At 43.4% G+C, this 1,105,278-nt stretch overlaps 7 protein-coding genes and 10 non-coding genes across 28 annotated transcripts in view; 11 read left to right on the top strand and 6 right to left on the bottom strand.

Annotated features, from left to right (window-relative positions):
* Window positions 1-4,265: 4,265 nt before the first annotated feature.
* F13B (coagulation factor XIII B chain) lies at window positions 4,266-32,188 on the bottom strand. Its single transcript, XM_038745746.1, has 11 exons — window positions 32,101-32,188; window positions 27,047-27,247; window positions 24,154-24,339; window positions 22,805-22,981; window positions 20,126-20,299; window positions 16,743-16,922; window positions 16,473-16,658; window positions 9,894-10,076; window positions 7,836-8,042; window positions 6,313-6,495; window positions 4,266-4,480 (listed from the first exon to the last, which is right to left on the bottom strand). Exons 1-11 carry the CDS (start codon window positions 32,174-32,176, stop codon window positions 4,266-4,268), a joined length of 1,968 nt encoding a protein of 655 aa, XP_038601674.1. The 5' UTR covers window positions 32,177-32,188.
* A 10,281-nt stretch (window positions 32,189-42,469) lies between these two features.
* ASPM (assembly factor for spindle microtubules) lies at window positions 42,470-99,639 on the bottom strand. The gene is made up of 28 exons (XM_038745624.1): window positions 99,415-99,639; window positions 87,526-87,669; window positions 85,550-87,077; window positions 83,843-83,944; window positions 80,910-81,056; window positions 79,992-80,237; window positions 76,700-76,767; window positions 75,373-75,514; window positions 71,735-71,865; window positions 71,214-71,389; window positions 70,968-71,113; window positions 70,796-70,881; window positions 69,730-69,951; window positions 66,500-66,704; window positions 65,954-66,096; window positions 65,493-65,621; window positions 64,706-64,900; window positions 58,628-62,944; window positions 56,329-56,495; window positions 53,548-53,707; window positions 52,000-52,209; window positions 50,639-50,788; window positions 50,248-50,439; window positions 48,173-48,365; window positions 47,392-47,546; window positions 46,648-46,824; window positions 42,840-43,012; window positions 42,470-42,753 (listed from the first exon to the last, which is right to left on the bottom strand). Exons 1-28 carry the CDS (start codon window positions 99,637-99,639, stop codon window positions 42,648-42,650), a joined length of 10,035 nt encoding a protein of 3,344 aa, XP_038601552.1. The 3' UTR covers window positions 42,470-42,647.
* A 9,178-nt stretch (window positions 99,640-108,817) lies between these two features.
* Window positions 108,818-164,149, bottom strand: ZBTB41 (zinc finger and BTB domain containing 41). Of its 2 annotated transcripts, XR_005450363.1 has the most exons (12): window positions 164,112-164,149; window positions 157,721-158,945; window positions 146,323-146,530; window positions 145,251-145,320; window positions 134,570-134,717; window positions 131,788-131,917; window positions 128,286-128,381; window positions 126,237-126,343; window positions 124,782-124,887; window positions 119,841-119,929; window positions 115,420-116,592; window positions 108,818-109,404 (listed from the first exon to the last, which is right to left on the bottom strand). XR_005450363.1 is itself a non-coding variant. In XM_038745089.1 (11 exons), exons 2-11 carry the CDS (start codon window positions 158,835-158,837, stop codon window positions 115,931-115,933), a joined length of 2,733 nt encoding a protein of 910 aa, XP_038601017.1. In that variant the 5' UTR covers window positions 158,838-158,945; window positions 164,112-164,149; the 3' UTR covers window positions 114,998-115,930. The 2 variants fall into 2 exon arrangements, 1 of the variants encoding a protein (XP_038601017.1); XM_038745089.1 differs by lacking the exon at window positions 108,818-109,404 and having other exon boundaries at window positions 114,998-116,592.
* LOC119927917 lies at window positions 120,299-120,436 on the top strand. The gene has a single exon (XR_005450882.1). It is a non-coding gene; the product is annotated as a small nucleolar RNA SNORA7 (small nucleolar RNA).
* Window positions 164,150-192,129: 27,980 nt separating the features above from the next.
* CRB1 (crumbs cell polarity complex component 1) lies at window positions 192,130-376,117 on the top strand. The gene is made up of 12 exons (XM_038745195.1): window positions 192,130-192,325; window positions 224,635-225,210; window positions 244,808-245,003; window positions 247,024-247,163; window positions 250,809-250,991; window positions 286,351-287,307; window positions 302,429-302,976; window positions 310,330-310,495; window positions 313,890-314,796; window positions 317,604-317,732; window positions 325,940-326,066; window positions 374,556-376,117. The coding sequence occupies exons 1-12, from the start codon at window positions 192,256-192,258 to the stop codon at window positions 374,769-374,771; spliced, it is 4,215 nt and encodes a 1,404-aa protein (XP_038601123.1). The 5' UTR covers window positions 192,130-192,255; the 3' UTR covers window positions 374,772-376,117.
* On the top strand, window positions 211,402-211,539 carry LOC119927944. Its single transcript, XR_005450908.1, has one exon. It is a non-coding gene; the product is annotated as a small nucleolar RNA SNORA7 (small nucleolar RNA).
* On the top strand, window positions 238,994-239,131 carry LOC119927941. The gene has a single exon (XR_005450905.1). It is a non-coding gene; the product is annotated as a small nucleolar RNA SNORA7 (small nucleolar RNA).
* Window positions 256,021-256,158, top strand: LOC119927749. The gene has a single exon (XR_005450724.1). It is a non-coding gene; the product is annotated as a small nucleolar RNA SNORA7 (small nucleolar RNA).
* On the top strand, window positions 338,214-338,351 carry LOC119927805. Its single transcript, XR_005450774.1, has one exon. It is a non-coding gene; the product is annotated as a small nucleolar RNA SNORA7 (small nucleolar RNA).
* A 4,537-nt stretch (window positions 376,118-380,654) lies between the features above and the next one.
* On the top strand, window positions 380,655-380,792 carry LOC119927839. The gene has a single exon (XR_005450807.1). It is a non-coding gene; the product is annotated as a small nucleolar RNA SNORA7 (small nucleolar RNA).
* A 10,353-nt stretch (window positions 380,793-391,145) lies between these two features.
* On the bottom strand, window positions 391,146-721,928 carry DENND1B (DENN domain containing 1B). Of its 2 annotated transcripts, XM_038744737.1 has the most exons (23): window positions 721,855-721,928; window positions 718,104-718,168; window positions 639,357-639,400; window positions 590,615-590,664; window positions 577,388-577,507; window positions 557,718-557,787; window positions 554,897-554,977; window positions 552,612-552,671; window positions 551,090-551,143; window positions 544,919-545,029; window positions 520,319-520,419; window positions 515,018-515,063; window positions 499,893-499,994; window positions 478,489-478,614; window positions 466,497-466,598; window positions 442,237-442,327; window positions 437,394-437,434; window positions 436,569-436,637; window positions 432,830-432,886; window positions 431,265-431,372; window positions 401,515-401,591; window positions 399,579-399,795; window positions 391,146-397,194 (listed from the first exon to the last, which is right to left on the bottom strand). In XM_038744737.1, exons 1-23 carry the CDS (start codon window positions 721,869-721,871, stop codon window positions 396,652-396,654), a joined length of 2,352 nt encoding a protein of 783 aa, XP_038600665.1. In that variant the 5' UTR covers window positions 721,872-721,928; the 3' UTR covers window positions 391,146-396,651. The 2 variants fall into 2 exon arrangements, with proteins under 2 accessions (XP_038600665.1, XP_038600667.1); XM_038744739.1 differs by lacking the exon at window positions 552,612-552,671.
* LOC119927620 lies at window positions 468,954-469,091 on the bottom strand. The gene has a single exon (XR_005450606.1). It is a non-coding gene; the product is annotated as a small nucleolar RNA SNORA7 (small nucleolar RNA).
* A 116,360-nt stretch (window positions 721,929-838,288) lies between the features above and the next one.
* Window positions 838,289-864,704, top strand: LHX9 (LIM homeobox 9). Of its 8 annotated transcripts, none has more exons than XM_038745890.1 (6): window positions 838,289-838,380; window positions 844,229-844,347; window positions 846,220-846,422; window positions 848,649-849,010; window positions 859,113-859,318; window positions 860,664-860,946. In XM_038745890.1, exons 2-6 carry the CDS (start codon window positions 844,231-844,233, stop codon window positions 860,919-860,921), a joined length of 1,146 nt encoding a protein of 381 aa, XP_038601818.1. In that variant the 5' UTR covers window positions 838,289-838,380; window positions 844,229-844,230; the 3' UTR covers window positions 860,922-860,946. The 8 variants fall into 8 exon arrangements, with proteins under 8 accessions (XP_038601818.1, XP_038601817.1, XP_038601816.1 ...); XM_038745889.1 differs by lacking the exon at window positions 838,289-838,380 and adding an exon at window positions 840,465-840,526; XM_038745888.1 differs by lacking the exon at window positions 838,289-838,380 and adding an exon at window positions 843,221-843,944.
* A 60,610-nt stretch (window positions 864,705-925,314) lies between these two features.
* LOC119927473 lies at window positions 925,315-925,452 on the top strand. Its single transcript, XR_005450472.1, has one exon. It is a non-coding gene; the product is annotated as a small nucleolar RNA SNORA7 (small nucleolar RNA).
* Window positions 925,453-1,060,134: 134,682 nt separating this feature from the next.
* Window positions 1,060,135-1,060,272, bottom strand: LOC119928004. Its single transcript, XR_005450966.1, has one exon. It is a non-coding gene; the product is annotated as a small nucleolar RNA SNORA7 (small nucleolar RNA).
* A 235-nt stretch (window positions 1,060,273-1,060,507) lies between these two features.
* Window positions 1,060,508-1,060,581, top strand: TRNAI-AAU. The gene has a single exon. It is a non-coding gene; the product is annotated as a tRNA-Ile (tRNA).
* Window positions 1,060,582-1,086,932: 26,351 nt separating this feature from the next.
* The window catches only part of NEK7 (NIMA related kinase 7), a 176,622-nt gene continuing 158,276 nt past the window's right edge, over window positions 1,086,933-1,105,278 (top strand). The window contains exons 1-3 of one of the 3 annotated variants that reach the window (XM_038745466.1): window positions 1,086,991-1,087,014; window positions 1,093,806-1,093,988; window positions 1,096,883-1,096,967. In XM_038745466.1, the coding sequence (XP_038601394.1) occupies window positions 1,096,911-1,096,967 (57 nt within the window). In that variant the 5' untranslated portion in view covers window positions 1,086,991-1,087,014; window positions 1,093,806-1,093,988; window positions 1,096,883-1,096,910. Of the gene's footprint in view, window positions 1,087,015-1,093,805; window positions 1,093,989-1,096,882; window positions 1,096,968-1,105,278 lie in introns of all 3 variants that reach the window. The other 2 variants (XM_038745468.1, XM_038745467.1) reach the window with 2 other exon arrangements.

Genomic DNA, 1,105,278 nt, shown 5'->3' with positions numbered 1-1,105,278 from the left:
ATGACTATAGCCTACTCTGTCCTAATCCTCCTCGACCTCTCAGCTGCCTTTGACACTGTGGACCACCCCCTTCTTCGCAACACACTATCTGACCTTGGCTTCACAGACTCCGTCCTCTCCTGGTTCTCCTCTTACCTCTCCGGTCGTTCTTTCTCAGTCTCTTTTGCAGGCTCCTCCTCCCCCTCCCATTCTCTCACTGTGGGGGTTCCCCAAGGTTCAGTGCTTGGTCCCCTTCTGTTCTCGATCTACACGCACTCCCTTGGTGACCTCATTCGCTCCCACGGCTTCAACTATCATCTCTACGCTGATGACACCCAGATCTACATCTCTGCCCCTGCTCTCTCCCCCTCTCTCCAGGCTCGCATCTCCTCCTGCCTTCAGGACATCTCCATTTGGATGTCTGCCCGCCACCTAAAGCTCAACATGTCGAAGACTGAACTCCTTGTCTTCCCTCCCAAACCTTGCCCTCTCCCTGACTTTCCCATCTCTGTTGACGGCACTACCATCCTTCCCGTCTCACAAGCCCGCAACCTTGGTGTCATCCTCGACTCCGCTCTCTCATTCACCCCCTCACATCCAAGCCGTGACCAAAACCTGCCGGTCTCAGCTCCACAACATTGCCAAGATCCGCCCTTTCCTCTCCATCCCAACCGCTACCCTGCTCATTCAAGCTCTCATCCTATCCCGTCTGGACTACTGCATCAGCCTTCTCTCTGATCTCCCATCCTCGTGTCTCTCTCCACTTCAATCCATACTTCATGCTGCTGCCCGGATTATCTTTGTCCAGAAACGCTCTGGGCATATCACTCCCCTCCTCAAAAATCTCCAGTGGCTACCAATCAATCTGCGCATCAGGCAGAAATTCCTCACCCTCGGCTTCAAGGCTGTCCATCACCTCGCCCCCTCCTACCTCACCTCCCTTCTCTCCTTCTACTGCCCAGTCCGCACTCTCCGCTCCTCCACCGCTAATCTCCTCACCGTACCTCGCTCTCGCCTGTCCTGCCATCGACCCCCGGCCCACGTCATCCCCCGGGCCTGGAATGCCCTCCCTCTGCCCATCCGCCAAGCTAGCTCTCTTCCTCCCTTCAAGGCCCTGCTGAGAGCTCACCTCCTCCAGGAGGCCTTCCCAGACTGAGCCCCTTCCTTCCTCTCCCCCTCGTCCCCCTCTCCATCCCCCCATCTTACCTCCCTCCCTTCCCCACAGCACCTGTATATATGTATATATGTTTGTACATTTTTTTTTACTCTATTTATTTATTTTACTTGTACATATCTATTCTATTTATTTTATTTTGTTAGTATGTTTGGTTTTGTTCTCTGTCTCACCCTTTTAGACTGTGAGCCCACTGTTGGGTAGGGACTGTCTCTGTGTGTTGCCAATTTGTACTTCCCAAGTGCTTAGTACAGTGCTCTGCACATAGTAAGTGCTCAATAAATACGATTGATGATGATGATGATAGCCTTTTCCTTATCAATTGCCATATAGCTATAATCCCCCCAGGTCTTCCACATTATGCAATTTGGTAAGAGCAGTGTTGGGGTGCTGTTGGGAAATAAGGACTGTTCTTCCGTCAAAGGACAGATCTAGATATACTATCTGAAGAAACAGGTACTTGCACATGTACAGTGTCATATGCAAGGCAGGCTCATTCATTCATTCAGTCGTATTTACTGAGCACTTCTGTGTGCAAAGCACTGGACTAAGCACTTGGGAGGGTTCAATATAACAATAAACAGACACATTCCCCGCCCACAATGAGCTCACAGTCTAGAGAAAGAGGCAGGTGTATTATTATGTGAGTTTTCCTTAGACTGAAGGCTCCTTGTGGGCAGGGAATGTGTTTATCAACTCTTCTGTACTAAACTCTCCCAAGTGCTTGGTACAGTGCTCTGCACACAGTAAATGTTCATGAATATTATTGATTGATTGAATTTTGTTAGACTATAATCCCTACATGAGAAGGGATCTGAGTATGTACAATTGTACATACTTAGAGAAGCAGCATGGCTCAGTGGAAAGAGCCCAGGCTTTGGAGTCAGAGGTCATGGGTTCAAATACTGGCTTCGCCACTTGTCAGCTGGATGACTTTGGGCAAGTCACTTCACTTCTCTGGGCCTCAGTTACCTCATCTGTAAAATGGGGATGAAGACTGTGAGCCTGCCGTGGGACAACCTGATCACCTTGTAACCTCCCCAGCACTTTGAACAGTGCTTTGCACATAGTAAGTGCTTAATAAATGCCATTATTATTATTATTATTATTATTATCTGTGCATATACAGTAAGTGAAGCACAATCTCAGATGATGCCACAGAACAGAGAACAGTTGGGAGACCACGGTAGCAGAAATAGCAGGCTGGCAGGCCGCAAACAGGAATGGGGCTGTCTCCTTCAGCCCTGTCTTCATGAAGATTGGGAAACCAAGAGAGAGGGGTTTAGTACACCGCATAGAACAGTGCCTCACACATAGTAAGCGCTTAACAAATACCACTCTTATTATTATAGGCCTCACTCCACACACATATTCAATCTGTCACCAAATCCTGTTGGTTCAACCTTCACGATATTACTAAAACATTTCCTTTCCTCTCCATCCAGATTACTACCACATTAGTTAGTCAGTCAGTCAGTTAATTGTATTTATTGAGCATTTACTGTGTGCGGAGTCCTGCACCAAGTGCTCAGGAAAGTACAATATAGGAACAAATAGACATTCCCTACCCACAAAAAGTTAATGGTCTTGAGGATTACGTTAATAATAACAATAATAATAATAATAATAATTGTATTTATTAAGTACTTAGTATGTGCAAAGCACTGTTCTAAGCACTGGGGAGGTTAAAAGGTGATCAGGTTGTCCCACAGGGGCTCACAGTTTTAATCCCCATTTTACAGATGAGGTAACTGAGGCACAGAGAAGTTGCCCAACTTGCCCAAAGTCACACAGCTGACAAGTGGCGGAGCTGGGATTTGAACCCATGACCTCTGACTCCAAAGCCCACGCTCTTTCCACTGAGCCATGCTGCTTCTCTACCCAAGTACTTATCCTATCCTGCCTTGACTACTGAATCAGCCTCCTTGCTGACATCCCTGCCTTCTGTCTCTCATTCATTCATTCAATCATATTTATTGAGCACTTACTGTGTGCAGAGCACCGTACTAAGTGCTTGGGAAGTACAGGTTGGCAACATCTAGAGACGGTCCCTACCCAACAGCGGGCTCACAGTCTAGAAGGGGGAGACAGACAACAAAACAAAACATATTAACGAAATAAAATAAATAGAATAGTAAATATGTACAAGTAAAATAAATAGAGTAATAAATCTGTACAAAAAAATCTGTCTCTCCCCACTCAGGTCCATACTTCACTCTACTGACCGATCATATTTCTACAAAACCTTTCAGTCCATATTTCCCCACCCCTCAAAAACCTCTAATTGCTGCCCATCCACCTCCAAATCAAATAGGAACTCTTTACCAACAATTTTGAAGCACAAAAATACCTTGCCCCCTTCTACCTTACCTTGCTACTCTCCTACTGCAAACCAGCCCACACATTTTGCACCTCTAATGCCAACCTACTCACTGTACCTCACTCTCATCTATCTTGCAGTCGCCCTCTTGCCCACATCCTGCCTCTGCCCTGGAACACTCTCCCTTTTCATATTCAACAGATGATCACTCTCCCCTTCTTCAAAGCCTTATTAGAGGCACATCTCCTCCAAGAGGCCTTCCCCAACTATGTTCTAATTTCCCCTTTTCTCACTCCCTTCTGCATTGCCCTTGTACACAGATTTACACCCTTTATTCACCCCTAGCTCAACTCCACATCACTTTGGTACATATCCATAATGTATTTATTTATAATAATGTCTGCCTCCTTCTCTAGACTGTAAGCTTGTTGTGGGCAGGAAACGTGTCCATCAACTCTGTTGTATTCTCCAAAGCACTTTAGTGCAGTGCTCTGCACACAATAAGTGCTCAATAAATATGTTTGATTGATTGGCTGATAGGCCCTTTATGAAAATTCCTCCCACAGGAAAGAACTGTTCTTCCATTCATACAATTTAGAAAGGAATGTTAATCATCATCAGTCATTTCAGGCACCCAAATATCCACATAAATATTACTTCCCATTTGGTAAGGCCATCTTCAAAAACAAAGAAAATATCTACTACAATGCTATAAACTTGTGGTGTTCAAAATTTTTTGCCAAATACTAGAGGGTAAACCAACATTTCAAAAATAGAAACAAGTCTTTCACTTTACCTGCTTCTCAGAGTACATATGGGATATTCCAGTTGTCCTGCATCACACCGGACTCTCATCCCAGAAGGTGAAGAGGATGTGACTGGGTAACTGTTGCTCTTACATATAAATGTAACATATTCCCCATGGAAGAAATAAGGCCTGTTGTCAAAACTCCATCTTAGCAGTAAATTGTTTCTGTCCATTTTATCCCCAGATAAAATGCAAGGTTCTGAAAAAGAAAAGAAGAGAAAAAAAAGGAAGAAAGGAAGTCTTCTAGACTGTGAGCCCGCTGTTGGGTAGGGACTGTCTCTATGTGTTGCCGACTTGTACTTCCCAAGCACTTAGTACAGTGTTCTGCACACAGTAAGCACTCAATAAATGTGATTGATTGATTGATTGAAAAGGAAGAAAGAATAGAAAGAAAAGAGAAGAAAAGGAAGGAAAAGAAAGGAAGGGAGGGAAGGGAAGGAGGGAGGAGGGAGGAGGAAGGGAGGAAGGGAGGGAGGAAAGGAGGGAGGAAGGGAGGAAGGGAGGAAGGGAGGAAGGAAGGGAGGAAGGGAGGAAGGAAGGGAGGAAGAAGGAAGGAAGGAAGGGAGGAAGAGAAGGAGGGAGTGCTGGAGGGAGGGAGGGAGGGAGAGAGGGAGGGAGGGACGGAGGAAGAAAGGAAGAAGGGAGGAAGGGAGGAAGGAAGGGAGAAAGGAAGGAAGGAAGGAAGGAAGAAAAATCTGTAGCAATCTGATTTTACACAGACCTACTGAGGACTGTAACCTAAAGCAGGTTGAGGACTGGGACCTACTCACTGACCTACATATAGCAGTGTTTGCTCGTTGTGGGCAGGGAGCATGTCTATCAAATCTGTTGTATTCTCCCAAGTGCTTAGTACAGTGCTCTGCACATGGTAAGTCCTCAATAAAGTCATTTGATTGATTAGTTGATCAATTGTTTGAGGTGGTAAGTCTTCTTTCTTCCAATTCCAAGTCTTAACCCAAGTTCTCCAACAAGTGTGAGATTCTCCTCCAATTTACCCTTCCATGTTTCCATCCTCATTTATTGTCTACCTTCAGCAAAATCTTTGGTGAACCCTCTCTCTCAATTTACTCTTATGACAATAACAATGGTAGTGTGCATTAAGTACTTCCTATGAGCCAAGTACTGTGTTAAGTGCTGGGGTAGATACAAGTAATCAGATGGCACGCGGGTCCTGTACCACAGAGAGACTCCAGTTTCAGAGGGAGAAAGAACAGATATTTTATCTCCATTTTATATATAGAGAAACTGATCCCCAGAGAGGTTAAGTAACGATTAAGTTCACACAGCAGGCAAGTAGAGGAGGCAACATTAGGAGCCAGTCTGACAACACATTGCATGCTCTTTACACTAGGCCATATGGATTATAGTTCCCCCTGTTATGCCATAAACTCCTTAGATTGGGGAGTCATACCAGTTTTGATTATACCCAACATATCTTTTTTTTAAACACCCCTGTAATGTGCTCAATCAACACTTGTCAAATGTCCATTTAAGGATATTCTGCAGGATCACTTTTACAAAATGAAACAGTAGTTGATGTAAAAGTGATAAATAGTAAATAGCCAAAAACCCAAAAAAGTCTTCTTCTAAATCCCCTTCAACTTAAGGAACCGTATGCAGCTGATATATCTAATTAGAGGAAAACTAGTGCAATTTGAAATTCAAATTTCCATCTTTCCTAATTACAAATGTCATTGTGCCAAATTCTGTTATGGTCAGTGCTGTAGTATTCCCTGAAGTGGAAAATTTTGAACACTGTTTCAGTAAAATGTTTCATTTCATGAATTTCAATGTTTTTTTCTCTATGATCTGCTATATAACCATGAGACATCAGCGCTGGGGCTTATCTCGCTTATATTCCAAACTAAACATATTTCAGCTTAGGAATAATAATAACTGTTTCCTATTTACATAGACACTTCTGGAAACAAATATGGTGAGAGCAAAGATTCAAGAAAGTTAAAAGAAAATTTCCTTAATGCCTTAAATCAAAACATATCTTCATGTACACGAATATTGAACAATCCGTACCTAAACATAATGGTGGCGATGTCCATTGGCCATCCAAGCAATAGATAGTAGTAGATCCTTCTAGGAAATGATGTTCAAAACAGTTATATTTCACTGAAGAACCATTTTCATAGTTTGTCAGTGAGGATTCAATAATTTTTCCAAACTTAATATTTGGAGGTGGTCCACATCGACCTATGGATTCTGCGAAATACATTGTTAGAGGTTGATGAGATCCTAACCCTCTCCAAATTGCCAGTTAAGTAAAAGTAAATCCTCAGTCTCGATAGTATGAAACCTATGTGTGTATGTGTAAGGCTGCTAAGACCTTTATAAATACAGGCTTTTAGATACATTTTCTATATCCATAAAAAAAGAGAGTCCTTACCCAAGTCCTGGCCTTAGCTCATGATAGGTTCAAAGACAGCTGACAGATAGCAGTTGCTTCTAAGTACTAAATTGCTTCTCTCTGCTGCTGCTCTGCCCAAGAGGTAGTGAAGAAATGGTCTTAACCTATGTGAGCACCATGGCAGGCAACAAGAGCTTCAGCGGCAGTTAATTTCTTCTCCTCCCTCTTCCACTCCCACCTCCTCTCTCTCTCTGTTCCTTTCTTCTTTCCCCTTCCCCTCTTCTCATCCTCCTCCACCTACTCCCCCTGCCTCTCTTCCCTTTTTTTAAAAATGGCGTTTGTTAAGCATTTACTATGTCAGTCAATCTCATTTATTGAGCGCTTTCTGTGTGCAGAGTACACAGTAAGTGCTCAATAAATATGATTGAATGAATATTCTGGCTGGGCAGTGGATCCTGCCTCCCTCTACTCATAAGCAAGAGGCAGAGTCCAGGCAGAACCTGAAATCAGTCGTGCATACCATGGGCCAGATGCTTTTCAGGGCTGCAGGAAGGACACGCCTCAGAACACCTACAGGAGGGACTCCTCGACTTGAATGGAAGCTGCAAAGTTTTTGCAGTTGGCTGCCAGTTCAGAGGGGAGAATCTGACTTTAAAGCACTCGGTTCACCTTGCCCCCTCCTACCTCACCTTGCTACTCTCCCACTACAACCCAGTCCACACACTCCACTCTTCTAATGCTAACCTGCTCACTGTACCTCAATCTCGTCTATCTCATCGCCGACCCCTCACCCACGTCCTGCCTCTGGCCTGGAATGCCCTCCCTCCTCAAATGTGACGAACAACGACTCTTCTCCCCTTCAAAGCTTTATTGAAGGCACATCTCCTCCAAGAGGCCTTCCCTGACTAAGCCCTACCCTTTTCCTCTTCTCCCACTCCTTTCTGTGTCTCCCTTTATACATCCTCCTGTCCCAGCCCCGCAGCACTTATGTGCATATCTGTCATTTATTTATTTCTATTAATTGTCTGTCTCCCCATCTAGACTGTAAGCTTATTGTGGGCAGGGAATGTGTCTGTTTATTATTCTATTGTACTCTCCCAAACGCTTAGTACAGTGCTCTGTGCACAGTAAGCACTCAATAAACACGATGGAATTGAATTGACTGCTTAAAAAACAGAGTCGGTTTTCTAGTTACCTTTTCTATAGCACTGCGGGTAGTTCAGTGTTCCCCTGTTGCACCACACTGTTAATTCAGATGGTCTGGAGGACGGCATTAAATCATAACCTGGTTTACAGAGAAAATCTATGCTGTCCCCATGTAGGAAAAAACTCTGCTCATCGTGTTTCCATTTCCTTTCTATGTTATTGATGTCCATGTAATCAGCGTTAATTGAGCATGGTTCTGTAAGACAAAAAGCGTTTTTAATTCAATTGTCTCTCTCGTTCCCTGTACGACTTCCCAAATAGTTGCTGATTCTGTATTCCCTGCAATTGAGCATGAGCATCATTGTGGGCAGGGAATGTGTCTGCTTAATGTTGTATTATACTTTCCCAAGTGTTTAGTACAGTGTCCTGCACACAGTAAGTGCTCAGTACATACAGAATCTGGGAAACTGAGAATCCTGCTACCACTTCCTTTGTCATCACCATGGGGATTGGGAAAATGCAGGTAGCAGGGGAATGGAGGAAGAAGAGAATTGACCTAACTCGGGTCACAGACACTAAAATCCCCAGTCCCACTCACCCAAAATACCCACAGACGCACACAAGAAATATGCACAGGGACACATGCATAAATCCACTGCGAGCAAGATTCAGAAATGAAAAAGAGAAAGAAAGCTAAAAAAAAAATAAAAACTGTCTTGGCTTCAAGTTAAAAATTGAGATTCACTATCAGGATGGTGCACAGTAACATTATATCTCTAGATAGTGAGCCCATTGTGGGCAGGGATTGTCTCTATTGCTGCATTGTACTTTCCAAGTGCTTAATACAGTGCTCTGCACACAATAAGTGCTCAATAAATACAATTGAATGAATGGATTATATTTTCACCACACTTAAAATGCATTAGGCTCAGACGAGGTGCTAAAGGGTGAACACACTATATAAGGATGCTTAAATTTGAAAATATATTGGAGGGGGCAGTATTTATGACATTACTTAAATGATCTTATGACAAAACATTAAATAGCCAGTATAAAACCATATTTCTGTAGTTTAAAAACTATCAAAGGCAATTACTGAGTACTTACTGTTTGCGGAGCACTGTACTAAACACTAGTTAGCACTGCAGAATGTTTTTTTTCTAGCAGGGCACTTTTATTACTATGGAATTAAAGATGAAACTGGAATGCTCTCTAAATAACTTTTGCTATTTTATATAATAATGATGGCATTTGTTAAGTGCTTACTATGTGCGAAGCACTGTTCTAAGCCCTGGGGAAATACAGGTGATCAGTTGTCCCAAGGGGGGGGGCTCACAGTTTTAATCCCCATTCTACAGATGAGGCAACTGAGGCCCAGAGAAGTTAAATGACTTGTCCAAAGTCACACAGCTGACCAGTGGTGGAGTCAGGATTAGAACCCATGACCTCTGGCTCTCAAACCCGTGATCTTTCCACTGAGTCACCCTGCTTCTTAGCATTCTATTCACTTCCAGAAAGTATAGAGGAGAAAATTTCTTGTTATCTGCCCACAGGATCAGAAGGGAAACATTTCTTCATTAAACACAAGTCAAATATTTGCTCACTAGCTAAATATTAGCTCAGAGCTGTGAAGTTTGAAATCCTGGACTTGGAGAAAACCGTTTGATCATGCTTAGCTGCCTTGGCAGGCCTTCCTTCCATCTACCACCAGGTAACAGGAAATTATCCTGGGCATGACCACTATTCCGGGCTCTGCCACTTGTCTGCTGCCTGACATTGGACAAGTCAAAAATATAAAATTCAACTGTCCCAGTGATGAAAAAGAATATTGCCAGAATGGTATCCAAAATAATAATTAGAATGTTTAAATTGGAGAAGGTTGTTTCTGGGCACTCGTGGCTGCTCATGATATTCAACAGAGATTGTGTAACTTTCTGGGAAAGATCTGAAAGGGGCCTACAAAATTTTCAGATAGGACCTTACAAAGAGGGAGAAAGAAACAACTCAATCCTGGTTTTAATAAAAGAGCTCTATATTATAATAGCGAAGATAAAGAAATCAAATCAACTAATGCAAATACAAAGATATCTGTTTCTACCTGCCTTACCTAAGCAAGTAGGGTGGGCCGACCATCTTCCTTGTCCACAGTAAACTCTTGCATTTCCATCCATCAAGTAATACATAGTGCATCTGTATTCCACTGAAGAACCTGACTGATAGCTTGTCAATAATTCATCAATAAGAGCCCCATTGTTGATAGCAGGTGGTGGTCCACAGTTTTCATTGTTTTCTTTAACAAGATAAAAATAGTGGAGGTAAAATATATGTGGATGCTTCTTTAGGTGAAATTATTTTTTCCAAAAAAGGATTATCCAAACTAGTTTTGTGTGAAAATTTAACTGATCACTTATATTTGAACACCTCAGGGTTTGCAGAGTACTGCACTAAACACTTGAGAGAGTACAGCGGAGTTAGTAAACATTCATTCACTCATTCAATTGTATTTATTGAGCACTCTCTGTGTGTAGTGGAGGTAAAATATATGTGGATGCTTCTTTAGGCGAAATTATTTTTTCCAAAAAAGGATTATCCAAACTAGTTTTGTGTGAAAATTTAACCAATCACTTATATTTGAGCACCTCAGGGTTTGCAGAGCACTGCACTAAACACTTGAGAGAGCACAGCGGAGTTAGTAAACATTCATTCATTCATTCAACTGTATTTATTGAGAGCTTTCTGTGTGCAGAGCACTGTACTAAGAGCTTGGAAAGTACAATTCGGCAACTGATAGAGACAATCCCTACCCAACAATGGACTCACACATGATACCTGTCCTCCAGGAGCATATAATCTAGTGGGGAAACAGACCTGGAAATGTTACAGGTAATAATAATAATAATGATGGCATTTGTTAATCGCTTACTATGTGCCTAACACTGTTCTAAGTGCTGGGGGAGATACAAGGTGATCAGGTTGTCCCACAGGGGGCTCACAGTCTTAATCCCCATTTTCCAGATGAGGTAACTGGCATAGAGAAGTTAAGTGACTTGCCCAGAGTCACACAGCTGACAAGTGGTAGAGCCGGGATTAGAACCCATGGCCTCTGACTCCCAAGCCAGAGTGTTCTTCCCACTAAGCCATGAAGCATTAGAGTACAAAGAGATGCACATGAGAATTGTGAGAGAAGTGTTGGGCCAGGTGAATACCCAAGTCCTTACATGATGCAGAAGTGTTGAAGTGGCAATGGAGGGGTGTGGGACTTGAAAAATTAATCAAGGAAGGCCTCCCAGAAGAGATGTGATTTTAGAAGGGCTGTGAGGATGGGGAGAGCAGTGTTCTGCCTGATAGGAAGGGGAAGAGAACTTCAGGCCAAAGGGAATGTGTGAACAGCAGTGAGAGAGACCAGAATAAGGAACAGGAAGTAGGTTGCCTTGAGAGGAATTCAGTGTGAGAGCTGAGGTATAGTTGGAGAACAGCGAAAATAAGTGGGTAAAGAGAGAAGTAGCATCTGAGTTCCCCAATGTCACTCCTTCCCCTTCTCCAACCCCCCTGCTCTCAACCCTCTCCACTACTCTCCCATCCTTCCCAGCAGTATCTTCAGAGGAGATCTCCTCCCTCCTCTCAAGTGCTACTCCAGCCACCTGTGCTTCTGATCGCATTCCCTCTCATTTTATGAAATCTCTCGCCCCTACCCTCCTCCCCTTCTTAACTTCCATCTTCAACCACTCACTCTCCACTGATTCTTTCCCCTCTGCCTTCAAACATGTCCACATCACCCCCATCCTAAAAAAAACCCTCTCTTGACCCCACCTCCCCTTCTAGTTATTGCCCTATCTCCCTCCTACTATTCCTTTCCAAATTCCTTGAACGAGTCATCTACACCCACTTCCTCGAATTCCTCAACTCCAACTCTCTTTTGACCCCCTCCAATCTGGCTTCCAACACCTACACTCCACCAAAACTGCCCTCTCAAAGGTGACCTATGACCTCCTTCTTGCCAAATCCAATGGCTCCTACTCTATCCTAATCCTCCTCTACCTCTCAGCTGCCTTTGACACTGTGGACCACCCCCTTCTCCTCAACATGTTATCCAACTTTGGCTTCACTGACTCCATCCTCTCCTGGTTCTCCTCTTATCTCTCCGGCCATTCATTCTCAGTCTCCTTTGCGGGCTCCTCTTCCCCCTCCCATCCCTTTACTTTAGGGGTTCCTCAAGGGTCAGTTCTCAGTCCCCTTCTGTTCTCTATTTACACTCACTCCCTTGGTGAACTCATTCACTCCCACAGCTTCAACTATCATCTCTACACTGATGACACCCAAATCTACATCTCTGCCCCTTCTCTCTCTCTCCCTCCCTTCAGGCTTGGGTCTCCTCCTGGCTTCAAGATGTCTCCATCTGGATGTCTACCTGCCATCTAAAACTCAATATGTTCAAGACTGAGCTCCTTATCTTCCCTCCCAAACCCTGCCCTCTCCCTGACTTTCCCGTCACTGTAGATGGCACTACCATCTTTCCCGTCTCACAAGCCCGCAACCTTGGTGTCATCCTCGACTCTGCTCTCTCGTTCACCCCTCACATCCAATCTGTCACCAGAACCTGCCAGTCTCACCTTCGCAACATCGCCAAGATCCACCCTTTCCTCTCCATCCAAACCGCTACCTCGCCGGTTCAATCTCTCATCCTATCCCGACTGGATTACTGCATCAGCCTCCTCTCTGATCTCCCATCCTCCTGTCTCTCCCCACTTCAGTCTATACTTCATCTTTGTGCAGAAATGTTCTGGGCATGTTACTCCCCACCTCAAAAATCTCCAGTGGCTGCCAGTCAACCTACGCATCAAGCAAAAACTCCTCACTCACGGCATCAACTCGCCCCCCTCCTACCTCACCTCCCTTCTCTCCTTCTCCAGCCCAGCCCGCACCCTTCACTCCTCTGCTGCCGCTAACCTCCTCACTGTACCTCGTTCTCACCTGTCCCGCCGTCGACCCCCGGCCCACGTCCTCCCCCTGGCCTGGAATGCCCTCTCTCCACACATCCGCCAAGCTAGCTCTCTTCCTCCCTTCAAAGCCCTACTGAGAGCTCACCTCCTTCAGGAGGACTTCCCAAACTGAGCCCACTTTTTTCTCTCCTCTTCCCCATCCCCCCCACCCTACCTCCTTCCCCTCCCCACAGCACCTGTATATATGTTTGTACAGATTTATTACCCTATTTTACTTGTACATATTTACTATTCTATTTATTTTGTTAATGATGTGCATCTAGCTTTATTTCTATTGATTCTGATCACTTGACACCTGTCCACATATTTTGTTCTGTTGTCTGTCTCCCCCTTCTAGACTGTGAGCCTGTTGTTAGGTAGGGACCATCTCTATATGTTGCCGACTTGTGCTTCCCAAGTGCTTAATACAGTGCTCTGCACACAGTAAGCGCTCAATAAATACGATTGAATGAATGAATGAATGGAGCATGGGCTTGGGAGTCAGAGGACCTGGATCTAATCCCAGCTCTGCCACTTGCCTGCTGTGCGACCTAGGGCCAGTCACTGATTTACCTTCTCTGTGCCTCATTTACCTCACGGTCCCTGTAGAACATGGGGCTTACAAACTTAGTCCCCAGTTTACAGATGAGGTAACTAAGTACTTAGTACAGTTCTCGGCACATAGTAAGTGCTTAACAAATGCGAGAGACACAGGGACTCTGTCCAACATGATTAGCTTGTATCTACCCCAGCACTTAGTACCACTGGACATAGTATCTGGGACATGCTAAGCACTTAACAAATACCATAAAAATAGAGCTGGGTAGGTACAAGGTAATTAAATTGACACAGTCCATGTCCCCAAGTGGGGCTCGCAATCTTAATCCCCAGTTTACAAATGAGGTAACTAAGTATTTAGTACAGTTCTTGGCACATAGTAAGTGCTTAACAAATACAGAGAGAGAGTGAGAGTGAGAGAGAGAGAGAGAGAGAGAGAGAGAGAGAGAGAGAGAGAGAGAGAGAGAGAGAGTTGTTAGAGTGCCTTAAAGCTGATGGTTGGGAGTTTCTCCTTGATGTGAAGAGAAACAGGCAAGCAATGGGGATTTAAGAGGGGGAGATGTGCACAAAAATAGTTTAAGAAATGATTTTTGCAGCACAGTTGCATGTAACCTGGAGAGGGGAGAGACTGGAGGCAGAGAGAAGGTTGATGTAGTAAAGATAAAGGCCTGGCAGTTGGGGACAAACACAGTGCAGCTCTTGATGTGAAAAAATTACCAAGAAACATCAAAAAATGAACTGATTTAAAGGGGCTTTACTCTTCATGAAAGTCAAAGTTGCTTTTCACTGTCAGAAATAACTATTACAATCTTGCAAATGTGAGAGGCAGTTTAAGGATATCAAGTGCCGGAGTAATCCGTAGTAGAAAAATCATGTTTGGGCTTTTGATCTTACTCTTCATGTGTTCTCTGATGTTCCCACTGGGCTACCAAGGCTTTCAACCTCTCGCCCATATCCTACTTCTGGTCTGGGATGCCCTTCTTCCTCCTATCTGACACAAAATTACTCTCCACACTTTCAAAGCCTTATTGAAGGTGCACCTCCTCCCAGAGGCCTTCTCTGACTAAGCCTTCCTTTTCTCTTCTCCTTTTTCCTTCTCATCGCTCTGACTAGCTCCCTTTATCCATCCCCCCTCCCAGCCCTATAGCACTTATGTACACATCTGTAATGTACTTATTTATATTATGATCTTGCTCCACCTCTAGACCTTCAGTGCGGGCACGGAATGTGTCTGTTTATTGTTATATTGTACTCTCCCAAGTGTTTATCACAGTGCTCTGCACACAGTAAGCACTGTTGGACTGACTGACTTAACAACCAGCGATACCCTAGGTATATGTTCCCTCCACCTGCCCCTCATGATGATAACTGCAGTATTTGTTAAGCACTTACTATGTGTCAAACACCATTCTAAGCAGTGGGGAAGATATATGTATATATGTTGTATGTATTTATTACTCTATCTTATTTGTACATATTTATTCTATTTATTTTATTTTGTTAATATGTTTTGTTTTGTTCGCTGTCTCCCCCTTCTAGACTGTGAGCCCACTGTTGGGTAGGGACCGTCTCTATATGTTGCCAACTTGTACTTCCCAAATGCTTAGTACAGTGCTCTGCACACAGTAAGCGCTCCAGAAATACAATTGAATGAATGAATGAATGATACAAAATATTCAGGGCGACACAGTCCCATCCTACACAGTGTTCCCACTCTAAGCAGGAGGGAGAACAGGTATTAATGCCCATTGTATAGATGAGGTAACTGAGGTACAGAGAAGTGAAGTGTCTTGTCAAAGGTCACACAGCAGGCATGTGACACAGCAAGGATTAGAACCCAGTCCTCTGACCCCCAGGTCTACCCTCTTTCCACTAAGCCACGCAGCTCTATCAGCTCCTGACTGAAGCACTACTGATTTACAAACTCTTACTTGGGTGATTCATTGGTTGTCTGTATTTTGGGGGTGTATAGGCCCTAATACCCTCAACACTTTCTCTTGCCTCCTTCTGTGCCATAAGAACTGATTCACCCTTCTTTCTTAGACTGTTTGAATAAGGTTTCCCAAGCACGGAAAATCCTGGGCTGCTGGCCCTTTTTTATTCTACTCAGTTTAGTCAATACCTTCAGCGTGGCTTAGTAGAGCTAAGACTAAGAGCTTCTTAGTCTTCTAGACTGTGAGCCCACTGTTGGGTAGGGACTGTCTCTATATGTTGCCAACTTGTACTTCCCAAGCGCTTAGTACAGTGCTCTGCACACAGTAAGCGCTCAATAAATACGATTGAATGAATAAAAAAGCACGGGCTTGAGAGTCAGAGGACATGGGTTCTAATTCCCGCCCCACCACTTGTCTGCTGTGTGGCCTTGGGCAAGTCACTTAACTTATCTGGGCCTCAGTTACCTCATCTGTAAAGTGGTGATTAAAAATGTGAGCCCCAAGTGGGACACCTGATTACCCTGTATTCATTCATTCAGTAGTATTTATTGAGTGCTTACTGTGTGCACAGCGCTGTACTAAGCACTTGGAAAGTACAATTAGGCAACAAATAAGGACAATCACTGTCTACCCCAGCACTTAGAACAGTGCTTGGCACATAGTAAGTGCTTAACAAATACCATTATTATTTATTATTAAGAGCTCAATAAATACGATTGAATGAATGAATTCTATTAATTTTGTTAATGATGCACATATAGCTTTAATTCTATTTGTTCTGACGACTTTGACACCTGTCTACATGTTTTATTTTGTTGTCTGTCTCCCCCTTCTACACTGTGAGCCCGTTGTAGGGTAGGTCTCTATATGTTGCCAACTTGTACTTCCCAAGTGCTTAGTACAGTGCTCTGCACACAGTAAGTGCTCAGTAAATGTGATTGAATGAATGAATGAGTGAATTATTATTATTACTGCCCTGATACTGAATACCAGTAGCCTGGTCACTAGTCACATCCTTGGTTAAAAAAAAAAAATCAAACGTATTGGATTCTCAGTTGGTCAGTGATTCCTGACTTTATATTCATTCATTCAATCATATTTATTTAGCGCTTACTGTTTGCAGAGCACTGTACTAAGCGCTTATATCCCCCAGAGAAGATATTTTTCATCACAATGACAATTCCAGAGATCTCTCGAATGGCGGTGCATGCTTACCAACACAGTCAGGAGGCGTTGTCCAGCCTCCTTTCCTACAAATGATTTCGTTAGATCCCTTCATGAGGTAGCCATCTTCACACCTGTATTCCACTTTATCGCCACTGAAGTAGACCTTGGCCTCTAGAGGGGCTGTGCCATGCTTAATAAGTGGTGGTTCATCACACATTACCCTTACCTTTGTTTCTATGACACAAATAGAAAAAGAAAGCTCATATCCATAGGTCCCAATTTGCTCCAGGAAAGAACTTTCTTGGCTACTGCACTAACCAATGCAGACTGGAGGTGTGGTCCATTTTCCATTTTCACAGTAGATTTCTTCTGGCCCCTTGATTTCAAAATTTGGCTCACATTCTACTCGGATAGTTTCTCCGTGTTGGAACCTTCTTGAACTCAGTAGTTTTTTGGCACTGGGAGGAAGTGGGGGTGGTGGACACCTATTTATTCTTTCTAAAAACAAAAACATGCTTATTAAAGTATGATAAATGTTAGGCAAGAAATCTATGTACAAGATTACCAAATGCCTTAAAATTCATCAGGAGAAATACTGACAAAGAAACTTAATGCAGCATAAACAAAACTAGCAAGATGAAACAGAATTATTAATAAGAAGCTTATTATCCAAATTTATCACCTTCCTGACCTACCTCCGTGATTTTTTACTACAATCTAGTCTACACACTTAGCTCCTCTAATTCATTCATTCATTCAATTTGTACTTCCCAAGCGCTTAGTACAGTGCTCTGCACACAGTAAGCACTCAATAAATACGATTGATGATGATGATGATTTATTGAGCAGTTACTGTGTGCAGAGCACTGTACTAAGCGCTTGGGAAGTACAAGTTGGCAACATATAGAGACGGTCCCTACCCAACTACTCATTGTACCTTGATCTCCTCTATCTCACTGCTAACCCTTCCTCTTCAGATCCGACAGATTATTACTCTTCCCATCTTCACATCATTATGGAAAGCATATCTCCTCTAAGAGGTCTTCCCTGACTCACTTATCTGCACCCTTAATTGACGCCTCTCTCAGCCTCACAGCACCTATGTACACATATATTTTTATATGTATTAATGTCGGTCTCCCCTTTTAGACTAGAAGATCTTTTTTTCATTTGTTTTTTCATGGTATTTGTTGAGCACTTACTATGTGTCAAGCACCGTACTAATTGCTGGGGTAGATGCATCATCATCATCATCATCAATCGTATTTATTGAGCGCTTACTATGTGCAGAGCACTGTACTAAGCGCTTGGGAAGTACAAATTGGCAACACATAGAGACAGTCCCTACCCAACAGTGGGCTCACAGTCTAAAAGGGGGAGACAGAGAACAAAACCAAACATACCAACAAAATAAAATAAATAGGATAGATATGTACAAGTAAAATAAATAAATAGAGTAATAAACATGTACAACCATATATACATATATACAGGTGCTGTGGGGAAGGGAAGGAGGTAAGATGGGGGGATGGAGAGGGGGACGAGGGGGAGAGGAAGGAAGGGGCTCAGTCTGGGAAGGCCTCCTGGAGGAGGTGAGCTCTCAGCAGGGCCTTGAAGGGAGGAAGAGAGCTAGCTTGGCGGATGGGCAGAGGGAGGGCATTCCAGGCCCGGGGGATGACGTGGGCCGGGGGTCGATGGCGGGACAGGCGAGAACGAGGTACGGTGAGGAGATTAGCGGTGGAGGAGCGGAGGGTGCGGGCTGGGCAGGAGAAGGAGAGAAGGGAGGTGAGGTAGGAGGGGGCGAGGTGATGGAGAGCCTTGAAGCCCAGGGTGAGGAGTTTCTGCCTGATGCGCAGATTGATTGGTAGCCATTGGAGGTTTTTGAGGAGGGGAGTAATATGCCCAGAGCATTTCTGGACAAAGATAATCCGGGCAGCAGCACGAAGTATGGATTGAAGTGGAGAGAGACAGGAGGATGGGAGATCAGAGAGAAGGCTGGTGCAGTAGTCCAGATGGGATAGGATGAGAGCTTGAATGAGCAGGGTAGCAGTTTGGATGGAGAGGAAAGGGCGGATCTTGGCAATGTTGCAGAGATGCATGTTAATTAGGCTAGATAAGTCAGTGTGGCTCAGTGGATAGAGCATGGGCCCGGGAGTCAGAAGGACCTGAGTTCTAATCCTGACTCTGCCATATGCCTGTTGTGTGACCTTGAGCAAGTCACATCACTTCTCTGGGCCTCAGTTACCTCATCTGTAAAATGGGGATTAAGACTGCGAGCCCCATGTAGGACAGGGACCATGTCCAACCTGCTTAACCTGTAACTATCCCAGACCTTAGTGCTTGGCACAAAGTAAGTGCTTAACAAGTACCATATTTATTATTATTGTTATACAGCCCTTTCCCCAAATGGGCCTCACAGTCTAAGTAAGAGGAAGGACATGTAGATATTGTATCCCCATTTTGCAGTTGAGGAAACTGAGGCATGGAGCAGTTAAATGACTTGCCTGAGGTCACACAGCAGGCAAGTAGAGGATCGGGGATTAGAACTCAGAGCCTTTTGACTTTTACCTCCTTCCCCTTCCCACATCACCTGTATATATGTTTGTACGTATTTATTACTCTATTTATGTATTTATTTTACTTGTACATATTTATACTATTTATTTCATTTTGTTAATATGTTTTGTTTTCTTGTCTGTCTCCCCCTTCTAGACTGTGAGCCCTTCCTCCCTGCCTTACCTCCTTCCTCTCCCCACAGCACCTGTACAGATGTATATCTGTTTGTACGTTTTTATTACTCTATGTATTTATTTTACTTGTACATATTTATTCTATTTATTTTATTTTGTTAATATGTTTGGCTTTGTTGTCTGTTTCCCCCTTCTAGACTGTGAGCCCGCTGTTGGGTAGGGACCGTCTCTATATGTTGTCAACTTGTACTTCCCAAGCGCTTGGTACAGTGCTCTGCACACAGGAAGCGCTCAATAAATACGATTGAATGAATGAATGAATGACTCCCAGGCCCGTTATTTATCCACTAGGCCACACCTTTTCCCATGCTGTGGGCAGGAAACATGTCTACCAACTCTGTTATATCATACTCTCCCAAGCACTTAGTACACAGTAAGTGCTCAATAAATACAACCTCACTCTCATAGTAAAAACACTCTCATGGGTGAATAGAACAAAATCTCAAGGTGAAGGCTGAGGTCAAAAAATTGAGAACTTCATTTTGATCTTGAGTGTTCATTCTATGTTCACTTATCAAATAACACCTAGGAGCCCTCATGAAGGGGGAACTGTTTTTCTGTAAGTACTCTAAGCTCATTATAGGCAGGGATTGTGTCTAATAATTCTGTTGCATTGTACTCTCCCAAGTGCTTAGTAAAGTGCACCACACATAAGTGCTCAATAAATATCATTGATTGATATTAATATTTAATTTTGAATATGAGTATGTGGCACTTAAGTAGAACTTGTAAAATTAAAAAAAAAATGGGTAAGGTATTATCTTTTCAAGAAAACTTAGGCTAAGAACTCCAGCTTCCAAATGATTAGGAAGCTTCCAAATGATTTGAAATAGATTCCAAATTTAGGCTTCCAAATGATTTGGGATAGATTCTAGTACCAAGATGAAGAAAGACATTCCACTGCATGTGCTGAAAGTGGAGGAAATAGGAGTGTGGAGAGAGAAAAGGTACCTTCACATGTGGGAGGCTCTGGGTACCAACCAAAATCATAACACTGAATTAAGTCAGATCCAGTTAGAGAGTAATTTCCATGGCAAAAGAATTGGACAACATCTCCTTCTTCATAAGTGTTCTTTATAGGATAAAACCTCCCATTTTCTATTCTTAAAGGTGTGCATGTTAGCTCTGGAATAGAAAGAAGCAACAAATTGGTGTGTTTTCCTTGCTGAAAAAGAATTCACTTTGGTTAAATCCCACAAGTCAATAATAATCAGGTCCTACTCTTCTCCAAATCAGCTGTATTTACTGAATCCTTACTATGTGCCAAGCACTATACTAAGCGCTTTTGAGAGTACAATATATTGCTGAATTGTATTTTCCTTAGTACAGTGCTCTGCACACAGTAAGTGCTCAATAAATACGATAGAATGGCTATACCAGAGTTGGCATACATATTCCCTGCCCACATCAAGCTTACAGTCTAGAGAGAGACTGATATTAATATAAACAAATTACAGACATGTACATAAGTGCCATGGGGCTGAGGGAGGGGTGAAAAAATAGAGCAATGTGTTTTGACCTAACCCTTCCTTTCATCTCCATATTGCTTGCCTGTATCTCTGGCAAATAAACCAAACTGGAAATATTGGGACTAAATTAGAATCACTCAGAGGAATCTCAGTGAGATTTTGTTAAAGGGTCCTAGAAAGAACCGACACACTTTTAGATCCTTGGTTATCTTTGCTCTCACTCCAGGGAGCCTCACTTATCACATGTCTGAGGGAAATCTCAAAATAAACCTGCAAGCGACCAGTCATTCATTCATCATTGTCATACTTAGTGAGCACTTAACTGTACTAAGCTCTTGGAAAGTACAATTCATTCATTCATTCAGTCATATTTATTGAGCGCTTACTGTGTGCAGAGCAATGTACTAAGCACTTGGGAAGTACCAGTTGGCAACATATAGAGACGGTCCCTGCCCAACAGCGGGCTCACGGTCTAGAAGGGGGAGACAGACAACAAAACAAAACATACTAACAAAATAAAATAAATAGAATAGATATGTACAAGTAAAATAAATAAATAGAGTAATAAATATGCACAAGCATATATACATGTGCTGTGGGGAGGGGAAGGAGGTAAGTTGGGGGGGATGGGGAGGGGGAGCAGGGGGAGAGGAAGGAGGGGGCTCAGTCTGGGAAGGCCTCCTGGAGGAGGTGAGCTCTCAGTAGGGCTTTGAAGGGAGGAAGAGAACTAGCTTGGCGGATGTGCAGAGGGAGGGCATTCCAGGCCAGGGGGATGCTGTGGGCTGGGGGGTCGATGGCGGGACAGGTGAGAACAAGGCACGGTGAGGAGATTAGCGGCAGAGGAGCGGAGGGTGCGGGCTGGGCTGGAGAAGGAGAGAAGGGAGGTGAGGTAGGAGGGGGCGAGGTGATGGACAGCCTTGAAGCCGAGGGTGAGGAGTTTTGGCCTGATGCGTAGGTTGATTGGTAGCCACTGGAGATTTTTGAGGAGGGGAGTAACATGCCCAGATCGTTTCTGCACAAAGACGATCCGGGCAGTGGCGTGAAGTATGGATTGAAGTGGGGAGAGATAGGTGGATGGGAGATCAGAGAGGAGGCTGATGCAATAATCCAGTCGGGATAGGATGAGTGATTGAATGAGCAGGGTAGCGGTTTGGATGAAGAGGAAAGGGCGGATCTTGGCAATGTTGCGGAGGTGAGACTGGCAGGTTTTGGTGACGGATTGGATGCGATTTGTTCGGCAACAAATACAGACAATCCCTACTACAAGGGTAGGAATTTCCAAGGGTACTCAGACAATAGTCATGTATTACCAATGGGATAATTCAGGAATACAGTCTGAGTGCCCTTGGAAAGTCATTTCCATTAGATATGGCCATGGCTGGATGTAGACAGCAATGAGCTCATTGTGGGCAGAGAATGTGTCTGTTTACTGTTATATTTTACTCCCCCAAGTGCTTAGTACAGTGCTCTGCACACAGTAAGTACTCAATAAATACACTTGACTGTCTGAGACAATCGATTTAAAAAATACACATGAAATGAAAAAAAATATGGTGGAGAAGCAGCATGACCTAGTGGAGAGAGCACAGGCCTGGGAATCAGGAGGTTCTAATTCTGGCTCCACTACTTGTCCACTGTATGACTTTGGGCAAATCACTTCACCTCAGTTCTCTCATCTGCAAAATAGGGATGTAGACTGTGAGCCCCATGTGGGACACGGACCGTGTCCAACCCGATTAACTTGTATCTACTCCAGAGCTTAGTACAATGCCTGGCACATAGCAAGTCCTTAACAAAGTACCATTAAAAACAAACAAACAAAAAAAAATGAAAGCTAAAAGTGTAAAGCAACGTATTGTCACCATCTTTATTGTGGCAATGAGATGTGAAAGGCTTTGATTTATCCTGTGAGTTTCAGTGGGTTACAATTTAGCAAATGGTTATGCAGTTCATTTGATATCGCAACAGCTTTGAAGCAAAAAAAACATGGAGACTAATATCGATTGAGCAGTAGATATAAAATAAAAACAACTGATTGATTGGAGATGGTAACACAAGCTACCCCAAATTGTCCAATTAAAAATCAGACTTAAAATGCTTCATTAAACCAGAATTTACAATCCTGTCAAAACCAGGAAGAATTTCCAAAGTCGCAACTTACTAGAGCATTGTGGAATTGGCATCCAGCCATGTGAGAGACATTGAGTTTCCTCCATCCTTTTCCCTCCAGTTGTGTGATATCCATCATCACATTCATATTGAAGTTTTTCATTCACGTTGAACACTTTCTGTGTGGTGGAGTAGTGACCATGATATAAATCGGGGGCTAAACAAGAGTCTAATAAAATAAAAGCAAAGACAGATTTTTTTTCTATTCAATTTACTAAAGCAGTTTAATAAATAGTAAGACTTCCCGAGAGATCATTTAAATAATAATATTATGATTGCATAAAAATAACTTTGGAAAAATATTTTTGTTTTAGGATTTTGTCATGAACAAATCATAGCTCAAATTGATTAAGATCTCAAAATTCAGCACTGCTTAATGAATCCAGATTGTACATTAGAGGAACCTTTCAGTAAAAGACTTCATGAATGCTAACTCAGATTTTCTTCTGGAGTTCCATTCTGAGATTGTTAACACCCTGATGGCTGGGATAATGTCTTCTAATCTTATTGTACTCCCCACAGGGATTTGGTATAGTTATCTGTAATAATAACAATAATAATAATAATGGTATTTGTTAAGCACTTTATGTGCCAAGCATTGTTCTAAGCACTGGGTAGATGCTCCATAAATTCAATTGATTGATTAGAAATAATAAATATATCTCATTCTGTAAATGAGCAGCAATACACAGAAAACTCAAATATTTTACCTGAGATTTATCATGAATCAAATAAAACATGTCTTCATTTTCTTTCTTTTCCCTAAGCTTTATCTTACACAATTTTTACCTTGAACAAAAGATCTTACAGCAAAGCTCAAGTAGTTTGTCGTATGTCATCGAGTCGTCTCCTACTCACAGCAACACCATGCACACATCTCTCCCAGAGCACCCCACCTCCATCTGCAATCGTTCTGGTAGTGGATCCATAGGGTTTTCTTAGTAAAAATCCAGAAGTGGTTTACCATGGCCTTTCACACGGTCAGCTTGAGTCTCCACCCTCGACTCTCACCCAAGCTGCTGCTACCCAGCATGGGTGAGTTTTGACTTGTAGCAGGTTGCCAACTTGTACTTCCCAAGCGCTTAGTACAGTGCTCAGCACACAGTAAGCACTCAATAAATACGATTGATTGATTGATTGATTGATTTGCTAGCCACTGCCCTGACTCTCCCTCCCATAGCCAAGACTGGTAGAGGACTGGAAACTCTCCAGGTACGACCCTGAGAGGGGTCAGGTAATTAAACATATTATATGTCAAAGTAAAAATAGATTTCAAAGTAATAAAAGGACAAAAACAAAAGCTAATCTGCTTAATTGCGGAAAACAATTCACAAACCATACCGAATTCTTTGTTACAACTTGGTTGAGAAGACCATCCCGTTGGAAGACATTGTATTGTTTCTTCATCCTTGCCTCTGGGAGTTTTAAAGCCTGAAGCACATCTGTAGTGCATGTTCTCTTGAATTTTGTACAATGTCTTCAAATTAGGGAAGAATCCGTTAATCAAGGCAGGCTTGCTACACTTTTCTAAAATAGAAGGACAGAATTCTCCACCTCAGTTTAGGTAATTACATCAAAATCGTCTCCAACTGCATTGTGGATTGGAACAAAAAGAAAAACATAGTCATTAAAATATGTCTGCAAGAAAAGAAAAGCATTTGCTCTTCTGAGTTTCTTTCACTTTAAGTTGAAAGCATTACATCGGAAATAGACCTAGTATCCTTCCTATGGAGAAGAACGAAATGAAACAACAGGTCTAGAATACAGCTTTGAAAAATAATTAAGTTCATGTACACATTTATTTAGCCTGTAAAATTTATATTTACCTGTGTACGAGTGACATGTATCCAACTAATCCCCTCACCAACTCCTCTCTCTGCTTTCCTTGTCATTAGAATATATTTAACTGTCCGTCATTTTTCAAAGATGATGCTTCTGTTGGTGAGACTCTGTGTGTGCAAATGTGGCAGAAAAACCAATGTGTGACTTACACTTCCTCCTGGATTACATTATACTAAGCGCTTGGGAGACTTCAATACAACAGCGTTGTTAAATACGTTCCCCACAATGTTTACAGTCTAGGGGGGAGACGGACATTAATATAAATAAATAAGAAATTAATAATGCATAATTTAAAGACACATACATAAATTCTGTGGGGTTTGGGCAAATATCAAATGACAGGTCCAAGTGCATAGCATGAATGAATGAATGAAATCAATGAGGTAATGTAGAAGAGGGTGATCTGATTGAGTGATTTACAGCAATGGTGAGGGGTTTCTATTTGACACGGAGGTGGATAGACAACCACTGGAGGTTCTTGAGGAGTGGGGAAACATGGACTGAGGTTTTTTATTTTTTTTAAGAAAAATTATCTATGCATCAGAGTGAAGATTGGACTAGAGAGACAGGAGGCAGGGAGGTCATGGAGGAGGCAGATGCAGTAATCAAGGAGGTAAAGGATGCTTGGATCAGCAAAGTAGCAGTTTGGATTAGTAGTTAGGAAACAGCAGGGGCTAGTGGATAGAGCATGGGCCTGGGCATCAGAAGTACCTGGGTTCTAGATTTTTGATTTGCCAAAAAGTAGTTGGCAAGGCCATCAGGAAGAAGAGAGAAGGGTGTGGCATCAGGGGGTTTAGGAAAGAGCTAAAAGTCTGGATTAGTTGATGAGGGTGAAAGGAAGAGGAGTGGATGAAGGAGAAGAAGTAGTGCTTCTGGGAGGGGGAGAAAGAGACAGACAGAGAGATAGTGTGCTATGGTTATTATTATCAAGAGCCATCGAGTCATTTCTGATTCATAGAGACTCTCTGGGTATATTTTCTCCAGAACGTCCTGTCTCCTGCCATAATCCGTAATCTTTCTAAAGGGCTTTCTGTTATCGTTGTCCTGGCCGCTATCCATCTAGCTGCTGATCTGTCTATTCCGTGTTTTCCCTGGACATTTCCTAGCATTAGTGTCTTCTCCAGGGAATTAGTCCTCCTGATTATGTTTCCAAAATATGCTAATCTTTGGCTTAATTTGCTCCAAAATCCATTTGTTTGTTTTGCAGGCAGTCCATGGTATTCACAAAAATTCACACCATTCATTCATTCATTCATTCAATCTTATTTATTGAGCGCTTACTGTGTGCAGAGTACTGTACTAAGCGCTTGGGAAGTACAAGTTGGCAACATATAGAGACGGTCCCTACCCAACAGCAGGCTCACAGTCTAGAAGGGGGAAGTAGAGGGAGTAGGAAGGAAAGGAGGAGGAGAAGGTAAAGAAGAAGGAAAAGGAAGAAGAGGAGAAGGAGGAAAAGGGGAGAAATAAGAGGAAAAGGAGAAGGAAGAGGAGGAGACAGAGGAAAAGGGGAGGAATAAGAGGAAAAGGAGAGGAAGAAGAGGAAAAGGAGAAGGAAGAGGAGGAGGAGGAAAAGGGGAAGAAGAGGAGGAGGAAAAGGAGGAAGAGGAGGAAAAGGAGGAGGAGGAAAAGGAGGAGAAGAAAGAGGAGAAGGAGGAAAAGGGGGAGGAAGAAGAGGAAAAGGAGGACGAGAAGAAGAAGAAGGTGGCTCTCCCTGCTGCAGAAGCTGTTTCTCTGGTGTCAGCCCCCTCCCTGCTCCTGGACAGGAGAACGGGAGGGAAAGAAGGAGGGGGCAGGGGAGGAGGAGGAGGAGGAGGAGGAGGAAGAAGAGATTCGTCTCTTGGCCTTCGGCCCCAGCACACCACAGAACACCACATTTCAAAAGAATTGATGTTCTTTCTGTCCTGCTTTTTCACCTACTTTCAGGCTCTTCATAGCAAGTCTTCTCAACATTAATCTTTGGCGTATTTCTTGACTACTACTTACTTTATTATTATTGATCCCAGGAGAGAAAAACTGTCAACTTGTTAAAAAGCGATAAAGTACTGCTGCATATAGGAAGACTGGTTGAGAATGTGGAGACAATTCTTCACAGACCATCACCACTTTTGGAAAAACCTCTTTCAATAAATTGAGGGATGGCTGCCCAATGCTTAGCACATAGTGAGTGCTTAACAAATGCCATTATCATCTTAAATTATGTGATCCGTATACACACTTTGACAGTCACATTTCCCTGCAAGGGACATCGATAGCAATGAACAACATAGAGGACACTATGAGGTTAGGATTTTCCATTTAGAAGCATAATGACCATCCCAATCATACGATACACCAATATATGATACACCGATGTATCGATTAGGTGTATATTCAGCAAATGAAGCTAACTTACTGAAACATTTTGGGGTGGGAGACCACCCTTCTGCAGTACAAGTGCTTTGCCCTCGTTGTTTTCCAGTTTCAGTTGAGTAACCAGCCAAACAGGAGAATGAAAGCCTTTTGCCGATTTCCATTGGAAAATAATGACTTGAAAATGTGTAGTAATATTCAGCAATCACTCCATTTTCTACACTGGGGCTATTGCAGGGCTTATCTAAAAAAGAAGGAATTGTATTTTAACCCACATAAATATCTCAAAAAGAAAGTGGCATAGCACAATTGAGTAGTGCGACCTGGTGGAAAGAGCAAGGGACTGGGGAGTTTACCTGAGTTATAATCCTCTAGACCATAAGGTCATTATAGGCAGGGAATGAATATATCTGCTAATTCTGTTATACTGTAATAATAATAATCATAATAATAATAATGCTGGTATTTGTTAAGTGCTTACTATGTGCCAAGCACTGTTCTAAGCACTGGGGCAGATACAAGGTAATCAGATTATCCCATGTGGGATTTACAGTCTTCATCCCCATTTTACAGATGAGGGAACTGAGGCCCAGAGAAGTTAATGACTTCCCCAAGTTCACACAGCTGACAAGTGGCAGAGCCAAGATTAGAACCCACGACTTCTGGCTCCCCAGCCTGGGCTCTTTCCACTGAGCCACGCTGCTTCTCTATATTCTCCCAAGCACTTAGTACAGTGCTCTGCACATAAGCGCTTAATAAATACCATCGATTGATTAATTAATCCCCACTCTGCCACTTGCCTTCAGTGTGACCTTGAGCAAGTCACTTCTGTTTCTTCATCTATAAAGTGAGGGTGAAATACCTGTTCTCCCTCCCCTTGAGGCTCATTGTGAGCCCCAGATGGGCAGGGACTGTGTCCTATTTCATTGTAGTGTATCTACCCCAGGGGTTAGCACAATGCTTGAGTTTTCTTGAGCACTTAAATACCCAAATCATTCATTTCAACTGCAAGGATATTGATGCAAAAAGAGGCTTCCCCCCCACCCCCACCCCCTTTTTACAATACAGCCGAAGCAGCGAGGCCTAGTGGATAGAGCACAAACCTGGGAGTCAGAGGACCTGGGTTCTAGTCCCAGCTCCACCACTTGTCTGCTGTGTGACCTTGGGCAAATCACTTAACTTCTCCAGGCCTCAGTTCTCTCATCTGTAAAATGGGGATTAAGACTAAGAACCCTAAGTGGGACAGGGACTGTGTCCAACCCGATTTGCTTGTATCCACCCCAGTGCTTAGTACAATGCCTGACATGTAATAAGCGGTTAACAAATACCACACATTATTATTATTATTACTTTTGGGATCCTTCATTGAAAACATTTCAAAAGCTGGAATGCTGAACACAAACACCCAGAACCCCAAGACCCTTCCCGGACCCCTGCTCCCATCATATCCCATCCTGTGGGATTTCAGCAGTAGCAACACGCAGCCCCTACTAATTTTGGAAACTTGAGTAGCCTTGGATGCAACATCATCAAGTTTTTACAGGTTTCATGGATCTCTCCTCCAGGTAAAATGTTCTCTCTCTTCCCCCTCCAAGTCACTACATTCTAATGACAGGTCTGGTGGAAGGACACTGTGCTTAGTTCAGTGCCAGCATTTAGTATAGTGCCAGGCACATAGTAATAATAATAACAATGATAATAATAATAATGGCATTTATTGAGTGCTTACTATGTGCAAAGCACTGTTCTAAGCACTGGGGAAGTTACAAGGTGATCAGGTTGTCCCATGGGGGGCTCACAGTCTTCATCCCCATTTTACAGATGAGGGAACTGAGGCACAGAGAAGTTAAGTGACATGCCCAAAATCACACAGCTGACAATTGGCAGAGCTGGGATTTGAACCCATGACCTCTGACTCCAAAGCCCGGGCTCTTTCCACTGAACCATGCTGCTTCTCTTTAAGCACTATTAAGCGCTTAATAAATACTACAATTATTATTATTATTATTAAGGGGAGTTACTGGGTTATCACCTGGCCAGAGGAAACGGGGGAAGGGAAAGGGAGGAGAGGGAGAAGCAGGAAAGAGGCAGAACACAGATTAATTGAACATCACCATCATCATCAATCATATTTATTGAGTGCTATGTGCAGAGCACTGTACTAAACGCTTGGGAGAGAACAATACAACAGAGTTGGCAGACATGTTCCCTTCCCACAGTGAGCTTACAATCTAGAGGGGGAGACAGACATTAATATAAATGATGTATAATATACAATTTATAGATATGTACATAATCCCTTTTGTTTTGTTACCATGTGTCGGGATGGACAGGCTGGGATATAATCATAATCATAATCATAATTATGGTATTTGTTAAGCACTTACTATGTTGCCAGGCACTACTAAGTGCTGGGGTGGATATAAGCAAATCGAGTTGGACACAGTCCCTGTCCCACGTGGCCCTCACACTCTCCATCTCCATTTTACAGATGAGGGAACCGAGGCACAGAGAAGTGAAATGACTTGCCTAAGATCACACAGCAGACAAGTGGCTGAGCCGGAATTAGAACCCATGACCTTCTGATTCCCAGGCCTGTGCTCTATCCACCATGCCATGCTGCTTCTCCCCCTTCTAGACTGTGAGCCCACTGTTGGGTAGGGGCTGTCTCTATATGTTACCAACTTGTACTTCCCAAGCACTTAGTACAGTGCTCTGCACACAGTAAGCGCTCAATAAATATGATTGATTGATTGATTCTCTACAGTATCCATTCTGTTCTTGAGTGTGGGAGACCTTTAGAAATGCCTTCATCACAGAGTGATTAGAGTTTAGTTCCAATGGGTCAGGACAGTGGCTGACAATGGCCTTTTAATGGTATTTATCTAGCATTTTCTAGGTGCCAAGTACTATGCTGAGCACTGGTGGAGATGCAAAATAATCAGATCAGAGACAGCACCTGTCCCACAGTGGTACTCTTAGTCTAAATGAGAGGGAGACAAGGAATCTAACTTCCATTTTACTCCTGAGGAAACTGAGGCACAGGGAGGCTAAGTTATTTGCTCAAGATCCCATAGCAGGCAAGTGGTAGAACTGAGTCTAGAAATTGGGTTTTCCAAGTCCCAGTGGCATGCTCTCTTCACTAGTTGTTCTTCCTCAAAAAGTCCTCCAACGTCAACCACAATAAGGGGAATATAAGTCACCAGGTTCTCAGCGGGTTTGGAAGGACAAAATGAGATACCTCACTGTAAGCTTGTTAATAATAATAATGATGATAGTATTTGTTAAGTGCTTACTGAGCCACGTAAACCAAGCACTGTTCTGAGCGCTTGGATAGATACAAGGTAATTAGGTTGTCCCATGTGGGGCTCACATTCTCATCTGTAAAATGGAGATTAAGGTAACTGAGGCATAGAGAAGTGAAGTGAGTCGCCCAAAGTCACACAGCTGATAAGTAGCAGAGCCTGGATTAGGACCCACGACCTCTGACTCCCAAGCCCATGCTCTTTTGTTGTAATTGTACTGTTCCAAGCGCTTAGTACAGTGCTCTGCACACAATAAGCACTCAATAAATGCCCTTGATTGATTGATTGGCAAGCGCTCTGGAAAAATGTGCCATTCAAATTCACGGTGCTATTAGTAATAATAATACTAATAATAATAATAATAATAATAATAATAATATAATATAATAATAATTATAATAATAATAATACTCAGTCTGGCCTTCCCAGACTGAGCCCCTTCCTTCCTCTCCCCCTCGTCCCCCTCTCCATCCCCCCATCTTACCTCCTTCCCGTCCCCACAGCACCCGTATATATGTATATATGGTTGTACATATTTATTACTCTATTTATTTATTTATTTTACTTGTACATTTCTATCCTATTTATTTTATTTTGTTGGTATGTTTGGTTCTGTTCTCTGTCTCCCCCTTTTAGACTGTGAGCCCACTGTTGGGTAGGGACTGTCTCTATGTGTTGTCAATTTGTACTTCCCAAGCGCTTAGTACAGTGCTCTGCACATAGTAAGCGCTCAATAAATACGATTGATTGATTGATTGATTGAATAATAGTAATAATTGTGGTATTTGCTAATTAATAATAATAATGATGGCATCTGTTAAGCACTTACTATGTGCAGAGCACTGTTCTAAGCACTGGGGAGATACAGGGTGATCAGGTTGGCCCACGTGGGGCTCACAGTCAATCCCTATTTTTTACAGATGAGGGAACTGAGGCACAGAGAAGTTAAATGACTTGCCCAAAGTCACACAGCTGACAATTGGCGGAGCCAGGATTTGAACCCATGACCTCTGACTCCAAAGCCCGTGCTCTTTCCACTGAGCCACGCTGCTTCTCTAGTGCTTCTCTGCTTCTCTAATATTCCCTCGGCATTGTACGATTACAAGTGGTAGTCTGTGAAAAGTTTATTCCAACCCAAATTTTCAGTTATCATCTTTCATATTTAAATGCCTATTTTGTGCAGTATTCTAATCTAGACACATGGAACCAAATAATGATGCTCTGCACACAGTAAGCACTCAGTAAAGACCACTGATTGACTGGAATTTTAAAAATACCCTAAAAGTAGAGATCTTGGGCTTTCTTTCAAAAGAAGTGCTAAACCAAGTAACAAAGTATGTAAATTCAGTTATAGTCCAAAACTAAGCTAATTTCTAATGCCTAGTCTCCTATATGTGGGTTACCAGTCTTAGAATGGATTAAACCCTTTTTAATCCTCCAAGCCTTGAAAGCAGACACAGAACATAAAGACCTTTCTCAAGCATCTTGCACCTACAAAAATGTCTGGTTTGAGGGCAGCTCCTTGATGTCCATGGGAGATAGTATATAATAATATTTGAGAATAACGACGGACTCAAGCAAGGATCTTTTTAAAATTTCCAACTGGCCTCCCGCCTCCCCAGTCTATCACTTTCCTAATGCATCCCTTAAAGGAAATGAAACTTTCAAAAATATGAAATGCAATTTAGACCCAAAGGCAAGCCTACAAAAAGTTAGCATATAAAAATATCCGGGATAATAAGCTGTGCTTTTAAAAGAGCATAAAGTTTTCAAAGAGTGTTAGAGTGATTACCTTTTGCGAAGATTTCTCCTGAAAAAAACATAATCGAGAAAAATGTCAAGTCTTTAAACTTCATCTTCAATATCATGTCTAATGAGATTTTCAGAATTCGCTGATTCTCTGGACTTCACTTTAATGAATGCATACAGTATTTCTCTTGAGAAACCAGTTAATAATTTACAGTGCTTTTTGAGTATATCTCTTTCAAAACAAGGCTTATCTGTTTCATTTAAATAATCTGTCCATTCAAATTCGCCAGATTAATCTTTATGTTTTGACAATTGTAAAAAAAGAAAGGTATGACTGGGGTTATGAATAAAGATGTCAGCAGCTGTCTAAATAATGTACTTTGGCAACATTCAAAAGGAGAGGAATGGAAAATGTTCAATCTTAACTTTGAGCAAAGATTCAAGTCCATGTTAAAAAGGTCATTTTACATCCCTGATTTCTTAACTAGGAAGGTCCAGTTGGCATTTGAACAGAGCAGGCACTTGGCAAGGTGACTGCTATGTAAATATTGAAAGACTACAGTGGTGTCTTTGGTTTTCATTATTTGCAGAAGCAAATCAGTTGTAACCAGGTAGGGTTGAGTACAATTTGTTTAATTGCTATGTTTAAATTCTACTCACTGACTTGAAAGTTGGATTTTCACAGAATTAAAGCCCTAGCAATCAACAAGGAATCTTGTCTCCCAATTCACAAAGAATTGGTTTTCTGCAACCAAATTAAATCATTAGATTGCAGCAAACTCTGCTCCCAAAACCTTCATTGTTAAGACAATTCTTCCTAATACTAAAGCATGTCTCTTCTTAATGCTGACACTCTCCCAAGTGCTTAGTACAGTGCTCTGCCAACAGTAAGCTCATGGTGGGCAGGGAATGTGACTACCAACTCTGTTATATTCTCCTCTCTTCCAAACTGTTAGTACAGTGCACTGCTGTTGGGAACTATTAGCCTAGATGACTCCATTTTGCTCAAGGACTTGGCCTAAGTGACTCCTTTTTGACCAAGGACTAACTCTGGGCCTCAGCTACCTCATCTGTAAAATGGGCTTTAAGACCGTGTGCCCCACGTGGGACAACCTGATGACCTTGTATCTACTCCAGCGCTTAGAACAGTGCTTGGCACAGAGTAAGCGCTTAACAAATACCAACGTTATTATTATTACAGTAACTTTCAGACAAAGCATCTAAGCTGGAGTGTGGCAGTGGATTTTGTGCCCAGTTCCTGGGCAGTTGTGAGGAGATGGGGGGTGGGGAAACAGCGTTCATTCATTCACATTTATTGAGTGCTTACTGTGTGCACAGCACTGTACTAAGTGCTAAGGAGAGTATAATACAACAATAAACAGTCACATTCCCTGTCCACAATGAGCTTACAGTCTAGAAGGGGGAGGCAAACATGAATACAGATAAATAAAATTACTGACATGTACATAAGTGCTGTGGGGCTGGGAGTGGGGAAAGAGAAAAGGGAAAAAGTTAGGGCAACGCAGAAGGGAGTGGAGATGAGGAAAGGTTGGGCTTAGCCTGGGAAGGCCACTTGATGGAGATGTTGACGACTTAAGTTGCCAACTTGTACTTCCCAAGCGCTTAGTACAGTGCTCTGCACACACTAAGTGTTCAATAAGTATGATTCAATGAATGAATGAAAGGAGATGTGCTTTCAATAAGGCTCTGAAGTTGGGGGGAGAGTCACTGTCTGTTAGATTTGAGGAGGAAGGGCGTTCCAGGCCAGAGGCAGGATGTGGGCCAGGTTGGTAAGACAGGTGAGATCAAAGCATAGTGAGAAGGTTAGCACTAGAGGAGCGAAGTGTGTGGGCCTGGTGAAGAGAGCACAGGCCCACAAGTAGGAGGACCTGGATTCTAATCCTGATTCTTCGACTTTCATTCATTCATTAAATCAAATTTACTACTTACTGTGTGCAGACCACTGTAAAAGTGCTTGGGAAAGAATACAACAACAAACAGTGACAATCTCTGTCGGGTGACCTTAGGCAAGTCACTTAGCTTCTCTGTGCCTCAGTTTCCTTATCTGTAAAATGAGGATTGCCAAACTGTTCTCCCTCCTGCTTAGATTGTGAGCCCTGGGCTTGTGACTGACCTGATTATCTCACACCTGTCCCAGTGTTTAGTAAGTGGTAAAATATCACTTTATAGTTATTATTCAACACTAAGAAATAGCTACAGCTAAGGCCATAGAGATGGACACACAAACACACACACACAGTCAAGACACAGGGCAAAGGAGGGGAAGCAGCCCACTAAAGAAGCAGTGGGGACTTTGGGGTGATCCCTTTCCCCGTGAAGGCCAAGTGGGGGGCCAAGACTATAAGCTCATTGTGGGCAGATAATGTGTCTATTATATCGTTACAGAGTACTTTCCTGAGCGCTTAGTACAGTGCTCTGCACACAGTAAGAACTCAATAAATACGATTGACTGACACCCACAGCCTCAGCCAGCCAGGAGCCCTGTTTTACAAATGAATCCTCTTTGTAAATAGAGGGGTGGGACAAGAGACAGGATAAGCTCATTGTGGGCAGGGAATATGTCTATTGTTATATTGTACTCTCCCAAATGCTTAATATAGTGCTCTGCACACAGTAAGTGCTCAGTAAATATGATTGAATGAATGAATGACACTATCTGCCCAAGAAGCCATGGGAGCAAAGTTAATGGTTCATTCTCGGCATCCTATGGCCCTAGATAAGAGCTCCCACCATCACCCATGGACCTGTGTGTCTCTTTTTGAAAACCCAATGTCCAACACTTGTATCCTCTTTTGACCTCAAAATTATTCATTCATTCAATTGTATTTATTGACCGATTACTGTGTGGAGAGCACTGTACTAAGCACTTGGAAAGTACAATTCAGCAACAAATTAGGCAAAATGTAATATTTCTACAGATTTACAGAGCACATGGAGCCTAAACTGGCAGCTAAATCAGCTTGGCAACTTCTCTGAATAAGAAACGCAGGCCTGAGGTGGTTCAAACGATTGAACGAATAAATCAGGGGGCCAGTCTTAACTCTTACAGCTGGAATGGAAGAGGAGATGGAGCAGAGACATTGGCTTCACTGCTCACCTCTCACTCCCACATATTTCTCAGGCAAGAGGAGTCCCTAGACCCTAGATTGTAAACTTGTGGGCAGGGAATGTGTTTGCTATATTGTTCTATTTTACTCTCCCAAGCACTTAGTACAGTACCCTGCACACAGTAAGCGCTCAATAAATTGTCTGACTGATCGAGGGGTCATGGCTTTGCAGCAGCACTGACTCCATGACTGGACAGCATCTGCATCTATTCGCTCCTTTTTTTGTGGTATTTTTAAGGGCTTTCTATGTGTCAAACACTTTCTAAGCACTGGGGAGGGTACAAGTTAATTAGGCCAGACACAGTCCCTGTCCTGCATGGGGCTCACAGTCTAAGGAGGAGGGAGAACAGTTATCCCCATTTTACAGTTGAGGAAACAGAGGTTAAGTGACTTGCTCAAGGTCACACAGCAAGGAACTGGCAGAGTTGGCAGTAGAACACAGGTCCTTTTGACGCCCAGGCCTGTGCTTTCTCCACTAGGCCATGTTGCTTCCCTGCTGGTTGTGGGCAGGGAACGTTATCTACCAACTCTGTTATAGTGTACTCTTCCAAGTGTTTAGTATAGTGCCCTGCACACAGCATGGAACTGGGAGTTAGAAGATTGTGAGTTCTTATCCCAGCTCTGCCGCTTGTCTGCCGTGTGACCATGGGAAAGTCGCTTTACTTCTCTGGGCCTCAGTTCTCTCATCTGTAAAATGGGGATTCAGATTGTGAGCCCCATGTGGGACAGGGATTATGTCCAACCCGATTTGCTTGTATCCACCCCAGTGCTTAACAAACACCATTATTATTAAGTGCTCAAGAAAAATGACTGCTTGATTAATCTATTTCCTCGCTTACATGGGCAATTCTGTCCTGAAAAGTGGTGCAAGGAACATCACAAACATTGAAGCAGTCTTACTGGGACAAGAAATCCCCTCTACATTTACCAATGTCACCACTCTGCGGGTGTCTCTATGAGCTGCTCTATATTCTGAGCAGCTTTGGCTACTTCCAGAAGAACTAATTATATTTCTTGAACATTAGGCCTAGAAGAAAGAGCTCAGGCCTGGGAGCCTGAAGGACCTAGGTTCTAATCCTGGTACCACTACTTGTCTGCTGTGTGACCTTAGGCAAGTTTGTTTGATAGCACTTGTTCAGCACTTACTATGTGCCAAATACTTATCTAAGTGCCGGAGTAGGTACGAGTCAGGTCAGACACAGTCTCTGTCCCGCATGAAGCCCACAGTCTTGAATAGGAGGGAGAACAGGTATTGAATGCCCGTTTTATAGTTGAAGAAACTGAACCACAAAGAAGCGACTGGCCCAAAGTCACACAGCAAGCAATTGGCAGAACTGGGATTAGAACCCAGACCCTCAGACCTGCAGTCTTATACTAGGCCGTTCTGCTTCTCAAGTCATTTAATTTCCCTGTGCCTCAGTTACCTCATCTGTTAAATGGGGATTAAAACTGTGAGCACCATGTGAGGGACAGGGACTCTGTTCAACCAGATTATCTTGTATCTACCCAGGTGATTAGTAAGCGTTTAACAAATACTATAAAAAATTACTGCATACAGAGCACTGTATTAACCACATAAGAGACATGCTCCGCCCTTAGGGAATTTGCAGACATTTAGGACTGGTTTGCTGAGATTGACCATTCTGTTATATTGTACTCTCTCGAGGACTTAGTACAGTGCTCTGCACATAGTAAGCACTCAATAAATACCATTGATTGATTGACTGACCCCGAGATCTAAGCACAAAATAAGTATCAACAACCCCTTTTGGGCAGCTGACTACATCAGGTAAGTTTGCAAGACAAGATGGCAAAAAAAAAATGATAATAATAAGCACTTACTATGTGCAAGGCACTGTACTAAGCACTGAGGTAGATACAAACTAATCTGGGTGGGCAGTCCCTGTCCCACGTGGGGTTTACAGTGTTGATCCCCATTTTACAGATGAGGCACAGAGAAGTGAAGTGACTTTCCTACGGCCACACAGCAGACAAATGGCAGAGCCAGAATTAGAACCCATGACCTCCTGACTCCTGAGTTCTATCCACTACACCATGCTGCTTCTCATAGTAGGATGCTAAGGCTGAAGAAATATGCTGACAAATCAAACCAAGAACAGGATGAAGAAAAATCTAACCATAATAAACACTATTAGGCATCTACTGCATGTGATGCAGTGCCGTTATTCCTGCTACAGTACTTGCTACATAGTAAGTACTCAACAAATAATGATTAACTATTATTAGCCAGGAGCTGCAGCATGGTTCAGTGGAAAGAGCACGGGCTTTGGAGTCAGAGGACATGGGTTCAAATCCCTGCTCCTCCACTTGTCAGCTGTGTGACTTTGGGCAAGTCACTTAACTTATCTGTGCCTCAGTTACCTCATCTGTAAAATGGGGATTAAGACTGTGAGCCCCTCGTGGGACAACCTGATCACCTTGTATCCTCCCCAGCGCTTATTGATTCATTCAATCGTATTTATTGAGCACTTACTGTGTGCAGAGCACTGTACTAAGCTCTTGGGAAGTACAAGTTGGCAACATATAGAGACAGTCCCTACCCAACAGTGGGCTCACAGTCTAGAACAGTGCTTTGCATATAGTAAGTGCTTAACAAATGCTATTATTATTATTATTATGGTAGTGGCAGGTGGTGAAAGTAGCACTAGCCTTGGAGTTAGAGGACCTGGTTTCGCCAACTGCTTGCTGTGTGACCGTGAGGAAGGCACTTCACTTCTCTGTGCTACAATTTCCTCATCTGTAAAATTCGTTCATTCATTCAATCCTATTTATTGAGCGCTTACTGAGTGCAGAGCACCGTACTAAGCGCTTGGGAAGTACAAGCTGGCAACATATAGAGACGGTCCCTACCCAACAATGTGCTCACAGTCTAGAATGAGGTTTCAATGTTTGTTCTCTATTCTTCTTGGACTGTGAGCCTTACGTGGGGCAGGGACTGTGTCCAACCTGATGAACTTGTATCTACTCAAACAGCGTTTGACACATAAGCACTTAACGAAAACCATAATAATAATGTGGATTTCAAACAAAGTGAGGATTCGTTTTTCATTCACAAATTTCCCTAAATTATCCTTGCGGCGACTGATGACACCTAGTGTCAGTTTTGTTTAATTGCATTTAACACAGTAATAATAATGCTGGCATTCATTAAGCGCTTACTATGTGCAAAGCACTGTTCTAAGCTCTGGGGAGGTTACAAGGTGATCGGGTTGTCCCATGGGGGGCTCACAGTCTTCATCCCCATTTTGCAGATGAGGGAACTGAGGCACAGAGAAGTGAAGTGACTTGCCCAAAGTCACCCAGCTGACAAGTGGTGGAGTCGGGATTTGAACCCATGACCTCTGACTCCAAAGCCCGGGCTCTTTTCCACTGAGCCACGCTGCTTCTCTACCTTTTAGGATTATCAAACCATGTCAAGTTAGCCCATTTCAAATGAGTATTTTCGTGGTAATATATTCAATTCTTTTTCATGAAATCTTAAAGATTCCTCACATGATGACATTTAATTTACTTGGCATAAAGTTACCAGGTAAATTATAACATAAAATCATTTACATAGCCACCCCGCAGCTTGATTTCCAACACTGTATTTACAGAAATTGTATATCTTTCTTCAAAAAAACTGAGAAAAGTGACTAATATAAATAACTCATATAATTCAAACATCTGTACGCAAAATACTTCTCCATGCAGATTACCACCAACTATTCCAGACCTCTAACTCCTTCCTGCATCATCATCATCATCAATCGTATTTATTGAGCGCTTACTGTGTGCAGAGCACTGTACTAAGCGCTTGGGAAGTACAAGTTGGCAACTAACTCCAAGGCTAGTGGTACTTTCCTGCAATCTTCAAGCCCGCTGTTGGGTAGAGACTGTCTCTATATGTTGCCAACTTGTACTTCCCAAGCTCTTAGTACAGTGCTCTGCACACAGTAAGCACTCAGTAAATACGATTGAATGAATGAATTGACCCCACGTGCTCCTTTAATGACGTTGACAGCTATTTTTTTAATGGTATTTGTTAAGCATTTACTATGTGACAGTCACTGTTCTAGGCACCAGAGTCAATTCAAGTGAATCAGATAACTATTGGTTGATGAAATCAAAAGAATCAGGCATGAGCTCCCTGAAAGATCTCCCCCTCACCTTTCAATATGGTCACCAGCTCCTCTGGCTTTAACAACCACTTCTATTCAGATGATTAACACCAGTCCCGACCTCTCTCCTCTTCTGCAATCTCACATTTTCCCCTGTTTCCAGGACAGGGATGTCCCACGAGCACTTCAATCTCCAAAGATCCCAAACTGAACTGTTTGTTTACTCAAAAGTGCATTAGTAATATTCCCTACAAGCCCAACTTCAAGACCAAAGAACTCCTAATTTCTCCAATTTACTTACAATTTACTTACATACTAAGCATACTAGAGAACACGGCAGTTTTTAAGGTCTTCGTTAAGCACTTACTATGAGGCAGGCACTGTATTAAGTGGGAGGGTAAATACCAGCTAATCAGGTCAATCAATAAATCAATCGTATTTACTGAGCGCTTACTGTGTGCAGAGCAGTCGGTCAGTCTATGTCCCACATGGGCTCACAGTCTTCATCCCCATTTTACAGATGAGGTAATTGAGGCAGAGAAGTGAAATGACTTGCCCAAAGTTACACAGCAGATAAATGACAGACAGAATTAGAACCCAAGTCCTTCGGATTCTCAAGCCCTTGCTCTCAACTTGTTAGTTATGGTTCTTCTAGACAGTAAGCCCGTTGTTGGGTAGGGACCGTGTCTATTTGTTGCCGACTTGTACTCCCCAAGCACTTAGTACAGTGCTTTGCACACAGTAAGCCCTCAATAAATACGATTCAATGAATGAATGAATGGTAATTTATTAAAGGCTAGCTCTGTACAAGCACTGAGCTATGCCCTGGGGTAAATACACAGTTCTCTATAGAACTCATGGCTTACAATTCATTTTGGCTAGAATGTGACAGTAGAATCAAGGAACCTGCCTGGATTCAGCACATGATGGCAAATAAATTACTGCATGATGAGTTCAATGTGGAACACAACCCCTGCACTTCAGGTAAACTAGACACATAATATAATCAGATCAAGTCACAAGTGTGTGTCACTATTTCTCTGCAGTTTCTTCTGTAAAACAATTCAGAAGAAACTACACAGAAGTGGTGACTTACTTGTCTCCTCCTCCCTCCATGAGACAGAGAGTGTGTCTGGCCTGACAAACTTGTATCTACCTCAGCACTTTGTCCAGCGCTTGGCACATAGTAAACACTTAATAAAAACCACAATCATAATTAAGCACTTAAACACCAAAATTATTATTGCTATTGATGAGGTAGCCTGTTCAATGTCCCCAGGGGAAACAATAAATGGTATTTATTGAGCACTTACTGTGTGCAGAGCATTGTCCTAAGTGCTTGAGAGAGTACACTATAACAGAGTTGGTAGATGTGTTGACTTATTTGCAGAAGAGAATGGAGTTCAGGCATTCTCCACGGTAGAGATTAATTACATGCCTCAGAAACGAGGCTGAATCACGAGTAGTTGCATTGGGTGGTACTTTACCCATGGACGTAGATGCAATTAATAAAGTTGCATTCCAGAACCAATCCCAGCTGAGTCCTACAAAAAAAATTATACCATAAATTCCTCCCTGCCTGCCTCCCTTACTGCTCCTTCCCCAGTTCCTAGTAGCTCTTCTGCCTTCTCTACCCTTGGGGCAGTGGCTTAGTGGATAGAGCACAGAACTGGGAGTCAGGAGGTCCTGGGTTCTAATCCCGACTTTGCCACACGTTTGCCATGTGAACTTGGGCAAGTCACTTCACTTCCCTGGGCCTGTTACCTCATCTGTAAACTGAGGATTAAAAGTATGAGCCCCATGTGAGTCAGGGACGGTGTCCAACCTCATTAACTTGTATCTACTTTAGTGTCTAGAATAGTGCTTGGCACAGATTAAGCACAAGCACCATAATTATTACACTTCTCTTTTCGCCTCTCCAGTGACCCTCACCCAAACCTATATTTCTTTCTCTGGCTAATCTTTAATCAGAAAAACTGGCGTTGTCCTTATCCTGCCCAGGTCTGACTGTGTTGCTAAACAAAAGGCTGGAGCAGGAAGTGGAGCGGCAAGAAGGAAGGAGAGAGGGGAGAGGAGAGCCTCTTGGTGTCAATGCCTCACACTTGGATTGCCTCAGAGCCTGCTGGTGTCACTCCCGCTAATTTTTAATGGAAAACTACAGGAGTTGCGGGGAGAGGGAAGTCCCGAAAACATCTGGGAACAGGAGAGAACAGGAAGGGTGGAGGGAATTGACTTACCTGCAGTTATTCACTGTTGTATACTGGATAAATTAGCAAATAGTTCGGTCTTAGCCCAAGTAACTAGTACTAAGATCTGGGAGGGTGGTAATCCGTCCTTTCCTCTCCATCCAATCACTCATCCTGTCCTGCCTTGATTACTGTATTAGCCTCCTTGCTGACCTCCCAACCCCTTGTCTCTCCCCACTCCAGACTTCACTATGCTGTCTGGATCATTCTTCTACAAAAATATTCAGGTCATGTTTCCCCACTCCTCAAGAGCTTCCAATGGTTGTCAATCCACTTCCACATCAAACAAAAACTCCTCACCATTGACTTACAACACTCAATCACCTTGCCTCCTCCTACCTCACCTAGCTACTGTCCTACAGCCCACTTTGCTCCTCTGGTACTAACCTTCTCTCTCGTCTATCTTGCCATCAACCTATCATCCACGCCCTCTCTCCTCAAATCCGACAATTACTCTCCCCTGATTCAAAGCCTTATCGAAGGCACATCTCCAGGAAGAGACCTTCCCTGACCTAAGCCTTCTTTCCTCTTCTCCCCTCCTGCATCACCCTGTCTCCCATCCTAGACTCTAAGCTCGCTGTGGGCAGGGAATGTGTCTGTTTATACTTTTATTGTACTCTCCCAAGTGCTGAGTACAGTGCTCTGCACACAGTAAGTGCTCAATAAGTACGACTGAATGAAGTGAATGAATGAATGAATATTTTTTACTTCACCTTTCAGGAATACCATCCATTAAATTCATGGTGCTAAATTTCCATTAAAAGCACAGAAAAAATAATGAGACTACTCTCATATTTTATTACCCAGCGAAATGCCAAGAGAAACTTCAGAAAAATGACAAGAGAATGAAACAGATATGAAAAACAAAAAGCCTAAAGCATAGTTATAAAATTGTTAATTTTATTACATAACCTTACTATAAGTGAGAGTCCCTAAAGCTGTACATATCAGAAGCCAAGAAGCTACATGTTCCCGGATTAGCTATATACATTTTTCTCTATACATGTTTCTCTCTCTCTCTCCATATATATACACTTGGTATGTATGTACACATATGCACACACCCCTAGATGTGTGTGTGTGTATATGTATATATTAGTAATGAGCAATTCCAAGTGTATCCATCACCATTAAGATAGCTTGAAGAGGATTCACAATTTCTCGTGTGTTGTCTTTCCTCAAAACCCAATCTGGTTTAAGTCTGTGAAGAAAATGGAAATTCAGTATTAGAAAACAGAAAGTTCTCAGAGAGAAAAATTAATCTTTCAATGCAACTAAAATTCTTACCTGGAAACTACTTTGGTTCTTATAGGTGTTACTGGAATAAAGAAGCTTCCATTTGTAGAAGAATTCATTTTTTGCTTAGAAATTGTTCGTTTTGCATCCATTTTATGTTTATGAGCTGTAAGTTTGTAAAGACTATGAATACGATCAACAACTTTAGGTCTGCTTCTGACTTCCTAAAAACAAGATGAGACAAAACCTGAGATGAGACCTTCTTGCCAAATCCAATGGCCCCTACTCCATTCTACCTCTCAGCTGACTTTGACAGCTCCTTGAAATATAATCTAATCTTGGTTTCACTGGCACTGTCCTCTCCTGGTTCTCCTCTCTCAGTCTCTTGCAAAGGGGCCCATTCTCTGCCTCCCAACCTCTGTGGGAATTCTTCAGGGCTCAGTTCTGGGCCCCTTTTTATTTTCCACCTACACCCGCTTGGAGAACTCAATATCTCCCAAAGTTTCAACTACCATCTCTACGCTTCTGATTCCTAAATCTACATCTCCAGCCCTGACCTCTCTCCTTCTTTGCAGCCTTGTAATTCCTCCTACCTTCAGGATATTTGGATGTCACATAGGCACCTCGAACATGTCCCAAACAGAACTCCTCACCTTACCACTCAAACCCTGTCCTCATTTATTTTCCAGCACTGCAGACAACTACCACTAACCTCCCTGTCTCCCAAGCCCATAAACTTGGCATTTTCCTCTACTCACCTCTCGTTCAACCCATACATTCAATCTGTCACTAAATCCTTTCAATCTACCCTCATAACATATCTCTAGAATCCACCCATTTCTCTCCATCCAAACTGCTACAATGCCAAATCCAAGCACTTACAGCGTGGCTCAGTGGAAAGAGCCCATGGAAAGTGCTTGGAAGCCATAGGTCATGGGTTCTAATCCCGGCCATTGTCAGCTGTGTGACTTTGGGCAAATCACTTCACTTCTATGAGCCTCAGTTACCTCATCTGTAAAATGGAGATTGAGAGTGTGAGCCTCACGTGGGACAACCTGATTACCTTGTATGTACCCCAGCGCTTAGAACAGTGCTTGGCACATAGTAAGTGCTTAACAAAAATCATTATTATTATTATTCCACCTTGACTACTATATCAACCTTCTTGCTTACCTCCCTGCTCCTTGCCTTTCCCCACTTCAGTCCTTACACTTCACTCTGCTCCTCGGAACATTTTCCTAACAAATATTCAGTCCACATCTCTCTACTTATTAAGAACATCCAGTGGGTTGCCCATCCACCACTGCATCAAACAAAAACTCCTTACCATCAGCTTTAAAGCACTCAATCAGCTCTTCCTCTACCAACTTACCTCACTGATTACCTCCTACAACCCAGCATACAAACTTTGCTCTTCTAATGCCAACCTGCTCATTGTATCTTGATCTTGCCCATGTCCTCCCTCTGGCCTGGAATGCTCTCCTGCTTCATATCCAACCGATTACCATTCTTCCCATCTTTCTGAGAATCACATCTCCTCCAAGAGGCCTTCCCTGACTAAGCCCTCATTTCCCTTACTCCCTCTCCTTTCTGTATTATCTCATCCCTTCACTATTTCCAAAAACTGACCATCGACTTTAAGGCACTCGATCAGCTCTCTCCTTAACTACTTATCTTTGCCACTCTCCTATTACAGCCTAGAACACAATCTTCACACCTCTAGTGCCAACTCACTGTACCTCCACCTCATCTGCTTCTTTTTTTTTTCCAATGGCATTTATTAAGTGCTTAGTATGTGCAAAGCACTGTTCTAAGTGCTGGGGAAGTTGTAATAATAATAATAATAATGGCGTTTGTTAAGCGCTTACTATGTGCAAAGCACAGTTCTAAGTGCTGGGGAGGTTACAATAATAATAATAGTGGCATTTGTTAAGGTGCTTACTATGTGCAAAGCACTGGGGAGGTTACAATAATAATAATAATGGCATTTGTTAAGCGCTTACTATGTGCAAAGCACTGTTCTAAGCACTCAGGAGGATACAAGGTGATCAGATTGTCCCACGTGGGGCTCACGTTGTCATCCCCATTTTACAGATGAGGTAACTGAGGCACAGAGAAGTTAAGTGACTTGCCCAAAGTCACATAGCTGACAATTGGCAGAGCCGGGATTTGAACCCATGACCTCTGACTCCAAAGCCCATGCTCTTTCCACTGAGCCACGCTGCTTCTCGTTTCTTGCTGTCTCACTCTTCCTTCTGCCTGGAACTCTCTCCTGCTTCTCACCCGACAGACTAATTAATTAATTATGGTACTCTTTAAGCATGTACTATATGTCAAGTACTGTTCTAAGTACTGGGGTAGATACAAGTTAATCAGGATGGGCACAGTCCCTGTCCCACATGGGGCTCAAACTCTTAATCCTCCACTTTACAGATGAGGTAACTGAGGCCCAAAGAAGTTAAGTGATTTGCTCAGTCACACAACAGAAATGTGGCAGTGCTGGAATTAGAACCCAGGTCCTTCTGACTCTCAGGCCCGTGCTCTATCGACTAAGCCACGCTACTTCTAATTACTGTCTCCATCTTCAAGAACCCACTAAAATTATATCTCCTCCAGGAAGCCTTCCCCAATCATCTGTCACGTTGTTTTGATGTGCATCTATAATTCTATTTATTTATATTGATGCTTGTTTACTTATTTTGATGTCTGTCTCTCCCATTCTAGACTGTAAATCTGGTGTGGGCAGGGATTGACTCTATTGCTGAATTGCAATAATCATAACGATAGCATTTGTTAAGCACTTACTATGTGCAAAGCACTGTTCTAAGTGCTGGGTAGGATACAAGGTGATTAAGTTGTCCCACGTGGGGCCCACAGTTTTAATCCCCATTTTACAGATGAGGGAACTGAGGCACAGAGAAGTGAAGTGGCTTGCCCAAAGTCACATAGCTTCAGGATTTGAACCCATGACCTCTGACTCTCCATGCTCTTTCCACTGAGCCACGGTTTCCAAGAGCTTTGTACAGTGCTCTGCATGAAGTAAGCGCTCAATAAATATGATTGATTGAACGAATGCATCATCTATGCATTTGGATCTGTACTCTTCAGGCAGTTGATATTTACTCCACCCTCAGCCCCACAGCACTAATTGTACATAATGACAATTTATTTTGTCTGTCTCCCTCTCTGATACTCTCCTTGAGGGCAGGAAACTTATCTACCAACTCTGCTGTACTATGCTCCCTCAAGCACTTAGTACAGCGTTCTTCACACAGTAAGTGCTCAATAAATACCATTCACCAGAAACAATTTAGAAGTTTATGGAAGCTCTGATCAAGTGTTTTTCCTTCTAGTGGGACTATTTTTGCATCTTTACGTAAGAAATGAGTGATGATGCAAACTTTTCTCCAATGCAATCAACTATTCATGGAATCATGAATTTTTTTATGCTATTATCAAGCACTTGCTACTTGTCAAAGACTAAGTGCTGGGGAAGATACGAAAAAATCAGGTCAAATACAGTTCCTGTCCCACACAGGGCTCCCAATCTAAGTAGGAAGGAGAACATATACTGAATCCCCATTTTACAGGTGAGGCAACTGAGGCACAGAGGAGTTAAGTGACATGACCAAGGTCACACAGAAGGCACGTGGTGCAGCTGGGATTAGAACACAAGTCCTTCGACTCCCAGGCTCATGCTTTTTCTACTAGGATTTATGTCAAAGCGGAGCAAAACTCTTCCACAAGAAAAGAACCCACTATTGTGAAAATTACTAAAAAACGGTGTTAGGAAACCAAAAGAATGCACTACCAAAAATGCAATTCTAGGTTCAGAAGAAAAAAAGAGATGAAGACTTACAGCAGCTCGCTTGGAAACCTTCAGCAGCAGAGCCAACAAACAACATGTCTTTGTGAAAATACTCCCTCCTTTGTCCGCAACTTTGTCGCCAGCCTTTTCTCGGTACATCTGCAGTAGTTCCAATAGTGTGTCTACGCAGTTTTCAACTTCATAAACTGCATCAGTAGTTTTCTCATACTTAAAAAGATATCAAAAGAACCATGTTGCCATGAGAAAAACTCATTTTAAGACACAAAATGATCAATGAAATTTCCAAGAATTGAAAAAGATAGCATGATGGGAGAAAATCAGAGGCATACAAAATTGTAAAGAAAAAAGGAGTTATCTGCTGGGCAGTGCCATTTTTAGCCAAGCATTGTGTAGAAATTATAAATCCAACGTGTACATTATCTAAAGCCATAATTTGTTACTTTAGAGGAAAAAAGAAAAGTGAGGAGGCAAATTTTGAACCCATTTATCAATTTCGGTAGATATAGACTTCAGTATGAACTGCATAAGTTATTAAAACCAACAAAAGTGTTTTATGCAAGAGAAAACTCTAGTGCACTTAGGTGTCATTTTCATCTTTTAATGCACAAAAAACCTTCCTCAGTTTATCTCAACTCCTAAAAAAATTTTGAAAAGCACTAATATTAACCAAAGCAGTTTAGGCTTTGAAAAGAAATTCTAATTTTAAGAATGATTAAATTAAACACTATAGTCTTAAATCACAAGCCAGAAAAATTAGAAGGATAAAAAACACACCTTAGCCACGTTAAGTAGGACTTGTAACGCATATCGAATGACTTCCATACAAGGAATGCTACGGTTACAGCTTAGTATCAAAATAAATATTTTGGAAATTGTTCCACTCTGGGCCATGTTCTCACAGCAAAGTGGGGACAATCTGGTGGCTACCTCTAGAAAAACAAAGAAAAATTGTTAGAAAGGAGAAAGTCCCCAGTAGCAATCCATTCAAGAGCTCAGACGAACATACTTTATAGTAAGACTAAGTTACAAGTGGAAATCTATAACCTTCCATTATTAACCCTTTTAGATTTTTATTTCCTGACTGGGAGAAAAAACTCTACTCAATAGGCAGGGAGGGATGGATTTACATTTCCTATTCCCTTCAAGACAAGATTTTCATTTTTTTAATGTTTTTTTCCAAAGGCTTACTACGTGCCAGGCACTGTTCTAAGCGCTGGAGTAGACACAAGGCAAATAGTTTAGACACAGCCCATTTCCCACATGGGACTCACAATCATAATCTCCATTTTACAGATGAGGTAATCGAGGCACAGAGAAGTGAAATGACTTGCCCAAGGTCATAAGCAGTCAAGTGACAGAGCCGGGATTAAAACCTAGCTTCTTCTCACTCCCAGGCCTGTGCTCTATCCACTAGACCGCACTGCTTCTCACAGGACATGTTGCTTTCTGGGTTATGAATATGTATGCTTTCGGGCAGCCTCACAATGAACTGTACATTCTCTTCTACTTGAGTTCAAATTTTGACAAGTACATTATAAAAACAAAAATGACTAACCTAGATGCTTTAAAGCCTCAAGGATATAAGAAAGATGTTTGTATTTTAAAAGATAATCAATGGCAAGTGCAGTTCGGTTATACAGCTTGTTTTCCTCCCGGCTCTCCTCATTCGCTTTTTTGAGTCTCTGACGTAAAGCTTTAATTTTTGTAGAGTCATTGTTCTTCCTCCAAAAATATCCTCGCCATAATGCCTTAAAGAAACAAAGATTAAATAAGTAACATTTTGAAAAGATAATGCACATCTGGGCACAAAAATGTCGCAAACTGATTCACCAAATGGGGAAAGAGACTGGCCAATTCACTTACTCAAGCTTACCAGTGCTCAAAACATTTCTGCAGAAGAATTTGGGGGAGCTGTTGGCATGCAAGTAATTTCTGAGAGCAGTGCCTAAAGGTGGAGAGGTGCTATATTAATTAATTAATGATGGCGTTTGTTAGGGGCTTACTATGTACAAAGCACTGTTCTAAGCGCTGGGGGGATACAAGGTGATCAGGTTGTCCCACATGGGGCTCACAGTCTTAATCCCCATTTTACAGATGAGGTAACTGAGGCTCAGAGAAGTTAAGTGACTTGCCCAAGGTCACACAGCAGACATGTGGCCGAGTTGGGATTCGAACCCATGACCTCTGACTCCAAAGCCCGTGCTTTTTCCATTGAGCCACGCTGCTTCTCTGTTCACAAAGGTGATTACCCTCTTATTAAGGTGGACTTTTTTAATGGTATTTGTTAAGCATCTACTATGTGCCAGGCACTGTACTAAGCACCGGGGTAGATACAAGCTAATCAGGTTGGACAAGTCTGTGTCCTAAAGGAGGCTCTCAGTCTTAATTCCCATTTTACCGATGAGGTAACTGAAGCACAGAGGAGTTAAGAGACTTGCCCAAGGTCAAAGCAAACAAGTGGCGGAGCTAGCATTAGAATCCAGGTCCTTTCTGACTCCCACGCCTGAGCTCTATCCATTAGGTTACACCACTTCTCTACCTGGGCACATTTCTGTCCAGGGCAGGGCCTGTGCTGGTCAAATCTAATGCTGAATACTTTTAGAAACCTGCAAGCATCCTGATGCTGCTAATGTTGTCCATTTTCTGAACCACTTAACTGGGAAGCAGCATGGCTCAGTGGAAAGAGCACGGGCTTTGGAGTCAGAGGTCATGGGTTCAAACTGTCAGCTGTGTGACTTTGGGAAAGTTCATTTAACTTCTCTAAGTTTCAGTTACCTCACCTGTAAAATGGGGATTAAGACTGTGAGCCCCATGTGGGACAACATGATCAATTTATATCCTCCCCAGTGCTTAGAGCAGTGTTTTGCACATAGTAAGCGCTTAACAAATGCCATTATTATTATTATTATTTGATATTGGTATTTTTGGCACAGTTCATCAAGGAAGGACTGAAAGGTATGCGGGTACAGTTATGAAGGCATCATTTTTTCCCGAGATTGTCCTCATGCATGTTTCCTAACTTCCAGGGGTCAATCTAATTACTCGATCCCCGAGAAGACCTTCCCAAACTAAGCCCTCATTTCCTCTTCAACTCCTTCTGGGTCTCCTTTGTACTTGGATTTGCACCCTTTCTTTATATTTTTTTCTGCCTCCCCCCGTCTAGATTATAAGCTCGTTGTGGGCAGGGAACATGTCAACCAATGCTATTATATTGTACTCTCTCAAGTGTTTAGTACTGTGCTCGGCACACAGTAAATGCTCAGTAAATACCACTGATGGATTCAAGTCCATCCACCCGAACATCTGCAGCATTAGGTAACATCAGGATTACAAGGACTGACTTGGAGGAAGGAGGAGTGATAACTAAGCCCTTTCATTTCCTCCAGTTCCCTGATGCCAAGGTTTGTGGCAGACTGGGTAGCTTCCCAGACAGTGTCATTTCTTTCAGAGCAAGAGAAACAGGCTGCAGGAGAAGCTCTGTCTGATTTCCTTCCAATAACAAAATGACTCTGACATCCTGTGAATTCTGTCAAAACAGTATTTCACTGGTGATCTTACAGTTCTGGTAACAGCAACAAGAAAAGAAAAAGAAGTCCCGATAATTTTACTCTGTAACAAAAATCCTGTTACCTGAATTTTAACGATTGTATTTTTAAGTTTTTCTTCTCGTTTGCTGAAGAGGAACCGGCGTGCCGCTCTCTGGAGAACTGTTGCCGCCCAGTTTCTTCGACTCAACCAGGCTCGAACTGCATTCTGCACTTTAATGATTTTCTGACGATCTTGAATAAATCTCTTTCGTTGTAGTCTGGCTCGAAACCACCTCTGTTGAAAACAAACAAAAAAACCCAAAACAGTTTAGTTTCCTAAGAGAAAACATTATCTTCCAATATCATGCTTCCTTTTCTTACAGTTTACAGGGAAGGCTTATAATCAATTGTATTTATTGAGCATTCTTGTGTGCAAAAGCTCTGTACATCAATAGAAAGTGACACTTTAGTTTCTCCTTCACATTTAAACTAACCTGGATGAAAATGACTGAACTGATCTGTGTTTGTGCCTGTATCAGCGCAACATGAATTCTGTAGGCTCTCTGGATTTTCAGAGCAGAAAGATGGTGATATGCAGCAGCCGTAAAATGAAGACGCCTCCTTTGCCTTTTCTGTTCTACAATCTAGAAGACAAAAAAAAGTTAGGAATTAAATACGGATTCCGGGGACAAAGCTATTTTATTCCGTTTTTGTGAAATTAATGTTTAAAGTTATATTTGTTGCCTGATAAATGAAACCAGAGTTACTTATTTCTAAAGAATATTTACTGAGAATAGGATAGAGACTACACCCAAGAATAACATAACCACAGCACCTGTATATATGTTTGTACATATTTTTTACTCCATTTATTTATTTATTTTACTTGTACATATCCATTCTATTTATTTTAGTTTGTTAGTATGTTTGGTTTTGTTCTCTGTCTCCCCCTTTTAGACTGTGAGCCCACTGTTGGGTAGGGACTGTCTCTACATGTTGCCAATTTGTACTTCCCAAGCGCTTAGTACAGTGCTCTGCACACAGTAAGCGCTCAATAAATACGATTGATGATGATGATGATGATAACATCTACAATTATGTCCATCAGAATAACAAGGACATAATTGTAGGACTTTTTCCGCCACCCTGTCTGTCAGCATCGCATTTAACCCTTCCAAAATGTCTAGTAAAGCAGCAGCATCAACTGGATAAGCTTCACACCCCTACTAAACACAGTAGTCATTAAGAAGTGTGAAGATTGCCATAGGCTGTGTTTTTCTATATTGAAGTGAGTTGCTCATCTGCATTTGGGAAAAACACCCAAATGCAAAAGCTGTTAAATCAATCTTGGTGGATGAGAAAGAGATCCACAGTACTTCTGGATTTGCCCCTTCCTCTCTATCCTTATTTTCTTTATCATGGTCCCAAACCTCACCACCTCTAAAGCTGAACTGTATCAGCTTCCTTACTGTTAGTGTTTGAGGGATGGGGAATGAGGGAGTTCAGCAATGATTTCTGAATCTAGGGAGGGTTTCTGAATCTAGAGAAAGTGCTGGAGAGACATAGAGGGTACAGAGTCCAGGGAGCTCTGTCGGGGGCAGAGAGTTTTAGGGCATCAGGGGAGGCGAATGAGGTGGCGGCTTAGGGGTTTGGTTGGAACATAGTTACAAGGTTGAAGAAGTTAGAAAGGTGCTGTATCTTGTGACTAGATCTGGGGGGTGCAAACGATTGATGTGGGGTGGTGGTGATGACAAAGAGGACATAAGGAGCTGGAGATGAGATGAGTTGAAGAGAGTTTAAAGCAGGGAGGAATGGGGAAGGTCGGCCATGAGATTTGAATCTTCAGAGTGCTTACCCTTTTCCTCGCTAGCCAACCACGGGAAACGGCTTGTAGGACAATGGCAGCTTCTTTCATTTTAATGTACTTTGCCCTTTCACACCTTCCAGCCTTCCTCGCTTGTATATGTTTTTGGATAATTACAGCAGCAGCTTTTTGCTGGAGAAAATTCCTTCTCATTGTATATGCTCTGTAAGATGCCTGGATCAGAGCAGCAGCTTGATGTTTCTAAATGAGGAAAAAATATGAGACTGCCTTTAGTAAAATAAAATTCAACAGGTAGAACACCGGCTCCAGTCCATCCGATAAAGGACAATTTTTTTGTTGCTGTTGATAATAAGCACTTAATAAATACCCTTATTACCTAATGAGAAGCAGCGTGGCTCAGTGGAAAGAGCACAGGCTTTGGAGTCAAAGGTCATGGGTGCAAATCCCAGCTCTGCCAATTGTCAGCTGTGTAACTTGGGCAAGTCACTTAACTTCTCTGTGCCTCAGTTACCTTATCTGTAAAATGGGGATTAAGACTGTGAGCCCCCTGTGGGATAACCTGATCACCTTGTAACTTCCACAGCGCTTAGAACAGTGCTTTGCACATAGTAAGCACTTAATAAATGTCATTATTATTATTATTATTATTAAGTGCTGGGATAAATGATGTAGTCCTTTTTAGTTTTCATTCCTTATTTTCAAGTAAGTGGAAAAGACCTTGCAGACCAAGTATCCTACTCTACAGTTGCTTATGAAATGATAAAAGGCCCAGTGGTGTTTGCTGTTGCGGAGGTTTCAGAGACATCCTTAATTAGACTGTGAGCCCCATGTGGGACAGGGACCGTGTCTGACCTAATTAACTTGTGCTTAGTATAGTGCTCGACATGTAGTAAGTGCTTAACACATACTATAATAATACTACTAATAATATTCAGTTCCATGCATGCAGGTTACAGCCGTTCTTCTCGCCAGCTATCTTCTAATATGTGCCGCCAAGCACGAGGGAGCCAGAGCGTATGAAGGACTTTGTGCACACCATCACCACCCCCAATGCAAAAATGACAAGTAAACACCCTTCCTCTTCTTAATCACTGGCGTCTAAGTGATGCCCTCTCCAAATGGCATGGGGCCAGATGAGACATACTACTGTATTTTCATGGGCACAATATGAGATTCCCTCTTGTTAACATTTAAATATGGACACAGTCTCGCCATCAAAAGACATCTGTTTGGCTAGTGAATTGCCGAGTCAGATGAAGTAGACAGTTTGAAATAAGCTTTTGTTGATTTCACAACTCTCCTGATTTCAGCTGGTGGATTAATTAATTAGTTTAGCCAGTGTATTCAGCCATGTAAAATTCAATCATTTGCGAATCATCTTCTCTTTAGCCCCTTATTTCCTTATGAAACAACAGATGACAGTGTCTCTTTTTTTAATAACTCAGGGGTTTGCAAGGACACAATCTGAATGGTCTAAGAAAAGTGCTTGTATTTTATAAAAAGGAAAAAAAAAACTAAATGAACTAGAACCCAGTCTAAACAAACAAAAAAACACCAGAAATTTTAAAACAATCATACTTTTATCATCACTTTCCTAGCGCAGTATCCTCTGTAAACAGACTGAATTTTGATTGCAGACATTTTTGCTATTAGGAAGCGTTCATGAGTTATTTTTGCAGACATTGTGGCTCTCCACCTTCTCTGAATGACGACTGTTGAAGCTCTCATCTTCAGAAACCTAGAATCAGTATAACAACCAATGTGAAAATGTTTCCCAATTAAAATTCCACAATCATTTGCAAATAACCCTTTGCGGTTCAGTAAAGTGGTGACAATGAGAAAAATTAAATTCCCTCTAGACTGTAAGTTTGTTGTGGATCAGGAATATGCCTGCCAACTCGTTGTAGTCTCCCATGTAATTAGTACAGGGCTCTGCACACAGTAAGTGCGAAATAAATATCACTGACTGATTAAGAAATTACCTAGGCAGAAGAGATTGAGATTCAAAAGGTATAGGAGACATGCTATAGATCTTAGGGGGTGTGGGATGAGGAATTGAGAGAGTTTCAGAAGTCAAAAAGAGTACATTGTGGTCAAGAGGATTCCACCAGTAAGATCAGTCACAAATGTTGAATTTGATCACTGGCAAAAGCTCTCCTTCAACATTTTTCAAAAGCATTTTACTCCATTAGCTTCGAAACCCCGGTCCACTACTCAATTTGGCTGCACTGAAAAGTTTGCTCTTACCCTGCTACCTGAAGCACATTCCCCTACAAACAACACATTTGACCTCTGAACTCTCTATCCCCTCCCCTGTTCCAAACTAACACGTACAACCTGGACTCTCAAACATCTCTACCCTCCCTTGATGCTAAAGTTTATGCTGTCAACATTGCCCTTTCTATCAAACTGTCAAACACACACCCAAGCTCTGAATCACAAATGCTGCACTTCCTGCATTCCTACAGCCAAACAGCTGAGCATCTTTGGCAGAATCCAGAATCCAGCGGGACGTCTGCACTTTAAATTCACTCTGACCTTCTATAATTCAGACCTAGTTCCTGCTCAGCAACACTACTCTCCTTCCCTCAACTACCCCCACCAAATATTCTAGGCCTTTAAGTCCTTGCAAAAGGCCTTAGCCCTTCCAATTCTAATCCTGAATGACCTCACCAATCACTTGACTGGCAAAATAGACAGCAGACTTCTGAACTCCAAGTTTCACCCTCATCCTCTTCTTCCTTTCCAGCTACCTCAAGACGAGGTATCGTGACCTAGTGGAAAGAGCCAGAGACTGGGAGTCAAGAGATCTGGGTTCTGGCCCCATCTGCTGTGTCAAGTTGGGCAAGTTACTTGACCTGTTAGTACCTCGGTTTCCTGATCAGTTAAATGGAGATAAAATACTTACCCTCCATCCTTCGTAGACTGTGAGTCTGGTGCAGGACAGGGAATGTTTTGGGTCTAAGTGTCTTTTACACCTTAATAAAAGCTTAAAATGCCACCGTCAATATAATCACTAAAGAGGTTTCCTTCTGCCTTCAAAATCTAATAATAATGCTATCTGTTAAGTGTTATGCACCCAGCACTATACTAAGTGTTGGGGTAGATTCCAGGTAATCAGGTCAGACACAGTCACTGTCCACTGGTCACACTTTTTAAACTGGGGGAGAACAGTTATCTAATCCCTACTTTACAGATGAGCATTCTGAGGCACAGAGAAGTTCAGCGACTAGCAAGTGGTAGAGCTGAGATTAGAACCCAGTTTCCTGACTCTCAGGCCTGTGCTCTTTTCTCTAGATCATGCTGCTTTCCTAAAACTTAGAAAACAACAGTGACACCAGCCTGACATCAGGGAATCGGAAGGATAATTGTTTTCTGCATGCAGATACTTCAGGAAAATGGCCACTGGCATTGCAGTTGGTTAACGACAATCTTCATGTGCTCATGTTGTGGAATGCCTTGTTGGTCATGAACACATCTTTTCAGCAAATTCATAGACCTGGATAGAGTTCACCTCTAGGTGCTTCATCTTTGAAAATGTAGGACAGGCAGGCACACACCATGCAGAACTGGTCCCTCTTTGAAGGGCACGGGGAGAGTAATTGTTTGTCGGATATGAAGAGAGTGGGTGTTCCAAATTAGAGGTAGGATGTGGGCGAGAAGTCGGCAGTGAGATAGACGAGATCGAGGTACAGTGAGAAGGTTGGCATTATAGAAACAAAGTTTGTGGGCAGGGTTGTAGTAGGAGAGTAGCGAGGTGAGGTAGAAGGCAAGGTGATTGAATGCTTTAAATTCAATGGTGATTAGTTTCTGCTTGAGGCAGACGTGGATAATAATAATAATGATGGTATTTGTTAAGTGCTTACTATGTGCCAAGCACTGGATGGGCAACCACTGGAGGTTCTTGAAGAGTGGGGAAACATGGCCCAAATGTTTCTGTAGAAAAATGCTCCAGGCAGCAGAGTGAAGTGTGGAGTGCAGTGGGGAAGAAAGGCTGAGAGGCGGGGGAGACTGATACAGTAATACAGGTGGGATAGGATAAGTGACTGGATTAATGTGGTAGCACTTTGGACGGAGAGGAAAGGGCAGATTTTAGTGATGCCCCACAAGCAGCTCACAATCTGTCAGAGGGAGGAGGGTTTAATTCCTATTTTACAGCTGAGGTAACTGAGGCACAGAGAAGTTAAGTGATTTGCCCAAGGTCACACAGCAGACTAGTTTAGAACTCAGGTCCTTTGACTCCCAGGCTGGTGTTCTTTCCACTAGGCTATGCTGCTTCTTATTTCAAATATGAATACATAACCCAAATCCATACAACCCAGTTCCTCTTTTAAAGTTGCATTATCAACAATACTTTACCAGGTCCTTTGCAGTCTGGTACGGATGCAGCCTTGAATAACATGAACGGCTCTTCTCATAGCCTGATATTCTTTATGTGCTCTGCAGCATCTGAACCAAGCTTGAATTTTTTGGGCAGCTCTCATTTGACAGAACAATTGCCTTGCTTTAAATCCCCTCCATAAAGCCTGGTGAACATACAAGAAAATAAATATCATCATTTTTCCATTTGCCTTAAGGAGGAACTGAATTAAAATGATAACAGATGTTAAGGTGCAGCAGAAAAGCCATCTGAAGCTACTTAATGACTGGCTCCTAACAAGGATAAGGGCATTCACACTACATAATATAGGATCTAGCATATGTGTAGAAGAATCCTCTAGGTTTTAACACTTAGGAGGCAAAGCATTGTTTGCAAGCCTCAGACATTAGTAGAGTCTTTGAAGCAAAGCTAAAAGGAGGAAAAAGCTACGTTTTGTAAATGGTCCCATGATCAGTAACAATGCCAATTTGGGGAATACAAGCAACTGGGTCAAGTTAGGAATGGAGGACAACCATCCAATCCAGGTAGCAGCCCTTTAAAGAGTCTGTATCCTGAAAGCTTCAGTGTCAGTTGTGACAAAGCCCAGTACCTTGGACCACTATCCATGAATGCTACTAAAGGGCACTTATTTTTCCTCACAGTCTCCTCTTCCTATGAATCCCAGTAAGAGTTTCAAAAGTATAATAACAAATGTGTCAACACCTCTGCTGCAAGGTAATTCAAGACATGGACCCTGACAAAAAGAACCAATAAATAGCACTTCACAATTATGAAGGCTTCGGAGCCGCGGTAGTTACGTTTTAATTCTAGTTACACTGTAAAAAGACAGGTGGAAGTGCTTCAGAAAGCAAATCCTACTAAATAGGTTAAATTAATTGGAAAGCTTTTAAAGAGGAATGGCCTACCTCTGAGTTTTATTTACATCCACTACATTTGCTCACGTAATTTCCTCTACTGTAATACTCTCCCCACAGTCCAATTTTCAAGGAAGAAATAAACCATCAATTAATAGTATTTATTGAGCGCTTACTCTGTACCAAGCACTATACTAGGCACTTGGAAGAGTATGACAGAGTGGGTAGATTCATTTTAATACTCATCCCAGCCCCATAGCATTTACATAAGTATCATTATACTCTATTTCCTCAACTTGTAACTTATTTTAACGTCCGTTCCCACTTTTTAGACTGTAAGCTCCTTGTGGGCAAGGATCATATCTACCAACTTCATTATATTGTAGGTTCCCAAGCACTTAGAATAGTGGTCTGCATAAAGTAAGGGCTCAGTAAATAGCACCGATTGATTGGTAGACACAATCTCTGTCTGCAAAGACCAAGATTTGTTCTATAAGCAGTGAGAGCAGCACCTGCCATGGTAGAAAGAAAAGGCTTAGAAGATTCTACTGCTGCAGTCACAGGCTTGTGCTGGGGAGGGACTTTCTTCTTTGCAGTGCCAGGACAGAGAGAGAAGGGCTAGACTCCTTAATGCTTGGAGGTACAGGCTCCAGGAATTGGGGTGCCAGGGAAGTGAGACTTGTGAACCCCAGGGTAGAATAGGAAAAGGGAGGTTAATTCACTGAGTGTCTAATAATAATAGTACTTAAGTGCTTACATTGTGCCAAGCACTGTTCTAGATGCAAGTTAGGTTGGACCTAGTCCCTGTCACACAAGGAACTCAGACTCTTAATCCCCACTTTACAGATGAGGTAAATGAGGCACAGAGAAGAAGTGACTTGTCCAAGGTCACACAGCAGAGATGTGGCAGAGTCGGAATTAGAATCCAGGTCCTTCTGATTCCCAGGCCCGTGCTCCATCCACTAAGCAATGCTGCTTCCTCTCATATGCAGCACTTGGGAGAGTGCGATAGAAGAAACAGTCTTAAATACTCTTACCTTCTTCCCCCATTTTTTTCCTTTTTTCCTCCTCCTTCCTTTATTCCTAGACTTAATTCTTATGACCCTTGTAAGAACCCCTCCCTTGCTTTTGGATCACAAAAACTGCATAAAGTGAGGCAAAGCTACAAGTAAATATGGTGTGACTATTTGCACGTGCATATATGCATGTATAGGCAGAGTGAGTGTACAGAGAAAAGGCATATTAGAAAAGAGTCACTACAGATACAATTCCCCTTGATGGCAGAAGGACTCAATAACGGAATGCTTTCCACCACATTCTCTGCTGACACACTTGTCTGCATGCCTAAGAGAAGCAGATTTTTCAAACCTTGACAGGGATCTATAAAACTGAGTAAAAATGATTATATGATGTTTAAAAATACCTGAATTTTGACTGTGCTGACTTTAATTTTCTGAAATCTTCGCTGATGAATAAATTTCCTGACTTCAGCTTGAACAGTGACGACGTGGTTCCGGGTCTGTAAATACACTTTCCTTTGGTGTTTCGCAGCCAGGTGTGCTCTGTAGTGATGCTGCAAAGCTAATGCTGCTTTCTTTCTCATCTCATACCACCTTCTCACTTGCCACATCCGGAAACACTTCTGTATTGTGGTAGCAGCTGTCCTTAGTCTGACAAATTTTCTCCGACACATGACCATCTTAAAGAACACCTGAATTCTTTGGGCCGCCCTGTTTCTCTTTTCTATTCTTCTTGCAATCATTTTACGAAAGGCAGATTGAATTGTTACCACAGCTTGTCTTTGGACACAAAATGCTGCTCTGTGGGAATGAGTTACCCGACAAGCTTTATACCACCTCTGAATAATAAGAGCCGCATGTTGAATTGCTTGAAAATGAGTTCTCGTTTGATAACGACGAAAAGCTGCCTGGATCACAATTGCCGCTGCCTTCCTCTCAGACATGCTTCTCAATTCTTGCCGAACTTTCATACCTCGGTAAGCGGCCTGCAGAGTTAAAGTGGCTTTCCGGAGGGCTAAAAATTTACTGTGCTCGATTTTTACTCTGGCCTTTGACCTGTAATGGTTCTGAATAACAGAAGCTGCCCACCTCATGGCTTGATAAGCAATTTTGACCCTATACATGCGGAAGGCAGACTGAATTATCGTTGCGGCCTGGTGCTTTTGTTGAATAGCCTTCCGTACCTGGAAGCCCCGAAAGGTGGACTGTATACAGATAACAGCTCGAGTGCGCTTCTTTGCCGTAATTATAGCTCTATATCGCCTCTGAAAAACAACTGCTGCTGTCTTAAGGGAAAGATACCTCTTCTGAACCATAAAACATCTAAAATGCTTTTGAATAAGAACAGCAGCTAAACGTTGTTTCTGACATAGTTTCCTGGTCTTCAAACCCCGAAAAGCTGCCTGAATGCAAATTGCTGCTTTCTTCATGGCACAATAGTGCTCGACCGCTTTCTCTCTCTCTCTATTTGCTCTATATCTTTTCTGTATTACCTCAGTGGCCCACTGAACCTTCTGGAACAAATGATACTGCCTGTACCTTCTGTAACTACTTTGTATTTTGACCGCAGCGCGATGCTTTTTCTCCAAGGCCCGTCGAGCTCTCATCCCCCTATACGCCGACTGAATAACCACAGCAGAATTCCGTTGCTTCAAGTAGATTGCTCTTTGAAATCTCGCCTCTCTGCACGCCCGGTAATGCTGCTGAATGATAACCGAGGCAAGTTTCATCGCTTGGTAGGGAATGTATGATCTGTGCATTCGGAAGGTAGCTTGGATGAGGGTGGCAGCCCTGTGGGCCTTTTGCAACCTTTTCCTCACCACAAAGCCTCTGTAGAATGACTGGATCGTAATTACCGCCTTACGAATACAAAGATATTCTCGCAACTGGCGCTTTGCCACCTCAGCAGCTCGATACTTCCTCTGGACCAAAATTGCCGCTCTCTTGAGAGAAAGGTATCTCTTTCTCACGACGAAAGCTCTAAACCTCACCTGAATGAGTATCGCAGCTGCATGCATTGCTTTCATGTGCCGGCGGGTTTTCATACCCCGAAATGCAGCCTGTAAGTGGACCACTGAACGCTTCAAAACACTGTACCTATGTACTTGAATGTCTCTTTCCCTTCCAGCCCGATATCTCTGTTGCATTCTTTTAGTTAAGAGGCGTAGTTTCAGGAAATAAGTCCACTGCTTGTATTTTCTGTAATGTGACTGAATGACTGTTGCTGCCGCATGCATCGTTCGGAGTTTCTGGCGAACTCTGGCACCTCTAAAAGCCGCCTGCAAGATGATGGCAGATTTCCGAAGGTTCCGGTACTCGTCCCGTTGCCTTCCACCTTCACAAAATGCCCTGTATCTTGCTTGAATGACAAGTGCTGCCATTCTCATTGCTTGATATCTGATCTTCAACCGACGCATTTTAAAAACGGACTGGATACAAGTGGCTGCCTCATGCATGCGCTGAACTTGACGTCTTACTCTAAGGCCTCGGTAAACAGCTTGCACTTTTACCACTGAATTCTTAAGATGGAGATAATCCTGTCGTAGTCTGTTTGCTCGATACCATCTCTGAATAATGATGGCTGAGGCTCTGAGGGTGGCATATTTTTTCCTCATTTTGTACGACTTATAGTTTGCCTGAATGGTGACCGCCGCCTTCTTCAGTTCCTTGACTTCTTTTCTCACTCTGAATCCACGGTAAGCGGATTGCAAAACCAGCGTAGCTACCTTGGTTTTCAAATACTGATCGTACTGTCTCTTCCCTACGGTGTAAGCTCTGTAGTATGCTTGAATCAGAAGAGTAGCTTCTCTCACAGTTTTTAACCTCTTTCGACGGATGTGCATTCGGTAGTATGACTGTATAATAAGGGCAGCCTGGTTTTGTCTCTGAATGTGTTTTCTCACTGCTCTTCCCTTCCAAGCTGCCTGAAGTCTCAATACGGCCCGTCGAAGTTGAGTATATTCTCGGTGCCGTTGCCGACCTACAGTTCTTGCTCGAAAATGCCGCTGGATGGTCAAAGCTGCATTTTTTATCAGTCGAAATTGCCTCTGATCCCTGAACCGTCTAAAGATGGACTGAATTTTTATCGCGGCATCATGCTGTCTCCTGATCTGTCTTCGTACTTTCCAGCCTCGATAAACTGCCTGAAGAATGAGGACAGCTACTCTTGTTCTTAAGAAGTTAGTTCTTACATCCCTTTGAGTCATACAGGCTCTGTACCATCTCTGAATCTTGACAGAGGACTTCAGCATGGCTTGATATTTTCTCCTTTCGATGTGTCCTCTAAAAGCGGTCTGAACTTTAAGGGCAGCTTCCTTCTTATTTTTAAGCACTTTGCGTACCTTGAAACCCTTACAAGCTGCTTGCAAGCAGATAACTGCTTTTTTAACTTGGATGAAGGTCCTTCTCTGATAGACTTGTTTTCGATATGCACGATAGTAATTCTGAATGAAAACTGTCGCCTTATAAATCCGCAGATAATTCTGTCGCTCCTTTCTCATTCTGAAGTAGGACTGCAGCAGAATAACCGCTTTTCTCCGTAATTCTAGCTGCCTTCGGGCCAGAGACCCTCTCACAAAAGCTTGCACTTTTATGCAAGCCTCCCGCAAACGTTCATATTCTTCTCTATAGCGTGCGGCACTTTTGTTTGAACGGTATCGTCTTTGAATGTACAATGTAGCCTCTCGTAGAGCACAGTAATGCCTATGGGCTTGTTTCATCTTGATCAAGGCCTGCATCTTTATCGTAGCTTCTTTCAAATTTAGGAACCCTTTCCGGGAAATATAAGCCCGATAAACTGCCTGAATTTTAACTGCAGACCTTAACAGGTGAACTCTTTTCCTGGCTTGCATCCTTCTATAAGCAGACTGTAAAACAACAGCAGCGGTATGGACTCTCTTGTAGGACAACAGGGCATTTCTGCCAGCAATCCAAGCTCGGAATCGAGTCTGAATCGTACAAGCGGCTCTTCTAATTCTCCTATAGTTTTGTAGCTGCTTGCATTTCCTTATCTGTGACTGAATCGTGATAACACACTTCTTCACGTGTAAAAACTTCAGTCTGTCTTGCCTCATTCTCCAAAACGACTGCAGGACAAGAGCTGCTTTTATTTGTCTGTACAAAAGACGAGCTTTCATTCCCCTGAAAGCGGCCTGCAGGTGGATAACTGCTCTACGTTTTTGCAAGTAGTTTGCTCTCGCAATCTTTCCTTTCCGATAAGTTCTATAGTATTTTTGAATTGTCAGTATGCACCTTCTCTTTGCTTCATATGAATGTTTGGCCTGGATGCGCCTGAACCTGCTTTGGATGAGGATAACACACAATTTAATGTGATTATATCTCTGCAGATCTTTTTGCATGCGATACCAGGATTGAATAACAATTGCTGCCTTTTCCGTCCTTGCTTGTTTCCTAGCTTGCCATTCTCGGAAAGCTCGCTGTAATATGATCGTAGCTTTAGTTCGGCGTTCCATTTTGTGTCTTTTCCATTTTCTATATGCAGATTGAATTACCAGTGATGAAGACTTTAACTTTCTGTATCTTTGCTGATCTTCATTTCTTCTCAAGTTAGCCCGCCAGTGTCTCTGAACTGTAACTATGGCCCAAAGTTGCCGTTTAAAAGCAGCTAAAGCAATGATCATTCTTGTTTTGGCTTGCAAGATGGTGGTGTAATGCTTCAATTTCAGAAAACCTCTTCTAGATAAGTATCTTCTCCAATAAGCCTAAAGAATAAATGTTAAATGTAATTAGGCCATTATCCAGGTTTATATGCAGTTTACTCAGAACTATTTGCTTTTAGGAAAGTTGCAAAAGAGAGGAGGCTCAATTATAGCAACAGTTGAATTTTTAATACATCTTTCATTGCATCAGCATGTTAAGCCCAGAAGACTGGATAACATATACAATAAAGTGTGAAAATATTTTCATTTACTTAATTTCATACATACAAGTATTATTAATAATATGTTAATTATTTTAAGTAATGCTTTCCATAACATTGATGTTCGAATCTTTTCATATTCCCGACCCATTTTGGTAATTCACATTTATCTATCCTATATAGTACATTTCTAATTATGCAGATTGTACTTTAACTGAGCTGCACTAGCATATGCATTTAGATTTCCCCCAAGACTAACTAAAGCATTCACCACCAACTGATTAATGACTTAGAAGTGAATCAGATTACTATAGGCTACAGATTCTAAGAAATCCAATGTCAAACTTTCCTATCTCTAAAATGATGAAATATCTGAAGCTAACATTTCATTCATTCATTCATTCAATCGTATTTATTGAGCGCTTACTGTGTGCAGAGCACTGTACTAAGCGCTTGGGAAGTCCAAGTTGGCAACATATAGAGACGGTCCCTACCCAACAGAGGGTTATCACAGTCTAGAAGGGGGAGACAGACAACAAAACGAAACATGTGGACGGGTATCAAGTTGTACAGTTATGGTTGCACTGTAATCTCATTCATTCACTCATTCTATCGTATTTACTGAGCGCTTACTGTGTGCACAGCACTGTCCTAAGCGCTTGGGAAGTCCAAGTTGGCAACATATAGAGATGGTCCCTACCCAACAGTAGGCTCACTTCACTCCTCCGGGTCTCAGTTCCCTCATCTGCAAAATGGGGATGAAGACTGCGAGCCCCACTTGGGACAACCTGATCACCTCGTATCCCCCCCCAGTGCCTAGAACAGTGCTTCACACACAGTAAGTGCCTAATAAATACCATTATTATTAGAACAGTGCTTCGCACATAGTAAGCGCCTAACAAATACCATTATTATTATTATTATTATTATTTGCACTGCCATGATTCTGGTGAATTATGCCATGCTGCCTCGGGGTGGGGAAGCGAGAGGCAGGTAGGTCGCTCACATTTCTTCTTCCACAGCTCAAATGTTGCCAGTTTGTACTTCCCAAGTGCTTAGTACAGTGCTCTGTGCACAGTAAGTGCTCAATAAATATGACTGAATGAATGAAATGATTGGTTGTTAGACCCCAATACAGGATTAAAGAGTTGACCCTCTAGAACGTAAGCTTGTTGTGAACCAGGAACATATTTAGCAATTCCGTTAGATTGTATTCTCCCAAAGCGCTTAGTACAGGTTTGCACACAGTAAGCACTCGATAAAAACAATTGATTGATTGAACCCAAAGTCCAAGACTGTGAAAGCATTAGCTGCTCATCTTCCCCAGATGGGAATACTTCTCTTGTTTGCAGCATACACAGAACCCAGCAATGATAGTAGGACTACAAATCTGTATTTAAGCACTCACTGTGTGCACAGCACTGTACTAAGTGCTCAAGAGAGTACAGTATAATATTATAAAAGACATATTCCGTGCCCACAACGAGTTTAGTCTAGAACCCTGAAGAGGGAGCATAATAACCAGTAACTTTAAACTTTTCAAGGAAGAATCGAAAAGAAGTTTTCAAAATACTCAAAAGTCCTCCAAAACATCTTATCATACCTGAATAATGGTCGCTGCTTCATTCTGAATTTTTTCCAGCTTTGCCTTTCTTAGCGCATTACTTATCCTCTGGGCTAAATATCTTCGCCAATGTTTCTGAATGACCACTGCTGCAGCAATCTGCTTCTTTATTCTTTGTCGAGTAAGAAAGTTGATTACAGCTCTTTGAATGGTCACAGCAGCCTTTTCTTTCTCCTGGAATTAAAAATTTGTTACAAAAAAAGCCCCAAAACTATCCTTGTTTGAAGGTTTGGCCTGTTTTGCAAAGGAAATTACTGCCCTTGGGTTTTTGGTTAACCAAATATTAAGGGAATTGGTGAAGGATTTGGGGGTGATACTGGTTAATTACAAAACAATTAAGTGTGTTAACTAGCAAATCAGAAATATAAACCAATTTCTGTAAATTGAAGGGACAAAGACAATCTGCTTAAACAGAAGTGACTTCAAAGTAAGATGCTGTAGGGTAGGCAGGGGAAGAAAAATGCTTGGGGGAAAAACTTTTTTTTTCTAGTTTTTTCTATGAAACTGCATCAAGTCTAACAAAAGAATTATGAATGGACATTTTCCTTCTAAACAAGACAATTACCTATTCTGAACTCTTCTGATTTTGGAGAATTTTGGAAAAGAGGCTTTTTACTACAGGTTTTCATTCAATATTTAAAATATACACTAGTAATTTTAAAATGTAAGACAAATGCTTGTTGAATATTCAATATCAGCTTCCCAGCCTGTGAATTGGCCAACTTTCAGTTTGCCATTTGTAGTCCACAGTAACTGAAAAGTTTACCTGATATAATTTCTGATGCACTCTAAGTTGGTACTTTCTCCATGCTGCCTGAATCAGTCTAGCAGCTCGAGTTTCTTTACGGAGCTCCAAAAGCCGGGCACAAAGAAATGATAAGTAGGTAATGACAACCTGAAATGGAAGCAGGGCCAAGATTAAAACAGGAGAATGAAGATTGAATCAATCAATGGTACTTACTGAGCGCTTGCTGTGTGTAGAGCATTGAATTAAGTGCCTGGTATACAATATAACCAACCAAGTTGGTAGACATGTTCCCTGCCCATAAAGGAGCTTACAGTCTAGAGGGCTTTACCTGCCTGCTGGGCCCTCGACCAGGTTCTTGAGGCAGTAACACAAGAAACACACTCTCAACCCACAGCCAACGCGGTCTTAGAATACCTGGAATTATCACTGTAACTATTACTACTTATTAACTGTGAAAAGAGTTACCATGTTTTGAGTACCTTTTCATCAGGAATAGTATTGGACATGTCTGAATGGTGAATCATGGCAGGTATTCCACCAAGGTTTCTAACTGCAGTATTCACTAACTGGAAATTTTTTTTCTCATTGTCTAGGAGCTCCTTAAACAACTCTGAAGTCGCCACTGCAAAAGAAGGCAAAAAGTAGTAAAAAAGAGAAAAGACAAAATATAGAAATTTCTTTGATTTCAAAAAAGTAAAGGAAGGAAGGAAAAGTAGGAGGGAAGGAAAGAAGGAGAGAAAGAAGAAGAAGAGAAAGAAGGAGAGAGAAAGAAAGGGAGAGAGAAAGAAAGGGAGAGAGAAAGAAAAGGAGAGAGAAAGAAAGGGAGAGAGAAAGAAAGGGAGAGAGAAAGAAAGGGAGAGAGAAAGAAAGGGAGAGAGAAAGGAAGAAAAAGAAGAAAAGGAAGAAAAGAAGGAAAAGGAAGGAAGGAAAGAAGGAAAGCAACAAAGGAAAGAAGGAAAGAAAAAAAGGAAGAAAGAAAGAAGGAAAGCCAGAGAGCAAGCAAGAAAGCAAGAAACCAAACTGACCTTGTTCAAATGATCCAGGCCACATCTCCAAACTGCTATCGGTGTCGGTAGAGGAGTTTAGACCCACAGAACCACTTTGTGTACATTCAACTGTTTGAGTGGTACGTTGGCATATAGTTTCCAGAGGTACATAACAAGGATGATACTGATGAATTAGATGACACAATACTCGTCCATCTGAGAAAGACACTGTAAAGTTTTCCACCTAATTGAAATAGAAAAACAATGTGTTCTAGCTATTTATTCATTCAGTTGTATTTACTGAGCATTTACTGTATGCAAAGCACTGAACTATGTGCTTGGGAGAGTACCACAGGCATATATACTGTTGTTGAATATCAGAGCACTGTTCCAAGTGTGGAGGCCAAACTCTTCCTTCTCAATCACATTTATTACTAATAATAATAGCATTTGTTAAGCTCTTACTATGTGCCAGGCACCATACGAAGCGCTGGGATAGATACAAGCAAATCAGGTTGGACACAGTCCCTGTCCCATGTGCAGCTCACAGTCAATTTCCATTCTACAGATGAGGGAACTGAGGCAAGAGAAGTTAACTGACTTGCCAGGGGTCACACAGCAGACAAGTGGCAGAGCCGGAATTAAAACCCATGACTTTCTGACTCCCAGGACCATGCTCTATCCATTAAGCCATGCTGCTGCTCTTGAGCACTTATTGAGTGCTTACTGTATGCAGAGCACTGTTCTAAGCACTTGGGAAGAGTACAATATAGTAGAATTGGTAGCCACTTTCCCTGCCCACAGTGAGCTCAGCAACTGAAAGTGGAGGAAGGGGTTTATCGTAGTACAAAAAGTCCCCCAGATTCTGGGATGCAGTTCCAAAATTCAATTATACCTTAATATATTCTCCAACTCAAGCATTTAAAGATGGCAAGAGAAGCTGGAGATTAAAGCAAAGTAGGCAGAGGTTACAGTCCCAAGACCTTTAAGTATTTCCCCCCAAATTGCCTTAATAATAATAATAATAATAATAATAATAATAATAATGGCATTTATTAAGCGCTTACTATGTGCAAAGCACTGCTCTAAGCACTGGGGAGGTTACAAGGTGATCAGGTTGTCCCAAGGGGGCTCACAGTCTTAATCCCCATTTTACAGATGAGGTAACTGAGGCACAGAAGTTAAGTGACTTGCCCAAAGTCACACAGCTGACAAGTGGCGGAGCTGGGATTTGAACCCATGACCTCTGACTCTGAAGCCCGTGCTCTTTCCATTGAGCCACGCTGCTTCTCTACCAATGCAACTGGGATGAATTCAGCCTGTCCATCAATCAATTGTCCTCCTTACCCCCAGCAGTACTGAGTGCAAGCGCACCTTGTACTAAGCACTCAGGAGAGCACAATACAAAGGACAAGACACAGTCCCAGTCCTCAAAGGAAGACGCAAATGCTAACGAAGAATCAGGGAAAGATACAAATAAAAAGCTGGAAAGAGCCTGAGAATGAGGAAAGTTGAATAATTAAATGAATACCTGCCTCACTATAAACATCAGATGAAGAACGGTTGATGTATGTAAGTGTTGGAGGTGGCTTTTGGAAGGGCATGACTTGGGGTGGTATTTAATCCAAGAATCCTTCCTGAAAGGGGATTTCAGGAAAAGCAGTATGGTCTAGTAGACAGAGCATGGGCCCAGGAGTCAGAAGAACTTGGGTTCTAATCCCACCTCTGCCACTTGTCTGCTGTGTGACTTTTGGGCAAGTCACTTAACTTCTCTGAGCCTCAGTTACCTCATCTGCAAAATGGGGATTAAGACTGTAAGACCCATGTGAGACATGGACTGTATAATAATGATGGCATTTGTTAAGCGCTTACTTACTTACTTGCGCTTGTGTGCAAATCACTGTTCTAAGCGCTGGTGGGGAGGGGATGGGGACACAAGGTGATCAGGTTGTCCCACACGGGGCTCACAGTCTTCATCCCCATTTTACAGATGAGGTAACTGAAGCTCAGAGAAGTTAAGTGACTTGTCTAAGGTCACACAGCAGACGTGTGGTGGAGCCGGAATTAGAACCCATGACCTCTGGTTCCCAAGTATGGGCTCTTTCCACTGAGCCATGCTACTTATCCAACCTGATTATCTTGTATCCACCCCAGAACTTAGTGCAGTGCCTGGAATGCAGTACTTACATAAAAAAAAAATTTAAAAAAGAAAAAAGAGCTTTTGAGATGGAGAGAACAGTAGTTTGGAAGATTTGAGAGGGATGGAGTTTTAGCTGGGGGAAAGGGAAGAGCAAAGAGAGTTGAGCGCTAAGTATGGTAAGGTTATCTTTGAAGGAGAGAACAGCAAGAGCAGGGGAATAGTGAGGGAGGAGAGTTGATATATGAGGAAGGGGCCAAAAGTCATGAATTTTTGAAAATGGGCAACCATGTAGCTGACAGCTTTTCCATTTGAGTTACGCCCAAAATGTCATTAACAATCCCTGCCATAAGTATATATGTGAAGATTTTCCCTTACTGAGAGGTAGCACTGGAAGTAATAATTTAATAAAGAACAATATTTATAAAGGAACAGGATGGGAGACCAACTGTCAGAGATCCCCAACTAGCAGAATTTCTTCATCTTTGAGTTGCACGTGCAAGGAAGTTTCGAATTTTGAATAAAGTAAGGGTTTGCAGAATGCTCCCTCTGTAGTTAAGTGATTTCACAGAGCCATTAATTGAAAGTACATACGGAGAAGAAAAGTGGGGAGTTTAGGAAGAGAAACTGAGGGCAGGGATTGTCTCTATTGCTGAATTGTACTTTCCAAGTGCTTAGTACACCGCTCTGCATGCAGTAAGCGCTCAATAAGTACAACTGATTAAATGAATAAACTGAAGTATAAGAAAAAGAAGAGGACGACGTGGATTAGAAGTGACACTCGAAGTATCAGCATAGCATAAGGAGAGTTATAGAAGTTAGGGAAAAGAAAACAGGAAAAAAAGGAGTGAACAACAACCAAAAAGGGAAGAAAAATGAGAGAAGGGAAGAGAGCAACTGAAAAACTATGAAGGAAGAGACGGTCATGATCTCCTCAATGAAGGTAAAACCTGAGGGAGGTAGAAAGAGAGGATATTTTTAAAAAGTATAAAAAATGAGTGAAAAAGCAAAAGGAAAACAGGGAGAATAGAAGAGCATTTATTTAACTCTCAGCCAAAGCACAAAATTCGTTCAAATTACAAAAAAATAAAACCCAACTTGTTAAAACATCAAATTGAACAGATCCACTTACTTTGATGCCATAAAATGCACAAACAGCATTCACCCACATCATCAGTAATTTTACATTTTCACTGTACTGTTCAGCTGCAAAACTGCTCCCACTGTGTCTTTTTGTGTTGTTTGGAACATCCATATGGGAAGAAAATGCAGTCACTTTTTTCTTTATATTCCATGCATGCTTTAAAAATTCAATTTCTTCTGTTATCTCCTTTACATTAAGGGAAATTTCCACCTGAAATGAGGAACAAAAGTTATCACTTCATTTCACTTCATGTTGGGAAGAGGTCTAGCTTAATGGAAAGATCCCAAGACCCGGGGGTGGGGAGATAAAAAGACCCAAGTTCCATTCCTGCTCTGTAAGTTCCCTGCCATGTGAGTTTGAACAAGTCACTTAATTTCTCTGTGCCTCAGTTTCCTCATCTGTAGAATGGAGATTAAAGTATCTGCTCTCCCTCACCCTTAGAGTGGGAACCTGGATGAGACAGGGATTAGCTGTGATTGCATTAAATCTACCACAGTGGTTGGAGCACAACAAGAGCTTAATCAATATTATTATCATTAGGACTGTATCCATTCTGATTAGCATGTATCCGCACCAGTGCTTAAGTACTTACTATGTGCTTACAAATACCATTATTATTATTATTATTATTACTATTAATCAGTGCATAGTACAGTGCCTGGCACATAGCGTGCGCTTAACAAATAACAATTATTATCATTATTATTATTTCACTGTAGAACTGAAGGGCTTCAAATGCAGTAACCAATGGTTACTGGATTTTACTTTAGAAAGTACACTACCAGGATATAAGACACCATAAAGCATAAGAAATATTTAAGAAAACAGGTTTTCTTGAATAATTAAATCTTTGGTACAGCTCACTCCAAAACATGTCTTTGAAAGCAATTTTGAGTAACTAGAAAGCATTTGTGTTCTACAGGAACAAAGAAAGAAAAACTGCCGCAAGCTAACTTGCTAGAACACTTGGTTTAAAAAAAAAAAATCATCTATGGAATGTCATTATACACCACAAAAACCGTACGTGCTCCAAAATGTACTGAATTCCAAGTACCTGAAAAGTGAAGGCTATTTTCCAAAGCAAGGCTAGGGTCCGTTCTCTGTGTCTATCCACAATATCTTTACATTGAATTGCTGTACCTGTAAATCAAAAATAGCCAGCAAATTAGAAGGCTTGTTTTCTCAATCAACTGAATAATCATAGAGCTTTCCTTTTGAGTATTTACCACGCTCATCATTCAACTGAACCCCTCGCTCTTTGAGTACTTGAAGAACAATGTCGACATTGTGCATCTTTTGAAGACGACTTATTGCGGGGATCCTGAGTTTCTTGGAAAGGTTCCAATTCTGTGTGAGGAGCTCCATTGTTCTCCTACCAGAAAGAGAAACAAATGCTACACTTTTAACCCAAAATTGCTGCAGAAATATGTGATTTTAGTAATGACATAATTATTTTCATCGTTAACACTTACACGAGACGAACTCCGCACTGCAGATCTACAGCAAGATTTGTTACAGCGAATTCAAATTCGTCTAGTGGCGTCTGTGTGTGGCTGACTGGTAATCCCAAAAAACCAAGGTGGCGGGAAAGATCACCTTCGCCACTCAGGAAGTCTCGTGAAAAAGCCAACAGGATTTCTTTACTAGACTAAAGAAAAACAATGAAGCTGTTAACTACTTTGGCAAGACTGCATAGTTTGATCATTTTATTGCTACAAGATTTATTTCGATATCCATTGCACTACAAAGACAAATATGAACTGAAGAAATTGGCAGAACTGACAAAGTTAGCAGTTCCTTTCACTTCTCATTATTTACTTCTCGTATATATTTCACAACAAATTCAAACTTCTAGTGTTCAATTTGAAGGCAAAGAGGTCATTTTAATAACACGCCACAATAAATTAGTGTCACAATACAATGAACCTGGTGGTCAAAACCAAGACTTATTGTCAAACACATGCATAAAAAGATGAATATTTGGTCACTATACCTTGAACTCAGCATCTTTACAGAAGAGGCAAGGGTCATGATCAATAAGTCTAGTGAGTTTGGCATGATCAAGAAAGCAGACTAGTAACAACATCTTTTTCAACGTAAACTTAGACAAAGCTTCTTCATGACCTAAAGAAGAAACAGAACCCGGAGAAGATGGGGAAGGCAAAAAATGGTTATTACTTTGCAAATTATCCTGAAACCATTTCATCTTAAATATTTGTAATGGGTAGCCATTTGTTATATATGTACAACATATATATATATATATATACACATACACGCATGTATATGTATTTTAAAACTGGCAGAGTTCAAAGATACTGCTGTCATTGTTTAAAGCACCCAAATGTAGGTCATTAAGAGAAGCTTTCTTCCAGTCAATCGATCATATTTACTGAGCACTTACTGTGTGCAGAGCACTGTACTAAGCGCTTGGGATAGTACAATGTAACACACACAGTCCCTTCCATTCTGCCTGGACCTGGGTTTTATTCCTGACTCCATCACATATCTGCTGTGTGACCTTGGGCAAGTCACTTTGCTTCTCTGTGCCTGAGTTACCTCAGCTGTAAAATGAGGATTAAGACTGTGAGCCCCATGTCAAATAGGGACTGTGACCACCCAGATCTGCTTGTATCCATCCCATCACTTAGAACAGTGCCTGAAATATAGTATGTGCTTAATACAATTATTATTATTATCATCATCATCACCATAGGCCCATTTCTGACCCCTAGCCTTTTCAGAAAACTGCATCCTAAAGTAGGGCTACACAGACCTTAAAAATACTGTCAAAAGGCATAGCCACTCTCTACATCAACAAGAGAACAGTTTCCCAGGACTTTAGTGTAGGGTGGGGAGGGGAGTGACTTTCCCCCCTACAAGTATATTCCACTGCGATCAAGACATGTGCTCGATTTGTTTTGCAGAGGATAGCGCTGAGTAATCCCCACCCTCTCACCCAGCTCCCACCCATCCCTGTGACCAGCATTATGCATTGGAAAATGGCTGGCAGTCTGTCACACACACACACACACACACACACACACACAAAAAAAATTCTCTGTGAGATTCAGGTCCACCTATCAGCGTTTTCATTTATAGATGGAGAGCCCCTTGAGTGGCAGGATCCATGTCTAATTCCTTCCTGCATTCTCTTCTCCGTGTGCTTTGTGCACAATAAGTGATTATCATTATTAATATTCTACTAATGATAATAATAATAATGGCATTTGTTAAGTGCTTACTATGGGCCAGGCACTGTAATAAATGCTGAGGTAGATATAAGCCAATCGGATTGGACACAGTCCTTGTCCTGCATGGGGCTCGAAGTCTTAGTCCCCATTTTGCAGATGAAGTAATTGAGGCACAGAGAAGTGAAGTAACTTGCCCAAGGCCACACAGCAGACAGGTGGCATACTACTATTAGAGGTGAAGAAAAATATTTCCTGGACACTGGGCTTCAGGTTTCATACTCTAACCTGGAATGGCATCACTCTTTAAATCCGACAGGCAATTACCTTCCCCTGCTTCAAAGATTATCGGAGGCATATCCCTTTCCTTCTCCCACTCCCTTCTGCGTTGCCCTGACTTGCTCCCTTTGCTCTCCCCACCACCCCCAGTCCCAAGGTACCTATCTGTAATTTCATTTATTTGTATTGATGTCTGTCTCCCCCACTCTCGACTGAAAGTTTTGTTTGGTTTAGTTATCTGTCTCCCCCTTCTAGATTGTGAGCCCGGTGTTGGGTAGGGATCGTCTATCTGTTGCCAAATTGTATTTTCCAAGCACTTAGTACAGTGCTTTGCACATAGTAAGTGCTCAGTAAATACGATGAATGAATGAATGAAAGTCCGTTGAGGGCAGGGAATGTGACTGTTTATTGCTGTATTACACTCTCCCAAGCCCTTAGTAATAATAATGATGGTATTTGTTAAGTGCTTACTATGTGCCAAGCACTGTTCTAAGCGCTGGGGGGAATACAAGGTGATCAGGTTGCACCATGTGGGGCTCACAGTACATTGCTTTCCTTACAGTAAGCGCTCAATAAATAATAATAATAATGATGATGGCATTTGTTAAGTGCTTACTATGTGCCAAGCACTGTTCTAAGTACTGGGGGGGATACAAGGTAATCAGGTTGTCTCACATGGAGCTCAGTCTTAATCCCCATTTTAAAGATGAGGTAACAGGCACAGAGAAGTAAAATGACTTGCCCCAAGTCACACAGCTGACAAGTGGCAGAGCCAGGATTAGAACCCATGACCTCTGACTCCCAAGCCCATGCTCTTTCCACTGAGTCACGCTGCTTCTCTGAATGAAATATGACTGAAAGAATGAGATATGGAACTTTTCTTCTAAGTTCCTCCAAAACTCTTCGGGGCATGGGGTAGAAATGAGGGGAGATGTCATCGGGTCCTAGTGAGTTGTTGATATCCACTGTATCACTTTGAAACAAAGTCTTTACTAGCCACTACCACTTGATTCAGTAAACCCTGGCCTGTCCACTAACTAAAAACAATTGGGATCTTCCTAACCTCTTTTTCAGTAAAGACACTGAATTAAAGAATCAACTGAGCCTCTTGGCTACTTTCTCATCATTCTTCAGGGGCCCCTTATTCTGGAGATTCTCTACCCAGCTTTGTGCTTTGATTTAATTTGAAGTAGCCCAGAAACACACGGATCAGTGTCTCCATGTCCCCGGGGCTGTGGTGGCCACGAGGAGTTGCTTGAGGCTTGGGGCGGCCTCCATCCTCCTGCCCAATTTCACAGGAGCCAAGTCCTACCATTCTTGGAAGAGTAGAGGGCAAACAGAAACCTGCCCTCCCAACTTTACAACAGCAGGACAGTTATACCATCACCTTGACACCTAAGGACTGCAGCTTCCAAGTACTTTTTAAAGTTATAAGAACAAAAAAAACACCAAACTACTATTTGCACCCTTTATTCACTCCTCCCTCAGCCCCACAGCACTAAAGTATATATCTGCAATTTATTTATATTAATGTCTGGCTCCCCTCTAGCCTGGAAGCTCATTGTGGGTAATAATAATAATAATAATGATGATATTTATTAAGTGCTTACTATGTGCAAAGCACTGTTCTAAGCGCTGGGGAGGTTACAAGGTGATCAGGTTGTCCCACGGGTGGCTCGGTTTTAATCCCTGTTTTACAGATGAGGTAACTGAGGCACAGAGAAGTTAAGTGACTTGCCCAAAGTCACAGCTGACAATTGGCAGAGCCGGGATTTGAACCCATGACCTCTGACTCCAAAGCCCTTGCTCTTGTAGGGAACCTGTCTACCAAATCTGTTACACTGTACTCTCCCAAGCGCTTAGTATATTACCCCACACATAAAAAATGCTCAATAAATACCACCGATTGATTGTGGCCTACCCGATTTACTTGTATCCACCCCAACTCTTTGTCCAGAGCCTGGGACATAGTAAGCGCTTAACAAATACCATCATTATTATTATGTATTTTTGGAGAATAACCCATCAGCCTGGATGAGGGTCTCCTCCAATGCCTTTGACACCACAGGGCTAACAAACTGTACTACCTTAAGTTCACCTGCTTTGTGAGTGCTGGGACCATGAGGTAATTGGTGTTAGAGCATATGTTATTAATAATTACCATCTCGATAAAGGTGAGGTACTGTGGGGTGCCTAAAATCAGCAGCGATATCAGGGTTCCAAAGTAAGCGATTCAAAATAAACACGGCCAACCCCGCAACATCACTGTTATCTTCCAGAGATATCAGTTCACCGAAGACAGTCTGGAATGACAAATAAGAGATAAAAATTAGAGCAAATTTCTCCACTGAGAAAAATTTTCAGAACTGATCATCTAGGGTACTCGTTTTGGATTTAATTTACTGGAATGAAAAACAAATCCTACTCCTAATGAAGGCTTCTCTGATCTGTTGGCCTTCTCCATCCACATAATGACAGTATCAAAGAAAGAACGGAATATCTACAAATTGCTCTTTCTACTATGAAATTTCAGTAGTTACTGTGTGCAGAGCACTGTACTAAGCACTTTCGTGGGAAAGAACAATACAACCTAGTTGGTAGACACATTCTCTGCCCAAAAGGAGCTGACATATATTTGGGGAGACAGACATTAATATAAAGAAATTCCAGATATGAACATAATTTCTGTGGGGCTGAAGATGAAGTGAGTTCTTAGGGAACAGATCTAAGTTTCCTTTAAGAAGCAGGAGTTTTGAGAAGCAGCATGGTGTAGAGAATAGAGCACGGGCCTGGGAATCAGAAAGCTGTGGGTTCTAATCCCAGCTCTGCCACTTGTCTGCTGGTCAAATCACTTGGTCAAACCTTGGTCAAATCACTTTACTTTGTTACCTCATCTGTAAAATGGGGATTGAGACTGAGCCCCACATGGGACAGGGACTGTGTCCAACCCAACTCACATATACCCAACCCAGCACTTAGTAAGGTGCCTGGCACATAGTAAGAGCCTAACAAATACCATAATTATTATTATTATTCAGATGACAGTGGGAGCAGAACCTCTAGATCCACCTACAGAGGTGGCTGAGCCCAGATTCACTTCAGCCCTGAAGGGAATTAAAACACATATGACTCATTGTAAGCCATTTCTTGTTCATTAGAAGGAATGGGGGTGAAGTAAGACATTTGGGAAAAACAGGTCATTAGTAGCTTTCAAATCAATAAGGAGTGAGAAAGCATAAAATGAACAAACCGGTATTTGAATTGACTCTCTCTAGTTCTATAAAACTGGGGGTCCTTTATTTATCTTCTAAGAACAACTGAAATATAGAACTTAATATTTATAAATAAACACATCTTTAATTCTACTTCAACATAAAATCACTATTAGCAGACTAAATAGGAAATAAAAAGCAAGCAGTTAAAAGAATGTCTGAAACTATAATAAGAATCTGCTGCAAAACACAGAGAGACCTTCATGCAAATATTACCTCTAAGCCTATGCGTAGCCACAAAGGATTGTATGATAAAAGCCAATTGAGGACCTTTTGCCGTTCTCCTGAAACAGAAGTAGAATAAAACAAAATGAAATTGTGTATATAGGTTGCATATATTTATTATTATGGGTTGCATGAAACACATAGATCGTAAATCAAGGATCAAAAGGGAATTCCAGATTCGGGATGCGCCGGGTGGGGGATAAAACCTGCTCTTGGATTCTTCCATCAACACTTTGAAAAGCACCGTGTAACTACTGCCTTCCCTCCTGCCACAGAGGTCCCTGTTCCTGGCAGAGAAGCAGCGTGGCTCAGTGGAAAGAGCACGGGCTTTGGAGTCAGGGGTCATGGGTTCAAATCCCGGCTCTGACAGTTGTCAGCTGTGTGACTTTGGGCAAATCACTTAACTTCTCTGTGCCTCAGTTACCTCATCTGTAAAATGGGGATTAAAACCGTGAGCCCCCGTGGGACAACGTGATCACCTTGTAACCTCTCCAGTGCTTAGAACAGTGCTTTGCACATAGTAAGCGCTTAATAAATGCCATTATTATTATTATGTTCTGTGCCGTCCGGGTCGGGGAATAAAGATGCTCCCATGTACTCTTCGTGAGGGACCCTCAAGGTTCAGTTCTGGGTCCCTTTCTATTCTCCATCTACACCCATTCCTTTGGAGAACCCATTTGCTACCATGGCTTCAACTACCACTCTATGCAGATGATACCCAAATCTACATCTTCAGCCCTGATCCCTCTCCCTCTCTGCAGTCTTGCGTTTCCTCCTGTCTTCAAGACTTCTTTCCTTGACTGTCCTCCCATCACCTCAGGCTTACCATGTCTAAAACTGAACTTATCTTCCCACCCAAACCCTGTCCTTCCCCTAACTTTATCACTGTAGACCATCCTTCCTGTCTCACAAGCCCGTAAACATGGTGCTATTTTTTTATTCATTCAATTGTATTTACTGAGCGCTTACTGTGTGCAGAGCACTGTACTAAGAGTATGGGAGAGTAAAATACAACAACTGACACATTCCCTTCATACGATCTGACAGTCTAGAGTGCGGGGAGACAGACATTAATATAAATCAATAAATTACAGATTTGTACGTAAGGCCTGGGGGACTGGGAGGGGGAAAGAACAAAGGGAGTAAGTCAGGGTGATGCAAAAGGGAATGGAAGAAGAGGAAAGAGGGGCTTGGTCAGGGAAGGCCTCTTGGAGAAGATGTACCTTTAATAAGACTTTGAAAGGGGGGACAGTAATTGTCTGTCAGATTTGAGGAGGGAGGGTGTTCCAGGCCAGAAGTTAGGAAGCAGGGGAGGTGTTGGTGGCAAAATAGATGAAATCGAGGCACAGTGAGATGGTTAGCATTAGAGAGTGAAGTGTGTGGGCTGGACTGTAGTACGAGGGTAGCAAGTTGAGGTAGGAGGGGGTAAGGGGGTTGAGTGCTTTGAAGCCAATGGTGAGGAGTATTTGTTTGATGCGGTGGTGGATAAGCAACTACTGGAGTTTTTTGAGAAGTGGGGAAACAGGTTCTGAATGTTTCTGTACAAAAATGATTCGGCAGCAGAGTGAAATATAGACCTGAGTGGGGAGAAACAGAAGGCTGGGAAGTTAGCAAGGGGGACGATGCAGCAATCCAGGCGGCATAGGATGAGTAACTGTATGTATTAACGTGGTAGCAGTTTGGATGGAGAGGAAAGGGTGGATTTTAAGCGATGTTGGGAAAGTGGGACCAACTCCTCTTGCTCATTCAATCCATCGCTAAGTCTTGACGACTCCACCTCCACACCATCACTTAAATCTGTCCTTTCCTCTCCAAATTACCACGTTAATCCAATCACTTATCCTCCCCTCGCCTTGATTACGACATCAGCTTCCTTGCTGACACTCCTGCTTCCCGTCTCTCCCTACTCCAGTTCATACTTCATTCTGCTGCTCAGATCATTTTTCTATAAAAACGTTCAGGATATGTTTCCTCGCTCCACAATAAACTCCAGTGTTACCCGTCCACCTCCGCATCAAAGAAAAACTCCTCACCATTAGTTTTAAAACATTCAATCACCTGGCCCCTTCTTATTTTACTTTGCTGCTCTTCTACTACCATCCAGCCCTCACACCTCACTCCGTCAATGCTGTCTCACTGTACCTCGATCACATCTATCTCGCCACTGATCTCTTGCCCACATCCTACCTCTGGACTGGAACACCCTCCCTCCTCAAATCTGACACCAATTACTCTGTCCTCCTTCAAAGCCTTATTGAAGGCACATCTCCTCAAAGAGGCCTTCCCTGACTAAGCTCTCTATTCTTCTCCTCCCTTCTATGTCGCCCTGACCTGCTCCCTTTATTCACCGCCCACCCACGCCCAGCCCCACAGCACTTTAGTACATATCTGTAATTGATTTATTTATATTAATGCCCATCTCTTCCTCTAGACTTTAAACTTCTTGCAGGCAGGGAATACGTCTATTTATTGTTACACTGTACTCTCCCAAGCACTTAGTACAGTGTTCTGTGCACAGAAAGTGCTCAATAAATATGACAATGAATGAATGGGGCACAAATACCCAACCATTTTGCCAGGGCAGTGGTCTGAGTATAGGTCTAAACTTTTAGATTATGAGCCCCATGAGGGACAGGGACCATGTTTAATCCCCAGATGTGTATTCTCTCCCAGAGCGAAGCATAGTGCTCTGTATACAGTAAGCACAAGAAGCAATGTGGATTAGTAGATAGACCACGGGCCTGAGAGTCAGAAGGACCTGGATTCTAATCCCGGCTCCGCTACATGCCTGCTGTGTGAGCTTGGGTAAATCACGACTTCTCGGGGCCTCAGTTATCTCATCTGTAAAAGGGGGATTAAGAATGTGAGCCCCAGAAGGGACAGGGACTGTGTCCAACCTGATTAGCTTGTACCTACCCCAGGGCTTAGAACGGTACTTGGCACATAGTAAGCATTTAACAAGCCATTATTATTATTACTAATACTACTAATTTAATTTGAATTTATTAGAATGTTGGGGTTCTGAAATTTTACTAGAGGGACCATTAAGTTGGTTATCAACAACTTGGGTTCCTTTAAAAGTTGGTGAGCTCATTGTAGGAAGGGAATGTCACTGTTTATTGTTGTATCGTATTTTCCCAAGTGCCAGGTACAGTGCTCTGCACATAGTAAGCACGCAATAAATACGATTGAATGAATGAATGAAATCCTTACCATAACTCTGAAAAACATAATTAAATTATAACCCACTGAAAAAGACTCAAGACATTTACAGTTGTCTTACCAATATCTTTCCAGAGATGTCGATCTTTTCGCACAAGTAAGCGCCTAGCTTCAATCTCCACCTCCAGTTTCTTAATCGCCTTAACCATCATTTCAGAGGTAAATAACCGACAAGCAGCACGCCGTAATCTATTCAGTCTACACCGAGCGGTATATGCTCTGAGAGACATTTCATCTTTTGTAGGTGCTTTAGGAACACAAACTTTGTGATGGTTCTCCAGTCCCAAAAGAAGAGTAGCTGCATTTACTGATGGATGAAAAATACATGTCTCAATCTGCTAAACTCATTTTATAGATTTTAAACCTTTCTGAATAAATAAAAAATAGAGACTTGAACTTTAAGAATACACAAATCAGCCCCATGTAGACAATAGAGGAAAAGGGCAAATGGGCAGGCCACTTGAGAAGGATCTAAACTTTTAGTTAGAATCCTAAATCACAGTCTAGAGCAGCAAAACATTTTGTGCTTTTAACATTATGTCAGCCTTAAAGAACACTAGGACAATAGAACGTCAAATTTATCCAAAATTAATTTTTGAATGATGACGTCAAATTAAATTAATGATTAAAGAGCAACAGAAAACACTACATAACACCATTCTTATAGTCTATATCGCTAATGGAACACAATATAAATTTAAAAAGTTGCATCTTGACAAACAGTGCATTATTGGCAATGGACAAGAGTTGCAATATAACTGAAATATCCCTAGTATTAATTCTAAAACATGATAGTTTAGTGCTTTACAAATCCAGCTTCATTCTTTACACCATAAACTACTTTAGTATTTTAAAAAAGGATAATGATATAGTTCAAATAATAATAAAAAATGGATAGAACTATAGCAAGCACATTGTTATAAGCACCAGCTCATTCTTGAGATGCAGTCAAACATGAGTACTATTTTGGTGACATTACCTTGTGAGGTATTTGTTTTTACAGCTAAGTCATCAGGAGTCAATATGAAATTCAACCACCATAAGAAGCCCTTCTCCTGCTTTTCCATCCAGCGCTCATCATAAAACATATTTTTTGCAGCAAATGGCATTGGATGCCTAGGAATGACTAATACAAGACAATGTTAGAAAATGTTAAAATCACCTTCTTTCAAAATAATGGCACAAAATGTACAAGCATTGGGGCATTTTAAAAGGAGCTGCTCTGGTTGGGTTTTTAAAAGTCCAATTATGTACAGAATCCTGGCTCTCTTCAAAAAAAAACAAACAAACAAGTAAGGAGCTTTACCACAGAGTTCTTCTCTTCACCCAGAGAAGAGACTGGGTACTTTACTCAATCTATCCATCAGTCAATGGTATTTATTGAGTGTTTACTCTGTGCAGAGCATAGTACTAAGTGCTTGGGGGAGTACAATACATCCGAGTTGGTAGAAACGTCTTCTGCCCATAATGAGTTTATAATCTAGAGGGGACTGTACTCCTAATGAAATGAGGTTAAGTGGGTGTACTGCTTTTTGAGAGCTTTGTTAGTCCAGTGGAAAGAGTATCAGGAGACCTAAATTCTAATCCTAGTTCTGCCTTCACTGGAGTATGCCTTCAGAGGTGATTGATTCTGATTAAAGAATCACTTCAGTGAAGTATGTGATAGGTCTAGGAGGACTCAGCAGAGTGTTTGCACAAGTCTACAGACATCTAAGATGGACACAGGTCTTTTTTTTTTTTAATGGTCCTTTCATTCATTCAATCGCATTTTTGAGCGCTTGTGTGCAAAGCACTGTACTGAGCACTTGGGAAGTACAAGTCGGCAACATATAGAGACGGTCCCTACCCAACAATGGGCTCAAAGTCTAGAATGGGGAGATAGACAACAAAACAAAACATGTTTGTTAAACTCTTATTACATGCCAAGTACTGTAGCAAGTGCTGAGAAGCAGTGTGGCTTAGTGGAAAGAGCCCGGGCTTGGGCGTCAGAGGTCATGAGTTCTAATCCCAGCTCCGCCACTTATCAGCTGTGTGACTTTGGGCAAGTCATTTAACTTCTCTGTGCCTCAGTAACCTCATCTGTAAAATGGGGATTTGTGAGCCCCATGTGGGACAACCTGATTACCTTGTGCCTACTCCAGTGCTTAGAACAGTGTTAGGCACATAGTAAGCACTTAACAAATGCCATTATTATTATTATTTATTATTATACAAGATAATCAGTTTGGACATAGTCCCTGTCCCCCATGGGGCTTTCCTCACAGTATAAATAGGAAGGAATAGGATTTAATCCCTATTCTACAGATGAGGTACCTGAGGCACAGAGAAATTAACTGACTTGTCGTAGGTCACACAGAAGACAAGTGGAGAGCTGGGACTACAATCAATCAATCAATTGTATTTATTGGACACTGATTGTGTGCAAAGCCCTCTATTAAAATCTTGGGAGAGAACAATATGACAGAGTTGGTCTCCCGACTCCTGGGCCAGGGCTCTTTCCTCTGGCCATGCTCCTTCCAAAAACCTTCCTGGGCACTTCACAATGTGCTGCACCCCTAGCCACCCCTTTCCATATCCTAGCAGAAACAGGACTAATAGTAATAATAATAATAATGGTATTTTTTAAGCACTTGCTATCCCATGACCTTCTTACTCCCAGGTCTGTGCTCTATCCACTACAACATGCTGCTTCTCACAGAGACTAACAAAGACTAGAGTGCCAGTGGTGCATATTCACAAAATCCTGTCAGTTCTACCTTCACAGCACCTCTGGAATCCCCTCCATTCAAACTATCACACTTCCAACCACTTATTTCCCAGCTTGACTACCGCATCAGTCTCCTTGCTGACCTCTCTGACTCCTGTCTCTCCCCATTCCATCCATAAACTCCCCTCTGCTGCCCATATCACTTTTTCTAAAAAAACCCAAAAACATTCAATTCATATCTCCCCACTCCTCAAAACCCTCCAATAGTTGCCCAACCACCTCCACACCAAAATAAACCCAAATTCCTTACCATTGGCTTTACGGCACTCAATCAGCTCTCTCCCTCTTACCTAACCTCATTTACTACAACCCAACTCATAAACTCTGTTCCTCTAACACTAACCTAATTACTCTAAGTCTTGTTTGCTGCATCAGCTATCCCACCACTGACCCCTTGCCCACCATTTCCCTATGGCCTGGAACTCCCCCCTCCTTCATATTAGTCCAACAGTCTCCCCACTTTCCAACCCTACTTTAACTACATCTCCTCCAAGAGGCCTTCCCTGACTGAGCTCTTTATTTCCCCTAACAGCATCAACTACGCACTTGGCTGGGTACCCCTTAAGCCCTTTGATAATTACCCCAGTCCCACAGCACTTACATACATTCATTCGTATTTATTGAGTGCTTACTGTGTGCAGAGCACTGTACTAAGTGCTTGGGAGAGTACATAACTTTATACTCTCCTTCCCCTACCTGTAATCTATTTGAATATTTGTCTCCCTCTGTAGACTGTAGGCTACTTGTGGGCAGGGATGCTGCCCACCAACTCTACTGTGCTGTACTCTCCCAAGTGCTTAGTACAGTGTTCTGCACAGAGTAAGCACTCAAATACCATTGATTTGTGCAGCACAAACCACTGACATTGCGATCAACCCCTCTGCAAAGGTTTTTATGCCCAGCAGGAGAAACGGTCATCAGTATAAAATCTCATACTGCTTTTTACAAACAAAACTTTCTCCATCACAATTATAAACTAATGAATTACCTTGAATAAAAGACCCAAAACTAGAAGATTTTTATTACATTATTCCATTTCATATGGGTCTTAGTACTCCTTAGTTTTTTTCCCCTCAATGAAAGTTACTAGCAATCCATTTCTATGCCAGGATTTAGCATGACTGTGTAGAATTTAAAAAGATTACCAGTTTTCAATGGTTTTATAAAGGTCAAATGAGACTGGGCCACTGCAACAGGTTTCATTTTCCTATTGATAGTCGAGCTAGAACTTCTGGATCTCGGTAGATCTAAAGGAGGAAAAATCAGAAATCAAGCATATGGATTTAGAAACAAAATGAAGCCGCAACACTATTTTTTATAGAATTAGAACTAATAGAATTTACTAAATGCTTCTTAGTGCTGTGTGTGGTCCCAGTCCCTCTCCCATATGGGGTACAGGATCTAAGAGGCTGGGAGAGCAGAGACGGTGATCTTTATAATTCCACTCTCACTGTGGAAGCTAAACCATCAGTTTACCCAAGGTAGAAGAGGTATTTAACCCACATTTTACAGATGAGGAACCTGAGGCACAGAAAAGGGCCAATTTCACGCAGCAAACAAGTGGCAGAGATAGGATTAGAATCCAGATCCCCTCAACACCAGAACCACGCTCTTCTCACAGTTGAGAGCAATGCACTATACAAAGTGCTTGGGAACAGCCCAGCCTCCAGTCTTACCCCTCAACAATTGATACTTCATTCTGCTGTCTGGATCTTTCTTTTGTCCCGCAACTTCATTCTGTACACATAATAATAATAATTATGGTATTTGTTAAGCGCTTACTATGTGCCAGGCACTGTACTAAGCCCTGGGGTGGATCTGAGCAAATGGAGTTGGACAAAGTCCCTCTTCCACATGGGGCTCACAGTCTTAATCCCCACTTTAAAGACGAGGTAAGTGAGGCCCAGAGCAGTGAAAGTGACTTGCCCAAAGTCACACAGCAGAGAAGGGGCAGAGCCGGGATTAGAACCCATGATCTTCTGACTCCCAGGACCGTGCTCTATCCACTCCGCCATGCTGTTTCCTTTCCACACTAAGTAGAAATTCCTGACCATAGGCATCATGACCCTTGGACAAAGACCCATAGCTGAAAGGCAGTCCAGCTAAACAGTGCTTGTGTGGCTCAATAAGGACGAGTGCACAGAGACAGTTCCCAATAGGTACCTTACAGGGATTTGGGGAGGGGCAAGAGACACATCTGGGTGCATCTGTGCTTGCCCAGATCACTGCCCACACCCAGCAAGGACACAAAAACTGCAATGGAAGAGGAGAAGCAGTGGTAAGTACTATCACTTCCTCCCCTTCCTCCTTCTTTTCTTTCCCTCCTCCTTTCCCTCCATCTCTTAGTGCCTGGCACATAACGAGCGCTTAAATACACGATTATTGTCATTCAACTCTTCTTGGCTGTAAGTGGAGACACCTGGTTTCCACAACAGCTGGCCTGCCTAAAATAGGCCATTCAGCTTTCCACTCTGGCTTCTTTGTGTACTTCAAGTTCTGCAAAGTATGGTTCAGAAACAGTACTTGAAAAAAAAAAGTCTATGCTTCACAGCCACTGTGACCAAACTTTTGACATTAGTATTAGAAAATCGATACTGGGAAAAAACTTTCGGTACAATAAGGCAAAATGATTAAGTTTGATAATCTTACCTAGCAACACAACAAAATGTACACTCTCCCACACTTAGTAGTTATTTGCTCACAGTAGGCTCTCAAAAAAATCACACAGCTAAGACCACATCCAGAGATCCAAAAGAGTCAGAGATCTAAACCTAAAAGAGCTTGTTAGGGTACAAGTATAGCCAACAGAAAGGAAAACACCTCACACTTTTTGTCACTTTAACAGAACTTACCAGTCTTTTTCTTGTGGTTTGGTTTGTCTCTGCTGCTGCTATGTTTGGAGACTGGTTTTCTTACAACAGCTGTTTTTTTGGTCTCGACTTGGGATATATGAATTCTTTTGGTTTCTCTCATTTCCACATACTCATTTACTGATATCCGGACATTTATGCCATCCAAATGTTCTTCACTTTTTCTTTTACAACTAACCAGAGTTTTACAAGATGATCCCGAAGTCGTCGCTTCACCTTTAGAACCGTCAGCCTCAGCCAAGAGGGGGCTGATGATCGGAAGGTTGTCAAATTTTTCTGATTTCGCATGGTTTACAATGGTCTTATCACAGTCAGTTATCTCATTCCTGAGACATCGTCTTGATTTTGGCTTCCCAGATCCTGTTTGCTTTCCTTTGGCAGAGTCTGATTTGTTTTTGACAACGGTAGTGGAGAGGATTGGGCGTCTTTTAGGTTGTCCCCTGGAAGGGCTATGAATTTCAGGAACTTTGAGATGATTCACTTTTGCTGGGCTGTAGGATGTCAACCTAGCTTCTCTTGAATCAGGCTGCCCAGGGCCATGATTTGAAACCTCGCTGCCCTCACCTTCAATTCCAGGTGGTGCCACTTCATTTTTCATCCACACTGAAGGCTTTGAGATTTGAGAATCTCTATCTAACAGATAGGTTTGAGACAATTTATGTGCTTGCTCAGGAGCAGGCTGGAGAGCTGTTATATCTTTTAAAAATTGACTCGGTGAGAGTATTGGCCTGACCGGATCTGATTCTGGCGCTTCGCTGAATGAATAACTATTATTTACGAAGGAATCCGGACTTAAAATCATCCTTTGAATGTATGTTTTCTGCAATTCAGGTCCTGGTGGTTCCAAAGACGTAGCTCTCACCTCATCTTTGATAAGTCGATCCGGTGTGAGAATAGGAGCAGTTGGCTCCAATGTCAAGTCCTTCTTTACCCCGTAACTATTATTAATGAAGGAATCTGGACTCAGAAAAGCCCCTTGATTCTGTGTCGTGGGCAAAGCTGAAAGATTATCTGGGCTAAAAATGATGGGAGACTTTCTGCTACCAATTTCTACTTTCACAGAAGCAGTTTTTACTAACACTGATTCAGTTCCAGAGTGGTGTCTACTTGCAGATGTTACTTCCTCATTCAGATGAAAATCTGTCCAGATGCCAGAATTTTCTTCTTGCGATAAGCCCTTGTTCGATGTACGAAGAAGAGAGTAAGTGGTTGATCGCCGCATAGAAAGAGGGGTGCATGTTAAACCATGGCATTCTTTCATAACTGGGCTGATTGGTGATAGGGGAAATTTGTTTTCTTCAAGGGCTAAAGAGTTGTTTTCAGGGGAAATACTGCCTTCGATTACAACCAGATTTTCACAAGCTTGCAATGGGCTTCTGACCTTGTTAACTTTTTGAGAGACACTGAAGGTTTTGTTAACACTTTTAGCATTTGGACATCTTTTGGTGGACCTTGAAGAAACAGGTTCTTTCACGTTATTCTTCTTCTTAATAGTGTCCCAAAGACTCCTCTTTTAAAAAAAAAAAAAAAAAAGAAGATTATAAATCTGCAGACGGGCATTTTTTTTTTTCTTAAACAGCACTATCTCTGGACATGTCTCTAACCAGTGTGGCTTAGTGGAAAGAGGCCAGGCTTGGGAGTCAGAGGTCATGGGTTATAATCTCAGCTCCGCCACTAATCAGCTGTGTAACTTTGGGCAAGTCACTTAACTTCTCTGTGCCTCAGTTCCCTCATCTGTCAAATGGGGATTAAGACTGTGAGCCCCACAAGGGACAACCTGATTACCTTGTATCTACCCCAGTGCTCAGAACGGTGCTTGGCACATAGTAAGCACTTAACAAATACCACCATTACTATTATTATTATTAACCCGGCTACTTAATATAATTATTTTTCACATTTTACAAGTACATTTGAGAGTGAATCAAAAAACGACTGATGGTTAAAACTGTGATTACCTTTTTCTTTTTCGGCTGCTCAGCATTCCCTAACAAAACAGCTTGATGCCGCACAACGCCATTCACCAGAAATGTTATCAGTTCTCGAACTCTTCCCTCTTCAAATGGTGTCCAGGTTATTGCAACTAAAATTCTTTCTTTAGGCTACAACGAAAAGAAGAGTGCATTCATCAAATCCAAAATAAAGCTAGCAAGGGTCCACGTGACAAACAAGTTGTGCTTCTGTAAAACCCCATGCCTGGGAAATCAAAAATTGGGGTAAACTGATGGTCACCTCCCATCTTGATAACTGCATCAGCCACCTTACTGGTCTCAGTCCCTACAATCCCTTGCCTCTTCAGTTACTCTGTACTCTGCTACAGGATCATCTTCCCAAAATGTCATTCACAATAGTTTACCTTTCACTCTCAATCAAGCACTGTACTATGTGCTTTGGGAAAGTACAAAAGAGTTGGGAGACCACAATCCGTAACATAAGGAGTTTACAGTCCACAGGAAACTCCAGATCATTAGCTTCAAAGGCCCTCCATCAGTTCTCACCTTCAAGGTGCTCCATCACCTCACCCCCTCCTAACTCACCTCCCCCCCTCCTAACTCACCTCCCTTCTCTCTCCTTCCATAGCCCAGCCCACACCCTCTGCTCCCCTGTCCCGCTGTGGACCCCTGGCCCACATCATCATCATCATCAATCGTATTTATTGAGCGCTTACTATGTGCAGAGCACTGTACTAAGCGCTTGGGAAGTACAAATTGGCAACATATAGAGACAGTCCCTACCCAACAGTGGGCTCACAGTCTAAAAGGGGGAGACAGAGAACAAAACCAAACATACTAACAAAAAAAAATAAATAGAATAGATATGTACAAATAAAATAAATAGATAGAGTAATAAATATGTACAAACATATATACATATATACAGGTGCTGAGGGGAAGGGAAGGAGGTAAGATGGGGGGGATGGAGAGGGGGACGAGGGGGAGAGGAAGGAAGGGGCTCAGTCTGGGAAGGCCTCCTGGAGGAGGTGAGCTCTCAGCAGGGTTTTGAAGGGAGGAAGAGAGCTAGCTTGGCAGATGGGCAGAGGGAGGGCATTCCAGGCCCGGGGGAATGCCCACCCTCCTCACATCTGCCAAACTAGCTCTCTTCCTCCCTTCAAAGCCCTACTGAGAGCACACCTCCTCCAGGAGGCCTTTCCAGACTGAGCCCCCTTTTTCCTCTCCTCCTCCCCATCGCCCCCCGGCCCTATCTCCTTCCCCTCCCCACAGCACTTGTATGTATTTATTACTCTATTTTAGTTGTACATGTTTACTACTCTATTTTATTAATAATAATAATAATAATGGCATTTATTAAGCACTTACTATGTGCAGAGCACTCTTCTAAGCGCTGGGGAATTTACAAGGTGATCAGGTTGTCCCACGTGGGGCTCACAGTCTTCATCCCCATTTTACAGATGAGGGAACTGAGGCCCAGAAAAGTTAAGTGACTTGCCCAAAGTCACACAGTTGACAAGTGGTGGAGCCGGGATTTGAACCCATGACCTCTGACTCCAAAGCCCGTGCTTTTTCCACTGAGCCACGCTGCTTCTCTAATGATAATGATAATATTATTATAATATAACATATCATCTTATACTATAATTATATTATAATTATATATCATATTATCTATAATTATATAATTATAATGAATCATAATTATAACTAATTATATCATGATCATATTATATTAATTATATTATATTATAATATATGATAATGATAATATTTCTCTAATGATAATGATATGCATACAGCTATAATTCTATTTATTCTGATGGTTTGGACCCCTGTCTACATGTTTTGTTTTGTTGTCTGTCTCCCCCTTCTAGACTGTGAGCCTGTTGTTTGGTAGGGACCGTCTCTATATGTTGCCAACTTGTACTTCCCAAGCACTTAGTACAGTGCTTAGCACTTAGTACAGTGCCCTGCACATAGTAAGCTCTCAATAAATACGATTAAATGAATGAATATCTGCGCTCTCCAACTACAATGTTAAGTTCTGGGTCCCCTTCTATTCTCCATCTACATCCACTCCGTTGGAGAATTCATTCTCTCCCATGGCTTCAACTATTATCGCTATGCAGATGATATCCAAATCTACATCTCTCTCTCTCTCCTTCTCTGCAGTTCCACATTTTCTCCTGTCTTTAAGACATCTCTACTTGGACGCCCTGCTAACACCTCAAACTTAACATGTCCAAAACAGAACTTCTTATAATCCCACCCAAACCCTGTCTTCCCCCTGACTTTGCCATCACTATAGACGGCACCACCATCCTTCCTGTCTCACCAGTCCATAACCTTGACGTTATCCTTGACTCCTCTCTCTCTTTCAACCCACATATTTAATCCATCGCTAAATCCTGTCGGTTCCACCTTTACAACTTCGCTAAAATCTGCCCTTTCCTCTCCATCCAAACTGCTACCATATTAATCCAATCACTTATCCTATCCCACCTCGATTACTGTATCAGTTTCCTTGCTGACCTTCCTGTCTCTCCCCACTCTAATCCATACTTCTCTTCTCTGCCAGGATCATTTGTCTACAAAACCTTCCAGACCACGTTTCCTCACTCCTAAAAAGACTCCGGTAGCTGCCCCTCCACCTCCGCAAACAAAAACTCTTCACCATTGACTTTAAAGTACTCAATCACCTTGCCCATTCCTACCTCACCTTCCTACTCTCTTACTACAAACCCCAACAGCTCAATAAATAGGAGTGAGTGAATAAATGAACTCAGCCCACCAGCTTCGCTCCTCAAATGCTAATTTTCACACTGTACCCTGATCTTGTTTATCTCAACACTGAACCCTCACCCACACACTGCCTCTGGCCTGGGCTGCAAGGAGGGACAGATGATTACTTTCCCCAACTCCAAAGCCTTATTGAAGGCACATCTCCAAGAGGTCTTCCCTGACTAAGCCCTCCTTTCATCTTCTCCCATTTCCCTTTTGTGTCACCCTGACTTGCTCCCTTTATTCATTCCTTCTCCCAGCCCCTCAGCACTTATGTACACATCTGTAATTTATTTATATTAGTGTGTCTCACCCTCTAGACTGCAAGCTACACTGCATTCTCCCAAGCACTTAGTATAGTGTTCTACTCAATAAATACAATTGAATGAAGTTTGCACTCTTCAATTCCTGAAATAAACTTAACTGCACTTGACAACTCTATTTCCAATTTCTTGCTCATGCCATCTCCCTCAAATCTACCAGACCATAGTTTTCTTACTAGCCACCTTCATCTTTAATTGCCCGTGCTATTTCTGACTTTTAATCGCTTTCTTAAATATGTCACCTTTATTTTCCCCTTTTCTTGTCCCTGAGGGACCTTGAAAGAATATGGTGTGAATTTCCCCAAATCTCCCTTTACCTCTCCAGTCCCCACCTATAACTATGTTAATAATTATAACTATAATTACTATTATTATGGCAGTTGTTAAGCGCTTACTATGTGTCAGACATTTTTCTACTCTCTCATCTGTCCCTGCTATCTCTCAAGAGATCTCCCACATCCTATCAAAATCTATCCCCTCCATCTATGCCTCATTCATTCATTCATTCATTCAATCATAGTTATTGAGCACTTACTGCATGCAGACCACTGTATGAAGCGCTTGGAAAGTACAAATCGGCAACAGATAGAGTCGGTCCCTACCCAACAACGGGCTCACACTCTTTCACCTTGTTAAAACACTTCATCACTTCCTTCTTTCCCTCTTGACTGTCTCCTTTAACTGCTCACTCACCCATGGCTCCTTCCCCTCCACTTTGAAACATGCCCAAGTACCTCCTAACTTACAAACTTCTTTTCCTCAACCTTACTGCATCCAATCAATGCCATTTATTGCAGGCTGAGCATTGAACTAAAAACAGACACAATTCCTGCTGCCAAGGGTTTACAATCTAGTTATCATTCCATCTCTCTACTACTATTCTGATCCAAACTCTTCAGATGAATCGTTTAGATCCATTATCTCCACCTCCCTCCTTGGCCTCCTGCAATCCAGCTTCCATCCCGACCCCCAACTGAAATTGCCCTCTCTAAAGCCACCAACGACCTCCTCCTTACCAAATCGAATAAATTCTATTCCATCCTAAACCTCCTCAATCCCTCAGCAGTCTTTGACACAGTGGACCAACCAGCTCTGGAAATCCCATCCAACCATACACAGTTTCTCTGATATTGACCTCTCCCATTTCTCCTCTTCCCTCTCTGACTGCTTCTTCTAGGTCTCTTCTGCAGACTCCTCCTCTGCCTCCCACCTCCTAATTGTAAGGATCCCAAAGACCATTCTGGATCCCCTTATATTTTACATTTACACCCACTGCCTCAGGGAGGCTGAACCACTTACCATAGTTTCACCTACCAACTCTAAGTGGAGGACTTTCCAAATCTACTTCTCCGATCTCTATTTCTTTCCTCAACAATCTCACATTTCCTCCTGCCTTCAGGTCATCTTTACTTGAACATCTCAGTGAAACCTCCACCACAACATGTTTAGCCGGCCCCAAACTTTCTCTTCCCATCACTGTTGACAACACCTTCCCTGTGTCACAAACTCATAATCTTGGCACTATTCTGGAAATTCCTTGAATTTGCAGATTCAGTCAGGCATTTTATCCCGTCTATTCGATCTTCACAAGGTTTCTAGAATCCGCCCCTTCCTCTACACTCAAACTACCATCAGAAAGCATTCCTCATAATCCATCTTGCCAAAAGCAGCGTGGTTTAGCTGAAAGAGCATGTGCTTGGGAGTCAGAGGTGTGACTTTGGGCAAGTCACCAAACTTCTGTGCCTCAGTTACCTCATCTGTAAAATGGGGATTGACTGTGAGCCCCACGTGGGGCAGCCTGATTACCTTGTATATACCCCAGCGCTCAGAACAGTGGTTGACACATAGTAAGCACTTAACAAACACTATTATTATGATTATTATCAGCCTCCTCACAGTCTCCAGCCCCTCTGCTCTGCAGCACAGGTCGTTTTTCTTAAAAAACAAAACAAAACAAAAAGCAGTCTGCACACATCTTCCCTTATCTCAAAAACCTCCACTGGTCACCCATTAATCTCTGCATCAAGCAAACCCCTCACAGTTGGCTTTCAGACACTCAATCAGCTCTCTCCCCACTAATTATCCTTGCTCCTCTCCCTTCTCTAACTCATTGTGTCTCATTGTCATCTCTCTTGTGGTCCACCTCTTGCTCACAACCTCCCTCTTGCCTGGAATCCCCTCCCCCTTCCAATCTGACAGACCATTACTATCCTTATATTTCAAGCCTTGCTACAATCATGTTCCCAAGGAAGACTTCCACAACATCTCTCATCTTCCCTCCCTAATGTAAGCTCGCTGTGAGCAGGGAGTGTGTCTGATGTTATATTGTACTCTCCCAAGTGCTTAGTACAGTGCTTTGCACATAGAAAGCGCTCAATAAATACGATTGAATTGAATTAGTGTATCGCATATGCAATAGATTTCATATCCCCAAAGCGTGCTCCACACCTGCAACCCCAAAAGTAGGGAACTCAGTTGCTTTCCTACCTGTAATTTATTTTAATAGCTGTCTCCCGTGCTAGACTGTAAAATTCCTGAGGGCACGGATCTTGTTTATTTACTGTATTCGCCTAAGTGCTTAGTACAGTGTGCTCCATACAATAAGTGTTCAAAAAATACCACTGATTGAACTGCAAAATCCTCCTAAAAATCCACTTTCTCTACGAGATGTTCTCCAGGGACATCCCTTCCAGGACGTCATCACATTAGACTTAGGACTTATGTGTACATTGATTTATTCAGTTACCTCTTTGTGGGCAGGGAATGTGTCTACCAACTACCTTCCACTGTACTCTCCCAAGCGCTTAGTAAAGTGCTTTGTACACAGAAAGTGCTCAAATGATCGTTTAGCCATTTACGCATACATTTCCACACTTTTTGCAGTCAACAGCTTTTCCTCCACCTCCCTGCCCCCGGCAATGCATGCCGACAATGCCTAAGATCCTCAAAATAAGGGCCTGCCTCTTTTATTTATATTATGCTCTCCCAGCATATTACAGATTATTGAAGTCAATAGGGTGAACAGCAGAAGGAATAAAAAAGATCAGTGGGATTAAATAAAGGCGATTTAGGACATGGCCATATTAAGAAACAGATAGAGAAAGGTAAGTAATCCTCATCGACTAGAGCAAATGTAAGACTAGAAGAACATTAAAATTACCACGTGAAGCCAGATATCTGTTTATTTATATTGATGCCTGTCTCTCCCCACCCACTTCATTCATTCAATCGTATTTATTGAGCGCTTACTGTGTGCAGAGCACTGTACTAAGCGCTTGGGAAGTACAAATTGGCAACATATAGAGACAGTCCCTACCCAACAGTGGGCTCACACCCAGTCTACTGAGCTAGACTGTGAGCTCAGTATGGGCAGCGCTGGTCTCTCTCTATTCCTGTATTGTACTTTCCCCAGCGCTTAGTGCAGCGTGGCTCAGTGGAAAGAGCCCGGGTTTAGGAGTCAGAGGTCGTGGGTTCTAATCCCAGCTATGCCACTTGTCAGCTGTGTGACTTTGGGCAAGTTACTTAAGTTCTCTGTGCCTCAGTGACCTTATCTGTAAAATGGGGATGAAGACTGTGAGCCCCACGTGGGACAACCTGATTACCTCGTATCCCCCCCGGCGCTTAGAACAGTGCTTGGCACATAGTAAGCACTTACTAAATGCTATTATTATTAATAATATTGTTATTACAGTGCCCTGCACACAGTAAACGCTCAATAAATACGATTGAATGAATGAATGAATGAAGAGGAGAGGAAGGGCAGCCAGCAGATAGTTGGCATGGTATTGTCTGTGTGCAGAGCACTGCACTAGGCGCTGGGAAAGGTGCACAAACAAACCACGACCTCTGGAGATAATGTCTCTAAGCCCGCCAATCTGGCTGTTTTTCTCGTTTTTGTGTTTTTATTCATTCGTTCACTCAATCGTACTTATTGAGGGCTTACTGTGTGCAAAGCACTGTACTAAGCGCTTGGAAAGTACAATTCATTTATTCTATCGTATTTATTGAGCGCTTACTGTGTGCAGAGCAATCAATCAATCAATCAATCGTATTTATTGAGCCCTTACTGTGTGCAGAGCACTGTACTAAGGGCTTGGGAAGTACAAGTTTGCAACATATAGAGACAGTCCCTACCCAACAGTGGGCTCACAGTCTAAAAGGAGCACTGTACTAAGCCCTTGGAAAGCACAATTCATTCATTCGTTTGTATTTATTGAGCGCTCACTGTGTGCAGAGCACTGCACTAAGCGCTTGGAAAGTACAATTCATTCATTCATTCGTATTTATTGAGCACTTACTGTGTGCAGAGCACTGTACTAAGCCCTTGGAAAGCACAATTCATTCATTCATTCATATTTATTGAGCGCTCACTGTGTGCAGAGCACTGCAATAAGCGCTTGGAATGTACAATTCATTCATTCGTATTTATTGAGCGCTTACTGTGTGCAGAGCACTGTACTAAGCGCTTGGAAAGCACAATTCAATCGTATTTATTGAGCCCTTACTGTGTGCAGAGCACTATACTAAGTGCTTGGGGACATCTAGAGACGGTCCCTACCCAACAACTGGCTCACAGTCTAGAAGGGGGAGACAGAGAACAACACAAAAAAATCAACTATGAGCCCATTGGCGGGGATGGACTCTCTATATGTTGCCGATTTGTAATAATAATAATAATAATAATAATAATAATAATAATGGCATTTGTTAAGCACTTACTATGTGCCAAGCACTGTTCTAAGATAAGCAGCATGGCTCAGTGGAGAGAGCCCGGGCTTGGGAGTTAGAGATCATGGGTTCGAATCCCAGCTACGCCGCTTGTCAGCTCTGTGACTTTGGGCAAGTCACTTCACTTATCTGGGCCTCAGTTCCCTCATCTGTAAAATGGGGATAAGACTGTGAGCCCCACTTGGGACAACCCGATCACCTTGTGTCCCCCCCAGCACTTAGAACAGTGCTTGGCAAATAGTAAGCGCTTAACAAATGAACTGTACATTCCAAGCGCTTAGTACAGTGCTCTGCACACAGTAAGTGCTCAGTAAATACAATTGAATGAATGGATGAATGAATATTTGTACAGATTTGTTACTCTATTTTACTTGTACATAATTACTATTCTATTTATTTTGTTTATGGTGTGCATATAGCTTTAATTCTATTTGTTCTGACTATTTTGATGCCTGTCTACATGTTTTGTTTTGTTGTCTGTCTCAGCCTTCTAGACTGTGAGCCTGTCATTGGGTAGGGATCGTCTCTATATGTTGCCTTGTACTTCCCAAGCGCTTAGTACAGTGCTCTGCACACAATAAGTGCTCAATAAATACGATGGAATGAATTATTCTGTGTTGTGCTCTCCCAAGCGCTTAATGCAGTGCTCTGCACAGTAAGCACTCGATAGATACAATTGAATGAACGAATAATAATAATAATGATGTCATTTACTAAGCGCTTACTATGTGCAAAGCACTGTTCTAAGCGCTGGGGAGGTTACAAGGTGATCAGGTTGTCCCTCGGGGGGCTCCCAGTCTTAATCCTCACTTTACAGATGAGGTGACTGAGGCACAGAGAAGTCACACATTCAATCATATTTATTGAGTGCTTACTGTGTGCAGAGCACTGTACTAAGCGCTTGGGAAGTCCAAGTTGGCAACATATAGAGACGGTCCCTACACAACGGAGGGCTCAAAGTCTAGAAGTTAAGTGACTTGCCCAAATCACACAGCTGACAATTGGCGGGGCCGAGATTTGAACCCATGACTTCTGACTCCAAAGCCTGTGCTGTTTCCACCGAGCCACGCTGCTTCTCTACGAATGAATACGCCAAGTAGACAGGCGTCAATTCATTCATTCATTCAATCGTATTTACTGAGCGCTTACTGTGTGCAGAGCACTGTACTAAGCGCTTGGGAAGTACAAGTTGGCAACATATAGAGACGGTCCCTACCCAACAGCGGGCTCACAGTCTAGAAGGGGGAGACAGACAACAAAACATATTAAAATAAAATAAATAGAATAAATATTTACAAGTAAAATAGAGTAATAAATACGTACAAACATATATGCATATATACAGGTGCTGTGGGGAGGGGAAGGAGGTGACTGTGAGCCCACTGTTGGGTAGGGACCGTCTCTATATGTTGTCAACTTGTACTTCCCAAGCGCTTAGTACAGTGCTCTGCACACAGTAAGCACTCAATAAATACGATTGAATGAATGAGGTAAGGCGGGGGGATGGGGATGGAAGCAGCGTGGCTCAGTGGAAAGAGCACGGGCTTTGGAGTCAGAGGTCATGGGTTCAAGTCCCAGCTCTGCCAATTGTCAGCTGTGTGAATTTGGGCAAGTCACTTCACTTCTCTGTGCCTCAGCTACCTCATCTGGAAAATGGGGATTAAGATTGTGATCCCCCTGTGGGACAACCTGATCACCTTGTAACGTCCCCATTGCTTAGAACAGTGCTTTGCACATAGTAAGCGCTCAATAAATACGATTGATGATAAATGCCATCAAAAAAAAAAGGAAGGAGGGGGCTCAGTCTGGGAAGGCCTCCTGGAGGAGGTGAGGTCTCAGTAGGGCTTTGAAGGTTTTGAAGGAGGCCTTCCCAGACTGAGCCCCTTCCTTCCTCTCCCCACTCCATCCCCCCCATCTTACCTCCTTTCCTTCCCCACAGCACCTGTATATATGTATATATGTTTGTACATATTTATTACTCTATTTATTTTACTTGTACATATCTATTCTATTTTATTTTGTTAGTATCAATCAATCAATCAATTGTATTTATTGAGCGCTTACTGTGTGCAGAGCACTGTACTAAGCGCTTGGGAAGTACAAGCTGGCAGCATATAGAGACAGTCCCTACCCAACAGTGGGCTCACAGTCTAGAAGGGGGAGACAGACAACAAAACCAAACATACTAACAAAGTAAAATAAATAGAATAGATAGGTACAAGTAAAATAGAGTAATAAATATGTACAAACATATATACATATATACAGGTGCTGTGGGGAAGGGAAGGAGGTAAGATGGGGGGATGAAGAGGGGGACGAGGGGGAGAGGAAGGAGGGGGCTCAGTCTGGGAAGGCCTTCTGGAGGAGGTGAGCTCTCAGTAGGGCCTTGAAGGGAGAAAGAGAGCTAGCTTGGCGGATGGGCAAAGGGAGGGCATTCCAGGCCATCCCAGTATGTTTGGTTTTGTTCTCTGTCTCCCCCTTTTAGACTGTGAGCCCACTGTTGGGTAGGGACCGTCCCTACATGTTGCCAACTTGGACTTCCCAAGCGCTTAGTACAGTGCTCTCCACACATCATCATCATCAATCGTATTTATTGAGCGCTTACTATGTGCAGAGCACTGTACTAGCGCTTGGGAAGTACAAATTGGCAACATATAGAGACGGTCCCTACCCAACAGCGGGCTCACAGTCTAGAAGGGGGAGACAGACAACAAAACAAAACATATTAACAAAATAAAATAAATAGAATAAATATGTACAAGTAAGGTAAATAAATAGAGTAATAAATATGTACAAACATATATACATATACACAGGTGCTGTGGGAAAGGGAAGGAGGTAAGGTGGGGGATGGAGAGGGGGACGAGGGGGAGAAGAAGGAAGGGGCTCAGCCTGGGAAGGCCTCCTGGAGGAGGTGAGCTCTCAGTAGGGCCTTGAAGGGAGGAAGAGAGCTAGCTTGGCGGATGGGAAGAGGGAGGGCATTCCAGGCCATCTCACTATCTTTGGTTTTGTTCTCTGTCTCCCCCTTCTAGACTGTGAGCCCACTGTTGGGTAGGGACCGTCTCTACATGTTGCCAACTGGGACTTCCCAAGCGCTTAGTCCAGTGCTCTGCACACAGTAGGCGCTCAATAAATACGATTGATTGATTGGTTTTGTTGTCTGTCTCCCCCTTTTAGACTGTGAGCCCACTGTGGGGTAGGGACCGTCTCTACATGTTGCCAACTTGTAATATAATAATAATAATAATAATGGCATTTATTAAGCGCTTACTATGTGCAGAGCACTGTTCTAAGCGCTGGGGAATTTACAAGGTGATCAGGTTGTCCCACGTGGGGCTCACAGTCTTCATCCCCATTTTACAGATGAGGGAACTGAGGCCCAGAGAAGTGAAGTCACTTGCCCAAAGTCACACAGTTGACAAGTGGTGGAGCCGGATTTGTACCTCCCAAGCGCTTAGTCCAGTGCTCTGCACACAGTAAGCTCTCAATAAATACGATTGATTGATTGGTTTTGTTGTCTGTCTCCCCCTTCTAGACTGTGAGCCCGCTGTTGGGTAGGGACCGTCTCTACATGTTGCCAACTTGGACTTCCCAAGCGCTTAGTACAGTGCTCTGCACACATCATCATCATCATCATCAATCGTATTTATTGAGCGCTTACTACGTGCAGAGCACTGTACCAAGCGCTTGGGAAGTACAAATTGGCAACATATAGAGACGGTCCCTACCCAACAGCGGGCTCACAGTCTAGAAGGGGGAGACAGACAACAAAACAAAACATATTAACAAAATAAAATAAATAGAATAAATATGTACAAGTAAAATAGAGTAATACGTACAAATGTATACACATATACAGGTGCTGTGGGGAGGGGAAGGAGGTGACTGTGAGCCCACCGTTGGATGGGGACTGTCTCTATATGTTGCCAACTTGGACTTCCCAAGCGCTTAGTCCAGTGCTCTGCACACAATAAGCGCTCAATAAATACGACTGATTGATTGATTGATTGATTGATTGAAGGGAGCTACCAGAACAGAGAAATGGAGGTAGAGCTGCATGTACCTGGAGGAGGAAGCGCTGCCGGGGCAGGCTGAAGCCCTTGTCCGGGGCGGGGCAGCGGTCGACCAGCACGTCGGCCGCCTCGTCGTTGGGGTTGTCCAGGGCCAGGACGGCCGTGCGGGAGGCGCCCACTCGGACCCCGTCGAAGCAGAGGAAAGGAGGCCGGGAAAAGTGGCGGAGGCAAAGCACCGGGGTGGCTCCGGCCTCGGCCCCGGGCCCCTCCGCCATGGCCCGCTCCTTCTCCCTCCTTCTTCTCCCTTCTTCTCCCTTCTTCTCCCTTCTCCCCGCTTCCCGCGCCCGGCCCCGCCGCTGATTGGACAAGGCGCGGCTCGTTACTCGTCCCTGTTTCAAGTTGCCCCCCTCCACCAATAGGAAGCCGTCGGCCGCGCCCCCCCCGCCCCACGGGCCAATCACCGCCGCGCGCCGCCAGCCAATGGGACGCCAGAGAGTTATTTAAACGCGTCGCCTGGGAGACCAAACCGCTTGCCGGGCGCGGCCGACCTCGGGGGTTGGAGAGCGTCCTTCGTTCGCTTGTTCGTTTGTTCATTCATTCATTCGATCGTATTTATTCATTTATTCAGCGTTCGCTCGCAGCGTGGCTCAGTGGAAAGCGCCCAGCCTTGGGAGTCGGAGGTCATGGGTTTGAATCCCATATGCATATATGTTTGTACATATTTATTACTGTATTTATTTATTTAGTTAGTTTACTTGTACATATCTATTCTATTTATTTTATTTTGTTAGTATGTTTGGTTTTGTTCTCTGTCATCATCATCAATCGTATTTATTGAGCGCTTACTATGTGCAGAGCACTGGACTAAGCGCTTGGGAAGTACAAATTGGCAACATATAGAGACAGTCCCTACCCAACAGTGGGCTCACAGTCTAAAAGGGGGAGACAGAGAACAAAACCAAACATACTAACAAAATAAAATAAATAGAATAGATATGCACAAATAAAATAAATAGAGTAATAAATATGTACAAACATATATACATGTATGTACAAATAACATAAATAGAGTAATAAATATGTACAAACATATATACATATACATGTCTCCCCCTTTTAGACTGTGAGCCCAATGTTGGGTAGGGACTGTCTCTATATGTTGCCAATTTGTACTTCCCAAGCGCTTAGTACGGTGCACTGCACATAGTAAGCGCTCAATAAATACGATTGATGATGATGATGATGCCAATTGTCAGCTGTGTGACTTTGGGCAAGTCACTTCACTGGGCCTCAGTTCCCTCATCTGTAAAATGCAGCATGGCTCAGTGGGAAGAGCACGGGCTTTGGAGTCAGAGGTCAGGGGTTCGAATTCCGACTCCGCCACCTGTCTGCTGTGTGGCCTTGGGCAAGTCGCTTAACTTCTCTGAGCCTAAGTGACCTCATCTGTAAAATGGGGATTAAGACTGTGAGCCTCACATGGGACAACCTGATCACCTTGTAACCTCCCCAGCGCTTAGAACAGTGCTTTGCACATAGTAAGCGCTTAATAAATGCCATTATTATTATTATTATTATGGGGATTAAGATTGTGAGCCCCCTGTGGAACAACCTGATCACCATGTAACCTCCCCAGCACTTAGAACAGTGCTTTGTACATAGTAAGCACTTAATAAATCCCATTATTATTATTATTCAATTCAATCGTATTTATTGAGTGGTTACTGTGTGCAGAGCACTCTACTAAGCGCTTGGGAACTACAAGTTGGCAACATATAGAGACGGTCCCTACCCAACAGTGGACTCATTCATTAACGTGGCTCAGAACCCAGGCCTGGGAGACAGAGGTCGTGGGTTCCAATACCAACTCTGCCACGTGTCAGCTGTGTGACTTTGGGCAAGTCACTCGAATTCTCTGGGCCTCAGTAACCTCATCTGTAAAATGGGGATGAAGATTGTGAGCCCCACACCCTGGGCTTCAAGGCTGTCCATCACCTCGCCCCCTCCTACCTCACCTCCCTTCTCTCCTTCTACTGCCCAGCCCGCACCCTCCGCTCCTCCACCACTAATCTCCTCACTGTACCTCGCTCTCGCCTGTCCCACCATCGACCCCCGGCCCACGTCATCCCCTGGGCCTGGAATGCCCTCCCTCTGCCCATCCGCCAAGCTAGCTCTCTTCCTCCCTTCAAGGCCCTGCTGAGAGCTCACCTCCTCCAGGAGGCCTTCCCAGACTGAGCCCCTTCCTTCCTCTCCCCCTCGTCCCCCTCTCCATCCCCCCGTCTTACCTCCTTCCCTTCCCCACAGCACCTGTATATATGTATATATGGTTGTACATATTTATTGCTCTATTTATTTATTTATTTATTTTACTTGTACATATCTATCCTATTTATTTTAATTTGTTAGTATGTTTGGTTTTGTTCTCTGTCTCCCCCTTTTAGACTGTGAGCCCACTGTTGGGTAGGGACTGTCTCTATATGTTGCCAATTTGTACTTCCCAAGCGCCTAGTACAGTGCTCTGCACATAGTAAGCGCTCAATAAATACGATTGATGATGATGATGATGACAACCTGATCACCTTGTATCCTCCCCAGCGCTTAGAACAGTGCTTTGCAACCCCGAAAGTTCATTTTTAAAGAACACTTACATCTGCGTGTCCTCTTGCGTTCAAGAGAGATCAGGTCAAACATATGGGGTCTTGTCAGTGGATTCAAGATTAATTTCTGCTCATGCAGAGGCCCCCTTCTAGACTGTGAGCCCGTTATTGGGTAGGGACCATCTCTATATGTTTCCTACTTGTGCTTCCCAAGCGCTTAGTACAGTGCTCTGCACATAGTAAGCGCTCAATAAATACAATTAATGAATGAATAGTAATAATAATAATAATGGCATTTGTTAAGCGCTTACTATGTGTAAAGCACTGTTCTAAGCGCTGGGGGGATACAAGGTGATCAGGCTGTCCCACTCAGGGCTCACAGTCTTAATCCCCATTTTACAGATGAGGTAACTGAAGCTCAGAGAAGTGAAGTGACTTGCCCAAGGTCACACAGCAGGCATGTGCCAGAGCCACAGTTCGAACCCATGACCTCTGACTCCAAAGCCCGTGCTCTTTCCACCGAGCTAAGCACTTAACAAATACCAAAATTATTAAATTATTATTCATTCATTCATTCAATCGTATTTATTGAGTGCTTACTGTGTGCAGAGCACTGGACTAAGCGCTTGGAAAGTACAATTCAGCAACAGATGGATAATCCCTGCCCACACGGGGCTCACAGTCTAGAAGTGGGGAGACAGACATCAATATATTCACTCACTCATTCATTCATTCACTCACTCATTCGTCCATTCATTCAATTGTGTTTACTGAGTGCTTACTGTGTGCAGAGCACTGTACTAAGCGCTTGGAAAGTACAATTCGGCAACAGAGACAACACCTGCCCACAACAGACTCACAGTCTAGAAGGGGGGAGACAGACATCAAATCATTCACTCACTCATTCACTCCGCTCATCCATTCATTCACTCACTCGTTCATCCCTTCACTCACTCACTCGTTCATCCCTTCACTCACTCTCAATAATTCGTTTATTCACTTATTCATTCATTCATACAGAAGCAGCGTGGCTTAGTGGAAAGAGCCCAGGCTTCGGAGTCAGAGGTCACAGGTTCTAATCCTGCCTCTGCCACTTATCAGCTGTGTGACTCTGGGCAAGTCACAACTTCTCTGGGCCTTAGTTACCTCACCTGTAAAATGGGAATTAAGACCATAAGCCCCACGTGGGTCAACTTGATGACCTTGTTTCTACCCAAGTGTTTAGAACAGTGCAGTAAGCACTTAACAAATACCATCATTACTATTATTCATTCATTCAATCATATTTATTGAGTGCTTACTGTGTGCAGACCACAGTACTAAGCAGACACATTCCCTGCCCACAACAAGCTTACAGTCTAGAGAGTCAATTGAGGGTTAGGTCTAGCTGTGAGACCGAGATCTGACCCAGACTCCACATACCTCTAAAGCCACAACATACTGTAGATAAAGTGGCAAGACAGAATCCCAAACCATGAGCTCCTGTATACACTGTCAGCCAACAATTTGGAGCAACGCTGGTCTCAATCACCTTGGTTGTGCATGTCATTTGAGGAGAACAAGTAATCGAAATTGTGGTATCTGTAATTTCAACTGTGCTGGGGTGAATATCAGCAATAGAATATACCTAGGAGCTTTGCTTTGGTGAGGTTGCACAGGGTAGTTGGAACTGTGGGTCTCACGTTGGTCTTTTTAGCCCCATATAATAATGATGGCATTTGTTAAGTGCTTACTATGTGCCGAGCACTGTTCTAAGTGCCAGGGGGCGGGGGCTGAGGGAATACAAGGTCATCAGGTTGTCCCACATGGGGCTCACAGTCTTGGTAACTGAGGCACAGAGAAGTTAAGTGACTTGCCCAAAGTCACACAGCTAAGTGGCAGAGCCAGGATTAGAACCCATGACTTCTGACTCCTAAGCCTGTGCTCTTTCACTGTGCATATGCACCCATAGATGAACTTCACAGTATCTGTTAAGCGCTTACCATGTGCCAGGTGCTTTGGCATCATCTCCAAATCCGAAGTTCTTCTCTTTCTTCCCCTCTGGCCACTCCCACCTCTCTGTAACTATATATCTAAATATATAATCCACTCTATATATTCCTGTTTTGCCTCTCTTCATACGCTTGTCGAACCTTTCAAAAGAACCCGACTGATTAGCGCGGCATGATTTTCCTGTGCACAAACTCAACAGGTTGTATTTCTTTAAATGCCAAGACATGAGACTTATCCAATTCCCAACGTCAACTCTGGGGCCCTTTCCAGAGATGGAAATTGCATTATCAATCTGTTCACCTTCTGGTACAGTGGCCGTTGGTCAAAATAGACTCCCTCATCTTGACAGGAATTTACAACCTACTCCTCCAAATACTTTCATAATCTTTGGATGGATGTTATCTGGTCCCAGTGACTTTATATCCAGGTTATCAGTACGGTCTAAAATATCCGTCTAGTTCTCCACAATTTTGTCTAACGGCCGCCCGAAACGATGGGAGAAAGCCCCCACCCAGTGAAGGAGTGGACAGACTTGGCCAGATTCTCCATAATATTGAGATCTCCGGGGTTTGGGTGGGGCCTCCTGATGGGTGACATCGTCTCTTCTCCTTCTTGGCCCCAATATCCAAGGAGTCAAGCTGGCCTGCTTTCAATACATTTGGAAAATTAAGCCATTTTACCCTACTTTAGTGGATAGAAAACAGGCCCGGGAGTCAGGTCATGAGCTCTAATCCCAGCTCTGCCACCTGTCTGCTGTGCAACCCTGGGCAAGTCACTTAATTTCTCTGTGCCTCAATTACCTCATCTGGAAAATGAGAATTGAGACTGGAGCCCCACGTAGTACAAGGGACACTGTCCAACATAATTCGCTTGCATCCACCCCAGAGCTTAGTACAGTGCCTGGCACATAGTAAGCACTTAATAAATACCATTATTTTATTATTATTATTACCCCCAAAGACTGCTCTCTTTATAAGCAATCTGAGGACGCCCCCTTCAAATTCATAGAGTAATGTTAATTTGGATGATTGAGGCTCACATTTGTTCTTATCAGTTTCTAACACCTTGTATCACCCCAGCGTTTAGAACAGTGCTTTGTACATAGTAAGCACTTAACAAATGCCATTATTATTATTATTATTATTTTAATTCAGTCTTTCCTTAGATTCAAACAATCGATGGTATTTACTGAGCACTGCTGTGTGCAGAGCACTGTACTAAACTGTTTGGAAGACTACAAGAGTTGGTAGCCATAGTCCCTGCCCACAAGGAGGTTGTACTATGAGACTGGGATTATGTGTTCATTGATTTTCTTCTGTTTAATAATAATAATAATAATAACGGCATTTATTAAGTGCTTACTATGTGCCAAGAACTGTTCTAAGCGCTGGGGAGGTTACAAGGTGATCAGGTTGTCCCATGGGGGGCTCACAGTCTTAATCTCCATTTTACAGATGAGGTAACTGAGGCACAGAGAAGTGAAGTGACTTGCCCAAAGTCACACAGCTGACAATTGGCAAAGCTGGGGTTTGAACCCATAACCTCTGACTCCAAAGCCCGGGCTCTTTCCACTAAGCCACACTGCTTCTCTTATCAGAGTATTACTAAGTGCTTGGCTCTGAATTAAGTCCTTAAAGAATGCAATAAGTAAACAGATAAATCCAGTTTATGTCTACTACCAAAAAAAATGAAAATTAGGGTGTGAGGTACCCCCGTCATACTTTTTACATTTTATCTCCTTTAAAAAAATTATTATTAAGTGGCACATACTTTACCTGCTTTGTAAAAAATATCCTCTATCCTTCCACGGAATTATTTGTTGTTTTAGATATTCTTTTTAGGTTTTTCCAATTAATTTCTGTATTTCCTTGCTAAAATTCAATCAATAGTTGAATAAATCCTGGAAAGCAAGCTCAAAACAAAAGAACCTTATATTTATTTTAAATAGCAAACTAAGTACACAGAGGACTGATTTCAATTACAGTACACTTCCTATTCATCACAGAAAGCTGAAGTTTCTTGCTTTAAAAAACAAAACAGTTTACATTACTTTAAGACATGAGACAGACTACATCGCTACAGGTCTCACAGGACAACATTGCACGTACATTTACAAAATAAAACGTGGATAACCATTTTAGATATCTATTTGTATTTTTGTTCCAAAGTCATTTTTTTAAGAATTCCAAATGAATTCTAAAACAAGACATTGAGGGTTTGACAACTATTAGAAAACTGCATTATGACATTTAATGCATCGGAATCCCTTTTATCAGAACATTCACCTTCAAATGTGAAGCCAGGGCAGTTAAATGCAAAGTATCGCTTCTGTCTTCCTCATTTGGCAGTAGTACTCAGTAGTTTGTATATAATTGTCCCTACTAGAAAAATGAAAATTATCTTATTGAAAAAAGGGTTCATGATTTATCACAGTACTTTCTCCAATCCTGACTTATAAACAAGAATTCAAAATATGGCAGGGTAAATATCTCAACTGTCTAGGAATTCATTTTTAACTCCTTCATCCATTATGTGTATGGTAGAAAGGCTCTAGAAACTAAACCATATATTCTTTACTTCTCTTGAATATTAAATTCCTATCCACAAAAACGTTTGTAGAGTTCTTGATCTTCTAGAAAAAATAACATCCTGAATTTCTATCAAAAAATTATTTCTGAATTTGCACCAGCTGCAGTTTAAATCTGGGATACGACTTTCTAAATCTAGAAATAGCATGCCATAAATTACACCCCATTAAATACCCACTGTATACTTAATTTAGCTCTATTTCTTCATCTATTTCTTCTGACATTGCTAAAGTTGTTCAAAATAGGAAGAAGAGGGATTCATAATGAATCTATGGTAACTAAAACATAAGCAGGATGAAAGTCAAACTTCATGGCAAAAGAGGGGAAATTCTAATTTCAGTAATTCATCATCATCAATGGTATTTACTGTGTGCTGAGCACTGTACTAAGCGCTTAGGAGAGCACAATACAACAAAACAGGTAGACATGTTCCCTGCCCACAATGAGCTAATAATGGTGGTTGGCATTCAAAATTTGTCACTATTTGAGTTTTAAACAATCGCGGTAAATCAACAAGCATTCCACGTCAATTATTTTAAAAATAAAAATGACCGCTTTCTTCCTACGCCAAGACTGGATTTCATATCTTAAATTTGGCACTGATCAGGAAATGACAAAATTCACAGAGTAGCCTTCACCTAGATTCTAAATCTTCCTGAGCTCACCACTCAGGTCTATCATATGGGGGAGTGGATCAGCATAGTTGAAAGACTATTTGTAAACTTAGAACCCAGCCTCCACTAATTTAAAGAAAATCACCTTTAGGATTATTAACATAAAAATTGAAGTGCCTCTGACTTCAGATCCACGCTACAATGATTAAAAAAGAAATAATGGAATAAAATGTGGTTAACAGAAATAGCTGAGTCACTCAATGAAGGACAGAGATTGTGCCTTTTTAGGTTAAAAGTACTCTCTTCATGGAGATAAGTATAAAAGTTATTCACTGTACCTAGGAGGCCACAAAAAAGTAACAAATCACACTGTAGAAATTACACAAACTCCAAAATTCTAGCACTTGGTGTCTGTTTCCCTACTTAAACCTCAGTCAACTTGAAAAAAGTCTTGCCTGACCTGCAGGCAAAATGAACAGATTTCAAAAAATGAGAAAAGCCCAGTACAGATCGACTAATAATGTACTTCTAATCCACTGGTAAAATTCATTTGCTAATATGAACACTCATTACCTAAAATGTATGAAAGGAATATAACAACCACTCGGAAACTGATGTGATTTTAAAGGCCATTATCAAAGCATTTTTACCTTTCTGAAACAAGTGTGCAGTCATCTCAAGGAAAGAGGGATCTAGTTTCAAACTGTATTGAGTGGGATTTTTCATTTATCCAATAATTCTTTTAAAAAGCATCAGCGCTTATTTAAATTTGCCCTTAATCCATCAATTTGTAAATAATTCCATATTTCATAACTGCCACACTTCCCACACTATGACAAAAAACATGAAGCAGGGAGGCTACAGGTTTTCTCAGATGTAGGAATAGTCAATTTAGCGTAGGACAATGTTTTGTTTAGTTTTGTTTTTGAGTGGTTTTTTTTTTTTAATTGAAATCGCTTTTTGTAACAGGAAACTGCACACCAGATATTTTTCCCATTACCCCCAAACATCTGGGAGGAGAAAGCCAAGGTGGCTTTTTAGAGATGAAATAGACCTATCTCAAAGTCCATAGGAAGAAGCCCAACACCAGAATGTCTGCCCTATTAGATGGAAGGCATTATTTACCATTCCCGGTTCTCTCCCGTTGTCCCGCTACCTTGGGAAGCTCTGGGAAAAATTCACACAATCAACAATGCATAAAGCAGGTTTCTAGGGAGAATTGCTTGTTGGGAATCGTAATAGTGCCTGCTTCTGAAATGCTAGTGTCTGAGAAACTGTCCCCTTGCAGAACAAGTAAACCTTACAAAATTAAACTGTGGTTGTTACCAATATGGGAAAAGATGAAGATTCACAAATCTGAGCACCTAGAGAGATTGAGTAGATTACAAAATCAAGGCTGACAGATGTTAACTTCACACCCTGTGTGGTCAATCAATCCATTAATCAACGGTTGTGGGCAAAGGATGTGTCTGTTATATTGTTGTGTTGTATTCTCCCAAGTGCTTAGTACAGTAGGCACTCAATAAACACGATTGACTGATTGCAGAGCACTGTCCTAAGTACCTGGGAGAGTACAACAGAATAGAGTTGGTACACATGTTTCCTGCCCACAGTGAATTTAAAATGTAGAGGATGAGCTCACAGTCTAGAGGATCAATTTCACATATACAAAATAAAAAAAAAAAACCAGCACAGAAAACCAAAGTGAAAGTTCTGCAAATCAACAAGAATTACTGTCAAAGCTGTGTTCTATACTCTTCCTATCTGAAAGCTTTACTAACCAACATTTCTATTATCCTCGCTGATCCTTATAGAGAAAATATCCACTCTGCAGGCAGAAGTTTATAATGATTATGTTTGAGTTCACGCTCAAAGACAGGAGACTCAAGCTGTCTGCAGTTCCTCAGGAGCCTCTAAGCATAAAATGGGGAGTTTGAGTAGCTTGTGTTGTATTAATATAATTATTAAACAGTTCTCCCTCTAACAACAGCTTCGGCTCTGGTGGTAAAATGGAATTTTCCAGGGTTATGGAGGGCAGGATTCAACAAATTAGAAAGTGTCCACACTCGTGATATCTCTCCTTGTCTTCCTTCTTTAGGACTACATTCCTAATATGTAGGTTTGGCGAGGCTTCGAATGTCTTGAGAGCAAAGCACCAGTCTTCGGAGCGGCTCCATTGGACATCCCAGACTCATCAGTTCTGGCTTTGGGGTATTTGGAATTTGGCTAACTGGCCCCTCCCATTCCGCCTGCTAGATTTAAAAAAAAATTAACGTAGTGTCAAATAATTTTGATTGAAAACAAGGCCTTTCCTATCTGTGCTGTTAATATCTTGGTTTGGAACTCTCTTTTCAAACTGATCCTGGTTATGGACTACGAAGATGTTGAAATCAGTACCTTCCTTGGGAGTTTCATCACAACTACTAAACTGAAAAGGAAATCAACCAAGTGCACTATTGACAGTATAGATTCTATTGATTTATATTAACTCACTGCATTCTCGGTTCTGCTCTGAAGCCTAATTCTGGTTTTCAAATTCTTTCAGCCCCGAACAAATACCAAACAAATAACATGAAATTACTACTATATTTACCCCCGGGATTTCAGCTGGACTGAGAGTACTTCATTTAAATATGGGTTAAAGTTACAAATACGGGATACAGTTTCAAAAACCAAAAGAAGCTAAATTAAAAGGGAAACAACTGGGAGGTGAGAATATTATTTTCAAAAATGGATTGTAAAACATCAAAGTGATAGGTAGCACTAATAATACCCACTTAAAGGTGACAATTACCTCGCTGAATTATTCTTACTTACACTTAGAGAACAAGTCAACATGAATATTCCCAGATCACTTTCAGTCTCTCTTATTTCCATTCACAAATATAGACACTTAATACTGTCCCGCTATTTATACTGAAGTTATTTTTAAAAAGGCAAACCAAAAACTTCTATATAAGCCAGGAATTTTTACTGTGCTTCTTTGGACAAGCCCTCATTCAAATATAAACTATTTTCATCCTCTTTAAAACCTACCAGGAATCTTTGGTGTAGTTACATGAAAATCACTGAGTTGATAAATGTCTGCTCTTGATAAAGTAGTCTACTTATTAAGAACTAACTCTGTTTCAGATAGCAACAGATTAGAAAAAAAGCATTTCAAAGGACAAGATATCTTCACCAAACCTTAAACTCAAATGAAGGTTCACAGAACAAACCATTTCTTACACTCATTTGGGGATTTTACATTGTGAAACAAACCAACAACTGTGCTCTCGAGGCATACAAGCACTTTACATACAGAAGAGGATGACTTACTTTGCACATCGGGCACAACACAATCAAATAAAAATAAATTACGTACCAGCCTAAACTAATGAAACCTTTCTCTCAAAGATTTTCATCATCGGCTCTCTCTAAGGAGCACATTCTCCAACATTACACAAATGGGCGGATACGGAGAAAAAAGAATCGAAAAGGCCAGCGTGGCTTTTTGGCATACTGACTTCTAGTGATGACAACAGGGCATCAATCTTCAGCATTGTGGGGCTGGAATGTGCCTGTTTATGGCTGTACTGTACTTTCCCAAGTTCTTGCTACAGAGCTCTGCACACAGTAAGTGCTCAATAAATACGACTGAATGAAGGAATGAGCCTATGGTGGGCCCAACATTCGGGAAAACTACGAAACCTGGACCTATCACAAAAGTCACAATAGAGCAGTGTCACCTGTGATGCTTCTCAGCATCAAATGATGGGAGCATCCCCATCACCAACACTGTCCAAGGATGGTCAGCAGGACAGTATGGAAGAGAAGTGGCGTGGCCTAGTGGATAGATCACGGGCCTGGGAATCAGAAGGACCTGATTCTCATCCCGGCTCTGCCACTTGTCTGCTGTGTGACCTTGGGTGCGTCACAACTTCTCTGTGCCTCAGTTACCTCAGCTGGAAAATGGGGATTAAGACTGCAAATCCTATGTGGAACAGGGACTGTGCCCAACTCAATTAGCTTGTATCCACCCCAGCGCTTAGAACATAACAGGCGCTTAATAAATACCATCTTTAAAAAATGCTCCTATCAGGGCCACTGTGCTAGGCATGAGGAGGGTACATCGCAAGTCAAGAGAGCAGAATAAATGACTTAAAGACACAGTAAAGCACAGTCTCAAACAGAACAACATTGTAAAGGACTGTCAGGAGTCCACCATGACAGCAGACAGAACAGGCTGGAGTGGACAGACACTGGAGGACAGGAGGGTCCCTTTAAGCAAAGGCTATGTGAAAATTTGGTTACAAAGTGCCTGGAACACAAAAATAGGGGCAGACAAGTTAGCTAAGCAATGAATATCTATTTGCACCCAATACAGAAAGGCGTAGCAGACAGTGTTGTTCCTTTCAGATTCACTCCCCTGCATAGATATTAGTAGAGTCGTTTTCCAAATGAAAGGCAGCTATTGAAATACATGACTATAAAACACTGGTATTGATTTTACAGGCTTAGTTTATAATTTGGAAAGCAGCATGGTGTAGTGGATAATGCACCAGCCTGGGATCAGATGGTTCTAATCCTGGCTCAGCCACTTGTCTGCTGTGTGGCCTTGGGTAAGTCACTTAACTTCTCTGTGCCTCAGTTACCTGTCTGTAAAAAGGCTGCGAGCCCCATGCAGGGCAGGGACTGTGTCCAACCCCATTTGCTTGTAGCCACCCTAGCGCTTAGTACAGTGCCTGGCACATAGAATGCACTTAACAAATACCATAACGATTATTATTTTTTCAGCATGGAAGGAGTGAGACACTTAACAAAAATAAACAGCTGAGAGATGTGGTCAATGTTTTAAATATTTTCCGTGCTACATGATCGGTCAGTTTCAAAAGATTTATTCATTTAGCTTGCCCAAGTCTATAAAGCACTTACATTTTTTAGTCTGCTATGCTTTTTAGGATTGCAGGGTCACAAAGAAAATAAAGTGAGCCCTTTCTATTCAAACTAGATTGTGATTTATTTTGAGCAATAACATACCCCAAAGAGCATCTTAGGGCCACAAAAAAATGTGTTTAATTTTCTCAGGTTGAAAGATGAATAGCAGAACCTCAAATATCCAAATCTTTCAAATACAGTCATTAATTCAAAAGCCAGCAATTTAAAAAATTGGCAGTGCAAAACTTAATAAACTATCCATAACTTTCTCTCCTCCCTCCTCTCCTGATATAGGAATTACCAAACCCAGACAAATCGGGCAAAAACTAGTTTGGAATTTTGGGGAAATTGCTTAATTCACTACATTTCGCCAATGGAGACCTTGCCTAAGATTTAGTCTTACGTGCAAACTTACTCTTCATTTTTATACCTATCAGTCATATTCATTGACAGTTTACTGTGTGCAGAGCACTGCACTAAGCACTTGGGAGAGTACAACATAAGAATATAACAGCCACATTCCTTGCCCACAACAAGCTTAGTCTAGAATTATTCTCGAATCTCGTTGCTGGTATAAAGTTCTTCAACTATTTTCAAATGACTGACTCCACACAGTTTCCTATTCTAATATGATTAGCCTCCCCTCCAATTCTTGAAGCTTTATGAGCAGAAACATTGAAGGAAATTTGAGGACCAATATATGTGCCAAATCAGAGGTTTAGGGGCAAAGAGATTTAGGGACTCAATAGCTTTAATCATATTAGATGAAATTCATGATGGTATGTATCACCCCCCCCCCCCCCCCCCCCCCCCCAAAAAACAGTGGTTTGCTATGACAGATCATCATGACGGGGGAAGAAAATTAAACCGTTACTATAATGTATTGGTGAAGTTAAAGTTTACTGTTCTAAAAGTTCAGCACAACATACAATCATTCCTGTCATAACACAAAACTAAGAACAGTGCATCAATCAATCCTATGTATTGAGTGCTTACTGTGTGCACAACACTGTACTAAATATTTGGGAGAGTACAATACAACAGAGTTGGTATGAATGATGAATGACTGCTATGATTCTCATTCACTGGAATTGTATAGGGAATTAATGATGAAAGTTCACACTTTAAAGTTCATTGCTTTCAATGGGATTGCAACCATTAGTTCCCTAGAGAATGATAATTAATTACTGATAAAATGTCAAAGAAGCAAATGCGGACTCCAAGTTTCAGGCTGTTTTGTTTCCCACAAACCATCTTGACTATCACCTCGTGTGTCAGAAGTCTGGCCTGAATTATTTCAGTCGCTTTTCACACCAACTTATCCCATCGAAACGCTAAGTGACTGTGATTTTTTTGGCATGGGTTTTTTTTTAAATGTAACTATTATACTGTAGCAGCAATGCCTAATCAGACAGCACTTCAACTGCAAATGTTTCCTGCTGTTACTGTATCAAAAGTAAATTAGAATTACAGAGGATACAATTGTAACATGGTCATAAAAGCAGTCCTCAGACATACAACACAGTTGCTTCCTGAAAACTGAATTTCAAATGAAATCATTTTAAGCCAGACCCAATTTTCTCACAGGAACACTATTATAAATGGGGGATGGGTTCCTGAACCTGTCAGATTATATTTATTGAGCGCTTTTCCTATGCGCAGAGGTTCGGGTACTAAGCGCTTGGAAGAGTACAATAGAGTTGGTATTCATGACTTGGTATCTAACCAAAATTACCTAGAATTGTGTATTCGGTTACATGTGGGTAATGTAGCTCAATTAATGTATTTATGTTGGGTCAGAGAGGTTCCTCAACTCTTGCTACCATGTCTCTAAGAAGCATCCTGACCCAGTAGATAGACCTTGGGCCTGGGAGTACCTGGTTTTAAACCCAGCTCCGCCACTTTTCTGCTGTGTGGCCTTGGCCAAATCACTTAACTTCTCTGTGCCTCAGTTACTCTGTAAAAGGGGGATTAATACTGTGAGCCCCATGTGGGATATGGACAGTGTCCAACCTGATTGTCTTGTATCTACCACAGTGCTCAGTAGGGTGCTTGGCACATAGTAAATGCTTAACGAATACCACTGATACCAAAAAATATGTCTAGATTCCCTGGAGCTCCACCTAGCAATTAAAGAATCATCCTCTTCTCTACTCCCCACCTCTCAGTCTTGCCCTCTTAAAATTCTCTCCGATCACAATACACCTTTTAAAATCATTTCTGCATTTTCCTACAGTGCTTATTTATCTATCCACCCACCGCCCGTACTTCCAGATCTAGTGCTGTAAAAGGAGTTGTAAAGATGAAACAGGGTGTAAATGCCATTCATTAACAGGTAAAATGTCTTAAATTGAGGTCTGCCTGAATTGAACCTTCAACAGTTTCAATTAGTTCCCCACATAATGCTAACAAACTACTGACAGGAGTAACGGTGAGACACGAATGATGTGATTGGAGTGTTGGGAAAACCGGGCTTGAAATGACAGCACTATGTACCACCACGGAAAACCTAGATTCCCCAAACTATGCACTGTGGTAGCCAAAATGGAATACAGGAATGTACACTTAAAACAGCTGGAAAAACTGAAGTTAGCACTGTAAATTGGAATACTCTTAAATGATATCGGAGATCCCGCATAAAACCAAAGCCTTGTAGTTGGGTTTAAAGGAGCCATTCCTAGCATGATAAATCAGCATAGTTTTCCTCTCCTTTGATCTTCATTTTTGTACCACATATCGTCAGATCCTGAAAAACGGAAGTGCTGCTTTTCATTTTTTAAACTGAACGCCCGTATCTTGATACCATTCAGGCATAAGTAGGGGAGTGTCATGTGGTTGGACTACTTGGGACATTTCCCTTCCACTTTTTTAGTAAATACACCACTCAGTGCTCAAGGCTAAAAAAAAAAAAAAAAAAAAAAAGCTAGGGATACCGTCAGCCTCCACTTTCCCCTTCATCTCCCTACTCCAGAGATGACGTGACTTTCAAGGGGATGAGGAGGAATTGGGGTGGGGTGGGGGCAGGGGGCAAGGCACACAGCCCCAGGGTCTCGGGGAAGGGTAAAAGGGGAGAGGCAGGATTGAACTACGGATGCTGATGATCAAAATAACAGCCAACATGGGGCTACAAGCCAAGGCTGGGGGATGCAGACCCTCCCCTGCCCTAAGCACTCCCTCTACCCCCTACTGCACACCCATTCCCAGATTTTCTTCTTATACACCAGAGCCAAAGTCAGGCCAGGCCTTGCTCGCTTTCAGAACTGCTTTCCTACCAGTCAATAACCTCTTCCAACTTCAGATGTGGAAAACAGGGCGAGACTGACTTAAAGGGAGTCGGGCATTTGCTCTACCTTTAGATAATTAATGCAGAATTCCAATTGAAGAGAGGAAATAACTAAGAATCCGCCAGTTTACATCTTCTTCTTCTACACGTGAATGTCAAAAGGTTGGCTCACCCTTAGACTTTCTCTCTTAGGACTACGGATAATAAAAAATAATTTGTTCAGCGGGAGAGGGCACAATTTCAAACACATGACTCATTTTTCCACCGGTGACTACGTATCAAAAATCCCTAGAGCTATTAGGTCTAAAAAAGATATCTGCGATCCTAATAAAAAGTGAACATCTAAAATATTTGAAAATCTTTAAAATCACAAGATATACACTTTAAATACTATGCACCAAAATGTGTCCTCTCGGGTTCAAACGTTCGGTATATACACGTGCCTATCTCGCGATCTCCATCCAATGCTTTGGAGGCCTCGGGAGGCCAGAGAAAATACAAACTGTAGCAGCCTTATTCGTCTAAAGTCGCCACCGTCCCCGTACACCGCCAGAAGGTTTTTCTTCCAGAATGTCTGATCATGACTCATGTCCACTATCGGAAACGTTCTGGCCCGAAGGCGTCGTATCGAGCCCCAAGAGCGTCCCGAGGTACGACTGGTCTCGGGGGTCTAGCATCTGCTCTGGCCGGACGGGATGGACTATATTTGCAGGCGGGGGAGTGAGGGTGTATTTTTCCAAAAACGCCAAATCCGATGCCCGCTGATAGTCTGAAGGTTGCGGCTGAGGAGGGAGGATACCGTGAGCGGGAGGAGGTGGGAGGCTAGTGGTATGACGCACTAAATCGGTTTGAGTGTCGGGCATCGGGACGGGTAGCAGGGCCACTGGCACGCAGACTTCAGTGGGTACGTTCTCTAACAGAGTTTTGGGCTCGGACTGATAATCTTTCGGCTGCTGTGGGTACGGTTTCGTCTCTGTTTGGTAAGATTTGCCATCGGCCGTATACTCCACTGGCAAGGGTTCTAGTTTCTCCTCGGAAGCAGAAGTGAGGGTCTCATCCGTAGATTTGATGCCATGCACGTGGTCGATGTGGTACTTCAACTTGTCTTTCCGTTTAAACGTCGCGTTGCAGTACTGACAGTTGAAAGGCCGGGCATCAGAATGGATGACCATGTGTTTTGTTAAAGTTTTCTTGATTCTAAAAGGTTGGTTACAAATTTGACATTTGTATGGTTTTTCACCTATGTGAGAAAAAGATGCCTTTTAAAAAGGGTTGAGCCATTATAAGACATCCACCACATATAAATATTTTTATGCTGTATCTCTCCTCTCCATAATCGGTTTTAATGTCTGTCTCTCGCTGTAGACTGTAGGCTCCTTGCAGGTAAGGACTGCATTTACCAACTCTGTTATACCTGTATATATGTATATATGTTTGTACATATTTATTACTCTATTTATTTATTTATTTTATTTGTACATATCTATTCTATTTATTTTATTGTGTTAGTATGCTTGGTTTTGTTCTCTGTCTCCCCCTTTTAGACTGTGAGCCCACTGTTGGGTAGGGACTGTCTCTATATGTTGCCAACTTTGTACTTCCCAAGTGCTTAGTACAGTGCTCTGCACACAGTAAGCACTCAATAAATACGATTGATTGACTGATTGATTGATTATACTGTACTTTTCCAAATGCTTAGTTTGGGGCTCTGCACACTGTAAGGGCTCAATAAATACCATTGATTGATTGACCGATGTACAAAAAATATTTTGAACTTTCACATGACTGCTAAGATTATGGGTCACTTAATGACAGCCATAAAATAGGCAAGTTTTTGAGGATACAGACGGGACAATTCATTTAAATTCATTAAATAATAATCTTAGGAAAGGTAAAATGAAGATAATTTTTCTGACCCGGAAGTATTACAATTATCACCATATTATGTGACACTAAAAATTCATCAGAGAATCATAGAACTAGGGGACTAAGTCAGATATTATCTAAAATATTATTGAAGAGATTATCTGATTGTAATGAGAAGCGGCATGGCCTTGTGGATAGAGCATCGACCTGTATGTCAGAAGGACCTAGGTTCTAATCCTGCTCTGCCACTTGTCTGGTGTGTGACCTTGGTCAAGTCACTTAACTCCTCTGTGCCTCAGCTACCTCATTTGTAAAATGGGGATTAAGATTGTGAGCCGCATGTGGGACATGGACTGCATCCAACCTGATTGGCTTGTATCTACCCCAGAGTTTAGTACGGTGCCTGGCGCATAGTAAGTACTTAACGAATATCATTAAAAAAAAAAGTCAGTCCATTCTCCTCTTTCCAAAAGCATCCCTCTGCCCTACTACAATTGTAGTATTTATTAAATGCTTACCATGTGCTAAATACTGATCTAAGCACTGGGGTAGATAAGAGATAATCAAGTCAAATGGGGCTTATAGTCTAAGTAGGCGAGAAAACAGGTACTGACTTCCCATTCTACAGCTGAGGAAACCGAGGCACCGAGAAGTTCAGTGACTTAACCCCTTTGCACTATTTTCTTTTCCATCCTAACTCTTTTATTAGATTTCTTTTGACCTCATGGTTAATTCACTCACTCAGTAGTAATAATAATAATAATGATGGCATCGACTAAGAACTTACTATGTGTCAAGCACTGTTCATTCATTCATTCAATTGTATTTATTGAGCACTTACTGTGTGCACAGCACTGTACTAAACCCTTGGGAGAGTACAATGCAACAATAAACAAACACATTCCTTGCCCACCTTGAGCTTATACTGTTCTAAGAGCTGGGGTAGATACAAGCTAGTCAGGTTGGACGCAGTCCCAGATGAAGTAACTGACACACAGAGAAGCTAAGTGAGTCGCCAAGGTCACACAGCAGACAAGTGGCAGAGGCAGGATCAGAACCCAAGTCCTTCTGACTCCCAGACTCATGCTCTAACCACTAGGCAATGATGATGATGATGGCATTTGTTAAGTGCTTACTATGTGCAAAGCACTGTTCTAAGCGCTGGGCAATGCCACTTCCCTATTTATTTAGTATTTATTGAGCGTCTAATTGTGGGTACAGCCTTGTATTGAAGTTTAACACTGGATGGCCAACTGTGGTTCTAGTGTAGTGTTATATACATCCAGTTAAATGGCCCCAATTTTGATCTCCTGAGGAAACAGCCCCGCAGCCTACTTGAAAGAGTTCAGATGGAAAAGAGAAAAAGAGCTGAAGAGCTGTCTGGGGGATACCCTCATAAAATGGAAGAGATATGAGGTTTACCAAAGAGAAACTGAAAGAGGGTGGGATGGAGAACCAAAAGCCCATATTAAAAGGAACATCACTGTCTTCTCATTTACTCATTCATTCATTCAATCGTATTTATTGAGTGCTTACTGTGTGCACAGCACTGTACTAAGTGCTTGGGAAAGTACAATATAACAATAAACAGGCATATTCCCTAGATAACAGTCCAGAGTGGGGGAGACAGACGTCAATACGAATAAATACACTACGATGTGTAGGTAAGTGCTGTAGGGCAGGGAGGTGGGGAAGAGCAAAGGAAGCAAATCGGTGTGATGCAGAAGGGAGTGGGAAATGAGGAAGGGGGGCTTATTTTGGGAAGGCTTCTTGGAGAAGATGTGCCTTCAACAAGGCTTTGAAGGGAGGGAGAGTAATTGTCTGTTGGATTTGAGGAGGGAAGGTGTTCTAAGCCAGAGGTCGACGTGGGCTAGGGGTTGGCGGTGAGACAGGTGAGATGGAGGCACAGTGAGAAGGCTGGAATTAAAGGAGAAAAGCATGGGTTGTAGAAGGAGAGAAGCCAAGTGAGGTAGGAGGGGGCAAGGTGGTGGAGTGTTTTTAAGCCAATGGTGAGGAATTTTTGTTTGATGCCGAGGTGGCTGGGCAACCACTCGAGTTTTCCGAGGAGTAGGGTGACACGTCCTGAACGTTTCTGTAGAAAAATGATCCGGGCAGCAGAGTGAAGTAGGGACCGGAGTAGGGTAAGAAAAGAGGTTGGAAAGTCAGCAAGGAGGCTGATGAAGTAATCAGGTGGAATAGGATGAGTGATTGGATTAAGGTGGCACCATTATGAATGGAGAGGAAAGGGTGGATTTTGGCTATGTTGTGAAGGTGGGACCGACAGGATTTAGTGATGGATAGAATATGTAGGTTGAGTAACAGAGAGGAGTCAAGGATAACACCAAGATTACGGGGTTGTGAGACAGGAAGGATGGTGGTGCCATCTACAGTGATGGGAAAATCGCTGCCAATCATTCAAAATGTGTGACTTTGGGCAAGTCACTTCACTTCTCTGGGCCTCAGTTCCCTCATCTATAAAATGGGGATTAAGACTCTGAGCCCCATGTGGGACAATCTGATAACCTTGTATCTAACCCAGTGCTTAGAACAGTGCTCGGCAATTCAAACTCTCAGTTTACCCTCTTAGGTAGTTAAACGCATAAGCATATTTATTAATTTTACCTGAATGCGTCCTAAAATGCATTTCCAAACTTGATTTTCCTTTAAAAACTTTCTTACAAACTTCACATTGATGAAATGTGGCTTTGTATCTAGAAAATAAAAAAAGTTTCAATTTAAGTCACATCCAATGGCTTTTAAAGAGGGCAGCGATAATTACTCATTGGGGAACAGTGGCCAATTTTCTGCCATGTCCCAAGAGCTGAGAAGGAGAAGGGGAAGGATTCTCAATGAGTTGAACTTTCATTCATTCATTCAGTCAGTCATGAGCACTTACTGTGTGCAACGTACTGTACTACGTACTTAGAAGGGTACAATATATCAATAAACAGACACATTTCCTGCCCACTTAGAGATGTTCCCCAAATCTTTTACACAAAATGGTTTCACTGAAGGCCAATTCTCTGGGCAGCAACTTAGAACTTCAGGAACAAAAATAACCATATTCCGCTTGCCTTCTTCTCCTCTCAGGATAGCCCCTGGAGAGTTTCCAGAACTCTACGAGCCTCGGCTATGAGAGGGAAAGTCAAGCACAGGCCTACCCATTCCATTCCTACCTTGGGCAGTGGCTAGCGAGTGGAAGGCAATCTGCGACAAATTAAAACACACCTGGCAGGGCAGCAGCAGCATGGGAGAGAGTTGAGGGCAGAGACTCAAGTTGACTGAATGGAAGAAGGCAATGGTACACCGCTTCCGTATTTTTACCAGGAAAACTCTATGGCTACACTACCGAACAATTGCAGATGGAGGTGGGCGTTCTGGGAGAGATGTATCCATGGCATCGCTATGGGTTGGAGATGACTCAATAGCATAAGACAAGAAGCTTGCCTTCTTCCTCCAATTCTGCCACCACTTGAGTGGATGTTGGATTCACTGTTCCCTAAATGCTTGTCAGGGATCTCTTCCTAACAGACAGAATGAATGTACACCAATCAATGGCATTTACTGAGCGCTTATTGTGTGCAGAGCACTGTACTGAATGCTTGGGAGAGAAGAAGCGTGGCTTAATGGAAAGAGCCTGGGCTTGGGAGTCGGAGTCCCGGCTTCACCACTTGCCAGCTGTGTGACTTTGTGAGCAAGTCACTTACCTTCTCTGTGCCTCAGTTACCTCATCTGTAAAATGGGGATTAAGACTGTGAGCCCCACTTGGGACAACTTGATAACCTCGTATCTCCCCCAGCGCTTAGAACAGTGCTTGGCACATAGTAAGCACTTAACAAATACCATCAACATCATCATCATTATTATTATTATTAGAAAACAACAGAGTTGGTAGACACATTCCCTGCCCACAGTGAGCTATTGTATCAGATTATGGTTCCTATCTGGTTCCCGGATCTAAGGGCTCTTGGGCTTTTAAGTATTGGAACTGTGCATATTTGGCTTTAGAAGATGCTTGCCAAAGCAAAGAGAGAGTATAAGGCAGAGTGTATACAATCCCACTCTATGAAGTGAGCTCTCTGTGGACAGGGAATGTGTCTGTCTGTTGTATCGTTCTCTCACATAATAATAATAATCGTACCCTTATTAGGATTTTTATTTGTATTAATGTCTGTCTCCCCGCCCTGAGACTGTGAGCTTGTTGTGGGCAGGGAGCACCAATGTTTACTGCTGTATCGTTCTTTCCCAAGTGTTTAGTAAGTGCTCTGCACATAGTGAGTATTCAATAAAAATGACTTACTGAATGAATGAACTGTGCACTTCCTGCCCATTTCCACATGTCTCTGAAGCTCTATTTGCCCTGCAGTTTCCCTCTAGATTATTCCCTCTAGGCAGGGAATATGTCTGTTGTTATTTTGCATTCTCCCAAGCACTTAATATAGTTCTCTGTAATAATAATAATAATACTAATAACGACATTTATTAAGTGCTTACTATGTGCAAAGCACTGTTCTAAGCACTGGGGAGGTTACAAGGTGATCAGGTTGTCCCATGTGGGGCTCACAATCTTAATCCCCATTTTACAGATGAGGTACCTGAGGCACAGAGGTTAAGTGACATGCCCGAAGTCACACAGCTGACAATTGGTAGAGCCGGAATTTGAACCCATGACCTTTGACTCCAAAGCCCGTGCTCTTTCCACTGAGCCACACCGCTTCTAAGTGCTCGATAATATATGATTGATTGAATGAATGAATGAATATTTCCATCTCCACCTTCAGTCTTCTCCTTTCTGTTCCCTCCCATCCCCTAGCATGGAACATATTCAATTGCATTTATTGAGCGCTTACTGTGTGCAGAGCACTGTACTAAGGTATCTTTCAGATGTCAGCCCTCTTCCTTCCCATCATGTTTATGTCCCCACCTACTTTGGGTTTGAAAATTATAATTGGGGGGAACCTAAGAGCAGCCAATGCTTTTTGGGCCTCCTCACCTTCAGGCCATGCTGAGACTCATAAGCACTTAGTATACTGCCCTGCACACAGTGAGTGCTCAATAAATGCCACTGATTGATTAACTGATCCCTTCCTTCTGGTATCTGTTACGTATTTACTATGTGTCGAACGCTGTTGTATGCACTGGGGTGGGTACAAGTTAGGTCAGATGCAGTCCTATTCCCTATGGGGCTCACAGTCTAAGCAGGAGGGAGGACGGGTATTTAATTCCATTTTACAGAGGAGACACAGAGAAGTGGACTTGCCCGAAGTCACACAACAGATAAGTGGCAGAGCCACAATTAGAACCCAGGTCCTTCCTATTCCCAGGCCCGTGCTCTATCCATTAGGCCATGATAGCCTCCGGGCCATACCGCGTCCTGTTGCAGTCCAGTGCAACTCAGTGAGGGAATGCCTTTGACGTGGCAGACTCCAGGATGGCCGGGAGAAGAGGGACTGACAAGAGAGAGGCCTGAGGGATAGGGAAAGAAGTTTAAGAGAAGAACTGAAAGGAATGTAGCTACGGTGGGAGTGTGAAAGACGACACAGAAAAGAGTGAGATGGACTGAATAGGAAATGGAAGGGAAAAAAGGACAAGAGAAGGGATGAGGGTGAGGCATTAGCGAATAAGGGAAAAGGCAGGAAAGAGAAGACAGCCTGCAAGACACGAAATGAAAACAGAGGAGAGACACACAGTGAGACGGAATATAGGAACGGAGAAAGAGGTGAATCATCAGACAGAAGAGAAACAAGGTAAGGAAGAAGAAAGATGTGTAAGAAAGAAAGGGAAGGACAAAGAATGGGAAATACGAGTTGAAAGATAGGAAAGGGAGAGAGATTGTAAACTTGTTTTGGGGAGGGAATGTGTCTACGAACTCTGATGTACTCTTCCAAGCGCTTAGTAGAGTGCTCTGCATATGCTAGGTGCTCAATAATTCCCACTGATGATGAAGGAACCCACAGCACCTGTACATATGTATATATGTTTGTACGTATTTGTTACTCTATTTATTTATTTTACTTGTACATATCCATTCTATTTATTTTATTTTGTTAGTATGTTTGGTTTTGTTCTCTGTCTCCCCCTTTTAGACTGTGAGCCCACTGTTGGGTAGGGACCGTCTCTATATGTTGCCAACTTGTACTTCCCAAGCGCTTAGTACAGTGCTCTGCACACAGTAAGAGCTCAATAAATACGATTGATGATGATGATGATGATGATGAAGGAAGAGACAAAGTAAAGGACGAAAATAAAGACCTAAGGAGAGAATGAGACTGACAGGGAGAGAACCCTGAAATACTGGAACAGAGGAAGAAGAGTCCATTGCTTTCCTCTCTCAAATGAAGACAGTTCTATAACACAAAACTTTTGGGGTGGGAAAAGGGATGACATCAATGGTTAAACATATTGTTTTTCTTTACAATGGACTTCTCTTCCACACATACAACCTTCGTGATAAATGGAGGGACTTGCACAAATATCTGATTTCTGTCCAACCAAGGCTATTTTATAAACAAAAGTTCAAAACAGATGAAATGACAATATCAGAGAACAGATTTAAATTTGACCATAACAAATATTTGGAACATAAAGCAAATATTCCTGCCTCTTACTACCTCGGATGGCTCAAACAATTGAAATTAAAAGAGAACACCATTCTATCATCTTTAGCCATTATTCGCTCATACAATCGTATTTATTGAGCGCTTACTGCGTGCAGAGCACTGTACTAAGCACTTGGGAAGTACAAGTTGGCAACATACAGAGACCTACCCAACAATGGGCTCACAGTCTAGAAAGGGGAGACAGACAACAAAACAAAACATGTAGACAGGTGTCAAAGTCGTCAGAACAAATAGAATTAAAACTATATGCGCATCATTAACAAAATAAATAGAATTCATTCATTCAATCATATTTATTGAGTGCTTACTGTGTGCAGAGCACTGTATTAAGCCCTTGGGAAGTACAAGTTGGCAACATATAGAGACGGTCCCTACCCAATATGTACAAGTGAAATAGAGTAGTAAATCTGTACAAATATATATACAAGTGCTGTGGGGAAGGGAAGAAGGAAGCCTCCATCCCTCAACTTTCAATCAGCAAAAAATGGCTATCTCTGCATTTCACCTGATTTCCTTCTCGCTTTCTATATTCTGGTGTTAAAGTGAAGCAGCGTGGCTCAGTGGAAAGAGCCCGGGCTTTGGAGTCAGAGGTCATGGGTTCAAATCCCCGCTCCGCAAATTGTCAGCTGTGTGACTTTGGGCAAGTCACTTCACTTCTCTGGGCCTCAGTTCCCTCATCTGTAAAATGGGGATTAAGACTGTGAGCCCCCCGTGGGACAACCTGATCACCTTGTATCCCCCCAGAGCTTAGAACAGTGCTTTGCACATAGTAAGCGCTTAACAAATACCATCATCATCATCAAAGTGCAAATAATGGCAAGCAGGAGGGAGAGAAAAAAAGGATAATTCCACAAATTGGATAACGGATCCCGGAAGATCAAAAATTCACGAAAAAAATTTATCTAGTTTAACAGTTGCAAAAAAACTCAAGACTGTCACTTACTTTTGCCACACCTTCTCTCCAAGGTGAACACTTTTGTAATGAACAGTGAGGTGATCCCTACGACCAAAACATTTTCCACATTCCTCACACTGATGTGCTTTTTCACCTTGAAATAAGGGCCCAGGAAAATCACGATTAAAATCTTTCAGAAATAACGGACAGAAACAAACAAGTCACACTGTAGATGAGAGACTCCAGGCAGCATAAGAAGACATCAGAGGCATAGCCAGCTATTATGTGGTTTCTTTCCCTTCCGATCACCAATCTGAACCTCGCTCTTTGCAGACTCATTTTCCTGTTTATGAGTCTTCGTCCTCACAACCACTTGGAGGGACTTTTTTGAGATCTGAAATATTTTCCAAATTAACAGGCAGAACTTCATCTTACTTCTAAACTCAGGTCTTTGTCACGCCATCAAGCAACATCCACAGAAATTGCTATTAGCCCCTTAAGGAGCTGCTCAGACGTAGATTCATGAAAAGGGCATGAACAATTTCAGATCTCTGTATTCTATATTTGAAAATGACTTTTCACCCTTGGGGATTTCTTGCCTTCCCAAAGTGAAAGGAAAACACCAAATATCTTCAATTCCTCTGCCCATTTGTCACACCTTGAAGAACAGAAGATATGGTTTTTAAAGGTTGTGTCCTCTCATTTTCTGTCTCTTTCTGCTAATGCCCAATTAAGGTTGCGGGAATCTGAGGAACTGGGAATTTAGAGTCCTAGTTTTGCAGAGTCACCAGCTTGTTCAGCACATCTGATAAGTGGTGATGACAATGAATATAATAATAATAGCGACCTACCTGATAGGGATGTTGTGAGGAATTACTACTGATTGTAGTGCACTTCATAGTTTACTTTATATTTACAATAATAATAATAATCACCTGTTCTACTGTTCTGACAGAGTTGGCTCTCTCCCATTACTCTGCTCACAGAGTTGTCTTTCTCTCTTAGCACTTCCTGAACATCAATCTGAGAGGAAAATATGAGAGAAATCCCCAGAGGTTGAAAGTTAAAAATACAGTAAGAAGATCTGAAAGTGATCAGGATACTCTAAAGGCAGCTTCTTTTACACACAGATTTTTAAACACTCATATTAAGACAAAAATCTTAAACTCCTGATGAAAATAATTCCACTCTACACTATTTACTCTCCCCCTCACTCCTCCTAAAATTCTGGTAACCCCCAACACCAAAATGTGAAATATAGATGTGTATTTTCCAACTGCAGCATTAGCAATAGTGGAAATTTAACTGAGGGCTTCAGGGTACTTAACTGGAAATTCTAGGATACTGATCTGCTTTTTCAAATACTACACTTAAAAGGCACACTCCATGCATCCATGGGTGGCTTATATATATCATATATATGTATGATGATGAAAACATCAACATTAATTTTCAATTCGCTTGTTTCATACTGTCATATTGATACTCTATGATGTAACTTACCTGAATGTATTTTTTTGTGCTTCGTTAAATGGTCATGACGAATAAATGTTTTTCCACATTCATCACATTCATATCTCTTATCATCATGGTGGACTCGCAAGTGAAGTCTACATGAACATATGAATATTCAGCGGATTTAGATGGATCAAAGAGGTAAGATAACTGATAAACTGATGAAAGTTATTTTGTGGTTAACTTTAAATAGAACAAACAAAACGGTTTATTTCACATTCATTTTTAGTATAGAGACATTACATTAATACATTACAATTTAAGTGGCCTTAACATTCAAAGAGCATGAATACATTTGCAACTCAAACTATGGAATAAATATTTTATGTTATTCTAAAATCAGACTGCAAGACTGTTAAGAAGAAACTGAGGTTTTGGAAAAAAAAGATGAGGAAATCGGCATGAAAGTCCAAAATAATTAAAGTGATACAACTGACTCCTCTAGATGAGTAAAATGAATGAAATACAGAGCTAAAGTTAATAACTGAAAATTCTCAGGCTCAGAAGTTTTCTTATATGCAGTGTAACCTGGGGAAAGAGCCTGGGACTGGAAATCAGGAGATCCAGTTCTAGCCCCAGCTTTGCCCCTGCTGAATCACCTTGGTTAAGTCATTTAACCTCTCTGCGCCTCAGGTTCAACATCTTTAAAATGGGGATAAGGTGCCTGCACTCCCTCCCTCATAAGACTGCGAACACTATGTGGGACAGAAACTGTGTTGTGATATAATAATCTTGTATCTACTCTGGCACTTAGTAGCGAGTAAGCACCTAACAAATACCATTAAAAAACTGGCAAAAATCAGTGCTTAGTTCTCCTTTCATTCTTTTCCTCCAGCCATTTACAGAAGTTGCCCACATTGCAAGTTAAAATTGCATATGGAATCATTAAATACAGAAAATGAAAAAGCAAAGTTAACTGATTATTTAAGAAATAGAATTTCTGAAATGAATCTTAAAATGAAGCTTTTCCCATGTATTCAGGATTCCCTATACGATAATAATAATAATAATTGCCAAGCACTGTACTAAGTGCTGGGGTAGGTAAAAGATAATCGGGTCCCAGATGGGGTTCACAGCCTAAGTAGAACAGGTATTGGAGAAGCAGCGTGGCTCAGTGGAAAAAGCCCGGGCTTTGGAGTCAGAGGTCATCGGTTCAAATCCTGGCTCTGCCACTTGTCAGCTGGGTGACTTTGGGCAAGTCACTTCACTTCTCTGGGCCTCAGTGACCTCATCTGTCAAATGGGGATGAAGACTGTGAGCTCCTCATGGGACAACCTGATCACCTTGTAATCTCCCCAGCGCTTAGAACAGTGCTTTGCACATAATAAGCGCTTAATAAATGCCATCATTATTATTATTATTATTATTGAATTCTCATTTTGCAGATGAGGGAACTGAGGCACAGAGAAGTTAAGTGACTCGCCCAAAGTCACAGAGCAGGCAAATGGCGGAGCCAAAATTAAATAATAATAATGATAATGATGGCATTTATTAAGCACTTACTATGTGCAAAGCACTGTTCTAAGCACTGGGGAGGTTACAAGGTGATCAGGTTGTCCCACGGGGGGCTCACAGTCTTAATCCCCATTTTACAGATGAGGGAACTAAGGCACAGGGAAGTTAAGTGACTTGCCCAAAGTCACACAGCTGACAATTGGAGGAGCCGGGATTTGAACCCATGACCTTTGACTCCAAAGCCCGTGCTCTTTCCACTGAGCCACGCTGCTTCTCTGGGGTCCCGAGTCTTCTGACTCTCAAGCCCATGTTATTTCCACTGGGCCTCATTGCTTCTGTGTATGCATTTTCAAACACCGCTTTACTTAACAAGGGGCTTAAAAAAAAAAAAACCCAAAACTTCACATATTCCAATTGAAAAATTTTCAATATTAAATCTACTTGTATCTGAATATTAACACAATGTACATACAATCATCCCAATGCCCTACCCATTTGTAGATATATTATCTGATAATATGAACTCAACAAGCATTAATTTTTGTTGAAAGGGATCAGGCTATGCTTGATAAAATTAATTACCTGTAGGAACTTCCATGTCGAAAACTCTGCCCGCAAATGCTACAAAGATGAGGTTTTTCACCACTGTGAATTCTCAGGTGCTCTTTCAAAGTTGTTCTGTGTTCAAACAAAGGCCAAAAAATTTAGGAAGGATCATTCACCACCTTATAACTCCTAGTATTGATACTATTTATAAATTAAGTACCGAAGAGTACCACTGTAAATCAATCAGTGGTATTTATTGAGTGTTTACTGTGTGCAGAGCACTATACTAAGTGCTTGGGAGAGTAAAATAGAATTAAAAGACATTAATAGACAGTAAAGAATCTCAGATATATGAACAATCAATAGCATACCTACTGTGTGCATAGTGCTGTACTAAGTGCTTAGGAGAGAACAACAGAATTAATAAACATAATTCTTGAGTTTACAAATCTAGGGGGAGGGACAGATGTTCAAATAAATTACAGGACGGAATATCCACTTAAGTGAATATCCATGTAAGTGCGACTGAAGGAGTGATAATATTCACTGCTTGGGTGACAGGAAAATGCCACAGTTGCCCTTGAAGGAGATCTAGGGTGGAGAGATGAGAGAGCAACCAGGGAATAGGCTACTTTGCTGGTTCAATCTCTCATTCGATCCCGACTGGATTACTAAATTAGACTCCTCTCTGATCTCCCATCCTCCTGCCTCTCCCCACTTCAGTCTATACTTCACTCTGCTGCCCGGATTATCTTTGTGCAAAATTGCACTGGGCATGTTACTCCCCTCCTCAAAAATCTCCAGTGGCTGCCTGTCAACCTACGAATCAAGCAAAAACTCCTCACTCTCGGCTTCAAGGCTGTCCATCACCTTCCCCCTCCTACCTCACCTCCCTTCTCTCCTTCTACAGCCCAGCCTGCACCCTCCGCTCCTCTGCCGCTAACCTCCTCACTGTACCTCGTTCTTGCCTGTCCCGCTGTTGACCCCCGGCCTACGTCCTTCCCCTGGCCTGGAATGCCCTCCCTCCATACATCCACCAAGCTAGCTCTCTTTCTCCCTTCAAAGCCCTGCTGAGAGCTCACCTCCTCCAGGAGGCCTTCCCAGTCTGAGCCCCCTTTTTCCTCTCCTCCTCCCCACCCCCCAGCCCTACCTCCTTCCCCTCCCCACAGCACCTGTATATATATTTGTACAGATTTATTACTCTATTTTACTTGTAATATTTACTATTTATTTTGTTAATGATGTGCATATAGCTTTAATTCTATTTGTTCTGATGATTTTGACACTTGTCTACATGTTTTGTTCTGTTGTCTGTCTCTCCCTTCTAGACTGTGAGCCCGTTTTTGGGTAGGGACTGTCTCTATACGCTGCCGATTTGTACTTCCCAAGCGCTTAGTATAGTGCTCTGCACACAGTAAGCGCTCAGTAAATACAATTGAATGAATGAATAATATGTTTCACAAAAGCCATGAATTGAAAACTGAAATTTAATTCAAAATGGACTACAGATTGACTTTTCACACCTTCCGTGTTGCTAAAATTTGATCGCCCCCCCTAACACTCTGCCAATTCTCACACCATCAACCCGCAACCCTGCATCGCTTCCATAGTGTGCTTCCTCTGCTCTTGCGCTTAAGCAGCAGAGCGCTGCTGGAGGAAACACAAATATACAGGCTAACCCTCATCCACCTGAACTTCATCCTCACCTACTTTAACTCTGCTCTCTCCGCAGCTCAGCATCAACACTGCTCCATCCTATTAACCCCCTTCCCCACTGCCTGTGCCAACTGTTTCAGATTTTTAACTCCTTTCTCCCCCTTCTAGACTGGGAGCCCATTGTTGGGTAGGGACCGTCTCTATACGTTGCTGATTTGTACTTCCCAAGTGCTTAGTACGGTGCTCTGCACACAGTAAGTGCTCAATAAATACAACTGCATGAATGAAAGCCTATCTCCTCACTCCCATTTCTTTCTGCCCCAATGATCTTGATATGTTTCATCAATAAAATCAAGACCATCAGGTATGATCTCCCTAAAATCTTATTTGTTCCTCTTTTTTTTAATGATATTTATTAAGCACTATGTGTCAAGCACTGTTCTAAGCACTGGAGAAGATACAAGTTAATCAGGCAGAACACAATCCATGTCTCATCCAGGGCTCACAGTCCCAGTCCCAATCACCTCCTGCTCCCCCTTTGACGTTCCCATCCTTCTCAGCAGTATCTCAAGGGAAGATATCCTGACTCCTCTCAAATCTATCCCATCAATCTGTGCATCCAACCCCATCCCTTCACACCTTATCAAAACACTTATCCCCTCCTTCCTTCCATCCCTGACTTTAACTGCCTGCTTCCCCACTGCTTTCAAACATGCGTATCTCCCCTACCCTAAAAAACCCTTGACCCCCATGTCTTCTTCTAATTATCATCCCGATTTCCTCCTACCACTCCTTTCCAAGTGGATAGAGCACAGGCCTAAGAGTCAGAAGGACCCGGGTTCTAATCCCGGCTCCGCCACTTGTCTGCTGTGAGACCTTGGACAAGTCACTTCACTGTGCCTCAGTTACGTCGTCCGTAAAATGGGGATTAAGACTGTGAGCCCCATGCGAGACAGGGACTTGCCCAACCTGATTAGCTTGTATCTATCCCAGCACTTAGAACAGTGCCTGGCACAAAGTAAGGGCTTAACAAATACCATCACCATCATCATCAAACTCCTTGAATGAGTAATCTCCACTCACAGTCCCAGGGAGAGAAAACAGAATGGGTAGAAGAGGGGCTATTCAGGGATGGCTTCCTGGAAGAGATGATTTCAGTCACGCTTTAAATACCATTACTACTACTACATGGGCCAGGTTTAGGCTTCATTCTACCTTGCAATAATGATAATAATAATAATAATAATAATAATAATGGCATTTGTTAAGCGCTTACTATGTGCCAAGCACTGTTCTAAGCTCTGGGGGGCATACAAGGTAATCAGGTTGTCCCACATGGGGCTCACAGTCTTAGTCTCCATTTTACAGATGAGGTAACTAAGGCACAGAGAAGTTAAGTGACTTGCCCAAAGTCACACAGCTGACAAGTGGCAGAGCAGGGATTAGAACCCATGACCTCTGACTCCCAAGCCCGTGCTGTTTCCACTGAGCCACGATGCTTCTCTAATGCTCACCAAGTAGGAAGAGAGTTGTTAGCTAAGAGGCAGTTTTTCAGGGATAGTGAAGGGAGGCAAGCTAATTCAATCCAATCAATTCATTAGCGTTTGGGTAAAAGTGTTAATCAAGGTGGACTCATTTACATGAGCCCATTCTTTTTTCCGTGCTGGGTTGGAAGAAAGTCAATCATAGCTTTCTTATACAAGACCGATTACTACAACTTGAATGGAGTTGAATCAGTGCCTCAATTTTCTGTATTTTCAAAGGAGATATTTTACCCTATATCATAGGACTTGATAAGTCACCTTGATCACTACCACCTTGATCACGTTTGCCATTTTCACAGATTTGATTATGGTATTCTGTCTTCAGACCAACTACTCACCTTTCTCTTACTGATTTTCCACAAATAAAACAAGTCCATTTCCTCTTGCCACCATGAGTACATTCTATATGGCGTTTCAGATTTCCAGTGTCATTGAACTGGCGACCACAGATATCACACGGAAATGGTCCTAAATGAAGGGGAAATAAGTTTAAATCATTTAGGTTTAAACATTAAAAGTTAAACCACATCGTGTATATGTGGGCTAGAGCACACCTTATGTAAGGAAAAATAATTCAACAATGCAATTCACATAATTTGTATCAGATATCAAGGTTTCCAAGTACAATAAATCAGTAAAAATCACTTCTGCTAAAGATATTTGATAGTATGTACAGAATACACAGAAAATTCAGCATCTGCTTAAGTATTTTGAATATTAACTACTTTTCAGAAAGTTGAAGGAAATAACCTTAGAATCTCCATTTTAGTACTATTTCCCATGACTACCTTTGCTAGTCCAAGTTAATGGGCTTCCAGTTTATTTTGGAAGCAGTGTGGCCAAGTGGAAAGCGCACAGGCCTCAGAGTCAGAGTGGATAGGGTTGAGGGCTGGAAGTAAGGGAGGGGGAAGAAAGAGTTCTTTAAATTCATTCTATTTGCAGACAGTTGGATTAGTTTACAGTCTTAGGTATGCACTGGTCACAGCCCACTGGATGACAGTGCTCTGCACACAGTAAGCGCTCAATAAATACGATTGAATGAATACCAGAAGAGAGAGCAGGTGAATTTTCAAAGCAAGAAGTCCTGGAGGCAGGGTTTCGAGGGGAGGTATTTGGTTTTCATGGAAGGAGTGGGGGATGTCCTGGATTGGGAAGGATACCCTGAAATGGGATTTCTAAGGAGGAGAATCTTCAGTTGGAGTAAGTCCCCTACAGTGGGATGTAACTAAGTACATAAGGAACTGAAAATGTAAATGTCCAGATAGGAACTCTGTGCACTTCAAAAGGGATGGAAAGTGATATTGTGGGCCAGAGAGGGGCCTATTTTTGCACAGCAGAATGACCTAGAGTTAGGAAGAATATCATGAGAGAGATGACAGGGTTCAACAAATGTCAACATAGGATATCAAACAGTACATCCGACCACCCTTCCTCCCACCTTAAAAGCCCTACTGAAAACATCTCCTCCAAGAAGCCTTCCCTGAGTTAGCTGTAATAATAAAATCTAAGCACTTACTGTGCACTGTACGAAGCGCTGGGAAAGAATACAGAGGTGGGAATTAGCCCTAGCCCTCATGGAATGAGTTCTTTGAGACCTCTTGGTTAGAGGCCATAAGGTTCTAAGTGAATTGCTCTAGAAGAATCCTGTGTAATTACCACAATTTGATTCAATTTCTCTGATCCATTTCCTAGAAAGAAACCTATTTAGACAAAGGGATTTCTCCATCATCTTTCTCAGTAAAGACGAAAGAGTCTGTTGGCTATCTCCTTTTCATTCTTCCTCATGTCCAGCACCGCTTGAGTCCTTTTCCCTGACCAAAACAGTATGAACCAAGCCCCGGCCCTCATGGGATAGGAAGACAAGTACGAGTTGTGAGACGCCCAGAGAGGGCCTCCACCCTACCAGGATCTCTGGAATCCACAGGGGGATGGCCATTGACCAGTATTGCCTTCCTCGGCCTGCTGAGTGCTACAGGAGCCAAGCTTGCCTTCCCAACTTTTCAAATGTGGGAAGATCAGAGCACTTTATCTCCAAGGACTGTGGCCTGGAGAGTAAATAGCTTGAGGATTTTCATTACATTATTTTAATGTCGTTCATTGAAATTGTTGAATTTTAATGTGTTCTGACTAAACTACTCCCAGAGTCCCTTTTTAAGCCTATAACTGTCAAATGGTCTCATTAATTCCCTAGCCAGCTCTCTTCTCTAATATTTTAGTATCAACTTTGATATCTTCAAACTTCCTTTGGGCTCATCTAATTTGCCCATGACCACGTCACTCTGTAAAGGCTTTCCTGCTCTCCTTACTTTGTGAAAGGGTATATTTTCCTCTCCAAAGTCCTCTTTTACCCTGCCAGTTAGTCAGGTCTTGAGGAAAGGTAAAGGGGAGAGTTCCTCTAAAAGAGAGGAAAAAATATTCTGGAGGGTCTCCTTGGATGGAAAATGTATGAGGTATGGGGGTTCACTTGGTCCCAAGGAGGGGGTAAAATCTTCAAACAGAGAAGGCCTTTTCTGGAAGGGGTCAAGAGTGACCCAAGACAGTGGCGGCACAGAGATTTATGACCCGCCAAAGGGAAACAGGAGTGGCCTATCCTGGAGTGCAGAGATGAATTCAAGGGGAAAGGATCTAAAGAGAGATAAATGACTGTGTCCTTTGTCCTTCCCCCCTCCCATCTCTCACTCTTCCTGGAGTCCCTCTTCCACTTTTGTTCATCATGAGAGAGAAGGCAGGGTTCTACAAATGGCAACATAGGATACCAAGCACTATGTCAGACCATCCTCTCCCCCCGTCTTTAAAGCCCAACTGAAATCATCTCCTCCAAGGGCCTTCCTCACACTTACTAGACTGTAAGCTCACTGTGGGAGGGAATGGGTCTACTGACTTTGTTCTGTTGTACTCTTCAAAGGAGTTAGTACAGTGCTCTGCACACAGTAAGTGCTCAATAAACGTGACGGGCTGATTGCCCAAAAGCCACCATCTGGGGTTCTTCCAGGGATGAAGGGGAAACTCTCAGGTGTTTTCAGAGACCTGGAATGAACAGCTCTGACAGCTACAGGAGGCAAATGCCTCATTCAACCTCTTGGAGCTGGGCACCTGTGTAGACAAGTGCAGTTTACGTACCAAGGTGGAACTTTTCTTGGTGCTTTAATCGCGCAAATCGAGATCTGAAGTGCTCTTCACAATAGGTACACTTGAAAGGTTTGTTTTGAGTATGAAGAATCATATGTTCCTCTAAGTGTGGTCTTCGGGTGAAAGACTTCTTACAAATCTAAATGATAAATTCATATATGAGGAAAAGAGCATTTTAAACCCACCATCGGGACAAAGAAAACTGATCAAGAAAGAAACAAGCAAAACAGTCAAGGTGGCTAACCTAGTTCTCTCTGCATTCATTCAGTCGGATTTATTGAGAGCTTACTGTGTGCAGAACACTGTACTAAGCGCTTTGGAAGTAAAAGCAGCGTGGCTCAGTGGAAAGAACACAGGTTTGGGAGTCAGAGGTCATGGGTTCAAATCCCAGCTCTGCAGCTTGTCAACTATGTGACTTTGGGCAAGTCACAATTTCTCTGTGCCGCCGTTCCCTCATCTGTAAAATGGGGATTAAGACTGTGAGCCCCATGTGGGACAACCTGATCACCTTGTATCCTCCCCAGCGCTTAGAACAGTGCTTTGCACATAGTAAGCGCTTAACAAATGCCATTATTATTATTATTACAAATCGGCAACATATAGAGACGGTCCCTACCCAACAACAGGCATCAGGATGGCACTACCATCCTTCCTGTCTCACAAGCCCGCAACCGTGGTGTCATCCTCGACTCCGCTCTCTCGTTCACCCCACACATCCAATCTGTCACCAAAACCTGCCGGTCTCACCTCCGCAACATCGCCAAGATCCGCCCTTTCCTCTCCATCCAAACTGCTACCTTGCTGGTTCAATCTCTCATCCTATCCCAACTGGATTACTGCATCAGCCTCCTCTCTGATCTCCCATCCTCCTGTTTCTCCCCACTTCAGTCTATACTTCACTCTGCTGCCCAGATCATCTTTGTGCAGAAATGGTCTGGGCATATTACTCCCCTCCTCAAAAACCTCCAGTGGTTGCCTGTCAACCCAACCTACAAATCAAGCAAAAACTCCTCACTCTCAACTTCAAGGCTGTCCATCCCCTCGCCCCCTCCTCCCTCACCTCCCTTCTCTCCTTCTCCAGCCCAGCCCGCACCCTCCGCTCCTCTGCCGCTAACCTCCTCACTGTACCACGTCCTTGCCTGTCCTGCCGTCATCCCCTGGCCCACGTCCTTCCCTTGGCCTGGAATACCCTCCCTCCGCACATTTGCCAAGCTAGCTCTCTTCCTCCCATCAGAGCCCTACTGAGGGATCACCTCCTCCAGGAGGCCTTCCCAGACTGAGGCCCCCTTTTCCTCTCCTCCTCCCCATCCCCCTACCCTAGTCCTTCCCCTCCCCACAGCACCTGCATATATATTTGTACAGATTTATTACTCTATTTGACTTGTACATATTTACTATTCTATTTATTTTGTTAACGACCCACTGTTGGGTAGGGACCGTCTCTATATGTTGCCAACTTGTACTTCCCAAGCGCTTAGTACAGTGCTCTGCACACAGTAAGCGCTCAATGAATACGATTGATTGATTGACTGATACAGCTTTAATTCTATTTGTTTTGACGATTTTGACACTTGTCTACATGTTTTGTTTTGTTGTCTGTCTCCCCCTTCTAGATTGTGAGCCCGTTATTGGGTAGGGACCGTTCTCTATATGTTGCCGACTTGTACTTCCCAAGTGCTTAGTACAGTGCTCTGCACACAGTAAGCGCTCAATAAATATGACTGAATGAATGATTCAAACCAACTCTTGACCGCTGGCTTCAGTGGTCTCCATCAACCATTTTCCTCTTACAGTTCCTCCCAAGTGCACCTTCTCACTGTGTCCTGCTGTTGATTCTTCTCAACTCTGGCCCCTTGTCCGTGCTCTATCCCTTATACGAAACTCCTTCCTGCCTTCAAATCTGCCAGACCACATCACTCCCCAACTGTAAAGAACTCCTGAAAGTTCACCACCTCTAGGAGGCATTTCCCAACTAATTTACATCACCCCTAGTTCAATATTCAACTTTAGCATTTAATTATTTAATCACTTAGGTGTTTATTTTTGCCATAATGTTTTTGTAATATGCTGATTCTGCTTCTCCCCCACCCCTCACAATGTTTCAGTTTGTGTCTGCCTGATTTCCTATTAACTTAAAAGCTCCTCGATGACAAGGACTATATTTTTACATTAGTGGGATTCTCCCAAGCACCTTGAACAATGCTGTGCACACAGTAGACACTCAGTTCTAATAATTATAATAACAATTATCATAATCATCATCAATCATATTTATTGAGCGCTTACTATGTGCAGAGCACTGTACTAAGCGCTTGGGAAGTACAAATTGGCAACATATAGAGACAGTCCCTACCCAACATTGGGCTCACAGTCTAAAAGGGGGAGACAGAGAACAAAACCAAACATACTAACAAAATAAAATAAATAGAATAGATATGTACAAGTAAAATAAATAGAGTAATAAATATGTACAAACATATATACATATATACAGGTGCTGTGGGGAAGGGAAGGAGGTAAGATGGGGGGGATGGAGAGGGGGATGAGGGGGAGAGGAAGGAAGGGATTATGGTATCTATATGTTGCCGACTTGTACTTCCCAAGTGTTTAGTACAGTGCTTTGCATACGGTAAGCGCTCAATAAATATGACTGAATGAATTAATCAAACCAACTCTTGACCACTGGCTTCAGTGGTCTCCATCAACCATTTTCCTCTTTCAGTTCCTCCCAAGTGCACCTTCTCACTGTGACCTGCTGTTGATTCTTCTCAACCCTGTGCCAGGCACTGGAGTGGATACAAGCAAATTGGGTTGGACACAGTCCCTGTCCCATATGGGGCTCATAGTCTTAATCCCCGTATTACAGATGAGGTAACTGAGGCCCAGAGAAGTGACTTACCCAAGGTCACACGGCAGACAAGTGGCAGAGCCGGGATTAGAACCCAGGTCCTTTTGTCTCCCGGGCCGTGCTCTATCCATTATGCCACGCTGTTGCATGAATGAATGGCTGCGAAGATAAATTCCCTGGCCCTGCCTTGCCTCCCCGCCATCCCCCTCCAACAACAACAATAACAACAAAAATTTACAAGTTAAAATCATATACAAAAATCATTCAGGTCACGTTTTCATAATATTTTCCTAACTGCAAATTACCCTTGAGGAATCAGAATGCATTTTATGTTGGAATTGAAATACTGTTCTTTCTCCTGCTCCCATCAGTTATATGTAATTTATGTCTGCCATCTATTCCATTAGATTGAAAGCTCCTTGAAGGCAGAAACCATGTCTTTTGCTTCTACTATACTCTCCCAAGTGTTTAGCCCAGGGGATTGCACATAGCAGACACTTAATGAAATACCATTGATTGAATGTGTATTTACTGTTACACACTAGGGACTGTGTCCAACTGGTAAACATGAATCTATCCAAGTGCTTATCACATAGTAAACATTTAAACATTACAATTATTAAAAAAGACTAATATGAGCGAGACATAAATAATAATAATAATTATTATTATGGTAGGTGTTAAGCACATACTATGTACCAGCAACTGTTCTAAGTGCCGAAGTGGATACAAGCAAATCGAGATGGACACAGGGGCTCACAGTCTTGATCCCCATTTCACAGATGAGGTAACTGAGGCCCAGTGAAGTGCCTTGCACAAGATCACACAGCAGACACTTGTGGTGGAACCGGGATTAGAACCCACGACCTTCAGACCCCCAAGCCCGCGCTCTATCAACTACGCCACGCTGCCTCTCTAACAACAAACTAATAAAGTATTGTGCATTAGAGATGGAAGTAAGTAACAGAAGAGAAAGGAGGGAAGGAGAAAAGAGGAGTAGGAATTACAAAGACAGATGAAGATACTCCAATCCCATGCATTCAGACACCAGCGTAGTCATAAATACAGGCACACACACACTCCACAGACACAACTGACAGGAACCGATATACTTACCCTCCCTGTTGTCCTCGGCACAGGATACCCCCGCAAAGCAGATGTGATAGGAGGTAAGTGAAAAAACAGTGAACCCAGCTGCCGTTACTGTCGGGATAGACTTGGATAGAATTCCCAGTGCCTACTGGCCAGTAGGAGAAATTGGTCACCCAGAGAGGGAGGGAGATAGCTGCTGAATCACTTACCTCCTTCCCTTCCACTGCGGTTGCTCCGCTGGGGGTTCGTGCCTATCCCGTCCCCCCAACTGCTGGTTGACCGATTTCCTGCAGTGGCTCCAACTGGGTCTGCGCCACAAATTCTGGCCAAACAGTAACAAGGGTGCTGAAAAATAGCAGCTGTAGCCAATGTCTTTTCAGTTACCTTCTGACTCCACTGGTGCGCCAATCCCCTCCGAGGACAACTGGGTAAGTATACCAGTCTCTGTCACTTTGTCCCCTTGGGCGCGCGCCTATTGAGCGCGGCTGCCGAGACTCTATGGGGATTGGGGCTGGGACTGGGGTGGCATCTGTATCAGCTAGCAAGAGGAAGGAAGGAGATAATCAGGCTCTCCCGGGGAGACTTTCACCACAACATTGTCTTAGGACATAGCTTTGTGGAAGGTGAGGGAAAAGGGGAAGGGGAAGCAGATCACACAGGGGTTTGGGCACTCCCACTCAATCAGTGCTATTTAATTCCTTCATTCAGTCCTACTTATTGAGCGCTTACTGTGTGCAGGGCACTGGACTACTCTCGAGAGAGTACGATACAACAATAAACCGAAATATTCCCTGCCCACAACGAGCATATAGTTGAGAGAAAAATTAATAAGCACCCACTGTGGGCGGAACACTGTAGTAAGCACTTTAGAAAGTAGAAGAGAGTAAGTAAGACACTGTTCCTGCCCTTAAGGTGCTTATAATCTATTGGAGAGAGAAGACACAAGTTAAATGCAAAAAAGTAAGAGCAGAACATTACAACTGTTGATGGCAGAAGTCATAGCAGGATAAATAATGATGATAATAACAATAATATATACAAATACATTGCATATATAATACATGGTAATGATAATACATGATACATGATGAAGACAAAAATATGTAAATGTATATTATACATGCATAATATACATTTACATATTATTATCATCGTGTATAATATATACTTTTATCTAAAGAATAATTTTTTATGGTATTTAAGCACTTACTATGTGCCAAGCACTGTCCTAAGTGCTGGGGTAGTTACAAGCTGATCAGTTTAGACACAGTCCATGTCCCACGTGGCACTCAGTCAATCAACGGTATTTACTGAGCACTTACTATGTGCAAAGCACTGTGCTAAATGCTTGGAAAAGTACAACAGAGGAGATACGTACCCTGCCCATAATGAGCTTACAGTCTAGAGAGACAGACATTAATACGAATGAGTAATTTATAATATATAATTTAAAGCTACACACACAAGTGCTCAGGGGTTAAGGGTGGGGACAATGTCAGCAGCGAGATAGAGATCGAGGCTGAGTTAGTTGGTGATCGAAGAGCGGAGTGTGGAGGCTGGGCTGTAGTGGGAAATTAGTGAGGTGAGGTGGGATGGGGCGAGCTGACTGCGTGCTTTAAAGCCAATGGAGAGGAGTTTCCGTCTGATGAGGAGGTGGATGGGCAACTGCTGGAGGTTCTTGAGGTGCGGGGAGACATGGATTGAACATTTTTAGGAATAAATGATCCGTACAACAGAGTGAAGTACAGACTGGAGTGGGGAGAGACAGGAGGCCGGGAGGTCAGCGAGGAGGCAGATGCAGTAGTCAAGGCGGGATAGGCTCACAGTATTAATCTCCATTTTTTATAGGTGATGGTGGTGGAGCTAGGGTAAATGTATAAGACTAAATACTAAGTTTGTGTCGGGTGGGGTGGGGGTGGCTGTTGGATTGATGCAAGCTGGTAAGGTGGAGCTTTTTGAGTCGACTCCGTCTGACGTTACATTACGACAAAGAGTAGCCCTGCTTAATGCTATCATTTGGCATACAGGTTTTTGGTGGGTTTTTTTGTTTTTAGGTTTACCATGGTATTCAGTTTTGTTAACTCTGAATGAGGTAGAAGGAGGGCTGGAAGCAAGCTAAGACATATCTTATGCTTGGTATGTCTTCACCTCCGGATTCTTACACTGGCTTAGTATGAAAAATAAAAAAGAAGAAGAGTTCCTGGGGGAATCTGATTCCTGAGTCCCTTGTCCAGAGCTTCTTGGCTACCTTAGTAGAGAATGCTTTTTTTGTTTTTAAATGGTATTTGTTAAGTGCTCACTATGTGCCAGGGACTGTACCGTAGTACCGTTGTACTACACTGGGTTGTGCTTAGTACAAGTACAAGTTACAAGTTACAAGATACAAGTTAATCAGGTTGGATAGAGTCCATATCCCACAAGTACAAGCTACAAGATACAAGTTAATCAGGTTGGATAGAGTCCATATCCCACGGCCTTAATCCCCAGTTTACAGATGAGGTAACTGAGGCACAGAGAAGTCAAGTGACTTGCCCACACACAGCAAATACACGACAGCTGGGATTAGAACCCAGATCCTCTGATCCCCAGGCCCATGCTCTTCCCTCTAGGGCATATGCTGTTTATGGTGTGCATTTATCTCTGTGCTCGTGCTGGGTTCTCACCACGGAGAGGGCTGTGGGGTTGAAAAATGCATCGAGATTCTGAGACTACATCACAACAGTATGGCTGGCCAGGGATGCGTCATGGGTACCCTGCTTGATGCATTCATTCCCCATTGCCTCCAGTGCTTAGAACAGTGCATGGCACACAGTAAGCACTCAACAAATACCACCATTATTATTAAAGCAGGCATGTACAGGGGACCAGGACCCATTAGTAATAATAATTGTGGTACCTGTTAAGCACTTACTAGGTGCTGGGCACTGTACTAAGTGCTGGGGTGAATACAAGCAAATTAGGTTGGACCACATGGGACTCACAGTCTTCATGTGCATTTTACAGATGAGGAAACTGAGGCATGGAGAAATAAAGTGACTTCCCCAAGGCCACACAGCAGACAAGTGGCAGAGGCAGGATTAGAACCCATGACCTTCTAACTCCCAGGCCTGTGCTCTATTCACTACACCATGCTGTTCAACTTATTCTCTGCAGTCTTCCAGAAGATGCGATGTGAGCTCCGGTTATAGGTCTCTGGGCCATGGGAAGGGAACATGTCTACCAACTCCACTGCATTGTACTCCCCTGAATGCTTAGTACCATGCTGTGCACACAGTAAGTGCTCAACGAATATGGCTGATGGAGTGATGTAAAAAGCCGGTACAGGAAAACTGGACTTCTACGAGAATCTTCTACCTCAACAGACATCAGGCATCATTCATTCAAAGTCCTAGAAACAGTCATTCAAGTCATTACTGTCGGCAGACTGGTGATAATAATAATAATAATGGCATTTATTAAGCGCTTACTATGTGCAAAGCACTGTTCTAAGCGCTGGGGGAGATACAAGGTAATCAGGTTGTCCCACATGGGGCACACAGTCTTCATCCCCATTTTACAGATGAGGGATCTAAGGCACAGAGAAGTGAAGTGACTTGCCCAAAGTCACAGAGCTGACAAGTGGCAGAGCTGGGATTTGAACCCATGACCTCTGACTCCAAAGCCCAGGCTCTTTCCACTGAGCCACACTGCTTCTCTATGATGATGATGATGTTGATATTTGTTAAGCGCTTACTATGTGCCAAGCACTGTTCTAAGCGCTGAGGTAGATACAAGGTAATCCGGTTGTCCCACGTGGGGCTCACAGTCTTAATCCCCATTTTACAGATGAGATAACAGGCACAGAGAAGTGAAGTGACTTGCCCAGAGTCACACAGCTGACAAGTGGCGGAGCCGGGATCAGAACCCACGACCTCTGACTCCCAAGCCTGTGCTCTTTCCACTAAGCCACACTGCATCCTAATGTTAGGGTCTAACATTAAATCTAAAGAACATAGGGTGTATCAGTCTGCACCGAGGAAGTCACACAGACAGCCACAAATTATATCGGTAACACGGAGCTAAACACTGTCAAAGAGTTTTCTTACCTAGGCAACACGCCCTGACTAACAACACAATGGTATACAGGGCAGCAGAAAACCAAACGGGGAGGCCAGCACATCCTTTGGGAGGCTGTCAAAGAGTGCGGGGGTCGGTTGCCTTTTTTTCGGTATCTGTTATGCTCTCAATATGTGTACTAAGCGCTGGGGTAGATAATAATAATAATGATGGTATTTGTTAAGCGCTTACTAGATGCCGAGCGCTGTTCTAAGCGCTGGGATAAATACAAGGCTATCAGATTGTCCCACGTGGGACTCACGGTCTTCATCCCCATTTTACAGATGAGGTAACTGAGGCACAGAGAAGTGAAGTGACTTGCCCAAAGTTGCGGAGCTGGGATTAGGACCCACGACCTCTGACTCCCGAGCCCGGGCTCTTTCCATTAATTAAGCCACGCTGCTTCTCACAATCACGACAGCACATCAAAAGACAGTCTTCATACGAGGACAGGGCAGCGGCAGCTGTGGATTCTGCACTGGTTTTTTTCCTCAGTTCTAGCCACATCCACTGATGAGCTTCACTGTCAGTGGCACATCTCCTACAGGAGGCCTTCCATTCATTCATTCAATCGTATTTACTGAGCGCTTACTGTGTGCAGAGCACTAAGCACTTGGAAAATACAATTCGGCAACAACTAGAGACAATCCCTGCCCACGCAGGGATCACAGTCTAGAAGGGGGGGGAGACAGACATCAAAACAGGTAAACACGCATCCATAGCATCAATATAAATAGAATTATAGCTATACGTACATCATTAATATAAATAGAATTATACATATGTACATATATACACAAGTGCTGTGGGGCTGGGAGGGGGGGTAGAGCAAAGGGAGCAAGTTGGGGTGAATGGGAGAGAAGGGGAAGCTGAGGAAAAGGGGGGGCTTAGTCTGGGAAGGCCTCCTGGAGGAGGTGGGCCATCAGTAGGACTTTGAAAGGGGAAAGTGTGATTGAAGGGGGGAAGTGCGCTTCCCTGATTAAGTCCTCTTTTCCTTTTCTTCAACTCCCTTCTGCACCATCCTGAATTGATCCCTTTGCACACAGTAAGCGATTAAATGCCATTATTATTATTATCTCTTGCCCCAGCCCCTCAGCACTTCTGTACATATCTGCCATTTCTTTATATTCATGTCTGTCTCACCCTCTAGATTGTAAGCTTGTTGTGAGCAGGGAACGTGTCTGTTATATTGTGCTCTCTCGAGTGCTTAGTACAGTGCTCTGTACACAGTAAGCGTTTAGTAAATTCGACCGACTGACCTCTTCGTCAAGGATAACACGGCATGGCTTAGTGGAAAGAGCAGGGGCTTGGGAGCCAGAGGTCGTGGGTTCGAATTCCAGATCTGCCACTTGGCAGCTGTATGACTTTGGGTAAGTCACAACTTCTCTGTGCCTCAGTTACCTCATCTTTAAAATGGGGATTAAAACTGTGAGCCCCCCGTGGGACAACCTGATAAAACTGTATCTATCCCAGTGCTTAGAACAGTGCTTGACACACAGTAAGCGCTTAACAAATACCATCATTAATTAATTAATTAATAACGGACAGTGCTAACGCTTCCTTCACTCCTCCCTGCCCATTGCTCTGTGTGTGTCTGTATGCAATTTCCATTTAAAACTTCAGAAACTGAGGCCCAAATAATAGGTGAGGCCTTGATTTTGCTGCTAATAGGAAATCCATAGGGGTGGGTGATTGTATTTTTAGGCCGTAGTAATAACTAAAACTAGTAATAACCAATAATAAGGCATTTAGTACAGTGTTCTGCACACATTAAGCACTCAATAAATATGACTGAACAAACTAATTCAAAAACGGGCATCTTTAGGTAGTATATCTAGATGTAGTGTTATTATAACAAAATAAACGTGTGTGTGTGTGTGTGTACACACACACTCATCCCCAAACTGAAAAATGTATTAGTGGGAAATATGAAAATAAAATCCAACAATGCCCATTTCCAGATGTTGGATTTCCAGATGTTGGAACCAATTTCCAATTTCTCATCAGTAGGTGGCACAATATTAACAGGAAAATGGCCCAAAAAGTTAAAGCTAACCAATTTCCCACTATAGTTTGTATATGAAGAGATGAATTGTTGTTCTTCAGTTAATCACTGGACCAGCTTATTTTTAATTAATGCACACCAAGTTCTCTTACAACAGAGGAATTACATTTTTGCATACTCTTGTGTTAAGGAAAACTCACTTACCTAGCATTGACAGTGCCCGACTGCACATATGCCCACAATCCCGGGTGGGATAGGGGCTGTGTCTGACCTGAAGATCTTACATCTACCCCAGCGTTTAGTGCAGTGCCTGGTACTTAGTAAGCGCCTAATAAATACCACAAAAAAGAAACCCAAAATTTCTTCCGACACTCCATCCCACTGTATCCAGAGAGATGCATAATGTCGGAAGAGGGAATCTTAATTCCGTCACTGTGTTCCAATTCCTGAAATGTAAATAACATGATCTTGGAGAACTAAGTACCTGCTATTAACTCTGCTAGGTTGCCCTCTGCCAAGCGCTTCGTACAGTATGCTGCACCCAGGAAATGCTCAGGAAATACCACTGACTGACTACTACTAGTAAACTGCCATCATTTCCAATAAAAAGAACAACAGAGCCAACTTCTTACGTCGCATCTCCAACCTTCGCTTTTAGTCTTCTTGATAGAAAGAAATTCTTGTACATTTTCTGGATGAAATCTAAAAGGAAATTTGGGATGGATTAACTTCTTACCAGTCGTGAATTTTTCCAAACATTTTAAGAATCGAGCACTGGTTCCTCAAATAGTTATACAAACAATCCTTTGGACTGTGAGCTCGTTGTGGGCAGGAATGTGTCTATTTGTTGCTATACTGTACTCTCCCGAGCACTTGGTACCGTGCTCTGCACACAGTAAGTGCTCAATAAATACGACTAAAGGAATCGATTCTCATATGCGGGGGTCGGGTTCTTGAAGAACTCCTCATATGGAAGACTTGCAGTAAGGTACTTTACACTTAGTCCTACAACACCTGAATGTGCACAACCATTTTTTCTAACACCGCACCATGTTCTAGCCAAACCGATGTGAGTTATCAGAAAAAACATTCCCTAATCCTTCCTATAAGTACACCTTATAGAAGAGCTGACTGTGCTTTGCACACTGGAATTAAAGGAGAATAAAAACATAACTGACTTGGCACAGCTAACTTTCTCATCTTTTAAAATTCCAACCCAAAGAGAAATGCACCACATAAGGTGTTGGGGAGCGGGGAATGGGAAAGGTAAAGGAAAGGATATGATGGAGAGGGAGAGAAGACATCGCGTCCAAAAGACATGAACGTAAACAAAAAATAATTTATAAAATGAAGTCTTTGTAGAAATGTACAGTTCATAAAAAAAACCTGGCCAAGAATTGATATGGTGAATACAAGAGTAAGGTAATATACTTCCTTTCAATTATAGTGGATTCAGCTTCAGCATAAATAAAACAATCATTTTGGGGGTTGTTTGTTTTGAATAAATATTAACTAATACTGAATGTACGTTCTAGGTATCTATAGTGACTACAGGAATATAAATACATTAGTATTTTCCGCAAAGCAAGGTGTCCATTAACTATTAATTGGAAAAGCTAAAAATATTGAGGTTCTCTTGCTTTTCTACAGATATAATTTGGAAGAGTCAGTATAAGTACAGCATGGACACAAAACAACACTTACCTCTGCACATGTTTGGCTAGAGTCTTTTTGCTTGCATGAAGTTTACTACAGAAGGGACATTTGTGCTCTTTCTTATGAAATTCCTTTTCATTACTGTGTTTCTTCCTGTGAACCGTTAGGTTGGACTTTGTTGAGTAGCGCTGCTGACAGATATCACATTCAAAGGGCTTCTCGCCTGTGTGTACCCGGGTATGACTTTCATATTTCCCTATGGGAGAAGAGAGACTAGAATGAGTTCAAATGCCACAACACAGTTGTTTCCTGGGGACGGGGATATAGAAATTATCAAAACTAACTTTGCGTCTTTGTCGATAGTCATCTTTAAATGTTTACTAACTCTCAAAAGCACAAGACTATGACCATAAAATGTCACTCCAGGTCACTCGCTTGAAAACCACCAAGGTTCAGGTGAGGCCAGCACCTCTTTTGTTAGGAAGTTCTCCTTAACAAACAGAAAAAGAAAAATCAAAAGCGAAGGTATGAAACGCAACCCTAAAATATTGAAAACCAACCAGCAGCAATAGCTCTGTTTGGCGTTCGGGTACATTATCTGATATAGCGTTAACATTTTATTTTCATGAGGTTGAGCAATCAATCGACGGTAAAGCAGTGTGGCTCAGTGGAAAGAGCATGGGCTTTGGCGTCAGAGGTCATGGGTTCAAATCCCGGCTCTGCCAATTGTCAGCTGTGTGACTTTGGGCAAGTCACTTCACTTCTCTTGGCCTGTTACCTCATCTGTAAAATGAGGATTAAGACTGTGAGCCCCCCATGGGACAACCAGATCACTTTGTAACCTCCCCAGCTCTTAGAACAGTGCTTTGCACATGGTAAGCGTTTAATAAATGCCATCATTATTATTCAAATCCCGGCTCCGCCAATTGTCAGCTGTGTGACTTTGGGCAAGTCACTTAACTTCTCTGAGCCTCAGTTCCCTCATCTGTAAAATGGGGATTAAGACTGTGAGCACCCCATGGGACACCTGATCACTCTGTAACCTCCCCAGTGCTTAGAATGGTGCTTTGCACATAGTAAGCACTTAATGCCATTATTATTATTTGTTGAGTGCTTACTGTGGGCAGAGCACTGTACTAAGCGCTTGGGAAGAGTAACACTATAACAGAGTTGGCAGACATGTTCCCTGCTTCCAAGAAGCTCACAGTCTAGAGGAAGAGACAGACATTAAATTATGGAACTGTGCTGTGGGGCTGGGGGTGGGGTGAGTAAAGGGTGCAAATCCAAGAGCAAGGGTGATAATAATAATAATAATGGCATTTATTAAGCACTTACTATATGTAAAGCACTGTTCTAAGCGCTGGGGAGGTTACAAGGTGATCAGGTTGTCCCACGGGGGGCTCACAGTCTTCATCCTCATTTTACAGATGAGGGAACTGAGGCACAGAGAAGTTAAGTGACTTGCCCAAAGTCACACAGCTGACAATTGGCAGAGCTAGGATTTGAACCCATGACCTCAGACTCCAAAGCCCGGGCTCTTTCCACTGAGCCATGATGCTTCTCATGCGATGCAGTGTAAGGGTTGACGCCAACCACGTGCATTAAAAGTCATGTTGGAGACTTCCTTGTTTCATTCCCCTCTTTAGTGTATTTTTGGTTTTACTATTAAATGTAATAGGAAAAAGATCTGTATTTACCTATTTACCTTATCTCTCTTCCACAGGACAGGAAGCCAAGTAAACATTTTTGAATGTTCAGTTCATTAGGGGCATCTTTACACACAAGAATTTAGGAAACAAAGAGAAAGGTACTGAACCCACTTCTTCCTATTTTGAAGGGTACCTCATCTCTTTAGACTGTTAGCTTGCTAAGGGCAGGGAACATGTCTACTAACTCTGTTGTACTGTACTATTCCAAGTGCTTAGTACAGTGCTATGCACATAGTATGTGCTCAATAAATACCACTGATTGATTGATTGATTGATCTCTGCTCTCTAGACTGTAAGCTCCTTATGGGCAGGAATCATATCTACCTCCTCTATCATCTGTGGCATAGTGGATAGAGCACGGGCCTGGGAATAGGAAGGTCACGGATTCTAATCCCAGATCCACCACGTGAGTAACCATGGACAAGTCACTTCACTTCTCTGTGCCTCAGTTACCTCATCTGTAAAATGGGGAATGAGACAATGAGCCCCATTTGGGACAGGGACTGTGTCCAACCCTATTTGCTTGTAACCACCCCAGCACTTAGTACTGGGGCACACAGTAAGCACTTAACAAATTCCATGATTATTATTATTATTATTACTGTACTTTTCTGAGTCCTAAGTACAGTGCTCTGCACACTGTAAGTGCTCAATTAATTCATTCAATCATATTTATTGAGCGCTTACTGTGTGCAGAGCACTGTACTAAGCGCTTGGGAAGTACAAGTTGGCTACATATAGAGACAGTCTCTACCCCACAGCGGGCTCAATAAATACCACTGACCGATTGTCCGAAGCAAATGTATTAAAAAAGCACATGTCAGTAACCTGCAAACTATACTAGTTTACACCTGAAATTACCCACCCTTCAAAATATGGAGGAAAAACAATTTGATCTGTTTATTTTGCTATTTGACATTATGCTACTAAGGCCAAAATACTGAACGGAGGAAGGGTCAGTGGCAGTGAAGGAAGGAAAACATCAACCTGAAAGGGATGGGCAGAAATCCTGAATAATGATTAAGATTAAATTTTCCTTATAATCTATCCACCAGAACAGCGAATTCATTCTCATTCCTCCCTCATTCTAAGGATCCTAGAGTGATTCAATGACCCCACCTCCTGAAAGTTCTGTGGAAATAACAATTTGTCCTAGAAAAAGACACAAAAGGAGCACTGGTTTTATGAGTTCAGGTTTCTTTTATATCACCATTCAAAAGAATAAGATATCGGAGTCTCTTAGTCCTTACTAGGAACTTGAACTTTATTTTTTTTTCCTCATCAAAAGCACTTTTCAGCAAGAGCCTTTCTTTAAAAAATGTATTATTAATATGAATCTTAACTCTTTATCCCAGAAGCTGCTATTCATAACAGTCTTAAGCCCTCAAACTCTCTTTGGAAGACAAAAGAACAAAGCATTCATTCACGTCTGTCAGTCGGCGTCAAGAGAAGAGAATTTCTTCGCCTTTCTGGTTAAGGCTGTTCTTGTTTGAAAACTCAGCATCCCTGCCAAACGTTGCAAGAAATCACAGATAGTGAACAAAAAAAAATTAAAACTTAGAAACTCGATTCAATATTCCCTTAACTTGGGGCCTTGGGGAAGCACTCCTTCCATAGTTTCTTAAGGTGAATTTCAGTATGATATTTTTTAGTTGGCCTTCCCCTTCTGGTCAAGGCTGCTCTTCTTTTGAAAAATCAACACTCCAGCATAGCTTTCCAATAAATGAAAGACATTGCGTAAAAATCCAAATATTCCTTTGGGGTGTGAGACAATTGACTCTTTTACAGAGTAAACCACCTAGCTTTAAATCCTAAAGATGAAATGCAAGCAGAAACAAGCAGGTTCACATCTAGCCAGGTGAACAAGGAAAGGTATCAAAAGCCCTGTTGATCACAATTTAGATACATGAGGAAATCTGGTGATAAGGCCTTCCCTAAGTCCTCTTTTCCTTTTATCCTATTCCCTTCTGCGTCTCCCTGACTTGCTCCCTTTATTCATTCCCCACTCCCAGCACCAAAGCACTGAAGTACATATCTGTAATTTATATATTTATTTGCACTAATGCCTGTCTTCCCCTCTAGACTGTAAGCTCATTGTAGGCAGGGAATGTGTCTGTTATATTGCTATACTGTATTCTTCCAAGTGCTTAGAACACCTAAGTGCCCAATAAATACAACTGATTGACTAATCATCTGACTGAAGACAAAAGGTTATCAATGAGCTTGCAATAAGAAATCACGGTGGATGGCTATTGAACACAAGGAAGGTCAAAGGAAAATATCCAGGATATATTTCTAGACTGTGAGCCTGTTATGGGCAGGGATTGTCTCTATTTGTTGCTGAATTGTACTTCCCAAGCACTTAGTACAGTGCTCTGCACCCAGGAAGTGCTCAATAAATACGACTGAATGAATGAATATTATAAATGACTATCATCTGAAAAACAAAAGCCCATGAAGTAGCAGAGAAATCAGATACAAGGTATGAAGGCAAAAATCATATGAAATTAGTTAACAGAACCCCAAGTAGAGAAATCTCCAGATGGTGGTAAGTGCAGTCATCACTCAATTGCTGAACTGTATGTTAACGCAGCCATCTTTTTCCAGTACACATAAGAACAGTCAGGTTGGTCAGTTTTGAAAATGGACATTTTGACTATATAGAAAGATGTATATTCATACATACACACATACATCAGCTGAGTCACTGTCTCCAAGTCCAATGAAATTTATTGAGCTCTTACTGTCTGCAGAGCACTGTACTAAATGTTTGGGAAACTACAATATGACAGAGTTAGTAGACATTCATTCACTCAATTGTATTTATTGATCGCTTAGTGTACGCAGAGCACTGTACTAAGCGCTTGGTTAATACAAGTCGGCAACAGATAGAGACGGTCTCTACCCAACAACAGGCTCACAGTCTAGAAGGGGGCGACGGACAACAAAACAAAACATGTGGACAGATGTCCCTGCTCACAAGGAGATTACACTCTACAGGGGAGACAGACATTAAAATAATTAAAATAAACAGACATTAAAATAATTAAAATAAACTACTGAGGAGGAAATAGTAAAGTCCTCTAGACTGTAAGCTCATTGTGGGCAGGGACTGTGTCTCTGGATTGTTATGCTGTATTCTCCCAAGTGCTTAGTACAGTGTTCTGCACATAGTAAGCGCTCAATGAGTGACTACTTTGATTGATTGACTGCTTCTATATCAATCAGTCACTAGTATTTACTAAGCAATTACTGCACATAGACCCTCTCAGGATCCTACCAGGAGAGTTTCCAGGACTCTACTAGTCTCGACTACGGGAGGGAGAGTCAAGCAGAGGCCTATCCATTCCATTTCTCGGTTGGCCAGTGGCTAGCAAGTGGCAGGCAATCTGCCACAAGTCAAGATCCCCTGGGCTGGGCATCAGCGAGATAATAATAATAATAATAATAATCATAATAATGGCATTTACTAAGTGCTTACTATGTGCAAAGCACTGTTCTAAGCTAGATGGGAGAGAGTCGAGGGCAGAGGCTCAAGTTTACTGTTAGGAGGCAATGGTAAACCACTTCCATATTTTTTACCAAGAAAACCCTATGGATATACGACCAGAACGATTATAGATGGAAGTGCGGCGTTCTGGGAGAGATGTGTCCATGGAGTCGCTATGGGCCAGAGATGACTCGACAGCCTAAGACAAGACTGCGTGTGGTGCACTATGCAAAGTGCTTGGGAGAGTACAATAGAATTACTGACATAATCCTTGTCCTCAAGGAGCTTACAGTCTGGTAACTAAAGTAACTTACATTAGGGAAAGCAGCAGAGACTAGAGATCTGGACATAAGTGCTCTGGGGGGTGGGAATGGGTGAATATCAAAGGGTCTAGGGAGTATAAACTCCAGCACCTAGGCGACTCAGAAGGGAGAGAAAATAGGGTGGGGAGAAGCCAGATTAATCAGGTGAGCATCCTGGAGGAGGTAAGATTTCAGAGGGGTTTTGAAGATGGAAAGTGCACCAGTATTTTGGGAGAGATACGAGGAAGGTCCAGGCATCAAGGTGGACATCAGCAAGAGGTCAGTGATAGGAGAATGATACACAATGAGTTGGTTGGCTTGAGAAGAATGAAACATGTGAGACAGTGATTGGCTGGGACAAAACAGATGGGAGGAGAAAGGGGAAAAGAGATATTTAGTTAACAGAATGGCTAGAATCAATCAATGGTATTTGTATTTACTGAGCGCTTACTCTGAGCAGAGCACTACACTAAGTACTTGGGAGAGTATAGTATGACAGTATAGTTCAATAAATACGATTGAATGAATGAATGAATGAACAGAGAAGCAGGGTGGCTTAGTGGAAAGAGCCCGGGCTTGGGAGTCAGAGGTCATGGGTTCTAATCCCGCCTCTGCCACTTGTCTGCTGTGTGACTTTGGGCAAGTCACATAACTTCTCTGGGCCTGTTACCTCATCTGTAAAATGGGGATTAAGACTGTGAGCCCATGTGGAACAACCTGAATACCTTGTATCTACCCTAGCACTTGGAACAGTGCTTGGCACATAGTAAATGCTTAATACCATTATTATTATTATTATTATTATTATTAACAGAGTTAGCAGCTATGTTCTAGAAAACTCTCTTCCAGTCACACTTGCTGGAAAGGGGGACTGTGTTGACCTGGATGAACCCTAGAGGTCCATTCTGGTTCAGCATTAGTAGAGCACAACTCCTTGTTATGCATATCAACTGATCCGTAGCATTTATTAAGTGATTACTGTGGGCACAGCACCATACTAAGCGCTTGGGAAAGTATATATTACAGCAATATGCAAAGATACGTCATCTCTAAGCCGGCAGGTTTCATTGATTCAATTCAATCGTATTTACTGAGCGTTTACTGTGTGCAGAGCAGAGGGTTGTGATGCATTCCGGAATCCGCTCATTAGGGGATGAGCAAATGACAGCAGAGGGATGTCATCCCATCAGCTGCCCTAGCATCTGTCTAGACATGTTTTCTTATTTCACTGACGTTCATTTTGGGCTATTTTTGTCGCTTTATCAGTTGCATCCATGGTTTGACTCTTGCTGTTATTTTAGGCTTGGTATTTGTGTCTGCCTGACTTGCCCATCCTACACTGAACTTCTCTTGGGCAGGGAGTATACCATCTACTTCTAATGAGTGTTCCTAACTGCCTAGCATTCATTCATTCATTCATTCAATCGTACAATGCTCTGCACTCCCAGCAGGTGCTCAATAAATACTGACAATAATGATGATGATGTTGATTATGAATGCCACCCACCACTGGCCTGTAAGCTCACAGTAGGCATTGAATGTGTCTGTTATACTGTTATACTGTCCTCTCCCAAGAGCTTAGTACAGTGCTCTGCACACAGTAAGCGCTCAATAAATACGATTGACTAACGCTAAAACTTCCCAGCAAGTCTGAACTCTCATATATATTTATGGAGGAGGAACTGAATGATGACTTCTCTGCATGGCCTAACCCCCACTGAATTCCACATTGTGAGGAACTCTTTAGGTATAAAAGTGTCGCCAGGGAGTAAATTCCTCAAGTCAGTCATCTTAACGGAGAATTTTCCATTCAAGGGAAACCCAGTTGTATTAGATCAATCAGTCAATCAGTCGTATTTACTGAGTGCTTACTGTGTGCAGAGCACTGTACTACGTGCTTGGGATGCCATGCAGTTCTGAACGCGGGGGTGGGTACAAGCTAATCGGTTGGACACAATCAACGTCCCACAAGGGGCTCACATCTCAATCCCCACTTTACAGATGAGATCACCGAGGCCCAGAAAAGTGACTTGCCCAAGGTCACACAGACGAGGAGGGGTGGAGTCGGTATCGGAACCCGTGACCTTCGACTCCTACGTCCATGCTCTATCTACTAGGCCATGCTGTTATTCTTCTATGCCTCTTGGGAGAGTACAGCACAACAATATAACACACATAACCTCTGCCCACAACAAGTTTGCAGTCTAGAGGGGGAAACAGACACGAATATACATAAATTATGGATAGTTATGTAAGTGCTGCAGGGTTGGAGGTGGTAAATGAAGGAAGCAGGTCAGGGTGACACAGAAGGGAGCGGGAAAAGAGGAAATGAAGGCTTGCTCAGGGAAGGCCTCTGGAGGAAATGGGCCGTCAATAAGACTTTGAAGGTGGGAAGAATAATTGTCGGATACGAAGAGGAAAGGCATTCCAGGCCAAAGGCAGGACGTGGGCGAGATACACGAGATTGAGGTATAGTGAGTACGCTGGCTTTAGAGGAGTGAAGTGTGTGGGCTGGGTCGTAATAGGAGAGTAGCGAGGTGAGGTAGGAGGGGGCAAGGTGATTGACTGCTTTAAACCTGTTTGATGTGCAGGTGGATGGGCAACTGGTAGAGGTTCTTGAGGAGTGTGGAAACATAGACTGAACATAAAGTGGATGAGACCACTGAATTCTCATCATTCCCTGTAGCACCGTCAGTAACGGCAGAGGAGGCGTACTTACCCTAGTGCTTCGTACTGTGCATGGCACATAATAGGCACTTAATACATACCAATCAATCAATCAATCGTATTTATTGAGCGCTTACTGTGTGCAGAGCACTGTACTAAGCGCTTGGGAAGTACAAGTTGGCAACATATAGAGACAGTCCCTACCCAACAGTGGGCTCACAGTCTAGAAGGGGGAGACACAGAACAAAACAAAACATATTAACAAAATAAAATAAATAGAATAGATATGTACAAGTAAAATAAATACAGTAATAAATATGTACAAAACATATATACATACATACAGGTGCTGTGGGGAAGGGAAGGAGGCAAGGCAGGGGGATGGAGAGGGGGACGAGGGGAAGGGAAAAGTGGGGGCTCAGTCTGGGAAGGCCTCCTGGAGGAGGTGAGCTCTCAGTAGGGCCTTGAAGGGAGGAAGAGAGCTAACTTGGTGGATGTCGGGAGGGAGGGCATTCCAGGCCAGGGGGATGAGGGGATGACACATCATCGTCATCATCAATCGTATTTATTGAGCACTTACTGTGTGCAGAGCACTGTACTAAGCGCTTGGGAAGTACAAATTGGCAACATATAGAGACGGTCCCTGCCCAACAGTGGGCTCGCAGTCTAAAAGGGGGAGACAGAGAACAAAACCAAACATACTAACAAAATAAAATAGAGTAGATATGTACAAGTAAAATAAATAAATAAATAGAGTAATAAATATGTACCACAATTATTAGGTTATCCTAACCCGCTATAGTCAGGTCTTCCCCACCTTCACTCCACGGGGACTGTGCCGCCCAAGGTCGCCGATGCCTTAACTCCTAGCCAAATACAATGGGCTCTAATCCGTCCTACTCCTCCTTGCCCTCTCCACCATCTTCCGACACGGCTGAGCACTTCCTTCTCCCGCCAACTTCACCGGCAGATACACAGCGGGTTCGCCCCCCTCATTCAGTCATAATTACTGAGCGCTTACTGTGTGCAGAGAGATGTACTAAGCACTTGGGAGAGTGCAATGTAATAATAAATGGATACATTCTGTGCCTACAATGAGCTCTTACAGTCTGGTTTTCAGCTTCAATCGTTGGCTCTTCTTCTCTCGCCAAGGACCTTACAATCTTGTCAGCTGTGTGACTTTGGGCAAGTCATTTAACTTCTCTGGGCCTCAGTTCCCTCATCTGTAAAATGGGGATTAAGACTGTGAGCCCCACAAGGGACAACCTGATCACCTTGTAATCTCCCCAGCGCTTAGAACAGTGCTTTGCACATAGTTAGCACTTAATAAATGCCATCATCATCATTTTATTATTATTATTCTCTGGGCCTCAGTTTCCTCACCTGTAGGAAGGGGATTAGGAGTGTGAGCCCCATGTGGGTCAGGAACTTTATCCAACCTGCTTAACTTGTATCTACCCGAGCGCTTAGAAAAGTGCCTGGCCCATAGTAAGTGCTTAACAAGTTCCATAATTACCCTGATTATTATTACAGCTACTCCCCAAACCCCAGTCTTCGTTCCTTAGGTGCCCACTGTTGGGTAGGGACTGTCTCTATATGTTGCCAACTTGTACTTCCCAAGCGCTTAGTACAGTGCTCTGCACACAATAAGCACTCAATAAATACGATTGATTGATTGATTGATTGAAGTAGGAGTGGGGAGGTGAGCGTAGTGCAACTGACACCACATGACACTGGGCTAGGACTGTAAACTCGCTGTGGGCAGGGAATGTGTCTCTCCCCCTACTAGACTGTGAGCCCGTTGTTGGGTAGCGACCATCTCTATATGTTGCGACATACTTCCGAAGCACTTAGTACAGTGCTCTGCACACAGTAAGCACTCAATAAATACGATTGAATGAATTTATTTTTCTATTGTACTCTCCCAAGTGCTTAGTACGGTGCTCTGCACACAGTAAGCGTTTAATGAATACAATTGAATGAAAATGGGTACACACAGTGCAGTGGGAGAAATACTCTTACTAAGAAAAAAGGAAAAAGTTTCTCAAAAATTTGAACTACTAAAATCCAATTATCACCGGAAGTCCTGGTTTTCTGTTCCTCCCTCTTCCCCAGTAACTCAACATTTACGTTCAGGCCCCTGTGACTTTCACTTGCAATTTTAAGTTTCTGTCATGTACGTTTATTATCTGCATTATTCCACCTCTTCCACTTTATCAAGGGGAGGGCTCATATCTTCCCTGTACACAGAGTACTGAGGACATGCTAATAAATGCGGCTGACCGACAGACGTGAGCAGCAGCGTGGAGTAGTGGACAGAGCATGGGCCCGAGAGTCAGAAGGTCATGAGTTCGAATCTCAGCTCTGCCACTCGTCTACTGTGTGAGCTTGGGCAAGTCGCTTCACTTCTCTGGGCCTCAGTTACCTCATCTGTAAAATGGGGGTGAAGCATGTGAGCCCCATGTGGGACGGCGACTGGGCCTAACCCAATTTGCTTGTATCCACCCCGGCGTTTAGTACAGTGCTTGGCACATAATAAGCGCTTAACAAATATCATAATTATTATTAGATGTTTACCATAGTTCCATCAGCAGCAGTACTATTGGTCACTTACTTTAAAAGGAGCACTGTTCTAGGTAATTGGGGAATTGCAACAGACGACTACAAATAGGATCGACTCAAGTGCTTTGCACACAGTTAGCACTCAGAAATACGATTCAGTTGACCCATGCCCTTAAGGAGCTTCACCCGCAATTAGGTGACAGAAAAACAAAAATATGACAACTAGACCAAAGTGAAAATGCCAGTGGAATAAAATTTGGAGTATAAGTAGCAGAAATACAAAATAATTGATGAAAGGCTACCACACTTCTTAAATGATACAAACTAAAAATTCCAACACCCATTACTTAGCTAACTCCTGTCCAACACTGGGTAAAAAGAAGCAACTTTCATCTTGTCGGGTTTCAACTTTTCTAGAATACTATTTTTGAATATCTTCAATATTTTCCATCCAAAGGAAGTCAAAGCATATTTGATGCAGGAGGTAAGAGGGAAAAGAAACATGCATAATTTCCTCAAAACTGAAGTCCGAAATGAATTTAGGAATTACAGAATATTGAAAGGAGTACAGTATACATTTCACTTTTTCCTCCTAACAAAATATGCTTAAGCACATGTTTAAAAAGTTGATTTCGATACCTTAACCTAATTATCACATCACCATCCTCAAAACAGTAAGCCAGAAAAGCGTTTTAAGACAATTTGCTTTTTCTCACCTGTTCGATCAAATGTTTTGCCACACTTAGGGCACTGCAGGATTTTTTTGTTACTGCTCTGAACGACAATTGGAGTTAATCCTTCAGGAATGTTTCCAACAGAATCAGCAATCTCAGGCTCTTCTTCTGCACCGATGTGCTCCTTTTCACTCTGCTCTTCAGTTTCGGAGTAGTCATCCGATATTTCCTCCTCATGTCCATCTTCATCCACGTTAATCTCGCTCCCAAGATCCTCAGAGTCATTTTTATCAGATTTCTCCTTGTCAGAATTGATTCTCTCCAAACTGTCCGAGACGTCTCCGCTTTCGTCATCGCTATTATCAAATTTCACGGGGCACTTCCGATTTCTTGTGGACCTTCTTGACGAAAAGCCTCTCTCAAGCATTTTTAACCCATGTTTTTTCCCAAAAGAGAGGGATCTGTGAGTTTTGGCTAAATGGTTCTCTAAGGACTTCTTGTAACAGAAATTTCTGCTGCAAAATTGGCACTGATGACTGCTTGACAGCTTGCTAGTCAATTCGTTTACAGTTTCCGTCGGCGATAACTTTTCAGTTACTTCTTCTGATTGAAAACTGGAGGTGTGCTCGTTATTTAATACTTTAACCGCATCGATGATGTCCAGAAACTTGGCGGCTTCTAACACTAAGGGGATTTCATTCTTATACACAAAAAATTCCGAGGTGTACAGGAACTCAAGCAGATGCTGAAAAACCGAATGTGTTACGTGATCCACGGTGACAACATCCGTGCTCGGATTTTTACTCAAGCAGGCGTGAAAATAACTACTGCCAACAGCAACGACGACTTTATGGGCGCTGAATTCTTTTCCTTCTACTATTATTAGTAAGTCACAGAAGGATGGTTGCTTCTGTCTATCATCATTTAAGTACTTGAGTAAATTTTTATTATACTGCAGGGAACTGAGCAGTTTTCTTTGATCGGGTGAAGGTGGGCACTCTTGACAATACTTGGGATCCTCGGGGGTAGACTCTTCTGCAGGATGAGTAACAGCAGTTTGATCCTGACCTACAAGAAGGCGGCCATCTGAAGAATCTTTACGTTGACCGAGGCGGATCTTCTCATCGAGATTTGCAGGGACCTTTCTCCTATTCTTCATTGCAGACCTGCGATTTCGCAACGAGGACCTTCATACGTGGGTCGAGGGAGTCAGAAATGGAAACCGGCTTCAATCCTTGACTTTCACCTCGTTGCATCCAAACGCGGCCTGCAAAACAACGTGGTTTAAAGTGAATAAGAAGCCAGCAATTTTTTCGATGTAAGCCAGAGCCGAGATAAGGTCATAAGATCAAGGCTAATAATGCGTTTAACACCTCACGGTAGCGTATGAAGCGGAGGATGACAAAAACAAAATTTCAAAGGGAAGACAAGCAAGAGTCTGTTTGAGGATGAAGGGGCATGCTCCTCATTTCAGGGTTGGGCTGATTCAAGAACGGAATTCAGAAAAGCAGCCTGGCCTAGGGGAAAACGCATGGGTCTGGGAATAATAATAATGATGGCATTTGTTAAGCGCTTACTATGTGCCAAGCATGGTTCTAAGAGCTGGGGGGATACAGGGTGATCAGGTTGTCCCACGTGGGGCTCACAATCTTTATCCCCATTTTACAGATGAGGGAACTGAGGCACAGAGAAGTTAGGTGCTGCTCCTAGAGAAGCAGTGTGGCTCAGTGGAAAAAGCCCGGGCTTGGGAATCAGAAGTCATGGGTTCTAATCCCAGCTCTGCCTCATGTCTGCTGTGTGACCTTGGGCAAGTCACTTCAAGGCCCTACTGAGAGCTCACCTCTTCCAGGAGGCCTTCCCAGACTGAGCCCCCTCCTTCTTCTCCCCCCTCACCTTACCTCCTTCCCTTCCCCACAGCACCTGTACATATGTTTGTACATATTTATTACTCTATTTATTTATTCATTTTACTTGTACATATCTATTCTATTTATTTTATTTTGTTAATATGTTTGTTTTGTTCTCTGTCTCCCCCTTCTAGACTGTGAGCCCACTGTTGGGTAGGGACCGTCTCTATAATGTTGCCAACTTGTACTTCCCAAGTGCTTAGTACAGTGCTCTGCACACAGTAAGTGCTCAATACGATTGATTGATTAATTGATTATTTAAGCCTCAGTTCCCTCATCTGTAAAATGAGGATGAAGACTATGAGCACCACGTGGGACAACCTGATCACCTTGTATCCCCCCCAGTGCTTAGAACAGTGCTTTGCACATAGTAAGCACTTAACAAATGCCATTAATATTATTATTAGGTGACTTCCCCGAAGTCACACAGCTTATATCAAGAGACTCATCCCAGCTCTGCCAACTGCTTGCTGAGAGACCTTAGGCAAGTCACTTAACTGCTTCATGCCTCAGTTTCTTCAAGTGTGAAATGGGGATCTAGTACTGATTCTCCCTCCTTCTTAGACTGTGAGCCGCATGTGGGATAGGGACCGCGTCCGATTTGATTAACTCATACCTAGCCCAGCACTCAAACAGTGCTGGATTAAAAAAAAAACCCACAAAAAAACAGAATGAGAAGCAGCATGGCCTAATGGAGAGAGCACTGGTCTGGGAGTGAGAAGGACCATTCATTCATTCAATCATATTTATTGAGCGCTTACTGTGTGCAGAACACTGTACTAAGCGCTTGGGAAGTACAAGTTGGCAACATATAGAGACGGTCCCTACCCAACAGCGGGCTCACTAATCCCAGCTCTACCAACTGCTTGTGGTGTGACCATGGGCAAGTCACTTCCCTTCTCTGTGCCTCAGTTTCCTTTACTTATAATGGGGACACCCATTCTCCCTCATTCATTCATTCAATCGTATTTATTGAGCGCTTACTGTGTGCAGAGCACTGTACTAAGCCCTTGGGAAGTACAAGTCGGCAACATATAGAGACGGTCCCTACCCAACAATGGGCTCAAAGTCTAGAAGGGGGAGACAGACAACAAAACAAAACATGTAGCGGGTATCAAAATCGTCAGAACAAATAGAATTATAGCTATACGCACATCAGTAACAAAATAAATAGAATAGTAAATATGTACAAGTAAAATAAATAGAGTAACAAATCTGTACAAACATATATACAGGTGCTGTGGGGAGGGGAAGAAGGTAGGGTGGGGGGATGGGGAGGAAGAGAGGAAAAAGGGGGCTCAGTCTGGGAAGGCCTCCTGAAGGAGGTGAGCTGTCAGTAGGGCTTTGAAGGGAGGAAGAGAGCTAGCTTGGCGGATGTGCGGAGGGAGGGCATTCCAGGCCAGGGGACAGATGTGGGCTGGGGGTCGATGGCGGGACAGGTGAGAATGAGGCACTGTGAGGAGGTTAGCAGCAGGGGAGCGGAGTGCGCGGGCTGGGCAGGAGAAGAAGAGAAGGAAGGTGATGTAGGAGGGGGCAACGTGATGGAGAGCTTTGAAGCCAAGAGTGAGTTTCTGCCTGATGCGTAGGTTGACTGGCAGTCACTGGAGATTTCTGAGGAGGGAAGTAACATGCCCAGAGCGTTTCTGCACAAAGATGATCCAGGCAGCAGCGTGAAGTATAGACTGAAGTTGGGAGAGACAGGAGGATGGGAGATCAGAAAGGAGGCTGATGCAGTAATCCAGTCAGGATAGGATGAGAGATTGAGCCAGTAGGGTAGCAGTATGGATGGAGAGGAAAGGGCGGATCTTGGCAATGTTGCAGAGGTGAGACCGGCAGGTTTTGGTGACGGCTTGGATGTGAGGGGTGAACGAGAGTGCAGGGTCGAGGATGACACCAAGGTTGTGAGCTTGTGAGATGGGAAGGATGGTAGTGCCGTCTACAGTGATGGGAAAGTCAGGGAGAGGGCAGGGTTTGGGGGGGAACATAAGGAGTTCAGTCTTGGACATATTAAGTTTTAGATGGTGGGCAGACATCCAGACGGAGATGTCCTGAAGGCAGGAGAAGCCCACGAGCCTGAAGGGAGGGACAGAGAGCAGGGGCGGAGATGTAGGTTTGGGTGTCATCAGTGTAGAGATAATAATTGAAGCCGTGGGAGCAAATTACTTCACCAAAGGAGTGAGTGTAGATAGAGAACAGAAGGAGACCGAGAACTGACCCTTGAGGAACCCCTACAGTAAGGGGATGGGGAGGGGGAGGAGAAGCCCGCAAAGGAGACTGAGAATGAACAGCCAAAGAGATAAGAGGAGAACCAGGAGAGGACGGAGTCTGTGAAGCCAAGGTTGGATAACGTGTTGAGGAGAAGGGGCTGGTCCACAGTGTCGAAGGCAGCTGAGAGGTCGAGGAGGATTAGGATAGAGTAGGTGCTGTTGGATTTGGCAAGAAGGAGGTCACTGGTGACCTCTGAGAGGGCAGTTACGGTGGAGTGTAGGGGACGGAAGCCAGACTGGAGGGGGTCGAGGAGAGAGTTGGCGTTGAGAAATTTGAGGCAGCAGGTGTAGACGACTCGTTCAAGGAGTTTGGAAAGGAATGGTAGGAGGGAGATAAGGCGATAACTAGAAGGGGAGGTGGGGTCAAGAGAGGGTTTTTTTAGGATGGGGGAGACGTGGGCATGTTTGAAGGCAGAGGGGAAGGAACCAGTGGAGAGTGAGTGGTTGAAGATGGAAGTTAAGGAGGGGAGGAGGGAAGGGGCGAGAGATTTTATGAGATAAGAGGGAATGGGGTCAGAAGCACAGGTGGCTGGAGTAGCACTTGAGAGGAGGGACCGTGAGCCCTTTGTGGGACAGGGACCATGTCTGATCTAATTAACTTGTACCTACCTTAGCATTTAGAATAGTGCTTGGCACAAAGGAAACGCTTTACAAATATAATAATAATAGTAATAATAAGAAGAATACTACTGATGGTATTTATTAAGTGCTTACTATGAGCCCGGCACTGCAATAAGCACTAGAGTGGATAAAAGTTAATTAGATCAGACGCAGTCCCTGCTCCGCCTAGGGCTCACAGTCTAAGAAGGAGGGAGAACAGGTATCCCCATTTTACAGTTGAGGAAAAAGAGGCACAGAGAAGTGAAGTGACTTGCCCAGGGTCACATCACAAGCAAATCGGGTTGGACACAGTCTCTGTCCCCCTTGGGTCCCATAGTCTCAATCCCTGTTTTACAAATGTGGCCACTGTGGGCAGACCCTGTCACCCTTTATTGCTCTTTTATACTTTTCCAAGCACTTAGTACAGTGCTCCGCACGCAGGGCGCGCTTAACAAATACGACTGAACGAACGAACAGGTGCTTGGAACAGTGCTTGGCACATAGCATTGTAAACGTGATTAAATAAATGAATGAACGACTGTCTCTGTTAACAAATTGTACTTTCCAAGCGCTTAGTGCAGTGCTCTGCACACTGTAAGCGCTCAATAAATACGATTGAATGAATGAATCATTTATTGTCACTATCTGTTGCTGACTTGTACTTTCCAAGCGCTCAGTTCAGTGCTCTGCACACAGTAAGCGCCCAATAAACATGTTTAAATAAATGAATGATTGCCTCTGTTACCGAACTGTACTTTCCAAGCGCTTAGTGCAGAGCTCTGCACACTGTAAGCGCTCAATAAATACGATGGAATGAATCATTTATTATTGTTATCTGTTGCTGACCTGTACTTTCCAAGCGCTCAGTCCAGTGCTCTGCACACAGTAAGCGCCCAATAAACATGTTTAAATAAATGAATGATTGTCTCTGTTACCGAATTGTACTTTCCAAGCGCTTAGTGCAGTGCTCTGCACACTGTAAGCGCTCAGTACGATTGAATGAATCATTTATTATTATCTGTCGCTGACCTGTACTTTCCAAGCGCTCAGCCCAGTGCTGTGCACACAGTAAGCGCCCAATAAACACGATTGAATAAATGAATGAATGACTGTTTCTATGTTACCAAACTGTACTTTCCAAGCGCTCAGTGCAGTGCTCTGCACACTGTAAGCGCTCAATAAATACGATTGAATGACAGAATCATTTACTGTCACTATCTGTTGCTGACTTGTACTTTCCAAGCGCTCAGTCCAGTGCTCTCTACACAGTAAGCGCCCAATAAACATGATTAAATAAATGAATGAATGTCTGTCACCAAATTGTACTTTCCAAGCGTTTAGTCCAGTGCTCTGCACACTGTAAGCGCTCAGTCCAGTGCTCTGCACACTGTAAGCGCTTAGTCCAGTGCTCTGTATACTGTAAGCGCTTAGTCCAGTGCTCTGCACACTGTAAGCACTTAGTCCAGTGCTCTGCACACTGTAAGCGCTTAGTCCAGTGCTCTGCACACTGCAAGTGCTCAACAAACACGACTGAATGAACAGTGCTTTGCACATAGTAAGCACTTAATAAATGCCATTATTATTATTATGAGTGTACAGCAAGCGCTTAACAAATACCATTACGAGGTCGCTGAGGCCCAGAGAAGCAAAGGGACTTACCCAAGGTCACACAGCATACGACGGACCGTCTCAGCTGCCGAACTGTCCTCTCCCAAGCGCTTAGTGCAGCGCTTTGCACACAGTCAGCGCTCAATAGATACGATCGAATGAGTGGAGGGTGGCGGGGCAGGGCGGAGAACCCAGGCCGCGGCTAAGCGCTTAGTCCAGTGCTTTGCACACTGCAGGCGCTTAGTCCAGAGCTCTGCACGCTGCAGGCGCTTAGTCCGGTGCTCTGCACACTGCAGGCGCTTAGTCCGGTGCTCTGCACAATGTAGGCGCTTAGTCCGGTGCTCTGCACAATGTAGGCGCTTAGTCCGGTGCTGTGCACACTGTAGGCGCTTAGTCCGGTGCTGTGCACACTGTAGGCGCTTAGTCCGGTGCTGTGCACAATGTAGGCGCTTAGTCCGGTGCTGTGCACAATGCAGGCGCTTAGTCCAGTGCTGTGCACAATGCAGGAGCTTAGTCCAGTGCTATGCACAATGCAGGCGCTTAGTCTAGTGCTCTGCACACTGCAAGCGCTTAGCCTAGTGCTGTGCACACTGCAAGCGCTTAGTCCAGTGCTGTGCACACTGTAGGCGCTTAGTCCAGTGCTCTACACACTGTAGACGCTTAGTGCAGTGCTCTGCACAATGTAGGCGCTTAGTCCAGTGCTCTGCACAATGTAGGCGCTTAGTCCCGTGCTGTGCACACTGTAGGCGCTTAGTCCAGTGCTCTGCACACTGTAGGCGCTTAGTCCAGTGCTCTGCACACGATAGGCGCTTAGTCCAGTGCTATGCACAATGCAAGCGCTTAGTTTAGTGCTCTGCACACTGCAGGCACTTAGTCCAGTGCTGTGCACACTGCAGGCGCTTAGCCCAGTGCTGTGCACACTGCAGGCGCTTAGCCCAGTGCTGTGCACATTGCAGGCGCTTAGTCTAGTGGTGTGCACGCTGCAGGCGCTCAGTGCAGTGCTGTGCACGCTGCAGGCGCTCAGTGCAGTGCCGTGCACACTGTAGGCGCTCAGTCCACTGCTCCGCCCGTCCGCCGGGCCCAGCTCCGCGCGCGCGCGCGCGCACCCGCCCGCCGGCTTCCGGGTCGGGCCCCGGCCCCGCCCCCCGCCGCGCCCGTGACGTCATCACGCCGCCCCGCTCCGCGCACGCGCCCCCGCCCCGCGCCTCCGGGTTTTCGCGGCGGCCGGGGGGGGTGACGTCATCGCCGCGGGCGCCACCCGGCCGCCGCCCGGACGGCCGGCCCCGACTAAAAGACGGAAGGGCGGAATCCCGGACGGGAGCGGGAGGGCCCTGAGGCCTCAGGGGCAGCGTGGCTCTGTGGAAAGAGCGCGGGCTGGGGAGACAGAGGTGGCGGGTTCGAATCCCGCCTCTGCCCCTTGTCTGCTGTGTGACTTTGGGCAAGTCACTTCACTTCTCTGGGCCTCAGTGACCTCATCTGTCAAATGGGGATGAAGACTGTGAGCCCCATGTGGGACAACCTGATCACCTTGTATCCAACCCAGTGCTTAACCAATAAATAAGATTGAATGAATGAATGAACAAATACTATCATTATTATTATTATTATTATTATTATTATTATTATCTTCTGTGTGACCTTGGGGAAGTCACTTCACTTCTCTGGGCCTGAGTTACCTCATCTGGAAAATGGGGATGAAGACTGTGAACCTCACGTGGGACAATCTGATCACCTTGTAGCCTCCCCAGCGCTTAGAACAGTGCTTGGCACATAGGAAGCACTTAATAAATGCCATTATTATTATTATTGTCTGTTGTGTGACTTTGGGCAAGTCACTTCACTTCTCTGGGCCTCAGTGACCTCATCTGTCAAATGGGGATGAAGACTGCGAGCCCCACATGGGACAACCTCCCTCGCCTTGTATCCAACCCAGCGCTTAACCAATAAATAAGATTTAATGAATTAACAAATACTATTTTTATTATTATTATTATCTGCTATGTGACCTTGGGGAAGTCACTTCACTTCTCTGGGCCTCAGTGACCTCATCTGGAAAATGGGGATGAAGACCATGAGCCCCACGTGGGACAACCTGATCATCTTGTATTCTCCCCAACGCTTAGACCACTGTTTGGCACATAGGGAGCACTTAATAAATGCCATTATTATTATTGTCCGTTGTGTGACTTTGGGCAAGTCACTTCACTTCTCTGGGCCTCAGTGACCTCATCTGTCAAATGGGGATGAAGACTGTGAGCCCCATGTGGGACAACCTGATCACCTTGTATCCAACCCAGCGTTTAACCACTAAATAAGATTGAATGAATGAATGAATTAACAAATACTATTATTATTATTATAATTATCTGCTGTGTGACCTTGGGGAAGTCACTTCACTTCTCTGGGCCTTAGTTACCTCATCTGGAAAATGGGTATGAAGACTGTGAGCCCCACGTGGGACAACCTGATCACCTTGTATCCTCCCCAGTGCTTAGAACAGTGCTTGGCACATAGGAAGCATTTAATAAGTGCCATTATTACTATTATTATTATTGTCTGTTGTGGGACTTTGGTCAAGTCACTTCACTTCTCTGGGCCTCAGTGACCTCATCTGTCAAATGGGGATGAAGACTGTGAGCCCCACGTGGGACAACCTGATCACCTTGTATCCACCCCAGCGCTTAGAGCAGTGCTTGGAACATAGTAAGTGGTTAACAAATGCCATTATTAATTAATTAATTAATTAATTAAGTCACTTCACTTCTCTCGGACTCAGTGACCTCATCTGGAAAATGGGGATGAAAACTGTAAGCCCCATGTGGGACAACCTGATCACCTTGTATCTACCCCAGCGCTGAGAACAGTGTTTGGCACGTAGTAAGCACTTAACACCATTGTCTTCTAGACTGTGAGCCCGTTGTTGGGTGGGGACCGTCTCTATGTGTGGCTGATTTGTACTTCCAAAGCGCTTAGTACAGTGTTGTGCACACAGTAAGCGCTCAATAAATACAACTGAATGAATCAATGAATGCCACTTCTCCATCCCGCTCCTCCATGGCTTCCGCTCAGAGCAGGTGAGGCCTGGAACGCCTTCCCTCCTCAAATCCGACAGACAATTCCCCTTTCTGTGCCTCAGTTACCTCATCTGTGCTTCCCAAGCGCTTAGTACAGTGCTCTGCAAACAGCGCTCAATAAATACGATTGATGATGATGATGATGATGATCTGTAAAATGGGGATGGAGACTGTGAGTCCTACGTGGGACAACCTGATTACCTTGTATCTCCCCCAGAGCTTAGAACAGTGTTTGGCACATAGTAAGCGCTTAACAAATATCAACATCATTATTATTATTATTCAAAGCCTTACTGAAAGTCCATCTCCTCCAAGAGGCCTTCCCAGACTAAGCCCCACTTTTCCTCATCTCCCACTCCCTTCTGTGTCTCCCTGACTTGCTCCCTTTGCTCTTCCCCCCTCCCAGCCCCACAGCACTTACGTATATAATGATAATAATAATAATGATGGCATTTATTAAGCGCTTACTATGTGCGAAGCACTGTTCTAAGCGCTGGGGAGGTTACAAGGTGATCAGGTTGTCCCACGGGGGGGGGGCTCACATTCTTAATCCCCATTTTGCAGATGAGGTAACTGAGGCACCGAGAAGTTAAGTGACTTGCCCAAAGTCACACAGCTGACAATTGGCAGTGCCAAGATTTGAACCCATGACTACTGACTCCAAAGCCCGAGCTCTTTTCCATTGAGCCATGCTACTTCTTCATATCATTATATATATATATCTATATAGATCTATAAATATATAGATATGTATCTATATATTTATAGATCTATAGATCTATATAGATATAAATATCTATATATTTATAGATATATAGATATTAATAAATATAAATATCTATATATTTATAGATATATATCATTCTATTTATTTATATTGATGCCTGAACATGGCTTAGTGGAAACAGCCCAGGCTTGGGAGTCAGGGGTCATGGGTTCTAATCCCAGCTCCACCACTTGTCTGCTGTGTGACTTTGGGCAAATCACTTAACTTCTCTGTGCCTCCGTCCCCTCATCTGTAAAATGAGGATTCATTCATTCATTCAATCGTATTTATTGAGCGCTTACTGTGTGCAGAGCACTGTACTAAGCGCTTGGGAAGTCCAAGTTGGCAACATATAGAGACGGTCCCTACCCAACAACGGGCTCACAGTCTAGAAGGATTGAGACTGAGAGCCCCCCATGGGACAACCTGATCAACTTGTAACCTCCCCAGTGCTTAGAACAGTGCTTTGCACACAGTAAGCACTTAATAAATGCCATTTTAAAAAAATCACTTAACTTCTCTGTGCCTCCGTCCCTTCATCTGTAAAATGGGGATTGAGACTGGGAGCCCCACGTGGGACAACCTGATTACCTTGATTCTACCCCAGCGCTTAGAACAGTGCTCGGCACAGAGTAAGCGCTTAACAAATACCATCAATCAATCAGTCGTATTTATTGAGCGCTTACTGTGTGCAGAGCACTGTACTAAGTGCTTGGGAAGTACAAGTTGGCAACATATAGTATTATTATTATTATTATTATTTTATGTCAGCCTCCCCTGCTGGAAACTGTGAGCTCGTTGTGGGCAGGGCTTGTCTTTATTGCTGAATTGTACTTTCCCAAGCGCTTAGTACAGCATTCCTCTCACAGTAAGCAGTCAATAAATACAACTGAATGAAGGAATCCCTCTGTGCCCCGCGGCCGCCGACCTCCTCCTTGTATTCCTTTCTGTGCCCACCTGCCTTCTGGTTCCTCCCTGCTCCCCAAGAAACTCCAGTGGTTGGCATCCATCTCCCCCTCCTCCCCCTCTCCATCCCCCCCGCCTTACCTCCTTCCCTTCCCCACAGCACCTGTATATATGTATATATGTTTGTACGGATTTATTACTCTATTTATTTATCTTACTTGTACATATCTATTCTATTCATTTTATTTTGTTAGTATGTCTGGTTTTGTTCTCTGTCTCCCCCTTCTAGACTGTGAGCCCACTGTTGGGTAGAGACCGTCTCTACATGTTGCCAACTTGGACTTCCCAAGCGCTTAGTACATCATCATCATCATCAGTCGTATTTATTGAGTGCTTACTATGTGCAGAGCACTGTACTAAGCGCTTGGGAAGTACAAATTGGCAACATATAGAGACGGTCCCTACCCAACAGTGGGCTCACAGTCTAAAAGGGGAAGACAGAGAACAAAACCAGAGCTCTGCACACAGTAAGCGCTCAATAAATACAATTGATTGATTGATTACTCTATTTATTTATTTATTTTACTTGTACATATCTATTCTATTTATTTTATTTTGTTAATATGTTTTGTTTTGTTCTCTGTCTCCCCCTTCTAGACTGTGAGCCCGCTGTTGGGTAGGGACTGTCTCTATATGTTGCCAACGTGTACTTCCCAAGCGCTTAGTACAGTGCTCTGCACACAGTAAGTGCTCAGTAAATACGATTGATTGATTGATTGATTGATTGATCCATCTCCCCCTTCTCCCCCTCTCCATCCCCCCCGCCTTACCTCCTTCCCTTCCCCACAGCACCTGTATATATGTACATATGTTTGTATGGATTTATCACTCTATTTATTTATTTATTTTACTTGTACATATCTATTCTATTTATTTTATTTTGTTAATATGTTTGGTTTTGTTGTCTGTCTCCCCCTTTTAGACTGTGAGCTCACTGTTGGGTAGGGACCGTCTCTAGATGTTGCCAGCTTGTACTTCCCAAGCGCTTAGTACAGTGCTCTGCACACAGTAAGTGCACAATAAATACGATTGATTGATTGATTGATCCATCTCCCCCTCCTCCCCCTCTCCATCCCCCCACCTTACCTCCTTCCCTTCCACACAGCACCTGTATATATGTATATATGTTTGTACATATTTATCACTCTATTTAGTTATTTATTTTACTTGTACATATCTATTATATTTATTTCATTTTGTTAGTATGTTTGGTTTTGTTCTCTGTCTCCCCCTTCTAGACTGTGAGCCCACTATTGGGTAGGGACCGTCTCTAGATGTTGCCAACTTGTAAGCGCTTAGTACAGTGCTCTGCATACAGTAAGTGCTCAATAAATACGATTGACTGATTGATTGATTGATTAGTCTATTTATTTATTTTACTTGTACATATCTATTCTATTTATTTTATTGTGTTAGTATGTTTGGTTTTGTTCTCTGTCTCCCCCTTCTAGACTGTAAGCCCACTGTTGGGTAGGGACTGTCTCTATGTGTTGCCAACTTGTACTTCCCAAGTGCTTAGTACAGTACTCTGCACACAGTAAACGCTCAATAAATATGATTGATTGATTGATTACTCTATTTATTTATTTTACTTGTACATATCTATTCTATTTATTTTATTGTGTTAGTATGTTTGGTTTTGTTCTCTGTCTCCCCCTTCTAGACTGTAAGCCCACTGTTGGGTAGGGACCGTCTCTATATGTTGCCAACTTGGACTTCCCAAGCGCTTAGTACAGTGCTCTGCACACAGTAAGCACTCAATAAATACAATTGATTGATTGATTACTCTATTTATTTATTTTACTTGTACATATCTATTCTATTTTATTTTGTTAATATGTTTGGTTTTGTTCTCTGTCTCCCCCTTCTAGACTGTTAGCCCACTGTTGGGTAGGGACCGTCTCTAGATGTTGCCAACTTGGACTTCCCAAGCGCTTAGTACAGTGCTCTGCACACAGTAAGCGCTCAATAAATATGATTGATTGATTGATTACTCTATTTTTCTTGTACACATCTATTCTATTCATTTTATTTTGTTAATATGTTTTGTTTTGTTCTCTGTCTCCCCCTTCTAGACTGTGAGCCCGCTGATGGGTGGGGGCCGTTTCTATTGGTTGCCAACTTGGACTTCCCAAGCACTTAGTACAGTGCTCTGCACACAGTAAGGGCTCACTAAATACGACTGATCGATTGATTGATCCACCTCCGCCTCGAACAAAAGCTCTTCTTCACCACTGGCTTTAAAGTAGTCCATCACCTCCGCCCTCCGAACTCACCTCGCTACTCTCCTACTATACTTCAGCCTGCACACTTGGCTCCTCTGATGCCAACCTTCTCACTCTGCCAAAATCTTGTCTATCTCGACCCCAGGCCCACGTCCTACCTCTAGCCTGGAACGCCCTTCCCTCCTCAAATCCTACAGACGGTGACTCTCCCCCTCTTCAAAGCCTTATTGAAGGCACATAATAATAACAATGATGGCATTTGTTAAGCGCTTACTATGTGCAAAGCACTGTTCTAAGCGCTGGGGGCGATACAATGTGATCAAGTTGTCCCACTTGGGGCTCACAGTCTTAATCCCCATTTTTACAGATGAGGTAACTGAGGCTCAGAGAAGTGAAGTGACTTGCCCAAGGTCATACAGCAGACTTGGGGCGGAGCCAGGATTCGAACCCACGACCTCTGACTCCAAAGCCCGGGCTCTTTCCACTGAGCCACGCTGCTTCTCATCTCCTCCAAGAGGCCTTCCCCGTAGGGGCCATCTCTATATGTTGCCGACTTGAACTTCCCAAGTGCTTAGTACAGTGCTATGCACACAGTAAGTGCTCAATAAATACGATTGAATGAATGAATGAATGGAGAGAGCACAGGCCTGGGAGGCAGAAGGTCATGGTTTCTAATCCCGACACTGCCACATGTTGGCTGTGTGACCTTGGGCAAGTCACATTACTTCTCTGGGCCCCGGTTCCTTCATCTGTAAAATGGGGATTAAGACTGTGAGCTCTATGTGGGACAGGGACTGTATCCAACCTGATTACCTTCTATCTACCCCAGCGCTTAGAACAGTGCCTGGCACTTAGTAATAATAATAATAATGTTGGTATTTGTTAAGCGCTTACTATGTGCAAAGCACTGTTCTAAGCGCTGGGGTAGATACAAGGTAATGAGGTTGTCCCACGAGGGGCTCCCAGTCTTCATCCCCATTTTACAGGTGAGGGAACTGAGGCACAGAGAAGTGAAGTGACTTGCCCAAAGTCACACAGCTGACAAGTGGTGGAGCCGGGATTTGAACCCATGACCTCTGACTCCAAAGCCCGGGCTCTTTACACCGAGCCACGCTGCTTCTCCACTTAGTAAGTGCTGAACAGATACCATAATCATCTTTATTATTATTATTATTATTATTATTATTATTATTATTATTATTATTATTATTATTAAGCCCCCCTTTCCTCTTCTCCCATTCCCTTCTGCATCACCCTGACTCTCTCCCTTTATTCATCCCCCCTCTCAGCCCCACAGCACTTATGTACATACATTTAGAAGCAGTGTGACTTAGTGGAAAGAGCACAGGCTTTGGAGGCCGAGGTCATGGGTTCAAATCCCGGCTCCGCCAATTGTCAGCTGTGTGACTTTGGGCAAGTCAGTTAACTTCTCTGGGCCTCAGTTCCCTTATCTGTAAAATGGGGATGAAGACTGTGAGCCCCCGTGGGACAACCTGATCACCTTGTATCTCCCAGTGCTTAGAACAGTGTTTCGCACATAGTAAGCGCTTAACAAATACCATCGTCATCATCATCTATCTGCAATTTATGTATATTCATTTTCCATCTCCCCCTCTAGACTGTAAGCTCCGTGGGGGCCGGGAATATGTCTCCCCACTTCTATCAATCAATCGTATTTATTGAGCGCTTACTGTGTGCAGAGCACTGTACTAAGTGCTTGGGAAGTACAAGTTGGCAACATATAGAGACAGTCCCTACCCAACAGTGGGCTTACGGTCTAAAAGACTAGTCTAGACTGTGAACCTGTTGTTGGGTAGGGACCGTCTCTATCTGTTGCCGAATTGTACTTCCCAAGTGCTTGGTACAGTGCTCTGCACACAGTAAGCGCTCAATAAGTACGATTGAATGAATGAATGTCTCTTTATTGTTCTATTGTACTCTCCCAAGCGCTCAGTACAGGTCAGAAAAGCAGCTTGACCTAGAGAAGCAGCATGACCTAATGAAAAGAGCACTAGCCTGCGAGTCAGAGGGCCTGGGTCCTAATCCTGGCTCTCCCCCTCGTCTGCTGTGTGACCTTGGATAAGTCACTTCACTTCTCTGGTCCTCAGTTACCTCATCTGGAAATTGGGGTTAAAGACTGTGAACCCCATGTGGGACAGGAACTGTGTCCAACCCAATGATCTACCCCAGCGCTTACTACAGTGCCTGGAATATAGTAAGCTCTTTAATACGGGGAAGCAGCATGGCTCAGTGGAAAGAGCCCGGGCTTTGGAGTCGGAGGTCAGGGGTTCAAATCCCAGCTCCACCAATTGTCAGCTGTGTGACTTTGGGCAAGTCACTTCACTTCTCTGTGCCTCAGTTACCTCATCTGCAAAATGGGGATTAAGAGTGTGAGCCCCCCATGGGACAACCTGATCACCTTGTAACCTCCCCAGCACTTAGAACAGTGCTTTGCACATAGTAAGTGCTTAATAAATGCCATTATTATTATTTATTTATTAATACCATAAAAAATAAAAACCAATAGCATCCTTAAGTGATTCCCATCATACAGATTCCACGTCTTTAATGGATCACCAGAATCCCTAGAATGATAAACAACAACTTCAACAACATCTCTAAACCACACTCAGCACATTGTTTCCACACAAAAAAGAATATTAAAAAGTCCATTTTTAAAGTTTAGTTTCGTAAACTGGTTGGGGGCAGGGAATGTGTCTCTTACATTGTTGTGTTGTACTCTCCCAAGTGACAATATAGTTCTCTGCACACAGTAAGCACTCAATAAATATGATTGATTATAAGGACCATTTTAACGTTTCCTTTTCTTCTCCTGGACACACCACTTCCCATTTGAGTATTACAAATTGACATCTTAAAACTCAAAGGCACACAGCTAACTTGTGAAAAAGATCATCCTGACCCACACTGCTTAACACGAGAGTAATAACATGGAGCTAAATCCCATTACATGTTTCCCCAGTGCATTTCAAATGCTAAATAAATACCATTGATTGATTTTTGATGCAAATATCATTAGGGATTTAGGGAACATTTGTTTCCCACAGGATGCTGCGGTATTGGAAGAGACAGTTGTGTATGGCATTGAACATCATGAGTACGACAGCATGAGCTTTCTTTACCATAGCACCTAGTGAGGATAAAATCCCCTGCTCGGCCCAGAAGGGAGTAGATAGAGCATGGATCTGGGAGTAAGAAGGACCTGGGTTCTAATCCAGGGTCTGCCTCTTGTCTGCTATGGGATCTCAGGCAAGTCACTTCACTTCTTTGATCCTCAGTTACCTCATCTGTAAAATGGGGATTAAGACCATGAGCCCCATTTGGGATATGGACCATAATTATTAATATATAATATGGACTGTGTCCAACCTGATTAGCTTGTATGTACCCTATCGGTTAGTACAGGGCCTGGCACATAGTAAGCACTCAGTAAAAACCATTAAAAAACCAAAAAGGAGAACAGAGTGTATTTTAACAAGCTCAAAGTACTTTTGGCAGTAACTCGTTTACTTTCACAATAATCCTAATGAGATCAGCATCTGGTGGTTACTATCATTCCCATCGTACAAGCGGCCAGACTCAAGTACCGAGTAGAACAGTGCTCGGCACATAGTAACGCTTAACAAATACCACAATTATTATCACTCTTGTCACATAATAATTAGCACATAATTATTAGCTACTGGTAGTGGTAGAGCAGCTTCCCATTTCCAGTTCAAAATCATTCCCTCAGATGCCAATGTGTCTGACCACAGTCTAACTAATCTTTTCTCAATCAATCAGATTTATTGAGTGTTTAATGCTGCGCAGAACACTGTACTAAATTCTTGGGAGAGTACAACGTAACAATTATAGCAGATTTGGTAGACATACGTTCCCAGCTCATAATGAGCTTACAATATAGAGGGTCCCTGAGAAGCAGCATGGCTTAGTGGAAAAAGCACGGATTTGGGAGTCAGAAGTCGAGGGTTCTAATCCCTGCTCCACCCCTTACCAGCTGTGTGACTTTTGGCAAATCACTTCACTTCTCTGTGCCCCACTTGTCAGCTGTGTGACTTTGGGCAAGTCACTTCACTTCTCTGTACCTCAGTTCCCTCATCTGTAAAATGGGGATTAAAACTGTGAGCCCCATGTGGGACAACCTAATTGCCTTGTATCTCTCCCAGTGCTTAGAACAGTGATTGGCACATAGTAAGTGCTTAACATGTACCATTATTATTATTATTATCCCTCAAGCAAAGGGTCACATGGGTGTCTTCTAAATAATAATAATAATAATAATGATGGCGTTTGTTAAGTGCTTACTATGTGCAAAGCACTGTTCTAAGCGCTGGGAGGATACAAGTTGATCAGGTTGTCCCACTTGGGGCTCACAGTCTTCATCCCCATTTTACAGAAGAGGGAACTGAGGCACAGAGAAGTGAACTGACTTGCCCAAAGTCACACAGCTGACGAGTGGCAGAGCCAAAATTAGAACCCATGACCTCTGACTTCCAAGCCTGGGCTCTTTCCACTGAGCCACGCTACTCTAATGGGATTATTAAATGCTCAGAGAAAGCAATAAACCTTTCCTCAAACGTATTATAAAGTGCTGCATTTTGTAAATCTAACTTAATTAGGGGCTCAAGGCAACGTATTTTGGCTTTTTCCCCTTCCTGGACATTTCCACTTAGATTCACCAAGTGACTGCACATTTCTTAATACGGTGCTCCATTTGTTTATTTTTCCAGTTCCTACTATGGATCCCCTCTTCCTTTTCACTTTCTGCTTCCAGATTTGGAACTGATGGATATGCAGGCCAAAGGGTGAATCTGAGGAAGGAAAGGAGAGATTGTTTCCTCTCCTACACACTGACTAAGTTCGTTATGGGCAGCGACTGTGTCTGTTTATTGTTATATTGCACTCTCCCAAGTGCTTAAGTACAGTGCTCTGCACACAGTAAGTGCTCAATAAATATGATTGAATGAATGAATGAATACTCCAGCGTTTAGAACAATGCTTGACACACAGTACGTGCTTAACAAATACTTTTTTTAAAAGTGTTTTTAGGAAACATGCCTGTGCAAGTCCCAAGCTCATTTATGTGCTTGTGAGAAGCAGCGTGGCTCAGTGGAAATAGCACAGGCTTGGGAGTCAAAGGTCATGGGTTCTAATCCTGGTTCCGCCCCATGTCTGCTGTGTGACCTTGTGCAAGTCACTTAACTTCTCTGAGCCTCTGTTATCTCATCTGTAAAATGGGGATTAAGACTGTGAGCCCCACGTGGGACAATGTGATCACTGTGTATCCCCCCCAGCTCTTAGAACAGTGCTTTGCACATAGTAAGTGCTTAACAAATGCCATCATTATTATTATTATTTATTAATCCATACCTGCTGCAGAATGTGAAGTAGAAGAGAGAAATAATAGGTATAGAGAACAATTGTGTGTTCTTTCCCAGCACTTAGGACAGGGCTCTGACTTGATATTTCTCCTCTTCAGAGGCAGGACAGTCTCCTACGATCGCCCATGTTCTTCCTGATTCTGGCTTATGACACCCTCCTTCTTCATACCCACCAGACAGTGACTGTCCCCTGCTTTAATGCCTTACTGAAGGCACTTCTCCTCCAAGAGGTCTTCCCAGACTAAGCCCCACTCTTCCTTGTCTCCCAATCCCTTCTGTATCACCCTGACTTACTCCCTTTGATCATTCCCCTTTCCCAGCCCCACAGCACTTATGTACATATCTGTCATTCATTTATTTATAGTAATGTCTGTTTCCCCCTCTAGACTATAAGCTAGTTTTAGGCAGGGAATGTGTCCATTTATCATTGTATTGTACTCTCCCAAGGGCTTAGTACAGTATTCAGCGTGGCTCAGTGGAAAGAGCCCGGGCTTTGGAGTCAGAGATCGGGGTTCAAATTCCGGCTCCACCAGTTGTCAGCTGTGTGACTTCGGACAAGTCACTTAACTTCTCTGGGCCTCATTTACCTCATCTGTAAAATGGGGATTAAGACTGTGAGCCTTCCGTGGGGCAACCTGATCACCCTGTAACCTCCCCAGCACTTAGAACAGTGCTTTGCACATAGTAAGCGCTTAATAAATGCCATCATTATTATTATTATTCTGCACACAGTAAGCGCTCGATAAATACGATTGACCAACTGACTCCACCGCAAACTGGAGTTTTCCGAACTTTAGCTGTCCGGACCGAAAGTAAAAAATGATTTTATCGGGCTGGGGCAGTGGGCTCTTGGTTCTGTTAAAAGTGGGCACTTCTTGGCAATTAATCAATCGTATTTATTGAGCACTTACTGTGTACAGAGCACTGTACTAAGCGCTTGGAAAGTACAAGTTGGCAACATATAGAGATGGTCCCTACCCAACAGTGGGCTCACTGTCTAGTGGCAGGTGTGGAGAAGGAGCAGCAGGTGTGGGCGAGGTGTAGGGGCCCCATATGGGACAGGGACTGTACCCAACCTGATTTGCTTGTACCCTGTATCTATCCCAGTGTTTAGTACATTTCCTGGAACATAGTAAGCGCTTAACAAATACCATTTTTAAAAATGGTATTTGTTAAGCGCTTGCTATGTGCAAGAGCACTATACTAAGCTCTTGGAAAAGTACAATACAACATAATTAGGGACACTGTCTTATGAATATCTACAGGCCTATGAATATCTACAAATAGGTTACCCAGAATAAGTCATTGATTGCACAGTTGTGTATAATAATAATGATGATGGCATTTATTAAGCACTTACTATGTGCAAAGCACTCTTCTAACCACTGGGGAGGTTACAAGGTGGATCGGGTTGTCCCACGGGGGGCTCACACTCTTAATCCCCATTTTACAGATGAGGTAACTGAGGCCCAGTTAAGTGACTTGCCCAAAGTCTCACAGCTGACAATTGGCAGAGGCAGGGTTTGAACCCATGACCTCTGACTCCAAAGCCCATGTTCTTGCCACTGAGCCACGCTGCTTCTCTATACATAAATGCACCAGTGTTGAAGATGGGTATAAAGAAATAGCTAAATGCTAGAGGTGGTTATTGGATAGATATGATTTGGGGAGTTGGGAATACTCTGGTATTTTTAGTCCATGTTCCCCCATAGCCACATTGATTAGAACATGATTAGAACATTCTTCATGCCTCCAATTCTGTAGCCTGCCTTCATCTCTTTCATTCATTCATTCATTCAATCGTATTTATTGAGCGCTTACTGTGTGCAGAGCACTGTACTAAGCACTTGGAAAGTACAAGTTGGCAACATATAGTGATGGTCCCTACCCAACAATGGGCTCACAGTCTAGAAGGGGGAGAAAAACAACAAAACAAGTAGACAGGTGTCAATACCATCAGAATAAATAGAGTTATAGCTATATACACATTATTAATAAAATAAATAGAATAGTAAATATGTATAAGTATAATAAATAGAGCAATAAATCTGTACAAACATATATACAGGTGCTGTGGGGAGGGGAAGGAGTTTAGGGTGGGGGGGATGGGGGCAAATAAACATATAAGACATCAATACATCCTACATACCATTGTCTTTGGTAGTCAAAGTTCAGGGTATTGCCTTTAAGATAGACTTATTAAATTAAAAGCGAAAAAGTTATGCTCTCCCACCGTCAGAGGGTTCTCCCTCTGCTGATATATATGCAGGCCAATTCTCTTTTCCTGAAGGAAGCTTTCACACCCCCACAGTGCTGCTCTGAAAGCCAGGCTCTTATTTACATAATGGAGCCTGAAATTCATTGCAACTCAGTGGGAGTGAAAAAGAATTCTATGGAGGTGGGTGTAAATCAGGCCAACGGTTAAGGAATCATAACAGTTTTCTTTCTTTTTTTTTTCTAAGAGGAAACATATTTGAATTTGTCAAATCCATGTGGGTGAGAATATGCAAATATTTAATAGATAAATCATATTTCCTCTGGAGGACGTAGTCTATCAGCATATCAAAGGCTTTATGGTTTTTAAAGTGAGGATGAATTACCATTTTGGAAGAGTGTATTCTTTTTTGAGCTGAATTTTAAACCGTGGAATACATTTCCTTGAAAGCTTTAAATAAGCTAAACATCAGTAGGTATCTGGATGTTAATCAATGTATAACCTTGCAAATTAATTGTGATCTGTTAGCAGGAGAGTTTGCTTCTTGCCTTTCACTTTTGTGCATTGTGAGAAACTTTCACAATTGTTACTCTGTCAAAAAAAGATGTTAGTTTACCAAGAGAAATATATCAGGCTCTTTTGTGACCTAAACTGTACTTCATATACAACTACGACTACAATACAACTATTTCCCTTTTTAATGCTTGCATTATTATAATTAAAAACTCTTTTATTCGCAATGCATTTGTTACTTATGATGAACAGGCAATCTTAGCCTCATTCGGATTCCAGGAACTGTGTTTTAATCCTGGCTCTGTCACATACACACTGTATGACTTTGATCAAGTCACTTAACTTCTCCGTGCCTCAGTTTCTTCATCTGCTCTCCCTCTCCCCTAGACCGTGAGCCCCATGTGATGAGATAAGGGCTGTGACTGACCTGATTATCTTGAGAGGAGTGTTTGAGCCATAGTAAGTGAGTTGTCCCTTTAGACTGTAAGCTTGTTCTGGGTAGGGAAAGTGCCTGCCAACTCTGTTGTATCCTCCCAAACGCTTAGTACAGGGCTCTGCACACAGTAAGTGCTCGATAAATGCCACTGATTGATTAAAAAATACCACAATTATTATTATTAACAGTTGGCCTTTCTTGGCTGCCTGTCCACATGACACCATCCCCAGTGCTGCTGGCTCCAGGCATAGCTATCTCCTTTCTCTTCAATTCCACCACCTCCCTAATGAAGCTTTTCTGCCCCGTCTTTCCAGCATTTGATGAGGACTTACAGTTGCCTGGTTTTAAAGTTGTTTAAAATATTTTCATTCACCCTACCTTAATTGTTAGTGCATCCTGAGGCCCTACAGGGAAAGGACAACCCTTTCAAAATTGATTAAATACATCAAATACATCTTAGCCCATCTCTCTGTATCCTCTTACTTGGATTTCCCTAAATCAGGGAAAACTGTAGCACAAGACAACTGAAAAAGACAGATATAGTACTTAAGAGGTTCCTTCCAATCTAGTGTCACCCACTAATCGTTTAGTTCTTAGTGGTGGGAAGAATTTCCATGTTTATTTTATGTATGTTATTTGTTGAGTGCTTACTGTGTGCCAGGCACTCTGTGAAGCATTGGGATAGATAATAGCTAATTGGTTTGGACACAGTCCATTTCCCTCATGAGACTCACAGTCTTAATCCCCATTATATGGATGAGGTAACTAAGACACAGAGAAGGTAAGTGACTTGCCCACGGTCACCCAGCAGACACATGGTGGAGCCAGGATCAGAACCCAGGTCCTTCTGACTCCCAAGTCTGTGCTCTATCCGCTAGGCTATGCTGCTTCTCTACTTCTCGTGTTTTGATAAGAAATTCATTTCCTCCATTTAAAATTTCCAGATGGAAAATCAGGTTGCAGGAAAGCCCTTTATTTTCCAAAGGGTTAATAATAATAATAATAATAATAATAATAATAATAATAATGGCATTTGTTAAGCATTTACTATGTGCCAAGCATTGTTTTAAGCACTGGAGTGGGATACAAGGTAATCAGGTTGTCGCACGTAAGGCTCACAATCTTCATCGTAATCTCCATTTGACAGATGAGGTAACTGAGGCCCAGAGAAGTGATGTGACGCCTAAAGTCACACAGCTGACAAGTGGCGGAGCCGGGATTAGAACCCATGACCTCTGACTCCCAAGCCTGTGCTCTTTGACTAGGCCACACTGCTTCTTTAATGGGGTAATGGGACCTCAATACCCATTTCGTAGCCCTATTCTCACCAGGATCCAGCAGACACAGACAATGACTAAGCCGGCCCGAGGCAGCAATTGGTCTCCCAGGAAGTAGTAATAATAATAATGATGGCATTTGTTAAGCGCTTACTATGTGCAAAGCACTGTTCTAAACGCTGGAGGGGGATACAAGGTAATCAGGTTGTCCCACGTGGGGCTCACAGTCTTAATCCCCATTTTACAGATGAGGGAACTGAGGCACAGAGAAGCTAAGTGACTTGCCCAAGGTCACACAGCTGATGATTGCTGGAGCCGGGATTTGAACCCATGACCTCTGACTCCCAAGCACGTGCTCTTTCCATTGAGCTACGCTGCTTCTCTGCTGTGGAGACCAACCTAATAGCTTTTTTCTCCCGGCTTTTGGAGAAGGACAGGAAGCCCCAGTTTGCCCCTTAGAGGCAGATGAAGGCCAGTTAGAATTTTACTGTATTTGTTGAGTGCTCACTATGTGCCGGGCGCTGTTCTAAACACTGGGGTAGAATTTTGTGTGCCAAGATGGTGGTTCCATTTCTGAGGTGGCTGGGCAGTTTCTGCCCAGTGCCGGATAGTCCATAGAGGAGCAGCGTGGCTCAGTGGAAAGAGCACGGGCTTTGAAGTCAGAGGTCATGGGTTCAAATCCTGGCTCCACCAATTGTGAGTTGTGTGACTTTGGGCAAGTCACTTCACTTCTCTGGGCTTCAGTTCCTTCATCTGTAAAATGGGGATTAAGACTGTGAGCCCCACGTGGGACAACCCGATAACCTTGTGTCTATCCCAGCGCTTAGAACAGTGCTTTGCACATAGCAAGTGCTTAACAAAAACCATCATTATTATTATTATTGTATCCTCCACAGTGCTTAGAACAGTGCTTTGCACATAGCAAGTACTTAACAAATGCCATTATTATTATTATTATTATTATTATTATTATTATTATTATTACTATTATTATGGGGCTCACAGTCCAAGTAGGAAGGAGAACAGATTGCAAGCTTGTCGTGGGCAGGGAATGTGTCCATTTATTATTGTACTGTACTCTCCCAAATGCTTAATACAGTGCTCTGCACACAGTAAGCTCTCAATATATACGATTGAATGAATGAACAGGTATTTAATCCCATTTTACAGGTGAGGAAACTGTCAGGTCCAGGAAAGTGAAGTGACTTAGCCAAGGTCACACAGCAGACAAGTAACATTGCCAGAATTAGAACCCAGGTCCTTTGACTTCCAGGACCGAGCTCTTTCCACTAGGCTATGCTGCTTTTCTAAGTAATTTCCCACAGAATTAATGGAAAATTGGTCTTAGGAGAGCTTACAGATAGTGAGGCTTATTTTCTTAGAAGTCACATTTTCAATAGGCTTTGTTTTGGAGCTACACAGTGCATTCCTCAGAGACTGGAGCTCTTCAAGTCTACTCAACATTTTATAAACACTAAAAAAAATAGTCAAGACATTCATTCTTTAAAATTTTGTACTAGTTTTCTCCAAACGAAAAGCACCCTTTGTTCGATTGTTTGCCATTCATTCATTCAATCGTATTTATTGAGTGCTTACTGTGTGCAGAGCACTGTACTAAGCACTTGGAAAGTACAGTTTGGCAACAGAGACAATCCCTACCCAACAATGGGCTCACAGTCTAGAAATATGACTGTTTAGTTAATAAGACCCAACTGAATTTTGAATTGTAAAATAAACTCACTGAACACTTACACCAGCTTGACGATGTTCAAAAACCTCCTGCAACCGGAGGCAATTCAAACATCTTAGGAGAATTATGATTACCTGAACAGTTTAATAAATGATGTGATTTGAATAAAAAAATAGAATTTAGTGGAATAGAAATCCAATATCTCTAATTCTATCGATCTCACTTTGAAGCGGACAAGAATGCTGTGTTTTCATTGTCATTTCAAATGCATATCATTTGTTTGCAAGTTTTCCCCACTAAGTTGCTGCTGCTTCAGATCTTTCTCTTGCCTGGCTGGATCAGGACCTGATGGAAGTCAGCAACTTGGGAGGCAGTATTGTTTAGTAGATAGAGCACAGTCTGGAAGGACCTGAGTACTAATCCCGTCTCCACCACCTATTTGCTGTGGGACCTTGGGCAACTCACTGAACTTCTCTGGGATTCAAGTTAACTCATTTATATAATACTGCTGCACTATCTCCACCCTCACCAACTCTGAAATCCCTCTCTCTGATCATAACCTTCTCACCTGCCTCCTCACTCACATTCCTCTCCCCTGTAAATCTATATTACTACCTCACAGAGACCTCCGCCCTCTTGATCCCATCCATCTTTCTGAGCGCCTCACACCCCACCTCGCCTCCCTTTCCTCTCCACCCAATCTTGATGATCAGATTACTGCTCTCTACTCTACCCTCTCTACTCAGCTCGACTCCCTTGCTCCCCTTTCCCTTTGCCGTTCTTGTACCACTAAACCACAGCCCTGGATCACTGCCACTGTCTGCCTCCTTCACTCTTATGCTTGAGCTGCTGAACGCCACTGGTGTAAGTCTAAACACCAAGCCAACATCGTTCACTTCAAGTTTATCCTTTCCTGCCTTAACTCTGCCCTCTCCTCTGCCAGACAAAACTATTTCTCCTCCATTATGCCCATCATCCCTGTCAACTTTTCCGTACATTTAACTCCCTTCTCTGGCCCCCTGTTCCTCCACCTCCTCCTTCTCTCACCCCCAACGACCTGGCCTCCTACTTCATTAATAAAATTAACTCCATCAGGACTGAGCTCCCCAAAGTCACTCCTCCCCCTTCTCCAACCCCCCGGCTTTCAACCCTCTCCACTACTCTCCCATCCTTCCCAGCGGTATCCTCAGATGAGATCTCCTCCCTCCTCTCAAGTGCTACTCCAGCCACCTGTGCTTCTGACCCCATTCCCTCTCATCTTATGAAATCTCTTGCCCCATCCCTCCTCCCCTCCTTAACTTCCATCTTCAACTGCTCACTCTCCACTGGTTCTTTCCCCTCTGCCTTCAAACATGCCCATGTCTCCCCCATCCTAAAAAAACCCTCTCTTGACCCCACCCCCCCTTCTAGTTATCACCCTATCTCCCTCCTACCATTCCTTTCCAAACTCCTTGAACGAGTCATCTACAACCACTGCCTCAAATTCCTCAATGCCAGCTCTCTTCTCGACCCCCTCCAATCTGGCTTCCGTCCCTTACATTCCATCGAAACTGCCCTCACAAAGGTCACCAATGACCTCCTGCTTACCAAATCCAACGGCTCCTACTCTATCCAATCCTCCTCGACCTCTCAGCTGCCTTCGACACTGTCAACCACCCCCTTCTCCTCAACACGCTATCTAACCTTGGCTTCACTGACTCTGTCCTTTCCTGGTTCTCCTCTTATCTCTCTGGTCATTCATTCTCAGTCTCTTTTGCAGGCTCCTCCTCCCCCTCACATCCCCTTTCTGTAGGGGTTCCTCAAGGGTCAGTTCTCGGTCCCCTTCTGTTCTCTATCTAAACTCACTCCCTTGGTGAACTCATTCGCTCCCACAGCTTCAGCTATCATCTCTACACTGATGACACCCAAATCTACATCTCTGCCCCTGCTCTCTCTCCCTTCCTTCAGGCTCATGTCTCCTCGTGCCTTCAAGACATCTCCATCTGGATGTCTGCCCACCATTTAAAACTCAATATGTCCAAGACTGAACTCCTTATCTTCCCTCCCAAACCCTGCCCTCTCCCTGACTTTCCCATCACTGTTGATGGCACTAAAATCCTTCTGGTCTCACAAGCCCACAACCTTGGTATCATCCTCGACTCTGCTCTCTCGTTCACCCCTCACATCCAATCCATCACCAAAACCTGCTGGTCTCAGCTCCACAACATTGCCAAGATCCGCCCTTTCCTCTCCATCCAAACCACTACCCTGCTCGTTCAAGCTGTCGTCCTACCCTTCTGGACTACTGCATCAGCCTCCTCTCTGATCTCCCATCCTCCTGTCTCTCCCCACTTCAATCTATACTTCACGCTGCTGCCCAGATCATCTCTGTGCAGAAATGCTCTGGGCATGTTACTCCCCTCCTCAAAAATCTCCAGTGGCTACCAATCACTCAATCAATCAATCAATCAATCAATCATATTTATTGAGCACTTACTGTGTGCAGAGCACTGTACTAAGCACTTGGGAAGTACAAGTTGGCAACATATAGAGACAGTCCCTACCCAACAGTGGGCTCACAGTCTAGAAGGGGGAGACAGAGAACAAAATCAAACATATTAACAAAATAAAATAAATAGAATAGATAAGTACAAGTAAAATAAATAAATAGAGTAATAAATATGTACAAACATATATACATATATACAGGTGCTGTGGGGAAGGGAAGGAGGTAAGATGGTGGGGATGGAGAGGGGTACGAGGGGGAGAGGAAGGAGGGGGCTCAGTCTGGGAAGGCCTCCTGGAGGAGGTGAGCTCTCAGTAGGGCCTTGGCCTTGAAGGGAGGAAGAGAGCTAGCTTGGCAGATGGGCAGAGGGAGGGCATTCCAGGCCCGGGGGAGGATGTGGGCCGGGGATCGACGGCGGGACAGGCAAGAACGAGGCCCGGTGAGGAGATTAGCGGCAGAGGAGTGGAGGGTGCGGGCTGGGCTGTAGAAGGAGAGAAAGGAGGTGAGGTAGGAAGGGGCAAGGTGATGGAGACCTTTGAAGGCAATAGTGAGGAGTTTTTTGTTTGATATGGAGGTGGATAGGCAACCCCTGGAGATTATTGAGGAGAGGGTGAAGTGTCCTGAACATTTCTGTAGAAAGATAATCCAAGCAGTGGAGTGAAGTATGGACTGAAGTGGGGAGAGGCAGGAGGTTGGGAGGTCAGAAAGGAGGCTGGTGCAGTAATCTAGGCGGGGTAGGACGAGTGATTTTTCTAACGTGGTAGCAGTTTGGGTGGAGGGGAAGGGGCAGATCCTGGTGTTGTTGTGGAGGTGAGACTGACAGGATTTGGTGACTGATTGGATAAGTGAGTTAAATGAGAGAGCAGAGTCAAGGATCACACCAAAGTTTTGGACTTGTGAGACAGGAAGTATGGTTGTGCCATCTACAGGGATGGGAAAGTTCAGGAGAAGACAGGGTTCAGGAGGGAAGATAAGGAGCTCTGTTTTGGACATGTTGAGTTTGAGGTGGTGGTAGGACATCCAAGTAGAGGTGTCCTGAAGGCAGGAGGAGTTGTGAGCCTGGAGGGAGGGGGAGAGAACAGGGGAGGAGATGTAGATTTGGGTGTCATCCGTACAGAGATGATAGTTGAAGCTGTGAGAGCGAATGATTTCTCCAAGGGAAAGAGTGTAGATGGAGAATAAAAGGGGACTAAGAACTGAACCTTGAGGGACCCCCTACAGTTAGAGGATGGGAGAAAGAGGAGGAGCCCGTGAAGGAGACTGAGAATGAACAGCCAGAGAGATAAGAGGAGAATGAGGAGAGGACAGAGTCAGTAAAGCAAAGGTTGGATAATGTATCCAGGAGAAGGGGATGGTCCACAGTGTCAAAGGCAGCTGGGAGGTGGAGGAAGATTAAGATGGAGTAGGAGCCATTGGATTTGACAAGAAGGAGATCGTTGGTGACCTTTGAGAGGGTGGTTTCAGTGGAGTGAAGGGGACTTAAGCCAGACTGGAGGGGGCCCAGAAAAGAGTTGGAAGAGAGAAATTTGAGGCAGCAAATGTAGAAGACTCACTTAAAGAGTTTGGAGAGGAAAGGTAGGTGGGAGATGGGGCCATAACCGGAGGGGACTGTAGGGTTAAGGGAGGATCTATTTTAGAATGGGGGAGACTTGGGACAGTTTGAAGGCAGTGGGGAAGAAGCCATTGGAGAGTGAGTGGTTGAAGATGGTAGGGAAGGAAGGAGGGAAGTGGCGAGAGTTTATATAAGGTGGGAAGGAATGGAGTCTGACGCACATGTGGAGGGGATGGCACTTGAGGAGGAGATCTCCTCTGGAGTTACTGCTGGAAAGGATGAGAAAGTTGAAGAGAGGGTCAAGAGTAGCGGGGATTGAGGAAGGGGAAGTGTGATTTGGGGGAGCTCACACCTTGAGACAAGAGAGCTGAAACAAAAATATCAAAAAAGCCCACACAATCTAAAAGGCACATGAGGTTTGAGAGAAGCAGCATTGGCACAGGGAGAATCTTAGGGTGTATTAAGAGATATTTCTGGTGTATCTACAGGGTTTTCTGCAACTCTCCTAGACAGTTCACCTGCCTTGTAGAAGCCTAGTAGATGGGAAGGTAGTTGAAATGGTGAATATTTTCTATTTTATTTAGAAACGGAGAAACCTGGATTAGCACTTCAGTTTAGCTCTCCACCACCACCACCACACACCCACTTTTTTTTTTGGTTTGAAACTTTTAGGCCTTTAAATAGTCTGGCATGGGTCTTTCTTATTATATCTCCCCAGAGAAAAGATTTGGTCCATTAATCAACACAAATTTTCAGATACTTACACCTCACAATGTTTTATTCTTGAATGCTTTGCCCTCTAGAGGTTAAATTTATTATCCCCCTTTTTAAAAAAAGCACTCTTCTCTGAAAGGCCTTCAACAGACAAATCCAAGCATTGTTCTGTTAATCTTCAATACCACCATTTTGTAGTCAAAAAGTAGCAAGTACTTTTGCCATCGCTAAATCCTGTTTGCTCTACCTTCACAATATTGCTAAAATCTGCCCCTTCCTCTCCGTCCAAACTGCTACCACATTAATGCAAGCACTTATCCTATTCCGCCTTGATTATTGTATTAGTCTCCTTGCTGACCTCTATGCCTCCTGTCTATCCCCACTCTAGTCCATACTCCATTTTGCTGCCCAGATCGTTTTTTCCTTCATAAACATTCAGACTGTGTTTCCCAACTCCTCAAGAAACTCCGCTTCAACCCAAAACTCCTCACCATGGGCTTTAAAGCACTTAATCACCTTGCCCCCTCCTACCTCACCTCACTACTCTCCTACTACAACCCAGCTGGCTCACTTCATTCCTCTAATGCCAACCTTCTCACTGTACCTCTATCTCATCTATCTCGCCGCCAACCTCTTGCCCACATCCTACTTCTGGCCCGGAATGCCCTCACTCCTCATATCAGACATATAATTGCTCTCCCCCACTTCAAAGCCTTATCGAAGGTACATCTCCTCCAAGAAGCCTTCCCTGACTAAGCCCTCCTCTTCTCTTCTCCCACTCCCTTCTGCGTCACCTTGACTTGCTTCCTTCATTCATCCTCCCTCCCATCCCCACAGCACATACGTTTATATCTGGTTATTTCTGTAATTTATTTATTTATACATATTAATGTCTGCCTCCCCCTCTAGGCTGTGAGCTCACTGTGGGCAGGGACTGTCTCTCTTTATTGCTGAATTGTACTCTTCCAAGCACCTAGTACAGTGCTTTGCAAACAGTAAGTGCTCAATAAACATTACTGAATGAATTAGTGAAGCTCTTTGTGAAAGAATCAACATTAAAAGACTTCTCAAAGTGTGTTCTTATGTACAGAAATGAATGGTTTTAGATCTTGATGTGACTATTATAATAATAGTTCAAAGGTTAAAAAAAATTATCTATGGCTGGGAGAAATCAATGACCTGCGGAGGCGGGGTTGCTACAAGGGAGTTACCGAGCTACATAGGAGAGCACTTGGGTGAAAGGCATTACCATGAACAGGAAGATATTAGATTGTGGGAGCCAAATCTAGGAAAATCGCTGTGAAGTGATTAGAGAAATTCAACATGACATTTACCTGCCAGTTTTGTCTAAAGCCAATTTGTATATAATTGCCCCACACTGTTTTTCTCTTTTTGCAAACTGAATCACCCGAACTATTTCAGTGGATTAAATTCTCCATCTCAAATCACCCTATGTAATATGGTGGATTAATCCGTTCTCAGAAATGTGTGATTAATTTCAATGCTTAGTGAGTAATATGATACTTTTTCAGCATATTCTTATTGAAAATGATTCAAATTAAGTAGTATGAAACCTGCTTAACCTATTGTGAATATTTTATATTTTTTTCAGTTTTCAAATAGAGTACGAACTCAGTATCTTACCCGCTTGCACCCAAAGCTTCTGTTAATCTTCTGTTTTTATAAGCTCACCGTAAAAGGTGAGAATTCACTGGACAGAATTAATGCTATTTTTCCCTCTAGATTTATTATGATGCTTCAAAAATCATCTAAATTTGAACACTGAATAATGTATTTTCCAAATACCAATTTCATTTATGCTAAGTAGTTGATGGTCTAATTGTCCAAGAAGATGATGCCAGGTTAAATCAGCTTCTGTGGTTAGAGTAGATGGCATCTCTGATCTAAGACCTGGTGGATGGATCTAGCCCTTGGTGAGTTAGGTTCACTTATCATCTCTTGGGTGAGTTCCAGGAAATTGAAAGAAGCTATAAGGCAGGTCTTCAGAATTGGTTTCAGTATATGAAAATACAGTGAAAAAACGTGTACCCCCACTAGCCAAAGCTTTACAGTTAACACTCACTGTTAGAATTGTGCCAATCAGACTAGACAAATGAGCAAAGAAACTCCACTTAGCATCAGTAAGAGGAGGGTGTAGGCTCTGCTCTTCATGAGATTAAATTTCCACAGGGCATTTAAGGATAATTGAAATTAATGACATATAGCCACTGGGTATAAATGAAAAAATCCATCCTAGATTTCTACAAGTGCCACCAAAGAGAAGACTGCACAGTACATATGCATATATCTGTAATTTATGTACGTATGTATGTATGTATTATATGTTAATGCCTGTCTCCCCCTCTAGACTGTGAGCTCACTGTGGGCAGAGAATGTGTCTGTTTTGTTGTTATATTGTACTCTCCCAAGAGCTTAGTACAGTGCTCTGCACATCGTAAGCACTGAATAAATAAGATTAAATGAATGATTGAATGAAAGACTGGTAGAACCGTGGTTTTGGGGCACCAAGGTGCTGAGCAAAAGACAACAGTTGTGGGTGAGAAATTGCCCCTACTTGAGTCGAGTCCAAAGCAGGGGTGCAATTTACATAAGAGATGTGTGGTTAGCTTATGACTAATTTCCCCCCAGCGTATCCTGGCCTGGGTCCCATGGATAGGAGGACAGAGTTGATAACCTGAACATAAAGCAAAATGCATTTTGTAACAGTCTGCTTCATGTGGGTGTCAGTCAATCAATCAATCAATTATATTTACTGAGTGCTTTCTGTGTGCAGAGTACAATATAACAATAAACAGACACATTCCCTATTCACAGTGAGCTTACAGTCTAGAGGACAAGTTTACAGTTTAGAGGTGCCAGAAAAAGAAACCAAGCACGTGGATAAGAACCCCCAATCCCTAAAAGCCTTCTTTGTCACAGGGTGGGGACTATGGCCTTTAAAAACTTTGGAGTTGGGGTGATTGTTCTTCTTCAAATGCCATCAGGTCATTTCCGACCCATAGCGACTCCATGGGGATACCCCCTTCAGAACATCCCAGAACATTTCAGAACATTTCAGAACATTGGTAAAGATACAGAAGTGGTTTACCATTGCCTTCTTCTGTGCAGTAAAACCTTGAGTCTCTGCCATTGTTTTCGAACGTTTTGATCACTTCATCATCCTCTTTTGACTCATTCCCATGCCGCTGCTGCCCAGCACAGGTGAATCGACTTTGCTTGATGTTTCGGCTTAGACCTTTCCATTATGGCTAGCTCTATATAGCTCCATCAGCGTAAGCAAACTCTCCTGTTACGATAAGGGGTCAATTCGTTAGGAGAGGGGATGATTGTGGCTGTGGTTTATGTGACTGTTGGACTCTTGGTGAGGAGCATGAAATGGCTCCTTTAGCCACAATGTAGTTCCTGTGGTATTTATCCTTGTCAATCAATCACTCAATCAATAGCAGAGCACTGTACTATGCACTTGGGAGAGGATGATACAACAGAATTAGTGGATGCATTCCCTGCCCATAATGAGCTTACAGTCTAGAGTCATTGCCTTTTCATACTGTTTTTCTGTTTTCTATTATTTCACCTATTTTTATGTGTCCATTGTCAACCTCCCGGTTTTATTCTGACGATCTTGACAACTGTCTACATGTTTTGTTCTGTTGTCTGTCTCCCCATTCCAAACTGTGAGCCTGTTGTTGGGTAGGGACCGTCTCTATATGTTGCCAACTTGTACTTCCCAAGCGCTTAGTACAGTGCTCTGCACACAGTAAGCGATCAATAAATACGATTGAATGAATGAATGAATGAATGAATGAAATCCCTAGATTGTAAGCTGCCTGAGGACCAACGACTTTACCTAGTTCTTAAATGTATATTTATTCCTTATGTCTAGTAGAGTGCTTTGCTGTCAGTTGACAACTTCCTTCTGCATCACCCTAACTTATTTCCCTTATTCACCCCCGCCAGCCCCAAGCCCCACAGCACTTATGTATATACATCTTTAATGTATTTATTTATGTTAATGTCTGCCTCCCCCTCTAGACTGTAAGCTCATTGTTGGCAGGGAATGTGATTATTATTGAGAAGCAGTATGGCTTAATGGAAAGAGCATGGAAAGAGGACGTGGGGTGCTAATCCCAGCTTCACCACTTGTCTGCTGTGGGCCCTTGGGCAAACCATTTAACTCCCCTGTGCCTCAGTTACCTCATCTGTAAAATGGGGATCAAGACTGTGAGCACCACGTGGGACAACCTGATTACCTTGTATCTACCCCAATGCTTAGAACAGTGCTTGGCACATAGTACGCACTTAACAAATACCATTATTATTATTATTATTATATTGTACTCTCCTCAGGGCTCAGTACAGTGCTCTGCACACAGGAAGCACTCAATAAATATGATCAGTTGATTGATTTTTGCAACTTTGCAAATGCACCCAATCACCCCAGTAGAATCTGTGGGCTGTCATTAGATATGAGCAGCTATTTTTTACTGGGAAAACACCAACTTTAGCCGACCTGTTTAATTTAGGCATTTTTTTTTTTTTTTTGCGTGGAACTGAGATATTGTGGGAATCCAGGAAAAAAGACTCCAATCCACTCAGAAAAGACTCTGCGCCGGGTTTGAAAAATGACCGAAAACCTGCTGTAGTAAGGTCTGCACAAGCACAGCTGCCTTTTGAATCTAGGTCTGTGCGTGTTCAGGGGAAAAGCAATGTAGAGGGGCACAGGCAGAGATGACATGGAGTGGACTCCGAAGACGAGTGGGTTGTTTATCTAGTCTGTGAGGTGAAGGGAGCAGAATCGAGATCAGCAGGTGGCAATGGAACCCAAGCCACGCAGATGAGGATGTCCTCTAAAACTGATCATGGCTCTTTCAAGAATTAACTCTCTTCTCATCCTTTACCTGAATGTCCTGCTGCTCCTTCACATAAAAAGTAAGCTCTTCATTTATTAGCCTTTTGGGCCATTTCCATGCTGGAAATTAATAGTACCTGCGGCTTCATCAAATAGTTGGAAAGATGCAAAAAAAAAGACCTAAGGGTAGAAACTTAGTTTGCCATCTATACTGGGCTGTTTTTTTTTTTATCTTATCCTATGAATAATCTGTTTCATAAGCAAAGTAGTGAAATTGTTCATTCCAAAACCTTCTGGCTGGCGAGGATGGATGGGGAAATTATCTGGAAAAAATGTGCAGATTTACAGGCCTTGCACTTTTACAATGTCATGTTCGGAACTTTAAAGCCTCTAAGTTTAAATTTAATTAATGTTTTTAGATCAATCTTTTCTTTCATTCCTAGTACATGTGACTTTTTTCTACCACTTTTAAATAATAATAGCATTTATTAAGTGCTACTATGTGTAAAGCACTGTTCTAAGCGCTGGAGAGGTTACAAGGTGATCAGGTTGTCCCCTGAGGGGCTCACATTCTTCATCCCTGATTTACAGATGAGGTAACTGAGGCACAGACAAGTTAAGTGACTTGCCCAAAGTCACACAGCTGACAATTGGCGGAGCAGGGATTTGAACCCATGATCCACAGCCCATGCTCTTTCTAATAAGCCACGCTGCTTCTCCAGCCATGCTGCTTTTCCCACATTATGGGAAATTCACTGTCACCCTGAGAGTCTCAGGACTACTTGTTGACTAAAAATGGCTCGAGTTTGATTTGCAAAGATCATAGAAAACACAGCTCTTTGTGCTTATTAGTGATATTTTCATCTGATAAAGGCATGTACCTGAACACATTTTCCTACAAATGGGTTGCTCAATATGGGTCAGTGTTGTTTTCCTATAGAACTGCTACAGACGACTGTCAGAATTGGCAAAGAAGAGTGGATGGTTTCAGCTGAGAAAGCTGATCTATGCTTTCGAAAGACAGCAGCTATTGAACATGTCTAAATGAGAGCCGGCTGTGGATGAGGCTGTCAAAGGGATCTTGTGATTTGTGGCTGCCGAATCTGAATTTCAATAAGACCAAGCTCAGAGCAACTGCCATTAAACCAGGCGGCTTGGCATTAGAGTAAAATGGTGAGTAATCTAGGTCACCTGCTGTTGCTGCATCAGTCGGATGGTTACTGTGCAATTTGTTGTTGTGCATAGAGCAGAGTCTGAACCAAACTAAAAACGTCTAAAAGAACTTAACATCGGTGGAGGAAGGAAGGAAGGGAGGAAGGGAGGGAAGGAGGGAAGGAAGGAAGGAAGGAAGGAAGGAAGGAAGGAAGGAAGGAAGGAAGAAAAAACTTTTTAAAGCAGAAAGAATGAGATGATTTTCTGAAATATATTCAGAAATAATAGGTTGATTTTTATAACCATTATTATCATCCTTGATGAGTTATTAAGTTAGTTTGGAAATAAAGTCAAGATCATTCTTTTCCCACAAGACTTAAAATGCATACTTCAAAGGTGGACATTTTTCAAGTGATTTTAATGTGCAAAGCACTGCCTAAACTTTTTCACAGATATTCATCACCGGCATCATCAATAGAAATGGACAGCTCCTACTGTAATTGTGGTAATCATGATATAAATCCAGGAAATATATGACAAGTGGCCCTGAAACAATTGAGCCTCAGAGGCTCAGGTGGACAGGGGTGGATTTCGAGAGGAGGTGAGTTTAGATGGAGGGAAGAACATCTCTTCTGCTGTCACTTTGGCTTTACTAACACTGTTTGCTCCTGGTTCTTCTCTTACCTTTCTGGCTGCTCCACCTCTTGTTTTTTAACTGTGGTTGTCCCTCAGGGCTCCATTTAAGTGTCCCTCCTATGCTCACTCTATCCTTCCTTGGAACTCACCCACTCCCAAAGTTTCAACGTCCATCCCAGCTCCACCACTTGTCAGCTGTGTGACTTTGGGCAAACCACTTAACTTCTTTGTGCCTCAGTTACCTCATCTGTTAAATGGGGATTAAGACTGTGAGTTTCTCCCACGTGGGAGAAACTGATTACCTTGTATCTCCCCCAGCACTTAGGACAGTGCTTGGTACATAGTAAGTGCTTGACAAATACCATCATTATCTTTATTATTATTATTATTATCCTCCCACTCTGCAACCTTAGCATTATTCTTGACTCCATTTTTCTCTTTCAGCCATCATATTCAGTCTGTGGCTAAATCCCATTGGATTTTCTTCCCCAACATTTTCAGACTATATCCTTTCTGATCCATCCAACTGGTAATTGTGATGGTAATTGTGATGGAGAAGCAGCGTGGCTCAGTGGAAAGAGCACGGGCTTTGGAGTCAGAGATCATGGGTTCAAATCCTGGCTCTGCCAACTGTCAGCTGTGTGACTTTGGGCAAGTCACTTCACTTCTCTGTGCCTCAGTTACCTCATCTGTGAAATGGGGACTAAAACTGTGAGCCCCCTGTGGGACAACTTGATCACCTTGTAACCTCCCCCAGTGCTTAGAACAGTGCTTTGCACATAGTAAGCGCTTAACAAATGCCATCATCATCATCATCATGGTCCAGTCATGTGTCATATGCCCCCTCCTTCCTCTCCCCCTCCTCCCCCTCCTCCCCCTCCCCATCCCCCTCGCCCTACCTCCTTCCCCTCCCCACAGCACCTGTATATATGTTTGTACAGATTTATTACTCTGTTTACTTGTACAAATTTACTATTCTATTTATTTTATTTTGTTAATATGTTTTGTTTTGTTGTCTCCCTCCCCCTTCTAGACTGTGAGCCTGCTGTTGGGTAGGGACTGTCTTTATGTGTTGCCAACTTGTACTTCCCAAGCGCTTAATACGGTGCTCTGCACACAGTAAGCGCTCAATAAATACGACAATGAATGAATGAATATGCAGAGGAACAGTGTGGCCTAGCGGAAAGAGCACATGCCTGGAAGTCAGAGGACCAGGGATCTATTCCTGGCTATACCATGTGCTTGCTGTGTGGCCCTGGGCAAGTCAGTTAACTTCTCTGTGCCTCAGGTACATCATTTGTAAAATAGGGATCCCAGTTAGCACTGGGATAGTTGTACTTCCCAAGCGCTTAGTACAGTGCTCTGCACACAGTAAGTGCTCAATAAACACGATTGAATGAATAAAAGTTTATCAGCTTGGATATGCATGTCATTCAATCGTATTTATTGAGTGCTGTACTAAGCGCTTGAGAAGTACAAATCAGCGACATATAGAGATGGTCCCTACCCAAGAGGTTCACAGTCCCTGTCCTACATGGGGTTCAGAGTCCATGTTGTGAGGAGGAGGATTTAATCCCCAATCTGACAGATGAAGTAGTTGAGGAACAGAGAAGTTAGGTTACTTGCCCAAGGTCACACAGCAAGCAAATGGCAGAGCTGTATTTAGAACGCAGGTCCTCTGGCTCCCAGGCCTATGCTCTTTCCACTAGGCCATGCCACTTCTCTAGTTTCACTGCATCAATCAATCAATCAATCAATCAATCGTATTTATTGAGCGCTTACTATGTGCAGAGCACTGTACTAAGCGCTTGGGAAGTACAAATTGGCATCACATAGAGACAGTCCCTACCCAACAGTGGGCTCACAGTCTAAAAGGGGGAGACAGAGAACAGAACCAAACATACCAACAAAATAAAATAAGTAGGATAGAAATGTACAAGTAAAATAAATAAATAAATAGAGTAATAAATATGTACAATCATATATACATATATACAGGTGCTGTGGGGAAGGGAAGGAGGTAAGACGGGGGGATGGAGAGGGGGACGAGGGGGAGAGGAAAGAAGGGGCTCAGTCTGGGAAGGCCTCCTGGAGGAGGTGAGCTCTCAGCAGGGCCTTGAAGGGAGGAAGAGAGCTAGCTTGGCGGATGGGCAGAGGGAGGGCATTCCAGGCCCGGGGGATGACGTGGGCCGGGGGTCGATGGCGGGACAGGCGAGAGCGAGGTACAGTGAGGAGATTAGTGGTGGAGGAGCGGAGGGTGCGGGCTGGGCTGGAGAAGGAGAGAAGGGAGGTGAGGTAGGAGGGGGCGAGGGGATGGAGAGCCTTGAAGCCCAGGGTGAGGAGTTTCTGCTTGATGCGCAGATTGATCGGTAGCCATTGGAGGTTTTTGAGGAGGGGAGTAATATGTCCAGAGCGTTTCTGGACAAAGATAATCCGGGCAGCAGCATGAAGTATGGATTGAAGTGGTGAGAGACACGAGGATGGGAGATCAGAGAGAAGGCTAGTGCAGTAGTCCAGACGCGATAGGATGAGAGCTTGAATTAGCAGGGTAGCGGTTTGGATGGAGAGGAAAGGGCGGATCTTGGCAATGTTGCGGAGCTGAGACCGGCAGGTTTTGGTGACGGCTTGGATGTGAGGGGTGAATGAGAGAGCGGAGTCGAGGATGACACCAAGGTTGCGGGCTTGTGAGACGGGAAGGATGGTAGTGCCGTCAACAGAGATGGGAAAGTCAGGGAGAGGACAAGGTTTGGGAGGGAAGACAAGGAGCTCAGTCTTCGACATGTTGAGCTTTAGGTGGCGGGCGGACATCCAGATGGAGATGTCCTGAAGGCAGGAGGAGATGCGAGCCTGGAGGGAGGGGGAGAGAGCAGGGGCAGAGATGTAGATCTGGGTGTCATCAGCGTAGAGATGATAGTTGAAGCCGTGGGAGCGAATGAGGTCACCAAGGGAGTGAGTGTAGATTGAGAACAGAAGGGGACCAAGCACTGAACCTTGGGGAACCCCCACAGTAAGAGGATGGGAGGGGGAGGAGGAGCCTGCAAAAGAGACTGAGAAAGAACGACCGGAGAGATAAGAGGAGAACCAGGAGAGGACGGAGTCTGTGAAGCCAAGGTCAGATAGCGTGTTGAGGAGAAGGGGGTGGTCCACAGTGTCAAAGGCAGCTGAGAGGTCGAGGAGGATTAGGACAGAGTATGAGCCGTTGGATTTGGCAAGCAGGAGGTCATTGGTGACCTTTGAGAGCGCAGTTTCCGTGGAATGAAGGGGACGGAAGCCAGACTGGAGGGGGTCGAGGAGAGAGTTGTTGTTGAGGAATTCTAGGCAGCGCGTGTAGACAACTCGTTCAAGGAGTTTGGAAAGGAATGGTAGGAGGGATATGGGACGATAACTAGAAGGTGAGGTGGGGTCAAGAGAGGGTTTTTTTAGGATGGGAGAGACATGGGCATGTTTGAAGGCAGAGGGGAAGGAACCAGTGGAGAGTGAGCGGTTGAAGATGGAAGTTAAGGAGGGAAGAAGGGATGGAGCGAGAGATTTCATAAGATGAGAGGGAATGGGGTCAGAAGCACAGGTAGCCGGAGTAGCACTTGAGAGGAGGGAGGAGAGTTCCTCTGAGGATACCGCTGGGAAGGATGGGAGAGTAGCAGAGAGTGTTGAGAGCCGGGGGGGTGGAGAAAGGGGGGAAGAGACTTTGGGGAGGTCGGACCTGATGGATTTAATTTTGTTAATGAAGTAGGAGGCCAGATCGTTGGGGGTGAGGGAAGGAGGAGGGGGAGGAACCGGAGGCCTGAGAAGGGAGTTGAATGTACGGAAGAGCTGGCGGGGGTGATGGGCATGGGTGTCAATAAGGGAGGAGAAATAGTTTTGTCTGGCAGAAGAGAGGGCTGAGTTAAGGCAGGAAAGGATAAACTTGAAGTGAACGAGGTTGGCATGGTGTTTAGACTTTCGCCAGCAGCGTTCAGCAGCTCGAGCATAAGAGCGAAGGAGGCGGACAGTGGCAGTGATCCATCCATCAGAGATGGGGAAAGGGTCAGACAGATTCCCCCAACTCTAAATCCAACAACCTTCCCATTGTGGAATACCTTATGAATCGTGTTAAATTTCTCAGGGACTTCTATTTGCTTAGCAATTTCCAGAGCCTTGTTCTGTTGATTCCCCTTTCAGTGTCTCACCTGGAGAGTTTCAAATCCTCTTCCAGTCTTGGCTCTGGGAGGGAGAGTCAAGCAGAGGCATATCCATTCCATTCCTCGGTTGGGCAGTGGCTAGTGAGTGGAAGGCAATCTACTACAAGGTAAAACTCACCTGTGCTGGGCAGCAGTTCCACGGGAGTGAGTTGAGGGTGGGGACTCAATTTCACTGCAAGGAAGAAGGCAGTGGTAAACCACTTCTGTATTTTTACCGAGAAAACTCTAGGAATCCCCTACCAGAATGATTGCAGATGGAGAGTGGGGCATTCTGGAAGAGATTCATTCATTCATTCAATCGTATTTATTGAGCGCTTACTGTGTGCAGAGCACTGTAGTAAGCGCTTGGGAAGTACAAGTTGGCAACGTATAGAGACAGTCCCTACCCAACAGCGGGCTCACAGTCTAGAAGGGGGAGACAGACAACAAAACAAAACATATAAACCAAATAAAATAAATAAAATAAATAGGGACAAGTAAAATAGAGTAATAAATATGTACAAACATATATACATATATACAGGTGTGTGGGGAGGGGAAGGAGGTAAGGCAGGGGGATGGGGAGGGGGAGGAGGGGGAGAGGAAGGAGGGGGCTCAGTCTGGGAAGGCCTCCTGGAGGAGGTGAGCTCTCAGTAGGGCCTTGAAGGGAATGTGATGAGATGTATCCATGGAGTCGCTTTGCGTCGGAGATGACTCGACAGCATGACAAGATTCTATCGATGGTGTCAAATGCTTCCATAAGATCAATAAATGCGGTATAAAAGTCTTGGTGCTGTTCACTACACTTTTCTGGTACCTGTCAAGCTGCGGAGATCGCACCTGTTAGGTCATGGTTTGGTCTGAAGCTGCATTGTAATTGAGGTAGCACGTGGTTGGCTCTGCTATCCTCTAGTCTACTGAGAAGGATTCTGCTTAGAATCCTACTAGCAATGGCAGCTGGGAGATTCCCTGGTAGTTTGCCACAGTCAATCAGTCAATCGTATTTATTGACTACTTACTATGTGCAGAGCACACTGTACTAAGCACTTGGGAGAGTACAATATAACAATAAACAGACACATTCCCGGACCACAATGAGTTTACAGTCTAGTTCTCTCCCCTTTCTTCTGGAATCAATCAATCAATCAATGGCATTTATTGAGCACTTAATAATAATAATGATGGCATCTATTAAGCAGTTACTATGTGCAAAGCACTGTTCTAAGTACTGGGGAGGTTACAAGGTCATCAGGTTGTCCCAAAGGGGGCTCACAGTCTTAATCCTCATTTTACAGATGAGGTAACTGAGGCACAGAGAAGTTAAGTGACTTGCCCAAGGTCACACAGCTGACAATTGGCGGAGCCGGGATTTGAACCCATGACCTCCGACTCCAAAGCCCGTGCTCTTTTCCACTGAGCCACACTGCTTCTCAGCATAAAAGTCTTGGTCTGCACTTACTATGTGCAGACTCCTGTACTAAGCTCATGGGAAAGGACAATGCAATAGAGTGGGTAGACTTGATCTCTGCCCTCAAGTAGCTTATTATCCAGGAGGAGATGGTGATTAATATGGCATCTTTAAAGTTTCGTGGGCAATTCCTTAGTTTTCCCTATGCAGGGGAATAGGGCCTGCATTATAATAATAATAATAATAATAATGATAATGGCATTTTTTAAGCGCTTACTATGTGCAGAGCACTGTTCTAAGCACTGAGGGGATGCAAGGTGCTCAAGTTGTCCCACATGAGGCTCACAGTCTTAATCCCCATTTTACAGATGAGGTAACTGAGGCTCAGAGAAGTTAAGTGACTTGTCCAAGGTCACACAGCAGCCATGTGGCGAAGTCGGGATTCGAACCTATGACCCCTGACTCCAAAGCCCGTGCTCTTCTCACTGAGCCATGCTGTGTGTGCAAGTGCGTTTGCATGTTTCTGCAGGAATACCATCAGATCTGTCTGCATTTCCAGTTGTCATGGTTTCAAAAGCAGAGGTTATGTCCTCTACAGGGGCCAAGAACACGATTTCTCTTTTTGGCCAATTTTCTATAATTTGAAGGGCTTCCTCCCCTATGGGGGAAGTCATGTTCAAGAGTTCATTGTAGTTTTCTGGACTATTTAAACAATGCAACACAATTTATTTATACATATTCTATTTATTTTATTTTGTTAATATGTTTTGTTTTGTTGTCTGTCTCCCCCTTCTAGACTGTGAGCCCGCTGTTGGGTAGGGACCGTCTCTATATGTTGCCAACTTGTACTTCCCAAGCGCTTAGTACAGTGCTCTGCACTCAGTAAGCACTCAATAAATATGATTGAATGAATGAATAAATTCTATTCTATTCCAATTTACTATTCTATTTATTTTGTTAATATGTTTTGTTTTGTTGTCTGTCTCCCCCTTCAGGAGGCCTTCCCAGACTGAGCCCCCTCCTTCCTCTCCCCCTCCTCCTCCTCCCCCCGCCTTACCTCTTTCCCCTCCCCACAGCACCTGTATATATGTATATATGTTTCTACGTATTTATTACTCTATTTATTTATTTACACGTATTTATTCTATTTATTTTATTTTGTTAATATGTTTTTTTGTCCGTCTCCCCCTTCTAGACTGTGAGCCCACTGTTGGGTAGGGACCGTCTCTAAATGTTGCCAACTTGTACTTCCCAAGCGCTTAGTACAGTGTTCTGCACACAGTAAGCACTCAATAAATACGACTGAATGAATGAATGAATGAAAAAGACTCTAGTGGATAGAGTTTGAGTCTGGGAGTCAGAAGGATCTGGATTCCAATCCTGGCTCTGCCCCTTGTTTGATGTGTGACCTTGGCCAAGTCACTTAACTTCTCAGTTACCTCATTGGGAAAATGGGGACTAATACTGAAAGGCCCTAGAGGGACACAAACTGTGTCCAACCTCCTCAGCTTGTATCTACTCGAGCACTTGGTATGGTCCCTCGCACATAGTAAGCCCTTAACAAATACCATAAAAAAGATGGAAGAAGCATAAATGTAGGAAGGAGAGAGTAGCTGTAAAGTGTGAAAAAAAAGTCCAATCAATCATATTTATTGAGTGCTTACTGTGTGCAGAGCACTGTACTAAGCGCTTGGGAAGTACAAGTTGGCAACATATAGAGAACGGTCCCTACCCAACAGTGGGCTCACAGTCTAGAAGTCCACAGTCCCATCTGTGAGAGATCAATTAATTGTATTTATGTTTGATCTTTCAATCATATTTACTGAGCACTTACTGTGTGCAGAGCACTGTGCTAAGACCTTGAGAGAGTACAATACAACAATAAACAGACACGTTCACATTCCCTTCCCACAATGAGCTTAATCAATCAATCAATCAATCAACTGTATTTATCAAGAGCTTACTGGATGCAGAGCACTGTACTAAGTGCTTGGGAGAGTACAATATAACAATGTAAAAAACACAGTCCCTCCCCACAGTGAGCTTACAGTCTAGGGGGATATTAATTGAGCACTTACTGTGTGCAGAGCACTGTACTAAGCGCTTGGGAGAGTGCAATACAGCAATATAACAAACACATTCCCTGCCCATAATGAGCTTAGGTCTGGAAGGAAATCTACTGAGTACACATTTGTAATTTATTTATTTATATTAATGTCTATCTCCCCACCTCTGGACTGTGAGCTTATTGTGGGCAGGGAAAGTATCTGTTTATTGTTGTATTGTACTCTCCTATATGTACATATACACAAATTATATCTTATAAATTAATTATTTTTTCATCCTCAAGACTATAGGCTCATTGTGTGTGGGGAATGTGTCTACCAATTCCATTGTATTGTATTCTCCCAATCATTTAGTACAGTGCTCTACACAAAGTAAACACTAAATAAATACCACTGATGATAATGAAGATGATTATGATTGATTGAGGGCTTACAAACATGCCCTCAAACATGGTGGAAAACATGGTAATAATGGTGGAAAACATGGTGGAAAACATGGTAATAATGACTCCAGAAAGTACAACAGAATTGGTAGATATGAACGACTTTTACAAAAAGCTTACAGTTCACAGTTGGGAGACAGACATTAAAATGAATTACAGATAGGGAAAACAGTACAGTAGGCAACTACAGAATGAGCGCGGCATAGTGGACAGAGCATGGGCCTGGGAGCCAGTGGTCATGGGTTCTAATCCCGCTCTGCTGTGTGGCTTTGGATAAGTCACTTCACTTCTCTGTACCTCAGTTACCTGAGGACTAAAAGGGGGTTAAGAGTGTGAGCCCCATGCAGGATAGGAACTGGATCAAACCTGATTTGCTTGACTCCACCTCAGTGCTTAGTACAGTGACTGGCACACAGTAAGTGCTCAATAAATACGATTGGTGATGATGATGATGATGATGATGATGAACAAATACAACAATTATTATTATTATTATTATTATTATGGGTAGGCAGGTAGCCCCTTACAGGTAGGTACAGCATTTATGGGTCTGCAACTGGGACTGATAAATCCAAATTAGATGGGGAGGTGACTTTGTCAATCAGAGCATCACAGGAGAGTCAGAGGGCCTGGGTTCTAATCCTGGCTCCACCACTTACCTGCTCTGTGACTTTGAGCAAGTCACTAAACTTCTCTGTGTCTCAGTTTCTGCATCTGCAAAATGGGGATTCAATACCTGTCTTCCCTCCTACCTTTGAACCCCAAGTCGGACCCGATGAATTTATATTCATTCAATCGTATTTACTGAGTGCTTACTCTGTGTAGGGCACTGTACTAAGCACTTGGAAAGTACAGTTCGATCTACCTCAGCACTTGGGATGCATGTAGTAAGCACTTAACAAATACCATTATTATGATTATATTGTTTGGACAAAGTAATGCTTGGGGCTGGGTGTTGGGTGGATTTGTTGAGGTGTCTCCAGGAACCAGGGTGGTGAATCTGCTTTCCACGAAGCAGTCGGAGTTTTTCCCACGTGCTCCCTGAAGCAAAGACGGTGTTGGTTGCTCAGCTGCTATCTTATGAGCTTGACAGGGCCCCAGAAAAATTTAGGGGAGCTTCTGACATTTTAAATAATCCTTTGTGATCAGGAGAAGTTGATGTGGCTTGGCCTCACGGAACCAGAGATCTGTTGCCCCGTTCCCCAGGGAGCAGAACAGGAGAAGCAGGAAGTGTTCACTGTAGTATCTTTCCTTATTCTTATCCCCCGTAGCCTTAGAGATAATACAGTCACTGGAATGGCAGGGAACCATTACTTTCCATAAAGTGACTTTGTGTATTTTGCTAAGGTCTAGGAACCTAGAAAGTCCACAATTCATATTTTTGATCATCAATTGTAAAATACCCAAATCAGTGAAGGCTGTGATTTCTGGCTCATTAGGCTTTTGCATTTATTTGTAAAGAAAACAGTTTGTGTGGAATATTACAAGTAACTGGCAATTACAGTTCTAAAGAACATAATCAAAGAAAAGGGTAGCAGTGGGGAGATCATTAGTCAAGTCTATAAGTGGGTTCTGCTTGTGAATAATGATCGCTTACTCAAATCAGAGGAAAGCAAGGCCCTAAATGAAGGGAATTTATCACGAATTCTCTGTCAGCTGCATTGGTTATGCACTTCATTTCAAAACGCTGATACATTGTGTTGCCTCTGAAAGGAATTGATTGAGAGATCCGTGATAGAATTTTAAAGAGGATTGAGTTGTAAAGATAAACCAAGGAAGAAAACCCTACCTACAGACCAAGTACATGATCAGGTAAATTTCTCCTGGAAGACATCCTTCTAGTAGGTAATCATGTCTATTGGAAATTGACTAGAATACAGATTTCCCACAATTAGACAGTAAGCTCATTATGGGCAAGAAACATACCCACTAATTTCATTGTACTGTATTCTCCCAAGTACTTAGTACAGAATTCTGCACATAGTAAGCACTCAATAAATACCACTGATAATTTGATAGTTAAAGAATACATTAAGCACTGACTATGTGCTAAGTTGTGGAAAAGAAAGACACAGAGAGAGAGAAGGAGGGAGGAAAGAGAGAGGGAAGGAAGATAGGAACATATAATAATAATGATAATGATAGCATTTGTTAAGCGCTTACTATGTGCAAAGCACTGTTCTAAGCGTGGGGGGGGCTACAAGGTGATCAGCTTGTCCCACGTGGGGCTCACAGTCTTAATCCCCATTTTACAGACAAGGTAACTGAGGCCCAGAGAAGTTAAGTGACTTGCCCAAAGTCACACAGCTGGCAAGTGGCAGAGCCGGGATTAGACCCCATGACCTCTGGCTCCCGAGCCCATACTCTTCCCACTGAGCTACGCTTGTTCTTGATCAGCCTTGCTACCTGACCCAGATGGGGATCATGATCCAGGTGACTCTCAGATAAAGATACAGGTAACAGGGGGCAATATTCAACAAGCCAAGGAGAAAATAAAGACAAGTGAAAGAATGGCTCTTGGAGGGGGGAGTATTAAGTACCTGGGAGAGTACACTATAATAAAGTTGGCAGAACCATTTCCCACACATAAGTAGTCTAGATGGGAAGACAGAGATTAAAATAAATTACAGATAGGAGAAATGGCAGAGCATAGTGATAGGCACATAAGTTCTGTGGGGCTGAGGGTGGGGTGAATATGAAGGGCCCTAAGGGGAATAGATCCAAGTGCAGAAGGAAGGTTGAAAAGGGGCAAGAGAGCTATTCTCTATTCTCCATCTGTTCTATTCTCCAGCTACAACCAGTCCCTTGGAGAGCTCATTGGCTTCCATGCCTTCAACTACCGTCTCTATGATGATAATTCCCAAATCTACATCTCCAGCCCTGATCTCACTCCCTCTTCACAGTTTTGCATTTCCTCCCGCCTTCAACTCTAATTGGACGCCCTGCCGTGACCTCAAACTTAACATGCCCAAAACAGAACTTATCTTCCCACCCAAAACGTGTCCTCCCCTGACTTTCCCATCACTGTAGGCAGCAACACCATCCTTCCTGTCTTCCAAGCCCAAAACCTTGGCATTACCCTTGGCTCCTCTCTCTCATTCAACCCACATATTCAATCCATCACTTAATCCTGTCGGTTCTACCTTCGCAACATCGCTAAAATCTGCTCTCTCCTCTCCATCCAAACCGCTACCACATTAATCCAAGCATTTATTCTATCCCATTTTGATTGCTGTATCAGCCTCCTCACTGATCTCCCTGTTCCCTGTCTTTCCTCACTCTAGTCGGTACTTCACTCTGCTTCCCAGATCATTTTTCTACAAAAACATTCAGTCCATATTTCCCCACTCCTCAGGAACCTCCAGTGGTTGCCCATCCACCTCCACATCAAACAGAAACCCCTTACCAACAGCTTAATCACCTTGCCCCCTCCTACTCCACTTCTCTACACTCCTACTACAAACCAGCCCACGCATTTCGCCCCTCAAATGCCCACCTACTCACTGTACCTCATTTTCATCTATCTTGCCACTGGCTTCTTGCCCATATCTGCCTCTGACCTGGAATACCCTCCCTTTTCATATCAGACAATTTCCTGCCACACCTTGAAAGCCTTACCGAAGGCACATCTTCTCCAAGAGGCCTTCCCTCACTAAGCCCTCATTTCCTCTTTTCCAACTCCCTTCTGCTTTTCCTGTCTTGCCCCCTTAATTTCATGTCCCACAAGCCACACAGCACTTATGTAAAGATCCATAATTTACTTATTTATATTAACATCTGTCTCTCCCTCTAGACTGTAATCTCGTTCTCAGCAGGGAATGTGTCTACTAACTCTGTTGTATTGTTATATTGTACTCTCCTGAGTGCTTAATACAGTGCTCTCATGTAGTGTGCTCAATAAATGATTGATTGATTGATTGATTGACTGGAGGGAATGGATAGGCTGTCCCTGTTAGTAGCATTATCTTCAAAATGAAAGGCAGCATTTTTTCTCTCTCTCCCTCTAACTCTGTGAAGTGTGTGGGTGTGTCTGTGATATGTATAAACTAGCATTACATCTTGGTAGTGTGCATCTTTATTAGAAGAAAGCCTGTCAGATTGTCACTACTAGAGATATAGAAATTACGATAGTTTTTAAGGAAATAGAACTGGACTATTACAAAAAAAAACTTAAAAACTTACTTAAAAAAAGTTGATTTTACCTCCTTATCTTTCACTACAAAAATAATTACCCGTTTAGTCATCTGATTATCAAGTATCTGATTTAAGAATGCATCATAAACAACATTTTAGAATGATGATTTTTCTTAATTGTGATTCTTAGTATATCCCAGATACTGCTAATGTAAATATATTGCTGATTAGTTTTTTTATATCTGAAATCCAGTGAATGAGGTAACAAAATGGGCTTTTTTTGATGGACAATGAAAGCTCTGAATAACTGACATCGTTTTGTTGGTGGTTACCTTAGCAATAATCTTGATGCAAGCTTTTCAGCCACGCAAGCGGTTTCTATAACAACGTGATGGGATGCTTTAGAAACAGACCTGAAGTAAACAGATTCAACATTAAAAGTCTCTTCTCCCCTTTCCTGCCTTAGAATCTGATTTGCCTGACAGCACAGTAGAGTACATCTGTTTATGTGACAGAATCATCTGTAGATAGTGCTATTATTCCATAAGACAAAAACATCAGATCAAGGACTTCCAACCATAGAGACATCAGCACAGATAGTTTGAGTTCTTGCCTTTTATGTGCAATTTAAGGTTCCATTTGCCAAAAAAAGTTGTAAGATATAACAGACTGAAAAGGCTTTAGGGATCTGTCTGTTTCCTGTTAATTCTATAATTAAGTACGATGTGAAATATTCATCATTAGATATATGTTTAAGAATCTCACCACAGACCAGCAGAAAGCTTGGGTTTTAGTGAGAAGTCACGCAGAATAATTGTGACTTGTAACAATGATGGTCCTTGGAATGGAGCGAGAAGATTGAAGCATCTCGGTTGACCAGAGTTTGAGAAGGAGATTCAATCAATAATGGAATTGGAAACTGGAAAAAAGGAAGAATTTCTCTGTAGTTTCAAGCAGTATTAAGGTTTTCTTACAGAACAGGAAAGGGCACAAGTACAGTGAAACTCCAACTCTGTTAGTAGGTCTGGGGATGGAGCTCCTTCTCTAGACTGTAAGCTTCCTGTGGGCAAGAAATATGTCTACCAACTCTGTTATATTGTACTTTTCCAAGGCCTTAGTACAGTGCTCTGCATATGGAAAGTGCTAACTAAATATCATTGAGTTACTAATTGATTGGAATTTTTCAATGTAGGCAGAGTGGCCAGGCAATCAATCATATTTATTGAGTTCTTACTGTGTGCAGAAAATGTACTAAGCACTTAGGAGAGCAGCATGTCCTAGTGGATAAAGCACGGTCCTGGGAGTCAGAAGGACCTGGGTTCTAATTCCGGCTCCGACACTTGATTTCTGTTTGACTTGGGCAAATCACTTCACTTCTCTGTGCCTCAATTCCCTCATTTGTAAAATGTCAAATAAGACTGTGAACCCCATGTGGGATGGGGACTGTGCCCAAACTGATTTGCTTGTAATTAATAATTAATTAATAATGGTATTTGTTAAGTGCTTCCTTTGTGCCGGGCACTGTACTAAGCACTGGGGTGGACACAAACAGATCAATTTGGACCCAGTTCCTGTCCCATGTGGGGCTCACGGTCTCAATCCCCATTTTACAGATGAGGTAACTGAGGCACAGAGAAGTGAAGTGACTTGCCCACGGTCATACAGCAGACAAGTGGCAGAGCCGGGATTAGAATCCATGACCTTCTGACTCCCAACTCCGTGCTTCATTCACTACACCAAACTGCTTCTCATGCTGTTCTAAGCACTGGAGAAGATACAAGCTAATCAGGTGGACCCAATCCCTGTCCCACATGGGGCTTACACTCTTATTCCCATTTAACAGATCAAAGGAGCTAAATCCTAATCTCCTCCCCACCACTTGCCAGCTGTGGGAACTAGGGCAAGTCCCTTTACTTCTCTGTACCTCAGTTTCCTCTTCTACATATGAGGAATGGGGATCCAATACCTGTTCTCTCTCCCCTTAAGATAGCAAACCCCGTGTGGAAAAAGGAATGTGTCAGACCTTATTATTTTGTACTTACTCAAGGTCTTAGTATGGTGCCTGGCACATAGTGAGTGGTTAACAGGCATCATAACAATTTTTATAATAATAATAATAATAATGGCATTTATTAAGCACTTACTATGTGCAAAGCACTGTTCTAAGCGTTGGGAAGGTGACAAGGTGATCAGGTTGTCCCACAGGGGGCTCACAGTCTTAATCCCCATTTTACAGATGAGGTAACTGAGGCCCAGAGAAGTGAAGTGACTTGCCCAAAGTCACACAGCTGACAATTGGCAGAGCTGGGATTTGAACTCATGACCTCTGACTCCAAAGCCTGTGCCCTTTCCATTGAGCCACGCTACTTCTCTGAAGAAAAAGAAAAAGTAGAAGAAAAGTATCTGATTGGGAATGAAGATAACTGGGCATTTTCCTGCAGGTTAATAAATCCTTTTTTATGATATTTGTTAAGCATTTATGATGTGTCAAGCACTGTGAAAGCACTGGGGTAGGGACAAGATAATCAGGTTGGAGATAATCCTGGCCCCACAAAGGGCTCATAGTCTAAGCTGGAGGGAGGAGGATTTTGCTGCAACCGTGGCTCAATGGAAAGAGCCTGGGGGCTTTGGAGTCAGAGGGCATGGGTTCAAATCCTGGCTCTGCCACTTGTCAGCTGGGTGACTTTGGGCAAGTCACTTAACTTCTCTGAGCCTCAGTTACCTCATCTATAAAATGGGGATTAAGACTGTGAGCCCCACGTGGGACAACTTGATCACCTTGTATTCCCCCTCAGCACTTAGAACAGTGCTCTGCACATAGTAAGTGCTTAACAAATGCCATTATTATTATTATTATTATTATTATTTAACAAATACCATCATTATTATTATTATTATTATTTAAGCCCCATTCTATGGATGAGGTAACTGAGGCAATTGAAGTGACTTTCCCAAGGTCAGACAGCAGGCAAGGGGTGAACCCAGGATTAAAATGCTGATCCTCCGACTCCCAAGCCTGTTCTTTTTCCACTAGATCACGCTGCTTCTTGTGGCCTAGACTTGGACCACAGGTCTGGTGGCATTTCAATGGCTGCGCTGCAGGCCTCTCTACAGTTGAGGCTGAATGAGCAGAAAAAGGAAAAATTCACCAACCCTTTAGCACCGAGGCAGAGGTCCAAGTGATCACACTGAAGAAACCCAGACTCTTCATCTCTGCCCCCGTCTTGCCAAGGAACCTTGGAAAGTCAGTCTTCCTTCCCAGACTTTGGTGATGGCCCATAAAAGAGCATATCCATGTCTGCGTCTCAGGGTGTGATTTCTAATTCCTTCTACAAAACACTTGAAGATGCTTGAGTGAAATTTCCATTAGGATTTTAAACATAACGTGCAGTAGGTATAGAACTTGTTCAACAAGTAAATTCAAGTCCAAGGTGGCTGCCCTTTCCCTATCCCAAATATAATAATAATAATGTTGGTATTTGTTACGCGTTTACTATGTGCCAAGCACTGTTCTCAGCACTGGGGTAGATACAAGATCATCAGGTTGTCCCACGTGGGGCTCACAGTCTTCATCCCCATTTGACAGATGAGGGAACTGAGGCCCAGAGAAGTGAAGTGACTTGCCCAAAGTCACCCAGCTGACAAGTGGCAGAGCCAGGATTTGAACCCACGCCCTCTGACACCAAAGCCTGGGCTCTTTCCACTGAACCACAGTTGCAGCGGATAAATCACAACAGCACATTGTAAGAATTATTGTGCCACCTTCTTTGCCCTTGGCAGTGACTCAAATAATCTTTTAAAGGCTTCTCTCCTGGGTGCTAGACATAGGACTGCAATGCTAAGTTATTCCTTTTAATGTGAATTACTGAAAGGATCACTTGTGGGCTATATTTGAACGTAGAATTCTGGGTGGCAGACAAAATACTTCTCATTTATAATTTCCCTCATGGTATCAGTTTTGTGATTCTAGCCTTCAACTAGAGTTGTGAATGGGTCACATTTCAATTTTTAATAACTATTCAATGGGACAGATTAAACTACGAGGACTTTTTTAGACAATAGGAACCCTTTGAAGCTAATTGCATTCTATCTTCAATAACAAGAGTGAGTCGGTAATGTTGGAAGTTTATCTGTTGATCAGCTTAAAAATAAGACTCGTGGAAAGAAGAAACATATGGTTTTTCTGAGGGGTCAGAAAAACACCTATATTCTCCAGGCAAGTACTTACCTGTTAGTGGTAAGCACACCTGTGAAATGAAGGATACTCCATTGTTGGGAAAGCAGGTTAAAAAAGTATTGCTAGTTAATACATTCATCTATTATGATAAATAAGTTAGTTCATGGAGTTCCAGGCCTGATTATAGTTAACAATATAATTTTATTCAACAATATAATTTTCTCCTTTAATATAATTCTACTGATCAAAATGCAATTAAAATAATTTTCACATTTACATTATTTTGTAAACTGGGAATTACAAAGGAAGAGAAAGATTAATTGGTGAGGTGCATAGTGACAAAAATAACTCCTGTGTATGTGTGAATGAACAGGATACTGTACACGAGGAGAATAGAATTAATGTATATTCTTATTTTACTAGGATTCATATGTACATTTTCTTTATCCTATTATGTTTCTAGATCAATGGCAGTAGAGTCTCTCTTGAAGTCTCTTCTCTATCTGCACAGTTTACTCAGAAAAGATGTTTAGGTACCTCAACACAATTCTCTCCCAGAGGCTGGGCATCATATTTATTGAGCACTTACTGTGTGCAGAGCACTGTACTAAAAACTTGGAAGAGTACAATATAGCAGAGTTGTATAAGACAAAATTTAAGTTTTCTGACTCATATTTCCTTTCTTTCTAGACACATCTCTCTAGCTGTCAGTTTGTTGCCTGTGGACTGTAAGCTCACTGTGGGCAGGGAATATGTCTGCTTAAGGTTATATTTTACTCTCCCAAGTGCTTAGTATAGTGGTCTGCACACAGTAAGTGCTCAGTAAATAGAATTGAATGAATGAATGAGCTATCCTTTTATTTTAAAGAGGACACCACAAACAGTAAGAGTATGGCTGTTAGCCCCATCCTGGAAAAGGACTGTGTCCAACCTAATTCACATGTATCTACTCCCCATTTTACAGATAAGGTAACTGAGGCACACCCCTCTCTGGGTCACACCTGGAGAGTTTTCAGTACTCTACGAGTCTCGACTTCAGGAGGGAGAGTCAAGCAGAGGCCTACCCTTTCCATTCCTAGCTTGACCAGTGGCTAGAGAGCGGAAGGCAATCTGCTACAAGTCAAAACTCATCAGTGTTGGGCAGCAGCGTCATGGGAGAGAGTCGAGGGCAGAGACTCAAGTTTACTGAACGAAAAGAGGCAATGGTAAACCACTTCCGGATTTTGACCAAGAAAACTCTATGGATACGCTATCACAACAATTGCAGATGGAGGTGGGGAAAGATGTTTCCGTGGCTTCGCTATGGATTGGACACGACTCGACAGCATAAGACAACAACAACACATACCATAAAAAAAAAAGATTGATGTGTGGCTGTCCAAACTAGGCTAGACCTGCACAATGATAAGCAAGAAAGACTCAGAACTTTTTGGATCAGGAAAACCATTCTTAGGACCTCTCTCACAAGTGAAGCTGTTTAGTTATTATTATTATTATTATTATACTTGTTAAGTACTTACTATATGCTGAGGACTTTTCTAAGCACTGGGGTACGTACAAATTAATCATTTGGACACAGTCCTTGTCCCCCATGAGGCTCACAGTCTTAATCCTCTTTTTATAGGTGAGGTAACTGAGGCCCAGAGAAGTGAAGTGATTCACCCAAGGTCACACAGCAGACACTTGGAGGAGCCGGGATTAGCACCCTGATTCTTCTGACTCCCAGGGTCAGGCTCTGTCCACTAAGCCATGCTGCTTCTCCTATTTTGCACCAAATGTCAATCACTCACCTAAGTAGCATTAGCCATAACCCAGCCAGTTACAGCGGAGGGTTTGGGCAAGTAGTAAGAGACTTTCAGGGAACGTGTCTACCAACTCAATTATATTATACTCTTCCAAGGGCTTAGAACTGTGCTCCACACACAGTAAGTGCTCAATAAATACCACTGACTGATCAATTAAATTGACTAGCAAAGTCCAGAAAGGCACAAGGAGAAGCCTGTTTTAGCCATTGGGTAGAAAAGTATTTGGGAAGTTGGTGTTCACTAGGCTAGCCGAGGGTTCAGCAGGAGAAACTACCAAGGTAGGACCTGCTTGATGGTATGTCCATGGAAGGTTTGCTAAGAAAATTAAAGCAGTGTATTTTTGAGGTGGTGGTAACCCTTGTAATTAATACGGGAACAAGTTCCAGTCCCAGATTTAGTGTTAAATTTCGTCAGGTGACTAAATTACTAGGTGTACTCCGGATACTTCCTGTCAACTCACTCTGGACAGGGAACATGTCTAATAATAATAATGATGATGGCAATTTATTAAGCGCTTACTATGTGCAAAGCACTGTTCTAAGCACTGGGGAGGTTACAAGGTGATCAGATTGTCCCACAGAGAGCTCACAGTCTTAATCCCCATTTTACAGATGAGGTAACTGAGGCACAGGAAAGTTAAGTGACTTGTCCAAAGTCACACAGCTGACAATTGGCGGAGCCAGGATTTGAACCCCTGACCTCTGACTCCAGAGTTATTAGAGTGTCTGCTAACTAACTGCTGATTCTGTTGTGTGGTATTCTCCTAAGGGCTTGGTGCAGTGCTCTCCATATAGTAAGTGCTCAATCAATGCCATTGATTGATTGATTGATTCTTGGGCTGCTTTGGGGTACACGTATAAGAATCACAGGATGATGATAGCAACCTACTGGAGCCATTCCATGTGGCATTCATTCATTCATTCAATCGTATTTATTGAGCGCTTACTGAGTGTAAAGCACTTTACTAAGCACTTGGGAGAGTACAGTATAACAATTAACAGACACATTCCCTGCCCATAACAAGCTTACAGTCTAGAGGGGGAGAGGGGCATTAATATAAATAAATACCCAAATAAATAAATTACAGTTATGTACATACTAGTGTGAAGCCCAATAAAGTTCCTATAATAATAATAATAGCATTTTTTAAGCACTTACTATGTGCAAAGCACTGTTCGAAGCGCTGGGGGGATACCAGGTGATCAGGTTGTCCCACGTGGGGCTCACAGTCTTCATCCCCATTTTACAGATGAGGTAACTGAGGCTCAGAGAAGTCGAGTGACTTGCCCAAGGTCACACAGCAGACATATGGCAGAGCTGGGATTAGAACCCATGGCCTCTGGCTCCTAAGCCCATGCTCTTTCCACTGAGCCACGCTGCTTCTCGTACTCACATGCTTCACAGCTCTAAATAGCTGGAGGTGCTAGGACGCTGGAATACTCTGGGTGTTTGGCCTTAAATGTGACTGGAAACGTTACATGGACTGACACACCCTGTTATATTATCTACGTGTAAGGATAGATTCCGCTTTCAGGATCACATCTGAAGAGTTTCCAGTACTCTATCAGTCGGCTATGGGAGGGAGAGTCAAGCAGAGGCCTAACTATTCCATTCCGTTCCTAGCTTGGGCAGTGGTTAGTGAGCAGAAGGCAATCTTCCACAAGGCAAAACTCACCTGTGCTGGGCAGCAGCAGCAAGAGAGAATGTCGAGGGTGGAGGCTCAAATTGACTGTGTGGAAGGAGGCAGTGGTAAACCACTTCCATATTTTTCCCAAGACAACTCCACGGATACACTACCAGAATGTTTGCAGATGGAAGTGGGACTTTCTGGGAGAGATGTGTCCATGGAATAGCTATCGGTCGGAGGTGACTCGACAGCATAAGACAAGACAAGAAGGATAGATCCCTTTTGTGCTAAAGAAGCAGCATGGGAAGCAGCATGGCTTAAAGGAAATGGGAATCAGAGCACCTGGGCTCTAAACTCAGCTCGGCCCAATGCTGTCTGTGTGACCTTGGGCAAGTCACTTAACTTTTCTGTGCCTCAGTTTCCTCAACTATAAAATGAGGATTAAATACCTGTTCTCCCTCCTATTTAGACTGTGAACCCCATGCAGGACAGGGATTAAGTTGGTTCTGATTAACTGGTACCTAGAGAAGCAGTGTGGCTCAAAGGAAAGAGAATGGGCTTTGGAGTCAGAGGTCATGGGTTCAAACCCCAGCTCCGCCAACTGTCAGCTGTGTGACTTTGGGCAAGTCACTTAGCTTCTCTCTGCCTCAGTTACCTCATCTGTAAAATGGGGATTAAGACTGTGAGCCCCCCGTGGGACAAACCTGATCACCTTGTAACCTCCCCAGTGCTTAGAACAGTACTTTGCATGTAGTAAGCACTTAATAAATGCCATTATTATTGTTATTATCGCAGTGCTTAGAACAGTATTTGACACATAGTAAGTGCTTTTCTCACTCATTCATTCATTCAATCATATTTATTGAGTACTTACTATGTGCAGAAACTGTACTAAGCACTTGGGAAAGTACAATACAACAATAAACAGTGACATTCCCAGTCCACAATGAACTTACATTCTGACGTGGCGGGGGTGGGGGTGGGGGTGGGGGCGGCATGGAGACAAACACCAAAACAAATAAATAAAATTACAGTAATGTACATAATTCTTGTGGGGCTGGGTGGGAGGAAAGAGCAAAGGGAGCAAGACAGGGCAATGCAGAAGGGAGTGGGAGATGAGGAAAAGTGGGGCTTAGTCTGATAAGGCTTCTTGGAGGAGATGGGTCTTCAATAAGGCTTTGAATGGGGGGAGAGTAATTGTCTGTTGGATTTGAGGAGGGAGGGCATTCCAGGACAGAGGCAGGATGTAGGCAAGGGGTTGGTGGCAAGACAGGAAAGATCTTGAGGCAGAGTGAGAAGGTTAGGACTAGAGGAGCGAAGTGTGTGGCTTGTATTGTAGAAGGAGAGAAGTGAGGTGAGGTAGGAGGGGGCAAGCTGATGGAGTGCTTCAAAGCCAATGTTGAGGAGTTTTTGTTTGACACGGAGGTAGGTGGGCAATCACTGGAGTATTTTGTGGAGAGGGATGACATGTCCTGAATATTTTTGTAGAAAAATGAAAGCAGAGTGAAGTATGGACTGGAGTGGGGAGAGACAGGAGGCTCACCTCTCTACTCTCTTTCTACAACCCAGTCCGCACACTCTGCTCCTCTAGTTTTAACCTTCTCACTTGGCTTGCCGCTGACCCCTGGCCCACGTCCTGCCTCTGGCCTGGAATGCCCTTCTTCCTCAAATCCAACAGACAATTGCTCTCCCCCTCTTCAAAGCCATATTGAAGGCACATTTCCTCCAAGAGACCTTCCCAGACTAGCACCTCCCTTTCCTCTTCTCCCAATCTCCTCTGCGTAGTCTCCCTGATTTGCTCCCTTGTTTCTTCCCCCCACCCAGCCCCTCAGCACTGATTTACATATCTGTAATTTATTTATTTGTATTGATGTCTGTTTCCCCCTTCTTAATGTAAGCTTGTTGTGGGCAGGGAATATGTGAATGTGGCCTTCCCAGACTGAGCCCCCTTTTTCCTCTTCTCCTCCCATCCCCATCGCCCCCTCCCTCCATCTGTCCTACCTCCTTCCCCTCCCTACAGCACTTGTACATATTAATTACTCTATTTATTTTACTGTATTTTATTGTACATATTTACTACTCTATTTTATTAATGATGTGCATATAGCTATAATTCTATTTATTCTGACAGTTTTGACACCTGTCTACATGTTTTGTTTTGTTGTCTGTCTCCCCCTTCTAGACTGTGAGCCCACTGTTGGGTAGGGACCATCTCTATATGTTGCCAACTTGTACTTCCCAAGCGCTTAGTACAGTGCTCTGCATACAGTAAGCGCTCAATAAATACAATCGAATGAATGAATGAATATTGTTGTAGTGAACTTTCCCAAGCACTCAGTACAGAGCTCCGCACACAGTAAGGACTCAATAAATGCGATTGAATGAATGTATGAATGAGTGAAGGGCAGAATAGGATTGAGTGCCCATTTTGCAACTCTGAAATCCCTCTGTCTGACCACAACCTTCTCACCTGCTTTCTCTTCCGAAAACCTCCTCCCAACAAATTCATCTTGTTTCCCAACAGAGATCTCTGATCTTTTGACCCCATCTGATTTTTCTCAAGGCATCATGCCCTCTTTAGCTCCCATACCCAAACTGCTTTCCCATGTCTCCTTCAGCATCACTCTCTTTACTAAACTAAGCTCTCTCGCTCCCCTATCCCTCCGGCGATTTTATACCACTAACCTACAGCCCTGGATCACCTCCACCATCTACTTCCTTCCCTCCTGTGCATAAGCCACAGAGAGCTGCTGGCGGGAATCTAGATATCAGGCCAACCTCGTCCATTTCAAGTTTGTCCTTGCATATTTTAACTTTGCCTTCTCCTTTGTCTGGTAAAATTATTTCTCCATCTTTATTGACACCCATGCCCATTTCCCTCACCAGTTGTTCCAGATGTTTAACTCCCTTCTCAAACCTCCTGTCCCCCTGCCTCCCCCAATCCTTCCTCCTAATGACCTGGCCACCTACTTCATTGAGAAAATTGAATCTTTCAGGAGTGATCTTCCTAAAATCTCCTCTGGTCCTCTCCAGTCCCTCCCTCCTTCTACCCCTTCTTCAACTCTCCCATCTTTCCCAGCAGTATCTCAAGAGGAGATCTCCTGCCTTCTCTCGAAATCCACAACCTCCACGAGCACATCTGACTCCATCCCTTTCCACCTTATTCATTCATTCATTCAATTGTATTTATTGAGCTCTTACTGTGTGCAGAGAGCACTGTACTAAGGGCTTGGGAAGTACAAATCGGCAACATATAGAGACAGTCCCTAGCCAACAACGGGCTCACAGTCTAGAAGGGGGAGACAGACAACAAAATAAAACAAGTAGACAGGTGTCAATACCATCAATACCTTATCAAAGCATTTGCCCCCTCCCTTTTTCCCTCCCTGACCACCACTTTCAACTGTCTGCTCTCCAATGGCTCCTTCCCCACTGCTTTCAAACAAGCTCATGTCTCCCGTCCTAAAAAGTAAAACCTCTCCTGACCCCACATCTCCTTCCAGTAATCACCCCAACTCTCTTCTCCCATTCCTCACCAAACTCCTTGAGTGAGTTGCCTACACCTGCTGCCTCAAATTACTCTCCTCCAGTTCTCTCCTTGATACCTGCCAATTTGGTTTCCATCTGCTTCACTCCACAAAAACTGCCCTTTCAAAGGTCACCAGTGCTCTCCTTCTTGCCAAATCCAATGGACTGTACTCCATCCTAATCCTCTTCGACCTCTTAGCCTTCGATTCTGTCGATGACCCCTTTCTCCTGGAAACATTATCCAACCTTTGCTTCACTGACACTGTCTTCTCCTGATTCTCCTCCTATCTCTCTGGCCACTCATCAGTCTTTTTCATGGGCTCCTCCCCTGCTTCCCACCCCCTAACTGTGAGGGTCCCTCAAGGTTCAGTTCTGGATCCCCTTCTATTCTCCTTCTACACCCACTACCTTGGAAAACTAGTTTGCTCCCATGGATTCAGCTACCATCTCTATGTGGATGATGCCCAAATCTGCATCTCCAGCCCTGATCTCTCTCCTTCTCGGCAGTCTCACATTTCCTCCTGCTTTCAAGATATCTCTACTTGGATGCCCTGCCATCACCTCAAACTTAACATGTCCAAAGCAGAACTTCTTATCTTCCCACCCTAACCCTGCCTGCCCCTTGACTCTCCCATTACTGTAGAAAGCACCACCATCCTATCTGTCTCACAAGCCTTACCATTCATTCAGTTCATTCAGTCATACTTAATAAGGGCTAACAGTGTGCAGAGAACTGTACTACCCTTATCCTCGTCTCATCTCTCTCATGTGAGAGAGATGGGTAGGGACCGTCTCTATAATGTTGCCAACTTGTACTTCCCAAGTGCTTAGTACAGTGCTCTGCACACAGTAAGCACTCAATAAATACGATTGAATGAATGAATGCACATATATTCCCTCTATCACTGTCCATTCAACCTTCACAACATCTACCTTTTCCTCTCCATCCAAACTGCTACCACATTAATCCAAGCACTTATCCTATCCCACCTTGATTACTGTATCCACCTCCTTGATGACCTTCCTGCCTCCTGTCTCTCCTGACTCCGGCCCATACTTCACAATGCTGCCCAGATCATTTTTTTACAAAACTGTTCAGTCCCTCTTTCCCTACTCCTCAAGAAACTCCAGTGGTTGCCCATCTACCTCTGCATCAAACAGAAACTCCTCACCATTGGCTTTATAGCACTCAATTATCTTGCCCCCTCCTACCTCACCTCACTACTCTCTTACTACAACCCAGCCCACACACTTCATTCCTCTAAAGCCAGCTTGCTTCCTACATCTTATCTCACCTATCTCACTATCAATATCTGCCCCATCCTGCTTCTGACTTGGAACATCCCTCCTCTTCATACTCGACACAGAATTACGCTCCCCACCTTCAAAGCCTTATGAAAGGCACATCTCCTCCAACAGGCCTTCCCTGACTAAGCCTTCCTTTTCTCTTCTCCCACTGCCTTCTGTGTCAACGTGACTTGCTACCTTTATTCATCCCTTTTCACAGTCCCACAGTCCCACAGGACATATGTATATATCTGTAATTTATTTATTCATATTAATGTTTGTCTCCCCCTCTAGACTGGATGCTCATTGTGGACAGACAATGTGTCTATTATATTTTACTCCCCCAGGTGCTTAATACAGTGTTCTTCACACAGTAAACGCTCAATAAATACAATTGAGTGATTGAAAGGCAACAATATGTATACTCTACAAGCACAACCCTGTAACCATACTTACGATGACCAGTAGAGAGCACACTCTACTGCAAGTGAATAATTCAAAAGGAAAAACATTCTGAAAATAGTAAAAACACTTCACATCCTATTAAGATTTCCCTACAGTCAAACAATACTCATCCAAAGTCCTTAACCCAAACGATGTCCCTGTTAATTTGTTGTGTTTCTATGGAGCTAGCAATCAACAGTATTTATTGATCATTTACTGTGCGTGGGTCACTATACTAAGTGTTTGGGAGAGAGTTGGTAATAATGAGTGATGTAATTATTGTGGTATTTGTTAAGTGCTTATTATATCAATCAATCAATCAATCGTATTTATTGAGCGCTTACTGTGTGCAGAGCACTGTACTAAGCGCTTGGGAAGTACAAGTTGGCAACATATAGAGACAGTCCCTACCCAACAGTGGGCTCACAGTCTAGCACTTATATGCCAAGTACTGAATTAAGCGCTGGGGTAGATTCAAGATAATCAGATCCCTCACTGTCTAAGTAGGAAGGAGAACAGGTATTGAATCCCTACTTTGCATATGAGGGAACTGAGACACAGAGAAGTAGACTGACTTGCCCAAGGCCCCACAGCACTGTGCCCACCCTGATAACTTTATATCTATCCCAGTGCTTATAACAGTGCTTGGCAGGTAGTAAGCAGCGTGGCTTAGTGGAAAGAGCCTGGGTTTGGGAGGCAGGATGTGCGTTCTAATCCCTGCTCTGCCACTTGTGGGCTGTGTGACCTTAGGCAAGTCACTTAACTTCTCTGTGCCTCTGTTCCCTCATTTGTAAAATGGAGATTTAAAGTGTGAGCCCCATGTGGGACAACCTGATTACCCTGTATCCTTCCCAGCACTTAGAACTGTGTTTGGCACATAGTAAACGCTTAACAAATACTATTATTATTATTATTATTAAGCACTTACCAAATACAATGAAAAAGGAGCTGATAGTCTACAGCTACAAGCATATACTTGATTTTCTGGTCAGGGCCCCTCTAAATTGTTACTGGTGTTACCGTTAATAGGAACTCTGACTCTGAGGGCCCCCTTAGCTGTCCCACAGGGAGCAGCGTGGCTCAGTGGAAAGAGCACGGGCTTTGGAGTCAGAGGTCATGGGTTCGAATTCCGGCTCCGCCACATGTCTGCTGTGTGGCCTTGGGTAAGTCACTTAACTTCTCTGAGCCTCAGTTACCTCATCTGGAAAATGGGGATTAAGACTGTGAGCCCCACGTGGGACAACCTGATCATCTTGTATCCCCTCCAGCGCTTAGAACAGTGCATTGCACATAGTAAGCGCTTAATAAATGCCATTACTATTATTATTATTATTATTTATCAGTCAGTCAGTCAATCGTATTTACTGTGTGCAGAGCACTATACTAAACACTTGAGAGAGCACAAAATAGCAATATAATTGGAGGAGCAGCATGGTGTAGTAGATGATAGAGCACAGTCCTGGGAGTCATAAGGTCATGGGTTCTAATCCTGGCTCCACCACTTGCCTGCTGCGTGGCCTGGGGCAAGACACTTCACTTCTCTGTGCCTTAGTTATCTCATCTGTAAAATGGATATGAAGAATGTGAGCCCTGTGTGGGACATGGACTGTGTCCAACTGGAATATCTTATATCCACCCCAGTGCTTAGTACAGTGTCTAGCACATACTAAGAGCTTAACAAATACTATAATAATAATTATTATAATTATTATTAACAACAGTTAGAAGACGTGTCGAAGGGGAGGTAGCTGTGTTGAAATGGACTGGGGTCGAAATGGTGGGAGTGGATTCTGGAGTAGACGGATAGGAGGAAACTTAGTGGATAAAAGAGGTAGTAAGCAGAGTGAAGAGGGTTTTTTCAATATCCTCCCATCTCATCAGGCCTCATCATTTTGAATGACTTCTTGTGACATTTTTTCTTATATTTTGCTTCTGTTGTCATTTCCTAAGGGATTAGTACATTGTGTGGCACTCCATAGGTGCTCGATAAAGATTGTTACTACTACTCTTGACACCCTGGTTGGGGATGACCATAGGGCAGAGCCAGAGTGTGGGATGCCTCAACTGAACAATGATCCCTACAATGGTAGAAATCCAAAGCATTTACAGGGAGGAAAAACTGCAGGGGATCAGTCAAGAGTGTGCTGCACACAGTAAGTGCTCAATAAATATCATTGACGGATTGATTGATTGGAGAATTGGCGGTCAGTCAGTCAGTTGTATTTTTTGAGTGCTTACTGTATGCAGAGCACTGTACTAAGCACCTGGGAGAGTACATGTTTCCCCACTCCTCAAGAACCTCCAGTTGTTGCCCTCTGCATCAAACAAAAACTCCTAACCACTGGTTTTAAAGAACTCAATCACCTTGCCCCCTCCTACTTCAACTTGCTACTCTCCTACTATTACCCAGCCCGCACATTTCACTCCTCTAATGTTAAACTTTTCACTGTACCTTGATCTCACCTATCTCATCACCAGTCTCTCCCCCACAACCTGTCTCTGGCCTGGAATGCCCTTCTTTTTCATATCCAAGAGAGAATTACTCTTCTCCCTTTCAACGTCTTCCCTAACTAAGAGGCCTTCCCTGACTAAGCTTTCCTTTCCTCTTCTCCCACTCCTTTCTGGGCCACCCTAGCCTGCTCCCTTTATTCATCCCCCCTCACAGCCCCACAGCACTTACTTATGTACATATCTGTAGTTTATTTATATTAATGTCCATTTATTTATTTATTATATATAATAAAGTTTATTTATTTTATTTATATATATTATTTATATATTTATTTATCAACTTATAATAAATAAGTTTATTCATTATATATTAATAAATTATATTTATTTATATTAATGTCTCCTCTAGACTGTAAACTCGTTGTGGGCAGGGAATGTGTCTGTTTATTATTACAATGCACTCTCCCAAGTGCTTTGAGCACAGTAAATGCTCAGTGTATTCTAATGAATGAATCAATCAAAGAATGAATGAGTACAATATAACAAAAAACAGATACATTCTCTGCCCACAGTGAGCTTACAGGCTGGTAGCTAAGACAGAACCAATTCTAGGGCTTCGGTAATTTTTCTAAAATTGCCCAGTACAGTCAACAAATATCCAGGACTGCCCCAGTAAACCAGCGGGTAAGATGAAGTCCATGAAAATGAAATCCATGTTTGATGCTGAATACTTAAAGATGAATATGGTGACCACAGAATCTTGATCAAATTCCAGCTCAGTTAATTCCCTTAAATCTAAACTAGTGTCAATTGAATGAGATAAATAGATGGAGTTGTTTATAGAGTCAGTCATGAAGAATGAGATCCCTTTGTTTGATAGATCATGGGCCTGAGGGTCAAGAGAATCTGGGTTCTAATCCCAGATCTGCCACTTGTCTATTCTGTGACCATTGATCAGTCACCTAACCAGTTTGTGCTTCAGTTTTCTCATCTGTAAATTGGGGAACAAGACAGTGAGACCCATGTGGGACAGGGACTGTGTCCAACCTGATTAGCTTGCATCTACCCTAGTGCTTAGTACAGTGCCTGGCACATAATTAGCACTTAACAAATACCACAGAAAAACTGTTAGTAGGCCTACCTTCAGGTTGGCAATCCTAAGTGCTTTTTGGATCTTTCTTTTCCCCTCTAGACTTTATACTGGTTGTTTATTGTTGTATTGTGCTCTCCCAGGTGCTTAGTACAGTGCTCTGCACACAGTAAGCATTCAATAAATACAGCTGAGTGAATTGAATGAATGAATCCCTAACAAAACAAATTGAGATCTGTGCAATAGCCAGCAATCCCTGGATCTCAGTTTATAGCACTTGAATGTGTGCTGGTAGGGTAGGTTTATAGTAATAATGATAATCAAGCACTTAGTACAGTGCTCTGCATACAGTAAGCACTCAATAAATATGATTGAATGAATGAATGAATGAATAATGATAGTACTTGTTAAGCACTGTCGAGCAGTGTTCTAAGCACTGGGGAAGATACAACCTAACTGGGTTGGACACAGTCCCCATCCCACATGGGGCTCACAGTCTTAATCCCTATTTGGCAGATGAGGTAACTGAGGCACAGAGGATTGAAGTGACTTGCCCAAGGTCACACAGCAGACAAGTGGTGGAGCCGGACTTAGAACCCAGGTCCTTCTGATTCCCATGCCTGTGCTCTATCTGCTAAGCCATGCTGCTTCCCAAATGGTCTACATTTGAATGGCCTGAGTAATTCAGGCTAAACCCCTACTCTGACCTCACTTACTGCCATAGCTGAGTCAAAGGATCTTTGCTTTGATGGACTCAGGGCCAATCTTAGGCTGTGGAAACTCTGGACACCCTGGCCCAGAGGGGTGGGGTGTGTTGGGATGGGACTACTTGCCACTGTTGCTATGTGTTATGTCAGTACTCATGGTAGACATCCAGCATTCAGGCCAGCTGCTACTTGGATTAAGGCACGAGAATTTAGATGGAATCCACATCCCACCGATAGCAGTTTTAGGGTAGGGAAATGGTAGGTGATAAATCAATCAAACAATCAATTTGTGATATTTACTGAGTGCAGAGCACTGTACTAAGCATTTAGAAGAGAATAATGCAACAGTGTTGGTAAACGTGTTCCCTGCCCACAGTGAGCTCACAGTCTAGAGGGGGTGATAGACATTAATATTCCCTTCCCCACAGCACCTCTATATATGTATATATGTTTGTACGTATTTATTACTCTATTTATTTGTTTATTTTACTAGTACATATCTATTCTATTCTATTTATTTTCTTTTGTTAATCTGTTTGGTTTTGTTTTGTTCTCTGTCTCCCCCTTCTAGACTGTGAGCCCACTGTTGGGTAGGGACCGACTCTATATGTTGCCAACTCGTACTTCCCAAGCGCTTAGTACAGTGCTCTGCACACAGTAAGCGCTCAATAAATACGACTGGATGAATGAATGAATGTCTCCCCATTCTTTGCACATATTAAGCACTTAATAAATGCCATTATTACTATTACAGTAAAACAGAGTGGTGGACACGTTCCCTTTTTCCCCCTCTAGGCTGTAAGCTCCTTGTAGACAGCCCACACACTTCTCTCCTCTAATGCTAACCCTATACCTCAATCTCTTCTATCTTGCCCTAACCTCTCGCCCATGCCCTGCCTCTGGCCTGGAATGCCCACCCTCCTCATATCTGACAGACGATTACTCTCCCGCTCTTCAAACCCTCATTGAAGGCACCTCTCCTTCAAAAGGCCTTCCCTGACTAAGCCCTCCTTTCTATTTGACCCACTCCCTTCTGCATCACCCTGACTTGCTCTCTTTAGTCATCCCCAGGCCCCAGCCCCACAGTGCTTATGTACTTGTCTGTAATTTATTTATTTATTGTAATGTCTGTCTCTCCCTCTAGACTGTAAGTTCATTGTGGGCAGGGAACATGGCTGTTATATTGTTATATTGTACTCTCCCAAGCATTTAGTAGAGTGCTCTACACACAGTAAGCGCTCAATAAGCATAACTGACTGATTGTGTTCCTTTCCTAGGATCCCTCTTCGTTCTGAATGGAACTACGTGTGGCTCCAAGTCCTGTGGTGAGAATGCTTCCTGCGAGGCTGCTCCCGTCGACAGGATTTCCCACTGCCCAGACACACCCGGGAGTTCGAAAGGAGACCATGAGCCGGATCCTTGCTCCTCAAACCCTTGTCCACACAACACAACTTGTCTGAGTACCCCAGGGGAGCACACCTTTACCTGCGAGTGCCCTCCTGGGCACAGCGGCAAGACCTGCCTAACATCCAGTGGGCCCTGTGACACCAACCCCTGCCAGCATGGAGGCTTATGCCACCCGGACCTCGGCCGTCCAATCTGCTCCTGCCCCGTCGGACTCACTGGTCAGTTCTGTGAGAGCGAGGTCATGGAGTGCTCGTTGAACCCTTGCTACAACGGTGCTTTGTGCAGAGATGGAATCGATGGCTACTCCTGCTACTGCGTCCCGGGATATCAAGGCAGGCGCTGTGAGCTGGAAGTGGATGAGTGCGTTTCGGATCCGTGTCAGAATGGGGCCGTGTGTCTCAATCTGATAGGAAGATATGTCTGTGTCTGCCCACCGGACTACACGGGTATGTACTAAGTCACAATTGAATCTGGCAAAATTTCCGCGGATGGGAACATCCTTTCTATATCTTACGTGTCATTCAGTAATCCTCATTTCTCTTGAATGTCCACTATGCATTTGGCTGTATACACTCTTAAACACTTTAATACTCACCCCAGCCCCACAGCATTTATAATAATTCATTCATTCAATCGTATTTATTGAGCACTTACTGTGTGCACAGCACTGTACTAAGCGCTTGGGAAGTACAAGTTGGCAACATATAGATATGGTCCCTACCCAACAGTGGGCTCACAGTCTAGAAGGGGGAGACAGAGAACAAAACAAAACATATTAACTAAAATAAATAGAATAAATATGTACAAATAAAATAAATAAATAGAGTAATAAATATGTACAAACATATATACATATATACAGGTGCCGTGGGGTAGGGAAGGAGGTAAGGCGGGAGGATGGAGAGGGAGAGGAGGGGGAGAGGAAGGAGGGGGCTCAGTCTGGGAAGGCCTCCTGGAGGAGGTGAGCTCTCAGTAGGCCTTTGAAGGGAGAAAGAGAGCTAGCTTGGCGGATATGTGGAGGGAGGGCATTCCAGGCCCAGGGGATGACGTGGGCCGGGGATCGACGGCGGAACAGGTGAAAATGAGGCACGGTGAGGAGATTAGCGGCAGAGGAGAGGAGGGTGCGGGCTGGGCTGGAGAAGGAGAGAAGGGAGGTGAGGTAGGAGGGGGCGAGGTGATGGACAGCCTTGAAGCTGAGGGTGAGGAGTTTCTGCCTGACGCGTAGGTTGATTGGTAGCCACTGGAGATTTTTGAGGATCCTTAATAATAAGGATGGTATTTGTTAAGCACTTACTATGTGCCAAGCACTGTTCTAAACATTTATGTAAATATCCTTATGTCCTACTATTTCCTCTATCAGAAATGTATGTTAATTTCTGTCTCCCCCAGTAGACTGAAGCTCCTTGTAGGCAGGGATCGTTTCTACCAACTCTTGTATTTTCCCAAGCACTAAATAGAGTGCTTTGCCTACCATAAGTGCTCAGTAAATATCTATAATTCTATTTATCTATTTTGATGGTACTGACACTTGCCTATTGGTTTTGTTTTGTTGTCCGTCTCCCCCTTTTACACTGTGAGCCTGTTGTTGGGTAGGGGCTGCCTCTATCTGTTGCCGAATTGTACTTTCCAAGTGCTTAGTACAGTGCTCTGCACACAGTAAGTGCTCAATAAATATGATTGAATGAATGAATAAATACCACTGATTGATTCAATAGCAGCAGTAGTAGTAACAGTGATAGTGGTACTCTTCATTCATTCATTCATTCATTCATTAATCATTTCTTTCAAACCTATTTATTGAGTGCTTACTGTATGCAGAACACTGTACTACGCGCTTTATGGTGAAGTGGAGAGAGCGCACATGTGGGAGTCATGGGTTCTAATCCTGACTCTGCCACTTTTCTGCTTTGTGACCTTGGTCAAGTCAATTTACTTCTCTGTGCCTAAATTACCTCTGGAAAATGGGGATTTTTTTTCAAAGCTGGACTGTGAACTGTTCAACACTGGGCAGAGTCCAGACTAATTTGTTTGTACCCACCCCAGCACTCCAGTGCCTGGCACATGGTAAATGCTTGACAAATGCCACTATTGGAGAAGCAGCCTGGTCTAGTGAATAGAGCATGGACCTGGGACTCAGAAGGTCATGGGTTCTAATCCCAGCTCTGCCACTTTTCTGCTGTGTGACCTTGGGCAAGTCACTTAAATTATCTGTGCCTCAGTTCCCTCATTTGAAAAATGGGGATTAAGACCGTGAGCCCCATGTGGGACAAGGACTGTGTCCAACCCAATTATCTTGTATCTACCCCAGGGCTTAGAACAGTGTCTAGAACCTAGTAAGCACTTAACAAAAACCGTAATAATAATAATAATTATTATTATATAACAATAAGCAGACACATTCCCTGCCCACAACAAGCTTACAGTAATAGGAGTAGTATTTATTGAACATGTTTTGCTACTATGCACTGTACTAGGCACTTGTGAATTAAAGAATTAAGGGGTGAAATGTTCCCAGCATTCAAGAAGCTTACACCTTAATGCAGGAAACAATCCATGAAAATATTTACAGGATTAGTCAAAACAAATCATTGAATGTACATTTGACTAAATGTAGAGACAGTGCTGAGGATGAGAATGAAAAAATTAATAAGTGTATTGGTTGATGGGTTGATAAAGCATAGGATTCTGGGAAATCACTCAGAAAAGACTTATTTGAGAGCTAGGATTTTAGGTGGTCTTTGAATTTGAGGTGCTGGGTTTATAGGATTTTGGAAGGGAGGGGGCTCCAAGCCAGGGGAATAGCAGAAGTAAGGAACAATTAGAAAAGATTGGCTTGGGAAGATTGGTTGCAAAAAATACTTCATAGAGTTCTTAGCATTTCCCTATCCTCCCCCTGACTTTCTCATCACTGTGGATGGCACCACCATCCTTCCTGCCTCACAAGCCCATATCCTTGGTGTTATCCTTGACTCCTCTCTCTCATCCAACCCACATATTCAATCCATTACTAAATCATATTGGTTCGAACTTCTCAACATCACTAAAATCTGCCCTTTCCTCTCCATCCAAACTACTACTACGGTAATCCAATCACTTATCCTCTCCCGCCTTGATTACTGTAACAGTCTCCTTGCTGACCTTTCAGCCTCCTGTCTCTCCTGACTCCAGTCATTACTTCACTCTGTCTGCCCAGATCATTTTTCTACAAAAACGTTCAGGTCATGTTTCTCCACTCTTCAAGAACATCTAGTGGTTGCCCAACCACCTCCACTTCAATCAAAAACTCCTCACCATTTACTTTAAAGCACTCCATCCTTGTCCCCAGCCTCACCTCACTATTCTTCTACAACAACCCAGCCCACAAACTACGCTCCTCTAATGACAAGCTACTCATTGTGCCTTCATCTCATCTATCTCAATGCCAACCTCTCTCCCACATCCTGTCTCTGGTCTGAAACTCCCTCTTCATATCCAAAAGATAATTACTCTTTCCCACTTCAAAGCCTTATTAAAGGCACACCTCTTCCAAGAGGCCTTCCCTGACTAAACACTCTTATCCTCTCCTTCAACTTCCTTCTGCATTGCCCTGACTCACTCCCTTTATTCATCCCCTATCCCAGCCCCACAGCACTTGTGTACATGTCTCCCCCTTCTAGTCTGTGAGCCCGTTGTTGGGTAGGCACCATCTCTATATGCTGCCGACTTGTACTTCCCAAGCGCTTAGTACAGTGCTCTGCACACAGTAAGCGCTCAATAAATACGATTGAATGAATGAATATCTGTAATGTATTTATTTATATTAGTGTCTGTGTCCCCTTCTAGACTATAAGCTCACTGTGGGCTGGAACGTATCTGTTATATTTCTATATTGTACTCTCTCACGTGCTTAGTACAGTGCTCTGCACACTGTAAGCCCTCAATAAATACAATGAGTAACATTTCAATTATATCATCTTAGTCATTTATAAACTGTTTATTCACTTTTAATAATACTTGCTAGGGATAAAAGGAATAAGAAGTTTCATGAGAAGCAGCTTGGCTCAGTGGAAAGGGCACGGGCTTTGAGGTCATGGGTTCAAATCCCTGCTTCACTACTTGTCAGCTGTGTGACTTTGGGCAAGTCACTTAACTTCTCTGTGCCTCAGTTACCTCATCTGTAAAATGGGAATTCATTCATTCATTCAATCATATTTTTAAGACTGTGAGCCCCCTGTGGGACAACCTGGTCACCTTGTAGTCTCCCCAGTGCTTAGAACAGTGTTTTGCACGTAGTAAGCACTTAATAAATGCCATTATTATTATTATTATTATTATTATTAATAATACTTACTAGGGATAAAAGGAATAAGAAGTTTCATGAAACCTTGATCCAGCAAGTTATCTTGCCTTTTTTAAAAATGGTACCTGTTAAGCACTTACAGGTACTGTACTAAGTGCTGGGGAAGATAATAATAGCATTAGTAGTAGTATTTATAGAAGTAAGTAATCATAGTAATAGTAGTAGTAATAGGAGTATTTGTTAAGTGCTTACTATGGGTCAGGCACTGTAATAGATACACACTAATGAGGTTGGGCACAGTCCCTGTGTCACATGGGGCTCATAGTCTTAATCCCCATTGTACAGATGAGGTAACTGAGGCACAGAGAAGCTATGTGACTTGCTCAAGGTTGCCAGCAGACAAGTGGTGGAGCAGGGATTAGAACCCAGGTCTTTCTGACTCTCAGGCCAGTGCTCTATCCACTAGGCCATGCTGCTTCTCTGTACATTTTGAGGCTGTGTATTTGTCTGTACTAAATAGACTGCATTAAACTGACAGAAACAAGGCTTTTGGGCCTCTACCTTGGTACAGAAATCAGGTTTAATGTATACCAACCTATCACATTCCTTTTCCTTAACTAATGGACATTCAACCTTCAAATGATACTATGATCTGGAGAATTTAGAAATGAATGCGAGAAGGGGAGGTTAATCCTTTTGCAAAAACATAACTAAGCTGCCTTTCATGGTTACCTTTGCACTGCTTAGGAATTTCTACTGAGACACATTACAGAGATTTACCGGACTTCCAGGGAGTGCCCAAATCTAAAGAGTGGGTGATGAGCAATAAGAAATACATCGAAAGAAACAGGAGAGCTGAACTGAATTCTCATATTTTCTTTCATGGACCATTTGGAGGTGGATGTACAGTGCTTTTCATATAGTAAGCACTTAATGAATCCCATTATTATTATTATTATGTACAGTGCCTAGATAGAAGATGGAGTATAGACTGTGAGTCCACTGTTGGGTAGGGACCGTCTCTATACATTGCCAACTTGTACTTCCCAATCACTTAGTACAGTGCTCTGCACACAGTAAGCACTCAATAAATACAATTGAATGAATGAATGAGTATAAATTCAATAAGGCATTAGACTAGATTAGAAATCTTGGTGCATCCATTCCCAGAGGAGGTTGGTGAAGAGAATAACAGGATCTGGATATTACAAATAAGTGGAAGAGAGCTAAGGAAGGAGGGGGAGAGGTGTGGAGATAATAATGATGCTATTTGTTAAGCGCTTACTACGTGCAAAGCACTGTTCTAAGTGCTGGGGAGGTTACAAGGTGATCAGGTTGTCCCACGGGGGGCTCACAGTTTTAATCCCCATTTTTACAGATGAGGGAACTGAGGTGGCATTTTTTTGTTAGGTTATGATGATGATGATGATGGTGGCATTTTTTGTTAAGCACTTACTATGTGCAAAGCACTGTTCTAAGCGTTGGGGGGGATATATGGTGATTAAGTTGTCCCACGTGGGGCTCACAGTCTTAATCCCCATTTTACAGATGAGGTAACTGAGGCTCAGAGAAGTTAAGTGACTTGCCCAAGGTCACACAACAGACATGTGGCAGAGCCGGGATTCTAACCCATGAACTCTGACTCCAAAGCCCGCGCTCTTTCCACTGAGCCACGCTGCTTCTCTATCCCATCCCATGGGGGGCACAGAGAAGTTAAGTGACTTGCCCAAGGTCACACAGCTGATAGTTGGCGGGGTCGGAATTTGAACCCATGACCTCTGACTCCAAAGCCCAGGCTTTTTCCACTGAGCCACGCTGCTTTAAGTGAGGCAATACAGCCTCCCATACCAATGGCTCTTAACTCAGTATACAGTGCAAGGCATCCTGGATTGTTGGTGAGCAATGTACTCCAAAATTGGTTCAAATTTTATATGGTGGGGTAAGCTATGGCTGTAGCTATAATCTGACTATGCTCCTCTAACTTGACGTTCCATCCAATGCCCTGACATTGAGGAGGTGTGTTGTCCAACCTTTCTGGGTCAGTCTTTCCCTCCCTCACACTGTCCAGAAGGGTCATTCTGAGCTTCAAGAATGCATCGGCCAAGACTGGAAAGGGCCCAATAGAGCCTGGAAGGAAAGATTTCCAACTGACCTCTGAAGACTTTTCAGGATTTTGTTGCCCAGTACATGCACACCTTTAAGAGGGTGACCATCACAATTTCTTAAAGAAGCAGCAGTAAAACCCCAGCCTTTAAAACGCACTTAATCCAGTGATGAATCGAAGATGTTTCTGTTGTTTTCTGCCCTTGCTGTGAGTTGCGTTAAATAGGCAAGCCAGAAAGATGTTGAATAAAACCCCTGAGCTGTCTCCACCGGTAATGAAGACCCTCATTTACTCTGTCAGGAAACCTTACCAACTATTATTATCTCAGCCTGACACTTGGAATCGCAGCAGGGAATCTTCCATTCTCCTCTCATTTCCCTAGGATGTTAATAAAAGGCTTAACTCTTAATTGGTAGGTAGAGAATGACTGTAAATCTAAGGCCACCATGATAGCCACTGCTTCTTGTTCCCTGAGCCCTCAGTTGGCATTTGGAATGACTGATACACTATACTGTTCCAGAGAGAGCCGAGCAACATCTCCGAAAATTTTTACGCTAAAGAAAGATCTGAGACTATATGAAATACTGGTGTACAGCAGATTGAATTTCTATTATTAATAAAAATAATAATGATGATGGTATTTATTAAGTGCTTTCTGTGTGCCAAGCACTGTTCTAAGCACGGGGTTAGATACAAAGTAATCAGATTGGACACAGTCCCTGTCCCACATGGGGCTCACAGTGTTAATCCCCATTTTACAGATGAGGGAACTGAGGCTCAGAGAAGTGAAGTGAATTGCCCAAGGTCACAGAGCAGACAAGTGGCAGAGCTGATTATGTGTTGTGCATAAAATATTATTTTCTGGGCAGTAAAATCAAAACAGTCTCATTCAACAGTGGATAAGGTCTGGTGCTGAGTGGGCACCCACAAGCCCGTTGTTGGGTAGGGACTGTCTCTATATGTTGCCAATTTGTACTTCCCAAGTGCTTAGTACAATGCTCTGCACACAATAAGTGCTCAATAAATATGATTGAATGAATGAGTGAATGAATTCTATTGCCTCAGGCTGTACTTGCACCCCAACTATTTCACAATCAATCAATCAATCACTGGTATTTATTGAGCACTTACTTGCAGAGCACTAAGTTTTAAGCGCTGTGGTAGATACAAGTTAATCAGGTTGGACACACACAGTCCCTGTCCCACATGAGGCTCACAGTCTCATGGAAAAGAGCCCGGGCTTGGGAGTCAGAGGTCATGGGTTCTAATCCTGGCTCCACCACTTGTCAGCTGTGTGACCTTGGGCACATCACTTCACTTCTCTTAGCCACAGGGACCTCATCTGTAAAATGGGGATTAAGAGTGTGGGCCCCACGTGCGACAACCTGATTACCTTGTATCTACCCCAGTGCTTAGAACACTGCTTGGCACACAGTAAGCGCTTAACAAATACCATTATTATTATTATTATTTTACAGATGAGATAACTGAGGCTCGGAGAAGTCGAGTGACTTGCCCAAGGTCACACAGCAGACATGTGGCAGAGCCAGAAATGAATCTAGGTCCTTCTGACTCCCGGGCCCGTATTCTATCTACTAAGCCACACTGCTTCTATAATAGAATTAGTGGATAACGAGCTCACAATCACTCAATCAGTCGATCATATTTATTGAGCACTTACTGTGTGCAGAGCACTGTACTGAGTGCCTGAGAGAGTACAATACAACACAATATGCATTGTTGGCTCTAAGGAGCTGGGCCAGAGAGTGTGGTTGACTCAATGTAACCCATTGCCAGTAGAGAAAACAACTCAAAAACATGACTTATTGAGTGTGTGATAGCGCCTAAGTTGCCCTAATAAAAGTTCTATACTGTAGGTAGTTCAAGATAATTGGTACTTGGTCTCTGAAGAGAAGAGAAGCAGCTTGGCACGGGCCTGGGAATCAGAAGGTCGTGGATTCTAATCCTGACTCTGCCACTTGTCTGCTGTGAAACTTAGGCAAGTCATTTTACTTCTCTGTGCCTCAGTTCTTGTCTTGTCTTATGCTGTCGTGTCGTCTCCAACCCATAGTGACATAATGGACACATCTCTCCCAGAACGCCCCACCTCCATCTGCAATCGTTCTGGTAGTGGATCCATAGAGTTTTCTTGGTAAAAATCTGGAAGTGGTTTAGCTTTGCCTCCTTTACCACAGTAAACTTGAGTCTCCATCCTCGACTCTCTCCCATACTGCTGCTGCCCAGCACAGGTGAGTTTTGACTTGTAGCAGATTGCCTTCCGCTTGCTAGCCACTGCCCAAGCTAGGAATGGAATGGGTATGCCTCTGCTTGACTCTCCTCCCATAGTCGAGAGTCCAGTAGAGTACTGAAAACTCTCCAGATGTGACCCAGAGAGGGATTGCCTCAATTACCTTATCGGTAAAATGGGGATTGAGATTGTGAGCCCCATGTGGGACAGGGACTATGTCCAACCCGATTTGCTTGTATCTACCCCAGAATTTAGTACAGTGCCTGGCACACAGTAAGCACTTTACAAAATGCCACAATCATAATTATTATTGAAGAGGTAACAACACTATTTAGCTGTATTCTGGATGTCTGAGATGCCCTATTTAGGAATGCACTGCTCACTCTGGATGGGTAGGGCACAGAAAAGCTGCCTCTCAGAAGTTACCCCGCTCATTCAGATTTAGCAGGGATCACCAGTAAGCTACAAATGGTAAATTAAACACTTAGTGAGGCCAAAACAGATTTAACAAAAATAATGCAAAGAAAATATCCATCACGTCATGAGACACTAAGAAGCTCTACAGTCAATCAGTGGGATTTATTGAGCACTTGCTGTGTGTATAGCACTGTACTAAATGCTTGGGAGAGTTCAGTACAATAGAGTTAGTAGACACCTTCCTACCCACAGTGAGCATAAAGAGGAAAATGATGAAAACATGGCCCAGAGAGAAGAGTGCTTGAACCGCCTGAACAGGCTAGGGATAGAGTGGTTATTGCAACACTATGTGAATCTAGACTATCTGGTGAAGCTGGCTCACAGAGGCAGATACTGTCTTTTTTTAGAGAGACTTTTCCTCTTCAGAAAGGCAGCCATCAGTGATGTATCTGCCATCTGATAAGCAACGTGATGAAGAAAAGACCTCATCTGTAACACCTAATACAGCAGAGTGGCTCAGTGGAAAGAGCATGGCCTTCAGAGTTAGAGGTCATGGGTTCAAATCCCAGCTCCGCCAGTTGTCAGCTGTGTGACTTTGGGCAAGTCACTTAACTTCTCTGTGCCACAGTTACCTCATCTGTAAAATGGGGATTCAGGCTGTGAGACCCCGTGGGAGAACCTGATCATCCTGTATCCCCCCCAGCGTTTAGAACAGTGCTCTGCACACAGTAAGCACTTAACAAATGCCATCATTAATATCTGATTGTGATGGGGGATTTTTAATGCTTGATTTGATAACAAGATCCAGACATGGAAAAAAATCATGAACACAGTAGGTGTTCAATAAATACAGTTGATGATGATGATGTTAGAAGAGCCAGGAGGAAGGGAGTATTGGGGAGAGGAGGAGTGCTCTGCACACAGTAAGCGCTCAATAAATACGATTGATGCTGAGGAGGAAGGTCTCAGCAAAAGAGAGTGGAGGAGTACCCAAAAGGATGTGGGGGGAAAGTGGGTATTTAGAGGGGGAAGGATGTGGGGAACACCTGAAGGGAAACAATGGAGGGAATGGAGTCAAGTAGAAGGAGCAAAAGCTTGAAGGTGGCAGAATAAGATAATTGATCAATAAATTATATTTACCGTGTGCTTACTGTGTGCAGAACACTGCACCAAGCACTTGGGCGAGTATAGTATAACAGAGGTGGTAGATGCATTCCCTGCTCACAGCGAGCTCGCAGGCTAGAGGGAGAAGACAATGAAAACAGGGGTAGAGGGAAGGAGGGGAATGGGGGAGATCTAGGGGCTGGGAATTAGTGTGGGATTCAGCAGGAGGGAGAGAATGGGGCGAACCTAGGTGAAAGGGACATTCATTCATTCATTCAATTGTATTTATTGAGCGCTTCCTGTGTGCAAAGCTCGGTATTAAGCGCTTGGGAGAGTACAATATAACAACAAACAGAACATATTCCCTGTCCACAACTAGCTCACAGTCTAGAGGGGGAGACAGACATTAATATAAATAAATAAATTTCTACATATTTATTACTCTTATTTGTACATACTTACTATATTTATTTTCTTAATGATGATAATAGCTATAATTCTATTTATTCTTATAGTATTGCAGCCTGTCTAATTGTTTGTTTTGTTGTCTGTCTCCCCCTTCTAGACTGTGAGCCTATTGTTGGGTAGGGGCAGTCTTTATATGTTGCCAATTTGTACTTACCAAGTGCTTAGTACAGTGCTTTGCACACAGTAAGTGCTCAATAAATACGATTGAATGAATGAATGAATAAATAAATTACAGATATATACATGAAGATGAAGGGAGTGAAGTTATTCTGCAGACTTTTTGTAATATTCGACATGTTCTTACGGCTACATACTTTCAACAATTACTTCAGTTGCCTCCATTCTGTTTTCATTTTGGAGATTTTTTTTCAGCACCGTAAACTGAAGGTGGGGGTCACTCCTCAGGGAATTTATTGTAAGGCTTCCATCAGGGCTTTTTTTCCATTTAACAGCTTCTGAAACATTAGTTCCTTTGGCAAGACACTATGACACTATTCGCTGTGTTCCTTTAGGCAAGTAAGGTTTTTTTTTACATGTCATTTCTCGTAAAAAACACTGAATGCCTAGGTGAAGGGATGAAAGCAACTAGTTGTGTTGGAAGGGAAAAATTACAGTTCTAACTTGGGTATTGCCACACTCTCCCTCTCTCTTTATAGCCTGGGGCGGTCATCAGTAACGATAAAGGATAATCTTTCAATTTTCCCTTTTCATGCATAGGTTAAGTTCCTATATCTATTCCCATTAGAACTCCAGCATCTTCAATGTCTTGCGCCTCACTTTTTATTTTATTTCACGTGTGACAGTAGCAACTTCTTTGAAGTGTCTCAGACTCAAAGACTTTTAAATAACAATTTGAAAGCCTCAATCCTCCTCTACCCCTCAGCGGCTTTCAACCCTGGGGACCGCTTCCTTCTTCTTGAAACATTATCTAACCTTGGTCTTTTTTGAAACAATTCTCTCCAGGTTCTTAACTCTCTGGCTGATGCTTCTACAACATCTTTCACCAGCTCTCCCTCTGACTCTCACCCCCTAACTGTTAGTGTCCCCCAGTTCTCTCTCCGTTCCTTGGTTCCTTCTTCTCATTCTCTTGCAGTCTGCCAGCATCTCTCTGCTCCTCAAGTCAACTTCACCAGCCTTGACGTCTCTCACATTTCTTCCTGATTCCAGGAGCCTAATGGCACTTAGAACACAATGTGTCTAAAGTGGAACGATAATAGTAAGTACCATGGTATTTATTAAGCACTTACTATGAGTCAAGCACTGTACTAAGCTTGATGTAGATACAACATAATCAAGTCCCACTTGGGGTTGACAGTCTAAGTAGGGGGGACAACAGGTAATGAATCCCCATTTTACAGATGAGGGAACTGAGGCACAGAGAATGATAATAATAATAATGGCATTTATTAAGCACTTACTATGTGCAAAGCACTGTTCTAAGCGCTGGGGAGGTTACAAGGTGATCAGGTTGTCTCTCGTGGGGCTCACAGTCTTAATCCCCATTTTACAGATGAGGTAACTGAGGCCCAGAGAAGTTAAGTGACTTGCCCAAAATCACCCAGCTGACAATTGGCAGAGCTGGGATTTGAACCCATGACCTCTGACTCCAAAGCCCATGCTCTTTCCACTGAGCCACGCTGCTTAACTTGTCCAAGGTCACACAGCGGACAAGAACCCAGGCCCTCTGGCTCCTGGCCTTTGCGTTATCCACCAGTTCATGCTGCTTCACTGCTTGAACATTTCATCTTGACCTTCCAATCCTCTCCTTCACCTTATCACCATTCTTCCCATCTCTCAGTCAATTAATCAACAGTGGCATTATCCTCAACACTTCCTTTTCTTTCAACCCCCTTAGTCAATCCGTTGCAAATCCTGTGGTTTCTTCTTCCTCAACATTTCTAAGATCTTCCTCTTCATCCAAATGGCCACCACTCTGCTCCAGGCACTTGCCATATCCCAGCTTGACCTCTGCTTCAGCCTTCTTGCTGATCTCCCTACCTTTATGCCTTCTGCTCTCCAGCCTAACTTCATTCTGTTGCCTGGATCACTTTTCTAAAATGACAATCAGCACACTTCTCCCTACTCCTCAAAAGCATCTAGGGATTGACCTAGATGCTTGCCTTCCCACCTCTAGACTGTAAGCTTGTGGTATGCAGGGAATATGTCTGTTTATTGTTGTACTCTCCTAAGCTCTTAGTATAGTGCTCTGCACACAGTAAGAGCTCAATAAATACAATTGAAGGAATGAATGCAGCAACCCTGAATATTTTCTCTGAAGCACTCAATCAGCTTTCCCTCTTCCACTTATTCACTCTCTTCTACCCAATAGATCCCAGTTGGTCCTCTTCATTCTTCTAAGTAATCAGCTCAATCTTCTGTTACCAGCCTCTTAATCATGCCATTCCCACTGCCCCCTCCCGCCTCATATCATACAAACCAATGCTCTCCCCAACCTCGAAGCCCTTCTGAAATTGCATCTCCTCCAGGAAGCCCTCCCTGATTAATCTCTCATCTACCCCACTTTGTACCCCCCAAATACCACTTGAGCCCTTCCATGCCACCTGTGCACCTGGGTACACTCACTACTTGGCATTTATGTACATAGCTCTCATATTTTATAATAATTGTGGTATCTGTTAAGCGCTTACTATGTGCCAGGCACTGTACTAAACTCTGGGGTGAATACAAGCAAATTGGGTTGGACACAGTTCCTGTCCCACATGGAGCTCACAGTCTCAATTTTCATTTTTCAGATGAGGTAACTGAGGTCCAGAGAAGTGAAGTGACTTGCCCAAGATCACACAGCAGACACGTGAAGGAGCTGGAATTAGAACTCATGACCTTTGGCTCCCAGGGCCATGCTCTATCCACTACACCATGCTGCTCTTTATCACTTCCTCCTATATGTAACTGATTGTAGTGTCTGTCCCTAAAGCTAAACTGTAAGCTCCTTGAAGGCAGGGATTATATCTATTAATTAATTAATTCATTCATTCATTCAATTGTATTTATTGAGCGCATACTGTGTGCAGAGCACCGTACTAAGCGCTTGGGAAGTACAATTCAGAACAAAGAGAGGCAATCCCTGCTCACAACAGGCACACTCCCAAGTGTTTAGTACAACACTCTACACACAGCAAGGTCTCAAAAAAATACTGGTGATTTACTGGAAATAGAGGGGAGAAATTCCCATATTCACCACCCCAGAGCATAGTCAGCCACTCATTCAGTTAACATTTACTCAGTACACTTCTTTCTCTTTCCTATCAAAGCCCTGTCGAGATTCTATACTCAGGAGGACGAGAAATGACAAATGATGAACAAAGGGAAGATGATATGAAATATCAAGTCCTCCTCTGGAAAGCTTGTCAAGTGATTCTAATGCCGTGGTGGACAAAAAAATTAAAAAAAATATAGCTTTTAACAAACAGCAGTTCAATGCATGAGAATAGCAGGGAATCAAGCAGCGTGGCCTAGTGGAAACAGCATGGGCCCCTGAATCAAAAGATCAGATTTCTACTCCCAGTTTGCCACTTGTCTGACGCGTGACACTGGATAAGTCATTTGTCTTCTTTCTGCCTCAGCTTCCTCATCCGTAAAATGGGGATACCCCTTTCAGGATCGCAACTGGAGAGTTTCCAGTACTCTGCCAGTCTTGGCTATGGGAGGGAGAGTCAAGTAGAGACAGACCCATTCCATTCCTAGATTGGACAGTGACTAGCGAGTGGACGGCAATCTGCTACAAGTCAAAACTCACTTGTGTTGGGCAGAAGCAGTAAGGGAGAGAGTTAAGGGTGGAGGCTAAAGTTTACTGTGTGGAAAAAGGCAATGATAAACACCTTCCATAGTTTTACCAAGAAATGGCTATACCAGAGGAGGGGCGTTCTGGGAGAGATGTGTCCATGGAGTCGCTGTGGGGTGGAGATGACTCGACGGCATAAGACAAGACAAAATGAGGATTAAAGCTTTGTCCTTGCAGAACAGGGACTGTATCCAACCTGATTATCTTGTATCTACCCCAGTGCTTATTTCAGTGCCTCACACATAGTAAGTGATTAATAAGTACCATTAAAAAAAAAGAAAACACATACCACATTGCTTTTGATGTACGAGATCTCAACCTAGTGCAGAGACTCAACAGCTCCTGGAGCAAGTTCATCAGTATTCTCAATCAACTAACCTTAACAGTGAATGCCAGGACAGGTGTTGTGGATAGAGCACAGGCCTGGGAACCAGAAGGTCATGGGTTCTAATCCTGACACTGCCACTTATCTGCTGTGTGGCTTTGGTCAAGTCACTTCACTTCTCTGTGCCTCAGTTACCTCAGCTGTAAAATGGGGATGAAAACTGGGAGCCCATGTGGGACAGGGACTGTGTCCAACCTGAATAACTTGTATCTACCCCAGCAGTTAGAACACCATTATTATTATTATTAGAATCACCAACACTGAGGCCCTGGAATGCTACCAGGTCATCAGCAATCCTCACGGCCACACAGCTCTGCTAGCTTGGACATGTGAGGACAGTGGATGAGAGCAGGATAGTGAGAAGCAGCGTGGCTCAGTGGAAAGAGCCCGGGCTTTGGAGTCAGATTTCATGGGTTCAAATCCCGGCTCCGTCACTTGTCAGCTGTGTGACTTTGGGCAAGTCACTTCACTTCTCTGGACCTCAGTTACCTCATCTGAAAAATGGGGATGAAGATTGTGAGCCCCCCGTGGAACAACCCTATCACCTTATAACCTCCCTAGCGCTTAGAACAGTGCTTTGCACATTGTAAGTGCTTAATAAATGCTATCATTATTATTATTATTACGACTGCTGGTTGTGAATGAAAAGAGGGCACATGGGAGTTGGGAGGGCAGAAGAAATGATTTAGAGATACTGTGAAACACAGTCTTAAACAATAGGACTTAGCATTGGTCTACTGAGACATGACAGTAGAAGAAAGACCAGTATGCTGGGCAGCCATCAGGAGAAAGGGACCAGTTTAGCTCCCAGTAAGCGGGATATGTTTGCCAGTCCCTCCCAATCCATATGACCTCATAATAATAATATCAATAATAATTATGGCATTTGTTAAGCGCTTTCTAGGTGCCAGGCACTGTTCTAAGCACTGGGGTAGATACAAGATAATTGGGTTGGACACAGTCCCTGTACCTCATAGAGCACACAGTCTTAACCCCCATTTTACAGATGAGGGAACTGAGGCACAGAGAAGTCAAGTGACTCATGCAAGGTCACACAGCAGACATGTTGAGGAGCCTGGATTAGAACCCAGGTCCTTCTGACTCCCAGGTCTGTCATGTTACACTGTGTGCATACTGTGTAAGAAGATGATGTCACAGGGTGGCCACCCAAAGTCCAGAACCTAAAGCTTGCCCTTGTTCATTCATTCATTCAGTCGTATTTATCGAACGCTTACTGTGTGCAAAGCACCATACTAAGCACGTGGGAGAATGCAATATAACAATAAACAGACAAATTCCCTGCCCACAGTGACCTTACAATCTGGAGGGGAAGACAGACATTAAAAATGGAGAAGCAACATGGCTTAGTGGAAAGAGCACGGTCTTGGGAGTCAGAGGACGTGGGTTCTAATCCCGCCTTGGCCACTTGCCTGCTGTGTGACCTTGGGCAAGCACTTACCTTCTCTGTGCCTCAGTTTCCTCATCTCTAAAATGGGAATTAAAAGTGTGAGCCCCACGTGGGACAACCTGATTATCCTGGATCTACCCCCGCACTTAGAACAGGCACATAGTAAGTGCTTAGAGAAGCAGCGTGGCTCAGTGGAAAGAGCATGGGCTTGGGAGTCAGAGGTCATGGGTCCAAATCCCGGCTCCGCCGCTTGTCGGCTGTGTGACTTTGGGCAAGTCACTTGACTTCTCTGTGCCTTAGTTACCTCATCTGTAAAATAGGGATTGACTGTGAGCCCCACGTGGGACAACCTGATCACCTTGTACCCTCCCCAGAGCTTTGAACAGTGCTTTGCACATAGTAAGTGCTTAACAAATGCCATTATTATTATTATTGTTAACAAATACCATAATTCTTATTATCAATAATAATTATTATATTAATAATTATTAATTAATAATTATTAATATGAATGAACGAACAAATAAATAAGTAATAAATAATAATGATAATAATAATAATAATAATAATGATAATAATAATAATAATAATAAATAAGTAATAAACTACAGCCCCGTCCTACCCCTCTTTCTCCAGAGGCACTGGGTTTTCTCCCAGGTCCTGGTTCACGCAGTTGCCACTTTGGACAGGTGGACCCTGATTAACTGCCCATCTCTCCCCGCTGCTGTTACTGCCACAACTGCCTCTCCCCTACTGTCACCCCCCTTGCCCCCCACCCCAACTATGCTCCCTGAGGGAACTGCCTCCCTCGCCATCCGGAGCCAGCCCTAGGGACTGTTCTCCCTGGGCAGAGGAAATCAGGATAACAGAAGACAGACTCAAGAACAGAGATAGGCTCAGTATGGGACAAAACATTTGGCACAGCAAGGAACAAACTTCGCATGCACGCACGTGACTGTGAGCTCGTTTTTGGGTAGGGACCATCTTTACATGTGCCAACTTGTACTTCCCAAGAGCTTAGTACAGTGCTCTGCACACAGTAAGCGCTCAATAAATACAATTGAATGAATGAACACAGTGGGTAAGGATGGACTGTCGTTCATGCACAGGTCTTTTCTGCCACATTCATACCTAGGGCTAAAACGTCACCATCTGTAGCCTCATCTTTGAAAACAAAGAACAGCAAGAGAGAAACGTTTCCACTACTAAAACAGAGACTATGAAATGTACCAGAGAAGCCACGTGGCTCAGTGGAAAGAGCCTGGGCTTTGGAGTCAGAGATCATGGGTTCAAATCCCAGCTCTGCCAATTGTCAGCTGTGTGACTTAAGCGCTTAGTACAGTGCTCTGCACATAGTAAGCACTCAATAAATACGATTGATGATGATGACTTTGGGCAAGTCACTTAACTTCTATGTGCCTCAGTTCCCTCATCTGTAAAATGGGGATGAAGACTGTGAGCCCCACGTGGTACAACTTGATTACCTTGTATCCCCCCCCCTCAGTGCTTAGAACAGTGCTTGGCACATAGTAAGTGTTAACAAATATCATCATTATTATTACCATAACTTTTCATAATTTCAAAGTAAAAGTGTCAAAAGAGGTATGCTGTTGACTTCCTCTCCCTCTGCCTTCTGCATCAATCAATCATATTTAATGAGTGCTTACTGTGTGCAGGGCACTGTACTAAGTGCTTGAGGGAGAACGACACAACAATATGACAGACACATTCCCTGTCCACAGTGAGCTTACAATCAATTGGCATTTGATATTTGCCCACCCTCCACCCAACAGCACATATGTACATATCTTTTAAATTATACATTATAAATTACTTATTTATTCTAATGTCTGTCTCCCCCTCTAGATTGTAAACTTGATGTGGGCAGAGAACATGTCTAACTCTGTTGTATTGTGCTCTTCCAAGTTTTTAGTGTGGTTCTACGCACAAGTAAGCTCTCAATACCACTGAATGATTTGAAAAATACTATGTAGTTGGAGTCCTTAAGTGAAGATAGAGAAGCAGCATGGCATAGTGGATAAGAGCACATACCTGGGAGTCAGAAGGTTGTGAGTTTTAATCCCAGCTCCATCACTTATCTGCTATGGGACCTTGGTTAAGTCCTTTCACTTCTCTGGGCCTCAGTTCCCTCATTTGTAAAATGGGGATTGAGACTGTGAGCCTCACGTGGGACAGGGACCATGTCCAGCCCAATTTACTTGTATCCATCCCAGCACTTAGTACAGTGCTTGGCACACAGTAAGTGCTTAACAATACCACAAGCATTTTTAATTATCATTATTATTATTACTATTATTAAAGATCAAACCAGCATAGGAAAATTGTTGAAGGATGGCTATTCTAATGGTGAATCACTTTGGCATGATCTTTTTATGTGATGTTGGGCTCCTATTGAATACACAACTAGCAGCAATTAATCAATCCATGGTGTTAATTGAGTGCTCACTGCACATGGAGTTTTGTAGTAAACACAGAGAGAGTACGACAAAGTCAGCAGCCATTTAACAGGTGAGCATTTTGAAGCATAAGATTGTCTTTCCCTGTTACCTCAAAGCCACAAGATAGTTATTGTAATTATTTTTTGGGAATGACAGTTCTTTCACAGTTTCTATAATTTCCCTTACACAGAGTAGATTCCTCATACTAGTTACAATCAAGAAGAAAAAACAATAACAATAAATAATAATAATAATGGAATTTTTAAGTGCTTATGTGTCAGGCATGGTTTAAGCGCCAGGGTATCAATCCATCACCAATTCCTGTCACCTTTACAGCATTGCTAAAATCCTCCCTTCCTCCCCATCCAAACTGCTACTACATTAATACAATCACTTATCCTATCCTGCCTTGATTACTGTATCAGGCTCATTGCTGACCTCCCTGCCTCCTGTCTCTCTCCATTCCAGCCCAATCTTCACTCTTCAAGAACCTCCAATGGCTGCCCACCCACCTTTGCATCAAACAGAAACTCCTTTCCATCAGCTTTAAAGCCCTCAGTCACCTTGTTCACTCCTTTCACCTTGCCACTCTCCTACCACTCAACTCACACACTTCGCTCATTTGATGTTAACCTTCTCACTGCACTTCGATCTCGTCTATCCCACCACCAACACCCTCCCCCTTCTTATCCAACAAATAATTATTCTCCAATCCTTCAAAGCCTTATTGAAGGCACATCTCCTCCAAGAGGCCTTCCCTGACTAAGCCCTCCTTTCTTCTTCTCCCCCTCCTTTCTTTGTTGCCTTGACTTAGTCCCTTTACTCATTTCCCCTCCCAGCATATCTATAATCTATTTATGTATATTAATGTCTGTTTCCCCCTCTAGACTCTAAAGCTCACTGTGGGCAGGGAATGTGCATGTTATACTGTTGTATTATACTCTCCCAAGTGCTTAGTACAGTGCTCTGCACATAGTAAGTGCTTAATAAGTACACTTGACTGACTGACTAACTGGGGTAGATACAAGCTAATCAGGTTGGGCACAGTCCCTGTCCCACATGGTGCTTACCGTCTTATTCCCAGTTTTACAGATGAGTTAACTGAGGCACAGGGAAGTGAAGTGACTTGCCTAAGGCCACACAGCAGACAAGTGGTGGAGCCCGCATTAGAACCCAGGTCCTCCTGACAACCAGACCTGTGCTCTATCCACTAGGCAAGACTGCTTTCCAAACGATTCCCCTAATTATCTGGGAAAGTGATGTGAGTAGAAAACCAGTGAAATTAGATAAACGAACCTCCAGCATTCCCTTGAAAATCCTCAGGAGTGATGCTTTGCTAAACTTACTGTTGAATGTGTGGTTTTCAAAGGGGTTAACTGCGAGGTGGAAATTACAGCCTGTTGGTCCCAGCCTTGTCTGAATGGTGCAACCTGTCATGCGTCACTGAGGGGCTACGTCTGTCGCTGCGCCCAGGGATTCCTTGGAGAAAGATGTGAGATTGACGTCGACGAGTGTATAAGCCAACCGTGTCTTCACCAGGGGCAGTGCACAGATGGTGACAACAGGTAAGTCCATCAATCAGCCGATTAATCCATCCATCTTATTTATCGACTGCTCACTGAGTGCAGAGCACTGTACTAACTGCTTGGGAGAGTACGATACAACAGAGTTGATAGACGCCTCCAACGAGCTTCAAATCCTTCTCCAATGTGAGGTGGGGGGATTAATAATCCCTGTTTTATATAGATGACTAGGACACTGACTAATATCTTTTCCTTGAGAAGTCAGAAATAACCTGCAATTTGAAATTGACAAATATTTGAACATGTATCTTTTTTGAAGAGTGTTTCGGGTAAAATAGCTTCATCATGATGATGATGGAGCATGGCCTAGTGGATAGGGCATGGGTTTGGGAGTCAGAAGGACTTGGGTTCTAATCCCGGCTCCACCACTCATCTGCTGTGTGACCCTGGGCAAGTCACTTCACTTCTCTGGGGCTCGGTTACCTCAACTGTAAAATGGGGACTTAGACTGTGAGCCCCATGTGGAACAGGGGCTGTGTCCAACCTGATTAGCTTGTATCTACTTCAGTACTTAAACAGTCTTAATCCCCATTTTACAGATGAGGGAACTGATGCACAGAGAAGTGAAGTGACTTGCCCAAAGTCACACAGCTGACAAGTGGTGGAGCTGGGATTAGAACCCATGACCTCTGACTCCCAAGCCTGGGCTCTTTCCACTGAGCCACGCTGCTTCTCAGTAGCAGTAGCAACGTCCTGCAATGTATTCTGCTCATGAGCACTGAAACAATGCTCACAGCAACAGAACTCCACTGGGCAGGACATATGTGGACTATTTCCAAAAAGCAGCTGGATGGGGATCTGAAGGGGTGTGTGAGGAGGGGTGCATATGCAAGGGTAGAAAAAATGATTTAAAGTCTCAAAACAATACAACAGAGCAGTGGGTTGCTGGGAGACCAGGACAGAAGACAGACTAGCCTAGAGGAGAGTAAAGAGTACTGGAGTGCTCTCTTTGAAACAAGGGCTTTGAGAAAAGCCGGATATCAAGAAGCGGGCTCAAAAACTGAGTCAAGTCCAGAATGCATTATTCATCCATTAATGCAGCTAGGATCCACCTTCGGGCAAACAATGTGGAAAGTAACGTTCAATTGCATTTATTGAGCGCTTACTGTGTGCAAAGCACTATACTAAGTGATTGGGAGAATACACTATAACAACAAGCAGACACATTCTTCCCCACGGTGAGCTCACAGTCTAAAACGGGGGTTGATTAAGTATTGTTCTTTTTAGCCAGATTCACCTTCAGGGTTAGATAACTTTATCATTTGTAGCTTTGTTGAAAAAAATGAAGGACTTAAATGCTTATCTCTTTATCTATCTGTCTATCTAGTATAAATCCAGGGTTCACGCTTTGTTTCCCAAAACAATCAGACCTCAAGGGAATAGTCTAAACCTTTACCATTACTGTCTCATAGTAGAAAGTGTATCTTCAGGATAGCATTTCATTGAAAAATACCTAGGCTGAATTAGGATAGTTTCAGGAATTCCAAAAAGAAAGTATCCCGGAAAGTTTTACTAGCAGTATTAAAAGGATATTACATAGTTTTGAAAGATTAAAGGCACCTATTATTGGTTCAACTAATAATTATAGTACTTATTGTTTTTAGTCTGTATCAAGTACTGTACTAAATTCTGGGGTGATGCAAGATAATGCAGATAAGATATAGTTCTACATGGGCTCCAAATCTAAAAGGAAGGCAGAGTACACATCTTAGCCCTATTTTTCAGATGAAGCAACTGAGGCACCGAGCGGTTAAGTGACTTGCCCAAGGTCACACAGCAGTCCAGGATTCTGGTTAGAATTGTTAGTATATACATTAGTATTAGTATATAAATATTTATATGCATATACATATATATTAGAATCATTAGTATGTATTCAAAGTAAAAAAGTATATATATATATATACTTTTTTTTTACTTTGAACTCTGATCCCAGTTCAATAACTCCTTTCACTAGGTAACATTGCCTCACTGAAAACTTAACTTTATATTTTTCCTCTAGCTACTCATGCAATTGTTCCGGAAGCGGCTTCACAGGGTCATACTGTGAAATCTTCCTGCCTCCGTGTTGGTCGAAACCCTGCTTCAATAATGCTACATGTGAGGACGGAGCTGAGAATTATACTTGCCAGTGCTGGCCAGGTATGGGCCATAGTCTCTGACCCGGACTTCCTGGTTTGAATCCATTTCATCAAACAGAAACAAAACCCCTTATTATAATGCTCCAGAAACTTTTGTCGGAATGGCATTTGTTGGGTGCATATTATGTACCAGGAAATGCACTAAGTGCTGGGGTAGATGTTATTATTATTATTATTATTATTATTACTGTATTTGTTAAGTGCTTACTATGTGCCAGGCACTGTACTAAGCACTGGGGTAGATACAAGCAAATCAGCTTGGAAACAGTGTCTGTCCTGCTTGAGGCTCACAGTCTCAATCCCCATTTTACAGATGAGGTCACTGAGGCACAAAGAAGTGAAGTGAGTTGCCCAAGGTCACACAGTAGACAAGTGGCAGAGCCAGGATTAGAACCCATGACCTTCTGACTCCCATACCCGTGCTGGCTCAGTGGAAAGAGCACAGGCTTTGGAGTCAGAGGTCATGGGTTAGAATCCCGACTCCGTCACATGTCTGCTATGTGACCTTGGGCAAGTCATTTAACTTCTCTGAGCCTCAGTTACCTCATCTGTAAAATGGGGATTAAGACTGTGAGCCCCCCATGGGACAACCTGATCACCTTGTATCCCCCCAGCGCTTAGCACAGTGCTTTGCACTTAGTAAGCGCTAACAAATGCCATCATTATTATTATTATTATGCCATGCTGCTTAAGATACAAGCTAATCAAGATACAAGCTAATCAGGTTGGACACGGCCCATGTTCCACATGGGGCTGACAGTCTTAATCCCCATTTTACAAATGAGGTAACTGAGGCCCAGAGAAGTGGAATGATTTGCCCAAAGCCATAGAGCAGACAAGTGTCAGAGCTGGGATTAGAACCGAGGTCCATCTGACACCCAGGCCTAGGCTCTATCCACTAGGCAACACTGCTTCTCAGTCAGTGCTCTCAATGAATGTCATTGATTTAATCTTTTTTTTCCTTTTGGGATAACATCTAGGGTTGATAATCTTCCCACTCACTCCCTCAGTGGCAAAAGTGACCTTGGATTGGCTATAATAATAACAATGATGATGGTATTTGTTAAGCGCTTACTACATGCAAAGCACTGTTCTAAGCGTTGGGGTAGATACAAGGCAATCAGGTTGTCCCACGTGGGGCTCACAGACTTAGTCCCCATTTTACAGATGGGTAACTGAGGTCCAGAGAAGTTAAGTGACTTGCTCAAAGTCACACAGCTGACAAGTGGTGGAGCCAGAATTAGAACCCGTGACCTCTGACTCCCAAGCCCAGGCTCTTTCCACTGAGCCTCTTTGGGTAAACTGAGGAGTGCCAAGAACTTGTTCAATGCCCTTAGGGTCCTTTACCAGCATGGTGGGGGGTGGTTACCTTCCTTAATCTGGCCAATATGTATAAATTTATATACCCCCCCCCCCACCATCTGTGTCTGTCCCCTGGCTACATGAGAAACAAACCAAATATAATAACCGCAACGTATTCTCAATTGCCCCTGGGATCCCATCAGGCTTTTATTTAACTTTAGCCAACGTTAGGGGGTCTTGCTCTTTCAGAAAACCAGATGTGTCTAAGGATCAGGGTCTGATTTTAATTCACTTTCTTATAACTGAAACATCCTCTGACGAGTTATATTGCAGAGTCTTGGGAAGTGACTAGGAACAGAGATGCTTTTTCTTTCTGTATCAAGCCATACCTCTTTGCGGCTGCTTCTGTCCTTCCTGCCGGGGTAGTGGGAGGTAAGTAGGGATGGAGGCTCCAGGATGACATGACTATGGGCAGGTAATATGTCTACCAACTCTGTTGTACTATACTCTCCCAACTGCTCTGCATGCAGTAAGCACTCAATAAATATAATAATAATAATAATAATAATGGCATTTATTAAGTGCTTACTATTTGCAAAGCACTGTTCTAAGCTCTGGAGAGGTTACAAGGTGATCAGCTTGTCTCACAGGGGGCTCACAGTCTTAATCTCCATTTTCCAGATGAGGTAACTGAGGCACAGAGAAGTTAAGTGACTTGCCCAAAGTCACAGAGCTGACAATTGGCGGAGCTGGCATTTGAACCCATGACCTCTGACTCCATTTGGGAGAGCATAACAATACAATAGACAGGATTCCTGCCCTCAAAGAGTTTATAATCTAGCGGGGCCACCCTAATTTAATAGCCTGGTCTGGCATGACATCGCCCTGAAAGCCATAGAGTTCTTCCATAGAAATAAATGTTTTTTTCTCCTGCAAAATGTTACTGTATTTAGCCTCTAATGGCTTAGAGAAAATAGAAAAGCAACATAGCCTAGTGGATAGAGCACAGGTCTGGGAGTTGGAAGGACCTGGATTCTAATCCTGACTTCGTCACTTGCCTGCTGGGTGACCTTGACCTTTTAATAAATTCTATTAAAAAATTGGTCACATTCTTGTAGAAGTCCGGATCGCGGCCTTTAAAGACAGTTATCATCATCAATCGTATTTATTGAGCGCTTACGGTGTGCAGAGCACTGTACTAAGTGCTTGGGAAGTACAAGTTGGCAACATATAGAGACAGTCCCTACCCAACAGTGGGCTCACAGTCTAAAAGTTATTAGTCACCTTTTAACATTTCTTCACTAGGTTAAAAACCCCAATTCTTTAGCTTTTCTATGGATCCTATTTTCTCTTGGTTTCAAGAACTTTTCTTGCTCTTCCCTGGGCTTTCTCTTGTTCACCACTGGAAGAAAAAATCCCTTTTTGGGAAGAGATTCATTCATTCATTCAGTTGTATTTATTGAGCTCTTACTGTATGCAGAGCACTGTACTAAGAGCTTGGGAGAGTAGAACATAATAGATACATTCCTGTCCATAATGAGCTCACAGTCTAAAGGGGGAGACAGATATTAATAAAAATAAATAAACAGATAAATAAATACATAAATTAATTACAGATATATACATATATGCTGTGGGGATGGGAGGGAGGATAATAATAATAATGGTGGCATTTATTAAGCACTTACTATGTTCAAAACACTGTTCTAAGCACTGTGAAGGTTACAAGGTGATCAGGTTGTCCCACGTGGGGCTCACAGTCTTCATCCCCATTTTACAGATGCAATAACTGAGGCACAGAGAAGTTAAATGACTTGCCCAAAGTCACACAGCTGACAATTGGCAGAGTAAGGATTTGAACCCTTGACCCCTGACTCCAAAGCCCATGCTCTTATCAATGAGCCATGCTGCTTTTCAATGAAGAAGCAAGTAAGAGCGGCACAGAAAGGAGTGGGAGAAGAGGAGAGGAAGAGATAAAACCTTATAGTGCTTGGTTTGCATGCAAACACAACAAGAGCAGTAGAAAGGGATAATTGCAGGAGGCAAGGTGTACCTTTAATGGAAGGAACTTTATTTTATCTATTTATTTTATTTTGTTAATCTATTTATTGTATTTTATTTTTTATTTTATTTTATTTTATTTTATTTTGTTAATATGCTTTGTTTTGTTCTCTGTCTCCCCCTTCTAGACTGTGAGCCCACTGTTGGGTAGGGACCGTCTCTATACGTTGCCAACTTGTACTTCCCAAGTGCTTAGTACAGTGCTCTGCACACAGTAAGCGCTCAATAAATACGATCGAATGAATGAATGAGTAAAGAACATCTTTTAATTTCCTTCCTCCAGGTTACACAGGCCCCCAATGCGAGACTGATATTAGTGAATGTAGCAGCAATCCATGCCTTTATGAGAGCAAATGTGTAGAGCTGTCTTGGAAGAGTCAGTATGGAATCACTGCAGAGTTGCCTTTGGAGTTCAGCTACGACAAAGCATCGGGGTATTTGTGTCAGTGTCAGCCTGGATTCACAGGTAAGTCTGAAGGTCCAGCTCTGGAGAGTCAAGAAAAGCAAGCATTAAATTCAGAGTGCCAGATATCTTGTTGAAATGCAGAGATTCCCTCTAGTGGATAAGGAAAATATCTTGTCCTGCAGATTCTAATCTGTATAAACTATTGGTTCTGATTGCAGAAAATGAGTAGCCTCTTGGAATTGATCTCCAAGCATCACCAAGGCTCTGGGGAAAAACTATAGAGGCAGAATGGTAAAGTGCATTCTGGAATTTTTCCTCAGGATGGATGCTCTTAGTTCCTTATTTTACATGGTTAAAATAATGAAAATCCTGTATGTCTTCCATGTCCTTTAAAATAATAATAACAATGGCTTTTGTTAAGCGTTTACTATGTTCTAAGTGCTGGGGAGGATACGAGGTGATCAGATTGTCCCATGTGGGGCTCACAATCTTAATCCTCATTTTACAGATGAGGGAACTGAGGCACAGAGAAGTTAAGTGACTTGCCCAAAGTCACACAGCTGACAAGTGGCGGAGCCAGGGTTTGAACCCATGACTTCTGACTCCAAAGCCTGGACTCTTTCCACTGAGCCACGCTGCTTCTCTATGACAAAAGCAAGGCACAGTGCACTTTCCCAACAGTTGATGTGTCATCATACTGCAAAGCCTAGCTTCTGGCTAGTCCAAAATAACATATACTGCTGTTCTATTTCTACCTTTAACAATAATTTATAATCATGGCATAAGCGTGTGCTCTATGCCTCATACTGGTAGAGACATAAGATGTGCCTCAATCTTGCCTATTTCACCACTAACCCATAGCCCACATCCCACCTCTGGTCTGGACGCCCTTACTCCTCAATCAATCAATCAATCAATCATATTTATTGAGCGCTTACTATGTGCAGAGCACTGTACTAAGCGCTTGGGAAGTACACATTGGCAACATATGGAGACAGTCCCTACCCAACATTGGCCTCACAGTCTAAAATCAAACAGACAAATCCAACAGACAATTACTCTCCCCACCTCCAAAGCCTTATTGAAGGAACAGCTCCTCCAAGAGACCTTCCCAGATTAAGTCTCCCCTTTGCTCTTCTCCCATTCCCTTCCACATCATCTTGAATTGCTCCCTTTATTCTTCCCCCTTCCCAGTCCCACAGCACTTATGTACACATCTATAATTTATTTGTATTGGTGTCTGTCTCCCCTCTCCCCCAGACTATAAGCTCATTGTGGGCAAGGAATGTGTCTGTTTACTGTTGTACTCTCCCAAGCATTTAGTACTGTGCTCTGCATGCAGAAAGCACTCAACAAATATGAATGAATGAATAATCAAATTAGGCAAACTGTCACACAAGGAACTCACAGTCAAAGCAGAAGGGAGAGCAGGTACATTTTCTATTTAACTTAGCTATAATAATAATGATGGTATTTGTTATGCACTTACTATGTGAGAAGCAGTGTTCTAAGCGCTTGGGGGATACAAGGTGATCGGGATGTCCCATGTGGGGCTCACGGTCTTAATCCCCATTTTACAGATGAGGTAACTGAGGCCCAGAGAAGTCAAATGACTTGCCCAAAGTCACACAGCTGACAAGTGGCAGAGCTGGGATTAGAACCCATGACCTCTGAATTCCAAGCCCGTGCTCCTTCCACTGAGCCACGCTGCTTCTCTGTGGCCAGGGAAAAGATGCAAAGGAATTAAGGGAGACTAGGCATGGTGAGGGGAATAAGGAGATAACAGAAAATTGGGAGAATAGGGAGCTAAGAATGAGTGCAAGAATTAGGGAGTTTCTAGAGAGTAGGGCAAAAATGTGGCATTTAGTATAATACTGAGTACTTAATCTGTCTTGGCAGAGTAAGGTCAGGTATTGGTTGTTCCATAACAGTATTCAGAATGGGAAGGGCCTAGGAGTTAGAAGGACCTGAATTCTAATCCAGACCCCACCACTCCTGCTATATAAACTTGGGCAAGTCACTTAACTTCTCCATGCCTCAGTTACCTCATCTGTAAAATGGAGATTAAGACCATGAGCTCCATGTGGAACATGGACTGTGTCCAACCTGATGATCTTGTATCTACCCCTGGGCTTAGTACAGTGCCTGACACATAGTAAGCACTTAACCTATACCATAAAAAAGAAATATTGTTTCAAAGCATCATAATGTTAAACAGATTCCTACCTCGACACTAAATAGAGCATGTAACTCTGTCCCTTAATTAGGTTTCATAGGCATTTAATATTTAATTTGCATGAGTCATTCACTTGCAAGAATTGTTGGGAATTACCATTTTAGCAACAGTAATTCAGATTGACTGTACTAACCTCTTGGTACAGTTCTCTGCACACAGTAAATGTTCAATAAATGCCATTGATTGAAAACCTCAAGATGGTTCCACGGTTTCTTATTGGCTACTTGATCAGCATTATTTGGGGGTGTTCTATACAAGCAGAGTGGCTCAGTGGAAAGAGCACGGGCTTGGGAGTCAGAGGTCTTGGGTTCTAATCCCGGGTCCACCGCTTGTCAGCTGCATGGCCTTGGGCAAGTCACTTAACTTCTCTGAGCCTCAGTTACCTCATCTGTAAAATGGGGATTAAGACTGGGAGCCCCACGTGGGACAACCTGATCACCTTGTATCCTCCCAGCACTTATAACAGTGCTTTGCACATAGTAAGTGCTTAACCAATGCCATCATTATTATAATAAGGGATTGCAGACTATGCAGGTGCCCCAATCATTCACACTAACTGTAGTGGCCTGAATAAGCATGGGAATTCAGAGGGAATGAGTAGAATCACCTCATCTCCACTCTGGTGATGAACCAGGGAGAGGGGAGAGGAGGAGGTTTTTTTTAAATGGTACTTGTTAAGTATGCACTATGTACTAAGCACTGGGGTAGATAAGCCTAAATTAGAAGGCCTGAGGAGCAGCATGGTTTAATGGAAAGAACACAGGTTTGGGAGTCAGAGGATGTGAGTTCTAATCCCAGCTCTGCCACTCATCTTCTGTGTGACTTTAGGCAAGTCACTTCACTTCTCTGTGCCTCATTTACCTCATCTGTAAAATGGGAATTAAAACTGTGAGCCCCATGTGGGACAACCTGATTACCTTGTATCTAAATCAGCGCTTAGAACAGTGCTTGGCCTATAGTAAGTGCTTAACAAATACCATAATAATACTACTAAAACATACTCAGGTCTCTGTCCCACATGGGACTCACCATCTTAATTCCCACTTTACAGAGGAGGAAACTGAGGCACAGAAAAGTTACATGACTTGCCCAAGGTCTCACAGCAGACAAGTGACAGGGCAGGATTAGAAGCTAGGCCCTCTGGCTCCCAGGCCTGTATACTGTCCATTAAGCCACACTGTTTCTCTAAAAGTGGGTAGGGGGGAGGCTGGAGCTGCTTTTATAACCAGAGTGGAGAGCAGATGTGACTGCTCAACAGTAATTAATGAGAGTCAGGTGGTTTGAGCATTCATTCATTCATTCAATAGTATTTATTGAGCGCTTACTCTGCACAGAGCCCTGTATTAAGCACTTACAATTCGGCAACAGATAGAGACATTCCTTACCCAACAAGGGACTCAGAGGCCCCATTCCATGTGTGGATTGATTCCACTTAAAAGACAGACAGCTTCAGATGGAGCAATTTGGAAAGATCTGTGGCTAGCCACGGGTGAGCGCCTGCAACTGAGAAAATCTTCTATGAAGCTGAAATTTGGGAATCATTTCAGATCACCTTAATACCGTATATGAACAACTAGGAGTACTTTTGTGAGATGAATATTAAAAGGAATTCTCTCTGGATCATTCAGGTTGACTGGAACAGTTGGATCTGAAATGTTTTCTTTTAGTTTTACTTCTGGGAGATTTGTAGGCCCAGGAGGACACGAAGCTTACTTAAGTCATGCAGCAAGACGGTTGTTGAGGAGAAATTAGAGCCCAAGATCCCTGGGGCTTACTATGTCTTATTCTAACTCAATCAATTTTTCCTGCTGGGATTAGAATTAGCACAGAGAACCTATTGTAATAAGCAGCAAAACATTTGGGTGAAAGCTTGTCTCAGTAGGGCTTTATGGTAAGGTCCAAAGCTTCCCTATATCCACTGAGATTCAATTTTTTAGAATGTTATTCTGGTTTTACCCCTTCACATGTCCCAGTGCTTACACCAGAAACTGAAAAAGGGTTAGAACATAAACATTCCACAGGAAAATTGAATGACTCCTTTGAATGCACCCAGGCTTAATTTCATATAGTTTATAAAGAAAGAAAGGAGTCCAGAAAAGGTAAAGGCTTTTGCATAGCATTTGATAACAGTGGCAGTGAGATTTGTTGGGGGTGAGGTATGAGGGGGCTAGCAATGGCATAGAGAGGATCCTGTGGTGTAGGCCCTAGGGTTTTGATCTCAAGGGTATCCTTAATCTCGGGTTTCCAGTTACTCAAGGGAATTCAGGGCTCTGCGTGTGACCCACCTTAATCAATTGTATTTATTGAGCACTTTTTTTTAATGGTATTTAAGTGCCTACTATGATCCAGGCACTGTTCTAAGTACTGGGGTAAGATACAAGCTAATCAGGTTGGAGACAGTCCATGTCCCATGTGGGGTTCACAGTCTTAATCTCCATTTTACAGGTGAGGGAACTGAGGCACAGAGAAGTGAAGTGACTACAAGTGGCAGAGCTGGGCTTAGAACCAGGTCCTCTGACCCACAGGCCTGGGTTCTATCCACCAAGCCACACTGCTTCTGTGTGCAGAGCACCATACTAACTGCTTGGGAGAGTACAATACAACAAAGTTGGTTGACATGTTCGCTGCCCACAATGAGCTTGCAAGTCTACAGGGGGAGACAGACAAGAAGATAAATAAATTATTTTAAGGGAATGCCACCCTTACCAGTCACTTAACAAACAACACTTGGAGCAGACATTTGGTTGCATTCAGGGTTTCGGGTCAATCTGAAATGATTGAAATGAAATGATTGAGATGTCAATCTGACATCTCAACACATCATCAGAGAATTCCACCCTGTAGTACTTGGAGTCCCTCTCAGGGTCGCACCTGGAGAGTTTCCAGTCCTCTACCAGTCTTGGCTACGGGAGGGAGAGTCAAGCAGAGGCATACCTATTCCATTCCTAGCTTGGGCAGTGGCTAGCAAGTGGAAGGCGATCTGCTATAAGTCAAAACTCACCCATGCTGGGCAGCAGTGGCATGGTAGAGAGTTGAGGGCGAAGACTCGAGTCTACTGTGAGGAAGGCGGCAATGATAAATCACTTCCATATTTTTTCCAATAAAACTCTATAGCTACACTGCCAGAACAATTGCAGATGGACAGCAGGGCGTCCTGAGAGAGATGTGTCTGTGGTGTCGCTACGGGTCAGAAACAACTTGACAGCATAAGACAAGACAAGCACTTGGACAGCCTAGACTGTAAGCTCTTTGTGGGCAGGGAATGTGTCATTTATTGTTGTATTGTACTCTTAGTACAGTGCTTTGCACACAGAGTAGCACTCAATAAATATGATTGAATGAATGAATAAATGAATGACATGTCTAGATACTTAGGGCTTCCTTCCCCTCTAGTGATTCATCATCACCAAATCCTGAGTCCAGTTTTCCATGTCTGTCTATCTCTCCATAGACTATAAACTCGTTGTGGGCAGGGGATGCATCATATTGTTATATTGTGCACTTCCAAGTGCTTAGTATGGTATTCTGCACACAGTAAACCCTCAATTCATTCATTCATTCATTTCATGTACTAAGTGCTTGGAAAGTACAATTCGGCAACATATACAGTTCCTACCCAACAAGTGGCTTGCAGTCTAGAAAGGGGAGACAGACAGCAAAATAGAACAAGTAGACAGGTGTCAGTATCATCAGAATAAATAGAATTATATATATACACACATCATTAATAAAATAGAGTAATAAATATGTACAAATATTATGTACATATGTATATACATACGTCTATGTACAAGTGCTGTGGTGAGGGAAAGGGGGTAGGGTAGAGGGAGGGAATGGGGGCGATGGGGAGGGGAGGAGGAGGAGGGGATAAGGGGCGGGGGGGGGGGGGCTCAGCCAAAAGGTAGACTAAAAAGAGGAATCCCTCCCAAACTAACTTCAGAGGAAATTTCTACATGCAAATATATTATTTTTAAGGACATCTGGAAAAAGAGGATGTAGAGGTGGCACAAGGGTGGCACCTGGGAGCGGGAGATGTTCCAGATGCCACATCATCAAGGGGGCGGGAAATATTGCATTAAGAGAGGAACACAGGACTCCCCTGGGTCAGTTTGCTGCTGGCAACAGACGTCCTGTTACTTGTGCGCAGCAGTGCTGGCATGGCCAAGTTGCCCAGAAAAACTCAGTGACTCACCCAAATAAATGCTTATTCTTTTCTCCTGAGACCCTGACTCCTTATTAGGTTCAGCATCATTTGCTTCTAAGAGTGGGTGTGGCTAAAAAAAATCAATGTGACCCCCCCAGGCCCAGTCACATTGTACAAACAAAGCCATCTGTCTTTTGTTGTGCTGTCATTTTGATACTTGCAGTGCCCGAATGCTCTATTCTCATTTGCCCCCTGGTCTCTCATTCCTTGCAAAGCTTCAGCTCACCGACAGCTATCCTTACCTTGAAGGCAGTACATCAGGAGGGTCATTCTTTTAGGGCACGCAACATGGGTGCTTGTTGCCTAAAGTGAATTTGACTGGATTACAGCTGAAGCAGCATGGCACAGTGGATAGAGCACAGGCCCAGGAGTCAGAAGGTGCCTTGAAGAGCACCTTCCCTCCCAGGCCCTTAAAGAGCAGGCAGACAGTGAGGAGTTATAGATGACGCCGAGGCTGCACATCTCTTCTTACAAAGGAAGGCCAGAGGAAGTTACCATTAGAATAATAATAATGGTATTTGTTAAGTACTTACTAGGTGCCAGGCACTTTACTAAACGCTGGGGTGGATACAAGCAAATTGAATTATATACAGTCCCTGTCCCACTGGGGGCTCACAGTCTCAATCCCCATTTTACAGATGAAGTAGCTGAGGCACAGAGAAATCAAGTGACTTCCCAAGGTCACACAGCAGACAAGAGGCAGAGATGTGATTAGAACCCTTGACCTCCTCACTCCCAGGCTTGTGTTCAATTCACTACGCCATGCTGCTTCTCCAAGGCCGCACATCTCTTCTTATAAAGGAAGGTCATAGGAAGTTACCATTATAAATGTCACAAAATGCATTTCCCACCTGGGTGATCTACCAGAGGAAACAGCTTGTAAGCAAATGCTCTGTGTCCGTCATCCCGGAGCCAACTTTGCCTAAGATGGGCTTTTCCTAATCCTTTAATTTTTCTGCGCAAAATGCTTATGTCAGCTGGACCAATAATATAGCCATACTTACTGGCTCCCTAAGCATTTCATTGGCACAAAGGGATGTTTACAGTGTGGGTATTTGTTTTGCATGCCATTGGACCTGATTCCTCAGTTTGGGCAATGTGTCAGAGCAGGAAACAGTGTGTTAGAAACTGTAATGCTGAAGTGGGTGTTGAATATGCAGGCACGCATTGGCACAAGGGAAGGTGAGATCTTCCCAATCTGGCACCCACTGACAAATTCTGTCCAAATAGTAAGTGCTGTTAAAACACAAACTCAATCATTCCACTCTCCATGAACAAATAATAATAATTAATTGTGGTATTAAGTACTTACTACGTACCACTCTACTAAGTGCTGGGATAGATACAAGATCATCAGGCCCCTCGATATAAGTAAGAGGTAGAACAGGTATGGAATCTCCATTTTGTAGATGAGGGAACTGAGGCACAGAGAAATAATAATAATAATAGTTCATTCATTCATTCAATTGTATTTATTGATAATAATGATATATTTATTAAGCACTTACTATGTGCCAAACACTGTTCTAGGCACTGGGTTGGGGGGGGGGGATACAGGATAATCAGGTTGTCCCATGTGGAGCTCACAGTCTTAATCCCCATTTTACAGATAAAGGAACTGAGACACAGAGAAGTTAAATGACTTGCCCAGTCACACAGCTGACAAGTGGCAGAGGCAGGATTAGAACCCATAACTTCTGATTCCCTAGCCCTGTGCTCTTTCCATTGAGTCACGCTGCTTCTCAGTGACTTGCCCAGGATCACCCAGTAGGTCAGTGGAGGAGCAGGGATTAGAACCCAAGTCCTTTAATTCCCAGACCTGTGCCCTTTCCACTAGGACACACCACTTCTACACTCCTACACTTATTCTACAAAGAATATCCTTCAAGAGGTTCGTTTAGAGTAAGACCAAGGAAAGTGACTGTTTTTCCCTTTTCAAAAAAGTATTGGCTTAATAGATACATTCATCAATTTGTCAGTAATAGGTGAAAAGTTGAGGTAGATGAGGGAGTAATCCTCTGAGTAATTAGTTAAATCATAGAGAAAAGCAGAGTGTTGTGAGGTGACATTAAACAAACTAAAACCAAGAGATAAACCAAAGACAGGGTGAAGGCAGAGTGTATCCTTTGATTGGTATATTTTTTCAACTAATGAATTGAGGTTTCACTGATCCCTGGATATTAGAATTAAGCAACATTTGAGTTGGGAGCTGAACTCAGAAGAATACTGCTGCCCAGTTTTTAATTGAATAGAATGCTGAAATTTTTGTTTATTTTGGTGTAATTCCAACACCCTTAAAGTTATGGATCATAAATTTTTTTTTAAAAAAAGAACTTAGATACAAAATGCACTTGAAGTACTTCATGCCCCTGACAGGGGTCCTGGGACCACATTCGATTCAAATTAAGGGCTAGTGTCACAAATAGTGGGATGCCCAAGCCACAGAGAGCTAAAAATTATGCGAACCATCAACAAAACAAGGACTTCTACTCAACACTAAAGGAGTTTTTTGGACTCATACGCACTTTCCCAGGACCTCTGTAGAGTGAATGATAATAATAATTATGGTACTTGTTAAGTGCTTACTATGTACCAGGCACTGTTCTAAGCACTGGGGTAGATACAAGTTAATCACGTTGGACACAGTCCCTGTCCCCCAAGGGGCTCACACTCTTATTCCCCATTTTAGAGATGAGGTAACTGAGGCCCAGAGAAGTGAAGTGACTTGCCAAGATCACCCAGCAGACAAGTTGCAGAGCCGGGATTATAACCCGGGTCCTTCTGACTCCGAGGCCCGGGCTCTAGCCAATGAAGGCAGACAGTCCTTAAAAATCCACGGTTCATAAATGAACTGTGCATGAAATGGAGGACTGGATAGATCATCTGTCTGATCCTCTCCAAGCGCACTCCTCAAACACTGTATTGAAAAGTTGCCTCTGGGACCACCAAGAAGGCTAAGCGATAGACTACTGTGTTCAACCCAATTGTCTTCTATCAACCCCAGAGATTAGTACAGTGCCTGGAACATAGTAAGCACTTACAAATACCAGTTATTATTACTGGAGATCTGAAACAAACACAGGGAGCTCTGCGGCAGGATTACTGCAAGCCCATTGAAACAAGGAGTCACAACCCCCAATTCCATCATAAACAATGAACCGACGTTTCTCTGCAATACCATCTTTCAGACTTCAGCCAAGACGATGAACATGACCAATGGTTCAATGAAAATGAGTCTGAGGTAAAAAAAAAACTTGTTTTATGCCATTGAGTCATTTCCGACCCATAAGGACACCACGGATACACCTCTTCCAGAACGCCCCGTTCTCCATCTGCAATCATTCTGGTAGTGTAACCATAGAGTTTTCTTGGTAAAAACGTAGACGTGGTTTACCATCGCCTCCTTCTGCACAGTAAACTTGAGTCTCTGCCCTCAACTCTCTCCTGTGCTGCGCACTACCCAGCACAGGTGAGTTTTGACTTGTAGCAGATTGCCTTCCACTCGTTAGCCACTGCCCAAGCTAGGAATGGAATGGCCTGCTTGACTCTCCCTCCCATAGCCGAGGTTGGTAGAGTACTGGAAACTTTCCAGGTGTGATCCTGAGAGGGAGGTAAAAGACTACTTGCAGCAAAATAAGTTTTGCAACTGTAACGCTGCTTGTCATCTTAGAGAAGCAACATTGCCTAGTGGATAGAACGTGACCCGAGAGTCGGAAGGATGTGGGTTTTAATCCTGACTCCTCTACTTATCTGCTGGGTGTCCTTGGGAATGTCACTTGATTTCTTTTTGCCTCAGTTACCTCATCTGTAAAACAGGGTTTGAGACTGTAAGCCCCATGTGGGACAGGGACTGTGTTCAACCCGATTTGCTTGTATTCACATCAGCACTTAGTACGGTGCCTGGCACATAGCACTTAACAAATAATAAGCACTTAACAAATACCAATTATTGCTATCATAACAGGCAAAAATGAGCTTTCAGAAACCTACATGACAATGTGCAAATTGAGGTATGGGACTTGTGCAAAATCAGACTTTCTGACTCGAAACAGTGCTAAACTCTGGCTCGGACAACTGAAGGAGTCTGTGAAATTTCCTTTACTAGAGAACTCTAAGTTAGTTTCTCATAAGATTTGGATAGCTTAAACATAACCCTAACTAAAGCACAGGGCTGAATTTCTCAAGTGCTGCAATGGAAATAGTTTCATTGAGCATTTCCCCAAAGCACACATAATCCATTATGAAATAGAAGGAATGTCTAGAACCTAAAGTCTAGGAGTACAAATTAGCAGATGACGTATTAGGAGGAAAAATTATTTTCCTGAATGTATGAGGGTCTACCCTTTCCATGTGACTACTGGAAATCACTTAAATTTCTTTGTTCTACCTCTCTCATATGGGGATAATAGTTCTTCCTTCAGAACATTATGAGGAAAGGTAATGATGGCATTCCCATCAGGAATGACCATTAATCTTTGGTCCAGAGATATCAGGACCAAGAACCTGTGCAGATAAATTAATTTTTAGTGCTAGTGGTGAAGCAGCGTAGCCTAGTGGAAAGAGCCCTTTCCTGGGAGTCAGAGGCTCTGGGTTCTAATCCCAGCTCTGCCAATTTTCTACTTTGTGACCTTGGAAAAGTCACTTAACTTCTCTGTATCTCTGTTTCCTCACTGTAAAATGGGGATTAAACTCTACTACCTCCTACTTAGACTGTAAGCCCCATGTGGGACAAAGATTGTGTCAGTCAATCAATCAGTGGTATTCATTGAGTGCTTACAATGTGCACAGTACTAAGCACTCGGAAAAGCACACTAAAACATAATTAGCTGAAATGTTCCCTGCAAGTAATGAGCTTACAGCCTAGCGACGAGTTTGCAATCCAACCTAATTATCTTGTATCTATCCCAGTGTTTAGTACAGTGCATGGCACATAGTAAACACTTAACAAGGACTACTATAAAAACAAAAAAAAAATGAACAGTGCCTTAGGCCAGCAGCACTCTGACTCTTTCATCTCCGCCAGCCACGATCAACTGCTGAGACATGGAAGGCAACGGGTGAATGGACAGACATGAGTGACACATGGCAAAGCACATGTGCAGTTTTTGGCCACATTAGTTGGCTTTAGCAGAACTGGGACTAGAAACCAGGTTTCCTGATTTCAGGGAAGAATGCTCTTTCTTAACAGCAGGCCTATTATAAGGAATAATAACAATGGTGGAATTTATTATCATTCACTCATATTAGTTAAGAGCTTACTGTGTGCAGGGCCCTATACTAAACACTTGTAAAGGTCTTACTGTGTTCCAAGCACTCTACTAAGTAGTGGACTGAATACAAGATAATTCATTCATATATTCAATCATATTGATTGAGCACTTACTATGTGCAGAACACTGTATTAAGCACTTGGGAGAGTACAATGCAACAGTAGACAGAAACAGTCTGTGCCCACAGTGCGCTTACAGTCTAGAGGGTTGAGACAGACATTAATATGAATAAATAAATTATGGATAAGTACACAAGTTCTGTGGGCCTGACGGGTGAATAGAGTGCAAATCCAAGTATAAGGGTGACTCAGAAGGGAGTGGAAAAGGAGGAAATGAAGGCTTTGTCAGGGAAGGTTCCATGGAGGATGTGTGCTTTTAATAAGGTTTTGAAGGTGGGGCGAATGATCGCCTGTTGGGTAGGAAGAGGGAGGGTGTTTAAGGCCAGAGGCAGGATGTGGGTGAGAGGTCAGTGTCAAGATAGAAGAGATAGAGGTACAGGAAATTGGCATTAGAGGAATGAAATGTGCAGGTTAGTGTAGTCGAAAAGCAGCAAGGTAAGGTAAGAGGGGGCAAGGTGGTTGAGTGCTGTAAGGATGATGATAAGGAGTTTCTGATTGATGCAGAGGTGGATGGGCAGCCAGTGGAGGTTCTTGAGGAGTGGGGAAACATGGACTAGATGGTTTTGTAGAAAAATGATCCGTGCAGCAGAGTGAAGCATGGACTGGAATGGTGAGAGACAAGAGGCAAGGAAGTCAGCAAGGAGGCCGATGCAATAATCAAGGCAGGATAAGATAGGTGCGTAGATTAATGTGGTAGCAGTTTGGATGGGGAGAAAAGGGCAGATTTTGGCAATGTTGTGAAGCTTGAACTGACAGGATCTGGTGACAGATTGAAAATGTGGGTTAAACGAGAGTGATGAGTTGAGGATAATGACAAGGTTATGGAGGATGGCGGTGTTGTCTACGGTAATGGGAAAGTGAGGTAAAGAGACACTGAACCCCCATTTTACAGTTGAGAAATTGAGTGAAATTGCCCATGGTCACAGAAGGCAAACTTAACAAAAACAGGATTAGAACCCACATCCTCTGATGCCCAGGCCCGTGCTATTTCCACTAGGCCACGGTGCTTCTCTAATGAAATTTGGGCAACACGCACATGGTATTATGAATGCATGGAAGCATTTTTTTCAGTCAGATAGACTGCTTACTGAGAGATGAGCCTGTAATGGACAAGGCTTCCTCTAGGAGACTTGCCCAGATTAACTCACAATACCCCAGTCACTTCAACACAAACCCCATCCTCAGCACTTGTTCCTATCTTTAGGCAAATGCTGAGAATAAGAATAAAATATATATGTTCAATTAGTCAGCTATTCCATTCCTTTTATGGTATTTGTTAAATGTTTACTATGTACTAGGCACTATTCTAAATGCTGGGGTAGATACAAGCTAATCAGGTTGAAAGTTCATGCCCCAAGTGGGGCTCACAATCTTAATCCCCATTTACAGATGAAGTAACTGAGGCCCCAAGAAGTGAAATGACTTGCCCAAGCTCATACAGCAGACAAGTGATGGAGCCGGGATTAGAACCCAGGTCCTTCTGACTCTGCTCTATCCACTAAGCCATTTGTATTCATTCATTCATTCAATCAATCGTATTTATTGAGCACTTACTGTGTGCAGAGCACTGTACTAAGTGCTTGAGAAGTACAAGTTTGATCACTTCATTCTATCCTTGTTCTTTCTCCTGTTGACACTATTCATAAATAATCTTTGTCTAGCTGTGCCTCGCCTTAGAGTGTAATCAATCAGTCAACACTATTTATTGAGCGCTTAGTGTGTTCTCCTCAGCACTTAGTGCAGTGCAGCATACGGCAGGACGCAGTCAATTCCTATCATTGATTACTTGAGAACAAGCAAAATATGCCGGGTCATTCCCACCTTCAAATGGGAATGAGATAACAGAATTAAGGAATTTTTAAGTAGTACCCAGTACATGTACCTCTCTCTGGATTGCACTGGAGAGTTTCCAGTACTCTACCAGTCTTGACTACAGGAGGGAGAGTCAAGCAGAGGCCTACCCATTCTATTGCCCATTTGCCCAGTGGCTAGCGAGTAAAAGGCAATCTCCTACAAGTCAAAACTCACCTGTTCTGGGCAGCAGCATCATGGGAGAGAGTCCATGGCGGAGACTCAAGTTTACTGTCCGGAAGAAGGCAATGGTAAACCACTTCTATATTTTTACCAAGAAAACTCTATGGATATATTACCAGAACGATTGTAGATGAAGATGGGGCATTCTGAGAGAGATGTGTCCATGAAGTCACTATGAGAAGGTGATGACTCAACAGAATAAGATAAGTACAGGCAGGAAACCAAGGGAACAGGGCATGTTTCCTTCTGGATTACCTTTTGAGTGAACCCTAGCTGGGTGGTGAGTCACAGAGTGTTTGTGGCAGTAGTGTCATCCTTCAGATTCTAGGTGAAACAGCCTGAGACCACCAGTATCCACTCTTCTTCCATTTACACATGCCGCTTGCCTGAATCACCAATAAATTTTTAATAGGCTATGTCAATCTCCTGCTTGATTTCCTTTCATAGGTTGCTGGGAGTTGGGTGGGATTAACAACCAGCAGCATTTCCCTATAGAAGTAGTTGATTTTATCTGGTTGCTCAGACAACTCCATAGCTCCTACCTTCCCACAGTCGTATGCTGAGGCTCAATTAATTCCTTCTTATGAAAAGATGGGAGCCACTTAGACTAAAGGTCCCCAGGGGAAAGACGGTGGGTTGTTTTTCAGACTGGGAAAATCTGATTCCCCAGACATTTTCCATGTGAAATTCATTTAGAAAAATGAAAGAAGAAAGCACCTAGCTGAGCACTTAGCACCAGCTATGGGAAAGTTCGAGAAGGCTCCAAAGGTGAATTTCTAGAAGACACGAGAACACCAGGGAGCTTTTCACCAAGACTCCTTTTTCAGGTTCGCTAAAGCTGCTTTGCCTTTGAATTCTTATAGCTGACTCTTTGGTACTCTGATACATCTGGTCTGGTTGCCTCCCTGTGCCAGTTACCCAGAGGGGCACAGTGTGACCAACAGCCCAAGAGCAATGGTCAGGTAGCACTGTCACGTCTCCTCATTTAACCTAACTGAAGGCTAACAGTTGCTAGCATGCAAATCTTGATCTTGTAAAGCAGAGAAAAGGGCAAGCTGCTTTTTGGGGGCACTGTGTTTAGACCCAGCTTCCAGCGAACAAAGAAACTATCCTTCATAAACTTCAGTCAGTTACTTGCTAACGTCTGCACTGACCTCAGATCTATTCTTTTGGTCCTTACCTAGCAGAGTCCTACAAACCATTTTTATATACCATCTTGCCCGCCTCCCAATTAAACGATACTTTTTCATTGAAAGCAGCATGGCTTAGTGGATAGAGCACGGGTTTGGGAGTCAGAAGGACCTGGGTCCTGATCCCAGTTCCCCTGCTTGCCTGCTGTGTGACCTTGGGGAAGTCACTTCCCTTCTCTGGGCCTCAGTTACCTCATCTGTAAAAGGAGGATTAAGACTGTGAGCCCCCAATTTGCTTGTAACCACCCCAGTGCTTAGTACAATGCCTGTCACGTAGTAAGTGCTTAACAAATACCGCAAATATTATTATTATTATTATTGATAATACCAATAATTTCTCACCACAACAGCTTTATCAGATTGGTATTCTTTTGCTCTCCTTATTTTACTGGTCCACCTCACTTTGCAATGTGGCCTGTTTCTTAAGCTGTGGCTACCCACACTGACTCCACAGGAGGGTAAAGACAATAACAATACTGGTTTTAGCATGTATAAGATGGTAAGAACTGCCCTATTTGATGGAATACATATAGGATAATCAGATTTGATAAGGTCCCTGGTCCATTACTAATTAGCAGTTGAAGAGAGAGGGAGAGCAGATGTCTTAAACTCTCTGTGCCTCTATTCATCTATGAAATGGATATAAATGACTTGCCCAAGGTCACACAGAAGGCCTATAGCTGAGCTGGATTAAAACCCAGCTTTCCTGACTCCCAAACATATCCTCTTTTCACCAGGCCACACTGCAGCCCATAAATAAGTATAGAAGCAGCATGATCTAGGGGAAAGAGCACAGACTTGAGAGTCAGAGGACCTGGATTCTAATCCCAGCTCTGCCAGATGTCTGCTGTGTGATCTTGGGCAAGTCAGTTAATTTCTCTGTGATTCCATTCCCACATCTGCAAAATGGGGGTTAAATACCTCCCTCCCACTTAGACTGTGAGTCCCATGTGAGACTCAATGATCCTGTATTTACCCCAGCGCTAAGTACAGTGCTTGACACATAATAAACACTTAACAAAAACCATAATTTTTGTTATCTGCTGAACATAAGTAAAACACCTAGTAAGGGGAAGATTTTGACCTAATAATAATAACAATGATAATAACAATAATAATAATAATGGTATTTATTAAGCGCTTACTAAGTTCCAGTCATTGTTCTAAGTGTGGGGGTAGATACAAGATAATTGGGTTGGACCCAGTCCCTATCCCACATGGGTCTCACAGTCTTAATCCCCATTTCATAGATGAGGTAACTGAGGCCCAGAGAAGTGAAATGATTTGCTCAAGATCACACAGCAGATAAGTGGTGGAACCAGGTTTAGAACCCATGAACTTCTGATTCCCAGGCTTGTGCTCTATCCATTAGGCTATGCTGCTTCTCATATTTGTTATCATATTTGCACTTAGCTTGCAGCCTGAAACTGCCTCAAAGAGGCGGAGGTTGGTAAGGGGCAGAGGCAGCTGGTCTTTCTGAACCCGACAGGGGAAGTGTTCTCTGGACCTCTGTTTCCTTATCTGTAAAATGGGGCCTGGATGCTCACTCTCCCTCGCTCTCCCTCTCTTTCAGACTGTGAGCTCTGTGAGGGTCAGGGGCGGTTTTCCATCTGCCCTGGTGCTCAGCACATAGGAAGCGCACAATCAATCCCACTGCAGTGGTACATGCTGCAATGTCCTAAGCCCTTTGGACGTCTTGTTTCCGTCTCCTGTAGACTGGAAATTCCCTGTGGGCTGGAATCGCAGCCATCAACTCTTGAATTAGCATTCATTCATTCATTCAATCATATTTATTGAGCACTTACTGTGTGCAGAGCACTCTCCTAAGCACTTGGGAAAGTACATCACAACAATAAACAACAGCATTCCCTGCCCACATCGAGTTTACAGTCTAGAGGGGAGGAGACAGACGTCAATACAAATAAATAAAATTACAGATAAGTACATAAGTGCTGTGGGGCTGGGAGGGAGGAAGAGCCAAGGGAGCAAGTCAGAGTGATGCAGAAGGGAGTGGGAGATGAGGAAAAGTGGGGCTTAGACTATTGTCCTTTCCCAAGCGCTCAGTACAGTAGGCTGTTAGCTTGTTATGGGCAGGGAATGTGTCTGCTAATACTATTATCAAGTGTTATCGAGCCATTTCCGATTCATATTGACTCTGTATATATTTGCTCCAGAACATCCTGTCTTCTGTCATGATCCGTAACCTTCATGATCCGTAATCATCATCATCATCAACATCATCATCAATCGTATTTATTGAGCGCTTACTGTGTGCAGAGCACTGTACTAAGTGCTTGGGAAGTACAAGTTGGCAACATATAGAGACAGTCCCTACCCAACAGTGGGCTCACAGTCTAAAAGGGAGAGACAGAGAACAAAACCAAACATACTAACAAAATAAAATAAATAGAATAGATATGTACAAGTAAAATAAATGAATAAATAAATAAATAAATAAATAGAGTAACAAATATGTACAAACATATATACATATATACAGGTGCTGTGGGGAAGGGAAGGAGGTAAGATGGGGGGATGGAGAGGGGGACGAGGGGGAGAGGAAGGAAGGGGCTCTGTCTGGGAAGGCTTCCTGGAGTATGTGAGCACTCAGTAGGGCCTTGAAGGGAGGAAGAGAGCTAGCTTGGTGGATGGGCAGAGGGAGGGCATTCCAGGCCCGGGGGAATGCTAATGCTAATGGTTCTTCTGTCATCGTTGTTACGGTCTCCATCTAGCTGCTGGTCTGCCTCTTCCACGTTTTCCCTGGAGTTTTCCTAGCTTTAATGTCTTCTCCAGAGAATTAGTCCTCCTGATTGTATGTCCCAAATATGCTAAACTAAGTTGAGTCATTTGGCCTTCCAAAGAATACTTTGGCTTAATTTGTTTCAAAATCCATTTGTTTGTTTTTCGGGCAGTCCATGTTATTCACAAAAGCCTTCTCCAACACCACTTTATGTTGTATTGTGCTCTCCCAAGAGCTTAGTACAGTGCTCTGCACATAGTAAGTGCTCAATAAATACCACTGATTGAGTGACTGTTTATCCACATTACCCAGATTTACTGGATAACAGCTCAATCCTTCACTGTACTTTTCCCTGGATACAGGGCAAATCATGTATATTGTTGATTGATGATGCATGCTTAGTTCAAAACCAAATAAAAATCCTACTTTCCGATTGACAGAATAAAGCAATTACCAGTTCCTTGCCCTTACAAGGGAGAGCTGGAAATGTTTTTTCCCTTGGAGAAAAAAAGAATTGATCCCACTTGCATGTTAAATGTGAACCTAGTCATCCTCCTTGACGAAAATATATTAATCTCTTTTCCTAATTATTGAATTCTCAAGAAGCAAAGTCCAAGATTTATTCAGGTTAAACCATGTAACCTTGGAAGATGATTGAAGACAGAAGTGGTCCTGGATACAATGTTCCATTAGTAATGCGAATGGATAACTCAATGCAACAGCAGTAATGACAGTTATTCTTGTTTTGGTCGAAAGAACAAATTATTCTTGTTTTGGTCTAAGGAACATCTTTCATCTAGGATCTGAAGACACTGAACATTTGAAACTCTTTAATGATTATGGATTCTATTGCTTTCCACCAATACTTTATCATTGACTGAGCAATAAAGTTCAGTAGGTATTTGCAGCTTATCTGTAAATTTGCACTGATCAACAAGGAGCCCCACGTGGGACAACCTGATCACCTTGTAACCTCCCCAGCGCTTAGAACAGTGTTTTGCACATAGTAAGCGCTTAATAAATGCCATCATCATTATTATTATTATTATTATTAACAAGGCATAGTGGAAAGAGCACAGGCTTGGAAGTCAAAGGACCTGAGTTCTAATCTCTGCTCTGCCAGGTTTTTTTTAAGGTATTTGTTAAGCACTTACTATGTACCAGATATTTTACTGAGTACTGGGGTAGATACAAACTAAGTAAGTTGGATACAGTCCCTGACCCACATAGGGTTCACAGTCTGAATCTCCATTTTACAAATGAGGCAACTGAGGCACAGAAAAGTTTAAGCGATTGCCCAGGGTCACATAACGGACAAGTGGTGGAACTGGGATTATAACCCAGGTCCTTACAAATTCCAGGCCCTTACTCTATTGAGTAGCTGCCTGCAGAGTGACCTTGGGCGAATCACTTAATGTCTGCCTGTTTCCTCATCAGTAAAATAGGGATTCAGTGCCTGTTCTCCCTCCTATTTAGACTGCAAGCCCCATGTGGGACAGGGACTGTCCAAACTGTTTTACTCTTATCTACCCTAATTCCTAGAGCAGTGCTTGATGCATGGTAAGTACTTAAATACCATAAGAACAGTAATAATATAATAGCAGTGTATCCCAGTTCTTCTAGGATGTTCATTCATTCATTCAATCATATTTATTGAGCACTTACTGTGTGCAGAGCACTGTACTAAGCGCTTGGGAAGTACAAGTTTGCAACATATAGAGACGGTCCCTACCCAACAGAGGGCTCACAGTCTAGAAGGAGGGGATAGAGTTCTTGTAGAATAAGGAAAACTAGCATTACATTACTCACCCCATGGCCGATACAGGCTGCATGTTCTGACACAATTACTCTCTCCCCCTTCAAAGCCTTATTGAAGGCACATCTCCAAGAGGCCTTCCCTGACAAAGCCCTCCTTTTCTCTTCTCACACTCTTTTCTGTGTCACCTTGACTTGCTCCCTTTATTCATCCCCCATCCCAGCCCCACAGCATTTATATGTACATATCTGTAATTTATTTATTAATATTAATGTCTGTCTCCCCTTCTAGACTGTAAGCTCATTGTGGGCAGGGAATGTGTCCATTTATTGTCATATTGTACACTCCCAAGGGCTTAGTATAGTTCTCTGTATTCAGTTAATGCTCAATAAATATGATTGAACTGAATGAATGAATAAATTAAAAAAATAATAATTGTGGTATTTGTTAAGTGTTTACTTTGTGCCAGGCACTGTACTAAGCACTGGAGTGGATACGAGCAAATCGGGTTGAACACAGTTACTGTCCCAAATGGGGCTCACAGTCTCAATCCCCCTTTTACAGATGAGGGAACTGAGGTCCAGAGAAGTGAAATGACTTGCCCTAGGTCATACAACAGAAAATATTCAGTGTTTCTTCTGACGTGCTGAGTCTCCACTTACTTGAAGAAACTACATTGGTCTCTGGGCTCTCCAGATCAGCCAAAGCAGCTCCGAATTTTCTTTTTTGAATGTCTTTACCACTGGTCACTCCACACCTGCCACCTAAACATAGCACCCCTCTCCCATCTCCTTCCCCAGCCCCCCACATCTCACTCCCATCCAAACCCTCCTGACCCCTGTGTCACCCCCACCCCATCTTTGTTACACTGCCCTTCTTGGCCTTCATCCTCCTTCCCCCACCCTGGCCCTTGCCAGCTCACTCCCTTCCAACCCCTTCCCAGAGAAGCAGCGTGGCTCAGTGGAAAGAGCCCGGGCTTTGGAGTCAGAGGTCGTGGGTTCAAATTCAGGCTCCGCCAATTGTCAGCTGTGTGACTTTGGGCAAGTCACTTAACTTCTCTGTGCCTCAGTTACCTCATCCGTAAAATGGGGATTAAGACTGTGAGCCCCCGTGTGACCACCTGATCTCCTTGTAACCTCCCCAGTGCTTAGAACAGTACTTTGCCCATAGTAAGTGCTTAATAAATGCTATTATTATTATTATTATTATTATTATTATTATTATTACCCCTCAGGCCACCGTCCCCCGCTGCCGCATCTCCCCCAAAGCCTCAGCCAAGTGCAGCCTGTGGAACCACCACTCCATCGGGAAGCAGGAAAAAGCAGGGGAAGCAGCAAGGCTCAGTGGAAAGAGTGTGGGCTTGGGAGTCAGAGGTCATGGGTTCGAATAGCAGCTCCACCACTTGTCAGCTGTGTGACCTTGGGCAAGCCACTTAACTTCTCTGTTCCTCAGTTACCTCATCTGTAAAATGGGGATTAAGACTGTGAGACCCACGTGGGCCAACCTGATCATCTTGTATCCCCCCAGTGCTTAGAACAGTGCTTTGCACATAGTGCTTAACAAATACCACCATTATTATTATTATTATTATTATGGGAAAGCTTCCCATTATCCTTGACCTGTTTCTGATCCAGTCACTGCTCCTCCTCACCATCACTGAAAGCTGGCACTTTTCAGATAGCACTTTCTCCCCTGCAGCTCTCTCTAGAGGCGGGGTCTCATCTTCTCCCACTCCCTCAAACACACTGGGAAAGGGGGAAGAGTCAGCTTTCTTCTTGCTCCTCAGTGCTGCTTTCACACCTTCCCATCTCTCCCATCCCTCTCATATCATTTGCCTCTACCACTCTCTCCAGTTTCTAGTCATGGTCATCTACCACCTCCAAGGCCCCACCTAAATTTTCTGAACCATTTTGGTTTCTTTTTTTTTTTAATGGCATTTATTAAGCACTTACTATGTGCAAAGCACTGTTCTAAGCACTTTCTCACATTCTTTCTCTCTTCCTCCATCCCTACCATGAGGGGCAGCCCCATGGGGTTCCTGGCCTCAGTCATCTGGCTCAGCGCTTAAAACCCATAAAAAACATCTGCTTTGAAACAATTCAAGCCAGAATAGGTGATCTGTCCCTCATTCTTTTACTGGGGCCCTTCCAACTCTGGGTCTCACAACCAGGGAGTTGGGGATGAGTCAGGTAAGACCTGACTCATGGCGTCATTCATTCATTCACTCAGTTGTAGTTATTGAGCACTTACTATGTGCAGAGCACTGTACTAAGCACTTGGGAGAGTACAATACATAACAATATAATAATCACATTCCCTGCCCGCAAGGAGCTTACAGTCTAGAGGAGGAGACAGCCATTAATATAAGTACATAAATTATTCTCCCAAGCGCTTAGTACAGCGCTCAACCCATAGTAAGCACTCAGTAAATACCATTAGGCGATTGATTGACTGACCTTGTAGAGGAGGTGTTTTTAGGAAGCTTTTAAGGTGGGGAAGTACAGGGTTTGGAGGATTTGAGGTGGGGAGTGCTCCATGCCATAGCAATTTCTGCATCTGTATTTATAGCTAACAGCTCTTCATCAGTGGTAAGATTAGAGAAGCAGCATGGTTCAGTGAAAAGAGCATGGATTTTGGAGTCAGAGGTCATGGTTCAAATCCTGGCTCTGCCACTCATCAGCTATGTGACTTTGGGCAAGTCACTTAACTTCTCTGTGCCTCAGTTACCTCATCTGTAAGATGGGGATTAAGACTGTGAGCCCCCCGTGGGACAACCTGATCACCTTGTAACCTCCCCAGTGCTTAGAACAGTGCTTTGCACATAGTAAGCACTTAATAAATGCCATTATCATTATTACTATTATTATTAAACACCAGGAGCATTTTGAACAGTCAAATGAAGGGCATTGCAATGGGGAAAGACACAGTCCCCTCTGTTGAGGAGCTTACAGACAGTGCATCAGTAGTGATGAAATTGGTGGAATTCAGAAATGCTATTGTTCAAATAACTGTATTTTATAATCATAGGGAACAATTATAAAAGTTGTCTAAAAATTATTAGCCTATAATTTATTTTTTAACAAGGAAAAGCAAGGCAAAATATCTCTCTTATCAGTCTCCTTTCATCCAGGAATGACATCCTATTAAAACTATCATTTTCTAGCTTTTTGGGTTTGAGAATTAGTTATAACTTGGACCGACAATACGGTTTTATGAACACGGTCACAAATATACCAGATACAAATTCAGAGAGCAAAACAAAATTTCTTGTGAATAACTGGAACTCTTTGCCAAGTTGATCTCTTTCCTTAGGCAAGAATAAGGGACGGGAGCAGTTTCACACTAGACAGCACAATGGCTGTATATGCCTATTTCAATTAGGACAGCAAGAAGCAGCTAACAGAAGCAAGAAACAATTTTTTTTTTTAGTAGGTAAGACTCAGCCCGAGCTTTTGTGCAAAGCTGTATCCATCAAATGGACAATGTCACAAATTCCTCTGAAGAGGTTATTGGAGTGAAAATAAACTGAGTTCTTCCTGGAAAGGAAGAACTATACCTATTCAGATCTCTGGGATTTCTAAAAATTAGGTCAAGCCAAGACTGGGGTGAATAGTGAATAGTGTTCTGATCTCAAAAGTAAACTCAATAAATATTAACAAAATGGATTGTTCGAGTCCTCCTCAAACAGTGGAAGAAATTAATGAAGGAAAACTTATGAATCCATTTGAAATCAAAAAGTTGGGCAGAGAGAAATGGAGGAGCAAACAATTGGGAAAGTACATGGGGTTTGCTTGGAATCTACACTTCTGTCTGGACACAGTCATGGAGGAACTCTGATTTGCTGCATCCCAAACTCTTATCCATATTAGGTAGGGACTCCAGGAGTGAAGAACTATGATGCCCAGCAACAAGGTTATCAGTAAGCAGTGGTTGCTTTGGTTGCTCAGAAGCTAAAGTTCACAGTAAAAAAGGCTGACTGTTTTTTTAGTCTTCCGATCAAATGCATAAATGAATACACCAGACTTTCTAAACCAACTCATTACCTGGAAGAAAAAAGAATCACATTAAAGAACAGAAAATTCATTATTTAAGGGGTAACCAAAAACCTGAAACTGGTGGAAAAATGGTCTCACTGTCATTTCGCTCAAAAGTGTTTTAAATGATCCAACTTTGCCAAAAAAGTTCCAATCAATCAATCAATTTCTGTGGGAGATCTCTAGTTTCACCCATACACAATTTAAAATGGTTTGTTACAGCACATTATTGCAAATACAGGTTATTATGGATTCCATATCCACCAGCTAGAGTAAGCTATAAAGGCCAAGTCAAATTGATCTATTCTATCACTTTATTATTTCCAATTCCATGTTTCGACAAAATACATTTCAACAGGAAAAGGAGTTATGTCAGAATAAAAGATAATTTTCAATATTAAATATTAGATGTTGGATAATGACAATTCCACAAACCTAAATTTAATTTACTAATAATAATAATGATGGCATTTGTTAAGTGCTTACTCTGTGCAAAGCACTGTTCTAAGCACTGGGGAGGTTACAAGGTAATCAGGTTGTCCCACAGTCTTAATCCCCATTTTACAGATGAGGTAACTGAGGCACATAGAAGTTAAGTGACTTGCCCAAAGTCACACAGCTGACAGTTGGCAGAGCTGGAATTTGAACCCATGACCTCTGACTCCAAAGCCTGTGCTCTTTCCACTGAGCCACGTTCCATTTCTTGAACATTTATTTTCACATTCAGGTCATAATTTACAATTAAAGTCTATATCCATCAGTCTTGGCCTTGAATCTGGCTAGAGAAGCTCTTGCTCATTTTGGGCAGGGAAAATGTCTATCAACTCTGTTATAGTGTATTATCCGAAGTGTTTAATACAGTGCCCCCAAAAGAGGAAGCGTTCAATGAATACAACTGATTAACTGATTGACTGGCTCAACCCACACTGCTGTGGAATGGAAGAGTACAGTTAGATCCCACAACACAATAATAATGATGAGATTTGTTAAGCATTTACTATGTGCCAAGGACTGTTCTAAGCATGGGGTAGATACAAAGTTATCATGTGGTCCTACGTGGGGCTCACAGTCTTAATCCCCATTTTACAGATGAGGTAACTGAGGCACCCAGAAGTAAATGACTTGCCCAAAGTCGCACAGCTGACAAGTGGCAGAGGTGGGATTAGAACTCACAACCTCTGACGCCCAAGCCCGTGCTTTTTCCGCTAATCCATGCTCCTTCTCAATCAGAGGGAGTTCTACATGAATGGCAAAGAAACTTAGAGTGAACTCTGAACGTAACTTTTTTATGGTATTTGTTAAGCACTTACTATGAATCAATCAATCATTCATATTTATTGAGCATTTACTGTGTGCTGAGCACTGTACTAAGTGCTTGGGAGAGTACAACACAACAATATAACACATTCCCTGCCACACTGTGAGCTTACATTCTAGAGGGAGAGACAGACATTAATATAAATAATTAAATTACAGATACATAGCTGAGTGCTGTGGGGTTCAGGAGGTGGGTGAATAAAGGAAGCAAGTTAGGAAGATGCAGAAGGGAGTGTGAAAAGAGGAAATGAGGGATTAGTCAGGGAAGGCCTCTTGGAGACGTGCTTTTAATAAAGCTTTGAAGGTGGAGAGTGTCAGGCACTGTTCTAAGCACTGGGATAGATACAAGATAATAAGGTTGGACACAATCCATGCCCCACAGTGAAGTTAAATGACTTACCCTAGGTTACACAGGAGGCAAGTAGTTGAGCTGGAGTTAGAACCCAGGTCCTTCTAGCTTCCTGGCCCATGCTCTATCTGCTAGGCCATGCTGTTTCTCACATAAAACAGATCAAAATTTGTATCTGTGACCGCAGCCTCAATGAAAGCCAGGAGAAACAGAAAAACACTGGGATCTGATGACAAAATTCCCGCAGAAGTCTACAAGCATGGAGGGGATCTCTTCCTCAGAGATCTGAATTTTCTTTGCCTCCACATATGGAACCCCAAGGTGATGCCACAAAACTTCAAAGTTGCTACCTTCATTGTCATCTTCAAGCAGAAAGGGAAGAGAGTTGGCTGTGGAAACTACAGGGGACTCTCCCTCCTCTTCATTGCCTGCAAAATTCCAGGCAGAATCCTTCTGATTTAAATTCTGAAGAAAACATCTAGCCGTACACCACCTGAATTTCAGCGTGACTTCGGACAGAAACACAGCGGACTTGATCTTTGTAGCAGAAAGCATGTAGACAGCAATGCTAAACCCTCTCTAATGTGTTTACTGTTCTTTAAAAACAAATGACACCTTTCATAAGCCATGGTTCTGAAAATTGCTAAATAAACAGGAAGCAGCGTGGCCTAGTGGAAGCAGCATGGCTCAGTGGAAAGAGCACGGGCTTGGGAGTCAGAGGTCATGAGTTCTAATACCGACTTCACTTTGGGCAAGTGACTTAACTTCTCTGTGCCTCAGTTACCTCATCTGTAAAATGGGGATTAAGACTGTGAGCCCCACGTAGGACAACCTGATCATCCTGTATCTCCCCTGTGCTTAGAACAGTGCTGTACACATAGTAAGTGCTTAACAAATACCATTATTATTATTATTATTACGAACACAGACCTGGGGGTCAGAGAGCCTGGGTTTTAACCCCAGCTCTGCCACTTGGCCCAGTGCTAGCCCAGTGCTTAGAACAGTGCATATAGTAAGCACTTAACAAATACCATTTGGAAAAAAAGGACAAGACAACAACGACAAGGCCCCAAAATTCAATCTGCTCACCAGCCCTGAAGTATGGGCCATTCATGGGCCATGTGATGAGAGTGGTTGACAGCAGGATATCTAAGCAGTTGATGCACAGGGGACCTAAAGGATGGCAGAATAAGCAATTTAAAGAATGGTTGAAACAGTCTCAAATAGAGCACCACAATGATAGACCCCTGCAGCAGGTAGGCAGGTTTGGTGGGTAGAAATTGGGAGAAAGATTTCTCTCCTAGAGCAAAACCTTCTCGATAATGAGGCTGTAAGGAGGCAGAGTTGATAACTGAGACAGGCCTGAAGTGGAATGGGCCTATTAGCTCAACTAGAATCTACCCTTACGTGCAAACAATTCAGGAAGGCAGGATGATTCCATGCCAGTCTTTTCAGGCATTCTTGCATGCAGGGATAGGTCTTCATTGTCTGTGTTGTCATCTTCCAGAACAAAAGACACCTAGATAGATAATTCACAGCTAAAGTTGAATGAACAGAATTTATTGAACAGCCTGTTCACAACTGAGGCATCCAAACTATGGTGCTCTTTACCCTACTATAATGCATAATTTTCTCTACTAGGCTGTGAACTTCTTGAGGGCAACAATCATGTCTACTTACTCTATTGCACTCTCCCAAGTGCTTAGAACAGTGCTCTTCACTCAGTAGGCTGTGAATAAATACCACTGATTGTCTAGTCACAGCCAATCTCTGTGCCAAATTGCAAATCCTGGTCAATGATGTTAGGATGCGTTGTGACTAATTCTTCTGTTATGACTGAAACATCTCTCATAGACATCGTTTCTTTCTGGATCATTTCTTTCTATCTCGCAAGGGGCGACCAACCTTAATCCCTATTTTACAGATGAGGTAACTGAGGCTCAGAGAACTGAAGCAACTTGCCCAAGGTCACACACCAGATGAATTTTAGGGGCTGGATTAGAACCCAGGTCCTTCTGACTCCCAGGACCGTGTTCTAACCAACAGGCCAGACTGCTTCTCAGTGTGCCACAGTTTGCCCAGAAGCTTTGAAAGAGGTTAAAACCGTGCTGAAATAAGATTTCCTAAAATACATTTTCCCATGAGTGGCAATTGATTCTCATTTCTCCGTGTGTATTATTCATTCATTCAATCGTATTTATTGAGCGCTTCTGTGTGCTGAGCATTTGGGAAAGTCCAATGCAGGAAAGAATAGACATGTTCCCTGCCCACAACAAGCTATTACAAACATTCAAGTGCTTAGTACAGTGCTTTGCACACAGTAAGCGCTCAATAAATACGATTGAATGAAAGGGACGGGGCCCTTTGAGAACCTACCACAAGAGAAACTGTGATGAGAGACTAAGAATACTACAAATCTGTTGCGTAAGCAGTATAATGAGTCTTAGGATAAGCCCTGCTGATCTGGTTTGGAGAAAACACACCGTTAAGACTGAATCATTAAACTCAGTTTGGCACCTTGGAAAAGCAAAAGCATCGTGGAAAATAAGGCTTTGTTTCTGGAACTGCTGTATCATTTTCAGGAACTTGCTTTGGACAGCATGTAGATGTGAATGGGTGTAATCTCCAACTGTAGAAAAATGTTGGCAGCCACGATGGAGGCTTTCTTCATTTTAATGACAATGCCCACAGGTAACTCTTTGATTATTTTATAGCAATGTTAAGTGGTACCTCCACTCATAACGTTAGGTGGTTTTGACAGTTTTATTTAGCAGCTCAGTCTACCTAATACAACCATCTATTTAATTACCGATCCACTCCTTGAGGCATGTTTTTAGAAGAGAAATAGTGAGGTGGAGGCCAGGCAGTTCATTTATTTTATTTTCAGTTTGAATTTCAGGCATTACCGGGGGGAAAACTAGGATTTTAATTACAGCATAGAAAAATTAAATGGGAATATTGGTTGATCTACTCATGTGACAGTAACTATTTAAAAATGCAATCCTTTTTTATTCATAGCTATGCTGCTAGTAGTAACATTTCAGCATGAGTAAGACAGGCTTCCAAACTCCATGTAGCTTACTGAACTCGGCACTGAGAGGAAAACAAGAACCCTAGCTGCAGCAAAATATTTCAAACCAAGATCTTTTACAATTTAACTTTAACTTTAACGGTCCCGGATCTGAAGGATTTGAAGGATTTGGCACAAGTAAAGGCAAAAACCCAAATGAAAAGGCAAGTTTCTATAAACAGGGAAGAAAGTGCATCATGAAGTGCAAAGTGCAGAGAAGAAAGCAGCGTGGCTTAGTGGAAAGAGCCCGGGCTTTGGAGTCAGAGGTCATGGGTTCAAATCCTGGCTCCCCCACTTGTCAACTGTGTTTGGGCACCTCAGTTATTTCATCTGTAAAATGGGTATTAACACTGTCAGCCCCCTGTGGGACAACCTGATCACCTTGTAACCTCCCCAGTGCTTAGAACAGTGCTTTGCACATAGTAAGCGCTAAATAAATGCTATCATTATTATTATTATCTCTATGTATTCTTGAGCTCAATCATTCAGTTTTCATAGACTCCTATGATGTCTTCAGCCCTATATCCCAGCCTAAAGAGCCTTCTGTGTTATTTTAGTCTGGTCGCCTCTTTTTATGTGGTATTTGTTAAGTGCTTACTATGTACCAGTCTCTGTACTATGTGCTGGGGTAGATGCAAGTTAATCAGGTTAGAAACAGTCCATGTCCCACATGGGGCTTCCAGTCTTGTTCCCATTTTACAGATGAGGTAACTGAGGCCCAGAAAAGTGGAGACTTGCCCAAGGTCTCACAGCAGACAGACATTTAGTCGAGCTGGCATTAGAACCCAGGCCCTTCTGACTCCCAATCCTGTTCTTTTTTCATGAGGCCATGCAACTTCTGTTTCTGTTAGCCTGTGTTGGGTACTAAAGCCACCCAGTTCTTCCCATCAGATCTTAGTCTAGCGAACCCCAAATCCCTGCATCATCCTCTGGCTGCCATTACAACTTGATTCAAGCCCAGAAGGCTTCCTTCGCATTCATTCATTCAATTGTATTTATTGAGCGCTTACAGTGTGCAGAGCACTGTACTAAGCACTTGGGAAGTACAAGTCGGTGACATATAGAGACGGTTCCTACCCAACAGCAGGCTCACAGTCTAGAAGGGGGAGACAGATAACAGAACAGAACAAAACAAAACAAAACACACACACATGAGGGGCTCATTTAAGGGACTAGCCTACCACCCCCTCCCAGCGATGGTGACAGGAAGCTTTCTGAGAGAAGGCTCTGAATCTCTCACCTCAAAAATGGCTGAGGGTCTTCTCTTCCCCAACTATCCGGCCCCAACACATCCTTCCCAATTATTCCCTCTGGTTGGTTAGGTTCCAAATTAATACCATATAAATCATTGATTCAACTTCCCTTAGAGAGGATAATTTAGAAGTGAGTCTCCTGGGTTTCTCTTCCTTGTCCTGATCAAGGGGTCTCAGCTGGAGCGAGCACCTCATCTCACCTGCCAAATAGGAGTGGGAGATATTTGGACCACACAGGTCACTGTATGGTTGATGACACGGCTTCTCGTTCTTTCCCGATCATTGTCAAGTGTTTCTTGCTTTGGGTTTTTGTAAATCTAATTTAATAAACACCATAAGTTATCTTTATGACTGAACAAAGCTTAATAATAATTAATAATAATTATTGCATTTGTTAAGCACTCGTTATGTGCCAAGCCCTGTTCTAAGCGCTGAAGTAGTTATATTGGATCGATTTACAGTTTGGACAGTCACTGTCTTACATGGGGCTTACAGTCTAGGTAGGAAGGAGAAGAATTTAATCCCCATTTTGCAGATGAGGAAACTGAGGTCCAGAGAAGTTAAGTGAATTGCACAAGGTCACACAACAGACACGTGGCTGAGACAGGATTAGAACCCAGGTCCTCTGGTTACCGGATCCATGTTCTTTCTACTAGGCCACACTGATGTTAAAATAGAACTACTTTATTCTTTTAAATAAGGAACTTCCATTTATGGGTCTTTGCCTTATTTTCTGGAACTTAATATCTTCTCATATACCATTAGCCTGGATATTAGGTTGGAATTTTTAGAGTTTTTGATCTTTTTATTTAAAGGAAATATGGCAATCTCTTTTTTAACTGGCCATTAAGTAGTACTTCTTAAAACTACATTATTGAGTACTAAATACGTTTGTCCCTGAAAATATTAAAGGAGTCTGATACCAGAGGTATTCAGTGGGTTCTGGCCTGTGTTATTGAAACAGAATCTCTTTTCTCTACATCCCTGCTGTGCATCCCGGTTATACACAGCCATGTAGAGAACTGACAGAGAAGTTGATGCTACTGTACTTCTTCCCTCTCCTTTGATCCAGCCTCGTTGCTGGCCTCCTTTCCTCCTCTCTCTCTCCCCACTCCAGTCCATATTTCACTCTGCTGCATGGATCATTTTTGTAAAAAAAAATTCAGCACATATCTCTTCACTCCTCATGAACCTCCAGCGGTTGACCATCCACCTCCACATCAAATAGATATGCCTCACCATAGACTTTAGAGCATTCAGTCAACTTTCCCCCTCCTAACCAAACCTCCCGGATTTCCTACTAAAACCCAGCCCAACCTACTCACTGTACCTTGAACTCATCTGTCTCATTACTGACCCCTCACTCATGTCCTGCCTCTTGTCTTGGAACTCCCTCCCTCTTCATATCCAACAGATGTTCACTCTCTCCACCGTCAAAGCCTTATTAAAAATACATCTCTTCCAAGAAGCTTTTCCTGATTAAGCATTCATTTCCTCTTCCACTCCCTTCTGCATTGCCCTTGAACTACGATTTGCACCCTATATTCGCCCCTCCCTGAGCCCCATAGTACTTATGCATATGTCTGTAATTTATTTATTTATAATAATGTCTGTCTCCCCCTCTAGACTGTAAGCTCACTGTGGGAAGGAAACATGTCATATTCACTATTCTATTTATTTTGTTAATGATGTGCATCTAGCTTTATTTCTATTTGTTCTGACGACTTGACAACTGTCCACATGTTTTGTTTTGTTGTCTGTCTCCCGTTGTTGGGTAGGGACCGTCTCTATATGTTGCCGACTTGTACTTCCCAAGTGGGTAGTACAGTGCTCTGCACACAATAAGTGCTCAATAAATACGAATGAATGAATGAATGAATGTCAACAGCTCTGTTATATTGACTCTCCCAAACTCTTAGTATGGCGAGTGCTTTGCACACAGTAAGCATTCAATAAATACTATTGTTTGATTGATTCTACAAACGGATTGTAAGTCCAAACAAGAACAGAATTCCTTAGATCAGCTAAAAACTTTATAGACTCAGTACATTCTCCCAACCTCTCGCATAGCTTCTTGCAATAAGCTAAAATGCCTGCTTGTCCGTGGGAATTGGCCATCATTTAAATTTCAAATGTGGAGGCAGACAGGTTCAGAGATATGATCCCAGCCCAATCTAAATCCAAAGCCAGAAATCATTTCACAAAATTAATTGCAGAAATTGCTTTTTTCACTTCCTACAATTCAATAGTTCAAATCTGTTCAACATAGAAAGAAATCAGGCAAGCTCCCAGTAGCATTCATTCATTCATTCATTCAATTGTATTTATTGAGCACTTACTGTGTGCAGAGCACTGTACTAAGCACTTGGGAAGTAAGAAAGAGGTAAACCTTGACCCCCCCAAATAACTGAAATTCTTAGAATAGGACATGAACATAAAGTCTGCAAAGATAGAAAAAGTGGGTTTACTTGGAAAAAATGTCACAGCGGAAACTGGAAATTTCTTGTTGGCACCTCACTTTTGAGACTTTTGAATGACTAGAATAAGAGAACATTGCCTTTGTAGATAAGTGAGATGGACACCAGATATTGTGCGACTATATGCATCACACTGTTCATTTGAAGATCAAAGCTCCTTGTGGGCAGGGAACTTGTCTATCAATTCTGATATATTGAACTCTCCCAAGTGCTTAGCACACAGTCAGTGCTCAATAAATACTATTGATTGCTTGACTGTTCTTCAAGATGCCACCTCGAAAGAGGACTAGTGTTTCTACCACACTGTGCGTCAGTCTGGCCATTACTACAGTTAAGTTTCAGTTCATTTTGGACTCCATTTCCACTTGGTTTGCATTTAGCTCTGGCCAAAACAGCAAAATGCAACTCAGCTGCCTTTCATGGCTTAATGGATAGAGCACAGGTCTGGGAGTTAGAAGGACCTGGGTTCTAATTCTGCTCTGCTACACTCTGCTGTGTGACCTTGGGCAAGTCGCTTCACTTCTCTGTGCCTCAGTTACCTCATCTGTAAAATGAGGATTGAGAATGTGAGCCCCATGTGAGACAGGGGCTGTATCCAATCCAATTATCTTGTATCTACTCCAGTGCTTCCATACTATGTGCATGGCACATAGTAAGTGCTTAACAAATACCCCACAATTATTATTATTGTTATTATTTAATGTGATCTGAAACCAATGGAACTGATTTAAAACTGTAAGAGAACACAGATTTTTTTTGCAAAAAAAGACCTGCATTCTAAGATAGGTAAGAGAGATTCCACACACTGAAGGTAAAGCTTAAAAGTGAAAGGATGAGTAACAAAAATCACAAAATCACTGCTATTAAGATGATATCAACTTTTATAATAGGATTGAAAATATAATGTAATGAAAATTTGTGTTTAGAGATCTTTTATGTGGTAGAAAAAATAAAAAAACTACTTTTTTATTATTATGACCACTATCATCAATTTCCATTCTCGATCTGTTGCTAATTAAATTGCTCAAACTGCTTTCAGTAAAAGTAATGTATTGTACCTCTTTTCTAGTTTGGGGAAACAATTTTATATCCTCTGTTCCAATTATACATGTAAAATATTTAGGTTTTGGGGAGTAAATCCATGTTTTTTAAAGTTTTTTAAGACTGTAGAGAGAGAAATGTTGATAAACTTACTGGTAGAAATATAATAGAATAAAAATAGATTTCAATGTTTCAACAAGTTCATTATCCTAATGCTACAATTAAATGATTCCCAAACCATTCTCACTCTGTACATCTTGCTTATTTTTGGACTAGGGGTTGTAATGAAACTCTCAGCATTGATAAAGCAACTTAAAGAACAAAACTGAAGCCCTTCCAACCCTATAGTTTCATCTACCCAGCACTTAGAACAGTGCTTGGCACAAAGTAAGCGCTTAACAAATACCATTATAATAATGATGATGGTATTTGTTAAGTGCTTACTATGTGCCAAGCACTGTTCTAAGTGCTGGGGGGGAAACAATGTAATCAGGTTGTCCCATATGGGGCTCACAGTCTTCATCCCCATTTTACAGATGAGGTAACTGAGGCCCAGAGAAGTTAAGTGACTTGCCTAAGGTCACACAGCACACAAGTGGTGGAGCCAGGATTAGAACCCATGACCTCTGACTCTCAAGCCCTGGCTCTTTCCACTGAGCCACGCTGCTTCTCTGATTCTGGAGCCTCCTCTCCCTAATGATAAGCAAATTCTTGGCAGATTTAGACATGGTCAAGCCACAGCCTCAGGAAAGAGGAGAAAAGAGTGAAAGGAAACAAAAATCAATTTCTTCCCAGCACTGTAGAGGATGTATCTACTGTAGTAAGCTCTTGGTAAAGTACAATACAACAGAGTCATTAGATGTAATTATTGCCCACATGGAGCTAACAGTCTACAGGGGAAGATGGACATCAAAATAGATTAGGGATAGGGAAATAGTAGAGTATAAGGATATTTGCATAAGTACTGTGGGGCTGGGATATCAAAGTGTTTGAGGGGTACAGCCAAGTGCATAGTCAATGCATAGAGGAAGGCAAATAGTGGAAATAAAGAGCTTAGTCTGGGAAGGGCTTTGGGGGAAAATGTGATTGTAGGAGGGTTTTGAAGGTGGAGAGAATGTTGGATGGTCAGATAGGAAGCAGCAAAATTTAGCATGGTCTAGTGGAAAGAGCACAGTCTTGGCAATCAGAGGACCTGAGTTCTTATCCCAGCTCTGCCACTGGTCTGTGGCATGACCTTGGGCAAGTCACTTAACTTCTCTGAACTTAACTTCCCTCATCTTCAATACCTGTTCTCCTTCCTATTTAGACTGTGAGCCCCCTGTGGGATCTAGTCATCTTGTATCTACACCAACACTTAGAACAGTGGTTGACACATAGCACTTAACAAGTATCACAATTATTATTATTATATGAAGGAGAAGGGAGTTCCAGGACCCGGGAAGAATGTGAGCAAGGGGTCTGTGGCAGGATAGATGAGATCAGTGCATGGAAAGCAGGTTGGTGGTAGAGGAGTGAGGTTGGTAGGAGGGAATGAACTGATTGAGTGTTTTAAAGGTGATCATAAGGAGCTTCTCTCCTCTCAGGATCACACCTGGAGAGTTTCCAGCACTCTACCCATCTCAGCTATGGGAGGGAGAGTCAAGCTGAGACATTCCATTCCATTTCCAGCTTGGCCAGTGACTAGCGAGTGGAAGGCAATCTGCTACAAGTCAAAACTCTCCCATGCTGGGCATAAGTGATATGGGAGAGAGTCGAGGGTGGAGACTCAAGTTTGCTGCGTGGAAGGTGGCATGGTAAACCACTTTGGCATTTTTACCAAGAAAACTCTATGGATACACTACCAGAATGATTGCAAATGGAGGTGGGGCTTTCTGGGAGAGATGTGTCCATTGTGTCGCTATGCGTTGGAGATGACTCGACAACATAAGCCAAGACAAGAAGGAGCTTCTGTATGATGTGGAGGGATGTGGAGGTGGGTGGGCCACCACTGGACATTTTTGAGGCATGGAGAGATTGGTCTGAATGACACGGGACGCTCCAGGGTCACTGTCTGTTTTTGCCTTTGGCATTCCGAAAGTTGGCCCAACTGCACCCTGGACCTCTAGACTATAGGCTCCTTGTGGACAGGGAATGTTTCTGTTATATTGTACTCTCCCAAGTGCTTAGTACAGTGCTCTGCACACCATAAGCGCTCAATAACTACAAATGACTGACTGACTACACCCCAAAAAGCTTCATTCATTTCCATGAACAAACTATTTGAGGACCACAAAACTTGTAAATGTGATTCAGCATCTGTCCATATCAATGCTCTCCCTTTGCTTGGCAGGGATCCACTGTGAAGAAGATATTGATGAGTGTCTCTCGAATCCTTGCCAAAATGGTGGGACTTGTGAAAACTCACTCGGGAACTACACGTGTCGCTGCCCAGCTGGAGATGAAGATGGGATATTTTATGGAGGCAGAGATTGCAATGACATCCTTCTGGGCTGCTCTGGGCAGCACTGTCAGAACGGAGGATCATGTCTCCCACACTTAAGAAATGGCCAACATGGATTCAGTTGCCTTTGTTCCCCCGGGTATACCGGTTCTCACTGCAAAACTGTCACCACCTTTTCGTTTGAAGGAAATAGTTTCCTCTGGATTCCCAGGAGAACAAGCCCCATGAAAGAATCCCACCCTAACATCACCATCAGTTTTCAGACCATTCAGCCGACGGCCCTTCTCATCTTCCGAGGGAATCAAGATACATACGTGAAACTCGAGCTGATGAATGGCTACATCCGCTTATCGATTCAAGTCTCTCAACAGCTCAGAGTCCTTCTGCACATTTCACACAATTCCAGTGACGGAGAATGGCATTCAGTGGAGGTAATCTTGGCGGAAGCTGTAACACTTAGCTTATTCGACAGCTCCTGTGGAGAAAAATGTGTCAATAAAACTGCTTCTCCAATAGATCGTGACCAACTGGCCCTTGCATTCCAAAACACATTTTTGGGAGGCTTGCCGGTGGACAGGGAGAGTGACGGTGACTCGCTCCCTGGTATCTATAGTACGCATTCTGCAACTTCGTTTGTTGGCTGTCTTCAAGACATTGAAATAGACTCAAATCTTATTATCCCTGAGGATATTCCACTGGGTTCGTCCCAGAATGTCAAAGTAGGCTGTGATAAAAAGGACTGGTGTCAAAGCCACCCCTGTCAAAACAGGGGACACTGCATCAACTTGGGGCTCAGATACCAGTGCGAATGCTACAGGCCCTATTATGGCCCAGACTGCACAAGAGGTAAGGTGATGTTATGTCCCCGAGGGGAGATGCAGCTGCACCTCAAAGCATAAATGAAACACTGGAAATTATTAGGCCTTTATAAAACATAATGACCACTTAGAATTGAATCACTGGAAATGAGTAGGCCTTTATTAAATGCAATGACCACTTAGAATCTCTGCTGTTTGGCCAGTTGGTGAGAAAAAGAAAGAGGTTAACAATGGGTGCTAATTATTTTCTAGTCACGTAGTTAGGAAATAATAATAATAATAATAATAACGTTGGTATTTGTTAAGCACTTACTATGTGCCAAACACTGTTCTAAGTACTGGGATAGATACAAGGTAATCAGGATGTCCCACGTGGGGCTCACAGTCTTAATCCCCCTTTTACAGGTGAGGTAACTGAGGCAGAGAAGTTAAGTGACTTGCTCAAGGTCACAGAGCTAACAAGTGGCAAAGCCAGGATTAGAACCTATGACCTCTGACTCCTAATCCCAGGCTCTTTCCACTAAGCTTGGGCTTCTCTCAAGCAGGTATGTCAGGATGAGTGGGGGTTTTTTCTTGACTGGGGTTTTGCCTCTGTTCATTCAATACTCAGTTAAATGCTAGAAGAAAGGTGAAGATCACACACCCAGGCTTAATTTAACTTTGTCAGTGAATTACTTGTTTGGAGGAAATAGAACATTTTATAATCACTCAGTTCAGAAAAAAAAATGACCACCATCTTTCGTTTTTTTTGACGATTCGCTCGCATGCTTTTTAAAAAAATGCTTACTATATGTCCAGTGCTGTACTAAGCTGTGGGGTAAGTACAAGGTAGTTATGTTGGACACAGTCCCTGACCCACAGTCTTAATCCCCATTTTACAGATGAGGGAACTGAGGCACAGAGAAGTGAAGTCACACAGCAGGCAAATGGCAGAAGCAGGATTAGAAGCCAGGTCCTTTTGACTCCGAGGCCTATGCTCTATCCACTAGGCCATGCTGCTTCTCTAATTCACTTTAAGTTAAAGACCCCCATCTCATAAACCACCCTCTTATTCATTGTCTCTAAGCATCTATTTTGCTGAGTCGCATTGGATAAGTGACACAGGGCATAGAGTTTTAATCCACTGGATTAAAGGACGTGAAAACTTCATTGTCTACAGCCAATAAGCTTCTTTCGGACTAAGCCATGAACTCGAAATACTGATCACAATTTTGGAATGCAACATAATTTCATGAACTGCTGTTTATAATTATCAATATACACCTTACTTTTTCTCTTTGCGCAGTGAAAAGATCTGAAAGGTAATTGTATCATACTTCTTTGAAGTATGGCTGTAATTTATGCTGAGGCTAGAAAAGGAATTCTGGAGCAAGGGACAGCGGCTGGTAAAATATGTTTTCCTTCTTTATGTGACATGAAATTTGAACCATTTGTGGTCAATAGAGCGGTTAAGAATTATTGAGAATTACTAGAAGCTTTTTATTTTTTTTTTGCTTTTTTTTTTCAGTCCATAATATGCTCTACAAACTACGACACTGTTGCACGCTGAGTTATAGATTCTAGGACTGGGCAGTATTTTAAATGGAATGCCATTTTTTTTATTTGTTTTTTAAGGGGGCAGAGGGCAGGACTTTGGTCAAGGGGACCAGAAGTGATGCTTGATTCTTTTAAATAAAGGTTGCTGCCAAGTTTTTAATTGACACTAGGCAATATTTTCCTGACATATTCGAAATAACAAGCAGATGTTGACTTATTTTGATCACCCTCCAGATGTAGTGACTCTATGATACAGTCCTGACCTGCTCCAACTGATCTCAACTGCCCCAACAAATGGATTCAATGACTAGTTGACTGGTTCTTGGTTATCTTTGGTGTTATTTTTTAAAAAATAGGAAATGCAAAACATTTTGCATCAGATGTCCTCACCTGAGAGGAGACCCTTCCCCCACTTCTTTTATCATATTTTATCATTCCCAAACTAGCCACAAGGCTCTTGTTTAACTCCTTCAGAGGTGCTTGGCTACAAGTATTGCCAAGAGCCTTGTATGAATGCTCTTCTTTTTGAAAATATGCGCTGCAGGTTTAAGAACAAAATATAGTTTTCCTTGTATTTATTTTACCAAGTCAATGAATGAATAAAACCATACTCTTAGTCATCAGATTAAAACATTTTGCCCATAGTCATATATGAAAAAAATACCCCTCCTCCCCCGCCATCCCCAACCCTGGTTCTGATTCCTTAGGGCAACTCTAGCTTTAGGCCCCATTTATAAAACTGTTCAAGTCTCCTTCGTCAGTACCCATGATCATGATCAACACCACCATCGTCGTAATAATGGTATTTGTTAAGTGCTTATGATGTGTCAAACACTGTTCTAAGCACAGGGGTAGATACAAGCTAATCAAGATGGACACGGTTCCTGTCCCAAATAGGATTCACGGTCTGAGCAGGAGTGATGACAGATATCGAAGCCCTATTTTACCGATGAGGCAACTGAGGCACAGAGAAGTTAAGTGACTTCCCTATGGTAACACAGCAGGCAAATGGCAGAGCTGGAATTAGAACTCAAGTCCTCTGACTCCCAGTACGATCTACTGTGTTCTATTTTCTATCAACATTGCTCCTCTAGACCAGGCAGCTCCTCCTCTTAAAGCAAGAAGAACTGCAGGCTAAAAATTGGTGAACAAGCCTTTGGTCCACAAATTTCACTACCCACCCATAAGTCAATCAGTCAATCATACTTACTGAGCACTTACTGTGTGCAGAGCACTGTACTAAGTACTTGAGAAAGGAGCTTGGTTGCGTTCTCATTATATGAGAGGAGTTTGTTTCACTTGGGCTGGCACATTTTGGTGTTTTGTGCTGTGGGAAAAGACCACACATCCATTTCATAAGGTAGCATGCCTCTGCCCACCTACTTTCTTACTGCCCAGAGAAACATGATGGCAGGGATGAGAGAGTGTGAATATAAGTGAACAAACCACTGACACTATAACTTCCTCTGCGGAGGTTCTCGGTAGAAGGCTCATCCATCATTAATTCTTTCATTCAATTGTATTTATTGAGCACTTACTGTATGCGGAGCACTGTACTAAGGGATTGGGAAAGTACAATACAGCAGTAAACAGACACATTCCCTGCCCACCACGAGCTTACTGAAGACTCCATTATCATTTTCCTGTCAAAATATAAGCCTCACAACATAGGAACAGGCCTTTAATTTAGATGATTGAAAATGACCAATCTTTCTCCAGTCTTTGGATATGTGGAAGTTGGTTTCTGTCCACAATGCTAAGTGTTTAGCTCAGTGCTTGGCACACACTAAACCCTCAATAAATGTCACTGATTAATTAATGAAAGCCCCAGTCAGGTTATAGAGAATGCTAAAAATATAGAAAGCGTCTCCCTACTCCAGCTATAAACAGCTAAATCTGGAACACCAATTAATCAATGGTATTTATTGAGTGCTTACTACGTGCAGAGCACTTTATTAAGCACTTGGGAAAGTACAAGACCACAAGACCACTTTGCTTCAAGACCATGCCATCCATACCTCGCAAACTAAGGTTTTTTTTTCCCATCACGTGTCTGGAAGTCATTGAGGGAATCTGGAGCTGACACTACTGAGAGTGAGAGCCTATCTATGCAGGGAGATGGAGCTCAGAAGATCTGCGCAAGATGAATAATTCACAGTGCTCTGCACACAGTAAGAGCTTAATAAATACCAGTGAATGAATGAATGAATCCATCTGTATGAACCTGTAAAGTGAGTTCCTGTTGCAGTGTGGTGGTTTGCCAGTTGTAGGGTTCCTCCTTATTCATGCCTGCCTCTTGGATCCCAAAGTACCTGGTGCTGTTTTCTCTTTTGCCTCCTAGTCTTTCTTTCCATGCAAAGCTTTTCCTCATAGAGTCACTCCCTTTTTGATGGCAGTTGGATTCTCAGTTTTCAGTTGGACTGTAGCCAGGTGTGTAGCACTGTCTAGAAGTAGCATAGATAGGTTGTGCCCTCAAGGAGCACATACTCTCGTCTTGTCTTATTCTGCCGAGTTGTCTCCGACCCATAGCGATGCCACAAACACACCTCTCCCAGAATATAATCATAATAATAATGATGGCATTTGTTAAGTGCTTACTATGTGCAAAGCACTGTTCTAAGCACTGGGGAGGATACAAGGTGATCAGATTGTCCCACGTGGGGCTCACAGTCTTCATCCCCATTTTACAGATGACGTAACAGAGGCACCGAGAAGTGAAGTGACTTGCCCAAAGTCACACAGCTGATAAGTGGCAGAGCTGGGATTAGAACCCATGACCTCTGACTCCCAAGGCCGAGCTCTTTCCACTGAGCCATGCTGCCCCGAACCCCCCACCTTCATCTGCATTTGTTCTGGTAGTGTATCCATGGAGTTTTCTTGATAAAAATACAGAAATGGTTTACCACTGCCTCCTTCCACACAGTTAACTTGAGTCTCCATCCTTGACTCCCTCCCATGCCACTTCTGCCCAGCGTGGGTGAGTTTTGACTTGTAGCAGATGGCCTTCCAATCGATAGCCACTGGCCAAGCTAGGAATGGAATGGGTATGCCTCTACTTGACTCTCCCTCCCGTAGTCGAGACTGGCAAAGTACTGGAAACTCTCCAAGGTGCAACACTGAGAGGGATATACTCTCAAAGGGGCACATAATCACCTGCATATTTCTTTGTGTATACCCATCCTCCCCCTCTAGGAGTCCACTTGGAGAGATTCCAGTATTCCACCAATCTCGGCTACAGGAGGCATACCCATTCCATACCTAGCTTGGGCAGGGGCTAACAAGTGGAAGGCAATCTGATACAAGTCAGAATTCACCTGAGCTGGGCAGCAGCAGCATAGAAGAGAGTCGAGGGTGGAGACTCAAGCTTACCAAACGGAAGAAGATTATGGTAAACTACTTCCGTATTTTTACTAAGAAAACCATATGGATACACTACCAGAATGATTCATTCATTCATTCATTCAATCAATCGTATTTATTGAGCGCTTACTGTGTGCAGAGCACTGTACTAAGTGCTTGGGAAGTACAAATCAGCAACCGATAGAGACAGTCCCTACCCAACAACGGATGGAGGTGGGGCACTTTGGGAGAGATGCGTCCATGGAGTCTCTACGGGTCGGAGATGGCAGTATAAGGCAAGACAAATATCTGTCCTAATCCATCAATCAATCAATCATTGGTACTTATTGAGCACTTGCTATATGCAGAGAATTATACTAAGCATTTGGAAGAGTACAGTAGGTAAGCAGTATTCTTAAGACCACAAGCACCAGCATATCTCAGGGTCTGGGTAGTACCTCAGACACTTTCAGTGACGATAACAACCTGTTGAGTTGACAAAGTTTTCCAGTTGATCTTAAGTACATGCTGGCACCAGCTCCAAGATCACACTTCTCATAGAGGCAGTACAACATGAAATAGGTTGAATGGACGGTACCTACCCTTTTGGACAGGGAATGAGTCGGCCAACTTTAATGTATTGCAGTCTCCGAAGTCCACAGTAAATGCTCAATAAATACTACTTACGGATTGACTGATTTACTCTGAAGTTGATAGAGAATGCTTCTGAGAGGGAACCTATAGTTAGAGAAGCAGCGTGGCTTAGTGGAAAGTGCCCGGATTTGGGAGTCAGAGGTCTTGGGTTCTAATCCCGATTCTGCCACTTATCAGCAGTGTGACTTTGGCCAAGTTACTTAACTTCTCTGTGTGTCAATTACCTCATCTGGAAAATGGGGATTAAAACTGTGAGCCCCATGTGGGACAACCTGATTACCCTGTATTTACCCCAGTACTTAGAACAGTGCTTGGCACATAGTAAGCACTTAACAAATACCATTATTATTATCATTATTATTATTATCCACAACTCTGTTTCATCCATTCGCACCATGACGGAGTAGGATATGGCTGTTGGTGAACTTCTAAAAGCAGCCAAATCTGCTCAGGTCCATTAGTGCTACAAAATGCTTGTGGAAGATTTGTGACAATGTTTTAGCAATATGTCACTGCTCTATCATCTTTTGGCTGGAGATATTTTGAGATATTTTGAGAAAGGAGGGCTTCGTCAGGGAAGGCCTCTTGGAGGAGATGTGCCTCCAATAAGACTTTGAAGTTGGGGAGAGTGATTGTCGGATATGAGGATAGCCGCAGCAAGCACTGTAGCAGCCATCAGTCTTCCTGGGGTTTTCTGGTGGTCTCACGCTGTGGGTTTTTTTTCATTTTCCTGATGGGGTGGAGGGAGAGAGGATGAGCTGGAACCTCCTCAGTTGCACAGAAGAGGAGAGTGGGTGCTGTGTTCCCAGCGAGGCAGTGTGGCTGGCTGCCTAGTGAAACGGGCACTGAAAGCACGTTTCAGGAATTATCATCCCTGGCCCGGCCTGCACACAGCATGCCAGGAGCAGGGGTCCATCCGTGGCCAGAAGGGAGGCAATAACTGTTGCAGTTACTCTGCTTGGTGCAGTGGAAAGAAGCAGCATGGCTTAGTTGATAAAGCACAGGCCTGGTAGGGGGAAGGTCATGGGTTCTAATCCCTGCTCTACCATTTGTCTGCTGTTTTATCTTGGGTAAATCACTTCACTTTTCTGTACCTCAGTTCCCTCATCTGTAAATTGGGGATTGAGACCGTGAGCCCCATGAGGGACAGTGACTGTGTACAACCTGATTTGCTTGTATCTACCCCAGCGCTTAGTACAGTGCCTGGCACACATTAAGTGCTTAACAAATACCACAGTTGAGGTAGAGTTTATCCTAGTGTAAGAATATTAAGACCTAATCAATCATGTCTCACAGGGACTGTGTCCAACCTGATTAACATATATCTACCCCAGCACTTAGAACAGTGCTTGGTACATAGTAAGTGCTTAACAAGTACCATTATTATTTTTATTATTACATTTATTGAAATCTACTGTGTGTAGAGTATTTTGGAGACCGCAATAGAATTAGTAACATGATCCCTGCCTCCAAGGCAGCGTGGCTCAGTGGAAAGAGTATGGGCTTTGGAGTCAGAGGTCATGGGTTCAAATCCCGGCTCCACCAATTGTCAGCTGTGTGACTTTGGGCAAGTCACTCGCTTCTCTGTGCCTCAGTTCCCTCATCTGTAAAATGGGGATTAAGACTGTGAGCCCCACGTGGGACAACCTGATCACCTTGTATTCCCCCAGAGCTTAGAACAGTGCTTTGCACATAGTAAGCACTTAACAAATACCATTATTATTATTATTATTATTATTATTATTATTATGGTGCTTACAATCTAGTGGAGGAAACAGACACTAGCTCATGAATGGGAGGATGGAGGAAAGTTTATATAGATGTGAGTTCATTCTTAAGTATCTGCTGCTCATGACATTGTGAATCACTGTCTCCTCTTCAAAACACTATCAGGATTCTGTTTTGCTGACAGTAATAACCTTCACACCATCACTAAAATCCATCCCTTTCTCTCCACTCAAATTACTACTCTGCTCATCCAAGCATTTACCTATTCCGCCTTGATTACTCTATCAGCCTCCTCACTTAATTCCCTGCCTCCTCTCTCTCCCCGCTCCAGTCCACAAGTGTAGTACTGCACACAGTAAGCGCTCAATAAATACGATTGATTGATTGATTGATAGTGGATAAAGATGGGCCTGAGCATCAGTAGGTCATGGGTTCTAATCCCAGCTCCACCACTTGTCTGCTGTGTGGCCTTGGGCAAGTGACTTCACTTCTCTGTGACTCTGTTATCTCATCTGTAAAATGGGAGGACTGAGACTGTGAGCCCCACATGGGACAGGGAATGTGTCCTACCCAATTTGTTTGTATCCACCCCAGCGCTTAGTACCATGCCTGGCACATAACAAGTGCTTAACAAATACCACAATTATTATTATTTGCTCTTCTGCCTGAATCGTTTTTCTAAAAAGAAACACTCTGTCCATGTTTCCCCACTCCTCAAGAACCTCCAGTGGTTGCCCATCCACCTCTGCATCAAACAGAAACTCCTTACCGTCGGATTTAAAGCACTCAATCACCTCGTCTCCTCCTATCTTACCTTGCTGATTTTCCATTACTACCCAGTAGGCATACTTCACTCCTGTAATGCCAACCTACTCACTGTTCTTTAATCTCATCTATCTCACCTCCAAACTTCTGCCCACATGCTCCCTTTGTCCTGGAACTCCCTCCCAATTCATAACTCACAGATCATCACTCTCCCCACCTTTGAAACCCTCCTAATATCATATCTTCCAGAAGAGGCCTTTCCTGACTAAACTAGCACATCCCCTATTTGCTCACCCTTCTGCCTTGCCTACACGTGTGGGTCTGTACCCCTTAAACAATTTGATTTTTGCCCCACTACCACAGTATTTATGTACATGTCTGTAAGCTCTTTGAGAGTAGGGATCACGTCTACCCCCTCTATTGTATTGTACTCTATTGTATCTCAAACTCGCCTATCTCACCAATGACCCTTTTGCCCATGTTCTGCCTCTGGCCTGGAACTCCTACCATCTTCATAACCAACAGGCTATCACTCTCCCCCACTTCAAAGTCTTATTGAAATCACATCTCCTCCAAGGGGTCTTTGCTGACTAAGCCCTCATTTCCTCTACTTTCCCTCTCCCCTCTGCATTCCCCTTACACTTGGGTTTGTAATCTTTATTTACTCCACCCTCAGCCCCTCAGCACTTATGTTCATATCTATAATTTATTTTAATGTCTGTCTTCCTCTCTAGATAGTGAGCTCCTTGTGTGCAGGGAACCTGTCTACCAATTCTGTTATACTGTGCTCACCTAAGCATTGAATCCAGTGCTCTGCACATCATAAGCACTTAATAAATATGACTGATTAATCAATTGATTCATTATCATCATCATCATCAATCGTATTTATTGAGCGCTTACTGTGTGCCAAGCACTGTACTAAGAGCTTGGGAAGTACAAATTGGCAACATATAGAGACAGTCCCTACCCAACAGTGGGCTCACAGTCTAAAAGGGGGATTCATTATTCATTAATACATGTATAATACATGTATTCATTCATTAACAATGTATTCATTAATACAATACTCTGCAAGTGCTGAATAATTACCATTGATTGATAACACATTTATCCACCTATCCCTCTGATTTATCCTTCTAAATTTTGCTCTCCAGCTTATCCTCTGTCTCTCATCTTCTTACTGTGCATGTCCCCCAAGGATCGTTTCTGAGTCCTCCTCTTTTCTCGATCTATTTGCAGTTATTCTTACAGAGTGCTCATCTGTTCAACTGGTTACAATTAACACCTCTACGTGGATGTTTCCCAAATCAATCTTTCCAGCCCTGACCTCTCATTTGACCTGCCACTGAACAGCTTCTTTTGCCTCCAGGACATTTCCACTTAGTTATCCTTCCTGCATCTCAAACTCCACTTGTCTAAAACAGAACTCCTCTTCTTTCCCTCTCTTCTTTCACCTCTCCTTAATACACCCTTTTTAGTCAATAACAATACCATCTTCCTTGGCTCAGAACCTCTGCAACCTTGGTATCATCCTCAACTCTCAGCAATCGTTTAGCTCTCTTGCTCAAATCCTACCAGTTCTTCCTGCACAACGTTTCTTGGATTTTCCTCTTCCCATCCATGCAAACTGTTACCATCCAAATATGTGATCTAGTCTTGCCACACAGGTAGACCATAGCATTAGCCTCCTCACTAATTTGCCAGCCTTCAGCTTCTCCCCTGGCCAATATTTCTGAAACATCATTCAGTCCACATCTCTCCTCTTTTCAAAACTTTCCCCTGACTTCCTGTGTCTGTCCACATCAAGCAAAAACTCAACACAATCATCTTCAAGTCTCTGGACCCCAGACCCCTGTTTGCCCATCACCTTTCTTTCCTTGCCATTCCCCATTCACTTGCTGTCCTTCCGAGCCAACCTTCTGGCTTCAAACTTCTAGCAGAGAAGCAGCGTGGCTCAGTGGAAAAGAGCATGGGCTTTGGAGTCAGAGGTCATGGGTTCAAATCCCCGCTCTGCCAATTGCCAGATGTGTGACTTTGGACAAGTCACTTAACTTCTCTGTGCCTCAGTTCCCTCATCTGTGAAATGGGGATGAAGACTGTGAGCCTCCCGTGGGACAAACTGATCACCTTGTAACCTCCCCAGTGCTTAGAACAGTGCTTTGCACACAGTAAGTGCTTAATAAATGCCATTATTATTATTAGCTGAATTTTGATCTCTATTCTCCTGCCTCCATCCTCTTGTTCACACTGTGCTCCCTCCATCCAGGCAGACCACAGCTCTCCCTCCCTTCAAAGCCCTGTAAAAATTCCACCTTTTCCAACAAGCCCTCACAACAAATTTCCCAGCGCCTTAACCTATATTATCCTTCAGCCAACTCTGGCATTTATGAACTTATGCCCTCTTCAGCACTCATGTACAAATGTGTCCTCAATTGTTGATTTTTGACCACTCTAGAATAAAATATGGGGAAGTAGCACGGCCTAATGGATAAGAACATGGGCCTGAGGCTGGGTTCTAATCCTGCTCAGCCACCTGTCTGCTGGGTGACCGTGAGCATGTCACTTCACTTCTCTGTGCCTCAGTTACTGCATCTGTAAAATGGGGATTAAGACTGTGAGCCCCATATGAGACAGGGACTTGTCCAACTTGACAATCTTGTATCTATCTCAATACTTAAAACAATGCATTTTAACTTTATACTTATAAAAGAAAAAAACAACATAAAGCACATGAAATGTGCTTAACAAATGTCATTATTATATTATTATTTTTAAATAATGTAATGATAAGAGGAAGAATAAAATCTGTTTACTTCTGTCGTTAGAGGTAAGCTGCTTGTGGGCATGGAATATGTCACTTCTTTATTCTGTACTTCCCTGAAGCACCAAGTGGGTGCTCAAAAGATGCTATCATTCCTAATCAGTCAATCAATCAATCATATTTATTGAGCACTTACTGTGTGCAGAGCACTGTACTAAGCGCTTGGGAAGTACAAGTTGGCAACATATAGAGACAGTCCCTACCCAACAGTGGGCTCACATTCCTACTACTACATATACTACTACTACTACTATACTACTATACAGAATAGTATATATATAGTAGTATACTATACTACTACTACTGTATATATGTACATATGTTTGTATGTATTTATTACTCTATTTATTTATTTATTTTATTTGTACATATTTATTCTATTTATTTTATTTTGTTAATATGTTTTGTTTTGTTCTCTGTCTCCCCCTTCTAGACTGTGAGCCCGCTGTTGGGTAGGAATCGTCTCTATATGTTGCCAACTTGTACTTCCCAAGTGCTTAGTACAGTGCTCTGCACACAGTAAGTGCTCAATAAATATGATTGAATGAATGGATGAATGAATACAATTACTACTACTAGAGAAGCAGCGTGGCTCAGTGGAAAGAGCACGGGCTTGGGAGTCAGAGGTCGTGGGTTCTAATCCTGGCTCTGCCACTTGTCAGCTGTGTGACTTTGGGCAAGTCATTTCACTTCTCTGTGCCTCAGTTCCCTAATCTGTAAAATGGGGATTAAGGCTGTGAGCCCCATGTGGGACAATCTGATTACCTTGTAACTCCCCCAGTGCTTAGAATGGTGCTTGGCACATAGTAAGTGCTTAACAAATACCAAAATTATTATTATTATTACTTTCACCACTACTACTAATATTCCAATTCTCACTTTGCAATTTGGGGGTGCTTGCAAGGACCTCAAACAGTCACATAGTCTGGGGGGAGAATTAGCCAGGATAATATCCAGCATAGTATTACTGATCCTGCTCCCTGGCTTAAGCTATTTCAAAATTCAGGATAAAGGTGGATATATGTATGTTTATAGTGTGGTCTCCTTGGAGTCAAGGGTTTCATTATTGATGGCAGAGTGAAGAGTGTGTGAGTGTGACTGATAAAGAATAATCTTTGTGTTTGGTAGTGTTTTACTTATCTTCACACTGTGAGGTTAAATTTCATCCCATCCATCCTCTTGTGAGCCACACTGGTAAAAGGTACAAAATTAGCAAACCTTTTCTTGCTTATTTATGAAGAGTACAGTGTAATTTTTGAATCTATTTAGTACTTAAATTATTTACATTGTGAAAGGTCAGCTCAATATTTCTTTACATCTAGTTCTCCTTTAATGCATCTTTCACCTTGTAATTGGCCTAGAATGCTAATTTTCTAAAAGCATTCTAGCCAAAGTGTATAGTGAACAATTTTTCTGTTTTCTGACTTTCACTTACTTACACTGCTGGAGAAGTATGGACTAGTGAAAAGACACTGGCCCTAGCAGTCAGAGGACCTGGGTTCTAATCCCATCTTCTTCCCTTCTTGCCTGCTGTGTGACTTTGGGCAAGTCAATTCACTTCTCTGGGCCTCAGTTCCCTCATCTGCAAAATGGGGATTCAATAGCTGTTCTCTCTCCTACAAAGACTAGTGCTATGTGGGACCTGATTATCTTGTATCTACTCCAGTTCTTAGTATAGTGTTTGGCACATAATAAGCCCTTAACAAATACTATTATTGGTATTGTTATTCAATTTGATTCAACTCAATTCAATTGTATTTATTGAATGCTTACTGTGTACAAAGCACTGTACTAAGCACTTGTGAGAGTACGATACAACAACAAATGGACACATTCCTGCCCATAACTAGCTCACGGTCTAGAGGGGAATTCAGACATGTATATAAATACATAAATAGATAAATAAATAAATTACAGATATATACATATGTGCTGTGGGGATGAGAGGAAGGAGGAATTCAGGAGCAAGTAAGAGCAGCACAGAAGGGAGTGGAAGAAAATGAGAAGAGGGCTTAATCAGGGAAGGCTTCTTGGAGGAGATGTGCCTTCAATAAGGCTTTGAAGTGGGGGAGAGTCATTGTTTGTCAGATATGAGGAGAGAGGGCACTCCAGGCCAGAAGTAGGCTGTGGGTGAGAAGTCGACGGTGAGACAGACAAGATCAAGGTACAGTGAGAAACTCAGCATTAAAGGAATGAAGTGTGTGGGCTGGATTGTAGTAGGAGAGTAGCAAGGTGAGGTAAGAGGGGGCAACTGATTAAGTGCTTTAAAACCAATGGTGAGGTGTTATTGTTATTATTATGATTATTAATAAGAGCCAGGTATGCAGAAATCGGGCTGTTTAGATGCCCTGAGTGCTTTCAGCTAGGCTGCTCTCTCTTCAGCAACCAAGTAGCCAAAGTCCTGGGCCACCCACTTGTCCCATTTTGTCCCTTTCCACTGTGGGAAAGATGTATCTGCTTTAGTTATTTTTCCCATAATGGTGATGGATTGCATCGAGTACAGTCTCTTGCCCAGTGATTCAATGGCTCCCTAGTGCCAGTTCTGAGACAGCGACCAGGGTTTAGGAGGCAGTCTGTAGCCATGGAACAAAATTAAACATGGATTCTAATCCCGGCTCTGCCACATGTCTGCTGTGTGACCCTGGGCCAATCACTTAATTTCCTTGTGCCTCAGTTACCTCATCTGTAAAATGGGGATTGAGACTATGAGCTCCATGTGGGACAGGGACTGCATTCAACCCGATTTGCTTGTGTCCACCTCAGGGCTTAGTACAATGCTTGGCACATAGCACTTAAGAAATACCACAGTTATTAAACAGTCAAATTGGTGCACAATGGACGTTCTGGTGCCCTGAGCTGATGAAAGGCTGTGATATTTCCACTGGTCCCCAGAAAGTCCCTTTTAGTCTTGTTACTCTAATCCAGAGCCTCAGCTGGAAGCCAGCTACCCAAGTCTCGAATTGTTAGGACAGCCTTAATTATTTTCAAGTTTCCAGGGCAAAGAGAAGTGCTTAGTCAGGCTGGAAATATGCTTGTCTACATAAAGGCCTGAATGTCCCCATGAAATATACAATATGTTAAGAGAGAAGGATAAAGTATGGGAAAAGTGGTATTTATTGAACACATACTGTGTAGAGCACTGTATTAAGATCTCGGTAGGGGACACTAAAGTTAGTAATAATAATAATAATGATGATGGCATTTATTAAGTACTTACTATGTGCAAAGCACTGTTCTAAGTGCTGGGGAGGTTACAAAGTGATCAGGTTGTCCCATTGGGGGGCTCACAGTCTTAATTCCCATTTTACAGGTGAGGTAACAGAGGCACAGAGAAGTGAAGTGACTTGCCCAAGGCCACACACCTGACAATTGGCAGAGCCAGGATTTGAACCCATGACCTCTGCCTCCAAAGCTTTGCCCTTTCCACTGCGCCACGCTGCCTCTCCTGTCTTCTTGTGTCTCTTAGTAGACATGATCCCTGTCCTCAAGGTATTTACACTCTAGCGGGAGATAAGCAGTATGCTTTAGTCAAAAGAATATGGGCCTGGGTTCTAATAATAATGATGCTATTTGTTAAGCGCTTACTATGTGCCAAGCACTGTTCTAAGTGTGGGAGGACATACAAAGTAATCAGGTTGTCCCTCATGAGGCTCACAGTCTTAATCCCCATTTTACAGATGAGGTAACTGAGGCACAGAGAAGTGACTTGCCTGAAGTCCCATAGCCAACAAATGGCAGAGCCAGGATTAGAACCCATGACCTCTGACTCTCAAACTCAGGCTCTTTCCACTGACCCACACTGCTTCTAATCCCAACTCTGACTTTTTCTGCTTTGTGATCTTGGGCAAATCACTTAACTTTTCTGTGCCTCAGTTACCTTGTCTGTAAAATGAAGTAAAATCCTACTCCCTTCTCCTTAGACTGTCAGCTCCTGTGGGAAAGAATCTGTGTCCAACACAACTACCTGTATCTACCCTAGTGCTTTGTTCAGTACAGTGACTGGCAAAGCCTATGAAATTAACAAGTACTATACAAAAATAGTAGGCAGGAGAAACTGATATTTCCCAGAGAAAGTTCATATTTTAAAGCCATCTGAAATGGCTAAGCTCACTGTGGGCGGGGAACGTGTCCACCAACTCTTATATTTTACTCTCCCAATTTCTTAATTCAGTGCTCTGCACAAAGTTAGGGCTTGATAAACACAATTGATTGAAATAGGTAATTCTTGTATTCTCGTTCATTTGTGCTGAATTCTGATGATTTTTTTTTTCTCCCTCTACTGGGACATCCCCAATCCATGAAGAGTACACAGCGGCTAGATTTGGACAGGATGACTCCATGGGATATGCCGCTTTCACAGCTGAAGGAAGTCAGGACCAGAACATCACTCTCTCCATGTTTGTTCGAACCCGCAGATCGTCTGGTTTATTACTGGCTGCGGAGAACAATGCATCTCAGTACATTCGAGTCTGGCTGGAACAAGGAAGACTAGCCCTCCTGATTCCTAATTCGCCCAAATTGTTAGGGAAAACTATGCTGAGTGATGGGAATATGCACCTGATATCTTTAAAAACGGATCCAGATAAGACTGAGGTGTTTCAATCTTCCCAAAATCTAGGCTATATCCTTGCTCCCCCTCCAAAAATCCAAGTTGGAGATGTCCTCTATATCGGAGGCTTACCAGGGCAACATGAGACTGAAATGAACGGTGGCTATTTCAAAGGCTGCATCCAAGATGTGAGATTAAATAACCAACGACTGGAGTTTTTCCCTCTCCCGCCAGACAAGTCAACTTGGAATCAGCTTCTTGTGAACGTGACCCCTGGCTGTTCTGGAGACAACCTCTGTAAGGTCAGAGAGGAGTTTTTACAATGCACGTTTTCGGGGGTGGGGTTGGGATTTTAGTCATGCCTATAAGTAATCTTAATGGATTCTGATTTTACCATATTTATAAACAGGCTGATATAGTCAGATTGTGGGGTTTGCTTAATAAATGTATGGAGCAAGAAGCTAGAAAAAGTCACTGAACCCTCTCCACCTTCAAAGCCCTCTTAATAATAATAATTATAGTATTTGTTTGGCGCTTACTATTTGCCAAGCCCTGTTCTAAGCGCTGGGGTAGATACAAGTTAATCAGGTTGTCCCACGTAGGGCTCATAGTCTCAATCCCTATTTTACAGATGAGGTAACTGAGGCATAGAGAAGTTAAGTGATTTGCCCAAGGTCACACTGCAGACAAGTGGTGGAGCCAAGATTAGAACCCACGACCTCTGGCTCCTAAATCCGTGCCCTTGCCACTAGGAAATCTCACCTCCCTCAGGAAGCATCCCTGATTGATTTCCACTACCCCAGGTTGTGTTGTCTAAATACTTACAGAAATGTGCATTCTCCACTTAATTATTCATTGCTTTGTTCTTCTATTCACCTCTTCAAGCACTTGTTGTTTCTAATTCTTTCTTTGCTTTTCTTTCTACTCCCATTATTTGTAAATGAATTGTCTTTGTATCTCCCCATTACTATTTTTTATGGTATTTGTTAAGCACTTACTATGTACCAGACACCATACTAAGCACTGGATAGATACAAACTTAATCAGATTGATCCACTGTCCATGTCCCACCTGGAGCTCTCAATCTTAATCTCCATTTTACAGATGAGGTAACTGAGGTACAGAGAAGTGAAGTGATTTACCCAAGGACACAGCAGACAAGTGGCAGAGCTGTAATTAGAACTCAGGTCCTTCTGACTTCCAAGTCCACGCTCTGTCCACTAGGCCAAGCTGCTTCTCAATTTACAGTTTACAATGACACTGTAGACTCCTTCAGTGAGTCAGTCAGTCGCATTTATTGAGCGCTTACTGGGTCCCGAGCACTGTGCTAAGCACTTGGGAGAGTACAATTTAAGACTATAACAGACATATTCCCTGCCCATAATGAGCTTACAGTCTAGAGGAGGGTATATGGACCTCGCCTTTTACTTTTCAATGTGGAAATGTCCTTAAACCTCGCACCTCAATACCATAAGATTGGTCCAAGCACCCTTCATTTCCACAAAGAGCAGCGAGCTTAGCCATTGGTGGGATTCCCAAGCGCTTAGTACAGTGCTCTGCATACAATAAATGCTCAACAAATATGACTGAATGAATGAATGGGAATCCTCCCTATTTTTGCTGAGGCTTTGTAGGCTAGCCTAGGGTCACTAACCTTGGCACTCATTCACTTTTCCCCCTCCTACCTCACCTCATTTCTCTCTTATTACAACCCAGCCCACATACACATTCATTCATTCATTCATTCACTCATTCATTCATTCAATCATATTTATTGAGCACTTACTGTGTGCAGAGCAGAGTAAGCACTTGAGAGGATATAATGAGAAGCAGCATGGCATAGTGGATAAAGCACAAGCCTGGGAATCAGAAGGACCTGTGTTCTAATCCTGGCTCTGCCACATTTCATTCATTCATTCATTCAATCATATTTATTGAGCGCTTACAGTGTGCAGAGAACTGTACAAAGTTTTGAGAAAGACAAATCAGCAACATATAGAGATGGTCCCTTCCCAACAATGGGCTCACACTCTAGAAGAGGGAGACAGACAACAAAACAAAACAAGTAGACAGGTGTCAATACCATCAGAATAAATAGAGTTATAGCTATATACACATCATTAATAAAATACAGTAGAAAATATGTAAAAATAAAATAAATAGAGTAATAAATATGTACAAATATATACAAATGCTGTAGGGAGGGGAAGGGGTAGGGCGGAGGGAGGGAGGGGGGCAATGGTGAGGGGAGGAGGAGGAGGAGAGGAAAAAGAGGGGGCTCAGTCTGGAAAGGCCTCCTGGAGGAGGTGAGCTCTCAGTAGGGCTTTGAAGGGAGGAAGAGAGCAGTTTGGCAGATGTGTGGAGGGAGGGTTCTCCAGGCCAGGGGAAGGACGTGGGCCTGGGGTCAACAGCAGAACAGGTGACAACGAGGCCCAGTGAGGAGGTTAGCGGCAGAGGAGTGGAGGGTGCGGGGCTGGGCTGCAGAAGGAGAGAAGGGAGGTGAGGTAGGAGGGGGCGAGGTGATGGAGAGCTTTGAAGGCAATAGTGAGGAGTTTTTGCTTGATTCAAAGGCTGATAGGCAACCACTGGAGATTTTTGAGGAGGGGTGTGACATGCCCAGAGCGTTCCTGTACATATGTACAAATATCTTACAAGTGCACACATTTCTACTGTGTGACCTTGGCAAGTCATTTCACTTCTCTTAGCCTCAGTTACCTCATCTGTAAAATGGGGTTTATGAGTGAGAGCCTATATGGGATGGGACTCTGTCCAACCTGATTAACTTGTATTTACCCCAGCACTTAGAATAGTACTTGGCACATAGTAAGCACTTAACAAGTACCATAATTATTATTATTTTTATAATAAAGCACTCACCCCTGCTGGGCAGCAATGGCACGGGAGAGAGTCGAGGGCGCAGACTCTAGTTTACTGCGTGGAAGAAGACAATGGTAAATGGAAGAAGGCAATGGTAAACCACTTGCATATTTTCCCCAAGAAAATGCTACAGATACATTACCAGAATGACGGCAGATGGAGACAGGCCATTCTGGGAGACATGTGTCCATGGGGTCACTATGGGTCGATAGTATGACACAATAATGAACAGACACATTCCCTGCCCACAAAGAGCTTACGGATTTTAAAGGGGCATACTTTGCTCCACTAATGCCAATCTTCTCACTGTACCTCGATCTCACATATCTCACCGCCAATTTCTTGCCCAAGTCCTGCCTCTGGCCTGGAATACCTGCCCTCATCATATCTGACAGAGAAGGACTCTCCCCACCTTCAAAGCCTTATTGAAGGCACACCTCCTCCAAGAGGCTTTTCCTAAGACATCTTTTTTTATTCTTTGGTTCCCTTCTGCATCTCCCTGACTTGTTCCCTTTATTCATGCCCTGTCCCAGCCCCAGAGCACTCATGTACATATCCGCAATTTGTTTATTTCTACTGATGTCTGTTCCCCCCTCTAGTCTGTGAGCTCACTGTGGATAGAGAATGTATCTGTTTACTGTTGTATTGTACTCTCCCAAGTGTTTAGTACAGTGCTGCACACGGTAAGCAGTTAATCAATAACATTGGCTGATTGACTGACTATATCCTCTGATGGACAGCCAGATGTTGGGTAAATGAATGCCTCCTATCTGGATTCTGTTTTGCTCTCTCTAAAGAGGGTCTCTGTGGCATTGCTTGGACTCCTAGGAGATGGGGGGTGTTCTATAAACAGGACCCAGGAGGCTGGTCAGCAGGTACCCTGCTTATTACGTTCCAAGCACTGTACTAAGTGCTGGGGTAGGTACAATATCATCGAATCCCACGTGGGGCTCACATTGTAAGTAGGAGGGAGAACAGAAATCAAATCCTCATTTTACAGATGAGTGAACTGTGGCCCAAAGAAGTTAGTTCAACAAAGGTTCTCTGACTCCTCAGCTTGTGCTGTTTCCACCAGGCTCTAAAATCCATGAAAGTAAGGACTGGTTCTTTTTCTTCAATATATTTACAAGGACTGGGTCTTTTTCTTCAGTATATTTGCAACAGATGCTAGTACAGTGTTAAGCACACAGTGGGCACTCAATATATACTGCTGCGGCTCCATTAATCAATGCTATTGACTGAGCAACTACTCAATTCGGAACACTGTACTACACATCAGGAGACTACAACAGAATTCTGACTAACTTTGGAGAGTTTGTAATCTAATGGCGATGAATAGAGCCCAATAAATATTCCACTTGTATCCCTTTTTTATGGAATTTGTTAATCGCTTACTATGTGCCAGGCACTGTCCTAAGCCCTGAGATAGATTCAAGGTAATCAGGTTGGACAGAGTCCTTGTCCCACACAGGACTGACAGTCTTAATCCCCATTCTATAGATGAGGTAACTGAGGCCTAGAGAAGTGAAGTGACTCACCCAAGGTCACACAACAGACAAGTGGCAGATACGGGATTAGAACTCAGATCCTTCTGACTCCCAGCTTCATGCTCTGTCCCCTTGACCACACTACTTCTCTAATAGGCATTTACTATATGACCATATTTAAAGCACTGGGTTTTTATGAATTTGCAAGTATGGGAAAAAAGCCAGTTCATAGGTAGGGATTATCTCTATCTGTTGCCAAATTGTACTTTCCAAGTGCTTAGTACAATGTTATGCACACAGTAAGCATTGAATAAATACGATTGAATGAATGAATGAGAAGGAGGCAGCTGTAGCCAAGTCCGGACCCAGGGGCCCGGCCCCAATCCAAAACTGCCAGCTCTCTTCCTCTTGACTGTAAGCTCGTTGTGGGCAGGGAATGTGTCTATTAGCGCTTAGTACAGTACTCTGCATACAGTCAGTGCTCAATAAATACCACTGATTGGCAGACTGACTTAGGCAACATTGGAAGCTGTTACCACAGTGTAGCTTCTTTGTCTGCTCCTCCGTGGCTTCGGTGGTCTCTGTTGATGACCGTTACCTCCCCTACTATTTCCAGTGAACAATCTGGACTTGTGGCAGTGTGACCTCAGATTTTGAGGGGAGAAGCTGGGAATATCATCATCAATAGTATCTTTTGAGTACTTACTTTGTGCAGAGCACTGTACTAAGTGCTTGGGAAAGTATGGAGTGTCTACAATAGAATTGGTAGACACGGTCCCTGCCCACAGTGAGCTTACAGTCCTATGTCTGCAATGGGGAGCAGGAGAAGGCTGTAGATGGCTCCTTCTTCCAAGCCCTAATGGCGGTGGCAGAGGGGAGAAAGGGAGGAAGGTTGTGAGGATCTCTTCCCATAATAATAATAATGATAATAATAATAATAATAATAATAATAGCATTTGTTAAGTGCTTACTATGTGCAAAACACTGTTCTAAACACTGGGGAGGATACAAGGTGATCAGATTGTTCCACGTGGGGCTCACAGTCTTAATTCCCATTAAGGCACAGAGGTAACAGGCACAGAGAAGGTAAGTGACTTGCCCAAAATCACACGGCTGACAATTGGCAGAGCTGGGATTTGAACTCATGACTTCTGACTCCCAAGCCTGTGCTCTTTCCGTTGAGCCATGCTGCTTCCCATGGTTGGCAGAATGCTCCGGACCCTTGCTGGGGGTTCTTATGACTCCTACTGCTGCTGGGCCTTTTATGATACCACTACTACTAATAATTACAATAATAACAATAATGATAATAATAATGGCATTTGTTCAATGCTTATCATGTGCAGTGCTTGCACTGTACTAAGTTCTAGGTAGATAACAAGGTCATTGGAAGTCCCACATGGGGCTCACAGTCTATGTAGAAGGCAGAATCCTCATTTTGCAGATGAAACAGAGGCTCGGAAAAGCCCAAGATCACATGGCAGACAAGTGGTGGAGCCGGGATTAAAACCCAGGTCTTCAGACTCCCAGGCCTGAACTCTTTCCATTAGGCCATGTTGCTTCACAGAGGTTTCGGCTTGGACCCTACTCTAGAACCTATGAGTGGCCACCCCTAAAGCAGCAGCAGCGTGACTGAGGTGAGCTTCCTGTCAGGTGGGAAGGGGCAGCAGGAGAGGGGCAGCAGTTCATGTCCAAGACTGAACTCCTTGTCTTCCCTCCCAAACCTTGCCCTCTCCCTGACTTTCAATCACTGTTGACGGCACTACCATCCTTCCCGTCTCACAAGCCCGCAACCTTGGTGTCATCCTCGACTCTGCTCTCTCGTTCACCCCTCACATCCAAGCCGTCACCAAAACCTGCCGGTCTCACCTCCGCAACATTGCCAAGATCCGCCCTTTCCTCTCCATCCAAACCGCTACCCTGCTCATTCAAGCTCTCATCCTATCCCTTCTGTACTACTGTATCAACCTCCTCTCCGATCTCCCATCCTTTTGTCTCTCCCCACTTCAATCCATACTTCACGCCGCTGCCTGGATTGTCTTTGTCCAGAAATGCTCTGGACATGTTACTCCCCTCCTCAGAAATCTCCAGTGGCTACCAATCAACCTACGCATAAGGCAGAAACTCCTCACCCTGGGCTTCAAGGCTCTCCATCACCTCACCCCCTCCTACCTCACCTCCCTTCTCTTCTTCTACAGCCTAGCCCGCACCCTCCGCTCCTCTGCCGCTTATCTCCTCACCGTGCCTCGTTCTCGCCTGTCCCGCCATCGACCCCCGGCCCACGTCATCCCCCTGGCCTGGAATGCCCTCCCTCCCCACATCTCCCAAGCTAGCTCTCTTCCTCCCTTCAAGGCCCTACTGAGAGCTCGCCTCCTCCAGGAGGTCTTCCCAGACTGAGCCCTTTCCTTCCTCTCCCCCTCGCCCCCCTCTCCATCCCCCCCGACCTTACCTCCTTTCCTTCCCCACAGCACCTGTATACATGTATATATGTTTGTACGTATTTATTACTCATTTATTTATTTATTTTACTTGTACATATCTATTCTATTTATTTTATTTTGTTAATATGTTTTGTTTTGTTCTCTGTTTCCCCCTTCTAGACTGTGAGCCCACTGTTGGGTAGGGACCATCTGTATATGTTGCCAACTTGTACTTCCCAAATGCTTAGTACAGTGCTTTGCACACTGTAAGCGCTCAACAAATACGATTGATTGATTGATTGATTGAAGGAGGGAGGAAAGGTGCATCTGTCCTCCTCACTGTCCAAAGCAGAAGCTTCTCAGGGCGAGCTGTGTGTGTGTGTGTGTGTGTGTGCCCACATCTGTGTGTGTGTGTGTGTGTGTGTGCATGTATGTTTTGCCACGTCCATGCCTGTCTCCTCTCCCTCTGCCTCTCTGCCCTTCTGTCATCTCAACCTGTCCCTCCATGTTCTCTCTGCAGGGCCATCCCACAGTGTGATGGTCTCTCTCTAGAACTCTACCTTTTTCTTTCTCTCTGCTGACATCTCTCTCTGTTTCACTTCCCTGCCTTTTTCCATTAGCTAATCAATCTGTGGTATTTACTGAGGATTTACTGCATGCAGAGAACTGTACTAAGTGCTTGGGAGATACATCCCTGCCCTTGAGGAGTTGTCCCTCTTTCTTATCCGAGATCGCAGGCCCAGCTCACAGAAGCCCCCCTTGATCCCCTCCTCTCTGCAGGAATTGTAGTTACCTTTTATCCCCCTTGCCGTCCCCACGAATTCCAGTCTCCTCAGCAAAGGTCTTTTCCATCATTCCTTTTTCCATCTAGTCCAGCCCTTGCCAAAACCGGGGGGTTTGCTACTCCATCTGGGATGACTTCACATGCTCGTGCCCCCCGAACACGGCAGGAAAGGCCTGTGAGGAAGTGAAGTGGTGTGAACTCAGCCCCTGCCCTCCAGAAGCACGATGCCAGTTGGTGCCCCAAGGATTTGAGTGTAAGTACGGTGCAAGGCTCCCCCCTTTACCCCCAAGTTGGGCATTTTAATTCTGTCTCCAGAAAGATCCATTTGAAGAAACCAGGCTCCTTCAAACAGGAGGCTATCTGCTGTTCCACACCCTCTTCCTCTCCTGCTTTTATCTGACAGCAAGCGCCCACTTCAAACGGAGTTGTGAAGAGATCTTCTCAGGCATCTCATGACTTGTCTTGCCTAAGTCCCAGTCAGACCAGAATGGTTAAGGCGGGACCCTCTCATGTTCTTCACTCATGGGAGTAACCCAGCATTATGGAAGCGATGTGACTTCAATCAGTTATTGAGCGCTTAATATGTGCAGAGCACTGCCCTAAGCAGTTGGAAGAGTACAGTACAAGAGAGTCGAGCCCTGTCCACAAGGAACTTATAGTCTAGTGGGATGCTTGCTGGTTTCCAAATGGGGAGAATCGATCAATCGATCAATTTAATTTATTGAGTGCTTACTGGGTGCAGAGCACTATACTACGTGCTTGGGAGAGTACAGTATAACAGAGTTGGAAGGCACGGTCTTTGTCCGCATCAGCATTACTTTGTCCGCAACTAGCTTACAGTCTAGGCTTCTGCGGGGCCTGGGCAAACAGGCTCTGAAGTGTCTGTTGTGACGGCATTTAACAGGGAAAACCTCCTCTGTAATGGCAACCTTCTTTTACTCTCCATTTCACTCTCAAATAAGTCCTCCTTGTAGGACTCAGTGTAATTCTTTCTTTGGACTGATTATTTTAATCAATTGATTGATTGATGGTTGATTATTTTAGTGACAATGATTGATTATTTTAATGTCAGTGAAATCACCTTTGTTTGAGCTGCAGATTTGGGGATGCCACTTTTGTTGGAAATATATCACTAAATAAGCCCAGTTTACTTTGGGTCCCTCTGGAAAATGTATTTCAAAATAAGGCACTGAGGCTGAAGATTAAGAGGGTCTTCCCTAAAGCAGCTTTTATCTGCACTTATTCGAAGCACAGGGGCTGCTTAGTTGAGGCTGAAACTACCTCCTTCATCAATGTCCTCAGGACCCCTCATTTTTTACTGTAGAGCAATGAGAGGATCTTCTTTTGCATTAATGTTAGAATGGTCTTCTGCTCTGGAGTGGATACAGTGGGAATCTTAATTCCTTTTCTGATAATAAAGTTTAAATCCATAATCCCATGAGGATATTAGCAAGATGTAGTCATTCCAATGGTATCTCCTCACATGCATAAAAAAACCCGAAGTACTGGCAACTAATCGGACGTTTCTTGTCTTGCTTTCATTTCTCTTCTCTTTCTAAAGTTAAAGTGGAATGTAGGGAAAAAAAGATTGAATTAAACTTGATCCCCAGAAAGAGCTCATTTTGAGCAGAAAGATTTTCACAATGAAGTAGGGTTAATGTATATTAAGTGAAACCAATCAATCAAATTAATGGTATTTATTGAGCACTTACTGTGGGCAGAACAATCCACCAATCAATCATATTTACTGTCTGTTTAATGTGTGCGGAGCACTGTACTAAGCACTTGGGAGAGTACAATACAACACAGCTGGTAGGTTCATTCCCTGCCCACAACGAGGAAATACTGAGTTTGCCTGTATCTTTAATAATAATAATAATAATAATGGTATTTGTTAAGCACTTATTATGTGCAAACCACTGTTCTAAGTGCTGGGGAGGTTACAAGGTGATCAGGTTGTCCCACAGGGGGCTCACAGTTTTAATCCCCATTTTACAGATGAGGTAACTGAGGCCCAGAGAAGTGAAGTGACTTGCCCAAAGTCACACAGCTGACAGTTGGAAGAGCCAGGATTTGAACTCATGACCTCTGACTCCAAAGCCCAGGTTCTTTCCACTGAGCCACGCTGCTTCTCACAAACCAAATATGACATGGAAAAAAGGCTGATAGATATGACATCTGACAGAACCAAGAAAATAAAAATTTACTCTTGTTCAGCATTTTCCTTAAACAGAAACTAAAAGTTATATTGGCATAGTTGTTGAAACGCATGTTTCTAAACCAGATCAAATTTTGCAGATTAGTGTGCTTGTACTTTAGCTCTATAGTTTCTACTTCTCAGTATCATTCATTCATTCATTAATCATATATATTGAGTGCTTACTGTGTGCAGAGCACTGTACTAAGCGTGTCAGCCTTCCAGTGCCAAATTTACCACTATAGTCAAGTCACCATTCATGTTAAGGTTCTCCTGTCAAGTCACTCAGAGGTCAAGAAACAAAAACACAAAATTAGCTTGAGATTAATCTCTAGTATGTAATCTACAAATTAGGTCAGACTCTTCAGATGAAGAAGAGGGTGAAGATGAGAAGCAGCATGTCCTAGTGAGAGTCATCAACATCATCATTAATGGTAGCAGTGTGGCCTAGTAGATAGAGCATGGGCCTGAGAGTCAGAGGACCTGAGTTCTAATCCTGACTCTGCCATCTGTCTTCTGTGTGAGCTTGGGCAAGCGACTTCTCTTGCCTCAGTTATCTCATCTGTAAAATGAGGAGGATTTGGAGTGTGTGCAACCTGGTTAGCTTGTATCTACCCCAGAGACAAAGGTCATCCAGACGGCCGCTAAAAAGGTCGAATTAGACAATAAGCCTTGCCAAAGAAAAGAAAGACCTGACTGTATCTTTCTCTTGTAATTCCCCTTAGCACTTAGATCAGTACATTTAGCAAAGTTGACAACAAATTAATCCTACAACACTGTCATTATCACTTCTACTCCTATTTCTACATACCTAAACAACACTTTGCTTCTGGACTGGCAGTCTAGACTAAGAGTTAAGACACCAAGTTCTGCCATTGCCTTTCTTATTGTCTTTATATCTCAGTTTTTTCATCCCCAAAATGGAGGTGAATAAGAATTCCTGACTACCTCCTTTTCAGAAGGATTAGGAAGACAAATCAAACAATTAATCAGTCAGTCAATCGTATTTATTTCACACTTAGTGTGTGCAGAGCACTGTACTTAAGCACCTGGGAGAATATAATGTAACAATATAACGGACGCATCCCCTGTTCACAACGAGCTAACAGTCTAAAGGGAACAATAAATGTGAAAAATGCTTTGGACTCATCAGTGGAAAGACGCTACGTAGAGCCAAATTGTTATTTCTATCAGAAAACATATTAAACCCACCAGAAAAACATGGTCATATTTCAGAAAGATCAAGTTGGAGAGGTGGGACCTTAGCAGCATTTTCTGAGGGCCAGAAAGAGCCAGTAACTGTGAATGAGTCAATCAATTGTACTTTTTTAGTGCTTACCATGTGCAGAGCACTGTACTAAGCACTTGGAAAGTACAACCCAACAATATAACAGACACATCCCTGCCCATTATGAACTTAAAGTCCAGAAGATACTATTTTTTATTGCAGGTATTGCTAGCGCCCTTTTCAATGGGCGAGGCAGTGTGATATTTTACAGAAGCAATGGGAAGATTACCAGAGATCTCACCAACGTCACTCTTGGCTTCCGGACGAGGGACACTGACACCATCCTACTATACGCTGAAAAGGAACCGGAGTTCATTACCATTGCCATCCGAGAGTCTAAATTACTTTTCCAGCTGCAAAGTGGCAACAGCTTCTATGTGTTGAGCCTGACAAGTCCACAGTCAGTGAGTGATGCCACTTGGCACCAAGTAACCCTCTCCATGACCGATCCCCTAACCCAGTCCTCCAGGTGGATAATGCAGGTGGATGATCCGAAATCCACCGTGACTAGTTCGGTCGCCACTGGCAACCTCAACTTTCTGAGGGAAGAGACGGACATTTATGTGGGGAACAAGGCTTTTGACCATCTGGATGGCCTCAGAGGGTGTCTGAGTGCGATAGAAATCAGTGGCATTTATCTCTCTTACTTCGAAAGCACCGATGGACACACTGAAAAACCACAGGAAGAACAGTTTCTCAAAATCTCTGCCAACTTGGTGGCGACAGGCTGTCTGCATCTGGATGCATGCAGTTCGGCACCTTGTCTTCACGGGGGAGATTGTGAGGACACCTATGATTCCTATCGATGTGCATGTCCCACGGGATGGACGGGGATGCGCTGTGAGATCAACATCGACGAATGCCTATCCAACCCCTGCGTTCACGGCAACTGCTCCGACCGAGTCGCCAGCTACGTGTGTGTGTGTGAGCCCGGTTACACTGGTGTGAATTGTGAAGTTGACGTGGACAACTGCAGAGGCCACCAGTGTGCCAACGGGGCCACGTGTGTCGATGGGATCAATGGCTATTCGTGTCTGTGTTTCGGGAACTTTACCGGAAAGCTGTGCCGGTAAGTGATTCCCAGCAGTCAGTCAGTCAGCCGATTGCATTTATTGAGTGCTTACTGTACTAAGCGCTTGGGAGAGAACAATACAACTATAAATGGACACATTCCCTGCTCACAACGAGCTTACAGTCTAGAGGGGGAGACAGACATTAATATAAATAAATTACTGATATGTACAGAAGTGCTGTGGGGCTGGGAGGGAAGATAATAATAATAATAATAATAATAATAATAATAATAATAATAATAATAATAATAATAGCATTTGTTAAATGCTTACTATGTGCAAAGCACTGTTCTAACCCCTGTGGAGGATGCAAGGTGATCAGATTGTCCCACGTGGGACTCACATCCCCATTTTACAGATGAGGTAACAGAGGCACAGAGAAGTTAAGTGACTGGCCCAAAGTCACACAGCTGACAATTGGCGGAGCTGGGATTTGAACCCATGACCTCTGACTCCCAAGACCAGGCTCTTTCCATTGAGCCACGCAGGATGAATAAAGGGCGCAAGTCAAGGCAATGCAGAAGGGAGTGGGAGAAGAGGAAAAGAGGGCTTAGTCAGGGAAGGCCTCTTGGAAGAGATGCAAAATAAGGCTTTGAAGTGGGGGAGAGTCATTGTAGGATACGAGGAGGGAGGGCAGTCTAAGCTAGAGGAAGGATGTGGGTGAAAGGTCAGCAGTGAGATAGATGAGACTGAGGTACAGTGAGAAGGTTAGCACCAGAGTGCTAACCTTTCTTTTCCATCCAAACTGCTACCCTGCTAGTTCAATCTCTAATCCTATCCCGACTGGATTGTTGCATCAGCCTCCTCTCTGATCTCCCATCCTCGTGTCTCTCCCCACTTCAATCCATACTTCATGCTGCTGCCCGGATTGTCTTTGTCCTGAAACGCTCTGGGCATGTTACTCCCCTCCTCAAAAATCTCCAGTGGCTACCAATCAACCTACGCATCAGGCAGAAACTCCGCACCCTGGGCTTCAAGGCTGTCCATCACCTCACCCCCTCCTACCTCACCTCCTTTCTCTCCTTCTACAGCCCAGCCCGCACCTTCTGCTCCTCTGCCGCTAAGAATAATAATAATAATAATGATGGCATTTGTTAAGCGCTTACTATGTGCAAAGCACTGTTCTAAGCACCGGGGGGGATACAAGGAGATCTGGTTGTTCCGCGTGGGGCTCACAGTCATCATCCCCATTTTACAGATGAGGGAACTGAGGCCCAGAGAAGTGAAGTGACTTGCCCAAGGTCACACAGCAGACATGTGGTGGAGCTGGGATACGAACCCAGGACCTCGGACTCAAAGCCCGGGCTCTTCCCACTGAGCCACGCTGCTTCAGTAATCTCCTCACCGTGCCTCATTCTCGCCTGTCCTGCTGTTGACCCCCGGCCCACATCATCCCCCTGGCCTGGAATGCCCTCATTCCGCACATCCGCCAAGCTAGCTCTCTTCCTCCCTTCAAGGCCCTACTGAGAGCTTACCTCCTCCAGGAGACCTTCCAAGACTGAGCCCCCTCCTTCCTCCCCCCCCTCCTCCCCCTCTGCATCCCCCTGCCTTACCTCCTTCCTTTCCCCACAGCACCTGTATATATGTATATATGTTTTTACGTATTTATTACTCTATTTATTTATTTATTTTATTTGTACATATCTATTCTATTTATTTTATTTTGTTAATACGTTTTGTTTTGTTCTCTGTCTCCCCCTTCTAGACTGTGAGCCCACTGTTGGGTAGGGACCATCTCTATATGTTGCCAACTTGTACTTCCCAAGCGCTTAGTACAGTGCTCTGCACACAGTAAGCGCTCAATAAATACGATTGAATGAATGAATGAACCAGAGTGAAGCGTGCGGGCTGGGTTGTAGTAGGAGAGGAGCAAGGGGCCCCTGGCTCCTGTGGGCACATTCCTAGGATGAAAGTTTGGGGCATTATAGACAACAGCAGACAAAGGCTTGTGCTACGCCACCAGTTACCTGGTCATAGTCACAACATTCTTTATTCAGCCCCTCTCCCAGTTCTCTCCAATCTGGCTACCTCCATTTTGGGCCTGAGTTATTGTGTTGAATTAGTCTCAGAATGTTCTGGGAACTTTAAGTACAATTCCAAGCTGGAGATTATTGTCTCAACCAATTTTATTAGGACCAAAAAAATATCATGAGCTAATACCTCTACTCCACTGTGTTTGAGCCTCCACAAATCAACCAGAGAAATGGAGGAGGAAACCTGATGTGTGCCAGCAGAAACTGCTGTAATTCTCGTACTTTGCTGTTCATCACATGCACAACCTCAAAACTATTCAAGATAAATTCTGGTTTCCTATGGTTTCTCTTGAGTTTAGAGCTGCATATCTAGGACAAAGTTTGACCTGAATTTGGCTTAATTATGAATTATTAGATAGGGAGTAGAGAAAGCAGTGTTCGGCTCTGGAAGTCAAAGACCTTTCATATCAGATTTTCCCTTCCTCTTTTTACACATCTCAACATTTCGCTTCTCTTCTTTGATTTATTATACTGGAAACAGCAAGCCTACGGTCCACCCCATTCCCCCTTCACAATCCCAAATACTAGTTGCACAATGGCAGAAAGTTTTTCTCATCCATGAAAACCAAACACATAGCTACTTTTGCTGCCACCCTTGTCAATCTTAATGACAGGGAGAAGGTGATCAAAGGAAAACAGACATGCTTAAACCTTCATAATGTTCAGCCTGCATTTTCAGTCATCTTGGCAATCCCCCGGCATAAGTATTTAAATTAAACTCTTCTTAATTGAAATTAGATTAATTGCTGTGTGATATGTTTTCCCTCTAGACATGCCAGATTACCCTCAACATTCTGTGGGAATGAGAGGAGAAATCTTACTTGCTACAACTACGGCAACTGCACGGAGGTCGGAGGGGAACTGAAGTGCTTGTGTCGGTCCGGGTTCACTGGAGAAAGGTGAGCGCCCAGGACCAACTTAACTCAGAGAAATGGGCAGTTAAATGGACAAGTGTCTTCCTTTCTTTACTCTGATTTACCTTCTCTGAGTGCCGAGAGCCAACAGCCCAACAGTAAGGGATAGAAATGGCAACAGATGAAATCATGGGTGCAGGAGGAGAAATTAGGGGAGCAGAAGGAGAAATCAGCCTTAAATGGGATTCTCCAACTGTGAAAGAGAAAGCTAAAGCCAAGATTCTACCCATGATGAAAGATACTGGCTCCTCTAGACTGTAAGCTTGTGTGGGCAGGGAAAGTGTCTGGTAACTGTTGTACCGTACTCTCCCAAGTACTTAGTACACTGCTCTTCACATCGCGCTCAATAAATACCATTGATTGGTTGATTGATCAATTGAATTTGTTGTAGTCTCTGGTGGAAGGAAACTCTGACAGGGACCCAAGCTATGAAAGTTAAATTAACAACGATCACTGCAACATTGTTGAGCACTAAGTGCCTAGTACAGTGCTCTGTACATAGTAAGTGCTCAATAAATATAATTGATTAATTGATTGGTAGCTGCATGATAAACAGGTAGGGCACAGTCCCCTTCCCACATGGGACTCGCAGTCTAAGTAGGAGAGAGAACAAGCATTAAATCCCCATTTTACAGAGGAACAAACTGAGGCACAGAGAAGGTAAGTGATTTGCCCAATGTAACACAGAAAGAAGGTAGTGGATGTGGGACTAGAACCCAGGTCTGCTGACTTCCAGGCATGTGCTCTTTCCATTAAGTCATGCTGCTTAGTTTATTTTAAAATTGTGCCCAGGACTAATGCTACAGACTTGCCGTGAAATGTAATGAGGCCTCTACTCCAAGAAGCCTTCCCTAAGCCCTCTTTTCCTCTTCTTGCACTCCTTTCTGGGTCACCTTGACTTGCTCCCTGTATTCATCCCCCCTCCCAGCCCCACAGTCCCATATCTGTAATTTATTTATTTATATTAATATCTGTCTCCCCTTCTAGGCTGTAAGCTCCTTGTGGGCAGGGAATATGTCAATTTATTGCTATATTGTACTCTCCCAAGAGCTTAGTACAGTGTTCTGCACACAATAAGTGCTCAATAAATAATACAATTGACTGACTGATTAATGAGCAATTTCATACTCTCCATTTTCTCCTCCCATGGTACAAAATCTTTCTTCAAATTAATACCTCCATGGATTGAGCTTTCTTCACAAGTCCAAAGCTTTGCAAAATCCCTCATTCATTCATTAAACACCAATGGGACTATTAATTTGCCACTTACTCCACTAAATATTTATATCATGTTAGTACTGATATCCTCTGAACTATCCCTAGCCACGTCTTATTTAAACAGAAGATCAAGGAGGAGAAAGAACTAAAAGTTAGGAGAACATTTAGATAATGTTAGGTAGTTTCCTGAGGCCCAACAGATATAACCTACAGTCCCCCAAAATGCTGAAGCACTTCTAAAGCTTACGAGCTTCATAAGCCATCTGCAGCAGGTTATGAGTGACAGATGCGTAGAAAAACACATTGCCTGAATATAGAGCACTGTGACAATCTCTCCTGGGGGTCAAATTTAGCTCAGATCAAATCAGAAAAGCTTCCTTTCAGTTCCCAAACTTCAGCCTAAAAGGGAAAAAAAAAAAACATTTCTCCAGCATGTTTTGGACCTGACACAGTGGCAAGGCTGTTTTTTTGCTTTTCTTTCCTTCATGAATATGACATTGGATTGGATGTGAGATAGAGTTCTAACCCACTCACCCTCCTGATCAGTTATTTTAGATTTAAGAATCTTCCTTCATCTCGAGTTGACATTAGGGTCTACCCAACACTTTTAAAATAGGATTTTATCTTCCCCTTTTCAAAAAACTCTTGCTGCATTTGGAGTTCCTGAAGGTACAAACAATTCCTTTGAGGAACAGGCCAACAAAATGGAAGCACTGTTTATTCATCTGAAAAGATGAGGAGTCCAGTTCCTCTAGTACTGTTCTCACCCCCCCCAGGCCACAAACTTTGGTTAAAGTCACTTGGAGTTCCTGGTTTGTGAAGAAGGCACAGGGAGAAAAAATAAGCTTTTAGCCTAAGAAATCATCACAGGCCACTTCAATGATCTTCAGCTTTGAGGAGTTTTTTTTAAAAAGCTCCTTGCACTTGTAGACTTTTGCCATGGTGGTCCATCCAGGGTGAGCTGGGACAAAAAAGAAATGCTTGATCATCCACGCATTTTAGGTATACTCTATCTCTTCCTCAAGTTAAGAAATAATTTCTCTCTTCATATTACTTCAAGTAAATTATTTTAAAAAATCAGTAGTGGATTTATTTTTAACTTTTCCTCACTCCATTTGTTTATAAGGCCAAAAATAGAATTGTCTTTACAGAAATAAAACTTTCAAGAGCTGGAAAGGAGGGCTGCAGATAGTTGATGCAGACCTCTCATTCTATTCCAACCTTCTTCCTACTGACTCCTTTTTTTCTCTTGTCCACTTTCTAGACTTTCTGGAAACTGGGAAGATGACTCTAAGGGGGGAAAACAAGCAGACATAAATGTACAGATAGAAAATAGTTAAAAAAAAGTCTGCTATAAATGTATGAATCAATCACAAAGAAACAGAAAACAGCATAACAGAGAAGGGGACAGCATACCAGGAAGGTGGGAAGTCCATTTGGGGACTGCCTCCCGAGGAGATGATCTTTTACAGGGCCTTTGAAGGAGGGCAGAGATGTAGTTTTACAAAACAGGTGGTACTGATGAGCGGAGAGTAGGAAGTGGTAGAACAAAAAACCTGGTATGGTTAAGGCATTTGTTTAGGTAAAGAAAATGAGCTGGGGTGTAATAGACAAAAAGAACAGTGGATAAGAAGGCACCCTCAATCCTTTAACAACAATAAGCAGTAATCTATTACATATCATGGATTTTTAATTATAGACTCACATATAGCATTACTGATTATTAATTAATAATAAATTATCACACATATTGATTTTATGATAGTTATGGTATTTGCTAAGCACTTATTATGTGTTAAATACTGTTCTAGGTCCTGGAGAAAATAATTTTAATAATATTATTAATAAGCTTAATAATTTGTCTTTTATATTCAGAGAAGATGCCATTGATGGTGAAATCATCTGGGAGTGTGTGTGTGTGCACGCGTGTGTGTGCTCGCTCTTGTGCACAAAAAGATTGTCCTAGCTGTGTTGACACATTTGATGTTCTTAGTGCCTGACGTATTTCCTCTTTTGCCTCCTTGTCTTTTGTTCCTTATGTTTTTTTTTGCTCAAAGAAAGGCTGCCTCTTTCTTGACAAGGAGTACACCATACTGGTCTACACTGGAAGTTGACCCTCATTTTTCAACTGGGGTCCAGCATTGCCCAATGCTTTGTTTGACTATAACCTTAGAATGTTTTCTTCTTCCTCTTTGCTTCTACTTTCCCCATTTCAGCCCTTCAGCGGTAGTTGTTTGAGTATCCTGCTGTCGGTGATTCATCTCATCTGTCTCACCCAGCATAGCTGAGTTGTAGTGAGCTCAACTTCTATGAAAGATAGCTGACTTCATTCCAGAATCTCACTGTTTGTGATCCTACCTTGCTATGTGATGTTGTGTTTAGTCCATAAATGCTGCTGACGCTGACCAAGGGGTTGGAGAGAGCATGGCATAGAGGATAGAGCACAGGCCTGGAAATCAGAAGGTCATGGGTTCTAATCCTGACTCCATCACTTCTCTGCTGTGTGATCTTGGGAAAGTCACTTCACTTCTCTGGGCTTCAGTTACCTCATCTGTTAAATGGGGAACGAGAATGACAGCCCCACATGGGACAGGGACTGTATCCAACTCAATTTGCTTGTATCCACCTGCGTGCTTAGCACAGTGCCTGGCACACAGTAAGCCTTAACAAATACCATCATTGTTATTTGTTCTTTATACTGCCTGGATAACAGAATTATGTGACCGTGTTTAGCACCGCACTGCCAGTATTAATTTTCCTTTGTGTTTTTGGTAAGCTGGTACATCACCTCTGGTTTTCTTTAGACTCATCAATCCATGGCACCTGGATGATTTAGCCAAGCAATGCACAATCATCTGCATGTCTTCTTGAGGGCATTTATCTACATACAGAAATTCTTGAAGGACTATCTATAACTTTTAACTCCAAATCATACATATAATCAATAATATTATTGTAGTATTACTTTAGTATTATTGATTTTTAAGGCTCTCCACCAGATGGCTCCTTCTTACCATCTACTGTCTCCTCCCATTGCACTCCAGGTTCTGTTCTTCACCCAAGCAAACTTGCTAGCCATGTCTTCCTGAAGCCAATGTTCAAATGTTTTCATTTTATATGAGAAACAAGGGGGAGCCATTGGAGATTTCTGAGAAAAGAAGTGATAGGCTTCCAGTGGCATTTGGGATAGATGATTCGGGCATTGTGTACAAAATAGACTACAGATGGACGAAGCAAGAAGCCAAGACTGATAAGAGGTCGTTGTGGTACTCCAGCCAGCAGGTGAGGAGAGCTTGGCAAGAGACTGTTGACTGCGAAGATGGAGATAGGCCTGTAACATAGGAAAGAAAGATGGAGAATGAAATTGGATCTGGGAAGTAAATGGAAAGCGTTAAGATGATACTGATGGGGCAGAGAGGATGTGGATGGTACTAACCTTCCTAGGAGAGTTAGAAAAAGAAGACGGTTTCAGACAGAGATACCCTGGAAGCAAGAGGAAATAGAAGATTGTAGGGGTCCATGAAGGTCAGGGAGGGGATGTGTGGCAAAATACAATTTATAATAATGATAATAATAATATTAGTAATAATAATGTTTGTGGTGTTTAAGTGCTTACTATGTGCCAGACACTGTACTAAGTGCTGGGGTGAATACGATAATAATAAAAAATAATAATAATGGCATTTATTAAGTACTTACTATGTGCAGAGCACTGTTCTAAGCATTAGGGAAGTTACAAGATGATCAGGTTGTCCCGTGGGGGTTCACAGTCTTCATCCCCATTTTCCAGATGAGGTACCTGAGACACAGAGAAGTGAAGTTCATTCAATCGTATTTATTGAGCGCTTACTGTGTGCAGAGCACTGTACTAAGCGTGAAGTGACTTGCCCGAAGTCACACAGCTGACAACTGGTAGAGCCGGGATTTGAACCCATGACCTCTGACTCCAAAGCCCGGCCTCTTTCCACTGAGCCATGTTACAAGCATATCGGGTTGGGCAGAATCCCTGTCCCACATGGGGCCCGCAGTCTCAATCCCCATTTTACAGATGAGGTGACTGATGCAGAGAGAAGTTAAGGGTCTTGCCCAGAGTCACACGGCAGACAAGTGGCAGTCAGAATTAGAACCCGGGTCCTTCTGCCTCTCAGGTTTGTGCTCTATCCACTAGGCCACAGTTTGCATAGGTGATGTTTGTTTGCCTTATGGATTTGTCTGGGCAACCTGTCAGTTCTACCAATCCTGAAGGCGTTGAATGATGTCACCATCTCCCCCTGCCAGTCATGGGACAAACTAATGTAAACCTGGTGACCGCTGCTACACAGGTCTGGTGCAGATATCGGAATGAGTGGCAAGTCGAGGGCCCTTTTGGGAAAGGGAAAAGAGAAGTCAAATTCAGATTTTTTTGCAAACACGTGTTTCATGCAAACATGATGAGTCAGGTAAGCCTGACCTTGTTGCCTTCCCCTCTCCCACAGCCACTCTGGAGCCTGGACTAATGAGCTGGGGCAATGGAGGAAAGTGCACTTTCTTGCTTTCCCTGCTTTGGCCACTGCTTCGTAACCAGGGCTAATAATAATAATAATAAATAATAATAATAATAATAGCATTTATTAAGTGCTTACTACATGCAAAGAACTGTTTTAAGTGCTGGGGAGGTTACAAGGTGATCAGGTTGTCCCACGGGGGACTCACAATCTTAATTCCCATTTTACAGATGAGGGAATTGTGGCCCAGAGAAGTGAAGTGACTCGCCCAAAGTCACACAGCTGACAATTGGCAGAGCCGGGATTTGAACCCATGACCTCTGACTCCAAAGCCTGTGCTCTTTCCACTGAACCACACTTATATGCTTTCTTCGCTCCATAAACTGCTGCTATGGAAAAGACCTGCACATGTCCTTCACCCCAACAGTTCCACCTCCTCTAGCCTCTGCCTCCTCGCTGGTCTCTGGGAGTTCACACATGCACAACTACCACACTTCTCCCCTTCAAAGCCCTACTCAAAGCTCACCTTCTCCAGGAGGCCTTCCCAGACTAATCCCAGGGGAGCCTCCCTTTTCCTCTGCTCCCCCTCCCCTCCATCGCCCCGACTCCGTCTTTCTCCTCTACCCCCCTCCCCACCCCACAGCACTTGTGTATATATGTACATATTTATAATTACAATTATCTTTATGTTTATTAATGATGTGCATACATCTACAATTCTTTGATTTCTCTTTACATGTTTTGCTTTGTTTTGCTGTCTGTCTCCCCACTTCTAGACTGTGAGCCCGTTGTTGGGTAGGGACCGTCTCTATATGTTGCCAACTTGTACTTCCCAAGCGCTTAGTACAGTGCTCTGCACACAGTAAGCGCCCAATAAATACGACTGAATGAATGAACAAATGAATTTGTTGCTGAATTGTACTTCCCAAGCGCTTAGTACAGTGCTCTGCACACAATATACCCTCAATAAATACAATTGAATGAGCGAATGAATCCCCCTGCATTCACACATGATTTAGTTTCAGAGCAAACGGCACATGTGTGCATCGCCGATAGACAGTAAAGTGCCCAAACGCAAGTCATTTCCTCCTATGGACCTTCAAGGAAAATCTCCAAAATCTCATCTACCTCTTTGGCACAACCCACTATTTGGAAGACCGGACAACGTAGTAATTTAAACTGCGACATGATCCATCAGTAGCCATTAAAATCCACTTGTCATATCATCTTTAAGGATTTTGCCTCATGTTTTGCAATGCAAAAATATGCCAACCACCATGGAACCGATTGTAGAAGGGGAGGGCAGAGGTGGTGAGAATTCAGATTTGAAGATAGCTGAGGATATAGTTTGAGAATCATCTGCATATAAGTAGTTGTTGAAACCATAAACTGGTTAGCTCCCTGAAAGTAATAATGATAATAAGAAGCATAATAGCATTTGTTAAGCGTTTACTCTGTGCTAAGCATTGTAATAAACCCCGGGGTAGATACAAGATAATCAGGTCCCACATAGGGTTCACAGGCTAAGTAGAGGGGAGAACAAGTACTAAATCACAGTTTGCAGATGAAGGAACTGAGGCCCAGGAAAGGTAAGTGACTTTGCCCAAGATCACACAGCAGACAAGTGGCGGAGACAGGATTAGAACCCAGGTTCTTCTGACGCCCAGGTCTCTCTTTCCTAGGCCATACTGTAAAGTAAAAACACTAGAATATTGACAGTAGTTGATTTTTAGTAGTCTAAATGCTAAAGAACAACACTTCCAACTCCCTTAGAGCTCTTATGTATCCCTAATAAATGGAAATGATTGACAATGACCCTCTCTATATTGAAACTGTGCTTTAACCTTGTCCTATATATTCATTTCACATGCCAAGAGTTGTCAGCTTTTTGTTGTTGTTTTTATGGTACTCGTTAAATGCTTACTATGTGCCAGGCACTGTTCTAGGCACTGGGGTAGAAACAAAGTAATAAGGTTGGAAACAGTCCCTGTCCCACATAGGACTCACAGTCTTAATCTTCATAATGCAGATGAGGGAACTGAGGCACAGAGAAGTGAAGTGACTTGTTCAAGGTCACACAGCAGACAAGTGGCAGGGCTAGGATTAGAACCCAGGTCCTGACTCCAAGACCAATGCTCTATCATTCATTCAATCATATTTATTGAGCACTTACTGTGTGCAGAGCACTGTACTAAGTGCTTGGGAAGTACAAGTTGGCAACATATAGAGACGGTCCCTAACCAACAAGGGGCCATTAGACCATGCTGCTTCTCAGCTTACTCATTCTCATTGCGGACATGCCTTTGGTCACTTGAAGACGTCAGATTTTGTATCTAAATTTGCCGAGACAGCTGAAAGAGGAGTTTTTAAGGTGACAAGCCTTGTTTGTGGAGTCGTGCAATTCTGTTGCTCTAGGAAAAGGGTTAGCGAAAAAGTCCATTTCTCTTTCATCATGAAATCCCTAATGAGTGGTTTTCCTTTACTTTGCAGGTGTGACAAGGATATTGATGAATGCGACTCTGACCCCTGTCTGAATGGAGGCTTGTGTCAGAACCTGCTCAACAGATATCAGTGCATCTGTGACGTCAACTTTGCCGGCGAACACTGTGAGATAGATGTAAGCGACCTCTCCTTTTATGTCTCTTTGTTGTTGTGGCAGAATCTCTTTCAGCTGCTCTCTTACCTCGTTCTGAGAATGGATGATGAACCGGCCGTTGAGTGGGGTGACCAAGAAGACTATTAGTGAGTGAACTTTGCAGAATTTATGATTATGATTCAAACACGCTGGAAGATGCCTTGTTTAAGCCAGAGAGCTAGTTTTTAGAAGGGGAAAATGTGATATAGAGTGACTTTAAACAATTTTAAAGGCTATTTTCAGTAAATGACTAGGACTTCATGTGTACATATAATTTCATTTTTATAGTTTTCCAAGAAAAAATTATTTTTCTCCCTTTAATTGTCAGGAGCTCTGGCTGTCCTTCCAGCAAAAAAAGGAAGGCATCCACTTCCTTTCAATCCTTTCAATGATTCCTAATCAATCAATGGTATTTGTTGAGTGCTTACTGCATGCAAAGCACTGTACGAAGTGCATAAATAATCTTTATGACCTGTGTAAAAATGGAGAGCGGGAAAGGGAATCCAGTTAAGATTTTCTCCGCTTTCCCTTGATTTCTCTTCACTTGCCCTATCCAGTGGGTTTTATTTTACACCATCCTGACCCATCCTTCATGTTATGATGATGCCTATGTTGCAGTTAGAAAGGTCAATTTTCCCAGAGCCTAAATTTACTTGTTGGTAGGATATTAGGTAGTTCCTGAGAAGAGCTAATTCTTTCAGACCACCAGGGGATGTCACAGCCAGACCAACCCAATGACTGTATCCAGACTACTTCCTCGTGATAATAATAAGAGTAATTGTGGTAAGTGTTAAGCACTTACTATGAGCCAGTCACTGTACTAAGCACTGGGGTAGGTACAAACCAATCAGGTTGGATACAGTCCCTGTCCCACATAGGACTCACAGTCTCAATTCCCATTATACAGATGAGGTAACTGAGGCCCAGAGAAGTGAAGTAACTTGCCCAAGTTTACACAATAGGCAAGTAGCGGTGTTGGGATTCAATTCAAATTCATGAAATGTTCCATATTTTTCTATTTATTTTGTCAATGATGTGCATCTAGTTTTACCTCTATTTATTCTGATGACTTGACACCTGACCACATATTTTGTTTTGTTGTCTGTCTCTCCCTTCTAGACTGTGAGCCCGTTGTTGGGTAGGGACCGTCTCTATATGTTGCCAGCTTGTACTTCCCAAGCACTTAGTACAGTGCTCTGCACACAGTAAGTGTTCAATAAATATGATCGAATGAATGAATGAATGAACTCAGGTCCTTTTGACTCCCAAGCCCCTGCTCTAACCACTAGCCCACACTGCTTCCTGAAAGAGCTCATGATCCTCCCATAATACCTTCTTTACCTTGTAAATTGGGAAGAGAATTAGGTCCTAGGTTTTTTGTTTTGTTTTGTTTTGGGGGGATTTTTTAAATGGCATTTGTTAAGCACTTATTATGTGTCAGGCACTATATTAAACACTGGAGTAGATACAAGCTAATCAGATTGGAAATAGTCTCTGTATAACATGGGGTTCACAGTCTTAATCCCAGTTTCACAGATGAGGTCTCTGAGGCGAAGAAAAGTTAAATGACTTGCCCAAGGTCACAGAGCAGAGCTGGGATTAGAACCCAGGTTCTTCTGAGTCCCAGGACTATCCACTAAGCATCACTGCTTCTCATTTTACTTCCTTACATTCCAAACAAACCATTCCACGATGCAGTTTGGTTGGATACTTTTCTGATACTTCTTGATGTCATATGGGAAATGTTTTTAATCCTACTATGTATGACACTGGATACTGGACTAACCATAATTTTCTAATAGACTCATTTTAAACCTACAAATTGAACTATACAGAACTTATTCTGACATAAAAACCACACACCATAAAATGTGATTTAATTGGGTGTTTCAGAAAAAGTCCACAGAAGACACTATTTTAAAATGAATGGCAGAAATTCATTGGCTGAATATTTTTGTTTAATTGTGTCAACCTTATTATGGCACATCTTCGCTGATAATGAAATTTAGTAGCACTGCATTGCAGACATGCAACAACTACTGGAAAAGCATCAGTTGTCATTTAGGTATGCTAAGCATACTCACAAGAAATGCCCTTGGTTATTTTTGAAATAGTATCAAAGGCATCCCACTAAACTTGTATATTAAGCTCTAATATGTGCATTTATATCAGACCTGGGAATGTTACAATTTGATGCTATTTACACAGTATGTACCAGTTGTACTCTTTTAGTATATGTATAAACTGGGAACTAGTTAAATGTTTAATCACTGGTATTGTGTCATGCCAGTGGATATGTATGACGTTTTTTGGTTTATCTTTATGTGAACTTCTTTAAATGTATGTGCTGTCAGTTAATTCGTATTGTACCTGATGGTCCATTTTCTAGGTCTACCCTTTATTCTTAAAATTCCTCAAATGACAATGTGATCCCATGTGCATGTGAAGTTTTTTTAAGGTGCTTGTCTAAATACATAAAGGCCATAAGGAGCTGCCTGGTTTTCAAAACAACAGAGGATGATGAGAGAACCTAACAAACCTAATTAAACATCAACCCTTTTACACTGCAACCTTTGGATGGAAATATCTAGAATACAAATGTTTCTTTGGAAAATACTTTTTCAATCTAAATATTTCATCAATTCATTTTTGAGAGACAATGTGGATATCGTGAATACCATTTTATTGCCAGCTCATTTTGCAGGGTAGCATAATTGAAAGGCTATTTTAGAGGGTCAAAAAGTTATGACAAGCATGTGTCATGTATAGCTTTTCAGCCAGTCCAGTGATTGGAAGGCTACCCCTTGTGACACATTTGTTTTTTACTCTTACCTTTTCACTATCCATCCAGTTTAATTGTGTGTTTCAGAGGGTCTATTCCAAGTTGTTATAATGAACTAGATGGTAAGAGTAGACAAACAGACCTGTGGACTATTGCTGTTGCCAAATTGTACTTTCCAAGCGCTTAGTACAGTGCTCTGCACACAGTAAGCACTTAATAAATACAATTTAATGAATTGAATGAATGTTGTCTTGCACTACCAAATAATCAGAGACTGCAGAGATTTACATGTGCTAACTCTGAAGAACATTAATGTACATGTAACTCTGCAACAAACAGGTGACTCTATGACACCATCAATATAAAGAGATTACTTAAAAATCTTTCATTCAAAATCTCTGTAGCACAAAAACCTTTATCTTCACCATAATTGTAAGCTACTATCTTCCTTCTAAGGCTTTGAAATAATCAACCATCTGACCGCAAAATACCATCTTTTTCCCTTTGTACTCCAATATTCTCGATTTCATTTTGTCTGAAAACATCTTTCCTCCCTCTTTATAATAAAATAAACACCTGCCTTTGCTCTGTCTCTTCTTTCTCATTTTTTTCTACTGTTGTCTGTCTTCATTTGATTTAAATGTATCATTCTTTACAGGAATATTACAAATACATACACACAGAGAAGCCAAGTGGCTTAGTGGATAGAGCACAGGCTTTGGAGACATAAGGGACTAGATTCTAATTTTGGCTCAGGCACCTGTTTGCTGTGTGATCTTGGGCAAGCCACTTGACTTCTCTGGGCCTCAGTTTCCTCATCTGGAAAATGGGGATTAAGACTGAGAGCCCCATGCCTGGTACAGGGTCTGTGGCCAACCTGATTCACTTGTATCTACCCCAGCACTTAGAACAGTGCTTGGCACATAGTAAGCACTAAACGAGTACCATAATTATTATTATTTCTCTCTCTCACACACACACACACACCTCAGAGAAACATCAGTAATGGGCTTCATGCTGGACAGTACACAAATATTTCTGCAGAACCAGTGCCTTCACCTAGGAGCTGGTTTGCTGGCCTCCACGGTGGAGTCCTTTATTGACATTTTGAGAGGGAGGTTATGCTCAAGGTGTAGGTTTGATTGATTGATTAATAATCATCTTTGCTGAGCGTTTACATGTATCAGACATTACGCTAAGCACTGGGGAAGGTATAAAATAAACAATCTTGACAAGGTTCCTCTGGGAGAGTTCAGATACAAAGAAAACAGAAACAGTTATTAACAAAATGTCATCTTGTTATAAACAAAAGCATTTCCATTTGGAATTTATCTGTTAAAACCTCTAAGAAGCAGAGAAAACCTGAGAGAAACAGTGCTACCCAGTGGAAAAAGGACAAGTCTGGGAGTCAGAAGATCTGGGTTCTAATCCCATCTCTCCCCACTTCCTTGCTGTGTGCCCTTGGGCAAGTCACCTAACTCTTGTACTTAAATTTCCTCATCTCTAAAATGGAGATTAAATATCTATTCTCCCTCCCCTTTAGACGGTGAGCCCTGTGTGGGTTAGGAACTGTGCCCAATATGATTTCAGTAGATTGTAAACTCCTTGAAGGCAGGGATCAGGTCTACCGACTCTGATATATACTCTCCCAACCACCTAGTACAGTGTTTGGCACACAGTAAATGCACAATAAATGCCATTGATTCATTAGGTTGTAGCTACTGAAATATTTAGAATATTGCTTGGCATGTAGTGCACACAGTAAGTGCTTAACAAATACCATCATTATTATTATAATCATTATTATTATACTTTTAGACTGTGAGCCCACTGTTGGGTAGGGACTGTCTCTACATCTTGCCAACTTGTACTTCCCAAGCGCTTAGTACAGTGCTCTGCACACAGTAAGCGCTCAATAAATACAATTGATTGATTGATTAGCAAATACCACAACTCTATTATTGAATGGTTTGTCCTTTTCCTTCCCCCAACCTCAAAGGTTCATAAACCTTTGATCCACAAAGAAAATATGTATTTCCCAGCAACTAAAACTGAATGAAACTCAGTTTATATTTGGCAAATCTTGCTGGAACCCAGGCTAGCGAGAGATCCTAGCAGCACACAGGGATGTATCAGGAGCTTTGCAAAATAAACTCCCCCAATCACTCCTTTTTCTCATCTCTAAATTTGTCGCTGTAAAAAAATATTTTTGCCAGTCCTACATAATGAATCAATCAATCATATTTACTGAGTGCTTACTGTGTGCAGAACACTGTACTGAGAGTTGGTAGCCACATTCCCTGCTCACAGTGTGCTTTCAGTCTAGAGGACTGAAAAAGCAACATTGCCTAGTGGATAAAATAAGAGCCTGGAAGTCAGAAGGACCCAGGTTCTAATCCCCGCTCTCCCACCTGTCTGCTGTGTGACCTTGGGCAAGTCGCTTAACTTCTTTGAGCCTCAGTTACCTCATCTATAAAATGGGGATTAAGACTGTGAGCCTCAGGTGGGACATGGACTATGTCAAACCTGATTAGCTTGTATCTACCCCAGCCCTTAATATAATGCCTGGCACATAGCACTTAACAGATACCATACAAAAATAGAAATGATCTTAGCTAAAGGATTTGTCAGCCTGTGTAAATGATTAATTAGAATAATGAGATATTAAAGTCTGACAGTGTAAATAAAGAAGAAAATGACCCTTATCAGCAGTAAATTCCCAGTACAAATCTGGAGTTCATTACCTCAGACTTAAGTCCTCTGATATATGAAACTGAGCTTTCTTCACAGTGGTGAGGATGTAATTTATTCATTCATTCATTCATTCAGTCGTATTTATTGAGTGCTTACTGTGTGCAGAGCAACGCACTAAGCGCTTGGGACGTACAAGTCGTCAATATATAGAGACGGTCCCTACCCAATAACGGGCTCTTCCTTAGACAGAAGCTATCTGCCTCTGACTTACCCTATAGTGCACGCTACTTCATTTTACAAGGATTAGTTTGTTTCAATGATGAATATTTATTATTAAGGGTTCCCTTGGCACGTTATATTTGTTTATTGTTCAGTGAAAAAAACCCAGAGATAGACAATGCACACTCGCAACCCAGCATGCTCACTTTGCTCCTCTAGTGCCTACCTACTCACTAAATCTTGATCTTGCCACCAAGCCCTCGCCCACATCTTGCTTCTGGCCTGAAACTCCCTCCCCTGTCATATCCCACAGATCATCACTCTCCCCACCTTCAAAACCTTATTAAAATCACATCTTCTCCAAGACGCCTTCCCCAACTAAGCCCTCATTTCCTCTACTCCTTCTCCCCTCTGTGTCAACCTTGCACTTAGATTTGTACACTATCAATCGATCAGATTTATTTAGTACTTACGGTGTGTAGAGCATGGTACTAAATGCCTAGGAGAGAGTACAGTTTAACATAGTTGGTAGACACATTCCCTGTCCACATGAACTTGCAGTCTAGAAGGGGATATAGACATTAATATAAATAAATTATTTACATTGAATTATAAAATATATTATATATACATATATGTATATATATACATATATGTATGTACATAAGTGCTGTGGGACTGATGGAGGGGTGAATAAAGGGTACAAATTCAAGTGCACCTGTCTACATGTTTTGTTGTTTGTCTCCCCCTTCTAAACTGTGAGCCTGTTGTTGGGTAGAGACCATCTCTATATGTTGCTGACTTGTACTTCCCAAGCGCTTAGTACAGTGCTCTGCACACAGTAAGTGCTCAATAAATACGATTGAATGAATGAATGTAAGAGACCCAGAAGGGAGTGGATGAAGAGGAAATGCGAGCTAAATCAAGACTTATTGTAGGAGATGTGCCTTCAATAAGGCTTTGAAGCAGGGGAGGGTAATTGTCTTTCGGATATGAAGAAGGAGGTCATTCCAGACTAGGAACAGGATGTAGGCGAGAGGTCGGAGGAGAGATAGGTGAGATTGAGGTACAGTGAATAGGTTGCCATTAGAGGAGTGAAGTGCATGGGCTGGGTTGCAGTAAGAAATCAGTGAGGTAAAGTAGGAGGGGGCAAGGCGATTGAGTGCTTTAAAGCTGATGGTAAGAAGTTTCTGTGTCATGCAGAGGTGGATGGACAACCACTGGAGGTTCTTGAGGAGTGGGAATTACATAGAAAAAAATGATCCACGCAGCAGAGTGAAGTATGGACTGGAATGGGTAGAGATAGGAGGCATGGAGGTCAGCAAAGAGAATGATAATAATAATAATAATAATGGCATTTGTTAAGCGCTTACTATGTGCAGAGCACTGTTCTAAGTGCTGGGGATATACAAGGTGATCAAGCTGTCCCACGTGGGGCTCACAGTCTTAATCCCCATTTTACAGATGAGGTAACGGAGGCTCAGAGAAGTTAAGTGACTTGCCCAAGGTCACATAGCAGACATGTGTGATTGATGCAGCAATCAAGCAGGGCTAGGTCAGGTGCTCGGATTAACGTGGTAGCAGTTTAGATGGAGAGGAAAGTGCAGATTTTAGGAATGTCGTGAAGATTGAACCAACAGGATGTAGTGACATTGAATATGTGGGTTGAATGAGAGAGATGTTTATAGACTTGTGAGGCAGGGAGGATGGTGGTGCTATCTATGGTGATGGGAAATTCAGGGGGACGACGGGGTTTGTGTGGGAATATGAGGAGTTCTGGTTTGGACATGTTAAGTTTGAGGTGTCGGCAGGACATCCAAGCAGATACGTCCTGAAAGTAGGAGGAAATGAGAGACTGCAGAGAAGGAGACAGATCAGAGCTGGAGATATAGATTTGGGAATCATCCACATAGAGATGGTATTCTAAGCCATGGGAGTGAATGAATTCTCCAAGGCAGTAAGTGTAAATGGAGAACAGAAGGGGATACAGAACTGAGCCTTGAGGGACTCCCCCAGTAATGGGGTGGAAGGCAGAGGAGGAGCCCAAGAAAGAGACTGAGAAGGAGCCACTAGAGAAATAGGAGGAGAACCAGGAAGGGAAGCCAATATTGGATAATGTTTCCAGGAGAAGGGGATGGCCAATAGTTCAAAGGCAGCTGAGAGGTCGAGGAGGATTAGGATGGAGTAGAAGGCATTGGATTTGGCAAGAAGGTGATCATTGATTATCTTTGAGAATGAAGTTTCTATGTAGTGAAGGGTCCAGAAACAAGACTGGAGATGGTCAAGGACTGACAGCGGTTGTAGACAACTTGCTAAAGAAGTTTGGAGAGGAACAGCAGGAGGGCGATGGGGTGAAAACTGAATGGAGCCATGGGATCAAGGGAGGCTTTAGGCTATGTTTGTTTGAAAGCAGTGGGAAGAAGCCATTGGAGAGTGAACAGTTGAAGGTGGTGGTCAGGGAGGGAAGGAAGGGCGGGGACAAGTGCTTTGCTAAGGTGCAAAGCGATGAGTTCGGAGGTGCAGTTGGAAAGGGGGATTTCTAGGAGCAACATTTCCTGTTGAGGTACTGCTGCATGGCTTAGTGGAGGGACCAGGAGACTGAGTAGCAAGAATTACTTCCTTAACCCTGTCACCCTAGCCCCAGCTCTGAATCAATCAATCACTGAGAGTATACTGTGTGCAGAACACCGTACTAAGTGCTTGAGAGAGCACAATATAACAGAGTTGGTAGACACGTTCCCTGCCCACCATGAGCTTACAGTCTAGAGGAAATGGCCTTGCTCCAAACCTTTTTTTCCTGCCAGAAAATTGTGTTTTTCTTCTCTTACACCTGATTCTATCTGACTCTTCAGGATACTTGGACTGGGGACACCATGAAGAAATTTTCAAGAAAACATGCAGATTATGGGCCATTTGGAGCTGGACTTAGTTAACCTTTGTCAGACTTTTTTAGTATGAAAACTAAAGCTTTGATATTGAATTTAACTCTTAGTGAATAACTCCTGAATTTAGAAATTGTAGTAATTAGAAGTATGCATAAAATATCCCTCAACTATAATAATGCATATCTGTTAAGCCATTAAATAACAGTGCTAGATGATAGTCCAAAGAACCTCAAACTAGAATATTAGACTATTTATTTCTTGATCCCTGAACTTAATTTTTTATGGTATTTGCAAAGTGCTTACTATATGCCAGAAACTGCAGTAAGTGCTAGGGTAGATATAAGCTAATCAGGTTGGTCACAGTCCCTGTCCTCCATAGGGCTCACAGTCAACTCCCATTTTACAGATGAGGTAACTGAGGCACTGAGAAGTGAAGTGACTTACCCAAGGTTACACAGCAGACACATGGCAGAGCTAAGACTAGACCTCAGGTCTTTCTGATGCCCAGACCTGTGCTCTATCCGCTAGGCCATGCTGCTTTATATTATCTTCCTCAATGATCAGTATCCATGGGTTCAAAAAGATTAATCTCTATTCAAGAATGATAATAATAATAATAATGATGGCATTTACTAAGCACTTACTATGTGCAAAGCATTGTTCTAAGCACTGGGGAGGTTACAAGGTGATCAGGTTGTCCCACAGGGGGCTCACAGTCTTAATACCCATTTTACAGATGAGGTAACTGAGACACAGAGAAGTGAAGTGACTTGCCCAAAGTCACACAGCTGACAACTGGCGGAGCTGGTATTTGAACCCATGACCTCTGACTCCAAGGCCAGTGCTCTTTCCACTGAGCCACGCTGCTTCTCTAAAGCAGATATTCATTGAATATCTGAGGGAAGAATTATGGGTGTTAGATAATGCATCCCCAAACTAGAGGCTACATGTCTAGGAGATTCATGTCTGCTAACTATGTTGCATTGTACACTCCCAAACGCTTAGTACAGTGTTCTGAACTTAGTTGATCATTGATTAATTTTCAGTTACATTGTTCCTTTGGGGGCCAATGCTTGGCACAAAATAAGTACTTAACAAACACCACAATTATTATCATTAGAAACAGCACACTGGCACAGGGTCATTAGTCTGACCCAGTTACTTATGTTTCTAATACAGCCCGTAGAGAAAATTCATTACATGGGAAAATATCAGGAAAAAAAAGATCATTATGAGTATGTTTCTCTAGTTTGAAGAGAATATGGCACTAGCTTTGTAAAGAAATCCTGTCGGACTATTCTGATCTCCTTCTCCGACAGGAGGCTAGCATAGTCAATTAAGGCAAGCAGTCATGCATAACTCAGCACACTTGATTTATTAATAAACTAGGAAAATATGGAAATATGTAGAGTCTGGGGCACATTATTCTTAGGTAGATGCCCAACTGGCTGGACACTTTTACACAGAAAATGGTCTCAAATGGGGTCAGTGTCTATCTCAAAGGACACAGCATGTGATGATAAATACATGGATTTGTTCAGGATTCATTTTTCCTTGACAACATTTTGAGGATCTTTGCTCCTTCCTCACCATCCAAATGACCAATCTGATCCAGTCACTTGTCATATCCCAGCTTGACTACTGCATCAGCTTCCTCTCTGATTTCCCTGCCAGCATTCTCCTTTCCAGTCCATTCTTCATTCTGCTGCCCTGATTACATTTCTAAAACATTGGCACACGCCTCCCTATTCCTCAAAAAGGTCAAATGGCTGCCCATCCCTCTCCTCGACATTCAGAAGCTCCTAAAGATCTCTTCTTCTTATTCCTTCTTCACTCACCAACCCCAGCTCATGTTCCTTTTTCCTCTAAAGGTCACCCACTTGTCATGCCTCATTCTCATTTCTCTTGCTTTCTAGCTCTTGCATACTCCCCACCTCCACCTGGAACTCTACCCACCTTCCTATTTTACAGACTACAGCTCTCTCGATCTTTAAATCCTTTCTGAAACCACCTCCAGAAGGCCTACTCTGATTAATTTCCCAGTATATGTCTCCCAACTACCCTTGAGCACTTCTGTGTTGCCTAAGCACTTAAGTGCTCTCAACTTCCCCAGCCCTCATGGAAGCATCTTATATTGTCTACTTACTCCTGCTATCTGTAGTTAATTTTAGTGTCTTTCTCCTCCACTGTATGGTAAGCTCCTTGGTGGCAGGAGTCAAGTCTACTGATTGTATTGTAATTAATCAATTAATCGTATTTATTGAGTACTGACAGTATGGGGAGCTCTGTAGTCAGTCAGTCAATCATATTAATTGAACATTTACAGTGTGTGCAGAGCACCGTACTAAGAACTTGGAAGATTACGATATAACAATAAATGTACTAAGCATCTGGGATAGTAGAATAAAACGGAGTTGGTAGACACAATCCCTACCAACAACTAGCTCCCAATCCCTACCAACAACTAGCTCCCAAAAGCATTTAGTGCAGTGATGGGCATGCAGTAAGGGCTCAATAAACTGATTGATTAATTGATTGATTAATTGGTTGATTGATTAGAACCTTGCTTTGGATGATGAATCCACCAATTGGCCACAGGTATGGGAGTAGACTGTGAGCTCACTGTAGGCAGGAAATGTCACTGTTTACTGTTGTATTGTACTTTTCCAAGCACTTAGTACAGTACTCTGCCTATAGTTAACATTTAATAAATACAATTGAATGGATAATTACGCCATTCTACCTAATTGCCTTAAAGCACCTCTAAACTATCACAGAAGATTGCTGTTGTGAAAGCCAAGCATACTGACATGAACCAGGCTTCCTATAAATTTGAATTCTACATAAATTACATACATAATTATCAGCGCATTCCATGAGAGCCTTTCCTAAATTGGCTAAGCAAAATCCCTCAGTATGCAGATCATCTCATAAGGCAGCCCAGTGCTGCCTGAATCATCCCAGAGAAGGAAGGGGAGTTAATTAACCTGGCCAGTAATTGGATATTTTTCACGTTCTAGAAAAGCTGGGTTAGCTTCTATCAAAAAAGGCTGACTTCAATTCGGTGAGCTCCGTATACTCAGCATTGATCGACTTTGAATTGGTCTTGTTCTCACTAAAATTTGGGTGTCCTGTGAAACTGACCAAGGCCACAATATGGACATATTGTGGAAATTGTTGAATTTCTAGAATGCATCAGCTAGCTTCAGATTTCTTTGAAGAATGTTACATGTTTTACTAAAACAATACATATAAACATATGTACTAGATTGTAAACTTCTAGAAGGCATGGATCATGCCTACCAACTCTAGTGCTCTTTACCAAGCATTTAGTACAGTGCTCTACACAGAGTAAGTGTTCAATAAATGTCACTGATTGATTGAATGATTGGGAGCGTACAATACAAAAGAGATTTAAATGAGTTGGTATAATGCGTACAGTACAATATATATAATACAAATACAATTGAATGAGGTGGTATACACGTTCCCTGCCCACAAGGAGCTTACAGAGGAGACAGACATTAAAATAAACTACAGGTATGTACCCACCTCTCAGGGTCGCACCTAGAGAGTTTCCAGTACTCTACCAGTCTCAACTACAGGAGGGAGAATCAAGCAGAGGCCTATCCATTCCATTCCTAGCCTGGGCAGTGGCTAGGGAGTGGAAGACAATCTTCTACAAGTCAAAACTCACCTGGGCTGGGCAGCAGTGGCATGGGAGAGACTCGAGGGTGGAGACTAAGGTTTACTGAGTGGAAGGAGGCAATGGTAAAGCTCTTCCATATTTTTACCAAGAAAAGACTGTAGATAAATTATCAGAGCATTTGCAGATGGAGGTGGGGCATTCTGGGAGAGATGTGTCCCATGTCATCGCTACGGGTCAGACACGACTCGACAGCATAAGACAACAACAACAACAGGTATGTACATAAGTACTAAGGGCTGAAGGTGAGGTGAATAGCTAGCACTTAGGGAGTACAGAGCCAACTTCATAGATGACAAAGAAGGGAGCGACAGAAGGGAAAATGAGGGTGTAGTCAGAGAAAACCTCTTGGAGGAGGTTTTAATAAGGTTTTAATAAGGTTTTGAAGTTGGGGAAAGTTCATTCATTCATTCAGTTGTATTTATTGAGAGCTTACTGTGTGCAGAGCACTGTATTAAGCGCTTGGGAAGTACAAGTCAGCAACATATTGAGACAGTCCCTACCCAACAATGGGCTCACAGTCTAGAAATTGTGGACTGTCAGTTATGAAGCAGCATGGCATAATGGCAAGAGCTTGGGAGTCAGAGGATGTGGGTTCTAATCCCGGTTCTGCCACGTGTCTGCTATGTGACCTTAGGCAAGTCACTTCACTTCTCTTGGCCTCAGTTACCTCATCTGTAACTGACTGAGAGCCCCATGTGAGACAGGAACTTTCTGTCCAACCTGATTACCTTGCATGTACCCCAGCTCTTAGAACAGTGCTTGGCACATAGTTCTTAACAAATACTATAATTATTATTATGAAAGGGTAGGGAGTTCCAGGATAGAGGGAGGATATAGACAATGGGATCGGCTGGGAGATACACAAGATTAGGTGCTGTATATAGGTTGGTGTTAGAAGAGCAGAGTGGGTAGCCTGGGTTGTAGAAGGAAATCAGCAAGGTAAGGTAGGAGGGGACAGGTGATTGAGTGTTTTAAAACAGATAGTAAGGAGTTCTTTCTGATGTTGAGGTGGATAAGCAACCACTGTAGAAGACCAACAAAAATATTGCATTCATTCATTCATTCGTTCAATCGCATTTATTGAGTGCTTACTATGTGCAGAGCACTGTACTAAGCGCTTGGGAAGTACAAGTTGGCAACATATAGAGATGGTCCCTACCCAACAGTGGGCTCACAGTCTAGAAGGGGGAGACAGAGAACAAAACAAAACATATTAACAAAATAAAATAAATAGAATAAATATGTACAAATAAAATAAATAAATAGAGTAAAAAATACATACAAACATATATACATATATACAGGTATATATATATTTAGAATTAGAGTGGTAAATACAAATACACTGAGTAGTGTATATCCATAAGAACTAAGGTGAATAGAGGAAATTATTCAACAAGATCTACTTCATAGTAGACATTTTGCAACTTGACACAAATTGTTTCATAATGCAGGAATTCTCCTGTTCATCTTTTACTGTCTCCCTGAAAAATATACTTTTTTTCTACTAATATTTCATTATTTGTTTTGACAATCTCTTGGCTGAATGAAATATTCAAGAGAATTAAGTTGATAAGTTTTAAGCTGAGTAGGCCCCGCTGAACAGAATGGGAGAGAGATCTCAGTGGCTGGGGGAGAGAAGCTTAGGATAGGAGGGGCCCCAGTGAGATATTTCTTAAAATACCTTTCTGAGCATATCACTCCTCTCCTTGAAAATTTCAAATGGCTAGTTCTTTGCATTGTAAGAAAAACACTTCCTGACCATTGGCTTCACGACTTCTCCTCAATTCTGTCCTTACTTCCTATCTGCTCTCCTCTCTCACTACAATCCAACCTGCACTCTCTGCTCACCCCAAGTTAACCTTCTAACTGCATCACACTCTTGGCCATCCCCTCTCTGGTCCATTTCTTCTACTTTTATCCCTGCCTGGGAATCTCTTTCCCAGCAAAGCCATACCTCCAAGAGTCATTTTTTCAAAGAAACATCCCCAAATTAATCCTCACCTTCCAAATAATAATAATTGTGGTTATTTTGTAGTACTTACTACATGACTAGTATTGTACTAGGCGCTGAGACAGACTATAAACAGATGGACTACAGCCCCTGAACCACATGGGGTTCATAGTATAAGGGTGAGGGAGGACAGTTATTGAATTCCTTTTTTACAGATGAAGAAACTGAGGCCCAGGGAAGTTAAGTGATTTGCCCAAGCTCACACTGCAGGCGAATGTCATAGGCAGGATTAGAATTCAGGTGCTCTGACTCCATGCCATGCACTTTCCAACAGGCCATAGGACTTCTTCATCTTGTCACATTATTCCCAATGTATATAAGTTTAATTACTATTTGTTTGTTTAATTCCTTATTTTTGCTTAGAAAACTGTATCTCTGTTTCTTTTTTAATCTCTTCATCTCTTCCATTAGATTGTAAGATCCTCAAGGACGGGGACCATAATTGTTTCTTCTACTGCATATTCCCAAATCCCATATACGTTGCTCAGCAATATGTGTAATTCCTGGTGGTCATAGTTAATGAACATCTACATTTAAATAATAATAATAATGATGGCATTTGTTAAGTGCTTACTATATGCAAAGCACTGTTCTAATTAGCTAAATAGCTGAGCACATAATTCCCAGAGGACAAAACTTGGACCTAACTCAGAGTTTAACCGCTCCCAAGTTTTAGACTTCAAATTAGTTAACTGATTAATTGATGTCATCCCCCGGGCCTGGAATGCCCTCCCTCTGCCCATCCACCAAGCTAGCTCTCTTCCTCTCTTCAAGGCCCTATTGAGAGCTCACCTCCTCCAGGAGGCCTTCCCAGACTGAGCCCCTTCCCTCCTCTCCCCCTCGTCCCCTTCTCCATCCCCCCCATCTTACCTCCTTCCCTTCCCCACAGCACCTGTATATATGTATATATGTTTGTACATATTTATTACTCTATTTATTTATTTATTTATTTTACTTGTACATATCTATTCTATTTATTTTATTTTGTTAGTATGTTTGGTTTTGTTCTCTGTCTCCCCCTTTAAGACTGTGAGCCCACTGTTGGGCACGGACTGTCTCTATATGTTGCCAATTTGTACTTCCCAAGTGCTTAGTACAGTGCTCTGCACACAGTAAGCGCTCAATAAATACGATTGATGATGATGATGATTAGGAGAAGCAGTATGATCTAGGAGAAGCAGTGTTGCCTAATGGGCAGATTGTGGGCCTCGGAGTCAGAAGGACCTGGGTTCTAATCCTGGCTCTGCCACGTGTCTGCTGTGTGACCTTGGGCAAGTCATTTTACTTCTCGGTACCTCAGTTACCTCATCTGTAAAATAGGGATTAAAACTGGGAGCCCAAAGTAGTACAGGGACTGTGTCCAACCCAATTACCTTGTATAGTAAGCCTATAGCTAGCACTTAACAAATACCACAATTATTATTATTAGGTGGGCCAGTAGGGCACTGTAATGGACCTTGAAGAGATCTCAGAGTTCGCCATTATCACCAACTTTTATTCAGCACCTCCTGTGTGCAGAACACTGTATGTGGTATTTATTGAGCAGATAAATTTATTGAGAAGCAGCGTGGCTCAGTGGAAAGAGCACGGGCTTGGGAGTCAGAGGTCATGGGTTCTAATCCTGAATCTGCCACTTGTCAGCTGTGTGACTTTGGGCAAGTCACTTAACTTCTCTGCGCCTCAGTTAGCTCATCTGTAAAATGGGGATTAAGACTGTGAGCCCCATGTGGGACAACCTGATCACCCTGTATTCCCCCCAATGCTTAGAACAGTGCTTTGCACATAGTAATCACTTAACAAATACCATTATTATTATTATAAATATGCACAGAGCACTGTACTAAGCTCTTGGGAGAGTACAATGTAACAGAGTTGGGAGACACATTCCCTGCCCACAACAAGCTTACAGTCTAGAGGGGGAGACAGACATTTATACAATAATTTATAATATATGATATAAAGGCCCAGGGGAGGAGGCAGGCTTACTTACCTGGTGAGTCTGCAAAATTTGACGAAAATTACTTTTGACGGGAAATGAATTCTGCTAGGCTGATATAATTCAAGGAGTCATGAAAATATGATTCAAAAAATGCAAGTTAATTTCACTACTGTAATATTTAATGTTATCGTAAGTGGCTAATTTGCTTTCGATAGTGAATTTTTGTTTTTGAAATGCTCTCCAGCCTCGTTCTAACAGTGATATATATCATTTGGGTCCTCTGAGCAGAACATTGTTCTAAGTGCTTGGGCGAGTAATGGAATGGGTAGGCCGCTGCTTGACTCTCCCTCCCGTAGTCGAGACTGGTAGAATATTGGAAACTCCCAGGTGTGACCCTGAGAGGGGTGGTGGAGCTTACAACCCATTAAAATAAATTTTGGGTAGGAGGAGCAACAGAGATAAAGATATGAATATAAGTGCTGGATTGGGTGAGGTGAGTATGAAAGTACTCAGAGAGAAGTAGCATGGTGCAATGGATAGAGCACAGGTCATGGGTTCTAATCCCAGCACTGCCCCTTGCCTGCTGTGTGACCTTGGGCAAGTCACGTCACTTCTCTGTGCCTCAGTTTCCTCATCTGTAAAATGGGGATTGAGACTGTGAGCTCCACGTGGGACGGAGACTGTGTTCACCCCAATTTAATTGAATCCACCCCAGCGCTTAGTACACATTGAGGAGCAGTGTTACCTAGTGGACAGAGCCCAGGCCTGGGAATCGGAAAGACCTGGGTTCTGATCCTGGCTCCACCACTTGTCTGCTGCGTGACCTTGGGCAAATCACTTAACTTCTCTGTGCCTCAATTCCCTCATCTGTAAAGTGGCGATTAAGATGTGAGCCCTACATGGGACACGGGCTGGGTCCAACTAAATTAGTTTGTATCAACTCCATCACTTGGTAGAGTGCCTGGTGCATAGTAAGTGCTTAACAAATACCATTAAAAAAAAAAGATAAACACTTAAACTAATCAGGGTATTTTCCTTTCAAAATCCAGCAGGGAATCAGCACTGCCAAGATCCTGGGCAGAGTGAGTTACTTTGTGGAGATGAGATTCATTCAATCGTATTTATTGAGCACTTACTGTATGCATAGCACTGTACTAAGCGCTTGGGAAGGACAAGTCGGCAACATTTACAGACGGTCCTGTGAATGAGAGCAGAAAAACTGAGAAGGATACTGTAGTAGTGAAGGGATCAGGAACATGTTTATTTTTACTACCAAATCCCTGTGCATACTAAAGATAATCATGTCTGTCAGTATGTAAATTATACTAATTTACAGCTTCTGAGGGTTGAAGGTTGTGTGTGTTTTGCTGGGAGGATTATTTCACCATTTAATTGCCTTGAAGCACATTTTGGAATTACAGAAACACCTTCCCTTCAAATGTACTTGCAATCGATCCACTGACCAATAGTAGTCACTGAGTGCTTACTCAGTGCAGAACACTGTACTAAGTGCTTGAGAGAATACGATAGTGTTAGCAAACAGGCTGTGTGCCTTCAAGAAATTATGAGTTATGTAGGCAAGGCAGAGAGTAAAATAAATTACAGGGAGGGGTAAGCAGTAGAGTTTAAAGACATGTACATCATTCCTTGGGGGAAGGAGGGACAGGGCGAGGTGGCAGCCAGCCACTTAATAATAGCAATAATAATTATAATAATAATAATAATTGTGGTACTTTTAAGTGTTTATTATGTGCCAGGCACTGTACTAAGCATGGCTTAGTGGATAGCCATGGGAGCCAGAAGGACCTAGATTCTAATCCCGGCTCTGTCACGTGTCTGCCAGGTGACCTTGGGCAAGCCACTTCACTTCTCTGGGCCTCAGTTACCTCATCTGTAAAATGGAGATTAAGGCTGTGAGCCCCATGTGGGACAGAGATTGTGTCCAACCTGATTAACTTTGTATCTACCCTAGTGCTTAGAACAGTACCTGGTACACATAATGTGCTTAACTAAAACCATAAAAAAGTATGGTTGAAGTTACCTTAGACTTGCAGATTATTTAGTTTCTAATTGCGCAGATTAGATTGTGATTGTGATTAGACTGTGATTAACTTGTATCTACCCCAGCGCTTAGAAGAGTTCTTGGCACATAGTAAGCGCTTAGCAAGTACCATAGCTAAGTGCTGGGGTGGATACAAGATAATCGGGTTGGATACAGTCCCTGTCCCACCTAGGGCTCACAGTCTCGATCTCCATTTTAAAGATGAGTTAAGTGAGGCACAGAGATGTTAAGTGAGTTGGCCAAGGTCACACAGCAGACGAGTGCTGGAGCCAGGATCAGATCCCAGGTCCTAAACAGCATGGCTCAGTGGAAAAGAACCCGGGCTTTGGAGTCAGAGGTCATGGGTTCAAATCCCAGCTCCACCACTTGTCAGCTGTGTGACTTTGGGCAAGTCACTTAACTTCTCTGGGCCTCAGTTCCCTCATGTGTAAAATGGGGATGAAGACTGTGAGTCCCCTGTGGGACAACCTGATTACCTTGTATTCCCCTAGTATTTAGAACAGTGCTTTGCACATAGTAAGTGCTTAACAAATACCATCATTATTATTATTATTATTACCACTGGAGTGAGCAGGCGAGGTCAGAATTGCATGCCCATGTGAGCAAATGTGAGTGTACGTGTATGAAAGCATCCTTCTAACTGAGAAGAGCTTTCCTCCATCCCCACTCCCACCCCAAAGGACAGTGTCAGGAGCTGTTTAATTGGCCACCCATCCAAAGACTCAGGTATTAGAAGCCAGGGGTGACAATGCCGTAAACAGAGTCCCAGAATGCAGTCACCATAGACTGCACTGTGGGCAGAGAACATGCTTACCAATGCACTCATATTGGACTCTCCCAAATGCTTAGTACAGTGCTCTGCACACAGTAAGTGCCCAATAAACACCATTGACTTTTTCCTCTCCTCCTCCCCATCCCCCCTGCCCTACCTCCTTCCCCTCCCCACAGCACCTGTATATATGTTTGTACAAATTTATTACTCTATTTTACTTGGACATATTTACTATTCTATTTATTTTGTTAATGATGTGCATCTAGCTTTATTTCTATTTGTTCTGATGACGACATCTGTCTACATGTTTTGTTTTGTTATCTTTCTCCCCCTTCTAGACTGTGAACCTGTTGTTGGGTAGGGACCGTCTCTATATGTTGCCAACTTGTACTTCCCAAGCGCTTAGTACAGTGCTCTGCACACAGTAAGCGCTCAATAAATACGACGATGAATGAATGAATGATTACTGTCTCTCTCCCCCTCTAGACTGTAAGCTCCTTGCAAGCAGAGAACAGGTCTACCAACGCTTGCTATAGTAAATGCTCCCAAGCACATAGTACAGTGCTCTGCACACAGTAAGTGCTCAATGAATACCAATGATTGATTGATTGATGTGGGGAGAGGAGGTGGAGGGAGGAACCAAGTACTCAGGGGGTGAAAATTCAATTTACAAAAACCCCAAGAAGCAAATCCCGGTTCTGCCACTTGTCTGCTGTGTGATCTTGGGCAAGTCACTTCACTTCTCTGGGCCTCAGTTGCTTCATCTGCAAAATGGGGATTAAGACTGTAAACCTGGTATGGGACCATGACTGTGACCAACCTGATTATCTTGTATGCACCCCCACACTTAGAACAGTGCCTGGTACATAGTACATTCATTCATTCATTCATTCAATCGTATTTATTGAGCGCTTACTGTGTGCAGAGTACTGTACTAAGTGCTTGGGAAGTCCAGGTTGGCAACATCTAGAGATGGTCCCTACCCAACAGCGGGCTCACAGTCTAGAAGGGGGAGACAGACAACAAAACAAAACATATTAACAAAATAAATGGAATATCGCCCCTCTCACGCAGGTGAGGGCCGAGGAAAGTAGCTCGACAGCAACAGGCTAATTTAATAATAATAATAATAACATTTATAACAATTACCATAAAAAATGTATGCGATGCAGTTACCTCAAACTTGCAGATTATTCAGTTTCTAAATGTGCAGAAGATTTCCACCTTAAAAATTAGAACATGTGAGCTTTTCTAGAGAACAGATCTCTGAGTGGTTTCAGAATGCTTATGCGCTCATCCTCCAAGTATCCCGTTGAGTGGAGAATCTGAGCTGTCGGAAAAAAAGGTCTACTTCCTTTAAAGAAAGAGAGTTTCGCTCATTACCAGCAAGACACTGATATCCCAAGAGACACATCATTTCAATGCCCTTGTTAGCTGTGTGAAAACATTTTTTCACGTAAAGAAAATTGAAGTCCCTGTACTCTGTTGTAAAGCTTATTTGTGTATCCGGAAGAATGGTGTTCATTCATTCATTCATTCAATCATATTTATTGAACGCTTACTGTGTGCAGAGCACTGTACTAAGCGCTTGGAAAGTACAATTCAGCAACAAATAGAGACAATCCCTTTCCAACAACGGGCTGTTGAGTAGTAGCTGTGTAGCATCCCGATAAATTTGGTAAGTCAATTTTCTTTGTTTCTTCAAGAACAGTTCTGAAGTATGTCTGGGTGCGCTAGAATACTGCGGAGGGAATCTGGGAAGCAGCCTGGCCTAGAGGATAAATTTATTCATTCGTTCAATCATATTTATTGAGTGATTACAGTGTACAAAGCGCTGTACTAAGCACTTGGGAGAGTAAAGCAGTGTGGCTCAGTGGAAAGAGCATGGGCTTGGGAATCAGAGGTCATGGGTTCTAATCATGGCTCTGCCACATGTCTGCTGTGTGACCTTGGGCAAGTCAATTAACTTCTCTGAGCCTCAGTTACCCCATCTGTACAATGGGGATGAAGACTGTGAGCCCCATGTGGGACAACCTGATCACCTTGTATCCCCCCAATGCTTAGAACAGTGCTTTGCACATAGTAAGCACTTAACAAATGCCATTATTATTATTATTACAATATAACAACAGATATTCATTCATTCAATCGTATTTATTGAGTGCTTACTGTGTGCAGAGTACTGTACTAAGCGCTTAGCACTGTACATATTCACTGCCCACAGCAAACTCACAGTCTGCAGGGAGCTCACAGTCAAGAGGGAGATAAAGAATCTGGGTTCTAATCATAATAATAATAATGGTATTTGTTAAGCGCTTACTATGTGCCGGTCACTAGTCTAAGCACTGGGGTGGATACAAGCAAATTGATTTAGACACAGTCCCTGTCCCATGTCTCCATCGCCATTTTGCAGATAACTGATGTACATATTTACTATTCTATTTATTTTATTTTGTTAATATGTTTTGTTTTGTCGTCCGTCTCCCCCTTCTAGACTGTGAGCCCGCTGTTGGGTAGGGACCGTCCCTAGATGTTGCCAACTTGTACTTCCCAAGCGCTTAGTACAGTGTTCTGCACACAGTAAGCGCTCAATAAATACGATTGAATGAATGAATGAACGATGCACAGAGATATGGAGTGACTTGGCCAAGGTCACCCAGCAGACAAGTGGTGGAGTCAGGATTAGAACCCATTACCGTCTGACATCCAGGCCCATGCTCTATCTATCTATGATCTGCTGCTTCTAATGCCTGCTGGGTGACTTTGAGTAGGTCATTTAATTTCTCTGTGCCTCAGTTTCCTCAACTCTAAAGTAGGGATTCACTAATAACAATTATTATTATTATTATGGCATATATTATAATATAATTATACAATAATATATAATTAATAATATATTATAATATATATTATATATATTATTAATAATAATGCATTATTATAATATATAATATATTATAATTATATAATATACAATAATATAATATAATATAATATATAATTATATAATATAATACATAACACAATATAATATATAATATATAATAAAATATTATATAATATACAATAATATATAATATAATATATAATATATAATAATTATATAATAATAATATATTATAATTATATAGTATAATTATAATAATATATATTATTATTTTTATTAAGTGCTTACTACATGCCAGGCACTGTACTAAGCTCTGGGTTGGATACAAGCTAATCAGATTCGACCCAGCCTCTGTTCCACATGGGGCTCACAGTCTCAATCTCCATTTTACAGATGAGGTAACTGAGGCACAGTTCTCTCTCTTACTTGACTATGAGTCCCTGCTGGGACAGGGGCTGGGTCCCATCTGATAAATTTGCATCTACCCTAATATTTAGAACAGTGCTTTGACACATCATAGAAAGCACTTAACAAATACCATAAAAGAAAAGGACCTAATGTGGGATCTGCAAACCAGTGCTGAGAACAGTGATTATTTCTTAAATCCTGGCCAAATTAACCTAAAACCAGTTCTTGAGGTCCACACCAGGTTTATTACCATAACTTGCACACTTTGTGCAGGGGTTATTGTTTTGTCATCTTTGACATTTTTCAAGGGAATGCCTAATAATAATAATAATGATTATGGTATATGTTCAGTGCTTACTATATGCCTAATACTGTACTAAGCTCTGGGGGAGATAGAACACAATCCCTGCATCAAATGTGGCTCATAGACTGACGGAGAGAGAATGAGTATTGAATCTCCATTTTACAGATGGAGTGACTGAGGCATAGAGAAGTTAAGTGTCTTGCTTAAGCTCTCATAGCAGACAAGTGGACGAGTCAAGGCCCAGGATCTTTCTGCTAGGCCATGTTGCTTCTCTGATGAGTTTAAAATTCCTACGCTATTCCTCAAGACTTTCGTGTCCTGAAAATATCACCTAATAGAAGCTACTAATTCCAAATAAAGTTAATGGTAAGAGGTCTGACGACATTCAAACGTGTTCAAAGATGGAGATCTCTACCTTCATGATGGACATGTTTTTAATACCAATTCCCAAGTTTATAATTGTGGTATTCATTAAGTACTTACTATGAGACAAGCACTGTTCAAAGCCCTGGAGATGATAAAATATAACATATATATGTTGTATACATATAAAACATACATACACACACATATTGTACTCTTCCTGGTGCTTAGTATAGTGGTCTGCACTCAGTAAGTGCTCAATAAATATCGTTGATTGATTAATTGATTATAGTACAGTCAGTATTATTTTACTGCATTAAACGCAACAGTCTGGTACAGTACAGTGAGGTTGGTGATGCTACCATTCTTCAGAAAAGCTGGTGTGGTCTAGAGAAGCAGCATATTCTAGTGGCTAGAGCACAGGCCTAGGAGTCAGAAGGTCATGGGTTCTAATCCCAGCTCCGCCACTTGCCTTTCGTGTGACCTTGGGCAAGTAACTTCACTTCTCTTTGCCTCAGTACCCTTATCTGTAAAATGGGGATTAAGACTGGGAGCCCCATTTGGGACAGGGACTGTGTCCAACCTGATTATCTTGTATCTACCCCAGCGCTTAGAACAGTGCCCGGTACGTATTAAGTGCTACCATAATTATTTATTATTAGTCAGGCTGACCTGCTGACCTGTGAAGCGACCTGTGAAGTCGTTTGAAAGCCTAGATCAGCAAGGCCGAGGGAAAGGCTGGAAAGCGGACAATGGCACGTTGCATTCGACTCTATGTGCAGATGCAAACCCCTTTCTTTCCAGCACCAAATCTCTACTTGGAACTATAGAACTCGTGTTCTAGCCAGTGTGATTTTCATTGTAGGAAGACAATTTTGTAAGTCTGAATTCCTCTGAGAAGCGGAGTAGCCTAGTGGAAGGAGCGTGGGACTGGGACTCAGAAGACCAGGGTTCTAATCCCAGCCCTGCCACTTGAAGCTGTGTGACCTTGGGCAAGTCACTTAGCTTCTTTCTGCTTCAGTTATCTCATCTGTACAATGGGGATTAAGACTGTGAGCCCCATATGGGACATGGACTATGTCCTACCTGATTGTATTCTCTCAAGCATTTAGTACAGTGCCTGAGACATAGTAAGGGTTTAAAAATACCATTTTAAAAAATTCCCTCATAGCTTTCTGCCCAAATCATGCAATGAAAACATGCACATACAACTGAATATACATACTATCATTCATTCATTCAATCATATTTATTGAGTGCTTACTGTGTGCAGAGCACTGTACTAAGTGTTTGGGAAGTACAAGTCAGCAGCATATAGAGATGGTCCCTACCCAACAATGGGCTCACAGTCTAGAAGGGGAAGACAGACAACAAAACAGGTAGACAGGTGTCAAAACCATCAGATTAAATAGCATTTATAGCTATATGCTCATCATGCTCATTCACCCTCGGCTTCAAGGCTGTCCATCACCTCGCCCCCTCCTACCTCACCTCTCTTCTCTTCTTCTCCAGCCCAACCCACACCCTCCGCTCCTCTGTCACTAATCTCCTCACCGTGCCTTGTTCTCGCCTGTCCCACTGTCGATCCCCGGCCCACGTCATCCCCCTGGCCTGGAATGCCCTCCCTCCCCAGATCCGCCAAGCTAGCTCTCTTCCTCCCTTCAAGGCCCTACTGAGAGCTTACGTCCTCCAGGAGGCCTTCCCAGACTGAGCGCCCTCCTTCCTCTCCCCCTCCTCCCCCTCTCCATCCCCACCACCTTACCTCCTTCCCTTCCCCACAGCACCTGTATATATGTATATATGTTTGTACATATTTATTACTCTATTTATTTTACTTGTACATATCTATTCTATTTATTTTATTTTGTTAATATGTTTGGTTTTGTTCTCTGTCTCCCGCTTCTAGACTGTGAGCCCACTGTTGGGTAGGGACCGTCTCTATATGTTGCCAATTTGTACTTCCCAAGCACTTAGTACAGGGCTCTGCACACAGTAAGCACTCAATAAATATGATTGATTGATTGATCATTAATAAAATAGAGTTGAAAATATGTATAATAAAATAAATAAGTAATAAATATGTACAAATATATACAAGTGCTGTAGGGTGGGAGGGCAATGGGGAGGGAAGGAGGAGAGGAAAAAGGGGGCTCAGTCTGGGTAGGCTTCCTGGAGGAGGTGAGCCCTCAATAGGGCTTTGATGGGAGGAAGAGAGCTAGTTTAGCGGATGTGTGGAGGGAGGGCATTCCAGACCAGGGGAAGGATGTGGGCCAGGGGTCGATGGTGGGACAGGCAAGAACGAGGTACAGTGAGGAGGTTAGTGGTAGAGGAGTGAAGTGTGCAGGCTGGGCTGTAGAAGGAGAGAGGGGAAGGGAGGTAGGAGGGGATGAGGTGATGGAGAGCCTTGAAGCTGAGAGTGAGGAGTTTTTGCTTGATTCATAGGTTGACAGGCAACCGCTGGAGAATTTTGAGGAAGGGAGTGACATGCCCAGAGTGTTTCTGTACAAAGATAATCTGGGTAGCAGAGTGAAGTGTAGTGAACTATCAATCGATCAATCAATGTATTCCTTGAGCACTTACTGTGTGCAGAGCAAAGGGAGAGTACATTATAGTCCATAGACAAGATCCCTCTCCTAAAGGAGCCTACAACCTCATGTAGGAGACAGACATTAAAATAAACTAGACAGGGGGAGCAACAGATCAATTTATCAATTCACTTATAGAATAATTCGATATTTTTTTTTCCACTGCAAGAAGTGATGATGGGAGTGAAGTGTGGGGAGACAGTGCATAAGACTGTTCAATGAAGAGTATTTTTCAAAAAGCAGAAAAGGAAATGATACTTACTGTGAGGCCCTTCATTCATTCCTTCAATCGTATTTATTGAGTGCTTACTGTCTGCAGAGCACTGTACTAAGCACTTGTGAAGTAAAAATCAGCAACATATAGAGACGGTCCCTACCCAACAATGGGCTCACAGTCTATAAGGGGGAGGCAGACAACAAAACAAAACAAGTAGACAGGTGTCAATACCATCAGAATAAATAGAATTATAGCTAAATTCACATCATTAATAAAATAGAGTAATATGTACAAATAAAATAGAGTAATAAATATATAGAAATACATACAAGTGCTGTGGGGTGGGGCGATGGGGGGAGAAGGAGGAGGAGAGGAAAAAGTGGGGGCTCAGTCTGGAAGGCCTCCTGGAAGAGGTGAGATCTCAGTAGGGCTTTGAATAGAGGAAGAGAGCTAGTTTGGCCGATGTGCGGAGGGAGGGCAATCCAGGCCAGAGGTTGGACTTGGGCCAGGGGTCGACGGCAGGACAGGTGAAAACGAGGCATAGAGAGGAGGTTAGTGGCAGAGGAGCGGAGTGTGCGGGCTGGGCTGTAGAAGGAGAGAAAGGAGGTGAGGTAGGAGGGAGCAAGGTGATGGACAGCTTTGAAGCCGAGAGTGAGGAGTTTTTGCTTGATTCGAAGGTTGATAGGCAACCACTGGAGATTTTTGAGGAGGGGAGTGACATGCCCAGACCATTTCTGTACAAAGATAATCCGGGCAGCAGAGATTTTTGTTTCCTTTGTCTCCCTTTAGTTTTTCCTTTGGAAGCCAAAATCATCCATCACCAACTAACCCAAGAGCCATTTCAAGGCCGTTGGTACAGACACATTGGCAGGTCTTAGGAACAACTAGTAGGCAACCCGCCCTGAAATCCACTTCCTTTGTTTTGAAATAGTAAACTAAATGTATCATTTTCAAATGGGCAAAAATTTCAAACTTTCTATCAAAGTCAAAATGTGCTGATGTTAGTTATACCTTATCTAGGCATTGATCCAAGAAACTGCTGACAGGGTAATATACACAGAAGCTTGTTAACAAGAAGCACAATTATCTACATCTCAGCAAATAACGCCAGAGCATCAAGTAATATGCTGAGCTAAGGCAATACAGAGCCAATGATTTTTTTTCCTTTTTTTCACCATTAATGTTTACAGTTGGAGGCCCTACCTGGCTGCAACCTAAACTGCTACACCTGAAAAGGGAGTTGTTGAACTTGCTACCTTTTTGTTTGACAGTGTGAAACACGTAGCTACCTTCTTCATCAGCATAGATCACAGCTTTCTAGTACATGGCTGTTTTAAAGACGCAACAATTTGGGAGGTTTCTGCACTGCTTCGTTGCTTGCTGAGTTGACATGTGAAGTGTTCGCTGTCTGGGATCCTGGTCTTTTTTGTATTTTTCACTGAGCCTTCTTCCATTGAGTCAATTCATTTCTTTGTAGTTAAAAAAGTAGGTACGGAATTGGCCAATCAATCAATCATATTTATTTATTTATTTTTTAAAAATGGTATTTGTGAGGCACTTACTATGTGCCACCACTGTTTTAAGCACTGGGTTAGATACAAGCTACTCAGTTTGTACACAGTCCATGGCCCACATCGGGCTCACAGTCTTACTCTCCACTATTGACAGATGAGATCACTGAGGCACAGAGAAGTGAAGTGACTTGCCCAAGGTCACAAAACAGACAAGAGGAGGAGACAGGAATAGAGCCCAGGTCCTTCTAACTCCCAGGCCCACGCTCTATCCACTAGGCCGTGCTGCTTTTCGCTTGAACGCTTACTATATCCTGACTACTGTGCTAAGTGCTTGGGCGAGAACAATATAAAGCAGTTTTTAGACCCATTTCCTGCCCACAAGGAGCTTACAGTTTAGAGGGGGAGATCGATATTAATCAATTGCATTTATTGAGTGCTTACTGTGTGCACAGCACTGTACTAAGCGCTTGGGAAGTACAAGTTGGCAACATATAGAGACAGTCCCTACCCTACAGTGGGCTCATAAATTATGAATATAAAGGAATTATGGATATATACATAAGATACACTACCAGAGCAGTTGCAGATGGAGGTTTGAGATGTGTCCATGGAGTCGCTGTGGGTCGGAGATGACATGACAGCGTAAGCCATGACAAGATATAAGTTCTGTGAGTCTGAGAGTGGGGTGAATAAAGGTACAAATCCAAGAGCAAGGGCAACGCAGAAAGGGAAAGGGAGTAGAGGAAATGAGGCTTAGTTGGGGAAGACCTGTCAGCTCTGTGACCTTGGGCAAGTCACTTAACTTCTCTGTGCCTCAGTTATCTCATCTGTAAAATGGGGATGGAGACTGTGAGCCCCATGTGGGACAACTTGATGACCTTGTATCTACCCCAGTGCTTAGAACAGTGCTTGACATATAGTAAGTGCTTAGCAAATGCCAACATTATCATTCTTATTAAGACCTCTTGGAGGACATGTAATTTTATTAGGGCTTTAAAGGTGAGGAGACTGTCTTCCCATTTGGTGATGAATTTCTTAATTCTTGTTGATCTTGGCCACTGCTCTAACAGAGAGTTTGGTGGCAATGATAATGCCTTTTTCCATGAATAGTGGAGCTATAGTACAAATCAGGAACCTCATTATAGTCTGTAGAAAACATATAGAATCATTCTGTCCATTTTTTAACTTCACAAGATTAACCTTTGCTCTGGGCAAGTGATTCAGATGGAGTATCAGATACTCTACTAATTGCTGAGGCAGATACAAAGCTAATCAGGTTGCTCACAGCATTCATCCCCATTTTGCAGTTGAGGTAACTGAGGCACAGAGAAGTGAAGTAAGTTCCCCAAGGTCACACAGCAGACAGGTGGCAGAGGCAAGATTAGAACACAGGTCTAATCCCAGACCCATGCTCTATCCACTAGATCACGCTGCTTCACCTAGAGAAGAAGAAGCATGGCCTAGTGGATAGAGCACGGACTTGGGAGTCAGAAGGTCATGGGTTCTAATCCTGGATCCACCACTTGTCTGCTGTGTGACCTTGGGCAAGTCACTTCACTTTTCTGGGCCTCCATTACCTTATCTGTAAAATGGGGATTAAGACTATAAGCCCTGTGTGGGGACTGGGTCCAACCCAATTATCTTCTATCTGCCAAAGCACTTAGAACAGTGCATGGCACATAGTAAATGCTTAACAAATACTGAATAATTATTATTATTATTAGTGTTATTAAAGGAACTGTGACTTTCCCCCTTGACTTTAGAAGTATGCAGAGCTATGTGGAAGATCTTATCCTGTCCGATCTATTCTATATGGCTCTGCTATCACTATCTACCTCAAGTTGCTACAACTTAGCCCACATCACCTATCTGCTCTCTTCACTTGCTCTTCTCCATTTCTTTCTCCCTCTTCCTTCTAAGCCAACCTTCTAGTAGTATCTTGCTCTTGATTCACTCAGTCAGTGATATTTACTGAATACTTACTAGGTGCAGAGAACTATACTAAGTGATTAGGAGAGTACAGTCCTACAGAGGAGGTAGCCACGATCTCTGCCCCCAAAGAGTTTTCAGATCAGCCCACCTCCTTCCCCTTGCTCAAACCTTCCTCCTGGCTTGTAACTCCCTCCTCCACAAATCTGGCAGACTGCAGCTGTCTCCTCAATCAAGCCCTCCTAAATCCCACATCTTCCAGCAAGACTTTCCAAATTCATTTCCCAGCACTCTAGGCCATATAAGTCCACCGTTCAACTCTCGTACTTATAAACATATTCATAACCATCCCCAACACTGTTGTCTATAACTGTTCAATTATTTATTCAGTTGTACTTTCAGTTACCTATCTTTATTATTCCTGTAGGTATTTTTCTGTAAGACTCCCCTATTGGGTGTAAACTCCTTTTGGAATGGGATGTGTCAGTTCTTTATTCTGTACTGCCCAGGCATCTAGAACAGTGCACCAAATGGAGGAAGGATGCTACTTGCCTTCTTTGGCATCCCAAACCACTAAACTGGCAAAATGCTTCACAATCAATCAGTCCCTTCGTGGAAAATCTAATAAAAAAATGACAAATTCTGACCTGAATAGGAGAATCAAGACAAACTATTGGTCATCATCTGGGCATGGAAATAAAATTCTTTTAAATCAAAGAATAAAAAGGGAACTGAGGAAAACTAGAACGTGGTTATTTATTAGTAAGACTATAAGTGAACAAACCAGGAGAAACTGATTTGAATAGAGAAGAAAAGAGAAATGTCCCAAGAGGTTGAAAATGTACATTTTCTTTAGGAACCAATCGAACCAAATACCTAGATGATATCGCTATAAACTTTCCCTGCAGAGTAGTCACAGCAATGTGTACTCAGCCTAGGGTGAGCAAGTGATTTTTATCCTTGTCTTAGTCTTAGCCGCTCCTTGTGTCTCTAAACACGGCAGATGGCTAACGTTTACACTAGACGCCATCAGTGGAATGTAAATGTATCTCATAACAACAACGAAACTACCAAGGCTGTGTGTTTAATCTGTGCCGTTCCAACAGAGTGACCCTGAAAAGAACAGGAGCACGTTTGTAAAACTGGCACCCATTTCCATAAACAGGATCTGGGAGTGTTCTTTAAATCCAGAGAATAATCATGGTTTTCTTCTCTGGTTTCCAATCCAACCACATCGCTGAGGAATATCAGTCTTAGTGGTGGGTCAGTAGAAAAGTTATAGACCACTAAAGGAAGTGTTACTAGAAATGGGTCCATTGCAGAGTGTAAGGAAAGTGGAGGGAGTTAGGTTGTTGGAACACGCAGAGTGAGGAGACATGACCTGGATTTTATGCTGTGCTCTTTGCCGGTATCAACAAACGGTTAATTCTCTCTACCCACAGTTTCCTGAATTATAATGATAATATTGCTTTGAGATGAGTGGCTCAGTGGAAAGAGCTCAGGCTTTGGAGTCAGACATCATGGGTTCAAATACCGGCTCCACCAATTATCAGCTGTGTGACTTTGGACAAGTCACTTAGCTTCTCTGTGCTTCAGTTCCCTCATCTGTAAAATGGGGATTAAGACTGTGAGCCCCACGTGGGACAACCTGATAACCTTGTATCCCCCCAGCGCTTAAAACAGTGCTTTGCACATAGTAAGCACTTAACAAATACCATTATTATTATTATTCTTAGATGTATAAAGCACAAAGCAGCTGAGGGTCAGAATATTAAAAAAGTTGAATGCTACAGACTGTAAACTCATCTTCTAGACTGTAAAATGGTTGTGGGCAGGGAATATGTTTACAAACTCTGTTATATTGTTATACTGTACTCTCCCAAGCTCTTAGTACAGTATTCTGCATACAGTAAGTGCTTGATAAATATGATTGATTGATTGATTGCTAAGTATGCCAGAAACAGAAATGCAACTTGGAATCCCTAAATTATTCTTAATAGTGAAAATACATGTGTAAAATGTATAGAATAACTTCCTTCTGAAGTACTCTAAGCCCTTCACGCCCTTTATCTCTTGACCATAAAATACATTATTTCTGGGAAATCTAGAAACTATAACATGAGTTTCTCACTGTGTCCGGTAGAAGAAAGAATTCTATTTTTATCCTCCAGGTTCCAACCTAATTTTATTCTATGCTCTGAACTCCCAGGAATTTAAATGGGATGAAAGTCAGTTAGTTTCACTAACGGGAGTCACCACAAAGTTGCTCATATTATTTTACAATCTCCAAAACTCAAATAACTGAAAGTAAAATGCTTTCTTTCTTTCCCTTTAGACTTTAAGTTCATTATGGTCAGGGAATGTGTCCTCTAATTCTGTTGTATTGGATTTAGGCTTAGTCTTGGCTTGGCTTAGTCTAGGACAAAGGCTTAGCACAGTGTTCTGCACATAATAAGTGCTCAGTAAACACCACTGATTGATAAAATGAGAAACTACCCTTTTTGTTCTTAGAATTTGGCTATTTAATAAAAAGATTTCTCCCTATTACTGACACTCTAGCATTTCTGGGTACCTGTTAAGTGCTTACTATGTGCCAAGCACTATTCTAAGCACTGAGATAGATACAAGTTTTTTATGGCATTTATAAAGTGCTTACTGTGTGCCAAGCACTGTTCTAAGCGCTGAGATAGACACAAGTTTTTATGGCATTTATTAAGCGCTTACTATGTGCCAAGCACTGTTCTAAACACTGGGGAGGTTACAAGGTGATCAGGTTGTCCCACGTGGGGCTCATAGTCTTAATCCCCATTTTACAGACGAGGTAACTGAGGCCCAGAGAAGTTAAGTGACTTGCCCAAAGTCACACAGCTGACAAGTGGCGGAGCCAGATTAGAACCCATGACCTCTGACTCCAAAGCCTGTGCTCTTTCCACTGAGCCAAGCTACAAATTAAACAGGTTTGACACAGTTCGTGTCCCACATGGGGCTCACATTCTTAATTCCCATTTTACATTTTATAGATGAGGTAACTGAGGCCCAGAGAAGTTAAATGACTTACCCAAGGTCACGCAGCAGGCACGTGGCGAAGTCAGGATTATAACCCAGGTCCTTCTGACTGCCAGGACCATCTCTATCCACCAAGCCATGCCACTTCTCCCTACCTCTATCTACCCTGTTGTCCTTAGGTACATATCTTCTAATTCTATTGAATCCATTTAAATTTTTACTACAATGTTCTGTATAGAAAAGCAGCATGGTGTAGTGTATAGAGCATAGGAGTCATAAAGTCATGGGTTCTAATCCCAGCTCCACCCCTTGTCTGCTGTGTGATCTTGGGCAAGTCCCTTAACTTCTCTGGGCCTCAGTTACTTCATCGGGAAAATGGGGATTGAGACTGTGAGTCCCACATGGGACGTGGACTGTGTCCAACTCAATTTACTCTATCCACCCCAATTCTTCGTACAGTGCCGGGCACATAGTAAGCGCTTAACAGATACCATCATTATTATTACTATAGAGTAAGTGCTCAATAAATATTATTGTTTTGATGGATAAAAATTAAACAAAGTACAGAAAAACAGGAACATTTAGGTTTTATGTAAGTATGGAAGAATAATAGAACAGCTTAGAGAGCAGCGTGGCTCAGTGGAAAGAGCCCGGGCTTTGGAGTCAGAGGTCATGGGTTCAAATCCCGGCTCCGCCGCTTGTCAGCTGTGACTTTGGGCAAGTCACTTCACTTCTCTGGGCCTCAGTTCCCTCATCTGCAAAATGGGGATGAAGACTGTGAGCCTCCCGTGGGACAACCTGATCACCTTGTAACCTCCCCAGCGCTTAGAACAGTGCTCTGCACATAGTAAGTGCTTAACAAATGCCAACATAATAATAATAATAATAATAATAATAATAATTAACTATAGTTTATATTTTACTGCCTGAAAGAAATGCTTAAAATCGAGATTTTCTAAGGAATCTCCACCTGCTAATGCTTTCATTTTTGGTGGTTGGATTGTTCAGTTTTAGCTTGAAGTATGCTTCGACCACGTTTCTCATGTGTTTGATCAATTTTTAGAGAACCACGGAACATCCCTAACGAGACATATGCTTGTGTTACATGCAATTTTGATTCTTGAAGACATTTACAGAAAGAAGAGACACTATCTCTCCTTGATATTTTAATCATAATCTCAAGCCAAGACATGATCTCTTGAGGTCCCTTCCAGCTCTAGCCTATTGTTTTATTTATTAATGATAATAATAATAATAATTATAGTGATATTTATTACGAATTTACAGGACCATCCAGTCAAACACAATCTCTGCCTCATGTGGGGCTCTCACAGTCATAGAGGGAAGCAGGAAGGTATTTTATGCCCCTTTTATAGATGAGGACTCTAAGACACGGGGAAGTTAAGTGACTTGTCCAAGGTCACAGAGCAGGCAAGTGATAGGACTGGGATTAGAATCCAATCTCCTGATTCCCAGGCCACTGCTCTTTTCCTTAGGCCACTCTACATTTCTGACATTATTTAAGAGAAATTGTGGATGATAAAAGAAACACAGAAGCAAGGCATTAAAACAAGCGTTGGAAAGGGACTACAAATCTGCATAGTACAGTGCTGTGCACATAGTAAGTGCTCAATAAATACGATTGAATGAATGAATGAATTCCAATGATGATCTGTCCCAATTAAAGTAATGGTGGCTTTCTCACCTCTAGAAGCTGGAGTTCATTCATTCAATCATATTTATTGAGCACTTACTGTGTGCAGAGAACCAAGCACTGGAGTCTCTGGAGAAAATTAAAAACATTTTTAGTTTCATCCAGAAAACAGCCAACATGGTGCAGATTGAAGTGAAAGCACTGATGCAGAATGGCTATTGGCTTTCTGTGAGAAGTACGAAAGAGCCAATTTTTTGGAGGGGATCTTGGGATAACTGGGTTAAAAGCGAGGTGCTTCTGGGTAGGGAATAAGAACATAAGCACTGCCATTACTGGGATAGCCCAGTGGCCAGTCAATCAATGGTATGTGTTGAGTGCTTATAATAGTTGGTCCAGTCTAGTATTGGATCTCCATCAGAGGCAAGAAGATGTGGGAGGAAGTGTGTGATGATTGGTTTCCTTGATCTATCTCCTACCGTTAAGGATAGACCACCTATTTGTTCTGATTTGACACCTTTCCACATGTTTTGTTTTGTTTTCTGTCTCCCCCTTCTAGACTGTGAGCCTGTTGTTGGGTAGAGACCGTCTGTATATGTTGCCGACTTGGACTTCCCAAGCGCTTAGTACAGTGCTCTGCACACAGTAAGCACTCAATAAATACGATTGAATGAATGAATGAAGTTTGGTGTTAGCTTTTCCATCTGCAGAAGCCAGGAATAAATAAATAAATTTGAATACAAGTTCTGAATAAAGCCCCTCATTCCAAAGAGAAAAACAGATATCAAGTACCTCCCAGGGACAGCCCAAGCAGGTCCAGGGGCTGGAAGTTTGATGCTGAGACTTTGAGATGGACAGGTTGTTCCTACAGCAGAGTCGCTCCTTCACAGCTGTGGAAAATCAAACCCAAAATAATGATAAAAATATTAATTATAATTGGGGTATTTTTTGAGGACTTACAATGTGCCAAGCATGGTCTAGTGGATAGAGTATGGGCTTGGGAGTCAGAAGGACTTGGGTTGATGATGATGATGATGTATTTGTTAAGCACTTACTATGTGCCAGGCACTGTTCTAAGCACTGGGGTGGGGGGGCGAGGGGGGGAATACAAGGTTATCAGATTGTCCCAAGTGGACCTCTCAGTCTTAATCACCATTTTACAGACGAGGTAACTGAGGCCCAGAGAAGTTAAGTGACTAGCCCAAAGTCACACAATTGACAAGTGGTGGAGCCGGGATTAGAACCCAAGACCTCTGACTCCCAAGCTACTTGTCTGCTGTGTGACCTTGGGGAAGTCACTTAACTTAGTACAGTGCTCTGCACACAGTAAGTGCTCAATAAATACTATTGACTGAATTGAATGAATGAATGAACTTCTCTGGGCCTCAGCTACCTCATCTGTAAAATAGGAAACACGACTGTGAGCCCCATGTGGGAAATGCACTATGTACAGTGCCTGGCAAATAGTAAGTGCTTAACCAATACCTTTAAAAAAAAAAGAAAACAAAAAACTAGAGAAGTTACATGACTTACCCAAGGTCACACAGCAGACAAACGGTGGAGCCAGGATTAGAACCCAGGTCCTTCTGAATCCCAGGTCCGTGCTTTACCCACTAGGCTACACTGCTTCTCACTCTGTCATATTGTTCTCTCCCAAACTCTTTGTAAGGTGTGCTGTGCACAGTAAACATTCAATAAATATGATTGATTGATTGATTCATCAAAGGTACTTGAGCACTTACTGTATCCAGAGCACTGTACTAAGCACTTGGGAGAATATAATAGAGTTGGTAGACATGAGCCCTACCTACAATGCTAATAAGATAATATAAAAGCACTGGACACCACTACCTCCCTCAAATATTTATTCTCTTCCCCTTGAAGACTGCACCATTTTGATGCCCCACTAGAGTATCTGGGTACCAAGATACTTAAATCAGATAAGCCAGTGCAGGGGTATTTTTGGAAAGGAATTTTCTAGTGGAAAATTCTTTCTTTGGCCTGAGTCTTTTGGAGGGGATAAATTTAAGCACGAGCACAAGCAAGTGAGAATAGTGATGGCTCAACTCCTCTTCAGAAGGTTCATTTTCCCAGTCAAGTCATCCCTTCGTCAGTCCAAGAAGGTCTAGGGTTTCCTCTAGGCGAAAGCCACACAAAGGGAGGTTGTTTCTCTTCAAGAAGAACAGCTCCGACTGAGAAGCCACTTGTCAGGAAGAACTAATTAGCTGAACATCACATTGTTTCTGGAATGCTCCTTTCCTTAGAGATGGTAAAAATAGCCCACTCTCTCTTGGTAGCACTGATTCCCCCCTTCCCCCTGGCCCCTCCCGGCGAGACCCAGGAGGAGCCGTTGTTGTCAGGAGGTAACAACCAGCTCCAGCCCTCCCCGCCTGTGAGACAGAGCCTGCGGTGTCATTAGCAGCTCTTAATTGAAACATTTTTATTTGCAAGGGGAAGGAGAGTAAGTAGCTGGATTGAAAGGGAATATTCTGCCGTTTGGGAACACAGTCTGCAGATCACCGGGATGCTACAAGCACAGACTGGAATTTGGGCCTGCTTCTTAGAAGTCTCCAGGGATGGAGCTTCTCAGAAAAGCAATTCCACTGTTCTGGTGTGACTGAAGAAGTCATCAGGGCTCTCGGCTTCTCAGGCCAGCAAAGCCCCTGCAGCCTCTTGACTAGCGGGCTCTTCCAAGGCTTTGTGTGCCAACAAAAATCTTGGCCTAGTGGATAAAGCATGGGCCTGGGAGTGCTTGGGTTCGAATTCTGGCTCTGCCACTTGTCTGCTGTGTGACCTGGGGCAAGTCCCTTTGCTTCTCGGTTCTTCAGTTACCTCATCTGTAAAATGGGAATAAAGACTGTGTGAGCCCCGTGTGGGACAGGGACTGTATCCAACCTGACAACCTTGTATCTACCCCAGTGCTTAGTCCAGTGGCTGGCACGTAGCAAGCGCTTAACAAATACCATGAGGAAAAAAAAAAGGAAAGTTGAAAAGGAAATGCGATAGTTCACCTACATCACAGGATAAAATGTTTGAGTAGAGTGAAGCCTGGAAGCAATGCTTCCAACCTCATTGCAGACTGGGCAGGGGGGGTTCGGGGGAGATGGGAGTGGTGTCCTCCCACATGGAGAGGCAGGATGGGAATTGTGGCAGGGTTAATCAATCTGCGGCGCTCCTGCTCCTTTGGGCCTCCAGCTGGAACAGTTGGGCAAAACTCCCTTGAAGTGATCAGCAGGGCAGTGTCCATCCTTTGGAAATAGGCCCAGGACTCTGTACCCGACAGGTACTCAATAAATGCTTTCTGTTGACTGTTGGCATTTCCTGGATGAGTGTGTCCTAAACAGGCCAGATCCAAGATTGGTCTCCATAACTGAGTTTGTCCCTGGGTGATAATTCAATCATATTTATTGAGTGCTTACCGTGTGCAGAGCACTATACTAAGCGCTTGGAAAGTACAATTCAGCAACAAATAGAGACAATCCCTGCCCAACAACGGGCTCACAGTGGCCATCTGTTGTCACCTCAATTTGAAACACGGTCATAAAGGAGAGTGAGGAGCATGGCTTAGTGGATAGAGCATGGGCCTTGGGAGTCAGAAGGGCCTGGGTTCTAATCCCAGCTCTGCCACTTGTCTGCTGAGTGACCTTGGGCAAACCACTTGACTTCTCTGTGCTTCAGTAACTCATCTGTAAAATAGGGATTAAGACTGTGAGCCCAGTGTGGGACAGGGAATGTGTCCAACCTGACAACCTTGTATCTACCCTAGTGCTTAGTACAGTGCTTGGCATATAGTACGTGCTTAACAAATACCACACATTATTGAGGAGCTAAATCAACACCAAGGTTGGCAGTTTCTGGGCCAGGGAAGATGGAACTGTTACTTACAGAGATGGTGAAGTTCCAAGAAGTGGGTTTAAGAGGAATTCAGTTTTAGGTAAATTGAGTTTCAAGTGCCAGTGGGATAACCTTGAGGAGATAAACCAGAGGCTGAAGGAAATGTTAAATTACCCAGCAGGTGAGCAGGTGGTGCTAGTGGGAGTCATTTGGAAATCATCTGCATGGAGGTGGTAAAGAGTGATGTTTGCAGAATGAGGCAAATGCTTCATCCAGTGATTGCTGTACCAGCGGAGGGTGAAAACCACAACAGGAAATGGCCGGATGGGGCAGAGGCAAGAGAAAAATGAATCTCCCACTGCCTTGGTAAGAAAATTCATCCTCTGTATGCTTAATAAATCAATCAGTGGTATTTGCTGAGCAGATGATGTGGGCAAAGCACTGTCCTAAGCACTTGGGAGAGTTACAGAACAACAAAGTTGTCCACAGAGAGCTTAGGGTCTAAAAGCATGTTACACTAAGTGCTTTTGACCTACTGACTTGTGAACATGTACGATGGATGGATGGGCACAAGTGTTTGATATAGTCAGCCAATCAACCAACTATTAAATAAAATCCAAGAGTGCTTCAGTGTGAAAAACACTGTATTAAGTAAGCACCTGGGGGTGATCAATAAGGTTAAAAATACCTGCTTTCAAGGAATAGTAGAGGTGGCATTTATTGAGCACCCACTCGGTGTGGTACACCATACTAGGTACTTGAGAAGCACAGAGCAAATAAGTGACATGTTCCTTTACCTTCGATCAATCCAACAATCATATTTATCAAGCACTTACATAGCCGACAAACAATTCCTCTCCCCACCTTCAGAGTCTTTTAAAAGCACATCTCCTTCAAGAGGCCTTCCCTGACCAAGCCCTCTTTTCCTTTTGTTCAACTCTCTTCTGTGTCACCTTAACCTGCTCCCTTTATTCATCCCCCTCTCCCAGCCCCACGGCATTTAGGGGCAGATATGTACATATATATATAATTATATTTATAATTTTTTATATTAATATCTGTCTTCCCCTCTAGACTTTAAGCTTCTTGTGGGCAGGGAAAGTGTCTATTATATTGTACTCTCCCAAGCACTTAGTACTGTGCTGTGCACACAGTAAGTGCTCAATAAATGTGATCGACTTCCTACGTGCAGAGTGCTGTACTAAGCTCTTGGAAGAGTACAGTGCAATAGAATTAGTAGACACAATCCCTGCCCAAAATGAGCATACAGTCTAGAGGGACAGACAGACATTCAATGACCTTACACTCCATGGGAGAGAAAGATACATTTAGAGGAAAAAAAATGAGTAAGTGAATCTATTCATAGTGTTCATCATCTAAATTTGGAACATTACTATTATTAACCAGACCAGCAGCAAACAATCATATTTACTGAGTGCTTACTGTGTGCAAAGCACTGTACTTAGTGCTTGAGAGAGTCCAATACAACAGAGTTAGTAGACATGTCTTCCCTATCCTCAAGGAGCTTACAGCCTAGAGGGGGAGACAGACATTAATATAAATAGTTTACTTACCTGAGCAAAAGTGCTGTTGGGCTGAGGGTGAGGTAAATAGAAAGAGCTAAAAGGGTATTGAGCCAAGTGCATAGATGGGAACAGCATCATCAACCATGTGCATCTAACTCTACTTTCCCATGGAAAAATGTTGAAGCATTTTACCACTGGACAGAGGCAGAGTGGCTCCACTTTAAGTAAGTTAAATTTGAATCTACTGACATCAAAACCATTTAAAGTTGGTTGGTTTTCCTCATTGCTTTTATGGAAAGAAGCCTCAAGCATTTGGTTCATCCAATAATAATAATGGGTGAGAAGCAGCGTGGCGTAGCGGATAGAGCAGGGGCCTAGGAGTCAGAAGGACCTGGGTTCTAATCCTGGCTCCGCCACTTGCCTACTGTGTGACCTTGGGGAAGTCACTTCACTTCTCTGTGCTTCAGTCACCTCATCAGTAAAATGGGGACTGAGACTGTGAGCCCCATGTGGGACAGGGACTGTGTCCAACCCCACTAGCTTGTATCCACCTCAACAGTATTGTGCTTAGCATATAGTGAGCGCTGAACAAATATCACAATTTTTATTATTATTATTATTATTTGTTAAGCACTTACTATGTTCCAGGCACGGTCTTAAGTGCTGGCATAGATAGACACAAGATATTCTGGTTTGACACAGTCCCTTTCCCACCAAAGGATTCACGGTTTTAATCTCCATTTTACTGGTGAGGGAACTGAGGCACAGAGAAGTGAAGTGACTTGCTCAAGGTCACACGGCTGACAAGTGGTGGAGCCGGGATTAGAACCCAGGTCCTTCTGACTCCCGGGCCTGTGCTCTATCCACTGGGCCATGCTGCTTCTCCCCATGTTTCTGGGAAGCTTATTTTATGCTTGCCAAATTCCAGTAGATGGTCCAGTAGCTTCACTTTCTCAACTACTTAGGAAACAGCATGGCCTAGTGTAAAGAGCACAGACAGTCCTGGGAGTCAGAAGGACCTGGGTTCTAATCCCAGCTCTGCCACTTGTCAGCCTTTTGACCTTGGACAAGTCAATTCTCTGTGCCTCAGTTTCCTCAACTGTAAAATGGGGATTAAATCCTACTCCCTCCTACTTAGCCTGTGAGCCCCAGGTGGGACACAGATTGTGTTCGATCTATCATCATCATCATCAATCGTATTTATTGAGCGCTTACTGTGTGCAGAGCACTGTACTAAGCGCTTGGGAAGTACAAGTTGGCAACATATAGAGACAGTCCCTACCCAACAGTGGGCTCACAGTCTAAAAGGGGCTCACAGTTGTCTTGTATCTGCCCCAGCACTTAGCATGGTTCTGGGTACAAAGTACAGTGCTCTGCACACATTCACTCATTCATTCAATCGTATTTATGAAGCGCTTACTGTGTGCAGAGCACTGTACTAAGCGCTTGGGGAAGTAAAATACAACAACAAACAGTGACATTCCCTGCCCACAACGATCTCACAGACCAAGCTGTCAGTGAATATGATTGATTGATTGATAGTAAGCCTTTAACCAGTGTCATATTACTCTTCGCATTTGTGAAGTGGCCTAGAAAATAATCCTTCTACAGCATGGGTCTTCTTTTGCATTCCGCCACGGCACATTCCTGAACAATCGCTATGGCCTCTGAACCTCTTCCCAACTGTAAACAGTACAGGGTATTCACAATCGAAAGGGGGTTACTGTAGAAATGCTAACCTTAAGAAGAAAAATTGGGCATGCAGTCAGCATCGCTATGGAAACGGCTGCCCCTTGCCATACGGCAGAATAATACCCTACAAGGTTTGAGGCTTGGGTGGGATTTTGTTGACAATCCATTAAGTCGAAAATCTACTTTTTAGAACAAAGAGACCAAAAGTAATCATGCCCACAGCACACTGGATCTACTTTCCCTGCCTCCTTTAAGAACCATTTCCTGTTTTACCTTTATCTGCACAATTTTGCACAGATAATACGCTCTAGATGACATTTGGTCTCATCACTCAAGAGAAATGAAGCCATGCTTTGTGCAAAATCCCCTCTTCAATTAACCACTGATTAGTCATCATCATCATCCTCGGTAATTATTGAGTGCTTACTATGTGCAAAGCACTGCACCAAGCACTTGGGAGAGTAAAATAATAATAATAATTGAGGTATTTGTTAAGTGCTTACTGTGTGACAGGCACTGTACTAAGCTTGGGGGTGGATACAAGCAAATAGGGTAGGACACAGTCCTTGTCCCACATGGGGCTCAAAGTCTTAATCCCCATTTTACAGATGAGGTAACTGAGGCCCAGAGAAGTGAAGTGACCTGCTTAAGGCCACACAGCTGACAAGTGGCAGAGCCGGTATTAGAACTCATGACCTTCTGATTCCTAGATATGAGAGTACAAGACAGACATGTTCCATGCCCACCAGTGCTAAGCACTTAAAACAATGCTAAGCACTCAGTACATAGCGTTCTGCACAAAGTGAGCGCTCAATAAATACTATTGAATGAACAAGCTGATTGTTAACATTATGGGGTGGGGGTGTGGGGAGGATTCTTGTACTTTACCATCCATACCCAATACAAGAGACATCTCCCCCAACCCCAAGTTTTTACTATAACATTAACGAGCTGAAAAATTTCAAACGAAAAATCTATTTCACCTCTGCAGGCAGGCATCCCAGAGTGAGGCCTCTTTGGCATTCCGGGGTAAAAGAACAGGATGAGAAAAGAAGGGAGGTTCCTCAGGCTCAGTCCTTGAAATTCCTGGCTCTAAGTCAAACTCTTAATGTTGTCACCTCCTTTCAACTCCGAATGTGTGACCGAGGATCTCGAAGTACCGTGTGATGTTTCACCGTTCCTGGGGCCGTTTCCTCTGTGTTTATTTGTTTCACCAGCTCCCAAGTGCTGTCACCAGCCCCAAATATTTTGACAGGCAGTCCCTGATGCTGAGGCGGGAATATTCTCGTGGCTTTTCTCAGACGAGCCGACTCATTTCGTGTTTTCCAAATTAAATGAGCTGTTCAGCAATCAATTAGTGAAGAGACGGTTGATCCTGATGGGACCAGACTGTGGAAGCTCCTGGCAAGTCGACATCGGTTCACTGCTCGCGCTAACGGGGCTTGTTGCCGAGGCCCGGCCTGGCTCGGAGTGCTGGCACCCCGAAGGGGCAGACCGTCACTGCGCTTGGGCCCTGCCAACGGGACGGGGAGAGGAAGCCAAAACATGGCAAACCTTCTGCCCTCCTCGGCAACCCACCCAGGAGTCAGCGGGTGAGGAGAGCCCCTTCCTGTTGGCCTAGCAAATGTGCAGTTGCCAACCGAAATCACAGCACCAGCTCAGGTGGATCAAAATCAACTATTTTAACGGGAGAATAATAATAATGATAGTTATTTTTATTATTAATATTATTATTAATTGTGATATTTGCTGAGCACTCTCTCTGTGCCAGACACTGCTCTGTACCTCAGTTACCTCATCTGTTAAAATGGGGATTAATACTGTAAGCCCCATGTGGGACAGGGGCTATGTCCAATGTGATTACCTGGCATCTACCCCAGTGCTTAGCACACAGTAAAAGCTTAACAAATAATACAATTCTTCTTATTATTATTAATAATAATAATAATGGCATTTAAGTGCTTACTATGTGCAAAGCACTGTTCTAAGTGCTGGGGAGGTTACAAAGTGATCAGGTTGTCCCACAGGGGGCTCAGTCTTAATCCCCATTTTACAGATGAGGTAACTGAGGCACAGAGAAGTTAAGTGGCTTGCCCAAAGTCACACAGCTGACAATTGGCAGAGCGGAGATTTGAACCCATGTCCTCTGATTCCAAAGCCCATGCTCTTTCCACTGAGCCATGCTGCTGGGGTTGATTCACTAGAGGATAAAAGATCATCAACTCTAATCCAGTCCATATCCTACATGAACCTTACAGTCTAAATTGGAGGAGGAACAGGGACTTAATCCCGGTTTTAACAGATTAAGACACTGAAGCACAGAGATGTTAAATCACTTGCCCAAGAGACAGAGCTGGGATTGGACCTATGTCCTTTGACCCCAAGGCCCGTGCTTTTTCCTCTAAGCCACACTGCTTCAGCCTGTAACCCTAGTTGCTTCCCTCTTTTATATTTGCACAGATGATGAGCCAGTCAAGAAGGCAGGAAATGTTCCTTGTTTCCTGTTGTATTATACTCTCCCAAATGCTCAGTACCATGTTCTGTACACAGTAAGCGCTCAGTAAATACGACTGAATGAATGAATGAATGAATCAATCAATAAACAGCTATGAATTTCTTCTTCAAAATATGGCTGATTGGCCAGGCATCAAAATACAGTCTAGACCAAATCGTATCCTAATAACTACCACAAAATGGAATAATTAGGACAGCATCATAATGAATTATTGCTCGAATGATTTTTTTTTACCATAACCTATCACCTAGAATTAAATTTGGGATTCAATTCCTGAAACACAACCCCCCAAATCTCTAAAAATAAAAGTGTAAATTGTCATTCCAGTTCTTGTCATTACCCATGTTATTATTTGAGGAATACAGCTGGGGGATACGCCTTTCACTTCGGCACTTTCATTAGCTTATGTGTCACTGAAGGTTCAATTACCATAGGGTTTATTCCATTGCAGCTTAATAGAAAACTAAGGAAGAATGTCAGTGAGAAAGGTCATTCAGTCACAAGTAGTGGCAGCAATAACAGTAGTAACAGCAGCCCCCTAAGAATTTCAGAAGCATTAAGAACTGCAGAAATACAAAATAAAATAAAAGATGAGACATTCCCTGACTTTGAGGGACTTACACTCTAGAAGGGGAGAAGCAGTATGGCCTAGTGGAAAGAGCACGGGCTGGGAATCAGGGGACCTGGGTTCTAATCCTGGATCCTCCACTTTTATGTTGTGTGACCCTGGGCAAATCACTTTCAATTCATTCATTCAATCGTATTTATTGAGCGCTTACTGTGTGCAGAGCACTGTACTAAGCCCTTGGGAAGTACAAGTCGGCAACATATAGAGATGGTCCCTACCCAACAGTGGGCTCACAGTCTAGAAGGGGGAGAGAGACAACAAAACAAAACATATTAACAAAGTAAAATAAATAGAATAACTATGTACAAATAAAATAGAGTAATAAATGCGTACAAACTTCTCCATGCCTCAGTCCCCTCCTCTGTAATACAAGGAGTAAGTTTGTGAGCCCCATGTGGGACATGGACTGTGTCCAACCTGATTAACTTGTATAATAATAATAATAATGGTATTTGTTAAGCGCTTACTATGTGCAAAGCACTGTTCTAAGCACTGGGGAGGATACAAGGTGATCAGGTTGTCCCACGTGGGGCTCACAGTCTTAATCCCCATTTTACAGATGAGGGAACTGAAGCTCAGAGAAGTTAAGTGACTTGCCCAAAATCACACAGCAGACAAGTGGCAGAGCTGGGATTAGAACCCATGACCTCTGAATGCCAAGCCCGTGATCTTTCCCTTGAGTCACGCTGCAGCACTTTATACAGCACCTGGCACATAGTAAGCACTTAACTGCCACTGAAAAAAAAAAGGGGGGGGGGTGTTACACAATAATTCAAAGCACTTGGATGGCAAGTGAAGAGCTACAAAACCATAGTCAGTCCCCCTTATAGACTGTTAACCGATTGTGGACAGGGACTGTCTCTGTTGCTGAATTGTACTTTCCAAGCGCTCAGTACAGTGCTTTGCACACTGTCAGCGCTCAATAAATATGATTGAATGAATGAATAAATGAACTTTACTTAAGCTAAACTGAAGATGATTGACTGGTTCATCTCATGGGAGCCTAAGGAGCCTTACCCTTCGACTGAGAAGAGACTATTATTATTATTGAGGTCTTTTTAGAATTGCTTAGAGAATTTCTATTCACTATACCTTGGCTTGATCCCAAAGTCAGGCACCTCTAAGGACAGCCTCATAGAGTGAGATAAATCAGGTTACAATTTTCCTTGAGATGGCAAAGCTAGTTCCTTTAGTAATAATAGTACAAGGATTTTTTTTTTTTTGTACTTAGAAAAAGAAACTTTCCTATTTTCTTCTGGCTTGGCTATTTATCCAGAACCTGGATGGTGATACTACTGGCTGGACTCAGTGATCATCATTTCATTCTTTTTTAGCACAGGGAATGTGTCCACTAATTTTGTTCTATTGTTCTGTCCCAAGCGCTTAGTACAGTGCTCTGCACCTAGTAAGCTTTCAGTAAAGGCCACTGATTGATTGATTGATTGTGAAGACAGATTTGGAGTTGGATGGAAGGGAAAGGAAACATTCAACGTATCATTCTGGGCAAGCAAACACCCTGCAACCAGCTTCTCCTGACACAGTACGATCTGTCACTTCCTGTTTTTTAATACATGAAGTTGGAAAGTTCAGCCTTGAGCACATGAGCAACTACTATTGGTCAAATGTCACTTCCAATTCAAATCAAAATGACGGCTGGAAGCTCTGCCATCAAAGACCAATCCTTTCTAGGGACATCCTGTATATCAGGAGAAATTTTCCATATCCCACATCATCCATATCACCCAGCAGATTGATCCCGGTGGCATCCCCCTCTCATGAAGTATCGTGGGAAACTATCTCAGTCCTGAATCGGACTTTTGATGTTTTTGGTAAACCAAAAAAAATCCTGAAAGGTAATAGTAGTAGCAGCAGTAGCCGTAGCAGAAGTATTAGCAGTAGTTAGAATTACTAGGGGTCTTGTCTTATGACATCGAGTCATCTCCGACCCATAGTGACGCCACGGACACATCTCTCCTTGAATGCCCCACCTCCATCTGCAATCGCTCTGGTAGTGTATCCATAGACTTTTCTTGATAAAAATGTGGAAGTGGTTTACCACTGCCACCTTCCACACAGAAAACCCGAGTCTCTACCCTCAACTCTCTCCCACGTGGCTGCTGTCCATCGCAGCTTTTGACTCGTAGTAGATTGCCTTCTGCTCGCTAGCCACCGTCCGAGCTAGGAATGGGTATGCCTCTGCTTGACTCGCCCTCCCATAGTTGAGATTGGTAGAGAACTGGAAACTCTCCAGGTGTGGCCCTGAGAGGGGAGTACTAGTGGTAGTAGTAGTAGTAATAGGAGTAGCAGTACTACTAATTAACACTAGTAACAATAGTATCAGTAGTAGCAGCAATAGTAGCAATAGAATAGTAGTAGTAATAGCAATAGCAGCAGCAGTAGTAATAGTACTAACAGTCCTGTGTTAGTGGTATAGTGGTTAACATAGCCACCTTCCAGGTGGTGGAGGTGGGTTCGATTACCGCCATCACAAATATTTTATTTGAGAAGCAGCATGGCTCAGTGGAAAGAACCTGGGCTTGGGAGTCAGAGGTCATGGGTTCAAATCCTGGCTCCGCCAACTGTCAGCTATGTGACTTTGGGCAAGTCACTTAACTTCTCTGTCCCTCAATTACCTCATCTGTAAAATGGGGATTAAGACTGTGAGCCCCACGTGCGACAACCTGATCACCTTGTATCCTCCCCAGTGCTTAGAACAGTGCTTTGCATGTAGTAAGTACTTAACAAATGCCATCATTAATGAATTAATTAGTAATAGTAGCAGTAGAAGTAGCAGTAGTGATAGTAGTAGTAGCTGCAGTGGCAGCAATAACAGTAAGAGTAGTAGTGGTAGCAGAAGTAATGATAATTATTGAACGCCTGAGTCATGCTGGGCACCGAACTAAGTGCTAGGTGGCTGAGGGGCAAGCCGGGATTCCTTCCCCGCCTAGGCAGTGGGAGGACATCTGGCTTCAGCGTGGCTCAGTGGAAAGAGCACAACTTTGGGAGTCATTGGTTCTAATCCCGACTCCACCACTTGTCTGCTGTGTGACCTGGGACAAGTCACTTAACTTCTCTGTGCAGTTCCCTCATGTGTAAAATGGGGATTAAAAGTGTGAGCCCCACGTGGGACCACCTGATTACACTGTATCTACCTCAGTGCTTAGAACAGTGTAGGGCACATATTAGGCATTTAACAAATACCATCATCATTATTATTATTATTCATCCCCCATCACCATGCCATGTCTCTGCAGAATGCTCAGGCATGTAAAGATGCCTCAGCTCCACCCACCGTTCCAGAATGAGATAGTTTTGACTTTCAACACAGAAAGGTACTTTTTTTACCATAACCTATCACCTAGAATTAAATTTGGGATTCAATTCCTGAAACACAACCCTGATGGATCAATATTGTGAAAGGCAGTGGAAATATGATCGGCATACTTTCTGGCCTCCAAAAGGTGTGGGACCCAAATGTATCTGTTTTTTCTGCACGTCTGATGCTGTCAAAAAGTGCTGTCTCATTCACGGCTATTAAAATAACCCTGGGTAAATCAATGGTTTAAAATACCAAAGCGTATTTTAGTTACCCACGTAAACATCTGTTTAAAGGCTTGTTATTGATCAGCTGATCAATAATATTGACTGAGCACTCACTGACTGTGTGCACGCTTGCGAGAGCACAATACAGCCCATACACTTGGTTCCTGACCTCCAGGAGTTTACAGTCTACTAGAAGAGCTCACCAACACATTCATATTCACCTGACTATTCTTAGAAAACCTCAGATGTCTCTTGATAATGGGCCCTTCTTCGGGACTCTTTTCTTTTCAGTATCACTCTAGATGATATTGAGAAGAAGTGTGGCTCAGTGGAAAGAGCCCGGGTTTGGGAGTCAGAGGTCATGGGTTCGAATCCCAGCTCTACCACTTGTCAGCTGTTTGACTTTGGGCACGTCACTTAACTTCTCTGTGCCTCAGTTCCCTCATCTGTAAAATGGGGATGAAGACTGTGAGCCCCATGTGGGACAACCTTGATTACCTTATATCTCCCCAGTGCTTAGAACAGTGCTTGGCACATAATAAGTACTTAACAAATACCAACATTATTATTATTATTATTATGTAATAGACCATAAGCTCATTGTGGGCAGGAAACGTGTCTGTTTATTGTTGTACCATACTCTCCCGAGCGCTTAAGTAAAGTGCTCTGCACACAGCAAATGCTTTGTAAATATGACTGACCGACTGACTGGTTCAATTCCACGGTAGCTCTAATGCCATAGAAATTTATCTCTGCTCCATACATGGAATCACGATGATTTCAATCTTTCCAGTTGGCAGATGACGTGCTCTCCGCCATTTTCACTGCTGCTGGCTCGATCACCCTGGCCTTGCTGCTAGTCCTCTTCCTGGCGGTCGTTGCTTCCGTCGTGACCACCAACAAACGGGCCACCCAGGGGACCTACAGCCCCAGTCGCCAGGAGAAGGAGGGGGCCCGAGTGGAGATGTGGAGCCTGGTCCAGCCCCCGCCGATGGAAAGACTGATTTAGACCAATCCAATTCCCTTGCCAAGGCGCCGGCTAAGGAAATCATCAGTGTAAAATCTCAGTTTGTCTCATGCCAAGAAACTTCCGTCTGAAGACTCGATCTAGGAAAAGTGACAGAGTACCCTTAATCATCACAAGATCCTTAACGTTACTGCAAATCCTCTCTGATTTGAATTGGCAAACATCCAGCTGTTTCTGTGCCCGACGTGGGAATTTCAGCAGTTCACTCAGGAGGCAGTGACTCCCAAGGTTGGCACGAGCCCCAGGGTGGGGGTGGAGGGGTAAACAGTTGAATCCTTCTGGGCATGCCATTTCCGTAGAAAACAACTGAAAAATGAAAAAACAGTGACAAGTGAACCCGTTATTGACTGATGGATCAATATTGTGAAAGGCAGTGGAAATATGACAAGTCGTATCCTTTCATTGTTGAATCGAACTCAAAGGAATCAGTGGAGATTGATTGATATCATGCTGTAGCACAGCACGTTTAAATGTCTCTCTTCTCCCTTGAAATGTTCTTGTATTATCTGTTGTCAAACCACCCAGAGAGACACAAGCCTCTTTGACATACACGAACATTCATGCTTTTATATCGGACCTTTGGTTCCCAAACCCTTAATCCGTTGACAGGGAAAACTGACATGTGTCCGTGTCTCGAGTTCTATTGTGAGCAGGGCTTTTAGGGCTGATTCAGAAGACCCGAAAGGGCATCCAGGACAACCTGGAAACTGAAGCCTGGTGCTGTGGTCAAGACTTACCTGTTGGGGAAACAATGAGAAGAGGTCCAGGGAAGCTGCTGCCAATTTTCTGCTGCCAGATCGAAGCCCTCTGGTGAGTTTTATCCAGAATAAAATTTGTTCACTGGAGGAATGCTATTGGTCTACTGTTCCAAATATTCTAAGGTAAGGAGGAAGATCTGATTCATCCAAAGAAAATTAGTGTTCAAATAACCAGATTCTGGGCCTGAAAAATAGAATTTTCTGACAAGTAACAAGTACTAGAACCCTCCTACAGGAGGGGAGGGATATCAATGGGCACTGCGCCCCTGTCCCTGGCAGAACCAGACGTCAGTGAGGATAAGAGAGAGCTCCTTATTCCTGCCTCTTGCTTTACCCCTTCACTTCCAGACAACCTCCAGGGAGGACTTTCCGGTAAAGGTATGATTGAGGGGTTAAAACGATTTGGACAAATTAATGAGTTTTTCCCTATTGTGTTCAACTAGAGATAAGATCAGGCTTTTAGAATGCTTCAAATTCCAGGTACGATTTTAGCTTTGAAAAAGAATCCCTGGTCCAGGGGTTCCCTGTACTGTGGAGGGAGTAGGGGAAAGGGGAGCTAATGGCTGGGAAGAAGGGGAGACTTGGGTGGGGGTAGAAGGGAAAGACTTGGGGAGAGGGGAAATGGAATTGGGAGGTAAATGTGGGGGAAGCCAAAGGGGCAGATGGATGGAGGGGTGGGAGAGCTCCTGCACTGGAGATTTGAGTCAGGGGAGGGGAGGGTTGAAGCTGGAGTACTGCACTCTGCCACTCTGCACCCAAAGAATAACTGCAACCACTTTACCCCTCTTCTCCCCCTGCTCCTCCAGCTCCCTTCTCCTCCTCCTCCTCCTCCTGGTTCAGCCCAGCATGGGAAGGAGGGAGGGAAGCAGGAAGAGAAGATGTGAAGGAAGAGGAGGAGGAGGAGGAGGGCAAAGGAGTGGGGAAGGAGCTAATGAGGATGGGGAAGGAAGGAGTGGGAAATGAAGAACAGCAATGATAGACTCTGCAGGATGTACCTTAAAATATAGGCCTTTTGAAATTTATCTGAGCTTAAGGAATGAAAGAATCCAGGGTAAGAATTGGCACAAAAAAAGTGATTCTAAAAACCCATGCTCCGTTGCCTATCTTTCAGTTCTCCTCCTACAAAGTCAACACATTTACTAGGGCTGCCTCTAGATTGCTTGTTCATGTAAAAGATGATGTGATTTATTTTAATAAATGTATGTTTAAAATGACGTGTCTATTTTAGTAGTCACATTCCATGCCTCATGTCTTTCCTGATGATAGTATTAAGGTAACCATGAACACCTTTACCATAGTACTCATTATCATCATTATTATTGGTTTCCATTTAGTGTATACTATGTTGCAAATTCAGAAAAGATTTTTGGGTCACAGCCTGAGTGGGAGAGGATGACACATATACTAGAAGGATATAATGGAAACTCAAGGAGACTAAGTTAAAATTAGCTAATCAAACAATCAACAGTATTTAAAAAAATCAGCTAAACGAACACTTAGAGAGGACAGTTCTTGGTTACCTCTTTGACCCAAGCAGAGAGTCACTGGCCAATATGGCTTAAGATAAGTTTGTGCCCTTGGCAAGAGGAAGGGGCATAAAAAGCAGACGGGTTCACGAGGTGAAACGCAGAAGTTGTAAAGCGATGAGAAGCTGCATGGCCTTCTGGTGTTTGTTAATAACTGTGTTACTTTTAAAGAACTTATTATGTTCCAGACACTGAACTAAACACTGAGGTAGCTCAAAGTCATCAGGTTGAACACAGTCCCTGTCCCTCATGAACCTCATGATCTAAGCAGGAGGGAAAACAGGTATTGAATCGTCTAGACTGGAAGGTAATCTCGTTGTGGGAAGTGAATGCATCTGTTAATTGCTACATTCTATTAATTGTACACAGTAAGCACTCAATAAATACAACTGAATGAATGAATGAATGAATCCCCATTATGCAGAGGAGGAAACTGAGACCCAGGCCAGTTGTGACTTGCCCAAGATCACACAGCAGAAGGGTATCAGAGCCAGCGTTAAAATCCAGGTCCTTTAATTCCCAGTCCATTGCACTTTCTACTAGGCCAAATAATGACTTTAATGATTTAGGTTCTCTTCCCGGCTCTGTCCCTGGCCTGGTGAGTGACCTTGGAAAAGTCCCTTAACTTCTCTGTGCCTCAGGTACCTCATCTTTAAAATGGGACTAAAATCGAGATGAGATACCTATCCTCCATCCCTCTTAGACTGGGAATCCATGTAGAACAGGGACTGTGTCTGATTTGATTGTACCATATCCACCCCAGTGTTTAGCACAAAGTAAGCATTTAACAAATATCATAATTATTATTATTAGATGAGGTGCCCTCTTGCCGAAGAGTGGCCTGGGCTACAGCTCTTGTATCAGCAGATGACTGCTGGCAGGGGTTGGGATGCCTCTCATCTAGAAACACACCCTCAGGATGCAGGCAAATGAACATTATTAACCACTCTGCAGGTATGCAACAGTGCTGTGGACTAGCAATAATAATAATAATAATAATAGTATTTGTTAAGTGCTTACTATGTGCAAAGCACTGTTCTAAGCACTGGGGAGGTTACAAGGTGATCAGGTTGTCCCACATAGGGCTCACAGTTTTAATCCCCATTTTACAGATGAGGTAACTGAGGCCCAGAGAAGTTAAGTGATTTGCCCAAAGTCACACAGCTGACAGTTGGCGGAGCCGGGATTTGAACCCATGACCACAGACTCCAAAGCCCGTGCTCTTTCCACTGAGCCATGCTGCTTCTCCATTAGGTTTGTAGACATAAGGTCTTCAATAGGTCTTCAATAGGTTTGAAGACAAGAGAAGTTTTGAATCGCCTACAGCCAGAAAACCCTACACATAACCAAAGGTTTTCATCCGCAACGCAGAGCTTAAACCAGCCACCAGATTCTGATATCTAGGCAGCACACTATCCGACAATACACAGATACAGAGATGGAAAATGGAATTTAAAAGTCCAGCATGATTTTCGACAGACTGCAGAACAGAAAGTGGCTACATCGGGCATCAAACTCCATGCCAAGTTGAAGGTCTGCAAGGCTGCCATGATGTATGATCTTCTTTGTGGCTGGGGACCTAGACTTACTGTAGATTTGCACATCCAGAATCACTGGTAAAACATTAAATGACAGAACAAGATTGCCAACCAAGAGGACCTGAAATATATTCAGCTCACCAGCATTGCCGCAACGTTCATAGCAACACAGCTTTGCTGAGGGAGATGTGTGAACAGAAGGAGCAAGAGCAGAACACCCAAACAGTTCCCTAATACTCTTATCATCATCAGATTCTGTATGGTGAAATGAAAAAGGGCACACATAAGCCAGGAGGGCAGAATAAACATCATAGAGATAGAGTAGAAGTAGTGTGGCCTGGTGGAAAGAGCTCAGGCCTGAGACACAAACCCAGGCCTGGGTTCTAATTCTGATCAGCTGAGTGACCCCGGGCAAGTCACTCAAATTATCTGGGTCTCCATTTCCCCATCTGTAAATGGGAATTCAATACCAGCTCTCATTGCCACCACCTAGATTGTGAGCCCCCTGGGGGACAGGGCCTATGTCCAACCTGATTATCTTGTATCTACTCCAGTGCTTGGGACACAGTAAGCACTCAATAAATGCCATTATTATTATCATTATTATTATTATTGTGAAGCACAGTCTCAAACCATGTAATTGTTTGCTGGGAGACAGACAGACCAGTGGAAAGAATAACCTGACAGACAGCAATCAAGTGAGGGTGTGCTTTCCTTGAGGACAGTCCTTGTATAGGTGAGGATACCAAGAGGAAGACTTCGAAATAGAACAAGGCCAAAAGTGGGACAACCCCATTGATGCAGAAAGGATCCAGCGATGAGACAGGATGTGTTCATCACACATGGATAGGTGTTCCCCATCAGTAGTAGCATCTTCAAAAATAAAGATATCTATTTAGGAAAGTGGTGTGACCTAGTGGGATGAACTCGGGCCAGAGAGTCAGGGGACCTGGGTTCTAATTCTGCCTATGCCACGGACCTGCTGTGTGACCTTGGGCAAGTCAGGTAACTTCTCTAGGACACAGTTTCCTCACCCGCAAAATGGAAGTTCAGGGCTTGTCCTCCCTTCTGCTTAGACTGTTAGCCCCATGTGAGACCTAATTAGCTTGAATCTACCTCAGTGCTTTAGCACAGTGCTAAGCACAGAGTAAGCACTTAACAAATACTAATTATTATATGCCTGTACTCACAAGTAAGATATTTTTCTTCATTCAGGAGAGCATGTAAAATAAATGTAAACTAGCTATCTACCCCAGTGCTTAGAACAGTGCCTGGCACATAGTAAGTGCTTAACAAATACCATTCAAAAAAGAGCTTACAATCTATTGCCTTTTCTTTTGCTTTTCATGGAAAATTTTAGGTCACATGCTTTCAGAACAGTATTTGGACTCATCCTCACAGATTCATATTTTATAAACTGATTGAGACAGTGAGCTCCACGTGGAACAGGGACTGTGTCCAACCTGAGATTTGCTTGTAACCACCCCAGTGCCTAGTACAGTGCCTGGAACATAGTAAGTCCTTAACAGATATCATAATTATTAGTATTATTAGTGCTGCAGGAGGAAATAGAAGGAAATCAGTGTGGCTCGTAGACAAGAAGTACGATCCTTGCAGGTTGAAAATATCTTTTACAGCCCACTAAGGTTTGAAAAGTAACTGCAAGGCTGAGTTTGTGGATTGCACTCATTTGCTTGCGTGCGCACGCACACACACAAAGAAATCCTTATTTGAGAGATTTTCACTCTCTGATGAGCTGGAAAAGTTTATAGATGCCCTTTGGGTTGGCATTCTGAACAGCAGAGTTTCATTTCTCTGCGTTGTCACTGCCTTCTGCTGCGAAGGATACAGCCTTTGCAACCTTACTTTCAACACTGAATTTGTTATGAACGTTCTCAGGTATTGACTTTGCAGGTGGGCAGAAAGAACCAGTTTACTAACTGTAGGTTTTCCAGTTGAGGCTTCTGAGGAATAAAATCACTGATCAAAGACTACAGTGAAACCCAGGTCTTTAGCATTTATCGCCTTGGTAGAATGAAAGACCCCCTCTCAGGGTCACACCTGGAGAGTTTCCAGTACTCTACCAGTTTCGACTATTGGAGGGAGAGTCAAGAAGAGGCATAACCATTCCATTCTTAGCTTGGGCAATGGCTAGAGAGTGGAAGGCAATCTCCTACAAGTCAAAACTCTCCTGTGCTGGGCAGCAGCGCTGTGGGAGAGACTTGAGGGCAGAGACTCAAGTGGACTGTATGGAAGGAGGCAATGGTAAACCACTTCCATATTTTTACCAAGAAAACTCTATGGATACACTACCAGAATGACTGCAGATGGAGGTGGGGCGTTCTGGGAGCAATGTGTCCATGGTGTGGCTATGGGCCGGAGACAACTCGACATCATAAGACAAAATTGAAAGAGTCTTGCCAGAGGATTAGGAAGAATTAAGAAAGGAAGTTCATGAATTTCATATACCAACATAATAATAATAATAATAGCATTTGTTAAGCGCTTACTATGTGCAACGCACTGTTCTAAATGCTGGGGAGGATACAAGGTGATCAGGTTGTCCCACGGGGGGCTCACAGTCTTAATCCCCATTTTACAGATGAGGGAACTGAGGCCCAGAGAAGTTAAGTGACTTGCCCAAAGTCATACAGCTGGCAATTGGCGGAGCCAGGATTTGAATAATAATGAGGGCATTTATTAAGCACTTACTAAGTACAGTGCTCTGCACGGATTAAGTGCTCAATAATAATGATAATGATGGCATCTGTTAAGTGCTTACTATGTGCGAAGCACTGTTCTAAGCACTGGGGGGATACAAGTGATCAGGTTGTCCCACAGGGGGCTCACAGTCTTAATCCCCATTTCACAGATGAGGGAACTGAGGCCCAGAGAAGTTGTGACTTGTCCAAAGTCACACAGCTGACAAGTGGCGAGGCTAGGATTAGAACCCATGACCTTTGACTCCCAAGCCTGCGCTCTTTCCACTGAGCCATGCTGCTTCTCTTATGCTTCTACATAATAACTCAGAGTTTATATGGAGGGTCACAAATACACACACACACACCTGTAGATTTAATTTAATTATGGTACTTATTATGCACTTACTATGTGCCAAACACTGTTCTAAATTGTAGGATAGTTGCAAGTTAATCAGGTTGGACACATTCCCTGTCCCACATGGGGCCCACAGTCTAAGTAGGAGGGAATAGGATTTCATCCCCACTTTATAGATGAGGTGAATGACACAGCGGGAAGTCAGGTGACTTGCCCAAGGTCACACAGCAGACATGTAACTAAGCTGGGATTAGAACCTAGGTCCTCTGACTCCCAGGACTGTGATCTCTCTACTAGGAAACAATGCTTCTGCAGATACACCTTTAAGCCACACACATAAGGCACACCCCAGACACAGACTGTTAAAAACTTATATTTAGACATCCACTGCAATATACCCAGATACACACCTACAGCTAGATATTTCAACAGTCAGCTACATACAACAAACTCATACTCAAACACCTATACATAAACAGCCACAGTCCACACACAAACGCATACACACACACACACACACACACACACACACACGCGGCATGGTGAGCGAAGAGAAGGAAGACCAAGACATCAATCAATCATATTTTTTGAGCACTTACTAAGTGCAGAGCACTGTACTAAGGGCTTGGGAGAGTACAACATAACAGAACTAGCAGACTCGTTCCCTGCCCATAATGAGCTTTACAGCCCAGAGGGGTAGAGAGACAATAATATGAATAAATAATTTATAATATAATTTAAAAATATGTACATAATGCCGTGGGTTTGGGGGTGGGGTGAATATCAAAGGTCTAAAGGTCACAGATTGAAGTTCATAGATGGAAAGGAAAGCGAGTCAGGGAAAAGAGAATTTATTTGGGGAAGGCCTCTTGGAGTGACCTCAGTAATGCTTTGAAGGTGGAGAGAGTAGTGGTCTGGCATAAATGGAGAGGGAGGGAGTTCCAGGCTAGAGGGAGGAGTTGGGAAAGGGGTTGACAGTGAGATAGACAAGATCAGGGCAGAGAGAATAAACTGCCAGAGGAGCAGAGTGTGTGGGCTGGGCTGGAGTAGGAGATTAGTGAGGTAAGGTAGGAGGGGGCAAAGTGATTGAGTGCTTTAAAGCAAATGGTGAGGAGTTTCTGTTTGATGCAGAGGTGGATAGTCAACCACTGGCAGTTCTTTAGGAGTGGGGATTCATGAACTGAACGTCTTTGTTGATAGACATGGAGGAGAGGGGAGCCAGAGTGAAGAGTGAACAAGGTTTGGAGAGGATGGGGAATGGGAGAAGGGAAGAGGACTACATAATGTTTAGGGCTTGAGAGCTGAGAGGGGAGGAATTTTGTCTGGGGAAGGAGCTCAGAGGCTTGGAAGTGAGGAAAATCTCCCACGGGAGGTGGGATTGGAGTTTAGGGATGTGAAATGGAAAGAAAAGGGAAGCAGCATGGCCTAGTGGAAAGAGCATGTGCCTGGGAGTCAGAGGCTCTAGGTTAAAATCCCGGCTCTGCCACGTGTCTGCTGTGGGACCTCGAGGAAGTCACTTCACTTCTCTGTACCTCAGTTACCTCAGCTGTAAAATGGGGATTAAGACTGCGAGCTCTATGTGGGACATGGTCTGTGACCAGCCTGATAAGCTTGTGTCTACCTTAGTTCAGTCATGACACGTAGCAAGCACTTAAATGCCATTAAAAAAAAGTGAAAAGGAATTCTAAGGAGAGAGAAACAAAGTGGGAGAGAGAGAGAAATCTAGGTGCTGGATGATGATACAGTCAATGAGATGCTGGATTTAAGGCTTTGAGTCTACCCATGATGTCTTTCTCTTATTTAGCAGCCAAGAGAGCATTGCTTGGCAGAAATATAATATTTCTGCTCAGCTGTCCAGTCCCATATTCTTCCATGTTTCAAAACTATCTTTTAGACTGTGAGCCCACTCTTTTAGACTGTGAGCCCACTGTTGGGTAGGGACTGTCTCTATATGTTGCCAACTTGTACTTCCCAAGCACTTAGTACAGTGCTCTGCACATAGTAAGCGCTCAATAAATATGATTGATGATAACGAAAAGCTGTCAATTGTATATATTGTCAGCCAATTGTATTTAATGAACGCTTACTGTGTGCAGAGCACTGTTCTAAGCAGCTTATCCAAATCGGGTTAGTCTGTCTAGATTCTTAACCACACTTTTTTCTCTATCTCCAACACTATTCATCCATCAGGACACATAGAAGAATGAAAGTAGTGTGCTCATTATGGGCAGGGAACATGTCTGCTAATTCTGATATATTATATTCTCCCAAGCACTTAGAACAGTGCTCTACACATAGTAAACCCTCAATAAATACCATTGGTTGATTGATTGATTGATTGATTGATAGCAAAGTGTCATAGCTTGAGGGGCAGACATTGGGTTTACCCATTGGTCACATGTCTCTGGACAGATTTGGCAGACGTGACTAAGAATGCTCTGTTATATAAATCCTTCTCTTAAAAAATGACCAGGTGAGAGAGTGTGTGGATTGCCCAGTGCCTGCAATCACCACTACTGGAAACACCAATCAATCACATTCCCTTATCCACTCTGCCAAAAGTCAGGCCAAGCAGGTGGCCAAAGATATTTATCAGTTGATTGCTTAAGCATCGGCAGTCTTGGATATTAAGGAAAGGCTGCCTGACCATCCCTTTTAAGGAGGGAATGTGTCTGTTTATCTTTATATTGGACTCTCCCAAGCACTTAGTACAGTGCTCTACCCACAGTAAACACTCAGTAAATATGATTGACTAAGAGGTATCAGTAAAAGGGGAAGAAATCTAATAATGGGGACTTAAAATTTGCCTAGCGGCCCACATCAAGTGAGGTTGAATTTTGCAGTGATAATCAGATGGAAAAATTGCAAGTACAAGCATAGCCATTGGCTCCTGCTACATCGAGATAGTAGGGCTAACGAGGGCAGCGGTCACCCAGGAAAAAGGAAGTCTAACCATGTGGGAACTGGTCATAGCCATTCTTGCCATTGGGCTCCTGAGTGAAACCACCCTACTGATGGACTGTTCTAGAAAATATTTGAATAGTAATAAAGTCAGCATGACTTAGTGGGTAGACCATGCTGAAATGGTCTTGGGAGTCACAATGACCTGGGTTCTAATCCCGGCTCCACCACACATCTGCTGTGTGGCCTTGGGCAAGTCACTTCACTTCTCTGGGCCTCAGTTACCTCATCTGTAAAAATGGGGGTTAAGAGTGTGAGCCCCATACAGGACAGGGACTAAATCCAACCTGACTGACTTGTATCTCCTCCAGTGCATAGAAAAATGCTTGGCACATAGTAAGCACTTAGCAAGTACCATAATTGTTATAAAGTCAAGTGTGTTGCCATTTAGCAGGTTTCCACAAGATTTCAGAAATATTGTCAGGCTGGCAGGACTAGAAAACCTGCCTTGGAGGGTAGGGACTGGAGGAACTCTGCCTGCCTGACATCAGATTTCATTATTGAGGCAAACAGAAATGTTGACATCCCAGACAAAACTTTCACACAAGGAGTGAGGTGAGTTTGGGGTGAGCAAAGAAAGAAAGGATGAGAAAGAAACCAATTACACCAGGTCTAGGCTGTTGACATTTAGAATGAGACAAGGCTGAGCATGGGGGTAGAAAAAATACTCTGCCAGCAACCAGGAACACCCAGGACAAATCACAAAATAGGATGCAACTAATTAGACTGAAATGCCAACATTGTTCAGAATATTGTTCAAAGTGCCCACGGTGTCAGACTGATGTTACGACCCCCTTTAGAATATGCCAGGGGGCAGATAGATCCAGGAATCTCTCGAAGAATTTAAATACAAATATACTTTAAAATGACATTTTAATTCTTGCTTACTATGTTAGCATTTTCAAAATCATTAGATCAATGTGTAGAGTCCACAGAGCAGACCAAATGTCAGGTCCTTGTATGTATTATGCAATTGAATCTTTAAAATCCATAATGGCCCTCATTGTTAACATACCGTGCTCATTAATGGGTGCCATTAGGGGAAAGGAGAGCTCATACTCACACGCTTCAGCTAGAGATCTGGAGATCTCGGGCACCTACCGGCTCAGAGCGTGGGATAGACCCCTCTACTCCGTTGGTACTTCACTCAGGATCGATTCAGAGATGAGCTCCCTCCAGGATTTTTGAGAGGGAGGGATGACCTCCCCGATTTTGTCCGATGAAATTCTGGGAGCTGACCGTACTGGGCTAAGGAGGAATACCATCAACTCACGCCATCCCTTTTGGCATCGCTGGGGGCTTTTGTTGTTGTTGTGGCTTCTTGTCACATCAGATAAAAGTCAGGGTGAAGCCTGTGGCTTTCAGAGACATTGTTTGATTCCAAGCATGAAGGCTGAGGAGTCTGTGGTGATGGCAGAGGACTGATGGCAAAAAGGAGTGTTTGCCTGGTGTTTGGGCATGGCTGGCATCAAGTCGGTGTTGACAGGGTCTTTCCATTTAGGACAGATGATACTCATGCCACAGTCAGAGGATGGGCTGGGAGGATTGGGAAGCTGAGTTCCATTCTTGGTTGCCTTTTTCCTCTCTGGCACCTCTCCTGATGCAAATCTTATTCAGTATTTATGATGATAATGATGATGACAATGCTCCTTCTAAATTGGTCATTCATTCATTCATTCAATCACATTAATTGATTAATCACATTAATTAATCAGAGAAGCAGCGTGGCTCAGTGGAAAGAGCCCGGGCTTGGGAGTCAGAGGTCATGGGTTCTAATCTCGCTCCGCCACATGTCTGCTGTGTGACCTAGGGCAAGTCACTTAACTTCTCTGAGCCTCAGTTCTCTCATCTGTAAAATGGGGATTAAGACTGTGAGACCCACGTGGTACAATCTGATCACTTTGTATCCCCCCCAGCGCTTAGAACAACAGTGTTTCATACATAGTAAGCAATTAACAAATGCCATCATTTATTATTATTGAGCACTTACTGTGCACAAAGCTCTATACTAAGCACTTGGGAGAGTATAACAGCAAACAGACACCTTCCCTGCCCACATCGAGCTCACAGAGGTCATGTTGTAATGCCTCTGTCCATAAAATGCCCATTTCACCCATAAAATTCCTGCATTGGCCCATTTTCCCACAACAGCTGAACAAAATCATTCAATAGTATTTATTGAGCACTTACTATGTGTAGAGCACTGTACTAAGCACTTGGGAGAGTTCAGTACAACAGAGTCAGGAGGCATGCCCCCTGACCATAAGGAGATTACAGTCTAGAGGGGAAGACAGACATTTAAATAAAGTATGAATACATACACAAGTGCTGGGGAACTGAGAGTGGGTTGAATATCAAGTGATTAAAGGGTAGAAATCAAAGTGCACAGGCAACCCAGAAGGGAGAGGGAGTAGGAAAAATGAGGGCTTAGTCGGGAAAGCCATCTAGGAGATGTGATTTTAATAAAGCTTTGAAGGTGGGGAAGGTCCGTTGGTTAAGAAGCAGGAGGGCATTTCAGGCCAGAGGTGGAACATTGGCAAAGTGTCAGTGGTGACACGGGTGAGATCAAGGTACAGTGAGCAGGTTGGCAATAGAGGAGCGAAATGTTTGGGCAGGGTTGTAATAAGAAATCAGAAAGGATTCCATAGTTTCTCACTGCAACTTCCGTAGTTTCACCACTCCACTCCCCTTAGTGATAGCCTTTGCTTTAGGGTCTCTGCATCTTGGTCAACAATCCCTGAAGTCAAAGAAAGTAGAAGATGCAAGACCAGAACAAGACTTTGGCAGAATGACAAATCCCAGAATGGGACCCTTAGGTCAGATAATCAGCCTGTAATATCCTGCCATTGACAGAACAGTGGTTGAAGAAACCAATAGCCTATCCAAGGGGGAAGAGGCAGGCTGGCCCTTCCCCTTTGTTTAACACCAAATTAGCTTCAACATTGACTCTCACTGCTTCCACCTTTTCTCCACCTAGAAAACCATCTCAATGAATCAGTGGCATTGATTGTGCACAGTCAATCTTATTTATTGAGTGCTTACTGTGTGCATGGCCCTGTACTAAGAACGTGGGAGAGTACAATATAATAATAGACATTTCCTGCCTGCAAATTTATTGGGCACTTACTCAATTGTATTTACTGAGTGCTTACTCTGTGCAGAGCACTGTTCAAAGCGCTTGGGAGAGTTCAATATAATTAAACACACTCTCTGCCCATAGATAGACAATAAAGTACAAGGTTGGGAAATAACAGAGTATAAGGATATTTACTTAAGTGTTCTAGAGCTGGAGGAAGGGTGAATATCAAAGTGCTAGGGGGAGTGAATGGGAGTGCCCAGGTGATGCAGAAGGGAGGGAGACTAGGACTAGAGGTTAGTCAGGGAAGGCTTCCTGGAGGAGATATGATTTTAGTAGGGTTTTGAAGATGGAGAAAGAGGTGGTCTGTTGGATATGAAGTGGCAGGGAGTTCCGGCAGGAAGGAGGGGGTGAACAAGGGATGACAGCAAGAGAGACAAGGTCGAGAAACAGTAAGTGGGTTGGTGGCGAAGGAGTCACGTGTGGAGGCTAGGTTTTAGTCGGGGTGGAGTGCGGTTAGGTAGAGGGGAAAGAGCCAATTGAGTGCCTTACAGTCAATGGGGAAGAGTTTCTGCTTGATGTGAAGGTGGCTGGGCAACCCTTGGAAGTTCCTGAAGAGAGGGAGATGTGCACAGCCTCAGCTTTCCCCAAACCACAGTCTTCCTCACCTTCAAAGACATGTAAGAGCCACCTCTTCCAGATCTTCCCTGCAGCGTGGCTCAGAGAAGCAGTGTGGCTCAATTAAAAAGAGCACGGGCTTTGGAGTCAGAGGTCATGGGTTCAAATTTCTGCTCCGCCACTTGTCAGCTGTGTGACTTTGGGCAAGTCACTTAGCTTCTCTGGGCCTCAGTTACCTCATCTGTAAAATGGGGATTAAGACTGTGAGCCCCACATGGGACAACCCGATCACCTTGTAACCTCCCCAGCGCTTAGAACAGTGTTTTGCACATAGTAAGCGCTTAATAAATGCCATCATTATTACTATAGAGAAGCAGTGTGGCTCAGTGGAAAGAGCCTGGGCTTTGGAGTCAGAGGTAGTGGGTTCGAATCCCAGCTCTGCCACTTGTCACTTGTGTGACTTTGGGCAAGTCGCTTAACTTCTCTGTGCCTCAGTTACCTCATCTGTAAAATGGGGATTAAGTCTGTGAGCCCCATGTGGGACAACTTGATTACCTTGTATCTACCCCAGCACTTAGAACAGTGCTTTGCACATAGTAAGTGCTCAATAAATTCCATTTAAAAAATTGCATCCAAATCTTCATCGCCCTACCTATTGGCCATCTTGGCCCTTTTATAGTCAGCCAATCAAATTTCTTGAGCGCTTAATGTGTGCAGAGCACTGTACTGTTTGGGAGAGTACGCTAGAACAATAAAAAGACACTCCCTGCCCACCATGAGCTTACAGTCTAGAGAAGACATATAGGTATATATAGGTATAGTAGTTCTCAGTTTACCCACCCAGCTGTACATATTTACTTTCACACAGTTACCTCCCTGCTTCTGAAATCACATCTCCTTCAGGAGGCCTTCCCCAATTCATTTCTCATCTCCCAGACTATAGTTCCCATAGCTACCCCTTCAGCATGCCTCTGCCTCTATATATTTTTGTAATCACAAGCTAAAACTAGCCAACCAGTCATTCAACCAATCATATTTATTTAGCGCTCACTGCCAAGCATGATATTAAGCACAGAGTTGGTAGACTCCTTCCTTGCCCACAAGCATGATATTAAGCACAGCGTTGGCAGACTCCTTCCTTGCCCACAACAAGCTCACAGCCATGTCCAGAAAGGAGAGCCAGGAACTGGACAGATTTTTGGGTCCTGTTTCTGATTCAGGAAAAGAAAATGAAAAAAGTGCAATCAGCATTTTGGAAGACAGTAGATTTGATCCAGGGAAATCTCCTATAGTGAATTCTTGGAGAACTTTGTGTTCTGGGAAAATCACATTATAGTAACCACCGAGCCAGTGGAAATTAATGGGTCAGGGAATCAATTAGTTGAATATATCACCATGACTGACTTTTTTGGATACAAATTCCAATAAAATATTGTAATGTCCACTTCTAACAAAATGCCTGTATCCTTATTTTACTGTATTAAATACTGTAAAGTCACAAAACTTTATTTACTTACAAAATTTATGGAACACTAAGTACTGTCCTGCACTGTAAAGTGAGGGAAGAGGCAGGAAAGTGTAGAAGCATTCCTGGTTGGCCAACGCTATACTCATGGGCACAACCTTTCTTTCCTTCCTTCCTTCCTTCATTCATTCAATCACATATTACTGAGTACTGCGTGCAGATCATTGTACTAAGTGCTTGGGAGAGTATATGACAATAAACACATTCTCTGCCCACAACAAGCTTACAGTCTAGAGCGGGAGACAGACATTAATATAAATGAATAAATTACAGATATGTACATAAGTGCTGTGGGGCTGGGAGAGGGGAGGAACAAAGGGAGCAAGTCAGGGTAATGCAGAGGGGAGTGGGAGAAGAGGAAAGGGGGGCTTAGTCAGGGAAGGCCACTCGGAGGAGATGTGCCTTCAATAAGGTTTTTAATGGGGGGAGAGTAATTGTCTGTCGGATTTGAGGAGAAAGGGCATTCCAGCCCAGAGGCAGGACATGAGTGAGGGTTTGGCAGTGAGATAGATGAGATCGAGGCACTGAATCCACTTTCAGGATGACTAACCAGAGCAGAGTCTTGTTTTGGAAACAGTGTTCCCTAATCCTTCCAATGTGTTCTACCCAAATAATGCAATGAAAACGCACAGTGTAGTAGAACTGGGTGCGAATATAAATACAGTAAACTTAGGGTGCTACCTTTGGTGAAATCTTTTGATGGCAGTGTGCAGAAACTCTCAATCCCTCACCACTAATATCTGTCTTAGTTTTTCACAATAATAATAATAATGATGATAGTGATGGCGTATGGTCCTGGGGAAGGTGAAATCAGGTGAGAGTGTGGATGGCTCAGTGTCAACGTTCACCGCTACTGGAAACACAATTCAAACATTCTGCTGACGGTGGAAAAACTTGTTTCACCCCACCTTACCCACACACCCATTTGGACACACACTGGACACCCACACACCCATTTGGACACACACTGGACCACATCATCACTAGTCGCTGCATGATTTGTAACCTCACCAAATCTGAAAAATTCCTCTCTGACCCCAACCACCTAATCTACCACCTCACCCCCTTCTTACCAAAAGAGTCCTGTCATCACCCAGTGACGTCCAATCTTTTCACTCTCTCCATAGGTCATGGGTTCTAATCTTGGCTCCACCATGTATCTGCTATGTGCCCTGGGGCAAGTCACTTCACTTCTCTGTGCTTCAGTTACCTCTTCTGTAAAATGGGTGCCAAACCCAGACACAGAAGATGAAAAATCAGCCTCATTTTTCAGTATACGAAAAGCTGAGCAGGCAGCTTGGGTTTTAGAAAGTTTTATTTTGTATCACAGTGTGGTGACATTTTATGGCAACGTGGAACGACCCCTAAAATTCACATGTACATCTTCATTGAAAAAGCAGTTGATAATACAGAGTGCTTCCAGGAGCAGTCAAACATCTGGCTGCAAATTGGGAGATGGTTTTCTTCGGCAAGTCTGAAGGCCTCAAAGCAGCATCAAATGAGCTCTTAACCCTCAATGCACATGTTCATATATGTTTGAGATTAATGACAAAGCAGTTAGTGAACAGGTTTTCAACAGCCTAGTTTTGCAAATATTGAAGAACAACCCAAGAAAAGCATCTCACAAAGGCCTTGAAGAAATTTCAGGTCTTTATAATTGTTCTTTAGGAGACCTAGAGTGGTTCCAAACAGGCGCCTATTGGAAAATCACTTCTCCCAAATCGAATGGGAGAAAGTTCTAGAAAAGTTATAATTTTGCACCAATACCATGCACGTACTACGATGAAAGTTTGCTTTGTAAAGCTCTGTGACATGCTATTACACTCAGGCTTTAAAACCATTATTGCCTTTGAAAGGGTGTAGGAGAACGGGAACTCTATTCAGGAAAAGAAAACTTTCAACTGGAGTGCGAATCAAAGCCGAGGAGTCAAAGCCTGCTGCCAACAGAGGGACCTCGGGATGGGGGGAGACAGGGAGGGCAGTGGAAGGGAGGTCACCCGACATCATCTCTGTCCACAGCCGAGATTTGGAAATTCTTGGGTGGGGAGAGCATCCCAAGTGTTGCTGTTCCCTGGTGCCAGCTGGAAGTCAGAGGAGACCTAAAGATGGGAATGTCACTTCCACCTCCGGGCCCTGACAGACTCCACCCTCTCCCCACCCCTTTCCCGTGGCAGGACTGGGCTCCCACGCTTCAGGCTTTGCACAGAGTGTGTGCCTTGTCGGTACAAAATTATAACATTATGCCAAAGGGTTGGCTTCTTGTCTCGTACTGACCATCTAGGAGCTGATCTGAACATGGAGTTTCTGCTTAAGACTGCACGTGGGTAGCAATTTGAATCTCGTCCCCAACTTCGGTTCATTATTTCCAGCAGCTCAGTTCTTCAAGACTTTTTAACCCTCTTGTTTGAGATGCCTATCAATGATTAATGATGTCAATTAACATGCGGAAGACTTCTGCAATCATCTTCTGGTTACAAAACACTGGAGAAACATAAAAAGATCAAGTGACCTATAAAGTACCTGATTTTTTTTGTATGTTTGCATATTGCATTCAACCTTGAGCTGTTCCACAGTGCTCTTTAGCCTCATTCAAGTATAGTAAAATAGGAATCTATAGACGCTCTAGAGATAAACAAACTGTACATCAATACACAAAAAATTCAACAAATTAATTTACAGAGAATCAAAAGGTATCATAAATGCCCTCAATCTCATCTAAGGTTGATCATGAAAAGAAAGGATGTCACAATCTTAATGTGTGCTCAGCACCATAAAAATGTTCACTAACATGATGGGGTGAAGAAGGACATTATTTTTTTCAAGAAACAACTGATCAATGCAGAAATCAGAAAACTAGATATACATGCAGAAATGCATTTTCCATTATGTACAATACTCAAAGAAATGGGATCTGTATTCACTTAGAAACAGCATTTTCTTATTGCATATTTATTGATCCTGAGGCTGTTAGTTAAGATTCGACTAGTGACATCCATATTTATCTTAAATAAACAAAAAACAATGTGTACCAACAATATACAGCATACAACTCTTCTACAATCACAACAGAACAATGCTACATGCAATTTTACACAATTCTGAAAAACTTGACCTTAAGCACCTGCTCCAAAAGCAGATGTGTGATTTTCATTAACTAAATTGCTTTGCAAAGAATATTGCACACCTCCTATGAATCTTGAAACCTATATCCTTCCCTTAATATCCAAATAAAAAAAATCTCTAATTTTGCCTGGATCAAAATGATAAACTTGTCTGCTCATCCAAGAAACATTAGGGGGCCGGTAACACTGTTACTAGAATCTAAACAGGAAAGGTATCAATACTGAGAAGCATGAAAGCCTATCCTACTTTAGAAGTGTTTTTTTCAGGGGGGGCGGGGAGGTCAACTTGGAAGGTACATTTCATACTTTCCATCTGGGAATTAAGTTGAGATTTCCTGTGGCCTCACCTCGGAGTGGGACCTTTTGATGGAGGGAAAGACGGGAGGTAGCCAGGGTGGCTCCTTTGGAGAGGCCCATCTTTCTAGAATGTAGGTCAGCCTTATCTGAAAAAGTATAGGTTCTACAAAGCAAAGTGGGGTGTTCAGAATGAGCACAATTTCCATTCTCCGTTGTCCTCCTGGGCCCTGCTCACCTAGCACGAGGCTCCTGCCTCCAATGGCAAACATTCCAGCGAGCAGAGAAAGAGTGGAAGCAGTGGATAGGCTCGAAGGACGGATGGAGGTCGTGGTGTGGTAAGGGTGTGGGGGTCTCGAACGAACCTGCCATGTAAGATCAGGCTTCAAATCACCTCCCACCCCACCGCACCTCTTGACTTTGCTGGGGAGTAGCCTTCAAGTGGGAACAGTTCTTCCTGTCATTGGCAACCAAGGGTCTCACAGTTACAAGTTCCTCCTACAATAGAAGATCAGGTTGGTGGCTTTAAACCAGTCTGAAAGGGGGGTTTAAAGAAGTGCTTGTCGAGACCCTATTAATTTTACACAAATGTCTGTTTCCCAGTTCACACAACTGACGGTCTAGGTCTCTGTTAGTTTTCTAAATATGCTAGTGATGATACTTATTGAGCACTCTCTGGGTGGGTGTTCTGTACTACCTGCTTGAGACAAATGATGTGGAGGGCAGTGTAGTGCATAATTCTGCCCTTTTGCATTAGACTACAAGTTCCTTGTGGGCAGGGAGCATGGCTACCAACCATGTTATATTTGTACTCTCCCAAGCGCTTAGAACACGGTAAGTACTCAATAAGTACCATGACTGATTGATTGAATTTGCATTAGATGTTGAGGAATGAACAACACTCATTCATAAAGGTTGAAAATCAAGAACAAAATGGATTATGAAACCCCAATTTATTCTGAAAACAATAGGGGGTTGTCCTGAGAAGAATATTCCCTAAATAGAAAGTAGGAGATGTTTGGCTGGCATCATGAGGAATGAATGTGGAAAACAGACATATCTTCACATTTATAGTTTCTGAACTTGCTCATTATAATCATCAGAAGGTAAGTCTAAGGACAGATTCTGAAGACTGATCCAATATACTGATGTACCAGTATTGCTATTCTTTAGAATATTATGGCAATGGCAACATTTTGCTATTTAAACAATCCCAGACAATTTTATGTGTTTAGATAAGGCACGAGTATTAGCCTTTCAACATACCTTAGATTGTGAAAAGAGGTTTGGTGTTCTACAAATCCTAAAAGCGTACCTTAAATTCAGTTCAATTAAACAGTCAAGATATACATTTATGTCAGAAAAAATATCCTCCAAAAGGATAACACCATATGAGAACATCTTCTGAACTACAAAAATAACTGGGAAAGTACTTAAATGAGCAGGGCTAAGAAGCATAGTTCATGCTTCAGGCAATTAACTAAATGGATAAAATATAAATTTCATATATGCCATCTTTGAGATATTTCCAAACTGCAGAGAATGTGAACTCCTAAAGCTCCATTAATTAAGACTCACTGTTATTAGCATACCTAACAAATCAAAAGAGATAGCTAGGTGGAAAAGAATAAATGACTTCTAGTTGTACTGTGAAGCTCATTTAAGCAATCACGGATTACTTCTTTTAAATACTAGGAAAACTCCCCACAAATTGTACTGCAGATATGCCCCTTCCAATGGCATTTGGAATGAAGCACATAAAGGTAAAATTTGAAAAGAGCTTCAAATTTCAATTGTGTGTCAAACAACAAGATAATGTCTGGAGGTCTAAATCATAATTTCTTCCTACAAAGTAATATTGCATGCAGTTTTCTCTTCATTCCTGTCACATACGAGTAACTTAAAATGTAATCAATTCTAGTTTGTTAGTAGTAAGGCATAATAAAGATATAAAAATAATCCATTTAAATAATTACTTAAATTTTTACATTGAAAGAAGGCAAATGTGATAGGATAAGTAGAAATATGGGGAAACATGCTGGTCTCTTCCTGCTTTTATATGTATTTGCAATAGAGGTCAGAGATATGTGTGTGTGAATATATATATATCTATATATATATGTACATGTGTGTATATGCATTTATACACACATATGCACACACAAATATGTACACACAAATATACACACACATATACATACACATATACATATAAAATGCAGCTGTGCATTTGATATGCACATATAGACTAATGATGGCATCTAAGAAAGGGTTGCTTCTTTGGCAGTTCAAAAAAATGCTGTCTTTCAAATTGACTCATTTGCCAAGAAAACAGAATAATGGAAATGTTATTTCCTAAGGTGAGTATTCTTTGAATGATCTCTCAAATACAGTACTACTGGAGTCATCAGAGTGATTATTCCTTGATACTTCCTAAACATCTTTGTGGCTAAGCTTGGAATTTTGTGAATTTAGTTCATTAAAAAATTCTAACTTTGTTTCAGTAGTCCACTATAAGGAAACCTAACCAAAACTCCTAGAGCAACTCAACATTTTTTGAAAGACAATTTTCAAAACTTAAGACGGGCAGGATGGTGGATGGCAGGAGCCATTTTAGGGGCTACTGTTTTCAGTTTTAAAATGCATTCAGCAAGATCAAGATTCCCAGACAACAGAGACCTATGTGGGAAAACAGTTTAAAGTGTCTCATCTGTAAACAGAAGTCCATTAACTTCACATTATAATTCAGCACTTCATATACTTCATCTGAGTGGAAGGTAAACTGTACCGTTTTGGGCATCGGAAGACTTTGCCAGTGTCTTTCTCTACGCGAGCTAAAAGATCTCCAGTAGGGTTTCTTTTCATTTACCAAAGGGGCACGTCTTCCCTTACCTCAATGCTCAACAAGCCATAATTGCTCATTTGAACATGAATGATTCGTCCTCCAAAATATTTACGCCTTGTCCTATAAATTACCCAGGAATTTTACAGGGTGTTTAAGATTAAGATTAAGGCAATTGGCTGTCAGCATTTGTAATGGTTTCAGGTGACTTTTAATATCTTGCTCAGGTCAAGCTCAACTCAATGGATACAGATTTGAAATGGTGATCATATGCTTTCCCCTGGACCAGGACAACAGCTGGAATTAAGCAGGACATTAGGTAGGATACTACACTTGACAGGTAGATTAAGCATATGGACAGACGCGAGCCTGACTTTAGAACATGTTAGCAGAGTACACGATCTTTAAGATTTGGAGCAAACAAATCAATGGGCAACGTGGCAACCAAACACAAAAACATTTGAATCCTCAAACCAGTTAGCTCTCTCATGGTTTTTGGCTAACGTGATTAACCAAATATAGGTGTCTCTCCTTGGCTAGACAATTTAAGACTGACTTTCACTACCATTATCCTCCGAAATGTTTAAACCGTGATGGAAAGCAGAGGACATCTGACACAATGACACGACTTCGTGAAGCAGTCCGCTCTTCCCCGGAGGTTTTACTTCATTCCCCTCTTTTTCCCAAGGAACTAGAGTAGCCGGGCGACGTCCAGCGTTCAGCCCAAACTGGTCATCGGAGGTCTGGCTTAGTGTTTCATTCTCTTTGGCCTCCTTTCCTTGGGTGGAGTTCTTTGTCTGGGGGCTTTTCAGAGCAGTGGACTCGAACCCCGATTTTGCTGGAGAATCTGGATCGCTTGCCGCTGTAGGGAAGTGCACGTTGTCCGCACTGAGGTGTTTTTCGCTGTTCACCTCTTTGAGCATGGACGGGGACTCTGAAAAGCCACTAGATGACAGGTGCTTCCTGAGCACTGGTGGAAGATGTTTGCCATGTACGACGCTGTCGTCTTGGCCCAGATTCCATTCCGCTGGATCACTTGAACTGCTGCAGAGAGCCAGGCTGCGCTCACTGGGAGCACCAGATTGGTTCTGGAAAGCACACAATCCAAACAATTTTAGTACGATGTGGTTTTCTGGGATGAATTTAGGAGGGTTGAGGATTGTGAAGCGGCCCAGCCCAGGGGACCGAGCACGAGCCTGGGAGTCGAAGGACCTGGTTTCTAACCCCGTCTCTGCCAACGGCTTGCTGTGTAACCTCACGCGAGTCACATCATTTCCCTGTGCCTCAGTTATCTCATCTGTAAAATGGGGATTATACCCTCCTCCTTCCAACTACACCATGAGTCCCAGGTGGGACAGGGATGGGACAGGGACTGTGTCCAAACTGATAAACCTACACCTATCCTGGTGCTCAAAACAGAGCTTGATACATCGAAAGGGCTTAACAAATGCCATTAAGATAAAAAAAATGGTGGAAATACTCCCCAAAGGTAGGGCTGAAAACCCTAGCAGCTGATGTTTTCTCGGAGCACACAGAATCTGGATGGCTCATTGACCCAAGACCTTGTTGCCCTTCATTGCCGGCAAAGGAAAGACAGTGGGATCCTATACTAAATGGAAGATATATCTATTTCAACTATGGCAGCTGTAGCGGTTTTACTGCAAAGTGCCATTTCACTTTCCAACACTATCAAGTATTATTATTGTTATTAATAATACTAATAATAATAATTATAGCATTTGTTAAGCGCTTACTCTGTGCCAGGCACTGTACTAAGTGCCAGGGTGGATACAAGCAAATCGGGTTGGACACAGTCCGTGTCCCATGTGGGGCTCACAGTCTCAATCCCCATTTTCCAGATGAGGTAACTGAGGCACAGAGAAGTGAAGTGATTTCCCCAGGATCACACAGCAGACAAGTGCTTCTCTTGGATATGTGGTGGCGGGGTCTATCTGTATAAGGTAGATGGCCAAAGAAGAAAATGTCAGGGAAAATACAGAACTCTGTTTCAAAGATTTTCCTAAAGAGACTTTATAATCAACTGAAGGTATTGTACTCCCTCAAGCACTTAATGCAATGCTCTGCCCATAGCAGGTGCTCAGTAAGTACCATCAATTGATTCATTCATTGATTGAAAGGTTTAATCAGTCACATTTACTGAGCACTTTACTAAATGCTCTATCCACTACATCATGCTGCTTCTCTGATAGGTGTCCCCCAAGATGCAGACATTTATTCATCTGATCCAGGACACCGATCAGAGAAGCAGCATGGTGTTCAGTGTGGCTCAGTGGCCGGGCTTGGGAGTCAGAAGTCATGGGTTCAAATCCCGGCTCCGCCAATTGCCAGCTGTGTGACTTTGGGCAAGTCACTTAACTTCTCTGTGCCTCAGTTACCTCATCTGTAAAATGGGGATTAAGACTGTGAGCCCCACGTGGGACAACCTGAACACCTTGTATCCTCCCCAGCACTTAGAACAGTGCTTTTCACATAGTACGTGCTTAACAAATGCCATCATTATTATTGCCATCATTATTATTATTATAATTATTCTTAAGTGGCAGAGCTGGGATTAGAACCCATGACTTTCTGACTCTCAGGGCCGTGCCCTACCCACTACACCATGCTGCTTCTCTTCCTCTCCCCCTCGTCCTCCTCTCCATCCCCCCATCTTATCTCCTTCCCTTCCCCACAGCACCTGTATATATGTTTGTACATATTTATTACTCTATTTATTTATTTTACTTGTACATATCTATTCTATTTATTTTATTTTGTTAGTATGTTTGGTTTTGTTCTCTGTCTCCCCCTTTTAGACTGTGAGCCCACTGTTGGGTAGGGACTGTCTCTATATGTTGCCAACTTGTACTTCCCAAGCGCTTAGTAGAGTGCTCTGCACATAGTAAGCGCTCAATAAATACGATTGATTGATTGATTGATCAGTGTCCCCCAAGATGCAGAGATTTATTCATCTGCCGGTTAACACAAGGAAAAATAATTCTGGAATAAATCGAGAGTACCCTTCTTTCATTCATTCATTCGTTCACTCAATCAATCATATTTGTTGAGTGCTTACTGTGTGCAGAGCACTGTACTAAGTGCTTGAGAAAGTACCCTCTTTCCGGAGACACAAGAGAAGCCTTTTGACCTCAATCTTTTCCCCAAAGTACAAGTAGGAGGCAAGTCTTTGTTTGGCAAAGGAATTTCCATTTCCTAAAGCCAATCCACAGGGTAACAACCCATGAAAAGCAGGGGGTGTTGAATGGCACCCATTCTAATAGCATAACCTTTAGTTTGATTAAAATGCCTCTTTTGAAAACAGCATACTGCCAATTACATATCAAATTTTGACACAATGGCTTTTAAGCAATACAATGATTGCTGTAGCGGGCAAAATACAAGAGGGGAAAAATAATAGGAGATGGTTCTGTAAACTTAAAAAAGACAATCTGTGAATGGAAAACAGACTAACCGTAGGCTTGAAGTCAATGTCGTCCATTGATCTAAAAAAATCCAGGCTCTTTGCTGCTGATAGCTTTCCTTGATCTGAGCTGTGTGTGCTCAAAGAATCCAGGATTTCTCCTAACAAGTCCATTTCACCAGGGCAATGAGTGGTTACTCCTCTTTCAACGGAATCATCGCTCTCATAAAAATAAGCAGACACTTCCTCACTGTCTTCTGAAGATAACCTGAAGAAAGAGGAGAGGAAGAATGAGAACCGAAGCCATGCAGAGAAGTCTCCTTTCATCACACAAGTGTAATCTCAGACTGTAAGCTCCTTGGGGGAAGGGAACACCATGCTGCTTCTCTGATCGGTGTCCTGGATCAGGTGAATAAATGCCTGCATCTTGGGGGACACCGATCAGAGAAGCAGCATGATGTAGTAGATAGAGCATTTAGTAAAGTGCTCAATAAATATGACTGATTAAACCTTTCAATCATTGAATGAATCAATCGATGGTACTTATTGAGCACTTGCTGTGGGCAGGGCACTGCACTAAGTGCTTGAGGGATTATAAAGTCTCTTTAGGAAAAACTTTGAAACAGAGGTCTGTATTTTCCCTGACATTTTCTTCTATGACCGTCTACCTTATACAGATAGACCCTCTCATATCCAAGGTATCCAGAAATCTCTGAAGTTCAGAACTGAAACACTAATACACTCCTGGCTCTGTCTGGGGAACATTAAAAATGGAGCCGAATTCCTGGCCTGGTGAAGATATCGTCCTCTCAATGAGACTGCCAGGGTCCAGGGTGAAGGAGCAGGGACAATCATAAGCTCTCTATAATAATAATAATGATGATAATAATAATAATAATAATTACGATGGTATTTGTTAAGCACTTACTATGTGCAAAGCACTGTTCTAAGTGCTGGGGAGGTTACAAGGTGATCAGGTTGTCCCACGGGGGGCTCACAGTCTTCATCCCCATTTTACAGATGAGGTAACTGAGGCCCAGAGAAGTGAAGTGACTTGCCCAGGGTCACACAGCCGACAGTTGGCGGAGCCGGGATTTGAACCCATGAACTCTGACTCCAAAGCCCGGGCTCTTTCCACTGAGCCACGCCGCTTCTGAGTATGATGATGATGATGGCATTTGTTAAGCACTTACTATGTGCCGAGCACTGTTCTAAACGCTGAGGTAGATACAAGGTAATCAGGTAGTCCCATGTGGGGCTCACAGTCTTAATCCCCATTTACAGATGAGGTAACTGAGGCACAGAGAAGTCAAGTGACTTGCCCAAAGTCACACAGCTGATCAGTGGCAGATCTGGGAATAGAACCCACAACCGCTGACTTCCAAGCCCGTGCTCTTTCCACTAAGCCAGCTTGTTGTGGGCAGGGAATGTGTCTGTTTACTGTTAATAATAATAATAACAATGGTGGCATTTATTAAGTGCTTACTATGTGCAAAGCACTATTCTAAGCACTGGGAAGTTACAAGGTGATCAGGTTGCCCCACAGGGGGCTCACAATCTTCATTCCCATTTTACAGATGAGGTAACTGAGGCCCAGAGAAGTGACTTGCCCAAAGTCACACAGCTGACAATTGGCAGAGCCAGGATTTGAACCCATGATCTCTGACTCCAAAGCCCATGCTCTTTCCACTGAGCCGCTCTGCTTCTCTACTGTTTTAGTGTACTCTCCCAAGTGCTTAGTAGAGTGCTCTGCACATAGTAAGCGCTCAATAAATATGATTGGATGAATGAATAAGCCCCCAAATCCTCAAGGGGGATGGTCCTACCCATGAGACCACATTCAAGGGGTTTGAGGTGTGGAGTGTGGGGACTTGATGTGGGACATAAGTGACATGTGACTACTCTAGGAAAATCAGGGGAAAAAATCTCCACTGTGGCTTGAAATCCCAGCTGGCCAGAGGCTCCACACCTCCAAACTACTACTCACTTGCTGGCTCTCTCCATGTCATCGTCATCATCGTCCTGCGCACACTCGTAATTGCCTAATGGCCTTTTCAAACGTGTCTGCAGGAGATATCGGGAAGAAATGATTAGTTTATCTGAGCGCTCTGCTTTGATAAGACCCATTTGGAGAAAGAAACCTAGGGTTTTATATATACTACAGCTCCTGGCAGCTGGGCCTGATGATCATTTGCTGTATCCCAATGCTTCAGCTCCAAGATTAATGTCAAATCCTTATATTCATTCATTCAATCATATTTATTGAGCGCTTACTGTGGGCAGAGCACTGTACTGAGTGCTTGGAAAGTACAATTCAGCAACAGAGACAATCCTTACCCACAGTGGGCTTACAGTCTAGAAAGGGGGAGACAGACATCAAAACAAGTAAACAGGCATCAATAGCATCAATATGAATAAATAGAATTATAGACATACACACAACACATTAATAAAAAGAGAATTAAAATTTGCACATATATACACAAGTGCTGTGGGGCAGGGAGGTGGGTAGAACAAGTCGGGACAATGCGGGGGCAGAGGTGATAGGGAGGGGAAAGGGAGCAGAGGAAAAGGGGGGCTTAATCTGGGAATGCCTCCTGGAGGAGGTGAGCTTTCAGTAGCTTTATATAATAAAGACAACAACCAAGATCTCAGGAAACACATCAAAACAGCCCTTTCAGGACTAGTTTGTGAAAAATGAAGGCCTAGAATATAGTAAATACCCCAGCATCAAAGCTACGCTCCCCAAAATATTGCTATGAGAGAGTGTGTGTGGCTTGCAGGGGTGGACATGTGAAGAGAATGAGCAAACAACTGCTGTATGGAGAGGTGAAAATAGGAACACAAAAGCAAGGTGAGCAGGGGAAGAGTTTTGAGGAGAAGGTTAAACAAAGTTTCTGACAATGCTACATCCCCAATGAAAACGGAGTCAGTTGCTCAGAAGACAGCTGCAGGGTGCACTGCCATTAAGAAGACAGCAGTTCTTCTGGACCAAAAGCTTTGTATGGAAAGAGAGACAAAGAGACAAAAATGAAAACAGCACCAGACACTGTCCAGATTGAACATGATATCACAACACGTGGCAACCATTTTCTGCGCACAATGTGGCTAGGACTGTGCATTCTGCACAGGCCTTCCAACCACCCTTGCATTCATAGGTGAATTTCACCATCAGTAGTGACTTCTAGAGAAGCAGCGTGGCTCAGTGGAAAGAGCCCGGGCTTTGGAGTCAGAGGTCATGGGTTCAAATCCTGCCTCTGCCAACTGTCAGTTGTGTGACTTTGGGCAAGTCAATTCACTTCTCTGGGCCTCAGTTACCTCATCTGTAAATGGGGATTAAGACTGTTAGCCCCCCTGGGACAATCTGATCACCTTGCAACCTCCCCAGCTCTTAGAACTGTGCTTAGCACACAGTAAGCACTTAAGAAATGCCATTATTATTATTTTAACATATGCTGGTTAACATTATAGATGTGTAAGATATGTACATAAGTGCTATGGTTCATTCCTCCTCCAGGAGGCCTTCCCAGACTGAGTCCCTTCCTTCCTCTCCACCTCGTCCCCCTCTCCATCCCCCATCTTACCTCCTTCCCTTCCCCACAGCACCTGTATATATGTATATATGTTTGTACATATTTATTACTCTATTTATTTTACTTGTACATATCTATTCCATTTATTTTATTTTGTTAGTATGTTTGGTTTTTTTCTCTGTCTCCCCCTTTTAGACTGTGAGCCCACTGTTGGGTAGGGACTGTTTCTATATGTTGCCAATCTGTACTTCCCAAGCACTTAGTACAGTGCTCTGCACATAGTAAGCGCTCAATAAATACGATTGATGATGATGATTCATTTCATTCATTCAGTTGTATTTATTGAGCGCTTACTGTGTGCAGAGCACTGTACTAAGTACTTGGGAAGTACAAGTTGGCAACATATAGAGATGGTCCCTACCCAACAACGGGCTCACAGTCTAGAAGGGGCAGACACACAACAAAACAAAACATGTGAACAGGTGTCAAGTTGTCAGAACAAACAGAATTAAAGCTAGATGCACATCATTAACAAAATAAATAGAATAGTAAGAATGTACAAGTAAAATAAATAGAGTAATAAATCTGTACAAACATATTTGCAGGTGCTGTGGGGAGGGGATGGAGGTAGGGCGGGGGGATGGGGAGGAGAGGAAAAAGGGGGCTCAGTCTGGGAAGGGTGGTTGGGTTCTTTACTGTTTAGATGGCACAGAAGTGCTGCAGCTACAGTTGGGAGGAATATAACTTGGGACAATTAGAAATTAAGTGGAGATGACCGCCTGAAGATATAACTGGAAAATGTAGCAAGGCCTAGTATATAGAGCACAGGCCTGGGAGTCAGAAGGACCTGAGTTCTAATCCCGGTTCCGCCACCTATCTGCTGTGTGACTGAGCAATTCACTTAACTTCTCTGTGCCCCAATTGCCTCATCTGTACAAAATGGGGATTGAGACTGTGAGCCCCATGTGGGACATAGACTGTGTCCAACCTGACTACGTTGCATTTACCCCAGCACTTAGTACAATGTCTGGCACATAGTAAGTGCTTAACAAACACCATTAAAAAAAGAAGGGGAGAGCAGTGGTCTGTTAGATAAGAAGCAGCGTGGTTCAGTGGAAAGAGCATGGGCTTTGGAGTCAGAGGTCATGGGTTCAAATCCTGGCTCCACCACTTGTCAGCTGTGTGACTTTGGGCAAGTCACTTCACATCTCTGTGCCTCAGTGACCTCATCTGTAAAATCAGGATGAAGACTGTGAGCCCCCCGTGGGACAATCTGATCACCTTGTAACCTCTCCAGTGCTTAGAACAGTGCTTGGCACATAGCAGTTAATAAGTGCCATTATTATTATTATTATTATTATTATTATTATTATTATTAGAAGTAGGGAGGAGTTCCAGGCAGGTGGCAGGGTATAATTATAATGATAATATTTAAGCGATTATTATGTAATAATAACAATAATAACAATATTAACTGTGGTATTTGTTAAGTGCTTACCATGTGCCAGGCACTGGACTAAGCACTGGGGTAGATACAAGCAAATCGGGTTGGACACAGTCCCTATCACACACAGGGCTCAAGGTCTCAATCCCCATTTTCCAGATGAGGGAAGTGAGGCACAGAGAAGTGAAATGAATTCCCCAAGATCACAAAACAGACAAGTAGCAGAGCCGGGATTAAAAACCAAGACCTCTACTACACCATGATGCTTTGTCAACCACTGTTCTAAGCACTGGGGTAGATAGAAGCTACTCAGGTTGGACACAGTCCCTGTTGTACTTGGGGCTCACAGTCTTAATCCTCATTTTACAGATGAGGTAACTGAGGCCCAGTGAAGTGAAGTGATTTGCCCAAGGTCACACAGCAGAAAAATTGATGGAACCAGTATTAGAATGGAGCCAGTATAAGAACCCAGGTCCGTCTGATCCCAGGCCTGTGCTCTATCCATTAAGTCATGATGCATATCAATCAAGCATATTTATTGAGCGCTTTCTGTGTGCAGAGCACTGTACTAAGCACTTGGGAAGTACAAGTTGGCAACATATAGAGACAGTCCCTACCCAACAGTGGGCTCACAGTCTAGAAGGGGGAGACAGAGAACAAAACCAAACATATAAACAAAATAAAATAAATAGAATAGATATGTACAAGTAAAATAGAGTAATAAGTATGTACAAACATATATACATATATATGTATATGCATATACAAGAGGCCCATGTGGAGGGAGAGATGAGAAAAAAATCATAGGGAGTAGGTTAGCTTGAGAGCAACAGAGAGTACGAGTTGGGGCATAGGGAGGCAAGGACAAGATTAGGTAGGAGAATGAGGATTGAGCCAACAGTCATGAGTTTCTGCTTGTTGCTGAGAGGAATGGGCAACCACCAGAGGTTTTTGAGGATGGGGGAGACTTCTGCAGGATAACATTTTAGACTTAATAACCAGGGCAGCAGAGTGAAATATGAACAGGGGAGTGGAAAGGTTGAAGAGTATGCACTGCCTCACCCAGTTCCACCTGAAAAACAGACCGGTGGGAATCCTCAAAAAAGGGCCACAACCCATGCTACTGTTGAGAATGAGGCAAAAGAAAATCACTGTAAGGTAAGTAAAAACATGTCCATTGTTCCAACTTTTGAGAAAGTGATAATTACAGTTAGAGCCATGAAAAATAATAATAAAGTTCCCATATCTTACCAATCAATGGCACTTATTTGGTGCTCACTTTGGGCAGAGCACCATACTTAGTGTTTAAGAGGTACAGTACAGTCAGTAGACACAATCACTACCCTCTGGGAGCTTACAGTCTAGCTGGGGAGACAGACATTAAGAAAAACTACAAGAGAAGGAACTCAGTATAAAGATATATTACATAAAAACTGTGAGGGTGGGATTGGGGGAGTACTTACATATTTAGAGAGCGTGTCAGTGCATGAGTGAGGCAAATAGGAGGAAAAAGGGTTTAAGGGTGGTGATAAGGACTAAATCAGGGAATGCTTCCTGGAAGAAATAGGATTTTAGTTTGACTTTGAAGAATGAGAGTGCTGACTGGTCTGTCAAATGGTCTGTGATCTGTCAGGAGGAGGGAGTTAAGATACAATATGATATGCCTGTTGATATGAAACTGTTTAGAGAGACATCTGTGTAGGCTTTCCTTCAACATATGAAATATAGGAGAATGCCACTGTATTTAACAATTCCAGGTCTATTAAGTAACAACTGGAGACAGCTAGCTAAAAATATGTCATCTCTCTCTCCTGATACACCTGGAAACACCAACACATCCCCTTATTTTCAGAAGCAAGAAAATGCTCAAAGATGTCACTGAATTTTCAATGGGACATAAACTGTCCAACCTAAGTACTTTTAATCTATTCCGGTATTTAAACCAGTGCCTAGCACATAGTAAGCATTTAATAAATATCATTTTAAAAAAAGAGAATAATGCCATTTTTCCAGAGTTTCCTACGTGCCAAATATTGAGCTATGGTCTGGGGTAGACACAATATTCATTCATTAATTCAATCATATTTATTGAGAGCTTACTGTGTGCAGAACACTGTACTAAGCCCTTGGGAGAATACAATTTAACAATAAACACACATTCCGTGCCCACAACGAGCATATAGTTTAGTCTAGGAAACAATAATGAGTACTGTTTCCCTGTTTTAGAGATGGGAAAACAGGGATCCATAGAGGTTCAGTGATTTGCCCAAAGTCACACAGCAGGCGAGTTGGGGAGCCAGGACTAGAACCTTTCATTCAGTCATATTTCACTCATATCTATTGAGCATGTACTGTGGGCAGAGCACTGTACTAAGTGCTTGGGAGGGTACAAAATAACAATAAACAGACACATTCCCTGCCCATGACAAGCATCCTAGTCTGGGCTCTTTCCACTAAGCCATGTTGCCTTCCTGACAAGTACAGTGATAAATACGACAAGAACACTGTGGCTCAAGAGGCAAGGTGCTGGGCTTCCCACAGCTCCTTCAGAGTCACAGGCGTGGCCTTACCAGTGTTGTAAAAGTTGAGGCCACCAGGCTGCCGTTTGTTATTTGTTGTATCAAATCTACAGTCCTTAGTTCGATTGATCAAGGCACCCCCCCCCCCCCCCGCAAAAAATAACAAAAAAACGCAATTCTGGATTGGCTAAAGGGAAGGGGAAGGAAGTTCAGATCAGGGAGTAAGATGGGAGAAGCAGGCTCGGCAAAGAATAATAATAATTGATAATAATTGCAGCAGTTAGTAAGTGCTTATTATGTATGAGGCACTGATCTCAGCGCTGGGAGGGATACAAGCAAATCAGGTTGGACACAGTCCCTGTCATCATCATCATCATCAATAGTATTTATTGAGCACTCACTGTGTGCAGAGCACTGTACTAAGCGCTTGGGAAGTACAAGTTGGCAACATATAGAGACAGTCCCTACTCAGCAGTGGGCTCACAGTCTAAAAGGGGGAGACAGAGAACAAAACCAAACATACTAACAAAATAAAATAAATAGAAAAGATATGTACAAGTAAAATAAATAGAGTAATAAATATGTACAAACATATATACATATATACAGGTGCCGTGGGGAAGGGAAGGAGGTAAGATGGGGGGGATGGAGAGGGGGACGAGGGGGAGAGGAAGGAAGGGGCTCAGTCTGGGAAGGCCTCCTGGAGGAGGTGAGCTCTCAGTAGGGCACACCTGTCCCACATGGGGCTCACAGTCTTAATCCCCATTTTACAGAGGAGGTAACTGAGGAACGGAGAAGTGAAGTGACTTGCCCAAGGTCACAGAGCAGACTTATGGCGGAGCTGTGGCTAGAACCCCTTTCCTTATTCCCAGGCCCGGGCTTTACCCACTAGCCCACGCTGCTTCTCTAACGGAAACTGGGAACCTCCAGTGTGGGTGTTCCACAATTGAAATGAGAATCTCAAATTCTAAAAGAAACCTATTTTCATCCACCATAGATTCCCCGACCTTTAACTGGTAGGTGCTTCTAACAAAGAACAAACCCATCGGCTAATCAAAATTCCACTCCTTTCAGGTGGAGCAAACTGTGGTGCTTTCCCTTTTAATGAAACAAAAGAAAGTAAATGCAACTGCATCGCTAAGGGCCTTTTCTGACGGCTAGGTTGTTGATAGGTAGCTGCCACTGCAGGACATCATCTTGTTTAAAGACTGAGCTAGTTTTTCATTACATGCAAAGCAAAGTCCAAATGTGAAAGTGTGATCAGCAGCCATTTCTTGCATTCTTTGATTTTGCAATCTAGCTTTTCTACAGATTACCAAATTCCAAACAGACAGGACTGGGGGACGATGGGGTCTGGCAGGAGGGTAGTACTGCAGGTTCAGATGGAATCCTACCTAAAACAATAGCAACTATTTATTGGCTCCTAAGTGCTTCAATTACTCTGTTTTGCTTTAAAGTTGCCTGTGGGAAATTGATATGAATAAGCTTAGATAGCAGAAGGTATGCAGTTGTTGGAGTTGGAAAATGCCACCAATAACTCTTATCCTTGTCTATATTCCTTCAAGAAATTCACAGAAATGTCATCATCTGAAACCACACTGTACATTAAAACTGACATGAGCACAAATAAGATCGTCTAGGAAGGTGAGGAATGACAGACTCAACAGGCATAATATAAATGTATATTTCCTCTCCTCCGCTTGTCACACCCTCTCGATCGAACAGTATTTATGGCCCTCTTTCTAAGGGCAGCAAACACATACCTTCAATTATTAGAAACACAATTTATGCTTTGGGGTTTAACTCAACAACCTATTTCGGATCTTGACTGGAATCTCCGGGTAAGGGTAAGTAGTTTTAAGATGGTTACAGTTCCCAGGTTGAGGATTCATTTACACTGAACTAATCTCTGGGGCAGTAAATGCAGCCTGTGTATCTGAATAGACAACCTCATGTAAACCAGGGCTAAGAGAAATTCATAGTGTTCGGGAGGTTTAAGACTACGTAGCACTTTCTAAACCCAAGACAAGAAGAGAAAGGAGGCCAACGCAAGGCAAAATTAAAGAGAACTTTAGTCTTCTGGGCAGGTACAGGAACTAAGCCACAGCAACGAGAATTTCTCACCCTAGTGCACGCTCAAAAAACTAAAAAAAACTAAAGCCATTTAAAGCCCAACTGCCATTGTCCATTGCCATCCCATTCATGTTATATAAGCTTTTCACTTCTGTTTCTGCTGAATTTTCTCATATAAACACCTTGGATTCCAGAAAATAGAACTTCCACTTCTTCTTGGTACGAGCTCGAGGCTTTTACTTAATGGCATTTGTTATGTGCCTACTACGTGACTGGTACTGTTCTAAGCTCTGGGGCAGATACAAGTTAATCAGGTTGGACACAGTCCTTGTCCCACATGGGACTCACAGTCCCAATCCCCATTTTACAGATTGTGGCAACTGAGGCACAGAAAAGTGAAGTGACTTATCCAAGGTCAACCAGCAGGCAAGTTGGCAGAGCTAGAATTAGAACCCAAGTCCTTCTGTCTCCCAGGCCTATGCTCTAGGCACTAGGCCATGAGAAGCAGACTTCTTTTTTTATTGCTTCGGGAAGAAAAATGATTCATTGTACCTAGTAAGCATTCAGTAAATACCATTGATTAATTGATAAGGGTTCTTTTTGGACCTTTGAAAATTTTAGTTTTAACAGGCTGTGTCAAAAGAAAAACAGTCTCATGATTAAATTTAGATAATTTTATTTTGACAATCCATTAATATAAAGCCCATTTAAACACACACACATAACTAACACTTTCAAACCTGTATGGAAAGGAATTTAGTCAAGACCCACAAACTGGAAGGCTAAAACGTTCCTATACTTGTCACTGGGTTTCCCGTGATTTCTGGCAAATGTTTCATTGTCACCTTTGAATAATACTGGGAATATACTTCTGAGTTAGCTCTTGGGGAGAATGATGAGTTAACATTCACCTAACAGTAATGATATTTAGATGATGAGTTTACTAATTCCCCCAAACTCAGGAATATTTTTCTACTGAAGTGGTGGTGGTCGGGCCAGATCACAGAGATCTAATGATTCTATCTTTTCAGGCACCATCATCATCATCATCAATCGTATTTACTGAGCGCTTACTATGTGCAGAGCACTGTACTAAGCGCTTGGGAAGTACAAATTGGCAACATATATAGACAGTCCCTACCCAACAGTGGGCTCACAGTCTAAAAGGGGCCGGGGGGGAGGCATTAGCTGCTCTAGCTGAATGAAGTGTAGGTTTGGATCTGCAGTTTTTTCAGCACCTAGAAACAAACTCCAAATAGGAAGATCTTGTGTGTGGCCCTTGGAGAAAGAAGAGCTCCTGATGACATCATGGAAGGCTGAACAACACCCAGTGGGGAGTTGGGGAGGGCAAGAGGGCTCTGTTATTTCGTACTCTCCCAAGCACTTAGTGCAGTGCTCTGCATGCAACAGCATTCAGTAAATATGACTGATTGACAAGTTTTTTGTTTTTTTTTATAAAAGCTCCTACGTAAGAGGAGAGGCTCTTTCTGCTTCTGACCACATAGGAAGACTGGTGCTTTAATTAAAGAACCAAGGAGAAAGCTTGAAGCCTCTGAATAAGCAGCCCAGAGCTTTGTGAAAACACTCTGGTGGGAGTTGAGGGGGCTATCAGAGCCCCAGGCAAAGCTCAGGGAAAATAAAAGTTCACGGAGAATAAATTAAATGTGCGTTCAGAAGCTGGATTTACTTTTGGACTATGTGTTGTTGCAATCTCATTCTAATTGCCTTTGAAAACGTCATATTGCTACAGTTACAGAATTCAGTAAATGTGGGTGAGGATTACTTTGACAAACCTCACAGAAACACACACACTTTATGGGAGAACTGGGTGTATAATAATTGTGATTTGTAAAGCACTGTACTAAGCGCTGGGGTAGATATATGATTACCAGGTCCCGTATGGGGCTTATGGTCTAAATAGCGGGGAGAGCAGATATTGAATCCCCATTCTCTGATGAGGAAACTGAGACACAGAGAAGTTAAGTGACTTGCCCAAGATCACACAGAAGGTAAGTGGTAAGGCCAGGACTAGAACCCAGGTCCTCTGACTCCCAAGCCTGAGTTCTTTCCACTATGCCACGTTGCTTCAAGTCAATACCTTTACCTCTTTGTGGTGCAAAGAGAGGGTACCTGTGGGTTTTCATCCTGGGGTTTCATGCCTAATTTTAGGATCCCACTAAGCCAGAGATGGGTTAGGATTCAGGGGACCCCAGCCAAATCCCAGCAAGGTTCTCAACTTCCATTTAAAGAAAAACTGGGTAGCAGATATTCTGGGGACAGGTGGGGTGCTAAACCTTCATGGCATCAAAGAATGGTAGCAGTTATCTTCCTCAACTCAGGGTGCCTGAATCCGAAGCAGCGTTGCCTGATAGAACACGGGCTTGGGAGTCAGATGGATATCCTTACTGACACTCATGCCTATCCCCCCGCCCCCAGTTGCTCCAAATATTTAACTCCCTCCTCAGGCCTCCTGTCCCCCCACACCCTCCATCCCTTGCCCCCAATGACCTGGCCACCTACTTTATTAAGAAAATTGACACCATCAGGTGTGAGCTCCCTAAAATCACCTCTGGCCCTCTTCAGCCCCTCCCCCTCCCGGCCCCCTCTTCAACTCTCCCATCCTTCCCAGCAGTATCACTATAGAAGATTTCCTGCCTCCTCTCAAAAGCCACCCCTTCCACATATGCATCAGACCTTCACACCTTATCAAAACTCTCACCCCCTCCCTTCCTCCCTCCCTAATGGCTATCTTCAAACATTTACTCTCCAATGGCTTCTTTCCCACTGCTTTCAAACATGCCCATGTCTCCCCTGTTCCAAAAAAAAAAATACTCCATTGACCACACATCTCCCTCCAGTTATCGCCCTATCTCTTACCCTTCCTCTCCAAACTCCTTGAGTGAGTTATCTACACCCACTGACTCAAATTCCTCTCCTCCAATTCTCTCCTTGACCCCCTCCAATCTGGCTTCCATCCCCTTCACTCCACAGAAACCACCCTCTTAAAAGTCACCAATGATCTCCTTCTTGCCCAATCCAATGGCCTCTACTCCATTCTAATCCTCCTCAACCTCTCAGCTGCCTTTGACACTGTGGACCACCCCCTTCTCCTGGAAACATTATCCAACCTTGGCTTCACTGACTCTGTCCTCTCCTGGTTCTCCTCTTTTCCTTCTGGGCATTCATTCTCAGTCTCCCTGATGGGCTCCTCCTCTGCCTCTCACCCATCAAGGTTCAGTTCTGGTCCCCTTCTATTCTCCATCTACACCCACTCCCTTGGAGTAGTCATTCACTCCCATGGCTTCGACTAACACCTCTATGTGGATGATACCCAATTCTACATCTCCAGACCTGATCTCTCTCCCTCTCTCCAGTCTTGCATCTCCTCCTGCCTTCAAGACATCTATCTCTACTTGGATGTTCTACTGTCACCTCAAACTTAACATGTCCAAAACAGAGCTCCATATCTTCCCACCCAAACCCTGCCCTCCCTCTGACTTTCCCATCACTGTAGAAGGCACCACCATCCTTCCTGTCTCACAAGCCTGTAACCTTGGCATTATCTTTGACTCCTCTCTGTCATTCAACCCACATATTCAATCCATCATCAAATCCTGTTGGTCCTACCTTCCCAACATCACTAAAATCCATCTTTTCGTCTCCATCCAAACTGTTACCACGTTAATACAGTCACTCATCCTATCCTGCCTGGATTACTGCATCAGCCTTCTTGCTGACCCCCCAGCCTCCTGTCTCTCCCCACTCCTGTTCATACTCCACTCTGCTGCCTGAGTCATTTTTCTACAGAAACATTTAGGATGTCACCCAGTCCTCAGAAAAATCCAGTGGCTGCCCAGCCATCTCCATATCAAACAAAAACTTACCATTGGCTTTAAATCAGTCCATCACCTTGCCCCCTCCTACCTCGCTTCTCTCTATCTACAACCCAGTCTGCACACTTCGCTCCTCTAGTGCTAACCTTCTTACTGTACTTCCATCTTGCCTGTATAGCCACCGACCCCAGCCCACATCTTACCTCTGTCATGGAACACCCTGCCTCCTTAAATCCGACAATTACCCTCCCCCAGTTCAATACCTTATTGAAGGCAGATCTCCTCAATGAGGCCTTCCCAAACTTAGCCCCACGTTTCCTCATCTCCCACTCCCTTTTTTTATGGCATTTATTAATCACTTACTATGTGCAAAGCACTGTTCTAAGTGCTGGGAAGGTTACAAGGTGATCAGGTTGTCCCACAGGGGGCTCACAGTCAATCCCCATTTTACAGATGAGGGAACTAAGGCCCAGAAAAGTTAAGTGACTTGCCCAAAGTCACACAGCTGACAGGTGGCAGAGTCAGGATTTGAACCCATGACCTCTGACTCCAAAGCCCGGGCTCTTTCCACTGAGCCACACTGCTTCTCTTCTGCATCACACTGACTTGCTCTCTTTGCTCATCCCTCCTCCCAGCCCCACAGCACTTAATGTACATAGCCATAACTTTATTTATTTGTATTGATGCCTGTCTCCCCCCTCTAGACTGTAAGCTCATTGTGAACAGGGAATGTCACTGTTTATTGTTGCATTGTACTTTCCCAAGTGCTTAGTACAGTGCTCTGCACACAGTAAGTGCTCAAAAATGTGACTGAATGAATGAATGGAGGAAGGACTTGGGTTCTAATCCCAGCTCCACTGTGTGACCTTGGACAAGTCACTTTATTTATCTGTGCTTCAGTTACTTCATCTGTGAAACGGGTTAAGATAGTGAGCCCCATGGGGGACAGGGATTGTGTCCAACCTGATTAGCTTATATCTACCCCAGTATTTAGAACAGCATTTGACATAGTAAGCGCTTAGCAAATACCATAAAAAAGCGTTTCTGCCAGAGTGGGGAAAGCTGGACATCTCTGTGTTGCCTTGCAAGCTTGTTATGGGCAGGGAACCTGTCTGATAATTCTGCTGTACTGTACTCTCCCAAGCATTTAGTACAGTGTCCTGCACATAATAAAGCACTTGATAAATATCAATGATTATTGATTGAAAGCAAGCAGCTGCCTGAGACCACATTCGGCAGCTGTGCAGTCATGGATGTTAAAAAGCTTGTCATCAAAATGGGGGGTTGCTCTACGGGTGAAAAATGAACTATAAGTTGGCATTAAAATATACTTCTGACTCCACTTCTCAAACACCACTGAGAACCTTGAAGGCCTAGGAACAGATATAAAGAATACATATAAAACACATAGCTATAGAGAATATATTCAACTTCAGCACTAGTATGACTTTTAACTATGCAGAACACTAAACTAAGAGCTTGGGAGAGTACAACACAGTTGGTAAATACATTCCCTGTCCATAACGAATCTACTAACGTGTGATTTAGGCACGCTCATTACCCTCCATTCTCTTAACTGCTATGACCATAAGTGTTATTTGTATGAAACCCTAGAAAAATCTCACTACCAAACACATTTCCTTACATACTCAATACAGGAAATGTATTTTAGAATGAATTAGATAATCATTAACTAAATAATGATGATGATAATCCCTCCCACCAATTTCGGTAGACAAAAACAGATTGTTTGAAACACTAGTGAGAGCTAATATTTAAAATGCCAGCAGAGTCTCCCTTGCTGTAAAGATAGAATAATATTGATCGGTATTCAATACTCTAAGCTGAACAAGGCTTCTGCACTGAGGCCATCAAAGGGAAAGTCAAATCGTCCTCTGATACATGGTGAAGTGCTTGCAATTTGACTTTTCCTGACAGCATTTCAATACTGAAAAGTCTTTGTGATATCCAAAGCATCTATTGAATTTTTACTAAATGAATGGAATATTTTTCTCACCTGTTCAATCACTTGGAAATTACACCTGTACGAAATTATGCCAATAAACACAATTATGAGAATTTACTTATATTTCCTTCAATAACTTATCAAAAATAGAATTCAATGGAAGGAACATCAGTTATCTACGGGGAAAATGATTCTATAGGCACATGATCATATACATTTATGTATGATATATGAAGTATATTTACATATGCTTTGCACATGGTAAGCGCTCAATAAATGCCATGACTATTATTATTCTCTGGGCCTCAGTTCCCTCCTCTGTAAAAGGGGGATGAAGACTGTGAGCCTTCCGTGGGACAACCTGATCCCCTTGTAACCTCTCATGTGCTTGGAACAGGGCTTTGCACATAGTAAGTGCTTAATAAATGCCATTATTATTATTATTATTATTATTATTATTATTATTATTATTATTATTCTCTGAACCTCAGTTCCCTCCTCTGTAAAAGGGGGATGAAGACTGAGCCCTCCGTGGGACAACCTGATCCCCTTGTAGCCTCCCCAGTGCTTGGAACAGTGCTTTGCACATGGTAAGGACTCAATAAATGCCATTATTATTATTATTATTCTCTGGGCCTCAGTTCCCTCCTCTGTAAAAGGGGGATAAAGACTGTGAGCCCTCCGTGGGACAGCCTGATCACCTTGTAACCGCCCCAGTGCTTAGTTGGGTAGGGACCGTCTCTACATGTTGCCAACTTGTACTTCCCAAGCACTTAGTGCAGTGCTCTGCACACAGTAAGCGCTCAATATGATTGAATGAATCAATGAACAGTGCTCTGCACATAGTAAGGACTTAATAAATGCCATCGTTATTATTATTCTCTGGGCCTCAGTTCCCTGTTCTGTAAAAGGGGGATGAAGACTGTGATCCCTCCGTGGGACAGCCCAATCACCTTGTAACCTCCCCAGCGCTTAGAACAGTGCTTTGCACATAGTAAGCGCTTAATAAATGCCATCATTATTATTATTATTCTCGGGATCTCAGTTCCCTCCTCTGTAAAAGGGGGATGAAGACTGTGAGCCCTACGTGGGACAACCTGATCGCCTTGTAACCTCCCCAGCGCTTAGAACGGTGCTTTGCACACAGTAAGCGCTTAATAAATGCCATCATTATTATTATTATTATTCTCTGGATCTCAGTTCCCTCCTCTGTAAAAGGGGGATGAAGACTGTGAGCCCTCCGTGGGACAGCCCGATCGCCTTGTGACCTCCCCAGCGCTTAGAACAGTGCTTTGCACATAGTAAGCGCTTAATACATGCCATCATTATTATCATTATTATTATATGCATACATATGTATTATGTCATATATCTGTAATGTATTTATTTATATTAATCGTCTATCTCCCCATCTAGACTGTTAAGCTCATTCTGGGCAGGGAACATGTCTACAAACTCTAATATATTGTTTTCTCCCAAGCGCTCAGAACAGTGCTCTTCACACACTAAGCACTCAATAAATATGATTGGTTAATTATTTCAAAAGAAGGTTTACAATTTTTGGTGATTGCTTTTTGTTCCTCTTATGATTTTTCTTTCCAAGTTCTTACCATAAATATTGTTAAATGAATTGCCTTAAAAGACGCAACTACAAGAGGTTTTCTTGTAAATTCCAGACTCACAAATATTCTGGGGACAAAATCTCAGTTTTTTTCTTGATGGGACTATGACCTGAAAACCCGACACAGCATCAAGGGAGGGACGAAAAGCCTGCCACCAACCTCCACAAGTTTCTTTGTTTCACTGAATGTCTACTGTCCATTGGCCAAAAGCGCTTCTCAGGGTATTCGTTTCTTTTCGTTCATTCATTCAATTGTACTTTCTGAGTGCTTACCTTCCATACATTTAACTCCCTTCTCAGGTCCCCTGTTCCTCCCCCTCCTCCTTCCCTCACCCCCAACGATCTGGCCTCCTACTTCATTAATAAAATTAAATCCATCAGGTCTGAGATCCCCAAAGTCACTCCCCCCCCACTTCTCCAACCCCCCGGCTCTCAACCCTCTTCGCTACTCTCCCATCCTTCCCAGCAGTATCCTCAGATGAGATCTCCTCCCTCAAGTGCTACTCCAGCCCACCTGTGCTTCTGACCCCATTCCCTTATTTTATGAAATCTCCCGCTCCGTCCCTCCTCCCCTCCTTAACTTCCATCTTCAACTGCTCACTCTCCACTAGTTCCTTCCCCTCTGCCTTCAAACATGCCCACGTCTCTCCCATCCTAAAAAATCCCTCTCGACCCCACCTCACCTTCTAGTTATTGCCCTATCTCCCTCCTACCATTCCTTTCCAAACTCCTTGAATGAGTCATCTACACGAGCTGTCTCAAATTCCTCAAAGCCAACTCTCTCCTCGACCCCCTCCAATCTGGCTTCCGTCCCCTACATTCCACAGAAACTGCCCTCTCAAAGGTCACCAAAGACCTCCTGCTTGCCAAATCCAATGGCTCATACTCTATCCTAATCCTCCTCGACCGCTCAGCTGCCTTCGACACTGTGGACCACCCCCTTCTCCTCAACACGCTATTCAACCTAGGCTTCACAGACTCTGTCCTCTCCTGGTTCTCCTCTTATCTCTCCGGCCGTTCATTCTCAGTCTCTTTTGCGGGCTCCTCCTCCCCCTCCCATCCCCTTACTGTAGGGGTTCCTCAAGGGTCAGTTCTTGGTCCCCTTCTGCTCTCTATCTACACTCACTCCCTTGGTGAACTCATTCGCTCCCACGGCTTCAACGATCTTCTCTACGCTGATGACACCCAAATCTACATCTCTGCCCCTGCTCTCTCTCCCTAACTCCAGGCTCGTATCTCCTCCTGCTTTCAGGACATCTCCATCTGGATGTCTGCCCGCCATCTAAAACTCAATATGTCCAAGACTCAACTCCTTATCTTCCCTCCCAAACCCTGCCCTCTCTCTGACTTTCCCATCACTGTTGATAGCACTACCATCCTTCCCGTCCCACAAGCCCACAACCTTGATGTCACCCTCGACTCTGCTCTCTCGTTCACCACTCACATCCAATCCATCACCAAAACCTGCCGGTCTCACCTCCGCAACATCGCCAAGACCCGCCCTTTCCTCTCCATCCAAACCGCTACCCTGCTGGTTCAATCTCTCATCCTATCCCGACTGGATTACTGCATCAGCCTCCTCTCTGATCTCCCATCCTCCTGTCTCTCCCACTTCAATCTATACTTCACACTGCTGCCCGGATCATCTTTGTGCAGAAATGCTCTGGGCATGTTACTCTCCTCCCCAAAAATCTCCAGTGGCTACCAATCAACCTATGCATAAGGCCAAAACTCCTCACCCTCGGCTGCAAGGCTGTCCATCACCTCACTCCCTCCTACCTCACCTTCCTTCTTTCCTTCTACAGCCCAGCCCGCACCCTCTGCTCCTCTGCCGCTAACCTCCTCACTGTATCTCATTCTTGCCTGTCCCGCCGTCGACCCCCGGCCCATGTCCTCCCCCTGGCCTGGAATGCCCTCCCTCTGCACATCCGCCAAGTTAGCTCTCTTCCTCCCTTCAAAGCCCTACTGAGAGCTCACCTCCTCCAGGAGGCCTTCCCAGACTGAGCCCCCTCATTTCTCTCCCCCTCCTCCCCCTCCCCATCCCCACACCTTGCCTCCTTCCCCTCCCCATAGCACCTGTATATATATTACTCTATTTACTTATTTTACTTGTACATATTTATTCTATTTATTTTATTTTGTTAATATGTTTTGTTTTGTTGTCTGTCTCCCCCTTCTAGACTGTGAGCCCACTGTTGGGTAGGGACCGTCTCTATATGTTGCCAACTTGCACTTCCCAAGCGCTTAGTACAGTGCTCCGCACACAGTAAGCGCTCAGTAAATATGATTGAATGAATGAATGAATGAATGTGTGCAAAGCACTTTACTAAGCACTTGGAAGACTTCAATACAACAACAAGCAGACACATTTCCTCACAGTCTAAAGGGGGAGATAGACATTAATATACTTAAATAACTCAATAAATTACAGAGGTATGCATATGTGCTGTGGGCATAGGAGGAAGGCTGAATTAAGGGAGCAAGTCAGGGTGATGCAGAAGAAAGTCAGAGAAGAGGAGAGGAGGGCTCAGTCAGAGAAGGCCTCTTGAAGGAGATGTATCTTAAATAAGGCTCTCAAGTGGGGGAGAGCAACTATCTGTCTGATATGAGGAGGGAGGGCATTCAAGGCCAGAGGTAGGATGTGGGTGAGAGGTCGGTGGTGAGAGAGATGAGATAGTTTCTGGGGTGATATTTGAACTCAGCAGCTCAATCTCTGCTAAATCAAGGGACAAATCCTTGCATAATTGTCCTCCCACCAGGACCCTTCCCCCAGTGAATAAAGGGCCCAGCTAGAAGCAGCGTGGCTCAGTGGATAGAGCACGGGCTTTGGAGTCAGAGGTCATGAGTTCAAATCCTAGTCCCGCCACTTGTCTCCTGTGTGACTTTGGGCAAGTCACTTAACTTCTCTGGGCCTCAAGTTACCTCATCTGGAAAATGGGGATTAAAACTGTGAGCTCCCCATGGGACAACCTGATCACCTTGTAACCTAACCAGTGCTTAGAACAGTGCTTTGCACATAGTAAGCACTTAATAAATGCCATTATTATTATTATTATAATGCATGATGTATTCCTCAAATGGAGGGATACTGAATTAGGATTGCGATGAATGAAAGTTCACATGGAAAAACTCGTTTGACTAAACAAGCCAAGAAACACCTTCTACTCAGATTTTTGGAGCTAGGAAATCTAGTTTTCTTTTGCTCCAATTCAAAGATATTGTAAGAATGCCGAAGTGAAGCCCCAGTGACAAATTTGAACAGTAAAATATGAAGTTATAAAATTTGATTCTTTCATTCAAACATATTTATTGAGCACTTATGTGTGCAGAGCACTGTACTACATGGTTGGAAAGTACAATTCAGCAACAGAGACAATCCCTATCCAAAAATGGGTCGCAGTCTGGGGGGGGTGGGGGGAGACAGACATCAAAACATCAATGATCTGCACCGAGAAAACCATTTCAATGGAAAAAAGCAATAAGACTGTTCATATTATTAGTTTTTATGGGGTCACATGCTAAGAGGTGCTGTGCTGAATGCAATTATTCAAAAATCATAATCGTAGTTTCAGAATTCCGGGTAGGGTTTGGATTTCTTGTTTTGACAGTATTGTTCTTGAGCATTGGCTTTCAACAACATGTGTGTCCAGATACTACATTATTCATGAAAAGTATCCATTATTATTCTGGAAAACATTCTATTTATTTCAAAAGCATTCTCAGCTGGAACATATTTTGCTCTGTGTCTAAACAATCCTAGAGTCCGGCATGTAAATCGGCAATGACCAGAAGAGGGCACTGTTGTTATCTCCAATACGAATTTTAGTCTGGCTTTTCCATTTTAATTAAAAGGAAATTTCAGTGTTTTTAACAATAAAGAAATGTCATTTGACTAACACACACCAGACAACTTTCCCTTAAACTAAAATAAAACGTTATTAACGTTAGGCCTCCTTTATTGTCAAAGTTGGCCCAGGAGATGCATTTTATAAACATTTGGAGTTGGCTTTAAAACATAATAAATATACAAGGAAACTCTCCACCACTAATGGAACACGATCAAAACTACAGATTTAGCACTACTATTATGCTATCTAGTGACTATGACGTTAGTTGTTATATGTCATCTATTTTTTTAATGTTACAAAACTAGATTTTTCCGATCACTGATTTCCTTCGCACTCTCGGGATGCAGATGAAGTAAATATTTTCTTTTTTTAATTAACTGTATTTCACCAGTATTTCTCCAAAAGCCTTACATTTGTATTTGAGAATAGCATTTCAATTGATGTTTTTGGTGGACCAATGGTTTCATTCTTTGTAATATTTATATTCAGTGCTCCTCAATCTGAATTTATCTTTTCATCCCTGATTTCAGTCCTTTTTTTCCTCTTTGTGACCCATTAACTTCTCCTTCCTGACCTGGGAAGGCAGCAGCTTGCTCCCCTTGAAGCAGTTGCACTGCTGATGTCCCTATTTTCTGGGCCAATAGAGGAGGATGAGGTCACAGTAATAATAATAATAACATTTATTAAGCACTTACTATGTGCAAAGCACTATTCTAAGCACTGGGGAGGTTACAAAGTGATCAGGTTGTCCCACGGGGGGCTCACAGTCTTAATCCCCATTTTACAGATGAGGTAACTGAGGCCCAGAGAAGTGGAGTGACATGCCCAAAGTCACACAGCTGACAATTGGCAGAGCTGGGATTTGACCCCATGACTTCTGACTCCAAAGCCTGTGATCTTTCCACTGAGCCATGCTGCTTCTCAGTAAAAACTGAATTCATCCACTTTTCTAAAATCAGAATTTACCCTTAATTCCAAGCACTTAGTCCAAGAATTGTTAGCTGTGTGGCCTAGTGGAAAGAGCCTGGGCCTGAGATTCAGAGGACCTGGGTTTTAATCCCAGCTCTGTCACTAGTCTGCTGTGTGACCTTGGGCAAGTCACTTCAGTTTTCTGTAGCTCAGTTCCCTCAAAATGGGATTCAATTCCTGTTCTCCCTCCTACGTAGACTGTGAGTCCCATGTGTCGCTTGATTATCTTGTACCTACCCCAGCCCTAAGCCCTGTGTTTTATACATAGTAAGTGTTTAACAAGTACCACAATTATTATTAATATTATTTTTCTCCTCTGGAAAAAAATGCATCAGTTGGGTGCATAGCATTGTGAATCAGAATACGGTACTCAACATCTAGACATAGAGTTATTTTAATAGCTATGTTTTTAAAGCAGAAATATGTAGACCAGCAAAGCTGAAATCCTTTGGAGCTTACATACATATGTGGCTCCATGAATTTAGAGATTCAAGAAAAAATGCAAAAATCAATTGGAACACTTATAAGGGGTGCACTTTGACATATCCATGTTAAGGCAAATCATTTCTTTAAAAGAGTACTGACACAGCAATTGTGGATAAATCCACCCTCGGTAGAAAGGCTATTTATTCTAAATTGCCTTTTGGTTATAAGTGATTGCACACACTCCCCTCCCCCGGCCCCCATCCCTTTCATATACTCTATATCTTTAATTGTAAAGGTGCACTGCAAACATTACAAAATAAGCTTAAAATGGTTCACATAGCATTCCACAAATGCACTAGAATACCTTTGTGTTCACATAATGACTATTATTAAAGTTCACAATGCTCTGTTTGCACTCTGCCACATTATCACCTTGGGCTATGGTTACACATGACAAAAATGGCACAGATCACATTTAGGCATTGAGCACATCTTCCTTTGCATGTTTCTTTTGTTGCTGTGTCTTTGGTTTGTTTGTTTAGTTTTGTTTTAAAACACCAGCAGTTCCATTTGTTCATATCCTGAGCTAGAAATCTAAACTCTGTGATATATGGGAGAGGAGTGAAATGTAATCATTTAATGCCATTTTCAAGTTGCCTGAGTAACAGCAAATTCAAGTGCTGTCCATTACTTTTATAAATTTAGAAAACTAGATCGGAGGAAACTGTGTGCACCAAACTCAAATCTGTGTAGATTTCAAAATGTTCTAAGAATGTCACAAAAGAGAAAATAAATTACCATCTATAGTTACTTGTACTGCTATGGCATAACCAGTTTGTCTAAGAAACTGATAATATGAGTGAACTGCTCTTGTGCAAGGCATGAAACAGTTAACAGAACTGAACACGCCAAGGTTTTAATAAGGTTTAACAATCAAAAGCTTCAATCCTCTACTGTCACTGGATTGTGCTGTTGTGGCTTTCCCTTGCTTAGGGCAATCCATCTGTTAATGTTGACTTGCAGTACAGTTAAGCACGCGTGTGCACACGCACATATGCACATGCGCACATACACACACACACACAGAGTGCCCAGATAGCTAACCTAAGCATTTGTAGGTAGCATATTTTAGAAACAGAGTCCTACCCTTCTGTTTTCATTGAAATCTTTATCCAATTCAAACTCTAAAATTTAAAAAAAAAAAAGTCTTGGTTTGCCGGAACTAGTCTCACGATTTTTCCTCCAGTTAGACTCCATCAGAATGAGGTGGTTCTCCTAGTTCACAGTGCTATCGTGATGTGCGGAGGGTGGGGGAGGCGTCTTAAATGAGAAGTCTGGGGACGAAATAAGGGCGATCAGCAAGTTTCCCCTTGTACAAACAGCTCCGCACCGTGACCAAGGGCCGTATTCTCACAGGACCCAAGTTTCCCGATTTAGGGGAAACCAGCCGCGCTGTTTTTCCCTGGGGTCCCGTTAAGCAGTTGGAACTGTCATCTTCGCACAAAAGGGAGAGGGTTGGGGTTTTTACAAACGCAGAGTCTAATTGGGAGATCTTCATGGCTGTACCTTTGACATTTACTTGAGCCTCATCAACAAACCGGGAAATAACCATACTAATTAGCAGGCTGGCCCACAATAGTACTATCGGTTGGGGTGAAAAGTAGAGTCACGGTCTGTTCTACAGATAAGCTGGTAATGAAACCCGGCCCCGGAGCTGGGAGTCCTGTGAAGATAAATCTTCATACTCTGTGCTTCGATGCTGAATTCTGGATGATAGTGATAATGATGGTGGTATCTGTAAAGCATTTACTATGTGCCAAGCACTGTACTAAGTGCTGGGGTGACTACAAGATCATGGGGGGAGGGGGTGATGATTCCTGACCCAAATGGGGCTCGCAGTTTAAACAGGAAAAACATGTATCGACTCCCCATTATATCGATGGGGAAACTAGAGAGGAAGTAATTTGCTCAAAGCCATACAGAAGGCAAGTAGGGGTGCTGGGAATAGAACCCAGGCCCTTAGTCTCCCAGTAATAATAATAATAATAATAATAATAATAATAATAATAATAATGATGATGATAATAGTAATAATGGTATTTGTTAAGCGTTTACTAGTGCTAAGCACTATAATAATCATGATGGTATTTATTAAGCGCTTACTATGTGCAAAGCACTATTCTAAGCGCTGGGGAGGTTACAAGGTGATCAGGTTGTCCCACGGGGGGCTCACAGTCTTAATCCCCATTTTACAGATGAGGTAACTGAGGCACAGAGAAGTGAAGTGACTTGCCCAAAGTCACACAGCTGACAATTGGCGGAGCCGGGATTTGAACCCATGACCTCTGACCCTAAAGCCCGTGCTCTTTCCACTGAGCCACGCTGCTTCTCGTACTAAGCGCTGGGGTGGGTACAAACAAATCAAGTTGAACACAGTCCCTGTCCCAGGAGGGGCTCAAAGTCTCAGTCCCCAATTTACAGATGAGGTAACTGAGGCCCAGAGAAGTAATAATAATAATGATAATAATTATGGTATTTCTTTAGCGCTTATTATGTGCCAGGCACTGTACTAGGTGCTGGTGTGGATACAAGCAAATCAGGTTGGATCCAGTCCCTTTCCTACTTGGGGCTCACAGCCTCAATCCCCATTTTACAGATGAGGTAAAAGAGAAGTGAAATGACTTGCCCAAGGTCACACAGCAGACACGTGGTGGAACAGGGATTCAAACCCATTACCTTCTCACTTCCAGGCCTGTTCTCTATACAATCAATCGTATTTATTGAGCAATTACTGTGTGAAGAGCACTGTACTAAGCGCTTGGGAAGTACAAGTTGGCAACATGTAGAGACGGTCCCTACCCAACAGTGGGCTCACAGTCTAGAAGCTTTGTCTGTGCTCTTTCCACTAGGCCACATTGCTTCTCATGAAGTCCTAAAAATCTGTTTAGGTTCAAAATATGTCTTCTAATTTCTAAGCAGGATCATTTCAATCTCCTATCTCACTTGGTCAGAATAACCAATGGAAACATCGACAGTCCCTCCCCACAGGCCTAGTATGCTGCTTGAAATGTTGGGTGAGATTTATCACGCTGCCTCAGAAGAAATGATTGACGGACTTGAGGTAATTGGGCAGGCCTGGGGAAGGGGCCGTTTCAAGTTTTCAGTTTCAGGTGAGAAAACAGAATTACACTGTACCCTGTGTTTCCAATACACATTTTGGATAGGACACAATTAGGGAATATTCTTCCAACTATTTGGGCTCGGTTTGCCGCGTTACAGAAGAAATCGCTTGTGCACATGCACAGCGTGTGGTCTTGGAGTGGGTGACTGTGTGCAAGATGCCATCCTCTTACGGGGGACTAGCTGTGCTCAAAATCAAGAATCCAATGACAGACTCCATAAAATATGAACTAAACACCCGGCCTTGGGGCCTCTTCTCTGAATCTCCCCTAACCCTCCTCTTTCTTCCCCTCCTCACATAGTTCATTTAGAAGTGAGGCTTATTTCCATGACCAAGAGGTGAATTTAAATAATTCAGTCAGTCCCTTCAGTGGTGATTAGCAACTGAAAGTGATGGCTGTGCCTGTCCCTGGAGTGTCCATGAGAAAGTGAAACAGTGTTCACTACGTCCAGGGAAAGACCCATGGCCCTCCCTCCAGTTGCTATTTCTGGGCCCAGAAAGCTACAGCTCAATAGTAATAATAATAATGGTATTTGTTAAGCGCATATTATGTGCCAGCACTGTTCTGAGTGCTGGGGTAAATACAAGGTAATCAGGTTGTCCCACATGGGATTCAAAGTTTTAATCCCCATTTTACAGATGAGGTAACTGAGGCACCGAGATAATGGTTTCCCCAAGGTAACACGGCAGACAAGGGGCAGAGCCAGGATCAGAACCCGCATCCTCTGAATCCCAAGCCCATGCTCTTTCCACTAAGCCACGCTAATAAAAATGATAATAATAAAAATAATAATAATGAGTATTATTCACTCTCCTTAGTAATAATAATAATTATGGTATTTGTTAAGTGCATATTATGTGCCAGCACTGTTCTGAGTGCTGGGGTTAACACAAGGTAATCAGGTTGTCCCACATGGGACTCAAAGTTTTAATCCCCATTTTACAGATGAGGTAACTGAGGCACAGAGATAATGGTTTCCCCAAGGTAACACGGCAGACAAGGGGCAGAGCCAGGATTAGAACCCGCATCCTCTGAATCCCAAGCCCATGCTCTTTCCACTAAGCCACGCTAATAAAATGATATAATAATAATAATTATTATTATTATTCAATCTCCTTAGTAATAATAATAATTATGGTATTTGTTAAGCGCATATTATGTGCCAGCACTGTTCTGAGTGCTGGGGTAAATACAAGGTAATCAGGTTGTCCCACATGGGACTCAAAGTTTTAATCCCCATTTTACAGATGAGGTAACTGAGGCACAGAGATAATGGTTTCCCCAAGGTAACACAGCAGACAAGGGGCAGAGCCAGGATCAGAACCCGCATCCTCTGAATCCCAAGCCCATGCTCTTCCCACTAAGCCACGCTAATAAAAATGATAATAATAAAAATAATAATAATGATTATTATTCAATCTCCTTAGTAATAATAATAATTATGGTATTTGTTAAGCACTTATTATGTGCCAGCACTGTTCTACGTGCTAGGGTAGATACAGGGTAATCAGGTTGCCCCATGTGGGCTCACAGTCTTAATCCCCATTTTACAGATGAGGGAACTGAGGCACAGAGAAGTTAAGTGACCTGCCCAAAGTCACACAGCTGACAAGTGGTGGAGCTGGGATTAGAACCCATGACCTCTGACTCTTTGCACTGAGCCACGCTGCTTCTCTTAGTATTATTATTATGGTACTTGTTAAGCGCTTATTATGTGCTGAGCACTGTTCTAAGCACTGGGGTGGATACAAGTTAATCAGGTTGGACACAGTCCCCTCCCACGTGTGGCTCACAGTCTTAATCCCCATTTTACAGATGAGGTAACTAAGAGAGAAGTTAAATGACTTGCCCAAGGTCAGACAGCAGACATGTGGCGGAGCCGGGATTCGAAACCAGGTCCTTTCTGACTCCTAGGCCTGTGCTCTATCCATTAAGCCACACAAAAAAGTAACCATAATAATAATGACAGTAATTATTATTATTATAATGACAATGCTTAATGATGGCATTTGTTAGGTGGCCACTATGTGCCACACACTGTCCTAAATGCTGCAATAGATACAAGACAATCAGGTCAGACGCAGGTCATTCATTCATTCATTCAATCGTATTTATTGAGCGCTTACTGTGTACGCTTAGTACAGTGCTCTGCACACAGTAAGCGCTCAATAAATACGATTGATTGATTGATTGCAGAGCACTGTACTTAGCGCTTGGGAAGTACAAGTTGGCAACATATAGAGACGGCCCCTACCCAACAGTGGGCTCACAGCCTAGAAAGGGGAGACAGCCAACAAAACAAAACATATTAACAAAATAAATTAAATAGAATAAATATGTACAAATTAAATAGAGTAATAAATACGTACAAACAGGTGCTGTGGGGGGGGGAAGGAGGTAAGTGGGGGGGATGGGGAGGGGGAGACGGGGGCAGGAAGGAGGGGGCTCAGTCTGGGAAGGTCTCTGAAAAGGTCCTGTCCCACACGGGCTCACACTCTAAGGGTGGGGGATTTCTACCAGATACAGAATCCCCCTTTCTCTGAGAAGAAAATGGAAGCACAGGGAAGTGACTTCCTTAAAGTTAATAAATAACAATAATAATAATAATAATAATAATAATAATTCCTTAAAGTTGCATAGCAGGCAAGTGGCAGAGACGGGGTTAGAATCCAGGTTCTCTGACACCTAAGCCCCTGCTCTTTCCAGAAGGCCACCCTGTTTGCAATTCCCCTGGACAATGGAATTAGGTGCAGGGTCCTCCAAAGTGCCAAACAGGAAATGGACATTGGTTTGGTAAGAAGTGTACCTGCCAACAGGAAAGTGAGCAAGGTACCTTTGGCAGTAACACCAGGCATGCCAATCTCAGGCACATGCCTATCCTGGTCCTGGGGATGAGTTAAGAGGCTCTGCTGAAAGAAAGCTTGCAGGAAACACCAAGCTCTGCCTGTCAGAGGTTGCCCATCCTGCCTGGATCCCTCTAGACTGTAAGCTCGTTGTGAGCAGAGAATGTGTCTACCTACTCTGGTATACCCTACTCTCCCAAATGCTTAGAACAGTGTTCTGTACACAGTAAGTGCTCAATAAGTACCACTGATTGATTGACTGGAGGGGATCCTAAGCCTCTAGGAGCACCAGGTCATTCGAGGACAAGAACTCCAAAATGCCAAGAAATCAAGCTGGCCTAGCCTCCCCAGGGGGTTCTGATCCAATTCAGGGAAGTGGATCAATCAATCAATCATATTCATTCATTCATTCCATCGTATTTATTGCATTTATTATGGCAAAGTCCCATACTTATCGCTTGGGAGAGTACAATACAACAACAGACACTTTCCCTGACCACAGTGAGCTCACAGACTAGAGGGGGAGACAGACATTAATATAAACAAAGGAATAAATTTCATATATATTTAACATATACATATGTGATGTGAGGATGGGAGGGAGGATAAATGAAGGGAGCAAGTCAGGGCGATGCAGAAGGGAGTGGGAGAAGAGGAGAAGAGGGCTGAGTCGGGGAAGGCTTCTTGGAGGAGATGAGCCTCCAACGCTTTATTTCTTTAAGGCTTTGATGTGGGGCAGAGCAATTATCTGTCTGATATGAGGAGGGAGGGCATTCCAGGACGTGGGCGAGAAGTCGGTGGTGAGATGGACGAGACTGAGATACAGTGAGAAGATTAACATTAGGTGAAGGAAATGTGCTGGCTGGGTTGTAGTGGGAGAATAGTGAGGTGAGGTAAAAGGGGGCAAGGTGATTGACTGCTTTAAAGCCAATGGTGAGGAGTTTTTGTTTGATGAGAAGGTAGATGGGCAGCCACTGGAGTTTCTTGGGGAGTGGGGAAACTTGTTCTGAACGTTTTTGAAGGAAAATGATCCAGGCAGTGGAGTGGAGTATGGACTAGAGTGGGGAGAGGCAGGAGGCACGGAGGTCAGCAAGGAGGCTGATATAATGATCGAGGTGGGATAGGATAAGTGCTTGCCTTAAAGTGGTAGCAGTTTGGATGGAGAGAAAGGGGTGGATTTTAGCGATGCTGTGAAGGTAGAACTGACAGGATTTAGTGATGGCTTGAAAATGTGGGTTGAATGAGAGGAGGCAAGGATAATGCCAAAGTTACAGACTTGAGTGCTTACTTAGTGCATACTGTGTACAGAGCACTATACTAAGCACCTGGGAGAGCAAAATATAACAATATAACAGACACATACCTGTCCACAACAAGCTTACAGTTTACAGACATCAATAAAAATAAACTTACAGATATGTACATAAGTCCCTTGGGGTTGAGGGAGGGGAGATGAATAAAGGCAGCTAGTCAAGGAGAGGCTGAAGGGAATGGACGAAGAAGAAAGGAAGGCTTAGTCAGGGAAGACCTCTTGGAGGAGATGTGCCTTCAATAAGGCTTTGAAGTGGTGGGAGAGCAACAGTTGGTCAGATATGAAGAGGGAGGGCATTCCAGGCCAGAGGTAGGATGTGGGCCAGAGGCTGGGCAAGGATGCTCACAGCACTGTCTTTCTCAACCCAGAATTCACCCCAGCTAGGCCCAGGTAAGAGTATATGTCTAAGGGAAGCTCTGGATTCTAATCTATTGTGCACAGTAAAAAAAAAGAAACAAAACCTCAAGCAGCACTATATTTCAACGGGAACCTGGGAATCAATTGCTGAGGACAGACCGGCATGGCACCCTCCCATCAAAAAGGTTGTAGCTTTGTGTAAGCTTTGCATGGAAAGAGGGACAAGGAGGCAGAACAGAAAACAGCGTCAGACAAACAAACATTGCGACAAGTCAACAATGGACTACCTCTTTGTGTGCCCCCTGGGGCCGGGGCTATGGATCTTGCATTGGCCTTTTCAGCCACGGATGCACTAATAATAATAATAATCATACTTGTTAAGCGCTTTCTATGTGCCAACAACCGTTCTAAACACTGGGGTAGATACAAGCTAATCAAGCTGGACAAAGTCCCTGTCCCACATGGGGCTCACATTCTTAATCCCCGTTTTACAAGATGAGATAATTGGAGTGGTTCAGTGGAAAGAGCCCAGACTTTGGAGTCAGAGGTCATGGGTTCAAATTCCAGCTCTGCCAATTGTCAGCTGTGTGACTTTGGGCAAGTCACTTAACTTCTCTGGGCCTCAGTTACCTCATCTGTAAAATGGGGATTAAGACTGTGAGCCCCCTGTGGGACAAACTGATCACCTTGTAACTTCCCCAGCACTTAGAACAGTGCTTTGCACATAGTACGTGCTTAATAAATGCCATCATTATTATTATTACTGTAGGGCCAGAGAACTTAAGTGAGTTGCCCAAGGACACTCAGCAGACATTTGGCAAAACTGGGATTAATAATAATTATAATAATAATGTTGACATTTGTTAAGCGCTTACTATGTGCAAAGCACTGTTCTAAGCGCCGGGATTAGAACCCAGCTCCTTCTGACTCCCAGGCCCTCACTTATAGGTGAACTTCACCACCTGTGGGATCTTTAAATATGATGGAAAACTATACGTAGTCCAAATCTAAAACCCAAGAAGGACCTAAGGATACTATCTCATGTGGCTGTGACCCCCACAGAAGTTCTGGTGGTTTGGCATAAACCAAATTGGAAGAGGGCTTAGAACCCACCTCTTTGGGTGGGATGAGGGAGGGGAGAGTTTGGGAGGGAGAATGCTGATGAGGTTCCAGAAACTACTTCTGGGTGCAAGTGGAAAACTGGGGGCGAAAGGAGGTGTGTGTCCTAAAAACATTTTGAAGCTCATTTCAGCAGAAATTTACGCAAAGGTCTTAATGGCTCAGTTTGCTTGCGGTGAGTTGCTGGAGGGGGCTGTACAATCAGACACAAACAGCTCTTTCTTTTCTCTCTCCACACCACATCCTTTAAAAAGTCTTCTCATTTCTTTTAAATTAGGGCGCAAAAAACGGGTTGTTAAATCAAAAGTAATAGTGTTAGTTCTCATTTTCTCATTTTTATCATGAAATTCATGCATTCATTCATTCAATAGTATTTATTGAGCGCTTACTGTGTGCAGAGCACTGCACTACGTGCTTGAGAAAGTACAATACAGCAATAGAGTGACAATCCCTGCACACAACGAGCTCAGAATCTATCATTTTGAATATCAAGGTGGTCAATTTTTGAGGCCAGAGTTTTACACTTCACTTTTGCCGAAATACACTACTTGGATCAGAAATCACATGCCAATTTTTCCTTCCTGTGGATCCAACAAAATCCAACTTCAACTTCAAACAATATTTCATTTACATTTTCTTTCATCCTCACCCCATATCAAATTAGTCACCGAATAATAGGAACCGGGCCTTACCTGGGCCAGCCTGCGCTTCTCTGGGTTTTCGCTCCTTTCACCATGTAACATGTAGACGGGAGTATATTGGACCGACCCAGAGCACGTCCCATAATCTTCCTCATTTTCCTGGACCGCAAAAACACAAAAGTCTTTCTCTTATGCTACTTGGGAACTTCCTGCTCAGGGTTTCTCTCCAATGATGGTCTTCAGTGGTTAGAATCTGAGCACTTCCCCATCCCGCAGAAGTACCAGTTTCTGCCTATGTTACCCCCAGTTCAGTGAAGAAGGCTCCTGGACCTAGTTTGAATCCAACCCCCAGAGAATATACCAAACTGGACTGGAAACGAGCCCAGGTGAAGCACAAGGCAGTCTAGGCTGTAAGCTCATTGTGGGCAGGGAATGTGTCTACCGATTCTGTGATATCTTACTCTCCCAAGAGCTTAGTACAGTGCTGCACACACAGAAAGCACTCAATAAATACGAATGATTGATTGGTCTAGACCCCAGCCCAGAAGGCAGCTGGTTACGTGGGAGTTCCACATTGGGGTGCTCTGTGTCTCTATCAGTCATCTAGGTCCCAACTCCTCCCCCCTCACCTCCCAAAACACACAGATGCACACACACACACACACACACACACACACACACACACACATGTATACACATGCACATACACACAAACAGTGATGAGGGCTGTGGAAACCCACTCCACACCATCAGCAGAGTCGGGGCCCGGGACCCACGTGCAAGACAAGGGCCACCAACGTGGCAACGGCCTCCATCTGGACTCCAGCCTCGCCCTCCTCCGTAAATGTGAAAGTGAAAATTGTGCCCGAAATGCAAACATAGTTTTCCAGCAGCAAAATCAAATTCACTTTGACGTGAAGCTAACGGATCTTAAGAGAAGCCCTGTAAATGCCTAATAATGGAATGTTGAGGGCAAACTATTTAGATTGGAGTTCTTTCATCAAATCGTTGGATCTTTTTTGCTGAAACAGGAGATGTTAGACCCCACTAACGATAACTTGTCTTTTTTTTTCCTCCTGGCAAACGAGAAATATCAAAAGAGAATAAATTTTAAGACCTGCAAAACCTCAGGAGCTATTTTAATGTGTTTTAATCATATTTCAAACAGGTATTTATTGTCCCTTTGGAAATTTTTAAATATTAAAAAATTTAAAGCATCACTGTAAGACTATGACAGGACCAAAATAGACATTGGTACCTTGGAATAAATTCTACTTTAAAGATCCCCTCATTTCAAATTCCAGTCAGGGAGCAAAAGCTTCAATTGTTTTATATCAAAGCAATCAACTTTATGAAAACATGCATTCTGTTAGAGTATCTTTGAAAACCTCTGTTGTGCTATGATAAAATATGCAAACAATAAAGAGATTATTTAATGGATGCATAGGATGACAGTTAGTAGCCAGAGGGCTCGTTATGAAAAATGTATTTTTGAACAAAGGGCTAAGCATATTTCAAAAGTCATTAAAAACACAAATCTCATGTGATTTGTAAAGTTTAAGCTTCAAACTAATGTAGAAAGCAAGGTAAGAGAAAGAAAAAACGGTGATGCTTACCTTGTGTTTTAGCTTACTCTTCACTTCCTTTATTCCCTGTTTAGCTTGGTTTTTCGCCTAAAAAGTTTTTAAAAAAGGATCTAATTATCTCAGCATGACGCTACTTACACTGAGAGAACACGCTACATGAGTTCAAATTTAATGAAAATTGTACCCAGTAAAATTATTTGGTAGAAAGACGGATTATGATCTCAAACAACTAATTTCAGGTGTAATGTACTAAGCTGGCAGCCCTATTATGCTAATAGACCAGTGGTGTAGCAAACGTGCTTCCCTCTCTATTTGCATGCAAATGTCATGAAAATATTAACATTTAGCCTGCCTCATCTTCCACATTATAATGAGCAAAACAGAAGTCAGCCAGGCTCTCGATGCCAACTACCTATCCGAAATGGCACCTTTAAATCTGAAGGGAGAAAAGAACATAGCTTAACAGCAGGTTTGGGGAAAATGTCAAGAATTTCAAGATGACTGCAAAAGCAGTCTATTCTGGCAATTGGCAAAGTAGCATTGGCCTTGAGAGGGAAATTAGAGGCTTTTATGTGTGAGGGAGATTTTTTGCCTGGCATTGCTTTTCCACCAGTTTGTTATTTCGAGAAAATTTTTTCAGGGACTGAAAAAGCCAAAGTGAAAATTAAAGTCTCGTCTGCAACTTTACTGCAAAGTCCCCCTGGGAGGGACAAGGAGGAGAACGGATGACAGCAGAATTCCCAAGCAGCTGCTTCATGGAGAACTGAAAAAGGGGGTGTACGTAAGCTGGGAGGACAGAAAAACAAAAACCAGTTTATTAGTAGTCACTGGGCTCTAGCCAGCTCTTGGCTATAGAAGCCCCGGGGAGGTGAGACAGGATGGTTGGCAATGGCAGCCCGCCGAGAGACTGTCAGCAATGGGTGACAGGTGGGATGGGTGAGCATTGACTCTCACAAGGCCACACGCCTGACCTCCCCTCCTCCCTCCCCGGCCCCAATCCCGGGACCACCTGGGATCTGATGAAACTGTTGAGGGGACATGGGGAGAGGGGCACCTCATTCTGGTGGGTGGCCCCAAGAAGGACTAACCTGTGCCATTCTGGGCCGCCCGACCACCACCTTAAATTAATAATAATAATAATAATGGTATTTGTTAAGTGCTTACTATATGCAAAGCACTGTTCTAAGTGCTGGGGATCAGCTTGTCCCACAGGGAGCTCACAGTTTTAATCCCCATTTTACAGATGAGGTAACTGAGGCACAGCGACTTGTCCAAAGTCACACAGCTGACAGTTGGTGGAGCCGGGATTTGAACCCATGAGTTATGACTCCAAAGCCCGTGCTCCTTTCGCTGAGCCACGCTGCCAAGGAGGGACTTCTTAACCTTTTGACTCCTCACCCACCCTGTAGGCCTCTGGACACCAACTGCTCATAGGTTTTATTTTGTTTGACTCTACAGCATGGTACCCATATTCTCTGAAACATCATCAGAGCACTTTACTAGATGCGGAAGCAGCATGGCCTAGTGACTACAGCGTGGTCCTGAGAGCCAGAAGGACCTGGGTTCTAATCCCAGCTCCGCCGCTTGTCTGCTGTGTGACCTTGGGCAAGTCATTTCAATTCTCTGTGCCTCAGTTACCTCATCTGTAAAATGGGAATTAAGACTGTGAACCCCTTGTGGCACAGGGGCTGTGTCCAACCTGATTAGGTTGTATCTATCCCAGCACTTGGTGCTTGACATATAATAAGCATTTAATAAATACCATCATCGTTATTATTAATATTATTATTTGAGTATGGAGCACTGTATTTGGGAGCACACAATGAAAGTCTGAGCCACGGTCCATACTCTGATAAAGGGAACTCAAAAATGGAGTCAAGAGCATTGGCTCAGGATCTATGAAAACAGGAGAGAAAAGGATTGCAAAGGGAGAGAGAAAAAGACAAAAAGAAAGTGAAGCAGAAAAGGAAAGGTACAGAGAAAATGAAAGAAGAGATGTAGACTGCTTCCTCATTCTTCTCCTGCTTCCTGGCTGTTTCTCAAGAGGAGATCTCCTGCCTTCTCTACAAAGTTAATAATACTAATTTCGGGGTTAGAGGTTGAGGAATATGCTTCACGGAATAAAACTATTTTAAAGGCACTTAAAACAATAATATTAGTACACCCCTCTACCTGTCTGTTCCTTTGACCCTGTCCCTCTCACCTCCTAAAATCACTGGTTCTTACTCTCTTTGCCTTTCTTCCTGACATTTTAAAACTTATTGTTCTACAATGGCTAGTCTCCCTCTGTCTTCAAACACACTCAAGTCTCCCCTATTCCAAAGAAATCCTCTCTTGACCCCGTTTTGAGTGTTAGCTCCTTGTGGACATGGAATGTGTCATTTATTCTGTCCTTCCCAAACACCTAGCATAGTGCACTGTATCGTGTGGGTAAGTTGTAAGCTTTCTTTGACTCTAAGCTCAGTTTGGGCAGGGAATATGTCTACCAGCTCGGTTATATTGTACTCTCCCAAGCATTTAGTACTGTACTCTGGAAACAGTAAGTGTTCAATCAATACCATTGATGGATTACTACTACTACTACAACAAGAAAAACAACTAGAACTTCTACTACCACTAATTCTACTACTGCCACCATCACAACCACTCTACCACCCTTCACCCTCCAGCTATCATTCATCTCCCTGCTCTCATTCCTCTCCAAACACACTTAGAACTGGTCATTTACACCCCATGTCTTCACGTCATCTCCAGCAAAATCCTTCTTGACCAACTGCAGTCTGACTTTCGATCTCTACCCTCCACTGAGACTGAACTCTCTTGGGTCACCAAGGTCCTTATTGCCAAACTAAGGCCTGTCTACCCCATCCTGTTCTACCTTAAGCTTGGAATTCTATCAGTTTTTGGCTCACACTGTCCTTACCTAGTTCCCCTTCTATCTCTCTGACTGCTCCTTTTCTTTTTCTTTAATGGCATTTATTAAGCACTTATTCTGTGTCAAGGGCAGGGGTTAAGTGCAGGGGTTAATCAAGTGGATCAAGCTAAACAACAATCCCTAACCCAAATGGGGCTCATAGTCAAATAGGAGGGGGAACAGGTATGGAATCCCCATTTTATAGTTGAGGAAACGGAGGCACAGAAAAGTTAAGCAATTTGCCCAAGGTCACCCAGCAGACAGGTGGAGGAGCCGGGATTGGAACCCAGATCCTCTGGCTCCCAAGCCCACGTTTTATTTACTAGGCCTTCCTGATTTTCAGAATCATCCACGGGTTTGTTCTTTCCCTCTCATACTCATCATATAATAATAATAATGATAATAATAATAATAATGGCATTTATTAAGTGCTTACTATGTGCAAAGCACTGTTCTAAGTGCTGGAGAGGTTACAGGGTGATCAGGTTGTACCACGGGGGGCTCATAGTCTTAATCCCCATTTTACAGATGAGGTAATTGAGGCACAGAGAAGTGAAGTGACTTGCCCAAAGTCACACAGCTGACAATTGGCAGAGCCAGGATTTGAACCCATGACGTCTGACTCCAAAGCCCAGGCTCTTTCCACTGAGCCACGCTGCTTCTCTAACCGCAGTGTCCCCAAAGCTGTGAGCTGAAGCCTCTCCTCTTCTCACTCTACATTCAGGATTGTTTGTATATTGGTAATTTTTCAGTTAATTGGTGAAAATGATCTTTTTCCTATTGCTTCTTGATAAACACAGAATATCACATGATTTCCTCCAACATACTGAAAAAACTTAGAAATTAGGAGCTTACAAATTTGTACGCTGTTCGGACGGCTGGTGTTGCCTTGGTCATTGCTGTGTTGATTAATGCACCTCCTTTCTGTAAAATGCCAACAAATTTCTATATAATAATGGTTTTAGCAATCAATGCAATTAAAAATATATCTGTACTTTGACACACTGAAATCACACTGCATTTTTAAAAGGGAAGTTAACCCAGCATTATTTTATTTATTGACTAACATGGAGTTACAACAGTTCAGAATCAAGATAACACATTAACTATTTTTTAAATTGAGATTATCTTAAGCTTATTAAGAAATTTTTAAAATGCCACTCTGCTTTTCAATCTTTTCCCTTAGAACATTAAGTACTGTAGCCAGTTGTGATGTATTTTCCAACATAAAATTAACAAAAAAAGTTTAATCAAATGCTTCAATATGGTGCAATGAAAGTTCTTCAGTTTAAAACCGACCAAGTTCAAAACAGCCACAATCACAGGACTCCTGTTTACCACTAGTGATAACAGTTTTATCAAATCCTACCACCACATCTAACTCACAGCAATGGAATGCACCCTGGTACCAAGTAATTAAAACACTTGGATAAAACCAAAAAAAAAAAAAAAAAAACCAGTACATGCTTTCCAAAAACATTTTCTAAGTAACAAATAATTTTCAAGTTTTTAAGTAATTTTCATAAAAGCTGCAAGCCACTGGAAAACAACTTCCTGAAAAAGCATGGAAAATCTCTCGCTAAAAAATATTAGAGACAACTTAAAGAATTTACGGAGAAAGTCGCATCAAGACTGCGTGTTTCAATTCAATGACGTTAATAATGAAAATGAAAAATGTACCTTGACTGTGTGCATCCACTGCTGATAAGACCTCGAGTTTCCTAACACATAAATAAAAAGTATTTCAAATTCTAGGCACCCTCCTCAAAAAAATAAAATAAAATAAATACCAAGCTGATAATTTTAACACAGAAGAGTGACAGGGGATTTTAACGAACACCTCTCTTGCTCCACAGTGTTACAGACAGTTAATTGTGTGTCCTTAAAACGTTCCTGAGCAATGTGATACATTTCTATAGTTACTAAAAATAAACCTTTCCAAAATGGCTAATTCTTTTTCTTTATTACCACCTCCAGAGGGTAATAAAATACGGCATTCAAATATTCTTCCATATTTCTTAAAAATAAAGCTAAGCCTAAAAGTAAAATGAAGGTATTTTAAGATTGAATGTGAAGAAATGTTCTTATATTAGAATGGAAATGCAGAACATACAGACATATTTCTTTTGGGAAATAAATTATCTTAGTCCACAAATACGCAAATTTTCAACATTTCACTATCAATGAATCCAGGCAATCAAAGGTATTTATTGAGTGCTAACTGCATGCACAGCATTGTACTAAGCACTTGGGAGAAGATAACAAAATAAGAGTTGGTAAACATTTTCTCTGCCCTTAAGGAGCTTACTCCTAGGAAATACATACTGATCCCTAGTTCTCCTGTTACAGAGCTGTGGAAAATGAACAATGGTTCTTTGGAAGTCCAGAAAGATCTACAACATTATATATTCATTACCAGTTCCCCTAAATGAAATGTGCTAAAGGAAAAACATATACAAAGATGACTGGCTACTTACAGCAAACACTGGTTAACTATGGAATTGTATTAAGTAATTAATTGTGTAGTTAAACCACATGCAAATCAACATTTTAAAGTAGTAAACTTGACATCAATAATTACTACCAGTAGTGCGAGGATACCACGTGATACTGAAAGACAATGTAAGTTTTGAAAAGATCTTCAGTAGTTTCAAAGGTGGTCGAACTTAATTCTGTTTAAAAACTTGTTTAGTAGAAAGTTCAAACACCAAAATTAAAAAAAAAAAAAAAAACACTACTCTGGAACTGGTAATCCAAATTCCAGTGCCTCAATGATTTGATAATTTTAATCAGAAATAGGCTTGAAGCTTTATTTTTTTTAAAAAAGAGAAAAACTAATTTAAAATGTATGTACCATTGCAGTATATTCCTGTTATGGTTCAGAACTTATTTGGCTAGTTGAAATGCTTGAACTTCAGTATTAAAAATGCCATAATAAAAATAAAACCAGGAACTGGCTAATACAAAGACCCTATAAATATGTGGCTATGATTTTTTTAAAGGATCATGATTTCTGCTATGGCAGCCAACCTTCCAAATTAAACTACCAAAATCTTAAGACCTAGTGATCTAAGTTTATGCCCTATTTTGAAGGTTAAGATTGACTTGATTCCTAACCACCAGAAAGCAGTACAGCATTCACCCAGTTTCTGAGACAGCCTCAGAGCTATTCTTTGAGCTGAAATTGGGAAATCAAAAGCAAGGAAGGTGGAAGAAACGTTTTGGATACAGTAAAGCCTCTGAAAATGTTGCATCCCAAGTGAAAACTGGGAGTCAATGGCCACAGACAGACCTGCACAGCATATTACAGACAAGAAAGGAGTAATTTTCTCTGAGCCGAAGCTTCAGAACCAGAAGGAAAAAGTGTAAACAGAGCTAGGCTTTGTAAGCATCAAACATGACAACATGACAAGGGACGGCTTTTTTGTGTGCACAACGTGGATGGGACAGTAAGGACCACAATCAGCTTTTTTAGTCATGCACATACTCGCTGGTGAATTTCACAGTCAGAGGTGTCGGGGGAAGGTGACTGTGTGCAGAAGGCATATGCATGTGTGCATGTGTAAAATTATATATTGTACATTTTTATTCACTTGTTTACCTGTTTCGTCTTGCCCTACTCTTGCTATTATCAGTTACACCTTGGTCCACCTCCCGATCATACTATTTATAAATAATTTGTGTCTGCCTATCTAACCTATTAGATTGTAAACACCTGCAGGAGGGGAATTTTTGCTTCTGCTGTACTGTTCCAAGCACTTAATACAGTAGACAGCACATAATAGGCACTTAAATACCAACAGTTCACTGATGGACTGGATGAAACTCTACAGATTTTTTTTCTGTGAGCTTATCAATCAATGGCACTGACTGATTCATTCATTCAATCGTCTTTATTGAGCGCTTACTGAGTGCAGAGCACTGTACTAAGCACTTTGGGAAGCACAAGACAGCAACATATAGAGACGGCCTCTACCCAACAACGGGCTCACAGTCAAGAAGGGGGAGACAGATAACAAAACATGTAGACAGGTGTCAAAACTGTCAGAATAAATAGAATTATAGCTATATGCATATCATTAATAAAATAGAGCAGTAAATATATACAAGTAAAATAAATAGAGTAATAAATATGTACAAGTATATACAAGTGCTGTGGGAAAGGGGAAGCAGGCAGGGCAGAGGTGGGTGAGCCGCTTAAGTGCCTGCAAGAGTAATAATAATAATAATTGTAGTATTTGTTAAGGTCTTTCTGTGTGCCAAGCCCTGTACTAAGGACTGAGGTAGACACAGGATAATCAGTTCCCATATTGGGCTCACAGCCTAAGTAGGAGGGAGAACAGGTATTGAATTCCCATTTTGCAGATGAGGGAGATGAAGCCTAGAAAAGTTAAGTGACTTGCCCAAGGTCACAGAGCAGGTAAGTGGTGAAGCTGGAATAAGAATTCAGATCCCGTTTCCCAGGCCTGGACTCTTTCCACTAGGCCATGCTTCTTCAGTACAGTAGCCTTCATTTCCTCTTCAAATACCTGCCAAGAGGCCTACCCTGATTTGGCTCTCCTTTCCTCTTCTCCCACTCCCTTCTGCATCACCCTGACTTGCTTCCTTTTTCAGCCCCTCTCCCCAGCTCCACAACACTTAGGTACTATCTGTAATTTTTTATTTATTTAGATTATTGTCTGTCTCCCTCTCTAGACTGTAAATTCGTTTGGGGGCAAGGAATGTGTCTATTTATTTTTAAACTGTACTCTCCCAAGTGCAGAATACATTATTCTGCACACAGCAAATGCTCAGTAAATACAACTGAATGAACGAATGAATGAATAAGAGCAGTTTTGGATTTGATAGCCTACATTCCCTCCAGAGACCATATATATTTTTCAGAAATATAACCTAATTGATCCTCCCCACAAAAATTAGGCAAGAGCAAGCATATTCATTCATTCAGTCAATCGTATTTATTGAACGCTTACTGTGTGCAGAGCACCATACTAAGCGCTTGGGAAGTACAGGTTGGCAACATCTAGAGACGGTCCCTACCCAACAGCGGGCTCACAGTCTAGAAGGGGGAGACAGACAACAAAACATATTAACAAAATAAAATAAATAGAATAGTAAATATGTACAAGTAAAATAGAGTAATAAATATGTACAAACATATATACAGGTGCTGTATATATATCAAGCATATATATCTTCATTTTGTAATTGGAGCTATTGAGGCACACAGGGTTGAATGCAACTTCCCAAGGTAACAGAGCTGCTTGGTGCCACTGCCAGGATTAAATCAGCATCTGGAAAAGCAGCATGACCTAGTGGATAGAGCATGGCCCTGGGAGCCCGAGGCTGTGGGTTCTAAATCCGGCTCCGCCACCGAGCTGTGTGACCTTCACTAAGTTACTTAACTTCTCTATGCCTCAGTATTCTCACTTGAAAAATAGAGATTAAATTCTACTCCCTCCTACTTAGAACGTGAGCCCCAAGGTGGGGCATGAACTGTGTACAACCTGATAATTTTGTTTATTTTTTTAACAGAATTTGTTAAGCGCTTACTATGTGCCAGGCACTGTATCAAAGATTGGGGTAGATAATAATAATAATAATAATAATAATGGTATTTGTTAAACGCTTACTATGTGCCAAGGCACTGTTCTAAGTGCTGGGGTAATAATAATAATGTTAGTATTTGTTAAGCGCTTACTATGTGCCAGGCACTGTTCTAAGCCCTGGGGGGGATACAAGGTGATCACATTGTCCCACGTGGGGCTCACAGTCTTAATCCCCATTTTACAGATGAGGTAACTGAGGCTCAGAGAAGTTAAGTGACTTGCCCAAGGTCACACAGCTGACAAGTGGTGGAGCCGAGATTAGAACTCATGACCTCTGACTCCCCAGTCCGTGCTCTTTCCACTGAGCCACGTTGGTAGATACAAGCTAATCAGGTTGTCCCACATGGGGCTCACAGTCTTAATCCCCATTTTACAGATGAGGTAACTGAGGCACAGAGAAGTTAAGTGACTTGGCAAGGTCACACAGCAGACACGTGGCAGAGTTGGAATTAGGACCCACAACTTCTGACACCCAAGCCCATTCTTCTTCCATTAAGCCACACTGCTTCTCAGGTTGGACACGGTCCATATTCCACATAAGGCTCACAGTCTGAATCCCCATTTTACAGATGAGGTAACTGAGGCCCAAAGAAGTGAAGTGACTTGCCCTAGGTCACATGGTGGTGGAGCTGGGATTAGAACACAGGCCCTATGACTCCCGGGCCTGGGCTCTATCCACTAGGCCATGCAGCTTCTCACCTTCACCTAGTCCCCAGGGAGAGGTAGCCTGGTACGGTGCCTACACTTCAGGACACCTGAGCCTATCAGGGCCAAAAGGCCCCATCGTTGTTCAAAGCTGGAATGAAGCTGACTTCAGTTCAGCCACCTGTGAAAAATCCCAGACAAACTGGTAATTTTGAAGACTGCCCATTTTTGATCGGGGAATGGGTTCCGTAACTTGCGTAAACATCTACCTCCGCAGAAGCCACCAGAAGTGATTTCCTCTTCAAACACATCCGAGAATCCCCTTCCAGCATTTAGTTTTGCCAGTCGACCGTCAATGAACTGAAATACGAAAAAAAATAAAAAGTTGAATAGATCAATCAGTCATGTTTATTGAGCACTTACAGTGTGCAGAGCACTGTACTGGGCACTTGGGAGAGTACAACAAAACATAAATCGCATTTATTGAGCGCTTACTATGTGCAGAGCACTGTACTAAGTGCTTGGGAAGTACAAGTTGGCAACATATAGAGACAGTCCCTACCCAACAGTGGGCTCACAGTCTAAAAGGGGGAGACAGAGAACAAAACCAAACATACTAACAAAATAAAATAAATAGAATAGATATATGCAAGTAAAATAAATAAATAAATAAATAGAGTAATAACAAAACAGTCTAACAGACAAGTTCTGTTTCAGATTCAATAGATTTCATTTTGTCACAACTATCCAATGCCTAATACGAGTCACAGACATCTGAAACAGACTTAGAAATGAGAATGCTGTATAGCCAAACTAGCATTAAGTTGCAGCTCTTTTACATAAAAGTATCTTTTCTTACTTGGGTCATATAAAAGGAATAAAAAATGTCTTTATTCTAATTCTGAAAATAAATGCAGAAATTGCAGAATTATTTTGTTGCTATAAGCTATTCTATTATTCAGTAGGATTCTGGATGAAAAATATGTCCCTAGGAATAACTACAATTCATCTAAATTCAGGACCTACTTGGCCTCCCTACCCAAACTACTTTCTCTCCACACAATACGTGCGGAGAGCATGTATTGTGTGTAGAGAAGGTAGGTTGGGTAGGGAGGCCAAGTAGGTCCTGAATTTAGATAAATACACATTCTCCACACCGCTCTCTCAGCAGAACTCAATTCCCTCACTCCCTCCACTGAACTCATACTAATCATGCAACCCTGGATCACCTCCACAATACACTTTCTCCGCTTTTGGACACGAGCTGCGGAGAACTGCTGGCGGAAATCTAGACATCAGGCTGACCTTGTCTATCTCAAATTAATCCGCAGTTGTTTTAATTCTGCCCTCTCCCCTACCTGTCAAAAATACTTCTCCATCCTTATTGACTCCCATACCCACTGTCAGAAACAGTTGTTTCTGACTTTTAACTCCCTCCTCAAACCCCTGATGACACTACCACATAACCTGTAGATAAAATTGAAACCTTTAGGACTGGTCTCCCTAAATTGAGTGCTTACTGGGTGCAGAGCAGTGAACAAAGCTCTTGGGAGAGTACAGCATAACACAGTTGGTAGACACGTTCCCTGTCCACAACAAGCTTACTGTCTCCTCAGCAGTACCTCCCTCAAATTCTAACCCCTCCACCTGTGCTTTTTCTCATCTTATTAAAACAATTACCCCCTCCCTTCTTCTTTTCCTGACCATCTTCTTTAACCATTCACTTTCCAAAGATTCTTTCCGGACTGATTTTAAACATGCCCATATATTTCCCTATTAAAAAAAAAATGCTCCTATGACTCCACAGCTCCCTCCAGTTATCACCTCATCTCCCTCCGACCAGTCTTCTCCAAACTCCTTGAACAAATTGTCTATACTCGCTGACTCCACATCCTCTCCTTTACCACTCTCCTTGCCCCCCTACAATCTGGCTTCTGCCCCTTCACCTCCTGGAAACAGCTTTAAGGTCACCGATGATCTCCTCCTTAGCAAATCTAATGCCCTCTACTCCATCCTAATCCTCCTTGAATTTTCTGCATGCAGTAAGCACTCACTAAATGACTGACAATGACTTGCAACTGCCTTTGGTACCCCCTTCTCTTTGAAATATTATCTAACCCTGGCTTCACTAACACTGTTCTCTTGTGGTTGTTCTCTCATCTCTCTGGCCACTCATTCTCAATCCCTTTTGTAGTCTCCTTCTCTGTCTCCCACCCTCTATGGGAGTACCTCAAGGTTCAGTTCTAGGACCCCTTCTATTTTCCATCCACATCCACTTCCTTGGATATTTCACCCCCATGGATTCAATTACCATCTCTACATGGATGATTACCAAATCTACCTCTCCAAGCTTGACTGCTTTCCTTCTCTGTAGTCTCACATTTCCTCCAGCCTTCAAGGCACCTCTACTTTCATTCATTCATTCATTCATTCAATTATATTTATTGAGCACTTACTGTGTGCAGAGCACTATACTAAGTACTTCTCACCTACACCTCAAATTTAACGTCCAAAATAGAACATTTTCCCACCCAAACTCTCTGCTCCCCATGATTTTCCTGTCAGTGAAATCAGTGAGTTAACGTAGGAAAGAGAGAGCTGATTGAGAGTCTAAAACCTGATGGTTAGGATTTTCTGTTTGATAAGGAAGTGGATGGGCAACCATTGGAGGATTCTGAGGAGTCAAGAGACATGCAGCAGAGTGAAGGATGGACTGGAGTGGGAAGACACAGGGTGCAGGGAGGTCAGTGGGGAGGCTAAAGTAGTAGTCAATATAATCATATTTACTGAATGCTTACTGTGTGCACAGCCCTGTACAAAGCCCTTGGGAGAGTATAATGTAACAATTAACAGACCCATTCCCCCACCTACCATGATTTACAGTCAAGAAGGCTAATGCAGTAATCAAGATAGGAAATGAAAAGTGCTTGGATTATTGTGGTAGTAATTAGGATTTGGAACAGAAGAGCAGATTCTACAGATATTGTAAAGACAGACCTGACGATTTCATGACAGATTGAATTTGTGGTTATTCAATCCATGAAAGACATAAACTGAGGATAATGCCAAGGTTATGTGCCGAACATATGCTCAGTGTCCCAAACACAGTTCTTCACTGACCAAAATAAGTAAAACCCCTTTGATGCTTTAAGTGGTAGGATTAAGCGGTAATATTTTATCATCATTGGACAGTGTGATCTGGAGGAAATGCATATAACTGATACTAGGCAGGACTATAACTTCTGGGCTGACAACTGTTTCTTATGATCTAAACTTCTTATGATAAAAAGCAACAACTTGCAAAATGATACCCACCCCGCCCAGACAATTCACTGTCAAATTCCTGGAGATTGAAAGCTGCTCTATATTGAAGCTGCTCTATTAGAGCACAAAGCCAATGGATGGATATCTCCATGAGATACTTTCTAGGGTGAAAACGGTAGACTTCCCCAGATCTGGCTTGAGGTTAGTAATTCTGATGTCAAACACCTAACTGCAGCCAGGTGTACAGCACATCACCATCACTTTGGAGCAACTCATAACTCTGATTTACAGACTACAAAACAAGCCAAGGAACAAGTGGAGACAAATCATAGAGCCCAAGGCAGTGAAGCTTGTAGAAAGAGCATGGGCCTGGGTGGGTTAGAGGACCTGGGCTCTTCCAATTGTTTGTTGGGTGACCTTCGGTAAGTCACTTAACTTCTCAGTTTCCTCATCTGTAAAATGGGGATTAAATCCACTTTCCTCCAACTTAGACTGTGAGCCCCATGTGGGGCAGGCATTGTGTCCAACCTGATTGACTTTTGCTGAGAACTGTAACTGAGCCCCCTCCTTCCTCTCCCTCTCCTCCCCCTCCCCATCTCCCAACCCTACCTCCTTCCCCTCCCCATAGCACCTGTATATGTTTGTACAGATTTATTACTCTATTTTACTTGTACATATTTACTATTCTATTTATTTTATTTTGTTAATATGTGTTGTTTTGTTGTCTGTCTCCCCCTTCTAGACTGTGAGCCCACTACTGGGTAGGGACTGTCTCTATATGTTACCAACCTGTACTTCCCAAGCACTTAGTACAGTGCTCTGCACACAGTAAGCGCTCAATAAATACGATTGAATGAATGAATGGGCTTGTTAGTCAGGGAGGATGGAAGTGCTGCCTACAGTGATGGGTAAATTAAGGGGAGAGCAGGGAAAGGGTGGGAGATGAGGAGGTTTTTTGTGGATATGTTAAGTCTGAGGTGTCGGTAGGCCTTCCAAGTAGGGATGTCCTGAAGGCAGAAGAAGATGTGAGACTGTAGAAGAGAGGTAGAGCGGTCTCTCTCTGAGAGATGGATTTGGGAATCATCTTCATAGAGATGATAGTTAAAGCCATGGGAGCAAGTGAGTTTTCCAAGGAAATGGGTGTAAACGGAGAATAGAAGGGGACCCAGACTTAAATCTTCAGGCACTCCCACAGTTAGATGGTGGGAAGCAGAGGGGGAGCCTGTGAAAGAGACTGAGAAGGAGCGGCCAGAGAGATAGGAGAAGAACCAAGAGAGGACAGTGTCAGTGAAGCCAAGGTTGGATAATGTATCCAGAAGGGGGTGGTCTACAGTGTTGAAGGCAGCATAATTGTCAAGGAGGATCAGGATGGAGTAGTGGCCTGAATTTGGCAAGAAGGAGGTCATTGGTGACCTTAGAGAAGGTCATTTCCAAGGAGTGGAGGGGGCAGAATCTGGGAATCCAGGAGCACAGTGGAGGTGGAAAGTGTAGATAACTCACTCAAGGACTTTAGAGAGGAATGGAGGGTCCTTGAGGTCAAGGATAGGTGACACATGGACGTGCTTGAAAGCAGTGGGGAAGGGGCCATTGGAAGAAGGGAGGGGGCAACTGTTTGAATAAGAAGAGGAGGGATGGGGTCAGAAGCACAGGTGGAAGGGGTAGAGTTTGAGAGAAGGCGGGAGAGTGGAAGAGGGGACTGGAGGAAGAAGGGGCTGTAGAGAAGCAAGGGAGATTTTAAGACTATACCAAATCATTAATAAATGCCACCATTATTATTATTATTATTTCGATTTTACTAAGTATAATAATGATGACATTTATTAAGTGCTTACTATGTGCAAAGCACTGTTCTAAGCGCTGGGGAGGTTACAAGGTGATCAGGTTGTCCCACGGTGGGGCTCACAGTCTTAATCCCCATTTTACAGATGAGGTAACTGAGGCACAGAGAAGTGAAGTGACTTGCCCAAAGGCACACAGCTGACAAGTGGCAGAGCCAGGATTTGAACCCTTGATCTCTGATTCCAAAGCCCATGCTCTTTCCACTAAGCGTAGTCAGTTTATTAGAGGCAAGAGATGGGGAGTAGTGGAACAGGGAGCTTGAGGAAAGTGTGAAAGTCTGTAATAGCTGTTTTGGGCAATCAGTATGGAGAGTTAATAAGTGCAGAGAGATAATGTTGCTGGGCAGATGAGAAGGTCGAATGAAAGCAGGTGAAGATTAAAATGAGATGGACAAGGTCAATTCGATGTCTGGATTTCTGCCCACACCTCTCCATAGCTCATGGGCAAGTGAGGAGGAACTGTATTTTGGCGGTGACCTATGGCTGCAGGTGGGTGGTTTGAAAGAGGTTCAGGGGAGGAAGGGAACTGAAATCAGTTGAGAGGGAAGTGTTGAGGGTGTGGATTTGTGTGTAAGGTAGGTAAGAAGGTAGGCTGGGTATGGAGACAAACTGGGGATTGCTAACTTTATAAAATTGGATGGCATCAAAATACCGGAGGTCTCGGTGTGGAAACAGAACAGATTTGCAGGGTGGAGATTAAGCACATCAGAAGGCTATGGTTGGAGAGTGGAATTATTTTTATGGTATTTGTTTAGTGTCTACTATGGGTCAAGCACTTTTTTAAGTGCTGGGATAGATACAAGTCTATCCAGCTGGACACACTCCCAGGCCCACCTGGAGCTCAACAGTCCAAGTTGGAGGGAGGAAGATTTAACCCCTATTTTACAGATGAGGTGACTGAGGCATAGAGAAGTTGCGCAACTTCCCCCAAGGTCACACAGCAAGCATTAGAAGAGCCAGGATTAGGACCCAGGTCCTCTGACTCCTACGTCCAAGTTCTTTCCAAGAGGCCATGTAGCTTCTCAATTCATAGTTGGTGAGGCTAGACACAACCATCCCTGTCTCAGAAGCCCATCATTTATGCATTATGATGATGATGATTGTATTGGTTAAGCACTTACTATGTGCCAAGCACTGTTCTAAGCACAGGGGGAGATACAAGGTCATCAGGTTGTCCCACGTGGGGCTCACAGTCTTCATCCCCATTTTACAGATGAAGGAACTGAGGCCCAGAGAAGTTAAGTGACTTGCCCAAAGTCACACAGCTGACAAGTGGCAGAACCGGAATTAGAACCCATGACCTCTGACTCCCACGCCCAGGCTCTTTCCACTGAGCCACGCTGCCTCTCCTTTCCATCTCTCTCATTCAATCTGTCACAAAATTCTGTTGGTTCCACCTTCACACTCCTAGAATCTGCCCATTCTGCTCCATCCAAAATGCTACCACATTAATCCAGGCACTTATTTCCTACTTCGATTACTTCACAGACCTTCATGCCTCCTGTCTCTCCTCTCTCCAGTCCATACTTTGCTGCCCAGATTGCTTTTCAAAAAAAAGTTCACTCCATATCTCTCCACTCCTCAAAATCCTCCAGTGGTTGCCCATCCACCTCCATATCAAGCAAAAACTTCTTATCATTGGCTTTAAGGCACTCAATTAACTCTCTCCTTCCTACCTTACCTCGCTGATTTACTAAACGACACATACTGCTCTTCTAACACCAACCCATTCTCAGTACCTCAATCTCGTCTATTCTGCTGCTGACACTTTGCCCATGTTCTCCCTCAGGCCTGAATCTCTTTTTCCTTCATACCCAACAATCCACCACTCTCCCCAGCTTCAGCTAGGCAATCAATTGTATTTATTGAACACTTCCTGTGTGCAGAGCACTGTACCAAGCACTTGGGAGAGTATGATATAAAAATATAACAGACACATTCCCTGCCCACAGTGAGCTTACAAAAATCACATCTCCTCCAAGAGGTTTTCCTAACTAATCCCTCATTTCCCCCATCCACCCTCCCTTCTGCATCAATAATGCACTTGGCTGTGAACACCTTAAACACTTTGATACTCACCCCAGCCCACAGCATTATGTACATATCTTTGTACTCTACTAGACCCCTTATTGGTAATTCATTTTAATATCTGTCTTCCTCTGCAGAAGTAAGCTCTTTGTGGGCAAGAATTGCATCTACCAACTCTATCATATTGTACTTTCCCAAGTACTTAATACTAAGCTAGGCACACAGTAAGCACTCAATAAATACCACTGATTGAAGAAGCAATATTGCCTTTTTACATTACAAAAGGTATTCCTATTTATAATGCCTTGAAATATATTCACACCTGGAAATATATACATTTTTCTTTTATTTTGGTTTTGCTAATAGTCTCTTGTCCGGGGTAACTTTGTTAAGAAAGTAGAAAAATATTCTGATTTTATCTAGACGTATTGGGATGAGAATGATGAGACAAGCCAGTAGTCTTTCCTTAATTTTTAAGTCTGAATACTGTAACCGCCCCCCCAACACACACACACACACGAGCCTGGGAGAGTGACGTCCTCTCTTAGAATAAAGCTCTTACTCTAAAAGGTTAATTGGCTATTCTATGGAAACTTACTCGTGAAAACATATCCTTAGCTTCTGCGATAGATATTCCACTAATGTGTTTCCAGAAGCCAAGAGATGGAAAGAATTGTCTTTGGCGACCGTAGGCATCTCTTGCCATTAAGATACTTTGTTCTGGAACATTCCGGGTTTAATGGGGAATAAGGGAGCCATATGTCACCATGGTGACTGAAGATGGGGGAATCCAACAGTTTGACCTCGATAGATTGGAGATGACTTCCCCAGTTCAAAGCCTTATTGAAGGCATATATCCTCCAAGAGGCTTTCCCTGACTAAGCCCTTCTTCCCTCTTCTCCCACTCCCTTCTGTGTTGCCCTAACTTGCTCCCTTTATTCATCCCCCGGGGCACCAGCCCTACAGCTCTAATGTGCACTTAATAATAAGGATGGTATTTGTTAAGCGCTTACTATGTGCCAAGCACTGTTCTAAGCACTAGGGGAATACAAGGTGATCACGTTGTCCCATGTGGGGCTCACAATCTTAATCCCCATTTTACAGATGAGGTCACTGAGGCACAGAGAAGTGACTTGCTCAAAGTCACACAGCTGACAATTGGCAGAGCCGGGATTTGAAACTATGACCTCTGACTCCAAAGCCCGGGCTCTTTCCACAGAGTCACGCTGCTTCTCCATTCTGTAATGTACTTATTTATATTAATAAATAGACTGTAAGCTCATTGTGGGCAGGGAATGTGTCTGTTTATTGCTGCCAAGTGCTTAGTGCAATGCTCAGCACACATTAAGTGCTCAAGAAATGCAACTGGACTGATGTGACTGAACCCTGGTTTGGGTGGGGTTGAGCTCAATCTTGAGTTGCGCTGGTTAATTTCATTCATTCATTCATTCAATCATATTTATTGAGCGCTTACTTTGTGCAGAGCACTGTACTAAGCACTTGGGAAGTACAAGTTGGTAACATATAGAGATGGTCCCTACCCAACAACGGGCTCACAGTCTAGAACGGGGAGACAGACCACAAAACAAAACATAGACAGGTGTCAAAATTGTCAGAACAAATAGAATTAAAGCTATATGCATATCATTAACAAAATTAATAGTAAATATGTACAAGTAATAGAGTAATAAATCTGTACAAATATATATATATATATATATATATATATATATATATATATATATATAAAGGTGATTTGGGGAGGGGAAGGAGGTAGGGAGGGGGGGATGTGGAGGAGGAGAGGAAAAAGGGGGTTCAGTCTGGGAAGGCCTCTTGCAGGAGGTGAGCTCTCAGTAGGGCTTTGAAGGGAGGAAGAGAGCTAGCTTGGCGGATGTGTTTTCACATCCTGGATTTCAGTCCAGGAAGCAGCTGAATTTAACTTTGCGAAAGCTGGGTTATGGTGTTCTGGCCCAGCATTAGCCCAGGGCTGCAATCACTTCAGCCACAAATGGGCCTTACACATAAAAAAAAAAAACAACATTTGCAGGCACTTCACAAGTACTACACAACTTCCCACCTTCTTGCTCCCTGCACTCTGTTTGCCTGCTGGAATACAACGGCCAAGGACAAAAGAGTGCAAGTGGCCCGGCTCTAACTTCCATCTCTATAGAATCGATCCACCTATGGCATTTATGGTTTGGTTTTTTTTAAGCTCAATAAATACGATTGAATGAATGAATGAATGGAGCACTTACTGTGTGCACAGCACTGTTCTAAGCGCTTGGGAGAGTACAATAATACAAAGTCGGTAGACATGATCCCTCCCCAAAAACAGCCTATAAGGGAGGGCAGATATTACAGTAGATTGGAACTCCCTAAGTTTGTTCTGGCCTGGAAATGTGTCTATTTATGGTTATATTGTACTCTTCCAAGCGCTTAGAAGAGTGCTTTGCAAACACAAAGCGCCTTCTAGACTGTGAGCCCATTGTGAGCAAGGATTCTCTCTATTTGTTGCTGAATTGTACTTCCCAAGAGCTTAGTACAGTGCTCTGCATACAGTAAGCACACAATAAATATGATTTAATGAATATCCGACAGAGGATCACTGTAAACGCCTTTAAAGCCTTATTAGAATCACATCTTCTCCAAGAAGCATCTCTGACAAGGCCCTCATTTCCTCTTCTCCCTTCCCTTCTGCATTGCTCTTGCACTTGGATTTGTACCCATTTACTCCCCCCACCTTCAGCCCATAGCACTTAATCTACATATCCACAATTTATTTATTTATTTTAATGCCTGTCTCGTCCTATAGACTGTAAGCTCCCTGTGGGCAGGAAATGTGTCTACCACCTTTGTTGCACTGTACTCTCCCAAATGCTTAGCACAGTAATTGCTATTTATTTGCAGCTCTTTATATAGGTTTGGTAGGAAAAATATAGGAAATAAATTTAATAATTATTTGTGACTTTCCAAATTAATTATTCATGTTCACCATGATCCTTGCAGCAATGAATAAACGAGAGTGCTTAGTACACTTAGTACACTCTTAGTACTTAGTAAGCACTTAGTACACTGCTCTGCACACAGTAAGTGCTCAATAAATACGACTGAATGAATGAATGAGAGTGGGCAATAATTACTCAGTGCCTAATCCAATTAATAGTCAGACCTTCCCTGACTAAGCCCCTCTAGAGTGTGAGCCCATTGTTGGGTACGAACCGTCTCTATATGTTGCCAACTTGTACTTCCAAAGCGCTTAGTACAGTGCTCTGCACACAGTAAGCGCTCAGTAAATACGACTGAATGAATGAATTTCCGCTACTCCCCCTCCCTTTCTGCGTCACCTATGCACTCAGATCTGTACTCCTTAAGCACTTGAAATTCACCCCATCCTCAGCCCTATGGCAATTATATACACATCTTTACACTCTGCCCTTTCCCTTTTCGGTAATTACTTTCCTTCTCCACCACTAAACTGTAACCTCCTTTTTTAATGGTATTTGTTCATTCATTCATTCAATCGTATTTATTGAGTGCTTACTGTGTGCAGAGCACTGTACTAAGCGCTTAGGAAGCACAAGTCGGCAACATATAGAGACGGTCCCTTCCCAACAACGGGCTCACAGTCTAGAAAGGGGAGCAAGCATTTTTTAAATGCTTGCTATGTGTCAAATACGGTTCCAAGTGCTGGGACAGATACAAGTTGAGAGAAGCAGCACGGTCTAGTAGACAGACCAAGGGCCTGGGAGTACGGAACTGGGTACTAATCCCAGCTCCACCACTTGTCTGCTGTGGGACCTTGGACAAGTCATTTACTTCTCTGTGCCTCAGCTGCCTCATCTTTAAAATGGGGATTAAGACTGCAAGCCCTATGCGGGACAGGGACTACATACAATCTGATTTGCTTGAATCTACCCCAGTACTTAGTACAGTGGCTGGCACATAGTAAGCACTTAACAAATACCATTTAAAAAAAAAAGGGTAAATGAGGTCAAACACAGTCCCTGTCTCAGATGGGGCTCAGAGTCTACGACAGAGGGAGAACAGATGGGCAGGGATTGTGTCTCTCAATCTGTTGTATTGTACTCTCTCAAGTACAGTGCTCTGCACACAGTAAGTGCTCAATAAATATGATTGAATGAATGAATTCTCTGCAGACAGTAAGCTCTCAATAAATACTACTGATAGACTGATTATTAATAATAAAAGAAGGTTATAAAATGCCAAAGAATACTAATACTGAGACCAGAAGCTCATTGTGGGCAGTGAACATGTGAACAGTACCACAACTTTGTGGTTCTGTACTCTCAACCAACTCTGCGGTACTGTACTCTCCCAAGCACTGAGTACCGTGCTCTGCACGTAGTAAGTGCTCAATAAAAACAACTGATTGGTTGAACAAATGATTAGGCATAATTTCTCTAAATGGAAAAATGTAACATCATTTTTGTAGTTAAAAATCCATGTCCTTACCATTGATGAAATTATTCACTTGAATTCTCGATATTACATTGGAATTAGTTTTAACAAAGTCATCTAAAAATACAGGATGGCACTGCAGTGTCCAAAATTTGAAATGCAAAACTTACCTGCTCTGATAGTAAGATTTTTTTGAAGCATGTAATTTTATCTTATTACCTTTATAAACTCCATAACATATATGGTGTTTATTAATTCTATTTAAGCAAAAATTCAACATATTTTTTTTGGTCTACAAATAACATATCATAAAGTGGTTGCTTGTGTGACTTGTGGCCATAGAGGTCATGGCCACTTTTTCTAAGTAATAAAAAATTCAGTAAGAGAAATTTACGACTGGTGACTTTCAGTGGGAAGGAGGAAAATCTCTACAACTCTTCAAAGGTAATATCTGACTAAAACATAATTTACTGCACCATGTTAAAGGAGGAAAAATATGTCTGAACATTGTTAAATACCAGGTTTATTAATCGGTCTTGTTAAGTTTTGATTTTTTTGCATTGCATATTTCCATTCTCCCACATAGATATTGTGAATTTTAAAATGAAACAATTTGAAATCAGCGAGTATGCCTCATTTTTCTTTTTACTAAATCAGAAATCTAAACAATATGTACTGTTTTGGAAGCAAAAAGGTGAAAGTAAAATGATATATTAAAGTGATTCCCGGTACCCAAAGAACAAATGAAGATATCCTTTTAAACAGCTTAATATGCCTTAAAAGATTAAGGTTGCTAGGTTTTTAAAAGCTTCATATTCATAGTGTGTTTACCAGAAATAATCCTCCCAGTTCAGTTTGAACCGAATAGCTCAAGTCTTAGTACAGATAAACACAGGAATTATTTCCCAGTTAGGATTTTCTTCTACTATCGGTTTCTAAAATAATATAGTAGAAGCCAACAGAAATCAATCATTTGGTCAAGCATCCTAATTTATTTTATCCCATGGTTGGCCAACACTCCTATTGGTGACAATGTACAAACTAGTGAAGCAAAGCTAAATATATTTATAAAGTTATAAAAAATATAAAGCAAGGACCAGTGGGAATAAAGGAGAAAATGCTGTCTCCGCATTTCTCGGCTAAAGTTTTTTTTTCTAGTTTTGATTTGCAGTCGGCTGCTTTCCAAATGAAGTTGGTTCATGGTCAGACCACTGTCGCATCACTGGATTATTTCACAGTAAGTAAAGCAGATAAGAGCATTTCTAGCCGCTGCTGCTGCCGCGCGGAAACCAGTCTTTGAACTCCAAGAAATTATCGCTTTTGGAAAAGTTCCGATTGTATTACGTGCCATACGCTGACTTCTGATGAATGGTTTCACTCAACATTTGGCCAAATGATATCAGTGGATAACTGAGAGGCTGAGTTCTAGATTTCAACATTTAAGCATAAATTAATCCCAAATACTACCCAGTTCAAACAATGAGAAGCATACAACTCAGTTACGGTTTTGAAAAGTACTTCACTTTGGAAAATGAATGCTGTATTTTCTGCAAAGGAACAATGTTAATTTGAAGACAGCAGCTAATAGGATCTGTATTCAAGTATGAATAATGCAGTTTTATGACATGTATGTGGCTATCATTATCAAAAATGGCTACCATTTAGTTGTCCTTCCTTGGGTTCAAATCCCGGCTCCGCCAATTGTCAGCTGTGTGACTTTGGGCAAAGTCACTAACTTCTCTGTCTGTAAAATGGGGATTAAGACTGTGAGCCCCCCGTGGGACAACCCGATCACCTTGTAACCTCTCCAGCACTTAGAACAGTGCTTTGCACATAGTGTTTAATAAATGCCATTATTATTATTATTATTATTATTAAGTGCCACGCTGCTGGGGATGACCTATGAGGCTAAACTGACCATTCATTCATTCATTCACTGAATCATATTTATTGAGTGCTTGTTGTGTGAAAAGCACTGTACTGAGTGCTTGGAAAGTACAATACAGCAAGAGAGACAATCCCTGCCCACAACAGGCTCGCAGGCTGGGAGCGAGACAGACATCAATACAAGTAAACAGACCTCAATATAAATAAATAGAATTATAGATATATACATAAATACATAAGTGCTGTGGAGCGGGAAGAGGGAGGAAGAGCAAAGGGAATGAGTCTTGGTGATGCCGAAGGGAGGGGGAGCTGAGGAAAAGCAGGACAATCTGGATAGGCCTCTTGGAGGAGGTGCGCCTTAAGTAGGGCTTTGAAGGGGGAAGAGTGATTGTCTGGCAGATTGAGGAGGATGGACAATCCCTCTCTCACTGATCTCCACCACTGACCTCATCAATCATATTTATCAATCAATCAACCATATTTATTGAGCACTTATTGTGTGCAGAGCACTATGCCAGGTTTGGCAAACTCACGGTTCACTGGGAGGATGGTGGGTTACCCGGCTCTGGACTTGGCAGCTCCAATCAATCTATCAGTGGCACTTATTGAGCACTTAGTGTATGCAGAGCACTATACTAAGCATTTAGGAGAGTACAATATAATAAGCAGGTAGACACGGTCCCTGCCTCAAGAAGGCTACAGTGTCGAGAGAGGCAGCATGGCCCAGTGGAGACGGCATGGGCCTAAGACTCTGAAGGACCTAGATTCTAATCCCAAGTCCATTATTTTTCTGCTGTGTGACCCTGGGCAAGTCACTTAATTTATCTATGCCTCAGTTACCTCATCTGTAAAATGGTGATTAAGGCTGTGAGCCCCAGGTAGGACAAGGACTATGTCCAACCTGATTGGTTTGCATCTACCCCGGCCCTTAGAACAGTTCCTGGCACATAGTAAGCACTTAACAAATACTATTATTATTACACAAATTTATTATTATATGATATTATAATAATTATTTAAACAAATTTCAGATATGGAAAATGACAGAGTATGAAGCTATGTACGAGTACTGTGGGCTTAGGGTGGGGTGAATATCACATTTCTAAGGAATAGAGGTCCACGTATATAGATGACACAGATGGGAGGGTGGAGAGGGGAAATAAGGGCTTAGTAAGGGAATGCCTCTTGGAGGAGATGCAATTTTAGGAGGGTCTTGAAGGTAGGAAGAGTTATGGACTGTCAGAAATGAATGGGGAGGGAATTCCAGGCCTGAGGAAGGATAATAATAATGGCATTTATTACGTGCATACTATGTGCAAAGCACTGTTCAAAGCACTGGGGAGGTTACAAGGACATCAGGTTGTCCCATGGGGGGCTCACAGTCTTAATCCCCATTTTACAGATGAGGGAACTGAGGCACAGAGGAGTTAAGTGACTTGTCCAAAGTCACACAGCTGACAATTGGCAGAGCTGGGATTCAAACCCATGACCCCTGACTCATGGATGTGGGCAAAGGGTCAGTGGTGGGACACACTGGGTAGGCTTTTTTACAGCATTTATTTAGCACTTCCTATGCACAAAGCACTGTCCAAAGCGTTGCCATTAGAGGTGCAAAAATGTCTGGACCAGGTTGCAGAAGGAAATTAGGGAGGTAAGGTAGGAGGGAGAGAGATGAGTACCTTAAAGCTGATAAGACATTTCTGTTTGATAAGACATTTCTATTTGAAGCAGGGTGGGGGGGGGGGGGTGGATGGGCAACCACTGGAAGTTTCTTTAGGAGTGGGAAGATGTGGACAGAGCATTTTCTTTTTTAAATGATCCTATGCAGCAGAGTGAAGTACGGACTGGAGTGGGAAGAGGCAGGAGGCAGGGAGGTCAACAAGGAGGCTGATGCAGTAGTCAAGGTGGGATAGGAGAAGTGCTTGGATCCAAGTGGTAGCAGTTTGGGTGGAGAGGAAAGCCCCGGGACAGTCAGCCCCTAGAGCAGCTGGCTGCAACAGGGAAACGGTGGGGGAGGGAGCCTCTCAGGGGTCAGTCCTTGCTCTGGTCCCCAGGCTGGAAGGACTGCTGCTCCTTCTGCTTCTCTCTAGCTGGTCTACATGATAGCCCCCGCCCTGGAAATCAATCAACTGTATTTACTGAGCACTTACTGTGTGCAGAGCACTGTACTAAGTGCTTGGGAGAATACAACACAACAGGGTTGGTAGACTTCTTCCCTGCAGCGGCAGCCATCATACTTCGCTCCACCAATGCTCACCTTCTCACTGCATCTCAATCTTATCTTGCTTATCTCACCGCCGACCTCTTGCCCATATCCTGCTTCTGGCCTGGATCACCCTCCCTCCCTCATATTCCTTCATTTAATTGTACTTACTGAGTGATTACTGTGTACAGAGTGCTGTACTAAGTGCTTGAAAAGTACAGTTCAGCAACAGAGACAATCCCCACCCATATCCAACAGACAATGACTCCCCACCCCACTTCAAAGACTTATTGAATAATAATAATAATAATAATGATGGCATTTATTAAGCGCTTACTATGTGCAAAGAAGGCACATCTCCTCCATGAGGTATTCCCTAAGCCCTCCTTTCCTCTTCTCCTGCTCCCTTCTGCTCCCTTTATTCATCCCCCCACCAGTCCCACAACACTTCTATACATATTAGTAATATATTTATTTATATTAATGTCCATTCCCTATCTAGACTGTAAGCTCAATGTGGGCAGGGAATGTGTCAGTTTTTTGTTTTATTGTACTCTCTGCACATAGTAGATGCTCAATAAATACAATGGACTGACTGACTGACTCCATCTCCAGCCCAGGGCCAAGGGTAGAGCAGCTCTGCAGAGACAGAGGTGAGCCATCTCCACTGTTTTTCTCTCCCGCAGCTGTCGCCCAAAGGAGAAATCATCAGAGGGTCAGGGAAATCACCAAGGGGGTGGGAAAGTAGGTGAGGGGTGTCTGCCTTTCTCTCTGCCTCTTTCTCCTGCTTCCTTTTCCTTAATTTTGGATCACTAATCCCATTAATATTTTTCTGCAATAAATGATGTGACGTTTTCTAAACATTTCATTGTTCCATTTTCTAATGATGAATCATTCAACTGATTATTTTACATAAACTTAGCAGTCTACACAGTAAGCGTTCCACCTCACCACACCTAATGTCAGGGGCCTGACAGCAGTGATTTGATGAGGGAGGGGAGCTCTTTAAAACCTAACCTAGATTCTTCAAGAACGTAACCCCTGTGTTACTGAAGAATTAATTGTATATAAAAGAAAAGCCTTAAAACACAAAGCAATGTAGTTAATCTAGGGCAAAGTTCCTCTCCTAGAAGGGGGTTGAAACATGTTTTTTGATGATAGGCCTGTGAATAACTTGAACAGGCTGTCGAGCAGTGTGGCTTAATGGGTAGAGTATGGGCCTGAGGGTCAGAAGGACCTGGATTCTAATCCCAGTTCCACCACATCTCTGCAGTGTGACCTGGGGCAAGTCACTTAACTTTTCTGGGCCTCAGTTACCTCATCTGTAAAATGGGTAAAATGGGGATTAAGAGTGTGAACCCTATGTAGGCCAGGGACTGTGTTCAAACTGATGAACTTGTATCTACCCTAGTGTTTAGAACAGTGCTTGGAACATAGTAAGTGCTTAACAAGCACCATTACTATTACTGTTATCATTATTAATAATAATAATTATAGAGGTGGCAAGATTTACCCATACCAAGATGAACTGCATGCTTTTTCCCATCTCTGTTAGTCACACAACATTTTATTTAAAAAGCCCGGATAGTTCCTTGGGTTGCCTTTTTGTTCATCAAAATTGACACTAAACTCTGAATGATTAGATCCAAGTCCAGCTATGCCTGGGGATTGTAAAAATCAACAGTGTTTGTTCCAGGGACTGGAACTATTTGAATTCCTTGAAAAGTAGTCTGTACTAAATGCTTTATTTGCTAGGAAGGACAATATAATAATAATTATATAATAATTATGGTACTCGTTAAGCATTTTCTACGTGCCAAGCACTGTCCACAACACTTTGGTAGGTACAAGTTCACTTCGAACTTCACACTTCACACACACTTCACTTCTATTCTTCACACTGCTGCCCGGATCATCTTTGTGCAGAAACGCTCTGGGCATGTTACTCCCCTTCTCAAAAATCTTCAGTGGCTGCCTGTCAACCTACACATCAAGCAGAAACTCCTCACTCTCAGTTTTAAGGCTCTCCACCATCTCGCCCCCTCCTACCTCACCTCCCTTCTCTCCTTCTACAGCCCACCCCACACCCTCCACTCCTCTGCCACTAACCTCCTCACTGTATCTCGTTCTCGCCTGTCCCGCCGTTGACCCCCGGCCCACGTCCTCCCCCGGCCAGGAATGCCCTCCCTCCACATATCCACCATGCTAGCTCTCTTCCTCCCTTCAAAGCCCTACTGAGAACTCACCTCCTCCAAGAGGCCTTCCCAGATTGAGCTCCCTTTTTCCTCTCCTCCTCCCCATCCCCCCGCCCTACCTCCTTCCCCTCCCCACAGCACCTGTATATATGTTTGTACAGATTAATTGCTCTATTTATTTTACTTGTACATATTTACTATTCTATTTATTTTATTAATGTGTATATAGCTATAATTCTATTTATTCTGATGGTATTGACACCTGTCTACTTGGTTTGTTTTGTTGTTTGTCTCCCCCTTCTAGATGGTGCGCCCGTTGTTGGGTAGGGACCGTCTCTATATGTTGCCAACTTGTACTTCCCATGTGCTTAGTACAGTGCTCTGCACACAGTAAGTGCTCAATAAATTAGATTGAATGAATACAAGTTCATCCGGTTGGACATAGTCCCTGTCCCACATGGGGCTCACACACTCTTACCTTCTTTTTGCAGATGCGGTAACTGAGGCACAGAGAAGTTAAGTGGCTTGCCTAAGGTCACACAGCCGACAAGAGGTGGAGCCAGAATTGGAACCCAGGTCCTTCCGACTCCCAAGCCAGTGCTCTATTCACTAAACCACATTGCTTCTATATCATTACTATCAGTGAGCCCACTGTTGGGTAGGGACCGTCTCTATATGTTGCGCGCTTAGTACAGAGCTCTGCACACAGTAAGTGCTCAATAAATACGATTGAATGAATGAATGAATCACAATATCATTACTGAGGGTATGAATATGGACTTCTACAAACTCTCTAGGGGAACTGTTGATATAAAGGACTAGCAGCGGGTCTTTCTGGAGGAAATGGGCACTGATGGGCACCGGGGATCCAGGGAAGAACGCAGCCAGCTCAGGCTACTGGTGATCCCACCAGGCTACCCAATGTTAAGCCAAAGGGTTTCTTCCCATCATCAATCAATCAATCATATTTATTGCATGCTTACTGTGTATAGAACACTGTACTAAGAGCTTGGGATAGTACAATATAACAACACAACAGATACATTCTCTGCCCATAGTGAGCTTCAGTCTAGAGGAAGCTTCTGAATAATTATTATAATAATAATTATTATTATTGCTGAATTGTACTTTCCAAGCACTTAGTACAATGTTCTGCACACAGTAAGTGCTCAATAAATATGATTGAATGAATAATAATGATAATAATAATTGTGGTATTTAAGTGCTTACTATGTGCCAGGCACTGCTAAGCGCTGAGGTGGATACAATCAAATCAGGTTATTGTCCCACATGGGGCTCACAGTCTTAATCCCCATTTTACAGATGAGGTAACTGAGGCACAGAGAAGTGAAGAGACTTGCCCAAGGCCACACAGCAGACAAGTGGTGGAGTTGGAACTCCCAGGCCCTTGCTCTATTCACTATACCATGCTGTTTTTTACCTCACGAAGGGCACTGTTTTTTTAGGCAAGAGGAGATTCGGATGTGGAATAGGTCCAGAGGGAGAAAAGAAATGGGCTATTTCAGTACACGTTCAGTAGGCACATCTAAAACACACTCACATATTATCCTACCCCAAATTCCCACTTGTTGCCTTAATGTGAAAGTCCTGCTTATACTTGTATTTCTTTCTCATTTTTTCATTCATGCTGAAATCTGCCTCCCACCTTGGTTTCCTTATACCTCTCCCAGAGGCTGGCTTAGGTTTTGTCATATTTGCTTTTCCGACTAAGCTTCCAACTGACCCCTTCAGCCAGATTTATTCCAAACTGGATGGCCCAACTTGGCCTCCGAACCCAACGAAAAGGCTGATGCTGCAGAGGTCTGCTGCACCAAAACTTAACTTTTCCATAATGAACGAGCTGAAAACACTAGAGTTGCCAGACAAATCCTCACACAGGTGGTGAGCTGCTCAGCTGGTAGTCTTCAGAGGAAATATGCGGACACTGAGTGCTCTTTGGAAGTCTAAACCCGGCTGCCGTCCAGTGCGAAAGTCTCCCGGGACAAAGTCACGAGCATCCTAAACAGCTAGATCGTTGGTCTTGAAAGCATCTGAGCTGCCAGAAAAGAAGCCCCAGAACAGCTGGGTTGCTGAAGAGTTGCAGACACAATATGGGAGCAGGATTAGGACAGCAGAGGAGAAAAACAGCCCAACAGGCCAGAAAATTCCATCTTATTATGAGGAAAAAGTTTCAGAAATAGTACCAAGAACAATAAGGTAACTGATGCTGTTTTATTAATCTCTTTCTTCTCTACCTGAAGGAAAGTCATGACACACGGTGCAGTGGGTAGGGGGGAAGGAGCAGTGTTCCTACTCAAGGCATTTCTGTACAGCTTCCTCATTGGGTTTCATGATCTGTGATATCTGCGATTTAAGACATTTCCCCGCATTCTCAAAGTCGCCAAGCAAGTTCCAGCCATTTGCCACAGGATCCCTGAAGTATGGACCTTGCCACTCGACCTACAGTCTGACAACTCAAAAGGTAGTGAATTCCAGTGGGAAGAGGGAAAGAGGATTTCTGCATGGGTTTACCCCAGGGAATCACTGCTCTATGGAATATCCTTAGGAAAATTTACAAAAAACAAACAAAAATTTACAAAAAGACAATAAATAGTTGTTCTTCAACAGCTAGGTTGGCCCAATCAGGAATGACAGCATATATGTCATCCCACTTGGGGTGATACACTATTACAACACCTTATGAACATACCTGTGAGACTGTGAGCCCACTGTTGAGTAGGGACTGTCTCTATATGTTGCCAATTTGTACTTCCCAAGCGCTTAGTACAGTGCTCCGCACACAGTAAGAGCTCAATAAATACGATTGATTGATTGATTGATACCCAGGCAATCACTTTATTATTACTATTATTATAATTGTTTAGCACTTCCTATACATCAAGCACCGTTCTAAGAGCTGGATAGTCACAAGTTGATTAGGTCTGACATAGTCTCTATCCTACTTTGGGCTCCCAGGATAAATAGGAAGGAGAACAGGCATGGAATCCCCATTTTATAGATGAGGAAACAGGCACAGAGAAGTTTTGTTTTGTTTTGTTTTTTGCTTTTAATGGTATTTGCTAAGTACTTACTCTGTGCCAGGCACTGTACTAAGTGCTGGAGGAGATACAAGAAAATTAGGTTGGACACAGTCTATGTCCCACACGGGGCTCACGATCAATCCCCATTTTACAGATGAGATTACTGAGGCACGGAGAAGACTGTCCAAGGTCACAAAGCAGACAAGTGGCAGAGCTGGGATTAGAACCAAGGTCCTCGGACTTTCAGGTCTGGGCTCTTCCCACTAGCTCATACCGCTTCTCATCTGCAGTGCTACTCTTCTGACAGTTTTAGAATTACACACTTGGGCTTTCAATGCTCCAATCTGACAAGAGTTTGTCTCTTCACCTTATGTTCTCAGGCCTGAAAAGTAACTACAGGAATCCCGCGATACAAGCTTACATGTCCAGGTCTAACTTGGCATGGCGTAGTTAGTAGTCAGAAGGTCATGGGTTCCAATCCTAGCTCCATCACTTGTCTGCCGTTGGCCTTGGGCAAGTCACTTCACTTCTCTGTGCTCAAGTACCTCGTCTGTAAAATGAGGACTAAGAGTGTGAGCCCTATGTAGGACAGGGACTGTGTCCAACCTGATTTGCTTGGATCCATCCCAGTGCTTAGTACAGTTCCTGGCATATAGTAAGCACCTAACAAATGCCATAGTTGTTATTATTATTACTAGAGAGTACTCTTTTACTGGGTTCTAATCCCAGCACCGCCACTAGACTGCTGTGTGACCTGGGCAAATTACTTAACTTCTCTATGCCTCACATGTAAAATGGGTATTAAATACCTGTTCTCCTTCCCCCTTACAGGGTGAGCCCCATATGGGATGGGGACTGTGTCCTATCTGATTATCTTGTATTCCCTCCAGCACTTAGTACAGAACTTGGCTCACTGCGGGCAGGGAATGTCACTGTTCATTGTTGTGTTGAATTTTCCCAAGCGCTTAGTACAGTACTCTGCACACAGTAAGCTCTCAATAAATGTGACTGACTGAATGAATGAATGAGGTACTTAACAGACACCACAATTAGTATTATTTATACTAAAACCAGACCCCACCATTGAGAGTAAAATTCACCTGTGAGTGTGTGTCTGAAAAGGCCAGTGTAGGGACACACATCACAGCCCTTTGTCTCTCATACATGCTGACAGCCATATATCTCATATGTGCAAAATATAGCAAGAATATCATTTTACTGAGGAAACTAAAGCAAAGTCAAAAGTGATGATGCTGAATATATGAAAAAGCATGGTCATAGTGAGAGAGCTCATTGTGGGCAAGGAATGTGTCTGTTTATTGTTATATTGTATTCATTCATTCAATCATATTTATTGAGCGCTTACTGTGCGCAGAGCACTGTACTAAGCACTTGGGAAGTATAAGTTGGCAACATATAGAGACGGTCCCTACCCAACAGCGGGCTCACAGTCTAGAAGGGGGAGACAGACTACAAAACAAATTAACAAAATAAAATAAATAGAATAAATATGTACAAATAAAATAGAGTAATAAATACGTATAAACATATATACAGGTGCTGTGGGGAGGGCAAGGAGGTAAGGCAGGGGGGATGGGGGTGGGGGGGGAGGGGGGAGAAAAGAGGGGGCTCAGTCTGGGAAGGCCTCCTGGAGGAGGTGAGCTCTCAGTAGGGCTTTGAAGGGAGGAAGAGAGTTAGCTTGGCAGATGTGCCAAGGGAGGGCATTCCAGGCCAGGGGGATGACATGGGCCGGGGGTCAACGGCGGGACAGGTGAGAACGAGGCACGGTATTGTACTCTCCCACGTGTTTAGTACAGTGCTTTGCAGATAGTAAGCACTCAATAAATACGATTGAATGAATGAATGTTGAGAACGTCCTACACTGAGCGACAAATGACACTCAGGCTCACAACTACCTCTGCTGTTTGGCAGGCAACTTCTGTGCTGTCCTTATAGCCAGCCATCTGAAAGCCATTTTCTCTCACTTGTTCAGAGGAAATCTCATTCTCTACCTCCAAACACCTGCCTAGAACTTATCTCCCACTGTTGCTATCAGAACTTATCTACCACTGTTGCTATCTGTAGCATTGTTCTTTTTCCCCCTGTTCCCTGTTTTTACTAGAGACAGTTTACTGTTCCTACCCTCACTGTGTTCCAGGAAGTGTTCCCTGAACAAGGACCAGAAGGCAGAGTTGAAAAGGGTTCAGGGTGGACTAGAAAACCATGTTCTCTAACTTCCAGATGCATGTACTTCCCAAGCACTTAGTACAGTGCTCTGCACACAGTAAGCGCTCAATAAATACGATTGATGATGATGTTTTTTTGTGTGTGTGCACATGCATGTTTCAAGCAGAAAACTTTGACCATTGGATGTAAGGTATAACTCTTCCTCCTAACACATTTGCTAATCTCTCCCTCTACAACCTGGCCTGGGTTCTCTGCTTTTCCCAAGTTCACTTTCTCAGTTTGCCTCATTCTTAACTCTTCCACCTCCAACCCCTTATTCACACCTTCCTCCTTTCAGAAACACCTCTCCTTTCAAAACCATCAGACCACAGCTCCTGCCATTTTCAAAGCCTTCCTGAGATCATACGTTTTATTATTCATAGCCTCCCGAATTTTATAACTCTTGCTTCATTAAGGTTTTACCTAAATTGAATCTTGCCATTCTTAAAGTGCCTGGCCCCATCCTTGCCTTGCTATGAATGTGATTTAAATTTCTGACCATTTGGTGACTACGTATGATCTGATGGCTATTGGAAATGTATATTCAAACGAATGAAATTAAATGAATTAAACATCTGTCCTTTTAAGGCAGCATATTTAACTATTCTTTAAGGAAGAATTGGAGGAATATTCTCTTCTATTATCCTGAAAGTTGAAATTAAGTAGAAGGGATATAAAATCATGAAACACTTTATATTCTGGTAAGATTACAATCCACAAAAGAATACAGTATGTCATATTACAGGGTTTCTGCATTTAAAGGGTTCCTCAGAGCACAGTTAAATCATACCACAAGAAGGGATTCTGATGAATCGGGAACCTGATTTTTTATCTTCAGTGTATTTTTTATTTTTTTAAGATCTAATTAATCTACTAAACAAGCGAACAGAAGCCTATCTCTGCCTTTTTTTCCTATGAAAAAAGACTATTCTATAAACTGATGGTCACGAGAGGCAGTGTGACTTAGTGGAAACCGCATGGGCTTGGGAGACAGAGGTCATGGGTTCTAATCCCGGCTCCGTCACTTATCAGCTGTGTGACTTTGGGCAAGTCACTTAATTTATCTGTGCCTCAGTTCCCTCATCTGTAAAATGGGGATTAAGACTGTGAGCCCCACATGGGGCAACCTGATCAACTTGTATCTACTTCAGCGATTAGAAAGCGCTTAGCACATCGTAAGCACTTAAAAAATACCATTACTATTATTATTACCAATTGACTCTAGACTGTAAGCTTCTTGAGGGTAGAACTGCCCAAGTTCTGTGCTCTGTACTCAGAAGCTTACAGTCTAGATTCAACAGACACCCAGTATGATGCTCTGCACATGGTACAGGCTCAGGAAATGCTGGTGATGCAAGAGAACCCACATTATTGTGAATGTGTGATGTGATCACTCTCTTAGAAGAAAAATGAAATGATTTCTTCTACCTGTTTGAAAAGTTGAAGATTCACGGCTGTTTCCAAGAACTGCTTGGTCGGGCTGGAACGGTGTTTGACAAAACTATCTTCACAGAATGTGATGGGCTCCCCCTAGAACAGGGAGAGGACAGTAGACATTAATTACGCAGTCGTTTTTTTTTTTTTTAATGGCATTTATTAAGCGCTTACTATGTGCAAAGCACTGTTCTAAGTGCTGGGGGACACAAGGTGATCAGGTTGTCCCACGTGGGGCTCACAGTCTTTATCCCATTTTACAGATGAGGTAACTGAGGCACAGAGAAGTTAAGTGGCTTGCCCAAGGCCCCACAGCTGACAAGTGGTGGAGCCGGGATTCAAACCCATGACCTCTGACTCCAAAGCCCGTGCTCCTTCCATTAAGCCACGCTGCTTCTCCAGCAGCGGTTAATACACATCATGATCATGGAGCCCTGAGTGCTGCACTAGGCCCTGGGGTAACTTTCAAAAGGATAACGGCACATTCCCTTCATGTCGAATAGCATAAAATCTGTTAGGGGAGATGTCCGAAGACCAAGGTTCTAGTCCAGGCTCTGCCCACTTGTCTGTTGTGTGACCTTGAGCAAGTCATTTAACTTCACTGTGTCTCAGTTTCCTAACCAGGAAAATGGGGTTAAAATACCTAGTCTCCCTTCCTCTTGGACGGTGAGGCCGGTGTGTGACAGGAATGGTGATTTATATGATAATCTTGAATCTACTCTAGTGCTCAGCACAAGTGATTAATGAATACCATCATTATCACCCAAACATTCATGCAGGCTTGCATATATATAGAGAAGCAGCGTGGAAGGAGAACGGTCTTGGGAGTCAGAGGTCATGGGTTCTAATCCCATCTCTGCTGCTTGTCAGCTGTGTGACTTTGGGCAAGTCACTTAACTTCTCTGGGCCTCAGTTACCTCATCTGTAAAATGGGGATTAAGATTGTGAGCCCCACATGGGACAATCTGATCACCTTGTATCCTCTCCAGAGCTTAGAACAGTGCTTTGCACATAGTAAGTGCTTAACAAATACCAAAATTATTATTATTATAATTATTATTATTATATAGATATAGATGTGGACACATTCAAATTATAAATGCATTTTCACAAGGGAAACGTCACATTGAGGAAACTCCATGTTATAATAGTCATGGCTTCACTGATACCATACAATCATTTCTTCCAACATCGAACTGTTTACTATTCAGACAGTTGGGCTTTGCCAGAAGACTGTTTCCTAATTGCCCAACAGCTTTTTATTCAAAATATGTACGGAAACGAATGTGTTTAGGCATGATCCCTGCCCCCGAAGATCTTACAATCTAGCAGGCAACACGCACGCACGCACACACACACACACACACACACACACACACTTAGAGAGAGATTACCCAAGACTCATTTTCATTTTACCTTCTGAATTGAGAAGCATTATTATGAAAACATGTGTCTGCTGGATAGAGCAGACTGAGAAGCACACCTGAAAGCTGAACTTAAAGCTCATCTCCTCCAGGAGGCCTTCCCAGACTAAGCCCCTCTTTTCCTCTGCTCCCCCTCCCCATCGCCCCCACTCACTCCCTCTGCTCTACCCCCCTCCCCACTCCACAGAACTTGTGTGTATATATGTACATATTTTTAATTGTAAAAAATTCACCATTGAGTATATATACACAAGTGCTGTGGGGTAGGGAGGGGGGTAGAGCAGAGGGAGGGAGTGGGGGTGATGGGGAGGGAAGGAGGAGCAGAGGAAAAGGGAAGCTCAGTCTGGGAAGACCTCCTGGAGGAGGTGAGTTCTGAGTGAAGGAACTCCCTCCCCCTTCACATCTGACAGCCCACCACTCTCCCCACCTTCAAAATCCTCCTAAAACCTCATCTCCTCCAAGAGGTCTTCCCTGACTAAGCCCTCATTTCCCCTACCCACCCCTGACTATGCACTGTGACTGTGAACCTCTTAAGCACTTATGCAAACATTCTTATACTCTACTATTCCCCCTATCTCTAAAACAGAAGCAGTGTGGCCTAGAGGATGGAGCACAGACCTAGGAGTGAGAGAAGGAACTGGGTTCTAATCCCAGCTCCACCACTTGTCTGCTGCATGACCTTGGACAAGTCACTTCACTTCTCTGGGCCCCGCTTACCTCATCTATAAAATGGGTTTTAAGACTATGAGCCCTATGCGGGACAGGGACTGTGACCAACCTAATTAATTGGTATCTGTTGTAGTTGTTGTCTTATGCTGTCGAATGTCCGACCCATAGTAATGACATGGGACACATCTGTCCCAGAACGCCCCACCTTCATCTGCAATCGTTCTGGTAGTGTATCCATAGAGTTTTCTTGGTAAAAATACAGAAGTGGTTTACCATTGCCTCCTTCTGCACAGTAAAATTGAGTCTCCACCCTCGGCTCTCTCCCATGCTGCTGCTTGCCCTGCACAGGTGAGTTTTGACTTGTAGCAGATTGCCTTCCACTCTCTAGCCACTGCCCAAGCTAGGAATGGAATGGGTATGCCTCTGCTTGACTCTCCCTCACATAGTCGAAACTGGAAGAATACAGGAAACTCTCCAGGTGCAACCCTGAGAGGAGAATTTGTATCTACCCCAGCGCTTAGAACAGTGACTGCCATATAGGAAGCACTTGACAAATACCATAAAAATAATTGTTTGATTGTCTGTCTCCCCCTGTACACTGTAAGCTCCTTGTGGGAAAGATTTGCTTCTACTAACTCTATTGTATTGTTCTTTCCCAAATGTGCTCTGCACATAGTAAGAACTCAATAAATACACCATAGAATGACTGATTGATTGAATGATTGATGGAAAAGGGATAACAATAATAACAGTGACCATGTGCCAGGCATTGTACTAAGCAGTGGGGTGAATACAAGCAAACTGAGTTGGACACAGTCCCTGCCCCCATTTTCCAGATGAGGTAACCGAGGCACAGAGAAGTGAAGTGACTTGCCCAAGGTCACTTACCCAAGCAGACCCGTGATGGAGTTGGGTTTAGAACCCACGATCTTCTGACTCCCAGGCTCGGGGTCTATTTGCTACACCATGCTGCCCACGCACAATTAAATATATTGAATCAGGCAAGGCACTACCCCACTGTTACGGATCATTATGAAAAGCCAAGGTTTGGAGCAAATACTGAATCATGAATCAAAATGGGCTCTTTGTGTAAGAACAGAATACACAAAACTAGCTGTTCTTCACATTCAAAGATGATGTTAGTCTCTATCCGTGTGTGACCAAGCCTGAAAAAAATCCAAGGCAAGACCAAAATGCTTCCTCCTTCATTTTTGTGTATAGAAACCTAGTTCCAAGCTGCATTATGGGGTTTGTCCAGTCTTATTTTCGAGCCTGCCCCTTGGTATCCCAATCTGAGTGACGCCTTTGCTCAAACACCCAGCTGCTGCCCTCCAGCCTGGGCCACAACCTACGTTCAAGACGTGTTTGATCAAACCCAGGAGGATTTTAAACTGGAAAGTCGATAGCCAGTACTCAGGTTTAACCAACTCCTCCCACACAAAGCACCTGCCTTTTTAATCATGTTGGCAAAGAAGGTGAATTTCACATTTGAAATGTACCTCCCAGGGACCGCTCATATTAAACTTTAAATAGTAAACAAAATCAGTGACTTTAAAAAAAAAAGATGGAACTCAATTTCAGAAAAGAGATTACCTTTAAATGAAATTACATTTGATGATAATTCGGAACATTTTTTATTTTCTAAGTTTCAAGCATAAATTTCCTTAGTGGACAGAAACAAAATACTCTAAAGTTGCACAGCTGGTTATTTTGGTTGGGGAAATGTGAACCTTCAGCAAACTCTGTGAGGTCAAAATGCCCCCAGAGGTTTTATAACCACCACTGTAAAATTATACTGCATTAAATGACTCATACTTGCATGCACTTGCACTTTACATCATGGTTTTAATGATTATTTTTGGTTTGTGAGTATTCACCTATCTCTAAACTGTGACTCTCATTTAGTCACTGGGGTTATACTGACCTCACTGTATCAAACGTGAAGTCATTTTAGTGGCACCTGCTGAGAGTTAACCATTGGTGACATCAGTGCAAAGCCTAGGAAATAGAAGTGAGTCAGGAGGCCAGTAGTGGGAAGAAAAGGACTGTGAATTGAAGCCAGGATTCCAGCTCCAGTTTTGATGTTCCCTAGCAGTAATAATAATGATAGCTTTTATTAAGCACTTACTATGTGCAAAGCACTGTTCTAAGCACTGGAAAGGTTACAAGATGATCAGGTTGTCCCACGGGGGGCTTGCAGTCTTAATCCCCATTTTATAGATGAGGCAACTGAGGCACAGAGAAGTTAAGTGACTTGCCCAAAGTCACACAGCTGGCAATTGGTGGAGTCAGGATTTGAACCCATGACCTCTGACTCCAAAGCCCATACTCTTTCCACTGAGCCAGCAGTAAAGACTTTTGCAATTCATTTGACTCCTTCATGGGTCGAAGTATAAAAAGTGGCAGTAATAATCAATAGTTTTGAGCTCCCAGGAGGGAAAGAAGAGTCAGTTTTCTTCTTATTATCATTATTATTATTCTTTATCATTCTTTACCATTTTTTTCCTACTTTGACTGTGAGCACCATGTGGGATAGGACTGGGTATGGCCTGATTACCCGTAGCTATCCAGTATTTAGTAAAATGATAAGCACAAAGTAAGGATTTCACAAATACAATGATGAGGAGCAACATGGCCTAGTTGGAAGAGTGTGAACCTGGGTCCGAGGACCTGGGTTCTAATCCCTGCTCGGACAATTGCCTGTTGGGTGACCTGAGGAGTCACTTAATTTCTCCGTGCCTCAGGTTTCTCAACTGCAAAATGAGGATTCAATACCCATTCTCCCTCCTGCTAAGACTGTGAGCCCCATGTGGAACAGGGTCTGTGTCTTGCCTGAATATCCTGTATGTATCCCAGAGTTTAGAACCATGTTTGACATTTAGTAAGCATTTAACTAATACCATAATAATGATGATGATGATCCTCAACACTGCACTTATCCTAAAGATACTCTTGGCCTCCTTTGCCAGGGTATTAACAAGGTAAGCCCCATGCCCAAGGGAGTAATGGGTCTCAGTGCAGAGAATTCACCGTACCTCAATCTCATCTATCCCACCGCAGACCTTTCGCCCATGACCTGCCTCTGGCCTGGAACACTCTCCATCCTCATATCCAACAGACAATTACTCTCTCCACCTTCAAAGCCTTACTGAAGGCACATCTCCTCCAGGAGGCCTTCCCTGATTAGGCCCTCCTTTCCTCTTCTCCCACTCCCTTCTGCATCACCCTGACTTGCTCCCTTTATTCATCCCACCTCCCAGCCCCACAGCACTTATATACATATCTGCAGTTTATTTACTTGTATTAATGTCTGTCTCCCCTTCAACACTGTAAGCTCGTTGTGGGTAGGGAATAATAATGATGGCGTTTATTAAGCGCTTACTACGTGAAAAGCACTGTTCTAAGCGCTGGGGAGGTTACAAGGTGTGACGTCAGGTTGTCCCATGGGGTCTCACAGTCTTCACCCCCATTTTACAGATGAGGTAACTGAGGCCCAGAGAAATTAAGCGACTTGCCCAAAGTCACACAGCTGACATTTGCAGAGCCAGGATCTGAACCCATAACCTCTGACTCCAAAGCCCGGGCTCTTTCCATTGAGCCACACTGTGTCTGTTATATTGTTATACTGTAATCTCCCAAGTGCTTAGTCCAGTGCTCTGCACACAGTAAGTGCTCAACAAATATGATTGACCAAAGAAAGGAAAAAGGTTTGGAGAGGATGAAAAAACACAAAGACAATAAATAATTACATTACAATTTCTCTGTTGGTTAGTTTTGTTGGGGGCCACCCCCTTCCATTTTCCCTCATCATCAGCTCTCTTCTGGCCCCCTCTACTTACCCTCAGCTCACATACTTGGTTTTTCTCAAGCCAACCCACAAACTGTAACCATCCTTGTCTTTCTCACCATTGACCTTTCGCCTGCACCCAATTAAGTGATTAACAAATACCCCAATTATTATTATTACATTTCTGTCACAACTGCCTAAGAGTTTGTTCAAGCAGATTATGCAAATCTTAGACATCTGGAGTTTCAGTACCCTTTACCATCCTGTAATCCTACCTCCTCCACTCCTCAAATCAATCAGTTGATCATATTTATTGAGTGGTTACTGCGTCAAACAAACCTTCCTGCATTAATTCCCAGAACCCCAAATTTTATACACCCAATCATCTTTGGCACTTAGGTACTTCTACACTAATCCTCAGCAGTTTTGCATTCATATTTATTCAACTGTACACTTTACTGTTTATTTTGATGACGTTGTCAATACTTTTATATGGCCCTCCTCTGTTAGAGTGTAAGCTCCTTATGGGCAGGGAAGATGTCCCTTTTTTGTTTTATACTTAGCATTTAGAACAGTGCATTGTACCCAATAAGCACTCAATGAAATTAACATTAATTAATGAAATTAATATTACTACTACTGGCTTGAAGGCTTGAAGGAATGTGAACTGTACCCTCTTGTAAGTAAATAAAGCAGTTTCCTGATAGGTAGCAAAGATTTTAAAGGCACAAACATGGCTAGTCTTACTGGTTCCAACATTCAGTGAGTGCTTACGCTCTGCCAGAACTGAACTAAGCTCTGGGGTAAATGCAAGATAATCCATTGACATAGTCTTAATTGGCCATATGATCTTATCCTGGGCCAATCACAAAGACAAGACATGGATGTGCAATAAAACAGAAATAGTAGATTTGCCTCTGAAAACCAGATATTTGAGCTTATGAGTAAACATTACCAATGAGATTAATATTCAATTTCAGTGCAGTCACAGTTGTAATATAAAAACACAAAGGCGTTCTTTCCAAAAATGTTCCACTACAGAGGCTACCAGATTTAGAATTAAGTCAGAGCTGTGAATAATTTCACCTACTACACTTAGCTTCTTGGCTTCACCAAGGAAGTGGACAAAAATGACAAACCTCCTTGATAATTTGTGAAAAATATTTTTTTACGAAAACATTACCAGTAATGATAAAACACAAACTATTATGAATGCAATTCATCATGATAATGCTTGTAACAAAAATCTATTTTACATACAATTAAGAAACAAATCATCTTCCTTAAAAACATGTCATGTTTGCAGATAGAGAAGTATAAACAACTGTCAAGATTTATTCCCTAGGCTAAAAGAGTTTGGCTCTCATTCAAAGACCGAGCCAAAAGAAACATGAAGTCATACAAAAGAAAACAGCATCCCTGCCCTACTCTCACCTTGCTTGAACACTGAAGGAAAGAAGGGGAGACAGCTACCACTAAAAAAGAGAGAGATGAAAAATGAACCTAAACTAAACTAAGTTATGATAAGAATGTGATAAATTGAAAAAATAGTTAGGAAATTCTAAGGATAAAAGGATGTCTTTAACTGTGAACACTGGGAGTTTAGCTTTCAAGAGGTTGAGGAATTCCAATGGTACTATGATCTTCTCTGTCTTCAAGTTTATGTTCCGGAAGAAAAATAAATAGGTGTCATTAAAGTATGAAAGCATCCATTAAAAAGGAAATCCACATACCTCAACCTTTAAGTATACAGAAATGGTTTCTACATATCGATTTACAAGCTCAACTATTTAATGACATACTAATTCTCTTACCCATATCTCCATTCTTTTTCCTCCCAACTTTAAATAACTTTCTGCCTGTCCGCTCCATTAGACTGTAAACTCCTCAAGGGCAGGGATCATGTTTATCATGTTTATACTTAATATAATGCTCTGTACTTGGTAGGCACTTGAGTTCTACTTAGTGAAATTTTATTTACTTAATCCTCTATATCGTTATGGGCAGGGAACGTTTAACAACTCTGTAACACTGTATTCTCCCAAGAGCTTAGTACAGTGCTCCGCACACAATCAGAGCTCAATAAATACCCCTGAATGATTAATTTAATAGTTCTATGCCATAAAGATGCTAGTTGAGATAATCAGAAAATAATAGTAATAATAATGGTATTTGTTAAGCACTTAGTTTGTGCCAAACACTGTTCTAAGTGCTGAGGTAGATACAAGGATATCAGGTTGTCCCACGTGGGGCTCACAATTTTAATCCCCATTTTAAAGATGGGGGAACTGAGGTACAGAGAAGTTAAGTGACTTGCCCAAAGTCACACACCTGACAAGTGGTGGAGCTCTCCACGACCTCTGACTCCCAAGCCTGTGCTCTATCCACTGTGCCATGTTGCTTCCACTGCTTCCAAATCAAAATATTGATTTGCACTCTAATTCATGGCTATAACCCTTCAATCTGCTGAAGTAAAGGAGTATAATCAAAATCCGAATGATGGAAATCAATTGAATTTCAATTCTCTACCCTTAATTCCAATACTTTCACATAGTAGAAAGGGGCATTTTTAAAAACTGTCCAATAGAATCTACTTTCACAATTGAAACAACAGCATAAAATACTAAAAAAAAAATATAGTTTGATTTTATTGCCCAAATCTGGCCTATTCAATGACATGATATGACTAATGACACTACTCACTCGGCTGACCATTTAATTTGACACTACCAGAAAGCCCTCTTTAGACAAGAATGTCCTGGATTTTGTGGTTCTGCACTCACTCCAACAGAATTTAAAAAACATTAAGGATGCTGCTTTGGGCTGGAGAGGCAGAAAAGAACCTTTCTGTTGCCACGGAATGGCAGTGGAGCTGCTGGGGTAGAAGAAGAGGAGATGGAAGAAAAATCCACTGCTAGAATCGATCAGCTGAACTGGCCTCAGGCCAGGGAGGGGAGTTTCGGGAGCAGCCGATGATACAGTTCTGGTCCCATTGGAAACTCTTATTCCATTAATCAATGGAATTAGTTGAGCACTTACTGTGTGCAGAGCACTGTACTGAGTGTTTGGGAGAATACAATACAGTGGCCTAGTTAACTGGGAATCAGAAAACCCAACTCTGCCTCGAGTTAAAATATGATCTTGGACAAGTCACTTAACTATTCTGTGCCTCAGTTTCTCACGAAGCAGCGTGGCTCAGTGGAAAAGAGCACGGGCTTTGGAGTCAGAGGTCATGGGTTCAAATCCCAGCTCCACCAATTATCAGCTGTGTGACTTTGGGCAAGTTGCTTAACTTCTCTGTGCCTCAGTTACCTCATCTGTAAAATGGGGATTAAGACTGTGAGCCCCCCATGGGACAACCTGATCACCTTGTAACCTTCCCAGTGCTTAGAACAGTGCTTTGAACATAGTAAGTGCTTAATAAATGCATTATTATTATTATTATATAAAATGGGAATAGGATACTTGGTACCTACTAATCAATCAAAAGTATTTAATGAGTGGCTACTGTGTGCAGGGCACTATACTAAGTGCTTGGGAAAGTACAACCCAACAATATAACAGATACATTCCCTACCCACAATGAGCTTACAGTCTAGAGGAAGAGACAGGCATTAATATCAATAAATAAATTACGCGTATATACATAAGTGCTGTGGTGCTGGGAGCAGGGGTGGTGAATAAAGGGAGCAAGTCAAGGTGACAGGAAAGGTAGGAAAAGAGGAAATGAGGGCTTAGTCAGGGATGGTCTCTTGGAGAAGATAGACTTTCAATAAGGTTTTGAAGGTGAGGAGTTAAATCATCTGTTGGACATGAAAAGGGAGGGTGTTCCAGGCCAGCGGCAGGGTGGCGCGAAAGAAGCAAAGCGAATGGATGGGTTGTAGTAGCAGAGAAGTGAAGTGAGTTAGGAGTGAGCAAGGTGACTGTGTTCTTTAAAGCCAATGATGAGGAGTTTCTGTGATGCGGAGGTGGATGGACAACCACTGGAGGTTCTTGAGGAGTGGAGAAACATGGACTGAACAATTTTGTAGAAAAGCAATCCGAGCAGCAGAGTGAAATATGGACTGGAGCGGGGAGAGACAGGAGGCAGGGAGGTCAGCAAGAAGGCTGATAGCATGGTAGCAGTTTGAATGGGGAGGAAAGGGTGGATCTTAGCCATGCTGTAAAGTTGAACTCTTAGTAAATTCCATAACTAAATGAACAAGGGTAGTTCTGGGGGCAATCATCACTAACCCAAGCCTTAGGGCTCAGCCAATTTTATTTGAATTATGGAAGAAATATTACATGACAATCACCCTAATTAATGAAGGTGAAAGGTCCTATACCCTATAACAAAGTTTTTAATCTTCTGGAAATCCGTTCATAGTGACATATTTGATTTGATTTAAAAAACCAAAAAACTATTCATAAAAGCAAAACTCCTGAAGAAGAAACAAAACTTGAGTTTGCAAATTGGACTGAATTAAGGAAAATGGAGAGAACATTCTGTATTGTCTTGCCACTACATTATTTCACACAAAATTTTATCCCCCGGGGTTTTTACTTTTCCTTCCTATCATTCATCTCCTGTTCCTTTAGCAGAAACTGACAATGGATAATATTCCTATCACCTTTTGATGGAATTTATTATGTGCTTACCATGTGCCAGGCACTGTACTAAGTTCTGGAGTAGATAGAAGCTAATCAGGTCAGACATAATCCATGTCCTACATGGGGTTCAGAGTCTTAATACAAATTTTACAGATGAGATAACTGAGGCACAGAGAAATTAAGTGACTTGCCCAAGGTCACACAGTAGACGTGGCAGAGCCAGGATTAGAACCCAGGTCCTTCTGACTCTCAGGCCTATGCTCTATCCATTACACCATGCTGCTTCCCATGGCCTGAGCTCTAAGCATAAATACTAAGTGGGCACTCCCTGAATAGTCCAGAGATAAGAGACGGCTTTAATTTTCTGTTTTACAGAGATTATAAGGATTAGGCAACCATTCTTAAATGAACCAATACTACCTACTCAGCAACTTCCTAGGGAACATATTGACCCAGGATGCAATGATTGAAAAGGAAGAAGTATCGTCTAGTGGATGAATGTGGGCCTGAGAGCCAGATTACATGGAGTCTAATCACAGCTCCACTATTTGCTGTGTGACATTGGTCAAGTCACTTTAACTTCTCTGAGCATCAGTTAACTAATGGAAAGTTAATTTAAGAGTTGCCATCCGTAAATACCCAAGACAATTTTAATGCTCAGAATAGAGAGGGGGAAAGGAAGAGAAAGAAGGAAAGGGAGAGGGAGAGGAAGAGGGAGAAGGAGAGGGAATGAGAGAGAGCACACTGAGAAGCAGCATGACATAGTGGATAGAGCATGGGCCTGTGGGGTCAGAAGGTCATGGGTTCTAATCCTAGCTCCACCTCCTATCTGCTGTGTGAACCTGGGCAAATCATTTCACTTCTCTGAGCCTCGGTTACCTCATCCGTAAAATGGGGATTGAGATTGTGAGGCAAGAATTCTTGTAAGGCAAGAATTCTCCCCCTCATCCCCCTTCTCCCCCTCATCCCCCTCTCCATCCCCCCATCTTACCTCCTTCCCTTCCCCACAGCACCTGTATATATGTATATATGTTTGTACATATTTATTACTCTATTTATTTATTTTACTTGTACATATCTATTCATTTTATTTTGTTAATCTGTTTGGTTTTGTTCTCTGTCTCCCCCTTCTAGACTGTGAGCCCACTGTTGGGTAGGGACTGTCTCTATATGTTGCCAACTTGTACTTCCAAAGCACTTAGTACAGTGCTCTGCACACAGTAAGCGCTCAATAAATACGAATGATTGATTGATTGATTGTGTCCAAACCAATTTTCTTGTATCCACCCCAGGGCTTAGTACAGTGCTTGGCACATAGTAAACACTTAACAAATACCATTATTATTATTATTATCATATCATCATTATTATCTGGATTTAATCAGAACTCTCTACTAAGCCATCACAATTTGAATTTAAAAAGAGTTTTCTACAGTTTGTTGGTATAGGCTCATTAACCCCGCTACCTCATTTCAAGAAATGATAGAGGCACATGGAAATGGTGAGAGACTCTTACAGGTTTGTATCTCAGGGCATCTCTGTAGGAGCCGAAGAGAGCCGCCTGGGCCCTCAGGAAAGCCCGGGCCACTCCGTCGCCCGTGGCTGTCGACTGCTTCTTCAGTTTACTTTTCAAGTTCGAGACCTGCGTGGCAGAGAGGAGAAGTGAAATTAACACCTCCGAAATTGGAGTGGAGAGGTACGAACCCAATCAGCAGGAGAACCCCGGTGTCCGCGGATCAGCCAGAAACTCATCCTCCTTCTTGATAGCTTATCGTTTCCACCACAGAGAGCACCTGCTGGTCCGTTAATTGAAAGGCAAGTGGGAGAGGATGGAAAAGTGCTAATGCAAATTGGTTTATGCTCTCTTTTTTTCTTCCCAAGGCCTTCTGACATAAAGAAGCTTTAATTATTTTATCGTAAACTGCTTCCAAGCTGCTTTCCTGCAAAATTTTAACCATCAGAACATGTGTCTCTTATTGGAGATGAAGCCAGTTTGGCTTTTTTCCTTTAGGCGAGGTAGAGTTAACGGTTGAGGTCACTTGGGCTTCACTTACCCCTTGACTTTCTTTTCAATGCCCAATTACACACACACACACACACACACACACACACTTCTCCCACAATTGAGGTGGGAGAGTTGCCACAGATTCACTATTTTGGAAGGTGGGGGATGATTGTTCAATGTAACTGCAATTGCAATGATTTTGGAGGGTGAACGGCGAATATTGATAAGAGATTTTTCATCCCAAAAGTACCAACTACAAGGAAAGGCAGTCCCACCCAGTGCTTCATTTTTAAAATTCTGATCTAACCTAATCCAAGGAGTACACAGCGATCAAAAGGTAGGTAGATATCTTACAATTTATTTGATAAGGAAAATTGCCATATGGTAACAAAATTTATTTGGGGAGGAAAAATAATTTAGGGAAGGAAATAAGTCTTTCTCCCCACATTCTACATCACTTCGTATTGTGTGGCTAGCTAAACAATGACACAAACACACACTAGAGAGGCGAGAACTGATTTCCGTGCAGTTCACAAACCTTCATTTACCTTCCATTGTTGTCACAGTTGCCTGATAAAGGAAGAAGTTGGATTTACAACACAAATGGTTCCTGAAAACTGTCTCAAGCCAAAATGTTGTCAGGCACACTCAGTCAATCAACCAGTCAATGGCTTTGGAGGGCTTACCACATGCACAGCACTATACTAAACTCTTGGGAGAGCACAGTTCAACAGAATTGGTTGACAAATTCCCTGCCCACATCAAGCTTAGAATCTGGACGGAGAGACAATCATTAATATGAATTAATGAATAATAATGTAGAGTTTATAGATATGTACATAAATACTGAGGGGTTGAGGGTGGGACAAACAGCAGAAGCCCAGAGGTCACAGATCCAACTGGAAGACCAATTTCCTCATAGGACCAGTGTTATAAATGGGGATTGGTCCCTGAAACAAGGTTGGATACCCTATATTTAGCGAAATTACCCAGAACTGTCTATTCGATCAACTGTAGATCAATCAGTCATTGGCATTTATTGAGCACTTACTGTGTGCAGAGCACTGTACCAACTGCTTGAGGTAGTCCAGTATGACAGAACCGGTTGTAACGTTCCCTGCCCACAAAGAATTTACAGTCTAGAAGATCAGTCAATCAATCATATTTACTGAGCGCTTAATGTGTGCAGAGCACTGTACTTAGAACTTGGGAGAGTAAAGGGAAGTAGCACGGTGTAGTGGATACAGCATGGGCCTCAGAGTCGGAAAGTCACGGATTCTAATCCTGGCTCTGCCACTTGTCTGCTGTGTGGCCTTGGGCAAGTCATTTCACTTCTCTGGGCCTCAGTTTCTTCATCGTAAAATGGGGAACAATAATAATAATAATGGCATTTATTAAGCACTTACTATGTGCAAAGCACTGTTCTAAGCACTGGGGAGGTTACAAGGTGATCAGGTTGTCCCATGGGGGGCTCACAGTCTTAACCCCCATTTTCCAGATGAGGTAACTGAGGCACAGAGAAGTTAAGTGACTTGCCCAAAGTCACACAGCTGACAACTGGCAGAGGCGGGATAGACTGTGCGCCCCATGTGGAACAGGGAGTGTGTCCAACTCGATTTTCGTGCATCCACCCTAGTGCTTAGTACAGTGGCTGGCACCTAATCAGCACTTAAAAAATACCACTAATTATTATAACAGTATAACAGAGTTGGTAGAACTGCTCCCTGCCCAAATTGAGTTTATAGTCTACAGAGGGAGAGAGATATTAATATAAACAAATTATGGCTATGTACCTAAGTGCTGTAGGGCTGAGGGAGGGGTGAACAAAGGGAGCAACTCCAAATGCAAGGGTGATGCAGAAGGGAGTGGGAGAAGAGGAAATGAGAGCTTAGTCAGGGAAGGCTTCTTGGAGGAGATATGCCTTCAAAAAGGCTTTGAAGGTGAGGAGAGGATTTCTCTGTCTATTATGAAGAGGGAGGACTTTCCAGGCCAGAGGCAGGACATGGGTGAGAGGTCTGCAGCAAGATAGATGAGACAGAAGTACAGTGAGAAGGCTGGCATTAGAGGAGTGCAGTATGCAGGTTGAGTTGCAGTATTAATTCATTCATTCCCTGTTGTATTTACTGAGAACTTACTGTGTGCAGAGCACCGTACCAAGCGTTTGGGAGAGTACAATACAACAATAAACAGACACAGTCCCTGCCCACAACGAGCTTACAGTTTAGAGTGGGGGAAAGAAGCCAGTAGAAAGAAGCTAGCAAAAGTATTGGGAGCAAGATGAATGAGTGCTTTAAAGTCAATATAAGGGGTTTCTGTTTGATGTGGAGGTGGATGGGCAACCACTGGAGGTTCTTGAGGAGCGGAGAAACATGGAATGAACACTTTTATAGAAAATGATCTTGGCAAGAAGATGAGTTACATAAGTGCATTAAGGTATCTATTTTGAATCAGAGAGGTTCAACCATAACAGGTTTAACTTAAATATCACAGAATGTCTGATCTTCCCACATTACTCCATCTAGACATTAGGTAACATCCTCTTCAACTCCATACCCCCAGCCCTCTCTCCCACACTATAATAACTTGTAAGACAATTTCTCCATTTCCCTACTTCTTCTACAAACTTCCCCAACGTACTACTGACCAATCCTCCGGAGAAACGCCATAAAGGAATTAGTATTTTAAAGTCAAATGTGTCGTAATGTGCAATAATGCTGAAACAGTGTTAATTCAGAAAGAATCTAAGTGCTGTCCTTTTTAACAAGAAATGGCTTTACAAGACTGCCTTTAACAAGTTGAGAATTTACTATATAACAAAGTTTACATTAAATGTCATTTAATGAATCTACTGAAAATCTAATATGTGGGCTGTTTCTAAATAGGACTGTGTTTCCCTTATGAAACTATCCTATAACCAAAATTGTGTTGGTTCTCCATTAATAACAACTGTGGCACTTGTTACTATGTGCCAAGCACTACAATGCACTAAGCACTGTACTAAACACTGACAGTCCTTGTTCCAATCATGGTTCACATTCTAAGGACGAGGAAGAACAAGTACTGAATCTTCATTAATGTATGCAAAAGAAGAATATTTTTGTTTCTTTAAAGCTTGCGATCTAGACTGTTCTTGTAGGTGATGATTGTAATGGAAGTGTCAACCTAATTAGCAACTAAACTTTGAATAATGCTAATGAGGAATGAACATGGCATCAGAGGAAAGACTAGCTCTACAGGTGATAAAGATTCACAGTAGTGACATTTTCCAGTGTAAAGTCACAGTTACTGTGATCTGATCAAAGAAAAAGACCCCCATTGGGTCCAATTATAAGCATATTTTGAAAAAAAAAAAAAAAGGTTGCATTACGATGATCACAATCTATACAGAAAGGCTTTAATAATATAGGCCTTTTCCCCTTAGCAGAATTTCTCTTCCAATTCTAACCATGCTCCATAGACCCACACAAAGGATTTGAACATGATTAGCCCATTTACATGCAGCTGAGATCATTTTATTTTTTTATTTAGGCGTGTTTTTATTCCTAATCTCAAAATACAAAAGGAAAATTTACAGAACAATAATAGTTAAAACATCTCAAAGTAGCAAAAGAAAATTTGTGTCACTTGGCATTTTCTGAACTCTAATTTTAGATAATTTAGAAAGTAATCAAACCCTCGATTTTTCTTTCAGTAACAATAATTTTAGCATGTGTTCATCGATGGTATTTAATGAGCACTTACTGAGTGTTCAGAGTACTGTACTAAATGCTTGGGAGAGAAAGACACAATACTGAGGGTAGACATGTTCAGGGAACTTACAGTATAGTGGGGAAGACAGACATTGAAATGAATTACCGAAAGGTAATAAATACCGTTGGTCTGGAATGGGGTGAGAATCAAATTGCTTAAGAGATACATACCCGAAAAGAGTAGCTGCTGCAAAAGGAAGAGTGAATCTGGTGGGAAAATGAGAGGTTAGTTTGGGTATACTTCATGGAGGAGATATGATTCTAGTTCGGCTTTGAAGATGGGGTGTGTGGTGGTCTGTCAGATATGAAGAGGGACAGAATTATGTGCTTTAAGCACTGGGATTAAATACAAGATAAGCAGACACAGTCCCTATCTCGAAAGGGGCTCACAGGCCAAGAGACGGTGAAAATAGAAATTTAATTCCTGTATACAGATGAGAAAATTGAGTCACAAAATCATAAAGCAGGCAAGTGGCAGAGCCAGGATTTCCTAATAATTGATAATAATGATGGTATTTGTTAAGCACTTGCTACGTGTCAAGCACTGTTCTAAGTGCTGGGATGGATACAGGTGTACAGGTCAGATACTGTCCCTATCCCATGTGAAGACTCACAGTCTAAATAATAGGGAGAAGAGGGATTGCAACCCCATTTTAGAGATGAGGAAACTGAGGCCCAGAGAAGTTAAGAGACTGGACCAAGATCATGCAGCAGGAAATCAGTGGAGCTGGGATGAGAACCCATTCCCTTGGTCTTTCCACTAGCCCATGCTGCTTCCGCGGGCAAGCTGACACAATAAGAAGAAAAAGAAATAAGTTTTCCCAATGAACACTAGCCAGAGAAGATCTGTGTTTCCTGCAGATCTGTCAGAAGTAAAAAGGACAAGAGAGGAAAAGAACAGGGAGAGACACAAAGAGGCAGAAGGAAAAACCCAGGTACGGAGTGAAAATAAATGAGAATGGTCTGGAATGCAGTTACAGGATATCAGGAATTGCCAGAAGGGCCTTTCTGGTATGAAAATGATTTCACCAGTGAAATGACAGTGGCAGGTGGCAGTTTGCTGTTGCCCCTTCTCTGTGCCCAGGGTGGGGAAAGGCAAGTCTGCATTACCCTGATTTGCTCCCATTGCTCTTCCCTGCTCTCAACCCCACAGCACTTTTGTACACATCTGTAATTTTATTTATTTGTATTGATATCTGTCTCCATTTCCCACCCCCGACAAGGCTAGTTGTGGGCAGGGAATGTCTCTGTTTGTTGTTGTACTGTACTTATCCAAGCACTTAGTACAGTGCTCTGCACACAGTAAGCACTCAATAAATACAATTGAATGAATGAATAAGAGGCAGTGGTGCCGAGTCCAGCCCTAAGCCCTGCCCCTACTGGGTCTTGCTCACGGGTAGTCCAAGCCTGGCTCCTGTCCCCACAACATTTCTCCAACTCCCAGAGTTGACGTGTGTGCCTTCGTGGGCAGATTCTTTAGTGGCCACCCTAATGTCCCAGTGCACCACAGCAAGTTGGAAGAGGACACAGAACACGGCCTTCGAATGGAAGTGGAAGTGGATTTGCCTAGGTTCCCCACAGCTGCCTGGTAACACTTCGTCACCAACATACAAGCAACCAACTCCCCTGAAAGCCTGCTTATGGCTCCCACAGAAGGATTTTATTTTTAACTTTCATCTTAGACAGTGGGGAGGCCAGATGGGAATTCAAAGACCAAAGGGAGGGGACAATCTTGAATACACATACAACACATACCTGTTCTGTCCAAACAATCTGGAAACACATTGTCAGATCTTAATGCATGGACACACATACACCTCTCCCTCTCACACATTCATGTGGACTTCATTAGACTCAGACAGTTCTTTAGACATTCACATGGTTAAACAAATGCAGAGCTACACTGACAAACAAACCTTTCCCAAGCAGAGGTTCCCAAGATGGACAGGAGTAAAAATATTCTTCTGTCATTCTAATGTAAAGAGGATGGGCCTGAGAGTGAAGGCAACTAGGTTCTAATCCCGGCTCTGACGCTTGTCTGCTCTGGGACGCTGGATAAGGCATTTAACTTCTCTGGGCTTCAGTTTTCCCAACTGAAAAACAGAGATTTAATACTGGTTCTCCCTCCTACTTAGACTATGAGTTCCATGTGGTACAGGGATTGAATCCAACCTGATTACCATGTATCTAACCCAGTACTTAGTACAGTTCTGGGCACATTATTCTATTTAGTTTTTCATGATGTGGATATATCTAAAATTCGATTTATTTATATTGATGCTATTGTTGCCTGTTTACTTGTTTTGAAGTTGGTCTCCCCCCAACAGACTGTGAGCCCATTGTTAGGCAGGGATTGTCTCTGTTACTGAATTGTACTTTCCAAGTGCTTAGTACAGTGCTCTGCACTAAGTAAACGCTCAATAAATACGATTGAATGAACGAATGAACATAGTAAGTGCTTAACGGGTACTATTATTATTATTACTATTATCAATATGATATATGGCTCTCCATCACCTCACCCCCTCCTACCTCAACTCCCTTCTCTCCTTCTACAGCCCAGCCTGCACCCTTAGCTCCTCTGCCGCTAACCTCCTCACTGTATCTCGTTCTCTCCTCTCCTGCCATCGACCCCTGGCCCACGTCCTCCCCCTGGCCTGGAATGCCCTTCCTCTGCACATCTGCCAAGCTAGCTCTCTTCCTCCCTTCAAAGCCCTACTGAGAACTCACCTCCTCCAGGAGGCCTTCCCAGACTGAGCCCCCTTTTTCCCCTCCTCCTCCCCATCCTCCCCGCCCTACCTCCTTCCCCTCCCCACAGCACCTGTATATATGTTTGTACAGATTCATTACTCTGTTTTACTATTTACTATTCTATTTATTTTGTTAATGATGTACATTTAGTTTTAATTCTATTTGTTCTGATGACACCTGTCTACATGTCTTATTTTGTTGTCTGTCTCCCCCTTCTAGACTGTGAGCCCGTTGTTGGGCAGGGACCGTCTCTATATGTTGCCGACTTGTACTTCCCAAGCGCTTAGTACGGTGCTCTGCACACAGTAAGCACAATAAATATGACTGAATGAATGAATATGAAATTGACTGAAACAGCTGCCATTCTTCTGGCTGAAATGAGATCCTAATGCAGATTCCATATGAAGGATGAGCCAGCCAGACTTCGGCAGAGGAAGTGGCTGCAATTTCAATCCTGCATTCGTTTCTGCTGCTGGTACAGTAGCACCCCTCTTGCCAGCTCTATGTGAAACCTTCTGTGGAGGACATAATCGAAATTCACTTCTCCAAGACCTGTTCTAGCACCAATTCTGGGCTGCTTGTTCTCACAAGATTTGTACAAACCCTAGCATTTTCTTTGGCCTTGAGAAACTCAGCTCTAATGGGGCTACCTATCTACCTACAGGCACTAGATACTGACCGTGAATGCTCAAACCTCTGATCTAGTGACAGCAGCGGATCCTCTGATCTAGCGACCTTTTTTGACCAAAACGTTTACTCAAAAATGGTTCACCAATTTTCTCTGGATGGGGCATAGATGTGTACAGAGGTGAGATGCAGCCTGTTTTCAGGCTAAAAAGAGGAACATTAAAGAACAAGGTTAAGAGGAGAAATTAAAATTACCTAGGGCTTCAGCAGGAAATGAAACTCCTCTGGCCGCTGTGATTTTATCATTTCCCTCTGCGGCAATCCATCCCTACAGGCAACGAGCTGTATTCCAGTGGCTCCACAGAGTCTACCAGGAGAGCTGTCAACCCTCCTGGTTCTGAAATAAGAAAAGGTCCTTTGGCCTTCCCCCAGTTAAACTCCCAGGAGCCAGAGGGCTAGTAGAAAGAGGACACGTTTGAGTGTCTACACTCTAGTGCAGCTCTGCTACTGGCCTGTACTGTCACTCAACTTCTCCATGCCTCGGTTTTCTCATGTCTCCAGAAGAGAAGCAGCATGGCCTAGTGGATGGACCATAGGCTTGGGAGTCAAAAGGATCTGGGTTCTCTTCCCGGCCCCACCACTTGTCTGCTGGATGAGCTTGGGCATGTCACTTCAACTTCTCTGTGCCTCCATTACCTCATCTGCAAAATCAGGATTAAGACTGTGAGCCCCACAAGGGACCTGGACTGTGTCCAACCTATCTTGTACCTACTATGCCAGTGCTTAGTACAGTGCCTGCCTCATAGTAAGTGCTTAAACACCATAAAAAAATTGTTTAACTAGGGGTTAACTGCCCCTCCATTCCGCATAGGGCTATTGAGAAACTGACAAAACTTTGGTTGGGGACTCGGAAGCTACGTATAGTAATGCCCTCTTGGGATCAAATGTGGCTCTTCAGCACAGGCAGGGACCAGCTCTGTTGTTTCCTGGAAGTTGGCGCCCACCTATGCAGTCCAGTACAGATCACCGGGGGCATCGCCTGTTGCTTAAAAGTGCCTCAGGAGATGGGCAGTGTTACCTCCCTGCCCCGTAGACTGTAAGCTCATTGTGGGCAGGGAATGAGTCTATTTATTGCTATATTGTACTCTTCTAAGCACTTAGTACAGTGGTTGGTACACAGTAAGTACTCAATCAATATGACTGACTTACTACCTGCTTCTGAATTCCTCCCCACAGCCAACATTCCCCCACCTTCGTCCCCATTTCTCTTTTCTCCTCCTGCACTCTCCACTCCCCCGTCCCTCTCCTTTCCCTAATGATGCCCCATGTCACGTGAAGACCCTATAGACTGTATGGCTCTTCACACCTCAACTGCTCCAAGAATTCATTTTGTTTCTCTTCTACTGACCCTTGATTGATGTGAAAATATTTTGGAAAAAATGAAAGTGCTATATAAATTCAAGGAATTGTATTATCTACTGTATTACCAAATCCAATAACTCAAGCTCTTACCCAACCAGCAGAGGACTTGGGATCTAATCCTGGCTTTGCCATTTACCTGCTGTGTGATCCTGGACAAGTCACTAAAACTTTTCTGGGCCTCAGTTCCCTCATCTACAAAATGGGGATTCAATACCTGTTCTCCCTTTTATTGAGACTGTGAACCCCATGGTGGGATCTTATTACCTTAGTGTCTACCTCAGTGCCTAACATAGAGCTTGGCATGAAGTACACACATAATAAAGCCATTATTGTGATTATTCTCTTTATCACATTATTCTATTATTATAATAGGGGTCGATGGAGGACAGGCGAGAATGAGGCACAGTGAGGAGGTTAGTGGCAGAGGAGCAGAGGTTGTGGGCTGGGCTGTAGAAGAAGGGAGGTGAGGTAGGAGGGGGCGAGCCTTGAAGCCGAGAGTGAGGAGTTTTTGCTTGATTCGCGGGTTGACAGGCAACCACTGGAGATTTTTGAGGAGGGGAGTGACAAGCCCAGTTTATTTATGTACAAAGATAATCCAGGCAGCAGAATGAAGTATAGACTGAAGCAGGGAGAGACAGGAGGATGGGAGATCAGAGAGGAGGCTGATGCAGTAATCCAGTCGGGATAGGATGAGAGATTGAACCAGCAAGGTAGTGGTTTGGATGGAGAGGATAAGGTGGATCTTGGCGATGTTGTGGAGGTGAGACCGGCAGGTTTTGGTGACAGATTGGATGTGTGGGGTGAATGGGAGAGCGGAGTTGAGGACAACACCAAGGTTGCGGGCATGTGAGATGGAAACGATGGTAGTGCTGTCTACAGTGACGGGAAAGTCAGGGAGAGGACAAGGTTTGGAAGGAAGATAAGGAGCTCAGTCTTGGACATATTGAGTTTTAGATGGTGTGCAGACAGCCAGATGGAGATGTCTTCAAAGCAGGAGGAGATACGAGCCTGGAGGGATGGAGAGAGAGCAGGGGCAGAGATGTAGATTTGGATGTCATCAGCGTAGAGATGATAGTTGAAGCCGTGGGAGCGAATGAGTTCACCAAGGGAGTGAGTGTAGGTAGAGAACAGAAGGAGACCGAGAACTGACCCTTGGGGAACCTCTACAGTAAGGGGATGGGAGGGGGAGGAGGAGCCCGCAAAGGAGACTGAGAATGAACAGCTGGAGAGATAAGAAGAGAACCAGGAGAGGAAGAAGTCTGTGAAGCCACGGTTGGATAGCATGTTGAGGAGAAGGGGGTGGTCCACAGTGTCGATGAAAACGGAAAATGGTTAAAGTATATTACAGCTAACCAAACAGGGAAGGCAAGATAGATGTGGGTATCACTGTTCAATTCTCCACCAGTACAATGGTATACCACTAATATAGCCCTCTAGACTATAAGCTCATTATGGGCAGGGAATATGTCTGCTAATTCTCTTGTACTGTACTCTCCCAAGTGATTAGAACAGTGCTCTGCACATAGTAAGTGCTCAATAAATACCATTGATTATAAAAATGACATTTGTTAAGTGCTTACTCTGTGTAAGCACTGGGGTAGGTTCAATATTTGCATATCTACCTCAGCCTCTTCCCCACCTGAGACTCACAATCCAAGCTGGAGGGATCCCGCTGTTGGGTAGGGACCATCTCTATATGTTGCCAACTTGTACTTCCCAAGCGCTTAGTACAGTGCTCTGCACACAATAAGCGTTTTGTTTTGTTCTCTGTCTCCCCCTTCTAGACTGTGAGCCCACTGTTGGGTAGGGACCGTCCCTATATGTTGCCAACTTCCCAAGAAATTAGTACAGTGCTCTGCACACAGTAAGCGCTCAATAAATACGATTGAATGAATGAATAAATACGATTGAATGAATGAAAGGAATAACAATCAAGGCATGGAGATGTAAAATGCCTTGCCCAAGGTCACATAGCGGGCAAGTGGAGGGACTGGGATTAGAACACCATGGCTGCCCTTACATTAGACTAGGAGACACTAACGTCAGATCCTGCTGAGAAAACATTTCAAGGTTTTATATGGCACTGGGGACAATTTTCTAGTGCAAAAAGTAGAATCATCTAGGGTATGAATAAAGTAGAGCATACACTTTTCTTGATTGATCCTTGCCAACAGGGAAAAATTAGTTGAGGATTTAATGGGATGGAAACCCTGGAGGAAGCAATTAGAAAGTAATTGTGTTCCACACCCAGAGAGGAGAGACAGAAAAATGAACTTTAGGAAAATGAACTGGGAGACACTTGGGGCACAAGATGAAAGGGTCTGGTGGAAGCGAGCATAAAGGAGCCCAGGAAATCCTTCCAGAAGGAAAATCGTCAGAGCTGGAAAACTGGAAATTAGGCCAGATTGGAGAAAGGGGCAATGTCGAGATTGGAAAACAATGGCTCCAAAGACAACAACGCAACAAGCTTTAGACACAATCAGTTCAGTTACGGCCTGACCCAAGACACTGCCACGCAACAGCAGGGGCAAGAACAGTGGTAACAACCAGAAGCAGCGAGGCCTAGTGGATAGAACACAGGTCTAGGAGTCCGAAGGACCTGGGTTCTAATCCTGGCTCTGCCTCGTCTGCCATGTGACCTTGGGCAAGTCACTTCTCTTCTCTGTGGCTCAGCTACCTCATCTGTAATAAGGGGTTTAAGCCGGTGAACCCCATGTGGGACGGTGACTGTGTCCAACCTGACCAGCTTGCATCTACCCCAGCACTCAGAACGATGTTTGACACCTAATAAGCCCTTAACAAATACTATTATCATAATTTTTATTATTTATTCACAAGGCTTTAGTGATATGTACCTTGGGAGTCCTAAGAAATTGATCGATGGGAATGCAGTATCACTGGTCATTATTATGGAAACGCATGGAAGGAGGAAATAGTTCTAATGGTTGGGAAAGAACAAGTTGCGCCAATCTTTTCAAGGATGGATGGACAATAATGGAAATACACTCAGAGCTGTTTAACAGTGATCCCTGGAAAAATGGTAGAATTTGCAACCACCTAGAGAATCATGAGATACAATAAAAATAAGACAAAAGCAAATCATGACAGGCCACTTTAATTTCCTTCTGTGACAGAATGCTATATCACGTAAGCAAAAATAAATGCACTCTACATATCTAGATAAATTATAAATATAATCTATCTTGTAGAGATAATACTACTACTACTAAGAGATAATACTACTCTAAGAGATACTACTAATAATATGTTAATATACTAATAATGCTACTAATAATATGTTAATAATAATATAATAATAATACTAATAATACCATATGTTGCCAACTTGTACTTCCCAAGCGCTTAGCACAGTGCTCTGCACACAGTAAGCGCTCAATAAATACTATTGATTGATTGATTGATTAATAATAATGATGGTATTCTTTAAGTGCTCACTATGTGCCAAGCACTCTTCTAAGCACTGGGGTAGATACAAGGTTATCAGGTTGTCCCACATAGGGCTCAGAGTCAACCCCCATTTTACAGATGAGATAACTGAGGCACAGAGAAGTTACGTGACTTGCCTAACGTCACACTGCTGACAAGTGGCGGAGCTGGGATTTGAACCCACAACCTCTGACTCCCAAGCCTGTGCTCTTTCCACTGAGCCAAAATACAGCATGGTCTAAGGGAGAGAGAGGACGGGCCCGGGAACCACAGAACCTGGGTTCTAATCAATCAATCAATCAGTATTTATTGAGCGCTTACTGTGTGCAGAGCACTGTACTAAGCGCTTGGGAAGTACAAGTTGGCAACAACTTGTTCTAATCCCAGTCTGCCTGCTGTGCCTCTGTAACCTCGTATTCAATATCTCTTCTCCCTACTTAGACTGAACCCCATGTGGAACAGGGATTGTGTCCAACCAGGTATCTTGCATTCGTCCCAGCATTCAGTGCTTGGCATTGTTAAGTATTTAGTAAATACCACAGTTACTGCTATAAGTATTACCTGTTAGGAGCGGTACTACGTACTATTTGACCCCTTGATATTCACCCTACCCTCAGCCCCACAGCATGGCTCAGTGGAAAGAGCACAGGCTTTGGAGTCAGAGGTCATGGGTTCAAATCCCAGCTCTGCCAAGTGTCAGCTGTGTGACTTTGCACAAGTCACTTATCTGTGCCTCAGTTCCCTCATCTGTAAAATGGGGATTAAAACTGTGAGCCCCATGTGGGGCAACCTTATCACCTTGTATCCTCCAAACACTTAGAACAGTGCTTTGCACATAGTAAGCGCTTAACAAATACCATTATTATTATTATTATTACTTATGTAGATATTTGTACTTCATGTATTTATTTTCATGTCTGTCTCCCCCCTCTAGACTGTAAGATCCTTGCGGAAAGGGAACGTGTCCACCACTCTGTTGCACTGTAATCATAATAATGATGGTATTTAAGCGCTATGTGCCAATTGTCCAAAGGGCTTGGTACAGTGCTCTGCACACAAGAAGCACTCCATAAATACCACTGATTAATTGATTCTGAAGTCTGTTCCAAATGGCACCCTCTCTGACAAGTTGGAAATGTGGGACCATGACCCATGACAGTTAGGTGAGTGCACATCTAACTCTACCTCAAGGATGGAAGGAGTGTGGTTTAGGGGAAGGAACACGGCGATGGGAGTCTGAGGACCTGGGTTGGTAGCCGTGGGCACGTCACTTCATTTCTCTGGGCCTCAGTTACCTCATCTGTAAAATGAGGATTAAGGCTGTGAGCCCCATGTGGCACAGGGACTGTGTCCAACTTGATTTGCTTGTATCTACCCCAGTGCTTAGTACAGTACAGGCCTGGGAATCAGAAGGTCATGGGTTCTAATCCCTGCTCCACCACTTGTCTCTGTCTGACCTTGGCAAGTCACTTCCCTTCTCTGTGCCTCAGTTACCTCATTTGTAAAATGGGGATTGAGATTGAGTCCCACTAGGGACAGGGACTTTGTCCAACCTGATTTGCTTGTATCCACTCCAGTGTTTAGTACAGTGCCTGGCATATAGTAAGTGCTTAACAAATTATTATTATTATTAAAAGAGGTAATGTGAAAGTGCTTTGGAATAAAAAGCCTTACACAAATTCAGGGTGTTATTATTAGGGTCAGTGGCTTGATTTCAACCTGAGAAGACAGGGATTGATTGCAGAACAAGTCCTACGCCAAGTCTTTACTGATGACCTGGTTGGAGGAATTGAGAATATTCTCAGCAGATATCAATCGATGGTATTTTTTGAGAGCTTACTGTATGCAGAGCTCTGCACTAAGCATCGAGATACACACGTGATGCTTAATTGTAAGGGGTTGCTGACACTTTGGAAAACCAGAATAAAATTCAAAAAATTGGTGAATTGCTTCCACAGATAAAGAACGGAAGGGATAAAATTCCACAGGGACAGAAAAGTGCTGTGTGTCCTAGCGTGACCCTAAGGAGAAGGGGGCACCACAAATCCAGGTTGTGGAAAGATGGGTTAGCCACCACAATGTAGGAAAAAGCCTGAGGGTTGTACAGGGCTAAAAGACGACTGTCAGTCACTCACGCAGTGGCTGCTATTTCAAAACTCAGCATGAGACTGGGATGTATCAACAGGAATGTGACAAGCCAGAGTTAGGAAGTCATTTTCTTCTTGATACTCTGTGCAAGCCACGTTTTTCTCTGAGAACTGAATTTGGATTTCGTCACCATGCTTTTAAAGGATGCCGTGAAGGTCCAAAAATGATTGAAGGCTTGGTAACGGGTCCTATGGGAAAAGAGGTACAGGAACTGGGACTGTTTAACTTAGAGAAGAAAAGACCCGGGGGAGACTAAACCACCTTTCAGGCCACTGTGGTTTAGTGAGAATGCCTGTCCATTGCTTTCAGTGTGCACCTACCGCTGAATGAGTAAATAGTTTAAATGAAAATGGGGAGGATTTTGGCTGGACACCAAAATGATGAAAACCTTGAGCACTAAAATTAACCAATCAATGCTATAAATATATAGCCCCAGCTCTGTTACTTGCCCGTTGCCTGACTGTGGGCCTCAGTTTCCTCGTATGTAAAAGAGAATAACGCCTGCAGTAATATCTGCATTTCCCTAACACCGAGGGACATAGTGAGGACAAAAATGAGATAAATATTGTGAAAATGATCTGGGAAACACAGTTGCTCAACAAACACAAGGTACTGAAGATTACAAAGAATTCTGTAATAATAGGTGAAAAGCGAATTATCTCTCTATACTTTTTTAAGAGGAAAAAAAAGGGAATGTGTACCTTGAATACGGTGCATGTGTGACTATATGTTAAACTTTAGGACAAAGTTGCTTTCATTGCCAGTAATAGCAAAATGAAAAGCTGCATATATTAAAAATTAATCAATTTTCATGTTTCTTTAGTTTTACAGTCAGTCATTTCTGGAATTCGTGAAGGGTTAGCAGTGAATTGATGATGATGATGATGATGATGATGGCATTTATTAAGCGCTTACTATGTGCAAAGCACTGTTCTAAGAGCTGGAACTTTACAATCCCACCCAGAAAATAATGGAAATGAAGACGAAAGACAGATAACAATAAGTACATCTACACAGACAGAAGAGAAGAGCGGAATACCAGTGAAGCTAGGTTTCGAAGACACTAGCGATGTGTTAGAAAAAAGCCAAGTGTTTAAATTGCACTAGAATCTCTAAGGGTTATCTTGATCTTGCCCTCACCGCACTTGATATCCCCTGGGAAGGCCATTTCACTGATTGCTAAACACTAGCAAGTGAGGGTGAAAGCAGAGCTGCAGAAAACCTGGAACTAATATACTCTCCTGGGGGGGTGGGGGGGCTTTCTTTTGTCTCACATGTGTGGTGACATTTTGCCATACCAAATCTTCACGTTGGAATATCAGAAAGCAAACATGCTATCACATCATTGCACATTAGCTTCAAAATTATGAGACTTCCCCCTGCATTCTGATTGTGAGATGGGTTCTTTGAACAGAAAATTAGAAATCAAATCCTCTGGAAAGTGAAGCCGCTTTATTTGTCACAGGAGTTATCTCCCTGAGCATCCTTCCAGGTCGCTGACCGACAGTACTGAAAACGGATATTCAAAATCTTATTCTGAAATCACTGGGGGATTGCTAGAGCATTTCCGGTACTTCACGGTTTACTGCCAGTTAATGAATTCAGAAAATTATGTAAACAATAGACATCATATTCTGCATTGACTAATCAATCACTACTGCAACAGCCTCCTGCAGACCTCCCTGCCCCTTGTCCCTCCCCACAACAGTCCATACTTCACTCTGCTGCCTGCATCATTTTTCTTAAAAAAGTTAATAATCAACGGTAATAATTAATTACGTCCACCTCTCCCCATCACGCGAAGGATAATGGGCAGCCACTATGATCCGGCCCGCACACTTCAATCCTCCGGTACCAACTTATTCAGTGAACCTTGATCTCATCTATCTTACCATACACCCCTTCCCTACATTCTCCCTGTAACCAGGAATTCCCCTCCCTCTCCAATTGTATATCATAGACCACCACTCTCCCCATCTTTAAAGCCTTATTAAAATTACTTCTCCTCCAGCAGGCCTTCCCTGATTAAGTCCTCTTTTCCAATACTCCCTCTCTCTTCCGTCACCTAAGCGCTTGGCTCTTGTACCCATTATGCACTTGATATTCACCCTCCCCTCAGCCCCACACAAGTTACGTACATAGCCATAATTTATTAGTAGTGTCTGTCTCCCTCTCCAAACCGTAAGCTCCTTGTGGGCAGGGAAAGCGTCTTCCAACTCTGCAGTAATGTACTCTCCTAAGAGCTTAGTACAGTGATCTGCAGACAGTAAGCAGTTTTTAGTAGATTTCATTGGATGATGCCATTAAAAGAATAGTCAGTCCCCCTTTCAACAACCTGGCATGACCATTAACCGATTAATGCCACGGTATCACAGATGGCATATGGGAAAGAGACACCAACCTCCCATGATTCAAGAGAATTAGTCGGCGAGAAGTAGGAATGAGGACTCTTTATGGATCTCGATCATTTTACTAAGTGGTTATCAAAATGCTTCCTCATAATGCAGCTGGAATAATGGATGAGAAATCAGGAAGGAACTCTTTACAGCCTCTGTTTCTTATTTGTCGGCTTGGCCTAGAGGAAAAAGTACAAGCCAGAGCTGGGTTCTAAGCTCAGGTCCATCACTTGCGTGCTGAGTGCCCTTGGGCAAGTCACTTAACTTCTCTGTGCCTCAGTTTCCTCAATTGCAAAATGGGGACTCCATACCTGTTCTCCCTCCTATTTAGACTGTGAGTCCCATGTGGGATAGAGACTGTGTCTGATCTGATTAACTTATATCAGCCCCAGCACTCAGAATAGTGCAAGATGCCTAGTGTCCACTTTTCATTCAATCGTATTTATTGAGCACTCTCTGTAAGCAACTACCACACAGTAACAAATACCATAGTAAGAACCATAATAATGATCAAAGAATTAGGAGCCTATTGACTCAGCCTCATGGCTAAATGTGTTTTTACTACCTCAGTACTCTTCTATGTGAAACTGGAGCTATCATATTGACAATTTATAATTTAGGTAAATTTCTAGCACTGTGGCCTGCCAGAAAAAGCATCGGACTAGAGAACTGGGTTTGAATTCTGGCTTGGCCGCTTACCTGCTGTGTGATCTTGGGCTAATCAACTTCTCTATGCCTCAGTTTCCTTATCTGAGAAATGTAGATGAAATACCTGTTCTCCATCCCCCTTCATCCAAAATCCAACTGTGCTCAATCTGATTTTCCTGTATCTTCTCTAGTGATTAACACAGTGCTTGGCCTATAGTTCGCACTTTATATTATAATTATATTAAATTATAATTACAATAATGAAATTATGTGTCTCCCGGAATGTGACTTTTTCCTCCAAACACATATCTCTTTCAGAAAAGTATTATCAATCCTCGCATCAGCTCCTACATGTTCTACTACCAAGCCGTTCAACTGATCCTTATTAATTACACATTTTAGCCAATATATAAAGGACGAAATGCCAAGGATAAAGTGGTTTAAATCAGACTTTCATATAAACTTCTAGGCATCTATTCTAAGACTGAAAATTGCTCAAAATTCCAAATTTGCTGAAACTCAAGCTGTTCAAAAAAATCATGTTCCAAGGAATAATTTCTACTTTGTTGATAACAATGTTTGACTTTATATATTAGAGGCTTTGAAATTACTTGAAACTTTAAGTAAAATATTTAAGAACACTGATGAAGCCTTCTCTTCAGAAGAAAAGTCTCAAGCCACGAGTTGGGAAGAAGTTTGGAATAATGTGGTAAAAGACGTTAAAAATATTCCCTTTTTTTCTAAATGAGGACTAAATATGTGGAGTGGCAGGAAAGCGGGTGGGTGGGCAGGGACAGAGGGAAATTTCCAAACAAATGCCCGTTTGGTTTCAGGAAGTCACAATCACTGAGCCAGCAGACGTGAGATGTAAGTTGGGCCCCATGATATCCTTTTTCACGAAAAACAAGCACCACTTTAACACACTATAGTCATGCTATCCCCAATTAAGCATTTACAGGAATATCTCCAGTTGAGTTGAAAGTGTACATTCTTGTTAAAAATACTTAGTTCATCTGGTCAAAGCTTCACAATTGTTTATGCTTGTCACACTGTAATAGGTTTACAGACAGAAACAAAAATGCACAAATAAAATGTCTTTAAAAGACAGCCTAAGAACCATTTTGCCCTAAAGCATGGGCCAATTAGTCATTTATTTGCACTTTTTATGATACAAATCTATAGCGAAATGATGAAATCTAAAAACAAGTGTTCTTGTCAGAAGACAGGAAGAGGACTTTTTTTTTCCTCTTTAAGGAAAACAAAGGATTCCTGAAAGTCTCGACCTGATTTATTTTTCCAATTTCAAATACCTAAGGAGTAGCGGAACTGCTACTGGCATGGTAGTATTTCTAACAGTCAATAAATCTAAAATATTATGTGTGAATATTGGAATGAAGCCATTAAGAAGATTACAGCATGCAACACAGCAGAGGGTCCACAGGAAAAAAGGACTGGTAATTCAGGACAACTGTGACCACTGACCCTTGATCAGTCAAGACCACTGGTCAATCTGACAAAATAATAAAGTTCACATGCACAGAAAGTCATCTAACCTGTAAGTATAATTTAAATGCTTTGGTGAATGATTTAAAAAGGTCCTTTAAATCTCAGTTAATTTATTACATATTGGATCATGCCAAACATAATTTTTTTCAGATTTCAAATACATTTTTATTCGTTCACAGGGAGAGCAAACATCATATTACTTGAGGAATATTAATATAGGTGATGCATTTCAAAATGCTTGGTAATGTAGAAATCACATTATAGTCATGAAATTTTTTTTATCACTTTTGGAAAGCTTGGAAAGGTCCTTTGTTCATAGGGGATGGACTGCGAAAGTTGTCTGACTTTTTTCAAGGGGAGGAAATCGCAAGCGTAAGGTTTCTGATACTTTCCTAGCAATTTATTCTGCTGTCACAATGTTATAATTGTTTTTGCATTTTTCAATCGTATTGTTTACCACACTGAGGTTTACATTTATGGGTTCATTTACGTAACGTAACAGCAGAGTTCCATCCAATCAAAGAGTCTAGTTCACATGGTGACTCCTATCAATCTATAGCTTTATCTAATAGGTTGTTTTTGAATGTTAACACAGAATACTTCTTCCTGTCATTTCAGATGTGCAATACTTTTTATTCTGCGTGTTCTGCTTTATTTTACATGTGCTTAGGTTGAATGTCCAATTAAGAAATTTCCACCAAGATAGCTATTTCAAGGTTGAATTAAAAAAAAAACAACCTAAACATCAAACAATTTAAAAGACTCAAGAAAAAAATAAATTATATTATTGAAATTAACAACGAAGTGGAACTTCTGTTATTATTATACACATTTGATAAAGTCTATTCTCTTCCAAATTGATGAACCCTAGGAGATTCACTAATGTATGGGTTTACTGATAGAAGTTAGTATACTGTTTTCACTAATTCTTTCCATTCCATAGAGAACCTGATATATTATCAAATCAAAAACCTATTGATAGCAGCTTTTTTCCATTCTTACGATAAACTGATCCAAGATAAATAACAAGATAATTCTATTTCTGGATACAACTGGATCAGTTTAAGAGAAATCTGTGATATCAATTCATTCCAATTATAATAATCCAGTTACATTTTCATTTAATGCAAGTGCAGCTAATAATACACAATACTTATTTTTGATTTCAGAGATTGGATGTCAGCTATTTTAAAACAGTACGTCTCTTTTGTTCTCATACCATAATGACAAGTTACGGGTGCTTGTATTTTTATGGATTTCACAGCACTTTTAATAATTACTATTCAATACATTCTAAAGGCCCCAAAGCCTGAACATCACTAAGCCCCCTACTAAGGAAAAACAAGAAAGTAGAATGTACTTTTGGTTACTATTTAACATGAAATACAGAATATGTTCTACTATAAGCAGCTTGGGGTGGGGGGAGGGGAGAGGGGGAAGAACTTGCAAGATCAAAGACGAGAAAAGAACTGGCACTTAATTTATCAGCCTTTACAGACAAAAGACAGTTTCCGTCATTTGGAAACGATCAGATGTCTTTTATGACAAATTGGGTTTGCAGTTTAATTTACAAATAGAATCCTAAGTAAGCAGTCTTTGCCCTGCCAAAGCAAATGACAAACAGTGTAGGATTTCACTCATGCGGCCCTCAGCAGGATAGAAAAGATGAAAATAAAACTGAAATAATTTAGAGAAAACAAATAAATGTTTCAGAAAGTTGAGAGAGATCAAAGTCAGAATTTTCTGACCCCAACTGTACAAGTATTTCTTATTATATTGACCAGTGCCATCAGATCATTAATTAAAAGGAAAGGGCTGGCAGGTGGCAGGCCAGCAGAAGCTGATAATTGGCCCCCTTCTTCTTCTTGCCTTCAAAAACTCTCCCGTTCCTTTGCAAGACATGCCACGAGGCAGACAGAAATGCCTACTTTGTAATATAATGATTAAGATGAGATGAAGAGACTTGTGTTTAAAGCAGCTATGCCTAATGAAGGCAGCTGGCTTTGTAATTATGAGCCGGCTTTTACAATAAGGAAGATGATGCTTCATTCACCATCTCAACTGTCAAAGAGGGGAAAAGAAAATCTCATCTGAGGTGTACAGCTGGTGCTTTTTCTTTCCCTCCTTTTTTTCCCCTTTGCATCAGGTGGCAAAAGCAGACAAAAAATAAACTATTAGCAGCCCAAAGAAACAGACGCTCAGAAATACCCGTCATACTTACCACTTCACTGGGTAAGTTGTCCAAATCATTAAATGGTGTTTCCAAGGTGTTTGTGTCAACATTCAGCACAACCACATCTTCCAGAGACTTATTTTTCACCCTCTGATGAAAACAAAATAAAACACATTCGACTCTGAGTTGTCCAATACAATTTCCTTTCTAACAATGTTCCTAAACTGAGGGTTATTCCGATGCTTTTGTTCATTTATCAATCAGTGGGGGAAAAGAAAATCTGTTGCATATACAATTATCTCCTTTCCTTCGGTTCTTCTCATGGTATCACTTCTAAAGGTAACTGCTCCTTTCTGAAAAATTAAAATTAGACTATACATTCTAATTTATTATTGGCATGCTTACTGATTTCCTTATTGTGCTTTTAAACAACATTTATGGAAAGCCAAACTAAAATATGGCTATGCCACCCTGCGTGAGTGCCTGGTAAATAAGGGAGTAGTCTTTCAAATATATATGAGTGAGTATATTAGTGAGCAGTCATAGAACACAAGGAACCATGAAAATTGCATTTACTGTAATAGACTTCTTGTGTTTTCCATTTGTTAATGGGGACTGATATGGCTGGCAAGTACTGAGGTTAATGATGGTCAAGCATGTTTACCCTAAGGAAAGAGGACAGGACAGTTCTAAATTTGTATGAGGCTGACAGTGCCACTAAATTACAAGCTCCTGTTGGACAGGTATCCCATCTACCATCTCTACTGTACCTCCCAAATGCTTATTACGGTGCTCTAAACACAGTAAAGTCCCGATAAATACCCACTGATTAACTGATTGATTACCATGTGGCCTCAACTGCTCCTGCTCCACCCAAACAAATATAATTTGGCAGGGAATTGCACTTGGAAAGCATACAAAGAAAGTAGTAAAAGTGGTTCCTACCCTGGAGAGGTTTACAATGTGAGGAGAATACACAGGGAATCTGTGGGTATGACAGTGAGAAGATGTGCGCCGAATGAAGCTCCAGGAAGATAATCAGGTCAGCAGTGGAGTTAGGGAGAGGTTGGAGACAGGGAGACCCAGTGAAGAGGCCAATATAATAGTCTTACATAGATATATTTAGACACCTAGATAGACCCTGCTTCTGCCGCTTCTCAGCTGTGTGACTTTGGGCAAGTCACTTAACTTCTCTGGGCCTCAGTTCCCTCACCTGTAAAATGGGGATGAAGTCTCTGAGCCCTACGTGGGACACCTTAATTACCTTGTATCTACCCCAGAGCTTAGAACAGAGCTTTGCACATAGTAAGCACTTAGCAAATGCCATCATTATTATTATTATTATACGGTCCTGGTTTTGTTTTTTTTATCAAAGTGGTAGCCACTTGGATGCAGAAAATGGATGGAGCTGAGAGATATTTTGTAGAAAGAATCTGCAGGATTTGGCAGCTGACTGGATGTTCATTCATTCATTCAATCATATTTATTGAGTGCTTACTGTGTGTGGAGTACTGTTCTAAGTGCTTGGGAGAGTACAATTCAACAATAAGTAGACACATTCCCTGCCCACAATGATCTTACAGTCTAGAGGAGGAGAGGATGTGAAAGCTGAAGGAGAGTGGGCAGCCAAGGATGATGCCACGGTTGCAAACTTCTGGGAAAAATTAATCAATCAATCGTATTTATTGAGAGCTTACTGTGTGCAGAGCACTGTGCTAAACACTTGGGAAAGCAACAGAAAAGAGCTGATAGACAAAGTCCCTGCCCACAGGGAGCTTACAGGAAGGACAGCGGTGTTACTGGCTGGCACAAAGTTAGAAAGGGGAATAGATTTAGGAGGTAAGATGAATAGTACAATTTTAGATTTATAAAATTTGAAGTGCTGGTGGGACATACAAGCAGAGTTGTAGAATTTCAATCAGTGGTATTTATTGAGCACTTACTGTCTGCAGAACACTGTACTAGCACTTGAGAAAGTACAACAGAGCTGGGAGACATGATCTTTGACTACAGGGAGCTTACAGTAATAAAATAATAATAATAATAATAATAATAATAATAATAATAATAATAATAATGGTATTTGTTAAGCACTTACTATGTGCCAGGCACTGTACTAAGTGCAGGGTGGATACAAGCAAATCGGGTTGGATACCACCCCTGTCCCACGTAGGGCTCATAGTCTCAATCCCCATTTTATGGATGAGGGAAATGAGGCCCAGAGAAGTGAAGTGACTTGCCCAAGGCCACACAGCAGACAAGTGGCAGAGCTAGGATTAGAACCCAAGACCTTCTGACTCGCAGGCCCGTGCTCTATCCACTACACCATGCTGCTTCTCTTCACAAGGGCAAGTATACAAGCATACAAGGGTTCAGTGCTCTGCACACAGTAAGCGCTCAATAAATATGATTGAATGAATGAAACAGATACTAATATAGATTATGGATAGGGAAAAGAATAGAATATAAAATCTGATGAAAAGCAGCAAGGCCGGAGTGGATAGAGCACAGAAGGGTTTGGGTTCTAATCTTGTCTGTTGTGGGACCTTGGGCAATCATTTAACTTCTCTGTTCTCAGTTACCTCAGCTGCATAATGGGGATTAATAATAATAATAATAATGATGATGGTATTTGTTAAGCACTTACTATGTGCCAAGCACTGTTCTAAGAACTGGGGGAAATGCAAGGTAATCAGGTTGCCCCACATGGGGCTCACAGTCTTAAACCCCATTTTATAGATGAGGTAACTGAGGCACAGAGAAGTGAAATGAGTTGCCCAAAGTCACACAGCTGACAAGTGGCAGAGCAGGGATTAGAACCTATGACCTCTGACTCCCAAGCCCGGCCTCTTTCCACTGAGCCACGCTGCTTCTCTCTTGCAGACAAGTGGCAGATCCGGGTTTAGAGCCCATAACCTTCTGACTCTGAGGCCCATGCTCTTTCCACTACACCATGAGAACCATGCTAGCACCATGTCAACAAATCCTAAATCAGAAAATGTTTCAAGGACAAGGGAGTGTTTCATCATTGATGTCAGATTTGAAATGGGAGGGAGTTCCCCACAGAGGGGGAGGACACGAGCAAGAAACCAGTGCTGACATATACAAAAATGAGGCACACTTTCCATGCGCTTAGTACAGTGCTCTGCACACAGTACATGCTCGATAAATATGATTGAATGAATGAATGAATGAAATCATCTTGTGACTAGGAAGTTAGGGATTATGATCTGAGGTCCAAGGAAAGACCAAGTCAGACAGAGCGGTCCTCCAATATGTGATTTTTATCTAAAGTGACCAATCACCTCAATCTTGTAGGGATAGTCCTGGAGTTCAGTTCACTGTCCTGGGCCATATATAACAAATATACAAGTGTCCAGGAACAGAAATGACCCAGCTCAATAAGTCAACTGTACTTGCTGACTTTCAAACAGATGGATTTCCACATTGAGGAATGCCCAGTAAGATTAGTCAAATAGACATTTCAGATACTAGAAGACTTGAGAAATGCTTACATTCTCCCCCACACGCTTGGGATGGTGTCCTGATTTTAAGAAGAAGAATGTGGCCAGCCAAGGAATAACATGCCCAGAATTTCAATAATCGGAATCAATGGTGGAACTAGGGCACAATGAATGGAGGCCCCAAATACTGGATATGGGCAGAGAAAACACCACAGATTTTAAAATCTGTGAAGAAATATTTAATTCAGCTACATATTTCTGCCACCCCAGTTACTTCAACACAAATTTCAAAGCCAACCTCTAAACTCATGTGAAGTTGATGAGTAGCTAGTATTCTCCCTGACCCCAAAACTAGGACGTCTAGGACACAGGAAGAGAAGGGCAGAAAGAATAGGAGGAAGACAATGAACTGAAATCTTGGCTAAAAAATTGTCCCTACCCCACCAAGATAAGTAGCTGGCCCATGACTGGTGGCTTGCAAATGTTGGAAAGCTGCCACAGCTTAGTGGAAAGTGCACAGGCCTGGGCGTTAAAAGACCTGGGTTCTAATCTGGACTCCTGACTTTAATCCTGACTCTAATCCTCTACAATTTAATTGCTCTTTGTCTCAGTTTTCTCATCTATGAGATGGGGATTCGGTCCCACTCTCTCCTACTTAGATTGTGAGCCCCATTTGGAACAAGGATTGTGTCCAACCTGATGATCCTGAATCACCCCCAGAAATTAGTACAGTGTTTGGCATAATAATAATAATTATTATTATGGTATTTGTTAAGTGCTTACTATGTGCCAATTACTGTTATAATAAGTACTTTAACAAGAAATAGTAATGATGGTATTTTGCTAAGCACTTACTATGTGCCAAGCACTGTTCTAAGCGCTGGGGTAGATACCAGGTAACCAGGTTGTCCTACATGCGGCTCACAGTCTTAAGCCCCATTTTTACAGATGAGGTAACCAAGGCACAGAGAAGTTAAGTACTTGCCCAAAGTCACACAGCTGACAAGTGGCAGAGCCAGGACTAGAACCCATGACCCTCTGGCTCCCAAACCCATGCTCTTTCCATTAAGCCATGCTGCTTCTAAGTACTGCAATTATTGCAATTTGGAGAGAATGTTCCCCACTAGCTTAGTACAAATTATATTTTCTTTATTTTCATCCCAAAGACTAAAAAAGAGAAGGACTTAAGAAGCTATAATAAAATAGAAAAATCACAACACTCCATCATTAAACTAATCAAGTCACTATTATTAAACTATTCAATCAATCAATGGAATTTACTGAATGGTTACTGTGTGCGAAGACTTTAATAAGATTTTGGGAAAGTACAATACAGCGGAGTTGATAGACATGATCCCTTCCCACAAGGAGCTTACAGTCTTGATTGGGAGACAGGCAGGAAGATAAATTACAGATAGGGGAAAAGGCAGAGTTGAGGATATGTACATATGTACTGCGGGGTCAAGGGTGGGGTGAATATTGAGTGTTTACGGGGTAAATAGACCAGTGCATAGGTGATACAGAGGGGAGGGTGGGTAGGAGAAGTGAAGGCTTACTCAGGGAAGGCCCCTTGGAGGAAATGTGATTTTAATAAGGTTTTGATGGTGGGAAACGCGATCACCTGTCAGATACAAAGTGGGAAGGAGTTCTGGGCCAGAGGGAGGACGTGGGTAAGGGGTCGAGAACACCCAGTGCTCCTATAGCATGGGGCTGGTGCTCTTAAAGAACCCCACAATCAGTCAATCAATATTTATTAAGTGCTTACTGTGTGGAGATCAATGAACTATGCACTAGGGAGAGTACAATAGAACTGAGTTGGTAGAACTATGACCAAAACAAGCTTACAGTCTAGAGGGGGAGCCCGGCATTAATATAAATAAATAACAGATGTATACATAAGTACTGTGGGGCTGGAGGAACGGTGAATAAAAGGTTCAAATCCAAGTACAAGGATAACACAGAAAGGAGTGGGAGAAGAGGAAATGAGGGCTTACTCAGGGAATGGCCTCTTGGAGGAGACGTGCCTTAGATAAGGCTTTGAAGGTGGGGAGAACACTCTTAAGCCAGATATGATGAGGGAGGATGTTCCAGGAGAGAGGCAAGAGGGGCCAGAAGGCGATGATGGGGCACATTCTTTCGAGGTACACTAAGTTGGCATTAGACGAGCAAAGTTTGTGGGCTGGGTTGTAGTAGGAAATCAGGGAGGTAAGGTAGGATGGGGCAAGGTGATTGAGTGTTTAAAACCTATGTTAAGGAGTTTTCTGTTTGATGAGGAGATGGATGGGCAACCATTGGAGGCTCCTGAGGAGTGGGGAAACATGGACTGAATGGTTTTGTAGAAAATGGTCTGGGCAGCAGAGTGAAGTATGGACTGGAGTGGGGAGAGACAGGAGGCTGGGAAGGAAGCAAGGAGACTGATGTTGTAATCAAGGCGGGGTATGATAAGTGCTTGTCTGCTTTTCCTGGTAGCAGTTTGGATGAAGAGGAAAAGCAGATTTTAGCCATGTTGTGAAGGGTGAACTAACAGGATTTGGTAATAGACTGAGTATGTGGGTTGAATGAGAGTGATCAGTGGAGGATAACACCAAAGTTACGGGCTTGTGAGACTGGGAGGATGGTGGTGCCGTTTACAGTGATGGGAAAGTCAGGGGAAGGACAGGGTTTGGGTGGGAAGATGAAGAATCATATTTTGGACATGTTAGATTTGAGGTGTCAGAGGGACATCCAAGTACATATGACCTGAAGGCAGGAGGAAATGTGAGACTGCAGAGAAGGAGAGAGTTCAGGGATGGAGATGTAGATCTGGGAATCATCCACATAGAAATGACAGTTGAAGCCATGGGAGCGAATGCACTCTCCAAGTGAGTGGGTGTAGATGGAAAATAGACAGGGACTCATAACAGCCTTGAGGGACGCACCCACAGCTAGTGGGTGGGAGGCAGAGGAGAAGCCCCCGAAAGAGACTGAGAATGAGAGACCAGAGAAATAGGAGGAGAACCAGGAGAGGACAGAGTCAGAGAAGCCAGGGTTGGATAATATGTCCTGGGGAAGTGGCTGTTTGACAGTACCGAAGCCAGCTGAGAGGTCGAAGAGGATTAGGATGGAGTAGAGGCAGTTGGATTTGGCAAGGAGATCACTGGTGACATTTGAGAGGGCAGTTTTTGTGGCGTTAAGGGGGCGGAAGCCAGATTGGAGGGCGTCAAGGAAAGAATTGGGGGAGAGGAAGTGGATAAAGCTGGTGTAGACAAGGAGTTTGGAGAGGAATGTTAGGAGGGAGAAGGGGTGTTAACTGGAGAGAGCCATGGGGACAAGGAAGGGTTCTTTTAGGATAGAGGAGATGTGACCTGCACCGAGGACACATTGGCCCTGTAGGAATTCCCATGACCGACACAGCGAGTATGTGCACAAACATTTTCTCCCAACATACTGTATCTGAATGGGCCCATGATGCTGGAAGAATGCTCTGTAATATCCTAACAATGATCTAGCCCAAATGCATGGTGTAAACACACATTCTGATTGAATTAGTTAACGCTAGGGGCACTGGTAGTTCTTCATTCATTCATTCAATCGTATTTATTGAGCGCTTACTGTGTGCACAGCACTGTACTAAGCGCTTGGGGAGTACAAGTTAGCAACATACAGAGACGGTCCCTACCCAACAGCGGACTCACAGTCTAGAAGGGGGAGACAGACAACAAAACAAAACATATAAACCAAATAAAATTAATAGAATAAATATGTACAAGTAAAATAAAGAGTAATAAATATGTACAAACATATATACAGGTATCTACCTATCCTAGCCTATCTACCCGCTACAGCACCTGGCATGTAGTAAATACCCCTCAAAATCATCATCATCAGATGATGATGATGGCATGTCAATCAATCAATCAATCGCATTTATTGAGCGCTTACTGTGTGCAGAGCACTGTACTAAGCCCTTGGGAAGTACAAGCTAATGCATTGCAGAAGTTCTGTAATCACAAATCAATAAAATAGACCCAATATACAGATTTGTAATAGTGCTTAAACTTCTTGATAAAATTATTACTCTTAGTATAGTACTACTCCACTTAAATTTTCTTTTAATGAATTACCATGACATGCCCAAATAATTTCCGAGAAAAAAGAAAGTTAACCATGAGGATTATTCTCCTTTGCAACATCCCAAATCTTAAGACTTTTCATTCTGTAGCCATGGATAAATTCTTTTTCACATAAAGGGAGAGTGGAAAGGTGATTTCTTTGGGTAACAAAACTGGGGTGATTTTCTTGTACCACCCAGTACCAACATATATATTCCCTCCTTTAACCAAAATAACATCAGGTTATTCTAAGGAAAAGCTTAAAATAGCTTCCTATCATAATACAGTGGTCAGCAAGAAAAGAGACTTATTGCAATGATTACATGATCTGCAAGAGCATAAATCAAGTAACTCCCTTCACTTCCTTGTTAAGGGTAAAATACACCTAGTTCAAACAACACTACAATTAGAAGAGAAAACACCTATTTTGACAAGTCAAAATATAATTATATACAGAATGTCTTCCACAATGACAGATGCGTTCAAATTAAATAGTAAAACAAAACAAATTTATCTTTTCTACCGTCACTTTTAATTCCACTTTTGTCTCTGGCAAAGTAATTTTATAAATTCCCTAGTCCGATTTAATAAAGGTTAGGGATGAAAAATTTAGCATAAAGTGGAAATTGGCTTAAATGGTATATAAAAATGACTTTTTGGCTACTACCCAAAGAATATAGTGATTGCTCCATCCCATGGTTCTTAAATAGTGAAAGAATACTTTGGCAGGAAACAATGGTAAGTACCCAAAGCCAGTTGGTAATTTTTGTTTTAGTTCTTATATTCAACATATTCCATAAAGCATGATAATTTCTAAATATGAAATACAATTAAATTGATGGCCAAATAGAATGAACAGTCAATCCAACAGATGGCTTTCCTGAGTGCTTAGTGTGTGCAGAACACTGTACTAGGCGCTTGGGTGAGTACAATATTACAGACTTGGTACACACGTTCACTGCCCACAATGAGTTTACAGTCTAGGGGGGTTTGTCAGACAATATAATGAATTATGGATATGAACATAAAACTCTAGAACTGAGGGTGGGTTGAGGTGGGGTGAATAAAGGATACAAATCCAAGTGCAAGGGTGACACAGAAGGTAGAGGAAATGAAAACTTATGAAAGACCTCTTGGAAGACATGTGATTTTAATACGGCTTTCAAGATGGGGAGAGTGATTGTGTGTTGGACAATGAAGGCGGGAATTCCAGGCCAGAGGCAGAACATGGGTGAGGGGTCAGCGGCAAGATAAACGAGATCGGGGTACAGTGAGTAGGTTGGTGTTAGAAGAGCCAAGTATGTCATTGTAGGAAATCAGCAAGGTAAAATAGGAGGGGACAAAGTGATTGAGTGCTGTAAAGCCAATGATGAGGACTTTCAGTTTGATGCAGAGATATGAAATAATAATAATAATGATGGCATTTATTAAGCGCTTACTATGTGCAAAGCACTGTTCTAAGTGCTGGGAAGGTTATAAGGTGATTAATAAAATAAAAAGAATAGAATATAATTGTTGCAATACAGTGAGAAAATTAGACTTCATTCCATGTTTGGAACTTGTACCAAATTTTCTCAGCCTCTTATAAATTACAGGACTCAGGATGCTGGGCAAGAGAAAATGGCCAGACATTATGTGAGCAGTGGGGAGGGCCACCTTGGCTTGGACAGAATCCACCCACACTGCAGCTAGATGTTGGATCGTGGAGAACATCTCTAAGGGAAAAAGCTGGCTTGAGGTAACCAGGCTTAGAGCCGTCTCAATATTTCCATTCATTTATTCATACGTTTTTGTTTCCTGTTGTACTAGCTTTAGCAATTTTTATGGTGCTTGTTAAGTGCTGAGTTTAATGGAAGTTGATTAGGTTAGACACAGTCCGTATGCTGCATGGGGCTCACAATCTAGAACTGAGGCAGAAAGACTTGCCCAAGGTCAAACAGCAAGCAATTGGCAGATCAGGGATTAGAACCCAGGTCCTCTAATTCCCAGGCCCAAGCTCTTTACACTAGGCCAGGCTGCTTCTTTCGTCCCTATTCTAATATATGCAATCCGTTTCTGCCTGTCCCTCACATTAGATTGAAAGTTTTCACTGTAAGTTCCCAGGCACCAGAGACAGTGCTCTGCACATGACAGGCACTCAATGAGGTGATGAGGATGATAATACTAATGACGATCATGATATAAATTCTTAGTCTGTAAAATGATTTTGTTTCCAGGACCCCAACTTTCTTCCTGAAAAAAGCACCTGTCTGCAAACTACCTTACTATTTGTATTTGCAATCTTTATAGAAAAGTTACCAAAAACCCCGCTCTGCCCTACCTCCTTCCCCTCCCCATAGCACTTGTATATATTTGTACAGATTTATTACTCTATTTTACTTGTACATATTTACTACTCCACTTATTTTGTTAATGATGTGCATATAGTGATGTGCATTGTGTGACCTTGGGCAAGTCACTTAACTTCTCTGAGCCTCAGTTACCTTATCTGTAAAATGGGGATTAAGACTGTGAGCCCCATGTGGGACAATTTAATCACCTTGTATTCCCCCCCCCCCCCCGCACTTAGAACAGTGCTTTGCACATAATAAGCACTTAACAAATGCCATTATTATTATTATTATTATTATATAGCTATAATTCTATTTATTCTGATGGTTTTGACAACACCTGTCTACATGTTTTGTTTTGTCATCTGTCTCCCCCTTCTAGACTGTGAGCCCATTGTTGGGTAGGGACTGTCTCTATATGTTGCTGACTTATACTTTCCGAGCGCTTAATACAGTGCTCTGCACACAGTAAGCGCTCAATAAATACAATTGAATGAATGAATGAAAACCACAGTCAAGTCAATACCAGAGAGAAAGGTTCAAAGGGCTGAAAGAATGATATTAAGTTTTCATTTGCGAGGAGCTGATGAAAGTATGTACCAGGACGGAGAGGAATATGTAGTCATGAAATATTTTCAGGGATGAACCAACATAACCTAGAGAAATATGGACTTTAGGATGGTAAGCTCATCCTTAGAGATGCTCATTCTTAGAGAAGCAGTGTGGCTCAGTGGAAAGAGCCTGGGCTTGGGAATCAGATGTCATGGGTTCTCATCCCAGCTCTGCCGCTTTTCAGCTGTGTGACTTTGGGCAAGTCACTTAACTTCTCTGGGCCTCAGTTACTTAATCTGTAAAACGGGGATTAAGACTGTGAGCCCCACATGGGACAACCTGATCAACTTGTATCCCCCCCCAGTGCTTAGAACAGTGCCTTGCATACGTAAGTACTTAACATATGCCATTACTATTATTATTATCCTCTGGATTGTAAGCTTATTATTTGGCAGGGAGCGTATCTATCAACTCTGGTACATTGTACTCTCACAACTGCTTAGTACAGTGCTCTGCACCCAGGAAGCATTCAATAAATACGATCCATAGACTGACTGCTTGTTAGCCCCATGTGGGAAAGAGACTGTTGAATCTGATTATCCTGATCCATCCCAATGCTCAGCACAATGTTTGGCACATGGTCAGTGCTTAACATACAATTATTTTACAATTATAATAACATGAAATTCCCAGTATTGCAACAGAATTCTGAGGCAGCATCTATTTTTGTTTCCAATACAGATTTTTAGTTGTGTGCACATCTTCCCTCATGCAAGCCGACACATTACTTCAGCTTCCTTTAGACACTGTCAGTCTCTAACACCTGGAGGTTTACAATCATTTGCATGTCTCCTTTACTGTGTGCCTCTAGGGTGCACATTCATCTGCATAGAGCAGTTCTTGAAAGACCTTCTCTGTGACTTTGGATGATGCTTAAAGTCTTTGGAGTGGGAGTTCCCCAGAGGCACAGAAGCCTATTTTTAACCCTTGCATCCAGGTCTTTTGTTCTATCTTCCAGAGTGATAGCACAGAATGAATTGAACACTGCCAGACCCTCTACCCATCCTGGTTTACCCCTGTGGGGAAGGGCCTAGGCCAGGCAGTTGGTCATGAAGTAATCTCAAAAGGAGCATGGCCTACAGTAAAGAGCACGTGTCTGGGAGCCAGAGGCCCTGCGTTCTAATGACACTTCCAACTGCTTTGCTGTGTAACCTTGGGCAAGTCGCTTCACTTCCTCTGTGCCTCAGTTACCTCATCTGCAAAATGGGGATCAATAACTGTTCGCCCTCCTAGACTGTGATCCCCATGGGGGACAGGGACCGTGTCTGACCTGATTAATTTATATCTACCCCAGCACTTAGGACAGTGCTTGACACATAGTAACACATAGGCACACATAGAGAAGCAGCGTGGCTCAGTGGAAAGAGCCCGGGCTTTGGAGTCAGAGGTCATGGGTTCAAATCCCGGCTCCGCCACTTGTCAGCTGTGTGACTTTGGGCAAGTCGCAACTTCTCTGGGCCTCAGTTCCCTCATCTGTAAAATGGGGATTAAGACTGTGAGGCCCCCGTGGGACAACCTGATCACCTTGTAAACTCCCCAGCGCTTAGAACAGTGCTTTGCACATAGTAAGCGCTTAATAAATGCCATCATTATTATTATTAGTAGTAGTAAGCGCTTAAATATTACAATAGTGATAAATATAATAATCCTTAATGAAGTGTCATGGCAGTCATATTGACTAAACAATTTCTATTATTGGGTTTACTGTTTTGGTAAAGTCTCTGAAAAGACTGCATTCATTTGAATAATTGCCCCACTTTCCGCAACCTTCAAATGGAGGAGGGCCTATTGTATAAGAATGAGGTCTAGCAATAAGGAGAGCATGAGAAGATAAAAAAGGAGGAAAGGAGAGGCTTAAGATTGGGTCTCTTTCTTCTACTGCACCCTCTCAAGCACAATAAGCAACATAATGAATTAACCACATCCTGCTTAGCCTCTTCCTACCCTAATGTTTTCTTCCCTGCCTCAGTGAAGAAATTCCCTACCCAAGACAAACCTGCATCTGTAGCATTAAGTTCCAACCCAGCCCTTTTTCCTACTCCAGCAAGGAGCTTACCCTAGACTGTAAGAATCTTGTGGGTGGGGATCGTGTCTACAAAATCTCTGATATTCCTCCCAAGCGCTCTACATACAGTAAGCACTCAAAAAATACCACTGATTGACTGACGAAGCTGGAGCCATCTTGACTGTTCAGAAGTATTGTGATAACATCTACAGGGTCTTAGAACATCTTTAATGATGCGATGGGAGTAGCTTTAGATTTCTTCTGCTTTGGCACCCCAGTACCGGTCATTCACAGTCCTTAAATAGATTTGCATGCTGAAGATTTTAGATGAATAGATTTTATGCCCTTCATTTTTGTAAAAAAAACCTGTGAAGTTACAAGTTGTGGTGGTACAACAATTGTTTCATTGTTAGTAAGCTCCTTTTGGGCAGGGAACATTGTCTACCAACTATGTAGTACTGTACTCTCCCAAGTTCTTCAAACAGTGTTCTGAACACAGTAAGAGCTCACTAAATTCAACTGATTGATAAGTAGACTTTTTTGTCCGAGTCATTTGCATCAAACTAATCTTGGTGACGTTGCTTGGCTAGGTGCAATGTCTTGACAGCTGTCTCTGGGTGGTATCAGGGAGAAACACCCATTCTTAGTTCTGGGGAGTGGGGTTTCTTGACCACTCTCCTAAGTGTTTAGTACAGTGCTCTGGGCACAGTATGCACTCAATAAATATGATGGATTGATTAACTAAGAGTCTTCACTGTTACTACTGATCTCAATAGTTCTCCCAGAGCATAATTCTTAGCTCTTTCCCAGGGTTTGGACTGCACAATTCAATGGTTGTATAGTCAGTGTGCGCTTGGGTTGTACCAGAGACAAATCTGTACCAAACTCCTAGCCACCTGGAAAGAAGAAATGTGATGAAAATGAAATAAATGAAACCTAGTGGGTCAATAATCCTGACTTGAATGCCGTATAAAACAAGTATTGATTTTTCATGAAAGAACGGTAAGGGAACAAGACAGTGTAATTGTACACCTGGATAATATCGACACACATTCAGAGAATTGGGAACATAAGCTATCTGGGTACAAGTGAAAAGTGAAAATAAGAACGGCATTATGAGAGGATTGAATTCTAGGCCTCAGAGCAAGGGAAAGAAATGTGCAAAGCAGAGTGCTAAATGCTTGGGAAAGTACAATGGAATAAGTAGATATGATTGTAAAAATAATAGTAATTTTTGTGGTTGTTAAATGCTTACTATGTGCCTAGCACTGTGCAAATGCTGGGGCATGTATAGTACAATCAGATCAGGCACAGTTCCTGCCCTACATGGGAGTCACAGTCTAAGTGTGGGTGAGAGAAGCAACGTGGCCTAGTGAAAAGAGTCTGCTGTGAGATCTTGGACAAATCACTAATTTCTCCATGACTCAGTTCCCGCATCTGCAAAATAAGGATTCAAAACCTGTTCAATCAATCAATCATATTTATTGAGTGCTTACTGTGTGCAGAGCACTGTACTAAGAGCTTGGGAAGTACAAGTTGGCAACATATAGAGACGGTCCCTACCCAACAGTGGGCTCACTGTTCTCCCTCCTAATTAGATTGGGAGCCCCAGGTGGAACGCAAGTCCTCGGATTCCAAGGCCCGGCTCTTTTCACTAAACCCTCTGCATCATTTATGCAGTTGGTTGTGAACCCCTCAATAATGATAATAATAATAATGATGGTATTTGTTAAGCTCTTACTATGTGCCGAGCACTGTTGTAAGCGCTGGGGTAGATACAAGGTAATCAGGTCATCCCAGATGGGGCTCACTGTCTTAATCCCCATTTTACAGATGAGGTAACTGAGGCCCAGAGAAGTGACTTGCCCAAAATCACTCAGCTGATAAGTGGAGGAGCCAGGATTAGAACCCACGACCTCTGACTCACAAGCTCATGCTCTTTCCACTAAGCCACGCTGTTTCTCACTAAGCCATGCTGCTTCTTGAGCATTTTGATAGTCTTCCCAGCAACACAGCACTTACATATTAAATCATTAATTCATTCATTCTTTCATTCAATCATATTTATTAAGTGCTTATCATGTGCAGAGCACTGTATTAAGTGCTTGGGAAAGAACAATACAACAATAAACAGTGATGATCCTTGCCCATACTCTACTGTTTCTCCTACATGTAATTTATTTCAATGGAGGCAACCCCTGTAGATTGTAAGTGCCTGTGGGCAGGGATCACGTTTACCAACTCTATTGTACTGTACTTTCCCAAGTGTGAAGTACAGTGCTCTGCACACAGTAAGCACTCAATAAATGCCAATGACTGATTATGGAATGACTGGTAAGCCACCCTGCTTCTCAAAAATGGCTCACAAGGGGAGACGTGGGAGGCATGGAGATCAGTGGAGAAGCTAATTCAGTTCTCTAGTGGGAATACATCGAGTATGTGGGCCAAGCTGGTCGCTGTTTTGATACAGAGGAAAGGGTGGGTCTGGGAAATATTATAAAGGTAAAATCAGCAGAATTTAGCAATCGGTTAATGTGAATTGAGAGCGAGTGAGGAGTTCCAGATCTGACAATACTTTAGGCAACTCACAGATCAACTCCTCTGGGAAAAGAAATACAATGACTGATATTTTTGTTCCTTCTAATATAATTTGTGATTAAAAAGTACTCACCTCCATGAGGCTCAGATGAACACCAATCAGGTAAGGCATTGGGGCACTGCAATATAAAGGAGATACTTATTCATTGAAACAGAGTTGGAAATCATATGTGGGTGTAGCAATGCTCTATCAAGGAGTGATTTGCGAACATTCAGAACCATGAAACCGATTAAAATAGTCTTGATTTTATGACTCCATGTCAATATTGCAGATAGTCTCATTTGAAGGCTGGGGTTGAATTATGCCCAAAATGTGACTGTCATCAAATCAGGTTTGTAAGAGTATATGTACATAGATGGAATCAATTTTCAATGAAAAATTTGAAGAGCAACATAATCAACATAGTGGCAAGGGCCCAAAACAGAGGGTACTTATCTGTAACCTTGGTTTTTCATAAATGGGCTGTCTCCACCATCAATGAGGCAGTCGCCTCCTTCCCAAGACATCAGAGAGAATCTGAGTTGCTAGAAAAGCTTTAGGGGCTACTCTTAAAACACAAGGCTGGGTTCCGGTCTCTGTATTACCTCTACCACCAGGTACCTGTCCTGTATACCTTTCCCTCTCCATATTTCCAGAGAGGGAAGGACTGGAGTGTTCTGGGAAAATGTAAGTTACTCATAAATGCAGCTTATACCTATGTACAAGAATTAGTGTTGCCCAAGGGGAAGGTGAGTGGGATGTGGGGGCACTGAGGCAGAGAAGCATTGAGGTCCACCAGAGACATATATTCTGGGCAAGGTTTGACCACTCCTTCTGGGTCCTGGAGGGTCACTGAGGCTCTCTGGGGCTGGAGGCTAGTAGTTCAAAATCCAGGACTTTCAAGCGGAGGAAGAGGTGTATGGCTGAGAGGGAAGGGTCTGGAACTCCTCAGAGGGGTTGACAGATTGATGATGATGATATTTGTTAAGCTCTTACTATGTTCCAAGCAGTGTTCTAAACACTGGGGTTGATACAGGTTAACAGTTAGATGTAGTTCCTGGCCCACTTGGGGCTCCCGGTCATAATCGCCCCCACTTTACAGATGAGGTAACTGAGGCGCAGAGAAGTGAAGAGACTTGCCCAAAGTCACACAGCACCCAAATGGTGGAGCTGGGATTAGAACCCAGGTCCTTTTGATTCCCAGGCTCATGTTCTACCAACTAGGCCACTGCGGGTTGCAAAGAGAGAAGGGATGACCCAGAGGGAGGCCACCCTCCCGTCAATGGCACTTGTAGTCACGGTCCATCCTTTCCAGCCCCCCATGATGGTGAGCTTTCCCTAATCCCCTTGGGGCAAGAGGTAATCTTCGTCTACAGTTTCTCCAACAAGTGAGAAGTTTTTTGCCTTTCCAAAAGCTGGAGTTTCTCCCTCTTCCACAGGAAAGGCAGTCTGCTGCTAGAAATCAATCCGTTGTATAATTTTATTCATTTGTATTTGTGCATGGCACTGTACTAAGTGCTTGGGAGAGTATGATATAGGAAGAGGATGGAACTTAGGGTATGAAGTGATGCCTCCAGAGAGAGGGGGAAGTCTAATGAGAAAGCAGCTACCTGGGCAGGTACTTCTAGGATCCAGGACCCAGCTGGCTGGGTCTTACACCACTCTCCCTGAAGCTTTTCACTGAAACTCAAATTTCCCAGGCATCCTGAGGGATTTACCAGATTGAGGAGAGGCTGAGACGACACACCTTTGAGAGAAACTGTGATAACCTGTGCCCAAAAAGCCATGCTCATATATTTTTCCCAGCAACCAGTTTTCTCCCCTTCTCTTTCTCTAGGCTTTTCCTGATTCAGTTCAATCCCAATTTCAGAGGCTGCAACTCCACTGAAGTGCAAAACTTCTTGCACCCCCGACCAAGCAAATGATGAAGCACAATTTCAAACAATATGGAATAGCAGTGCACTGACTGGAGATTACTGCAGATGTTAGTCTGGCAAGCTGAAGTTTAGGATTCACGAAAAATCAAGATACCAAGAGGCAAACTCAAAAGCAGAGACAGACTTTGAATGGGCCAAACCCATTAGTGTGGCAAGAACCTATCTTTGTGTGCACACACTGCGTTACCACAGTGTGGCTCACATCTGTATTCTCAACCACATTTGCATGCTTGGAGGAGAAGCAGCATGGCACAGTGATAAAGCATGGGCCCAGGAGTCAAAAGGTCATGGGTTCTAATCCTGGCTCCACCACTTGTCTGCTGTGTGACCTTTGGCAAGTTACTTCATTTCCCTGGGCCTCAGTTATCTCACCTGTAAAATGGGGATCGAGACTGTGAGCCCTACATGGGACAGGGATTGTGTCCAGGCCCAATTGCTTGTATCCACCCCAGCACTTAGTACAGTGTCTGGCACATAGTAAGCACTTAACAAGTACCATTATTATTATTATTATTAGCAAAATCCCACTCAAGGACCCAGGTGAAATTGGTCTAACTAGAGCCAAAAATATCCCCTCAGTCAAAATCGAAGATGATTTTTATTCATACAAAGGAGATATTTAGAGCCTCACTGAATTGACTATCCTCCCAGATCCCACCACAGTCCAGTTCTTTGAGAAACCTTATGATAAGGAAAAGAGGGACTGCATAATCAGGATTGTCCATGGTGCCATCCAATCTTTCCAAGTATTTCCCTATTGGACCAATGTGGCAGTATCACATTTCCCCATTCTTCTCTGTGGCAATGGTTTCTGGCTGGACATCCAAATGAGATGCTTTCTGAGCTGGGACAGGTCTTGCCTCCAAGGGAAGGCCATGAGGGAGCCATTATAAGAGTGTTTTTTCCCTCCCAAAATCCCATTGGGATGTTGGAAATGCCACTAATCAGGAAGACAAAAAGGTAGATGAGAATGTTGAAAACATAACTCCAACCATTCACTTGGAGCGACCTGGAGACTAAAGGACGTCCAGTGGGACCTTGTCTTAAGGTGAGTTATATGTCCCCACTCACCCATCATAGGTTATCACCTATGATGTTGGGGTGGGTGATGATTTGGGCTGGAAGTTCTCTAGCGAGGTGGACCAATCCACGGGAGTAGGAGAAGGCCATCATCGCCATAGGTTGGATGGTGAAGGCTATGCACTGTATGCCCATGACTTTCTGGCCAGAGCAGATGGCCAAAAAAGAATTCCCCACCTCTCAGAGTCACAAAGAAGCCAACAGATGGACCTGAAATGTGGCATTTCCCTTTTGCCCCCTGGTGACAGGCTGCAGTTCCCAGTTCTGACCCAGTCAATCATGGGAATTTATTGAGCGCTAACTGCACGAAGAGCTCTGTACTAAGTGCTTGGGAGAGTACAGCCCAGCACTACATCAGACACATTCCCTGCCCACAATAGGCTTGCAGTCTAGAGGACCCAGTCCCCTTGGGCTTTCTCGCATCCATTCTCTTCCTCCTCCCCTTCCACCAATGATGCTGCTCTGTATGAGTTTCTGAGTTCTGGAGCCAAGTCACAGGACCCAGCCCCCATCTTTTGTCCCCTGCCCCCCTGTCCCCCTGGGACTTGAGAAGACAATCCATCCACCTGCCTCACCCTCGGTCTACCTAGGCACACTGGTACAGTGCCTGGCATATAGAAAGCGCTTAACAAATACCATAACTATTATGCCCCGGAAACAGGGCAAGGATGCAGGGGCCACTGCACTGGCCAATGAGTCCACAAGCCACAAGCCTCCTGGCCCACAAGAGCCTAAAGCCACAGTGACCCCACTCAGCCCAGAGGCTGTGGTTCTGGTATTGGCTTGGGATGAGCCAGCTTAACCAGAGTCCCTGATGCTAGATATCTGCAAATTTTCCACAGTATCAACACCTCGGATTGACTATTCACTCGATTCATTCAATTGTACTTATTGAGTGCTTACTATGTGCGAAGCGCGATACTAAGTGCTTGATAATAACGGTACTTGTTAAGCACTTACTATGTGCCAAGCACTATTCTAAGAAAAGGGGTAGATACAAGTTAATCGGGTTGGACACAGTCCCTGTCCCACACTGGGCTCAGGCTCTCAAGCCCCATTTTTTCCGGAAGAGGTAACTGAGGCACAGAGAAGTTTAGTGACTTGCCCAAAGTCACACAGCAGCCAAGTGATGGAGCCGGGATTAGAATCCATGACCTTCTGACTCCCAGGCCTGTATTCTACTCACTGCATTATCCTGCTTCTCAATGAAACATTTTTGCGTTTAGCAATCGATAGTATTTATTGAATGCCACCTGTGGTGTACAGAGCACTGTAGTACAAGCTTTGTTTCAGTAGACATAATCCCCAACCTCAAAGATTTTAGAGATTCCAGGCATGGTTACTGGCTGGCTATCTTCTATCACGTGAAATACTTATGATCTTTCCGTCAGTAAGGGACGTGAGATACTTTTACCTTTCGTTGATCGATGACACCATTCATCGTATTTGTTGAGCACTTTCTTTGTATAGAGCACTGTACTAAGTGCTTGGGAGAGTACAACAGAATTAGCAGACACATTCCCTGCCCATAACGAGCTTACATTGTAGAAGGCAAGCTTACATTGCTATTTTGGTGTGCTAAATTAGCTGTCTAAAGGACTAAAGAGTGAAAAATCACCCAGAAGTGTAAAGTCTGACTCAGGTGAGCCAAATCCTCGTGCGGATCAGCTAGGGACCTCAGCGAGTTATTCAACCCCTTGTGACTCAATCAATCAATCGTATTTACTGAGTGCTTACTGTGTGCAGAGCACTACTAAGCGCTTGGGGAATACAAGTTGGGTTTTCCCCATCTCCCCATCTCTTTTCATAGCTTCCAGAAGAGTAATCCAAATGAGCACTAAGGAAAGAACAGACCCGGCTCTGGTCATTCACATTTGTAAGGCCAGCAGCAACAAATGGACTGCAATCAGCTGCCAATTTCCTATTAAAATTAAGTTTTGGGGGATTAGTGAAGCAGCATGGCTCAGTGGAAAGAGCATGGGCTTGAGAGTCAGAGGTCATGGGTTCTAATCCTGGCTCCGCCACATGTCTGCTGTGTGACCTTGGGCAAGTCACTTAACTTCTCTGCGCCTCAGTGACCTCATCTGTAAAATGGGGATTAAGACTGTGAGCCCCATGTGGGACAACCTGATCACCTTGTAAACCCCCCAGCACTTAGTACAGTGCTTTGCATATAGTAAGCACTTAACAAATGCCATTATTATTATTATTGTTTCACTCTCATAATGTTAACAAATCTGTTACGGCATAGGCATCCATGAGCACTGGGCAACGACCTGAGATGCTGCATTTACTCCCTCGATCAGATGGCTAGGATCTGGGGCGGAGAGGAAGGAGGGTCGATCATAGATTCAGAATTGAGAGCGAAGCAACTTACCAGCAGTAGTCCAATATGTGCGGAGGCAGCACGGGGATGTATATGTGCTGCCAGTACATCGGGTAGAGCAGTGCAACAGATCCATGAAGACAAGCTGTTAACTACAATTAAAAAAAAAAACACCAAAGTAAGCAACACGTGATCAGAAAAGACCACATAAAATGCTGAACGTTAGCAGGAATGGTTGCCGATTGCTGTAAAACTTGTAAGTACCGAATACTTGGAGCAATGTTTCATGACAAGTTTCCTCACGCTATCAGAGGGTTTGTCTTATCTTACGTGCAGGCAAAGAAAAGGGGAAGCATTTTGAACTCTGGGGAGACAACTCGCCATCGAAAAGTAGATGCAGCAAAACTAGCTCTCAGGGAAACTGGAATGAATGTTCTCTCTTTTCTAAGAATACCACTGTGGTACTGGATACGATCAGCTGACGAACGAATCCGGGATCGCCCTGGTAGAGATGAGAGAAAGTGACAATGTGTGCAGCACAATTTGCTCATCACTCAGATGAATGGAACATGATTAAATATGGAGACGAGAAGGGGCTGAGCGGCCCCACGGGATACCATTAGGGCAAATTGCCAAACAGCGAAACGCGAGCCGGTCGGGAGAGTCTGGAAGCTGGAACAATACCAAGGGACTGGAACATTCGACAGTTGGAGCTTCAGTAATGTGTGAACTGCAGGTTATGGTATCAGGAGATTCTGCTTACTGACACATAGAATTGTCACTATTGACCAGGAAACTGCCCAAGCTTGACAGCTCTACTACAGGAAGCCAAGTATATCATCATTTCACATTGAAGCGACTCATTCCAGATTAACATTTTCTTTCCTAGTTTTATGTCACAACAGATGCAATTATAGTGTTGTAACTTTAAAGGAGATTGCCACTGTGATTATTGCTTTGTTTTAGCAAACACTTAAATGCATTTGGGTGATTCACAAAGGAGTGCACCTTCCTTTTAATTTTTTCTGTGTTTCTAATTGGAATACATTTAAGGTGACTTTGCCATTTTAAATGGTACATCTATTTTCAAGTACGCTATTAGTTGGCTGAATTAAAGCCTTCCTTTATTTTGCATTTCAATCTCAAAGCCACTTAATTTTTCTTAAAAGAATGCATAAAATGCTCATCTAAAAAGTGAACCAAAGCATTTCCAAAATTTCCTAAATTGTGAATTTTCTGTGTTTCTAATTGGAATACATTTAAGGTGACTTTGCCATTTTAAATGGCACATCTATTTTCAAGGACGCTATTAGTTGACTGAATTAAAGCCTTCCTTTATTTTGTATTTCAATCTCAAAGCCACTTTATTTTTCTTAAAAGAATGCATAAAAAGCTCATCTAAAAAGTGAACCAAAGCATTTCCAAAATTTCCTAAATTGTGAACTCCTATGAACAAACCCTACCACTACATAATAGGAATACTGTGTTGCTGACACCCCAAATCACCTAAAAACACTTAAGACCACTGTCTTCACCTCAAAAGCATTAAAATCTCTGATTCAATCATATGGGATAATTTTTAAACTAAATACCACTCTATTTTCAAATACAGTCGCAACTTTATAGAATTCTGACATATTCGGGATTGACTCCAGGATCACTTTTTTGTTCAATCACATTTATAGAGCTTTTACTGTGTGCAAAGCACTGTGCTAAACGCTTGGGAGAGTACACTACAGCAATAAAGACACATACCTTGCCCACAAAATGTAATATTTGGGGGGGGGGGGGGGACTTTCATTCCACTGAAAGTAAAACTTTTAATGGACTATTTTACCTGTATTCTTCACAAATCCCATTTTGTATCATTGTCAACAGAGCAATTCTACAATGAATCTCTTTAGTAAACCCCTAATACAATCGAATGAAGAACCAAAATGCCACTAGAGCCACACAAACAAAGGTTGTGTCCCTGGCAGGCCATATGGTGTTCTAGACGACCCACATTAACTAAAGAAAGGTCGGATTGTGGGGGTTAGGCATTTCTTGAGGTAGCAGAAGTAGAATTAGTTTTTACTGAGCAGCCCCACGGTACAGTGCCCTTTACTTAATGATGGTATTTGTTAAGCACGTACTATGTGCCAAGCACTGTCCTAAGTGCTAGAGGGGATACAAGGTAATCAGATTGTCCCACATGTGGTTCACAGTCTTAATCCCCATTTTACAGATGAGGTAACTGAGGCACATAAAAGTTAAGTGACTTGCCTAAAGTCACACAGCAGACAAGTGGTGGATTAGATTAGAACCCTTGACCTCTAACTCCCAAGCCAGAGGGAGTCACTCTTTCCACTGAGCTACACTGCTTCTCTGCTTCACGCTGCTTCCTGACACATTTCATCAAATCCTCCAATGGCTAAATCTTCTGCTCAGACCTTAAAGAGTAAAACGCTTCCACGACGGCCAAATCTGAAGCACTGTGAAAATTCAACTCTCTGGGACAATTCTCTCACTCATGGCATTAGATATGGAAACTCGATGTAAACTATTGAAAAGCAGCATGGCCTAGTAGATAGAGCACGGGCTTGGGAGCCAGAAGGACCTGGGTTCTAATTCCACATCTGCCACATGACCTCGGGCAAGCCATGGTACTTTTCAATGCCTCAGTTACTTCCTTTGTAAAATGAGGATTAAGACTGTGAGCCACACTTGGGACATGGATTGTGTCCAATTTGATTACTTTGCATAAACCCCAGCACTTAAAACTGTGCCTGCCACATTGTAGGCACTTACCAAATACCATAAAAAATATATATTTATAAATATATGGGGAATTTATTGCATAATGTGTGGCGTATTATATAAATACATTATACTGCTCCATGGCTTTTTGCTGTAAAGATCAGTAAGGTGTCAATACTTTGAGAGAGTTTTAAGACAAGAAATGGTAAATTTCTGCTCATTCATTTGAAAAGAGATTGTGTGTCCCGAAACAAGGGTGAATTGAGGGGTTATTATGCATTAAGGGATTAAAGACAAGGAAGTAGTGGGGCCTAGTGGGGAAAGAGTACAGTGCTGGGAGACAGGAGGCCTGGGTTCTAAACCCGGCTCCAGTACTTGCCTATTCCTTAGTGGCCTTGGGCAAGTCACTTAACTTCACTCTGCCTCAGTTCCCTCATTTGTAAAATGGGGTGTGAGCTCATTGTGGGCAGGGAACATGTCTACCAACTCTGTTGTACTGTACTCTCCCAAGTGTTTACTATAGTGCTCTATACACAATAAGCACTCAATAAATGCCATTGATTGATTGGGGTTCAAAATGTTTTCCTTCCCTCTTAGACTGTGAGCTCCATGTAGGACAAGGACTGTGTCTGATCTGCTTTTATCGTATCCACTTCCCTCCCCCCTCCAGTGCTTAGCACTTAGTAAGCACATAAATATCACTATTATTTATACTGTTATTACATTTGGTAACATAAGCTTCTACTCCCCCAGTTGCAAAATCGAGTCCTACTTGGTACCCATTTTCCTCACTGTAAGATAGAAGGATTAACAAGGGAGTATGAGGAATTCTGAAACCAGTCAAAAGACATGAAGGATGAGGACAGGTCTGATAGCATTCCCAAAGAAATTTATAAGTGTGGGGGGCAGTCTCACTGCATAGATAATGGCCTAAGCTTTTCATCATTATTTGCGACACTAAAGCAATGCCTCCGGAATTCAAAGACCACCATAATGATAATCTCTAAGAAGTAAGGGGAGGGATACGACTGTGCAAACTAACATATTATCTCATTGCTCTCCCTCAACCACAAGAATCCAACTGACATCTTTACAAGACAGCTCCTGAGGAAGATGGTTCATCATGCATCCCTGGAATTACAATGTCATTTCAGACCAACAGGTAGTACAAAACACACCATTTTTTGTACCAACTATACCATAGCCAGAGACCTCACAAAATCGATTCACAGACCAAGCAAATCTGCATCCTGGGAACGGCTGAGCAAATTTGGCTAACTCGAAAACTTCAAGTTCCAAATGCTATTTCATGACAGTGAGGCCAGTCAAGTCACAGTAGTGGGAGAGTTATCTGACTTTTTCCGGAACCACTATAGAATAATAATAATGGCATTTGTTAAGCACTTAGCTATATGCAAAGCACTGTTCTAAGCGCTGGGGGGATATAAGGTGATCAGGTTGTCCCCCGTGGGGCTCACAGTCTTAATCCCCATTTTACAGATAAGGGAACTGAGGCACAGAGAAGTTAAGTGACTTGCCCAAAGTCACACAGCTGACAAGTGGTGGAGCCAGGATTAGAATCCATACCCTCTGACTCCAAGCCCTTGCTCTTTCCACTAAGCCAGACTGCTTCACTGATTTTTTTATTTTTAAATGATTATTTTTAAATAATAGGAATCCTAAGTGAAAATCTTCATGGATTTTATCTTTAAATGGATAAAATAAAATAAGTGGGCATGTACCGCTTTTCTCAGAATAACCAGATGGAAACAGCTACCCCTCCTGCTCTTACGAGAACTTATTATTATGTGCTGTCGAGCCGTTTCTGATTCATAGCGACTCCACGGATATACTTTCTCCAGAACATTTCTAGACTGTGAGTTCGTTGTTGGGTAGGGACCATCTCTATATGTTGCCGATTTGTCCTTCCCAAGTGCTTAGTACAGTGCTCTGTACACAGTAAGCATTCAATAAATACGATTGACTGAATGAATGTGGCAGAGCAGGGATTAGAACCCATGACCTCTGACGCCCAAGCCCGTGCTCTTTCCACTGAGCCATGCTGCTTCTCTAGAAATAAGACCTACAGAGAACTGAACCACAATGGTTCAGTTTATTCTATGCCACAAAATAATAATAATAATAATAATGACATTTATTAAACGCTTACTATGTGCAAGACAATCAATCAATCAATCATATTTATTGAGCGCTTACTATGTGCAGAGCACTGTATTAAGCGCTTGGGAAGTACAAGACACTGTTCTAAGCACTGGGGAGGTTACAAGGTGATCAGATTGTCCCACGGGGGCTCACAGTCTTAATCCCCATTTTACACATGAGGTAACTGAGGCACAGAGAAGTTAAGTTACTTGCCCAAAGTCACACAGCTGACAATTGGCGGAGCCGGGGTTTGAACCCATGACCTCTGACTCCAAAGCCCGTGCTCTTTTCCACCGAGTCATGCTTCTATACCACATTCTTAAGGATGTAAAATAGATGATAGGCAAAGTATGCAATAATAGTAATAATAGTATCAGTCGATCATATTTATGGAGCACTTTGTGCAGAACACTGTACTAAGCGATTGGGAGAGTACAATATAACAACAGAAATTATGGTATTTGTTAAGTGTTTATTATGTGACAGGCACTGTGGCCCAGAATAACGACAACAAAAATGATATTTATTATATACCTACGGAGACTCAGGTCTACTGCGTGGAAGGAGACAATGGTAAACCACTTCCTTATTTTTAACAGGAAAACTATGGATACACTCCAAGAACAACTGCAGATAGAAGTGAGTAAACAGATAATCTCAAAAGAGTAGTCCTGCATATCAGATTTTTTTTTATCACCTGAAAACAAATTAATATTCTTTCAATATCATTTTGATTGAATTACTTCTAGGACACAAAAAGTAAAAAGTGAGAAAACTTGGGGACCATGATTTTTCTAGGTGCCAATTAAGAAATAGAATTCAACAAAATAGTTGAATTCAGCAACAAAACAGTTATCTGCATGTCCACGTGTATTTGCATAAATGTATAAAGGGAAAACAGTGTGTGGTGCAACCACTAATAAGCTATAACTAAAATCAAATTTGTAAATCATTAATGGGCATTCATTGTTCAGAACATTTTACCTTATATTTTATGGCCAGCTTCTGCTACTTTGACTCATTTTTTCTTTTTTAAAGCTGACAAATAGAAACAGCCCCACATTTATTTAGGACAGGCATTGATCAGGTAAATCTTATGACATAAGTGGACAGAGTTGAGGATTTATGCAAATGAAACAGAGAACTAGCAAATATTCTATGATTAATGCTAATGTTTACAATTTCAGGAATAAGGTCAAGAAGAGAATCAGTGAAATATACCCAAGGAGCCTTTACAAAATGATGGGTAGATTATTTGTAGTAATTTGAATGAAAGTTCCAATCCAAGGAATTTTTTTCCCTTTATGAAAGGAAATTCTTCTTTGGACAAAAATCCTGACTACAGAGTTTGTTGAGAGCTTTCTGATTCAATCTTAAAAGATCTTCTTCTCATGTAAAACACACAGGTGACTTTTAAAATCAGAGGTATAACCAACCAGTGAATATGTAACAATGAGTGTTGTTGAGCACCAAGAGAGTAATATCCAAATGCAATCTAGCAGACTTTGCCATCAAAGAGTAATAATAATAATAATATAATAATAATAATAATAGTAATTGTGGTATTTGTTAGCACATACTATGTGAAAGGCACTGAACCAAGTGCTGGAGTAGATACAAGCAAATCGGGTTCAACAAAATCCCTGTCCCACATGGGGGGCACAGTCTCAATCCCCATTTTACAGTTGAGGAAACTGAGGTAAAGAGAAGTGAAATGACTTGCCCAAGGTCACACAGCAGACAAGTGGTGGAGCTGGGATTTGAACTCACAACTTTCTGCATCCCAGGCCTGTGCTCTATCCAGTATGCCAGGCTGCTTCCCCAGGTATTCCCACCAATGCCAAAGCTCCAAGTAAGTGACATTCAGATTTCTGTTTATTTTTTTTTTTTCATGATAGTTGTTAAGTGCTTACTATGTGCCAGGCACTGCACTTTGTGCTGGGGTAGATACAAGCTAATCAGATTGGACATAGTTTCCCTTTCCCACATAGGGTTCACAGTCTGAATCCCCATTTTACAGATGAGGGCACTAAGGCACAGAGAAGTTAAGTAACTTGCCCAAGGTCACACAGCAGACAAGCAGAGGAGCCAGGATTAGAACCTAGATCCTTCTGTCCCCCAGGCCCATGCCAATTCATGCTGCTTCTCTATCTCTGTTCCCTTGGCCAAACCATACCTTAAGTATTTGTGTGAAAATCTTTCTCATGACAATCAATCAATGGTATTTATTTAGTTCTTATTGTGTGCAGAGCACTCTACTAAGCACTTGGAACAGTACAAAGGTTGATTGACATGTTCTCTATCATAATAAGAATAATTATGGTATTTGTTAAGTGCTTACTGTGGTAGACACGAGGTAAGCAGGTTGTCCCACATGAGGCTCACAGTCTTAATCCCCATTTTACAGATGAGGTAACTGAGGCACAGAAAAGGCAAGTGACATGCCTAACGTCACACAGCAGACAGGCAGATGCGGGATTAGAACGCACGACCTCCGAATCCCAAGCCGAGGCTCTTTTTCCTAAGCCACTCTGCTTCTCTATCTTCAAGAAGGGGAAGCAGACATTAATAGAAATAAATCAATTACTGATACATACATAAATGGTGTGGGGCTGAGGGAGGGGTGAATAAAGGGTGCAAATCCAAATCTGTATTCAGAGCACTGTTCTCCGGGCTCGGGAGAACATAATACAATAGAATTGGAAGACAGAATTCCTGCCTTCAAGCAGCTTACAGTCTAGAGGCAACTGAAGTTCAGCCAGACTAAATGGGCACCCAACTTTGTCCTTCAGTAATGAGGCTGTGTGGTTGAATGTAGCCCTCAGATATGCTTCTCCTTTGCTGGTAGCCTCACTCAGCAGAAACCTGAGGACTTTATGAGCCTGAAGGTTTGTAGAATAAACTGTTGCAGATGGGAGTGTGACAAATTCTAAACAAAATGAAAAGATTTTGTAAAGAGCATAAGGAAACCATCTGGTTTGAGCATAAACATTTAATTTACGCTCACATTAAAAAAAGGTTAGAGCAAAAAAAAAAAAGAATTTAAGCGCCAGGTCTTTGACAAACATTACATTACTTCAATTTTTAAATGCTCTAAATGCTTTACAAATCAAATACTGAAACTAAGGCTGGACATATTTTCAATGTGATCTTTCGGTTAATCGCACTTTTGTACAAAACAGGGCAAGAGTACATGGCTTGAATGTCTTTCAACAAAACTTCCCTGTTTGCATATCTTCTTAATTTATCTGCTTTCTTCTCTCATTGTCTCCAAATAGTTGCCAGCTCCCACTGCTCATTTTTTTAATTCATGTTTAAAATCTGCCCATCCCTCTTGAGTTCCACAACTTGACTAGGCTTCGCTCATTTGTTGAAGAATGCCTTTCCTGTTCCTCTTCTTCCCGAAGTGATTTTGCACTGTCATCTCTCCCATCCACCGTCATCACTCCCATCACTCACCTCCTCTGAACTGTTTCCTGGTTTTCCATGCTCTATTGAATTTAGATTTCGGTGCCCTATAACATCACTGCTCCAATTTGCTCACATAATAATAGTAAGAATGATCGTGGTATTTGTTAAGCATGCACTGTACTAAGCACTGGGGTGGATACAAGCAAATCGGGTTGGACACGGTCCCTGTCCCGCATGGGGTTCACAGTTTTAATCTCCATTTTACAGATGAGGTAATTGAGGCACAGAAGTTGAGTGGCTTGCCCAAGCTCATAAATACGGATGTTGATGGATATAGTAGTTGTGTTTAGATATGCAATCATCTTTCTCCCTCCTACCTTTCCTTGCTGCTTTACTACTACAACCCAGCTCAGGCGCTTCACTCTTCTAACGCCAACCTACTCAAGGTAACTCAAGCCCATCTACCTCACTGCCGACCTCTCACCCTCGTCCTGCAACTGGCCTGGAATACCCTCTCTCTTCATATCTGACAGAAAATCAATCCCCCCCTTCAAAAGCTTTATTAAAAAGCACATAGTCAAGAGGCCTTCCCTGGTTAATCCCTCATTTCTTTATCTCCCACTCCCTTCTGTCACCCTTTCACTTAGATTTTCACCCCTACCTCAGTCCCATAACATTTTTGTACATATCCTTAATATATTTATTTACATCAATGTCTATCTCCCCCTCTAGATTGTAACTTGTTGTAAGCAGAGAACAGAAGTGTGCAGTTTGCACTTTGCTAAACACCATGTTAAATTTAATGTCCATCGGCATATAGCTTCTTGCGATCACAGGTGAGCCAGACCGATTGGCTCCTAGTGAAGATCTATATGTTGACACACCCATGGAGGTCTGGGCGAGGTGTCTTCTAAGAGCAGACAGGCTGCAATGGGACTGTAATAGTACATTATGCACATTTTGATGGAAGAAGCTCGATGTAATGGTCAACAAGCATAGTATACAGGCTGGGGGAAACGCCTGTCACTGCTGTTTGCTGTTATCGGAAAGGACAACCAAGATGGCCCGGACAGGAGAGACCTTCTTCTCGGTCCATACTTGGTTGCCCACTATCCTCCAAAGGGCAAGTAGGGACAGCCCAGGCTCGAAGGACCTCTTGGTCAGGGGATGCCCATGCGGTCTAACCACTTAAGGACCTCAACATCTAACAGTACTTATCATCCCGCCGTAGAAAACTCTCAATGCCTCTGGGTTGAGGGCTTAACAGAAGCAGGATTCTTTTCTATTAATGGTGTTTTTTCTGTACGTTAATAAATGTTTTCTTTCTGTGATACTGAATATCATGGTTTATTCTGTCGGTAAAGCTGATTCACTAACCCCCTTGTCCTAAATGAATAATAATAATAATAATAATGGCATTTATTAAGTGCTTACTATGTGCAAAGCACTGTTCTAAGCACAGAATCTATTGGGTCGTAACAGGACTGTGTCTACCAGCTCTCCCAAGTGCTTAGTATAGTGTCCTGCCAACAGTAAGCTCTCAATAATAATGACAACAATTATGGTAGTTGTTAAGCACCTACTATGTGCCAGGCACTGTACTAAGTGCTGGGGTGGATACAAGCAAATTGGGTCAGACACAGTCCCAGTCGCACATAGGGCTCACAGCCTTCATCTCCATTTTACAGATGAGGTAACTGAGGCATAGAGAAGTGATAAATACAATTGATTGACTGATGCTCATCACTGACTATAGCAACAATAGGAAAGTTTGTCTCATTTGATCTCTAAAGTATCAGGAGGTATTAAAAATATTAATTTTGATACACATATTTTTTGCAAACAAATATTCCCAATTTAAGAATACTCAAATTGGATTTCTGAGCCGCAGCTGCAAAGAAAAAGATATTTTACTTAGGAATGTTTTTATTATTATTTTATACCATCTGTTAAGCGCTTACTATGTGTCAAATGGTGTTCTAAATGCTGGGTAGGCACAGGTTAATAAGGTCAATCCTCATCCTACATGGGGCTCACAACCTAAGTAGAAGGGAGAACAGGAATTGAATTCCCATTTTAAAGTTGAGGAAACTGAACCACAGAGAAGTTAAGTGACTTGCCCAAGGTCACACAAAAAGCAATTGACAGAGTCAGGATTAGAATCCAGACCCGTGCTCCCTCCACTAGGTTGAGCAGGTTGACTGCAAGGGCTACAGAATTACAGCTTGATGAGTAAGAGGAAACTGAATCCCTCTTCTGTCTCCACCCGTCTAGGAATAGCCCATCATCAAACTCCCAGGAGAATGGAAAAAGAGGGGCTTTTTAGATGAACAATGAATGACATCCAAACAGAAACAACTGAGTGCAGAAGCTACAAGTGCCTGGTTTTCCGGGAGCCAAACGGGACTCAGCCAACTTTTCCAACCTTGGAAGACTACAGTTTGGAGGAGGATGAGGCTGAGCAAGGGTTATAGCATCCCACATTCTTAATTTCATTTTAATTTTCTACAGTGCATTTAAACTTCATGAAAAAACTCAGAAGAAAAAAAAACCCTCTAGTTGTCCCCCAAAGAAAATGAATTACAGGTTTCCTGAGCCACTTGCAGGGGCTACATTCCTGAGAGCCTGACAGTTGGCATAGTCAAAGCTGATAAAAAGAGAGGTTTCTGAAATACAAAGATGAGTACTACCCGGTTTCCCTGCCGGGTGATATTCAAGACAGTATGCGTACAACAAACAGCATCTAAGCTTGTTTCAAGCCGGGTGTACTCTGACTTGTCACCTCCGGATCATGGGATCACACTGTGCTTTTCCTTTTCTATATCTTCATCACAGTTACTATAGACAGTGAACTTCAAATAGCCACAATTAACTTTTTTCTGTGCCATGGTTCTAATGAATTGGAAGCAGCACGGCCTAGTAGATAGAGCCCGGCAGGCATGTAAGTCAGAAGGATCTGGGTTCTAATTCCAGCTCCGCCATTTGTCTGCTATGTGACCTGAGGCAAGTCATTTCACTTTGCTGTGCCTCAGCTAACTCATCTGTAAAATGGGGACTAACACTGCGAACCCCATGTGGGACATAGACTGAGTTCAACGTGATTAGGTTGTCACTACATCAAAACTCACCTGTGCTGGGAAGCAAACAGCACGGAAGTGAGTTGAGGATGGAGATTGAAGTTTACTGTGTGGAAGACAATGGTAAACTACTTCTGCATTTTTATCTAGAAAACTCTATGGATACATTACCAGAATGAGTACAGATGGAGGTGGGGCATTCTGAGGGAGATTTGTCCATGGAGTCGCTATGGGTCGGAGATTACTTAATAGCATAGGACAAGATGAGACCTCAATGTTTAGTACAGTGTCTGGCACATAGTAAGTGCCTTACAAATATCATTTAAAATAAAACTGTGATAAAGTGACAAAGAGGTAGGATGAGATCCCAGTGTCAGCCAGTTTGAAACAACAGGTTTACTCAAGGCCTAGGAAAATGTAGTTACTCAAAACCATGCACCATGATCATCAAAATGTTCTCCAGAGAATTGACCAAAGCTCCTCAGAACTGTGGTTGTTAGTGACATTTTCTTGAGAGTTTATTTTGTGCAGAGTATTATACTAAATGCTTGGGAAATAAATTTCTGCCTTCTAGGAGCTTACCGTCTCGGGGGGAGAAAAACATTAAAATAAATAATAGGTAGAGGTAACAAATGAGAATAAAGATATGTACTGAAGTGCTGTGGGGCTGAGTGGAGGGGTGAGCACCTAATAATAATAATAATGATGGTATTTGTTAAGCGCTTACTATGTGCAAAGCACTGTTCTAAGCGCTGAGATAGATACAAGGTGATCAGGTTGTCCCACTCGGGGTTCACAGTCTTGCTCCCCATTTTCCAGGTGAGGGAACTGAGGCCCAGAGAATTGAAGTGACTTGCTCAAAGTCACCCAGCTGACAAGTGGCAGAGCCAGGATTCAAACCCACAACCTCTGACTCCCAAGTCCGGGCTCTTTCCACTGAGCCACGCTGCTTCTAATTTAACAGGGTGCATAGACTCAAGTTCATGGGTGATGAAGAAAGGTAAGAAAGGATAGTACTGAAAGGATGGGAAAGATGGCATTAGTCAGTGAGGACTTCCTGGAGGAGATGAAATATACATAGGGAAATTTCAGGGAAAGCTATAGTTGCCTGGGAAAATCTACACTTTCTAGACTCACTGTACTTCCCAAAAACGGACTAGCTTCTCAAGCGCTACTGAAATAATTTTCCCTCCAAGAGACCTTCCCTGACTAACCTCTCAATTCTGCACCCAATTCACCCTCCCCTGTGCATCACCTATGCCCTTGAGTTTGCACGTTGCTGCAGCTCATTTGGGTGTGAAGATTGTCCCTTGCTCACTATTACACTTGCTGACTCTAAGCTCATCATGGGCAGGGAATGTGTCTGTTTATTGTTATATCATACCCTGCCAAGTGCTTAGTACAGTGCTCTGCACACAGTAAGCACTTAATAAATATGATTGACTGACTGAATAAAGTGCCTGGAGCCCCTTTGGTTTATCTCTCTGGGCAAAAAAACATCTTCAAGCCTCTACTCTAAATGAGTCACTCCATTTGTAATTGCTGAGCTATCTTCTGATACTGCCTCCCACCTGTTGAAGACTGTTCAAGACTGTATGAAGGGTAATTCTCTTGTCTGCTTTTATAGTATTTGCTAAGCGCTTACTATGTGCCAGACCCTGTACTAAGCACTGGGATAGATACAAGATAATGAGGTTGGACACAGTCCCTGTCCCACATAAGGGCTCACAGTCTTAATTCCCATTTCTCAGATAAGGTAACTGAGGCACAGTCAATCACTCAGTTATATTTATTGAGCACTTACTGTGTTCAGAGCACTGTACTAAGTACTTGGAAGAGTACAATGTTACAGAGCAGAAAGCAGTGTGGCTTAGTGGAAAGAGCACAGGCTTGGGAGTCAGAGGTCGTGGGTACTAAACCCAGCTTCACCACATAGCTGAAAATACAAGTTGGACACAATCCCTGTTCCACATGGGGCTCACAGTCTTAAGCCCCATTTGACGGATGAGTTAACGGGGGTACAGAGAAGTGAAATGACTTACCCAAGGTCATACAGTAGGCACATGGCAAAGCAGGGATTAGAAGCCAGATCCTTTTTAATCCCAGGTCTGTGTTCCAGACCTGAGAAGCAGGCCATGCTGCTTCTCAAATCGCTAGAGAGATTTAATGGCTATCTGCTTCTGCCCAAGATTTTCCCATGTCCTTTCTGTGAAAGTGTGCAATGACAAGCACCACTTTGATGCTAGAATTTGAACTGGGTTTCCTGATTTGCCATTTGCTGTATAGGTGGCGCAGAGGTGGCGCTGAGGGGACTGAATAGTAATCTGGTCTCCAAACCTAGGTTAAAGTAACATCCCTCATATTGCCAGCCTGGGGAAAGAATGAAAGACTTAGCTCTGCCCTCACTCCACTACTGACTTCCTGTGTGAAGCATAGGCACAGTTTTTCTGCTTGCAAAATGGGAATGATACAAGCAGGAACTGGGAAGGCATCTTTCATCACTCTTCAGGCTTCTCGAATGAAGCCTTGGAGTCGGAGGACCGGGGCTCTAATTCCGGCTCTGCCAAATTGCTTGGGCAAGTCACTCAACTTCTCTGGGCTTCTGTCCCCTCAACTGTAAAATGGGGATTCAACACCTGTTCTCCCCGCTACTTAGACTGTGAGCCCCATGTGGCATAGGGACTGTGTCTGACCTGATTAACTTGTTCCTATCCCAGCGCTTAGAACAGTTTATATATATATATATATAGGTTCTATGTTTGTGTATGTGTATCTGCATGTGGGGGGGTGGTATTATAATGAACAATAGGTGTGAACCCACACACATAGTGGGTCAGAGAAGACACCACACTCAACGGTGTGCAGTCCCATGGGTGTGGATGCATCAGAAAAAGTCAATGCGAATCTAAGTCTGACCACAATGTGCACTGTCCTTTGTTGAGCTGCTGTTTGTCCAACCCAATTTGCCTGGATCCACCCCAGCGCTTAGTACAGTGCCTAGCATGTAGTGAACACTTAACAAATATAATAATATTATTATTATTATTGTTATTATTTTTACAATCTACAAGGGGAGACAGACATTAAAATAAATGTCAGATAGGGAGAATAAGGAGAATGTCAGATAGTGCCCAGATCTATTTTTGCATTTGCCTCTTTGTCTCATCATTTTCTCAGAAGCTTCTGCTCAAGAAGAGACACTTTGCACAGAGCCAAGTTAGCCTGTCTGCCATAACCGTTTCCCAGTTTTCAGTCGATATTGAGCATTGTCTAAAATCTGCCTCACTGCATCCTTAGTGTGTTTCCTCAGAGCACCTCGGCTTTCATTTCCCAATTTCACCTCACCATATCCTATTATTTCACATACTCATCCTCTTATGTCCACCCAGCAAAGCTGGGCTGAGGTGAACAAAGCTTCAGTGCTAGGAGGCCATCTGGGTTCCAGGACTTCACTGTTTCTCATCCAGTCTTGCCTCTTGGTGTTGATAATAATTTGTACAAAATGGTAATAGAACTGCTCAGAGGATTTGGAAGGGACTCTTGGGGGGAGTCCAGATCTATAGGGGGGAGTCTAGATGGCAAAACTCTCCAGTGGCTACCAATCAATCTGCGCATCAGGCAGAAACTCCTCACCCTGGGCTTCAAGGCTGTCCATCACCTCGCCCCCTCCTACCTCACCTCCCTTCTCTCCTTCTCCAGCCCAGCCCGCACCCTCCGCTCCTCTGCTGCTAATCTCCTCACCGTACCTCGTTCTCGCCTGTCCCGCCATCGACCCCTGGCCCACGTCATCCCCCGGGCCTGGAATGCCCTCCCTCTGCCCATCCGCCAAGCTAGCTCTCTTCCTCCCTTCAAGGCCCTACTGAGAGCTCACCTCCTCCAGGAGGCCTTCCCAGACTAAGCCCCTTCTTTCCTCTCCCCCTCGTCCCCCTCTCCATCCCCCCCATCTTACCTCCTTCCCTTCCCCACAGCACCTGTATACATGTATATATGTTTGTACATATTTATTACTCTATTTATTTATTTTACTTGTACATATCTATTCTATTTTATTTTGTTAGTATGCTTGGTTTTGTTCTCTGTCTCCCCCTTTTAGACTGTGAGCCCACTATTGGGTAGGGACTGTCTCTATATGTTGCCAACTTGTACTTCCCAAGCGCTTAGTACAGTGCTCTGCACACAGTAAGTGCTCAATAAATACGATTGATGATGATGATGATCTCACAAACAGAGAGAAAGTTGAACAGCATTACCGCTCTGAAGAGTATCACTTTGGCCTGGAACAGATACTACCACACTGTGTGGCCTTGTGGGTGAAGTTCAGGAGTGAGAGTCAGAAGGTCATGGGTTCTAATCCCAGCTCTGCGATTTGTCTGCTGTGTGACACTGGGCAAGTGACTTCACTTCTCTGTGCCTCGGTTACCTCATCTGTAAAATGAGGATTGAGAGTGTGAGCCCTTTGTGGAACAGGGACTGTGTCCAACCTGATTTGCTTGGATCTACCCCAGGGCTTAGTACAGTGCCTGAAACATAGTAACTGCTTAACAAATATCACAATTATTATTATTATTATAAAAGATAATGGCCATCTTGGTTTAGTTTTCCACTTCTTTGGTTACCACTATAGTAAATGCTTAGTTACAGTGCTCTGCACACAGTGAGTGAATAAATGCCATTGACTGGTAGAAAAATATATCCTTATACTCTACTGTAATTTCTCCCTATCTGACATTTATTTTAACGTCTGTCTCCCCTTGTAGGTTGTAAAAATAATAACAATAATAATAATATTATATTTGTTAAGTGTTCACTACATGCTAGGGACTGTACTAAGTGCTGGGGTGGATCCAGGCAAATCGGGTTGGACACAGTCGCTGTCCTGCCTAGGGCTCGCAGTCTCCACCCCCATTTTATAGATGAGGTAACTGAGGCACAGAGAAGTGAAGTTATTTGCCTAAGGTCACACAGCAGACAAGAGGTGGAGCTGGGATTAGAACCATGACCTTCTGACTCCAAAGCCCGTGCTCAATCCACTATGCCATGCTGCTTCCCCTGTAAGCTCCTTGTGAGCAGGGATCATGTCTACCAACTGTACTGTATCATACTTTCTTAAATGCTTAATACAGGGCTCTGCACATAGTGAGTGCTCAATAAATGCCACCGATTATGAGCGTCATATGAAATGTATGAAGATCAAGTGAATTAGAGGTCTAAAAAAAAAATCATGAAATAACATTTTAGTAAAAAAAAGGGCCCAGAGGCACTGCATGCATTTTTGACAACAATTTCAGTTGTGAAGAGGTACGTTTTTCAATAAACAAGTCATTTCAAATATAACATCGATTCTCCGTTTCTCAAATCTGATGATCCAATTTGTCAGTTTTCTGGGCCCTTGATTCTTTCATTAGCTTTGGCCAACTTTTCTAGTCAATGAATAGCATTCATACTTGAGAATGGAGAAGGAAATAATCCAAGTTATTCTTAGCAGTAGTAGTAATAACAATATTTATACAAAGTTTATACTGTAAGCTCATTGTAGACAGGGAATGTATCTGCACACAGTAAGCAATCAATAAATATGATTGATTGATTGAAGGCATTTATATATAGCATTTATTATTGGCAGCTTTGATAAATGTTTGGTAGGGGAGGTGATTGAAATTATGGGCTAATATGAATTTTGCAGGTTGTCAGTACTGACATTTATCAGAACCACTCTTGTCTCCCATAATCATAGATAATGAAGTAGCTGTATACAGTCTTACTTAAAAATTGGTGATTACTTTATGTCTGAATGGATAAAAGGCTATTTTGCAATTCATATTTGAGCATTCCTTCTTTACGGAGCTTAGAACAGTGCTCGACATATAGTAAGCACTTAACAAATACCATAATTATTATTATTATTACTGCTTCCTGATTCTTCTAAATGCTATAACAACTTTTTAAGGCCACTACCAATCAGAAAAGACAGTTCCAACAAGACTAATAAATAATTATATAAAAATTAATATTAAACAGCAGGAACAATGGCTGCCTTTTTCTACACTCTTTCTTTTCAATTTACCCTATCAGTTTCTAAGTGCTCTTGAAACACTTCTCATCAATTTATTTTTTAAATGTATCCACATATAGGAATCTGGTGATGAAAAATAGCTGGTCCAAAGAAACTGTTTAGGCCCAGTTCTTAAAAAAACAAAAAGAGTAGCTTAACCATATGGCTCCCAGCTCACCAAGGGAACCCTGTGAGATGGACTTATAATAGTACAATCTGTCTATTAAGACAAAACAAACCAAAAAAAACCAGAGGCAACACTGATGATTTAGCTGTTTCAGGTTCTCTTGTCAATGTAAAGCAAATCTAACTTTCAGTGTCAAATTCCCGCTGTGACATCATCCCCAAGTGTTTAGTACAGTGCTTTGCACACAGTAAGCACTCAATAAATACAAATGAGAGAATGAATCAATTTAAAACAATGTGATTTTCTTAAACTATGAGAAGTCTTTTCTCCCTCTTCCCAAATGCCCATTCTTCCTCTCCTGTCTTTACTGTTCCTAGCATTGAATCATTCAAGATACTGTTACCACATTTCCCAGTATTCAAATTTCAATGAATCATGACTTTTCATTTATAAATCTCCTATACTGAATGGTGCTATTTATTTTCCCCAAACCAATTCCCTGTCATTTCCATGATCTGAAGAACTGATGACCAGTTCGATAAAATTAAGCCCTGAACAACTAACTCTCAAATTTTTTGGAGGGAATTACTTCCATCTTGGTGGAATCCACCCAGAAATTTATTTCAAGTTCCTTTAACGTTCCATTTCTCTTGCTGCAGCTGTAGATGGATGATGGCCTTTTGCTAAGTTTTGATTTCTCACTGACAGCCAGCTGCTTCCTCTTTTAAGGCACCAATTTAAAAAAAATTGTAAGACAAAGTTATGCTTCCCTGACAAAGACAACACCTGGCTCCCGCAGTAAGAAAATACAAACTCCTTTAGCTTTTCTAGGATGGGAGAATTAGCTCCCTCCGGCATCCTCAATATGCCACGTTTACAGTATTCTGAAATGGGCACATGCCTGTATGCAGAAGTAGGAAATGAGAATGTGTTCTCGGCTGGGAAGGGGCTTCTAAGGAGCAAGCTGATGGCAAAGTCCAGAGGAGCTGGGTGACAAAAGTGGGAGAATGGGAATGGTTCCTCCAGACACTGACTTGGAAAGGAGGGATAGTGATGGATACCAAGGAAGATGGGAGGTAAAAGACAAGGCATAGTTCCTTCCCTGATCTTCCAAAGCCTACGCCTTTTGCCCCCCTTCACAGCTTTCACACTCCCTGTCCATTTCCCACTCTGTTGACAGTACCCTCATGTAAAAGGAGAAACAAAGCCAGCACGATACGGGTCACTGCAATCCCAGCTTCTATGAGTGTGCAGATGACTCTGTTCCACCCACAGATTTCTAGATCATCTCTCAGATTTTAGAGATTAAAGGCTCTAAACAGTTCCTTGCCAAAGATTACCAGATCATCTCTTGGATTTTAGAGATTACAGGATCTAAACAGTTCCATGCTCCAGCTATCAAAAGGCAGTGTGAACTAATGAAAGAAGCACAAGATGAAGTCAGGAGATTTCATTCATTCATTTTTATTCAATCATATTTCAGTCAATCATATTTTCTAAGTGCTTACTGTCCTAAAAGCTTGGGAGAGTACGATATGACAATAAACAGACACATTACCTTCCCGCAACAAATTCAAGTCTAGAGGGGGAGACCTGGGTTCTAACTTCGGTTCCACCTGCAGTTTGACTTTGCACAAGTCACCTACAGAGCTCTGTGGCCTGGAGGAAAGGGCCTGGGCCTGGGAACAGGGGACCTGGGTTCTAATCTTGTACTTCCCAAGCGCTTAGTACAGTGCTCTGCACACAGTAAGCGCTCAATAAATACGATTGATTGATTAATCCCAGCTCTGCCACTTGTCTGCTGTGAGACCTTGGGCAAGTTGCTTCACTTCTTCTGTGCTTTGGTTTCCACATCTGCTAAATAGGAATTAAGTACCTATCAACCTCCCCCTTGGACTGTGAGTCCCATGTTGAGCAGGGACTGTAGCTAATTTGATTAACTGCATCTACCCTAGTACCTGGAAGAGTTGGTGGTTAACAAACACCGTAATTACTACCATCTTTACAATTACATAGATTGCCAAGAAAATTCAGGAGAGCAGAGTTGGGGCTGTGTGACTTAGGGCAAGTCACTTAACTTCTATGTCCCTCAGTTACCTCATCTGTAAAAAAATGGGGATTAAGATTGTGAGCCCCACGTGGGACAACCTGATCACCTTGTATCCCCCCAGCAGCTTAGAACAGTGCTTTGCACATAGTAAGTGCTTAACAAATACCATCATTATTATTATTATTATTATTTTTACTAAATGAATGGGTCTCCTCCGAGGTCTGGGGCTTCTAGACTGTAAAATAGTTGTGGGCAGGTAATGTGTCCATTCATTGTTATACTGTACTCTACCAAGTGCTTAGTACAGTGCTCTGCACATAGTAAATGCTCAATAAATATGACTGACTGGCCATGGGCTTCAATGCTATGATTTCCATGGAGTTTGCAATCAGATGGCATTTGTCACACCCGCCCCCCATCCCTCTAAACCTATGCAAGTGACCAAGTGACCTTGGCAAGTCACTTCATTTCTCAGTTACCTCATCTGTAAAATGGGGATCAAGATGGTGAGCCCCATGTGGAACAGGGACTGTGTCCAACCCAATTTGCTTGTATCCACCCCAGCATTTAGTACAGTGCTTAGAACAGTCTTTGCACATAGTAAGCGCTTAATGAATGCCATCATTATTATTATTAGTAGTAGTAGTAGTACAGTGCCTGTCACATAGAAAGTGCTTAACAAGTACCATAACAATGACTGTTATTATTATTAAGAAGCCCATGATGATATACATCCTCAGCTGTCTCCCCACCCCATATCCAGTGTCCTTCAGTGTTGCATGCAAAGTATGATAAAGTTCAGAAAGTTCACTGCTATTGATGGATACTGTCTGAAAGCAAAACAGCTTCCTGGCGATTCCACTGTCAGCAAGCTGAGGAATATTTGATAGGGCTATGAACCTCACTGCTGCTCATGGATTCCCAGTTTCTGAGAGTAAACAGTTTCACTTTCCCCTCTGCTCTGAAAGCAGTAAGGGCCGGTGCACTCCCACACCTTGGAAACAGTCATCCAGTTTTCTCTCAGCCACTGGGAACACTGATTTTCCCCAGGGTCAGGTCAAACGGTGCTACAGGACCATAAGGAGTTAAATCAAGGATTTAAATGACCCAGGCAGAGGGGACGAAAGCTTTTGGACTTTCATTTACTCTAGTTACCTCTATTTTAATAGCTGATTTTCTGGGGTTGAGAGGGCCCTCTCTGCATATGCCCTTGATGGAATTAATGAGGGAGAGAGAGAAAGGCATATGCTAAAGCACCTAGGGGCACCTATAACACAAGGATATTAACCCGTTGCTAGCATGCAGAATATTGTTTACCAGATTTTCCCAACAAAAACTCATCACCTACTCGATCAAACCTCTGAAGTACCACGCTTATGGACTTAGGGGCACTGATATTTGCGAAACAAATATTAGTACCCGTTTCGACATCTACTTTAAAGGGAAGCATCCTTTCCACCTGCCACTCTAGGCTACAAAAGAGACACTCTAGTTAACATATTACTGACAGGATGATGAGAAAGCTCCTGTCAGACGCTGGCCAGCCGGTGTTTGAAACAAAATGCACAGCCCCAGCTGACTAGTTAGAGGAAGTCTGGTGAGGTACAATTACAGAGGCATATGACAAGTCTGCATGCTTGACTGACTTGAGAACCGATGACATGGACTTTCAACATCAATCGTCGCTCCTCTGGTCACAAAACAGCAATAAGTCAACTGATTCAGGGTTGTACGGTCATGATGTATCCCTGGGCCGGGCTCTCTGGGGCCTGAGAAGTGATGTTCTGGTAAGCTACCACAGGGCAAGCTCACCTGGGGCTTTGGCATGGTGGGCCTGCCTGCGGCAAGTAGAAACCCAGGGTCCTAGCCCAGCTCCCCCAGCCAATCCCCTGGCCACCTAGACAATTTACTCTAAAACAAATAACGATAATTATAATAATTATTATGGTACTTGTTAAGCGCTTGCTAAGTACCAAGCAATAAAAAGTGATGATCCTGCATCACTCAATGCGAAATGCCCATTAATGTAACATTCATTCATTCAATCATATTTAGCAACCACTAATAAATGAATAATTAGGGTATTTATTAAGTGCTTACTATGTGCACTGTTCCAAGCACTGGGGGAGATACAAGATAATCAGGTTGGACACAGTCCCTGTCCTACATGTGTCTCACGGTCTTAATCCCCATTTTACAGATGAGGGAACTGAGGCACAGAGAAGTTAACTAGAGGCCAGGATGTTCAAAAAGCACTCGTTTCCCCCATGAGAGAAGCAGCATAGCCTAGTGGATACAGCAGGAACCTGGGAGCCAGAAGGACCTGGTTCTAATCCTGGCCCTGCCCCCCATGTTCTGTGTGACCTTGGGCAAGTCACTTCACTTCTCTGTGCCTCAGTTACCTCATCTAGAAAACGGGGATTAAGAATGTGAACCCCACGTGGGACAGGGACTGTGTCCGACCTTGTATCCACCCCAGCACTTAGTACAGTGCCTGGCACATAGTAAGTGCTTAACAAATACCATGAAAAAAAATCAAAATGAAATCAGATTCCACTGTGCTCCAATCATGGCAGCTAATCTCCATCTTTAACCGATCTCCGAAAAAGGCTACAAACTGCAGTTGCTGCTACTTACTGATCTCGAGCTACTACTTAGTGATCCTCAGGCTAGTTGATGCCACACCACGATGATACAGAACCCCAAAGTATGCTGGAAGGTTGGTGACAATCATATAATTGAGTTTGAGTTTGAGGGCATGCCACCCTGGGCAGATAATGTCCCTAAAGCCAGAAGATAATTTGAACTTCTAGGAAGCTTCCACCTCTTTTATCCTTGTTCATACTTACCGTTCCTATCGATAAGTTTAAGATCTGATTAAAACCTGCAAGTGTATTATTTTCACATTTCCCTTCAAAGCCTAAGTGCATTATCAGGTTATCTTCAGGAACATAAATAGTAAAAATGTAAACAACTTGCCAGTTTAAAATGTTGGTCAGATCCTCACTCCTTAACCCTCCCTGCCGAATACCATTCTGACTTCCCTAAATCTCAGCTACTTTTAAAGTGGAATACTGTATTTCAAGAGTGGAGGCTATTATCATCTATTGACCTTGAATATAACTAAGCCATGAAATTTATAGTGGCAAAAAGATAAACTTATGAGACTTTTTTCAAGGTGGAGTAAAGAAATTCCAAATCTCCCACACAAGAAGGGTAAAGAGACAGGGGGAAGAGGCCTTGAATTATGTTTCTCTTATCATTACTACTGACTAGAGATAGTGACCCAAAATAGAGCTGATAATTTATAGGTGACATCACAGTCCGGCCTTCATAAACTACCAAAAATACATGGAATTAAGTTCACCCTTTAGATATAAAACTAACTCCCTCAACAATACCAAGCATCCGCTACAATTATTTATGAAAAAATGGCCAAATGATGAAACAGTGAGGGCTATTACTGATCACTTTTTCAACAAAATCTATTCATTATAGACTCTTTTCTGCAGATTTTGAGTTTGTGACATGCAATACACATAGGATTTAACCAAAAAACAACTAAAGTTATCTATTGTCTATTTTGAGGATATAATTTTAAAGTTTCCTGGAAATACTATTAGATAACTATAGATACTTGTACTTATGTACTAGAAAGACACAGAACAAATCTCAATCTATTTTAGTGAAAGAATCAATCACATTGAAAAATAAAAATTAACATTTAATAACCATACATTAAAAACGAAGACAGGTCTTCCTTTTGCTGAAACAATATAGAAGAAACGTGCAAACTCATGTGGATTCATAATTGTGTTCAGCCACTCTGAAAATTAGTTCTCACTGCCAGTTTTAATTCCAAAAAGAAGATAGTAAACCAAGTTCCCAGAGAAAAAGAGCAAGTATTTTTTTTGTTTAAAATAGATTTTTTTCTCATGTAAATTATTCAATTTAACTTACTTTAAATGAAAGAATCTTTGGGAGCAAACTCAATTTTTGACAATTGGAGAAGACCTGAAGAGAATTCACCTGTTTCTATTCACATATACTCTTTATATTCACATAAACACTTAAGCAACATCACTACACCACCACAAACTTTGTTTTTTGATTAAAAGGTGACATGCATATTTATATAAAGTACTATTCAAAACTTAACAAGTGAATTTCTAAAGGCCCAAGGCAAAGTACATTTCTTTCTTTACTACCAGTAAAAGTAAATCAGAAAAAAAAATACCCACAGTCTCAAATTTTCATTTGGTTCATGAGGGCTCTATTTAAGATAATAATCTCATTTCTGCATGTTATTTGAACCCAAGTTAAAACTGTGATAAAATAACTCCAAGGTTAATAATCCCTGCATGCCTTTCAATGAGAGCAGATAAAAATTAAGATGCATATCAAATAATTTTAAGCATTTTTATGACACCACAAAATTCTTCCATTCCAGCAATCTATAAAGAGCTAAAGAAAACCCTCAATAGAACATTTTACTAAGGAGCAGTGGCATAAAACCTTTAATAAAAAAATGTGCTATTCTGAGTTGTAAGCTATTATCACAGTCTGAAGGGCTCTTCCAAATCAGAGCTCTTACAGTATACGCTCCCAAGCCGTAACTCTGCAACAGAGATGAATCTACCTATTACCAGGTTAGGGTAGCAGCTATTATCAAGGCCCCTTGATTTCTTTCAAGCAGCTCCAATGGAAAAAGCCACAAGTGAATAATAAAGATCTCATAATAGCTCTTAAGAATTCTTTATAGAGTAGAAGGCACAGAAATGAACTCTGGAGAGTTAAAGAACTCTCATCTTCTGATAAGAAAAAATAATTAACCTGACAATGTATCTGAGCAGATCTTCTATAAATCCGACTTTTGTACTTCGAGGGCCAGATTAAAACCATATATCAGAAAAGTATGTAGACATTGTTTTATAAGTACACATGGAGCATATCTAAATCAGCAAAGGTCTCCAGGTCTTTTTGTGAAAAGTTCAATGTATTCTACTTAAAAGGAGATGTGTGAACTACTTACAGTGCTTAGTTTGCTCGAGGTAACGATGATACGCCGTTCATGAAGCATGCTGGCATAAACCTGCAGCATGTTGCTCACATCCACAGCAACAAAATACTCTGTGAGATTTCTCTGTTTAATTAGGAAAGAGGGGATAATATATATGATAGAGTCATATTAGCAGCAGAACAAGTTGTTGTATGCATTTATTGAAAACAACAGCTCAATCCCGAAGTACAAATAGGGGCATGACCAGTGAAAAATGACCACATTTGTTTATTATTATTAGTAGTAGCAATAATAATAATGATAATACTAATATTTGTTAAGCGCTCACCATGTGTCAAGCGTAGATACAAGCTAGTCAGGTTGGACACAGTCCCTGTCCCTCATGGGCCTCACCGTCTTAATCCCCATTTTACAGATGAGGTAACTGAGGCACAGAGAAGTGAAGTGGCTTGCCCAAGGTCACACAGCAGACAAGTGGCAGAGTCAGGATTAGAACCCAGATCCTTCTGACTCCCATGACCATGCTCTATCCACTAGGCCATGCTGCTTCCTAATTCCTGATTATCTCAGCAACTTCTTAGATTGTGAGGCCACAGAAGGATAGGGACAATGTCTAATTCCCACTGGTATATTTATGCTCTCCCAGCACCTAGTACAGTGCTCTGCACACAGTGACTGCTTAAAAAATACTAGTTCTTTGGTAACATGAAACAAGTGAGCATGAATTCGTCCCATCCTGCCATTGCCTCTCCCCTCTCCACTGCCCGGCTTGATTACCTTGTATCGGCATTTATGTACATATCTTTAAATTATATATTATCATTTTCATATGAATGTCTTTTTCCCCACTTTAGACTATAAACTCATTATGGGCAGGGAAGGTATCTGCTAATTCTGTTGTACTGTACTCTCCCAAGCATTTAGTACAGTGTTCTGAACATAATAAGCCCGTTGTTGGGTAGGGACCGTCTCTATATGTTGCCAACTTGTACTTCCCAAGCGCTTAGTACAGTGCTCTGCACACAGTAAGCACTCAATACGATTGAATGAATGAATGAATAATAAGCACTCTATAAATATCATTAATACTCCAGAGCTTAGCACAGTGTTTGGCACATAGTAAGCACTAAAAAACTATTATTATTATTGCCACATCCTTATCTTTCTCTTATATTTCAGCTGCTTCTCAAGAGATTTCTTGGCTGTTCTCCAAATTAACTTCCTACACATTCAATTGGACACTAACTCTTTCATCCCCTAAAATCAGCTCCTTCATCCCCTAAAATCACCGTCTGTCTCTTCCCTCATCTCACTGCTGTTTTCAACCACATCCTCTCTGTTACTTGCTTTCTGCATTCAATTATGCTCAAGCCCCCAACACATTAAACAAGCCCTCTTTTGATCCAACGGCCCCCTTCAGCTATGGCCCCATCTCCCTGTTCCAATTCCTACCCAAATTCCTGGAACAGGTCATCTACAACAGCTATCTTTATGTCCTCTCCACCAACTCTTTTGACCCACCGCAGTCTGATTTTCAACCCCTTAACTTCACAGAGACTGCACTAAACTCACCAATGCCCCTCTGATAGCCAAATCCAAATGGCTATTCTCTGCCCTAATCCTCCTTGACTTCTCACCTGCTAATGACACTGGGAACCTTAGTGCTCTGCACATAGTAAGCGCTCAATAAATACGATTGATTGATTGAACCATTCCTTCTTTGTAGAAGCCCTACTGAACCTTTGTTTGACTCAGAGGAGAAGCAGCGAGGCCTAGTGGATAATGTGCGGGCCTGAAGTCTAATTCTGGCTCTGCCACTTGTCTGCTGTGTGATGTTGGGCAAGTCACTTAACTTCTCTGTGCCTCAGTTACCTCACCTGTAAAATGGGGATTCATGCTTTAATGCTATGTCCAACCTGATTAGCTTTTTTTATGGTATTTGCTGAGCACTCGTTACGTGTCAAACACTGTTCGAAGTGCTGGATTAGATATAAACTAATGGGGTTGGACACAGTCCCTGTGCAGCATGGGTCTCACAGTCTAAGGAGGAGGGAGAACAGGAGAACTGAGGCACACAGCAGTTTAGTAACTTGCCCAAGCTCACACAGCAAGCAACTGGCAGAACCAGGATTAGAACACAAGTCTTCTGACTGTCAGACCCATGATTTTTCCACTTAGCCATGCTGCTTCTCAATCTACAGTCAATCTCTTGGGTATCTCATCCATTCATATGACTTCACTAACCATTTCTAGGCAGATAACTCTCAAATCTCCCTATCTAACCCTGACCTCTCATCTAACATACACTCTCACATCTCTTCTTGCTTCCAGGGCAGTTTCACCTAGATGTTCCACCAGCCCCTAAAACTCAATATTCCTAAAATGGAATTAACTGCCAAAAACAACAAAGATTTATTCTTTTATATTTTCCATTTCTGTCAAGTACACCATCATCGTCCCTGTACCAAAGGCCTGCAACTTCAATGGGAGCGGGACGGGGACTGTGTCCAACCTGATTATCTTCTATCTCCTCCAGTGCTAAGTACAGCGCCTGGCACATAGTAAGTACTTAATAAGTACCATTGAAAAATACCCACACCCTCCTATCTGTATTATATTTCTCACATTCATTCTACCAAATCTAGCCAATTCTTCCTATATAATATCTCCCAGATCTACTCCTTTCACACCACCTGAACAACCACCGCCCTGGTTGTGACTAGACTAAGGCAGCGTGACTTAGTGGAAAGACCAAGGACTTGGGAGTCAGAGGTCAAGGTTCTAATCCCGGCTCTGCCACTTATCAGCTTTGTGACTTTGAGCAAGTCACTTAACTTCTCTGTGCCTCAGTTTCCTCATCTATAAAATGGGGATGAAGACTGTGAGCCCACGAGGCACTACTTGGTTACTTGCATCTACTCCAGCACTAGAACAGTGCTTGGCACATAGTAAGTGCTTGACAAACATCATTAACCTCCTCCTTATTCATTTCCCTGATTCCAGACTCCTCTCCTTCTAATCTATCCTGCTCACTGGAAAGTTGTTAAGCATACATATTTCCACTCCTCGACAGTCTCTACCAATTTCCCATATCCTTCCACCTCGAGCTTTAAGTCTTCCAACTCGGCTTGAAGGCTTTCAACCAACTCATCCTATCTTATATATAGTAATAACAACTATGCAGTAAGCGCTCAATAAATACAATTGAATGAATGAAACAGACATTAAAATGAATTAAAGGTGAGCGTGGGAGTCAGGTGGGCCTGGGTTCTAATCCCGGCTCCTTCACTTGTCTGCTGTGAGATCTTGGGCAAGTCACTTCACTTCTGGGCCTCAGTCACCTCATCTGTAAAATGGGGATTGAGACTGTGAGTCCCACGTGGGACATGGACTGTATCCAAATTGATTGGCTTGTGTCTACCCCAGCGCTTAGAACAGTGTAGTTCTAACAGCACAGCCCATAGAACAGCATATAGTAAGCGCCTAGCAAATACCATAGTATTATTTCTGAGAAGCTGTGTGGCTTAGTAGAAAGTGAGCCCGCTGTTGGGTAGGGACCATCTCTATATGTAGCCAACTTGCACTTCCCAAGCACTTAGTACAGTGCTCTGCACACAGTAAGCGCTCAATAAATACGATTGAATGAACTATGGTATTTGCTACCTTCTTGCTCTGTGCCACATATTAAATGCTGAGGTAGATACAAGATCATCAGGTCGCTCATGGGGCTCACAGTCTTCAGTAGGAGGGAGAACAGGCATTGAATCCTTATTTTGCAGATGTGGGAACGAGACACAGAGAAGTGAAAAGAGTTGCTCAAGGTTACACATCTGATCTCTTCATTCACTACTCCTCAACTCAATCTCTTCCCTCCTCTCAAGACGATCTAAGAATATCTCATACTCACCTCTCCCATCTTTGATTCAATCTCTTCCCTCCTCTCAAGACGTTCTAAGAATATCTCATTCTCACCTCTCCCATCTTTGATTCCTTGTCTACATTATTCCCCTGGTTTGGGCCTGTCTCCCCAAATTTAACGGACTATAGTGTCTCCCAACAGTCAGTGATAAAAAAAACTCCCATCTCCTCCAACAAGCCTTCCCAGATTAGTTCCTGGCACTCTAAGTCAAATTTTCCAGCTTACATTCATTCTGAGCACTTTTGTATATCTGTTATTTGACTGTACACACTTCCATTATTCTATCTGCAAATATTTTTATGACTCCCCCATTATGTAGTTGGTGCCTAGTGGACAAAGAACATATCACTTAGCTGATTTGGACTTCTCCTGCACTTAGTACAATCCTTTGAATTAAGTGGGAATTCAACAATAACTGACTCCACCTACACTGGCTAGGGAAGCAGTGTGGCTTAGTAGAAAGAGTACAGGTTTAGGAGTCAGAGGACTTGGGTTCTAATCCCACCTCCACCACTTGTCTGCTGGGTGCTTTAGTCAAGTCACTTAACTTCTCTGTGCTTCAGTTACCTCATCAATAAAATGGGGATTAAGATTGTGAGCCCCAAATGGGACAACCTGATTACCTTGTATCTACCCCAGCCCTTAGAACAGTGCTTGGCACAGAGTAAGCGCTTAACAAATACCATTATTATTATTATTATTATTACACTGTCATGAATTTCTTTGCACTGGCTCTACAGATTAAGTACTAAAGCTCATCCCTCATTCTCGAAGGGAGACTCCATCACTGGATTTCATCCTATTTATTACAATAGCACTGTAATGGACTATAAATCACCTTCTGGTAACCTGCTTCCTTCATTAAATGCACTGCTTTTGTTTCTGGTTTGGGCAGCTTATTCCTTATCGGTACACTAGTCACATACTGCTCACGATAAAGAATGTTCAACGTGTGCCTTCTCTGTACCAGTTTGTATTTATTTTTCATTTTTTCCCAACTCCCAATCAAGTGGACCTCACCAGAGAAAGAGATCAAAAGAAGTTGCAGCAGGCAATTTAGCCTTCCAAGCTGTACATACAATTTTAAGGAAGTGAAGGTAAAATATGAGGGACCGCAAAGTGACTTGCATATGACACTGTAACAGAGAAAGCCAGTGATGTGAGATCCCAAGTTTGAAAAAGATTGATGTATTGTCAGTCAATCCCTGGGGAAAAGGAAACTGCCCGAAATGGGCCCGGGATACCCAGCATGGGAGAATCCAGAGGCTATTTAAAGGATTTAAGGGCTCTGATGGGCTGTCTAGGAGCCACAGCAGGAGTTTTGAGGTCTCAGGGAAGCTCGCTAGTTTATATCCCTCCCAGATGAATTATGTGGTATTGGCAGACCTTGAACCTACACTGAATGACCATTCATTCATTCATTGTTTTTACTGACCACTTACTGTGTGCAAAGCACTGTATTAAGCACTTGCTAGAGAACACTATAACAATAAACGGACACATTTCCTACCCACACTCCACTAGCTCTAGACATGGCAGTGATGAAATCAACACAGTGCTTACAATTCTAAGTGCATTTTGGACTCTTCAGTACTAAAAGCCTTCAGCAAAAATGCACTTGTGAGTCAGTTTAGACCAACTACTTTTTTTGGACTGCCTCTCATTCATTCAATCATATTTATTGAGCTCTTACTGTGTGCAAAGCACTGTACTAAGCACAGCAAACAGACACATTCCTGCCCTCCTGTGGAGACCTGCACAAACTCTGAGAAACTGAATGGCTTAGTGGATACAGCACAGACTTGAGAGTCAGAAGGACCTGGGTTTTAATCCCAGCTCTGCCACTTTTCTGATGTATGACCTTGGGTAGGTCACTACACTTCTCTGTGCCTCAGTTATTTCATCTGGGAAATGAGGATTAAGACTGAGCCTCAGTCCAACCTGATTAGTGTGTATCTACCCGACTGCTTAGACCAGTGCCTGGCACATAGTAAGTGCTTAACAAGTACCATAAGGAAAACAAAAAAAACCTCTGGGAAAAGAGTTGAGGATCTTTCTGGCAAGTTTCTTTACCACCCAAGGGAAACTATCCGCATGGTTAATACCACTCCGCATACCCACCCACACAGCATATATGAATGCTGATGTTAAATTTGCTCCCACAGTTCTGAATCCATAATTATACAAAGGTCTGAGAGAAAAACGTGATTTCATCTACCAGGCTGTGAAGTAGAAAACAATGCAGAAATCAATTACACACTTACACTTTCAGGTATGGTTGGCAATCCAGTTAAATCAGGAGTGATGAAGTACGAATGCTAATAGATTAAAAAAAAACACAAAAAAAGAAAAGGGCACAGTGATTGAGGATTATTTGAATGACACATTCCACCTGAATAAATTTATGACTATGACGTTTCTCACTTTTCTGAAATAATTTACCAGAAGGGAAAAAGCTATAATTGCAACAGGGGGAAAACCCAATTAAATCAGGGCAAAAGCCTAACCTTCAAAATGGGTGCAAATCATGTCATTTTTAGCCACAACAAACTTTATGAAGATAAAACCTCTGATTCACAAAACTAGGGCTTCGTGGGACACAGTGCTCACACTTCAAAAACAATTGATTTTTATTTTAAATGGAAAAAAATTCAATCTGATTGCAGAATGGTAGAAATATCTCTAATTTTATATCTTCAGAAAGAGCTATAATTTTGGGAGACATACAGAACGAAGACTTCTGACCCCGAAGACATCACAATCTTTTAAGTCTTTTGAGTTTCCAAAATGATCCATGACCAAAGTTGTTGCCTTTTACATGTGTTTACACTCTTTAGGAAACAGCAGTAAAATAGGTTTCACCTTGTTAGCTGGGCCATTTTCACTACCTGGCTGCCTCTGGATATTTGGTGCTTTGTGGATATTCATTAAAAGTCACATGGGCGGTCATTGAACATAATGCATTTTAGTATATTATTTCTCAAGCAAATTGCACTTAAATATGTCAGAAAGCTTAGAGGGTGTTTGAAAACAGCACTGTTATTCCTATTTATGCCCCCAAATCATTTTTCTAATGTTAGTGATTTGAGAAGAGTTAAAATTCAAATACATTAGTCATTGACAAAATTATATGGCACGAATAGATGCACAAATACCATTTCAGTCTAGATTATACCTTGATGCCCCCAAAATTTATTTTCTGTTCATATTAGCCTCTCCTTAAATTCTATTCTTTCTTCTTACAAGGTCCCAGAAGGGCAGTCCATTTTTTAATTGTTCTAATCATTTCATATTGGATAGAGTAGACTTTCGAAAAATGTACCTAAGGATAGTCAAAACAATGGGAAAGAATTTGCCTATTGCTGCTAGATAACATGGCCAGAAGACATATTTTCTCAGAGAAAAAAAAAATTGTAACAAGTAAAAACATAAGATTTCTCACAAAGTAGTGAAAAATCTAGGAACAGGCAGGAAACAGCGACATGCTGTGCAATAACTACTTTGTTGTTGCTATTTTCAAAGGTGGGAGTTAATTTAAATGTGGTTTCCATTAACTCACATAAATTTTAAAGAATTATCTCAAACAAACCTATAGTTTTCATGAAAGGCTTTTGCAAACAGAAAATAAATACAATCCAGAGAATTATTTTTCTTAAAGAAACAAAATCAGCTTCCCCAAAAGATAAGATGTGAATAGTTTGTAACTGAAATCAACACATACAATCCTGCCAGTGATTTTTGCTTTTTCATCCATGATTTCCAGTAGCCGATATCCTTTTAACTCACCGGTACTACGACAGGCTGTTCTTTGAGAACTTGCTCACTGGCAATAAATATCTCTTGGTTCTTATATACAAGGGAAAAAATGAACATTTCATTTGGTTTGCTAAGTTCTATTAATAAATGATTATCTAACTAACTGCATCCAAATCTTTGCAACACCAGATATAAAAGGAGGAAATGGTCATGGGTGAGGAAAGGATCCTTCTGTATGCATCTGACAACTGGCATTGTTCTGAGATAAGAAATTAAGTAGACTAGAAAGGATTTTACTATAGACACCTAAAATATAAAATACATTTTAAAAATCATTTTTAATGATGACTGCAAATAAAGATCATAAACTACAGTTTTAGGAAGAATTTTATAGAGTACATTCACGCCTCTGGAGAAGAAGGATAACTTCTTTGGTCTGAACTAGCTTTCACTGACCAATTTCTTCCTAAACAAAAATATCTGGTATTCACAGAGGAACAGGTTAAAAATATCAGATGTGAGGATGGACTTTATCAAATTCAGGCTGAAGCACAATCACTCCCATGCTCCAATCCAGACAAACTAAGATTTATCTACGATTTATTTTCCTCAGTTATAATAGACTATATTCTCCTTTATGGTCCACTCTATAACCATATTTCACTATTATGCACAGAAAAAGTCAATGAAGCAGTTTTTAGTTTCTGTTATTTATGAATGGAGTTAATGCCTTTTAAATCCAGGTTTTTTCTAGTGAGTTTGCATTTGACCTACTGGTGACATACTTTGCAAATAGATTCCAAAATGAAGTCTTAAGTAGCTCAGGATTCTGATATTGAACCTAATATGGCTAGTTCTGGGGTGAAGTGTAAAATTAGTAAATACCTTTCAGTTCAAAAGTTGTTTATGAAGTCTAATGAAGAGTGTGGTATCTAGCTAAAGGTATGTTGAAATTTCAGCTACGAAGAATGTAATTCACAAAATATAAGATGTGGGATTGTTATAATAATGATGGTATTCATTATATGGTATATCATCCAGTACAATTAGATTGTAAGCTCATTGAGAGCAGGGATCCTGCCTAACCACTCTACTGTAGGCATTTATTCATTCATTCAATCATTTACTGAGCACTTACTGTAAGCACAGCACTATACCAAGTGCTTAGGAAAGTATAATATAGCAATAAACAGATACATTCCCTGCCCACAATCAGATTACAGTCCAGAGGAGAGAAACAGTACTATACTCTTCCAAGTGTTAGCACAGAGTTCCACGCACAGTAAAAGTTCAATAAATATCATTGATTGATAGATCATTTGAGTTGTATTTTACTCCCAATTGTAAATTTTTTTTTTTTTTAAATATTTCACTGATGATTTAAACATTTCACTTGGGAAACCTTTTTTCCCCCCAAACCAGCAAAGAGCCAGTTATAGATTTCTTCTTGATCATTCTTTATGGATATTCTGTCACAAGGTTATAAGTATTGTGACATCAAAGGAAATATTTACCACTAGAAAATCATGGCCATTAGTAGTTGAAACTATAACAAGAGGAACAAGCTTGACTGATGTTAGGAACCAGTGAATGACATCGATATATTTTTGTCTCCCCAAAGGTCTCCTTGGCTTTTCTCTTCCTGTCTTATGGTCTTTCTAGTAGATATGAAACAAGGTGATGACAGAAACGATCCTGAACAACACATTTAATGTTTTCAGGAAAAGTATTTATTTCACATCACTTAGAATTACAGATTTCATTTTTCCTCTACTAATTTCCTGAGAATTTTCCACATGCCTAAAAATAAACATTCTTTACATTTAGGTCCAAAATGAATATCACTATCTCATATCTCAATGTTTTTCGAAGCAAGCTACAGGAGTGAACACAATCTTGATTATTATCTTAGAGTTGCTTCCCAGATCCTTGATTCGTAAAAGCTTTATATTTTTATTTCAAAAGACTTTCAGATATTCAGTTCAAATGGAAACACAAATGTCCATCTTTTAAAAAGACCCTCATTAATTTGGTTTCTCTGGGGCACAAATCCAAAATGTCAGAAATAAATAGTTCCAAGGGTAAGTTTTGGATGCCTACACTTTTAAAATAATAGTCTTGGTTTGGAAATTGCTACATAGTAAATTAAAATAGTTAAAATGTTACATGAAAAAAGAGAGAAGTCATTACTAACCGATGATTAACCTAATATCAAAGCAATAGCAGTGGTATCCTTGGGAAGGAATTGTTTCATCTGTGTTGGCGTGTGAAAGCCTTCATAACATTAACAGAACTAATGCAGATTGGATACCTACCACACTTAAACTAACAGGAGTGTTTGCCTTTGGAACAGCATGCTCATACAGCGATTTCAACATATCGTTCAAGTCATTTTCCTAGAGAAAAAAGGAAGTTCAAGACCAATTTTAAATTAAATCTACACCAATAGAGCAAATATTTTCAATTATAATCTTAGCAAACCCAAAAGACATTTTCATGGATCAAGTTTAAACATGAATATTGCAGTAACAAAATATGATTCTGTCCCATAATAACACTAATAATGGTATTTGTTAAGCACTTACTATGTGCCAAGCACTGTTGTAAGTGCTGAGGAGGATACAGGGTGATCAGGTTGTCCCTAGTGGGGCTCACAGTCTTAATCCCCATCTTACAGATGAGGTAACAGGCACAGAGAAGTTAAGTGACTTGCCCAAAGTCACACAGCTGACAAGCGGCAGAGCCGGAATTAGAACCCATGACCTCTGACTCACAACCCCATGCTCTTTCTGCTAAGCCAGGCTGATTCTTTTAAGTACACTGACTAGTCCGGAGTTTGCTGCAAAATCCTACACACCCATGTGCTTTTTCAATTCAGCTCCTGAGACTCCTGTTATGCCAGAATCATTTTAGTTGGGCTAGTTCCTCACTGACTTTCCAAATTTGGGTCTGAACACAGAAACTCCAAAAACAATTGATCTAAAAACTTGGTGTTTTCCACCATTATCATCCTTATCAACTGCATTATTAAGTACCCTGGCAGCCCTGTTCTGGGCATCTACTGGGGAAGAGTGGAGTGTTGTGTCGTGCGTTAGCTGGAGACAGAGCATTATATTGGGCGTTGATTTGTTTGGGCAGCTGAGCTCTGAACTGGGTGTCTCCAGCCTGCAAAGGACACTACTCAGCACCTGCAGCGTGCAGAGTCCTTTACTGGATGCCTACTGAGTGTATGGCACTGTACTAATCATCCAGAAACACAGAATAGAAGCAAGATATGCTAACTCTATCCTCAAAGAGCTTATAATATAATGGTTAAGGCAAAACTGTTGCCAAGGTAGGAGTCTCCCAATGGAGGGGTAAGGGCTTTTCCCCATTCCTTTGGACAAACAGCAGTGAAGACAGAAGGGAGCTGGCTTTTTGCTGATCAATCAGTAGTATTTACTGAGTCCTTCCTGAGTTGCACAGCACTGTACTAAGCGCTTGGGAGAGTACAATATAACAGAGCTGGTAGGCAGATTCCCTGCCCCCAAAAAGCTTGCAGTCTAGAGGAAAACCAGCAAGTACACATAGTTTCAATGGAGAGGATGGATATTCCAGTTGGAGAACTTACTTAAATCCAATATTTTGTGGATTCTATTCAATCCACATTTAGACTTTAGACAAAAATGGAACCTCAAAATATTCTATGTTAATACTCATTTCATTCCAAGGCCTGAGAACAAGGACTGTGCTTTGCCTTTGGTGCACTCTCCCAAGGTTTTAGTTCTAAACCTAGGAGGCCTTCAACCAATACATTAGGAGTTAGCTGGACGTTCTGCACACAGTAAACGCTCAATAAATATGACTGAATGAATGAATGTTCGCCATCTTGGCTCCTCCCCTACACTTACTTTACCTTGGGTCAATTCCTTAAAGCAACAACAATTTCTGTTCATCTTTAGATAAAGCAATAACACTTATCTTGTTCACGTGATTCTGAGACTGCTATTCACAAAGGCCTTTGGGATTTGGTGATGCTAATACTATTGGAAGATAAAAAATTTATTTTTTCTAATTTCTAACCCCCCCCCCCACCAGTTCCAGGGATCTTGTCATCATTATTATTATTACTATTGTTATTATTAAGTGTTTGTTAAGCGCTTGTGATGTGCCAATTACTGTCCTAAGCACTGGCGTAGAAACAAGTTTATCAGGTTGGACACAGTCCCTGTCCCACATGGAACTCACTGTCTAAGTAGGGGGGAGTAACATTTTAATCCTCGTTTTGAGATGAGATAACCGTGGCACAGAAAGTTAAGTGACTTGCCAAGGTCACAAAGTAGACAAGAGGCAGAGCTGGATTAGAACCCAGGTCCTCTGATTCTCAGGCCGCTGCTCTTTTCACTAGGCGATACTGCTTCTCTATTAAGAGTTGACACAGGCAGTCATCAACAACACATTTTTTGATAGTTTATGTCAGTGACTCTCTTAGAACTCACTGAAATGACGCTGTAATAATAATAATAATGATGGCATTTATTAAGCACTTACCATGTGCAAAGCACTGTTCTAAGCACTGGAGAGGTTACAAGGTGATCAGGTTGTCCCACAGGAGGCTCACAGTCTTAATCCTCATTATACAGATGAGGGAACTGAGGCACAGAGAAGTTAAGTGATTTGCCCAAAGTCAACCAGCTGACAATTGGCAGAGCCAGGATTTGAACTCATGACTTCAGACTCCAAAGCCCGTGTTCTTTCCACTGAGCCACGCTGTTTCTCTAAAATTCAACTCCAATAAGTTTTTTTTTTCTGCTATAAGGAAACTTGGAGGGAAGTAGACATATGGTTGGGGAGGCCAGGTGACAACTCATAGTCCTTTGAGAGCTCTGAAATTTCAATAAAGAAAGGTTCAGCCACCTTTATGGATTGACTCCTACAGGAACTGAGGAGGTAGAAAAATATTCTGAATACATTGGGCAGAGGTGAAGATAATGATATGTGTTCATTTTCTGACCATTAATCCAATGGCTATCTGTAGAAATGGTGCTAGTCTCCAATTCGCCAAGATATGATCACCAGAGACTGGTTACTCAATTAACTTGCAAATTAGTTATGTGGTTACTTCACACACGACTTTAATTCAAATGGTATAATTACCTGTTCTTTAACCAAGTAATCTGCCAGAGTATTTAACAGTTTATAGTACACTTCAAACCACGGCAAGTAACTGAAAAACACACCAAAAAACAAAACAAAACAAAGATGTTATAAGCAAGGAGTTAATAAAAAAATAAAATATTAATAGCATCATAAAATACACATTATTGTAAAGTTTTCTGCAATTCATTGGATAATTTGTACGAGCCATAGAGATCAGAAAATTGCAATGAAACAAACCAAAATTTGATATTCCCTTAGAAAGTACATCTGATTCCATTTATTCTGTTGCATTAGGTGTCTTGAATGAGACTGTTGGGTATTTCAATTGCATCTTTAGGATTCAAATCACGACTTGCTGCACACAGTAAGCGCTCAATAAATACGATTGAATGAATGAATGAATGACTTGCTATCAGCATGGTATCTGGACTCTATTAGTTATGTCATAGCTTATCTCAGAGCAATAATCATTAAGGGATTTAAGTCCATTTAATTCAAGATTGGTGGTAATGCAGAGAAGATAGAATAAAATAATGGACTACCAGAGGTATAAAACTGAAATTTACAAAATCTCATTTCTTAATCCTTGTTGTTGACGTAATCAATCAATCGTATTCACTGAGCCTTTACTTTCATTCATTCATTTGTATTTATTGAGCACTTACTGCGTGCAGAGCACCATACTAAATGCTTGGGAGAGTACAATCTAACAATATGACAGACATTTTCCCTGCCCCCAACGAGATGTAACTCCTTAAATCTCCAAAATGTGAGATAAAGTGGCCACTTGGTCCTTTTTTGAGGTGGTAGGCAGCCATCTGTTGTTCCTATAACTGGATAGTCCAGCTGTCTTTGGAGGGCTTCCAGACACACTTTCTCCTTAGAAGCACTTGCTAGGTTTGACAGGGGTGAAAATAATAATAATAATAACAATAATAATAATAATGGCATTTGTTAAGCGCTTACTATGTGCAAAGCACTGTTCTAAGCGCTGGGGAGGACACAAGGTGATCAGGCTGTCCCATGTGGGGCTCACAGTCTTAATCCCCATTTTACATATGAGGTAACCGAGGCCCAGAGAAGTTAAGTGACTTGCCCAAAGTCACACAGGTGACAAGCGGCGGAGCCAGGATTTGAGCCCATGACCTCTGACTACCAAGCCTGGGCTCTTTCCACTGAGCAATGCTGCCTCTCTACGCACAACTCTGGGTGATGCAGAGAGACACTCTCCAATGCCTTAAGAAGTAGACTGTGAGCTTGCTGTGGGCAGGGAATGTCACTGTTTATTGCTACATCATTCAACGCCAACTCTCTCCTCAATCCCCTGCAATCTCCTACATTCCACAGAAACTGCCCTCTCAAAGGTCACCAATGACCTCCTGCTTGCCAAATCCAACGGCTCATACTCTGTCCTAATCCTCCTCGACCTCTCAGCTGCCTTCGAGACTGTGGACCACCCCCTTCTCCTCAACACGCTATCTGACCTTGGCTTCACAGACTCCGTCCTCTCCTGGTTCTCCTCTTATCTCTCTGGTCGTTCTTTCTCAGTCTCTTTTGCAGGATCCTCCTCCCCCTCCCATCCTCTTACTGTGGGGGTTCCCCAAGGTTCAGTGCTTGGTCCCCTTCTGTTCTCGATCTACACACACTCCCTCGGTGACCTCATTCGCTCCCATGGCTTCAACTATCATCTCTACGCTGATGACAGCCAAATCTACACCTCTGCCCCTGCTCTCTCTCCCTCCCTTCAGGCTCGTGTCTCCTCCTGCCTTCAAGACATCTCCATCTGGATGTCTGCCTGCCATCTAAAACTCAATATGTCCAAGACTGAACTCCTTATCTTCCCTCTCAAACCCTGCCCTCTCCCTGACTTTCCCATCACTGTTAATGGCACTATCATCCTTCCCGTCTCACAAGCCCGCAACCTTGGTGTCATCCTCGACTCCGCTCTCTCATTCACCCCTCACATCCAAGCCGTCACCAAAACCTGTCGGTCTCACCTCCGCAACATCGCCAAGATCTGCCCTTTCCTCTCCAACCAAACTGCTACCCTGCTGGTTCAATCTCTCATCCAATCCTGACTGGATTACTGCATCAGCCTCCTCTCTGACCTCCCATCCTCCTGCCTCATCCCATTTCAATGTATACTTCACACTGCTTCCCGGATCATCTCTGTGCAGAAACGCTCTGGGCATGTACTCCCCTCCTCAAAAATCTCCAGTGGCTACCAATCAACCTACACATCAGGGAAAAACTCCTTACTCTCGGCTTCAAGGCTCTCCATCACCTCACCCACTCCTACCTCACCTCCTTTCTTTCCTTCATTCAATCGCATTTATTGAGCGCTTACTGTGTGCAGAGCACTGTACTAGGTGCTTGGGAAGTACAAGTTGGCAATATAGAGACGGCCCCTACCTAACAGTGGGCTCACAATCTATAAGGGGGAGACAGAGAACAAAACAAAACATATTAACAAAATGAAATAAATAGAATAAATATGTACAAATAAAATAGAGTAATAAATACATACAAACATAAATACATAAATATAGGTGCTGTGGGGAGGGGAAGGAGGTAAGGTGGAGGGGATGGGGAGGGGGAGGAGTGGGAGAGGAAGGAGGGGGCTCAGTCTGGGAAGGCCTCCTGGAGGAAGTGAGCTGTCAGTAGGGCCTTGAAGGGAGGAAGAGAGCTAGCTTGGCGGATGTGTGAAGGGAGGGCATTCCAGGCCAGGGGGATGACGTGGGCCTGTGGTCGATGGCGGGACAGGCGAGAACGAGGTACAGTGAGAAGATTAGTGGCAGAGGAGCGGAGGTGCGGGCTGGGCTGTAGAAGGAGAGAAGGGAGGTGAGGTAGGAAGGGGCGAGGTGATGGACAGCCTTGAAGCCCAGGGTGAGGAGTGTTTTCCTGATGCATAGGTTGATTGGTAGCCACTGGAGATTTTTGAGGAGGGGAGTATCATGCCAGGAGCGTTTCTGGACAAAGATGATCTGGGCAGTGGCATGAAGTATGGATTGAAGTGGGGAGAGACAGGAGGATGGGAGATTGGAGAGGAGGCTGATGCAGTAATACAGTCAGGATTGGATGAGAGCTTGAATGAGCAGGGTAGCGGTTTGGATGGAGAGGAAAGGGCAGATCTTGGCAACGTTGCAGAGCTGAGACCGGCAGGTTTTGGTGACGGATTGGATGTGAGGGGTGAACGAGACAGCGGAGTCCAGGATAACATCGAGGTTGCGGGCTTGTGAGACAGGAAAGATGGTACTGCCGTCAACAGTGATGGGAAAGTCAGGGAGAGGGCAGGGTTTGGGAGGGAAGATAAGGAGTTCAGTCTTTGACATGTTGAGTTTTAGATGGCGGGCAGACATCCAGAAGGAGATGTCCTGAAGGCAGGAGGAGATACGAGCCTAGAGGGAGGGAGAGAGAGCAGGGGCAGAGATGTAGATTTGGGTGTCATCAGCATAGAGATGATAGTTGAAGCTGTGGGAGCAAATGAGGTCACCAAGGGAGTGAGTGTAGATCGAGAACAGAAGGGAACCGAGAACCGACCCTGGAGGAACCCCTACAGTAAGGGGATGGGAGGGGGAGGAGGAGCCCGCAAACGAGACTGAGAACAAATGGCCGGAGAGATAAGAGGAGAACCAGGAGAGGACAGAGTCTGTGAAGCCAAGGTTGGATAGTGTGTTGAGGAGAAGGGGGTGGTCCACAGTGTCAAAGGCAGCTGAGCGGTCGAGGAGGATTAGGATAGAGTATGAGCTGTTGGATTTGGCAAGCAGGAGGTCACTGGTGACCTTTGAGAGGGCAGTTTCTGTGGAATGTAGGGGTGTACTTCCCAAGAGCTTAGTAGAGTGCTCTGCACACAATAAGCACTCAATAAATACGATTGATTGATTGATTGATGGAAGCCAGATTGGAGGGGGTCGAGGGGAGAGTTTCCTTCTACAGCCCAGCCCGCACCCTCCGCTCCTCTGGCACTAACCTCTTCACTGTGTCTTGTTCTCGCCTGTCCCGCCGTCGACCCCTGGCCCACGTCATCCTCCTGGCCTGGAATGCCCTTCCTCTGCACATCCACCAAGCTAGCTCTCTTCCTCCCTTCAAAGCCCTACTGAAAGCTCACCTCCTCCAGGAGGCCTTCCCAGACTGAGCTCCCTCCTTTCTCTTCCCCTCCTCCCCCTCCCCATCCCCCCCACCTTACCTCCTTCCCCTCCCCACAGCACCTGTGTATATGTTTGTACATATTTATTACTCTATTTATTTTACTTGTACAGATTTACTATTCTATTTTATTTTGTTAATATGCTTTGTTTTGTTGTCTGTCACCCCCTTCTAGACTGTGAGCCTGCTGTTGGGTAGGGACCGTCTCTATATGTTGCCAACTTGTACTTCCCAAGTGCTTATTACAGTGTTCTGCACACAGTAAGTGCTCAATAAATACGATTGAATGAATGAATGGTTATAAATATTATTATTGCTGAATTGTCCTTTCCAAGCACTTAGTACAGTGCTCTGCAAGAAGTAAGCACTCAAAAAATACAATTGAATGTATGAACGAAAAAGAGCTCACTGAGCTTTGGAAATTCTCTCTGGAAAATTTCAGGTGCCCCGGATAGAATGCAAGCAGTGCCAGGGTAGCTACTATTGAGAATTCTTCCAACATGCTTTACCTCTGATGGTGGCATTTAATAAACATTTCCAATGTATCAAGCACTGTGCTAAGTAGATGCAAAACATAATCAGACAGGGCACAGTTCCTGTCCAACACAGGACTCACATTCTAAGAGGGAAGGAGAATCGGTATTTTACCCCCGTTTTTCAGAGAAGGAAGCTGAGATACAGAGAAGTTAGGTTATTAAACAAGTTCACACAGCTGGCAAGGGGCAGAGCCGGGATTAATCAATCAATCATATTTATTAAGTGCTTACTATGTGCACAAAACTGTACTAAGCACTTGAGAGAATACAACAGAATTAACGGACGCATTCTCTGCCCATAACCAATTTACAGTCTAGATGGATTAGAACCCAGGTCTTCTGACTCTGAGGTTTGTGCACTTTTCACTAGGCCAAACAGCTTCTCAAAGCTTCTTTGCTTCTCCCAAGTAACTTCCTAATTGTATCTTGCTTTCAATTCCTTTGTCTCTGATTTACTGTGCAAGTTTTTCCATGCTTAGAACTCCCTTCCTCTATCAAATGATCCGAACCATAACCCTCCTTACCCCAAAACCCACCTCCCACCTAAGGCTTTCCTGACTAATCTCTATGTTGCAGGTCATGTCATCTTATCAGCTAGCCTCTGAATTTATGTGGACATCAGTTTTATGTTCCACTCTTTTATTCATTTATTTTAGTTACTTTTGTATCTGTCATACTAATATTTTTGCTAGTGACTCCCATTGTAAGCATACAATTTGTGTCTTCCTATTTCCTCTCATTAAGCTGTTAGCTCCTTCAGAATAGGGACCATGCCTTTTATTTTTACCTAGTACAGTGCTCTGCACCCAGAAGGTTCATTCATTTATTTAATCATATTTACTGAGCACTGTACTAAGCACTTGGAAGAGTACAATCTAAAAATAAATGGACACATTCCCTATCCACGAGCTGCTCAGTAAGTCACTCTGTACAGAGGAGGCATATAGTACAATAATAACAATAATAATAATAATGATGGCATTTGTTAAGCACTTACTATACACCAAGTACTGTTCTAAGCGCTGGGGGGATATAAGATAAACAGGTTGTTCCACATGGGACTCACAGTCTTCATCCCCATTTTCAAGATGAGGGAACTGAGGCACAGAGAAGTTAAGTGACTTGCCCCAAAGTCACACAGCTGACAAGTGGTGGAGCTGGGATTAGAACCCATGACCTCTGACTCCCAAGCCCGGGCTCTTTCCTCTGAGCCTCGCTGTTTTTCCAAAGGGAGGGGAGGGCAGGTGAAGGGAAAGGAGGGAAAGAGAAGGGAAAGGGAAGAGAGGGAAGGGAAGAGGAGGTGAAGAGGCGGTGAGGGAAGGGAAGGGACAGGAAGGGAGGGAAAGGGAAGGAAGGGATGGGGGAAGGGAGGAAAGGGAAGGGAAGAGGAGGTGAAGGGAGGGGAGGGAAAGAGGAGGGGAAGGGCAAGGGAAGGGAACAACAGGAAAGAGGGAGGGGAAAGGAGGAGGAGGTGAAGAGACTGGGAGGGGAGGGAAAGAGGAAGGGAGGGGAGAGGAGGGGAGGGAAAGAGAAGGAAGGGATGAGAGGCAAGGGGAAGGGAGGAGAGGGAAGAGAAGAGGAGGTGAAGGGAGGGAAAGAGGGAAAGAGGAAGGGAAGAGAGGAGGGGAGGGAAGAGGTGAAGGGAATGGAGGGGAGGGCAAGGGAAGGCCAGATAGATTGTAAGCTTGTTGTGGGCAGGGAGTGTGTCTGATAACTATGTAGTACTCTCCCAAGGGCTTAAGACAGTGCTCTGCACACCGTAAGTAATCAATAAATATGGTTGATTGATTGATAGTTGCCTAGTACACTGCTCGGCATAGAATAGGTGCAACATTCTTCTTCACAATCTGGCTTAGTGGAAAGAGCAAGGGGCTTGGGAGATAGATGTGGGTTCTAATCCCGCCCCCACCACTTGTCTGCTGTATGACCTTGGGCAAGCCACTTAACTTCTCTGTGCCTCAGTTACCTCATCTGTAAAATAGAGATTAAGACTATGAGCCCCATGTGGGGCAACCTGATTACCTTGTTTCTACCTCAGTGCTTAGAACAGTGCTTGGCACATAGTAAGCGCCTAACAAATACCATAATTATTATTATTATTATTACCTAAAATTCCCCAATTCCACTAACAGACTCTTTCTCCTCCCATTCCTCTCTCGGCTCTCCACCCGAGTTTAGTTATTGCCAGAATTGGGTGCAGGATTATTGTGGGATCCGAGAAGGGGAAAGCAACAGGTTACCCAGCTTCCGAACCCCCAGGACTTCGGGTCAGGGATGTCAGGAGTTGGGGTCAGGAATTCTTGGCTCCCAGCCCCCAATCTTCACTTCCTGTTCCCCGGATTCTCAGGGTGTAGGCAACAAAAGAGGACTTTTACTAACCATGGGACAACAAGCCAGAGTTTGCCCAAGATCAAATTGGCTACCTGCTGCCCAAATATATATGCTTATTGCAAGGATTCCATTTAATAAAGGCAATCAATCAACCATACTTATTGATCATTTACTGTGTGCAGAATATTGTACTAAGTGCTTATGAAGAGGACAATATTCATTCATTCATTCAATCGTATTTATTGAGCGCTTACTGTGTGCAGAGCACTGTACTAAGCGCTTGGGAAGTACAAGTTGGCAACATATAGAGACAGTCCCTACCCAACAGTGGGCTCACAGTCTAGAAGGGGGAGACAGAGAACAAAACATATTAACAAAATAAAATAAATAGAATAAACATGTACAAATAGAGTAATAAATGCAAACAAACATATATACATATATGCAGGTGCTGTGGGGAGGGGAAGGAGGTAAGGCGGGGGGATGGGGAGCGGGAGGAGGGGGAGAGGAAGGAGGGGGCTCAGTTTGGGAAGACCTCCTGGAGGCCTGGAGGAGGTGAGCTCTCAGTAGGGCCTTGAAGGGAGGAAGAGAGCTAGCTTGGCGGATGGGCAGAGGGAGGGCATTTCAGGCCAGGGGGATGATGTGGGCCTGGGGTAGATGGCGGGACAGGCGAGAATGAGGCACGGTGAGGAGATTAGCTGCAGAGGAGCAGAGGGTGCAGGCTGGGCTGTAGAAGGAGAGAAGGGAGGTGAGGTAGGAGGGGGCGAGAGCCTTGAAGCCAAGGGTGAGGAGTTTTTGCCTGATGCATAGGTTGATTGGTAGCCACTGGAGATTTTTGAGGAGGGGAATAACATGTCCTGAGCATTTCTGGACAAAGACAATCCGGGCAGTGGCGTGAAGTATGGATTGAAGTGGGGAGAAACAGCAAGATGGGAGATCGGAGAGGAGGCTGATACAGTAATCCAGATGGGATAGGATGAGAGCTTGAACGAGCAGGGTAGCGGTTTAGATGGAGAGGAAAGGGCGGATCTTGGCGATGTTGCGGAGGTGAGACCAGCAGGTTTTGGTGATGGCTTGGATGTGAGGGGTGAACGAGAGAGCGGAGTCAAGGATGACACCAAGGTTGCGGGCTTGGGAGACGGGAAGGATGGTAGTGCCGTCAACACACGTTCCCTGCCCACAACAAGTTTACAGTTTAGCGGGGGCTGAAGCCATAACCTAAGAGATCTGTATACCAATCAAATTAATTGCCTCCTTTTATTTTTAAGTAATCTGAAGCATGAACAGATTTATTTTCCTTTTTTTTGAAAGGAAAAAAAAAAGCCAAGTAGCTATACCTATAAAGCAACTCATCTGGAAGCATATTTCTACTTCTAAATTTAAAAATAAAGATTCCGAATCATTTTTCATTTTTAAACTTCCAAGTATGACACAACCTGATTTAAAAAACACAAATGGTGATGGAGTCGGGTACCGAGGCATTGAGACATTTTATTTCTGTTAAGTTAAAAGAGCACAAAAACTGAAATTTACAAGCATCAGTATTAATAATGATGTTATAATGATGGTAATAATAATAATATTTGCTAAGTGCTTACTATATGTCAAGCCCTTTTCTAAACACTGGGGGAGATACTAGATAATCAGGTCAGACACAGTCCCTATCCCACTAGGGCTCACAATCAAAGTAGGAAAGAGAACATGTATTGAATCTCCGTTTGACAGATGAGATAACTGAGGCACAGAGAAGTTAAGTGACTTCACACAGGTCACACAGCAGGCATGTGTTGGAGCCAGGATTAGACTCCAAGGCCCATGTTCTTTCCACTAGGCCATGCTGCTCCTTTAATGACCCTAAAACGTTAATATTTCATTTTAAGGAATTTACTAATAACTCCACTAAAGTATGATCGTTATTTAATATGATAAATTATAATGATTCAGAAATTAATTTCCATTAAAATGAAACCAAAATGAAATGAAAACTTCATTTATTAAAATTCATCTCCAGGTCCATTTTTTCTGATGAGTTTATAAATTTCATGAAAGGAGCAGGTTTATAAAAAGAATTTTGTCAAATTAAGAAAATCAGTAATGTATCAAAGATAACAATGATTTTCTCTGTAGTGCAAGAACAAATTCAAAAATATAGTGCATTTAATTCATCTTGATGGAAGCTGAGTTTATCTGTGTGAAATACACTAAAGGTCTGACATTTAACGATCACTCTGTCAGAAAATAGAAGGCAAGAAATGCTTCATGGTTAATTAAGAGTTTAATATTTTCTTTTTATCCCTTAAGATTCTCAAGGCAAGAGTTCACACTTGTAGTTAAAGTCACAAATCACCTTTGTAGTAGCCAAGAGACTTCCACCTCACGTGTGCCTCCACTATAGCTCTGATAAAACTTTTACATCTGTGGGTCAGAGGTTAAATAAAGGAAAGGAAATGCTTTTTGTCAAATAGTCAAGTAATCACTAACAGTCCCGAACTATCAGCGGGACTCTAACGTCTAGTAATCAAAGAAAATTAAGGAGACTCCATCTTTCCCTAACAAAATCCCTATTAGGTAGAGGTTACTTTTCTGCCTGGAAAATTGACACAAAATGTGTCAAATTGAAACATTCTGTTCTCAAGGATTTGTCTTAAGAAAACAGGGGAAAATGTAAAGCTTTGTCCTGCAGGAGAGCTGTTTATGATTTCCAGGCAAGCCTGTCTTCCTTATTTCACTGGAAATTATGTGACAATTTAATAGTCATAATGTTCCATTAATAAATCCTAAAGGAAAAATTAACGTTGGTTGGACATTTTTCCTAATGAAAAATGAAGTCGACTTTACATATAAACATCACAAATCCTCCTCTTCCTACTTAGACTATGAGCCCCATGTGGGACCAGGGCTGTGTCCAACCTGATCAATTATTACTACGCCAGTGCTTAGAAAAGTGTTTAACACATAGTCAATGCTTAAAAAATACCATAGAACAATAACAGCAACCACTTGTGTTATCCCAGTCAACACAATCAGACTACTTTTGGAGTCTTTACTGGAACATGGAAAAAAAAAATCGAAGGACAAAATGTCCTGATGAGGATAATTTATTTGTAAAAATGAAAAGGAACGTGCTTTGGTAGCTAACTAGAAATCAAATGAAATATTAAAATTAATCTTAACAACCACATGAGGGGCTGTTATTTATAAAAGCATAAGATCAGAATGGATTTGGGACTGCCATGGTTGAGTCTCCATCCCACCCAGAATGATGGAAGCAAAGTTTATCTGTATGAAATACACTAAAGGTCTGACACTTAAGGATCACTCTGTCAGAAAATAGAAGGCAAAAAATGCTTCGTGGTTAATTAAGAGTTTAATAAGGCCATTGCCTCCCACCCCCTCCAAAACCACACCCCAACCCCAGGAGCGAAGGATGGGAAGAAGGTGGGGTCAGGACATCTCCATCTGGATGTCCGCCCACCACCTAAAACTCAATATGTCCAAGACTGAACTCCTTGTCTTCCCTCCCAAACCCTGCCCTCTCCCTGACTTTCCCATCACTGTTGGCGGCACTACCATCCTTCCCGTCTCACAAGCCCGCAACCTTGGTGTCATCCTCGACTCCGCTCTCTCATTCACCCCTCACATCCAATCCGTCACCAAAACCTGCTGGTCTCAGCTCCGCAACATTGCCAAGCTCTGCCCTTTCTTCTCCATCCAAACCGCTACCCTGCTCGTTCAAGCTCTCATCCTATCCCGTCTGGATTACTGCATCAGCCTCCTCTCTGATCTCCCATCCTCGTGTCTCTCCCCACTTCAATCCATACTTCATGCCGCTGCCCGGATTGTCTTTGTCCAGAAACACTCTGGGCATGTTACTGCCCTCCTCAAAAATCTCCAGTGGCTACCAATCAATCTGCTCATCAGGCAGAAACTCCTCACCCTCGGCGTCAAGGCTGACCATCACCTCGGTCCCTCTTACCTCACCTCCCTTCTCTCCTTCTACAGCCCAGCCCGCACCCTCCGCTCCTCTGCCGCTAATCTCCTCACCGTGCCTCGCTCTCGTTTGCCCCACCGTCGACCCCCGGCCCACATCATCTCCCTGGCCTGGAATGCCCTCCCTCTCAACATCCGCCAAGCTAGCTCTCTTCCTCCCTTCAAGGCCCTACTGAGAGCTCACTTCCTCCAGGAGGCCTTCCCAGACTGAGCCCCTTCCTTCCTCTCCCCCTCGTCCCCCTCTCCATCCCCCCGTCTTACCTCCTTCCCTTCCCCACAGCACCTGTATATATGTATATATGTTTGTACATATTTATTACTCTATTTATTTTATTTGTACATATCTATTCTATTTATTTTATCTTGTTAATATGTTTGGTTTTGTTCTCTGTCTCCCCCTTCTAGACTGTGAGCCCACTGTTGGGTAGGGACTGTCCCTATATGTTGCCAACTTGTACTTCACAAGCGCTTAGTACAGTGCTCTGCACACAGTAAGCACTCAATAAGATTGATTGATTGATTGATCTCTAGAAGATCAGGAGCTCCAGGGCCCCCCATAGAAAATCAGCATGTTCTAGTGGATGGAGCCCGGGTGTCAGAAGGACCTGGGTTCTAATTCCGGCTCCACCACTTGTCTACTGTGATCTTAAGCAAGGTACTTCACTTCTCTGGGCCTCAGTTACCTCTTCTGTAAAATGGGGATTGAGACTGCGCGCCCCAAGTGGGACAAAGACTGTGTCTAACCTCATTAGCTTGTACCTATCTCAGTGCTTAGAACAGTGCTTGACACATAGTAAGCGCTTAAATACCATCAACATTATTATTGGCTGAGAAGCCTCCGCCATCCACCCCAACCCCACAGGAGAAAAGCCTGGGACTAGTGACAAGAATCTCAGGAAGGTTGTGGCTGCTTACAGTGAAGACTTTTTCCTGCCAAAGGGAATGAGTTTCAGGAATGACACTTTCAGATCCTCTTTGGCCACTTAATGTTGTAACTTTAGCATTCTTGAATTGTCTAATTTGCCCTTATTACCTGGAATGTTGCTGACTTGTACTTCCCAAGCGCTTAGTACAGTGCTCTGCACACAGTAAGCGCTCAATAAATGCGATTGAATGAATGGATGAATTTTTCTGAATCTATGTATCTTCCCCCCCACACACTCAGGTTTGTGTTTTACTGATTATCTTGTATTTTCCCAACACTTAGCAGTGCTTTGCACACAGCAAGCATTCAGTGTACACTACAATGATAATGATGATGATTATAATAGTAATCCGGAAAAAAGACCCAGCCACACACCAAAACAATGTAGTAAATAGATTTTTTGCAGTATTTCTTATATGCTTACTATGTGCCAGGCACTGTATTAAGTGCTGCGGTAGGTACATGCTAATCAGGTTAGACACAGTCCCTCTCCGGCATGGGATTCAAGTCTTAATCCCCATTTTGCAGATGAGATATCTGAGGCACAGAGAAGTTAAGTGACTTGCCCAATGTCACACGGCAGACAAGCGACTGAGCTAGAATTAGAACTCAGGTCCTTCTGACTCCGAGGCCCAAATTCTATTCATTAGGCCATGCTCCTTGTATGCATGGAATAAGTCAGGCTTCACTTTGAACTTCCCATGTGCTTAGTACAGGGCTCTACACCCAGTAGGCGCTCAATTAATACTATTCATTCATTCATTCAATCGTATTTATTGAGCGCTTACTGTGTGCAGAGCACTGTACTAAGCGCTTGGGAAGTACAATTTGGCAACATATAGAGACGGTCCCTACCCAACAGTGGGCTCACAGTCTAGAATACTACTACTACAACTACTAGTATTGCTGTGACTATTATCCCAGCTCTGCCACTTGTCAGCTGTGTGACTTTGGGCAAGTCACTTAACTTCTCTGGGCCTCAGTTACCTCATCTGTAAAATGGGGATGAAGACTGTGAGCCCCCCGTGGGACAACCTCGTCACTTTGTAACCTCCCCAGCGCTTAGAACAGTGCTTTGCACATAGTAAGAGCTTAATAAATGCCATTAAAAAAAAAGCAAGGAACTTGTGATAGCCAAAATACATGGGAAATGACATTAAAAGCTAGCATTTCACTCTGAGCTCAAAAGAGCTCTTCACCCTTAATAATAATAAGAATAATAATGGTATTTGTTAAGCACTTACTAAGTGCCAAGCACTGTTCTAAGCACAGGGGGAGATACAAGGTAATCAGGTTGTCCCATGTGGGGCTCACAGTCTTAATTCCCATTTTACAGATGAGGTCATTGAGGCACAGAGACTTGCCCAAGCTCAGATAGCAGACAAGTGGAAGAGCCAGGATTAGAACCCATGACCTTCTGATTCCCAGGCCTGTGCTCTATCCACTACGCAATGCTGCTTCTCTTGAAAAATAGCACTTAATAGCCAATGTTCAAAACCACAGATGACTGTCCCTCACTGGGTATTTTGTATTTGCTTATGTTGAGTGATGAGGTACTCATTTGAGATACAGTTTTAAGGATTTAAAGAAATCTGATAGAGAAGCAGCGTGGCTCAGTGGAAAGAGCACGGGCTTTGGAGTCAGAGGTCACGGATTCAAATCCCGGCTCTGCCAACTGTCAGCTGTGCGACTTTGGGCAAGTCACTTCACTTCTCTGGGCCTCAGTTACCTCATCTGTAAAATGGGGATTAAAACTGTGAGCCCCCCATGGGACAACCTGATCACCTTGAAACCTCCCCAGTGCTTAGAACAGTGCTTTGCACATAGTAAGCGCTTAACAAATACCATTATCATTATTAGTATTATTATTATTTTGGCTTATTCATTACAGGTGTCTCCCTGTTTTCTCCCCTTCCAGACTCCTATCTCGGTCACCCTTTCACCTGTCCTCCCTCCACCCCTCTCATTCCTTTTTTTCTTTTTTTTTTTTGAAAAACCAGTGAAGTGGTGGCAGCTTAATCACTGATAAACTCACTTGCTCCTAGCTCCAGCGGGTCTTGTTGCAGCAGCAGGGAGCACAAAGAGGGACGGTAAATTCATTCAATTGTATTTATTCAGCTCTTACTGTGTGCAGAGCACTACTCTAAGCGCTTGGGAAAGTACAATGAGAAACAGCATGGCGTGGTGGATAGATCACAGGCCTGGAGTCGGAAGGTCATGGGTTCTAATCCCGGCTTCACCACTTGTCTGCTGTGTGACCTTGGGCAAGTCACTTCACTTCTCTGTGCCTCAGTTCCCTCATCTATAAAATGGGGATTGAGGCTGTGAGCCCCACATGGGACAAGGACTGTGTTCTACTTGATTTGCCTGTGCCCACCACAGCGCTTAGTAGAGTTCCTGGCATGTAGTAATTGCTTAACAAATACTATTACCATTATTATTATTATTACTACAATACAACAATAAACAATGACACTCCCTGCCCACAATGAGTTCACAACCTGGAGTTGGGGAGATAGACAACAATACAATGAATAAAATTACAGATATATACATTCATTCATTCAATCATATTTATTGAGCACCTACCCAAAGTCACACAGCTGATAAGTGGCAGAGCTCAAATTAGAACCCACAACCCACATTAGAACCCACGACCTCTGATTCCCAAGCCCCGGCTCTTACCTCCTTCCCTTCCCCACAGCACCTGTATATATGTATATATGTTTGTACATATTTATTACTCTATTTATTTATTTATTTATTTTACTTGTACCTATCTATTCTATTTATTTTATTTTGTTAGTATGTTTAGTTTTGTTCTCTGTCTCCCCTTTCTAGACTGTGAGCCCACTGTCGGGTAGGGACCGTCTCTATATGTTGCCAGCTTGTACTTCCCAAGCGCTTAGTACAGTGCTCTGCACACAGTAAGCACTCAATAAATGCAATTGATTGATTGAAATGTTCTGGGGCTGGGAGGGGAGAAGAGCAAAGGGATAAATAAAATGACAGATATGTACATAAGTGCCTTGGGGCTGGGAGGAGAGAAGAGCAAAGGCAACAAGTCAGAGCGATGCAGAAGGGAGTGGGAAATGAAGAAAAGTGGGGCCCAGTCAGGGAAGGCCTCTTGGAGGAGATGGGCCTTCAATAAGGCTTTGAAGCCAAGGAAAGTGGTTGTCTGTTGGATTAAAAGAGGGAGGGCGTTCCAGGCCAGAGGCAGAGGGCAGGGAGGGAGAGGAGAGGAGAGAGGGGTAGAGGGCTAGCTGAACTGGAGGATTGGAGCTCCCGGGGGAAATGGAGGATCTAGTGGAGGCTAAGCAGGGACTCAGGTGGGGCGACAGTTGAGCCCGGGGAGCCTGGGCACTGGGGGAGAATTGAGATGGAAGCCAGGTGGAGAGCAGCCAGGTGATCGAGTAACACAGAATCTATCCTCTAGGGAGAATCAGTGGTTAGTACAATGCCTGGCACATATTAAGTGCTGAACAAATACCATTATTATTATGAGTAGTAGTAGTTGTAACACCTCTGCATGGCCCGAGTGAGCCTATTGTTGGGTAGGGATTGTCTCTATCTGTTGCCGAATTGTACTTTCCAAGCACTTAGTACAGTGCTTTGCACACAGTAAGCGCTCAATAAATACGATTGAATGAATGAATGAATGTCCAGCTTGATGTCAGGTCTGATATGGATTATGGTTCTGGGGCCAAGCCTCCATCATCCACAGCTCTACACAGTCATAGCGACTACAGAACTATGAGCGCCATAGCCATATGAGATGGGCAACTGAACTACACTCCTTCCTTCAGCAACCCTGCATTTTTGTGACGTTCTGCCATCACATCCACAGCCAGGCATTTTCAAGGACAGACAAAACAGCAGAGTCCGAGAGGTGGACAACCAAGCTTAAAGGTTTCAAAGATGAACGATTATGCCTCTTTGCTATAATGCCAATCATTCACACCTTTTCAGAGACTTTAGAGTCATCTCTGGAAAGCCCAAAAGGCAAATATTGGGTGAAATTATTTCATAACAAGAACTGATAAGATAGAGCAAAATCAATTAGATAACTAAAATAACTAACCTTTAATGTCACAAATACTTCTGGTGGGAGTTTCCAGGGCTTACTTAGCTCTCTGCACAGCACTGCTTCTCTAAGGTGCTATCCAAGGATCCCCATTTGATGGAGGGTGTTGGGGCAGGGGAGGGGGAGGGCTTCACTGCCTTACTTTCCCTGAATGCTGACTGGTCACAAACTCTCCCAAGCGCTTAGTAAAGTGTTTTGATCACTAAGAGGAAAGGAAGGAAGGAAGGGAGGGAGGGAGGGAGGGAGGAAGGCAGGGAAGGCAGGAAGGCAGGAAGGCAGGAAGGAAAGGAAGGAAAGGAAGGAAAGGAAGGAAGGAAAAGAAGGAAAGGAAGGAAAGGAAGGAAAGGAAGGAAAGGAAGGAAAGGAAGGAAAGGAAGGAAGGGAGAGAGAGAGAGAGAGAGAGAGAGAAAGAGAGAGAGAAAGAAAGAGAATGAGAGAAGGAGAGAAGGAAAGGAAGAAAGGAAGAAAGGAAGAAAGGAAGAAAGGAAGAAAGAAAGGAAGAAAGGAAGAAAGGAAGGAAGGAAGGAAGGAAGGAAGGAAGGAAGGAAGGAAGGAAGGAAGGAAGGAAGGAAGGAAGGAAGGAAGAAAGGAAGAAAGGAAGAAAGGAAGAAAGGAAGAAAGGAAGAAAGGAAGAAAGGAAGAAAGGAAGAAAGGAAGAAAGAAAGAAAGAAAGAAAGAAAGAAAGAAAGAAAGAAAGAAAGAAAGAAAGAAAGAAAGAAAGAAAGAAAGAAAGGAAAGAAAGAGAGTACTCTGAGCTTCCGATCACTTAGTACCAAGTGGCTCTGTAAAAGTCCTGGGGGTGGAGGAAGGTGAGATCTTCCACATCTTTGCAATCGTCTACATGGGCATAGGTTTGTCACAAACCTGGAGGAAAGAACTTGAAATAGAGTGACTGTCTGAGAACGGAAGAATTGTAACTGCCCCAACCTCCCCCTTACAGTGCGTAGCCTCCTCAAATCCAACAATTACTCTCCCCACTTCAAAGCCTTACTGAAGGCACATCTCCTCCAAGAGGCTTTCCAAGACTAAACCTTCACCCTTTTCCCTCTTCTCCCACTCCCTTCTGCATCACCCTGACTTGCTCCCTTTGCTCTTTATTCATTCATTCATTCAATCGTATTTATTAAGCGCTTACTGTGTGCAGAACACTGTACTAAGCACTTGGGAAGTACAAATCAGCAACATATAGAGACAGTACCTACCCAACAATGGGCTTACAGTCTAGAAGGAGGTGACAGACAACAGAGTAAAACAAGTAGATAGGTGTCAATACCATCAGAATAAATAGAATTATAGCTATATACACATCATTAACAAAATAAGTATAGTAAATATGTACAAATAAAATAAATAGGGTAGTAAATATTCACAAATATATACAAGTGCTGTGGGGAGGAGAAGGGGGTAGGACTGGGGGGGGGGTGAAGGGGAGGAGGAGGAGAGTCTGGGAAGGCCTCTTGGAGGAGGTGAGCTCTCAGTAGGGCTTTGAAGGGAGGAAGAGAGCTAGCTTGGCAGATGGGCAGAGGGAGGGCATTCCAGGCCAGAGAAAGGCCATGGGTCAGGGGTCGATGATGGGACAGGGGAGAACAAGGCACAATGAGGAGGTTAGCAGCAGAGGAGCAGAGTGCACGGGCTGGGCTGTAGAAGGAGAAAAGGGAGGTGAGGTAGGAGGGGGTGAGGTGATGGGGAGCCTTGAAGCTGAGTGAGGAGTTTTTGCTTGATTCTAAGGTTGACAGACAACCACTGGAGATTTTTGAGGAGGGGAGTGACATGCCCAGAGAGTTTCTGTACAAAGATAATCCAGGCAGCAGAGTGGAGTATAGACTGAAGCAGGGAGAGACAGGGGGATAGGAGATCAGAAAGGAGGCTGATGCAGTAATCCAGTCTGGATAGGACAAGAGATTGAACCAGCAAGGCAGCAGTTTAGACGGCGAGGAAAGGGCGGATCTTGGCGATGTTGTGGAGGTGAGACCGGTAGGTTTTGGTGACGGATTGGATGTGTGGGGTGAATGAGAGAGTGGAGTCAAGAACGACACCAAGGTTGCAGGCTTGTGAGATGGGAAGGATGGTAGTGCCGTCTACAGTGATGGCAAAGACAGGGAGAGGACAGGATTTGGGAGGGAAGATAAGGAGCTCAGTCTTGGACATGTTGCGTTTTAGATGGTGGGCAGACATCCAGATGGACATGTCCTGACCCACCTCCCAGCCAGATAGCACTTACATACATATCTGTGATTTATTTATCTGTATCGATGTCTATCTCCCCGTGTCTAGACTGTAAGCTCATTGTGGGCAGGGAATATCTCTGAGTACTGTTCTATTGTGTCTCCCATGCACTTAGTACAGTGCTCTGTGTACAATAAGTGCACAATAAATATAACTGAATGAATGAACACCATGGGGGACTTGTTAGCTAGACCACATGGTCACTATGGCCAAAACTGACCATTCAAGACTGAGAGGTTTCCAGTTTAAATTCAGGACTGTTTCCTGGCTGAGTTGGATTTCTCCTCAACCAGGCCACAAAAGCCAATTGGGCTGCCCTAGTGATAGTGGTGGCAGTTGGGGATCGTACCCCTCACCACTGCCAGAGCCTCTTCAACCCAGCCACAAAAGTCAGGGTGGTCCCGTCCAAGTCTGGGTCTCTGGCCACCTTAAACCCTGACCTTTCCATGCAAACTCTCCTATGTGGCCCTCCGGGTCGACATTCCCCTAGACGTGTCTGGGCCCACATTCCCCCGGACAGCAGGCTGGCAAAACTGACTTCTCATCTCAGTCTTTGGACTGAACTGTCCTGCAAGTGGGGCTCTGAGAAACAAAGAAGAGCTGCATGCATTTGGCTGTGGCTGCTGTTATTACAAAGGCACTTGGATTCTCCAATGGAGGCTTGGGCTGGAGACATGATTTTCTATTGACCTCACTGTACAAACACAAATCTGAATTCACCTGTCGCTGTATGTCTAATGGGATTCTTTTTCTAATCTGTTTGCAGCCCGCTTAAATAACTGGATCAATTGTACCTCTACTCTGGGGCTCAATTTCACACATGCAAATGTGGTAATCAGGTAAGGAGTACAAATGCCACAAGAATTATTCAGTTATCTGCTTAATACTCTACTTCTTTGGCAGAGTATAAACACATAACATTAAATATGATTTTCTATGATTTCTAAAGAACAAGCTAAATCTTTTACTTAGGCCACATGTATTTATTTGGCGGAGGGGGAGAATTCTCCTTTCCCAGATACACCTACATAATATATCCATAAATACAAGTGTTACATTAATTACACACTGAACTACTGGCGATTATTAGGCTTTTTGAAGTAAGAAAAGGAGATTTCACAACATGTGACTCCTTTTCTAAAGTTTCATAATTTCGATCCTGGGTCTTCAATGCAGAGGTGAAAAGGTAGAAAATAGGATGTTGAAAATCTTAGTGATATGTTCGGTTAATGTATATAATGTTCATAAAATCATATTTTATATCATACTAATACCGATAATCGATCAGCAATGAATCATTACTTTTATGTAATATATAAAAGCGTAGGTGCATTTTAAAGCAAATAGTGAATTCTATACTCAATGGACTACCATAGCATAAAAAGCCACTTATACAAGGAAAATAATTTCATATTTTTCAAATACGCACCTTAGGATACACAGGCAAATTTTGCCTCCTGATGTTAACCGACAGAATCCAAATCTCTGCTTACTTTCAATGTCTGTGAGCACAAAGGTAAAGTGCTGGCCAACTTGGTTTTGGGACACCCTAGAATACAAACACAATTTTGAAATATTAAGTGAGCCGGCATCTAAAATCAAAAGGCAGTAGGCTTACAATTTCATAATCGGATTGGTTTGATTCATGAATCAAGGTCAGACAGCAAGAATTTAGAATCAAACTGCTTTCAAAAACCAGAAATGAAGATGCACTACTTAAGATGAATCATAGGTCACAATCGGCAATATCTAACTCACAAGTATGATGAACACTACTGGACTCCAGCTACAGTTAACCAGATATGAGACACTTGGTTCTAAATATCCATATACCCAATGTATGGCTTGAAATTCCATAGGGGTACATGTGGTGTCTAGAGGGATTTTGCTTTGGCGAAAAATCAAACCACAGAGAAGTAGCGTGGCTCAGTGGAAAGAGCACAGGCTTGGGAGTCGGAGGTTGTGGGTTCAAATTCCAGCTCCTCCAATTGTCAGCTGTGTGACTTTGCGTAAGTCACTTAACTTCTCTGTGCCTCAGTTCCCTCATATGTAAAATGGGGATAAGATTGTGAGCCCCACGTGGGACAACCCGATCACCTTGTATCCTCCCCAGAGCTTAGAACAGTGCTTTGCACATAGTAAGCACTTAACAAATGCCATCATTATTATTATTGTTATTATTATTTTACATACATCAAGTTTGGACATTCAGATACTCGACTACAAATGAGTGTGAAATCCCCCAGTAAGTGGTATAAAAAATAAATGGGAAAAAGAAGAATCCAAACGATCTTATATAAATTGAAAATCTTCCAAAAGTCCCATTTCTCCTTGAACAATGACCATCAATAATGGAAACAAGCAAAATCAATGCCATTTTTTAATCTACACAGAGAGATTCTCTATTAATATTGAACAAACATAGGAAATGAAAAACAAACCTTGGAATGTCAAACCCTTTTTCCTTACTTTGCTCCTCCAAAGGTCACCTGACCTCATGAGGAAACTTTTCTCTCTCCCAGTAATAATAAAATTTAGAGTAGCCAAATTTAGGATGACAATTTTCTAAAGCATTTTAACAACGAGGCATAGAAGTATCATTTATGGAACAATCTTACTTCCCCCTTCAAAGCCCTACTGAAGGCTTACCTCCTCCAGGAGGCCTTCCCAGACTAAGCCCTTCTTTGCCTCATTCATCCATTCAATCGTATTTATTGAGCGCTTACTGTGTGCAGAGCACTGTACTAAGCACTCCTCTCCCCCACCTTACCCCAATTCACTCCCTTTGCTCCACCCCCTCTCCCTACACCACAGCACTTGTGTATATATGTAATATCTATAATTCTATTTATATTAATGCCTGTTTTACTGTTCTGATGTGTATATTAATCTCTAATTCCATTTATTTTTATTGATGCTACTGATGCCTGTTTACCTGTGTTGCTGTCTGTCTCCCTTCTTCTAAATTGTGAGCCCATTGTGGACAGGGATTGTCTCTATTCCTGAATTGTACTTTCCAAATGCTTAGTACAGTGCTCTGCATACAGGAAGTGCTCAATAAATATGATTGAATGAATGCTCGTCACACAGAAAGCACTCAATAAATTCAATTGAATGAATGAAGGACCGAAGGATGATTATTCATGATGTATGCTTCCACTTGGGTACCGAGTCCAGGAATCAGGTAGCACACAGAGAAATTTGTGATGGGAATGTTCTTTTCATCTTCCCTTTCTCACCCTGGAATAGCTCATCGGATCTATAACTTTGACTTCCACATCTCTGTGCCACTAACCAAGCATTAGGATAATACAGGATAATCAGATAAGACACATTTTCCTCTCCAACAAAGGTTCATGCTCTGACTGGAAACAAAAAGGGTAATAATAGTGATTTATGAGCAATAAATTGTTCTGGGAATCAGATAAGCTGGGCTCTTAATCCCAGATGTGCCTCTTGCCTGTTGTGTGACCTTGGGCAAGTCACTTGATTTCTCTGTGTTTGTTTCCTCAACTGTAAAATAGGGATACATTACCTGTTGCCCCTCCTGCTTAGACTGTAAGCCCATGTGGGATAAGGACTATGAGAAGCAACATGGCATAGCAGATAGAGCATGGGCCTGGGAATCAGAAGGTCATGGGTTCTAATCCCAGCTCCACCACTTGTCTATGTGACCTTGGGTATATTACTTCATTTCTCTGTGCCTCAGTTACCTCATCTGTAAAATGGGGATTGATACTATGAACCCCAGGTGGAATGGGGACTGTATCCAACCTGATTAAATTGTACCTACCTCAGAGCTTAGTACAGTGTCTGGCCCACAGTAAGCGCTTAAAAAACACTACAATTATTATCCTGCCTTATTAACCTGTATCTACCCCAGCACCTAGAAGACTGCTTGACACATAGTAAGGGCTTAACAAAATAATGAAACAATTCAAGATAGCAATATTAAAGTACAGTCCTGTTTCTTCAAACACAGGAATTAGATTCTTGAAGATATCTGTAGTAAACTCACATTATATGAAATGACCAATACTGCTCACCTAAACCCAACTGCTTCTTTTGACATCACACTGTGTTTCTTCCACACAGGTGAGTATTGTCAGAAGAACTTTCCCTAATTCTGTAATGGCATTTTATTTTATATTATAATGCATGCTTTCTAACGCATAGAGGTGGTAGTCGAAGCTTGGGAGGGAACAAATGAGTTCTCTTAAAGGAGTGAGAGTAGATGATGATGATGGCATTTATTAAGCACTTACTTTGTGCAAAGCACTGTTCTAAGTGCTGGGGAGGTTACAAAGTGATCAGGTTGTCCCACGGGGGACTCACAGTGTTAATCCCCATTTTACAGATGAGGTAACTGAGGCCCAGAGAAGTTAAGTGACTTGCCCAAAGTCACACAGCTGACAATTGGTGGAGCTGGGATTTGAACCCATGACCTCTGACTCCAAAGCCCGTGTTCTTTCCACTGAGCCACGCTGCTTCTCTGATGGAAAATAGAAGGGTACCCAGAACTGAATTTTGAGGGACTTCCACAGTTAGGGGGTGGGAGGCAGAGGAGGAGCCAGCGAAAGAGACTGAGAATGAGCGACCAGAAGGACATGTTAGTGAAGCCAAGGGTGGATAATATTTCCAGGAGAAGGGGTCGGTCCACAGTGTCAAAGGCAGCTGAGAGGTCGAGGAGGATTAGGACGGAGTAGAGGCCATTGGATTTGGCACGAAGGAGATCCCTGGTGACCTTTGAGAGGGTGATTTCTGCAGAGTGAAGGGGATGGAAGCTAGTTTGAAGCGGGTCAAGGAGCGATTTGGAGGAGAGGAAGTTAAGACAGTGAGGGTAGAACAACTCTCAAGGAGTTTGGAGAGGAATGGGAGGAGGGAGATGGGGCAATAACTGGAGGTAGCTGTGAGGTCAAGGGAGGGATTTTTTAGGATAGGGGAGGTATAAGCAGGTTTGAAAGGAGTGGGGAAAAAGTCACTGGAGAGCAAACTGTTGAAGATGGCTGTCAGGATGTTTTTTTTTTCCCCAGACATTTATTTTGTCTTGTATATACTCAGTCACTGAGATTTTCCCTGTCGGCATAACAGCCAATGATAGGCAAAACTTTAATCAGCAATATAAATGGGAAGTCAATAACTGCATCTCATTGAGCACAGTGAAGCAAATTAGCCATTAGCTGGAAAAAAATGATCATCAAAAGGAACATGAATTGCCATTTTCTCAGTCATTCACCTTGGGCAACAAGGTAACAAAAACAGCTATTGTCATGGATACAGCTAAGCCGGAGATCAGACAGTTCATAGAAATCAGGTTGACTTAGCAACTGGGTGTAATGATCCAAATCAAACAGTCTCAATGTAACCTAACCCAGGCACTGCTGTGCCACAAAAATGTCTTGTGGAAAATAAATGGGCCATGTCCCACATGGGTCTTTTGACCTTACCTAGTATTGTCAGATCACACCTACAGGAAGGGCAGGTACTTTGGTCACTTTGTATAGACAGGGGAAAGAGATACTGCTTTGAAAAGGAAAAAGCTCGACTTTTCATATCAAACCAAGAGCGGCAAATCTTTTCTATGTAATTGAAATCACCGCAACAACTGGCCTCAGTCTGGCCTAGGGGAAAGAACAAAGACTTGGGAGTTGGGAGAGGTGAGTTCTAATCCTGCTCCCCTATTTGCCAGCTGTGAAAGGCCAGTCACTTACTTCTCTGTACCTCAATTTCCTCATCTCCTTCTCCCTTAGACTTTGAGCCTCATGTGGGACAGGGCCTGTGTCCAATCAGTGTACAATTGGCACTTTGCATACTACTTCCCGTCTCACAAGCCCGCAAGCTTGGTGTCATCCTCAACTCTGCTCTCTCATTCACCCCTCACATCCAATCCGTCACCAAAACCTGCCAGTCTCACCTCCGCAACACGACCAAGATCTGCCCTTTCCTCGCCATTCAAACCGCTATCTTGCTGGTTCAATCTCTCATTCTATCCTGACTGGATTACTGCATCAGCCTCCTCTCTGATCTCCCATCCTCCTGTCACTCCCCACTTCAGTCTATACATCATGCTGATCATCTTTGTGCAGAAACACTCTGGGCACATTACTCCCCTCCTCAAAAATCTCCAGTGGCTACCAGTCAACCTACACAGCAAGCTAAAACTCCTCACTCTCGGCTTCAAGGCTCTCCATTCATTCATTCAATCATATTTATTGAGCGCTTACTGTGTGCAGAGCACTGTACTAAGCGCTTGGGAAGTACAAGTTGGCAACACATAGAGACGATCCCTACCCAACAGCGGGCTCACAGTCTCCATCACCTTGCCCCCTCCTATCTCACCTCCCTTCTCTCCTTCTACAGCCCAGCCAACACCCTCTGCCGCTAACCTCCTCATTGTGCCTCGTTCTCACCTGTCCTGCCGTCGACCCCCGGCCCACGTCCTCCCCCTGGCCTGGAATGCCCTCCCTCTGCCCATCCGCCAAGCTAGCTCTCTTCCTCCCTTCAAAGCCCTACTGAGAGCTCACCTCCTCCAGGAGGCCTTCCCAGACTGAGCCCCCTTTTTCCTCCCCTCCTCCCCATCTCCCCCGCACTACCTCCTTCCCCTCCCCACATCATCTGTATATATGTTTGTACAGATTTATTACTCTACTTGTACATATTTACTATTCTATTTATTTTGTTAATGATGTGCATCTATCTTTACTTCTATTTATTCTGATGACTTGACACCTGTCCACATGTTTTGTTTTGTTGTCTGTCTCCCCCTTCTACACTGTGAGCCCGTTGTTGGGTAGGGACCGTCGCTATATGTTGCCAGCTTGTACTTCCCAAGTGCTTAGTACAGTGCTCTGCACAGAGTAAGTGCTCAATACGACAATTAATGAATGAATACTTAGCATACAGTACATGCTCAACAATTATTATTATTGTTATTATTATCACTGTGCAATTCAGGACAGAATTAATAGAAGTACAGATTTATTATAGCCATTTAGTTGCCAAGTATTCCTACCTCCTGTCTCGCCTGACTCCAGTCCAGATTTCACTCTGCTGCCCTGATCAGTTTTCTACCAAAATGTTTAGTCCACGTTTCCCCACTCCTCAAGAACCACCAAGGGTTGCCCATCCACCCCAACATCAACCAGAAACTCCTTACCATAGGCTTTAAAGAACTCAATCATCTTTTTTCGCTCCTTCCCTACCTTGCTGTTTTCCTACTACAGCCCAGACCACACACTTTCCTCCTCAATTGCCAACCTGCTCACTGTGCCGTGATCTCATCTATCTCACTGCTGACCTCTCAGTCTACCACGTCCTGCCTATGGCCTGGAACGCCCTCCCTCTTCACATCTGACCAACGATCGCTCTCCCCATCTTCAAAGCTTCCTGAAGGCACAGTTCCTCCAAGAGGTCTTCTCTAAGCCCTTATTTCCCACTCCCTTCTGTGTCACCACTGCACCTTGGCTTTCCACTGTACTAATGTACATATCAAAACAAAGAAGAGCCACTTAATAAGAGACTTAATGCTGACAAGCAACGTAGTCTTCACAAGGGCTATTTTCTGTAAGGGAAAGGTGAAAAGAAGGCCGTGGAAAAGTGGAGGCAGCTCATTCTGTTGAATATAGTTCACGTGGTTTAAATAGGTGAGGTGGTAAAGAGGTTAGAGACTGAAGCAACTGAGAGGTCCCGGGGGTATGAGAAGTGCAATGAAAGAGAGAAGGATCAGGTATTGTCAGGGGCAAAAGATGGAAATCTTTGCTTCTAGGATGGGAAGGAACTGGAGCAACTGGACCAGAAGAAGGAGGTTGTATTGTACTCTCCCAAGCGCTGCTCTGCACGCAGTAAGCGGTCAATAAATACAATTGAATGAATCAATGAGAGAGTGGCATGATTTTCTAACCAAGGAGATGGAGGCCTACACTATGCCAGAGAGCACCATCATCATCATCATCAACCGTATTTATTGAGCGCTTACTATGTGCAGAGCACTGTACTAAGCGCTTGGGAAGTACAAATTGGCAACATATAGAGACAGTCCCTACCCAACAGTGGGCTCACAGTCTAAAAGGGGGAGACAGAGAACAAAACCAAACATACTAACAAAATAAAATAAATAGAATAGATATGTACAAATAAAATAAATACAGTAATAAATATGTACAAACATATATACATATATACAGGTGCTGTGGGGAAGGGAAGGAGGTAAGATGGGGGGGGATGGAGAGGGGGACGAGGGGGAGAGGAAGGAAGGGGCTCAGTCTGGGAAGGCCTCCTGGAGGAGGTGAGCTCTCAGCAGGGCCTTGAAGGGAGGAAGAGAGCTAGCTTGGCAGATGGCCAGAGGGAGGGCATTCCAGGCCCGGGGGATGACGTGGGCTGGGGGTCGATGGCGGGACAGGCGAGAGCGAGGTACGGTGAGGAGATCAGCGGTGGAGGAGCGGAGGGTGCGGACTGGGCTGTAGAAGGAGAGAAGGGAGGTGAGGTAGGAGGGGGCGAGGTGATGGAGAGCCTTGAAGCCCAGGGTGAGGAGTTTCTTCCTGATGCGCAGATTGATTGGTAGCCACTGGAGATTTTTGAGGAGGGGAGTGATATGCCCAGAGCGTTTCTGGACAAAGATAATCCGGGCAGCAGCATGAAGTATGGATTGAAGTGGAGAGAGACACGAGAATGGGAGATCAGAGAGAAGGCTGATGCAGTAGTCCAGACGGGATAGGATGAGAGCTTGAATGAGCAGGGTAGTGGTTGGGATGGAGAGGAAAGGGCGGATCTTGGCAATGTTGCGGAGCTGAGACTGGCAGGTTTTGGTCACGGCTTGGATGTGAGGGGTGAATGAGAGAGCGGAGTCGAGGATGACACCAAGGTTGCGGGCTTGTGAGACAGGAAGGATGGTAGTGCCGTCAACAGAGATGGGAAAGTCAGGGAGAGGGCAAGGTTTGGGAGGGAAGACAAGGAGTTCAGTCTTCGACATGTTGAGCTTTAGGTGGCGGGCAGACATCCAAATGGAGATGTCCTGAAGGCAGGAGGAGATGCGAGCCTGGAGAGAGGGGGAGAGAGCAGGGGCAGAGATGTAGATCTGGGTGTCATCAGCGTAGAGATGATAGTTGAAGCCGTGGGAGCGAATGAGATCACCAAGGGAGTGCGTGTAGATCGAGAACAGAAGGGGACCAAGCACTGAACCTTGAGGAACCCCCACAGTGAGAGAATGGGAGGGGGAGGAGGAGCCTGCAAAAGAGACTGAGAAAGAACGACCGGAGAGGAAAGAGGAGAACCAGGAGAGGACAGAGTCTGTGAAGCCAAGGTCAGATAGCATGTTGAGAAGAAGGGGGTGGTCCACAGTGTCGAAGGCTGCTGAGAGGTCGAGGAGGATTAGGACAGAGTAGGAGCCGCTGGACACAATGTGGGGTCCCGGGAAGACAACAAGGCCCAGATCCAGAACGTGAATGCCTAGATTAATGATGAGATTTGGGTTGGGAAAGGTGTGAAAAAGGGTAGTCCACATCTCCACAGTTATACAACCTGGATCTAATCCCTGCTCCACAACTTGCCTTCTCTGTGACTACGGGAAAACCACATTAATTAATCAATCAATCATATTTATTGAGTGCTTTCTATGTTCAGAACACTGTAGTAAGCACTTGGGAGGGTGCAATAAAATAGAGTTGGTAGACACATTCCCTTACAGTTCCCAACGAGCTTACAGTTTAGAGGAGAAGCAGCGTAGCTCAGTGAAAAGAGCACTGGCTTGGGAGTAAGAGGATGTGGGTTCTAATCCCGGCTTTGCCCCTTGTCTGCTGTGTGACATTGGGCAAGCCACTTAACTTCTCTGTGTCTCAGTTACCTAATCTGTAAAATGGGGATGAACACTGTGAGCCCCACGTGGGACAACCTGCTTGCCTCGTATCCACCCCAGTGATTGGAACAGTGCTCGGAATATAGTAAGCATTTAACAAATACCAACATTATTACTGTATCTACCCTAGTGCTTAGTACAGTGTTTGGCATATACCAAGTGCCAAGTGCCTCATAAAGAGGAGGATGGGAGGATAAAGTGCCTAGTAGAGCTATTAATGACTTTCTCGGTGGATGACAGGTAAATAGGAAATAAGGAGCTTGAAGAATAAGCAGCTTTATTAGGTGTTAAAGATGAACAATGAGAAATGCAGATTACAATGCTGGGAAGGGCTGAAAACAAATGGCCCAGGTACCACTGTAGGAGTACCTCCCAAGAACTAAATAATGCAGAGAACTTGTCTATAAACTCAGTTACATTGTATGCTCCCAAATGCTTAGTACAATGCTCTGCATGCAGCAAGCATTCAATAAATACCATTGATTAACAGACTGAAACTAAAACTCAGGAGTAACGGTAACATCGCATACAGCAAAAAGGATATCATTTAGAGGAAATCAAATAAACTTTTGCTTTTAATTTGGGCAGGAACAGAAGGACTTAGAAGGGCTGGAAATGTATGAAAAGATAGGGGCAAAAGAAAGCATGAAGGTCAGGGAAAATGCCGATAAGTCTTACCCAAGAAAGGATGCAAAGGAGACAGACATGCTGGAATAGTTGATATCGGAATGCCAATGGATAGTGTGGCCTGTGGATTTAGATAGCCCAAAGGTGGACTTTTGTTTAAAAAAAACCAACAGACTGGTGCTTCTCAAATCAATTATGGGATACTGTTAAAATTTGCTCTGGGGATTCCCACTTTATGGGAAAGCAAAGGCCTTCCCCGACTAAGTCCTCATTTCCCCTACTCTCTCTAGCCTTTGCTTCGCTTAGGCGCTTGGATCTGTCCCTGTTAAGAGGTTGGTACCAAGCACTCTAGCAATGTATATATGTTTGTACAGATTTATTACTCTATTTTACTTGTACATATTTACTATTCTATTTATTTTATTTTGTTAATATGTTTTGTTTTGTTGTCTGTCTCCCCCTTCTAGACGGTGAGCCCGTTGTTGGGTAAGGACCATATCTATACGATGCCAACTTGTACTTCCCAAGTGCTTAGTACAGTGCTCTGCACACAGTAAGCACTTAATAAATATGATTGAATGAATGAATGAATTTAGTTCAGTGTTCTGACATAGTAGGTGCTCAATAAATACCGATGATTGACTGATTGAATTGTGAAGAAGTTGAGCATATGATGAGAAGCAGCGTGTCTTGGTGGAAAGATCACAGGTCTAAAAACTAGGAGACCTGGATTCTAATTCCAGTTGTGCCCGCTGTATGACCTTGGGCAAATCACTTCACTTCTCTGTGCTTCAATTTCCTCAAGTGTAAATTGGAAATTAAATATCTGTTTTCCTCCTACGTAGACTGTGAGCCCCACGAGCTGATTATTTTGACTATTATTATTTTATTATTATTATTATTATTATTATTAATAATAATATTTGTTAAGTGCTTACTATGTGCCAGGCTTTGTAATAAGCACTGGAGTGAATACAAGCAAATATGGTTGGACACAGTACCTGTCCATATGGGACCCACAGTCTTAATCTCCATTTTATAGATGAGGTAACTGAGGCCCAGAGAAGTTGACTTGCCCAAAGTCACAGAGCAGACAAGTGGTAGAGCTGGGATTAGAACCTGGGATTATCATCATCATCATCATCTGTCCAACCTGATGATAGATGAAGCACTTAGAAGAGTGCTTGACACATAGTAAGAGCTCAATAAATGCCCTCATTATATTATTATCATCATCATGAAAAAGACATTGGGACAAAAAAAATCAGAAATGAGGTAAAACACAGTATTTTAAGATAATTTAATGTATTTCTGTTTTCATGGAATGTTTTGAGCAGATGAACTTTATAGAACAGAACTCCTCACCCTCGGCTTCAAAGCTCTCCACCACCTCGCCCCCTCCTACCTCACCTCCCTTCTCTCCTTCTCCAGCCCAGCCCGCACCCTCCGCTCCTCGGTTGCTAATCTCCACATTGTGCCCCGTTCTCGCCTGTCCCGCCATCGACCCCCGGCCCACGTCATCCCCCGGGCCTGGAATGCCCTCCCTCCCCAGATCCACCAAGCTAGCTCTCTTCCTCCCTTCAAGGCCCTACTGAGAGCTCACCTCCTCCAGGAGGCCTTCCCAGACTGGGCCCCCTCCTTCCTCTCCCCCTCCTCTCCCTCTCCATCTTCCCCGCCTTACCTCCTTCCCTTCCCCACAGCACCTGTATATATGTATATATGTTTGTATGTATTTATTACTCTATTTATTTTACTTGTACATTTTTATTCTACTTATTTTATTTTGTTAATATGTTTTGTTTTGTTCTCTGTCTCCCCCTTCTAGACTGTGAGCCCACTGTTGGGTAGGGACCGTCTCTATATGTTGCCAACTTGTACTTCCCAAGTGCTTAGTACAGTGCTCTGCACAGAGTAAGCGCTCGTTAAATATGATTGAATGAACAAAAGGAAGAAAATCTCCATATAAGCCTCTCATTTCTCTCTACCTGACTTCCTTACCGAACACCCTGGGCCACATCCTACATCGATCAATTAGAAGCATTTATTGAGCACTTATTGTGTGCACAGCACTATGCAAAGAGCTTGGGAGAGAATAACACAATAGAGTTGATAGAGAGCCCTCAAGGAGCTCTTTTCCACAAGCAGTTTCTGGGTCTCAGGCTCCCATATCTCAACCCTTAGTTTCTGCTAAACAAATAAGGTTTTCATGGAATTCAGATCTTTTCTATTCAAGGCCTCAATTATAAGATTCCATTTGAGTTCTTAGTACCCAGATAAGATTCTAACCCACAGTAAACTGTGAAGCACATGGCAAAAGATTCAAAGAACAACTCCTGTCACCTTTATTTTCCAAGAACAACATTCAACAGAGCACACTTCAATTTTGCACTGCAGTTTTACTTTGCTCTCACTTCAATATTTATAATAACTACAGAAGTCCAACCATCATGACAAGGTTAATTGTGAAAGGATAATAAAATGCACACAGCACCGTCACTGGGAATTCTTAAAATCATTTTTTTTTCGATTATTTATAAAATACAAAAGTACAGATTTCTGAGCCTCGATCATTTATGGCAAGCTCATGAAAACAACTTTTTTAAATAACACGTAAAAAGATGGCGGAATTACTAATATGTAATAAGAATACTGGTAGTGTGAAATGGATTTTATGAAAAAATAATTTGGGCCCGTACAAGTATTAAAATATAACTTCCCCCCCCAAAAATGTATTAATCATTTCTAGATGGGGGAAATTCTTGCCACTGGGTGGCAGTAACAGAACCTCACCTGATTCCATAATCCTAAAATTTCATTTTCAAGACACCTGTACTTCATTTTTGGCTGGAGTACATTCAACCTTGGAAACCTGACATAGGAATCTATCAGTGCGGCACTTACAACAATATCAACAAGGCCAAATATCAGCAATTCTTTCAAAAAGGTTGCTGTTAAAAATCGTAACTTCAAATATTAAATAATAGAAGTGCTCAGCAGCTAAACACCTGTGATAGTTCATGCCCACCATGTCCAAGTTTTTGCTTTTGTTATCTTTCTTGCCCCGGTGTTTCCTTTCTCATTTATTTGGCAACTTTTTTTTGCCCTTGTCCTCACATTTTTAGCATCTGAGGCTCACCCATTTCAAGATGGGCAGAATTGGGTATGTCACGCATTAGTTGCATCTATAAGCACCAACAGCCCCAGAGATTTATCTTTACTGAATTAATAAGTGTAATTCTGTGTCTTAAAATGAAATGTCAGCGATCCAATTAATATAATATATTTTGCTTTAGAAATTATTTCTAAATGAATTGTAGGGCACATGGAATTCAGGCAGAAACATAAATGATTCCATTTCTTTTTCTAAAAGGATCCTAGTCCATGCACAAAAAATTAAATTACATATTAAGTTAGCACTCTTATACAGTTCTTATTTGGTTAATGAACAACCACCATGATGGGATTTTCAAATCCATTCGAAATTTTTTCTAAATCTTAGTTCTCCAAAACTGTTCTTTGGAGACAACTATTTATACCTCTGCATCACTGAAATGGTATTTTCAATTAAGTTGAAGAGAGCTAGAAACTAGACTCTAAAGTTCTACATCAAAGGGCACGATTCAGAGACTCCAATTGAGGTAAATAGATATTTTTTTCTGCTAATACTGACAATACATTCCGGAAGAACAAAAGAAAAAATAGGGCACACTGACAGAAGTCCTTCAGTTCTTCCCCTCTGGTGACTATGGAGATTTGGGGCTAGGAGGCATGAGGAGTTTGCAGGGCACGGAACATATCTGCTAATTTTGTTGTACCGTACTCTCCGTAGCATTCAGCACAGTGCTCTGCACATAGTAAGTGCTCTGCACATAGTAAGTGCTCAATAAATACCATTGATTGATTGATTGGAGATTAGGGGCGAATTGGGGATAGGAAGCGAGAGGAGTGTGGACCACCCTGTAAAGTCACCATCTCTAACACTGAGAAATATATTTTGAATCAATATTTCAACTTAACTGCTTTTCAAGGTGAGGAAAAACAACTACGTGAAAAAAACCTGGCTCCTTTCAAGAATTATTTTTTAAAAATTTTCACTTACAGAAAATACACACAGCAAAACAGATTGAAAGCAATGGGTATGATCTTAGCTCATCCTAAATCACGATTAATGTACTGTACCTTTCTATGTCGAAGGGGAAACAGAACTTTGGCACGCTCTGAAGCACTTCCTAAAATACAAATTAAAAGATACATTAGAAGATTAAACAATTAAAAAGGACTCCTAAGGAAGATTGCTGGGCACTTGTCGAAACAACCCAAGTTCACCGATGTTCCGTTTCCCCCTCTCCACCCCACCCCCAAGGAACACAACACACGTTCCTGGACTAAAATAATTGATTATTAAAAAGGAATTAAGTTTCTGCTTTGGCAGATTGCAAAGACAATGCCCTGGGTGCCCCAGGAGGGAAAGGCCTGGCCCAAGGGCAGTAACACCCTTCACATCCCCGCTGGGATTCCCTTCAATAAGGCCATATGGATTTTACAAGAAGCACAGTGCCATATGGGCGAACCGCGTCTGCTGCTACTTGTACCATCGACTAGCCACAGGGACTTCTGACAGATCCTGGCTCAAAAATATAAATGTTGTTTCAATTAAAATTCAGGCAGAGAAAAGGGGATGAAGTTGGCAATAGAATGAATTACTGAGCGGTATAACAACTCTATACATGTTTCGCGGTCCCATGCGGAAAAAGACCTTCCGTGGGTAAAAAGCAGACACTTGCTCGTTAACCCCTTGGTAGGACTCTGCTGAAATTACTCTCAAGCTCATCCGCAACATGCCGCCTGAAAAATTCAATGGCACGATTTAGATGAATTTCAAGGAAAATGTTCTTTTTTTAAGTTGTGAGGGGTTTTTTTCTGGCATGCCTGTGGTAAACGAAAATGTGTTCATTAAAATCTAAATATGGATAAATTGGGGCAAACATTACAAACTTTGGAAAAAGTGTCAGAAGTTATACCCATCACAACACACTGCAAAATCTGGTAGTAATATGGTAACATGAAATTATAGAGGATGAATCTCCCTGTTGCTAAGTCCCGCAAAACTAATTACGGCTTCAAAAAGTTGAGGGCCAGGCTGAAGGGTAAATGTCCAGTGCAATTGTTACGGGTTTGGGTTTGCAATTCCCGCAGGAGGATCATCCAGGAGAAACTCCGATGCAATGTACGACAAAACGGTCCTAACGTCTTTTTATAAAAAAAGTTTGGCAATTTTAAAAAACCGCATCATTCACACTAGATACAGACACCTGGGGCCTACTGTAAAGGGGATATTCACCCCCTGTTTTATTACATGAGGAAAACTCAAGACCTTTGAATCCCTTTAGAGATAGATTCTGGAATATAAAAAGTAACATGCTCTCTTCTGGGACGGGCACCGGTCACAGAGAAAATTCTTGGAGTGCTCAGCTAAGCAGTCTACCACGGGCGCCGGTGGGATAAAACAATCGAAAAGGAAAAAAGCAAACCCAATCTGAATTCAAAATGACCCAACAATATAAAATGCTACACACTAATTTCTTGGGGAAAACTACATTCTACCAAAAAGTTTTAAATGGTTCAACCGCATCCTGTAAAACCTCAGTTTTTATTCCCGCTCAGAGTGCGTCATGAAGTAATTATAAATACAAAAATTCCAGGGTGCAAAATCACTAATGTTGCCACAAACTGAACTACGGCTGGAAAGCATTTGCCTCATTTCTCCAATCTTGTAACGATGAGGCGATTTAATGAATTACTACAAACGTGACACGTACGAGAGTTTAGGATTCAACAGTTTTTTCACAATATACCCCGAATTCATTCCATTTGACATCAGTCTGGAGAGTCTATGAATTGCACAGCTTCCATTATTTGACCTCTTCTCTCCCCACCCCCCGCCTCACTCCCCCCAGCCCAACAACACACATGCACACAACTTCTACAAAACAACCTCCGCTCGCTTCCCAACTGACAGGAGCATCCCTCAGGGGACACGTCTTTAAACCTCCGCACTCTTTAAAATTCACCCCGCCAGCAGGTCTATAGACTGGTGTATAAACAGTATAGACAAAAAAAAAATCCTCTTGCAGCTTATGTCAGTGACAAAGCCGCTCAGCGGTTGACTGTTTCTCCCCTGACAGTGTAAGCTGGGTTTACACAGATCAATAGCTGGATGTCCGTCCTACCTAGCTCTCTGGGCTCTGCTTTTTCCCCTAATTACAGGTGCTCTTCAAAGTGAAATGCTTAAACTGTGCGTCGGAACAAGTTGAACGTGAGAGGCTTTCTAGGATGTATCTTTCAGGAACTGCCTAACGCATAGTTAAATGAAAAAAAAGTAGTCGATAGGGCCATATAGGACCCTAGCCACTGCGAGGAAAGCTAATCACTTGGCTTTTGGCTATGGAGTGGCCTCCTCTTCCAGAAAAGCCCGTGATTCTATCCGGTGTGTTACCCCCAGAGCCCTGTCTGTAACTAGGAGATTACCGATATGGAACGCTTAGTACAGTGCTCTGCGCGTAGTACAATGCTCTACAAATCCAATTAGTTGATTGGTAAATACTCTTCCATAAGGTATCCAGACTAACCCCTTTCCAATATGATGGCGTAAAGAAAATCCTTTGATTTAGATGAAGTAAATAACTACTGTTGGGTCTGGCAATCCTTGGGCTCACCATCATCACTTCATTGTTATCATCATCATCATCAATCGTATTTATTGAGCGCTTACTATGTGCAGAGCACTGTACTAAGCGCTTGGGAAATACAAATTGGCAACACATAGAGACAGTCCCTACCCAACAGTGGGCTCACAGTATAAAAGGGATATGTACAAGTAAAATAAATAAATAAATAAATAAATAAATAAATAGAGTAACAAATATGTACGTTATAAAACGAGATGACAGCATGGCTGCGGTGGAAAGAGCACCAGGCTGAAGGGATGCGGGTTTGAGTTCGAGTTTGGACACTGGCCTGCTGGGAGACTTGAGGCAAGCCACTTTACTTGTTTATGGCACAGTTTTCTCGCCTGCAGAATAGGGACATGAGACCCGCTCAACCCTACTAAATCTAGGGTTTGAATCCCAACTCCGCCACTTGTCTTCTGTGTGGCCTTGGGCAAGTCATTTCACTTATCTGTGCCTCTGTTACCTCATCTGTAAAATGGGGATTGAGATTGTGAGCCCCATGTGGGATAGGGACTGTGTTCAATACCATTTGCTTGTATCCACCCCAGCACTTAGTGCAGTGCCTGGCACTTAGTAACCTCTGAACAAATGCCATATTTTTTTAAAATCCATCAATGGAATTTATTGAATGCTTACTGTGTGCAGAGCACTGTTCTAAGCTCTTGGGAGAGTACAATGCAAGAGAACTAGCAGAAACATTCCCAGCCTCAATGAGTTTACAGCGTGGCTCAGTGGAAAGAGCCCGGGCTTTGGAGTCAGAGGTCATGGGTTCAAATTCCGGCTCTGCCAATTGCCAGCTGTGAGACTTTGGGCAAGTCACTTAACTTCTCTGGGCCTCAGTTACCTCATCTGTAAAATGGGGATTAAGACTGTGAGCTCCCCATGGGACAACCTGATCACCTTGTAACTTCCCCAGTGCTTAGAACAGTGCTTTGCACATAGTAAATGCTTAATAAATGCCATTATTATTATTATTAACAGTCTGAGAGTTTTTGTCAGTTTGGTTTAACTACAAGCTTGTTATGGGCAGGGATCATGTCTGCTAATTCTTTAACATTGTACTCTCCCAAGCGCTCAGTATGGTGCTTTGCACATAATAAGTGCTCAATAAATATCAATGATTGATTGATTTCCCCAAAAACTCAGTACAGCATCGGGCATGTAGTAAAGACTTACTAATATTACAGTTATTTTTTAATGGCATTTATTAAGTGCTTACTATGCGCAAAGCACTGTTCTAAGCACTGGGGAGGTTACAAGGTGATCAGGTTGTCCCATTGGGGGCTCACACTCAATCCCCATTTTACAGATGAGGGAACTGAGTCACAGAGAAGTGAAGTGACTTGCCCAAAGTCACATAGCTGACAATTGGCGGAGCTGGAATTTGAACCCATGACCTCTGACTCCAAAGCCCGTACTCTTTTCCACTGAGCCAGGTTGCTTCTCTAATTATTATTCTCTAATTATTATTACTATTATTATTTATTTTGCCCAAATGAAGCAAGTCACAGAAAAAGGCATCACAAAAAAACAGGTGTGTCACCTCAATCAATCAATCAATAGTGTTTTTGACAGCTGACTGCTGACAATTGACTGGGTGCCGAGAACTGTTCTAAGCACGTGGGAGAGTACAATAGAATAATTAGACACACCGCTGTTTAAAGGAAATTACAGTCTAGTGGGAACACTATTTTAGTGTCTTCTAGATGGTAAGGTCATTATGGGATGAGAACATACCAATTATAATAATAATAATAACTAATAATTGTGGTATTTGTTAAGCGCTTACTATGTGCCAAGCACTGTAAATTCTGTTGTATTGTAGATTGTGCTCTGCACACAATAAACACTCAATAAATACTATCGACTGATTAGGGGAAGATAGACATTAAAATAAATTATATATAGGGGAAATGGTGGGATGAAAAGATGTGTACATAAGGGCTGTAGGCCTGGGGATAAGGCAAGCATCAAGTGTTTACGGAATATAAACCCAGGACATAAGTGGCCCAGACGGGAGGGCGGAATAGTTGTGGAAATGAGAGATTAGGCAGGAGAAAGGACTGAGCAAGATGTTAAGAGGTGAGAACGAGGCACAATAAGTACGTTGATGTTAGAACAGTGCAGTATGCAGGCTTAGTTGTAGTGAGAGAGAAGTAGCGTGGCTCAGTGGAAAGAGCACAGGCTTCGGAGTCAGAGGCCACGGGTTCAAATCCTGGCACCACCAATTGTCAGCTGTGTGACTGTGGGCAAGTCACTTGACTTCTCTGTGCCTCAGTTACCTCATCTGTAAAATGGGGATTAAGACTGTGAGCCCCCTGCAGGACAACCTGATCACCTTGCAACCTCCCTAGCGCTTAAAACAGTGCTTTGCACATAGTAAGCGCTCAATAAATGCCATCATTATTATTATTATTATTAAGGATCAGTTGGAGTGAGGGAGCTGGCTGACTACCTTAAAGTCAAACGTGAGGAGTTTCTGGTAACCCCTCTAAACCGTAAGCTTGTCGTATACAGCGGAAGTGTCTTCTAATTATGTTGTACTTTATTGTACTTTGCTCTCCCAAATGCTTAGTGTTCTGCACATAGTAAGCACTCAATAAGTTCCACTGACTGGTTGCCTGATAGACAAACACAGAGCCACGGCCAACAATCAGAGGGTTTTGAGCACTTAGAACAGTGCTTGGCACATAATAAGCGCTTGACAAATACCGTAATTATTATTATGCAGAATGAGCTTTTAGAAAAATGATATGGGCAGCTGAGTGAACTGCAGACTGAAGAGAGGAGAGGCTGGATGTGGAGACTGATGCAGTAGTTGAGATAGGGTATGACAAGTGCTTGGAGGAAAGACTGTGAGCCCACTGTTGGGTAGAGACCGTCTCTATATGTGCCAACTTGTACTTCCCAAGCGCTTAGTACAGTGCTCTGCACACAGTAAGCGCTCAATGAATACGATTGAATGAATGAGAGAGAGGAAAGGGAGAGGAAAGGTAGCAGGAGAGGAGGAGTAGATTCTAGAGATATTGTGAAGATAGAACAAGAGGATTTGGTGATTCACTGAATAAATGCATGGTGCAATGCATGTACAGCATGGGCCTGGGACCCAGAAGGTCATGGGTTCTAATCCTGACTCCATCACTTGTCTGCTCCATGATCTTGGGCAAGTCACGTAACTTCTCTTGGCCTCAGTAACCTCATCTGAAAATGGGGGTTGAGACTGTGAGCCCCATGTGGGACAGGGACTGTGTCCGACCCCATTTACTTGTATCCACCCCAGTGTTTAGTACAATGCCTGGCACATAGTAAGCAATTAAAAAATACTAGTTGTTACTATTGTTTGATTACCCCTTGATTCTCCCATTACTCTATAGGTCCCTTGTGTGGCAGAGCTGCTTCATTTTCACTAAATATGTTCGACATTAGAAGTCCCTCGGAAGGGCAGAAAGCATGCCTAAAAAGCTTAAAAAAGCTTAAAATATCAAAAGCCCAAAGGTAGTGTCTTCCACAATGGTCTTTTCCAAAACCACCATCTACCAGAATGATTTGGGGGAATGAGCACATGGGAGTCAGGAGAGTCAGGTTTTAACCTCAGGTTTTGGGCAAATCAATTTATCTCTCAGTGCCTCAGTTTCCTAACCTTAAAAACAGGAAAAATAAATACCTGCCCCCCATTCTGCCTCATGAGGCATTTGTGAGGCCAAATGAGATAAACAGAATGGAAGCATTTAGGAAAAACAACAGCAAAGGATTTTTAGAATAAAATTCCAAAATATAGTGCAATATTGAGTACATAAGTATACTACATTATGTAGTGTGCATATTTTCAGAAAACCAAACTTCCTTTGAAGATAACCTACAGAAAGGTCGGGAAGCAGAGTGGCTTAATGGAAAGAGGATGGGTTTGGGAGTCAGAGGTCGTGGGCTCTACTCCTGACTCGACCACTTCATCATCATCATCATCAATCGTATTTATTGAGCGCTTACTGTGTGCAGAGCACTGTACTAAGCACTTGGGAAGTACAAGTTGGCAACAAATAGAGACAGTCCCTACCCAATAGTGGGCTCACAGTCTAAAAGTCTAACCACTTGTGAGTTGTATGACTTTGGGCAAGTCACTTAACTTCTCTGTGCCTCAGTTACCTCATCTTTAAAATGGGGATTAAGTCTGTGAGCCCCACATGGGACAACCTGATCACCTTGTTTCGACCACAGCGCTTAAAACACTGCTTGGCGCACAGTAAGGGCTTAACAAATACCATTACTATTATCATTATTATTAGTAAAAAGCTAAGACAGATATGAATAAGGACACGTGTAAGGCATATTCCTCACTGGGCCTGTCATCCCGCCAGAAACCCTTAGCTAATAGGCCCCCCCCTTTTCGAAAGTGACAGACAAGCCTCGATCCTGAGACTTGAGGATCAGGAAATCGCTCAAAGGAATCTGTTAGAGTGCCAGGGATTTGTGCAGTGCCACACTCTCATAATCCCTGCCAACTGTGTTCACTCCCACTGCGGCACAGAATGCAATGAGCAAATGGGTGGGCAGGGATGCAATGCCACCCTTAGTCACAATTCTCTACTTACTTATTAGGGAAAGCAGTGCAGCCTAGTGGAAAGAGCACGGTCCAGAGAGTCAGAGGACCTGGGTTCTAAAGCCAGCTCCACCACTTGTCTGCTATATCACCTTGGGCAAGTCACTTCATTCATTCAATTGTATTTACTGAGTACTTACTGTGTGCAGAGCACTGTACTAAATGTTTCGGAGAGTATGAGAGTACAATACAACTTAAACAGATGCATTCCCTGCCCACAACAAGCTTACAGTCTGGGGGCGGGCGGGGGGGAGAGACAAACATCAATATAAATAAATGAATTACATTCAGATATGTACATAAGTGCTGTGGGGCTCAGGAGGTGGGGGAAAGAACAAAGGGAGTAAGTCACATCACTTCTCTGTGCCTTAATTTCCTCATCTGTAAAATGGGGATGAAATCCTACTCCTACTTAGACTGTGGGACAGGGACTGTGTCCAAATACAACTGAATGAATGAATGAATTTGATTATCTTGGCTCTATCATCATCATCATCAATCGTATTTGAGCGCTTACTATGTGCAGAGCACTGTACTAAGCGCTTGGGAAGTACAAATTGGCAACATATAGAGACAGTCCCTACCCAACAGTGGGCTCACAGTCCCAGTGCTTGGCACATAGTGCTTAACAAATACCATAATTATTATTCCACTTCGTTTCTTCATTGTTGCTTACTTTGGCTTTTACCACCAGGTGACATTTTTGCCACTGGGGTCGGCTGGTCTTCCCATTAGATTGTAAGCACCACCAGGGCAGGAATTTCCTTTACCTTTTTTACTTCTTCCACTAATTTCTTCCATCAGTTTTCTTACTTTCACTTCTGTCATATTTCAGTTTGTTCTACTCATGCTTCTACTACAAATATACAATTCATGCCTTCCATTCTTTTTCATTGGATCAAAAGCTTGTTTAAGAGAAGGGGACCTCTGGCCTCTGTTTTTATCGGGTGTACCCAGATGCTTCAGGAAATTTGGATGATAATGGTGTTGATGTTGAGATTCAGAATCTGAGCTTCCACTTCATCATTTCCACTTATTCACTAATTTAAGGAAAAAGATAACTAAAAACATCCCACACCAGATGTCAAAATTCCTTTCTTGGTTCTCCAGCCTGATCTGCATCAATTAGGCCACCTCTCCTTCCTACCTAATACATGAATCATTTTCTTCAAGAAATAAATCCTCTCAGAAAGTGATAATTAAGATATGAAGATGCCCAAACCTTGTGTAACAGAAGGAATGCTACACAATATCTGGAAATAGAAACTGATTGTTGGCAGAGAAGTGCTCATTTTTCAGGTTAGAACTCTTTCATCTCTATTGCTTGATATTTCAAGAAAATCCATGTCCCAAATTCACATTCTTTAATTGAAAAGAAGGCTTATTCAATAACTATAGTGAAGTTCATTGGCAACTTGTAAAAATAGCTTGCATTTGAATCATCTATCTTAAAAAGCAAGAATTTCAATTAACCATTTTGCTTTAATATGATACACTTAGTCCCACTGTTTTGCACTGCTTCTAAAACAAAGATATTCTTATTATCAGGTAGAGAAGAAGCTTCTTTCACTAGCATACACTATCAGCTATTGATACCAAATGTGTAGATGATGGGAATTTGCAGTGGCGTGGTGGGGGGAGGGAAAGGTAATAATAAGATAGGAAAATTAATGGATTTTTAAAATTCAGAAAAAATTACATTTAAATTTCAAAATTTAGGTGTTAATTTTAGCTTTGGATTTTATGACTCATGTTTCTGCATTGCAAGTGTATCTTTGCTAGCATTATTCCTACCCTGTGTTTGCAAATGATGTAAATGGTAAAATGAACATTCAACAACGCAGCTGATGGTAGCAAAAACTGCAATACCTAAGCAGTTTTGCTTCATTCACTCAATTGTATTTCTTGAGCTCTTACTGTGTGCACAGCACTGTACTAGTGGAGTACAATGCAGCAATAAACAGTCACATATTTATTATTCTACTTATTTTGCTAATGATGTGCATATAGCTTTAATTCTATTTGTTCTGATGTTTTTGACACCTGCCTACATGTTTTGTTGTCTGTCTCCCCTTTCTAGACTGTGAGCCCGTTGTTGGGTAGGGACTGTCTCTATATGTTGCCGACTTGCACTTCCCAAGCGCTTAGTACAGTGCTCAGCACACAGTAAGCCCTCAATAAATATGACTGACTGACTGAATGAATGAACATTCCCTGCCCACAGTCTAGGCTTAGAGTCTAGAGTCTAGTGCTTAATTTAAGGTATCCAACTCCAGCATTACTCCAAACTTTAACAATAACCCAACTGTGGTTTTGATGAAGGTCTAAGTATTGGACTTCATAGGTGTCAAACTGGCCATAGATGTCAAGGAGGGGAAGAAGAAAAACGCTGGAGAGAAAAGAATATGACACAGCACGGCACAGTTCAACATGACTAAACTTTCCAGATTCATTCAGTCATTTATTCAATTGTATTGAGTGCTTACTGTGTGCACAGCACTGTACTACGCATTTGGAAATTACAGTTTGGCAACAGATAGAGAAAATCCCTACCCAACAACAAGGCTCACAGTTTAGAAGGGGGAGACAAATAACAAAACAAAATATGCACCGGTGAGAGTGGAGATTTTGACTATTCATCACAGAGAGGGTTAAATTGATTTATATTGATCTCACAGAATTAGGATAGTTCTAAATACATTTTGAAAGAAAAATGTTAAGAAAAACTTAATTAAATTCAACTTTTAGAGTTTTGGGAGGGCTTGATGGATTTTTAAAAAATGATTTGAGGTTACAATCACTTAGAAAATAAAAGCTCCATATGCTACTGATCTGGAATATGTGACATATATATATACAACTACATATAAAAAATATATAAATGTACCCACTGATATATCTATATTCATCTGTATGCATATAGTATATATTCATTCAATTGCATTTATTGAGTACTTACTGTGTGCAGAGCACTGTACTAAGCACTTGGAGAGTACAATTTGGAAATAGAGACAATCTCAATCCAACAACTATAGGTAGTAAGCGCTTAAGAAATACCATTACTACTACCCCAATCAATCATATTTATTGAGCATTTATTGTGTACAGACATTAAACTAAGCACTAGGGAGACTGTGGTATAATGGACCTGATAAACACATTCCCTGGCCACAATGAGTTTACAGACTACAGGGGGAAACAGACATCAATATAAATTAATTATGGATATGTACAGAAGTGCCATGAGGGTGAGGGAGGAGTGAATACAGGGTGAAAATCCATGTGCAAGAAGAGGAAATGAGGGTTTAGTAGGGGAAGGCCTCATCTCTTCCAAGGGCTTAGTGGGACTCTAGCACTTAGTGCAGTGCTTAGCACAGAGTAAGTGCTTAAAAATTTCTACAGTTATTATCATAAAGCCCTGCTGTGTTCATTGTTTTGTCCCGCATGGGAATCCTGATATTTACAAAGCATTTGCACATGGAAAGCAACCCCTCTCCACTCGTTGCCCATCAGCAATTGCTGGTTCATCTACTGCCTTGGTTTCCAAGCGGTTCCCTAACATGTCAGTCACATGGAATGGGACTGTACTTCCCTACACTCAGTGCTTAGAACAGTGCTTGGCCCATAGTAAGCGCTTAATAAATACCATCATTATTATTACACCTTAAAATTGTCTCTCCTGCTCTTCTAAATTGTGTATCCCATTACAGTTCACCTTAGCAGCCTCTTCAGTGTCCTTCATCATCCGTTTTCCCCATCTGTCCTGCCAATCAATTGTGTTTATTGAGCACTGACTGTGTGCAGAATACTGTACTAAGCCCTTGGGACAGTATAACAGAGTTGGGAGACACTTTCCCTGCCCTCAAGGAGCTTACTGTCTAGAGGGGGAGACAGACATTATTATAAATGAATAAATTACAGATAAATTACGGATATGGAGCAGATAAGTTATGGATAAGAAGCAGCGTGGCCTAATGGAAAGAGCAGGGGTCTGAGAGTTGGACAACCTGGGTTCTAATCCCGGCTCTGCCACTTGTCTGGTGGGTGATCTTGGGCAAGTCACTTCACTTCTTTGTGCCTCAGTTACCTCATCAATGGAATGGGGATTCAATTCAATTCCATCGTATTGAGTGCTTACTGTCTGCACAGCACTGTACTAAGTGATTGGGAGAGTACAATATTACAGTAAACAGACATAGCTGTGAGTCGCATAGGGGATATAGACTGCATCTGACTTGATTCTCTTGTATCTACCTTGGCCCTTAGTACAGTGTCTGGCACATGATAAGTGTTTAATAATAATAATAATAATAATAATGATGATGACGGTATTTGTTAAGCGCTTACTAGGTGCCAAGTATTGTTCTAAGCTCTGGGGAGGATACAAGGTAATCAGGTTGTCCCACGTGGGGCTCACAATCTTAATCCCCATTTTACAGATGAGGGAACTGAGGCACAGAGAAGTTAAGTGACTTGCCCAAAGTCACACAACAGACAAGTGGAGGAGCCGGGATTAGAACCCATGACCTCTGACTCCCAAGCCCGGGCTCTTCCTACTGAGCTACACCGCTTCTCTAATGAATACCAATGAATGAATGTAATGAATGCCATTTACAAAAAGTGTTGCAGGGCTGAGGGGGAGGGATGAATACAGGGTGAAAATCCATGTGCAAGGGAGATTCGGAAGGGAGTGGAAGAAGAGAAAATTAGAGCTTAGTCAAAGAGGGAAGGCCTCTTTGAAATGTGCTTTTAACAAGAATTTGAAGGTGGGGAGAGCGATTGTCCATCGGATACGAAGAGGGAGAGCGTTCCAGGCCAGAGGCAGGACGTGGGCAAGAGATTGGTGGTGAGATAGGTGAGAACGAGGTACATTGCGTAGGTTGGCAGTAAAGGAGCCAAGTGAGCTGTGGCACTCTGAGCACTGCTTCAGTCCTATTGAGCTGTCTGCACTGCAGAATCTCCTTTTCTGGTAATCTTGTCCTGCCATTTAATGCTAAGTGTGACTCATAGGTGGCTCTGGTGAAACTGGTGTAGGGGTGGAATTTGTTTCCTGTCAAAAAGCCATCCATCTACCAGTGGTCTCTATTGAGTGATGTGTGCAGAGCACCATCCTAAGCGCTTGGAAACATACAAAAAAGAACACCCAGCCATATAAAAGGTCAGGCAACACAACAGCCTAAACACCTTCATTTTGATGTCCCATCGTCCTCACAATTTGTCAAACTCCTGAGAGTCATGCTGGAAATTTTTATTCAATTTTCTAATTTTTTACAGACGTGGCCATCTTTTCCATTTGTTTCTTTAAATAGTATTTGTTGAGAGCTTACTATAGGCCAGGCATTTTTCTGAGCATTGGGGCAGATGCAAGGTAATCATCATCATCATCATCAATCGTATTTATTGAGCCCTTACTGTGTGCAGAGCACTGTACTAAGCACTTGGGAAGTACAAGTTGGCAACATATAGAGACAGTCCCTACCCAATAGTGGGCTCACAGTCTAAAAGGGGGAGACAGAAAACAAAACCAAACATACTAACAAAATAAAATAAATAGAATAGATATGTACAAGTAAAGTAAATAAATAAATAAAGGTAATCAGTTGGACACAGCCCATGACCCACATGGGGACAACAACCTTAAGCCTCATTTTACAGATGAGGTAACTGAGACTCAGAGAAGTAAAGTGACTTGCCCCAGGTCACCCAGCAGACAAGTGGGGAAGCTGGGATTAGAACCCAGGTCCTCTAAATCCCAGGCCCGTGCTCTTTCCACTAGGCCACACTACTTCTTATTTGGGCTTAGGAGAGAATTTGGAGGTCAAGTAGTGGAGGGATGGGGGATGGAGGTGGGGATTTGAGAGCAAAGAGGGAGAAAAAAGGAAACCGGGGAAGAAAAAGGAGAGAGGAGAAGAAGGAGGAAGAGGGGCCAAAGGGAACTTGTACTTACCAAGCGCTTAGTATAGTGCTCTGCACACAGTAAGCGCTCAAAAAATACGATTGAATGAATGAATTAGGGGAAGGAGAAAAGAGGGGGAAGGAGAAAAGAGGGGGAAGGAGAAAAGAGGGGGAAGGAGAAAAGAGGGGGAAGGAGAGTACGCTTTCTCACCGTGCCATCTACCCATCTCCACCACCCCAGCCACGGTCACTTCCATTCATTCATTCATTCATTCAATCATATTTATTGAGCGCTTACTCTGTGCAGTGCACTGTACTAAACGTTTAGGAGAATACAACAATAAACAGACACATTCTCTACCCACGATGAGCATCACTGACCAGCCCAGCATCACCAGGCCATGCACCAGGCCGGCACACCAGCAGAGCCGCAGCCAGAGCTGAGATGGGGCACAGCAGAAGTTCAGCCCCACAGGGGTTACACACACCTTTCTCTGGGTGACTCCAAGGTCCCAAAAGTCCCCATTCCTGGAAATTCCCCAGGGGCCTCGGCAGCTATGGTCACAGGGTAATTTGGCTCTCCTAACATGGGGCTTCGGAGCTGGAGGAGAGAAAAGCTTCTAGTCCAGTTGTCTAGGGAATGTGTTGGTATTGTTATATTGTACTCTCCCAAGAACTCAGTACAGTCCTTTGCACACAGTAATAATGATAATAATTATGGTATTTGTTAAAAGCCTACTACATGTCAAGCACTGTTCTAAGTACTGGGGTAGATACAAGATAACCAGGTTGGACACAGTCCCTGTCCCACTTAGGGTTCCCAATCTCAATCCCCATTTTACAGATGAGGTAACTGAGGCACAGAGAAGTAAAGTGGCTTGCCCAAGGTCACTCAGCAGGCAAGTGGCGGAGCCGGGATTAGAACCCATGACCTTCTCAATCCCAGGCCCGTGCTCGACCCACTTTGCCATGCTGCTTCTCTAAATGCTAAATAAATATGATTGAGTCATCATCATCATCATCAATCGTATTTATTTAGCGCTTACTATGTGCAGAGCACTGTACTAAGCGCTTGGGAAGTACAAATTGGCAACATATAGAGACAGTCCCTACCCAACAGTGGGCTCACAGTCTAAAAGGGGGAGACAGAGAACAAAACCAAACATACTAACAAAATAAAATAAATAGAATAGATATGTACAAATAAAATAAATAAATAAATAAACAGAGTAATAAATATGTACAAACATATATACATATATACAGGTGCTGTGGGGAAGGGAAGGAGGTAAGATGGGGGGATGGAGAGGGGGGCGAGGGGTAGAGGAAGGAAGGGGCTCAGTCTGGGAAGGCCTCCTGGAGGAGGTGAGCTCTCAGCAGGGCCTTGAAGGGAGGAAGAGAGCTAGCTTGGCGGATGGGCAGAGGGAGGGCATTCCAGGCCCGGGGATGACATGGGCCGGGGGTCGATGGCGGGACAGGCGAGAACGAGGCACGGTGAGGAGATTAGCGGCGGAGGAGCGGAGGGTGCAGGCTGGGCTGGAGAAGGAGAGAAGAGAGGTGAGGTAGGAGGGGGCAAGGTGATGGACAGCCTTGAAGCCCAGGGTGAGGAGTTTCTGCCTGATGCGCAGATTGACTGGTAGCCACTGGAGATTTTTGATTGAATGAATGAATGATGATGATGATGATGGCATTTATTAAGTGCTTACTATGTGCAAAGCACTGTTCTAAGCGCTGGGGAGGTTACACAGTGATCAGGTTGTCCCACAGGGGGCTCACAGTCTTAATCCTCATTTTACAGATGAGGTAACTGAGGCATAAAGAAGTTAAGTGAGTTGCCCAAAGTCACACAGCTGACAAGTGGCGGAGCCGGGATTTGAACCCATGACCTCTGACTCCAAAGCCCGTGCTCTTTCCACTGATCACAGGATAGGGCAGAGGCATGGACCATCAGAAGTGGGCAATGAGGATTTCTGGCACGTTTCTCATGGCAAGGGACTAAAAATTTGTATGGGCAAAGTCAATAAAAATAATAATCAAAATAATAATTGTGGTATTTGTTAAGCAGTTACTATGCCAGGCACTGAACTAAGCACTGGGGTGGATACAAGCAAATAGTGTTGGACACAGTCCCTGTCCCATGTGGGGCTCACAGTCTCAATTCCCATTTTACAGGTGAGGTAACTGAGGCCCAAAGAAGTGAGTGGAATTTGGTGACTGCTCTTAGTGTTGTGATGTGGATGAATCAAGACAGTAATGAATAATATATGTACTGACTGTGCACTGCACGCAAGACACTATACTAAGTGCTTGGGAGAGTAACGTACAATAGAGTGGGGAGATGTGACCCCGTCCCAAAAGAGTTTACAGTCTAATAGGTGCTTACAATGTAGCAGGCTGCTTGCTGAAAAATTTTATCTCTGTATAGGGCTTCCCAGATGCAGCCAGGTGCACACCTATCATTTTCTTCATTTGTTGTCAGTCCTTAGTGCTTTGCTCAATCTTCAAAGTGATCCACAATTATTTTCCAATATCCTCTTGGGGACGTGCCTCTACTGCATAGTCATCTGCATAAAGCAGAAGCACATCAATGCATAAAGCATCTATGCACTTTGATCTGTGACCTGTGGACATTTGATATTCTCCCCACCCCCAACACCACAGCACACATGTATATATCTTTAAATTATACATTATAAATGACTTGTTTATTCATAGTAATGTCTGTCTTCCCCTCTAGACTGTAAGTTCACTGTGGGCAAGGAACGCTACTGCCAATTCTGTTGTATGGTGCTATGCCAAGTGCTGAATACAGTGCTCTTCACATAGTAAGCACTCAATAAATACCACTGACTGATTGATTGATAAAGCGGTGATGTCTTAAAAAGACTGTTGACGATGCTCAGATTCTACTGAGTTTCCCCAGTGGATCAGAAATGAGTTCAGACTCCACTGCCCAGATTCCTTTCTTTTTTTTTTTAATGGCATCTGTTAAGCACCTACAATGTGCCAGGTACTGTACTAAGCACTGGGGTAGATACAAGCTAATCAGTCGTTGTCTAACATGAGGCTCACGGTCTTAACACCCACTAAGGCCCAGAGAAGTGAAGTGACTTGCCCAAGGTCACATAGCAGACAGGATTAGAACCCAGGTCCTTCTAACTCCCAGGCCTGTGCTCTATCCGCTAGACCATGTTGCTTCTCAAGATTCAATTCAATCGTATTTATTGAGTGCTTACTGTATGCAAAGCACTGTACTAAATGCTTGGGTGAGTACACTACAACAGCAGACATATCCCCCGCCCACAATGAGCTCACAATCTAGAGGACGAATTCCTTGTGGGATTGCTATTATAGGTCGAACCAACTGGGCCACTCATGCACTCTTGCTCCACTCCAACAGCGATGGGGAAAAAGTCAGAATATGTGCATCAAAATGCCCATAATGAGAGGCCAAGTGCTGGGTTTATTGTCAATAGGATTTACTGAGAGGCTACTGTGTGCACAGCATCCTCCTAAGCACTTGGGAGAGTACAATACGACAGAGCTGGTAAGCATGATACCTTGCCCTCAAAGAGCTATAATTTACTTTATGATCCCTTGGCTCGTATGCCCTAAACTCAAGCTATCATTGCAACTGTTGCATGAAAAAAAATGGCACTCAGTAATCAAGAAGGCTAAACAACAAAGTCCAAGGACATCACTTCACCTTAATGGAACAAGGAACCCCGGCTAAGAGTACCGGTGTGACCAGAGAACGGGCACATCTCAGATGCTGTCTACCAGGCAACCAGCCAGGTGAGATCAAGACTGATTTGATGAAACAGTTCAGAAATTCAAGTAAGAAGTAAGAAAGGCATCATTCACCCTTTGCAACTCATCATCATCACCATGGTACTTGTTAAGCACTTACTATGTGCCAGGCACTGTACTAAGAGCTGAGGTGGTTACAAGCAAATTGAGTTGGACAGAGTCCCCGTCCCATGTGGAGCTCACAGTCTCAATCTCCATTTTACAGATGAAGTAACTGAGGCCTAGAGAAGTGAAGTGACTTGCCCAAGGTCGCGCGCAGACAAGTGGTGGAGCCGGGATTAGAACCCATGACCTTCGGACTCCCTGGCGCATGCTCTATCCACCATACCATGTCATAACAAAATGGAGGCTTCCAAAAACCGACCACATGAGTACAGAACGAGTTAAAAACATACAGAACTGGTGGTGGGGCCCCGAAGCTGAGGAGGTCCAGGGACATGCTGACCACCACCAAAACGTGGAGGGCCCCTGCATTAGATGGGTGTGTGTGGCAAAGGACTAAGTGGATATGGGATATATACAGTGAAAGAGAACGAGAGAGAGGAAGAGAAAGGGAAAGAGGAACAGACAGAGACAGCATGGTTTAGTGGAAAGAGCACGGGCTTGTGAGTCAGAGGTCATGGGTTCTAATCCCCATTCTTCCACTTGTCTGCTGTGTGACCTTGGACAAGCCACTAAACTTCTCTGGGCCTCAGTTACCTCATCTGTAAAATGGGGATTAAGACTGTGAGCTCCAGGTGGGACAACCTGGTTACTGTGTATCTACCCCAGGGCTTAGAACAGTGCTTGGCACATAGTATGTGCTTAACAAACACCATAATTATCATTGGAAAGAGGAAGAGACAGAAAAAAAGGGAGAAAAGGAGAAAGAGAGAAAAAGAGAAAGGAAAAGGCAGAAAGAGCTAGAGAGAGAGAAAAAGAGAAAGACAGAGAGGAAGAGACAGAGAAAGAGAGAGTGATAAGGAGAGAAAAAGAGAAAGAGGAAGAGGCAGATTAAGAGAGGGAGAGAGAGCATCAACTTGAGTTGCACTGCAGATCAAGGGATGCTTCCTGTTTCGTTTCCCCTCAGTCCCCTCCCACCCATAGTGCAGAGCTGTATGGCTAGAGAGGAGGTGGTTCTCCAGCTTTGGATCCCTGATCAGAAATGGAGCCAGGCACTGATTCCTTTCGCCATCCCATATGGCAACCAGAAGGGCACATTGTGTCAGTATCCCTCTGGGGTGCCTGGAACTGGCTCCCCACATCCGACCCCTGGGGAGTGGGGTGCAGGGAGCCTCCTCCCAGGTCTCACCTGGACTACACAGGGGATCTGGGCAGGTTCAACCTCCCTTTCAGGCCCGCTTTCAGAGATAATAATAATAATAATGATAATAGCAATAATCCTATTTGTTAAGCACTTATTACGTGTCAAGCACCATTCTAAACACTGGAGTTTTAACACAAGTTAACCAGGTCGGACACAGTACTTATCCCAAGCTTGTCATCTGGCTGTAAACTCACTGTGGGAAGGGATTGTGTCTGTTATATTGTTATACTGTACTCTCCCAAGCTTTTAGTAATAATAATAATAATAATGGCATTTATTAAGAGCTTACTATGTGCAAATCACTGTTCTAAGCGCTGGGGAGGTTACAAGGTGATCAGGTTGTCCCGCGGGGGGCTCACAGTCTTAATCCCCATTTTACAGATGAGGTAACTGAGGCACAGAGAAGTTAAGTGACTTGCCCAAAGTCACACAGCTGACAGTTGGCGGAGGTGGGATTTGAACTCATGACCTCTGACTCCAAAGCCCGGGCTCTTTCCACTGAGCCACGCTGCTCTCCAGCACTGCTCGGCACTCAGTAAGCGCTCAATAAATATGATTGACTTACTGACTGAGGGAGAAGAGGATAACTGAATCACCATTTTACACATAAAGAAACTGAGGCACAGAGAAGCTAAGGACACCCAGCAGATAAGTGGCAGAGCCTACAACATCTGACTCCCAGTCCCGCTCTCTTTCTACTAGACCACACTGTTGTGCAAACCCCTCCTCCAGTTCCAGGCAGGAAGGGGTTCCTGGACCCCATTTCTGACCCTCCTCGGGGTCCGGGATTTCCCAACCCCCACTCTCTCGTATTTCCCGTAGGCTCAGTATCAAGGGCAGTGTGAGGAAAGTTTACTATGGGTCACAGACTTTGTTTAAAAATCTGTGGCAGCTATGGAAAACCAGCAAGTATGGAATTCGGTCCTGGATGTAGGCAGGCACTGACCGCGTAAAACTAAACGAGATACCTCAGGCTACAACCTTTTTTATCACCCTTCCTGAACAAAGAGGACATTAATGTGCTGTGCCATTGACCTCGTCTCCTTAGCTATGTAATAAAAAACATAAATCCCTTACTGTAATTGGAACCTGACCCCACAGTCTGATGACTCGAACTGAGTGCAAGTTTTCCATACTCTGTGACCCCAAAAGAGTATTGCAATGGGCCAACTCAAGGGTGGAATGAAAAAAGAAAAGGGCTTCATTTGAGTTTCGACTGTTGAACGTACAACTGCGTCGTAATTCAGATTTTCCTCTGGTTCGCGTTGATTATTTTATCGAGAAATTCTCTTCCCACAACACAGAATTACCCTTTACGACGTTAAGATGACTACCCAACTAACACCACTGGTGAGGATCCCTTCAAACCAGTGGGCCCATCCCTATACTGACTGAAAATTTCAGCTTTCCTTCAAAATGTTTAGGTTACTACCCTGAAATGAAATGTATAACGAGGCAGTACACCATTGCTATTGATGAGCAAATATTCTACACTTTTTCCAAACACGCTGAAAATGTCTAGGAAAATTATTTCATGTTCTACTAAAGGGTTAAGCATTTGACTATAGGTTCCAATGTCTTTTACATTTTCAGTGCTTAGCACCAGAAAGCTCTCAATAAATATGATTGATTGTAACTTCCCACATGGTGAATACAGTGTTCTATATACCATACGGGCCCAGCACTGTGGTAATAATAATAATAACAATGGTATTTGTTAAACGCTCACTATGTGCAAAGCACTGTTCTAAGCATCTGAACATAGTAGGCACCAGCTACCATGCTTGGCACACAGTCGGCACCAGTACAGTGTTCAGAACACAACAGACATGATGATGATGATCATGGTATCTGTTAAACGCTTACTATGTGCCAAGCACTGGTCTAAGCACTGAGGTAGATATAACGTAATTAGGTTCATTCATTCATTCATTCAATCGTATTTACTGAGTGCTTACTGTGTGCACAGCACTGTACTAAGCGCTTGGGAAGTACAAGTTCACAACATATAGAGACAGTCCCTACCCAAAAGCAGGCTCACAGTCTAGAAGGGGAAGACAGACAACAAAACATATTAACAAAATAAAATAGAATAAATATGTACAAGTAAAATAGAGTAATAAATATGTACAAACATATATACAGGTGCTGTGGGGAGGGGAAGGAGGTAAGGCGGGGTGTGGGGAGGGGGAGAGGAAGGAGAGGGCTCCCACGGGGGGCTCGCAGTCAATCCCCATTTTACAGATGAGGTAACAGGCACAGAGAAGTTAAATGACTTGCCCAAAATCACACAGCCCCCTCATCCCCCTCTCCATCCCCCCGTCTTACCTCCTTCCCTTCCCCACAGCACCTGTATATATGTATATGTTTGTACATATTTATTACTCTATTTATCTTACTTGTACATATCTATTCTCTTTATTTCATTTTGTTAAAATGTTTGGCTTTGTTCTCTGTCTCCCCCTTCTAGACTGTAAGCCCACTGTTGGGTAGGGACTGTCTCTATATGTTGCCAACTTGTACTTCCCAAGCGCTTAGTACAGTGCTCTGCACACAGTAAGCGCTCAATAAATATGATTGATTGATTGAAGTGGCAGAGCAGGGATTAAAACCCACGACCTCTCACTCTCAAGCCCGTGCTCTTCCCACTCAGCCACGCTGCTTCTCTACAATAACCCATATGCACCCATACAGTAACCAGACAACAACCAGACCCTTCTAGACTGTGAGCCCGTTGGTAGGGATTGTCTCTATTTGTTGCCAAACTGTTCTTTCCAAGCGCTTAGTAAGCGCTCAATAAATACGATTGAATGAATGGACAGGCACCTAAATAGTGTTCAGGACATAACAGGCCCTCACTACAGTGTTCAGAAGAAAGAGGGTATCCACTCCAGTGTTCTGAAAGCAGTAGGTACCCAGTACAGTACTCCACACCCTGTGTGTGCTCAGTAAATACAAATGATGATGATAAAAAGGAATATATACCCATGTCAAAGAGCTGTGATTTGGGATAGAGATTTGGTCCTGGGCAATAAGGAAAATTCAGAAGGCACAAGACTAACTGAGGTCAGAGACTGGCTGGCCTATCTAGACTGCAAACAGCATCTTACCTTTCCTGAGTACTTCAGAGGCTTGACTAGCCCTTTAGCTCCCAGAAATGTGTTAGCCTCAGGCTCTCCCCGTGTCAGGGCAAAGTTTAACCTCCTCCTCTCTAATCCCTCTGCGGGGCTCCCCCCGGGTAGAGTCGGGGATTATGGGCAGGCGGTCAGGGCTCCGGTCTTTACCACACGGCTCCACAATAAACCAGAAATGAACGGGATCCAACTGCCATATGCTCCTCCAGCTCAACATGCCACCCGAGAGAGGAGCCAGATGGTAGCCCCCAAAACCCTGCATCGTAAGTACCCCCGGTGGGTAACTGCCTTAGCTCGCTCCCCACCATCCACCTTCTCCAGGGGGTTGTCAAGGAGCACAATTGGGAAGAATGATTAGCTCCTGCCCTCCTTTTCCCCCCAACCCCTCCCACACACCCAAGTTGCCCCTCTGCCCTGACCCTGCACAGAAAGGAGGAAAACTCACTCAAGGAATCCAATTCTCCTCCTTCCCTCGGATGGAAGGGCGGACTCTCTTCAAGGGAGAAAAGGAGACAAGAATAAGGTAAGGTGATATTTCACCTTTTTTCTAGACTGTACTCTCCCTGCAGGCATGGAACTTGTCCAACAACTCTGCTGTACTGTACTCTCCCAAGCAATCTGTACTGTGCTCTGCACCCAATATGTACTCTAGAAATACCACTGATTGATTGACTGGTTGATTTCAGCCCCGTGTTTCCTGCTCTGTAGTCAACTGAGTGAGGCCTACAGAGAAAATAGAATCCAGGAAAAACAGTGCTTCCGAGACTCTGTTGCTGCAGACATACTTTTTTCTTAATGGTATTTGTTAAGTGTTTACTATGTGCCAGGTACTGTACTAAACACTGGGGTAGATGCAAGCTAATCAGGTTGGACACGGTCCCTGACCTCAGATTCTTTGTACTGAATTTCAGTGCCATAATGAGGCTCATTATGGCTCTAGACAGCAGGGACAATAGGGACAGCAAGTACACATGATTTTCAGAGTCACCCAGCACTGATGTCAAGAGGGCTTAGAGGTCTTTTTGCCATAACTTAAACCTTCCAGGACCTGAAGGGGAAGAAACGGTCCATGTACGTTATAAATTGGACTTGTCACCTCCTATATGCATCTTTAGATGATTTTCAACATCAGTTGCACCTTCTCTGACTACAAAAGACAACGATATATAATCAAACTAATAGAGCAAGATCCTCCTTTGTTCAGATTCTGATTTCTCTGCCTCCTTCAAAAGCCTGAGTTCACCCCTTTTTTCTGTTAGTTGCTTTAAATTATACTTAGTTTTTCAATTTAAAATGTGTTTGCATGCTTCTTCCAATTAAGAGTAAAATTGGAGCTCTTTTCTATCAAGTTAATTTCCTATAATCAAAGGAAAGTTTTAACATGGAAGATTTTAAATTACAGCCTTGGAGCAAATGTTGAGATACACCTTTCTCTTCCCACACAAAGAACTTCTCTTTGAAATGTGGACTTCAAGGATTTTGGTACACTTGAGTTATCAGTTTTGTACAAATGAGAAGACCTTTTCCAAGTAGAAGAGAATCACTTTAATCTTATCTAATACCAATTAAAGAGAGCCCACTTCCAGCAGCATGGAAAACAGAGGTCAAAGTGACATTAGCAAAGAAATATTTACTGGCAGGCACGGGAGTGTATTTTGACAAGTGCGAGTCCTGACGCATTTAATCCAGTTCGTTAATTCATCGTGGAAGGGAGTAAAACCCATCTAGGGGAGAGTGCGCCTGAAGCCCATGATACACAAAGTTTTTTTTTTTGCCCGTGGTACACAATGTTTGTTTTTTTTGCTAAGGGTTTTCTTGGACAACACATCAGTTTGGCATGCACCTATTTCCCATGATTCCTGGGTGAAGGGCCCCAACCTATTGCTAGAAAAATCAGGGGCAGGGACCCTACTTGAATGCAACCTGGAAGAAAAGAGGAAGGGCCATGGGAGAGTCGCAGCCCCTCCACCTCTGCTTCCTGAAGCTTTCTAGAGGTCTCCCTGGAATTGATTACTCAGAAATTCCTGTACTCCAATTAACCGAGCAACACCACACTATATTTATGGAGTACATTCATAGCTTTCTTCCCCTTAAACACCCCTCGGCTTTCTCACTCCTGCTCAGCTAGCCTTCTGTTTCTTCTTCAGCTCCGCGAGGTATTCTTGTTGTTTAATTACTTTGCCGCAATAGGATTTTCATCTCGGTTCTATCTTCATCGAGCGGGTTTCTCTGAGCCGCTTCATTCGACCAGTCTTAGTGGTATTCCCTTGGCAGCTGCCTAGTAAAGTACGGACAAAGCACCCGCTCACCATACACGTCTGAGTTTCCCATTCCTCTCTGGGTCCTGTGATGTCACAGAGCACCTTGCAGGTTTCTCTGTTCACCAGGAGCCTTCTTAAAGAGTCCGGATGCCATTTTTCAAAAGACTGCTTGAATGGCCATTTTTCAAAAGACTGCTTGAATGGCTAGGTTGGGTTTGGGGCATTTTAGCCTACGGTGACTTGGCTCCTCGTACGGCTGCAGTGATATACACCTTTTTCAAGACCCGTTGATGGACAATGTTATACTAGTCATTCATTCATTCAATCATATTTATCGAGTGCTTACTATGTGCTAAGTGCTTGGAAAGTACAATTCAGCAATAGAGATAATCCCTGCCCACACCATGCCTACAGTCTAGAAGGGAGACAGACATCAAAACAACAGGCATCAATATAAATAAATGGAATTATAGAACTATAGTATGCAAGGTGCCATTGCTTAGACCTTGGATGTAAGCACATTATCTTTTAGTATTTGGGAGAAGGAAGACAGCATCGATGACTATGAGTAACAACCTTTGTGGTGGCACATTTGTTGGCAGAAGTCAATCACTGTCACTTACCTTTCTGATTCCATGAGGGCCAATGACTTTTTTTCCCCCTTTTTGAGTCACTACTACCGGGGCAATTTGTCATATTTTCTAGCCCACATAATTGAGCTTAATCCAAATCACTTTTTCTTTAGGCTATTTATCATTGAAGGAAAGGTTGCAAAATGCTTTAGCTTTAGAAGCAGGCCACCAGTTTATCACACTTGCCTCAGGCAGATTTGGGAGACCAAAGATGAAAGACTAGTGGATTTGTACCTGAGAAATGTCCTTCTGATGAAAGGAACCCATCCAGAAAAAGATGTGAGCTGTCCAACAGAGAGCCTACTTAAACTCAATCCTGCAACTCCTATCTGGACATTCAAATGTGACAACTCTATCTTTCTTAAGGAATATCTGCTCTTGCAAGGAAGTCTTTTTATGCATTGAATTTTCATGTTCTAAAAGCAAGCTAGCAAATTTCACAATGCACAATCTCTGGCAGGACAGTTTTGAGTTTCATGAGATAGATAATATTTAGGAAACCTTTTTCACTTATCCTCTACTTCCACTCTCCTTAATTTATTTTAATGTCTATCACCCCCTGTAGACTATAAAATCCTTGTGGACAGGGATCATGTCTACTAACTCCGTTATATTGTACTTTTCCAAGCACTCAGTACAGTGCTCTACACACAGTAAGTGCTCAACAATGACTCAGTGGAAAGAGCATGGGCTTGGAAGTCAGAGGTCATGAGTTCTAATCCAGGCTCCACCACTTGTCAGCTAAGTCACTTTAACTCTCTGAGCCTCAGTTACCTCTTCTGGAAAATGGGAATTAAGACTGTGAGCCCCATGTGGGACAACCTTATCAAACCTTGTATCCCCACAGTGCTTAGAACAGTGCTTTGCACATAGTAAGTGCTTAACAAATGCCTTATTATTATCATTATTATTATTGAGCACTTACTGTGGGAGAGCACTGTACTAAGCACTTGGAAAGTACAATTTGGCAACAGATAGAGACAATCCCTACCCAACAATGGGCTCAGTGTCTAGAATGGGGGAGACAGACAACAAAGCGAGTAGACAGGCATCAATAGCATCAAAATAAATAGAATTATAGATATATACACATCTAATAAAATAAATAGAATAATAAATATGTACTTATATAATACCAATAAATACCAATGACTGACTGACTCTCACCCCTCCTTCATTCCGAGTTAGTAGTGCATTCCTCAAAGTGACCTTGGGTAAGTCACTTCACTTCTATGTGCTCAGTTACCTCATCTGTAATCAAATCAATAGTATTTATTGAGCACTTACTGTGTGCAGAGCACTGTACTAAGTGCTTGGGAAGTGCAAGTTGGCAACATATAGAGACAGTCCCTACCCAACAGTGGGCTCACAGTCTAGAAGGGGGAGACAGAAAACAAAACCAAACATATTAACAAAATAAAATAAATAGGATAGATATATACAAGTAAAATAAATAGAGTAATAAATATGTACAAACATATATACATATATACAGGTGCTGTGGGGCAGGGAAGGAGGTAAGGCGGGGGGATGGAGAGGGGGAGGAGGGGGGAAGGAAGGAGGGGGCTCAGTCTGGGAAGGCCTCCTGGAGGAGGTGAGCTCTCAGTAGGGCCTTGAAGGGAGGAAGAGATGGGGTTTCAGACTGTGAGCCCCTTGTGGGACAGGGACTGGGTACAATGTGATTAACTTGTATTTACCCCAATATTTAGTACAGTGCCTGGCTCACAGTAAACACTTAAATACTATAAAAAATAAAACAAAAATAAGGCTGAAGAGACTCAATCGTATTGAGCGCTTACTGTGTGCAGAGCACTGTACTAAGCGCTTGGGAAGTACAAGTTGGCAACATATAGAGATGGTTCCTACCCAACTGTGGGCTCGAGTCCAATTTATGCCCAAGGACCTAACAAATCTACACAGAAGGAGCCGACTTGGCAATCTGAAAAAGACTTCCCCTGACGGAGTTAAAGGAAGTTTAAAGCAGCGCATCCATGACCACTCACTTGCTGTGAAATCCCTACTTCATCACTTTTACAATCTGGGGAGAATTTTATGAAATCCTGTTAGATCAAGAATGAATCCTGTTTCTGAAAAGGTACCTTTAAAAAAGTGGTTTGTAAATCACTTGTCCACAGTGCAGATGACCACTAGAATGGCTCAAGGTTAAGGGGAAAGAGGGGAAGGTAGCCAGCACCAAAGCCGCAGTCGGTGCCAGAAACCTGGTTAAATCAACTCCCTGGTCTTCCCCAAGTGCTGATAGAGCACAATTCAAATAAGCATGACCAGGAGCAGATCCAAAATGCCAAAAAGTGCAGCCGGACAGCAAATGATACACGGAACAAGTATTTAAAGGACTAAGTTCATGACTAATAACTAATAATAAATCAGCATGGCTCAGTGGAAAGAGCACAGGCTTGGGAATCAGAGGTCATGGGTTCAAATCCCAGCTCCACCAATTGTCAGCTGTGTGACCCTGGGCAAGTCATTTAGCTTTTCTGTGTCTCAGTTACCTCGTCTGTAAAATGGGGATTAAGACTGTGAGCCCCATGTGGGACAACCTGATCACCTTGTATCCTCCCCAGTACTTAGAACAGTGCTTTGCACATAGTAAGCAGTTAACAAATGCCATCACTATTATAACAAACATATTAGATTGCTAACCTATAACTACTCCTGAAGGGGAAAAGAGAAGCAGCATGGCATAATGGATAAAACACAGAGAGTGGATAGAGCACGGGCCTATGAGTCAGAAGGATCTGGGTTCTAATTCTGGCTCGGCCACATATCTGCTGTACAACCTCGAGCGAGTCACTTAAATTCTCTGGGCCCCAATTACCTCATCTGAAAAATTGGGATTGAAACCATGCATCTCACGTGGGACAGGGATTGTGTCCACCCCAATTTGCTTGTATTCACTCCAGTGCTTAGTACAGTGCTTGGTACATAATAAGCACTTAACAAGCACCACAATTATTATTATCATTATTGCTATTACTATTATAAGAGGTGGTTCAGGGTATACTTTCAAGACTGAAAAAATAAACACTTCTCAGTAATCTTGCTTGTTGTGGGAGGAGAACATGTCTGTAATTCTGTTCTCTTCTACTCTCTCCTGTGCTTAAGTATGGTGCTGCACACAGTAGACACTCAATAAATTCCATGAATTATCATTACTGTTAATATCAAACCTGAGAAAAGCCAAAAGGAGAGAGGCACAAGGAGGGGGAAAGATGAGAGGAAAAGCATCACAAATTGTCAGACATGTTCTAGGACGTTTGGCTGCTTTCATGTCCAACTCATGGATGAACGCATATAAAGTCAGACATTATAAGTAAACTCAACCATGTGCTCATTTCTCTAAATTGTTGAGCTGGACTCTGGAGAAAGCAAGTTAGACAGACAATCCATGTACATACATGGATATACAATACGCGCTTGGTATTTGTTAAGCGCTTACTTTGTGCCAGGCACTGTACTAAGTGCTGGGGTGGATACCAGCAAACAGGCCCAGACACTGTTCCTGTCCCACATGGGGTTCATAGTTTCAATATGTAAGGATAAAATACATGAAATATATATATAAATATTATGTTAGGCATAAATACAAAAGTCCTAATTTGGGAGTTAATCCCGATTAATTTTGGGAGTAATCAAAGAAGGTTTCTTCGAGGAGATGTGATCTCAGAAGGGCTTTGAAGATGGGGAGAGCTGGGGTCTGGCAGATTTAAAGGATGAGGAAGTTCTAGGAATGAGAAAGGATTTGTTAGGGAAGAGATAAGATTGAATCCAGTTAGACGACCTGGGGAAAACTAAAGACTATGAGCTGAGGTGTAGTGGGGGAAGACAGTTGATATGTAATATGGATAAAACTGTTCAAGAGCCCTGAAGTAGTGTTAAGGAACTTGAAGCAGAGGAAAATGAACAGTCACTGGGGTGGAGGAGTGGAAAAACGTGTGCCATATAACATTTTAGGACTATGACCGAGACAGCAGTGTGTAGGAAGCTAGTCATATATCTCTCTATATCTGGATTATTTGAAACTGTTTCACAATTACTATTACACTTTTAATTTTGCCCTCTGGCTTGCCTGAGCAGCATTTCAGTACGCCATTCAGAAGCCACTTGGGCATATATGCATATATATCCAGATATAGAGATATATCATTCATATATATCTATAATTAATTTATATTACTGCCTCCCCTTCTACACAAATAATATACACATACACACTGCGTGTGTGTATATAAATATTTAGCAATCAATAATATTTACTGAGCACCTATAGTGTGCTGGTCTCCTTTTGGAAAAGGACACTTCTGGCAGCGAGATTCTATCCATACTTGTATGTGTTGCTGCAACCAACGAACCTTTCCAAACAATGTTTGCACATGGCTCAATGGAAAGAGTGTGGGCTTGGGAGTCAGAGGTCAAGGGTTCTAATCCCAGCTTCGCCACTTATCAGCTGTGTGACTTTGGGAAGTCACTTAACTTCTCTGTGCCTCAGTTACCTCATCTGGAAAATGGGGATTAAGACTGTGAGCCCCATGTGGGACAACCTGATTACCTTGTATCTCCCCCACTGCTTAGAACAATGCTTGGCACACAGTAAGCACTTAAATACCAAAATTATTATTATTATTATCAAGCCTAGGTTTTTGCTACACTAATGGGCTTGCCCCATTCAAGGCAAATAATAACAATTATTGTGGTATTTGTTAAGGGCTTACTGTGCACCATGCACTTTACTAAGAGCTGAGGCAGACACAATAATAATAATGGTATTTGTTAAGCACTTACTATGTGCAAAGCACTGTTCTAAGCGCTGGGGGGATACAAGGTGATCAAGTTGTCCCACATGGGGCTCACAATCTTAATCCCCATTTTACAGATGAGGGAACTGAGGCCCAGAGAAGTTAAGTGACTTGCCCAAAGTCACACAGCTGACAATTGGCAGAGCCAGGATTTGAACCCATGACTTCTGACTCCAAAGCCCGTGCTCTTTCCACTGAGCCAGGCTGCTTCTCTTAATCAGGTCAGACACAGTCCATGTCTCACATGGGGGGCTCACTCTCTAAGTTTGGCTTGTCCATTGCTGTAGGCTCCCATAAACCACTGCTTTGCTGCATTATTTGAAACTTTCACAATTACTATACACTTTTGATTTTGCCCTCTGGCTTGCCTGTGCAGCATTTCAGTACGCCATTCAGAAGCCACTTGGGCATCCTGCTGTCATACAATCTTTAGTCAGCCAGTCAATCATATTTATCGAGTACTTACTGTGTGCAGAGCACCGTGCTAAGCGCTTGGAAAAGTACAATACAACAATATAACTGGCACATTCCCTGCCCAGAAGGAGCTTACAGTATGACTTAGTGGAAGGAGTGGAGGACTGGGAGACCGAAGATCTGGGTTCCAATCTCAACTCTGCCGCTTGCCTGCTGTATGATCTTGGGCAAGTCACTTAACTTCTCTGTGCCTTGATTTTCTCACCTATAAAACCAAATACCTGTTCTCCCCTAACTTGAAGACTGTGAACCCATTTGTGATGGGTATTGGCTCTGACCTGATTTTTTACCCCAGTTCTTTACACAGGGATTGGCACACAGTGAGCACTTAAACATCAAATAATTATTATTTTTATCCTCACACATACTGTCCAACGGGGCAGTGTTGCCGTGAGCATTCCTTCCATGCTGATAATATTAGTAATAATTATGGTATCTGTTAAGGGCTTACTATGTGCCAGGCACTGCACTAAGCACTTGGGTGGATCCAAGCAAACTGGTGTGGACACAGTCCCTGCCCCACATGGGGCTCACAGTCTCAATCCCCATTTTACAGGTGACATAATTGAGGCACATAGAAGTTAAGTGAATTGCCCAAGGTCACACAGCAGACAAGTGGCAGAGCCGGGATTCGAACCCATGACTTTCAGACTCCCAAGCCCATGCTCTATCCACTACGCCACGCTGCTTCCCCACAATGAGCTGACTGTTCCAAAAGGTCACTGCTGGTGATTCTGTCCTTTCACTCAATTGTATTTGTTGCGCTCTTACTATGTGCAGAGCACTGTACTAAGTGCTTGGGAGAGTACGATACAACAATAAACATACACATTTCCTGCCCACAAAGAGCTTACAGTATGGATGATGTTGAGTCTTGTTTGTAGGAGCACAGGTACAACTGAATTAGAAGCTGCACAGGTCTTCCGGAGCAGATCCAGGAATCAGAGCCATGCCTTAAGATGTGTATAGTTGCAGAAACTTTGAACAGGTACTTTCTAAGCACTAAGCAAGTAATTTGTCTAATGAAGAATGAAGCATATGAGTTGTTTATTCAGTAAAGTTGTGGAGCCAAGTGGCAAACCTAGTGACCTACCGTTAAAAAAAAAAATCAACTTCATTTCTAGTTAGCCAAAAACAGCTCTGACTAGAAGTTAGGATTTTAAGCACTCTTAGAAGGACGGAAGAAGTGGGAGCCACTGCAAAGCTGAATGCCAGGAAAGAGGCAACAGAAAGTGATAGAACATGTACATTGCTCTTCCTCCCCTACTTAATAAAAATAATTGGTATTTGGTGATAAAAAGGAAACAATGCTATAGCTTTCTGTGACAGGAACCAATAAAAATGCACTACTGCCCTATTAATTAGTGCCATAATTAAAAGAAAAACAACCCAGAACCTCAGTTTACTCCACTGTAGTAATCCAGGTACTTTGGGAGGGGAGAGCATTAAGTCTGTCACAGCTTTTTATGCGTCTACAGCCATTTCTAGACTGTGAGCCCACTGTTGGGTAGGGACTGTCTCTATACATTGCCGACTTGTATTCATTCATTCATTCAATCGTATTTACTGAGCACTTACTGTGTGCAGAGCACTGTACTAAGCACTTGGGAAGTACAAGTTGGCAACAGAGACAGTCCCTACCCAACAGTGGGCTCACAGTCTAGAAGGGGGAGACAGAGAACAAAACATATTAACAAATAAAATAAATAGAATAAATATGTACAAATAAAATAAATAGAGTAATAAATATTAAGAGCTTACTATGAGCCAAGCACTACAGTGGATACAAGTAAATCAGGTTGGACACAGGCTGTCATTCATTCAATGGTATTTATTGAGTGCTTACTGTGTGCAGAGCACTGGACTAAGCGCTTGGGAAGTCCAAGTCGGCAACATATAGAGACGGTCCCTACCCAACAACGGGCTCACAGTCTAGAAGGGGGAGACAGACAACAAAACAAAACATGTAGACAGGTGTCATAATCGTCCCATGTGGGGCTCACAGTCTCAACCCCCACTTTACAAGATGAGGCAACTGAGGCAGAGAAGTGACTTGCCTAAGGTCACACAGCAGACAAGAGTGACCTTAACCTAGGCTCCTTCCACTAGGTCATGCAGACTGTCTAAACTATGAGCTCCTTGTGGGCAGGGAACACTTCTACCAACTCGACTGTATCGTTCCATCCCAGACACCTAGTCCTAGTTACCCGGTAAACAGGTAACTTGTACTTCCCAAGCACTTAAGTACAGTACTCTGCACACAGTCAGCACTCAATAAATGATTGAATAAATGAATGTACATCCAGGATACAAAATCATGTACTGTAAGGCCCATGAGGGTGAATAAAAGCCTGCGAGAAAGAACTCGGCGGACTGCCGAAACGCCTCGTTGGTCAGGGAGCAAACGGGTTCCCTGGGACAACAGATTCAGGCATTTCGAACTCAGTTGCGGCTTGCGTGGGGCTGCCTGCTTCAAATGCTTGCCTCCCTGGGAGGCCTGAGCACATCCAGCTGTGAGAGAGGCCGGAAGGTACAATGCAGAAGAGAACACAGATGGAACGGTCCAGAATTAAGAAGAAAGTCAACGAAATGCACATAAATCAAAAGCAACAGTGAACGGTGGCTCACTGGGGCGGAAGCACTGAAACGTCCCAAAGTGTCGTGCGGCACAGGCAATACTGACAATTTTATGTAAAGGTTCTTCTTTCAGGTACTTTCCTAAAAACAATGCATATTCCTCAATGCCAGTTACCAAAGGGGAGAGAGGAAGCAGATCTCCAGAATGGTAATTGCCCAAAGTGCAGCTGGATCTAAAGTAGAGTTCACTATCAAGCAAATACTGTCTTTTATTTGAATAAACACATAATGCAATGTTTTTACAAAATGCAGTCCCTAGCATTATATCTAAGGTTAAAAAAAGGTTAATATATGCATACAGTCTATTAAAATGCACATAATTTATCTGTCTCAAACCGAAAACATATCTAACAAGGAATACCATTCATCTGGCCCTTTTTTGCCTGCCTTAAGATATACAAATGTCTGCCTTTTCACCAGAACACAGCAGCTGGGAATGAAAAGGAAAGATTTCAAATGATCATTTTCACATCATATTCCATCGTCTTTTCATCAGTTTCTCCTCCGTCTTTCTTTGAGCCCCATTCTACTACAAGAGAGCTTTTCTTAGATCAATTCATATTTCCATAATCCACACTGCTGTTTCTCCCTCTTCTCCCCAGGGCAGTCTAACCCCTACAACCAGAACTGTGGCATACAACGGCCATTAAGACCTATAACAATAACAGGATAACAAAAGAGCTGGTGGAAATAAGGCTAGCTAGTACCATATGTTGATCACGCTGATTTTTTTTTTTTTTTTAACTCTGGGAGAAGATCTAAAACCCGAGAATCCACGATCTTGGAAATGAAGATGTGTGTGGTTACAGCATCCCTCTCAAACGCGAAAGTCTTGATTTTGCAATATCTGTTCTCCCCACCCATTGTTAAAGCTAGCCTGCTAGTTGGAAGCAAGAGGAGAGAAACAGAGTAGAAAAAAGGAGGGGGAAAAAAAGCAATTTTACACCGATTGGATTATCCCTAGTGTTTCTACAGAACCAAACAGCATGCCTAACTATATACCTAGGCACCCAGAGCTCAAGTCTGTCAGAAATTTGCTCAAAACAAGCAATGTTATTTCTGTTATTTTCCTCCCCTATTTTTACATTCATATCGCTTGTGCTCACTTTACCTAAGTATTAATTTATAGAACAACAAACATAACCAATCCTGAAGGGACCAGGAGATTTGCATTGGCCTTTCACTGGTAGGAGAACTGCAATCCAAGATTCTTGTCATTGTTTTCTGATTATTCGAGTCTAAGAGTCAAGGGACAATAGCAGCCTTCTTCTGAAAGATTTTTGATTGTTGCAGTATCAAAAGAAATACAGTGCCTACCGAATTCAAACGCTCATTGTTCAACGCAAAAGCTTGTTTGCCTAAAACCAAACTGAGTTTTGCAAAACCTGTTTTTGGATTACTTAAAACTCATATTATGTACACATATTTTGGCCTGACCAAAAAAAAAAAAAGACCACACCATTGGTTTGTGCTGGCAGAGGTGAAGGAATGGTACAATTCTACGTGGTGTAACTAAAATACGACCTGAAATCTCCCCTAAAATAACAGATTAGAGTAAAAGCAGTTTAAAGGAAGCTACTTGCTGCAGCACAAAAAAAGCTCTGACAGGTGGCCTTCTTTCAATTTATAACATAAATCTGTCCCAAGAAATGCAGTCTTTTATGCAGATGTGTGCCAATAAATGGTCTCCCACATAGTAGGCACTCTACACTGTTTTGGAAGGTACTTTAGTAAACCTTAGTGGAATACTTCTTACGTTTTTCTTCCGTGTGATACTCTTCTAAACTAAAACGTCCTGGTGTTCTGTACTTTTAAAAATAAAATGACATTGCAAGCTTTAAGACAAATGAAATGAAGAGTTCCACCATTAGCTTTATGACTCAACATGTCACCACAACAAAAACAAACTCAGTCAGGGGTTAATGCTTATTCACTGTATAAATATAACTTAGCCACATCAAAGCTGCCACCATTTATTCCTTGAGATTATCATTATTTATGGCCTTGTCTAAATTTATGGACTACTTTGCCACTTCTACCTTCTCTTGACCTACTCGCAACAGAAGGATAATTCATTTCAAAAATCAATCAACCGATGGTATTTATTGAGCACTTACTATGTGCAGAATACTGTCATAAGCATTTGGGAGAGCACAATACAGCAGAATTAGCAAGGAGGTTCCCTACCCATGATGAGCTTGCAGTCTAGAGGAGGAGACAGACACTAATATGAATGAATAAGTGATTTGAAATATATAACAAAGAATGTACACAAAAGTGCTGCGGGGATGGGGCAAATATCCAATGTGCAAAGATCACAGAGTCAAGAGCACAGATGAAGCAGAAGGGAGACCGAGCCAGGGAAAAGAGGGCTTAATTGGGGAAGGCCTCTTGGAGGAGATGTGACTTTGATAGGGCTTTGAAGATGGAGACAGTGGTGGTCTGGTGTATGTGGAGGGAGAGGGAATTCCAGGCCAGGGGGTGGGGGTTGGGAAGGGGTCATGAGAAGCAGCATGGCTTAGAGGATAGAGCAAAGTCCTGGGAGTCACAGGACCTGGGTTCTAATCCTGGCTCTGCACACGTCTGCTGTGTAACCTTTGGCAAGTCACTTGACTTCTCTGTGCTTCAGTTACCTTATCTGTAAAATGGAGATTAGGACTGTGAGCTCTATGTGGGACAGAGACTGTGTCCAACCCAGTTACCTTGTAACTACCCCAACACTTAGTACAGTGTCTGGTATACTGCAAGTGTTTAACAAATACCATTATTATGATGATGATGATGATGATGATGAAGGGGGTTGGCGGTAAGATAGATGAGATCAGGGCACAGTGAGATAGCTGGAGCTGGAGGAGAGGAGTGTGCGGGCTGACCTATAGTAGGAGATTGGTGAGGTGAGGTAGGATGGGGTGAGCTGGTTGAGTGCTTTAAAGCCAATAGTAAGGCGTTTCTGTTTGATGCGGAGGTGGATGAGCAAACACTGGAGGTTCTCAAGGAGTGGGAAGACATGAACTGAAATATGGACTGGTGGGGAGAGACAGGAGGTGGGGAGGTCAGCGAGGAGGCAGATAGGGTGGGATAGGCTATGTGCTCGGATCGGCATGGTAGCAGTTTGGACGGAGAGGAAAGGGTAGATTTTAGCAATGTTGTATAGGTCCAACCAACAGAATTCGGTGATAGATTGAATATGTGGGTGGAATGAGAGAGATGAATCTAGGACAATGCCACTACATGCTTGTGACATAGGGTGGATAGTGGTGTTGTCTACAGAGATGGGAAAAACAGAGAGAGGACAGGGTGTGGATGGGAAAATACGGGGCTCAGAAATCAGAAATGAAGACTTCAGTCTTGGAGGACTGACCAAAATGTGCTGACCTGAACCTTTAAGCTGCTTTTTAACAGTCTGCCTGAACTGTCAGAATAGAAAAAGTTTGGAAAATATAATTTAAAAGTTCAACAGTTACAAGTACCATAATGTGACCAAAGCAAATCCCACTCTGAAGAACAGTTTTTGCTTCTATATGTACAGAATAAGCAAGTCCAATTCTTCCACTCCTTTGAGAGAGACAGCAGATTTGGGAGGATGAATCATTAAATCAACAATGTTAATTGAGCAACTCTTGTGTGCATGCACTAAAAACATGGAATAGTACAATTAAAGTAAACCATATGATCCTGCCCTTAAGGACCTTAAAGGACAGTGAGTCAGACAGGCAGAATATTAACAAATAGTGGGAGCAGAAGGAAACAGAGATATAGCTGATAACAAAACTAAAGCAGGAAGAAAGAATGGATAAAACAAATAAATGGAGTTCTACATAGTTACACAGGAATGAGTGCTAAAGTTGACTCTACATATTAATGAAGTATTGCCATTATCTCTCTCTCCCCCCTCCATCCCCCCATCTTACCTCCTTCCCTTCCCCACAGAACCTGTATATACGTATATATGTTTGTACATATTTATTACTCTATTTATTTATTTTACTTGTACATATCTATTCTATTTTATTTTGTTAGTATGTTTGGTTTTGTTCTCTGTCTCCCCCTTTTAGACAGTGAGCCCACTGTTGGGTAGGGACTGTCTCTATATGTTGCCAATTTGTACTTCCCAAGTGCTTAGTACAGTGCTCTGCACATAGTAAGCGCTTAATAAATACGATTGATTGATTGATTGATTGATTGATTATCTGGTAGGGTGATAGAACCTAGGAGGAGGGAAAATAAAATTGGGGAAGCGGCTTTGCTTAGTCGACAGATTACAGGCATGGGAGTCAGAAGGTCCTGGGTTCTAATACCGGCTCTGCCGCTTGTCTGCTGTGTGACCTTTGGCAAGCCATTTTACTTCTCTGGATCTCGGTTACCTCATCTGGAAAATGGGGATTAAGACTTTGAGCCCCATGTGGGACAGGGACTGTGTCCAACCCGATTAACTTATCTATCCCAATGCTTAAAACACTGCTTGGCATATAGTAAGCACTTAAGTACCATAATTGTCATTATTATTATTATTACCATTATTCCTGGTGAATGGGCATGTTCAGGAGGGATTTCAAGATGACAAGGGTTCAAGTCTGGCTGACATGAAAGGGAAGGGAATGCCACTGGGGGAGGGCTTAGCCATGAGCGAGAGGCAAATGAGTTACGAGCAGAATACAGTGGTTAGCCTGAAAGGAGCAGAAAACATAAGCTGAAGGTAAGTAATAAGAGCAGATATGTACAAGGGAGAAAGCTGGTAGAGAGCCTTGAAGCAAATATTCAGTAGCTGCTACTTCATGTTCCAGGAAACACACTGATTGGAGGTTTCTGAAGAGCAGAGCAATGTGGTCAGAACAATGTTTTTGGAAGATAATCCGGGCAGCAGAGCGTAGCATCGTCTGCAGAGGGGAAAGGTTGGCGGATGCAGGATGAAGGGGAGAGTGTGCACAGAAGGACCTTCTTGGGCTCACCAGGCCAAAAAAGCAGACTCCAGCTGAGCTTGCAATGAATGGAGTGAAAAGGCCTGAAATGATCTGAGCGATTATGTATCTCAATGAACTGAAACTACGCTCCCCAAGTTCATAGTAACATGAGTTTGAGGTCACTTGAATTACATTAAGTAAACCGTATGTGACTAAAATCCTCAATCTAAATGGAAAAAATAAAAAATTAAAGGGAATGTGCACATTAAATTGGACATAGCTGATGCATTTTGAAACGCTACTGGAGTTTTCTTAAATTTTGCTTAAATATTCCAAGATAAAATACATTTTTATGAAAAAATGTACAGAATATTCTAATGTGGAGCTTTATTTAAAGGTACATTCGCTAGCCTATCTTTCCCTGAGTTATTTTGGAAGGGCAGCGAGGACTGAATGATGTCAGGAATTCCTTCAGGATTGCAGTGCTTAGTATAGTGTCCAGCACTTAGAACAATGCCCCAGAGCTTAGTACAGTGCGTAGCACATAGTCAGCGCTTAACAAATACCATAATATATATGGTCCAATTGCCATCTTCTATTCTCTGTTGCTTCATATATACCCGGACAGATAGAAGACTTACATATGGTTTCATTTAATCATCCATACGTAAAAATCTGACAATGGCCAGAGCAGTCAGCTACTGAACGCCACTGTGTCAGAAGAAACCATATGCACGCTGAGTGAATTTGTTTTGCTTTCAGCTAATTAGATGACTGCCGACAATCGTAAAAGAAATATGAAAGTCCATTCGTTGATCTGGCCCTGTTCCTTTGCTCTATCTGCTTGTGATGTCCCAGGTGCGAGCAAGATATGAAATTTACTTCTAGTAGTTTGTAGTTTATCCCCCTACTTTTTCCCACCTCAGTGTTTCAAGCAAATGTATGCCGGAACCTCAGTTTGATTCTGCTTAGTTTAGTTTCACTTTAAAGAGACCCTCGGTGCCCTTAATGAAAGAATTACTCATAGCGATGTCAGATCTCTAGGTCTTCAAAAGAGTGATGGAAACTTTTGCTGGACGTAACGATCGATTTAATTTGCTGTTGCTTTCCTGCATCTCTATCTGATGATGACTTTTGTGAATCCCCACCCCGTCCCCCATCAGTATTATAATCAATCAGTGGTATTTATTGAGTGTTTACTATAGGGACAGCACTGCAGTAAGTGCTTGGGAGAGTACAATACAACAGAGTTGAGCAGACACATTCCCTGCCCACAGTGAGCTTACAGTCTAGAGGGGGAGAGACATTAATACAGGTACGCGATTTATAATACAGTGTAGTGGATAGAGCACAGGCCTAGCAGTCAGAAGGTCATGGATTCTAATTACGGCTCCACCACACATCTGCTATGTTACCTTGGGCGAGTCACTTCACTTCTCCGTGCCTCCTTTACCTCCTCCATAAAATGGTGATGGAAACGGTGAACCCCACATAGGGCAGGATCTGTATCCAACCGAATTTGCTTGTAACCACCCCAGCACTTAGTACAGTGCTTGGCACATAGTAAACACTTAACAAATACCATAATTATGGCTATTATTATCATTATTATTATTATTATTATTAATATACAGTTTAAAGATATGTACCCAAATGATGTGGGGTTGAGGGTGGGGAGAATATCAAATGTCCTTGATATGGTGTGCATATATTTACATTTGCATATACATGTCTTTATATATATATATATATATATATATATATATATATATATACACATAGATATTAAAGGTAGGTGGCACCATCTAACTTTAACTTCCTCTCAAGTCCAACACTTCTATTTCCCAGTTAATGGAATAAGTGTTAAGAGTACATGGTACGAGATGTGCAATGAATCCTAAGATGATTAAATGGAAATGCTTCAATAGTCTTAGATCTGGAACTGATCCTGTTGCCTGCTACATCAATGGTGTTTACTGAGCGTTTATTGTGCAGAGAGTATTGCATTACGTGCTTGGGAGAGTACAATAGCCACAATGGCCACTGGAAATCAGAAAGATGTAACTCACACATTTGATCAGCTAGATTCTCCCTCATGTGAAATCCACTCCCTGAGTTCTACATAAAATTTCTATATTTCTGACTTTTGCCTGTAAGCTCATTGTGGACAGGGAACGTGACTATGAACTCTGTTAAACTGGACTCTCCCAAGCGCTTAGTACAGTGTTCTGCACACAGTAAGTTGCTCAATAAATACCACTGGTTGATTAACAGTTTTTATCTTCTTGGTGCTGTCCAGAAGACCCCGACCTAGTAGCTATAGCAAATGACTGTCTTAAGTACTTCTCAAGGATTCAGTTATAAAAAACTAAAACCCCATTAAACCTCTCCGATACGTCATCACCAGCAGCCAGACAGGAACGACTCCATGCCAGAAATCCTCCCCAATCCCGATGCCCTTGATCATGCCAAGGACCTCCTCATTCCACCCTCTTAGACCCTCTGGATACATATGACCACTCTAGGAAATACAGGCAGCTAATGGCTATCCTGCTGATGGTTTTTAATGGGATAGAGGTGCTATGTGGAGAGGGACAATTAGGTCGTCTTTCCCTGAACCTGAGGTACAGCTCTTCTGGATTGAAAGAAACTATTCTCAAGGTCTGAGGTCATTTCCAGACAAGCAGATACTGCCTCCATAGAGGAAACTGGTGTGCAAGAAACTAGATCAAGCAGTGTGGCCCCATGGATAGAGCGCTGATGCAGGAATTGGAAGATCTGGATTCTAATCCTGGATCCCCCACTTACCTGCTGTATGATCTTGGGCAAGTCACTTCATGGGCAAGTCACTTCACTTCTCTGTGTCTCCATTCCCTCATCTGCAAAATGGGGATTCAATACCTAGTCTCGCTCCTACTTAGAATGTGAGCCCCATAGGGAACCTGATTAACTTGTATCCGTCCCAGTGCTCAACATAGTGCTTATCATATAGAAAGTGCTTAACAAATACCCCAATTATTACAATGATGATCTAAACGGGGTCCCCCAGGACAATGGACATGAGGACAGGTGGGGTCTGAAACTCACCAATGTCAAACACAGATCTCTAGTCCCTCAACCTTGACACTTAATAGATAATATTCAATCATTCATTCATTCAATCGTATTTATTGAGCACTTACTGTGTGCAGAGCACTGTACTAAGTGCTTGGAAAGTACAAGTTGGCAACATATAGAGACGGTCCTTACCCAACAAGGGGTAGAAGGGGAAGAAAGACAACAAAACAAAACACGTAGACAGGTGTCAAAACCGTCAGAATCATAATAATAATAGTAATTGTTAAGCACTGACTGTGTCAAGCACTGTTATAAGCACTGGGATAGGCACAAGCTAATCAGGTTGGACACAGTCCCTGTCCCACATGGGGCTCACAGTCTTAATCCCTATTTTACAGATGAGGTAACAGGCCCAGAGAAGTGAAGCAACTTGCCCAACATCACACAGCAGACAAGCAGAAGAGCCGGCACTAGGACCCAAGTCCTTCTGACTCCCAAGCCCAGGCTCTAACCACTAGGCCGTGCTTCCCGATATGAGCAGGGCTAAAAAAAGGTGGGACACGAGAGGGGCCAGTGCAAAATAAAGGCTTTGGGAATACGGAAGTCTAGTGTATGTATGAGAGGAGAACACGGGTAGAAGGGGAGAGAGAAACTGGGGAATGAGGAAAATAAAGAAAAAACAGGGAGAAGAGAATCAATCGTATTTATTGAGCGCTTACTGTGTGCAGAGCACTGTACTAAGCGCTTGGGAAGTACAAGTTGGCAACATAGAGACAGTCCCTACCCAACAGTGGGCTCACAGTCTAGAAGAGAAGAATGTGAAAGAGGCAAGGGCATTTCCCCTCTGCTGATACATCACGGTTGACATTCCCTGCTGCTCCTCAGACAAATGTCCCCCACAGAGGCACCAACACAGGACAGGCCAGCTGAGCCAAGACCGTCAGGGCCGCTTGGCCAGCAACCAACAATGGGGGCAACCTCAGCCTGGGGAGCAGAATGGCAGCTTGGTTGGCTAGTCCTGAGGGGTACCGCCCAGGAACTTGCCTTGCCCCCTGACCACTCGCCAGGCTGGATGGATTCGTCACAGTCCTCCTGTCAGCCCCCAATTTGCCCTCCCTGGGCTTCGAGCCCAGAAATGTCTGGTCCCATAACTCACTGACAAGCAGCGTGGCCTAGTGGAACAAGCCTGGGCCTGGAACTCACAGGAACTGAATTTTAATCCCGGCCCCACCACTTATCTGCTGTGTGACCTTGGTTAAGTCGTTTAACTTCTAACTGTGCCTCGGTTACCTCATCTGTAAAATGGGGGTTCATTCATTCATTCAATCGTATTTATTGAGCGCTTACTGTGTGCAGAGCACTGTACTAAGCGCTTGGGAAGTACAAGTTGGCAACATATAGAGACGGTCCCTACCCAACAGCGGGCTCACAGTCTAGGAGGAGGTTAAATCCTCCTCCTTCTAACTTAGTGAGCCCCTTGTGGGACAGGGATTGTGTCCAACCTGATAAACTTGTACCTACCCCAGCATTTTTAGAACAAATAGTAAGCGCTTAACAAATACCATTTAAAAAACAAATTTAAAGGGGGGGTGAAAGGCATCTGCCCTATGCCACGGGCTGGAGGCAGGAAGCGGAGCTGACATCTTGGCTCCACTACAGACTCTTTCCCAGCTCCATGGGGGTGAACAGACAAACTTGGATCATTGAGGCTCTCCAATCTCACCCCCTGGGAGTGGGACCCTCCTTGCCTTCTCCCTGCTACCTTTAATCACAAGGTTAATCCTCTACACTCTAGGCTCATGGTGGGCAGGGAATGTGTCGGTTTATTCTATTTTACTAATAATTATAATAATAATTATTATTATGGTATTTGTTAATAATAATAATAATAATAATAATGTTGGTATTTGGTAAGAGCTTACTATGTACCAAGCACTATTCTAAGCACTGGGGTAGATACAAGGTCATCAGGTTGTCCCACGTGGGGTTCACAGTCTTAATCCCCATTTTTGCAGATGACGTAACTGAGGCCCAGAGAAGTTATGTGACTTGCCCAAAGTCACACAGCTGGTAAGTGTGATTAGAACCCAGGTCCTTTGATTCCCAGGCCTATGCTCTTTTAACCAGGCCATGTTGCTTCTTCAGGCAACTGACATTCACAATCATTAAATGAATGTGTGTGCTAGGGAATGTACAAAAATGGCAAAGGCTTTGTGGGCTGACAAATATTTTGATTGGGTCAATTTGGCACCATGTACGGGATGTCAGGCATCGAAATGATGCTTCTCTAAACTGGAAGCACTCAATAAGTACGACTGAATGAATGAATGGAAGCTCATTCTGGGCAGGGAATGTGTCAGTTTTATTGCTGTGTTGTACTCTTCCAACTGCTTAGTATAGTGCCCTCCGCACGGTAATTGCTCAATAAATACCATTGATTGATTGATGAATTGATTCCAAAGGTAGCACTCTATCAACAAAATCAATAGTACTGACTGAATAACTTCTGGGGCAGATCAACAGTGTCATATTGAAAAAAAACTACCAGAGACATTTGTACTTACGTACAGATCTATAAATTATTCATTTTATATTGCTGTCTGTCTTTCTCTCTAGGCTGTAAGCTCACTATGGGCAGTGAACATGTCTATTAACTCCATAGTACTGTACTCTCCAAGCGCTTGGTACAGTGCTCTGTATACAGTAAGCGCTCAATACATATCATTAACTTATTGATTTGACCAAGTTGAACAAAGCACTAGACCGTTCTAGCCACTATAATCTAGACACTATCAACTAGACACACCCCCAGTCCCTTCTCAGGAAATGTTGAGTCAGTCAACTGTATTTATTGAGCGCTTACTGTGTGTGCAGCACTATACTAAGCGCTTGAGAGTGTACAATATAACAATAAACAGACACATTCCCTGCTTACAACAGGTTCTAAGTTAAGAGTTCTGAGATAACTCACTTCAACCCAGAAGAGGGTCCACATAGAACATGGGACCATTTCACTTGCCAATATGTGAGATCCTCCTCCATTCATCATCATCATCAATCGTATTTATTGAGCGCTTACTGTGTGCAGAGCACTGTACTAAGCGCTTGGGAAGTACAAGTTGGCAACATATAGAGACAGTCCCTACCCAACAGTGGGCTCACAGTCGAAAAGGGGGAGACAGAGAACAAAACCAAACATACAAACAAAATAAAATAAATAGAATAGATATGCAGGCCAAGTGCTTGGATGCTCCATATTATCCCAAGTTCAGCAATAGAATGGGAGGCATAACTATCTTAAGAATCTATCAAAATGTTTTATCTCATAGATTCCCTAAATTCCATAATTGCCAGAAGCTTGCTAAAGCTTACTAAGAGGAGCTATTTTCCATTTCTCACATCCTCATGCATATGGCGTTTCTAGGCAAGGTTGCAAATGAGTACACCCAAACTACCCCAGCATCTGAATTCCAGAGCCCACATCTCAGAATAAAGCTTGTCATATCAGACAGGCCAACACAGAAATGCACTGATATGCATGGAGCTGGAATGCAACCAACAGAATACAAGCGGGTGAGTTTATATATTACATTAGGATGCTTGTACTGCACAAATTTGGGGGGCACTTTCCTTCCACTTAATCGTGAAGGGCTTTAATCAAGGGGAAAATATTTCAAAATGCCGTCAGAAGAGAGAGAGAACACTTTAGTTGGTGCTCCAAGACTAGTTCATTCCTTCATTCATTCAATCGTATTTACTGAGCGCTTACTGTGTGCAGAGCACTGTACTAAGCACTTGGGAAGTACAAGTTGGCAACATTTAGAGACAGTCCCTACCCAACAGTGGGCTCACAGTCTTGACAGGGGAGACAGACAACAAAACAAAACATGTGAGCAGGTGTCAAGTCGTCAGAATAAATAGAAGTAAAGCTAGATGCACATCATTAACAAAATGAAATAAATAGAATAGTAAATAGATGAGGGAACTGAGGCCCAGAGAAGTGAAATGACTTGCCCAAAGTCACACAGCGGCTAAGTGGCAGAGCCATCATCATTATTATTATTATTATTATTACCCCAGCGCTTAGACCAGCGCTTGGTGCAGAGTAAGCACTTAAAAAATGCCATTATTATTATTATTATTATTATTATTGGGGAAGCAGCATGGCTCAGTGGAAAGAGCCCGGGCTTTGGAGTCAGAGGTCATCGGTTCAAATCCCGGCTCCGCCACTTGTCAGCTGTGTGACTTTTGGCAAGTCACTTCACTTCTCTGGGCCTCAGTTCCCTCATCTGTAAAATGGGGATTAAGACTGTGAGCCCCCCGTGGGACAACCTGATTACCTTGTAAACTCCCCAGTGCTTTGCACATAGTAAGCGCTTAATAAATGCCATTATTATTATTATTATTATTATTATTATTATTATTATTATCTACCCCAGCCCTTGGCACACAGTAAGCGCTTAAATGCAATCATTCATTCATTCATTCAATCGTATTTACTGAGCGCTTACTGTGTGCAGAGTGATCCGCATGAAGAAGGAACAGCACTAGTAATACTTAAACTGGACCCTGAGGCATTGCACCCAACTTTTCTTCAGCCTGTCACCATAAAATCACTTGAGGATACATGCTTAAGGAGAGACCAATTGGCTAAGACTTGGTAAAGTCCCTAGAATCCCTTTTTTTTTTTTAAATGGTATTTGTTAAGCTCTTACTATATACCAGGCACTGTACTAATAATAACAATAATTGTGGTAGTTGTTAAGCACTTACAATATGCCAAGCACTGTTCTAATAATAATAATAATGGCAGTAGTTAAGCACTTACTATGTGCAAAGCACTGTTCTAAGTGCTGGGGAGGATACAAGGTGAGCCACGTGGGGCTCACAGTCTTAATCCCCATTTTACAGATAAGGTAACTGAGTCAGAGAAGTTAAGTGACTTGCCCAAGGTCACACAGCTGACAATTGGCAGAGCCGGGATTTGAACCCACAACCTCTGACTCCCAAGCCCGTGCTCTTTCCATTGAGCCACGCTGCATCTCTGTGCTGGGGTAGATGCAAGGTAATCAGGTTGTCCCAAATGGGGCTCACAGTCTTAAATCCCATTTTACAAATAAGGTAACTGAGGCACAGAGAAGTTAAGTGACTTGCTCAAAGCTGATAAGTGGCGGAGGTGGGATTAGAACTCACTACCTCTGACTCCCAAGCCAGTGCTATTTCCACTTAGCCAAAGATGAGGCAACTGAGGCCCAGAGAAGTTGTTACTACCTTCTCACTGTGCCTCGATCTCATCTAGCTCGTCGCTGCCCAGGCTGGCCCACGTCCCGCCTCTAGCCTGGAATGCCATCCCTCCTCAAATCTGACAGACAATTAATTACTCTCTCCACCTTCAATGCCTTATTCATTCAATCTTATTTATTGAGCGCTTACTGTGTGCAGAGCACTGTACTAAGTGCTTGAATGATGGCACATCTCTTCCAAGAGGCCTTCCCTGACTAAGCCCCCCTTTCCTCTTCTCCCACTCCCTTCTCCATCACCCTGATTTGTTCCCTTTGTACTTCCCCACTCCCAGCTCCATAGCACTTATGGACATATTTATAATATATTTTTTATATTAAAGTCAGTCTCCATCCCCTCTAGACTATAAGCTCACTGTGGAAAGGAATGTGTCTTTTTATTGTATTGTACTCTCCCAAGCGTTTAGTACAGTGCTTTGCTTTCATACTCTCTCAAAAAATACGATTAAATGAAGTGGTGGAGCAGGGATTAAAACCCAGGTCCTTCTAATTCCCAAGTCTGTGCTCTATTAGGTGACATTGCTTCTCCTTATGTAAATTTTACAGTCTCCATGTGCTACATTAACCAATGGTATTTCTTGAATGCTTACTGTGTGGACAGCACTACACTAAGTGTTTGGGAGAATATAACAGAGTTGGTAATAATAATAATGTTGGTATTTGTTAAGCACTTACTATGTGCCAAGCACTGTTCTAAGTGCTGGGGTAGATACAAGGTAATCAGGTTACCCCACAAGGGGCTCACAGTCTTCATCCCCATTTTACAGATGAGGGAACTGAGGCCCAGAGAAGTTAAGTGACTTGCCCAAGGTCACACAGCTGACAAGTGGTGGAGCCGGAATTAGAACCCACGACCTCTGGCTCCCCAGCCCATGCTCTTTCCACTTAGCCATGCTGCTTATATCCTTAGGGAGGGGTCTTCTTCAAAGAGCTGTCAGAGAATTTTCCACATAGGCTTTGACTGACATTTCATTCATCTTCCTTTCCCAAAGTGGCCCAGAACAGGTCAGAAACATTAATAATTGTGTCCTCCCCGGCCCCAAAGTCCATGGCAAAACTTTCAAACCATACACCTGAAAAACCTCACATATGTACAACAATTTCGATTTTTCATTCAGCACAAGTTCCAACCCTTCTGATCTAAACCATTATCAACACAACTCCTCCATTTTCATTTGCATAGCTTAAGTCCACTGTTTACATTCATGTCTCCATTCTATTCCTGACCTTTATCACGATCACTGCAAGATTTCAAAATACTAAAAATGGATTATACATTTATACCATGATAATATTATCAACAATAAGATTGAGTCAATTCATATGCAACTGAATGAGAAGTAAAGGGCATGTTATATTTCAATCAGAAATGCTAATTCAGCTACTTTAAATTATTCAGCCTTCACAGATGAATTTGAATATGTCTATTTGTGAAAAAAACTGACACCCATTAAATTACCATAAATGAGATTCCATCTCAGTCTCCCCGCTGGCTCCTCCTCTGCCTCCCATTCCCAAACTGTGGGGGTTCCTCAAGGTTCAGTTCTGAGTCCCCTTCTAATTCTCCATATACACCCACTCTTTTGGAGAACTCATTCACTCCCATGGCTCCAACTGGGTATGCAGAGGAAATCTACATCTCCAGCCCTGATCTCGCTCCCTCTCTCCAGACATCTTTCCTAGGATGTCCTAGGAAACAGAACTCCTTACCTTACCACCCAAATCTCATCCTCCCCGTGACCTTTCCATCACTGTAGACGGCACCACCATCCTTCCTGTGGCCCATGCCTGTAACCTTGGCATTATCTTTGACTCTTCTCTCTCATACGACCCACTTATTCAATCCATCACTAAATCCTGTCAGTCCCACCTTCACAACATAGCTAAACTCTTCCCTTTCCTCTTCATCCAAACTACCACGTTAATACAACCAACTCATCCTATCCGTGCTGATTACTGCATCAGCCTCCTTGCTGACCTCCCACCCTCCTGTCTCTCCCCACTCCAGTCCATACTTCACTCTGCTGCCAGCATCACTTTCTACAGAAACGTTCAGGACACGTCACCCCACTCCTCAAGAAATTCCAGTGGTTGCCCACCCACCTCTGCATCAAACAAAAATTCCCCACCATTGGCTTTAAAGCTCTCAATCGCCTTGCCCCCTCCTACCTCATCTCACTTCTCTCCTTCTACAACCCGGATGGCACACTTCGCTCCTCTAGTGTTAACTTCTCACTGTGCCTTGATCTCATCCATGTCGCAGTAGACCCCTAGGCCCACGTCTCAATGACTCTCCCCGCCTTCAAAGCCTTGTTGAAGCACAACCCCTCCAAGAGGCCCTCCCAGACTAAGCCACCCCTTTCCTCTTCTCCCACTCCCTTCTGTCACACCCTGACTTGCTCCCTTTGCTCTTTCCCCATCCACCCCCAGCTCCTCTAGACTGTAAGCTCATTGTGGGGAAGGAATGTGTCTGTTTATTGTTGTATTATACTCTCCCAAATGCTTAGTACAGTGCTCTGCACCCAGTAAGCTCTCAATAAATATGACTGAATGAATAGACTTTAGACTGTTGAGCCCACTGTTTGGTAGGGCCTATCTCTATATGTTGCCAACTTGTACTTCCCAAGCGCTTAGTACAGTGCTCTGCACACAGTAAGCGCTCAATAAATATGATTGATTGATTGAATGAAGGAAGATAAAGTTAGATCTAGCCCAATCAACAAGGTAATCAATGGCATTTACTGAATACTGAATGTGTGCAGAGCACTGTACTAAGCACTGCAGGGAGTGCAATACAGTGTGGCGGGTAGACACAATCCCTACCATCAAGGAGTTTACAATAAGGTAGTCTAATCTTTCCATTATAATAAACTCAATTCTACCTTTGAAATGATTTATGCTTGACTAGCGATCCCTTACCAAAAAACACTGTTTTAATTTTTAAAATAATGTAAACTAGTATGTATCAGACATCTGAAAATGTTCTGCAGTAAAGTTATTACCTCTTCAGGTCAAAATGTTATTTCAAAAGATTCCTAATACATCTCAACTCCTGTTATGAAGGAAAAGTGGTAAAGATTTTCCAAGAATTGCAAATTCTCTGCCTCTGATTTTTATGAAACGCTTGGGAAATAATTCCAAAAGGCACATTATACAATGAATATTAATAGATTAAGAACCTAGACTGAAAGGCTCCTGTTAAAAAAAATTAAAATCTAGCCCTACAGTGTCTCATCCCAAGCAAATCCTACTTAGCTACACATAAGGAGATTAGGACTCCTTATACCATTCACATCTGCTCTCTGACAACCAGACAGGAGAAGAAATATTATTGGCATTAATTATTATCCCAACAGTAAAAAGTTTTCCAACCTGGTCTCCAAAGTCCTCTGGGAACTTCCATAATACCACAGGATCTGCAAAATAATTGACAGGCAGCATGAATCAGAGGTAGAGGAACACAACCATACAGTCAGAGCTTATTAATATTAAAAAGAGGACAACCTAAGATTCACTTTCTCAAATATAAAAAAATGATCCCTCAAAGTCAGGGAAGAATTTCTGTAACTAAAAAGATTATTTTCTATAGTTTTAAAATTGTGTATGGATGACTGCACTGGTATGCCAGAGAAGCAGCATGGCTCAATGGAAAGAGCACGGGCTTGGGAGTCAGAGGTCATGGGTTCAAATCCCGGCTCTGCCAATTGTCAGCTGTGTGACCTTGGGCAAGTCACTTAACTTCTCTGTGCCTCAGTTCCCTCATCTGTAAAATGGGGATGAGCACTGTGAGCCCCACTTGGGACAACCTGATCACCTTGTATCCTCCCCAGCGCTTAGAACACTGCTTTGCACACAGTAAGTGCTTAATAAATGCCATTATTATTATTATTGTTATTATTATCATTTATGAGACCATTTTGTTGAAGTGCATTTTTATTTTGTCTTATTTTTTGAGAAGTTAAACTGTCATCATTATCGATCATAATAATGACAACAATAATAATATTAATTGTATTTGTTAAGCGCTTCACCCTAAGTATTTTACTACGCACTGTTGTAGATACAAGATAACAGAATCGGCATTGAATCCCCATTTTATAGATGAGGAAACCGAGGCACAGAGAAATTAAGTGACTTCCCCAAGGTCACCCAGCATGCAAGTGGCAGAGCTGGGAACAGAATCCAGGTCATCTGTTTGACACACCCATGCCAGACAGGCTCCGCCACTTGTCAGCTGTGTGACTTTGGGCAAGTCACTTAACTTCTCTGGACCTCAGTTACCTCATCTGTAAAATGGAGATTAAGACTGTGAGCCCACCCTGGGACAACCTGATCACCTTGTAACCCCCCCAACGCTTAGAACAGTGCTTTGCACATAGTAAGTGCTTAATGAATGCCATCATCATTATTATTATGTTCTTTCCACTGACAGACCCATGTTGTTTCTTTCTGCTTCTCAGCAAACTACCTATGACAATAAAAATAAAATCTAATCTTTTAAACAAATTCAAAATATACCCAAAGGTAATGGGATTCACTTCATGCTCCCCAAGGTTCGGTATTTCAAGATGGCAATTGCCAATATAAAAAGGTAAAAAATACCAACATTCAACCTGTACTCAGAAGAGCATTTTAATCTTGAATTTGATTGTAGACATACATATACACACACACACGTACACACACACACGTATAACAATCCTTCATCCAGTGGTTGCCCATCTACCTCCGCATCAAACAAAAACTCCTCATCATTGGCTTTAAAGCACTCCATCACCTCAATCCCTCTTTCCTCACCTTGCTACCCTCCTACTACAACCCAGCCCACACAGTTCACTCCTCTAATGCTCACCTTCTCACTGTGCCCCAATCTCATCCATCTCACGGCTGAGCCCTGGCCTACCTCCTGCCTCTGGCCTGGAGCACCCTCCCTCCTCAAATCCCACAGACAATTACTCTCCTCACCTTCAAAGCCTTACTGAGGGCACATCTCCTCCAAGAGGCCTTCCCAGACTAAACCCTCCTCTCCGCTTCTCCCACTCCCTTCTGCGTCGCCCTGACTTGCTCCCTTTATTCATCCCTTTCCTCAGCTACAGTACTTCTGTATGTATTTGTAACTATTTATATTAATGTCTGTCTCCCCCCTCTAGACTCTAAGTTCACTGGGGGTAGGGAATGTGTCTATTGCTGTACTGTACTCTCCCAAATGCTTAATACAGTGCTCTGCACACAGTAAGTGCTTCATAAATATGACAATCAATGAATGACTCTGAAAGAAGCTGATACACAAATGACAGTTCACACCTGGCAAACGTACAGACTGTCCTAAATTGTACTGTCGTATTTGCTTTCTTTTTTGTCCCCCAATCCTCTGAAAGCTTTGGCCCAAAGAGAGTCATTCCCTTGTAAATCACAGTGCACCATGCCGGTCTAAAGCTTGGCTTCACAAACTCCATCCGCTCCTGGTTCTCCTCTTATCTCTCCAGTCGTTCTTTCTCAGTCTCTTTTGCAGGCTCCTCCTCCCCCTCCCATCCCCATACTGTGGGGGTTCCCCAAGGTTCAGTGTTTGGTCCCCTTCTGTTCTCAATCTACACGCACTCCCTTGGTGACCTCATTCACTCCCACAGCTTCAACTATCATCTCTACGCTGATGACACCCAGATCTACATCTCTGCCCCTGCTCTCTCCCCCTCCCTCCAGGCTCGCATCTCCTCCTGCCTTCAGGACATCTCCATCTAGATGTCTACCCGCCACCTAAAGCTCAACATGTCGAAGACTGAACTCCTTGTCTTCCCTCCCAAACCCTGTCCTCTCCCTGACTTTCCCATCTCTGTTGACGGCACTACCATCCTTCCCGTCTCACAAGCCTGCAACCTTGGTGTCATCCTCGACTCCGCTCTCTCATTCACCCCTCACATCCAAGCTGTCACCAAAACCTGCCGGTCTCAGCTCCACAACATTGCCAAGATCCGCCCTTTCCTCTCCATCCATACCGCTACCCTGCTCATTCAAGCTCTCATCCTAACCCGTCTGGACTACTGCATCAGCCTGCTCTCTGATCTCCCATCCTCGTGTCTCTCTCCACTTCAATCCATACTTCATGCTGCTGCCCGGATTATCTTTGTCCAGAAACGCTCTGGGCATATTACTCCCCTCCTCAAAAATCTCCAGTGGCTACCAATCAATCTGCACATCAGGCAGAAACTCCTCACCCTGGGCTTCAAGGCTCTCCATCCCCTCGCCCCCTCCTACCTCACCTCCCTTCTCTCCTTCTACAGCCCAGCCCGCACCCTCCGCTCCTCCGCCGCTAATCTCCTCACCGTACCTCGTTCTCGCCTGTCCCGCCATGGACCCCCGGCCCACGTCATCTCGCGGGCCTGGAATGCCCTCCCTCTGCCCATCCGCCAAGCTAGCTCTCTTCCTCCCTTCAAGGCCCTGCTGAGAGCTCACCTCCTCCAGGAGGCCTTCCCAGACTGAGCCCCTTCCTTCCTCTCCCCCTCGTCCCCCTCTCCATCACCCCCATCTTACCTCCTTCCCTTCCCCACAGCACCTGTATATACGTATATATGTTTGTACATATTTATTACTCTATTCATTCATTTATTTATTTATTTTACTTGTACATATCTATTCTATTTATTTTATTTTGTTAGTATGTTTGGTTTTGTTCTCCATCTCCCCCTTTTAGACTGTGAGCCCACTGTTGGGTAGGGACTGTCTCTATATGTTGCCAATTTGTATTTCCCAAGTGCTTAGTACAGTGCTCTGCACATAGTAAGCGCTCAATAAATACGATTGATGATGATGATGATCCAAACTATCTCTTAGCATTCAGCCGAGATGCAACACCATCCCAAGCATTTAGTACAGTTCTCTGCACACAGTAAATGCTCAATAAATACCACTGATTGATTGATTCTGAGTAGCTCTGGTGAGAGTCTGGCATGGCCTAGTGGATACAACACGGCCCTGAGAACAAGAAGGACCTGGGTTCTAATCCCACTCTACCACTTGTCTACCTTTTCACTTCTCTGTGCCACAGTTACCTCATCTGTAAAATGGGGATTAAGACTGTGTCCAACCCTATTTACTTGTATCCTCCCCAGCACTTAGTATGGTGCAGTGCCTGGCACAAAGTAAGCACCTAACAAATACCACAATTATTATTATTATTCTTACTATTACCACATTACTATTATTAGAGAAGCAGCGTGGCTCAGTGGAAAAGAGCATGGGCTTTGGAGTCAGAGGTCATGGGTTCAAATCCCAGCTCCGCCAATTGTCAGCTGTGTGACTTTGGGCAAGTCACAACTGCTCTGGGCCTCAGTTCCCTCATCTGTAAAATGGGGATGAAGACTGTGAGCCCCTCGTGGGACAACCTGATCACATTGTATCCTCCCCAGGGCTTAGAACACTGCTTTGCACATAATAAACACTTAAACACCATTATTATTATTATTATTAGATCCATGGAGCAAAGGCTCTCAACAATTCACCATACAAATACAGAAACAGAGTCCCCCATTTCAAATTCAACTGACCATTTTTTATTATCATTACTACCAATATTATGATGTTTATTGATCACTTTGTGCCAGGACCTTTGCTAAGCATGTCACAGGCACAATATAAACACAACTCATGGTTCCTGTCCCACAAGTGGCTAACGTGTAACGTGTACAAGTAGCTTCTTCCTCTAGAAGCAGCATGGCTAAGTGGAAAGACCATTGGCTTGGGAGTCAGAGGTCATGGGTTTTAATCCCGGCTCTGCCACTTATCAGCTGCGTGACTTTGGGCAAGTCACTTAACTTCTCTGGGCCTCAGTTATCTCACTGGAAAATGGGGGTTAAGTCTGTGAGCCCCACGTGGGACAACCTGATTACCTTGTATCTACCCCAGTGCTTAGAACAGTGCCTGGTACCTAGTAAGCACTTTAAATACCATCATTATTATTGTTATTATTATTGTTAGGTAACAGTAAGTGAAGGAGGACATGTAGAAAATAGAAATTACAAATAATAATAAAACTAAATTGAAAATTAAGCAATCCAAGTTACTAAAAATATTTCTTGGGGAGGGCAGTTCCCAGCCTCCTCAAATCTAGGCTAGAAGTTTTTGGTTACTAACAGCCACAATCTCCACTCCTGTCACATGCAGAGGGAGAAAAGAGGCCATTCCCTCAAGACAATTAGCTCCGCTGCACCCAGGGGTTACAGTGGGTAGGAGACTCCAGGCACAAGGGAGGAGAGGGGAGGGAGGGGAAGTGGAAGACAAAGGAGAACTTCCCTGAATGTTTTATAAGGAATTGGTCTCATGATAATGTCACACTTTCTTCCCCACTGCTCTCTCATCCGTTCAGAGCACAGGCCTGGGAATCAGAGTCGTGGGTTCTATTCCCAGCTCTGCCACATGACTGCTCTGTGACTTTGGGCAAGTCACTTCACTGGGCCTCAGTGACCTCATCTGTAAAACGGGGATCAAGATTGTGAGCCCCATGAGGGACAAGGACTGTACATATTTACTATTCTATTTATTTTGTTAATGATGTGCATATAGCTATAATTCTATTTATTCTGATAATTTTGACACCTGTCAATGTGTTTTGTTTTGTTGTCTGCCTCCCCCTTCTAGACTGTGAGCCCGTTGTTGGGTAGGGACCATCTCTATATGTTACCAGCTTGTACTTCCCCAGCACTTAGTGCAGTGCACACAGTAAGCACTCAATAAATATGATTGCATAAATGAATGAATTATTAAATGTAATAAGTTAAGTTAATAAGCCAATCAATATTTATTGAGAACTGTGTATAGAGCATGGTGTTAAGTGCTTAGGAGAGCACAATGCAATCATATAAGTGGATGTGATTCCTGCCACTCCACAAGACTCACTGGGAAAGGAGGTGGAGTCACCTTCTTTCTTGCCCCACAACACCACTTTGGCATCAGGTCACCCCTTCCCTACTCTTTCTTTGAAGCCCATTTAATCCACATCTACCACCAGCTCCAGTTACTGGTCACAGACATCTACCAACCTCTCCCCATCCCCATCCTCTCCCCCACCCACCCCCAGCTCCACCTCCAACTTTCTGGGTCTTTTTGAACACTTTCTCACATTCTTTCTCTCTTTGTTCACCCCAACACATCCTCAGGGACTTAAATATCTACATGAATGTTCCCAACCACCTCTCCGTGGCCTGCTTCCTCTCACTCCTTGACTCCGCCATCCTCCTGCTCCACTCAAAGCCACCCACTTATTTGCCTTGGACACCTCTCATCATTCCTAATCACCATCCAATCTCTAACCTCACCAACTCTGAAATTCCAGTCTCCTCATCGGATTTCTCTCCCACACATTCCCTCCCCACAAAACCGTCTTGTTCTGACACAGAGACTTCCAGTCTCTCGACCCCCTCCAATTCCCAAAGTTGTCATGCCCCATTTGGTTTCCAGACTCAAGCTACCTTCTCTTGACAGACTAATCCACACCGGCAATTCCACCACTGCCAATGAACTCAATTCCCTCACACCCCTAATCCTTCCACTGTTCTCATACAACCAACCCACAGCCCCGCATCACCTCCACAGTACACTTCCTCCACTCTTGGGCTTTAGCTGCAGGGTACTACTGGCAGAAATCCAGGCACCGACAGACCTTGAATTTTCTTTTGTCTGCTCTGTGGCCTTGTGCAAATCACTTCACTTCTCTGGGACTCAGTTACCTCGTATGTAAAATGGGGATTGATACTGTGAGCCCCATGTGAGACAGGGACTTTGTCCAACCCGATTTGATTGTATCCAGCTACCAGGGCTTAGTACAGTGCCTGGCGCACAGTAAGTGCTTAGAAAATGACACAATTATTATTGTTTACCATAACTGAAGATGACATCACTATCCTCCCTATTTCACAAGCCTGCAACCTCGATATTTGAGGCGCCTCTCACATTCGACTCACATCAGTCTGTCTCCATATCCTGTTGGCTCTGCCTTCACAACATCTCCAGAATCAACTGCTTCCTCTCCATCCTATGTGATACCACACTGATCCAAGTACTAATCCTATTCCACTTTGACTACTCCAACAACCTCCCCTCTGACCTCCCTGCCTCCTGTCTCTCCCCCTCTTCAGTCCAAAGTTCACTCTGCTGCTGAGATCATTTTTCTAAAAATCCACTTTATGTCTCCCCACTTCTAGAAGACCTCTAATGGCTGCTCACCCAGCTTTAGATCAAACAGAAACTCTTAACCATCATCTTTAAGGCACTCAATCAGCTCTCCTCTTACGTGGCTCAGTGGAGTCACAGGTCATGGGTTCAAACCCCGGCTCTGCCGCTTGTCAGCTGTGTGACTTTGCGCAAGTCACTTAGCTTTTCTGGGCCTCAGTTACCTCATCTGTAAAATGGGGATTAAGACTGTGAGCCCCCAGTGGGACAACCTCATCACCGTGTAACCTCCCCAGCACTCAGAACAGTGCTTTGCACATAGTAAGCACTTAAAAATGCCATTATTCTTATCATTATTATTATTACCTTACTGATCTACTACAACCCAACCCACACATTTTGCTGTTCTAAAACTAACCTACTCGCTTTGCCTCAGTTTCATCTTTTTGGCCTCCAGCCCCTTACCCACATCCTCCCCAAGGCCAGAAACTCCCTCCCCCTTCATTTCCGGCAGACCACTACCCTCTCTGTTCTCGAAGCCCTTCTAAAATCATTTCTCCTCCCAAGAGGCCCTTCCTAAGCCCTTACTTCCCTTATTTGCCTCCCTTCTGCACAGTCTATGCACCTCATTCTGAATCCCAGCACTTAGAACAGTGCTTTGCACATAGTAAGCGCTTAACAAATACCATCATTATTATTATTATTATTATTAAGCATACTGATATTCACCACATCCACAGCCCCTCAGCACTTACATACTGCTCTATCTGTAATTTAATATCTGTCTCCCGCATTAATCTGTAAGTTCCTTGTGGGCAGGGATCATGTCCACTTATATGATTCCATTGTGCTCTCCTAAGCACTTAATACCGTGCTCTATACACAGTTCTCAATAAATATTGATTGGCTTATTAACTTAACTTATTACATTTAATAATTCATTCATTTATGCAATCATATTTATTGAGTGCTTACTGTGTGCACTGCACTGCACTAAGTGCTGGGGAAGTACAAGCTGGTAACATATAGAGATGGTCCCTACCCAACAACGGGCTCGCAGTCTAGAAGGGGGAGACAGACAACAAAACACATAGACAGGTGTCAAAATTATCAGAATAAATAGAATTATAGCTATATGCACATCATTAACAAAATAGAATAGTAAATATGTACAAGTAAAATAAATAGAATAATAAATGTGTACAAATATATACAAGTGCTGTGGGGAGGGGTAGGAGGTAGGGCAGAGCAGGGGTTGGGGAGGAGGAGAGGAAAAAGGGGGCTCAGTCTGGGAAGGCCTCCTGGAGGAGGTGAGCTATCAGTAAGGCTTTGAAGGGAGGAAGAGAGCTAGTTCGGTGGATGTGTGGAGGGAGGGCATTCCAGGCCAGGGAAAGGATATGGGCTGGGGGTTGACGGCGGGACAGGCAAGAATGAGGCACAGTGAGGAGGTGAGCAGCAGAGGAGCAGAGGGTGTAGGCTGGACTGTAGAAGAAATAGCCAATATACTTTGTTTCTCTATATCAAAAATATTTCAAGTTACTGATAATACATTTTGATCATTTTACTTAACACTGCAACAGTATTTCTGGATCACTGCCAAGCACTGTAAGTTAATCTAAATCGAGCTGATTAATTAATGAAGTAGATGAAACTTCCCCTGCAAAAATACTTCAAAATATTACTTCCATTTTCTAAAACAAAATCGTAAGCTTCTAAAATATGAAATATATATTTGTTGAATAAAATGTGAAATATCCGTTTCTCCAACTTACTAAATTTTTCGTCAATATAATGGAGGTTTCATCTTGAAACAATTTCTTCCCATAAATCACATAGATTAGTAATTTCTAAACTTAAAAATAAAGTGTATGCATCCCAGCTGAGTCCCGGTACAAAAAGCATGATATATTGGACTGAGCCCGGGCCTAGGAGTTAGAACATCATGGGTTCTAATCTCGGCTCCACCAGTTGTCTGCTGTGTGACCTTGGGTAAATCACAGTCACTTCACTTGGCCTCAGTTACCTCATCTGTAAAACGGAGATTGAGGCTGTGAGCCCCACAATGGACAGGGACTGAGTCCAACTCAATTTGCCTGTAACCACCCCAGCGCTTAGTACAGTGCCTGGCACATAGTAAGCACTTAACAGATACCATCATTATTATAGAAGATTATAAATTGAACACAGTCCCTGACTCACATGTGACTCACAGCCCAAGTAGAATTTAATTCCCATTTTACAGACAAGGCAACTTACAACAGAGAAGTTAACTGACAGGTATGAAGGTCAAAATGATCGAAATAATGTGACAAAGTTTTGGAAAAAGCTATGCAAACTCAAAGAGGTATTATCATGCTACCACCCTGAACGTACAAACACCGAAACATCAGTTCACTTTCTGTAAACTCTTGATTTTCAACCTAGTCTCATCTAATGAAATCCAAAACAGATTTCTTGGCCAAAATTTAAAACTTTGGGGTACCTCTTTGATACCAGCCAAAATACAACATTTTTCATTTATAATAAACATATACAATATTTCGCAAAAGTAGCATGGCCTACTGGAAACATCAAGGGCCTGGGAGTCCAAAGGCTTTGGATTCTAACCCCAGCTCTGCCTGTTGCCTGCTGTGTGACCTCGGACAAGTCACTTCACTTCTCTGGGCCTCAGTTACCTCATCTGTAAAATGGGGATTGAGACTAGTGTGCCCCACGTGGGACAGGGACTGTATCCAACCCAGTTTGCTTGTACCCACCCCAAGGTTTAGTACAGAACCTGGCACAGAGAAAGTGCTTAACAAATACCATAATTATTATTATTATCTGGACTATCCTTTGAAGCAACCTCTTTAACTCTGTTCTGTCTTTTAAACAGTTGTCATTCCCTCCTTACTCTCTCAATATAAACTGGACTTTTTTGGAACTGTCCTTTGGAGTCCCTCTGTACTTGTACTGATGATTACTCTTGGGTATCAATGAAAGAAAAATAGATAAATGAATATACATATATCACATTAAGGCCTGTGATGATGATGATGTTGATATCTGCATTGAAATAAACCGTTCCTTACCCCTAATAAAATATAAAATCCAGAATAAGGGTTATAATGCGCTTATCTGAGTCTGTATTTGTAACAGAGTACATTTGGTATTCCTGAAGATGTTGATTTAGTTAGCATTTGACACATCTTTGTGCCAACTTTCACAAGGAGTGCCAAGGAAGAAACAAAAAAGCACCGCATAAAGAGAAGTATAATCCAATTCAGCAACTTTTTGCACTTTATTGAGATCTACAAAGGCGGAATTCTCTTTTCCTGAAGGATTACTTTCCAGAGATTCCATCCGATCTGGCAACGTTAGGCCAATGTTATGCTGATTTTCTGGATGAAAGGACGAGAATGGAAAGCAGGCATCGCTGTGCCAGTGAGGGCCAGCGATGACTGCTGAACCATGGGTTTCTCTGGGCTTCCTCCTTTGTGACAGCACTGCTGGTCAAACTGCGCAAGCCATGGCTGGATTCTGCAGAATTTTTTATTAATAATCAATAGATCAATCGAAAAGATTGATTGAGCACTTCCTGTGTGCCGACAACTGCACTTAGTACAGTGCGTGGCATGCAGTAAGTGCTTAACAAATGCCATCGTTATTATTATTAGTAAGCACTTGGGAGAGTACAATATAACGGAGTTGTTAGATACATTCCCAGCTCTGCCACTTTTCTGCCATGTGACCTTGGGAAGGTCACTTCACTTCTCTGTGCCTCAATTACCTCACCTGTAAAATGGGGATTAAAACTGTGAGTCCCATGTGAGACAGGGACTGTGTCCAACCTGATCACCTTGTATCTATGCCAGCGCCTATAACAGTAACTGACACACAGTAAGCACTTAACAAATACCATTTAAAAAAATGAGTTTACAGACTAGCAGGGGAACCAGACATTAACATAAATGAATTACAGATACAATAAATAAATTATGGACATGGTCATCTTGGATGCAATAACAATAATTACGGTATTTGTTCAGCACTTACTATGGGCGAGGCACTGTACTGGGGTAGATAAAAGCAAATAGGGTTGGACACAGTCACCATCCCACATGGGGCTCACTGCCTCAATCCCCATTATACAGATGAGGTAACAAGCACAGAGAAGTAAAGTGACTTGCCCAAGGTCACACAGAAGGCAAGTGGCAGAGCCAGGATTAGAACCCATGACCTTAAAAAACAATTTAGGAACAATCTCATTGTTTCTCTGCAAAACTCTTACCTATTCTCTTCATTAACATATTCATTCATTCGTATTTATTGAGCACTTACTGTGTGCACAGCACTGCACTAAGCGCTTGGGAAGTACAAATTGTCAACATAAAGAGATGGTCCCTACCCATCAGCAGGCTCACAGTTTAGAAGGGGGAGACAGACAACCAAACAAAATAAGTAGACAGGTGTCAATACTATCAGAATAAATAGAAGATATATATTTAACAGGGACCTTAGAGCCTAATTAAAATGACAAACCTCCAGGCCCTATAAAGTGTTTCATTTTATGCCCACACAATGACTAGGATATGCCTTATACATGCCTGCTACACATTTGCAGTATGGCCTAGTGGCTAGAGCTTGGGCCTGGGAATCAGAAGGACCTGTGTTCTCATCCCAGCTCTGCCACTTGTCTGCCATGTGACCTTGGGCAAGTCACTTCACTTCTCTGTGCCTCAGTTCCCTCATCTATAAAACAGAGATTACAACTGTGAGCCCCATGTGGGACAGGGACTACATCCAACCGGATTAGCTTGCATCTATCCCAGCACTTAGACAGGTGCTTAGTACAGTGATTGGCACACAATAAGTGCTGAACAAATACCATTAAAAAAAAAATAAAGAATTTAGTTTTAAGAATTTTTAAGAGTCCTCAAAATAACAAAGGAGAAAAAAAAAGGGACAGGGGAACGCAGGCACACTAAAACATAGGTCTGTATATTAGAAGTTGTCGTTGTTAATGGTGGGATTTCTTCCTTGGGTCAGGCTCTGTGAAGGCCACTCTGCATTCCTCCGGGAGATGAAGACAACCTCTTCAGGCCAGACTCAAACAAGGAATTGCCTGCTAACCGAGGAATTTAGGTCAGGGTTAGGGTGAGACAGGAGAAGAAGAATCTCTCACCATCAGCAAGGAATGTGCTGGGGTTGTTTTCCAGCAGTGGGGACGGCTCACACCGAGTCATCCGTACAGCCTTCAGCCAGACCCAAGGAGCTGCAAAATCACACTCATTCATTCATTCAACCATATTTATTGAGCACTTACTGTGTGCAAAGCACTGTACTCATCATCATCAATCGTATTTATTCAGGGCTTACTGTGTGCAGAGCACTGTACTAAGCGCTTGGGAAGTATAAGTTGGCAACATATGCACGACTAGCAAGGGCTTAGCCGTGCAGTTCCTCACTGTGCAGAAGTGGGTGGGTGGGTCACTCTGCCCTGATGAAGGCATCGTACACCTCTGGAGGGGTTACAGATAATAGAAGGGGAGAGAAGCTTAGTAGAGAAGGTGGGACAGCTCTGCACAGGAACCTTCCCAGAGATTCATTTTTCACAATGAAAAAGTGGACTCAATTTTTACTATTGGCCTCAAGTAATAATAAAAAAAAATACTAACAATAAGAGTAGTACTTACTATAATAATAATAATAATGATAGCATTTATTAAGTGCTTATAACAGTGCTTTGCACATAGTAAGTGCTTAATAAATGCCAATATTATTATTAAGCGCTTACTACGTGCAAAGCACCGTTCTAAGCGCTAGGGAGGTTACAAGGTGATCAGGTTGTCCCACAGGGGGCTCACAGTCTTCATCCCCATTTTACAGATGAGGTAACAGGCACAGAGAAGTGAAGTGACTTGCCCAAAGTCACACAGCTGACAAGTGGGGGAGCCAGGATTTGAACCCATGACCTCTGACTCCAAAGCCCAGGCTCTTTTCACTGAGCCACGCTGCTTCTCCACTATGACACTGTGAGCCCCGTGTGGGACAGGGACTGTGTCCAACCCTATTTGATTATATTCATCCCAGTGCTTAGTAGAGTGCCTGGCACATAATAATAATAATAATGGTATTTGTTAAGTGCTTACTATGAGCCTGGGTCCTTGTCTGCTGTATGGCCTTGGGCAAATCACTTCCTTTCTCTGTGCCTCAGTTACCTCATCTGTAAAATGAGGATTGAGACTGTGAGCCCCATGTGGGATAGGGACTGTGTCCAACCCAAATTGCTTGTATCCATCCCAGTGCTTAGTACAGTGCCTGGCACATGGTAAGAGCTTAATAACTACCACAATTATTATTATTATTATTATTATTATTGTTTATCTTCTGGCCTCAGCCTGCCTCCCTGCTTCCTGATTTAAGGTTCTACCACACTCCCTTCTGCATTGCCCTGACTTGCTCCCTTTGGTCTTCCCCCACCTCCCAGCCCCAGAACACTTATGTATATATCTGTAATTTTATTTATTAGTACTGATGTCTGTCTCCCCTGCTCTAGATTGTGAGCTCGCTGTGGGCAGGGAGTGTCACTGTTTATTGTTGTATTGTACTTTCCCAAGTGCTTAGTACAGTGCTCTGCACACAGTAAGCACTTAATAACTTTGATTGAATGAACTCCTCTTGCACTTCTGAAAAGAATAATAATAATAATAAAAATAAATAACATTGGTAATGATGGTATTTGTAAAGTGCTTACTATGTGCCAAGCACTGTTCTAAGCACTGGGGTAGATACAAGGTATTCAAGTTGTCCCATGTGGGGCTCGCAGTCTTCATCCCCATTTTACAGATGAGGGAATGGAGGCACAGAGAAGTTAAGTGGCTTGTCCAAGGTCACGCAGAGGACAAGTGGCAGAGCGGGATTAGAACTCACATCTTCTGACTCCCAAACCTGTGCTCTGTTTGGCCATGCTGCTTTTCTAATAATGTTGACTGAATTATGTTTGATGGACTCAAAAACTCACTTACTCCCATCCCGTTCAGACCATGTTAGGGCTCTCATATCATGACAAACTGCCTACAGAAGACATTCTTAGGGCCTCATCAGAGTCAATGCAACTCCAAATCTAATAATCTATAATAATAATAATGTGATATTTGTTAGGTGCTTACTATGGGCCAGGCACTGTATTAAATTCTGAATTAGCTACAAGATCATCAGGTCAAATCCCCACTCCCGTGCAGGAGGGAGTGGGAGAAGAGGAGAGGAGGGCTTAGTCAGGGAAAGCTTCTTGGAGGAGAGGTGCCTTCAATAAGGTTTTGAAATGGGGGAGAGCAATTATCTGATTGATGGACTCACTGATGAGCAGAGAGAGAGGGTGGGGAAGAAAGAGGCAAGGAAAGGAAGAGGCAGATGTGAATTTATACTCAGTCAGGCTCACACAAATTACCACAAACACCCACACAACACTCACTCAAACACCCACACAACCAGCTGATACAAGTACCAGCTAGTACAAGCCAGCTAGTAACACCTAAGTAGGGTGAAAGAAATCAAGTCATAGTACAGTGCTCTGCACACAGTAAGTGCTCAATAAATACGATTGATTGATTGATTGATTGATTGAGTCCCCATTCCCTGCTGCTGCTGCTTCTCCAGCTCTGTGGCCAGGGCTGGTGGTTCCTGCTGACTTGTTACACATCCCCCCTGCACTCCTCCAGTTAACCACGATCAATCAAGCACAGGCCTGGGAATCAGAGGACCAGAGTGATAATAATAATAATAATAATTGAGGTATTTGTTAAGCACTTACTATGTGCCAGGCACTTCAGTGGCCTGGGAATCAGAGGACCTGGGTACTAAACCCAACTCTGCCAACTGACTACTGGGTGACCTTGGATAAGTCACTTAACTTCTCTGGGCCTCAGCTTCCACAACTGTAAAATAGGGATTAGAAACAGCACAGCCTAGATGATAAAGAATGGGCCTGGGAGTCAGAGGATCTGGGTTCTAATCCTGACTCCACCACTTGTCTGCTGTGTGACCTTGGGTAAATCACTTCACTTCTGTGTGCCTCAGTTGCCTCATCAATAAAATGGGGATTAAGACAGTGAGCCCTATGTGGGACAGCAACTGTGTCCAACCCAATCACCTTGTATCTACCCCAGCGCTTAGTGCAGTGCCTGGCACATAATATGCGCTAAACAAAAATACCACAGTTATTATCTTGTTCTCCCTCCTACTTAGATTGTGAACCTCATGTGGGACGGGGACTATGTCCAACCTGATTAACTTATATGTCCAACCTGATTAACTTATATCTAGTCCAGCACTTAGAACAGTGTTTGACAAATACCATACACAAAAACAGGAACAAAAAAACAAATCCCCTGCCCACAAGGAGCTCACCATCTACAGCACCATCCAGATAAAAGGGGGACTAATAATAATCCTGCTGGCCATTCTTCAGATGAGAGGACAAAGTCCTGATATCGAGTGGGCCCCATAAAATTCAGGTTTCCTGGCTATCTAGTCCAATTGTCTCCAGTTGTTTTGCAAGAGTGACAGTCCTTTGAGAAGCAAAAAGAAGATTGGGCTATACCAATCCTATTAGCACAAGAGCAAAATGTCTCTTTAGCTGTTTCTTTGAAAGATGTGCATCAATCCTTTGATCATAGAATAAGCAGTAATTCTCAGGCAGGGCAAGAAGTCAGGGTGGAGGACAACTCTAATAACCATGAGCTAAAAGAGCTGTTTTCATTAAAGTGTTATTAGCCATGCTCTACAAGAAACCTAAGCAGAGCCAAAGTTCAGAGCACAGAATGTTCAGTACAAAGAGCAAATTCAGTCTGTATATGGCCTTGCTGCAGTTATACTGTCTTACTCTTTGACATTCTGCAGTTAAATAATAGAAATCCAGAGAAATATAATAGAAAGCTAATTTTTCAAGCTAGTTGTGTCCAAGCCTACTTCTAATATATTCAATTCTTCCACAATGCATGTTTTCATTAAACAGTCTGGAAAGAAGGTGGTTGAAGACTTATAGATTGTACCTCCCACAAAAATACCACAGTTATTATCTTGTTCTCCCTCCTACGTAGATTGTGAACCTCATGAGAGACAGGGACTATTTAAAAAATACAATTTTTTAAACTTTCCACATCACACTGTCTGGATAGACACGAGCATGATTCCTGAGAAGAAATGGTGTCAGTAAAACCTAGAGTACTATAAAGTGAGGCTCTTTACAATTCCAACTACTATGGTATAAGAAAACTGACTCTATTTGAAATTCCAGACAATCAATCCAAACTGGAATCACCTCCTCAGGGCAAGTGAAAATTCATATCTGTTTGGTTCTCCAAACTCCTTTTACTTATTGGATTATCCAAAATAATATCAATTCAGAATCCAGGCAGTTTGAATAATTGGTATTCAAATTTGACTATGTTTTTAGTGGTATTTGTTAAGAACAGTGCTTTGCACATAGTAAGTGCTTAATAAATGCCATTATTATTATTATTATTTTTATTAAGTGCAAGACATGGTACGGAGCGCTGGGGTAGATGTTGTGGGGCATGGGGGTGGAGGGGAAGAGCAAAGGGAGCGAGTCAAGGTGATGTGGAAGAGAGGGGGAGCTGAGGAAAAAGAGGCTTAGTCTGGAGAGGCCTCTAATCAGGTTGGACACAGTTCATGTACCACATGGGACTCTTAATCCCCATTTTACAGATGACGTAACAGACACAGAGAAGTTAACTGATGAGCCTAAGGTCACACAGCAGACAAGGTCCTTCTGTCTCCCACGTTCTATCCACTGGGAGGTCTATCGAGAAGGATTAGGATGGAGTAGAGAGGCCAAGAGATTTGGCAAGAAGAAGATCAATGGTGACCTTAGAGAGCAGTTTTCTGTGGAATAATGGGGCAAAAACCAGAATAAAGAGGATCAAGAAGAGGATTGGAGGAGAAGAAGCGGAGGCAGTAGGGGCATTCAACTCTCTGGAGGAGTTTGGAGTGGAATGGTAGGAGGGAGATGGGGCGATAACTGGAGGGAGCCGTTGGGTCAAGGGAGGGTTTATTTTAGGGTAGGATAAAATGAAAATAAAACTCAAAAATTTAGAATGTGTCAAATTATGATGTCTCTACTGTACATCCCTCTGTAGTTTATTAATCAGCCCATCTTATTTATTGAGTCCTTACTGTATTCATTCATTCCATCGTATTTATTGAGTGCTTACTGTGTGCAGGGCACTATACTAAGCGCTTGCTGTTCAGAAAGGCAGCCAAAAATTCTTATTATGACAACGAAGACCCAGAACCATTCAGTGCTGCAAACTGAACTGTCTGCCGAGAACCTAACACTACCTTACTGCATGTAGCGTTGGCAGTTTGACTCAGGTCAACAGATTCATTTCAAGTCATTTCAGACAGCGCAACCGTAACCAACACAATCATGCTCAGAAACAACACTATCATAAATAATCGATTAACTCCCACTTCAATATCTTAAATTACACTTGTGATGCCTGCCTTCTTAGCTGCAAAATAATTGTGAACATGCAAGCCCTTTGTCCACAAAAACAACTGGCTTACAGCTAGTGGCCACGTTGATGAAATACAATTATCTCCTATCAGACATAATAATAGGAACATTTCCATTCTAGACCATCGCCTACATAGTAGAACCTACACTTTCCCTACTGAGTAGCAGTTAATTATTGCAAATGATGCCTTATGCCTTTGAAAGCCATGTAAGGTTCCTACTAGGGAGTAACCAATTTATCTGGGTTTTCTTATTCTTTTAAAAAAGAAGCTTACAGTTTTGTTTTGTTTTAAAAAAAGCCACACCCAGAGCCTCCTAGCCTCTGTTTCTGCATGAACTGAGTGTAGCTAATAGGAAAAGTTGCTTCAAAGAACCTTAAGAAAATTCAATAAGGATATTTTCACGACTTTTTTTCCCCATTTTAAACAAGGCCTTTTATAGTAAAAAGAGAAAACCTCATCAATCACCTGATAGAGTAATTCAAAACTTAACCAAACAGGGCTAATGGGTGAGAATTGAATTGAAAACACCTTGACAAAGAAAGCAATTTCTTTTCTTCGCACTCTTCTGAAGCTGTGGGTGATCATGGTAATCGAACCATCAACAGTGAGGGGCATCTGTCCCAAGGGCCTTCCCTCAGTGTATGAAATCAACAACAACACCATAAAGGAAAAAAATGTTGAAAGCCACATGTTCATCTCCGGTTCACGTCGAACAGAGATTGCACAACTGAAAATCAATGTTTTGACTTTTTTCAGATACCAATATTTAAACTGAACACAAAAGTTTGAAAAATATATAGAAATAAAAACAGACTAGTACGGTGCTTACGCAAAGGCTAGCTTGTCACCAATAGCTGATAACCTTTTGACCAGCTAAGATTTTCAAGGTATCCTGAAGATATTATCTGTAACATTGGACCCTCAGAGTTCATGTGAGAGGCAGAGAAGGAAGCATGGTATCATCAAGTCGCCATTTGGTAAATATTTATGACTTTCCTGTTCCAAAATCTGTGTTATTTTCCATTTGTCCAATGCTTGAGTGTGTAGTGTATTTTTTTTTATCCTGTATGTGCCTCACTGGTAAAATCAAACCCTAAACAGACAGGATATCAAGAGATACAGATAGTATGTAAAGACAAAAGTTAAAATAACTTATGCAGTAATCTTGGCTTATTTCATAATTTGGGGATTTTAATTCAACCCTTCAGAGAATGCTAAACACAATCAATTTATGTTTTATTCAATACTATTTTACTAAGTCAATTTCGAGTATTACAATCAAAATCATCAAATTATCATTCAAATGAAAATAGCAAGAAAATGGATTGAAAATAAAAACTTTCAACACCAATTTACAAAGTAATTTCAAAGAAAATGAACCACCTTGTATTTGGTATATAAAAAGGACTAAAATCATTGCAAAGTTTTATGGCTCTGCTCAAATATAGGATTTACAGTTGAGGTGAAATTGTACAAGGGTAAAAATACAAGGATCTTTTTAAAGAGTGAACAATCCAAATATAGGCATTTCAAATCCATTTTTAGATGTTCTCTATTAAGAAAATTCTAAAGCAGTAATGGCCAAAGTCATGGTTTTATATTTTTCAATCTGGCTAAGGCATAGAGATACATTTCACCTCTTCCCAAATATTTTGGTTCTTCTTCTGTAATACAGGAAACAATTTATCTGACATATTTCAATATATTAGTGTTACCCAAATGAATGTACAGTTCAGAATGAAAAACTTGCATTCAGATTGCCTGTGAAAATGTGCATACAGAATACTAACATCCTTGATCGACTCTATTCAAAATTCCCCATTACAAGGTGCTTTTCCTCCCCTGGTTCTAGTTTGTGTGAGTGGTCAAGCTTAAGAGATGAAAGGCAGTGTCTTGGGAGAAGCAAATAAAATCAGCAGCACAAACAATCCTACAGAGGAAACAAAATTCCTCCTAATGATACATCCTGAAAAGGCACATGCAAATTACCACGAGGAACAGAGCAGGAGCATGGGGAATGGAGTATGTGAATCAGACTTCAAAATATATTTGTTTGGAAAGTCATTTTGGCATATTCTGGTTTGAAGATAAGCCATGAGCAATGAGAAAACAAAACTCTGATGGTATTTCTCATTGTTTAACCACCCTTAACATTAGTATGGGCTACAATTTCTTTTCTGAAGTAGAAAATTCCCAGAACAACTGGAGTATCTGCCATGTTCCTTAGGGCCAAATTCTGGAATAATCATTTTTGCTGCCATTTACAATAATGGGAAACTTACTATATGCTTTATTTGTAAAATGAAAATAACTTTGGCTAATTTTCCCCATTATAGTCCCTATAGCTTTCTATTGATTCCTCAGACCATGCACAGTTCCATTGCCAGGACAGGGTACTGACTATCCTGTTGCCAACTGATTCTTAGAGAAGGAATGTGACTATCGCCATCTTTGGCATATATTAAAATGGGTAGGTATGCATAATCTAACCTCCCTTAGTTTCTCCACTAGTTTCTAAATATGGGCTTCCCATATATAAAGATAATTTTAGCCTGGTTGCATCAATCAATCAATGGTATTTATTGAGTGTTTACTGGGGGCAGAGCATGACACTAAGAGCTTGGGAGCATACAATCCAACAAAGTTGGTAGATATGTTCCCTGCTCTAAGCAGCATGGCCTAGTGGAGAGAGCTGGGAGTCAGAGGTCATGGGTTCTAATCCTGGGGTCTGCCTCTTGCCTGGGCAAGACCTTGGGCAAACCACTTCACTTCCTTTAATTCATGCCTCAGTCCCCTCAGCTGCAAAATGGGGATTCAATAGCTTTTCTCCCATCTACTTGGACTGTGAGCCCCATGTGAATTCTGATCATCTTGTATCTCCCCCAGCACTTAGTACCGTGCTTGACACATAGTAAGTGCTTAACAAATACCACCATAATAAGTCGACATTTGCTTATTTTCACCTCAGAACATCTAAAAACTTCTAAGTGTAGACTGTGATTAGTTCTCTTTCAATCGACGGTATTTACTGATCACTTACTATGGCAGAGTAATGTATTAGCACTTGGGAGAGTACAGTGACGGTAGTAGACATGATCGCTGCCTTCAAGGAGCTTAGAAATGAATGGACTTTATAATATTCACTACAAAGTTAAAAACTGTCCCTGAGGGTAGGAATCATGTCTTCGACTTTTACTGAACATTTCCAGCACCGACGACGGTGCTCAGCAACAGCGGGTGGTCAAGACTGATGATGATGATCCCAATTTTCCAGCAAAGTAGCATCAAATACCATTATTACTATAATGCTGTATGGATAGTAATTTATGGAACACGTGTACAATAATAATAATAATAATGGCATTTATTAAGCGCTTACTATGTGCCAAGCACTGTTCTAAGCACTGGGGGGATACAAGGTGATCAGGTTGTCCCATGTGGGGCTCACAGTCTTAATCCCCATTTTACAGATGAGGTAGCAGGCACAGAGAAGTTAAGTGACTTGTCCAAAGTCACACAGCTGACAAGTGGCAGAGCTGGGATTTGAACCCATGACCTCTGACTCCAAAGTATTATAATACTAATGCTATATTACAGAGTATTCTTCACTCCTTAAAAATTTCCAGTGACTTCCCATTTCTCTCTGCATCAAGCCAGAACTCCCAACCATTCGTTTTAAGGTACTCAAGTCAGCTGTCTCTCCCGGTATTTATCCTCCCTCTTCTCCAATTACAACTCAGCGATGCCTCAGTCTCATCTCTCCTGGTGCTGACCTCTTTCTCACAGAGAAGCAGCGTGGACCAGTGGATAGAACATGGGCCCAGGAGTCCAAAGGACATGGATTCTAATCCCGGCTCTGCCCCTTGTCTGCTGGGTGGCCTTAGGCAACTCACTTAACTTCTCTGGGCCTCAGTTACCTCATCTGTAAAATTCATTCATTCAATTGTATTTATTAATAACAATAATAATGGCATTTATTAAATGCTTACTATGTGCAAAGTACTGTTCTAAGCACTGGGGAAGTTACAAGGTGATAAGGTTGTCCCACGGGGGGCTCACAGTCTTAATCTCCATTTTACAGATGAGGTAACTGAAGCACAGAGAAGTTAAGTGACTTGCCCAAAGTCACACAGCTGACAATTGCCAGAGCCGGGATTTGAACCTATGACCTCTGACTCCAAAGCCCGTGCTCTTTCCACTGAGCCACGCTGCTTCTCTTAAGTGCTTTATTGAGTGCTTACTGTGTGCAGAGCACTGTATTAAGCGCTTGGGGAGTACAAGTTGGCAACGTATAGAGACGGTCCCTACCCAATAACGGGCTCACAGTCTAGAAGGGGGAGACAGAGAACAAAACATGTAGACAGGTGTCAAAGTCATCAGAACAAACAGAATTAAAGCTATATGCAGATCATTAACAAAATAGAATAGTAAATATGTATAAGTAAAATATAGTAATAAATCTGTACAAATACATATACAAGTGCTGTGGGGAGGGGAAGGAGGTAGGGAGGGGGGAATGGGGAATAAGAGTGTGAGCTCCATATGGGATAGGGACTGTGTCCAACCCGATTAACTTGTAACTATCCTACCACTTAGAACAGTGCTTGACACACACTAAACGCAAGTACCATAATCATTATTATTATTATTATGTATCTTCCATACTCTTTTACCTCCAGCAGATCATAGATCTCCCCCATCTTCAAACCCCTTCTGAAATCACATCTCCTCCAGGAAGCCTTTCTTTATTTCCTACCATAAGTTTTCCAACTACCACTTCAACAGTTCCATGTCACCTAAGCACTTTGGATATTCCCATACCCCCTTTCCCATCTATGCACTTATCTTCCCTTTCTTCTCACTGTAATTTAGCATAGTGTCTATCTCCCCAACTAGATTGTCAGCTAATTGAGGTTGGGGATCATGCCTAATAATTCTATTGCACTCTCTCAATTGTTTAGTAGTGAACTCTGTAATAATAATAATAATAATAATAGTTGTGGTATTTGTTAAGCACTTATGTGCCTGGCACTGTACTAAGCACTAGAATAGTTACAAGCAAATCATGGTGGACACAGTCCCTGCCCCACATGGAGCTCACAGTCTCAATCCCCATTTTATAGATGAGGTAACTGAGGCCCAGAGAAGTGGAGTGACTTGCCCAAAGTCTCACAGCAGACAGGGGCAGAGCTAGGATTAGAACCCACAACCTTGTGATTCCCAGACCCATGCTCTACCCATGAGGCCATACTGGTGCTCAATAAATACTACTGATTGATCTTAGGAAAGTTTCTGGCATTTTAATCAATCAGCAGTCTTACTGAGAACACCTGCTCTGAATACAATAGGTGCTCAGTAAGTACTATTAATCTTCTGAAGGTTTTTGACATTTTAATCAATCAACAGTTTCACTGAGCACCTACTGTGTGCAAAACACTGCACTTAGAGTTTGGGAGAGTAAAATAGATTTAGTTGATATGACGTTTGCTCTTGAGCTTACATGGCAGCAGGGAAGCAGTCACAGAGGTTTTCAGCTCCCTGCCTGGCTTCCATAACTCCATCTCTGAGCTCAGTAATAATAATATTATTTATTAAGCAGCTACTATGTGTTGAGCATTGCATTAAACACTGAGGAATGGACAAAGATAAGAGGTTAAGATATAGAGTCCCTGACCCACATGGCACAAACAGAAATTCTTTACCTCTGGCTTTAAAGCACTCAATCAATTCGCCCCATCCTCTCTCATCTCACTAATCTCCTACTCCAGCGCAGCCCACACACTCCACTCCTTTAGCTCCAGCTTACTCACTGTGCCCCTGATCGTCCATCTCACCATCAACCCCTTTCCCACATCCTTCCCTAGCTGGGGACTCCCTCCCCCTCCTTGTATGCCAGACAACCACTCTGCCCACCTGCAAAGCATCATTAAGGTCACATCTCCTCTCAGAGGGCTTCTCTGAGTAAGCCCTCTGTGTCTTTAAAATCTGAATCTGACCAATTCATCCATCACTAGCCGGGTAAAACAGGGATGTTTTCGGCCCACTCCCATTCAAGTATTCTTAGCACCCAGGTGGAAGGATGAAATGGGGATTTTAGAGTTGGCATTTGAATTCAATTCCATTCCACGAGGAAACACTCCCAACTCAAAAGACTATCAGCATCATTAAGGGTCCTAAAAACACCCATGTGAACGATTGTGCCATAAAGATGCACACTCAAGACCACATGCTCCCCCTGGCCTGGAATGCCCTCCCTCTGCCCATCTGCCAAGCTAGCTCTCTTCCTTCAAGGCCCTACTGAGAGCTCACCTCCTCCAGGAGGCCTTCCCAGACTGAGCCCCCTCCTTCCTCTCCTCCTCGTCCCCCTCTCCATTCCCCCATCTTACCTCCTTCCCTTCCCCACAGCACCTGTATATATGTTTGTACATATTTATTACTCTATTTATTTATCTTGTACATATCTATTCTATTTATTTTATTTTGTAATGTTTGGTTTTGTTCTCTGTCTCCCCCTTCTAGACTTGTGAGCCCACTGTTGCGTAGGGACTGTCTCTATATGCTGCCAACTTGTACTTCCCAAGCGCTTAGTACAGTGCTCTGCACACAGTAAGCGCTCAATAAATACAATTGATTGATTGATGTAGATGACTGCAAACTGCTCTGCAATGTCAGCCAGACATTATGGACTAATAGTAAGTCTGAAGAAAAGAGAAGTAACGCACTGGCCCGTATCAGATAAAACAACCATAACCAACGATCTTCACTGGCAACGTACAGCTAAATGCAGTCACAGGATCTTACTTCCTGTGCAGAACAGGATGCAATACTAGACAAGGAAATAGTACATTGAACCAAGGAGGACGGAAGATCCTACGGAAGACTTTTTAAATAGTGTAGAAGCAGATCAAACACAGTGGACAGAGCTGTGGCGCTACTCAACCTTCTCTACAGCTGTGAAACCTCAGGCCTCCATAATAAATTCATTCAATCGTCTTTACTGAGTGATTACTGTGTGCAGAGCACTGTACTAAGCCCTTCGGAGAGTACAACAGAACAAGCAGACACATTCCCTGCCCACAAGGAGCTTACAAGTACCTTCGCCCTCATCACCCTCCTAGCACTGAAGCTGAAACAGATGCCACCTGGGGAGCTGAAGTTGGGAAACTGAAAGTAAGGAGGATATAGACAAAACATTTTAAAGATACAGTAAAGAAAGGCTTAGGCATCACGGCATCTCAGCTGAAAGCTAGAAGGCAACAGAGAGTGCAGAGGATAGAGATACAAAAAGGAGAAGCAACTCATGAGCAGGTACTCAAAGAGAATCACGAGAAAAGAAGGCAAAAGCAAGCACCAAGGCCCGCAAACAACCAACCTGATGGGCGGAGGGGGAAGCGGAGGGAGAGAGAGACAGACAGACAATCTCCTGGTCATGACCAAAGCAGTCATCAATGACTTAGCATCAACCTGCACAGATGTATAAAGTTCAGGCATACCTCTGATTTTCATCAATTGTAATTACTGAGCACTTCCTATGCACAGAGCACTTTACTAAGCGCTTGGGAAAGTACAATACAACCGAATTAGCAGACATTTTTTTAATGGTATTTGTTAAGCACTTACTATGTGGCAGGCACTGTTCTAAACAGGGATAGATACACATTCCCTTCCCATACAAAGCTTACAGTCTGAACAACCACAATACCTAAAACCCAGAGTAGTCAAATATTAATTGCTATCGAGGCGTAGTTTGCAGAAGCCCAACCCAACATTGCAGCCAACTCTGCTTGAAAAGCAATTCCCTTTCTGATCCTTCATCCCGCAATGAAAATTCTGTTCCTCTGTCTGACTCAGGGCAGTTTTCTTCCCCTCCAGGCTCCTAACTCAGCTATTCCCCATACCTCTCTCCCCGGCTGAAAAAAAAAAAAAAGCAAAACCCAAAAAACATATTAAAACAAAAACCACCTAGTGATGCTGTGCTCACTCAAGCCGGACTGATAAAGATCTCAAACTTCCGTGGTCTGTAGTAGCAACCAGTACTGGTCACCATGGAGACAGGGGAGTGGCTAATCCCCACAGTCTTGGGAAGGAGAGAGGAGGAGAGAGAGAGACATGGGAATGTCAGCAGCTGCACTGAGGATGGAAACTGCAGAGGGATCCAGGGACCAGGTGGGAAGAGAAAGCAGGGATCCATAGGGAGGGGGGGGGCGCAGAGACCTACAGAGACCCAGTGCCTGCACCCAGTAGGATAATCACAGCCTGACCTAAAGCAGCAAGGAAAGACGGTCCAAGCTGTTTCCTTGACTCAGGGGCTCTGTTCAAAGTCTCCAGCCACCAGAAGGGGAATGCCAGCAACATTTTCCTTCTTCTCTCCTTCTCCTATTGGGAAGCGGGGAGGTGGAGAGGAGCTGGGAAGGCAGGGGTGAAAGAGGGAAGAGGCATGGAATCAGAAAAGCTCCTAGGAATACCACTAAGGGAGGAAGTGAGGAATACTGGAGCCTAGTGGAAAGTGCACAGGGCTGGGAGTCCAAAGACTTGGGTTCTAATCCCGGCCCTGCCACTTAGTTGCTGTGTGAACTTGGGAAAGCCACCTCACTTCCCTGTGCCTCAGTTTCCACAATTGTAAAAGGGGGATTCAATGTCTGTTCTTAGCATGTGAGTCCCAAGTGGGACAGGGACTGTACCCACCCTAGCCTGTATCCAACCTAGTGCTTAGAACAGTGTTTGACCATAGTAAGCACTTAATAAATGCCATAATTATTTATTATTTCAAAGGAAGGAAAGCTGTCTGTCTACCCTAATGACAGGGGGTAGGAAGTGAAGCAGATACCCATCTTGAAACCCTTTCCAAACTAATGCCCATACCAGGCCTTGAAGCTGCCTCTCCTCTTGGCACCAGTTCTGTCTGTGGTAAAACAGCAAAAATTCAGCAAAAGGAATTGTGAAAACCCAAAAGCCTTTTATTATTATTATTATTATGTCATTATTATTCCAACATTCTTGTTTAACTTTGGCAAAATGGTTTTCTATGTTAAAACTAATTTCTCTATTCACTTGAATATTGTATTCAGTCCATTAACTCTTAGAAACAAACTTTGCATGAAGTAGGAGTGAAGTATTTAAAAATTACTCAGTCATTGCTCTAAGCAAGCAGATCTCCTCCTAGAGGCTTTCCCCTACTAAGCTCTCATTTCCAAAACAATGAATCATTCATATTTATTGAACAGTTACTTACAGTGCAGGGCACTGTACTAAGTGCTTGGAAGAGGACAATATAACAAAATAACAGAATTGGAAGACACGTTCCCAGTCTGCAAAGAGCTTACAGTCTAAATGGAGAGACAAACATTAAAATAAGTAACTAATGAATAAGAACATAAGTGCAGTGCAGCTGAGGAAAGGAGCAAATCCAACTGTAAGGGCAACTGAGAAGGGAGTAGGAGAAGAGGAAATGAGGGCTTAATCAGGGAAGGCTGTGTCTTCGAAAAGGCTTTGAAGGTGGGAAGAGTAATCGCCTGTCAGATATGAAGAGGGAGGGCACTCCAGGCCAGAGGCAGGGCGTGGGCGAGAGGTCGGTGGCGAGATAGACGAGACTGAGGTACAGTGAGTAGGCTGACAGAGGAGCAAAGTGTGTGGGCTGGGTTATATAGCAGAACAGCGAAGTAAGGTAGGAGGGGGCAAGGTGATTAATGGCTTTAAAGCCTATGGTAAGGAGTTTCTGTTTCATATGGAGGTGGTTGGGCAACTGCTGTAGGTTCTTGAGAGGTGGGGAAGTGGACTGAACGTTTTTGTGGAAAAATAATCCAGGCAACAGAGTGAAGTATGAACTCGGGGTGGGGGAGAGACAGGAGACAGAGACGGCAATGTAGGATAGTGCTTGTATCAATGTGGTAGCGAGCTGGATGAAGAAGAAAGGGTGGATTTTAGCATCCCTGGTTGCACTTAACGTGCTGCAAAGCTCAACGCCTACTCACTTTTTGAACCTACTGCCCCGAAGGAACAGAGCTGGCAAGGTCGGAAGATTATGACTGGCACTGCACAAACCACTGGCACTAAAATCATTTCTCAAGTTTATGATTCCAAAGTCTTCATGTCTGGACTGAGGCTCGTTCGTCATGAATACTGGGAGACACCATCAGTAATACAGTCGAGTCAGAGTAGTCTTTGATTCTTAGAACAGCATACCCTGGACCTGCCCTTGTCAGCTCCAATGGAGTCAGTTTGCCTAGCTATCAATCAATCAATCCTATTTATTGAGCACTTACTGTATGCAGAGCGCTTGGGAGAGTACAATACAAAAATACACAGATGCATTCCCAGCCCACAACAAAGTGATTTAATAATGATGGTATTTGTTAAGTGCTTACTATGTGCTAAGCACTGTTCTAAGCACTGGGATAGATGCAAGGTTATCAAATTGTCCCACATGGGGCTCACAGTCAATCCCCATTTTACAGATGAGGTAGCTGAGGCAGAGAAGTTAAGTGACTTGTCCAAAGTCACACAGCCAGCAAGTGGCAGAGTCGGAATTAGAACCCACAACCTCTGACTCCCACGCCAGGGCTCTTTCCACTAAGCCACACTGATTTAAGTGCTTAGAAGAATACAGCAGAGTTGGTAGGTAGAATCCCTGCCCTCAAGGAGCTTACGAGCTAGCCAGGGAGCAGAAACAAAAGACTTCATGTAGATTATTTATTGGAATTGGTTCTCCACAGTTAAAATGGATATTCTATCATGGGCAAAAGATGTGGCTACCAAACTCTGTTGTGTGGCTCAGTGGAAAGAGCATGGGCTTTGGAGTCAGAGGTCATGGGTTCAAATCCCAGCTCTGCCAATTGTCAGCTGTGTGACTTTGGGCAAGTCACTTAACTTCTCTGTGCCTCAGTTACCTCATCTGTAAAATGGGGATTAAGACTGTGAGCCCCACGAGGGACAACCTGATCATCTTGTAACCTCCCCAGTACTTAGAACAGTGCTTTGCACATAGTAAGTGCTTAATAAATGTCATTATATAAAAATAGTACAGTGCTCTGCATATAGTAAGTGCTCAATCAGTTCCATTGATTGATTGATATTAGTCAACTCATCCTTAAATTATCAAAAAATTCTGTCTACCCATGCAGTAATCTGAGAAAGTTAAAAGTTTTAAAAAGAGTATTCTTATATTGCTTATTTTCTAGTATACCTGATTTGTACAAAAGGCCACCTGAAATCAGAGTACAGCGATAGAAGGGAAGTGTTCTAGTTCTACTGTAAAGGGTAAAATTCAGTGAGAGTTACAGTCTCTGATTTTAGTTCCCTCCCCAATTTTTGTTTACTTCTCATATTTCATTCTTGAGGCAGTTCGATAGTTTTGAACTGCTCACTTCAGAGATCTGACAGCACATATTCTGAACGTTGTCAAGAACTTTGCTAACTGATGATGCTATAGGTCAATGGCAGTGAAATTGCTAAGTACAGTGGAGGCCACCTACTCTTTTTGAGGAAAAGGAGAAGCTAAACATTTTTTTTTTTTTTTTTTTACACAAATTGGTATCATTTTTCTGAAATTATTCAAGTTAGGGCAGAGTAGATTTTCAAGTGCCTGAGGTTGAATATCATTTAATAAGCTGTATACATTTTAAGACTGTCCATAAGGAAAAGGGTTGTACACCAACAAAATACGTTTAGTGACCCAAGCCCAAATCGGTGCTCAAGCCTGCTAGAGCTTTGGGTTTCAAGAGTTTCCCTCTCATCTCCATGTGAAACAATGGAAAGTTTTACCGTATGCTCCAATAACATCTTCATCAGGCTCGCCCCAGGATATCTTAGTTAATTTTCAGCTGAGTGCTTGACAGGATTTTCTCTAAGGCTGGCTGGTTGGGTGAAAGTCTAGCCACCGCGAGGCGAGGCTTTAATGGAGCTGGGCAATGTCGTTATGCTGAATGGAAAGTAAGAACAGCTTCCTCTGGTGCACAGACTCCGTGCCCAAACCACCGGGACAAAGACACGGCTTTTGTTCAAGAGGCGCGGGGCTAATCCGACTGCCGCACGCTATGAAAATCCTTTTATCGGATGGAAAAAAACTTTCCCGAAAGGTTAGGGGTGAGCAGTTTAACCTCTGACCATAAAAAAGAGGCTAGTAAAAAAAGGGGAAGGACAAGGAGAAAAAAAATCGACCAGAATTATGGTCTTTCTTGTACAGAAGCGGGTCAAGCAGATGACTGTCAGCTATGGCTACGGAGGGAGGGCCAGTGTGATTTCAAATGTGATATTTGATGGAACGCTCTTGTTAAGCTATTACAGCTTAATTTCTTAACTTGAAGATCCCTGCTTGTAAACAGAAATAAATGGAAGGGTGGATAAGAGGAAACTGAGCTTCTTATAAAAACCTCACCTACGGTGTCCAGTTAGGGTTACATCTTTTGATTCACAGATTAAACCTTTTTCCTTTCTTCTTTTATCTAACTTGTAGCTGTGGCCAAGAGTGAACAGTATATGTCTGTGAACACTGTCTGTCATCCCTCTCCCAGATACTGTCTGACCCAATGGGATGTGTCACTTTGGTTAATATCATAAATCTCTGGGTGGCCCTGGCTACCCCATCTCATCATGGGGGAGGTTGGGGGGAAACACTATTCCTAATGCAAAGAGAAGCAGCAATGTTATCGTTCTGCTTTGGCATTTTCGAGACTGGGAAGTTAGTTACGATCCAATTAGAGTTGACGCAAGTTATGTTGCTAGTTATTAGCTGCGCCTTCCACCCTCGCAGATCTACCCCTCTGAACTAATTGGTGATTTTTGCCTTCCTCCTCGGCTTGTCAGCCAGGCAGCAACAACAGAAGTCACAAAGACACGGCATCTGTAGGCTCCTTTCTTCAATGACTTCATTCCCTGTGCGTCTCTCCAGTGGACAACCCAACCTCAGCTCTCCTTTCTCCACCCCCTTCCACCTCCCCAGCACAGGAAAGAGAACCAGAGGGATTAAGTGGTGTTGATGAACTGTCTGAGGTGTTACACTTCAGCTGACCATGGCCAGTTCTTTTAGTAATAGATTCAGCCTCCTTCCCACTCTGGAGAAGCAATCAAAATGGGGGCTCAGCTGTCAACAGCTTCACTTGTACAAGACACAGCAGCACAAAAGTCCCAGTGGTTTAGAATCCCGCCTCACTCCAAATTAAGAGAATCAATGAAGGACTTTGGGGCCTCATCTCCCTACCAGTAATTTCTCATTTATAACTTTCAAAAAAGGCTTGATCCCGTTTGGGCCCCAGATCGAGATAATCCTTTCCTTCCTTATTCTTTCATCCCTTGGCATAAACGCTTTAATCCTTTTGGCTCTCTGATTAATAATTATTTCCTAAAATATTCTGGCACAGCTACTTCCATATTGCTTTTGTGATCGCTCCCCAGGGTAAACTTGGTCTGCCACAGGGTGGGTTTTCGCTGTATATTTCTGTTAGGAAATCAGCCTGTGATGGAGTTGCGATGTCAGAAGATCCTTCGTGCCTATGTGACCGTGGTGGAGGAACAGAACATTACGCTGTGAGTTTTGCTTAACACAGGATAGAATAGCTGACTGATTATACATATACCTTTCTATGCATGTGCTGAGAATGGGGTAGGAACATAGGTTTTAAGGGGGGCTAGTGAGGTAAAGTGGCTTTGGGTATTGGAAGTTAATCAGGGAGGACTTCCTGGAGGGGGTGAGGTTTTGGGAGGCCTGTTAATATGGGAAGAAAGGTGGTATGGAAGATTTGATAAGGGGAGGGGTCTCCAGACAGGGAAGCAGCATAACAACTGCTTGGACGTTGGGAGCAAGGGGCAGTTAAAAAGTGAGTTTTGGAGAAGCAGAGAGTGTATGCTGGAGAGAAGCAGGTGACGAGAGCAGAAATGTAAAATGGAGAAAGTTGGTCGACAGCTCTTTTATTATTATACAATAATAATAATAATAATAATAGTATTTTTATGGGCCATGTGTCAAGCACTATTCTAAGTGCTAGAGGAAATACAAGTTAATCAGGCCAGAAATAGTGCCTGGCCCACGTGGGTCTCACATCCCCATTTTAAAGTTGAGGAAACTGAGGCACGGAGAAGTTAAATAACTTGCCTAAGGTCATGCAGCAGGCAAGTGGTGAAGCCGTAATTGGAACACAGGTCGTCTAACTCCCGGGACCTTGTTCTTTGCGCTAGACCACGCTGTTTCCCAATGCAAAGCCAATGTCAAGGAGCTTTACGCTTGTTGCAGAGGAAAATGGGGAGTCATTGGAGAAGCAGCGTGGCTCAGTGGAAAGAGTCTGGGCTTTGGAATCAGAGGTCATGGGTTCAAATCCCGGCTCCGCCGCTCGTCAGCTGTGTGACTTTGGGCAAGTCACTTCACTTCTCTGGGCCTCAGTTCGCTCATCTGTAAAATGGGGATGAAGACTGTGAGCCCCCCGTGGGACAACCTGATCACCTTGTAACCTCCACAGTGCTTAGAACAGTGCTTTGCACATAGTAACCGCTTAATAAATGCCATCATTATTATTTTTTTTTTATGAAGTGGAGAGATGTATGCCAAATGACAATTTATGGAGATGGTCCTGGCAATAATGTGTGGGGTGGACTTGAAAGGAAGAGAGACTAGAGCTGGGGGAATCAGAGGAGTCAGGCACGGTAGCCAAATCATGATATAAAAACGTGGACCATGACCCTCTGAATGTTAAGCGCTTAACAAATACCATAAAAAGAAAAATGAACCGGGCAGAGCAAAAATCTATGGGATGAAAGAGAGGAGAAATGGGGAAACAGGAGGGTCGTGAGTGGGTGGAGGAGACTGCAGTGATCAGTCTTTGAAGCAGCGTGGTGTAGATAGAGCCAACTCAAAGGTTGCAAGGCAAAGGTTCTAATCCTGGCTCGGCCACTGTCTGCTGTGTGACCTTGGGCAAGTCACTTAACTTCTCTGTGCCTCAGTTACCTCATCTGTAAAATGGGGATTAATACCGTGAGCCCTACATGGGGCAACCTGCTTACCTTGCATCTACCCCAGTGCTTAGAACAGAGCTTGGCACATAGTAAGTGCTTAACAAATACCCTAATTATTATTATTATTATCATCAGGAAGGCCACTGACCCTTCCATTCTGTCATTCAATCGTATTTATTGAGTGCTTACTGTGTGCAAAGCACTGTAGTAAGCACTTGGGAGAGTTCAACAGAACAACAGACACATTCCCTGCCCACGAGTTCACAGTCTAGAGGGGGAGACAAATATTAATATATATACATACTTAAATAACTAAATAAATTACAGCTATATAATATCTTTCCAGGTGCAGAAAGAGCATACCCATTTCACCAATGTCTCTCCAGAGACCTACGCACACACAGTTCCCACTCTGGCTCATGGGGACCCACACAGCAAAGTCACAGGACAGGTCAGACCAGGCCGGGCAGACTTTACAGGCGTGGCAGGATGGGTCTGGGTCCCGAGTGTAGTGTTTGGGCAGTTCTCTGTGCTACCTGACATTCTTAATGGCATGCTGGGCTGTTGTTTTGTAGGTGGGTAGACGCCAACTCAAACGTTGCGAGGCAAAGGGCAGGTATCATAAATGCCTCAGCGCCAACCAGGAATCAGCACGGCCTGGTGGAAAGGGAACGGGCCTGGGAGTTGGAGGACCTGGGGGTCTAATCCTGGCCCTGTCAATCGCTTGTTGTGTGACCTTGGGTACGTCACTTCTTTGCCTCAGTCACTTCATCCTGTAAAACGGGGATTAAAAAAGCAGCGTGGTTCAGTGGAAAAAGCGCAGGCTTGGGAGTCAGACATCATGGGTTCTAATTCCGGCTCCACCACTTGTCAGCTGTGTGAATTTGGGCAAGTCACTTAACTTCTCTGTGCCTCAGTTACCTCATCTGTAAAATGGGGATTAAGACTGTTAGCCCCATGTGGGACAACCTGATGACCTCGTATTCCTCCCAGTGCTTAGAACAGTGCTTGGCACATAGTAAGCACTTAACAAATAACATTATTATTATTATTATTATTATTATTATTATTATTATTATTATTATTATATCCCTCTCCCTCCAATTTATCCTGTGAGCCCCATGTGGGACGGGACTGTGTCCAACCTGATTCACTTGAATCTAGCCCAATGCTCAGAAGTAGGCACTTAAACACAATTAAGAAAAAAAAATCCAGGAAGGACAGATTGGGCGTTGTCTCTCCAGGAAGGGTTCCAGGGATTCTTGCAATTGCTATTCTCAGAGGCTGTAATGTCATCATCAAATAATAATAATGATGGTATTTGTTAAGCGCTTACTTTGTGCCAGGCACTGTACTAAGCGCTGGGGTGGATACAACCAAATCAAGGTAGACACAGTCCCTGTCCCATGTGGGGCTCAAAGTCTCAATCCCCATTTTACTGGTGAGGTAACTGAGGCACAGAGAAGTGAAGTTACTTGCCCATGGTCACACAGTAGACAAGTGGTGGAGCTGGGATTTGAACTCACAATCTTCTGACTCCAAGGCTCATGCTTTATCCACTACGCCATGCTGCTTTATCATCATCATCAATGGTATTTATTGCGTGCTTACTATATGCAGAGCACTGTACTAAGTGCTTGGGAATGTACAACATACTTGGCAGGCATGTTCCCTGCCCACAATAAGCCAGACAAAAGGATGTCTTCAACTTTGCAAGCAACAGTCAAAATTGCTAACACTTTGGAAGGCAGGAATGGAATTACAAAATTGTCTCAGTAAGTTAGAAAAATGGACATCTAAAACTGGTTCTAAGCACGACGAACTATAGGGGAATCTGGCCCATGGACACCCAAAATGATGATCCACAAACACTCCAAATCAAGAATCTTATGCCAACACTAGACGAGAAAGGATAAAAGGAGAAACTGTTCACTGTGTGGAACAGAGAAAAGGAAGACAAAGACATAAAGAACAGGTCTCCAGTGAGATGATGACGCTGCTGTTTCCTAATGGAAAAAGAGCTCTAACCAGTTTGTGTCAAGTGAAAAGTAGGTGTGCATCACATTGAAAGACGATTACCTACTCTTCTTTCTCCCTCTATGTTCCCTCTTCTCAAAGCTGCCTAAGTAGAAATGTATCAGGATGGAGGCAGGATTCAGTTTTCCCAATCACCTTCTCACCAAAAAAGCCAGTTTACATTATGTTATAGAAACTTATTGAAATCAGCCTTCGTTCTGGAAGATGTTCAAGTAATCCTTTCATAGAATGGTTTTGGCCAGTAACAATTAAACGAGACTCGTCGATTCTCTCACCCACAGCCACCTCCAACTACTCCAGACTATGACTCCCTCCTGAATAATAATACTAGTATTTGCCAAGCATTGCACTAAGCATAGGAATACATAGTCAGATGATTGACACTGTCCCTGCCTCACATAGGGTACACAATCTAAGCAGCAAGGAGAACAGGTATTTAATCCTCACTTGACAGGTGAGGAAACAAGCCCAGAGAAGTTGAGTGACTTGCCCAGGGTCATAGAGCAGGTAAGAAGCAGAGCTGGGATTAGAACCCAGACCATCTGACTCCCAAGCACACACTCCTTCCACTAGGCCTCTGTGCTTCTCCTAAAGCTCTCTTGATGACTCATTACTTTAGTGGTAAGATGCAGGGTCAGACATGAACTTTCCCAAAGGCCATCTTCACCTCCTAAATGTTCCTTTACACCCAAGTTCACATTATCCTCCTTCCCAGTTTTCTCCCTTGATCTTGGAATCTACCAAGGTCACCTCCCTTGCTCTGAAAAATCTACCACCTCTACCTACGCCTGTACCCCAGGCCCTCTCAACTATTTCAAAACTTTCTCCCACCACCTTTCCTTCTCTATTTTCAACTCCTCACACTTTCCTGGCTCCAATTCCTCTGCCTCTAAACAAGCCTAAACTGCCCCTATCCTAGTGGTACTAATAGTACTAGTCAATCAATCAATGCTATTTATTAAGTGCTTACTGTGTGTAAAGCGCTGCACTAAGCACTTGGGAGAGTACAATATAACAGAGTTAGTAGCCACGTTCTTGTCTACAGAGAGCTTACAGTCTAGAGGATGATCTGTGGAGCAGGATGGCATTGTCCTGGTATTGATTCAGTGCCAACTGAGTCAAAGGCTTGTAGCCACTCCCCTGCATGAAGCACTTGGGGAGGTTCAATAAGAATATGAGACAAGAATGTGTGGCCAGCGTGAAATGCATTATTGATCTTTTCATTCACACCCAGATATAGCCTCACCATCAATAGTTGCTTTTAGAAATGAAAGGTGAACAAACACCACAAACCACACACTAAAACAAATGTTTTTCAACCAGTAGCACTTGGCATCCATGAAGCCAGCATTGCCATCACTTTCACTTGAATGGGGATTAAGACTCTGAGCCCCATACGGGACAGGGGCTGTGTCCGACCCGATTTGCTTGTCTCCACCCCAGTGCTTAGTGAAGTGCCTGGCACACAGTAAGCGCTGAAAAAAATACTACAGTTATTATTATTACTTTTCTCAGGAATTCTGGATTTCCACTATTCCACTTTTCCTACTGGCCTCTTACTCCAGGAGAAATCCTGCCAAAGTTGGTAGTAGGGAAGCATCATGGCCTAGTGGAGAGACCTCAGGCCTGAGAATCAGAGGACCTGGTTTCTAGTCCTGGTTGCACCGCTTGTCTGCTATGTGACCTTGGGTAAGTCATTTCACTTCTCTGTGCCTGAGTTTCCTCATCTGTAAAATGGGGGTTCAATACCTGTTCTCCCTCCTATTTGGACTGCGAGCCCTATGGTGCTCAGCACATAGTGAGGACTTAAATACCACAATTATTACGATAGGTCAATTAATTGCATTTACTCTTGGAAAGGGGAAACGACACCTCAAGAGAGGATAATAATAATAATAATAATAATAATAATAATAATAATAATAATAATAATAATAATACTTGTTAAGCACTTACTATGTGCCAAGCACTATTCTAAGCACTGGGGTGGATACAAGCAAATCGGATTGGACCTAGTCCCTGTCCCCCGTGGGGCTCACAGTCTTAATCCCCATTTTAGAGATGAGGGAACTGAGGACCAGAGAAGTTAAGTGACTTGCCCAAGGTCACACAGCAGACATGGGATGGAGCCGGGATTAGAAGCCCTGACCTTCTGACTCCGAGGCCCGTGCTCGATCCACTAAGCCACGCTGCTTCTCCAGAGCAGGGCAGAAGATAGAGGTGGAGGGGATGCTCGGGGCCAAGGCTGTAGGGCACCACAGCAGGGTGCCCTACACCCTGTAGTATAGGGTACAGTATAGTATGTACTATAGTATAGGACTGTGAGCCCACTGTTGGGTAGGGCCTGTCTCTATATGTTGCCAACTTGTCCTTCCCAAGTGCTTAGTACAGTGCTCTGCACACAGTAAGCGCTCAATAAATACGATTGATTGATTGTTTGATTGAAAGGAGAAGTCACAGCCTAGAGAAGCACTAGGCCCAAGAAGGGATGGTAGAGGTAGTCCTCTCTCTGAAAATGGAGGTGCTTCCCAGGGACCTCCCAGGACAAAGTGGGGAGAAAATCTCGAGAGAAAATTTCAAGAGAAAACCACAAGAGGCTGACATAATCTAAACTTACATGCACCACTGAGGGCTGCTTGTCCCCAGCTTTGGGTTTCATTATCTCCCCCTTCTAGACTGTGAGCCCACTGTTGGGTAGGGACTGTCTCTATATGTTGCCAACTTGTACTTCCCAAGCACTTAGTACAGTGCTCTGCACACAGTAAGCTCTCAATAAATATGACTGATTGATTGTTGCATCATAGCAGGAGAGGTTGGAAGGTAGATCTGAGGCAATGGCCTGCTCGGGGGCTACACCGCCTGGCCACGGCTCCAAAACTTGTCCTTCCCCCACAGCCTATCTGGACTGCATCTCCTTTCTGCCACTGTTTCCCCCACACTAATATTATTAATAATAATCGTGGTATTTATTAAGTGCTTACTATGTGCTGGGCACTGTACTAAGCGTTGGGATGGATATGAGCTACTCAAGGTGGACACAGTCTCTGTCCCCAAGGAGCTCACAGACTTCATTCCCATTTTACAGATGAGGAAACTGAGGCCCAGGGAAATTTAGTGACTTGCCCAAGGTCACACAGCAGACAAGTGGTGGAGCTGGGATTAGAACCCATGACCTTCTGATTTCCAGGCCCGTACTCTATCCACTATGCCATGCTGCTTCCACACTACCATCCCTGGCCTTCCGTAATGTTCTTTCCCTCCAGACTGTAAGCTTGTTATAAGCAGGGAACATATCCATTAATTCTGCTCTATTGTACTCCCCTAAGTCCATAGTACAGTGCTCTGCACAGAAGAAGCGCTCAATAAAAGAATAACAATACCATTGTTTGATTGATTTTTCCTCCCCACAAAGCTAGGAGCAAGCATGGGGAATGAGAGCTTCCAAATAGCAAGGCAGCCCTACTTATCATATTGTAGATACAATCCAGTCAGGTCAGACTCATTCATTCATTTAATCATATTTATAGAGTGCTCACTGTGTGCAAAGCACTGTACTAAGTGCTTGGGACAGTATAACAACAAACAGGCAAATTCCCTGCCCAGAGTCTGTGGTTGTCATCCCTCATGGAGCTCACAGTCTAAAGGGGAAGGAGAAGAGGTATTTCATCCCAATTTTACAAGTAAAGCACAGAGAAGTTAAATGACCTCCCCAAGACCACAAAGCAGACAAGTAGCAAAACTGAAGCAATATGGCCCAGTAGAAAGAGCACAGGCCTGGATGTCAAAAACCCAAGACTCTACTGAGAGCTCACCTCCTCCAGGAGGTCTTCCGAGACTGAGCCCCTTCCTTCCTCTCCCCCTCGTCCCCCTCTCCATCCCCCCCATCTTACCTCCTTCCCTTCCCCACAGCACCTGTATATATGTATATATTTGTGTATATATTTATTACTCTATTTATTTATTTATTTTACTTGTACACGTCCATTCTATTTATTTTATTTTATTAATATGTTTGGTTTTGTTCTCTGTCTCCCCCTTTTAGACTGTGAGCCCACTGTTGGGTAGGGACTGTCTCTATATGTTGCCAACTTGTACTTCCCAAGCACTTAGTACAGTGCTCCACACACAGTAAGCACTCAATAAATACGATTGATTGATTGATTAATCCCTGGCTTTGCCACATGCCACAAGCCATATTCAACATCCAATGTGGAAGGACAAGATTACTAACAGTGAGGTTCTGCAGAGTAGTCAGTTCAATGGATAGCACTCAGAAGGCACTCCACTATCAATCAGTGGATCGTATTTATTGAGCACATACTGCGTGCAGAGTGCTGTATTGTAGCTGGGAGAGTACAATATGCCAATACATCAGAAATACCATTATAACTACATCTCTAGACTGTGAACTCATTGTGGGCAGGAATGTGTCTATTTGCTTTTATATAGTACTGTACTAAAGTACAGTGTTTTGCACACAGTAAGCGCTGGATAAATATGACTGACTGAATGAATTAAGACAATGATTAAGCCAACCAAGCTCCACTGGCCATTACGTGCAAAACAAATGGGAGGCAGCAGGATACCTAAGCAGATGCTGAAACTGGAAAGGCGGGGGGGGGGGGGGGGGGGGGGGGAAGGAGGAGAAGAAGGAGAAAAAGATGACGACAAAAAAGAAGAAAAGAACAAGAAAAGAAGAAGAAGAATAGTATTTGTTAAGCACTTATAATGTGACAAGCACTGTACCAAGCGCTGGGATAGATACAAGCTTATCAGGTTGAACACAATCTCTGTTCCACATGGGGTTCCCAGACTTCATCCCCATTTTACAGATGAGGTAACTGAGGCCCAGAGAAGTTAAGTGACTTGCCCAAGGTCACACAGCAGACAAGTGGTGGAACCGGAATTAGAACCCAGGTCCTACTGACTCCCAGGACTGTTTTCTATCCACTAGGCTAATGCTGCTTCTCCGGCAAGGCAGGAGAAGCAATTTAAATGCCAAACGGACCAATCGTATTTATTGAGCACTTGCTGGGTGCAGATCACTGTACTAAGATATTTTGAGAGTACAATATTTATTCAATTGTATTTATTGAGTGCTTACTGTGCGCAGAGCACTGTCCTAAGCGCTTATACAGAGTTGGTAGACATGTTCCCTGTCCACAAAGTACAGCACAGTCTCAAACTCTGCAAAATAAAAGTGGCCTGTTGGGAGCTCACGGTGGTGGACAGATCATCCTGGGGGGCAGAAATCAGGAATGGGGTTGCTCTCCTTGTGCGAAGGCATCTCTAAGAATGGGTTACCAATGAGAAGCAGCATGGCCTATTGGAAAGAGAATCAATCAATCAATCGTATTTATTGAGCGCTTACTTTGTGCAGATCACTGTACTAAGCGCTTGGGAAGTACAAGTTGGCAACATATAGAGACAGTCCCTACCCAACAGTTGGCTCACAGTCCAAAAGGGGGAGACAGAACAAAACCAAACATACTAACAAAATAAATAGAATAGATATGTACAAAATAAATAAATAAATAGAGTAATAAATATGTACAAACATATATACAAAGGGCCTATGAGTCAGAAAACCTAAGTTCTAATCCCAGCTCCACCATTTACCCCGTCTCTAGAGTGTAAGGTCCTTGGGGACAGGGAATGTATTTACCAACACAGTTTCAGTTTCAGTGTCCCCTCCCAAGCCCTTAATACAAGTGCTTTGCAAACAGTAAATGTTCCAGACATAGCACTGATCGATATATCCACAGTGTGACCTTGGACAAGTCACAACTTCTCTGCAAAATGGAATTAAGTATCTGTTCCCTGTAGGTCAGAGACTGTGTCTGTGATTATCTTCTACCGACCCTACATTTAGTATAGTGCTTGGCATATAATAAGCGCTTAGTAAATGCCGCGGTATTTTTATTATTTACCAAGGAGCAGCTTATAAATAGGAAGAGCCCTTGTACGAGGCAAGCTAGTCAGCAGAGCAAGGATCTACCTTAACAAGCAAACACCACATATTAGTGCCAATTTGATCTCTATCTTTTCAGCTACACCCACCCAAATTGAATAAGATTTCACCGAAAATGCATAATGGTTATCGCTTTATCTATGTATAATTTCTGGTAATAGCTGAAATCTACCACTTGCAAAATCTTTCATTATTTTTCACTCAGTCCCAAATTCCCAAAGCCTCTGCACCAGAAAAAAACTTTCTCTCAGCAATCACACACTAGGTGAGTGCGAGCGCTTAGTACAGTGCTCTGCACACAGTAAATCCTCAAAACAGCAGTGATGCAGGGGAAGCAGCATGGCTCAGTAGAAAGAGTCCGGGCTTTGGAGTCAGAGGTCATGGGTTCAAATTCCGGCTCCACCGCTTGTCAGCTGTGTGACTTTGGGAAAGTCACTTCACTTCTCTGTGCCTGTTACTTCATCTGTAAAATGGGGATTAAGATTGTGAGCCCCACATGGGACAACCTGATCACTCTGTATCCACCCCAGCGCTTAGAACAGTGCTTTGCACATAGTAAGCGCTTAATACCAAAATTATTATTATTATTAAAACATACCATTGCTTGTGACTATCAACTCAGAGGTCTGCTACTGCTGTATCACTTTAGATAACATTATCCTTTACAATATCTTGAAAGTAAAATTCTCCCCTCCCTCCTTGCATATGTCCACTTCAGCACAGCTACTTGGGTATCCTAATTAATTGTGGTATTTGTTAAATGCTTACTATATTCCAAGCACTGTACTATGCACTGGGGTAAGAAGCAGCATGGCACAGTAGATCAGGTCATGGGTTCTAGGCCCAGCTCCGCCACTCGTCTGCTGGGTGACCTTGGACAAGTCACTTCACCTCTCTGGGCCTCATCTGTAAAATGGGGATTGAGACTATGAGCCCCATTTGGGACAGGGACTGTGTCCAACTCAATCTGCTTATATCCACCCCGGCACTTAGTACAATGCCTGGCACATAATTAAGCACTTAACAAATACCATAATTATTAGTATAATTATTAGACAATAGCATCAGATTGGACACAGTCTCTGTACCACAAAGTGAAGGGGAGAGAGAAGAGACATTTAATCTCCATTTTACCAATGAGAAAACTGAGGCCCAGAGAAGTCATGCGATTTTCCCAAGGTCATTCAGCAAGCAATGGTGGAGCTGGGATTAGGTCCTCCTTCCACTGTGCCATGCTGCTTTTCAATACAAACCATCATTCATCCTCCTCGTGCCTGCCCAGTAGTTACAATAAGCCCTGCCATGGCTCGCTGTGGGCAGGGAATGTTGTTATACTGTCCTCTCCCAAGCGCTGAGTACAGTGCTCTGCACACTAAGTACTCAATAAATACGACTGACTGAAAGAATGAATAATGACAAACTAAAGAGGTAGAATGAAGACAACGCCCTCGGATCTGAGGAGGTTCTAGTGCTTGGCAGATTCTTAATCCAACGTCAAAGCCCTCTTCAAGATGACGACTAAGGTGCTGGGGCTGTCCCCGGCCGATGCCGTCCTCGTCTATGATGAGGGTGAGGCCCTCCAGTCCTCTTTAGCAGGGCTAGGGGCGTGCCAACTACACCAAGAATGCTTTGGTGGCAGTTAGCATATCACCGGTATCCTTCCTCAGTGTATCACTACTGCTCTTGGTTTTCTTAAATGCGACACTTAGGAGTCAGAAGGACCTAGGTTCTAATCCCGGCTCTGCCACTTGTCTGCTGTGGGATCCTGGGCCAGTCACTTCATTTCTCATCTGTAAAATAGGGATTAAGACGGTGAGACCTATGTACGACAGGGACTGCATCCAACCCTATTATCTTGTATTATCATTTATCTACCCCAGCATTTAGAAGAGTGCCTGGCATGGAGTAAGTGCTTAAATGCCAAATAACAAATATTATTATTATTCTGCTGAGGTTCCATTTCTCACGATCATGAGATTTATGAATTTCTTGCTTTGCAACAAGTCGTTTTTAGCATTTGAGTCATTTTCACCGAGCCACTGTTACATTACTCAGTCTGACTCCCCACTCTGAGGTGACGCTGATTCCAGGCGTGGAAGTGCTCCTACAAGGCAGGAATCGCGTCTTATCATACACCGCGATGAAGAAAAGGCATGGTGTAGTACTCCCGCCTTGACAGGGCCAAGTGCGTGACCTTCTCTTCTGACATCACATTCCATCCCAGACAGACGCCTTGGTCATAAAGGACCCTGACGACGTCCTATCCAAAATGTGCAAAACTAGAACTGAGTGTATTTCAGAAACCAAGAAATCTAAGGATGCAGAAAGTCAGTTGGAAGTGTTCAACCACCCAACTGTGGATAGTGGCTTTTCTTGCCCCATAACCATGTATACCCAACAAGTATAATTACTGGACACTCTATCATGCCTGACTGCTACGCCCCGTTACAGAGTGTAAGCTCCTCAGGTATGTATCTTCTACTTTAATTAAATGTTGCCAGACACCTAGGATGCGGCTCTGAACACAGGAACCATCCAGAACCGCAGAGGGCATCTATTGGGTGCTCAGTACATACTGAGTCTTTTCCCATTTCTCCGACATTTGTCATTTAGATCCATCTTGTTAATACTGACTTACATACAGAAATAACGGTGGCTTATTAACTGATTTGAAGGGGGAAGAGGGAAAGCTGGTTTTAAAAGAAAAATGTAGTTGGGGAAACATTTTGTACCTGTGCACTGCTGACTTCTATATTCCATAATTCAGTCTCCAAATGCTTCTGTCAATTTCATATGAAATAAGAGCTTAACTTCCAAAGGAATGTAACTTGCTGAGACCTTTGCGTTAATATTGAGAAGCAGCGTAGGACTTCGGTTCTAATCTCGGTTCTGCCAACCGCTTGCTATGTAACCTTGGGAAAGTATCTGTGCCTCAGTTCCCTCAACTGTAAAATGGGGATCCCCCCTAGTTAGACTGTGAGCCCCATGTGGGATAGTGACTATCTGACCTAATTAACTTGTACCTACCCCAGACATTAGAACAGTGTTTGACACATGTTAAGCACTAAACAATTAACATTAAATATATATGTGTATATATTTATACATGTATATATACATATATTTTCAATCACCCTGAGCATTTCATTCTGTGGAACATCAAGTTTCACTCTACATCAACAACACCTGCACAAGAAAGACAGGCTTGCAAAGGATCTCAGATGAAGCCTTGATTTGGTATGTGCTGGGTCTGCATGGGGAAATTAACCTTCAAATATTTGTGAGGAAACGGAGGTCAGCGATGGTAGGTGACTAACCATGAAGCCCTGCTCTCCCCTTTGCCACCTCTGCTCCAAGCCTGCCTTTCATTTCTCAACTAAGAATTGGACCCGATAGAAAGGGTCTGATGAAGGTGTCTCGGTATATGTCGCCTTTAACAAAAATTGTACTGTCTCAAAATAAACCCTTCATATTTACCTAAAGTTTTATGAAGTTATTTCTGGTTGAATAGATTACTGTGTGAAAGCCGCTGAGCAAGGCAGTTAGGATGGGCCAGACATTTTCAAAAACATGTTCTTGATAAAACAAAAAAAATTCCAGGTAGTATAGAAGTGCTTGGCCAGTGCCCCCTTTGGTTTCAGGGGAGGGTTTGGGGGCTGTGGCAAGGGGAGGAGGTAAAATAGAAGGGGGAGAAGGGGAGAAAAGATGGAGGTTCCACCGATGGAGTCATTAAGGGGACTGAACCTTGGCATTACCAAATGCCAACTGGAATTTCCTGTTTTATTGAAGCAAACTTTTCCATGGAACTTCCAGAAACTCCAGCTTACCCTCAATATTCCAATGTAAACTTCACTTTAGAAAACCCAATTCCTTATGAACTCTTTTCAGACTATACAGTGGCTGATTCACAGAGGGTGACGGCCGAAATAAAAAGTGCCGGAAGAATCCCAGCCTAGAGAGAAGCTTTCCAGCTCAGAGGAATGTACCCTACTTGTCTGTCGTGTGACCTTGGGCAAATCATTTAACTTTTCCCTGCCTCAGTTTCCTGATCTGTAAAATGGGAATTAAAACTGTGAGCCCCATGTGGGACAGGGACCGTATCCAACCTGATTATCCTGTATCTATCCCAGCACGTAGTAGTAATAATAATAATAATAATAATAGTATTTGTTAAGTGTCTACATGTTTTGTTTTGTTGTCTGTCTCCCCCTTCTAGACTGTGAGCCCGCTGTTGGGTAGGGACTGTCTCTATATGTTGCCAACTTGTACTTCCCAAGCGCTTAGTACAGTGCTCTGCACACAGTAAGCACTCAATAAATACAATTGAATGAATGAATGAACAATAATAATTATGGTATTTGTTAAGGACTTACTATATTCCAAGCACTGTACTACGTGCTGGGGTAGATACGGGGTAATCAGGTTGACCCATCTGGGGCTCCCACTTTTAATCCCCATTTTACAGATGAGGTAACTGAAGCACAGAGAAGTTAAGTGACTTGCCCAAGGTTGCACAGCAGACAAGTGGTGGAGCTGGGATTAGAACCCATGTCCTCTGACTCCCGAGCCCATGCTCTTTCCACTAAGCCACGCTGCTTCCACTGGGGAGGATACAAGCAAATTGAGTTAGTGTGTCTAACCTGTCCTTCATGGGTCTCACAGCTTCAAACCCTATTTTACGGATGGGGTAACCTCAGCAGAGAGAAGTTGAGTGACTTGACCAAGGACACCCAGCAGACAAGTGGCAGAGGGGGAATTAGAACCTAGGGCCTTTGAGTCCCAGGCCCTAGTGACTCCATTAGGCCATACTGCTTTGCCTGCCACCTTCTAGACTGTGAGCCCACTGTTGGGTAGGGACCGTCTCTATATGTTGCCAACTTGTACTTTCCAAGAGCTTAGTACAGTGCTCTTCACTCAGTAAGCGCTCAATAAATACGATTGATTGATTGATACATAGTAAGTGCTAAACAAATACCACTAGTGAAGAGCGCATGGCTAAAGGGAGGTGGGAGGTCTTCCCAGTTCTATTGGACCCCCTCTGCCCACTTCACAATTCCCATCTGAACCTAGGATTTGATCAGGGCAGGTGGGAAGGGGTGGTCCACTGCAGTTACCGGGGCTGATTGGCAAACAACCTGGAAACCAGAGCACCTGTATATATGTTAGTACAGATTTATTACTCTATTTATTGTACTTGTACATATCCACTATTCTATTTATTTTGCTAATGTGCATTTAGCTTTAATTCTATTTGTTCTGACGACTGTCCACATGTTTTGTTTTGTTGTCTGTCTCCCCCTTCTAGACTGTGAGCCCACTGCTGGGTAGGGAACTGTCTCTATATGTTTCCAACTTGTACTTCCCAAGTGCTTAGTACAGTGCTCTGCATACAGTAAGCGCTCAATAAATACAACTGAATGAATGAATGAATGAAAACTGTCTTAATTGGGACGATTCAAAACCTTCTAGACTGTGAGCCCACTGTTGGGTAGGGACCGTCTCTATATGTTGCCAACTTGTACTTCCCAAGTGGTTAGTACAGTGCTCTGCACACAGTAAGTGCTCAATAAATATGATTGAATTAATGAATGAATGGAAACTGTCTTAGTTGGGATGATTCAAAGCCTTCTAGACTGTGAGCCCATTGTTGGGTAGGGACCGTCTCTATATGTTCCCAACTTGTACTTGCCAAGCGCTTAGTACAGTGCTCTGCACACAGTAAGCACTCAATAAATATGACTGAATGAATGAATAAATGAACCTCTGGGTTTTGATAGAAAAAAATGGATCGATCAATCAATTGAGAGTATTTACCGAGCATTACTGAGTACAGAGCACTACAATAAGTGCTTAGGAGAGAACGAAAAAAATATCAACAGAAAGACGATACATGGATAAGTAAATGACTCCCCAGCATTTAGTACAGTGCTCTGCACACAGTAAGCACTCAATAAATACGATTGAACGAATATGGATGAGTAAAGAAAGTCATTATGTACAGACCTGCTACTATTGGTTGTAAGCATTTACGTGTGGAAATGGCACAAACAGTGTGTCCTAGTGGAAAGAGCCCGGGCTCGAGAGTCAGAGGATCTGACTTCTAAACCTGGCTCTGCTACCTATCTGTTGTGTGACTTTGGGCAAGTAGCTTAACTTCATTAGCCTCTGTTCCTTCATCTGCAAAATGGGAATGCAATACCTTTCCTCCTTCCTAACTTGGACTGTGTGTGAGCCCATGTGGGATTTGGTTATCTCATATCTACCCCAGCACTTACTACAGTGCTTGGCACATAGTAAGTGCTTGAAAATATCACAACTACTATCCTCTAGAATGTAAGCTCATTGTGGGCAGGGAACATGTCTCCTAATCTCCAAAGCGTTTAGTTCAGTGTTCTGCACCCTGTAAATGCTCAATAAATATGACTAGTTGATTGACTGATTTATTGAGTGCTTAGTGAGTGCTGAGAACTGAACTAAGTGCTTGGGAGATTACAATCATAATAATAATGGTGGCATCCAGCACTTAGAACAGTGTTTTGCACATAGTAAGCGCTTAATAAATGCCATCATTAATTTAATCTGTTAAGCGTTTACTATATGCCAAGAACTGTACTAAGTGCTGGGGAGGATACAAGCAAATCAGGTTGGACACAGTCCCTGTCCCACGTGGGGCTCACAGTCTCAATCCCCATTTTGCAGATGAGCTAAGGCTCAGAAAAATGAAGTAACTTTCCCCAAGGCCACACAACAGACAAGTGGCATAGCCAGGATTAGAACCCATGACCTTCTGACTCCCAAACCTGTGTGCTATCCACTATGCCATGCAGCTTCTCTACAATACAATAGTGTAGGGTGCACACTATTTTAGACTGTGAGCCCACTGTTGGGTAGGGACTGTCTCTATATGTTGCCAATTTGTACTTCCCAAGCTCTTAGTACAGTGCTCTGCACATAGTAAGCGCTCAATAAATACGATTGATGATGATGATGATGATGATGAAGGTTCTTAGAGACTAGAGGGGGAGACAGACATGAAAAGAAATGAAAGAGGGATGTGTACATAAGTGCTGCAGGGCTGGGGTGGAGAAAAACTTCAAGTGCTTAGGAGGTTTAGGTGTCCCAGTACAGAGGGAAAAGAGGAGAAGTGTTTGAAGGCTTAGTCAGGGATGGCCCACTGGAGCTGTGACTTGAAGTAGTAGTTGGGAGGATATAGCTTGAAAGAAGTAAGATTAATCAGGGAAGGCCTCCTGCAGGAGGTTTTATTTCAGAAGGGGCTATAAAGCTGGATGGGGCTGTGGTCTATGGGATTTGAAAGGAGAGGATGTTTCAGGTAGGGAGAAGGGATCAGAAGCTGACAAATGAGAATGGGGCACAGTAAGCAAGCTAGCCAGAGAAGATCAAAGAGTACAGTCTGGGGTGCAATTAAGTAATAATAATAATGGAATTTATTAAGTGCTTACTACATGCAAAACACTGTTCTAAGTGCTGGGGAGGTTACAAGAACAGGTTGTCCCACGGGGGGCTCACAGTCTTCATCCCCATTTTACAGATGAGGGAACTGAGGCACAGAAAAGTTAAGTGACTTACCCAAAGTCACACAGCTGACAATTGGCAGAGCTGGGATTCAAACCCATGACCCCTGACTCCAAAGCCCGTGCTTTTTCCACTGAGCCATGCTGCTTCTCTAGAGCAAGAAAGTTCCAGGTTGCCTATTAAAGAGTGATTGTTTTGTTCCTAACAAAATTCTACAGCAGGTTATAAGCAGATTGCATAATCAGTATAGAAAAGTATCGCTGTATATGAAAGTGACAGGACTAACATCACAGGAGGATTTTGCTCCATTTTCTCTCACCGATCTGTGTATGCCTCCTAGACAAGACTAGGGAGTTCTGAATCACTCTGAATTGTGCTCTATTTTGCCAGGTAGGTTATATCTTTTGATGATAAGGGTATTTAGACATAGATGAAAAATATTCATTTTACCTATGCTGAGAAACTAGTAGAACTAATTATATTGGTTGAAAGCCCACTGAGTGCAACACATTGTACTAAATACTTAGAAAAAGTATAACAAAAGTCTAGAAGCATTCCTCTTTTCAGAAGTAGCAGCAATAGTATTGAAGTGCTTTCTATGCACAGAGCACTGTAAATAAGTGCTGCGAAAGAATACACAGTTGGAATTATTTTCAAGCACTTAGTACAGTGCTGTGCCCACAGTAAGCACTCAATAAATACGATCTAATGAATGAATTAGATATGGCCAAATTTCCTTCCCACAAGGCTATACTTTTAGTTTCTAAAAAAAAAAAAAAAACCCTCAAGATTTGATAGTATCTCAAAGAGAACTATAAGAACTCAAGAACTAATCCTATGGACAACTGATCAAACTATCATACAATGCAGAATATACAATAAATACTATTGTCGATTGACTGATTGGGGCCTACAGCTATATTATCAACACCTCAAAACAGTCTACAATAGAAACAATCAGATCTTAAACTACAGTTCTGGTTCATATGTCAAACATAAAATAAATATTAATACAATTCCTTCTTAGAATTAACAATGGTCTGTTAAAGATGTCTGCACTTTTTAGAAATTCTGCCAATACTGACAGGAAAAGGAAGTCATCAGAAAATAATGGCTGGCTCTGTTAACTCAATATTAGGTTCACTTACACAGTAATTATGAATCATGAAGGAAGTTTAAAAAAAAATAGTAAAAGATTTTTATATGGATGGAAGACAAGAGATGAAACAAACGTGTAAGCAAAGCCAAACCAAATAATCTACAAAACAATTTTCTTCTGCAAGTATTTTTCTTTTATCTTTCTTTCCTTCATTTTTCTTAATTACAAATGAAACTCAGAACACATATTGAACATAAGAATTAAATTAATTAATTAATTAATTCAACTGAAATCTTTGGTCCTAATATTCATATAGAATATAACCAGTTATCTGATAATAATGAAGGTAACGAACTTCAAGTTCCCTGGGTTAAAGAAAACTCACAATAAAGCAGTATGAGCATGCACAAATGTTTCTTCTGATATCACACTGTGTTCTAAACAGACATGTGTCACGAGGAAAATATTCCCTAATTCTACAACAGTCTATCCAAAACACAGTAAGAGAATTGATGACAGCCACCAAGTAAGAAACAGTGTGGTCTAGTGGAAAAAGCACAGGCCTGGGAGACAGAGGACCTAGGTTCTAATCCTGACTCTGCCACTTATCTGCTGTGTGACCTTGGGCAAGTCACTTCCCTCAGTTACCTCATTTGTAAAATGGGAATTAAAACAGTGAGCCCCATGTGAGACATGGCCTGTGTCCAATCTCTTTAGCTTGAATCTACCCCAGCGCTTAGGACTGTGCCTGGCTCATAGTAACTGCTTAACAAATACTACTATTATTATTATTACTATTCATAAACATATTCTGGTAAATGAAACAGTTGTGTAACAAACAGGAATCAAATAAAGCAAGGGAATATAAAAAAAAGTTGCTCTGATCAGACACCATTCATTCATTCAATCGTATTTTTTGAGCACTTACTGTGAGCAGAGCACTACACTAAGCACTTGGGAAGTACAAGTTGGCAACATATAGAGACAGTCCCTACCCAACAACAGGCTCACAGTCTAGAAGGGTGGGGGGGACAAACAACAAAACAAAACATGTGGGCAGGTGTCAAGTTGTCAGAACAAATAGAATTAAAGCTAAATGCAGATCATTCATTAACAAAATAAATAGAATAGTAAATACGTACAAGTAAAACAGAGTAATAAATCTGTACAAACATATATAGGTGCTGTGGGGAGGGGAAGGAGGTAGGGCAGGGGGGATGGGGAGGAGGAGAGGAAAAAGGGGGCTCAATCTGGGAAGGCCTCCTGGAGGAGGTGAGCTCTCAGTAGGGCTTTGAAGGGAGGAAGAGAGCTAGCTTGGCGGATGTGTGGAGGGAGGGCATTCCAGGCCAGGGGGAGGATGTGGGCCAGGTGTCGATGGCGGGACAGACAAGAACGAGGTACAGTGTGGAGGTTAGCGGCAGAGGAGAGGAGGGTGCAGGTTGGGCTGTAGAAGGAGAGACGGGAGGTGAGGTAGGAGGGGGCGAAGTGATGGACAGCCTTGAAGCCGAGAGTGACGAGTTTTTGCTTGATGCTTAGGTTGACAGGCAGCCACTGGAGATTTTTGAGAAGGGGAGTAACATGCCCAGAGTGTTTCTGCACAAAGATGATCCGGGCAGCAGTGTGAAGTATAGACTGAAGTGGGGAGAGACAGGAGAGTGGGAGATCAGAGAGGAGGCTGATGTAGTAATCCAGTCGGGATAAGATGAGAAATTGAACCAGCAAGGTAGCGGTTTGGATGGAGAGGAAAGGGTGGATCTTGGTGATGTTGTGGAGGTAAGACTGGCAGGTTTTGGTGATGGATTGGATGTGAGGGGTGAACGAGAGAGCAGAGTCAAGGATGACACCAAGGTTGTGGGCTTGTGAGATGGGAAGGATGGTAGTGCCTTCTACAGTGACAGGAAAGTCACCATGGAGAAGCAAACACAGAACTATTGTATCATATTAACGCAAAATCAATAATCTATCCATCCCTAAGTTATATTGACTTAGGGATGGATGGATTATTGATTTTTGCATTGTAAGTGGAAGCCAGTCATGCACCGTCACACAATAAAAATGTCTAACTCTACACCATCCCCACAACAGACCAAGCTCCACGAGAGCAGAAATCATGTCTGCTACCGCTGTTATTCTGTACTCTCTCAAGAACTTAGTATTTTGACAGATATAACTACCCATATGTATACAGACACACACACACACACACACACACACACACACTCCACCCAGTGAACCTCACAGCATTTGACAAGGTGACGAGCAAGAATCTTCCCCAACCACAAGGAACCGGAGTTGGGAGGCTGTGATGGCTCAACTACTGTGTTTATTAAAGCATCTAATGTATGCTGAGTCCATGCTAAGCCCTGGCAAAAATATTAATAAAACAGTTCTGATAGTCCCATCCCTAAAGGGTTCACAGTGAAAGGACAGTCTCATAGGAAAAGGAGAGGTTGTGTGGTTTCACGGCAGTAAGTCCTTTTGGTTTCAAAAATAATAATAATAATAATAATAATGGTATTTGTGTGCTTCATGGCAGCAATGGTGGCAGTAGCAGCAATCCTTTTGGTTTCAAACAGAATAAAAATAAAATAATAATAATAATAATAATAATGGTATTTGTAAAACACTCTGTGCCAAGCACTGTTCTAAGCACTGGGGTAGATAAAAGGTATTCAGGTCAGACACAGTCACCGCCCCAAATGGGGCTCACAGTCTTACTTCCCATTTTACAGATGAGGAAATGGAGGCACAGAGAAGTTAAGTGATTTTCCCAAGGTCATATAGCAGATATGTGGAGGAGGCAGGATCAGAACCCATGCCTTCTGACTTCCAGGATCATGCTTTTCCACTAGGCCGCTCTGCTTCTCTTAGGCAGCCATCAGTAGGCAGTTCTGGTACAGGCCAGCCAGGACACAGAAGGACTACATCTATATCTACATGTGCCCTGATCTCTCTCCTCCTCTGCAGTCTCACATTTCCTCCTGCCTTCAGGTCATCTCTATTTGCATGTCCCACTGATACCTCAAACTTAACACCTCCAAAACAGAACTCCTTATCTTCCCCTCCAAACCCTCTCCTTCCACTGATGTTCCCATGACTATACACACCACGACCAATTACCCTGTCTCACAAGCCCATAACATAGGCGTTATCCTCGACTCATCTCACTCATTCAACCCACACAGTAAATTCGTCACCAAATCCTGTCAGTTCAACCTTCACAACATCGCTAAAATCCACACTTTCCTCTCCATCGAAGCTGCTACCACATTAATCCAAACACTTATCTTTCCCCACCTTGATTACTTCTCAGCTTCCTGCCTTACCCAACTCCAGTCCATACTTCACTCTGCTGTCCAGAGAAGCAGCATGGTTCAGTGGAAAGAGCACAGGCTATGGAGTCAGTGGCCATGGGTTCAAATTCCGACTCTGACAATTGTCAGCTCTGCAACTTTGTGCAAGTCACTTAACTTCTCTGTGCCTCAGTTACCTCATCTGTAAAATGGGGATTAAGACTGTGAGCCCCCTGTGGGACAATCTGATCACCTTGTAACCTCTCCAGCACTGAGAACAGTGCTTTGCACATAGTAAGCTCTTAATAAATGCCATCATTATTATCATTTTTCTACAAAATCATTCAGGCCATGTTTCCCACTCCTCAAGAATCTCCACTGGCTGCCCATCTACCTCCACACTGCACAAACTCCTTACCCCAGGCTTTAAAGCACTCAAACCCCTTGTCCCCTCTTACCTTATTTACCTCACTGATTTCCTACTATAACCCAGCCTGCCCACTCCATTCCTGTAAAGCCAACCTTCTCACTGTACTTTGACCTTGTCTATCTAGCCAATGACCTTGTCTATCTCACCAATGACCTCTCTCCTGGAACACCCTCCCTCTTCAAATCTGACAGATGGTCACTCTCCCCACCTTCAAAGCCTTACTGAAGGCCCACCTCCTCCTAGAGGTCTTTCCCGACTAGCTTCATTTCCTCTCCTCCCACTCCCTTCTGAGTCACCCTTGCATTTAGATTTGTACTCTTTATTCACCCCACCCTCAGCCCCACAGCACTTATGTAGAGATCTGTAATTCATTTATTTAGAATAATGTTTGTCTCCCCCCTCTGGACTGTAAGTTTGTTGTGGGGAGGGAGAGTGTCTAGCACTTAAAACAGTGCTTTGCACATAGTAAGTGCTTAATAAATGCTATTATTATTATTAACTCAGTTATATTGTACTCTCCCAAGTGCTTAGTACCATGCTCTGCGCAAAATAAGCGCTCAATAAATCTGATTGATTGACTGGCCACCTGAAGGCCAAGGATGGTTATTTCTGGTGAAGACATTGTTTGAGCCCTTCATATGACCTTCAGAAGCCCCACTCTGTTCTGCCATTATTTACAGCATGACTTGACATCTTTTCCTCCACACTCAAGTGTTTTTTTTTTTTTAATATGGTATTTTGTAAGTGCTTTCTATGTGCAAGGCACTGTACTAAGTACTGGGGTACATACAAGATGTGGTCACAAAGCTCATTTGGCAGCAAGTAAGACCTTGGGCTCCTTTGTACAACATGGAGAAATGCAAAACATTAAGTTTCCTATGGTCTGGAAAAATAAAACATCGTTTGTCATTCATTCATTCAATCATATTGAGCACTTACTGTGTGCAGAGCACTGTACTAAGCGCTTGGGAAGTACAAGTTGGCAACGTATAGAGACGGTCCCTACCCAACAACGGGCTCACAGTCTAGAAGGGGGAGACAGACAACAAAACATTAACAAAATTAAAAAAAGAATAGTAAATATATAATATCTACATACTTCCGAATCAATTAATCAATCAATCATATTTACTGAGGCTGTGTGGCCTAGTGGAAATAACATGGGCCTGAGAGAACTGGGTTCTAATCCTGATTCTAGCACCTTTTTTATGGTATTTGTTAAGTGCTTACTATGTTCCAGGCACTGTACTAAGCACTAGGGTAAATACAAGCTAATCAAGATGGACATAGTACATGTCCCACATGGGGCTCACAGTCTTAATCCCCATTTTACAGATGAGGTAACTGAATCATAGAGAAGTTAAGTTACTTGCCCAACATCACACCGCAGTACCCAAGTCCTTCTGACTCCAAGGCCCGGGTTCCACCCACTAGGCTACGCTTTTTACCATCCCCATCCTTCTCTTCCATCTCCTGTTCATATGAAATTAAAGGTGGGTTGTGTCCCCCTTTAAACTGGAAGTTCCTGAAGGGTAGGAACCATGTCTTCTTACTTTATTGCAAGAATCTAAGTTCTTAATACAGTACTCTGCACACAGCAGGCACTCAATAAATGTTAGTACAGTGTTTTGCACGCTGGAAGCTCTTAATAAACGCTACTGAATGAGTTTATGAATGAATTAATGTCCGCTCTCTGGAACAATAAACCTTTAGGAGGCAAGCAAACCAACATCAAGGAAAGCTTCTGTTCTAACTTGGGCTGTTGGTAAGTCCCTTACACCGGGCAGGAAGGAAAGGTGAAAGACGATGTTTACTGGAAAAATATATTTTTAAAAATTGGAGGAAGCCCATTTAACTCCTTTCTCCCCTCCCCGATTGGTTTCCGCTCTCCAGTCGAGACTTAAGTGGAAAAGGACAAACTAGGAATTTTTATACAAAGTTTTTCATGCTGTCCAGTTTCTTTCCAGGAAGAATGGGTTGCAAATAAGCCCTCGGATGAAAGGCATAAAGGCTTCTATAAAACACTTACAATGAAGTTTGGCATCTCCCTATCTCCCTGTCCTCTTATCCCCACTGATTTCCTCAGCCCTCCCATTAATCCAGCCCCTCCCAACACACTTTCCCCAACTTCCTCGTGAATACCTTTAAATTTTGTTTTACAAACTACACCTGCAAACCGAGTCAGCATACCTATTTCCATCACAGAGTGAGAATATCTCCAATGAAAAGAGACAATAAATTACATCACCATGACTCACAGAAGACATAGTACATTCTGTTTTCTTCCTCATTAAAGTAATACGCCTTCTGACAGAAAATCTTTTGTTCTTCTAAAAATCTACAGTTCTGAAAATGATCAACAATAAAAGGAAAAGTCTACAAGTGTAATTTAGCAGTGGTGTAGAAACACTGAGTAACACAGTTAGCCTAATATGGCAAAAATGCCACACTGAACGCAATGAAACCAAAACTCTTTCTCAAGAAAGGCCTCCCATGAGAAGTAGAGCTATGATATCCACTAGCTCTCTCCTATTAAAACAAGTATTATTATTATTATCATCATTATTATAGCTATGTTTTAAGTGCTTGCTAACATTGGGTTAGATAAAATTTAATCAGGTCGGATTAAGTACCTGTTGCATATGGGCCTCACAGTCTATGGGGAAAGCAGAATAGGCAGTAAATCCCCACTTTACAAAGGAGGACACTGAGGCACAGGGAAGCTAAATGACTTTGAATACAATGTTTTATGGATCACTGACCAGACTGAAAGAGATGGCTAAGAAAGCAGGGGTCTGAAAACTGCTCTCTTCCTCCCTTCAAGGTCCTACTGAGAGCTCACCTCCTCCAGAAGGCCTTCCCAGACTGAGCCCCTTCCTTCCTCTCCCCCTCGTCCCCCTCTCCATCCCCATCTTACCTCCTTCCCCTCCCCACAGCACCTGTATATATGTATATATGTTTGTACATATTTATTACTCTATTTATTTTACCTGTACATATCTATTCTATTTATTTTATTTTGTTAGTATGTTTGGTTTTGTTCTCTGTCTCCCCCTTTTAGACTGTGAGCCCACTGTTGGGTAGGGACAGTCTCTGTATGTTGCCAACTTGTACTTCCCAAGCGCTTAGTACAGTGCTCTGCACACAGTAAGCGCTCAATACGATTGATTGATTGCTGACAGTTTTACAGAAATTGACGTTAACCATACAAGATCTGGAACTGTATCATATGCTACAGGTGGCAAATGGTACAGACAGCAAAAAACAACCTTTCATAATTGTAGTGCAAAAAGAATTGCCGAACTCTCATCCATGGAAAAACCTTTTCTTTGATAGAAATGTGAGCACTCTGCAGTATTCAAGTCAATTCCATTAGCATCATGACACAAGCAGATCTTAGCCTAAAAGATGAGATGAAAATGTTTCCTCTATTTAATAATTCTTTGTACGCTTCCTTATAATGTCATTCCTCTGGCTGGACAACCAAGAGGAGAGTACTCCTGCCCTGGACTGGGCTCAACTAGGTAAACACGGAAAGAACAAAGGGCAAACAGTCAGTGTTCAACAATCTACAGGATGTCCTACAGCGTGTGCCAAGGTTAAACTTACCAATAGAATCGTTCCTTCTTCTCCTCCAACAGCCTTAACCAGGCGAGCTGTTCCCTTTAGTAGAAGGTAAAGTCTCAGTTCTGGCACAAATAAAATAACTATACGTAGTGGAGAATGAGAGAAGGACTCTTCCCCCACCTCCACACCCCCAGCCAGCAATCCCAAGAATTACAAGGTCAGGTGTGGCCTAATGGCTAGAGCACGGGCCTGCAAGTCAGAAAACCTGGATTCCAATCCTGACTCTGCCACTTCAGGCAGTCATTCGTATTTATTGAGTGCTCACCGTGTGCAGAGCGCTGTAATAATAATAATAATGATGGCATTTGTGAAGCACTTACTATGTGCAAAGCACTGTTCTAAGCGCTGGGGGGGGGGGGGATACAATGTGATCAGGTTGTCCCACGGGGGGCTCACAGTCTTAATCCCCATTTTACAGATGAGGTAACTGAGGCTCAGGGAAGTTAAGTGACTTGCCCAAGGTCACACAGCAGACGTGGTGGAGCCGGGATTTGAACCCATGACCTCTGACTCCAAAGCCTATGCTCTTTCCACTGAGCCATGCTGCTTCTCTAAGTGCTGTACCAAGCACTTGGAATAATACAACAAAAGAGCCCATTGTCGGGTACGGATTGTCTCTGTTGCCAAATTGTACTTTCCAAGCCCTTAGTACAGTGCTCTGCACAGAGTAAACACTCAATAATAATAATAATAATGGCATTTGTTAAGCACTTACTATGTGCAAAGCCCTGTTCTAAGTGCTGGGGGGGATACAAGGTGATCAGGTTGTCCCACATGGGGCTCACAGTCTTAATCCCCATTTTACAGACGAGGGAACTGAGGCACAGAGAAGTGAAGTGACTTGCCCAAAGTCACACAGCTGACAAGTGGTGGAGCCAGGATTAAAACCCCTGACCTCTGACTCCCAAGCCCCGGCTCTTTCCACTGAGCCATGTTGCTTCTCTCTATATAATAAATACGAATGACTGAATGAATGAAATAGATGCATTCCCTGTCCACAATGAGCTCTTGGGCAAGTCACTTCACTTCTCTGGGCCTCAGTTACCTCATCTGTAAAATGGGAATTAAGACTGAGCCCCATGTGGTACGTGGACTACGGCCAACCTGATCAGCTTGCATCTACCTCAGGGCTTAATACAGTGCCTGGAACACGGAAAGTGCTTAACAAATACCATTTTAAAAAAAGGGGTGTGCAGAAAGAGCAGCAAAAACTAATTTCTCCTTCAGCGAGAGGGCGAAAGTGTTCTCCCCCTTCCTGGAATCTGCATTGGACTTCACAGTCAGTGTGCCAGAGACAGACAGAGATAGGGACTGTGTCCAGCCTGATTAGGTTTTGGAATTTGTTAAGCATTTACTATGTGTGGTGCACTATTCTAAGCACTGGGGTGGATACAAGATAATCAGGTTAGACACAGTCCCTGTCTCGTATAGGGTTCACAGTCTGAGTCAGAGGGAAGAGGATTTAATCTCATTTTACAGATGAGTTAACTACGGCTCAGAGAGGTCCAGGGACTTGCTCAAGGTCACACAGCAGACAAGCAGTGGAGCCAGAATTAAAATACAGGTCCTCTGAAGCCCAGGCCCATCATCTTTCCACTAGTCCACGTTGTTTCTTGTAGCTATTCCGGCTCTTAGCACAGGGCTTGAAACATGGTAACGTTATCATTATTATCATAATCAATCAATGGTATTTATTCAGCATTCACTGTGTATAGAGCACTGCACTAAATGTGTGGGAGAGTACAACAGAACAGAGTTGAGAGATGCTCCCTACTCTCAGTGAGCTTACATCTAGGGAGTTAGAAATGAACATAAATAAATTTCAGATATGTACATAAGTGCTGTGGGGCTGAGGATGAGGTGAATAAAGGGTACAGATCTAAGTGTAAGAGTGAGGGAGATGGGGACAAGAAGGCTTAGAAGGAAGACCTCTTGGAGGAGGTGGTATTTTAATAAGGCTTTGAAGGTGGGGAGAGTGATGGCCTGTCAAATATGAAAAAAAAGGAGCTCCAGGCCAGAGGCAGGACTAACTAGACTCAGGCAGGACTAACAGAGGCCATGTTCTCACTAGGTTCTGCTTTTAGCAGCAGGAAGATAGAACTAGGAAAATGGAGTTTCACTTTCTTTCACCGGACGGGAAATGAAGCCAAGCAAGGAACCCAGTAAAACTCCCAAACTGATTGATCGGCCCCAATAATCTGTGTTTGCTTTGTTAAATCAAAGACTTCACTCAAATGTGAGTTTGAGAGAGAAGTCTCAATCTCAACCAACTAAGAATATCTTTGGGGTAAATTCCACACAGAACTATTTTCACTACCTTGGAGATGCACAATTTTATAAGAATTACATTGAAAATTGAGTAAAACCCGGAGACATTACTCATAACCAATGTACAAGCTCTTGACAAAGATAGATTTTGGATTCATGTTGTCGGGGCAGGCAAGTCATAGCTTGCCTTACCCACCAAACATCTAAAACTGTAGAAATAACACTCAAATAAAATGTCAGTTTAAGCGTATTTTTCTGATGCTTACGGTCTTTGACCTGAGACCCAGGTATGTTGTCTAACCTCCTGTCAGTTCATGTAAGTTAAGCACGTCTTTTTGATGCTGTCCAACACAGCAGGTCTTCCTAAATAAGGTAAAAGCACACCTAAAAATTCAGCTTGCCCTGCTGGCCTAAAATCGGTTAGCAGTTGAGTAGGCGGCTGGGACGATATATGGGGAGGGAGGAGTCTGGCAACATTGCAAGCTCGTGGTTGCTTCAGAACCTTCTGGAGAGCTTACATACATATACAAATATAATATAAATATATTTCTATAAATGTCAGTCTCCCTCTCTAGACTGCATGCTCATGGTGGGCACAGAATGTGTCTGTTATAGTGTTCTCTCCCAAGGGCTTAGTACAGTGCTCTGCACAAAGGAAGTGCTTAATAAGTACAATTGATTGATGACAGAAAAAGAAATGAGAACCCCACTAACCATCTCCATTGCCTTTGGCTAAACAAAAAGGATGAGTGGGCTAGGGCTACTAAAGTCCTACCTTTTCTTGCTACTAATAGATACTCAAGTAATCTGGAGAGAACCTTAACCTTGCTGTGGGTTGAATTTGTGGGGAGAAAAATTTGGACGAAACAGAGATAAATGCTGTTCTTATCGCAAAACCACCTCATGCCATTTAGTAGATTCTCTGATATGTCTTCAGTACATCATTAAAAAAAGGGTAAACGCAGTCAGTATTTCAATGTCAAAATGTTTCCTCTACAGCTAAATATCCTGTCAGTCAATCGTATTTATTGAGCATTTACTGTGTGCAGAGAACTGTACTAAGTGCTTGAGAGAGTACAATAACAATATAACAGACATATTCCCTACCCAAAACGAGCATAGAGTCTATAGGGGGAGACTGACATAAAGAAATAATAGACATGTAATATGGGAGTGGGCAAGGTGGGGGATGAATACAGGGAGCAAGTCAGGGTGATGCAGAAGGGAGTTGAAGAAAAGGAAAAAAGGCTTAGGGAAGACCTCTTGGAAGAAATGTGCCTTCAATAAGGCTTTCAAAGTGAGATGGAATCATTGTCTGTCGGATATGAGGAGGAGGATGTTCCAGGTCAGAGGAAGGACGTGAGCGAAAGGCCGGTAGCAAGATAGATTAGCTTGAGGTACAGTGAGAAGGTTAGCATTAGAGGTGTAAAATGTGCAGGCTGCGTTGTAGTAGGAGAGAGGCAAGGTGAGGTAGGAGGGAGCAAGGTGATTGAGTGCTTTAAAGTCAATGGTGAGGAGTTTGATGCAGAGGTGGATGGGCAACCATTGGAGGTTCTTGAGGAGTGGGGAAACATGGCCTGAATGTTTTAGTAGAAAAATAATCTGGGCAGCAGAGTGAAATATGGGAGTGGAGTAGGGAGAGACAGGAGACTGGAAGGTCAGCAAGGGGGCCAGTACAGTAACCAAGGTGGGACAGGACAAATGATCGGTTTAAAGTGGGAGCAATTTGGACAGAGAGGAAAGGGCAGATTTTAGAGAAGTTGTGAAGGTCAAACCGACAGGATTTAGTGATGGATTGAATATGTGCATTGAATGAGACAGAGGAGTCAAGAGTAACGCCAAGGTTGTGAGGTTGTGAGACAAGAAGGATGGTGGCACCAACGTCAGTGATGGGAAAGTCGGAGGAGGACAGGGTTTGGGTGGGAAGACAAGGAGTTCCGTTTTAGACATGTTAAGTTTGAGGTGGCGGGAGGACATCCAAGAACAGGTGTCTTGAAGACAGGAGGAAATGTGAGACTGCAGTGAGGGAGAGAGATCAGGTCTGGAGATGTAGATTTAGGGGTCAACTGCAAGAGGTGGTAATTGAAGCCATGGGAACAAATGAGTTCTCCAAGAGAGTGAGTGCAGATGGACAATAGAAGGGAATCCAGAACCAAATCCGGAAGGACACCCTCAGTTAGGGGGTGGGAGGTAGAACCTTTACCGCTGCAGAGAAGCAAAAACTCCTCACTCTCAGCATCAAGGCTCTCCATCACCTCACCTCCCTTCTTTCCTTCTACAGCCCAGCCCACACCCTCCGTTCCTCTGCCACTAACCTCCTCACAGTGCCTCGTTCTTGCCTGTCCCGCCGTCGACCCTGGCCCACGTCCTTCCCCTGGCCTGGAATGCCCTCCCTCCATATATCCAAACTAGCTCTCTTCCTCCCTTCAAAGCCCTACTGAGAGCTCACCTCCTCCAGGAGGCCTTCCCAGACTGAGCCCACTTTTTCCTCTCCTCCTCCCCTCCCCACTGCCCCCCACCCCCTCTTCCCTACCTCCTTCCCCTCCCCACAGCACTTGTATATATTTGTACATAGTTATTACTCTATTTTACTTGTACATATTTACTACTCTATTTTATTAATGATGTGCATGTAGCTATAATTCTACCTATTCTGACAGTTTTGACACCTGTCTATATGTTTTGTTTCATTGTCTGCCTCCCCCTTATAGTCTGTGAGCCCATTGTTGGGTAGGGACTGTCTCTATATGTTGCCAACTTGTACTTCCCAAGGGCTTAGTACAGTGCTCTGCACACAGTTAGCGCTCAATAAATACAATTGAATGAATGAATGAACCTTTACAACTAAAGAGAAGCAGTATAGTCTAGTGGAGAGAGCACTGTCCAGGGAGTCAGGAGACCTGGATTTTAATCCCAGCTCTACCACTTGCCTTCTGTGTGATCTTGGCCAAGTCACTTACTATCTCTATGTCTCAGTTACCTCATCTGTAAAATGGGGATTAAGACTGCGAGCCCCTTGTGGGATATCTCCCCCTTCTAGACTGTGAGCCCACTGTTGGGTAGGGACCGTCTCGATATGTTGCCAACTTGTACTTCCCACATGCTTAGTACAGTGCTCTGCACACAGTAAGCGCTCAATAAATACGATTGAATGAATATGGCCACTGTTGGGTAGGGACCGTCTCTATTATTTTGCCAATTTGTACTTCCCAAGCACTTGGTACAGTGCTCTGTACACACTAAGCGCTCAATAAATATGATTGAATGAATTAATATGGACTGTATCCAACCTGTTTTGTATTTACGCCAGCACTCAGTATAGTGCCTGGCACATAATAAGCACTTAACATATACCATTTAAAAATTCCTGTAAATGTTCAATATAATTTTTAGTTATATTGTAGCAATATTTGCATTCTTAGAAATTAATATTTTCCCCTTTTGTAATTGTCATCGTGTCTAAACCTGCACATCTAGAACTCACAAGCTCCATATTTGATTTTCCCAACTTGTACTGGGCTTCATTATCAAAAGGCCACTGTAGGTCTCAAAACTGTTGTAATCTCACATTTCATTTTAGGGCTAAGTTTCAGAACATAGTCTACAAGGGCTCTAATTGAAGAAATCCAAAGTAAAGGCCTACTGGTCAGGTTCAAAAGCAAGAACAATAAATATTTGGATGTTTTAATAGGAATATATTTTACTCTAATCACATAATTTTGGCCAAAAAAATTGTTTTGTATTAACTTGAGAGAAATGGTTCAAGTCTGAAGAAAACGATAAGGAAGCTTTTTCCTAACATAACCCTCACTCGTTTGTGCACACTGAGTTTGTAATGGAGTATAGAGGTCTTCTGAATAAGAAAAACTAAGTTTGAATTATTGCTCATTTAAGAAACTTTTCTACTATTATTTAATTGCGTTTTAGTAAATCATAAACACCTGACTCAAAGGCTTTTATTTGTAATTACAGTATGCCATGAGTTTTAGAGTATTTTAGGTTTTAAAAACCAAACAGGCACCTCTTGTGCTGCTCCAAAGTACTTCCAAATGATACTTTTCAGCATTACTGTAACCTTTACAGAAACAAAATTTCAAAGCCCAGTGTTCTTAACTGATCTATCATGTATTTTTCATGAAGGAACTGAAAGAGGAAAAGGTGCTTATCTGATCTATACTAACTGCACCCACGTTACAGTGCTTGTGGTTTATCAACAGTTGTCTAAAAGCAGAAATTGAAATAATATCAACACTAGTTAAGTCTGCTTACCAATTAATTTCACTCTGAATCAAAATGGGTTGCTTAAGAAAGAAAACGTCGCTTTAGGAAAGAAACTGAGCATTTCTTTGGATGAACTATCAGTCTGCAACGGCAAAACAAGTCCAACTCTCTCAGTAAGTTTACTCCCTTGTTTGGCTCTTTCAGAAGAGCTGTAACTCCTTCAGCAAATAAGAAACTGTTTAGGGCATTGCTTTCTAGATTGATGACAGAGGTTCCTGTAAAGAACTAAAGATGAGTTTTGGTCAATCATATTTATTGAGCGCTTACCATGGGCAGAGCACTACTGTACAAAGTGCTGGGGAAAATACAACATAACAAACAGACATATTCTCTGCCCACAATGAACTTACAGCCTGGAGGGGAGACAGTAATATAAATATATTACAGTTATGAACATAAGAGCTGTGGGACTGGGAGCGGGGATTAATAAAAGGGGCAAGTCAAGGTAACTGACTGACTGATTAACTTTTCAGAACTGAACACAGAAACAGATTCTAGGGCTAGTGGCCCAGGTCAGTGCCATCTGAACTCTCTCACCACCCCCTCCTTCCCCCCCCTTCCCCCCCGCCCCAAGCCTGTAGTGTTCCCCCAGAGGCAAGGAAGGTAGGGGTGCAGCAAATTGCAGAGTTTACTGTGTGGTCTTCGCTCCCATTAGCCAGCTACACCTCAATAAATACCATTATTACAAGGGTCACGGTGTGAGATGGATGACACTTGAAAGCCTAAGGGTGCGAACTTTTGAAAAAGTTTTTACTGCAGACAGGCTACAACCCCATCTGTGTTGACTAGATCATTATCATCATCATCAATCGTATTTATTGAGCGCTTACTATGTGCAGAGCACTGTACTAAGCGCTTGGGAAGTACAAATTGGCAACATACAGAGACAGTCCCTACCCAACAATGGGCTCACAGTCTAAAAGGGGGCGACAGAGAACAAAACCAAACATACTAACAAAATAAAATAGAATAGATATGTACAAGTAAAATGAATAAATAGAGTAATAAATATGTACAAACATATATACATATATACAGGTGCTGTGGGGAAGGGAAGGAGGTAAGATGGGGTGGATGGAGGGGGGACGAGGGGGAGAGGAAGGAAGGGGCTCAGTCTGGGAAGGCCTCGTGTAAGAGGTGAGCTCTCAGCAGGGCCTTGAAGGGAGGAAGAGAGCTAGATTGGCGGATGGGCAGAGGGAGGGCATTCCAGGCCCTGATCTTCTCCACTTGAACTGTTGTCTACTTCAATTTCAGAAGAGAGAAAGAAAGGTTGAACCTCTAACTTCGATCTCCAGTTCCCCTGATGTCAGAAATCTGGTGGAGGGGTGACCCTGAGGCAGAGCCACAGATTGTGAGAGCTATGAAATGATCCAGGCTCGAGGCCTGGGCCCCAGCTCATATCCCATTGTGATCTAGTGGAGAGGTGCCTTGCTGCTATACATTCACAAGCATCTCCCGGTGGTCAGTCAGTCAGTGGTATTTACTGAGTGCTTAGTGTGTGCAGAGCACTGTACTAAACACTTCAGAGAGGACAATGAAACAATACAACAGACACATTCCCTGCCCACCGCGAGCTTGAAGTCTACAGCGGGAGACAGGCATTAATATAAACAAATAAGTTACAGATAAGTACATAAGTGCTGAGGGCCTGGGAGGGAGGATAAATAAAGGGAGCAAGTCAATCAATCAATTTTATTTATTGAGCGCTTACTGTGTGCAAAGCACTGTACTAAGCGCTTGGGAAGTACAAGTTGGCAACATATAGAGACAGTCCCTAACCAGTGGGCTCACAGTCTAAAAGAATAATAATAATGGTATTTGTTAAGCACTTACTATGTGCCAAGCACTGTTCTAAGTGCTGGGGGGGCTACAAGGTGATCAAGGTTGTCCCACGTGGAGCTCACAGTCTTAGTCCCCATTTTACAGATGAGGGAGCTGAGGCCCAGGAAGTGAAGTGACTTGCCCAAGGTCACACAGCTGACAGTGTTCCGCACACAGCAGGCGCTCAGTCCATAGGACTGGCCGACCGCAGGGCAATGCAGAAGGGAGTAGAAGAGAAGGAAAGGAGGACTTAGTCAGGGAAGGCCACTTGGAAAAGAAGTGCCTTCAATAAGGCTTTGAAGGGAGGAAGAGTCATTGTCGGAAATTAGAAAGACGGCATTCCAGGATTGAGGCAGGACGTGGGCGGAAAGGCCTGCGGATTGAGGTAGAGTGAGAAGATTAGCATTAAAGGAGAAGAGTGTGTGGGCTGGGTTGTAGCAGGAGGGTAGCAAGGTGAAGTTGGAGGTAGCAAGGTGATTAAGTACTTTAAAGGCAATGGTAAGGAGTTTCTGTCTGATGTGGAGGTGGACTGCAACCACTGGGGGTTCTTGAGGACTGGGAAAATGTCCTTAACGTTTTGTAGAAAGGTGATCTGGGGAGCAGAGCAAAGTATGGACTGGAGTGGGGGAGAAATAGGAGGCTGGGAGGTCAGCAAGGAGATTGATACAGTAATCAAGGCAGGATAGGATAAGCAATTGTATTACCATGGTAGCAGTATGGACGGAGAGAGAAGGATGGATTTTAGCAATATTGTAAAGGTAGAACTGACAGGATTTAGTGATGGACTGAATATGTGGGTTTGAATTATGGAGAGAGGAGTCTAGGATAAAGCCAAGATTATGGGCTTGTAGACAGAGAGGATGGTGGTGCCATCTACAGTGATGGGAAGAACAGGGTTTGGGTGGGAAGATAAGGAGTTCTGTTTTAGACATGTTAAGTTTGAGGTGATGGCAGGACATCCAAGTAAAGATGTCCTGAAGGCAGGAGGAAATGCAAGATTGCAGAGAGGGAGACAGAACAGAGCTGGAGATACAGATTTGGGAATCAACAGCATAGAAGTGGTAGTTGAAGCCCTAGGAGCGAATGACTTCTCCAAGGGAGTGGGTGTAGGTGGAGAATAGAAGGGGACCCAGAACTGAACCAACACAGACTCCCCTCCCCTCAGCCCCGCAAGATAGGGGGTGGGAGGCATAGGAAAAGCCCACAAAAGAGACTGATAATGAGCAGCCTGAGAGATAGGAGGAGAACCAGGGGAGGACAGTGTCAGTGGAGCAGAGGTTGGATAATGTTTCCAGGAGAAGGGAATGGTTAAAAGTGTCCAAGGCAGCTGAGAGGTGGAGGAGGATTAGGATGGAGTAGAGGCCGTTGGATTTATCATCAAGAAGGAGCTCATTGGTGACCTTTGAGAGGGCAGTTTCTGTGGAGTGAAGGGGACGGGCTAGATTGGAGGGGGTCAAGGAAGTAGAGGAACTTGAGACACTAAGTGTAGACAACTCACTCTAAGAATTTGGAAAAGAATGGTAGGAGGGAGATGGGGCGATAACTGGAGGGGGTCATGGGGTCAATTCCTTGAGGGCAGGGATCATGTCTTCTTACTAAGCACTCTCCCAAATGCTTAGTACATACCATACTCTCCACACAGTAAGCACTCAGTAAATGCCATTGATGGAAAGAATATGGTCCTGGGAGTCAGAGGACCTGGGTTCTGATCCTGGCTCTGCCACTTGCCTGTTGTGTGACCTTGGGCAGGTAACTTCCCTATGACTCAGTTTTCTCATCTGTAAAATGGAAATCCAGTAACTGCACTCCCTCCTATATTGTTTCTGATCTGACTATCTGAACAGTGCTTGGCACCTGGTAAATGCTTAACAAAATGCCTTTTGTTATTATTGACAGCCTCACAGCAGAAAGGAGTTGAGAGGCTTTTTATTCAAATAAATACTAAGATATTTTTCAAAAGTCACAGACAGCTTAGCAGTACATTGTGGGACATCAACAAACAGTAGGTAAATGGTTGTTTTTCAGAAATCTCAAGAAATTCAAATATTGAGTCCAATTCTCCCAGCATCTAAGCCCCCTCCCTCTAAGAGGAACCTTAGCTCTTTCTGTCCTTTGCTCTCACCAGATGTTCCTGATGTTTACCTTCCTCTTTAACCACCGCCCCCCAGCCCCCCAAACACACCATCTCTTGCCCCTAATGACCTGGCCACCTACTTCATTGGGAAAATTGAAACTATCAGGTGGGATTTCCTTAAAATCTCTCCTGCTCCTACCCCTTCAACTCTCCCATCTTTCCTAGCAGTGCCTCAAGGAGATCTCCTGCCTCCTCTCAATCCACCTCCTCCACCTGCACATCCGATCCCATTCCTTCACGCCTTACCAATACACTTGCTCCCCTCCCTTCTTCCCTCTCTGCCCTCCATCTTCAATTGTTGGTGCTCTTCCCCACTGCTTTCAAACATGCCCATGTCTCCCCTACCTAAAAAAAAAAAAAAAAAAAATAGGGAATAGGGATAGCAACTACCAACTCTTATGGTGTGCTTTCTCTTGGCAGTTGGTACAGTGCTATCACACAGTAAGCAGTCAATAAAAAAACTAAAAAATATATAAACTATAAAGCTGATGTGATGCCCCACTTTCTATATGGCTGTGAACCTGGGCCTAGTACAGCAGGTGGTTTTCAAAGCCCACCCATTCATTCCTTCATTCAATCAATCGTATTTATTGAGCACTTACTGTGTGCAGAGAACTGTACTAAGCACTTGAACCATGAACCATCCTCAGCATCACCTGGCACATTCTAGAGCACAGTCAACTGATGGCTTTGAGAAAATGCCCCCAATAATCATAATAATAATTGTGGTATTTGTTCAGTATTTACTATGTGCCCAGCATTCTACTAGGCACTGCAGTGGATACAAGCAAATCACGTTGGACACAGTCCCTGTCCCACCTGGGGCTCACAGTCTCAATCCCCATTTTGCCAATGGGGTAACTGAGGCACAGAAAAGTGAAGTGACTTGCCCAAGGCCACAAAGCAGACAAGAGGAAGAAATGGGATTAGGAACCCTGATCTTCTAATTCCCAGGCCTGGGATCTATTCTCTACGCCATTCCACTTCTACAGTTCTGCTGCACCAGACACAAAATGAGAGTAGATAATAGCAGAACACCCAACTGACTCTTCATGGGAATTGAAACAGGCACCTGAAAAATGGGGTGTCAGAATACAGACCTTAAAAACACAGTGAAGGACAATCTCACTCATTCAGTCATTTATTGAGCGCTTAACGTGTGCAGAGCACTGTACTACTTGGGAAAGTACCACATAATAAAGACACATTCCCTCCCCACGATGAGCTTACAGACATTAATATAAATTACAGATATGTACACAAGTACTGTGGGGCTGGGAGGGGGATGACTTCAATGAGCCAGATAGAGCACGCAGTGGGAGAAGTGGAAAGGAGGGCTTAGTCAGGGAAGGTTTCTTTCATTCAATCGTATTTATTCAGCATTTACTGTGTGCAGAGCCCCGTACTAAGCGCTTGGGAAGTACAAGTCGGCAACATATAGAGACAGTCCCTACCCAACAATGGGCTCACAGTCTAGAAGGGGAAGACAGACAACTTGGAAGAGATGTGCCTTTGATAAGGCTTTGAAAGGAGGAGGGAAAATAAATGTGACAAATTTGAGGAGGGAAGGCGTTCCTGGACAGAAGCAGGACTTGGGCAAGAGGTTAGCGGTGAGATAGAAGAAATTGAGGTACAATGAGAGCGTTAACATTAACGGAGTGATATGTGTGGGCTGAGTTATAGTAGGAGAGCAGAGAGATGAGGTAAGAGGGAGCAATGTGATGGAGTGCTTTAAAGCCAATGGTGAGGAGTTTCTGTTGGATGCGGAGGTGGATGGGCAACCACTGGAGTTTCTTGTGGAGGGGAGAAACATGGCCTGAATATTTTTGTAGAAAAATGGTCCGGGCAGCAGATTGAAGTCTCAAACAGTGGACACAGAGATGTTTGGGAGAGCACTGCAACAGATAGTCTATGTAACTCCAAGCTTCACAGACATCAAGATTCCAAGAGGCAACCTTTAAACCATGGACAGGGACTATACGGGACTAAACCAAGAATGCAGCAAGCAGCTTTGCTTGCAAACTATGTGAGAGGGAGTGTCAATCACACATGTCTTCTCAGCCACATTCATAAAAAAGGATATAGTTTCACTGTCAATAGCATCATTTTCAAAAATGAGGGGCGGCTAGATATACTCGTCTCTCCTATGAATCAACAACTCATCATGGCAGGAGAGTTTGCGTACGCTGATGAAGCTTAGAGCTACGCCATACAGAGCTTCCCATAATGAAAAGGTCTAAGCCGAAGCATCAAAGTCAATTCACCTGTGCTGGGCAGCAGCAGCATGGGAAAGGGTCAAAGGCAAATGATCAAGTGACCAAAATGGCGATCAAAGACAACGGCAGAGACTCGGGTTTATACTGCATAGAAGGCAGTAAATAACAATAATAATAATATAATAACAATGATGGCATTTATTAAGTGCTTACTATGTGCAAAGCACTATTCTAAGCACTGGGGAGGTTACAAGGTGATAAGGTTATCCCACGGGGGACACACAGTCTTAATCCCCATTTTACAGATGAGGTAACTGAGGCCCAGAGAAGTTAAGTGACTTTCCCAAAGTCACACAGCTGACAATTGGCAGAGCCGGGATTTGAACCCATGACCTCTGACTCCAAAGCCCAGGCTCTTTCCATTGAGCCAGGCTGCTTCTCATAAATGGTAAATGGTAAACCACTTTCGTATCTTTACCAAGAAAACTCTATGGATAAACATACCAGAATGACTTTATAACAGAAGATGAAATGATCTGAAGAGGGTGTGTCCATAGAGTCACTACGGGTCACAAGCGACTCAAAGGCATTTGAAGAAAAAGATATACTCATGCACTCAGGTGGAGACACCTCTAGAATGTAAGTTTGTTGTGGGCAGGAAATGTGTCTGTGACATTGCTATATTTGTACTCTCTCAAGCGCTTTGTACAGTGCTCTGCACACAATAAGCACTCGATAAATACATGCAGCATCTCCGCAGTGAAATGGCCCCAGGTCTACAACAAGGAGGAAAAGGTTAGAAAACACGACTTGCTGGAAAGAGCATGGAACTTGGAGTCAGGAGACACAGAACTGCCTGCTCTTTGACCTGGGGAAGGTCACTTTATTTCATTTCCTCATTTATAAAATGTAAATAATATACTCATTCTCCCTTCCTTAAACTGTGAGCCCCATGTGGGGCAAGGACTGTGCTGCTTCTGCTTATCTGGAATCTACCCCAGCATCTAAACACAGTGGTCCACAGTAAGCCCATAATCACTTAATAAATACCTCTGCTGTCATTATTAAAAACAAGAATGGCTAGCCTAATGGAAGGAGGACGGGCCTGAACGAATGAATTCAATAAATATGTTTGAATGAGTGAGTCAGAAGACCTTTCATTCGTTCATTCACTTAATCATATTTATTGATCACTTACTGTTTACAAAGCACTGCATTACGTGCTTGGGAGGGTACAATACAACAATAAACAGTCACATTCCCTGCCCCCAATGAGCTTACAGTCTAGCTGGGGGTGGGAGGAGGAGACAGAGACAGACATCAATATACATAAATAAATTACAGACATGTACAAAAGTGCTGTGGGCCCAGGAGGTTTCTAATGCCGGCTCCACCTCCTGTCTGCTGTGTGACCTGGGCCAAGTCACTTAACTTCTCTGTGCCTCAGTTCCCTCATTTACAAAATGGGGATTCAACAGCTGTTCTCCCTCCTATTTAGACTGTGAGGTCCACATGTGACCAGATTACCTTGTATCTACACCAGTACTTAGTACGATGCTTGACATCCCCCTTTTAGACTGTGAGCCCACTGTTGGAAAGGGACTGTCTCTATATGTTGCCAACTTGTACTTCCCAAGCACTTAGTACAGTGCTCTGCACACAGTAAGCGCTCAATAAATACAATTGATTGATTGACGTAGTAAGCCTTTAACAAATACCATATTACTATCATTATCATTATTATTATAAGCTGTTTGAATAACCCACAAAGTTCAGTGTTGCGCATACTGTAAAAGCTCAATAAAGACCACTGATGGACTGACCGATTGGATAAGCAGCCGCTGTAAAACCGAGAAATGACTCCACTGAACTAGGAAATATGGGAAATGGTAAGGTGCATAGGGAAAGGCAGAGGGATCAATTTTAAAAAAAGAGGGTAATCTTCCCCAGGTGAGCAAGGGGGGCAATTATGTTTCTGTCCTATGGCCACCATCAGCCTGCCTTGGCTTCACGTAATGGGCACCCAAAAATGACACCAGAGAGAAGCAATTACAGCCGGGACCCCACTGCCAGCACCAAGGGACAGTGTGGAGGGGAGAGAAATGAACTGTTGATGGGCAGTTGCTTTTTGAGCTCGAAGAAGCGGCGTAGCCCAGTGAATGGAGCATGGGCCTGACCTGAGAGTCAGAAGGACCTAGGTTCTAATCCCAGCACTTGCCCTGCTGTGTGACCTTGGGAAAGTCACTTTACTTCTCTGTGCCTCAGTTGTCTCATCTGTAAACAGGAGATTGAGACTGTGAGCCGCACAGGGGCAGAGGCTGTGTCCAACCCGATTCGCTTGAATCCACCTCAGCATTTAGTATAGTGTCTAGTAAGAAGTAAGCGCTTAATAAATACCACAATTACCATGGCTTAGTGGAAAGAGCATGGGCTTGGAAGCCAGAGATCATGGGTTCGAATGCCGGCTGTGCCACTTGTCTGCTGTGTAACCCTGGGCAAGCCACTTAACTTCTCTGTACCTCAGTGACCTCAGCTGTAAAATGGGGATTAAGACTCTAAGCACCACGTGGGACATCCTGATTACCTTGTATCTATCCCAGCGCTTAGAACAGTGCTTGGCAGATAGTAAGCACTTAATAAATATCATAATTATTATTAATAATTATTATTACATAGACTGTGAGCCAAGTGGGACAAAGGCTGTGTCCAACCTAAATAACTGTATATACTCAGTGCTTACAGCAGCTCTTGACAAATGGTAAGCATTAAACAAATTAATAATAGTAAGCTCCCTAAAGGCAAGGACTCTCCCACAGACTTACTGTAATTTGAACACAGTAGGCAGTTAAATATTTGTGAGGATGGCAACTGAATTGAATGTACCTTGCCCAGTTGTCTTTAAGCAAATGGCCGGGGCCGCATTTTATAATTTTATAATTACCAGTTATAATTACTGACAACCGAGCAGAAAGATGTCTCAATTCTCTACATCAGGGGACCCTGCTCTGCCTTCCAGAGGTTCATAAAACATCTTTCAATGTAGCCAATCTTTCAATCGTATCTACCGAGCGCTTACTGTGTGCAGGACAATGAACTAAGTGCTTGGGAGAGTACAACACATCAACATAGCAGACACATCCCCTGTCCACAATGAGCTTACTGCGGCTGGTCTAAGCATGGGGGACCTCGATTCTTGGTAGAATCAGTGGGCTTCCACATTTAAATAACTGGGAAGGGGCTTAATACGAAGGAGAGAAAGTTATACTTTAGATGAACTTTAATCGAGTATTTTCTGATCATGTTGAGGGTTGGTAAATGAGAAGGGAAATAAGCAGGAGAGGGGAGAAGAGGGAAGACAAAACAATGGATTAATTTCTATATGGTAATTTCGATTTCTTCACAAAGCTCTTAAGTGGGTGGAATCCACACAGAAATTCCACCATGCCTTCCTACATTCCCCTCCCGCCTCATCTAGGAACAAGATAAAAATCCTTTCAAAGGAGATTAAGCTCCTTCAAGTCTCCTTCTCAAAGGAGTCTCCTTCTCCAGACTCAAAAAATGCTCCCCTCCAGCTGATTTTTTAAGAACAAAGTGGAAGATAACATTCTGTATGGGAGCGCTGAAAGTGAAAGATGGGAATGAGAGGCAAGATCTACAGGAGTCAAAACAAGACCCAAAATTCCTAGTTCTTTCTCTTTTCCTGGACCAAAGGGGAAATTGGATGATGATGCTACAGTTAGAGTTAGTGAAGCAGAATACCACATACAATCAAGGTTGACCTTATGAAATGAGAATTAAAATGAGGTGTAGAATGTGATTTTAAAGTTAGCCATCTACATGAGATTTCAATATCAGTGACAGATAGTGAATTTCCTGAATGAAATTCAATATAAATCAATTTTTTCCAGACCAAATTTTTGAAATAGTTTGATGCCATATTTTTATGAAATATGTTTGAGAATTTTATGCGAGAAAAGAAAATACCAAGCCATACTGTTTCCCCTCCAAAACATGTTGGCTTCCATGCCTGTTAACAATAACAAATGAGAGACAAAAATCTCCAACATGAAGTTCATCACATCAATTAGGATTTCACTTTTGGCATCTATCGCATCCGCCCTTATGTTTACCAAAATGCACTTATGCTTTCTGTTCCAACATTTGAGACGACACCAAAGACAACAGACACCAAAAAGCAAAACCCAAAAATGGAAAAATAGCAATGCCTACGGGAATGTGATTTAGGTGAGGGATTTAACCCTGAGGCATTACTGAAAACATTAGTAACTGTGTTCAATTTCCACTGCAACTAGCATTTGTTAAATGACAAACTGTTAAACATGAAATGAATTAGGAAGTCAGGATAAGAAACTATAGGGAAAAGCTAATATATATAGATATATAGATAAATATATATCTATATATCTATATTTAGGAAAGTTAAAAATTTCAAGGGATTACCAAAAAGATTCCAAAAATAGTGATATAAAGCCAAACCACTGTCCCCAAATGAGTAATGAATGCATCTTGTGCCTAAGTTACCCATCTTTCTTCCCAAAGGACTCATTTAACTTTTACAAACCTTAAGACTGAACACCGCTTCGCTCACCACAGGCAAAAATGAGGTGAAATGTCACAGCTACCTCACACCACAAGGCACACTATGCAAAAGTTTAGGACAGGAACTGAAAGACAGTATGTCCAGTTAAGCCTGCAAACAAGATGGCAGTAGAGTACAAATGCATAAACTTTAGTTTGGCCAGGCCAATTAAAATAACTTTTGAGGTCGGATGAAGCCATGAAGCTCACTTGGCAGCACGCAAGACACCTTGGGCTTCCTCGTACAACACGGAGAAATGCAAAACATTAATTTTCCCAATGTATAAAACACGCGTCCGTGAAAATCAAACACTAGTTGTATAAAACGTCAACATGCATGAATCAATCAACTGTATTTATTGAGCTGTATGGCCTAGTGGAAAAATGGGCCTAGGAGACAGGGGACCTGGGTTCTAATCCTGACTCTGCCACTTTTTTATGGTATTTGTTAAGTGTTGGCTATGTGCACCAGGCACTGCACTAAGCACTGGGGGGTAAATATAACCTAATCAGGTTGGACTCAATCCATGACCCACATGGGGCTCACAATGTTAAACCCCATTTTACAGATGAAATGACTGAGGTTCAGAGAAATTTAGTGACTTTCCCAAGTTCACACAGGACAGGAGTGGTGGAGCCGTTATTAGAAGCCAGGTCTTTCTGACTTCAGACCCATGCTCTAACCAGTAGGCCACCTGGGTGGCTTCTACCCGGGTGGCCTTGGGCAGGTCACTTTACTTCTTTGTGTCTCAAGTTTTCCTTGACTGGAAAATAGGGATTTAATACCTGTTCTTCCTCCTACTTGGACTGTGAGCACCACGTGGGACAGGGACTGTGTAAGGCCAGATTAACTGGTATCTACCCCTGCACTTGACACATAGTAAGTGCTTAAAAAATACCATAATTAATTGAACACACATTTTTTTAATGGTATTTGCTAAGTGCTTCCTATGTGCCAGGCATCACACTAAGTGGAGCCAGGATTAGAACGCAGATCATCTGACCCCCAGGCCCACACTCTCTCCACTAGACCACACTGCTTCTCAGCTTGGTCTCGTAAGTTGTAATGCTATATACTAACCTTAATGTGCGCTAAGCACTTTTTTTAATCGTATTTGTTAAGGGCTATATGCCAGACACCGTACTAAGCACTAGGGTAGATACAAGCTAATAGGGTTGGACACAGTCCATGTCCCACTTGGGGCTATAAGTCTTATAGTCTTATCATTTTACAGATAAGGTGGCTGAGGCACAGAGAAATTGTGTGACCTTGGGCAAGTCACTTAACAGACAAGTAGCAGAGCCAAGATTAGAATCCAGGTTCTCTGACTCCAGGCCCGTGCTTATTCACTAGGCCACATTAGATACTGTGTGCGGAGCACCGTACTAAGCACTTGGAAGAGTATAGTATGACAGAGTTGGTAGACATATGCCCTGCTCATAAGGAGTGTACAGTCTACAGGGCGAAACAAACATTAGATTAGTGATATGTACATAAGCTCTGTGAGGCTGAGGGTGGGGTGAATAAAGGGTAAAAATCCAGGTGAAAAGAGCAAGGCAGAAGGAAGAGGGAGTAGGGAAATAAGGGCTTAGGAAGGGAAGGCCTTTTGGAGGAGATGTGATTTTAATATGGCTGTGAAAGTTGGGAGAGTGATCATCTGGCACATATGAAGTGGGAGGGAGTTCCAGGCCAGAGGCAGGACAAGGACAAGGGGACGACAGTGAGACAGATGATATCAAGGTGTAGAGTAGGTTGGTGTTAGAGGAGTGAATGAATGGACTGGGTTGTAATAGGAAGTCAGTGAGGTAAGACAGGACACAGTGGGGTGATTAAATGCTTTAAAGCCGATGGTAATGTGTCTCTGACGTGGAGACGTATGGGCAACCTCTGGAGGTTCTCCAGGAATAGGGAAAACATGGACCAAATTTTTTTTTTTTTTAAGAAAAATGATCCGGTCAGCCGAGTCAAGTCTGGACTAGAGTGGGGAGAGGCAGGAGGTCAGCAAAGAGGCTGATACAATAGTCAAAGTGGGATACAATAAGTGCTTGAATCAACACAGTAGCAGTTTGGATGGAGAGGAAAGGGCAGATTTTAGTGAGGTCTTGAAGGTTGAACCGACAGGATTTGGTGACAGATTGAACAGGTGGGTTGAACTAGAGAGATGAGTTGAGGACATGGACAAGGTTACAGGCTTATAAGACAAGGAAAATGGTGGTGATGCCTACAATGATGGGAGTCAGGGGACGAGAGGGAAGATGAGGAGCTCTGTTTTGCAGAGGTTAAGTCTGAGGTGTTGGCAGGACATCCAAGTAGAAATGTCCTGAAGACAGGAAGAAATATGAGACTGCAGAGAAGGAGAGAAATCAGCACTAGCGTTGCAGATTTGGGAATCATCTAGATAGAGACAGTAGTTGAAGCCATGGGAGCAAATAAGTCCTTCAAGGGAGTGGGTCTAGATGGAGAATAGCAGGAGATCCTGAACTCAGCCTTGAGGGATCCCCACGGATAGAGGGTGAGACACAGAGGTGGAGCCCACAAAAGAGACTGAGAATGAGCAGTCAGAGAGACCAGGAGAGGAAAGCATCAGTGATGCCAAAGTTAGATAATGTTTCCAGGAGAAGGGAGTAGTCCAAAGTGTCTATAGGTGCCAAGACGGCGAGGAGGATTAGGCTGGAGAAGTGGCCATTGGTTTTGGTGAGAAGGACAGGGTCAGTCCTGAAGGCAATGTCCTTGCCCAGCAAGTAATAGTCAAAAATTGGGAGAATTCCTGGGAAACATAGCATATCTCTATCATGGGACACCAAATTCTCTTCCATTATTGCAGTCCCACACCATCCCAGAAGAGAAGGCCCGGAGAGTCTCTCAAGGGGCTGTCCAGCCTAAGACTCCTCCCCCAGCAAATGGGCTGGCTCCAATTCCTCTTCAGACACTCCAATCAATTTCAAGCGGAGCATCATCACGGGGATTCCTACTCCAACCAGGATCCCTCTATGTGAATTGAATGTTTGCTCTCTCCAAAATCCACCCTTGTTTTCTAGAATCCTCATTCATTCATTCAATTGTATTTATTGAGAGCTTACTGTGTGCAGAGCACTGTACTAAATGATTGGTAAGTACAGTTCAGCAACAGAGACCATCCCTGCCCACAACGGGATTACAGTCTAAAAGGGGGGAGACAGACATCAAACCAAGTAAACAGGCATCAATTGCATCAATATAAATAGATGGAATTATAGATGTATACACATCAAAACAAGTAAACAGTCATTAATGTAAGTAGAATTATAAATATGCACATACATACATACACAAGTGCTGTGGGACGGGGCCAGGGGAGCTTAGTCTCCAGACCATAAGCTAGTTTGAGCCAAACAGACCACCCCCCTCACCCATTATCATGGTTCCAACCTGGCCCACTCGGGGGACCCTGTTGGTATCCAAGGCCGAAAGGGCCATACCACGGCATGAAAATTTAACTTCCTCCACTCTGCCTACTAGTCCAGCCTTTACTCATGAACCCCTAATTGCGCTAAGGGCAGAATGAGTATATAAACACCATGGCGTGGGAAATTTTGAATCACCACCTCATTCAAGACGAGCTAGACAGAGCAAAATAATTGTCCTGCCTGTCTCAACTCCCTCCCAGAAGAGTCTCTCCTCCATAGTCCAGTTGCTACCCATCCTCAAGTTTCTTATATTACCTTTGGTTTTAAAGATGAAGAGAAGCAGCGATGACCAAATCCCCAAACTCTCCTCCCCAGCCCCAAATCGGCTGCCTCAGGGACGGGGAACGAGGAAACCCTCTAGACCGTGAGCTCGTTGTGGGCAGGGAATGCATCTATTTATTGCTGTATCTTACTCTCCCAAGTGCTTTATACAGTGCTGTGCGCACAGTAAGTGCTCAATAAATACAACTGAATGAATGAATGAGCCCGGCAGATCCAAAGGGCAGTCTGGACCTGACGGAAAAAGTCTGAAGTATCTTCGCGGCTCCTGGAACTGAACTCAAGACCAGCTGCTAAGGCTGAGAGGCGCATTCTTACACAGCCAGCATTGGACACCCTTCAAACAGGAAACTCACTCGACTGTGTCGGCCCAGCCAAGGGTTGGAGCTTCAGCAAAGTGGATTTGGCTAGTCTGAATCATGGTTCTGGCGCACACTGCAGAGGCGGGCAGGCGGACCCATCGGGATCGCATCTCTCTCATCTGTTTTTCAGAACTTGTGCCAGTCGAACCCTTCCTGCCACAGCTCTGAGCAGAGCTTACTCCTTTACAGTGTGCCACCCTGAGCTAACGATTGGGAACGGCCCCAGCCCGCTTGTCGGCCATCCCCCAGTTGCTGCTGAATTTGATTTCCAGACCCACGGTAAGCAGCTTTGGACTGTCGCTGCGACCAGTTTAATTACATGGACGCCTCATCGGATCGTTTAAGGGTTACTCTTTGACTCTTGATTTCCTGACTGATCAGACTGGGTTTTCCCCCCCGAAAGTACACTAGGCAGGCTTTAATTTTAGGAAATGAGTAGAAGAAGAATCATCTCCTATCTCCCCCTACACAAACATCTCAAACACTTGAAAACAAAAACAAACAAAAAAGCCTGTCCACACTTTCCTCCAGTAGTTTTCCACTTTATCTCTCACAGGTTAGCCAAATGGTTAACAATGTTCCACGTCTACTGTTTTCTACCTCAGAAAATGGTGAACCTAGGAACAGAGTAGATCAAAAGAAATTGTAAGCAATTTCTTTCCACTGTCCATCTTGGAAGCCTTGAGTTGGAGTTAATGGGGCTCCAATTGCAACTAATAGAAGAAACTGACTTGCTGGATAGCCATAGAAACAAAGGTCCAGAGAGGTAGAAAAGGGGGAATTGAAAAGGATGGTGATTTCCCTTACTAAAAACAATATACTCTATAATGTTATATGACAAATCATTCAGAGACTTAGCACATACTGATATAGAAGTTGCCCAGGTAGACCTCATGTACCCTATAACTCTGTGCCAATAAAAGCATTCACTTTAACAAGAACCTGAGACATTAGCTGCAGAACACTCTACTGACTTGTGTTTTTGTTCTAATTTTGTTTCTGCTTTGGGAAACTACTAACATAAACACAAGCAGCAACAAAGAAAAAAAAACACACCAAAAGAAAAAGAAGACTGTCTGCAAAACAGACAATTCAGGTACCTTCATTCTCTGAAGCATGGCATTTCACCTTCAATACCAAATCAAAGGTCCTTTCCGGGTTTTCCCTGCAAAGAAAAAGAACTCAGTTACATTCATGTGGTAACTTTACATTAACACAGAATTCTAAAAATCTGATGACTGACCTTAAATACGGGCCTACAACTAGTGTTCCTACTAGAGCAGAAATGATCAAACTCCTGTCCTGTGGGTAGTGAAAATGGAGGTGAGAGTTTCCAACCCATCATTCCTCCTTACAGGCTTCCCTACCTTTCTTTGTTTGTCTCCCCCATACGAGTGTAAACTTCTACGGAGAGGAGCAGCATGGCCTAGTGGATACAGCACGGGCCTCGGAGTCAGAAGGACCTGGGTTCTACTCCTGGATCTGTCCATTGTGTGACCCTGGGCAAGTCACTTCACTTCTCTGTGCCTCAGCTACCTTATTTGTAAAACGGGGATTAAGACTGTGAGCCCCAGGTGGGACATGGACTGTGTCCAACCTGATTACACTATCTACACCAGCATTTAGTATGGTGCCTGGCAAATAGTAAATGCTTAATGTCATTATTATTGTTATTATCATCATCATTCTTGGCACAGGACATACTACTTCTTTATCCTATACCTCCCAAGCGCCTAGTACAGTACACTGTATTGAGTGGGCCAGTCAGTCAGTCAATCGTATCTATTGATTTTAGGAGAGTGCACTATAACAATAAACAGGCACATTCCCTGCCCACGATGAGCTTACAGTTTAGAGGGCTCGATAATTAATACTAATAATAATAATAATGGCATTTATTACTCACTATGTGTAAAGCACTGTTCTAAGCGCTGGGGAGGTTACAAGGTGATCAGGTTGTCCCACTGGGAGCTTACAGTCTTACAATTGGCAGAGCCAGGATTTGAACCCATGACCTCTGACTCCAAAGCCTGTGCTCTTTCCTCTGAGCCACGCTGTGTTTAAATATATTTCCTCTCAATCAATGGTCTTTACTGAACCCTTACTGAGCACAAAAAGCTCTGTACTAAGCACTTGGAAGAGTACAATACAACAGAGCTGGCTGACACTTTCCCTACCGAGAGTTTACAGTCTAGAGGGGGACAAAGACATGAAAATTAAATTACTACTATGTACATAAATGTCGTAGAGTTGAGAGTTGGGTGACTATCAGGTGCTTAAAGAGTACAGATCCAAACACAGAGGGATGCAGAAGGGAAGAGTAGGGGAAATGAGGGCCTAGACAGTTAAGACATCTTGGAGAAGATGTGATCTGAATAGCCCTAGAGCTGAGGTCCATTCAGAAGCAAGTGCCAGCTTTAAACTCCTAGTGGTGTTCTTTTTTCGGCAAAACCAAAGGTCTGCCATCAGAAGAGAAATATGAAAGGTGACAAAATGAGTTACTTTAAGACTAACCAGTCTCTCCCAACCTACCCACTAACTTTGACTAAGTTTGAGGCAGACCTTGTGGTATTCGGGAGTGTCACAAAAACCAACCAGTAATAGGTGTCAAACTCATTTCCTCCCTTTTGAAAAATGTCTAGTACTGAGATCTCTTCATTTTATTTTGAAAAGATTTGCTTATTTTTGTTTGTGTTTCTTTCCCACCCTTCAAACTGCAGTGGTTATCTTACATGTTAAATTTAAATAATCAACATGCAAACTGAAAAAGTTTTCCCACGACTACCACACTCCCTTAGAATCAGCTCTTTTAGGCTCCCTAAAAAAGATGAAAACACTCAATAGGGTGCTTAATGGACTTTATTTTTAAAAAATCACATTAATATTTAATATTTATATAATAATAATAATAATAATAGTATTTGTTAAGCGCTTACTATGTGCAAAGCACTGTTCAAAGCTCTGGGGTGATACAAGGTGATCAGATTGTCCCACGTGGGGCTCATAGTCTTACATGTACCCCATTTTACAGGTGAGGTAACTGAGGTACAGAGAAGTGAAGTGACTTGCCCAAAGTCAAGCAGCCGATAAGTGGCAGAGCCGGGATTAGAACCCATGACCTCTGACTGCCACGCCAATGCTCTTTCCACTGCGCCACGCTATTTCTCCGATGTTATTCCATAACATAACGAAGGTGACTGCTCAGATCGATACGGGCTGATGCGGAATTGAATGATGAAGAAAAAAAGAATCCATCTGGGACATATGCCAGCATCTCTGTAAAAGACGTGGGTGGGGAATGTGTGTGCTAATTCTGTTGCACCCTCCCAAGCACTCAGTACAGCGCTCTACACACAGTAAGCTCTTAATGAATAAGCTCTTGAGAAGCAGCGTGGCTCAGTGGAAAGAGCACGGGCTTTGGAGTCAGAGGTGATGGGTTCAAACACCGGCTCCGCCAACTGTCAGCTGTGTGACTTTGAGCAAGTCACTTAACTTCTCTGGGCCTCAGTTACCTCCTCTGTAAAATAGGGATTAAAACTGTGAGCCCCCTGTGGGACAACCTGATCACCTTGTAACCTCCCCAGTGCTTAGAACAATGCTTTGCACATAGTAAGTGCTTAACAAATACCATCATCATCATTATTATTATTATTATTAATAAATACTATTGATCGATTGACTCAAACCATTTGGGCTCGATTGCTGGAAGGGCCCAGAGGGCGTCCTAGTGGCTACCCAGGAGCAGGCAGAGATGTTTGCAGTGGTAGGGGAAGGGGCAGGGTGGAGGGGCAGAGGCAGGGTAGAGGGGCAGGGGCAGGGTAGAGGGGCAGGGGCAGGGGCAGGAGAAGGGGCAGGGTGGAGGGGCAGGAGCAGGGGCAGGGTGGAGGGGCAGGAGCAGGGGCAGGGTGGAGGGGCAGGAGCAGGGGCAGGAGAAGGGGCAGGGTGGAGGGGCAGGAGCAGGGGCAGGGTGGAGGGGCAGGAGCAGGGGCAGGGTGGAGGGGCAGGGGCAGGGTGGAGGGGCAGGAGCAGGGGCAGGGTGGAGGGGCAGGAGCAGGGGCAGGGTGGAGGGCAGGGGCAGGGTGGAGGGGCAGGAGCAGAGACAGGGTGGAGGGGCAGGAGCAGAGACAGGGTGGAGGGGCAGGAGCAGAGACAGGGTGGAGGGGCAGGAGCAGAGACAGGGTGGAGGGCAGGGGTAGGGGGGAGGGCAGGAGCTGGGGCAGGGTGGAGGGCAGGAGCTGGGGCAGGGTGGAGGGCAGGAACAGGGGCAGGATGGAGGGCAGGAGCTGGGGCAGGGTGGAGGGCAGGAGCTGGGGCAGGGTGGAGGGCAGGAGCTGGGGCAGGGTGGAGGGCAGGAACAGGGGCAGGGGGGAGGGCAGGAACAGGGGCAGGGGGGAGGGCAGGAACAGGGGCAGGGGGGAGGGCAGGAGCAAGGAAAAGGGGTCAGCGGGAGGGCAGGGTCAGGGGAAAGGGCAGAGGCAGGGGGCAGGGCAGGTGCGGGAGGAGGGCTATGGTCAGGGAGCGGAAGGTGGGAATGGAGCGTGCGAATGTCAGAGGAGGGGCCAGGAGCGGTGCCATGGTGTCGCCCGGGCTGGAAGCCCTGGGCCCGGCCGCCGAGAGTGGCCCAGCCTGCCCGGGCCCGGGGGCACCAGGCCAACCCAACGGGGCCGGGCACGGGCAGGGGCAGGGACAGGGGCAGGGAGAGGACTGGGCCCGTGCGGTCTCTGGCCCTGCAGGCCGCGGACGGAGGCCTAACTCGGCCCGGCCCAAGCCCAGCTCCGGGTGGGGGGCGCCTGCCAGCCAGCCTGCCTGCCAGCCTGCCAGCCTGTCCCAGCCCCAGGCCCCCGCACTCACTTGGTCCTGCAGTCCATGGTGGCATGCCGGGCGGGGGTCGCGGGTGGGCGGCCTCCCCCTCCTCCGTCCGTCCGTCCGTCCGTCCGTGTCAGCTGCGGGAGGGCGACGACAGCCCGCTCCCCGCCGGCATCGCCCCCCACCCACACCCCCTCCGACCCCCGGCCGCGATCTCGGGGCCTGCCTGCCGGACCGGACCGGGCTGTGTCGTCCTGTCCTGTCCCTCCTCCTCCTCCTCCTCCCTCCTCCCTCCTCCACCTTCTGCAAACCAGGAAGTGCGGCGGGAAAGGACCGGAGCCCCGACAACGCCACCAACGCCGCCGAGGGGAGGGGAGGGGACGGGATGGGATGGGATGGGAGAGGGAAGGGGAGGGGAGGGCACCGGACCCACCGGCCCAGCCGGGGACTCTCGGCGGAGGGTGTCAGTGGGCCAGGCAGGCTGTCTGGGAGTCTCTGGGCCTGGCTGGGAGGCTATCGGACTGTCTGTGTGTGTGTGTGTGTGTTTGGGTCTGTCTGTGAGTGTGTCTGCGTGTTTGGGTCTGAGTGTCAGAGTGTTTGTGTCAGAGTGTGTGTCTGTGTGTGTGTGTGTGTGTGTGTGTGTGTGAGTGAGAGTGTGTGTCCCAGAGTGTCTGAGTGTTTGTGTCTGAGTGTCTGTGTGTGTCTGCGTCTCTGAGTGTCTGTGTCGCCGTGTCGTCTCTCTCTGTGTCTCCGTGTCTGAGTGTCAGTGTCTGAGTGTGTATGAGTGTCTGTGTCAGTGTGTGTGAGGAGTGTGTGTGTCAGTGGGTATGAGTGTCTGTGTCAGTGCGTCTGAGTGTCTGTGTCAGAGCGTGTCAGTGTGTCAGAGTGTGTGTGTGTGTGTGTCAGTGCATCTGTGTGTGTCAGAGCGTCTGTGTCAGTGTGTGTGTCAGAGAGTGTGTGTGTGTGTGTCAGAGTGTGTCAGTGTGTGTGTCTCAGTGGGACACACCCCAGTCTCCCAGCAGGGTTTGGGGGCGCCCACAGACCCTGACATCCTAGCCCCCGCAGGCACCGTGCTCCTGCCGCAGGGCATGAGGGACTCCCCACCCCCCACCTGGCCACCCCCGGGAGGCACTCGTTATGCACAGGAAGGTATCTATCTAATAATAATAATAATAATAATAATAATGGCATTTATTAAGCACTATGTGCAAAGCACTGTTCTAAGCGCCGGGGAGGTGACAAGGTGATCAGGTTGTCCCCCGGGGGGCTCGCAGTTTTAATCCCCATTTTACAGATGAGGGAACTGAGGCCCAGAGAAGTGAAGTGACTTGCCCAAAGTCACCCAGCTGACAAGTGGCGGAGCTGGGATTTGAACCCATGACCTCTGACTCCAAAGCCCGGGCTCTTTCCACGGAGCCACGCTGCTTCTCTGTTCTCTATCCGTTCAAGACTCTACTCTCCCAAGCATTTAGTACAGTGCCTTGCACCCAGTGAATGCTCAATAAATAATAATAATAGTGATGGTTTTTGTTAAGCACTATGTGCCAAGCACTGTTCTAATTGCAGGGGTAGATACAAGGTCATCAGGTTGTCCCACGTTGGGGCTCACAGTCTTCATCCCCCTTTCAGAGGAGGTCACTGAGGCACAGAGAAGTGAAGCGACTTGCCCAAAGTCACACAGCAGACAAGTGGCGGAGCCGAGATTAGAACCCACGACCTCTGACTCCCAAGCTGCATCATCCGTTAGCCCCCATGGACCTCCAAGTCAACCACCTCCTGCGGTCTGCCGGAACCCTCCCCGCCCCCACCTCGGATCCGGAAAAGTCAGCCACCAGCCAAGGATTTATTGGATGCCCACGGGGTGCAGAGCCCAGCCACAGAATGGAGGTTTCAAGAATGCAATTTTATGCTGAACATCTCGAGTTTACAGTCCTAAAGGAGACCTGAGGCAGACAAGGATGCATCCAGTCCAATCAGTCAATCGATGGCATTTATTGAGCACGGACTATGTGCAGAGCACTGTACTAAGCGCTTGGGAGAGTACAACACAACAGAATTAGCAGTCACACTCCCCACCCATAATGACGTTACAGCCTCGATCAATACAAATTGACCGTAGTCCTCTAGACTGTAAGCTCGGTGCAGGCAGGGAATGTGGTTACCGACTCTGTTATACTGCACTCGCCCAAGTGCTTAATACAGTGATCTGCACACGGGAAGCACTCAATAAATACGAATGAATGATATGTATATGCACCATAATGATAATGAATTTTGAGTGTACGCTACACTTTTTTCCTGCTTTTGCACTAATTATTCCTTTCTGTCCTCGTAACATTCCTGTGAGGTAGAGGCGGCTATTATTATCCCTGTTTTACAGATGAAAAACCTGAGGCCCAGAGAAGTAATTACAAGAATGAACTGAAGGGAATAAACCCCCTGCCTCCACCTCCTCTTCTGATTTGATTCTTGACCCCCCGCAATCTAGCTTCCATCCCTTTTAGTCCACAGAAACTGTCCCCTCTGATGGTCGATGGCCTTCTTCTTACCAGATCCAATATCTTCTACTTTATCCTGATCATCCTCAATCTCTCAGCAGCCTTCAACCTTGCGGATTACACCTCCTTCTCTTGAAAACATTATTTAACCTTGGCTTCACTAACCTTGTCCAGTCCTGGTTCTCCCCTTATCTCTGGCAGCTCATTCTCGGTCTCTTTCAGGAGCTCTTCCTCTGCCCCTCTGCCCGCCGGCACCAAACTCTGGGTGTCCCTCAAAGCTCAGTTCTGGGTTCCCTTCTATTGTCCATCTACACTCACTCCTTTGGAGAACTCATTTACGCGCACAGCTTCAACTACCATCTCTGTGCGGATGATTCCCAAACCTACCTCTCCAGCCCTGACCTCTTTCCTCCTCTGCAATCTCACATTTCCTCCTGCCTTCAGGACATTTCTACTTGGGTATTCCGCCTCCACCTCAAAGTTAACCTGCTCAAAACAGAATTCCTCATCTTCCGACCCTTTCTTCCTGCTGTCTTTCCCGTCACTTTAGACAACAGCACATCACTCTCTGTCTCACAAGCCCATAACCTTGGCATTATCCTTGATTCGTCTCTCTCTTTCAACCCGCGTATTCAGTCTATCACCAAATCCTGTTGGCTCTACGCCTTCCTCTCCATCCAAAATACTACCACTCTGATCCAAGATCATCTTTGTCACCTCTACCCTTGAGTCTGTTCCCCTTAAGTATTTGATATCCACCCCTTCCCTTGTCCCACAGTACATATCCATTTTATTTTACTTGTACATATTTACTACTCTATTTTGTTAATGATGTGCATATAGCTATAATTCTATTTATTCTGACGGTTTTGACACCCGTCTGCATGTTTTGTTTTGTTGTCTGTCTCCCCCTTCTAGACTGTGAGCCTGTTGTTGGGTAGGGACCGTCACTATATGTTGCCAACTTGTACTTCCCAAGCACTTAGTAGAGTGCTCTGCACACAGTAAGCACTCAATAGATACGATTGATTGATTGAGGGGGAGCTGGGGAAAAAGAGGGCTTGATTAAGGAAGGCCTCTTGGAAGAGATGTGACCTTAATAAAAATTTGAAGATGGGGAGAGTGGTGGTCTGGCATACATGGAGGGAGAGGGAATTCCAGGCTAGAGGGAAGATGTGGGAAAGGGGTCAGCAGTGAGATAGATGAGATGGGGGCACAGGGAGCAGGCTGGTGTTAGGGGAGCAAAGCGTACTGCAAAGTGGGCAGTAGAGAAGCAGTTTGGCTCAGTGGAAAAGAGCCCGGGCTTTGGAGTCAGAGGTCATGGGTTCAAATCCTGGCTCTGCCAATTCTCAGCTGTGTGACTTTGGGCAAGTCACTTAACTTCTCTGGGCCTCAATTCCCTCATCTGTAAAATGGGGATTAAGACTGTGAGCCCCCCGTGGGACACCCTGAACACCTTGTAACCTCCCCAGTGCTTAGAACAGTGCTTTGCACATAGTAAGAGCTTAATAAATGCCATCATTATTATTAGTAGTAGTAGTAGGGGATCAGTGAGGTGAGGCAGGGAGTATGTCTGACCTAATTGACCTGTACCTACCACAGCACTTTGGAAAGTATTTGACACATAGTAAGCGCTTAAATACCATAAAAAAAATAGTAGGGTGAGCCGATTGCTTTAAAACCAAAGGTCAGGAGCTTCTGTTTGATATTTATTGTTGTAGTGTACTCTCCCAAGCGCTTAGCACAGTGCTCTGCACACAGTATGCATTCAATAAATGCAAATGAATGAATGAATGAATGGGCAGCCACTGGAGATTTGTGGGGAGACACGGACTAAATGTTTTTTAAAAAGTGATCTGTGCAGCAGAGTGAAGTATTGACTGGAGTGGGGAGAGACAGGAGGTCAGCAAGAATAGGGTATGTGCTTGGATCAGCATGGTAGCAGTTTGGATGGAGAAGGACGGACAGGTTTTAGCAATTTTGTGAATTTAGAACTGACAGGATTTGGTGACAGACAATATGTAGGTTGGATGAGAGAGATGAATCAAGGTCAACATTAACGTTTATGCAGTTGTGAGATAGGGAGGATAGTGGTATTGCTTACAGTGATGAGAAAGAAGGGGAGGACAGGGCTTGAGTGGGAAGGTGAGACTTTCCGTTTTGGACATATTTAGTTTGAGGTGTCAGTGGGACATCCAGGTAGGGATGTCCTGAAGGCAGGAGGAAATGTGAGACTGCAGAGAAGGAGACAGATCAGGGAAGGAGATGTAGATCTGGGAATCATCCAAATAGAAATAATAGTTGAAGCCATGGGAGCAAGTGTGTTCTCCAATGGAGTGGGTGAAGATGGAGAAAAGAAGGGGATCCAGAACTGAGCCTTGAGGGGGTCCCCACTATCAGTGAGTTGGGGACACAGAAAAAGAGCCCACAAAGAGACTGAGGAGTGGTCAGAGAGATAGGAGAACCAAGAGAGAACCATGTCAGTGAAGCCAATCCCAGCTCCGCCAGTTGTCAGCTGTGTGACTTTGGGCAAGTCACTTCACTTCTCCGGGCCCCAGTTCCCTCATCTGTAAAATGGGGATGAAGACTGTGAGCCCCCCGTGGGACAACCTGATCACCTTGTATCCTCCCGGTGCTTAGAACAGTGCTTTGCACATAGTAAGCGCTTAATAAATGCCATTAAACAAAAAAGGTTGGATGAAGTTTCATGGAGAAGGGGGTAGCCCATAGTGTCAAAGGCCTCCAGGTGGTCGAGGAGGATTAGGATAGAGTAGAGCCACTGAGCATGTCAGATTTGGTGAGAAGGTCATCGATTACCTTAGACAGGGCTGTTTCGGTGTAGTGAAGGGGGCAACTGACATACTACAGTCGAGCCCACAAAAAGAAGCAGTGTGGCTTAGTAGAAAGAGCCCGGGCTTGGGAGTCAGAGGACGTGGGTTCTAATCCCAGTACCGCCACTGTGTGACCTTGGGCCAACCACTTAACTTCTCTATGCCTCAATTACCTCATCTGTGAAATGGAGATTAAGAGTGTGAGCCTTACATGGGACAACCTGATTACCTTGTATCTACCCCAGCACTTAGAACAGTTCTTGGCACATAGTAAGCACTTAAATACCGTAATAATAATAATAATAATATTACTCCACTATTCTTACGCCAACCTTCTCGCCGTACCTCCACTTCATCTATCTTGCCACTGACCCCTCGCTCACTTTTTTCCCCTCAGGTCTAGAACTCCTTCCACCTTCATTTGCAACAGACCACCACTCTCCCCACCTTCATAGCTCTTCTCAAATCATACCTCCTACAAGAGGCCTTCCCTGAATAAACCTTCACTTCCTCTATTTGCCCTCCTTTCTGCATCAATTGCTATATAACAAAATGAATTCTACTTCTAGGCCTAATGCCTAAATCCACACCTAAAAAAAATGTAAAAACATGGGTGTTAGTGAGGTTCTGAAAACAAAATTTTAAATGTCAAGACATTATTTGAATCAGATGGAGGGATAGTCCCTGGAGAAATCTGACTCAAACCAGTCACTCTGAGATCCGGAAACAGGGAGGAAGGAACGACTGCAGTAGATGAGCTCAAGGGTAGAAACCTGAACCACTGGAATTGGGATACTAGAGTATTTGCTTTCACTGGGCCGAAGGTGGGAATTGGAGAAAAACCCCTCTTCCACAGTTTAAACACCCGCTTAATGCTGAGCCCGATCCAGAAAGTCTATTACTCTGCAGAGCCTCTGGGCTTCCTTTGAAGGGAGAAAGATCTGTCCAACTCCTGGATTTCCCTGTGATCATTCTAAGAGCCCTGACGTTTCAAATTTGAACAAAGAGAAGCCACTGTCAATGCTGCTGGTGGAGTAATTCAGAGGTAAAGTGTCCCGTGCCCCTCTCCAGAGACCACACCTCGAACAAGTGTACAGTACAGTGCTCCCCACACAGTAAGCGATCAATACCACTGACGATGATCACTTATGCACTTGGATCCATATGTACTCCTTGAGCACTTGATATTCTCCTCAACCACAGCCCCATAGCATTTATTTACTACCCCTGTACTATCCTATTCCCCCTCTCTGTAATTTATTTTAATGCCCCTCTCTCTTCTGCTACATCATAAGCTTTAGACTGTAAACTCCTTAAGGGAAAGGGTTGTGTATCAAGCACTCAGTACAGTGCTGAGCACACACAGTAAACCCTTAAATACCTTTATTGATTAAATTAACTGATTCGCTGTGTCTCATTCTTATTAGAGAAGCAGCGTGGCTTAGTGGAAAGAACGTGGGCTTGGGAGTCAGAGGTCATAGGTTCTAATCCCAGCTCCATCACTTGTAAGCTGTGTGACTTGGGGCAAGTCACTTCACTTTTCTGGGCCTCAGTTTCCTCATCTGTAAAATGGAGATTAAGACCGTGAGCCCCATGTGGGACAACCTGATGATCTTGTATCCCCCCCCCCCAGTGCTTAGAACAGTGCTTGGCACATAGTAAGTATTTAACAAATACCATCATCATCATTCTTCTCTCTCCCACTGCCAACATCTTGTGCACATCTTCTACGCTGCTGGAACTCCCTCCCCGTTCATATCTGACTGACTACAGCTCTCCTCATTTTCAAAGTCCTTCTGAAATCCCAGCCCTGGTTATTATCTAATCTCCCCAATTTACAACCTCACAACTGCCACTTCAGCACTTCTACACCACAAAAGAATTTAAGTACTTCATCTACAGCCCTGATCTCTCTTCCTTTCTGTAGTCTCACGTTTCCCCCTGCCTTCAAGACATCTCCGCTTGGCTGTCCTCCCATCACCTCAAACAATGTCCTAAACAGAACTTATCTTCCCACCCAAACCCTGTCCTCCCTTTCATTTTCCCATCACTGTAGACGGCACCACCATCTTTCCTGTCTCACAAGCCCTTAACCTCTGCATTGCCCTTGACTCCTCTCTCACTCATTCCTTGTTGACTGCCCAACCTCCTGCCTCTTCCCACTCCAGTCCATATTTCACTCCACTCCCCGGATCATCTTTCTACAGAAACGTTCAGGATACGTCACCCCCTCCTCAAAAATCTCCAGTGGTTGACTATACACCTCCATATCAAACAAAAACTCCTCACCATTGGCTTTAAAGCACTCCATCACCTTGTCTCTCTCCTACAACCCAGTCCACACACCTCACTCTTCCTTTCCAACCAAACTGCTACCGTGTTACTCCACGTACGCATCCTATCCCTCCAGGATTACTGCATCAGCCTCCTTGCTGACCTCCCTGCCTCTTGTCTCTTCCCCACGCCAGTTCATACTTCAATCTGTTGCTCCTTTTTCCTACAAAAGTGTTCAGGCTATGCTTCCCCACTCTTCCTGAAAACTCCCGGGATTGGCCATTTACAACCACAGCAAAAAAAAAAAAAAAAAGCACTGTACTAAGCACTTGGGAGGGTACAATACAACAACAGACATATTCCCTACCCGCAATGAGCTTACTGTATATTCATTCATTCAATCGTACTTATTGAGCACTTACTGTGTGCAGAGCACTGTACTAAGTGCTTGGGAAGTACAGGTTGAGGTCCTGGCACTGAGTAAGCTCTCAATAAATACCACTGATTGATGGATCACCCTCCTCGATGTCCCTTGATACACACCTTCGAACATCTAGAAGATCCAGTGGAAAAAGCATTTCCCTGGGAATAAGGAGGCCTGGGTTTTTCCTGGCTAAAGGGGCCATAGGCCGCCCATTTGCTTTGTCATGCATCACACACACACACACACACACACACACACACACACCCCCAGCATGCTCTCCAGTTGCTCTCCGTGCCCCACCAGAAACATGACTGTCAGGGATGAAAACATGTGAGTGATATTCCACAAACCACTAGCACAATGAATCAATTCCTTTGTCCAGCTTTAATCACCATTTTAAAGATGAGGCAACTGAGGCACAGAGAGGTTAAATAACTTGCCCAAGGTCACCCAGCAGGTATATGGCAGAGCTGGGATTAGAACCCAGGTTCTCTGACTCCAAGGCTTGTGCTCTTTCTATTAGGCCATGCTGCTTCTCCACCGTTTCCTTTCAACTTTATCAGGTAAAGCAACGAGCATGAGTGAAGTTACACAAACCACTAGCACAATGAATAAATTATTTTGCCCATGTTGGAGTTCTGGAAACCTCAGGAATGAGACTCAGCCGTCTTTACTGACAAGAGCTTCCATCAGCCTGCCAAATGCCACCAGAAGATCTTCCAAGGGAAACCTTCCCTGTAGCCCCTTTTTTACTTTGTTGGGTAGGGACCGCCTCTATATGTTGCCGACTTGTACTTCCCAAGTGCTTAGTACAGTGCTCTGCACACAGTAAGCACTCAATAAATCTCCCCCTCCCCATCCCCCCCCACCCTATCTCCTTCCCCTCCCCACAGCACCTGTTTATATGTTTGTACAGATTTATTACTCTACTTATTTTACTTGTACATATTAACTATTCTATTTAGTTTGTGAATGATGTGCATCTAGCTTTACTTTTATTCTGATGACTTGACACCTGTCCACATGTTTTGTTTTGTTCTCTGTCTCCCCCTTCTAGACTGTGAGCCCGCTGTTGGGTAGGGACCGTCTCTATATTCATTCAATCATATTTATTGAGTGCTTACTGTGTGCAAAGCACTGTACTAAGCACTTGAGAAGTACAAGTTGGCAGCATATAGAGACGGTCCCTACCCAACAGTGGGCTCACAGTCTAGAAGGGGGAGACAGAGAACAAAACAAAACATATTAACAAAATAAAGTAGCACAGATATGTACAAGTAAAATAAATGAGTAATAAATGCGTACAAACATATATACAGGTGCTGTGGGGAAGGGAAGGAGGTAAGGTGGGGGGTCCTGTCAGGCTTCACATAGAGAAACAGCTTGGCTCAGTGGAAAGAGCCCGGGCTTTGGAGTCAGAAGTCATGGGTTCAAATCCCAGCTCCACCACTCGTCAGCTGTGTGACTTTGGGCAAGTCACTTCACCTCTCTGGGCCTCAGTTCCCTCATCTGGAAAACGGGGATTAAGACCGTGAGCCCCCCATGGGACAACCTGATCACCCTGTAACCTCCCCAGCACGTAGAACACTGCCTTGCACATAGTAAGTGCTTAATAAATGCCATCATTAAATTCCCCAGCGCTTCGAACAGTGCTCTGCACATATAAGTGCTTAATAAATGCCATTTTGGGGTTTTTTTTCACTTCCCCCTAGGCCGCAGCCTGGCCTGGAGTAGTTTGGCCAAGCCCGACCCGGCCTCCAACCAAGCCTGTGCCCCGCAAAGACTCTCGGGCCTCAATCCGGATTCTGACGCCCAGCCTGTTCGGGTCGGTTCAGTCCGGTTGCCGACTTGTACTTCCCAAGTGCTTAGTACAGTGCTCTGCAAACAGTAAGCGCTCAATAAATACGATTGAATGAATGAATACTTTTGAATGAATTTAGTCCATATTTCTTATGTAAGCTCCTTGAGAGCAGGGATCACTGGGTCTAGCAGCATGGCATATGAGAAGCAGCATGGCATAGTTTGGGGAAGGGATTAACTCTGTTGCTGAATTGTACTTCCCAAGCGCTTAGGAGTTTGAATGAATGAATAAAGCACAGGCCAGGTAGTCAAGAAGGTCATGGGTTCTAATCCCCATTCCTCCACTTGTCTGCTGTGTGACTTTGGGCAAGTCACTTCACTTCTCTGGGCCTCAGCTACTTCATCTGTAAAATGGGGATTGAGACTACAAGCCCCAGGTGGGACAGGAACTGTGTCCAACTCGATTTACTTGTATCCACCTCAGCATTTAGTACAGTACCTGGCAGATAGTAAGTGCTTAACAAATACCACATTTATTATTATTATTACCACCAACTCAGTGGTACGGTATCTTCACAAGCACTTAGTGCAATCGTCTCTACCAACTCTAGTCTACTGAACTCCCTTAAGTGCTTAGTACAATGATCTGCACACAATAAGTCCTCAATAAGCACCATAGATTGACTATTCAATTGAAAAAAGCAGGGAAATGCTAGAGGAAAATGGCCTGTCATGAATGGTACCTTTCCCTTCTCCTATGTCTCTGAATAAATCCTGCTAATCTCTTCTCCACCACATTCCTGTAATTACCTCTTTGGGTCCCAGGTCTCTCAACTGTAAAATAGGGATCATATTCCTTTAACTCTTACAAGATATTCTTTCACATGGAAACTGTAGGAGAGAGAATTAAAACTCCAGGGTTAAATACATCTTCTAGACTGTAAGCCAGGTGTGGGCAAGGATTGTCTCTTTATTGCTGAATTGTACTTTCCAAGTGCATAGTACAGTGCTCCGCACACAGTGAGCGCTCAGTAAATACAATTGAATGAATGAATGAATACATGTCTTGGTTGCTGACACAATTTGTAACTTTGGTCAAGAGATTTAACTTCCATTTTCAGTTCCCTCATCTATATAATGGAATGGTTAATTCCTGACTCACAAAGGTGTGGCACGCTCAGGTGATTCTGAAGGATTTTGTGATCTTTTGAAGAAAAAGAGTTATCCATTCCACAGGCATAGTTCAACATGGTAATTCGTGTGCAGACCAAATTAAGTCTTTCCTAATTAGCCTCATTTTTCCATTAGACGCTTCCAGGCTTCAGAACCTTGGAAATGCTCCGTGAAGTACAAGCCACTTCCTCTACGCATGTGACTGAATTTCTGGAACTTCTCCTTTCATTATTAATTATACCATCACTGTGGTAAATAGAATGGTGCTTTTTGTCCCCACATCAGCATTTTTGATTCTAGGGGAAAGCATTCATAATGTAAAGAAATATTCATTACATTAAAACATCAGCTAGTTTCCCTGCCTTCCAGCTCTACCCTTGAGCTGCCCAGATCACTTCCTTAAAATGCTGTTCAGAGCAGATGACTATCCAGACTACCCACTTTTCTCTTCTCTATGATCTATCCCCTTTTACCTCTTAAAAACATTTGCCCTGATCCTCCTCCCCTCCCTCATGGCCTCTTTCAATGAAGCAGTATGGCTTAGTGGAAAGAGCCAGGGCTTGGGAGTCAGAGGTCATGGATTCTAATCCTGACTCCGCTACTTGTCAGCTGTGACTTTGGGCAAGTCCCTTAACTTCTCTGTGCCTCAGTTACTTCATCTGTCAAATGGGGATTAAGATCCCATGTGGGACAACTTCATTACCTTATATCTCCCCCAGCACTTTAAACAGAGCTTGGAACACGGTAAGTGCTTAACAAATATCATCATTATTATTATTATTTCACTCTCTCTGGACTATAAGCTTGTTGTGGGCAGGGAATGTGTCCATTGTACTCTCCCAAGTGCTTAGTACAATGCTCTGTACACAGTAATCACTCAATAATTACAATTGACTGATGCCTCACTTCTTTTGGAATTCAAAAAGACTCAAGTCTCCCTTATACTTAAAACCCATCTCTCCCCCTTCCAGCCTTTGCACCATCTCTTCACTGTTCATGCATTCAATCATATTTGAGTGCATACTGTGTACATTTCTCTCCCTTCTAGACTGTGAGCCCATTGTTGGGTAGGGACCATCTCTATATGTTGCCAACTTGTACTTCCCAAGCACTTAGTACAGCGCTATGCACACAGTAAGTGCTCAATAAATATTATTGAATGAATGACTACAGAGCACCATAGAAGCTCTTGAAAAGTACAATTCAGCGATAGAGACAATCCCTGCTCTCACCGGGTTTACAGTCTAGAGGTGGGGAGACAGACATCAAATCAAGTAAACAGGCATCAATATAAATAGAGTTTATAGATATATACATATATATACATAAGTACTGGGGGGGCAGGGAGAGGGGAGGGAAGAGCAAAAGAAGGGAATCGAGCTGACATGAAAGGAAGGGGGAGCTGAAGGAAAAGGGGGCTTAATCTGGGAAGGCCTCTTAGAGAAGGTGCACCTTCAATAGGGCTTTGAAGGTGGGCAGGGGGGCGTGGAAGAGAAGAGTGATTTTTTTGGCAGATTTGAGGAGGGAGGGTGTTCCAGGCCTGAGGTAGGACTTGGGCCGGGGTCGATGGCAAGACATGCGAGATTGAGGCCCAGTGAGAAGGTTAGCACCAGAAGAGCAGAGCATGCAGGCTGGGATGTAGAAGGAGAGAAGAGAGTTGAGATAAGAAGAGGAAAGGTGATGGAGAGCTTTGAAGCCAATAGTGAGGAGTTTTGGGTTGACACGGAGGTCGATTGGCAACCACCAGAGGTTTTTGGGGAGGGGGTGACATGCACAGAACATTTCTATAGAAAGATAATCTGGGCAGCAGAGTGAAATATGGACTGAAGTGAGGGGAGGCAGGAGGTTGGGAGGTAGTAATCCAGTTGGGTTAGTATGAGTGATTGTACTAACATGGTAGGGGTTTGGATGGAGAGGAAAGGGCAGATCTTGGTGATGTTGTGAAGGTGAGACCTGCAAAATTTGGTGATGGATTGCGTACGTGGGGTGAATGAGAGAGCGGAGTCAAGGATGACACCAAGGTTGTGGGCTTGTGAGATGGGAAGGATGGTTGTGTTGTCCACAGTGATGGGAAAGTCAGGGAGAGGACAGGGTTTGGGAAGGAAGATAGGGAGCTCTGTCTTGGACAGGTTGAGTTTTAGGTGGTGGGAGGACATCCAGATAGAGATATCCTGAAGGCAGGAAGAGATGCGATTGAATGAATGAATATAATAATAATAATAGTAATAATAATAATAGCATTTATTAAGCATTTACTATGTGCAAAGCACTGTTCTAAGCGCTGGGGAGGTTACAAGGTGATCAGGTTGTCCCACGGAGGGCTCACAGTCTTCATCCCCATTTTACAGGTGAGGTAGCTGAGGCCCAGAGAAGTTAAGTGACTTGCCCAAAGTCACACAGCTGACAAGTGGCAGAGCCAGGATTTGAACCCCTGACCCCTGACTCCAAAGCCCATGTTCTTTCCACTGAGCCATGCTGCTTCTCAATATATTCTCAATATACAATATATTATATTGTATACTAGTATATACTATACTCAGCATCTCATCAGCTCACATGGCTTCAGATAGTCCCTCTAGTTTACTCTCAATTTTTTGTCTTGCTAGCCCCTACTTCATTCATTCATTCTATGATCTCATATTTCTTCCTACCTCTAGGACATCACCACATGGATATTTTGCCACCATCTTAAGCTCAACATGTTAAAAACTGAACACCTCATCTTCAATCCCAAACCAACTTTTTTTATAGTATTTGTTAAGTGCTTATTATGGTCAGGCACTATACTAAGCTCAGGGGTAGATACAAGATAACCAGGTTGGAAAACAGTGTATGTCCCACTAGGGTTTACAGCATTAATCCCCATTTTCAGATGAGGTAACAGCCACAGAGAACTTAAGTGACTTGCCCAAGGTCACATAGCAGGTAAGTGGCAGAGCTGGGATTAGAATCTAGGCTCTCTGACTTCCAAGTCTGTGCTCTTTCCACCAGGCCATGCTGCTTCTCCAGCTCCTCTTTTAACTTAACAATGCTAACATTCTCCCTGTCTCTTAAATCCTCAATCTTGGTATCATCCTTGACTCCTCCCTACCTTCCCCCTCTCATATGTCTCTGAGTAAATCCTGCTAATTTCTTCTCCACCGCATTCCTGTAGTTACCTTTCATTCATTTATTCCATCGTATTTGAGTGCTTACTGTGTGCAGAGCACTGTACTAAGCACTTGGGAAGTACAATTCAGCAACAGAGACAATCCCAGCCCACAGCAGGCTCACAGTCTAGAAGGGGGCCCTGAGTAATTGTCTGTCACAGTTGAAGAGTGAGGGTTTAATATAGTAATTGCTAAAAAAAAAATCACAGTTATTACTGTAACTGTGTGTATACATTTTGGCTGACTGCATCTATATCTGCCTTGAATGTCCTTTTGAATTATAACTCCTTGAGGACAGGGCACTCTGCATTTTTAAAAGATGTTCTCCAACCTGATTTGCTTGTATCCACCTCAATGCTTAGTACAGTGCCTGGAACATATTCATTCATTTATTTGTATTTTTGTATTTATTGAATGCTTACAGTGTGCAGAGCACTGTACTAAGTGCTTGGAAAAATACAACAATAAACAGTGACATTTCCTGCCCATAATGAGTTTACAGTCTCGGGGTGGTGGAGACAGACATCAGTACAAATGAAATTACAGATCTGTACGTAAGTGCTGTGAGGCTGAGTTGGGGAAGATCAAAGGGAGCAAGTCATGGTGATGCAGAAGAGGGTGGGAGATGAGGAAAAGTGAGGCTTAGTCTGAGAAGGCCTCTTGGAGGAGATGCGCCTTCTATAAGGCTTTGAAGAAGGGGAGAATAATTGTCAAATTTGAGGAGTGAGGGTTTAACATAGTAAGTGCTAAAAATATCACAATTATTATTATTATTACTGTAATTGTGTATATACATTTTGGCTAAATGCATCTATGTATGCCTTGAGTGTCCTTCTGAGTTATAAACTCCTTGAGGACAGGATGTACTGCATTTTTAAAATGTTCTCCAAACCTCCATTCCGGGACTCTGCTAGGCACCCTATGGGTATCCATCCTTACTGGATGATTTCCTGGATTGAGTAGTAGAGCTGTGAATTTATAGAAAAGCTTCAAACTGGGGTGATTAGAAATGAATCAGAGAGGTCTCCTGTTGGAGAGGTGATTTCAGAAGAACTTTGGACAGAGAGAATCATCTCCCTCCAATGTATTTCTTATACCCTGCCTTTAGCCCACCCCCTTCAAAATCTGCCAAACCACAGCTCTTCCCATCTTCAAAGCCCTCCTGATTTGCCACCTCCTGCAGAGGCCTGCCTTCATTAAGCTCCACTTTTCCAGATCGTTCAACAACTTCCCTAAGTACTTATATTTATTCACCTTCACCCTTGAGCTTACAGAAAATTTACCCTTTTTATATCCTTTCATATTTCTGCAGTCAGTAGCCATAGTGTTCTTTCTTTTTCCTCTTTCTTTTCCTTCCTTTCTTCCCACTATTTGTGCATTGCTTGTGTCTATCAGTCTCCATTAGATTGTCGGCTCTTCCATACACGTAGTGCAGAGCACTGTACTAAATAGGCACTCAATAAGTACTATTCAATTATATTGCCTTAATTTAAATATTGCATAAAGATATGCCAATGGACAGGGTTACATTTAATAATATGCTCATTTTAACTAGGTAAATTAGTTCATTTAAAATTTTTAACACACCATGAAATTGGTGCCAAAACACTAAAAATCAATTATTCTTTTCAAACCATAGCTAAGACATCTATTCAATCTACCAGAATTTCAACTAATTCCTTTGAAGTTAATTGAGATAGAAATGCCTCATACTTTAATAATGTGTCCTAGTCTTTTCAGAACCTTAACAACACAGTAGCATAGTTCAGCACCTCTCTGGTCCAAATGCCCAAACTAATCAAATGTAGAAATAGTATGACTTTCTGACAATTGGATTGTAAACCTTAATGTAAGAATGCAGACAAAGCTCCAACATGAAATACACAGCCCATCTAAGCCAAAATGAATAGAGCAATTTTACGGAATAAAAGAATTGCTCTTCTGAAAGAATAACTAACAAGAGTTAGGGAACTAGATCTAAAAAAAGGAAATGAGGCAAAGATTGAATGCACAAGTACCTTCTCCACTATTCTAGTTGTATTCAATCCTTTTTCTGACAGTCTATGAATAGGTCCATAATCGTGGCACTACCACAGTTGGGTGTAGATGCAGCATTGCCAACTTTTCATTTTGAGCACGGGGGGTGAACTTGAGGCTAAGCGTTGCAGGTGGGGATTGGATAAGGCAAGACAAAGAGAGTAGGGAGTGGAAAGAAAAGGGGGCAAGAGATATAAAGAGGAGGAGGAAGGGGAAAAAAGAGGGAGAAGAGAGGTAAAGAGGAGGAGAGGGGAAATGAAGGAGAAAGGAAGAGAGAGGACAGTGGGGAGAGAAGGAGATGGGGAGGAGAGGGGTGAGAGAGAGAGAAAAGAAGGTACAGCAGAGGTGGGGCAAGCCACCAAGGCCAGAGAGTGTCCATACCCTTTCCCAGCCTGCCTCTTCCCTTGCCAGTACACTTCTACCATAATAATAATAATGGCATTTATTAAGCACTTACTGTGTGCAAAGCACTGTTCTAAGCACTGGGGAGGTTACAAGGTGATCAGGTTGTCCCACGGGGGGCTCACAGTCTTCATCCCCATTTTACAGATGAGGGAACTGAGACCCAGAGAAGTTAAGCGACTTGCCCAAAGTCACACAGCTGACAATTGGTGGAGCCGGGATTTGAACCCCTGACCTCTGACTCCAAAGCCTGTGCCCTTTCTTCTGAGCCATGCTGCTTCTCCATCGTTAAGTGGCATTGGCAGCTCTGGCTCATCTGATGCATGCCGGGTCATTCCTGAGGGACTTAAACAGTCCTTGCCCAAGCTGTTTGTACAATATGTCACATGAGGACATACTTAGTGTGATTAATGATGGACTTTAATCACTCACTCACTGAGAAGCAGTGTGGCGTAATAGGAAGGGCACAGTCCTGGGAAGTCAATGGGCCTGACTTCTTATCCCAGCTCCTCTACTTCTCTGTTGTGTGACCTGGGGCAAGTCACTTAACTTCTCTTAGCCTCAGTTTCCTCAACTATGAAATTCATTCAATAGTATTTACTGAGCACTTACTGTTTGCAGAGCACTGTACTAAGCACTTGAGGATACAATACCCATTCTCCCTCCTACTTTGAGTCCCACATGGGGCCTGATTATCTTGTGTCTACCCCAGTTCTTGGTACAGTGCTTGACATAGTAAACTCTTAAATATTTCTATTATTATTATTGACTGGACACAATCTGTACAGAGTCCAGTACTGAGGGTTCAGGAGAGCACAATGGTGTAACATGAACCCTGCTTTCAAGGAGCATACACTAATAATAATAATAATGGCATTTATTAGCACTTACAGTGTGCAAAGCACTGTTCTAAGTGCTGGGGAGGTTACAAAGTGATCAGGTTGTCTGCCAGGGGTTCACAGTCTTAATCCCCATTTTACAGATGAGGTAACAGACAGAGAAGTTAAATGACTTGCCCAAAGTCACACAGCTGACAATTGGCAGAGTTGGGATTTGAACCCATGACCTCTGACTCCAAAGCCCAGGCTCTTTCCACTGAGCCATACTGCTTCTCTAAAAGACAAATAAGACTCAGCCCCTAGCCCTCAGGGGGCTCACAGTCAAAAATGAAGGGTGGAAGGCTGAGGACAGGCACCTGAGAAAAGACAAAATAACAGAAGTACACAAGGATAATAAACACTATAAGAGCTCAAGAACGCTGCAGTTGAAGGATTAATTTTCAGGCTCCTCATGCCTCATGCTGGGCTGTCCAGAGTCCAGTAGTTATATCAGTTCCCCAATGTTCTCAAATTTGTGGCGACCCTGATTCAGCCTCTCCCAACTCTGCCTTGGCAAGACAGGCTGGGAATGGAGTCTCAGGATGACAAGGGAGACTGATACTACATTATAGGTAGGGAAAAACAGTTGAGTACATAGTTTTTTTATGGTATTTATTTATTAAGCACTTATTATGTGCCAGGTACTATTTTAAACACAGGGGTAGATACAAGCTAATCAGATGGGTCACAGTCCTTGTCCTTTCATGGGGCTCATGGTCTTAATCCTCATTTTACAGATTAGGTAACTGAGGCTCAGAGAAGTTAACTGCCTTGCGAGGCTGCACAATATACAAGTGGTGGATCCGGGATTGGAACCCAGGTCCTTCTGACTCTCAGGCCTGTGCTCTATCCACTAGGCAACACTACTTCTCTATACATCCAAAAGTATAATATGGGGTGTGAGAGGGAGATCTCAAGTGCACAGGTGATGTGGAGCTACCTTGGTAGCTGAAAGGGGAAAAATAAGGTGGGGATTAGAAAGATTAGTCAAAGAAGGCCTTGTGAAGAAGATGTGATTTCAGAAGGACCTGGAAAGACAGAGAGAGAGTGTAATGAGTCTACAGGATGTAAATAAGGAGGGAGTTCCAGGAAGGAGAGAGGATGTGAACAAGACGACAGTGGCAGGAGAGATGAGAGAATAGATTGGTTCAAGAAGAGAAAAGCATATGAGCTCGGGTGTGGTAAGAGGGGAGCAAAGATCAGTAGGAAGGAGAGAGCTGATTGAGTGCCTTGAAGCCTGTGGTCAAGAATTTCTGCTTGATGCAAAGAGGAATGGGCAGCCACTGGGGAGGATCAGGAAGACATGTTCCAGACAATATCTTAGAAAAATGATCCAAGCAGCAGAATGAAGTACGGACTAAAGAGGGGACAGACTAAAGGTAGGGAGATCAGTAAGGAAGCTGAAGCACCAGATGAGTCGGAAAATGGCAAGTGGTTGGATCAATGCAGTGGCACATTAGATGAAAAGGAAGAAGCAGATTCTGTTGATATAAAGGTAAAACAAAACAGGATTTAGTTCTGAGACTGGATATGAGGGCTGAGAGAGAGAGAGAAGCCAGGTTGGTGGCTTGAAAGATAGGGAGAGTGGCAATATTGTCTACAGTGATGAAAAAGGTGGAGAGAGTTGAGTTTTGGACATGTTGCACTTAAGGGGCTGGCAGGACATCTATGTTTAAATGTTCTGGAGACCGGAGGAGATGTGAGATTGCAGGGAGGGAGAGAAGTTAGAGCTAGTGAGGTAGATTTGGGAGAGGTGGTAATTGATATCATGAGAGTGGATAAACTCTCCAAGGGAGTAGAATAGCATAGCCTGGGGAAAGAGCATAAGCATGGGAGTCAGAGGAACTAGTTCTAATCCTGGCTCTGCCACTTGTCTGCTGTGGGACCTTGGGCAAGTCACTTTACTTCTCTGTGCCTCAGTTACCTCATCTGTAAAATGGGGATTGAGACTGCAAGCCCCATGTGGGGCAGGGACTGTGTCCAATCTGATTATCTTGTATTTATCCCAGCACTTAGTACAGTGCCTGGCACAAATTGTTTACCAAATACTATTTTATTTTTTTAAAAAAAATTAGATCAGGTGAAAGTGAGAAGGAGCAGGCAGAATGGTAGGAGAAGACCAGGAGAGGACAGGAGCAGAGAAACCAAGGTTAGATAATGTCTGCAGGAGAAGGTAGACTACAGGGTCAGAGGCAGCCAAGAGACCAGGAGGATTAGGATAGATTAGTGGATTGATTGTGCTCAATAAATACAATTGAATGAATGAATGATTTATTGGAAATCTCAAGGAAGTTACTAGCCTACCCACCCAGTGCTCTTGGAGGATTCCCCAGTGCCTGAAATATCTTCATCATACCCTCAAATTCAATCTCAGAGACTCCCAAATCCTAGTTGATGGGGCCAGGCTACTCTTCCTCTTTATCTTAATGCAAGCTAAAAAGGAAAAACATTTGCACTACAGAAAGGCAGTGGTACATTTGTCTGGCTTCTGCCAAACTCTGTCAAGTGCTCCTGTTCTGTAGGCACTCAGTAAATACCACTGATCAGTCCTATCTTGCCACTTTGTATTTAGAACTGCACCGAAAAATTGATGTGGAATCTATGATTGGTATCACGAACCCACGCAGTACCAACCTTCCTGGACCAGGGGAGCCTCAGCGACACATAGTAGAGTTCAAACCTCACCTCTAAAGAACAAGGTTAATGTGAAAATTTCTTTACTTAGTTTTACCAACACACAAACGAATGACACATGCACACACTCTCACTCACTCCAATAAGGGTCCAGTGGCTGTGATCAAAAGAGCCCATTCTGCCAATGTTTCTTCTTTTTGCTTCCAAGTACTGCTCTCCTGCAGCCTCAATTCTTGCTTTTCTGTGCTTTCTTCTCATACTTCCGTACTGTCTTCAGGTAATTCAAAGCAACTGCGTTTTATCTGCCTTAGGAGTCGCAGCTGTGGCCCTACATAGCAGTCACTGATTGGTCCAGGCCCATTACTGGGTAGAACAGGGAGAGAAAGCCATACCACCCTCCATGGCCTGCCCCCCCTCACCACCACAGGCCAGCAATCAAGCAATCACCTGTCTCAGGTAAAGCCCATCAGCGCCTCCGCAAAGTCTCTTCCTTGTTGTTCAAGGGATCACGAACAGTCTCTAACAAGGCAGCTTGTTGTGGGCTCACCACTTGGTATTTAGAACCGCACTTCAGAGACTTTGCTGGAACCGCTCGGAAAAGTGAATGTGGAATCTGCGATTGGTCCTGGTCTCACAACCATAAAGACAACCGGACACTAAATTTCCCTGAACACTTTCTAGTAGTTACAGTACTATGATTTGACAATAAGTCTCAAAAAGACTGAGGTTATGTTCCGAGGGACACCCAAGACAAGAACAAAGATTTTCATTTATGACAGAAAACTGGAAGGTATCATTGAATTCTTCTTTCTAGGGACTCAAGAGCCCGGAAAAGCAGCCTATACTTTTGGATCGAGATGGAGTGTAGGACCAAAGTAGAATAACTCCCCCAAAGAAACCAAGACCAAAGTAGGATAACTCCCCAAAAGAAACCAAAGATTACAACCTGGGGTTGTGATAATCACTATACAAAGCACTTAAGAAACATACAGAAGTATAAAATGTGATCTCTGTCTTCAGGGAGCTTGCTATCTCTCATGACTTGCCTCACTCTCTTGCTGCCTTGTGGGGATAATAATTATGATAATAGTAATAGTGATAATAATAATGGTATTTGTTAAGCACTTACTATGTGTCATGCACTGTTCTAAGTACTGGGGTAGATATAAATTAATCAGGTTGGATGTGGTCCCCGTCTGTCATAAGATCACAGTCTAAGTAAGGTATTGAATCCCCATTTTATAGAAGAGGAAGCTGAGGCACAGAGAAGTGAAGTAACTTTCCCAAAGTCACACAGCAAGCAACTGACAGAGCTGGGATTAGAAACTCAGGTCCTCTGACTCCCAGGCTGGGCTCTTTCCACTAGGTCATGCTGCTTCCCTGACATAGATTGGCCACCACCCTCACCTCCCTCACTAGATTCCCAATTATGACTTCAAGAACGTTGTGCAGATCCTGTCTCTACATTGTGTGCTCAAGGCAACAACAGAATAATAATAACAATAAAAATAATGGCATTTATTAAGCGCTTACTATGTGCCAAGCACTGTTATAAGTGCTGGGGAGGTTACAGTGTGATCAGGTTGTCCCACGTGGGGTTCACAGTCTTAATCCCCATTTTACAGATGAGGGAACTGAGGCCCAGAGAAGTGAAGTGACTTGCCCAAAGTCACAATAAAATAGAATAGAATAGAATAGAATAGAATAGAATAGAATAGAATAGAAACTCTAAATACACATTTTGCAATTTCCCAGGGGTAAACTCCTTGCCATGTGGCTCAATTGCTCACATGATTTTTGACACCAATAGGCACACATTTCTTTAAACATGTGGGCATGCGTTCATCAGCATGTAGTTAAATGCATGAACTCACAGGGAAGGGTCGATATTCGGGTTAGATCATCATCAATCATATTTATTGAGCGCTTACTATGTGCAGAGCACTGTACTAAGCGCTTGGGAAGTACAAATTGGCAACATATAGAGACAGTCCCTACCCAACAGTGGGCTCACAGTCTAAAAGATGGAGTGTCTTTAGGCAAGTCCCTATTATTGTGTTATAGGCAACTCACTCTAGCAGACTAACAGGCAAATCTACCTCTAAATAATCTAAATATTTCTCAGTCTTTGAGTCACTAACTTAGTTCATGAGCAGAAACCAGGTTCAGGTAGAAGACAAGCTTAATGGCAAATGTCTCATCTAATTGCTGTTGTTATTTGGCCAAGTTCCTTTTCTTTATTAGCTGGGCTCCTCTACAGTCCTGTGAGTTCGATTAGTAGGTAAAACAGGTATCATAAATGATGATTCAGGAAGCAAGCTCTCTGGGGACTTTTTATTTCAGGAATGAGTGACTGTACGGAAGAATGATTTTTCCTGTTAGCCTAGGACTCCAGGAAATTTAATCCAACCTGCATACCACTCCCTATTCACTTTGCAAAAGTATTTTCTTCATAAATCAGAAGAATATCTCTCCTTCAAATTAAGTAATTGGAGGCTAAAATGGCATTATGTTTCAATTCGAATTTATTTACTACCATATGGGAACTCCATCATGACTTTTTTGCATACACCAATAATTTACTAGCAGCAGTAGTACTTTACTATAATGATTCCTTGCATTTTTATAGTTCTTTCTCTGAAAGCCCCATAACAAATGGTTTAGAATTAATACTAACAACATTTATGCAAGGAAGAGGGACTCAGATATTATTATTATCACAGTTTACAGTCAGGAAAACTACAGCTCAGAGAGGTTAATAGCTTGCCTATAGTCTCTCGCTGTGCCCACAGACAAGTCTGGCCTAGAAACTAGATAACCTGATCCTTGGAAATTAGAAGTGAAAAACAAACAAACAAACCAAATAAAGCACAAACCCCAAACTAGTCTATGCTTGTTCCCAGAATTGAGTAGAGTCCACTCCAGTACAGTCCCCCTCTGGACTGTAAGTTCATTGTGGACAGGGAACATGTCTAGCAGCTCTGTTGTATTGAACTCTCCCAAGTGCTTGGTACTGTGCTGGGCACACAGTGAGCGCTCAATAAATACCCATCACCACCAATACAATTGCCTGCTGGAGTGGAGGATGAGGGAGGGAGAATAGATAAACTCATTAATCCCATTCGTCATCCAATTAAAGAACGGCAGGATCATTCAATGCTATTTAGTGAGTGCTTACTTTGTGCAGAGCACTGTAGTAAGCACTTTGGAGAGTACAAGACAATAAAGCTGGTAGACACAATCCCTGCTCACAAGGATTTTACAGTCTAAAGGGACTCCTTTACCAAATCATTTCACTCATACATTCATTCAATCGCATTTATTGAACAGTTATTTGTGTGCAGAGCACTGTATTAAGTGCTTGGGAGAATACAATATAACAATAAACAGACACATTCCCTGCTCACAATAAACATCTATAAAGATGGTTTACTGAAAAGCTTATTGTAGTTCTAGTGAACCCTATTCTCTTTCCTGAAACAAGGCCATTCACCTTATTCTAGAGTTCATTCATTCATTCATTCAATCGTATTTATTGAGCACTTACTGTGTGCAGAACACTATACTAAGCACTTGGGAAGTACAAGTTGGCAACATATAGAGACAGTCCCTACCCTACAATGAGCTCACAGTCTAGAAGGGGAAGACAGACAACAAAACGAAACATGTGGACAGGTGTCAAGTCATCAGAACAAATAGAATTAAAGCTAAATGCACATCATTAACAAAATATATAGAATAGTAAAGATGTAAAAGCAAAATAAATAGAGTAACAAATCTGTACAAACATATAAACAGGTGCTTTGGGGAGGGGAAGGAGGTAGGGCGTGGGGATGGGGAGGAGGAGAAGAAAAGGGGGGCTCAGTCTGGGGAGGCCTCCTGGAGGAGGTGAGCTCTCAGTAGGGCTTTAAAGGGAGGAAGAGAGCTAGTTTGGCGGATGTGCTGAGGGAGGGCATTCCAGACCAGGGGAAGGACGTGGGCTGGGGGTCGACAGTGGAACAGGCAAGAAGGAGGTACAGTGAGGAGGTCAGCGGCAGAGGAGCAGAGGGTGCAGGCTGGGCTGTAGAAGGAAAGAAGGGAGGTGAGGTAGGAGGGGGCAAGGTGATGGACAGCCTTGAAGCTGAGAGTGAGGAGTTTTTGCGTGATGCATAGGTTGACTGGCAGCCACTGGAGATTTTTGAGGAGGGGAGTAACATGCCCTGAGTGTTTCTGCACAAAGATGATCTGGGCAGCAGCGTGAAGTATAGACTGAAGTGGGGAGAGACAGGAGGATGGGAGATCAGAGAGGAGGCTGATGCACTAATCCAGTTGAGATAGGATAAGAGATTGAACCAGCAAGGTAGCAGTTTGGATGGAGAGGAAAGGGTGGATTTTGGCAATGTTGCAGAGATAAGACCGGCAGGTTTTGGTGACGGATTGGATGTGAGGGGTGAACGAGAGAGCGGAGTCAAGGATGACACCAAGGTTGCGGGCTTGTGAGACGGGAAGGATGGTAGTGCCGTCTACAGTGATGGGAAAGTCAGGGAGAGGGCAGGGTTTGGGAGGGAAGATAAGGAGTTCAAGTCTTAGACATATTGAGTTTTAGATGGTGGGCAGACATCCAGATGGAGATGTCCTGAAGGCAGGAGGAGACCCAAGCCTGAAGGGAGGGAGATGTAGATTTGGGTGTCATCAGTATAGAGATGATAGTTGAAGCTGTGGGAGCGAATGAGTTCACCACGGGAGTGAGTGTAGATAGAGAACAGAAGGGGACCAAGTTCTGACCCTTGAGGAACCCCTACAGTAAGGGGATGGAAGGGGGTGGAGGAGCCTGCAAGAGTTCTGTCAAGACAGGATGTCCCCTCCAATCCCACATTTACACCAAGGTCAATTGTTTAATAACTATGGTATTTGTCCCTCAAGAGCTCACAGTCTAGGTAGGAGGGAGAACAGATACTGAATCCCCATTTTGCAGATGAAGGAACTGAGGCACAGAGAAGTGAAGTGACTTGCCCAAGATCACACAGCAGAAAAGTGGCAGAGCTTGAATTAGAACCCAGGTTCTCTGACTCCTAGGCCTGTGCTCTTTCCACTAAGCCACACTGCTTCTCAGCTTGGCCTAATAAATTGTAGAGATATATAAAGGAATATAAATTGTTATATCTAGATATAGAAATCTTATTACACGCTAAGCTCTTTTTTAATGGTATTTGTTAAATGCTTACTATGTGCTTTCATAAGCCCTTAAGGCAGTGCTCTGCACTTAGCACTCAAGAAATGCCACTGATTGATTGATATGTGCCAGGCATTGTACTAAACCCTGGGGTAAATACAAACTAATCACACTGGACACAGTCCTTGTCCCAGATGGGCTCACAGTCCTAATTCCCATTTTACCAATGATATAACTGAGGCACAGAGAAGTTAAGTGACTTGCCCAAGGTCACACAGCAGACAGGTAGGAGAGATAGGATTAGAATCCATATCCTTCTGACTCCCAGGTGTGGGATATTTCCAGTAGGTGGGGTCATTTGAAGGCAAACAGGGTAGATCAATCTCTGTCAACTGCAGATCTCCCAATCTAAATGGAGATAAACAGAGGTAGAGAACAATAGCAGTGAAATACAAAGCAACAATAAAGTACAAGATCAAAGGTGCAAGATAAGGATGTAAACCAAGAGGCCAAACATAGACTCTGGAGGAGGCATTCCATTCCCCAAAGCCTCCAGGCACAGCGTTTGATGACAAAATACTGTGGCTTCTGGAGAGGAACTTGGTCACATGGTTTCTCTGGAAGTCTTATTGTAGGCCAGGTCCACTGGCTTTCTTCATCATCATCATCATCAGTCGTATTTATTGGGCACTTACTGTGTGCAGAGCACTGTACTAAGCGCTTGGGAAGTACAAATTGGCAACACAGAGAGACAGTCCCTACCCAACAGTGGGCTCACACTCTAAAAGGGGGAGACAAAACCAAACATACTACAAAATAAAATAGAATAGATATGTACAAGTAAAATAAATAAATAAATAAATAGAGTAATAAATATGTACAAACATATATACATATATACAGGTGCTGTGGGGAAGGGAAGGAGGTAAGATGGGGGGATGGAGAGGGGGACGAAGGGGAGAGGAAGAAAGGGGCTCAGTCTGGGAAGGCCTCCTGGAGGAGGTGAGCTCTCAGTAGGGCCTTGAAGGGAGGAAGAGAGCTAGCTTCAGCGGTTACTCTTTGTGTTTCTTTGTGTCTCTGCAAATTTAGAAATAATGTGCCTTACTGGAAAGAGCACTGTTCCGGGGGAGTCTGAGGGCCTGGGCTCTAATCCTCAGCTCCACCACTTGTCAACTGTGTGACCTCGGGCAAGTCACTTAACTTCTCTGTACCCCAGTTTCCCCATCTGTAAAATGGGAATTCAATACTTGGTTTCCCTCCTAATAATAATAATGGCATTTGTTAAGCGCTTCCTATATAATAATAATAATGATGGCACTTAAGTGCTTACTATGTGCAAGGAACTGTTCTAAGTGCTGGGGAGGTTACAAGGTGATCAGGTTGTCCCTCGTGGGGCTCACAGTCTTAATCCCCATTTTACAGATGAGGTAACTGAGGCTTAGAGAAGTTAAGTGACTTGCCCAAGGTCACACAGCAGACATGTGGCGGAGCAGGGATTAGAACCCACAACCTCTGACTCCCAAGCCCCTGCTCTTTCCACAGAACCACGCTGCTTCCTACTTAGATTGTGCCCTATTTGGGACCTGGTTACCTCATATCTACCCTAGTGCTGAGTACAGTGCTTGACACATAGTAAGCACTTAACAAATTCCAAATTTATTATTCATTCATTCAATCGTATTTATTGAGCACTTACTGTGTGCAGAGCACTGTACTAAGCGCTTGGAAAGTACAAGTTGGCAACATATAGAGACGGTCCCTACCCAACAACGGCTGAACTGTGCTATGGACTCCTTAACTTCCCATGTTCTCTGTCCACTCCAAGTTCCACTTCCCCTAGGACTCTTCTGTGAATCTCTTCCTCTAACTTCACTCATTCATTCATTCAGTCGTATTTATTGAGCGCTTACTGTGTGCAGAGCACTGGACTAAGCGCTTGGGAAGTACAAGTCTGCAACATATAGAGATGGTCCCTACCCAACAACGGGCTCACAGTCTAGAAGGGGGGACAGACAACAAAACAAAACAAGTAGACAGGTGTCAAAATCATCAGAACAAATAGAATTAAAGCTATATGCACATCATTAACAAAATAAATAGAATAGTAAATATGTACAAGTAAAATAAAGTAATAAATCTGTACAAATATATATATACACAACATATACACCACTTGCCTGCTGTGTGATCTTGGGCAAGTCACTTAACTTCTCTGTGCCCCAGTTTCCCCATCTGTAAAATGGGAATTCAATACCTGGTCTCTCTCCTACTTAGATTGTGCCCTATGTGGGACCTGGTTATCTCGTATCTACCCTAGTGCTTATTACAGTGCCTGACACATAGTAAGCACTTAACGAACTCCACATTTATTATTCCTCTCGTGGGGCTCACAGTCTTAATCCCCATTTTGCAGATGAGGTAACTGAGGCTTAGAGAAGTTAAGTGACTTGCCAAAGGTCACACAGCAGACATGTGGTGGAGCGGGGATTAGAACCCACAACCTCTGACTCTGTGTGCGAAGCACTGTTCTAAGCACTGGGGGATACAAGGTGATCAGGTTGTCCCATGTGGGGCTCACAGTCTTAATCCCCATTTTACAGATGAGGTAATTGAGGCACAGAGAAGTTAAGTGATTTGCCCAAGGTCACACAGCAGACATGTGGAGGAGCTGGGATTAGAACCCACTACTTCTGACTCCCAAGCCCGTGCTATATATATTGTATATATATTTGTACAGATTTATTACTCTTATTTATTTTACTTGTACATATTTTCTATTCTATTTATTTTGTTAATGATCAATCAATCAATCAATCAATCAGTCGTATTTATTGAGCGCTTACTGTGTGCAGAGCACTGTACTAAGCGCTTGGGAAGTACAAGTTGGCAACATATAGAGACAGTCCCTACCCAGCAGTGGGCTCACAGTCTAAAAGGGGGAGACAGAGATCAAAGCCAAACATACTAACAAAATAAAATAAATAAAATAGATATGTACAAGCAAAATAAATAAATAAATAGAGTAATAAATATGTACAAACATATATACATATATACAGGTGCTGTGGGGAAGGGAAGGAGGTAAGCTGTGCATATTGCTTTAATTCTATTTGTTCTGATGATTTTGACACTTGTCTACATGTTTTGTTTTGTTGTTTGAGCCTGTTGCTGGGTAGGGACTGTCTCTATATGTTGCAGACTTGTACTTTCCAAGCGCTTAGTCCAGTGCTCTGCACACAGTAAGTGCTCAATAAATACGACAGTGAATGAATGAGTGAAGTTAGAGGAAGAGATTCGCAGAAGAGTCCTAGGGGAAGTGGAACTTGGAGTGGACAGGGAACATGGTAAGTTAGGGCCTCCATAGCACAGCTCAGCTTGATGTGGAAGGGTGACATCAAGGATTTGGCCATAGCACTTACTATGGGATGGAAGCCGGATTGGAGGGGGGTTGAGGAGAGAATTGCAGGATCAAGCACTCAGTAAATAGCATTGATTGGTAGATTGATGATTGACTGACCTCTTCACTCTCCCCATCTTCAAAGCCTTACTGGAAAGCACATCTCCTCCAAGAGGGTTTCCCTAAGTCCTCAGTTCCTCTTCTTCCACTTGGCACCACCCTTCCACTTGGATCTGCACCTTTATTCACCCCTACCTCAGTCCCACAGCACCTATATACAAATCTATAATTAATTTATTTATATTTATGTCTCTGTCCCCCTCTAGTCTGTAAGCTCACTGTGGGCAGGGAACATGTCTAGCCACTCTTTAAATAATAATAATGATGGCATTTATTAAGCACTTACTATGGGCAAAGCACTGTTCGAAGTGCTGGGGAGGTTACAAGGTGATCAGGTTGTCCCTCATGGGGCTCACAGTCAGTCCCCATTTTACAGATGAGGTAACTGAGGCACAGAGAGGTTAAGTGACTTGCCCAAAGTCACACAGCTGACAATTGGCTGAGCTGGAATTTGAACCCATGACCTCTGACTCCAAAGCCCGTGCTCTTTCCACTAAGCCACGCTGCTTCTCTTTTGTACTGTACTCTCCCGAGCACTAAATACAGTGCTCTGCAGACAGTAAGCACTCATTAAATATGATTGATGGATTTTTCAGCAGGAGAATAATAATAATAACAATAATAATAATAATAATAATAATAATTATGACATTTGTGAAGCACTTACTATGTGCCAAGCACTGTTCTAAGCGCTGGGGTAGATACAAGGTAATCAAGTTGTCCCACATGGGGCTCACAATCTTAATCTCCATTTTACAGATGAGGTAACAGGCACAGAGAAGACAAGTGACTCTCCCAAAGTCACACAGCTGACAAGTGGCAGAGCTGGGATTAGAACCCACGACTTCTGACTCCCAAGCCCATGCTTTTTCCACTAAGCTTCAGAATTCAGCAGTGCCCTTAGCAAGAAGGCTCTTTTTCTGCACTGACCTGTTGCTGTCCCAGGTAGAGACACCATCTGAGTAAATATACCTGGGTGTGTGTTAGCATGCACCAGGAATGCCAGTCTTGCTGGTCTACCTTTCTTTCTGTCTCTTTCTATATCTCCCCCAAACCTATTTCTGTTCCATTGCCCCCTTCCTCACTCAGGAAGACGCTTCTTTAGAAGCATCCACCCTTTCTCCATCTTCTGCCCATCTTTACACTCTAGAAAATTTGTCTACTTTAGCATCGTTGTCTATCTCGAATGGGTGTAGGGAGGCCAGGAAAGCATGCTAAGATAACCGAGGCCAGGAGAAGATCGATTTGGAAACCAGAAGAGATCAGAACTTCTTCTAAATCGGAGTATATGCACATCTTTTTGGAAACCAGACTAGATCGGAACTCCTTCTAAACCGGAGCAGGAACAAAGAGGGGGTTAGGCTGGCCTGTTAATCGAAGGATTGGATTTCATGTGTGCCAACCAGAAAAACTGGGAGGAAGGAGTTTTGCCTGATCTCTAGACTGTAAACCCATTATGAGCTGAGAACATGTCTGCTAGTTCTTTTCTATTTCACTCCCAAGTGCTATATACAGTGCTCTGCACAGAGTAAGTGCTCAATAAAGCATCCAAACTAATTCATTTCCCCTCCCCTCCAGCACCACCAGAACCAAAGTTTTCAGTGTCTGCTTATGGACAAAGAATCCCACCCTGCTTCTTTCCAACTGCTCCTGTGGAAGCCTCCCAATGTCATCTTGCATCACATTTGGGTGTGATTATGGTTATTGTAAAAAGAGAGACAGAGAGACACAAAGAGAGACAGACAGAGGGAGAGATGGAGACAAAGAGGGAGACAGATAGGCAGAGTTAGAGATGGAGAGAGGGAGAGACAGATAGGCAGATATAGAGATGGAGAGAGGGAGAAACAGACAGAGACATAGAGTAAGAAGCAGCGTGGCTTAGTGGAAAGAGCCCAGGATTAGGAGTCAGAGGTCATGAGTTTGAACCCCAGCTCCACCACTTGTCTGCTGTGTGACCTTGGGCAAGTCACTTAACTTCTCTGTGCCTCAGTTACCTCATCTGGAAAATGGGGAGTAAGACTGTGAGCCCCACATGGGACAAACTGATCACCTTGTAACCTCCCCAGCACTTAGAACAGTGCTTGGTACATAGTAAATGCTTAACAAATATCATCATTATTATTATTATAGAGTGGAATAGAGAGAGAATGCAAGTTCAAGGACATGAATGGTAGAATCCCAGTGGAGCAAAGAGAACAGGAAAAAAAAAATTGTAGCAAACAGGAGGAAAAAACCTAGGGAAAAGATAAGCATGTTTTCCTGGGATCACATTACTCAAATTAAATAGTTTTCGGAATCGTTCAGGCTTCGCAGCAAGATATAGAATTTCCGTGCAGCTTGTGTGTTCTTAATAATTAAGGTTCTGCTGAGGCACTTTGCACAGCCAAAGAAATGTGATTATTATCCATGGGCCAATCCGGCCTCTTTGCAACAGTGTTAAGGTAGCAGGCAATGCCCTTTTGGAAAGGGTATTAATTGTTGTAGGACACCAGGGCCCATTTATTCAATAGGCTCTTCATGGTAAAAAGGGACCATTACTTATCAGAAAAGGTTAATGGATGGGAAGAACTGAGACATTTACACTTACTTACATCAAGGAAAATGTGTTAATAATGTTTCTTTTCAGTTGCATCAGTCCATTTCTATTGGAATACAGCAGAAGAGCAATCTCTGGTTGCATTTGACGTTGTATTCTCTGTTTCTCTCCTGTAAAATTAAACAGATGGTAGCATCTCATTCCAAGGTGATGCTCAAAGCTTTTTTAAAAAAAATTCCTTGCTGTTTTCGCTGACAAAAAACAGAAGCCAACGAGCCCAGAGAAAAGAACATGGACCTGGGGGTCTAGGGAACAATAATAATAAATTATTATTATTATATATAATTATTATTATTATATTATATAATAATAATAATAATAACGGTATTTGATTAGCGCTTACTACATGCCAAGCACTGTTCTAAGTGCTGACATAGATACAAGGTAATCAGGTTGTCCCATGAGGGGCTCAGTCTTAATCCCTATTTTACAGATGAGGTAACTGAGGCACGGAGAAGTTAAGTGACTTGCCCGAAGTCACACAGGTGACAAGTGGTGGAGCCAGGATTAGAACCCATGACCTCAGACTCCCAAGCCCATGCTCTTTCCACTAAGCCACGCTGAACTATGTTCTAATCCCAACTCTATCAGTTGCCTGCTATGTGGTCTTGGGCAAACTACTTAACTTCTCTGTGAATCAAGTTCTTCTTCTGAAAATAGGGATTCAATACCTGTTCTACCTCCCTTGTAGACTGCGAGCCTGTGTGGGACAGGGATTGTCTGATCTGCTTACACTGTTTCTACCCCAACACTTAGTACAGTGCTGGGCATATAGTAGTGCTTAACAAGTATCACAATTATTACTATTATTAGCCAGTGCTTAATGATGTGCATGGATTTGAAGTTCCATCAGCTGGAGAGAATTATAGCAGTGGTCATGTCAATAATTTTCTTTGAAACCCTACTGGTAGTCTGCTTATCAGTATTCTGTTGAATAATCTGCAAAATGCTGAGAAGTTCTGAAATGATGACTCTGTATATCATTCCCTCAGCAGCAGGTGGGACATAAGAGAATCAGTGTGGCCTAGTGGGAAACATGCAGGCCTGGGAAGCAGAGGCCCTGGGTTCTAATCCCAGTTTTACCACTTTTTTTTAATGGTATTTGTTAAGCACTTACTATGTGCCATGCACTGTTCTGAGCTCTGGGGTAGATACAAGATTATCAGGTTGGACACAGTCCCTGTCTCACATGGGGCTAATTCATTCATTCAATCATATTTATTGAGCACTTACTGTGTGCAGAGCACTGTACTAAGCACTTGGGGAGTACAAGTTGGCAACATATAGAGACGGTCCCTACCCAACAACGGGCTCACAGTCTAGAAGGGAGAGACAGACAACAAAACAAATCATATTAACAAAATAAAATATACAGAATAGTAAATATGTACAAGTAAAATACATAGAGTAATAAATCTGTACAAACATATATACAGGTGCTGTAGGAAGGGGAAGGAGGTAGGGCGGGGGGATGAGGAGGGGGAGAGGAAGGAGGGGGCTCCATCTGGGAAGGCCTCCTGGAGGAGGTGAGCTCTCAGTAGGGCTTTGAAGGGAGGAAGAGAGCTAGCTTGGTGGATGTGTGGAGGGAGGGCATTCCAGGCCAGGGGGAGGACGTGGGCCAGAGGTCGACAGGTAAGAACGAGGCCCAGTGAGGAGGTTAGCGGCAGAGGAGCAGAGGATGCGGGCTGGGCTGTAGAAGGAAAGAAGGGAGGTGAGGTAGGAGAGAACGAGGTGATGGACAGCCTTGAAGCAGAGAGTGAGGAGTTTTTGCCGATGCGTAAGTTGACTGGTAGCCACTGGAGATTTTTGAGGAGGGGAGTAACATGCCCACAGCGTTTACCCCCCATTTTCAGATGAGGTAAATGAGGCCAAGAGAAGCAAATTGACCTTGGAGAAGTCACACAGCAGACAAGTGCTCATTGTGGTCAGGAAATGTCACTGTTTATTGTTGCATTGTACTTAGTCCTTAGTACAGTGCTCTTCTAGACTGTGAGCCCATTTTTGGGTAGGGATTGTCTCTATCTGATGCTGAATCGTTCTTTCCAAGCACTTAGTACAGTGCTCTGCACACAATACGATTGAATGAATGAATGAATGCTCTGCACATAATAAGCACTCAATAAATACGACTGAATGAATGAAAGTGGCAGAGCCGAGATTAGAACCCAGGTCCTTCCAGCACAGGCCTGGAAGTCAGAGGACCTGGGTTATAATCCCAACCCTGTCATGTGTCTGCTGTGTAACCTTGGGTAAGTCACTGTTCTATGCCTCAGTTACCTCATCTGCAAAATGGGGAGTCAACACCTTCTCTTCTTCCTTCTTAGGCTGTGAGCTCCATGTGGGACAGGAACTGACACAGTTTAATCCATCAGCATCTATCCCAGCACTCTGACCAGTTCTTGGAACATAGTAAGCCTCCTTGCTGACCTCCCTGCCTCCTTGTCTCTCCTCACTCCAACCCATACTTCACTCTTCTGCCCAGTTCATTCTTCTACAAAAATGTTAATTCAACTCAATGTTCATTCAATGTTTCCCCACTCATCAAGAACCTCCAGTGGTTGCCCATCCACCTCCACATCAAACAGAAACTCCTTACAATCGGCTTTAAATCACTCAATCACTTTGAGCCCTCCTAACTTACCTCTCTGATTTCTTACTACAAACCAGCCTGCACACTTCATTCTTCTAATGCCAACCTACTCATTGTACCTGAATCTCATCTATCTCACCACTGACCTCTTGCCAGCATCCTGCCAAGCGCTTAGTACAGTGCTCTGCACATAGTAAGCGCTCAATAAATACGATTGATGGTGATGCCTCTCGTTTGCGATCTCCCTCCCAACCCCCGCCTCATATCCGACAGATAATCACTATCTCCATGTCCAAAGCCTCACTGAAGGCACATCTCCTCCAAGAGGTCTTCCCCGACTGAGCCCTCATTTCCTCTTCTCCCACGCCCTTCTGTGTCACACTTGTAATTGGATTTGCACCTTTTATTCACCCATCCTCAGCCTTGCAGTACTTATGTATATATTCATAATTTATGCATTGATATTAATGTACTCTTCCAAGCTCTTAGTACAGTGCTTTGCACACAGTAAGAGCTCAATAAAAATGATTGAATGATTGAATAATATCTATCCCCCCCCAGACTGTAAGCTCTTTGTCGCTAGGAAACATGTCTGCCAATTATTTTATACTGTACTCTCCCCAGAGCTTAGTACAATGTTCTGCACACAGTAAACACTGAATAAATACAATCTATTGATTGATTGAGCCATTGTTTGATAACCTACCTCCTTCAGGAGGCCTTCCATGACTAATCATTCATTCATTCATTCAATCGTATTTATTGAGCACTTACTGTGTGCAGAGGACTGTACTAAGCACTTGGGAAGTACAAGTCGGCAACATATAGAGACGGTCCCTACCCAAAAGTGGGCTCACAGTCTAGAAGAGATCAGAGAGGAGAATAATCCCCCACCTTATCTCCAGTTAATTATAAGCTTCCTGAGGGCAGGGATCCCATCCCTTGCTGCTGTTGTACCTCTCAAGTACTTGGTACAGTGAGCCTAGCACCAAGCACAGTAGGCACCCAATGCAGTGCTTTGCCCAAAGTAGGCACTCAATAAGTAGTAATGATGCTAATCTTGATGAACTACGCAAAGAAATATTTCCCAAATATAGGCCAACACACAATCATTAGTAACATCCAGGTCATCTTCTAGACTGTAAGCTCCTTATGGACAGGGATCACAAATACCACCCTTACATGGTACTTTCTCAAGTGTTTAGTAAGTGCTCTTTACCCAGTAACTGCTCAATAAATAGCACTGACTGATCGATCATCAGGATATATGTGGAGAGTGATTTGGCATTGTGGAGTTTGCCCCATATTCTCTTTACACCAATTCACTAGCAAGTTGTATGTCTTAGGACTCTCATACCTAGCATAACAAGACTTGAAGTTTGGGGAGAGAAGAAAAAGGAAGAATTTCAGAAAATAACAGGTTCCATCTCTTAAGCCCACCACATCATTTTGCATCTGAATGGTTCCAGACAAAGTACAGGCTGGAAGGGCATAGGTAACATGAGGGAAGGAGACCAGAAAGATACAGGCAAATACACAATCATTAGTAATAGCCAGGTCGTCCTGTATTCATTCTTTCAATCATATTTATTGAGCACTCAATGTGTGCAGAGCATGGTACTAAGCTCTTGGGAAAGTGCAAAACAGCAAGAAAGAGAGACAATCCCTACCCACAACGAGCTCACAGTCCAGAAGGGGGGGAGACAGACATCAATACAAATAACAGACATAAATATAAATAAAGTTACAGAAATAGATATAAGTGCTGTGGGGCAGGGAGGGGGGGAAGAGGAAAGGGAGCAAGTCAGGGTGACGAAGATGGGAGTGGGAGATGAGAAAAAATGGGCTTAGTCTGGGAAGTCCTCTTAGAGGAAATGTGCCTTCAATAAGGCTTTGAAGGCTGGGAGGAGAATAATTATCTGGCAGATTTGAGTGGGGAGGGCATTCCAGGCCAGAGGCAGGACACGGGCCAGGGATCAGTGGTGAGACAGGCGAGATGGAGGCACAGTGAGAAAATTGGCATCAGAGGAGCAAAGTGTGAGAGCTAGGTGGTAGGAGAGAAGTGAGGTGAGGTAGACTGTAAACTCCTTGTGGACAGGGATCACATATACCAACTCTTACATTGGACTTTCCCTAGCGTTACCCAGTAGGTGCTCCATAAATAGCATTGACTGATTGATTGATTAGGGATAATGAGGACAGTGGGGACAATGGGCAGGATTAAGATCCAGAATGGGTATTGAAGCAGCCTGGTCTAGTGGGTAGAGCTTGGACCTGAGAGCCAGGAGGACTGGGGTTCTAATCCCAGCTCTGTCACTTGCCTGCTGAGCCACATTGGGCAAATCATTTCACTTCCCTTGGCCTCATTTACCTCATTTGTAAAGTGGGGATTAAGACCGTGAGCCCCATGTGGGTGACAGACTGTGTACAACTTTATTACCTTGTATCTACCTCAGGGCTTAAAACAGTGTCTGGAACATAGTAAACACTTACCAAATACCACAGAAAAACTTTTAAAAATATCTTGGCGGTAGAAGATTGGCTAAGCAATCAATCTGGTGCATAGGAAAGAAGCTCTAGGTCTGGGTAAAAAAGGTGAGAGCTGATGAGACTGGAATATATAAAGATCAAAATTATTTCTGGCTACATAGTATACCATCAGGCATATGTGCCGTGGAATGGATGCTCTTTCTTTGCATGAAGGCCATGAAATAAAAAGGAAATGGGAGTTTTACATCAGTCAGTGAAGTGGATTGATTCTAGAGTTACTGATTTTCTTGAGCAGAATTTAGTACAGATTTGAGTACTTTTTATTAAATTGTTTATAAAAAGCATCTGCTTTTGACCTCCCAATTGACTAATTTTAAAATGACTCTGCAGTTTGGACTGAAGCCTAATCCTGTAAAATTCTCAGAACAGATTATCTTGCTGCTCTCCTTTCAATCCAAAAAGACACAACCCAAAATTTTTGCTGCAAAAATGAAATACTCAGTGAACAATTGCCAAGCCTTGCTAGGCTTTTAATACTAGTTGTATGAACTCAATATGCCCACGGCCCTGAAGAGAAACATAACAAATCAATCATCAAACCTTATGGTTTTACATATATAACCAAAAACGCTATAGGGCTGAAATATGGGAGTTGTGAGACTTGTACTAAGTTCTTCATAAGGCCAGGAAGCATGTTGGGAAATATTTTTGTGTTGTGTGAAGCGGAGGCTGCAGCTACTACAAAAATCACATTCCAACAACAAATGGAGATTCTTATTTGGATCTGTTTTGCTCCAGAACTGCGCACACCCTACCCCCCACATTTTCCCAAGTCCTAACCTGGCCTAGGAGTTTAGGAGTTTGTGATTCCGGGGTTCCAGACCAGCTCAGGTTCAAACTGAGGAGAGGGGGACTTTGTAGAAGCAGAACTACCAGATTGGAAAATTGTTCTGCTCTTTTTAACTCCACCATAATTTCCCCCAGATATGTGGCTTCTGAGAATTCAGGGCTTACCCAAGACCATCAAACTCTGCCCCGTCACGATGGTTAGGGGTGGGGAGAGAGCTTGGAGTGGTTCTCTCATTCACAGAGATGTGGGGGTTTGGAAAAGACGGTATCTAAAGCCTGATGTTCCCTGGCTCCCAACTGCCTTAGCCCTACCTCAGGTCCAAGAGTAGCAGTGTGGGCTAGTGGAAAGAGCCAAAGCCTAGGACGCAGAGGACCTGGGTTCTAATACAGCTCTGCCATTTCTCTGTTGTTTGACTTTGGGCAAGTCGCTTAACTTCTCTGGGCTTCAGTTTCCTCATCTGTAAAATGGGGACAAGGACAGGGACTGTGTCCAACCTGATTATCTTGCATCTACCCAGGTACCCAGTACAGTGCCTGGCACATAATAAGCACTTAACAATTACCACAGTTATTATTAAGTTCCCATTTGCTTTAGCTGGAGGTGACTTAGCCCAGAAAGTGCTGCCTCAAATGGTATGGCCAGGCATATGTAACAGAGAAGCAGCATGGCTCAGTGGAAAGAGCACAGGCATTGGAGTCAGAGGTCAGGGGTTCAAATCCCGGCTCCACCAATTGTTAGCTGTGTGACTTTGGGCAAGTCACTTAACTTCTCTGTGCCTCAGTTACCTCAACTGTAAAATGGGGATTAAGACTGTGAGCCCCCTGTGGGACAACCTGATCACCTTGTAACCTCCCCAACACTTAGAACAGTGCCTTGCACATAGTAAATGCTTAATAAATGCCATTATTATTATTAGTGTTCATTTACAACTCATCATAAAACAATTGACAAGGTCAGTTGACCAGACAAGATCAATTGACAGAGAAGCAGTGTGGCTTATGGTGTCATTGTGGCCTACTGGAGTCTAAAGGGCCTGGGTTCTAATCTCAGCTCCTCCATATGTCAGCTGTGTGACCTTGGGCAAGTTGCTTCTCTTCTACGTGCCTCAGTTACCTCATCTGTAAAATAGGGTTTAAGATGGTGAGCCCTGTGTGGGATGTGAACTGTGTCCAAACTGATTAGCTTGTATTTATCCCAGCACTTAGTACAGTGCCTGACACATAGTAAGTGCTTACAAAATACCTTTTTTTTTTTTAAAAAAAAGGACTTATTCAGGGTCCTTGTCACCTGTAGTTGCTTCAAACCAGTCTGTCCCTGGACAGAGAGATCATGTGTGGGGATTTGGATGAAGGTGAGATGTGATGAGAGCCTACTTTTTCTCTTGCTTACGAAAAAATTAATCAATACTGCTACTTGACGGTCAACTCTGTGAGATGTTGATTGGTTTTCAGGCATCTTACTGGTCCGTAGCTGGTAAATAAAGAAAGACTACAATGTAGGCCATGTACCCTGGACCAAGGGGCATCCATCAGAGCACAGTGATAGCTACAAGAAGACCCAGACTTGGGGATGTGAAACAACTGCTGAAACTTGGGCTTGTTTCGTATACACATGAAAGTTTTCAAGTAAACCTTTCCACTTTTCAAAAAAAAGGAAACGAAGGTGCTATATGCCATGCTTTCTCAAGCCCATCTCCCTTTTCCCTTCTCTTTCTCTTTGTCCCACATCCCCTTTCTCTTCAGTCTCCTATTTCCCCTTCTTACCCACATGGGTGAGTCCTGTGAGCCAGAAGATCAGTCTTGGCTCCAGCACCACTTAACTGTGCTTTCTTGGGTAAGTCATTTCTTCCCGTCTCAGTTTCTTGATCTATAAAACGGGTATAGTACTACTTTCCATAGAGGAAAAGTGTTGGATTCCCCGGGGGTGTGTGCTAAGACAAGTTTTGCCTAACATCTTCATCAATGACCTGGACGAGGGAGTCCACAGTGAAAACTCCAAGTTTACAAACACTCCTTGGGTTGGTGAAATGCCAGGCATATGGGGATAAACTACAGGAAGTCCTCATAAAACTGCCATAGTGCAATGATATTTATTTAAGCTCCATTGTAAATTCAGATGAAAAAGCCCTACTCTAATAGTAAGTCCGTGGTAATACAAGAGTAATACTTAAGCTGTAGAAGAGCTTGGCAAAGATACCGCTTCTTCGTTCCAGGCTGAAATTCCATTCTTTTCTTGTTCATAGTAATTGCTGCCAAACTGCATGGTCATTTTCCAAAAAATGTCTATTTCTTGGATTCAGTGCTCCAGCTGGGGTCTCTGCTCCAATTTCTGTTCCAGCTCATTGATGATTCTATCCAGCACTGATGACAAGGCCAGGGGGCAGAGGGGAGGGAGTAGGAGTGGAGAGAGAGGAGAGAAATAGGGGGAGGGAAGGAGAGAGACAGAAATGGAGGGAGGGAGAGAGGGTTGATGAAGAAGGGAGTTGAAAGCTATCTTTACTTGGAAGAACCATGTGTTGACCTGCATTTTTCAGGGTGACAGAATCATTTAGGCTCACTGATAATCTACAAATCCTTTATGCTTTGGGGATTCTCTTGCAGGAAGAGGCAAGCTGTTTCTGCCAGAACCTTTCTTGCTTCTGCCCATGCTACTGGCTCCATTTCAGTTTCTAAATCATCGTCATCATGAGACTGAAGTCGATCCTCCTTCGAATTTCCTACTATTTCAGTGGCCTGTCGTAAATCACACTCCGGCTCCTTCGACCATCCCAGCCCCGGACTGGAGCCTTTGCGGTTACGTCCCTGAAGCACCAGATTTATGAGAAGTTTGGGAGACAAAATCGCGGCAACGCTCGCCACTTGGAGAATTCACCACGCGAAGGTCATTGACTGGAGTGTTCATTTCCTGGTTAACTCTTCACCGCTTTCAATGAATGACTAATTATTTAGCTCCATTGAATGGATACTTTCCAGAATGCTGGGGAAGAGCTCAATAACAGCTGAGAAGCAACGCAGACCAGTGGAAAGAAAACAGGCCCGGGAGTCAGAGAATCTGGGTTCTGATCTCCACTCTGCCACTCGCCTGCTGTGTGACCTGTGTAAAACTGTGCCTCAGTTTCCTCAACTGGAAAATAGGGGTTAAATACCTGTTCTCCCTCCTACTTAAACTGTGAGCCCCATGAGGGACAGGGATTGGGTCCAACCAGATTAACTTGTACCTACTCCTATGCTTAGAAGAGTGCTTGACACAAAGTAAGAGCTTAACAGATACCATAAAAATGAATAAATAAATAAAATACTATTGATCGATTGATCTTGTCCATGGAGCTAGGAAATGATAGTGGCACTATAGTAGGGAAAGGCCAGTTCCTACTTTTAATTCCATTTGGATAAGGCCATAGCTACTTGGCCACAAGGCCTAGGGGTCCTGGTTGTCCCTTAGGATCCCTGTCTTAGAAGTAGGTTGCAGGAGGATTCGTGCCAAACTCCTCTGCGAGCAGAGTGGGTTTTATATGGCATAGTGAATAGAGTACGAGTCTGAGAGTCAGAAGGTCATAGATTCTAACCCCGGCTCTGCCACTTGTCTGCTGTGTGACCTTGGGCAAATCACTTCATTTCTCTGTGCCTCAGTTACCTCATCTGTAAAATGGAGATTGAGACTCTGAGCCCCATATGGGACAGGGACTGTGTCCAACCCTATTTGCTTGGATCCAACCCAATGCTTAATACTAACAATAATAGTTGTGGCATTCATTAAGCGCTTACTGAGTGTCAGGTACTGCACTAAGCGCTGGGGTAGATGCAAGATAATTGGGTTGGGCAGTGCCTGGCCTTCATTCATTCAATCATATTTATTGAGCGCTTACTGTGTGCAGAGCACTGTACTAAGCGCTTGGCACCTAGTAAGTGCTTAACAAATACCATTATGATTATTATCTTACACTGAGCCAGGTGAGGCCATTCAGCATGAAAGCAATCTGCCCACTCTATCTCAAGCACAGAATCTCCCGTCCCTATGGTGATCTCCCTTCTAAATTTCTGTGGTCACACAAGGAATCCTGCCACACCGTGCCCTATGTTTGTTACTTTGTGCTCGAGTGTGTGGGACACAAACTGCAACTGGAAAACAGGGCAAGGGTTTGTGTGTACCAACCCTATTATATTGTACTTTCCCAAGTTTTTAGTACCATGCTCTGTGTGCAATAAGCACTCAATAAATATCACTAATCGATTGTGCTATTAAAATATGAAAATGTAGGCCGTCACCCTTCCCCAACTCAAATTGTTGTCCTGCAGGCACACTGGGGAACGTTGCTCTTGCCAGGGAGTTTAGGGAAGTGTTATAATAATCATAATTACGGTATTTGTTAAGCACTTACTATATGCCAGGCACCGTACTAAGTGCTGGGATGGATATAAACAAATCGGTTTGGACACAGCCCTCTCCCATGTGGGACTCACAGCCTCAAACCCCTTTTTACAGATGAGATAAGTGAGGTCCAGAGAAGTGAAGTGACTTGCCCAAGGTCACTCGGCAGACAAGTGGTGGAGTTGGGATTAGAACTCAGGTTATTCATTCATTCAATCGTATTATACGATATAATACATAGTATATATGTATACATACTAGGATATAACCTAGTATGGGGACAGAAATACAAAATATTCACAAATAGCAGGAGCAGCAGAAAGATAAGTGCTTAGTACAGTGCTCTACACACAGTAAGTGCTCAGTAAATACAATTGAATGAATGAATGAACAAGTAGGGAGGAGGAAGAGCACAGTGGAATAGTAAAATACGTCAAAATAAATAATTGAATTACAATAAATATAGAGAGACTGTATACAGTCTCTCTCCTTACAGACTTAAGTGTAGAGGATGGAATGGATATGATTGGGGGCATTGGGAGCTCATCAGGGAAGGGTTTTTGGAATGGGGAGTAGGAGGACTTTGAACCTGAGAAGGGCTGAGGTAAGGTGGGATTTAGCAAGGGGAAGAGTCCTAGACAGAAAAACAGGAAATGACTCCCTTAGTGGTTTTGTTTTTCCTGTCCAAAAGCCTGGTAAATAGGTTGAGTTTCTGAGTGCAGTGCTCTGCACATGATAAACACTCAATATATACTACTGATTGATTGATTGACTGATTGATTGATTACTGCTACTTTGCGTAATGCTTCAGCGTGACTTGGTGGAAAGAGCACGGGCTTGGGAGTCGGAGGTCATGAGTTCCAATCCCTGCTCTGCCAGTTATTGGCTGTGTGACTTAACTTCTCTGTGCCTCAGTAACTTCATCTGTAAATTGGGGATTAAGACTGTGAGCCCCACGTAGGACAACCTGATTACCTTGTATCTACCCCAGTGCTTAGAACAGTGCTTGGCACATAGTAGGCGCTTAACAAATACCAACATTTTTGTTAATGCTTCGATGGTGAATGATCTTTCCAGCTGGCCCAGAGTCCGGTCGGTACTCCCTGCTGGGCAAGGCTGGAGTTCAAACCAACCTTTAGGAGTCCCACAGCCCTTATGTACATATCTCTAAGTTATTTATTTTTATTAATGTCTGTCTTCCCCCTCCCCCCAGACTGTAAGCTCGTTATGGGCAGGTAATCTATCTGTTTATTGCTGTATTGTACTCTCCCAAGTGCTTAATATAGTGCTCTGCACACAGTAAGTGCTCAATAAATACAATTGAATGAACAAAGGAGGGAATCTCGTCCCTGGTTCCATTGAGATAGGACTTAGTTCCCCCAGAGCTGTGGATTTGGGATTTTGGTGCAGCTTTTCATTGCCGGATGCTAAATCATCCCTACCTCTGAGTTTTGTCTTGTGTCGCTGTCCCTGTCTGACGCAGATTTCTCACTGTCAGAGGATCTGTTGGCCAGCTCGGTTTGAAGGTCAAGTGTACAACCTTTCCCTCCACCCTCCTCCATGCTGCTCATGCAATAGTGCTCTCGAGAGCTTTTGTTGTTTCCACCGCTTCTCTTTTTTTTTTGGCAAGGAAAGACCCAGTGTCTGTTTCCAAGCAGCTTAAACCATTTTCCAAACAGCTTATAGTGGCAGGTTAAATGGGTTCAACTGACCAAGAGGCCCCAGAGCAAATCCACAGAGTCTCCTCTGCCCTGACAGCACTGGTGGAAATATGAGAGCGTGACTAAAGATAGATCTGCTTATTGTTATATTGTTTTCTTCCAGGGGCTTAGAACAGTGCTCTGAATGCAGTAAGCGCTCAGTAAATACGATTGAATGAATGAGTCAAACTGGGAACGTTGGCGGGCTCTCCTCTACACCCACATTTCCCAGTGCAATTCACCATGGGCTCTGACTCCACATAGATGAGCATGGCTTAGTTGTTACAGCACAGTCCTGGGAGTCAGAAGGGCACTTCACTTCTCTGTGCCTCAGTTTCCTCATCTGTAAATGGGGATTAAGACTGTGAGCTTCCTCTAGACTGGGAGCTCCCTTTAGGCTGTGAGCTCATCATGGGCATTGAATGTTTGTTTATTCATTCATTCATTCATTCAATCGTATTTATTAAGCACTTATTGTATGCAGAGCATTGCACTAAGCGCTTGGGAAGTACAAGTCGGCAACATATACAGATGGTCCCTACCCAACAACGGGCTCACAGTCTAGAAGGGGGAGACAGACAACAAAACAAAACATGTAGACAGGGATTTACACAGTTACCACTCAATAAATACGATTGAATGAATGAATGACAGGGACTGTGTCCAACCCGATTACCTGTATATATGTTTGTACGTATTTATTACTCTATTTATTTATTTATTTATTTTATTTGTACATATTTATTCTATTTATTTTATTTTGTTAATATGTTTTGTTTTGTTCTCTGTCTCCCCCTTCTAGGCTGTGAGCCCACTGTTCGGTAGCGACCATCTCTATATGTTGCCAATTTGTACTTCTCAAGTGCTTAGTACAGTGCTCTGCACACAGTAAGCGCTCAATAAATACGATTGAATGAATGAATGAATGATTAGTTTGTATCTATCCCAGCGCTTAGTACAGTACTTTAAAAAAAGCTGTTACGATATTCTGAGGTGGCAAGGCTCCTCTAGACTTGTAAACTCAATTTGGGGAGGGAATGTGTCTACCAACTCGGTTCTATTGTACTCTCCCAAGCACTCAGTACAGTGCTCTACACATAGTAAGTGCCCAATAAATACAACTGATTGATTGATTGTGCATAATAATAATGATAACGATGGCATTTGCTAAGCGCTTACTATGTATGAAACACTGTTCTAAGCGCTGGGGGGTTACAAGGTGATGAGGTTATCCCAGGTGGGGCTCACAATCTTAATCCCCATTTTACAGATGAGGTAAGTGGGGCCCAGAGAAGTGAAGTGACTTGCCCAAAGTCAGTGTGTGACAAGTGTGTGACAAGTCACACAAGCTGACAAGGGCCCTTCAAGGCCCTACTGAGAGCTCACCTCCTCCAGGAGGCCTTCCCAGACTGAGCCCCTTCCTTCCTCTCCCCCTCGTCCCCCTCTCCATCCCCCCCATCTTACCTCCTTCCCTTCCCCACAGCACCTGTATATATGTATATATGTTTGTACATATTTATTACTCTATTTATTTATTTATTTATTTTACTTGTACCTATCTACTCTATTTATTTTATTTTGTTAGTATGTTTGGTTTTGTTCTCTGTCTCCCCCTTTTAGACTGTGAGCCCACTGTTGGGTAGGGACTTTCTCTATATGTTGCCAACTTGTACTTCCCAAGTGCTTAGTACAGTGCTCTGCCCAAAGTAAGCGCTCAATAAATATGATTGATTGATTGACAAGTGGCAGAAGAGGGATTAGAACCTATGACTTCTGGCTTCCAAGCCCATGCTCTTTCCACTGAGCAACACTGCTTCGTTATAAGATTGTGCATAAGAAAGTGAGTACCTGCCTCGTGGCGCAAGCTGGGAGCTCTTGCTCACTGCTGTGGGTCCCATCCTGCTTATGGCTTCCCATCTCGGCTTAGCTGGAACACCTGGCTCTTTTCCGCTCTGGTCAGTTCAGGAGGGCAGAAGGCTGTCTTGGGCCCAAGACCTTTATCCCTCTCTAGATTGTGAACTCACTGTGGGCAGGGAATATGTCTGTTTATTTTTATATTGTACTCTCCGAGGAGGTTAGTACAGTGCCTTACACACAGTTTGCACTCAACAATTGTGACTCAATGAGTGAATAAGACAACTCTTCATTTTTAGCATTTAAAACATTCCAGAACACATACCCATTTCAGGAGAAATGTCCCTCAAGGTGCCCAGTGTGCCAAAACATCAAATATGCCCCAATGTTCATTCATTCATTCATGCAATCATATCTGTTGAGCACTTACTGTGTGCACAGCATTGTACTAAGTGCTTGGAAAGTACAATTCAGCAACAGAGACAAACCCTACCCAATAATGGGCTCACAGTCGAGAAGGGGGGAGACAGACATCAAAACAAGTAAACAGGCATCAATAGCATCAATATAAATGAATAGAATTATAGATATATACACATCATTAATAAAATAAATATAATTATAAATATGTACATATATGCACACAAGTGTTGTGGGGTGGGGAGGAGGGTAGAACAGAGGGAGTGAGTGGGGGCGATGGGGAGGGGAAGCAGAGGAAATGGGGGGCTTAGTCTGGGAAGGCCTCCTGGAGGAAGTGAGCTTTCACTAGGGCTTTGAAGGGGGGAAGTGTGCTAGTTGGCAGATGTGAGGAGGGAGGGCATTCCAGGCCAGAGGTAGGATGTGGGCCAGGGGATGACTGCAGAACAGGTGAGAACGAGGCACAGTGAGAAGGTTGGCACCAGAGGAGCAGAGTGTGCAGGCTGGGATGGAGAAGGAGAGAAGGGAGGTGAGGTAGGAGGGGGAGAGGTAATGGAGAGTTTTGAAGCCAATAGTGAGGAGATGTTGGTTTGGGTCTAGACTGTAAACTTGTTGTGGGAAGGGAATATGCCTATTTATTGGCATATTGTACTCCCCCAGGGCTTAGCACAGTGCCTTGCACACAATAAGCGCTCAAGAAATACGACTGAATGAATGAAATGAATGCTCCATAGCTTGACAGGAGCCACAAAGAATCAATCTGATGTATTTTACTCTCCCAAGCACTTAGTACAGTGCTCTGCATATAGTTAGCACCCAATAAATACCATTGATGATGATAATGATGATGTATTACTCCCAGCACTTAGCACAGTCTTGGCACATAATAAGTATTTAAGAAATAACACAGTCATTCTTATTGACTGCTGTGTGCCTTGGGTAAGCTGTTTAACTTCTCTGTGCCTCAGCTTTATCATCTGTAAACTGGTGATTCCTGTTCTCCCTCCTCCTTAGACTGCAAGCCCCATGAGGGACAGTGATTGAGAAGCAGTGTGGCTCAATGGAAAGAGCACGGGCTTTGGAGTCAGAAGTCATGGGTTCAAATCCCAGCTCCACCAATTGTCAGCTGTGTGACTTTGGGCAAGTCACTTAACTTCTCTGGGCCTCAGTTCCCTCATCTGTCAAATGGGGATGAAGACTCTGAGCCCCCCGTGGGACAACCTGATCACCTTGTAACCTCCCCATTGCTTAGAACCGTGCTTTGCACATAATAAGCACTTAATAAATGCCAACATTATTATTATTATTATTACCCCAGCTCTTAGCACAGTACTTGGCACATTGGGAGGGGCACAATAAATACAAAAATATCATTTTATTATTTTTGTTATCGTTATTATTCCCTGTGCTGTTTCAGCTTGGCTGCAACCACTCCCTGGTAAATAATCCTCTCAATTATTATCATTATTATTATTAGTAGTAGTATTGTTGTTGTTATCATTATTATCCCACTCCAACACCTTGGATTCTGAGGTTGCTCATCTAATTACTGGAGGGCCAAGTTTGGCCAGTGGGGTGCAGTGTATGTTAACCATGATGATGATAATGATGATAGGACTAATAACAGAAATAATAATAATTGAGTTACTTGTTAGGTACTTACTATGTGCCATGCACTGTACCAAGCAGTGGGATAGGTAGAAGATGATACAGTCTGACACAGTCTCGTTGGGCTCACAGTCTACAGATGAGGAAACTGAGGCCCAGAAAAGTTAAGTGACTTTCTCAATGTCACACGGCAATAGGTAGCAATTTAGTGGCTCAATGGCTACTCAGTCAATCCAGCAGTCAGACTAGAAAACAAGATCATCTGTGGGATTGTACGCAAGAAGCATCAGGCTGGAGAGGAGATACAGCACAAACATGGAGGTAGCTCCCGGCCTCAAACACCTCACAACAATGACCACTTCCACTTATGAGTAAATAATAAAAGGCTGAAAGCAGTTTTCCGAGGACCCCACTCACTGAGGGCAAGGAGTGGGCCAGCTTCAGAGGAAACCTAACAAAAATGAAAACAGTAAAAGCAGAGGGAAGTTTCTCACCTCAGAGGAACTCGTATTTCATGGCTTTTGATTTGACGTCTCCTGACATTTAATGCTTTGCTTGACCAGTTTGACTAGATATAAATCAGATTCGGACAATAGAGTGGGACCTTCAACTTGCTCACAGCACAAAGACACTTGGGGGCAGTTTGGAGGTCCCTCTCAGAGCTGGAAAACCCTGACAAGGAAGCTCTAGTTTTCCAAAACAATTGGGATTCATTTTCTCAGATTTGAAAATCCAGTGTTAAGAAGAGTTTATAACACTAGAATTTCAGGCATCAATTGTGCTGAATCACTTTTCTCCTTCACCAGATTAAATACATATTTTAAGAGGAATTATGAAGCTCAAAAAAATTGTTGTACAACAATACAACACAATTGTTATATTGTACTCTCCCAAGAGTACAGTGCTTTGCACACAGTAAGCACTCAATAAATATGATTGAAAAACTGTGAGCATCTAGATTAACATATTAATTTAACTCAGTTCTCCCTTAAAATCACACTTCTGAATTATTATTATTAAGTACTGTTGAGTCATTTCCAAATCATAGTGACTCCATGGATATACTTTCTTCAGAACGTCCTGTCTTCTGAATACTGGATTGCAATTCCATATTTGCTTATTTGGTGAAATTCTTATAAATCTAAAGCAAAGGAAATTTCCTGGTTTATTTATTCAAGGCATTCCCTGCAGTATTAACCATGGGACTGAGAGTCATTTTGCTGAGCCTAATCCCAATAGTTTACTCAGGCAATCAAGTTATCAGTAGAAGTATCTCTTGAGTTCCTACCATATGCAGACAACTGCACAGCCCTGCACTATGTTTCAGTAACCCCACAATACCTCTATCCTGGGGATACAGCTAGGATCGATTATTTTTATGGTATTTGTCAAGCATTTCCTGTGTACCAAGAGGTGTACTATGTGTTGGGATATATACAAGTTAATCAGGTTGGGTACAGTGCATGCACCTCAACAGGCTCGCAGTCTTGATCCCCATTTTACAGAGGCATAGAGAGGTTAAGTGACTTGCCTAAAGTCACACAGCAGACAAGTGGCAGAGCTGGGATTAGAACCCAAGTCTCTCTGACTACCAGGCAGGTCTGTGCTCTACGCACTAGCATTTGAAACTCTCTGAGCATTTGAAAGCTTTTCCAGGTTGAAACTACTCCATAAACCAACCATTCCAGGGATACAATCTGGACTCTCTGGTGCCTTATCCCAAGGAAAGGCCCAACCACTCTGATTATTTCATTCCAATGCTGCAGGAGCAATCAACAATCAAACAATCAACAGTGAATGAAACCTAATTTGTGCTCAATAGGAGACCCAAGCAGACAATTGAAGTAACTGCTGAACTGAGGAGACAACTTGAGAAGCAGCATGGCTCAGAGGAAAGAGCACGGGCTTTGGAGTCAGAGATCATGAGTTCAAATCCTGGCTCCGCCAGTTGTCAGCTGTGTGACTTTGGGCAAGTCACTTAACTTCTCTGTGCCTCAGTTACCTCATCTGTAAAATGGGGATTAAGACTGTGAGCCCCCTGTGGGACAACCTGATCACCTTGTAACCTCCCCAGAGCTTAAAACAGTGCTTTGCACATAGTAAGTGCTTAATAAATGAAATCATCATCAACTTAAAAATAAATGATGCAAAGGTCAGTGAGCTAATTTTGCATCACATTTAAACAGTAAATATTAGTTTTTCAAGTGCCTATTGGGTAGAGAGTACTGTACTTGGAGAAGTTCAGTAGAGTTAATAGGCAAGGTTACTACCCTCTAGCGCTTATAATTCAGCTTAGGACACAGATATTTAAATAATTTACAGATAGAAATAAGGAAAATGGATACTTAGGTGTGGGCATAAGCAATAGGGACTATACAAATGAGATACTGCATGTGGCAGTGTGGCCTAATGGAAAGACCATGGGCCCAGGGGTCAGAAGTTACCTGGGAAAGAACTGGGTTCTAATCCTGACTCTGACTCTTAACAATGACTCTGACTCTTACTAGGTGCCAGACACTCTTCTAAGTACTGGGATAGATACAAGGTATTGAGGTTGGATACAGTCTCTGTCCCATGTGGTGCTCAGAGTCTCAATCCCCATTTTACAGATGAGCTAACTGAGGCACAGAGAAGTTAAGTGGCTTGTCCAAGGTCACACAGCAGACAAGTGGCGGAGCCAGGATTGAACCTATGTTTTCTGACTCCCAAGCCTATGCTCTCTCCATTAGGCCATGCTGCTTCTTAATGATGATAGTAATTGTTAATTAATTGACAGTAGTAGGGGGAGGCAGACAATGAAATTATTTATAACAGTAGGAGTCAGCTTTGCCTCTTTAGGTACAGATCTCACAGCAGACTCCTTTCACAAGTCCTCTGGCCTGAAACTCCTCCTCCTTCATGTAGGCCGGAACACCACTCTCCCCACCCTCATAGCCTTATTAAGGTCACATTTCCTCCAAGAGGACTTTCCTAATTAAACCCCTTTTTTCCTGGCTCTCTCTGTCACTCAATCAGTCAGTCATATTTATTGAGTGCTTACTATAAGCAGAGCACGGTACTAAGCACTTGGGAGAGTACAGTATAACAGTATAACAGACACATTCCCTGCCCATAGTGAGTCTACAGTCTAGAGGGGGAGACAGACATTAATATAAATATTACTCTCGGCTTCAAAGCTCTCTATCAGCTCGCCCGCTCCTACCTCACCTCCCTTCTCTCCTTCTCCAGCCCAGCCCGCACCCTCCGCTCCTCTGCCGCCGCTAACCTCCTCACTGTACCTTATTCTTGCCTGTCCTGCCGTCGACCCCTGGCCCATATCCTCCCCCTGGCATGTAATAACCCTCCCTCCACACATCTGCCAAGCTAGCTCTCTTCCTCCTTTCAAAGCCCTACTGAGAGCTCACCTCCTCCAAGAGGCCTTCCCAGACTGAGCCCCCTTTTTCCTCTCCTCCTCATCATCCCCCCCGCCCTACCTCCTTCCCCTCCCCACAGCACCTGTATATATGTTTGTACAGATTTATTACTCTATTTCACTTGTACATATTTACCATTCTTTTTATTTTGTTAATGATGTGCATTTATCTTCAATTCTTTTTGTTCTGACGACTTGACACCTGTTCACTTGTTTTGTTTTGATGTCTGTCTCCCCCTTCTAGACTGCGAGCCTGTAGTTGGGTAGGGACCGTCTCTATATGTTGCCGACTTGTACTTCTCCAGCACTTAGTACAGTGCTCTGCACACAGTAAGCACTCAATAAATACGATTGAATGAATGACTGAATTACTGATATTTATATAAGGACTGTGGGGCTGAGGGTGGGGCGAATACCAAATGCCCAAAGGACACAGATCCAAGGGCATAAAGGATGCAGAAGAGAGACGCCTTGATGATGCCTTGATTACTGTACCAATCCCATTGCTGACCTCCCTGCCTCCTGTCTCCCCACTCCAGTCCATACTTCACTCTGCTGCCTGGCCCATTTTTCTATAAAAACTTTCAGGCCATGTTTCCCCACTCTTCAAGAACCTCCAGTGATTGACCATCCACCTTGGCATCCAACAGAAATGCCTCACCATCAGCTTTAAAGCACTCCATTACCTTGCTCCCTCTTACCTCATCTCGCTACTCTCTTACTGCAATGCAGCCTGCATATTTGCTCCTCCAGTGCTATCCTTCTCACCGTACCTCAATCTCGTCTCTCTCGCCACTGACCTCTCGCCTGTGTATTGCCTCTGGCCTGGCTCTCCCTCCTCATGTCTGACAGACAACTACTTTCCCCCATTTCAAAGCCTTTTGAAGGCACACCTCCTCCAAGAGGCCTTCCCTGACTAAGCCCCCTTTCCCTTTTCTTCCTCTCCCTTCTGCGTTGCCCTGACCTGCTCCCTGCAACCTTGCCAAGAGTGAGGAGTTTTTGCTTGATTTGTAGGTTGACAGGCAGCCACTGGAGATTTTTGAGGAGGGGAGTAACATGCTCAGAGTGTTTCTACACAAAGATAATCCGGGCAGCAGAGTGAAGTATAGACTGAAGTGGGGAGAGGCAGGAGGATGGGAGATCAGAGAGGAGTCGGATGCAGTAATCCAGTCAGGATAGGATGAGAGATTGAACCGGCAAGGTAGCGGTTTTGATGGAGAGGAAAGGGTGGATCTTGGTGATGTTGTGGAGGTGTGACCAACAAGTTTTGGTGACGGATTGGATATGTGGGGTGAACGAGAGAGTGGAGTGGAGGATGACACCAAGGTTGTGGGCTTGTGAGACGGGAAGCATGGTAGTGCCATCTACAGTGACAGAAAAGTCAACGAGAGGGCAGGGACTGGTAGAGAAGATAAGGAGTTCAGTCTTGGATGTATTGAGTTGTCCCTCTGTCTCTCATGGGGCTTACACTCTTAATTCCCATTTAACAGATGAGGTCACTGAGGCCCAGAGAAGTGAAGTGACTTGTCCAAGGTCACACACCAGACATGAGGCAGAATGCAGATTAGAACCCAGGTCCTTCTGTCTCTCAGGTCCGGACTCTATCCATTAGGCCACGAGGTTTTTTAAGGTCCATTGCTTGTCACTAATTCAAACGTAGGCCACTTTAGGCAGCATATTATGAAGACAGACATCCTATTAAAGTCTGTTTCCCCCTCTAGACTGTAAGCTCCTTGTGAGAAGGGAATGTGTTACCAACTCTGTTGTACTCTACCCAGTGCTTAGTGCAGTGCTATGCACACAGCAAGTGCTAATTGAATATCACCGATTGGTTGATTGCCTGTTCTTTCCCTTTTCCCTTTTCTACACATCCCTCAATCTCTCCAGACTTGTTTTCTTCCAGTTTGGCTCTGCTCCCTAAAGATGCCCTATGCTGGGATCTGTGCCCAGAATCTTCCAGAATGGTCATGTTAGTCAGTGGCATTGCAGGAAATGCTGGCTCCCAGTGTTCAATATTCACTGTCAGTCCTAAATCTCATAAGTTCCAAAAATACAATTCAATTATTTATGAAGGACATGGATGTAATTCCCTCTAAAATCTTTCTAAAATCACACAGGTAACTAGTGCAGATTGGAGCTAAGAGCTTTCAGGTTAGACACAGCTAAGGCATTGTAAGGATCACCCAGTTGATTCTTGACCATTTTATATATAGTACATCACCAAAGAAAAAGAGACCAATTGCACAGATAGTTGCTTTGTCTACCAAAATCTTCTGCATTTTAAAGATATTAATTGCAAGTTAGTGCCTATTACTGGTTTTCTTTGAATGAAGTTATTCATTCACTAACTTTAATCTTTCTCAACTTGTGCTGTGGAATTTAACAGATTGCTTTGTTTCCCTATACAAATTGTCATCTACATATACCTCCCATAAATCCTGAAAATAATTCATTCTTTTCCACTTGCTCTTTTTTTCTATTTTGTCACCATCTGGGATTGAATTTGTGAGACCAAAATGAGTTAAAGGATGTAAAAGTATTATTTTCTGTCACACACCCCTCTGCAGGAGATTCTTTCCATTTGGGTTCAAGAAGTAGTTTGGAATAATACCTTTTATGTTGGTGTCTACTGAGTTCACAAAAAGGATGAGTAGGTTGGCTGTTAGAGGAGTGAAGTGTTTGGGGTGGATAGTAATATCTGATCGGTGAGGTAAGGTAGGGTTGATTGATTGAGTACCTTAAAGCTAGTGGTAAAGGGTTTCTGTGTGATGAAATGAATGGGCAACCACTGGAGGTTTTTGAGGAGTGGAGAAACATGAATTTAACAGATTTTTAGAAAAATAATCTGGCAGCAGTAGTCCTCAATTATCATCTCACAATTACTGAAAAATCATCTGGTGTCTTTTCTCTGAACACTGGTCTGTGTTTACAGCTATCACATTCTTCGTTAGTTATCAATAGCCACTGGGAGGGGGTAAGGTCCCCCCAGTTGATTGATCCTACCAATCAATCAATGTGGCATTTATTGGGTCATTACCACATGCAGAGCATTTTACTAGGTGCTTGGGAGTGTACAACATAGTTCATAGACATGTTCCCTGCCCACAAGGAGCTTACACTTTAGACAGGGAGTCAGACATTGAAATAAAATTATGGACATTCATTCATTCAATCGTATTTATTAAGCACTTCCTGTGTGCAGAGCACCGTACGAAGTGCTTGACATGAACATAAGGACTGTGGTGCTGAGGGTAGGATGAATATCAAGTTATTAAAGGCAGATCTAAGTGCATAGGCAGTGCAGAAGGGAAAGATAGTAGGGAAAATGAAGGCTTAGTTGGTGAGGAGTTCCGTTTTGGACATGTTAAATTTAAAGTGTTGGTGAGGCATCCAAGTAAAGATGTCCTGATTGTAGGAGGAAATGCGAGACTGCAGAGAACGAGAGAGGTTGGGGCTGGAGTGATAGACTTTGGAATCATCCATGTAGAGATGGTAGTTGAAGCATGTGGACAACAAACAGGCAGGATAACTGCTAAATCCGGGTCAACATGGAGAAGAAAGATCCCTGCAGAAAAATGACCAACCCCACAGGCAACAGGTTTGTCACTGTGATTCAAAAGCCAAAAGAATCATTCAGTCAATCAGGGGCATTTATTGACAACTTACTATGTACAGAGCACTGTACTAAGTGCTGGGGGAGCACAACAGAACAGAGGTGGTAGACACTTTCCCTGCCCACAGCGAGCAAGAGTTGATAGACATGATCCCTGCCCAGGATGAGTTTCGTCTAGAAGGGGAGAGAGACAATAAAATAAATTACAGATATGTACATAAGTACTGAGGGGCTAGGGTAGGATGGATATCGAATGCTTAAGGGGTACACACCCAAGTTAATGGACCAGACAGAGGAGATGGCGAATAAGGTGGGGAAAAGAGGGGCTTGTCATGGCAGACCTCTTGGAGAAAATATGATTTTGGCAAGGCTTTGAAGATGAGGAAATTGGTAGTCACTTGGGTTTGAAAGGGGAGGGAGCTCCAGACCAGAGGGAGGAGGACGTTGACAAGGGATAAATAGCAACAGAGGCAAGATTGAGGGACAGTGAGTAGGTTGATTTTAGAGAAGTAAAGTGTATGGGCTAGGTTGTAGTAAACTAGGGAGGTAAGGTAGGTGGAGCTGATTAAGTGTCTTAATTACAGTGGTAAGAAGTTACTATTTAATGTGGAGGTGGAATAGCACCTATTGGAGGTTTTTGAGGAGTGGAGAGATGTGAACTGAATGGAGCTTTAGAAAAATTATCTGGGCAGCAGAGGTAATATGGACTGAAGGGGAGAGGCAGGGAGATCAGCAAGGAAGCTGACACAATATTCAAGGCAGCACGAGAAACAGCATGGCATAATGGTGAGAGCCCAGGCCTGGGAATCAGAAGGTCATGGGTTCTAATTCCGGTTCAACCATTTGTCTCCTCGGTGACCTTGGGCAAGTTACTTCACTTCTCTGGGCCTCACTTACCTCATCTTATAAAACAGGGAAATGAGTATGAGCCCCACGTAGGACAGGAACTGTGTCCAACCTTATTTGCTTGTGTCCACCCCAGCTGTTAGTACAATGTCTGGCACATAGTAAGTGCTTAACAAATACCATTATTATTATTATTATTATTATTGTTAAGGCAAGGTAAAATGAGTGACTGGATCCGTGTGGTAGTTTGTTTGGTGAGGAAGGGGTGGATTGCAGAAATGTTGTGAAGATAGAACCAATAGGACTTGGTGACAGATTGACTAGGACGTTGAATGAGAGAGATAAGATTGACATTGCGTGTACCACAATACAACGTGGTAGGAAAATGGGCAACAGCAGAATACCCAACAGCAAATACCCAAGCAACTGCCATTTTAAAAAATGGTATTTGTTAAGCTCTTACTACGTGCCAAGCACTGTTCCTAGTGCTGGGGTAGGTAAGAGGTAATCAGGTTATCCCATGGGGGTCTCACAGTCTTAATCCCCATTTTACAGATGAGGTAACTTAGGCACAGAGAACTGAAGTGCCTTGCCCAAAGTCACACAGATGATAAGTGGTAGAGCCGAATTAGAACCCATGACCTCTGAGTCCCAAGCCCAGGATCTTTCTCCTAAACCATGCTGCTTCTCATATGACTAAGTGAATGGGGCATCGGAAAGCATGGAAGCCATGCTTTAAACAAAACCTCAGACATTAGTGCATCCTAACAGGGAGTGTGCTGCTGCACATGATTCATTCATTCAGTCGTATTTATTGAGTGCTTACTATGTGCGGAGCACTGTACTAGGTGCTTGGGAAGTACAAGGGGGAGACAGATAACAAAATATGTAGATGGGTGTCAAAGTAGTCAGAACAAATAGAATTAAAGTTATATGCACAAATGGAAGACTGAGGGTGGGGGTATCAGTGGGATCACCAGGGCCTGGGAGTTCAGAAGGATCTGGCTTCTAATCCCTGCTCTGCCACTTGTCTGTTGTGGGACTTTGGGCAAATCACTTCACTTTTCTTTGCCTCAGTTACCTCATCCATAAAATGGGGATGAAGACTGTGAGCCCCATGCGGGATGTTGACTGTGTTCAATCTGGTTACTTTATATCTACCGAAGATCTTAGAACAGAACTAGGTGGCAAATAGTAAGCCCTCAAACAAATACCATAAAAAATGAAATTGGTGTGGAGATTGAGGTTACTGAGTACCAGAGAAGAAAAATGGAGAGAGAGCAGAAAGGTGAGAAAGTATTCAAAATGAGCTCGAAATGCCAAAGAGATAGATAACAGCCACTGGTAGCTGAATAGAGGTGGATGAAGTGTGATTCAAAACAAGAGGAGAGAGGAGAGGGGGCCAAAACAGAGTGAAAAGAACATCGGTAAAAGAGGATCAGGTTGACTCTTCCTCCTCTCCCTTTACCACTGCTCTTTAGTGTGTGTGTATGAGTGTGTATGTGTGTGGGGAGATGGTGAGGTCCCCTGGAGAGAGAAAAGATGAAGTGACATAGGTAATCAAGACGGGAGGCCTCTGGTGAGGCAGAAGCTGTGTAAGGGTCGAGAAAGAGGGAAGCAAAAATAAGGGAGTACCACACTGGCCTTTTCATTCACACACACTCTATGGATGAATTTCGCCATCAGTAGCATCTCCTTGGAGTATGAAGGATAGCTATCTAATCGGGAACAAGGCTGAATAGAAATAATTATCCGGTGGCTCAGTTGTCCGTTCATGAGAATACAGGAATCAGTGTCTTCCATGTCAGAAGAAGCCAGTGACAAATTGAATATGAGGATGGGCTCTGCCATTTCTGTTGATGGTTTCCTCAGGACAGAATAATGACTACACAGCCTGGGGAGCTATACTGTAAGCAGTATAGCTCCCTATACCACATCTGTTCTGTGAATTGAAGATTTCAGGCTTCAGGCTCTTATCTTGGCATTTTTTCCATGAATGTGTTAATTCTGAGCAATGGCTTTGTGAAGAACACTGTCACTAAGCACCTGTGAGAGTGCCATTGAATAAGATGCATGGTTCCTAAGAATCTGAGAAGTTCACAATCAACCAGCGGAAAATGACAACACGAGCCATTTACAAAATGCTACGGCTGTTGATAACAACAGTTCGGAAGCTAGTACAAGAGAAGACTATGCAGAAATGTTAACGGTAACTTTTGGAGAAATGCACAGTTGGAGAGTGGAGCCTCATTAGAGAAGATGGGGAGAATTATGTTCTGGTGATTTAAAGGGGGAGGAAATTCCAGGCACAGGAAAGGGGGTAAACAAGGAACTGTGGGATAGTCAAGAATGAGGCACATTGGGCGGCATGAAGAGTGTGTGAGTTGCGGTGTAAAGGGAAAGCTAATAAGAAAGCAGTAGCTGCTAATAATTGTGGTATTTATTAAGTGCTTAGTATGTGCCAAGCACTGTAGTAGGTGCTGGGGTAGATACAAGATTATCAGGCCCCACATGGGGCTCACAATCTAGGTAAGAGGGAGAACAGGTATTGAATAGCCATTTTGCAAATAAGGGAACTGAGGCATAGAGCAGTTAAGTGACTTGCCCAAAGACACACAACAGGTAAGTGGTGGAGTCAGGATTAGAACCTAGATCCCCTGAATCCCAGGCCTGTGCTCTTTCCACTAGGCCAAGCTGCTTTCCTTAAGATACTGTCTTAAAGAGAGTGTCTTGAAGTCAGTGGTCAAGGGCTTCTGATAGATGGGGAGAGGAATTCAAAATGATGGATTATAACTCTGAAAAGCTGTTTAAAAAAGTTTATATGCATAGTAAAACCATGGAGCAGCAGTATCAATGAGGCAATCCTTATCATTTTTGATAGTTGTACAGTATGGTTTAACATAGTTCTACAAAAAGTTACTGAGATACCAGGAAGCAGAGCTGGAGCATAAATTTTTCATCTTTATTTGAGATTAAAATAACATCTCCTACTGAAGCTCGGGTACCAGATTTTCTAAGATTAAGAACAAAATGTGGGCTCAGAATATTTTCCCAAAATGGGCACTAACACAAGCTGGTTCTTTAACTTCGCTTCTCAGATACCTTTTAATCATTTCAAATTTGACAGCTCTGGAATTCCATAATGAAAGCTATTTAAACTCTAGGAACCAAATGACATTATAGTGACATTATATCTGAAGAATCCATCTGAAATCAGAATTTATTTAAAGAATTCAGGATCTAAATCAATGTAATTCAAGTTATTTCTAGTCTACTAATTTTATATATATATATATGTATATATTATATATATATATGTGGCTGATATAAAATATGAAGCTGAAAATCAAGATGATGACTCTAATGTATGACGAAAGTTCACTGCTTTCTATGGCAATCTAGAATTTGAATGGGAGAAAATTTTACTTTCTCTTTAATGATTCTGAATATATTTTGTGATGTCTTCAAATACCCCCAAATAAAGGCCTATCGGTTGAATGATAATCTTAATCTTTGAAAATTTAGTGAATAATGAAGGTCAGGGGAACAAAGAATGAATAGGCTGGAAGAAACTCTATGAGGTCATTAACACTATTCCCTGATATAAATGATCCCAGACAGTTGGTATTATTCACTGTTGAGAGATCTGGGAAAGAGATTTTTATAATCTCACTTGGTAGTCTCTCAAGTATAGCATTTAACCATCAGGATGCTTTCCTATTTCAAAATTAAATGCTCCTGCTACAGTTTAAGTTCATATATTTTTGTTGATTCCAGTGGAAATGGAGAATTGATAATTATCATCTTCTTTAAAATCATCTTTAAAATCACAAAAATACAAATTGTCAACTCTATGGTATTTCCAGTGACAATGTATGGATCCTAAAGCTGGTCAATGAAAAAACAGGATAGAAAGAACATCTATTCTTTTGAAATGTGGTGTTGGAGAAGGCTTCTGCGAATATCATCGATTGCCCGAAAGACAAACAAATGGATGTTAGAGCAAATTAAACTAAAGTGATCTTTGGAAGGACAAATGACTCGACTTAGATTAATAATAATAATAATAATGGCATTTGTTAAGCGCTTCCTAAGTGCAAAGCACTGTGCTAAGATTAGCATATTTTGGGCACATAATCAGGAAGACTAATTCTCTGGAGAAGACGCTAATGCTAGAAAAAGTCCAGGGAAAATGTGGACAAGGCAGAACAGCAGCTAGATGGATAGAGACCATAACAATGATAACAGAAGAACCATTAGAAAGGTTGAGGATTATGGCAGAGGACAGGACGTTCTGTAGAAAGTATATCCATGGAGTCACTATGAATCGGAAATGATTCAACGGCACTCAGTAATTAAAATCATCTTAATAATCTATCAAATGTTAGACCATGGGCCTTAGGGCAGAATCTTCATAGTCTCAATTATTTGCAAATTTCAAGTAAAAGTGAGAGGAAGAGTCCCTGCATTATCTTAGAAATAATGACCATGAAGATTTGTCTAAATGAACCCTAAACTTCCTCTCCTCCAGATTAATTTAACCCATCTGATAATATTCTGTTTCCCAAACCTTTAATTCTTTTTGTTGCTCTCTTTCTGGATCCTCTCCAAGTTCAAATCTCACTTGGATTAGGAATCCCTAAACAGGAGCAAATTGATAAAATAGTAATTTGAAGTATGAAGTGATACATTCCAAAACAAAGTCATCCTTTATAACAGACTTGAGGTCTTTCTAAGAATGTGTTTTAATGGAAATTTTAGACATAAAGGTATTTGAGATAACCCTAACAAGACAAGGTTCAATACCTGACATTAGCCAGCAATCCAGTGCTGGATTTGCAACTAGTACTCTTTTTTGAAATTGAGTGCTTGCTGTAAGACTAAACAATTATATGATGGGTTCAAGAATGCAGAGTAGTGTTGTCCTCTGATGGGCCTCTAGATTTTAAGCTCCTTGTGGACAGGGGATATGTCTACCAATTCTGCTGTATTGTACTTTCACAAGTGCTCAGTACAGTGCTCTGCACATAGTAAGCACTCAATAAATACCACTGATTGATTGATCAGCAGAGGGGACATGACACAGGTGTGAACTGCCTAAACTGCATCTCATTGGATTACGGCCATTCCAGCTTCCCTATCTGACCTTCCTTCACTCAGTTGAAAGGGTTAATAGTAATTATAATTGTGGTATTTGCTAAGCACTTACTGTGTGCCAGGCACTGTACTAAACACCGGGGTGGATACAAGCAAATCGGATTAGACACAGTTCCGTGTCCCACCTGGGGCTCACACTTTTAATCCCCATTTTAAAAATTAGCTAACTGAGGCACAGAGAATGAAGTGGCTTGCCCAAGATCACATAGCAGACAAATGGCGGAGCTGGAATAATTTACGGCTCAGTTGTGAGCCACATTTTCTGCTGGTTCTTGACAACATGAGCCCCATCCTTTTACTGGTTCCTGCCAATAGGATTAAAACTTGATTAAAACTTTTTTAGAGATGGAGAGAATGTTTCTGAACAATCAAAATCAGTATCCTTCCCCATCCCCAGCTCCATTGTCCCTGAGACAGGGAGGCTTTGGAGCAAGACCAGATGGATTAGGGACACTGAAACTTTAATAAAACACCCCCGTTCCCAGGTAACTGTGAGATCTAGTGAGACACAGAGACAGAGAGATGGGGAGAAAGTTTCTGAAAAATCAAAATCAGGATCTTTCCCCATCCCCAGCCTCACTGCTCCAGCTACAGGAGGGGTTTAAAGCAGAGGCTGTCACTTCTTTGGCTTCTCAAAAGGCAGAGCCACAGAGGGAGATGGAGGGGAGGTGGGAGAAGGTCAGGATGGGGGGAAGCTAGAGACTCCTGCAGCCCCCCCACCCCAGCTCCTTGAGGCACAGAGCCTTGGAGGGGGGACAGAGAGGAGACAGAGAGGTGGATGGAAGGAGTAGAAGCCAGGCTCACCCCTGACAGGGGATTTATTTTTATTCATTTTTAAATAAAAAGAATGTCCACTGCTGCCTCCCCTGGCCATCATATCCACGGATGAAGGATTTAGGGCAGCAGTAAGGGCAGCTCTCTGGATAACAATAACAATAATCATCATCAATCGTATTTATTAAGCGCTTACTATGTGCAGAGCACTGTACTAAGCTCTTGGGAAGTACAAATTGGCAACATATAGAGACAGTCCCTACCTAACAGTGGGCTCACAGTCTAAAAGGGGGAGACAGAGAACAAAACCAAACATACTAACAAAATAAAATAAATAATGAATAATTATGGTATTTGTTAAGCGCTTACTATGTGGCAAGCACCGTTCTAAGTGCTGGGGTAGATACAAGGTAATCAGGTTGTCCCTCATGGGACTCATAGTCTTAATCCCCATTTTACAGATGAGGTAACTGAAGCACAGAGTCAAGTGGCTTGCCCAGGGTCCCACAGCAGACTCGTGGCGGAGCCAGGATTACAACCCATGTCTAATAATAATAATTGTGGTATTTGTGAAGTGCTTACTATGTGCCAGACACTGTTCTAAGCAGTGTCTCCCAGAGCCCTGAGGGCCACATTGCTAGGTAGGGGCAGCAGGAACAGCTGCTCTCTAAAATCAGCTGGGAAACCCCGGCTGAGGCGGCCCAGATTGGGGTGTCCCTGGCCGAAGCAGGGGTCCGCTCCAGGTTCATCCACATATGCTTCAGTTTCTGAGGAAACTGCACGTGTTCCTGCTATCATCCTAGGTTCCTTCCTCCCCAGCTTCACAGAAAGCCCCACCCCCTTCTTCTCCCCTCCCTACTTTCCAGGCGGAGAGACCTCCAAGCCCGTAGTTCAGTACTCTGCACACAGAAAGCGTTCAATAAATATGATGGAATGAATGAATGAATTCAAACTGAGACAGGTAGCCCCAGAGACATTTAAGAACAGCATTGCTCTCCTTTAGACTGTAAACTTGTTGTGGGCAGGGAAAGTGCTTACCAACTGTTATATTGTACTCTCCCAAGCGCTTCGTACAGTGCTCTGAACAAAGTGCTCAATAAATACAATTGATTGATTGATTGATTGACTGACATATCTTGAAGGATTTCACCTGAAAAATGTACCACAGACAAAAATGTGGCCACCCTGTCGTGGAACCCGTCTGCTTCTCGGGAACTTCCCTAAAATCGACAGGGTGTCAGGAGACCCAGGGGGATTGGAATGCCGGGTGGAAGATCCTATGTCAGCACGATGGAATTCACTTCCTGTCAAAAAGATTGTGGCTCGGATTTTCATTTTTGTAAATTTGCTTGGGCAGTGATTTTCATTTTTGTAAATTTGCTTGGGCAGTGACCTTGCTAGCTTCCGGCTTCCTCTCCCTCAACACCCACACCCCCCTCCCAAGTTAATCTTTGCCAGTCCGGTGTGAGGGCACTAATATCAGTCTGGTAGCCCACAGCAATACTAGTAGTCTGTGTCCAAGATCTGTTGATCACTGGCTTGGGAGTCAGAGGTCGTGGGTTCTATTCCCTGCTCCACCACTTGTCAGCTGTGTGACCTTGAACAAGTCACTTCACTTCTCTGTGCCTCAGTTCCCTCAGCTGTAAAATGGGAATGAAGACTGTGAGCCTCACTTGGGACAATAGAACAGCGTTTGGCACATAGTAAGAGCTTAACGAATACCAACATTATTGTTATCATTATTATTAGCCCAGTTCTCACCAATATTAGCTATATCAAATCCAAATCAGGTGATTCATTCCAAAAATGTTCTTCAAAGAATTACTTGTTCCAGGCAGCCACATCTTGAATATATTTTATATACTCTACAACTCCTCCTACATGTGATGTAATTTGGTGTTTTTTCCCCCAAGGAGACTTTAAGATTCTTGACAGAGATCATACCTTCTTCTTCTTTTGTACCCTCCCAAGCATTCCATATAGTGCTCCACACAAGTAAGGGCTCAATAAATGCTATTGATTGATTGACCTTAAACTCATAATGTCATAATGTCCTCATCATCCCTCCACCTAACTTTCCCTATCTTGTTTGAAAACCCATCATCCCTTCCATCTCTGAAGACCACAACTTCAGAGAAGCAGTGTGGCTCAGTGACAAAAGTGCGGGCTTGAGAGTCAGAGGTAGTGGGTTCTAATCCCGACTCCACCATTTGTCGGCTGTGTGACTTTGGGCAAGCCACTTAACTTCTCTGGGCCTCAGTTACCTCATCTGTAAAATGGGGATGAGGACCGTGAGCCCCATGTGGGACAACCTGATCACTTTGTATCTCCCCCAGAACTTAGAACAGTGCTTGGCACGTAGTAAGTGCTTAACAAATACCAAAATTATTATTATTATTATTATTATTATTATTATTATTATTCAGCATTTCATTGGCTACCCCTTCTCATTCAAGCCAGATAGTGTGGCCTAGTGAAAAGAGCAAGGCCCTGAGAGCCAGAAGCCCTGGGTTCTAATTCCAGCTCCACTACCTACCAGCTGTTTGACTTTGTATAAATGATTTAACTTCTCTGTGCCTCAGTTTTCTCATCTGGAAAATGGGGATTCAATATCTATTCTCCCTCTCCTCTAGACTGTGAGCCCCATGTGGGATAGGGACCATTGCCAACCTGATTAATTTATCCCAGCACTTAGTAAATTGCTTGGCACATAGTGAGCATTGAACAAATAACATAGTAATACTACTACTAATAATAAAAAGTTAAGAAAACAAAATAAAAATAAATATTAGTATTAGCGTTATTATTATTATTCACCCTCCAAATCAAGTCTCTCACTAAATCCTGCCAGTTTTTCCTCCACAGTCTCCAGGTTCTACCCTTTACTTTCTATCTAAATGGCCACCATGCTAGTCCAAACACTTGCCATATTCTGACTTGACTACTTCATCAGTTTCTCCTCTGGAGTCACTGACTCCAGTCTCTTCCTTCTCCAGAACAAATATTATTTACTGGAAGTGTTAGAGAAGTAGCATGGCTTAATGGAAAGATCACTGGGAGTCAGAGGTCATGGGTTCTAATCCCCGACCAGCCACTTGTCTGCTGTGTGACCTTGGGCAAACCACTTCACTTCCCTGTACCTCAGTTACCTCATCTGTAAAATGGGGATTAAGACTGTGAACCCCACATGGGACAACCTGATTACCTTGTATCTACTCCAGCACTTAGAACAGTGCTAAGCAGATAGTAAGCATTTAATAAATACCATAATAATAATAATTATTATTATTATTAACCTTTCTGGGTCATCTTTCTAAAATGTTGTTGTAAATTAGCTTTGAAATGTGCAGACCTCATCCTCAGAAATGAAAATTTTGAAAAAGAAATCTCCTTGCCCCTTGCAGACTCTATCTTTGAGAGAAAAGGGGACTTTGAATTCCCCAGTTTAGCTGCCCACATTAATCATAGGATAATTGCATATTCTTCATTCCATTTTTTCCTTTTTACATGTGTAAGGAAACTCAAAGGCAAATAATTTATGCCTGGTCAGCTGGAGAACAGCAAAAACTGTTTACACAATAGTAACTCCCCTTCTTTCATGGAATGAATGGATACCAACAAAGAAGCTGTTACCCATTTGAAACGCTGAATGGGAAAATGCTTTATTCAGTGCTAACTCTATCTAAGAGAATGTGGAAAGATGTGGAAACAAATTTAAGTGATTATTATTTTGATGAAAACTAATAGATTATATTCAGAATCAATACCTCAGCCACTGGTCCTGTAGAAAAATTCAAGTTCAAACAGTTAGGTCGGCTTTCTAGCCTTCCTCCTCAGAAAGTTCTTAATAGCCTTTCATGAACGGGACACTCACATGAAAGTGAAAGCAAGTTAAGTACAAATCCCTTTTCAGATCATTAACATACACTGCAGCTGAAACATAACCAAGTCAGCAGGGTCACGAATCTCAAAACGTTTGCAGCTCTTGCTCCTTCAGTTTGCCGCTTACTTGCTCCTTCATTCACCAGCCCTCCCATCCCCACAGCACATATGTATGTATCTATAATTTATTTAGTTATCTGTTTATATTAATGTCTGTCATCCTCTAGAATGTGAGCTCATTGTGGGCAGGAATGTGTCAGGTTGTTGTTATATTGTACTCTCCCAAGAGCTTAGTACAGGTCTTTGCACACAGTAAGCACTCAGTAAATATCGAATGAATGAATGAATAAAAGGCTCTTGTTCAAGACAGTGAGACTGTGCTATATGGAGAAATCCTACAATTTCACTCATCATCAAACAGAAACTCCTTACCATTGATTTTTAAGTGTTCAATTACCCTGGGCCCTCCTATCTTAACTCACTGAATTCCTACTACAACCCAGCAGGTTCACTTCACTCCTCTAACACAACCAACTCACTGTACCTCCATCTCGTCTATCTCACCACTGGCCCCTCTCCCACATCCTGCTTCTGGCCAGGAACTCCCCCTTCATATCTGACCTTCAAAGCCTTATTAAAATCACATCTCCAAGAGGCCTTCCGTGATTAAGCTCTCATTTTCCCTACTCCTTTTCCCTTCTACATCACTCTTGTCTTTGGATTTGTACCCTTTATTCACCCCTCTCTCAGCCCCACAGCACTGAAGTATATAACTTTAATTCACTTTAATTTCTGTCTTCCCCTCTAGACCGTAAGCTTCTCATGGGCAGAGAACATGTCTACAGACTCTGTTATACTGTAATAATAATCATAATAATGGTAGTAAATGTGTTATTTCTTAAGAGCTTACTATGTGCCAAGCACTATTCTAAACACTGGAGTAGATACAAGGTAATGATAATAATTCTGTTGGTATTTGTTAAGCACTTACTATGTGCCAAGCACTGTTCTAAGTGCTGGGAGAGACACAAGGCAATCAGATTGTCCCACGTGGGGCTCACAGTCTTAATCCCCACTTTCCAGATGAAGTAACTGAGGCACAGACAAGTGAAGTGACTTACCCAAAGTCTCACACCTGACAAGTGGCGGAACTGGTATTAACTGAGAAGCAGCGTGGCTCAGTGAAAAGAGCCCAGGCTTGGGAGTCAGAGGTCATGGGTCATGGGTTCTAATCCTGCTCCGCCACATGTCTGCTGTGTGACCTTGGGGGAATCACTTAACTTCTCTGTGCCTCAGTTCCTTCATCTGTAAAATGGTGATGAAGACTGTGAGCCCCACGTGAGACAACCTGATCACCTTGTATCCTCCCAGTGCTTAGAACAGTGCTTCACACACAGTGAGCACTTAACAAATGCCATTATTATTATCATTATTTTTAGAACCCAGGACCTCTGACTCCCAAGCCTGTGTTCTTTCCACTAAGCCACGTAATCAGGTTGGACATAGTCCCTGTCCCACATGGGGCTCACAGTGTTAACCCCCATTTTACAGACGAGGTAACAGAGGCACGGAGAAGTTAAGCGACTTGCCCAAAGTCACACAGCAGACATGAGGCTGAGCCAGGATTAGAACCCATATCCTCAGACTCCTAAGCCCTTGCTCTTTCCACTAGACCACACTGCTACTCTCCTAAGTGCTTAGTTGAGTGCTCTGCACACAGTAAACATACAGTAAATATGATTGATTGATTTTCAAACCATAGGCACATGAATTTCCTTGTATTCCCCTGCTTGCCTTTTCATCTGCATTGTCTAAGCTTTTGGATTTGTACCCCTTAAGCACTTGAGATTCCCGCCACCCTCAGCTCCACAGCACTTATACATATATAAGTATATATATACACATATATGCATATATAAGTATATATATATATACATTCCCTCTTCTAGACTCTGAGCCCACTGTTGGGTAGGGACTGTCTCTATATGTTGCCAACTTGTAGTTCCCAAGCGCTTAGTACAGTGCTCTGCACACAGTAAGTGCTCAATAAATACGATTGAATGAATATATCAATCAATCAATCAATGGTATTTATTGACCGTTATGTGCTGAGCACTTGGGAGAGCACAATATGACAGAATTAGCATACACATTCCCTGCCCACAATATATATCCTTATATTATACCATTTCCCCAGCTGTAATTGTTTTAACATATGTCTCCCACTCTAGACTGTAAGCTCTCTGTGGGCAGGGATTGTGTCTGCACACTCTATTGTACTGAACTTGCCCAAGTGCTTATTACAGTGCTCTGCACACAGTAGGTGCTCAATAAATACCATTGATTGATTCAAACACATCATTTTTAATATTGCCTCACATATCCACTAATAAAGAGTAGGGTATGTTTAGAAAATCAATTTTCATGCAGCAGTGATTTTGCTGACACCTTTGATGACCATTTTTTATATATAATCATTGGCAATTCTGCTACGTATTCATTTACCACCCATCAAATCTAATTTTTCTGTGACTGGATTATGTTGGGGTTACAGAATATAGTAATAACAATGACAAAAAACACTTGATATGAACACTAAAAGGTCACATAATACTCTAAGATAGCAAAGCAAGAAGAAAGGGGAAAGGGGAAATAATAAGCAATACAATTTCACACTAAATCACTAATCCTATATATGCTAAGACCTCCTCAGACCTGTCTTTAATGAGTACAGCAGTTACTCCATTTAATGAGAGCTCTTCACTACAGTAGCAGGCTTTCCAATTTCCCCAGAGGCCTTCTACAACCTGATCAGTTTTCACCTAGTTTCAGTTATTAATCCCTTTTCTTAAATAAAAAATAATCATTAGGTACAAACACCAGACTCTAGTATTTATTCAAATGAAAACTTACTTTGAGGACTGAAAAGGAGTAAATTTAAGATATTTTATAGAATAGTCTGTAAATGACTCAAAGGCTACATATTGACTTAAAAAGTATTTAGACATCTATTTGAGAACCCGTGGCTATATTTGAACAGGACAAACCTAAAAGAAGCATGAAAAAAAAATGTATGGGACCCATGTGTGTCTTAATGACATTAATGACATCTAAACTGTGAGCTTGTTAAATTACAGGGATTTGAGGCTAGTATTTCTTTGTCATAATTCAGGCTGCAAAGCATTAGCTTAAGCTGGTACAGCCAGGATATGTTTTCCATGAAAATGGCAGGATTCACAACGGACAAAATGCTTGTTAAAAATAATAATAATAATAAAATAAAAAGCCTACACCAACATTTTTTTTTAACAAGGTAACTATTTCCAACTCCCTTTTCATAAAAATAAACAGGGATCAGTGAACAGTAAATTTTACCCTAATATTATCAGATCAACTGAATGAAGGGTTTTTGTAAGCCCCTTCTATACCTCATTTCTTGCTCTGTGATTGCTTTCTCTTGCTTGACTTTATATTTGCCCAGATTCGTTCATATAATCCAATTGCCCTAGGGTGTTGGAGGCTCTATGCTGCATCTCTCACTATATGCCTGGACAATGGGAAATGCCTTAGTAGTAGTAATAGAAGTATAGAAGCAGCGTGGCTCAGTGGAAAGCGCACGGGCTTTGGAGTCAGAGGTCATGGATTCAAATCCCAGCTCCACCAACTGTCAGCTGTGTGACTTTGGGCACGTCACTTCACTTCTCTGTGCCTCAGTTACCTCATCTGTAAAAATGGGGGTTGACTGTGAGCCCTCCGTGGGACAACCTGATCACTCTGTAGCCTCCCCAGCGCTTAGAACAGTGCTTTGCACACAGTAAGTGCTTACTAAATGCCATTTTTTAGAGAAGCCGCGTGGCTCAGTGGAAAGAGCACGGTCTTTGGAGTCAGAGGTCATGGGTTCAAATCCCAGCTCTGCCAATTGTCAGCTGTGTGACTTTGGGCAAGTCACTTCACTTCTCTGTGCCTCAGTTACCTCATCTGTAAAATGGGGATTAAGACTGTGAGCCCCATGTGGGACAACCTCATCACCTTGTAACCTCTCCAGCGCTTAGAACAGTGCTTTGCACATAGTAAGTGCTTAATAAATGCTATAAAAAAGTAGTAATAGTATTTTTAAGTGCTTACTGTGTGCAGAGCACTGTACAAAGTGCTACAATAGAAGACACAGGTGGGACTTAGACATGGTCCCCCTTCCTTGTGGGGGGCCCTCATAATCTAAGAGTTTAAGTGGGGAGAGGGGATTGGAGGCAGACACATCAGGAGTGATAAAACATTAAAACACAACACAGATAAATAAACAAAATACACTAATAGTCTCGGCTGGGCTGGAGGGGTCAGTGAGGTAGCAACATTAATCCCCTGCAAAACAGGCATAAAGCACGCTGGGAACAGGAACCCTCACAGGTGAGGGGAGGAAGGTGGCAATTACTACAGTGCTTTTCTCATTGGTGGTGGGGTAGTCCAAAAGTGTGCAAGGCCAGCTTTTATCCTCACCCAGGGGCAGAGAGCATGCTGAGAAGCAGCGTGGCTCAGTGAAAAGAGCCCGGGCTTTGGAGTCAAAGGTCATGAGTTCAAATCCCGGCTCTGCCAATTGTCAGCTGTGTGACTTTGGGCAAGTCACTTCACTTCTCTGTGCCTCAGTTACCTCATCTGTAAAATGGGGATTAAGACTGAGCCCCCCCGTGGGACAACCTGATCACCTTGTAACCTCCCCAGTGCTTAGAACAGTGCTTTGCACATAGTAAGTGCTTAATAAATGCCATTATTATTATTATTATTACGCTGGGAACAGGGATCCTCGGTGACTGGAGAGGAGGAAGGTGGTGACTACCACAGTCCTTTTTTCGTTGATGATGGAGGAGTCTTCTTCTAGACTGTGAGCCCACTGTTGGGTAGGGACTGTCTCTTTATGTTGCCAGCTTGTACTTCCCAAGTGCTTAGTACAGTGCTCTGCACACAGTAAGCGCTCAATAAATACGATTGATTGATTGATTGAGTCCAAGAGCATACAGGAGCAGCTTTTATCCCTGGCCTGGTGGGTGCAGAGCATGCTGGGGGCAGATACTCTTTACTTTCCCCCACCTTCAGGACAACTACAGCATAAAGAGGCAGGGATTAACTGAAAAAAAAAACATGTAGCATGGCACCTATCAATCAAATAGAAGTTATGCTTATGTCAGGGTGTCTGGAGTGGGCTCTGGGGATGGGATTCATGGTGTGATTCATGGCTAGGAAAATATTTCCTCTATTTACATGGTGTTCTCTCCATTAGCTTGGTTTGACACCAAAAGTTATGCTTGCCCATGCAAATTCAGGTCACAAGAGGAATTTTTCACTTGAGAAATCCTTTCAAAGACTATTCCTTTAATAATAATAATAATAATAATCACATTTATTAAGCACTTACTATGTGCAAAGCACTGTTCTAAGCACTGGGGAGGTTACAAGGTGATCAGGTTGTCCCACGGGGGACTCACAGTCTTAATCCCCATTTTCATTCATTCACTCATTCTTTCAATCATATTTATTGAGCGCTTACTATGTGCAGAGCACTGTACTAAGCACTTGGGAAGTACAAGTTGGCAACAGATAGAGATGGTCCCTACCCATCAACGGGCTCACAGTCTAGAAGAAGGAAGCAGATGAGGTAACTGAGGCACAGAGAAGTTAAGTGACTTAACCCAAAGCCACACAAATGACAAGTGGCAGAGCCACGATTTGAACCCATGACTTCTGACTCCAAAGCCTGTGCTCTTTCCACTGAGCCATGCTGCTTACCAATTCAAACCATCAGTGGTATCTACACAGCTCCTATTGTGGGGAGGGCATTCTACTAAGTACTTAAAAGAATACAAAAAGAGAAAAAAAAAAAACGCAGTCCCTGCCTTCAAAGAGTTTACATTCTAAAAAAAGAAGGTAAAAGGCGCAAATTATTTACAAACAGCGGGAATTAGATGGAATTCAAGAGGTGTTGGGATGACATCCGGGTTGCAGGTTTCAGAGATGGGGAAGTTGGCAGTGTTATCAACAGAGAGGGGTGGTTGGGAGGAGAGGCAGGTTTAGGAAGACAGATAAAATGGGGATTGAATAGAGGAGGGGAAAGAGATTGAAAGCCAGATTGCATGAGACAGCAAAGTAGAGATGCAGGGCTGGAAAGTGGAAAACACTGAAAAGCAATCTGTCAGTCGGAATGCTGAGCTAGCATCAGGGTTTCCAGGGCAGACTCAGAGGCAGAGCTAAGTGGCGCATGCCTCCAAATTATTTAGCTTTGTGTGCCCAGTGCAATGCCACAACCCAGTCGCACTAGATCTGCTTCAGATTTGGGCTTTAAATGAAATCGAATAACTAGCCCTGGCCCATCCAACCAAGACCACTGTTCAGCACAATAAACCCTCATTAATTTGAGCCCATGAATCCAGAATTTGTCAACAACTGGACATGAGTCTTACCCCTTTTACACCCTTTCTCTACTTCCACTCCCACCTCCTCAGGAGATGAAATATTTGCCTTAACTAAGTGCAACATCCAAGGTTCCTTAGCTCTGCTTCCTCCCTTTCTCCTCTCCACTGCAAGGCAGACAGATTAAAAATAAATAAAAAGTTTTTGCTCCATGCTAGGTAAAGCTTCCAGTTAACCTGCAAGCCCTCTGGTTAGCAGAATGACAAGTAGGAAAATAGAGAAGGCCAGTGAGAGAAATGGAACACACCAAGCTAATTGAAGAGACAAACAAGGATGGCCACCCCGAAGGGAAGGCTAAATTCTGCCCGCACGCACACACACACAAACACACACAGACAAACACACACTCATACTCCCCAACACTGTAACTAAGCCTTTTTAAAATAGTCTTATCAGTCATTTTCACCAGTGAAGGGTGTCCCCTCAGCCTGACATTGTTAGCCAAGCCATCGGATGGGTTGTACACCAAGCAGGGCTTCTCAGCTGGCTGAAGAATGGGGCCTTAACGATGTGTGGTGTCTGGATACCAGATACTTTCCACCCTAGCCCACAGTGGAGTGCAAAAAAAGTCCCCAGCTGGTCCCAGAGCTCGACAGAGAGAAAGGAACCCCTAATGATCTGGCTCGTTAGGGCTTGAAGACCACCTACAGCTGCCCACCCTACCCAAAAGGCTTAAGGGAACCAAGTGACCGGCTTTGGTCTTTGTATGGTATTTGTTAAGTGTTTACTTATGTGCCTGGCACTGAACTAAGCACTAGGGTGGATACAAACACATCGGGTTGTACACAGTCCCTGTTCCACATGGGGTTCATAGTCTTCATCCTCATTTTACAGATGAGGTAACTGGAGCCCATAGAAGTGGAGCGACTTTCATTCATTTATTCATTCAATCTTATTTATTGAGTGCTTACTGTGTACAGAGCATTGTACTAACCGCTTGGGAAGTACAAATTGGCAACATATAGTGACAGTCCCTACCCAACAATGGGCTCACAATCTAGAAGGGGGAGACAGACAACAAAACAAAACATGTGGACAGGTGTCAAGTTGTCAGAACAAATAGAATTAAAGCTAAATGCACATCATTAACAAAATAAATAGAATAGTAAATATGTACAAGTAAAATAAATAGAGTTATAAATCTGTACAAACATATATACAGGTGCTGTGGGGAGGGGAAGGAGGTTGGGCGGGGAGATTGGGAGTAGGAGAGGAAAAAGAGGGCTCAGTCTGGGAAGGCCTCTTGAAGGAGGTGAGCTCTCAGTAGGGCTTTGAAGAGAGGAAGAGAGCTAACTTGGTGGATGTGTGGAGGTAGGGCATTCCAGGCCAGGGGAAGGATGTGGGCTGGGGGTCGACGGTGGGACAGGTGAGAACGAGGTACAGTGAGAAGGTTAGCAGCAGAGGAGCAGAGGGTGCGGGCTGGGCTGTAGAAGGAGAGAAGGGAGGTGAGGTAAGAGGGGGTGAGGAGATGGACTTGCCCAAGGTCACACAGCAAACAAGTGGCAGAGCCAGGATTAGAACCCAGGTCCTTCTGACGCCCAGGCCTGGACTCTATCCATTAGGCTGTGCTGCTTCTCTAGCTTTGCCCACAGTCCATTTCTGCAGAGGGCACAAACCCTCTCAGTTGCCCAGAGTTAGTGCTTCTGACATTGACAGGCCGAGTCCTGCATGGGGAGGGATTTCCATCTCTGCTGTCCGGGCCTCCAAATGCCCACTGGCAGGGTGTCCGTGGAGCTCCAGGCTAGACTAGAACGGGGCTGGGTTGATCCTGTTCCAAAACGCAGGTGATGTCACCCCAGGCTCCACACTAAGCTCCATCTGGCTCTGACCGAAGGAATCCAGAAATCCTGGCACTAAAATGGAAACCACGATCATGGAACAAATGTGTTCTCCTTCAATGGCAGGTAATGCACTGAAAAAAATTATGTTCACATAAAATACAAGAACAGGATAGGAAAATCATTTGCTGAAACCACATGAGTAGGCTTGGATAGAAAAATATAAGGAATCTAAATAGAACTGTTGGTGAAAAAACATACTTTTAAGCAATGTGCTTTTGAACAATTAGTTGCAGTAATAAACTCACATGCACACACATTCTGTAAATTTATGTTTGAAAGTCATTGCTAGATTCACATTTAAACAGTATTATGGCCCAGCACAATGACTGGCATTCAAGAAAAATGACTCTTTACTATGATTCTTAACAACTTTGGTTCAAAAGTTTTGCTAATGGCAGTGGGTATGTCACTACTTCCTTGGTAGGCGCTCAATAAATGCTACTGATTGAATATTCGATCGAGGATGAAGTGGAGAACTGTTGTATATGAAGGGGGAGAGGGTTACAGGCTACAGGGAGGATGTGGGAAAGGGGTCGGCAATGAGATAGATGTGATAGAGGCACAGAGAGTAGGTAGGCCTTGGGGAGCAAAGAAGGTGGGCTGCATTGAAATAGGAAATCAAGGAGGAAAGACAGGATGGAGCAAGCTAAATGATTTAAAGCCAATGGTAAATAATTTCTATTTGATCAATCAATCAATCAATCAATCAATCGTGTTTATTGAGCGCTTACTGTGTGCAGAGCACTGTACTAAGCGCTTGGGAAGTACAAGTTGGCAACATATAGAGACAGTCCCTACCCAACGGTGGGCTCGCAGTCTAGAAGGGGGAGACAGAGAACAAAACCAAACATACTAACAAAATAAAATAAATAGAATAGATATGTACAAGTAAAATAAACAAATAAATAAATAGAGTAATAAATATGTACAAACATATATACATATATACAGGTGCTGTGGGGAAGGGAAGGAGGTAAGATGGGGGGGATGGAGAGGAGACGAGGGGGAGCGGTAGATGAGCAACAACTGGAGGTTTTTGAGGAGTTGGGAAACGTGGACTGAACTATTTTTAGAAAAATGATCCAGGCAGCAGAGCAAAGTATGGACTACAGTGGGGAGAGACAGGAGGCAGGGAGTTCAGTAAGGAGACTGATACAGTAATCAAGGTGGGACAGGATAATGTTTGGATTAGTGTTGTAGTAATTTGGATTGAAGGGGAAGGGCAGATTCAAGAGATAATGTGAAAACAGATTCGACAGGATTAGGTGACAGAATCAATGTGCAGGATGAATGAGAGAGATTAGTCGAGGATTACACCAAGGTTACCGGCTTATGAGACAGGGAGGATGGAGGTGTTATCTACAATGATGGGAAAGTCAAGGGGAGGACAGAGTTTGGGCGGGAAGATGGGGAGTTCTGTTTTGCACATGTTAAATTTGAGGTGTAGGTGGCACATACGAGTAGAGATGTCCTGAAGGCAGGAGGAAATGTGAGATTGTGAGAAATGTGAAATGTGAGACCCTAACCTGCCAGTCTCACTTTCACAACATCGCCAAGATCCGCCCTTTTCTCTCCATCCAAACCACCGCCTTGTTAGTACAATCACTCTTCATATCCTGACTGGATTACTGCATCAGCATCTTTTCTGATCTCCCAACCTCCTGTCTCTCAGTCTATACTTCACTCTGCTGCCCAGATTATTTTTTTACAGAAACGCTCTGGGCATGTCACCCTGCTCCTCAAAAATCTCCAGTTGTTGTCTATCAACCTTTGTAACAAGCACAAACCTCTCACTATTGGCTTCAAAGCTCTCCATCACCTTGAGCCCTCCTACCTCACTTCCCTTCTCTCCTTCTACACTCTGGTCCTCTGTCACTAACCTCCTCTCTCTCACCTCGTTCTCACCTGCCCTGCTGTTGACCCCTGACCAATGTCCTACCTCTGACATGGAATGCCCTCCCTCCACTCATCTACCAAATTAGCACACTTCCCCCCTTCAAAGCCCTACTGAGAGCTCACCTCCTCCAGGAGGCCTTCCCAGACCGAACTCCCCTTTTCCTCTACTCCTCTTCCCCTCCCCATCGCACCGACTCCCACCCTCTGCTCTACTCCCCCATCCCCACAGGACTTGTGCACATATGCATATTTATTATTCCATTTATTTTATTAATGATGTGCGTACATCTATAAGTGTATTTATATTTATGCTATTGATGCTATTGATGCCTATCTACTTGTTTTGTTTTGTTGTCTGTTTTCCCCTTCTAGACTGTGAATCTGTGGGTAAAGATTGTCTCTGTTGCCGAATTGTACTTTCCAGGCACTTAGTACAGTGCTCTGCACACAGTAAGCACTCAATGAATACAATTGATTGAATGAATGAATGAATGACTGCAGAGAAGGAGAAAGATCAGGGCTGGAGATGTAGATTTAGGAATCCTCTACTTAGAGACAGTAGTGGAAGCCATTAAAATGAATGAGTTGGGCAAGGGAGTGGGTGTAGGTGGAGAATAGGATGGGACCCAAAACTGAGTCTTGAAGGACCCCCACAGTCAGAGGGTGGGAGGCAGAGGAGGAGCCCATGAAAGAAACTGAGGAGTAGTCAGAGATAGGAGGAGAACCAGAAGATGACAGTGTCAGTAAAGCCAAATTTAGATAATGTTTCCAAGAGAAGGGGGCGGTCCACAGTGTTGTAGGCAGCTGGGAAATCAAAGAGGATTAAGATAGAGTAGGGATCATTGGATTTGTCAATAAGGAGATCATTAATGACCTTTGAGAGGGCAATTTCATGGGAGTGAAAGGAGCCAGATTGGAGGGGGTCAAAGAGAGAATTGGAAGAGAGGAATTTGAGACAGCAGGTGTTGACAACTCAGTCAAGGAGTCTGGGGAAGAATGGCAGGAGGAAGATGATGTGAAAACTGGAGGGAGCCATGGGGTCAAAGAAGGATATTTTTAGGGTAGGAGATACATGTGCATGACTGAAAGCAGTAGGGAAGAAGTTATTGTAGAGTGAAGAGTTGAAGATGGTGGTCAGGGAGGAAAGAAAGGGATGGAGTCGGAGGCACAGGTTGAAAGAGCAGATTTTGAGAGGAGGTGGGAGATCTCCTCTTGAGATACTGCTGGGAAAGATGAGAGAATTTAACAAGCAGAAGGAGGAGGGAGGGACTGGAGAGGACCAGGGTAGATTTTAGGGAGATCATGCCTGCTGTCTTCAATTTTCTCAATAAAGCATGTGGCCAGGTCATTAGGGGCAAGAGATGGGGTGAGGGGGGTGGGACAGAGGGTTTGAGCGAGTTAAAAGTCTGAAACAACTGGCAAGGGATTAGGTATGGAAATTGATAATGCTGTCAGGTGGAGGAGAGGACAGAGTTAAAGTAACCAAGGATCAACTGGAGAAGCACAAGGTTGGCCTTGTATCTGGATTTCTGTCAGCAGTGCTCTGCAGCTTGTGCCCAGGAGTGAAGAAAGCAGACTGTTAAGGTGATCCAGGGCTGTGGGTTAGTGGTACAAGACCATCGAAAGGATAAGGGAGAAGCAGCAGCATGGCCTAGCAAAATGAGCACGGGCCTGAGAGTAGGAGGACCTGGGTTCTAATCCAGTTCTGCCAGTTGTTTGCTTGGGCAAGTCACTTAGCAACTCTGTACCTCAACTTCATTCGTAAAATGGGGATTAAATGCCTGTCTCCCTCTTACTTAAACTGTAAACCCACTCAGGGGCATTGTCTGACCTGATTATTTTTATTTACTCCAGTGCTTAGATCAGTGCTTCAGTCATGGTATTTAATGAGTGCTTACTGTGTGCAGAACACTGTACTAAGTGCTTGAGAAAGGCCAGTACAATAGAGTTGGTAAACACAATTCCTGCCCACAAGGAGCTTGGTCTATAGCACACAGTAAGTGCTTAACAAATACCAATATTATCATTGAAATTCTTAAGAAAAGATTGAGTAAACTACATGTTTAAAGACAAGCTAAACTATGATGGCTTCTGTAGGATGCAACTATATGGAAGAATGACACAACTGGACTCCAAAAAAGAGAAGGGTGGAGATCATTTTTTTCTCCACAAGAAGAGAAACTTCAAGCCATTCGAGGAAGCAGAATGTTTGAGCAATGTAATTGCTCAAGATGAAACCCTCCAAACTTACTGAGGAATAGGTCCCCAGATGACGCTATTCAAATATCACCTGCTACTGCTCTGGCTTCATCATTTGGTCCACAGTTCGTGTAAAAAGACAATCAGAGCATAGTAATTTTTTGTATTCTTCAAAGATACCTGTTGAATGAAGGTAGTAGAAAAGGACCATGATGGCACTGGACTCACCCCCACAAGGGCCCAGCCTGCCCCCTGCAAGAGAAGCAGAGCCAGTAGCAGCATGGCATAGCCTGGAAGTCAAAGGGTCACGGGTTCTAATCCCAGCTCCTCCACTTGTCTGCTGTGCGACCTTGGACAAGTCACTTCACTTCTCTGGGCCTCAGTTGCCTCATCTGTAAAATGGGCATTGAGACTGTGAGCCCCACATGGGACAGGGACTGTGTCCAATCCGATTTGCTTGTATCCACTACAGTGCTTGGCACACAGTAAGCGCTTAACAAATACCAGTGCTTAGTACAGTGCTTAGCACATAGTAAGCACTTAACAAATACCATAATTATTATTATTAGCCATACATCTCATGTCCACAGTGCCATTGAATCCTGCCTTCCTAATGGGTACAACTGGTGGAAACTTGGGAAGGCTGAGCCAATAACTGGCCTGATGGGCTGTTTCCTCTGATGTCATAAAATGCTGTCATTCTCACAAAATGTCTGACCACGTCATGCCCCATGCAATGTCTCGATTTCTGAATTAGCTCCCGTTGTTTATGACCTTTCCTTTTTCATGTGTCTAACCTCTCTCCACTTGGATTGTGAGTCTCCTGTAGGACTGACCTGTTTTATTTGTATTTTCAGCATTGCTTAGAACGGTGCTCAGCACACTGTATTTAATGAATACCATAATCAATCAATAAAAACACACCAAAATCCATTTGTTAACTTTTATTGGGTGTTGGCGTCAGTATTTCCTAAATCAAAGTAAAGAAATCGGTAACATCTGAATCTCTCCAAAGGCTTAAGGTTTAAGGAGACAAGTGACCTTAACAGGTTAAGAACACAGTGCCTGTATAGAATTACAATTCTAGCATATATTGGTCATATTTACAATATACAAATACAGTATAAGAACAAAGAACAACATAAGTGACCTTGGGCAAGTGACCTAACCTCTGTATGCTTCAGTTTCCTCAACTGCAAAATGGGGATTCAACATCTGTTCCCCCTCCTACTTAATCTGTGAGCTCCATGTGGGACAGGGACTGTATCTAGCCTAATTAACATGTATCTACCCCAGCACTTAGAATAATGCTTACCACATTGTAAGAGCTTATTAAATACCATTGAGTTGGAATCATATTTACCTACCTAAATTGACACACTGAATCGTTACACCACAACTCCACAACCAGCCTACTTTGAAAATCCAATCTTAGAAGTTGAAATATTTTGATTTTGCTCATCATCGAATTGACTTAAAGACAAAATAGAACATCTCTCTCTCCTTCCACTCTTTCCAACATACCCATATACCCTGATGCTGCAAGTAGTGTTGACTGACACTTGGATATTGCCCTGGACTCTCAATCCTGAAAAGGGCCTAATCTGGGTCATCAGAAAAGTAGAAAGGAGTTGGGGGTACCCTCCTTGGTTCTCTTACAATCAGTGGTGTTTGAGTACTTATTGTGTGCAGAGCACTGTAGTCAGCACTTAGAAGACTATAAAATAATAGAGTAGGAAGACATGATTCCTGCCCACAAAGAGCTTATGGTTCGTGGGGGGAGATAGATATTAAAATCAATTACAGATAGGGAATATGACCTTTACTGAGAGTGCACGTAATTGATTCCCAGCCCCCACCTACAGCACACCAAGTCTCATGAAGCTGGAAGCTATGGAGATATCCTAGGAAGCAGTGTGGTCTAGTGGAAAGAGCACAGGCTTGGGAGTCAGAGATCATGGGTTCTAATCCCGGCTTCGCCACCTGTCAGCTGTGTGACTTTGGACAAGTCACTTCACTTTTCTGGGCCTCAGTTACCTCATCTGTAAAATGGGGATTAAGACTATGAGCCCCACGTGGGACAACCTGATCACCTTGTATCCCCCCCAGCATTTAGAACAGTGCTTCTCACAAGCCTGCAACCTTGGTGTCATCCTTGACTCCACTCTCTCGTTCACCCCTCACATCCAAGCCGTCACCAAAACCTGCTGGTCTCAGCTCCACAACATTGCCAAGATCCGCCTTTTCCTCTCCATCCAAACCGCTACCCTGCTCGTTCAAGCTCTCATCCTATCCCGTCTGGACGACTGTATCAGCCGCCTCTCCTATCTCCCATCCTCCTGTCTTTCCCCACTTCAATCCATACTTCACACTGCTGCCCAGATTGTCTTTGTCCAGAAATGCTCTGGACATGTTAATCCCCTCCTCAAAAATCTCCAGTGGCTACCTGTCAACCTACACATCAGGCAGAAACTCCTCACTTTCAGCTTCAAGGCTGTCCATCACCTTGCCCCCTCCTACCTAACCTCCCTTCTCTCCTTCCGCAGCCCAGCCCGCAGCCTCTGCTCCTCTGCTGCTAATCTCCTCACCGTGCCTCATTCTCACCTGTCCCGTCGTCGACCCCCGGCCCATATCATCCCCCTGGCCTGGAATGCCCTCCTTCCCCACATCCGCCAAGCTAGCTCTCTTCCTCCCTTCAAGGCCCTACTGAGAGCTCACCTCCTCCAGGAGGCCTTCCCAGACTGAGCCTCCTCCTTCCTCTCCCCCTCCCCCCCTCCATCCCCCCTCCTTACCTCCTTCCCTTCCCCACAGCAGCTTTATATATATGTATATGTGTTTGTACGTATTTATTACTCTATTTATTTATTTTACTTGTACATATCTATTCTATTTATTTTATTTTGTTAGTATGTTTGGTTCTGTTCTCTGTCTCCCCCTTCTAGACTGTGAGCCCACTGTTGGGTAGGGACCATCTCTATATTTTGCCAACTTGTACTTCCCAAGCTTAGTACAGTGCTCTGCTCACAGTAAGCACTCAACAAATATGATTGACTGATTGATTGATTGCTTCACACATAGTAAGTGCTTAACAAATACCATTATTATTATTATTGTCTACTGTGTGACCTTGGGCAAGTTGCTTCACTTTTCGAGTACCCAATTACCTCATCTTTAAAATGGGGATTAAGACTGTGAGCCCCACGTGGGACAACCTGATCAACCTTGTATCCCCCCAAGCTCCAGGAACAGTGCTTCACACCTAGTAAGCGCTTAACAAATACCATTATTATTATTATTATTGTCTGCTGTGTGACCTTGGGCAAGTCATTTCACTTCTCTGGTCCTCCATTACCTCATCTGGAAAATGGGGACTAAGACTGTGAGCCCCATGTGGGACAGGGACTGTGACAAGCCTGATTGTCTTGTCTCTATCCCAGGGCTTAGAACACTGCTTGGCACATAGTAAGAGCTTAATAAATACCGTTATTATTATTATTAGTCAAGAACTCCCACTGGGGCATGTGTTCTGGCTGCCAAGTGCCCATTCTTTCCACAGATTTTCTCAGAAAAAGGGTCAAATGGCCCCACACCGAGAGGTTTTAGCGCCCCCTGGCAGGACCCAGGAAACACGGATGCACTTTTATATGGTCTCTGATGGGAGAGTGGGGGCCTTTTTAGTCCCACTATATCGGTCTATCCTCAAATATATTCATTCAATCGTATTTATTGAGCGCTTACTGTGTGCAGAGCACTAAGCGCTTATTCTGAGTTCCTTGGGAAAGACCAAAACCTGCCGGTCTCAGCTCCGCAACATTGCCAAGATCCGCCCTTTCCTCTCCATCCATACCGCTACCCTGCTCATTCAAGCTCTCATTCTAACCCGCCTGGACTACTGCATCAGCCTTCTCTCTGATCTCCCATCCTCGTGTCTCTCCCCACTTCAATCCATACTTCATGCTGCTGCCCGGATTATCTTTGTCCAGAAACGCTCTGGGCATATTACTTCCCTCCTCAAAAATCTCCAGTGGCTACCAATCAATCTGCACATCAGGCAGAAACTCCTCACCCTGGGCTTCAATGCTGTCCATCCCCTCGCCCCCTCCTACCTCACCTCCCTTCTCTCCTTCTCCAGCCCAGCCCGCACCCTCCGCTCCTCTGCCGCTAATCTCCTCACCGTACCTCATTCTTGTCTGTCCCGCCATCGACCCCCGGCCCAGGTCATCCCCCGGGCCTGGAATGCCCTCCCTCTGCCCATCCGCCAAGCTAGCTCTCTTCCTCCCTTCAAGGCCCTACTGAGAGCTCACCTCCTCCAGGAGGCCTTCCCAGACTGAGCCCCTTCCTTCCTCTCCCCATCGTCCCCCTCTCCATCCCCCCATCTTACCTCCTTCCCTTCCCCACAGCACCTGTATATATGTATATATGTTTGTACATATTTATTACTCTATTTATTTTACTTGTACATATCTATTCTATTTTATTTTGTAGTATGTTTGGTTTTGTCTCCCCCTTTTAGACTGTGAGCCCACTGTTGGGTAGGGACTGTCTCTATATGTTGCCAATTTGTACTTCCCAAGCGCTTAGTACAGTCCTCTGCACACAGTAAGCGTTCAATAAATACGATTGATGATGATGATGATGATGAATGACCCCCACTCTTCTAACTCAATTTGTTTTCCCCGAGTGGTAGTCCTCAGGAACCAATCTGTTGAGAAATGGGAGGTAGAGAAGGGTCAGAAGTACTCAGAGAAGGTAAAGAACGAGGCGCAGCGGGTCATCCTAAGGCAGTGCTTTTAACCGAGAAGAATAAGTGTCACTAGAGGCACTCTATAGAGCACCAAGTAGTTTCTCCAACTTGGTTATTACGGCTCTCTTCAATTGGAGGTACAGGGTGATGCTGCTGCTATGTAAGAGGCGTTGGGAAAAAAATCGAAAAGCACTCTTCTAAGAAAGGCAAGATTTGGAGATTGGAAAACGACTGCAGGAAACAATGACTGAAAGGAAATGAATGAGGACAGTATAAAAACTTGAATTTTATTGCCAGGTGTCTCAGTGGGTACCAAACCTATCCAAAATGACAAGATTCAAAAGCTACATCTCATTCTATAAGTTGCTATAGTTCTGATTTCTGTCCTACTTTTCCAACACTCTTCAGTTTTCTAGACATCCTATTTGTGGTACAGCTGCCTCTTTAACATCACACTAATACTATAAAGTATTTTGTATTATCTAGATTACTATCATAGCTCATCATAGACTTTAGGAGAAGCAGTGTGGCCAGTGGAAAAAGCATGGACTTGGGAGTCAGAAGTTTCTAATCCCAGCTCCACCACTTGTCTGCCGTCTGACCTTGGGCAAGTGACTGCCTCAGTTACCACATCTGTAAAATGGGGATTAAGACTGTGAGCATTATGTGGGTTGGGGGCTGGGTCCAAACTGATCATCTTGTATCTATCCCAGCATTTAGTACTGAGAGCTCACCACCTCCAGGAGGCCTTCCCAGACTGAGCTCCCTCCTTCCTCTCCCCCTCCTCCCCCTCCCCATCCTCTCCTTACCTCCTTCCCCTCCCCACAGCACCTGTGTATATGTATATATGTTTGTACGTATTTATTAAACTATTTATTTATTTATTTTACTTGTACATATTTATTCTATTTTATTTTGTTAATATGTTTTGTTTTGTTCTCTGTCTCCCCCTTCTAGACTGTGAGCCCGCTGTTGGGTAGGGACAGTCTCTGTATGTTGCCAACTTGTACTTCCCAAGCGCTTCGTACCGTGCTCTGCACATAGTAAGAGTTCAATAAATACGATTGAATGAATGAATGAATGAATGAATTTAGTACAGTGACTGGCACATAGTAAGTGCTTAACAAATTCCACCAAATAAAAAAGCCTATAAGCCCCACAAGTGACATGCTCTGTGTCTAATTACCACCTATATACTCTCCCTGTGCTTCATACAGTTCTCAGCAAACAGTAAACTCTTCATAAGTAATATTACTATTATCTTTATCTTGATAAGTTTCCAGGCTTAGTCCAGTGCTTGGCATGGAAGCAGTTCACAAATACCATAATCATTATTATTTTGTGATGCCCAGGTTTGCCACCTAATACAATATCTCACAGTCACTGAACTGACTTTCTAATATGAACTGTATAGACAAATTTTGTTCGTTTTCATTTAGGGTTAGTTTCAACATATAATCCATAAGTTATATGAAGCAGAAGCAGCATGGCTCAGTGGAAAGAGCCCGGGATTGGGAGTCAGAGGTCATGGGTTCGAATCCTACCTCTGCCACTTGCCAGCTGTGTGACCTTGGGCAAGTCACTTAACTTCTCTGTGCCTCAGATACCTCATCTGTAAAATGGGGATTACGACTGTGAGCCCCATGTGGGACAACCTGATCACCTTGTATCCCCCCAGCACTTAGAACAGTGCTTTGCACATAGTAAGTGCTTAACAAATACCATCATTATTATTATTATTATTATCAGTACTAGTCTCTCTTCCCCCCAAAAAAAGATACAGGGGTCCTATTTTTACTTCTTGTCCCTACACCGAGGCAAAGATTAAACAGTGAGTCCATACCATAAAAAAGTTTGACATTCTTCTCGTTTGTTGACTGTACCTTCCCCTTTTAATCTAGGAGCCTCTACCCCCATGATGTTTTGTAAACTTAAAAGAGTGTTTTGTTTAGCAAAACTGGCTGCCTTGGAAGGTTTGGCTGTCACTTCCCCTAGCCACCGCCGTGATTTGGCTCTGTTCTATGCCTAATTCTAGTGTGGTTACACATCTGTTCACCAACTGCTTCTCAACTGGTGAAGCAAGTTAATACACAAAGGGAAGAAAGACAGTGTCATCTCCTCAACCAGCCCCTAGTTAAACTGTGTGCTACTAATACTTGAATAAATTTGGGTAGATTTCAAAACTGCAGGAGGACAAATGAAAACACTGGGCGGGCAAAGGACACCGGCTTTTCAAGTGAAGAGAAGCAGCAAAGCCTAGTAGATAGAGCATAGGCCCAAGAATCAGAAGGACCTGGGTTCTAATCACTCATTCATTCAATCATATTTATTGAGCACTTACTGTGTGCAGAGCACTGTACTAAACGCTTGGGAAGTACAAGTTGGCAACATATAGAGACGGTCCCTACACAACAGCGGGCTCACAGTCTAGAAGGGGGAGACAGACAACAAAACAAAACATATTAACAAAATAAAATAAATAGAATAGTAAATATGTACAAGAATAAAATAGAATAGTAAATATGTAAAAGAATAAAATAAATAGAATAGTAAATATGTAAAAGACTGTCACTTGTCTGCTGTGTGAACTTGGGCAGGTTACTTCACTTCTCTGTGCCTCGGTTACTTCATCTGTAAAATGAGGATTTATCCATCTAGACTGTGAGCTCGTGGTGGGCAGGAAATGTGTCTGTGTATTGTTCTATTGTATACTCTCTCAAGTGCTTAATACAGTCCTCTGCACATAATAAGCTCTCGATAAATTCATTAATTAATTCATTCATTCAATTGTATTTATTAAGCACTTACTGTGTGCAGAGCACTGTACTAAGCACTTGGGAAGTACAAGTTGGCAACATACAGAGACGGTCCCTACCCAACAATGGGCTCACAGTCTAGAAGGGGGACTCAGACAACAAAACAAAACATGTAGACAGGTGTCAAGTCATCAGAAATAATAGAAAAACATGGAACGCTTCACGAATTTGCATGTCATATGCTTAATTGACTGTGAGCCCCATGTAGGAAATGGACAGTATAATAATAATAATAATGGTGGTATTTGTTAAGTGCTTACTATGTGCAAAGCACTGTTCTGAGCGCTGGGGGATACAAGGTGATCAGGTTGTCCCACTTGGGGCTCACAGTCTTAATCCACATTTTACAGATGAGGTAACTGAGGCACAGAAAAGTTAAGTGGCTTGCCCAAGATCACACAGCTGACAAGTGGCAGATCCGGGATTCGAAACCATGACCTCTGACTCCCAAGCCCGTGCTCTTTCCACTGAGCCATGCTGCTTCCCCAATAATAATGGCATTTATTAAGCGCTTACTAAGTACAAAGCACTGTTCTAAGCCCTGGGGAGGTTACAAGGTGATCAGGTTGTCCCACAGGGGGCTCACAGTCTTCATCCCCATTTTCCAGATGAGGTAACTGAGGCACAGAGAAGTTAAGTGACTTGCCCAAAGTCACACAGCTGACAATTGGCTGAGCCGGGGTTTGAATCCATGACTTCTGACTCCAAAGCCCAGGCTCTTTCCACTGAGCCATGCTGCTTCTCCAATCTAATCTGATTAGCTTGTATGTACCCCTGCATTTAGTACAGTGCCTGGCACGTTATCAGTGAATGACATCAAGTCATTTCTGATTCATAGCAACTCTCTGGATATATTTGCTCCAGAACGTCTTGTCTCCTGCCATAATCCTTAACCTTGCTAACGGTTCTTCCGTTATCATTGTTATGGTCTCTATCCTTCCAGCTGCTGCCCTGCCTCTTCCACCTTTTCCCTGGACTTTTCCTAGCGTTAGTGTCTTCTCCAGAGAATTAGTCCTCCTGAGGCTGGGTGCATTCATTCATTCATTCATTCAATCGTATTTATTGACCACTTACTGTGTGCAGAGCACTGTACTAAGCACTTGGGAAGTACAAGTTGGCAACATTTAGAGACGGTCCCTACCCAACAGTGGGCTCACAGTCTAGAAGGGGGAGACAGAGAACAAAACAAAACATATTAACAGAATAAAATAAATAGAATAAATATGTACAAGTAAAATAAATACAATAGAGTAATAAATGCGTACAAACATATATACATATATACAGGTGCTGTGGAGAAGGGAAGGAGGTAAGGGGGGGCATGGAGGGGGGAGGAATATGCTAATACCTGGCACTTAAGCACTTAAATACCATAAAAAATTTGGAGCCTGTCTATCCCAAATGGCCGCATCTATTTGATTTGTGGCTGCTTGGAGAGGAGAGGCGGCCGATGACCCTCACCGGGGTGACCCTGACCTGCAGCTTGTTATGAGGAGCCCGCTTCCTAGACTGTGAGCCCACTGTTGGGTAGGGACCATCTCTATATGTTGCCAACTTGTACATCCCAAGCGCTTAGTACAGTGCTCTGCACACAGTAAGTGCTCAATAAATACAATTGAATGAATGAATGAGGAGGGAAGGGACAAGGCCTCCTCTGTCAGCGGGCGGCAGCGCAATGATTCATTCATTCATTCACTCAATCGTATTTATGGAGCACTTGCTGTGTGCAGAATACTGTAATAATAATAATAATAATAATGGCATTTTATTAAGCGCTTACTATGTGCAAAGCACTGTTCTAAGCGCTGGGGAGGATACAAGGTAATCAGGTTGTCCCTCGGGGGGCTCACAGTCTTCATCCGCATTTTACAGATGAGGTAACTGAGGCCCAGAGAAGTGAAGTGACTTGCCCAAAGTCACACAGCTGACAGTGGGCGGAGCCGGGATTTGAACCCATGACCTCTGACTCCAAAGCCCGGGCTCTTTCCATTGAGCCACGCTGCTTCCCAAGCGCTTGGGAAAGTACAATCAATCAATCAATCAATCGTATTTATTGAGCGCTTACTGTGTGCAGAGCACTGTACTAAGCGCTTGGGAAGTACAAGTTGGCAACATATAGAGACAGTCCCTACCCAACAGTGGGCTCACAGTCTAAAAGGGGGAGACAGAGAACAAAACCAAACATACTAACAAAATAAAATAAATAGAATAGATATTTTACAAGTAAAATAAATAAATAAATAAATAGAATAATAAATATGTACAAACATATATACATATATACAGGTGCTGTGGGGAAGGGAAGGAGGTAAGATGGGGGGATGGAGAGGGGGATGAGGGGGAGAGGAAGGAAGGGGCTCAGTCTGGGAAGGCCTCCTGGAGGAGGTGAGCTCTCAGTAGGGCCTTGAAGGGAGGAAGAGAGCTAGCTTGGCGGAGGGGCAGAGGGATTGGGGGCATTCCAGGCCCGGGGGATGACGTGGGCTGGGGGTCGACGGCGGGACAGGCGAGAACGAGGCACAGTGAGGAGATCAGTGGCAGAGGAGCAGAGGGTGCGGGCTGGGCTGGAGAAGGAGAGAAGGGAGGTGAGGTAGGAGGGGGCGAGGGGATGGACAGCCTTGAAGCCCAGGGTGAGGAGTTTCTGCCTGATGCGCAGATTGACTGGTAGCCACTGGAGATTTTTGAGGAGGAGAGTAACACGCCCAGAGCGTTTCTGGACAAAGACAATCCGGGCAGCAGCGTGAAGTATGGATTGAAGTGGGGAGAGACACGAGGATGGGAGATCAGAGAGAAGGCTGATGCAGTAGTCCAGACGGGATAGGATGAGAGCTTGAATGAGCAAGGTAGCGGTATGGATGGAGAGGAAAGGGCGGATCTTGGCAATGTTGCGAAGTACAACAACGGTGACATTCCCTGCCCGCAACGAGCTCACAGTCTAGAGGAGGAGATGGACGTTAATATAAATGAATAAATGACAGATATGGATATCAGTGCTGGGAGGGCAAAGGGAGCAAATTGGGGGCCCATAGAAGGGAGTGGGAGACTGTGGGTTGTTCTCGCCTGTCCCTCCGTCGACCCCTGGCCCATGTCCTACCTCTGGCCTGGAATGCCCTCCCTCCTCAACATCCGCCAAACTAGCTCTCTTCCTTCCTTCAAAGCCCTACTGAGAGCTCACCTCCTCCAGGAGGCCTTCCCAGACTGAGCCCCCCTTTTCCTCTGCTCCTCCTCCCCTCCCCGTCACCCCAACTCCCTCCCTCTGCTCTACCCTCTTCCACTCCCCACAGCACGTGTATATTTGTACATATTTAATTACTCTATTAATAATAATGATAATAATCGCATTTGTTAAGCGCTTACTTCGTGCAAAGCACTGTTCTAAGCGCTGGGGAGGTTACAAGGTGATCAGTTGTCTGCCGGGAAACAATAATAATAATAATAATAATAATAATAATAATAATAATGGCATTTGTTAAGTGCTTACTACGTGTAAAGCACTGTTCTAAGCACTGGGGAGGTTACAAGGTGATCAGTTGTCTGCCGGGAAACAATAATAATAATGATCGCATTTGTTAAGCGCTTACTATGTGCAAAGCACTGTTTTAAGCGCTGGGGAGGTTACAAGGTGATCAGTTGTCCACCGGGAAACAACGATAATAATAATAATGATGATGGCATTTGTTAAGCGCTTACTACGTGCAAAGCACTGTTCTAAGCGCTGGGGAGGTTACAAGGTGATCAGTTGTCCGCCGGGAAACAATGATGATGATAATAATAATAATAATAATAATGGCATTTGTTAAGCACTTACTACGTGCAAAGCACTGTTCTAAGCGCTGGGGAGGTTACAAGGTGATCAGTTGTCCGCCGGGAAACAACAATAATAATAATAATAATAATAATAATAATGGCGTTTGTTAAGCGCTTACTACGTGCAAAGCACTATTCTAAGCGCTGGGGAGGTTACAAGATCAGTTGTCCGCCGGGAAACATAATAATAATAATAATAATAATAACAATAATAATAATAATAATAATGGCATTTGTTAAGTGCTTACTACGTGCAAAGCACTGTTCTAAGCGCTGGGGAGGTTACAAGGTGATCAGTTGTCCGCCGGGAAACAACAATAATAATAATAATAATAACGGCATTTGTTAAGCGCTTACTACGTGCAAAACACTGTTCTAAGCACTGGGGAGGTTACAAGGTGTTCAGTTGTCCACCGGGAAACAATAATAAAAATAATGATGGCATTTGTTAAGCGCTTACTACGTGCAAAGCATTGTTCTAAGCGCTGGGGAGGTTACAAGGTGATCAATTGTCCGCCGGGAAACAATAATAATAATAATGATAATATGGTGGCATTTGTTAAGCACTTACCTTAATTATGTATATAGATCTATATTTCTATTTATATTGATGCTATTGATGCCTTTTTACTTGTTTTGATGTCTGTCTCCAACTTCTAGACTGTGAGCCTGTTGTGGGCAGGGATTGTTTCAATTTGAAGTGGAAAGAACCCAGGTTTGGGATTCAGAGGATGTGCGTTCTAATCTGGACTCCCCCACTTGCCTGCTCTGTGACCTTGGCCAAGCCTTTTCACTTCTCTGTGTCTCAGTTTCCTCATCTGTAAAATGGGGATTAAGACTGTGAGCCCCAAGTGGGACAACCTGATAACAATAATAATAATGGCATTTGTTAAGCGCTTACTATGTGCAAAGCACTGTTCTAAGCGCTGGGGGGATACAAGGTGATCAGGTTGTCCCACGTGAGGCTCACAGTCTTAATCCCCATTTTACAGATGAGGTAACTGAGGCTCAGAGTAGTTAAGTGACTTGCCCAAGGTCACACAGCAGGCATGTGGCAGAGCCAGGATTCAAACCCATGACCTCTGACTCCAAAGCCCGTGCTCTTTCCACTGAGCCACACTGCTTCTCAATCACCTGCTCAACTTGTACCTACCCCAATGCTCAGAACAGTCTTCAGCACATAATAGGTGCTTATCAAATACCATCATTATTAATATTTGTTGCTGAATTGTACTTTCCAAGTGCTTAGTACAGTGCTCCACATCCAGTAAGCACTCAATAGATACGATTCAGTGAATGAAAAGTGGGGCTTCATGTGAGAAGCTCAAAGCTCTCCATCACCTCTGCTCCACCACTCCTTCCCTCTGCTCTCCCCCCTTCCCCTCCCCACAGCACTTGTATATATTTGTACATATTTTTATTCTATTTTATTAATGTGTGTATAATTCTTTTTATCTATTTTAATGGTATTGATGCCTACTTGTTTTGTTGTCTGTCTCCCCCTTCTAGACTGTGAGCCCGTTGGTGAGTAGGGATTGTCTCTATATCTGTTGCCACATTGTAATAATAATAACGTTGGTATTTGTTAAGTGCATATGTTCTAAGCGCTGGGGGAGATACAAGGTAATTAGGTTGTCCCAGGTGGGACTCACAGCCTTCATCCCCATTTTGCAGATGCGGTAACTGAGGCACGGAGAAGTGAATTAATTAATTAATGATGGCATCTGTTACGCGCTTACTATGTGCGAAGCACTGTTCTAAGTGCTGGGGGGGGATACAAGGTGATCAGGTTGCCGCACGTGGGGCTCACAGTCTAAATCCTCATTTTACAGATGAGGGAACTGAGGCACAGAGAAGTGAATTAATTAATGATGGCATGTTAACCGCTTACTATGTGCGAAGCACTGTTCTAAACGCTGGGGGAGATACGTGGTGATCATGTTGTCCCACGTGGGGCTCACAGTCTAAATCCCCATTTTACAGATGAGGTAACTGAGGCCCAGAGAAGTTAAGTGACTTGCCCAAAGTCACACAGCTGATAAGTGGTGGGGCTGGGATTTGAACCCATGACCTCTGGCTCCCAAGCCCGGCCTTGAAGCCGAGCCCGTTGTTGGTTAGGGACCGTCTGTATGTGTTGCCGACTTGTACTTCCCAAGCGCTTAGTACAGTGCTCCGCACACAGTAAGCGCCCAATAAATATGACTGAATGAATGAATGAATGAATGGAAACAGTCTTAGTTGGGATGATTCAAAACCCTCTAGACTGTGAGCCCGTTGTTGGGTAGGGACCGTCTCTATGTGTTGCCGACTTGTACTCTCCCAAGTGCTTAGTACAGTGCTGTGCACACAGTAGGCGCTCAATAAGTATGATTGAATGAATGAGAGTGAGGAATTTTTGCTGGATTGGGAGTTTTTGGTTGAAAGGCCCGGGCCTGTGAAGACGACAACGAGAACCCGGCGGATCGAGGAGCTGCACCGGGATGCATGCGCGGTAAGGGCCTCACAGCCCCCCGCGCCCCTTCATTCATTCAATCGTATTTATTGAGCGCTTACTGTGTGCAGAGCACTGTACTAAGCGCTTGGGAAGTACAAGTCGGCAACACATAGAGACGGTCCCTACCAAACAACGGGCTCACAGTCTAGAAGGGGGAGACGGACAACAAAACAAAACATGTAGACAGGTGTCAAAATCCTCAGAACAAATAGAATTATAGCTAGATGCACATCGTTAACAAAATAAATAGAATAGTAAATACATACAAGAAAAATAAATAGAGTAGTCAATCTGTACAAACATATATACAGGTGCTGTGGGGAGGGGGGGTTGGGGAGGGGGAGAGGAAAACTGCTCCCCTCTGTGAGCTGGCCGCGCCCCCGCCCCCCATTGTGTGAGGACCGCGCCCCCTCACAGAAGCAGCGTGGCTCAGTGGAAATCATAATCCCGACAGGATTACTGCATCAGCCTCCTCTCTGATCTCCCATCCTCCTGTCTCTCCCCACTTCAATCCATACTTCACTCTGCTGCCCGGATCTTCTCGGTGCAGAAACGCTCTGGGCATGTTACTCCCCTCCCCAAGAATCTCCAGTGGCTACCAATCAATCTGCGCATCAGAAACTCCTCACCCTGGGCTTCCAGGCTGTCCATCACCTCGCCCCCTCCTGCCTCACCTCCCTTCTCTAGCCCAACCCGCACCCTCCACTCCTCTGCCACCGCTCACCTCCTCACTGGGCCTCGTTCTCGGCTGTCCCACCGTGGACCCCCGGCCCACGTCCTTCCCCTGGCCTGAAATGCCCTCCTTCCGCACATCCGCCAAGCTAGCTCTCTTCCTCCCCTCAAAGCCCTACTGAGAGCTCACCTCCTCCAGGAGGCCTTCCCAGACTGAGCCCCCTTTTTCCCCATCCCCCCCGCTCTACCTCCTTCCCGTCCCCACAGCACCTGTTTAGATATTTGGACAGATTTATTACTCTAATTATTTTACTTGTACATATTTACTATTCTATTTATTTTGTTAATGATGAGCTTATAGCTTTAATTTTATTTGCTCTGACGATTTTGACATCCGTCTACGTGGTTTGTTGTCTGTCTCCCCCTTCTAGACTGTGAGCCCGCTGTTAGGTAAGGACCGTCTCTATCTGTTGCCAACCTGTACTTCCCCAGCGCTTAGTACAGTGCTCTGCACACAGTAAGCGCTCAATAAATACGATTGAACGATTGAATGAATGAATATAGCTTTAATTTTATTTGCTCTGACGATTTTGACACCCGTCTACATGTTTTGTTTTGTCGTCTGTCTCCCTCTTCTAGACTGTGAGCCCGCTGTTGGGTAGGGACCGTCTCTATATGTTGCCGACTTGTACTTCCCAAGCGCTTAGTACAGTGCTTGGCACACAGTAAGCGCTCAATAAAGACTGAATGAATGAATAATAATAACAATGACATTTGTTAAGCGCTTACTATGTGTCAAGCACTGTTCTAAGCGCTGGGGGGGATACAAGGTGATCAGGTTGTCCCACGCGGGGCTCACAGTCTTAATCCCCATTACAGATGAGGTCACTGGGGCCCAGAGAACTTGTGACTTGCCCAAGGTCACACAGCAGACAAGCGCTTAGAACAGTGCTCTGCACATAGTCAGTGCTTAACAAATGCCATCATTATTATTATGTGGCAGAGCTGGATTCGAACCCATGACATCTGACTCCCAAGTCCGGGCTCTTTCCACTGAGCCACGCTGCTTCTCGATGTGGATGGAAAGAGCCCGGGTTTGGGAGTCAGAAGTCGTGGGTTCTAATCCCACCTCCGCCGCTTGTCAGATGAGGGGGACTTTGGGCAAGTCACTTCACTTCTCTGGGCCTCAGTTCCCTCCTCTGTAAAATGGGCATTAAGACTGTGAGCCCCACGCGGGACAACCTGATCACCTTGCATTGTATCCTCCCCAGCGCTTAGAACAGTGCTTTTCACATAGTAAGCGCTTAAGAAATGCCATCGTTATTCATTCATTCATTCAATCGTATTTATTCATTCATTCAATCGTATTTATTGAGCGCTTACTGTGTGCAGAGCATTGTACTAAGCGCTTGGGAAGTACAAGTTGGTAACATATAGAGACGGTTCCTACCCAACAGTGGGCTCACAGTCTAGAAGAGTGGGCTTACAGTCTGGAATCATTATTGTTATCATTATTGTTATCATTATTGTTATCCTTATTGTTATCATTATTAATAAACTCTGGCCCCCGTGCGTTCAACACACACACACACACACACACACACGTATATATGTATATATGTTTGTACATATTTATTACTCTATTTTACTTGTACATATTTATTCTATTTATTTTATTTTGTTAATATGTTTTGTTTTGTTGTCTGTCTCCCCCTTCTAGACTGTGAGCCCGCTGTTGGGTAGGGACCGTCTCTATATGTTGCCAATTTGTACTTCCCAAGCGCTTAGTACAGTGCTCTGCACACAGAAAGAGCTCAATAAATACGATTGTATGAATGAATGAATGAATGAGAGAGGGGCGTGGTCTGACGAGCAATAGGCGGGGCCTGACGAGCGAGGAGCGTGGTCTGACTTAATAATATTGACGATGACATTTATTAAGCGCTTACTATGTGCCGAGCACTGTTCTAAGCGCTGGGGAGGTTACAAGATGATCAGGTTGTACCGCGCGGGGCTCACAGTCTTCATCCACGTTTTACAGATGAGGGAACTGAGGCCCAGAGAAGTGAAGTGACTTGTCCAAAGCACACAGCTGACAAGTGGCATGGCGGGATTTGAACCCATGACCTCTGACTCTAAAGCTCGGGCTCTTTCCGTTGAGGCACGCTGCTTCTCTAATGGGCGGGGTCTGACGAGCGAGGGGCGGGGTCTGAATAATAATAATAATAATAATAATGGTATTTGTTAAGCGCTTACTATGTGCCAAGCACTGTTCTAAGCGCTGAGGAGGTTACAATAATAATAATAATAATGATAGCATTTATTAAGCGCTTACTATGTGCAAAGCACTGTTCTAAGCGCTGAGGAGGTTACAATAATAATAATAATAGCATTTATTAAGCGCTTACTATGTGCAAAGCACTGTTCTAAGCGCTGGGGAGGTTAACAAGGTGATCAGGTAGTCCCACGGGGGGCTCACAGTCTTCATCCCCATGTTCCAGATGAGGTAACTGAGCCCCAGAGAAGTTAAGTGACTTGCCCAAAGTCACACAGCTGATAAGGGGTGGAGCCGGGATTTGAACCCATGACCTCTGACTCCAAAGCCCGGGCTCTTTCCACTGAGCCACGCTGCTTCTCTAGTCTAATCTTCTGATCCACAGTGTCAAAATCAACTAAGAGCAGGGCGCTGTACTAGGCGTTTGGGAGAGTAATAATAATGACGATGATGATAATAACAATAACAATAATAATAATAATGGTATTTTTAAGGCACTTACTGTGTGTCAAGCACTGTATCTCAATCTCCTCTATCTCGTCGCTGGCCTCTCGCCTATATCCTACCTCTGGCCTGGCTGCCCTCCCTCCTCATATCAGACAGATAATTGTTCTCCCCCACTTCAAACCCTTATCAAAGACACGTCTCCTCCAAGAAGCCTTCCCTGACTAAGCCCTCCTCTCCTCTTCTCCCTCTCCCTTCTGTGCTGCTCTTACTTGCTCCTTTATTCATCGTCCCTCCCATTCCCACCGCACATATTTATGGATCTGTACTTTATCTATTTATATTAATGTCTCCCCCTCCAGACTGTGAGCTCGTTGTGGGCAGGAATGTGTCTGTTTGTTGTTCTATTGTACTCTCCCAAGCGCCTAGTACAGTGCTTTACACACAGTAAGTGCTCAATAAATATGATTGAATGAAGCACTGTTTTAAGTGCTAGAGTAGGTACGAGCTACTCAGGTTGGACACAGTCCCTGTTCCCCATGGGGCTCACAGTCTTCATCCCCATTTTACAGATGAGGTCACTGAGGTCCAGAGAAGTGAAGTGACTTGCCCAAAGTCACACAGCTGACAGTTGGCGGAGCGGAGATTAGAACCCATGACCTTCTGCCCCCCACGCCTAGTCTCTGTCCGTTAGGCCGCACTGCTTCTCTTCCAATTTAATGGAGTTGTCAGGCATCCTCCCTGTCCGTAAGAAGCTTAATAATAATAATAATAATGGCATTTATTAAGCACTTACTATGTGCAAAGCACTGTTCTAAGCGCTGGGGAGGTTGCAAGGTGATCAGATTGTCCCACAGGGGCTTACAGTCTTCATCCCCATTTTACAGATGAGGTAACGAGGCCCAGAGAAGTGAAGTGACTTGTCCAAAGTCCCACAGCTGACAATTGGCAGAGCCGAGATTTGAACCCACGACTTCTGACTCCAAAGCCCGTGCTCTTTCCACCGAGCCACGAGTCTACGAGAAGCAGCGTGGCTCGGTGGAAAGAGCCCGGGCTTGGGAGTCAGAGGTCATGGGTTCAAATCCCGGCTGTCAGCTGTGTGACTTTGGGCAAGTCATTTCACTTCTCTATGCCTGAGGTACCTCATCTGTAAAATGGGGATGAAGACTGTGAGCCCCCCGTGGAACAACCTGATCACCTTGTATCCGCCCCAAGCGCTTAGAACAGTCCTTGGCACAGAGTAAGCGCTTAACAAATGCCATTATTATTATTATTATTATTATTATTATTATTATTATTATTATTATTATTATTATTATTACATCCTGGAGGGTGTCCCCTTTCCGCCCCTGGGGTCCGGGCGATGGGGCTTCCCGGCCCGCCGGAGGGTTCCGTAGTAGACCCCCCAACCCCCAGCTCCCGCGGGGTCGCGCCTTGAGACCCGGCGCCCTGGACAAGGGGCATCCAGCGCCCGGACCAACCCCGCTGTTGGGTAGGGACCGTCTCTATATGTTGCCAACTGTACTTCCCAAGCGCTTAGTACAGTGCTCTGCACACAGTAAGCGCTCAATAAATACGATTGATTGATTGATTGCACGCCTGGGCCAACTGTGCGCGTCCGGCCCAACTGTGTGCGTCAGGACCAATTGTGCGCCCCCGGATCAACTGAGAGCGACTAGATGGGCGCCTGGACCAACTGTGAGCGCCTGAATCAACTGTGCGCGTCCGGACCAACTGTGCGCGCCCGGATGCGCGCCCGGATCAACTGTGCGTGTCTGGATGTGCGCCTGGACCAACTGTGCGCGCTTGGACCAACTGTACGCGCCTAGTTGCGCGCCAAGATCAACTGGGCGCGCCTGGATGTGCGCCTGAACCAACTGGGCGCGCCTGAATGTGCGCCTGGACCAACTGTGCGCGCCTGGTTGCGCGCCAAGATCAACTGTGCGCGCCTGGATGTGCGTCTGAACCAACTGTGCTCACCCGGACCAACTGTGCGTGCTTGGATGTGCATCTGGACCAACTGTGAACGCCTGGACCAACTGTGCGCGCCTGGTTGCTCGCCGAGATCAACTGTGCGTGTTTGGATTTGCGCCTGAACCAACTGTGCGCGCCTGGATGAGCACCCGGATCAACTGTGCGCGTCCGGACAACTGTGCGGGTCTGAACCAACTGTGCGCGCCTCGTTGCGCGCCGAGATCAACTGTGCGCGCATGGAAGTGCGCCTGAACCAACTGTGCGTGCCTGGACCAACTGTGCGCGCCGGATGCGCGCCCGGATCAACTGTGCGCGCCCGGACCAACTGTGCGCGCCTTGTTGCTCGCCGAGATCAACTGTGCGCGTCTGGATGTGCGCCTGAACCAACTGTGCTCGCCTGGATCAACTGTGCGCGTCCGGACCATCTGTGTGTGCCCGAATGAACTGTGCGTGCCTGGATGTGCGCCCGGACCAATTGTGCACCCCTGGACCAGCTGTGCGCTTCCGGATCAATTGTGCGCGTCCGGCCCAACTGTGTGCGTCAGGACCAACTGTGCGCCCCCGGATCAACTGAGAGCGCCTGGATGGGCGCCTGGACCAACTGTGCGCGTCCGGACCAACTGTGCGCACCCGGATGGGAGCCTGGACCACCTGTGCGTGCCTGGTTGCGCGCCAAGATTAACTGTGCGCTCCTGGAAGTGCGCCTGGACCAACAGTGCGCGCCCGGATCCTCATCATCATCATCAATCGTATTTATTGAGCGCTTACTATGTGCAGAGCACTGTACTAAGCGCTTGGGAAGTACAAATTGGCAACATATAGAGACAGTCCCTACCCAACAGTGGGCTCACAGTCTAAAAGGGGAGACAGAGAACAAAACCAAACATACTAACAAAATAAAATAATTAGGATAGATAAGTACAAGTAAAATAAATAAATAAATAGAGTAATAAATATGTACAACCATATATACAGGTGCTGTGGGGAAGGGAAGGAGGTAAGATGGGGGGGATGGAGGGGGGACGAGGGGGAGAGGAAGGAAGGGGCTCAGTCTGGGAAGGCCTCCTGGAGGAGGTGAGCTCTCAGCAGGGCCTAGGATCAACTGTGTGCGTCCGGGCCAACTGTACGCGCCCGAATGAACTGTGCGCACCTGGACCAGCTGTGCACGCCTGGATGTGCGGCGCCTGGACCAACTGTATGCGCCTGGATCATCTGTGCGCGTCCGGACCAACTGTGTGTGCACGAATGAACTGTGTGTGCCTGGATGTGCGCCCGTACCAACTGTGCACCCCTGGACCAGCTGTGCGCGTCCGGATCAACTGTGTGCGTCAGGACCAACTGTGCGCCCCCGGAGCAACTGTGCGCGTCCTGACCAACTGTGCGTGTCTGGATGTGCGCCTGTATCAACTGTGTGCGTCCGGACCAACTGTGCGCGCCCGAATGAACTGTGAGTGCCTGGACCAACTGTACGCGCCTGGATCAACTGTGAGCCCCCGGATCAACTGAGAGCTCCTGGATGGGCGCCTGGACCAACTGTGCGCGCCCGGATCAACTGTGCGCGCCTGGTTGTGCGCCTATATCAACTGTGCGCGCCTGGATGTGCGCCTGGACCAACTGTGCCCGCCTGGATCAACTGTGCGCGTCTGGGTGAGCTCCTGGACCATAGAGAAGCAGCGTGGCTCAGTGGAAAGAGCCCGGGCTTTGGAGTCGGAGGTCATTGGTTCAAATCCCGCTCTGCCAATTGTCAGCTGTGTGACTTTGGGCAAGTCACTTCACTTATCTGTGCCTCAGTTACCTCATCTGTAAAATGAGGATTAAGACTGTGAGCCCCCCGTGGGACAACCTGGTCTCCTTGTAACCTCCCCAGCGCTTAGAACAGTGCTTTGCACATAGTAAGCGCTTAATAAATGCCATTATTATCATTATTATTATGTGCGCGCCCGATTGAACTGTGTGCCCATGAATCAATCAATCAATCAATCGTATTTATTGAGCGCTTACTATGTGCAGAGCACTGTACTAAGCGCTTGGGAAGTACAAATTGGCATCACATAGAGACAGTCCCTACCCAACAGTGGGCTCACAGTCTAAAAGGGGGAGACAGAGAACAGAACCAAACATAATAACAAAATAAAATAAGTAGGATAGAAATGTACAAGTAAAATAAATAAATAAATAAATAAATAGAGTAATAAGTATGTATCAACTTTGCAAGCCCGGAGCAACCGTGCGCTCCCGCATTAACTGTGCGCTCTCGGACAGAGGCGCAAAGCGCCTTACGTGCAGTGTCAGTGTCCCTCCGCGAATTCATTCATTCAATCATCATCATCATCATCAATCGTATTTATTGAGCACTTACTGTGTGCAGAGCACTGTACTAAGTGCTTGAGAAGTACAAGTTGGCAACATATAGAGACAGTCCCTACCCAACAGTGGACTCACAGTCTAAAAGGGGGAGACAGAGAACAAAACCAAACATACTAACCAAATAAAATAAATAGAATAGATATGTACAAGTAAAATAAATAAATAAATAAATAGAGTAACAAATATGTACAAGCATATATACATATATACAGGTGCTGTGGGGAAGGGAAGGAAGCGTATTTATTGAGCGCTTACTGTGTGCAGAGCACTGTACTAAGAGCTTGGAAAGTACAATCAATCAATCAATCAATCGTACTTATGGAGCGCATACTGTGTGCAGAGCACTGTACTAAGCGCTTGGGAAGTACAAGTCGGCAACATATAGAGACGGTCCCTACCCAACAACGGGCTCACAGTCTAGAAGGGGGAGACAGACAAGCAAACAAAACACGTAGGCAGGTGATAATGATGGCATTTGTTAAGGGTTTACTATGTGCAAAACACTGTTCTAAGCGCTGGGGAGGATACAAGGTGATCAGGTTGTCCCACGTGGGGCTCACAGTCTTAATCCCCGTTTTACAGATGAGGTAACTGAGGCCCAGAGAAGTGAAGTGACTTGCCCAAAGTCACACAGCTGACAATTGGCGGAGCCGGGATTTGAACCCATGACCTCTGACTCCCAAGCCTGTGCTCTTTCCACTGAGCCAGGTAAGAGTGGTTTCCCCGAGCCGCGCTCAATCAACCACCAATCGATGCTATTCATTGAGCGCTTGCTATGTGCAGAGCACTGTACTAAGAGCTTGGGAGTGTCCAACACAAGAGAATCAGCAGACAGGTTCCCTGCTCGGCGCGGTCTTCCCTTAGCGCTGCCGCACGTGGGGCTGGGCTGGGCAGGTCTGGACCGGATGACCGGGCTCATTTTATTATTATTATTATTATTATTATTATTATTATTATTATTATTATTATTATTATTATTATCATTAATAATAATAATAATAGTATTTGTTAAGCGCTTACTATGTGCCAAGCACTGTCCGACTACTCTGTAGGCCTGGGTGGGCACTGCCGGGGTGCTGGATTCATTCATTCATTCATTCAATCGTATTTATTGAGCTCTTACTGTGTGCAGAGCACTGTACTAAGCGCTTGGATCTGTGCTGCTCTGCAAGAGACACTTGTCAGGTGCCCCCTTGGCGGAGCTTCTTGATCGCCTCCAGCCCTGGACCGGAAAAGGGGACCACAGACAATAATAATAATAATAATAATAATAATAATAATAATAATAATAATAATAATAATAATAATGTATTTGTTAAGCGCTTACTATGTGCCAAGACTGTTCTAAGAGCTAGGAGGGGATGCAAGGTTATCAGATTGTCCCACGCGGGGTTCACAGTCTTAATCCCCGTTTTACAGATGAGGGAACTGAGGCACAGAGAAGGGAAGTGACTGGCCCAAAGTCACACAGTTGACAAGTGGCGGAGCCAGGATTAGAACCCACGACCCCTGACTCCCAAGACCGGGACTTTCCACTAAACCACGCTGCTACCAGAAGACAGAAGAGTGGCCTAGTGGGTAGAGCCCAGGCCTTGGAGTCCAAAGGCCATAATCCCGGCTCTGCCATCTGTCTGCTGGGTGATCTTGGGCAAGTCACTTCACTTAGAGAAGCAGCGTGGCTTAGTGGAAAGAGCACGGGCTTGGAAGACAGAGGACATGGGTTCTAATCCCGCCTCTGCCACTTGTCTGCTGTGTGACCTTGGGCAGGGTCGCTTCCCATCTCTGTGCCTCAGTCACCTCATCTGTAAAATGGGGATTAAGACTGTGAGCCCCTCATGGGACAACCTGATTACCTTATATCTACCCCAGTGGTTAGAACGGTGCTTGGCACCTAGTAAGCACTTAACAAATGCCATCGTTATTATTAATTATTATTCTCTGGGGCTCAGTACCCTCATCTGTGAAATGGGGATCGAGATTGTGAGCTTCACGAGGGACAGGGACTGTGTCCACCCCGATTTGCTTGTATCCAACTCAGCGCTTAGAACAGGGACTGACACATGGTCAGCGCTTGACAAATACTATTAATATTATTATTATTATTGCCCGGGTCAGAGTCATGGGTTCTAATCCCGGCTCCTCCACTTGTCAGCTGTGTGACTTTGGACAAGTCACTTCACTGCTCTGTGTCTCAGTTACCTCACCTGTAAAATGGGGATTAAGACTGTGAGCCTCATGTGGGACAACCTGATTACCTTGCATCTATCCCAGCGCTTAGAACAGTGCTTGACACATAGTAAGTGCTTCACAATTGCCATCATCAAGCACTTAGTACAGTGCTCTGCACACAGTAAGCGCTCAATAAATATGATTGAATGAATATGATTATTATTATTGTTATCATCTGAGCCCCTTCCATCCTCTCCCCCTCGTCCCCCTCTCCATCCCCCACATCTTACCTCCTTCCTTTCCCCACAGCACCTGTATATATGTATATATGTTTGTACATATTTATTACTCTATTTATTTATTTTACTTGTACGTATCTATTCTATTTATTTTATTTTGTTAGTATGTTTGGTTTTGTTCTCTGTCTCCCCCTTTTAGACTGTGAGCCCACTGTTGGGTAGGGACTGTCTCTATATGTTGCCAACTTGTACTTCCCAAGCGCTTAGTACAGTGCTCTGCACACAGTAAGTGCTCAATAAATACGATTGATTGATTGATCATTATTATTAAGATGACGGGGGCGGAGGTGGGCGTTGAGCCCCTGCGGCAGGCGCTGCAGGACAGGCCCTCCGTGTCATTCATTCATTCAATTGTATTTATTGAGAGCTTACTGTGTGAAAACACTGTACTAAGCGCTTGGGAAGTACAAATCAGCAACATACTGAGACGGTCCCTACCCAATAACGGGCTCACAGTCTAGAAGGGGGAGACAGACAACAGAACAAAACAAAACATGTAGAAAGGTGTCAAAATCGTCAGAACAAATGGAATTAAAGCTATGTGCACAGCATTAACAAAATAAATAGAATGGGAAATATGTACACGAGTAAATATGTACAAGAGTCCTGTCTGAGCGGCCTGAACGACTGCTTGAGGAAGAGAAATCCAACAATGACCAGTCACTGGCCACCTGTCCGTCCCTGCTCCTAGCCACGGTGGAGTCGAGCCTGCGGCTACTGGCTGCTCTTCGTCCAGACCTTCCGTCCTCCAGCATGAGGGCCTACCAGCACGCCGAGAGCACCGGCCTGAGCGCAGAAGGTCATGGGTTCTAATCCTGACTCCGCCACTTGTCTGCTGCGTGATCTTGGGCAAGTCACTTCACTTCTCTGGGCCTCGGTTACCTCATCCGGAAAATGAGGATCGAGACTGGGAGCCCCATGGGGGATAGGAACTCTGTCCAACCCGATTTGCTTGTAGCAAATCGCTTAGTACAGTGCCTGGTACATAGTAAGCGCTTAAATACCATTATTGTTATTATTCATTCATTCGTAGTGATTGAGAGCTTACTGTGTGCAGAGCACCATACTAAGCGCTTGGGCGAGTACAATATAACAATAAACAGACCCATTCCTTGCCCACAACGAGCTTTTAAACCGAATGTAACCCTCGCTCCAGGAAGGGATTCATTCACTCATTCATTCAATCGTATTTATTGAGTGCTTACTGTGTGCAGAGCACTGTACTAAGCGCTTGGGAACTACAAGTTGGCAACATATAGAGACGGTCCCTACCCAACAGTAGGCTCACAGTCTAGAAGTGATCCTGAAGCTATAGGAGTATTTTCATAAGATAGAGTTTATAATCTAGAATATTGTGTCCAAGACTTCTTTCTCCTTTTTAATAGTATTTGTTAAGCCCTTACTATGAGCCAGGCACTGTACTGATAGAGTTTATAATCTAGAATATTGTGTCCAAGACTTCTTTCTCCTTTTTAATAGTATTTGTTAAGCCGTTACTATGAGCCAGGCACTGTACTGAGCGCTGGGGTAGATACAAGCTAATCAGGTTGGACGCAGTCCCTGTCCCACGTGGGGCTCAGAGTCTTAATCCTCACTTTACAGACGAGGTAACTGAGGCACAGAGAAGTTAAGGGTCGCAGAACTGCGGCACCTTATAAATAACCCCGGAAATCTCCAGGCCCAGAGAAATACCCAGTTTTGCCCCAGAACCGAGTGTGCTGAAAGCCCAGAGAAATTCCACGGGGCAGTGCCAGCCAACCCATCTCCACCCCGGAGGAGGCCGTGGTATTTATCTTCTCCGCTTACCGAGGCCACTTAGACTTAGTTGAACCGTGATTGGAAATTTCAATGTGCTTCTTCAGCGTTAAAGCTGGGGTGCTAAAAGTTACTTTTGATCAAACAGCAGTTGAAAGCAGTGAGTGTTAATATTTTATAACAATCTTCTTTTCCCTTTAAAATAAAACCAAGAACGTTTCGAAAAGGCAAATGGTATAAAAAGTGCAACGCTGTAAAAACATCAAAAGTACCAAGAAGACTGTAAAATTACAGCAGCCGTTTCTTTCGATTAGCACCTTTCAGAAGGCTTAACCTCTCCCATCCGACTTCCCCTTCAACACACCCATTTACATCTACTCTACTAAGGGAGCACAACCACCTTCAACATCATTCCCATTGCCTATTGTTAAATTACACTAAGCAAGCAAATGAAAAACTACTGAAGCAGAAACTGCTATTACTGCTTAAAAGTTTTGGGGAGAGTCTCTAATGCTTGTTTTCTTATAATTATAATAATGGTATTTGTTAAGCGCTTACTATGTGCCAAGTACCATTCTAAGCGCTGGGATAGTTACAAGGTAATCAGGTTGTCTCACGTGGGGCTCACAGTCTTAATCCCCATTTTAAAGATGAGGTAACTGAGGCACAGAGAAGTGAAGTGGGTTGCCCAAAGTCACACAGCAGACAAGTGGCGAAGGTGGGATTAGAACCCACGTCCTCTGACTCCCAAACCCGGGCTCTTTCCACTAAACCACGCTGCTTCTCTAGTCTTCATTTGCCCTAACGGTTCATCTTCCTTCCACGACGTAAAATTAGATTATGCACAGCGTGTGGATGCATTCAATCACTAATCGCCCATGTGTTGGCTCTTGGGAAGTCTCAGATTTAGGCACCTGAGAGATGAAAGCACAGTGAAGAGACAATGCAATGAACAGACGAAAGAAAGCGTCGGTTTACCAAGTGTTTGCTTTATTACCTTTAAGGCTGGTCCAACAACCTACGTGGATCCAACCACTGGCCTTTGGGTCCTCACCAAAGATGCCCCCTTGCAGAGAGGAAGATGCCGTGGTTCCGCCTGTAGACACGTGAGTAGGAAACTCGTATTATTTCAACGGCAGCTTAAAGCACTTCTGTAACTTCGTAAAGATGGTTTGAAAAAACAAGATCAGGGGACCTAGTGGGCACTCTCTAGAAGCAAGCGAGCCAAGGACAACGAAGTCTTTAAGGGCCAACGGAGGACCTTTAAAGTTAACGGGCTATTGCAACATTTCACATGAATGTCAATTCCTGTTTGAAATGCTGTGATTTGAAATTCACTGGAGTTCTTTATTATAGGGAAAAAAAACCTTTTCAGTGTTACAAGTAAGTTACGTTCACTAGGTAAGCCCAAAGAGCCCATGAAAAGAGGCGGGCGATGTCGCTGACTAAGGCCCCAGAAACAGTGGGTTCGTTTCCCCTCGTTCCTTTTTTTTTAAAAAGGGCCCATTGCCTTTTTCGACCAAGAGTTGGTCAACCTGGATTAATTAAAAAACCACATCTTCCCTGAAAAGTAAATCGCAATAAATGTTGGAGGGGGGCGGGGCGTTGACATCGCCTGGCGCGCTTTTCAAAATAATTGCGGATTCGGGGCACATCACTAGGACGAAAAGTTGAAGAAAGGAAAGAAGAAGGAGCAAAAATCCTTGTTTTCTCTTTTCCAGGTCTAATAGGGAGGTAAGCAAACTAGCAGGGGCAAATGAACTGGTGTCGATTTAGGACAAAAAAGCAACTTAAACGTTGCCCCTTTCAGGTGGGGGGTAAGGGGTTCTGCTCTGACTTTTCAACCGATTTGAAAGTCCAGTTAAAGTCAGTGCTTCTAAAGTGAAATATCAAGTATTTCTTTTTTACTAAGACCCTTTCGAAGAAGTTTGATTAAATGTGTGTGTATGGGGAAAAAAAGCCCAACTGCACGGGACTAGGGTATTCTTGGAAGATAATTTCCTTTGATGGGTCCTTTAAGTAGTTGAAAATAGCCATTAAATGCCTATATTAATGGTAGTCAGAATCGAATTGAAAACGTAACTGGCCTCCTTGCTCATACCTGTGTCATTAGCTTTTTTTGAGAACCCAGTCTTTAGGATGAAGAATGGTATAAGGTCCCAAATAGAGGAGAGTTTTAAAAAAGACTGAATTTAGGACAATAAAATCCCCAAAGTTGGAGAGACATTTAGGAAGTGGTTTCTTGGACACTAATTAGGACCATTTGCTAGAAGCGACCGTTATTTCTCCTTTCAGTCTGGAGGGCACCATAGATCAAATGATTTGTTTAAGGTGATTTACAAAACCTTTTTTTAAAAAAAGCCATAAGCAATGATGTGCTTTTTAATTCTGACTGCTACATGCTGCAACAGTGATTTATTTTATTTCTTCTGCAGTGTCCATTTGGTCAAATCAACGTTAAAGATCCTACCAAAAAGAAGCGATTTAACTCTTTTTTCTATACTTGAAAATAATCGCATTTGTGTCCTCTTACCCTGATTTTACCCTGCGAAAAGCCTAATCCATAGCTGTTCTTTATGGAGTGAGTTTTTAAGCAGTCGTGTTCCATTTGTTGATGTTCTTTTAAAAACTGTAATTACAAATAAAGCTAGCTGTTCGTGTGTGTTGGTATGTTTCAGATGTGACACTATTAATAGTTATTTTCTGTTCTTTTGCTTCATTTTGAAACATATGCTGAATAAAGAAAATAATGATGGTTACATAAAACAAATAGAGATGAGGTCACCGGGTAATTCTCGATTATTCACTGACTTAATTTTTCTTACTAGACATGAACATGAATACGGGAATAGTAATCCAAAGGAGGTTTCTGGCTGTTGCCAAGTAGAAGAGTGTGAGTGGATATTTCATCTTATTTATATCTCAATATCTGGGGATTGTTACAATGCTGTATTCTGGAGCGAGCATGCGAGCGCCCAAGAAGTGCAATTCTGCTGCAGGAAAACTATCTTCTTCCATCAGTTCTCTCGTTAAAAATTGACAATTATTTTCATTTGGGGATTCGCAGGCCGAAGATGTTAGCTTTAGGCGCCCCTCTCCCTTCTTTGTCTCTCATCCTTGCTCCCACAATTTTGGGTTTCTCTCGACCGTGATCTTCTCTCTTTTCTCGAGGGGCCGGCGGGCTGAGGGGAGGAACGGTGCAGGAAATCCAAGTGGACAGCACTTATAATAATGGTATTTGTTAAGCGCCTACTATGTGTCAAGTACCGTTCTAAGCGCTGGGATAGTTACAAGGTGCAGGAAATGCAAGTGTGCCCCTCCGCATACAACCCCTGCCGTCTCGGGTCAGCGTTAAGGGCGTGTGTCTCTCTCCCTCCACCAAAAAGAGATTCCCCTGTTCCTCTAGATCCAGTCTTTGCACCTCTGATGTCATCGTGCAAAAGCTCCACGCAATACCTCAACCGGCCCTCCCCTGTCGCACACAACCACACCTACACACCCACCCACACTCGCACACCCACACCCCTCTGACTTGTCTACTTTGCTTCGCATCCCCCTCCCCTCCACCCGCAAGAGCCAACTTGGCCCCGATTCCCTTTCTGTGAGGAAATAGTGGTCCTGAAGCCCTTGGGAGGGGGTATATATATCTATATCTATACATATGTATATATGTATATCTATATATGTATATATGTATATCTATATATTATAGATTGAATGTATGTGTACATATACATGCATTCAATCTATAATATATAGATACACTTATATGCATATATATAGATATACATATATACATAGATAGATCTATAGATATATACATACATTCAATCTATAATATATAGATAGATAGATACATACATACATACATTCAATCGTATTTATTGAGTGCTTACTGTGTGCAGAGCACTGTACTAAGCCCTTGGGAAGTACAAGTCGGCAACATATAGAGACGGTCCCTACCAAACAACGGACTCACAGTCTAGAAGGTATATACATACATGCATACATTAAATGTCTATATTAACGGAAGTCAGTATTGAATTGAAAACTTAACTGACCTTGCTCATACCTGTGTCATTGGCTTTTTCAGAGAGCACAGTTCTCTGCCACAGAACTATGGCATTGTTCTCTGCTATAGAACTATGGCATATAACATAGGCTTTATATATATATAAAGTAACGCCTCTATATATATAGAGAGAGAGTAACGCCTCTGATTATGGAGGGGGGGAGGGCAAGCTTCAGTTCTGGGCCCCCTTCTCTTCTCCATCTACTTCCACGACTTGTCAGCTGTGTGACTTTGGGCAACGCACTTCACTTCTCTGGGCCTCAGTTCCCACATCTGTAAAATGGGGATTAAGACTGTGAGCCCCACGTGGGACAACCTGATAACCTTGTATCTATCCCAGTGCTTACAACAGTGCTTGGCATACAGTAAGCGCTTAACAAATACTATTATTATTTTTTTTCGACTACCAACTCTATGCGGATGATTCCCAAACTCCCCTCTTCATCCCCGACCTCTTCCTGCAATCTGGCATTTCCTCCTGCCTTCAGGACAACACTGCTTGGATGGCCCCCTTCTAGACTGTAAGCTCTTTGTGGGCAGGGATCGCGTTTATCAATTCTATTATGCATACATTCATTCAATCGAATGAAGCGCTCAGTAGAGCGCTTACTGTGTGCACAACACTGGACTAAACGCTTGGGAAAGTACAATGTGCAATAGAGACAATACCTCTACTTGGTTCTTTTTGGCTTTGTTTTGTTTTTTTGTCTGTCTCCCCCCCTTCTAGACTGTGAGCCCGTTGTTGGGTAGGGATCGACTCTATATGTTGCCTACTTGTACTTCCCAAGCGCTTAGTACAGTGCTCTGCACACAGTAAGCGCTCAAGAAATACGATTGAATGAATGAATGAATGAGTGAATACCTGCCCACAACGAGCTCGTATTCTGGAGGGATGGGGGGGGAGGCGGAGACAGGCATCAATATAAATAAACAGACATTAATATAAAAAAAAATGACAGATATGGACTTCAGTGCTGTGGGGCTGGGAGGGGGGATGGGTAAAGGGAGCAACTCAGGATGACGCAGAAGGACGTGGGAGATGTGGAAAAGTGGGGCTTAGTCTGGGAAGACCTCTTGGAGGAGGTGTCCCAGACGCTTAATACAATGCTCTGCACAGAGTAAGCATTCGTTACCATTGATTGATTAGATTGATTGATTATATCGGCGGCCTCTCCCACTCCCTTTTGCAACGCCCTGACTTGCTCTCTTTATCCATCCCCCCTCCTAGCCCCACAGCACTTATGTTCATTCACTCATTCATTCGTATTTATTGAGGGCTTACTGTGTGCAGAGCACTGCGCTAGCGCTTGGGAAGTACAAGTCGACAACATATAGAGATGGCCCCTACCCAACAACGGGCTCACAGTCTAGAAGATAATAATTATTACACCTAATAATAATGGCATTTGCTAAGCGCTTACTATGTGCGAAGCACTGTTCTAAGCGCTGGGGGATACAAGATGATCAGGTTGTCCCACGTGGGGCTCTCGGCCTTAATTCCCATTTTACAGATGAGGGAACTGAGGCCCAGAGAAGTGAAGTGACTTGCCCAAAGTCACACAGCTGACAAGTGGCGGAGTGAGGATTAGAACCCATGACCTCTGGCTCCCAAGCCCGGGCTCCTTCCACTGAGCCACGCTGCTTCTCTTCTGTCCATATCTGTCATTTATTTGTTTATATTAATGTCTGCCTTTCTTCTCCTCCCTCCCCCCTTCCTCCTCGAGACTGTAAGCTCGTTGTGGGCAGGGAATGTGTCTGTTTAGTGTTGCACTGTACTCTCCCAAGCGCTTAGCACAGTGCTCTCCATGTAGTAAGTGCTCAATAAATACGATTGAGCCTGCAAGCAATTGCTCACTGTCTCGGCCGCTGCCAGTGCGCTCCTTTGGGCCTGGAGGGGAGACCTCGGCGGCGGGGGGACCTCGGGAGGATGCTTCACACATTAATTAATTCATCCATCCATCCATCCATCCATCCATCCATCCATCCAGTCGAATTTATTGAGAGCTTACTGTGTGCAGAGCACTGTACTAAGCGCTTGGGAAGTACAAGTCGGCAACATATAGAGACGGTCCCTACGCAACAACGGGCTCACGGTCTAGAAGGGGGAGACAGACAACAAAACAAAACATGTAGGCAGGTGTCAAAATCATCAGAACAAATAGAATTAAAGCTATATGCACATCATTAACAAAATAAATTGAATAGTAAATATGTACAAGTAAAATAAATAGAGTAATAAATCTGTACAAATATATATACAGGTGCTGTGGGGAGGGGAAGGAGGTAGGGCGGGGGGATGGGGAGGGAGAAGAGGGGGAGAGGAAGGAGGGGGCTCAGTCTGGGAAGGCCTCCTGGAGGAGGTGAGTTCTCAGTAGGGCTTTGAAGGGAGGAAGAGAGCTAGCTTGGCGGATGCGTGGAAGGAGGGCATTTCAGGCCAGGGGAAGGACGTGGGCCGGGGGTCCACGGTGGGACAGCCGAGAACGAGGCCCAGTGAGGAGGTTAGCGGCAGAGGAGCGGAGGCGAATTATGCAGGCGCCCACGACGTGGAGTCTAAACGTTGCGCCACATAGGGTCTGGAAGGGAGACAGGAGCGAACGGCCCATCTGGAGAGAGGGGTATTAGCGCCACGGCTTCCACATTAAGGAGAATATAGCCACATAAACCGACCCACTGAAGGAACTCTAAGCTATATTGTATTCGCACGTCGTAAAGTAAAAACGCGGGGTTGTTACTGGCTCTGCAGCTGCCCACGCACTCCCACAAACGCACACTGACTCACTCACTCACTCACACGTAAAGGTAGTTTACAAGAAACCCGGCCTGGCAGAAGATTTTAGCCCTAGTGAGAAGCTCCAGCCCTTCTCCCGGAACAGAAAATCAAATGGGAGTTCGCATCAATCTCGTCGTGGAGAAGCAGCATGGTCAGAAGGTCATAATGATAATAGTAATAATGGCATTTGCTAAGCGCTTACTATATGCAAAGCGCTGTTCTAGGCGCTGGGGGAATACAATGTGAGCCCTCTGGTGGGTAGGGACCGTCTCTATATGTTGCCGACTTGTACTTCCCAAGAGTTTAGTACAGTGCTCTGCAAACAGTGCTCAATAAATACGATTGAATGATTAAACGAACATAGTGATCAGGTTGTCCCACGTGGGGTTTACAATCTTAATCCCCATTTTACAGATGAGGGAACTGAGGCCCAGAGAAGCAAAGTGACTTGCCCAAAGTCACACAGCTGACAAGTGGCGGAGTCGGGATTAGAACCCAAGACCTCTGACTCTCAAGCCCTGGCTCTTGTCACTGAGCCACGCTGTTCCAATCCTAGCTCCGCCACTTTTCTGCTATGTGACTTTAGGTAAATCGCTTCACTTCTCTGGGCCTCAAATCCCTCATCTGTAAAATGGAGATTAGGACGAAGAGCCCCATGGGGAACAGGGACTGTGTCCAAACTGATTATCTCGTACCTACCCCAGCGCTTAGAACAGTGCTTGGCTCGTATTCATTCATTCAATCGTATTTATTGAGCGCTTACTGTGTGCAGAGCACTGTACTAAGCTCTTGAGAAGTACAAGCTGGCAACATATAAAGACGGTCCCTACACAACAGTGGGCTCACAGTCTAGAAGGGGGAGACAGAGAGCAAAACAAAACATATTAACCAAATAAATAGAGTAAATATGTACAAATAAAATAAATAAATAAATAGGGTAATAAATACGTACAAATATATATATATATACATATATACAGGTGCTGTGGGGAGGGGAAGGAGGTAAGGTGGGGTGATGGGGGGAGGAGGGGGAAAGGAAGGAGCGGGCTCAGTCTGGGAAGGCCTCCTGGAGGAGGTGAGCCTCGTAGTAAGCCCTTAACACGTACCATATTTTTTTTTATAAATAATTATGCTCATCATCAGCATAATGCACTCAGTACAGTGCTTTGCACACAGTGAGCGCTCAATAAATACGCTTGAATGAATCTGCTAACTAAAGCGACCCTAATCAGCCCCTCTTGCGGGTTCGAGGATTCAAGTCAACCCGCCTGTCGGAATGGTTATTCACTCAGTCGTATTTATTGAGCCCTTACTGCGTACAGAACACTGGACTAAGCGCTTGGGAAAGTACAATACAGCAATAAAGAGAGACAATCCGTGCCCGTGTAGAGTTCACAGTCCAGAGGGGGGGGGAGACAGACATCAATATAAATAAACAGACATCAATAGAAATAAATCCAGCGCTTAGAACAGTGCTTTGCACATAGTAAGCGCTTAATAAATGCCATTATTATTAAATGAAATGACAGGTACATACCTAGGTGTCGTGGGGCGGGGAGAGGGGGGAAGAGCAAAGGGAGCAAATCATGGTGACGCAGAAAGGAGTGGGAGATGAGGAAAAGAGGGGTTTAGTCTTCGCACATAAAAGCCCGAGGCAGGGATAAAGTGAAAGCCAGAAGGGGGACGGGGGTCTCCAGCTGCCAGTTCATTCACTCATTCATTCACGCCGTTGTATTTATTGAGCGCTTACTGTGTACAAAGCACACAAAGCGCATGGGAGAGTAAAACAGAGCAATGAACAGACGCATTCCCTGCCCACGACGAGTTTACAGCTAATCTTCTTAGTCGCTCAGAGCGTCCGGCTTCTCTGTTAATCAGTCAATCAGTCAATGATTGACTGTTAGTCAATCAATCAGTGATATTTATTGATCGCTTACCATGTGCAGAACACCGTACTAAGCGCTTGGGAGAGCACAATACAACCCAACTGGCAGGCACGTTCCCTGCCCACCAGGAGCTTCAACGTTGAGCTAGGCGCTGCGCCAAACCGTGTCTCCCAAAGCCCAGTGAAACAGCAGGAGTTGGTAATAATAATAATAATAATAATAATAATAATAATGGTATTTGTTAAGCGCTTACTATGTGCCCAGCACTGTTCTAAGCACTGGGATAAGTACGAGGTAATCAGGTTGCCCCATGTGGGGCTCACAGTCTTATCCCTATTTTGCAGATGAGATAACTAAGGTACAGAGAAGTTAAGATGCTTGTTCAAGGTCACACAGCAGATAAATGGCGGATCCGGGATTAGAACCCACGTCCTCTGACTCTCAAGCCAGGGCTCTTTCTACTAAGCCACGCTGAGTGGGGAAGGGGGACGGCTGGCGACCCCCGGACACGGCCACCCCGAGACCACCCGGCCGACCTCGGGGCCCAGGCCAGCGAAGGGTTTGCCACTGGGGGCGAGGTGCGTGGCGAATCCTGGGAACGGGGAGTAGCGGTAATAATAATAATAATACTGGTGTTTGTTAAGCGCTTACTATTTGTCAAGCACTGTTCTGAGAGCTGGGGTAATAATAATAATAATAATGGCATTTATTAAGCGCTTACTATGTGCAAAACTCTGTTCTAAGCGCTGGGGAGGTTACAAGGTGTTCAGGTTGTCCCACGTGGGGCTCACGGTCTTAATCACCATTTTACAGATGCGGGAACTGAGGCCCAGAGAAGTGAAGTGACTTGCCCAAAGTCACACAGCTGACAATTGGCGGAGCTGGGATTTGAACCCATGACATCTGACTCCAAAGCCTGTGTTCTTTCCACTGAGCCACGCTGCTGTCTTTATAGGCTTGGCCCTGGACCTTCCCAGTTCCCCTCTGCACTGTGGGCCCGTACTGGACCATCTCCTTCCCTGTAGCAATCAATCGGTGGTGTTTACTGAGCACTTACCGTGTGCAGAGCACTATACTAAGATCTTGGAAGAATGCAATAGAGAAGGTCGACTTGATCCCTGTCCTCAAGGAACGTATCATCTAGCCGGGGAGATAGGCATTAAAATAAGTTACAGGTAGGAAAAGCAAGCCAGTATAAGATATGGACACGAGTGCTCTTGGAGAGGTGGTAGAGTGAATACCAAAGTGTTTCAGGGGTACAGACCCAAATTCATAGGTGGCAGAGAATCTGATGGGGAGATGATGATGAGGATGGTGATGATAGCACTTGTTAGTGCTTACTATGTGCCAAGCATACGTGGTAGAGTCGATAGATGCAAGATAATCAGCCATAAAGGGCTCACAGTCTAAGTGGGAGGGAGAATAGGTATTGAATCCCAATTTTGCAGATGAAGACGTTGAGGCACAAAGAAGTTAAATGATTTGCCCAAGGTCACAGAGCAGGCAAGTGTCATAATTGGGCTTTTCTGTTCTTCAGTTTCCTCATCGGCAAAATAGGGATTCAACACCTGTTTTCTCTTCCATTTAGAATGGGAATCCCATGTGAAACAGAGACTGTGTCTGATTTATCTTGTATCTATCCCCAGCGTTTAATACAAGGTTTGGCACATAGTGCTTAACAAATATCACAATTATTATCCTCTTTCCCATCCCCCCCGCCCTACCTCCTTCCCCTCCCTACATCACCTGTATAAATGTTTTTACAGATTTATTACTCTATTTTACTTGTACACATTTACTATTCTATTTATTTTGTTAATGATGTGCATTTAACTTTAATTCTATTTGTTCTGACGTCTTGACACCTGTCCACTTGTTTTGTTTTGTTGTCTGTCTCCCCCTTCTAGACTGTGAGCCCATTGTTGGGTAAGGACCGTCTCTATATGTTGCCAATTTGTACTTCCCAAGCGCTTAGTACAGTGCTCTGCGCACAGTAAGCGCTCAATAAATACGATTGAATGAATGAATGAATAATAGAAACGGGATATGACGAGTGCTTAGACCAGCATGGTAACAGTTTGGATGGAGAATAAAGGATGGGTTCTTGAGATTCCCCCACAGTCTTGGAAGCCCGTTGTTGAGTAGGGACTGTATCTGTTTGCCGAATTGTACTTTCCAAGCGCTTAGTATAGTGCTCTGCACACAGTAAGCGCTCAATAAATACGATTGAATGAATGAATATTGTGGAGGAAGAACCAACAGGAATGCTGACTGACCGAATATGTGATGAGAAGGAGAGAGAGGAGTCAAGGATAATGCCAAGATTGCTTTTTTTTTTCGAAACAGCGTTCATTCTGTTTTGAAACAGAATGGTGGTGCTGTCAATAGTGATGAGAGAATAGCTGGGTGGAGAGGGTTTGGGTGGAAAGAGGGAAAATGTGGAGTTTAGTAGGAGGGTGGAGAGGGTTTGGGTGGGTAGAAGGAAGATGTGGAGTTTAGTAGGAGGGTGAAGAGGGTTGGGGTGGGAAGAGGGAAGATGTGGAGTTTACTAGGAGGGTGGAGAGGGTATGGGTGGGAAGAGGGAAGATGTGGAGTTTAGTAGGAGGTTGGAGAGGGTTGGGGTGGGAAGAGGGAAGATGTGGAGTTTACTAGGAGGGTGGAGAGGGTGGGGATGGGGAAAGGGAAGACGTGGAATTTAGTTTTGTACTTATGCACTCTGAATCTCATCACCCTCACACAATGGGCATGGTCCTGGACTTCCCCCTCTCCCTCTGGGCACTGTAGGCCCGGCATCTGTGCACTAAGAGTACCGTACTGGACACTTCATCCTCCCCCTCTGCGCCTAGTAGGCGAAACCCTGACTGTTTCTCCCTTCCTGATGTTCTCTGTCTTGTCCTGCTCTCCTGGGGGTCCCCGAAGCCGATGAAAATACCTTCCCACCTCCATGGCCAGGGCGAATCGATAGCCTGCCACCCGGCCGTGTCCGGGCGCTGATTCTCATTCATCTTGGCATCCGATTTTTAAGGAGGGAATTTGGCTTCGCGTTGCCCATCGCTGTGCTGGGCGGGTGCGGGGCGGTGGGCTGCGGAGGTCTGCCTCTTACCTCGGCCAGGATCGGATCGCATCGAATCAATCCGGGGGGTTCTATGGGAAACAGCATGGCCTAGTGGCAAGAATACGAGTTTGGGAGTCAGAGGTCGTGGGTTCTAATCCAGACTCTGCCACTTTTTAAATTTTTTTTTATGATGGCATTTATTAAGCGCTTACTATGTGCAAAGCACTGTTCTAAGCGCTGGGGAGGTTACAAGGTGACCAGGTTGTCCCACGGGGGGCTCACAGCTTAATCCCCATTTTACAGATAAGGTAACTGAGGCACAGAAAAGTTAAGTGACTTGCCCAAAGTCACACAGCTGACAAGTGGCGGAGTGGGGATTTGAACCCAAGACCTCTGACTCCAAAGCCCGTGCTCTGTCCACTGAGCCACGCTTCTTCTCTTATCTGCTGTGTAACCTTGGGCAAGTCACCTAACTTCTCTGGGCCTCGGTTACCTCGTCTATAAAATGGGAATTAAGAGTGTGAGCCTCATGTGAAATTGGGACTGTGCCCTACCTGATTACCTTGTATCTCCCCCAGCTCTTAGAACAATGCTTGGCACATAGTAGGCGCTTAAAAATACCAATATTATTATTATTATTATTCTAGTGAAAGGAGGGGCCGGGAACTGAGAGAGCCAGGCCTACCCCCAGGACCTGCTGCCCTTCTTCCCCCTCTCCAGAGGAGTTGGAGGAGGGAGGGAGGATCTCGGACCGAGGCCGCAGAGGAGACCCTCACCCAGGGGCCTCGGAGCGAGGCTGTCCGCCCATCGCACCTCTAGAGATGCCCTTCCCATCCCTAGCGGGGGTTTCAGAAGCAGCATGGCTCAGTGGAAAGAGCCCAGGCTTTGGAGTCAGAGGTCATGGGTTCAAATCCCCACTCCGCCACTTGTCAGCCGTGTGACTTTGGGCAAGTCACTTCACTTCTCTGGGCCTCAGTTACCTCATCTGTAAAATGGGGGTTAAGCTGTGAGCCCCGCATGGGACAACCTGATCACCTTGTAAACTCGCCAGCGCTTAGAACAGTGCTTTGCACATAGAAAGCGCTTAATAAATGTCATTATTATTATTATTTTTTTCAGCCAGCAGCCCCCGCTCCCATTCACACCTCTCCCGTTGCCTGAGGGTCACAGGGCCGAAATCCGCCTGTCGCCCCTCGACTCCCGTCTCTTTCCAGCTCCCTCCCCACTTCCATTTCGAGCGCCCTCGCCCCCGGCCTGGAAGCATAAATAGAAAATCAAGGCAGGCAGGAGCGGGGAGGGGGAGGGCCAGAGGTGAGAGAGACGCGTCAATTGTATATTGGAGGCTGAGGGGAGAAAGGGGGTGGGGGAAAGAGGGACCCAGACAGAGAGACGCAGAGACGTGGGGAGTCCCAATCAATCAATCAATTGTATTTATTGAGCGCTTACTGTGTGCAGAGCACTGTACTAAGCGCTTGGGAAGTCCAAGTTGGCAACATATGGAGACGGTCCCTACCCAACAGTGGGCTCACAGTCTAGAAGACTGGGCTCACAGTCTAGAAGTAGGGAGGGAACGCGCCCACCGAGCCTTTTGGTGGTTTGGATTGAGGACAGGACAATCCATCACGAAGGACCGGGTTTGGGGCGAAGCAGCAAGGTAAGAGAGGCTTGCTTGGGGGGACTGCCCGCGTCCCCCCCGCTTCGCCCCTTGATGATCATCATCATCATCGATCGTATTTATTGAGCGCTTACTGTGTGCAGAGCACTGTACTAAGCGCTTGGGAAGTGCAAATTGGCAACATATAGAGACAGTCCCTGCCCAACAGTGGGCTCACAGTCTAAAAGACTGAGATAAAGAAGATAAAGGCCGCAGAGATGAAGAAGCCCTGGAGGCGGGAAGGTTGCGGCCGCCCTCCAGCCAGGTGAGTTAGGGATGGGTCTCGCTTCCCGCTCTCTCTCTCTCTCTCTCTCTCTCTCTCTCTCTCTCTCTCTCTCTCTCTCCCTCTCCGTCTGCGCGGGATAGGAATAGCTCTCCTCCCTCGCTCCCAGGGGACTGGCACTTGGAGAAGCAGCGTGGCTTAGTGGCAAGAGCCCGGGCTTGGGAGTCTGAGGTTGTGGGTTCTAATCTCGGCTCAGCTGTGTGACCTTGGGCAAGCCACTTAACTTCTCTGGGCCTCAGTGACCTCATCTGTAAAATGGGGGTGAAGACTGAGCCCCACGTGGGACTATCTGATTATCTTGTATCTACCCCAGCGCTTAGAACAGTGCTTGGCACATAGTAAGCGCTTAACAAATTCATTCAATCGTATTGATTGAGCGTTTACTGTCTGCAGAGCACTGTACTAATCGCTTGGGAAGTACAAATCGGCAACATATATAGACGGTCTCTACCCAAAAACGGGCTCACAGTCTAAACCAACATTATTATTATTATTATTATTATTATTATTATTTGGCTTCGTGGCAAGCCCACGATCGTTCCCTGCTCACCTGGGCACCCGGGCACGAACCCAGCCCAGCCTCTTCCTCTCTCCCAGGCCGCCACGTGGCTAAGAGGCTCCGGAGGGATTATCTATCTAGTCCCGAGGCACATCCCCAGCGGTGATGCTCGCCAAAGTGGCCTACTGGTCAGGTGTCGGGCAAAGAAGCGGTTCCCCCCAGGGAGCAAAGGTTGTTTGCCCAGTTGCCCAGTTTGCCCAGTTGGAGACTGGCCACGTGAAACTGGGGTGTCTCTTCCAGTTCTCCCACTGAGGAGTAGGAGTGGATCTCGGCCTCTCCCCGGCCTCCTCTCCCCGGCCTCCCTCTGCTGCTCTCTGTCGCGTCCCGAGACCCTGAGCCCTTTCCCTCCGGACGCCGGGCACCGAGGGGAGGCCCAGGAGGTTCCGAAATGGTCGGATCCTCGGGGGAGAACGAGAGGAGACCGGGCCAGGTCTTCAGTAGAATCAGAAGGCCTGTCATGACAACCGCTGGTTGCAAGCTATCCCTTCCAAGCAGCGAGGCCTTGCGGAAATTAGCACGGACCTGAGGACTTGGGACCTAATCCCGACTCCGCCACTTACCTGCTGTGTGACCTTGGGCGAGTCTTTTCACTTCCCCGTGCCTCAGTTCCTTCACATCTGCAAAATGAAGGTTTAATGGCTGGTCTCCCTCCTATTTAGACTGTGAGCCCCATGTGGCTCCACCCCAGCGCTCAGTACAGTGCTAGGCACATAGTAAGCGCTTAACAGATACCACACTTATTATCACCCTGTCACGAGTGGGGATGTGGGGGGGGGGGGGGCGTTTGAAGCGGTCCGATGAGGTTCCAAACCGTTAGATTGTAAACGCCTCGAGGACAGCGTCCTTTACCTCTATTGCACTCGTCCTAACGCTTAGTACAATGCTCTGCTCACGGTTGGATCAGATTCGGTCCAGTGCAGTCCGATCCGTCCCGACGTGGTTCAGTACGGTCCGGAGCGGTCTTCAAATAGCTAATTCGTCCCTAAAACAGGTCATCTTAGTCCTCGAGAAGGCCGGGACGGAGAGGGGGAGAGAAGGGCCCGCGCTCTTAGGGTTTCCTCGGTTTTTTTCTGCCTCCACATGGCGACCCTGTGGGAGCCCCCATCTTTTCCACCCGGAGAACCCCGTCCGTCCCTTTTTTTTCCTAGGGTCGCTGGGCCGAGGGACCTTCCCATCTCCTTCCCGCTGAACCGGCGGGAGGAAGCGGACAAGGAGAAGGCAGGAGCCACGAAGGGTACTTGGTCTGCTCTCGTCCATTGTGCCGAGGCAAAAGAGCCAACAGCTGACTCCATGAAATCGGGCAGGTCTGGATTCAGGAAAGTACCCTAATGAAAAGTCACTCTCGGTTTAGATAACACCCTAAAGCCCATTAAAGCTTAACTTTAAACACACACACACACACACACACACACACACACACACACACACATCTTTACTCCCCCTATTCTTTCCTTCAAGCTTTTGCTTCTGGATTCTCCTCCTTCAGTTTTGATCCTGAACTGACCTGCGGAACTTTGGTTTTATTTTTTTGGAAGAAAGGTTGCCTTCAAACCAAACCGTACCAACTTGGGCTTTTTAAAGGGGATCACTGCCGAAGTAAGATGAACGGCTTGGCGATTTGAGGGCTCTTGTTTATCGTACTAATGGACTCTCTCTAAGGAGAGGCTGGCCTCCTTCCTATCTCTTCTGCCCCCACCCACCCCCCTCCCCGTTTAGGCAACGACTCCTCGGAAGGAAATCCGCCTCCGCCTAGGGATCTGCTTTTCAAACAACCGGCATCCGAGCTGCCCTCTGACTATCCTCGGGGTTTGGTAACCATTATTGCTTTTAGAGCTCATTGGATCCCATCCAAAGGGCTAATTCCATTACTTACAGTAAATAGCAGCCCTGCTGTCCCGCGTCTAGTGCGCCGTCTGAAAAGGGAAACAATCTCCAGCTTATTTCACTTGATTGATTTCATTTCGGGGTGGAATTGGGGTTTATGAGCTAGATGCCGGCACTCGGAGAGTTGCAGCCCCATCCAGCCTGCAAAGGGCGTTCATTCCGTCTCTTTATAGAAAGCAGGAAGGGCCCTCTCGGGCACGGCGACAGAGGAGGCTGCGATGCTCTGGGCAGGAATTGGAGCCGGGGACCCTGCCCGTCTGCTTTACTAATTTGGGGCTGGTTTAGTGAGGAAGCTCCCAGGGCCCGAGGGAGGGGGCAACGCCGCCAGGATCATCCTACAGGACCGACCGAGTTGTCGAGAAACAGCCAGCAGCTGTTCCAGTGAAAGGAAGGAGAGGGAGGGAGGAAGGAAGAAAAGAGAAAGAAGGAGATGGAGATAGGGAGAGACATGGAAAGGGATAGAGAGTCAGTGAGAGAGAAGAGGGGAAGAGAAAAGGAGAGGGTCAGGGAAAGAGAAAGAGCTAGAGAAGGAAAGAGAAGAAGAAGGGGAGAGAAAAGGGGAAGGAGAGACAAGGAGAGGGAAAAAGAGAGAAGGAGGGGGGAGAACGATGGGGAAGAGAGAGGAGATGGAGAGAGAAAGGGGGAGAGACAGGGAAGGGTCTAGAGGGACGGGGGAGACAAGAAGAGAAAGGAAGAGTGGGGAGAGAAAGGGAGAAGGTGCGGGAGAGACAGGGAAAGGGAGAGAGAAAGGAGAGAGAGAGAGAGAGAGAGAGAGAGAGAGAGAGAGAGAGAGAGAGAGAGAGAGAGAGAGAGAGAGAGAGAGACTGTGAATGTGCTTCTAGGTGCAAGTATATGATTTTGTTTCTTCGACCCTGACCTCTTATTTAGAGGAGCAGTGGGTGCCAGTGGGGCCAGAGAGTGTTTGAGAGATTGATAGTTTTTGCCGTCTCAAACAGTCAATCAATCGTATTTATTGAGCGCTTACTATGTGCAGATCACTGGCAAGAACTTTCAATTCGACGAATAACAGCAAGAAAGCACTGGGAAAGTAGTACAGAGTCCTGGACCCTTACCGGCTGAGAACAGTTTTTCAAGCCACCGCGCCCCAAACCAGCCCTAGAAGGCTAGGAGTAGCCCGAGTCCCTCTCTTCTCCTGCGAGGTCCCTGGCTCGGCCGGGACGAGTGAGGCTGGAGGTTGCGGCAGGAACTCTCCAAACGCGGGCCTACCCAGCTTGAATTTCGAAGTCGAGAGAAATCCTCCCGAGGTGACTGCTGGCAAAAGCCAAGGTGGGGGTAGCGGTGGTAGTCGCATTCCCACGTTTAGCAAGCTCCCCCGGGGCGACTGCAGTTTACGGCCCTCTGCAGAGGGAAGAGGGAACCCGAGAGGGTGAGTAGCCAGGCCTCGCCCTCCGGGTTAAGTGGGCCAGAGTTTTGGAGATGAAAATCCCCTCGGAACCCCGAACCAGGAGGAAGAGCGGGCAAACTAGTGCCCGGTTGGTAGTTTTTTCTGCAACCTTGGTAGTTTTTCTCCAGGCCGGAGCCAGGCCACTGTGGAAGGGAAGATGATCTGATGTAGACAGTGAGCCTTCCACACCGAGGGCCTAGCCCATTCCCATCCCTGTTACATGGCCTCAAAGGGGGTGTCATGCTCAGCCCCCAAGCAAAGACCCCTTTTCCAACCCCGAGCCCACGAGCCGGGGACAAATAGTTGCTTGGTCCCTTCAGAAAACGAACGCTCGGGACACTTTGAAGTGTATGTGTGTGTGTACAATAATAATGAAGGTATTTAAGTGCTTACTAGTATGCTATTTGTATTTGTGTGTAAGCGTGTGAGTGGGTGTCTGCCTGGGTATGTTCCTTGTAACTATGTGTGTGCATCTAACTGTGTATGTCTCTCTGTGCGCATGTATTTGCATGTGTATGTGTGTCTGTATGTGTTTCCATGTGTCTTTGTGTGCACATATGTCTGTGTATATGTGTTTGTACGTTTCTGAGGATGGTGTGTATATGTGTGTGTGCTCTTTGTATTTGTGTGGAAGTGTGTGTGAATGAGTGTCTGCCTAGGTATATTCCGTATAATTATGTGTGTATGCCTCTCTGTGTATATGTATGTGCATGTACCTGTGTCTGTATGTGTTTCTATGTGTCTGTGTGAGCATACGTCTGTGCGTATATGTGTTCGTACGTTTATGAGGTAGGTCTGTGTGCGTGTGTGTGTGTGTGCTATTTGTATTTGTGCATAACTCTGTGTGAGTGTGTCTGCCTCGATATAGTCCTTATATGTGTGTGTCTATCTGTGTATGTCTCTGTGTATATGTATTTGCACTTGTACGTGTGTCTGTGTGTGTTTCCATGTGTCTATCTTTGTCAGTGCATCTATCTGTGTGAATATGTGTTTGTACGTTTATGGGGGTGGTGTGTTTGTGTGTGTGTGTGTGTGTGTGTGTGCTCACGAAGGAGGACATAAAACTCCCTCCGTCCTCCTCCCCCCATTGCAATGTTTGTCACCACTTGCCCATCACCAGGGGGTTGAGAAGAGTATGACAGGTCTTTGTTGTCTGAATAAAAATCAGTGGCCGCTCAAGGGAGAGAACTCCTCCTACTAAATTATCAAAAATGGGCTGGCTTTAGTCTCTTAACAAATTGGACACCGCGCCGGCAAGCAGCAGTCCCAAATCCAACCTACAGGCACCGAGAACTTTAAAGCAGCCAGGGACTGCGGAAAATACCACTTCTTTTTCTTTCTTTGTGTTCAAAACTAGTTTCTTTCTGCACCAGTTTTTTTTTCTCCCCTCCGTTGCAGTTGTTTCCCATTAGTAACCTGATCTCTCCAGAGCAGTAAGATTCTCCTTCTCGTGATTTCATTTTTTCTTGTTTGTTTGTTTTGCACATCTCCTCGGAGCCGTTGCAAGGAGCTTTGCTTCTCTCTCTGTCCTCTCTCTTTTTCCTCCTCCCTTTCTCCTGCTCCTTCTCTCTCTCCCCCTCCTCCCCAATTCTCCAACCCCCGCGGTAGCACTGTCTTTCCGCGCGCCGAGGCCCCGGGGCGCTGTCTATGGAAATAGTGGGGTGCCACCGAAGCCGCCGGGAAGCAGAAGAAAATACTTGTCCTTTCCGTCCCCCAGCCATGCTTTTCCACGGGATCTCCGGAGGCCATATCCAAGGGATCATGGAGGAGATGGAGAGGAGATCCAAGACGGAATCCCGCCTGGCCAAAGGAGGGCAGATGAACGGCAGAGAAGCGGTAAGCGAGCAGAGCCTCTTCCCTCTCCCCCTTCCCTCCTTTTTCCAACCCAACTTTCCGCATCGGACAGTGCGGTGTGTGTGTATGTGTGCCTGGTTGGCTGATGTTCCACTTTCCCAGCGCTTAGAACAGTGCTTGGCACATAGTAAGCGCTTAACAAATGCCATCATCATTCTTCAAGTTTCTGACTCTTAGCCAGAAATCTATCTGCCTCTTGGTATCCTCTCCCGGTCGACCGGGGAAGAGGGATTTAGCCCAATCGGATCCGGGGAGCTTCCTTCCTCCTCCTTTTCCCGGGAAGCCGTCCAAGGATTAGGGTTCCTGCTTGGGAACGCGGCCTGGGGTCCATCGAAGCTCAACAAGGCCACCGGCCCAGGCCGGGCGACTTGGGGGGCAAAGACCGGCCGCGGATCTTTTCCCCGACTCGGCCCCCCTCTAAGTGAGGTCGGTCTCTTTGGGATTGCCCAGCCCAAGTCGGGGAACAGTACTGTTCTGAAAAGGTAACAAAGGTTTGAAATATTTGGTAAAACGGGGAGGGAGCCCCTCGTTCTCCCCAAACTGGAGGGTCGATGAGTAATTCAACGATTTTTCCTCTGAGAGGGAATTAAGGAATATCTGCAGAAATAATTTCAAGGGAGAAAGATTCTTCATTTTTTAGCGGATCGCTAACAGGGAAACGACAGGAAACCGGGAATGACAGGGAAATAAAAACGACCGAAAAATGTCCAAGCATTTTTAGGCTGTTTTGGTAAATAGGCGGGCGTGGTTGTGTGTCCTACTGGGCCGAGTGCCCCGTGCTTGGGGGCAAAGACAAAAACTTGCTTTTAGAGTTCCGAAAAAAGGAAAAAAATGCAACCCGTTTTTGCTCCATTGACGAAATGATCGAACAGATGGCTTTTTGTGTCGCTCTGTTTTTAAAGCGCAGAACGCGAACTTTAGTAGAGTTTGTGTTTAGAAAATGGTGATATTTCGAGCCTATCCTGCCCACGACTGACTCTCAGGGAGAATCCTTGCGGATGCTCAGGTAGGACCATTCACAAAAAGCTTGAAAAACTTTGATTTTTAACCGAGATAGATACCTATAATATCAAAGTTCCTGGGAAAGTAAAGAGAAGGGAGACACACATACACTTAACAATACATGAAATGCACATTTCATAACGTTTTATGTGCTCTCAGGATAAGCCAAATTTTAAGCTACAAATGATGCCACATAATCCTCGAGCGCGTGTAGAAGAGCTACATACATTTTTTTCCTTCTGTCATTTGCTTTGATTGGTCAGATTCTGTTTGCGCTTGGAAACTACTGTTCAAGATGGTTTAAAATCAGCGTTTGATTGCGTGCTTATTAAGGCTTCGAATACCTCATATCCACCCTACTGTGCCTAGGCATTACCACAACTTTCCACGCATTTTTTTTTGCCTACGCCGAAAAGCACCAATTACCAACACACCATGCAATTATCATAATTCTGTAGCTCTTTCCAGACCTTAGCTAATACACTCCTACCATTTTTTTTGTGAGGCCTAACTGTGGCTTGGGGTGTGCGACAGTCCGTTAAATCGTTTGTCACATTCAGGGACAGAAAGGTAGCCTGGTGGACTCAGATGCTGAGAGTACGAGTCGGAAAGGCTTACTAAATTAGATGGCTTCCCTTTTCTTTAAAATGCACAACCTTCAGCGCTCTGCATACAACAAGCGCTTAATAAACGCGATTGATTGTTCGATTGATTGATGAGCTGATCTTTCCCGGCACTTCGCTTTCTCTCTGGAAGAGTCCACCCGCTTCTTCGGGACACGGATAAGGCTCGGCTGGTCGCCTGCCTGCGTTATTTGTTACTCACCTCCTCTCTCGTGTCTTTGTTTCACAGAGCTTGCCCCCTTCGAGTCCCGAAAAGCCTGCTTTGTGCGCTGGTTGTGGAGGGAAGATCTCAGACAGATATTACCTGCTGGCTGTGGACAAACAATGGCACCTCAGGTGTCTTAAATGCTGTGAATGTAAACTGGCTTTGGAGTCAGAGCTCACCTGCTTTGCCAAGGATGGTAGCATTTACTGCAAGGAGGATTATTACAGGTACTCAAACGCCCAGCCCTATCCTGAGTGAGACAACGCGGCCGGCTGCCAATTCGTTCATTCAGTCGTATTTATTGAGCGCTTACTGTGTGCAGAGCACTGTACTAAGCGGTTGGAAAGTACAATACAGCAATAGAGACAACCCCTTGCCCATAAGTCGGGTGCAAGTCCATTCCCTGCATCCCTGTTATTTCCTTCCGAGGAAAGGTCTCTCACCAATACTCCTCAGCTCCCGAGCAGATTTCTGCAATACAATGAAAGAGGTGGCACAGAAAATCCCCGATGCTGAGATTTCCTGGTTCCCATTTTTTATTTTTTTTTTTTGTCTGGTCGGGACATTCGCATCGCACCAACTTCAGTTCCCCGGCAATTTGTCCTGGGGGCTAGGGGATGGGGGAAAAGCAGAATTCTACAAAAGTTATTTCTCTATTTGGCGATAGGCATTTAGTTTTCGTTTCCCAGAAAGAGGAAAAAGAGCACGCCTAATTGCCGGATTGATATGTAAGATGATGGACTCCCCTTATTGGGTTTTCCGGTTTGGAAAGATGTTGTAAAAAACGGCAGGAGACTGGTCTTAATGGCGCTTTAAACCATCCGGGGGCTAAATCCTTTATAGAAACCAAAGTCACTTAGTGAAAAGTAATGAGGTTTTGCATTTGCTAGCCGATTTAGGAAAGAAACCTAATCCTCAGACGTTCCTACCGCCATTTACACAAATACACACACACAGTTTCATGTATGTGAGTGTGGCTAAAACGCATTTTAAGGTTGCAGAATTTGTTCTTGACCTGTTCCCATATGCCCTGATTTCTTAATTCTCAGCCGAAACGAGGGAAGCGATAAAAAAAAAATAGCCTGCCAGACTCAACTCCTGTTCATCGATTAAAGAAAAAAAAAAACCCACCGAAAACATGTTGATGCGGACCCTCTTTGTTGCGATTCAAGAGTAGGGTCTCTGTTAAACCTACATGATCACGTCTTCAGACGCGCAAACACGGTCCGCGCACGCTCACCTTCTCCTTCCCATGTAGGTTTACGGAGGCAGATTATTCCCGGGACAAAAATCGGGATTTCAGAGTAAAGGGAGTCTTCCCATCAGTCAGATGATGAGTCTCCGTCACCTTTCCGGCCGAAACACGTGTGACCGTTTGTCCTGATATCCTGGGATTTCCCTTGGGTACTCATTCATTCAACCGTATTTATTGAGCGCTTACTGTGTGCAGAGCACTGTCCTAGCACGGGCTTTGGAGTCAGGGGTCAAGGGTTCAAATCCCGGCTCCGCCAATTGTCAGCTGTGTGGCTTTGGGCAAGTCAGTTAACTTCTCTGAGCCTCAGTTCCCTCATCTGTAAAATGGGGATGAAGACTGTGAGCCCCCCGTGGGACAACCTGATCACCTTGTAACCTCCCCAGCGCTTAGAACAGTGCTTTGCACATAGTGAGCACTTCATAAATGCCACCATTGTTATTATTAAACGCTTGGAAAGTACTCCTCCTCCCTCCCCCCGACCCCTTCCCAGCTTTCATTCATTCGATCGCATTTATTGAGCGCTTACTGTGTGCAGAGCGCTGTACTAAGCGCTTGGAAAGTGCTCCTCCCCCCACCCCCCACCCCTTCCCAGCTTTCATTCATTCAATCGTATTTATTGAGCGCTTGCTGTGTGCAGAGCACTGTACTAAGCGCTTGGAAAGTACTCCTCCCTCCACCCCTTCCCAGCTTTCATTCATTCAGTCCTATTTATTGAGCGCTTACTGTATGCAGAACACTGTAATAATAATAATAATAATAATGATGGCATTTGTTAAGCGCTAACTATGGGCAGAGCACTGTTCTAAGCGCCCGGGGGGGATACAAGGCGATCAAGTTGTCCCACGTGGGGCTCACAGTCTTAATCCCCATTTTCCAGATGAGGTAACGGAGGCTCAGAGAAGTTAAGTGACTTGCTCAAGGTCACACAGCAGACGTGTGGCGGAGCGGGATTCGAACCCATGACCTCTGACTCCAAAGCCCGTGCTCTTTCCACTGAGCCGCGCTGCTCCTCCGTGCTAAGCGCTTGGAAAGTACTCCTCCTCCCCGTCTCCTCCCCTCTTCCCGGCTTTCATCCATTCAATCGTATTTATTGAGCGCTTACTGTGTGCAGAGCACTGTCCTAAGCGGTTGCACCCCCTTCCCAACCCCGGATCCCGCAGCATATCCGGCCGCTCTCACCGCCCCCGTTTCCTTCCAGAAGGTTCTCCGTGCAGAGATGTGCCCGCTGCCACCTTGGCATTTCCGCCTCCGAGATGGTCATGAGGGCCCGGGAGGCCGTCTATCACCTGAGCTGCTTCACCTGCACCACCTGCACCAAGACCCTGACCACCGGCGACCACTTCGGCATGAAGGACAACCTGGTGTACTGCCGGGCCCACTTCGAGACCCTAATGCAAGGGGACTACCCCCCGCAGTTGAGCTACACCGAGTTGGCGGCCAAGGGCGGAGGCCTGGCGCTGCCCTACTTCAACGGCGCAGGCCCCGGCACCGTGCAGAAGGGCCGACCCCGGAAAAGGAAGAGCCCTGCCCTCGGGGTGGACATCGTCAATTACAGCTCAGGTCGGTGTCCGTCCGGCTGTCCACCGCGTCCCGGACACCCCGCCTCGTCTCAGGCCCGTCACCTTTCCTTTTCCAGTCCGTCCCCGGGCGGCGACTACCTCGGCCCCTTTCCACATTCAGCTGCCCACCCCCGGTCCTGGTCGCCACCCAGCCCTCGTTCTCCAACTCTTTCCTGCTCCTCCTGGGAGCTCCTTCCTCTTTCCCTCTCTCCCAGGACCAGCTCCTGCTCCCCCTGGGAGCTCCTTCCCGCTCTCCCAGGGCCAGTTTCTACTCCCCCTGGGAGCTCCTTCCTCTTTCTCTCTCTCCCAGAACCAGCTCCTGCTCCCCCTGGGAGCTCCTTCCTCTTTCCCGCTCTCCCAGAACCAGCTCCTGCTCCCCCTGGGAGTTCCTGCCTCTTTCCCGCTCTCCCAGAACCAGTTTATGCTCCCACTGGGAGCTCCTTCCTCTTTCTCTCTCTCTCAGGGCCAGCTCCTGCTCCCCCGGGAGCTCCTTCCTCTTTCCCTCTCTCCCAGGACCAGCTCCTGCTCCCCCTGGGAGTTCCTTCCCACTCTCCCAGGGCCAGCTCCTGCTCCCCTTGGGAGCTCCTTCCTCTTTCCCTCTCTCCCAGGACCAGCTCAGGCTCCCCCTGGGAGCTCCTTCCCACTCTCCCAGGGCCAGCTCCTGCTCCCCCTGGGAGCTCCTTCCTCTTTCCCTCTCTCCCAGGACCAGCTCCTGCTCCCCCTGGGAGCTCCTTCCCACTCTCCCAGGGCCAGCTCCTGCTCCCCTTGGGAGCTCCTTCCTCTTTCTCTCCCAGGACCAGCTCCTGCTCCCCCGGGAGCTCCTTACCGCTCACCCAGGGCCAGTTTCTGCTCCCTTTGGGAGCTCCTTCCTCTTTCCCTCTCTCCCAGGACCAGCTCCTGCTCCCTCTGGGAGCTCCTTCCTCTTTCCCACTCTCCCAGAACCAGTTTCTGCTCCTACTGGGAGCTCCTTCCTCTTTCCTGCTCTCCCAAGGCCAGCTCCTGCTCCTCCAGAGAGTTCTTTCCCCTTTCCTTCTCTCTCAGGGCCAATTTCTCCTCCCCCTGCGAGCTCCTTCCTCTTTCCTGCTCACCCAGGGCCAATTCCTGCTCTTCCTGCGATCTCTTTCCTCTTTCCTGCTCCCTCCATATCCCAACTTCTGCTCTCCTCTGTCCAGCTCCTGCTCACCTCCGGCTCAGCTCCAGGGTGGAGAGAGGAACCTCCCCACCCCGCAAAGCAGCCCCCCGCTCCTTGGTGTTACCCCCCATCCCGGCCGAGGGCAGTCCAGGATCCGCACCCTAGTTCAAACCCTGATAGGCTCCAGGGCTGCAGTCACCTCTGCGAGCGTCGCCCTCTCAGTGCCCCTGGGGAGTGGGGGGTCCCCGAAATCCCTGCCGGACCTAGATGGAACCCCGCAGCCCCTCCAGCCCTGGCAGGGAAGAAGGTCGGGCCGTTTGGGGTGGTCCGGAGGGATGGAGGGGCGGCACGATTTCAGCCCCTTGGGGAGAAACAGGCCCGAACGCCCAGAATACTCCGAGTCAGGCCGGGGACCGGTCCAGCCTTCCCTCGTCCTTGACTGACTTTCCCCCAGGGGAAGGGGCGAGAAGAAGGCCGAATTTTGGCCTGGGGGCGAGAACAGTTGGAGGCATTTTTCCAAATAATAATAATGACGGTATTTGTTAAGCGCTTACTGTGTGCCAAGCACTGTTCTAAGCGCTGGGGGGATACAAGGTCATCAGGTGGTCCCACGTGGGGCTCACAGTCTTCATCCCCATTTTCCCGATGAGGTCACTGAGGCTCAGAGAAGTGAAGTGACTTGCCCAAAGTGACGCAGCTGACAAAGAGCACGAGCTTTGGAGTCAGAGGTCATGGGTTCAAACCCCGGCTCTGCCAATTGTCAGCTGGGCGACTTGGGGCAAGTCACTTCACTTCTCTGGGCCCCAGTTACCTCATCTGTAAAATGGGGATTAAGACTGTGAGCCCGCCGTGGGACAACCTGATCACCTTGTAAACCCCCCCCCCCAGCGCTTAGAGCAGTGCTTTGCACATAGTAAACTCTTAATAAATGCCATCATTATTGTTATGTGGCGGGGCCGGGATTCGAACCCATGACCTCTGACTCCTAAACCCAGGCTCTTTCCACTGAGCCAATCCAGGAAGTTCCAGAGCCAGCCCTAATCCACCTCCCTCGGGCCCTTGTTTGGCTTCAACTCTGGCAGAGCTTCTCTCCCTTCTCTGGCCTCTGCCCTGCTCTTCCCTGGATCTCTGCCTCTGTTCCAGCGTGGCTCAGTGGAAAGAGCACGGGCTTTGGAGTCAGGGGTCATGGGTTCAAATCCCGCCTCTGCCAATTGTCAGCTGTGTGACTTTGGGCAAGTCGCTTAACTTCTCTGTGCCTCATTTCCCTCATCTGTAAAATGGGGATGAAGACTGTGAGCCCCCCGTGGGACAACCTGGTCACCTTGTAACCTCCCCAGCGCTTAGAACAGTGTTTTGCACATTGTAAGTGCTTAATAAATGCTATTATTATTATTATTATTATTATTATTATTATTCCTGCCCTTATTCCTCCCCGGGTCCCTGCCCCAGTCCTTTTTCCTAACTTGCTCTAATAATACTAGTAATTATGCCATTCGTTAAGTGCTTACTACGTGCCAAGCCCTGTTCTAAGCGCTGCAATAGAAAGTAACCAGGTTGCCCCACGTGGGGCTTACCCTCTAATTCCCCATTTTACAGATGAGGTAACTGAGGCACAGAGAAGTTAAGCAGCTTGCCCAAGGTCACACAGCAGACAGTGGAGGAGGCGTGATTAGAACTCACATCCTCTGATTCCTAAGCCCATTCTCTTGATTCTCCATGCTGCTCTGCCCCGTCTCTACTCCAATCCCTGCTCCTCCCCCAATCCCTGCTCATCTCCCATCCTTGCCCCTGTCCCTGAGCCCAATTAATTATTATTATTATTATCTTATTTGTTAAGCACTTACTCTGTGCCAAACACTGTTCTAAGCTTTGGGCTAATGATGTTGATGATGATGCCATTTATTAAGCACTTACTACGTGCAAAGCACTGTTCTAAGCGCTGGGGAGGTTACAAGGAGATCAAGTTGTCCCACCCGGGGCTCACAGTCTTAATCCCCATTTTACAGATGAGGGAACTGAGGCACAGAGAAGTTAAGTGACTTGCCCAAAGTCACGCAGCTGATAATTGGCAGAGCAGGGATTCGAACCCATGACCCCTGACTCCAAAACCCGGGCTGTTTCTACTGAGTCACGCTGCTTCTCTGGTCATCAGGTTGTCCCACCGTGGGGCTTTCCGTCTCAATTCCCATTTTACCGATGAGGTAACTGAAGCACAGAGAAGTTAAGCGGCTTACCTAAGGTCACACAGCAGACGAGTGGTGGAGTCGAGACTAGAACCCACATCCTCTGATTCCCAAATCCGTGCTCTTTCCACTAAGCCACGCCCCCGACCCTGTTCCTGCTTCTGCTCCTTTCCTAGCCCGATTCTTTGCCCCTGTCCGTGCCCTTGCCTAGATCCCGATTCTATTCCTAGCCCAATTCCTTGTCTTCTTCCTTGCCCCTATTCCTTTCCCGATTGTATTAGCCCAATTCCTTGCCCCTGTCCCTATCCCGATTCTATTCCTAGCTCAATTTCTTGCTCCCATCCTTGCCCCTATCCCGGTCCCGATTCTATTCTTAGCCCAATTCTTTGCCCCTGTCCCTACTGTGTTCCTAGCCCAATCCCTGCACCTGAACTTGGCCTTGCCGCTATCCTACTCTGTTCCTAGCCCAATTCCTGCCATGGTCCTGCCTCTACTCTGTTCCTAGCCCAATCCCTGCCCCTGAACTTGGCCTTGCCGCTATCCTACTCTGTTCCTAGCCCAATTCCTGCCCCGGTCCTGTCCCTACTCTGCTCCTAGCCCAATCCCTGCCCCTGAACTTGGCCTTGCCGCTATCCTACTCTTTTCCTAGCCCAATTCCTGCCCCGGTCCTGCCCCTACTCTGTTCCTAGCCCAATCCCTGCCCCTGAACTTGGCCTTGCCGCTATCCTACTCTGTTCCTAGCCCAATTCCTGTCCCTGTCCTGCCCTTACTCTGCCCCTAGCCCAATCTCACCCCCGTCCTTCCCTGCTTCTCCACGGTCCTTGCCCCTGACCCTGTTTCTATTCTGTTCCTGGCCCTGGCCCTACTTGGCTCTTCCTCATGTGGCTGTCTCAGTTTCTCCCTGTATCCCCTGCTCTGGCCAGTCTGTTCAGGCCTGTCCTGCCTTTTTCCAATTGTCCCTGTCCTTGGGGGCAGCTCAGTAAGGGGCCTTGGGTGGAGGCAGGACGTTGAACAGAACCAATTCACTGCTGGGCTTAAGTCAGGGCAATAGGCCCAAGAATTGTTCTTTGCTAATAGGAGGGACCGCAGATTCCTTGACCTGTTAGCATGGAATGCCCTCATCATTCCTTGGATAACTCAGAGAACCCTTTCCAGGGAGGAAACCCTATACTTTGAGGAAGGGCTTTGCTTGGGGGGCTTGGGGGTGGCCGGCAGGCTTGTGTGTATGTCTGTGAGCCCACTGTTGGGTAGAGACCATCTCCATATGTTGCCAACTTGTACTTCCCAAGCGCTTAGTACAGTGCTCTGCACACAGTAAGCACTCAGTAAATACGATTGAATGAATGAAAGAATGTGTGTGTGTGACTTGAATTAATTTACATTGCTGCTTCTTTCATTCTTATTTTATTTATTCATTCATTCATTCAATCGTATTTATTGAGCACTGACTGTGTGCAGAGCACTGTACCAAGCACTTGGAAAGTACAAGTTGGCAACATATAATGCCTTCGAGCCACACAGCATCATGCATCTCGGAGAGTTACTCTCTGGTGTTCTAAGGATTAGTCAACTTTCTCCTGAAAAAATCGAGAAAAAAATAGATATTCACAGCCACACATATGCACGCACACATATATGCACACATATGCACGTGCTCACACAGTCGACTCTGGGTGTGGTTGGGTTTCCAGTCTCTGTTTCTGCTTTGAAGTGAAACCACGGCTCCTTCCAAACTCAGATTGTTGAAAAACGTCAGTACTGTCTCCTCCCAAAACACAGGACAAGAGGCCATTGATTTCTTCCTAAATATGAAAGCTGAAATGCACTGATTCCCATCAATCCAGGTAGAATTATTTATGGTAAACTATTTACTAATCTATCAGCTCTATCAAGTGTAGATAAGAAAAAAAAAACGCACTGATGCCCAAGATTGTTTCCCCCAGGATCTCCTATGCAGAACAGTGTGTGTGTGTGTGTGTGTGTGTGCATGTGTCTGTGTGTGTGTTTTGGATAGCGTTGTCCCATGAAATTTATAGACCTATTTGAGATTAGTACTCACAGTTCATTTTATATGGCAAAGCTTTTACGAAAGGATAAGCGAACAAACCACACGATATCTGTAGACTGTGAGCCCATTGTTGGGTGGGGACCGTCTCTATATGTTGCCAACTTGTACTTCCCAAGCGCTTAGCACACAGTAAGCGCTCAATAAATGCAATTGAATGAATGATACTATGGCTGTAATGCACGGAGAGATGATAGACGTGGATAATTAGAGGAGAGAGATGCTTTAAAGTATATGGATTTAGGGTTTGGCATGTGAAAGAAATATGTGTCCATCATCATCATCATCATCATCAATCGTATTTATTGAGCGCTTACTATGTGCAGAGCACTGTACTAAGCGCTTGAGAAGTACAAATTGGCAACATAGAGAGATAGTCCCTACCCAACAGTGGGCTCACAGTCTAAAAGGGGGAGACAGAGAACAAAAACCAAACAAACTAACAAAATAAAATAAATAGAATAGATATGTACAAGTAGAATAAATAAATAAATAGAGTAATAAATATGAACAAACATATATACATATATACAGGTGCTGTGGGGAAGGGAAGGAGGTAAGGTGGGGGGGATGGAGAGGGGGACGAGGGGGAGAGGAAGGAAGGGGCTCAGTCTGGGAAGGCCTCCTGGAGGAGGTGAGCTCTCAGTAGGGCCTGGAAGAGAGCTAGCTTGGCGGATGGGCAGAGGGAGGGCATTCCAGGCCCGGGGGACGACGTGGGCCGTGTCCAAAGCAGAGTACCCACATTTAAGTTAAACCTGTTTTCCACAAAATCAGACAGGACTCTTGGGATTTAAAAGAACACTTCCTATAAAAAAAAATCTGATGGGCCATCAAGGAAAGCAGTGATCAGACGTTGTCGTGGAGTTGGTTTTAAGAGTTCATAGAGAGTCGTTCACAATAGGATGCATACTTGGGCAGAAGTGATTTTGATTATGTGTCCTTAAATCCAACAGGAAGGTTTTCTTCCTCCCCAAATTGCTATTTCTAAATCTTATCTTTCCCATTTCCACGGCACCTTTCAATTGGAAAATGGATGTGGTAGTGACCTCTTGTGGTGTCTGCTGGGAGTATTTATTAAGCGTCAGTTTAGACTGGTATCAGCCGGTGGATCATTTTTTTAGTGGGTGGAAGGTGGAATGAAATACTCTTTATTTAGAGTATTTTTTAACGACCATGGGTTTATCCCTGGGTTTATTCTTGAAGGTGGAGATTGGGTTCCAACCCATTGTTGGGTAGGGACTGTCTCTATATGTTGCCAACTTGTATTTCCCAAGCGCTTAATACAGTGCTCTGCACACAGTAAGCGCTCAATAAATACGATTGATTGATTGACTTAGAGACTTTGTCATTCCATTCCTCGTTTTAATGTAGGGAGTGAAACCTTCCAGCTTTAGAAGTTGGCTGGGAAGAACCCAATCGCTCCAAAAGGTACCAAATTATTTGCTTGAAAAGATTTCTATCTCAAGACAGTGTATTATAAATCGAGTCGGAAAGCTATATAACTGGTTTAAACCGCAGGAAATAAATGATAATTTAATAACCTCTATATGAATACCCCCATATGCTTTTGTTTAATGGACTAAAATGCATTGTTAGTCAACTAGCAGTTTAAAATATGGCTACGTCAGTGGAGTGATTATTTTATTCCGAAACCATACTATATTCATTAGGAAGAGACATTTTCAATCCATATTTGTGTTATAAATAATTGCCATTCTTGAGGGCAACTATACCGAGCTATTATTTAGTACAAAAAGGATAGCATGGTTGAATAGATTCTTAATTTTAATTCAAAGAATCTTTCTTAACTCAAAAATAACATTTTACCTAGAAATTGCTCAATTAAAAAATTCTGTTCACTTTACCTTAAAGTTAAAATAGTATGGAAATCCCAGGGGGTGGCATTTCTGAAATGGAAGGTGGATTGCAATAGCATCTGAAGGAGTTAGAGCTTTGGTTTTCCAAACACAAGCACTACTGGTCATGAGGTGCTTTTTCATTAATTTCTATATTTTCAGAAAAAATAGTTTGGAAATTTTTAAAGGAACTTTTCCTTAAGTCTAACCTCTCCATTATCTCAGGAGAAAGAATAGGATTTCTGATTGAGAATGATGAGTTGGATAATAGAATTTGAATGCACAGATTTGATTTTGATTTCATTATGTGCTTATTTGATTTTTAATAATTACTCTCCTCATCCTTTACTCGGGGAGAGGTGGGGGTGGGGTGGTGAGGGGGTTCCCTATATCAAAGTTTTAGAGGCCTTTGGTTGCCATAGCCTGGGCTAGCTTAAATATAATTTTTTGGGGTAGTACCTTTTTTTTTTACTTTGGTATCTCTGTGGACTGTGAACTGCTATTATACTTAAAGAATAGGCTTTTCCATAATTATTTTTTGATTCATTCAATGGTAGCATATGATAGGGAGCATTCCATGGGTAGCATTCGATGGTTATATCAGTGAACAGAAACAATGAGTCAGTTTTAATGAAGGTACTTTGAATCACATTTCCTAAACTACTCAGGGATGATTTTAGGAGTGATTATAATAACATATTTTGAAAATGTTGTCACACTATATACATATAAGTAGGCTTAGTTTTGGAATTAGCGTTATATTTTATTTCCTTATTCTTTCCTAATAGAAACTGATGGATACTATAGCACAAATTCTGGTGACATTCTCATTCCCTTTGGAAGAGTAATTCTTGATTATGGAACAGAACATTTTTTGAAGCAGTTTTGCACACTAGCATCGAAGTTCTGGGGTTCAGGGTCCATTGGCTGTTTATACCCCACTTGCAGGCTGAAGGGATGGTGGCTTAGCAGTGAAAAGAAGAGTAAAATACAGGATTCTATGCTGCCCTTTTCTCCTCGGGCGAGTGAGGATACTTTTCCTACTCTCTTTTCCCTGATTCCATGCACAGGTACTGTGTATGAAATCCCAGAACTCCTAACTGACTTTAACCCTGGGCTGTGGCCTGGATAAATTCTCTGGAGGTATTTCGGAAGGAACTTAGGAGGGGTCTTGCAACACAAACCTGACAAGGGTGCACCAGACTCCCTATTCCCAGAAACATTTATCAGCAATGACTCCAACCAGGAAATTCCTTTGAATCCCACTTTTAATTCTATCAATATAGTAGCACAGAAAGCATGGTGGCATTTAATTCCATTAAGGAGAGAAGACCTGCATTTATCCTTTTTTGAAAATGATGTTGACGAAGCTACCTCCTCCTAAAGCCGCTTGAAAATTTTCTCTTGCTTTTGGAGTGTTTGGAATGTTTAAAAGGCCAAAACCTTTCCTCGGCTTTACACTTTTAGTGAGTTGGATTTTCAATGCTTGAAATACATTGCTTTGTGATATTTCTCTCAATCATCTGGGAAGGAGCCCAGAAGCTCTTCTTTCTGTGAGTGGGAGATGAGCGCACATCAATCAGTTAGTCAATCAATCAATTAGTCAATTCATCACTGATATTTATTGAGTGCTTACTCTGTGCAGAGCACTATACTAAATGGTTGGGAAAGTACAATACAGAAAGTCCATTTTTGCCCCCAAAAGTGAATTCCGTTAATATTTGCTGTCTAGGAAATTTTAGAAGGTAATTCTCTTCAAAATGTCCCATTTTCAGGGAAAATGGAAATAAGCAAAATATGATTCATTAAGCTGTATGAAAGTCTGATTGAGTAAAAATTTTTCCTTGCTCCTCTGAATTTATTTTAGATGTTCCATGAGTATGATCTCTGTCTACAATCCTTGTAAAGCTTAGAGCCTACAAGGGGACAGACATCAAAAATAAATCACAGATAGGGATGTAGTGGGTAGAGCACAGGCCTTAGAGTCAGAAGGTCATGGATTCTAATCCCAGATCTGCTGCTTGTCTGCTGTGTGACCTTGGGCAAGTCACTTCACTTCTCTGGGCCTCAGTTACCTCATCTGTAAAATGGGAATTGAGACTGTGAGCCCTACATGGGCCAGGGACTGTGACCAACTCAATTTGCTTGTATCTGCCCCAGCGCTTAGTACAGTGCCTGGCACATAATAAGTGCTTAACAAATGCCATTATTATTGTTATTATTAGTAGTAGTATAGTATAAGGATAAGTGTGGTGGGGCTGGGGGATACTTAAGTGGTACACAGCCAATGCATAGGCCATACCAAGGGGAGGGCAGATAGAGGAAATAGGAGCTTAAAAACAAGGTCCAAATCCTGCTTATTGAAATAATAATAACAATCATTATGGCATTTATTAAGCACTTACTATGTGCAAAAGACTGTTCTAAGCACTGTGGTGGGTACAAGGTGATCAGGTTGTCCCACAGGGGGCTCACAGTCTTCACCCCCATTTTACAGATGAGGTAACCGAGGCACAGAGAAGGTAAGTGACTTGCCCAAAGTCACACAGCTGACAATTGGCAGAGCCAGGATTTGAAGCCATGACCTCTGACTCCAAAGCCCGTGCTCTTTTCCACTGAGCCATGCTGCTTCTCATACTGTGGGCCTTGAGGAAAAAAAAACCCAACAATTTCTCTGGCAGGGAAGTCTAACTGGAATTAGGACCTGTCAGCTCACTTCATTGCCTTCCCTTCCTTTTCCTGGAAAGCCGGTTCAGTCGCAATTCAATAAAGCGATATGGTCCAGTTAACAGCCTGGGCTCCTACTTCTTGGAGTAACAGCCACCCCACTTTACCCTCGTTGAACAGTTGTTTCATTCTCGTTCTAGCAGGCTGTAATGAAAATGAGGCGGACCACCTGGACCGAGACCAGCAGCCTTACCCTCCCTCACAGAAGACCAAGCGCATGCGCACCTCCTTCAAGCATCACCAGCTCCGCACCATGAAATCCTACTTTGCTATCAATCACAACCCGGATGCCAAGGACCTCAAACAGCTTGCCCAGAAAACAGGACTGACCAAGAGAGTTCTGCAGGTAAGAAAGAAGTCTCCCCCTTGCCTGAGCCAAACCACTCCTCCTCCCCATTGTCAGTCAACCCAGTATCTTCCCCTCCCTGAGCAATTTCAGCTATTTCCTGTGCTGTTTCCCCTTAGTTGTATCCCTAGCGGGTGTCTGTGGGACGAGGCGGCAGGGCTCCCATAGAATGGCTCAGGGGGTCGAAAGTGCAGCTCAGTTCTCCCTGCAAATATGGAGACAGGTAGCGACTGCCGTCTCATCTTGCTTTGTGACTTGGAACAGGTGCCTCTTTTTTTAGGCTTCAGAGGTAGGGTTGGGTTGGGAGTGATGGGGTGCTTCTGCTCCATTTTATTCAAATTAGGCTTCGCCCTTAGGTTTCTGGAAAATAGCCAGTGTTGCCTTTGATAGCCCCTGACCCATGGCACGCAGATCTAGGCTGATCTGGTTGTCCCATTCTTGGTTCCAGACAGGCCAGAGGCACTATTGGTGTAGAAATCCCTGTAACCAACTGAAGATGCAGTAAATTCCCAGCCTGTCAGACCGGAATATCAAATCACTTCCCAAAGTGAATAATCAGTAATAATGGCATTTGGGAAGCTCTTACTACGTGCCAAGCACTGTGGTAGATACTAAGTAAACAGATCAGAAACAGTCCCTGACCCACAGAGGGCTCACAATCTCAGTGGGAGGAAGACAGGAAACTTATCCCCATTTTTGCAGTTGAGGAATCCGAGGCACAGAGATAGTAGAGTGATTTACCGGAGGTCACACAGCAGACAAGTGTCAGGGTCAGGATTTGAATCCAGGTCTTCGAACTCCTGGCCTGGGCTCTTTCTACTTGGTCATGTTTGTTTCTCAAGTCTCCGCTCCTTTTCCCAGTACTTGTTAAATCAGTGACCTGGAGGTGAGGGATATTTTATTCTCGGGAAAGACAGAGCATGGATCATGACAGGTGGTGCTTAGTTTTAGTTACTCTCCACTTTCCCCAGCATAAATACCGCAAATGGTCCTCCCAAGTTCAAAGGGCAAGAACAGATCAAAGAACCAGAAAGCTGAGGGGATGGGTGGCTTTTCCATAATAATAATAATAATGATGGCATTTGTTAAGCACTGTTCCAACTCCAAACTTTAATTTAAACGCATCCTCAACTCATGACTCAGGGCCCTGATCAGGGGGTTTCGCACGAAATCAAGTAGAGAATAAATGATTACTTGGTTTGATTTGCTAGTTTTTTTTTAAATTAAAAAAAAGACCAGCAAAGAAAAAGCAACAGAACTAAAAAAAAAGAGACACATCCATCAAAGCAAACAAAGAACAACCCAACACACATCGGTAAAGAAATCAACTGGGATTGGTTTGCAGGTTTGGTTCCAAAACGCAAGAGCCAAATTCAGAAGGAATCTTTTGCGGCAGGAGAATGGGGGTGTCGATAAAGCCGATGGCACCTCGCTTCCAGCACAGCCCTCGGCAGACAGCGGCGCTCTCACTCCACCGGGCACTGCGACCACTTTAACAGACCTGACCAATCCCACTATCACTGTAGTGACATCCGTGACCTCTAACTTGGACAGCCACGAATCCGGAAGCCCCTCACAAACTACCTTAACGAACCTTTTCTAACATTGGATTTTTTTTTTAATTCTTCTTCTTTTTTATTATTATTCTAATTATTATTATTATTATTATTTACTAAGACTTTTTTTTGAAACCCACAAAATATTTGGGAAAAAAGAAGGAAAAAAAAAACCACAACAGCTTGGTGTGTAGCATCTGCAGCCACTTGGCCGATGAGTTTACAGCAATGTCTTGTCAGAGCTAACATTTTGTCTCGAAAATGTATTTGGACTTTTAAATTTTCTCATTAGGTCTTTCGTTAGGAAATGGAAGGGAAATTTTTGGATCAGTCTAATAAGTGCCTCTTAAGATTGTATGTTACTTATTTCCAGAATCTCAAAAAAAAAAAAGAATTTTGCCATCATGGGCAAAGAATCATGTTGCCCCATCAAATAATCAGATTCATGAAGTATCGAAATAAGAATTTTATGTTTTGCAATTTTATGGGGTTTTTAAAATCATCATTTTTATATTAAATAAGAAGTTACTCTTTTTCATATGCACCCCCAAAATCTAAATGGAGGATCTGATCAAACAAAAGCATTAAAAAGTGACCCTTGCCACACATACACAAAGTCTCTGATTTAACCAGGGACACCTACTCTGAAGTTGATAATTTTCCTTTCAGGTGCATAGAACCCAACCCAGCTTATTATTTTTACATTCCCCGGTGTTAATTCCATTAAAATTTGCAGTCTAGGAAAGTTTAGAATGTAATTCTCTTCAAAAAGACCTATTTTCAGGGAAAATGGAAATAAGCAAAATATGATTCATTAAGATGTATGACAGTCTGGCTGAGTAAAAATTTTTTCTTGCTCCTCTGAATTTATTTCAGATGTTCCATGAGTTCGTATCGGGCATTGGTTCATATATGAACAAGCTTAATTTTGCTATTTTTAATATTACCATTACTTTTATTTTTAAACTTTTGTGTAAAGAACATATATGTTGGAAAGCATTCTTATGAAATTGGGGATTTGGAGACAACAGTCTTGAAGTAGATAAACTCAGAAGCCTCGTGGATGCTGATCAGAATACATTTCCTAGTTTACAATAGCAACCTAAAACAATTTAAATAAAATCTTAATGGTCTGGGCAGTGGTGAATGTTCATCTGTACGCTTCTGTTGTAGTTTAATACTGATTAGATTGTGGATTTTCTCAGAAAATAAAACAGTCAAGATATATGTCTTGCTTTTAGTGGATTGTTAAAAATAACTTTGCACATATACTCCACTTTTTAGGCCCCATAAATCTTTCTGGTGGTCAGAGTGGCTATTTAATATATTTTAAAGGTGTCCTTTTGGCTGTATAAATGTGTAGTTACATATTGACAGTTCACTGCCCACATTAAAGTGCATTATTGTAACTTTTGCTCAGGGTTTTTAGAAAATTAGCACAGAAAGGTAGCTTATTTTTTAAAAAAAAGATGATGGAAGAGATGTTAACACTGTAACAGAAGAAAGGTGTGATTGCCATTATATATTTAGCAAGTATGGTTATCATCTTCTATGGAGCTTAAATCTTGACTTTTCCTATTTCTCTTGCATTTTGGGCATTTACCACTAACCAGACCAAACAACCTTGGTAAGGCTGAGATCTTAATAATACACTTTTACAGGTAAAAATACTGATGCTTATAAATTTTGTTCTATGACAGAACAATCTATGGTACTATAGATCTACTTTATTAAGTAGACTAATTATAACTCAGTTCTACTATGTGCCTTAAACTATAACTTGGAAGTAAGTTTGTGAAAAATCAGGATATATGTGTTGTTTGTTAAATTAACTGTTTTAAGCCCTTTTGACACCTCACTAGTTTTGTACTGTTTTACCTCTTATTTCTGAAACTCTTTTTATGGTGTATCCTGTTAGAGGGGACAAAACATGTCATAGAAAGCAGTTGTGCACTCTTTCAGATATAGTTGATAAATTCAATACTCTCTTATATATTGAGCTTCGTGTTTATAGTACAGTAAGTGGTCTAGCAAAATTGTCCATGTTTCTTTGTTTATTGATAAATGCATTGTATAGAAACTATTTCCCCTAAATATTTATGGACCAAACAATTGTGATATATCCTATTAAATTTGTGTGAATAAACCATTTTGAATCTAAGGAGTTTTCTTTCCCATCAGTTTTATTTAAGGTCGCCCTGAACTGGTGTGTTTCTTTGCTTCCCAATATTTATGATTGAATGGTGATAAAATGGTAATGAGGAGTTCATAAATATTTTAAAATACAATTTCTCTCCACCTTATGGTACAGGTTCACTATACATGCCTGCGATGAGCCGATGTAATGAAAGTTAGAATTAAGTTTTAAATCCTTTTTTTTATGGATCTAAAAAGTAATGCCCCACTGATTTGCTACTGCAATGCCTCATATGATTCTAAAAAAAGATAATTAGCAGCTAAAGTAATTGCATGAAAAATAACCTAAATATGATTCATATTTAATGTTAGGAATATGGGCCACAAGTGAATATTTGTAAAACCAAATAGAAATTGCAGACCCCTAAAAGCCAGGTTGCTCTGTAGTTTAATAAATTGTCACTATGATTTCTTTCAGGGAGAACAAATCTTGGGGCATTACAGCCAAACATCCCGACGTTTGAAAATTCCCTAAAGTATTAAAAGAAGGGGAAAAGTTTGATCGGAAATCCACTGCAGTGAAGACAAAGACAATATTAGGTTATGATAATCATACATTTAAAAAATCTATTGAGCCAAAAATTAAAAAGACTCAAAATGTCATTTCCTGAATGTTAACAAAACTTCTGTTCTTTACGGTGTCTAACACAAATGGAGGCTTAAAAAAATGTGTGGTTTAAAACAAATTTTGATAAAACTGTGTATAAACCAGAGCAACCTGGCAGTAATACACCCAAGCCCTGATTTGAGGAAAGTTATTCTTTAAAAGACACATTTGTCAAGCACAACTACTTGTAAAATGAAATCCAGATACATTCATTCCACCTGCTTGCTAATGTGTATTAGTCATATCTGTTAAATGGCATTTTTGTAAATTCTAAGAAAAATGATCACTCATTTGAGAGCAAGGGATCAAAATTCCCTAATTTTAGTACTATTGTTTCTGATTTATAAAAAGAACCAGAAAGGAAATCTGCATGCACTCTTACATCGGTCACCTATAGTGTACATTTCTGTATGATGACTTTTCTCTTGGATGTTTCTTGTATAATAAATAGCTTTCATTAATAAACATTTTATTTGATGCAAAAATAGTTAACTCTATGAAAACATACATACTTAACCGATTAAATTAATTTTAAATATCTCTGGGCACATTCTTACTAGGCAGAATAATGCATTCTTGACAGGTTCTGCCCAGAAAAGCTAGCAGTGCTTTATTTTGGTAAAAATGATTTCTTTGGTTTTTAACTTTTCATGATGTTTGCATCTGATTCGACTGCTGTGTATTACAACATGAAGGAAAAAACCAAAAGAAATCCAAACATTAACAAACCCTCCTTCTCTTTAAATCTCAGCAATGCAAACTCCATGTGGAAACACTTTTCACCAACATTTTAGTATATTAGGGTAAACTCTATGGATCCCTGATCAGTTTACATGCCCACTATGCAATGAATGAATTTGTTAAAATACAGAAATATCCTGATCTACAAGAGGATCTGATCTTTCACAGTCTAATTCACATATGGTTTTTACAAGGAAAAAAGTGTAAAGATAAACAATGACTTACCAATGAGTTCTTTTTTAATTGTTAAAAGGAGCACTTGCAAACTGAATTTTTTAATATTCCTATTTAGCTGTATATCTAAAGCGTATATTAAACAAGATAACATATAAAACACTTTCCAGAATTTTTTTTCATTAAGATGAGATTTTTATTATATGTGATGGATCCTATGTAAATGATGTACCTTTTATGAATAATAATGAAGGACATTAAATATTTCACATACATGTATTCTCAGTATTTTGGATGTTCTCTTAAATTATTTTACTTTCTGAATACAAAAAAAGTGAACTTATCATTACAAAGTCACATCACATGATACGTCGATTGATCTTGAAGTGTGCGTTTGGTCAGCAACTAGAAGGTTTATGCAGCAGCGAAACCTCATTCATAAGTCGTGCTGATATAAATAGCTTTTTCAATGCATTACCTGACAGTTTCTTCAAATTATTGTTCTACAAAGATGCCCTCTTGGTCTACCCCCAGCTCTGTACATTTTGCCATGCTTTCAAACTGCCAAATATCTCTGCACTCTTCTTAGTTCTGAAGACCCCCTCAAACTTGCTTGGCATAGGAAATAGAAGCAAATAAAGGACTACATCTTGAGCAAGTCATCCGAAACAAAACATGAATGGAGTCTGGCCCCTAGCATGAAAGAAGTATGGGATACAGGTTCTACTTGGTAGAATGTGCAACAAATACCTGAGAGAGTTGGAGTTGACTGCTGTGTCTCTTTGCAGAGCTGAACAGATCTCTACTATGGCCATGGACCAAGTCCCCACAGCATACAACTCCGTGTATTATGGTGGCAAAGGGAATACGTGTTCGAATCCCTGAATAAAGAGTGTGGCAGGGTGTCCCCAAAGCACTAGAATGTGAACTAACTAGAAGCTGCTGACATTAATGCCATCAGAACACTTGCTGACAATTTGCTGTGTGCAAAGCATTTTAGTAAGCGCTGGGGGAGTTTCCATAGTGTCAGCCAATCAAACAAGCAATCAATCAATCATAACGAGTGTCTCCTGAGTGCAGAACTCCATAACCAGCCCTTGGAAATGTGTAATAGAATCCATAAGGCACAGCTATGAACCTTTAGTGTATTTGCAGCTGTTAGGGGGAAAACAAGACTTGTTTAGGAGTACTTTTTAATTCTGTGGTGTTTTTTATCACAGTATACTCTACGTAGAAAATTCCAAACACAAGGACATGTTATAAAAAGGCTGCTTAGTGGAGCCTTGTGGAAAGAACATGGAGCTGGGAGTCAGAGGACCTGGGTTCTAATCCCAGCTCTGCCAGTTGCATCCTGAGTGCCCCTGGGAAAGTCACTTAACTTCTCTGTGCCCCAGTTTCCTCATCTGTGAAGTGGGGATTTGTTGTCTGTTCTCCTATTTAACCGTGAGCTATATGAGGGACAGACTGTGTCCTACCTGATTAAGTTGTATTTACCCTAGCACTTAGTAAGTGTTTAACCAATACCATAGTAATAATAATTATAATAACAAATGCCAATTGGTGTTTATTATAAAGTATACATGCACATATAAACCTACACGTAGCTTTCTGAATTTGAAGATGAAGCTTCCCAAAGTGAGATTTTATTAGTGCGTGTAGGTATGCCTGGTAGGGTAAACATGTGACTAAATATTCTTTCTGACTAAATGCCCCCTTGATGCATTGTTTCAACTGTGGTCCTCCATGTCTGGCTTAGCCTTAATAGGGGTCCAAAGCAAAATTACTACCGAAGTTATATAAGTTGCATTAAAATATTTTAAAATATTAAAGAAAATATTTTTCTTCAAATGAGCTAAAAACATTTGGTAAGATTGTTTTGATTTTTCTGAGAGGAATATAAAGATCATTCCCACGGTACAAATGAAAAATGTACTGTGGTATGGAGGTATGGAGTTGTTGTAGATCAAAGACCATAACAACAAGGGAGACAGACTACAATTTAGGTTTCATGACTCCCTGCAGAAGCGCATAGAGCTTTTGTCTGTCTCCCCTACTAGGCTGTAAATTCCCAGGCGGTGGAGATCATGTTTACTGACTCTTCTGTTCTCTCTCACAAGTGCTTAGTACATAATTCTGCACAGATTAAGCATTTAGTAAATACTACTGATTGGTAGGTAACTTCTGTAGCTGGCTTTACCAGTACTCTTAATGATGGTAAGGACCTGGGGGACTGAATTCTGGTCCAAGGACCTTCTAATAACAACTGGGGTATTTGTTAAGTACTCACTATGTGCCAAGCACTGTGCTAAGTGCTGGGTTAGGTACAATATAATCAGGTTGGACACAATCCCTGTCCCATGGAGCTTCCAGTCTAAGTGGAAGGGAGAAGAGGTCATTTAATCCATTTTACAGATGAGGTAACTGAGGCACAGAGACGTTAAGTGGCTTGCCCAAGGTCACATAGCAGGCAAATGGCAGAGCTGGGATTAGAACCCAGGTCCTCTGACTCCCCAGGCTGTGCTCTTTCACTAGACAATGCTGTTTCTAGCCAGTTCTGTCTCATATCAATGGCTCTGTGGCTACTATGCTATATATGCCCTTCCTGTTCAAACCTCTCCTCTCAATCTTTCTCTCACACGCACAGTAGTAAAATATAAATTTAGTGTGTTTCCTAAACTGTTTGTCTTTTGTTAACTTACTCGTAGGTGATTACAATAGTGAAGCAATGGGATGAATGAAACTTGAATGACTAATTGGCTGTTCTCAAAGAATATTCAGGTTTTGTCCTGAACCTTCATCCTCTCTCTTCTTGGCCTTCTTGGATCCAATGATGCGGAACTGTGCCACAATGCAAGGGTTTATTTATGCCTTGATAGAAATCCAAATTTATTTTTCCCGCTCTAGATGCATGTACTTTGACCTGCCTTTGGAAACCACAACTGAACCTTACCAGCGTGGCCCAGTGGATAGAGCACAGGCCCAGGAGTTGGAAGGACCTAGGTTCTAATCCCAGCTCCGCCACTTATTTGCTGTGTGACTTTGGGAAAGTCACTTCACTTCTCTGTGCTTCAGTTACCTCATCCGTAAAATGGGGATTAACACTGTGAGCCCCAGTGGGGACAGGAACTGTGTCCAACCTGATTACTCTGTATCTACCCCAGTGCTTAGAACAGTGCCTGACACATACCATAAAAAAAGTTCTTTGGAGTCAGGTATTTTTTACACTTTCCTCATTAACATGGTAGATCCAATTGGATCTATCCATAGACAAACAGCTAGGGAATGTGTCTGATTTGATTACCATGTTTCTACCCCAAAGCGTAAAACAGTGCTTGGCACACAGTAAGTGCTTAACTGATGTCACAATCATTTTTATTATGTTTTGTTGCAGTGGAAAGTGGGACTGCATGATCCTTCATCTTGGAAACATGCTTACTGATGTCATCTTTATAGTTATCCATTGCCTCTGGGTCATTAATGCTGTTACTTTCCAATACCTCACACTTTTGCTGGACAAAGTCTGACTAGCTTACAATCACGTTTTCTATAGAGGACTATCAAGAAAAAAAGGAAATGAATGAAAAGTCTAAAACCAATAGCAATGCTTGCCACTTGTATATTTTACTGAAGTTTGGGAGAATGGATAGAGGAATCAACTAGACAGGTGTGTCTCATTCCCTCTTTACTTCCTGAATTGCTACCTAAGGATAACACTTCCCCACTGGCCAATCGAGATGGAAGCAGGCAGGTGACTCTTTTAACATCTCAATTAGCCCAATGCACCCCTAGGCAGTCTAGCTTTCTGTTGAAACCCTGGCAATTTCAGGGTTGGTAGGAGGGAAGTGTAGTCTCCTGTTAACTCACCACATCCTCTTTCCAAGCTTGAGCTTGATTTCTGAAGACCACACAGAGGAAGCCCACCATTCTCTCTTCCTCTCTACGAGCCAACACCTTGAAATAAACCGGTTCACACACTTCAGGATGGATTGAGCAAGGATGGATTTTGCAGGGGGCCTGAGTGGTCACTGTATATTCTCCATCTCCAGTGAAGACGAACGAAATAATTGCAGGCGAGATTTAGGTAAGTGTGTGACAAAAATGTTCACGTTTCTAAACTCTCACGTTGTTAAATATTCCATTAATTACTGAAGAAAGCTGTGCTGTTCTCCCTGAAAATTGGTAAATATATATGCATATATATATATACATGCATTTATATATATGTGTGTGTGTGTGTGTGTGTGCGTGTTTGTGTGTTTGTGTATGGCTCCTTATGCATCCAAATATATAGATTCTCATGTGACTGGAATGGTTTAATTATGATCTGAGGTGGAGGGATGGACTAGAGGATTGTCAAATTCACTAGATTGTAAACTCACTGAGGGCAGAGTTTGCATCCGCCGGCTCTTTTGAATTGTATTTTCCCAAGTACTTAGTACAGAGCTCTGAACATAGTAAGTGCTCAATAAATACGGTTGATTGATCAAGGATCCATCCATCCCATGGTGTTTATGAAATCTTTACTAAAGCTTATCTTATGTCATTTGCTCTTGACTCCCCTCTCTCACACTGTTCTGCCAACTGGGAACTTCTACTAAGTCACTCCATCCACAGCTCCATCTTCAAACACCTTCTAAAAAGCCTACCTCCTCCACAGAGGCTTCCCCGATTAATTCACAACATAATGATAATAATAATAATTATAACTGGGTATTTGTTAAGTGCTTACTATGTGCCAGGCACTGCACTAAGCACTCGTTTGTCTTCAGTGGAGTGGATACACGCAAATCGGGATGGACACAGTCCCCGTCTCACTCTCACGTAGGGCTCATAGTGTCAATACCCATTTAACAGACGAGGGAACTGAGGCACAGAGAAGTGAAGTGACTTGTCCAAGGTCAAACAGTAGACCAGTGGTGGAGCTGGGATTAGAACCCATTACCTTCTGGCTTCCAAGCCCGTGTTCTATCCACTACACCATGCTCCTTCTCATCTCATCTCAATTTCATCAATCCTCTAGACTGTAAGCTCATTATGGGCAGGGAATGTGCCTACCAACTCTCTTATATTGTTATATTGTAGTCTCCCAATGACTTAGTACAGGGCTCTGCACATGGTAAGTACTCAGTAAATACAATTGATTGGTTGATCAATCCAACATCACCTTTCTACTTATGTTTTTCATTCCTATCCTCAGTACTTGTGTATATTTGCTTTTCAATTTTTCATCCAGCTGTTTTAACCTACTTCATTTTAAAAATTGTATTTGTTAAGCATTTACTATGCAGCAGGCACTGTACTAAGTGCTGGGGTAGATATAAGATAATCTGGTTGGAAACAGTCCTTGTACCACATGGAACTCACAGTCTCAGTCCCCATTTTACAGATGAGGTAAATGTGGCACAGATATAATTATATTGCCATCTGCTATGTGTTATATATTAGGTAATTTTTGCTGTTCACCCCAATAGATTATGAATTTGGGGAGGGCAATTAACATTTGCCTTGTGTGTTTTGTTCCCAAGCACAGGCTTGGGAGTCAGAGGACCTGGGTTCTAATCCTGGATCTTCCATGTGTCTGCTGTGGGATCTTGGGCAAGATGCTTAATTTTTCTGTGCCTCACCTACCTCATCTTTCAAAGGGGATTAAATCCTATTCCCTCCTTCTTGATGATAATAATCATGGTATTTGTTAAGTGCTTACTACATGTCATGAATTGTTCCAGAGCTTCATATTCAAAAAGTGCTTAATAAATACCATTGATGATGCTGACCAAAATAGCTAAAGAGATAGAAATCTTCAGGCGCTTCTTTTTGTAGTCTGAATGATCTACCGTTTTCCCTCTCGAAGGCATTGCTCCTGAATAAAGTCTAGTTCATGGCAAGTGAACTGAGTATTGGAGACAGTGGGGTGTTCTCTGGGGAAGACGTTCCCCACTAACCTCTCATTTCCCCTCTATTTTCCCTGCTACATCGCCTATGCACTTGTGCTCATGAATATCCCCTAACACTGATATTCATTTCCCCTTCTCACAAAGCTGTGTGGCCAAGAGGAAAGGGCACAGGCTTGGGAGTCAGAGGACCTGGGTTCTAATCTTACTCCTTCCATGTGTCTGCTGTGGGACCTTGGGAAAGATGCTTAACTTCTCTGTGTCTCATCTAACTCATCTGTACAATGGGGATTAAATCCTATTCCCTCCTTCTTGATAATAATAATTGTGGTATTTGTTAATCCCTTAATATGTGCCAGGAACTGTTCTAAGTGCTGGGCTAGATACAAAGTAATTGGGATGAACACAGTCCCTGTCCCACATAGGGCTCTCAGTCTTAATCCCCATTTTACCTAGACTGTGAAGTCAATGTGGGACAGGGAGTGTGTCCAATTTGATTAATTTATATCTACTGCAGTGTTTAGAACAGTGCTTGGCACATAGAGAAGCAGCGTGGCTTAGTGGGAAGAGCCTAGGCTTGGAAGTCAGAGGTTGTGGGTTCTAATCCCAGCTCCACCACTTGTCAGCTGTGTGACTTTGGGCAAGTCACTTAACTTCTCTGTGCCTCAGTTCCCTCATCTATAAAATGGGGGTGAAGACTGTGAGCCCCATGTGAGCCCCACCTAATTGCCTTGTATCTACCCCAGCGCTTAGAACAGTGCATGACATATAGTAAGCGCTTAACAAATACCAACATTATTATATTAAGGGCTTAATGAATACTATAATTACATCTTTATACTCTGTTGCTTCCCCTAGCTGTAATTTATTTCCTGTCTCCCCCACTAGATTTTAAATTCCTTCTGGGAATGGATCAAGTTTACCAACTGTACTGTACTCTCTGAAGGGCTTAGTACAGTGCTCTACACACAGTAAGCACTCAAAAAAATACCACTGATTGACTGACGTAAGGTGTTCATTTCAGCCCTTGTCTAGTTTGTTTTTGTAGAGCTGAAATTCTTCCGTGGTAAGATTTCAGTGAATGGACTGAAGCCCACAGGAGGTGCTCTCAAGAGCCACTCCCATTAAGCTTTGGCTTCCTGTTTATGCCACTCCACTGGTCAGTGAGGTTCTCTCTTTCTCCCTTTGCAGTTTTAACATGGGTTATAGCCTTCCACGTGACAAACTGCTAGAACATAGTTTTAGGCCCACAAAAACCCAAGTATTTATGGAAGGCTATATCCTTTTTGAAATTTGTGTAATTAGGGAATTGTAGGAATCTAGAGTTAGCTTTTATTTCCTCTTTTCCTCTTTCTTCATGTTAAAAATTAAATTCCTGTGGCCAAGACTTTTGTGTTGGTTTGACTGGAACAGCCATGAAGCATTTATTCCCTGGTTCCTTCACCGTCCGCCCCGGTTACATGAAATGCCAGATGCATTGTGGCTGCATTCTCTTGTAATAGAACTTGGATACGAGTGGTTAGGGAATCCAATTGGGCCACAAACCATGGAAAGGAGAAAAGATTCCCCGACTGTAAGGTTTCACCAAGTGCCTACTCAGATTTCTAGTGGGACCAGTGCCAGCCCACTGTTGGGTAGGTACCGTCTCTATGTGTTGCCAACTTACACTTCCCAAGCGCCTAGTACAGTGCTCTGCACACAGTAAGTGTTCAATAAATATGATTGAAAGAATGAATGAATGAAAATTCCAGAATCCTGTAGGGTGATCTCAGGCCTACCATGTCCCTGTCAATCAATCAACCAGAACTATTGATTGAGGACCTGCTGTGAGCAGAGCCCTAAACTAAGTGCTTGAGAAAGGACAATAAAAGTAGAAGATACTATCTCTGCCCTCAAAGAATTTACAATCGAATGGGAAAGACAGAAAGAAACCAACTTTAGTTGAACAGGAGAAATAAAAATCCCGCAACTCTCAGTAGCAGGAGTATGACAGGGTAAATAATTATAAACTGAAACATAAACACACACACACCCACACACACACACAGACACCTGAGAAGCAATGTGGCCTAGTGGATAGAGCCCTGCCCTGGAAGTCAGAAGGACCTGGATTCTAAACCCAGATCCACCACTTGTCTCCTGTGCGACTTTGGGCAAGCCATTTCATTTCTCTGGGCTTCAGTTACCTCGTCTGGAAAATGAGGGTTGAGACTGTGAGCCCCTTGTGGGACAGGGACTGTGTCCAACCTGATTAGCTTGTATGTATCCCAGTCCTGGCACATAATAAGTGCTTAACAGATGTAATGAACACACATGATTACCTTGTATCTACCCCAGAGCTTAGAACAGTGCTTGGCACATAGTAAGCGCTTAACAAATACCAACATCATCACACACACACACACACACACACACACACACACACGATGATTGGAGAAACCCGAGTGCCGAGGGTTTTGTTGGCTAAACATAACTGGGGAAAGAAATGCTCCTGGAGGATGTGAATTTTCAGGATGGCTTTAAAAACTGGGAGAGCTGTTTTCTGGCAGATTTGATTTTTTTTTTATGGCACTTGTTAAGCACTTACTATGTGACAAGCACCATTCTGATTGCAGGGGTAGATACAAGTTTATCAGGTTGAATACAGTCCCTGTCCTACATGGGGCTCATAGCCCAAGTAGAAGGGAGAACAGACATTGAATCCCCATTTTACTGATGAGGAAACAGGCACAGAGAAGTTAAGTGATTCGTCCAAAGTCACACAGAAAGCAATTGGCAGAGCCAGGATTAGAATCCGAGTTCTTTGAATCCCAGGCCCATAGTCTTTCCACTTAAACTTGTCCTCTAGACTGTAAACTGGACTTCTAGATTGGTAAACTCATACATGCGGGGAACATGTCTACCAACTCTGCTATACTATGATCTCCCAAGAGCTTAGAACAGCGCTCTGCATGCTTACTGATGGATAGAGCCCTGCCCTGGAAGTCAGAAGGACCTGGCCCAGATCCCCACAGCACCTGTATATATGTATATATGTTTGTACATATTTTTTTACTCTATTTATTTATTTAATTTATTTGTACATATCTATTCTATTTATTTTATTTTGTTAGTATGTTTGGTTTTGTTCTCTGTCTTCCCCTTTTAGACTGTGAGCCCACTGTTGGGTAGGGACTGTCTCTATATGTTGCCAATTTGGACTTCCCAAGCGCTTAGTACAGTGCTCTGCACATAGTAAGCGCTCAATAAATACGATTGATTGATTGATTACTGCAAATAGATTTGATTGATTGAATGATAGGCCATGCTGCTTTCCTTGATTGATTCTTTTCCTTACCTAAATCAGTTCTGTCCTTTGCTTGGGAATTTGAACTGGGGAGTCTGGGAAAAGTGGAGGGATGAGAGAAGAGAGACTGTACGTCACGTTTGGCTTTCCGTTGTTTCAGATTGCCCAAGGAATCATATATTCAATTCAAGCAATCCCCTAGCGTGCCACCCCCTCAGGCCCCCATTGTGCATTGGAAGCAGTGATTTTAGAGTGCAGTGCATCTGAAATGAGAAGCGATGTTGTACATTCCCCAGCCGCATCAGTGCAAGCTTTGCTGTGCGCTGACCCGTGGCGAAGGCAGACATCACCTTGATGAGACCGGCCCGGGGGCTGTTCCGATCTCTGCTGAAATGCAAGCTGCCTGGAGAGGGAGGCAGCAGCTTGGAACAGTGCCTGTCAGTGCTATGGGCCCAAGCTCGGCCCTTTCATACTCAAAAACCAGCTCATGGAGGCCTTTCTTGGGGTGTCATCCTCCTGACTTCAAAGCTAACCCCCCAGCCATTCGGTTTTACCAGAAAAATCCTGTCGAGACTGGAAATGGCAGCAGAAATCCTAAGGAACCGCCGAGCTTGGAGAGCCGTTGCAACATAACTGCAAGCGAGGCGAGCTGAGGAACGAAAACACTGATGTTTAAGGAAAGGAAAAGGGCTTGGCTACATCGCTATATAGAGGATCAGAACAGAGGTCCACCCATGTCTGGATATAAAAGCTGAAAGTCCTCAGAGTTGCAGGTCTGTCCTGCCTCCTCAGTTAATCCTGGCCTCTCCACAGATGCCTCATTCGACTTCTTGAGCAGCTCCTACAGAATCACTGATGGACTAAATTCTCCATTAAATGGAAAAATATCTGAGAGAAAAAAAAAGGGCAGTAATCCAAACAAAAAAGAGTTTTCTTTGTCTGGACTAATTTGCAAGATCTTTCCTGGAGATAGGGAATGGTCTTCAGGGCCTATGCCAGCACTAGGAGTTTATTAGAAGCAGAGTTTTCCCAGAGTCTTATAAGTCCGTCAGTATATTTTAAGTATAGCTGTCCTTCAGGATCAGAGATTCTGTTTCTTATGGTGAGAGTTGATCTGTGTTTGTAGGTAGGGCTGAGCAAGTCTCACATTTTCCTCAGCGTGTGCCTGAAAACTTGCCCTCTGCTGCCCTGTGGCATTTCTACTCCTCCAAGTGCTTAGTGATGTGCTCTGTACACAGGAAGTAATCAATAAAGGCAATAAATTGATGGATTGTAGCCCACAGAGTCCAACACTCCTTTTATTTCTACCTCTCAGTATCATGACCTTCCCAAAGCCTCTGCCCAAAAGACTGTTGGCCTATTTCTGATAATAATTATGGTATTTGTTAAGCGCTTACTATGTGCCAAATACTATTCTAAGCGCTGGGGTAGGTACAAGGTAAGCAGGTTGTCCCAATTGGGGCTCATAGTCTTAATCGCCATTTTTACAGATGAGGTAACTGAGGCCCAGAGAAGTTAAGTGGCTTGCCCAAGGTCACACAGCAGACATGTGGTGAAGACAGGATTAGAACCCACAATCTCTGACTTCCAAGCAAGTGCTCTTTCCACTAAGCCACACTGCTTCTCTATTGCTGCATGTCAGGTGACCCTTTTCTTCTTCTGAAGAAGAAGCAGCATGATGTAGTGGATAAAGCCTGGGTCTGGGAGTTAGAAGGTCATGGGTTCTAATCCCTGTTCCACCATTTGTTTGCTGTGTGATCTTGGGCAAGTCACTTAACTTCTCTGTGTCTGTTACCTCACCTGTAAAATGGGGAGAAGAGTGTGAGCCCCACATGGGGTAGGGACTATGTCCGACCCAATTTGCTTAGTACAGTGCCTGGCACATTGTAAGCGCTTAACAAATGCCATTATTTTTTTTCTGGGCCTGCTCTACTGCTTTCTCCTGTTCTACCTCTTTGTATGGGATTTTGTTTCATTGTGTCTTGAAAATTTTTCTGTCTTACCCTTCCTATGATCACTATATTTCACCATAGAGCACTGTAGAACAGCTAGTTGGTTATCCTGGTGTCATCCATTTTACATATTTTTTTTGTCTGTCTTCCCCGTTAAAGAGTTAGCCCACTCTAGGCAAGGAATGTGTTGTTCTTTATTCTGTAGTTCCCAAGGGCCTAGCATAGTGCACTGCACCAAGTGTGTGCTTAATAAATACTAGTATTACAATTACTACTATTACTACTACTACTCACACATCCCTGCCCCCTCCAAGAGAAGGTGTAATGTAACAAGCCATCAATCGATCTGACTGCACTTAAAGATATTTTCTATGATACTACTACTGCTACTACTACTACTACTACTACTACTAGTGATATTTATTAAGCACTTACTATGTGCCAAGCACTTATTCTAATTGTTGGAGTAGAAACAAGAAACAGGTCCCACATGAGACTCACAGGATAAGTAGAAGGGAGAGCAGGTATTGAATCCCCAGTTTGCAGATGAGGGAACTGAGGCCCAGAGAAGTTAAGTGGCTTGCCCTAGGTCACACAGCAGGTAAGTGGCAGAGCTGGGATTAGAATACAGGTCCTCTGGCTCCCAAGCTTGGGAATTTTCTACTAGGCCACACTGCTTCCCAACTTTCTATGATTCTGACTTGCCACTTAATAGTAAACATTACATGTAGGTGGAGCTCATGGTTCATTCATTCATGCACTCAATCGTATTTACTGAGTGCTCATTGTGTGCAGAGCACTGTACTAAGTGCTTAGAAAGTACAATTCAGCAACAGATAGAGACAATTCCTACCCAACAACGGGCTGCTCCAGAAGTTGAATATGGCATCTAGGATAGAATCAGGCCACTCCAACCATAAAGAGGGTTGAATAAATTATTTATTTATATTAATATCTGTTCTCCTCCCCAAGACTGTAAACTCACTGTGGACAGGGAATGTGTCTACCAACTCTGTTGTACTATACTCTCCCAAGTGCTTAGTACAATCATCATCAATAAATACTATTGATGATGATGATTTTCAATTCAGAAGGGATTTGAACCTTAATGACTTGTGGGTGCCAACCTCTGTCAGACTCCCAGTGGATATGCTAGCTTTCTTGTTGCAGTTTGATACCTCTTTGGCTACCTTGTCAGCTGGATTGCTGATGGAGATCCTTAGTGGTGTATAGAGTTGTTCAGAAGCAGAGTTGTATTATTACTATTATTACTACACAACCTCAGGCTTCATCACATTAGCGGTCAGTCCTGGGTTCTTTGGGGAGTCTGAGAAACAGTTCACAATCATCAACAGATCGTGTAGGTGTGCTTCTAGAGCACGGTCATCAGCCTAGAAGAGGTCCTCTGGAGAAATTTATAGCTTGGGATGATGTTTTAACCTATAGAGTTGAAAGAGTTTCCCAGAGGACTGGATCTAACCTCTAACCCAAGCTTCCAGAGTTCCCCAGCATGGCTATCTAGAATGGGATAAATATAACTGGGCCTAGTACACAGTCCCGATTTATTTTGGTGGTGTTGGGAAAAGGTCAGATGATTATTATGTGGGTAACCTTAGGCTCTCAATAAACTCCACTTCCTCTCCTCCAGTTTTCTCCTTCACCCCTTCCAATCTGGATTCCATCCCCTTCATTCCACCAAAACTGCCCTCTCAAAGGTCACCGATAAGTTCCTTTTTGCCTAATTCAAGAACCTCAACAGGAGGCCTATTTCCTTCTGCCTTCAGGACATCTCTACTTGGAGTCTCGCAGGTGCTTCAAACTTGACATGTCCAAAACAGAACTCCTCATCTTCCCATCCAAACTCTGTCCTCTCTGTGACTTTCCCATCACAGAACACAGCATGACCATACTCCCTGTCTCACAAGGCTTGGTGTTGTCCTCAACTCATCGCTCTCATTCAATCCACATATTAAATCCATCACCAAATCCAGTTGGCTCAAACTTCGTAATATTGTTAAAATCCACCCTTTCTGGTCCATGTTAATCCAGGCATTTATCCTATCCCACCTTAATTACTGGATCAGCCTCCTTGCTGACTTTCCAGTTTCCTGTCTCTCCCCACTCCACTCCATACTTCACTCTGCTGCCCTGATCATTTTTCTACAAAATGATTCTGTCCAAGTTTCCCCACTCTCCAAAAACCTCTAGTGCTTCAGAGTCAGAGGTCATGGGTTCTAATTCCAGTTCAGCATGGCTCAGTGGAAAGAGCATGGGCTTGGGAGTCCGAGGTCATGGGTTCTAATCCTGGCTCTACCACATGTCTGCTGTGTAACCTTGGTCAAGTCACTTAACTTCTCTGAGCCTCAGTTACCTCATCTGTACAACAGGGATTAAGACTGTGAGCCCCACGTGGGACAACGTGATCAACTTGTATTCCCCCCAGTGCTTAGAACAGTGCTTTGCACTTAACAAATGCCATTCTTCTTCTTCTTCTTCTTCTTCTTATTATTATTATTATTGTCTGCTGTGTGACTTTGGGCAAGTCACTTAACATCTCTGGGCCTCAGTTACCTCATCTGTAAAATGGGGATTAAGACTGTGAGCCCCATGTGGGACAACCTGATTATCTTGTATCCCCCCAGTGCTTAGAACAGTGCTTTGCACATAGTAAGCACTTAACAAATGCCATTATTATTATTATTATTATTATCCAAATTCTCATCAAACAGAAACTCCTTACCATAGACTTATAAAACATTCAGTCATATCCCCCCTCCCATTTTATCGCCCTGATTTCTTACTACAACCCAGCCCACACACTTCTCTTCTCTAATACCGACCTACTCACTGTATCTCAGTCTCATATATCTCATTATGGACCCCTTGCTCACATCCTTGCTCCCATCAGGTGCTTAGTACAGTGCTCTGCACACAATAGGCACTCAATAAATACGATTGAATGAATGAATGAATCCTTCATCTGGCCTGGAGTGCTCTCCCTCTTCATATCTGACAAATTCTCACACTCCCCACCTTCAAAGCCTTATTAAAAGCACATCTCCTTCGAGAGGCCTTCCCTGACTAAGCCCTCATTTCCTCTTCCCCCACTCCCTTCTGCGTCGCCCTTGCAATTGAATTTGCATCCTTCATTCATTCAGACCCACAGCACTTATGTACATAGCCTTTATTTACTTATATTAATGTCTGTCTCCCCTTCTGGACTGTAAATTCATTTAAGTGCTTAGTACATTGCTTTGCACACAGTAAGTGCTCAATAAATGCGATTGAATTGTAGGCAGGGAACATGTCTACCAATCTGGTAATGCCATACTCTCCCAAGGGCTTAGTACAGTACTCTTCACACAGTAAGCACCCAATAAATATGATTGGTTCATTGACTGGTTGCCTGGCAGCAAGGATTTTTTTCTAATTGCCCAATCCCAGGTCTACTGATAATGTGAATTGCTATTTATTAGGTCTACTCACACCAAACAGAGGTCTTAATGTTGTTCCTTCTTTTTCTTGATTATCTGGGGAAGAGCAAAGATCTTGTCCATTATTCCCCCATGTGGTCTGAAGCTCAGCTGCGAATCTGGAGGACGCAGTTTATCCACGTTCAGTCCAGGAGGACTTTGGCTAGTACTTGGTATGCAATGGAGAGCCATTTGTTTTCCCTGTCATCTCTCTCCTTTTTTCTTGAACCTGTTGATTATGGTGGCATCTTTGAAATCCTGTGACGTTTCCTCAGGGTTTCATATATTGAGGTAGTGCCTGAGCAATCAATCATTCAATCAATCAGCGGCATTTATTGTAATAATAATAATAATAATGATGGCATTTGTTAAGCACTTACTATGTACAAAGCACTGTTCTAAGCGCTGGGGGGATACAAGGTGATCAGGTTGTCCCACGTGGGGCTCACAGTCTTAATCCCCATTTTACAGATGAGGTAACAGGCTCAGAGATGTTAAGTGACTTGCCCAAGGTCACACAGCAGACGTGGTGGAGCCGGGATTCAAACCCATGACCTCTGACTCCAAAGCCTGTGCTCTTTCCACTGAGTCACGCTGCTTCTCACCATCTTTGTGGCTGAGCACTCTACCGCACTGCATCTAAGTAGCCCATTCTCTGTCTCCATTTAGACCTCAGCTGAGAAATCACTGAAACAGGCAGCTCTGGCTCTAACAGCAGTATGGCCTAAAATAATACTCAGGACATTTTAGTTTTCAGCTTACATAAATATTAAAAATAACAGGAGGAAGTTTTATACACCTAAGTGTATCTCCAATAAATGCAATTTTAAGCATATCTAATAGCAGTTTGAAATAGTGAACATCTTAGAGGCCGACCTCTACAAAATACAGGGAAGCTCCCAGGACATAGTTGCTTTTTAGAGAGGACGATTTTGGGGCAGTTTTCTGCTCAGCTGAATGGGCTGTTGTGAATTTGTATATTTTTCTGACCAATATAATAACTTGATGTGTGAAACCACATAGCCTGCTGTTGAGTCAAATATCGCTCCCATGGGATTAGAGATTTTACATACCCTCCTTTAGGAAAAATAAAAAGGGTCTCTTTTTCTTAAATAGGATATGTGTTTTAGTGGACCAGATGGTATAAATCCACTTTTTAGCTGGCTTCATCTCTCTTCAGAGCTGGGCACTCAGTCAGCGGAGGAGCCTGGTAGAATTAGAGTTCATGTTTTTAAGAGATCATCTGCCCATTCCAGACAGCATGTATTATTGTTATTATTATTATTATTATTATTCTTATTATTATTGTGAAGTGCTGTCAAGTCATTTCTGAATCATAATGACTCCATGGATATACTTTCTCCAGAATGTGCTGTCCTCTGCCATAATCCGCAACCTTTCTAATGGTTCTTCCATTATGATTGTTATGGTCTCTCTCCAGCTAGCTGCTGGTCTGCCTCTTCCACATTTTCCTTGGATTTTTCCTAGCATTAGTGTCTTCTCCAGAGACTAAGTCTTCCTGATTATGTGCCCCAAATATGCTAATCTAAGTCAAGACAGTATGTAAACCACACAAATTGCTTACTGTTGAGTAGATTAAAAATATTTTCAGTTTTAGGAAAATCTGCACCGTAATATGGGATGTTCTGATGCTACTCTCCCTTTAATTGAAGTGCTTGTGATCAGCAGTGCTGTTGGTGGGGAAGCCAGTGTTTAGTCTCTCCTTCATTCCGACACACAAATTTTATTCATAATGTAGGAGTGCATTTAACCTGACTCCAATTTATGGTTTAAAACACTGCACCAGACAACTCCAGGATAGCCTCATCGTGACATTGTGATGATAGCTTTAACGTTCTTTCCATGAATGGCTCTACAAACATGGCAGAAGCTTGAAAGGGAGTAATGGCTCTTCCCACAGTCTTTAATGTCAGTATGAGGTTCTTTTTATGGTATTTGCTAAGCACTTACTATGTGTCAAACTCTGTTCTAAGTGTTGGGTAGACACAAGTTATTCTAAGCTTTAATGTTCTTTCCATGAATGGTTTTGCAGACATGGCAGACACTTTAAAGAGCACAATGGCTCTTCTTTCGGTCTTTAATGTCAGTATGAAGTTCTTTTTATGGTATTTGTTAAGTGCTTACTATGTGTCATCATCATCATCATCAATCGTATTTATTGAGCACTTACTATGTGCAGAGCACTGTACTAAGCGCTTGGGAAGTACAAATTGGCAACACATAGAGACAGTCCCTACCCAACAGTGGGCTCACAGTCTAAAAGGGGAAGACAGAGAACAAAACCAAACATACTAACACAATAAAATAAATAGAATAGATATGTACAAGTAAAATAAATAGAGTAATAAATATGTCCAAACATATATACATATATACAGGTGCTGTGGGGAAGGGAAGGAGGTAAGAAGGGGGGGATGGAGGGGGGATGAGGGGGAGAGGAAGGAAGGGGCTCAGTCTGGGAAGGCCTCCTGGAGGAGGTGAGCTCTCAATAGGGCCTTGAAGGGAGGAAGAGAGCTAGCTTGGCGGATGGGCAGAGGGAGGGCATTCCAGGCCCGGGGGAGGACGTGGGCCGGGGGTCGATGGCGGGACAGGCGAGAACGAGGTACGGTGAGGAGATCAGCGGCGGAGGAGAGGAGGGTGCGGGCTGGGCTGGAGAAGGAGAGAAGGGAGGTGAGGTAGGAGGGGGCGAGGTGATGGACAGCCTTGAAGCCCAGTGTCAAGCACTGTTCTAAACGCTGGGGTAGACGTGGTGGACACAGAACTCATCCCTCATGAGGCTCGCAGTCTAAGTAGGAGGGCGTTTAGTGACTCGCCCAAGGTCACACAGCAAACAGTTGGCAGAGCTGGGAGTAGAACCCGCATCTTCTGACTCCCATGCCCATGCTCTTTCCACTAGGCTATGCTGGTTTTCTCTTCAATCAATCCATTAATACCATTTATTTAACCCCTTCCCCTGCCTGTGTCTTGTCTTGTGCTGCTGAGTCGTCTCCGACCCATAGCGACACCACGGACACATCTCTCCCAGAATGCCCCACCTTGATCTGCAATCGTTCTGGTAGTGTATCCATAGAGTTTTCTTTGTCAAAATATGGAAGTGGTTTACCATTGCCTCCTTCAGCTTGAGTCTCCGCCCTCGACTCTTTCCCGTGCTGCTGCTGCCCAGCACAGGTGAGTTTTGCCTTGTAGCCAATTGCCTTCCACTCGTTAGCCACTGCCCAAGCTAGGAATGGAAAGGCCTCTGCTTGATTTTCCCTCCCAGAGTCGAGACTGGTAGAGTACTGGAAATTATCCAGGTGCGATCCTGAGAGGGCCCTGCCTGTGTAGCCATCCCTAGACTGTAATAATAATAATAATGTTGGCATTTCTTAAGCACTTACTATGTGCAAAGCACTGTTCTAAGCGCTGGGGAGGTTACAAGGTGATCAGGTTGTCCCACAGTGGGCTCACAGTCTTAATCCCCATTTTACAGATGAGGTAACTGAGGCACAGAGAAGTTAAGTGACTTGCCCAAAGTCACACAGCTGACAAGTGGCGGGGCTGGGATTTGAACCCATGATCTCTGACTCCAAAGCCCGTGCTCTTTCCACTGAGTCACGCTGCTTCTCTGTAGTGAGCTCCTCGTGGATAGGGGTTGAGTCTACAACTCTATTGGATTGTACCCTCCCAAGTGCTTAGTAGAGTTAAGCGCTTAATAAATACCATTGATTGATTGATTGATTGTTCCATAGGAAAAGAAGGCTCTAGGTAAGCAGGCAGAGGCATTTGAGACATGAGGGCTCTCACAGAAAAGAAAGGAGAATGTTCCAAACACAGGAGTCCTGCCCTATTTTCTGGCCGTGCATATCCCACCAGTGCATACTTTTCTGAATCTGACATATTGTTTCTGTTCAGGTCAATTAGTAGGGTGTTCACATTTTATTGTACATTTAAAAATGCTATTTATAGTGAAACAGGCAGGCTTCAACGTTTTTCATTAGGCTGAAAATACCCAGTTCACATAGCCAGCCCTAATCTGGAGAATTTTATTCTCAAACACTTTCTTGGTTCCTTTTTAACCTTTCCTAATCACTTTATGTTGAATGTGCCTTTTACATTTTGAAATGTTAGAAATGACCCATATCTTCATTACTAGTCCTACCCTCACTGGATTCAAACCTGTCTTCTATTTTGTGATTAAAATTGGGGCTTGACATTCCATGGGGCTTTTACAAGATATGTTCTTCGGACATTTCCATGCCTTGAAAATATGCCTATTTTTCATTTTAAAAAACTACAGCTTCTTAACTAATTGGGGGTTGCCCAGCAGAAAGCTGGAAACGTAAGACTTGAGTTTGTTTCATAACAACCACAGATGAGTTAACCGTGCAGAATCTTGCAGTTCATTTTAAAGAATCTGACAAACCAGCTGAAGAATTCCACCTTGGGGTTCACTGCCATTGGTAACTGAATCAATCAATCAATCAATGGTATTTACTGAGCACTTATTGGGTACAGAGCATTATACTAAGCACATTGGAGAGGGCATAATAGAATTGATAGACACATTTCCTGCCCCCAATGAGCTTGTCTGAGGATTTTCCCCCCCGTCTGAGTCACCACCCTGCCTTTTCTGAAGACTCAGTCCACACGGCCTTTTTCTGGACGCTGGCAGTGCATGTGTTTCTGAATAATAATAATAATAATAAATAATAATTATGGTATTTGTTAAGCGCTTACTATGTGCCAATCATTGTTCTAAGCGCTAGGGTAGATACAAGGTAATCAGATTGTCCCACCTGGGGCTTACAGTCTTAGTCCCCATTTTACAGATGAGGTAACTGAGGCATAGAGAAGCTAAGTGGCTTGCTCAAGGTCACAAAGCAGACAAGTGGAGGAGGTGATATTAGAACCCATGTCCTCTGACTCCCAAGTCCGTGCTCTTTCCACTAAGCCACGCTGCTTCTCTGCATAATAATAATAACTATTATTATATAATTACTATATATACTTATATTATATAATGATTAATTATGATAATTGTTAATAATAATGATGGCATTTGTTAAGCACTTACTATGTGCAAAGCATTGTGCCAAGCACTGAATAACCACAGTCATTTCAATGAAGAGTTAGCAGCTGAAAAGGCAATCCTCCAAAAGTCCTTCCCAGACTTGTCCTTCTCTAGCCATTCTCCCCTCTGCATCAACTATGAATAATAATAATGGCATTTGTTAAGTGCTTATTGTGTGCAAGGCATTGTTCTAAGTGCTGGGGACGATAGAAGGTGATCAGGGTGTCCCACCTGGGGCTTACAGTATTAATCCCCATTTTCCAGATGAGGTAACTGAGGCACAGAGAAGTCAAGTGATTTGCCCAAAGTCACACAGCTGACAAGCGGCAGAGCCGGAATTAGAACCCATGACCTCAAACTCCCAAGCCCAGGCTTTCCACTGAGCCATGCTTCTTCCCCTGAATGTGGTTGTGTACCCCCTTAAATGCTGTCATACTCACCCCAGCCCCTCAACATTAATATAAGTATTCCTATGCTCTACTTTTTCCCTTATCCCAACTCTACTGTGGATTGTAAGCTCCTCGTGGGCAGGGGTCGCATCTACCAACTCTGTTGTACTTTCCCAAATGCTTAATACAGTGCTCAGTGTACATTTCTGGACTGTAAGCCCATTGTTGGGTAGGGACCGTCTCTTGCCAACTTGTACTTACCAAGCACTTAGTACAGTGCTCTGCATACAGTAAGCGCTCAATAAACATGATTGAATGAATGAATGCATTCAGGGCTCAATAAATACCACTGATGGATTGAGTGAAAGGTCACGGGTAACCAAAGCAATGTAGGGCAGGTGCAATTTGTCCTGGAGAGGTTCCAGGTCTCAAGTTTCAGAGGAATCCAGAGCTTAGAATGGTGCTTGGCACATTAACAAATACCATTATTATTATTATTATTATTATTATTATTATGGACCAGGATGGTTGGTGGGTGGAGAGTTTGAAGATCAGTTGCTCTGAGGCTCCTTCCCTAGACTGTAAGCTCCTTGTGGGCAGGGGATGTGTCAGTTTATTGTTATATTGTACTCTGCCGAGTGCCTAGTATGGTGCTCTGCACACAGTAAGCGCTTAATAAATATGCTTGACTGAAGCCTCTGGAATGGACTTTCACCACAGCATCTGCGCTGCTTCCCCTTGGTCGCAGGGTCATTCATTCATTCATTCAATCGTATTTATTGAGCGCTTACTGTGTGCAGAGCACTGTACTAAGCACTTGGGAAGTACAAGTTGGCAACATATAGAGACGGTCCCTACCCAACAGTGGGCTCACAGTCTAGAAGCGGGAGATATGTTGGTATTTGTTAAGCGCTTACTATGTGCAAAGCACTGTTCTAAGCGCTGGGGTAGATACAAGGTAATCAGGTTGTCCCACGAGGGGCTCACAGTCTTCATCCCCATTTTACAGATGAGGGAACTGAGGCCCAGAGAAGTGAAGTGACTTGCCCAAAGTCACACAGTTGACAAGTGGTGGGGCCGGGATTTGAACCCGCGGCCTCTGACTCCAAAGCCCGGGCTCTTTCCACTGAGCCATGCCAGGGTCATTCTGGCCAGACTGCTGCTCCTGCATCAGAAGGAACACTGGAGTTAAGTGGAAGGCTTGTGGTGATTGATTGATCGATCGATTGATTGATTATGGTATTGGCTAAGCGCTTACTATGCATCAGACACAGTTCTAAGCACTGGGGAAGGTACAAGTTAATTAGATCGGACAGAAACACTGTCCCACGTGGGGCTCAGAGACTAAGTAGGAGGGAGAAAAGGTATCCCCATTTTACAGTTGAGGAAACTGAGGCACAGAGAAGTTAAGGGACTTGCCCAAGGTCACGCAGCATGCAATTGACAGAGTCAGGATTTAGAACCCTCCTGAATCCCAGGCCGGTGCTCTCTTCATTAGCCCACACTGAATCCCAGCACAAATTCAGTTCTTCAGGAAAGGGAGTCCATCCCCTCGCCCCCTCCTACCTCACCTCCCTTCTCTCCTTCTCCAGCCCAGCCCGCACCCTCCGCTCCTCTGCCGCTAATCTCCTCACCGTACCTCATTCTTGCCTGTCCCGCCATGGACCCCCGGCCCACGTCATCCCCCGGGCCTGGAATGCCCTCCCTCTGCCCATCCGATGCCAAGCTAGCTCTCTTCCTCCCTTCAAGGCCCTACTGAGAGCTCACCTCCTCCAGGAGGCCTTCCCAGACTGAGCCCCTTCCTTCCTCTTCCCCTCGTCCCCCTCTCCATCACCCCATCTTACCTCCTTCCCTTCCCCACCTGTATATATGTATATATGTTTGTACATATTTATTACTCTATTTATTTATTTTACTTGTACATATCTATTCTATTTATTTTATTTTGTTAGTATGTTTGGTTTTGTTCTCTGTCTCCCCCTTTAAGACTGTGAGCCCACTGTTGGGTAGGGACTGTCTCTATATGTTGCCAACTTGTACTTCCCAAGTGCTTAGTACAGTGCTCTGCACACAGTAAGCGCTCAATAAATACGATTGATGATGATTTGGAGGTAGAATTTTTTCTCTAAATGCCTGGAGGAAGAGAAAAGGAGAAGAGGGAAGGTTGGGGGTGGGGACGAAGGTATCCTGGGAACATTAGGGCACTAGAAGGCTTGGGCAAAGATCTTCTAAATGCTGAGAAAAAGTACACAGAAAATGCATAATAATGGCTGTGGTATTTGTTAGGCCCCTACTATATGCCAGGCAATCTGTGAGGCCCTGGGGTAGATAAAAGCAAATTGGGTTGGACACAGTCCCTGTCCCACACGGGGCTCATAGTCTTTATCCCCAATTTACAGATGAGGTAGCTGAGGCTCAGAGAAGTGAAGTGACTTGCCCAAGGTCACACAGCAGACCAGTGGCAAAGCTCAGATTAGAACCTAGGTCCTTTTGACTCCGAGGCCCTTGTTCTATCCACTAGGCCTTGCTGCTTATTTGAGTATATATACAATGGGCAGGGAACGTATCTACCTACTCTGTTGTATTATATTCTCCTATGCATTTAGTACAGTGCTCTGCATTCAGTAAGCATTCAATAAATACCGAACTATTGATCAATTGAGATACCGGCTCTGCTACAAGTCTGCTGTGTGACTTTGGACAAGTCACTTCACTTTTCTGGGCCTCAGTTACCTCATTTGTAAAATGGGGATTAAGAGCGTGAGCCCCATGTAGGACGGGGACTCTGTCTAGCCTGATTAACTTGTATCTACCCCAGTGTTTCAAACAGTGCTTGGCACATAATCAATCAATCAATCATATTTATTGAGCGCTTACTATGTGCAGAGCACTGTACTAAGCGCTTGGGAAGTACAAATTGGCAACACATAGAGACAGTCCCTACCCAACAGTGGGCTCACAGTCTAAAAGGGGGAGACAGAGAACAGAACCAAACATACCAACAAAATAAAATAAATAGGATAGAAATGTACAAGTAAAATAAATAACTAAATAAATAAATAAATAAATAGAGTAATAAATATGTACAACCATATATACATATATACAGGTGCTGTGGGGAAGGGAAGGAGGTAAGATGGGGGGATGGAGAGGGGGACGAGGGGGAGAGGAAGGAAGGGGCTCAGTCTGGGAAGGCCTCCTGGAGGAGGTGAGCTCTCAGCAGGGCCTTGAAGGGAGGAAGAGAGCTAGCTTGGCGGAGGGGCAGAGGGAGGGCATTCCAGGCCCGGGGGATGACGTGGGCCGGGGGTCGACGGCGGGACAGGCGAGAACGAGGTACAGTGAGGAGATTGGCGGTGGAGGAGCGGAGGGTGCGGGCTGGGCTGGAGAAGGAGAGAAGGGAGGTGAGGTAGGAGGGGGCGAGGGGATGGACAGCCTTGAAGCCCAGGGTGAGGAGTTTCTGCCTGATGCACAGATTGATTGGTAGCCACTGGAGATTTTTGAGGAGGGGAATAATATGCCCAGAGCATTTCTGGACAAAGATAATCCGGGCAGCAGCATGAAGTATGGATTGAAGTGGAGAGAGACACGAGGATGGGAGATCAGAGAGAAGGCTGGTGCAGTAGTCCAGACGGGATAGGATGAGAGCTTGAATGAGCAGGGTAGCGGTTGGGATGGAGAGGAAAGGGCGGATCTTGGCAATGTTGCGGAGCTGAGACCGGCAGGTTTTGGTGACGGCTTGGATGTGAGGGGTGAATGAGAGAGCGGAGTCGAGGATGACACCAAGGTTGCGGGCTTGTGAGACGGGAAGGATGGTAGTGCCGTCAACAGAGATGGGAAAGTCAGGGAGAGGACAAGGTTTGGGAGGGAAGACAAGGAGCTCAGTCTTCGACATGTTGAGCTTTAGGTGGCGGGCAGACATCCAGATGGAGATGTCCTGAAGGCAGGAGGAGATGCGAGCCTGGAGGGAGGGGGAGAGAGCAGGGGCAGAGATGTAGATCTGGGTGTCATCAGCGTAGAGATGATAGTTGAAGCCGTGGGAGCGAATGAGGTCACCAAGGGAGTGAGTGTAGATTGAGAACAGAAGGGGACCAAGCACTGAACCTTGGGGAACCCCCACAGTAAGAGGATGGGAGGGGGAGGAGGAGCCTGCAAAAGAGACTGAGAAAGAACGACCGGAGAGATAAGAGGAGAACCAGGAGAGGACGGAGTCTGTGAAGCCAAGGTCAGATAGCGTGTTGAGGAGAAGGGGGTGGTCCACAGTGTCAAAGGCAGCTGAGAGGTCGAGGAGGATTAGGACAGAATATGAGCCGTTGGATTTGGCAAGCAGGAGGTCATTGGTGACCTTTGAGAGGGCAGTTTCCGTGGAATGAAGGGGACGGAAGCCAGACTGGAGGGGGTCGAGGAGACAAATACCCTAATTATTATTAATTATTAGGCTTTGGAGTCAGAGGTCATGGGTTTGAATCTCAGCTCCACCAACTGTCAGCTGTGTGACTTTGGGCAAATCACTTAACTTCTCTGCACCTCAGTTCCCTCATCTGTAAAATGGGGATTAAGACTGTGAGCCCCCCGTGGGACAACCTGATCACCTTGTAACCTCCCCAGCGCTTAGAACAGTGCTTTGCACATAGTAAGCGCTTAATAAATGCTATCATTACTATTATTTTATACATGTATATATATACATACATTATATACATTTATGTATATAGATTTATATATATATAGATATATATATATATAGATAGATATATGTATATAGATTTATATATGCAAATCCACATTAACCAGAACCTCGTGATTCACATGCTTAACTGTAATGGCTCTGAAACTGGAAACCTAGTGAAAACACCTAGTCTTTTCTTTATTAAAAAAAATAAATTCCCTTCCTTCTCCCCACTAATAATAGCAGAAACACTTCAGGTTTTAGACCTGATTGGCTCCTAAATAGAAGTGCTGTTGGAAAAATGGCCCTTTCTACTCATAGCCAGCAGCCGCAGCTTACATTGGTAAAATAGACTTCTGACAAGTCTGCTTTATATGGCTGGCTGCCATTTCAGAGTCTAGGAAATCTTCAAAGAGTGGGAAACAAATCCAGCGAGTCATTTAGTTCACCTCATTAGAATGGATACAGGCTCAAGGGGAAAAAAAGGTGGGCTGTCTCAATTCCTTTAAAAATCCCACTATCAATTTTAAAGCGCTTAATTCACTTTTGCTCATCCAAGATTCAGGAATCAGAGTGGTGTCAGAAAGTGAGAATGTCTCAGGTAAGAATTCTAGTCATCTTAGGTGGGATGGATGGGCGGGGGGGCATGTTGAAAGTGGATAGATCCAGGGAGGAAGAGGAATGGCGATAAGGGAGATGGAGACAGAAGATGATGGGAGAAGGGGAAGGAGAGAAACAGAAGCACAGAGAGATAATCAATAGTATTTATTGAGCAGCTTCTGAGTAATAATAAATAATTATGACATTTGTTAAATGCTTACTATGTGTCAAGCACTGTTCTAAGTGCTGTGGTAGATAAAAGGTAAGCAGGTTGTCCCACGATGGGCTCACAGTCTTAATCCCCATTTTATAGATGAGGTAACTGATGCACGGAGAAGTTACGTGACTTGTCCAAAGTCACACAGCTGACAAGTGGCAGAGCCAGGATTAGAACCCATAACCCCTGACCCCCAAGTCTGTGCTCTTTCCACTAAGCCATGCTGCTCCCAAGTGCTTAGTATTGTGCTAAGCACACTTGGGGGAGTACAATAGTATTAGAAGATGCAATCCTTGCCCTCATGGTGTCTACACTCTAGCAGGTGAGACACATAGAATAATTACAGATAGAAGGAAAAGAGAGTGGAAAAGGGGATATGTAGCTAAATTTAAGTACTAAGTAGTAATTTGTCTCAGATATATGATTTTTTTAACAGACAGATAATTGAACTCCCCCACTTCAAAACCTTATCGAAGGCACGTCTCCTCCAAGAAGCCTTCCCTGATGAAGCACTCCTCTCCTCCCACTCCCTCTGTGCTGCTCTTACTTGCTCCTCCTCACAACACATATGTATATATCTGCATGTATCTGTAATTGATTTATTTATTTATCTATTTATTTATATTATTGTCTGTCTTCCTCGTTACATTGTGAGCTCACTGTGGGCAGGAATATGTCTGTTGTTATACTGTACTCTCCCGAGTGCTTAGTACAGTGCTTTGCACACAGTAAGCACTCAAATATGATTGAATGAATAAATGAATGTATATATGCTTTATTATGTGTGCATAATGTGGCGGTAATGCAGAAGTGCTGAGAAGGTAGTTGAGAGGGAGACAAATTATTGGTTGTACAGGCTATAACTCAATAATAATAATAATAATTATGGTGTCTGTTAAGCGCTTACTATGTACCAAGTACTGTTCTAAGTGCTGAGCACTGTTCTAAGCACTGAGCATTGTTGGTTAGTTCCCCTATCTGTAACTTCTTTTAGGGTCTATCTTCCCTGCTAGATTGTAAGCAACTTGAATGCAGCAGTCGTGTCCACTAACTCTATTGTACCGTCCCAGGTGATTAGTATGGTGCCCTGCACAGAATAAGTTCTCAATAAGTACTGTTGGTTGATTGATTGTTTGATTATTTGATTTACTGACCACTGGGCTTAGTGGGGTCAATGAAATCCTGGCCAAGGTGAGGAAGGGAGTTAAAAACAAGGCAGAGAGTTTTTCTCCATCATCAGATAAATGTGGTAAATCCGCTCCCGAACACCTCATTTTCAAAAGGACATAGAGCTAGAGAATGGCAACTAAAATGATCATGGGTGTGGAAAAACTTCCGCGTGAGGGTAAACTGCTAAAATTAAGACTGTTGGGTTGCATCCTCCCATGGCACTTTGTGCAAACCACAATATTTATAATAATTCTCTGCCGTCACATGTTTAAGGAAGAGAAAAATACTTAAAATGTTGTAGATTTCAGCTGAAAACATTTACAGCAGGGGTTTCAGTGATTGCTCATTGCAGTTTTACGGAATGAATTTTATTACATGACTCTCCCTACCAGTCAGCTCACTGATAAGGGGCCCTCCTTGTTTGAAACTTTGGGAGCCTCTAGTCTAAAAACACAACGTGTGGAAGGGACATGATGAAATCTTTCAACTCGGGAATAATAATAATGATGGCATTTGTTAAACGCTTACTATGTGCAAAGCACTGTTCTACGTGCTGGGGAGGTTACAAGGTGACCAGGTTCTCCCACATGGGGCTCACAGTCTTAATCCCCATTTTACAGATGAGATAACTGAGGCACAGAGAAGTTAAGTGACTTGCCCAAAATCACACAGCTGAAAATTGGCAGAGCCAGGATTTGAACCCATGACCTCTGACTCCCAAGCCCGTGCTCTTTCCATTAAGCCACACTGCTTATCTAAGGAAGATTATGATGGGACAAACATTGAATGGTTGTTCACAAAAGACCACGAATTACAATCATCCCAGGAGGCAGATAATAGTAATAGTTCCAATCATTCAATCAATCAATGGTATTTATTGAACGCTTACTGTGTACAGGGCACTATACTAAGCACTTTGGAGAGTACAACAGAGTTGGCAGACACGTTTCTTGCCCACAAGGAGCTGACAAACATGAAAACAAATTACAGATAGGAACATACTTTTTTTTAATGGTGTTAAGCACTTGCTATGTGCCAAGCACTGTACTAAGCACTGGGGCAGATACAAGCTAATCAGTTTGGACACAGTCCATGTCCCACATGGGACTTGCAGCCTTCATCCCCATTTTAGAGATGAGGTAACTGAGGCACAGAGAAGTTAAGTGACTTGCCCAAGGCCAAAGCCATGGCAGCAGACATGATTAGAACCCAGATGCTTTTTGACTCCAACCTGATTAGCTTGTATCTACCCCAGTGCTTTGTACAGTGTCTCACACATAGTAAGTGCTTAATAAACACCTTTTAAAAAATGAGGAGGGGAACAGACACTGAAATAAATTACATATAAGGGAAATGACATATATATTTACTGTGGGGTTAGTATAAGTGTGTTTAAGGGTTACACACCCAACTGTGTATGCAATGCAGAGGAGAAGGGCATATAGAATGGGGAAATGAAGGGTTAGTCACGGAAGGCCTCTTGGAGGAGAATATAGGATTTTTGGAGGGCTTTGAAGGTGGTGAGAGGGGTGCAGTCTATTGGATATGAAAGAGGGAGGAATTCCAGGCAAGAAGGAGGTCTTGGGAAAGGGCTGGCAGGGATACAGATGAGATTGAAGTGTGGTGAATGTGTTTAGAGGGGTGAAGTCTGCAGGTTGGGCTGTAGGAGATTAATGAGGAAAAGTAGGAGGTTGAGTGCCTTAAAACTGATAGGAATTTCTGCTTGACCTGAGATGGTTGGGCAACCACTGGAGGATTTTGAGGAGTTGGGAGAAGTGGACTGAATTTTTTTAGAAAATAATCTGGGCATCTGAGTGAAGTATGGACTGAAGAGGAGAGAGACAGTAGGCAGGGTGGTCAGCAAGGAGGCTGAAACAATAGTTGAGGCAGGATGCGATCACTATGGCAGCAGGTTTGGATAGAGAGGAAGGAAGGAATTCTAGAGACGTTCTGAAGTTTGAACTGATAGAGTTTGGTATCAGACTGAATATGCAGGTTGAATGAGAGAGATCAATCAATCAATCAATCATATTTATTGAGCGCTTACTGTGTGCAAAGCACTGTACTCAGCGCTTGGGAAGTACAAGTTGGCAACATATAGAGACAGTCCCTACCCAGAGTCAGATGTTGTGGGTTCAAATCCCAGCTCCTCTACTTGCCAGCTGTGTGACTTTGGGCAAGTCACTTCAGTTCTCTGGGTCTCAGTTACCTCATCTGTAAAATGGGGATTAAGACTGTGAGCCCCCCGTGGGACAACCTGATCACCTTGTAACCTCCCCAGCGTTTAGAACAGTGCTTTGCACATAGTAAGCGCTTAATAAATGCTATCATTATTATTATTATTATTATTCATTTCTTTGCTCTTCCCCTATCCCAGACCCAAAGTGCTTATGTACATATCCGTTCATTTTATTTATTTGTATTGATATGTCTCCCCCAGTCTAGACTGTGAACTTGTTTGCAGGGAATGTCACTGTTTATTGTTGTATTGTACTTTCCCAAGCACTTCGTACAGTGCTCTGAAACCAGTAAGTGCTCAATAGATATGATTGAATGAATGAATGGTCAGTTCAATCGATAGTCTAAGGTTTTTGCTTGGGAAAGAGGGGGGAAAGGCTTTAGAACAAAATATCCGCTTGCCTTGCCTTAATAATAATAATAACAACGATAATGTTCGTATTTGTTCAGTGCTTTGCTTACTATGTGCTAGGGACTGTTCTAAGCGCTGGGGTAGATACAAGGTAATCTGTTTGTCCCACATGGGGCTCACAGTCTTGATCCCCATTTTACAGATGAGGTCACTGAGGCATAGAGAAGTTAAGTGACTTGCCCAAGGTCACCCAGCTGGCAAGTGGCAGAGTCAGGATTCGAACCCATGACCTCTGACTCCCAGGACTGGGCTCTTTCCTCTAAACCATGCTGCTTCTTTAGCCTAGGAGGATCCTAAGCAGAGAGAAAACAACTTTGACACAAAACAACTTCAACACATGCAGAACGTCTTCTAGCAGAGAACCAGGGCAGAGAAGATCAGGGAGCAGAGAAGAAGCTATAGATGGAGTCAAAGCAGACCAGAAAATTGAGTAGCCCACCTGGAGGAAATTAAACTCCTAGAATTTTTTCTTAATGGCATTTATTAAGCACTTACTATGTGCAAAGCACTGTTCTAAGCGCTGGGGAGGTTACAAGGTGATCAGGTTGTCCCACGGGGGGCTCACCATCTCAGCCTCCGTTTTACAGATGAGATAACCGAGGCCCAGAGAAGTGAAGTGACTTGCCCGAAGTCACACAGCTGACAAGTGGAGGAGCTGGGATTTGAACCCATGACCTCTGACTCCAAAGCTCATGCTCTTTCCATTGAGCCATGCTGCTTCTCGAATGGAGAAAGGAGGAGCACTTCGACCACTGGTAGGGAAGGCAAACTCCTTGAAGGCCTCAGTGACTTCTGGGAATTGTAGTTAAAACCAGCCCCTCTGTGCTTTGGGCTTATTTATTCTCTCTTCTTGCCCTGTCTTTCCCTGCAATTCCCTTGCTAGTTTCAATTAGACTTGGGTAGAGGGTTTTGTCCCCTCTCAGGGTCGCACCTGGACAGTTTCCAATACTCTTCCAGTCTCAGCTATGGGAGGGTGAGTCAAGCAGAGGCCTACCCATTCCATTCCTAGCTTGGCCAGTGGCTATCGAGTGGAAGGCAATATGCCACAAGCCCAAACTCACCTATGCTGGGCAGCAGCGTCTGGGAAAGTGTCGAGTGCGGAGACTCAGTTTACTGCAGGGAAGGTGGCAATGGTAAACTGCTTCTGGATTTAATAGTGATGATATTTGCTAAGCGCTTAATAAGTGCCAAGTACTGTTCTAAGCGCTGAACAAACTCAACGGATACACTACCAGAACAATTACAGATGGAGAGTTGGGTGTTCTGTGAGAGATGTGTCCATGAGAGATGGGTAGGACACAACTCGATGGCATAAGACAAGACTAGAAGGTTTTTACAGTACACCACTTTGGCTGGGATCTAGTCACCTAACACCTAGCACAGTGCTCTTCACACAGTTGGTATCCAGGACAGTGCTCTGTACAGTGTTCTGGACAAAATGGGTATTCAGTACAGTGGGCGCAGATTAAATACTGATTGTGTTTAAACAAAAACCGCTTTATTTTTTTTTTTCTAGTTTGAATAAAGTTCAAATAAAAACTTCCCGGATCACCAATTCTAAGTGACCGCACAGAGGTGAAGAAATGACTCCAAGGAAGAAAATATGTAAGAAGAGGAAATAGTGGGCAGGGGTCTATTTTCTTTCCTTTCCTCACTTCCCTTTTAAAGTTTTATGTGCCATTTGGTGAAGGTTTTTAGGAGCATAAATAGTCAAAACCAAAGGTAGTGAGTCTTTTTTGGATAAAACTACCACTGGAGATATTATTTTTAAAAATATTGATGGCTGAACAGCCAATAGATGGCTGAACAGCAGACTAAAGAAGTGGTAATTCAATATGTGTTGGGGAAGAAAAGTTAAATGTAGAAGAAAATGCAGACTGTATGGGATTAAGAAAAAGATATTAATGTGCAATAAAAGGAAGCCAGGGAGCATCTAATAAAGCTATTATTTAATGCTGGTCTTAGTGGGAAGTAATAATTTTGGTTTGGATTACTTTCCTGTGTTAGATATCCTGGAATTCTTTCAGGAGGGTGTAGGCAGAGAGGTCATGAGAGTCATAACTCTATGGGATGAAAGGGAAGCAACTGGCACGTCAAACTGCTAGAAGGTGGGTCCTGAGTCTGTCAGTTACATTCCTGTTGCTGGTTTGCAGTATAAACGTGTGGTTTTGGTTTGAATCCTCATCAGCCCTTGGAGTAAGTGATAATTCAGTGCACGTTAATTTTTAATTACTGCTTTCAGGCCTTACCTCTGTTTTACTTATCTACACAATTCCCCCCATTTGTACTGTCAACTCCCTAGGTGGCATTAGCACCTTTTCAAGCTGATATTTTCTCCTAGCTGATTGCCAACAGCAATCAGGGCCAACAGCAATCAGTGCCTTTATGGTATTCTTCATTTCAGAGCTCTGAATTCCCTTACGGTATTACAAAACTGTAGCCCACTTGGCTCTCTGACCGCCTGAATCCTGCTGATTTCCCAGCCTCCAGTTTCTCCATCCTTCAATCCATATTCTACCTACTGCCTGGATCATCTTTGTGAAATGTCAGCACCTACGCCCTCCTCTGATGCTTGCCCATCTGTCTTCGTCCTCCTCAAGCGAAGACTCCCTACTATCAACTTCAACGCTCTTCACCAGCTGTCTCCACCTCATTCTTATCTTCTCATCCTCTATTCCCCTGCTCAAGTGCCGTCTTCTGTATCCCACACCCACTTTATCTGCTTCCTACCCCTTCCTTTCTTACATCACCCGGGCTATATTTCAGGCCTCTCCTCCTTCAGATCCCTCCTAAAATCCCACTTCCTTCAACAGGCCTTCACTGACTGATGATGATGGCCTCTCCCATCAGGAAGGATGGGACCCTGTGCTGAGAAAGTGGTTATAACCTTTACAATGTTCTTGCACTGATGCGTTAAATCATTTATGGCCACCGCAGCAGCACTTGTTTATATACATACGTTTGATTGACCATTCCATTTTAGTTATTCTAATTCCACTTTTGATCATTTCTATCAATCTCTGCTGATAGAGTATAAACTCCCTGTGGGCAGGGATCATATATTGTGTTTTCAAAGCTCTGGGTGTGGTGCATTGAACTTAGTAGCTGTTCAATAACTTCCACTACAACAATAATACTATGACTATTACTATCGCTGCTGCTTTTACTACTACAACTACTAGTCCTAGAGTTTCCCACAGAAGGTACAGGGAAGGAGAAACATAAGGACCTGGGTTCTAGTCCCAGCTCCTCCACTTGTCTGCTTTGTGACCTTGGGCAAGTCACTTCACTTTTCTGTGCTTCAGTTACCTCATCTGTAAAATGGGGATCGAGCTTGTGAGACCCTCATGGGACAGCGACTGTGTCCGACTCGATTTGCTTGTATCCACCCCAGTGCTTAGTACAGTGCCTGGCACATTGTAGGTGCTTAACAAATGCCACAATTATTGTGATTATTAATAACAGTGCCTGGCACATAGAGCTTAACAAGTACTATAAAAAAAGGGGACACTATTGTTCTGGATCTGAAGAGGAAGTGAGGGGTGGGGGATTGGGGGAAGCAGGCTGCTAGAGGGGGTCTTGGATTTCCACAGATATGCCTTGGATCTTTGTTTTGTTCTCTGTCTCCCCCTTTTAGACTGTGAGCCCACTGTTGGGTAGGGACTGTCTCTATATGTTGCCAATTTGTACTTCCCAAGCGCTTAGTACAGTGCTCTGCACATAGTAAGTGCTCAATAAATACGATTGATGGTGATGATGATCTTGGAGGCTCAGGGTTAGAGCGGAAGCTCCGGCCCCTGGGACTTTTATGGGGGGAGTGGCAGTGGAGGGTCAGAGGGAACTGTCAGGATTGGAGGAAGGAGGAGAGAAAGCTTGAGGAGGAAGCATTGGCAGCACTAAACCAAAATGGCCAGGAGCTCTAAAGAAGCCATTCAGTTGCTTTGGGGTTTAACTTCTAATTTTAAAGAAAATCAAAACTGGATAATATCAGATAAAACTGAAAGATCTAAGCTCTAATTATAAGACAGTTAGAAGTATATTTATCCAAACTGAAGGCTATTTTTATCTGCAACTCTAGGGCATGGTTTCCAAGGTGTAATTACGCCCAGGGGAAATTGATGCATTCAGCAGTATCTCTAGCTTATTATGCCTCAGGAATTAATTATTACACAATAACTACATTACCTGTCATGCCTTATTGACTAATTTTGTTTTGCACAGTCTATGGACTGCCCTAGTGTGTATTAACACAGGGATTAAAAAGTGTTCCCTTACCAGGCTTTTATTACTAGATATTTACACTCATTAAAGCCCGTATGCATAATTAAATAAGGTATTCATGGTGAGTAGAAACAAAAATCTGAATGTCTAACATTACCTTCTTAAAATATTCCTCTTTGAAGAGCAGGTGCTAAATTAATTTCATCTTGGCCAGATAAACGCTGAGTGATTTTAAGAATTGGACCACTTTTGAAAATGCCTCTTAGGTTCCTGCTTAGTATTATTTTAATTAGTTTCTTTTTATTTAATTTTTTTCCTCAGAAGATAGATTTTGGAAATGCTAATGACTCACATTTTAAATTTAGGCAATTATCCCAATTGGTCTAATTTCACAGCCTCCTTCATCAGAGGTAATCTCACTGTGGCCAAGGAACATGTCTATCAACTCTGTTATATTGTACTCTCCCAAATACTGAGTACAGTGCCCTGCACACAGTAAGTGCTTTATAAATTTGATTGATTGATCAATTGGTATTTATTGAACACCTACTGAATGTGAAGCACTGAACTAAGCACTTAGTAGGGTACAACAGAAGCAAGGCACACATTTTCTGCCCTCTAGGGAACTATTTACAAATAGCGAGAACCAAAGGAAAAACAATATAGCAGGAAATCATACAAATCTATCATGATGAAATAGCTTAATAATAATCAAATATGCAAATAATATATATGTGTATATATATATATATATATGTGCAAATGCTGTTCTTTCAAATGGATTAAGAGAATTTCTTTTGTCCAGCCCCTTCCTGCAGAATAATAATGATGGTATTTGTTAAGTGCGTATTAGGTGCCAAGCCTTGTTCTAAGTGCTGGGGTAATAATAATAATAATAATGATGATGGCATTTGTTAAGCGCTTGCTATGTGCAAAGCACTGTTTTAAGTGCTTGGGGAATACAAGGTAATCGGGTTATCCCACGTGGGGCTCCCAGTCTTAATCACCATTTTACAGATGAGGGAACTGAGGCCCAGAGAAGTTAAGTGGCTTCCCCAAGGTCACACAGCTGACAAGTGGCGGAGCCGGGAATCAAACCCATGACCTCTGACTCCCAAGCCCGGGTTCTTTCCACTGAGCCACGCTGGTAGATACAAGATAATCAGGTTGCCCCACTTGGGGCTCACAGTCTTAATCCCCATTTTACAGATGAAGTAACTGAGGGCACAGGGAAGTTAAGTGACTTGCCCAAAGTCACACAGCTGATAAGTGGCAGAGGAGGGAGTAGAACCCATGACCTCTGACTCCCAAACCCTGGCTCTTTCCACTAAGTCATGCTGCTTGGTCCCTGTATCCAGCTAGACAAAACAGAAATCCAAAATGAACATTCTCAGTGCAAGGTTTTCTTTGGCGAAAGCAGCTGTTTAGGCAGTTTTTTGAAACTGAGGGTTACAATTTGGTGGGCAGTAGTACATAAGGCAGAAGCACCTGATGGATACCTGTCAACAGTTTTTTTTTTACATCTGTTGTTGATCATACCGAGGGACTTATTGCTACGGTTCCGGTAATGTAGCCACAGTGGAAACTATAATGTGAAATTGTCATGTCTAGTCAAGGAGGCCCTGGTTGTCCATGAATATTTGATGACAACAGCCCCATGAAGCAGGGCTGGTTATTTCAGGAGTGTGTCCCCCTACAAGGATCTGTGTTTGGTTTTCTTTGTCTTTGCTGCCTGGAAGCTAAGCATTCGTAAGATCTCCGGGCATTTGAAACAAAAAAAAAAGGGTGGGGGGTAATAATAATGGCCTAAGCTGTTAAAAAAAAAACACTGCTTCCATGTGAAATACTGGTTAGGTTTTAAGGGTTGTCACTTCTCATATTGGCTAGTGAGTGATCAAGAAGAGCAGACTTTGCAGTGGGAGCCCGCCAGATTCCGATTCCGGTTTGCTCTCGTTAGATGTGAGCCTAAGGAAAATTTGGGGTGTATGTAGTAGTTTGTGCTAATTAGAGTTAGCCATCAACACCTGGCCTAAATCTTTACTTTTTAACCTCAGGTCACTGTTTGCAGAGGAGACTAAGAGGGAATCAGAGTGTTTCCACTTGTTGCTGCAGGTGGGAAAGAGTCCACAGGAAGTCTTTGGAAAGTTAGAGTGTTTCACCTCGTTTGGGGCTAACAGGTTGCCATAGGATCAGGGGAAGGTTTTCCAGATTTTGACTCTGTTTCTAAGCACATTATGTACAGATCTACAGCATGGCTTAACGGAAGGAGCCCAGGCTTGGGAATCAGAGATCGTGGGTTCTAATCCCGGCACCACCACTTGTCTGGTGTGTGATGTTGGGCAAGCCACTTACCTTCTCTGTACCTCAGTTACTCTCACCTGTAAAAGGGGGATCGAGACTGTGAGCCCCAAGAGGGGCAACCTGATTACCTTGTATCTACCTCAGTGCTTAGTTTTTGACCTCAAAAATCTCCAGTGGCTACCAATCAATCTGCACATCAGGCAGAAACTCCTCACCCTGGGCTTCAAGGCTGTCCATCACCTCGCCCCCTCCTACCTCACCTCCCTTCTCTCCTTCTCCAGCCCACCCCGCACCCTCCGCTCCTCTGCCACTAATCTCCTCACCGTGCCTTGTTCTCACCTGTCCCGCCATCGACCCCCGGCCCACGTCATCCCCTGGGCCTGGAATGCCCTCCCTCTGCCCATCCGCCAAGCTAGCTCTCTTCCTCCCTTCAAGGCCCTACTGAGAGCTCACCTCCTCCAGGAGGCCTTCCCAGACTGAGCCCCTTCCTTCCTCTCCCCCTCGTCCCCCTCTCCATTCCCCTCATCTTACCTCCTTCCCTTCCCCACAGCACCTGTATATGTGTTTGTACAAATTTATTACTCTATTTATTTATTTATTTTACTTGTACATATCTATTCTATTTATTTTATTTTGTTAGTATGTTTGATTTTGTTCTCTGTCTCCCCCTTTTAGACTGTGAGCCCACTGTTGGGTAGGGACTCTTTCTATATGTTGCCAACTTGTACTTCCCAAGCGCTTAGTACAGTGCTCTGCACACAGTAAGTGCTCAATAAATACGATTGATTGATTGATTGATTGTGGTCTAGTGTGCAGGGAATGTGTCTGTAATAGTTATACTGTACTCTCCCAAGTGCTTAGTACAGTGCTCTGCATATAGTAAGTGCTCAATAAATTCAATTGACTGGTAGCGGATAGTGGATAGTGGATGCTCTCTTAGGCCTGGGAGTCAGAAGGACCTGGGTTCTAATCCTAGCTCCGCCACTTGTCTGTCTCTCTGACCACAGCCTTCTCACTTGCCTCCTCTCACACACTCCTCCTCCCTCTAAAACTGTACAATTCCCCCACAGAGACCTCCGCTCTCTTGACCCCATCCATCTGTCTGACCCCACTTAACCTCCCACTCTTTGTGACAAAATAGATGTTCTCAATTTCATCCTCTCAACTCAACTCAGTTGCTCCCATATCCCTTTGTTGCTCTCACACCACTAACCCACAGCCCTGGATCACCTCCACAGTTCACCTCCTTCACTCTTACACTTGAGCCGCACTGAATGCCAGTGGCGGAAATCTAAACACCAGGCCAACCTTGCCCACTTTAAGTTGGTCCTTTCTTACCTTAACTTTGCCCTCTCTTCTGTCCTTCTCTTCCCTTATTGACACCCATGCCCATCACCCTCGTCAGCTATTCCGGACATTTAACGCCCTCTCAGGCCCCCTGTTCCTCCCCCTCCCCTATCCCTCACCCATAATGATCTGGCCACATACTTCATTAGGAAAATTTGCACCATCAGGTGTAAGCTACCCCAAATCAACCTTCCCCCTCCTCCATCCCCACTCCTCTCGACCCCCTCTTTTACTTTCCCATCCTTCCCAGCAGTATCTTCAGGGGAGATCTCCTCCCTCCTCTCAAGTGCCACCGCCTCCACATGTGCTTCAGACCTCATTCCCTCCCACCTTATAAAAACTCTCGCCCCTTCCCTCCCTCCCTCCTTAGCTTCCATCTTCAACTTCTCACTCTTCAATGGCTTCTTCTCATCTGCCTTCAAATATGACCATGTCTCGCCCATCCTAAAAAAATCATCCCTTGACCCCACAGCTCCCTCCAGTTATTGCCCCATCTCCTTCCTACCCTTCCTTTCCAAACTCCTGGAGCGAGTTGTCTACACTTGCTGCCGTGAATTCCTGTCCTCCAACTCTCTCCTCCAGGACCCCTTCCAATCTGGCTTCTGCCCCCTCCACTCCACTGAAACCATACTCTCAAAGGCCGCCAATGACCTCCTTCTTGCCAAATCCAATGGCTCCTACTCAATTTTAATCCTCCTTGACTTCTCAGCTCCCTCACTCCAGGCTTGCCTCTCCTCCTGCCTTCAGGACATCTCTATTTGGATGTCTTCCTGCTCTTCCTCCCTTCAAGGCCCTACTCAGAGCTCATCTCCTCCAGGAGGCCTTCCCAGACTGAGCCCCTTCCTTCCTCTCCCCCTCGCTCCCCTCTTCATCCCCCCCATCTTACCTCCTTCCCTTCCCCACAGCACCTGTATATATGTATATATGTTTGTACATATTTATTACTCTATTTTGCTTGTACCTATCTATTCTATTTATTTTATTTTGTTAGTATGTTTGGTTTTGTTCTCTGTCTCCCCCTTCTAGACTGTGAGCCCCCTGTTGGGTAGGGACTGTCTCTATATGTTGCCAGCTTGTACTTCCCAAGCGCTTAGTACAGTGCTCTGCACACAGTAAGCGCTCAATAAATATGATTGATTGATTGACTGACCTAAAACTCAAAATGTCCAAGACTGAGCTCCTTATCTTCCCTCCCAAACCCTGTCCTCTCCCTGACTTTCCCGTCACTGTGGTCAACACTACCATCCTTCCCGGCTCACAAACCTGCAACCTTGATGTCACCCTTGACTCTGCTCTCTCATTCACCCCACACATTCAATCCGTCATCAAAACCTGCCGGTCTCACCTTCACAAAATCTCCAAGATCTGTCCTTTCCTCTCCATCCAAACGGTTGCAATGTTAGTACAGTTACTCATCCTATCCCAACTGGACTACTGCATCAGCATCCTTTCTGACCTCCCAACCTCCTGTCTCTCCCCACTTCACTCCACATTTCACTCTGCTGCCCAGATTATCTCTCTACAGAAATGTTCTGGGCATGACAACCCCTTCCTCAAAAATCTCTGGTGGTTGTCTGACAACCTCCGGGTCAAACAAACACTTCTCACTATTGGCTTCAAAGCTCTCCATCACCTTGCCCCTTCTTACTGTACCTCCCTTCTCTCCTTCAACATCCCAGCCTGCACACTCTGCTCCTCTGGTGCTAACCTTTTCACTGTGCCTCATTCTTGCTTGTCCTGTGGTCAACCCCTGTTCCACGTCCTACCTCTGGCCTGGAATGCCCTCCCTCCTCAAATCCTCCAAAAATCACACTTCCCCCCTTCAAAGCCTTAATGAAGGCTCACCTCCTCCAAGAGGCCTTCCCAGAGTAATCCCTCCTTTACCTCAGCTCCCCCCCTGCATCACCCCAACTCTCTTCCTTTGCTCTACCCCCCTCCCAGTACCGCAGCACTTGTATGTATATGTACATATCTTTAATTCTATTTATTTATATTAATGTCTGTTTACTTGTTTTGATGAGTATATATCTATAACTCTATTTAAATTGATGCTATTGATGCCTGTTTACTTGTTTTGATGTCTGTCTCCCCCCCTTCTAGACTGTAAGCCCGTTGTGGGCAGGGATTGTCTCTATTGATGAATTGTACTTTCCAAGCACTTAGTACACTGCTCTGCAAACAGTAAGTGCTCAATAAATATGATAGAATGAATAAATGAATGTTGTGTGATCTTGGGCAAGTCACTTAACTTCTCTGTGTCTCAGTTACCTCATAGGTAAAATGGGGACTAAAACTGTGGGCCTCATGTGGGGCAGGGGTTGTGTTCAACCTGATTTGCTTATTTCTACCCCAATGCTTAGTACAGTACCTGGTATATGGTTAGCGCTTAATAAATACCATAAAAAAAGGAATTTGTCGCTTCTGGTTTGTACTTCAAAGAACTTAGTAGAATTCACTGAATCACTGGTGTTGAATTAAGAATATAGAATTACATGGGAGATGACTGTGGGCAGGGAATGTGTCTATTTATTGTTATATTGTACTCTCCCAAATGCTTAGTGCAGTGATCTGCACACAGTAAGCGCTCGATAAATATGATTGACTGAATGACTGACTGGTCATGTTTTCTCAGTGGTTTGGCCCCCAGAGTAACTTCAGGAAAACGACAATGCTTATTCTGTTTTTTTATGGTATTGGTTAAGTGTTTACAATGTGTTGAGCATTGATTTAAGCCCTGGGGTAGATACAAATTTGGAAACAGTCCCTGTTCCATATGGGGTTCACAGTCTAAGTAGGAGGGCTATATGCTGCTTCTTTGAACATTTTTTTCCATCCTCCTTGATTCTCCTTCCTGCTTGGGTTGTCCTTGACAGGAGTTCAGCTCTTGCTCTCCCACCCACAAGTGGCATTAGCCTTGTCCATCTGGCTGCAGAGGAGAGATGCAGAGGGCCTCCTGGAGGAGGTGAGCTTTCAATAGGGCTTTGAATGGGGGGGATTGTGCTAGTTTGGTGGATGTAAGGAGGGATGGCATTCCAGGCCAGAGGTAGGACATGGGCCAGAGGTCTCTCCAGGTACACCTTTCTCTTTTTTTTTAATGGTATTTGTTAAGCACTTACTATGTACCAGGCACTGTACTAAGCACTGGGGCAGATACAAACTAATCAGATTGGCCACAGTCTATGTTCCAGGTGGGGCTCACAGTCTTAATCCCCACTTTACAGATGAGGGAACTGAGGCACAGAGAAGTTAAGCGACTTGGCCAAAGTCACACAGCTGATAGGTGGCGGAACCGAGATTAGAACCCAGGTCCTCCTGAAGATTCCCAGGTCGGTGTTCTATCCACTAGGCCATGTTGCTTTACTCTTTCCTAATCCCTGACTCTCATCCTCTCTTTTTCTCATTCTCTCCCATTCCATCTCTGAGTACTTGAGGTAAGCAGCAGTAATTCAGTGTTGGGGGCAAGGAGATGTTTTTGCCAGCTTGTTGGTGGCCATGAACAGGTCTGGACCCAAGAAAAGGGCCCTGGTTCACCCCTGACTTTCCAACCAGTCACCTTCTAGGGAGGATACTATTCCTATGAGAAGCAGCATGGCTCATTGGAAAGAGCCCGGGCTTTGGAGTCAGAGTTCATGGGTTCAAATCCCGGCTCCGCCAATTGTCAGCTGTGTGACTTTGGGCAAGTCACTTAATCAATAAATCAATCAATCGTATTTATTGAGCACTTACTGTGTACAGAGCACTGTACTAAGCACTTGGGAAGTACAAGTTGGCAACATATAGAGACGGTCCCTACCCAACAGTGGGCTCACAGTCTAAAAGGGGGAGACAGAGAACAAAACCGAACATACTAACAAAATAAAATAAATAGAATAGATATGTACAAGTAAAATAAATAAATAAATAGAGTAATAAATATGTACAAACATATATACATATATACAGGTACTGTGGGGAAGGGAAGGAGGTAAGACGAGGGGGATGGAGAGGGGACGAGGGGGACTTCTCTGTGCCTCAGTTACCTCATCTGTAAAATGGGGGTTAAGACTGTGAGCCCCATGTGGGACAACCTGATCATCTTGTAACCTCCCCAGCACTTAGAACAGTGCTTTGCACATAGTAAGCACTTAATAAATGCCATTATTATTATTATTATTATCTTAGGGTATTTGTAAGATGCACAGACAAGTTACAAGTGGAAAGCTGCAATTTTGTTTTATTTCAAGATCTGTGCTTTAGCAATGTGAAAACATCTTGAGGTAATTAATTTTTATATATTTTTATATTATGTAGCACCTTAGCACTAAAGAGGATTGTTTTGAGCCTGGATATTTCTGTATATCCTGCAAACAGCACAAATCATTACAATCTGTGGCAATGGCTTGAAAAGTGAATTATTCCCAAATAGGTCTCATTAAGACAACAAAATCAGTTTATGTCCCAAGAGTTTCTCTCTGCGTACCATCTTACTGAGATCCCATCTGTTTTGGAGTGTTGGTGTAACTGTTAAAAATGGTCTTTTCCCTTAATAAATAGCAGTCAGCCAATTAAGGACCGACATGTTAGAACAATTCATTTTTGTAAAGTTCACGTGTCAGCGTGATGAAGTTTGACTGGGAAAAATGTTAAAGGAAACTCTAGCTGTTAAAACCCATGTTACTTTGAACGATCAGTGTCTCTAAAAAAGAGGCATAAATACCTCATAAACTGCTGTTGGAAAATGTTTGTAAATGCTCATTCCCTGTGACTTGTCTGCCCACTCAATGTAATCAGTCCAATGCCAAAATGGCAATTTGTACCCTCAGTTTAGCTAGCAATCATTGATATTGATTAAGCATTTACTATGTGCCAAGCACTGTTTTAAATGCTTGGTAGGGTTCAATAGAATTAGTAGACATAATCCCTGCCCTCAATGGGTTTATAATCTGGTGGAGGAGACAGGCACTAAAATAAATTATAGGTCAGGGGAAGCAATGTATTATAAATATATTCAAGAAGCAGCATGGTCTAGTGGATAGAGCACAGGCCTGGGAGTTAGAAGGACCTGTGTTCTAATCCCACCCCCTCTATTTGTCTGCTGTGTGACCTTGGGCAAGTCATTTCACTTCTCTGTGCCTCAGTTACCTCATCTCTATAATGGGAATTAAGACTGTGAGCCCCATGTGAGACAGGGACTGTGCCCAACGTGATTTGTTTAGTAGTAATAATAATAATAATAATAATAATAATAATAATAATAATAATAATAATGGTATTTGCTAAGCGCTTAACTATGTGCCAGGCACTGTACTAAGCGCTTGATACAAGCAAATCGGGTTGGACACATTCCCTGTCCCATGTGAGGCCCCCAGTTTCAATCCCCATTTTACAGATGAGGTAACTGAGGCCCAGAGAAGTGAAGTGACTTGCTCAAGGTTACACAGCAAAAAAGTGGCTCAGCCAGGATTAGAACCCATGACCTTCTGACTCCCAGGCCAAACGTCTATCCACTATGCCATGCTGCTTAGTACATCGTCTAGCACATAGAAAGTGCTTAACAAATACCACAATTATTATTATTATTATTATTATTATTATTATTTTATTAAAGATACATAGTTTTGGGCTACGGGTGAGGACTCAGCTGTGTAGGTGACACAGAAGTGTGGAAGCATCAGAAGAGGGGTGAACAGCAAGGGGAGATGAGAACTTAGTAAAATGAGGCTTCCTGGAGGAGGTGTGATTTTGAAGGGCTTTGAAGATGGGGAGAGTAGTGATGGGTAGGGACCATCTCTATATGTTGCCAACTTGTACTTCCCAAGCGCTTAGTACAGTGCTCTGCACACAGTAAGCACTCAATAAATACGATTGATTGATTGATCTTTCAGATATGAAGGGGGAGAGAATTTCAGACAGGAGGGAGGCTGTGAGCAAGACTGTGGCAGTGAAAGACCAGAAAGGGTTTGTTCATTCATTCGTTCATTCATTCAATCATTTATTGAGCGCTGACTGTACTAAGTGCTTGGGAGAGTGCAATATAATACACAGACACATTCCCTGTTGGAATTAAAGGAGCCGGGCATGAGGGCTAGATTTTAGTAATAGAAGAGCAGGGAGAGAACTGAATACCTAAAGCTGACAGTCAGTCAGGCGATTCTGCTCGATGAGGTCGTTGGACAACTGTTGGAGGTTTTTGAGGAGTGGGAAGGATGCCATTTTAGTAAATTGATGTGGGGAGTGGGGTGAGGTATTGATTGAAGGCAGGGAGGTTGGAAAGGAGGGTGATGCAGTAATTGAGATGGGCTATGACAAGTGCTTGGATCAGCGTGAAGGTGATTTGGATAGACAGGAAAGACAGAATTCAGGAGATGGTGTGAAGGAAGAACTGACGGGATTTGATAACTGATTGGATATGTGAGTCGAAAGAGATGGGGGGAGAGTCCAAGGTTAATGCCAAGTTTTGGACTTGAGAGATGAGAGCATAGTGGTGTTAAGCAGTGGTTTGGACTGGTCATTGCTCTCCGCCATCTTTTCCCTTAAATGCTGAATATTTTTAAGCAACAAGATCTACTTTCCATTTGTTAGCGTCTTGTTTCTTGATGTTGGACCCACGTGACCACAATCCAGCTAGATCAGTTCCCAAATAGTGGGAAACAGTGTGGCCTAACAGAAAGAGAACATGCCTGGGTGTCAGAAGACCTGGGTTCTAGTCTGGGCTCTGCCACTTGTATGCTGTGTGACCTTGGGAAAGTCATCTTACTTCTCTATGCCTCAGTTCCCTCATCAACAAAGTGGAGATTTGATACCTGTTCTTATTTCTACTTAGAATGTGAGCCCCATGTGGGACCCGATGGTGCTGTGTCTTCCCCAGAGCTTAGTACAATGCTTGACACATAATTAATTAATTAATAATGGTACTTGTTAAGCACTTACTATGTGCCATGCACTGTTCTAAGCAATGGGGTAAATAATAATAATAATGATGATGATGGCATTTATTAAGCGCTTACTATGTGCAGAACACTGTTCTAAGCGCTGGGGAGGTTACAAGGCGATCAGGTTGTCCCTCACGGGACTCACAGTCTTAATCCCCATTTTACAGATGAGGGAACTGAGGCACAGAGAAGTTAAGTGACTTGCCCAAAGTCACACATAGTAAGTGCTTAACAAGTACAATGATTATAATTATTCGATTCAGTTCGCTCTGAATGTAACTTCTCACAGCAGTTAATTCAGTGCAACTCTTATTCTTTTAAGCTTCTCCCATACATGGGCCTGGTTATTACAAGACACAGGGCTTTGCTATGGGAAAGTTGGGTGGCCCCTGATGGCACTTAGAGAATTACAGGGATTGAAAGCCACGGGATATCACGTGACATGCCAAGCGTGCAGTGTGACGGAATGACGTTCTACTTGCCATCCCACAGAAGTGTGCCAAGTTTGCTCAGGAAGATGCCTGATCCCATCACTTTGTTCCAGGGTCGTGTCTTCCATTCTCAGGTTCCAGCGAAAAAGGGCACTGCTTCTAAACAGCAAAGGAGGAAGGATTAGAGCTGAATCAATCAATCAATAATATTTATTGAGCGCTTACTGTGTGCCCAGCACTGTACTAAGCACTCAGGAGGGTACATTATAACAATATAACGTTCCCTGCCCACGACGAGCTTAGAGCCTAAAGCGACTCTTCCACTCGTCAGCTGTGTGACTTTGGGCAAGTCACTTCACTTCTCTGTGCCACAGTTACCTCATTTGTAAAATGGGGACTAAGACTGTGAGTCCCACATGGGACAACCTGATAACCTTGTAGCTACCCCAGCACTTAGAACAGTGCTTGGCATATAGTAAATGCTTAACAAATGCCATCATTATTATTATTATTAAGCAGTGTGTAAGAAGCAGTGTGGCTTAATCATCATCATCATCATCATCAGTTGTATTTATTGAGCGCTTACTATGTGCAGAGCACTGTACTAAGCGCTTGGGAAGTACAAATTGGCAACATATAGAGACAGTCCCTACCCAACAGTGGGCTCACAGTCTAAAGGGGGGAGACAGAGAACAAAACCAAACATACTAACAAAAGAAAATAAATAGAATAGATATGCCCAAGTAAAATAAATAAATAGAGTAATAAATATGTACAAACATATATACATATATACAGGTGCTGTGGGGAAGGGAAGGAGGTAAGATGGGGGGATGGAGATGGGGACGAGGAGGGGAGGAAGGAAGGGGCTCAGTCTGGGAAGGTCTCCTGGAGGAGGTGAGCTCATAGGCCTGGGAATCAGAAGGATCTGGGTTCTAATCTCATTTCTGCCACTTATTGGCTGCGTGACCCTGGGCAAGTCACTTTGCTTTTCTGTGCCTCAGTTTCCTCATCTGTAAAATGGAGATTAATGCTGTCAGCCCCGTGTGGGCCATGGACTGTGTCCAACCTGATTAGCTTGTATCTCCCCCAGCATTTAGAATAGTGCGTGGCACGTAATAACTCAACAAGTACTCAACAAGTACTATTACTCCTACAGATATCACCAGCGGGGGAAACAGAACAAACCCCAAAATAGCAGATATAAAGGTCCCCAGTGCAAAATCTGTGCTCAAGAGGGAAAAGTACTGTCTTGTTTCATGCTATCGAGTCGTCTCCGACCTGCAGTGGTGCCGTGGAAACATCTCTTCCAGAATGCCCCACCTCCATCCGCAATCATTCTGGTACTGTATCCATAGACTTTTCTCGGTAAAACTACAGAAGTGGTTAACCATTGCTTCCTTTTATGCAGTAATCTTGAATCTCTGCCCTTGACTCTTTCCCAGGCCATTGCTGCCCAGCACAGGTGAGTTTTTACTTGCAATAGATTACCTTCCACTGGATAGCCACTGCCCAAGCTTGGAATAGAATTGATATGCCTCTGCTTGACTCTCCCTCCCAGAGTCGAGACTGATAGAGTACTGGAAACTCTCCAGGTGTGACCCTGAGAGGGGAGAGGGAAAAGACCAATTTAAAAAACTGACTGTCTGCTATCATCAGTCATATTTATTGAGCGCTTACTATGTGCAGAGCTATGGGTCTGCTATGAAACAAGATGACTGGCTGTCCTATTTGCATCCTAGATACTTCTGTTGCTCTCTGTTGTATTTTGTGGCTAATATGATCTGCAAACACGCAGATGGTAGAGAATTCAATTTGATTGCAAGCTCCCATTCTGGTGCTTCAGGCCCCTCTGCCGTATCGGATTCCATTTCTCCCCACACCTGCTTGACCTGTTCCTCCCCTTTCTGCTATAGTCGCTGGTTACTCATTCATTCAATTACATTTATTGAGTGCTTACTGTGTGCAGAACACTGTGCTAAGTGCTTGGGAGAGCGCAATATAACAATAAGCAGAAATATTTCCTGCCCACAGTGAGCTCACGGTCTAGAGGGTCCTGCCTCAGTGTCAGGGAGACGGGAGCTTAGCAACCGTGGGACTCTGACAGTTCTGATTCAGTTCTTTTAGACTGTGAGCCCACTGTTGGGTAGGGACTGTCTCTATATGTTGCCAACTTGTACTTCCCAAGCGCTTAGTACAGTGCTCTGCACACAGTAAGCGCTCAATAAATACGATTGATTAATTGATTGATTCTGACGTTCACAGGTTTGTAACCTACAGTGTGTCTGAGAATATAACATGGCTATAGGTGGGAGTCACTGTTTGCTATTAAACACCCAAGAGCTTGGTAGAGAAGCAGCATGGCGTAGTGGTTAGACCACAGACCTGGGAGTCAGAAGGTCATGAGTTCTAATCCTGACTCTGCCACTTGTCTGCTGGGCAACCTTGGGCAAGTCACTTCACTTCTCTGGGACTCAGTTCCCTCATCTGTAAAATGGGGATTAAGGCTGTGAGCCCCATCTGGTACATGGACTGGTCCAATCCGATTAGTTTTTATCTACCCAAGAGCTTAGTACAGTGCCTGACACAGTAAGTGCTTAACAAATACCGTGATGATGATGATGATGATTAATTTTATTACAGTGCTCTGCACACAGTAAGCACTCTATAAATACGATTGAATGAATGAATGAATATAAATACCACTGATTGATTTTCAAGACAGCATTTGTTCAAGGTGCTATTGTAGGTGATTTCCTTACAATGCTTATGTCAATTTACTGGGAAGCCACTGGGTAAATACAAACAAAATGTCTACCACAATGCTCTAGCTCAATTAAAAGTTTCCCCTGTAAACAAAATGAGCAGTTGAAAATACCCAATTTACTTCAGCTGAGGCAAAGACTTTTGTTTAGAATAACAACTGATCACTCCAGGAAAGTCAGAACATTTAACTACGTTATTGCTGTTACAATAATGGTTTAGTGGGGGAAGCTAAGACACATATGATATCAATTAAATTATTAGAAGTGATCTACGCTTTGCTTTTTCCTGAGGCAAAAATGTCAGTTTTTAATTCAAGTCTACACAAACTTGATTAATTACTATTGTCTTTAGATTTCCTAGGCCTCTTTTGGAAAAAAAAATGCTTGAATCTAAGAAACCCCACCAACTCTTTGACTTGCAAAGGTCAGCATACTAGAGGATTGAGCTGCAAAAGTGGTAAATAAAACCAGAAGACCAGTTGCTGAAAGTTCTGGGAAATCTGGAGATTTATTATCATGAATAGGTTTAAAAGTTCTTTCCTTGCATTCCTTCAGAACTCCGTGTTGAAATTCTCAGTGCAGCAGAAATTGAATGCATGCACACAGACAAAACCATTTCCTCCACTACCATATCATGCTTTCTCTATCCAATAGATTGTACATCACTGAAAGAACAGTCTCTAATTTTCCCATCATGTTACAGACAAAGCACATACTGAAAACACACATTTGGGCAGAACTGAGGGGATTATTGTTGTGTTTTATGTCAATGGGCTATGGGACTGGGAGTCAGAAGGTCATGAGTTCTAATCCCAGCTCTGCCACTTGTCTGCAGTGTGACTTTAGGCAAGTCATTTCACTTCTCGGTGCCTCAGTTTCCTCCTCTGTAAAATGGAGGTCGAGACTGTGACCCCCATGTGGGGCAAGGACTGTGTCCAACCTGATTTGCTTGTATCCATCCCAGTGTTTAGTACAGTGCCTGGCACATAGTAAGCGCTTAACAAATACCATCATCATTAATATTATTATTATCATTATGTACTAAGTGGGGAGGGGCTGTTTGATTCTTTTTTCCACACTAGTGGAGGTCCAGTATCACCCAGTCTATCAATCAATCAACCAATCATATTTATTGAGTATTTACTGGGTGCAGAGCACTGTACTAAGTGCTCAGGAGAATAGAGTATAACAATATAACAGATGCATTCCCTGCCCACAGTGATTTTATAGTTCTTGTGGCTATGCTCAAGGTTGCAACCAAGAATCAGGGACCTTTTGTCAGTATACAATTCTCATTCCCTGCAAAACCCTTTTACATCAACCCACTAAAAAAGCTTCAGGAGCCCTGAATCATTCAGGCAGGAGCTCCTCATGCTTGTGGGCTGGGGGATACGTTCCCTACCCACAAGGAGCTTATACCATTGATTGATTGAAGTTGGCTGTGTGCCATATTTAATATCACAAGGCAGGAAAAGATGCCAAACAACAAACACATCTCCAAAGAGCTCACCCCTGACTAAGTCTTCCTTTTCCACTCCCTTCTGCATCACCCTTACATTAGGATTTTCTCCCTTTATTCACCCCTCTTTCAGCCCCATAGCATCCATAATTTAATTTATATTAATGTCTGTCTCCCCCTCCCTTCATTCATTCAATAGTATTCATTGAGCACTTACTGTGGGCAGAGCACAGTACTAAATGCTTGGAAAGTACAATTCAGCAACAAATAGAGACAAACCCTGACAATAATGGGCTCACAGTCTAGAAGGGGGGAGACAGACATCAAAATGAGTAAACAGGCACCAAAGCATCAATATAAATAAATAGAATTGAGGATATGTACACATAATCTTTTAGACTGTGAGCCCACTGCTGGGTAGGGACTGTCTCTATATGTTGCCAACTTGTACTTCCCAAGCGCTTAGTACAGTGCTCTGCACACAGTAAGCGCTCAATAAATACGATTGATGATGATGATGATAATTAATATAAATAAATAGAATTATAAATATGTACATATATACAGAAGTGATGTTAGGCAGGGAGGGGCTAGAGCTGTAGACTGTGCACTGAAGCTGTAGACTGTAAGCTCATTGTGGGCAGGGAACATATCTACCAACTCTATTGTATTGTGCTCTTCCAAGCGCTTAGCGCAGTGCTGTGCACAGAGAAAGTGCTCAATTAATATGATCACTTGATCGATTGAAGTTCTGAAATACAGTTAGCCCAACTGCACTGAAGCAACTCTTGGAATAGTACATTTTTACTAGGGGAGGGTATGTGAGAAGAATGGATAAGAGCAGTTTACCAAAGCAGCAGTCTGATGGTGAGCTGAAAGAGGGAAGCCATAAGCAGGGACAGCAGAAGAAACACTTGAAAAGAAACAATGAAGCAAAGCTTCAACTCATGCAGCCTAGTTATGGACCATTGGGAGACAGTACCTGAAGGCAAGTCAACCTGATGCATAGTAATCAGAAACTCAGGAAGTCTGGGACACAAAGAGGAAAAGAGTCACTGAGGGCGAAACATTCGATAGTGCAGCTAGGATCAGTCTTTCCATGCATATGGTATGGATGGCATTGTCAGTCACGAATTGATTTTGCCAGGAATACTGTCAAATGCTCACTGATAAAATCTCATTATCAGTAGCCTAATTTATCATCATCATCAATCGTATTTATTGAGCGCTTACTATGTGCAGAGCACTGTACTAAGCGCTTGGGAAGTACAAATTGGCAACATATAGAGACAGTCCCTACCCAACAGTGGGCTCACAGCCTAAAAGGGGGAGAGAGAGGACAAAACCAAGCATACGAACAAAATAAAATAAATAGAATAGATATGTACAAGTAAAATAAATGAATAAATAAATAGAGTAATAAATATGTACAAACATATATACATATATATGAACCTGAAGGCAGCTATGGTGAATAAGTTACTTTGGCTGTGGAATGGAGGTCACTGTCTCCTACATAAAATGAAGGGTGAAAAACTCTGGAACCGTACTGTAGCAATTTAACGCAGTGATATTTAAATCCTCTGATAATTTCAGGATGAAAATGAATTAACCGTGTTGAAGGGATAATGGAGGGTCTGGGGGAGATACTAAATAGGCTTCAATTCAAGACTTTGAAAGCATCACAGAAAAGTCCTTTTGGTGAACAGTAGGTCACAGGATTAGAATAGCATTCAGAATATTCACCTGTAAAGATGCTGGGTAGATTCTCTTTTCTGAAGACAGCTGAAATGTTTTCAGGGAAGAAAATTCTGTCTTTATTGTTCACACAAGATCCCTACTTAGAGAAGCAGCATGGCTCAGTGGAAAGAGCCCGGGCTTGGGAGTCAGAGGTCATGGGTTCGAATACCGGCTTCACCACTTCTCAGCTGTGTGACCGTGGGCAAGCCACTTAACTTCTTTGTGCCTCAGTTACCTCATCTGTAAAATGGGGATTAAGACTGTGAGCCCCAAGTGGGTCAACCTGATCACCATGTATCCCCCAGTTCTGAGAACAGTGCTTCGCACATAGTAAGTGCTTAACAAATATCATTATTATTATTATTTATTATTACTGTGAAGCACATAAAATAAAGTGAAGTCAGAAAGAAACAAGAATGCGTGCATATTCCTTAAAACTCTTGATTAGAGTTCTAAAGTTTAGATTGAGAAGCAGTGTGGTCTTGTGGATAGAGCACAGAGTCTGGGAGTCAAAAGGACCCGGGTTCTAATCCTTGTTCTTTCACTTTTCTGCCGAGTGACCCTGGGCAAGTCACTTAACTTCTCTGTGCCTCAGTTCTTTCATGAATAAAATGGGAAAATACTGTGAGCCCCGTATGGGTTATGGACTGTGTCCAGCCTGGTCACCTATTATCTACCAGGCACTTAGTACAGTGCCTAGCACATAGTAAGCACTTAACAAATGCTATTAAAAAAATAGAAGTACTTTCACTGGATGATTCTTAAACTAATTTGTGATGGAGTCTCCCAAAAGACTCTTCAGTCTTGAGACTTCAGAGCTGAGAACCTGGGCAAAATAATTCCATCATTATTTATTTATTTTATGTAAGAAAAGGATCTTCATGTAGGAAATAGTCTTTTCTACTTTCATCAAGCTTGACAGCAAACTAATGGGACAGATCCATCGGATTTAAGAGGTTCAGCTGATATTTGTGATTAACTAACACTGCCACTTACTGCCGTGGAACCTTAGGCAAGTCACAACTTCTCTGTGCCTCTGTTCCCTCATCTGTAAAATGGGGATTCAATATCTGTTCTCCCTCCTCCTTAGATTGTGAGCTCATGTGGAACCTGATTATCTTGCATCTGTTCCAGCACTTAGTACAGTGCTTGGCATATAGTAAGTGCTTATCAAATACCAGAGTTATCATTAACTATAATAAGTAGAAATTAAAACACAGACCAAATCTTTCCTGTCTTAGATTTAGCAGCTTGAAAACTGTTATTTTATTTGGAGGAGAGGATTATGTTGGGATGAAGGGAGAGGGAAGTTCAGGCTCAAGAGGATTGCTTTTAAACTATTTTTTCATTCTTGGGAAGAGGTGGATCATCTAATTACATCCCCTCTATAGTGCATTTTTGCCTCTTTTACTTTCCGGGGATTCACAAGTAGTAATTTTGGAGTTAGAAAGAAAATGAGTTTAGGCCACGGTCAAGGATATTTTGGCTGTGTCTTTCCAATGATACTCACTCATTACTGATCTACCAATTGTAGGTACTCAACTGGAGAAACGTCTTACAAAATCAGTGAATCTGCATAATAATTCATCAATATCTGTTCCATTCTTTTCACATTTGATTGAGAGATACCAAGGCCTTTTGGCTGACCAAATTACCTGTGGAAAATGTAATCTCCTTGTTTTGAGTGACAGCCGTGACTGCTCAACATCTGGGTTGACTATCCTATTTTTCGTTTAATATGTGTCATATAATAAGTTGAGGAAAATTACAACTTTGCTCTGTTTGATAAGACGGAAATGACCCAAAAGAATATTGTGATGATATAATGAATTTGCAAGGTGTGCTTTTGTTGAAAGCTTGTTGGAATATTTCACAGTTTGAATAAAAGTGTTTCACTTTGAAGGTGAAGAAGACAAACCAGAGGTTGTCTTTATAACCCTCTTCTGGAAATTGTAATAATAATAATGATAATGATGGTTTTCATTAAGTGCTTACTATGTGTCAAGCACTGTTCTAAGTGCTGAAGTAAATACAAGGGAATCGGGTTGTCCCACGTGGGGCTCACAGTCTTCATCCCCATTTGACAGATGAGGTAACTGAGGCACAGAGAAGTTAAGTGACTTGCCCAGAGTTGTAGAGCTGACAAGTGACAGAGCTGGGATTAGAACCCACAACCTCTGACTCCCAAGCTTGTGCTCTTTCCACTAAACCATGCTTTCTCACGTGACTTTCTGGCATGCCCATCCTCTCCAGCCCTGGCTACACAGGCTGCTCTCTCACCAGTCTACCCAGTTGTCTGTAGCTGCCCCAGTTTCTGGGATCACTCTATATTCCATCCCTTCTGTGTCCCAGTTAGGTTCCATCATGGCCTAATGGAAAAAGTGTGGGAGTGAGAGTAGAGAGACTTGTGTTCCCATCTCTGGTCTGCCATTAGCCCGTTGTAATAATAATAATAATAAAAATAATGGCATTTGTTAATCACTTACTATGTTCCAGGCACTGTACCAAGCACTGGGGTGGATACAAACAAATCGGGTTGGACACAGTCCCTGTCCCACATGGGGCTCACAGTCTCGATCCCCATTTTACAGATGAGGTAACGGAGTCACAGAGAAGTGAAGTGACTTGCCCAAGGTCATGCAGCAGACAAGTGCCGGAGCTGGGATTAGAATGCATTACCTTCTGATTCCCAGGCCTGTGCTCTGTCCACTAAGCGATGCTGCTTCTCATGATCCATCAGTCACTCAGTAGCATTTATTGAACACCTACTGTGTGCAGAACACCATATACTAAGCAGCTGAGAGAGTACAATAGAATCATGATTCCTGGCCTCAGGGATATTAAAGTCTAATGGGGGAGACACACTGACATATTTTACAGAGACAAGGAAGAAGGAAAAGGGAATATCTCTATGAATTAGTCCTTCAGTAATAAGGAATGAATGGTATTTACAAAAGTGCTATGGGAGTGCTATAGTGCAAAAGTAATATAGTGCAAAAGTGCTATACGACTCCTTGAACGAGTCGTCTACACGGGCTGCCTCGAATTCCTCAACACCAACTCTCTCCTCGACCCCCTCCAGTTTGGCTTCCGTCCCCTACATTCCACGGAAACTGCCCTCTGAAAGGTCACCAATGACCTCCTGCTTGCCAAATCCATACTCTATCCTAATCCTCCTTGACCTCTCAGCTGCCTTTGACACTGTGGACCACCCCCTTCTCCTCAACACACTATCCAACCTTGGCTTCACAGACTCCGTCCTCTCCTGGTTCTCCTCTTACCTCTCCGGTCGTTCTTTCTCAGTCTCTTTTGCAGGCTCCTCCTCCCCCTCCCCCTCCCATCCCCTTACTGGAGGGGTTCCTCAAGGTTCAGTTCTTGGTCCCCTTCTGTTCTCGATCTACACTCACTCCCTCAGTGACCTCATTCGCTCCCACAGCTTCAACTATCATCTCTACGCTGATGACACCCAGATCTACATCTCTGCCCCTGCTCTCTCCCCCTCCCTCCAGGCTCGCATCTCCTCCTGCCTTCAGGACATCTCCATCTGGATGTCTGCCCGCCACCTAAAACTCAACATGTCCAAGACTGAACTCCTTGTCTTCCCTCCCAAACCCTGCCCTCTCCCTGACTTTCCTATCACTGTTGACCGCACTACCATCCTTCCCGTCTCACAGGCCCGCAACCTTGGTGTCATCCTCGACTCCGCTCTCTCGTTCACCCCTCACATCCAAGCCGTCACCAAAACCTGCCAGTCTCAGCTCCGCAACATTGCCAAGATCTGCCCTTTCCTCTCCATCCAAACCGCTACCCTGCTCGTTCAAGCTCTCATCCTATCCCGTCTGGACTACTGTATCAGCCTCCTCTCTGATCTCCCATCCTCGTGTCTCTTCCCACTTCAATCCATACTTCACGCTGCTGCCCGGATTGTCTTTGTCCAGAAATGCTCTGGGCATGTTACTCCCCTCCTCAAAAATCTCCAGTGGCTACCAATCAATCTGTGCATCAGGCAGAAACTCCTCACCCTGGGCTTCAAGGCTGTCCATCACCTCACCCCCTCCTACCTCACCTCCCTTCTCTCCTTCTCCAGCCCAGCCCGCACCCTCCGCTCCTCTGCCGCTAATCTCCTCACCGTGCCTCGTTCTCGCCTGTCATCATCATCATCATCAATCGTATTTACTGAGCGCTTACTGTGTGCAGAACACTGTACTAAGCGCTTGGGAAGTACAAGTTGGCAACATATAGAGACAGTCCCTACCCAACAGTGGGCTCACAGTCTAAAACATCGACTCCCGGCCCACGTCATCCCCCGGGCCTGGAATGCCCTCCCTCTGCCCATCCGCCAAGCTAGCTCTCTTCCTCCCTTCAAGGCCCTACTGAGAGCTCACCTCCTCCAGGAGGCCTTCCCATACTAAGCCCCTTCCTTCCTCTCCCCCTCGTCCCCCTCTCCATCCCCCCCATCTTACCTCCTTCCCTTCCCCACAGCACCTGTATATATGTATATATGTTTGTACATATTTATTACTCTTTATTTATTTATCTTACTTGTACATATCTATTCTATTTATTTTATTTTGTTAGTATGTTTGGTTTTGTTCTCTGTCTCCCCCTTCTAGACTATGAGCCCGCTGTTGGGTAGGGACTGTCTCTATGTGTTGCCGACTTGTACTTCCCAAGCATTTAGTACAGTGTTCTGCACACAGTAAGCTCTCAATAAATATGATTGATTGATTGATTGATTGACAGCCTATAAGAACCCAGGATTGGCTAGCTTGCCCTTAGCCGACTAAGCACTGCTCTCTAGACTGTATGTTCATACTGGGCAAGGAATGTATCTATCAAGGAGACTGGCTTAGTGGATAGGGCATGGGCCTGGGAGGAAGAAGGACCTGGGTTCTGATCCTGGCTCTGTCACGTGTCTTCAGTGTGACCTTAGGCAAGTCACTTCTCTGTGTCTGTTACCTCATCTGTAAAATGGGGATGAGAGTGTGAGCCCCCTGTGGGATAGGGAGTGTGTCCAACCTGATTTAACTTATATCTACCCAGTGCTTAGTAAATGCTTCACATGTACCATTATTATTATTATTATTATTATTATTATTAATAATAATAATAATAATAAGCAATAAATGAATACATTGATTGATTGATAAATCCTTCCTAGCCATTCCACATACACATGGTTGCAGTCAGGTTTCTCTGTTTGGTCCAACGCAGGGAGTGGTGGAGGTCAACGTAGGGTTACCAGGAGACCCTGCTTAAGAACAAAAAGCTGCTAATGGTCTGTATTTGCAAAAAAGAGCATGAAATCCATATAACCGCAACTTCTCGGTCGCGATCCCCAATCAGCGCTAGGTCGGTGGAGTAAGCCGTGATTCTGAAATCATAAATTCCTGCTTTGCTGCCAGAGTTAATACAAAGTGACCGCCAATGTGCAGCTTACAGAATATGAATGTAAAAAGCCATCCACCATAATGATATCCCTCCCCTGCAGCCCATAAGTGAAGCGACAAGGAAAGTAAAACAAAAAAGCATGCACAGTAATCCTTGGCCCTTCGCTACTTCATGAAAGGATCATTATTTTAGGCTAAGAGCCTAAAAGGCTAAGAGCAGGCCAAACCAAATTAGAGCAGTATCAACAATTTGTCATGCCTCTGTAATTCTCTTAACAGCACAGGCAACTGAACTACTTGCTGTGCAGATGTTTGCCATCAGACTCTTTAGAGCTGCACTCTGGTTTTTTCCTGTATCAACCCCTTTATTCCCCCTCTGGTTTCCCAGACGTGAGGTGTGATTCTTCCTGTTTGAAATGGAGCATGAGCTGGGAAAACAGCAGTTATGATTTTGTTAATTTGGGAAGACTATTTAGAGTCGAATGTCATTAAAAGGGTCATTTGCTGCACTCAAAGAAGCGTTTCCTCCCTAGGCATCAGAACTCAGCCATTCTCCAGGGCCAGGTTTCTTAGCCATTAACTGCTAGGGGAAAGGGCAATTGATCATTCAATCTGTATTTATTGAGCACTCACTGCATGTGGAGCACTGTACTAAGAACTTGGGTGAGTACAGTATAGCAGAGTTGGTAGATGGGTTTCTTGCCTGCAAGGAACTTATGGTCTAGAGGACAGCGCTAAGAGTCAGAAAACTCACATTCTAGTCCCACGTCTGCGACCTTGGGCAACTCATCCTCTGGCTCTCGGGTTATCATCCATAAAATCCCCCTTTAGACTGTAAATCCCCTCTAGCCCGTAAGCTTACTGTGGGCAGGGAAAGTGTCTGTTTATTGTTATACTGTACTCTCCCAAGTATTAGTGCAGTGGTTTGCACACATGGTGTAGTGGATAGAGTGTGGGCCTGAGAGTTGAAAGGTCATGGGCTGTAATCCCAACCCCACTATTTGTTTGCTGTGTGATCTTGGACAAGTCACTTCACTTCTCTGTGCTTCAGTAACCTCCTCGGTAAAAAGGGGATTGAGACTGTGAGCCCCACGTGGGACACGGATTATGTCCAAACCGATTTGCTTGTATCCACCTCAGCTCTTAGTACAGTGCTCCACATGCACTGTAACAAATACCATAATTTTTTAAGTGCTCAATAAATGCGCTACAATGAATGAATGAATGGGAATAAAATACCTACTCTCCCTATTTCTTAGATGGTGAGCACCAGGTGGGACAGGGACTATGATTTCATATAATAATAATAATAATGATGATGATGGCATTTATTAAGTGCTTACTATGTGCAAAACACTGTTCTAAGCGCTGGGGAGGCTACAAGGTGTTCAGGTTGTCCCACGGGGGGCTCACAGTCTGAATCCCCATTTTACAGATGAGGTAACGGAAGCGCAGAGAAGTTAAGTGATTTGCCCACAGTCACACAGCTGACAAGTGGTGGGGCCGGGATTTGAATCCATGACCACTTTCCACTGAGCCACGCTGCTACTCTAACCTCAGAGCTTTACAGTGAGGACACTGAGGCGTAGATAGGTTAAGTGATTTAATCAATCAATCAATCAATCATATTTATTGAGCACTTACTGTGTGCAGAGCACTGTACTAAGCGCTTGGGAAGTATAAGTTGACGACATATAGAGACAGTCCCTACTCAACAGTGGGCTCACAGTCTACCCCAGGTTACACAGCAGACAAGTGGCTGAGTTGGGACCTGAGTTAGGAGGCCTTCCCAGACTGAGCCCCCTCCTTCCTCTTCCCCTCCTCCCCCTCCCCATCCCCCCGCCTTACCTCCTTCCCCTCCCCACAGCACCTGTATATATGTATATATGTTTGTACGTATTTATTACTCTATTTACTTTACTTGTACATATTTATTCTATTTATTTTATTTTGTTAATATATTTTGTTTTGTTGTCTGTCTCCCCCTTCTAGACTGTGAGCCCGCTGTTGGGTAGGGACCGTCTCTATATGTTGCTGACTTGTACTTCCCAAGCACTTAGTACAGTGCTCTGCACACAGTAAGCGCTCAATAAATACGATTGAATGAAGGAATGAATGACTAGATCCGAGTCTCCCGACCAGGTCCTTTGCTTGCTCCTTGAAACTTGAACAAAGGCTTCATTATAGAAAGAGAGTCAGAGAGCTAAAAGAGAAAAAAAAAACAGTGTCAGGTGCTGTTTTCTTTTGTATTAAATTACATTTTGAAAGGTCCATCCCCAGATAACACAATAATAATGATAATTGTGGTATTTGAAGTGCTTTCTATGTGTCAGGCACTGTACTAAGTGCTGAAGTGCATGCAAGCCAATCAGGTTGGCGACAGTCAGTCCCCTATTCCATGTGGCGCTCACAGTCTCAATCCCCATTTTACAGATGAGGTAGCTGAGGCCCAGAGAAGTGAAGTGACTTGCCCAAGGCCACACAGGAGACCAGCAGAGGAGCTGGGATTAGAACCCATGACCTTCTGACTCCTAGGCCTGTGCTCTACTCGTTACACCATGCTGCTTCTCATGAAGAATATGAATTCTAGATTGTAGAGTCTGGGAGAGAGCTTTATGAAAGGAAATGGAGACAGACCCTTCCATTCATTCATTCATTCATTCAATCATATTTATTGAGCACTCACTGTGTACAGAGCACTGTACTAAGTGCTTCGGAAGTACAAGTTAGCAACATATAAAGACGGTCCCTACCCAACAGCGGGCTCACAGTCTAGAAGGGGGAGACAGACAACAAAACAAAACATCTTAACAAAATAAAATAAATAGATTGTAAGCCCCTCGTGGGCAGGGAACATGTTTACTAATTCTGCTATCATACCCTCCTGAGTGCTTAGTTCAGTGTTGTGTATACAACAAGCACGCAACAAATACCATTAATTAATTGATTATGTGATCTAGGGTGTGACAGTGTTGGTGTATGGCTGATGGCTGATCCCAGCTCCACCACATGTCTGCTGTGTGACCTTGGGCAAGTCACTTAACTTCTCTGAGCCTCAGTTACCTCATCTGTAAAATGGGGATTGAAGACTGTGAGCCCCACGTGGGACAATTTGATCACCTTGTATCCCCCCCAGCACTTAGAACAGTGCTTTGCACATAGTAAGCACTTAGAAATGCCATTATTATTATTTTTTTTATTATGTGAGGTGGAGTTGGAGTGGAGTCCATACAGTTGTATCCATATGGTGAAGTTTACATGTGTGGCCGAAAAGACCAATGTGACATCCATAGTCCAGGCCACATTGAGCATACAAACTGTGTCTCTTGTTGTGTTGTTGTACTTAACGTGTGCCTCCTTGCCTCTCTTTCAATACAAAGCTTATGTTCAAAGAAAGCTACTCCTTTCTTGATAGTAGTGAGCATGAAGGTCTCTTCTCAGCAGTTGACTCTGTTTTCGACGATGATGCGGTATTGTCTGATGCTTTGTTTCATCATGTCTTTAAAATGCTTCCTCTTCCCTCCTTGCCTTTGGTATCCCAATTTCAGCTCTCCATTCGGAAGCTGTTTGGGTGTCCTGCTGAAAAGTCGTTGTTGGCAGGGAATGTGTCTGTTTTATTGTTACTTCGTACTCTCCCAAGCGTTTAGTCCAGTGCTGCACACATAATAAGTGCCCAATAAATACGACTGAGTGAGTGAGTCTCTCAGTCTCTTCCCATGTCCCCCCCACCCCAAACGCGCACAATGTGACTGTGTTAAGGTGAGCAGAGCTTCCACACTTAAGAGATTGACTACATTTCAGAACTTCGTTATTTGTGATCTTGTCTTTCCATTTGATCAGTTAATCGATCAATCTAATTTATTGAGCGCTTACTGTGTGTGCAGAGCACTGTACTAAGCACCTGGGAGAGTATAACACAGCAATAAAACATACACTTTCCCTGCCCACAACGAGCTCACAGTCTAGAGAGGATGTTGAGTGTGGTCTGTGACTCATCCAATTCATTCAATCGACTTTCAGGGTGGAGTTAAAGTAGTAACCTTCAGAGAGGCTAATCATTCTGCATTTGCGTGCCCTGATTTTGTAACAGCAAATCTCCAATTAATCTACTCAATTATATAGAGAAGCAGCGTGGCTCAGTGGAGAGAGCCCGGGCTTTGGAGTCAGAGGTCATGGGTTCAAATCCCGGCTCCGCCACTTGTCAGCTGTGTGACTTAGGGCAAGTCACTTCACTTCTCTGGGCCTCAGTTACCTCATCTGTAAAATGGGGATTAAGACTGTGAGCCCCACATGGGACAACCTGATCACCTTGTAACCTCCCCAGCTCTGTGCCTCAGTTACCTCATCTGTAAAATGGGGATTAGGACTGTGAGCCCCACGTGGGACAACCTGACCACCTTAGCGCTTAGAACAGTGCATTGCACTGCTTGCATTGCTTAATAAATGCCACTATTATTATTATTCAACAATGGCCGGAACTGTGTGACAATAATAATCCTTAAATTAGGACAGTGCATTTTTATATTTTCCAGGTCTCTTTTCACATCAGTCACCTTGAGGAAACAGTGTGGCCCAGTGGAAAGCACAAGCCTGGAAGTCAGAGAACCTGAATTCTTGTCTCAGCTCTGCCACTTAACTGCTGTGACCTTGGGCAGATCACTAAACTTCTCTGGGCTTCAGTTTCCTCATCCGTTAAATGAGGATTGAATCCTATTCCATTTATTAAAACTGTGGGCTACCTGTGGGACAGGGACTGTGTCCAACAGACTATCTTGAGTCTACACCAGGGTTTTTCCTCTCAGTGTTGCATCTGGAGAGTTTCCAGAACTCTACCAGTCTCGACTATGAGAGGGAGAGTCAAGCAGAGTAATATCCATGCCATTCCTAGCTTGAGCATTGTCTAGCAAGTGGAATACAATCTACTACAACTCAAAATTCATCCACTCTGGGCAGCAGCGACTTGGGAGAGAGTCGAGGGTGAAGACTTGAGTTTACTGCATGGAAGGCAGCAATGGTAAACCACTTCTGGATTTTTACCAAGAAAACTCTATGGATACGCTACCAGAACGATTGCAGATGGAGGTGGGGCGTTCTGGGAGAGATGTGTCCATGGCTTCGCTATGGGTCAGAGATGACTCAACGGAATAAGACAAGACCCCAGAGTTTAGTACAGTGCATTGGCAGATAGTACACCCTTAACAAATATTGTTATAATATTAATAATTATAATAATAACTATGACATTTGCTAAGCACCTACTATGTGCCAGGCACTGTACTAAGCTCTGGAGTCGATACAAGCTAATGAGAAGCAGCGTGGCTCAGTGGAAAGAGCCCGGGCTTTGGAGTCAGAGGTCATGGGTTCAAATCCCAGCTCCGCCCATTGTCAGCTATGTGACTTTGAGCAAGTCACTTAATTCTCTGTGCCTCAGTTACCTCACCTGAAAAATGGGGATTAAGACTGTGAGCCCCCCGTGAGACAACCTGATCACCTTGTAACCTCCCCAGCACTTAGAACAGTGCTTTGCACATAGTAAGCGCTTAATAAATGCCATTTTTATTATTATTATTATTATTATTATTAATTGGGTTGGACACAGTCCCTGTCCCACGTGGGGCTCAAAGTCTCAATCCCCATTTTACAGATGAGGGAACTGAGGCCCAGAGAAGTGAACTGACTTGCCCAAGGTCACATAGCAGACAAATGGAAACAGGATTAAAACTCATGACTTTCTTAATCCCGGGCCCATGCTCTATCCACGACGTCATCTTCTCTCTAGTCTGAAAACTACCTATCCTCTAGCATTGTACTTTCCAAATCACTTAGTATAGGGCTCTGCGCATATTAAGCGTTAAATAAATGCCATTGATTGATTGGAGGGCCTCTTGGAAGAGGTGTGATTTTAGTAAGGCTTGGAAGATGGGAAGAATGATAACCCATTAGACATAAAGGAAGAGGGAAATCCAGGCCAGAAGGGAGACACGAGCGAAGGGTAGGTGATGAGAAAGACAAGATTGAGGTACAGTGAGTAGTTTTCTCATCTCCCATTTAATAATAATAATAATAATAATGATGGCATTTATTAAGCGCTTACTATGTGCTAAGCGCTGGGGGGATACAAGGTGATCAGATTGTCCCACGGGGGGCTCACAGTCAATCCCCATTTTACAGATGAGGGAACTGAGGCACAGAGAAGCGAAGTGACTTGCCCAAAGTCACACAGCTGACAGTCGGCAGAGCCGGGATTTGAACCCATGACCACTGACTCCAAAGCCCAGGCTTTTTTCCACTGAGCCACACTGCTTCTCCTTCTGCATCACCCTGACTTGCTCCCTTTTCTCTTCCCCACCTCCCTGCCCCACAGCACTTATATCTATATCTAGATCTATCTATCTATATCTGTCATTTTATTTATTTATATTGATGTCTATTTGCATCGTATCTCCCCACCCCCCCCAGACTGTGAGCTCTTTGTGGGCAGAGATTGTTTCTCTTTATAGCCTTATTGTACTTTTTCAAGAGCTTAGTACAGTGCTCTGCACACAGTAAGCGCTCAATAAATACGATTGAATAAGATACAATTGAATGAATGAATGAATGAATGAATTAGAGGAGCAAAGTGTCCGGACTGGGTTGTAGTAGGAGATGAGTGAGTTAAGGTAGACATGGGAAAGCCATGTCTCTGCCCTGTGTTCTGAGCTCCATGCTCCAGAATAATAATTATAGTACTTCTTAAGTGCTTACTGTGTGCCAAGCACTGTTCTAAGTGCTGGGGCAGATACAAGTTAAACAGGTTGGACACAGCCAGATGGGGCTCACGTGCTTAATCTCAATTTACAGATGAGATGACTGAGGCCCAGCAAAGTTAAGTGAGTTGCCCAAGGACACACAAGAGACATACAGCAGATGTGTAGCCGAACTGGGATTAGAACCCAAGTCAGCATCATCATCATCAATTGTATTTATTGAGCGCTTACTATGTGCAGAGCACTGTACTAAGCGCTTGGGAAGTACAAATTGGCAACATATAGAGACAGTCCCTACCCAACAGTGGGCTCAAGTCCTTCTGACTTCATTAAGTCACACTGTTTCGACACTCTTCTGCCACTCTCTTCCCCGTTTCCCAGGTTCCACGCTCCATGCACAGTGCCCCGTGTTACCGCCTTATGCCTTGTGTTGCACGTTCTGTGTCCCATGCCCCATGTCATAGGCCCCTTGCTCTCTGTTCCATGCACCCCAATCCCCAGTGCTCCTGACCACAGTCTGGACAGTAATACTCATGGATCCATTCGGGAATGGATCAGCTCCAGAGAGCTCTAAAATAGCACTGGAGCACTTCTGCCTCTGTTGGTTTTGATCAACACGAAGACAGGGGGCTGGACCAATTGACCTCTTGGGGGCCAATTTTAGCGTTAGGATGTTACAACCTGTACTGTATTTTTAAAAATAACTGTATATTGAATAATATCAATTTTAAGACAGCTTGTAAAACCAAAATAGGGGGACCTTATCCTGCAGGTAAAGTTGTACCCTTCGGGACAGTTGGGCAACTTGCAAAGTGCATTCGATCTCTACTTTGAGGTGCCTTGGGTGTCAATTAATGCCTCGCAGCAGCAATTTAATGAAAAATTCATAGACCCCCAAACTTCTATGTTTGTCCCTGTGGTGTGCTCAAACCTCACAGTATTATTTAAAAACACAAGAAATCAGTTGCACTATTTAAAATGGTTATTTGCAGCAAATCCAGGGAGAGCAATTTTGGAAATAAAGGACACAATTAAAAACGGTTGCCGTGTTTTAGAGGACATAAATCAATATCCTATAAATGATTAAAGCTTTCGGAAAACATGTTAACTCCTCCTTCATTAAACCTGGAGGTCTTGCTGAGAAGGTCTCGTCAATATTTTCTCGCCTCTTACTTGAAAGCAGCTCCAATGGAATTAGGAAACAACATCAGCAAGAAGTGCTGTACGATTCCTAATATCATCATGGGTTGTTTTTCTCTCTATTGCAGATAATTTTATTGGTACACTCAGTTGTCCTATAAGGCTAGGATTGTGTTCTTGCACAACTTTGTGTTACTGAAAACTTGTGATGCGGTACTTCTGCAGGTCTGACATTGCACATATGCACACAACTCTTTCTTTCATTCTGCATTGTTGTACCGAACCAAAAACACTCTCAATCAATCAGGGGCATTTACTAAGCACTTACTGTGTGCATAGTACTCTACTAAATGCTTGGGAGAGTTGATCGATATGATTCCTGCCCTCAAGGAGTTTACAATCTAATGGAGTTGGAAGAAGAGTTCCTAATTCCACCATAACACTTTAGCCAAAATGCATAGCAAAAAACACATAATATGGTGGAGCTGAATGTTTCCATGTGAGCATTGTTATTAAATACAAGGAATTGGTTACTCAAAATCATTCAGCGTTAATCATTGAGCACCTATGGCTTCTGTCCTAATCATTTTATGGACATTTTCATTGGATTCATTCATTTGAGATCTTGGTTATAAAGAGGTACTGGTTCAAAATTCTGCAAGTGTGATATTTTCATTAATTGGTTCATTTTTAAATTGTTTTGTTTTTGTAAATTAATACGTATGTCCTTTGGATTTGAGGATATTCCTACTAATTCATTCAATCGTATTTATTGAGCGCTTACTGTGTTCAAATACTAATACTGATGGTATTGTGAATATGTATCCTCTGGATAAACACACTCTTACCCACACACATATATCCCTTCACTACTTGCAGGTTTGCCATCAGTTCTGCCTTAGCAATCCAATATTGACTCTGGACTGGCTTGCTTTTGTTGATAATGGTATTTGTTAATCACTTACTATATGTGCAGTGTACTAAGCACTGTACTAAGCGCTGGGGTAGGTATAAGATGATCAGGTTGGATGCAGTCTCTGTCTTATATGGGGTTCACAATCTAACCTACTTTATAGGCAACAAGTGCTGTTCTCTTTATGAACTAACTCCTGTTCTCATGCTCAGGAAGTGTCCTGGTTTTCCACGATGCAAGCGTTATTTATTCTCTTTATTCTCCTTGTATTTAAGGCTCACTAATTATCACCTTCAGGTATGCTAATAATAATAATAATAATAATAATAATAATAATAGTATTTGTTAAGCGCTTACTATGTGCCAGGCACTGTACTAAAATCTGATGTGAAGGTGGATAGACAGCCACTGAAAGTTCTTGAAGTTCTTTAACTGACAGTGTGGCAGAGGGATTCCAGGTTTTATTATAGTTATAGAAAATGATTCTCTAAATACAGATAGAAATGGCCTTTTTTTTTTTTAAGCCCAAGGGGAATTTGTAATACATGGCTTGGATCACTGCAGTGGGGTTTTTAAGAAACCCGGGTTCTAATCCCAGCTCCACCACTTTTTTTTTTTTTAATGACATTTATCAAGCGCTTACTATGTGCAAAGAAAGCACTCTTCTAAGCACTGGGGAGGTTACAAGGTGATCAGGTTGTCCCGTGGGGGGCTCTCAGTCTTCAACCCCATTTTACAGATGAGGTAACTGAGGCCCATAGAAGTTAAGTGACTTGCCCAAAGTCACACAGCTGACAAGTGGTGGAGCCGGGATTTGAACCCATGACCTCTTACTTTGAACCCATGACCTTTTTCCACTGAGCCATGCTGCTTCTGTGTGACCTTGGGCAAGTAACATAACTTCTCTGGGTCTCAGTTATCTCATATGTAAAATGGGGATTAAGACTGGGAGCTCCATATGGGACGTGGACTGTGTCTAACCTGATTAACGCTGAGAAGCAGCGTGGCTCAGTGGAAAGAGCACGGGCTTTGGAGTCAGAGGTCATGGGTTCGAATCCCGACTCTGCCAAATGTCTGCTGTGTGACCTTGGGCAAGTCACTTAACTTCTCTGAGCCTCAGTTAACCTCATCTGTAAAATGGGGATTAAGACTGTGAACCCCACATGGGACAACCTGATCACTTTGTATCCCCCCCAGGGCTTAGAACAGTGCTTTGCACATAGTAAGTGCTTAACAAATGCTAACATTATTAACTTGCATGTTCCCTAGCACTTAGTGTTGTGCCTGGCACATAGTAAAGAAATGGCTCCTTTTTTGACAAGATGCCATCCCAGCCAACATTAAATTGACGCCCTAGATTTCGTTGACCTTACACAGAGTTCCTTTGAAAACATCTTTTCCATAGTAAAAATTTCCCATTTTGGAACTCAACCTGTTACCTGTTCTTCAAACTTTTCAATCTATCCAACAATAGAAAGAACTGAGTCCTTGGAGGTTATTTCACCTCCCCCTTTTAGACTGTGAGCCCACTGTTGGGTAGGGACTGTATCTATATGTTGCCAACTTGTACTTCCCAAGCGCTTAGGACAGTGCTCTGCACACAGTAAGCGCTCAATAAATATGATTGATTGAAAGAGTTTATTGAGCACCTACTATGTTCAGAGCACTGTGGCAAGTGCTTGGGAGAGTACCTTCAGAGTAGAAGACAGTTGATTGTGCTCGGATGTTTCTGTGCAACAAACAAGAATGTCTAAAAGGATACCAAGCCATAAGAACATTTTATCAGTCTCTCCTCCCTCCAGGTCCTTAGCAAAAAAGAAGAACTAAAGTAAAATAAATGATTAGCAAACATTTTTCGATACCCACCTTTGATACCGCTACTTTCCCAGAATAATGACCCTATTCCATAATCCCTTTTTGAATCCAATTATTTCTGTTAAGCAACATTTTTCGGGCAAGTAGCTACCATATCCTTCATCAATTGAATCAATAATTCCTTGAGCATCTTTAGTATAACTGGTATAAAACAAAGGTTAGTGGTATAAAATAAAGTTCTTCCTATAAATGAGGAATGCTCATTTGGGGAATGTCATGAATAAGAGATTTTGATGAGGAATGCTCATTTGGGGAATGCCATGAATAAGAGATTTTGTCAAATTCCGTATTGCCAAAAGTTTCTTGTTTCTTGTCATGATCAACTGTGACTCTCGATAGGCCAAAATATCATGGACCAGTACCCCAAGGAAGTAGAAATTCAGGTAAATTAGTCAGTTATATTTATTGAGCACTTCCTGTGTGCAGAGCACTGTACTAAGCATTTGAGTGTACCCTGTAACAAAGTTGGACAACTTCCAGAACTGAGTCCTTGGAGGTTATTTCTCTCAATACATCTTTATAATTTGATGTTTTTAAATATGATTTGTGTAAGTAATGTTAATTAAACAGAAAATTTATAAGAATACTTTGTGTTCAACAATGTAAATGTCAGTCTCATTAACTTCACTTATTGCCTGTCGGTGAGTAGTAAATGCTTTAATGGAATGCAAATTTCTGCACATATATGTTGTCATTGCATACAAATGTTACTTAATAAAATTACATTCATTGTATTCTCATTTTCCATGACCTTTCTTCTCTCCTGCCACGTATTTTGATGCCAAGTCTAAAGATGAAATGAGAGTATAAATCCTGATCAAAGAAAAGCTGGTGAAAATGTATTTCAGACCATCCGATGTGGTCTAAGCTGGGTTATTTTGGCTGTTAGAGCCACATGGTGCCCAGCTAAAGAGGCAGATTCATTCATTCATTTAATCGTATTTATTGAGCGTTTACTGTGCGCAGAGCACTGTACTAAGCGCTTGGGAAGTACAAATCGGCAACATATAGAGACGGTCCCTACCCAACAACGGGAGATGCTCTAAGTAGCTGCTGCCAGAGACAGCCATACCTGGTAGAGAGTTAGTAGACATTCTTGTTGTGTGTCTGTAAGGAGATAATAATAATTGTGGTAGTTGTTAAGTGCTTACCTTGTGACAGGCACGGTACTAAACGCTGGGGTAGATACAAGCAAATCAGGTTGAAAGTAGTCCCCGTCCCACATCGGGCTCACAGTCTCAATCCCCATTTTACAGATGATATAACTGAGGCCCAGAGAAATGAAGTGACTTGCCTAAGGTCACACAGCAGACAAGTGGCAGAGTTAGGATTAGAACCCAGGTCCTTCTGACTCCCGGGAACATGCTCAATCAATTACGCCATGCCACTTCTCATATGAAGCACCTGCGTGGCTTAGTTGAAAGAGCCCGGGCTTGGGAGTCAGAGGATGTGTGTTAATCCCGGCTCCTCCACTTGTCCGCTGTGTGATCTTGGGCAAATTACTTAACTTCTCTGTGTCTCAGTTACCTCATCTGTAAAATGGGGATTTAAACTATGAGCCCCACGTGGGACAACCTGATTACCTTGTATCTACTCCCATTCTTAGAATAGTGCTTGGTACATAGTAGGCATATAACAAATACCATCATCATCATCATCATAAAGGACAATTGTACTGAAGGCTGTAAGCACCATGTGGGCAAAGATCGGTTCTAACAATGCTATTGTGGGTTCTAATCACTACTCCAGCCAGCCAGTCAATCAATCATATTTATTGAGCACTTGCTGTGTGCAGAGCACTGCGCTAAGCACCTGGGAGAGTACAATATAACAATATAACAGACACTTCCCCTGCCCACAATGTCTAGAGGGGGAGACAGATATCACTACCCTGCTAAGTGACCTTGGGCAAGTCACTTAACATCTCTGGTCCTGTTTCCTCATTTGTAAAATGGAGATTCAAAGCCCGTTCTCCCTTTCATTCATTAAATCGTATTTATTGAATGCTTACTGTGTGCAGAGCACTGTACTAAGCGCTTGGGAAGTACAAGTTGGGAACATCTAGAGACGGTCCCTACCCAACAATGGGCTCACAGTCTAGGAGGGGGAGACAGACAACAAAACAAAACATATTACCACAATAAAATAAATAGAATAAATATGTACAAGTAAAATAAATAAGTGGAGTAATAAATGCGAACAGACATATATACATATATACAGGTGCTGTGGGGAGCAGAAGGAGGTAAGGTGGGGGGATGGGGAGGGGGAGAGGAAGGAGGGTGCTCAGTCTGGGAAGGCCTCCTGGAGGAGGTCTTTTGTTCATTCATTCATTCAATCGTATTTATTGAGCACTTCCTGTGTGCAGAGCACTGTACTAAGCGCTTGGGAAGTACAAGTTGGGAACATCTAGAGACGGTCCCTACCCAACAATGGGCTCACAGTCTAGAAGGGGGAGACAGACAACGAAACAAAACATATTAACAAAATTAAATAAATAGAATAAATATGTACAAGTAAAATAGAGTAATAAATGCATACAGACATATATACATATATACAGGTGCTGTGGGGAGGGGAAGGAGGTAAGGCAGAAGGGTGGGGAGAAGGAAAAGAAGGAGGGGGATCAGTCTGGGAAGGCCTCCTGGAGGAGGCCTTCTCTCAGTAGGGCTCAGTACTTCGACCACCACTTGAGACAGGGACTGTGTCTGACCTGATGATCTCGTCATCCACCCCAGCGCTTAGTACAGCTTGGCTCAGTGGAAAGAGCCCGGGCTTTGGAGTCAGAGGTCATGGGTTCGAATCCCAACTCCGCCACATGTCTGCTGCGTGACCTTGGGCAAGTCACTTAATTTCTCTGGGCCTCAATGACCTCATCTGTAAAATGGGGATTAAGACTGTGAGCCCCCTGTGGGACAACCTGATCACCCTGTATCCTCCCCCGCGCTTAGAACAGTGCTTTGCACATAGTAAGCGCTTAACAAATGCCAATTATTATTAGTAGTAGTAGTAGTACAGTGCTTGGCACAGAGTAGCATTTAACAAATATTATTATTATTGTATTGCATTCTTCCAAGTGCTTAGTGTGGTGAGCCCACAGCAAGCCACTTTACTAGCGACCATTTGCGATCCCGCGAACAAAAACGGAAAACAAAGAAGGAACGCGTGAAGGCACTGATGCGGGGGACAGGAGGTTGCCAGCCCGTGGTGGGTCAGAGCATGGAAGCAGATACGGCTTTCTCTCCCTATTCTACTCAGTTATGGGCTTGTGCCAATCAATGACTGCCACTTGGAGCCACAGCTGCGATGCCTAAGGCAGATAAAAGGCGCTCGATTTGATTCATGGGAGAGCAGCACACAAAAGCAGCAACCCTTGGAAGCAGAAAGAAGAAACACTGGCAGAACGTGCTCCCATGACCAGCAGACTGACATTGGACCCTTAGTGGAGTGAGTGAGAGTGTGTATGTGTCACTTCCTTTCATGTTGGTAAAACTAAAAGTAAAGCAGTTTCCCCAGTAACCGTGGTGGTCAGTGGCCTGACTTTCAGTCAGAAACTCCTCACCCTGGGCTTCCAGGCTGTCCATCCCCTCGCCCCCTCCTACCTCACCTCCCTTCTCTCCTTCTCCAGCCCAGCCCGCAACCTCCACTCCTCTGCCGCTAATCTCCTCACCGTACCTCGTTCTCGCCTGTCCCACCATCGACCCCCGGCCCACGTCATCCCCCGGGCCTGGAATGCCCTCCCTCTGCCCATCCGCCAAGCTAGCTCTCTTCCTCCCTTCAAGGCCCTGCTGAGAGCTCACCTCCTCCAGGAGGCCTTCCCACACTGAGCCCCTTCCTTCCTCTCCCCCTCGTCCCCATCTCCATCCCCCCATCTTACCTCCTTCCCTTCCCCACAGCACCTGTATATATGTATATATGTTTGTACATATTTATTACTTTATTTATTTTACTTGTACATATCTATTCTATTTATTTTATTTTGTTAGTATGTTTGGTTTTGTTCTCTGTCTCCCCCTTTTAGACTGTAAGCCCACTGTTGGGTAGGGACTGTCTCTATATGTTGCCAATTTGTACTTCCCAAGTGCTTAGTACAGTGCTCTGCACATAGTAAGCGCTCAATAAATACGATTGATGATGATGACTTTTCGACATGTCCCCGAGTCTCCCCTCGGGTCCTGGAAGGTCCTGGTTAGTATGGCCGGGAGCTGGCGGCACTTAGAACAGTGATCTGCACATAGTACGTGCTCAAGAGAGGCCTGTTGGCTGAATAAAAAAACAACAACTTTGATAATACAGATGGCAAATTGTAAGAATCTGTAATCACTCAATCAACAGCATTTCTGGAGCACTGCTGTGTGAGGAGTGCTGTACTAAGCATTCGGGAGAGCACAAGGGAGGTAAAAGTCATAGACCCAGCCCACAAGAATCTTACATTCTTACATTCAAGAAGCGGCGTGGCTCAGTGGAAAGAGCCCAGGCTTTGGAGTCAGAGGTCATGAGTTCGAATCCCAGCTCCGCCACTTGTCGGCTGTGTGACTTTGGGCAAGTCACTTCACTTCTCTGAGCCTCAGTGACCTCATCTGGACAATGGGGATGAAGACTGTGAGCCCCCCGTGGGACAACCTGATCACCCTGTAACCTCCCCAGCGCTTAGAACAGTGTTTTGCACATAGTAAGCGCTTAATAAATGCCATCATCATTATTATCATTATAATTACATTCAAATGAGGGAGACAGACGGACACAGTACTTATAAATCATCATCATCAACAGTGATTAGTAGAAAGAGCCTGGTCCTGGGAGTCAGAGGATGTGGGTTCCAATCCCAGCTCTGCCACTTGTCTGCTGTGTGACCTTGGGCAATCCACTTCACTTCTCTTAGGGATTAAGACTGTGAGCCCCCTGTGGGACAACTTGATCACCTTGTAATCTCCTCAGCGCTTAGAACAGCACATAGTAAGTGCTTAATAAATGCCATCATTCTTCTTCTTATTATTCTCTGTGCCTCAGATCAAGATGGTGAGCCCCACATGGGGCAACCTGATTACCTTGTATCCACCCACATGTTTTGTTGTCTGTCTCCCCCTTCTAGACTGTGAGCCTGTTGTTGGGTAGGGACCGTCTCTATATGTTGCCCACTTAGTACAGTGCTCTGCACACAGTAAGCACTCAATAAATACGATTGAATGAACGAACAATGCTTGGCACATAATAAGTGCTTAACAAATACCATAATTATTTTAAAATTATATATTGAGCATTTATTGCATGCAGAGCACTGTACTAAACACTTGGGAGAGTACAGTATAACAGAGTTAGTGTAGATCTTACCTGCCCACAGTGAGCTTGCAGTCAATCAATCAATTAATCATATTTATTGAGCCTTTTCTGTGTACTAAGCACTTGGAAGAGTACAATATAACAGAGTGGATAGATGTGTTCCCTGCTACAACAAGCTTACAGTCTAGAGGGGGAGACAGACATTGATATAAATAAATGATTTTCAGATATATTCATAATTGCCATGGGACTGAGGCTGGGGTAAATACTAAGTGCTCAGGGGGTATAGATCCAAGTGCATAAATGATGCAGATGGGAGAAGAAGTCAGAAAATGAGTTCCCGAGTTCAGGGAAGGCATCTGTTTTTTTTTTTTAATGGTATTTGTTAAGTGCTTACTCTGTGTCAAAGGCTGTACTAAGCACTGGGATAGATAGCAGTTAATTAGCTTGGATGGACATAGTCTTGGAAGAGAGGTGGCATTACTTTATTAGTTTTCTTTTTGTTATTGCACTTTAAGATTAGAGTCTGAGCACTTCTCCGGTGAACCGGGAATGGGTTCCATGAGGAAAGTAATGTTGAAGCCACTTTTTCTAGTTTCGATCCCATTTGGGGTGAGAAAGACATTCCTTAATAGGACTGCCAGACACCAGGAATGTGTGGTTCAGTGGAAAGAGCACGGGCTTGGGAGTCAAGTCGGGGGTTCTAATCCCGACTCTGCCACTTGTCAGTTGTGTGACTTTGGGCAAGTCACTTAACTTCTCTGTGCCCCAGTTAAATCATCTGTAAAATGGGGATCAAGACTGTGAGCCCCACGTAGGACAATCTGATGACCTTGTATCCCACCCGCAGCGCTTAGAATCAATATCAATCAATCGTATTTATTGAGCACTTACTGTGTGCAGAGCACTATACTAAGCACTTGGGAAGTGCATGTTGGCAACATATAGAGACGGCCCCTACCCAACAGTGGGCTCACAGTCTAGAAACAGTGCTTGGCACGTAGTAAGCACTTAACAAATGCCAGTATTATCATTATTATTATTATTATTCTTAATCCTGCTGCTTCCTCATCAGAGATTTTAAAACTACTATCCTGAATTACCTACTTGAAAGGAACTTTTGTTTGGAAACAAAGGGAGAGGGTATCCCATGGTCAATAAGACATGCGCTTGAGTTGTTTATCCAGTTAGAGGTGATGACTTGCACAGAGTCATCATCATCATCATCAATCGTATTTATTGAGCGCTTACTGTGTGCAGAGCACTGTACTAAGCGCTTGGGAAGTACAAGTTGGCAACATATAGGGACAGTCCCTACCCAACAGTGGGCTCACAGTCATTCCCAGTCTCTCTCCTCGTTTCCCGGAGACTAGCTGCAGGCATTGCAAGATGGCTGCTTAGGATTAGGGGTGAAGTCTGTGGCCAAGGGCAGCATGGCCCAGTGGAAAGAGCATGGGCCAGAGAGCCAGAGACACGGATTCCAATCCTGGATCTGCCAATTACTTGCTCTATTACTTTGGGCAAGCCTCTTAATCAATCAATCAATCAATCAATCGTATTTATTGAGTGCTTACTATGTGCAGAGCACTGTACTAAGCACTTGGGAAGTACAAATTGGCAACACATAGAGACAGTCCCTACCCAACAGTGGGCTCACAGTCTAAAAGGGGGAGACAGAGAACAGAACCAAACATACCAACAAAATAAAATAAATAGGATAGAAATGTACAAGTAAAATATAAATAGGATAGAAATGTACAAGTAAAATCTCTGTGCTGGTTTCCTCAACTATAAAATGGAGATTAAGTGCCCGTTCTCCCTCCTACTTGGATGGCGAGGCCCATGCGGGATAGCATGGCTTAGTGGCTAGAGTACGGGCCTGGGATTCAGAAGGACTTGGGTTCTAATCCTGACACCGCCGCATGTCTGCTGTGTGATCTTGGGCAAGTCACTTCACTTCTCTGCGCCTCAGTTCCCTCATCTATAAAATGGGGATAAGAGTGTGAGCCCTATGTTTGGACAGGGACTGTGTCCAGCCTGATTAACCTGTATCTACCCCGGTGCTTCGAACAGTGCTTGGCACATAGTAAGTTCTCAACAAGTACCATTATTATTATACTTAGAATTACTATAATTCTTTTAGGCTGTGAGCCCACTGTTGGGTAGGGACTGTCTCTATATGTTGCCAATTTGTACTTCCCAAGCGCTTAGTACAGTGCTCTGCACATAGTAAGCGCTCAATAAATATGATTGATGATGATAATTAGGGACTGTGTCTGATGAAACGATGTACTTACTGTGTGGCTCAGTGGAAAGAGCACGGGCTTGGGAGTCAGAGGTCATGGGTTCAAATCCCAGCTCAGCCAATTGTCGCTGTGTGACGTTGGGCAAGTCACTTAACTTCTCTGTGCCTCGGTTACCTCATCTGTAAAATGGGGATTAAGACTGTGAGCCCCATGTGGGACAACCTGCCTGATCACCTTGTATCCTCCCCAGCGCTTAGAACAGTGCTTTGCACATAGTAATCACTTAACAAATGCCATTATTATTATTATTATTATATGGTCTGATGAGGTGTATCTACCGCAGCGCTTTGAATGGTGTTTGACACCTAAATAAGTGCTTAGCAAATACCAGCAGATACTGCTATGGTCTGATCTAATTTTAACACAGTTGTTTAGTGTGGGGCTCGCATATACCAGAAAAAAATTTGAGGGCTTATTAATTTAATAAACTGATTTGTTTGTTTTAATGTTTATTATGTTTTTGGCTACTTACCAAAGAGTTGTAGCACTGTAGATCATTTAGGAAGGCCTGTAGATCAATAAGCAACAGTGGTCAGTGGAAGTGTAGGAGGGAAACTGGAATTAAGGAAGAGTGATAAGGAATAAAAGTAGATGTGAAGATCTGTAAATTCAGGGGTGGTATTGCTGAGAGGACGAGAGGGCTGAATTTGTTAAAGGTGAAAGTGAATTTGAAGTGGAAGAGAACAGTTTGATACACAGGTTTCCACCAAAAGTAGCCTGCTGCATGAGTCTGAGAGAGACGTCTGGGTCAGAAGCAAGGCTGGTGATAATAATAATTATAGTATGTTAGGCGCTTACTATGTGCCAGGCATTGTACTGAGCACCAGTGATGGGAGGGTGACAGTGGCAGAGGAACAAAGCGGGCAGAGAGTTGAATTGGGTGAAGAGGGAAGTGTTGAGGGAATGGATTTCTGTATCAGAGAAGGGGAGAGTTGGTAAGAAGTTCAGGTGGGACAATGGAGGTTGTAGAGATTCAAAATTTGGAGGTGTCCATGAAAAAGACGAAGAGGATAGTTTGGGGGAATGAAATGCGAATAAGAGGTGGATTTGGAGGTCTGGTCTGAGTGGTAATTCAGAATTGGTAATAAAAAATAAAATAAAGATGGTATTTGTTAAGTGTTTACTATGTGCCAGGAACAGTACTAAGTGCTGGGTTGCATACAAGCAAATTATGTTGAACACAGTCCCTGTACAGTCTCAATCCCCCTTTTACAGATGAGGTAACTGGGAGACAGAGAAGTTAAGTGACTTGCCCAAGGTCTCACAAAGCAGACAAGTGGCAGAAGTGTGATTAAAACCCATGTCCTAACTCCCAGGCCCGGGCTTTATCCACTGAGCCGGTGAATGGTACAGGTTTTAGTGAAGAGGAGATCAAGTGTGTATCCAAGTTGTGGTGGCCTGGAGAAAGAGGTCAGCATTGCCAATCAATCAATGGTATTTATTGAGCACTGACCGTGCACAGAGCACGCAACTAAGCGCTTGGGAGACTACAATATAACATAGTTGGGAGACATGTTCCCTGATCACAAGGAGCTTACAGTCTAGAGGGGGAGACAGACATTATGACAAATAGATTATGAACGCGTAGATATGTGCTCTGCTAAGTAGGAGGTGGAAGTAGGAGGATGTGAGGAGGCTCACCTGGATCATTAACATGGATGTTCTGTCTCCCAGGGTCAGTAGAGGTGATGAGAATGAGAGTAGGAAAGGAAGAAAGGAGTCAAAATCACTCAAATACTGAGGTGGGCAACTAATGGGGTAGCACATTCAATCATTCCTTCATTCAACCATATTTATTGAGTACTTACTGTGTGCAGAGCGAAAGGAAGAAAGGAGTCAAAATCACTCAAATACTGAGGTGGGCAACTAATGGGGTAGCACATTCATTCATTCCTTCATTCAGTCATATTTATTGAGCACTCACTGTGTGCAGAGCGAAAGGAAGAAAGGAGTCAAAATCACTCAAATACTGAGGTGGGCAACTAATGGGGTAGCACATTCATTCATTCCTTCATTCAATCGTATTTATTGAGCACTTACTGTGTGCAGAGCACTGTACTAAGTGCTTGGGAAGTACAAGTTGGCAACATATAGAGACGGTCCCTACCCAACAACGGGCTCACAGTCTAGAAGGGGGAGACAGATAACAAAACAGCAGCAGCGTGGCTCAGAGAAGCAGCGTGGCTCAGTGGAAAGAGCACGGGCTTTGGAGTCAGAGGTCATGGGTTCAAATCCCGGCTCTGCCGCTTGTCAGCTGTGTAACTTTGGGCAAGTCACTTAACTTCTCTGGGCCTCAGTTCTCTCATCTGTAAAATGGGGATGAAGACTGTGAGCCCCCCCGTGGGACAACCTGATCACCTTGTAACCTCCCCAGCGCTTAGAACAGTGCTTTGCACATAGCAAGCACATCATAAATGCCATTGTGATTATTAACAAAACATGTGGACAGGTGTCAAGTTGTCAGAACAAATAGAATTAAAGTTAAATGCACATCATTAACAAAATAAATAGAATAGTAAATATTGCCCCTCCATGCCCCCCATGACCCAGCTCTAAACCCACTCTGCCAGCATGAAATATTAAACAGGACTTGAAATAGAGACTCATGAATGTGGCCAATTAATTCCCCAGAAATGGGAGATTAGCTCCCTGAAGGAGGAGTATCTTTACGAAACAAACTTTCAGAGAGCTGTAGAATACTTGGAATTCATGGATGAGGAGGACTAGGATTTTTCACTGAAAACTATAAATGTAAATACCGACAGAGGAAATAGGCATGGTGTGTACAAGCTGGCATCCTCTGGGATTTTAACATTCCATTGAAGGAAAACATCTTTATTCCATGTTTCTGGGGTTATGCTGCATACATTTGTTTAATAATATAAAGAGCTGTTTTCTGAATTGATTTATAATTTATGTGCATATCATTAAAATTACAAATATGATATCAGTATTCTGCATTCATCACATAGGAATGGTAGTTTAATGTCAGTGATAATCTCCTCCTTATCCCCCTGTATCTTGCTTCATCACTTGCATTATCCAGCTTTTTCCCACAGCATTGTTATGTTCTCTTCATGTCATCCTCTTCACAAACGTATGTCAGTAACTGAGTACAGATTTTACTTTTTCATTAGCATACTACAGGTTGGTCAGTCACTGTAATTAGCCATCAGTACCAGCATTCTTATTTTATAGTCTGGAACATCTATCGTGATTGGGCCCAGTAACTTAATGAAGCCAGTTGTAGCAATCTTGTGGTGCAGATCATGACTCATATTAATGAGGCATTTTATTAAAATGTAAGGACCATCCGCAGATGTTTTTTTAAAAAATTTGAACTCTTAAATAGAACTTTATCTCTCCACTTTGGATGGCTAATACTAATAAAATACATGTTAGCTCTGCCATGTTATAGTGAATAAATGATAAGCATTCTGATTTTTGGATTGTTGTAAAAAAATATTTGAACAGTAATGGAAAGATGTATAGCTCTTCAGTCTTCAGTTGGCCAATCTTAAGGTTATACTTGGGCTCATTCTTGGTGCTCTAGTAGCATAGCTGAATGGAGACATTATGCTCTTTAAAGGAGGAAGTTAGGCGGTTAGGCTTAAGGGAATTTTGAATTAGTATTGCAAAATTCCCTTAAGAAATACTGACTTTAAAATGTAATAATGTTACCATAAAAAAGTAGAAGCAGCGTGGCTCACTGGAAAGAGCACGGGCTTTGGACTCAGAGTTCATGGGTTCAAATCCCGGCTCTGCCAGTTGTCATCTGTGTGACTTTGGGCAAGTCACTTAACTTCTCTGTGCCTCAGTTCCCTCATCTGTAAAATGGGGATGAAGACTGTGAGCCCCCCGTGGGACAACCTGATCACCTTGTAATCTCCCCAGCGCTTAGAACAGTGTTTTGCACATAGTAAGCGCTTAATAAATGCCATTATTATTATTATTATTATTATTATTACTGAGTTATAATGGGAGACAGCCAAACTATCCTTATTTCAGTTTTCTTTTAATCTCTTTGCCTACCCTTGCATCATTGAAGGAGGGGCTGCCTGGGTAGCAGAAAACAGTGACAGTGCTCATCCCTATTTCAGCAATCTTTGGTTGTTTATGGAGTTTACCAGGCAAGGATTGATACATAACTTCAGTCTTCAGACTAATTGACAATTTCAAGGTGTGTGGCCAACACCTTGATTGATTGGGAGTCCTGGATCAGTTCAGTTAAAGAACCATCATGGGAGGCAGGGACACTTGGGGGAATTAGCTCAGACCTGCTTGTGATCTCAGAGAATGGTAACAGGCTAGATCCCCTTGAGGTTGACCCAAGCTCTTCAGTCCACAGGATACTCACTGTTCACTTTAATGTGTTTTTTGTTAAGTGCTTATTATGACCCACGCAATATACTATGCACTTGGGGAGATCCAAGATATTCAGATAAGACACAGTCTCTGTCTCACATGGGGAAGGGAGAACAGGCAATGAATCCCCATTTTACAGAGGAGAAAGCTGACCCCCCCCCCAAGCCGTTATGGTCAGACAGTAAACAAGGGGTAGAGTGAGGATTAGAACTCAGGTCCTCGGAGTCCCAGACCCATGCTCTTCCAACTAGGAGTTGCTACTTTGCTTTAAGAACTTCAACCCCCCTCCCTTTGAAATAGTTTGACCCACATACATAGAGTAATTCAAATCCATTGAAATTTAGCAAGAGGTAATAGCACTTATTTTAAGCACAGATAATAGCAGAGATCTTATCATAAGGTGACTTTTTACTGAAAAAAAGATTGTGAAAGACAATACTTTCAAAAATTAAGTACTGTACAGTCAGCTCTGATATAATACTGATAACAGTAATATATATCCCACCTATCTACCTCAGCGTAGGGCTCGGCACATAAGTGCTTAACAAATACCACAATTATTATTAATCCTCATTCCTGAAAATTCTCTGCTAGTGTTCTCTGTGGCATTCAAAGCACTTCACACATGTTCAGATTAGTTCTCCGAGGCCCTCACTTTCTTCTTGGAAGTGAGACACCTTTCAAACTGCAAAGAATTCTTTCAGATCACCAGGGCACCGGTCATTGTGTCATTTATCGAGAGACATCAGGGGCCTTAAGGAGCTTCAACCTCTCAGAAGGGGCTGTAGTGTCATGGGGAATCCAAGTGCAGAAAGTCTGTTAAGTGTTCTCACTTTTTCCTTTTTTTTATTAAAAAAAAAAAGGTATTTAAGTGCTCCAGGCACTATACTAAGCGCTGGAGTAGATACAAGCTAATCAATTGGACACAGTCCTTATTCCATAGGGGGCTCACAATCTTAATCTCTGTTTCACAGATGAAGGAACTGAGGCTCAGAGAAGTGAAGTGACTTGCCCAAGGTCACATAGTAGACAAGTGGCAGAGCTGGTTGTAGAACCCAGGTCCTTCCGACTCCCAGGCCTGTGATCTATTCGCTAGGCTACAATTCATAATTATTCCTTAAGAGGCCGAGGTCAAAAGAAAGGGACCTGCAGAAAAGTAGCCATTTTTTATGGTATTTGCTAAGTGCTTACTATGTGCCAGTGAGCCCACTGTTGGGTAGGGACCGTCTCTATATGTTGCCAAATTGTACTTCCCAAGCGCTTAGTACAGTGCTCTGCACACAGTAAGCGCTCAATAAATACGATTGAATGAATGAATGAATGAATGAATGCCAGCCAGTGTTCTAAGTGCTGATATAGATACAAAGTAATCAGGTAGGACACAGTCATTGTCCCCCATGGGGCTCACAGTCTTAATCCCAGTTTACAGATGAGGTAACTGAAGCACAGAGAAGTTAAGTAATAATAAGAAATATTTACTATTCTTTTTATTTTATTTTGTTAATGATGGGCATCTAGCTTTACTTCTACTTATTCTGATGACTTGACACCTGTTCACATGTTTTGTTTTGTTGCCTGTCTCCCCCTTCTAGACTGTGAGCCTGCTGTTGGGTAGGGACCGTCTGTAGTTGTTGCCGACTTGTATTTCCCAAGCACTTAGTACAGTGCTCTGCACACAGTAAGTGCTCAATAAATACGATTGAATGAATGATTGAATAATGATGGTATTTGTTAAGTGCTTACTATGTTCTAAGCGCTGGGGTAGATACAAGGTAATCAGGTTGTCCCATGTAGGGCTCACAGTCTTAATCCCCATTTTTACAGATGAGGTAACTGAGGCACAGAGAAGTTAAGCGGCTTGCCCAAGGTCACACAGCAGACAAGGGGCGGGGCCGGGATTAGAATCCTTGTCCTCTGACTCCCAAGCCCGTGAGCTTTCCACTAAGCCATGCTGCTTTTCCATCTCTGCATGAGGTGAGTCCTTTCCCCCCAGGATGGTCGTAGAGAAAGTCCAGTGTTGTCTGCCAAGCAGAGCAGACAGACATGAGTGTGCTACGTTCCACTAGCTCTGAATCCAGTTCTGCCTCAGGAACCCAGCTGTCAAAATAATAATAATAATAATTGTGGTATTTGTTAAGTGCTTCCTATGTGTCAGGCACTGCACTAAGCATTACGGGGGAAGACTGTGAGCCCACTGTTGGGTAGGGACTGTCTCTATATGTTGCCAATTTGTACTTCCCAAGAGTTTAGTACAGTGCTCTGCACATAGTAAGCGCTCAATAAATACAACTGATGATGCAAACAAATCGGGCTGGATGTCATCACGTCTACCCCATTACAGTGGCTTCTTGGACTTTTCCCTTTGAGTCCCCACTTCAGTGCTGGCCTTGGGAGGTTTGGGCGGACTCCGCAAACCAGAAGGAGTCACAGCAGGTCGATCCTCAGTTTCCAGGGGATCGGCTGTCTGCCCACTGCTGGGTAGGGACTGTCTCGATATGTTGCCAACTTGTACTTCCCAAGCGCTTAGTACAGTGCTCTGCACACAGTAAGCGCTCAATAAATACGATTGATGATGATGATGATGCTATGAGTAGCTTTGGACCAGCAAGGAGACAAGCAGGAAGCAGTCTCAAAGTCCTTGGCTACCTAGTCCTTTCCAGCTTCTGGGGCAATCAATCAATCGTATTTATTGAGCGCTTAGTGTGTGCAGAGCACTGTACTAAGCACTTGGGAAGTACAAGTTGGCAACATATAGAGACGGTCCCTACCCAACAGTGGGCTCACAGTCTAAAAGGGGGAGACAGAGAACAAAACCAAACATACTAACAAAATAAAATAAATAGAATAGATAGGTACAAGCATTTGTACATATATTATGGAAGAAAGTATTGATTTCCAAACTTCCTGTCACTAGTTGGGAAACAAATTTGGCTATATTAGCCTCCTTCCCTTCCCCACAGCACCTGTATATATGTATATATGTTTGTACATATTTATTACTCTATTTATTTATTTATTTTACTTGTACATATCTATTCTATTTATTTTATTTTGTTACTATGTTTGGTTTTGTTCTCTGTCTCCCCCTTTTAGACTGTGAGCCCCCTGTTGGGTAGGGACTGTCTCTATATGTTGCCAATTTGTACTTCCCAAGCGCTTAGTACAGTGCTCTGCACACAGTAAGGGCTCAATAAATACGATTGATGACTAAGGTACAGGAGCTCATCCTGTTATCATCACTGGCCTGACACAGACCTAACCAGTTAGTCGGCGATTAATTGAGAGGAGGGCAGGGGGAAGTCTATCGGAGTGTGAGTGGTCAGAGATGGCTTTCAGGGAGGGAAGCGGAGGGGCCGCAAGTGGTTTTAGAAGGTGAGAACGTGAGAAGGGATGGAAAAACAAATGAGCCTCTGTCCTGAGACTTCAGGACTGAGACCTTGATTCTAGTGAAAGTGGCTTGCATGGCTCTTTCTCTCTCTTCCTGCCACTCCTGACAAGTGGTGTGGTCTAGTGGAAGGAGCCCGGACCAGTGAATCAAAGGACTTGGGTCCTAATCCTGGCTCTGCTACTTAATAATAATGATGGGATTTGTTAAGTGCTTACTATGTGCAAAGCACTGTTCTAAGCGCTGGGGGGATACAGGGTGATCAGGTTGTCCCACGGGGGGCTCACAGTCTTAATCCCCATTTTACAGATGAGGTCACTGAGGCATAGAGAAGTTAAGTGACTTGCCCAAAGTCACAGAGCCGATAAGTAGCGGAGCAGGGATTAGAACCCATGACCTCTGACTCCAAGCCTGCGCTGTTTCCACTGAGCCTACGCTGCTTGCTGTGTGACCTCGGGCAAGTCACTTCACTTCTCAGAAGCTCAGTTTCCTTATCTGTAAAATGGAGATTCACTCACCCATTCACTCATTCAATCATATTTATTGAGCGCTTACTGTGTGCAGAGCACTGTACTAAGCACTTGGGAAGTACAAGTTGGCAACCTTTAGAGACGGTCCCTACCCAACAGTGGGCTCACATTGTATTTATTGAGCACTTACCATGTATGGAGCACTGTACTAAGTGCTTGGGAGAGTACAATACAACAATAAACACAATACAAAATAAACACAAAATGAACAGACACATACCCTGCCCACAATGAGCTTACAGTCCAGTGGGCATTGACATGAACGTCACGTGGGACATAGACTGTGTCCAACCTGATTAGTTAGTATCTATTATAATGCCTGACATATAAGTAAGCACTTAACACATATTGTTAAAAACAAAATCTGTACTTACAGAACATGTGTGGGGAGTGCTGTTGTGTTGGTAGACAAGGCAGTACAGCAAAAGGAATCAGTTCTTTTAATTCAAGAAAAAGGACATTCAAACTGAGCGTAGTGTAAAATGTCAATAATGCCTTGCATTCCCCAGACAAAACAAACCACCAGAGTGGTAACAACTCTTGTGTTTCTTCCAGAAGTCGAGGGAATGCATTGCTATGACCTATATGTTTATGATCAAGGATTATCTGTGTGCTGTAAAAGATGTAATTATATGTAGGGCAAATAGAATCTCCCTCTGTTACTTTTTCCATCAAAATTGTTATTTTTATTCCTCCCTCTGGCCTGTACCAGACTTTGAGGTAAGCAGCGCTTCAGGAATTGTAAAGTCAGGAGAGTAGTCATGTGGGATCTTCCAGAGATGGTGGTCAGGGGGGACTGCCACCTGCCACATGTCTCCTGTGTGATCTGGGGGAAGTTACTTAACCTCTCTGGGCCTCAGTTCCCTCATCTGTAAAATAGGGATTAAGACTGTGAGTCCCATGTGGGACGGAGACTGTGTCCATCCCGATTAACTTGTATCTATCCCAGTGTTTAAGACAGTGCTTGACACATAGTAAGCACTTAGCAAGTACCATAATTCTTCTTATTATTATTGTACTTGTTACGATATTTGTAATGCACTCATTATGTGCCAAGCACTGTTCTAAGCGCTGGGGTAGATACATGGAGACACAGTCCTTCTCTCACATGGGGCCTACACTCTTTGCCCCATTTTACAGAACAAGTAACTAAGGCACAGAGAAGTTAAGTCATCAATCATCAATCGTATTTATTGAGCGCTTACTGTGTGCAGAGCACTGTACTAAGCGCTTGGGAAGTACAAGTTGGCAACATATAGAGACAGTCCCTACCCAACAGTGGGCTCACAGTCTAAAAGGGGGAGACAGAGATCAAAACCAAACATACTAACAAAATAAAATAAATAGAATAGATATGTACAAGTAAAACAAATAAATAAATAGAGCAATAAATATGTACAAGCATATATACATATATACAGGTGCTATGGGGAAGGGAAGGAGGTAAGATGGGGGGATGGAGGGGGGGCGAGGGGGAGAGGAAGGAAGGGGCTCAGTCTGGGAAGGCCTCCTGGAGGAGGTGAGCTCTCAGTAGGGCCTTGAGAGTTAAGTGACTTGCCCAAGATCAAATGGCAGATATGTGGTGGAGCCGGGATTAGAACCCAGGTCCTCCTGAGTCCCAGGCCTGTACTCTGTCCACTAGGCCACGCTGCTTATAAATATGGCAGCCACTGGGTGCCATCCAAAGATGGCAGCCCCCTAGGACTTTCCAAACATAGCTGCCTCCTCTATCCTTCCCAAAGATGGCAGTGAGATAGCGGTGATCCTCAAGTGTTGCCAACTTGTACTTCCCAAGCACTTAGTACAGTGCTCTGCACACAGTAAGCGCTCAATAAATACAATTGATGATGATGAAGTGGGGCACAGGTCAGGATCTTGTATCTGAGCTAGCTGAGGTACCCAATTAAGGGATGGCCACAGGGGCATCAAGAGTAGCAACACAGGGGTAGCAGAGGTGAAATACTCTTCCACAAATGTTGTGTATAGTGTTTGTCATGTTATGAATGTTGTGTGGCCAGTTAGTATTACCTAATTGGGTGGAGTGAGGTGTAAACCTTCGGACTCTACCTCAAGGTGGTGGAATGTCTGAAGCCATCCTTGTCCTCCCAACAAAGGAGTTTTCGAGCACAGGGATGGCGGAAAATTCAGTTGAGAATGGTCCTTTGGGAAAAGTTTGCGGGGTCTGCTAATTGATCAATTAATGGTACTTACATAAGGCACCCACCACATCATCTTGGTAACTGCTATGTTTTCATGTGCAGTCAGAAATGAAAAACCCTCAGAAAACCAAGAAACACTGACACTGCTAGAATATACCTCTAGATAATAATAATAATAATAATAATAATAATAATAATGGTATTTATTAAGTGCTTACTATGTGCAAAGCACTGTTCTAAGCACTGGGGATGTTACAAGGTGATCAGGTTGTCCCACATGGGGCTCACAGTCTTAATCCCCATTTTACAGATGAAGTCACTGAGGCACAGAGAAGTTAAGTGACTTGCCCAAGGTGATCAGGTTGTCCCATGGGGGACTTAATCCCCATTGGATTAATGGGGATACTGTAGGCTCATCATAGAGAGGGAACGTGACTGAAAATTCTGTTGTATTCTTCCAAGCACTCTGCACATAGTAAGCACTCAATAAATGCCCTGATTGATTGATAGACATTTGCTGCTTTTCTCACTGTTCACTTTCTAGTCTCTTTTCAGACGTTGGCCCTCAGTCTCTCTTTTTTGTTTTGTTCCTTATGGTATTTGTGAAGTGCTTACTATATGCCAGACACTGTACAAAGTTCTGGAGTAGATACGGGCTATTCAGGTTGGACACAGTCCCTGTCCCACATGGGGCTCACAGTCTTAATTCCCATTTTACAGACGAGGTAACTGAGGCACAGAGAAGTTAAGTGACTTGCTCAAGATCACACAGCAGACAAGTGGCGGAGCCCGGATGAATCCTGAGAGAATTCTAACTCTCCGGCCTGTGCTTGACACATAGTAAGTGCTTAACAAATACTAAAAAATGAGGGAAAAATACAATTTGCCAGTATGAAGTGTATTAGATGCTTAACAAATAGCTCCACGACCCCCCTAAAAGGAAAATACATTCTGACATTAGTGTATTTAGAAGACAGAATCTACAACAGTTGGAGTTTATGCTCTAAAGATGTTTCATTTGAAACAATTTGGGAAAAACAAATGCTAACCCAAATGTGTGATTTATTAACACTTCACTACTGTTTTGTATAACTACTTCAGGTTCACAATCTGGACTGCCTCTGTAAGACTGAGAAACTTTCACACATTAAATAGCTAGCAAGGCTGCGGAGTCAATACTGAAATTAGCAGAATAGTTCACAAGCGTTAAATTACTGAACAAGTACTCTATTCTGAAAGGTATTTTTTGAGCTCTCGCTTTATGTAGAGCACTATACTAAGCGCCTGGGAGAGTATGCTAAAACAGACTTGGAAGAATATTCCCTGCCCACAAGGAGCTTGCAATCGACAGGGGGAGACAGATATTGATATGAATAAATAAATTAATAAATTATGAATATGTACATAAGGGCTATGGGGCTGAGGGTGGGGTGAATATCAAGTGCTTAAAGGGTACAGATCCAAATGCACAGGTTATGTGGGGGTGGGGGGGAAGGAGTAGGAGAGAAGAGGGATTAATTAGGGAAGACCACTTGGAGATGTGATTTTATTAAGACCTTGAAGGGGTGGACAGAGGTGCACTGTTGTATATGGAAGGGCAGGGGATTCCAGGCCAGAAAGAGGACACGGGCACTGAGTCAGTGGCAAGATTAACAAGATCAGGGTACAGTGAGTAAATTGGTGTTAGAGGAGTGAAGTTTGTAGATTAGGTTGTAGTAAGAAATCAGTGAGGTAAGGTAGGAGGGGGCAGCCTGACTGTATTCTTTAAAGGTGACGGTTTGTGGAGTTGGATGGGTAACCACTGGGTTTTTTTATGAACAGTGATCCAGGAAGCAGAGAAAAGTAAGGACTGGACTAGGGACAGGCAGGAGGAAGGCGGGTGGCGGTCAACGAGGAGGCTGAATAATTCATTCAAATGGATTTTGAGGCTGATTCCAGATTTTTCAAGGAGGTTTTAATAAAATCTGAAAGTCTTTAGCTAGAAGCTCCAGATCCAGTGACAACTTCATTTGGCTGTCCCCATATGGCACAATAAAGCAGAATTTTTTCAACTGAGAAACACGTCTGAGTGGATGACAAAGTGATGCTGGAATATGGGGAAGGGAAATGATTTAGGGGTTTTAATGTTTAAGCATTTGATACCCACTTCACGCTCGCAGTACTCAGGTAGACCCCTTATACTCTGTAGCTTCCCCTCTTCTTCTTCAAATGCTTTCGAGTTGTTTCCGATTCCATGGACCCGTCCTCTTCAGAATGTCCCATCTTCTATGTGTATCCACAGAGGTTTTTTTTTTTTTTGGTAAAGATACAGAAGTGGTTTACCATTGCCTTCTGAACAGTAAAAACTTGAGTCTCTGCTGTTGTCTCTGATCAACATTTTGATTACTTGATCATCTCCCTTTGACACTTTCCCATGCCGTTGCTGTCCAGCACAGGTGAACTGACTTCTCCTACCTAGAATTTATTTTAATGTCTGTCTCCTCTGCTGGATTGTAAATGTTTTGAGGACAGAGATCATTCCTACCCTCTCTATTATACTCTTTCAAGTGCCCCAAACACTTAGTATAGTGCTCTGCACACAGTAAGCTCTTAATAAGTACAATTCAATGAAATACAATTGAATAATACTGTGTTCCACCCCCAGTAAATGCTCAGTAAATTGCACTGATTGATTGTTTTACTGATGAGTGGAAGGGACACAGGTCTGGTAATCTTTTCATTCATTCATTCAATCGTATTTATTGAGCACTTACTGTGTGCAGAGCACTGTACTAAGCGCTTGGGGAGTACAAGTTGGCAACATATAGAGATGGTCCCTACCCAACAGCGGGCTCACAGTCTAGAAGGGGGAGACAGACAACAAAACAAAACATATTAACAAAATAAAATAAATAGAATAAATATGTACAAATAAAATAGAGTAATAAATACATACAAACATGTATACATATATACAGGTGCTGTGGTGGGGGGGAAGGAGGTAAGGCGGGGGGGATGGGGAGGCCTCTTGTCCAGGCTCTGCTGCTGACCTGCTGGATTATTTTGGATGTCATTTTACTTCTCTGGGCATCAGTTTCTACTCTGTAAAATGTGGTCCATAATATCTGCCTGTGGAAGTGCCTTAGAGCACGTCAGGAACCATGTCTACCAACTCTGTTGCATTGTGCTCTCCCAAGCACGTAGTCCAGTGTTCTGTACACAGTAAGCACCGATAAATAAATAAATAATAATACATTTAATATTTGTTATGTGCTTACTATGTGCCAGGCACTCTACTAAGCAATCTGGTAGATGCAAACTATTTGGCTTGGATACAGTCTTTGTCCCACATGGGGCTCACAGTCTTAATGCCCATTTTACAGATGAGGAAACCGAAGCACAGGGAAGTTAAGTGACTAGCCATAGACAAGTGGCAGAGTCAGATTAGAACGCAGGCCCTTTGATTTTCAGGCCAGGGCTCTATCCAGTAGTCCATGCTGCTTCTCACTGATCGATGGATATGGAACATAAAAGAGCAGGACCTCTGACTCATTTCATCGGTATCATCATCAATCATCGTCATCATCATCAGCGGAAGCAGCATGGCTTAGTGGAAAGAAGATGGGCTTGGGAGTCAGAGGTCATGTGTTCTAATTCCGGCTCCACCATTTTTCTTTTGGCATTTATTAAGCGCTTACTATGTGCAAAGCACTGTTCTAAGCGCTGGGGCGGTTACAAGGTGATCAGGTTGTCCCACGGGGGGCTCACAGTCTTAATCCCCATTTTACAGATGAGGAAACTGAGGCCCAGAGAAGTGAAGTGACTTGCCCAAAGTCACACAGCTGACAATTGGCAGAGCTGGAATTTGAACCCATGACCTTTGACTCCAAAGCCCGGGCTCTTTTCCACTGAGCCACGCTGCTTCTCCTAAGACAAGACACCACAGCTCTTTTTGGGCCCTTCCCCCCACATTGGTATCTGTTAAGCGCTTACTATGTGCCAAGCACTGTTCTAAACACTGGGCCAGATATAAGACAAAAGTTGTCTTGAAGGGTGGGCAAGGCTTCATTTTCAAAAATAACATCGTAAAGATGGAATACAATTGAATTCTTCCCAGCCTGTATTAGAAGAGTATGGAGCTGTGATTTAATTAACTGCAGCCACTGCACTCTACAAACTTGGATCCTGCCAAACTAATCATCATTATGACCCTAATGGTTTATATATCTGTCCGTACAATACGCAATTTGTCATCCGTATAATCTCACTGGTTCACAGCTGTATTCGTAAGAGACTTATTCTTCCCAGTTTTGAAAGCATGCAGTTCAACTCTCTGGGATTTCATAAAACAAATATATTGTAAACACCTACTAATCACCTCTGTGGCTGGCCTTATGATAACTTTCTGCCACATATCCATGTACTTGCCCTTTAAAATAAGGGTGAATTGGATAGAATTGAAACGGTTTCAGGTAACTTCTTGCTGTACTATATTTGCTCAGAATAGTAATCCAGAAAGTGATTTGGTGATTGATATATATGTGTGTATACACACACACACACACACACACACACACACTACTATGAATGCACTCTGAACTTGAAGTTTGAAGTCTCAGTTGGAGATTAACTTTGAGGACGCTGCTAGAAGTTTTTTGTTTGTTTTTTTTAAACTACATTCTATGCAATGCAGGGGTCCTACTGTAATAGAAGCAAATTTGTTGTAATTCATTTTGTTCAACTCTTCAATAAGAGTCCTGAATATCTGTGGCTTGACATTTTCAGCCAAAAACAATATTTTCCTCGAACTACTGACACTACATTTTAAATCCAATTCCCTCAATACCTAAAATTAATCTTTCGTCATGTTAGCCTCTTTGGAAAGGTCCTTCACTCTACTGGCCCACTAGTGGACTATTCATTTTGTTAATGATGTGCATTATAGCTATAATTCTATTTGTTCTGACGATTTTGATTTCACCTGTCTACATGTTTTGTATTGTTGCCTGTTTCCTCCTTCTAGACTGTGAGCCCGTTGTTGCGTAGGGACCGTCTCTATGTGTTGTCGACTTGTTCTTCCCAAGCCCTTAGTACAGTGCTCTGCACACAGTAAGCACTCAGTAAATATGATTGAATGAATGAATGAAAAGCAGAGCACAGTCCTTGGCACTGTGAGGATTATAGAAAATGATTAAAGGCTGCGATCCTTTCTTCTTTTCCCTGGCTCCCTCTCCCTTCTGCATTGTCTATACACTTGGGTCTGTGGCCTCTTAGCATTTGATATTCACCCCTCTCTCAGCCCCACGGCACTTATGTACGTATCTGTAATTTATTTATATTAGTGTCTGTCTTCCCCTAGAAACTATGAGCTCTGTGTGGGCAGCGAAAATGCCTACCAACACAGTTGTACTGTGCTCTCCAAGTGCTCACTACAGTACTTTTGCACACAGTAAGCGCTCAACAAATACCACTGATCAAGTGATTCATTGATCCTTGCCTCGGGTGAGCTCTCAATCTAAAGCTCTTGAGAGAGGGGTCCAGAGCAATGATAATCTCTATTTCTCCCTTCCCTTAATGGGGTTTGGGGGTCTTATGACTGGAGTACCCTAGAACCCGCACATCCCAACAAAGCCAGTAGCTTTGAGAAGCAGGGTGGCCCAGTGGAAAGAAAATGGTCCTGGGAGCCAGAGAGCTGGGTTCTAATTCCCGCTCTGCCACTTGTCTGCTCTGTGGCTGGACAAGTCACTTCACTTCTCTGTGCCTCAATTACCTCATCTATGAAATGGGGATTGTGTGTGAATCCCAAGTGGAATGGGGACTATGCTAACCTGATTATCTTTTCTTTACCCCAGCACTTAGTACAGTGCCTGGTACACAGTCAGAGCTAACAGATACCATTAAAATCAAAAAAGCCAATGACTTTGAGTGGCTCGGGCCATTGGCAAATATTTGGTCTATAAGAAGCAAGGAAAACTTATATTTTCCATGATAAACATGCTGTGAATGAACCTTGGAAGGGACTCTAAAACAGCCTCCTTACTTTGGCCTATTAATTAAGTAGCCATAGGAGGACTGAACTGTTTTATAAGGTAGTATTCTAGTTCCTGAGAGGATCAGAGACACGACTGCCGGCCAAGAATTGTAATTTATTCTGGCAAGCGCACCCTAAAAGGCCGTGGACAGGAGCTGGCTGACTAGTCCTTTACAATGTTTGTAATGAAAGAATTCAGGCCGGGTGGGAAGAGAGAGGAGCGGGGCAGCTGGAGCAGTGGTGTCCAGTCAGGCGTGTTTGAGGCGCCTGTCTCCTGGTACTGCCTGGGCCTGCCTGCCACAGGCTGCTTGCGTGTCGTGTCCTCTTGTGCAGGAGATATTCACTCCTGGTTTACCTCCATAAACAGAATTTTCAAACCTCGGCCGTCGTCGGGGGCAACGATTCCCCGGCCCTGAAGGACCTCAAGAAGATCCTGGACAGCATGGGCATCGAGACGGATGATGAACGCTTGAAGAAGATGAGGGAACTGAGGCCCAGAGAAGCGAAGTGACTTGCCCAAAGTCACACAGCCGACAAGTGACAGAGCCGCGATGAGAACCCATGGCCTCTGACCCATGACCATTGAGCTGCGCTGCTTCTCTTAAACATTGCTTCTCTCCTAAATACTGGGCCAGGCACTGTACTGAGAACTGGGGTTGGTACAGGAAAATGGGTTGAACTCTGTTGAGAAGCAGCGTGGCCCAGGGGTGAGCACGGTCCTGGGTTCTAATCCCAGCTCTGCCACTTATTCCAACCGGACCAGTTTGCGTCCACCCCAGCACCGCTATTTATTTTATTTTGTTAGTACGTTTGGTTTTGTTCTCTGTCTCCCCCTTTTAGACTGTGAGCCCACTGTTGGGTAGGGACTGTCTCTATATGTTGCCAATTTGTACTTCCCAAGCGCTTAGTACAGTGCTCTGCACATGGTAAGCGCTCAATAAATACGATTGATGATGATGATGATTCCGGGCAGATCGTGGGACTAAGAGGTTCTTGCGGCAGTTCAGAAAATCCACGGGCTTGCGGTGGTTGGGGGGTGGCCAGGGCACTGAGGAGGGCCTTCCCGGACTGAGCCCCCTTTTTCCTCTCCTCCTCCCCAACGCCCCCCGCCCTACCTTCTTCCCCTCCCCACAGCACCTGTACATATGTTTGTACAGATTTATTTCTCTATTTAATTTACTTGTACATATTTACTATTCCGTTCATTTTGTTAATGATGTGCATCTAGCTTTATCTCTATTCTGATTACTTGACACCCGTCCACATGTTTTGTTTTGTTGTCTGTCTCCCCCTTCTAGACTGTGAGCCAGTTGTTGGGTAGGGACCGTCTCTATATGTTGCCAACCTGTACTTCCCAAGTGCTAGTACAGTGCTCTGCACACAGTAAATACGATTGAATGAATGAATGAATGAGGGGGTCCCTGGGAATCACCCAGCTGTTTAAAATCAACATCTCCTTGGGCCCAGCTGCTCTTCTGTAGAAACTTTACCTTCTTGCAGAGGGTTCGGGGCAAGTGCTGAAGCATTTCATTGCCTGAAGGAAGCCTCCCAAGAGAGTCGGGATTTTACAACCTTCCTTTAGGAGACCAAAGCGGAGCAATGAAATCTCCCAACCCAATGGGTCCCTGGGGATGGTGATTGCCTTCCGGCCAACAACCAGAAAACATTTTCTTAGCACTTCGGTCCGTCCTCACCAATTACTTTTCTTCAGGTTGGGCTTTTTTTTTTTTCAGTTAGCTCAGGGCAGATACAAAGATGTAAATGGGCATAAACGGATTCAGCAGGAAACATGAACGGGGCAGCATAGGGAAAAGGCCGGCGGTCAGAGCAGAAAGCCACAGTGAAGCAAAGGGAGTGATGCTCTTCACAAGTCTCGCATATCTTTCCAGGAACAGTGTTCAGTTACCAGCAGACCAACTCTAATTCTGCATATTTCTGTGTGCTTCAAGAAGAGGTGTGAAGCCCAGCACTTGGTTGCACTTTGGAAATAGCTTCTTGAGCGAGGTAGATAAACGTTGTGGTCACTGCTTCTTGGGAGAATAGTCTAAATGGACGGTTCTTGTCCTCCTAATTCATTTATTCATTCAGTTGTATATATTGAATGCTAACTTTGTTCAGAGCACTGTACTAAGTACTTGGAAGAGTATAATGCAATAAACAGACAATTCCCTGACCATAATGAGCTTACAGTCTACCTACTGACCCTGCAGGAATCTTATCCCAGCCCCTCCACCTGTCTGCTGTGTGACCTTGGGCAAGACACTTAACTTCTCTGAGCCCCAGCTACCTCATCTGTAAAATGAGGATTAGGACTGTGAGCCCCATGTGGGACAACCTGATCACCTTGTATCCCCCCAGCGCTTAGAACAGTGCTTTGCACATAGCGCTTAACAAATGCCATTATTATTATTCTCATTTTAGAGGTAAGGAAACTGAGGCCCAGAGATTAATTGATTTATGAGCCTTTAGCCTGTAAGCTCTTTCATCATTATCATCATCATCATCATCAACAATGGGCTTTATTGCAGAACAGTATACTAAGTGCTTGGGAGAGTACAATTCAGAGTTGGTAGACATGTCTATTGCACACAATGAGTTTACAGTCTAGAGGGGGAGACAGACATTAATATAAATCAAGCAGCATAGTGTACTAGATAGAGCAGGGCATGGGGGTCAGAAGGTCATGAGTTCTAATTCTAGCTCTGTCACTTGTCTGCTGTGTGACTTTGGACAAATCACTTCACTTCTCTGGGCCTCAGTTTCCTCAGCTGTAAAATGGGGATTGAGACTGTGAGCCCCACATGGGACAGCGACTGTGTCCAACCCGATTTGCTTACTGTCTACCCCAGTGTTTAGTACAGTGCCTGGCACACAGTAAGGGCTTAACAAATATCGTAATTATTATTGTTATTCAAAGTGCCACAGTTACCGCATCCAAAATGGGGAATAATAATGTGAACCCCATGTGGGACATGGACTGTGTCCAACCTGTTTAGCTTGTGTCTACTCCAGGGCTTAGCTCAGTTCCTGGTACATAGTAAGTTCTTAACAAATGCCGTAAAAAAAAAAGGATTGTATCTATCTATCCTTTTGTACCCTCCCAAGTGTGTAGTGCAGTGTTCTGTACATAGTAAGCGTTCAATAAATACTACTGACTGATTGACTGACTTGCTCAAAGTCACAGAACAGCATGAGAAGCAGCATGGCCTAGTGGAAAGAGCATGTGCCTGGAGTCAGAGGACCTGGATTCTAATCCCAGCTCCACCACCTATTTCCTGTGTGACCTTGGGTAAATCACTTAACTTCTCCGTGCCTCAGCTACCTCATTTGTAAAATGGGGATTAAATCCTCCTCCCTCCAATTTAGACTGTGATCCTCATGTGGGACAGGGACCGAGTCCAACCTGATCATCCGGAATGTACACCAGAGCTTAAAACAGTGCTTGTCTGCTGTGTGTCCTTGGGCAAGTTACTTAACTTCTCTGGATCTCAATTCCCTCACCTGTAAAATGGGGATCAATCAATCAATCATATTTATTGAGCGCTTACTGTGTGCAGAGCACTGTACTAAGCGCTTGGGAAGTACAAGTTGGCAACATATAGAGATGGTCCCTACCCAACAACGGGCTCACAGTCTAGAAGGGGGAGACAGACAACAAAACAAAGCATGTGGACAGGTGTCAAGTCATCAGAATACATAGAAGTAAAGCTAGATGCACATCATTAACAAAGTAAATAGAATAGTTAATACGTAAAACTGTGAGCCCTGTGTGGGGCAGGGACTGTGTCCAACCCAATTATCTTGTTTCTACCCCAGAGCTTAGTACTGTTGGAATACAGCAAGAATTTAACAAATGCCATTATTATGGTTGTAATTATTACATAGTAAGCATTTAACAGATACCATAAAAGGAGAAGCAGCGTGGTGTAGCCTGCATTTCCCTGCTTTCCCATCATAATTCCCCCAGAACATTGAATGTGCACTGCTTCTGGGCTGGAATGAATCTGTCTTCCCCTGTGGGCCTGGAGAATGGCTTCCCATTCTGCCTTTTCCCAGAAGATGGTGCTTGCCTGAGAATTCACAGTAGGTGAGGAGATGTTGGTCTAATCCCAGCTATATCACGACCCTGCTGGCTTTCATCGTTTGTTTGTTTGCCTGTTTTATAACAATAATAATAATAATTATGGTATTTGTTAAGTGCTTACTATGGCCAGGCAAAATACTAAGCTCTGGGGTGGATACAAGCAAATCAGGTTGGACACAGTCCCTGTCCCACGTGGGACTCATAGTCTCAATTCCCATTTTACAGATGAGGGAGCTGAGGCCCAGAGAAGTGAAGTGATTTGCCCGAGGTCACACAGCAGACAAGTTGAAGAGTCGGGCTTAGAACCCATGATCTGATTCTCAGGCCTGTGCTCTATCCACTGAGCCGTGCTGCTTCTCCATGTGCCATAATGTGCCCACTAATTCTTTTAGACTGTGAGCCCACTGTTGGGTAGGACTGTCTCTATGTGTTGCCAATTTGTACTTCCCAAGCTCTTAGTACAGTGCTCTGCACATAGTAAGCGCTCAATAAATACAATTGATGATGATGATGATAGTAACCTGTGTTCAGTGCACAGAGGACATTCCCTGGGAATATTTTCCTATTACTCTTAGATAAATCGATATCAAGCTCATATTAAAATACAAGCCAGTACAATTCCCCATTGTAAATCTAATGCCTTGAGATGAATCGGGGAAAAGATGTCTGTGAGTACCCACGATGGAATTCAGATTGGGAAGGTGAAGTGAAGCCTAGTAGAAAATGGAGAAAGGCCTCATGGAATATAGTCAAATATGTGGATGGAAAGTATCAGATTTTTATTTTCTTTTTAAGCTAATAAGCTGAGGGGACCCATCATCTCAGAGACATCTTCATCCCAACCCAAGTAAGATTGGCGAATAGTAGATTTTGTTACAACATTTTGGAAACTGCCAAAAGCCTGTGTGGATGGGAGTTTTGATTGCACCCTGGTGTCTTCCAGCAGTCACCTCAATGTGTCATGTGGCGAATTAAATTCATTAATTTAATTCAATCGTATTTATTAAGCGCTTACTGTGTGCAGAGGCCCCTCCTGTTCTCCCCTTCCTCATTCTCTCGCCAAGCGCAAGCCTCCTAGAGCCCCTCGTTCCCCTTTAGCTTCCTGATTACTGCAGATTTGTATGTTCATTCCTTCATTTTTCAGTGGTCCCCCAAGACACTTAAAAGGAAGGAGCAAAAGAGAACTTTAATTGCGCGAATCTTTTGAGTCAATACAGCTGCCGATTTCAATTTTGATGTTTTAATTTTACCGATATTGGGAAACCAATGCCCCCATGCGTCAAACTTAGAATTTTATCAGTGGTTGCAAAGATGGTGAACATTTTCCCTTGGTTGTAAAAATTCGGTAAAACCTAACAGCCCAAAAAGCAATGCGGAGTTTCCATAATGTAAATGATTCATTTGAGGAATGGAATGTGTGGTATTACTGACTCTAGGGAGTTCAACTCCCATCCTGCAGAAGAGAGATATCACTATGAAGTAGCAGTAAAAAATGAACTATTATAAATAACACCAGACATCAGACAAGAAACACGTGTTTATTTTAGGAGTGGACCCAGAATATAAATGCACTTCAACTGATAAATCCTTATCTGAACGATAAAGTTGACTTCTTAAATGGAGTTTTTACGCCTATGTCTCATCTTTATCACTTGATTTCCTACCCTTCTGCCTTTCCAATTTTTAGGATGTAATCCTTCATGAAATAAATAATTAAACTTCAGACAAACTGTCAAAGGGGAACGTTCATATTTTTAACGCAACATTAACATTTTGGTAATTAACATGGAAGTTAATGCTTTTAGCAGATGGCACAACATTAGACTTGTAAATTTTAATTAAAGTTAATGGTTCACGATAGCTGTAGGGAGCAGGCATCCTCTCTCGATACTGAAAACATGTCTAATGTGATTAGAAATACTAATTGAAGAAAAAAGAATGGTAATAGCAGTCTGCACTTCTTTCTAGTTTACTAAATTGGCAAGTTTAAAACACTGTTAAAGGAAAACCATTAGAGGAAAGTCAATCTGAGAGGTCAAAGGAACACTCAGAAGGCTTCCTAGAATCAGGAGGAAAATCACAAATTTATATAACCCTTCCTCTTTTGGCCACCTGAGATGAGAAACCCCAGAAATGCTGGGAAGTTATTTGGTTGTATTAAATGTCCCATTTGGATTTAATTAGGAACTAAAGTGTTCCTGTTAATTCCTCCAGAGGCCATGAATGTACCGAGCAAGCTACAAAAGAGGGTGAAAGTAGAGGACTCTTGCCTCAGATGATCATTTGTAGTTTTCTTACAAAGAGAAAGCCCAGTGGTGGTAGATTCCCAGCGACAGGCAATATGCCTCAAAAAGCTTATTGGAATTTTTAGAGATTGGCAATTCGAAAATGAATTTTCACACTAAATGCCAAGCCTAACTTTCTCTAAAAGTGCCTCTATTCAAACCTGTAGACTCTGTTGCTTCTCTTTATAGTAGCTCATTTTAATAGGGTACAATTAGAGTGTAAGCTCCTTGAGAGCATGGATCAAGCCGACCAGCTGTAAGCTCACTGTGGACAGGGAATGTGTCTGTTACATTATACTCCCCCCAAATGCTTAGAGTGCTCTACCCACAGTAAGTGCCCAGTAAATACGATTGACTGTTGTACTTTCCCAAATTCACTCATTCAATCGTATTTTTTGAGCACTTACTGTGTGCAGAGCACTGTACTAAGCGCTTGGGAAGTCCAAGTCGGCAACATATAGAGATGGTCCCTACCTAACAACGGGCTCACAGTTTAGAAGTGTGAAAAAGTCAAAAACTCCTCACTCTCGGCTTCAAGGCTGTCCATCACCTCACCCCCTCCTACCTCACCTCCCTTCTCTCCTTCTCCAGCCCAGCCCGCACCCTCCGCTCCTCTGCCACTAATCTCCTCACCGTGCCTCGTTCTCTCCTGTCCCACCGTTAACCTTCGGACCACGTCCTCCCCCTGGCCTGGAATGCCCTCCCTCCACACATCTCCCAAGCTAGCTCTCTTTCTCCTTTCAAAGCCCTACTGAGAGCTCACCTCCTCCAGGAGGCCTTCCCAGAGTGAACCCCTTCTTTCTTCTCCCCTCCTCCCCCTCCCCATCCCTCCCACCTTACCTCCTTCCCCTCCCTACAGCACCTGTATATGTGTATATATGTTTGTACATATTTATTACTCTATTTTACTTGTACATATTTATTCTATTTATTTTATTTTGTTAATATGTTTCATTCTGTTGTCTGTCTCCCCCTTCTAGACTGTGAGCCCGCTGTTGGGTAGGGACCATCTCTATATGTTGCCGACTTGTACTTCCCAAGCGCTTAGTACAGTGCTCTGCACACAGTAAGTGCTCAATAAGTATGATTGAATGAATGAATGAATAGAAGGGGGAGACAGGCAACAAAACAAAACATGTAGACAGGTGTCAAAATCATCAGAGCAAATAGAATTATACCTATAGGCACATCATTAATAAAATAAATAGAATGGTAAATATGTACAAGTAAAATCAATAGAGTAATAAAACTGTACAAATATATACAAGTGCTGTGGGGAGGGGAAGGAGGTAGGGCTGGGGGGATGGCTTAGTACAGTGCTAAGTGCACCAAAAGCATGTCATGAATTCCATTGATCAATTGACTAATGTTCCTTTATTCATTTATTTTAGTATTTGTTAAACACTTACTACATGCCAGACATTGTACTAAGCACTGAGATAGATACGAGCTAAATCAGGCTGGACACAGTCCCTGTCCCACATGATGATGATGATGGTATTTAAACACTTACTATGTTAAGCACCAGGGTAAATACAAGGTTATCAGGTTGTCCCACGTGGGGCTCACAGTCTTAATCCCCATTTTCCAGATGAGGTAACTGAGGCACAGAGAAGTTAAGTGGCTTGCCCCAGGTCACACAGCAGACATATGGCAGAGCTGGGATTAGAACCCATGTCTTCTGACTCCGAAGCCCATGCTATTTCCACTAAGCCACTCTGCATTATCTTTTTGTACCTTAAACCCGTCTCTAGACCGTAAACTCATCTCTAGACTGTGAGCTCTTTGCTGGCAGGGAATGTGCCTGTTTACTGTTGCATGCTACTCTTCCAAGTATTTAGTACAGTGCTCTACACACAATAAGTGCTCAATAAATATGACTGAATGAATTTATCCTAGGATCTCGCTACAGCCCAACTTTGGACATCAAAATCTGAGCCAAGTTACTGACAAAACTGAATCTTCTGTTTGTAGAGAAGCAACGTGGCTTAGTGGAAAGAGCATGGGCCCGGGATTCAGAGGATGTGGGTTCTAATTCCAGCACCACCACTTGTCTGCTGTGTGACCTTGGGCGAGCCACTTAACTTACCTATGCCTCAGTTACCACATCTGTAAAATGGGGATTAAAACTGTGAGCCCCACATGGGATAACCTGATTACCCAGTGCCACTTAGAAAATGGTGTTTATTAAATGGTAAAGATTCATTCTGTAAATTGGAAATGTATATTTTCTTTCTCTAGCGCTTAGAACAGTGCTTTGCACATAGTAAGCGCTTAATAAATGCCATCATCATTACCCTGTGTCTAGCCCAGCGCTTAGAACAGTGCTTGTCACGTCATAAGAGCTTAACAAAAGCCATCATCATCATCACATCAATCAGCTTCACCCTTCCCCATCCCTGAATCCCAATTCATGCACACTCCACACTCTCCCAGAAATTCCATCAAAAAGCTCACAAGTCCCAAGAATAGTGTAACAAATTTGTGTCAATACCAGTTCTCTCTCCTCATTACACTTTGAATCCTGGTTGGGACAGGGATTATATCCGCCCTGAAATCCTTATATCTAACCTGTCAGTTAATTGTATTTATTGAGTGCTTACCACGTGCAGAGCACTGTACTAAGCACTTTGGAGAGTACCATACAACAATAAACAGACACATTCCCTGCCCACAAAGAGCTTTCAATGCTTAGTACAGTGCTTGGCATATAGTGCTTAACAAATCTTGTCTTGTGCTTTCAAGTTGCTTCTGACCCATAGTGACTCCATGGACACATCTCTCCCAGAACTCCCCGCCTCCATCGGCAATTGTTCTGGTAGTGTATCCGTAGAATTTTCTCAGTAAAAATAAGAAAGTGGTTTACCACTGTTGCCTTCCGTAAAATAAACTTGAGTCTCTGTCCTCGATTTTCTCCCATGCCATTGCTGCCCATCACAGGGGAGTTTTGCCTTGTAACAGATTGCCTTCCGCTTGCTAGCCACTGGCCAAGCTGTATATATGTATATATGTTTGTACATATTTATTACTCTATTTATTTATTTATTTATTTTACTTGTACATATCTATTCTATTTATTTTATTTTGTTAGTATGTTTGGTTTTGTTCTCTGTCTCCCCCTTTTAGACTGTGAGCCCACTGTTGGGTAGGGACTGTCTCTATATGTTGCCAATTTGTACTTCCCAAGCACTTAGTACAGTGCTCTGCACATAGTAAGCGCTCAATAAATACGATTGATGATGATGATGATGAATGGAATGGGTATGTCTCAGGTTGACTCTCCCTCCCGTAGCCCAGACTGGTAGAGTACTGGAAACTCTCCAGGTGTGATCCTGAGAGGGGCCTTAGCAAATACCATTATTACTATTATTATCATGATTATTACTGTTGTTGTCGTGGCAATTGCAGTTGTATCGGGGAAACACTGGGTACTACATGACACTAAAAACTACAGTTTCCTGGCAGGGAGAATGTCATCTGTTGCCTGTACTTCCCAAACGCTTAGTAATAATAATAATAATGGCATTTATTAAGCGCTTACTATGTGCAAAGCACTGTTCTAAGCGCTGGGGAGGTTACAAGGTGATCAGGTTGTCCCACGGGGAGCTCACAGTCTTAATCCCCATCTTACAGATGAGGTAACTGAGGCCCAGAGAAGTTAAGTGACTTGCCTAAAGTCACACAGCTGACACTTGGCGGAGCCGGGGTTTGAACCCATGAACTCCAAAGCCTGTACTCTTTCCACTGATCCACACTACAGTGCTCTGCACACAGTAAGCGCTCAATAAATACGATTGAATGAATGAATGGAACTCACTGTGCCACTGAGAGGAACTAAGCTCACTGAGACGGTCCATACAGCTCAGACCTTCTTCCAATAAATTGATCAATCAATTAGTGTTATTTGCTGAGCACATACTATGTGCACAGCCCTGTACTAAATGCTTTTTGGAAAAATGGTACTTGTTAAGTTCTTACTACATACCAAGCACTGTACGAAGCGATGGGGTAGATACAAGCTAATCAGGCTGGGCATTAGTCCCAGTCCCACATGGGGCTCATAGTCTTAATCCCCATTTTACAGATGGAGTAACTGGCGTACAGAGACATGAAGTGACTTGCCCAAGATGACAGAGCAGACAAGTGGCAAAGCTGGGATTAGAACCCAGGTCCTTCTGTCTCCCATGCTCTATCCAATAGGTCACGCTGCTTCCTATATGTGGTTGGGAGAATGCAATGCAAGAGTTGGTTGACAGGTTTTTTGCCTATAACAATGAGGGCTTTCCTTTTCTCTGAACGAAGACATCACAGGCATACCAGCACTTGTTTGGAACCTCCCCAGTGGCATCAGTGAACATCTATTAATTAATGCATTGCCTTCCTTTAGAGCAGAAGTACGCCACCATATTCGCCAATGCTTATGCCACTTAGCTGTGTGACATTGGGCAAGTCACTTAACTTCTCTGTGCCTTTGTTACCTCATCTGTAGAATGGGGATTAAGACTGTGTGCCCCACGTGGGATGACCTGATTACCTTGTATCTACCCCAGGGCTTAGAACAGTGCTTGGCACAGAGCAAGTGCTTAACAAATGCCATCATTATTATTATGCCCCCACCATGACTAACACCAATTCATTCCCGGCTCGCATCCTCCCCCTGGCCTGGAATGCCCTCCCTCCACAAATCTGCCAAGCTAGCTCTCTTCCTCCCTTCAAAGCCCTACTGAGAGTTCACCTCCTCCAGGAAGCCTTCCTAGACTGAGCCCCCGCTTTTCCTCACCTCCTCCCCATCTCCCCGCCCTACCTCCTTCCCCTCCCCAGAGCACTTGTATATATATTTGTACAGATTTATTACTCTATTTATTTTACTTGTACATATTTACTATTCTATTTATTTTGTTAATGATGTGCATCTAGCTTTATCTCTATTTATTCTGATGACTTGACACCCGTCCACATGTTTTATTTTCTTGTCTGTCTCCCCCTTCTAAACTGTGAGCCCGTTGTTGGGTAGGGACCGTCTCTATATGTTGCCGACTTCCCAAGTGCTTAGTACAGTGCTCTGCACACAGTAAGCACTCAATATGATTGAATGAATGAATGAATGAATATTTATCAAGTGCTTTTTGTGTGCAGAGCACTGTACTAAGTGCTTGGGAGAGCACCAAAGCATAATAAACAGACACATTCCCTACCCACAACAAGCTTACAGTCTAGAGGGAGACAAACATTAATATACATATAGAGAATTACAGCTATGTACATAAGTGCTGTGGGGCTGGGGGGGGCGATGAATAAAGGAAGCGATGAAGCAAAGGAAGTAGTCTATCAAGATCTAGTTTGGTGTAGGAAAAAAAACCTAAGCCTGGGCCACATCCAGTCCCCAAATTGAGTCTATCGAACTAGCCTATGGAAATGGATCCAGATCACCAACCAAAGTGGGTAGGCTTGAACCTAAAATGACTCCTACTGGTTCTGAATTGCCATGGATACAGTCAGCTATCATGCGGGGGAATCTCTGAATGTATATCCAACTAGGATTTGCAGAAGCAATTGCATTTTGCCTCTCAAAACCTTCTCCCTTCCCCAACTCTCACCTGCTGGGGGTGGTCATTCCCATACTCTGAGTTGGCTTGTGACCCTCCATCCAAATTAACTGCCCGCTCAGGAAGGTCATGGGTTCTAATTCTAATTAGGAGAAGCAGCGTGGCTCAATGGAAAGAGCCGGGGCTTGGGAGTCAGAGGTCATGGGTTCAAATCCCGGCTCCGCCACTTGCCAGCTGTGTGACTGTGGGCAAGTCACTTAACTTCTCTGTGCCGCAGTTCCCTCATCTGTAAAATGGGGGTTAAGACTGTGAGCCCCCTGTGGGACAACCTGATCACCTTGTAACCACCCCAGTGCTTAGAACAGTGCTTTGCACATAGTAAGCGCTTAATAAATGCCATTATTATTATTATTATTATTATTATTATTATTATTAAGTCCTGCTCCGCTGCTTGTCAGCTGTGTAACTTTCGGCAAGTCACTTAACTTCTCTGGGCCTCAGTTACCTCATCTGTAAAAAAGGCATTAAGACTGTGAGCCCCATGTGGGACAATCTGATCACCTTGTATCCCCCCCACACAGGGCTTTGAACAAACACCTGTCCACATGTTTTGTTTTGTTCTCTGTCTCCCCCTTCTAGACTGTGAGCCCGTTGTTGGGTAGGGACTGTCGCTTTATGTTGCCAACTTGTACTTCCCAAGCACTTAGTACAGTGCTCTGCACACAGTAAGTGCTCAATAAATATGATTGAATGAATGAATAAATGCCATCATTCTTATTATTAGACAGGTCATGTCAACGGTTCTGATATCTCATTAGCTTACTGTGAGAGATTTCAAAGCGGGTTTGGACAGTGACATTGAGAAATGAAGAAAATCATACGGGACGGGGAGTAAAAAAACAATGGAATTGACCAGCTGAACATTAACTGCTTTAGCACGGCTGGGTTTCCCAAGAAGGCAGAAGTCTTGGCCTAAAGTAGGGAGGAAAGAAAACAACCGCAAACTTTTCTATCAACAACAAAGCTCCTGAGCACTCCTAATCGGATCTATTTTCTGCACCGAATACGGATATGATGTTTCTTTACGGCTACCATGTCTACTACCCTTAAAAAGACTGTGGCTTTAGAAGCGGTGTATTGACTTGGTAGTAAACATTTTTCGTGATGGAAAAACCACTGAGAGATTTTTCAAATACAACAAGACTAAACATACGTTTTGACGGGCCAATGACTAATTTGTCTTAAAGCTTTTTCAGAATGAATGTTTAGTTTCATCATCATCATCAGTCATATTTATTGAGCGCTTACTGTGTGCAGAGCACTGTACTAAGCGCTTGGGAAGTACAAGTTGGCAACATAGTTTCATTTTGGTTTGCCTTAATTGCTTACACTATGAAAACTTTCTGCATAGAAAAGTTGTGTGAAAATGCTTCATAAAGTCATTAGGAAGTGGAATCAGCTCTTCTAAGGTGGTCAGATTGTAGCTCTCTGTACGAGCCTTGGAAATGAAAGGCCTGATGAGGGAAAAATTTCACTTTTGAGGGGACTGAAAATCCAGGGAGAAGTTTCTCATGAGATTTCCATTTTACTCTTGATGAGAATTGCTGAGTGCAAGCAAAGCAGACGCAAGACTAAGACATAACATGATCCAGCTTGGCTGAAATGGTGTTAAAAACTAAAGAGGAAAATACTTCTAACTTGAAAAAAGGTGGCCAAGTTTTTTCATTATTTTTTTGTAAATGGTATTTGTTAAGCACTTACCTCCTTCCTCCCTCCTTCCCCTCCCCACAGCATCTGTGTATATGTATATATGTTTGTACGTATTTATTACTCTATTTTATTTGTACATATTCATTCTATTTATTTTATTTTGTCAATATGTTTTGTTTTGTTCTCTGTCTCCCCCTTCTAGACTGTGAGCCCACTGTTGGGTAGGGACCGTCTCTATATATTGCCAACTTGTACTTCCCAAGCGCTTAGTCCAGTGCTCTGCACACAGTAAGCGCTCAATAAATATGATTGAATGAATGAATGAATGAATGAATGTGCCAGGCCCTATTTTAGCACTGGGATAGCTATAAGTTAACCAGGCTGGACACAGTCCATGTCCCACATGGGGCTCACAGTTTTAATTCCCATTCTACAGAGGAGGTAACTGAGAGGTAGAGAAGTAAAATGACTTGCCCAAGGTCACACAGCAGGCAATTAATTGGTGGAGCCAGGATTAGAGTCTTTTGACTCCCAGGACTCTGCCCTATCCATTAGGCCACACTGCTTCTCTAACCTACTGATTACACTGGTATTCTGTCTCCAACAGTGACAAAAGGATGCTTCAAGGAACTGTGTAGTAGTACTAATAATTATGGTATTTAAGTGCTTACTATGTGCCAAGCACTGAAGTATACACAAGATTCATTCATTCAATTGTATTTATTGAGCGCTTACTGTGTGCAGAGCACTGTACTAAGCGCTTAATAGAGTACTATTAGAGTGTAAGCTCCTTGAGAGCATCATCATCATCATCAATCGTATTTATTGAGCGCTTACAATGTGCAGAGCACTGTACCAAGCGCTTGGGAAGTACAAATTGGCAACATATAGAGACAGTCCCTACCCAACAGTGGGCTCACAGTCTGAAAGGGGGAGACAGAGAACAAAACCAAACATACTAACAAAATAAAATAAATAGAATAGCGAGCACGGATCAAGCCGACCAGCTGTAAGCTCACTGTGGACAGGGAGTGTGTCTGTTACATTATACTCCCCCCAAATGCTTAGAGTGCTCTACCCACAGTAAACGCCCAGTAAATACGATTGACTGTTGTACTTTCCCAAATTCATTCATTCAATTGTATTTTTTGAGCACCTACTGTATGCAGAGCACTGTACTAAGCGCTTGGGAAGTACAAGTTGGCAACATATAGAGATGGTCCCTACACAACAGAGGGCTCACAGTCTAGAAGATACAAGATATTCAGGTTAGACACAGTCCCTGTCCCACAGTCTAAATAGAGAGGGTAGTATTTAATCCCCATTTTACAGATGAGGAAACAGGCATAGAGAAATTAAGCATTTTGCCCATGGCCACACAGCAGACAAGTGACAGAGCTGTGATTAGGACTCGCTTCCTCTGACTCTTAGGCCTACAGTCTTTCCATTAGGCCACACAGCTTCCTGAGCCGCAGTTGGATGAGATTAATCAGTCTTTCAACGGCGCCTATTACGTGCACGGCACTCTACTAAGTGCTTGGGAGAGTAAAATACAATAGAGTTGACAGATACTATCCTTGCTCTCTAAGACCTTACAATAAAATGGAATAGAAATCCAGGACACCCCTCCTTGTCCCTTATTAGAGAAGCAGCGTGGCTCAGTGGAAAGAGCACGGGCTTTGGAGTCAGAGGTCATGGGTTCGAATCCCGACTCCGCTACATGTCTGCTGTGTGATCTTGGGCAAGTCACTTAACTTCTCTGGGCCTCAGTTACCTCATCTGTAAAATGGGGATTAAGACTGTGAGACCCACGTGGGACAACCTGATCACCCTGTATCCTCCCCAGCACTTAGAACAGTGCTTTGCACATAGTAAGCACTTAACAAATGCCAATTATTATTATTATTATTAATGTCCTAGTTCAGCCTGGTTCAGTTGTCTGTCTCCCCCTTCTAGACTGTGAGCCCGTTGTTGGGTAGGGACTGTGTCTATATGTTGCCGACTTGTACTTCCCAAGCGCTTAGTACAGCGTTCTGCACACAGTAAGTGCTCAATAAATACGGCTGAATGAATGAATGAATACCTCCATCCGCTACCTGTGTCTTGTGAAGACTCACCAAGGGACATTTTCATCAGTTTTATCAATCAACCAATCAATCGATCATGTTTATTGAGTACTTACTGACTGTGAGTCCGTTGTTGGGTAGGGACCGTCTCTATATGTTGCCGACTTGTACTTCCCAAGAGCTTAGTACAGTGCTCTGCACACAGTAAGTGCTCAATAAATACGATTGAATGAATGAATGAATGCAGAGCACTGTACTAAATGCTTGGGAGAGTACAAGAAGAAGAAGAGAAGCAGTGTGCTTAGAGAAGCAGCATGGCTCAATGGAAAGAGCATGGGCTTGGGAGTCAGAGGTCATGAGTTCTAATCCCGACTCCACCACTTGTCAGCTGTGTGACTTTGGGCAAGTCACTTAACTTCTCTGTGCCTCAGTTCCCTCATCTGTGAAATGGGGATTTAAGACTGTGAGCCCCACGTGGGACAACCTGATGACCTTGTATTTACTCCCAATGCTTAGAACAGTGCTTAGCACATAGTAAGTCCTTAACAAATACCAACATTATTATAATTATTACCATATAACAGAGTTGGTAGACATGTTCCCTGCCCGTAATGACCTTACAGATCCACGATTTTGCCTAATGCCAACCTTCCATATTGTACCTCAATCAATCAATCTAGTTTATTGAGTCCTCATTTTTTAAAATCAAATGGCATTTGTTGGGAAGCAGCATGGCTCAGTGGCAAGAACATGGGTTTAGGAGTCAGAGGACGGGGGTTCTAATCCCGGCTCCACCACTTGTCTGCTGTGTGGCCTTGGACAAATCACTTCACTTCTCTGTGCCTCAGCTCCCTCATCTGTAAAATGGGGATTAAGACTGTGAGTCCCACATGGGAAAACCTGATTACTTCATACCTACCCCAGCACTTAGAACAGTGCTTGGCACATAGTAAGTGCTTAAGAAACACCATCATCATCATCATTATTATTATTATTATTATTATTGTTATTGTTAAGTGCTTATTCTATGCCAGGCACTGACTAAGCCCTGGGGCAGATACAAGCTAATAATAATAATGATGGCATTTATTAAGTGCTTACTATGTGCAAAGCACTGTTCTAAGTGCTGATCAGGTTCCACCTAGGGTTCACAGTCTTAATTCCCATTTTACAGATAAGGTAACTGAGGCACAGGGAAGTTAAGTGATTTGCCCAAAGTCACATAGCAAACGTGGCAGCCAGGGTTATTATTATTATTCCAAAATTCTGGCTCCTGCCAAAAGGTTTGGACAATCAAGGGAAGCAGCATAGCCTAGTGGATAGAGCACGGGTGTGGGAGCCAGAAGGTCATGGGTTCTAATCCCTGCTCCACCACTTGTCTGCTGTGTGACCATGGGCATCTGTAAAATGGGGATGGAGACTGTGAGCCCCACATGGGATAGGGATGGTATCCAACCCGTTATGCTTGTATCCACTCCAATCAATCAATCAATCGTATTTATTGAGCGCTTACTGTGTGCAGAGCACTGTACTAAGCACTTGGGAAGTACAAGTTGGCAACATATAGAGACAGTCCCTACCCAACAGTGGGCTCACAGTCTAAAAGGGGGAGACAGAGAACAAAACCAAACATACTAACAAAATAAAATAAATAGAATAGAAATGTACAAGTAAAATAAATAAATAAATAAATAGAGTAATAAATATGTACAAACATATATACATATACACAGGTGCTGTGGGGAAGGGAAGGAGGTAAGAAGTGGGGGATGGAGAGGGGGACGAGGGGGAAAGGAAGGAAGGGGCTCAGTGTGGGAAGGCCTCCTGGATGAGGTGAGCTTCTCAGTAGGGCCTTGAAGGGAGGAAGAGAGCTAGCTTGGCGGATGGGCAGAGGGAGGGCATTCCAGGCCCGGGGGAGGACGTGGGCCGGGGGTCGATGGCGGGACAGGCGAGAGCGAGGTACAGTGAGGAGATTAGTGGTGGAGGAGCAGAGGGTGCAGGCTGGGATGGAGAAGGAGAGAAGGGAGGTGAGGTAGGAGGGGGCGAGGGGATGGACAGCCTTGAAGCCCAGGGTGAGGAGTTTCTGCCTGATGCGCAGATCGATTGGTAGCCACTGGAGATTTTTGAGGAGGGGAGTAATGTGCCCAGAGCGTTTCTGGACAAAGATAATCCAGGCAGCAGCATGAAGTATGGATTGAAGTGGGGAGAGACAGGAGGATGGGAGATCAGAGAGAAGGCTGATGCAGTAGTCCAGACGGGATAGGATGAGAGCTTGAATGAGCAGGGTAGCGGTTGGGATGGAGAGGAAAGGGCGGATCTTGGCAATGTTGCGGAGCTGAGACCGGCAGGTTTTGGTGACGGCTTGGATGTGAGGGGTGAATGAGAGAGCGGAGTCGAGGATGACACCAAGGTTGCGGGCTTGTGAGATGGGAAGGATGGTAGTGCCGTCAACAGAGATGGGAAAGTCAGGGAGAGGGCAAGATTTGGGAGGGAAGACAAGGAGTTCAGTCTTCGACATGTTGAGCTTTAGGTGGCAGGCAGACATCCAAATGGAGATGTCCTGAAGGCAGGAGGAGATGCGAGCCTGTGCCAAGCACTGTTCTAAGCACTGTGGGGGATACAAGGTAATCAAGGTTGTCCCACGTGGTGCTCACAATCTTCATCCCTATTTTCCAGATGAGGGAACTGAGGCCCAGAGAAGTGAAGTGACTTGCCCAAAGACACACAGCTGACCAGTGGCGGAACCGGGATTAGAACCCATGCCCTCTGACTCCTAAACCCGGGATCTTTCCACTGAGAGACCCTGCTTCTTCCTACTGAATAGAGCATGGCCCTGGGAGTCAGAAGGACCTGGTCTCTAATCCCGGCTCCACCAGTTGTCAGCTGTGTGACCATGGGCAAGTCACTTCACTTCTCTGGGCCTCAGTGACCTCATCTGTAAAATGGGGATTAAGACTGCGAGCCCCGTGTGGGATAGGGACTGGGTCCAACCTGAACAGTGGCTGGCACATAGTACCTGCTTCACAAACACCATTATTATTATTATTATTATTATTATTATTATTATTATTATGTCTTGCTGTGCCATTAGCCATCCACTTCTTGACAGTGAGCCCATTGCTGGGTAGGGACCATCTCTGTATGTTGCCAACTTGTACTTCCCAAGCACTTAGTACACTGCTCTGCATACAGTAAGCGCTCAACAAATACGATTGAATGAATGAATGACAGTGGACTGACCCTGTCCTCTTCTGGTTCTCCTCCTATGTCTCTGTCTCTTTTGGTGGGCTCCTCCTCTGCCTCCCACCCCCTAACTGTGGGGGTCCCTCAAGGTTCAGTTCTGGGTCCCCTTTCATTCATTAATTCAATTGTATTTATTGAGCACTTACTATGTGCTGAGCACTGTTCTAAGCATTTGGGAAGTACAAGTTGGCAACATATAGAGACGGTCCCTACCCAACAACAGGCTCACAGTCTAGAAACCCTTCTGTTCTCCATCTACATCGACTCCCTTGGAGAACTCATTTGCTCCCATGGCTTCAACTACCACTTCTATGCAGATGGTACCCAAATCTCCATCTCCAGCCCTGATCTCTCTCCTGCTCTACAATCTCCCATTTCCTCCTGCTTTCGAGACATCTCTACTTGGGTGTCCTCCAGTCGCCTCAAACATTACATTTCTAAAAGAGAACTCCTCCTTTTCCCCCCACAAACCCTGACCTCCTGACTTTCCCATCACTGTAGACGGCACCGCCAATCTTTCTGTCTCACAAGCCCGTAACCTTGGCATTATCCCTGACTTCTCTCTCTCATTCAACCCACATATTCATTCCATCACTAAATCCTGTCCAACCTCCACAACGTGCTAAAATCCACCCTTTCTTCTCCATCCAAAACGCTACCACGTTAATTCAGTCACTTATCCTATCCCGTCTTGATTGCTATATCAGCCTCCTTGCTGACCTCCCAGCCTCCTGTTTCTCCCCACTCCAGTCCATACTTCGTTCTGCTGCCCAGACCATTTTTCTACTAAAACATTCAGCCCGTGTTTCCTTACTCCTAAAGAACCTCCGGTGGTTGCTCATCTCCCTTCATATCCAACAGAAACTCCTCACCATTGGCATTAAAGCAGTCAATGACCTCGCTCCCACCTATCTCACCTCTCTAATCTCCTATTACAACCCAGCCCGCACACTTTGCTCCTCTAGTGCTAACCTTCTCGCTGTACCTCGATCTCATCTATCTCGCCACCGACATCTCCCCCAAGTCCTGCCTCTGGAATGCCCTCCCTCCTCATATCCACCACACAATCACTCTCCCCGCATTCAAAGCCATGTTGAAGGCACATTTTCTCCAAGAGCCCTTACCTAACTAAGCCTTCTTTTCCTTTTATTCAACTCTCTTCTGCCTCACCCTGACTTGCCTCCTTTATTCATCCCTTCACCCTGACTTGCTCCCTTTATTCATCCCTTCACCCTGACTTGCTCCCTTTATTCATCCCCTTCTATCTCCACAGCACTTATGTACATGATTGCAATTTATTTATTCATGTCTGTCTCCCTCTCTAGACTGCAAGCTCACTGGGGGGAGGGAATGTGTCTGTTATATTGTACTCTCCCAACCGCTTAGTACAGTCTAAGCATTCAACAAATATGATTGACTGACTGACTGAATGATGTAGTAAGCGCTTAACAAATGCCATTAAAAGAATGGCTGTCATACTTGAGCAGCATCTGAGGAGTAGGGGTTGGGTGAAGGAAAATGCAGGAATAAGCCAGTATTGCCCCACTTCCTTTGTAGGTGAACACGTATCATGGCCATTTTGGGTCTATTTTGGGCACCATCTTCATAATATGCCGAGCTATGGCCATGTGGGTAGGATCAGGAGGTGCTGGGATTCTTACCTAAAGCGGCAGCAGCTCAAATTGTACTCCTCTGGTGGGCAGCCCGAAGTCCTCCTTAGCCTGAGGCCAGGGGCTGCAGCCCCCCAAGGCCCCTGTGTAAAATCAGCCCTGACCCTTCGGCCTCTGGACTCCAGACAACCTATCCACTGGATGCTGTTCTGAGGGAACTGATTCACATAAATTGCTTATTTAGGGAAGCAGCGTGGTCAGGTGGAAAGAACCATGGGCCAGGGAACCAGAAGACATGGGTTCTAATCCCACCTCCCCCACTTGCTGCTTAACTTGTCTTTGCCTTGGTTTCCTCACCTGTAAAATGGGGATCAAATATCTGTTCTCCCTCTTACTTTGCCTTAGATCCCCGTGAGGGACAGGGACTTTGTCTCACCTGGTTATCTTGTATCTACCCCAGAGATTAGTAAAGCATTTGGCCCATAATAAGTGCTTAACAAATACTGGTTTATCTATGTTTCTCCTATTCGTGAGCTCCTTAAGGATGGATTGTGTCTTTTACTTCTTTTTGTATGTTCTTCAAGCACATAGTTCAGTGGTCTTATCAACCAGTGGTATTTTTATTGAGTACCTACTCTACACAGAGAACTATACTAAGTTCTTGGAAGAGCACAACAGAGAAGAGTATGTTGAAATGGGTATACAATGGGTACACACTGTTGAAATGGGTATACATATGTTGAGATGGGTATACAAGTGCTTAGTACAGTGCTCTGCACACAGTAAGCGCTCAATAAATACGATTGATTGTATACATTTTACAATCTAGGCTCATCTCCTCCAAGAGGCCTTTCTGGATTAAGTCCTCTTTCCCCCAGCTCCTTTTCCCTTCCACATTCATTCATTCAATCATATTTATTGAGCACTTACTGTGTGCAGAGCACTGTACTAAGGGCTTGGGAAGTATCAAAGCATCTGGATCTGTGACCTTTGAGCATTGATATTTGCCTCCCCCTCAGCCCCACAGCATTTATGCACATATCTATAAATTATAGATTGTGAATTATTATTTACATTAATGTCTGCTTCCCCCTCTAGGCTCTAACCACACTGTGGGCAGGGGATGTATTGTATTCTCCTAAGAGTTTAGGATAGTGCTCTGCATATGGTATGCACTTAATAAATACCATTGATGATAGTAGGGAGAAGCAATTAAATTAATAATAACAATAATAATAATGATGGTATTTGTTAAATACATATTATGTGCCAAGCACTGTTCTGAGAGCTGGATTATACCAGTGGAGGTCAGTTTTGCCACTGTAAGCACCTGGTACAGGGCAGAGATGAGAACACAGAGGCTCAATATTATTACTTCTATTAGAAGCAGCTTGGCGGAATAGATCCAGCAGGGGCCTGGGAGTAAGAAAGACCTGGATTCTAATCCCACCTGTCTGCTGTGTGACCTTGGGTAAGTCACTTAACTTCTCTGTGCCTCAGTTTCCTCATCCAAAAAATGAGGATTGAAACCGTGAGCCCCATGTGGGACAGGGACTGCATCCAACCCGATGGGCTTGTATCCACCCCAGGGCTTAGTTAAAAAAAAAAAGGTAATTGTTAAGCACTTACTATGTGCCAAGCACTGTTCTAAGTGCTGGGGTAGATACAAGGTAATCAGGTTGTCCCACATAGGGCTCACAGTCAATCAATCAATCAATCAATCAATCAATCGTATTTATTGAGCGCTTACTATGTGCAGAGCACTGTACTAAGCGCTTGGGAAGTACAAATTGGCAACACATAGAGACAGTCCCTACCCAACAGTGGGCTCACAGTCTAAAAGGGGGAGACAGAGAACAAAACCAAACATACCAACAAAATAAAATAAATAGGATAGATAGGTACAAGTAAAATAAATAAATAAACAAATAGAGTAATAAATATGTACAACCATATATACATATATACAGGTGCTGTGGGGAAGGGAAGGAGGTAAGATGGGGGGGATGGAGAGGGGGACGAGGGGGAGAGGAAGGAAGGGGCTCAGTCTTAATCACCACTTTACAGATGAGGTAACCAAGGCACAGAGAAGTTAAGTGACTTGCCCAGAGTCACACAGTTGATAAGTGGCAGAGCTGGGATTAGAATCCATGACCTTTGACTCCCGAGCCCAGGCTCTTGCCACTAAGCCATGCTGCTTCTCGTACAGTGCCTGGCACGTAATAAGCACTTAACAAATACCATAATTACTATTATTATTATTATCTTTGAGCATTGCACTGCCACTCTCTTGAACCAGAATAAGTTCTTTTGGCTCACATTTTTGAGAGATGAAGCGCTTCCTATCCAGGGCTTGCAGTCATATCAGAGTCCCGGATTTAAGGATGAAGACTCAAGTCAAGCAGCAATGAAGCAAAGGAACAAAATATCTATAACTTAGTCTCTCGGCCCATGAAGATCTCTAGGCCAGGGTGGCATGTGTTTCATTTGCTCTCAGTTTTAAATGGAAAAGAGCCAGCAGAGAAGAGGAGCTAAAAGGGAAGAGAGAGAAGGGAAGATGAGAAAGAGACAGGGTTTATTTCTATCTACTTATCTCTTGCTTCTTTCACTAAAAAGAATTATGGCAAATATTCTTTCATTTATATAAGATTCCCCTTATCACAACATTAAACTATTTCTGGATGATGTACACCTAGGCAGTTCAAGTGTGAAGTAAAGATTTTCGCTGTTTTCCCTCCTACTCAATCAGTCACTCAATGAATGGAATTTATTGAGCACTTACTGCATGCAGAGCACTGTACAAAATGCTGGGCAAAGTACAATATAATAGGGTTACTTGTGGAACTGGTTAATCAATCAATCAATCAATCAATTGTATTTATTGAGCGCTTACTGTGTGCAGAGCACTGTACTAAGCGCTTGGGAAGTACAAGTTGGCAACATATAGAGACAGTCCCTACCCAACAGTGGGCTCACAGTCTAAAAGGGGGAGACAGAGAACAAAACCAAACATACTAACAAAATAAAATAAATAGAATAGATATGTACAAGTAAAATAAATAAATAGAGTAACAAATCTGTACAAATATATATACATATATACAGGTGCTGTGGGGAAGGGAAGGAGGTAAGATGGGGGGATGGAGAGGGGGACGAGGGGGAGAGGAAGGAAGGGGCTCAGCCTGGGAAGGCCTCCTGTAGGAGGTGAACATGGCAAAACTCTCAGAGTTCCCCCTCTGGCAGGTCACCATCAGAGGCATCTTCTCTCCTCCCAGCTTGAGGGTCGTCGCGCCTGCTGGTCACTCCGGGGCGGGGGAGGCGAGTATCCATGGCCATAGCTTGGATGAGTGTTCAGGTGACCGTGGGCCAGGCTCAAGCCCTCGGGGACATGCTCTGCCCAAGCTCATGGGCTCAAGAGAGCCCAAAGCCTGATTTCACTAGGTTTCTGTTGACATACTCTCCCACCATGAATTTGTATCTCTGGGCTTGGTTTTCTACATCAGCAGAGGCCAATCGCATCACAGTGAGTTTCTTAATTAAAGAAGCTCCAACAGGAGATCTCATTATGCCCTGTGCCAGAGAGAGACACTGTCCATGGGGGTGGTCCCCGCCAATCACCCACAGTCCCGGGCAGGTTGGCCTTGAGCTGCCCCACGGGCTCTGCCCACCTGCCTTCCCTTGCCCCTTCCTGAGAAGGCTTGAGGGGAGCACTCTAACTGTGCTGCCTATGTTTGCCTGGGTAGAGCTCTGCATGAGTCCCGCCCCCACCCACCCCTGGCCCCGAATAAGTGCTTACTACGTGCCAGGTACTTCACTAAACACTGGAGGGGAATACAAGCAGATCGGGTAAGACACAATCCCTGTCCCACATCAGGCTCACCGTCTTGATCCCCGTTTTACAGATGAGGCAACTGAGGTGCAGAGAAGTGAAGTGACTTGCTCAAGGTCACACAGCAATCATGTGGCAAAGTCAGAATTAGAACCCATGACCTTCTGACTCAGGCCCGTGCTGAGTTGAAAGCGTTGAAAGACACAATCCCTGCTCACCAGGAGGTTACAGTCTACAGGGGGAGAAAAACCTTAAAGTAAATTACAAATAGGGGAAATAGCAGAGGATAAGAATATGTGCATAAGTGTTGTGGAGCTGGAGTGACTATCAAAGTGATTGAGGGATACTCAGCCAAATGCATAGTCCATGCAGAGGGGAAGACAGATAGGGGAAATTGGGGCTTAGTAAGGGAAGGACTTTTGGGGAACGTGTGCTTTGAGGGGGGTTTGGAAGGTGGAGAGAGTGATTTTGCAGTGGGAGAGAGTTGCAGGCCTGAGGGAGGTCATAGGCAAGGGGTTGGCAGCCAGGTAAAGGGGACTGAGGCATAGAAAACCTTCCCAGACTGAGCCCCTTCCTTCCTCTCCCCCTCATCCCCCTCTCCATCCCCCCATCTTACCTCCTTCCCTCCCCCACAGCACCTGTATATATGTATATCTGTTTGTGCATATTTATTACTCTATTTATTTATTTATTTATTTTACTTGTACATATCTATTCTATTTATTTTATTTTGTTAGTATGTTTGGTTTTGTTGTCCGTCTCCCCCTTTTAGACTGTGAGCCCACTGTTGAGTAGGGACTGTCTCTATATGTTGCCAACTTGTACTTCCCAAGCGCTTAGTACAGTGCTCTGCACACAGTAAGCACTCAATAAATATGATTGATTGATTGATTGATTGGTTATTCAGAACTGGACTGTGCAGGCTGGGTTGTAGTAGGAGATTGGTGAGGTGAGATAGGAGGGAGTCAGCTGCCCCAGTGCCTTAAAGTCAGTGGTAAAGTGTTTTGGTTTGATGCGGAGGTTTGATGCAGAGACTGTGAGCCCCACATAGGACAGGGACTGTGTCTGCCTCAATTTCTTTGTATCCAGCCCAGCACTTAGTACACTGCCTGGTCCATAGTAAGCACTTTTAACGGATATCATTTACTATTCTATTTATTTTGTTAATGATGTGCATCTAGCTTTACTTCTATTTATTCTGATGACTTGACACCTGTCCACATGTTTTGTTTTGCTGTGTAAATGCACAGCACCTGTATATATGTATATATGTTTGTACATATTTATTACTCTATTTATTTATTTATTTATTTATTTATTTTACTTGTACATATCTATTTATTTTATTTTGTTAGTATGTTTGGTTTTGTTGTCTGTCTCCCCCTTCTAGACTGTGAGCCTGTTGTTGAGTAGGGACCGTCTCTATATGTTGCCGACTTGTACTTCCCAAGCACTTAGTACAGTGCTCTGCACACAGTAAGTGCTCATTAAATATGATTGAATGAATGAATACCATCATCATTATTATTATTAGATGGATGGGCAACCACTGGAAGTTCCGGAAGACATGGACTGAATGATTTATCAAAAAATGATCTGGGTAGGAGAGTGAAGTATTCTATGGTTCTAGTCCCGACTCCGCCACTTGTCAGCTTCGTGACTTTGGGCAAGTCGTTTAACTTCTCTGTGCTTCAGTTACCTCATCTGTAAAATGGGTATTAAGACTGTGAGCCCCATGGGGACAACCTGATCACCTTGTATTCCCCCCACCAGCGCTTAAAACAGTGCTTGGCACATAGTAAGCGCTTAGCAAATGCCATTATTATTAGGTATGGACTGGGAAGGGGAGAGACAGGAGGCAGGGAGGTCAGTAAAGAGGTTGATGCAGTAGTGAAGACAGGAAATGACAAGTTCTGGATCAGCGGGATAGCAGTCTGGATGGGAAGGAAGTGGGTAATTCTAGGGATATTGAATGGAAGCTCCATTCCAGGAACTTTGTATGATTTGAGAAGCAGCGTGGCTCAGTGGAAGGAGCCCGGGCTTTGGAGTCAGAGGTCATGGGTTCAAATACCTGCTCCGCGAATTGTCAGCTGTGTGACTTTGGGCAAGTCACTTAACTTCTCTGGGCCTCAGTTCCCTCATCTGTAAAATGAGGATTAAGACTGTTAGCCCCCTGTGGGACAACCTGATCACCTTGTAACCACCCCAGCGCTTAGAACAGTGCTTTGCACATAGTAAGTGCTTAACAAATACCATTATTATTATTATTATTATTATTATTATTATTTGATGATCTTGTATCTACTCCAGTGCTGAGGATGGTCCCGGTACACAGTAACCACTTCACAAATACCCCAGTTGTTATCATTACCACCTGCCTCTGCTGCTTGCCCCCAAGGAGTGATCCAGACTCCGTTATTCTTAGTCATCAGCAAACTCAGGCAAGGAGCTATCTCTATAAAAAATGAATTCCCTCAAACCTAATAATCTGAACAGTGAGTTATGAGTAAATGTAATGAATCAAACACTTTCCACTCTGAATAAGCACGAGAGATTTAAGGATGCGTTTTAGGGGAAGCGATACAGTAACCAATATGATTTTCATGAGGAGAAAATACCCTTCAAGGAAGGCAAACTAGTTAATCGGGAATTGTCCGTGTGGCCATTCCGGCCCTGAGAAAGCCGGGAATCTGAGGAGAGATACTGAATTTAGCCAGTGTGCTTTTAAATGTGTCTGCCTTTGTGACTTGCATCTCATTTTTAATGAGTCACACTAGCCTGCTGGACAGAATAGCCTTTTTAGGTTCCTCCTAAACTCGGTCAAAGCTAAACTAAACGAGATTTATTTTCCAACGCTGTACGTGGACCGCAGCCTGAGCCAGAGGAAAGTGATATCCTTGGAGTCGTCCGGCGTCTGCACTTTGACTTCCTCCTCCCAGCCAAGCTCGGACCAGACATTTCAACAGCTTGACTAAGCTGCGTTACCACTGCCTTGCCAATCCCAGCAGCTGCTTCTCAAATAAACACCCACCGACTACTCGCTAGTTTGGATTACAGCTTCCCCAGTTGACTGACTTTTCTCAAAGGGAAGTTATAGCGATTCGGTTTATCTCGCCCAACTAGGGCAAATCCATTTTTTGAATAACGCGTATCCATGCTCCTGAGCTGCATTGGTCTCATCCCAGCGGGAAGGGAATTGAGGGGTGAAAAGAGGTTGTCATCATTATAGTATTTGTAAAATGCTTCTTACGCCTCGAGCACTGCTGTAAGTGCTGCGGTCGCTACCAGTTAACCACCAGATCAGACGCAGCACTGTCCTACGAGGGGAGGACAAGTATCGAATCCCCATTTTACAGCCGAGGAAACCGAGGCAGAGAGATGTAAAGTGACTCGTCTAGGGTCACACAACAGGCAAGTGTCAGAGTCAGGATTAGAATCCTGGTCCTCCGAGTCCCAGGCTTGTGCTCTTTCCATTACTTGTACTTCCCAAGCGCTTAGTACAGTGCTCTGCACACAGTAAGCGCTCAATAAATACGATTGATTGATTGATAGAACAGTGCTTTGTACATAGTAAGCGCTTAATAAATGCCATTATTATTATTCTTAGTACAGTGCTCTGCACACAGTAAGCGCTCAATAAATACGACTGAATGAATGAATTAGGCCACACCGCTTTCCGGGTCAAGCGTATAAAGATGCTTCATTTTACTATACTTCATTTCGTTATACTGCAGTCTCCCAGACACTCTGCACACAGGAAATGCTCAATAAAGACAATAATAATTACAGTGATGGCATTTATAATAATAATAATGGAATTTATTAAGCGCTTACTATGTGCAAAGCACTGCTCTAAGCACTGGGGAGGTTACAAGGAGATCAGGTTGTCCCACAAGGGGCTCACAGTCTTAATCCCCATTTTACAGATGAGGGAACGGAGGCCCAGAGAAGTTAAGTGACTTGCCCAAAGTCACACAGCTGACAATTGGCAGAGCCGGGATTTGAACCCATGACCCCTGACTCCAAAGCCTGTGCTCTTTCCACTGAGCCACGCTGCTTCTCACTGATTGACTTTGTTCAACGGGGATATGATGCGAGAAATATGGTTTTTATACTTTATTCATTCAACTGTATTTATTGACTGCTTTCTCTGTCCAAAGCACTGTACTAAGCGCTTGGGAGAGGACAATGTAGCAATGAACAGACACATTCCCTGCTCACAGAGTTAGGTTTATATGACCGTCCTTCTCATCAGCTGAATTGACAATTCCTTCCAGGCAGGCATCGTCTCTACCTAGTCTTGCTTTTATTAATTATAAGCGTGTCACATATTAAGCGCTTAGTAAATACTATTGATTGATATTTGAAGATGATGCCGTGGGTTGCTTGGAATATGAGAAGCAGTGTGGCTTGGTGGAAAGAGCCCGGGCTTGGGAGTTAGAGGTCGTAAATTATAATTCATTCATTCATTCAATCGTCAATGAATCAATCAAGCAATCAATCAATCAATCGTACTTATTGAGCGCTTACTGTGTGCAGAGCGCTGTACTAAGCGCTTGGGAAGTCCAAGTTGGCAACATCTAGAGACGGTCCCTACCCAACAGCGGGCTCACAGTCTAGAAGGGGGAGACAGAGAACAAAACAAAACATATTAACAAAATAAAATAAATAGAATAAATATGTACAAATAAAATAAACAGAGTAATAAATCCATACAAACATTTATACATTCATTCAATCATATTTATTGAGCGCTTACTGTGTGCAGAGCCCTGTACTAAGCGCTTGGGAAGTACAAGTTGACAACAAATAGAGACTGTCCCTACCCAACAATGGGCTCACAGTCTAGAAGGGGGAGACAGACAACAAAACAAAACGTGGATAGGTGTCAAGTCATCAGAATAAATAGAAATAAAGCTAGATGCACAACACTAATAAAATAAATAGAATAGTAAATATGTACAAGTGAAATAGAGTAATAAATCTGTACAAACATATATACAGGTGCTGTGGGGAGGGGAAGGAGGAAGGGCAGGGGGGATGGGAGATAATCGGGTCTGACACGGTACCTGTCCCACATAGTGGTCACCGTCTCAATCCCCATTTTACCGATGAGGAAACTGAGGCACAGAGCTATATACAGGTGTTGTGGGGAGGGGAAGGAGGTAAGGCGGGGGGATGGGGAGGGGGAGGAGGGGGAGAGGAAGGAGGAGGCTCAAATCCCGGCTCCGCCGCTTATGGGCTGTGTGACCTTGGGCAAGTCACTTCACTTCTCTGTGCCTCAGTTACCTCATCTGTTCAATGGGGATTAAGACTGTGAGCCCCATGTGGGACAATCTGACTACCCTGTATCTATCCCAGCGCTTAGAACAGTGCTTTGCCCGTAGTAAGTGTTTAACAAATATCGTATTTATTTATTTATTCATTTATTTGAAGGCACATGCTCCGAGCCCTAAAGGCCTAGCTCCACCAGGCAACCCAGCCCAACCTGGGCTGGGAAGGGGAAGGTGGGAATGACCCCACTTCCCGGGAAGGCGCAGAGAGAGCCCAGATTCCCAGCAGAGGGGAGACACCGCCTTTCTGCCCTGCCTTGGGCTCTGCATGCATGCGTGCATGCATGCATTCATTCATTCATTCAGTGGTATTTATTGAGTGCTTACTGTGTGCACAGCATCGTATTAAGTGGTTGGGAGAATTGAATACAACAACAAACAGACACATTCCCTTCCCACAACAAGCTTACAGTCCATTCATTCACTGTCATATTTATTGAGCACTTATTGTGTGCACAGCGCACGTCTGTCTCCCCCCTTCTAGACCGTGAGTCCAGTGTGGGCAGGGATTCATTCATTCATTCAATCGTATTTTTTGAGTGCTTACTGTGTGCAGAGCACTGTACTAAGCACCTGTATATATGTTTGTACATATTTATTACTCTATTTATTTCTTTATTTTACTTGTACATATCTATTCTATTTATTTTATTTTGTTAGTATGTTTGGTTTTGTTCTCTGTCTCCCCCTTCTAGACTGTGAGCCCACTGTTGGGTAGGGACCGTCTCTCTATGTTGCCAACTTGTACTTCCCAAGCGCTTAGTACAGTGCTCTGCCCACATTAAGCGCTCAATAAATACGATTGACTGATTGGAAAGTACAATTCAGCAATAAGGAAAGACAATCCTGCCTACATGTTTTGTCACCTGTCTACATGTTTTGTTTTGTTGTCTGTGGCTCAGTGGAAAGAGCCCGGGCTTTGGAGTCAGAGGTCATGGGTTCAAATCCCGGCTCCACCAACTGTCAGCTGTGTGACTTTGGGCAAGTCACTTCTCTGTGCCTCGGTTCCCTCATCTGAAAAATAGGGATTAAAAACTGTGAGCCCCCCCGGGACAACCTGATCACCTTGTAACCTCCCCAGCGCTTAGAACAGTGCTTTGCACGTAGTAAGCGCTTAACAAATACCATTATTGTTATTATTATTATTATTATTATTCTAGACTGTGAGCCCGTTGGGGAAGGGGCCATCTCTATGTGATGCCAAATTGTACTTCCCAAGTGCTTAGTACAGTGCTCTGCACACAGTAAGCGCTCAAAAAATACGATTGAATGAACGAATGAATCCCTGCCCACACTGGACTCACAGTCTAGAAGCGGGGGGAGACAGACATCAAAACAAGCAAACAGGCGTCGATATAAATAAATGGAATTATACATATATACATAAGTGCTGTGGGGCAGGGAGAGGGGGGGAAGAGCAAAGGGAGTCATTTGAGGTGATGTGGAAGGGAGGGGACCTGAGGAAAAGGGGGCTTGGTCTGGGAAGGCCTCTTAATAATAATAATAATGGTGGCATTTGTTAAGCGCTATATGCAAAGCACTGTTTTAAGTGCTGAGGTACAGTGAGAAGGTTAGCACCAGAGGAACGGAGGGTGTGGGCTGGGCTGGAGAAGGAGAGAAGGGAGGTGAGGCATGAGGGGGCGAGGTGATGGAGAGCTTTGAAGCCAATAGTGAGGAGTTTTTGCTTGATAAGGAGGCTGACAGGCAACCACTGGAGATTTTTGAGGAGGAGGGTGACATGACCAGAGTGTTTCTGTAGGAAGATAATCAGGGCAGCAGAGTGAAGTATAGACTGAAGTGGGGAGACACAGGAGGATGGGAGATCAGAGACAGGAGGCTGATGCAGTAATCCAGTCAGGATATGATGAGAGATTGAACCAGCCAGGTAGCGGTTTGGATGGAGAGGAAAGGGCAGATCTTGGCGATGTTGCGGAGCTGAGACCGGCAGGTTTTGGTGATGGATTGGATGTGTGGGGTTAATGAGAGAGCGGAGTCGAGGTTGACACCAAGGTTGCGGGCTTGGGAGACAGGAAGGCTTGGGAGACGGGAAAGTCAGGGAGAGGATGGGGTTTGGGAGGGAAGATAAGGAGCTCAGTCTTGGACATATTGAGTTTTAGATGGCGGGCAGACATCCAGATGGAGATGTCCTGAAGGCAGGAGGAGACACGAGCCCGGAGGGAGGGAGAGAGAGCAGGGGCGGAGATGTAGATTTGGGTGTCATCACACTGTTGGGTAGGGACTGTCTCTATATGTTGCCAATTTGTACTTCCCAAGTGCTTAGTACAGTGCTCTGCACATAGTAAGCGCTCAATGAATACGATTGATGATGATGATCAGCTCGGCACACAGTAAGCGCTCAATAAACCCGATTGATTGATCAGCGTAGAGATGATAGCTGAAGTCGTGGGAGCCAATGAGTTCACCAAGGGAGTGGGTGTAGATGGAGAACAGAAGGGGACCAAGAGTGGGGACCAAGTCTAGAGTGGGGGAGATGGACATTAATATAAATAAATAAATGACAGATATGCTTAGAAGTGGCGTAGGGCCGGCGGGGGGGGGGGGGGGGGATGAACCAAGGGAATAAGGCGATGCAGAAGGAAGTGGGAGAAGAGGAAAGGAGGGCTTAGTTAGGGAAGGCCTCCTGGAGGAGATCAATCAATCAATCAATCAATCGTATTTATTGAGCGCTTACTATGTGCAGAGCACTGTACTAAGCACTTGGGAAGTACAAATTGGCATCACATAGAGACAGTCCCTACCCAACAGTAGGCTCACAGTCTAAAAGGGGGAGACAGAGAACAGAACCAAACATACCAACAAAATAAAATAAGTAGGATAGAAATGTACAAGTAAAATAAATAAATAAATAAATAAATAGAGTAATAAATATGTACAACCATATATACAGGTGCTGTGGGGAAGGGAAGGAGGTAAGACGGGGGGATGGAGAGGGGGACGAGGGGGAGAGGGAGGAAGGGGCTCAGTCTGGGAAGGCCTCCTGGAGGAGGTGAGCTCTCAGTAGGGCCTTGAAGGGAGGAAGAGAGCTAGCTTGGCATCGGATGGGCAGAGGGAGGGCATTCCAGGCCCGGGGGATGACGTGGGCCGGGGGTCGATGGCGGGACAGGCGAGAACGAGGTACGGTGAGGAGATCAGCGGTGGAGGAGCGGAGGTTGCGGGCTGGGCAGTAGAAGGAGAGAAGGGAGGTGAGGTAGGAGGGGGCGAGGGGATGGACAGCCTTGAAGCCCAGGGTGAGGAGTTTCTGCCTGATGCGCAGATTGATCGGTAGCCATTGGAGGTTTTTGAGGAGGGGAGTGATATGCCCAGAGCGTTTCTGGACAAAGATAATCCGGGCAGCAGCATGAAGTATGGATTGAAGTGGAGGAGATGGGCCTTCAATAAGGCTTGGGGGGTCATTGTCTGTCAGATTGAAGGAGGGAGGGCATGCCAGACCAGAGGTGGGATGCGGGTGAGGGGTCGGCGGCCAGGGAGAATGTTGGCATTAAGCTCTGCAGAGAGAAGCAGTGCTGCTCAGTGGACAGAGCGCGGGCTTTGGAGTCAGAGGTCATGGATTCAAATCCCCGCTCGGCCGATTGTCAGCTGTGTGACTTTGGGCAAATCACTTAACTTCCCTGGGCCTCAGTTCCCTCGTCTGTAAAATGGGGATGATGACTGAGAGCCCCCCCGCAGTGGGACAACCTGGTCACCTTGTAACTTCCCCAGCGCTTAGAACAGTGCTTTGCACACAGTAAGCGCTTAATAAATGCCATCATTAGAGAAGCAGCGTGGTTCAGTGGAAAGAGCAAGGGCTTGGGAGTCAGAGGTCATGGGTTCTAATGCCGGCTCCCCCACATGTCTGCTGTGTGCCCTTGGGCAAGTCACTTAACTTCTCTGAACCTCAGTCACCTCACCTGTAAAATGGGGATTAAGACTGCAAGCCCCAAGAGTGGGACAACCTGATCACCTTGTATCCCTCCCAGCGCTTAGAACAGTGCTTTGCACATAGTAAGCGCTTAACAAATGCCATTATTATTATCATCATTATTATTGCATCTTCTCAGCCGAGCCCCGGCCGAGCCCGAGTCGAGTCTTCTAGACTATGAGCCTGCTGTTGGGTAGGGACCGTCTCTATATGTTGCCAACTTGTACTTCCCAAGCGCTTAGTACAGTGCTCTGCACACAGTAAGCGCTCACTAAATACGATTGAATGAATGGGTCACAGTCTTCTAGACTGTGAGCCCACTGTTGGGTAGGGACCGTCTCTATATGTTGCCAACTTGTACTTCCCAAGCGCTTAGTACAGTGCTCTGGTCGCTGTAAGCGCTCAATAAATACGATTGAATGAATGAATGAATGAGTCACAGTCTTCTAGACTGTGAGCCCAGTGTTGGGTAGGGACCGTCTCTATATGTTGCCAACTTGTACTTCCCAGGCGCTTAGTACAGTGCTCTGCATGCTGTAGGTGCTCAATAAATACGATTGAATGAATGAGTCACAGTCTTCTAGACTGTGAGCCCGCTGTTGGGTAGGGACTGTCTCTAGATGTTGCCCACTTGGACTTCCCAAGCGCTTAGTACAGTGCTCTGCACACAGTAAGCGCTCAATAAATACAACTGAGCGAATGAATGAGTCACAGTCTTCTAGACTGTGAGCCCACTGTTGGGTAGGGACCATCTCTATATGTTGCCAACTTGGACTTCCCAAGTGCTTAGTACAGTGCTCTGCAAGCTGTAATCAATCAATCAATCAATCAATCATATTTATTGAGCGCTTACTGTGTGCAGAGCACTGTACTAAGCGCTTGGGAAGTACAAGTCGGCAACATATGGAGACAGTCCCTACCCAACGGTGGGCTCACAGTCTAAAAGGGGGAGACAGAGAACAAAACCAAACATACTAACAAAATAAAATAAATACAATAGATATGATTGAATGAATGAATGAATGAATGAATGAGTCACAGTCTTCTAGCCTGTGAGCCCGCTGTTGGGTACGGACCGTGTCTATATGTTGCCAACTTGTAGTTCCCAAGCGCTTAGTATAGTGCTCTGCACGCTGTGAGCGCTCAGTAAATACGATTGAATGAATGAATGAATGAATGAATGAATGAGTCACAGTCTTCTAAACTGTGAGCCCACTGTTGGGTAGGGACCGTCTCTAGATGTTGCCAACTTGGACTTCCCAAGCCCTTAGTACAGTGCTCTGCACGCTGTAAGCGCTCAATAAATACGATTGAATGAATGAGCGCTTAGTACAGTGCTCTGCACACAGTAAGCGCTCAATAAATACGATTGAATGAATGAATGAGTCACAGTCTTCTAGACTGTGAGCCCACTGTTGGGTAGGGACCGTCTCTATATGTTGCCCACTTGTACTTCCCAAGCGCTTAGTACAGTGCTCTGCACACTGTAAGTGCTCAATAAATACGATTGAATGAATGAATGAATGAGTCACAGTCTTCTAGACTGTGAGCCCACTGTTGAGTAGGGACCGTCTCTATATGTTGCCCAGTTGGACTTCCCAAGCGCTTAGTACAGTGCTCTGCACGCTGTAAGCGCTCAATAAATACGATTGAATGAGTCACAGTCTTCTAGACTGTGAGCCCACTGTTGAGTAGGGACCGTCTCTATATGTTGCCAACTTGTAGTTCCCAAGCGCTTAGTACAGTGCTCTGCATGCTGTAAGCGCTCAATAAATACGATTGAATGAATGAATGAATGAGTCACAGTCTTCTAGACTGTGAGCCCACTGTTGAGTAGGGACCGTCTTTATATGTTGCCGACTTGGACTTCCCAAGCGCTTAGTACAGTGCTCTGCACGCTGTAAGCGCTCAATAAATACGATTGAATGAATGAGCGCTTAGTACAGTGCTCTGCACACAGTAAGCGCTCAATAAATACGATTGAATGAATGAATGAGTCAGTCTTCTAGACTGTGAGCCCACTGTTGGGTAGGGACCGTCTCTAGATGTTGCCAACTTGTACTTCCCAAGCGCTTAGTACAGTGCTCTGCACACAGTAAGCGCTCAATAAATACGATTGAATGAATGAATGAATGAATGAATGAATGAATGAATCACAGTCTTCTAGACTGTGAGCCCCCTGTTGGGTAGGGACCATCTCTAGATGTTGCCAACTTGGACTTCCCAAGCGCTTAGTACAGCGCTCTGCACGCTGTAAGCGCTCAATAAATACGATTGGATGAATGAATGAATGTTGGGTAGGGACTGTCTCTATATGTTGCCAACTTGTACCTCCCAAGCGCTTAGTACAGTGCTCTGCACACAGTAAGCGCTCAATAAATACGATTGAATGAATGAGTCCCGCCGAACCCGAGCCGAGTCCTGCCGATCCGAGCCGAGCCCGAGCCGAGTCCGGCCGAGCCCGAGCCGAGTCTCGCCGAGCCCGAGCCGAGTCCCGCCGAGGCCGAGCCGAACCAGAGCCGAGTCCCGCCGAGCCCGAGCCGAACCCGAGCCGAACACAACCCGAGCCCGAGCCGAGCACGAGGCCGAACCCAGTGTCGCCGAACCCGAGCCGAGTCCGGCCGAGCCCGAGCCGGAGCCGAGTCCCGCCGAACCCGAGCCGAGCCGGAGCCGAGTCCCGCCGAACCCGAGCCGAGTCCCGCCGAACCCGAGCCGAGCCGGAGCCGAGTCCCGCCGAGCCCGAGCCGAGTCCCGCCGAACCCGAGCCGAGTCTCGCCGAACCCGAGCCGAGCCTGAGCCGAGTCCCGCCGAACCCGAGCCGAGTCCCGCCGAGCCCGAGCCGAGTCCCGCCGAGCCCGAGCCGAGCGGCGGTCGGAGGAGGGCGGGGGCCGCGAGCCGAGGGGGCGGGGCGTCACCCCAATCCCGCCTCCCTCCCCTCCCCCGGGGCCCTCCTATTGGTCGGATGGTTATTTATCGCGCTCTGATTGGCCGAGGGCGGCCCCGGGGCGGGTAGGCGGAGCTAAAGTTTGGAAAGTTTGTGTTCCTCGGCGAGGAGGAGAGCGGACCGGTGAGCTCTGACAGTGGGGGGCTGGGGGAGACTCCCCCGGGGGGGGCTGGGGGGGACCCCTCTCCATCCCTCCCTCCTCGGGCTTCATCCTCCCCATCCCGGCGCTCAGCACAGCGCCTGGCACCTACTAAGCGCTCGACCAATACCACGGTTATTATTAGGCCCTCCCTCCACCCATCCGCCAAGCCAGCCCTCTTCCTCCCTTCAAATCCCTGCTGAGAGCTCACCTCCTCCAGGAGGCCTTCCCAGATTGAGCCCCCTCCTCCCTCTCCCCGTAATAATAATGATGATGGCATTTATTAAGCGCTTACTATGGGCAAAGCACTGCTCTAAGCGCTGGGGAGGTTACAAGGTGACCCACATGGGGCTCACAGTCTTCATCCCCATGTATATATGGTTGTATATATTTATTACTCTATTCATTTATTTTCCTTGTACATATCTATCCTATTTTATTTTGTTGGTACGTCTGGTTTTGTTCTCTATCTCCCCTTTTAGACTGTGAGCCCGCTGTTGGGTAGGGACTGTCTCTATGTGTTGCCAATTTGTACTTCCCGAGCGCTTAGTACAGTGCTCTGCACATAGTAAGTGCTCAATAAATATGATTGATGATGATGAGGCCTTCCCATACTGAGCCCCCTCCTCCCTCTCCCCATAATAATAATGATGATGGCATTTATTAAGCGCTTACTATGTGCAAAGCACTGCTCTAAGCGCTGGGGAGGTTACAAGGTGACCCACATGGGGCTCACAGTCTTCATCCCCATGTATATATGGTTGTACATATTTATTACTCTATTTATTTTATTTGTACATATCTATTCTATTTATTTTATTTTGTTAGTATGTTTGGTCTTGTTCTCTATCTCCCCTTTTAGACTGTGAGCCCGCTGTTGGGTAGGGACTGTCTCTATGTGTTGCCAATTTGTACTTCCCGAGCGCTTAGTACAGTGCTCTGCACATACTAAGCGCTCAATAAATACGATTGATGATGATGAGGCCTTCCCATACTGAGCCCCCTCCTCCCTCTCCCCGTAATAATAATGATGATGGCATTTATTAAGCGCTTACTATGGGCAAAGCACTGCTCTAAGCGCTGGGGAGGTTACAAGGTGACCCACATGGGGCTCACAGTCTTCATCCCCATGTATATATGGTTGTACATATTTATTACTCCATTTATTTTACTTGTACATATCTATCCTATTTATTTTATTTTGTTGGTACGTTTGGTTTTGTTCTCTGTCTCCCCCTTTTAGCCTGTGAGCCCGCTGTTGGGTAGGGACTGTCTCTATGTGTTGCCAACTTGTACTTCCCAAGCGCTTAGTACAGTGCTCTGCACACAGTAAGCGCTCAATAAATATGATGATGATGATGATGAGGCCTTCCCAGACTGAGCCCCCTCCTCCCTCTCCCCATAATAATAATAATAATAATGATGGCATTTATTAAGCGCTTACTATGTGCAAAGCACTGCTCTAAGCGCTGGGGAGGTTACAAGGTGACCAGGTTGTCCCACGTGGGGCTCACAGTCATCATCCCCATGTATATATGGTTGTACATATTTATTACTCTTTATTTATTTTACTTGTACATATCTATCCTATTTATTTTATTTTGTTGGTACGTTTGGTTTTGTTCTCTGTCTCCCCCTTTTAGCCTGTGAGCCCGCTGTTGGGTAGGGACTGTCTCTATGTGTTGCCAATTTGTACTTCCCGAGCGCTTAGTACAGTGCTCTGCACATAGTAAGTGCTCAATAAATATGATTGATGATGATGAGGCCTTCCCAGACTGAGCCCCCCCTCCCTCTCCCCATAATAATAATGATGATGGCATTTATTAAGCGCTTACTATGTGCAAAGCACTGCTCTAAGCGCTGGGGAGGTTACAAGGTGACCCACATGGGGCTCACAGTCTTCATCCCCATGTATATATGGTTGTACATATTTATTACTCTATTCATTTATTTTCCTTGTACATATCTATCCTATTTATTTTATTTTGTTGGTACGTCTGGTTTTGTTCTCTATCTCCCCTTTTAGACTGTGAGCCCGCTGTTGGGTAGGGACTGTCTCTGTGTGTTGCCAATTTGTACTTCCCAAGCGCTTAGTACAGTGCTCTGCACATAGTAAGCGCTCAGTAAATACGATTGATGATGATGAGGCCTTCCCATACTGAGCCCCCTCCTCCCTCTCCCCGTAATAATAATGATGATGGCATTTATCAAGCGCTTACTATGTGCAAAGCACTGCTCTAAGCGCTGGGGAGGTTACAAGGTGACCCACATGGGGCTCACAGTCTTCATCCCCATGTATATATGGTTGTACATATTTATTACTCCATTTATTTTACTTGTACATATCTATCCTATTTATTTTATTTTGTTGGTACGTTTGGTTTTGTTCTCTGTCTCCCCCTTTTAGCCTGTGAGCCCGCTGTTGGGTAGGGACTGTCTCTATGTGTTGCCAATTTGTACTTCCCGAGCGCTTAGTACAGTGCTCTGCACATAGTAAGTGCTCAATAAATATGATTGATGATGATGAGGCCTTCCCAGACTGAGCCCCCTCCTCCCTCTCCCCATAATAATAATAATGATGATGGCATTTATTAAGCGCTTACTATGTGCAAAGCACTGCTCTAAGCGCTGGGGAGATTACAAGGTGACCCACATGGGGCTCACAGTCTTCATCCCCATGTATATATGGTTGTACATATTTATTACTCTATTTATTTTATTTGTACATATCTATTCTATTTATTTTATTTTGTTAGTATGTTTGGTCTTGTTCTCTATCTCCCCTTTTAGACTGTGAGCCCGCTGTTGGGTAGGGACTGTCTCTGTGTGTTGCCAATTTGTACTTCCCAAGCGCTTAGTACAGTGCTCTGCACATAGTAAGCGCTCAATAAATACGATTGATGATGATGAGGCCTTCCCATACTGAGCCCCCTCCTCCCTCTCCCCATAATAATAATGATGATGGCATTTATTAAGCGCTTACTATGGGCAAAGCACTGCTCTAAGCACTGGGGAGGTTACAAGGTGACCAGGTTGTCCCACATGGGGCTCACAGTCTTCATCCCCATGTATATATGGTTGTACATATTTATTACTCTTTATTTATTTTACTTGTACATATCTATCCTATTTATTTTATTTTGTTGGTACGTTTGGTTTTGTTCCCTGTCTCCCCCTTTTAGCCTGTGAGCCCACTGTTGGGTAGGGGCCGTCTCTATGTGTTGCCAACTTGTACTTCCCAAGCGCTTAGTACAGTGCTCTGCACACAGTAAGCGCTCAATAAATATGATGATGATGATGATGAGGCCTTCCCAGACTGAGCCCCCTCCTCCCTCTCCCCATAATAATAATAATAATAATGATGGCATTTATTAAGCGCTTACTATGTGCAAAGCACTGCTCTAAGCGCTGGGGAGGTTACAAGGTGACCAGGTTGTCCCACATGGGGCTCACAGTCTTCATCCCCATGTATATATGGTTGTACATATTTATTACTCTATTTATTTATTTATTTATTTTACTTGTACCTATCTATCCTATTTATTTTATTTTGTTGGTACGTTTGGTTTTGTTCTCTGTCTCCCCCTTTTAGGCTGTGAGCCCACTGTTGGGTAGGGACTGTCTCTATGTGTTGCCAATTTGTACTTCCCAAGCGCTTAGTACAGTGCTGTGCACATACTAAGCGCTCAATAAATATGATTGATGATGATGAGGCCTTCCCAGACTGAGCCCCCTCCTCCCTCTCCCCATAATAATAATGATGATGGCATTTATTAAGCGCTTACTATGGGCAAAGCACTGCTCTAAGCGCTGGGGAGGTGACAAGGTGACCAGGTTGCCCCACATGGGGCTCACAGTCTTCATCCCCATTTTATCATCATCATCAGTCGTATTTATTGAGCGCTTACTGTGTGCAGAGCACTGGACTAAGCGTTTGGGAAGTACAAGTTGGCCACATATCGAGACAGTCCCTACCCAATAGTGAGGTCCCTGAGGCCCAGAGAAGTGAAGTGACTTGCCTAGAGTCACACAGCTGACAAGTGGCGGAGCCGGGATTTGAACCCACGACCTCTGACTCCAAAGGCCGTGCTCTTTTCCACTGAGCCACGCTGCTTCTCCCCATCCCACCCCCCGCCTTACCTCCTTCCTTCATTCATTCGGTCGTATTTATTGAGCACTTCCTTGACCTCTGACTCCGAAGCCCGGGCTCTTTCCGCTGAACCATGCTGCAATAAATAATCAATCAATCAATCAGTCAGTCGTATTTATTGAGCGCTTACTGTGTGCAGAGCACTGTACTAAGTGCTTGGGAAGGACAAGTTGGCAACATATAGAGACGGTCCCTACCCAAATAAATCATATATCGGTAACATTTATATTCATGGGTAGGGACTGTCTCTATATGTTGCCAATTTGTACTTCCCAAGCGCTTAGTACAGTGCTCTGCACATAGTAAGTGCTCAGTAAATATGATTGATTGATTGATTGATGTCTGCCTACATCTCTAGACTGTAAGCTCCTTTTAGGCAGGGACAGTACAGTGTCCTGCACACAGTAAGTGCTCAATAAATGCTATTGACTGACTGATTCACCCTATAGGTACATTGTATAATTCTGTTTATTTATATTAATGCCTGTTTACTTGTTCTGATGTGTACATATAGCTCTAATTCTATTTATTTATACTGATGCTATTGATGCCTGTTTACTTGTTTTGGCGTCCATCTCCCCCTTTCTAGGCTGTGAGCCCGTTGTGGGCAGGGGTTGTCTCTCTTTGTCACCAATTTGTACTTCCCAAGCGCTTAGTACACTGCTCTGCACACAGTAAGCGCTCAATAAATGATTGATTGATTGTACTAAGTGCTTAGGTAGCTGAGGAACAGAGAAGTCAAGTGATTTGCCCAAACCTCCCCGCAGCACCTGTATATATGTATATGTGTTTGTACAGATTTATTGCTCTATTTATTTATTTTGCTTGTACATATCTATTCTATTTATTTCATTTTGTTAATATGTTTTGTTTTATTGTCTGTCATTCATTCATTGTCGTATTTATTGAGCGCTTACCGTGTGCAGAGCACTGGACTAAGCGCTTGGGAAGGACAAGTTGGCAACCCAACAGTGGGCTCACAGTCTAGAAGGGGGAGACAGAGAACAAAACAAAACATATTAACAAAATAAAATAAATAGAATAAGTATGTACAAATAAAATAAATAAGTAGAGTGATAAATACGACTGTTGGCTTACAGTCTAGAAGGGAGAACATATTCATTCATTCAATCGTATTTATTGAGCGCTTACTGTGTGCAGAGCACTGTACTAAGTGCTTGGGAAGTCCAAGTTGGCAACATATAGAGACGGTCCCTACTCAACAGCGGGCTCACAGTCTAGAAGAGGGGAGACAGAGAACAAAACAAAACATATTAACAAAATAAAATGAATAGAATAAATATGTACAAATGAAATAAATAGAGTAATAAATACGATTATTGGCTCAGTCTAGAAGGGGGAACATATAGAGACGGTCCCTACCCAACAGTGGGCTCACAGTCTAGAAGGGGGGAGACAGAGAACAAAACAAAACATATTAACAAAATAAAATAAATAGAACCAATATGTACAAATAAAATAAATAGAGTAATAAATAGGATTATTGGCTCACAGTCTAGAAGGGGGAACATATAGAGACGGTCCCTACCCAACAGCGGGCTCACAGTCTAGAAGTGGGGAGACAGAGAACAAAACAAAACATATTAACAAAATAAAATAAATAGAATAAATATGTACAAATAAAATAAATAAATAGTGTAATAAATAGGATTATTGGCTCACAGTCTAGAAGGGGGAACATATAGAGAGGGTCCCCACCCAACAGTGGGCTCACAGTCTAGAAGAGGGGAGAGACAGACAACAAAACAGAACATATTAACAAAATAAAATAAGTAGAATAAATATGTACAAATAAAATAAATAAATAGAGTAATAAATAGGATTATTGGCTCACAGTCTAGAAGGGGGAACATCTAGAGACGGTCCCTACCCAGCAGCGGGCTCACAGTCTAGAAGGGGGGAGACAGACAACAAAACAGAACATATTAACAAAATAAAATCAATAGATTAAATATGTACAAATAAAATAAATAAACAGAGTAATAAATACGATGATTGTACCTCCCCCTTTTAGACTGTGAGCCCGCTGTTGGGTAGGGACCGTCTCTACATGTTGCCAACTTGGACTTCCCAAGCGTTTAGTACAGTGCTCTGCACACAGTAAGCGCTCAATAAATACAATTGAATGAATGAGCGTTGGGTAGGGACCCTCTCTAGATGATGCCAACTTGGACTTCCCAAGCGCTTAGTCCAGTGCTCCGCACATAGGAAGCGCTCAGTAAATAGGATTGAATGAAGGAATGAATGGATTAATCCTTCCCGGGCCTGCGCATCCCCTCCGCGTGGGAATCCTGCCATCCTTGGCACGCTTAGGATGCAGTGAAACAACCACAGCAATAATAACCACGGTGGTATCTGTTAAGCGTTCCCCGTGTGCGAAGCACTGTGCTGAGCGCCGAGCACTGCAACGCCGATGGGGCCCCCCTCAAACGAGTGCCGGGGTGCCCCAAAAAGTGCTTTGGCGACTTGAGAGACGCCCCTGCCCCGGTGCCTTTCGGCTTTGCATTAGGAGGGACCGGATCCCTTTGGAGCGGGGTGATGGAGAGCTTGGCCGCAGGAAGGCCTTTATTATTTACTATTATTATTATTATCATTATTATTATTATTATTATTATTATTTCATTTCTAAAAGGGAAGGGATTCCCACTTAGAGCTGGGTGATGGAGAGCTTGGCCGCAGGAAGGCCACTATTATTATTCTTATTCTTATTATTGTTATTATTGTTATTATTATTATTATTATTTCATTTCTAAAAGGGAAGGGATTCCTCTTTAGAGCGGGATGATGGAGAGTTTGGCCGCAGGAAGGCCATTATTATCATCATTATTATTTCACTTCTAAAAGGGAAGGAATTCCTCTTTAGAGCGGGGTGATGGAGAGCTTGGCCGCAGGAAGGCCATTATTATGATTATTATGATTATTATGATTATTATTATTAATTTCACTTCTAAAAGGGAAGGAATTCCCCTTTAGAGCTGGGTGATGGAGAGCTTGGCCGCAGGAAGGCCATTATTATTATTATCATTATTATTATTATTTCATTTCTGAAAGGGAAGGAATTCCTTTTTATAGTGGGGTGATGGAGAGCTTGGCCGCAGGAAGGCCATTATTATTATCATTATTATTATTATTTCATATCTAAAAGGGAAGGAATTCCCCTTTAGAGCTGAGTGATGGAGAGCTTGGCCGCAGGAAGGCTATTATTATTATTATTATTATTATTATTATTATTATTATTATTATTATTATTTCACTTCTAAAAGGGAAGGAATTCCCCTTTAGAGTGGGGTGATGGAGAGCTTGGCTGCAGGAAGGCCATTATTTTATTATGATGATTATTATTATTTCATTTCTCAAAGGGAAGGAATTCCCCTTTAGAGCAGGGTGATGGAGAGCTTGGCTGCAGGAAGGCCATTATTATTATCATTATTATTATTATTTCATTTCTAAAAGGGAAGGAATTCCCCTTTAGAGCTGGGTGATGGAGAGCTTGGCCGCAGGAAGGCCATTATTATTATTATTATTATTATTATTATTATTATTATTTCACTTCTAAAAGGGAAGGAATTCCTCTTTAGAGCGGGGTGATGGAGAGCTTGGCCGTAGGAAGGCCATTATTATTATTATTATTATTAATTTCTAAAAGGGAAGGGATTCCTCTTTAGAGTGGGGTGATGGAGAGCTTTGCCGCAGGAAGGCCATTATTATTATTATTATCATTAATTTCTAAAAGGGAAGGGATTCCTCTTTAGAGTGGGGTGATGGAGAGTTTGGCCTCAGGAAGGCCATTATTATAATTATCATTATTAGTATTATTATTTCATTTCTAAAAGGAAAGGAATTCCCCATAGAGCGGGGTGATGGAGAGCTTGGCTGCAGGAAGGCCATTATCATTATTATCATTATTATTATTATTTCACTTCTAAAAGGGAAAGAATTCCCCTTTAGAGCGGGGTGATGGAGAGCTTGGCTGCAGGAAGGACATTATTATTATTATTATTATTATTATTATTTCACTTCTAAAAGGGAAGGAATTCCCCTTTAGAGTGGAGTGATGGAGAGCTTGGCCGCAGGAAGGCCATTATTATTATTATTATTATTTCATTTCTGAAAGGGAAGGAATTCCTCTTTAGAGCGGGGTGATGGAGAGCTTGGCCGCAGGAAGGCCATTATTATTATTATCATTATTACTATTATTATTTCATTTCTAAAAGGAAAGGAATTACCCTTTAAAGCGGGATGATGGAGAGCTTGGCTGCCGGAAGGCCATTATTATTATTATTATTTCATTTCTAAAAGGGAAGGAATTCCCCTTTAGAGCGGGGTGATGGAGAGCTTGGCCGCAGGAAGGCCATTATTACTATTATTATTATTTCATTTCTAAAAGGGAAGAAATTCACCTTTAGAGTGGGGTGATGGAGAGCTTGGCCGCAGGGAGGCCATTATGATTATGATTATTATTTCATTTCTGAAAGGGAAGGAATTCCTCTTTAGAGCGGGGTGATGGAGAGCTTAGCCGCAGGAAGGCCATTATTATTATCATTATTAATTTATAAAAGGGAAGGAATTCCTCTTTAGAGCGGGGTGATGGAGAGCTTGGCCGCAGGAAGGCCATTATTATTATTATCATTATTATCATTATTATTTCATTTCTCAAAGGGAAGGAATTCCTCTTTAGAGCATGGTGATGGAGAGCTTGGCCGCAGGAAGGCCTTTATTATTATTATCATTATTATTATTATTATTGTTTCCCAGCTCCGCCACTTGTCAGCTGTGTGACTTTGGGCAAGTTACTTAACTTCTCTGGGCCTCAGTGACCTCATCTGTAAAATGGGAATGAAGACCGTGAGCCCCCCGTGGGACAGACAACCTGATCACCTTGTAACCTCCCCAGCGCTTAGAACAGTGCTTTGCATGTAGTAAGCGCTTAATAAATGCCATCGTTATTCTTAGTATTATTCTAAAAGGGAAAGCATTCCTCTTTAGAGCAGGTTGATGGAGAGCTTGGCGGCAGGAAGGCCATTATTATATCTAATTATTAATAGAAATAAATGATAATTACATAATGATAATTATATAACCCTCTTCTAGACTGTGAGCCCGCTGTTGGGTAGGGACCGTCTCTATATGTTGCCAACTTGGACTTCCCAAGCGCTTAGTCCAGTGCTCTGCACACAGTAAGCGCTCAATAAATACGATTGAATGAATGTACTAAGCGCTTGGGAAGTCCCAAGTCGGCAACATATGGAGACGGTCCCTACCCAACAGCGGGCTCACAGTCTAGAAGGGGGAGACAGACAGCAAAACAAAACATATTAACAGAACAAAATAAATAGCATAAATACGTACAAATAAAATAAATGAGTAAATAATATGAGTAAGAAAGAATTATTATTCATATTATAATAATATAATTATATATAATAATAAATACTATGGATAATAACACATAATTATAATCCATATCATAATAACATAATCACATATAATAATAAATGCCGTGAATAATAATGCATAATTATCATTCATATTTTAATAATATAATCACATATGATAATAAATGCTATGAATGATACATAATTATCATTCATATTCTAATAATACAATCACATATAATAAATGATATGAATAATGATACATAATTATCATTCATATTTCAATAACATAATCACATATAATAAATACCATGAATAATAATACATAATTATTATCCATATTTCAATAATATAATCACGTACAATAATAAATACTATGAATAATAATACATAATTATCATTCATATTTTAATAATATAATCACACATAATAAATGCTATGAATAATTATACATAATTATCATTCATATTTTAATAATATAATCACACGTAATAAATGCTATGAATAATTATACATAATTATCATTCATATTTTAATAATATAATCACATATAATAATAAATGTCATGAATAATAATACATAATTATCATTCATATTTTAATAATATAATCACATATAATAATAAATGCCATGAATAATACTACATAATTATCATTCATATTTTAATAATATAATCACATGTAATAATAAATGCCATGAATAATACTACATAATTATCATTCATATTTTAATAATATAATCACATATAATAATAAACGCCATGAATAATACTACATAATTATCATTCATATTTTAATAATATGATCACATATAATAATAAATACCATGAATGATAATACATAATTGTCATTCATATTTTAATTTTATAATCACATATAAAAAATGCTATGAATAATCATACATAATTATCATTCATGTTTTAATAATATAATCACATATAATAAATGCCATGAATAATACGACATAATTATCATTCATATTTCAATAATATAATCACATATAATAATAAATGCTATGAATAATAATACATAATCATCATTCCTATTATAATCATACAATTATATACAATAATAAATACCAGGAACAATAAATAATTATTATTCATATCATAACACTATAACTATATATAATAAATACTGTGAATGACAATAAATAGTTATAATTCATATTATAATTATATAGAATACTATGAATGATAATAATTATTATTCATGTCACGATACCATGATAATTACGATATAATTAATATAGAATATATAATCGAATTGATAATCTAATCAATAATAATAGAAGAATAATCACTTCTAAAAGGAAAGGAGTTCCTCTTTAGAGCGGGGCGATGGAGAGGCGCAGGCAGGCCATGATTATGATTTAATTTGTAAAAGGGAAGAAGGAATTGGGATGTGTGTGGTTGGTCTCCCCGCCCCGGATCACCTGCGGCCTCCCCCGAAGTCGGGCGGGAGTAGGGACTGGAAGCTGGCTGTGGGCAGGGAATTCACCCAATCCTATTTATTGAGCGCTTACTGAGCGCAGAGCGCTGTACTGAGCGCTTGAAAGCCAATACGGCTTGCGGCGGTCTCCCATCCAAGGCCTAACCAGGCCTGACCCTGCTTAGCTTCTGAGGCCCGCCCGGGTGGTATGGCCCTATAATAATAATAATAACAATAATAATAACAATAATAACAATAATAATAATAATAGTGGTATTTGTTAAGCGCTTACTATGTGCCAAGCACTGTTCTGAGCGCTGGGGGGGATACAAGGTGATCAAGGTTGTCCCACGTGGGGCTCACCGTCTTAGTCCCCATTTGACAGATGAGGGATCTGAGGCCCAGAGAATAATGATGATAATGATAATGATAATATTTGTTAAGTGTTTACTATGTGCCAAGCACTGTTCTAAGCGCTGGGGGGGCTACAAGGTGATCAAGGTTGTCCCACGTGGGGCTCACAGTCTTAGTCCCCATTTGACAGATGAGGGAAATGAGGCCCAGAGAATAATAATAATGGTATTTGTTAAGCGCTTACTATGTGCCAAGCACTGTTCTAAGCGCTGGGGGGGGGGGATACAAGGTGGTCCCACGTGGGGCTCACAGGCTTAGTCCCCATTTTACAGATGAGGGAACTGAGGCCCAGAGAATAATAATAATAATGGTATTTGTTAAGCGCTTACTATGTGCAGGGCAGTGTTCTAAGCACTGGGGAGGTTACGAGGTGATCAGGTTGTCCCACGGGGGGCTCCCAGTTTTAGTCCCCATTTTACAGATGAGGGAACTGAGGCCCAGAGAATAATAATAATAATAATGATGATAATAATAGTATTTGTTAAGTGCGTACTATGTGCCAAGCACTGTTCTAAGCGCTGGGGGGGATACAAGGTGGTCCCACGTGGGGCTCACAGTCTTAGTCCCCATTTTACAGATGAGGGAGCTGAGGCCCAGAGAAGAATAATAATAATAATAATGGTATTTGTTAAGCGCTTACTATGTGGCAAGCACTGTTCTGAGCGCTGGGGGGGCTACAAGGTGATCAAGGTTGTCCCACGTGGGGCTCCCAGTTTTAGTCCCCATTTTACAGATGAGGGAACTGAGGCCCAGAGAATAATAATAATGGTATTTGTTAAGCGCTTACTATGTGCCAAGCACTGTTCTAAGCGCTGGGGGGCCACAAAGTGATCAAGGTTGTCCCACGTGGGGCTCCCAGTCTTAGTCCCCATTTTACAGATGAGGGAACTGAGGCCCAGAGAATAATAATAATAATGATAATAATAATATTTGTTAAGTGCTTACTATGTGCCAAGCACTGTTCTAAGCGCTGGGGAGGATACACGGTGGTCCCACGTGGGGCTCACAGTCTTAGTCCCCATTTTACAGATGAGGGAGCTGAGGCCCAGAGAAGAATAATAATAATAATAATGGTATTTGTTAAGCGCTTACTATGTGGCAAGCACTGTTCTGAGCGCTGGGGGGGCTACAAGGTGATCAAGGTTGTCCCACGTGGGGCTCACAGTTTTAGTCCCCATTTTACAGATGAGGGAACTGAGGCCCAGAGAATAATAATAATGGTATTTGTTAAGCGCTTACTATGTGCCAAGCACTGTTCTAAGCGCTGGGGGGCCACAAAGTGATCAAGGTTGTCCCACGTGGGGCTCCCAGTCTTAGTCCCCATTTGACAGATGAGGGAACTGAGGCCCAGAGAATAATAATAATAATAATGATGATAATAATAGTATTTGTTAAGTGCTTACTATGTGCCAAGCACTGTTCTAAGCGCTGGGGGGGATACAAGGTGGTCCCACGTGGGGCTCACAGTCTTAGTCCCCATTTTACAGATGAGGGAGCTGAGGCCCAGAGAATAATAATAATAATAATGGTATTTGTTAAGCGCTTACTATGTGGCAAGCACTGTTCTGAGCGCTGGGGGGGCTACAAGGTGATCAAGGTTGTCCCACGTGGGGCTCCCAGTTTTAGTCCCCATTTTACAGATGAGGGAACTGAGGCCCAGAGAATAATAATAATAACAATAATGATAATAATAGTATTTGTTAAGTGTTTACTATGTGCCAAGCACTGTTCTAATCAATCAATCGTATTTATTGAGCGCTTACTGTGTTGTAAGCGCTAGGGGGGCTACAAGGTGATCAAGGCTGTCCCACGTGGGGCTCACAGTCTTAGTCCCCATTTTACAGATGAGGGAACTGAGGCCCAGAGAATAATAATAATGGTATTTGTTAAGCGCTTACTATGTGCCAAGCACTGTTCTAAGCGCTGGGGGGGCTACAAGGTGATCAACGCTGTCCCACGTGGGGCTCACAGTCTGAGTCCCCATTTTACAGATGAGGGAAATGAGGCCCAGAGAATAATAATAATAATAATAAAGATGGTATTTGTTAAGCACTTACTATGTGGCAAGCACTGTTCTAAGCGCTGGGGGGGCTACAAGGTGATCAAGGTTGTCCCACGTGGGGCTCACAGTCTGAGTCCCCATTTTACAGATGAGGGAACTGAAGGCACAGAGAATAATAATAATAATAGTAAGAATAATAATAATAATAATAATAATAATAATAATAATAATAATGATATTTGTTAAATGCTTACTATGTGCAAAGCAGTGTTCTAAGCGCTGGGCGGGGGGCTACAGGGTGATCAAGGTTGTCCCACGTGGGGCTCACAGTCTTAGTCCCCATTTTACAGATGAGGGAACTGAGGCCCAGAGAAGAATGATGATAATGATAATAATAATATTTGTTAAGTGTTTACTATGTGCCAAGCACTGTTCTAAACACTGGGGGGGCCAAGGTGATCAAGATTGTCCCACGTGGGGCTCACAGTCTTAGTCCCCATTTTACAGATGAGGGAAATGAGGCCCAGAGAATAATAATAATAATAAAGATGGTATTTGTTAAGCGCTTACTATCAATCGTATTTATTGAGCGCTTACTATGTGCAGAGCACTGTACTAAGCGCTTACTATGTGGCAAGCACTGTTCTAAGCGCCGGGAGTGGGGGGGCTACAGGGTGATCAAGGCTGTCCCACGTGGGGCTCACCGTCTTAGTCCCCATTTGACAGATGAGGAAACTGAGGCCCAGAGAGTAATGATAATAATGGTATTTGTTAAGCGCTTACTATATGGCAAGCACTGTTCTACATTTTACAGATGAGGGAACTGAGGCCCAGAGAAGTGTAGATGTATATACCTGTATATATGTTTGTACATATTTATTACTCTATTTATTTTACTTGTACATATCTATTCTATTTATTTTATTAGTATGTTTGGTTTTGTTGTCTGTCTCCCCCTTCTAAACTGTGAGCCCACTGTTGGGTAGGGACCATCTCTAGATGTTGCCAACTTCTACTTCCCAAGCGCTTAGTACAGTGCTGTGCACACAGTAAGCGCTCAATAAGTACGATTGATTGGTTGATTGATTGAAGTGAAGTGACTTGCCCAAGGTCACACAGCTGACAAGTGGCGGAGGCGGGCGCTTCATACAGTGCCCCGCCCACAGTAGGCGCTCAGTCCATAGGACCGGCCCGCAGGCCGGCCGCCTGACAGACTCGGGCGGGAGAAAAACGGCTTAGAACGCAGGCGGGACTACATTTCCCAGAAGCCCCCGGGGCGGCCCCGCCCCCTGCCGTTAGTGACGGGTGGCTGGGCCAATGGGGGAAGGGGAGGAAGCCGGCTGGACTACATTTCCCAGGAGCCCCCGGGGAGGCCCCGCCCCCTGCCGTCAGTGACGGGTGGCTGGGCCAATGGGGGAGGAGGAGGAAGCCGGCTGGACTACATTTCCCAGGAGCCCCCGGGGCGGCCCCCGCCCCCTGCCGTTAGTGACGGGTGGCTGGGCCAATGAGAGAGAGGATGCTCCGCAGGGCCGGGCTGGCGTTGGCCAATCACGGCCCGCGAGGCGGGGACTGAGAGGAGGGTGGCCTGGGGGACCCCGGCATCATTCATTCATTCATTCATTCATTCATTCATTCATTCATTCAGTCGTATTTATTGAGCGCTTCCTGTGTGCAGGGCACTGTACTAAGCGCTTGGGAAGTACAAGTTGGCAACATCTAGAGACAGTCCCTACCCAACAGTGGGCTCACAGTCTAGAAGGGGGAGACAGACAACAAAACCAAACGTATTAACAAAATAAAATGAATGGAATAAATATGTCCAAGTAAAATAAATTCATTCATTCATTCAGTCGTATTTATTGAGCGCTTGCTGTGTGCAGAGCACCGTAACTAAGCGCTTGGGAAGTCCAAGTGGGCAACATAGAGAGACGGTCCCTACCCAACAGCGGGCTCACAGGCTAGAAGGGGGAGACAGACAACAAAACCAAACGTATTAACAAAATAAAATGAATGGAATAAATATGTCCAAGTAAAATAAATTCATTCATTCATTCAGTCGTATTTATTGAGCGCTTGCTGTGTGCAGAGCACCGTAACTAAGCGCTTGGGAAGTCCAAGTGGGCAACATAGAGAGACGGTCCCTACCCAACAGCGGGCTCACAGGCTAGAAGGGGGAGGCAGACAACAAAACAAAACATATTAACAAAATAAAATGAATGGAATAAATATGTCCAAGTAAAATAAATAAATTAATAGAGTAATAAATATGTACAAACATATCCCGACAGGGAACAAGGCATAGTTGATGGGAAGCCTTGCCCCTGGGTGTAGTGCCTGTCCGCCAATCCATCCATCAATCGATAATAATAATAATGATAATAATAATAATGATAATAATCGTAGTTGATGGGAAGCCTTGCCCCTGGGCATAGTGCCTGTCTGCCAATCCATCCATCGATCAATAATAATAATGATAATAATGATAATAATGATAATAATCGTAGTTGATGGGAAGCCTTGCCCCTGGGTGTAGTGCCGGTCCGCCAATCCATCCGTCGATCAATAATAATGATAATAATAATAATAATGATAATGATAATCGTAGTTGATGGGAAGCCTTGCCCCTGGGTGTAGTGCCTGTCCGCCAATCCATCCATCGATCAATAATAATAATAATGATAATAATAATAATGATAATAATCGTAGTTGATGGGAAGCCTTGCCCCTGGGCGTAGTGCCTGTCTGCCAATCCATCCATCGATCAATAATAATGATAATAATGATAATAATCGTAGTTGATGGGAAGCTTTGCCCCTGGGTGTAGTGCCGGTCCACCAATCCATCCATCGATCAATAATAATGATAATAATAATAATAATGATAATGATAATCGTAGTTGATGGGAAGCCTTGCCCCTGTGCGTAGTGCCTGTCCGCCAATCCATCCACTGATCAATAATAATAATAATGATAATAATCGTAGTTGATGGGAAGCCTTGCCCCTGGGCGTAGTGCCTGTCCGCCAATCCATCCATTGGTCAATAATAATAATATGGGGAAGCATGTGGGGAGCAATTTCTGCGATACACTCTTCGGATGTTTTCAAAGAAGTGCGTGTGATTGACATTTAAATACACAGTAATTGTTCAGAAGCGTCAAGCTCACAGGGTATGTACTATGGGGAAGCAGCGTGGCTCAGTGGAAAGAGCCCGGGCTTTGGGGTCAGAGGTCATGGGTTCAAATCCCGGCTCCGCCAATTGCCAGCTGTGTGACTTTGGGCAAGTCACTTCACTTCTCTGGGCCTCAGTTCCCTCATCTGGAAAACGGGGAGGAAGACTGTGAGCCCCCTGTGGGACAACCTGATCACCTTGTAATCTCTCCAGCGCTTAGAACAGTGCTTTGCACATAGTAAGCGCTTAAATGCTATCATTATTATTATTATACTCTTTCCATATTCCTGTGGCCAGATGTATTGTCTAGCTATTTGCGGGGAGCTAGTGGAGTTAATTGGATGACTCAAATGGGACTTAATTAGCTAGGACATTCTTATCTAGGGAAAATTGGCCATGTTTATTTCACGTACAGGTGAAAGCAGGATATTGGTTGGCTCTGGGAAACGCTTGCATGTGCATTGGGAGTGAGTGCCCGGCTATTTGTCGTTCATTCTGCAGAGGAGGAGGCCAATCCTGGCCCGTCTGGATACTGGGGAAAATCCCAAGAGGGTTGTGTCTCCGTGGGCTGATCCGGGCAATCTCCTGGCCGTTTTGGGCTGCCGTTGTTAACAGGCACAAGGCTGTCTGGAGCCTGTAAGAATCTGCACGTAGTGGGCCGCCTCATCTTACCTCCTTCCCTTCCCCACAGCACCTGTATATATGTATATATGTTTGTACATTTTTATTACTCTATTTATTTTACTTGGATTTATCTGTTCTACTTATTTTATTTTGTTAGTATGTTTGGTTTTGTTCTCTGTCTCCCCCTTCTAGACTGTGAGCCCACTGTTGGGTAGGGACTGTCTCTAGATGTTGCCAACTTGGACTTCCCAAGCGCTTAGTACAGTGCTCTGCACACAGTAAGCGCTCAATAAATACGATTGATTGATTGGAAATAGAAGGTTAGGGTTCTGCCCCTTAATCCTCTCCCGTTCCTCTTCTTCCATCCCATCCCACTCTAGCTTTCCTAAAGATTTCCCAGGAAGTTATTCATTCATTCAGTCCTCTCCCATTCCTCGTCTTCCATCCCATCCCACTCTAGCTTTCCTAAAGATTTCCCAGGAAGCTATTCATTCACTCAATCCTCTCCCATTCCTCTTCTTCCATCCCACCTCACTCTAGCTTTCCTAAAGATTTCCCGGGGAGTTATTCATTCATTCAGTTGTATTTATTGAGCACTTACTGTGTGCAGAGCACTCTACTAAGCGCTTGGAAAGTGCAATTCGGTAACGGATAGACACAATCCCTACCCAACAACGGGCTCACAGTCTAGAAGGGGGAGACAGACAACAAAACAAAACAAGTAGGCAGGCATCAATAGCATCAAACTAGATAAATAGAATTATAGATTCATTCAGTCGTATTTATTGAGCGCTTACTGTGTAGAGCACTGTACTATGTGCTTGGATAGATACACATCATTAATAAAATCAATAGAATAATATGTACAAATATACACAAGTGCTGTGGGGCGGGGAAGAGGGTAGAGCAGAGGGAGGGTGTGGGAGCGATGGGGAGGGGAGGAAGAGCAGAGGAAAAGGGGGGCTCAGTCTGGGAAGGCCTCCTGGAGGAAGTGAGCTCTCAGTAGGGCTTTGAAGGGGAGAAGAGAGCTAGTTTAGCAGATGTGAGGAGGAAGGGCATTCCAGGCCAGAGGTAGGACGTGGGCCAGGGGTGGATGGCGGGACAGGCGAGAACGAGGCCCAGGAGGTGGTTAGTGGCAGAGGAGCGGAGGGTGCGGGCTGGGCTGGAGAAGGAGAGAAGGGAGGTGAGGTAGGAGGGGGCGAGGGGATGGACAGCCTTGAAGCCCAGGGTGAGGAGTTTATGGACAGGCATGGGCGGACTCTCCTCTGTATGTTCCTCTGGACATTTCTACTCTCATCCCATGCCACTTTTTTTTTTCTTAAAGTTATTTGTTAAGGACTTATCATGTGCCAGACACTGTACTAAGCGCCGTACTAGATACAAGCTAGTCAGGTTGGACGCAGTCCATGTCCCACATGGGGCTCACGGTGTTAATTCTCATTTTACAGATGAAGTAACTGAGGCACAGAGAAGCGAAGTGACTGGCCCAGGGTCACAGAGCCGACCGTAATAATTACGGTATTTGTTAAGCGCTTACTATTTGCCAGGCACTATACTAAGCGCCGGGGTGGATACAAGCAAATCGAGTTGGACACAGTGACTGTCTCATGTGGGGCTCTCAGTCCCTGTATATATGTATATATGTTTGTACATATTTATTACTCTATTTATTTATTTTACTTGTACATATCTATTCTATTGATTTTATTTTGTTGGTATGTTTGATTTTGTTCTCTGTCTCCCCCTTTTAGACTGTGAGCCCACTGTTTAGACTTTTAGACTGTGAGCCCACTGTTGGGTAGGGACTGTCTCTATATGTTGCCAAATTGTACTTCCCAAGCGCTTAGTACAGTGCTCTGCACACAGTAAGCGCTCAATAAATACGATTGATTGATTGATTGATTGATTTACAGATGTGGTAACCGAGGCCCAGAGAAGTGAAGCAACTTGCCCCAGGTCGAACAGCAGACAAGTGACGGAGCTGGGATTAAAACCCATGACCTTCTTACTCCCAGGCCCTCGCTCAATCCACTCGGCCACGCTGCTTCTCTTGTCATCGACCCAGGCTTTTGACTAATGGTTCTTTGCTAAATTGGGCAGACACAACTCTGGAAATGATTTTCGACATTTTTTTCCCCCCTCTCTCTTTCATTCTTTTGTTCTGCCTTTGCTATTCAAGCAGTATTGGAATGTAGCTGCAGCTGCACAAAGCACTCCCGATTTCTTTTGAAGCCGAATGTTTCTTCTTCCTAATATCCACGCTAGCATTACGTGGAGTGTTTTAAGTGTGCGGTACTAGGTTGTTTTGCTAATGTTCTCCGGATTTGAGAAAGATTCTCTGTTTAGCAACATTTCAGATCAGATTTGATGTGTTATGTTGCCGACTTGTACTTCCCAAGCGCTTAGTATAGTGCTCTGCACACAGTAAGCACTCAGTGAATACGATTGAATGAATGAATGAATTTGGTGTTATATGTTGCCAATTTGTACTTCCCAAGCGCTTAGTACAGTGCTCTGCACACAGTAAGCGCTCAGTGAATACGATTGAATGAATGAATGAATTTGGTGTTATATGTTGCCAATTTGTACTTCCCAAGCGCTTAGTACAGTGCTCTGCACACAGTAAGCGCTCAGTAAATACGATTGAATGAATGAATGAATTTGGTGGCTTGTCGCTCACCAAATTTTGGACAAAAACGTTTTTGGAGCGAGAAATAAAGGATGCTTAGGCAGGACGGCGAAGCCTTCCATTTTGATTATTTGTGTTGGATGGTTTTAGTTGTTTTGCAATATCTCTTACTGTAACATCGCGAAGCCGCTGCTATTGCAATCGTCTGTACAGAGCAGGGAAAGGAAGAACTGTGAACACTAAAAGCAGTAACGAAGGACCCAGGGGGAAAGAAGTTGCAACAGCCTGAGCCCAGAGCCAAACGCAGGACCCCAGTCCAGCGTGGAATATAGGACACCGAATATCTGGAAGAAGGGTGGGTCCCAGCCTGGGATCGTGGGCAGTAGAGCGCGCTGGAGGAGATCATCATCATCATCAATCGTATTTATTGAGCGCTTACTGTGTGCAGAGCACTGTACTAAGCTCTTGGGAAGTACAAGTTGGCAACATATAGAGACAGTCCCTACCCAACACTGGGCTCACAGTCTAGAAGGGGGAGACAGAGAACAAAACCGAACATATTAACAAAATAAAATGAATAGAATAGATATGTACAGGTAGAATAAATAAATAAATAGAGTAATAAATATGTACAAACATATATACATATATACAGGTTCTATGGGGATGGGAAGGAGGTAAGATGGGGGGATGGAGAGGGGAGGAGGGGGAGAGGAAGGAGGGGGCTCAGTCTGGGAAGGCCTCCTGAATGAGGTGAGCTTCTCAGTAGGGCCTTGAAGGGAGGAAGAGAGCTAGCTTGGCGGATGGGCAGAGGGAGGGCTTTCCAGGCCCGGGGGATGATGTGGGCCGGGGGTCGATGGTGGGACAGGCGAGAACAAAACCAAACATATTAACAAAATAAAATAAATAGAATAGATATGTACAGGTAAAATAAATAAATAAATAGAGTAATAAATATGTACAAACATATATACATGTATACAGGTTCTATGGGGAAGGGAAGGAGGTAAGATGGGGGGATGGAGAGGGGGAGGAGGGGGAGAGGAAGGAGGGGGCTCAGTCTGGGAAGGCTTCCTGGAGGAGGTGAGCTCTCAGTAGGGCCTTGAAGGGAGGAAGAGAGCTAGCTTGGCGGATGGGCAGAGGGAGGGCATTCCAGGCCCGGGGGATGACGTGGGCCGGGGGTCAACGGCAGGACAGGCGAGAACGAGGTACGGTGAGGAGATTAGCGGCAGAGGAGCGGAGGGTGCGGGCTGGGCTGGAGAAGGAGAGAAGGGAGGTGAGGTAGGAGGGGGCGATGCCCATCTGGGATAAAGTCGGGGTCAGGTCTAGAGGCCAGAAGTGTCTGGGGTGCTGGGCTGGTTCTGGAAACAGGCAAGATGCCTGCGAGCAAGTTTCGAGCCATCAGGATGCCCCTTAGGTCTCAGGTGGGTGGGTGGGTAAAGAGGAGGCCAGATAGATGCTGGAAAAGGGAGACACCCTGGCAGTGTCAGCCAGTGGGCAAAGACCTGGAGAAGCAGCGTGGCTCAGTGGAAAGAGCACGGGCTTTGGAGTCAGAGAACATGGATTCAAATCCCGGCTCTGCCAACTGTCAGCTGTGTGATTTTGGGCAAGTCACTTCACTTCTCTGTGCCTCAGTTACCTCATCTGTGAAATGGGGATTAAAACTGTGAGCCCCCTGTGGGACAACTTGATCACCTTATAACCTCCTCCAGCGCTTAGAACAGTGCTTTGCACATAGTAAGCGCTTAACAAATGCCATCATCATCATCATCACCTGGTGCATATTGAGAGCAAGAGAGGAAAGAACTGGAATCCAGGGGAGGAGAGTGAGTTGGAGGGCTGAGAAAGAGCCGGGACGGACGCTTTCTTAATGTAAATGATTCATAATTGCCCTTTAGTATGTGTTATTATGCCTGAAGAACACTCTGGTTGGAATAAGGATGGAAGATAAAACCGCAGCCCCGTTATTTAAGTGAACTCTAAGCCTGACAGATGAATTCGTATTTCTGAAGATTTGAAGGGTTATTTGCCGCTCTAGCCTGTGATAAATCAATCAATCGTATTTATTGAGCGCTTACTCTGTGCAGAGCACTGTACTAAGCGCTTGGGAAGAACAAGTCGGCAACACATAGAGACAGTCCCTACCCAACAGCGGGCTCACAGTCTAGAAGATAAATAATTTGTTCCCGTCTCCCCCATTAAAGCGTAAATTCCTTGAGGTCAGGAAGTAAGTATTTCTTTTCTTTAGTTCGCTCCCAAGTACTTAGAACCGGGCTTGGCATTCAATAGATGGAAGGCTGTAAGCTCCTTCCTCTAGACTGTAAGCTCTCTGTGGAAAGGGAATGTGTTGACCAACTCTGTTGTACTCTCCCAAGCGCTCAGTACAGTACTCTGCCCACAGTAAGTGCTCAATAAATACCATTGATTGATTGATAAGCTCTCAATCAGTGGTACTTATCGAGTGCTTATCATCATCATCATCAATCGTATTTATTGAGCGCTTACTGTGTGCAGAGCACTGTACTAAGCGCTTGGGAAGTACAAGTTGGCAACACATAGAGACAGTCCCTACCCAACAGTGGGCTCACAGTCTAAAAGGGGGAGACAGAGAACAAAACCAAACATACTAATAAAATAAATAGAATAGATATGTACAAGTTAAATAAATAAATAAATAAATAAAGTAACAAATATGTACAAACATATATACATATAACCAGTTGCTGTGGGGAAGGAGGTAAAAGCAGCTTGGCCTAGTGGAAAGCTGGGAATCAGAGGACCTGAGTTTTAATCCTAGCCCAGCCGTTTGTCTTCTGTGTGATCTTGGGTGAGTTACTTAGCTTCTCTGTGCCTCAGTTACCTCATCTGTGAAATTAAGATTGGGAGCCCCATTTGGGACAGGGTCTGTGTTCAACTTGATTAGCTCGTATTAGCCCAGATTGATTAGCCCAGAGCTTAGAACAGTGCCTGGCACATAGTATTCATTCATTCATTTATTCAATCGTATTTATTGAGCACTTATTGTGTACAGAGCACTGTACTAAGCACTTGGGAAGTACAAGTCGGCAACGTATAGAGATGGTCTCTACCCAAGCTTAACGAATACCATAAAATAAGTGCTTACCGTGAGCAGAGCATTATACTACTTGGTTGGGAGAATACAATACAATCGAGTCCGTAGACGCGATTCCTACCCTCAAGGAGCTGTGGGATTCGAATACCTAGATGGTTGATTTCTGGGGGAAAGGTTACCAGTAGAAGTTGAAACATTATTTCTTCATAAAAGTCTAAAGTTATCAAGAAAAACTAATCAAATATGTCAAAAATGGGAAGCTAGCTAAGGGATAAGATGGGTTATTTTCATTAACTCATTCATTCAGTCGTATTTATTGAGCGCTAACTGTGTGCAGAGCACTGTGCTAATTGCTTGGGAAGTACAAGTTGGCAACATACAGGTCCCTACCCAACAATGGGCTCACAGTCTAGAAGGGGGAGACAGACAATAAAACAAAACATGTGGACAGGTGTCAAGTCATCAGAACAAATAGAAATAAAGCTAGATGCACCTCATTAACAAAATAAATAGAATAGTAAATATGTACAAGGAAAATAAATAGAGTAATAAATCTGTACAAACATATATACAGGTGCTGTGGGGAGGGGAAGAAGGTAGTGTGGGGGGGATGGGGAGGAGGAGAGGAAAAAGGAGGCTCAGTCTGGGAAGGCCTCTTGAAGGAGGTGAGCTCTCAGTAGGGCTTTGAAAGGAGGAAGAGAGCTAGCTTGGCGGATGGGCAGAGGGAGGGCATTCCGGGCCAGGGGGAGGATGTGGGCCGGGGGTCAACGGCGGGACAGGCGAGAGCGAGGTACAGTGAGGAAGTTAGCGGCAGAGGAGCGGAGGGTGCGGGCTGGGCTGGAGAAGGAGAGAAGGGAGGTGAGGTAGGAGGGGGCGAGGGGATGGACAGCCTTGAAGCCGAGAGTGAGGAGTTTTTGCTTGATGCGTAGGTTGACTGGCAGCCACTGGAGATTTTTGAGGAGGGGGGTAACATGTCAAGAGCGTTTCTGCACAAAGACGATCCGGGCAGCAGCGTGAAGTGTAGACTGAAGTGGGGAGAGACAGGAGGATGGGAGATCAGAGAGGAGGCTGATGCAGTAATCCAGTCGGGATAGGATGAGAGATTGAACCAGCAGGGTAGCGGTTTGGATGGAGAGGAAAGGGCGAATCTTGGCGATGTTGTGAAGGTGAGACCGGCAGGTTTTGGTGACGTATTGGATGTGAGGGGTGAACGAGAGAGCGGAGTCGAGGATGACACCAAGGTTGCGGGCTTGTGAGACGGGAAGGATGGTAGTGCCGTCTACAGTGACGGGAAAGTCAGGGTCTCATGGTGGGCAGGTGGCGGAGCTGGGATGAGGAGAACCCAGGTCCTCTGACCCCCAGGCACACGCTTTTTTCACGAGGTCACATGATTTCATGACCTTCTACTACCAACTAGTGCACCTTAATCTTCCCTATCTCCAAGGAGAGCTCCAGAGGAAATCCTTGACATTATCAGGACCGGTGAGTCCCGATACTACACGTGGCAAATTGGTGACGGTTTCCCGTCCAAAGTGATCGCTGAGCCTCAGACCTGTTGCTTCCACTGTGGTTGAGATCAATCAATCAATCAATCGTATTTATAGAGCGCTTACTGTGTGCAGAGCACTGTACTAAGCGCTTGGGAAGTACAAGTTGGCAACATATAGAGACGGTCCCTACCCAACAGTGGGCTCACAGTCTAAAAGATGCAGCTAGCTGAGGGCCTCAGGCAAGGGGCTGACTCCAGTTGAAGTTAGCACAGATTGTTGCCTTGCTTAAAGCTGGCCTTCACTTAGAGTATTTCTCCTTTGATGCAGCAGTGAATTTGTCCTGAAAATTCAGAGGTCATGGGTTCGAATCCCGGCTCTTCCTCTTGTCAGCTGTGTGACCTCAGGCAAGCTACTTAACTTCTCTGTGCCTCAGTTACCTCACCTGTAAAATGGGGATTAGGACTGTGAGCCCCAGGTGGGACAACCTGATCACCGTTTATCCCCCCCCAGCGCTTAGAACAGTGCTTTGCACATAGTAAGCACTTAACAAATACCATTATTATTATTATTATTATTAAAAGATGGAATTCATTAGAAACTTTAGAAGCTTGAACAGAGTTGAGGATTCAGAGGAATTTAGGAAAACACAAGCTCATTGTGTGCAAGGAATGCGTCTGTTTATTACATTGTACTGTCCCAAGCGTTTATTACAGCATTCCGCACGCAGTAAGCGCTCAGTAAATACGATCGACTGACGACCTGTTGATTTCTTTGGGCGAGTCACTTAACTTCTCTGTGCTTCAGATACTTACTTCATCTATAAAATGGGGACTAAGACTGTGAGTCTCATGTGGGACAATCTGATTACCTTGTATCCCCCCAGCGCTTAGAACAGTGCTTGGCACAGAGTAAGCACTTAACAAATGCCATTATTTATTATTATTATTATTAACTGCTGAACCTCTTGGATGGGGAGAGAGGCCTGTAGAAAGGTGGAACCAGCACATTCTATTATGTACGGTGATTGTTCAGAGCTTTCCTTGGGCAAGATCCCTTATTAAGCACTGGGGAATAGTGTGATTAATTAGACACAATTCCTAACCCATGGGTTGCTCACGTGGGTTGGGAGGACAGATACAGGGAAAGAAATAGCAAAGTTAAACAAATCTGAAACAACTCTCCCAGATTGCATGTAGCCAGGCACAACTTTTTTTTTAAATGGCATTTATTAAGTGCTTACTCTGTGCAAAGCACTGTTCTGAGCGCTGGGGAGGTTACAAGGTGATCAGGTTGTCCCACGTGGGGCTCACAGTCAATCCCCATTTTACAGATGAGGTAACTGAGGCACAGAGAAGTGAAATGATTTGCCCAAAGTCACATAGATGACAAGCAGCGGAGTGGGATTTGAACCCGTGTCTTCTGATTCCAAGTGCTCTTTCCACTTAGCCACACTGCTTCTGTAATTGTCCTCGGACTCCTCACTGCTTCTGGTTTGGCTGCTCTCTGGTTGCTTTTTTTTTTTTAAATGGTATTGGTTAAATGCTTACCACTTGCCAAGCACTGTACTAAGTGCTGCGGTAGAAATCAGCTCATCAGGTTGGACACAGTCCATGTCCCACATGGGGCTCACAGTCGTCATCCCCATTTCACAGATGAGGTATTCTCCTAAGCACCCAATCTAGCATTCTGTGCACAGTAGACACTGAACACAGGCCATGGATTGATAACTACAACGATTGAGGCATGGGTAGGCCATTTTATATGAATAAAATACTTTATTAATATTAAGATCACATGAATGCAATATTAATTTTATATTAGTGCCTTTCCCCACTCTGTAGGGTACAGGATCTTTGTGGACACAGAATGTGTTTGCTTATTGTTATATTGTACTCTCCCAAGCGCTTGGTACACTGCTCCGCAAACGGCGCTCAATAAATACGATTAAATTGAATGAGTAGGATAAGAGTATACTGAAAAGAAATGATTCTTCAAACTGGAAAGCCGAAAGCCGATTGAACTGTGTGACGTGATGAAGAGTGGGGAGAAAGTGAACTTGAAATAGTTGTTCTCCGAATACCACAACATCAGGGTTAGGTAGCAGGAGTAATAATAATAATAATAATAATAATAATAATGGCATTTATTAAGCACTTACTATGTGCAAAGCACTGTTCTAAGCGCTGTGGAGGTTACAAGGTGATCAGGTTGTCCCGCCGGGGACTCAGAATCTTAATCCCCATTTTACAGATGAGGGAACTGAGGCACGGAGAAGTGAAGTGACTTGCCCAAAGTCACCCAGCTGACAATTGGCAGAGCTGGGATTTGAACCCATGACCTCTGACTCCAAAGCCCAGGCTCTTTCCACTGAGCCAAGCTACTTCCCAATGGTATATGAAGTAATGGTATATGAAGCACTTACGTGCTGACGAGCAAAGCAGGCCCCTTGTTCCCAATCCAAACAAGCACAAACAACAGCGACAGAATAACAAAAAATAATGTTGCGAAGTCGACAGCGCCAGATAATAATCAATCAATCAATCAATCGTATTTATTGAGCGCTTACTATGTGCAGAGCACTGTACTAAGCGCTTGGGAAGTACAAATTGGCAACATATAGAGACAGCCCCTACCCAACATTGGGCTCACAGTCTAAAAGGGGGAGACAGAGAACAAAACCAAACCTACTAAAAAAATAAAATAAATAGAATAGATATGTACAAGTAAAATAAATAGAGTAATAAATATGTACAAACATATATACATATATACAGGTGCCGTGGGGAAGGGAAGGAGGTATGATGGGGGGGGATGGAGAGGGGGACGAGGGGGAGAGGAAGGAAGGGGCTCAGCCTGGGAAGGCCTACTAATGTCAGCTGAGGAGTTAAGCAGTTCTTGGCAGGAGGAATTTTCCCATTCCCCCAGGCTTCCGGCTCCCCGGCTTTCCAACCTCGGCAGTGGCTTCCCGCTCCCCAGGCCAGGTGCTCTGGTTTTGGCATCTCCCTGGCACCCCTGCACCGATGCACCCCACAACTCCCAACCCCGGAGCACGAAGATGAAACACGCAACTCTTAACCAGTCTGCTCTTGACGGTAGCTTTAAGCACCGTCAAGTCATTTCCACAGGAAGAGAATCAATGTACAAGGTGGTGTGCAGGGAAGGTGATCACCTTGTACCCTCCCCAGCGCTTAGAACAGTGCTTTGCACGTCTTCTAGACCCCTCGTCCCCCTCTCCATCCCCCCATCTTACCTCCCTCCCTTCCCCACAGCACCTGTATATATGTATATATGTTTGTACATATTTTTTTACTCTATTTATTTATTTATTTATTTAATTTATTTGTACATATCTATTCTATTTATTTTATTTTGTTAGTATGTTTGGTTTTGTTCTCTGTCTCCCCCTTTTAGACTGTGAGCCCACTGTTGGGTAGGGACTGTCTCTATATGTTGCCAATTTGTACTTCCCAAGCGCTTAGTACAGTGCTCTGCACATAGTAAGCGCTCAATAAATACGATTGATGATGATGATGATGTGAGCCCATTGAGGGACTGTCTCTATATGTTGCCGACTTGCACTTCCCAAGCGCTTAGTACAGTGCTCTGCACACAGTCAGCGCTCAACAAATACGACTGAATGAATACTAAGCTCTTAATAAATGCCTTCATCACTATTATTATTATTATTGCATTGTATTCTCCCAAGCACTTAGGCGCTTAGAACAGTGCTTTGCACATAGTAAGCGCTTAATAAATGTCATTGTTATTATTACAGCGCGCCGCACACAATAAATAAACTTAACTGACTTTTAATCTCCCTTCTACAGATGAGGGAACTGAGGCACAGAGAAGGGACAAGGTGACATAGTAGACAAGTGGCAGAGGCAGGATTAGAACCCAGGCCCTTTGGCTATAATTCTATTTATTCTGATGGTATTGACGCATTTCGACTTGTTTTGTTTTATCGTCTGGCTTCCCCTTCTAGACCGTGAGCCCGTTGTTGGGTAGGGACCGTCTCTCTATGTTGCCGACTTGTACTTCCCAAGCGCTTAGTACAGTGCTCTGCACACAGTCAGCGCTCAACAAATACGACTGAATGAATAGTAAGCTCTTAATAAATGCCTTCATCACTATTATTATTATTATTGCATTGTATTCTCCCAAGCACTTAGGCGCTTAGAACAGTGCTTTGCACATAGTAAGCGCTTAATAAATGTCATTGTTATTATTACAGCGCGCCGCACACAATAAATAAACTTAACTGACTTTTAATCTCCCTTCTACAGATGAGGGAACTGAGGCACAGAGAAGGGACAAGGTGACATAGTAGACAAGTGGCAGAGGCAGGATTAGAACCCAGGCCCTTTGGCTATAATTCTATTTATTCTGATGGTATTGACGCATTTCGACTTGTTTTGTTTTATCGTCTGGCTTCCCCTTCTAGACCGTGAGCCCGTTGTTGGGTAGGGACCGTCTCTCTATGTTGCCGACTTGTACTTCCCAAGCGCTTAGTACAGTGCTCTGCACACAGTCAGCGCTCAACAAACACGACTGAATGAATAGTAAGCTCTTAATAAATGCCTTCATCACTATTATTATTATTATTGCATTGTATTCTCCCAAGCACTTAGGCGCTTAGAACAGTGCTTTGCACATAGTAAGCGCTTAATAAATGTCATTATTATTATTACAGCGCGCCGCACACAGTAAATAAAATTAACTGACTTTTAATCCCCCTTCTACAGATGAGGGAACTGAGGCACAGAGAAGGGACAAAGTGACATAGTAGACAAGTGGCAGAGGCAGGATTAGAACCCAGGCCCTTTGGCTATAATTCTATTTATTCTGATGGTATTGACGCATTTCGACTTGTTTAATCGTCTGGCTTCCCCTTCTAGACCGTGAGCCCGTCGTTGGGTAGGGAGCGTCTCTATATGTTGCCGACTTGTACTTCCCAAGCGCTTAGTACAGTGCTCTGCACACAGTAAGCGCTCAACAAATACGATTGAATGAATGAATGAATGGAGACATTTCTGGACAGCCGTTGCTCCGGGGGAAGAACTGGGGAATAGTACAAAGCACTGCTCCAACATGAGGTTGGATAACAAGGGCAAATATTTTCCTAATACTCCCAGGCCTGGTGCCGATGCCATCTTTTCTACTTGTCGCCAAACACTTGACCACGTCCTCCCTCTGGCCTGGAACACCCCTCCCCTTCATATATAATAATAATAATTCTGGTACTTGTGGAGAATATGCCAAATGCTGTTCTAAGTGCTGGGGTAGATACAAGTTAATTCGGTCAATCGTATTTATTGAGCGCTTACTGTGTGCAGAGCAGTGTACTAAGCGCTTGGGAAGTACAAGTCGGCAACATATTGAGACAGTCCCTACCCAACAACGGGCTCACGAGTTAATCCGGTCGGACACAGTCCCTCTCACACATGGGCTCCCTTCAAAGCCCTACTGAGAGCTCACCTCCTCCAGGAGGCCTTCCCACACTCAGCCCCCTTTTTCCTCTCCTCCTTCCCCTCCCCACAGCACCTGTATATATGTTTGTACAGATTTATTACTCTATTTATTTTACTTGTACATATTTACCACTCTAGTTATTTTGTTAATGATGTGCATATAGCTATAATTCTATTCTGACGGTTTCGACACCTGTCTACATGCTTTGTTCTGTTGTCTGTCTCCCCCTTCTAGACTGTGAGCCCGCTGTTGGGTAGGGACCGTCTCTATATGTTGCTGACTTGGACTTCCCAAGCGCTTAGTCCAGTGCTCTGCACATAGTAAGCGCTCAATAAATATGAATGAATGAATGAATGGGGCTCGCGCTGTCAGTCCCCATTTTACAGATGAGGTAACTCAGGCCCAGAGAAGTGAAGCGACTTGCCCGAGGTCACGCAGCAGACAAGCGGCAGAGCTGGCGTGACAGGCTACTGCTCTTCTCGCCTTCAAATCAATCAATCAGTAGTATTTATTGAGCACTTACTGTGTGCAGAGCACACTGTATATATTGTATATATTATATATACTGTATATATGTATATATGTTTGTACATATTTATTACTCTATTTATTTATTTATTTATTTTATTTGTACATATCTATTCTATTTATTTTATTTTGTTAGTATGTTTGGTTTTGTTCTCTGTCTTCCCCTTGTAGACTGTGAGCCCACTGTTGGGTAGGGACTGTCTCTATATGTTGCCAATTTGTACTTCCCAAGTGCTTAGTACAGTGCTCTACACATAGTAAGCGCTCAATAAATACGATTGATGACTGCACTAAACACTTGGGAGAATACATTATAGCAGAGTTGCTAGACACATTCCCTGCCCACAATGATTTTACAGTCAAAGGCTATGAAAATCACATCCCCAAGAGCTTTCCCAGCTAAGCCCTCATTTCACCTATTCCTTCTCCCTTCCGTGTTTCCTGTACGCTTGGATCCGTATGCTCCCCCCTTTAGACTGTGAGCCCACTGTTGGGTAGGGACTGTCTCTATGTGTTGCTAACTTGTACTTCCCAAGCGCTTAGTACAGTGCTCTGCACACAGTAAGCGCTCAATAAATACGATTGATTGATTGATTGATTTAAGCGTATGATAGTCACCCCACCCTCAGCCCTACACCGCTTATGTACATATCCTTAAATTATTTCAATGTCAGTCTCCTCTCTTTAGATTCTAAACTTCTGGTGGGCAGGGAACCTACCTACCAACTCAATTGTATTGCACTCTTCCAAGTGCTTAGTACAGTGCTATGCACACAGTAAGCGCCCAGTGAATACCATTGGTTGGTTGATTGCCAAAGACAAAATGTTGGCAGGGTGGACAGGCCTTATGTAGAAGTAGTGGTTAGAAAAAAAAACACTTTGTTTATAAGATAAGAGGGGGTGCAGCAATCTTCCAGGGCTCACACCTGTCTCCCTGCTGGAGGGCATTTAAGGTAATCAATCAGTGGTATTTATTGAGCACCTACTGAGTGTGGAGTAATAATAATAATAATAATGTTGGTATTTGTTAAGCGCTTACTATGTGCAAAGCACTGTTCTAAGTGCTGGGGTAGGTACAAGGTAATCAGGTTGTCCCATGAGGGGCTCACAGTCTTCATCCCCATTTTACAGATGAGGGAACTGAGGGCCGGAGAAGTGAAGTGACTTGCCCAACATCACACAGCTGACAAGTGGCAGAGCCGGGATTTGAACCCACAACCTCTGACTCCAAATCCCGTGCTCTGTCCACTGAGCCATGCTGCTTCCCCTGTACTGTACTGTACTGAAAGTCCATAAACCCTGTTCTCAAAAAGAGGTTTACCATCCAGTGATTGTAGTGTGCTCTAGTGGAAAGAGCATGGACCTTAAGCGCTTAGTACAGTGCTCTGCACACAGTAAGCGCTCAATAAATACGACTGATTGATTGATTGACCTAGACGTCAGGGGATCTGGCTTCAAATCCCAGCTGTGCCACTTGTCTGCCGTGTGACCTTGGGTAAGTCACTTTGCTTCTGTGTGCCTCTGTAAAATGGGGATTAGGACAGTCAGCTCCATGTGGGACGTGACTACTTGTATTTAGCTTGTATTTACCTCAGCACTTAGTACTGTGGCTGGCACTAGAAAGCACTTAACAAATACCATAATTATTATTTTAAAAATGAGCAGAGGCATATTCTAATGGCAAAGTGATTCAATATTACCAGTTTTCAAATTTTGCCCCTACAAAATCAGTTTTTTTCTAGATTTACCAGTCCAGTAGAATAGCCTGAGATGAATTCCTAATTTCGAACGAAGCTATTTAGTGCACACTTTTTTTTGGCGCACGTTATTTGCTCGATTGGAAATACTTTGAGGGCAGAGGTCATGTCTAACTCTGTTTTACTCTCCCAAGTGCTTTGACTATTGCATCAGCCCCCTTGCTGACCTTATTGCATCCTGTCTCTCCCCTCTCCAGTCCAGGCTTTTACTTTGCTGCACGGATCATTTTTCATTTTTCTTGTACATATTTACGATTTATTTTGTTAATGATGTGCATATAGTTTTAATTCTATTTGTTCTGACGATTTTGACACCTGTCTACATGATTTGTTTTGTTGTCTGTCTCCGCCTTCTAGACTGTGAGCCCGTTGTTGGGTAGGGACCGTCTCTATATGTTGCTGACTTGTACTTCCCAAGTGCTTAGTACAGTGCTCTGCACACAGTAAGTGCTCAATAAGTACGATTGAATGAATGAATTAAAAAAACAGTTCACATCTTCCCATTTCCCAAGAACCATTGTTAGGTATGGACTGTCTCTGTATGTTGCCGACTTGTGCTTCCCAAGTGCTTAGTACAGTGCTATGCACACAGTAAGCGCTCAATCGTCATCATCATCAATCGTGTTTATTGAGCGCTTACTGTGTGCAGAGCACTGTACTAAGCGCTTGGGAAGTACAAGTTGGCAACATATAGAGACAGTCCCTACCCAACAGTGGGCTCACAGTCTAAAAGGGCTCAATAAATACGATTGAATGAATGAATAAAAAAAATCAGTTCACATCTTCCCATTTCCCAAGAACCACTGTTAGGTATGGACTGTCTCTGTATGTTGCCGACTTGTGCTTCCCAAGTGCTTAGTACAGTGCTCTGCACACAGTGAGTGATCAGTAAATACGATTGAATGAATGAATGATTGCCCATCCACTTGTGCATCAATCAATCAATCAATCGCATTTATTGAGCGCTTACTGTGTGCAGAGCACTGTACTAAGCGCTTGGGAAGTCCAAGTTGGCAACATATAGAGACGGTCCCTACCCAACAGTGGGCTCACAGTCTAGAAGGGGGAGACAGAGAACTAAACTAAACATATTAACAAAATAAAATAAATAGAATAGATATGTACAAGTAAAATAGAGTAATAAATACATACAAACATATATGCATATATACAGGTGCAGTGGGGAAGGGAAGGAGGTGGGGGGAGATGGAGAGGGGAATCAAACGGAATCTCCTTACCCTTGGCTGCCAACTTGTACTTCCCAAGCGCTTAGTACAGTGCTCTGCACACAGTAAGCGCTCAATAAATACGATTGATTGATTGATTTAAAGCAGTCACCTTGCCCCCTCCTATCTTTCTTCACTGGTTTCCCACTGCTACCCAGTATGTTCACTTTGCGCCTGTAACACCAACCTACTCACTCTACTTCGATCTCATCTATCTTGCCTCTGACCCCTTGCCCGCATCCTGCTTCTAATCTGGGAATCTCTCCCCCTACTTATTCAATAGACCATCACTCTCCCCACCTTCAAATCACACTTCCTCCGAGAAGCCTTCCCCAACTCACCCCTCATTTCCCCTACTCACTTTCTCATTCATTCATTCAGTCGGATTTATTGAGTGCTTACTGTGTGCAGAGCACTATACTAAGCACTTGGAAAGTACAGTTCAGCAATAAAGCTGCATCGCTTGGATTTGTACCCTTCCCTCACCCCAACCTCAGCTGCGCGGTAGTTTTATATGAATCTGTAATTTATTTTAGCGTCTCTCTCTCCTCCTCTAGACTGTAAGCTCGTTGTGGGCAGGGAACGTGTCTACCAACTCTGTTATATGCACTATCCCAATCGCTTAGTACAATTCTCTCCCCAGAATGAACGCTCAATCAATGATAGATTATTATTTGCCCGCTTTTTCCTCTCCTCCTCCCCATCCCCCCTGCCCTACCTCCCCACAGCACCTGTATATATGTTTGTACAGATTTATTACTCTATTTTACTTGTACATATTTACTATTCTATTTATTTTGTTAATGATGTGCATTTAGCTTCAATTCTATTTATTCTGACGACTCGACACCTGTCCACATGTTTTGTTTTGTTGTCTGTCTTCCCTTTCTAGACTGTGAGCCCGTTGTTGGGTAGGGACCGTCTCTGTATGTCGCCAACTTGTACTTCCCAAGCGCTTAGTACAGTGCTCTGCACACAGTAAGCGCTCAATAAATACGATTGAATGAATGAATGAATGCATTTGCAATTCAGTAAATCCATTCAAATGCAATTCAGTTACAACTAGGCTTTTCTCTGGATGTTGTCATGGTGTTTTGTTTCATTTCTCTGTCACCAGTCCCCTCGCCCCCTTTCCAAAATCGTGAGCCCACCAAGAGACAGGAACTGCATCTAATTCCCTTCTATGTGTTCTTTCCCAGCATTTAGTAATCATAATAATTGTGATTTTTAAGCGCTTACTGTGTGCCAGGCACTGTACTAAGCTCTGGAGAGGATACAAGCATATTGGGTTGGACACAGTCCTTGCCCCACCTGGGGTTTACAGTCTTAATTCCTAGTTTATAGATGGGGTAACTGAGGCACAGAGAAGTGAAGCAATTTGCCCATAAGCCATACAGCAGACAAGGGATTAGAACCCATGACCTTTTAACTCCCAGGCTCGTACTCTAGTTAATAGGAGCCTGGGAGTTAGGCTCCCTGCCTACTCTATTTTGTACTTCCCAAGCGCTTAGTACAGTGCTCTGCACACAGTAAGCGCTCAATAAATACGATTGAATGAATGAATGAATGAATGAACTATGCCATGCTACAGTGCCCCGCACACAGCAAGCCCTTAACTAATGCTACTACTATTGCTACAACAAAATTATTTTTGTGTTTGCTTGGATTAGATTAAGTGCTTAAAACAGTGCCTGACACATAATAATAATAATGGCAGCTGTTAAGTGCTTACTATGTGCCAAGCACTGTTTTAAGTGCTGAGGGGGATACAAGGTCATCAGGTTGTCCCACGTGGGGCTCACAGTCTTAATCCCTAGTTTACAGATGAGGTAACTCAGGCACAGAGAAGTTAAGTGAGTTGCCCAAACTCACACAGCAGACAAGTGGCAGAGTCGGGATTGGAACCCATGACCTCTGACTCCTCAGCCCGTACTCTTTCCACCGAGCCACACTGCTTAGAAGTAGTCCAGCGCTTAGAGCAGTGCTTTGCACATAGTAAGCGCTTAATAAATGCTATTATTATTAGTAGTAGTAGTAGTACTAGTAAACTACTTAACAAATACCATAATTATTGTTCAGGATGTGATTTTTAAGTGCTGCCCATCATTTCGTACGTTTGGTTGGTTTCTGTGGTCTAGAAATGCACTGCATGAATAATAATAATAATAATAATGATGGCATTTGTTAAGCGCTTACTATGTGCAGAGCACTGTTCTAAGCGCTGGGGGGGGGGGGCTACAAGGTGATCAAGTTGTCCCACGTGGGGCTCCCAGTCTTAATCCCCATTTTAAAGATGAGGGAACTGAGGCTCAGAGAAGTTAAGTGACTTGCCCAAGGTCACACAGCAGACACGTGGCGGAGTCAGGATTCGAACCCATGACCTCTGACTCCAAAGCCCGGGCTCTTTCCACTGAGCCACGCTGCGTTCTCTATCATAATTGGTACTGCCTAATCAGACCATTTCATAGTTGGGACAGTGCGTTGTAAGCTTGTTGTGGGCAGGGAACCCATCTCCCAACTCTGTTGTATTATACAGGCACAGGGACTGTGTCCCACCTGATTAGGTTGTATCTACCCCAGCGCTTAAAACGGTGCCGGACACATAATAATAATAATTGTTGTATTTGCTAAGCACTTACTATGTGCCGAGCACTGTTCTAAGCACTAGGGTAGATACAAGGTCAGCAGGTTGTCCCACGTGGGGCTCACAGGCTTAATCTCCATTTTACAGATGAGGTAACAGGCACAGAGAAGTTAAGTGACTTGCCTAAAGTCACACAGCGGATAAGTGCAGAGCCGAGATTAGAACCCACGACCTCTGACTCCCAAGCCCACGCTCTTTCCACTAAGCCACGCTGCTTCTCTAGTAAGCACTTAAGAAATACCGCCGTTATTATTACCTCAGCTGTAAAATAGGGATTAAGACCCTGAGCCCCATGTAAAACAGACAGTGTGTCCAACGTGACTGGTTTATATCTACCCCAGTGCTTAGTACAGTGCTTGGCACATAGTGAGCGCTTCACAAATACCATTAAACAAATATATAAATGTCTGAAACATATCAGGGAGTATCACGTGCAGCCCATGTCCTGTTTTTGTTTTCATTCTTGTCTATTTATAGATCCTGTACAAACAGAGTCTTCAGTACATTAGTCCAATTTGAGCTGACCTGATATATTTGTTTTTTAAAAAAGTTGAATCTAAAATCCAGGCTACAGTTTTGCATTTATAATAATAATAATAATAATAATAATGATAATAATAATAATAATAGTGGCATTTGTTAAGCACTTACTATGTGCAAAGCACTGTTCTAAGCGCTGGGGGAATACAAGGTGATCAGGTTGTCCCACATGGGGCCCACAATCTTAATCCCCATTTTACAGATGAGGTAACTGAGGCTCAGAGAAGTTAAGTGAGTTGCCCAAGGTCACACAGCAGACATGTGACAGAGTGGGATTCGAACCCATGACCTCTGACTTCCAAGCCCGGGCTCTTGCCACTGAGCCACGCTGCTTCTCTATATAGTCCCATGTACTGTTTTATAGTCCCATGTACTGTTTTACCCAATAAATTAAGAGTATTTATTGAGCACTTATGGTGTGCAGGGACTGTACTAAGCGCTTGGGTGAGCACAGTAGAGTGGAATTGGTAGACATGTCCCCTGCCCTCAAGGAGTCTAGAGTTTGCATGAAGCAGCATGGCTCAGTGGAAAGAGCACGGGCTTCGGAGCCAGAGGTCGTGGGTTCGAATTCCGGCTCCGCCACATGCCTGCTGTGTGACCTTGGGCAAGTCACTTCACTTCTCTGAGCCTCAGTTACCTCATCTGTAAAATGGAGATTAAGATTGTGAGCCCCGTGTGGGGCAACCTGATCACCTTGTATCCACCCCAGCGCTTAGAACAGTGCTTTGCACATAGTAAGTGCTTAATAAATGCCATTATTATTATTATTATTATTATTATTATTATTATTTACAGTAAGTGCTCTTAATGGGTTCTGTGAAAACAGTGTTAAGAAAAGAAGACTTTATTGTAGGAAATAATGTAAAGTGCATTCAGGCATTCCCAAGATCTAACCATTTTTTAAAAATGGTACTTTGGCTCAATGGAAAGAGCCCGGGCTTTGGAGTCAGAGGTCATGAGTTCAAATTCCGCTCTGCCAATTGTCAGCCGTGTGACTTTGGGCAAGTCACTTAACTCATCTGTAAAATGGGGATGAAGACTGTGAGCCCCCCGTGGGACAACCTAATCACCCTGTAACCTTCCCAGCGCTTAGAACAGTACTTTGCACATAGTAAGCACTTGATAAATGCCATCATTATTATTGTTTTTTTTTTGTTTAGCTCCTACTGTGTGCCTGGCATTGTACTAAGTGTTGGGGTAGCTAATCAGGTTGGACACTTCAGGCTCATAGTCATAATCCAATTTATCAAAACAATGTAAATACTTAAACAGTTATTGAAGAGCACAGTGTGTATAGTTGCGTGACAATTAGCATTGCGACTATGTATCAATAAGGAAAGATTTTGAAATCGTTTTTTGTGTATGATTATAAAAATAGATAGTTTTGAAAGTGTTGTCATTCACATCTTATTCAGCAAAAGAGACATTTTGGGGTTACATATCAGAGGTATCATAATCAGTTCCAAATACACTTAGGTGTTATCTGTGCTAAATTGCGATGGACTTTAATCACTATTCAAGTCTGCCAAAATACTTCAAACAGAGGGAAAGCTTAGGTAAACTTTGAAGCATTCTGCACAAATGGGAGAGCACTGTAATACCATAAAATGCCATTTAATACCTTAAAATTCAACTGTGATAGAGCAGTATACGATAATTCCCCCCCAAATGCTAAATTCAGAGCATTAAAATGGGGATTGGTGAACTTCGTTTACTCTCTCCCTTTCTAGTATTGTAGTTTCTTCTTTATTCTTCTTGAATTGACATTTATTTCTGATTCATCCTGACTTTTGGGGGGTATTTGTGATCATTTAAAAAATTCCACCTTTATTCTCTTGCTCCTGATTTGGTAAAGTTTGTTCTCAAGCTAGTTTTTTGTAGCCATTGTGTAGTATAAATTACAATGATAATAATGATAGTAGTAACAACAGTGGTATCTAAATGCTTTGTGCCAAGCACTATACTAAGCAATTAGGTTGGGCATAGTCCCTGTTCCACGTGGAGTCGTGGTCTAAATAGGAAGGAGAAGCAGTGTGGCTTAGTGGCCTGGAAGCCAGAAGTAAATGCTTAGCAAATGCTTCAAAGGTACCGTAATTATTATTATTATTATTGTTAGTAATAACAACAGGAAAGATTAACAGAGGATGAAGACAGGGCACAAGCAACAGCCATTGAGAGAAATTAACAGTGGGCTGAAAACGTTTATTGGGGCCATTATAATTTCATATTAAAAAAAATTCTCTGCTTAGATTATGGTGATGACTAACGTTAAAACATATGTAACCTGTGTATTCCAGTTTCTTTACCATCCATTTAATCTTTCAGAAGACAGAGTGAGCTTTTTTTCCATAATAAGTGGATTCAATCCAAGAGAACTCTGAAGGAAAAAGCTTAATGAAAACTCCGGGTCTCTCTTCCCTATTTTATAACCAGCCAGCTTTTGACCTTCAGAACTCTATTCAATGTTCTCATTCTTTTTGATTGACAAAAATTGAAGTACTCGTGAAACGGCGTAAATGAAGCTTACCCTAAGTAGATGCTAAACAAACTTTTACATAGAGCTCCGCTAATTAATTTCAGACCTGACTTGCCCCGTCTTGTGTTTCTTCTCCTGAACCTCTTTTAATGTAGACTACAAAATTATGCCAGTCTGTGTGATGATTTTATGACCCACGAAGATGAATGCTAAGAACAAACTGACTTAATTAACTCACTTTTATAGTATGAAGAAGGAGGTGAAGGCACGTGTCTAAAAGTTTTATTATTATGTAGCAGTAATTGAGAATGGTGTACTAGATTCTCTGTCAGACTTGGAGGTCTCTGTCCACAGGATTTAGACTATTGAAAATGGAAAACAGTTACAGATCAATCAATCAATCGTATTTATTGAGCGCTTACTGTGTGCAGAGCACTGTACTAAGCGCTTAAGATGAACAGATGAACATATTCAGCAGTTTTATCCTGATGTATTTGAACCGCTTACAGATTTGTCTCTGATCTTCCTCCTGCTTTTGCTATCAGATAATTTTTGTCTCTCCCATTAAAGTGTAAGATCCTTGGGCTTAGAGAACATGTGCCTTGCTACTGTGTTTTTTTTTTTTTAATGGTGTGTAAGCACTTACTACGTGCCAGGCATTGTTCTAAGCACTGGGTTAAACACAAAGTAATCAGGTTGGACACAGTCCATGTCCCACATGGGGCTCACAGTCTTAAGCCCCATTTTACAGATGCGGTAACTAAGGCACAGAGAAGTTAAGTGACTTTGCCGAGACCACACAACAGACAAATGGCAGAGCTGGGATTAGAACCCAGGACCCAGACCGGGGCTCTGTCTTGTAGGCCACGCTGCTTCTCATATTGTTGTATTCTCCCGAGCGTTTATTCATTCATTCAATCTTGAGCGCTTACTGTATGCAGAACACTTGAGCACTGTTCTAAGCGCTTGTACCTAGCCCTATGTAGATCTTTAATAATAATAATAATGATGGTATTTGTTAAGCGCTTACTATGTGCAAGCCACTGATTGATAATAACTGTGGCATTTGTAAAATGCTATGTGCCAAGCATTGTGCTAAGCACTGGGGTAGATACATGATAATTAGGTCCCCCAAGGGGCCCACAGTCTGAGTAGGAGGGAGAACAGGCATTGAATCCCCAATTTTCTAAATGAGCGATCCGAGGCACAGAGAAGCTAAGTGACTTGCCCAGGGTCACACAGCAGGTAAGTGGTGGAACTGGAACTAGAACCCGGCTCCTCTGACTCCCAAACCTGGGCTTTTTCCACTGGGCTACACTGTTTCACAATTGATATTGAAGCTATATAATGGACATTTTATTTTATCGTCTCCATTTAACCATCAGACTCCGATAGCCACTGTTGAAAATAACAGCCATTGTTGAAGAAGGTGTGCTGAAATAGTCAGAAAGAGCTCTGTTGGGGAAAAAGGCTTTGAAAAATAGATATATAAGAGGAAATATAGGTAATTTGTTGGATAATTAGAGAAAAATCATTTTATCAATCAGTGGTATTTATTGAGCGTTTAGTGTGTACACAGCACTGTCGTAAGCCTTTGGGAGAGTGCATTACATGCTCCCTGCCCACAGTGCACTGTTATAATTAGGAGCTATAATTATAGTTAGGAAGCAGCGTGGCATAGTGGAAAGAGCCCGGGCTTGGGAGTCAGAGGTCATGGGTTCTAATCCTGACTCCGCCACTTATCAGCTGTGTGACTTTGGGCAAGTCACTTAACTTCTCTGTGCCTCAGTTACCTCATCTGTAAAGTGGGGATTAAAACTGTGAGCCCCACGTGGGACAATGTAATTACCTTGTATCTACCCCAGCGCTTAGAACAGTGCTTGGCATATAGTAAGCGCTTAACAAGTGCCGTCATTATTATAATTACAATTTAAATGGAATCACTGATTGGCAACCTGGTAGGTGTTGTTTCTCTGGGTTTCAGTAGGAAGGTTTTTCCTCCTTAATAATAATATTAAGTGTGGTATTTGTTAAGCACTTACAATGTGCCAGGCACGGTACTAAGTGCTGGGGTGGATACAAGCAAATCGGGTTGGACACAGTCGCTGTCCCACGTGGGGCTCACAATCTCAATCCTCATTTTACAGATGAGGTAACTGATGATGATGATGGTATTTGCTACGTGCTTACTATGTGCCAAACACTGTTCTTAGCACTGGGGTAGATACAAGGTAATCTGGTTGTCCCACATGGGGCTCCCAGGCTTCATCCCCATTTTACAGATGAGGTAACTGAGGTACAGAGAAGTTAAGTACCTTGCCTAAGGTCACACAGCCGACAAGTGGCAGAGCCAGTTTTGGAATCCATGACATTCTGACGCCCCAGCTAGTGCTCTAGCCACTTCACCTGCCCATAAAGTACCTTTTGGGATAGGCGTGGTAGAACAGATTGGGACCTATATCCCGAGTTAGGATGTGGGAAGACATAGCTTTAAGCTCTATGACTCACATTTGGAAATTAACTAATCTTTGAGGTTTGAAAAAAAAATCTATGGAAAAATAAGACAAAAATGGCTCCATTCCCTTGAGGCCAAGTTTGACATTCCTCAAACAGCATGTAAAACAATGAGGCAAGAATTGTCTGCCTCCCGGAAAATCAATGAGAAGAAAATGGGTTACATTCAAACCATATTAATAGTTCTTAGGCAGATGACTGTACTCTAGAGTCATTCATTCATTCAGTCGTATTTATTGAGCGCTTACCGTGTGCAGAGCACTGTACTAAGTGCTTGGGGATTACAAATTGGCAATCTATAGAGATGGTCCCTACCCAATAATGGGCTCACAGTCTAGAAGGGGGAGACAGACAACAAAACAAACCAAGTGGACATGTGTCAATACTGTCAGAATAAATAGAATTATAGCTATATACACATCATTAATAAAATAAATAGAGTAATAAAAATGTACAAATAAAATAGAGTGATGAATATGTACAAATATATACAAGTGCTGTGGGGAGGGGAAGGGGGTAGGGCAGAGGGAGGGGGTGATGGGGAGGGGAGGAGGAGAGGAAAAGGGAGGGGCTCAGTCTGGGAAGGCCTCCTGGAGGAGGTGAGCTCTCAGTAGGGCTTTGAAGGGAGGAAGAGAGCTAGCTTGGCGGATGTGCGGAGGGAGGGCATTCCAGGCCAGGGGACAGATGTGGGCTGGGGGTCGACGGCAGGGCGGGAGAGAACGAGGCCCAGTGAGGAGGTTAGTGGCAGAGGAGCGGAGGGTGCGGGCTGGGCTGGAGAAGGAGAGAAGGGAGGTGAGGAAGGAGGTGGCAGGGTGGTGGACAGCCTTGAAGCCAATAGGGAGGAGTTTTTTCTTGACTCAGAGGTCGATAGGCAACCACTGGAGATTTTTGAGGAGGGGAGTGAAATGCCCAGAGCGTTTCTGTACAAAGATAATCCAGGCAGCAGAGTGAAATATAGACCGAAGTGGGGAGAGACAGGAGGATGGGAGAGCAGAGAGGAGGCTGATACAGTAATCTAGTCAGGATAGGATGAGAGATTGAACCAGCAAGGTAGCGGTTTGGATGGAGAGGAAAGGGCGGATTTTGGCGATGTTGTGGAGGTGAGACCTGCAGGTTTTGATGACAGATTGGATGTGTGTGGGGTGAATGAGAGTGGAGTCAAGCATGGCACCAAGGTTGTGGGCTTGTGGGACGGGAAGGATGGTAGTGATGTCTACAGTGATGGGAAAGTCAGGGAGAGGACAGAGTTTGGGAGGGAAGATAAGGAGCTTAGTCTTGGACATGTTGAGTTTTAGATCGTGGGCAGACATCCAGATGGAGATGTCCTGAAGGCAGGAGGAGATGTGAACCTGGAGGGAGGGAGAGAGAACAGGGGTGAAGATGTAGATTTGGGTGTCTTCAGCATAGAGATGATAGTTGAAGCTGTGGGAGTGAATGAGTTCACCAAGGGAATGAATATAGATGGAGAACACAAGTGTGCGTGCACGCGCGCGCGCACACACACACACACACACGGCTGTGAATTGCTTGGCAGATTCATCATTTTGCTCTGTTCTGACAGTTTATTTTCTTTTCAGGCAGCGGGGGAAGGAGATGAAATTTTCATTCATTCAGTCGTATTTATTGAATGCTTACTGTGTGCAGAGCACTGTACTAAGCGCTTGGGAAGTACAAGTCGGCAACTTGTACTTCTCTCAACATATAGAGACGGTCCCAACCCAACAGTCTAGAAGGGGGAGACAGACAACAAAACAAAACATGTAGACAGGTTTCAAAATCGTCAAAATAAATAGAATTATGGCTATATCCACATCATTTGTTAAGTGCTTACTGTATGCCATGCACTGTATTAAGCACCGGGGTCTTGTCTTGTCTTACGCTGTCGAGTTGTCTCCGACCCATAGCGACTCCAAGGACACATCTCTCCCAGACGCCCCACTCTACATCTTCAACGGTTCTGATACTGTATCCATAGAGTTCTCTTGGTAAAAATACAGAAGTGGTTTACCGTCACTTTTTCAGCCTTCGACTCTCTCCTGTGCCACTGCTGCCCAGCACAGGTGAGTTTTGACTTGTAGCAGATTGCCTTCCACTTGCTAGCCACTGGCCAAGCTAGGAATGGAAAGGGTAGGCCTCTGCCTGACTCTCCCTCCCATAGCTGGGACTGGTAGTTGTTGCCAAGTTGTACTTCCCAAGCGCTTAGTACAGTGCTCTGCACACAGTAAGCGCTCAATAAATACGATTGATTGATTGGTAGAGTACTGGGAACTCTCCAGGTGCAATCCTGAGAGGGGGAGCACTGGGGTAGATACAAGCTAATCAGGTTGGACACAATCCCTGTCCACATGGGGCTCCTAGTCCAGTAAGGAAGAAGAAATTATATAACATAAATCATTTATATTAATATCTGTCTCCCCCTCTAGACCGTAAGCTCGCTAAGGACGGGAAACGCGTCTGCTAATTCTGTTGTATTGGACTCTTCCAAGCACTTAGTTCAGTGCTCTGCGCTCAGTAAGCACTCAGTAAATTCCATGGATTGGGTGATAAAGGAGGAGATCAATCAATCAATCAATCAATCGTATTTATTGAGCACTTACTGTGTGCAGAGCACTGTAGTAAGCGCTTGGGAAGTACAAGTTGGCAACATATAGAGACGGTCCCTACCCAACAGTGGGGTAGGTGGAGAAGGATTGCTTGTAAAGATAATTGTGAACTTCCTAATGATTAAGTGTGTAATTTAAAATTTAAAAAAGGCTTCATTGGGTCAGATCAGTGGTCCATTCAGGCCAGTGCTCTGTCCCCAAGTGGTAACATGGTGCTTAGAAGAAGCACTTGATAGTTGCCCTTCTGGACATGAATTCTATTATTTAAAGATGCACTGTAAAACATCCCTAAGTTTTTCTCTCTCTGCATTGCTTATTTTTATTCTAGAGTAACCCACATGGACCTCCTTTTCCATGAATTTATCTATATCCCTCGAATCTGTTGATATTTTTGGCCGCAGAACTTCCCATGAAAACAAATTCCATATGGTTAACACTACGGAGTGAGCATCCCTTGTTTATTTCGACCCTACCATCAATGAGCTTCAGTGAGGATCCTCTCTTTATTGGTATTATGGGATTTGGTGGACAATTCCTTGTTCACCTTACCTACTTACTCCCTCATTGGAGTCACTGGACTTGAGTTTCAGCCCTTGGCCCCACCACTTGCCTGCTGTGACCTGGGGCATGGTACTTAACCCCTTTCTGCCTCAGTTTCCTCATCTGTAAAATGGAGATGGAATTTCTATTTTTGCTCCCCCCCTAGAATAGGTAAAAGACTCAGTCAGATCGCCTTATCTTGTATCTACCTCAGCACTTAGTACAGGACTTGACACATTAGCGAACATTTAACAGATATTACAGTTACCAAAAACTATTACTATTTGAGTAAGATCCATGTTAAGGGGAACAGATTTTTATGGCCATAAAGTAGTTTAGAGTGATTTGAAACGGGAGGTGTGTGGGAGAATCAGTTTGCATTCATTCATTTTCATTGTCGTATTTATTGAGTGCTCACTGTGTGCAGAGCACTGTACTAAGCGCTTGGGAAACTACAATACAATAATAAACAGTGACATTCCCTGCCCGCAGTGAGCTCGCAGTCTACTATCAGTCGATGAGAAGCAACATGGCCAGGCCTGGGCGTCAGAAGGACCTGGGTTCTAATCCTGGCTCTGCCAGTTGCTTGTTGTATGACCTTGGCTAGGTCACCTAACTTCTCTGTGCCTCAGTATCCTCAACTGTAAAATGAGGATACTGTTCTCCCTCCTACTTAGACTGTGATCCCCATGTGGGACAGGGACTGTGACTGACTTAATTGAGCTGTACCTAACCCAGAAATTAGAACAGTGTTTGACACGTAGTAAGCATTTAACTAATACCATAAAAAAAAAATCAGTGGTATTTATTCATTTATTCAATCTTATTTTTTGAGCGCTTACTGTGTGCAGAGCACTGTACTAAGCGCTTGGGAAGTACAGTGAAGAAATAAAGAGAGACAAGCGCTTACGGCATGTAGTACACTGTATTAACTGCTTGGGAGAGTACAGTGTAACAGAGTTGGTAGCCACATTCCCTGCCCACAGTGAGCTTACAGTCTAGAGGGGAAAGGGACTACTGCAGAAACTTGAGAAAACCGATCTTTCTGAAGTGAAGCACAATGGAAAACGGAGGGAATCGACTGCAAAGTGTGAACTGGCACACGTGGAAGTTGGCTGCAGAAAAGCAGAACTGTGAAAGAAAAACCAGCAAACATCAGGGGCAGGCTGAAAAAGGATCACAGCCAGAGGACACACACACACAGAAACATCACATGTTGAATGTATTATTTTCCTTTAGAGAATATAAAATTCACACCCATAAAAATTATACTGACACAGTCACTACTAAAAATAGAAGTGTAAATGCGAAGGCCGTGGAGCTGGTATTTTGTGAATGTCATTTGCTATCAAGGAAAATTTATGGGCATTTTTCATAAATCTGTACTTAAACACCAATGATAATTTTATGGATGCATATTTATTTCCTTTAAGATAGAGAAGTAGGTCTGGCTTAGGTCACTATTTCAAACACTTTTCAGTCACTAATGTGAATACACTGTTATCCCTCTCAGTACGCCTTTAAGAGGATAATTACACTTTGGGTATTTGGAACAAAAACAGTGAAGAGGCAGAGCATGAAATTAAGCAGGAAACATGGGCTCTGTTCCATATCTCCCAAGTACAAAATGGTATTTATTTATTTCACCTGTACATATCTATTCTATTTATTTTGTTAGTATGTTTGGTTTTGTTCTCTGTCTCCCCCTTTTAGACTGTTAGCCCACTGTTGGGTAGGGACTGTCTCTATATGTTGCCAACTTGTACTTCCCAAGCACTTAGTACAGTGCTCTGCACACGGTAAGCGCTCAATAAATACAATTGATTGATTGATTGACTACTTTGAGCCCCATGTAGGACAGGGACTGAGTCCAGTCTGCTTTTCTTGTATTCACCCCAGTTCTTAGTCCAGTGCCTGGCACATAGTAAATGCTTAACAAATGCCATAATTATTAGTATTTATTATTATTATAAGCATGTCAGAGGATTTAAAAATCATAGGGGTTAATGCTGGAGTTTCTTGTGGGTGGATTTGTTATAGACGATAATTAGACTGACCCTTTAAATTGGCTTAGTAAGAGAGTGAGAAAGGACAGAGGAGAAATGGGAAGAGAGGGGGAAAGCGAGGAAAGGAGAGGGGAGGAGAAGAAATGGAAGGACAGAGGGAGAGGTAGGAGAGGGTGGAAGGGAAGCAGTGTGGCCTAGTGGATAGAGCACAGGCCTGGGAGTTAGAAGGACCTGAGTTCCAATCCTGGCTCTGCCACTTGTCTGCTGTGTGATCTTGGGCAAGTCACTTCAGTTCTCTGGGTCTCGGTTATCTGTAAAATGGGGATTAAGACTGTGAGGCCCCCGTGGGACAACCTGATCACCTTGTAATAATAATAGTAATAATAATAATGGCATTTATTAAGCGCTTACCATGTGCAAAGCACTGTTCTAAGCGCTGGAACCTTGTAACCTCCCTGGCGCTTAGAACAGTGCTTTGCACATGGTAAGCGCTTAATAAATGCCATTATTATTATTATTACTGTTATCTGTAAAATGTTGGACTGTGTCCAACCTGATTATCATGCATCCACTTCAGCGCTTAGTACAGTGCCTGGTACCTAGTAAGCATTTAACAGATAATGTTAAAAAGCAAAAAGGAAGGATGAGGATGAGTCACCTTTCTCCTTTTACAACCCAGCCCACATACTTCATTCCTCTAGTATTAACCTTCTCGCTGTACCTCCATCTCACCTGACTCGCTGCGGACCCCTAGCCTGGAACGCCCTCCCTCCTTAAATCCCCCAGACAATGACTCTCCCCCGCTTCAAAGCCCTACTAAAGGCCCATCTCCTCCCAGAGGCCTTCCCAGACTAAGCCCCACTTTTCCTCTTCCCCCACTCCCTTCTGCGTCTCTCTGACTTGCTCCCTTTGCTCTCCCCCGCTCCCAACCCCACAACACTTCTGTACAATTATATCTGTAATTCTGTTAATTTGTATTTATGTCCGTCTCCCCGCCTTTAGACTGTAAACTCGTTGTGGGCAGGGAATGTCCCTGTTTATTGTTGGATAGTACTTTCCCAAGTACTCCGTACAGTGCTCTGCACACAGTAAATGCTCAATAAATACAACTGAATGAATAAATAAGTGCTGTGGGGCTGGGAGGGAGGATGAATAAGGGGAACAAGTCCTCTGCTGTTCCTTTGACTGTGTCTAGCCTTAGCAGTTCTGCCTAGGCAGGGCGCCTGAGCCCCTTCCTTCCTCTCCCCCTCGTCCCCTTCTCCATCCCCCCCATCTTACCTCCTTCCCTTCCCCACAGCACCTGTATATATGTTTGTACATATTTATTACTCTATTTATTTATTTATGTATTTTACTTGTACATATCTATTCTATTGATTTTATTTTGTTAGTATGTTTGGTTTTGTCTCCCCCTTTTAGACTGTGAGCCCACTGTTGGGTAGGGACTGTCTCTATATGTTGCCAATTTGTACTTCCCAAGCGCTTAGTACAGTGCTCTGCACACAGTAAGCGCTCAATAAATACGATTTGATAGTGATTCTCCCCAACAGCCTCTGGCTGTTTGCCCATGACCCAGCTAGTTCTTCCAGCTCAGTGAGGAACTCCCATTCCCAGCGGGGCTTTCTCAGCCCTCCTGTAATGGTGGCTGTGGTGGTAACAGTGGCGGTTGAGAGATTTTGACCACTCTCCGAACCTAAAGGCTACCCCTGATAGGTCCGGTCTTAGGCCCTGTCAGAGCTAGGCCCTCAAAGTCAAGTCTAACCTGCCCATTTCAGGTTTTCTAGTGATTCACTCTATCTTTACCTCACCAATAGGCTATTTCTTCATCACTGGGGCCATTCTCAGCCTTGACTCTAATAATAATGATAATAATGATGGCATTTATTAAGCACTTACTATGTGCAAAGCACTGTTCTAAGCGCTGGGAAGGTTACAAGGTGATCAGGTTGTCCCACGGGGGGCTCACAGTCTCAGCCTCCATTTTACAGATGAGGTAACTGAGGCCTCACCCTGAGCTTCAGGACTGTCCATCCCCTCGCCCCCTCCTACCTCACCTCCCTTCTCTCCTTCTCCAGCCCAGCCCGCACCCTCTGCTCCTCTGCCGCTAATCTCCTCACCGTACCTCGTTCTCGCCTGTCCCTCCATCGACCCCCGGCCCACGTCATCCCCCTGGCCTGGAATGCCCTCCCTCTGCCCATCCGCCAAGCTAGCTCTCTTCCTCCCTTCAAGGTCCTACTGAGAGCTCACCTACTCCAGGAGGCCTTCCCAGACTGAGCCCCCTCCTTCCTCTCTCCCTCGTCCCCCTCTTCATCCCCACATCTAACCTCCTTCCCTTCCCCACAGCACCTGTATATATGTATATATGTTTGTACATATTTATTACTCTATTTATTTATTTTACTTGTACATATCTATTATATTTATTTTATTTTGTTAATATGTTTGGTTTTGTTCTCTGTCTCCCCCTTCTAGACTGTGAGCCCACTGTTGGGTAGGGACTGTCTCTATATGTTGCCAACTTGTACTTCCCAAGTGCTTAGTACAGTGCTCTGCACACAGTAAGCGCTCAATAAATATGATTGATTGATTGATTGATTGAAGTGACTTGCCCGAAGTCACACAGCTGACAATTGGCGGAGCCGGGGTTTGAACCCATGACTTCTGACTCCAAAGCCCGGGCTCATTCCACTGAGCCCTTCCTGTCTAGGCCCTCTAGGCCCTTCCTGTCTGACTTTAGCCCCTTTGCTTTGAGGGATAGTGGTAAAAAGAATTGGAGGGAAAAGAACAATCGCAAGGACTGTAAGGAAGCATATTAATATAAGATTTTCAAGGGCAGGGATGGCATCTTCTAACTCTCTTATTTTCTCTTGAGCACCTAGTGCCATGCGCTACACATAGTAGGGGCTCAATAAATGCTGTTCAATTAATCAATCAGTGGTATTTAGTGAGCGTTTACTGTGTGGACGGTACTGTACTAAGCACTTGGGAGAATACAATATAATAAAGTTGGTAGACATGTTCCCTGCCCACAATGAGCTTATCATCATCATCAATCGTATTTATTGAGCGCTTACTGTGTGCAGAGCACTGTACTCAGCGCTTGGGAAGTACAAGTTGGCAACATATAGAGACAGTCCCTACCCAATAGTGGGCTCACAGTCTAAAAGGGTTTAGAGGGGGGATTGATTGTTGATCAGAATCGGTTGAAATGTCTGGACAGTTCCCGGTCCGAGGCTATCTTGGCTATACCAGGGTATGGTCACCCTAGTAGTAACTGAACCCAGCTATCTCCTCTGCCTAAGGGAGATCAGAAAGTCTGTGGAGGGACGTCTCCATGGGTTGGTGTGCATGGAAGTGGGAGTGTCAGTCAGTTGTGCAGTTTATTGAGCGCTTTATTGAGCAAGGTGATGGAGCGCTTTAAAACCAGTGGTGAGGAGTTTCTGTCAGATGCGGTGGTGGATGGGCAACCATGGGAGTTTTCTCTGGGTAAGGAGTTCCCCTCCTTAACTTCCATCTTCAACCGCTCACTCTCCACTGGTTCCTTCCCCTCTGCCTTCAAACATGCCCATGTCTCTCCCATCCTAAAAAAACCCTCTCTTGACCCCACCTCACCTTCTAGTTATCGTCCCACATCCCTCCTACCATTCCTTTCCAAACTCCTTGAACGAGTTGTCTACACGCGCTGCCTAGAATTCCTCAACAACAACTCTCTCCTCGACCCCCTCCAGTCTGGCTTCCGTCCCCTTCATTCCACGGAAACTGCGCTCTCAAAGGTCACCAATGACCTCCTGCTTGCCAAATCCAACGGCTCATACTCTGTCTTAATCCTCCTCGACCTCTCAGCTGCCTTTGACACTGTGGACCAGCCCCTTCTCCTCAACACGCTATCTGACCTTGGCTTCACAGACTCCGTCCTCTCCTGGTTCTCCTCTTATCTCTCCGGTCGTTCTTTCTCAGTCTCTTTTGCAGGCTCCTCCTCCCCCTCCCATCCTCTTACTGTGGGGGTTCCCCAAGGTTCAGTGCTTGGTCCCCTTCTGTTCTCCATCTACACTCACTCCCTTGGTGACCTCATTCGCTCCCACGGCTTCAACTATCATCTCTACGCTGATGACACCCAGATCTACATCTCTGCCCCTGCTCTCTCCCCCTCTCTCCAGGCTCGCATCTCCTCCTGCCTTCAGGACATCTCCATCTGGATGTCTGCCCGCCACCTAAAGCTCAACATGTCAAAGACTGAGCTCCTTGTCTTCCCTCCCAAACCTTGTCCTCTCCCTGACTTTCCCATCTCTGTTGACGGCACTACCATGCTTCCCGTCTCACAAGCCCGCAACCTTGGTGTCATCCTAGACTCCGCTCTCTCATTCACCCCTCACATCCAAGCCGTCACCAAAACCTGCCGGTCTCAGCTCCTCAACATTGCCAAGATCCGCCCTTTCCTCTCCATCCAAACCGCTACCCTGCTAATTCAAGCTCTCATCCTATCCCGTCTGGACTACTGCACTAGCCTTCTCTCTGATCTCCCATCCTCGTGTCTCTCTCCACTTCAATCCATAGTTCATGCTGCTGCCCGGATTATCTTTGTCCAGAAACGCTCTGGACATATTACTCCCCTCCTCAAAAACCTCCAATGGCTACCGATCAATCTGCGCATCAGGCAGAAACTCCTCACCCTGGGCTTCAAGGCTGTCCATCCCCTCGCCCCCTCCTACCTCACCTCCCTTCTCTCCTTCTACTGCCCAGCCCGCACCCTCCGCTCCTCCACCACTAATCTCCTCACTGTACCTCGCTCTCGCCTGTCCCGCCATCGACCCCCGGCCCACGTCATCCCCCGGGCCTGGAATGCCCTCCCTCTGCCCATCCGCCAAGCTAGCTCTCTTCCTCCCTTCAAGGCCCTGCTGAGAGCTCACCTCCTCCAGGAGGCCTTCCCAGACTGAGCCCCTTCTTTCCTCTCCCCCTCGTCCCCCTCTCCATCCCCCCGTCTTACCTCCTTCCCTTCCCCACAGCACCTGTATATATGTATATATGGTTGTACATATTTATTACTCTATTTATTTATTTATTTATTTATTTTACTTGTACATTTCTATCCTACTTATTTTATTTTGTTGGTATGTTTGGTTCTGTTCTCTGTCTCCCCCTTTTAGACTGTGAGCCCACTGTTGGGTAGGGACCGTCTCTATGTGATGCCAATTTGTACTTCCCAAGCGCTTAGTACAGTGCTCTGCACATAGTAAGCGCTCAATAAATACGATTGATTGATTGATTGATTGATTGATTGGGTATGTCACCCCCTCCTCAAAAATCTCCAGTGGTTGCCTATCAACCTTCGGATGAAGTAAAACTCCACACTCTCGGCTTCAAGGCTGGCCATCCCCTCGCCCCCTCCTACCTCACCTCCCTTCTCTCCTTCTCCAGCCCAGCCCGTACCCTCCGCTCCTCCGCCGCTAATCTCCTCACTGGGCCTCGTTCTCGCCTGTCCCGCCATCCACCCCCGGCCCACGTCGTACCTCTGGCCTGGAATGCCCTTCCTCCTCACATCTGCTAAACTAGCTCTCTTCTCCTCTTCAAAGCCCTACAGAGAGCTCACTTCCTCCAGGAGGCCTTCCCAGACTGAACCCCCACTTTTCCTCTGCTCCTCCTCCCCTCCCCATCACCCCTACTCCCTCCCTCTGCTCTACCCCACTTCCTGCTCCACAGCACTTGTGTATATTTGTGCATATTCTATTTATTTTATTAATGATGTGTTTATATCTATAATTCTATTTATCTGTTTTGATGCTTTTGATGCTCCAGATACCGGTCTACTTGTTTTGTTTTCTTGTCTGTCCCCCTTCTAGACTTTGAGCCCGTTGGGTAGGGATTTTCTCTGTTGCCGAATTGTAATAATAATAGTAATAATAATAATAATAATGGCATTTATTAAGTGCTTACTATGTGCAAAGCACTGTTCTAAGCACTGGGGAGGTTACAATGTGATCAGGTTGTCCCACGTGGGGCTCACAGTCTTAATCCCCATTTTACAGATGAGGTAACTGAGGCACAGAGAAGTGAAGTGACTTGCCCAAAGTCACACTGGCTATTGGCGGAGCCGGGATTTGAACCCATGAACCCTGACTCCAAAGCCCGTGCTATTTCCACTGAGCCATGCTGGTGCTTAGTACAGTGTTCTGCACACAGTAAGCGCTTAATATGATTGAATGGATGAACGATTGAATGAATGAATGAATGAATGAATTAATTAATTAATGAGAAGCGGGGAAACATGGCCTGTGTTTCCTGACTGAGCGCTTGTTGTGGGCAGGGAAGGTCACCATTTATTGCTGTATTGTACTTTCCAAAGCGCTTAGTACAGTGCTCTGCACACAGTAAGTGCTTAATAAGTACAATTGAATGAATGAATGCTTGAGTACAGGACAGGGGGGTTGGCTCTGCTGGCAGGAAACCTGCTGTGAGCCCTGCAGCCATGTAATAATAATAATAATAATAATGATGGCATTTATTAAGCACTTACTATGTGCAAAGCACTGTTTTAAGCACTGGGGGGATACAAGGTGATCAGGTTGTCCCACGGGGGGCTCACAGTCAATCCCCATTTTACAGATGAGGTAACTGAGGCACAGAGAAGTGAAGTGACTTGCCCAAAGTCACCCAGCTGACAATTGGCAGAGCCAGGATTTGAACCCATGACCATTGACTCCAAAACCCGTGCTTTTTCCCCTGAGCCACACTGGCGCTTAGTACAGTGTTCTGCACACAGTAAGCACTTAATATCATCATCATCATCAATCGTATTTATTGAGCGCTTACTGTGTGCAGAGCATTAATATGATTGAATGGATGAATGATTGAATGAATGAATGAATGAGAAGCAGGGAAACAGGGCCTGTGTTTCCTGACTGAGAGTTTGTTGTGGACAGGGAAGGTCACCATTTATTGCTGTACTGTACTTTCCAAAGCGCTTAGTACAGTGCTCTGCACACAGTAAGTGCTTAATAAATGCAAATGAATGAATGAATGCTTGAGTGCAGGACAGGGTGGCTGGCTCTGCTGGCGGGAAACCTGCTGTGAGCCCTGCTGCCGTGTAATAATAATAATAATAATGATGGCATTTATTAAGCACTTACTACGTGCAAAGCACTGTTTTAAGCGCTGGGGGGATACAAGGTGATCAGGTTGTCCCACGGGGGGCTCACAGTCAATCCCCATTTTACAGATGAGGTAACTGAGGCACAGAGAAGTTAAGTGACTTGCCCAAAGTCACCCAGCTGACAATTGGCAGAGCTGGGATTTGAACCCATGACCATTGACTCCAAAGCCCGGGCTCTTTCCCCTGAGCCACGCTGCTTCTCTACTGCCTGTCTGTACTGCCTGTGTACTCAATCTCCTTGCCCCCTCCTACCTCACCTCGCTACTGTTCTACTACAACCCAGCCCGCACACTAACTCACGGAGACTTACACCGAAAAATTTTCAGAAAGACGAGGAATGATGGATATGTGGAGAAGTGCTGAGAAGCAGCGTGGCCTAGTGGATAGAGAGCATGGGGCTGGGCTAATCCCAGCTCCGCCACTTGTCTGCTGTGTGAACTTCCACAAGCCACTTCACTTTTCTGTGCCTTAGTTCCCTCATCTGTAAAATGGGGATTAAGACTGTGAGCCCACACGTCCATGTCCAACCTGATTAGCTTATATCTTCTGTAACACCTAGCACAGTACCTGACACAGTGCTTAACAAATACCATAAAAAGAAGTGTTTAGTAAGGCTGAGCCATGATCAGTGGCAACAGGTTCATCGTTTAGGCTCTGAATTCTTTCTATACTGGAAGCCTGTTGTTGAGTAGGGACCGTCTCTATATAATAATAATAATAATGATAGCATTTATTAAGCACTTACTATGTGCAAAGCACTGTTCTAAGCGCTGGGGGGTTACAAGGTGATCAGGTTGTCCCACGAGGGGCTCACAGTCTTCATCCGCATTTTACAGATGAGGGAACTGAGGCCCAGAGAAGTTAAGTGACTTACCCAAAGTCACACAGCTGACAGTTGGCGGAGCCGGGATTTGAACCCACGACCTCTGACTCCAAAGCCCGGGCTCTTTCCACTGAGCCACGCTGCTTCTCTGATGCTTATATGTTGCCATCTTGTAATAATAATAATAATGATGGCATGTATTAAGCACTTACTATGTGCAAAGCACTGTTCTAGGCACTGGGGCGGTTACAAGGTGATCAGGTTGTCCCAAGGGGGGCTCACAGTCTTAATCCCCATTTTACAGATGAGGTATCTGAGGCCCAGAGAAGTGGGTAGGGACTGTCTCTATATGTTGCCAATTTGTACTTCCCAAGCGCTTAGTACAGTGCTCTGCACATAGTAAGCGCTCAATAAATACGATTGATGATGATGATGAAGTGACTTGCCCAAAGTCACACAGCTGACAATTGGCGGAGCCGGGATTTGAACCCATGACCTCTGACTCCAAAGCCTGTGCTCTTTCCACTGAGCCACGCTGCTTCTCTGTACTTCCCAGGCGCTTAGTACAGTGCTCTGCACACAGTAAGTGCTCAATAAATACGATTGAATGAATGAGTGAATAGTCCCGTGGCTGTTTCATTTATGGTTATTTCCTTCCTTTAGGTTCCTTTGTTTAAATTGCCTCTCTGATACAGATCAGGAGTATTCCAGAACATCTGCAAGGATATAGGCTATGATGAGGGCATACTTCTGACCCAGGAGTTTACCTCCACCGATTTGCCAACTTGTACTTCCCAAGCGCTTAGTACAGTGCTCTGCACACAGTAAGCGCTCAATAAATATGATTAATTGATTGACTGATTGATTGATTGTCTGTCCAGAGATGTCGCTGAAGGAAATGTGTCCTGGATCCCCACTGTTTTGCTGCAGTATATTCAATCAGTCAATCAATCGGTGGTCTTTATTGAGTGCTTACTATGTGCACTGTACTAAGAGCTTGAGAGAGTACAGTACAACTGAATTAATGTACTCCTGAGACTCATTTGGTGCCTTTAACAGCAGCTGTGCTTTGTTCAAACAGGTGCCATGGTCCCCACGACTTTTTTTTCTATAGTATTTGTTAAGCTCTTACCATATGCCAGACACAGTGCGATGCGCCGAGGCACTGTACTAATCACTTGATTTGGGCTCATTCATTCATTCATTCATTCGATCGTCTTTATTGAGCGCTTACTGTGTGCAGAGCACTGTACTAAGCGCTTGGGAAGTCCAAGTTGGCAACATCTAGAGACGGTCCCTACCCAACAGTGGGCTCACAGTCTAGAAGGGGGAGACAGACAACAAAACAAAACATGTAGACAGGTGGCAAAATCATCAGAACAAATACAGTTACAGCTATATGCACGTCATTAACAAAATAAATAGAATAGTAAACATGTACAAGTAAAATAAATAGAGTAATAAATCTGTACAAATATATATACAGGTGCTGTGAGGGGAAGGAGGTAGGGCAGGGTGGGGGGAAAGGGGAGAGGAAAAAGGGGGCTCAGACTCCCGGACTTGCCCATCCCAGTTCTCTAATGAGACTTGGAGTTCATTCATTCAGTCATATTTATTGAGCGCTTACTGTTTTCAGGGCGCTGTGCTGGGCTCTTGGGAGGGAGCAATATAACAGGAAGCAGACATATTTAGACATATTTTCTGCCCACAATGAGCCTACAGTCTTGCTTCTCTTCAAAGGGAATAAATCATGGCATAGTAGATAGAGCACCGGCCTGGGAGTAAGAGAGTCATGGGTTCTAGTCCCGGCTCTGCCAGTTGTCTGCTGCGTGGCCTTGGGCAATCAATCAATCAATCAATCGTATTTATTGAGCGCTTACTGTGTGCAGAGCACTGTACTAAGCGCCTGGGAAGTACAAGATGGCAACATATAGAGACAGTCCCTACCCAACAGTGGGCTCACAGTCTAGAAGGGGGAGACAGAGAACAAAACCAAACATACTAACAAAATAAAATAAATAGAATAGATACGTACAAGTAAAATAAATAAAGTAATGAATATGTACAAACATATATACATATATACAGGTGCTGTGGGGAAGGCAAGGAGGTAAGATGAGGGGGATGGAGAGGGGGACGAGGGGGAGAGGAAGGAGGGGGCTCAGTCTGGGAAGGCCTCCTGGAGGAGGTGAGCTCTCAGTAGGGCCCTGAAGGGAGGAAGAGAGCTAGCTTGGCGGATGGGCAGAGGGAGGGCATTCCAGGCCAGGGGGAGGATGTGGGCCGGGGGTCGACGGCGGGACAGGCGAGAACGAGGCCTAGCGGTGAGGAGATTAGCGGCGGAGGAGCGGAGGTTGCGGGCTGGGCAGTAGAAGGAGAGAAGGGAGGTGAGGTAGGAGGGGACGAGGTGATGGACAGCCTTGAAGCCGAGGGTGAGGAGTTTCTGCCTGATGTGCAGATTGATTGGTAGCCACTGGAGATTTTTGAGGAGGGGAGTAACATGCCCAGAGCGTTTCTGGACAAAGACAATCTGGTCAGCGGCATGAAGTATGGATTGAAGCGGGGAGAGACACGAGGATGGGAGATCAGAGAGAAGGCTGATGCAGTAGTCCAGACGGGAGAGGATGAGAGCTTGAACGAGCAGGGTAGCGGTATGGATGGAGAGGAAAGGGCAGATCTTGGCAACGTTGCGGAGCTCAGACCGGCAGGTTTTGGTGACGGCTTGGATGTGAGGGGTGAATGAGAGAGCGGAGTCGAGGATGACACCAAGGTTGCGGGCTTGTGAGATGGGATGGATGGTAGTGCCGTCAACAGAGATGGGAAAGTCAGGGAGAGGGCAAGGTTTGGGAGGGAAGACAAGGAGTTCAGTCTTGGACATGTTGAGTTTGAGGTGGCGGGCAGACGTCCAGATGGAGATGTCCTGAAGGCAGGAGGAGATGCCAGCCTGGAGGGAGGGGGAGAGAGCAGGGGCAGAGATGTAGATCTGGGCTCACAGTCTTAATCCCCATTTTACAGAGGAAGTAACTGAGGCACAGAGAATCAATCGATCAATCAATCGTATTTATTGAGCGCTTACTGTGTGCAGAGCACTGTACTAAGCACTTGGGAAGTACAAGTACAAGTACAAGAGAAGTTAAGTGACTTGCCCGAAGTCACACAGCTGACAAGTGGCAGAGCTGGGATTTGAACCGATGACCTCTGACTCCGAAGCCCAGGCTCTTTCCACTGAGCCACACTGCTTCCCCTTGCTCATAGGGCGCTGGGAAGTTGGGGATGCTGGTAGGGTTAAAGAAGGGCCATCCCAAAACCTCAGACTGTTTTTTTTTTTAACCAACTTGGGCACCCTGTTTCGCCAAGAATTCCAAATCGATAGCATGGGCCCCAGTTCAACCCTCCCACGTTGCCAGCTCTTGAAGTTCGTCTTCGAGCTGGTGGCTCATAACTCGTTCCCTCTCCAGAAACCGGTGGTTTTGTTCACAGGGACTGAACGTGGGTCTCGGGTGAATCAGTCAGTCAATCAATCAATCGTATTTACTGAGTTATTGAGTGCTTACTGTGTGCAGAGCACTGTACTAAGCGCTTGGGAAGTACAAGTTGGCAACATATAGAGACAGTCCCTACCCAACAGTGGGCTCACAGTCTAAAAGCGGGAGACAGAGAACAAAGCCAAACATACTAACAAAATAAAATAAATAGAATAGATATGTACAAGTAAAATAAATGAATAAATAAATAGAGTAATAAATATGTACAAGCATATATACATATATACAGGTGCTGTGGGGAAGGGAAGGTGAAGTTGCCTTGGAAACAGTGAGAACTGGGGCTGTTATCTTTGCCCTTTGTACATGTCACCAGCGCTTCCAAGTAGCTTTTGCAGTTGGTTGCAGTGGAGTAGCAGGTTCATTTATATACATCCCTCCTTCCTCTCCCCCTCCTCCCCCTCTCTATCCCCCCCGCCTTACCTCCTTCCCTTCCCCACAGCACCTGTATATATGTATATAAGTTTGTACGTATTTATTACTCTATTTATTTATTTTACTTGGACATATCTATTCTATTTATTTTATTTTGTTCATATGTTTGGTTTTGTTCTCTGTCTCCCCCTTCTAGACTGTGAGCCCACTGTTGGGTAGGGACCGTCTCTAGATGTTGCCAACTTGTACTTCCCAAGCTCTTAGTCCAGTGCTCTGCACACAGTAAGCGCTCAATAAATACGATTGATTGATTTGTATTAATTTATTACTCTATTTATTTTACTTGTACATATCCATTCTATTTATTTTATTTTGTTAATATGTTTGGTTTTGTTGTCTGTCTCCCCCTTCTAAACTGTGAGCCCACTGTTGGGTAGGGACCATCTCTATATGTTGCCAACTTGTACTTGCCAAGCGCTTAGTACAGTGCTCTGCACACAGTAAGCGCTCAATAAATACAATTGATTGATTGATTGATTGATTGGTATTTATTTGTTACTCTATTTTACTTGTACATATCTATTCTATTTATTTTATTTTGTTAATATGTTTAGTTTTGTTCTCTGTCTCCCCCTTCTAGACTGTGAGCCTGCTGTTGGGTAGGGACCGTCTCTATACGTTGCCAACTTGTACTTCCCAAGTGCTTAGTACAGTGCTCTGCACACAGTAAGCGCTCAATAAATACGATTGATTGATTGATTGATTACTCTATTTATTTATTTTACTTGTACATATCTATTCTATTTATTTTATTTTGTTAATATGTTTTGTTCTCTGTCTCCCCCTTCTAGACTGCGCGCCCACTGTTGGGTAGGGACCGTCTCTATGTGTTGCCAACTTGTACTTCCCAAGCGCTTAGTACAGTGCTCTGCACACAGGAAGCGCTCAATAAATACGATTGATTGATTGATACATTTCATTATATTCGTTTTGGGAAGCAGCGTGATGTAATGGAAGAGCACAGAAGACCTAATAATAATAATAATACTTGTGGTATTTGTTAAGCTTTCCTGAGTGCTTTCTGTGCTATCATAACGTTTTAGCAGTGAACCAATGGAGAAGCAAGCGTGGCTCAGTGGAAAAGAGTCAGAGGTCATGGGTTCAAATCCCAGCTCTGCCAATTGTCAGCTGTGTGACTTTGGGCAAGTCACTTCACTTCTCTGGGCCTCAGTTACCTCATCTGTAAAATGGGGATGAAGGCTGTGAGCCCCCCGTGGGACAACCTGATCACCTTGTAACCTCCCCAGCACTTAGAACAGTGCTTGGCACATAGTAAGCCCTTAATAAATGCCATTATTATTATTATTATTATTATTATTATTATTATTATTATTATTATTATTATTATTATGGGAACCAGTAATAGCATTTCACATCCATTCCTGTCAATCAAAGAGGAGAAAATATTCGGTGAACTTAGGAAGCTCTCACATATGAGAATTTGTCACATCTGTCAAATCAATAATGTAGCATATCTCAGTAAACATTGTCTATCAGGATCTCAGAATTCTTTCCCGATTTCCTTGGAAAAAATCTAGCATTAACCAGGGAACAACTGATTCGCATTTCCTGATATCATTTTCTGTTGTTTGTACAGTATTAGGGCAGCTGACATTAATGTGTGTTGAAGTGATAGCTAAACGTTTCTCTTGAAAAAGAATATCAATATTAGTTATTATTGACCTTAGATTTGCAGTTCTGGATTTGTCATATTATTTTAGAAACTTGAAACTACAACCATTACTGATATTTTTCTCCCCTTTTTGCAAATATATCTCTTTTTCATGCATTTTTAAATACCTGCATACGTATACAGGTGTATGTCTTTGTGTGCATATATATATATATATACAGATATGTATATCTACATCTCTGCTATATAATTTAATATCTGCTATCTTTTTTTAATCATTTTTGTTAAGAGCTTGCTGTCTGCCAGGCAAGGTACTAAGCGCTGGGATAGATAGTAATTAATTAACAGTAATAATGGCATTTATTAAGCATTTACTATGTGCGAAGTACTGTTCTAAGCGCTGGGCGGGATACAAGGTCATCAGGTTGTCCCACGTGGGGCTCATCAGGTTGGACAAGGTCCATGTCCCACATGGGTCTCACAGTCTTCATCCCCATTTTTTACAGATGAGATAACTGAGTCAAAGAGAAGATAAGTGACTTGCCCAAGGTCGCACAGCAGACAAGTGGAGGAGCTGGGATTAGACCCCAGGTCTTTTGACTCCCAAACCCATGCTCTATCCCCTAGGTGACACCGCTTCTTCATCCAAATTATAATCTATCTATGTAGAGCCTTTTTTTTACTTTTTTCTTACCCTGGTATCACAAATATATCCCATTTTGGAAATAGGTTTTACAGCTATACATAGATATTGCTTTTGTTTTTATTTTAAAACAGTATGTTTTTCCTATTTCTCAATTGTTTCACAATTGAGTTGTTGATGTGTATACCAAAGTATTTTTCTGAAAATCCATTTTCCAGCAATTGTTTTCAAACAAAATTGTGCTGAACACCTTTCTCTGTCCGATTCCCATTTATTTCATCCATGCGAGTCTGCCCTTCTCTTTGCCACAGCTTGTCACTGTTCTCTTGGGTTTAATAATAATAATAACAATAATAATAATAATAATAATAATAATAATAGTATTTGTTAAGTGCTATGTGCCAAGCACTTTTCTAAGCACTGAGCACTGTTGGGCTTAGAAATTCCACTCAGGCAAAGCTGTTCAGCTTTCATTCATTCATTCAATCGTATTTATTGAGCGCTTACTGTGTTCAGAGCACTGTACTAAGCACTTGGGAAGTACAAGTTGGCAACATATAGAGACGGTCCCTACCCGACAGTGGGCTCACTCTTGTCTATTATGTTGTTTTTGTGTTTTTATCATTCTTCCTGTGTTTCTCATCAGTCTCTTTCCCCTCTCCCACCATTTTTGACTTTGAGCCTCTGTGGACCTAAGGACTGTGTCCAAGGTCTCTCCTGTTTACTTTTTTCCTGTGTTTAGTGCAGTGCTTTGAATACAGACATTTAATTAAAATTACTACTACTACTTAATGTACATCTGTATATATTCATTCATTCATTCAAACGTATTTACTGAGTGCTTACTGCGTGCAGAGCACTGTACTAAGTGCTTGGACAGTTCATGTTTTGATGTCTGTCTCCCCCTCTTCTAGACGGTAAGGTTGGTGTGGGAAGGGATTGTCTCTCTTTATTGCTGAATTGTACTTTCCAAGCGCTTAGTAATAATAATAATAATAATTTTGGTATTTGTTAAGTGCTTACTATGTGCCAAGCACTGGTCTAAGCACTGGGGGAGATACAAGGTGATCAGGTTGTCCCTCGTGGGGCTCACAGTCTTAATCCCCATTTTCCAGGTGAGGTAACTGAGGCACAGAGAAGTTAAGTGACCTGCCCAAAGTCACACAGCTGATAAGTGGCGGAGCTGGGATTAGAACCCATGACCTCTGACTCCCAAGCCTGCGATCTTTCCACTGAGCCACGCTGCTTCTCGACCCAGTACAGTGCTCTGCACACAATAAGTGCTCAATAAATACGATTGAATAAATACTACTATCAATCAATCAATCAATCAATCGTATTTATTGAGCACTTACTGTGTGCAGAGCACTGTACTAAGCGCTTGGGAAGTACAAGTACTCCTAGTAATCAGCTTCCTGTCTGGCCCTTCCTGCCTCCAGCCATTGTAAGGATCTTCTGATTTTTTCCTTAGTCCTCCTACCATAGGCCAGAACGGGAAAACCTTAGGCTGGTCTAACAATCATAATTATTATTAAAATAATAATTGCATTTAAGTGTTTACTTTGTTCCAAGCAGGGTAGTAAGCAGTGGGGTAGAATGTTCAGGAGGGAATATATAGAGATATAAATTAATCAATCAACGATATTGAGGGCTTATTGTATGCAGAGCACAGTACTAACCCATTAGGGAATACATTACAACAGAGTCGATAGACGTGTTCCCTGCCTGCTTAGACTGTGAACCCCATGTGGGACCTGATTATCTTGTATCTACCCCAGTGCTTACTGCAGTGCTTAGCACATAGTAAGTGCCACAATTATTATTAAGGAGCTTACAGTGTGGAAATTAATTAATTAATTAATATTAATATTAATATTAATTAATATATTTATTTTATTTTGTTAGTATGTTTGGTTTTGTTCTCTGTCTCCCCCTTTTAGACTGTGAGCCCACTGTTGGGTAGGGACTGTCTCTATATGTTGCCAACTTGTACTTCCCAAGCGCTTAGTACAGTGCTGTGCACACAGTAAGTGCTCAGTAAATACGATTGATTGATTGATTGATTGATTGATTGGAAGAGGAGACAGTCCCTATCCCACTTGGGGCTCATAAACCTGGGGCAGAGAGAAAAAGTATTTAATCTCGATTTTACGGATGAGGAAACTGAGGCACCAAGAAGTGAAGCGACTTGCCTGGGGTCGCATAACAGACAAGTGGTGGAGCTGGGATTAGAACCCAGGTTCCCTCACTCCCAGTCCTATGCTCTTTCCGCTATGACATATTGCTTTTCAAGGGCTCGGCTTTCTTCGCACCAGCTCATGAGTCCTCCTCCTCTTCCTCGTCTTCCTCGTCTTCCTCCTCCTCCTCCTCCTCTTCACAAGGTTAGAGTTAGTTTCTGGCAGCCCAAACCAAGTAGTATTTCATAGGACCAGTTGGAGGAGGTGGAGGTAAGGGGGTTTAAAGAGACAAGCTGTACTAGCCACTGCAATAGTTCTACTCTTTAGGATGCCTCCTCCGTCCATCACCTTTAGAGGCCTTGGTTTTGGGGTCACGGGCTTGTTTGGAGAGGGGATCGTTTAAGCAGAAGTAGTAGAACGGCTCAGCTCCTTTCTTAAACTTCCTTTCCTGCCGAGCCCAAGGTCACAAAATAATGATGATGGCATTTATTAAGTGCTTACTATGTGCAATGCACTGTTCTAAGAGCTGGATGTCGGCTTACCCCAGTCAATCAGTCAATTAATCAATGACATCTGTTGAGTGCTTACTGTACTAGGTGTTTGGAAGAGTACAATATAATAATAATAATAGTATTTGTTAAACGTTACTATGTGACAAGCGCTGTTCTAAGACCTGGGGTAGATACAAGGTAATCAGGTTGTCCCACGTGGGGCTCACAGTCTTAATCCCCATTTTACAGATGAGGTAACTGAGGCACAGAGAAGTTAAGTGTCTTGCTTAAAGTCACACAGCGGACCAGTGGCGGAGGTGGGATTGAGAGGGATTAAGGCGGGGGGGATGGGGGAGGGGGGAGAGAGGAAGGAGGGGGCTCAGTCTGGGAAGGTCTCCTGGAGGAGGTGAGCTCTCAGGTTCACAGTCTTAATCTCCATTTTACAGATGGTCTTAATCTCCATTTTACAGATGAGGTAACTGAGGCACAGAGAAGTTAAGTGACTTGCCCAAAGTCACATAGCTGATAAGTGGCAGAGGCTGAATTAGAACCCACAACCTCTGACTCCCAAGCCCGTGCTTTTTCCACTAAGCGATGCTGCCTCTGGCTTACTGTACTAAGCACGCGGGAGAGTACAATGCAACAATATAACAGACACATTCCTTGCCCACAATGAGCTTACGGTCTAGAGAGGGGGGCTCCTCCTCCCCCTCCCATCCCCTTACTGTGGGGGTTCCCCAAGGTTCAATGGTTGGTCCCCTTCTGTTTTCCATCTACACGCACTCCCTTGGTGACCTCATTCACTCCCACAGCTTCAACTATCATCTCTACGCTGATGACACCCAGATCTCCATCTCTGCCCCTGCACTCTCCCCCTCCCTCCAGGCTCGCATCTCCTCCTGCCTTCAGGACATCTCCATCTGGATGTCTGCCCTCCACCTAAAACTCGTTCAAGCCCTCATCCTATCCCGTCTGGACTACTGCATCAGCCTTCTCTCTGATCTCCCATCCTCATGTCTCTCCCCACTTCAATCCATACTTCATGCTGCTACCCAGATTATCTTTGTCCAGAAATGCTCTGGGCATGTTACTCCCCTCCTCAAAAATCTCCAGTGGCTACCAATCAATCTGTGCATCAGGCAGAAACTCCTCACCCTGGGCTTCAAGGCTGTCCATCCCCTCGCCCCCTCCTACCTCACCTCCCTTCTGTCTTTCTCCAGCCCACCCCGCACCCTCCTCTCCTCTGCCGCTAATCTCCTCCCCGTACCTCGTTCTCGCCTGTCCCGCCATCGACCCCCGGCCCACGTCATCCCCCTGGCCTGGAATGCCCTCCCTCTGCCCATCCGCCAAGCCTGCTCTCTTCCTCCCTTCAAGGCCCTGCTGAGAGCTCACCTCCTCCAGGAGGCCTTCCCAGACTGAGCCCCTTCCTTCCTCTCCCCCTCGTCCCCCTCTCCATCCCCCCCGCCTTACCTCCTTCCCTTCCCCACAGCACCTGTACATATGTATATATGTTTGTACATATTTATTACTCTATTTATTTTACTTGTACATATCTATTCCCGTTATTTTATTTTGTTAATATGTTTGGTTTTGTTCTCTGTCTCCCCCTTCTAGACTGTGAGCCCACTGTTGGGTAGGGACTGTCTCTATATGTTGCCAACTTGTACTTCCCAAGCACTAAGTACAGTGCTCTGCACACAGTAAGCTCTCAATAAATACGATTAATTGATTGATAGATTGATTGATTGATTCTAGAGACAGGCTTATATTCCACAGACGGATTTATAGTCTAGAGAGGAGCTAAAAGGCAGAGGGCAACTGTGAGTGGCCGGGGCAACCAGGGGTGGGCTGGGCAAGGCCATCAGAGGGAGGAAGAAGGAGGAAGAATAGGGGGAGAGGTGGGTTGGCCTTATCCCAAGCATCCTGATGCTGGCAGCAGCAGTGAATATATGAGCATGAGCAGCAGTGAATACATGAGAAGCAGCGTGGCTTAGTGGAAAGAGCCCGGGCTTTGGAGTCAGAGGTCATGGGTTCAAATCCCGGCTCCACCAGTGTCAGCTGTATAACTTTGGGCAAGTCACTTCACTTCTCTGTACCTCAGTTACCTCATCTGTAAAATGGGGATGAAGACTGTGAGCCCTCCGTGGGACAACCTGATCACCCTGTAACCTTCCCAGCGCGTAGAACAGTGTTTTGCACATAGTAAGTGCTCAATAAATAATAATAATAATAATAATGGCATTTATTAAGCGCTTACTATGTGTAAAGCACTGTTCTAAGTGCTGGGGAGGTTACAGGGTGATCAGGTTGTCCCAGGTGGGGCTCACAGTCTTAGTATGTTTGGTTTTATTCTCTGTCTCCCCCTTCTAGACTGTGAGCCCGCTGTTGTGTAGGGACTGTCTCTATGTGTTGCCGACTTGTACTTCCCAAGCGCTTAGTACAGTGCTCTGCACACAGTAAGTGCTCAATAAATACGATCGATTGATTGATTGATTAATCCCCATTTTACAGATGAGGTAACTAAGGCACAGAGAAGTTAAGCAACTTGCCCAGAGTCACCCAGCTGACAAGTGGCAGAGCTGGGATTTGAACCCATGACCTCTGACTCCAAAGCCCGGGCTCTTTCCACTGAGCCATGCTGCTTCTCCAAAGAAGCAGCCAATAAATGCCATCATTATTATTATTATTACTCTCTCATTCATTCAGCACGGGACAGCAGGCCTCAGTAACACCCAGCCCATGTGTACTTCCTGACAGTGAATGAACTTTTGTTGTGGGGCAGTCCAATGCAACAGAGTTGGCCAGGGGTACCTGCCCACAACGGGCTTTCAGTTTAGAGGGAGAGACAGGCGTTAATATAAATAATTAAGGGTTTGGGCGTAAGTGCCGTGGGACTGTGGGTGGGGTGAATGTCAAGTGCTAAATGGGGACACATCCAAGTGCAAAGGTGATGCAGACAGGAAGGAGAGTAAGGAAAAAGAGGGCTTAATCAGGGAAGGACTCTTGGAGGAGATATGAGTTAAGTATATAATATTATTGAATGCTTTTTTGTTTAATATTGATTCAGTGATCATTTGCATTAACCAATTACTTAGCAGTCTAATAATTAAAGTACCATTTCTTAAAGAGAAATAGTTTCTTAAGAGAAGCAGCGTGGGTCAGTGGAAAGAGCCCGGGCTTGGGAGTCAGAGGTCATAGGTTCGAATCCCGGCTCTGCCAGTTGTCAGCTGTGTGACCTTGGGAGCCACTTAACTTCTCTGTACCTCAGTTACCTCATCTATAAAATGGGGATTAAGACTGTGAGCTCCACGTGGGACAACCTGATCACCTGAGCGTTTAGAACAGTGCTTCGCATATAGTAAGTACTTAAGAAATACCATCATCATTATTATTATTAAAATCGAATGGAAATAAGAAGCACACGCCTCATGATTCAGCTCAGTAGTATTGATTGAGGTGGGTACAGACCCAGCTGTGTGACTTTGGGCAGGTCACTTAACTTCTCTGTGCCTCAGTTACCTCGTCTGTAAAATGGGGATTAAGACTGTGAGCCCCCCGTGGGACAACCTGATCACCTTGTAATCTCCCCAGCGCTTAGAACAGTGCTTTGCACATAGTAAGCGCCTAATAAATGTCATCATTATTATTATTATTATTATTTGGGAGAGTACAGTACATTCCTGCCATCAAAGAAAATATAATCAAAACATTAATCAGAGAACTTCAAAATAAAGATGAGTAGAAATGGATAAGCAACCACTCTCCGTCCACCCCCCCGGGCCTCCCTTCTTTCTCTTATCAGCCTTCTATTTTCCGTGTCCTTCTCCATCTTTCTTCAGCTAATCTCTTCTTTCCAAACCAATCAATCAGTTGTATTGATTGAGCGCTTGCTGTGTGTAGGGCACTGTACTGATTGCTTGGGAGAGTACAACACATCAGTATAATAGACATAGTCCCTGCCCACAGCAAGCTTACAGTCTAGAGGGGGAGACAGACATTAATATAAATAAATAATTTACCGATATATACAGAAGTGCTGTGGGCCTGGGGGCCGGTTTGGTGAATTCAGGGAGGAAGTCAGTGTGACTCAGGAGAGAGTGGGAAAAGAGGAAAGGAGGGCTTAGTCAGGGAAGGCCCCTTGGAGAAGATGGGCCTTCAATCAGGCTTTGAAGGTCTTGCCCCGCTTTGCAGCAAAAACCCCCCATATTTATTTAATATTTATAGACTCTTGCCAGCATCCTTGCTGGAGCTCTGTGCAATCCCAAGGACGCTGGCGCGAGTCTATAAATATTGGTATTGCACAGACCTCAGAATTATTTTTGAACAGATTGGCACCCCGGGCACATCTCACCCTGTAACCTCCCCAGCGCTTAGAACAGTGCTTTGCACATAGTAAGCGCTTAATAAATGCCATTATTATTATTATTATTATTATTATTATTATTATTATCTCTCCCAGAACGCCCCACCTCCATCTGCAATCGTTCTGGTAGTGGATCTAGAGAGTTTTCTTGGTCAAAATACGGAAGTGGTTTACCGTTGCCTCCTCCCACGCAGTAAACTCGAGTCTCCCCCCTCGACTCTGTCCCCCGATGCTGCTGCCCAGCACAGGTAAGTTTTGACTTACTGTAGCAGGATGCCTTCCAGTCGCTAGTCACTGCCCAAGCTTGGAATGGAATGGGTAGGCCCTTGCCGGACTCTCCCTCCCATAGCCGAGACTGGTAGAGGACTGGAAACTCTCCAGGTGCGACACCGAGAGGGAGATTTGAAGGTAGGGAGAGTAGTTGTCTTCACCATCATCATCAATCGTATTTATTGAGCGCTTACTGTGTGCAGAGCACTGTACTAAGCGCTTGGGAAGTACAAATTGGCAACATATAGAGACAGTCCCTTCCCAACAGTGGGCTCACAGTCTAAAAGGGGGACACAGAGAAGGGAGGGCTTTCCAGTCCAGAAGCAGGATGTGGGTGTGAGATTGGCGTCGAGGTCCCCGACTGGGCCGGTTAGCTCGGTTGGTTAGAGCGTGGTGCTAATAACGCCAAGGTCACGGGTTCGATCGCCGTACGGGCCATCTGGTTTTCCTTCTAGACTGTGAGCCGGTTGTTGGGTAGGGACCGTCTCTATATGTTGCCAACTTGTACTTCCCAAGCGCTTAGTACAGTGCTCTGCACACGGTAAGCGCTTAATAAATGCAATTGATTGATTGAGGTAAGATGAGATTGAGGTACAGTGAGTAGGTTAGCGTTAGTGTTAGCAAAGTGTGCGGATTTGATTGTAGTAGGAAATTAGCATGGTGAGGTACGAGTGGCATTGAGTGCTTAAACCTGATGGGAAATAGTTTCTGTTTGATGCAGAGGTGGATGGGGTTCCCCTTTTCTCCCCATCTTGTTCTAGCCCCCCCAATTTGTTTTTCCCCTCTATTTTTCCTTTCTTCAGCTTTAACGTACTTCTCTGTAGACTTTAAGCCACTGACTTGATTGTACTGTACTTTCACGAGTGGCATTGAGTGCTTAAACCTGATGGTAAATAGTTTCTGTTTGATGCAGAGGTGGATGGGGTTCCCCTTTTCTCCCCATCTTGTTCTAGCCCCCCCAATTTGCTTTTCCCCCCTATTTTTCCTTTCTTCAGCTTTAACGTACTTCTCTGTAGACTTTAAGCCACTGACTTGATTGTATTGTACTTTCACGAGTGGCATTGAGTGCTTAAACCTGATGGTAAATAGTTTCTGTTTGGTGCAGAGGTGGATGGGTTTCCCCTTTCCTCCCCATCTTGTTCTAGCCCCCCCAATTTGCTTTCCCCCTCTACTTTTCCTTTCTTCAGCTTTAACGTACTTCTCTGTAGATTTTAAGCCACTGACTTGATTGTATTGTACTTTCACAAGCACTCAGTACAGCGTGACCTAGTAGAAAGAGCTCACTCCTAGGAGTCAGAGGACATGGGTTCTAATTATGGCTCCGTGACTAATAATGATGGTATTTGTTAAGCGCTTACTATGTGTAAAGCACTGTTCTAAGCACTGTGGGGATACAGGGTGATCAGGTTGTCCCACGTGGGGCTCACAGTCTTAACCCCCATTTTACAGATGAGGGAACTGAGGCCCAGAGAAGTGAAGTGACTTGCCCAGAGTCACACAGCTGACAATTGGCGGTGCCGGAATTTGAACCCATGACCTCTGACTCCAAAGCCCGGGCTCTTTCCACTGAGCCAAGCTGCTTCTCACTTGCTGTTGGACCTTGGACATGTCACTTAACTTCTCAGTGCCTCAGTTTCCTCATCTGTATAATGAGGATTCATTCCCTGTTCTCCCTCCTCTTCAGACTGTGAGCCCTATAAGGGACAGGGACTTTGTCCAACCTGATGATTTTTTTGTCTACTCCAGTGCTCAGTACAGTGCTTGGCACATAGTAAGCACTTAAATTCCATTGTTATTATTATTATTACAGTGTTGTGCATACAGTAAATCCTCAATAAATCCCATTGATTGATGGATTGTTTTCTTCCCCTGCAGTATATTGTGTATAAAAAGGCACTTGGAAATTTGACCATAAAAAACCTCAATACAGACATGAATTGCAGAAGTTACACATTCATACTGTGCTAGTTTGTTAAGAAAATGACCAATCCGTATATTTCCTTTCAAATTTTTTTCTACTCTGTTCTAGGAATGCACATTACAAGTTTAATGTATTTTTCTCCAATGGCTTAAGGACTTTCTGATATCCTGATTATCATAGTGCAATAAAATATTTTATGTTGCTTTTTTGGTGAAAAAAAGCTCAGCCGAGTTCTTGGATAATTAATTCTATCTAACATTTATATTTGCACATTAATAAAAATGATTGAAATGATTCACTTTTATCTTCTATAGGCCTGACATTTCATATTGATAAATTATTAAAGAACAAATTGCTTTATGTTTGAAGATTTTTGGTACTTTAAAATACAAAGATATTTCTAGAGCATATTTTAGTACTAAATCAAGAGACTAATTGAAAAAGAGAACAGGAAAAAAAGAGTTGAATCTTCTGTTACTTAACTTCACCACTAAGGAGACTTTATTGTTGTGTATTGGCTGTTTCTTACTAGAAGATGCTTCTCAGGAGGAGAAATAAGAAAAAAATGTTGAACTTCTGTAAAGTGATTTGACGTTAAAGCATTAATGCATAAGTGCCTGTATGTGTTATGTAATATTGTGGTCGGTAGCCAGATTGCAGCTAGGAGTCTGTCAGACTTTCCATTATAAATCCTTCTTTGGGTGTTTATAACTTTTGGCTGAAAATTCTTTCCAGGGAACAATTCATATACAGATTTTCAGCCTGGGAGAGAATTCCCTACCCCCAACACTCACATAGCGTTTTGAAATTTTGAACTAAATTTTGGGGGCCATTTTAGGGAAGGTGATTTTTACATTCCCTTTATATCAAATAATAGTCTTATGTAACTGTAGAGACTATTCTTGGTGTGGGTAAAATGGTTTCAGTGTACTGTACAAACTGTATGACTTGAATGTGACATTGTAGGCTTAGAAGAAATCGAACTGTCCTGATTTCTAGTGTGAGCCATGTGTGTTCAGTATCAGTTTGCAGTGAGTTATGTTCTAGCAGTTACTAATCTGTTTAGTCAAGTTTACAAGATTGTAGAGGCTTAATAACAGGCTCTAGAATTTTAATAGTAGCGATAGTACTTATTGAGCAGTCTCTGGTTGCAATGCACTGTATCAGATGCCTGGGAAATGCAAAGCAATTCTTCAGCGGCAATGCATATTAGCATATATGTAAACTGTAGAGGAAAATATTCCTTTTTCTTTCAGGTTTCGGTGTTGCACTTTGCACTAAACAAATACACTTGTACATTGGTTCTTTAAAATCTTGTTTGATATTCATTGAACCTGCATTAGGTTCTGGGTTAGAAAAGGAGATAGTAGGCCAAGCGGAAGAGAAATGGGAAGAGAAATAGTGGGTGCTTCATTCATTCATTCAATCGTATTTATTGAGCGCTTACTGTATGCAGAGCACTGTACTAAGTGCTTGGGAAGTAGAAGTTGGCAACATAAAGAGATGGTCCCTACCCAACAACGGGCTCACAGTCTAAGTTAAAACTTCATTATTATGCTGAAGTTTTAACTCTTCAATGAGTTGTTGTAATTTTTTTATTTGGTATTTGTTAAGCGCTTACTATATTCCAGGCCCTATACTAAGCACTGGGGTAGATACAAGCTAATCAGGTTGGATACAGTTCATGTCCCACATGAGGCTCAAAGTCTTATTCTTATTAGAGAAGCAATAAATAAAGAATAATAAATAATAAATTAATCAATACATTAATAATTAACACATCAATTAACTAATGATAATTAATTAATAAATTAATAATAATTAAAGTACTAAGCACTGAGGTAGATACAAGCTAATCAGGTTGGATACAGTTCATGTCCCACATGGGGCTCAAAGTCTTATTCTTATTAGAGAAGCAATAAATAAAGAATAATAAATAATAAATTAATCAATACATTAATAATTAATACATCAATTAACTAATGATAATTAATTAATAAATTAATAATAATAATTAATAAGCACTGAGCACTGGGGTAGATACAAGCTAATCAGGTTGGATACAGTTCATGTCCCACATGGGGCTCAAAGTCTTATTCTTATTAGAGAAGCAATAAATAAAGAATAATAAATAATAAATTAATCAATACATCAATAATTAATACATCAATTAACTAATGATAATTAATTAATAAATTAATAATAATAATTAATAAGCACTAAGCACTGGGGTAGATACAAGCTAATCAGGTTGGACACAGTTCATGCCCCACATGGGGCTCAAAGTCTTATTCTTAATTAGAGAAGTAATAAATAAAGAATAATAGATAAATTAATAAATCAATAATTGATAATCATCAGTCGCGTCAATAACAATTCATTAATAATAAATCAGTAAATTAATAAATGGTAAATTAATGCATCATAAATAAATAAAGAAGTCTTAAGTCTTACTAGAGAAGCAGGGTGGCTCAGTGGAAAGAGCACGGGCTTTGGAGTCAGAGGTCATGGGTTCAAATTTTGGTTCTGCCAATTGTCAGCTGTGTGACTTTGGGCACATCACTTCACTTCTCTGGGCCTCAGTTACCTCATCTGTAAAATGGGGGTTAAGACTGTGAGCCCCCTGTGGGACAACTTGATCACCTTGTAACCTCCCCAGCTCTTAGAACAGTGCTTTGCACATGGTAAGCGCTTAATAAATGCCACTATTATTATTTTTATTATTATTATTCCCCATTTTACAGCTGGGGTAACTGAGGCACGGAGAAGTGAAGTGACTTGTCTAGGGTCACCCAGGGAGACAAGTGGCGGAGCCGGGGTTAGACTCCAGGTCCTTCTGAGCATCTGCTATGTGCAGATCACTAGACTGAGTGCTTCGGACAGTACAGCGGAGTTGGTAGACGTGTCTCTTGCCCTCAAAATCAATCAATCGTATTTATTGAGCGCTTACTGTGTGCAGAGCACTGTACTAAGCACTTGGGAAGTACAAGTTGGCAACATATAGAGACAGTCCCTACCCAACAGTGGGCTCGCAGTCTAAAAGAGTTTACAGTCTGCAGGGGAGACACTAATATTTTGCAGAGGAAGAAGAAAAATGAATATATGGATGAGTGAGTGCTTAGGTGCCTTCTCAGGGTCACACCTGGAGAGTTTCCAGAACTCCCCCAGTCTCTGCTGTGGGAGGGAGAGTCAAGCAGAGGCCTAGCCATTCCATTCCTAGCTTGGGCAATGGCTAGCAAGTGGAAGACAATCCACTACAAGTCAAAACTCACCTGGGCTAGCGCTTAGTACAGTGCTCTGCACACAGTAAGCGCTCGATAAATACGATTGATTGATTGATTGATTGGGCTGGGCAGCAGTGGCATGGGAGAGAGTCGAGGGCGGAGACTCGAGCTTACTGCGCCGAAGGAGGCAATGGTAAACAATTCCGGATTTTTACCAAGAAAACTCTATGGATCCACTACTGGGAAAATTGCAGATGGAGAGCAGGGCGTTCAGGGAGAGATGTGTCCGTGATGTCGCTATGGGTCGGAGACGACTCGACGGCACAAGACAGGACAAGTGCTTAAGTAATAGGGTATGGAAATTGATATGTACAGAAATGCCACAGGTGGTTGTGAGTTCATAAGTACCTCGTTGATGCCAAAGTATTGAGGTGGGAGAGAGGAGAATGACAAAATGGAAGTAAAGGAATAGCTGCTCCCCAAACCTCCTACTTCATCTCTCTCTCTCTCTCCCATCCCCACAACCCCCCAACTCAGCTCCAGGCATGCAGTTGCTGACACCTGTCAAATATCCTCTCCTATTGGTTTATTGGAAGACTACAAACTGATACATACCTAGTTAATTTTTCTGGAAGCATTTTCCCGCACCGTCAGTTATGCTGCTATTTACTATTTAGGAGCTCTGCACACAGTAAGTGCTCAATAAATCCGATTGAATGAATGAATGAATGAATTTAGGAAGGGGATGATACATCTCGATTCTGGTGGCTTGAAGGGTGGCAATCAAGGTTGGGTGAATCCTGGGTCTAAACTGGAGGAGAGGAGAATAGGGGAAGACTTGGGAGCCTGGAGTTGGATTGAAATTGAGACGGAGATGAAATCCTGGAGGATGATGGGACCAGGGAATGAGAACCAACTGAGAGGCTTAATCAATCAATCAATCAATCGTATTTATTGAGCGCTTACTGTGTGCAGAGCACTGTACTAAGCGCTTGGGAAGTACAAGTTGGCAACATATAGAGACAGTCCCTACCCAACAGTGGGCTCACAGTCTAAAAGTCCTTAATGCCAGCTACAGACAGTGCTAGGCGGGAAAGTGGCCCTGGATCAAGTGGGATAGAGTTGGGGTGCACAAGAACTGACACGTAGGCGAGACCAGAAAGCCAAGAGTGAGGGAGAAGGGTGAGGAAATCTTACAGCGAAGTTGAATGTTGCCTTGGTTTGCTTTTCTACCTCCTTGTCCACCTTTGTGGTGATGAGCAGAATTCCTGCCCATGCCAAATTCTGAGACCTCCTTCAACTCTGTCTCAATTACTCTATCTATTTATTTATTTATTTATTTTACTTGTACATATCTATTCTATTTATTTTATTTTGTTAGTGTGTTTGGTTTTGTTCTCTGTCTCCCCCTTTTAGACTGTGAGCCCACTGTTGGGTAGGGACTGTCTCTATATGTTGCCAATTTGTACTTCCCAAGCGCTTAGTACAGTGCTCTGCACATAGTAAGCGCTCAATAAATATGATTGATGATTGATGATAATAATGGGAATTCTGGGTTTAGAATTAGTTTAGCCAGATTTGGGTTGGGTCATAACTGCCACCTATTAATTTAAGAAGAACACAAGAAAGTTCCATTTTAATCAATCAGTTGTATTTAGTGCTTACTGTGTGCATGGCACTGTACTTAGTTCATTCATTCACTCAATTCATTCAGTTGTGTTTATTGAGTGCTTATTGTGTGCAGAGCACTGTGCTAAGTGCTTGGAAAGTACAGTTTGGCAACAAATAGAGACAATCCCTGCCCACAGTGGGCTCACAGTCTAGAAGGGGGGAATGCTTGTATTTGAGAGTTCAATATAGTGGAGTTAGTAGACACATTAGCTACCCACAATGAGCTTTCAGTCTAGGTAGAGGGAGAGGAAACTAAAGTCTTTTTAAAGATAAGTGGTTGTGGAAATTAAAACAAAAAAACAAAAACTTTGGGTCTTACATATTACTGCAATAGGTGGATTTTTTTACACACTGTACTATTTGCATGGGCAGTCACTGATAGATTTTGAATTATTAGCATTCAATTGTTATAGAGTATTTCCTGTAATACTTGGCCACTCTTTCAAAACTGTCATCTCAAACAAATGGCATTGTTTATAGCTCCACACATACTCAAGCCTTAAGTGGGAAAAGTCCTAACTATCTTGGCTCTCAGGGTAGAAAGAACAAAGCTGGTGAAAAGATTTGGAGGCCGAAGGCGTTGATAAGATTTATTTCTCTGTAATAGAACTTCTGCATCTGCATCTAGTGTATGTATCTGTGCTGGCAGTAGGTGAGGTTAATGAAGTCTGAAATTAGAGTACAAACTGCATAATCTGAGCTGGGGCTCAGGCAGAATAATAATAATAATAATAATGATGGTAGTTGTTAAACGCTTACTGTGTGCCAAGCACTGATACAAGGTAATCAGGTTGTCCCACATGGGGCTCACGGTCTTAATTCCCATTTTACAGATGAGGTAAGTGAGGCACAGAGACTAATAATGATGGCATTTACTAAGTGCTTACTATGTGCAAAGCATTGTTCTAAGTGCTGGGAAGGTTACAGGGTGATTAGGTTGTCCCACTGGGGGCTCACAGTATTAATCCCCATTTTACAGTTGAGGTAACTGAGGCACAGAGAAGTTAAGTGACTTGCCTAAGGTCACAGAGCAGACAAGTGGCAGAGTCGGGATTAGAACTCACGCTCTCTGACTCCCAAGCCCTTGCTCTTGATAGACTGTGAGCCCACTGTTGGGTAGGGACTGTCTCTATATGTTGCCAACTTGTACTTCCCAAGCGCTTAGTACAGTGCTCTGCACACAGTAAGAGCTCAATAAATACGATTGATTGATTGATTGCTCTTACCATTAGTGGGCAGAGTTACGTGTGCGTGTGTGTGTGTGTATTTATATACAAGCCTATATATACACACATGTGTATAAATTATATATTTTAAGTCATGTATATTAATGTCCGTCTCCTCTAAACTGTAAGCTTGTTGTGGGCAGGAAACATGTCTATCAACTTTGTTGAATTGTGCTCTCCCAATTACTTAATACAGTGCTCTGCACACAGTAAGCGCTCAATAAATACAATTGATTGATTGATTATGTCCGGCACCTTTTTAGCCCCCTGGGGACTGCTGACCTGAGCCCATGGCAAGTTGTGATCAATCCAGTCTCAGGCTGTGTGGGAGCAGAGGCAGAATGGCGGAACTTCCAACTACTCAAACCCCTCACCCCTCCACCTCTTCCTTCCACATTTCCAACTTCTCCCTCCTATCATCCTCCCTTCACCCCGTCAGAGCCTCTTTTACAAGGATCACTGAGAGAGATACCCGTTTGCCAGGCCCCAGAACCTATCCTGGTACAGAAGAAGTGCCGAGCACAAAATATCTGAGGTTATCAATCAATCAATCAATCAATCACATTTATTGAGCGCTTACTGTGTGCAGAGCACTGTACTGAGCGCTTGGGAAGTACAAGTTGGTAACATACTGTTAGTCAAGTAATGGTATTTACTGAGTGCTTAATGGATGCTGAGCTCTGTACTACTACTACTACTACTACTAATAATAATGATCATCATCATCAATCATATTTATTGAGCACTTACTGTGTGCAGAGCACTGTACTAAGTGCTTGGGAAGTACAAGTTGGCAACATATAGAGACCGTCCCTACCCAACAGTGGGCTCACAGTCTAATGATGGCGTTTGTTAAGTGCTTACTATGTGCGAAGCACTGTTCTAAGAGCTGGGGGGGATACAAGGCGATCAGGTTGTCCCACGGGGGGCTCACAGTCTTAATCCCCATTTTACAGATGAGGGAACCGAGGGAGAGTGCAATTCGATAGAATTGGTAGTCAAGCCTATAAACAGTGTACAGTCTAGAGGGAGAGACAGACGTGAAAATAAATTATGGATATGTACATAATGCTGGGGGCTGAGGGAGGAGTGGATATCAAGTTCTCACAGGGTGCATATCCAAGTGCATAGGCAACACAGAAGGGAGATCAAATAGGGGAAGGAAGGAGAAAGCCTCTTGGATGAGATTTGATTGTAATACGGCTTTGAAGCTGCGGTTTGTTGTATTTGGACGGGGAAGGAATTCCAGGCCAAAGGAGGATGTGGGCAAGATAGATGGGACATCTAACATTAGCATTAGAGGAGCTAAGTAGGTGCGTTGGGTTGTAGTAGGAATCAACGAGGTACGATAATCTGGGATGAGCTGATTGTGTGCTTTAAAGCTGACCGTCGGGAGTTCTGTCATAGCAGATGTGGTTGGGCAACCTCTGGAGGTTCTTGAGGAGTGGGGAGATGTGGGCATTGGGTAACCAATCAATCAATCAATCGTATTTATTGAGCGCTTACTATGTGCAGAGCACTGTACTAAGTGCTTGGGAAGTACAAGTTGGCAACATATAGAGACAGTCCCTACCCAACAGTGGGCTCACAGTCTAAAAGGGGGAGACAGAGAACAAAACCAAACATACTAACAAAATAAAATAAATAGAATAGATATGTACAAGTAAAATAAATAAATAAATAAATAGAGTAATAAATATGTACAAACATATATACATATATACAGGTGCTGTGGGGAAGGGAAGGAGGTAAGATGGGGGGGGATGGAGCAAGCAAGCCAACAGTGGTATTTTTTGAGGAGTTACTATATGCAGAACACCTTACTAAGTGCTTGGGGGAGTTCAATCCATTTAGTAGACCTTATCCTTGACTGCAAGGAGCGAACAGTCTAGAGGGAGGGAAAGGAAGGGAGATGGATTTGAGCTGGGATCAGTAGGTTGTGGTGGTGGGGCTGGGGGGCGGTCACGGGGAGGTTAGGAACCCTTGGTATAGTAGACAGACTCAGGTAGGGACTTCTTCAAATATATGCATAATGACATTTATTAAGCGCTTACTATGTCCCTCCCTTCCCCACAGCACCTGTATATATGTATATATGTTTGTACATATTTTTTTTTGCTCTGTTTATTTATTTATTTAATTTATTTGTACATATCTATTCTATTTATTTTATTTTGTTAGTATGTTTGGTTTTGTTCTCTGTCTCCCCCTTTTAGACTGTGAGCCCACTGTTGGGTAGGGACTGTCTCTATATGTTGCCAATTTGTACTTCCCAAGCGCTTAGTACAGTGCTGTGCACATAGTAAGCACTCAATAAATACGATTGATGATGATGATGATGATGATGTGCAAAGCACTGTTCTAAGCACTGGGGAAGTTACAAGGTGATCAGGTTGTCCCACAGGGAGCTCACAGTCTTAATCCCCATTTTACAGATGAGGTCACTGAAGCCCAGAGAAGTGACTTGTCCAACGTCACACAGCTGACAATTGGCAGAGCCGGAATTTGAACCCATGACCTCTGACTCCAAAGCCCGGGCTCTTTCCACTGAGCCACGCTGCTTGTCTATATAATTGAGCAGATTAATAGGAGATTTGCTGTTAAAAAATCAGGGCACGCAAATGCAAAATGATTAGCCTCTCTGAAGGTTTACTGCTTTAACTCTACCCTGAAATTCCTTTAATACAACACTTACCAGAGCCCTATTACCATAATTAACATTCCGTAATGTCATTAAAGTCTCAGGTCTCAGACTTTAACAGACATGGAACGATGTGACTTTCTCGCTCAACAGCAGCATGATTTGTGTTGGGTCTAGCGGTAACAGTTTCACCTTGGTTTTTTTTTTTAACCCATTAGCTGTAGTGCAATACCGAGGTTCAGTTTCTTTGTAGGTAAACGGAATCAGGATTTTAGACATGTCATATCTCAGTAGAGTTGGTGTGGCTTTCTTTTTCCATAAAGACTTTTTTTATGGAGCCTTTCTCATGGTCTTTGAAATGAAAGGTAGTAAATGGCCTCATTGAGAAATTAAAAGTAGAAATCAGTGGCAAGTGGTGTTTTGTTACCAATAGTTTTTGAAGCAGTAAAACTCCTGAAGTCATTTAGAGGACTAATGATTATTTAAGGTACTAAACATTGCAGTTCTTTTCATCTTTCAATTTTTAAAATTGAAAAGCATTTGACCAAAGCCTTTTGTAAAAATAAAGTTACTGTCTTAATCATTCAGAGTCAGAACACAGTCTCAAAACAGCACCTCCAAAATAAGCAGATAATAATAATAATAATAATAATAATAATAATGGCATTTATTAAGCACTTACTATGTGCAAAGCACTGTTCTAAACACTGGGGACAGGTGATCGGGTTGTCCCATGGGGGGCTCACACTCTTAATCCCCATTTTACAGATGAGGTAACTGAGGCAAAGAGAAGTTAAGTGACTTGACTTTGGGCAAATATCTTCAAATATATGTATAATGGCATTTATTAAGCACTTACTATGTGCAAAGCACTGTTCTAAGCACTAGGGAAGTTACAAGGTGATCAGGTTGTCCCAGAGGGAGCTCACAGTCTTAATCCCCATTTTACAGATGAGGTAACTGAAGCACAGAGAAGTTAAGTGACTTGTCCAAAGTCACACAGCTGACAATTGGCAGAGCCGGAATTTGAACCCATGACCTCTGACTCCAAAGTCCGTGCTCTTTCCACTGAGCCACGCGATAGCTTGAAGTAGCAGCTGCGGGATCAGTCAATCAATCATATTTCTTGAGCGCATACTGTGTACAGAGCACCGTACTAAGTTCTCGGGAGAGTCCAGCGCTTAGAACAGTGCTTTGCATATAGTAAGTGCTTAATAAATGCCATTATAAAAAAAAATAGAACAGAGTTGGAAGGCATGTTCCCTGATCAATCAATCAGTGAATGAATAGTATTTATTGAGCGCTTACTGTGTGCAGAGCACTGTACTAAGTGCTTGGGAAGTACAAGTTGGCAACATATAGAGACAGTCCCTACCCAACAGTGGGCTCACAGTCTAAAAGGGGGAGACAGAGAACAAAACCAAACATACTAACAAAATAAAATAAATAGAATAGATAGGTACAAGTAAAATAAATAAATAAATAAATACAGTACAAACATATATACATATATACAGATGCTGTGGGGAAGGGGAGGAGGTAAGATGGGGGGATGGAAAGGGGGACGAGGGGGAGAGGAAGGAAGGGGCTCAGTCTGGGAAGGCCTCCTGGAGGCGGTGAGCTCTCAGTAGGGCCTTGAAGGGAGGAAGAGAGCTAGCTTGGTGGATGGGCAGAGGGAGGGCATTCCAGGCCCGGGGGATGACGTGGGCCGGGGGTCGATGGTGGGACAGGCGAGAACGAGGCACCGTGAGCAGGTAAGACACAGAGGATCACAAGCTTACAGTAAAGAGGGGGAGATAGGCATTAATATAAATAAATAAATCACAGATATGTACATGAGTGCAGGGGGGCTGAGGGAGGGGTGGAAAAAAGGGGGCAAATTCAAGTGCAAGGACAATGCAGAAGGGAGTGGAAGAAGAGGAATTGAGAGCTTAGTCAGAGAAGGCCTCTTTTAGGAGATAGGCCTTCAGTAAGGCTTTGAAGTTGGTGAAAGCGATTGTCGGATATGGAGAGGGATGGCGTTCCAAGCCGGAGGCGGGACGTGGGTGAGAGGTTGGCGTTGAGATAGACGAGATCGAGGTGCAGTGAGCAGTTAGAGGAGTGGGCTTTGTGGCCTGGGTTATAGTAGGGAATCAGGGAGGTGAGTTGAGAGCCGGCAAGGGGATTGAGTGCTTTAAAGCCGATGGTAAGGTTTAATGTTTGATGTGGAGGTGGATGGGCAACCACTGGAAATTCTTGAGGCACAGAGAAACATTGGCCAAATGTTTTTGTAGAAAATTGATCCAGGTAGCAGAGTGGAATTTGGACTACTGGAGTTGGGACAGATAGGAGGCAGGGAGGTCAACGACGAGGCTGATGCAGTAACCAAGGGAGGTAGCAGCATGGCTTAGTGGAAAAAGCCCGGGCTTGGGAGTCAGAGGTTGTGGGTTCTAATCCCAGCTCCGCCACTTATCAGCTATGTGACTTCGGGCAAGTCACTTGACTTCTCTGTGCCTCAGTTACCTCACCTGTAAAATCGGGATTAAGACCGTGAGCCCCACGTGGGACAACCTGAATGCCGTGTATTCTACCTCAGCGCTTAGAACAGTGCTTGGCACATAGTAAGTGCTTACCGAATACCATTAATATTATTATAAGCACTAGTACAGTGCACTGCCCACAGTAAGCGCTCAGTAAATACAATTAAGTGAATGAATTAATTTTAGCAGTTTGGATATAGAGGAAAGGGTGGATTTTAGCCGTACGAAGGTTGGACTGACAGATTTAGTGGTAGATTGAATATATGGGTTGAATGAGACAGATGAGCGTCAGGGATAAATCAGTTGTGGTCTAGTGCACAGACCACGGGACTTGAAGTCAGAAGACCAGGGCTTTAGTCTCTGCTCTGCCGCTGAGCTCTAGTGTAACTGTGGACAAGTTAGTTAACCTCTCTGAGCCTCAATTTTCTCTTCTATTTAATAGGGCTAAGGTAGATTGTGAGCTCCGTGTGGGCTAGGGATTATGTCCAACTTGAGAAACTTGATTTGACCCCAGTACTTAGCATTCATTCATTCAATCGTATTTATTGAGCACTGACTGTGTGCAGAGCACTGTACTAAGCACTTGGGAAGAACAAGTCGGCAACATATAGAGAAGTTCCCTACCCAACAACGGGCTCACGGTCTAGAAGGGGGAGACAGACAACAAAACAAAACTTGTAGACAGGTGTCAAAATAGAACAAATAAAATTGTTCATTCATTCATTCAATTGTATTTATTGAGTGCTTACTGTGTGCAGAACACTGTACTAAGTGCTTGGGAAGTACAAGTTGGCAACATATAGAGATGGTCCCTACCCAACAACGGGCTCACAGTCTAGAAGGGGGAGACAAAATATATTAACAAAATAAAATAAATAGAATAGTATAGAATAGAATAAAATAGTAGAATAGTAGAATAAATAGAATAGAATTAAAGCTATATGCTTTAAATAGCATGCTTTAATAGCATTTGCTAGCATGTAGAATGTGCTTAAAAATTCCATAATTCATTCATTCAATCGTATTTATTGAGTGCATACTGTGTGCAGAGCACTGTACTAAGCACTCGGGAAGTACAAGTTGGCAACATATAGAGACGGCCCCTACCCAGCAACCGGCTCACGATCTAGAAGGGAGAGACAGACAACAAAACAAAATGTATTAGCAAAATAAAATAAATAGAATAGTAAATATGTACGAGATATTTATTATTGCTATTCTTGTAACTATAAAATATTAAAAATGAAATTGAAAATGATTGTGCTGAGTTGTTGATATGGATGATGGGGCAGCAGTCTCCTTTGCAGTGGAGAAAGGGCCTCAGAGCGAATTTTGACTCCCCTCTGTTCATATTTAGCATTCAGTTGGGGGAAGCAGTGTCTCCCAGTAGAGCACAGGCCTGAGAGTCAGAGGACCCGGGTTCTGATTCCGGTTCTGCCGCTTGTTTGCTGTGTGACTTTAGAAAAATCATTTAACTTGTCTGTGCCCCAGTTTCCTCTTTTGTAAAGTGGGGATTAAGATTGTGAGCCCCACGTGGGACAGGGACTGTGTCCAAACTTGTTCATTATTGTATTGCACTTTCCCGAGTGCTTAGTACAGTCTCTACACACCGTAGGCGCTCAACAAATACGATTGAATGAGTGGGTGAAAGAATGAATTAGCCATGTTTTGCTTTGTTGTCTGTCTCCCCCTTCTATCATCATCATCATCATCAATCGTATTTATTGAGCGCTTACTGTGTGCAGAGCACTGTAGCCCATTGTTGGGTAGGGACCGTCTCTATATGTTGCCGACTTGTACTTCCCAAGCGCTTAGTACAGTGGCCTGCACACAGTAAGCTCTCAATAAATATGATTGAATGAATGAATGAATTGTACCTCAGCGCTTAGACCAGTATTTGACACATCGTAAGTGCTTAATAGATATTGTAAAAGCAAACAAAAACCTAAGCACTGTTTAGATCTTCATTAAAATCCCGTGTCCAGTTTAGGTCACCTCTCTTTAAAATGGAATTGAAGAAACTGTAGAGGGATCCAGAGTACAAGGATGCTAAGAAATGGGAGAGGGTCCACAGAAGAGTTACAAAAATGTTTTAAAGGGATAGAAAATGGCTCCCTTGAGGAGAAGTTAAAGGAATTTAACTTTTAAGTTAAAGGAATTTAATTTTGTTTGGCCTAGAGAAATTGCAAAGAATTGACTGTCTTCAGGTAGTTGAAGGGGTAGGTGCAGATATAGGTGCTAATTGTTTAAGGTACATTTGATTCGATTATAGGCATACACGGGTGCCTATATCTGATCGTCTCCCACCCCCCCAGTTGAAGTGCCCAATTTATGGCATGCTCATGAGCCATGTCCTCTGATCGGTTCATGCAGACAGGATTTGACCGATTGGAAAAGCTGCCAATCTTCTGATGCAGTGAAATCATAGTGTGGCACAGAGATGGAGTCAGTCAGTGGTTTTCATTGAGCACTTCCTGCGTGCAGAGTACTGTACTAAGCACTTTGGAGATTACAGTACAACAGTGTTGGTAGACATGTTCTCTGCCCACCAGGAGCTTACAGTCTAGAGGGAGACAGAGGAAAAAATTATGAAAAATCAAAATCAGTGTCATTCCCTGCCCTCAGTTCCCTTGCTGTATCATAATTAGCTCACCCTGGCCAGGTGTGGAGAACTGTCCCTGCTGCTGTCACCTTAATAATAATAATAATAGTAACAACAACAACAACAACAACAATAATAATAATAATAATAATAATAATAGTAATGGTATTAAGCGCTATGCACCAGGCACTGTTCTAAGCGCTGGGGTGGACACAAGCAAATTGGGTTGTTCACAGTCCCTGCTCCACAGGGGGCTCGCAGTTTCAATCCCCATTTTACAGATGAGGTAATTGAGGCCCAGAGAAGTGAAGTGACTTACCCAAGGTCACGCAGCAGACAGGTGGCAGAGCCGTGTTTAGAACCCCTGACCTCCCAGGCTCGTGCTCTATCTGCTATGCCATGCTGCTTCTCTAAGCCTCAAAATGCTGGATCACAGTTCCTTGGGGTTGGGGGCGGGAGATAATGTTCGCCACCATTCTGGTCAGAGAGGAGGCGGAGGAAAACCTGAAGTGGATCTGATCTGGTTCCCTGGGAGGCATTGTGGCCATCTGGGGCATTTCCATCTGTAATAATAATAATAATAATGATGGCATTTATTAAGCGCTTACTATGTGCAAATCACTGTTCTAAGTGCTGGGGAGGTTACAAGGCAATCGGGTTGTCCCACAGGGGGCTCGCAGTCTTATTCCCCATTTTACGGATGAGGTAACTGAGGCACAGAGAAGTTGCCCAAAGTCACACAGCTGACAATTGGCAGAGCCGGAGTTTGAACCCATGACCTCTGACACCAAAGCCCGGGCTCTTTCCACTGAGCCACGCTGTAGCTCCCGGTCCCTGCGTCCGCCACCCCTCCGGGACCAGGGCCGGAGGCAGATAGGCGGAGGGGTAGTGTCAGTAGAGAGGGAAAGAGAGGTGGCTGTGGAAGGGGGGGAGAGCTGGTCATACTGGACTCCCCCAACTCCGACCTCATGTCTCTAGGCCCCTAACTAATGCAGCTTAAACAACCTAGACAGCATATAAGGCAGCGAGATACCGCAGCAGCTTATCCGATTATCTCGAAGGACTTTGCCAATTAAACGGGTCGTAGATCGAAATGACGTCAGTCCTGCAGGTTTTATCAGGAGGGTGTTGATCAGTTCTCCATGTGTGCTGAGGAGCAATTGAGAGGGGAGGACTTTAATTGAAGAAGCAGGAAAGAGTACAGTTGGACTAGTGATAAAACACAGTAATGGACAACCAGGAGATATCGCTATCCCCGAAAACCTTAAAGAAAGATGAAGTCGCTATCTGTTGGAGGTTCAGTTGGTTCTTTTCATTCATTCATTCATTTAGTCGTATTTATTGAGTGCTTACTGTGTGCAGAGCACTGTATTAAGCGCTTGGGAAGTACAGTTCGGCAACAGATAGAGACGGACCCTACCCGACAACAGGCTCACAGTCTAGAAGGGGGGAGACAGACCACAAGACAAAACAAGTAGACAGGTGTCAATACCGTCAGAATAAATAGGATTATAGCTATATATGCATCATTAATAAAATAGAGCAGTAAATCTGTACAAATAAAATAGAGTAATAAATATGTACAGGGGTTGCATACTTGAAGCACCCTGTATTAAGGACTACCTGCCTTTGTGCACCTATTTTTCCTAGAACACTGGGCTTGAGTTCTTGCAGAATTCCATGTTAAGGAAAACTTGTGCTGCAGTTAGTAATAATAACAGTATTCTTTAAGCACTTACTATGTGCCAAGCACTGTTCTAAGCGCTGGGGTAGGTACAAGGTAATCAGGTCATCCCATGTGGGGCTTACAGTCTTAGTAAGTGCTTAACAAATACCATTATTATTATGATTATTATTATTATTATTATTAATCCCCATTTTACAAATGAGGGAACTGAGGCCCAGTGAAGTTAAGTGGCTTGCCCAAGGTCACACAGCAGTTAACATGGCAGGTCCCATGCCACGTACACCTTTTCTTGCTACTGTGTCACTGCTGCTGGTTGACTATTCTCTAATAGTCAACGGGAAGCAGCGTGGCTCAGTGGAAAGAGCCCGGGCTTTGGAGTCAGAGGTCATGGTTCAAATCCCGACTCCGCCACTTGTCAGCTGTGTGACTTTGGGCAAGTCACTTAACTTCTCTGGGCCTCAGTTCCCTCATCTGTAAAATGGGGATTAAGACTGTGAGCCCCCAGTAGGACAACCTCTTCACCTTGTAACCTCCCCAGTGCTTGGAACAGTGCTTTGCACATAGTAAGCGCTAAATAAATGCTATCATTATCATTAATAATAACTTTCTAGCCAAAACACGCTATGAAAGCACACATGATGTCAGAACCAGGTATACTCAAGCCTTGCCCCGCAACGCACAGACATGTCCAATCACTTTTTTTGCCACTACACTGCTTTCTATCTAGTCAGATGTGCATGGTTGGAAGGACGTTCCCAAATTCTGCAATAGCGGTCCATCCACAGTGCATAGTGGAAAGAGGGCTGACGGGAGAACTAGGAGAATTGACTGTTGTTTTAGCTATTTGCTTTCCTGGCGGTGGGGGCTGGAATCATCATCATCATCATCATCATCATCATCATCATCATCATCATCAATCATATTTATTGAGCACTTACTATGTGCAGAGCACTGTACTAAGCGCTTGGGAAGTACAAATTGGCAACATATAGAGACAGTCCCTACCCAACATTGGGCTCACAGTCTAAAAGGGGGAGACAGAGAACAAAACCAAACATACTAACAAAATAAAATAAATAGAATAGATATGTACAAGTAAAATAAATAAATAAATAGAGTAATAAATATGTACAAACATATATACATATATACAGGTGCTGTGGGGAAGGGAAGGAGGTAAGATGGGGGGGATGGAGAGGGGGACGAGGGGGAGAGGAAGGAAGGGGCTCAGTCTGGGAAGGCCTCCTGGAGGAGGTGAGCTCTCAGCAGGGCCTTGAAGGGAGGAAGAGAGCTAGCTTGGCGGAGGGGCAGAGGGAGGGCATTCCAGGCCCGGGGGATGACGTGGGCCGGGGGTCGACGGCGGGACAGGCGAGAACGGGGTACGGTGAGGAGATTAGCGGCGGAGGAGCGGAGGGTGCGGGCTGGGCTGGAGAAGGAGAGAAGGGAGGTGAGGTAGGAGGGGGCGAGGTGATGGACAGCCTTGAAGCCCAGGGTGAGGAGAATCATGCGGTCTCTCCTGCTGCCTTCTAGCTTTATGATTTTGTGATTTCACCTAAATTCCAAGGTCCCATAATTAAAAAGTTCAGACTGAATCAGGCTCCCTAAAGGATATCGTGGTGAGTTTCCTGGGGGAAAGGGCTGTGCAACCGGAAAACCGGTTTCCGGATAATATGTTGGAAACAAGAATAACTGCATTCATTCTTCTCCTAAAGCATCATTTAATTTCTGGGTAATAAACATTCATTCATTCATTTATTCAATCGTATTTATTGAGAGTGCTTACTGTGTGCAGAGCACTGTACTAAGCGCTTGGGAAGTACAAGTTGGCAACATATAGAGACGGTCCCTACCACTCATGCCAAGTCTAAAGAGTCCGTTTCATATAACAGAAACTTTCTTTTTTCAATGTCAGGATGTGGAGAACATAAAACTGAGTCCCTGGCAAGACCCATAGCAAGAATATTAGGCTTGACAGCGCCAACATGATTTGGTAATCGCAAATAATGCTTCCATAAAGAGCAAACTAGGGTACACCCTCCTAAAAATCTAGATACGTTCTTTCACAGCATGATATATTTTTAAAGGGGAAAGATCAAATGTTTGGAGGAGTGGCAGGTATCCAAAATAGGTCTTAAAGGACTATTAAAAAGTAGTATAGAGTCATTATTGCTGTAACATGTAATTGTGGTGTGGGAAACTTATGTTAGAGTATGCCCACTGTTTGCACTTCCTCTCTCCCAATTCTCTCCATGATTCCCTCCAATCTGGCTTCTGCCCCCTTCATTCCATAGAAACTGTCCCCTCAAAAGTCACCAATGATCTACTTCTTCCCAAATCCAGTGGCCCCTATTCCAACCTCCTCAGATTCCCAGCTTCCTTTGACACTGTGGACCACCCCCTTCTCCTGTCATCTAACCTTGGCGTCACTGATGCTGTCCTTTCCTGGTTCCCCTCCTATCTCTCTGGCCGCTCTTTCTCAGTCTTTTGCTGGCTCTTCTCCTTGGCCTTCCACCCAAGTAGCATGGCCTAGTGGCAAGAGCACGGGCTTGGGAGACAGAGGTTGTGGGTTCTAATCCCGGCTCTGCCACTTGTCTGCTTTGTGACCGTGGGCAAGTCACTTCACTTCTCTGGGCCTGTTACCTCATCTGTAAAATGGGGATTGCGACTGTGAGCCACACGTGGGACAAGTGATTATCTTGTATCTACCCCAGCAGTGCTTGGTACATAGTAAGTGCTTAACAAATACCATAATTATTATTATTATTCCTCCAGGCTCAGTTCTGGGTCTTCTTCTGTTCTCCATCTATGTGCACTCCCTTGGAGAGTGTATATATGTATATATATTTATTACTCTATTTTATTTGTACATATTTATTCTATTTATTTTATTTTGTTAATATGTTTTGTTTTGTTCTCTGTCTCACCTTTCTAGACTGTGAGCCCACTGTTGGGTAGGGACCGTCTCTATATGTTGGCAACTTGTACTTCCCAAGCGCTTAGTACAGTGCTCTGCACACAGTAAGGGCTCAATAAATATGATTGAATGAATGAATGAATGAGACCTCATTCTCTCCCATAGCTTCAACCACTATCTCTCTGCAGATGATTCCCAAATCCACCTCGTCACCCATGTCCTCTCTCCTGCAGTCTCTCATTTCCTCCTGAGTTCAGGATATCTCTGCTTGGATGTCCTGCAGACCCCTCAAATGGGACATGTCCAAAACAGAAATCCTCATCTTCCCAGGGCCTCCCTGCCTTTCCCATCACTTGTAATAATAATAATGATAATAATAATAATAATAATAATAATCCTCCCTGTCTCACAAATCCATAGCCTTGGCATTATCCTTGATTTATCTCTCACACTCACCCTGCATATTCGGTCCATCACCAAGTCCCGTCAGTTAAACCTTCACATCGCAAAATTCCATCCTTTCCTCTCCATCCGAACTGTGCTGATCCAAGCACTTATATCTCCCCTTGACTACAACATGGGCCTTCTCACTGACCTCCATGCCTTTGGTCTCTCCCCATTCCAGTCCATACTTTGTTTTTGTACAAAACTCTTCAGTCCATGTTTCTCCGCTCCTCAAGAACCTCCCTTGGTTGCCCAGCCACCTCTGCATTCAAACGGAAACACCTTAACGTTGGCGGTAAAGCACTCATTCTACTCATCTCCTCTTCTCTTACCTCACTGATTTCCTACTACAATCCCGACCACATGCTTCACTCCTCTATCGCCAGTGTACTTACTGTACCTCCGTACCAGCTATCTCACTTCTGATCCCTTGCCCTTGCCCTCCATCTGGCATAGAACTCCCTCCCACTTCATATAATAATAATAATGATGGCATTTATTAAGCGCTTACTATGTGCAAAGCACTGTTCTAAGCGCTAGGGAGGTTACAAGGCAATCAGATTGTCCCACGGAGGGCTCACAGTTTTAATCCTCATTTTACAGATGAGGGAACTGAGGCCCAGAGAAGTTATTGTCCAAAATCACACAGCTGACAGTTGGCAGAGCTGGAATTTGAACTTGTGACCTCCGACTCCAAAGCCCGGGCTCTTTCCATTGAGCCACGTTGCTTCTTATAAGCAAAATTTCCGTTTGATGCAGAGGTGGCTGGGTAACCACGGGAGGTTCTTGAGGAGCGGAGAAACATGGACTGAAGAGTTTTGTACAAAACTCTCAAAACTGCTTCATATACGACAGGCCACTTTTCTCCACACCTTCAGAACCTTATTAAAATCCCATCTCCTCCAAGAGCCTTCTTTGACTAACCCCTCACCTCCCTAACTTCTCCCTTCTACGTCACCTGTGCACTCATATCATTTAATTACTTGATAGTCACCCCAACCTCAGCCCCACAGCACTTATGTACATATCCATAGTTTATTGTAATGCCTGTCTCCCGCTCTAGACCATAAGCTACTTGTGGATAGGGAACATGTTTACTGACTCTGTTGCATTGTAATAATAATGATGGTATTTGTTAAGCGCTTACTATGTGTGAAGCACTGTTCTAAGCACTGGGGGATACTAAGTGATCAGGTTGTCCCAGGTGGGGCTCACAAACTTAATCCCCATTTTACAGATGAGGTAACTGAGGCACAGAGAAGTTAAGTGGCCTGCCCAAGGTCATATAGCTGACAAATGGTGGGGCTGGGATTTGAACCCATGACCTCTGACTCCCAAGCCCGGGGTCTTTCCACTGAGCCATGTTGTTTCTCATACTATTCTCGTTGTACTCTCCCGCTCTCTCATTGTACTGCTACTCATTGTACAAGAGTTTAGTGTAGTGCTCTGCATACAGTAAGCGCTCAAGAAATTCACTGATTTATTCAATCAATCATATTTATTGAGGACTTACTGTGTGCAGAGCACTGTGCTAAGCGCTTGGAAAGTACAGTTCGGCAATGCCATTGGTTAATTGATTGATAGTAAACACTCATTCAACAGGAATTAATCAGGGGGTAGGTTGTTAGAACTTGTCTCTTGGGTGACTTTGGCCCAGCGCTTGGCCGTCTAGACAGTGAGCTTGTTGTAGGTGGGGAGTGTGTCTACCAACTTGGTTGTATTGTAATTTCCCAAGTGCTTAGTACAGTGTTCTGCACACATTAAGTGCTCATTGTACTTCCCAAGTGCTTAGTACAGTGCTCTGCACACAGTAAGCGCTCAATAAATACGATTGATTGATTGATAAATGCGATTGATAAGTAGTTACTTAACTTCTCTGTGTTTCAGTTTCCTTTTCTGTAAAATGGGGATTCAAGAACTGTTCTTCCCTCCTACTTAGACTGTGAGCCCCTTGTGGGATAGGGACTGTGTCCAACCAGCTACCCAGTGCTTGGTACAGTGCTTGGCACATAGCGCTTGACAGACACCACTATCACTATTACGATTATCATCATTATTAGTATACCATCAACATTAATCTCTTTTGATACAAATTCTCTCTTATCTTTAGCAGGATGAACAGTCTTGCTTCTGGTTGTTACTTTATTAAATATCAAAAAGTTGCAGGAACACAAGGAAACATCAAGTATTGTGCAATACTGTACAGGAAGGCTGAGGCAGGGGCTGGAAAATATAGCAGCATCTTGACGGTTTTCCAAACATATGTGCCCAACTGTTTCTTCCAACAGCAAATCGACTTGCACCAACCTGCGGCTTGTGTTATACCCAGAGCTGGTTGGGGTTGTGGGAAGAACGTTTCCTAATACTTCCATTGCGTTACATCTAAGTCATGTATTAAAACCCCAAATTTTAGCAGAAATGAATGTAAAATGAAGTTTGCTTTCTGCTCCTATCTTCACCCTTTCAATCAATCAGTCAGTAATTGTGATCTTGGGCAAATCACTTCACTTCTCTGTGCCTCAGTTCCCTCATCTGTAAAATGGGGATTGAGTCTGGGAGCCCCATTTGGGACCGAGACTGTGTCCAACCCAATTTGCTTTTTATCCACCCCAGCATTTAGTACACTTAACAAGTGCCACTTAACAGTAAGCACTTAACAAATGCCACAGGTATTATTATTACTGGTATTCATTAAGCACTTACTGTGAGCAAAGCACTACATTTGGGAGAGTACAGCATAACAGAACTAGCAGACACATTCCCTGTCCATAGCGAGCTTACAGTCTAGAGGGAGAGACAGACATAAATATAAATAAAACAAAACCCACTACATAAAAAGTTGAATATTAAATATCTAACATGTTTCCTGAAAGCATGCTTGCAAGATAAATTGCTGCTGAACTTTTTTGTAAATATCCATTCTGTAACTTCCTAAAAGATCCCAGTGTCCATCAAGACACTGTACTTGATTCCTATCAATCAATCAGTGGTATTTATTGAGCACTTGCTGTGTGCAAAGCATTGTAGTAAGTGCTTGGGAGAGTACAGTGAGCGCCATGTGGGAGAGGAACTTTGTCCCATCTGATTATCTTGTTTCTACCCCAGTGCTTAGTACAGTGCTTGACACATAGTAAGTGCTTAACAAGTATAATAATAATAATAATAATAATAATAATAATAATAATGCAACAAGTGTTGGAAGACTCATTCTCTGTAAAGATTGAAGTATTCAGGGCAGAGGGGGATTGAGTCGGGGTGGAGAGGGCCTTCAACAAAGATGGAGCCAGAGTGGCTGGCTTTTAATTCTATGTGGGGGTATAGAAGGGGTTGCTGTCTCTTGCCTACTTGCTGGAAGTGGTATTGTTTAGGACACAACTGCCGATCCTTCTGTTTTCCCAATGGGGGACTTGTTATCCCATGGAGTGGATAGTTGATCTTTCTGGCTCTGAATTTGCTGGTGGTACCTCCTTTCTTTCTCCCCAGAAAGAGATGAGGCGATTGAGAAGTAGCATGGCCTGCAGGTTAGCACACGGCCTTGGGAGTCAGAAGGATCTGGGTTCTAATTCTGGCCCCGCCACTTGTCTACTGTGTGACCTTGGGCAAGTCTCTTAACTTTTTTGTGCCTCCGTTCCCTCATCCAAGCAACACAGTATAGTGGATGAGCCCGTTGTTGGGTAGGGACCGTCTCTATATGTTGCCAACGTGTACTTCCCAAGCGCTTAGTACAGTGCTCTGAATGGGCCTAGGAGTCCGAAGGCCATAGGTTCTAATCCCTGCTCTGCTACTTGTCTGCTGTGTGGCTTTGGGCAAGTCACTTCTCTGTACCTCATGTACCTCATCTGTAAAATGGGGCTTAAAACCGTGACCCCCGTGTGAAGACAGGGACTGTGTACAGCCCGATTTGCTTGTGTCCAACCCAGCGCTTCATACAGTGCCTGGCACATAGTAAGTGCTAAACAAATGCCGCAATTATTATTATGTGGAATATGGACTGCGTCCAACCTACTTAGCTTGTACCCTTCCTTTCCAAACTCCTGGAGCAAGTTGTCTACACCTGCTGCTGTGAATTCCTCTCCTCCAACTCTCTCCTCCAGGACCCCCTCCAACCTGGCTTCTGCCCCCTCCACTCCACTGAAACCGCACTCTCAAAGGCCGCCAATGACCTCCTTCTTGCCAAATCCAATGGCTCCTACTCAATTTTAATCCTCCTTGACTTCTCAGCTCCCTCCCTCCAGGCTTGCCTCTCCTCCTGCCTTCAGGACATCTGTATTTGGATGTCTTCCTGCTCTTCCTCCCTTCAAGGCCCTACTGAGAGCTCATCTCCTCCAGGAGGCCTTCCCAGACCGAGCCCCTTCCTTCCTCTCCCCCTCATCCCCCCTCCATCCCCCCATCTTACCTCCTTCCCTTCCCCACAGCACCTGTATATATGTATGTATGTTTGTACATATTTATTACTCTATTTATTTTACTTGTACCTATCTATTCTATTTATTTTATTTTGTTAGTATGTTTGGTTTTGTTCTCTATCTCCCCTTTCTAGACTGTGAGCCCACTGTTGGGTAGGGACTGTCTCTATATGTTGCCAGCTTGTACTTCCCAAGCGCTTAGTAAAGTGCTCTGCACACAGTAAGCGCTCAATAAATACGATTGATTGATTGATTGATCCATCCCAGCATTTAGTACAGTGCCTGGAACATACTAAGCACTTAACCAGTACCAGAAAAAAAGATTAGGTAGCTTCAGCTTCGTCAATCCACCTTACTAGTTACAAGGGGCAGGAAAGAAAATGGTGGGTTCATTCAAGAGGGCATGACTCCCCCAAAGTCAGTCTTTCTTGCCAATGTCAGTGTCAGCACAAAGCAATCCAGATACCGGCATACACCAAGTTCCAGGGAACTATATATATCTATGTGCATACTAAAGAAGGAGGAGTTACTCTCTGTGTTGAGTCTGAGCCCTGTAATGTGCCTAGGCCAATTACAGATCACAGAGGGTTTACGCGGTAATTGGATGGTGGGATTATGTCCGGGAGAAACCCATTCAGTCAGTGGTATTTATTGAGCACTTACTATGCGCAGAGCACTGTGCTAAGAGTTTGGGAGAGTACAGTACAACAGAATTAGCGGGCACGTTCCCTGCCCTTAACGAACTTATGGTCTAGAGGGGGAGACAGACATTAATATGAATAGATAAGTAACTTATGAGATATAATATAAAGATATATACATAAATGCTGTGGGATTGGGGGTGGGGAGAATATCAAATATTCAAAGGCCACAGATCCAAGTGTATGATCAATGTGGGATAGGAAAAGAGAGCTTAATGGGGAAGGCCTCTTGCTCATTATGACCTGCAGCATCTTTTTCATTCATTCGGTCGTGTTTATTGAGCGCTTACTGTGTGCAGAGCACTGTAATAATAATGTTGGCATTTGTTAAGCGCTTACTACGTGCCAAGCACTGTACTAAGCATTGGGAGAGTAGAATATAACAATAAACAATGCCATTCCAATTTACCTCCCTCCTTTCCCCCCCACCTTCCACCCCCTCAGTTTGACATAAGCGCTCTTCCCTCCCCACCCTTTCCAAACAGAAACTAAAGTCCCTACTTACAAATGCCTGGAACAGTCCAGGTAACTGGAGAAGGTAGGTTTAAGCGACTTCTGATTTCCTGGCCATCGTGGCCGGCTAAACCGAAAACGTGGCCGGGATTCATCGAGTCCGGTGGGCGTGAACTCGGCCAGACCGTGGTGGCGGTAAGAAATGTGCCTGTGACCGGGTCTGCGGTCTTGGCCTGCGACTGGCTGGACGAGTTCCAGCAGCAGCTCCTAAAGGATCTGTGCCAGGATTTTCGCCCGGCCAGCGGTCACTTAACCTTCGTCCCGTTGTCGGGGCCGTGTCTCTCCTTTGGGAGCCTGTAGGTGTGAATTCTTCAGTCTCTGTGAACATGGCTCTGTGTCTGGCCAGGAGCTGTTGAGGGGGTTGCAGAGAGGAAGATCTTGGGAGGGAGGACCCAACTCGGAGTAAGTGAAGGGGGGAACCTAATAATAACGATAATAATTGTGGCATTTGTTAAGCGTTTACTATGTGCCGGGCACTGTTCTAAGTGCCGGGGTGGATACAAGCAAATGGGGTTGGGCACAGTCCCTGTCCCACTTGGGGCTCACAGTCTTAATCACCGTTTTACAGCTGAGGGAACAGAGGCATAGAGACATTAAGTCACTTGCCCAAGGTCACACAGATGACGTGGCAGACTGTAAGCTTGTCGTGGGCAGAGAATGCATCTGCTTATTGTTACACTGTACTCTCCCAAGCGCTCAGTACAGTGCTCTGCACATAATAAGCACTCGATAAATAAGAGTGAATGAAGGAATGAGGGAATGGTTTAGAACCCCGGTCCTTCTGATTCCCAGGCCCGTGCTCTGTCCACTAGGCCATGCTGCTTCTCTGAATGGGAAACCTAGGAAAAAGAAGAGTGATATGGGCCCGGGAGAGGAAAATTAGGGATGTCCTAGGAGGCAGGGATGGAGCTGAGGGATGGTTTCTACAGGACGGGAGAGAGAGACCTTAAGAAGGTATTTGAAGGGGCCAGAAAGAGGAAGGAGAGGAGTGATATGGGCCCGGGAGAGGAAAATTAGGGATGATGATGGCATTTGTTAAGCACTTACTATGTGCAAAGCACTGTTCTAAGTGCTGGGAAGGTTACAAGGTGATCAGGTTGTCCCACGAGGGGCTCACAGTTTTAATCCCCATTTTACAGATGAGGTAACTGAGGCACAGAGAAGTTAAGTGACTGTCCTAGGAGGCAGGGATGGAGCTGAGGGATGGTTTCTAGAGGACAGGAGAGGGGGACCTTAAGAAGGTATATGATGGGGCCAGAAAGAGGAAGGAGAGGAGAGTCTGGAGGATGCAAGTAAGGGAAGAAAAAGATGTGTCTTGGGAAGATGGGGTATTTTTTGTAGTACATATGTGTTTTTGTGGATATGGCTAGAGTTATGTAAAACACGAACGTTAAGCAATTCTGTTGAGTGTAGATCCTGGAGAGAAGAGTGGTGAACATTTTATTGAACAGACTCTGAATCTACGAAAACTTTAGGTCAATCAAATTTAACTTTTGGTTGTGGTCAGGTGGGTGTGAATGAACCAAAGTTAGAACTTTGTAGGACTGTATGTGGAATGTGTGTCATTAAACGCGCTGAAGCAGCGTGGCTCAGTGGAAAGAGCACGGGCTTTGGAGTCAGAGGTCAGGGGTTCAAATCCCGGCTCCGCCACTTGTCAGCTGTGTGACTTTGGGCAAGTCACTTAACTTCTCTGGGCCTCAGTTACCGCATCTGTAAAATGGGGATTAAGACTGTGAACCCCCTGTGGGACAACCTGATCACCTTGTAACCTCCCCAGCGCTTAGAACAGTGCTTTGCACATAGTAAGCGCTTAATAAATGCCATTATTATTATTATTATTATTATTATTAAATAAGTTTGAACAAGGACTCTGGTATCAATCAAAAATAAATTTTGAGCAATATTGAAGAATACTGTGCCGTGGGAGAGTATAGGAGAATTACTGGACTTGGTCACTGCCCTCAAAGAACTGAGCCTGTTGTGGGCAGGGATTGTCTTTATTTGTTGCTGAATTGTACTTCCCAAGTGCTTAGTACAGTGCTCTGCATGCAGTATGGGCTTAATAAATACGACTGAATGAATGAATGAATTCACAAAAGTAAACTACAGCAGACACTAAAACAAACTATAGATAGGAAAAAGAAGTAGAATATAATAATAATAATAATAATAATAATAATAATAATAATTTTGGTATTTGGTAAGTGCTTACTATGTGCCAAGCACTGTTCTAAGCACTGGGGGAGATACAACATAATCAGGTTGTCCCAGGTGGGGCTCACAGTCTTAATCCTCATTTTACAGATGTGGTAACTGAGGCCCAGAGAAGTTAAGTGACTTGCCCAAAGTCACACAGATGGTAAGTGGCAGAGCTGGGATTAGAACTCATGACCTCTGACTCCCAAGCCCACACTCTTTCCACTGAGCCACGCTGCTTCTCTAAATATAAAATCATGCACTGAAGTGAATAGGGGGGTGCGGATATCCAGACACTAAAGTGGCAGTAGAGGGGATATAAGGTAGTGAGATTAGAAACTAACTAGGAAGAACCATCCTGGAGGAGCTGAAATTTCAAAAATTTCAGAAAATTCAGAAGCTGAAATTTCAGCTTTGAAGATGCCAAGAGCCAAATAATCTTTCAAGGAAGGGAAAGAGAGGTCCAGGCAGGAAGGCGGGTGTGAGCTCTCCAAGGGAGTGAGTCTAGATTGAGAAGAGAACGGGACTCATGACTTCTGGGTAATAGGCAAAAAAAGTGCTCGTGAAAAGGACAGAAAGGGATCGGCAGAGAGGTAAGAGGAGAAGCTTTAAAGGACTGTGTCAGAAAAACCAAGGTTAATACCTCTAGACTGTAAGCTTGTTGTGGGCAGGGAATGTGTCTGCTTATTGTTGTATTATACTTTTGCAAGCACTTAGTACAGTGCTCAGCACACAGTAAGGGCTCAATAAATATGATTGAATGAACAGAATGAATCCTGCCAAATGGGGATTTAATACCTGTTTTCCCTCTTACATTATACTGCGAGCCCCATATGGGATAGGGATTGTGCCTGACCCAATAAACTTGTAAATTATCAATCAATCAATCAATCAATTGTATTTATTGAGCGCTTACTGTGTGCAGAGCACTGTCCTGTACTAAGCGCTTGGGAAGTCCAAGTTGGCAACATATAGAGATGGTCCCTACCCAACAGTGGGCTCACAGTCTAACAGGGGGAGACAGAGAACAAAACCAAACATACTAACAAAATAAAATAAATAGAATAGATATGTACAGGTAAAATAAATAAATAAATAGAATAATAAATATGTACAAACATATATACATATATATGAGTCTCTCCTCTTCGTGGTTTGTCACACACCTCCGCCGCCTCAAAACCTCCAGCGCCTGCCAACCCGTCTCCGTGCCCTACTGGAAGCTCACCTTCTCCAGGAGGCCTTCCCAGACTGAGTCCCCCCTTTCCCCTGTTCCTCCTCCCCTCCCCATCGCCCCGACTCCTTCCCTCTGCCCTACTCCCCTCCCCGCCCCACAAAACTCGTGTATATATGTACATATTTATTATTCTATTTCTTTAATTAATCACGCACATATATCTATAATTCTCTCTATATTGACGCTACGGATGCCCGTCTACTTGTTTGGTTTGGTCTCTCCCCCTTCTAGACTGTGAATCCGTTGTTGGGTAGGGTTTGTCTCTATAATAATTATGGTATTTGTTAAAGGACTTATGATGCACTGAGCACTGTTCTAAGTGTTGGGGTAGATAAAGGGTAACCAGGTTGTCCCAAGTGGGGCTCACACTCCCAAGTAAGCACTTGGGAGAGTATAATGCAACAACAAACAGACATATTCCTTGCCAACCCACACACTCCGCTCCTCTAGCTCCAGCTTGCTCACCAGTTTCTGATCTCGTCTAGCTCACAGCGGACCCCTTGTCCACGTCCTCCCTCTGGCCTGGGACACCCTCCCTGCCTCTGTATAGGCCAGACTACCACTCTCCCCATTTTTAAAGCCTTATTGAGGTCACATCTCTTCCAAGAGGCCTTCCCCAGTTAAGCCCTCTTTCCCCAGCTCTCTCTCTCCGGTCTGTGTCATCTATACACTTGAATCTGTGACCTTTGGGCATTTGATATTTGCCTCACCCTGAGCCCCAAAGCACTTAGATGCAGATCTATAAATTATATACTCTAATTTATTTATATTAGTGTCTTTCTCCCCCTCTAGATGGTAATCTCACTGTGGGTAGGGAATGTGTCTATGTGTCTCTGTGTTTAGAGAAGCAGCGCGGCTCAGTGAAAAGAGCACGGGCTTCGGAGTCAGAGGTCATGGGTTCAAATCCCGGCTCCACCAATTGTCAGCTGTGTGACTTTGGGCAAGTCACTTAACTCCTCTGTGACTCAGTTACCTCATCTGTAAAATGGGGATGAAGACTGTGAGCTCCCTGTGGGACAACCTGATCACCTTGTAACCTCCCCAGTGCTTAGAACAGTGTTTTGCACATAGTAAGCGCTTAATAAATGCCATTATTATTATTATCATTACCAACTCTGTTGTATCGTACTCACCCAAGCCCTTAGTACAGTGTCTGCCCACAATATATGCTCTAGCAATACCATTGATGATGATGATGAAGATAGAAGGGGGAGAGCTGGTAGAGTGTTGTAAAGCCAATGGTTAGGAGTTTCTGTTTGAGGCAGAGATAGATGTACAAATATTAGAGGCTTTTGAGGCGAGGGGGGACATGGACTGAGTGTTTTTTAGAAAAATGATCCAAGCTGCAGTGAAGTGCGGATTGGAGAGGGGAGAGGTGAGAGGAAGGAAGGTCAGTAAGGAAGCCCTTGCAGCGTGGTGTAATGGATAGAGCCTGGGAGTCTGAAGGACCTGGGTTCAAGTCCTGGCTCCACCACATGTATGCCATGTGAACTTGGACAAGTCACATCACTTCTCTGGGCCTCAGGGACCTCATCTGTAAAATGAGGGTTAAAAGTGGGACATGTGGGACAGGGACTGTGTCCAATCTGAACTCATATCTACCCCGGTCCTTAGAACAGTGCTTGGCACATAGTGCTTAACAAATGCCATTATTATTATTATTATTATTATTATTATTATTAATAATTATTAGTAGTCAAGTCCTTGAATCAGCATGACAGTAGTCTGGGTGGAGAGGGAGGACAGATTCCAGACATGTTGTGAAGGTAGAACTGCCAGGGTTTGGTAACAGACCAAATATACGTTGAATGAGAGAAATTTGCTTTGTACTCTATCAAGCACTTAGTGCAGTGGTCTGCACACGTTAACTATTCAACAGTTACCATTGATTGATTGACTGAAAAGTGAGCTGAGGATAGTGCCAAGGTATGGACTTGTGAGACAGGGAGGATGGTGGTGTTGTCTACAGTTATGGGGAGGTCTGGGAGAGGACAGGGTTTGATTGGGTTTGGTTGGGAAGATTAGGAATTCTGCTTTGGTCCTGGAAAGGAACTAGCAGAGAGTGAGTAGTTGGAAGATGGTGATCAAGAAAGGGAGACAAGCGCTCCTCGTGTTTTTCCAAAGTGAGAAAGGAAGGGATCGGGGCTTAATAGTGGAGATAGATTTTGAAAGGAGGTGGGAGAGCTCTTGAGAGGTAGTGGAGGAGGATGACAGAATTGATCTGGAAATGTGAGGGAGTTAAGTGATGAGGGGAAGGTGTTTGGGAGCTCAATACCCACTGCTTTCTATTTTGTCAACAAAGTCGTTGGCAAGGTCGGAAGTAGAGAGAGCAGAGGGAAAGAGGTCTTTCTCTTTTTTCCTCCCACCAGATGTGGGAATCTGTGCATCTATCATAATCCTCAGAGGTTGTGGCTAAACAGTTTTTAAATATGACATGTGCAAGGAAGAAGTTTGCTATGAAACTCAGCCTGATCATTCATCTAGGGAGTTTATATCTTTTGGCCGCTGTCATAAAAAGCATTATCTGTGCCTCCCTAAAAAGGTATGGGTGTGAGCTTGTGATTAGAGAAGCCAGCGTGGCTCATTGGAAACAGCACGGGCTTTGGAGTCAGAGGTCGTGGGTTCAAATACCGGCTCCGCCAACTGTCAGCTCTGTGACTTTGGGCAAGTCACTTCACTTCTCTGGGCCTCAGTTACCTCATCTGTAAAATGGGGATTAATCAATCCATCAATCATATTTATTGAGCGCTTACTGTGTGCAGAGCACTGTACTAAGCGATTAAGACTGTGAGCCCCCCGTGGGACAACCTGGTCACCTTGTAATCTCCCCAGCGCTTCAAACAGTGCTTTGCATTGTAAGCGCTTAATAAATGCTATCATTATTATTATTATTACGTTTTTATTGCTCCCTGCCTACGTTTGCAATCTACGGTGAACCTAGTTTTAATGCAGGATATATGAAAAACGTTATTCAGCTCCCAAGTTTTGCCAGTTTGGGCCTCATCAGGCTTCCAAAGTAACAAAGTCTGACTGCTAAGTGTTTTGGAACAAACAGCAGCTGCCAGCTATTTTCCAGTTTTATCGCTCTGCTTATGGTAATATCTTTAGAAATCATAACAATTTCTCAGTGTTCCTGCTGGCAGGAATTCAGGGCTCTTCTTGGCCCTTTACAGATGATCGGGGAAGATTTGATCACTGATCGCCTAATATTAATGTAATTACATTTCCCGTGGCTAGCATCACTGTCTTCTCCTTCTTAATATCTCTGGTGAGTGATATTTCACATTTCCAGGAAAAAACAACAGTCGTCTTGCTTGCCCAGTCTACCCTTCTCAAACCCCCGATTAACTCGATATGGCGGATATATGTGACTAGCCTTCACACTCAGGAACTGCAAGGCAGAAATTCAGAAGTGGAAAGTAAAGTCAGTATCGTGGGTGGATTAACCACCTAAAGAGAAGGGCTAGACAACACCACTGGGAGGATGCTGGCTGACTCAGTCAAACAGAGATGCAAAGTTGCGGTCAGGAGCACATCATTTCTACTGAATGGCTACTGAGGGGCCAAGAAAAATATTTAGCTCAGCTCTTGAGATTTCAGACAGTGCCAAGTATCAGTCAAGCGTAAGCCTTTCACGGTTTCCTTTCATTTTCTCAGAGCTACGTATGTATAAAGATTAACAGCTTCTGTTTGGTAGGCCACTAGCGTCACTGAAATAAAATAATCTCCAACTCTTTCGCCATTATTCTGCTTGTTTTAGCTGCTTCAGTCAACGGAGAGTGTCCTGTTGTAGTCTGAGGAGAAAGAAAAGAATCTCTCCAGTATTTGTGTAGCTGAAACCTTTAGGAGGAACTAAAATAGGATCCGACAAGATCTGCAACTCGAGAAGGGACTGCTGTTGATGCTAAAAACGGGTTTGCTCTTACTCTTGCAATTCTAAGAGGTAAAATGATTTCGAAAAGCTACTTTGTAGTAGTCTCTCTTCAGATTGATTCCTTTTTGGTTTTTCTGGCTAATCACTTTAGATAATTGCTTCACTGAAAGGATTTCTTAAAGTTGAGGATTTTGAGAACAGTGTAAAGGCATAATTCGTCCATAGAAGGATAAATTGTCACACCGCATATTGTGATCAAATGGAGTTTATTTTGTTGTTTAACAGAAGTTGAGTTTTTGAAGCCGGAGTAGTGATCCCCGAGAAGTACATGCTCTGGCTTTGGCTTTGGCTTTCTCCCAGCTTTCTTCATTCTTTCTTTGTTTCGTGTGTTTGATAGTTCATATTGGGTCGGAAGGAAAATATTTTTCTTTCTAACTTAAAGCTCACTGATATTGATCCAAGAATTTGAGAACATGATTGTGTTGTTTTAAAATGTTGATAAAGAACAAAATCATATTTTCAAATAAAGTAAAATCAAAATGTATCTGTTTTTATCGAGGTCATATTTTTACGTGCATCTTATTCTGACTAAATAGATATTGAATAACCTAGGTAGTAATTTAATGAGAGCTAGATTGATTTAGATTTAGTATTTCACTTAAATATTTATCACTAGTTTATTTTAATTCTTCATTGGGACTGTGTATTGTTTTAGGTTTCATTTTGACTACTGTATCAAGCTATGACACTGCTCTTCAGCCGCTAATTCATTCTTTTATAGACAAAACTCCTGACTAGGAAGGTTTATGATGAAAGGCTTTTGAAGTTAAGTTTGACATTAATTGAATTCTGGGAATCGAGCGGCATACTACTTACTGCGTAGGAGTTGTGGATTTATTTGGTCCTCTGAAATGAGATTGATAAGTATCCTTGAGTCAGAGCAAAGTTAAAATTAAATTATTGGGACAATAGTGTTGTAGAGTTTTCCTTAGGTTGTAATGAGCTGACTTATCCGAGACTAAAGAATTTAGCAAGTCATTAAAATTGTGAAATCGGCAATGGTGTTCCTATAGTCTTTGAGAGCTATCATTTTTGTCCAATGACATTCTTTCTCCCTCAACTCCTTTTCCAATTCATCATCATCATCAATCGTATTTATTGAGCGCTTACTGTGTGCAGAGCACTGTACTAAGCGCTTGGGAAGTACAAGTTGGTAACATATAGAGACAGTCCCTACCTAGCAGTGGGCTCACATTTCAAAGCTCCCAGTTGAATGAAGGACACCGTTTGGCTGAAGATTTTCTTTCACTGTTGAGGGTATTTTTGGTAGTTAGTTGGTTTTTTCACTGTTGGTAATCATTGCAATCCTTGTGGTTGGAATTAGTCATGGTAAATCCAGTAAATACTAATTTTTGTTTTACAGTTTTTTTTACCCTCAAGTGGCCACGTGTTTCTGTTTAAAGCCTACCATTTGAGGTTTACATTACCTAGTTCCGAACATTTATTTTAGACCAGAATGTTTAACTGGGTCATGTTTTTGTTCAATTACCTTATTTTGGGCTTCTGAAAGTATTCTGAAATTCTGGACTTCAAATAAAGTTCGTGCAGTAAATAATGATGAATGTTTTTTCATATATGGGTAGGGACTGTCTCTATATGTTGCCAACTTGTACTTCCCAAGCGCTTAGTACAGTGCTCTGCACACAGTAAGCGCTCAATAAATACGATTGATTGATTGATTGATTGATATATCCTCAGTACCTCATCCACTAAAGCAAAATAAAAAAATTCATTCAATCATATTTATTGAGCACTTACTGTTTGCAGAGCACTGTACCAACGATTACTGATTACCTCAAAAACAATTTTTTCAAATTGAGACTTGTTCAGATCCTGGAAAAAAGACATCTAATGTGACAAAAATTGGATGGGCATTGTCAGAGATAGCCAGAACTAATTATTTTCAATTTTCTGGAACAGTCTCAGCCGTAATAGTTTGGTTATCTGGCTTTCTACTATAAGTATAATATCTTTATTTGAAAATGTAATTTAATTTCTTCTTGTTGTACAGCATTTTGGGTTTAATAATGTTAGACTACCTAATATCACATGCATTTTAATAATAATAATAATAATAGTGGTACTAGTTAAGCATTAACTATGTGCCAAGCACTGTTGTAAGTGCTGGGGTAGATACAAGTTAATCAGGTTGTCCCACATGGGGTTTACAGCCTTAATCCCCATTTGACAGATGAGGTCATTGAGGTACAGAGAAGTTAAGTGACTGGCCCAAAGTCACACAGCTGACTAGTGGTGGAGTGGGATTAGAACCCATGACCTCTGACTCCCAAACCCATGCTCTTTCCACTAAGCGACACTGCTTCTCATGCTTCCCATTTTCCACTTGATCCTTTTTAGATGGTCATCAAAACACTAAAGATAGCAATAAAATAGAAGTTTTCATTGAGAACATATGTAGGTACAAGATTCTGCAACGTAGCAGATGTTCAGTAAGTGCTGCTACTGATAATTTTATTTGTGTCAGCCCTGTTGGTAAGAGTGGGTGGATTTGTGTAAAAAATGACACTTCCAGCACTTGAACTAGACATTGATTGTCAGTGGGCCATCGTTTTGCATGCTCTAAGGGAAACTCCAGGTTTTAATTCAGAATATTCAATAATTAAATGGACTGGTGGACTTTTGAGAATCATGTGCTTGAAGATTAGTAATCAGGCATAATTTCGGGTGCATTCTCTTTTTAAATATTTTATGGAAAGGCAGGTATGATGATGATGGCATTTATTAAGCGCTTACTATGTGCAAAGCACTGTTCTAAGGTATTCAGGTGGTTCTTTTGCTTCAGGAGTAAGCAGACTGATTTATTTTCATGACTCAGTTCCTCAGGATACTGATAATTTGATGAACGTGCAAATGAAATATTTTTCTTTTTTCCTTTTTTGCAGACTCTGAACGTGCCTGTTGGTTAATAAAATGGATGAACAGCCACAAGGCATGCAAGGCCCACCAGTTCCACAGTTTCAGCCACAGGTACTTTATTTTGAATTAGTGTAGAAATATTCAGTATAGAAGCCAATATAATAAAAGCCAGTTTTGCAGGTCTAAAGCAGCGTGGCCCAGTGGAAAGAGCACGGGCTTTGGAGTCAGAGGTCATGGGTTCAAATCCCGGCTCCACCAATTGTCAGCTGTGTGACCTTGGGCAAGTCACTTAACTTCTCTGGGCCTCAGTTACCTCATCTGTAAAATGGGGATTAAGACTGTGAGCCCCCTGTGGGACAACCTGATCACCTTGTAACCTCCCCAGCACTTAAAACAGTGCTTTGCACATAGTAAGCGCTTAATAAATGCCATTACTATTATTATTATTAAAGCACTGAGGAGTTTTTTTTAATGATATTTCTTAAGCACTTACTGTATGCCAGGCACTGTACTAAGCACTGGGGTAGATACAAGCTTATCAAGATGGACATTGTCCATGTCTCACAAGGGCCTCACAGTCTTAATCCCCATTCTACAGATGGGGTAACTGAGATACAGAGACACAGAGAAATTAAGTGACTTGCCCAAAATCACACAGCAGACAAGTGTCAGAGCTGGGATTAGAACCCAGATCCTTCTGGATCCCAGGCCTGTGCTCTATTCAGTAGGCCACATGGCTTCTCAAGAAGTGTAATAAGTCATTAAGATACCACCAAATGTAATTATGGTTTTAAATCATATTAATCTCATCTAGACTGTAAGCTTGTTGTGGGCAGGGAATGTGTCTGTTAATATTGTACTCTCCCAAGTGCTTAGTGCAGTGCTCTGCACACAGTAAAGCTCAGTAAATACTATTGACTGACTGACTGACTTGGCTGGGGCAACTTTTTGGAAAAAGTGAAAATAGTGTTGGTCTCTTGATCTAAATGATCCTTCAACATTTTAAGCGTCCTGAGCAAGGTGTGATTGTGGGGACTGCAGCTGCTTCTGGAATGCAAATGCTGCAACCTGCCTTTTGTCTTCTAGCCTAGCTGATGCTTCCCATTACCCCTTGTACAACTCGTATTTGTCCGTTTCTCTCTTTTTGTTCTTCTCCTCCCTGTTTACTGTGCTTACACATTACTTGAGGAGGAGGGAGAAATCATTTTCGGAATCTGTTTGGGGATGTGTATTAGTTAGGCATGGACTCTATATTGATAGGAAATAATTGGATATTCAGGTTTTAATAGGCAGTTGTTCCAGAGCCAGAATGGTAGATGTTGGCCGTTAGCAACCCGCAATTGGTTTCTTTTACAAAGATAAGAAAAGAGAGCACAATTTGCTACTCTTCAAAGGTGTCACTGTGATTTTCTTTCCTTTCCTTCATTTTAGCTGCCTTCACTGAAATTGTACGTACAGAAAAGACCTCCTTTATGGTCTAAGAAATAGAATATTATCCATGCCATTTTTGTACTTTTCATTTTCCACATAGTCTGAAATAGAGCGTATTAACAATATATCTAGTGGTGCTTTTGTGTATCTGCCCTTGCCTCTGCCCCATCCCTACTCCTTCCTTTCACCCCGACACTACTCCTATCCCTGCTCCTGCTGCTTCAATTTCAATATCCTTTCTCTAGGCCTAGTTTGACTCTCTCCTCGAGCTGTTCTGATAGCTCCGTGCTTCACTAGCTCTCACTGCTTTCTCTTTTTTTTTGCTGGTATTCACTAAGCATTTACTATGTGCCAAGCACTGTACTATGCTGCTGTAGATGCAGCATGGCATAGTGGACAGAGCATCAGCCTGGGAGTCTGAAGGTTCTAATCCTGGCTCTACCACTTGTTGCTGTGTGACCTTGAGCAAGTCACTTTACTTCTCTGGGCCTCAGTTACCTTATTTGTAAAATGGGGATTGAGACTGTGAGCCCCATTTGGGACAGGGACTGTGTCCAACCCAATTTGCTGGTATCCACCCCAGTGCTTAGTACAGTGCCTGGCATATAGTAAGCACTTAGGGATTGTCTCTATCTGTTGCCGAACTGTACTTTCCAAGCGCTTAGTACATTGCTCTGCACACAGTAAGCTCTCAGTAAATGCGATTGAATGAAATACCACAATTATTATTCTTATTATTACTAAGTGTTGGGGTTGATACTGGATTATCAGGGCAGATACAGTCCCTTGCCCACGTGGGGCTCGCAGTCTAACTGGGGTGGAGTAGGATTTAACCCCCATTTTATTGATGAGAAAACTGAGGTAGAGGGAAGTTAAAGTGACTTGTCCAAGATCACATAGCAGACAAGTGGTAGAGCCGGGATTAGAACATAGGTCCTTCTAACTCCCAGGCCTGTGTTCTTTGCATTAAGTCACATGCATCATTCCTGCTGGCCTCCTTTCTCTTTTCTCTCCTGATTTCCCCTACCCATCTCCTGTTCCCACACCTCCCATGGCCTAGAACTCCCAATCACCTCTGGGAACCATCATGGAACTACCTTGGTTCCTTCAGCTGTGACCTGAAGGAGACCTCTTCTCAAGTATTTTGATTCTTAAAGTGGGTGACACCTGCCTCTATACTACAGTAGCCTCTAGCTAAAGTAATGGTAGGAGTAATATAGCGTAGATGCATGCCTACCCCATGGGGGTGGTGGGGAAAAGGCTCCCACTACTGTTTGAGACCTAAACCCCCAGACTCACTCCCTTGGTGAACTCATTCCCACCCATGGCTTCAACTATCATCTCTATGCAGATGACACCCAAATCTACATCTCCTCCTCTGTTCTCTCTCCCTCCCTCCAGGCTCGTATCTCCTCCTGCCTTCAGGACATTTCCACCTGGATGTCCGCCCGCCACCTAAAGCTCAATATGTCCAAGACTGAGCTCCTTATCTTCCCTCCCAAACCCTGTCCTCTCCCTGACTTTCCCGTCACTGTGGACGGCACTACGATCCTTCCCGTCTCACAAGCCCACAACCTTGGTGTCATCCTTGACTCTGCTCTCTCATTCACTCCTCACATCCAATCCATTACCAAAACCTGCCAGTCTCGCCTTTGCAGCATTGCCAAGATCTGCCCTTTCCTCTCCATCCAAACTGCTACGTTGTTGGTTCATTCTCTCATCCTATCCCGACTGGGTTACTGCATCGGCCTCCTTTCTGATCTCCCATCCTCCTGTCTCTCCCCACTTCAGTCTATTCTTCATTCTGCTGCCTGAATTATCTTTGTACAGAAACACTCTGGGCATGTCACTCCCCTCCTCAAAAATCTCCAGTGGTTGCCTATCAACCTTTGCATGAAGCAAAAATTCCTCACTGTCGTCTTCAAAGCTCTCCATCACCTCGCCCCCTCCTGCCTCACCTCCCTTCTCCCCTTCTACAGCCCAGCCCACACACTCTCTGCTCCTCTGCCGCTAACCTCCGCACCGTGTCTTGTTCTCGCCTGTCACCTCGTCGACCCCTGGCCCACGTCCTACCTCTGGCTGGAATGCCTTCGCTCCACACATCCTCCAACTAGCTCTCTTCTTCCTTTCAAAGCCCTACTGAGAGCTCACCTCCTCCAGGAGGCCTTCCCAGACAGAGCCCCCTCCTTTTCCTCTGCTCCTCCTCCCCTCCCCATCGCCCCCACTCCCTCCTTCTGCCCTACCCCCTTCCCCTCCCCACAGCACTTGTGTATATTTGTAAATATTTATGACTCTATTTTATTAATGATGTGTATATAGCTATAGTTCTATTTATTTTGATGGTCTTGCCACCTGTCTACTTGTTTTATTTTGTTGTCTGTCTCCTTCTTCTAGACTGAGCACATTGTTGGGTAAGGCCCGTCTCTATATGTTGCTGATTTGTACTTCCCAAACGCTTAGTACAGTGCTCTGTACACAGTAAGCGCTCAATAAATATGACAATCTGAGGTGTCTGGTCATCCACCAGTCAGTCAATTATTGGTATTTATTGAGCATTTACTATGTGCAGAGCACTCTGCTAAGCGCTTGGGAGAGTACATCAGAAATAGCGGGCATGTTCCCTCCATAGCCTAGTAAGAAGATCATGGGCTTGGGAGTCAGAGGACCTGGATTCTAATCCTGACTCCGCCAATTGCTTGCTGTGTCACCTTGGGCAAGTCGCTTAACTTCTCCCTTCCTCGGTTCCTCAACTTTAAAATGGGGATTAAATGCTTATTCTCCCTCCTACTTAGACTGAGCCCAATGCAGGACAGAGACTGTGTCCAACCTAATTAACTTGTACCTACTCCAACATTTAGAGCAGGGCTCGACAAGTAGTGATCACTTAACAAATGCCATGAAAAAGTTCCCAAAACGAAAAGAGACCTTACAGCCTAGAGGATGAGCTTGCAGTGAAGACTCAAAAAGCTACAAATGACAAGTTTCTGGCCTGTTTGCCCTTCAATGCCTGTTCCCTTGCAGTCCTCATTCTTTTCTGAAATCCCTGATCCTTTCCCTTTCATGCTCAGAATGAAAAGTATTTAGTAAGTGTCTACTTTGTGCAGAACACTTAATTAGGCACCGGGAAAAAATTCTCACGTGAGAATTACACAAAGTCCCTGGCTTTCAAGGGGCTGACAGTCTTAGAAGGGGCTCACGGGCCCACATTTTAAATTCCATTCCAGCTTCTTGAGCATTTCATCAAGGGTATCCCAAAATCTCCAGGGACATCTAGATGTGGAGTAATCTCAGATTTGTCCATTGAGGTGAGTGGCACTTTAGACGTTTGGCATCTCCTGTTGAATGTGTTTCTAATGGAAGGTAATGGGAGAACCAGCCTTAAAATTTATACCACCGCCGATTTTGAAATCCACAGTTTTTTCAGTCTCGCGTTTCAAAGGGAAAAGAAAACACTTTCATTTTTGCCTCCCACTGACACGGCCAACTGGGAAAGGTCGGCGTGGTGGTAGGAGGCGAAAATGAAAGTAATTGTTTTCTGGTGAGACGGTGGGCTGCCACACGCTATAAATTTCAAAATTAGAAGAATTATTCGGCATTTCTTTTCACACCATTCCTACGGTTTGCTGATCCTGTGTGTGTTTGTGGCGGGGAAGTGGGGGGAGCCTCGCCCCATTGGAAATGGGCAAGTGTCACCCCAGGTTTGAGCTGCCCTGTGGCAAGGCACGGGAAGGGAAAAGGTTTTCTTTTCCTTCTTGCATTCCGGCTGACGGTGAGAGACAGTGAAAGAAAGGCGACCTGACAAGGGATATGGGAGTCACTGCTTATTAAGTCTTTGAAAACCATTGCCACTCTCAGTAACATTATTTTAAAGGCCTCTGAAAGAACAGCCTCTGCTCCGGGATGACAATCTCTCCTTGTTTTGTTCCACGCCATTGGCCTGAATAATAGGGGTGATGTGGCAACATATGGTTAGTAGAGTGACTCTTTTACTTTTGTAATACTAATAGAAGGCTGGCTGCAAACTGAATAAACTAAGATTGGAATTCAGCATTTTAAGTGTCCAAGTACCAGTTCCCTTCTATAATAGCGAGTGATTTATATATTCTTGGCTTGGCCTTTCTATTTTTTTTTTTTGTTCCAACATCAAAACCTGTGACGGCGAGTCTAACGTTAGGAAATGACCTGCCCATTTCCCACAATTTTTCTAATGTAGCCTCTTGTATGTAGCACAGGGATGGTTTTATTTTGTTAGTTTTAGAAAGCAAGATTTTAAATTATCGGTGTATTATTGTGTTTTGTATAACTGTCCTGATTTCAACAAGTGAAAACATTTATAAAGTACCCTGTAAAATAAAAATATAGCATGCCATTTTAGCTTGTTATTTCAGATAGGGATCACATAGCCAACATCACTTCTTTTTTATTTTACTCTTTTGCAAAACTAAGATTGTGTTTTTGTCTGTTTCTAAAATTTCGTGGATATTTTTCCTAAAAATCAAGACACCTCAGCTTTGCCCGTCCTTTTTCTAAAAATATTACTATTAATATTATTAATAATCATATTTATTGAGTGCTTACTGTGTGCAAAGAACTGTTCTAAGCACTAGAGATAGTACAATATAACATCAGACACATTCCCTGCCCACAATGAGCCCTAGTTGATCTCAAATGAAATCTATCCCCTCATTGCTCCATATCAATCAATCAATCAATCAATCATATTTATTGAGCGCTTACTATGTGCAGAGCACTGTACTAAGCGCTTGGGAAGTACAAATTGGCAACATATAGAGACAGTCCCTACCCAACAGTGGGCTCACAGTCTACAAGGGGGAGACAGAGAACAAAACCAAACATACTAACAAAATAAAATAAATAGAATAGATATGTACAAGTAAAATAAATAAATAAATAAATAGAGTAATAAATATGTCAAACATATACATATAATATTCACCTCAAAGTTATAGCAGAAAAAGGATTAATAATAATAAGCAGCGTGGATCAGTGGAAAGAGCACGGGCTTTGGAGTCAGAGGTCATGGGTTCAAATCCCGGCTCTGCCAACTGTCAGCTATGTGACTTTGGGCAAGTCACTTAACTTCTCTGTGCCTCAGTTCCCTCATCTGTAAAATGGGGATTAGGACTGTGAGCCCCCTGTGGGACAACCTGATCACCCTGTAACCTCCCCAGTGCTTAGAACAGTGCTCTGCACATAGTAAGCGCTTAATAAATGCCATTATTATTATCATTATTATTATTTGTTAAGCGCTTACTATGTGCCAGACACTATACTAAGCACTGGGGTGGATACAAGCAAATCAGGTTGGACACAGTCCCTGTCCCACGTGGAGCTAACAGTCTCAATTCCCATTTTACAGGTGAGGGAACTGAGGCACAGAGAAGTGAAGTGACTTGCCCAGGTCATACAACAGACAAGGGGCAGATCTGGGATTAGAACCCATGACCTTCTGACTCCCAAGCTCTCTCCACTGCGCTATGCTGCTTCTCCTGCAAAAGAAATTTGCAACAGAAATTTGGGGAAATAAGTACATTCATTCATTCATTCGGTCGCATTTATTGAGCGCTTACTATGTGCAGAGCACTGTACTAAGCCCTTGGAAAGTACAGTTCAGCAGCAAATGGAGACAATTGCTACCCAACAATGGGCTCACAGTCTAGAAGACAATAATGTTTTTTATTTAGCGCTATGTTCCGAGCACTGTTCTAAGCACTGGGGAATCAATCAGTCAATCAATCAATCAGTCGTATTTATTGAGCGCTTACTGTGTGCAGAGCACTGTACTAAGCGCTTGGGAAGTACAAGTTGGCAACATATAGAGACAGTCCCTACCCAACAGTGGGCTCACAGTCTAGAAGGGGGAGACAGAGAACAAAACCAAACATATTAACAGAATAAAATAAATAGAATAGATATGTACAAGTAAAATAAATAAATAATTAAATAGAATAATAAATATGTACAAACGTACAAGGAAGATACATGGTACAAGGTAATCAGGTTGTCCAACGGGGCAGTGGGGGGCTCACAGTTTTAGTCCCTATTTTACAGATGAGGTAACTAAGGCACAGAGAAGTTAAGTGGCTTGCCCAAGGTCACACAGCAGACAAGTGGCGGGGCTGGGATTAGAACCCACATCCCCTGACTCCCAAGCCCAGGCTCTTTCCTCTAAGCCACGCTGCTTCAGGTTGTCCCATGACGGGGCTCACAGACTCAATTCCCATTTTACAGAAGAGGTAACTGAGGCACAGAGAAGTGAAACGACTTGCCCGAGGTCACACAGCAGACTAGTGGCAGAGCTGGGATTAGAACCCATGACCTTCTGACTCCTAGGTCCGTCAGAAGGAAGTCAGAAGGACCTGGTTTCTAATTCTGGCTTTCTAATTCCGGCTCTGCCACTTGTCTGCTGGGTGACCTTGAGCAAGTCACTTAATTTCTCTGTGCCTCAGTTACTTCATCCGTAAAGTGGGGATTAAGATTGTGAGCCCTATTTGGGACAGAGACTGTGTCCGACCCAATTATCTCGTATTATTATCCACCCCAGTGCTTAGTACAGTGCCTGGCACATAATAAGCACTTAACAAATACCACAGTTATTATTTTTATTATTGAACATCTACTGAGTGCCATTTATCATGCACAGCACTTAGGAAAGTACAAAGAAACGTGACACATTCCCTGTCCATAAGAAGGAACACAATCTGATACAGCTGTCTCGAAGGTATGAAACAAAAGGATAAATTGCTCCTTTTAGGGATGGAATCGAGCAAACTGTGAGGTTTTCCCCCCCATTTCCCTCTACCCTTTTCCCTTTTCCCTTTACCCTTTATTTAAAATAAAACGTTATTTTAAATGATCCAGAGGAGGGTGTGAACAAACAATCTCTAGGTTTTCAGATGACACTGAAGCTTCCAGGTGCTGAAGTGCTGGACTGACAGGATTAACTACTGAAAGAGCTCAAAGCTAATCA

This window comes from Tachyglossus aculeatus, chromosome 4 (genome assembly GCF_015852505.1).
Source record: "Tachyglossus aculeatus isolate mTacAcu1 chromosome 4, mTacAcu1.pri, whole genome shotgun sequence".
Lineage (NCBI taxonomy): Eukaryota > Metazoa > Chordata > Mammalia > Monotremata > Tachyglossidae > Tachyglossus > Tachyglossus aculeatus.
Note: the sequence above shows the minus strand (reverse complement) of the source record. Positions and strands in the feature narration are given on the sequence as shown.

Bases quoted from the DNA above. Each gene is read 5' to 3' on its own strand.
- F13B (XM_038745746.1), bottom strand. From the start codon at position 32,176: ATGATATTGAAGATGAAGTTTAAAGACTTGACATTTTTCTCGATTATG. The intron at 8,043-9,893 runs GTAAGGCAGGTA...TTTGTCTTACAG, and splicing joins GGCCCACCCTACTTGCTTAG to AACCATGCTCAATTAACGCT. The intron at 4,481-6,312 runs GTACGGATTGTT...TTTCTTTTTCAG, and splicing joins ATCGCCACCATTATGTTTAG to AACCTTGCATTTTATCTGGG.
- ASPM (XM_038745624.1), bottom strand. From the start codon at position 99,639: ATGGCGGAGGGGCCCGGGGCCGAGGCCGGAGCCACCCCGGTGCTTTGC. The intron at 87,078-87,525 runs GTAATCACAGTT...TTTTTTTAAAAG, and splicing joins AGCAGCCGAAAAAGAAAAAG to AGGAGTCTTTGGGACACTAT. The intron at 50,440-50,638 runs GTTAGTTTAAAT...TGTTTTCAACAG, and splicing joins GTTCAGTCATTTTCATCCAG to AGGTGGTTTCGAGCCAGACT.
- ZBTB41 (XM_038745089.1), bottom strand. From the start codon at position 158,837: ATGAAGAATAGGAGAAAGGTCCCTGCAAATCTCGATGAGAAGATCCGC. The intron at 145,321-146,322 runs GTAAGTGTTGTT...ATTTCCTTTTAG, and splicing joins CTAGCCAAACATGTGCAGAG to ATTTCATCCAGAAAATGTAC. The intron at 134,718-145,250 runs GTAAGAAGTTGG...TTTATCATTTAG, and splicing joins GCGAAGGTTGGAGATGCGAC to ATTTGTAAGAAGTCTTTCAC.
- CRB1 (XM_038745195.1), top strand. From the start codon at position 192,256: ATGGCTCTTTCAAGAATTAACTCTCTTCTCATCCTTTACCTGAATGTC. The intron at 192,326-224,634 runs GTAAGCTCTTCA...TTCCTTTCCTAG, and splicing joins GCTGCTCCTTCACATAAAAA to GATCCCTCTTCGTTCTGAAT. The intron at 287,308-302,428 runs GTAAGGTGATGT...CAATCCATGAAG, and splicing joins TGGCCCAGACTGCACAAGAG to AGTACACAGCGGCTAGATTT.
- DENND1B (XM_038744737.1), bottom strand. The intron at 554,978-557,717 runs GTAATTATACCA...TTTTTTCTCTAG, and splicing joins ATTACTTGGTTAAAGAACAG to GAAAATGACTTGAACGATAT. The intron at 399,796-401,514 runs GTGAGTAGTAGT...CTCTTTCTTCAG, and splicing joins GACATGGAGAGAGCCAGCAA to GTTATCTTCAGAAGACAGTG.
- LHX9 (XM_038745885.1), top strand. From the start codon at position 844,159: ATGGAAATAGTGGGGTGCCACCGAAGCCGCCGGGAAGCAGAAGAAAAT. The intron at 844,348-846,219 runs GTAAGCGAGCAG...TTTGTTTCACAG, and splicing joins AGATGAACGGCAGAGAAGCG to AGCTTGCCCCCTTCGAGTCC. The intron at 849,011-859,112 runs GTCGGTGTCCGT...TTCTCGTTCTAG, and splicing joins CATCGTCAATTACAGCTCAG to CAGGCTGTAATGAAAATGAG.